Source organism: Rhinatrema bivittatum, chromosome 6 (assembly GCF_901001135.1).
Source record: "Rhinatrema bivittatum chromosome 6, aRhiBiv1.1, whole genome shotgun sequence".
Classification (NCBI taxonomy): domain Eukaryota; kingdom Metazoa; phylum Chordata; class Amphibia; order Gymnophiona; family Rhinatrematidae; genus Rhinatrema; species Rhinatrema bivittatum.
The window spans coordinates 185,348,327-186,490,228 of NC_042620.1; the positions used below are offsets into that span (position 1 = coordinate 185,348,327).

At 43.9% G+C, this 1,141,902-nt stretch overlaps 4 protein-coding genes and 1 long non-coding RNA gene across 14 annotated transcripts; 3 read left to right on the top strand and 2 right to left on the bottom strand.

Moving 5' to 3' along the window:
• Positions 1-29,208: 29,208 nt before the first annotated feature.
• Positions 29,209-243,040, bottom strand: ICA1L (islet cell autoantigen 1 like). 4 transcript variants are annotated; one of them, XM_029606295.1, is made up of 14 exons: positions 242,891-243,001; positions 226,931-226,972; positions 209,772-209,940; positions 200,696-200,768; positions 199,596-199,719; positions 196,928-197,126; positions 182,369-182,494; positions 142,054-142,152; positions 139,461-139,546; positions 119,860-119,909; positions 89,668-89,742; positions 52,686-52,922; positions 47,584-47,691; positions 29,209-33,523 (listed from the first exon to the last, which is right to left on the bottom strand). In XM_029606295.1, exons 3-14 carry the CDS (start codon positions 209,931-209,933, stop codon positions 33,408-33,410), a joined length of 1,455 nt encoding a protein of 484 aa, XP_029462155.1. In that variant the 5' UTR covers positions 209,934-209,940; positions 226,931-226,972; positions 242,891-243,001; the 3' UTR covers positions 29,209-33,407. The 4 variants fall into 4 exon arrangements, with proteins under 4 accessions (XP_029462155.1, XP_029462154.1, XP_029462153.1 ...); XM_029606294.1 differs by lacking the exon at positions 226,931-226,972 and having other exon boundaries at positions 200,696-200,750; positions 242,891-243,040; XM_029606293.1 differs by lacking the exon at positions 226,931-226,972 and having other exon boundaries at positions 242,891-243,040.
• Positions 243,041-243,203: 163 nt separating this feature from the next.
• Positions 243,204-259,863, top strand: LOC115093898. Its single transcript, XR_003857432.1, has 2 exons — positions 243,204-244,138; positions 259,319-259,863. It is a non-coding gene; the product is annotated as an uncharacterized LOC115093898 (long non-coding RNA).
• On the bottom strand, positions 254,866-339,097 carry WDR12 (WD repeat domain 12). Of its 2 annotated transcripts, XM_029606297.1 has the most exons (13): positions 338,394-339,093; positions 337,487-337,581; positions 336,623-336,717; positions 327,962-328,068; positions 310,487-310,602; positions 308,637-308,791; positions 298,810-298,855; positions 286,899-286,984; positions 282,890-283,030; positions 271,298-271,403; positions 259,610-259,742; positions 258,814-258,886; positions 254,866-257,062 (listed from the first exon to the last, which is right to left on the bottom strand). In XM_029606297.1, the coding sequence occupies exons 1-13, from the start codon at positions 338,561-338,563 to the stop codon at positions 256,985-256,987; spliced, it is 1,401 nt and encodes a 466-aa protein (XP_029462157.1). In that variant the 5' UTR covers positions 338,564-339,093; the 3' UTR covers positions 254,866-256,984. The 2 variants fall into 2 exon arrangements, with proteins under 2 accessions (XP_029462157.1, XP_029462158.1); XM_029606298.1 differs by lacking the exon at positions 282,890-283,030 and having other exon boundaries at positions 338,394-339,097.
• Positions 339,098-339,495: 398 nt separating this feature from the next.
• Positions 339,496-774,620, top strand: CARF (calcium responsive transcription factor). Of its 5 annotated transcripts, XM_029606288.1 has the most exons (26): positions 339,496-339,645; positions 368,512-368,818; positions 370,128-370,319; positions 397,373-397,488; positions 398,473-398,697; positions 409,086-409,206; positions 420,553-420,682; positions 432,495-432,579; positions 437,070-437,259; positions 451,069-451,189; positions 464,149-464,292; positions 471,093-471,323; positions 474,523-474,685; positions 476,583-476,658; positions 493,010-493,131; positions 632,606-632,749; positions 668,314-668,367; positions 676,121-676,284; positions 703,716-703,872; positions 711,299-711,450; positions 725,040-725,178; positions 742,403-742,511; positions 745,058-745,169; positions 754,028-754,163; positions 772,995-773,158; positions 773,536-774,620. In XM_029606288.1, the coding sequence occupies exons 3-26, from the start codon at positions 370,280-370,282 to the stop codon at positions 773,879-773,881; spliced, it is 3,441 nt and encodes a 1,146-aa protein (XP_029462148.1). In that variant the 5' UTR covers positions 339,496-339,645; positions 368,512-368,818; positions 370,128-370,279; the 3' UTR covers positions 773,882-774,620. The 5 variants fall into 5 exon arrangements, with proteins under 5 accessions (XP_029462148.1, XP_029462149.1, XP_029462150.1 ...); XM_029606289.1 differs by lacking the exons at positions 368,512-368,818; positions 668,314-668,367 and having other exon boundaries at positions 773,536-774,619; XM_029606290.1 differs by lacking the exons at positions 368,512-368,818; positions 632,606-632,749; positions 668,314-668,367; ... (7 more) ...; positions 772,995-773,158; positions 773,536-774,620 and adding exons at positions 518,602-518,968; positions 537,540-538,684 and having other exon boundaries at positions 339,499-339,645.
• A 38,967-nt stretch (positions 774,621-813,587) lies between these two features.
• On the top strand, positions 813,588-1,138,071 carry NBEAL1 (neurobeachin like 1). 2 transcript variants are annotated; one of them, XM_029606300.1, is made up of 56 exons: positions 813,588-813,868; positions 813,992-814,448; positions 892,557-892,648; positions 894,726-894,887; positions 903,278-903,359; positions 903,869-903,996; positions 906,513-906,595; positions 921,138-921,223; positions 922,448-922,754; positions 925,256-925,362; positions 927,170-927,256; positions 935,152-935,235; positions 935,563-935,661; positions 936,184-936,764; positions 942,220-942,352; positions 948,187-948,306; positions 948,729-949,032; positions 960,066-960,151; positions 964,852-964,941; positions 974,981-975,149; positions 981,459-981,592; positions 991,076-991,235; positions 991,573-991,675; positions 992,668-992,821; positions 998,295-998,453; positions 1,000,230-1,000,389; positions 1,002,607-1,002,695; positions 1,004,017-1,004,613; positions 1,010,382-1,010,557; positions 1,011,058-1,011,211; positions 1,019,436-1,019,564; positions 1,021,318-1,021,623; positions 1,021,950-1,022,099; positions 1,022,545-1,022,702; positions 1,026,510-1,026,634; positions 1,032,466-1,032,592; positions 1,042,506-1,042,654; positions 1,051,251-1,051,384; positions 1,058,497-1,058,598; positions 1,064,966-1,065,061; positions 1,066,190-1,066,314; positions 1,071,198-1,071,332; positions 1,072,916-1,073,046; positions 1,075,599-1,075,708; positions 1,082,428-1,082,545; positions 1,083,173-1,083,270; positions 1,095,142-1,095,252; positions 1,098,925-1,099,014; positions 1,106,157-1,106,266; positions 1,117,581-1,117,753; positions 1,123,948-1,124,042; positions 1,125,875-1,125,991; positions 1,130,334-1,130,495; positions 1,132,181-1,132,329; positions 1,133,063-1,133,198; positions 1,135,499-1,138,071. In XM_029606300.1, exons 2-56 carry the CDS (start codon positions 814,398-814,400, stop codon positions 1,135,598-1,135,600), a joined length of 8,175 nt encoding a protein of 2,724 aa, XP_029462160.1. In that variant the 5' UTR covers positions 813,588-813,868; positions 813,992-814,397; the 3' UTR covers positions 1,135,601-1,138,071. The 2 variants fall into 2 exon arrangements, with proteins under 2 accessions (XP_029462160.1, XP_029462161.1); XM_029606301.1 differs by lacking the exon at positions 927,170-927,256 and having other exon boundaries at positions 813,589-813,868.
• Positions 1,138,072-1,141,902: the final 3,831 nt, after the last annotated feature.

A 1,141,902-nucleotide genomic window follows, 5' to 3' on the forward strand; every position in this document is an offset into this window, starting at 1 on the left:
TCCTGCGACCAGGACATCGAGGCCACCCTCACCCGATCGGGGTTTGGGAGTCGCGATTCCGCCTGTAAAGGTGGTCCCTCCGACTGTGCCTCAGCCTCCCTCTTCCGACACGGAACCGGAGCTAATTGCCCCAGGTCTCCGGGAAGAACTGGACGGGCTGGTCCAGGAGGCCATCGACAAAGCAATGCAAGGACTCCAGGTCCCTCCGGTACCGACACCGAGAGTGGAACCGGTCACCGACCCGATTCCAGCAGCGCTGGCACCGCTGCTATCCCGGATGGAGGCGCTCATGATTGCCCTTCCACAGGTGATTCCCGGGTCTCCGATGGCTCCAGTGCGCTCCCCGATGGCTGCTTCATCGGGAGGAGAAACACCGTTCCGCATTCCTCCTTCGGGGGTAGTGCCTCAGCCATCGATGCCATGCCGTCCCTCGCCACCGATTCACTCAATGGGGGCGATACGCACATCGGCACCATCGATGCCGGCACCGATGTCCCCCAAGGTGTCCGCGGTGTCCTCGGCGATTCCTTCGATTTTCTCGGAGCCTCAGCCGGGCCCTTCGGGTATCCAACCACCCTCTCATCCTACAGGTCAGCCTTCTGATCCTTATGACACTTGGGGTGATGATACCTCCACAGACACCGATGATTTACCTTCACCTTCTTCTCCTGCTGAAAGTAGAAAGCGTTCTCCTCCAGAGGACCTCTCTTTCATTAATTTTGTGAAGGAAATGTCTGAGATGGAGCAAGATGATAGGCACCAGATGATGGAGCTTCTCCAATTCCTGGATGCCCCCAAAGTGATCATCTCTATTCCCATTCATCAAGTTCTTCTTGACCTCCTCAAAAAGAACTGGAAAAATCCTGGATCTATAGCCCCAGTACACAGGAAAGCTGACACTACTTATCTAGTACAGTCAGCCCTGGGCTTTCAAAAGTCTCAGCTTGACCACCACTCAGTTGTGGTAGAGTCAGCTCAGAAGAAAGCAAAAAGAACGAAGCCACACTCCTCTACCCCTCCTGTCAAGGAACACAAGTTCTTAGACAATATTGGTCGACGAGTGTTCCAAGGGGCCATGCTCATCTCTAGAATTGCTTCTTACCAGCTGTACATGACCCAATACAATAGGGTCATCTTTAAGCAAATACAGGACTTCTCTGAAACCCTGCCTGACCAATTCCAAGAACATCTTCAAACCCTTGTCAATAAGGGCTTTGAAGCAGGAAAGCATGAAATAAGAACAGCTTACGATATCTTCGACACCTCCACTAGAGTGTCTACAACTGCCATTTCGGCACGGCGTTGGGCCTGGCTCAAGTCCTCGGACCTTCGCCCAGAAGTACAAGATAGGCTCTCCGACCTGCCCTGTATTGGTGACAATCTATTCGGTGAACAGATTCAGCAAATAGTGGCTGAGTTGAAGGATCACCATGAGACCCTCAAACAGCTCTCATTGATTCCTTCTGACTTCCCGTCTAGACAACCCTCCAAGAAGGACCCTAAGAAGTCATTCTGCCGGCCAGGACCCGAGTGACGAGGACTTATCATAAATCCCAGCCTCGCCAGCCTCTCAAGCAAAAGTCATAAGCAGCTCCCCAGCCGGGGCCTGCTTCAGGCTTTTGACTTTCACTTGGAGAGCAGCAGCCTAATTCCTTTGCCAAGCATACCGGTGGGAGGTCGACTATACCACTTTCATGGAATGTGGCAAACAATCACAACCGACCAATGGGTGCTGGCAATCATTGCTCAGGGTTACCATCTGAATTTTCTTGCTGTCCCACAGGACTCCCCACCACTACAAGCTTGGAAACTAGATGACCACTCTGCCCTTTTGGAGTAGGAGGTTTCCCTTCTTCTCCAGTTAAGAGCAATAGAACCCGTTCCTCTTTCGCAACAAGGCCTAGGGTTCTATTCCTGGTACTTTTTGATTCCCAAAAAATCTGGGGGCCTTCGTCCAATTCTGGACCTACGTGCCCTGAACAAGTACCTCCAGCGGGAAAAGTTCAAAATGGTAACCTTGGGCTCCCTTCTACCTCTTCTACAAAGAGGAGACTGGCTCTGCTCTCTAGACCTCCAGGACGCATACACCCACATTGCGATAGCTCCAGCTCATCGCAAGTACCTCTGGTTCTTAGTAGGCCCAAAGTACTATCAATACCGGGTGCTTCCATTCGGCCTAGCATCGGCACCACGAGTCTTTACCAAATGTCTCGTAGTTGTCGCAGCCTTTCTCAGGAAAGAAGGTGTTCACGTCTACCCCTATCTAGACGACTGGTTAATCAGGGCCCCAACCCAGCAAGCAGCTCGCTCGTCCCTGGATTTGACCCTACACACTCTAATCTCTAGGATTTCTCGTCAATTATGAGAAATCTTATTTAGTCCCATCTCAAACCTTGTCTTTCATTGGGGCAGACTTGGACACCTTACAGGCAAAAGCCTTCCTACCTCAACAACGAGTACAAACCCTTGTGTCTCTCGCTTACCAGTTGCAGTCTCAGTACACAGCAACTGCTCGGCAATTCCTTGTCCTTCTCGGACACATGGTGTCCTCAGTCCATCTCACTCCAATGGCCCGCCTGGCCATGAGAGTCATGCATTGGACTCTACGGTCACAATGGACTCAAGCGACGCAGCCTCTCTCAACCATTGTCCACATCACCGACGCACTCCGTCTCTCACCTGGTGGAAAGATCAGAACAATCTCCTCCATGGACTGCCTTTTCACCTACCAGATCCTCAACTCATTCTCACCACCGATGCTTCCAACCTTGGCTGGGAAGCTCATGTGAACGATCTACAGACACAAGGATCTTGGTCTCCAGAGGAAGCCAAACACCAGATAAATTTCCTGGAGCTTCGAGCAATGCAATATGCTCTCAGAGCTTTTCAGGATTACCTATCAAATCACGTCATCCTGATTCAGACGGACAACCAGGTGGCCATGTGGTACATCAACAAGCAGGGAGGCACAGGCTCCTTCCTTCTCTGTCAGGAGGCCGCTCAGATTTGGGCGGAAGCCCTCTCCCACTCGATGTACCTCAGGGCCACCTACTTGCCGGGAGTGGACAATCTCTTGGCGGACAAACTGAGTCGTGTCTTCCAACCACACCAGTGGTTGCTCAATCCCTCGGTAGCAACCTCTCTCTTCCAGCAATGGGGATATCCCCAAATAGACCTCTTTGCATCCCCTCAGAACCACAAAGTAGACAATTACTGCTCCCTAATTCGGAGTGAGTGCTCTCAGCCCAGGGATGCATTCTCCCTCTCGTGGGCAGCCGGGCTGCTTTATGCATTCCCTCCACTTCCTCTTCTCTCGAAGACTCTCATGAAGCTCCGACAGGACAAGGGAACCATGATCCTGATAGCACCTCACTGGCCACGCCAAGTGTGGTTTCCAGTACTCCAGGATCTCTCCATCCTCAGGCACATTCCCTTGGGAAAAGACCCGCTCCTGATCACTCAGAACGACGGATGTCTACGCCATCCCAGTCTTCAGGCCTTGTTCCTGACGGCATGGATGTTGAAAGGTTAATTCTTCAGCCGCTTAACCTTTCAGATTCGGTTTCTCGTGTCCTCATCGCTTCACGGAAGCCTTCCACAAGAAAGTCTTATTCCTATAAATGGAAAAGGTCTACATCATGGTGTTCTTCACAGTCCCTTGATCCCTTTTCCTGTCCAATCCCGAGATTTTTGGACCATCTCTGGCATTTATCGGAATCCGGTCTAAAGACTTCCTCAATCAGAATGCATGTCAGTGCGGTAGCCGCCTTGTACCGATATAGGGGATGTCCCTATATCGGTACAACCCCTCGTAACACGTTTTCTTAAAGGCTTGCTTCATATCAAGCCACCCTTGTGGCCTCCAACCCCTTCTTGGGACCTTAATCTGGTTCTTGGTCGGCTCATGAAACCTCCATTTGAGCCTCTTCACTCCTGTGACCTAAAATATCTCATATGGAAGGTGATTTTCCTTCTAGCTATCACTTCAGCTCGCAGGGTTAGTGAATTACAGGCCCTAGTTACCTATCCGCCTTACACTAAACTCCTGCAGGACCGGGCGGTACTCCACACTCACCTTAAATTCTTACCTAAGGTAGTTTCAGAGTTTCACATTAATCAATCCATCATACTACCTACCTTCTTTCCCAGGCCCCATTCCAATCCAGGAGAACAGGCTCTGCATACCCTCGACTGTAAACGGGCTCTAGCGGTCTACCTAGACCGTACAGTTGCCCACAGGAAGAGCACTCAGCTATTCATCTCCTTCCATCCCAACAAATTAGGGCAACCTGTGGGTAAGCAGACTCTCTCCTCCTGGTTGGCGGACTGCATATCTTTTTGCTATCAGCAAGCAGGCATTCCTTTTCAAGACCGTGTTAAAGCACACTCTGTGAGAGCCACGGCGACTTCAGTAGCACACCTACGATCGGTGCCGCTTCCTGACATTTGCAGGGCTGCCACCTGGAGCTCACTCCACACCTTCGCAGCCCACTATTGCTTGGACAAAGCCGGAAGACAAGATTCCATCTTCGGCCAATCTGTCCTGCGTAACCTGTTTCCAACGTGACGTACCAACACCCTTCCGTCTACCCGGTGGGGTTCAGGATGCCCTCTACCAAATTCCACCCCAGTTGTTGTGCCTGTTGCACGCCATTGGATACATTTGGTGCATGTTCGGACATCCTCAGCTCAGTGCTCACCCATATGTGAGGACTACCATCCTGCTTGTCCTGTGAGAAAGCAAATGTTGCTTATCTGTAACAAGTGTTCTCACAGGACAGCAGGATGTTAGTCCTCACGAAACCCGCCTGCCGCCCCGCGGTGTTGGGTTCGTAACGCTTTGTTTTATTTTTTCGGCACTGCCTGTAGCTATAAAATAAGACTGAAGGAGGACCCCTGCTGGCTGCAGGGTTAGTGCCATGCTGGGCATGCCCAGTAGGGGCCAGTCAAAGTTCTGGAAACTTTGACAGATGTTTTCCGTGATTGGGCTCCATCCTGATGATGTCACCCATATGTGAGGACTAACATCCTGCTGTCCTGTGAGAACACCTGTTACAGGTAAGCAACATTTGCTTTATTACATCTTCCAGCTTCACTGTGATTTGTTTCTATTCTTCTGAATCATCACCATTAAATACAGCTTCTGGCATGGGTATCTCCCCAAGCTAAGAATAGCATGGGTATCTCGCTGAAACTAAGAATTCATTCAGTCTTTCCTCTGTGGCCTTATCTACTCTAAGTGCCCCTTTAGCCCCTCTATCATCTAACAATGCAACTGATTCCCTCCCAGGCTTTCTCTTTCAGATATATTTTTTAAAGTTTTTATTATGAGTTTTTGCCTCTACGGCCAGCTTCTTTCCAAATTCTCTCTTAGCCTGACTGTTTTACATCTAACTTGGCTATGTTTATGCTTTTTCCTATTTTCTTTAAAGAAGTTATTTAGGATAAAATAGCCTCTTTCACAACCATGGCAGAAATCATTTGGCCTTCCTTCCACTTTTTTTAAAATTGGAATATATCTGGACTGGGCTTCTAAGATGGTATTTTTAAACAATGACCACACCTTTGTAGCTGCACCTTTCAGTTTTTGTGCTATTTTCCTCATTTTTTCAGTCTCTCTCTTGAAAGTTTAATGCTAGAGCTGTAGCTTTACTTAATGTCCTCCCTCCAGTCATTAAATCCAATTTAATAGCATGATGATCACCGTTGCCCACACTATTACTTCTTGCATCAAATCCTGCATTTTAGTAAAAATTAGGTTTAAAATGACTCTGCCTCTTGGCAGTTCCTGGATCAACTGTTCCATGAAACAATCATTTATTTAATTTAGAATCTTTACTTCCCTAGCATGTCCTAATGTTACATTTACCCAGTCAAGAGTGGGGTAATTGTGCTGCCGTGTTAGCTTCTCTAATCTCCATTAGCATTTCATCATCCATCTGTTCATTTTGGCCAGGTGGACAGTAGTATACTGCTATACTCTTTCCCCATTACACATGGAATTTCCACTCATATTCTACTAAGCATTTAGTCTCCTGCAGGATCTTTAGCCTGTTGGTCTCTATGCCACTCCTAACACAAAGCACCACCCACAATGTCCCTCCTCCCAAATTGTTCCACTCTATCATTGCAATATAATTTGTACTCTAGTGTAATGCTGTCCTATTGGTTATCTACCTTTCACCTGGTCTCTGACATGCCAATTATTTCTACCTCTTCATTCAGTGCTATACATTCTAATTCTACTTTTTAAACTGCTGTCATTAACATACAGACATTTCAAAGTCTGTTTTCTGTTGGTATTAACAATCTGCTTACCACTTGACAGGGGTAATTTGAAATCTTTTAATTCAGGTAGTTATTTACTTAATGGCATATGGGCTACTTTTGCTTTTATTGTAACCTTACTATTGGGGTGCCCCCACCTCCTGTTATTTTAGTATCTTTCAAAGATACCTTCCTCTGAACCATGCAGTGCGGGAGTTGGGAATTGACCGCAAATAACAAAGGCAAAAGCCAATGCGACCTACCCCATGGCGGAACCGATGCGAAGGGGAACCTGATGCAAAAAAAAATCCAGAAAAAAACAGCAAAATGCTTTTGAGGATTTGGAGCTGCACAACTGTGAGGCTACTTGCACTGTGGAAAAGAAGAGACTGGAGGGGGACCTCGTGTGGACATGCGAATTGCAGCAGGCTGGGCAGACTCAGTCTGCCAAAGTTTCTAGAAACTTTGACAAAGGTTTTCCGGCCTGGGCTCCATTGGATGATGTCACCCACATGTGAGGACTACCACCCTGCTTGTTCTAGGAGAATGGTGGTTTCCAACTTCTTGATTAGAGGACTGAAAAGTCCAATATTTCTTTAGATTGAAAGTTCAGTCCCTCTTAATTTCCCCTAGTCTTAGCTCTGCCCAGTGGAGGTGGTTAGAAATAGATTGTCCCAATATTTAATCAGAACTTAGTCCCGGATTACCTCCTTTTAAATTACTCCTTAGTCAGTGCCTGATGACCATCTCCCTTCCCACATTAGGTAACACTTTACGGCGCTGCACCAAAGTGCTTGTTACCTTTCCTTTGAATTTCTTTGTTTCCTTCTGGTACTGCATGTTACTGGGATCCCATTCTTTAGATGAAACTCTCCAAACTTCTGTTTCTTTCTGGATGAAAGACCTCACTCGATTTACTGAGTCCCGTTACCAAGGGCCATCAGCTCCGAGGGGAACAAAAATATTAGCTAAATCCAAATTAGAAAAAAATCAGCTAAGAAGCAGGAAAGATGAAATAAAACAGCCTTGCCTTCTAGCAGAGGGGGATAGTTCAGAAAGACAGTTAATGCAAAAATATTCTTCCTCTGCTGCTAGTCACCAGCCAGCTTTACCCTCTGGAGGCGAGAGAGAAAACTACCATAATTTTCCTTACCCATGATCTACACTGGACTCCCCAATCCACTGCGAAGGGGGACCAAGGCTCTCACAGGGAATTCTCAAAAATTGGCTTAAGAGTCCGGAGCACTCTAAAAGGCAGGCAGCCGCATCAACTGGAGAGCTGACTAGAAAGGGACTCCTCCTTACTCCTTTTCCTTAACTTAGGAGAAAAATGATAGAACCAGAGCAGAGAGTTCCTGCTCCCATAAAAGCTGAACTAAAAATCCATGACGGGTCAGCACTAGGTCCAACTAAATATCCACAAGGATAGATGGTGCAGTGGGATGACAAACGGCCAGTGATACCATCTGCAGTTCCCACATGGGGGAGCGAAACCCAACCTCTCACTTCTTTCTGCACAAAACCTCTCCAGTAAATTGGTACGCTCCTTTTAGTTAGGGAAACAGTTCATAAATTGCTTGGGACAAGAACACCTATGCCATGGAGAGATTTATATTTTGTATATCACCTTTTAGGCTGTTAGCTAAATCAAATTTGACTACATGGAAATGCTTCCTGAGTAAGCATGATACTTATTACATTATGCTAGGCTTTCTGAAAGTAAAATAACTTCTGATAAAGATTTTTTGGAGGACCTTTAAGCCTTGCTATGTCTAACAAGGAGCTGTGTGACCCCCCTGCTAGGCTTGGTGTGTGTAGGGATGGATATAGTTGAAATTGAGGAGCATCTGGTATATGGAAGAAAGCCCCAAAGCACAGTAAAAATAACTTTAAAGTTATTTCTGTCCCTTAAGCATGTTTGGCTTAATATCAGGGGGAGCTCAACAATGTACCTGACTTTTTGCATTAGCTAAGCTGAATTTCTCCTTTTAATTAAACTGACACTAAATATCATAGAAAATTGAAAAACAGCTAAAGATGAACAAAAATGGAGTGGAGAAGTAGCCTAATGGTTCAAGCAGCAGGCAGAGACTTGGGGAAGCAAGGGTTCAAATTCTACTCCTTTTAATCTTGAGCAAGGCACTTCATCTTCCATAGCCTCAAGGATTATCTTAAAGTGTATGCCCTCTGGGGTAAGGGCAGAAGCTTCTGTAACTGAATGTAATTTGCCTCGAACAACCACTGACAGGGTGTCAGCTAAATGTAAATAAACTAATTAGTAATCTATATGATCATAAGGCAAGGTAATAAAATTGTACAATAATTTATAGATGCAGATGGCACAGCATACTCCTGCCATCTTATCTTTCCTTTTGAAATTTGTTAGACTGTTCTCTACAGTTCTCAAGATCTGTTTGGAGTAGGCCCGAGGGACTTGTGGCATCAGGGATAACATGTTTGATCCGATCATCCCCTACTAGCTGTGATGTTACAAATAAAAGTATACGCTGCACAGATCACGCAGTTCCCTATTGAAATTAGTGTTTGGCCATAGTCTCTCTCTTATGTTGCAGAAAAAGTACACATGTAAGCAAACAAAAAAAAAAAGAGCTGCCTTGGTTCACTTTCAGCTCGATACAGAATGGTGTGCTTGGCTGCACGCACCGTTTACCTTGCAATTAGCTGCACTATTTTGACACATGTCTATTACCCCTTACACACAAACACTCAGCCAACCCCCCCACCCCGAAAACATGCAACGGCATGTTGATGAGCCTATTAGTTAGTCACCTGGGATACTGAAAGTAAAATATTAAGTCAGAGGAACCAAAAATTAAAAAAAAAAAAGGTTTTAAATCTGCCCACCAGTCGGCGGGTTAGAAAAACAGACTCTCAAATTTACCAGCATCTGTTTTCCTAACCTGTTGCTGTCAGCAGGTTCAGAAATAAACGCCGGTAAAATAGAGCGTCGGTTGTCCAGACAGGCTGACAGTCACCTCTGTGCTAATAAGGAGGTGCTAGGGACACACTATTGTCCCTAGTGCCTCCTTATTAGCACATCACCTAATTTAAATAGAGAAACCCGAACCCAGGAGAGGTGCCTGGGCCTGGCGTTGGGAGAGCGGGCGCTCAACATGGAGTGCTGGCTCTCCCGTATTTTTTTACTGTATAGGCCCATTTAAAACTTGTGAATAGTAACACCATCCTGAAGGCTTCAAACCCTGAATAGTCCCATTCATTCTCCTGTCATCTCACTTAAAATGCTCTACATTTCTACATCTAGAGCTCATGCAGAGAATGGAAGGTAAAACTTGTTAAAGTGAAGGAAGGCTCTTTGGGGTAGATTTTATAAATTTACGCAAGCACGAACAAAAGTACGCTGGATTTTATAAGATACGCATGTAGCCGCGCGTATCTTATAAAATCCGGCGTCGGCGCGCACAAGGGGGTGCACATTTGTGCAACTTGCGCGCGCTGCCTGTTCCCTCCGAGGCCGCTCCGAAATCGAAGCCGCCTCGGAGGGAACTTCCCCCCCCCTTCCCCTCCCACCCACCCCGGCCCTATCTAAACCCCCCCTACCTTTGTTTGCAGATTTACGCCTGCCGAAAGCAGGTGTAAATCTGCGCGCGCGCCTTCACCCAACCCAGGGGCTGGTCCTGAGGCCTCGACCATACCCCCGGGCCGGCACCATGCCCCCGGTCCCGCCCCCTGACCCCAGACACCCCCTCCCAGCCCCTTTTACGAAACCCCAGGACTTACGTGCATCCCAGGGCTGTGTGCGCGCCAGCGGCCTATGCAAAATAGGCACGACGGCGCGCGTAAATCCCGCCGGATTTACGAGCACAGGGCTTTTAAAATCCGGCCCTTTGTGTTTTATTTAGGGGAATTTCAATGGGGGAATGTATGGTACATCTGCTGTGGTCTTGCTGCATACAAGTTTCATACTTGTGCTACTTTAGCTGAACTTAGTTAAATGGGGGGTCGAGAATAAAAAAGGAAAGTGTTGATTATTATTGTGAATTACAAGAGACAAGCAGAGAAGGTTTTGCAATGCTATAGCTACTGCTCAAAGTAAGAAGCAGCTCAGATCTAGTATTCATCTGTAAAAAAAAAAAAAAAAAAAGTTGTGAACAGAAAATAAAAAAATATAGATCATGAAAAATGTATTTAACATTTTAAAGGTAGAGAACATGGGGAAGGAGGAATAAGTGGAATCCTGCAGCACATATAATTCTCTACGTCATCTTTCTCACAGGACAAGCAGGATGGTAGTCCTCACATATGGGTGACATCATAGGATGGAGCCCAATCACGGAACACTTTTGTCACAGTTTCTAGAACTTTGACTGGCACCTACTGAGCATGCCCAGCATGGCACAAAACCTGCAGCCAGTAGGGGTCCCGCTTCAGTCTTCTTTTTTCCACGCAGCAGTAGCCACGCGCGTTGAGCTCCACAGAGATTCCTGACACGAATTTTCCTCACGCAATTACTAAAAAAACTTTCATTCCCCACAGGGGTCCCTCCTTCGAATTTTTTGACTCAGCGGTACTCCGGTAAGTTTTTACCTGTTTTTGGTAGAGTCCCGTCGAGTTTGGCCCTTGCGGCCTACTGGCCGTCGATTGTACCATGGCTACATTTTTCAAAGGCCATGGCGTTGGGGTTCCATCAGTGCCTGGACTGTACTCGCACCATGTCCATAACAGACCTGCATAAAGTCTGTGTAATGTGTCTCGGGTGCGAGCATGATGTCCTGACTTGCACCAAATGTGCCTTAATGCCACCAAAAGGTCGCAAGACCAGAATGGAGAAAATGGAACTTCTCTTCCGTTCTCAAACTCCAACGCCGTCTATTGCATCGACGACGGCTGAACCGGCACAATCCACTTCATGCCAGTACTGACCATTGGCCGGTGACCATCCAGTATCAACGACTTCTCAGCCTTCGACTACCTCTACTCCCCCTCAGGACCGAAGGGATCGTAGAGAAAAACATCGGAATCGACACCGCAAGTCTCGGACCATCGAAGAAGGAAAATCTTTGACCTCACCATCATCCGAGCCATCCAGAAAAGGCACCAACCCTTTCTGCGACCGGGTCACAGAGGCAACCCTCAACCGGACGGGTATCGGGAGCCGCGACTCTGCGTTTAATGGTGGTCCCTCCGGCTATGCTTCTGCCTCCTTCTTCCCTTCTGGAGCTGCTTGCTCCAGGTCTCTGTGAAGAACTGGACCGGATGGTTCAGGAAGCCATCGATAAGGCGATGCACAGACTCCAATGTTCCCTGGCGCCGAAATCGGTGCCAGTCGCAGAACCATCGATCCCATTCCGGCAGCATTGGCACCACTGCTCTCAAAGATGGAAGCGCTCATAGCCGCTTTTTCACCGATGGATCCTGGGTCACAGAAGGCTCCAGTGCCTTCCCCGCTTACCCTGACATCGGGAGGGGAAACACTGTTCCGCATTCCTCCATCGGGAGTCTTTCCGATGCCTCAACCATCGATGCCGTTGCGCCCATCGGCGCCACTAATCCATGCGTCGATGCCCTCAATGCCTGCATCGGTGCCTCCAGTACTTCCCTCGATGCCATCAGATCCTAGACCAGGACCTTCAGGAATACCATTGTCCTGTCCTTCTCAGGTTCCTACAGGGACAGGTGCTGATCCCTATAATATCTGGAATGACGATTCATCTCAAGACACCGATGATTTACCATCACCACCTTCTCCTACTAAAAGTAGGAAGTGTTCTCCTCCAGAGGACTTGTCCTTTATAAATTTTGTGAAAGAAATGTCTGAATTGGTTCCCTTCCAATTACAGACTGCGCAAGATGATAGGCATTAAATGATGGAGCTGTTACAATTCCTGGATGCTCCCAAGGAAATAACCTCCATCCCTATTCACCAGGTTCTTTTGGATCTCCTCAAAAAGAACTGGGAACACCCTGGTTCTGTTGCTCCAGTCAACAGAAAAGCTGATACCTCTTATTTGGTCCAGTCAGCCCCAGGATTCCAGAAACCTCAGCTGGATCACCAATCTGTGTTGTAGAATCTGCCCAAAAGAGGGCAAAAATATCAAAACCCCACTCTTCCTTTCCCCCAGGTAAGGAACAGAAATTCCTGGATGCCATTGGCCAGCGTGTCTTCCAGGGATCAATGCTTATCTCTCGGATCACCTCCTACCAGCTGTATCTGACCCCAGTACAACAGGGTCTTATTCAAGCAGATACAGGACATTGCAGAGTCCCTGCCTCAGCAATTCCAGGAACAGCTTCAAACCCTGGTACACAAGGGTTTCGAGGCAGGGAAGCATGAAATAAGATCCTCTTATGATATCTTCGACACCGCTTCCAGGGTATCTGCAACTGCTATTTTGGCAAGAAGATGGGCCTGGCTCAACTCTTCGGACTTGCGCCCTGAAGTACAAGACATATTATCTGATCTGCCCTGCATAGAAGACAGTCTGTTTGGCGGACGGTGGCAGAACTCAAGGACCATCATGAGACCCTTCGCCAGCTCTCCAAACAGCCTTTCAGGAAGGATACTAAAAAGTCATTCTTCTGTCCAAAGAAGTCCTATCCACCACCGTCTAGAACTCGTTCCACGAGACCTTTCCAAAAGGCCCAAGTCTCGTCAACCTCGTAAACAAAAGCGACAAGCAGCTCCTCAGCTGGGCCCTGCTTCAGGTTTTTGACTCCTGCATAGAGAGCAGCAGCCAGTTTCCACTGGCTCAGATACCAGTGGGAGTCTATTGTGCCATTTCAACAACAGGTGGCATACAATCACCTCAGACCACTGGGTCCTTGCCATAATTTCTCATGGTTATCACCTGAACTCTCTCCCCATGCCACCGGACTCCTCACCTCTGCTGTCGTGGAGAACATCCGACCACTCACTACTCCTGGAGCAGGAGGTCTCCCTCCTCCTCCAGTCCAGAGCAATAGAGCCAGTGCCCTATTCCCAACAAGGCCTAGGATTCTATTCCTGGTACTTTTTAATCCCCAAAAATACAGGCGGCATTCGTCCAATTCTGGACCTACGTGCCCTCAACAAGTACCTCCACCGAGAAAAGTTCAAGATGGTAACCTTGGGTTCCCTCCTTCCTCTTCTGCAAAAAGGAGACTGGCTCTGCTCTCTCTATCTCCAAGACGCGTACACACACACACATTGTGATAACTCCATCTCATTGCAGGTTCCTGAGATTTCTGGTAGGCCCCAAGCACTATCAGTACCGAGTGCTACCATTCAGCCTGGCATCTGCACCACGAGTCTTCACCAAGTGCCTCTTAGTAGTAGCAGCCTTCCTCAGGACTCAAGGTGTTCACGTCTACCCATATCTAGACGATTGGTTGAGCAGGGCTCCCACACAGCAAGCTGCTCTGTCGTCCCTATGTCCTACTTTACACACTCTGATTTCGCTAGGATTTCTCATCAACTATGCGAAATCCTGCTTAGTCCCATCTCAAACTTTATCATTCATAGGGGCAGACCTGGACACCTTGCAGGCAAAGGCATTTCTGCCTCGACAGCGAGCTCTCACGCTCATCTCTCTTGCACACCAGCTACAGTCTCAGTACCACACGACTGCACGCCACTTCCTCATCCTGCTAGGACACATGGCGTCCTCAGTACAGGTTACCCCAATGGCCCGCTTGGCCTTGAGAGTTATGCAGTGGACTCTGAGGTCACAGTGGACTCAGTCCATCCAACCTCTATCGACCACTGTCCACATCACCGACTCACTTAGGCTCTAGCCTGGTGGCAAAATCAGATCAACCTCCTCCAAGGCCTACCCTTCCAGGCTCCAGACCGTCAAATAATTCTCACCACCAATGCTTCCAACCTCGGCTGGGGAGCCCATGTCGCCGATTTACAGGCACAAGGAACTTGGTCTCCAGAGGAAGCCAAACACCAAATCAATTTCCTGGAGCTGCGAGCAAACAGATATGCTCTCAGGGTCTTTCAGGATCACCTGTCCAATCAGGTCATCCTGATTCAGACGGACAGCCAGGTGGCCATGTGGTACATCAACAAACAGGGAAGGACAGGCTCCTACCTACTGTGTCAGGAAGCTGTGCAGATATGTCCCTCTCCCATTCGATGTACCTCAAGGCCACCTACTTGCCGGGAGTAGACAATGTGTTGGCGGACAAGCTAATTTGCGCTTTCCATCTGCACGAGTGGTCCCTCAACCCCACAGTAGCGAACTCAATACTCCAACGTTGGGGTTATCCTCGCATAGACCTCAAAACCTCAAAGTAGAGAACTTTTTCTCGCTCACTCGTAGCCAACACTCTCAGCCAAGAGATGCGTTCTCCCTCTCATGGGCAACCGGTCTCCTATATGCATTCCCTCCACTTCCACTTCTCTCAAAGACTCTCGTGAAGTTACGTCAGGACAAAGGATGCATGATCCTGATAGCACCTCACTGGCCTCGCATGGTTTCCAGTACTTCAAGATCTCTCCATTCGCAGGCACATTCCCTTGGGAACGGACCCACTTCTGATCACTCAGAACGACTGGTGCCTACGCCACCCCAATCTTCAAGCTTTGTCCCTGACAGCCTGGATGTTGAAAGGTTAATTCTTCAACCACTTTACCTTTCGGAGCCAGTTTCCCGTGTCCTGATTGCTTCATGGAAGCCTTCCACGAGAAAGTCTTACCTCTACAAATGGAACAGTTTTAAGTCATGGTGTTCTTCTCAGTCCCTTGATCCCTTTACCTGTTCCACCACGAAGTTTCTAGACTATCTCTGGCACTTGTCAGAATCAGGTCTAAAAACGTCCTCCATCAGAATGCATGTCAGTGCGGTGGCCGCCTTCCATAAAGGTGTTGGGGACGTTCCTATTTCGGTACAACCCCTTGTAACACGTTTTCTGAAAGGCTTGCTTCACCTCAAGCCTCCACTGTGTCCTCCGGCCCCTTCTTGGGACCTCAATCTGGTTTTGGGTCTGCTCATGAAACCACCATTCGAGCCTCTCCAACCCTGTGATCTTCGCTATCTCACATGGAAAGTGATTTTTCTTTTTGCAATCACATCTTCTCACAGAGTTAGTGACTTACAGGCCCTAGTTACCTATCCACCTTACACTAAACTTCTGCAGGACCAGGCAGTACTCTGCACTCATCCTATGTTCTTACCTAAGGAAGTATCGGAGTTCCACATTAATCAATCCATTATACTACCTACCTTCTTTCCCAGGCCCCACTCCAATCCAGGAGAACAGGCTCTGCATACCCTTGATTGTAAACGGGCTCTAGCATTCTATCTAGACCGAACAGCTGCCCACAGGAAAAGCACTTGTTTGTCTCTTTCCATTCCATCAAATTGGGGCAGCCTGTGGGTAAGCAGACTCTGTCCTCCTGGTTAGCAGACTGCATATCCTTTTGTTATCAACAAGCAGGCATTCCACTTCAAGACCATGTTAAAGCACACTCTGTGAGGGCCATGGCAACTTCAGTAGCATACCTACGCTCGGTGCCGCTTCCTGACATTTGCAGGGCTGCTACCTGGAGTTCCCTCCATACCTTTACAGCCCATTATTGCTCAGGCAAGGCTGGAAGACAAGATTCCATCTTCAGCCAGTCTGTCTTGCGCAACCTTTTTACAACTTGATGTACCAACACCCTTCCGCCTGCCCATTAGGGTTCAGGATACCCTCTACCAAATTCCACCCCAGTACTTGTGCCTATTGCACATCTTGGGTACATTTGGTGCATTTCTCGGACATCCTCAACTCGGTACTCACCCATATGTGAGGACTACCATCCTGCTTGTCCTGTGAGAAAGCAAATGTTGCTCACCTGTAACAGGTGTTCTCACAGGACAGCAGGATTTTAGTCCTCACGAAACCCGCCCGCCACCCCGCGGTGTTGGGTTAGTTTTCTTATTTTATTTTTCGGCACTTCCTGTAGCTTTAAACAAGACTGAAGGGGGACCCCTGCTGGCTGCAGGTTTAGTGCCATGCTGGGCATGCCCAGTAGATGCCAGTCAAAGTTCTAGAAACTTTGACAAAAGTGTTCCGTGATTGGGCTCCATCCTATAATGTCACCCATATGTGAGGACTAACATCCTGCTGTGAGAACACTTGTTACAGGTAAGTAACATTTGCTTTCACTTTACTCTCCTAGGTGTTGCTCTGCAACCCAAGTTAAAATTCAAGACGTCTTCCCCTTTCTACAATCCTAGTGTTACTCTGGCGTTAACATACTGCAGGGGCTTTGCCTTAGATGCTGACAAGAGTCACAGGAGCCAGGCCCATGAAAGAAATGACAACTCTTTAGCAAGAATTTTTTTTTAATGTAAAGAAAGTTGTATATATTCTAATAGCTACAAAACAGTTATCAGAATTCAGTATTTTAACCAAAGACTCCTACCATGTCATGTAAGTCCAGAAATCTAGACATCTGTCATATTTTTAACAAGTTTTTCAATTCAACACACACAAGAATGTATAAAAATAATACAGAAACTGAATGAGACACTCCTTTGAGGTACAGTTGTGTTTTCCTCACATCCTTCGTACAACCATTTTTTTCTCCAAAGTTTGCCTTTCAACAGTTCTCCACGCCGCTAGTCCAGTGGCAGTATTGCGAGACTCAATTTCAAGCCCAGCTTCTACTCCTCAGAGGGCATAACAAGGTGATGACATCTGGTTGCCATATAGAGTGCATGTATACTGGCTTCCAGAAGGTGTTATAATCTATGGCCATTGGCTGAGGACTGTTCCTGTGATATTAGAGCTAGATGAAAGAGGGTTAAAATGTGGACAAGCCCCAGTGAGTAGCAAATAAAGTCTCATGGCCCTAGAGAGCCTCACTAGGGCACTGGTTCCAGTTCCTATTGAACTGGAAGTCCAAGGAAGCATAAAGAAACTACTGGCTGCCCTGCCTCCTCCTTTACCCCAAAATAATCACCAATTAGTGAATTTTCTGCAGGAAAAGAACATTGTTATTGTCTTGGGGGTACTGGACTATTCTTCTTTCAGGCTAGCTAATGCCACTAGGTCCAACTGATAAAAGAATATCTGTGTGCCAATTATAGTCCAAAAGACAACCCCCCACTTTTGGCATATCTTGCTAATGACTGCCAGACTTACTAGGTGATTTTTCCTTCCACTGTTCCTTATGAAGCCACTAAACACAGCCTCACCTTACTGCTCTATAGCATGCTCCAATACCTTAGTTTACAACTTGCTTTGACAAGAAGCTAGCCCTATGGCTTAGTTTTGTTGTACTACATAGAATAGGCAGCAGAATGGTGCGGACCTCCAGGGCCCCACACTGCATCAGCAACTAGGAAACTTGAGAGGAGGCAGGGGTGGAGGTGGGTTAATTTGGTCCTCCCAACTAAAAGGTTGGTCCACAGCTACATAACAATGTTTAGTGATAGGAACCTCTCCACAATACTGTAATCTGTGCCAAATTAGAAAAACACTATTCTTAAGAATCTACTAAGGAAAGATGGTAAGAAAAATGAATTTTAACAACTGTTCCAGCTAGTAAAGCAGGCTATGATTAAAAACATTTTCTACTACAATGAGCATGTCTAATTGCATCAAATTATAGAAGGGATCATTAGGAACGTTTATTTTCAGTTTTTATTTTTTCAGGAAATTTCAATGTTACAATAAAAAAAAAATCTGTGGAAAAATGACTTGTCCACTACTTTTTCTCCAAAGTCATTTTTCTACCATTTTTTTGTCATGACATTGAAATTCCAAGAAAAAATAAAACAACTGAAAACAAAGGTCTCTAGGGCTCACCTGTTAAAAGAGAATGGTCACCCTTTTGTCGTCACATGCTGTTGTGAAATTTTATATCTATATATAAAAATTGAAATTTCACCACCAGTCACAAAAAGATGAGCAAAATATTATGTAGCCAATTCAAATGTATGAAAACCACTACAGAAAATAGAAAAATGCATGTTTTTTATTTATATAAATAATCAGAGTTGCTTACCTGTAACAGGTGTTCTCCCAGGATAGCAGGATGTTAATCCTCACGTATGGGTGACATCATCGGATGGAGCCCTGTCACAGAACACTTTTGTCAAAGTTTCTAGAACTTTGACTGGCACACTGAGCATACCCAGCATGCTACTAACCCTGTAGCCACCAGGGGTCCCCCTTCAGTCTTGTTTGTAGCAAAAAGTACGAGCGAAAAATAAAATAATAAAATGTAAGCAAACCCAACTCCGTGGGGTGGTGGGTGAGTTTCGTGAAGACTAACATCCTGCTGTCCTGGGAAAACACCTGTTACAGGTAAGCAACTCTGCTTTCTCCCAGGACAAGCAGGATGGTAGTCCTCACATATGGGTGAATTGCGAGCTACAGGATGCCCGAAGAGAGTCAACCAAGCAGCACCCAACAATGTGCAACAGGCACAACAACAGGGGTGCTTTGGTTATGTAGGGCAGCCTGAATTCCACAGTGGGCTGTAGGTAGGAAGAGTTGGGTTATTAAACTGGAAATAAATTATTTATTATTAAATAATAAATAATAGTAATTCTGCTCGTTGACTCTCCTCCTTTGTATTTCGCATATTACCCAGTTAGCCCTTCCCTTGTTCATTGTAATTTCCTTTCTCAGTTACTTGTAAACCGACATGATGTGTCCTACGAATGCCGGTATAAAAAAGTGTTAAATAAATAAAATAAATAAAATAAATTTAAAAGCTTTTTTATACCGGCATTCATGATACAATCACATCTTGCTGGTTTACAGGAAACAGGGGGAGTGATAACTTTGAACAATAAACAGGTGTTGAGAGGCAAAGAAGAAAGTTACAATAAAACAGGGGAAGTTGGAACTAGAAGAAGAAGAGTGGAAGGGATAGTTTGGGCAGTAACAATGAGAGGAATAAATTATTTACTAACAGGTCGATACAGTAACATTGAGTTAAAGATTCCCCGTCTGTAACGTGCTGGGAGCGCACAATACAGACGAGTAAGGCCATTCAGCGAACTCCTCCTCATTTCACCGGAAAACAGTAACATGACACAAAATTCACCACCAAACATCTTTGTCTCCCAAGCTAGAGACCTAGGAGTCTTAATAGACAACCACTTAAGTTTAAAAACATTCATCAACCGTACCACCAAGGACGGCTTCTACAAACTACAGGTACTGAAAAGAATAAAACTACTTCTTCACTTTCAAGATTTCAGAACTGTCCTACAAGCTATAATTTTCTCCAAGATAGACTACTGCAACTCTATCTTGCTAGGTCTCCCTTCTTCTTCCATAAAACCACTCCAGATGCTACAAAACGCTGCTGCCAGGATTCTAACAAACACCAGAAGAAGAGATCACATCTCCCCCATTCTCAAAAAATTACACTGGCTCCCAATTCACTTCAGAATCCTCCACAAGTCCATCACCATCATCCATAAAACCATCTATTCTCAAGCCCCTCTTAGCCTTCAAATCCCGCTCAGACTACACTCCTCATCCAGACCAATCAGAGAAGCATACAGATGATCCCTACATGTTCCCCAAACAAAAGTTACACACCATTAAACATTCAGAGAACAGGCTTTTTCCACTGCGGGACCATCTATATGGAATGCCATTCCCCCTGACCTCAGACAGGAACCTTGCTTACCAACATTCAGAAAAAGGCTAAAGACATGGTTTTTTAGACAAGCCTTTCCTGATCACAACTGACTCTCCTAACTTTCTCACCAGAAAGACTACAACCACTTGTAAGTTTCCTGTCAACACTATCGGCTCGATACAGTAAGGCCGCGGTAAAAACAGTGCGGCAGTGTCAGGCGCACCCTTCCTCCCCGCACCCACAGTTCTCTTCACTAACTCCCCGATACTCTCCTCTAATCGCATGCAAATGCATGCCGCGGCTGTGAAGCGTTAGGGAAGGGTTATGCCCGCGCAACCCATTTTACTGTATAGGCGCTGTAACAGCGCCTATACAGTAACCTGGGTGCGCTGGTACCTGTCATTTCAAATGACATTTGAAATGACAGGCACCAGGAAGTGTAAAAAAGTGTAAAAAACAAAAAACCTGTGTGTTATATAAAAAAAATGTTAAATACCTGTCGGAGGGCCGTGGGTCCAGGCGGCCGGTGGGCGGCGGGCAGCCATCAGCGGCATCCGGTAGTCCCTTCTCCCGATTTCGCACGGGCGGGTCGGGCAGCCATCAGCGGCATCCGGTAGTCCCTTCTCCCGATTTCGCACGGGCGGGTCGGGCAGCCATCAGCGGCATCCGGTAGTCCCTTCTCCCGATTTCGCATGGGCGGGTTGGCAGCGGGGGGCGGCAGCAGGATCCGGGAGCGGCGGGTAGGCAGCAGCGGGGTCCGGGGGGCAGCGGCAGCAGGATCCAGCGTGTTCGATCGGGCAGGCAATTGCACGCTTTTCCCGTGCAGGCGGCCATCTTTATTTTGCCACCTACCTGCCTGCCCGATCGAACACGCTGGATCCTGCTGCCGCTGCCCCCCGGACCCCGCTGCTGCCTACCCGCCGCTCCCGGATCCTGCTGCCGCCCCCCGCTGCCAACCCGCCCATGCGAAATCGGGAGAAGGGACTACCGGATGCCGCTGATGGCTGCCCGACCCGCCCGTGCGAAATCGGGAGAAGGGACTACCGGATGCCGCTGATGGCTGCCCGCCGCCCACCGGCCGCCTGGACCCACGGCCCTCCGACAGGTATTTAACATTTTTTTTATATAACACACAGGTTTTTTGTTTTTTACACTTTTTTACACTTCCTGGTGCCTGTCATTTCAAATGTCATTTGAAATGACAGGTACCAGCGCACCCAGGTTACTGTATAGGCGCTGTTACAGCGCCTATACAGTAAAATGGGTTGCGCGGGCATAACCCTTCCCTAACGCTTCACAGCCGCGGCATGCATTTGCATGCGATTAGAGGAGAGTATCGGGGAGTTAGTGAAGAGAACTGTGGGTGCGGGGAGGAAGGGTGCGCCTGACACTGCCGCACTGTTTTTACCGCGGCCTTACTGTATCGAGCCGATAGTGTTGACAGGAAACTTACAAGTGGTTGTAGTCTTTCTGGTGAGAAAGTTAGGAGAGTCAGTTGTGATCAGGAAAGGCTTGTCTAAAAAACCATGTCTTTAGCCTTTTTCTGAATGTTGGTAAGCAAGGTTCCTGTCTGAGGTCAGGGGGAATGGCATTCCATATAGATGGTCCCGCAGTGGAAAAAGCCTGTTCTCTGAATGTTTAATGGTGTGTAACTTTTGTTTGGGGAACATGTAGGGATCATCTGTATGCTTCTCTGATTGGTCTGGATGAGGAGTGTAGTCTGAGCGGGATTTGAAGGCTAAGAGGGGCTTGAGAATAGATGGTTTTATGGATGATGGTGATGGACTTGTGGAGGATTCTGAAGTGAATTGGGAGCCAGTGTAATTTTTTGAGAATGGGGGAGATGTGATCTCTTCTTCTGGTGTTTGTTAGAATCCTGGCAGCAGCGTTTTGTAGCATCTGGAGTGGTTTTATGGAAGAAGAAGGGAGACCTAGCAAGATAGAGTTGCAGTAGTCTATCTTGGAGAAAATTATAGCTTGTAGGACAGTTCTGAAATCTTGAAAGTGAAGAAGTAGTTTTATTCTTTTCAGTACCTGTAGTTTGTAGAAGCCGTCCTTGGTGGTACGGTTGATGAATGTTTTTAAACTTAAGTGGTTGTCTATTAAGACTCCTAGGTCTCTAGCTTGGGAGACAAAGATGTTTGGTGGTGAATTTTGTGTCATGTTACTGTTTTCCGGTGAAATGAGGAGGAGTTCAGTTTTCGCCGAATTTAAAATCAGGTTTAAACTGGAGAGGAGGAGGTTGATTTCTTGTCGACAGGATTCCCAGTATTCGAGAGTTTTTGTAATTGATTCTTTGATGGGGATCAATATTTGCACGTCATCTGCATAGAGAAAGTGTTTTAGATGAAGGTTAGTTAACAGCTGGCATAGAGGAAGTTAAGTAGATGTTGAAGAGGGTAGGGGAAAGAGAGGAGCCTTGTGGAACTCCTAGTGAGGAACTGCAGCGAGGGGATTCTTTATTGTTTATTTATACTTTGTACCCTCTGTTACTAAGGAAGGTTTTGAACCAGGAGAGAGCCGTTCCTGTTATTCTGATGTCCAACAGTCGGTTAAGGAGGATGGAGTGGTTTACGGTGTCAAAAGCCGCAGACAGGTCTAGGAGAATTAGTAAAAAGGATTGTCCTTTGTCCAGGCCCATGATGATATGGTCTGTCAGCAAAATGAGGAAGGATTTGGTACTTAATGCCTTGCGGAATCCGTATTGTGTGGGGTGCAGTATTTTATGATCTTCCAGGTAATCGGAAAGTTGCGAGTTGACTAATTTTTCCATTATCTTGGCTATAAAAGGAAGATTGGAAATAGGGCGGAAGTTGTTGCTGTCGTTTGGGTCCAAATTTGGTTTCTTTAGAAGGGGTTTAAGAGATGCTAGTTTTAGGGCATCTGGGTAGATTCCCTGAGCTAAAGAACAGTTTATAATATCGGCCAGGGTATTGGAGATGGTGTCCGGTATTAGCAGGAGAAGTTTTGTGGGGATTTGATCGAATGGATGGGAGGAAGGTTTCAATTTCTTTAAGAGAGAATGGATCTCTGAAGCGGTAGTGGGTTCGAATGCTTCAAGAGATATTTTTTTGTTTGTTAGAAGATAGTGGCTGGTAGTAGGAGATGGGCCAGGGGGCAACAGAGTTAAAAGGTTGGATATTTTGTTTTGGAAGAAAAGCGCCAAATCGTCTGCTTTGGATTGTGCCTGATCGATGGGGATCGTTGGGGCGTTAGTTTGTGTTAGTTCGGATACATATGCGAATAAAGCTTTAGGGTGGAAGATAATGTTGTGGATCTTGTGGGCATAGAAATCCCTTTTTGCTCTTAAGGTAGAGTACAGACTGCATATTACATAGTACAGACTGGCCAAAGACGCAATCTTGCCTGCCAGCCTTGTCGAGACAGAATAAGCTACGAAGGTATGGAGAGAGCTCCAAGTAGCAGCTCTACAGATATCAGCAATAGGTACCGAACGGAGTTGCGCCACTGAAGTTACCATGGCTCTAACCGAATGTGCTTTCACGCGCCCCTGTAGCGGAAGGCCTGCTTGTTGATAGCAGAAGGACATACAGTCCGCCAGCCAGGTGAACAGGGTCTGTTTGCCCACCGTAACTCCCAATTTGGGCTGCAGTGCGGTCTAAATAAAAGACGAGCGCACGCTTACAGTCCAAGGAATGCAGGGTCTTCTCACCTGGGTGTGAGTGAGGTTTTGGAAAAAAAAAGGTGGGTGGTATTATGGATTGATTTAAGTGGAAATCAGACACTAACTTTGGCAAGAAATTAGGGTGAGTGAGGAGCACCACACGGTCATGGAGAAATCTTGAATAAGGTGGGTATGCTACCAGTGCCTGTGGCTCACTAATTCTGCGAGCTGATGTTATAGTCACTAGAAAGATCACTTTCCAAGTGAGATGTCTGAGCTCGCAGGAGTGTAGTAGCTCGAACAGAGGTTGCATGAGCCATGCTAGCACAACATTGAGGTCCCATGCCGCAATGGGGGTCGCAGTGGAGGCTTCAGTTGTAGCAAGCTTCTCAGAAAGCACCCTACAAGGGGTTGCACCGAAATTGGGGCATCTTCTATACCTTTATGGTAAGCAGCTATGGCACTTTCATGCACCCAGATGGAGGAAGTTTGTAGGCCAGACTCCGAGAGGTGCCAGAGGTAGTCCAGGAACCTTGTTGTGCGGCAGGAAAAAGGATCTACTCCCTTTGTCGTGCACCACAAGGAGAATCTGTTCTACTTTGAACGGTAAGATTTCCTAGTAGAAGGCTTCGATGAAGCTACGAGGACCTGGGACACATCGTTAGAAAGGTTAAGGAATTGAAGAATCAACCTTTCAACATCCATGCCGTAGAGACAGAGACTGGAGGTTTGGATGACGCAACAGTCCGTCGTTCTGCGTTATTAGAGTTGGTGCTGTGCCCAGGCAAATTGGTTGCTGGACTGAGAGGTCGCGTAGAATGGGAAACCAAACTTGTCGCGGCCAGTAAGGGGCTATGAGGATCATTGTGACCCGGTCTTGTCGTAACTTCACGAGCGTCTTGCTGATGAGTGGAATAGGAGGGTATGCGTATAGAAGACCCGTGCTCCACAAGTGGGCGAAGGCATCCATCCGAGGTGTCTTGCGGCTGCGGTGTAGAGAGTAGAAGCGGTCTACTTTGCGGTTGTGAAATGATGCAAAGAGGTCGATGTGCGGATGACCCCACTGGTGGAAAATTCTGTTCGCTACAGTGGGATCCAGGGCCCATTTGTGGTGATGAAAGGTCCGGATGAGACGGTCTGCCATCACATTGTTTATGCCTGCCAGGTAGGTTACTCTCAGCAGCATGGAATGTGAGAGCCCAGGCCCAGATCTGCACTGCTTCCTGACATAACAGGTAAGAGTTTGTGCCCCCTTGCTTGTTGAGATACCACATTGCTACCTGGTTGTCTGTTTGGATTAGGATTACCTTGTTGGATAGGCAATCCTGAAATGTGAATAGGGCATACCGTATCACCCAGAGCTCCAGAAAGTTTATCTGGTGGTGCGCTTCTGCCAAGGTCCAGGTTCCCTGGGTTTGTAGTTCGTTGACATGGGCTCCCCAACCCAGGTTGGAGACATCTGTAGTCAATGTAATCTGAGGATCTGGAGGTTGAAAGGATAGTCCTATCTGGAGATTGGACTCCTGTATCCACCAAGCCCGAGAGTGGCGAAGCTGGCTGGTTATGTGGACAATCTGTGACAGATCTTGGTTTGATTGGGACCACTGGGACTTTAAAGTCCATTCTGTTACTCTCATGGCTAGTCAAGCCATTGGGGTAACGTGAACTGTAGATGCCATGTGCCCCAGCAAGGTTAGCAGTTGACTAGCTGAAGTTGTCTGATGAGTCTGTACTGCTTTTGCCGAGGTTTACAGTGTGCATGCTCGGTCCCTTGGGAGGAACGCTTTGGCTTGAATGGCGTATAGATCTGCTCCGATGAACGAGAGGGTGCGTGACGGAGTCAGATGAGATTTGGGGTAGTTTACAAGAAATCCCAACGACTGTAGCAGTTGTATGGTAAGACGGAGGGATTGAAGAACTCCTTCTCTGGATGGACTCCTGAGTAGCTAGTCATCTAAATATGGGTAGACATGGATACTGTGCTGTCTCAAGTAAGCTGCCACGACTGCCAAACATTTCGTGAATACTCAGGGTGCTGATGCCAGGCCGAATGGCAGCACTCTGATTGGAAATGTCTGTGACCTACTATGAATCAGATATTTTCGATGAGGAGGGAATATTGCTTTATGGGCATAAGCCCCCTGAAGATCTAGAGAGCAGAGCCAATCTCCCTCTTGCAGGAGAGGGAGCATGGAGCCCAAGGTAACCATCATGAATTTCTCCTTGCGAAGATGTCTGTTTAGGGCATGGAGGTCCAACATGGGACATATGCCACCGGATTTTTTTTGGAATCAGAAAATATCGAGAGTAGAACCCTCCTCCTCGCTGCATTCGAGGAACCGGTTCCACGGCTTTGGACTGCAGGAGGATAGAGAGCTCTGCCTCGAGGAATGGAGTGTGGTCGGTTAGACTCCACGCCGGACATGGTGGAGAGTCTGAGGGTAGTGTAAGGAAATTCAGACAGTAACCTTGGGCTACTATAGAAAGGACCCATTGGTCGGTGGTGATTGTGTGCCATTTGGTGGCAAAGTGGCATAGGCGGCCTCCCATGGGAAAAGTGGTTGGGGGGGAGGGTTGACTGCTGCTCTCGAGATGGGAGTCAAAAACCCATTGCAGGACCAGTCTTGGGGGCTGGTTGAGCCTTGGGGGAGGGGGGGGATCTGTGCTGACGAGGTTGGCCTCTGTGAGAGGGTCTAGTTGGTCTAGCAAGGGATGGAGGAGGGTAGTACCTACCTGGCCTATAGGTCAATTTTCTGGTGTCTTGTCTGAATCCTCTTTTGGCTGTGGACAAGAAATCTGAGAGGACAGTGGACAATTGGTACAAGGTTTCATGGTGGTCTTTGAGTTGCGCCACTGCCTCTTGAATTTTGTCACCAAACAAATTTTCCCCTGTGCAGGGAAGGTCTGCTAACCTATCCTGAACTTCCTGGCGTAAGTCAGAAGCTTTTAGCCAAGCCCAGCGCCTGGCGCTAATTCCAGCCGCTGAAACTCTAGAAGCAGTGTCGAAGACATCATATGCTGCCCTGACTTCATGTTTTCCAGCTTCAAATCCCTTTTGGAGGATAGAGGACACTCCTTCCTGGAATTCTTCAGGTAGGGTTTATGAGAAGTCTTGGACTTGTTTCCAGAGATTTCTGGTGTATTGTGTCATGTAAAGCTGGTAGGCTGCTATACGGGCCATCAGCATGGATCCCAGGAAACTCTGTGGCCTAGAGCATCCAGTGACTTCTGTTTCTTGCCAGGCAGGGCAGAAGAGTGAGGCCGAGATCTCTTTGCCTTCTTTTAGGTAAATTCCACCACTTCGGATTGGTGGGGTAATTGGCTCTTTTGAAAACCTGGGGCTTCCTGAACCAGATATGTGGCATCAGTTTTCCTGTTGACTGGAGGCACAGTTCCAGGGTGCTCCCAGATGCGATGTAAGAGGTCAAGCAGAACTTCGTGGACCGGAATTGCCATTACCTATTTAGGGGCATCCACGAATTGAAGCACCTCCAGCATTTTATGTCTGGCATCCTCCCCTGTCTGAAATTTAAAAGGAATGGTTTCAGACATCTTCTTGATTAAACTAGTGAAGGAGAGGTCCTCCGGAGGGGAGCGGCAAGTTTCTTCCGAGGGTGAAGGTTCTGACAAAAGGTCTTCAGAAGCTTGTGAGTCAGAGGAATCGTCCCCCCAAGGGTCATATGGTGGGTCTCCTTCACCCCGTGGCCCTTCAGATGGAGGCAGAAGTCCAGTTGGATGTGAAGGTGGCATCGATGGAAAATGATGAGGCACCGAGATCAGTGGTGGCGGCACAGAGGACGGCAGCGGTGTCTTCGATAGACATCTAGGGACAGCTAAGCCCAATGGTCCAGGAATCGGCTCCAGCATTGGTGGCTCCCAGAGAGAAGAACCACGGTCCACATCTTCATCGTCTGAAGACACAGGAATTGGGATCAATGCCGGAAGAGGAATCAATGACTGAGATGGTGCCAATGAGCCCGAAGGTATGGGCACTGATGGAAGGGTACCGATCAGGGTGTCGAAATGCTCTAGGAGCGGAGCCAAAATAACAGGTACCAGATTGGGCATCGGTATGGGGGCTGGCGATGGTGGTGACTGGAAGTCCAGAAGGGCCTGAAGTAATGCCTCTTGGACCATCCGATTCAATTCTTCCTGGAAGGCTGGCGTAGGTAATGCGGTGCCCGGGGTTGGAGGCTGGCTAGGCATTGCCGGAGGGTGCACAGAAATTTGTGGAGTCTCGGCACCTGGCACCAGTGTAGGTGGGGAATGCCTTGGAGTCCTAGGTCCAGAGGAGGATGGGGGCTCCTCTCCCCGGGACTTCTTAGAAGGCGGCTCGGCTGAGGTCGTTGCTGCTGCCTTGACATTGCCAGCACTGGATGAAGATTCGCTTCAGTGCCGGAGGACGATGCTTCTCACGATGCTCGGCCCGGTCCTTCTCCGGCGCTGAGGACGCTGAAGTCTTCGAATGGGACAACGCCGGTGACGGACGGTCACCGGTTTCTTGATGCTGTTGAGACGTCGATGGAGAAGGGGTTGAAGATGAGGAAATCTTCCGACTCGGTGCGCTTTTACCTGGAGTCTATGGAGACGAGCGCTTTGAGGCAAACAAGTGCTCCATTTTCTCCAGGCGGGCGCAGCGGCCTTTAGGGTTCATTTGAGCACAACTAGTGCAACATTAGCAGCGTGGGAAGACCTGAGGCATAAAACGCAGACGTCATGAGGATCTGTTATTGACATAGTCCTTGGACACTCGGGGCACTGCTGAAACCTGGTCGCCATAGTGAAAAAGGGGGCGGCATGCAGTCGGTGGCCATCTGGCACCAATAAGAACACCGTCGGGAACAGACCGTAACAAATGTGGTAAATTTACCGGAACATTAATGTAGGTTGGTACATGATGGGGGACCCCGGGACAGGGAAAAATTTAAAGAAAATATTCAAAAAAGTTCCGTGAGGAAAAATTGTGAGAAATTCTCATAGAGCTCCTAAGAACCGCGAGGCAACTGCTGCACGGAAAAAAAGATTGAAGGGTGATATGTGTGCCTGAAACCAACATGGAGAAGGCGACTGACCCGGAATCCTTTGCTATCTTAGCCTATGTGAACTCAAAGCCTGACCTGCAGGAATTCCAAAAACACCTGGACAGCAGTTGAAGCTGGCACCACATCATGATGCCTAATTATAGGGTCACAAAAGGAAGAGGCAACGGTTGGAAACTTCAGGCTATACTGTCACAATAGAAGCACCATGTCCAGGGACATCTGTAAATACAGCCTAAGATATGATAATTGCCCTGACCAACAAGATTGTAACAGAACAAAAGACTATCTAAAGTGTGATGGTAAATGGGCCTCACCTTGGAGAAATACTCAGGGTAGCTTAGGGATAATCTTAACATGCTGTTGACATGACAACCTATGTAAATTATTCTCTGGGTAGTCATGCACTTCTAGAATTTCTAACCTAGTACTATATTATTTTACCTATAAAAGAAGGGTCAATTCATGTATACAATGAGATGCTGGTCAGTTTGTCAGAAAAAGGGCATCCAGCATCTCCCAAGAATACTTATATTGTTCAATAAAAAAATTATACTTTCTACGAAATCTAAGTGTTCTTGTATCCCTGGACATAAGCGTCATAAATAATGACTTGGTGCTTAACAAGGGGGACCCCTGGTGGCTACAGGGTTAGTGGCATGCTCAGTGTGCCAGTCAAAGTTCTAGAAACTTTGACAAAAGTGTTCCGTGACAGGGCTCCATCCAATGATGTCACCCATTTGTGAGGACTACCATCCTGCTTGTCCTTTTTACAGGTACTCAGTAGTTCCTCCTTTCTCTTTTCTTCCAGCTCAGTCAGAACTAGCCATCTCGTGCTTTTATTCACAATTAGCTGGGGATTTCCCCTCCTAGAGATTCTTCCTCCCCACTGTTCCTAGACTGGGCATCACAGCAGCGGTACCAAGGCTGGGAGCCATGCACCAGGGCACATTCCAGAATCTGCACAATGGGCTCTAAATTTGACCAAGGGGGCTGACTGTGACTCCCTCCCAAATCAGGGGTTGTGAATGCAGTTTCTGCAATATCCCCGGGCAACCAACCAGGAACCTTTTACATGACGGTGCACAGCACTGCCAATAAGTTACAAGGGCAGCCCTCAAAATTTTAGTTTAAGGGGAAAAGGAGAAATGAATGTTTCTTCTGCCATGTTTTGAACACAGACTGGTAAGAGATCTAGTTAATGAAGTAACACCGGTTTTGCTGAAATACCAGTCAGTCAACCACAGGTTGTACAGGTCCTCATTAATTAATTTTTTTAAGCAAGTTAATATGACTATCCTTTCTTTTCTGATCTGCGTTCCTTTCCTTCTAACAGTCTTATCCACCCCTGCCCTCCTTCCTCTCCCAGCCTGCTCCCCCTTCTCGTTTTTTGTAATTTTTCTCTTTCATTTGGTTATTTGTAAACCGGTGTGATGTGTTTCACGAACATCGGTATAATAAAGGTCATAAATTAATTAATACAGTGCTACTTTAGTCTTCTTTTGGGTGGCTCAGCCTAAACTTACTCATTGAGGAGTAGCAGAGACAGAGCTGGAAAATCCATAACAGAGTGCCCAGCATTTCCTTAGAAATGATTCATCAATAGCTCGAGCTCTATTTAAAAACTATTGGTCTCTAATCTCTAGGGAGAAAGGGAATAATTTCCCCAGACTCCTACCTGTGAAAACATTTAATTCTAAATGCACACACACTTAAACATGAAAACATTATTTTATAATCATATAATGGGCATGTTAACGTTTTTAAGCAAAAAAATATCTGAAAGTTAAACTTTACATCCACACTTTCTTGCATATGATTTTGGAATTTGCTTTATTGTGTACTTTTTTTTTTTAGTTAAAATTCATTTTTCAGAAGCCTTGCAGTTCAAATACTGGATCAAGCTTCATCCCACCTGTCCTCCCTGAAACTTTATCATTCATTTAAGAAAAAGCACCCACCTCACCCCAACTCTGAAGAAAGTGACTCAACCTGACTTACTAAGGTTTTTCCCCATAGACACAGAATGGAAGTAAATCAGGTCCGCAACATGTCTCTGGCAAAGCAGTCACATTCCAGTAAGCTCTTCAGAAGCTGGTCTAAAATTATTCACAATTTTCAATTGGCCTGGCCATCAAATGCTACAATTCTGTTTATTTGTTTTTTTTAATTATTTTTGAGAGATTGGAATGGTACGGTGGTGGTAGTTTAATTTAAAACATAATAGGATTTCTAGAGCGAGGTTGGGAGAAAAAAAGGCAATGGACTTCTTAAAAGAATAAACTGGATTTAGGATAACAAGGGAGACCCCACTCTTGACCATAGTAAAGCCCTGAGCCACACACAGCTAAGAATCCCCTTCACTTTCCTGTTCTGTACAGGAGGTCTCTCCTTTCTGCTTAAGTGCAAATCCAACTCTGAGAATAAATCACTTTAAAAAAAATGTTATACCACTTGTGTTTACTTCATTATAAAAAAAAGAAAACAAAAATCAATCTTGTAATCTAAGAAAAGAAACAGCAAAATAGCACGGTCAGAAAACACTTGAAATCCGCTTGTAACACTTGGGGCATTCTGGTTATAAGCGTACACCAGAGGCTCAGTACAGAAAGAAAAACCAGTGGAACTGTGCAAGTTAATAAATAGTCAATAAATATTTCAACAATCTTTTTCAAGATAGTACAAAATGTTCCCACATTTACTAAACATCTTTACACTAAACAAACATTTACAGAGTAGAAGATAACCAGAATAAAACAACTTCTGTTTCTTTCCCCCATCAAGGCTAGCTGGTGGGAGATTGTGCACCAGGGTGCAAACCCAAGCAATGCCATTGCTTCAAAATGTAAAAGTACTCTAGCACCTCTACCTGCTAATGGGGATGCCAAATTTGGAATCAAGGAGTGTGATGTTTTATGTTTTAGAGGTAAGCTTATGACTACTAGTAAGCTGATTATCAGAAGAGCAGAGCAGCATAGATGATCACAGAGGTTACATTGTTTTGGGAAACAGAACTGTACCTAGTGATCCCAGAAGCTGTTATACTTTACCACTATTTGAATCTGGTTTCAAGACGGCAGAAGTAAAGAGGGTCCTGTAGGCTTGAAGCAAGTTTTTGAACTTTTGTGGGAAGTAAACGTTAATGAGCACTTTACACTGAAACATTATAACCTCCAAAAAATGGCCCCAAACCAAAGGGGGCTACTAAAATCTAAACAGTGTGAGTTGCTTTAATGCAGGGCTTTGTTCCTATTGCACTTGGTGATTTTAATTCATTGTGTTCTTAGGTTGTGTCAGAATGCCATCACTCTGCTATTCACTACACAGTATTTCAGGAGCACTTTAATATGATCATGAGAACCTTGAAGGATTACAGCAGCTGATGTCATCCTTATAGACAAAGGTATGTATGGGATAGATTTTAGCCTCTCATGATGACCAAAGAGAGGAAGCCTAGGCCCACTTATATTTGAGTGGAGTAGCCGCCTAGTGCTTAGAGCAGCAAGCTACGAATGAGGGAAAGCAGGATTCAAATTCCTCTGCCACTCCTTGTGATCTTGGTCAAGTCACTTTACCCTCCATTGCCTCAGACTGTAAGGGGAAATACCTATCCGACCTGAACGTAATCCGCTTTGAAGTGCTGAAAAGTGGAATAAAAATAACATGTGATATTTGACTAAAATGCTCAGTTTTATTTTTAATGGATTTTCTGCTGGGTATGACTGAGCACCAAGACTTTATCATCTCTCTCAGCTTTAGATTTTGCCTCTGCTCTCACTAGATATAAAGGTGAATGGGACATTAGCCAAGGGATACACAATGCCAGTATTCACTGTTTCTGGATGAGGGCATGCTCATTTGTCATTGGTGACTGGAACAAGACCTACCCAAACTGTGCACTGAAACAGGATTCCATTCGAATGGGTTGTAGCAGTCATTCACTTTGTTCAAGAGAGAGATGGAAAGGCACAATTTTATTTATTTATAGTCCACCTTTTGGCACTTCAACCCCCTACACATGCTTCCAGGCCTCATGCTGCTCAAAACCGCAGCTCAATTGGTTTTCAAACTAAAGGAAAAGCTAATTGATGGCTGCATAAAGATCTGTGAAAATCGAACAACAAAGAAAATCCTTCAGACTTTGCAATGAACGTAGGGGGCCTTCATTTTCAGTTTTTATTTTATTGTGTCTGGGAATTTCAATTTTCGAATAAAAAAGAAATCTGTGGAAAAATAACTGACTGATTTTTCTCTTGTGTATTATATCAAGGTCAATTTCCACTGACTTTTTTTTGTTATAGCATTGCAATCCCCTGCAAAATAAAATAAAAACTGAAAACATTGGTCCCTAACTGAATGCTTGCATCTAATTCTTCAATTTTAAAATGTTTTCCTGGCATTTCTACTTTTACACTAACACAAGCAATTATATTTTCACAACTCAAAAAATAAAATTAGATTAGGATTATGTCATCATCAGAGCTAGGTTTGAGCTAGGAAATTGTTCTTGCTATACAGCACTATAAACAGTTAAAAAAAAAAAAAGTATGAAAGATTATCTACATTCCTTTAGATAAGTGGGTCCCACGTGTGCTTTTGAGAATAATCAAATGTATGCAAATGTGTCTTGAATATTCATTCTGGAAACTAGGCCCATTAGAGATGATAAAGGACATGTTTGTTTACCCCATTGTAAAATAATGGGATTTTTTGTTGATAGACCTGATGTAAACCTTTAATAAAAGCATCTCGCTGTGTGAACAGGTGAGCTAAATTATCGCTGGGATGCTATGCACTCAGAGTGGCTAGGGAAGGATCAGAATTCATTTCTATCAGATTTAAAAAAAAAAAGAAAAAGTGTACTTCAAGGCCATTGTAGTGCCTCATTAGTAACAAGTTATCCACCTAAACTCTTCAGTCAAGCACTCAGCAGTTCATCATCTGAACGTCCAATAGCATCTGGGTTTGAAAGAGGATCCAGGTCTGCAAACAGGTTGAACCAGGCCGACATGTCTGGGTTATCACTCTTCCGGGCTAGAATGAGGGGAAATATGAGAGAATATTATAGAACAAGGAGTGTCCACTAAAGCACCACAGACTATGCATGTTCTTGGGTAACCTATGTCATCTACCTGTACCTGAGTTTGCTTGCACCATAGCTGGCTAACAATAAACAGACTGTAAAATTGTTCTTCCATTCTGAAGAGTACTGTGCTGACAGGCTACAGAGGCTTGAGCTGGTGATGTGTCTGTTTCTCAAGAATTATAAACTGTAAAGTTTGCTAAGAATTTTTGTAGGTAACTCTATATAAACCCAAGATATTTCCACCTTCAAGCCATAAGTGTTTAGAATAAGTACCATGCCGGCAGAGCAGCTGCAAAGCTCAGTTATGTTGAAATGCTTCCAGTTATTTCCCTTTCTACAAGTCCCAAGGCCCGATAAGGGACTTGTCTGTCAAGAGCTGCTTCCTCCTGGGGCCCAGCAGCAGTCATGAGTGCAAGCCCTGAAATAGGCCCAGAAATTATGGAGGAAAATAACGCCTATGTGAAAGGTCCTGTGCCCGGGAGGTAGCATGTGTGTTCTCCTATCCAATAGGGTTCGAGCGCCCCCTAAGAGCAGGTCACAGCAGATATGGATTCCATCTCAGGAAGTTACAAAGGGAATAACATTTTTGTGAAGTTTTACCTGTCTGTGGGCATCTCTCTCACAAAATACAGCATATATATGCATACCAGTTTAAAATATTAATCAGATTTCCTTAAGCTTGTCTATTCAATGTAAGTCCTTTTTCCTTCAGTGATATTTACTTTCTCAAATAATAAACCTCTCACTCTCCTTCTTAACTAATGATTTTATTCCTTGTTTGATTACTGAACTCATAGTATCCTACCAGCAGCATACCTAAAGAATTCCCTTAATGAATCTGCCTACTGTGTAATCAAGGAGTTAAATATCTTCCTATAACTCTTTTCTCCATCTCAGAGATATATCCTGAGGCATCAAAAACTGGCACCTGTCGCTCAGGCTATAACAATATATCAGTCTGTCTTCAAGCATCAAAATACTAAATAGCAATACAGAACATGTTTTAAAGCAAAACAGATAGAAGAATGCCCATTTGATACAGCAGATATTCAATTGTATTTTGAAATATAAGAAAAAGATTTTTTTTTTAAACAAAATCAGGATATGTTGCTTCTTTTGGCTATGAGGGTTCATATCATCTTTGCTCTGTCAAAATAAATCCTCAACATACATTTCTAGTCCAAGAATCTGCTCAAATATACAGACTTCTCTAAAAATCAAGAATACAACCACCAGGATAGTCTTATCCTGTCCCAGGTAGTGCCAACAAAACTGGTATTTCCCTTGTCCTCAGAGAACTTCTCTCAGCTGCCTTATTTATCTGGCCTCACGGTATTTGATTCAAATATTCTAAAGGCAGATCAATACCACTTCTGTTCTCAGCAATTTTGAAAAGCTTCAGTATGAAAATAATTTTAGTACTGACATCTGCTATCCTTTTTCATACAAAAAATGACATCAAAACTATTCATTTCAATCTAACTACTTCCTGCAAGGAGCTGCAGATTAAATTTCTCACCTTGCCTGGAAGCCTATTAGAGTATTGTATGTGTCAGATACGCAAGTTATGGATGTCCCTTCTAGGTACAACTGACACAATCTAAAACACCAGGCTTATTTTGAAAGCATTAACACTGTTTTGGTTATTTGAAATGACCAAACAGTTTGCAATACCTTATAGTTTGAACTATGTCCTTTCTACTATGATTTTCAAGCTTTATTTTATGATTCTTCACAAGTTTCTAGGGAAGTCATGGATACTACGAGAAAATATTAAAAAGCCATGATATCCATGCCAAAGATGGACACTCATCCAGAACTGCCTTTTTTAAACCTCCTTTTCCTTACTTGATGCCATGTCTGTGTCCACTACATTTTTCTTCTTATTTAACATTCTCCTCATTCTTCCGTTTTTCTGCTTCACGATCATTCCATACGTTTCAGTTCGCCGATTAAGTCATGCCTTACTCACAGAAACTGCACTGTGTATCCTTTTTCAATACCTGTGCCTGTATTTGCATGTTTTGGAAAGAATACTCTTATAGTATTCTATAACTTTTGTTCTATTCTGTCCATCCAAATTTGCTCCTACTCCCTGCTCCTGGTTCAGGAGTTCACAGAATAAGTGATGTTGCATGTTTCTGCTACCTATCTTTCTTCTGCCCCCACCCCCCAATCAGTTTAAATCAGACTCTATAGAGGAGTAGACTAGTGGTTAGAGCAGCAGGCTACAAGCCAGGGTTCAAATCCCTCTGGTGCGCCTTGTGACCTTGGGCAAGTCACTTTACACCTTCCATTCCCTCAGGTATAAATTTGTCTGATTCACTAAGGCTTTTTTCCCCATTCTGTAGGCTCTTAGATTGTAAGCCCTCTAGGGACAGGGAAATATCTACAGTACCTGAATGTAATTTGCTTTGAAGTGCTGAAAAGTGTAAATAAACAATAAAGCAAGTTTGCTTAACGGTAAACAGTATAGCAAGATGAATTAGCCATGTGTTCCCATCCTCCTCCCTGGACAGCATTCTCTATGCAGCTGGATGTCCTTTTCTGCTTGGATAAGAACTGAGGAGCCTTCTGGAACAGGAGCTGCCACACATGCCCAGTAGGGCAAAAGCTCTAAAGCTTTGAGAGACAGCTCTATTTAGTGCCACTCAATGATGTCACCCATGAAACATGGCTAATTCATCCTGCTATCTATGGAAAACACCATTTATGGTAAGCAAACTTGCTTTTTTCATTTGATAAGCAGGCTGAATTAGCCATGCCTCATGGGGAATCCCAAGCTGAGGGCTGTTAAAACAAATTACAGACTATATGCAGAGCCTGATTTTTCTTCTTCTTTTTTACAACCCAGACTCCTCTATGGATCTCGTTTATCTGTATAAGAGTTGGTTTAGTATTGCTTTTCCCACCGAGCCATCTGTGAAGGTGTGAACAGAAGACCAGGTAGCTGTTTTAAGGATTTCTTCTACTGGCACAATGTGTTAGTGCGGTATTGAAGTTGTTGTTACATGTACTTGGTGTGCTTTTACGGGATGTTGCAACAGAATGGACTATTGTATGTAGGAGGTAATCCAATTAGAGAGAGTTTGTTTTGCAACTGGAGTTCCCAATTTATTGTGGTCGTATGATACGAAAAGCTGAGAAGATTGCCTATGATCGTGCACCCTGCGTTTGTAATAGGCTAATACCTGCTTGCAGCGTAAAATGTGACGTTGTCAGTCCTAGTCATGTGTGTGTGGCTTAGAAAAGAACGTGGGGAGCATGACTGACAGGTTCAAGTAGAATGCCGATACTACTTTTGGCAAAAACTTTGGATGGGTCCGTAGGACTACTTTGTCATGAAAGAACTGCAGGTATGGAGGGTAGAGTACAAACACTTGCAATTTGCTCACTCTTTTGGCAGAGGTGATTGCCACTAGGAAGTCTATTTGACAAGTTAAATATTTGAGTTTGGTTGACTCTAGAGGTCTGAAAGGCGATTTCATTAAAGTGGTAAGAACTGTTCAGATCCTATGGGATAGGAGGATGAATTCAAATCAGTCTCTTCATGAATCAGGAAGTGGTGCATTGATATCGGGTTCCTGTTTTCATGGTGATACAAACAGCTATTGAGCTTAGATGAACCCAGATGGATGAGGTGGCCTGACCTCTTCTGGTGAGAAGTTGTAGGTATTCAGCAAAGTTGCTTACCTGTAACAGGTGTTCTCCCAGGACAGCAGGATGTTAGTCCTCACAAGTGGGCGATATCATCAGATGGAGCCTGGCACGAGGAACTTTGACTGGCACACTGAGCATGCCCAGCAAGCCACTATCCACGCGGGGGTCTCTCTTCAGTTTCGTAAGTAATTATGAAAAAATAACACAACAAACCAGGCAGTAGTCATTACAAGTGGGTGAATCCCTAGCTACAGACTGGACCTGAAAAACAATGGGACCAACAGACACCAAATCAGGTGCCAACTGGCACAACAACAGAGGTGCTGGTGGTAACAGTGGGGAAAATCTGAACTCAAACTAGGGGCCTTAGGCAGGAAGAGTTGGGTTCACAGCTGAAAGAGATTCCTGAGGACAGACTGGCCAAATGTGCTATCCCAGCGGCCGTCCCTGTTCAGACAACAATGAGCTATGAAGGTGTGGAAAGAATTCCATGTCGCAATCTTGCAGATCTCCCCTATTGGATCTGCATGCAGGTGAGCCACAGAAGTCACCATGGCTCTGACAGAATGACCATAAGGTGGCCCCCCCAGTTGCAGTCTCGCCTGGACATAGCAGAAAGAAATGCAGTCTGTTAGCCAGGTGGAGAGAGGTTGCCACTCCCAGCCTATTACAGTCAAAAGAGACAAAGAGCTGGGTGGACCATCTGTGGCCTGCCGTCAGGTCCAGGTAGAAGGCTAAGGCCCTCTTACAATCAAGTGTGTGCAGCGCCTTTTCTCCTTGGTTGGAATAAGTGAGGTCTAGAGAAGAAAGTACGCAGGACAATGGATTAGTTAAGATGGAAATCTGCCACCACCTTCGGCAGGAACTTAGGGTGTATGTGTAGAACCACCCTGTCATGGAAAACCCTTGGGTAGGGTGGATAAGTCACCAAGGCATGCAGTTCACTGACTCTGCATGCCAACGTGATCGCTACCAAGCATATGACCTTCCAGGTCAAATACTTGAGAGTGGAGGAGCATAGCGGTTCAAACGGTGGCTTCATCAGCTGGGCCAACACCATATTAAGATCCCAGGAAACCGTGGGTGCCTTAGGGGAGACCTCAACTGAAGCAACCCATGCATGAATCTCCCTACTGTGGGCTGCACCAAGACTGGTGAAACATTACCTCCTAGTGGTCAGCGCCTATGGCACTCAGATGTTCCTGAACAAAGTTGATTTTAAGCCCAGCTTCCGAGAGGTGCAGCAGGTAATCCAGGAGCTGCCGGGTAGGGCAGGAGAAGGGGTAGAGATCCTACCTGGCAACACCAGACCATAAACCTCCTCTATTTCAAAGCATAACATTTCCTTGAAGCCACCAGGACTCAAGACACCTCCTCCAAGAGGTCAAGAGGCCGCAAGATCAACCACTCAACATCCAGGTTGTGAGAGATGGGGCCCAGAGGTTGGGGTGGTGCAGCCTGCCCTCATCTTAAGTGAGGAAGTCTGGGGCAGTCCCCAGATGGATCAGGTCCCACTGGGAGAGATCCCGCAGGAGCAGGAACCAAACCTGTCTCAGCCAATGGGGGGCTACGAGGATCACAGTCCCCCTGTCCTGGCGAAGCTTCAAAAGCATCTTCAATACCAACGGGAGTGGAGATACGCGTGAAGGAAAAAGGGGTATTGTCTGGCTTGCCATCTGACCTGGACATGGAGCAGTACCGAGGAACTTTCCTGTTGCAGGGGAAGGCAAATAAATCCATGTCTGGGGTTCAGAGATGGAAGATTCAATCCGCCACATTCTGCTTCAGGGACCACTCATGGGGCATGAAAGTTCGGCTCAGCCTGTCTACCAGGGCATTCTCCACACCGGCCAAGTACACGGCCGGGAGCAACATCCCCTGAGCCAGCGTCCAAGCCCAGATCTGCATTGCCTCCTGACAGAGGAGGAAGGATCTGGTGCCCCCTGCTTGTTGATATATCACATGGCTACCTGATTGTCAGGCCGGATGAGGACCACCTTGTTAGATAGCCAATCCCGGAAGGCCCACAGAGAGTACCGGATCGCCCATAGCTCTAAGAAGTTTATCTGACTCAGAGCTTCTTGTGTAGTCCAGAGATCTGGGTGTGAAGGCCATCACCATGGGCACCGCATCCCAGGTGGGATGCATCTGTGGCAAGCACAATCTGGGTGGGATGAGCCTGAAAAGGTATACCCATTTCCATATTGGAAGGGGTCCTCCATCAAGACAGGGAAGCCCTGAGAGAGGGGGAAACCTGAATGCGAACTTGAAAGCCTTAGGTGGCCTGGTGCCACTGGGATTGCAGGGATCACTAAGTCTGATGCATATACAAATGGGAAAAAGGGGTGACATGGACAGTGGCGGCCATGTGTCCCAGAAGCTGCAGCATACGCTCTGTGAACACCAGCCGGCATTGCTGGACTTCCTTCACCAGGGACATCAGCGTGCGTACTCTGTTGTGGGGCAAAAAGGCCTTCGTCTGGGTCGCATCCACCATGGCTCCTATGAAATCCAGCCTTGAAGATGGATGGAGATGGGACTTCAGGTAATTGATCAGGAACCTGAGGGACTCCAAAACACAAATGGTCCAGTGTAGCAACCGCAAGGCTCCCACCTGCGTGCTGCTCTTGACCAGCCAGTTGTCCAGGTATGGAAAAACCTGGATCCTCCGCTGGCATAAATAGGCTCCCACCATGGCCAAATACTTTGTGAAGACCTGTGGCGCACAGGCCAGGCCAAACGAGAGTACGCGGTACTGAAAATGCTGATGACCCACTACAAAACGGAAATACTTCCTGTGATTTGGGAGGATCTTGATGTGGGTGTAGGCATCTTTCAGGTCAAGGGAGCAAAGCCAGTCCCCTCTCTGCAAGAGGGTAATCAAGATGCCCAAGAATACCATCTTGAAATTTTCTCTTTTTAGAAATCTGTTCAAGGCTCGCAGATCGATGATGGGATAGAGGCCTCCTGTTCTCTTTGGAATCAAGAAGTAACGGGAGTAAAAACCTCATCCCTGCTGCCCCCAAGGAATGGGCTCCACTGCCCTGGCCAGAAGGGCAGAGCGCTCCACTAGGAGCAGTTCCGGTTGTGAGATGGTACCCCAACGTGAACACGGGGGCGAATCCAGTGGAACAGCCATGAACATAAGAACATAAGAAATTGCCATGCTGGGTCAGACCGAGGGGGTCCATCAAGCCCAGCATCCTGTTTCCAACAGAGGCCAAAACCAGGCCACAAGAACCTGGCAATTACCCAAACACTAAGAAGAATCCATGCTACTGATGCTTTTACCCATGACGGAGTATGGACAGGACCCACTGATCCGAAGTCATGGATGGCCATCGGTCCGCAAAGAGCTGGAGATGGCTCCCGTCCGGTGGGTCCTCCAGCACTGGCAGTGACCACTGGTTTATGCTCCCTCGCAACCCACCAAATCACATAGCCGAGCTAGCCTGGGGCGCTGGCTGAGGCCCCGCTGCTGTTTTGACCTCCCCCTGGAGCTTGCCTGCTGTGGGCGGGAGTGGTTGGGAGGAATTCTTAGAGGAGGACGGAGAAGCAGAGATGCTGGCTGACAGATACTGGAGGGTCTCATGGTGATCCTTCAGCTGCATGACTGCATCCTTCACCTTGTCACCAAAAAGATTATCCCTGGTGCAGGGTAAATCAGCTAGCCACTCCTGAAATTCAGGACAAAAGTCTGAGGCACAGAGCCAAGCGAGATGCCTCGCAGAAATACCGGCAGCCGCAACCCGGCCCACGGTCTCAAAAGATGTCGTAGGTAGAACACATTCAAGGCCCTGCTGGACAATAGACATAAGGACTTCCTGGTACTGCTGGGCCAGTTCATCCGCAACATCCTGGACTTGCTTCCAGAGGTTACGGGTGTATTGGGTCGTGTGTAAAAGATAGGAGGCGATACAGGCTACCAACATGGAGCCCTGAAACATTCCCCTACCCATAGTATCCCACGCCCTGTACTCCTTGTCAGGGGGAGCAGAGGCATGAGTCTTCTACCTCTTTGCCTTCTTCAGCACAGACTCCACCACCACCAACTGGTGGGGAAGCTGACACTTCTCAAAGCCCATGGCCTGCTGCACCAGATACAGTCCATCTGGCCTTCCAGTTCACCGGGGCAATGGAGAGGGGGTGTTCCCAGAGCTGGAGAAGCAGCTCTCAGAAGATCTCTTGAACAGTGACCTCCACTACCTCCTTCAGGGCATCCACAAACTGGAGGAGCTCCAGCATCTTATGGTGGGCATCTTCCTCTGTCATAAGCTGAAAAGGTATGGCCTCAGCCATAGCCTGGACAAAGCCCGCGAAGGTTAGGTCCTCTGGCGGAGATCGATGTCGCTCCTTCGAGGGACATGAATCTGAAGGAAGACCATCGGAATACACCGACAATTCATCGGAGGCATCACCTCCCTAAGGGTCAAAATGGGTCTCAGGCTCACCGAGACTGCCCAGGAAGGCTGGGGGGCGCTGGGTGCATCCCAGGGCAGAGGCACCAGAGGATCTGTGGGTAGCGGGGGACCTGAGGGTCCAGGCACCAGCCCAGGCAGCGCAGGCCAGGGCCCCAGTGGAGCAGAAGGCACAGACAGACCCCTTGTTCCAGAAAGAGTCCCCAAAGAGGACTAGCTTGGATGCCCTATGGGTCATTGAGGGATCACAGGGCGCCAGAAACAGCTGCATCAGGAGGACATTGAGTTGGTCCAACAACGGTTCCACAGTCATCGGGGAGTGCCAGCTCCCTGTCGTGCAAAGTGCATTCCACCATCACGCGCACCAGATGCTCAAGCTCCGTTTCGAAAGCCTCCGATGAAGGGACAGGCTGAGAGGAGAGAGACGAGGCGAGGCCAGTCCCTCCTTGGGATGCCGAGGAGGGTCTGTGCCCAACACCGGAATCAGTGTGGACAGCCCTCAGGCCACCGGACTCGAGGGAGGATCGGGCCTCATCTCGCTGGGGCTGCTTCGGGGGCAGGCGGCAAGCGCCGTGGTCAGCCCAAGCCCGGCACCGTGTGAGGACAGAGACAGGCAACTGTGCTTACGAGACTTCCCATGGTGCTCAGTCTGGTCTTTCTCAGATGCCAAGGACGAGGATCCAGAAGTCCGCGACTTGGAGGAGACTGACACAGGCCGATCCTTGGCGCCCTTCTCACTCAAAGGCCCCAGGGGAGGAGTGGCCACTGAGGGATCGAGGACAAACGGCTCCCCCATGATCCTTGGGCGTTGATGGCATTGATGCCGGAGTGGAAGGATCTGACTTGCTCGATCCAAAGACCTTCTCCATCTTGTCCAGCCTGGCGCGATTACCCTTTGGGGTCACCTGAGCACATAAGTCGCAGTCTCAAACATCGTGCAATGCCCCCAAACACAGGATGCACACTTCATGTGGATCCGTTAAGAACATAGTCCAGGGGCATTGACGGAAGCCTAATGCCACCATAAGGTGCACAGAAGACCGCAAAGGCTTGAAAACTGGTGGACACTGAAGGAGAGGAAAAAAACTCACCGACCGATGAAAAAACCGGTGAACCAAAGAAGAGCACGAGTTCCACCAACATGAGATGACAACAATGCGGAAAAAAAAGAGACTAAAGAAAGACCCCGCATGGACACATGGATAGTGGCATGCTGGGCATGTTCAATGTGCCATCCTGCTTGTCCTAGGAAAATAGTAATTGTCTAGGTTCACAGGTGAGTGTTGCTAGAATGATCTTTGCACCAGGTGCAGTAATGACACCATAACTACGCCTTCAAGTGGAATGTGGAAGGTTTTCTTGCCAACACTAAGATGTCTTCAATGTCAGTGGATAAGTACAAATGCGCTATTGTTGAGCATTCAATATCCATGCCATGAGATTGAGTGAAGTTTGAAGAAGATGAAGGAGTGATTCTTTCTCCTGGGTCAGTAATGTTGGGTTGTTTCCCCAGGCTTTGTGAGAGACATTCTGAAAACGGTACAAGATATGCATACCATGATGGTCTCGGCCATGCTGGGGCCACTAATATTATCCTGGCCCGGTCTTGCATGCATTTTTGTATTGTTTTGGATATGAGTGGAATCAAAGGGAAGGCATAAAGGAGTCCAAGAGACCAACAGAATAGGGCGGCATCCAGAGCTCTTCTGTATAGGCTGGGATGAATGGAGTAAAAACTGGTCACTTTCCTGATCCCTTCCAATGCAAACAGGTCTATCCTAGGTCGTCTTCGTTATTAGAAGAGGTGGTTGGCTATACTTTGTGACAGGACCCACTCGTGTGATTGCAAAACTCTGCAGAGTCTGTCTGCTTCTGTATTTGCAATTCCTGGCAGGTAGACTGCTTACAGAGTTGCCAGGTTGGCTTTGGCCCAATCCCAGATCTTTAGTGTCTCTTGGCAGAGGTTCCAAGAACCTGTTCCTCCTTGTTTATGTAAAACACCGCCACCTGATTGTGTGCATCATTATACTTTTTCTCTGAAGCATGTGCTGGAAGACTTTCAGCACACATTAAATTGCTCTTAAATCTAGTAGATTTATTTGGTAAAATGATTCCTGGGGGAACCAGAGCCCTTGCATTTGAAGTGGGCTCCCCAGCCCCATGTGGAGGCATCTATGGTGAGTATGATCTGATGAGATTGTGGTGGAAACAAGGCTCCCACTTCCAAGACTCCTTGACCAAGGCCCCACTTGATGTCTAGGTTCATGAATTTGGTAATTGCTAGTCTGGATGATAGGGGCTGCAGGAATTGATTCCATTGTGTTCGTAAACCCTACTGTAGACGACACATGTGTAGTCGAGTTAAAGACACCACATGTATCACCGCTGCTAAATCCCCTAGTAGCATCAAAATGTTGTGTACTGACATATAAGTCTTTTGTAGGATGTGGTTTGCTAAGATTTGAAGCTTGGTTTCTCTGTCCTCCAGAAGGAACACTTTGAACTGTAGGGAATCTATTCGAGCCCCTATGAATTGGATAGAATGGATTGGATGCAATTTGACTTTTCGTAATTTATAATGAAGCCTATAAACTCTAGGCAACTATGGTGGACTCTGTGTGGGATCGCAGAGTTTCTTTTGAAAGTGCTTTTAAGAGACAGTCAATGAGGTAAAGAAAAATTCTTACTCCAGAACAGCGTAAATGGACTACCGCCACAGCTAGGCACTTTGTGAAGACTGATTGCTGAGGGTGTGGCGACTGGTATGGGGTTTGTAGGTAGTCCTGGTATGGCTGCTATGATCTTTTTGGGAAGAAAGGTTTTTTATATTGTGAATAGAAACTACATGTTCCAGTTGAATGGTCACTGCCTGCAGAGAGGGACTGCAAAGCGACATTTTGCTCTTTCAGCTGAGTTATTGTTTTTTTCAGCTTTTCTCCAACAAGACTGTCACTTAAACAAGGAAGATTTGACAACTTGTCATGAACATCCTTCTCTGATGCTACTTGCCCAAAGCCATACCACATGCCATGCAGCAATGGAGGCCACTGAGGTTCTTGCTGCCAAGTCGAAGCTTTCATACACTGATCTTACAAGGTGTCAGAGCCCTTCCTCCATGTCATGTAGAGGTTGTGGGGAGGTTGGCTGCCCGCCTTCTGATCTTATATATGGCTTCAATCATTGCAAAGTTTCATACAAATATTGAACCATATAAAATTGGTGGTGCTGTATGCGAGTGGACAGCATGGAACTTTGGAATAACTTCTTACCGAAGTCATCCAATAACTTGTGGTCTTTTCCTGGGGGCGAATTTAGAGTGGTGTCGTGAATTTTTTTGCCTCCTTCATGGCTGACTCCACAACCACTGAATTATGGGGGGAGTTGTACAATCCCGTAGCCTGGTGTATTCTGCAATCTGAATTTGAGATCCAGTTTCCCGGCAATGATAGTTCCAGAAGAGGGAGATTCCCATGCTTTTATTGGTGCTTTTTGTAGCACTGGATGGGATGGAAGAGTGGTGGATTCAGACGGGATTTCTAAAATCTTTAGACTCTCCATCACTTCTGCTCGAGGATCTGGCTCCTTCCTTATGTCTGCATTTAAGGTAGTGCCTACTTTTTCAACAAAAAGTGAGTATGTTACATCCTCTGGAGGAGAGGAGTGCTCTGGGGGTTCCTCTAGTGGATCTGAGTGTAGGCCCATGGAGCTCGCTGGGAACTCCCCTGGAGATGGTCTTACTGGGCCTTTCTGACCATGGGGAAGGTGGCTGTGAAGGTTCCCTTGAAGGGATGAAAGAGGGAGTTCGTTCTCTGCTGCCCCCTGACCATCCTGATGCAGTAATTTGGAGGCATTACTGGCATAACCTGCTCAGGAACTATTGGTCAAATGGGGTACACTGATGGAAAATTTGGTGGTTGAATTTGTGATGAGACGAAATTCCACACAATGTTGGTGATTTATTCCACCCTTGTTGGGAATGATGGTGGAGAGTATGAGGGAGGGTTCTTCTCCAACTGTATGACCTTTTCTTGTGGTACCGCCTTAATAGGTAGTGTGCGCTCTGGGGGCTTTCACCTTGTGAGTCATTGAATCTTTCAGCACCCCCTGTTTGCCTTGGCTTTATCCTGGCCCCTCCAGCGGAGGCTGGTCGGCACTTCTGAGAGTGGGAATGCCATAACTGATCTGGGGAAGATTTGGTCAATCTACCTCAGTCTTCTCATTCTCCTGACAAATGGTCCAAAGTCAGGGCATCCTCTACCCTAAGTCTTGCCATTTTTTCAACTCTGTGCCACTAAACCCTTGGTGACATCAGTCCGCCTTCACAGCAGTTTGCCTGATCCCGGTCCGGGCCAAGGCAGATGTAGCAATAGTTGTGACCATCTGTGATGGACATTATATGGGCACAACTACAATATTTGAACCCAAAAGGTTTTTCTAAGCCATGATGAGCACTGAAAAGTGCTGTTTGGGGGTTTGAGTAAGTGAGTATTTCTTTTTCTGAGGAGAGGAATCGATGAGAGACAGATTCCTCTATCTGTGCTCTGCACAGATCAAAAGGAACTGAGAAGCCTTATTGAATGATTGTTTTCACGGAAATTGCCATGCATGCCCAGTGCCGCTTGATGACATCACCTATGAAGCATGGCTAATTCAGCTTGCCTATTGACGGAAAAAATATTATTCTACTCCAGCTGTCGCGCTAAGCATCTCCCATATTCTCAAAATTACAGAGCAACGTTTTCTGAGTGCACATGTTCTACACAAAACAGATTCGGGTTTGTGCCAGGCAAGGGTAAGTTCACAAATGAAGTTACATTGCTGCTGTGCAGTAAGTGGCCACTTAAGTCTAAAATAAAAATTAATATTTAAATAAAACTGTCAGTACCAAAGAAAAACTCTCAATGCTATTCAAGTGTGTAACAAGGAAAACAATTTGAGTCTCAGATTGTAGAAATCATAAGACCATAAAATTGCAGGCTGAATCAGACCAAAGGTCCATTAAGCCCAGCATTCTGTCTCGGACAGTGACCAATCTGGAATATAAGTACCCAGCATATCCCAAACAGATCATCAGGTTTTTGCTGCTCACTCCCAGGAATAAGCAGTAGCTTTCTTAAGTCTACCTGGCTAACAATGGTTTATGGATTTTTTCCTCCAGGAACTTATCCAAACCCTTTTATGAACCTAGTTGTGCTACGTGCCTTAACCACATCCTCTGGCAACAAATTCCTCAGCTTGAACATTGAATGAAAAAATATTTTCTCCGATTTGTGTTATAGATTGTCCTCTAGTTTTAGTAGTATTTAAAAGAAAAGATAACCATTCCCTATTTACCTGTTCCACCCCATTCATGATGTTATAAGTCTCTATCATGTACCTTTCTTTGTCTTCTTTTCTGCAAGCTGAAGAGCCCAAAACGGTATAGCTTTTCTTCATAAGGAATTTATTCCACCCCTTTTATCATTTTTGTTGCCCTTCTTTGTACGTTTTCTAGTTCTGCCACATCTTTTTTGAAATGAGATGACCTTCATCTCTCAACTCACTTTATTGAGTCAGTGCCTAGGAAATTTTAGATCAAAAGGGGTTTACTTGAAGTGGGGATATGTGAAATGTTCACTTTTACACCATAAGCATTAAATACAGTCTAACTAAGACGAATCACTTTTGTGTTTTTTGTAAATATTTTTTTTTAATATATTTTTATACCTTTTTCTATTATTTTAAATGAGATCCTAGTATAAATATTAAAATATTATATATTTTATTTGTATATATTTTATATTGTGATTGCCTCTGTCATCAAACCATAGTGCAACTGTACCTTGAGTATTATGTGCAGTTCTATTACAGGTAAGATGCTTTGAGTATATCAGTATTCTTTGGAAACATTTCAAATAAATACATCTGTTCACTATAAACACCTCACTTACCCTTGGTGGGTACAGTTGGTGAATTTGGAGGCAGCACCGGTTGAGTTACGGCCTGGGATTGATACGTAGGCAGCACCGGTTCTGAACAAGAGTGCACAAAGGTCCAGTCTGGAAAAAGAACATATTATATTACGGAAGCAACAGAAAATTAGGAACTAGTGAAGCTGTTCTGGTTCTTATTTTATTTTATTTATTCATTCATTCTATTTGACTCACTTATCTAGTCATAGCTCCAAGTGACTTAGAAGAAATTAACAAATTCAGCTTCAACAACAGACATGTTGAAATTAAAAAACTATACATTAATAAATAAATATAAAACCACCAGAAAATTATATATAGAATAGATGTATCCTTGAAACAAAACTTTTAATAAAATCTAACCTGCTGTCATAAATGCTTTCATGTCTTAGTCCTATCAAAACTTCAAAAGTCTGCAGAGGACCGAATTAAGTTAGGCAAAGAGTTCCATAAAAGCAGCCCATAACAAGAAAAGGGCCCTTCTCTTTGACCCATATATTTCACCTCATTATGCAACGTTATGGTCAAACAAGGTTCCTTGCTGACACAGTTCCCTGGCTGGAGTGTACCAGGCTATCTTATCTTTTAAAACTTAGGACATTTATACAATAACTTTAAAAACCTCTCTAAATGACACTGGAAGCCAGTGTATAAAGCATCTAAAACAGGGGAAGTGGAGGTTTCAAGAGAGTAAGAATCCTATGAACTATGGGTTGGGTGACTGTACCTGAGTAGGAAAATTGAGGGTTCAGAAAAGGGTGTATATCTGCAGAACAAGAGACAGCTCTAGCAGACAATGTATATGCACTGAACTGCAGCTGTGATACTCATGATTTATATCAGAAAAAAAAAAAAAACACATCGCCAGCAGGAGATCTGACAACCAGACAAAAAGGATTCATGATGCCAAAACCACATGTGCTGTGGTAAGGCTGAAACTCAGATAGAAGAGAGATAAGAGCCTGTGGGAACAGGAAAGATACTGTTGGGGCAATAGTGGGCTAAGATGAAAACAAACAGATCCAGCTGTCATGATGTGCTGAGATAAGAGGAAAGCTGGTAAACAAAGAAAGAAATTCTCTATATAAACAGCTAATCTATAGGTAGAGAACTGAAGGAGTTCTAACAGTGACTATCAGGGACAGTCATTTATCCTTCCTTCCTGATACTCTATCTTTACTTTGCATACCAATACATGCTTCTAACCGGACTTGAGTACAGTGTCTATTTATCTGTAAACGGGGATAAGCACTGTAAGAAGCCTTCAAAGGCTACTAAAATTATACAGGATCTGTGACTTAAACCCTACAAAGAAAGACTTAAGACACATAAAATATACTTATTGGAAAAAAAAAAAGGGAGGGGGCATTATAGAATCTTTCACATATTTGACAGGCTTCAATAAAATATGGGCAGAAAAAGTCTTTCGTGGAAGAAAAAAGTCATTCACAAGGGATCATGAGAAGAAATTGCAGGAAGGAAGGTGAAAAGAAAACATGAGAAAATATTGCCTTACTGACAGGGTAATTAGCATCTGGAACAGACTACCAGCAGAGGTACTGTCAGCCAAAATCAGGAATTTTAAAATGCTTGAGGAGGGCAAAGAGGTAAAGAGCTTATCAGGATCTTGAATAGAAGACACAAAAAAGGAGGATATACTTGGGACTCTTGGTGGGAGGTGGTGGAAACAGGGTTGAGAACTTGGGGGAGGGATATGTGAAGGGAGCTGGGCTTAGTTTAGGCCAGGGATTCCCATACTTTTCAGAGGAAGTGCCAAATAGGACATTGCAAATCACCAAGAGATCTGGGCAAGGGGCTCAGATTTTGCTAAAGGAGGGTGCTCCCTTCAGATTTTGCTGTGGTAGGCAAGGTGAGTACTCCCCTTAGATTTTGCTGGGAGATGTTTTACTTAAGATTTTATTGTGTTAAGGAATTATGACATCATGTTTGGCCCTTTCATTCATTTGAAATGCTGGAAACAAGAAAACAGGAAACAGTGTTATCAAGAGCATCAATAACAATATTTCTATATTTCTTGGAATTTGGCAACTTTGCCACATCCATGGAAACCTAGGCCCTTGAGGTGGGGGGGATATGTATGCGTGTGCCTATGTACAGTATGTATGAATAACATACTCCATCCTCTCCCTTTCCTCTCCTTTCACTCCCCTCTCACTGTCGCCCTCCCCTTTCACTCACCCAACCCTTTGTGCCCCTTATCTTCTCCCCTTCTTCTTTCACTCACCCCAGACTTCCTCACACCCCCCCTTCTTCCACTCTTACTTTTACCCCTTCCTTCTCACTCACCCATCCCCTCTGTCTCACACACACCCTCTTCCCTCCCCTCTCTCTCACATACCCCTTCCCTCCCTTCAAATCTCATCTGTGCCTTCCCTCCCCTTCTCACTCATTCTCTCTCTCCACACTTTGCCTCTTGATCTTCCACTGGCAAGGCCTGGCCTCCCAACCAGTGGATCTTTCACGGGGTGTGGTCAGGGCGCTCTTCAACTGCTGGAAGGGCCTGGGAAATCCCTCCAGGCTTTCTGCTGCAGCTACGCTTTAAGGTGGGGATGGAGAAAAAACAAATTCTTCTGTGGGCTGAATCTGGCCCCCAAAAGCATGGCAAACTGGAAAACCGAGCTCTATGGGCAGGATCCAGCCTGCAAGCCAAAGTTTGGGGACTCCTGATTTAGGCAATGTGAATTTGTATGCTCATCTGCCAAAGTGGTAGAAAAGTAGAGAAAATGTTTCAATTTAGGGAGACTAGTGGGGTCAGCATTTATCATGTTATTATAATGTTTTACTGCAATTAAGTTATTCCAACTGGAGAAGAAAACAGATTGCTTTTCTACACATCTAATGCTCAAGATTCTCATTCTCTCTCTCTCTCTCTCTCACATTCTCTCTCTCTATTTATATATATATATATATATATATATATATAAATATATATATATATATATATATATATATATACACACACACATACACATACATATAATCATAATAAATGTAATAAAATATATATAGTGCACATAGAAAATATACACACATGCAAATTTGTATCTATTCATAATTTTCCATATGGGACATTCCTTGTCAAGTGGACCAAATTAGAAAATCGTCCACGTAAGACTTCCTTCAAATTCAATAATATTTTGTGTGGATGTTTGCTAGGGCCTCAAACAAAACTATGCAAAACTTTTGGCTGGATCTCTATTGGCTCAAGAGCTAGAGGCAGCTGAATGAAGGTCACTCTTTTAAAGTACTGTGTCCGCGCAACACAAAACTACCACTTTGTTTAAGCACTGTAGCCAAACAACCTTTGATAGGGGCCTGAAATTTTGTGGATTATTACATCCTCTGGGTGCTATGTTCCTCAGCAAACTATATAAAAACTTTTACACTACTGGTCCAGTCAGGGCCCGAATCAAAGTATATGTCAGGAGCAATGAGGAGTTAAAGTAGGCCTTATAATTTCTTTTCTAACATTTTTCACATACTTTGCTGGCCCATAAAAAGGGAAGCAAGCTCACGTTATGTTCCAAATTTTGCAGTGAGACTTACCACCAGGGGTTGTACTAATCCACAAAATTTCAGGCTCCAGAGCGGAGTTCTCAGGCTGCAGCACCTGGACAAAATGGTCATTTTAGGTTGCAGGGAGCACAGTATTCAGAGGTGATCTCCATTCAACCTATGGAGGTCCAGGTAAAAATTTAGTACGGTTTTGTTTGAGACCCTAGAGAACATCCATGCAAAATTTTGTTCGATTTGGAGTAGGTTGAGCGTGGACCCGTGGTCCACTTGATATGGAGTGACCCGCATGCTTATTATTTATGCAGGCACTATTTTATGGAATATGCTTCCAGAAGAGCTGCATGGGGAATCAGATATAAAATGTTCTAAAAAAGCTGAAATCTATTTTCTGAAAGCATTTATATGATTTAAATAAGTTTTAAACTTATTGATTGTACATGTATTTCATTTGAATTAATATTGTCTGCATTTTGTAATGTTTTTATGTTCAGGTTATTTGTGTGTTTTTACTGTGCATGTAATAATATAATCCGCTCTGTACGCAGTGTAGGAAGAAGTGGATTGTAAGAATGGTTAAATAAAGAAATAAAACATATGTGCTATATATATGTCCTTTACTACACATTTTGATTTCATATATGGACACTTGATATTTGGTATAACATGACTTTAGAATTGTCATTTTATGCTTAATCCCGACATGTCCCGAGTGTGGGGATTTCATGATAAAAGCTTGAATCTCATTCCTGAGGCATCCATATAACAACTGTTAGAGCACTATTTCACAAACTTTTCAAACCCAAAACACACCTACATTAATAAAAATGTTGGGTGGCACAACAGGCTCCACAGAGCAGGCAGTGCAAACATGAAGAGGACTCCTATGGTCAAAAGAAGAATTAAGAAAGCACTGAAAACCCCATCAGTCTATCTTCCAAATTTTAAAACAAAGGGAGAGGGGATGAGCCATGATGGACCAGCTCTCTCTATATACAAGTGAAGAAGAGAGACATTGGTGTGGTACAGGAAACTGGCTCAGTTGGTCACCTTGATTGCTGCTCCCAGTGCTCAAAGTGAGTCACATCCAGTGTGACTTGTCTCACTTGTCTCACACTTGTCTCACACAGTCTGAGGATAAGACACAAGCTGGAAGGACTCAAGGGAGAAGGAGGGAGGTTCTGTGTGCCATGAATATACCATACAAAGCGGGTCCCACTTATCCATGCCCTGCATGCTGTAATTAGGAAGAGGAGGAGCTCCTACAAGTTTGAGTCACCACTGTGGTCTCTTATTGCTGTGAGGTATTTAGAGAAGAGTTCGGGCCTGGATCTGAGCATCAGGCAGTGATGATTTTTTCATGGTACACCCGATCTTGTCTGAAGGCACACCGGTTGGGAAACATTGATATACAGTAATCAAAACCTGAACGTTTTGTCTCTGAATAAGCATGTTAAGAGGTTTCAGGGTGTTCTTAATTATTGTTTTCCTGTTTATAGATTAAAAAAAAGATTTTAGCTTTAATGCAATATCTGTCAAGCACTCACTGCTGAAACCTCCATTGGTGTGAAGTCCAAGGTCCAGAAGTTGTGATGGTAAAAATCCAGAGGAGGTTGCTGCTGGCTCTGGTGAAATGGGATTGGCGACAGCTCTTCCCAACACATTCTGGTACTCTTGGCCAGACTCTCCCAATCCTACAGGATTGTTACTCAGCAGATTCAAGAAAGAGAACTCACTCTCAAAGTCCCCACCTTCCAGTGAATCGAGAAGCAAATCTTTAGAAACTGGAGAAGGGAAGAGAAATAGTATGAATGTAACAGATAATCTTTCTTTTTTTCTAATGCATATATTGAGCAGGAATTTAGCTGAGTTTGAATTATGGTAAATAGATGCAGCATGCAGTAGTTGTAGCAATTTAGTTTCATGTTCATCCAGGCTTTTGCTTAGGAAAATTATGATGGCAAAGGCCGCATCTACATTGCAAAACTAGTTTTGACAGCATTTTTTAAAACCAGTTTGTTTCATATTACTTCACCTGAAGCTGAGAATGGTTCAGTCAAGTGTGGTATATAAACATGCACACACACACACTTTCATGCAAAGGTTTAGACACCCCTAAGTTTTATGTTTCAATGATTCTCTATAAGAATAGAAGCAGACATGATTTCCATGGCACAAAGTTAAACATTACCACTTTCTGCAATTTTTAATGCAAAATTACAATTTGCTGATTTTAAGAGATTGAAAATAAAAAAGTGAATATGGCACATGCAAAAGTTGATTCATTACTATTATTTTTTTTAGTTGTTAATAAGGCCCAAAAAGTTGATTGACTCAGGCTTTCAATTAGTCATGGGGGGCCTGACTTATCTGGCTATCTAGTGAGCTGCTGAATATCCGGTTATATTCAGTGGCTGCTAAATAGTCGGATAAGTCAATCTGTGAGCTGGCAGAGGTGGATCAGAGCAGTGCTACTCAGACCAGCCATACAGCTGTTCTAACTTAGCTGGATATAACTTATCCGGTTAAGTAGCAAGATATATGCAGATATTCATCAGCAAAGCTGGGCCGCTGAATATCCCTTGTATCTTAAGGTATTTCTAGCTAAGATACTTATCTGGGCAACACTGATGCCCAGGTTATCTAAATTTTCATACAGCTATTATGTATGCATACACATATACACGATAGACCCCTAATGTCGTCCTCTAACTTTTAATTTGAGGAGGGAACCAGTGTACCTATGTGAATGAAACTAAATCCCCACTCCACTGGATGTAAACCATTATTTGCGCATTCCTAATAGACCATCATAATAGGCGTCATTGTGTGGCAATCCATGCCTGTCAATCACTCTGCCTTATATTTAATCATAGGTCAGTCCATATACTTTTTTTAAGGATTTTTTGGTGCTATAATTCTGCGTGTGAAAATTACTTAAAATGTCCTCTGTACCATTGACACCTTTAGCCAAACATATTATCTTCTTAGTATTTGATACTCTAGTACTTAGCTTTGGGTTGTAAGATCACAACTCCTGCCCTCAGTTCTCCAATCGGATCATCCAGTAATGTGAACAATACCACATTACTGCATTAAAGCCCAACGCTGTACAGGTTTCGGACGGTGTCGTCCTTCCTCAAGGGCAAAATTCGTTACTGCATTAACATGGCTCTCGGCGTTTTTTTCATGCATGAAAAAAACACCGAGAGCCATGTTAATGCAGTAACGAATTTTGCCCTTGAGGAAGGACGACACCGTCCGAAACCTGTACAGCGTTGGGCTTTAATGCAGTAATGTGGTATTGTTCACATTACTGGATGATCCGATTGGAGAACTGAGGGCAGGAGTTGTGATCTTACAACCCAAAGCTAAGTACTAGAGTATCAAATACTAAGAAGATAATATGTTTGGCTAAAGGTGTCAATGGTACAGAGGACATTTTAAGTAATTTTCACACGCAGAATTATAGCACCAAAAAATCCTTAAAAAAAGTATATGGACTGACCTATGATTAAATATAAGGCAGAGTGATTGACAGGCATGGATTGCCACACAATGACGCCTATTATGATGGTCTATTAGGAATGCGCAAATAATGGTTTACATCCAGTGGAGTGGGGATTTAGTTTCATTCACATGCATACACATATATACATACACATGCTAAATAGATAGCTTTTCATTAAAGGGAAAAGAGAAACACTGGTTGAAGCTGGGAAACTCTACTCTTTAAACACATCTTTTATTTGAAACTAGTGGTACCCCGCCACGCGGTGCAGTGGCAGAGTCAGGTTCTTTTCCCTCCCTCCCCCTTCCCCTTGCTCATTTACCTCAGTCACTCACCCCCCCTTGCCTCCCCTGTCCCCACTCCAACTCTCTCCCCTCACACTCACCTCTCCCCTCATTCTCCCTCCCCTCACTGTCACCTCCCACCGCCTACTGCCTACCCTGCAGATCAGAAAACTTTTGTCTTTCTATTTCTGTGGGAACCCCCCCACCCCCCAAAAAAACCCCCCAATCCCAACCCTTTAAATCAAATAATAACCCACCCCTCCTGCCCCCCCCCCAAGACCTGGGAAATTAAAATTGTTGGTGCTACATGTGGTCTGTCCTTGGGCGTCTGTGCGCATTATGTAGCCAAATAGGGGAGTGCCTAACCAAATTTGTTTTGTGGTCTGGGGAGGGCTATTTTGGTGCGTTCCCAAGATCGTGCAAGTTTAGTGTATGTATTTGTGTGTGAACCTCCCCCTTCCCCCAAACAACAACCGTATGAGAAAAGTTCTCTTAAACTAACCACCCCACACTCTCCTGCCCCCCCTCCCCCAGCCCTGCGAAAAACAGTAGCCCACCCCCCTGTCCCCCCAGAGTTGCCGAATGAATGAAACCTGCCCCCCCCTTGTGACCCCTCCCCACGATGTTCGCAATAAATTCATTACCACCCTCCAGACCCCCCGAGACCTGATAAAAATGTCAGTCGGTGGAGCGGGCGTTCAGGAGCGGTCCGGGAGCGATGTATTGGCGTTGGTCCGTCGGCTGCGAGCACTGAAATGGGTTCTGACGGCCCTTTGCCCTTACTATGTCAGTGGGGTGGAGCAATGGCAGCGGTAGGTCCTCTGACATAGTAAGGGCAAAGGGCCGCCAGCTGCCAGTCCTGAAAATGGCGCCAAGGGGCCCTCGCCCTTACTATGCCACATGGGCTACTGCCACCATTGGTGTCCCCGAGTGGCCTAGTAAGGGAAAGGTCCGCCAGTGCCATTTTGATTGCTGGCAGCCGACGTCCGTAGTGCATGCGATGTGTCCCGGACCGGTCCTGGCCCCCCGCTGGAGCAGCCTGGACTTTTGTCCGGGTTTGTGCTCGGAGGGTGTGGGAAGTAAGTAAAAATGGCATGTGCGTGGGGGGTGTGAGGAAGGTGTTTTTGTGTGTGGTGGGAGGCTGTGGGAAGTAAATCAATTCGGCATGTGTGTGGGGGTGTGTGAGGAGGGTGGTGGGTGTATTTTATCTGTAAAGGAAATAGTGATCTTCCGGCGAAAAAAGTGCGCGAATGTGTTAAAATGGAAGTAAAACGTGGACCTGGACTGGTGAAATGATTAGTGTAGCGTGTGTTAGTGTAAGGTGTAACAGATGGCGCTGTTTTCTGGAAAAAATCTTTAAACCTATTTTACCTGTCACAGGTGTGACATATCTGTAATGTAAGTACAGAAGAACCTTCCTGTATGCGAAATGAAGGTTGTGTCCAAATTTGAAAGCAATCGATTCAGTGGTTTCTGAGATTAGCGATTTTGTCCAAACTATTTAACATTTTTATTTATATAGATAGAGCTTAGTTTTATCAGGTCAGCTCACGACAGAAAATAAAATTGGCCCTGACAAAACAAATTAAGTAAAAAGTATTTTTCTAATATTGGGCCAACAATTTGGAATAAACTTCCATTTTATCTTGTGGAAATGTTCTACATTTACTACCGTACTTCCAAATTTAGCTTTAGGAATTAAGTACACTAGTTTACTACTACAGTATCTATACTCAGTTTCAACTAGTTTATTTGAAATAGCTCTCCCCACCTACAAAATAGTATCATATTTTTTGAGGCATGGTCTAGTGGTTGGGGGCATTGAACTATGATGGACGAGAAGTTCTGGTACATGAGTTGAAAGACTTCTTTTGCCAGACTTCGACTGTGGGCAAAACACTATCTCCCTATGCTCCTGAAAAGAAGTTGTTCACCGAGTCACGTGATGCTGTGAGGGGAGAAGTCGCACATTTTCCCTTCTCCGCGCCCTTCGCCCACCATCTAGACCCATCCATCCATAGGGGACCTTGAATTTGTGCTGCTTAAGCCCCTCTGTTCTTGCACGGCGGTGTGGTAATTTTTTGGCCTCAATGACTTCCCGACAAGCCAAGAAAGAGAGAAAAGGAAAAAGAACGGGGGAAGACTGCAGAAGGCCCGATTGAAGGGGAGGAGCAACCCCAAGACGCTAGCTTGCCGGCGAGCATGGCGGATATCAGGGCGGCGATGCAAGAAATAATTAAACCTGAATTATTACTAATCTCTTCTAAACTCACGGAATTGACCAGCTCTATTCAGACCTTCGAAACGCGTGTTGAGGAAGCAGAGCGCAGGATTTCCGATTTGCAAGATGGCCACCACTCGATGCAACAGGAACTTACCTCGCTCAAGCAAATGGTGACCAAGCATGCAGAGCGTATGGAGGATTTGGAAAACCGCTCGCGGCGCTCCAACCTCCGTTTCGTCGGTTTACCGGAAACCCTTTTGGATCACGAATTGCCTAAGTTTCTGGAATCCTGGCTTCCCTCTGCGTTGGATCTGGTGCTACAACACGGACCCCTACGTATCGAGCGTGCACATCGCTTGGGCCCTAAGCGGCCTGACGACTCCCGGCCCAGGGTAGTCATAGCCAAAGTGCTGAATTTCATGCATAAAACGGAGATTCTCCGGGCTACACGGAGCGGTAAAGCGCTACAGTATGAGAATCAGCGAGTCCTGGTGTTCCAGGACTTTTCGGCGGCGGTGGCCCAGCAGCGCCGTGCCATGGCGCCGTTTTGCTCTAAATTGCATGCGCTAGGGGATAAAGCCATGTTAGTCTACCCGGCCCGACTGCGTGTGCCCACCAATGCCGGAGTTCGCTGGATTACAGACCCGGGGGAGGCTGCGAAATTTGTGGCAGAGCGAGAGCAATCTTCGCCCCCGGTGGCAGGAACCTCGTGAGTGTGTTGATGCGGAGGCCCCCTGCAAATGGAACGATGTCTAGCCCTTGATTGTGCTCAGTTCACAGGAGGCGAGACGTCCATTTCGGCGGATTACTTCAGTGTTCAATGGCGGCGGGTGTTGGGTCCGGGTTTGGACCGCCTGCTGCCCCCAGTTTTTGAAATGGGTTGGGAAGTGAATCCTGCGCTTGGGGAAGTCCTGTGCAGCTCCTATTTCGGGGTTTTTTTGTCTTTTTATTATACCCTCTCACATCCGGGACTGGTTTATCCTGAGAACACTCGCACCAGCCTGTGCTGCAGGTTAAGGACTTCTTTCTCATAAGGCTTTTTGATTGCTGTGTTTCTATCTAGGTTCTTCTATTCTGTCTTAGATTTATTGTTTCAGGTAGAGATGGATGGGTGGGTCTGGTGGGGGGTGGGGGGTGTTGGTTATTGCATTAGTGATTCCAGCTCCTATTGGAGACTACATGGGGACTGTAATGGTTATTCCATTGGGGGACGGGGGGAGGGGTGGGATGGGGGGGGGGGGAGTGGGAGAGGGGTGTGCATGGGGCCAGTTCCCTGGATCGGTTGTATGGGTTATGGGTTCTGTTATTCTTGTGCAGGTCCGAAGGTTCATTTGCTATGTGGAAAAGTTGGCGTGGGGGCCCCAGCTGGGAGGGCCCTCAGGCTGCTATGTTGACATTCTAGTTTGCTATTATAGCGTTTGGCCCCTGAGGCTTACCTAAACTATGCTTCCCCAAACGTTTAGAATATACTCATGGAATGTTTGTGGTGTTAATTCGCCAATAAAGCGAACAAAAATCTTGTCTGTCCTCCAACAGAAAAAGGCGGATGTGATCATGCTTCAAGAGACACATCTTGATGATGCGGAGCATCGTAAATTGTGTCAGCGGTGGGTGGGGGCTGTGCATTATGCATCAGCTACCTCACGCTCCGCTGGAGTGGCGATCTTAATCCGTAAAAATGTACCCTTTTCTGTCCTTCAGGAGATTAAAGATCCGCAAGGACGGTATTTGATTCTAGCTGCTGAATTGGACCACCAGCCCATAGTCTTATGTAATGTATATGCTCCCAATAATCCACCCATAGACTTCTTTTGCCGGGTCTATGGAGCGTTATTGCCCTATGTCGACCAAAATATAATTCTCGGGGGTGACTTCAATTCTGTAAGAGACCCCTTGCTGGATAAGACATCTGCCAAACACAGAGTTGAGCCGCCTAGTAAAGGTATTCAATTTCTTGAAAAGTCCCTACACTTATTGGATCCCTGGAGATTGTTACATCCTGGGGAAAAGACCTTCACGCATTTATCCAGGGCCCACCCGACACAGGCCCGGTTGGATTATTTCTTCATTAGCTCCAGTCTGTTGCACCAAGTAGTAAAAGCTGACATCGCTGACATCATAGTGTCAGATCATGCACCAATTTTGTTAGAAATGAGTGGTTCCCAGCCGCTATCGGGAGGGCGTTGGTGGCGCTACCCGTATTATTTGGCAGAGGACCCAGTGTTCCATGACTACTTAAGGGGGAAATGGGAGGAATACCTGCAGTTTAATAGTGAGCATCGGTCTGATCCTATTCTGCTCTGGTATACAGCCAAGGCGGTCCTGCGGGGGGATGTGATTGCTTTTACGGCCCGGCGACGGCACTTGTTGGATAAAAGATTGGTGCTGTTGTCTACCCAGCTTGGACGGGCTCGCAGGCAGCTGCAACAGATTCCCAGTCCTGGGGCTAGGGAGGCGTACCTCGCCATCCAGAATGAGGTTAATACCTTACTGCATCAGAGGGCTAAGAAGGGGTTGGCATATTACCAATATCGAATGTTTCAATTTGGGAATAAACCCGGGAGGATGATGGCCAATCTGGTTAAGTCCCAGCGGGCTTCCCGACTCATCCCAGCGATTTATGATTCCTCGGGGAGGTTGGTGAGGGATACCCCCTCTATAATACGCTCCTTTTCTGAATTCTATTCTAGTCTTTATACCCAAGAGCCAATGAATTGGGGAGCGCTTGAACAATTTTGCAGCCGGGTGCACATTCCCCGATTAACTGTGGAACACCAAGGTGCCTTGAATCAGCCCATTACTGAAGAGGAGATTCGGAGGGTTATCAAAACGGCCCCCAAATATAAGGCGCCAGGGCCTGATGGCTATACAGCTGAATTTTATAAAATTATGCCGGAGTCTTTAATTGAATCTCTCACTCACACCTTCAATGCTTTAATACAGTCAGGTTCCTACCCTCCACACACGAACTGTGCCACGATTACCTTGATTCCCAAGCCGGGGAAGGACCCCTTGCGGCCGGAGTCCTACCGGCCGATCTCCCTCCTCAATGTAGATCAAAAATTTCTGGCCAAAATTTTGGCAGACAGACTGGCGGTTCTGCTGCCGGATTTGCTGGGCCCCGGCCAGGTGGGCTTTGTTCGTCGTAGGTACGCCCTTACTAATATTAGGAAAGTCATCGCTGCAATGACACTGGGTCAACTGGAAGATATTCCTCACCTGGTGGTTAGCCTCGACGCTGAAAAGGCGTTTGATCGCGTGGAGTGGCCTTACTTATTTCATCTCCTTCAATTGATGGGGATCACGGGGCTCTTCCTTGACGCAATACGGCTGTTATACAATGCACCCATGGCCACTATTGGGCTTAATAATTCGCACTCTGCAGCTTTTTCTATTCATAGGGGTACCAGGCAGGGTTGTCCGCTATCGCCCTTACTTTTTGTGTTACAGCTTGAACCATTATTGGGAGCCATTCAAAATGCCCGAAATATAAAAGGTATTCGACTTCAGTCTGAAACCTTTAAATATGCGGCATTTGCGGATGACATTCTGGTATTCCTGACAGACCCGGTACCTTCCTTGGCTGCGCTCTTGGAGTTAATTCGACAGTTTGGATCCTTTGCGGGCCTCAAATTGAACCTTGGGAAATCTGAAGCTTTACCATTTCCCCCTTTGTTAAAGCAAGCTTGGGGACCTTTGTTTCCTTTGTCATGGGCGTCCTCCCGAATCCGCTATCTGGGAATTTACATACCGGTTCAATTGCCCTTATTGTATTCTAGTAATGTCACCCCACTTTTAAAACAAGTGACGGAGAGGATGGAGGTTTGGCAGAAACTTCCCTTATCCTTGTTAGGTCGCCTCAATCTGTTTAAGATGATAATTCTCCCTAAATGGCTTTTTTTGTTTCAAAACCTGCCCATTCTTCTTACGGCCCCGGATCGGCGAAGGCTGGAGATGGCCATGCGGCGTTTTTTGTGGCAAGGCAAGAAGGCGCGTATACCTCTTCGCTTTCTACAGCCTCGTTGGGGACAGGGCGGATTGGGGGTCCCGAATATGCAACTTTATAATGTAGCCGGGAATCTCAGGCTTATTCGAGATTGGCTTATGGGAACACCAACTTTTGTTGATCTTTTGGTGGAGAAGGCCCTGGTCGCCCCGCTGGGACTGACTTATGTCTTACAGGCAGACGCCTCTAGATTCTCTTATCCCCCTCTGGTGGCGGCCTTATTGGCACCCTTAAGACGCACTTGGCGGGTGGTAACCCAAAAATTGGGCATCCCCAGACAATGTGCCTATCTATTGCCGATTAGAGGCAATCCCGATTTTTCCCCGGGCTCCCAGGCAGCGGGATTTCGGGATTGGACGTCCCGGGGCATTGAATATCTTGGTCATGTCTTGGATGATGACGGTAAACTCATGTCTCATAAAGAAATAATTGCGCAGTATGGGTTATCCTTCCGTCATGTGTTTCCCTACCTGCAACTGCACCATTATGTACATTCGCTCCCGCTGGAGATTAGGCCAGCGCAGGTTTTTTACAAGTTGGATACCTTTTTTGCTCTCTCAACGCGGAAGATGCCCACGTTAGCCAATTATTATAGGAAACTTCTGGGGAACAATTTGGAGGAAATTACTGCAACCCTGGTTGGACGATGGAATGGGATGGGTGGGATGGTGGTGACGGCGGCTGACCTTCGCAGTTGCTTCCGCCATATCTCTAGTGTCTCCTCCAATACTTACTATCGGGAGATGCAATTCAAATTTTTATGGAGAGCCTACATTCCTCCTACTAGGGCGGTGCATTATATCCCAGGGGCCTCCAAACAATGTGGGAAGTGTAACATGACGGAAGGTTCCTTGCAACACATGTTTTGGGATTGCCGGAAGGTGCGGCACTTCTGGGCACGGATAACTCGTTATTTGGGAGGGTTACTAGATGAGGTGATACCTGTCACTATTAAATTGATATTGTTTGGACAGTTTTCGCCCGGCCGGCTCAAAGGTCGGGGACCGAGACTGCTCATCCGGAAGGCCTGCGCAGTGGGAAAGAAGATGATCTTAGTGAACTGGCGGTCTCCAGACCCACCCTCCTATTGGCAATGGCGCAATCACTTTCATCGCTTGTTATTGATGGACAGACAGTGGGCAGCTACATCTTTTCAGAGGGAACGTCGCTTTCTCAGTATTTGGGACTTTTATCTCCAGTCTCTTACTCCACAAGTTCGTAGTCATGTATTGAATGGCATGGCCACGCAAGGACTACACTCTTTGTGATCCAATTGGACCTGAAAGACTGATGACCGACTGGGGCGCTGGGGGGGGGGATGGTTGCTCTGAAAGGGGGGGGGGAGAGGGCGGGGGTGGGTGTAGCTATTCCTGAGTTGGATGGTTGATTATTTCATACGCCCCACTACTGGCGAACACGTTGTTTTTGTATATCTACTGCATTGTTGGGCTTTGTTGTACGATCCTTACTGTTATCTAACTTGGCCTTTTGGTAAATCAATAAAAACCGTTTGACATTAAGAAGTTGTTCACCTTAGTCTAGCGACCTGGTCAACAAATTAAGAAAAAAATTGAAGTCCATTAACAATCTATTATTTATACTGTACTACCTGTTCTATTGATTTCTAGAACAGATACATATATGCAAAAATAAATAAATAAAAATGCAATGTCCCCATGAAAATATAAAGAGAAGGCCAGTACCTGCCTCCCATGATTGACTCTGAAATCCTCATTAACCACAAACACTTAAATAACATGGGCTTTAAACTATTAGATAAGCAAAAATACTGATCCACTCAATTGCTCAAACATTATATAGATATAAATTTGTAAGGGACCTAATCAAGAATGGTGCATAGCAATCACCTATAACTTAGGGGCAGGCCTTCTCAAACCTGTTCTGGGGACTCCATAGTCAGGGGTGGATTGGCCTATCGGGGGAATCGGGCATCCCCCGGTGGGCCAGTCGCTCTGGTTACATGGTCTGCCCAGCGCGGCTGTGACAGAGCCGCGCTTGGCAGACCATGGGGTATCTCCTGGGCTGGCCTGGGCGGAAATTCCCCGGGCCAATCTTTACCCGGAATCCGCTCCTGTCCATAGTCATATTTTCAGGACATCCACAATGAATATGCATAAGATAAATTTGCACATGATGGGTCTCCAATGTATGCAGATTTCTCTCATACAGGTTTCACTGCAGATATCCTGAAAATGCAACCTCTTATGGAAAGCACTACCCTTGGGTCAACAGCAGCAGAGACTGAGTAGCTGTAATGGTCCTGAAGAAAACTGGAATCTCTATAGGCTGTAATACTTTGTACTGGAGCAAAAAAAAAAAAAGTTGTAATACAAGAACTTTTGAGGTCACATAGATCACTTTTTTTTTGTAATCAAAAATTTTTATTAGAGAAATTTTTCAAAAATAAATTTTAATTTCTTACAATAGTTATCCTATCTATTTTTTAACCCTCTCCCTACCCCCACCACAGTCACCACCACAACCTTCCACCCAACTTTCAGGAAGAAACCTATTATAATATTTATCAACCTATCTTGAGGTATGTACCTTCATTCATACCTCCATTATACCAAAGAAACATTAACCTTTCTGATACTTTAAAAGTTTGCCCCAAGCTTTCTGAAAACGTGTGCATTTCTCTTGAAATTTAGCAATCATAAGATGCCGTTAAGAGAAATTGCATTCATCCATTTCCTAAACACATCATTATGGATAATCTTCCAATTTCTCAAGCTGACTCTTATGGCCAAACAACACAGAATTATGCTCCATTGATAGTGTCCAGACTGAGAGACATTGTACAATCAACAGCCAATACTCAGGAGGACTCTCAGTCTAGGACACTGAGCTTCCACCATCCAATTCACAAAATCCAAAACCTTTGCCAAAACTTTTGTAGAGAAGGGCAGTGACTATTCATAGAAAAAAATATGCCTCTCTGTTTATAATTTCTCCAGCAAAGCCACAAATTATTCTTGTGTATTTTACTAAGTTGATCTGGGTTCCAATAAATTCTGAGTAGAAATTTTTTAGAGAATTATTCTGATATCTGAATCTGTAAATGGAATTTTCCACATAATGCAGAACTTCTTCCAAGCTTCATCTGATAAAGGAACCCCAATATCTTTCTCCCCATTTTACTTTTTAAATATTTAAATTAATGATGCAGCATCCACAAGATACCATAGCCTCTAATGCCACTAGTCTGACGCATATTCTCGTAGAATGTTAATCTATCCCATTCAGTTTTTCTCTAACTCTTAGTTTTAAACAGTACCTAAATTGCAAATACTTCCAAAATGGAGAAATTACTTACCTGATAATTTTGTTTTCCTTAGTGTAGACAGTTGGACTTTGGACCAATGGGTTATGCTCCCCTAGTAGCAGATGGAGATGGAGTCAGGTTTCAAAGCTGACATCACCTTAGATATACCCCTTGCAGTGACCTCAGCCCTTCAGTATTCTTTTCGAAAGGCATTGTGGACAAACAATTGAAAAAAACTTGAATACAATTTGAATACAATTTAATAACTTGATTAAAGACTTTATTAAAAAACTGGTGACTATAACTGTACTCAACCAACATAAGCGCTGAATTCCAGCAAGATTATAGATGCCCTGATCTAGGGATAGGGCAACAGCTTACCTGTAACCTCTTGAAATCGAGATTCACCCCATAGGCGATTCCTTGGTACCGTTCATGGGTAGCCAGGTAAGTAATTTCTCCATTTCCTAGCGTGTAGCCAGATGGACTCACAAACAATGAGATGTACAAAAGCTACTCCCAAACAGGGCGGGAAACTGCCCACAGTCTGGTTACCACTGCCCTCGCAAAGGCTGCATCCTCTCAGGCCTGGACGTCCAGGCGATAGCACCTGGAAAAGGAATGCAAGGAGGAGTACGTCATTGCTTGACAGATGTCGATGGGAGACAGTAGTCTAGCTTCCACCCAGGATACTGCCTGGGCCCTAGCGGAATGAGCCTTAACCTGAAGGGGTAACGGCTTCCCTGCCTCTATATAAGTTCCCGTGATCACTTCCTTGATCCAGTGAGCTATGGTAGCTCGCGAAGTCGCTTCGCTTTGTTTCTTTCCACCGTGAAGAACAAACAAGCATCGGTTCTGAACATTCCAGATACCTTAGTAAAAGCCCACTGATGTTTAAGTGGCGTAGGAGGTGGTAGTCTTCCATGTCCTGGCGTCTATCTAGGGACGGTAAGGAAATGGACTGGTTCAGGTGAAACTCCAAGACTACCTTTGGTAAGAAGGAAGGAATGGTGCGAAGCTGTAATGTTCCTGGGGTAAACTGGAGGAACAGCTCCTGACATGACAGCGCTTGTAGTTCAGAGATGTGGCAAGTCCAGCATATCGCAACCAAGAATTCTGTCTTCAGCGTTAACAGGTGTAAAGACAGACTGTGCAATGGCCAAAAGGAAGGCCCTGCTAAAAAGTCCAACATTAGATTGAGGTTCCATAGAGGAATCAGCCACTTTAAGGGTGGTCGGAGGTGTTTAACCCCTTTCAGGAAACTGGCCAAGTCTGTGAACCTCAACCCTGAAACAGGAGAGATCCGCCACCTGGACCTTCAAGGAGTTGAGAGACAACCCTTTGTTCAGGCCATCCTGTAAAAATTCCAGAACCATGGGGATCTTGGTTATCTGAGGGAGTACCCTGTGCTCCTCGCACCAAGCACATACACCAAGGACGTCAAGAACGTCCGTGCGCATAGCAAGGTGGTGATTACTGCTGCCGACTATTCCCGCTTCGTCAGGCGAGCCCTCTCAAGGGCCAGACCATAAGACAAAACTGAGTTGGGTCCTCTTGAAGGATTAGCCCTTGTTAGAGAAGGTCCCTGTGCGGGGGGAGGTCAGCACACCTTCATGGGGAGGCTCAGGAGATTCCACTACCCAAGCTTGCGCCCCATCTGGGCTGCTGGGGACGAAAGGACTGAGACCTACCGAAAGGTCAAGTCCTCTGAAAGGTCGCTCCTCTGTAGGGTCGAAAATGCTTGGATCCCCTAGCATGACCTCTCATGCCAAAAGAGCACGGCATCTGCTTCTTATCCTCCAGCAACCAAGGAACCAGGCACTTGCCCCACTTATTGACCATCTTCTCCAACTTGCTCCCAAACAAGAGCGAGCCTTTAAAGGGCAATTTCATAAGGTTAGCCTTGGAAGTTGCATCAGTTGATCAATTTCTCAGCCATAACTGATGCTGGGCCACTATTACCGAAGCCCTTCTCTGGCTGAGGTGCGGACCAAGTCATAGCCTGCATCTACCAAAAAGGCGGATGCTGGCTCCATAACTGTCCTGGAATTCACTCAGATTACTTTTCTCTCAGGAGGTCGATGAAACAGGAGTGAGTCACCAGGGAACAAGAAGTAGTTATCTGCAAGGTCATCACCACTGCTTCAAATGCTTGCTTAAGGATAGCCTCAATTCTTCTATTGTCCTTCACGACGACTACTCCCTCCATGGTGATAGTTGTACGCTTGGAGACGGAACACACAAGTGCGTCCACTTTTGGAAAATGCAACTGCTCTCTCGCCGCCGGATCCAGGGGGTACAGGCTTCCTTGTAATAAGCCCAGGTAGGACCGCCCCAACCAGGGTATCTTATTGTTTATTGTAAACCGGATTGATTTGTATTGTATACAGGAATTCCGGTATATAAAAATTAAAAATAAATAAATAAATAAGACTCGACCCCCTTTGAAATTAGCCTCTGGAGCGCCCCACTCAAGATCAATCAATTCTTGAATGGCCTCCATAACAGGAAAAAAACAAGAGGTTTTACGCAAAGAAACCAAAATGAGATTTTTCTTTGGCTCAGATATGGAATCAGTCCCAGGTACTCCCAGCATCTTTAATGTCTGAAAAATCAGAGCCAGTAACTCATCTCTATGAAAAAAACTACAACATAGTCGTAAACGGTTCCAGTCCTGGAGGAATTTCCCATCCTCCAGAGAGTAAGGATTGGCCTCATCATCCGTGCCATCCGGATCCCTATTGGGAAGACCAGCTGCCAATCTAGGTGTGCTTCAGCGCTTAACAGCACTACCAGGCATATGGGAGGTCACCACCTGCAACTCTAACCTGGCAAGATTGGTCGGGGTCAAGGATTGCCTCTGAAGAAAGGATTGCAATCTTTGAAAAAATTCACCCAAGAAAAGGCAGAAGGATCCATGGCAAAACCAGAAGGCACCTGTCCTGTGCCCACCGTGTTATCTTCCACCACTGACAAACTAGTTAAGGGAATTCCAAGGTCAGGCACCCCTTCTGACATGTCTTTACTCGGGCCCTCATTGGCTGGGAAGAACCAGGCTTCGTAAAATCAGATAAAGATAATTCTCCCTAAGCTTCTAAGCGCCACTGGCACAAGTTAGAGGGAACACCAGGCTGAGATGCCCGAAAATGACAGGCAGCATTAGAGGGAAAGGCACTTAGGTTTCTTAGCTATAGGTGCCACGGTCTGTCAGTATGCTTGAGGGGCGACTGAAAGATGTGCGTCCAGCTGAATTCGCACTGTAAAATATTTGCGTTCAAAATTTAGGCACACAACCCTGTGCTTGTTGAGCGCTCAAAAAACTGAGCACCCTCAATGCAGCTCAGATTGTGCACACAGGCAAGTGTGTGCTTAACACAGACACCGCTACCACCTGGACGCCCAAGCAGGTGTCCAACTAAGTATCCAAAAACTGGACGCACTTCTGTGAACCGACAGTCCTGAAGAGGGCAGCTTAATGCACAGAAAGAGGCGTGAAAACGCCACTGCAGCCTACCATGAAGTGCACAGAAAAAAGCCTGAGTGAGGCCTAGCCCAAAAGGGCTGCTCAACCCGCCAAACTGTCCACATTATTTAACCTCCTTTGAGGGGGTGGGAACAAAAGTCAGATTGGCGCGCCAAGCACGGAGACCAGAGGAAGGAGTAAGTCCTATAAAAAAAAACCCTGCAACATAGTCAAATGTCAAAAGAAAACTGCTTCTTCTGGGAGACTGTCATCAGAGGAACCAATTTGGGAACTCAATTTGATGGGGACACAATGATTAAATGCATTCCAGGATGCTCAACTAATAGAAATACAAACCAGGTGGACAGTGCAATTATAGAAGAAATAAGAATACTGATATCAATGTTATCATCCATCTGGGAACCAATGACCTCATTTTATAAACGGTGTCCGCAAGGTACAGAAGATTTCCAAAATCTAGGGGAGAAGATTAGACACTTGCCAAAGATATTGCCTTTTCAGAAGTACTACCCAGTTCATGGAAAGGGAAAGGAAAGGTTATACCATATAGATAATTCCAATGTCTGGCTCAAAACCTGGTGTACGGAAAATGGTTTTGGATACATTGGAGACTGGGGCCATGTATGCATCAATTAAAGATTATATGATAAGGATGGACTAATTTGTCTGTGGCAAGAAAGAGGATGCTAAGTGAAAAATTCAGATCATACATTATCAGGCATTTAAACCAGGAAATGTGGATGGTAGGAAGTAGCCAATGAAATTGGAATGTCACCCCCAAGCAATACACAAAGTGGGAAGAAAGTAACAAAATGAATTAGTTAAAAAAAAAAAAAAACAACAACAAAAACAGAAAAGGTGACTAGGAAGAGCAGCTGGAAAGCTATGACCACAAATGCTTGAAGTTTGAGCAATTAAATCCCAGATCTGCAGGCCATAATGGTAGAGGCGGAACTGGACATTGTGCTGCTATGGAGACATGGTTCACGGAGTCTCATGATTGGGATGTGGCCATCTCAGGCTATAACTTGTTAGGAAGGATAGAGAGGGCAGAAAAGGGGGAGGAGTAGCTCTTTATGTCAAAAACAATATCCAAGCAAGGGAATTACAAGGGATGTGGGGTAAAGAAGAAGCATAAAAAGAGAAGATGGTGCTTCCATTTTTACTGGTGTGATCTACAGGTCTCCAACCCAACCTGATCAAGGACATGCAAAGTTGGGAAAAGAAGGGAGAAGTGTGGCTCATTGGAGATTTTCATCTTTCAGATGTGGATTGGAGCATTCCTTCTGCAGAATCTACAAAAAGTAGAGATAGTGGATGCCCTTCAAGGTGCTCTGCTCAACAAATGGTAATGGAACCCATGAGAGAGGGTGTGACCCTCGATCTAGTGCTCACTAATAGGGATGTCTCTGATGTTCGGGTAGGGACTCACCCGAGCACTAGTAATCATCAGACGGTATGGTTCGATATCGAAAATAGGACACAGAGAAGTCACACCAAGACCCAGGTTTTGAATTTCATAAAGCTAATTCACCACTGCAGGACCTGAGTATAGAATTAGCAGGGATCCCTCTCTATCTGCTGAAGTGCAATCTCCTCCACTTAAACCCCATGTTTCATCAGATACGTCGCTGGTTGACCCCAGCATTTCTTTGAACATTTCCCTTGATTCTCAGTGTGGTTTTGATCCTCAGGATGATCAGGGGGAGGTATGGGTGATTGCTTACCCCAGTATTGTACAAACTACGAGAGCTGGAGATCTGGCTGTAATAGGAATCGAATCTACAATACCTACAGCCAGTGTGGGCCATCCTATTCTAGATCCAGTTCAATTAAATTTGCCTAAAGAGGGGTCCGTATTAAGCACTCTGGATGAGCCAGCAGAGATATCTCTTAGAGACATTTGGAGATTAATATCCAGAAATGACAACTCCTTATCAAATACTGTGAATCAACTTTGTCTTTATACTGAAGGAGCATACTTAAAGTTTACAGAATTGAAGAGAGATCTTCCAGATTGGAATCTAATATTAAATTGCAGGGTCAAGCTATTGCTAACCTGCAATCTACCTCTGTTGCAGGCATTAAGGATAACTTAATTATTCATCAGAAATGGGAGATTATGGAGAACAGATTGCACTCAAAAAGTTTACGCCCATTGAATTTTCCTATAACTCGTCTACTTTCGGGGGCCAAGTTATTTAAGAAATATGCAAATGAGGTTCTTCAATTTTCTGCTAAGAGTTTTTTGTTATCTAATTCTTATTACTTGCCTGTTAAGAAGAGGGGTGTAACTAAGGAAGAAGGGTATTTTGATGTTTTAACACTTATGTCTAGCCCTAATGTATCATCTTTCCTTGAATCAGATGATATAAATACAAGAGCTACTTTTGTAGTAACATTTGCATTAGATTCAGATAAAGACATTTTCTTTCGTCAGTATTTTAAGTAAAAGGAGAGTTTGTTTTGTGGTCAAAAGATCCAGATTTTTCCAGATGTATCTAAGGAAACTCAGTTAAGAAGGAAGCAATTTTTACAACTGAAACCCCGAGTGTAGCCCTAGGAGCATCATTTTACCTAAAGTTCCCCTGTAAGTGTGTTATTTGTTTCCAGGGTAACATTTTATTTTCTTGAATCCAACACATTTGGAAACTTTCTTAACTTGATAAGACTTAAATTCAACTTGAAGATGGGGTATGGGTAATCTGAGATGGGAATTGTTTTGCTTTAACTTCATATGCCTTTATAAATGTGTTCCCCCCCCCCCCCCCCAAATCCACTGTGGACTTGTTCATGAATTTTTCTTTACTATTATATAGGTGATAATTCGTGGATAAGAATGATTTTCCTGTTTTGTATCATCTTTTGTTATGTTATAAAACTCAATAAAGTGTTAATTTAAAAAAAAAAAAGAAGTCATACTGGGTCTGACAGTGGCCAATCCAGATGAGTATCCAGTATGATCCTAAAGAACAAGTACAAGCTTTGCTCCTAACCAGGAATAAGCACTGGCTTTCCCAAAACTACATGACTTATAGTGGTTTACTGTGTAAATTAACATGCGGATAAAGGTGAGTTGGTTAATAAAGTGTATTTGGATTTTCAGAAGGCATTTGACAAATTACCTCATGAGAGATTCCTCAGGAAATTGGGAGGTCATGGGATCGGAGTCAGAGTCCTATTGTGGATTAATAACTAGATAAGATCAGAAATTGAGGGTAGGACTAAATGATCAATATTCCAAATGGAGAAAGGTTGCTAGTGGAGTGCTGCAGGGATCTGTTTTGGGACTTGTGCTATTTAGCATATTCATAAATGATCTGGAGAAAGGAACACGTCAGGTGACCAAATTTATAGATGACAATTATTTTAAGTCATTAAAACAACAGATTGTGAAGAACTGCAGTTGAAACTTGTGAGACTAGGCACTAAACATCTGAATGGGACTTCCGGCGATGACGTAGAGGCACCGGCAGCAGGGCTTTTGGGCTCCGAAGTCCCGCTCCCTGTCTCGGCGAAAAAGCCCCCAAAAATCTCGGCGGAACGCCCCCAAATTCTCTCGCCAGCTTACCCGAGACGAGCTGCAGCGGTCCTGACCTGAGTGGGAGGCGCGGGGGATGCGGCAGAGAAACCTCCGTAAGGCTGCGGTGCGACGACCTTGCTGTTCCAAGATGGCGGCGGCCCCTTCCCCCCCCCTCGGGCACGAAAGTTTTAGAAGCGGTGTCGGACGATGCATTGATGCAGATTTCCCAGAGTGTGACTGCGGCTCTGGATGCCCGGCTGATTCGCATTCAATCCAATATGGAGAACCTCAAGGCGGCTGTGGAGGGCCAGTCTAAGCGCCTTGATGAGGCGGAACAAATTCTCTCCGATCATGGGGATCGGATGGCGGCGGCCCGAGCGCCACGTGGCTGAGCTGCGCACACAACAAAGAGAGCTGCTAGATAAGGTAGAAGATTTGGAAGATCGTGGGCGCCACAATAATCTTAAGATTGTGGGGCTTCCGGAGGCGGTAAAGGATACTGCGCTCCTGGACTGGGTTGAGAACTGGCTCCCTGCCCAAATAGGCCTGGACTTGCCTCCAGGGGAGCTGAAATGTGAGCGGGTCCACCGGGTCGGGCCCTTGCGGGACGGGGCGCCCAGACCCCGGCCGGTGATGGCAAAGATCTTGAATTGGGATCACAAGACCAAAATGCTGCGAGCCTTCAAGCAAAAGGATCTCGTGGAGTATAATAGTCACAGGATTTTACTATTCAATGACTTTTCAGCATCTACTGCTGCGAAAAGGAAACTGATAACGCCAGCTTGCTCAGAGCTCTATAAGAGGGGCATAAAATTTGGCTTGCTGTACCCGGCTAAACTCCGTGTGTATCATAACAACAAAGTCCTCTTTTTTAACACCAAGGAGGAAGCCGATGGATTCATTGCTAGTCTACCTGGGGCAGCAGGGGAATGAGTGGGCTAAGGTTCACACAGGATTCAAGCTACATCCTTTTTTTCAACCGCTGCGGTTGTGTGCTGGCTGACCCCCACTCCGTGGAGGGGGGGGGGGTTGAAGTTAATATGGACTGGTTCTTACAGTTGGTGTGACTCTCATCACTGGCTCTATTCAGCCGTTCGCCAGTCTTTTTGTTTTCCTCCTCCTTTATTTCACTTCACGGTTGGGCTTACAAACCTTTTTGCTGGGGGCCTGAGTGCCCATGGATGATACTTGGCTCATGGACTTGTTTCAATTGACTTGGTGTTTGAGAGTGTGTTCTGTTGCATAGACCTTGTTTCAATTACTAAGCTGGATGGGGGCTTCGTGGGGCTGGGGGCGGGCCGGAGGGGGGTATTCTTGTCCCACTGGAGAGGCTGGCGGGAGAGATACCTCTGTACCTCCTTGAGCGGTTCTGGGTATGCGTGGGGGTGTGTGTGTGGGTGTGCATGTGGGTTCGGGGTGAGACACTGTGTGGGGGGGTGGATAGGAGGGTTGGGGATGTAAGGGGTTGGGGGGATGGGTTCAGGGACCAGAGTGTCACAACTCTCCTGTTGGTTTTCATATCTCCTTGTGGTCTAGGCTGGGGGGCCATGGGGGGAGGTGGTGTATGCTATTAGAGCCCACTTGCTGGGCTCACATAATTTATATGCGGGTCATAGCGCGCCATGGCGAAGGTTAGAGTTACCACCATGAACGTAGATGGTATACACTCCCCGGCTAAGCGGAAAAAGTTATTAACTATGTTTAGTCGCATGCATTCACAAGTCGTTTTTCTTCAGGAAACACACTTGAATGATGCGGAACACCTTAAACTCAAACGGGAGTGGGTGGGTCACTGCATATATTCATCTTACACATCTCGTAAGAGGGGAGTGGCCATCCTTATCCATAAGCACTTGCCCTTTCGCCTCACTAGAACTTGTCATGATAAAGAGGGTCGTTATGTGATTGCAGCTGGGGTTTTAGGTCACCAAAAGATAGCCTTTTGCAATGTTTATGGGCCCAATGTTTTTTCTCAGGAATTTTTTTCGTCCCTGGCGGGCTTGCTTACCGAGTTTCTGGATCATGTGCTGGTGGTTGGGGGAGACCTTAATGTTTGTAGCGGACAATCTCCTAGATTGGTAGCCCAAACCTGCTGAAGCCCGTGGCCGCTCATTGGGAGTTCAATTTTTGTGCGACGAACTTCAGCTGTTAGATGTGTGGTGGGTTCTTCACCCTGGTGAACTTGATTTTACATTCTACTCTAACCCACATCAGGTTTACTCCCGCTTGGACTATTTGCTTGTGTCCGATAAGTGGTTTGCCAGGGTGGAGGAGGCATCCATAGGTGTACGATCGATCTCTGATCATGCCCCGGTGTCTGTCTTGTTGCGGAGTGATATGGGAGAGAGGCCCCCATTCTCATGGCGTATGCGCCCCGACTTGTACTACGATGAGAAGTTTCGGGAGCACTTACAAAGGTGTTGGAAGGAGTATGTCACGCATAATTCTACCCCGGATATTACCGCGGCTACCTTGTGGGAGGCCGGGAAAGCGGTGATGCGCGGGGAAATCATTGCGTACGTAGCCAAGATGAACCGTCAACGGAACGCTGAAATAGTCCGCCTTACTCAGGTCCTTAAAACTGCACAACAGCGTCACGTGGTTGATATGACCCCTGACGCTAAGGGACAAGTTGACCAGGCGCGAGCCACGTTAAATTCTTTGCTCCATCAACAGGCGTCCAAATCACTCAAATACTACCAATACCAACTTTATAAATATGGCAATCGGGCCGGTCGGTTGTTGGCCCACTTGGTTCGTCCTAGGGGCCAGAGGAAGGTCATTGTCAGTATTAAAGACAGCCGGGGCGTCCGTCGGATGTCCTCTGGGGATATTGAGGCTAGGTTTCTCGAATACTACCGACAATTGTATGCGGCGCACTGCAGCGATCCGCTGGTTCGGGAGGCTCTGTTGCAACCGATCGAATGGCCAAGGGTGACTCTAGATCAGTTGAATGCTCTTAATACTCCTATTACTGACCAGGAGGTGCATCGGGTTAGTCACACTCTCAAGTTGGGCAAGGCTGCGGGATCGGATGGGTTCGGCTCCGAGTTTTATAAATTATTAAAATTCCAATTGCTTTCTCCACTTGTGGCTTTCTATAATGAACTGTTGGAGGTGGGGGCCCTCCCCCCTGCGCTCAATCACTCGGTTATAGTTGTCCTTCCTAAACCAGGTAAGGATCCGGAGGAGGTGGGGTCCTATCGACCCATCTCCTTGATAAATGTGGATATCAAGCTCTTAGCGGCTATTCTGGCTGCCAGACTTAGCGTTCTTCTTCCCAAACTCATTCATGACGATCAAACTGGTTTCGTCCGGGGTCGACAAGGGGTTCGGAATGTGCGCCGCCTGATGGCTTCTCTTAGTTATTCTGCTGGGGCGGACGCGGTTGTTCTGAGTCTCGACGCGGAGAAGGCCTTCGACTCATTGTCTTGGGACTTTCTCTTTTGGGTGCTGCGCCAGTATGGCTTTGAGGGGGCTTTTGTACAGTGGGCGGAGGTTCTTTATAGCAACCCCAGTGCTAGTATTTTATTGAATGGGGCAGTGTCCTCCCCGTTTGATTTGCATTGTGGAGTCCGACAGGGTTGCCCCCTCTCTCCCTTGCTTTTTGTTTTAGCTCTGGAACCATTGGCCATTCGGTTGAGGGAGGAGCCTCAGATTTGGGGATTGCGAGTGGGCCAGCAGTCCCTTCGTACCGCTCTCTTTGCTGATGATATCTTGCTTTTCGTCGGCAAGCCACAAGCCAGTGTTCCAGTCATTATTAATCTTTTTGACCAATTTCGGGCGGTGGCGGGTCTACGAATTAATTTTGGGAAGTCGGAGGCGTTGGCCTTGAATCCCCAGCTGCAAACTTCATGGGTGGGCTCTTTTCCATTTCGATGGGCGCCAGATAGGCTGAAATATTTAGGTATTTGGATTCCGAGGGATTTAAGGCACTTGTACGAGTTGAATGTTACTAGCCTCTTGGAGCGGATACGCTCACAGCTGGAGGCTTGGGCCTCGCTTCCCTTGTCCCTTTTTGGTCGCTGCGCTCTTATTAAAATGATCATTGCCCCTAAGATATTATATGTCCTGTCTATGGTTCCCTGTTGGTTGCGGGATAAGGACTTAAAAGGGTTGTACGCGGCCATTCAGCACTTTCTTTGGAGGGGACGGAAAGCCCGTCTTAGTTACCTGACTATGACTTATTCACGGGACCAAGGGGGATGTGGCCTGCCTGATTTTCGTTTGTACAACGCTGCATGCCAGCTGCGCTTCATAGGGGAATGGCTTACGGGGGACTATAAATTCTGTGCACAGGGGCTTATATCTGGCATGGCTGCCCCTTGGTCGCCCCTGAGTCTTATCCAGTCCAGCGCAGTGGAGCGTCGTAGGCTTGCATACCCTAGAGTTTTGCTATCTCCTTGCATTGCGGCCTGGCGGTGGTTACGGGGGCAGAGGGGATTGGATGGGGTGGTTTCACTACTATTGCCCTTGACTGGAAATGTGGGATTTTTGCCGGGAAGGGACTGTGGGGCTTTGTTTCATAAGTGGGCGTCTAATGGAGCGATGTTTGCCTTTCACTTCTATGACACTGATACTCATATACTGTTGGACTTTGCTACTTTAGCTCACACTTATCGCCTACCGACTCATCAGTTCTTTGCATATCTGCAAACCAGGCACTATTTTTTTTTATAATTAATATTTTATTAGATTTCCATGTAAATACAGAAGACACAATAATTGATTATAAACCATCAATATACAGAAACATTTTAAAAAATATAAAGAAAATTTGAAATATCTACTTCATTCATTGAGCAAGAAAATAATAGAGACTCACAAAAATTAAAGGAGCATCATTTCAACAGCAAATAATATTAAGGTATGATACCTGTCTAGGCCTCAAACGTTAAACTGTTAACCTCCCTTCTATGGGCATATTTAGGAGTGCGAATTCAAATATTCTCTTAATTGTTCTGGGTAAGTAAATATATAACGGGAATCTTGGTGAATGATAATACAACGACACGGATATCGTAAAACAAACCTTGTCCCCCTCTGTAATACCTCCTCTCTCATCATTATAAATTTTTTCCTGCGAAGTTGAGTTGATCGGGCAATGTCTGGGAATATTTTTATACATTGTCCATAGAACTTCTTATCCTGATTCTTAAAAAAAGATCTCAAAATAGAATCTCTCTCGGTTAAGAAAACAAGTTGAACAATTAATGTTGCTCTCGTTGAGATATTTAACTCGAAGGATTTTTCCAATATATCTGATAAATTAACTTATTTTATTTTATTTATTTAGTTTTTATATACCGGCAATCATGAAAACATATCTTGCTGGTTTACATAAAACAGGAGTGCATTATATACATAAAAACTAGAACTGTGGTGACCGAAGGTACAGTTACATTTAACAAGGGTAGCCGAACTTGGAGGAGGATGAAGAGAGGAGAGAATAGAAATGGTTAAACAATATACAATTTAAATATAGTATACAAAATAAATGTTATATACAAGAGGCATGGTGTTTTAGGAGTCATTGGATTGTGTCATTGGGTTGTGTCCGGAAAAGCTTGCTTGAATAACCAAGTCTTAAGTTTTTTCCTAAAAGTTAGGAGGCAGGGCTCCTGTCTGAGGTCTGTAGGAATGGAATTCCACAGAAGAGGGCCAGCTGTGGAGGTGGCGCGATCTCTTATGGTAATGTGTCTGGTCATTTTCGCTGGGGGAACTTGGAGGGAGCCTCTGTAAGCATCTCTGGTAGGTCTGGTGGAATTATGTGCTTGGAGAGGGAATTGAAGATCGAGAGTGGTGAGTTGATGTATAGTTTTGTAGGTGATAGTTATGGCTTTATACATGATGCGGAAGTATACGGGTAACCAGTGAAGCTCTTTCAGGACGGGGGATATGTGGTCTCTTTTCCTTGCGCCTGTCAAGATTCGGGCTGCTGAATTTTGAACCATCTGTAGAGGTTTGGAGTAGGATGAAGGTAGACCTAGCAATAGGGAATTGCAATAGTCTAGTTTCGAAAAAATGACTGCTTGGATGATCGTTCTGAAGTCTTGAGCGTGGAAAAGAGGTCTTATCCTTTTCAGGACCTGGAGTTTATAGAAGCAGTCTTTGGTTGTTTTGTTGATGTGTGCCTTGAAGTTTAGCTGGTTGTCTATTACTACTCCTAGGTCTCTAGCTTGTGAGGTAGGCAGATTGGTAGGAAGAGTACTGTTGGAGGTGTTGTTCTCAGGAGAGATGAGTAGGATTTCAGTCTTGGAGGAATTTAAGATGAGGTGTAGGCTGTTGAGTAGTTGTTTGATTTTTTGGTGGCATGATTCCCAGTAGTCAAGAGTATTAGAGTATGTGTCTTTGATAGGGATGATGATTTGAATATCATCTGCGTATAGGAAAAACTTTAGATTGAGGTCGGTGAGAAGTTGGCAGAGAGGAAGAAGGTAAATATTGAATAGAGTCGGAGATAATGACGAACCTTGTGGGACTCCTATGGCAGAGTCAAATCTAGAGGATTCCTTGTTTTGGAGTTTGACTTTGTAACCTCTATTGTTGAGAAAGGTTTTAAACCAGGAAAGGACAGTGCCGCTGATTCCTATGGACGACAACTGGTTTAGGAGGATGGCGTGGTTGACCGTGTCGAACGCTGCGAATAGGTCTAGCAAGATCAATAGGAATGAGTTTCCTTTGTCAAGGCCCAGTAGGATATGGTCTGTCAAAGATATAAGGAGGGATTCTGTGCCTCGATTTTTTCGGAATCCGTGTTGTGGGGCGAAGAGGAGATTGTTGTCTTCGATGTAGTTTGAAAGTTGAGAGTTGACTAGTTTTTCCATGATCTTGGCGATGAATGGAAGGTTAGCTATGGGGCGGAAGTTGTTAGGGTCCTTCGGGTCAAGGTTGGGTTTCTTTAGGAGTGGTGAGATTGAGGCCATTTTGAGATCATCTGGGAAGGATCCTTGGGCTAGAGAGCAGTTGATGATGTTTGTCAATGATGTGGCTATTGTGTCTGGAATAGATAGAAGTAGTTTGGTGGGGATGTGGTCTGCAGGGTGAGACGAAGGTTTCATTCTTCTCAAGATGGCTTGTATCTCAGTGGAAGAGACGGGCTCTGTTACTATTTCACCCTTTGAATCATTCATTACTTCACCACTATGTGTAGGTAGATAAAATATCCTAGATAGATCTGGGATAGCAGAATCAGGATATTTCAGTATATTTTTCAGATAGCTACGAAATAAATCAGATGGTGAAATAAGATTTATCTTTGGAAAGTTTAGGAATCTCAGGTTTAAACTTCTAGTCTGATTTTCAATAATCTCAATTCTATCCAGACAAACTTTCTCGGATCTTATTAAATTAGTTTGGATTTCACTATTATTATCTAGTTTTTCTTTAATCATCTTAACTTCTTCTTCTAACTTTCCCACCTTCTGTTCTATTATTTGATTCGACTGTAGGGCTTGTTGTACTCTATTAGACAGTGTATTAATCGACTTGTTCATTTGGACAATCATTTCACCAATTTCCCTTAAGGAAAATTCTTTAGGAGATATTATTTGAAATACGCTTTCTCCTCCCCCCACAGAGTCCTCCATTCCAGGCAGAATATTGTCCAATCCTTCTAGTACCCTGGGGCCTTTTTTCACAAGGCCCTCCGGAGACTCAGCCAAAATCCCTGAGCTCCTCTGGGATCCAGAATTCACCATGGTTACAGATGTTAAATCAATATTCCTGATTTGCGGAGGTTCAGGTCTCACGGGAGCCCCGGGACTTAAAGATGTCTCATTAGGCTTGGGGCTCAACTCATGCTCCATGTTGATGCTCCCTGCAGCCATTCCCGAGGTTGTTGAAGACCTTTTGAAGCTTTCTTCTATTTGCAATTGATAGCCACCCGATACTGGTGTAGACATCAATTCTTTTACCCTGGCTTTTCTTTTGGTATGTGGCATCATAGCAATCCCAAAGAAAGCATCAAAACCGACAGGATCTACAATAGAGTAGTCTGTGTGTCTCTATGACCGCCAGAAGTAAGTTATAAAAAGAAATTTATTAATTACCTTAGCGAAGTTCTAATTAGTAATAGGATTTCGGGCCTTCACCTGCCTTCTCCGGCCTAAGCCGGCCAAAGCCGCACGCCCCTTCGGCGCGCGCGGCTTAGGCGGCGCGCCGCAGCCAGGTTCTTTTTAAGGCAAGCAAGTCCCTCCTTCCGCTGTCCACGGACCAATCAAGAATTAAGGTATTTCACTAAGGCTTACCAGCCCTCAAGCAGTGTGTTCCGGCGGCAACGTCGCGCCGCAGCCAGGTTCTTTTTAAGGCAAGCAAATCCCTCCTTCCGCTGTCCACGGACCAATCAAGAATTAAGGTATTTCACTAAGGCTTACCAGCCCTCAAGCAGTGTGTTCCGGCGGCCAAACCAGGCACTATTTGACCTCCTTTCACTGGACATCGGACAGGGTGAGCTTGGAGTCCTCCTATGCTAACAAGATATTTGACACGGCTAGCCTTGCCAATACCAAAACGGGTTGGGCTACGCTTGGCAGATCGTTGTGTGTAAACCCGCGCTTGGATGTGCTGGCGGTAAAATGGACTGCTACTTTCGGAGAACCCATTACCGTGCAATATTTGGCGAAATGTTTTGCAGCGGTACACCAACAGCTACCGGACATTGGACTGCGCGAAGTACAGTTTCGCATACTTCAGCGGATATACTGTGACGATGTGCGACGATTCAAGATAGGGAGTACTGATTCTCCACTCTGTATTAAATGTGGCCAAGAGGAGGGCACTTTGGTGCATAGACTGTATTCTTGCCCTACTCTCCACTCTTTTTGGGCCACAGTGGTGGGCGTGATTTCTACGTGCACTGGAGCGCCGCCGCCTACAACAGGGAAGTTTCTTCTCTCTAGCCCACAAGCCTGCACTGCCGAGGTCAGCCGATCAAAAGACCGCTTTGGACGCATTGCGGCCATGCTGGCATGCCGCACCATACTGTCCGGATGGGTGGAACCCGTAACGGCCCCCACTTCAGTAGCGTGGTTCCAGCGTATGGCCTTGGTTTTGCAGATGGAACGCTTGGATTTTTTGAAAGGCCATCGAAAGACTGACAAACTGTATGGGGCTTGTTGGACTCAATGTGTCTTATTGTTGCCGGCCTCAGTCGAGGCCGGTCTGCGGGAGAGTGGGTATACTAATGATTGGATTGACAATATGGTCTCTGGGGGGAAGGGGCTGGGAAAAGGGGGGGGGGGGGTGGCCCGGTGTGACTGAAGTGTGATTGGGATGGTTGTGGGGTGGTGAGGGTGGGAAGGAGGGGGGAGGGGTGGTAAAATCAGAAATAAGTAAAGGGCAGAGAGCACCTACTGGCCTAGGCGGCTACTGCTATCTGGGAATGTCATATGCCTTCTTGTTGCAGTTCCCTCATTGTGTGGGATTGATCTTTGTTATATTATGTTCCTTACTTGGCTGGTTGGTTGTGTTTCTGCCAATAAAAATTATTCTGAAAAAAAACCAAAACTAAACATCTGAATGGTAGATGCAGTCTAATGTGGGACAAGTGCAAAGTAATGCACGTAGAGAAAAACAATCCCAACTACAGGTACACAACGTTGGATTCCGTGTTAGGAATCACCACCCAGGAAAAGGACCTTAGAGTCATTGTGGATAATACCTTGAAATCTTCAGCTCAGTGTGCAGCAATGGATAAAAAGGCAAATAAGAATGTTAGAACATAAGATCATGCCATACTGGGTCAGACCAAGGGCCCATCAAGCCCAGCATCCTGTTTCCAATAGTGGCCAATCCAGGCCAAATGAACCTGGCAAGTACCCAAAAACTAAGTCTATCCCATGTTGCTGTTGCTAGTAATAGCAGTGGCTATTTTCTAAGTCATCTTAATTAATAGCAGGTAATGGACTTCTCCTCCAAGAACTTATCCAATCGTTTTTTAAACACAGCTACACTAACTGCACTAACCATATCCTGCGGCAACAAATTCCAGAGTTTAATTGTGCGTTGAGTGAAAAAGAACTTTCTCCAATTAGTTTTAAATTTGAAACATGCTAACTTCATGGAGTGCCCCCTAGTCCTTCTATTATCCGAAAAAGTAAATAACCGATTCACATTTACCCGTTCTAGATTGCTCATAATTTTAAACACCTCTATCATATTCCCTCTCAGCCGTCTCCTCCCCAGCACTGTCTAAAATTCTATCTAGGTGACGCATTAGGTCCACCACCTTCGCCTGGTAACATGGTGCGAAGGTGGTGGACCTAATGCTTCACCTAGATAGGATTTTAGATCCGCGAAACAAGGGCGATGCGGCCACTCTGGTGCCACCAACACTGCTGAACTTGGATGAGACTCTATGCACCGAAGAATGTGACCAATGAGAGGCCACGGGGGAAACACGTATAGCAGGATCCCCGTCGGCCAAGGGCACACCAAGGCATCCAATCCACCATACCAGGCTCTCTTCTGCGACTGATAAATCTTTGTGTTGGCGTGCGTCGCCATGAGATCCAGCTGAGGCTCTCCCCATCTAGCACAGATGTGTTTCCAAGTTTCAAGGGATAGCTCCCATTCCTCTGGGTCCAACTGCTGTCAGCTGAGGAAATCCGTGTTACGATTCTGCTTGTGGGATAAGCCCACAAGCAGCCTCTCACCTTTTTCCACAGCCAGCTGTCCCGACGGCATTGTCCTGCGGCTAGGGCCACTGTCTTGCCTGGAGGCTACTGCTGCTCGCCGCAGCTGCCATGGCAGGACGCCGCCATCATTGCCCTGCCTTTGCGGCAGGAGGCGCTGATGTCCTTCTCCCATGCGGCCCGGAGGCCTCCGACGTTCTCCCCCCCGATTTGGTGGCAGGGAGCCACAGCTGTCCTTCTCTTCATGGCTAGGCCACTCTGGAACTTTCCTTTGTGGCCTGGAGGCAGTCGCCGTTGTTCTTGCTCCTCTCTCCTTCACGGCTGGGAGCCACAGATACCAGCGCCGTCTCTGCAGCTTGGAGCCACCTCCAGCTTCCTCTTCTTGCAGCCGGGAGACTACCCTGGAGCTCCTCTTCGCAGCCTGGAGGCCACCGCCGGTGTTTCTTCAGCGGCTGGAGCCACCCCCAGCTTCTCTTCACGGCAGGAGCATGGCTGCTGTTCCTGGTCCTGCCTCCTTAGGCGTGGGGCCACACCTCTTCTCAAGATTTAAAGGGCCAGTCCTCCTGGCTCCTCCTTATGATGTCATCCTGGGTGTTCCTCTTCAGCCCTACAAAAGGGCTCAGCCTTCAGTTCCTCTTCGCCTTTGCAAGGAGTCAGTCATGGAGTCGGATTGCTCCTGTATCCTCTGTTCCAGCTCTTCGCTCCAGGAGTTCCTGACGTCTAGCTCCGCTTCTTCAAGGCACTCTGTTCTTCATGGGAATTCCCTTATTTATTTATTTATATGCTTCTATATACCGAAGTTTAGCTAGCTGCCTTCACTCCGGTTTACAGATACAACAACTTAATACATTTGGGAGCAAATGACATCAAACAGGAAAACAACAGACATCAAACAAGTTAAAGATCAACAGAAAAGATACAACTTGTATAACTTATATCAACTATTTTAAGTGACGTGGAGTGAGACATGGAATATAGTCTGGATTATGATATAACGGAAGGCGGTGAGTATTGAAGCTAGATGAACCTATGAAAAAACTAAATTTATAGGAGCTTGAGAGTAGGTGTATAATATTGTCCTGACAGTAAGTTAAGGGTTTAAATGTTCTCTATGGAGATATTCTTGAGATTGTGACTATATAATCGACGGTGGTTAAGTGTTAAGTGGTTCCTGATCCTTCGTCTGCATCTTCGTTCCATGTTTGGTCTCTCACCGGATCCTAAGTCCTTGTCTTCAGATGTCTTCGTCATCCAACCCTCCTGATGTCTTCACCTTCAGATCTTCCTGAAGTCCTCACCTTCTGATGGCCTGTCTTTCCTGAAGTCCGTCTTCCTGTTGTTCTGCCTCTAGGAGCCTCCTCAATGCTCTTGGCTGAGTGACCGATCACGCCTTGTCCCCAAAGCTCAGTCTAGAATGGCTGCTGCTACGAGTCATGGCCGGATACTTTCATACTGAGTTTTAATTCTTCTGTCGTCTATCCACTCGAGTGTCTTCATCAGTGTCCCTGATGTTCTTCTCTTCAGCCTTGCTTCAACCTTATCAAGTATCGTCTGACCATGGTCTTCAAGTATCGTCTGACCATTGTCTTCAGTCTTCAAGTCTCATCTTGTTCCAGTTCCATCATCTGCCCTCGACCTCTGTCCATCCTGGCGCATTTGCTGTTCCCGTATGGCAGGTCCGAAAGGGCTATCGAGTAGCTGGAGGGCTACCCCAGAGATCAGCATTGTGTTGTTGGGTCTCTACTGATGCGTCAGGTTCGGCAGAGATCCGAGTTCCTGGTCTTCTGCCTGTGCCTGTGCTTGGACACGTCTCACCTGCTTCAGCACTTCCACGGAGCTCCCCTCTGCAGTCAAGTTGTGGTCCAAAGGCACACCACTCTTCCCGGAAGTGGGAAAGCTCCCTAGCACTCTCGCAACAATCCGCATGCACACTGTCCACATCCGAGATGTGAGACGCTGCTATCCCTTCCAGTTGGAGCTTTGCCCAGGCAAAACAAATGATGAGCTTCCAGAGCCACTGCATGGCTCCTCGGTCCCCCTTGTTGGTTGATGTATGTGACTGTTGTCGCATTGTCCAAAAAACTCGCACCATTCTGCCTTTGATCCAGGGAATAAACACCTCCAACGCCTGGTGAACCACCCTTGTTTCTAGACAATTGATGGACCAGGTCCTCTCCCCCGCTGACTACAGTCCCTGGGTCGAACATCCCAGGCACATCACACCTCAACCTTGAAGACTGGCATCTGTAGTCACTATTACCCAAATCCAGGGTCTCCAGATCCACACCCTTTTCCGGGTTGGGATGCAATAGCCACCACTGGATCTGGACTCTTGCAGGAGAGGCAAGGGCAGCTGATACTCCTCTAACACGGGATTCTACCTGGATAAAAGTGCACTTTGTAACGGCCTCATGTGCGCAAATACCCACAGAACCAGATCCAACGTGGAGGCCATGAAGCCGAGGTCCTGCAAATAGTCAGAGCCTGCAGCTTGGTTACCCTGTAGGAGGACAAAAACACTCTGCCCCTTTGGGTATCGAAAAACATCCCCATATACTCCAGGGATTGAGAGGGAACCAAGTGACTCTTTGCCACATTTATCATCCAACATAGCAACCACAAGGTGACCATAACTATCTGGATCGATCTCTGACACACTTCCTCTGTTTTTGCCCAAATCAGCCAGTTTCCAAATATGGATGGATCAACACTCCTTCTCTTCAAAGGGCTGCTGCCACCACTACCATCACCTTGTTAAGGTTTGAGGCACCATGGCCAGCCTGAAAGGTAGGGCCCAAAATTGAAAATGCTGGCCCAGCAACTTGAAGCGCAGGAACCTTTGATGATCCTGCCGAATAGGGATATGAAGTTAAGCCTCCATCAGGTCCAATGATGCCAAGAACTGTCCTTTGTGGACTGCCGTTATTACTGTTCTTAGTGTTTCCATCCAAAAATGCAGCACTCGTAGAGCTCTGTTGACCTTCTGCAAGTTGACGATAGGCACATATGTGGCTTTCTTCTTTGGCACTACATAAATGGAATACCGTCCTTGACCCTGTTCCTCTGTTGGAACTGGCACGATAGCATTGAGGCGCAACAGCCTCTGCAGAGTCCTCTGCACAGCATCCCGCTTTTTCTGGGAGATGACATGGGACTCCAGAAAGGCTTCCCTGACGGGATGAGAAAATTCTAGTGCGTAACCATTGTGGACCACTTCTAACACTCAGTGGTCTGAGATAATCCTGGTCCACTCCTCGTAAAAGCTGGATAATCTGCCCCCTACCACTTCTACGTAAGAATGGGTGAGGCTGACCTCATTGCAAAGACTTGCTCCTGCCGGGGTTTTGCCCGGCACCATCCCTGGCAGGTTTGCGGGTTCCTCAAAAGGACTGCTGATGACCAACTGACTGCTTAGCCCCTGTCCCGGGTCTGCCAAAACGGAACCTACGTGAATCCCGAAAACAGGACAGAGGAGAAACAACCTTCCTGCCGGACTTGCGATCCTCTGGAAGCTTATTTTCCTTGGACTCTCCCAAAGTTTTCATGAGCTGATCCAAATCTTCCCCAAACAGGAACTTCCCCTTAAAAGAAAGATTACACAATTGAGCCTCGGACGACATGTTCACAGACAAATTTCAGAGCCACAACAGCCTACGAACCGCTACTGTCGAGTCCATGCTCCTAGCCGAGGTGCGGACTAGGTCATAAAGTGCATCCGCGACATATGCTACCCCAGCCTCCAAGCACCAGCTTGCAGGGAATACCCCTCCCTGGAGGAAGCCGGCTCCCAAAACTTCTGAACCAGCAAAGACATTTTCTGCATCATGCTAGCACAAACCATGGCCCAGAGACTCAGTGCGGACACCTCAAACAGCCACTTCAACTGAATCTCCAACTTGCGATCCTGCACATCCCTCAAGGTGGCTGCCCCTGCCACTGGGATGGTCGTCTTCTTGGTGACCGCTGAAACAGCCACGTCCACCTTCAGGTCTTGCAGAAGCTCCAAGGTCTCCTCCATCAGGGGATAGAGCTTAGCCATGGCCCTTCCGACCTTCAGGCCAATTTCCGAGGAGTCCCACTCCCTGTTCACCAATTTGTGAATCTTCTTTGGCAAAGGAAAGGCACTAGAGAGCTCCCGCAGACCATCCAGGACCGGGTTCATGCCCTCATTATCTGACTCCTTCTGAGTCACCTTCACCCCCAATTCCTGTAAAACTTGAGGAATGAGGGGACATGACTCCTCCTTTTTAAACAAGTTGACTATGCAGGGATCATCACCTTCCAATACTGGTAATCCATGTCTGCATCTGGGTCTGCATCCTGTAACTTAAGAGGATCTTCCGGAATACCATCTGAGTCCTCCCCCTCTCTGGGGTCAGGCTCCAGACCTGCCCGACCCAAACCCAGTCGATGCAACGGGTCACCAGATCCCCCTGTAGGAATTTCCTTAGGGAACTCAGACACCTGCCCAGGAGCCCTCTTTGGACATTTGACAGCCGATCCCTTCCTTGCCAGAAAGACCTTATGGAGGAGGAGAATAAACTCTGGAGGAAAATTTTCTGGGTCCCCAGCCCCCTGATCAGAGAGACTGCCACCCCCAAATCTTGACCCCCCCCCTCGAAGTCCTCCTGAACTACAGGTGACAGAGGGGGAAGCCCATTCTACAGATTCCCACTGTGCGCTGAGTCCTGAATGCAATCTCCACCTGACACAGGCATCCCCCGAGATCCCCCTAGGGTCACAGATGGGCAGCCCGCCAAGCGAAAAGCCCTCTTCTCAAGGGAACCCTCTGAGGTCCCTTCACCACCACCCCCTGGCAGCCGGTGCACAAGAATTTGCTGCTCAGCTGAACAGACCAGGTTCCTCAGGCCCTGCAGGCCACTACTCACAGTTTTGGTGCCATAACCGCAGTAATCCAAGCCCTACACACGACTGTAGCAAATCGCATGCATGCCCAGCAGGCCTCACAAGCCACACACGCGGCAACCACAGCACATCGGCCGCCCTCCAAACGCAGTCGGAACAGCACATGGGAACTCCAAACAAAAATTCAAAGGATCCCGCCAAAGAAAAGTGTGCGGCAGTGTTGGCCCGACATCCCGAAAAATCAGGGATCTGAAAGGAGACCGCACCTGCAGTCCTAAAATACCCAACCCCTCACCAATCCTGGGGCCCCCAGGATTGGTGAGGGGAGAGAAGGGGAGGGGAGAGAAGGGGAGAGAAGCAACCCCCCGCCTTCCCCTCCTGGCATGGCAGCTCCTGCTGCTACAAAGGCACTCAACACTGACTGCTCCTGGAAACCACTGCACAGAAAAACATGTCTCTCACTGTTTTCCTTTTTTTTTCCCCCAAGAACAAGAACAGCAGCTTAATTTAGAAGAGCAGGGTACTTCCCTGACAGGCTGATGCAGGCCTCAGGAGGGGGCATCAGTGGTCCTGAGAAAGCCAGTCCCCTGGCTATCAGGACCTCCGGCCGGATGACAGTGAACACCAGCCAGGGGTTTCCAATCCCCCCCCCCCCCTCCTCCCGGTCGCCCTGCTCCACCTGAGGGATGTCCACGAAGGAGCCTAACACCTCAGGGAGCCTTCCAATCTGTCTCTCAACTTGAACTCAATCAGACTACAGGTTAGCACCTCTACCATCTGCTGGAGACAGAGAAATACAGAGGGGCTGCAGGTGGCACTCTCGGTTATGTATCAGTGCCTCAAGGTTTTGTTCTCTATCGCCATCTGCTGGTAGGGATGATTAACCCATTTGTCTGGACTGATCTGGGTATGTACAGGGAAAGAACTTTAGCTGCTAACACGTTTCTGTTTATCTTCAGGTCTCTTTTGGGTGGATGATTGAGAGGTCTGGGCTACCACCTTTGAGGTGGTCTTACACTTGCTTCCCGACTTGCTGACACCCTTATTTGCATTACTAATATTTTGTAATTGTCCAATATTGGGGTGCCTGTGTTACAATTATTATACCTGCTTACTTGTTTTGGCTTAGGATATTTGGATACATGGAGCAAACACTGTTTTAATGCATTTTATTTCCAGCCTTAAAAGCAACAAAAGCTGAATATTTTGGAAGGGATGTAGACTTTCTATAACTACTGTATACTCCAGTATTCAGACTGGATCCATTAACATTCATTAATACTCAGTGACAGCAGTGATCAGATCTATGGGACAGATATAATAAGCTGCGACAGACCTGCTGCGGGTTTGTGTGCGTGGTATTACGCACGTTTTTCCTTGCTAATCTTGTGTACATAATAAGGTTAGCATGAAAAAAACATGCAAGTAAACCTGTTCAAAAAGCCGCAACTGATTTAGCACAAGTCCTTGCTAATGCTATGCAAAGGAAGCAATTAACTATCCATGGGCAACGCAGAAAGCTTCAGGTTTTTTAGCACCTGGGTCAGGATAGGAGTTAAGCGTAAGTGCCTGTCTGGAGGTCAAAAAATTAAGCAGCAGAAGCCAGAAGAGAGGCATTTTCCCCACTCACTAGCATCAGCCTTTATAACACCCACGCGATCAGTGATGGATCATGAAGGGGTTAGACACTGCTCTACCCACCTTCAGTCCTCCACCCAGATCATTCACTACTGTCTTAAAAGCTTTCAACCAAGAAATAATCATGGGACACCATACTGATTTGGGTTAATGTGTGGTTAATTGCATAGGGCCTTTAGCGCACATATCTGCGCAGATATTTGCTTTGTGTGGATTTTCTGCCTGTATCTCATTTGCATGCCATTCCTTTATTACATCCTGCAGAGATGCCTGCTTTTCCTGCGCATGCTAAAAAACAAATACAAACAGACAACTAGCACCGATTTCACCATGGGTCTTATTATATCGGCCCCCTATGTGAGGAATATTTTAGCCATCTCATAATACTTGGTTTCAGTGTCCAAGGTGAGTTCGGACACTGACTACCTTGGGTCATGCTCTGAACAGCTCAAGAGGAATCCATTTTGACAGTCTATCATTTCAAAACAGCATTAAGGAACGTGGCTAGTTCCCACAGGCATTCCATGCCCTCATGTATTACCTCAAGCTGCTCTAACACCAGTAGCATATGGAACCATCTGCAGCAAGGAGATGTATTCACTTTCAAAAACCAAACTAGTAATAAATAAAAAATTGACATATCACCATGTGACTAATGGAGAACACAGTACAGATGGGAACCAGAACCTCTGACGCCACTAAAATAATACAGCTAACACATACCAACAAATGATCCATTTTGGAAAAAGGGGAACAAGAATAAAGAAAGAAGTAGTCTGGTTGTCCTCATAAATATTGCAAATGTAATGTGGGGAATTAACAGAACTAAAATAACCCTGTACTTCTGGCTTTTATTTTTAATAAGCAATTAAGCATTTTGATTTTTATAACTATAAAAACATACATACATAAACACACACACACACACACATGCACGCACGCGACTAGTGATAGTCGCACAGAAGTTCCCATCATAAGGAACACAATACTTCTAGCATATTTAAAATTATTTCAAGAACACACATGCTCTTATTATATTGATATACTAGTTGGGGTACAGATCAGATCCTTACCATTTTCAAGGTTCAACAAATGAGAATCCCCACTTGCATTCATCTGGCAGCTGTCTCTCCCTTGACGTTCAGTTACTGAAGCAAAACAAGAATAAAAAAAAAAACAAAGCTAAAAAAAGGAATAAAATCTTGGGAGAATAACTGGAACTCTCAATAGAATGGAGTGTGGATACCACAATTTTAAAAAAAATCCTTTGCTATAGAAGTGCTTTAACAACCTGAGATAAACCTTTGCTTATAAGAAGTAATATATACAGTCAAACTAAATGGCTTTATATTTGGCATCTATTCATGGCCTTCTTTTATAATATAAGTCCTAATCAGGATCAGAAGCCAAGTGAGAAAGCAAACCAGCCAGGGACATAGCAGATCATCTATATTTGGGTCTATTGCTTGGGCTGGTGGGATTTAGGCATATTGCACAAATGATACCCAGGAGAAGGAAAGGGGATTGCTGCTGCAGGGCAACCCTTTTTGAATCAAGAGTGGAACTGAAAGTTCACTCTCAGAAGCTTATCCTTCAACTTGACCAGCAAAGAGACCTGTGCCACTTGTCCAGTTCTCCTATGTGTTGTTGGGGACAGGGACAAATTTGGATACTGAAATAAAGTGCCTGTGTATGATGGGGGGGAATTGCAATGGTTCCCATTTTGTAAAAAGACATTCCTTGTCCTCTTTTCATGGCTACTGGGTGCCATGCCACAGCAAACCTTGCATCAAGCGAGGATCTTTCTAGATTGTTTCATCAGTCCATATTTTCTTAACTGTTTTCACAGAAAAGTTAGAGGGAAATATGGACTTCTGCAGAGACATGTCTTATAAAACTTTCTTCAAGGGCACATCTATGCTATTACCGGTGAGAGCTAGTGGATGAGTTCACATTTGCCCTGGCGCAGTGAGCCTAAGCAGGGGGAAAACGTCTGAAAGGTTTAAAATACAGAGCAGTAGAAGATTGTGGTGGCTGATAAGAAGAGAATCTAGGCTAAGGAAGAACATCTGTACTTGGCCTACTAGACCTAGCAAGATAGGGCACAGAGTTAAGCAGGGCTTCCAATCATCATAAGCCAGATTTGTTCAGATTTGTGTCGCATTTTGTTTGTTTTTGTTTCAATTTAAACTGTATTAGTGAGAGATAGTACAGATAACAAGTGCTCATATCTACAATAAGTCAGAGCCATCACTTTCCATTTATCCTTAAACACTATTTCCCCCCACCCTCCCCCATACACATTGCAATGATAGAATAGATTCCTAAGAAACATCAAGTTTAGGATACACTTGAACTTTGAATATTTACATTTTGTTTGTTTTTGTTGTGTTTTTATATAAATATTACAGACTATTTGGCGAGGCTAGTAGTCCTGCTTTTCCAGCTTCAACTCTCAAACTACATGTAACAGGATATAATCACACGGAAATTTAAAACAGTGCTTGACCCAACATTTTTCATCTCAGCTTGGTTCTTTAGCTATGAAACTCATGGGGACAAAATACTGTGTTTAGGTAAAAGAGTGAACATTTGCACTTTTAAATCAGCATCAGAACTGAAGCACCACATGACAAATTCTCCAAAACCTTTACTGTATGCAGTTTTCAGTTCACTCTCTTTTGTGATTTATGCTAAATGGCCATTCTAGCACTTGAATGCTTTTTAAGCAATGCTACAAAGGTATGAAGAAAGGGGAGATGGAGAGTGGTATGTAAGATTAGAGAATCCTGGTGAGTTGATACAGTACATCAGTATTTTTTTTTATACAGATCAATTTAAAATCCATCTAAAGGTCAGAAAATTATTCTTTTAGCAGTAGGGAAGAGAAGCTAGACAGAGAGAGCCAGTTACTGCTACGTGAAAAACATATACACTCACAAGACATAAGCAAGTTTGCTTATCATAAACGATGTTCTCTGTGGACAGCAGGATGAATTAGTCATGACATGTGGGTGACTTCATCTGATGGCACTGGACAGACCCATCTCTCTAGCTCAGTGGAGCTTTTGTGGGGGTTCCTGCGTAGTGTCGTCTCACGAATTCCTCAGTCAATTTCAGAGCTAAATTTAGTTAGGTAGTCAACTCTCCAGGGAAGCAGGTGAGTATTAAGCATAGATAATTCATTCTGCTGTCTATGGAGAACACCATTTATGGTATGTAAACTTACTTTCTCATTGACAAACAGGGCTGAATTATCCACAACACATATAGAGTCCCAAGCTGAGGGTTGCAGCAGAGCACTTACTGCAAAAGAACCCGGACTCCACCATGGAAAGTAGACTACTGGTGAACAGCTAACACCAAACTGCTTGTCCAAAAATACTTTCTCTTCTGGATAGGTTGTCCAGACAGTAGTGGGACCTACAGATGACTGCAATAGAGACAGCTCTCAGGAGAGCAACAAAAATGTATCACTCGGACTTGATGAGCCTTAAAATCTGTAACTGGAAGGCCAGCGAATGCACACCAGTGTGCGATATAGCCTGCTAGCCAGCTGAATAAGGAATGAATAGCCACTGCTATTCCCAGACTGATGAGTTTGCATAACACAGACTGCCTGCTAACAGTGAATGCAGATATCCTATGCTGGTAAATGTATAATTCTATGACTATTAAATGTGCTTTATTGATGCTGTATGTCTGATTCTTATGTATGTTAACTTGTAAATTGCCTAGTGCAGTAGTTCCCAACCTGGGCTCCATGAGACCATCCTAGGGGGTCCTCCACAAAGGATGCAAGAAAATGTAGCTAAGGAGAAAATTAACAGGTTGCTGCTACCTGAAATTAGTTGAGCTGTTGCTGCCATATGCCAGGAGCATGAGAATGAGACCTATTATTTATTTATTTAAAATCTTTTCTATACCGTCGTTAAGTTATATACCATCACAACGGTTTACATACAGGCACATAAATTAAATCTGATAATGTGTACGGTAGTACATTCTAACAAGTGCCAATAAGGTTCGGTTACATCATGTCGTAATAAATCTTACTTGTTGAGTGAGGTAAGTCTTGAACATATATACTTGTAAGTTACTTCTTTACAGGTATGATTCTCCTGCTCTGTTTAATTCAATTAAGTTAGCCGTGAGATAAACTAATAAGCTACTTCAACGCACATGTTGAGAACAGTGCTGTGTGCTGGTGATCTTCTGCATGTTCGTGCATACTTTCTATTCTCCGCTCTCTTTGTAAAAAGCTTGTTTAAAAAGCCAGGTTTTTAACTTTTTTTTTTTTTTTTTTTTTTTAAAGGTTTTGAGGTCTTTTTGTAATCTGATCTCTAGTGGCATTGTTTTCCACAGTGTAGGGCCTGCTAGGGATAAAGCCCTTTCTCTAACTTGGGTTAGTCTCGCTGTCCTGACAGAAGGAATGGTTAGGAGTGCTTTGTTAGCTGATCTCAGGTTTCTGTGTGGGACGTGTATCTCAAAAACTTCACTCCACGTTGATGCAGACCAGGAGGGACAGAGGGGGCCATTCACACTTATCAGAAACCTCAAACCACACTGCCGCATGTTTAGCAGAGGTGGTGAGCAATTGCAGCCCTCAAGAATCATAAACCCTGCTGATTGTGATTCTCGAGGGCTGCAATCAATCAGTCTCTTCTCCACCTCTGCGAAACACGTGGCAGTGTGGTCTAAGAACTTCGTGAGGATGTGAGAAAGCGAGGGGCCTATCGTGGATGCCAAAACCTTTGCATCCTCTGTTGCACATTGAGGAAAGCAGCAGAAAGCTGGATTATCTCAGCAGTGAGAAACATTTTCCACTACAGCCATGTGATGTGCCACTGGTCTGACAGAGAGAGAGGAGAGATGCACCAGAAAAGTGAGTAAAATGGCTCAAAGGAAGAAGAAAATGGGGCTGCACTGACTGTATGAGGGGAAAGACAGAAGGGAGAAGAAATGAGACAGGAATGAAGGAAGAAATGGAGGGTAAAGAGGGAGACAGGAATCCATGATTGACCTGGTTAAGGGGTGTGAAAGTGGATGGCAGCCTCTAAGGGGAGAGAAGGAGAGGACCCCAGGAGTCATTTGGGCAGAGATTGGGGGGGGGGGGGGGGTGATAGAGGACCACCCATGTTCCATGTAGGGAAGAGGGGAAAGATGACACGACGTCAGGTGTGGATATAACATTAAATACGAAAGCTATTTATGGGGACACACAAACAGACATGGAGACCCTCATTAGTGTTCTTCCCATTGAAAAACAGGCTATGGACTTGCTTTTTCTAAAATCTAGTATTTTGTGACTTTTTCTGCATGTGTTTGTAAGGATCATAAAAGAAAATAATAAAGTAGAAAAGAAAAGCAGACTAAAAGAGGGTCAAATTTCAGGGAAGGTAAGTTTCAAAACTTTTTATGTGGGTAAACACCTGTTTACCAATGTAAAAAGGCCCTTTTGAAATTGGCTATTCCCTACCACTAAGTATTAAAGTAGCTAAGCAGTTAACAACATACTTTTACCTGTGAGTAAAAATGGAGCAGGGCTAGGTTGGAAGAGGGAAAGTACATGCAGGGATTTAACTTTGAAATCCTTATGCATACTTTCATGCATGTGCTTTTCACCTGCTTCAAAGTGGATGAAAAGTACACAGGAACAAAAGTACTGGCTTCCCTCCATCAGCTCCAGTCTTCAAGAGGAATTTCCGCAGGCAGTTTCCTTCTGAAAATTAAATTGCAGGTCTGCAGGTACTGGTGCTGATTTTCTGCCAGGTTGTATTTCTTTCCAGATCATTTATAAATATATTGAAAAGTAAGGGTCCCAATACAGATCCCTGAGGCACTCCACTGTCCACTCACTTCCACTGAGAAAATTGTCCATTTAATCCTACTCTCTGTTTCCTGTCTTTTAGCCAGTTTGCAATCCACGAAAGGACATCGCCACCTATCCCATGACTTTTTACTTTTCCTAGAAGCCTCTCATGAGGAACTTTGTCAAATGCCTTCTGAAAATCCAAGTATACTACATCTACCGATTCACCTTTATCCACATGTTTATTAACTCCTTCATAAAAGTGAAGATCCCATCAAATTGGGCAAACCTGTGGGTAAGCAGACTCTCTCCTCCTGGTTAGCGGACTGTATTTCCTTTTGTTATCAACAGGCAGGCATTCCGCTTCAAGACCATGTTAAAGCACACTCTGTCAGGGCCATGGCAACTTCAGTAGCGCACCTACGCTCTGTGCCTCTTGCTGACATCTGTAAGGCTGCTACCTGGAGTTCTCTCCACACCTTCGCAGCCCATTATTGTTTAGACAAGGCTGGCAGACATGATTCCATCTTCGGCCAGTCTGTGCTATGCAACTTATTTGCGAACTGAGGTACCAACATCCTTCCGCCAACCCGGTAAGGTTCAGGATGCCCTCTACCAAATTCCACCCCAGTTCTTGTGCCTGTTGCACGTCTTTGGGTACATTTGGTGCATTGCTCGAGCATCCTCAGCTCGGTACTCAACCATATGTGAGGACTACCATCCTGCTTGTCCTGTGAGAAAGCAGAGTTGCTTACCTGTAACAGGTGTTCTCACAGGACAGCAGGATGTTAGTCCTCACGAAACCTGCCCACCACCCCACGGAATTGGGTTCGCTCACGATTTATTATTTTATTTTTCGCATGTACTTTTACTATAAGACGAGACTGAAGGGGGACCCCTGCTGGCTGCAGGGTTGATGCTATGCTGGGCATGCCCAGTAGGTGCCAGTCAAAGTTCTGGAAACTTTGACAAAAATGTTCCGTGATTGGGCTCCATCCTGATGATGTCACCCATATGTGAGGACTAACATCCTGCTGTCCTGTGAGAACACCTGTTACAGGTAAGCAACTCTGCTTTACATGTGAATAGCCTATGGATAATTTAACAACATATATTGTAGCAATTTTCAAAAGCGCACCTACATGGGTAAAATGCATTTACACTTGTAATACCCAATTTTAAGCATGTAAATGCTTTTTAAAATCAGGCCTTTGCTGTGTTACTTGGGATCATGGTCCTCCTAACTTTAAGCTTTAAAGAAACCCTCTTCTTCCTTGATCAGAAGAACTATTGTCACTGTCATTGGATCTCTTCACCTGGAATTCTGGTTGAAGATAATTGGAGTCATTCAGAGGAGATTTCTTTAGAATTAGCAGCAGTGTTCCTAATCCTACAGTCATTCACTGACCACTTTAGTCCATCATAGTATGCGTGATACAATTTGAAGGGGGCTCCAGGGGCGATCTGGGGAAACTACGGACCAGTTAGCCTGACTTCCGTGCCAGGAAAAATAGTGGAAAGTATTCTAAACATCAAAATTTCTTTGCTTCGGTGTTTACTGAAGAGGATGTTGGGGAGGTACCCGTAATGGAGAAGGTTTTCATGGGTAATGATTCAGATGGACTGAATCAAATCACAGTGAACCTAGAAGATGTGGTAGGCCTGATTGACAAACTGAAGAATAGTAAATCACCCGGACCGGATGGTATACACTCCAGAGTTCTGAAGGAACTAAAAAATGAAATTTCAGACCTATTAGTAAAAATTTGTAACTTATCATTAAAATCATCCATTGTACCTGAAGACTGGAGGATAGCAAATGTAACCCCAATATTTAAAAAGGGCTCCAGGGGCGATCCGGGAAACTACAGACTGGTTAAGCCTGACTTCAGTGCCAGGAAAAAAGGTGGAAAGGGTTCTAAACATCAAAATCAAAGAACATATAGAAAGACATGGTTTAATGGAACAAAGTCAGCATGGCTTTACCCAGGGCAAGTCTTGCCTCACAAATCTGCTTCACGTTTTTGAAGGAGTTAATAAACATGTGGAGAAAGGTGAACCGGTAGATATAGTATACTTGGATTTTCAGAAGGCGTTTAACAAAGTTCCTCATGAGAGGCTTCTAGGAAAAGTAAAAAGTCATGGGATAGGTGGCGATGTCCTTTCTTGGATTGCAAACTGGCTAAAAGACAGGAAACAGAGAGTAGGATTAAATAGACAATTTTCTCAATGGAAGGGAGTGGACAGTGGAGTGCCTCAGGGATCTGTATTGGGACCCTTACTTTTCAATATATTTATAAATGATCTGGAAAGAAATACGACGAGTGAGATAATCAAATTTGCAGATGACACAAAATTGTTCAGCGTAGTTAAATCACAAGCAGATTGTGATAAATTGCAGGAAGACCTTGTGAGACTGGAAAATTGGGCATCCAAATGGCAGATGAAATTTAATGTGGATAAGTGCAAGGTGATGCATATAGGGAAAAATAACCCTATGCTATAATTACACAATGTTGGGTTCCATATTAGGTGCTACAACCCAAGAAAGGGAATGGTGAATAAAACGGAAAATGTCATAATGCCTCTGTATCGCTCCATGGTGAGACCGCATCTTGAATACCGTGTACAATTCTGGTCACCGCATCTCAAAAAAGATATATTATATATATCTTTTTTCAATGTAACGCCACAGCTGCGACTGTTCTGTTTCAATGGAAACCGATTTGATATTTTTATCAAGAATGTTGGTATATAAAAATTATAAATAAATAAATAAATAAATATAATTGCGATGGAGAAGGTACAGAGAAGGGCTACCAAAATGATAAGGAGAATGGAACAACTCCCCTATGAGGAAAGACTAAAGAGGTTAGGACTTTTCAGCTTGGAGAAGAGAGGGGGGATATGATAGAGGTGTTTAAAATCATGAGAGTTCTAGAACGGGTAGATGTGAATCGGTTATTTACTCTTTCGGATAGTAGAAAGACTAGGGGGCACTCCATGAAGTTAGCATGGGGCACATTTAAAACTAATCGGAGGAAGTTCTTTTTTACTCAACACACAATTAAACTCTGGAATTTGTTGCCAGATGATGTGGTTAGTGCAGTTAGTATAGCTGTGTTTAAAAAAGGATTGGATAAGTTCTTGGAGGAGAAGTCCATTACCTGCTATTAAGTTCACTTAGAGAATAGCCACTGCCATTAGCAATGGTAACATGGAATAGACTTAGTTTTTGGGTACTTGCCAGCTTCTTATGGCCTGGATTGGCCACTGTTGGAAACAGGATGCTGGGCTTGATGGACCCTTGGTCTGACCCAGTATGGCATTTTCTTATGTTCTTAAGCCTTTTCTGTACAGGGCTTCTTTCTTGGAGGCTCAGACGACGTCGATGAGGGTTTACCGGTATTGATGGCCTGAGCTTTACGAAGACAGTGTCTATCTTTTTCTCGATGTTCACCCCAGTGTTTTTCCTGAGGGGAACAGAGGGGGGGGTCGACACCCATGGAGTCATCGAGGCCGGTTGGATAGCAGCAGCTTCCCGGTGCTGGCGCGACGTAGACAGCACTGGTTCAGATGACGTCGAAGCTATCAATGGTGTTGAGGTTTTTGGCCGAAAGAGAAGACCCATCTTATTGAGCCGAGCCTTGCGACCCTTTGGTGTCATTTGGGCACATTTGGTGCAAGTAAGGACATAGTGGCTGGACCCCAAGCACATCACACAGACCGTGTGAGGGACAGGGATGGACATTGTTCGAGTGCAGTTGGGGCACGGACGGAAACCCGACGCCATGGCTTCAACAAAATTTAGTCGCGGAGCGGTCGATGGCCGGTAGGCCGCGAGGGAGAAACTTGACAGGAATCGACCACAAACGGGCAAAAAAACTTACCGTTCGACAGCGGAGCAAAGAAATCAATAAGGGGACCCCCCCCGTGGGGTAAACCTTTTTGAATTTTTTTTTTTAACAAAGTTCCATGAGGAAAATTCCTGTCAGGAATCTCTGAAGAGCTCCTTAACCCACGTGGCTACTGCTGCGCGGAAAAAAGAAGATTGAAGGGGGATCCCTGCTGGCTGCAGGGTTGATGCTATGCTGGGCATGCCCAGTAGGTACCAGTCAAAGTTCTGGAAACATAGAAACATAGAAATGATGGCAGAAGAAGACCAAACAGCCCATCCAGTCTGCCCAGCAAGTCTCGCACTTTTTTTTTTTTCCCTCATACTTATCTGTTTTTGTCGAGGTCCATATGAAAAAAATATTGTCAATGTATCTATACCACATTAAAACAGATTCCAAAAACTGAGAAGTGTACAAAAAACATTGTTCAAATTCGCGACATATAAATTTGCAATACCCAGGGCCATTGTGTGCCCATTGAAGTGCCATGTCGTAAATAAAAAGCATCCAACGCAAACAAATGATGAAGTTATTTCAGCCATACTTATAATGAAAGCAGAAGAAACACAATGAGATCTTGGATGGACATCAACAGTGCGGAGAACAATATCCAAGGCTGCAATCTGTGGGATGTTCGTATACAAAGACTTAATATCCAAAGATACAAGAAAAACGGGCTTAGAGTCCAATCTAACCATATCTAAAATATTAAGCAACATAAGATTGACTTTTAGATACCTCATCTTTCAAAAAAAACAAACATACGACCACGAATTGTGACAAAAGCTCTAAAACTGAGTCAATAGACACTACAACAAGGCGACCTGGAGGTTTCTATATAGATTTATGAATCTTCAGCAGAGTGTACATTACCAGAATGACAGGATCACATGGTTTAAGAAACTTCATCTCTTGATCTGTTAAAAAGCCCCGAGTAGCTGCTAGATCTAGCTCTGTATTAATCAAATCAATCAGACATGAGGTGGGATCCAATTCCAAACATTCGTAATACATAATATCACTTAATTGAGATCTAATTTCCTCCCGATATTGTCCACGATTTTGAATCACCACCACTCCTCCTTTATCAGCAGGTTTTATAACCAAATCAGGATGCATACACAGTTGTTTAAGATCCATCATCTCATCATGGTTCAAATTATGATCTATTTTCCGTTTGAAAGATTCAGTCTTAGGAGGTTATTTTCACATGCGAGAGCATGCAAATTAGATTGGGGGTGGAGGCTTCGCTGCTGGCGATAATGTTACTAACATTATTGTCGGCAGTAACGCACCAAATAGCACCACCTTTCAGGGTGGCATTATTCGGTGTGAAAGCCGGTAGCTGGCGCACCGCGGCCGCGAAATCGCACTGCAGTGGTGCGAAGGCTGCGGGCTCTCTCAGGCCCGCCCCCCGTTTTCGCAGGATTCATCATTCTGTGAAGAATGAATCCAGGCCTTAGGCACATCATGCAGAATAAGATCCATAAACGTTTTTGTGTGTGCATTTAAAGGTCCTGGGGGTATCCACTTAGATTTTCTTTGTACCACAGAGATGTCACATATAGAGTATTACTCTAAAAAAATAAAAAAATAAGCACACCTGCAAAAGTCTAAAAAAATGAAATACATCTATTCTACACTGAAAAGAGTTATGAAAATAGGTAGGAATAAAAGACAACCCTTTATCAATAACCGTTCTTGATTGGCAGTAATATTAATCCCCGAGTTGTTAATTACTGAGGTACCTGTCAGAACTGAGATCGGGTTAACGGTTTTGAGTACACAGGAGCTTGTTACACAGACAATCTCTGCTCCATTAGTTCCCCATTGTTTGGAATACAACCATAGTTTTGAGGACTTTAAATGGGGGATATTGGAACATATTCCAGTAGATTTTAGGAAGATCAACCATGATACTCGGCTTAACTTCAGGGAACAATTCTGTATTTATTTTTTTAATACGGTTACCCTTCGAGGGCTTAATGCTGAGGAAGAATGGTACTCATTAATATAGTATCTAGTATAAAAAGAGCTGTTAGGGAACTGAGCTTGGTTACTTCTGGTTGCTCGGTTTTCCATTGAAGACAGACATTTGGTCCTCCATTGCAGGGAGACGCTATGATGGGGTAGGGTAACAACTCCCACTGTTTAAATAAATTTTGATAACGTATTGTTTGTTTTCATGAAGCAGTAATGAATAGTTTTGAGTTGTCTTTGCATTATAAGCACTTTTATATTTTTGCACATTTTTGTATGATGTAATGGAGAAATTACTTACCTGATAATTTCGTTTTCCTTAGTGTAGACAGATGACTCAGGACCAATGGATAGAGTGTAATCCTGATAGCAGATGGAGACGGATCAGATTTCAATCTGACGTCAGCCCTAGTACATATACCCCTGCAGGAAGTGCAGCTCTTCAGTATTCTCCTCGAAAAGCATTGTGGATATATGTATGACTGAATAATTTGAATAACTTGTTTACTTTATAACTTGGTTAACTTGATTAATTTGAACTGGTTGAATTGGCTATAGCTGGAGACCACCAGTGCCCTCAACCGAGAAAGGTCGACACCTGGTAGGATGGGTGTCCTAGATGAAGGAAAGCATGGCTTACCCTTGAATCACTCGCTCCCGGGGATGTCCCCCGAGAATTCCATGAGTAACGGCAACCGTGGGTGGGATGCCGAGTCCATCTGTCTACACTAAGGAAAACGAAATTATCAGGTAAGTAATTTCTCCATTTCCTAGTGTGTAGCAGATGGACTCAGGACCAATGGGATGTATAAAAGCTACTCCCGAACTGGGTGGGAGGCTGCCCGTGACCCACTTAGTACTGCCCTTGCAAATGCTGTGTCCTCCTGAGCCTGAACATCCAGGCGGTAAAACCTGGAGACGGTGGAGGACCATGTCACCGCCCTGCAGATCTCGGCGGGTGACAGCATCTTGGTTTCTGCCCAGGACACTGCCTGGGCTCTAGTAGAATGAGCCTTGACTTGTAAAGGTGGTGGCTTGCCTGCTTCTACATAGGCCGTCTTGATGACTTCTTTGATCCAGCGGGCTATGGGTGCTCGCGAGGCTGCTTCCCCCTGCTTCTTCCCCTGTGAAGGACGAATAGATGGTCCATCTTTCGTACGGATTCCGACCTTTCCAGGGATCGAACTAGGAGTCTGCCGACGTTGAGATGGCGTAGACTTTGAGCCTCTTCCAAATTCTTATGCTCATCTGGCAATGGTAGCGAGATGGTTTGGTTGAGATGGAAGTGAGACACCACTTTGGGGAGGAACAACGGAACTGTGCGAAACTGGATGGTTCCCGGGGTGAGTCTGAGGAACAGCTCTCGGCAGGACAGTGCTTGAAGCTTGGATTTAAGATGGGCTGAACAGACTGCCAGCAGGAAGGCTGTCTTCAATGTTAATAGTCGGAGAGACAGGCCGCGGAGAGGTCTGAAGGAGGTTCCTGCTAGGAAATCTAGGACCAGGTTGAGATTCCAAAGAGGCACCGGCCACTTTAGAGGTGGTCGGATGTGCTTGACTCCTTTCAGGAAGCGGGAGACATCCGGGTGAGAGGCTATGCTGCTGCTCTCGTTCTTGGTTCCATAGCATGACAATGCAGCCACCTGTACCTTGATGGAGTTGAGGGACAATCCCTTCTGTAGGCCATTCTGCAGGAATTCCAAGATTTCAGGAATTTTGACTGAGCGTGGTATGATGTCATGGTCCTCGCACCAGGCTTCGAATACTCTCCAAATCTTTATGTATGTTAGGAATGTGGAGAACTTACGTGGTCGGAGTGTCAATTACTGCCCCCAAGTATCCACTCCTCCTTAGGCGAGTCTTCTCAATGGCCAGACCGTAAGAGAGAATAGAGTTGGATCCTCGTGGAGGATCGGTCCCTGTTGGAACAGGTCTCTGTGTGGAAGTAGCGGCAGGGGGTTCCCTGTCAGCAATCTTCATATGTCTGCATACCACGGTCTTCTTGGCCAGTCCAGAGCAACTAGAAGTACTGGTCCCCTGTGGTATTCTATCTTGTTGATGATAGCGTCCAATAGGGGCCACGGCGGGAAGGTGATTAACAGTGTCTCCTGTGGCCAGGCCTGTACCAGGGTATCAATTCCCTGGGACTGGGGTTCCCACCTGTGGCTGAAGAATCTGGGTACTTGGGCGTTAGACCGGTTTGCCAGAAGGTCCATGGTTGGTGTTCCCCAATGGTTTACTATCAATTGGAATGCTGTGGTCGACAGCTTCCATTCTCCTGGATCTAGACTTTCTCTGCTGAGGTAGTCCGCCGCGACGTTGTCTTTCTCGGCAATGTGGACGGTCGAGATCTCTTGAAGATTCACTTCCGCCCATGACATTAAGAGGTCTATTTCCAGAGACACCTGTTGGCTTCTGGTTCCTCCTGACTGTTGATGTAGGCCATTGTTGTGGCGTTGTCCGACATTACTCTGACCGCTTTGTCTCAGAGTCTGTAACCGAACCTTAGGCAGGCTAGTCTGACTGCCTGGGCTTCTAGTCGATCGATGTTCCATCCCGACTCTTGTTCCTTCCATTGCCCTTGGGCGGTTAGCTCCTGGCAGTGTGCTCCCCATCCTCGTAGGCTGGCATCCGTGGTGAGTAGAGTCAAGGTTGGTGAGGATAGTCTCGTTCCCTGGCTCAGATGGGCTTCTTGTAGCTACCATTGTAGTTGGGCCCGGACTCTGTCCGGGAGCTGAAGACGTACAGTGTAGTTCTGGGACAGTGGATTCCAACGTGATAGTAGTGAGCGTTGTAGGGGTCTCATGTGAGCTCATGCCCATGGGACTAATTCCAGTGTGGATGCCATGAGGCCGAGAACTTGTAGGTAATCCCATGCTGTGGGGCGAAGTTCGCTCAACAGGGTTCGTAACTGGGACATCAGTTTTGATCTCCTTGTCGGTGTTAGGATGACCTTGTCTTGTTTGGTGTCGAACCGGACTCCCAAGTATTCTAGAGATTGGGAGGGCTGCAGGCAGCTCTTGTTTGTGTTGACGACCCACCAGAGGCTCTCCAGTAGAGCTTTGACTCTGCTGGTTAAGAACATAAGAACATGCCATACTGGGTCAGACCAAGGGTCCATCAAGCCCAGCATCCTGTTTCCAACAGTGGCCAATCCAGGCAATAAGAACCTGGCAAGTACCCAAAAACTAAGTCTATTCCATGTTACCATTGCTAGTAATAGCAGTGGCTATTTTCTAAGTCAACTTAATTAATAGCAGGTAATGGACTTCTCCTCCAAGAACTTATCCAACCCTTTTTTAAACACAACTATACTAACTGCACTAACCACATCCTCTGGCAACAAATTCCAGAGTTTAATTGTGCGTTGAGTAAAAAAGAACTTTCTCCGATTAGTTTTAAATGTGCCACATGCTAACTTCATGGAGTGCCCCCTAGTCTTTCTATTACCTGAAAGAGTAAATAACCGATTCACATCTACCCGTTCTAGATCTATCATATCCCCCCCTCAGCCATCTCTTCTCCAAGCTGAAAAGTCCTAACCTCTTTAGTCTTTCCTCATAGGGGAGTTGTTCCATTCTCCTTATCATTTTGGTAGCCCTTCTCTGTACCTTCTCCATCGCAATTATATCTTTTTTGAGATTCGGTGACCAGAATTGTACACAGTATTCAAGGTGCGGTCTCACCATGGAGCGATACAGAGGCATTATGACATTTTCCGTTTTATTCACCATTCCCTTTCTAATAATTCCCAACATTCTGTTTGCTTTTTTGACTGCCGCAGCACACTGAACCGATGATTTCAATGTGTTATCCACTATGATGCCTAGATCTCTTTCTTGGGTTGTAGCACGTAATATGGAACCCAACATTGTGTAACTATAGCATGGGTTATTTTTCCCTATATGCATCACCTTGCACTTATCCACATTAAATTTCATCTGCCATTTTGATGCCCAATTTTCCAGTCTCACAAGGTCTTCCTGCAATTTATCACAATCTGCTTGTGATTTAACCACCTGGTGGCTTTCCTCTGGGGATTTCGCTCTGATCAGCCAATCGTCTAGATAAGGGGCACGCAGATTCCTTCCTTCCTCAGTGTTGCTGCCACCACCACTATGATCTTGGTGAATGTCTGGGGTGCAGTGGCCAACCCGAAAGGTAGTGCCCGGAACTGGTAGCGACGGCCCAGGATTGAGAAGCTTAGAAAACGCTGATGCTCTTGATGAATCGGAATGTGTAGGTAGGCTTCCGACAGATCCAGGGAGGTAAGAAACTCTCCCAGTTGTATCGTCCTGTTTACTGAGCGTAGGGTTTCCATGCGGAAGCGAGGAATCTTCAGGTGACGTTTAACCGCCTTGAGGTCCAGGATAGGTTCTTTCTTGGGGACGATAAAATAGATGGAATAATGTCCAGTATTTATTTGTTGTGGAGGCACCAGTGTTATAGCCTCTAAGGCTAGTAATCTGGTCATTGTAGCTTCCACTGCCATTCTCTTGGAAGGGTCGTGGCAGGGAGATTCCACAAACTTGTCCAGAGGGAGGTGGTGTAAATCCAGGTAATTATCCCTCTCAAATGATGGATAGGACCCACTTGTCCAAAGTTATCGCGACCCATCTGAAGTAGAATAGGGCAAGTCTGCCCCCTATGGCTTCTTCCTTTGGATGGGTCAGCTGATTTTCATTGTGGGGTGCAGCTGGGGCCTGGGCTGGCTCCCTTTTTATTGTGCTTGTTCCGAAAGGACTGGCTCCGGCCTGCGGGGCAGGCTGCTTGATATGAGCTTCTATATGGGTTGAAGCGCTGTGATCCTCTGCCCCTGGAGATCCGGGGGAAGGATTGCTGGTTTCTCTTATTCCTGTCCTCCGGTAGCTGCGGTAGTGGGACTCGCCCCATTTGTTGGATAGCTTCTCTAGTTCGCTTCCGAACAGGAGTGTTCCCTTGAAAGGCATCCTTGTGAGTCTCATTTTGGAGGTTGCGTCAGCTGACCAGTTTTCGAGCCAGATTTGTCTTCTGGCTGCCACGGCAGATGAGACTCCTCTAGCTGCTGTGTGTACCAGATCCGAAGTAGCGTCCGCGAGGAATGATACAGCTGGTTCCAGGGCCTCCCCTGGAGTGTTGTTCCTGGTCTGTGCTAAGCATGCACGTGTCACCACAGCACAGCAGGCCACAATCTGTAAAGACATAGCGGAGACGTCAAAGGACGGTTTGAGGATAGATTCCAGACGTCTGTCTTGAGCATCCTTGAGTGCTGCTCCTCCCTCCACCGGGATAGTAGTGCGCTTTGAGACCGTGCAGACCATGGCATCCACTTTCGGGCATGCCACGAGATCTTTGGCGGCTGGGTCCAGAGGGTAAATGGCTGCCAGTGCCCTGCCCCCTTTAAATGTAGTTTCTGGGGCATCCCATTCCAGGTCAATTAGTTGCTGGACGGCTTGTAATAGTGGGAAATAGTGGGAACCCTCTAATAGTGGGTTCATCTTAGGTTCCCCCGAGGCACTTGTGCCCGGGATGGCAAGTTCTTTTAAGCTGTGTGTGACCAGGTTTGGAAGCTTGTCCTTTGTTTGATGGGGTTCTGTCCCCGGAGGGAGTTCCTCTTCCTCCAGGGGTTCTGACTCCTCATCTGAGATGTCAGTGTCCCCGAAGGTGGGGCTTCTGGGTGGTGGGATCACTTCCCTGGGCACAGAGGGTCCCGGCATGTTGAGGTCCTCTGGTGGAGCCTGTGGCTGCATTATGGGAGGCCCCGGTTGCATGTGGACGAAGGTATGCAGACCTTTGAAGAATTCCACCCAGGAGATAGAAGCTGGGTCTAGACTAAGGGGCGCCGTGTCCCTGGGGAGCCCCGTTTGAGAGGGGGGGTCCTGCTGTGTAATGCTAGGTCCGGAGTACTGCTTGAGAGACTGGGGTCCGGTACCGGCTGGGGAGGGCCATGAGTTGGGTCCCCTAGGGCCTCTTCGCACTGTATACACAGGGCCGTGGCCTCCTTGTGCTGTGCAGCTCTAATGTGGCATGCTGGGCAAAGGCCCTGAGCTTTGAGTTTATTTTCAGGTGGTGCCATGGCTTGTGCGCGTACAATACAGTTGTGTGCTCCGGTGTGCATCGAAGTGAGCACGTGGGTTTGGGGCGCGCGTGTAGGGAGATGTGCACGCTGTTGTGCGCACAGGTCAAAATTATGTGTCCGGCACAGTAAGCGCATGGCTATGCGCTTCGCTTGAACGCCCAGTACTTGTGCGTGCGACGTTGTGCGCACAAGGTATTTGTGCGCACGGCTCGCCTCTGTGCACAAGGATCGAAACGGCAAACAGGGCAGCGAACAGAGCCAAAATGGTGACGGCGACCACGCAGACAATATGGCGACCACCTCGGAGGGTCTCCACATGGGAGGACCCTCGGATCTGACCGGGGTCTAGCCCTGCTAGGGCCAATCAACCCGGTGGCACTGGTCCCATCTGGTGACCTGTGCGTCTCCTCGAGCTTCGGAGACCAGAGACTTTTAAATAGACTTCTACCTTACCTTGTCTCGGCGCTTCCCGGTTTCGTTCCAGGCGGTCTCCGGCCTCGGGGCGAGAGGGAAAATAACTTCATCGTTGCGCTCGAGGTTGCACCCACTGCCTCTCAGCCTCACCCGATGTCGGGGGCTAGGTCCCCGCCGAGGGTTGGCCGCCGGACCGAGGCTTACCTCTGAGGGATCGCGGAAATCACCTCGGGAATCTCAATTGGGGAAGGACCCAACGGGTGTCAACGCAGGAGAGCGGGGCTCGTCTGTAGAGGTAAGATTTCTTCTTAATTTGTTTTCTTTGGTAAAAATTACTCTAACGTTGTGCTAGCGTGTATAGAGTCCCTAACTGCTATGGAGACGGAAAATACTGAAGAGCTGCACTTCCTGCAGGGGTATATGTACTAGGGCTGACGTCAGATTGAAATCTGATCCATTTCCAACTGCTATCAGGAGTACACTATACCCACTGGTCCCGAGTCCATCTGCTACATGCTAGGAAATTTACGGTTTGTTTTTTTATCTTTGCTACAGCAAAAATTTGAGACATGACTGCCTGAAAATTGTTGGCAGCGTCTATGCTATAAGAAGATCCCCCTGACGCAGTATCATGAAACATGGACCCATATCAGTGAACTTTCATTTGGACCGACATAAGTTTTATATGCAAAAATTTTAAAAATCAAAAAGTATATATTTGTGGCTGATGATTAAATAAAAGGCCATGAAGGTGGATTTTTAGCCAAAAGTGCCTATTATGATGGCCATTTGGAGCATTTGATTTTGTACTAAGTTTCATGCAAGCGATCCCATCTAGGCTACTTCTGATAGGAAATGGGTTCTAGCATTTTCTGATGTAGAGAGGAAGGCCTCTCTACATCACAGCTGACTGTGCTGGGAGCTGGAGGCTTTTCGATGAAGCAGGGGCATCAGGTGCATCAATGATGCAGATGCAATGAGTGTGTTGATATCGGAGATATGCCAATGGCACATATGCATCGATAATGCCGACGTCCCAATGATGCAGAAGCATCGAGAGCACCAAATGTGCAGAAGCACCTGAGGCAGACATGTCATATACGAAAAGGTGCAGACACAGAGTCTGTACTAATGGTACAGATGCATCAATGCCTTGCAATGCACCATGCATCGATGCTGCAGATGCACTGATGATGTAGAAATGTTAAGTGCACCAGTGGTGTAGATGCACCAAGTGCCAATGGTGTAGACGCATTGATGGTGCAGATACATTGGTGATGCATATGCACTGATAATGAAGAAGCATCAAGTGCATCAATGGTGCAAATGCACCAATAATGCAGAAGTATCAAGTGCACCGATAAAGGATATACCAAAGCATTGAGTCTGAAGTGTCAAGCACATTGATGATGCTGCTGCATCAAAGCACTAGTACTAAAGCATTGTGCAATTGCTGAGAGACCAATCGTGTTGACTGTGCTTTCTGCACTGACAGCACCAGATGTTCATGGGTTGCTTTTCAAGTCAATGATGCCAGATGCTCCTGTGTTGATGGAACTGAATGCTTCTGTGTCCTCAGTACTTGTGTTAATGGCACCAGAGACACCTATGTGATCAGCACCGAACGATCCTTTGTCCAGGTGTTTACGCGGATTGCACCAGATGCTCCTGCATCAATGGTGGCAAACAATCCTGTTTGAAGGCACCGGTTAGCAGTATTTCTTCTGTGCTTAACCCTGAGATTACTGCAGATTGGAATTTGGTGCAATAGGGAGGGAGAGCCTTATGTGAGCAACTCCTGCTCAACTCAATGTATGGAAGGAGAATGTCTGTCAGATATGGATTCAAGACCTGGGAAAAAGAAAAGCGCAGTTGCTTACCTGTAAAACAGATGTTCTCCTAGGACAGAAGGATGTTAGTCCTCACACATGGGTGACATCAACAGATGGAGCCTTGCATGGAAAACGTCTGTCAAAAGTTTCTAGAAACTTTGGCTGGCACACTGGGCATGCCCAGCATGCCACCATCCCTGCATACATGCGGGGTCTCTCTCCAGTATTGTATGTAGATATGAGAAAATAAAAGAATAAACCAACCAGGAGAACCCAACTCTGCAGGGTGGCGGGTGGGTTTTGTGAGGACTAACATACTGCTGTCCTAGGAGAACACCTGTTACAGGTAAGCAACTGCGCTTTCTCCTAGGACAAGTAAGATGGTAGTCCTTACACGAGTGAATCCCTAGCTACAGGCTGGACCCAAACCAGCGGGACCAACAGACACCAAACCAGGTGCCAACGGGCACAACAACAGAGGTGCTGTTGGTAACAACGGGGACAGCCTGAACTAAAAACAGGAGCCCACGGTTGGAAGAGTTGGGTTCACAGCTGAAAGAGGTTTCTCAGGACAGATTGGCCAAATCTGCTATCTCGCCAGCCATCCCTGTCCAAACAATAGTGCGCAGTGAAAGTGTGGAGACAACTCCATGTCACAGCCCTGCAGATCTCTTCCATCGGACCTGCACACAGGTGGGCCAGAGACACCGCCATGGCCTGTACAGAGTGAGCCATGGCATGGCCCTCCAGCTGCAGTCCTGCCTAGTCATAGAAAGAGATACAGTCTGCTAGCCAGGTGGAAAGAGTCTGCTTAGTATCAGCCCTATCCAGTCAAACCAGACAAACAGCTGGGTGGACAGCCTGTGGCCTGCCGTATGGTCCAGGTTGAACGCCAAGGCGCTCTTACAATCAGCGTGTGCAGCACCTCTCTCTCAGGCTGACATGAAGCCAGGGGAAGAAGATAGGTAGGACTACAGATTGGTTCAGATGGAAATCTGTGACCATCTTTGGAAGGAAATTAGGGTGCAGGCGCAGAACCACCTTGTCGTTGAAGAACCTCGTGTAGGGTGGATAAGTCACCAAGGCATACAATTCAATGACCTTGCGCTATCCAAGGGAAGTCTTGCCTAACAAATCTGCTTCATTTTTTTGAAGGAGTTAATAAACATGTGGATAAAGGTGAACCGGTAGATGTAGTGTATTTGGATTTTCAGAAGGCGTTTGACAAAGTTCCTCTTGAGAGGCTTCTAAGAAAACTAAAAAGTCATGGGATAGGAGGTGATGTCCTTTCAAGGATTACAAACTGGTTAAAAGACAAGAAACAGAGTAGGATTAAATGGTCAATTTTCTCAGAGAAAAGGGTAAATAGTGGAGTGCCTCATGGATCTGTACTTGGAACGTTGCTTTTCAATATATTTATAAATGATCTGGAAAGGAATACGAGTAAGTTTATCAAATTTGCGGATGAGCCAAAATTATTCAGAGTAGTTAAATCACAAGCGGATTGTGATAAATTGCAGGAGGACCTTGTGAGACAAGATTGGGCATCCAAATGGAAGATGAAAATTAATGTGGACAAATGCAAGGTGTGCATATAGGGAAAATAACCCTTGCTGTAGTTACACAATGTAGGTTCCATATTAGGAACAACCACCCAGGAAAAAGATTTAGGCATCATAGTGGATAATACTTTGAAATCGTCGGCTTAGTGTGCTGCAGTAGTCAAACAAGCAAACAGAATGTTAGGAATTATTAGGAAGGGGAATGGTTAATAAAACAGAAAATGTCATGTCTCTGTATCGCTCCATGGTGAGATCGCACCTTGAATACTGTGTACAAATCTGGTTGCCGCATCTCAAAAGATATAGTTGTGATGGAGAAGGTACAGAGAAGGGCGACCAAAATGATAAAGGGGTTGGAACAGCTCCGGTATGAGGAAAGGCTGAAGAGGTTAGGGCTGTTCAGCTTGGAGAAGAGACGGCTAAGGGGGGATATGATAGAGGTCTTTAAAATCATGACAGGTCTTGAACGAGTAGATGTGAATCAGTTATTTACACTTTTGGATAATAGAAGGACTAGGGGGCATTCCATGAAGTTAGCAAGTAGCACATTTAAGACTAATCGGAGAACATTCTTTTTCACTCAATGCACAATTAAGTTCTGGAACGTGTTGCCAGAAGATGTGTTTAGTGCAGTTAGTGTAGCTGGGTTCAAAAAACGTTTGGATACGTTTTTGGAGAAGTCCATTAACTGCTATTAATCAAGCTGACTTAGGGAATAGCCACTGCTATTAATTGCATCAGTAGCATGGGATCTTCTTGGTGTTTGGGTACTTGTCAGGTTCTTGTGGCCTGATTTGGCCTCTGTTGGAAACAGGATGCTGGGCTTAATGGACCCTTGGTCTGACCTAGCATGGCAATTTCTTATGTTCTTATGATGTGACCGCTATCAAGAAGATGACCTTCCACGTCAAATGCTTGAGAGCACACGAACGCAGTGGCTCAAATGGCGGCTTTATCTGTTGGGCCAGCACCACGAACAGGTCCCAAGAAACCACTGGGGCCTGAAGAGGAGGCCGCAGCTGAAGCATCCCATGCACGAACTGCCCCATGATAGGCTGCACCGAGATGGTCGAACCGTCCACCTTCTGGTGGTAAGCTCCTATGGCACTTAGGTGGCACCCGAATGGAGTTGGTTTAAGTCCCGCTTCTGAGAGGTGCAGCAGATAGTCCAGGAGTTGATGGACAGGGCAAGAGAAAGGATCGAGGCGCTTCTGCTCACACCAGATGGCGAACCTCTTCCATTTTAAGGCATAATACTTCCTGGTGGACGGTTTTCTTGAAGCCACCAGGACCTGGGCTACATCCTCTGAATAGTCCAGGGGCTGCAGGATCAACCTTTCAACATCCATGCCATGAAAGACAGAGCATGGAGGTTGGGATGGTGCAGCCTGCCATGATCATCGGAGAGGAGGTCCAGGGCCATCCCCAAACGGATTGGGTTCCATCTGGACAGTTCCCGCAGAAGTGAGAACTAGACCTGCCTTGGCCAATGAGGGGCAACAAGGATCATGGACCCCTGGTTCTGGCGAAGCTTCAGGAGAGGTGTCGTCACTAATGGAAGATGCAGAGAGGCATACAGGAGGCCCGTTCCCAATAGACCATAAAGGCGCCCATTGGTGGCTCACCATCCAACCTGGACAGAGAGCAGTACCGGGGAACCTTTGCTTGGCTGGGGGAGGTGAACAGATCCAGGTCCAGAGTCCCCAAGACGGAAGCTCCAGTCCGCTACCTTCTGTTTCAGGGACCACTCGTGGGGCCGAAAGGTGCGATTCAGCCGGCCCACCAGTGTATTCTCTGCACCCGCCAAGTATACAGCCTGGAGAAACATCCCCTGCGCCAGCACCCAGTTCCAGAATACCGCTTACTGACAAAGGAGGAAGGATCTGGTTCCCCCCTGCTTGTTGATATACCACATGGCCACCTGGTTGTCCGTTCGAATGAGGATGACCTTGTTGGCCAAGTGATCCTAGAAGGCTCATAGGGCGTACCGGCTTGCCCTCAGGTCCAAGAGGTTTATCTGAAACTGCACCTCCTGCGCGGTCCAGAAGCCCTGAGTGGGGAGGCCATCGACGTAGGGTCCCCCACCCCAAGTAGGATGCATCCGTAGTAAGCACAACCCTTGGGGCAAGGGTGCTCAGAAGGGAACACCCCGCTCCAGGTTGAGGGGAGATGACCACCAAATCAGGAAGGCCAGGAGTGAGGGAGACACCTGGATGCAGACCTGAAGTCCCTGGGTGGCCTGTCGCCACTGGGAGTGCAGGGTCCACTGGGCTTGGCGCATACATAGATGGGCAAAGGGAGTGACATGCACGGTCATGGCCATGTGTCCTAGACATTGCAACATACGCCGCACTGAAACTAGCCGGCTCTGCTGAATCTCCCCTGCCAGAGCATGCGCCCTGTCACGCGGCAGGAAGGCCTTTGCCTGTGTCGCATCCAACTCGGCCCTGATGAAAGCCTGCCACAATGATGGGTGGAGGTTTGACTCCAGGTAGTTGATTTAAAAACCCCAGGTGCTCCAGGCCCTGAATGGTACTGTGAAGCGGCTGCAGTGCCCAGGCTTGTGTGCCACTCTGGACCAGTCAGTCGTCCAGATATGGAAACACCTGGACCTCTAGCTGGCACAGGTAAGCCCGCACACGGCTAGGCATTTTGTGAAAACTCAAAGTGTAGAGGTAAGGCCGAACAGAAGCACTACTGAAAATGCTGGTGCCCAACCACTAAGTGAAGGTATCTCCTGTGACTGGGGAGGATCGTGATGTGGGCATTTGCGTCATTTAGGTCGAGGGAGCAGAGCCAGCCCCCTGGTTCAACAGAGGAATTATGGTGCCCAAGGATACCATCTTGAACTTTTCCTTTTTTAGGAATCTGTTCAAGGCCCGCAAATCCAGAATGGGATGGAAGCTTCCTGTTTTCTTTATAATCAGGAAGTAACGGGAGTAAAATCCCTGACCCTGCTGCTCCTGAGGAACAGGTTCCACCGCTCTGGCCATTAGAAGGGCCAAGAGCTCCCCTTGAAATAGTTCTGGTTGTGAGGCTCAGGGGGAAATCTGGTGGAGTCTCCAAGAGATTCAGCTGGTAGTCACGCTGAATGATGGACAGGACCCACTGATTCAACGTCACAGCCGGCCACTGGCCGGCGAAAAAGCGAAGCCGGCCCCTGACCAGCGGGAGAAACGACTGGCATATGTCCCCTCGCTGCCAGTCAAAACCCAGTAGTGGGGTTGATCTGGAGTGGGGGAGCCGGCGGAAAATGTAGAGATTACTTACCTGATAATCTCCTTTTCCTTAGTGTATGCAGATGGACTCAAAACAAGTGGGTATAGTGTGCTCGTGCTAGCAGTTGGCGACGGATCTGACGTCAGCACGGGTACATATACCCCCACAGGAAGTGCAGCAATTCAGTAATCTTCCTTGCAAAAGCTTTATGGATATATGTATGACTGACCGATTAAATGAACAGGATTACCCTGACCAATTGATAGTAGCTGGAGACAGCCAGTGTTCTCAACCGGAAGGCGTCGACACCCGGCAGGGTGGATGCCCTATATAAGAAAAACATGGCTTACCGTGAGTCAGCGAATCCCCATGTATACCGGCAGCCGGGCGGGATGCTGAGTCCATCTGCATACACTAAGGAAAAGGAGATTATCAGATAAGTAATCTCTACATTTCCTAGCGTGTAGCAGATGGACTCAAAACAAGTGGGATGTACAAAAGCTACTCCTGGACTGGGCGGGAGGCTGCCCGAGGTCCATTCAGGATAGCCCTTGCGAATGCTGTGTCCTCCATGGCCTGGACATCCAGACGGTAGAATCTGGAGAAGGTATGGAGGGAGGACCACGTCGCCGCTTTACAGATCTCTGCAGGCGACAGCATCCTGGTTTCTGCCCAAGAGGCCGCTTGCGCTCTGGTAGAGTGAGCCTTGACCCGTAGAGGTGGTGGCTTTCCCGCTTCTACGTAGGCCGCCTTGATAACTTCTTTGATCCAGCGGACGATGGTTGCCCGTGAGGCCGCTTCCCCTTGCTTCTTCCCGCTGTGAAGGACGAACAGGTGGTCCGTCTTTCGTACTGCTTCTGACATGTCCAGGTATCTGGACAGCAGTCTGCCGATGTCTAGATGGCGTAGTATTCGACCTTCTTCCGACTTCTTCAAACCTTCCGTGGTTGGCAAGGATATGGTTTGGTTGAGGTGGAAGTGCGAGACTACTTTGGGTCAGAAGAAAGGAACTGTGCGAAGATGGATGGCTTCTGGCGTGATTCGGCGAAACGGATCACGGCAAGACAGTGCTTGTAGCTCTGAGACGCGGCGTGCAGAGCAAACAGCCAGCAGGAACACCATCTTCAAGGTTAACAAACGGAGGGACAGGCCTCGAAGTGGACGGAAGGCGTGTCCTGCTAGAAAGTCCAAAACTAGGTTGAGGTTCCACAGAGGTATGGGCCACTTCAGTGGCGGACGAATGTGTTTGACTCCTTTCAGGAAACGTGAAATGTCTGGGTATGGGGCGATGCTATTGCCGTCACTCCGTGGACCGTAGCAGGAAAGTGCTGCCACTTGGACCTTGATGGAATTGAGGGACAGACCCTTCTGAAGACCATCTTGCAGGAAGTCCAAAATGATAGGAATCTTAGCGGCATGTGGATTGGTGCTATGAGCTTCGCACCAAGCTTCAAATACTCTCCAGATCCTTATATAAGTTAGTGATGTGGAGAACTTGCGTGCTCGGAGGAGTGTATCTATTACTGGCCCAGAGTATCCTCTTTTCTTCAGTCTAGCCCTCTCAAGGGCCAGACCATAAAAGAGAATTGAGCTGGATCCTCGTGGAGGATGGGACGTGGATTCCCTGCCAGTAGTCTTCTCATGGCTGCGTACCAGGGTCTTCTTGGCCAGTCCGGGGCCACTAGAAGAACTAGGCCTCTGTACCGCTGAATCTTGTGTATAATGGCGCCCAGCAGGTGCCATGGAGGAAAGGCATATAGCAGGATCCCCTGAGGCCATGGCTGTACCAGGGCTTCGATCCCCTGGGATAGAGGATCCCGCCTGCGGCTGAAATATCTGGGAACTTGCACGTTGGACCTGTCCGCTAGTAGGTCCATGCCCGGCGTCCCCCACTGATCCACAATCATCTGGAAAACTGTGGGCGACAGCTGCCATTCCCCTGGATTTAGGCTTTCTCTGCTGAGGAAGTCTGCCGTGGTGTTGTCCTTCCCGGCGATGTGGACGGCGGAGATGTCCTGGAGATTCGCTTCTGCCCAAGTCATCAGGGGGGCTATTTCTAGGGATACCTGTTGGCTTCTGGTTCCGCCCTGTTGGTTGATGTATGCCACCGTGGTGGCGTTGTCTGACATCAATCTGACTGCTCTGTTGCGAAGTCTGTGCGCAAATCGCAGGCACGCTAGCCTGACTGCCCGCGCCTCTAGTCGGTTGATGTTCCACTCCGACTCTTCTCTGTTCCACCGCCCTTGGGCGGTGAGTTCTTTGCAATGCGCTCCCCATCCGTTCAGGCTGGCATCTGTAGTGAGCAGGGTCCAGTTTGGGGAGGACATTCTTGACCCCCGGCTCATGTGGCCGGACTGCAACCACCACCGTATCTGATTCCTCACTCTGGCTGGCAGAGGTAGGTGTGGGTGTAGTTCTGTGATCGTGGGCTCCACCGAGATAGGAGGGCGCGTTGTAATGGTCTCATATGAGCCCGCGCCCATGGTATCACCTCCAGAATGGATGCCATAAGGCCGAGGACCTGTAAGTAATCCCAAGCTGTGGGCCGGGTGGCGCTCAGCAGGGCTTGCAGACGATTCCGGAGCTTCGATCTTCTCTTGGAGGTCAGGCTGAACTTGTCTTCCTGGGTGTCGAATCAGACTCCTAGGTATTCCAGCGACTGAGAAGGCTGTAGGGAACTCTGTTCAAGTTTACAACCCATCCTAGGCTTTCCAGAAGAGCTATAACTCTGTTGGTTGCCTGGCGGCTCTCCTCCGGTGACTTCGCCCGGATCAGCCAATTGTCCAGGTAGGGATGGACGAGGATTCCCTCCTTCCTGAGGGATGCTGCCACTACTACTATGACCTTGGTAAAGGTCCACGGCGCGGTGGCTAACCCGAAGGGTAAAGCTCGGAACTGGAAGTGTTGGCCCAGGACCTTGAAGCGTAAATAGCGCTGATGATCCCGATGGATTGGGATATGCAGGTGGGCTTCCAACAGATCTAGGGATGTAAGAAACTCCCCTGGCTATACTGAATTTTTGACAGACCGCAGAGTTTCCATGCGAAAGCTGGGGACCCGTAGGTATCGGTTGACTGACTTGAGGTCCAGGATGGTCCGGAAAGTGCCCTCCTTCTTGGGCACGATGAAATAAATGGAATAATGCCCAGAATTCATCTCCCTTGCAGGTACTGGGATGATAGCTTTTAGGGACAGGAGCCTCCGCAAAGTAACTTCTAGAGCCGTCCTCTTGATGGGCGAACAAGGAGATTCCACAAACCTGTCCGGCGGGAGTCGAAGAAAATCCAGGTAATACCCCTCTCGGATGATGGCGAGGACCCACTGGTCCGAGGTAATCTCGACCCACCTGCGGTAGAAGAGGGATAGCCTGCCCCCTATGGCCGCGACCCCCGGGTGGGTCGGCTGATTGTCATTGTGGGGTACGGCCGGGACCCGAACCCGAGCCGGTTCCCCTCTTGTTGTGCTTAGGCCGAAAGGACTGGGTCCTGGCCTGCGAACGAGGTGCTTGGTAGTGAGTCCTGTAAGGGTTGAAGCGCTGAGAGGTTCTACCTCTGGATGGTCTGGGAAAAGGGCGCTGGTTCCTCCTCGACTGGTCTTCTGGTAGACGGGGTAATGGAGAGGCGCCCCATTTATTGGCCAGTTTCTCAAGGTCACTGCCGAACAGGAGGGATCCCTCGAAGGGCATTCTCGTGAGGCGTGTCTTGGAGGAGGAGTCGGCCGACCAATTACGTAGCCAGAGCTGTCTCCTGGCCGCCACTGAGGATGACACTCCTTTGGCTGCCGCACGGACTAGGTCGGAGGCTGCATCAGTGAGGAACGAGAGAGCTGATTCCATTTCTTCTCCTGGGGTGTTGTTCCTAGCCTGTGATAAACAGGAACGTGTCACCACGGTGCAGCAAGTCGCAATTCGTAGGGACATGGCTGCCACCTCAAAGGCTTGCTTCAGAATAGTGTCCATGCGCCGGTCATGTGTATCCTTGAGGGCCGTCCCCCCCTCCACCGGAATGGTGGTGCGCTTCACAATTGCGCTAACTATGGCGTCTACCTGGGGGCACGCCAGCTTCTCCTTGGTTGCCGGGTCTAAGGGGTACATGCCAGCCAAGGCCCGACCACCTTTGAATGAGGCCTCCGGCGTATTCCATTCCAGATCGATTAACTGCTGCGCTACTTGTAGGAGGGGAAAATGGTGAGACGTTTGGCGCAGGCCCTCTAACAGGGGGTTCATTCTAGGTTCCTCTGGGGCATCATGGCCCGGAAGAGCCAGCTCCGACAGGCATTGAGAGATCAGGCCTGGGAGATCTCCTTTCAAAAAGAAGTGCCTCATGGTCCGATATGGTTCAACCCCCGAGGGAAGTCCTTCCTCCTCGGGGGACTCGTCGTCTACCTCAGGGCAATCTGAATCCCCATAAGTGGGGGTCCCGGGTGGCGCATGGCCGTGCCTAGACCTTGAGGGTCTAGGGGCCGGGTCATCCGGTACGTACGGACCCGCTCGGGGAGCAGCCTGCATTGAGACAAAGGCATGAATCCCCTTGAATAATTCCACCCAGGAGAGCGAAGCAGGATCTGGTCTGATGGGTACCAGGTCCCTCGGGGTCCCCAGCTGCTCACTGCTGCCTGCTAGGTCCGGGGTGTTCCCTGAGGAACTGGCAAGTACGCTGGGCTGTGACCGGTCCTGGCCTGGAACTCCCAGGGCCTCTTCACATTGGGCACATAGGAAGTCTGCTTCCTCGCTCTGTGTGGCTCTGAGGTTGCATGCCGAGCAGAGGCTCATGCCTGATGCTGGAGGGGCCGGCTCTGCTGACACATGGGCTCTCTTACGCTCCATGTGCGCCTAGGAACGGATGCTTATCAGCGGGCACCTAACAACGTGACAAACCAAGCAGAAAATGGCGACCTCTGTGGCGGATTGCCACATAGGCAGACTCTGCGAATCCTCGCTTCCTCGGAGACCAAGTAAAGATGTACGCCTTACCTTGTCTTCGGCGCTTCCCGGTTGCGACCCGGGTGGTCTCCGGCTGCGGGGGGAGAGGGTGAGTACTGTCACCGCCGCGCTCGAGGAAGTGCACCCGCTGCCTCTAGGCCGCGCCCGAACTCGTCTCGCTCGGGGGCCAAGTCCACGCCGGGACCGAGGCTGCCTCTATGCCTCGCCCGAGCCCTTCTCACTCGAGGGCTAGGTCCCTGCCGCGAGCCGGCCACCAGACCGAGGCACTTACCTCCGAGGGACCACCGAAATCACCTCAGGAAACTCAAATGGGGGAGGGACCGACTGGTATCACCGCAGGAGTGCGGGGCTCGGCGTCAGGTAGGTTTCTTCTATGAATTTAGTCGTGTATAATTTGGAAACACGCTCAGCGAGCGTGAGGTAGCTCCAAACTGCTTTGGAAATGGAAATTACTGAATTGCTGCACTTCCTGTGGGGGTATATGTACCCGTACTGACGTCAGATCCGTCTCCAACTGCTAGCACGAGCACACTATACCCACTTGTTTTGAGTCCATCTGCTACACGCTAGGAAATACTTCCTTGGCCTTGTCCGGGATGACCTTTTGGAAGAGGCCGGTGAGGCCGAGATGCCGGAGGACAAGTGCTGAAGAGTCTCAAGGTGGTTGGTCCTTCAGTTGCACGCAGGAACAAAGAACGCGAAAGTCACAAAGAAAACTCACTTTTTCCGAAAAAAAAGCACGAGCTTCACCTCCGCGAGATGACAGCTCTGCAGAAGAGAAAGGACTGGCGAGAAACCCGTATGGACGCAGGGATGGTGGCACGCTGGGCATGCTCAGTGTGGTAGCCAGTTTCTAGAAACTTTGACAGAAGTTTTCCATGCCGGGCTCCATTTGATGATGTCACCCATGTGTGAGCACTACCATCCTGCTTGTCCTAGGAGAAACAGAGTTATTTATTTACTTTTTGTTTTTAACAGCATTAAACATTAGTGTTGAGGGGCTGCCCAAGCAGCAACAAAAAATGTGAAAAAACTGAGGCCCTACGGCCAATATACATAGTTCACGAGAGACAGGGTACACGTCTGTACTGCAGTGTAGACAAAGAGAGATTGAGAAGTTGGTAAGATAATGAGCATGCGGGAATTCCCAAACATGCTCAGTAGCAAAAGGTCTGCTGAGATGGAGAGATGGATCTGTCCAGTGCTCTCTCATTGATGTCACCCATGTGTCATGGTTAATTCAGCCCTGCTTTTTGACAGAGAACGAAGAACTCACACCTTTTCCCCAACCAGGGATAGCTTTCAGCATACAAGTAACAATATTTACTATGGTACAATATCAGTTGTAGCTTTCAGTACCTGGCACTACACAGTCTGAGGCTTATTCATGTCTGCAACCTGCTGTGTTCTTGTTGCTCAAGATAGTGAAGAGGGAGAATATTCTTTGAGCTAATGTGAAACTCCAATTGGATCTAAAGCATTCAGAAAATGCTCCATGTCATTTTACAAATGAATTTTAATGATGTTTGAATTTTTAGGTTCGTCTCTTACCTGTATCAGTTCCCAAACTTGCAGGTGTTTCCTCATCCAACCAAAGCAGCCTGAATTAAAATAAACACTTCCAGTTAGATGTAGTTCTAATATAAATGTAGGACTTTCATGGTAGAGTCGTACTTTCAGAACTTAAAATATATATTGCCTATTCCATCTTCTGATGAAACTAAACAATGGTAAAAATCTTGTTCCTGGTTGATTTCTCCTGAAGAATGAAAATGTTCCTTACTTTGAGTCTGTTGTACACTGGGGCCAGCAAGATCTGGGTGTTTGATGAATGTGAGGCATTGAAACAGGAGGCAGAAAATGACATGCTTGAAAATAGCTCTAAGATAACATTAAAGGGGTTAGCAGGTAGTTTCTTCTCCCAGAAAATGCCGGGTCATTAATGCTATGCAGGCACCAGGGAGAGGAGAAATGTGCAAGCACAAGGGAGGAGCCAGGTAAAAGAATTAAAAAAATAAATAAAATGAAAAAAGTTACCTATTTGAAAAGAGTACTATACATTCAGATGATGATCATTTTCACCTTCAGATAATGGCCACATTTTGTTTTCTTTAGACACCTACTGTGAAGTGGAAAGAAATATCCTCATATTTCTTGTATATGCATCTTTGTGCAGTTACCTACAAGCTTATTGTCTAACAGGTACAAATTTCAGGAAGTAATTATCTGATCAATACTCAGCATTATGAAAAATGTTCTATAGCCATGAGACAAATTTCCTTTAAAAAAAAACAAACCAAAAAAAAACCCTACAGGCCCACTGGCAAGTCTATGCATTGCCATGCAGAGGACTTGGGTTCAATTCCTAGGCCAGGTTTCTGCTCAGGTCAGTTAGGACCAGGACTGTGAAAACAGCATTCATAGCCCCTGGGGTGGGGAGGGGGTCTCGACTGCAACACTTACTGGCCAAACTCAGAATCCACATTAGCCAAGTTCTGGAGGGAGCTATGGTGTTTGGCTCTGGTCAAGGACTGTCACTGTGATGGCTGAGCTGAGATGGGAGGGGATATAAAAATCCCCAGGTATTTCTGAGTGAAGGTTCATGACACTATAGCCCACAGAGGCCAATTCCAATTCAGCTGGTGCTGAGGCCAATGATAAGGGACCTGATGTCCTCAGCCTGGAGGAGATAGATGGTGGTCAGACTCCAGAATCCGTATCCACCGGCAGCACAGACGGTCCCCACCAATGTCGATGGCACGGTGTCCATCAGTGCGACTGCAAGGTCCATCAATGCCAGTGCCGCCGATGCCTCTGTCTACCTCAGCCCAAAGAGCTGTTCCATCTTATCGACCCAAAGTCGACATTCCTTCTGTGTCATTTGTGCACATAAGCGGCAATCTCAGATGTCATGTGATGCCCCCAGGCAGAGGACACATATTCCATGAGGGTTCATAATGGACATGGTCCTCGGGCACCAGGAGCATCAATGAAAACCAGATGTGGCCATAACAGGATGAAATAAAACAGTCGCAAATAAAAATCAATGGCGGTGGGGGTCATTGGCTGGCGGGCACCGAAGCACTGCCACAGCGGGGAAATCAATCGCGAAAGCAAACTTACCAGAAGCATCAAAAATCCTGACTAGCACTATTACGGGGAATTACCAAGAGGGACCCAGCATCAAACATCGCGAAGAAAATCCACAAAAAACCCCCCCAAAAAACCCACAAGAAAAAAGATCTTTTTTCATAAGGCCAAAAAACAACCAAAATGAGCTCACTCATACCGCAATGTTTACAGCTCTGTGGAAAAAGAGACTGGAGAGGGACCCCACATGGACATGTGGTTTAGGGCATGCTGGGCATGCTCAGTGTGCTAAGTCAAAGGTCTAGAAATTATGACATAAGTTTTCCGTGTTGAAGCTACTTCTGATGATGTCAGCCATGTGTGAGGATTACTATCCTGCTTGTCCTCAGAGAATAAAAGGGACGCAAAATCAAAATCTATGGCGAGCACAGAGGCACCGCCATTGACCGCGAAAGGAAACTTACCGATAAATGACAAAAACACTGACTAGGAACACTATTGGGGATGGACAGAGAGGGATCTGGCATCAAATGTTGAAAAAAAAAACTGCAAAAAAAGCAAAGAGAAAAATTTCCAAAAACAGCCAAAAAGGCCAAGATTAGAGCTCATGAACTGCGATGCTGCAGTTCCGCAGAAAAAAAGAGACTGGAGAGGGACCCCTCATGGATGCATGGTATAGGGTATGCTCAGTGTGCCAAGTCAAAGTTTTAGAAACTTTGACATGTTTCTCTTGTTGGGGCTCCATCTGATGATGTCACCCATTTATGAGGACTATCATCCTGCTTATCCTCAGAGACTTTGAAAATTTACTTTAAGAGCATACTGGTTTACAACAAACATATTGTATGGAAAGCAGAGTTGCTTACCTGTAACAGGTATTCTCCCAGGACAGCAGGATGTTAGTCCTCACATATGGGTGACATTATCGGATGGAGCCCTATCACGGAACACTTTTGTCAAAGTTTCTAGAACTTTGACAGGCACACTGAGCACGCCTAGCATGCCACTAACCCTGCATCCAGGGGTCCCCCTTCAGTCTTGTTTGTAGCAAAAAGTACAAGCGAAAAATAAAACAATAAAACGTTAGCGGACCCAACTCCGTAGGGTGGCGGGTGGGGTTCGTGAGGACTACCATCCTGCTGTCCTGGGAGAACACCTGTTACAGGTAAGCAACTCTGTTTTCTCCCAGGACAAGCAGGATGGTAATCCTCACATATGGGTGAATAGCGAGCTACAGGATGCCCGAATAGAATCAATCAAGCAGCACCCAACAATGTGTAATAGGCAAAACAACAGGTGTGCTGTTGGTTATGAGGGCAACCTGAATTTCACAGTGGGTCATAGGTAGGAAGGGTTGGGTCATTAAACTGGAAACAAATTATGTAGTACAGACTGGCCAAAGATGCAGTCCTTCCTGCTAGTCTTGTTGAGGCAGTAATGAGCTGCGAAAGTGAGGAGAGAGCTCCAAGTAGCAGCTCTACAAGTTATCAGCAATAGGTACCGAACAGAGATACGCTACTGACGTTGCTATGGCGCTAACCGAATGTGCTCTCACACGTCCCTGTAGCGGAAGGCCTGCTTGTTGGTAGCAAAAGGAAATACAGTCCACCAGCCAGGTGGACAGGGTCTGCTTGCCCACCGCAACTCCCAGTTTGGTATTCTCAAAAGAGACAAAAAGTTGGGTGGACTTCCTATGGGCTGTAGTGTGGTCCAAATAAAAGGCGAGCACATGTTTACAGTCCAAGGAATGCAGTGCCCACTCACCTGGGTGTGAGTCAGGTTTTGGAAAACAGGTAGGGCGTATTATGGATTGATTTAAGTGGAAATCAGAAACTACCTTTGGCAAAAAATTAGGGTGAGTGCAGAGCACCACATGATCGTGGAGAAATTTTATATAAGGTGGGTTTGTTACCGGTGCCTGTAGCTCACTGACTCTGCGAGCTGATGTTATAGCCACTAGAAAGATCACTTTCCAAGTGAGATGTAGGAGCTCCAGGAGTGTAGGGGCTCGAACAGAGGTCGCACGAGCCATGCTAACACAACATTGAGGTCCCATGCCACAATTAGGGGACGCAGTGGAAGCTTCAGTTGTAGCAAGCCTTTCAGAAAGCGCCCTAAAAGGGGTTGTGCCGAAATTGGGGCATCTCCTATACCTTTATGGTAAGCGGCTATGGCACTTGTAAGTACTCGGATGGAGGAAGGTGCCAAAGGTAGTCCAGGAAGCTTGTTGTGGGGCATGAAAAAGGAGCTATTTCCTTTGTCGTGCACCACAAAGAGAATCTGTTCCACTTTGAACGGTAAGATTTTCTAGTAGAAGGCATCCGTGAAGCTACGAGGACCTGGGACACATCGTTAGAAAGGTTAAGGGATTGCAGAATCAACCTTTCAACATCTATGTTGAAAGGTTGATTCTGAACCTTTCAACCTATGTTGAAAGGTTGAAAGGTCCGTTACAGACAGAGACTGGAGGTTCGGATGACACAACAGTCCGTTGTTCTGCATTATAAGAGTTGGTGCTGTGCCCAGGTGAATTGGTTGCTGGACTGAGAGGTCGCGTAGAACGGGAAACCAAACTTGTCACGGCAGGTAAGGGTCTATGAGGATCATTGTGCCCCGGTCTTATCATAACCTCATGAGAGTCTTGCTGATGAGTGGAATAGGAGGGTATGCATATAGAAGACCTGTGCTCCACGACTGGGTGAAGGCATCCATCGGTGGTGCCTTGCGACTGCGGTGTAGAGAGTAGAAGCAGTCTACTTTGCTGTTGTGAATTGACGCAAAGAGGTCGATGCGCGGGCGACCTCACGTGTGGAAAATTTTGTTTGCTACAGTGGGATCTAGGGCCCATTCATGGGGATGAAAGGTCCAGCTGAGACGGTCTGCCATCACATTATGTATGCCTGCCAGGTAGGTTGCTCTCAGCAGCATGGAATGTGAGAGAGCCCAGGCCCAGATCTGCACTGCTTCCTGGCATAGCAGGTAAGAGCTTGTGCCCCCTTGCTTGTTGAGATACCACATTGCTACCTGATTGTCTGTTTGGATTAGGATTACCTTGTTGGATAGGCAATCCTGAAATGCGAATAGGGCATACCGTATCGCCCAGAGCTCCAGAAAGTTTATCTGGTGGTGCGCTTCCGCCGTGGTCCAGGTTCCCTGGATTTGTAGTTGGTTGACATGGGCTCCCCAACCCCAGGTTGGAGGCATCTGTAGTCAACGTAATATGAGGATCTGGAGGTTGAAAGGATAGTCCTGTCTGGAGATTGGACTCCTGTATCCACCAAGCCAGTGAGTGGCGAAGCTGGCTGGTTACATGGACAATCTGTGACAGATCTTGGTTTGATTGGGACCACTGGGACTTTAAAGTCCATTCTGTTACTTTCATGGTTAGTCGAGCCATTGGGGTAACATGTACTGTAGACGCCATGTGACTCAGCAAGGTTAGTAATTGACGAGTTGAAGTTGACTGATGAGTCTGGACTGCTTTGGCCAATGTTGAGAGTGTGCATGCTCAGTCCCTTGGGAGGAATGCTCTGGCTTGAATGGTATTTAGATCTGCTCCAATGAACAAAAGGGTGTGTGACGAAGTCAGATGAGATTTTGGGTAATTTATGAGAAATCCCAGTGACTGTAGCAGTTGTATGGTAAGTCGGAGGGATTGAAGAACTCCTTCTCTGGATGGACTCCTGAGTAGCCAGTCGTCTAAATATGGGTAGACATGGATACTGTGCTGTCTCAAGTAAGCTGCCACGACTGCCAGACATTTCGTGAATACTCAGGGTGCTGATGCTGGTCGAACGGCAGCACTTTGTATTGGAAATTTCTGTGACCTACTACGAATCTGAGATATTTTTGATGAGGAGGGAATATGGGCATAAGCCTCCTGGAGATCTAGAGAGCAGAGCAAATCCCCTTTTGCAGGAGAGGGAGCATCGAGCCCAAGATAATCAGTCTGAATTTCTCCTTGCGAAGATGTTTGTTTAGGGCATGGAGGTCTAAGATGGGACATATGCCTCCGGACCTTTTTGGAATCAGAAAATATCGAGAGTAGAATCCTCTTTTTTGCTGCATTCGAGGAACTGGTTCCACGACTTTGGGTTGCAGGAGGATAGAGATCTCTGTCTTGAGGAGCGAAGTGTGGTCGGTTAGACACCACGCCGGATGCGGTGGAGAGTCCAAGGGTATCATAAGGAAATTCAGATGGTAACCGTGGGCAACTATAGAAAGGACCCATTGGTCGGTGGTGATTGAATGCCATTTGGTGGCAAAGTGGCACAGGCAGCCTACCATGGGAAAAGTGGCTGGGGGGGGAGGGTTGACTGCTGCTCTCGAGATGGGAGTCAAAAACCCACAGCAAGACCAGTTTGGGGGGCTGGTTGAGCCTTGGGGGGGGTCTGTGGTGGTGATGTTGGCCTCTGTGAGAGGGTCTAGTCGGTCTAGCATGGGATCAGTGGAAGGTAGTACCTACGTGGCTTGTAGGACAGCCTTCTGGTGTCTCGTCTGAAACCTGTTTTGGCTGTGGATGAGAAATCTGAGGGGACAGTGGACAACTGGTGCAAGGTTTCATGGTGGTCTTTGAGTTGCGCCACTGCCTCTTGAATTTTGTCCCCAAATAAACTGTCCCCTGTGCAGGGAAGATCTGCTAACCTATCCTGAACTTCCTGGCGTAAGTCCGAAGCTTTGAGCCAAGCCCAGCGTCTGGCGCTAATGCCGGCCGCTGAAACCCTGGAAGTAGTGTCGAAGACATATGCTGCCCTGACTTCATGTTTTCCAGCTTAAAATCCCTTTTGAAGGATGGTGGATAATCCTTCCTCTGAGAAATCCTGGACTTGCTTCCAGAGATTTCTGGTATATTGTGTCATATATAGCTGGTAGGCTGCTATACAGGCCATCAGCATAGATCCTTGGAAAACTCTTCGGTCTAAAGCATCCAAAGACTTCTGTTCCTTGCCAGGCGGGAGAGAAGAATGAGGTCGAGATCTCTTTGCCTTCTTCTGGACGGATTCCACCACTATGGATTGGTGGGGTAGTTGAAACTTTTGAAAACCTGAGGCTTCCTGAACTAGGTATGTGGCGTCACTCTTCCTGTTGACTGGAGGCACAGTCCCAGGGTGCTCCCAGATTCGGTGTAAGAGGTCAAGGAGAACTTCGTGGACCGGTATTGCCATTACCTCTTTAGGGCATCCAAGAATTGAAGCACCTCCAGCATTTTATGTCTGGCATCCTCCTCAGTCTGTAATTTGAAAGGAATGGTTTCAGACATCTCCTTGATAAAACTAGCAAAGGCGAGGTCCTGAGGAGGGGAGCGGCGTCTCTCTTCCGGGGGTGAAGGCTCTGACAAAAGGTCCTCAGAATCCTGTGAGTCAGAGGAATCATCCCCCCAAGGGTCATATGGAGGGTCTCCTTCACCCAGTGGCCCTTCAGATAGAGGCAGAAGTCCAAGTCCAGATGGATGAGACACTGATGGAAAATGAGGCATCTAGATCGGTGGTGGTGGCACTGATGGCATCAGTGTTTTTGACGGATGTCAAGGGACAGCTAAGCCCAACGGTCCCGGAATCGGCTCCAGCATTGGTGGTTTCCGGGGAGGTGAGGAACCACAGTCCGCATCTTCATCGTCCGAAGACACCAGAATCGGGATCGATGCCAGAGGAGGAATCGATGGCTGGGGATGCGCCAATGATCCCAAAGAGATGGGCACCGATGGAAGTGCACCAGAATGTCCAAGCGCTCGAGGAGCGGAGCCAAATTAACAGGCACCGGATTGGGCGTCGGTATGGGGATCGGCACCGGTGGTGACTGGAAGCCTCGAAGGGCTTGAAGTACTGCCTCTTGGACCATCCAGTCCAATTCCTCCTGGAAGGCTGGCATAGGTAACAACGCCCAGGGTTCGAGGCTGGCTAGGCGTTGCCGGAGGGTCCACAGGAGTTTGTGGAACCTCGGCTCCCGGCACCGTTGCAGGTGGGAACGCCTCGGGATCCCGGGTCCAGAGGAGGATGGGGGCTCCTCTCCCCGGGACCTTTTAGATGGTTGCTCGGCAGAGGTCAATGCCGCTGCCTTGTTTGTGCCGGCACCGGATGAATATTCGCATCGGTGCCAGTGACTATGCTTTTCGCGATGCTCGACCTGGTCTCTCTCAGGCGCCGAGGACGAGGACGCTGAAGTCTTCGAATAGGACGAAGCCGGTGACAGATGGTCACCAATGTCTCGATGCTTTTGAGACGTCGATGGAGACAGGGTCGAAGACGAGGAAATCTTCCGACTCTGTGCGCCTTTACCCGGAGTCGATGGAGATGCGCGCTTAGGGGCAAACAAGTGCTCCATCTTCTCTAGGTGGGCGCTGCGGACTTTAGGGGTCATTTGAGCACAACTAGTGCAATGTTGCACGTCGTGGGAAGGCCAGAGGCATAAAATGCAGACGTCGTGTGGGGCTGTTACGGACATAGTCCTCGGACATTCAGGGCACTTCTGAAACCCGGTCACCATTGAAAAAAAGGGGGTGGTGCACAATCGGTGGCTGTTGGGCACCGGTAAGAAAACCGTCAGGAACAGACCGCAAGAATGTGGTAAACTTACCAGAACGATAGCGGAGGTCGGTACATGATGGGGGACCCCGGGACGGGGTAAATTTTCTTAAATTCTCACAGAGCTCCAAAGAACCACGAGGCAACTGCTGCGCAGAAAAAAAAGAGACTGAAGGGGAACCCCTAATGGATGCAAGGTTAGTGGCATGCTGGGCATGCTCAGAATGCCAGTCAAAGTTCTAGAAACTTTGACAAAAGTGTTCCGTGATAGGGCTCCATTTATTTATTTATTCAGAGCTTTTTCTATACCGGCATTCATGATACAATCATATCATGCCGGTTTACAGGTAACAGGGGGTGTAAATAACCTTAAGCATTTAACAAGTGGAAAGGAACAAAAGTTACAATAAAACAGGGTTGCTGGAACTGGGGGAGGAAAGAAACAAGAGTAGGAGTAAGTTTACAGTAATTTAACAGTAAAAATTATTTACATTGTGCATCTGATGATGTCACCCATATGTGAGGACTACCATCCTGCTTGTCCTGGGAGAACAAGCTGTATAAATGTCATTTATAATCCACATAAATCTGCTGACTTTTTTAAGGGGGGTTGAATACTTTTGCAAGCCACTGTATATCTATCTGTATATCTCTCTTTATATACATATATATATAGATATACATACATATATAAACACACATACATAAAACAGTCATATTAGGCAATCTGTTTTTCCTCCAATAATTTTGGCAATATTGTTATATCTGAGGCATTGTACCCTGGCTCTAGTTTGTCCCTGGCCTGTCCTTCACATAAGGTAAACAACAGTGAGAAAATTTATGAGGCCACATATCAGTTAACTAATTCTACAAAATAGTGGTGTGCACCAAATTGCCTTTTAACCCTTGAGGAGAGGATGGTTATATATTTGAAAAATAAAAATACATTTTTGGTACAGGCAACAGCTGAAATATTGTTTTACATTTTATTCCTACTGCGGATTAAAAAATTCAGAGGTCCCAGTACAGCCCTGTGGTACTTTTATTCCTTACATGCTCATGATTTTACTAAAGGCAAAGTTTTCAAAGAAAACCAAGGCAAGAAACTGGATGAATGAATATGCATTACCCTTTACAGGAGAAGGCTGAACAACTAAAAAGTACACCTTGCAGCAGGATTCTGTTATTTACAGTAGGGAAAACTATCACGACTGCAGTCAGGCTCCTTTTGGAGCCTCAGGTCATGATTCTGGCTAGCTGAAGAAGTGAAAAATATAAAATCAAATCCTTTTGAGATTATTAGTGGGAACATAAGACTGTGTGAAAACAAAACAAAATGAAAAGAAAAAATGGAAGCCAATAAAGAACAGGCTATTCCCCATTTTTTTCCATTGTGACTATTTCCATGAGTGCAACAGATGGCTCTGTTTTGTCAACATTTAAAAAGAAAAACTGCCACACTGCCTTCTGCAGTCCTACATTACCGAGTAGCAGTTCATAAAAGATGTCAATTTTCAAAAAATTTAACTGGTTAGCTTTGGTAGTTAATCGTTTCAACCTCTGCTTTTCAAAATTTCCATCTGGAGACGACAGGTTATCTGGTAAAACATGAGCTCTGTTGGGGTACTTGAAGATACTGTTTTGGAAACATCTTTTATATATAGTTCTTCTGGCTTATATACTGTATATATACTTTTTAATTCACTGGGGAATAACAGCTTGAATCTATTCTTATTATTTTGAAATAAAAGATTTTTTTGTATTTTTTTTTTAATTTCTTTAAACAATTGGTATTTGCTAGGGCTTGTATGAACTAGTCAAGCAATTGTGGTTTTCTAAAATATTTTTATAAGTTGATATAAACTTTGTGTCACAGTTACTGGGATCTGGGTAAACCATCTCAGAAGCAGTGCAGGATTGCAAGATAGGACACTGAGCTAGACAAGGGCCGGTCTTCCACCTAGCCAGCTCCCTCCCCCACAGGTTAAGACCTTGTGTTTTGGGGCCAGTAGGTCTTTGCGGCAGCAGTACATCATGGTGAGTCCGGACAGGCTGGAACAAGGCTAGACAGGTTGGAGCGAGGCTGGATAAGGCAAGGCCAGACGAGACAAGGCTGGACAAGGCAAGGCTGCCATTGTTGACAGAGACAGATTGGAGCAGGGTTAGACTGGATACTGGAGCTGGATGCAGAACAAGGACTGGGGCTTAGTACAGTCAGAGGCAGGGCAGAGATACTGAGTATGAACTGGGGCTGGGGTAAGGCAAAGCAGAAGCAAGGCAGGTATAGGATACTAGGATGGGCAGGGTAAGACATGACCAAAGACAGAACTGGACATGGCAGACAGGACAAGACCAGACAAGGACATAAGAACATGCCATACTGGGTCAGACCAAGGGTCCATCAAGCCCAGCATCCTGTTTCCAACAGTGGCCAATCCGGGCCATAAGAACCTGGCAAGTACCCAAAAACTATTCCATGTTACCATTGCTAGTAATAGCGGTGGTTATTATCTAAGTCAACTTAATTAATAGCAGGTAATAGACTTCTCCTCCAAGAACTTATCCAATCCTTTTTTAAACACAGCTATACTAACTGCACTAACCACATCTTCTGGCAACAAATTCCAGAGTTTAATTGTGCGTTGAGTGAAAAAGAACTTTCTCCGATTAGTTTTAAATGTGCCACATGCTAACTTCATGGAGTGCCCCCTAGTCTTTCTATTATCCGAAAGAGTAAAAAACAGATTCACATCTACCCGTTCTAGACCTCTCATGATTTTAAACGCCTCTATCATATCCCCCCTCAGCCGTCTCTTCTCCAAGCTAAGCAAGACAACACAGAACAAAGAACATTATAGCCTGAAGACAACAAGGCTGGAGGCCCGAAGGCTCCTAGGTACAGAAAGGCCTGGAAGACCACAAAGCAGGATCAAGAATAGAGTAAGCCCAGAGGCCACAAGGCAAGGCAAGACAAGGCCTTGTGTAGGCCACAAGGCAAGGAGCAAGAAACAAGAAGGTTCAGAGGCCACAAGGCAAGATACAAAGAATGGCCAGGTCAGAGAGCCAAGGATGATTCCATGAAGAGGCAAGGTGATTCTGGCAAAGAAGGATTACATAGGGCTGAGATTTGGGTGTGGCAGAGAGGAGGAGCTTAGCAAGACTGGTGGTGAGGGGCTCACTGAAGGCCTCTACATGGAAGAAGAATCATAGCAGGCAAAACCAGGGCACAGAGAGGCTGCTTGGCAGGCAAACTTGACACTTTGGGTGACCCCTTTTTTGTTTTGGATACAGCCTCCCTAGATCCCCTATTCCAATCTCCTGCAAGGCAGCCACATTTAGCTGTACATAACAGAAGTGGCTACAGGAGCGTTCCAGGGATAGCTTTAAGACTCAGCCAGTTAGTGCCAGTTTTCAGCACTAACCGCTAAGTTTAGCTGGGCAACCCCAGCCACACAAACCAACAGTCCTAAATCTTGCCAGTCAAATTTTTCCTAGCTAGATTTAGGTAAATTTTCAACTTAAAATTGGCTAAAAATAAGCAAATGATTTTAATCATTCAGCAGTTCTTTGAAAATTGACCCCCAAAGTGTCCTATGGATCTCTGCACATCTTCTGGACAGATAAAGCAGAGTTGATTACCTGTAACAAGTGTTCTCCTAGGACAGCAAGATTTTAGCCATCACGAAACCTGCCTGCCACGCCGCCCCCGGAGTTGAGTTTCTCCTATGTTTGTTGTTTTATTTTTTTCATAATTCTATTTTACAAGACTGAAAAGGGACCCCTCATGGACGCGTGGATAGTGGCATGCTAGGGATGCTTAGTGTGTCAGTCAAAGTTTCTAGAAATTTTGACGTACGTTTTCCATGCCAGGCTCCATCCGATGATGTCATCCATGTGTGAGGACTACCATCCTGCTGTCCCAAGAGAACACCTGTTACAGGTAAGCAACTCTGCTTTCTGCTAGGTCAAGCAGGATGGTAGTCCTCACACATAGGTGAATTCCTAGCTACAGGCTACTCCCGAACAATGAAGGGACCAACAAACACCTAACCATGTGCCAACGGGCACAACAACACTGGTGCTGTTGGTAACAGAGGGAGATAGCCTGAACCCGAATAATGGGCCCTAGGCAGGAAGAGTTGGGTTCCGCAGCTGAAAGAGATTTCAAAGGACGGACTGGCCAAAACTGTGGCCATCCTTATCCAGACAGTAGTGAGAGACGAAAGTGTGTCGAGAACTCCACGTCACTGTCTTGCAGATCTCATCCATGGGGACTGCTCGCAAGTGGGCCACTGAAGTTGCCATGGCTCTGACAGAATGAGCCTTGACATGGCCCCCAAGCTACAGACCTGCCTGAACATAGCAGAAGGAAATACAGTCCGCCAACAACTCCCAATTTATTCCTATCAAAAGAGATGAAGAATTGCATGGACTGCCCATGGCCTGCTGTCTGCTCCAGGTGGAAGTCTACAGCTCTCTAGCAATCTAAGCTGTGCAGAGCCTGTTCGCCCAGGTGCGAATGAGGCATGGGAAGAAAGGTGGGTAGGATGATTGACTGGTTAAGATGGAAATCTGTCACCACCTTAAGCAGGAATTTGAGGTATGTACACAGAACCACCCTATCATGAAAGAATTTCGTGTATGGTGGGTATGTCATCAAAGCCTGAAGCTCACTGACCCTACACACTGAAGTGACCACGACCAAAAACACAATCTTCCAGGGTCAGGTACTTCAGATCACAGGAGGGCAGTGGCTCGAAAGGCTCCTTCATGAACTGAGCCAACACCACATTAAGGTTCCAGAACACAGCAGGAGGCTGCATAGGAGGCTTCAACTAAAGCAGACCCCGCATAAATAGACTAACTATGGGTTGCACAGAGATGGGTGCACCAACCATGTCTTGGTGGTAGGCACTGATGGCACTCAGGTGTACCCTGACAGAGTTGGTCTTCAAGCCAACATCTGAAAGGTGTAATAGGTAATCAAGCAATTTCAATGTACAGCAGAACGGGTCCAGGCCGTGACACTCACACCACATGGGAAACCACCTCCACTTCAGGCCATAAGACCTCCTAGTGGAAGGCTTCCTGGAAGCTACCAGGACCTTAGACACATCATCAGACGCATCAAGGGGTTGCAGAATTAGCTTCTCAACATCCAGGCCATTAGAGAAGACGCCCTGAGGTTGGGATGGCACAGCCTGCCCTGATCCTGTGTGACAAGGTCTAGGGAAATTCCCAGACTGATCAGCTCCCTGACTGATAGATTCCACAGGAGCGGGAACCACATCTGCCTAGGCCAATGAGAGGCTATGAGGATCATGGTCCCCCTGTCTTGCCGGAACTTCAGGAGGCATCTTCATCACCAAAGGAAGCAGAGTATACACATACAGAAGGCCCCTGCCCCAGTGGTGGGCAAAGGCATCAAGGCTGGTTTGCCATTCCCCCTGTACAGGGAGCAGAACTTTCCACCTTGCTGTTGCAGGGGGAGGTGAAGAGATCCATGTCCGGATTCCCCAGAGACAGAAGATCTGATCTGCCATTGTCGTGGGGTCAGAATGCTCAACTCAGACAGTTTGCCACCACCTTTTCTGTCCCAGCAAGATACATGGCTCATAGCAGCTTGCCCTGGGACCAAGCCCATGACCAAATGTGAACAGCCTCCTGACACAGTAGGAAGGACCTCATTCCTCCATGCTTGTTGATGTACCACATCGTCACTTGATTGTCGGTCTGTATAAGGTCCGCTTTGTTGGATGGGCGATCTCTGAACGTCCACAGCGCATAACGGATCATTCGAAACTCCAGGAAGTTGATCTGGGACTGAGCTTCCTCAGCAGACCACAGACACTGCGTGTGGAGCCCTTCCACATGGGTGCCCCAACCCAGGGCTGTTGCATCCATGGTAAGCACAACTTGAGTAGGGGGAGACTGAAAAGGAACCCCCTGCTCCAAACTGGGCAGACTTTCCCACTACGACAAGGAAGTCTGGAGGAATGGAGTAAAGCAGATGCATATGTGGAAGTCCTGGATGGCCTGTTGTCATTGAGACCGCAAAGTTCATTGAGCTCTGCACATGTGTAAGCGAACCAAGGGAGTAACATTATGTTTGCAGCCATGTGACCCAGAAGTTGACGCATGCGGCGGGCCGAGACCTGCCAGCTCCGGTGAACCTCTCCCGCAAGGGAAGCGAGAGCGAGCACCCGATCATGAGGAAGATAGGCCTTGGCCTGAGCCGTGACTAGCAGAGCACCAATAAAGCTCAACTGTGGTGATGGGGTAAGATGGGACTTCAGATAGTTGATGACAAGACGCAAGGACTCCAACACCCGAATAGTCAAGTGCAGGGACCAAAGTACTCCCTCTTGGGTGGCACTCTTGACCAACCAATCGTAAATGTTGGGGGAACACCTGCACCCCCAGTCGATGAAGGTGCACCCCCAACTGCTGCCAGACACTTGGTGAAGACCCATGGAGCAGAGGCCAGGCCAAACGGCAACACCCTGTACTGGTAATATCTCTCACCCACGAGGAACCGAAGATACTTCCTGTGAGCGGGGAAGATCATGATGTGGGTGTACGCATTTTTGAGATCAAGGGAATAAAGCCAGTCCCCTCTTTGCAGGAGGTCCTGGTAGCTTCCAGTCCCCTCTTTGCAGGAGGGGAATCAGGATGCCCAGAGAGACCATCTTGAACTTTTCTCTTCTCAGAAACTTGTTCAAGGCTCTCAGGTCCAAAATAGGGCAGAGTCCTCTGTTCTCTTTGGAATCAGGAAATAGCTAGAAGAACCCCCGCCCTTGCTGCTGCAGTGGAATGGGTTCGACCGCCCTGGCCGTTATGAAGGCAGATAGCTCTGTCAAGAGTACGTCCCAATGTGAGGATTGACCCCAAGAGGGACATGGGAGAGAGTCTGAGCAGACACCCAGGAAGTTCAACCAATACTCTTGACTAATGATGGACAAAACCCACCAGTCTGAGGTGATACTGGGCCAGCGATCCACGAAGAACTGCAGCTGGCCTCCAACTGGAGGGCTCAGCATCGGTGGTACAGTTGATTGGCATATGCTCCCTTGCAGCCTGTCAAAACCCCATAGCGAGGATTGGTTGGGGTGTTTGGCTGAGGTCTGGGGACTCACTGCTGTCTGGAGCGGCCCCTAGGATCCCTGCATTGTGAACAGGTGCAAGAGGTAGGCAGATAACATCTCCTTTGGCAATAAAAGGACCTCAAAGGGCCCTGTAGCAAGGACTTTCTGGCAAACGATGGCGGATCTGATGTACTGGCAGAGAGATGCTGAAGGGAATCATCATTCTCATGATGATCTTTCTTTTTTTTTTTTTATTTATCGCTTTTACAGATATAAACAAAGAATCCTTTGCTTTGAAATCAAGAGGAATTACAAAAAAGAAAACTATTATTAATTTACATTGATAATAGCAGTTACAACACCACATTATATGCAGAATTATTTATCCTCAATTATTCTAAGAAATATTTAAGGGGAGGAAAAGGAAAAGGAGGAGTATTAGAAGAAATCAATTTAACAAAACTCCTATGACAATATCCATATCTAATTATTTTAATACGCAGTCCAGATCTTTTAGATTGCTGGGGTTTCCCTTCTGGCATCTAAGAACCCCCTTAATTGCTCGGGATTATAAAATATATAGGTATTCCCAGAGTACTTTATTACACACCTAGCGGGGTAGCGCAATAAGAAACTTGCCCCTAAAGTTACTACTTCAGGGCGCATTAATAAAAAAGATGTCCTGCGTAACTGTGTAACCCTGGACAAATCAGGAAATATACGGATTAATCCACCCAAATAAGTAGCATTAATAGCCTTAAAGTAATATTTCATAATAAGGGCTCTATCAAATTCTGAAAATAAAGAGATAAAGAGGACAGATCTCTCAACAACCTCAAGCCCAGAGCTTTCTAGATATTCAGATAAATTATCAAAATTTCCCATATCCCCAACAGGGGATATCTGCATCTGGCTCTGCTTTGCTTTAAGTACAAAATCTTTTTAACAGCTGGTATTTGTTCGTCCGGGATCTGCAGAATTTCTTTCAGGTATCTTTTGAACGTTAGTAGTGGTATCTCACCCACTACTTTGGGAAAATTCAAAACCCTAAGGTTAAGTTGTCTCAGGTAATTCTCAACAGATTCCAGGCGTCGCATCGAAATAGCCTGATCTCTCACACAAGTGGCGTTAACATCAGACACTTGTTTCAGTTCCTCTTTAACCTGCTGTAGTACTTGTATTTGTTCCTCACCCTTCAGATGAAATTGATTTTCAACAGAGTCCATTTTTTGGGAGATTTCCTCCATTTTTTGGGTTTGTTCATTAAATGCCTTCATCAACCCCACAATCAGGTCCCAAAGGGACTCCATTGTAATTACTGCCGGTCTTTTTATCTCAATGGGGTTTCTTATTAGGTTACCCGTTACCTCTCTTCCTCCTGTCGGCAAGGTTGGTATCTGCGAGGTTTCCTCTCTCTTCTCCTCTCTCCATGCTACAGCCTCCGGTGGAATCGAGGAGTCGGAGAGCCTCTCCCACTTCGAAGCGCTTCCGAGCTGTCCACTCGATAGAGTCGCTCCTGTGACGCTCCTCACCGGCGAATCTACAGGCCCGGCTGTGCTCGAAGAGATTGCACTCGGCGGTTCTTGCGGTTCCGGTGGGGTCAGCGATATCTCCTCCTCCCGATCCGCTAGCGGGGCTCGTTGCCCCAACTTGTGATATGGGGGATGCATATTGCGAAATTATATGCTGTCCTGCGGGAAGTGAGGGCTCGGGTGGATAGACCCTCACTCTCCCCTTTCTTTTATGAGGCATTTTAGAGGAAAAAATTCAAAGATAAGACGAAAATGCAGGAGCGTTTGAATATGCGTCCGGTCAAGAAGCCATCTTGAATCCTCTCCCTTTCTCATGATGATCTTTCAACTGAGCCACAGCATTCCTCACCTTATCACCAAAAAGGTTCTCACCAGTATAAGGTAGGCCTGTGAGCTTCTCCTGGACCTCTGGCCGGAAATCAGAGGCTTGAAGCCAGGCCATCCTGCAGGCACTAATGCCCGCTGCCACCACCCTAGCTGCTGTTTCAAACACGTTGTAAGTGGTGCACACCTCATCTTTGCCACAATCCAGGCCCTGCTGAATGACCACCAAGAAAGTTTCCTGCTCTTGTTGGGGTAGGCACTCAGACAACTCCTGAACCTGCCTCCAGAGATTCTGAGAATATTGCATCATGTACAGTTGGTAGAAAGCAATATGGGCAATCAACATGGAGCCCTGAAACACTTTCCTACCCAGCACCCTATGTTGCCAACCTGGAGGAGCGGAGGCATGGGTACGGGAACGTCTGGCCTTTTTTAGGGCAGACTCTACTACGGCTGACTAATGTGGGAATTGCTGTCTTTCAAACCCCAAGCCCTGCTGTACCATGTAAATGGCATTGGCCTTCCGATTCACTGGAGGTACTGAGATTGGATATTCCCAAATCCGAAGGAGTGTAACTCCTTGAAGATCTCATGGACGGGAACAGCCACCACCTCCTTTGGGGCATTGACAAACTCCAGCACATCCAGCATCTTATGCCCGACATCTTCCTCCGACAGCAATTGAAATGGGATGGTTTCTGCCATGGCCCAGAAAAACCCCGCAAAAATCAGGTCCTCAGGCTAGGACTGGCGCCGCTCCTCCAGAGGAGATGGATCTGAGGGGTCATCCTCCTCACTGGGAGCACCTGGAGACACCAGGAGAGGGCTCCCTGTCCAGGCCCTTTTGGCTTGGGCACCCCCCCCCTCCCCGATGGACCTGGAACCAGACTGGGCAATGCCGTCTGCAGAACCAAGGGCCTCGACAATGCCTTGTGCTGAGACGGGTCCTTCCTCCTCCTCAGAATCTACAATGGAAATCGTACCGGAGGGAGGAGGCAACAGTGTCTACTGGGGCATCGATGGACCCCTCGGCACCAGCACCAGCTGCATGGGGAGGATGCCAAGAAGGACATCAAGGTGCTCCAGCAACAGTGCCAACATCGAGGGTACAGGCTCCGGCACCGGTGGGAGCACTGGTGAGGCAGGCCACTCGATACCATACAGGGCTCGAACAACCACCAGTTACACCCTGCCCTCCAACTCCTCCTGGAAATCCGCTGAAGACAGGATGGATGGAGGAGGGAGAAGCGTTACCGGATCTCCTTCAGCGCCCTGAGGGAGATCGGTGCCTGGCACCGATATCAGTAGGAACACCTGGGATCCCAGGTTCGATAAAGGGCAGTGCCTCCTCTCCTTGGGTTTGCTTTGGGGGCATCACAGCAGGCGCTGGTGCTGGTGCTGACCCAAGCTCGGTGCTGTGCATCGATGGAGACCGGTGTCGATGTTTCCTGGACTTCCCACAGTGCTCGGCCCAGTCTTTCTCCAAAGCAGAGGAGGAAGAGGATGATCCCGACGTCCTGGAGCGGGAAGACAGCAGTGACGGCCAATCCCTGGCTCCACTCTCTATCGAGGGCCCTGGAGAAGGGATGGACAACAAGGGTTCGATGTCCAGTGGTTCTCCTCGGCCTTTCGGAGTCAATGTCCCCGACACCGAAGTCAAGGGATCAGATTTCTTCCACCTGAACAGTTTCTCCATTTTCTCCAGGCAGGCGGATGCACCAGCCCTTGGGGGTCTTTTGGTTGCAAAAACAACACCCCCAGACGTCGTGCAATGCCCCCAGGCAGAGGATACATACCTCATGCAGATCCGTAAGAGACATGGTCCGGAGACACTGAGGGCATCGACAAAAACCTGCCAATGCCATTTTGAAAAAAGATCCAGCGAGCAGTCGATGACCGGCAGGCACCAAGGGAGACACCACCAGGAATTGACTGCACAGAAGGGGAAAAAAAAAAATGATTGCACCACCTGACTAACTAAGCCGGGAGGAATAGAGAGGGACCTGGCGCAGGAAAGTCAATGAATCGACTGGGAAAAAGCTTTCAGAAACAAAAAAAGAGCATGAGTTCCACAACCATGAGACGATAGCTCCGTGGAAAAGAAAGGATTGGCGAGGGACCCCACGTGGATGTAGGAATAGTGGCATGCTGGGCAAGCTCAGTGTGGCAGCCAAAGTTTCTAGAAATTTTGACAGACGTTTTCCGTTCCAGGCTCCATCCGATGATGTCACACGTGTGAGGACTACCAACCTGCTTGGCTAGGAGAATGACATATACAAGGAAGACAACCTCTGTCAACTAGCCTGATTCAGCAAGGTTGCCAGGTAACCACACATGCCCATCCATACATTTATGCTGGATTACTGCAGTACATGGTGTTATCAAGGTCTTAACCATGGAGAACTGAAAGTCATTTTTGCCATTTATGCAATCACTTAACTAGAAATCCTGATGAAGGCATAAGCCAAAAGGAAACAAAAAACAGATAAGAGGACATACAACTTCACATGAAAACAAAATTCATGATTAAAAATAAAGAAATTAAGAAAGAAAACAAAACTTCCAAACAAATATGAAAAAGAAGGCAATTGTTGTCTTACTTCTCATGATCTTCAGTGGCAATTACCTTCTCCACATTTTCCTCTTTCTGCTCTTCAGGGGATTGTTTATGGGGCCCCTGAAAACACTGGTGATGAACACATTCAAAGGACAGAAGAAAAAAAGTTGCATTTTAATATTCACCATAACTCCCCATCCCCGCCAAAAATTTCATAGCTAGGAAGTAATACAACAAAGAAACAAGCAAACTGATATTTTGAAGAATTTTGCTAGTACATCTTCTCTAAAGGAGTCAAAAGAAAAATGTTTGGACGAGAAGAAGCCTTCACTCTTTCCCTGATAGAGAAGACAAAGCAAGAAAGCAGATAGTCTGAAGCTTTATCAGTTGTCCAAGCACTCAGTTGTGCCAAGGTCCCATTGATATGGGCTTGCAACTGAGGTACTGCAAGAGACATTGTTTTCTAAGTTCAAACAAAAGAAAAAAGCAATACAAAAAAAAAAATAAAGCTTATTTCCCTCATGTCACATGTATTTATTACAGCGTAAATAAAACACAAAAACCCGGATTTTAAAAGGCCCGTGCGTGTAAACCCTGGTACACGCACAAGTGCCAGGCCTCTCCGAAGGGGCGGGCCGGGACAGCGCCATTCTACACTGTCCTGGGGAAGTGCACGCACCAGCAGAGGCTAGCGCGTGCAGATTACTTCTGCTCCAGAGGAACAGTAAATAATACAATTTTTAAAAAGTAAGTAGATAGGAAGGATTTAGGGGTTGGGGAGGAGAGGGGAAGAGGGAAGAAGTTTAGGTAGGGGTGTAGGGAAGTTCCCTCCCAGTCTGCTTCATAATTGGAGCGGACTGGGAGGAAACTAGGGGAGACCCGATTGTGTCGCCACACGTATTAATGGAAAAGTCCACCCCATAACCCCCCCCCCCCCCGCACATGCCGCCCACACATGCACGCACATGCATGTTATAAAATTGGAGCATCCATGTGCGCATGCTGGGAACTGCGCGCACACGGACGGCTGTGCACTCCTTTTAAAATCGACCCCAAAGTACATTGGGATTCAATGGTGCTTAGCAAATCTATCATTAGACAGCAGTGTTTTGTAGAAAAGGGTCTGCATATTTAATAAGGCACTGAAGACGTTGATAGTTGGCAATTTTCACTTTATAAATCATCATCTTCCCAGCTCAATTTATACCCTTGTGATCAGCAATATCTTCCATCTGTAGGAGAATATTGCACCAAAAGTCTAAATCAGTCAACCTGCAAGGCCTAGCTGCCCTTTTCCCAGCACAGAAACCTCCTCTAGGCAGAAGATATGCAGTGACTCTAGAAGTTTGAATCAAGCTGTTAATCATTAGATTTTACAGAACCATCATTAGTAGCATTGTTTTTATTGAGAAAAGAAAAAATATGTTTCACTTTAAAACAAAACTGAGTCTGTCTCCATGACGGAGGAGGAGACTTGTGTTTAGCAGGCCTGGAATATGTGATGCCCTGAAAGAGGCCTGTGCCATGCTCAGCAGGCATTAGAGCAGCAGTGAATGGTTTGCTCTCAGAGAAGGAGTCCTTTCCTAGCCTTGGCCATCATGGGGAATTGGTTCACCTAGCATATTTAGCCCAGGGAAGGCGATGGAAACAAACACAAAAATATTCAGTATCCTCTCTCTTTTGAGTACTTAGTGTTGGAACAAAGTGAAACGAAGAATTCTGATAAAAATACTGATTCTACCAGCTTTCTTTTGCAGTTGGAAGCACCAAGCTTCTTTACTAGAAAGCCTGCTGTTTGGAAAGAATAAGTTATTTCTTAAACACTTCAAAGAATTCTATAACTGATCAGAAACATCTTGTAACCATTGTGCAATGCAGAAAAAGAAAAAGTTTGGGACAGCAAGCGTTTAATATATAAGACTATTTACATTAACAATGGCAGAGAAAAACCTCAAATACTGTCAGAACTGGAGCTGGATCGAGCCTGCACAAAAGTAATTAAAAAAATATTCCCATAGATGGTAACTTTCAAGGTGGTGCAAGCTCAGGCACACGGTGATCTTAAAACATACATTATAAAAATGCCTTGACGTGGGTAGGCGTGCACCTAATTTTGCAAGTAAGTGTCCCCCAACTGTGCAAATTGGGTTTTGGCCATGAAAGTCAGGGAATTTTATAACCGGCATGTGTGCACGCCAAGACCAGTTACACCAGTTCGTCCAAGTTCACCCAGTGTACAACTAGGTCATCTAAACCCCCCTGGTTTAATAGCCTGCACTCCCCCAGTTACCTCAAACCCTTTAAACCTCTCAGGAATGGATTTTTTTTTTTTAAACTTACATTTCCTCCATAGCAGAAGTAAAATTATGCAGCACTAGACTTTGGCGCTCACCCAGGCACGTATTTGCATGCACATCTCAGCCCTGCACCCAAACACCCATGCCCCACCCCTTTTTGATTTTGAGTGAGATGTGCGCATAGCAGGAGATACATGCACATGTAGGAAGTTTTTAAAATACGGCAAGCGCGTAGATGCCATACATGCACACACATCTCCCGATTTTGGCACACGCCGGGCTTTTAAAATTAACCTCATATCGTATGTAACGATCTAAAATATAAAGAACGATACACACCTTCAGTGAAACAAAGCCATACGGTTGGAAACCTTTAAACTCCTCATGGATTTCAGACATTAATCGCGCTGTCTTCTCCCAAAAATGCAAGAGAGTGGTCTGCAGAATATAAAAGCAACGATTACATAAACTCACTCTCCAAAAGCTGTCTGCATAGGTTTATGTTTTTCTAAATATTTAATCACAAAAATAATTGTGTGTATCTAGCTCAGAACAAATAAGCCCATAAGCCCTTTAAGAACAACTGTTAGTGTTGGGTGGGAGGAGGGAATATACTAGTGAAGATGGCTGGGTGGGAGGAGGTGGGAATATACTAGTGAAGATGCTGTCTGTAATGGACTGCCCAAGCAAGGGCTTGACTGCATTATCAGGACAAAAATATTTCCCATCAGATGGGGAAGAGTACCTCACTAGTCCTGTCCATGCCAAGGCAGCCAGTAGTCTTAACTACTCCTAGGAGCAGAAATCTGTCAACCTTCCTCCAAGGGAGTCAGGAAAATGGAGAAAGATAGAACAATGGAAGACAGCATAAGGCATATAGACAAAACAAAACACAGAACATAAGGCAAGAGAGAAAAATTAAACATATAAAGGAGTCAATAGACTCAAGATACAGAAACAAAGCCAGAATTAAGGAAAGGGTGGAAACATTTAGTTTGTAGATTACCATAGTCAGAATAATGCATATTTATTTAGTACCTTCTGTTCTTTACAAGATGCTTATTGAATACATTTTTTTCTCAACAGAGTTTCTAATTTATGACAGATGGTATTCTGTTTAAAAAAAACTGTCTCCTGTTATTTACCTTCTGGAGCACAAAAATATTTTGGGTGAATTAAGTGTGTAGCCCACCCCATATTACAAATAAAAGACCAATAAATCCTCCTTACCCTAAAGGAATTACATAAAGAGTGTCGTCTTTGCACGGTCTAGATTTGGACTGATTACAAAACCTTTGGAATTATCTTGACTGTTATTTTTATCTGTGTTACCTAACAAATGTATATTACTGCACCTAATGTTAATTATATTTATTGTCAATCAACTCCATAACTACTGTGTTGCTCTTTAGCATGCTTTAAACTTTCTGGCTGGAAAAGTATGTCATAAATAAATAAATGATGATTATGATAAAAGGGGGTTGAAATAAAAAAAATAAATAAATAAATCAAAGGCAAACTACTAACAGGGTTGAAATAAATGAGTATTCTGATTTTGGTCCAACTGATAAATAAAAATAAATTAGGTAAATCCCTTAAACACAGAGAAGTTAATTCCCTTTAACCATTTTAGTAATTCATGAAGCTACTTATTTCCCCTCATGTTAACAATAAAACATTATGACTGATATTTATTCAGTTGTGCATGGCCACTGAAATCCAATGCGAAGTCTAAAAGTTGCACATGCAACCAAAAGCTGGGCACACAGAATGGAGATCTGAATATATGGCAATCTTACTGTATTTTAAACTACACCTAGGAATGTACGCATATTGAACTATTATCTATATGCATTTATCTAAGCACAGGGATTCTTGAAACACTTATTCAAACTATTCTGAGACAAGAAGAAATAAGCAAAAGAAAATGTACAACTTAGTAAAAACAATATTTCTCAAGCCAGTACTCCCTTAGCCAGTCTGATTATCCGGCTATCCACAATGAATATGCATGAGATAGATTTGCATACAATGATGCATATTCATTGTGGATAGCCTAAAAATCTGACTGGCTAGAGGGTACTCCAGAACTGGCTGGAGAAAAGGCAAGCTAACATATACAGCACAGCTAAGGGAAGCACTGCCTTTAGCTCACTGGTGGATTCCTTGGTTTGGAGCCAAAGGGCTGTAAAGGTCAAATGAAAAGACAGTTAGAAAACATACTGCAGAGAGACTGCAACCCTCATCCCCAATAAAACAGAATTATTATGGAAAGAGATTGCCACCAGATTGCTAGGATGAAAATTTGGCTTTAGTTTTTAGTGTCCTTTAAAATAAATAGTGGCATCAAGTTTGTAGATGTGCTAGCAAAATTCATGTATCTGGGCAAGAAGCTTGCACAATCAGAATTTTGTTGTACAATCAATTACCATTTCATGAACTCTACACCAGGGGGTTATGTACAGGTCATAGTAACATGAGACTAAGACTCCTTCTCATCAAGGCTCAAGACTTTTCTACATGTTGATGCAAGTACAGCTGGCCAATGATGTCAAGCTAATCAGGACTCCCTGCCCAGTTGAGAGTACTTCACTTAATGTGATCTGAAAGAGACTCAAAGAAAATAAAATTTATCATCACAATAAAAATATCCATTTGTATAGCCCAGGAGTAGGCAATTCTGGTCCTCAAGTGCACAAAGAGGTCTGGTTTTCAGGATATCCACAATGAATATGCATGAGATATTTACATACAATAAAAGAAGGGCATGCAGATCTCTCATATGTATATTTCTTGTGGTTATTCTGAAAACCCGACCTATCTGCAGCACTCAAGGACCGGAGTTGCCTACCCCTGCTGTAGCCAAATACATCACAGTATGTAGCAGCTGATACGATCACATTTGGAGTCTGGAAGGGATGATGCCGACTGTGTGAGAGTTAATGGAATGGTAAATGATGGTAATACAAAATTCCTGTTCAATTTCACTCATACAACCTACATTAAGGGACTTATGAAAGCAATACTTAAGAGCTTGAGTTGATCACAGCTGGAAGAATTCTCCTCCCAAACTTGGCATCCCAAATGACCACTTCTCTATTCTGTAATGTACAGCAAAGGTGTATATATATAAAACTTCAAACTACAGTTTTGCATATCTGGTCAGCAGATACTTGTGACTTTACTGCAAAAGAGATAGCTATGATCTTGTAGAATGAGATGTAATAAACAAAGGAATGTCTTATTTAATTTTTTATATGCTTCTGAAATACAACAGCTGATCCAATGAAAAATTAATGGCTTTAGGGCTGGTAGACTTTCTTGCTTGCTCTATAAAGAAACAACTGGTCAGATTTCCAAAACGTTTGTGTACTTTGTAAATAAAATGTTAAAGCTCTCATAACATCTAAAGAATGAAGTTCTTTTCCTTTAGCTTTTGGCCAAATCAAACAGTTTGAAAATTGCTCCATTAATGTGTTTGTACATAATCCCATATCTAATTCTTGAAAAAGAAACTATCCTGGACAAAAACATTTTGACCCAGCTTGATGAGTAAGTGGAAGTGGAGGATTTACTAGATGCTCATCAGTTCAGATTGAGAAGGGGACATAATACTAGAATACTATTGTTTAGGCCGATGCAATACAGTGCGCTTGGCTGAGCACACGACTTTACCGGCGCTTGCATGCGTGTCCAAAATCCCTCATGCAATAAGGGGATTAGTGCATCCAAACAAGCGCGAAGCTAATAGTGCTCATCACATGTAAATTCATGTTGATGAGACTATTAGCTATTACCTGCAATGCAAAGAAAAACGTGCACACATTTTTACTCTCAAAAATTAATGCCTGCCCCGGAGCAGGCGTTAATTCTTGAGGAGCCTCAAAAGTTTACATAAAAGCAAAAATTACTGTTTTTCTGTAGTTCCTCTGACTTAATATCGTGGCAATATTAAGTCAGAGGAACCTAAAAAAGGAGAACAGAAAAAAAAAAAAAAGTATCACTGGCGGTCAGGTTAGGGAAATGGATGCTCGTAAAATTGGGCATCCATTTTCCTAACCCCGCTGACAGCCACTTCTCTTGGCTGCCCAATGCCGAGAAGACACCAGGGGCGCAAAATGTTCCCTAGCGCCCCCTACCGCAGCAGTCCATTTAAATATTAAATTGGGTGCCCGGGAGAGGTGGATCAGCGTGTGTTAAGAGAGCAGGCGCCATGATTGAGCGCCTGTTTAACGCACGCCGATATTGCATCGCCCTGATTGTTTCTTGGACAAAGGAGGCACTAACTTGATAGTGCAGTTAGATGTGTCAGCTGCCTTTGACACGATCAGTCATGAGCTGCTACTTCACCAGCTGAGTCAATTTGGTACGGGAGGGCATGTGTTGCAATGGTCTGAATCTTTTTTACAGGAGAGGAAGCAAAGAGTTCAACTGGATAGGGATTTTTTCATCATGGCAGAAATTGCAGATTGGGGTCCCTCAGGGATCAGTCTGATCAGCTTTGTTTAATGTGTATCTATCCCCAACTGGAATGTTCCTAAAGGAAACCGGGCTGCCTTATTACATATACGCAGACAATATACAGCTATTTTTTTCCCAAGTAGTCAAGATGGTCTTCCATTGGCATTTCTTAAACAATGCTTAGGTAAAATCAGAATTTGGTTGGCAGGAAAAGTTTATCTTTAAACACATCCAAAATCTAATTATAGGTGAACATTTCAACCTTTCAGGACATTCTCTATCTGACCTTAAAGTTGCCATACTCCTAAAAATGGAATTTCAAAGGACCACCCCAGGTGAAACTGCTGAATTGGAACTCATCAAAAAAACTTAACACCATCATCCTAAGACTGAACAGACACAATGACTTCATGGCACACTACAACTATCAATGAACTTAACCATTCTCAGATCTTTCTGTCTTTTCACACTTCCTTCAGTTGTCAGTAGTCTGGACTCTAATGCTATTATCACTTTGTTTCCACACCCTGTCTGCCTATTCAATGCCTTCTCTTTGTTCTGTATTCCCACCCCCCATCCCCATTTATTTTACCCACCTCTGTACTTCATGCATCTGACATCCAACACTCATGCCTCAATAAACTGGTTAGTCTATAAGGTGCCACCCACCTCATGCAATTTTTGGTACACCAGATGAACCCGTTATCCCTCTGAATTTCTGTTTGATTAAGTTTTTAAGTGATTTTATCATTATCATCAGTTTATATTATGATGTCTTATTTGTTGTATGTGTTCCTGCCCCAAACAATCTTATTAGAGGTGGCGGGATCTAAATTTTATAAATAAAGTAATATAGTCTTCACAGATGGGGCACTCCATGAAGTTAGCATGTGGCACATTTAAAACTAATCGGAGAAAGTTCTTTTTCACTCAACGCACAATTAAACTCTGGAATTTGTTGCCAGAGGACGTGGTTAGTGCAGTTAGTATAGCTGTGTTTAAAAAAGGAATGGATAAGTTCTTGGAGGAGTGATAATAGCATTAGAGTCCAGACTACTGACAACTGAGGGAAGTGTGAAAAGACAGAAAGTTCTGAGAACGGTTAAGTTCATTGATAGTTGTAGTGTGCCATGAAGTCATTGTGTCTGTTCAGTCTTAGGATGATAGTATTAAGTTTTTTGATGAGTTAATTAATTGACTTAGAAAATAGCCACTGATATTACTAGCAACAATAACATGGGATAGACTTAGTTTTTGGGTACTTGGCAGGTTCTTATGGCCTGGATTGGCCACTGTTGGAAACAGGATGCTGGGCTTGATGGACCCTTGGTCTGACCCAGTATGGCATGTTCTTATGTTCTAATGGTATAATTTTCTCTATTAACACACATTTGTAAATCTTTTCCATATAGCATAATAAGTATTATTAATGGACTATTTTCTAACATCTACTAAATCTTACAATTCTAACAGAATAATCTTTTGCTTTTTAACATTTTCCTTTCAATTTTCAGGCCATTAAATTCAGAAATGTAGGCCTTGGCAGATTACGCCTGGAACGAGAGGAAAAGATTTGGTCTGGTACTAGAAATGTCGAACAGATATGAAAACCAGGTTTTGTATGGCCAGTAGTGGAGGAGTAGCCTAGTGGTTAGAGCAGCGGGCTGAGAACCAGGGAAGCCATGATTCAAATCCAGATAGTCACTTCACCCTTCATTGCCTCAAGCACAAACTTAGTTTAGTTTATTGGGCTTAGTATACTGCCTTTCTTCATATAATCAAAGCAGTTAACATGATAAACAAATTTCACATTTAATACTAACAAAATATAACAGTCAAATAACTAACATAATATCGGTTTTCTCCCACTGTGTGCCTACAGGAAAAATGCTTAGTAAATTGTATCTTTAGATTCTAAGCACTCTGGGGACAGGGAAATGCCTATAGTACCTGAATGTAACTCGCCTTGAGCTACCAATGAAAAGGTATGAACTAAATAAACAAATAAATAAATATAAAGCAATAAGAACTATTATAGTTGATTAAGATCAGATCTTTTGACTTACCTTTGCTACAATGCACTAAAGCATCTGCTGCTAAAGCTTGTGTTTCATTGTGTTTGCCATAATGATTCTGCACCTTTTTGTGGAAATGATTGGCCACAATATCCATTCTTGTATAATTCCATTGTTGACATCTCATATTGAAAAAATCTGTCTTGAATTTCCAGCCCATTTTGTCTTTCCTTATGGTGTTTTACTCCTGGTACAGAAACTAGGGGAGACATCTTTTTATATGGAGAGTACATCTAAAACATCTAAAGCTGTACTCCTTGGCTTAAGGTCTAGCCTTTATTGGAAGAGCCCCTGGGAGGAATCATGGGACATAAGCAAAGAGAATAATCTACTTATTTATCTTGATTTGGAGTTAAGTGATGTATTTGTTAATTATGGACTATGCTGCATTTCTACACAGAATTCCCTGTGTTGAGAGACTTATTGACCTAGTAAGGAATTTGGTATTGCTACAGGCTAATTTTACCGTGGAAGCCTGTGGAAAATTGATCTTGCAAAGACAACCCATTTTTGTGTTTAATAAAGTTGGCATTATTGGATCCACCAATCCATCTATGGACCCAACTGGTTTTTTTTCCAGGGCTTGGCCTCGCCTAACATGGAGATTGCCAGTGAACTATTACTAGTCAGAAGTCACGGTTGTCTGTTCAATCACAGAGGGAAGAAATTTCCCTGTCCAGTAAAGGACAATTCTGAGCCCAGCCCACTACATCATCTGGTTGACTACTTATCAGAATCCACTGACCGGTACAAATTCCCTAGCACATAGTTTTATGTGCCTTAGTTGGGGGTTACAATAAAATACTTAAATGTTCTGCCCATGAGAAAAAAGTGTTGCTGTTGCTTTTATCCCTTATTTGCTGAGATACAACAAATACTATTGAGATACTACATTGCCTGACTGAAACATGACATTGCGAATCAGGGTCTTAAAATAGTATAAAGCTATCATTTGTTAAATATTCATGGAAAATAGTTTGATCAATGTCTTTGAGCAAGTCTGCCTTGTAAAGAGACAACCTATCCCTTTCAGCTTGCATCTGTAGTTATGTATACTCACAGAAAAGTAATTAAAATATCTTATAACAGATGGAATTCTGTTTTGCCACCATACAAGTGAGTTCTGGACATCTGAATTTAGCATTAGTTGAAAACAGAGATGTACTCTGGAGATTGACCATGCTCTTATGAGACAATTTTGAGTGCTCTGAAGTGGAAGTCTGCCCATGATATTGTCTGAAGACCTTTAGTACCAGAAGGTTCATGCCTTGTTTGGTGGTTGCATAATTAATGGGCTTCAGCTCCATTAAGATTCTAAAACTTGTCATCTGGTAATCTATTTCCACCTAAGTACAAAACTGGGATATGAGGTGAAGTAGATCTTGGAATGATAGACTTCCAGCAATGCTGAACATGAGTGGACGCAGGAGGTGGTAGCTCTAACGGGATCTCCAAAAATCTGTCTAAGCTGCTACAGTAAGTTGAAACATAGATGCATGAACAATCTTATGTTAGGATAATAAAAGATATGACTACAAAACTTCAGCGATGTGAGACAGAAAAATGGCTACTGAAGGAGAAAAAAAAACCTGTAGCAGTGGTGTCAGGAGACATGATACAGGAAATCTCCAAAAAACCTGTCAGCAGGACAAGAGGATCATTTATTGCAAAATCTGTTTATTACATTTTTGAAACTACAGAACATGGGCTAAAACATTCTCAAAATCACTCTCCAAAATCAGCATGTATTGTTCGCAATCTGCAATAGATGAGACAAGAAAAGGCTTTCACACAAATACCAGAAAAATAGCAGAGACTGAGCAAAGAATTATGGCCCAGGAGGAAAGGTCTGGAAGAGCAGACCAGCAAATTTTGGAGCTGCAGAAAGAGAATTGAAGAACAAGAGAATTGAAGAGCAAGAGAATCAGTGCCACAGGAAAAATGACAAAGGGAGGGTGGCACCTTATAGACTAACCAATGTATTGAGGCATGAGCTTTTGAGAACAGGGTCCACCTCTTGCCATTTTTGCTACACCAGACTATCATGGCCATCCCTCTGAAGATCAGTGCTATAGGAATAATGCTTGGGTCATCAAATTACCTGAAATGGTAAAAGATCATGAACAATGCTCTTTGACGGAAAAATGGCCTCCAGTGATCTTGAAATGGGTCTAGAGAAATGTTTTCTCAAGTTATAATCCAACTGTGTTATTCCAGAGTTGAAGTTACAGTTTGGTGCACAATTACTTGTTGATATGATTTGCTCTTGTTAGAATGTCATCTAAATAAGGACAGAAAACATTTTTGTTCTTTTAATGTAGCTAATGGAGGCATAAGAAACTTGGTACATGGAAATAGAGAAAAGACCAAGTGGCATGGCTTGCTAGTGACAATGTTGATCTAGTATGGAAAATATGAGGAACTTTTGATAGCAGTTGCTTAATATAATATGAAGACAGATTTCTTGTCGATCTAGGGCACAAAGATAGTTGCCTGGTTCTACGGTTTGAATTATTATTTCGAAAGATTCCATTTTGATTCTCTTTGTAAGGACAAATCTGTTTATTCTTTTGAAATACAATACTAGGTATCAGTCTATTGACTTCTTTGGGACAAAAGGAAAAAAAAATAATTTGTGTCCAGATTGCTTCTAATTCTAATAAATATTAAACTGAATTTTCAAGGTAACTGGCTTTCTGAATGTCTTCAGGAATGCATGACTAGAAGAAATAATGGTTTGGAATGGTCCAAAACAATTTAAGGTAATCAGATTGTATTATGTCCCAACATCCATATGTCTGAAACTGACTTTTCCCAGGTGTGGTGGCATTTTCGTAACTTCCTCTTAAATATAAATCTGGGTTTTGGCCTCTGCATCGGTTTTTTGTTGTTGATATTTATTTATTTATTTATTTAAATAATTTATATACCGGAGGTTCCTGTATAATATACATATCACCCCGGTTTACATAGAACAGTAACAATCGCTACATTTAGCGGTTTACATAGAACAGGATTAAAAACAACGAAGTTTTACATTGAGCAAAAGACGTAAACAAGTTTTAACATTGAAACAAATGAAGTAAACAAGTTTTTACTTTGAAACAAATTAATAGAAGTAAGCAAATAGTAAATACTATTAAACCGTTAATAACATGCGGTTAATAAATCAATAAATAACATGGAGATATGTAAGTCCACATGAGTATATGTATGTAGACTGTATGTAGACAGCATGAATATGTGAATCTCTAATTGAATAAGGAAGAATAAAATAGATCTGAAAAATATCATTGTGGGAGTGAAAAGACTTTTTTCCTGTTCTTGGTTCTAGGGGAAAGCTAGTTTGAACAACCAAGTCTTAAGTTTCTTTTTAAATGTAGTGTGGCATGGTTCCAGACGCAGGTCTGGAGGGAGCGAGTTCCAAAGTGAAGGGCCCGCTGTCGACAGTGCACGTTTCCTTAGAGCGGATTTCGCTGGTTGTGTGATTAGTCTGTTCTGATAAGCGCTTCTGGTAGGTTTTACGGATGTGTGTAGTTGAATTTGAAATGTTAAGTTGAGAGGCGCGATGTTGTATAAGGCCTTATATATCATCGTTAGAGACTTGAATTGGATCCTGTATTTAATTGGAAGCCAGTGGAGGTAGTGGAGGATTGGGGTGATATGATCTCTTTTTTTGGCATTTGAGAGAATTCTTGCTGAGGCGTTCCTTCATCTATGGTTGAAGGAACTGTTATGAGAATTTGACACAAGGAAGAATTCATTTACTGATGATCTCCATAGGGTTGGAATTTTTGTTTTTAATTTTTGTATTTGTAGAATTTTCAAAATTACAACCAAGAAAAATCCTTATACAGATTAATATATAGAAAACAAAAGAAAAATTAAGCAATCCAGTTATAAAATACATCTATTTCGAATGCATCAATTATAGTTTACTAGATTTCTAAAGGGAACACACTCAAGAAAAGAGGAAAAAAATGTTCGAAATATTAATGGTCAAAGTAGCCAAGGACAACTATAATACAATTTTGAGCCTATATCAGACACAAAGGATGTGGCTCTTGGATCTAAAGACAACAATGGATTAAGCTGGGTTTGTCTCGGACATATAAAGTTTACAAGTTGTGGCAGGTCAAAGAAAATATACTTCACCCCCTCTAAACTTCACTATACACTTGCATGGAAAATTCATCCAGAAAAAGGCACCCAACTGGAGAACTCCAGGTCTCAATAACAAAAACTTCTTCCTCTTAAGCTGAGTTGTTTTAGCAAGATCAGGAAAAATATTAATCTTTTAATCCAAAAAAGGAACTAAGCTATTCTAGAAGAAAAGCTTCATAACAAAGTCTCAGTCTGAATCCACCAAGAAAGTATCATAGAAACACAGAGATGATGGTAGAAAAGGACCAAATGGTCCATCCAGTCTGCCTAGTAAACTTAGCAAATATTGCTTACCTGTAACAGATGTTCTCACAGGACAGCAGGATGTTAATCCTCACATATGGGTGACATCACAGGATGGAGCCCTGTACGGAAAACTTTTCTGTCAAAGTTTCTATAAAGCTTTGACTGACACTGGCACACTGAGTGCACTGAGCATGCTCAGCCTGCAATTATCCCTGTGACCACAGGAGACTCCCTCAGTCTCGTCTTATAGCAAAAAGCACAAGCGAAACTAAATAAAAGTAAAAACGTATACAGACCCAACTCCGCGGGGTGGCGGGTGGGTTTCGTGACGACTAACATCCTGCTGTCCTGTGAGAATACCTGTTACAGGTAAGCAACATTTGCTTTCTCACAGGACAAGCAGGATGGTAGTCCTCACATATGGGTGAGTACTGAGCTGAGGATGCCCGAGAGTGCACCAAATGCACCCAAGACTTGCAAAAGGCGCAATGATGGGGGTGGAATTTGGAATGGCGGGCATCCTGAAACCCTTAACAGGTTGGTGGAAGGATGTTGGGTAGTTAAACCGAAAAGAATAGGAGTAAACGGACTGGCCAAACATGGAGCATGCCGGCTAGTCGTATCTACACAATAATGGCTGCGAAGGTATGGAGAGAGCTCCAGGTCACAGCCTGATAAATATGTACAAGCAGCACCGGCCGAAGGTAAGCTATGGAAGCTGGGACGGACGGAACAGAGTGTGGTTACACACAGTGTTGTAGTGAAATGCCTGCTTATTGGTAGGAAAAAAAGAGATACAGACCGTCAATTACGAGGAATAGGTCTGTTTGCCCACTGGAACTCGCAGCTTGACTCTTGCCACAGAAGGAAAGAGTCAGGTGAAATTCCTATGGAGTGCAGTGCAGTCTAGATAGAATGCAAGTGCACTATTACAGTCCAAGGAGGGGAAAAAACCCTCTCGCTTCGGTGAAAGAGAAGTGTTGGGAAAGTGGGCAGAATATATTCTGAGTAAGGTGAGATGCAATGTCAACCTTAAGAAGGATATGAAGTTGAAAACATAAAACTATTCGGTCACAGAGGAACACAGGGTCGGGTGAATATGTAACAAGGTGTGTAACTCACTGACCCTGTTGGTAGAAGTGATGTCTATGAGGAAAAGAATTCCCCATGGCAGACTGTTAAGTGAGAGGAATGGAAAGGCTTGAATGGAGAACGTATGCGTCTGGTAAGCACGAATTACATGTCCCATTCCGTGACTAGTGAAAACAGAGGCGGCTTGATCAGTGGATAATCCATGGTAAGCTGACTCAGAAGGGGTTGACCGTTAAATGGGTATCCCCACTCCCAAGTGGTACGCCAATTGGAACCAAGGTGTACCCATGTGAAGGATGTCTGGGGAGCAGAATCCGAGGGAGTAAGAAAATAGAGTGGTGTAGAAAAAAGAAAAAGGGTAAAACCCTTTTGTAAGCATCATGTGGTAAATCATGCCATTTTGAATGGTAGGATTTGGGTGTAGAAAGGTTTTTGTGACGCTACCAGTACCTGAGAACATCAGTGAGTCTATGATATGAGACTGACTTGTGAGAAGGCGAATTGGTTACTGGTGTGATAGACCGAGAAGTACGGGAAGCATACTGGTCTCAACGAAGACGTGGGTCTGAGGAACAGTGAACCCTGTCCCATTTCAGTATTAGAAGAGTGCTGGCTATGAGAGGCAGCGGAAGAGACACACATAATAGGGCCTTGATGGAACAAAGGCGCCTATGGGAACGCATTGGAAACGTGTAGGGAGGAGAATCCGTGCACCGTATGGTTCGATGCGGACGCAGAGGGCAAGTTAGGTTGAGGGATGAAAGCGGTTGAACAGCTTAGACCCACTGATAATAAAATTTCACTGAACCTAACCCATAGCAATTTTGGATCTATGAGGAAAGTGCATAGTGAAAAAACCCCATGGCCCGACAATGAACGAATTGAGGGGCTGAAATTATGGAATATGCACGCAGGGACATATAGAAATTTGTTAGAATGTCTGCACGGTTGCTGGACAGGAAGGTCGTTGTGACTGTGGTGTCCAGAAGTGTTCTATAAGGGATTTATGTCAGTGACAGCAATCCCAGGTAGTAGTTTTATAGTGAGTTATGAAGAAGTTAGAGCTCCTTGCTTGGATTGATTGTGGTTATGCAGCTGTCCATGCAAGGAAAAGCGTGAATGATGTTGTACTCCGCAGAGAAACGCAGTCACCGATAGTGATTTAATGAAATACCCCAGTTGCCGGAGCTGGTACAACCGGCAAAGCTTGGGATTGTAATACTGTTGACTCACCATGAAGCACATAGAAAGATTAGAGGCAATCTACTTACTGCGATATGGAAGCATGGTGACGAGAGATAGAATTTTACCTGTGCCTTCTGAAGAAAGTTGGTATTTCTGAGGTCCAGGATGGGTGGAGAGTAACTACTTCTGCTGAAAGAAAGAATAGTGAAATTAAAACTCCCCAACCCCCCCTCCCTCCTGCGCTTTGTAGCGTCCGGGGGAGTGTACCGTGAATCTTGGTACAGAGTGGGGTGGCCGCTCTGACATCTGGCAAGTTGAGAGACCCGGAGGTGTCCAACTGGCGGGGCTGATGTAACCTGGATATCATGTAACCTCCCAAGGGAGCGTGAGCGGTAAAGTCTTACCCACATTTCTGTGTGCTGTATAAGAAAACGTCGAGACCTGTCGCCAGGTTTCAAGGTGGACTTGCACTTGAGGCAGTATTTGCTGGATCTTGTGTTTAGCAGATCAGCGAATCCTTCTGGAACTTCGGTTCTGAATTAGGAACCAGAAGCCAGAATATTAATCAGTACAGGGTCCCGTTGCTGACAACGGGAGGATGTCCTGATGCAATCCCAAATGAATGGTAGAGAGGTTCTCTTGGTATGGTGTCTGGCATAGCTGGCAAGAGCGATATGTGACACTAATACGGTTCTTGGAAGATAGGCGACCTAGAAACTTTTGAACCATGTGGCCCAAATTAGAGAACAGATCTCAATGGGAATGCCGCTGAAGCGGGATTAGACTACTTACCATCCGATGTGGATCGCCGAAGGACGAGCCGGTGAAGATTGATGGCTCCGTGGATTTCAGGGGTCATCGAAGGGTAACCTGTCGGATGTAACGTCCGTCTCAACTCTGAAACCTGGTATGTTAGCGCAGGTATAGAGGAGCCAGGCTGAGCGTGGCTGGCGCTACCACAGTAATTTGTGGAGGGCCACAATCCCACACCGATGTCAGTGGGGCACGCCTTGGGTACAAGGGAGCCATTTAATGACTCGTGAACCCGGCCCTTGTTGCAGCGGCTTGATGTGTCGTGATGCCAGTCCAGAATTCTTTGGAACTCGTTCTGGTATTTCTGGAGCACCAAGGACTGCCAGCACTGTGCGGAACAGTGGCGATGGCAGTGGTGATGTTGCTCGGCCCGGGCATTCTCCAGCACCGAGAAGGATAGCACCGATGTGCTGGATGGCGTCGGTGGCAGACAGTCACCGTGCCGGTGACAATGAGTGCCATGGTGCTCGGCCCGGTCTTTATTCAGTGCCGAGGTGGATGCCCTCGCTGTCTTGGATGGCGAATATTGACGGACTGTCAGAATGCCTGCACTGCTCCTGGCACTATGTAGTGTCGTAGGCTAATATGGGGCTTTAATAAGAACCTAAAGCATGGCGCTCTGTGTTTAAGTGAGGGCATTACGTGGAGGTGCTATGTCGGTATTGATAAACACGATATCACCTCAACATGGTGTTTTCAAACAATTATTATAAACTTTATGCTGAGATGAAATCTCTAGACCAATTCTAATGGATTCAATATAAATGTGTAATATCCACCATAATAGTGGAAAAATTTATGGGAAGGCCGAGGAAGGTTTCATTCAACTTTATAACATCGCATCCAGCAATGTGTAATGGTTTTAATCATAAACCGACCTCCACCAACCCGTGAACATTTTTATGTGTTTTTTAGCGTGATCAATTTCATAAACTGGAGTAACTTAAAAGAATTTCTTTTTGATTTAATTACAAATATTTAACCCAACGGGGTAAATATTCCACAAGTCCCAGAACAAATTAGCATGAACGCCGAAAGAAAGTTTATCAGCAGACTTGACCGATTGTTCTTATTTTTATCCTATACTGTTATTCACCAAAAAAAAATGGTTTTTGATTCTTAAATGAACAACCAACAAATGTTCATATGCTTTCATAGAACTTCCCACATTCACCACATTCTTGTCTGGAACTTCTCATAAGTGTTTTATCAACAAATTCCTTCATGTATGCGATACTTCACATTCTTTTCAATAATGCACAATTCTCCATAAAACGCCGGTACTGAATCTTTAAGATCTTGTAAGGGGCACAACCCCACTACTTATCTCTACACGGTCAGACTTTTGGCTCCGTGTTTGTTTGAAAACACCATGTTGAGGTGATATCGTGTTTATCAATACCGACATAGCACCTCCACGTAATGCCCTCACTTAAACACAGAGCTCCATGCTTTAGGTTCTTATTAAAGCTCCATATTAGCCTACGACACTACATAGTCCCTAGGGACACGAAGCCAAAAGTCTGACCATGTAGAGATAAGTAGTGGGGTTGTGCTGCGTTTTCGGGGCGTGTCGGGAGCGTTCCGGGGGCGGGCCTGGGGGTGTGGCTACGGCCCGGGGCGGTCCGGGGGCGTGGCCGCGCCCTCCGGACCCGTCCCCAGGTCGCGTCCCGGCGCGCTAGCGGCCCGCTGGCGCGCAGGGATTTACGTCTCCCTCCGGGAGGCGTAAATCCCCCGACAAAGGTAAGGGGGGGTTTAGACAGGGCCGGGCGGGTGGGTTAGGTAGGGGAAGGGAGGGGAAGGTGAGGGGAGGGCAAAAGAAAGTTCCCTCTGAGGCCGCTCCAATTTCGGAGCGGCCTCGGAGGGAATGGGGGTAGGCTGCGTGGCTCGGCGCGCGCCGGCTATACGGAATTGATAGCCTTGCGCGCGCCGATCCAGGATTTTAGCGGATACGCGCGTATCTACTAAAATCCTGCGTACTTTTGCTTGCGCCTGATGCGCCAGCAAAAGAACGCCAAATCGCGTGGTTTGAAAATCTACCCCTATGTTTTGTGAATTCCTCCCATTTGCCTTTTATAATTAGTCTAAAAATCCTTGTCCTCCCGTTAGAAATTAGGGAAACTCCATATCTAGTCACCCAGTTGTTTAACCCCTCGTCGTAAAGATATTGATATTGGAGAGTGGTCGGAAATTACAGGCTGTTTGATATCCGCCCTATCAATGAAAGGAAATGCGGCCCGGGCTACTAATATATAATCGATCCTGGAGAAGGATCCATGAGGGTTTGAGAAAACCATGTAATCTCTCTCGGTTGGGTGAAGTGTTCTCCAAATGTCTAGGAGCCCTAGGTGTTTACACATATACCCCACTCCCCTCATGCAGCAAGTCTTGGGTGGTGTGCTGACGAGGGACCTGTCTAGCGAAGGGTCAAGGACACAAAGTCTCCGACTACAAAAAGCAGGCCCGTGGAATTGGACAGCAGCGTATTCGTAAGGTTCACAAAGAACATGTGAGGGGGATCGTTGGGGGGCATACATACTACAAATATTGTGACCTTCCGGTCATTCCATGTCCCCACCAGGATCACATACCTTCCCCTCCGGGTCTGTGATTGATTTATCTAGCGTAAAATCTGCATTTTTGTGCCTTTTGGCCTCGTGCCACAGAGAATACGGTGGTACCCACCCATTCCCTCCTTAGTTTGCTGTTTTCTTTCTCGGAGAGATGGGTCTCTTGTAAACACCCTATTTCCACCTTTAATTTTTTAAAATTATTTAACACCTTTTTATAGGGGAACCCAATCCGTGAACATTCCAGGATGCTATTTTGGTCATGTTATCCCCTTTGGCTCCCACACTCACTTTGACCTTTGGTATTCTTTCCCTATGGGGAGGAAACCCAGCCTATCCCTCCCCATCTTTAACTGTCTTATTGGTGTGAACTGAAAATGGCTCCCCGCTGCTTGTTCTCCCTCCTGAGAGCCCTGTTCCTGCCTCCCACTTACACCCCTTATGTTCCACCCTGAGGGTAACCCACCCAGCCCATTATTTGACTCCCTTTTCCGTCCTTCTCCCCCTCTACCCTCCCAGCCCGCATCCTCCCAAAACAATTGTATAAGCGCGGTGTAACAATGCCAACCGAAACATCTAAACTCCCCCTCCGACCCTCCACCCTCCTGTAACACCCCCCCCCCCCCACACCTCCCTTCCCCCCAACTTAGCAATCCGCTCACTTTTTATGAGTGGTACCAGAGTCACGTTAAAATGTGTTAGGGTGCCACACTCCCATAACTAGCCAGTCTGGTAAAGGCACCATCTTCTTTTCCCAGGAGACGGATGATCCCGCCAGAGCTGATCACTTCCAAACAGCTGTTTTCCGACAAGTCTGCCTGTTCAGGGTCAGGGGGCAGCTATGCAGACGTCTCAGGCCTTCGCTCACATTTCTCTATGCAGGAGGCTGCCACCATCACGCGCCGCCACCCACTAGACTGAATCCTGTTGAGTAATCTATGGTCAAACCCCTTCGGCTGGCCTGGTGCACTCCGATTCCATCAGGCCTGCTATTGATCCGCTGTTTCCCACTCCAACTGGGTCAGCTAGTCCACATGATGTCCCCTAACCCCGAATCATGGCTCCTTCAGATTCCGACTCCAACAGTTGCTGTCTTACAATAAAGCTCGTTGTGAAAAAAAAAAATTCAACCAGTAGCAAATAAGAAGCACCCCCGCTGCCTAAGTTGTTTGCGCAAGGCTATCGGTTTCAGCCAAGCCTTATCCCATCTGCCCGAGATACTTTTGAGCGTCTTCTGGGGTGGAAAAAGTATGAGGCCCCCCCCCCCTTCATGCCAGATCTTCAAGGTGGCAGGAAATTGAAGGGAGAACTTGATTTGCTTATTGATCAGTTGGGAGCAGATTGGGGAGAACTTCCTCCGCTGCTGGGATACTTTCATAGAGTAATCCTGTGTGTTCCTGACTTTTTGTCCGTTATACATTTCCTGTTTTTTCCTGCATACCATCCATATTTTATTTTTGTGTGCATAATTGAGAAATTTCGCTATTACGATCCGTGGGCACGAGTCCCCAGCCTGTTTAAGCCCGACTCTTGCGCTCGCTCAATGCAGAGGGTCCCCGTGAGCTCCGCTAAACTCAAGGCTTCGGGCAGCCATTTTTCTAGGAGGTCTCCAAGATCACTATCCCCTATAGACTCTTGCAGCCCTAGAAACTGCAGGTTCGCCCTCCTGGACCTATTTTCCAGGTCATCCAGTTTTTCTAAGCACTCTTTAAGTGCTTTTTCTTGCGCTCCTGTTTTTACCGCCCGGCTTCTATGGTGGGGACACGGCTCTCCACGTGTTCCATTTGCGGGCCTATTTCAGTGAGCACGGCACTGACATCTTGTAACTGTTCCTAGATGCATGCGAGTTTCTCATCGAGTGTAGCCGCAATTGTTTCTTTCAGCACTGCCAGCATTATCTGTACCGGTAGTGCAGGATCCTCTCCAGTGATCGCCGCTATTTTAGGGTCGGGCGCCTGGCCCTTATCTTTTTCTCTGTCCTTTTTTACCACAACAGGCAGCCATCGTTGTCGGCGATTTATTCTTGTAATGGACTATAGACATGTGATGTCGTCTTCTAGTCTCCTTCTATAGCTATCAAAGGTGTCTAGCCGTGAAGAAGCCGGTGAGTATGGAAGCATAGCACCCAGAGCCTCTGAGAATACGTCCTCCTCGGCTCACCACATCACGTGACTCCCGGAGATGGTTTTCAAGGGTGATGAGCCAAATGAACTGAACCAAATCACTGTGAACCTGGAAGATGTAGTAGGCCAGATTGACAAACTAAAGAGTAGTAAATCACCTGGACCGGATGATAAGCATCCGAAGGAACTCAAAAATGAAATTTCAGATCTATCATTAAAATCATCCATTGTACTTGAAGACTGGAGGGTAGCCAATGTAACACCAATATTTAAAAAGGGCTCTAGGGGCGATCGGGGAAACTATAGATTAGTGAGTATGACTTCAGTGCCAGGAAAAATAGTGGAAACTATTTTAAAGATCAAAATCACAGAGCATACAGAAACACATTGTTTAATGGAACACAGTCAACATGGATTTACGCATGGGAAGTCTTGCCTCACAAATCTGCTTCATTTTTTTGAAGGGGTCAATAAACATGTGGAGAAAGGTGAACTGGTAGACGTAGTGTATTTGGATTTTCAGGAGGCATTTGACAAAGTCCCACATGAGAGGCTTCTAAGAAATCTAAAAAGTCATAAGAACATAAGAAAATGCCATACTGGGTCAGACCAAGGGTCCATCAAGCCCAGCATCCTGTTTCCAACAGTGGCCAATCCAGGCCATAAGAACCTGGCAAGTACCCAAAAACTAAGTCTATTCCATGTTACCATTGCTAATGGCAGTGGCTATTCTCTAAGGGGCAGATTTTATAAATCTGTGCACGCGCGAACAAGAGTACGCGGGATTTCAATAGATACGCGTGTAGCCGCGCGTATCCATTAAAATCCGGGGTCGGCGCGCGCAAGGCTGCCCAAAATCGGCAGCCTTTGCGTGCCGAGCCGCGCAGCCTGCCTCCGTTCCCTCCCCCCACCTTCTCCTCCCTTCCCCTACCTAACCCCCCCCCCCCCCGGCCCTATCTAAACCTCCCCCCTACCTCTATCACGAAAGCTATGCCTGCTCGAAGCAGCCGTAACTTTGCGCGCGCCAGGCCGGCTACCACGCTCCATGTTCCAGTCCGGGGGCTGGTCCAGGGGCCGCTGTCACGCCCCCCCAGACTGGAACCATGCCCCCAAAACGCCGCATCACTCACGACACGCCCCCCCCGACACGCCCCTCCATGCAAGCCCCGGGGCTTACACGCGCCGCCGAGCCTATGCAAAATAGGCTCAGCGCACGCAGGGGGGTTTGGGGTAGGTTTTCGGGGGGTACACGCGTATCTTACGCGCGTACCCCTTTGAAAATCTACCCCTAAGTGAACTTAATAGCAGGTAATGGATTTCTCCTCCAAGAACTTATCCAATCCTTTTTTAAACACAGCTATACTAACTGCACTATCAATGAACTTAACCGTTCTCAGAACTTTCTGTCTTTTCACACTTCCCTCAGTTGTCAGTAGTCTGGACTCTAATGCTATTATCACTCCTCCAAGAACTTATCCATTCCTTTTTTAAACACAGCTATACTAACTGCACTAACCACGTCTTCTGGCAACAAATTCCAGAGTTTAATTGTGCGTTGAGTGAAAAAGAACTTTCTCCGATTAGTTTTAAATGTGCCCCATGCTAACTTCATGGAGTGCCCCCTAGTCTTTCTACTATCCAAAAGAGTAAATAACCGATTCACATCTACCCATTCTAGACCTCTCATGATTTTAAACACCTCTATCATATCCCCCCTCAGCCATCTCTTCTCTAAGCTGAACAGCCCTAACCTTTTTAGTCTTTCCTCATAGGGGAGCTGTTCCATTCCCTTTATCATTTTGGTAGCCCTTCTCTGTACCTTCTCCATCACAATTATATCTTTTTTGAGATGCGGCGACCAGAATTGTACACAGTATTCAAGGTGCGGTCTCACCATGGAGCGATACAGAGGCATTATGACATTTTCCGTTTTATTCACCATTCCCTTTCTAATAATTCCCAACATTCTGGTTCGCTTTTTTGACTGCCGCAGCACACTGAACCGATGATTTCAATGTGTTATCCACTATGACGCCTAGATCTCTTTCTTGGGTTGTAGCACCTAATATGGAACCCAACATTGTGTAATTATAGCATGGGTTATTTTTCCCTATATGCATCACCTTGCTCTTATCCACATTAAATTTCATCTGCCATTTGGATGCCCAATTTTCCAGTCTTACAAGGTCTTCCTGCAATTTATCACAATCTGCTTGTGATTTAACTACTCTGAACAATTTTGTGTCATCTGCAAATTTGATTATCTCACTCGTCATATTTCTTTCCAGATCATTTATAAATATATTGAAAAGTAAGGGTCCCAATACAGATCCCTGAGGCACTCCACTGTCCACTCCCTTCCACTGAGAAAACTGTCCATTTAATCCTACTCTCTGTTTCCTGTCTTTTAGTCAGTTTGCAATCCACGAAAGGACATCGCCACCTATCCCATGACTTTTTACTTTTCCTAGAAGCCTCTCAAGAGGAACTTTGTCAAACGCCTTCTGAAAATCCAAGTATACTACATCTACCGGTTCACCTTTATCCACATGTTTATTAACTCCTTCAAAAAAGTGAAGCAGATTTGTGAGGCAAGACTTGTCCTGGGTAAAGCCATGCTGACTTTGTTCCATTAAACCATGTCTTTCTATATGTTCTGTGATTTTGATGTTTAGAACACTTTCCACTATTTTTCCTGGCACTGAAGTCAGGCTAACCGGTCTGTAGTTTCCCGGATCGCCCCTGGAGCCCTTTTTAAATATTGGAGTTACATTTGCTATCCTCCAGTCTTCAGGTACAATGGATGATTTTAATGATAAGTTACAAATTATTACTAATAGGTCTGAAATTTCATTTTTTAGTTCCTTCAGAACTCTGGGGTGTATACCATCTGGTCCAGGTGATTTATTACTCTTCAGTTTGTCAATCAGGCTTACCACATCTTCTAGGTTCACCGTGATTTGATTCAGTCCATCTGAACCATTACCCATGAAAACCTTTTCCATTATGGGTACCTCCCCAACATCCTCTTCAGTAAACACCGAAGCAAAGAAATCATTTAATCTTTCCACAATGGCCTTATCTTCTCTAAGTGCCCCTTTAACCCCTCGATCATCTAACGGTCCAACTGACTCCCTCACAGGCTTTCTGCTTCGGATATATTTAAAAAGGTTTTTACTGTGAGTTTTTGCCTCTACAGCCAACTTCTTTTCAAATTCTCTCTTAGCCTGTCTTATCAATGTCGTACATTTAACTTGCCAACGTTTATGCTTTATCCTATTTTCTTCTGTTGGATCCTTCTTCCAATTTTTGAATGAAGATCTTTTGGCTAAAATAGCTTCTTTCATCTCCCCTTTTAACCATGCCAGAAATCGTTTTGCCTTCTTTCCACCTTTCTTAATGTGTGGAATACATCTAGACTGTGCTTCTAGAATGGTATTTTTTAACAATGACCACGCCTCTTGGACAATTTTTACTTTTGCAGTTGCTCCTTTCAGTTTTTTTCTAACAATTTTTCTCATTTTATCAAAGTTTCCCTTTTGAAAGTTTAGCACGAGAGCCTTGGATTTGCACAGTTTCTCTTCCAGTCATTAAATCAAATTTGATCGTATTATGATCACTATTGCCAAGCAGCCCCACCACCGTTACCTCTCTCACCAAGTCCTGTGCTCCACTGAGAATTAGATCTAAAATTGCTCCCTCTCTCGTCGGTTCCTGAACCAATTGCTCCATAAAGCTATCATTTATTCCATCCAGGAACGTTATCTCTCTAGCGTGTCCCGATGATACATTTACCCAGTCAATATTGGGGTAATTGAAGTCTCCCATTATTACTGCACTACCAATTTGGTTAGCTTCCCTAATTTCTCTTAGCATTTCACTGTCCGTCTCACCATCCTGACCAGGTGGACGGTAGTATACCCCTATCACTATAGTCTTCCCCGACACACAAGGGATTTCTACCCATAAAGATTCAATTTTGTATTTAGTCTCATGCAGGATGTTTATCCTGTTGGACTCTATGCCATCCCGGACATAAAGCGCCACACCTCCTCCCGGGTGCTCCTTTCTGTCATTGCGATATAATTTGTACCCCGGTATAGCACTGTCCCATTGGTTATCCTCTTTCCACCATGTCTCTGAGATGCCAATTAAGTCTAGGTCATCATTCACTGCTATACATTCTAATTCTCCCATCTTACTTCTTAGACTTCTGGCATTAGCATACAAACATTTCAAAGTTTGTTTTTTGTTTGTATTTTCATTCTGCTTTTTAATTGATAGGGATAAGTTAGAATTTTTTAGCTCAGGCGAGTTTTTAGTTACAGGCACTTGGACTATTTTTCTAATTATTGGAACCTCACTGTTGGGATGCCCTAATTCTAATGCATCATTAGTATCCTTTGAAGATACCTCTCTCCGAACCATGCGCTGCTGAGTGACTGTCGGCTTTCCCCTTTGTTCTAGTTTAAAAGCTGCTCTATCTCCTTTTTAAAGGTTAGTGCCAGCAGTCTGGTTCCACCCTGGTTAAGGTGGAGCCCATCCCTTCGGAAGAGACTCCCCCTTCCCCAAAAGGTTCCCCAGTTCCTAACAAAACTGAATCCCTCTTCCTTGCACCATCGTCTCATCCACCCATTGAGACTCCGAAGCTCTGCCTGCCTCTGATGACCAGCACGTGGAACAGGGAGCATTTCAGAGAATGCTACCCTGGAGGTTCTGGATTTAAGCTTTCTACCTAAATTTGGCTTCCAGAACCTCCCTCCCACATTTTCCTATGTCGTTGGTGCCCACATGTACCACGACAGCCAGCTCCTCCCAGCACTGTCTAAAATCCTATCTAGGTGACACGTGAGGTCCGCCACCTTCGCACCAGGTAGGCATGTTACCAGGCAATCCTCACGCCCACCAGCCACCCAGCTATCTACATTCCTAATAATCGAATCACCAACTATGACGGCCAACCTAACCCTTCCCTCCTGGGCAGTAGGCCTTGGGGAGATATCCTCAGTGCGAAAGGACAATGCATCACCTGGAGAGCAGGTCCTTGCTACAGGATCCTTTCCTGCTGCACCTGGTTGGTGCTCTCCCATCATGAGACCTTCTTCCTCCAAGGCAGCACCAGGGCTGCCAGTCATGGGATAGGAGGCAATATCCTTTCATGGATTACAAACTGGTTAAAAGACAGGAAACAGAGAGTAGGATTAAATGGACAATTTTCTCAGTGGAAAAGGGTTAACAGTGGAGTGCCTCAGGGATCTGTATTTGGACCGGTGCTTTTCATTATATTTATAAATGATCTGGAAAGGAATACGACGAGTGAGGTTATCAAATGTGCAGATGAAACAAAATTATTCAGAGTAGTTAAATCACAAGCAGATTGTGATACATTGCAGGAGGACCTTATGAAACTGGAAGATTGGGCATCCAAATGGCAGATGAAATTTAATGTGGATAAGTGCAAGGTGTTGCATATAGGGAAAAATAACCCTTGCTGTAGTTACACGATGTTAGGTTCCATATTAGGAGCTACCACCCAGGAAAAAGGTCTAGGCATCATAGTGAATAATACTTTGAAATAGTCGGCTCAGTGTGCTGCAAAAGTCAAAAAAGCAAACAGAATATTAGGAATTATTAAGAAGGGAATGGTTACAAAATGGAAAATGTCATAATGCCTCTGTATCGCTCCATGGTGAGACCGCACCTTGAATACTGTGTACAATTCTGGTCGCCGCATCTCAAAAAAGATATAGTTGCGATGGAGAAGGTACAGAGAAGGGCGACCAAAATGAGAAAGGGGATGGAACAGCTCCCCTATGAGGAAAGGCTGAAGAGGTTAGGGCTGTTCAGCTTGGAGAAGAGTCACCTAAGGGGGGTTACTTTTCTCTTGTTAGAATTATGTTATGTTAAACTAATATCTTTCGCTCTTAATTCTCCTGTACTGTAAATCCCTGTTCATTGTAACTTTATCTTCTATTTAATTGGTTACCCCTGGTTACGCTCTAAACCGGTACGATAAGATAAGATAGAGGTCTTTAAAATGATGAGAGGTCTTGAATGAGTAGATTTGAATCAGTTATTTACACTTTCTGATAATAGAAGGACTAGGGAGCACTCCATGAAGTTAACAAGTAGTACACTTAAGACTAATCAGAGAAAGTTCTTTTTCACTCAACACACAATTAAGCTATGGAATTTGTTGCCAGAGGATGTGGTTAGTGTAGTTAGTGTAGCTGGGTTTAAAAAAGGTTTGGATAAGTTCTTGGAGAAGTCCATTAAATGCTACTGATCAAGATGACTTAGGGAATGGCCTCTGCTATTACTGGCATCCGTAGCATGGGATCTTCTTAGTGTTTGGGTACCTGCCAGGTTCTTGTGGCCTAGTTTGGCCTCTTTTGGAAACAGGATGCTGGGCTTGATGGATTCCTGGTCTGACCCAGCATGGCAAGTTCTTATGTTCTAACAAGCCTTATCTCCCACTCTTATCTCCCACTCTGTCACCTCCTTACTAACCTCAAGCTTACCCACTTCCTTTACGCGGATGACATACAAATCCTCATCCCCATAACAGATACCTTACACAAGACCATGGCCTACTGGAATAAATGCCTCTCATCCATCAACGATCTACTAACCAGCCTCAACCTGGTTCTAAATACTAACAAAACGGAAATCCTTATAATAGCACCAGAACAATCTACCCCACTTACCTCCAGCAACTCCCCAGACAAATCAGGACACATCACCTCACCTCAAGTCAGAGATCTAGGTGTACTCCTAGACAACAGACTCAACCTCACTAAATTCATAAACAACACTACAAAAGAATGCTTCTTTAAATTACAAGTTTTAAAGAAACTAAAACCACTTCTACGCTACAGAGATTTCCGCACAGTACTCCAAGCCATCATTCTCCCGAAATTGGACTACTGCAATTCTCTCCTGCTGGGACTTCCCGCCTGCTCCACCAAACCCCTCCAGATGGTCTTGAATGCCACAGCAAGAATTCTCACCAACTCCAAAAAGAAAGACCACATCACCCCGATACTACAACACCTCCATTGGCTTCCCATTAAATACAGGATACAATTCAAAAGCAGCATGATGATTCATAAGGCCCTACATAACATCTCCCCACTTAACTTAACCTTCCAGCTTCAACTACACACGTCTAAAAAGCCGACGAGAAGGGCATACCAAAACAGATTGATCACCCAACCCGCAAAATCCTCCCTGAGAAAACGCGCCCTATCCACAGCGGGCCCGTCACTCTGGAACTCGCTACCACCAGACCTCCGCCTTGAGCCATGCCATACCACTTTTAAAGTGAAACTCAAGACTTGGCTCTTCCTACAAGCATTTCCAGAGAGCTAAGATCAAGAAATAAACATTATATTAATGCTAAAGGACAGGAGGGTAGTTTATCTGACCTATTTATTATTTGCCTAACCTATATACTCAAAGTTGAACTTAGTTTGTTCTCCACTTATTATAGATCAATCGTATGATATTTCCATGTAACTCCATATAAATCGTTTGATATGTTCCATGTAATTCCATATAAATCGTTTGATATGTTCCTTGTAAACCGCCACACGGCGGTAGTTATTTCTGTTACCTGTAAACCGGAGTGATATGTATTTTATACAGGAACTTCCGGTATATAAAAATAAATAAATAAATAAATCTATAGAGGGTAACAAGGTCTCAAGAATCTTCAATACCTCCAAAAAGTATTTCCTTAATATTTGCAAAGGAGGAACCGATTTTTACTTTGGAAAGTTGATTAATCCTATGTTCTTACATCTTACCACATTCTCCAAAGATCAATTTTATTCTGAAGGGCCAAATGATCCTTAGACAGAGTCCCAGCATTATCCTGTAAAGCTGAAAACTTAAGATGGCAACATTAAAATGGGCGCCAATAAACAGGCATGCAACTAGTTGCACTACAATTTTATATGCTCTGTGCAGATATGTACATATGTTATAAAATAGGCCAGGCATGTGTATGTATGTGCCTAATTTTAACAGTGTACACACATAGCAGGGAAATGTTCCTCCCACGTTACTCTATCCTTTTTTCTTCCCTTCTCCTCCTTTATTTAATCAGTTATTCGTTATACTGTAACTTCCTTCTTCCGATTTCTCTTCCTCCTCTCCTCTTTAGTTATATGTAAACCGATGTGATGTCTATACGAACATTGGTATATAAAAATGTTTAAATAAATAAATGTTATAACAAGTGCGCGTTCAGGCCTTGACTGATTTCACCAGTTAGTACACCAGTTTTCCCAGTCTATAACTGGTCCTCAAGACCCCCCTGGTTCTTTAGCCTGCACTCCCCCAGTAACCCCAGATCACTAAGGCACTTCATAGATGCCTGGAAACAGTTTTATTCAGACTTAAACCTCATCCATAGCAGAAGTAACTCTGCGCTGCAATATACCTAGATGCAGGCCCAGGCGCTTAACTACATGCGCACATATCTCTATGCCATGCCCTGGAGCGCCCATACCCACCCACATTCTGCCCCCTTTTTTTCCCCAATGCAAGATATTTGCACATCGGTACTTGTGCACGTATGTGGCTGGCTTATAAAATCAGGTGGACAAGTGCATGTGCTAGATGTACACCATCTCCCAATTTTGGCATGTCTGATTTTTAAAATTCACCTTTTAGTTTCCAATTCCTAATATTTACCAGTAAGACCAGTAAGCTCTGTTGACAACTCTGTAGTCATTCAGATAGACTTTTTTGCTGCCTGACATACTGTCCAAGCTGACAAAGCTGTTACAGCTTCCTGTGTCCAAAGTGATAATGGAAGGCTTTGTTAGAGAAAACCTGGACAGAATTCTCTGCTGCTGAGATATACCTGTATTCCAGCTGTCTGATTCAAAGATCATCAGAGTCTGATCTTCCTTTGCTCCTCTGTTCCAAGCTTCCCTCCTCACTTCCTACTGCCAACAGCCAGGATTCTTCCGACACCAATGTTACACTGGGGGAGTGAAAGGCAATAAGAGAAGCCAGCCATTTCGTCATCAAGCTGCGCCACCAAATAAGCTGGAACTACCTCACCCCTCCTAGTTCAAGGCTCCAGCTGGGCAGATGGAACATGGCTCTCCGGGGACAGAGAGATTTACTGGTCAGGGGGGGGGGGGGGGGGAGCAGAGCAACAAACATTTGCCTGAGTTACCAGCGACTCCTTCACTCTGTTGTCCAGCCTCCTCCAAGGAGAGGACAAATTTGCCCATGGGACTGGATGCAAGCACGGAAGAAGCAGCACCTTCTCTTTAAGTTTCCCCATGAAAAAGCAGCAAAGTAAACTTTTTTGAGGAAATCAAGTTAGAGAAATCAGCCCTCAACATGGGACACAGCTACCAAAGGCCATCTTGGATTCCCTCCCATGGCTTTTTTGGAATTTTTGTTTTTTGAAATCATTTTATTGGAATCTAAAGGACTGAATATACTATTTTGGTTTATTGTGAGCTAAAAAGACTCTCTTACCTTCTGCAATATCTTTTGCAATCTTTTTTGAGTCCAAATAACTGTTCATCCTCAAATGGAATATCAAGCAGATGCATTTTAGAAGCAGCAATTAATCACTGCTTGTTCCAGAAGTGTGTTACAGTACCTCCTGCTGCATAGCATCCTCTCTACCAGGGGTCCCCAGTGAGCCTCACTCACAACTGCACAAGCTACCTCCTCACTGACCACGATACCTCAGTTCCAGCTTGACTTAACCCAGCCTCTTCACTGAGTCACCTCGGCTCCTTGACCTGGCCACCTCTTCCTTGCTATTGTGCCTTGCCTTGTGGCCTACCCACGCCTTCTGCATTGCCTTTGGCCTATCCAGGCCTTTTGTCCTGCCTTGCTGCCTACCCTGGCCCTCTACCTTGCCTGGAGCATTCCAGACCTTCCTGATTGCTCTGGGCCCTTCCAAGCTTTCTGCCTTAGTCTGCAGCCTTCCAGGCCTACCTGCCTCACTTTGGGCCCTTCCAGGATTCCTGGCCTTGCTCTGCAGCCTTTCAGGCCACCTACCATGCTCGGTGCCCTCTTGGGCTTCCCTGCTGAACTTTGCGGCCTACAGGCCTTCTAGGTTCACCTAGCTGCCTATTTGGGCTTTCTTCTTTCCAGTTGCATGTCCTTGGCTTGCCCTGCCCAGTTCAGTCCCTTCTTTGCTTTCCCAGGCCTTGCCCTTGCTTCTGGTCCAGGCCTTGCTCTTGCCCTCAACTCCAGCTTGACCGGTACCTAGTCCCAGGGGGATCGGCAACTGGCATCAGGACAGGTGGAGACAGTCGCAGACCCCGGGTATTGATGGAGGTTGAGTGCTCCTCGCCATGAGGTTGATTCAGGGGCATCACACCATCAACAGGGATGCACGTCCCCATGCCCAGCATCGTGCATCAACAGGGACTGGTGCAGATGCTTTTTGGTCTTCCCATGATGCTTGGCCCGGACTTTCTCCAATGCCAAGGTCAAGGATGATGAATCCAGCATCCTTGGCCCAGAGGAGATAGACAACGGGTCCTTCTCCAGCATCCCTATCTACCGGCGACATTGACTGAACCAACGGTCCCGCCAATGTCGATGGCGTGATGTCCATCGGTGCGGCTCAGACGTCCTCCGATGCCTCGGACTTCTTTGACTCGCAGAGGTGGTCCATTTTGTCGAGCCAAAGCAAACATCCTTTTGAGGTCATCTGGGCACACAAGTGGCAACCCCAGATACCATGCAATGCCCCTCAGGCAAACATCATGAGGATTGGTGATCGACATGGTTCTCGGGCACTAGGGGCATCAGCAGAAACCAGACTGGCCAAAATGGGACAAAAGAAAATCAGGGAAAGGACAGAATGATGGCGGCAGGTGTCGATGGAAGACTGACACTGAGGCCCCGCCACCACGGGGGGGAACCAACCGCAAAAAGAAACTTTTCCGAATGCCAAAAACCCTGACTGGGGGCACTATGAGAAGGCACCGAGAGGAACCCAGTGACAAACTAAAGGAAAACAATCGTGAAAAAACACAAAATCAAAGTTTTCCACAAGGCAAAAGCCCAAAATGTTTTTGAGCTCAATAAAACCGTGAGGCTCACTACTCCACGGAAAAAAAAAAGAGAGAGACTGAAGAGGGACCCTGCATGGACACATGGTATAGGTCATGCTTAGTGTGCCTAGTCAAAGTTTCTAGAAACTGACATAAGTTTTCCACAACAGTCTCTATCTGATGATGTTACGCATGAATGAAGACTACCATCCTGCTTGTCTTCGGAGAAAATACTTAAGGTGACCAAGATTACAGAGAAAATAGGAAAAGAAGACTGGTGTGGTTTGGACACATGGAAAGGAGAGATTAAAGTTACTTAGAATGCAGATAAATTGGGAAAAAGTCCTGGAGGAAAACCAAACAAGACATCAATACTGTTCATCAGGAAATCGAGGCCCGCAGCTCAAGCAAGAGAGCATATGCTAGAGCATATGAGTGAGAAACATAGATAAGAGAAGAAAGCTTGATCCAAATTCTTCTGCAACATATCCTGCCATGCTTTAGCATTTGCAACATACATAGCTGAAATGCTAACAGGTTAGTCAGGACAGAATAATAAAACTGTCCACAGCATGTCTTTCCAATTCAAGTTCCAATTTCTAAACCCAGCAAATCATAGCTTGAGAAAGGTATTCAGAATAGATTACTGACAGCAAAATTGCCCATTTGACTCATATTCTCTCAAGAGATGTATTTATATGGCAATCTATATGGTAATCTATTTAGCCCTTTATTCTAGTCTCCATCTATGGAAAAAAATTGTACCACAAATAGCAAAGTCTACAAAAGGAGTCTATTTATTTATTCACCATTTCTTCTCTAGACAATTGTGACAATTTGGTCAGAAAATTAGCATCAGAATCTTAATAAAAAACCTTAATGACAACTGTGAATTTTCTTTATCAGAGTCTGAAAAATCTACATCTCAGGAGAAAACAGAAATGTATGCTTGATCTGGATGAATTGTCACAGATTCTAGAGATGAGGAACTCTCTCTGTGTTGCCTTTTATTAGAAATACAATAGGCTCCTCGCTGAGAAAAACACTATTGTTCTCTGACTTTCAGCAAATTGTTTAATTTGCCATTCAATGACAGCAAAATCTAAATCAGAAGAAGAGAAAGACAATCTGCTGAGATGGTCTCCCATTCTTACCTGGCCAGAAAATTCCTCAGGATTTGTTACTGAGAAGCTTCTTCCTCAAACAAAAGACAATAGAAACTTGCAGGGCAGAAGCACATTTAGAACAATATGATTTTTCTCTTATCTGCCATAATGGATTTGGCATGTAATAAGGAAGGGAATGTTGAAAAATGTCCATCTGTGACAGAGTTAACAAGTGAAAAATTCTCAAACTGTGATCTCATGTTACCATGACCTGTATAACTTTTTTGGTGCAAACTATGTGAAGATGAAATGAATTTGCTATTAAACCACCAAAGGTAACACTACAGACACAAGGGTCTCAGATTAGAGCTTACACTCAACATGTTCATAACATGGACACCATATGTGATATGTGTCAAGAAACATTTACTACAGAAATGGGACTAAATCACCTATGTAATTTGCTCTTTATTAAAAACAACAACTAAAGTCATGAAAAAATAGGGGGGATACAGCTGTAATATAGATGAATTCTGGGAGCAGAGCCCAAACTATTAAAGAGGAATTGTTAGGGTACAAAATTGCCAGCAAAAAAAGAATTTATATTAAACTGATTTTCTTCTTCTAAGTGTGTATACTGCTATTTTTTTTTTTTTTATAATTCTCTCTTTATTAATTATTTCAATATTCCAAACATAAAACATGCTCCATATCATAACAAAGGCAATCTTATGCAGAAATCCATAATATGTATGTATTTTTATATATATATATATATATATATATATATAGTATCCTTATACAAAACCATTTCACTCATAAGAACTAATAATGTGGGGGGTCCTTAACAGGAAAACTCACATTTTCATAATACAACACTATGAGAAGGGGTAATATCTAATTCATTCTCACAGGCCTTTTCTTCTGGTGTACCTTGATTCATATTTAAACTGGCTTTATCCCTTAAGAAATTCTCAAGGTGGGGTGGCTCATTAAAAATAAAACTTTTTACCCTGGAAGTTGACAAAACACCTAGACAGAAATTTCAAATAAAAAGTAGCCCCAATTTCCAAGGTTTTACTTTTTAAAGCCAGGAATTGTCTTCTACGGACCTGGGTTGGTCTGGAGACATCTGGAAAAACAAACACATTCTGGCCACAGAATTGTAGATCCTTATTCTTTTTTTTTTATTAAAACGAAAGAACAGGTGTAATATACCATACAAAATATCAGCAGAACAACATGGCACAGCCCAACACATTAAGTACATTCAAGTATAAATTGCCTTGAATTATAATCTGCTACAGAAAACAAATCAACATTCTGCATATTAAAGGTAGATAACCTGATGTTATACCAGTGCTATAGTTTAATATACTTAATCCCCCCTCCCCCCCCTAGCCTCACTAATGCGTAATTTAGGAGAAGGTGGTGCTATCACAACATTGAGAAGAACTGATGAATACATCTGAACAAAAGTGTAATAAAAAAGAAGGGGTCACTACTAACCCTGACATTCAAGGGTAGTGGACGAGTGCCACCGTTGATAGGACGCCATATCATGTCAAAGCGAGAGATCTTTTTATGCTTAAATGCTGTGATTTTTGATAATAAAAAAATGTTGTGCACTCTGTGTTGCACGTCTGTTTTTGTGGGAATATTGGGGGATTTCCACAGACGGGCTATTTCACAACGACTAGCAGTGAAAATAAAATGAACCAATCTATTGTGATCCTCGGAAAGCCCTGGTACTTTAGCGCCCAATAACGCCTGCGCTGCAGTGGGTGCGGGCAACCCCGGAAACAAATCCACTACCTACCAAACATCCTACCAAAACCACTAACCACAGTACCTTAAGACACCGAGCCTTCTCCACAGCAGGCCCACAATTATGGAACACCATCCCACCAGATCTCAGAAATGAGCCATGCCTCCTAACTTTTAGGAAAAGACTTAAGACATGGCTGTTTAGGCAAGCCTTCCCGAACTCCACTTAACACGCCAACCATTAAAGACTCCACTCAGCAACTGTATATTTCGGATTGTGTATATATACTGTACTATTGTATATAATTAACCTCCTCTTTCTCTCTCTATTTTCCTCCTCCCAGTTATCAGCCCCTGTTAATTGTAACCGCATCTCTTCATCACGTTTATTTATGTTCTTGGTTGTTTCTTCACACCCCTGTTTCATGTAAACCAGCATGATGTGAACGCTTTCATGAATGCCGGTATAGAAAAACCTTAAATAAATAAATAAATAAATAAATAAATAAATAAATCACTCATCCAGTGGAATAAGTCACACCAGAGCGTCTGCAATTTAGGACAGTCCCACCACATATGGTAATAACTACCCACAAGCGAACATGACCGCCAACACAAACCTGGGTATAGAGGTGTAAACTTATGCAATTGTGCAGGAGTCATATACCACCGATAGAGTACCTTATAGGAATTCTCAATAAGCGAGGCTGCTATATAGCCTTTACCCATAGTTTGAAAGATAGATTTCCAAATTTGTGGGGTCCATGTCACCTGTATATCCTGTTCCCATAATAGTTGGAACTTGTAGTTGGGTGGTGACTGGGGTAATAGCATTTGATATATCTGAGACAGAGCCTTTGAGCAACTATTCACCTTTTCACATAACTTTTCAAAGGCAGATTGCCCTGAGTTAAAATGCGTCGCCAGCATATTAGTCTTTGCAAAATGGGTCAATTGAAGATATGGATATATGGCAGAGTCAGGTAGGGAGTAAGCCCGCTGCAAATCAGGGAAAGGACGTATGGTAGTTGAACCCCAAACGTGCTCCCAGTGATGAATACCTCGTCTCTTCCAAATGCAAAAGGCGGAACTCTCAAAACCAGGGCGAAAGGCCTTGTTAACGTATAAATTGGTACTGGAGTGGTATTCCCTGCTACCCACTAGGGTGGAGCTATATCTGCGCCATAATTGCAGTAACATTTGTGTAGTGGGGGGAAGCACCATAGCGGGTTCGATTAGCCAAGTAGACTTGGGTTGCCAGAGAAGGCTATGGATAGGAATAGATCCCAGCAATTCCTGGGCGAAGAGTACCCACGACTTAGGTCGTCTAGTCATATGCAAGTCCACTAATTTTTTTAACTGAGCAGCTCGAAAATAGCGGGAGAGGTCCGGCACTCCAAGCCCCCCACTGGATTTTGATCGTGTAAGCACCTCCCTGGCAACCCTAGGTCTTCTGCCTGCCCAAATAAAGGTCATACAGCTCTTTTGCCACTGCCGAAGGAGAGAGGGAGGAACCAGAACCGGGAGGGTCTGGAATAAATATAGGAGTTTAGACAAAATATTCATTTTAAAAACCGCCATTCTGCCCAGCCATGATATGTGGTATCGGCTCCATTCCTCCATATCCTTATCTATTTTTTTCCATAAATTTGCATAATTTATAACAAGTAGATCCTGAGTAGTACTAAGCTGGATCCCCAAGTATTTAATTTGGGATGCGGCCCATTTAAAGGGATACAATTCCTGCAAACGACTGACTAACCTGGGAGAGATGTTGAGGTTAAGAATCTCAGATTTGTCCCAGATAACCCTAAATCCTGAGACACCACTGAAAATGTCCATTTCGCTCATAAGCCCCTCCAAGCAACTCTCCGGATCAGTTAGGGTAAGTAAAATGTCATCAGCATAAAGGGATATTTTTATAGAAGTGACACCGAACTCTACACCAGTAATATTAGGATTGCGGCGTATGTTAATGGCAAAGGGTTCAAGAAAAAGTGCAAAGAGCAGTGGGGATAAGGGACAAACTTGCCTAGTTCCTCTTTGTACATCGAAAGACGAGGAATATCCGCCATTAACCTTTAAACAGGCTCTAGAAGTATAAAGTTGTTGTAGCCAGGTCAAAAAGAAGGCCCCAAATCCCATACCCTCCATAGTTTGAAAAAGAAAGGGCCAATGCACCATATCGAACGTCTTTTCAGCGTCAATGGATAAGGCTAGAGCTGGGGTGTTCTGTTTCTGTGCTGCCCATATAGCATCAAGGATTCTGTGTACATTATCTGCAGTGGTTCTGCCAGGGATAAATCCCGCCTGATCAATATGCACTAGCTGAGCAATAAAACAATTCAGGTGATTGGCCAAGATTTTAGCTAGCAGCTTAACATCTATATTCAGGAGGGAAATCGGTCTGTACGAACCACAAACAGTTGGATCTCGCCCAGGCTTTGCCAGTAGCGTAATCCCTGCCGTATTGGCTAGAGCAGATAAAGGAGCCCCTACCCGTAGAGAGTTAAAAAACCTTAACAGAAGGGGTGACAATGCTGTGGCAAATTTCTTATAAAACCTCGGGGTATATCCGTCGAGCCCTAGTGATTTTCCCAGCTTAAGAGAGTTAATGGCCTCCTGTAACTCTAGGGCTGTAATGTCCTTGTCTAAAAACTGCCGTTGCACAGCCGTTAAGGTAGGAAGAGAGGTTTGGGCAAGATATGCTGCTATTGTACCCTCTAGTATAGCGTTATCACAACTATACAATTGAGAATAAAACTGGTAGAAACGCTGTCTAATGGATGTATCATCCGTGAGTAGCATCCCCTTGTGATCTTTAATTTTAGAGATAAGGGCTTGGGATTGTTTCCTCTTGAGGGTTTGAGCTAAGTATCGACCGGCTTTATTGCCTCCCTCAAAAAATTTCTGCTTAGCTAGCTCTAATTGATGAGCAATTTTTGCTGAATCCAGTGCCATTATTTTATCTTTGATCTCCTTAATAGAGCCCTTCAGGGAGAAAGGAGCCTTACCTCGCATATGGGTGTGTTCTAGAGTCTGTAATGTGGTTAACAAATTTTGGCGTTCCCCCTCCTTCTGTTTTTTAACACAAGTTGCACGAGCTATTAGGGAACCCCTTATGACACATTTCATACATTCCCATAGCGTCCCCGGGTTAACGTCTCCTATGTCATTAAGTCGAATATACTCCTGTATTTCTGTTACCAATTGTTTCTGAAAAGTGCTATCTTCTAAAAGAGAATCATTAAGGCGCCAATATTTCTGGCCAGGATCATGGTGACTCAAGCGCAACTTAAACCAGACAGGAGCATGGTCAGACCATACAATAGGTTCAATATCCACCTCCCGCACTGCTGTGATTCTCGTTTTATCAATCAAAAACATATCTATACGAGAATAGGTATCATGTGGTGCTGAATAATAAGAATAACAGTGGGAGGAGGGGAAGCGTGTACGCCAGACATCCACCCCCGCAATCAGGTTAATGATGTGTTTAAGGGCCTTCCGAGAACGAATGGAATCTGAACTATTCCCAGTTGAATTGTCTAAGTGCGGATTAAGCGTTAAATTTAAATCACCACCCAAAATGACACTACCCTCCGCTTTATCCTCCAGAACTGAGTATAGCATGCTATAAAACTCTGCTTTGTGAGAATTAGGGCCATAAATCATGCAAAGTGCAAAAGCTTCCCCCCCTAAAAGCACATTGAGCAGGAGATATCAACCCTGTGGATCAGGATAGGAGCCTCGGAGTTCAAAAGGTACATTCTTACGTATGAGTATTCCCACCCCGGCATATTTCGAATCAGTCATTGCCGCTGCCCAATATTGGTTAGGGAAAACAGTAGAGCTTAAGAGACCCTCATAACGCTTTCTAAGATGAGTTTCTTGCAGGAAAATCACATCAGCGGATAACCTCCCCAGCTCCTGGAACAGTAGCCGTCGCTTGTGCCCAGAGTTTAAACCTTTCACATTAAGTGAAGTAAACGTCACTGTTGACATGGATAACGGGACCAGTCCCCAACCCAAGCTCAGTATCCACTCTGAACCCCTTCTAGGCTAAACAGTCTGTTAAGCTACAACGCGATAAGGAGATCTCAGGCCAACAAAAGTCAAGAGTAAGCTCTGCCACTCCAGAACGGTGTGTGAGCCCCTGTACATATCCACCTCCCCTACCTTTCCTGACATCAAGAAACATACATTTGAGGCAAATCTCCCCTCCCCCCTCCCCCACCATCTCAAAATGTACCCAGGAAGGAAATTCTCGTTCCTGGAAAGAATGAGAGGAAAACTCCATACCGGGAAACGGATCCTCCCTTCCCCAGAGCCTAAAAAGAAATTATAAACAGTAGCTAACATAGCTTGAACTGAGATTACCCACGAACAGTAGAACCAGTTAAACCAAGGAGCAATATAACTCCTACATTTCCCTGCTATAAGCAAGAAGATAGGTCACCACTGAGACAGCACAACAAAGTAGTTCAGGTAGGTGTATCCGTTTGCAGATCTCCACTGATATTTCTGCGCAGCCTACGGCCTCCTTTAGTAACTCGTTGCCAACGAGGAGCAGCAGGCTTGGAGGTTGTAGCAACAGCTGTTTTCAAACCTGGTAAGTCCACCGAAAGTCCCGCCTCCTTCAAGGCCTGTGCTGCTGCATCCAAAGTGCGTACTTTGAATGATCGTCCTTCAACTTGGAACCATAAGCTGAAAGGGAACAGCCACCTGTAGCGAATAGATGCTGCAGACAAGGCAGAGGTGATGGGTCGAAATGTGAACCTCTTTCTTAAGGTGCTAGATGCCAGGTCTGCATAGACAGAGATCTCATGGTCGTTCCAGGTCCAGGTGCGGTGCTTTCTGGCAGCAGTAGCAATCTGTTCTTTATAGGAGAAGGAGTGAAAGCATACAATGATATCCCTTGGCCGATTACCACTCCGGGGGCCCAAGGTCTGGTGTGCTCGTTCAATCTGGGGATCAGTGGTAGCGGGCCCTCCAGCGTCACCTGCATCTCCAAGGATCAATGTGCAGATCTGCTGAATGACAAGGGAGCAGTCTGAATATTCAGCAGTTTCAGGGACTCCCTTAAAGCGCAAATTACACTGCCGGGACCTGTTCTCCAGGTCCTCCAGCTTATCTTCCAGCTCCCCCTGGGAATTTTGGAGCGCTCCTCGTGGTCATCCAACCTGGAATCGGTCTTGTCCAGCCTGCGGCAGAGGTCAGCATGGTCCTCCCTCATTTCTTGTAAGGTAACAGCAATTTCTTTTTTAAAGGACTTAATATCTTGCCTGATTTCCATGAACCAGGAGCGCATTTCGAAACGAGACGGTAGCGTCGAGTCCTGGGTTCCCGGGTGGTCCTCATCACACCCGGAGCCCTCCGAGTCATGTGCGGCCGCCATTTTAGAGTCCTGCAGGGCTGGAGCTTCTCCCCCTTTGATCTAGGAAAATTTTTGAAAATCAATCAGCTTTTTTCTGGCCGTCATGTGCCCGCTATCGTCCGCTGCCAGAATCGGGGTGAAGCGCGGCGAAAATCGCAAGATAGCTCCGGGGAACGGGAGCTCCGCTAAAAGGCAGCCGGCATGGGAAGTGACGTCACTTCCTCCCCCCTGCAGATCCTTATTCTTAAAGAATTTTTCCAATACATACTCCTTCTCCCTCTCCAAAGAAAAAGATACAAAGAGGGTTGCTCTTCTATTTATGATGTCAGTTGATTCTTCCAAAAAAGTTGAAATACTGGGACTATTCTCCTCAATCGGCCTATTAATATTATTAGAAAGCGAGGAGAAGTAATACATTTTTGAAATAGTTGGTATATCTTTTTCTTTCAAATACTTCACGAACATTTCTTTTGGAGATAATAACCTTGTGATTGGGAAGTTAAAATCTTAGATTTTTAATTCTTAAAAGATTTTCAACATTCTCTAGTTCTGCATGTAAAGTAGAACTCTCTCTAATATGCATGCTCTCTAAATTTTGCAAATTCTGTATCTTCCCAATCACTTCTTTCACTGAAGACTCTACCTCATTCAATCTTTTACCCTGATCTAATATTGATAATCTATTGACATTCACCAATGATGAAAGAGAAGTATTAACCTGAGTTAAATTAGAATCTAGTTTCACGAGAACTCTCCACAGATCTCCAAGAGTAACATTGGCAGGATCCACAGAGCCAATCTGAGAACAGCCAATTGTAACTACAGCATTGACATATTCTGCCTCTAAAGGTTGCAAACTGAGGCAGGGAGTTGGAACTGTTTCAAAGAAGGGTGTAGTTCTTGTACACTCACATTTGCCGAAGCATTGTCAATATGAAGCTCTTTTCTCGTTGCTCCTGGAGGTTGAGGAGGAATTGGCCCATTGCCTGGACTCAATGAGGCATCAGCCGTGTCTCGGGAGCAGTCCATTTGTGGCGTTCCCTGCCAATTTACATGTGTGTCCATGGGGCCGATTCTAATTGTAGCAGGAGAAGAGGTGACAAACCTCGCTTTCCTTTTCCGACCCATAAATCACCAATGCTGTTATTCAGACTTCTCCCGGTCAAGTATGGTCAAAGCCGGTCTAAGCCGTGCACCCCTTCGGTGGCGACTGCGTGCTGCCACGCCTCGGGATTTAAAGTTCCCGGGCCCTGGTTAATGACGTCACTGGCTCTGAAGTCAGCTGTTTATCAGTCTCTCTTACCACTCGCTCCGCTTTCACAGATGGGGCTCAGCTGGTCTTTCAATTAATCAGAGCGCTCCAATTCCAGGACGGCTTCAGTTGCCCCTTCTCCTCCACCACAGGGCCCCCGTATAATGCTATTTTTAGAGCTTTTGTGGTGGTGAGGGTCATTAGAATCTAGCCAAAATCGTATCAATACATTTAAATGCCACTTTAAAAAAACAGAGGTACAGGAGCCAATGCCTTCATTAGTAGGAACTGTGCTCTTGCGAGCTGCGGTTAGCTTTGAGCAGTGGTAAAAATATAACAATTGCAGATATATAAGTTAGAAATAGGAGACTTATGCAAAACAACTTTCAACTAATTGACTTTCTAAGCTTAATGCAGCACATCCTGTTGTAGAAAATAATAATAAAAGCATTTTTCAAGCAATACTATTAGCCAAACACTTCTACAACACAAGCTATAGATAGCGAAGACTATATTTTCAAAAGGATATAAACCAGTTGGAGTCAGACAAAAACAGGGTGGGCGTACATATTTATATGGACAGTGTCATATTGAACACTATCCAGCAAACTAGGTGCAGATCAGTTGGTCTGCACAAATAGCAGGCCTAAAGCTATTCAGATAAGTTTTCTTCTGAATATCTAGGTAAACTTATCTGGGTAAGTTCTGCTGAATATCTGGATAACCTACCCGCTTGCTGATTTAATGAATATGGACCTCTATGTTATTAGATAATTATATTACTCCTTATCCCCACCCTCATTCTGTTTTATTTCAGTTCAGAAGCTTCTTCCAAGCCTTGTATGTCCTTGATCCATATGGTTGAATGCCATTCAATTCAGTTTATTAAAACTTTATTAACTTGTTGAATGCCACTAGACCACATTCAGACAGGAAACTGCATTCATCCCACAGATCAAAATAGAAAGACCTTCTTTTACAAAGCAATATTGCATCAATACTTTTGTTTATGTGTAAGCTCTTTAGCAAAGGGACCAGTTTGCTTTTTATGTATCTTATCTAGCTACATTTATGCTGTTCTCTTGTATAGAAATAAAACATTACAAAAAGGTAATAAACTTGCAAATGAATTCAGTAGAGTGACGAAAATACGGCTATCAAATTAAATGTTTTGAGACTAACTATGCAAACAGACTGAATCCGAACTGCATGAATGGGATAATGGTGCATAACCAATGAAATGTTTATACAAACCAAATATTACTCTAGAGGAGAATACTTAAATATGTCTCTGCTGTGAAAACCTCCCATATTATTACATAAACAGACTTGTATCACTTATCCCCATCAAGGGAATGAAAGCTGATGGAGTTAGTACCTGGTAAGTAGTGAGTGAGTGTGACAGCATATTGCAGCGGCTAGCTCCAAGAAGGTCCACTTTCTGACATACATCCATCTTCAACTTATCAAAGTGGGTTTTGGTATTTCTCACTTGGATCTGCACCTAGAAGTAGAAATAAACAACCGTACTTAAAATTTAAAGGGATTGTGAATAGATTTGTGCTTCCATAGTAATTGTTCATGATTTGTGATAATTAAGGTAAGAAGCAAAGATGACTTGGTATGAATGCTATGCTAAATCCAGCCCCTCTAGTACAAAATGAACTTTCTTTAATGCAGAGCTTGCTTGAAACATTATAGCAAGTCGAGAGAATTGAGACAACCTGACATTTTGGTTCACTTTACACAAGATAAGTTTTATTGAGATATTGTGTTATGGAAGATTTTCCAGAAATGTAGGTGATAATAAATAACATTTCCTTTATAGACAAGTGGATAGGAAATTTGTTTTCTCCCTTCTGCTGAACACCTAATAAAGGCTTTGCTGAGGAACGTACTCATCTGTAAACATTGTGACAATTTGTTTGGTCAGAAAATTTGTATCAGAATCCTCAAAAGGCTTTAATGTCAACTGTGAATTTTCTTCGATAAAGTACATATAGCATCAATAAAACAATAAATATAGTCATACAATAATTTATTTTGACAGCTTTTCTATACAGTCGTTTAGCAATACCATCACAAAGGTTTACACATTGAACAATATGAAATGCAAAATATACAAATTCATAAAAATAAAATATTAAAATTTGTCAGATAAGTGCTAAAAAACTAATACAGTATCAGTATAAAAGGAACTAAAAAACAGAAAACAGGAAATACAAAAAGGTTAAGAATACAAAATAAAACCATAAAATAATAGTTAATAAAAAGTACAAGATATATGCTCCAAGAGTCTCCTATCTTATGTGTGAAGGCCTGTGTGTACAGCCAAGTTTTCAAATCCTTTTTAAATTGTCTGAAATCATGCTGCAATCTAAGGTCCAGTGTCATTGCATTCCAGATTTTGGGTCCTCCGAGAGATATTGCCCTGTCCCTAACCTGTATGAAATGTGCTGATTTTACCGATGGAATCGGTACTAGACCTTTGTTCGCTGATCTTAAATTTCTTTGGGGTGTATGGAGGCGAACTGTCATGTTAAGCCAGTCTGCATGTTCGTCGTATATTAATTTGTGTAGTGAGTAAGAATTTTATAATGTATACAAAATTCAACCGGTAGCCAGTGTAATTCAGCTAATATCGGTGTAATGTGGTCCTTTTTCTGCAACTGGTTAATACTCTTGTCATTGCGTTCTGTAAAATTTGTAGTGGTCTAATGTTTGAAGATGGGAGGCCAAGTAGAAGAGTGTTGCAATAGTCGGTACTGGCAAAAATTAGGGATTGTAGTATAGTTCTGAAATCATTTTGATTTAATAATGGTTTAAGGCATTTTAGCATCATCAGTTTCTCATAACCTTCCCTTACTTTGTGTGATATGTGTTGTTTTAAACTTAGTTCAGTATCAATAATGACTCCAAGGTCACGTACATTATTAGATAGTTTACCTGTTAAGCTATCATTAATCACAATATGCGTTTGAATTACATTTGAAGTCTTCCTTTCTAAGAGAATAAATTCTGCTTTATCGATATTTATTACTAATTCCATTTGCGTTAGTAGTTTAATTATATCCAAATACATGGCTGCCAGTTTAAAAGTATTCTCAATAGTGTCAGTGATAGGTAAAATAAGCTGGATATTGTCTGCGTATAAGTAGTGAGTAATGCCTAATCCTGCTAAAAGATGACATAAAGGCAGCATGTATATGGTAAAAAGTATAGCTGACAGGGCGGAGCCCTGAGGAACTCCTGTCTTTAACACAATTTTTTTCTGACAGCATATTATTAATTTGTACTTGGTAAAATCGGTTATTTAGATATGATGTAAACCATTGTAGAGTGATTTCGCTAAGTCCTATTTCGTCAAGTCTTTGTATTAATATATCATGGTTCACTGTATCAAACGCAGCTGAGAGGTCCAGTAATATTAATAAGTATTGTTGGCCATTATAGAAGCCTCTAAGTAATGTGTCTGTTAGTGATATTAGCAGTGTTTCAGTACTAAAGTGTTTTCTAAAGCCATGTTGGGACGGATATATGATATTGGGTCATACGACCCAAGGCAATACGATCTCAATTGTAATGAACTTGGAATACGTACCTTGTTACTAACCTGTTTATTATCTTTCAGGTCCCTGCGTTTGGTGTTGTATACCGTTTTTCACTGTTTGTATTAGCCTCCTGCTCCCACCCTCCTCCTTCTACCCTGCACTGCACCATCCAGCTACCTCCATGGCTACCAGTTCAATTTTTCCGATCCCACGTATACACTACTCAACCTGTAGACCTCCCCACCCCACTCATGCCTACCTGGCACTCAGACCTCCCAGCGCATGTCCCTACTACCCATCCTCATCTCCCCCCTCACCCAACTCCTAGGCCTCACCACCCTATCCATTCTACTATTCAACGCCCAATCACTTTCTAAAAAAACCTTAATTCTCAATGACCTATTAGTCGATCATGAGCCTGAAATCTGCGCTATTACTGAGACTTGGCTCAAAGACTCAGATATTGTCTTACTCAACCAGCTCCCTACCCTCACCTACGACGTTATTTCCATTCCAAGACCCAAAAAACGAGGCGGAGGCCTTCTACTAGCTGTCAAGAAGCACCTGAAACTCAAACCCGTAAACATCGGCACCCAACACAAAATTGAGATTGGTCTGTTTAAATCACAGGATCTCCAGATATGCATTGTCTACGCCCCTCCTGGCCTTCTAGAACTCAACCCCTCCCCCCTCATCGAAATCATTTCCAAAAACCTGAATGCTGAGGCCCCTGCCATCATACTGGGAGATTTCAACCTCCATGTTGATGTCTCCCCCCCTTCCCCATCCTGCGAAGCCTTCCTCAATTCTCTCGACGCCATGGGTTTCACACAGATCGTTACCTCCCCTACTCACAAAGCAGGGCACACCCTTGATCTAATCTTTATCAATTCCAGCATCCTTTCCCCCAACAAGCCTATATGCACTCCTGTTCTGTGGTTAGACCACTCCATGATCAAAACCTCCCTCTCTATTAAAGGCACCCTTTTCACACAACCCCCTCACAAGCACCTCCATTATCTACAGAAAACTCTGCCCCAGTGAGGACCTCGCCTCTGCCCTTACTGGACCACTGTCTAACCTCGACTGCTCTTCCCCCGTGGCAGCCCTTGAATCATGGAGTAATGTCAGCTTAGATACTGCCAACAAACTATGCCCTATCGCCAGACGTGAAGTGAACCCATCTGCTAAAAAACAAAAACCATGGTACTCAACCGAGCTGAGACAAATGCAAAATGATCTCAGACAAAAGGAAAGAGCCTGGCGCAAAGACCCCACTACCCAAAAAGCCTCTATTTTCAAATCCTTCCTACATCACTACAGAACCTCCACCCTTATAGCTAAACACAACTTCTATGCTGCAAGAATACATGACTACAAATACAACCCCAAAGCCCTATTCTCTTAGGTCTCCAATCTCACCAAGCCCGCACCCCCCCCCCCCCCCGGCTATTCCAGACAACGAAGCCAGTAGCAAATGTGAAGAACTGGCTCTATACTTTCACAATAAAATTCCTAAGATCCTTCTTCGATTCCCCCCCCCCCCCGTCCCCTACCGGCTGGCTCTGGTGCCTCCACTACTACCCTCAACTCTCTGGACCTTGTCTCATCCACGGAAATCGTATCTATCCTCAAAAAGATCAAACCCGCAACTCACCCCTCCGACACTATTCCCACTAAAGCCCTCCTCATGATACCTGGCACCAACGCCAAACCCATTGCCGACATTATCAATTGCTCCCTCAACTCGGGCCTCGTCCCCAATGTCCTCAAACACACAGTGATTAAACCGCTGCTCAAGAAACCTTCACTAGATCCTAAGGACCCGGCCAACTTTCGCCCCATCTCCAATCTCCTGTTCATTTCAAAAATTATGGAAAAGGTCGTCAATACCCAGTTAACAGACTACCTTGAAACCAACAACCTACTGCACCCCTCCCAATTCGGCTTCCACAAATACCTCAACACAGAGACCCTCCTGCTCTCCTTAACTGACTACATTATCAGAGGTTTTGACCAAGGACACTGCTACATCCTTGTCCTGCTGGACATTTCGGCTGCCTTTGACACCATTAATCACAATCATCTCCTCGCCCGACTATCTGACATTGGCCTCTCTGGCACTGCACTTCAGTGGTTCACCTCCTATCTTGTCAACAGGCAATTCTCAGTTAAGACAGGCAATGCCGAATCCACCTATCACGCCCTCTCCCAGGGCGTCCCCCAAGGCTCCTCCCTCTCCTCCACCTTAATCAACATTTATCTCATTCCCCTCTGCCTGCTTTTAACTGATCTTGGCCTCAAATTCTATCTTTATGCAGATGACGTACAAATCGTAATACCCATCCAAGGCTCTCTAACACCCTTGAATTCTGGGGAAATTGCCTGTCAGCCATAAACACCCTACTCACAAAACTCCACTTAGCGTTAAACACCTCCAAAACCGAACTGCTTCTCATCTCTCAGCACTTACCCATCAATTCCTCCCTTGCTAACGACCCTGCCTACAAAAAACACTCCAACCCCAACAGTGTGCCAGAAACCTTGGGGTTCAGATTGACCAGCAACTGAACCTAAAAAGACATCAATACAATCCTCAAGGAGGGTTTCTATAAATTCAACGTCATGAAGAAACTTAAGCCTTTACTTCATGCGAATGACTTCCGTACGGTTATTCAGGCCACCCTCTCTTCAAAAATGGATTATTGAAACTCCCTCTTCCTTGGCCTACCCTTGTCCTCCCTTAAAACCCCTCCAAAATGCTGCAGAATGCTATAGCTAGAACTACCTCTAACACACGCAAATATGACCACATCTCTCCGGTACTGAAAGACCTTCACTGGCTCCCTGTCCCCTCCCACATCCTCTTTAAAACCCTCACCATTACCCACAAAGCTATCTACACACACAACTCGAACTGGCTCGATGACTCCCTCTGCCTCCTTTGCCCCAATAGACCCACTAGAACCTCCAACAAAGCAACCCTCCAAGTTCCGTCCCTAAAGAAGGCACACCTCACCTCCACAAGAGAACGGGCCCTTTCTATTGCTGGTCCAATGCATTGGAACTCTCTACCAACCCACCTTAGGCTAGAAACTTGCTCTGTGAAATTTAGATCCTTATTAAAGACATGGCTTTTTAAACAAGCCTTCCCCCACATCACTTAACAGCCCCTGCACTTTTTCTCCTGCTGGAATATTGCTCTGTATGATAATCTGTTTCAAATATTGTCCATAGCTGTATTAATTTGTACATAGCCATTCTTGTTATGACAATCTTATAACTGCTCTTGTTGCCCGTTGCGATTTGCTCGTGCTCCTCTCTTGCTTTTTAGTTTTGTATCCCTTTCCCCTTTCCCTGTTCATTGTAATTTCCATCTTATAAGTTCGCTGTAAACAGATATGATGTCCCCACTAATATCGGTATAAAAGACTTTCTAAATAAATAAATAGTTAGCTTCCAAATGTTCAGTTAATTGTATTTGAACTGTTTTTTCGATTAGTTTGGCAAGGAAGGCTAAATTAAAGACAGGCCTATAGTTGTTTATTATAGTCTTATCCAGATTTTTTTTCTTTTTGATTGGCTTGATGACAGCGCCTTTTAGAATATCAGGAATTATACATTTATCATCACATGATATCTGCACATACAATTAGCAGGGTGCACTGATTAAGGCCTGGAAAGTATCTAAGGCAAGAGTCCAAGCTCTTGGTGCAAATTAAGTATATATGCCTGTCTGAACAAAAAGGTTTTAAATGATGATTTAAATGTCTTAAAGCAGGTCATAAGTTGAAGATCTTAAGCTAAAGAATTCCAGAAATCTGGAGCAGCTACAAAGGAAGCCACAAGACGAGCCATTTTTGGAGATGAAGCATTTTTGTAGAACAAAGGGCACAAGTTGGAAGAATTATTTACAGAAGGGTGTTAGCCCATGGAAGAGAGTCCAATCTTGACAAGTTATAGACCATAAAAGATATTTTATACCGGACCCACCAGTAAACTGGAAGCCAGTGGAGTTCATACATAATGGGCGTGAGGTGCTCCCTCATAGACTTTCCCATAATTAACCATGCAGCTGAATTTTGAAAGAGTTGTAATGGCCTAGGCAAACTGTCTGGAAGGTCTAGATAGACAGAGTTGCAGCAATCCAAGAGTAGAAGGATGAGTGCCTGTACCAAAGAGCAAAAATCCATGTAGTTAAGTAAAGGTTTCAAACCATATAAAATTCTCATCTTGAAGAAACCAGACTTTATAATTGTCTTGATATGACGAAATGAGAGTTTGCTAACAATCCATATTCCAAGATTCCTCACATAAAATGCTATTGGCAAGGTACTATTTTCAATGAGTGAGATTGGTACCGACATTGGCCATGAATGTTGTAAAACCATTATCTCTGGGTTTTTGTTTTTTTTTTTAAAGATTAAGCAAGAGCTTATTATGAAACATCCAGTGTTCTATTGTAGATAGGCCGACTGACAACATGGAGGAAGTTTCTGGCCAGGACGACTATAAATGAATAAAAAACTGTAAATCATTTGCATAGATTTTATAGCCCATGCAGAGTCCTGCAAGGAGATTGCCAATAATAGCTAGATAGATATTATAGAAAAACAAAAATAAAGCAGATCTGTGGGGACTCCAGTGAGCACCAAATGCCATTGGGATTGTTTTATGCCAATACTAACTTAATGATAACGGTTAGATAAGTAGGACTCAAACCACTTCAGTACGGTCCCTGAGATGCCACATTCCTTAAGGTGATATAGCAGAATTTTATGATCAAGCATATCAAATGGCGACGAGATGTCAAGCATTTCCAACAAATACTTCTTGCCACTATCAAGGCCTCTCCTCACTGTATCTAGAATGCCTATCAAAGTTCGATTCACTTCTTGAATCCAAACTGACAGAGATCAAGAATGTGATGTTCATCAAGAAAATCAGTCAGTTGTTGTAATTCTGAAAACTCCAAAATGTTTGCTGTAAAAAAGACAGAGAGCAAATTGGCCTATAGTTTGATAGATCAGATTGTTCAAACCCAGCATTCTTTAAAAGTGGCCTCACAATGGTTCTCTTCAATGATGAAGGGACAACACCTTCCGCAAGAGAAAAATGTATAATCTTTGCTAGGGGAGGCGCCAACAGGTCTTTAAGATATAATATTTGTATGTAAAAAGTATGGGTCACCAGAAGGAGAAATTACTACTTACCTAATAATTTCCTTTCCTCTAATGAAGGCAGGCCAATCCCCACCAGTGGGTTATGCACCTCTGCCAGCAAATGGAGAAGGAGTAAGAAGATAACATCAAGGATTATATAGTCCTGCCCCAACATCAACCCGAAAGTATCCTCTGGAAAAGCCAAACTGTGGAGTAACTGATTAAACTAAAAAAATGATTATCATCAACCAACCACTCATACTTCCAACCAATAGGGAACACTGAGCTGAGCCAAAAGAATAAACTGAGGAGCTGGTTAAGCCACTTACCAGTCTTCAAAAGAATAGCAGGAACACCACTCTGCAATGACGGAGGGGAGTCAGAATCTCCCATTGGTGGTGATTCTCTCTGTACAGGTTGCTTTGTTGTTTGGTGAGAAAGAACCTGCGGAGAGGGGCTCCTTGGCCGTTCCGGCGATGAATGCGGCTGAGGTGAAGTCGGCGCACTACCCGTTGGAGATGGAGGGAGTATGAATGTGGATTGTAGTGTGTCAAAGAACTCCAAAAGGGCTGACAAGAGTTGTGAAAAGGCTTGAGTGGGTGGTGGCATTCTTGGCTTTGCTGGGTTTATCGACTGTGGTGGTGAACCTGCCCCCAATAATAAATCGGTATTCGGCTCTTTGGTTGGAATTTGTTGGGGTTGTATGTGCTCTGAATCCTTCCTTTTCTTCCGCAATGGCTCCTGTAGCCCTATATTGATAGCCCTGTGTATCCATCGTGGGGAAGACGATGTTACCCTAACGTATTCCTCCTCCGAATGTGCTGTAGATACATGGGAGCTTCCCCCTCTGGGTGATATAGAATGTTCAAATGAATGAGAGCTAGGGAGATGTGTGCCCCAATGTTTGTAGGGGTGAGTTTGCCTTCTCCTGGAGACTGGGGATATTGCAGAATGTTTTGACTCGACTTTGTCTTGTGCTTTTCTTTTAGACGCTGTAGATGATGCGTCGTGACGTGTGTCGGTTTGGATGTTGTATGCATCGATATCGACATTCCCTGCGCTGATGTCGAAGCCTTGTGCGACGCTATCAGCGCTTCTTGCGTGGAGACTGCCTTTTGCGATGCCTGCGCCGATAGGAAAATTAGTTCTTACCTGTTAATTTTCGTTCCTGTAGTACCACGGATCAGTCCAGACCGTGGGTTGAGCCTCCTTTTCAGCAGGCTAAAACTGAAAGGGTGTCCTACATGAGGACAGAGCCTATCCTGTAACCCTTCAGTATAACCATTGTCAAAGCAGAAAACAACAAAACCAGAATAGGATCAAGCAAGTAACCATAACGCTCAATTGAGCAACTGTAGAACAATGTAAGAAACATGGTATGATTATACGCTCTTGCATATACTTGGTACTTGAACAACTATGGCTTCTGGTGTAATTGCTCAGTATTCTTGCAAAGAATGAAGTATCAAAATCTGTGAATCTGCAAGAACAAGCTTCGAGAGGACAGAAAGAAAAGACAAACAGGGAAGGGCGTCTGGACTGATCCATGGTACTACAGGAACGAAAATTAACAGGTAAGAACTAATTTTCCTTTCCCTGTACGTACCCGGATCAGTCCAGACTGTGGGATGTACCAAAGCTTCCCTATCCCGGGTGGGACCGAGACAGTCCCGCTCGAAGCACTTGCCGTCCAAAAGAACCAAAAGCCGGTGCTTGCACATCCAGACGGTAGTGTCTAGCAAAAGTATGCAAGGACGTCTAGGTAGCGGCCCTGCAAATCTCTTGCAGAGAGACCGATTGGCTCTCTGCCCAGGAAGTAGCCTGAGAACGTAGCGAATGAGCCTTTAAGCCCTCCGGAATTGTCCGTCCTTGGCAGAGATAAGCAGAGGAAATGGCTTCCTTCAACCATCAAGCAATAGTGGTCTTAGAAGCCGGCTTGCCCCGATAGGGACCACTCCAGAGGACAAAAAGATGTTCCGAGACCCGAAAGTCATTGGTAACCTGCAGATACCGGAGAACACGTTTGACATCCAGCTTACGAATGCTTACGCCTCCAGCGGTACCCGCAATTTCGTCCAGAGAAAACGCTGGAAGCTCTACCGACTGGTTGACATGAAAGGTGGACACCACCTTAGAAAGAAAAGAGGGCACCATTTTGAGAGAGAAACCGGAGTCAGAAAAAAATCGCAGAAAAGGTTCCCTACAGAACAACGTTTGAATCTCAGAGACCCTCCGAGCGGAGGCGATCAAAACAAGGAAAACTGTCTTGAGCATAAGGTCCTTTACCGTAGCCCAACGGAGAGGTTCGAACGGAGCAGAGCAGAGGGCCCGGAGGAAAAGATTGAGACTCCACGAAGGACAAAAGCTTTCTGTAACGGTCGCATATGAGCAAAGGCCCAGGGAACCAGATCAATGGTGGAAGCCATAGACCCGAGGACCTGCAAATAGTCCCAGGCCGTTGGCAACAGCAACAAGAGCAGATTCCGAATCTGGCCGATCAACTTGAGGGCCCGCGCACGAAGCAAAAAGACCTTGCTCATTCGAGTGTCGAAGCGGGCTCCCAGGAACTCTAACTCCTGGGAGGGCTGAAGTTTGCTCTTGGAAATATTCACTATCCACCCGAGAGATGCGAGGAGGGCTAACACCTGATTCACCGCCTGATTGCAGAGAACCTCCGACTTGGCCCGCACAAGCCAGTCGTCCAGATAGGGGTGAACTAGAATGCCTTCCCAACGAAGGGCTGCCACCACCACCACCATGATCTTGGTGAAGGTGCGAGGCGTGGTCGCAAGGCCGAAAGATAGGGCCTGAAACTGGAAATCCCGGTTGAGGATGTGGAAACGAAGAAACTTCTGGTAATCACGGTGAATCAGGATATGAAAGTACCCCATGTCAAATCGAGCGAGGCGAGGAACTCTCCGGGGCGAACCACCGCAATGACCGCACGCAAGGTTTCCATGCGAAAACTTGGGATCTTGAGAACTCGGTTGACCCGTTTGAGGTCTAGGATCGGCCGCAAAGCCCCGTCCTTCTTGGGCACCATGAAGTAAATGGAATACTGGCGTGCGCCGAGCTCCTTCTCCGGGACCGGGACAACTGCACCCAAAGTGAGGAGTCTGGTGAGAGTTTGCTCTACCGCTTCCCGTTTGGAATGCCCGCAAGGGGAGAATAGAAAGAGATCCGGGAGGTCGGACAAGTTCAAAGGCGTACCCGTCTCGTACAATGTCGAGGACCCACTGGTCTGACGTGATTTTGACCCATTCCTTGAAAAAAAGTGAGAGGCGGCCGCCCAGAAAGGGGACCGAGGAATGAGCCGACTGACCTTCATTGAGTGGCAGGCTTGGGGGTGGAGCGCACAGGCTGGCCCTCGCGAAAGGGCCGACGCCCACTAAAGGGCTGCGACCAAGACTGAGACCGGGAAGAATAACCCCTCGTGGAGCCACCCCGTCCGCGTGGGGTATACCGTCTCTGTCCCCAGAAACGAGGACGTGAGGGTGTAAAGGAGAGTGACTGCTTCGGACGACCCTCCGGGAGCTTATGGACCTTATTTTCCCCCAAGGTATCCATAAGCTTCTCAAGGTCCTCTCTAAACAGCAACTTACCTTTGAAGGGCAGCGAGCCCAGACGTGCTTTGGAGGACGGGTCAGCTGACCAATCATGCAGCCAGAGGAGTCGCCTAGCGGACACTGCCGAGGCCATTGCCTTCGCCTGGACGCGGAGGAGGTCATAGATCGCATCGGCCCCATAGGCGATGATGGCTTCCAAACGTTCGGCCTGCTCTGCCGACGGGAGGTCCTGGGCGCCAAATAACTGTTGGGTCCACCTAAGACCTGCACGCAGCATGAGACTGCTGCAGGCAGTCGCACGGACCCCCAGAGCCAGGACTTCAAAAATGCGTTTCATATGCGCCTCGAGCTTGCGGTCCTGTCCGTCCTTCAGGGCTGTCGATCCCTCCACAGGGATAGTGGTGTGCTTGGTGACTGCGGAGACGTAGGAATCCACGGAGGGATTTTTCAGCATTTCTAAACATTCCTCCGGGAGGGGGTAGAGCTTGTCCATGGCGCGCCCCACCTGGAGCCCCGCTTCGGGAGCCTCCCATTCCCACAGGAGCAATAGCTTGTGCATGGGATGAAATGGAAAAGCGCTTGACTGAGCCCTGAGTCCCGCCAAGACTGGGTCCATATTTTTTGGCAAGGAGGCCGTAAGGGGGGCCCCTCCAACCCCAATTCCTGGAGTACAAATGGGATGAGGGGCTCCAACTCCTCCCTCTGGAACATACGGAGGACCCTGGGATCGCCCCCCTCCAGAGGGGGAAGGGTAGCTGAATCAGAAAAAGGGTCAGGATCCAGAAGTACCGGATTCACCGGGGGGGGGGGGGGGGGGGGGGGCGCACACCCGGGACCACCTGCACCCAAAGGGACCCCGGAGGCTCCGCAGCCGGGCGAACAGTCAATGGCGCAGAGCGAAGGATTACCACCGGGGGGGGGAGCTGTCAAGGGGGGCTTCCCCCTCCTCCTGCAGGCTAGCTAAATAAGATTTGTGCAGGAGGAGGACACAATTCGGCGAAAAACGAGCCCTGGAAATCCCGGGGGGGGGGGGGGGGGGGGGGGCAGGGACCACGTCCTGGGAGGCCTCAGGGCTTAAATCGGGGGGTAGATAAAAAAAATTCGGCTCCCCTGCCCAAGGCAGCTCCGAAACGGGAGCTGCTAAAAAATCCAAGATGGCCGCCGTTCCCGGGCTTTGCCGACCCTGGAAAGGCCTGGCCCTGCGTTGGGGATGCGATCCCCAGGCTAAATTTGCCTGCCCTGCCGAGGAGGGCCCTTCCCCACCCGGCAGGCAGGCTGAGCAGAGTCCCTCGCGCAAAAAACGCGACGAGGACTGCCCACAGGTAAGGCAGGCTGCCAGTCGCGGCATCAGGGAAGCCGCTCTGTGAAGAAAAAAATCTACAAATAAAGATGATTGGCAGCCCGCCGGCAGGAGTGAAGCAGGGGAGAACCTGCTGACTCCTGCCTGTCTGGTTGCCGGTTCAAGCCCCCCGGAGAACCAAAAGAATAAAAAAGTAAAAAATATTCTGAGTGCGCTGTAAAAAAAAAAAAAAAAAGTTAAATAAAGAACTTTGAAAACTTTAATACTTTTTTTTTTTTCCTTGTAAAAACTGAGCACAGCACTGGGGCTCTAAGCCCCCTCGGCAGTCAGAGGAGGGGGAGATGAGAACTGGACCACTAGACTCGGTCCCCATACCTGGAAGCACTCACAGACTCAGGCTATGCTCCGCACAAGGGGCGAAGCCCCCCCTGAGTCCGGCAAGAGCCAGGAGACTGGGCCGTCTCCTGCACAGAAAAAAAGACTATCTTAAATTTAATTTTTTTTTAAGAAGAAAGAGCCAATTTAACTCCTAAAAAGAAGTACTTGCTTGATCCAAGGAAAAGAAGAAAGATAGCCGGCTAACTAGCCGAGATCAGGAGACCGAAAGGTAAGCTGATGCACCTGCTGGAGACACACAAATACTGAAGGGTTACAGGATAGGCTCTGTCCTCATGTAGGACACCCTTTCAGTTTTAGCCTGCTGGAAAGGAGGCTCAACCCACAGTCTGGACTGATCCGGGTATAAAACAACAAAGGGACTACCTTACACCGTGGAAGATTTTATTAGAGATGCTGCTTGTGACTTCTGCTTCGATGGCGTCGATGTCACCCCTGCGGAGCTACTCGATGCAAGCCTTTGTGAGTCACCTGCACCATGCATCATGGACTCTGGCGGTCGGCAGTTCAACGACTGCCCGGCCAAGTTACACGGTCTACGGGTCTGAGAGTCTCGGAGACTCTGAGCCTGACCTTCTCCGGCGAATCCTCCAGTCCTGGAGGTGGAGGGTTCCACTGATGCCACTCTTCTTACCTTCGGGGTTTTTGTTTAGACGGCCCCAGAGACAAGAGAGCCTCTGATGGTGGGGCATACGATCCTGCTGGTGCCCCTTGAAGCGATTGGAGTTTTTGGACCTGTTGTAGTTGGGCTCGCAGCAACATCCTGCCACAGTGCTTACATGTGGCCTGTAGGTGATCCGGTCCGAGGCAGCAAGAGCAACGATCATGTCCATCTGTAATGGACATGATCTTGCTACAATTGCAGGGTTTAAAGCCCGAGGGCCTCGGCTTTTTTAGACATTTTGAAGATTTTTTTTTTTAGAAGTTTTGTCTGAGGAGACGAAGCCCCGCGTGCGATCCCGCACGCAGGAAAAACAGACTGAGGAGAGACTGTTTTTCTGCGCGGGAAGGCACGCACAGCTGTACAGAGCAAAGCTCTGAATTCTACTTAGAAGCTCCGCCTCCTGGGCCCTGATGGACAATTCCCATGACAATGTTACATTTAAACACAGTACTGATTGCCTCTAAGCTACCAAGCTAGCTCCGGGTCCCGAAAATTTAAGAAACTGACATCAATTGTTGGCTCAAAAAGGAGGGCAACAGCCATATTTAACTTTAGGTACCTTTAAGGAGCTAGACAGAACATGCATAAGGTCAGACTACTACTGTAATTTTTACTAGTTCCTTTAATTAACACATGCAGAAAATGTGATGCTATTCTTTTTGATGTATGTTATTGTATTTTGATAATTTTATGTTGTAAGCCACCCTAGGTCCTTTTTTGGAGGAAGTACAACATATAAATAAAAAATGTAATGTAAGATGACATGCTTTCATCTGAGGACTGAGTAGTTAGCACCCAATACAATACTCTGTGTCTCAATTTGCAAATGTAAAATGGAAGATTTTCACATCTCTCTGCTCTCCCCTCCTCCACAACTGTTAGCAATACCATTAAAACTCCACCTCCATTCTATTGTCTGGCTGAGATAATGTTGTTCCAAAGTGAAAACTACCTTCATTAGGGCTACATGTTCCCCATCAAATGTTTGGACAATTGTGGCATTTTCATGGAGGTATATAATTTTTGTGTCAGCCATACATTATTGTTGTCTTATGTACTTGTCTCTGAAAGGTACATTTCTTCTCTACTCTGAATGTAACTGATCAATGAGAGACAATCCATCCACCTCTAATTATTCATACTTTTATCCTAGAACACTGAATTCACTCAAACCAGTTCCTTCAGTTTCTCACCTTAGCTCGCAACTCAATAGAGTTCTTTAGTGTAAGAACACAGCAATTACATTTCAAATCTTTCAAGGATAGTCAGGTGAATTGACAAAAGAAGAACCTATTTACTTTTCGGAACTTCTCCATTTGCTTGTAGGTATCTGGGTCTAGTTCTTGAGATACATCCTTCATCCACAGTAACGCTCCTCTGTATTCTGTGCGAGCCTGCTCCATTCGGTTGATAGTCATCAACGTATCAGAAACAGCTCTCTGACTAAAGGTTTCCACTTCCTGTTCAAGACGTGTTAGAGGGGTACAGAGAGCTAACCTAATAGTGAGAAAAACAAACAAACGTAAAAGGTGTTATGACCCAAGTAAGCATAACCTAGTAGTGTCAAACACCATCCATGGATAAACTAAGTAGGCTGCAGCACTCATCATCAAAGGGGTGCAATTTTGAAAACTGCATGGATATTTTCAAAGTATATGGGTACTTTTATCCACAGACTTTGCACCAGTTCTCAAAGTACAGGAGTCCTTTTCCTTTAAAATTGCCTAGGGAGAAAATATGCAGAGATTTGCAATAATTTTTCTCATCAAAGCAATATACATAGTGTGGAAAATGCAAAACTATGCATGCTGTTGTCTCCCTGACCTAATCCTGTCTCTGAGCTAGACTACATTTTACGTGATTGTTTCATGCAGAGGAAAAAGCGTGTGTGATATCGTTTCTGACATTATAGCTACCATGAAGCAATCACATTCTATGATTGCTGAGGTAATATGTGACTCTTGCTGGCATTCATTCCCTAGGATGCAAGTTAGGGACAAATAAACATTCTACCAAATTTAAAAAATAACTTTGTAAAATTGTTAATTGAGGTAGTGGGGCTGGCCTGGTGGCTCAGTGGTACATGCTATGCACTGCCAAGCGGAGGACGACTTAGGTTTGATTCTTGGACCATGCTTCTGCTTCATGGGGTAGCCAGGATGCTGCAGAGGTACCTTGGATAAGGGAATCTCAGTTATCACTCAAAGGGCCAGACTCAGGGTCCACATTAGCTCGTTTTGAAGGAAGCTAGTTTGTGGCCCCTTGCCAAGGTCTTTCACTGTGGTGCGAAGTTGGGTTGGGGGATATAAAATAGGAGAAAAATCCTCTGGTAGCTGTGAACAAAAGCTCATTCTATAGTAGCCGAAAAGATGGCTAGTTCCCAACAAGCTGGAAGCCAAAATAAGGAGGAAAAAACTGCCCAGAATCCTCAAAAATTGAGACAGGGTGAATATTACTATTTGAAGTACTGCATCATAAATTAAGAGTACAGCTTTCTTTTAGACTATATGGTGATTTTAAAATCTATTTATTTATTTATTTATAATTTTTCTATACCGACATTCTTACATTAAAATGCAAATCATACCGGTTTACATAAAACAGAAAAAGCAGGAAAAAATATTTCCATAGTCAAATACAGAGAACATTTATAATAAAATTCTTAACAAAGGCATAAGGTAGGAACTTGAAAAAAAACGTTACTTAACAGAAAACGTAAAAGAAAAAATATTAAATGAAGCACAAAGAGTTGCACGAAGGGGTGCACAAAGGGGAGAGCCCCTTTGTCGCGCAGCGCCTGATGGTGAGGTGCTTTTCAACCGCCGCCGGAACTCACAGTGACGTCGAGGGAGGGGCGTGGTCACACATCGCAGTCACCCATTTCCCTTCACCTCCTGATGATAGTTCCGTTTCTTTTTTATTATTTAAGATGGTGTTCACTTCTTGCGGATTTTTACAGATTCAAACAAAATTCTACAGAGTTTTGTTTGAAGCAAAATATTTTACATACTAAAAGGTTAAAAAAAAAGGTAAAGAAATAAGCTTCAAACATGGAAGAATAGCAAGAATAGCATTTGCTACTCTGACTGCAATCTTTCCTGCTCAATAACACAAACGAGAAATCCCCTTCGTAATCATTATTTATGGTAGAAAGTCTACAGCATAAACCTGGTGTTCCAAATATTATTCTCTGTTTTGTACAGTGCTTCGCTTTGTGAAAATGTGCATATTGCCTTATATATAACAGACAGGAAGAGTCATGAGTCTCCTTTCTTACATCTGAAATGTGCCTTGCATTTCAGTTCATTATGCTAATAGGAAGTTGGGGGTTTTTTTGTTTTGTTCTGTTTTTACAACAGCCTTTATTTACTCTTTATACTAAGAGACCTTTCTTGTTCCCCAGCTCAACCAGCAACCAGAAAACCATTGTGCACAATCTTCCATCTTTCCATCACCTTCCTTCCATTCATATATCAACACACAAACCTCTTCCACGACAGAACACAATGCAAGTTCCTCTGAAAATCTTTCCAAGACCTTAGATCAGCTGGCACTTGTATTTACAAGAATAGTATTTGGTTTTACCATATTTGAGGGACTGAAGGCACTACATTGGTAGAACTCACACCCACAGCCAGCCCAAGAAGCAGAAGTGTCAAGTTTCCCACTGAGCAAAGCACTAATTGCTAGGCCATTGGTCTTACCCTGAGCTATATATTCCTAACAACTTCTGTACACATGATTTCACAGTACAGAGATTCATATACTATGTCCAACAATCCACCACTGTACTAGTTTCAGAGAAACAATTCTGGCTGAACTGGCTAACTACACATGCAATAGTGTCAAGCTTTGTTTTTGCTGCGGACCCTAATTGTCCTCATCACTACACTGTTGTCACAAGGATCGAGGGCTCTGCAGCAGTAACTGTGCTAAATATAAGATGAAGAAAGAACCCCAGTAAACCTTTGCCTAGCAGAAGAGCAGAGGGCATTGCCAGTAGCCTTCATCATTTTTCCAGCTCGAGTTCCATCTTGCTCTGCCTGGAACTTTAAGAGGACCCCTAGGTCATTCTCCTCCTCAGATAGAGCTATGAAAAAGAAAAAAAAAACAACAAACATGTCAATCAAAATGTTCAAAACCCTTAGTATGCTTTTTCTGATCAGGTAACAAAGGCTGTATTCAAGGCACAAAGGAATGCTCAGAGATTTACGAGGCTTTGGAAGAGATTTTCCACATCCTTTCATCTCATAAGTGCTTTACTATGATACTTCCCCAATTTGCTGTGATGCTGTATTCTATTCCTTCTTGATCAAAAAAGCCCTACCCATTAATACTATATTGCAGTTCTTCTGCTGGCTATGTCCTGTCAGAAAGGTCATAGTCATCTATGATCCTCTGTTACACAAGCTACTTTTCTCAGCATATTGCTCATTTGCAATTGGAATGACCAAAGGCCATTAGTTAGTAAAAACTTCTTAGATCTATAATGTAAAGAAAGAGTCACAGCAAGAAATTTTAATTCACATGAAACTATTTGGCACTGGTTTTCAGTAAGACCTAATAGAAACATTAAAACAAATAAGCCATTTAAAGCAACAGCACTACCTACGATTTCCAAAATATCTAGTTGTCTTGTTTCTTATTCTAGGTCTTTCTGACGTTGGTCTCTAAAGATAAAACTTTGTTTTGCACAAAGGTTTTTCATTTATTCTATTTAGACATTTACTTAGAATGAAAACTGGCAACCCTACCTCCCTAAGGTCACTTTATTATTAGTCATGCTGTAAAAATATGACGGGTGCCACTAGGGTAGCCTTCTGATCACAGTCAGCCTAGCCACATCTCAGTGTGTTCAGATCCATAAGGGTGAGCAGCAGCTAAGGATCTTTCCAAATTTTTAAATGCTTCTTTTGTCATAGAATTGAAAAACAAGGGAAGCGGATTTCACAAATTTCACTCATTGTGATGGCTGAATGATTCTGCTTTAAACCAAGGCATTAATAATGAATTGTTGATATTAACGAAGGGGGTGGTTATTATATATATTCATGTGTGGTGCTTACCATTGAGCCTCTGATGGTATTTCTCAATAATCTTTAGTAGTTCTGAACCAGTTACCTGAATGGAATGAAAAACCTTGAAAAAGAAATGTTTATGAACATAATCAGTTTAGAAAATAACAACTTATAAAATATAATTATGAAATGGTTGCTTATAAGACACTCTACTAGACACAGCTTATCAAATTTAACATGGCCACAACTTCAGCATTTATGATATGGCCATGTTATGTTTACTTAATGTATAAACCCACCCCAGGACTCACAGAAATATTTAATTCTTCTTAAACAAAGGCTTCAATCTAGGCAACTCAAAAGGTAGCTCAAAATGTTCCCTGTGGGTATACAGGGATAGAAGTTAGCACTATACTCCAATAGGAAAAGAAAATTACAATAAAAATAATTTTTTTTTCCATAACATGGAGCTTTAGTTCCAGAAAATTATTCCCTTTCTCCAGTGCTGCTCCAAACCCCTATCGCTTTCCAGAAGCCTAGCAGCAAGCCCTGCATTTCTGAAAAGGTACCCTGATGGGCCCCTCAAAATAAGCCCCCAAATTATCAGAAAAGTAATATTTAATTATATTAACTGCTCCTTTTGAGAGTATTGAGTGTTATGATAGATTTCATTCTTTTGTGTTTAATTCCAGAGAGAAGCAACTGTCTGAAGGATCAGTAAGCTGCTCTTTCCAGACCCACCAGCAAAAACATAACTTAACCAGAGAGCTGCAAAGCTACTGTTCTTAGATGTTGCTCAAGTTGTACCATGGTGCAGGCATCACCATGGTACAACTTGAGCAGGAACACAGCATAAGCAGCTGAAAAGCAATCTCAGGTAACAAGAATAGATATTCTGCATGGACAAGCACACAATACAGCCACACAAGTGTTTGACATCAGCCCCCAGAAACAAATACGGGCATGCTCTCCATATATGACTCAGAAAGTTGAACATTTAACTGAGCATGCGCCGGCATTCCCACCAACAAGCCTCTCCTCACATCATCATCCATTTTACTTTGTCAGCTTTCGCAAACACAGGGTACTGCTCCAACTCTCTCACAGGATGTCTATGAAGAAAGGTGAAAAGCCTTTTAAAAAATGCAATCGCTGCAAGCGAAAAATGTCCAGCAGGGACACCCACCAACTATTCCTCCACTGTTTGGGACTGGACCATGATTTCCAAAACTGTAAGTCCTGCGGCAGAATTTCACCTAGGGCCCATATTTACAAAGAATTAAAAATGCGACAGGAGATCGCTTATGCCAGCAATGGTCAGCAATGAAAAAAAAAAAACGACATCTAAAAAATCTACAAAACATGACAGATTGAAGAAAAAGTCGCCCGCTTACTCCTCATACCACACTTCTACTTTAGGGGAGGAAAATAGGGGCCGTTTGCCAGTAAAATGTAAAAGATAAGTAGAATCCCTAATTAGGAATTCCACTAAAAAAAACCTTGTTGCGAAAACCCGCACCACGTGAAAATGTTGACAATAGCGCTAAGCGGACTTCAATGCCAACTTCGGTGCAGGTCTCTCCAAGACAAACATCGGCACAAAGTTCAGCGGAATTGACACAAACGTCAAGATCGATACCAGCGTGGAATGTGACATAGCCTGCCCCAAAGACATAAGTGCAGAGAACATCTGCAAGGAGCGCATAAGAACCAAAGATATCTGTGCCAAAACATCAGCACCAATGTCACCAGCGCAGAAGACTAGGTCACCATCAGGATATAACTCAGAGGACCTTTCGGCGCCTCAGTTTACCCCAATTAGTGACAATTCTAAGCATTCCGCTAATGCTGGCTCAGGAGACTCTGAATTCCATACCAAGGTGAAGAGAAAGTCTCGTCACAATCTCACTCACAGATTCTGAATCTGATTATCCAGAGGAAGAAACGCATTCCAAAACAAACAAATCAGTAGATATCCAATATGACTCGGATGGGAACTCTTCCCTTCCCAAAAAAGACGACAATTCCTTCATAAGAAAGATGTAGTCAAATTTTGTTAAAGGATATATGAAAGAACCAATCCAGGTACCACAGAAAAAAAAACATTAAAACAAACATCCGAAACACCCCATCAACAAGATCTACACTATGACACAGATGATACCTGTCATACTTTTTCTTCAGATACATCCACCTCAACTGCAGACTTGCTTGAATGCCCAATACCGGATGTTTCCCCAGATTTGCTGTTGGCACCATCGCCAGATATCACCAGAAGTGTTATACCTATAGGTGATAACACTTATTCATCATTTATAAAGAAAATGGCAAAAGCAAATCATTTTGTAGTTGAAGAGGAAAAGGTAAAATCAACAGAATCTGGTGCTCTTCAGTTTATACAACCTCAAAAAAATCCACAAGACAATTCCAACGTTGGATGTCTAAGACAATAGATGGAGAGTTCCTCAAACAATCACACCAGCTCCAAAAAATTTATCAATAAAATATGCCTTTAAACCATGTTGTGGGAGTACAAAAGCCCAACTACCACAAGAATCCTTGATCGCAGAATCCACCTTAAAACGGTCCAAAAAATCTAAGTTTCTTTCTGCTACACCAACTGGGAAGGACCCACGCCATCCTGGATAACACAGAAAAAAAGTATTTGCTGCTGCTACCCTACAGGCAAGGATTCAAGCACACCAAGTACAAATAGTATAATATATGTACAGTTCCATTAACACATACGAGATTTTCTGAGGATAAAAAGGAGGAATACGCTCTTTTTCTGAAAGAATCAGATCAGTCCATCAAGCATCTCGCCAGATCCATATATGATGCTTTTGGTGTCGCAAGTAAAATATCTGCCGAAGTCATAGCAGCCTAGCTCTGGGCATCTAGCATACTCAGCGATATCCACGAAAAATTGACAGACATGCCTTGTAAAGGTGATAGTCTTTGAGGAAAAATTTGAGGAAACCGTGGAGCTTCTGAAGAAGCAGAACACAATATTGCAGTCATTGTCTTCAACATCAAAAGAATCCAACCAAGGAAGAAGAAGAAACGGCTACTCCTATAAACGACTGATCTATACCAATAGTTATAGAGGAAGGTACCAGCATTATAATTACCCACGGAAACAGCCACATCCGATACTAACTACACGCAGCAAGGAGGTCAGATACAGGGGAATCAAAGACCCCATCAATCCAACTGGAATAACAAAATATTTGGATCACAGCAACAATCCCAGTCAAGTTTTTGACACAGCCCCCAAAAAAGACGTGCAACATTCCAACAGGAGGATGATTAGAAAGCTTTTTTCCATATTGAAGCATCATAACATCAGGCAACTGGGTATTGAGGATAATCCAAAATGGTCATCTCATAATTTCAAGAGAATTCCAAACAACTATTACTACAAAACATTTTCATCGTGCCAATTAAAATTGGAAAGGTTGCAAACCGAAATCTAAGCTCTGCTAAAATCAAAAGCAATAGGATACATGCCTATTTCCCAGCAGAGAAGAGGATATTACTCCAAATACTTCCTAATTCTAAAGAAAACAGGAGATTTACACCTAATTCTCGATCTACGAGGCCTAAACAAGCTCCTACAAAAAGAAAAATTCCATATGCACTCACTATAAACTATCGTACCTCTTCTCCAAAGAAGCGACTGGATGGCCACCAGAGATTTAAAAGACGTGTAAACTCACATTCCAATAAGGCAGGAACATTGGAAATATCTCTGTTTTTCAGTGGGAAATTCACCCTACCATTAGAAAAGTTTTACCTTTCCGCCTATCCTCAGCACCTAGAGTATTCACAAAAGTTTTAGCTGTAGTAGCAGCTTCACTACACAGACAAAACATCCTCCTGTTCCCATACTGGACGTTTGGCTGATTTCCGCATCAACAAAATCAGAATGCATACACAACACCAAAATAATAGAGTCTACTACAGAGTTTAGGGTTTGACATAAACTATGAAAAATCCCAACTCAAGCCAACCCAGGTATTGGAATTTGTTGGCGCTCTTTTAAATACCAGAAGCATGATGATTTTCCTTCAGGAAAGAAGAGTAAATGCTATAGTGGACATAATACGTCCACTCCATGGCAAAGAAATTACTAAAGATAACTGGCCACATGGCTTCCATGATATATACATTGCTAAATGCACGCCTCAAAAAGAGAAGAACGCAATGGCATCTCCACAGTCATTGGCAGCAAAGTGCTCAAATCATGTCCACTGCAATTCCAATTACCAATCATCTAATAGAATCTTTACAATGGTGGACAAATCACGAAAACCTAACTTTTGGATACCTGATGCACCCTCCATAAGTGCAGAATATAATCACCACAGATACATCTCTTCGTGACTGGTGTGCCCATTACAGAGGCAAGTACACCCAGGGACGATGGTCAGTATGACAAACAACTCAGTACATAAATCAACTAGAACTGTTAGCAGCATTCAGTGCTTTGAATATTCAAACCTTACATCGCAAACTCCATGGTTCAGATTCGAACAGACGATTAAGCTACCACGTTTTATGTCAGCAAACAAGGAGGAACAGGATCTTATACACTCTGCAAAACCGATGCCAAGATATGGGATCTCGCAATTTCAATAAATGTCACATCAACAGCAATCTATCTTCCAGGAAAAGAAAACATGCTAGCAAACCAAATAAGCAGACAACTACTCCCTCACGACTGGGAGATGAACAACACTGTTCTACAATCAATCTTCAGAACATGGGGGACCCCACAAATAGACCGCTTCACATTGCCCTACAACAGGAAAACTACCCAAGTTCTGTTCGAGACTGTACTCAACAGAGTCACTTGCACCAGATGCTTTCGCAAGCCAATGGACAGGGTGTTTCATGTATGCTTCTCCCCCAATTCTTCTGATTATGAAAACTATATTGAAACAAAAACGCAAGGGGTGAACAATGATTCTAATAGCACCATTCTAGTCAAGGCAGCTATGGTTCTTGTGGCTCAACCATCTAACGTTACCAACCCACGTTGTCTACCACTCAGAGAAGACCTTATAACACAACACTAAGAAACAACATTATTCCCAAACATCAGAAGCCTAGCTCTAACAGCATGGAAATTAATAGCACCCCTACGATTCCTTAAACCTATCTTCAGATATAACGAACATAATAAAGGCATCAAGGAAAAACAACAACTCAGAGAGCTTATGCCTACAAATAGAAAATGCTCTGCAAATGGCACACCTATTTATTGTAGAGATTACTTACCTGATAATCTCCTTTTCCTTAGTGTATGCAGATGGACTCAAAACAAGTGGGTATAGTGTGCTCGTGCTAGCAGTTGGAGACGGATCTGACGTCAGCACGGGTACATATACCCCAGCAGGAAGTGCAGCAATTCAGTAATCTTCCTTGCAAAAGCTTTATGGATATATGTGTAACTGACCGATCGATTAAATGAACAGGATTATCTTGACCGATTGATAGTAGCTGGAGACCGCCAGTGTTCTCAACCGGAAGGAGTCGACACCCGGCAGGGTGGATGCCCTATTATAAGAAAAACATGGCTTACCGTGAGTCGGTGAATCCCCATGTATACCGGCAGCCAGGTGGGATGCTGAGTCCATCTGCATACACTAAGGAAAAGGAGATTATCAGGTAAGTAATCTCTATATTTCCTAGCGTGTAGCAGATGGACTCAAAACAAGTGGGATGTACAAAAGCTACTCCCGGACTGGGCGGGAGGCTGCCCGAGGTCCGTTTAGGATTGCCCTCGCAAATGCCGTGTCCTCCCTGGCCTGGACGTCCAGACGGTAGAATCTGGAGAAGGTATGGAGGGAGGACCACGTTGCCGCTTTACATATCTCTGCAGGCGACAGCATCCTAATTTCTGCCCAAGATGCCGCTTGCGCTCTGGTAGAGTGAGCCTTGACCCGTAGAGGTGGTGGTTTTCCCGCTTCTACGTAGGCTGCCTTGATAACTTCTTTGATCCAGCGGGCAATGGTTGCCTGTGAGGCCGCTTCTCCTTGCTTCTTCCCGCTGTGAAGGACGAACAGGTGGTCTGTCTTTCGTACTGCTTCTGACATTTCCAGGTATCTGGACAGCAGCCTGCCGATGTCTAGATGGCGTAGTATTCGACCTTCTTCCGACTTCTTCAAACCTTCCGTGGTAGGCAAGGATATGGTTTGGTTGAGGTGGAAGTGTGAGACTACTTTGGGTAAGAAGGAAGGAACCGTGCGAAGATGGATAGCCTCTGGAGTGATTCTGAGAAACGGATCACGGCAGGACAGTGCTTGTAGCTCTGAGATGCGGCGTGCTGAGCATACAGCCAGCAGGAACACCATCTTCAAGGTTAACAAACGGAGGGGCAGGCCTCGAAGTGGTCTGAAGGCGTGTCCCGCTAGAAATTCCAACACTAGGTTGAGGTTCCACAGGGGTACAGGCCACTTCAGTGGCGGGCGAATGTGTTTGACTCCTTTCAGGAAACGTGAAACGTCTGGGTGTGTGGCGATGCTGTTGCCGTCACTCCGGGGACCGTAGCAGGATAGCGCTGCCACTTGAACCTTGATGGAATTGAGGGACAGACCCTTCTGAAGTCCATCTTGCAGGAAATCCAAAATGATAGGGATCTTAGCGGCATGTGGATTGGTGCTGTGAGTTTCGCACCAGGCTTCAAATACTCTCCAGATCCTTATATATGTTAGTGATGTGGAGAACTTGCGTGCTCGGAGGAGTGTATCTATTACCGGCCCCGAGTATCCCCTTTTCTTCAGTCTAGCCCTCTCAATGGCCAGACCGTAAGAGAGAATTGAGCTGGATCCTCGTGGAGGATGGGACCTTGCCGCAGCAGGTCCCTGTGTGGAGGCAGGGGAAATGGAGTCCCTGCCAGTAATCTTCTCATGTCTGCGTACCAGGGTCTTCTTGGCCAGTCCGGGGTCACTAGAAGAACTAGGCCTCTGTGCTGCTGAATCTTGTGTACAATGGCGCCCAGCAGGGGCCATGGAGGAAAGGCATATAGCAGGATCCCCTGAGGCCATGGTTGTACCAGGGCATCGATCCCCTGGGATAGCGGATCCCACCTGCGGCTGAAGTATTTGGGTACTTGAGCGTTGGACCTGTCTGCTAGTAGGTCCATGCCCGGCGTCCCCCACTGATCCACAATCATCTGGAAAGCTGTGGGCGACAGCTGCCATTCCCCTGGATTTAGGCTTTCTCTGCTGAGGAAGTCTGCCGTGGTGTTGTCCTTCCCGACGATGTGAACGGCGGAGATGTCCTGGAGATTCGCTTCCGCCCAAGTCATCAGGGGGGCTATTTCTAGGGATACCTGTTGGCTTCTGGTTCCACCCTGTTGGTTGATGTATGCCACCGTGGTGGCGTTGTCTAACATCACTCTGACTGCTCTGTTGCGAAGTCTGTGGGCAAATCGCAGGCACGCTAGCCTGACTGCCCGTGCCTCTAGTCGGTTGATGTTCCACCCCGACTCTTCTCTGTTCCACCGCCCTTGGGCGGTGAGTTCTTCGCAATGTGCTCCCCACCCGTTCAGGCTGGCATCTGTAGTGAGCAGGGTCTAGGTTGGGGAGGACATTCTTGACCCCCGGCTCATGTGGCCGGGCTGCAACCACCACCGTATCTGATTCCACACTCTGGCTGGTAGAGGTAGGTGTGTGGTGTAGTTCTGTGATCGTGGGCTCCACCGAGATAGGAGGGCGCGTTGCAATGGTCTCATATGAGCCCGCGCCCATGGTATCACCTCCAGAGTGGATGCCATAAGGCCGAGGACCTGTAAGTAATCCCAAGCTGTGGGCCGGGTGGCGCTCAGCAGGGCCTGCAGACGATTCCGGAGCTTTGATCTTCTCTTGGAGGTCAGGCTGACCTTGTCTTCCTGGGTGTCGAATCGGACTCCTAGGTATTCCAGCGACTGAGAAGGCTGTAGGGAACTCTTGTTCAAGTTTACTACCCATCCTAGGCTTTCCAGAAGAGCTATAACTCTGTTGGTTGCCTGGTGGCTCTCCTCCGGTGACTTTGCCCTGATCAGCCAATCGTCCAGGTAGGGATGGACGAGAATTCCTTCCTTCCTGAGTGATGCCGCCACTACTACTATGACCTTGGTAAAGGTTCGCGGCGCGGTGGCTAACCCCAAGGGTAAAGCTCGGAACTAGAAGTGTTGATTCAGGACTTTGAAGTTTAATAGTGCTGATGATCCCGATGAATAGGGATATGCAAGTAGGCTTCCGACAGATCTAGGGATGTGAGAAACTCCCCTGGCTGTACTGAATTTTTGACAGACCGCAGAAATCACCTGAAATGCATTACCACCCATTCCATAAGATGGTCTATCTCCTGCGATACCTGCTGGCTCTTGGTTCCTTCCTGCCAATTGATGTAAACCACTGTCGTTGCATTGTCCGATATTATTCAGACCGCTCGACCATGCAATCTGCTGCTGAACTGCAAGCATACCAACCAGACCGCCTGGGCTTCCAGTTGATTGATGTTCCAGAGAGACTCCTCTGTATTCCAGCACCCTTGCACCATTGGTTCCTGACAGTGAGCTCCTCAACCTTGGAGGCTCGCATCTGTCGTGAGTACCAACTAGTCCATCATTGTCAGGGAAATTCCCTCTCTCAGATGATCCACTTGCAACCAACATTGGAAGTGAGAGAAGACTTATTTTAGAGGGGGAATTTCTTTTAAATTCAACCAAGAATCTTTGGTTTCCTCTGTTTTGTATTTGGAAAGTAAATAATTGTCATGTTTTATTTCTTAAATACACTTAGGCTTGGATTCATCTATTCTAGATGCAAAAAAGCCTTAATGAATCAGGACCTTAGTATACCTGCAGCGATGCCAAAAAGAAAACTTTTATATGCATCAAGTTCATTTGCCTTAGAGGGTACTGAGAAAGAAATCATTGCCAGAAAACTTAACTTTTAAAGTGTTCAATTGGTGTTTACCGCCAACTCCCCTACATCTCAAGACATATAAAATAATTAAATTGTAAAAAACATTCATTTACTCATGTATTCTTCATGGTGCTATGAATCATATCCCCACTGCCAACAAGATGACTATACCATGATCTAAGATTTTTAAGAATCTGCATGCTTACTTCAAGTTTGGCATCCAAGTCTGAATCAGATGCTACCACATGCTCATCCTCTTTCTTTCCGGTGACTTTGATTAAAACTTGTTTGGTTTTCCAGTATTTCTTCTGCATTTTGCTTACTACTGACTGGTCCTCTTCTAATCTATGCAGCCCTGAGGAGTCCATGGAGCCACTGCAAGAAACAGAACAAAGGGCAAAACTGGATCAACTCTGTCCTACTTGATTTGTAACCCAAATGTATATGGTAGACTACTCATTCAGGAAGGCACTATGATTGTACCATGAGTAGAGATGCACATACAATTTGGCTTTGGAAACATAATGCCATCATTTTTCTACTGGACCGGAACACGTCACAGCATCAACCCACCTGCAATTTGTTTACTGACTTTTTCTTTTTGCCTACATTTCATAGAAACTCTGAATTTTTCCCTAGTATGCGATTCAAGTCTTGTTAATTGTTGAAATGAATGAGCTGGAAACCCTAAAGCAGAAGCACAGATATAAAAGACTATCTAGACACTTTTAGGAAATTAGGGCAAACCCAAAAATGTGTTTTCAATCACAGTTTGTAAAGTGGGCTGGACAAGAATCTAGTTAGAGGCAGAATTTCTAAGCCATATAGACCTGGCTGAGAGACTGACCATTTATTTATTTATTTATTTATTTATTCATTCATTTAAGGGTTTTTATATACCGCAGTACGTAAGGAAATACATCACCGCGGTTTACATTAAACAATAACTTAGCAACAGGCTTTACATTGACATTCTTAATAGGTATTAAATAAACTAACATCCATATAACAGTTTTGACGGAAAACAGGCTGAACAGACTGTGGACCATCCAATAAAGTATAACATACCATTAAACTATTGATGTAACTATTAAACCTTTACCTGAGTTCTGCTTCAGCTAAGATTAAAAGTCTAAATTAATGGAGAAATTACTTACCTGATAATTTTGTTTTTCTTAGTGTAAACAGATGGGCTCAGGACCAAGGGGTTATATGCTTCCCTGCTAGCAGATGGAGACTGAGTCAGGTTTCAAAGCTGATGTCACCTTAGATTTACCCCTGCAGTGACCTCAGCCATTCAGTATTCTCTTCAAAAGCCATTGTGGACATACTATTGAAAAACTGGATTAAAAATTTGACTACAATTTGATAAAAAAACTTGATTAAAAATAGATAACCGTAACCGTACTCAACCAAACATTAGCGCTGAATCCCAGCAAGATTATAGATGCCCTAAATCTAGGGAATGGGCGACGGCTTACCCGTAACCTCCTGGAATAGAGATTCACCTCATGGGAGATTACTTGGCACCGTTCTTGGGCAGCCATGGGTGGGATGCAGAGTCCATCTGTCTACACTATAGAAAATAAAATTATCAGGTAAGTAATTTCCCCATTTCCTAGCGTGTAGCCGGATGGACTCAGGACCAATGGGATGTACAAAAGCTACTCTCGAATGAGGCGGGAGGCTACCTATGGTCCAGTTAGCACTGCTTTTGCAAAGGCTGCATCCTCTCAGGCCCGAACTTCCAGGCGATAGAACCTAGAGAAGGTGTGCAAGGAAGACCACCTTGCCGCTCGGCAGATGTCGATGGGAGACAGTAGCTTAGCTTCTGCCCAGGATACGGCCTGGGCCCTAGTGGAATGAGCTTTAACCTGAAAGGGTAATGGCTTCCGTGCCTCAACATAAGCTCCCATTATCACCCCCTTGATCCAGCTAGCTATGGTAGCTCGTGAAGCTGCTTCGCCTTGTTTCCTTCCACCATAAAGAACAAACAAGCAGTCCGTTTTGTGCACCGGTTCCGAGATTTCCAGATACCGTACTAAAAGTCTACTGACGTTCAAATGGTGGAGGAGGTGGTAGTCTTCCGTGTCCTTGTGTCTATCCAGGGATGGTAAGGAAATGGATTGATTCAAGTGAAACTCCGAGACTACCTTGAACATAACATAAGAACATAAGAAATGCCATACTGGGTCAGACCAAGGGTCCATCAAGCCCAGTATCCTGTTTCCAACAGTGGCCAATCCAAGTCACATGTACCTAGCAAGTACACAAACATTAGATAGATCACAAGTTACTATTGCTTATTAATTACTGTAATAGCAGTTTATGGGCAAGAAGGAAGGAACGGTGCGAAGCTATAACGCTCCTGGAGTCATCTGAAGGAATGGCTCCCGACACAACACTTGTAGTTCCGAGATGCGAAGAGCCAAGCATATCGCCACCAAGAACACAGTGTTCAGTGTTAACAGGTGCAGGGATAGACTGCACAGCAGCCGAAAGGAGGGCCCTGCTAAAAAATCCAATACTAGATTAAGATTCCACAGGGAAACCGGCCACCGCAAGAATGGTCAAAGATGTTTAACCCCTTTTAGGAAATGGGCCAAGCCCAGATGTGCTGACAAGTCTGGCTCCATTCACCTCACCTCTGAAACAGGAGAGAGCCGCTACCTGGACCTTCAAGGAGTTAAGGAACAACACTTTATTTAGGCCGTCCTGTAAAAATTCCAGAACCAAGGGGCCACTCCACCTTCCTCGCACCAGGCCTCAATTATTCTCCAGATCCAGACGTATGCTAAGGACATCGAGAACTTTCATGTGCAGAGCAAGGTAGAAATTACTGTCGCCGAATATCCAAGTTTCCTTAGGCGAGCCCTCTCAAGAGCCAGACTGTAAGACAAAATAGAGTTGGGTCCTTGTGAAGGATCAGACCTTGTTGGAGCAGGTCCCTGTGTGGAAGGAGGCAAAGGGGGGTCTCCACCAGAAGCCTCCACATGTCTACATACCATGGGCATCTGCAGCCTCTAGAAGGACTAATCCCCCATGGCATTCGATCTTGCGAATGACCTTTTCCAGCAGAGGCCACGGAGGGAAGGCTTACAGTAAGTCTTCCTCTGGCCAAGTCTGAATAAGGGTGTCGATCCCTTGGGAACGCTGATCTCTTCTGTGACTGAAGAATCGGGAGATTGTGAGATGTAGCCAGCAGGTCGATGGCGGGAGGCCCCAGCGATCTACCAGGATCTGAAAGGCCTTGGCCGACAACGCCCATTCTCCTGGATCCAGACTCTCCCTGCTGAGAAAGTCTGCTCTGAAGTCTTTTCCCGCTATGTGGGAGGCAGAGATCCCCTGTAAATTCAACTTCACCCATTCCATAAGAGATCTATCTCCAGAGATACTTGCTGACTTTTGGTTCCTCCCTGGCAGTTGATGTAGGCTACTATTGTTGCGTTGTTCGACATCATGTGGACCGCCTGAACTTGGAGTATGTGGCTGAACTGTAGACACGCTAATCTGACTACCCGAGATTCCAGGCGGTTTATGTTCCAGTGCGCCTCTTCTTTGGTCCAAACGCCCCTAGGTTGTCAGTTCCTGACAGTGAGCTCCCTACCCTCTGAGGCTCACGTCCATTGTGAGGACTAGCCATTTCAGAGGAGACAGGCTTACACCCTTGCTCAGGTGAGCTTCCTGTAGCCACCACTGGAGACGAGAACATATTTCCATCGGTAGGTGGAGGCGAATCAAGTAGTCTTCAGACAACCAGTTCCAACAAGACAGAAGGGAGCATAGGAGTGGATGCATGTGAGCTTTCATTTACAGTACAACCTCCAGGGTTGATGTTATCAGACCTAGGATCTGAAGGTAGCTCCACATCCTGGGGCCAAGGGAGGAAGATCTTGTCCAGCTTGGTGTCAAATCAGACTCCCAGATACTCCAAGGACTGGGAGAGCTTGAGACTGCTTTTGTTCATATTAACAACCCAACCAAGCTCCTGAAGCAGGGACGTCACCATGCTGGTCACCAAAGCCCTTCCATGTCTCTGAATCAGAGGAGTCCTTCTTTTACTTAGCTGTGCTCAGCACTTATTGGCCAAGTACAGAGACTGTCTCTGGCTGCGGGGAGAGAGGGTTTTGGCTGTTACCACCGTGCTCGACTTCCTGCACCTGCTGCCTTTCAGCTGCTTCAGCAGCAACGTCCATGCTGGAAACTGGCTACCAGACCAAGGCATACCTCTGAGGGATCGCAGAAATCACTTCAGGAATTCTCAGCTGGGGAGGGACCTTAAGGCATCACCGCAGGAGAGCGGGGCTAAATCTTTCTCCAATTTAAAGGTAAATTTTCCTTCTTCTAACAAGTACTGCAATCCCGCTAAACCACCAATGCTGGTGTAGGGAAAGCACGTCCACATCTGCTAGGAGACGGAGAGATACTGAATGGCTGAGGTCACTGCAGGGGTATATCTAAGGTGACGTCAGCTTTGAAACCTGACTCCGTCTCCATCTGCAAGCAGGGGAGCATATAACCCATTGGTCCTGAGTCCATCTGGCTACATGCTAGGAATCTAACTTTCTTCTTTATTTTTCCAAGATATATTGTTTTTCTCATTGTTGGTTTGAAACTGTTCTTGTGTGTGGTTAGATTGGTGATTTTTCAACAGAAATTGTAGTTTTCTGCTGTCTTGCAATCTGTAGGTGTGGCTGATTGATTTAAGTTAAAAACCAAAAAAAACTCCAATAGACTTTTTTCTGCTGCCTTTTCTCTTGGGTGTTGCTAGAGTTTTAAACTTGCTTTCTGAGTAGAAATGTATTTGCTAATTATTATTTTAAAGTCCAAGTCTGTTAGTTCAGTGAGGTACCCAGAGAACTAGTATCAACTAGATATTTGGGGGGAGCTTTGAAACTATTGCACAGCTGGAGATATCTAGAATCTAGATAGAGGCAGAATGTCTAAGCACATGTAGACCTGGCTGAGAGACTGACCATTTACCTGAGTTCTGCTTCAGCTAAGATTAAAAGTCTAATTTAATGTAATTGTTTAGTAATCTCAACTGTTTATACTTCAAATACCTATTAAAAATCTTTGCTAGATTCTTAATTTTACCTTACCTATATTATTTTAAGCAATTAGTGATAATTTAACAAAATGTCTCTCATTACATCAAACAATTGTGGTGCTTATGTCCCAAGACCACTCACCTGGAGAAACAAAGGTTGTCTCTTTTGCCTTCAACTGTCTGCAGTTAAAATGGAGCTGATTCATCTAAAGGAAGAATTCTCCAGGTTTCAAATAACCTTCCCTTCCTTGAACCATCCAGTATCTCTCACCCATCTCCCACAGAGGTCTCAGAAACCCAGGAAAAATGGATTATAGTGGGTTCTGGTAGAACAAGACATGTGACCAACAGACACCCAACTTCCCAGCATCCTGTGCATCAACCCCCACTCCAACAGAGATATCAGACATCCAGGATTCAAAAACCCAGGAACAACTGGATAAAAGTGAGATCTGGCAGTATAAGGCCTGTGGTGAAGATACACCCACTTTCCACACAGTTACCCCTACATAATGCTTTTTCTGCATTTGAGAATGAAGAAACGTCAGCAATAGATTTAACGGATTTCTAAAAGTGAAGTCACACAATGCACTCAGAAGCCCTGCAACAGAATCAAATGTCATAAAAGAAAGCTGCTTCTGCCGAGAGACTCAGAGGAACCAATTTGGGAGCACATTTTGATGGTGACACAACAGTTCAATGTCTTCCAGGTTCCTAGCAAACAGAAATTCAAACCAGATAGTCCAAGTCATTGAAAAGGAAAGTAGAAACATTGATACCAGTGTTATCATCAATCTGGGGACCAATGACCTCAATAGAAATGATATCCATGAAGTACAAAAAGATTTCCAAAAACTATGAAACATAATAATACACTGCAAAGATTATTGCCTTTTCGGAAGTATTACCTGCTCATGGAAAGGGAACTGAGAAGCTATGCCATATAGATAATTTCATTTCCTGGCTCAAAACCTGGTTTACAGAAAGTGGTTTTGGATACATTGGAGGCGTGTATGGAGCAGTAAAAGGCTATATGGTAAGGATGGCCTACATTTGTCTGTGTGACAAACCAAGTAATATAAGATCACTAGTGTGGGTTCAACCAAGAATGTTCAATAATATAAAACCCACTACCTCCTTATTTCATATAAAACTTTACTGCCATGGTCACCTAAAATATTTTAGAAAAATGTTTTGATATATTGGAAAACTTTTTTTTAAAGTGAAACGTGATGGTTTCATATAGTGTTTGAGCAGGGACCTTCCAGGTTACCCCATCATTTACATAATCATAAACACACCACCCCCATCTTTTATATAATTGCTATAGTGCCACAAACAATAACATTTGCTGTTTTTATATCAAATGTCTCTCAATTATTTATTATTGTATTTATATTGTGTCATAAACAACGTCCCAATATTCAAATCACCGCTATTGTGTAAATACTTAGCTGAAAATTTTGCCTTGTATATCGCTGTTTCCTCTCCAATGCTCGTTTGGGATGTATTAATCAACCCGACTTGTACAAGTTTCAGATGGCATCCTTCTTCAGGGGTTACCTTGTCAGTGACACCCGAAGTTCGTGCAATTTTAACCTTGAGATATTTTCACTATAACTCAGGTGCAATCAGCCTCCTCGCCAGCGTCCTAAAGGCAGTCAAACTGCACTCAACTCCATATGGTCACATGAACATTCAGAAAGAACCAAGCACTACTCCTTATTCATGTTAAGAGACATCCAATCCAGCTCCTTATTCAGACCAGTGGGTAGTTCGGATCGTAATTTGAAAATCCAGAATTGTTCGCGGTAATTTAAGGTTGCTAAGACATCCCCTCCCGCTATGGCAATATTATCTATAACAGTCCAATGTAGCTGTCCAAATGTGTATTTATAATGAATGCAATGCATCACTATTGGTGCTGTCAAATTTGCCGTAAGCAACCGCTAACTACGTTCAATGATACACTGTTTGAATGCCCTATTTGTACGTCCCACATATACTTTTGGGCAGGGACATATTATAACATAAATCACTGACTCAGTCAGACAGACAATGTGTGTTATTCTTCCTCCTGACTTTATAATCCCATTACTAGTTCCACCCAGGTTGTGCCTTCAATGGTATTTTCACAGACTGAGCATCGTCCACACTCTTCTGTTGGAATCACATCTCTCAACTGGGAATGGACCAAACAGTCTCTGATATTACGGCCCCTCTTGGTGACTATTAAGGGAACCTCCTGAAATAGCCCATGTAGTGCCAATACATGCCAATGTTTTTTAATAGAAGTAATAATGGCCCCTGTGGACGTACTCTGTGGTAACATACAAACCATCCGATCCTGTTCTTTACATTGTTTATATTGTTAGAGTATTAAAATCGCCATATTTTGCCCATTTGTATGCATGTCTAATAGCCTTTTTGGGATATCCTCTAGCCAGGAATCTTTGACTTAATAAGATCACCTGACTTTCAAATTCCATCATCATTGAACAAATTCGACATATGCGAAAAAATTGTGACACTGGTAACCCCCATTTAAATGCCGTGGGGTGATGGCTCTCATATCTCAAATTATTTCTGTCTGTGGCTTTTCTATTGACCGTGGTAAGTACAGTATTATCCTTAATCCTCACTGGCACATCCAAATATGCTACCTGTTCGCGGCTATATTGATAAGAAAATTTTAAGTGAGCATCCAGACTGTTAACCCATTCAGTGAAACTCTGTAACTCATCCTCTGATCCTCTCCAGACGCAGAATACATCATCAATATATCTATACCATTGGTCGATGTATGTCATCCACACCGAAGTGTAGATCAATTTCTGCTCAAAATCAGTCACATATAAATTGGTGACAGATGGCGCCAACGAAGATCCCATCCAGATACCATGATCTTGATGATACACAGTCTCTTAGGGAGCAATAATTATATGGGTGTTTTTTTACTGATGCAGTTGGGGCAACTATTTTAATTGGGGGGGGGGGGGGGGGTTTAGTGTGTATATGTATATTTTATGTTCATATTGTCTTATTCTGTACCTGCCCTTGTAACAAATTTTGAGTATCTTCACAGAAGGAACAACAAATGCAATAAAGGAAATAAAATATTTTTTATGACTACTTTGCAATCTTAACTTATGGCTATGTATCTGGTTTTTATAGATCAGTGGTTCTCAACCTGTGGTCCACAGACCCCTAGGGGTCTGCTAGACTATCACAGGGGAGCTGCAGGAAGTGCAGAAAAAAAGAGTAAGCTCTGCATGAAGATGGCCACTTGTGCAAGGAGAGGAGTACAGGCATAGGCATCACTGTGGGGTGGCAAGTGTCACCCCCCCAAAAAATGGCTTGCTACTCTAGTGAATCAGATTGGGCCTGCAAGGACGGTGGAAGTGTGGTGGCAGAATCACGGTGATTGGGTCTTCTTCTTCCCGCCCCCAGAAGGCTGGAAAAGGAAGTGGGTTGGGGGCCGTGAAGCCAGGAAGCAGGCAGCCTAGTCTTGCCGGAAGGAGCAGGAGTCCTGGGCCCCGCAGCCCAGAACAAATTGGTAGGCCTTGAAGCCTCAAGAAAGCAGAGTCTGTGCTTACTGGCCCGCCCATTCCAAAAGAGAAGCCGGAGCAATGGCTGGGCCCCCACAGCCATGGAAAAGAGAAACACAGGAGCAGTGTCCAGGCTCTGCCACACAACCAAAAGAGGAAAGAAGCAGCTGCATCTGGCTGTTTCCAGCTGGCAAGGCAAGTGATCCAAAGAACAGGTAAGGTCCATCAGAGCCATCCACAGAGCTCATTCTGCTGCCGGCCTGTAGGACAGGACAGGAGGAGAAACAGCCTCAGTGAGTGAGTGAAAGAGAGCATGCATATATGTGTGTGAGAATATGTGAGTGAGAGAGAGAGAGACCGACAGGATTGGATTCCTGTGGTGTGTATACAAAGGCAATCTAGAAAGGGAACGGGATGATACTCCCCTTCCTACATCTTCCCCATTCTTCCCTTCTCAGGGCATACCCTCCTCTCCTCCCCCTCCCTTCCAAATCGTAAGGCTGGCTCCAGAGCAGCTGCAGCAACTGGAAATTTAAAAAATTCAGAATAAGTCCTCTTACAGTCCTCACATGCTGACAGGCCCATGGCACCCTGCCCCTCTTACTGATTTCCAAGCAGGATGAGGGGATGAGATGCAGCAGGGCCTATCAGCACGAGAGCTGCAGGAATTTTTGCTGCTGAATTTTTTAAATTTCCAGTTGCTGCTGAAGCTATTGCTGTAGACCCAGCTCTGCTAGAGAAGACGAGCAATATCACGGTAATGGGCCAAGATGAAAGCATGGCATTAGCACTGATGCTCTGGTGCCTATAAAAATATGGCTCGAGAGACAGTTGTCTTCACCTAAATCCAGGCCTGGACAACTTATCTGCATGTCAGTGACAGAAAGCGTGCATGCACGTGAGCAACAGAGCACATGCGTGCGAGTTAGAGAGAGAGAGAAAAGAAAGGTTTGTATGCCCTCCCCTCAAAAATCCACAATAATCTCAGGGCATCTGGAAATAAAAAGTTCCCAAGTGTGGAAAAAGCAAGTTTGCTTACCGTAAACAGTGTTTTCCGTAGATAGCAGGATGATTCGCCATGCTGTCTGGGATGTCCTCTGGGTGGCCAGGTGGCAGAGATTCTCTCAGATGATAGAGTTTTTTAGCAAGTGCATCTGCATGTGACTTCCCGCGTGGCCCCGGTCTTCCTCAGTCTGTTTCAAAGTGATATGGAAGCCGAAGGAACTGTCCGAGGCGACGGGTGAATCAGCCATGCTGTCTGGGAGTCCCCAGCTTATCGTGTTGAGCGCGGAGAGTCTCTGGGCAGATCCTGCCCGTGAGAACAGATGCAAGGTGGACAGTTTCCTTAATGCAGCGGCACGAATTCTGACAAATACCAGGAGAAGGGACCACATAACCCCTATTCTAAAGAGCCTCCATTGGCTACCTATACACTTTAGAATAATATACAAGGCCATTCTTACCACATACAAAAACATACACCAACTGGCTCCCATTGACCTACAGATCCCTCTCCGACTACACAATTCGTCAAGACCGACAAGAGATGCATACAAGGGATCGCTAGAGGTACCACCGTCCAAATCCACCAGACTCTGCACACTAAGAGACCGGGCTTTCTCTACAGCCATTCCACCGTTATGGAATTCCATCCCCTCAAACATCAGAACAGAACCATGCATCTCAACCTTCAAAAAAAGACTAAAGACCTGGATATTCACACAAGCTTTCCCGGAGGCCAATTGATCGAACACCTCCAAGCCACCCCTAATATCCAACTACACCATGGTTAACTAATCGCCAACATGGTTAACTATTCTCCTACTACTCCATGGTTAACCTTATCTTCTATCGTTTACCTGTGTGAATTATAACCTGTCCTTTCTCTTCCTTCTCAGCCAAGTTCTTATCACCCTGTTATATGTAACTGTCTTTTCCGCACCATTGTTATAGTTATGTTTACTATGCACCCCTGTTTTATGTGAACCAGCACGATGTGACTGCTGTCTCGAATGCCGGTATATAAAAATCTGAAATAAATAAATAAATAAATAAGAAGTGCGTGATCTGAGGATGGTTCTACCCATGTCTACGTCAGCCGCCGTTTGCCTGTCCAGGCAGTAATGGGATGTGAAGGTATGCAGCGATGACCAGGTGGCAGCCCTGTAAATATCCAGCATGGGCACCTTATGCAGGTGGGCAATGGAAGCTGCAATGGCACTAGGGGATATAGCTAAGGCCGCCAATCTCTTCTGATAGCAGAACTGTATGCTGTTTGAGATCCAGAATGAAAGGGTTCTCTTGGAAACCAGATGACCTGGGGCATTTGGGTTGAAGGAGACAAAAAGCTGGGAGACTCTATGTTCAGAGTGAGTCCGACGCTTATAATAGGCTAGCGCACGCTTACAATCCAACGTATGAAGCCTCCATTTACCATCATTCCTGTGCAGCTTGGGATAGAAGGTCGGCAGAGCTATGGTCTGGTTTAGGTGGAAAGCCGAGACCACTTTGGGAAGGAATGCCAGATGCGGACGTAGCATCACTTTGTCATGGTAGAATTTCAAGTACGGCGAGCAGTGCACCAATGCCTGTAATTCACTGACCAGTTGTGCTGAGGTGAGGGCAACGAGGAAAAGCACCTTCCAGGAGAGGAACCTCGGATGACAACTGTCCAGTGGCTTGAAGGGCAGTAAAATTAATTGTTCCAGAACCACATTTAGGTCCCATGGGACAGGAGGCTTTCAGACAGGTGGTCGCAGTCGAAGAACACCTTTCATGAATCAGGAGATTAGTGGGAGGCAGGAAATCGAGGCCTCATTATGAAGGTGACGGTAGGCCACGATGGCACTGATATGAACTCTGACAGACGCCATTGACAGTCCCTTACAGCAGAAAAGGTGAAGGTATTCCAACAGTCGTTCCGGAGAACAGGTAAAGGGGTCTATACCATTCTCAGTATCAGGCCCATTTCCTCTGATAGTTTTGTCTGGTGGAGGGCTTCCTGAAGGAGACCAGGATGTCCTGAAGTTGTGGGGATAGGTTCAGTTGGTGGAATACCACCCTCTCAATCTCCATGCAGTGAGATGTAGGGAGGAACAGAGGGGGTGAAGCAGGGAACACCCTGCCTGAGTGAGCAGGTCCGAGCTGTGGCCCAGTGGTATTGGTTTGTCCACAGATAGTCAAACTAGATACGAGTACCACAGCTGCCTTGGCCACGCTGGAGCTATGAAGATGAGATCAGCTTTGTCCACTATGCATTTCTGGACCGTGCAAGCTATGAGAGGTATGGGAGGGAAAGCATAAAGACCATTTCCTATCCAGGAGATGAGAAACACTCCTTGCACCACGCACTGGAGTACACTGAGCAGGTGGTCTGCAGCTTTCGGTTTCATTCCATGGCAAAACGACAGACATGAGGAAAACCCCAGGCTCAAAAGAGTCTTTCCGCCATGACCTGACGAAGATCCTACTCGTGAGGATGGAAAATCCTGCTCAGTCTGTCCACTCTGGAGTTGTGTGTGCCCGGTAGATAAGTGGCTTGCAACGTTATGGAGCAGCTTTCTGCCCATTGCAGGATCCGAACCGCCTCCTTGCACAGACTCCAGGAACTGGACCCTCCTTCTTTGTTGATGTAGAACATTGCGACCTGGTTGTCTGTGTAGACCATCACTGTCTTTCCCCGGAGTGAGGGTTCAAAGAGCGTTTCGGATGGCCCGAAGCTTCAGGAGGTTGATCTACTGCAACTGTTCCCAGGAGGACCACAGCCCTTGTGTCTAAAATTGGGCTAGGTGGGCACCCCATCCCTTGGGTCGATGCATCGGTGGTTAGAACGATGTGATGAGTCGGGGGGCGGAGAGGTGCACCTGCTGAGAGCACAGACAGTTCCAGCCACCACTCTAAATCCCGCTTCATACAGGACCTGAGGAGGATTTGTCTACAGAGAGGGTGGCAGAATTGCATCCATTGGGATTTCAAGTCCCACTGGAGGCGGCACAATTTGTAGGTGAGTGCAAGGAACTACATAGATGGATGCAGCCATGTGACCAAGTATGGTCAGAATCTGTTGAGTAGAGGCACTGGTGGCCCTGTGGAGGTGATTGGCCAGCAACCAGAAGGCAAGGGACCTGGATTCCAAAGGAAAGCTCTGTCCAGTTTCTTTTTGATATATGCACCGATGAATTGCAGGGTCTGAGAGGGCTGCAGATTGGATTTCTCGTAGTTGATGAGTAATCCCAGGCTGCCAGACAGCGGATAGTCACCAGTAGGTGGCTGTGCAGGACAGGGGGGTTGGGGGCTACTAACAGCCAGTCATCCAGGTAAGGAAGCATAGGTATTGCCAGGATGTAGGATGCAGAAAGATATGGGAGTAAGCAACTTTTAGGTCAAGCAAACACATCCAGTCGTTGGGAAGGGAAAAATGGGTAGCATGGACTTGAGTGACATCTTTATCTTCTCCCTGGTCAGGTACTTTTTGAGACACCACAGGTAGAGATGGCCCCGGTTTCCCTAAAAACTCTGAGGGGGCTTCAGGGCATTGCTGTCCTGGGGAGGGCGGAGCTGCCATGGAGGGCGTTGGCGAGTCATCGGCTGATGAGGTGGTTGCGAATGAGCTGGCGGGTAGGAGCATCTTTGGAAGTAAGGCTTCCTGTACCCCGGGTATTAACACCTGGTGAACGCAGAGTCTGAAGGTGTTGTCAACGACATCACCGCAACCATCTGTTCCTTGAGTTGCACCACTGGGCTTGATGGACCCTTGGTCTGACCCAGTATGGCATGTTCTTATGTTCTTATCATTTTGGTTGCCCTTCTCTGTACCTTCTTCATCACAACTATATCTTTTTTTGAGATGCAGTGACCAGAATTGTACACAGTATTCAAGGTGCGATCTCACCATGGAGCGATACAGAGGCATTATGACATTTTCCTTTTTATTAACCATTCCCTTCCTAATAATTCCTAACATTCTGTTTGCTTTTTTGACTGCTGCAGCACATTGAGCTGACGATTTCAAAGTATTATCCACTATGATGCCTAGATCTTTTTCCTGGGTGGTAGCTCCTAATATGGAACCTAACATCGTGTAACTACAGCAAAGGTTATTTTTCCCTATATGCAACACCTTGCACTTGTCCACATTAAATCTCATCTGCCATTTGGATGCCCAATCTTCCAGTCTTGCAAGATCCTCCTGTAATGTATCACAATCCAATTGTGATTTAACTACTCTGAATAATTTTGTATCATCCGCAAATTTGATAACCTCACTCATTGTATTCCTTTCCAGATCATTTATAAATATATTGAAAAAGCACCGGTACAAGTACAGATCCCTGAGGCACTCCACTGTTTACCCTTTTCCACTGAGAAAATTGACCATTTAATCCTACTCTCTGTTTCCTGTCTTTTAACCAGTTTGTAATCCACAAAAGGACATCGCCTCCTATCCCATGACTTTTTAGTTTTCTTAGAAGCCTCTCATCATCAAAGGCTGGGTAAGTTACAGCATCGGTTTCGGAGGTAATGACAGTTTCCTTAATAAAACCTCCCAATATAAAACTTTAAATATAATTTGGGAAGCAATTGCAAACCTTTCAAACCAAGTCTCGCAATTTGTTTCTCAGCAACGTGACCTGGTTAACACAGTTAATTCTTCTCAGGCTCAAGTTTCTGATATTAAATCACAAGTGGAAGTTTTGGAGTCCAAGGGGACAATTATGCAGAAATCTGTAGATATTATTTCGGCTGGCCATTTGTTCTTGCAGAATAAAATGGAAAATATGGAGAATAATATACGTCTGTGTAATCTTAGGATATGAAACTTTCCTAAGAAAAGGTTTAAAACACCTGTTGAGATGCTTCGTCGATACTTTTTAAGAAGTATTATCTATTAAGAAAATCTGCTTCCACCTATTCCCAAAGCATATTACCTGCCGAATAAAATTTCACCACAATTAGACAACAGGTCTGCAAATATTGCTCCAGTTGATACATCTCATCTATCCTCCTTCCTAGAGTTCAAAGGAAGAAGGAATAACATCTTCAACTTTAATTGTCACTTCTGCCTTGGATTCAGACCAGGACTTTGTGTTAAAAATGTTTTTTTCGAAGGAGAGATATAATGTTTCTAGGATATAAAATCCGAATGTTCCCAGATGTTGCTAAAGTAACAGCTAAAAAGGAAGCATTTCCTGATAATGTGCCCTGCTGTACTTAGTTTGGGCGCTGTTTTTGGTTTTATTTTCCATGTAAATGTGTTTATGCACTCTGGGATAAATATGTCTTTTGATCCGTCCCAGCTAAATTCTTTCTTGAATGATAGAATAAGACAGGATTCATCTCCCATCATGGCTAGCTCTTAATATTCTGTTCTGACAATAGGATTTAGAGAGCTCAACAGATTAGCAGGGGTGGCTTTTTACTTATTATTTTGTTTAAATTCCTTTACTAATTTTCAATTGGAATACCCTCTCTTAGGGCCTCATTTTCCAAGCACTTTACCGCGTGCGATAAATTCGCAAATCGCGTTAACAGCTGTTAACGCGATTTGCGAATGCAAATTAGTCATTTGGTATGCAGGGGGCGGAGTTGGGGCGGAGCATATGTAAAGCGGGAACCTGTGTATCGTGTGCGGCGAAACAGCAGCCGCGCTAACACTGCGGCTATCGCGGCTAATAACTACAACTCCAACCTCGCGTTATGGACTGCGCTACGGGCCAGAAAAGGATTATCGCCATCCACGATAGTTCCGGACAGCCTGTTTCAGGCTGAGAGAGAGAGAGAGAGAGAGAGAGAGACTTACTATAGTGCCTATGCCCTACATAGGTATTTGAATCCCTATGGGAGGGCTACCTACTAACTCGGGGTGGGGATTAGGTATGAGCGTCGGGGGTTGGGGGCCACTTTCGCATTCCACATGAGACCTACGGACAGAACAGTGGTCTCTAGTGCAGATTTGCTGGCCGTCTGAGTGAGGACGCTCACTCCAAGCGGAGATTTGGCCAACATTCTCTCCACCTAGCATGTTGTTGCCCAGGTAGAGTGTCCATCAAGCTAGGTAGAGAGAACGTTGCCCAAACCACTTCTTGGAGTGAACGTCCTCACTCCGACGGCCAGCAAATCTGCACTAGAGACCACTGTTCTGTCCCTAGGTCTCATGTGGAATGCGAAAGTGGCCCCCAACCCCCGACGCTCATACCTAATCCCCACCCCGAGTTAGTAGGTAGCCCTCCCATAGGGATTCAAATACCTATGTAGGGCATAGGCACTATAGTAAGTCAGTCTCTCTCTCTCTCTCCACGTCCAAAGGCAAATATCGTGCACAACCGGCTCCAAAGGCAAATATCGTGCACCGCGATAAAAGACTGAAAGAATCATCGTGCACTGGGAAAACAGCGTGTGCGGCGCTAATGTTTTCGCGAATGGCGAAAACATCGCCGCACGCAATGTTTCCCCACTGCACGATGTTTCCCCACTGCACGAAAGAAGCCTAATGCGTTACCAATGCGATATTGGAAAATAAGGCCCTTAGTGGTCTAAAATGGTATTATTGAGATTATGTAATACTTTGTATGCTTTTTTCCTGCTTCTATTGTATGAGTCTCTTTATACCATTTCTTGTCAAGTGATTCAACTTGTTAACTGTTTAAAAAAATGATAAAGAATTTTAAAAAATAAATAAATAAAATAAAAAACCCACATCTTTCTATATGCTCTACCATTTTGATCTTTAGAATAGGAATAGGAAGTGGATTGGTATTTTAAGGCCTGATATAATATTTGTAGTATTGCCTTTACTTAGGTAGGGCTGTTACTGTTTGAGTCTGGCAGTTAGGGTATTATGATATGGCAGGTTTCCTATAGGTTCTGAGCACATGCATGCACAATACCTTGCAACAAAGGTGCAATAGTTTGTAATGATGCTTCTTGCTTTATGAGCAGGGTTATCCTGCCTCTGCATGTATGGAATTTGGAAAGAGGCAGGTGTGGAGAGAGAATTGGATCTCCGCTAAGATTGAACAGGGTGGTTTCCCTGTCACAGGTGATTTTCTTTAAAAATAATAAATAAAAATACTGTGTGTGGAGGGCTGGGGCGGGGAGGTGGGTTGCGACAATAGTTTGGCTTTATTTTGACATGACACAAGTTTGTCTATAGACAGATGAGGTGGGTTGGGAGGGAAATCTGTCAGTATCAAATTACATCTCCCTTTTAGTGATGTGGGCTGTTTCAAATATCCCTCTTTCCCCCTTCCCTGCCAGTTTCTCACTCTCTCGCCCTCCCTCCTCCCAACCCCACCAGTCTCTCTCGCCCTCCCTCCGTTCAACCCCACCAGTCCATTTCTACTTGTCTCTCCCCCTACCAGTCCATTTACACTCTCTCTCTCGCTCCACCCGTCCAATTATTTCAGTCTCTCTTTCCAGTCTCTCTCCCTCCCTCTACCAGCCATTCCTGGTCTCTCTCTCCCTCCACCAGTCTGTCCCTCTCTTCCACTCCGCCAGTCTCTCTCCTTCACCAGTCCATTCCCAGACAGATCCATCTATGTGACTGCTTGTAGTTACACTTCGTAAATTACTGAATGAGTACATTCTTGCACTTTTCCTTCTGTGCTTTGCATATGTATTCAGTTTATATCAGCAAGCATTATTTAGTAAGTTTTATATATTATGAGTCTGGTATTAATAACAAAGAAACAATTATAAGTGTTGAGGACCAAATGTGATACATTTATCTTTGATTACTTTTGAAATCTAAGTATTTGTGTATACTTACTTTTTTTTTCTGAATCAAGTGGAATTCCTGATAAATTGGAAACTAATAAAGATATATAAAAAAAAATTATATGTATAACTTTTCTATACATGGCATAAAACTGCAGCTACAAATTAAAGAGAAGCATGATATTTTGGAGGTTGAAAAAGGGTTCATCCTCCTTTACTTCCAAGCTGTAAAGCCTCCAAGTTTATAGTCCTTGTTCAATGTAACTTTCTTGCTCTCTTTCTGATTATAACTTATTGTTCCGTTTTTTGTTACAAGTTTCTATCCCTCGTTCGATGTAAACCGATCTGATATGGTATTCAACCATGAAGCTCGGTATAGAAAAAATGTGAAATAAAAAGGTTGGGAACCCATTATAGATGTATAGTGTTAATGTCCCTTTGTTTATAAATATGCTTTTTATTACTTGTTCAATGGTTTTCATTTGTATTTCTAAGTAGGTCACCTTGGGCTACCATGGGTAAAAAGTGTGTAAAATATACAAAAGAATGAATGAATAAATAAAAGCTTTCCATGATGAATGCATAAAACTGCAAGCTATAGTCTGACTGACCATTCATTGTCTTTTTTTTAATGAATCATTAATTGAGAATTCAATATAAGTTCATACAAAAAAATAAGAATACCAAACAGCTGTATGGGATTGACAATTCAATATTCACCCAAATTAAAAAAAGACTGAAGTATCAGCACAGCTCACTTCATTTAAGCCTGTGACAATATGTTCAACTGCTCAACACAAAGCATAAAGCACTAGGACTAGGTTATATTGAAAACTACTGGGAAAGACACATGATCAGGCACAGTTTTATTAGCAGAGTTTTCTTGACAATAAACAGAATATAAAGTTGCATTTTTAACCATTTTCCTTTTTAATTTTTCCAATAGAAACAAATAAACCTAGGAATGTCACTGAACATAGTAGAAACTCTTTCACTAAACAAAAGCCACATAGTATAAATATTATTCTGCAGTTTAATAAATTGTATATTCTTCCTCTTACTTTATAGGTATAAAAATTATCTCCTTCCTTACTTGTTTGTTGGAAGGCGCTTTTTTTTTCTTTTTTTTTAGATCCAGTCATTTCCCATTAATTTTCCTTTCTTTCCAAGAAAGATTTGAGAACATGCCATTCCTAAGCTTAAAAGGGCTAAACACAGGGAACACAAATCTGAAGCCCCATCTCAAAATCTTGGATTCCTATTGCCCCAAATTAATCTCCAGGCTAATTAGCTATAATTGCAATGTACCAATAAGCCAATCCTTAATCTCCCAGGCTCCCAATTGGAACACAATTTAACCCTTAATGGACCTGTCCACCTCAAGAGTTCTGTAACCATGTACAAACCAATTACAGACTATGTAAGCCCTCCCCTTTCCAATAACGCCATTGGCTCTGGGTTATCACTTAAAATAGGAATTCACATAAAATGTATTACCAAAGCTAACTACTTAAGTTGTTACTACCCTGTGAGGCTCATTAACCATCTAATCCCCATTTAGCTGCTTCAGAAATCTGGTCAATTTGAAGTCTTTAGCAGCATTCTCTAAAATGTCTTGTGATGCCAACACGTCCTATTGTCCCTTGTATACTTCTTTGTTTAGACTTTTGTGCTGATGGTTTTGCATGTTGTCATCATAGGCAGAGTTTAGCTTATCATCGGTAACTGGCTCATAAATGGCTGACATAATGTGCTAGGCTTCTTTCATTGGTTAGCCAGTTCATAGACATCTAAATTGGCCTTCCAGATATCTTATGGCCCTGCTATAATATATTTATTGTGTGATGTCTATAGCAGTTAAACTCAGATCTATCTTACTGACCCATTTCATCCCTTTCCTTCAGTGTCATGCTTTCACTTCTAACCTCTAAGGAAACTCCATTGCCATCTGTAAGACAAGAAGTTTTTTTTGCATGGAGATCTTTTTAGTACCATGTAACATTTGACAAGAATGGTAACAGTACCAACAGGCATAATATTTACAAAACACAATTCCATGTGTCAAATACTTCAAATACTTATATATTGAAATTCCCATTTCCTAATGCCCACTTCTGCCCCCCAAGTAATCCCCTCCCTACCCCTCAACACGAAACTGATATTCAGTGACAAAGATTTATTATCAAACTATTGTCAAATCACAGCACCATCAATTCCATACCACAGGGGCTTAATCCCACAATGAAGTAACTGAAATAGTAAGTAGAAAAGGATCTTATTGAGGATTCATAGGTGGAACTTGGACTGGATTTCTTTGGACAAGCTTCCAATAAATGCACCCCAAATTTCAAAACCTATTTGGATGATTTCTGGGATCTTGCAGACCATGACTCATAATCTAAATTAAGTAACTCCAATAGCTCCATGTACCAGAATTCTCTAGTTGGTACTTCCTTAGTCAACCATTTTGTAAGAATACATTTCTTTGCCATCGCCAAAGCCTTAACAGCAAACCACATATTCCTCTTTCCACCACAATAATCTGCCAAAGATACTCCTAATAGGCACAACAAAGCCTTGTGAGGTAATTTTATATTCAGTAAAGCTGACATATCCTGCAAAATTAGGTCCCAAAAATCTTGTATCTGAGAACATTATGATATAGTGTAGCAGCAGGATAAGAACATTTTAAACATTCAGAGGATGTGGCAACCCTCATCAGAAAGGTTTTATTGGGTGACCCCACTATTCTATGCATTATTTGGAGTTGCTGATCTCGCAATGGGACAGATGATATAGCTTTATAATTAAGGGAATTTAAACATAAATCTGCCACCTCAAGAGTTTAAAATCCTTCCCCCATTTTTCCGCTAGATCAGTTAGTATGGTATACCTAGATTGAACCTGTAGATATTTATACATTGTGGATAGCTATACTTCCCTATTTGATATCTTTGTAATAGCCTCTGAAATGCAGTTGATGTAAGAGGTTGAACTGATTTTGGTAAAACAGAGGTAATGTAGCTTAAAATTTGTTTATAAGCTAAAAAATCTGAATTTTAGAATGCTAATTTTTCTTGAGACTAAGCGAATAAATACATCATACTGTTGGGTCATTGACAAAAAATTGCACTGTGTCTATTCCTCTTTTCTTTAGCTCTCTAAAACATTTTGTCTGCTGACCCAGTTCAAAATATGAATTACCATATATTGGCAACTATAGCGAAGTTTGCCATGGGAGATCTAAATGTTGTCTCAAAAACCTCCATACTGTTCTCATATCCCATATTAAAGAAATTTGAATACAGTTGATATATCCCAAATAGATCATCTTTTTTCACCACTATGGGTAGCATCTGTAGAATATATAGCAATTTTGGAGTAACATTTTTATCATGGCTATCCTCCCTATCATGTTTAAGGGAAGATGCATCCAGCTCTGTAATTTAGATTTAAAGGAATTTATTACAGGGAAGAGAGAGAGAGAGAGAGAGAGCTCTCCACATGGTATTCCAGTAATTTAGTCCCTGTAAAATATGTATATATGTCCACATATTTAATTTTCTGCTGCAACCAATTTCATGGAAAACTCCTCCACTTCTGTCCAAAGTCCCCGCTAAATATAATGCTTCTGACTGCTCTGCATTTACTTTAAAGCCTGAGAAACTCCCATAGACATTGACAATTTCAAGTACCTTCAACATATGACTTTTTGCTTCTGGTAAAAAATAGGATAACATCTGCAAAAAGAAACAGATGTCAATTGTTTTTCTCTGATAAGGGCTAAGGACTGCATGTATCCCTCTACAGTTCTCACCAAGGGTTCTAATATTAAAATGAGAAAAGGAGGCAACTCTGTCAAGTACCTCACATCAAATGAAAGGATAGAGATAAAATTCCATTAACCCAGATACATGCAACCGGGTTGGTGTACAATATTTATTTATTTATTTATTAACTTTTATTTACCGACATTCGAATACTCGGATTGCTTCTCCAGTAAACCCCTGAAATCCCATATGTTCATAAAACCCTATTTAGGAAGGATCAGTCAACCCTATTGAAGACCTTTTCACATCAAACCCTATCAATATCGGATCTTGCACCTTTAGCTCTTTACATAATGTCAGAAGCACTGCTAATCTTCTGATAATAATAGGTTTCCTCCCTTTGATGAAGCCTGTTTACCCTAGCAATATTAAATTAGGAAGGATATCATTTAACCTGTTAGTATTTTCACAAATATCTTTATTAAATTTAGATATTAAGTTATCGGCCAATATGATGACATTACTTGCGAATCTCTACCTGGTTTAGGGAGCATCTTCATGCTACTTGTCTCTATCATTTTTGTATATACCCTCTGGAGAGGCTTCAGTATCATAGGACTTAGAGTTTTATAAAAAGAGAACAATTAGCCCACTGGGTCCTAGAGTTTTGAAGTTTTGCAGATCTGAAATTGCTGAACTTCTCAGCTGTTTTTGTATCAATTTGTTCAGAAATTCCAGTTGCTGCTCACTCAAGGAAGGCAAGGTTAAAGCATCTAAAAATGTTTTTCTTTCCCCCACATTAGTCGGTTCTTCTGAATAAAGTGACTCATAATACTTTCAAAAACTTCACTTATATCCTGAGAATTCGTTATTTTTCACATATTTTTCAGACCTGAGATGAAGGATGCCCCTGCCTTACGCCTCACCAAGTTTGCTATTAGTTTGCCCACTTTATTGTTGTGCACATACAATTTATGTTTGAGTGCGAAGACAAAAGATAATGCCCTCTGATGGAGTTTGTCATTTAATAGCTTTTAAAAAAGTTTGTGTTTCCCCTTATTGGAGGAAATGTATATGTGTTTTGCTTCTTTCAATTTTTGTTAAGTCTAAAATATCTGAATCCAATTCTTTTTTCCTCCTTATCAAATAGTCAATTATCTCTCCTTGTAATACCGCTTTCATGGTCTCCCAAAACAAGATTGGCTGATTTTCAGATTGGGCTTTATTTTGGGCATACTCTAACCATTTACTTTGGAGAAATAGCCTAAACTCTATCTTGCAGCAACCACACAGGTTAGAAGTGAAAGCACAACACTGAAGGAAAGGGATGAAATGGGTCAGTAAGATAGATCTGAGTTTAACTGCTATAGACATCACATAACTGGACAGTGAAGGCCATACGCTCATTATGCAAGACACTGGGCAGTGATCTAAAGTCAATATTTCAATCTCGGACTAAGAACAGTGAGAAAAGAGGGTCTTGGACACAAACAAATCTATACGAGACTTGGATGGGTGTGATTTAGCCATATGAGTGTAAGCTCTGGTGACTGAATTTAATATCCTCCAGATATCTATTAATTGCAAGGGCTCACAAAAAAAGACGTTGAGGCCTCTAGAAGATTTGACATATGAGTTCGGGTTCCCTTGTTGACAATCTAGTTGCAGATCCTTAACAGTTCATATCCCCTCCTAGGAGGAGTGGTACATTCCCTAAACTGATAATCATCATCAACTCTGTAAAAAGTTTGTGATCATAAACATTTGGCCCATAAATAGAAGCTAAGATAATAGGCTTCCCAAATAAAGACCCCCAACACAATCACAGATCTCCCATTTGGATCTATTGTTTTTTTCTTCAGTAAAAGTCATTGATTTGTGCAGTAAGATGGCTGCACCCCTGCTAGAGGTACCCTGGGCCGCAAAGAACTATCCTACCCACCTTTTCTTCAGCTTGGTCTATTCTTTAATAGTCATATGTGTCTCTTGTGTAAAAGTTATGTTTTTTAATTTTGAAGTTGTATCAAGACTTTTACTCTTTTTATAGGATTAACCAACCCTGCAACTTTCCATGTTACATATTTGATATGTGTACCCATTTCAACCCCAGCAATTAGATAAACCCTTCAAAATTTGTCCTCAAATTCTACAAACTTTCCATTTGATCCATGAAGTCTTCAGGCTCTGAACCACAAAGTTTGCAAAGAATTCCCTCTTGCCACTTGCCAAGTACACACCAATCATTTCTGGCATTCCCCCTACCCACCCCCTCCCTCCCAAATCTGACCAAAACCCCTCCAAAAAAGGAGTTTGGGCCATCACTCCAGATGCGCTCAGGTGCCATTCCCTTACACTTTCATTTCCCATGTAAAGAACTTTGCATTATGAAAAGCTAGCATACTAAACCTATGCTAGTACATATAACAACTTGGACAAAAATTCTTTAATTGTTAGACTGAACTCGATCCTGTAAATGTTCAAGTACTATTACTTACTTATGCAAATCATTCAATGATCCTGAGAACACAAAGTGTTCAAGGATATTTCCCCCCAGAGACAAGTTTTTACACTTTCAAAGGTAATGTTCGTTCTTCAAATCCTCTGACTCGCTGTCAGTTCCTGCTGCTGGGGCAGAAATAGGATCCTCAGACAACTGAAACAATAACTATTGACCCTCTCAAAGCCTCTCGCATTCTGTAGTTGGATCCTGGATCCATTTCAAAAAGTTCTATGCCGCCTCCACTGTAGTTAAATTCTGCATCTGACCTTTATACCACACTCAACTTCACCGGATATGCAAGTGCAACTTTATATTGCTCTTGGCCAATTCGCTGCACTTGGTCGAATTACTCTCTATGTTTTGCTGAGTCTGCCATGGAATAGTCCTAGAACATGAGGATTTTATTCTCCTGGTATTGCAAATTCTGCACAAGTTAGATTTCCTTAGGATCTCTGCTTTATGGGCAAACTTTCTGCGATAATTCTGAGTCGAGCTCGGTTTTCTAGCCACGGTCCCAAGTGGCGGGCTTTTTCTATTATAAGTATGCCTTGCATCTCTGTGAGCCCTAGAGCAAACGGCAAACATTTCTCAATAACGGATGGGAAATCTCTGTTGGGCAGGTTTTCTGGGAACCCCACGAAGCATAAATTGTTTCACCTCGACCAGTTTTCCAAGTCCTCCAACTTTGCCTCTCTGTCACTTGCTGCTTTCTCCATTGCTATGATCCTAAGCTGTAGCGCATTTACCAGTAATTCATCCTCATTATTGCAAATGCGAGCCTCTACCATATCAATGTGGCTGTTAAACAAGTCAATTGAATCACATACTCTTGAATTTGACCAGAGATCTTATCGAATTTGCTTCCCAGAGCCTGCACAACTGCGTTTGTTAATGCTTCCATAGTTTGCTGACTCAGTCCGCCTGTTTCTAAGTCTCCATGCAGCTCCGCCATCTTAGGCTCCTGCCCTTTGATTTTTTCTTTATCCTTTTTGATTGGCCTGGATGCCATTTCAGCCAAGGGTTTCAGCCTTGGTTCTCCTAAGTTCTAACAACCGCTTATTTCAAAACAGTTTCTAGGGAATCCCGAAAACGCGGAATATTTTTATATTTGTCAAGGATGGTACCCAGAGTTCAGTGAGCCTGCAACCGCTCAGCTACACCGCATCATGTAACCTTCCAAGACAAGAAGTTTAATTGCCTGTCTCTATGAAATGAATTCAGTCTTTAACTTTAGAAAGGCAAAACTATAATATAATAGAAACAAAAAATATATATCTTGCAAAGAGTCCCTTATATATATTCCTTTACATTTTTGTTATTCATCCTTTGAAATACAGCGCAAAAATTAAATTAAGCTTTTCTTTAAAGAGTTTTTCTAAATGTATAATATTCTCACAGTTCTAGGGTCTTTAATCCTAGCTAACCTTTAAAAGCATAGAAAACATTAACAGAGAAATGTCTTGGGTAAGGACCAGAAAGGATCAAGGCCACTGGGGAAAAGATTTGGGTGTGCTACAAAGAAAATTGCAAAAGGTAAGATCCACTTTAACTCTTTTGTGAAGACATAGAGAGGGCAATAAAAAAAGTCAAGTATGCCCTAGCCAAGGCACTGGAAGAATAAGGAACCAGGAATCAGAGCGTGTGCACCATCCAAAGAACGGTACTGTAAAATGAGATGCTTTAATGCAGAGCACTGAGGAAAGGAATAAATCAGACCAACCTTGCCTTAGTAAAGGTCAATTATATCAATGAACATACAATGCATTTTATCAAACAAATTTTATGAATAGTTTTGACTCTGCACTATTTGTGGCCATTCCTCTTAATAGCAACAGGACGCACACCCCATGTTCAGTAGAACTTGCTGCCATAAGCACAAAATAAAAAAGATAATATTTTTTTACTAAAGTTCTACTTAGCATAGATTGCTTTCTTCATTATTTCTTTCTGGCCACCAGAACCTTCACAAAAATAGTGATTCAAACAGATTCTTTACATATTTTGTTATTTTGCAGTTTTTCATATTAGACTGCTCAAAGAAAAGTGATTCTTGTTGGTAGCAATATAACTCCCCCCCCTCCCCCCATACTATCACAAACTCTTTTTCTTAATATATTTGGAGCCATAGAGAAAAAAATATATTGTTTTTATGCAGCAGTTACCAAGAGCACTTCTGAATAAGCACTGTTTACGTGATAAGGGACTGGTCTTTCAATTCTTTCCAACAAAGGCATCACCTTGTAGGAAATGCGCACTCTGCTTGGCATCATTGATTAAGGGTCTATTTGCATATGTGGTAGGGAAGGAAGATATAAATGAAGTCAGAAGTAGTACGTAAATTTATTAGAGAATATACATTTCTGAACTTTTTTTTTTTTTTTTAAGTAAATGTGCTTCTCTGTTAAATAGCTGTTAGCTGAAGACGCTTTTACCAGTTCTATTTGAGAGAATGACTAAACTACATTTTATAAAATTATTATTCTAGCCCTCTTCTTGTTCCTCTCCAGTATTTAAGTGCTGAGGAAGCAATTTAGAAACTAAGCTACTAAGATCACTTAGGGCACCTGCTAACAGCTACCAAGTTACTTTCCTCTTGCAAGTGCAGACATATAGGGAGTTTCTCTCTGCAAAAAGAAGTGACTGATTTTTGTCACAGTGCATTCTTCCCGTCAGCATCCCTTGTTAACATTTGAAATAAACTGATTTAGCCTGGGAGGAGACTTCGCTCCCACTTTTTAACAGATTGAGGCATCTGAAAATTCTTTGAAAATCTGAAGTGCATTGTGAAACTTTTTTGTGAAATACACAGTAAAATGTCCACAAAACCAAAAGTTACAGGCTAGCCCTGTGGCTCAAGCTGCAGGATGGGGTATTCAAGCTTGGAACCTTTGTCCATCAGGCCTCAGTAAGCCACATTGCTAGCTGACACTACTGCAGCATTCTCTGTTGGTGAATAAGTGGTACTAAGGGCTGTGCCTCGCAAAGGTGCCTGTCCAGAAAGGGAAGATTGAAGACCCCCAAAAATCTACACATTGTACAGGGAATATTTACTGTTTTATGCATGATAGAAAATATCATTACATCTTATTTTAATACAAATATAAAAGTTACATACAATGTTACATAAGAGGCAGCATGATACATAGACAAAACCATTTGAGCACACTAAACTTGTGAGTTCTGTTGTAGTTGGACACAAAAACTGAAGTTGCCATCATAAAACTAGAAATAAGGATCTATAAACAAGTTGTGAATAGCTTTAAGTATTGAGTCCAATTAACAACTTGCTTGTTGACCCTTGTTTTTATGTATTAAGTGGACTAATATGGTAGCTGAGATACTTTGCTGGTAATAAAATAAAAAAAGAGAAAAATGACAGAGGATAAGGAACCCAAGACATATATCAGGTGTGGCCAACTCTAATTCTTGAGAGCCACAACCAGGACAGGTTTTCAGGATATACACAAGATGAATATTCAAGAGAGATTTGCATACAGTGGCTTGTAAAAATATTCAATCCTCTAAAAAGTCAGCAGATTTGTGTGGATTACAAATGACATTTACATAGATTGTTCCAGACAACACATTTACTGCAAACCAGCATGCTCTTAAAGTAAAATTTCAAAGTAATTATTTTTCTGCATTTTTTGTAAAATAAAATTAAAACTGAAAAATTCTCTTTGCATAAGTAGGCAACCCCTTCAGACTAGTACTTAGAAGAACCAAATTTTGCTGCAATAACAGCTTTAAGTCTGTGGGGTAAGTTTCTACCAGCTTTGCACACTGTTTTAGCATGATTTTTGACAATTCTTCCTGGCAGATTTGCTCCAGGTTGCTCGGTTGACACTTATGGAATGCGATTTTCAAATAGTGCCACAGATTCTCAATTGGATTGAGATCTAGACTTTGGCTTGGCCATTGTAGAACATTTACCTTTTTGTTATTCAGACTCTCCTGAGTTGCTTTGGCCTTGTGCTTGGAATCATTGTCCTGCTGAAAGGTGAACTTTCTCCCAAGTTTTATTTTTTTGGGCAGACTGAAGCAGGTTGTCTTACAGTGTATGTAGCACCGTCCATCCGTCCTTCAATTTTAACAAGATGCTCAGTCCCCGCTAAGGAAAAGCACCTCCACAACATGATGCTACCACCCCCAAACTTTACTGTTGGGATGGTTTTTGTTGAGAAATGGGCAGTGTTAGGCTTGCGCCACACATAGCATTTTGAATTTTGGCCAAAAAACTCCATTTTTTTCTCATCTGTCCACAAAACCTTATCCCACATTTTAGCTGCGTCACTGATGCTTTCTGGCAAACTTCAGATGCTCTGATTTATTTTTCTTCAGTAATGGCTTCTTTCTAGCCCCCCTCAGAGCTCTTGATATTTTTGACTGGTGCACCTCCAACTCAACTCTCAGACTCTTTGAACTCTGCAGCTCCTTCAAAGTGATTTTTGCCTCTCTGTGGCTTTCCTCACAAGTTTCCTTCTTGCTCGGATGCCGAGTTTTGAGGGATGGTCTTGTCTAGGCAGTGTCTGGGTGGTATGATGCAGCTTCCATTTCCCCATAATTGATCCAACAGTGCTTACTGGGATATCCAAGCACTTGGATATTATTTTGCAGCCTTTTCCTATCTTGTGCATGTCTATAACTTTATCTTTAATTTCCTTAGAATGCTCTTTGATCGTCATTTTCACAGCTTTCCTTCAGATTCACAGCTGACCAATGGTACTGGAATTAGGGGGAGGTCTTTTATTTAGAAAAGCTGACCTTTTGTAATGATTCACAGGTAGAGGCCAATTGTAAGCCAGTTGCTAGGGCAATATCTTTCATCTGTGTAAACTTGGAGCTTCCACAGCACAGGGGTTGAATACTTATGCAAGCAGCATGTTTCAGTTTTTAATTGTATTTTTACAAAAAATACAGAGATATAAAGAATTGTGATTTTGAAAATTTACTTTAAAAGCACACTGGTTTGCAATAAACATATTGTCTGGAACAATATGTGTAAGTGGCATTTGTAATCCACACAAACCTGACTTTTTAATGGGGGGGCGGAGGGGTTCGAATATTTTTTCAAGCCACTTTATGATGTTGACAGTACATGCAAATCTATCTCATGCATATTCATTGTGAATATTCCTGAAAACCTGGACTGTTTGTGGCTTGAGGACTAGAGTTGGATATCCCTGACCTATACAGTCTACTTATTCCTGATGCAATATTAAAGAAATATTGAAAATGGATTACTATGTATTGTTAAACTAATAGCGAGCAAAAAGAAAGTCCATGCTGAATTATTTAAGTGTAGCAGCATCTACTTCAAAAATATCTTCAGTACTAGGGCAGTGGTCTTCACTATTTTTTAAGTGGTGGCCATTTTGGATCCAATGGGGATGGTTCCCCTCCAATGCTGTGGCCAACGAGGGGGGTTCACACACTAGATGGTCTAACACTCTTCATGAGCGATGGAACTTTGTACTTCTTCTAAGTACTTAAATAAGCACTAGCCCTTATTCCTCAATTGTATTATGTTCTTAGTTAACTGCCCTCTTAGGCCTCTCTTTCCAGCTGCTTAAGCTTCCAAGTTTACTCTCCTTGTTGAATGTAACTTTGCTTCTTCTGTTTATATGATTGTTTTTGTTACAATTTACCCAGTTCGATGTAAACCGATCTGATATGGTTATTTAACCATGAAGGTCGGTATAAAAAAGTGTTAAATAAATAAAATAAATAACTTTCCATTGACCATTGTTACTACCTCTGTCCCTCCCAGCCTGCTGCTCTTCAGCCAGCATGGGTGTGTATGTATAGCATTTACTGCTTCTACCATGCTTTACCTGTTCCATTACCCCTCCACCTCTATCCCCATTTCTTAGTTCTACCTCCCTCCCCTTGCCCCCCTTTCAAATTACATTGGGCCTGGCTCCCCTTCTCAACCGCTAAGACACTGAAAAAGCATTCTCACAGTGTTGCGTCCGTCGGTCTCAGATGGCTTCGACCCTTGTGCCTCACCTTTTTCTCTGCTCTCCTTGCTAGCCTTGGGAAGATGGCTACTGCTGCGTCTGCAAGCCACGTTCTCCGGAGTCCCCAGAACGGCTATGGCAAAGCCTCACACCATGTTTTTCTTAAGGGCCTCCTAGGGTGCGTGCACACACGCCACCCACGTCTTTATCCACGTCATGGTGGGAACCTCGGGGGCATCCCCCTTGAGTGACGTCACGCCATCCGGGTATTTATCCTACATTTGTTTGCTACCTCATTGAGTTAGCAAGGATTGGATTTGTCCAGTCTAAGCTACTCTGCCGCTTCCGTGCTGCCGCTGGAAGCCCCCTCTGCCCTTCAGGGTATTCTCTAACCTGGGTACCCGCTTCTCGGGGACCGTTTGCTTTCTTTCAGGTGCCTTACTGGGTTCAGGTACTCGCTCCGAGGGCCTGCTCTCCCTGCCTCGGTGCCTGTATCCATCTACTTCTGCCTGCTGGAATCGTCAACCTTACAGCTACCATCTAGTGCAGGGGTCGGGAACCCATTGCTCTTTTGAGGGCTGCATCTGGCTCGCAGACAAGTGTCGCCACACTTTCCAGTCCCCCGCTGACCCAGCTGCTCCCTGGTCCTCCTCCGCCCGGGCTTCAAATGCTGTCAGCCCGGGCGGAACGCGGCAGGACAGCTGGAGTCAGCGGCACCGGCATGGTCTCTTCTTCCCGCCCCCCCCCCCCCCCCGCGGCCCGGAAGAGGAAGTGGAGAGCATCGGGTGCGTGCGCGGCAAGAAGAGGCCACGCTAGTGTCCGACGAAAAGAAGACTGCAGGGCGGCTCGGAGGAAAATGAAGAGCTTCAACCGCGGCCGATGGGACTCCACCTCCGCGAGGGCTGAAAATGAAGGAGGTTAGCGTTGGGAGGAGGCTGCTGCTGCCGCGAGTTCCCGGGGTGGGGGAGAGAGAGAGTGAATGAGCGAGCAAACATATGTATTTGAAATCCTGTGTGTGTGAGTGAGAGATTGCATGTATGTCTGTGATTGAGAGCCTGTATATGTGAAAGAGAGTATGTCTGTGATTGAGAGCCTGCCTGTGAGAGAGAGAGCATGAATGTAAGTTTACCATTGGGAACCTGTATGTGTAAGTTTGTGATTGAAAACCTGTTTGTGTGAAAGAGTATGTGTGTATGATTGAGATCCTTTGTGTGTGAGAGAAATCATGTGTATGTATGATTAAGAGCCTGTGTGTATAAGTAAGAGAGAGATCATGTGTGTCTGTGTGTGATTGAGAGCTGGTTTAGGTGATGGAGAATGTGAGTATGTGATTGAGAGCCTGTGTGTAAATGAGAGAAAGAGAGGACATGTTTGTAAGCATGTGAATGAGAGTCTGTGTGTGAGAGAAAAAGACAGCATGTATTTATGTGATTGAAAGCCTGTGTGTGTGTAAGCGTGAAAAGATAGACAGCTTGTGTGTAAATGTGACTGAGAGAGGAGAAAGTTCCAAGCAAACCACCCTTGCCTCCTGCTAATTCAGAACAATCTCAGGACACCTGGATATCAAACGTTCCCAGGTATGCAGAGCAAAAAAATTTTTGTATCCTTATTATTTTTCATTACTGGGTCTTTGTGTCTGCTATTTTGAAATATTTTGTTGGTATCTGGAAATGTTTTATATGAGTTTTTAATTATTGGATATTCCACTCATCAGCTGTTTCGAAATATGTTCTTTTTGTTAGTAAAGTTTTACTGCTGATGATTTTATATTTCTTGATTTGTTTTATAAGGATGGGTGGTTTCTTTTTTCCTTTGTTACACTGCATACAGAGACTCTGGCTTGTTGCAGTTTCCAATTCAGTTTTTTCTGCATGCTTCTTGTTATGCGTTTTGGTCTCTTTATTTTATGTTAGGTGAGGGACAGCACGTGATTCAGGTGAGGTTTTCTGCTGGTGTGTAGTTTCTGTGTAGGACTCTATAGCAGCCTGACTTGGTCCGTTTTCCTAATAGGAGATGTATTGGTGTCTTAAGGCCTGGTGTAATATTTTCAGAGACTTATTGTACTTTAAAAGTGTGATCTTACATAAAATGCACACATTTACTTGTATTTAGTTTTAAACATATTGTATGGCTCTCATGGAATTACATTTTAAAATATGTGGCGTTTATGGCTCTCTCAGCCAAAAAGGTTCCTGACCCCTGATCTAATGAGTAATCTAATTCTCAGTCTGTCTCATCTACAGCTCTGCCGTGCTGGGAAACCTACACCTGGATCTCCCTATACCATCTTGGTGAGACGGGTTCCCTCTGCCGAGGGTCCCAGGACTGCTACCTCTGGATCACCTCACTACTGCCACCTCTGGTGGTATACATCAGCTGTACAATAAAAGACAAAAAACTCTGTGTTTGTGCGTCCTGAGTCTAGCCCAGTACTATGGCTCCCCACGGGGCTCCTCTCCATGGGCGTGGTCATCTTCCACAGTACCCAAAAATCCACTCAAACACCTCGAAACCATAACACACAGTCTACAGATCTGTGCGTCTACTCCTCTCTCTGCGGTGCTCTTCCTGATGAGGGCTATGCTGGGACTGAACTCCTCCCTCTGGGATGCTCTTCTTGCTGCTGGCTATAAAGGTGTTGATCTTCTCCCCCACTGCTGTATTCATGTTCCACTGGCATCAGGAGGAAGGGAGCCTTCCTCTTACCATTGCTGTCTAGACCTGGGTGCCCCTGCTCCTCTGGCTCTCAGTGTGCTACAAAGCCAGATAAGAAGGGAGGCAGGGGTGGGGCTCAATCATCACAGCACAGCTGTCTACCTCTCCAGCTTACAATGGAGCCAGACTGAGTCAAGGTGGTGCTCTTTGCTTCCATGGTTTACCTCTCCTTCTCCAGTACAGCTAATTGCTTGGGCTGGAACAGGGCTCTTCTTGCCATGGTGATCCCCTGCCTTCTTCTCCTCTCCAGCTGTGCAGGGAGTGCAGAGGCTTTCAATCGTGAACGGAGAATGTGCAGGGTGTATATTTTTTCCCCCAACAGTAGTGAACCAATTAGGGGCCAGAACTCAGGAGTGGCCAACTCTGCATTGTATGCAGATGTGCATGACACATCTGCATACAATGAAGGCAATGCATGGACATCTATCTCCTGCATATTCATTGTGGATATCCTGAAAACTGAGCCGGTTTGTGGCTTTTGACGACTGGAGTTGACTACCTCTTGCAGACACACATTATGTACTGGAATGTATGCATATGACAAGGCCAAGCAAGGCAAGTGGCTTGGGTACCAAGCTGGGGGGAGGGGGTAGAGAGCTGTCCCATCACCCTTTTAAGTCAGTCTGCGAATCTGCTAACACACAAGACCAAAAGGGAAGTGGGCACTGAAAGAACCCTTGCCTAGAGTGTTTTGGCCAGCGACTACCATGAGGCCAAGCACTGCCTATCTTTTATGCATAATAAGAAAAGCATGCTGTAGAATAAACACTTCTAGATAATTATCTATGTGACAGGAATTTTGAATAAATGAGGCCTGTATTATGAGAAGCCACTTGAATATCAACACCTTTCCCCAAACTGCCTAAGAAGGCTGGAGGCTCCCGCCATGTTGGTCGCTAAAACACACTAAAGCTCTGCCGGCAGCATCCAGGACTGGAATACCAACGGACATACAGCGACCCAGGGAGCAAGTGCCAAGCACCCCAACTACTGCCATTGCTCCTCAGTAGGCGAATTAGCAAAAAAAATCAAACAAGGAAAGAAAATTCAAAGAGAGTCTACTCAACCTCGTCTTGGCTCCTGCAGGTACCAGCAACGCCACCATGGAGACCGCGCAGGCGCAGCATGACCGCCGACGTAAGCTGGTCCACGTGGGCCACCGTAGCACCCGGAAGTAGAAACTGTATGCTGTCAGATTGGGCTATTTCACACCCAATTGGGCTACTTTTCTTCCGGTTGTTCGGGGAAAATATTTTTTGTGCGGGCTGGGCTACTAGATAGCTGCGTACTAGCAGCCCTTCATATTTCTAGCGCCTTTTTCTATTACTCCGGCAGCCCAGCTAGCATCATAGAGTGCTGACACAATGGCAGAAGTGAAAGGAAATGTCAATTAGCTGAAGAAAACGATTGTTTGCTGCAGAGTACGGAAGGAAGAAGGTGGTATATGCAGCTGTGCAAAGGGAGAGTTCTTCCATCATACCTCCGTCGTGCTACTTTCAGCTATTCATTAAATGGCTTTATGTTTTCCTTTCTGAACCTGCTGAATTCTACCCTCATCTGCATCTTGTACCTGAAGCAGCTGATTCCCCACCCCAACACCCACACACTCACTCAACCTACTGAAGCCTCCTAACCCAGATCCTTCCTTGGAAGGGGGAACAGAGATAAGGAGTGTGATTAAGGGGCGAAGCCTTTTTTGATGCCTGAGGATTAGTTACCTGGGAAAGAAAGCATAGGAGGAAAACAGAAAGTTAGAAAAAACGTGGGGGGGGGGGGGGGGGATATCGATTACCATGAAAAGAGGCAAAGACAGAGAAAGTTGAATGTGGGGATACTAGTGCAGTGTCAAGGGTAGAAAAACCAAAGGAAATGGGAAGAAAAGTGAGGGAGGAGGTGAGGGGCAAAGAAGAGAGTGGGGTGCAAAGGGAGGGGAGAGGACCAAAGAGTTTGTGGGCAGAGAGGAGGGGGGGCATATGAAGGGCAGAGAGTGGAGCAGTACCATTGCTAGCTTTTTTGCTGCTCTGTGTTAACAATTACTGTGCTTTCCTTACCCTCCACCTGATTCATTCTTTGCCCTGGGCCTGCATTAAAAAAAAAAAAAGTCCAGCTTCATCCAGTGGTCAGACTTTAAAAATTGACTTGATTTAATTGGATAAAATATAACTATATTGCAATGTTTTCCTTGTGTTGAAATGCCAACTATATCCCCCTTTAGGGGCCTTAAGAACATAAGTTGCCATACTGGATCAGTCAGAGGGGCCATCAAGCCCAGCATCCTGTTTCCAACAGTGCCCAATCCAGAATACAAGTACCTGGTAAGTAATTAACATTAAATAGATCCCAATCTACTAATGTCAGTAATAAGCAGTGGCTATTCCCAAAGTCAACTTGACTAATAAAAATGTATGGACTTTACCTACAGGTAGTTGTCCAAACCTTTTTTTAAACTCAGCTAAGCTAACTGCCTTAACCACATCCTCTGGCAACAAATTCCAGAACTTAATTGTGTGTTGAGTGAGAGAGAATTTTCTCCGATTTGTTTTAAATGTACTACTTGCCAACTTCATGGAATGCCCCCTAGTCCTATTATCTGAAAGATTCACATTTACCTATTCTAGTCCTCTCATGATTTTGAGGACCTCCATCATATTCCCGCCTCGGCCTTCTCTTCTTCATGCTGATAAGCCCTAACCTCTTTAGCCTTTCCTCTTAGGAGAGCTGTTCCATCCCCGCTATCATTTTGGTCACCCTTCTCTGTATCTTCTCCAGTGCATCTATATCTCTTTTGAGATGTGGTGACCAGAACTGAACATAGTGCAGTCTCACCATGGAGTGATACAGAGGCATTATGATGTTCTCCATTTTATTCACCATTCCCTTCCTAATAATTCCTAACATTGTTTGCTTTTTTGACCGCTGCAGCACACTAAGCTGATTATTTCAATGTATTGTTCATTATGTCGCCTAGATCTTTGTTTCTGGGTGGTAACTCTGAACATAAAACTTAACATTGTGTAACCACAGCATGGGTTATTTTTCCCTGTATGCATCACCTTGCATTTGTCCAAGTTAAATTTCATCTGCCATTTGGACACCTAGTCGTGCAGTCTCAAAAGGTTCTCCTGCAATTTATCACTGTCTGCCTGTGATTTAACTACTCTAAATAATTTTTTCATCTGCAAGTTTGAACCTTGTCCTTCCCCTTTCCATATCTTTATAATTAATATTGAAAAGCACCAGTCCCTGAGGCACTCTACTGTTCACCTCTCTCCACTGAGAAAACTGACCATTTAATAGTACTTTCTGTTTCCTATCTTTTAATCAGGTTGTAATCCACAAATGTACATGGCCTCTCATACTATTTTAATTTTCTTAGGAGTCTCTCATAGGGTCTGATGAAGTGCCCCTATTTTTTCCCCTTCAAACTTGTGCAGGATGAGGTTAGATGCCTGGTCTTTGGGTGGGAGCCTGATGGGCAGGTTAAGATTGTAAAACCAGCTGGGTTCGGGAGGCCCCTGCATCTCCAGGAGCAAGGGGCTCCTGACCGAAGTAGACTCCCGCGGTAAGGCAGTCTACCATTGTGTGAAAGTACTGTGTATGAGAATAAAACTTGAAATTGCATTTGGAAAGGCTGGAGTCAATGTGATTTTCTGCTCCTGCTTAGGTTATTTGCTCAGTCACCTCAAGTTGGGGATTTTGTTTTCTAAGCTTGGGGCAGAAAAACTCAAGCCTCCATGGGAGGACTGTGAATTTAAAATTTGTGGTGTCTGGCCTGTCAAAGAAGTTGGAAGCAAAACACTGCTGGAGAAGTAAGCAGCTGAAGTTTGTATGACTCAGGGAGCACACAGAGCTAAAGTAGAAAAGAGAAGAGGAAAGGTTTGTGGAAATCCTGCCTAAGAAAAGTGGCTAGGACAGAAGAGCAGTGCTGCTAGGATTGCAGAGTACTGAAAAGGTTAAAGCTTGCTGGCTCAAGGAGGAGGAGCACATAAGAAAAAAAAAATCTGAAACTGCCTTTAAAATAGTGAATGGTCTGTGGGGCCCAGAAGGAGGCAGGTTTAGGTTTTTCTTTGCAGACTAAGAAGACAAGCTCCCTCTGAAGTTAGGACTGCTACAGAGTGAAATTAGTGCCAGAGAGGAAGATTTTACTTTTTTTACCTTTAAAGAGAAAAGCAGTTCTGCACTGTGGCTGGAACAGGGTGTGGCCCAGGCAGAAAGTGAAATTGCTGGCAAATGCATAGCCATGTACTTCTGCCTGGTGGGAGTGCCTTAGTCTCAAGAGCAGGATGGGAAGGAGAACCTGAGGCTTGGCAGCTGGAGAGGCCAGCCAGGCTAATGGAGCTAGAGAGTCCACTCTCAAGAGTCCAGGTCAAGCAGAGAACTGAATGACTTAGAGTGGCTGGAAAAGGAGTGCCAACACTTCCTGGAGGAGCTAGATGAGTTGCTAGCAGAGTGGAATAAACACACAGAATCTCTGAGGGAGTGGTAAGTTTGAATAGTTGGTATGGATGGTCTGTTTCTGCTGTCATAAATATAAATACTATGAATAAATAAAGGCTGCAGGTAAAACCAACAAGATATGGGAGAAAGTGACATCATCCTGCTTAACGATTGCTTAGGGCTTGAGCTCCCATCCTAATCTTCCTTCATTCTTGAAATTCCTAACCTGTCTTACCTCCTTTTTAGCTAAACACACTAAATAAGAGCCAGTGCATCTCTAAATATGTCTCAGAAAAAAATATCTGTGGATTTTAAAGTATTTTTCCTACGCTGGAGGTGCAACGCTGATAGAAAAGGGCCTCAACAATGGCAAGGAGGACAGAATGCGGCACTTTAGAGGAAGGCCACAGCAGCATGGGTGATGTGACTGGCATGAAAAGCAGGGATGCACTTAGCCATGCTGAATTTCAGCTACGGTTCAAAGAACTCTGCCATGATATGCTGTCAATTAAAAAATGTTGTGGCAACAGTGTCAGAGCTCTTCAGTGATCTGGTGGACATGGGTAAAAGGGTGGAGAAAGTCAAAATGAGGCTTGACTATCAGGCCTCAGAGATCATTCAATGGCAGAAATCAGTTGAACAGCTAGTCCACTCTAAGAAGGTTCTAAATGAGCAGCTGGAGGACCTTGAGAACAGGTCTCACCACAGCAAACTGCGATTCAGGGGAGTCCCGGAGGGCTCCGAATTTGGGGATTGTTTTCAAGTTGTGACCAGCATTTTGTTGCTGTTTTGGGCTCTGATGAAAGTTCCTCAGAAGTGCCCCCTATCAAGCCGGAACGGGCACATCATTCATTGCGTTCTCCGTGGGGTAGTTTACTGTGATATAGTAGCCTGTTTTCATTGTTATTGCCCTTAAGGAACAGATTTCCTCTCAGATGAGAAAGATGGGCCAGATTGGAAAGGCCACAAGCTGGACATTTTTATAAGCCTTTAACCTATTACCATTTGCAAGTTGAAGAACTTTAAAAAGATAGTGTCGGTACTGCACAAAGGAGATATAAAGTACCATTGGCTATTTCCCTCCGGACAAAGCTTTACCATCAGTGGTATGTCATTGCCAGTTAAGAGTACCTGAGGCAACTAAGACCTTAAGTGCTGTGAGATTACATCTATCTTCAGATCAGAACATGATCTGCTCAAATTCAGCTTCCCTACCTAAGGAAGGGACACATAAGTGGCAGAGAATTACCAGTGGTGGCAAGAAGTTGCGAAGGAGTCATTTATATCTTGCTGGATAATTGAGATGTTTTCACATGTGTCCTGGTTTTTGCTGCATAGCTGATAACTTTGATTTTGTTCAAAAGAGGCTTGTGGTTTTTGTTTTTTTTATACTAAATCTAAAGGGCATGGTTGTTCAGGATGTGGACATTTGGCTTGATGACTTCATTGCTTGAAAAGGAGAAGCTCCACCGGTTGGGGGTGTGGATGGAATTTGGGAGTGGGGGTGAGAATTACCGAAGTCTATTGGGGAGCAGTTTAGTAGATTTATACTTTTCCAAAAAATGGGAAATGAGATTATGGGGATATAGGGGGTTTTTTTTACCTTCACTGAGGGATGGGCTAACACTGATCATTTGCATAGAAGATATGACTTTATTTCCTTTATGATGCGGGGATGGTGATAATAAAAATTATATCCCTAAATATTAACAGTTTCAATTTGCCAATTAAATGGCAGCTAATGTATAAGGAAGCGGAAATGTTAAAGGCAAATGTGATATTTTGTCAGGAAACACATCTAAAAAAACGTAACAAAAGTAGCATGGGAACTTCTTGGTGTTTGGGTAATTGACAGGTTCTTGTGGCCTGGTTTGGCCTCTGTTGGAAACAGGATGCTGGGCTTGATGGACCCTTGGTCTAACCAGCATGGCAATTTCTTATGTTCTTATTGCTATTTTCAAGGTCCTTTGCTCAATAGTTTTTCGCTTCTTCAGCTATTACGAATAAGCATTCTGGGGTGGGGATTTTGTTCTCTAAGAATTTAGTGGTAGATGTGACGGTATATAGAGGGGAGATATATCATTATAAAATTGAACTCTATGAGCTTTTCACTCTGGTCAATCTTTATGCTCCAAATGTTGCTCAAAGCTCTTTCCTCTTCATTTTCTAGAGGGAGGGCCATCTTATTTTGGGTGGGGACTTTAACTTTTTTATTTTTACTTTTATAATTAAAGTATTTTATTAGAGCTCAATGAATAAGAACAACAATGTGCAACAAGCTAATACACACAGATGTCTATACCTGAGCTAAACTGCAATAGTACATATTTTTCATCAATGATTCAATTCAAAATTAAATTTCTAACCCATATATGTGTAAACAAAGGTAATAAAGTCTACCATTGCTATGGTAATGAACAACAACAAATTATCTGTATATGTCTCTTATTGATCTCCTAGTTTTTATATAATCCCTCCTTTCAACCCACCCTCCTCCCCTCCCACAGCTTATTGAAATTCACAGGGATTTTATATTAAGTCATCACTTTTAATCTCTTGACATGCAAGGTCATTCAGATCTCATAAAGATCTTATCTAAAAAGAAGGAAAATTTTTATAACTGTTATACGGTGGATTTCCATTTAACACAGTGGGACCATACCTTAGAAAAATGTCATGGTTTTATTCTTAAAAGCTGTAATCTTCCCTAGATTGTACATGTTATGAACTCAAGGCTGTATCGAATGTAGCTCAGGAGCTGATGATTCTCCCCATTCACGAGCTATTGCACATCAGGTGGCCAATACCACATGTTTGTTTAATTTTTGTAGTGATCTATCTCCCAAAGGTACCTCTGTGTTCAAGAGAACTTGTGCAGGAGTAAGGACCACCTGGTCATGAATTAGAACACTTAGCCATTCCGATACCTGCATCCATAGTGAATGTACCCTTGGACACTCCCACCATAAATGAAAAAAAGTACCAATCCTACCACATTCTTTCCAGCATTTATCCGAAACTGCAGGGAACATTCGGTGCAACTTCTCCGGAGTAAAATACCAACGATATAACACTTTGTACCTATTTTCAATGAGACCTGCTGAAATTAACCCCTTTCCCAAGGTACTAAAGATGTTTCCCTGTACGTACCAGGATCAGTCCAGACGGTGGGTTATGTTCCCCGTCCAGCAGATGGAGTCAGAGCAAACTTCGGAGGGTGCTGGCATATAAGCTGGTGCACCCCTCCTAGAACCTCATTATCTCTCTGACTCCAGCAGATGTGAGGAGGGGAACCCGTTACTTCCCCTGATTAGTGGCTCCTGGGCCACATGTTTTATTCTTCTCTCTATTCTTCCTTTAGGTTGGATCAAGCAGTTTAAAAAAAAAAAAAGTAGAGAGGCGGTCTCGGGCTTGCCGCCCTAATTCATCTCTTGCCATCAGGACTGCCTCTTCCCTCCTCCTCCCTTGCTCAGCCTTCCTTGCTGTCTCTCCGGGGGTAAGTTTGGGGAGGTTCTGTGTTTGTTTTTGCTTTACAGCAGTGGAATCTAGCACTAGGAGGTGGATGCTGGTGGAGCCAGCCTCTCCCCTTCTCTGCCACGGTTCCTCTCCTCCCCCCCGCGGCCTTGCGACGCGCCATTCCCCGGGGCCGCAGCAGCACGGAAGTCCCATTCCCCTGCCGCCCCCGGGGGGAGGGATTCAGGAGTAGAGCGAAGGCGAGGCAGGCCCGCTCCTCCCGACTTCTCTTTGCTCGGCGCCATTGTTCCCGGCCCGGGACAGGGAGGTTCGAGGGAAGGCCCTTGCGGCAGGTGTCTCCCCTGGGGGGAGACAAGCACCGCTCCCCCGACGACTTCTCCGCCGCGGTCGGAGCGCCGCGGGCTTCGGGGAGTAGCCCCGCCCCCTCCTTTGGCGGGAGCGGTGGCCATTTTGGAATTGGAAAGCAGCATGGGATCTGATGCTGAGGAGACGCAGGATGATTTTTTGCAGCTGGCATGCTGCCGTTCTCTGGTATTTGATGCGATCCTTTTTCTTAGGTGTGCAAATTACACGCTCAAACAAGTCTTCTCCTTTCTGCCTCATCCCTTTCTCAGTTTTAAGTTTTTCCTGTATACTTCCTGCTAACACTTTGACTTGGCCCCTTAGACCATTCTGCTTTCTCACCCAGTTCCTTATGATTCCTTGTTAATTGTAACTTTTTATTCTTCCTTTCTCTCTTTTAGTTTTTGACATCCCAGTTGTATGTGAACCGATGTGATATTCATTTGAATGTCGGTATATAAAAGTTATAAATAAATAAATAAATAAATAAATTTTTGCAGCCTTGTCTATTGCGTTATCACTTCTCTTGGGCTCAGATGTTCACACCAGTGGCAATCCGTATGGTTCTCAAGCTCTTGGTATCATCGTGGTCTCCTTCTACTTGTTGCTGTCCCTGTCTCTCTAGTCCCTTCACACATCACACTGTATTCCCATTCACTGAGTCTCTAGGCCCTGACGGTTTCTTATAGCCACACAGAGCACCGTGACCGGCCTCTGCCCTGCTGCTGCAACGGACTTAGGCATTTTTATCTCAGGACCTGTCTGGACACTCCAGTTTTCTCAAGCTTTGGGATCACACAAGTTTATTTTATTTTTTAATTTTTGGTATCCCTTTTACACATCTGACTCAATTGTAAAGATCTTTCCAAAGAGGACTTTTGGACCTACTGTCATCAAAACAAGCGCGATTGGTGGTAATGAGCATGTGCTTTCTTAGTTACAGCTTCCATATTGTGGAACTCATTCCCAGAGGAATTATGTCAAATGGAATGTATGAAAACATTTAAAGCTATGCTGAAAAAATTGTATTTATTGAAACAAGCCTCTAGTTGGTACTGTCATTATAATGTCTGCCTTTTAGGCTACTGTTGCCATGAGAAGAAAATAAGGATGGGAATGATTTAATCTAGTTCAGGCTGATAATGATTGTAGGGGTGTTGCCTTGTAAGTTTCCTGAATGTTGGCCCTTGAAGAAGGCGTTTAGCCGAAACGCGGTCCGTGTTGGGCTTGACTCCGTGCATGTCCTCACGCCCATGTCTCTGCTAATTTCTTGAGCATAAAATCTGCGAATCTTCAGAAAAGATGGAAATGAAATCTGTAAAGCTTCAGAAAAGATAAGCTACTTTATTATTCACTTGCGATATATTTTGTGATATGCCAATGGGCTATTTTATTGTTCACCTACGCATGAGGAAAAGTTTTTGAAAAAAATACACATCGGGCAATAGACCAATGATTATATCGCTGCTGTACTACTGCGCATTGGCACTAGATACGTATGCCCCGTATGAGGTCTGCCATGGAATGAGATGAGTTTGTGTATCTACATCATTATTCAGTTTTCATTTTGTGGGTTGGTAGCCTATATACTTATTACTTGTTAGTTGGCTTCTCCACCTCTTCTTCAAAACCAGGTGCTTGAGTGTTGCCGTGGTCATATTTGTTAATTATGTACATCATCTAGTGCTTCACATAAGCAAATAATACATTTTAATAAAAGAATATTGGGGTAATTGAGAAAACATGAAATGTGTTACTGCTTCAGCATTGACGCCCAGTAGTTTTTGTGTATTAAGACATGTGGATGTATGGCACATGTCTAGGAACAGCAGAAGTTGCCAAGTACCTGCCTGATCGTAGGATTTATCATTCTGCTAAAAATATAGCAGAATGATGAGCCGTAGCCACAAAAGGGGAAGGGTTGTGATAGTGTGCACCCGGCCACTGTTGCGGCAGTGCGTTTTCGCCAGCTGCGGTTTCTGCTGCGGCGCACACTATCGCCCCCATAGTACCCGGCCACTGTTGCGGCAGTGCGTTTTCGCCAGCTGCGGTTTCTGCTGCGGCGCACACTATCGCCCCCATAGTACCCCTGCAAAAGGTGTAGTTATTTCCGGAGCTACTGCTGGTGATAATGTGTTAAATATTATTGCCTGCAGTGCAATGGGGCCCAAAAGTTTTTAAACCCCATCCAAATCCCTCTCCTTTCCCTCATTTAAATGTTATCGTCGTGATGCGGTCACATGCAAGTGTGTTAGGGCCTTAGAAATCTAATCTGTCGAACGATTTAAGGAGCCATGGCATAACGCCTTGCCACTACAATAAAACTATGCTTCTTGTTGAAGTACAGGCCAAATTAATGAAACACCTGCCGCAACAGTTGCTCCCAATTCCATCTGAGCACCTCGTCAAGGGCAAAGCCAGTACCCACCAATGTGCTTTCCTGGACTCACTGTGACAAATGCAACCCCACCCTTGCCACCTGAAGAGCCATATTCAAAGCCTTGAAGGCCTGCTTAAATATAGATTCTATCTTCCTGTTTTGTGCATCATTCAGAGCTGCACCTCCCTTCATAGGGATAGTTGTCTGCTTGGACTATGGCAATAGTGGAGTATGAAAGTTTTAAATATTAATTAATTAAAGAGGGAACCTCAACTTTTCCTTTCTTGGTAATCTAGAGCATACATCTTTGCCAAGGCCCATTTGCCTTTAAAATTGGCTTTTGCCATCTCCCACTCCAAATCAATCAGCTCCTTGACTGACTGATATGTATAAAGGAAAGGATTTTGAGGGTTTCCTTAGTCAAAATGGAGTACTCTGAAACATCAGGACCTCCTCCATCTTTTCCTCAGCAATATTAAGTAACTGCAAGGAGTAAGATCAAGCCAGACAGTTCATCTCTATGAAACCAACCAACCATAGAAGAACCATCTTAGTCACAGGTTCAAGAGAGAATATCTGACTTAAGAGGACTTCTCATTCCCCCCTCATCCTCTTCTTCTCATTCTTTTTCTGTCCTTTACCAACTCTGCCCCATACAAAATGTCTGCTGTAAACAGGAAGGGAATGAAGTAGAGTGGCTCTGTCAGACTCCACTGGCCAAGGTTCTAAAATGGCTACTGTTCCCACTGCGCTAGCAAGCACTCTACTAGGAATAGTCTGGCATGTTTATCCCATTGATGCACTAACCCCCCCACCCCCAGGCTAGCAGACTTCATATGCTACAAATAGAAATTCTTCCCACCCAATGCCAAGGAGATCTGTACAACATGCACAGTGTGGGGTTTTTCTTATCTCCTCATTTTCACTGCCAGAAATGGCCCCACACTGAGGAAAAATAAAATTCCTGTCCCTCGGTCCTAAAACCACCCAAAAAATTGTTTTGCTCAAAGCCTCTGGTCACTGCTCCGCTTGCCTTGCCATTTCTCTTAAAAAAAAAAAAATGCATTTGCAGTGGTAATTTGTATCGTTACATGCAAACTTAATATTTCAATCTTTCAAAACAAACAAAAAATAATTACCATTTTGGGAATGGTACTATATGATTTCTCATCCCTGGTTTCAGCCTCAGAATCCATGCTATGTTTACATGCCAGCTGGTGAATTTTTCTTATTTGGAGAGCTGTATCCTCTCCCCTGTCCCTGTTTTTTGTAATTTCCACTCTCTTAGTTCGCTGTAAACCGATATGATGTCCCCACAAATATCGGTATAAAAAAATCCAATCAAATAAATAAAATAGTTCAGTTCACACAGAGGTCACTCCAGTGAACTATGACTTGTTTTGTGGATTCTATTTTGCTTTACAGTGCTTGTCACTGATCATTAAATTAAATAAACAAATTATACATTTTAAGTATTATTTCATCAACTTAGAAAACGTTACTCCAACTTTAATGTGAACAGAAGTGTATTGGGATACTATATCTTATAGCCCAACTATACACAGGCTGATTTTTAACAGTTTCCCCCTAATTGCTTCATTTTTCCTGTGAAAAAAGGAAAAAAAATGAGCAGAGAGAGCATGTTGGAAAACAGCATGTGTGATTTTGGGGAGGGCAGAGGGTTATCATCATTTTGACCTCTCCAGCAACACCTCTTCTCCATTCTTAGTTTATTTATATGCAGCCTGGAGGAATGACAACATTGAAGAGATGGACTTTTTATTGAAAAGGAAAGATGGTAGCCACCAGGAGCGGGAGAAGAGTCAGAGATGCTCTAAGATGGGCCATGGTTTTTAATATCCTTTTATCCCTATCACTACAATACTGGATTTCAGATAAAAGTTTAGGAAAAGTTGATCCTGCATTCAGTTGTGCTCAAAAGTGAACATACCCCTGGCAGAATTTGTAAGAGGTGTAGCATTTTAGGAAAACATGAGTAATCAGACAAAACACAAGTCTGTTATTTGTAATGTGTTTCAAATTAAACTATTATGCATCACAGAATTGCACAATCATTAAACAAACCATAGCAATAAGGGAAATAATAAAACAGTCCTATTCAAAAGTTTGCACACCCTTACTTCGTAATATCGTGTATCGCTCCCTTTTGCATCAATGATGGCTTGCAATCTTTTGCGAGAGTTGTGAATGAAACCCTTTATTTTCTCATGTGATAAAGCTGCCCATTTTGCTTGGCAAAAGCCTCCAGGATCCTGTAAATCACCTCTGTCTTTTTCCTTATTTATGTAATAAGGTGTTAGCTCAGCTCCTATTTAGTTTGATACTCCCCGATTCTGTAGCCTGTTTTTTAGTAACAAGATGTTAAATTGCCTTTTTTCCTTATGTACATGTTTCTCATGCAAGATTTATCTTGTGGTTTTTTTTTTTTGGTTAAATGAAAAATCAATTAAAAATAAGTTTAGGGGAGGGAGGAGAGTCAAGTTGGCAGCATGATCATTCATCAGCATCCAGCTACTCTCTTAAGTTTTTGTTTCTTCTGTTTTTTCCTAAAATTTGCTTTATTCTAAAAGATTATTCCATCTAATCGTAAAGGGAAAGGGAGAACATATCCTGCTGAGACATCTACTCTTCTTGTCGAGCAGAGACTGAATTGCTATCCCCCTTGAGCCCTGAGGAGGGGGATAATTCTGTTGCTGGGCCTGTCTGGAGAAGAAGCTTAGCTTTCCCCTCCAGACTCAGTTCTGCCATTTTGCCAACAGCAGCTGCTTAGCCCCTAGGCAACCCTGCACCAAGTGATGACATTGGAGATAGGGCCTTGAATGAAGGAGCATTCTGCCAGCACAGCTGAGGCAGCGATGAAAGAGGGGAGCTTTGGAGAACTGACTCATGTGACTGGTATTATGCAGGAAAGGGAGAGTTTTGGAGTAGACCCTCCATTAAGAATATCAGTTATTACATTGCTACCAGAACCTGAGTCTTTGCCTCCTCTCCAGAAACCTCTGATAATAATACTTTGGCCACTATTCGGGCTGTTCTAGTAAGATTAGAGAATATGGTCAATTCTGCTTTAAAGGATATTGCTGTTTCGGTTAACAACCACATTATTGCTTCTAAGCAGGATGCCGAGTCTAAAGAACTTAGGAGAAGTTTGCAGGCATGAATAAAGATTTGGATGAAATAAAGCTGGTAAATGCCTCCCTGATACAAGATAAAAATGTAGTTTATCAGCATTTGGAACAGCTTGAAAAATCAAGTGAGGCAACTGAATCTGTGATTTTTAAATTTTCCTTCATTGAGATATATATCACCAGTAGAAGCTTTTAAAAGATATGATAGATATTTTCTTTGTGTCCATCGAGTGAATAAGGTTTACTATCTCCTTATGGCAAGGAAGATTTCACAGTATGGGGATTTAATGACAGCAGCAGCTAGAGACCCTCTGATCCTTACAGAAATTTTGGAAAGATGGGATTAGGAGAAATTTAACAGAACTACTTTACTTGGGTCCTTTGTGTTTAAACAGGATCTTGATAGGATTATGTGTTTATATTTTTTGTAGAGCGATCGAGAAATTTATGGGACAACATATTTGGGTTCTTCCTGCCATAACAAAGGCAACTCAAGAAAGAAGGAAATTGTTTTTGTCAGTGCGCCAAGAGGGCTCGCTCTCTAGGAGTTTCTTTTTTTTTCTATATTATAGTAACATAGAAATGACAGCAGAAAAGAGCCAGATGGCCCATGTAATCTGCCCAGCAAGCTTTTGATGGTAGTATCTGCCGCTCCGTGCAGGATACCCCAAGTAAACAATACACTGTATATTTTTTGATCTGGAACAGTTGAAATCTTTTTTTTGAATTTGAAGAAAATGACTAGAGCCATTGTAATGGATGGTGGAGGGAATCCTTTCCTCCTCCCTACATGTTGTAATTCTTTCTTTTTAGTACTTGGTTAGGGATGTTTCTTAGAATTTCAATGTTTCTGTTCACATGGTTTTCCTGTGATACGTTTAAAATTCTTAGAAAAAAAAGAGTAAAAAGAAAAAAATAAACATTTTAGAAAAGGATAACACATGGAGAATCCATGAACAATAACTTAAAAGAAATTAATCAGCAATGGGAGAGCAGAAATAACCAAAATTATTACTAATTTTTAATAGTCTTAAGTTTCAAAGTGCTTTTCAGCAATATCATTGGTTATATAGGGTATTTCAGATGCAGGTGTGGCCTGAATCAGTCCACTAAAGGATTCTTGTGTCCACATGGCTGGATATTTACTTTCAATATCACAGTGGCCATGAAATTATCTGCACACACCCCCATATTGCTGTACAATACACAGACAGGCTATATTATAATAAAATGAAAAAAAATAAAACAGCCAACACAGGTAATGAAAAGGAGGTAAAGACTATCTTCTGGGATTTATAATCTGCAGGCAATTACTCCCTAGTAGAGAAAATCTTCAGTGAGTCTTTGAGGAAAGATTCTGGAAGGCCTCTTGTCTACTTTCATGCACCAACATCTGAGGCTGATGCTGAGTATCTGTAGGAGTACAGCTTATTGTCTGCCCCACCACTCAACAACAACTGTGGAGGGAAAAAAAAAAAAAAATCAAACAAGACAATCAGATCCATTTCATGTCATCTATTTAAAATTCCTACATGTTTGATAACCTCCAGAACACAAACATAATATTAACCATGTATGTAATTATTCAGAGCAAACTTGCCATTTTCTTTCTCCCGTGCTTATTATAGAGTGGCCATTAGAACTGCAAGGGCCCTCTACAGACCTGCCAAGTCTTCCCAGCACAAACCCCACCTGCACAATTAAAGGCTGCAGCTCTTCCTTATGGAAAATCATTGCCACTGTTGAATTCTCATCTGGGAGAAGTAAAATTTCGCCCTCCTCCATTGTCTTAGAACCAGCCTCATTGGGTTCCTTGTCCCCCCTCTATATGAGGGTCCCAAACAAAATACAAGGATCCTGGAGAATGTTGGAGAACCCTCCCTCACCAACCGGAGCAGGTCCCAGATCCAAGGGACTGACCCCTGCCACAGATCCTGCTCCGGCAGCTAAATCATCCAACTACTGCATAAAGCCGTAAGCCCTTTCCAAAAGCAACACAAAATACTCTTGAGAACAGTCCCCCAGCTCATCCAACGCTCCCTGGCTGCTGTTTTTAAGAGGCCATGACTACATTAAAATGAGTTGTATCTGCATGCTGATATGGCAAAAATATTTTCTCGTGACCCTCTTGCCCCAAAACCAGTGCCCGATGTTGGAAAATAGGCAAACCTTGCCACCGGTACGAAAACTGCCTCTGTGGTCCTGAGTTTCCTCTTTGCGATCAACCTGGGACTGCTGCTGCCTCGACTTGCATTGAAAGCAACACGGCTTCCCATTCACTGTGCACCTCACACAACACACATAAAAAGGACTTCCGGGCACTGACACCCTCCAGGTCCAGCACCCAGGGCACCTCTTCCTCTTCTCAGCTGACTACTCAAAAGGGAGGGATCCCAAATACCTGTGTGCTCGGGATCTCAAACCTGGCTCCTCAGCTAGTTCAGTGCTTTCTCCCCACACAGAGTAGTAATTCCAAGCTCTTTACATTTTTTTAATTAGTTAGCTGTGCAACAACACAAGCCTCTGTACCAGTTTAGCCAAAGCATTTAGCCCCCTCAGGACCACTGGGATCAGCCCAGAGGACCTAACCCCTCTCTGAGAGGAGAAACAACCAAGTGGCTGTCATCTGGAAGTCCCCACAATCTCAGCAAAGGGTATTCTTCAGAGAAAGTGGTTCCCAGACGGTTCTCTGGCCCCTGGGTCTATCTTTTTTCCTGATGCTCCTAGGATCTGCCCCATTTCCTGGAGACAAAGAACTACTGGCAAGGCATCTTGCTGCTTCAGCCTACATGGGGAGGTAGAGTCTGCTTAGAGAGTTTTTTTTCCCTGTTTCCATCTGGTGGGAGGGGGAATAACCACTGATCTGTATTGGTCTGGCAAGAACATTAAGGAATCATTATTACATTATTGTGGAAAGCTTGGAAACACAATTGGCTGTGGGTTCCCCAGGACTCGTTTAGGAAGCCCTGGCCTGACAGCTACTCTGCATGATTATTCAGAGGAAAGTAACAAAAATCAAATTGAGAGGAAAAAAAAAAAAAACCAAACAAAAAAAAAAAAAAAAGCCTCTGCAGTCAATATAGCTGTATGGTGAAAAAAAAATTCCTCTCTTTACTCAGGGCCCATTTAGCCTGATCTTTTTATTCTCCACACACATGCTTTTAACTTATGAACATATTTCATGCAGTACTGCTCCTGTAATTCTTACCCCTGCTTCTGTCCAGTCCACACACAAGACTTTGTCCTCATGAGCGGCCAAGTCATAGAGAGGAGCCTTGCAGCTGACAGTGGAAGCAAGAAAAACAATGAGAACCAGCTCAACATATAAACTTGAATCAAGCAGATAAAAACTAATTTTCTCCCAGAAAGTGCAAAATTAATTCCCCAACTGGCAAGCTTGTCCATTTTTTTGCGGCCCCTGTAGTGATATGAGCATAAATAGGAAATTCTCCCTGCTAAGCAGTAAGGTGCCTGCATTTCTGTAACATAGTCCCTCTTCAATGAGTCCTAAACACCTGCCCCACTCCAGAAACCTCAGACAGAATCTAACTTATACTACTAAAAACATCCATCCCCAGACTTAATCTGTTTGATCCAAACTATTCCAGCCAATGGTAAATTACATCAATGAACATATAATATTAAAGGCTGAAATTGCTAAAATTTAATTTTCCTAACCTTTTCCCTCATTCCTCTTTTCATTCAATGCATAGGTTATCAAAAGTGCAAGAAAGCTGGCAGTCTTGGCGGATGGCTTCAGCAGTGCAGCGGGTGTGCTGTTCATGAGCTGCAGGATTACCATTGTGTCTCCGACTTGCCTTACTTCTCCTGGGGTGAAGAAACTCGTATCCAGCCCTAAATACAAGCCTCTGCTCCCCACTCCACAGGCAATGCAATATAGGGCTGGATTTGTCAAGGGTTTTCCCCACTGGCATACAGCCAGAGGAAGGCCTTATCAGTGTCCTACTGTTGTGCTCTCCTGCTGTGAACTAGGGAGGACTTACCTCCTAGTATCCCACAGTTTGACAATATTATCCAGAGAGCCGGAGATGAGTTGCTGCTCCTGTGTGGGAGACCATTTGACACACGTAACCCAGCCTGTGTGAGAGGTCAGAGAAAGCAGTACCAAGGAGCCATCTGTATGGTATAGAAGACGACATAAAATATATAAATTAAAACAAATGAAAGTATTACATTTTAAATATTTTTTCTGTGCTTATGATGTTGTTTGCGAAACTTCATTAAAACAGATTGAGGACTCCGTCTCTTAACATAAATACATTAATAAAAGTACATTTTGAAAATACATTGTAATTATTCCACCTTTCAGGCATTTCAAAGCAAATTATATTCAGATGCTATAGGTTTTTCCCTGTCCCCAAAGGGCTCACAGTCTTGAGGAAAAGACATCAGTGTTATTTTAAAACATTAATGAGTTACAGGCTACAGAATACTATGGTTTATGCCAGGCTTGTCCAACCAATACCCCAAAATGTAGCTACCAGTTGGCTCTAAGCAGCCCGCTGATTGCCGAAGAGTAACGGCCACGCTGTCTTACTTTGCTGTCAGTACATACAAGCAGTTTTAAAATTCATAGGTTGACGATGCCTGAGATTAGCAGAGCTGTAAGTTTCCACATGCAAGACAGGAGCTTCTCCTGATCTGCAGAAATATGCAGGAAGAGTGGCTGATCATGACAAGGATCCCTCCACCCAGAACAGGAGTAAGAGGGCAAATGCAAAAGCATGGCTGACTGTGGCAAGGACCCCTCCCCATGGACACAGAATGAAGAGAGCTGATCACACAAAGAACCCCCCTCTATCCTACAGGCAGGAGGAAGCGGGGCTGATGACAAAAAACCCTACCTCCTCCCACCTGAGACGGGAGGATCATGGCAGACAACTTCCCGGAACCAGGAGGAAGCGAGACAACCACGGCAGACATGCACCCCCTGGAAACAGAAGGAAGGGCCAGCCCATAGTGGCTCTGGAGACCTTTTTGTTTGGCCTCAAGTCAGGGAAGCAGAAAGCTGATTGTGGCTCCATGGAGGCAGCACTGTTTGATCAAAGAAGAGGGGATTCACTGGTAGGCAGCTGGCCTGACTGAGAAGGATGCCGGGGACAGTAGGGAAGTAGGGTGTATATTTTCTCTCTCTCTCTCTCCCATTACTTGGGGAAAGAAGGGCATATTGGTTAACACTGGAATTTGGGGGCCCATGAAGGTTCCTAACACTTCAGAATGTATGGAAGGGCTGCTCCCTTTCTCTTTACTTTTTTTTTCTTTTAATTTCTCTCAGACTGCAGGTTTGCACCACTACCATCTGCTGGAGATAGAGAAATACTGAGGGACTGTAGGTGGCACTCTCTGTTATGTAGCAGTTCCTGAAAAGTTATTATTCTCTGCCTCAATCTTCTGGTAGGGATGCAAAACCACTTGTCTGGACTGATCTGGGGTATGAATAGGAACTTTTATAAATTTCTTAAGGGACAAGTAATTTGAGACGGTACCTGCTTTAGACAAAGCTTGGCTCCCCCTTCCTGACTGATCCGTTTTTGACTTGTGCATTATAATTTGAACAGATTGCTTGGAAATCTCGACATTCTTTAAGAGGATGCCGATATAACCCGTGTCCTTCTTGGATGCGGCCACCAGCTCACTAACCCTTAATGCTTCAAAAAATGCAAGAGAAAATGCTGTATGAAACAGATTCATTTCAAATTCGGATTCGCAGATTAATTTAAATACATGCCACAGCCGAAGTACAACTTGTGAGTTATGGGATGCCTCGAATCTCTTGGAGGCCCCGCTTTCCTTGCCTAACCCTTCAACATCTTTTGTATCATAAACATCTTGGTGGGCTCCCTCCAATCCCATGCTTTTGTGAAGAAAGCCAACCCTGCCAACTGAACAACAGATCCCCATGACAAACCCTTCTCCTTGAACAAGGCAATATATTCAACTATTAGATCTTCAGGAATGGGCCCTGATACCCATCCGTATTCAGTCAGAAATCCAGACAATGTCTCGTATGCTCTGCAGTACATAGCCCAAGTTGCAGGGGCTATAGAGCTTTGCAGAAGGTCCCAGGCAGTCTCATTCCAATTGGCCATAAGTGGACTGGAATTCATTCCTCGTCTGCCCCGAGAACCTGTTTTCAAAACACATCCCCATTTAGCATGAGAGAGCGAATCAGCAATGCCAATGTTTATTCCTGGGATATGACTGGCAAGTATTACCTCCCACAAAAGCTCTGCCACGCTGGGCCAGCGAGCAGAATGTCTGTTAATGACTTGTACCACCGCTTAATTGTTGCACCAAAATATAACCTGTTTGTTACAAAATTTATCACTCCAAATTGTCAAGGCCACTAAAATGGGAAATGGCTCAAGGAAGGTGATGTTCCAAGATAATCCTGCTTCGCCCCACTCTGTGAGCCAAGGTGCAGTACACCAGGAGCCCTGACAGTATACAACGCTACCCCACCCACCAGAGGCATCAGAATATATGTTCAAATCTCAGCTGGACACCCCTGCGCTTCCTGCCATAGGGAAATGCCATTAAATTGGTCCAGAAAAGAGACCCACAAAGCCAGGTCCTCTTTGAGAGCTCTCGTCACCCTGATGAAATGATGCGGCCTATGAACGCCCATGGCTGTCACTACCAGTCACCTTAAAAACATCCTCCTAATGGGAATAACCCTGCAGGCAAAGTTGAGGCTACCAATGAGGGATTGCAAGGAAGTGAAAGTTACACTAATTGCTGAAACCACATCCTCTGGCAATGAATCCCAGAGCTTAACTATGCGCTAAGTGAAAAAGAATTTTCTTCGATTTGTTTTAAATGAGCTACTTGCTAACTTCATGGAATGACCCCTGGTCCTTCTATTATCTGAGAGAGTAAATAACTGATTTACATTAACTTGTTCAAGACCTTTCATGATTTTGTAGACCTCTATCATATCCCCCCCTCAGTCATCTCTTCTCCAAACTGAACTTCCCTAACTTCTTTAGCCTTTCCTCATAGGGCAGCCTTCCATGCCCCTTATTATGGTCGCCCTTCTCTGCACTTTCAGTGCAACTATATCTTTTTTGAGATGCGGTGACCAGAATTGCACACAGTATTCAAGATGTGGTCTCACCATGGAGCAATACAGAGGCATTATTACATCCATCCTTTTATTTGCCATTCCCTTCCTAATAATTCCTAACATTCTGTTTGCTTTTTTAATTGCCACCGCATACTGAGCTGACGACTTCAATGTATTATCCACTTTGATGCCTAGATCTTTTTCCTGGGTGGTACCTCCTAAGATAGAACCTAACATTGTGTAACTACTGCAAGGGTTATTTTTCCCTATATGCATCACTTTGCACTTGTCCATATTAAATTTCATCTGCCATTTGGAAGCCCAATCTTCCAGTCTCGCAAGGTCATCCTGCAATTCATCTCAATCTGCTTGAGATTTAACTAATCTGCATAATTTTGTGTCATCCGCAAATTTGATCACTTCACTCGTTGTACCCCTTTCCAAATCATTTATAAATATATTAAAAAGCACCAGTCTAAGTACAGATCCCTGAGGCACTCCACAATTTACCTTTTTTTCACTGTGAAAACAGCCCATTTAGTCCTAACTCTCCGTTTCCTGTCTTTTAAATAGCTTGCAATCCACAAAATGACGTCAGCTCCTATCCCATGACTTTTTAGTTTTCTTAGAAGCTTCTCATGCGGGACTTTGTTGAACACCTTCTGAAAATCCAAATACACCACATCTACCGGATCACCTTGGTCCCCATGTTTATTCACTCCTTCAAAAAAATGTAGGAGATTTGTGAGGCAAGACTTCCCTTGGGTAAATCCATACTGGCTGTGTCCCATCAAACCATGTCTATCTAAATGTTTTGTGATTTTATTCTTTATAAGTTTCCATGATTTTTCTCAGCACTGAAGTCAGGCTCACCAGTCTATAGTTTCCCAGTCATCCCTGGATTCCTTTTTAAATATCGGGATTACATTGGCCATCTTCCAATCTTCAGGTACAATGGATGATTTTAATGATAGGTTACAAATTAATTTGAAATAGGTATGAAATTTCATTTTTCAGTTCTTTCAAACCCTGGGGTATATACCATCTGGTCCAGGTAATTTACTACTCTTCAGTTTATCGATCAAGCCCACCACATCTTCCAGGTTCACGATGATTTGGTTCAGTTCATCTGAATCATCACCCATGAAAACATTTTCTGGAATGGGTATCTTCCCAACAATCTCTTCAGTAAACACCGAAGCAAAGAAATCATTTAATCTTTCTGTGATGGCCTTATCTTCCCTAAGTGCCCCTTTAATCTCTCAATCATCTAACAGTCCAAATGACTCCCTCGCAGGCTTTCTGCTTTGGATATATTTTTTAAAGTTTTTATTGTGAGTTTTTGCCTCTATGGCCAACTTCTTTTCAAATTCTCTCTTAGCCTGCCTTATCAATCTCTTACATTTAACTTGCCAATGCTTATGCTTTATCCTATTTTCTTCTGATGGATCCTTCTTCCAATTTTTGAATGAAGATCTTTTGGCTAGAATACCCTCTTTCACCTCACTTTTTAACCAAGCCAGTAATCGTTTTCCCTTCCTTCTATCTTTCTTAATGCATGGAATACATCTAGACTGTGCTTCTAGGATTTATTTATTTATTTATTTTAACAATGTCCACGCCTGTTCACCTTTCAGGGTTTTGTTTTGTTTTTTTTTCCATTTTTTTAAACTATTTTTCTCATTTTATCAAAATTTCCCTTTTGACAGTTTAGTGCTGGAGCCGTGGATTTACTTACTGTCTCCCTCTTCTAGTCATTAATTCAAATTTGATCACATTATGATCACTATTGCCAAGTGGCCCCACCACCGTTACCTCTCTCACAAAATCCTGTGCTCCACTGAGAATTAGATCTAAAATTGCTCCCTCTTTCGTCAGTTCCTGAACCAATTGCTCCATAAAACTAATTTATTCCATCCAGGAACTTTATCTCTCTAGCATGTCCTGATGTTTCACTTATCCAGTCAATATTGGGGTAATGTACCTAGACATTGTAAAACAACTGCTAAACCGAATGGAACTTGTGATTAATATTGAAAAAACTGAATTTCTACACTTAGAACGAAAAAATATCGAAATCATTCAAACTCCAATAATACTCAAAAACAACCAGAAGATCAAACAAGCTGAAAAAGTACGGAACCTTGGAATAGTAATGGATCCAGAAATCAATCTAAAACAGCACATATTGCTAAAAGTAAAAGAAGGCTATGCAAAACTCATGATCCTCAGAAAACTAAAACTTCTACTAACACTAGCTGATTTCAGAATGGTACTTCAGGCACTGGTTTTCTCCAGCACTGATTACTGTAATGCTCTTTTACTAGGACTCCCAAGTACAATACTAAGATCACTTCAAATACTGCAAAACACAGCAGCTAGGATACTAACTGGAAAGAGAAGGAGGGACCATATAACTGAAACTATAGCGGAATTACATTGGCTACCCATTGAACACAGAATAAAATACAAAGCCTTATATACTATATATAAACTAATACATGATGAAAAAGCGGACTGGCTAAACACAGCACTACGAGTGCATGTCCCACACAGAAACCTTTGTTCAGCAAACAAAGCACTCTTAACCATTCCTTCAGTAACGGCAGCGAGACTAACCCAAGTCAGAGAAAGGGCCCTATCTTTAGCAGGCCCTGATTTATGGAACACAATACCTCTAGAGATCAGACTACAAAGAGATCTCAAAACCTTTAAGAAAAGTTTAAAAACATGGCTTTTCAAACAAGCATTTTCTAAAGAGACTGGAGAATAGAAAATATACAGAAAGGCAGAAGAGCACCAACACACAGCACTATTCTCAAAACGTGCATTATAATAATCTAACAACCCTATCTCACAACCTACGTAATTATATAACACAGAGAATATGAATTTTTACCTGTAAATAGTACCTGACAGGTACACTTGGTCATGAACTACATTACTAAACAATCAATTGTTTTTTTTCTTATGATATATTGTAACCGAACCTTTTGGCACATGTTAAAATGTACTATACCTTAATTTATGTGCTTACATGTAAACGGTTGCGATGGTATATAACTTAGCGACGGTATAGAAAAGATTTTACATAAATAAATATGTTAAATGTTAAATATAAATATAAAATAAATATTAAATATAAAAATGTTAAAATAAAGTGTTAAATGGTTTTTCCTCCTAGTTTATTGTAAACCGGTACGATAAGACCTGGTCTTGAGCATCGGTATATTAAAAGAATTTAAATAAATAAACCAACCAAATAAATAAATAAATAAATACATACATACATACATACATTGAAATCTCCCATTATTACTGCACTACTAATTTGGTTAGCTTCCCTAATTTCTCTTAGCATTTTACTGTCCTCACTATCTTAGCCAGGTGGACGGTAGAATACATCTATTGCTATACTCTTCCAACACACAAGAGATTTCTACCCATAAAGATTTGATTGCGCATTAGTCTCATGCAGGATCTTTATCCTGTTGAACTCTATGCCACCCCAATCATAGGGCGCCACCCCTCCACCAAAATGCTCCTCTCTGTCATTGCGATATAATTTGTACCCTGGTATAGCACTGTCCCATTGATTAACCTGTTTCCACCATGTCTCTGAGATGCCAATTAAGTCTATGTCATCATTCACTGCTATACATTCTACTTTTCCCATCTTGTTTCTTAGACTTCTGGCAATAGCATACAAACATTTCAAAGTGTGTTTTTTGTTTATATTTACATTATGCTTTTCACTTGTCAAGGATAATTTGGAATCTTTTAGCTCAGGGAAGTTTTTAATTATAGGCACTTGGACTACTTTTCTAATTATTGGAACCTTGTTGGGATGCCCTAATTCTAATGCATCATTAGTATCCTTTGAAGATAACTTCCCTCTGAAATATGCACTGCTGAGCGACTGTCGGCTTTCCCCTTTGTTCTAGTTTAAAAACTGCTCTATCTCCTTTTTAAAGGTTAGCGCCAGCAGTCTGGTTCCACCCTGGTTAAGGTGGAGCCCATCTTTTTTGAAAAGACTCCCCCCCGCTTCCCCAAAAGGTTCCCCAGTTCCTTACAAAACTGAATCCCTCTTCCTTGTACCATCGTCTCATCCACACATTGAGACTCCGGAGCTCTGCCTGCCTCTGGGGATCTATGCGCAGAACAGGGAGCATTTCAGAGAATGCTACCCTGGAGGTTCTGAATTTCAGCTTTATACATAAGAGGCTAAATTTGGCTTCCAGAACCTCCCTCCCACATTTTCCTATGTTGTTGGTGCCCACATGTTCCACGACAGCCGGCACCTCCCTAGCACTGTCTAAAATCCTATCTAGATGATGTGTAAGGTCCGCCACCTTCGCACCAGGTAGGCATGTTACCAGGCGATACTCATGCCCTCCAGCCACCCAGCTGTCTACATTCCTAATAATCGAATCACCAACTATGACGGCCGACCTAAACCTTCCCTCCTGGGCAGTAGCCCTGGGAGAGACATCCTCGGTGCAAGAGGACAATGCACCACCTGGAGAGCAGGTCCTTGCTACAGGATCATTTCCTACTGCACCAGATTGATGCTCTCCGATCATTTAACTCTTTTCTATACCGACCTTCATGACAAATGTCATATCACATCAGTTTACACAGAACAAGGGGTAAAACAACTTTAAAACAAAACCATTTTACGATCATGAGATCTTCCTCCTCCAAGGCAGCACCAGGGCTGCCAGTTTGGAGTTGGGACTTGGCTACTATGTCTCTGAAGGTCTCATCTATATACCTTTGTCTGCCTCAGCTCCTTTAGGTCTACCTCTCTAGCCTCTAGAGATCAGACTCATTCTCTGAGACAGAAGCTCCTTAATTCAGATGCACATGTAGAACTTCTCACCAGCAGGTAAAAAATCATACATGCGACACTCAATGCAAAAGACTGGAAGGCTCCCTCTTGCTGCTGGACTGCTGCCTTCATCTTAAATTTGTTTGGTTCCTAGTTAAGTTTTAGGTTGCTATGGGATAGGAATACATACAATTAGGTCCTTAAAATATATTAGTGTATTCACTATATATCTGGTAGTGACCTACAAGGGAATGATTAAACTCTTGATAAGGTGTGGGGAATTTCTGAATTTAAGTTAAAAGGCTGATTTTTTTTTAATTTGGGGTTTTTTTTGTGTGTGAAAGTGACACCTACCTATAAATTAAAGGATGAGCTAGGAGTAGGTGGGAGAGGGGTGGAAGGGTTGGGAAATACAAACACACAAACTTCTGTTTATTGCCTGCCTTTCTGACTACCTATTCAATACAGACACACAAACACACTAAACAATATATCGCAATAGTTTACTTCTCGCCAGGCCGTTTATGGCATTTGCTGCATGTGTTGTATATGAGGCCAGCCTGCACCAATTATCCATTGGGCCCCATGGAAATAAGATTTTTGGGTTAGGCATGGCCCTTGTACCTGATTGGGCCACGCCACCAACCTAACAATGAGGCGTTGGCCCTCCATCCGTGACGCTGACTGGCTATTGTGCTCTAAGATGTCCTGGGATGACGACTAATGTGCCCACTATATGTACTTGATGCTCTGCGCTGCCTGCTCACGTTCCGGATCATAAGGAAGTGCTGCTGCTGGAGCCACTCCAATCGTGCGCACCTCTCTCTTGCGCTTCTTTCCCTTCGATAGACTCTCGCTGCCGGCACCCTCTTCCTGCCCGTGAGCAGTCTTATAATGCACGCTGGAGTGCAAACTGTGATCTTGTGCCACCTCAGCCATGGTTGTCTCCCCACAGACGGCACTCTTCGCAGCTATTATGCACTCTCCTGGCCGCACGCCAACGCTTCTGGACCAGCCCACGTGTGCGTGCCGCTCAGCTCCCCCTCTCCCAGCTTTAATCATGTACCCGAGCTAGTGACTTGATCACCTTAGCCCCACCAACCATCTTAATCGTGTCCTGTGCTCACTTCCTTCAAGTCGGCAGCTCCACTAACAGGCCTCAGCCAGGCCGATCCGTTGAATGTGGAAGGCACGTACCACACTGCCAGTCACCTTTATTGGAAATCACTCGCAATGTCTGCACGAGTTGAAGGAAACACACTGCAATCCCACGTGCTGCTGCCAGGGATTGCACTATGATCTAGGAGAGATCTCGCACCGCCAAGGCCCGCAAAACAAAGAGGGCTAGCACTGAAGGGAAGTGGGCTTAAGAGGCCCTCAATGATACACTCTGCACCTGCTCCCTTGCTCATACCTCTAAGGTTGCATGCCTTAGAGGTATGAGCATGCCCAGTAGGCCTTTCCCCATGGCCTACTGGGCATGGGGAAAGGATAGGACAACAAGAGGTAAGCCACCATGGGGGAAAAGGGGAAGGCCCCAGCCCACATCCCCGTGTTAATGGAGGGCTATCGGGCATGTTGTGCGTACCCTCTTTATCAGTGTTACAGTAAATGCAGAGTCTGGTTTCTTAGGCTTCCAGTTCAGTTTTTGTCCGCATTTTTGATTTCTAGTCTGTGGTCACTTATGCATTTGATGCGGGTGTGTCGTTAATTTATGTGACCAAGAAGAGGCATTCTGTTATATGTAGGCTCTGTGTAGGGACTGATCAACAGTCTAGGTATTCTTGGGAACATTGTACTATTTACAATGTTAGTTTTTCATACAGGATTATTGCCATTTGAGTCCTAGGATTTGGTGCTGTTTTTGGTATGGCAAGTTTGCTACATATTTGCTGAGTGTATTTTTTGCAAGGTTATGTGTACTTCACAGAGTGCCTAGTAATGGAAGGAGTTTGTTATTCCCTTGATGCTTGTTTTTCATTCAGAACAGCTGCAGTTAATTTTGAGTTGTCGTCAACAAGCACGAATTGGAGCGATGATTGCTTCATTGGAGGACCGATTTGGATTTTATTTTGAATTTTTATGTCCAGCTTTTCACTTACAATTAATGTTTTTTTTCCTCTCATGAAATCTTGCTACATTTTTAAATTTTAGTTTTCCCTCTATACATAGTGGACTTACTTTTTACAACTGGATTTGTTTGACTCATATAATTATGATTGTTAGTGTTAATTGCTCTTTTATGATTATCTTTATTTGTAAGATTTAATTCCTTAAAAATTTAAGACAGAGGTGTACAAACAGGGGGCACACTGAAAAGTGGGGTGGAGTTGAACTGAAGCTTAATTTTTAACATTAGCTAGCCAAAGTACCTGTTCTATGCCCAGCTCTGTATGTGCATGGTGTAATGTGATCTCTGTCTGGTTTGGTGTGATGAGGTCTCTCTCTGTGGGCCTTTCTGGGTGGAGGATGTACTTTTCTCTGTTGGTAGGTATAGGGTATCTGTCTCAGTCTCCCGCTGTGTGGATGGGTATATAGTGTAGTGTTTCTCCTGTAGGTGGGTGTAGTGTGGTACCTCTGTGGTGGGTGTAGTTTATCTGTCTTTGTGTGTCTCTCTCTCAGATTAGGGGTGTATGTCTACCTGCGTGTGTATGAACATGTGTGTTTTCTCCTTTTAACAATTTGAAGAGAAGTAAAACTTGGCCTTTCAGCTGCTAGCTGGCAATATTTATTTATCTATTTATTCAATACCTTTTCTATACCGGTGTTAGTGTGTACATCACATCGGTTTACATCATAACAAAATGCTTAGAAAATACATTTAACAGGGGTACAACATGGTAAGGGCAGGTGTACGCAAGGAAAGCATAGAAATACAGCGTAACTGGAGAGGTTCTTAATATAAGTCACTATTGGTATATATCATGTTAGATAATATCAAAATTGTATGTTATTATATACATTATGTTCAAGAGTGCATATAATCAAAGAGTAGAATGGTGTTAGCAGAGGTGGGATGTGGATTTGGGGGAGGCAGATTGTGGCAGGTAGATGGTTAGTCAGGAAATGCCCGTTTGAACATGGTTGTCTGGTGCATGTCAACCAGTTCAAGAACGGATTGGGTGGTGGGAAACTGACACCAGACTAGAAACCCAGGATACCCTTCATATGTATATGCAGGTATGTATGTAACTCAACTTGGGAGAGGAAGCCCCCAAGAAACTGAATAGATGGAAAGGATCCACGGTCTGAAAAGTTTTGCTTGCTCCTAAGTTATGTTAGATATCTCATAAAAACAGTTTTCAATATAGTAATGAAAAAAGTAAGTTAAATTATTCTTTTTGGAGCTTGTTCATACAAATGCACATTTCTTGTGGTGTTAATTGTGCAAAAATTGCTCACTGCCTCCTCCCAAGAGAAAAACTTAAACTGCATTATGACCCCTCATGTGAAAAGGTTGGACAACCCTGATTTATCTTGTGTGTGAAAACGACAATTAATAGGTCAATTAATAGGCAACAGAATATGGCATGTTCGCTGGCTGACAGGCTTTGTGGGCTGGTAAATTGTTGATGCCATGCACATGACACGAGTTTTATGGCCTGCAAAAGCTTTAAAATCCTTAACGGTCCAATAATGGCCTGGTGATGCCAAGAACTTAATTTCATCTTGGACCTTTTTTTGTTCTTTCCATCAAGTCATATCTTCTGTGGGAACAATTGTTAATTACCACAAACACATGCCTGCAGCATGTTCCGAAGGTCCCTTGCTCACCTTTGGTGCGCGGATCCCAGAGCCTGATGTGCCTATCAGTGCTCCCCGATACAAGTCGCCTGCACAACGGAGAGTAGGAGATGCAGTTAAATACTTTGTTTCCCGTCTGAAGACATAAAATGGGAAGAAACACATAAGAGAGAATTTCAGCATGGACCTTATTTCACTTTCACCGTGTAATAAACATTTGCCAGGAAATGACATCTGCAAATATTTTCTTCTGCTTAATAGCAGTGACTGTTAGAATCTCTCCTAAAAGTATTCTGCCAATTTGTACAATGCAAAGCACAGGGAGGCTAATTTTCAAAGTCATTTCTGCGGGTAAAAAACAAAACAAAATGATGCTTTATCCATGAAGAAAGGCTATTACCAAACTGCTCACCGGATAGGTGAATAGAAGTAGGGCCCGCATGTGTGTCATTTTACCCTGCAGTGAGAAGACGTGTTCCCAGAGGCAGGGCTGGGGAGGGGACTGCACAGACACCCAATTTTTTTATTTTATTTTTTTTTTAAATTTCATAACACGTGTGTATTTTCACCAAGGAAAACTACGCTCACACCTCAACAGACGTAAATGTGCACAGATAAGTGTTAATGGGATAATTTTCAAAAGGGAAGCACGCGTACACTTTCCCCTTTAAAAACTGGTGTCAAGTCCCTCAGGTAGATGACTTTAGGTCTATGCATGCTGTCACAAAATGAACCCCTCCCCTCCCCCAAGACAGTTTTAAAAAGCCATCTAACCAGGTGAATGCCCATTTTTCTCAGGCAAATCAACCATTTGAAAACTGCCCAAGCACACACTTGGACCCACAAGCCGCAATGTCAGAGACATTTCTAGGGAAGGGAATACAACAACATTTTCACATTTATGCAGGCCCTTTACCTGAGGAAAATGGACCCACAGAAAAAACAGATACAAATGCCTCAGGCATTCTTTTCCAGCAGTTTTTCAAAAAGAAAGCAGTTTCTTACCAGTAACAGGTGTTCTCCGAGGACAGTAGGATGTTAGTCCTCACACATGGGCGACATCATCAGATGGAACCCCAACATAGAAAACTTATGTCAAAGTTTCTAGAACTTGCCACACTGGGCATGCCCTATACCACGCATCCACGCAGGGTTCCTCTTCAGTCTTATAACGCAGAATAAGATGTAAATAAAAAAACAGGGGAAACCCAACTCTACGGGGTGGTGGGCGGGTTTTGTGAGGACAAACATCCTGCTGTCCTCAGAGAACACCTATTACAGATAAGCAACAATGCTTTCTCTGAGGACAAGCAGCATGGTAGTCCTCAGATGGATGAATCCCTAGCTATAGGCTGTCCCCCAACATAAAAGGGGTCCAGCAGACACCCAAACCAGGTACCAACGGGCACAACAATGGCGCTGTTGGTAACAGAGGGAGAAACTGCCCGAACCCAAACAACAGGCTCTAGGCAGGAGAGTTGGGTTCTACACCTCAAACAGGTTCCGAAGGACAGACACGCCGAACCAACTGTCTAGTTGGCCATCCCTAACCAGACAGTAATGAGTTGTGAATATGTGGAGAGAACTCCACGCCACAGTTTTGCAGATTTCCATGGGAACTGTTCGCAAATGGGCCACCAACACTGCCATGGCTCTGACAGAATGAGCCTTGACATGACCCCCAAGATGTAATGCCTGGGCATAACAGAAGGAGATGTAGTCTGCTAGTCAATTGGAAGTGTTTGTTTGGCAATGGCAATGCTCAACCTATTCCTATCGAAAGAAATAAACAGTTGGTTTGACTGTGTATGGGCTTCTGTGTGCTCCAGATAGAAGGTAAGGCTCGCTTGCAGTCCACACTGTGCAGTACTCATTCGCCTTGGCAGGATGATTGACTGGTTAAGATGGAAGTCCGTCATCACCTTAGGCAGGAACCTAGGGTGCGTACGCAAGACCACCCTGGCATGATAAAACTTAATGTAAGGTGGATAATTTACTAAGGCCTGGAGCTCGTGAATTGCCACCAAAAATACGACCTTCCAGGTCAGGTACTTCAGGTCACAGGTGCACAGTGGCTCATAAGGAGCTTTCATCAGCTGAGCTAACACCATGTTCCCAAGACACAGTGGGAGGCCTTAGGGGAGGCTTCAGTTTAAGTAAGCCCCGCATGAAACATACAACTGTAGGCTGTACAGAAATGGGCATATCATCTACACCTTGGTGGTATGTGCCAACTGCACTGAGATGAACTCTAACGGAGTTGGACTTTAAGCCAGCTTCCGACAGGTATAGAAGGTAGTCAAGAGGTTTTTGTGTAGGGCAGGAGAAAGGATCTAGGGCCTTCTGCTCACACCACATGGAAAACCTTCTTCACTTCAGTTCATAGGAATTTCTAGTGGAAGGCTTTCTAGAAGCCATCACAACTCGATACACATCCTCTGAAAGATCAAGTGGCTGCAAGACTAACCGCTCAACGTACTGGCTATGAGCAACAGGGCCTGGAGGTTGGGATGCCGCAGCCTGCGTTGATCTTGCTTGATGAGATCTGGGGAAGTCCCCAGAATGATCAGTCTCCGGATGGACAGCTCCTGTAGGAGTGGAAACCAGACCTGTTTTGGCCAATGAGGGGCTATGAAGATCATACTCCCCTCGTCCTTGCGAAGCTTCAAAAGAGTCTTTGCCACTAAGGGAATTGGAGGATATGTATAGAGAAGACCCTTGCCCCAATGATGGGCAAGGGCATCAGAGGCTGGTTTGCCATCTTACTTAGAAAAGGGAACAGATCAGAGGCACCTGCCTGTTGCAGGAGGATGCGAACAGATCTACATCTGGGCTCTCCCACAGGCAGAATATCCGATTCATTACCCCCTTTTCCAGGGACCACTCGTGGGGTCTGAAGGCTCAGTTCAGCCTGTCTGCTTCCACATTCTCCATCCTGGCCAGGCACATGGCCCTGAGCACCATTCCATGGGACATGGCCACTGACCAGATGGGGATTGTTTTCTAACACAGGAGGTCCGTGGCTGCCTACTTGTTGACATAGCACATGGCTACCTGGCTATCGCTTTGGATCAAGACAACTTTGTTGGACAGCCGATCTCTGAAAGCCCATACCGTGTACCTGATTGCCCAAAGCTCCAAGAAATTGATTTGACAAGAGCATTCCTGAGCAGACAAAAGGCCCTGGGTGCTGAGCCCATCTACATGAGCTCCCCACCCTAGGGTGAATGCATCCATGGTTAGGACAATTTGGGTAGGAAAACTTCAAAAAGAGATTCCCCGTTCCAGATTTGAAAGTACCTGCCACCAGGACAATGAGTCCTGGAGGGACGGGATTATTTGTATGCAATCCTGGAGGCTCCGAGTGGCCAGGTGCCACTGCAACCGGCCAGGTGCCACTGCAACCTCAGGGCCCATTGGACTCTACACACGTGAAAACTTGCCAAGGAAATGACATGGACGGTTGCAGCCATATGGCCCAACAGCTTTAACATGTGCCAGGCTGACACCTGCTGGCTTGTTGGATCTTTGCTGCGATGATTGCCTGAGCCATGTCTAGTAGAGCTCCTATGAAGTCCAACTGAAGTGAAAGGCTGAGATGGGACTTTGGGTAGTTGAGAATGAACCCTAGTGACTCCAACACCTGGATGGTCAAATGCATGGACTTGGTGGCCCCTGCATGAGATATGCTCTTGATCAGCCAATCGTCCAGATACAGGAAAACATGCATACCCAGCCTGCGGAGATGCACCATCACTTTGGCCAGGCATTTTGTGAAGACCCGTAAGGCTGACATGAGACTGAATGTCAACACCCGGAACTGGAAGTGCTGTTTTCCCACCACAAATTGGAGATACTTCCTGTGACTGGGGAAGATCGCGATATGAGTGTATGCATCCTTTAGGTCGACGGAGCATAGCTAGTCCATGTTTTGCAAAAGGGGGATCAAGGTGCTCAGGGAAATCTTGAACTTTTCTTAAAAACTTGTTCAAGGCCCCTAGGTCTAGGATGGGATGGAGTCCTCCTGTTCTCTGTAATCAGGAAGTACCTGGAGTAGAATCCCTACCCTCTTTGCTTTGGCAGTATAGGCTCGACCACTCTGGCTGTTAAGGAGGAGGAGAGTTCCACTAATAGTACCTCCTGATACGCTACTGGCCCCTAAGATGGGCATGGAAGGCAATTTGGCGGTACACCCAATAGATTCAATTGGTACCCTTGACAGACGATGGAAAAAGCACACTAGTCCGAGGTCAAACTGAGCCGCTGGTTCACAAAGAACTGCAGTCTGCCCCCTGATGGTGTGGATGGGAGAAAATGGGCAGTGTTCCTTTGGTGAAAGAAAAGACTTCCATGGCCCCTGTCTCGCCGGCCTTCTGGAAGAGGAGGATGGGTCTGGAGTGCTGGAGGGTTTCATAGTGGTCCCAAAGTTGGGCCACAGCATCCCTCACCCTATCCCCAAAGAGATTCTCCCCAGTACATGGCATGTCAGCAAGTTGTTCCTGTACCTTTGGTTGGAGATCCGAGGCCCGCAGCCATGCTACTCTGCGGGCACCGATTCCCATTACAGAGACCCACGATGCTGTTTCAAAAAGATCGTAGGTCGCATGGACCTCGTGTTTTCGGCGCTCCACACCCTTGTGCACCAGTGACATGAGGGTGTCTTGCTGCTGTTGAAGTAGCTGCTCAGCCACTTCCTGCACCTGCTTCCAGATGCCCCGCAAGTATTGGCTGATGTGAACTGGTAGGCAGCAATGCGGGCAATAAGCATGGCGCCTTGAAATACATTATTCCCAAGAGCATCCATTGCTCTATGGTCCTTTCCCAGGGGCGCTGAGGAATGAGTCTCAGAGTGCTTGGCCACCTTGAGGGTGGATTCGACCAATCACCGACTGGTGGGGCAGCTGACGCTTATTGAATCTGACAACTTTCTGGATGAGGTAGACCCCATCTGCCTTCTTATTAATGGGAGGCACTGTGAGGGGGTATCCCCATATCCTCAGAAGCAATTCCTTAAGGATCTCGTGTACCAGGACCTCCACCATCTCCTTAGGAGCTCCATGAACTGAAGGATCTCAAGCATTTTGTGCCTGGCATCCTTCTCCATCACCCTCACAAAACTTGCTAAGGTTATGTCCTCAAGTGGAGACTTCCTTCGCTACTCTGGAGAAGAAGAGTCTGAAGAGAGACCCTCTGAGCAGGACTCCAAAACACCATCCCCCCCAGGGGTCATAGGGTTCCTCATCCTCACTATAAGTCACAAGGGAAGGGTCCCTAGGTACTCTGCCTTCATCCAGAGGTGAGGCACTGGTAAAACTGGACGGGGGGGGTGGGGGCAGGCATCTCTGCCAGCCTTGGTAGAGCTTCCTCCTTGGAGGAACTGGCAACAACCACCGTTTCTGTAGGGGGAGGCCTCTGTGCCCCGCTGTGCACTGATGCTGTCCCAGGAACCAATGCCAGCTGGGTCGATAATGCACCGATGAGACAATTGTGCTTCTCCAGAAGCAATGCGAGGACAGGTGGCACCGGGTCTGGTGCCATCGGTGTCACAGGACTGAAACCTTGCAGTGCCTGGTCCACTGCTGGCTGAACTCGGCACTCCAGCTCCTCCTCGAATGTTGCAGATGCCAACACCAATTGGGAGGAAGGATGGGTGGCCAGATCCTCTTCGGACCCTTGAGGTGGATCGTGACTGGCATCAGGACCGGTAGAGACCTTCACAGACCCCTGGCACTGATGGAGGATTTGTACTTCTTGCTACAGGGTCACTTCGGGGGCATCGCAGCAAAGGTCGGTGCATCTCCATGCCTGGCACCATGCATTGATGGCGATCAGTGCCAATTCTTCTTTGGATTCCTTTGATGCTCAGCCCGGTCCTTCCCCGGTGCCGAGGCTGATGATAAGAAACCCAACATCATTGGCCTGGAGGAGATAGACGACTATCCGTCTCCGGTGCCACTATCCGCCAACGGCATAGATAGAACCAACGGTCCTGCCGATGTCAATGGTTTGGTGTCCATTGGTGCGGCTCCTTGGTCCTTCGATGCCAATGCCGCTGATGCCTCGGAGTTCTTCAACCCGAAGAGCTACTCCATTCTTGTCAACTTGAAGCAGATGTCCCTTCGGGGTCATCTGGGCGCATAAACAGCAAACCCAGAATTCATGCAATGTCCCCAGGCAAAAGACATCTCATGCGGATCCGTGATGGAATGGTCCTCGGGCATCACTGTAAACCAGTAGTGGCCATGTCGGTCGAAACAAAAGGGCATGAACTGAAAACATTGTCAGTGGGGCATCAATGGCTGGTAGGCATCGATGCACTGCCGCCACGGGGATTGACAGCGAAAGGAAACTTACTTGAATCACCGAAAACCCTAACTAGGAGTCACTACAGGAGGCTACAGAGAAGGATGAGGTGATGGAACAATGAGAAAAAAACCACGAAATATTTGAGAAATCTAAATTTTCACACAAGGCCAAAAAACAGCCAAAGTCAGCTCATTCACACCACGAGGCTTACAGCTCTGCGGAAGAAGAGAGACTGGAGAGGGACCCCATGTGGAAGCTTGGTGTAGGGCATGTTCAGTGTGCCTAGTCAAAGTTCTAGAAACTTTGACATAATTTTTACGAAATGGAGTGCTATCTGATGATTTTACACGTGTGAGGACTACCATCCTGCTTGTCATCAGAGAAATCAAGTACCAGACTTTATATATCCAATGATGGAGATTCCATTACCTCCTTCCATAAATAGTGTGCATTTTCAAATTGAGACTGGAGAATAAAGGTTAAGAGTACGATTGCAAATTCCCAGTAATATTTTTTGCATATATGGTTAATCTTAAACACACAAATGGCTAATTTTTGACTGCAATAGGAAAATTGGTTCTTGCCTGCTAATTTTCATTCCTGGAATACCACAGATCAGTCCAGACAAGTGAGGTTTTCATTCCTACCAGCAGATGGAGGCAGAGAATAAAATCTTTTCAGACACTGCTACTTAACAGAGAGTGCTACCTGCAGTTCCTCAGTATTGGCCTGTACCCAAGCCAAGATGCCTACTCCCAAAAACCCAAATGATTTCCATCTGGGGCAAGCAGAGACTCAAAGTTGGATCACCCTATAAAATCTGGGCCCCAACCTCCAGGGTAACGAACAAACTTTCAACCCTAATAGCTTAACTTATATACAATATTTGCAAAAATCTTCATTTTATAAACATCCAGAAGCGGGAAAGGTCTTTCGCAAAAATAAGACGGGAGTCTGGACTGATCCGCAGTATTCCAGAAACAAAAATTAGCAGTTAAGTTCCAAAATTTTCCTTTCCTGTTCATACCCCAGATCAGTCCAGACAAGTGGGATGTACCCAAGCCCCCTTTCACTCTGGGTGGGATCCTGAAACACCCATGCATAACACATTTTCCCCAAATGTGACTTCATCTGGCGCCCGAGGTAATGCTTGGTAGAAGTGTGCAAGGAAGACCACATCGTCGCCTGACAAATCTCCTGTGGAAATACCAGCTGACACTCTGCCCAGGAGACTGCCTGTGCCCTAGCAGAATGAACCTGCAGCCTCCTAGGAACCGATCAACCCTTACAAACAGGCCAATTTAATAAAAGATGTGGAAGAACCAGTGCTGCGAGTTAAGTGCCCGCTTTCCCGATGGGCGCCCAGGCACCTCTCCTGGGCACGCGATTCTGTATTTAAATTAGGCCGGGAGCCAATAAGGAGGTGGGCAGTTTTTTGGTTTTTTTTGGTATTTTTTGTGCCTCTGACTTAATTCGCTATGATATTAAGTTGGAGGGTGTACAGAAAAGCAGTTTTTTCCGCTTTTCTCTACACTTTTCCCAGTGCTTTCAAAGTTAACGCCTGCGGTTCATTTTACTTTCAGTATTCCGGGCGAATAACAGGCTCATCAAAATGCATTTGCATGTGATAAGCGCTATTAGTTTCGGAGTGGGGTTGGCCATGTGTTTTCCATGCGCTATTACCCCTTACAGTATAAGGGGTAATAGCAGCGCACTGAAAACGCGCGTCCAAGCGGTTGTTAAATGGTGCACTCAGCTGAGCGCACCGTACTGTATCGGCTTGAAAGATAGGCTGAAAAAAATTGCTTCCTTCAACCATCGCGCAATTGTACTCTTAGCTGCCTTACATCCCTTCTTTGCTCCACTGAATACAATAAAGAGATGATCCGAACTCTGAAATTCATTTGTGACCTTAATATATCGCAAGAGTTCAATGAACATCTGATAAATAAAGTTCCCTCGCAAACGGCGTATCTGCCGTCATTTGAGAAAAGGCCAGTAATTCCACCATCTGCCTGAGATAAAACGAGGGCATGACCTTGGGCAAAAAGGAAGGAACTGTATGCAGTGACAACCTGTCATTCGAAATCCGAAGACATGGATCTCTGCACGATAAAGCTTGAAGCTCCGAATTCTGTCTGGTCAAATAAATCTCCACCAAGAAAACAGCCTTCAAGGTGAGATCCTTCAAGGACGCCCTTCTCAACGGTTCAACAGGAGAGCCACAAAGCACTCGAAGAACCAGATTAAGGTCCCATGAGGGACACATCCCATGAACCAGCAGCTGCAAGTGCTTCGCCCCTTTAAGAAAATGCACAATGTCCAGATGAGATGCCAATGGCCTCCCCTGAAACTTTCCTTGAAAACATCCTAAGGCTGCCACTTGAACTCAGAACGAATTATGGGCTAGCCTCTTCTCTAAGCCATCCTACAAGAACATCAACACTCCGAGGACTCGGAGAGTCTGGATCTTCAGGTGGACCTGCGAGATGATCCAGAGGTTGTTGCGGGTAGTGATCCAGATGTGGGGGAAGTTCCGGTTGCAGAAGGAGATGACCCGAGGGTTGTGAGATTATTCCGCAAGGAGGAAGAATCTAAAAAATTTTTAATGTTAAGAAGTTATTGTAAATCAAGTTTGTTTTTGTTCCTACAGTTTTTTTTATAGTTACTTTGTTAAACTGTTACACTGTATCTTGTCTTTAAAAGGCTTGCCTTCAAACATCCTGTTTTATGTAAACCGGTGTGAAATTCTGAATCGAATATCGGCATAGAAAAATAAACACACAAACAAACAAATAAATAAATAAATAGTCTCTGCTCCCCTGGGGAAACTGTAATGATGACCTCCAGTTGCTGCAGCCGCATGTCCCGTACCGCTGCCTGCTTGGTGCGAGACGCACCTTGGGACACCACAAAGGCCTCCCTGATTGGGCACGAAAAATCTAAGGCGTAACTGTCTCTTATCACCTCCAAGACCCATTGATTGGTCGTGATCTTGGTCCACTCCTCGTAAAAAAGGGTTAACCTCCCTCCGACAGCTTCCAGGGAAGGTTGGACAAGCCCCCCTTCATTGGGAAGTTTTACCTCCTCAAGCCTCTTAGTCGGTATCTCTGAAAGGCTTTCGAGAGCCCCGAAAGGATTGCTGCCTTCCAACACTTAGTTTCTGCATGGAGGCGAAAGAATTCCTATTGGAACAAAACTTCCTCATCTCTCGAAATTGCGACTGCATCAGAAAACTTTTCTTGACTGGCTTGTCTTCAGATGATTTGTTCCCTTTCGACTTCCCCAAATGCTTCATCAACTGCTCCAGATCTTCTACAAACAACAGCTTCCCTTTAAAGGGGAGATTACACAGTTGTGCTTTCAACCACACATCCACCGCCGAATTGCACAGCCATAGAAGCCTCCGAGCCGCTACTGCAGACATCACATTCCTGGACAACTTTTGGATCATACTGTACAAGGCATCCGCCACATAGGCCACTCCCACCTCCTGCATTTTCTGGACCCAGCACAAACAAGCCCTCTGCATCGGACTAGCACAGACAGTGGCCTGAAGGCTCAACGCCGAGACCTCAAACAATATCTTCAGCAGGATTTCCAGCCTGGCCATCCTGGCCATCCTTCAGTGCAACTGATTCAACCATGGGAATGGTCATCTTCTTCGTCATGGCAGAGACTGCAGCATCCATCTTTGGCAGTTTCCAAAACTCTCTTCCAGCAAGGGATACAATTTAGCCATAGCCCTGGCTCAGGAGACTCCCCCATTCCCGGTCCACCAACTTCTTCACCTTTTTTGGCAAAGGAAAGGCCTTTGGAGGTCCACGCAGGCTGTCTTAACACCGGGTGCCCCCCTTCATTATTGGAATCCTCCTGCGTGACCTTGATCCCCAGTTCCTCCTTGCGGAATAATCTCACAACCCTCGGGTCATCTCCTTCTGCAACCGGAACCTCCCCCACATCTGGATCACTACTCGCATCAACCCCTGGATCATCTCGCAGGTCTACCTGAAGATCCAGACCCTCCGAGTCCTCAGAGGTCTCTCCATCTTCCTCCAACGTACATCTCAGACCCAGGAGGTGAAGAATCCGCCCAGACTTGGGCTGCACATCTATCCTAGGTTTCTAAGATGAACGCTGGGACTTCTGGGAGGCTGGATGCTTACTCGCTGCCTCCCTTTTTGCCAGATAGGCCTTATGGAGCAGCAACACAAAATCCGTGGAAAATTCTTCAGACCCACTGGAACACTTTTCCATCGCATTCTCCTCTAGCTCTCCTGTTCCTTCTCTATCTCCTACAGTGCCTGTATCCACTGGAGAGAATGGGGAAGGGGAGTCCCTAAACTCCCTAGCAGCAGCATGCTTCCTGCCACGTGAAGGCAAGATAGCCATCGCCTCCTCTGACCCCCCCCCCCCCAGGGATCTCCAGAACAGGACCTGCAGACTGTGTGAGATGATCTCTGTGCGAAGCCTGCTTTTTCAGAGGCACAGGCATCGTACAAAACAATTTCCTCACCCTGCTGGCCCGACAAAGTTTCCCATGCTCCATGGGAGGAGCCATGCTTCTGCCACAGCCTACGGCAAATATAACCCCTGGAGTGCAGCAAACTCTGTGATGCTGCTGCCGAAGCTGTCCTGAGGCCCTGGTGCTGAAAGCAAACCATGTGTGTCCCCCTCTCACCCTCAGCAACAGCCTCCCTGTCAAGAAACAGCCGAATGCACAGCCCTGCCAAACTTTTGTTTTTCTTAAAGAAACAGCAACTAAGCAGTCCCCAGAAAAGAGGAAGATATACTTTCCTGCTTCTGGTTGCTCCAGGCTGATGGAAGCGGGTGAGAAGGCCTCAGAGGAAGCAAGGGAACCAGGACCCCTGGCTTTTGCTCACTCTGAAAGATGAGGACCGAACCAGAACAAGGATTACCAACCCCCTCTACTCACCCTGCTCAATTTGAGGGATGGCCCACAAAGGAACCTAATAATTTGGGGAGCACAAGACTTCACCAACTTCTTGAAATTCCTCTCTTTTTCTTTTTTTAATAATCTCCAGACTGCAGGTTTGCATCTCTACCATCTGCTGGAGACAGAGAAATACTGAGGTCTGCAGGTGGCACTCTCGGTTAAGTAGCAGTGCCTAAAAAATGTTTAATCCCTGCCTCAGTCTACTGGTAGGGATACAAAACCCACTTGTCTGGACTGAATTGGGGTATGAACAGGAAACTATTTAATTAAGCAATTCCCATATACAATGTAATGTAATATTTATTTCCTTCTGAATAGTTTTAAATGTAGATTGTATAAAGAAAAAATAAAAATCTCACCAAAGTTGCCTTGAGACCTCCAGTCTCAACATCCCATACTCTAATAGTATGATCCCATGACGCACTGCAGATTTCTTCAGTATCAGACCACAGCACGGAGGAAATGGCCTCATTATGGCCAGAAAGAGTGATAATGGGAGTCTAGATATAAAATGGAGACAATGTGATGAGCTCATATTTATTTTTGGCCCAATTATAAAATATTACTTATGGGTAAAAAAGATGAAATCCAGCAGCTAAGAGCAGTGGTGGCCAAATTCATCCCGCGAGACTTCCTCAAATGGGCATGAATTTTGGAGTAATCAAAATATGCAAATTAAGCTTTTGTCCAATATAGGCAAGTATATCTAATGAATATTTACAGTGTATAGCCTTAAAACCAGACCTATCTGGGGAAGCAGGGAGTCTCACAGCATGAAATTGCAAGTCAGAAGACAACTAGGGATGCAGATTCAAGTTGAAAGGAAGTAAACAGGAGCAAGAATGAAAAGCGATTCACATCTCTTTCAGTGGGCTTATGCCGACATGAGGCAAAATAGTGATGTAATCGGTGACATCACTACTAATTCAAACGATTCTTTCCATGGAGCAGAAGGCTGTCCATTAAGGGGCAATTTTTGTTGGACCATCCAGCGATAGAGAATGCAGCTACTTTTGTACCTTTGTGTTACAATTTTTCAAAGAGAAGCAAACAAGCAAGGATACCAAGAGATCATCTAATCTCATGTTTTACAACCTGTAAGGCATGGCAAGGATCAGAATTGTGTGACACTGTCCTCAGGCATGGGGGTCCTTTCTTTCTCTCTTTCCCTAATTGTAGAACCTGGAGCCTAAGCAAGCCAGCAGCAGAGGGACAAAGTGACAGTACATGCTCCCAGTTTCCGTGACTGATCCTCCAGGACCATTGCTGAGCACAATGGCAGGCCAGACAAGAGTTGCTGTCAGCACCCACCCCTCTCCCCCAGAGTGTCCACCCTACCCAGCTGGCTTTGCAGTTCCTGTTTGAGTAGGTAGGGTTGGTATTGGCTAGCCCAGGGAGCATGCAATATCTGGGGTAGAAGCGGCAGAAGCATTATACCTCTGTTATACATGTGAAGGGGAATAGAGATGATGGGCAGGTGGGGGAGCATAAGGAGAGTGGCTGGGCAGAGCGTGGTTCACACCTCCTGCCACTGTATTCCCACACCCCCAGACTGGCACTCTAGTGATCACTCTTCTTTACTGCTCTTTATGATGTCCCTGCGATTCTGGTCCCCACAGCTGTTCTTCCTCTATGTGTATTCCCAATCTCTTCCTTTCTCTACTTCCCTGGTTGCTCCTGATCCCACATGCTTCCTGTTTAGAAGCTGGAGGAAGGAGACGTAAACATGGTGGCCAAGACAATACACTCTCATTCTGTCATTACTTTCTCTTTGAAAATTGCTAACACTTGCACGAATACAAAAGTACCCACATATTTTGCCACTGCAATATCTACAGCTGAGGTTAAGCAGTAGAAACTAAGCCTGGATATTTGAAAATTCTATATATGCATTTGTTTATTCCCCTGATCCAAGCAGGCAGCTACATTTAACCACACTGTGTGGAGCAATTTTCAAACCCTTTGAACTATCTGGTTAAATCCTTAGCTAGCTAGTTAGCTCCCTTTGAAAAATCACCCTGTAAAGCATGCCATCATATCTTAAAAATGGAAACTAATTTTAGATGGCATGCTTTACAGGGTGATTTATTGCTGACATAATTTGTTTATTTTGGCATCATTTTCATATACTCCTAATAAATAATGATGTCATCAATATAAGAATGTATTCATTCTAAAATTATAATAGGTTTTTAAAAACATCTGAGGGGATACACAGCCAGTAATAATGCTTGACAAAAAAAAATCTAACACTTCTCTCTTAAACCATTAAAAAATTTAACTCATTTACTAAACAGCACAACCATTACCAATGATGCTACATGCATTCAACCATAAAACTCAACCTGATTACATATGAAGTTGTTGAGGATGGTTCTTCATTCAACACCCAAGAGGATGCTGACATAACACGAGAGACAGCACATAGCTGATCAAGAGATGCAATCAAAGACCAAGAAAATATGCACAGTATCTGAATGTATTCAGATATTCCGGAAAGTGGAATATAAATCACATAAATAAATAAAATATGTGCAGAGAGATAGATAAATAGTCCCAATTATACAGGGCATCATCAGCCTGATTACAGAGAACTTCCCAGTGCACCTTCATATGTTGCATGTCCATATTACACCATACTGAACTCCAGAAGGAAGCACTCTTTGGCACAATGCAATGAGATCATATCCAGCATGCCTTGGCTTACAAGCAAGGTCCATTCCTGTCACAATGTGTGCAAAACTAACCCATCTGAAGACAAACTTACAAATCAGATTTACTTACAATCATAAGGCATGTCTTATAAAGTGAATCCCTGCTATTTCAACCAACATGTGCATTTGCATACAACACTTTGCGGAAAAGTCAGCACCCGCTTTCTTAGCGCACGCATGGCACTCGCAAGGGGGGCGCCATGCAATAAACAAACTAGGGGGTTGCACTAGCAAGGAGGCGCTAGGGTCGCTAGTGCGACCCTAGCGCCTCCTTGCTAAAGTGATCCTGCGGTTACCGGCGGTCTGCCAGTTATGAACACCGATGCAGATAAACTCTGTGTCGGTTTTCATAACTGCAGCCGGGTCGGTTATGAAAACCGACGCTGAGCATATCGGTGTCGGTCTTCAAAGCGGCCGGCAAAGTTTTTTCTTTTTTTTTTTTTTAACTTTAAAAAAAGTACAGAAAAGCAGTTTTTTCTGCTTTTCTGTACTTTTTTCAATGCGCTCAGCTATTAACGCCTGAGTGACAAATGTGCGTCTGAGACCCACATTTATTTTTTTGCATATGGAGTGAATGAGTAATAGCCTCATTCACATGCATTTGTGCATTAAATAGACGCTAATCCCCCTATTGCATTAGGGAGTGGATTAGCGTCTATTTAACCCGCGTCCAACAGCGGATTAAACAATACGCTCGGCTGAGCGCACTTCATTGCATCGGCCCCTTTAAGACTAAAACAAAGTCTAGCTCTTCTTTTAAGAGCTTAGCTTTAGAAAATTTACAGTACTGACCATTTCACAGGACTCTGCAGCATTTAAATGAAAACCACTGTATGGAAAATACAAACCATTCTTTCTTCTATTCATTCTTTAGGCACATCTTTCAGCAGCAAATGTGCATTGTTTGCAACTACAAGAATTATGAATTAGCATTCTAGGCCAGTGGTATCCAAACCTGTCTTCAAAAGACTCCTAGCCAGTTGGGTTTTCAAGGTATCCTCAATGAATATGAATGAAATATATTTGCATGTACAACCTTAACTGTATGCAAATACATGTCTGATGCATAATCCTTGTAGATATTCAGAAAGCAAGATCAGTTGGGAATCCCTTGGGACAGGTTGGGGAACCACTGTCCTAGATTACGCTGAGGTTATTTCAGTTTTGCTCATTTACATTTTGGTGTTTTCAAGCGCATTCCCTTCTGTAAGAAACAACATCTATTAGCATCTCCCTGTCTGTAAGCAGATGATCAGAGCCACTCTCCGTGGACAAATTTCTCAACAAATGTCATGAAAATCCATCCACAGAGAATTAGCCCCGTTACTTAGGTTCAATACTGCTATAGGTTCAAATAGGGAGTTTCCCCATTATAGGGAAGAAAACCAACAGGCTTCAGCACTAGCCAGGGGGAGTCTGCCACTATAGATGACTTTCATAACTGAACATTTATTGATAGTTTTTCATTTTGATAAATCACTCATATATGGATCTCCATTTTCTCATATATTGTAGGAATAGCCTGTGATTTAAAAATGGACTATTTAAAAAAAGTACTATCTCTGGCTCCAAAATTTCCAAAGGAAAATAAACGAACACTGCCTGAATGTGTGCTGGAGAGAGAGCGCATAGCATAAGCTCTGCCATGGTTTACCCGTGTTAGTCCCAGCTGTTCTGTTTTCTGCTTCTTCCTGGGTCGGTCTGTGGTTTCTTCTACATCATCCTCTTCATTTGTGGGAACTGCAATGAAAAATCAAGTTGAGTCACCACTCTGGTGACTAATTTCTTAAATAGTAATAAAACTTGTGTTACAAAAATAAAACCTCTGCGCAGTCACTTGAAATTCTTCAGGTCACATCTGCTCAATTTAGTAGCAAAAGGTCATTCTGAAAGGACTTCATTCATTTTTACTATGCATCAGCAGATAGATATATATATATATATATATATCATTCCTGAGGGAACAAGTGATACATAAATGAATATCTATAATAGAAAATGTTTTTTTATTATTATAATAAATCTCACAACATTAATAAAAAGACAAAATTACCTAAATAAGATTAATGTCCATATAAATCTCAGAGAGTCATAAATTCAGCAACAAAATATCTTTTCATATATTGCAATGAAGGAGTATGTGGTTAGTGACAAGCAGTGCTTCCAAGCACATCAAACTTATTATTGACTGAAGAGTCATGGTAACTTTTCATAAGATAAATACATGACAGAAAAGCACTTTCCAAATGTTCATCTGACTCCAATTGCTGTTGTAATAGCAAAGAACCTTCAAATTAATCTTCTATCCCCTATACAAAGGCCTCAATGTTTCACCTTATAGCAGCTTCATCAGGGGGAGAGTGACAGTGGTTCAAATACTAATATAGAAATATCAACAATATAGTATCAGACGTATAATATAATAATATTAGAGCAGATGTTAAGGTCAAGTTAAGGTATTTTGTATGAATATTTTAGTGGGTAAATGCTGTTTTTATTAATGTCGTGAGATTTGTTACAATAATTTTTTTTTTTCTATTATAGATATGGGTATAATTTGCTATTGGCCTTCAGGTGCCTGAATGGGATTCTCTCACTCTGAAAACACCATTGTCTCGATTTCCTGATGCAATGGGAAAGAAACTGGAGCTTTAAGATGACCCTTCAGAATAGGATCTCAATCCGGGATTTCAAGAACTTTATCCTCAGAGAGCCTCAATGCCTTAATAACCTGCACTATTAAAACACTCATTTTCTCTCTATGAGTAGCCTAATTTGCATCTCCTCTTTATTTCCTGAATTTACTTCACCTTCTTCCAAAGAATCGTTTACACTCTCTACATATTCTATCTCAGTTTCCAAGCCTGTAGGCACTGGAAACTCAGCTGAAGCCCATTCCAGTACTTCGAATAAAACTTTCCTTTTCTTCTGAGGTCTATAAACTTCCCCTCTTTAAGGTCCCGGCTGGGGTATAAACTCCTTCCTCAGAGCCTTTAGCCTGCAATGCCTAAAAGGCATGATGTAAGAATTAAAAAAATTCTGGAGAATACTTGGTTAAGAAGTGCTTGCCCCTTCTGAATCAGCAGCAACAAGAATCTCAGCTTCAGGAAACAAATGGAGAGGATCTAAATTAACAGCAGCCTCTACCTGACAGGACCCTAATGCTGAAAGGGAGGATTTCAAAATGACTGCTGCCTAAGTCATAACAGCCAGGTTTCCTTCTCTAACGGCCTCAGCAGCACCAGAAAAATGTTTTGCCTGCACTCTTCTGACTAAAACAGGCTCATCCAACTGTTTTTTCTTCTTTGCTGATTTACAAGACTCACCCAAATTAGCAGAATCGTGGAATAACGAGCAGAGGGGAGAAGCAGCTGTCAGCCGTTTTCAATCACAAGCAGTGCAGCGTTTCACTTTCTCACTCATATGGGCCGATACAGAAAACCCTGCGGGAGGGCCCATGATAAAAGGAGGCGCTAGGGACACTAGCGCGTCCCTAGCGCCTCCTTTTTGACAGAAGCGGCAGCTGTCAGCGGGTTTGACAGCCAACGCTCAATTTTACCAGCGTCAGTTCTCGAACCCGCTGACAGCCACGGGTTCAGAAAACGGAAGCTGGCAAAACTGAGTGTCCATCTTCCAACGGGAAGATTTTTAATTTTTTTTTTTTATTAAAAAATTTTTTTTATTTTTTGGGGCCTCAGACTTAATATCGCTATGATATTAAGTCGGAGGGTGTACAGAAAAGCAGTTTTTTCTGCTTTTCTGTACACTTTCCCGGTGCTGGCCTTTGGCAGGCTTAATTTCTGAAAGTAAAATGTGCGGCTTGGCTGCACATTTTACTTTCTGTATCGCGCGGGAATAACTAATAGGGCCATCAACATGCATTTGCATGTTTCGGGTGCTATTAGTTTCTGGGTGGGTTGTACACATGTTTTCCATGTGCTATTACCCCTTACTGTCCAACCGGGGGCTAACAGTGCGCTTGGCCTGAGCGCATTTTACTGCATCGGCCCGATAGTAAGCTGTCTTAGCCTTATCTTCTTCCTCCTCACTCTTAACAGTTTAGAAAACCCAACTCCCCCGCTTCAGAACCTCCAAAGGTTTCCCCAACCTATAGCAGGCGTAAAGTGTTAATTTCTCTCACTCCCTTAATACATAAGTGCAGAACCATGACAGCTCCCAGCACATATGTATTCATTTATTCACTTCACCTCTTTAGTGACTGGCCCTTCAGCTGTCCTTGAAGGGTCAATCCCTGTTCACATAAAATGCACTCCACAAATTAAAAAAGGGTCAGAAGAAGGACAAGCATCTTGCCAGCATGACTACATACTGCTGTGACGGAGGCCATCAAAGGCAAAAAGGCATCCTTTAAAAAAAATGGAAAGCAGGACCTAATGATAAAAACGAAAGCACGTAAGCGCTGGCAAATTAGATGTAAAACATTAATAAAGCAAGCCAAAAGAAAAGTTAAGGAAAGACTTGCCAAAAAGTCAAGTAGATTAAAAACAAGAAACCTGCGAGGAAGACAGTAGGGCACTTAAATAGGATAAGGCCACAGCAGAAAAACTAAATAAATTCTTTGCTTTGGTTTTTAACTTGGATACCCACACCAAAACCATTTTTTGTAATTGATGATTCACAAGAATGGAAATGTTCAATGTGAAAATGAAATTGACAAACTAAATAGTAGCAAATCACTAGAACCCAATGGTATTCACTTTAGAGTTCTAAAGAAATTCAAATATAAAACTGCAGACATGCTACTGTAATATGTAACTTATTTAAATCTTCCTCTATATCGGAGAACTAGAGGTTGCAATGTAATTCCAATTTTCACAAACAGCTCCAGGGGTGACTCAAATAACTAAAGATCGGAGAGCGTGATATCAGTGTCAGGTAAAATAGTGGAAACTATTGTTAAGAAAGGAAAATTAGGTTTTACCTCCGATAATTTTCGTTCCTATAGTACCAAGGGATCAGTCCAGACTCCTCACCAGCAGATGGAGACAGAGCCAAACTTGTCAGGCTCCGTATATATACCAGGGTGCCACCCACAGCCTGTCAGTATAACGTAATGTCAAAGCAGAAAACCCTGAAACTGAAAACCAACTAAATACTAACTAAATACTCTTTCGGATAGTAGAAAGACTAGGGGGCACTCCATGAAGTTAGCATGGGGCACATTTATAACTAATCTGAGAAAGTTCTTTTTTACTCAACGCACAATTAAACTCTGGAATTTGTTGCCAGAGGATTTGGTTAGTGCAGTTAGTATAGCTGTGTTTAAAAAAGGATTGGATACGTTCTTGGAGGAGAAGTCCATTACCTGCTATTAAGTTCACTTAGAGAATAGCCACTGCCATTAGCAATGGTAACATGGAATAGACTTAGTTTTTGGGTACTTGCCAGGTTCTTAAGGCCTGGATTGGCCACTGTTGGAAACAGGAAGCTGGGCTTGATGGACCCTTGGTCTGACCCAGTATGGCATTTTCTTATGTTCTTATGATTAACCGGAGAACCCTGGACTCACTGTCCCCAACGAGAGACCTGCTCCAGAAAAACGGAAATCCAAATATATAGCAATTAAACTATATGAAAAGTCCCCCAAAAACCTCACATAAGGAAACACAGCAGACTCTCCGAGACTGAAAAAGAATTGAGGGCGGGACTCTGGACTGATTCTTGGTACTACAGGAACGAAAATTATCGGAGGTAAGACCTAATTTTCCTTTCCCTGTACGTACCGGATCAGTCCAGACTCCTGGGATGTACCAGAGCTGAGACTACTTGGGATGGGATCCGGAGAGGCCCGCTCTTAAAACACCTGCTCCGAAGTTGCCGTCCCTTGAGCCCTGGACATCCAGACGATAATGACGTGCAAAAGTATGCAAGGATTTCCAAGTTGCAGCCCTGCAGATCTCCTGCAGAGAAATCTGCATACACTCTGCCCAGGAAGCCGCCTGGGAACTTGTCAAATGGGCCTTGAGACCCTGTGGTAGAGGTTTTCCACTGAGTAGATATGAAGAACCTATGGCCTCCTTCAACCAACGAGAAATGGTGGCCTTGGAGGCCATATTGCCCTTCTCGGACCCTGACAAAGTACAAAGAGGTGATCTGATAAACGAAAATCATTAGTCACTTCCAGGTATCGCAGCAGTGTTCTACGCACGTCCAACTTCTTCAGATCCCTCGAAACTGGGTCCCCACCCCCCAGTGATATCTGTGAAGGAAGGGAGATCCACTGACTGATTCAAATGAAACGAAGATACCACTTTCGGGAGAAACGAGGGAACCGTGCACAGAGTAACTCCTGCTTCAGAAATCCGCAAGAAAGGCTCCCTACAGGACAAGACCTGAAGTTTTGACACTCTTCTAGCGGACGTGATCGCCACCAAAAATACTGTCTTCAAAGTAAGGTCTTTGAGGGTCGTCCTTTTTAAAGGCTCAAAAGGAGGAGCACACAGGGCCTTGAGAACCACATTCAAGTTCCAGGAGGGACACAGAACGTTCAAGGGTGGACGCAACCGATTCACCCCCTTCAAAAACTGGATCACATCAGGATGCGCCGCCAGGGGTCTCCCTTCGAGAAACCCCCAAAAACAACCAAGAGCCGCTACCTGTACTCTCAAAAAACCAAAGGATAGGCCTTTAGCTAAGCCATCCTGTAGAAAAGCCAAAATGGCTGAAACGGATGCCCGGGTAGAGGGGATCAAACGCTCAACGCACCAAGATTCAAAGACCTTCCACACTCGTACATATGCTAAGGAAGTTGACTTCTTACGCGATCTCAACAAAGGAGAAACCACTGCGTCCGAATAACCTTTGTTCTTTAGACGACGCCTCTCAAAAGCCATGCCGCTAGACAAAAGCGAACTACCTGATCGAAACACACGGGTCCCTGATGGAGGAGATCCAGGAGGTACGGAAACCTCAGCGGCCCCTCCACTGCTAGATTGACGAGATCTGCAAACCAGGGCCACCGTGGCCATTCGGGGGCCACCAGAATGACCTCGAATGGATTGGCCTCTATGCACCGAAGAATTCTGCCGATCAGAGGCCAAGGGAGGAAGGCATACAGAAGCATTTTTGTTGGCCAGGGCAATGCCAAGGCGTCCATTCCTTCTGCCCCTGTCTCTCTTCGACGAGCGAAGAACCTTGGGGCCTTGGCATTCTGGAAGGTCGCCATCAGATCCATGGCCGGCGTGCCCCATCTGGCGCAGATGAATTGAAAGGCCCTGTCCGCCAGTTCCCACTCTCCTGGGTCGAGTTGATGGCGGCTCAAGAAGTCCGCGTGCACGTTGTCGACCCCTGCTATATGGGACGCCACTATGCTGAGCAGATGCCGCTCCGCCCACTGAAACAGTGGGCGAGCTTCGAAGGCCACCGGCTGACTCCTGGTTCCCCCTTGAATGATGTAGGCCACTGTTGTCGCATTGTTCGCGAGGACCCTGACAGACTTCCCCTGAAACAGGGGAAGAAAGGCCTGCAACGCCAGTCGCACCGCCCTGGTCTCCAGCCGATTGATCGACCAGCGTCCCTGAACCGACTTCCGTAAGCAAACCGCTCCCCAACCGAGGAGGCTCGCATCCGTGGTGACCACCGTCCATTCCAGCATCCTGAGGGGCACTCCCCGGAGTAGGTTGGTCGAGCACAGCCACCATCCTAGGCTGAGATGAGCCGGCTGCGTCAATGGTAACGGAATGTAAAATTGTTTGGACACTGAGCTCCAATAGGAAAGCAACATGGACTGTAAGGGCCACATGTGCGCGAATGACCAGGGAACCAGATCCAGCGTTGACGCCATGGAACCTATCATCTGTAGAAAATCCCAAACCGTCAGCGGTTGTTTCAGAAGTAAGGACCGGACCTGACCCTGCAATTTGCGGCAAAGCTCCGACAAGAGGAAGACCGCCCCTCGGCGAGTATCGAACAATGCTCCCAAAAACTCCAGAGACTGAGAGGGAATGAGATGACTCTTGGTGACTAGGGAATGCAACAGCTGAAGTACTCGAGTGATCGCCGACTGACAGAGGGACTCCGATTTCGCACGAATCAACCAATCGTCCAAGTACGGGTGTACCAACAATCCTGCCTGCCGAAGCTGCGCCGCCACGACCACCATGATCTTGATGAAGGTTCTGGGAGTTGTGGCCAGACCAAATGGCAAGGCTTGAAACTGGTAGTGCATCCCCAAGACGTAGACCGAAGGTGCCTCTGGTGATCCTCCCGGATCCCAATGTGAAGATATGCTTCCGTGAGATCCAGGGATGCCAGGAATTCCCCGGACGCACTGAAGCGATGACAGAACGCAGCGTCTCCATGCAAAAGCGTGGGATCTACAGGCACCTGTTGACACACTTGAGATCGAGGATGGGCCAGAAGGCCCCTTCCTTCTTTGGAACGATGAAATAAATGGAGTAATGTCCTCTTCGTTGTTCCCGTTGTGGGACCGGCACAATTGCTCCCAGATCCAGGAGCCGCCCCAAGGTCTGCTGGACCGCCTGGCGCTTGTCTGCGTTTCCGCAAGGCGACGGGAAAAACCGTGGGAGGGCTGGCATGCAAAATCTAAGGCGTAGCCGTATTTTATTACCGAGAGTACCAATTGATCCGACTTGATCCTGGTCCATTCCTCGTAGAAGAGAGACAACTGCCCCCTACCCTGGGTACCGAGGAATGGTCCGGCCATACATCATTGTGCGGACTTAACACTGGCAGGGGATTGGGAAGAACCAGGCCTGCCAAAATGCCTGTCCTGAAAGGACTGAGTCTGCTGCCGCCCCCCCCCCCCCCCCCCCGAGCGAAAGGAGGAGGAAGAGGAAGGAGCACCTGGGCGAGAGGTATGGGCTGTACGATTTTCCCAGAAACGAGACCTAGAGGAGTAGGAGGACCTGGGACATGTTCTGTCCTCCAGAAGTCGATACCCTTTATTCTCCTCCAGTAGCTGAATCATGTCGTCCAACTCCTTCCCGAATAACAGCTTACCCTTATACGGTAATGAGCCCAGCCTGGACTTAGATGCACCGTCCGCAGACCAGTTCCTCAACCACAGAAGCCGCCTCACTGAGACGGCCGACACCATGGAGCATGCCCAAGTTCGCAGAAGGTCATACAGGGCGTCCGCACTATAGGCTACTACCGCCTCCAGGTGCCCAGCCTGCCGGGCTTCCTCTTCCGACAGGCCTTCATTGGCAAGGAGCTGTTGCACCTAGCGTAGCCCGGCTCTGAGAACAAAATTATCTACAAATTGCCGCCCGGGCCCCTAGGGCCGAGACCTCGAAGATCTTCTTTAATTGAATCTCCAACTTCCGATCCTGGAGATCCTTCAGAGCCATGGTGCCTGTGACCGGGATGGTAGTCCGCTTCGTGACCGCGGACACAGCTGCGTCCACCTTAGGGACCCGCAGAACTTCCAATGCGTCCTCTGGTAAAGGGTAAAGCTTATCCATAGCCTTCGTGACCTTCAACCCCAACTCCAGGGTGTCCCATTCTCGAAACAACAAATCCGTAGCTGAAAAATGGAAGGGAAAAGTTGTGGGAGGTCCGCTCAGGCCCAACAACACCGGATCCATGGAACCGAGCCGAGACTCTTCCGGAGGAGTGGCGATTCCTAACTCCTCCAGGATTGCGGGAATGAGGGGCCCCAGTTCGTCCCTACGGAAGAGACGGATAACCCTGGGATCATTACCCTCCGAAGTCTGACTCTGCCTCTTCGTTCCTGACGACAGGGTGCCGTCTCCCTCTACCCCTCTCGGGGGTGGGGACGGACCCTCCAAATCCTACTGGTCCGATGTGTCCTCCGAGGAATCCGAATCGCCCTATGGTGGAAGGGCCCTCAGAGATCTCTTCGCAGGCGGAGGTCCTGTCGTGGCCCCCCGTTGGGGGTGTACCTTCTCCGCAGCGTGAGGCCCCTTGGGCCTTCCTGCCGCCGCTGTAGGTCGTTTGAGGGCCTTACGGGCCTTAAAAGTCCTATGCATGGCTAAAATAAACTCCAATGAGAAGGAGGAGCAGGAGACATCCGAGTCGGTCCCTGTGACGTCCCCTGCTCCGTCCTCCAAGGGTCCTGCGGGAGAGGCCGGCCATGGGACTGGCCATTGTGGAGATAGTGAGGGAGGTGAGTTTCTGCCCCCCCACCCCCCCGACGGCAGCGACGTGATCGGGGCCGCTGGTGGAACCGGCGCCAAAATGGCGGCCTTTGCCGTGCCGGCCTGAAGCCGCTTAGGGAGAGGCACGGGAAGAGCTCCAACTGCGATTGTCATGGCGCTGCGCCTGTCCCCCCGCGCGGCTCCCAATGTCCCTTCGTTGCCAGGGATGCAGGCTGAACACAGCCCATCCCCTGGACAGCCTCGCGCGCACCGACCTGCAGGCCGCGCTGCCGGGCTTCTAACTAAAGAAGAAAGATAAAAAATAAAACAACCCGCGGAGGGAGGAAGAAAGGACCGGAGGGGGGGGGGGGGGGGGGGGGGAGAAGAGAAACGCCGTTGGAACACCGCCGCGGAAAACTGAACACAGAAGTCTTTGAAGATGTGAATAGGCACGTGAATAAAGGTAAGTCAGTCAATACAGCATATTTAGATTTTCAAAAGGGATTTGAAAAAGCTCTTCATTACAGACTCCTCAGGAAATTAAAATGTCATGGAATAAGAGTCAATGTCTTACTACCAATTTGTAACTGGTTAAAAGACAGAAAACAAAAAGAAGAACTTAATGGTCAGGTTTCCCATTAGAAAGAAGTAAATAGTAGCATGTCCCGGGGTTCTATACTGGGATCAGTGTTTAATATATTCATTAAAAATCTGGAAAACATTATGATTGAATGTCATGATTGTTTATCTGCTTTTGAGATGATATTGCATTTCTTGTTCTTTGAATACTTTGTATTGCCAAGATCTTCACAATATTTTACTGGCTATTGCGTTTGTGTCTTTAAATAAAGAAATATAAAAAAAATCTGGAAAAGGGAGCAATGAGTAAAGTGATTAAATCTGCAGCTGATACGAAAATAGCAAAGTAGTTAAAACAAGTATGGACTGTAAGGAACTGCAGAAGGACCTTGCTCGACTAGAGAAACTGGGCATCTAAATGACAAATTTAATGTGGACAAGTGCAAAGTGATGCGCATAGGGAAAAAATAATCCTAATTATAGGTACAAAATGCTGGGTTCCATAATTAATGAAGAAAAAGCAGATTGGTTAAAAACAGCACTGCGCTTACATGTCCCCCAGAGAAATCTTAGATCAGCCAATAGGGCCCTTCTATCCATCCCTTCAGTCAGAACAGCCAGACTGACCCAGGTTAGAGAGTGAGCCCTATCCCTAGCTGGTCCAATCTTGTGGAACTCAATGCCCCTGGAAACTAGATTACAGAGAGATTTAAACTATTCAAAAAAAGTTTAAAAGCCTGGCTTTTTAAAAAAGCTTTTTATAATGAAAACAGAGAATAGAAACATGAACTAACAGGCAACGGAACATCAACACACAGAACAAAGTCACATAGATGCATCCGTGCATATTTTATTATTTTCTCACACATTAATTCTAAATGCTAGATAGAGACAGTTTAAAGTATTATACTTATATGGGTACCATACTAATCATACATATGGAAAGTCCCATGTCACCATTCATATAAACTGCATAATTGATAAATGTAACCGAATCTATATTGGCACTTTGTAAAATAGCATTTCACAAGCCTAACTTTAAATATATGTGCCACTCTGTAAACCATTGTGATGGTGCCAGACCGAACGACAGTGTAGAAAAGATTTTAAATAAATAAATAAATAAATAAATAAATAAATATTAGAAGTCGGTACCACCCAGGAAAAGGAGTCGCTGCGGACAATACATTGAAATCCTGTGTGATAGCAGTCAAAAAACAAACAAACCAGAATGTTTGAAATTATATGAAAAGGAAAGGAGCCTATGGAGAAGATCATATTGTCTTTGTATAGAGCCATGGTGTACCATCCCTTTACAACTGTGTGCAGTTCTGGTCACCCCATCTCAAACCAGATATAATGGAAATAGAAAAAGTACAGAGAAGGGCAACAAAAATCATAAAGGGAATGAATGATTTCCTTTATGAAGAAAGGCTGAGCAGGTGAGGGCTCTTTGGCGTGAAGAAGAAACAGCAGAAGGGATTTGAGTGGGTGGAACAGGTGAATAGGGGATGATTATTTACCATCTCAAATAGTATGAAGACTAGGGGACACGCCATGAAACTAAACAAGTAGCAGATTTAAAAGAAATTGGAGGAAGCATTTTTTCATTCCACACACAATCAAGCTGCAACATTTCTTGCTGGAAGATATGGTCAAACTTCTTTTAAACTGGGTTTAAAAGAGGTTTGGACAAGCTCCTGGAAGAAAAGCCCATTAAAAATTATTAGCCAATGGGAAGGAGATTGTATATCTCCATTATGGCAGCAGATTGCGGCCACTCTCTCCGAGATCCTAGCCAATGTACATCTACAGATGGACATTGCACTTCTGAACAACTCTGTGCATTGTAAGACTCAAAATTCACAGCTCTTCATTTCACAAGTTTGTATTGCAACCAGGGTTGAGATTGCTAAAGTTTGGAAGCAGAAGACTGTTCCATCTTTGGCGAGAGTACTCTCTAGAATCAATAATGTATGTACTTTGAGTAAATTAACTGTGGAAAGACATCACAGCCTCCAACAATTCTTTTTCAGTTTGGGACCCATACTTAAGCTGGCAAAAGTCTCATGGTCAACTCGTGTTCTAGTTTCTGAACATATAATCCTTTGTTTATTTATTTATTTATTTAGACTCTTTTTTTTATACCGAAGTATAGCTCTTTTTTATACCGAAGTATAGCACTATGTTATCCTACCATATGTATTTGGTTATTGGGATATTTGAGGGTTTTTGCTGCTGGATATGTACCTTACCCTCTGGGCTGAGTCAAATGTTATGTTATACTGTCTGTATCTTTATCCTGTAGCCATCATAGTGTGAGGATACGATGTGCACGAGGGGGGGGGGGAGGGGACAATGTTAAACTGTTGGCTGTTCTTTATAATACAATTATATTCTTCTTGAATGTATGTTCTTTGACATGAACACCAATAAAATGTTTATTGAACAACATTACATTGTGACTCTTAACAACATTGAATGTAATGTTGTTAAGAGTCACAAAGGATTTGTGATCCTTGAGATTTTTTTTTTGTTTACTTCTGTATCTCTGAATTTTTCCGATACAAATTTCATTTGTATATTATTAAAAGATGATAAATAAAAAATTTAAAAAAAATGTTTATTGAAAAAAAAAAAAGAAGATTAGCCAAATAGACTTTGGAAATCCACCGCTTATCCCTGTGAATGAGCAATAAGGAGTGACTCTATTCCTTGAGATCTGCTGGACCATTCCTAGAACCCCAGATCATCCACAATCAAAGAAAGGATGTTCAGTTCCATGGAACTTTGATCAGGCCCAGCATGACATGTCTTATGTTCTTAAAAGATTTCCCAGGCAGAAATGTTTTAAAAGGCAAGAATTAACTGAAACACAATAATGAAAATATATAAATAGCTCACCTGCAGACCAAATCTTCAACATCTTGTCCCAAGAACCACTGCAGAACTAAAGAAAAGAAATAGTCTCCTGAGTAAAGCAGAGTTGCTAACCTGTAACAGATGTCAAGGACAGCAGGATGTCAGTCCTCACACATGGGTAACATCATCCGATGGACCCTGGCAAAAACTTTGATCTCAAAGATTCTAGAGCTTTCTGCATGCTCTACTGAGCATGTGCAGCTGTAGCCCCCTCCCTGTCTCTCAGGCAGAGTCCCTCAGTTCATGATATAGCAAATACATGGAAACACCAACTCCTGGGTGGACAGCCCGGCATGCTGTAGGCTGTGTGTGCTGCTCTAGGTTTCCTCTTTGATTTGCTTCTATAATGCCTTTTAAGCGTAAAGGAAAGGTTTGGGTGGTTTCCCCTCCCCCCCGCCGATACCCTTCTTCCTGGGCAGCAGATGATGCCATCTTCTCAGCAGGACAACCCCTGATGGGACTGAAGGTTCCATTAAAGGTTTTGGCGAGGGAACGCCAGACTTGCCTGGAGAGGTATTACTTAGCCCCAAAGATCAGTGACTCCCTCCAATGGAGAAACTCTCCGCTCCACTACAATTGGAGGCATGCTCTGATGACGTTTTAATGGAGACTCCTCTAGTGGGGGCTATTGGTGGAACGGTACCCGAGCAACTACTTTAGAGTTCTTTGCTTGGTGAAGAGAGCTTAGTGGCCCGACTGCCTTCTTCCTCGGATTTGGCTCGGGGAGAGTCTGTGCCCTCGTTCAAGCCAGAAGTGTCGAGAAGTGTTGGACCGCCCTTGCAAGATACCAGTGGTGAGTTCTCTCCTTTGGTCATCAAACCAGCAGTTGTGACTTTGGATGCTATTTGGAATTTAATAGAGGGCTTAGGAATTTGAAGTTTCCAAGAAGGACACTGATCTCCAAATCGGTTCTCTTCAAGAAAAGCTCTGTTTAGTTTCAACAATTTTTTATTAGCAAAATAAGAAGCATGTCCTGTGGAGCTTAGGTTCTGAGTCACCCGCAGGTAATAACTATACAATATAATATTTTTTGTTGTATCAATACAAAAAATCTCTGAACATCCTTACCCCATCTCCCCCATCCCTCATCTCTACCCAATTCAATAGAAAACAAGTGTCATTCCAATATATTGAAAAGCCATTTCAGAGTACAACTTCAGTCAATCATTCAGAATTAAGCTCCTGTTTTGATGAGGTAATGTTTGTAGGTAACAGTTCCAGACTGACAGAAATTTCCATCGGTGCTGAGGGGAAGTCCGAGATGCCATGTTGTCCATTTGCATCATGCGGTACAAATAGTTCCGCCACATCCAGAAAGAGAGGGAATTTGCTTCTTTTCATAAAAGAAGAATTAGCTGTTTCCCAACCATACTCACCTTCCTTATAAGGAGGCGAGGTTCCTGACCCCTAACTTGCAGGGGGGGAAATGCAGTCAAATAAAAGTATCTTTGGGGATAGGGGAAGTGAATGTCTAGTATTTTAGTAAGGTAATTAACGATATGACCCCAAAAATGTTTAATTGGAGGGCATGCCCAAAAGAAGTGAGATAGAGACCTCAAAGCCCTATGATATTTAATACATATCGCCGAGTCTGACGGTTTGGAGAGATACATAGTATGAGGGGACACATAAGCGCGACAGAAAAACTTTAACTGCATTTCTTGATAATACATGGTGGATGTTACTGAAATTTGCTTGAAACCTATTTGGAGAATCGATGGGGCAAGTGTAAACAGTCCATCCTTATTCCATCATTCCGCCAAAACGGAACAAGTGTCAATTTTTACAATTTTCTTTAGGCCTCTACAGTAGGCCGACAGAGAGAGAGGTTTCTGAGTATTAAATAAAAACAAGTTATTTAAGGCATGAAAAACACTGGGTTTGCGAGCCTCCTGCGATAGGGAGTTAACATAATGTTGCACCTGTAGATAAGAAAACAAATGAGAAGTACGTAACTCATAGAGATCTCTCAGGCCCTGAAACATGAGGATTGCTCCTTCCCCATCAAGGACATGCCCCAATTGAATGATACCCTGCTCAGCCCAAAAACGAAAGGCATCAGATTGTAATCCCAGAGTAATTTCAAAATTTCCCGGTTGGTGGGAGCACAACTGTGGGATACCTAGCTTCTTGGTTGAATAGATCTACGCCAAACAAAGGAGTTCTAGTAAAATATTGTGCTGTAGGGAGACTGGGAGACCGCCGGGTGGCGCCTGTAAAACACATCATAGGTCAAACGGGGCCACCAAAGCCTGGTCTGCCGCGAGGTTCATGAAAGTAGATTTCCTAGAATCCATTCCCGTATAATATGCAGATTACTGGCCAAATTATAAAGGGCAAGATTGGGAAACCCTAGGCCACCCCTACCCCATCTTTCCCTCAGCCATTTCAAAAGGTATATGCGGCTTTTTACCACGCCAAAAAAATGAGCGCTGAGCCTTATCCAGAGCCAAGAGATCTCTAGATTTAAGCTGCAGAGGCATATTCTGGAGCACATAAAGTCATTTAGGGAGGAGAATCATTCTGAATAAGTTTATAACGCCTCCCAGGGAAAGCAGCAAATCCTTCCAGGCCTGCATCTTTTCCTGCGTGAGGTGCAACACCGGAGCAATATTTAACCCATATAAACTTGATAGGTTTGTGGACAGATGGACACCGAGATAACGAATGGTTTCCCCAGCCCAATATAAGGGGAAGGAGTCACCCCATCTCTCTCTTTAAGAGTATCTGGAAATGCTAGGGCCTCATATTTGTCCCAGTTTAAACGGAGGCCGGAAAAGGCCCCAAAGTCTTGGAATACCTGTAGTAGAAAGTGTAAGGAGCGTTTGGGATCTGTCAAAAATACCAATATATTGTCAGCAAATGCCGCTTATTTAAACATCATCTCACAAAATTTAATCCCCTTTATCATTTTGGTGGATTGAATGAAAAGAAAAAGGGGTTCTAAAGTTAAAAGAAAAAGCAAAGGAGAGATGGCACAGCCCTGTCTAGTCCCTCTGTTAATTGGGAAGGGATCAGATAAGGCTCTGTTTACTACAATGGCTGTCATCGGGTCTTTGTAAAGCAAGTGTACCGCATCATAGAAGAAGCCCCCTGTGCCCATGTCCCGCAGACACTGGAAGAGGTATTCCGATTCAACTCTATCGAACGCTTTTTCAGCGTCAAAAATAACCACTAGGTAAGGCTTCTCCACTCTACTATACAGGGTCATCGCATTGAGCACCATACGGATGTTAGTGAGTGCGTAACGCTTTCGAACATATCCCACCTGGCTTGGTGCGATTAACTAAGGTAAAATATCAGCCAAGCGATTTGCTAAAATTTTTGCCATCAATTTTTGATCAAAATTCAGCAATGAGATGGGTCGCTATGAAGCCAGGGATAAAGGGTCCTTGCCCAGTTTAGGAATAACAGTTATGTGAGCGGCATTGGTATGGGCAGGGTATTCGCCAGTGTTGATCAGCGTGTTAAACGCTAGTGCCAGCAGAGCACCCAATAGGTCCACTGTACTTTGTAAAATTCAGCAGTGAACCCATCAGGGCCCGGGGGCTTTGAAACTTTTTGCTTGCCTAATTGTAGCTGAGACCTCCTCTGTGGTGATAGGACCATTCAACCAAGAACACTGGGCGTCAGTAAGATGAGGTAAAGTAATCTGAGAATGAAATTTTGCATGGCCATCAGCATCCCCTCCTTCAGAGGTATACAAATCAGAAAAATATTTCCGAAAGCTACTTAGGATTGTGAAGGTATCATTAACCACTCTGCCCAAGTGAGACCTCAAGGCAGCAATATGTATGAGGCCCTTTGTAGTTTTAATCAAGTTCGCTATCAAATTTCCTGATTTATTACCATACTGGAACAGCTTAAATTGATAATATACTAGACTCTTTTTTGTCCGCTGGTGAATAAGTGAATTAAATGCCATTTGAATTGATAGATATCGCTCTCTGTTGAACCGGGTGTGGGCTACAATTAAAGCCTTTTTTGCGCACTGTAACTGAACTCCAAGGGTCAAAAGGCGTTCATCCAGCATCTTCCGTCGATGAGCTAAATAAGAAATATCCCCACGCAACACTGTCTTGGGAGCATACCAAAATAGCACAGGGTGACTCGCATGTGCACTATTTAAAGTAGCATAATCATTCCATTTAGAGCGTAAAAATCTTGAAAATGAGAATCATCAGCCAGAAAGTAGGGGAAATGCCAGGGAGAAAAGGATTAGCACCAGGCCCTGAAAGTTCAATCCAGACAGGCACATGGTCTGAAATAATATCATCATCAATACCCGTGTCATTGATTTTTGAGAAGGCACGTGAGCTTATCGAGAGGTAGTCTAGTCAAGAGTGAGTGGAGCGGTCCCTTGATAAGTGCATGAATTCCCTCTCCGCCAGGCATCTACCAGGTGTAGGGAATGTTCTAAAAAAAGGATCCCTTTGCTAGATCCACGATCAGTGGGATTGGCCTGAGACTTATCCAGTAGGGGGTCTCTCACTACACTGACGTTACCCCCAACCACCAGAGTATGGGTTGCATAAGGTAACAAAAATGTTATAAAGATCTTGAAAAAATATTGGACTGTATTTGGGGCATAGAGATTGCAAAGAACCACAGGTATATGATTCAGGTCCGCAATTAAGATAATAAAACGGCCCATTGGGTCCTTGATTTCCTTCTGGACATTCAGGGATACATTTTTATGAATCAAAATAGCTACGCCAGCAGATTTAGTAGAGGCGGACGCGTAATGGACTCCTCCTACCCAACTTTGACATAATTTTTTGTGTTCTTGATAAGAAAAGCTGTTAAGACTGAGAACACTATTAAACATCTGCAGACTTTCAACGTGACTGCTGTTAAGGATATCAATAGTCTGTCTTTATGAGTGGAGCTCCTGGAAAATCAAACCAGACATTTAAACCTGAGATTTCTAAATTTCCTCAAAGTATTGGGAGAGACATCAATTACCACTCAAAAAATATTTTGAAGAGATATTGCTTTATGACGCCACAAAAATTCACTCAATAAATAAAGCTGTTTTTCCTCCTGTTAACTGTGGGGTGAATGTTCAAAATCTTCCACCTGTTTCTCTTATTCCAGAAAACTTATATGAATTTCTAGAGAGCTCTGGAGTCGAGGTAATCAAGCGCTCTATTTTGTTAGTTTCTGCCATTTTCGAACAGAATGTTAGCGAGGTTATGCAGAGATTTTTCAGTCATATATATTCCCTTTTCTTAGGTCAAACAATATGTGTTTGTTCCGATTTTGCCTGATGTACACAGGAAAGGAGGAAAAATTTCATTGTTTAAGGTCTAAAGCTACCTTAGTAGGCTTTTCCTTTGTTTTACGTTATCCCTGCAAGTGCATTGTTAGAGATCATGAGAATTGTTATTTTTTTTCTTTCCAGCACATCTTAAGTCCTTTTTGGAGTCCAGAAGCATTCCATTAACATCTGCTGATATTTAGTGGGAGAAATGTTTTGATGTAGTATAATAAGGTTTTGTGTTCACAATATGCTTATTTCTTTTCATTTTTTTTCCTTCAGTCTCCCTAAATTATGGCTCTTCTTCCTTATTTCTTGGAGATGAGAATATTTATTTATTTATTTATTTATTTGGAGCTTTTATATACCAAGGTTTAGCGAAAGCCTTGGTATTGTTTGTTTTTTAAAATATGTTCTTTTTTATTTAATGTATTAAATCCATATTCTCTGTTCTTTTTCCGTATGCACTGCTTATACTATGTATATTTGAAATTTAATAAACATATAGTTACAAAAAGAAAAACCAACTCCCAGGGGAGACGGACTGACATCCTGTTGTCCCTGGAGAACACCTGTTATAGGTAAGCAACTTTGCCTTCTCAGAGGACAAGCATGATGGCAGTCCTCACGCATGGGTGCTTCCCAAGCTAGATGATGCTGAAAAACAAGAAAAATGGGGGAAACCCTTTAGTGTAGAAACGCCACTATTTCCCCCCCCCCACTTCCCCTATTTTCGGTGAGGCAGCCAATCCATAATGGCTTTAGGAAGGAAAAGAGTTGGGTTTTTCACCTCAAAGAGACTGGACAGGCAGAGAGACAGAAACCCCGATACACAGCAAGGCGCCCAAAGGCAGCGGCATAATACAAGCTTGGGGTGAGAATCCCACTGAGTTACACCAAAATGAACACAGTCAAGAAGAGCTTTCTAACAGTGAACTCTAACACCAGTAGGCCTAGGACCCAGAGGATACAGGCAAAGTTCCTCATGAGAGGCTTCTAGGAAAAGTAAAAAGTCATGGAATAGATGGCGATGTCCTTTCGTGGATTGCAAACTGGCTAAAAGACAAGAAACAGAGAGTAGGATTAAATGGACAATTTTCAGTGGAAGGGAGTAGCCAGTGGAGTGCCTCAGGGATCTGTGTTGGGACCCTTACTTTTCAATATATTTATAAATGATCTGGAAAGAAATACGACGAGTGAGATTTTCAAATTTGCAGATGACACAAAATTGTTCAGAATAGTTAAATCACAAGCAGATTGTGATAAATTGCAGGAAGACCTTGTGAGACTGGAAAATTGGGCATCCAAATGGCAGATGAAATTTAATGTGGATAAGTGCAAGGTGATGCATATAGGGAAAAATAACCCATGCTATAATTACACAATGTTGGGTTCCATATTAGGTGCTACAACCCAAGAAAGAGATCTAGGCATCATAGTGGATAACACATTGAAATCGTTGGTTCAGTGTGCTGCGGCAGTCAAAAAAGCAAACAGAATGTTGGGAATTATTAGAAAGGGCATGGTGAATAAAACAGAAAATATCATAATGCCTCTGTATCGCTCCATGGTGAGACAGCATCTTGAATACTGTGTACAATTCTGGTCGCCGCATCTCAAAAAAGATATAATTGCGATGGAGAAGGAACAGAGAAGGACTACCAAAATGATAAGGGGAATGGAACAGCTCCCCTATGAGGAAAGACTAAAGAGGTTAGGACTTTTCAGCTTGGAGAAGAGACGACTGAGGGGGGATATGATAGAGATGTTTAAAATCATGAGAGGTCTAGAACGGGTAGATGTGAATCGGTTATTTACGCTTTCGGATAATAGAAAGACTAGGGGGCACTCCATGAAGTTAGCATGTGGCACATTTAAAACTAATCGGAGAAAGTTCTTTTTTACTCAACGCACAATTAAACTCTGGAATTTGTTGCCAGAGGATGTGGTTAGTGTAGTTAGTATAGCTGTGTTTAAAAAAGGATTGGATAAGTTCTTGGAGGGAAAGTCCATTACCTGCTATTAAGTTCACTTAGAGAATAGCCACAGCCATTAGCAATGTAACATGGAATAGACTTAGTTTTTGGGTACTTGCCAGGTTCTTATGGCCTGGATTGGCCACTGTTGGAAACAGGATGCTGGGCTTGATGGATCCTTGGTCTGACCCAGTATGGCATGTTCTTATGAACAAATTTCCAAGTATAAGAGAAAAAAAGTACTTGGATCAAGACCACAGAGATGTTTGTTTGCTTTTTTTGGTCACAAGACAACTGAAAATCAGCTAGGGCTGGAGAGCCCAGCAGAAAGAAAACTATGGTTTATTATCAACAAAGTAAATCCAGCGCCCGTCTCGTCCGGAGGAGTAGTACCCTCCGCAAGAGAGGAAGCCCGCAGCTTCGCAACGTGAAGGGAGGCCTAGGGGTCCTGGCACTTAGGCAGCTTCTAGGGGAGCCCCTCAGGGCGACCCAAAAGGAAAGGTTCAGGTTGTTGTGCCTGGGTGGCCAGAAATGCTTTGTGCATCAAAAGCACAAAGTCCAGAGAAAAGAAATTTATTCTGCCCCTTCCCCCACCAGGGGATCGAGCTGTTCATCCAAAAAGTCCTGGTCCTGCTCCAAAGGAGCATCTGGGCTGCTCGGGCCAGGAGATAAATCGGGTGGGAGATCCCCTTCCCCCCGCAGCGCGGGCCCGTGCTGCCAAAGTATCTAAAATGGCTGCCGTTCCCGAGCTGAGCTGGAACGGAGCAGCCGGAGGCTCATGAGAAGCAGATCTTTTAGGCGCCATGCGAGTCTTAAGAGGAAACTCTGGTCCCCGATCCGAGCTGCCTTCACCTCCGGAGAGGCAGCGGGAACAAAGACTTGCGTGAGAGAGGTGCGAAGCCGACTCTCCGCAGGCAACACAGCAAGTGGGACGCGGCATGGGGGAATCCCGAAGAGGCGCCGAAGAAAGCCGTGGTAAAAACCTGCAGTGAGAGAAAACCGGCCGGCTGAGACAAAACAAAGCCGGTAAGCTGCCCAGAGCCCAGAAAGAAATTAAGAACAGCAGCTGTATGGCTATAGCTAAAAAAGAAAGCTGACAGGATGCTTCTGCACCTTTTTTTTTTTTTTTTTTAAACAGGCCGGGGGCACATGGGAGGGAGGCAGGGACCTGACCACCGGTATGTCCACCCCAGGCGCCTTACCTCTAGGAGCCCCATGGGGTCACCAATCCCAGCTCCTGAATCCTGCTACCAGAGGGGATAGTCCAACTAGGACCTGCCTACCCTCTGGGAGAATATGTGTAACCTGCTTGATCCAGTTTGCTGAATTTTGTTTTTGTTTTTTTTTTAAGAGATTGTCTTAACCCCAATAGAATGTCAAGCCTGCAGGGTTTGCCACCTCCATCTTCTGGAGACAGAGAAATACTGAAGAGATGCAGGTGACATTCCAGGTTAAGAGGGTTGCTCTTCAAGTTTTTCTCTGTCTCCATCTGCTGGAAGGGAGGCATAACCCACAGTCTGGACTGATCCGGGTACGTACTGGGAACAGCTGCTTGCAGCTCCAGAACGGTCACAGTCTTAGTTCTGAGAGGAAAGCAAAGCTGAATCTGTGACCATATGGTTCTGCGGAAAAAGGAATGAGGGACTCTACCTGGGAGGGAGGCTATAGCTGCACATGCTCAGTGGAGCAAACTGAAAGCTCTAGAATCTCCAAGACAAAGCCCCATGCCGGGCTCCATCAGATGATGTCATCCATATGCGAGTACTGCCATCCTGCTTGTCCTCGGAGAAAGAAGGGCTACAGTAAATCTTCCTGCAGAAATGTCATTTCAAGATAAGAAAGTGAAGTTGTTTGCCTACAATATGAGTGAACACGGGATAATAAAAAAGCAACTGTGTCTGGATTATTGCTCATCTCTTAAATGGAGCCATATGTTGAGTAAGGAATGCTGCACATAAGATTGATGCTCGCAAACTATTTAAACATTTTTTGTATTCCAAGTTGTTGTGTCTTATTCCATTTACAAAAAAATGTTTTAATATTTTGTGAAAATGAGAAAAAAAAGCTATATAAATATTTTGATTGTGTAAAAATAAATCTAATATATGTATTAAGTTTGGGCAATTTGTGAAGAACACTAATGCTGCTCAGCACCTTTACAACAAGAGATGGTTTAACATCTTTCACACTGTTTCTCAATATTCCTTTAACAATATGGAATCTTTGTAGATTGCAATATCTTTTCTGCTGATCCGATTATACATGAGCTTTGGAAGGCACACAGGTCCCCTCTTCTTCTTGTGGAAAGGCATATTTAAGGACCTTCGTTTTCAGTTCTTAATTTTATTTTTCCCAGGAATTTCTCAGTTTCTTATAATGAACAAAAACAGGAGAACCTGAGTTTAAAAAAAAAAAAAGTAATTTTATTCCACTGATTTTTTTTTTGTTATAACACACTGAAATTCCTGGGGAAAATAAAATAAATGAAGACTCCCCTATGTATATGTGACAATGGAAGTTAATGGAGGAAAAGCTGAAAGAGCTGCTCAGCCCAGAGAGCCTCAGTGACTCACTTTGGTCCTTGAGCTGTTGACGGCGATGGAGTCCACACTCCCAGCATGGCCCCGACAGCAGTGGAGGGCTTTCACTTTGTTCCTCTCGGCATTCCACTCCCACAGCAGGACGGTCTGGTCCATGGAGGCACTAAGCAGCAGGCAGGACAGGCTGTCTGATGCAGGAGGGCGACCCCCCCAAGGGAATGAAAAAACAAGGGGACAATAAAACTGTAGCATACTTTGAAGAGGGTCTCAGCAAGCCAGCTGTAAAGCCAGACATGATGCACCAGCAGGTAAGCTATGAAATGTGTTGCTTTGAGTTTTGTCCCCTGAAGCAGTCCCAGGACAAACCATTAGCTGCTGTCGGGTGATTTTGGACAGTACGCTATATTATGGACTGTTCTACCATATTTGGCGTTATTTCTAAACTGTGACATTTACTTTTGAAATTAAAAATAATTTAAAATGAAAACTTTTTTTCTGGTATTTCATAAGGGGTGAATGACAGAGAAGACTGGCAATATTCACATTGTGACGGGCTTGCTGATACCCTTTAAAATTAGGATTTAGATACGAGTAGAGGATTTGAATGATGTGCTTATATACACACAGAACCTTTTCCTGTCTCTTTGTGAATGGGGTATTTCTGTGAGAGAAGGTTTTGCTCTTTTTAAAAACAATGAGCTTAACACAAGACAAGTTAACCCTATGGAATCAGTTTCATTCAGTGTGGTTTTAAAACTTCTGTGATGAAGAAAAGCCATATAGAGGCCTCAGGAGTAAAATGAAACCCATGGCAGAATCAAAGTGAGGTAAAAATGAAGACTGAAAATAAGTTCCTAGTCTCTATTATGAAAAAACTACAGATAACATTTCACTGAATCTTTAAATCTATTCCTATTAAAAAAAAAATTCTCCAAACCAAATGGCTTAATATGAGGGATTCCATACGAGATTCATTCATCTTAGTCCCACATAGTAATAAACTATAGCTAAGTTACCTCTGAAGTGGCTATATAACATTTTAAGGGTTATCTCCACATATCAGGGAGGGTAATTTTCAAAAGGTACTTCTGTGGGTTAAGTAATGCTTTACTTGCAGAAATGTCCCTTTAGAAAACCGCATGCTGGATACATGCATAAAATTACGTGCATGCACACCATATATAGATGAAGCAGCTTCTGGAAGGCAGGCCCATAAATAATTATTAGCTAAATAGACTTTGGTTTCTCCACCTCCTTAATTCTTGCAGAGAGTAACATGAAGCAGACTTTGTTACTGGGATTTGCCAGGTACTTCTAGGTGACCCGGACAGGATGCAGGGCTCGATGGACCATTAGTCTAACCCTGCATGGCTTTCTAGGGTTGGGACTTAAGACCATACTTTTGATTTTAAAATGTATGCGTGCAAATTCTCAGCAAAACTACATGCACCAAATAGCAGGGGTAATTGTGTGTGCAGTTTTATGGGATAAACTGCAGAGCAGACTTGTACGTGATGTTATAAAAATTACCCTCTAAATGGAACATAGAGATTGCTCACATGCTAAAGGCCATCACTGGTCCAGGAGCAAGAACTCATTCATGAAACTTTTGAAAACCTGATCAGTAAAAGATTCATTTAATATTAGCTTTAGTAGTTAAAAAGAGCAAGTATTCTTCACAAGAAAGTCAATAAGCCACTAAAATAAACATTACTTTGCACCCATTTATGTGAATGAGAAGAGAACATAAAGGAATTCTACAAAAGCATTAGCTAAACACTGCAAGCATTGTATTGTGAGCTGGCTACATAGCTTGGGAAGTTTTGATGAGAAAAATTCTACCCTGTATGCTTGCATCAAATGCGCACATTATCTCCACTGACCTTTCTTTACCCAGGCCACATCTTTGACCACTTCCATGGGGCCAGCGATGGTCATGATGGGCTTTCCCTCCAGAGACCAAATCCGCAAGGTCTTATCATAAGAGCCAGTTAGAATCCTGCACACAGGAAAATGAAAGTAAGGTTTCTAACATAAAACTGTGGTGCCTTTCATAGACATTCCTTGGAACCTGGGATCTTCATATGGGGCTTATCATCAGATGTTGGTGAAGGGATACAAAAACTGATTGGGCACTTCTTAATGGAGACTCATTGTCCTGCTACCTTCTGGGAAGAAGATAATCCACTAAATATCCTGGATTGGAAAGTCAGATTATGGAAAGCAGAGTTGCTTACCTATAACAGGTGTTCTCCCAGGACAGCAGGATGTAGTCCTCACATATGGGTGACGTCACTGGATGGAGCCCTATCACTGAAAACTTTGACTGGCACACTGAGCATGCCCAGCATGCCATGATCCCTGTGTCCACAGGGGTCTCCCTTCAGTCTCGTTTGTGGCAAAAAAGTGCGAGCGAAAAATAAAATAACAAAACATAAGCAGACCCAACTCCACGGGGTGGGTTTTGTGAGGACTACATCCTGCTGTCCTGGGAGAACACTTGTTACAGGTAAGCAACTCTGCTTTCTCCCAGGACAAGCAGGATGGTAGTCCTCACATATGGGTGATTAGCAAGCTACAGGCTGACTCATATTACAACAGGCCAATAGCAGACAACTCGTGCAGCAGGCACAATAATTGGGGTGCTATTGGCAATGATGAGGCAGCCTGAAATCACAGCAGGTGGTTGTGGAAGGAGTTGGGAAGTATACTGGAACAAAGCTCTGCAAAACAGATTAGCCAAAGGCAGTCTTGACAGACTTCCTTATCTAAGCGGTAGAGGGCTGCGAATGTGTGAAGAGAGCTCCATGTCGCAGCCTAGCAGATGTCGGCAATTGGTACTGAACGATAGTGTGGTACAATGTTGCTATGGCCCTTACAAAATTTGTTTTCACTCACCCCTGAAGAGGAAGGCCTGCTTTCTCATAGCAGAACTGGATTCAGTCTGCTAGCTAGTTGGAGAGAGTTTGTTTGTCCACTGGAACTCGTAGCTTGTCTATGTCAAAGAAGCAAAGAGTTAGGTGGATTTTGTATGGAGTGCAGTGCGGTCTAGGTAGAATGCAAGTACACGCTTACAGTCCAAGGTGTGCAACACCTTCTCGCCCTGGTGAGAGTGAGGCCTTGGGAAAGAGTGGACAGACTATAGACTGAGTAAGATGAGAGGCGGTGTCCACCGTAAGAAGAAATTTAGGGTGAGTACGGAGGACCAGTCGGTTACGGAGGAACCTAGTGTCGGGTGAGTATGCAACAAGGGCTTGTAACTCACTGACCCTTTTAGCAGAGATGATGGCTATGAGAAAAAGAATTTTCCAAGTTAGAAATTTAATGTTATAGGATTATAAAGGCTTGAACGGGGAACGCCTGAGCCTTGTAAGCACTACATTTAGGACTCATTCTGTAACCAGTGATCGTAGAGGAAGCTTAAGTAATAGAAAACCCATGATAAGCCGACTCATAGGGGGTTGAGCCGTTAATAGTGCATCCCCTACTCCCTGGTGGTACGCCGAGATGGAAGTGAGGTGTACCCGTGCGGAAGATGTCTGGGGACCAGAATCCGAAAGGTATCCTAGTTAGCCCAATAGAGATGGAGTGGGGCAGGAAAAAAGGGGCCAATACCTTTTTGTACACATCATTTGGTAAATCTTGCCTATTTTGAATTTATGTGTGGAAGATTTTCATGAAGCTACAAGTACCTGAGAATATCAGTGAGTCTGTGTTATGAGGCTGACCTGTGGGCAGGCGAATTGGTTCCTGGAGTGATAGGTTGAGAAGTATGGGGAAGAATACTTGTCAAGGCCAGTATGGGGTTATGAGAATCATTGAAAACCTGTCCTGCTGTAGCTTCACGAGAGTTTTGGCTATAGGCGTATCGGAAGAGATGCCTATAGGAGGCCTTTATTGCAGGCGCAAGCAAAGGCGCCAATACTAACGCATTTGTATGCCTGTGTAGGGTGCAGAATCTGTCCACTCTGCAGTTCGATTTGGATGCAAGAGGTCAAAGGTCGGTTGACCTCAGCGCTAGAAGATTTTGCTCGCTACACATGGACTCAGAGACCACTTGGGGGGATAGAGACATCGATTGAGACGGTCTGTTAGTATGCTCGGTATGCCTGTTAGATAAGTGGCCCGGAGATGCATGGAGTGTGCAAGGGCCCAAGCCTAGAACTGCGCGGCTTCCTGGCAGAGCATATAAGAGCCTGTGCGTCCCTGTATGTTTGAGTACCACATTGCTACTATGTTGTCTATCTGTATCCACAAAGTTTTGTGTGAGAGGAAGTGTTTGAAGGCATAAAGGACATATCGCATGGCTCGAAGCTCCAGGAAGTAGATCTGAGACTTTTTATGGAGCAGAGTCGAAGCATTTTGGGTTTGGAGGGTTGATATGAGTTCTCCAACCCAAGTTGGATGCAACCGTGGCCAAGATCATCTGAGGATTTGGTACTGGATTGGTGAAATGGAGCAGGGATGAAAGCGGTGGAACGGCTTAGAGCCACTGAAATTTTAAAATCCACTGAGTTCTTCTTATGGCTAGTCTGGCCATAGGAGTGATGTGGATCGTGGAATCATGTGGCCCAGCAATGAAAGATTTGATGGGCAGAGGCTATGTTGCATGCGTGCAGAGATGTGGACAATTTGATAGGATGTCTGCCCAGGAGTTTGCCCGACTGGCGGAGCTGGTGTGATCACACCAGCTCCGCCAGTCGGGCAAACTCCTGGATTTTCTAATATGGTTCTTGGAAAATATTATGACCTAGAACCTCCCAAAACGTCTGGTCCTTTTTAGTGACCAGGTCTAAAAGGATGGTTTCAGACACGTCCTTAACTTAGATCTCGATGGGATCGATGCCGAAGAGGGATTAGAGTGCCCATTGCCCCTCGAGGATCCTGGGAGAGGTATAAGGATCCATGGAGGCTCAGAAGGACAAGTAGGCGTCGATGACTTAGGCTGTCGTTGGTAGGTGCCACAGCGAGGCAGTGCCACAACGGTGCGAACATTGATGGCTCCAGTGTTAGTAGATTCCGGAAGGCATTGATGACAGCCTGATGGACAAGGACATCCAGCTCCTCCCTGGAAGCTGGTATAGGTAGCGCAGCTACAGGGGGAGACAGGCTAGACGTTACTGGCACTTCCACATGAATCTGTGGTAGCTCAGTACCCGGCACCGGTGTTGGTGGGGAACGCCTCGGCGCCTCGGGTGCAGAGGAGCATGGAGACTCTTGTACCCAGGCCCGCTTCGCAACTGGCTCAATGGACATTGATGCCAGTGCGGTATCAGTGCCGGCACCGAACGCGGAACCACGTTGGTGCCGGCAACGACGTTTCCCTCGGTGCTCAGCCCGGTCATTCTCCAGCACCGAGAAAACTGCCACCGATGCCAGAATGGCGAAAATAACGGACGGTTACTGTGGCAGTGACGATGTTTCCCTCGGTGCTCGGCTGGGTCATTCTCCAGCACCGAGGAAGATGCCACCGATGTCATGGATGGCATTGGTGATAGACAGTCACCGTGCCTCTACTACTCTTGGCATTTTTGTCGCCCAATGATTACAATGGGCTCTGGTTTAGAACCCGAAGTATGAAGTGTTTTCTTTAGTTGAGGGAATCCCTGGAGGTATCGATGGCGGCGTAGATGGAATCGATAGGAAAATTAGGTTCTTACCTGATAATTTTCGTTCCTGTAGTACCAAGGATCAGTCCAGACTGCTGGGTTATGCCTCCCCTCCAGCAGATGGAGTCAGAGAGAAAACTGAAAGCACCCCCTAGATATACTGGTGTGCCACCTGCCATCCTTCAGTATAATTGATATCAAAGCAGAAGAAATGGATCATCCTTCCGCCAAAAATAGCCAAAAATTAACTATGGCCACTGGCTAGATCAAGTAGTAAAACTCTGCAAAAGTAAGCATTAACATCGCTCAAACACTACTGAGCCAACCAAGCAAACAAAGCCAAAAGGCAACGAAATGAATAATCACTTACCGTATCAAGTTATCGATACCTAAAAGAGTGGAAAAGATACTGTTACGAGCGGACTCTCCTGAAACACCATTACTGGGCGGGCGTCTGGACTGATCCTTGGTACTACAGGAACGAAAATTATCAGGTAAGAAAGGAAAATTAGTTTCTTACCTGATAATTTTCGTTCCTGTAGTACCAAGGATCAGTCCAGGACACCTGGGTTGTGACTCCGCACCAGTAGATGGAGACAGACTAAAACTTGTGGGCGGAGCCATATATGCCCCTGTGCCAGTCACAGCCCCTCAGTCATACGTAATGTCAAAGTAGAAACACAACCAGAGAACTAAAACCAAAAACAACTATAAACCGCTAATAGAACGGGGAAAGAAACATCCCTTCTGGAAACGGACCCTCCAACCGAGAGAGCGAAACAAGCGGACAAGATTAACCCAGAACAGTGAGCGGACTCTCCGTTACTTCAGCGCAGCACTGCGGGCGGGATCCTGGACTGATCCTTGGTACTACAGGAACGAAAATTATCAGGTAAGAAACTAATTTTCCTTTCCCTGTACGTACCAGGATCAGTCCAGGACACCTGGGATGTACCAGAGCCAACTTACCGAGGGTGGGAAGCAGAGAGTCCCGCTCGGAGTACCATCTCTCCAAATCCCCGGAATCGGTAGCCCGGACATCCAACCGGTAATGCCGGATAAAGGTATGCCACGACTTCCAGGTAGCCGCCCTGCAAATCTCTTGATGCGACACCTGAGAAGCCTCCGCCCAAGACGCAGCTTGAGAGCGAGTCGGGCGAGCCCGAAGACCCACGGGAAGTGGTTTTCCCCGCACCAAGTACGCCGAACCAACGGCCTCCTTGAGCCAACGGACAATCGTCGTGCGGGACGCTGCAGCTCCTGTCTTTGGACCAGAGAACCAAACAAACAGATGATCTGTGACCCGAAATGGATAAGTGACCTCCAGACCGCGAAGGAGGGATCTCCGCACGTCAAGCGTCCGCAATTCCCTCGCTTCTGGATCAGAGGGCTCCCCGACCGCGAAAGCGGGCAGCTCAACAGATTGATTTACATGGAAGGCCGACACCACTTTCGACAGGAAGGAAGGAACCGTCCGCAAAGAAACACCGGAATCGGAAATGCGCAAGAAGGGTTCCCTACAGGACAAGGCCTGTAACTCCGAAACACGCCGTGCCGAAGCGACCGCCACCAAGAACACCGTCTTCAACGTGAGGTCCTTAATAGTTACGTGTTTCAAAGGTTCACCCCAATTGAGGTTCCGAGCCGGACAGGGGAGACGCAATGGAGGACGAAGGTGCTTAGCTCCCCGAAGTAAACGGGAGATAACCGGGTGAAGAGCCAGGGACGTACCACGGATCTCACCTTGCAAACAACCGATCGCCGCCACTTGGACCCATAGAGAACTGCAAGCCAGACCTTTGGCTAGACCTGTCTGGAGGAATGCCAGAATGTCGGAGACAGAAGCCGTAGTGGGGCCCACCCCACGTTGCACGCACCATTCCTCAAAAACTACCCAGACACGGACATAAGCCAGGGACGTCGACTGTTTCCTGGAACGTAGCAACGTGGCTACCACCGCATCTGAGTAACCTTTTCTCTTCAGCCGATTCCTCTCAAAAGCCATGCTGCGAGACAGAAGTGATCCGCATCCTCCAAACAGACGGGGCCCTGATGGAGTAGACCCGCCATTCCCTGGCGCTGAAGGGGTGCCGCTACTGTGAGCTGGAGGAGGTCTGCGAACCACGGCCGGCGTGGCCACTCCGGTGCCACCAGGATCACGTTGGCTGGGTGCAACTCAATGCGCCGCCGAATCTTGCCGATCATCGGCCACGGGGGAAACACGTACAGCAGAACATCCGTCGGCCAGGGAAGCACCAGCGCATCGATGCCTTCTGCCCCCCTTTCTCGAAGCCGACTGAAAAATCACGGAGCCTTCGCGTTGTGCCACGTGGCTATCAGATCCATGTGGGGCACTCCCTACGTTTCGCAAATGAGAAGAAAGCTTCGTCCGCCCGCTCCCATTCTCCAGAATCCAGGCGATGCCGGCTGAGAAAATCCGCCTGAACGTTGTCGACTCCTGCAATGTGAGAGGCTGCTGTGTCGCCGAGATGTAGCTCTGACCAGACCATTAAGCGCCGAGCTTCCTCCGCCATCTGTGGGCTCCTTGTCCCGCCTCGGCAGTTGATGTAGGCCATGGTGGTCGCGTTGTCCGACAACACTCGGACTGCTTCTCCCCGCACTACCGGTAGGGAGGCTTGCAGAGCCAGACGGACCGCTCTGGTCTCTAGTCTGTTGATAGACCACTGGGCTTGCGACACTGACCATAGGCCTTGGACCGAGCTCCCTAGGCAGACCGCTCCCCAACCGGAGAGGCTGGCATCCATGGTCACCACCGTCCAATTGGGCACCAGAAGAGACACTCCAGAGGACAGATGACTGGAATCCAGCCACCAGAGCAGGCTGGACCTCGCGTGTCCCCCTAGTGGAAGCGGTAAGCGGAACTCCTCGGAAACCGGCGCCCAGCGAGATAGTAAGGACGACTGTAATGGTCGCAGATGAGCGAACGCCCAGGGAACCAGCGCGAGTGTGGAAGCCATAGAGCCCAGGACCGTAAGGCAGTCGCAGACCCGCGGCCGGCTGAGAGACAAGAAGCGCCTTACTTGAGCTGGCAGCTCGTATCTCCGTTCGTGTGACAGGAACACCTAGCCTTGCGACGTGTCGGCAACGGCTCCCAGATATTCCAAGGTCTGCGAGGGTGTCCGATGACTCTTGTTGAAGTTGACCACCCATCCTAGGGACTGCCAAGGTGTAGGCCCCTGGCCAACTGACAACTGACATTGATCCTCGGGCTTCGCCCGAATCCACCAATCGTCCAGGTAAGGATGTACCAGGAGACCTTACTGGCGCAGCCGCGCCGCCACCGCGACCATCACCTTCGTGAACGTACGGGGGCCGTCGCGAGACCAACCGGGAGCGCTTGAAACTGGCAATGCCGTCCTAGAACGCAGAACCTGACGAAGTGCAGGAACGACAGCTGAATGCCTATGCGAAGATACGCCTCCGCGAGAGCTAGGGAGGTCAGAAAACTCGCCGGGCTGCCCCGCAGCAATTACCGACCGAATCGACTCCATGTTGAAGTGAGAAACGCAAAGGCATCTGTGCACTCCACCGAGATCCAGAATAGATCTGGCCGTGCCGCCTTTCTTGGGGCGAGGAAGTAAATGGAGTAACGGCCCCTGCCGTGTGGTTGACCGGAACGGAGGAGGCAGCCGAGTCTGATCACGTGGAGGACCCACTGGTCTGACGTTACACCGGCCCATCTCTCGACAACTGAAATCCACCGCGCCCCGACGTTGGGAACGGCGTGCTGTGGCTGCGGTGAGAGAGCGAGAGGCCGACCCCCTTTCATTGTGAAGCTTAGGACCCCTGCGCACTCCGGGGCTCCCTCGTTTCCCCCGAAAGGACTGCTGCCGCCATGGCGGGGTCCTGGAGGAAGAAGTCCTATACGCCTGACCAGGAGACTTTGAGGACGTGACGTCCTGGGATCACGAAAGCGGGACCTGGCCGAAAACGAATCCCGCGCCCTGAATTTATCCTCGGGCCGTTGGAAAAACCCCGATTTCCCCTAGGGAAATCCTTCGATCTCCGGCAAGGGAGAGAGCTTACCCAAAGCGTTCGTGACCTAAAGGTGCAACGCCGGAGTATCCTATTCTCGAGAGGGCAGGGCTGACCCAGAGAGGTGAAAAGGAAGGAAGCCCAGCCGAGCCTACCCGCAGCGGGGTGGCGATGCCCAACCCCTCCAGGATGGCGGGAATCAGGGGCCATCTACTTCCTGATGAAGAGGCGGATCAAGCTCAAGTGATCCCCTTCCGAAGCCTGTGTCTGCCTCGCCGCCCCCCTGCGGCGGCGCGCCATCCCCCTCAGCCCCCCTCGGAGGCGGGGAGGACGCCTTGGAAATCTCCGGACCCGACGAATCAGATGTAGACCTCTCCCCCAGCCCCCCTCGGAGGAGGGGAGGGCACCTAGGAAATACCGGATCCGACGAGTCAGAGGCAGGGTCCGTGCCCAAGCTAGGCGGTAGGGCCCCCAACGGGCGATCTGGCTATGAATTGCGCTGCCGCGATCCGCGGCCGAATACGCGTCCAGTCCAAACTGATTGGCCTCTCAGGCCCCCCAACCTGGCCAGAAGGTCGCTTGAGGGCTCTGCGGGCCGTAAAGGCCCTAAGCCAGGCCAAAAGAAAACCAGGGACAGAAAAGGCCCCATGCCAGGCCAAAAGCAAACCAGGGGCAAAGAGCGTTTCTCCCCCAGCCCTCCCCCCCCACCGCCTCCGATGGTAAATAGACCGCGGAGTCGGCCGCTGGGGGGGGAGGGGGGAGGGGGGGGAACGGAACAAGGGAAATCCTGGGACCTGCCGCTTGGTGTCGCGCTCGACGCTGGCACCAAGATGGCCGACGTTCCCGCCAATTTCGCGCGAGAGGTCGGCGTTTTTTTTTTTTTTTTTTTTTTTAAATCTTTTCCCGCGGCAGACAGGAACAGCTTGGGGAAGGCCGCCGGATGGTCCCCGACCGCAAACGCGAGAGGCTGCCGCCGAACAAGCACCCCCTGAAGACAGGCCGACGATCCTGTGCCCCCCCTTTTTGCCGCCTGATGAAACCGCGCTCGCTAGAGGCGCACGGCGCTGGAGTCGCAAGTCGAGCAGGCCGACCCAAGCGGCCTGCTCGGAAGCGTGCCGAAAAAGCAAAATTAAAAAGAGAGAAGGGAGAAAGAAGGAAACGCCGAAACGACCGCTGCAGCAGAGAACCCGGCGCGCTGAAAAGAAAACTGCACCTTTTTTTTTTTTTTTTTTTTTTTTTTAAACTGAGCTGTCCCTCGCAGCGGTACGGCGGTCTGGCCGGGGCGAGAGAACCGGGCCCCCGGTATCCCCCGGCTGGGCTGTAAGCGAACCCCGGATCCGCGACCCGTAGCCCAGCCAGTGCCCTACCAGGAGGAATGGTCCCTTCAGGACCTAGGAACCTCCTGGGAGCAAACGACCCAGCCCCGAGGCATGCCGGCGAAACGCGACGAAAAGAAGAGCCACGCGAATAAACCGGTAGGATTAAGGCGACCGACCTCCCCCCGCCATCAGCGCCCCCCCGGAGCGGCAACGCGAAGGAACAGAGCCGGAAACAAAATCAACAACTTTCTTTTTTTTTTTTTTTTTCTTTTTTTTTTTACAAAAAAACCTGTCACTATCCACCGTCCTGGAGCCCTAATCCAGCAGGGGTGAGTGAACCGGGCTCCCCGGTGTCACCCCAGACGCTGCTACTCGCGTAGCTGGGTCCTCGACCCTAGCAGCGGCCTCAACCGGGGGAGGGTAGTCCCCTCAGGACCTCTCAACCCCCCTGGGAGGCAGGGCGGACGGGACGTCAGTGACAATTTACAATGCAAAATGCAAAATTCCCAAAAGAAAACAACTATAGCCTAAACTGGCCTAAAACCAAGTAAAAGAACCAACCCTGACGGAGTACCAGAACCAGGGCAGGCAGGAGCTGTGACCGCACCTGCACCATCTACTGGAGACAGAGTAAGACTGAGGGGCTGTGACTGGCACAGGGGCATATATGGCTCCGCCCACAAGTTTTAGTCTGTCTCCATCTACTGGTGCGGAGTCACAACCCAGGTGTCCTGGACTGATCCTGGTACGTACAGGGAACCTAATTTTCCTTTCCCTGTACGTACCAGGATCAGTCCAGACTGCTGGGATGTACCCGAGCTGACTTAAATGGGGTGGGACCCCGAGAGTCCCGCTCGAAGTACGCTGCTTCCAAAGGAAGTAGGTAACGGCCCTCGAACATCAACCCGATAATGTCGAGCGAAAGTATGCAACGACTTCCAAGTGGCCGCCCTGCAAATCTCTTGGCTCGAAACCAGGTGACTTTCTGCCCACGAAGTCGCTTGAGAACGGAGAGAATGGGCCTTGAGCCCCTCAGGAACAGCCTTACCGCCACCAATGTACGTGGCAGCGATCGAGCCCTTCAACCAACGGGCAATAGTTACTTTGGACGCCTGAAGCCCCTTCCTGGGGCCATGCCACAAGACAAACAGATGATCAGACCGTCGAAAATCATTGGTAACTTCTAAATATCGCATGAGCACTCGACGAACATCCAAACGTCTCAAATCTGACCCTTGAGAAGACTGTAGTTCTGTCGCCGAGAAGGAAGGCAATTCCACCGTCTGATTTACATGAAAGGCCGATACCAACTTAGGTAAGAAAGAGAGAGGACTCTTCAACCTTTCCTCTCAAACACCCCAGAGCTGCTACCTGAACCCTCAGAGAACTGTAAGCCAAACCCTTCTTCAAGCCGTCCTGCAAAAACGTAAGGATTTGAGCTACAGAAGCCCGGCGTGGCGCAATCTTTGAGACACCGCACCAGGAGTCAAACACCTTCCACACTCTAGCGTAAGTAAGCGTAGTAGAGGGCCTCCGTGCCCGAAGCAGTGTGGAAATGACAGGCTCAGAATAAACCTTTTTCCTTAATTGTCTCCTTTCATAAGCCAAGCCGCCAGACAAAAGCGATCCGCCAGATCTAAAAATACCAGCCCTTGCCGGGGCCACTAAAATCACCTGACCATGATGAGACCATGATGAGATTCTATGCGTCTTAACACCTTGCCGATCAGAGGCCATGGAGGAAATACATAGAGGAGGACGTGACTAGGCCATGGAAGCACGAGTGCATCCACTCCTTCCGACCCGTGCTCTCGCCTTCGGCTGAAGAAACGCACCGCCTTTGCATTGTGCCGAGTCGCCATCAGGTCTAGGTGCGGAATCCCCCATTGTAGGGTGATGAGACTCATTGCCTCGGCCGAGAGCTCCCACTCTCCGGGGTCCAAGTGTTGTCGACTGAGATAATCCGCCTGAACGTTGTCTACGCCTGCAATGTGGGTGGCCGCGATGCGGGACAGATAACGCTCCGCCCAGGCCATCAACAACGCTGCTTCGGTCGCCACCGGTCGACTTTTTGTACCGCCCTGGCGATTTATATATGCTACCGTGGTTGCGTTGTCCGAGAGGACTCGAACCACCCGACCGCATACCAGGGGCAGAAGGTGGCGCAAGGCTAGACGTACCGCTCTGGTCTCCAGACATTTGATGGACCAAGAGGCCTGGCGAGGGGACCACGTTCCCTGTACCGCTCTTGATTGACAGACCGCTCCCCAGCCCGTTAGACTGGCATCCGTCGTCACTACCACCCACTGAGGAGGATCGAGATCCACCCCCTGCAAGAGGTGGTCCGGGATCAACCACCAAGCTAGACTGGACCGAGCCGGTTCCATCAGCGGCAACTGGGCACCGTAATCCCCAGTTTTCTGGTCCCAGCGAGAAAGAAGAGCAGTTTGCAAAGGACGCATATGCGCAAAAGCCCACGGCACCATTTCCAGAGTAGAAACCATATGTCCAATGACCTGCAAATAATCCCATGCCGTAGGTAAGGGGAGATCCAGTAGGTTCTGTACCTGAAGCATCAGGTTCTCCAGTCTCTGCTGAGTCAGGTATACCTTGCCCACCAAGGTATCGAAACGTGCTCCCAAAAATTCCAAACACTGACTCGGAACCAGCTGGCTCTTTGCAAAGTTGACTACCCAACCTAGCGGCTGCAGTTGCTGAACCACCACCTGGACTGCTCACTTGCACGAGTCCTCCGACTTCGCCCGGATAAGCCAATCGTCGAGGTAGGGATGCACCAATACTCCCTGATGGCGCAGGAAGGCTGCGACTACGACGAGAACCTTGGTAAACACTCTCGGAGCTGTGGCTAACCCGAACGGGAGGGCGCAAAACTGAAAGTGTTCCCCGAGCACAATGAACCTCAGGTACCTCTGGTGGTGCTCCCTGATCCCAATGTGAAGATACGCCTCGGCCAGATCCAAAGAAGCCAAAAATTCTCCCCTGTGGACGGCCGCAATAACAGATGGAAGAGTTTCCATGCGAAAACGGGGAACACGCAAGGCCCTGTTTACTCTCTTCAAATCCAAAATTGGCCGGAACGTACCTTCCTTCTTTGGAACCAGGAAGTAAATGGAATACCGACCTGTTCTGGTCTCGTCCGGCGGAACGGGCACCACTGCCCCCAGGGATCGTAACCGGGCCACGGTTTGGGCTATTACCAGTTGCTTTTCCGGAGGACCGCAAGGAGATATCATAAAAAGATCCCGGAGGGGCCGAGCAAAATCCAACTCGTAACTGTGACGCACCACGTCGAGGACCCACTGGTCTGAAGTGATCTTGACCCATTCCTCCCAAAACTGGAATAACCGGCCTCCGATGCATGGGAAGGAGGAATGGGCCCGCGCGCCTTCATTGCGCAGGTTTGCCTGTGGCCAAACCCTGCGAGGAACCCATTCGTTGTGGTCGTCTGCCTCGAAAGGAAGGAGTCCAAGACTGAGACCTGGGGCCCTGCTGCCTTTGGGGAAAAGATCCACCCCTTCCCGTGCGAAACTGGCGTTGCCCTCTAAATCGGAACCGCGTGTTTCCGAAAGACCGCAATTGTCGGGGCTTGTCCTCCGGCAACTTATACACCTTATTGTCTCCCAAGTCTTTGATGAGTTGATCCAACTCCTCACCAAACAACAAATTCCCCTTAAAGGGAAAAGAAGCTAGTCGCGACTTAGAAGAGGCATCTGCCGACCAACGACGGAGCCACAATAGTTGTCTGGCCGCAACAGCCGAGGACATAGTGCGGGCCGAGGTCCTTAGCAAATCATACAGGGCATCCGCTGTATAAGCAACCGCCGCTTCCACACAATTGGCCTGCTCCGCCTCTTCCAGCGGGAGTTCTTGGGTGGTTAGTAATTGTTGCACCCAGCGCAGTGTGGCCCTCTGGACCATACTGCTACAAGCCGCAGCCCGGACTCCTAAAGCCGCTATCTCAAAAATGCGCTTTAATAGGACCTCTAACTTCCAGTCCTGGAGATCTTTCAAGGCTACCCCTCCCATGACGGGAATGGTAGTATGCCTAACCACTGCAGTGACTGCCGAGTCCACCGAAGGGACCTTTAAAATCTCTAACGAATCCGAGGGCAGAGGATATAATTTATTCATTGCCCTGCTAACGCGCAGGGATGCCTCTGGAACCTCCCATTCCTTAGATACGATCTGTAATACCTTAGAGTGCAAGGGAAAGGTTTGCGGGGGGGCTCTCAGACCCGCCATAGCTACGTCCCCAGTGGAAGTATCCGTGTCCTGCTGCGGCGCTGGGATCTCCAGCTCCTTCAAAACATAAAGAATCAAATAGTTCAGCTCGTCCCTGCCAAACAGGCGTAAAACCAGGGGGTCGTCCCCTTCGAGAGACCCCTGAGCGTCGGAGATGTCGGCCCCTGCCCCATCCGGTGAGCCCTGGGTGAGATCCGGGAACCCCGGATCGTCGGCACCCCCAAGGGAACAAGCTCCTGATTTGCCCGAAGCTTCAGTCTTTTCCTGGTCTCCCGATTTGTCCTGCACCGAGGACACCTTAGGCACTTTTAGAGGGGGGGGGGGGTTCGTCTGGCTCCCAGCCTGCTTCTGCCTCCACAAAAGCCTGGTGCATCAACAGCACAAACTTGGAGGAGAAAGGCACCTTCCTTTTAATTGATCCCCCCACGGGACGCACCGGAGGGGGGGGGGGGCTCTTAGGGCATCAAATTCGGAGCCACTATGAGGACTCAAAGCCGGCGGTGAAAGCGGAGGAAAATCCTCCTCCTCAGAGGCAGAATCAACATGCTGCCTCGTGGACAAGATGGCCGCCGGCTCCCCCTCACTGGGAGGCAGGGCCGACGATCGCTGCGCCGACAGCCTCCTCAGCCGCGCCGAGGAGGACGGATCCGCGCCTCTGCGGGCTGCGCTCGGCCCCCGGGAGGGTCCCTCGCCCCCGGGAATGCAGCGGGAGCAGAGACCCTCCCGGGAGAGTCGCACCCCCGCCCTACCGCAGGCCGTGCAGGCCGAAGAACGTGGCATCGAGGAGGCAGAAGAAAAGCGCGCCAAAAATAGGAGCCCTGTGCAAGCGCCTCTAACGCCGGGTGAAAACCTCCACCCCCTCCGGAGTCCCTGGTCAGGCTAATTACCAGCGCGGCAGGCTAGGGCTGGAAAAGGATCACTGCCTGCTACCAACAGGGCTTATGTGTCCTGCATCCACTTTTTATTCACTCTCTTTCTTTTTTTTTTTTTTTTCTCAAGTAAAGCCCTCTTCAGATCAAAGTCTGGAATCACTGTACTTCTGGGGGGGGGAGGGTGACCGGCCCACCGGTAAACTTTCCCCCAAGACCAAAAGGGACACTAATCCGGGTAAAACAATGAGAGCCAAGCTCTCAGTGCCTGCCTGTACGCTGCGCTAGCAAAACCAACAAACTGCTACAAAAATATCAACTTTTTTTTTTTTTTTTTTTACACTAAGCAAGGAAGAGAATAAAACCAGTTGATCTAGCCAGCACAGTTATAAAAATCATAAAAAACACCTGAAAGATTGTTTTAGTCAGAACAGACAGGACCGCAGGTTATGCCTCTCAATCTGCTGGAGTCAGAGGAAATACTGAAGGATGGCAGGTGGCACACCAGTATATCTAGGGGGTGCTTTCAGTTTTCTCTCTGACTCCATCTGCTGGAGGGGAGGCATAACCCAGCAGTCTGGACTGATCCTGGTACGTACAGGGAAAGGGGCATCGATGGCATTGGAAACCGTGGACGTCCCAATCCCTCTAGCCCGATGGACCCGGTGGAGGTTCGCAGCAAGGACACTCGCGAGTATTGTGGGGCGGACAGAGGGTGAAGTGAAGGCCGCAATTTGGTTGGTAACCCGGGGGAACAGTTAGTGAGGTGACAGGGACCAACCGAAAAAAGGGCATAGTACTCACCGAGCGTCGATGAAATGTACACGAAGGGAGTCCCGTGTAGGGAAATTATTTGTGAAGTAAAACATCAAGTGTTTCCGTGGGGAAAAGTCATAAGTAAAATCTCACAGAGCTCCTAAATGCAAGGCTAACTGTATCGCAGGAAAAAAGAGACTGAAGGGAGACCCCTGTGGACACAGGGATCATGGCATGCTGGGCATGCTCAGTGTGCCAGTCAAAGCTTTCTAGAAACTTTGACAGAAAAGTTTTCCGTGATAGGGCTCTGTCCAGTGACATCACCCATATGTGAGGACTACCATCCTGCTTGTCCTGGGTCGCCTCATCGACATCCAATGGAACCCCAGGGTCCGGATCCAAGGGAAGAGTCGTGGAGTCCCCCCCGTGGGATTGGAGTCCCCAAAGGCAGCTGCGCATCTGCCAGCCCCTGGGACGCTCGCTTCAGCAGAGGTTCTGAAGAGAAATCGGGTCGCGCTGCTCTCTTTAGTGCCGCCTGCTTCCTAGCTAGGAAAGCTTGGTGCATCAGCAGCACAAACTCCACACTAAAATCCTCTGGGTCCACTCCACCCTCAGCAGAGGGATCCTGGAGCCCAGTGTCCAACCCCACCGAACAATCCTGCTCCACAGGGGAAAGAACAGGAGGGGCTTCCTCGGCCCCTGACACAGTTCGCTCCCCCCCCGGGGGGAGCATCGATCCGGAGGATCTGAGGCCATGCCTGCCAGCCTTGTCCCCAGAAGAAGGTCCCTCCTGCCCAGAGAAACAAGCAGGGCAGAGAAAATCATCCCGCAGCACTTGGCCCGTTGCGCCTCACGCGTGGCAGGCCGCCATCTTGTTTTGGGGAGGCATGCACCAATCCACGGCGCCACGCGGCCACCGACCAAAAAGTAAAAATCCGGTGAAAAAAACGTCCTCTCAGTCACGGGAGCTAAAAATAACCACCCCCCCTGCAAAAACAAAAGCCCAACGCCCGACAGAGCAGGAGAGAAACGAGGCGATTCAAGGAAGAAAAAAAACGTGTGAAATCCTCCCCTCCCGCCGACTTACCCAGAGCCCCGGGATGCCGGCAAGGAATGCTGGGGCTCAAGCTCTCTTTACAGCCTGGCTGCCAGCAACCGCATGGCCCGTCCCTTTACAGACTCCACCTACCCTAGTCTTTTTTTTTTAACCAAACTTTACTAAACAGCCTAGAAGCCTCAGAGAGCTGAGGAAGAAGAGCCGCTGCAGTGGCCGAGGGAACCAGGAGCCCCTGGTTGTCGAGCCACTGGACCGCTGCAGGCAGGACGCTGACAGGGGTGTCCAACCCCCCGGAAGCCCGGCTTCTCAGAGGAATGGCCCACGAAGGTGCCTATCACCTTGGAAGCAGAAGAACTAGATAACCAACAACTTTCCCTAACTTATACTTTCTTTCTTTCTGTAACTAGCTAACGAACAGACTGTAGGAATGCATCTCGACCATCTGCTGGAGTCAGAGAAATACTGAGGGACTGCAGGTGGCACTCTCGGTTATGTAGCAGTGCCCAAAGTTTTTCTCTGACTCCATCTGCTGGTAGGGATGCATAACCCACTGGTCTGGACTCATCTGGGTATGTTCAGGAAATACCTATTGTTATGACTGGTCTAGCAGAGGGATAAGGAAATATATATTATTTTATTTATAGATCTATCTATATATAAATAAATATAAAACACACATATACATATATGTATGCATATTGTAATGGGAGGTTATATCCCATTTCCAAGGCAGGAGACAGAAAGAGCTTGTCTGAGTCGAATCACAGACTCCCCAGAGCAAGAATAGAAATGGCAGACAGAGTGGGTCTCTGGAAGGGGTTGGTTCCTGAGAATATGGTGTGCAGGAACCTCACAAGCCGTAATGCCAGATGGGTAATCAAGGAAGGGGCAGGACTGCAAGGATTAGAGCAGCTGGAAGCAGAGAAAGTTGATTCCTGGGAAGCAGAACCAAGGATCAAGCAGCAGCCAGGCAACCAGCAGGTAAAAGTGCTTTACATTTAAATCTGTAATGTGGAAAAAAAGACTGCCAGTGGGTGGTTATAGGATAAGGCTGAGAGCATTATAAAAGTGTTTAAATCCAGTCTTTTCCTACAGGTGGGAGGTGGCAGTTTTCTCCAAACAACTGTTTGTTTGGATTAGAAGCAGTGCAGGTTACAGCTGAAAAGTGTTTAAAACCTTGCCATTTAAAGTGACTGAGCTGGGAAATCCAAGGCATTGCTGAACTGTGTTTAAAATCTGTCTGCCTGGACTGGAATAAAGTCCAAGATTACTACAATTTAGGTTGAAGTAGAGCCATTTAAACCCTGATGGGACTGGAGTTTTGGCAGGTGTTCCACACCACACTCAGGATCCAGCAGTGAGGAACAGACTGAGGAAACCTGAACAGTGGAGTCAGTTGTCAAAGACCACAGCGGAGCACTACAATATATAAAATGTGGCAGTATAATAAATGAGAAAGGAAAGCATAAATGAACACATCTGGAAATACCATTCTTCTGTAGCCTCGACAGAACTAATCCAGTCATCGTGTAGCATACACTCTTCAGGCTGAGGGGCTGTATACTTCTCCACATACTCAATCTCCACCACCTCTTCCTATGGACACAGAAGCATGAAGCTAGTCAGTGAGCTATTTGGAATAATGCTTCTCCAATAAATTTGCATTACTGACTGCAAATGAAGAATGCATAACGCTGGACCACTCATGACTATGATGGGGGTTTTATCCTAGGGGGGCAACTTTAATTCATATTTTTCATTTACTGGGAATTTTAGGATGCTTTCTGCACTGGATATAAAATCTAGATAACCCAATGCAATTCCAACAGCTGGTAATCTTCACTGATCTTAAAACATTCAGTAGACACAGTGATTAGCACAGATGCCTGAGCTGATCTATTAAATTTGTAATCATATTGAGAGAGAATAATCACTAATTCAATTACACATACACAGTAGAGTTTAAGCAGCTTTGTTGGCCAATAAAAACACTGGAATCATTGTAGCCTGCAATGTATTTTAAGGGTCCAACATAAGATTGATCTAAGATGATGATGTCCATGAACTTTTCAGACCAAAGTGTTCTCTTTTTTAGGGATGCAACAGCAAGGTTTAAGTAGGCTTCCTTCCTTGAGCGTTGCAGTCACACCTTACAAAAGAACAACACGGTCTCAAAAGCTCATTCTTATCACCAAGTTTGGATAATTATATTTTTTTTATAATTTAATCTTTATTGAAAAACAGAGCAAATAAATTTACATAATTTAGTAAACCTTCACAGAACATAGAATACTGCTCAAGAATAACCCTCTTACCCCCCTTCTGGTAGCAAAAGTTCAACACGGTACACAGTCTCCAAAGGACACTTACTGCGACATTCCACCTCAATCCTTATGCCTTGCCATCCAAAATTGAAAAGGTTCCCAGATTACATTCAATTCTGGAAGAGTATTGTATTTCAATTCAGTCAACTTCCCAATATAATGCACAGTCCTAAGTTGGCTTATCAATGATCATGGTGAAAGAGTAGCCTGCTTCCACCAGCTACTACATTACATCTACCTGCTATAATGTGTAAGATTAAACACTGCATTGATATAGGAAAATTGGTTCTTACCTGCTAATTTTTGTTCCTGGAATACCACAGATCAGTCCAGACAAGTGGGTTTTGTATCCCTACCAGCAGATGAAGGCAGAGAATAAAAACCTTTCAGGCACTGCTACTTAACCGAGAGTGACACCTGCAGTCCCTCAGTATTGAACTGTACCCAAGCAAGATGACTACTTCCCCAGACTCCAAGGAAACTCCCCCAAATTTAGGAATAAATTGGAACTCCCAACAAAACTGAATTCTCAAGTTGGGGCAATGAACAAACTTCCAAACTCAAAACAGCTTAAAAAACGATGTACAATCTTATTTAATTTTTGCATCACTCATTCAAATTCTGCATCACCAGCAGTATCCAGAAGCACAAAAAGTATTTCGTAATAATAAGGGATGGGAGTCTGGACTGATCTGTGGTATTCCAGGGATGAAAATTAGCAGGTAAGAACCAATTTTTCTTTCCTGTTCATACCCCAGATCAGTCCAGACAAGTGGGATGTACCCAAGCCCTTCTACTCTGGGTGGAAACTCGAAAGACCCACACGCAGCACACTTTCACGAAACGTGGCCTATTCCGGGTGCCTAACCTCCAAATGGTAATTTATTTGTAAAAGTGTGCAAAGAAGACCAAGTTGCTGCTCAACATATCTCCTTCGGAGAAATCAATTGACACGCCGCCCCAAAAGAATGCACCCGCAATCCTTCTGAGACCAACCGCCCCTTACAGATATAGACCGAAACAATCACCTCTTTCAACCATCTTGCAATTGTGCCCTTAGCTGCTTTGCAACCCTTCTTTGGTCCACTAAATAAAACAAGGAGATAGCCTGACTTCTGAAAGTCATTTGTCACCTTCAGAGGACCCAACGCACGTCCAAAAGGTGAAGCTCCCTTGCATGGGGTGAATCAGACGTCAGGTGCAGAAAGCCCAGCAATTCCTCCATCTAGCTAAAATGAAAGGTCGACACGACTTTGGGCAAGAAGGAAGGCACCGCACGCAATGAGACTCCGTCATCCAAAATCCACAAAAAAGGATCCCTGCACAATAAGGCCTATAGGTCCAAAATTTGTCTAGCCGAACAAATTGCCACCAGGAACACAGTTTTCAGGGTAATGTCCTTCAAAGATGCGCTTCTTAATGGTTCAAAAGGAGGCCCACACAATACTCAAAGAACCGGATTAAGATTCCAAGACACAAGAATTCTACAAACCGGAGGACGCAAATGCTTTGCTCCTTTAATAAAACATACTATGTCCAGATAAGACGCTAGCGGCCATCCTTGAAGTCTCCCTTGGAAACAGCCCAAGGCTGCTACCTGGACTCTGAGAGAATTATAAGCTAAACCTTTTGACAAGCCATCTTGCAAAAAGGCCAAGACCTGAGCAAGGCTTGCCTGTAAAGGATCAACATCATGAACCCCGCACCAGGACTCAAACACTCTCCAAACTCGGAAATATGCCAAAGTAGAAGACCTGAAGTAGCATAGTAATCACAGACTCTGAATATCCCTTCAAGCGAAAGTGCTGCCTCACAAAAGCCAGGCCGCTAGACAGAAGTGATCTGCCAACTCCAAAAAGACGGGCCCTTGGTGCAGCAACTCCCTCAGGTGGCTTAATTGGACAGGATCGTCTACTACCAAGCTGGACCACATCCGCAAACTATGGATGGCGCAGGCATTCCAGCCACACCAGGACCACTCCTCCTGGATGTTGATCGATGCACCTTAACACTCGACCTACGAGCAGCCACAGGGCAAATACATACATCAGAAGTCTCTCTAGCCACGGTTGAACCAGAGTGTTGATACCTTCAGAGTCAAATTCCCTACGGCAGCTGAAAAACCTGACTGCCTTGGCATTCTTTTGCGTTGCCATGAGTCGAACTTTGCCCCACCTGCGCCAAATGAAGCAAAGGCCTCTGCCGACAACTCCCATTCCCCCGGGTCTAGCTGTTGTCTGCTGAGATAATCCGTCTGCATTGTCCACACCTGCCATGTGCGAAGCTACTAGTACTGCTAGATGGTGCTCTGCCCAGGCAAAGAGTTCCTGAACCTCCTGAGCCACAAAATGACTCTTTGTTCGCCCTGACGATTGATTATAGGCCACTGTTGTCACATTATTGAGAACACGCACACCACATTGCCCCTAAATCTGAGGAAGAAAGACAAGCAACGCCCTGTGAACTGCTCTCGTTTCCAAAGGGTTGATAGACCAGGACACCTCCACCAGTAACCTCTGCCCTTGGGCTGTCAATCCCTGATATACCGCTCCCCACCCACTGAGGCTAGGCATCTGTGGTCATAACCACCCAGTCCGGAACCTCTACATTCACTCCATTCTCCAAATTGGGACACGACAGCCACTACAAGAGACTGGATCTGGACTTCTCCTGGAGCAGCAACTTTCCAATATAATGCACAGACAACAGATTCCAACGAGACAGGAGCGCCTTCTGAAGAGATCACATGTGAACAAGGCCCATGGCACGAATTTCAGGGTAGATGCCATGGAACTTATCACTTGTAAATAATCCCAGACTTTGGGAACCGACAGATCCAGCAGCCGAACCACTTGCAACTGCTGGATCTTACCCTAGAGAGGGTGGCAACTTGGCCACCCTCTCTAGGGTAAGAAACACCTTGCCTAACCGGGTATCAAATCATGCTCCCAGATACTCTAGCGACTCCAGTTGGTTCTTTGCCAGGTTTATCACCCAGCCCAGGGACCTTATACGTTCTGTAACTCGAATGGAACAGGGACACTCCATTTCTAACTCTGCCCAAATGAGCCAATCATCCAGGTACGGATGCACTAGTATCCATTCCTTTCTGAGGGCCACCATCACCTTAGTGAACATTCTTGGTGCAGTCGGCAGCTGAAGGGAAGCGCTCGAAACTGAAAATGTTCTCCTAGCACCATGAAGCGTGTAAACTTTTTTTTTTGTTTTGTTTTATAAATTTTATTCATATTGATAAAGCAGTTACAGACTCACAAACCAGAAAAGGCATAGTATGGTATACATATACAACATTAATGTGATCTGTGAGATAAGAGTTGATACCCACTGCATGGTAACAATATATGTAAACTCAAATAAGCATACGTTGATTAAACAGATACAACCAAACTATCAGTGTCCTGATTGATTCATTAACTTGTGTAAGTCAGACAAGCAGTAGATAAGCTAAACCATCCCCCTGCATTCCATACCATTCCCTTCCCTACCCCCCCCCCCCCCCCCCCCCCCCCAGGTTAGCTTACACATAGCAAGGTGTAGTGTGGAATAGCATTATCAAACAAAGGTTGTCTTGACTTGTTTACCAGTGTCATTCATTAGTCCCATTCTGTCCAGCAAAACTAGAAAGCTGATTTTAAGAGCCATTGTTCATATGGTGCCCAAATCTTAGTAAAGCCCCGCATACATTTTCGTTTGTGTGCCGTGATTTTCCCCAAGTTATAAATGGTATGAACCCGTGCCTGTATGTTTTGTAGGGACGGAACACTATTGTCCTTCCATAAATTAGCAAGAGCACATCTAGTAGCCATCACGACAAACTGAGACAGTTTCCTAAACTCCTGCCTCATATCATCGTTGCCCAGGTTCAATAGAGCTTGCGACGCTGTGAAAACGAGTGGCACTTGGAGTAAGTCCCCCACCCAAGCAGCGACCTGTGTCCAAACTGATTGAACTTTAGGGCAGGACCACCACATATGTAAGAACGTGCCCTCTTCTCCGCATAATTTCCAGCATTGTGGGGGAAGACCTAGGGAACATTCGGTGCAGTTTAACCGGTGAAATATGCCAGCGGTACAATAACTTATACCCATTTTCAATATGACCTGCTGATATAAAGCCTTTGCCAATGTTTTGAAACATTTCTCTCCATACCGCTTCTGAGAGAACCTCAGGTAAATCCCGTTCCCATGCCTTTAGGTGTGTAAAATCATAATTAGGCCGCCCCAGGAGCAGCCGATATAGGCAAGATATAAGCTTATCCGACTTATCCGCACTCCTGCATAGTAATTCAAAGTCCGGAAGACCTATGACCACTCACCTTATCCCCCGCATTTACCTCCCTCATAACAGACGCCCCCGCCCCCCACCCCACATCTCCTCCCCACAAGTCTCTCCTTCCCATCCTCACAACCCCCTTTACCCAAATTCTAGGACTCACAACTCTCTCGATCATCCTGTTTAATGCCCAATCCCTTTCCAAAAAAAACCCTATCCTCTATGACCTCCTCACTGACTGCAAACCAGATATCTGTGCCATCACAGAAACTTGGCTCAGAGAAACTGATACTGTCCTCCTTAACCAACTACCTTCTCACTCATACGAAATCTTATCCATCCCCAGACCTAAAAAAAGAGGAGGTGGCATCCTCCTAGCCTTCAAAAAACACCTCAACCTCAAACTTGCACCCATAAACTCACCGCCCAAACTGGAAATTGGCCTTTTCAAATCCCCTACCCTACAGATCTGCCTTATATACGCCCCACCCGGCTCCATTGAACGTGATCCATCTCCCGTAATTGAATTCATTTCCGCCAATATCAACATTGAAATACCCTCCATCATTCTAGGAGACTTTAATCTCCATGTCGACGCCTCCCCTCTCACCTCTTCCTGCGAATCTTTCCTCACCGCCCTCCAAGCAATAGGTCTCAGACAAATTGTCACTTCCCCGACTCATCAAGCTGGTCACTCCCTTGACCTCATCTTCATTAACCACTGTTTTCTACCTCCCCACCCCCCTACCTGCTCCCCGGTACCCTGGTCAGACCACTTCCTCATCGAAGCCTCCCTACCCTTCACCGCTCCAATCACCCCTAACCTAGCATGCAACACCACTATCACATTCAGAAAACCCTGCTCTTGTGATGAACTCTCCCTTGCCCTCTCTAACGCCTTACCAAACCTTTACTGCTCCGACCCTGAAGCAGCCCTCACATCCTGGAGAAATATCACACTTAATATTGCCAATAAATTATGCCCCATCTCTAAACGAGAACTGCATCATTCTTCTAAAAACCACCAACCTTGGTACACAGCAGAACTGAGAGCCTTAAAAAATAAACTTAGGCAACAGGAAAGGACCTGGCGCAAAGCTCCCTTGCCCCAGCACGCCTCCAGTTATAAATCTGCTCTTCACCATTACAGAATAACCACACTCAAGACCAAACGAGACTTCTATGCTACTAAAATCCACGAATATATGTATAACCCTAAGGCTCTCTTCACATATGTAGCCAATCTCACCAAGTCTTCTCATCCTCCCATCCCAGACAACGAAGCCACCGCCAGAAGTGAAGAAATCGCCCACTTCTTCCACACAAAAATCACCAACATCCTCCTCAGATTCCAACACCCATCTCCCACCATCCACCCTCCCTACCCCCAGCAAGTTACCCCCATTTCTACATCTCTCGTAACTCTTGAACTGACCTCAGCTAAGGAAGTTGAATCAGTTCTTAAAAAACTCAAACCCGCCTCTCACCCTTCAGACACTATACCCAAAAAAACCCTACTTTCCATCCCAAACTCTATCGCCAAACCTATTGCAGACATTATTAACTCCTCCTTATCCTCAGGCTCTGTCCCAGATGCCCTCAAACAAGCGATTGTTAAACCCCTCCTTAAAAAACCCTCGCTAGACCCCAAAGACCCTTCCAACTTCCGCCCCATCTCTAACCTGCCCTTTATCTCTAAGATCATGGAAAAGATAGTGAATATCCAACTCACAGAATATCTTGAAAACAATAAAATACTGCACCCTGCCCAATTTGGTTTCTGCAAATCCCTCAATACCGAAACACTCCTACTCTCCCTCTCAGATCACATACTCAGAGGCATGGATCAAGGCAATTGCTACCTTCTCGCCCTACTCGACATTTCAGCTGCCTTTGACACCATCAATCACAATCAACTCCTCTCCTGGCTGGCTGAAATAGGCATCTCAGGCCTAGCTCTGCTATGGTTTAAATCTTACCTCTCCAATAGGAAGTTCGCCGTCAAAATAGGAAATGCCGAATCCACACTCTACTCTCTGTCTCAAGGCGTCCCACAAGTTTCCTCTCTCTCCTCTACCTTATTCAACATTTACCTTACCCCCCTCTGTCAGCTGCTAACAGACCTCGGCCTCAAATTCTATCTCTATGCTGATGATGTTCAAATACTCATCCCCATTCATAACTCTCTAACTGATGCCCTGGCACATTGGAAAACATGTCTCGCTTCCATAAATGACTTCCTCACAAACATCCACCTTGCATTAAACACTTCCAAAACGGAACTGCTCCTTCTATCCCAACACCTACCCCCCAAACCCCTGATCTCCAATGACCCAGCCTTCCACACCATATCTTCCCAACCCTGTGTAAGAGACCTAGGGGTAGTTCTTGACCAACAACTGAACCTAAAAAAATATATCAGCTCCATCCTAAAAGAGGGCTTCTTCAAGCTCAATGTCCTAAAGAAACTCAGACCCCTCCTTCACTATCACGACTTCCGAACTGTTATCCAAGCTACTCTTTCCTCAAGGCTCGACTACTGTAATGCCCTTCTCCTTGGACTACCCTCCTCCACTACTAAACCTTTACAAATGTTTCAAAATGCTATCGCTAGGGTCATCACTAACACACGGAAATCCGATCACATCACTCCCATACTCAAAGACCTCCACTGGCTCCCTATAACATTCCGTATACTATTTAAAACTCTTTCCATAATTCACAAATCCATTTACTCCTACAACTCCAACTGGCTTGATGAGCCCTTTTGCCTTACACATTCTGATCGACCCTCCAGGTCTGTCAACAAAGGAACTCTAACAGTACCCCTCCTGAAAAAAGCCCACCTCTCCACCACAAGGGACCATGCAATTTCCATTGCTGGCCCCAAACAATGGAACTCTCTTCCGACTGTTCTTAGACTCGAGCCATGCTACTCTAAATTCAGAAAGAAACTAAAAACCTGGCTCTTCCGACAAGCATACCCAGAGTAGTTCGCATTCATAGCCCTCCCCCCCATCTAACACTTGTTCCCATACACCTCTGAATTTATTAGTCTTTAAGCATCCACATCTTCCTATATTCCTTCAGGACCCCTGTATATAATCTCCCTCTTGGTCCCTCTGTATATAGTTGCACCATTGTAGATAATTTATTGTTTTTAAAGTTTTACTGTTACTGTTTTGAACCTTCGGTACCACTGTACCTCTGTGATTCCTTTTACTCCTCCCCCCTTCCCCTATTCATTGTAATTTCAAATCTTTCAGTTGTATTGTAAACCGGTATGATGTTTGCAAACTAATGCCGGTATATAAAAATCATAAATCATATTTTCAGCCTCATCCACAAGTGCACAAGTGACTGGAGTTTATCAAGTCTTCCTCCCCCCCCCCCCCCCCCCCCCAATAAGAGTGACTTGCTTGCATTTTGACGAGGACAGAATATAGAAACAATGTGGTCATTTATCAGGCTAAGATAGTTGCAGTGGACTCCATTAACACAACTGTGGAGCTAGGTTGGACAGCAGTGCTTACCGTTGGAATACTCTCCATCTCCATGTGTTTGGCCAGAGACATTCGCAGGAACTGACTCTTGATAAGGAAATCAAACTCCACATATCTATGGTCCTCTGAGTCAAACCAAAATAATATATATATTAATTATATGTATTTCACAAATTCACATACTCCTTTACTCTTTGTCGTAGTGCAGACGCTGAACAAGACAAAAACTTTAAAAATCATATGCACATAATATGCTAAGCATTTCTCTGTTACCCCATCAGTCACACTGAATATCTCATCTTTCTCATACATGTTTTCACCTTCTGCTGGTTTCAGTCTTCTCCACTTCACAAAAATTCTGACATTGTTTGGACCCAAAAATTTGTACTTTTAATTAAAAAAAAAACCCCAAAAACACTGTTGCAGGCTTTCCCTGCAAGCCAAGACCACTCCTATTACCCTTGCCGTGATCTCTTCCTCATGCCTTCAACATGTATGTCCCTCCCCTCAAGACCACAGGCAGCTAAAACATGCATGTTGCACAGTGTCACACCCCTCCCCCCCCCCCCCTACACCATCAGCTGGCACAACATGCCACAGCAACAGGAAGCACGCTTACAAATAGGCTTTAAAAGCCCAATGGGATCAGCAATGGTGCTGTGGTCAGGCTGTGAAGACTGCTGGAGTGGAGATGATCAGGCTGGAGAAAAAGGGGAAACAGTGCTGGGGTCAGGCGGGGGGAGGAGAGAGTAGAGGGGTAAGAATGGGCTCAGACAGGACTGGGGAGGGGAGAATTTTACCCATCATTTTTGATAAGCAGTTCCATTAGTATATAATTAATTTACTACAGTGGCAGATCTAATATGTTATTAAACTACTAAGGCTCCTGCTCACCATTTTTGACTTCTAAAAGTTTGTTGATAATGTTGCTGAGATCTGTGATTTCTGAAACTGCTGGGATGGAGAAGGGTATATTGTCTATTGCATACCTGTAGAGAAAAAAAATTATACCACCAGTAGTTTGTACAGCTACAATTCAGCAGCACTTTTTACTAGATAAACAAATGTATGGTCCAACTATGGTTTTACATAGAGCCATAGGACCATTTATTAATTCTCTAGACCTAACAGACAAACTCATAGCACGTGCTAACACCTAGATCAACTGGCTTACTGTACATTTCACAAGTTAAATTGGTTTCCCCCATGTAGCCACTGCTATATAAACGTGACTCATTCCATAATGTCCATCCATGACAATATAAACTACTAATAAAAAGCCTTCCTTCATTTTGAGAAAACGATCATATACATTATGTCCATAAGCAGGCTGTAGATCCCAGAACATTGATTCTGGGATCTACAGCCCAAATATATTTTGCACATATATTATATGTGCAGAATATATATTGACAACATATTTAAAATCCCCTCAGTGCTCAAAAACAGGCTCTTATTTCTGGGATGCCTTTATCCATCTATAAACGCAATTCGCAACTTAAGATCACCCCCAAATTTGTAAATTTTCACAGAGATCCTAAGTCGTCGTCCCCCCAAAAAAAAAACACGTTGTAACACAGTGGCAGCGCCATTCGAATATGTTTTTGATAATCTTTTTCTTCTCATGTCCATCCACCAACATTTCTGATAATGGGAACCTGACAACACAGCGCATTAATGCTTAGTAGAGACCGGGGAGGGAGAAGGCAACTCCCAGAGAGTTAAATTTACAGCATGGGCAGTTACTGTTGCTATACAGGCCATTTTTTGCATACCCCATGCTGCTTTCGTTCGTACTCACTTTTCATTCGCGGTGTAGAAGCGGACCTGGAATTGAGCCATGGCTGCAGCAGGCGCTCGGCGATCCCCGTGCGTCAGTCCGCGGTGTAGAGGATCCTGGAACAGGGGAAGGAAGGAAGAAGCGAGAGCAGGAGCGATCACACCACGTGCAGAATCCAATTCCGAACACATCGATCACGGCCGACCCAAATAGCAGCGATTAATACTGTCTGAGTTTAAAAAAACTCTCTCTTCTCCAGAGATGGGATGTTGTATGAACAGAAAAGGCGAAACTATTCATGCTTTGTACATTGCATAAACAGATACAATTCTGAAAGAAGCATTATTTAAGAATTTACATTCTGCCATATGCAAAAGTTATTGAAGACGGATTACAATTTAAACATAAACATCACTTAAATGCATACTACATAATACAGAAACCAGACTGATGCAAATGAGCGGATAAAGTATTCAAACACGGTGACTGGGCTGTTAACCCTTTTCTTAATCAAACGGAATTAAAATTAATTGATCAAATATAATTTCTACCAAGTCGGCAGATAAAGCTAAAGAAAATACTTTATATTTTTCCTTAAGAAATATCAAAATTTCCCATTAAAGCAAAAGGGAAGGTGCTCAAAGAGTAGAAGCAGTGACTAAAAAGACCCTCTTGCAGGTGGTCCATAATCGACTAGATTTAGAAGATGGTATAACCAATAAAGATTTTTCCGCTGTCCAGAGTGACTATACTGGAACATACTCTTACAGATTCTTACATCCCTATCTAAGCATAACAGCAGCATCTAAAACTGTCGCTGTGCCCGCATTGCCCCTGTCAGCCAATGGAGTTCAATCAACCGTTGAATTATGTGATCAGTGTGGTTTCCGTGTTATGCCTGAATACACAGAAATAAAGATTTAACAAAAATATATTGTTTTTGTTTAGCCTTTATTTTTTATATCTTTCTAAAGAAAAAAAACCATTTTAATTAAAAAAATAAATAATAAGCGATTATGACATTTTGGAAAGTACTGCTACTACAATGGCACTTTCCGTTTTCCCAATTATATTTTTTCACAGCACGTTGTTTTATCTGCGTTTCTTCGCATTTTGCCAGGAGTTGGTTTTCTGCTTCACTCAACGACAGTTTCTACTTCCGGGTGTTATGGTAGCCTGCGGGGACCAGTTTGCGTTGGTGGTCGATGCTGCGCCTGCGTGGTGGCGCGGTCTCCATGGTGGTGTCGCTGGTGCCTGCTAGAGCCAAGACGAGGTTGAGTAGACTCGTTTTGATTTTTTTTCTCCTTCCGCGCTTTGCTTTGCTGACTCGCCCGCGCTCGGCTTGCAAAGGAGCAGTGGCTGTGCTGGGGATCCTGGTTCCCGGCTCCCAGGGTCGCCCTGCGCCCGTTGACGCTTCCTGCTCCTTCTCGGCGTTGTCTCCAGAGCTTTAGTGTGTTTCAGTGGCCAACATGGCGGGAGTCTCCAGCCTTCTCTTTCCTGGTGCTGTGTCTGTTAGTGTCCCGGGGTCCACACCTGCCCTTGCTTCGCAGAGCCGAATATAGGGAAGGATAAGGAGCAGGAAGCCATACTTCACCAATTTACCCTGTGTTTGTCTAAGAGAAACGTTTAATGGCTTGTATTTGACGTTATGGGAATGTGAGGATTGGGGGTGGAATTTCTGGGTTTACATCTTGCTCATTCCAATTAGCTATTAAATAATCGAGTAGACGTAGTATTGTTCCTCGAATATTGTAATGGGAAAACTTTGGACATGATGCTAGTGGGAGTTAAGATTGGAATTAATGAATGGGCGGGTTTGCAGCTTTCGCCTTGGACTTGCCTTTGCTAACTTAACTTAAATGCTGACCTTTCTGACCTCTTTAGTTTGAGTAATGTCTAGGGACCTTCGTTTTCATTTTTTATTTTTCCTGAGAATTTGAATAATATTACAAAAAACAATCAGTAGAAAAATTGTTATAATTCACGGGAGAAAAATCAGTGGAAAAGTTTTTGGTTTTTTTTTTTGTAATACCGAAATTCCCAGGAAAAATAAAATTTAAAAAATGAAAATGAAGGCCCCCTATGTGCGTCATGACTGCATGCAGAGAAGTTGGTGACTGTCCCAGAAATAGCATTGATTTAAAAAAAAAAAAAAAAAAAAAAAAAGTTTTATATAAAAAAAAAAATGGGGCCAGCAGCTGCTCTTGCAAAATATAATTAATGCAGACAAATCATTATGGAGTTTATACCTAATAAAAAAAAATTTCAGGTCACAAAGCATCTTTATTTTTGAAATAGGTTAAAATACTTAGTACATTCTTATGCTGCAAAGAGAGAAAAAGTAATCCAGCTAGCATTATGCTAATGCTTTTCCCCCAAAGATTTGTGACCCAGTGTATAAGGAGTTTTCTCTTGTGAGTACAGTCTGCAGTTTTGTCCATATTTTTATTATGCAATGAAGTCAGCTAAGGACATTTTACAGCCTTTTTTTTTTATCAGTGCATCTCTGTGCAGTCTAATCAGCCATTTGTTAGAGATACATAAAATGCAGTTTAGAGGTACATCATAAAACAAGGTTTAGTATCAATGTATGTACTAACTTAATACAGTGTGTACATTTTTTTTTGCCTAATACATATAGCAAATTTGTAGTGAACTGTTTCCTATAATCTGTAGTTGTATTATTACTGTTTAGTTATTTTCAGATGACTAATTAGAAAATCCAGTAATAATCCTCCATTGTTACTCTTCTTGGACCTTCTTAGGCTATGAATACAAAAGCAAGAATACAGTAGTAAATTGTGCCATTCTCTAATTCTTTGTTTATTGTATATGAAGTGTTCAGTTGCTATCTTTCTCAGAGCACAATCTTTTAAATTAGTAGTAATAACCATTTGTGTTTGCAGATTGAGATGGCGGATTTTAATGTTGTTAAACCACTTAAACTTTTTAAGTGCAAGCCTTATAGATATATGCACACAAACTACCATCCCCATTTCATATTATAAACCCAAAGAAGTACATGGATTATTCATCTGAAAATCCAGCAATGGACGCAAATCCAACAGTCATAAATGCCTCAAGAAGTATGCAGGAGAAAACAAATGGATCTTCCATTCCAGGATGAGCCACTCAATCCAACTGGACAGCACTTCACTGAACCAGGACACTTAGTCTGAAACTTATCTGTAATTCTTAAAAATACTCAGAGGCATTGGAACTGAAATATGAACTAAATCCAGATAGTGAATTAATGGCTCTGTATGGTAGCTTTTACCACCTCTATTTTAACGTACTTTTCACAACATTTCTATCTCATGACTAAGTTGCTAAGTGACTCTAAATTAGTCTCCACTTGATACCACCTGAAAGTCACTATATAATTCTGGCCTCAAAACCATCTCTAGATATGAATGATTTCTTTATTCTGGTTTCCCAGTTACATCTGAAGGAGGTAACTTTGTGATCTTGAAAGCTTATAGTAACAGAAAAAGATCCCAGGCCCCTTGCAGTCTGCCAAGTCAGTCCTGGATCTGTTGCCATGTTGGTTAAATAAAGTGTCAGAACCAGCAAAGCTTTTTGCACAAATATTCCTAGGATGAGAAATTGAGATCATTAGGATAGTTGCACCTATCTGCATCATTTCATTTGTTTTGAGACTGTATGTTATTACCCAAGGAGAAATGTCTCAAGAACCTTCCGTGTTACAGCAGGTATAATATGAAGAAACAGGAGAGGCCTTCATTTTAAAATTAGACTTAAGTTTTATATAACTCTAATCCAGTTCTCTGACCTTGTGATGGTAAGGGGTGGATTAATAGTACTTCAGGGGTGGAGATAAGAACCATGTCCATACTGTTTATTAATTTATGAAGGTGCCAGAATGCATACTTGCTTAAGCCCTTAGTACCAACAAATCTTGAAGTGTGTGCACATCTGTTGCCACTTGCAGTTGGCCCTGGGATGATTAGAGCGAGCCTCATGCTCAGTAGTAGTACATAATCGGGTTGAATTATCTGTACTTGAGTATCTGTAATAAACTTGTGAATAAAATATTACTTTTTAAATGTTGCTTGATATAAGAAATGGACAAATGAAATTTTTTTTTCTTTTCATTAAACTGCTGTTGCTTAACATTGGTGGCTAACAGTATATCTAAGCCAAATCTATTCTTTTTCTTTTAACTTGTATGCAAGGCTGACTTTCTTTTCTGTTGTCTATAAATACCGAATATCTTGTATTCTCTATGTAGGTCATATGATTCTCCTGTAATGTTTGTTTGATATTCAGCCAGCTTCACCAAGAAATTCTCTTGATAGCAGCTGTTTTCTTCAGATAGCTTTTATAATACAATTCCAATTTACATAACATTCATAAGTAACAGAATATGGTGGCACTTAAGGCCCATCTATTCTATCCAGTTTAATTCTATTTGCATTGCCATAGGCCCCAGTTGATCTGTCTTCTTCCCCCTTCACTCTTCTTTGTAGCTAAGGTTCCTGTTCTTATCCAAGGTTGTGTCAAATTCTTTTACTGTTTTTGTCTCTTATCACCTCCAATGGGAGGCTGTTCCCTGCATAACGCCACTCTCTCCATGTAGACATTTTCTAATGTTGCACCTACAGTGCATTCAGGATTATTCAGCCCCTCCCCTTTTTCTAAATTTTGTAACATTACAACTTTATTCTAAAATGGATAATATGTATTTCCCCCCCCCCCTCCTCAATCTCCACACAGCCTATAATGACAATGCATAATCAGGTTTGTAGAAATTTGTGCAAATTAATAATAAAACAAAAGAACAAAAAAAACACCTCTCTGAAATATATTTAGGTAAATATTCAGACCTTTTGCAATGATAGTCTAAGTTGAGCTCAGGTGCACCCTGTTTCCACTGATCGTTCTTGAGATGTTTCTCCAACTTGATTGTAAATTCAATTGATTGGACATGATTTAGAAAGGCATACACTTGACTGTGCATGTCAGAGCAAAATCAAAGCCATGAAGTCGAAGGAATTGTCTGTAGACCTCTGGGACAGGATTGTGTCACTTCAAGATCTGGGGAAGGGTACAAAAAAACTGCAGCATTGAAGGTCCCAAAGAACACAGTAGCCTCCATCATTCTTAAATGGAAGAACTTCAGAACCATCAGAACACTTCCTAGAGCTGGTGCCTGTCCAAACTGAGCAATCAGGGTGTGGATGACCTGGATCAGTTGTCTGGGCCTTCTTACTGACAGAAAAAGAGACGGTTGCAAGGGGAGAAGGGCCTTGGTCAGGGAGGTGTCCAAGAACCGATGGTCATTCTGACAGAGCTCCAGAGTTCCGCTGTAGAGATGGGAGAACCTTTCAGCACTCCACCAATCAGGCCTTTATGGTAGCGTGGCCAAAGGGAAGCCGCCACTCAGTAAAAGGCACATAACCAGCATGGAGTTTGCATAAAGTTACTTAAAGGACTCTGAGCATGAGAAACAAGATTTTCTCGTCTGATGAAACCAAGATTGAACTCTGGCCTGAATGCCAAGCATCATGTCTGGAGGAAACCAGGCACCGCTCATCACCTAGCAAATACCATCCCTATGGTGAAGCATGGTAGTGGAAGCATCATGGTGTGGGGACATTTTTCAGCTGCAGGAACTGGGAGACTAGTCAGAAGCGAGGGGAAAGATGAACAAAGCAAAGTACAGAGAGATGGTTGATGAAAACCTGCACCAGAGTGCAATCCTAAGCACACAGCCAAGACTATGCAGGATTGGCCTCGGTATAATGTCCTTGAATGGCCCAGTCAGAGTCTGGACTTGAACCCAATAGAACAGTGGTGGCGAACCTATGGCACGCGTGCCAGAGGAGGCACTCGGAGCCCTCTCTGTGTGCATGCGTGCCGTCGCTAGGGTTGTCAACCGTCCGGGTTTTCTCCGGACAGTACAGCTGCCTAGCTCCATGGCTGCCTGCTGTCTGCACCAGCAGCAGTAACTGCACCACCGTTGCTGGATTTCTGACCATCTGCGCCTGCACAGCCATATCTGTCTCCTCCTCCTGCACCTCTGCCAGCAGCGGACGTTGCCGGGCTGCTGTCTGGCTCTTCTTCCCTGGTGTTGGTGGCCAGAATCTGGGCACTCCCCAGTGTCTGCCCCTTGCTTTTCGGGTAGGCAGTGCAGATTCCTGCGCTCTCCATTTTCTGATATTTAAAGCCCCCAGCGTTGGGGCAGAAATTGTTGAATTGAATTTGTTGTAAATTGCTCATCTTCTTAGCTTCCTGCCAGCCAGTACCCACCTTCGGATAGTCTTGGCGAATTAGTGCGGATATTTCAGGAGCTGCAAGTCTCTTCGATTTTCCAGTAATTTAAGGTTACACTAAAGTTGTGCTGCCTTTTTATGTATATAATCTCCCTTTTGGGGGGGGGGAGATAATCTAAAGTTGAAAACTGGCCTGAAAGGTGGTCACCCCTTTTATAAAACGTGATCAGTCAGTTATATTAGCGTGCGAGGTGTTCCAAACGTGTATTTTAAAAAAAAAAAAAAGTGATCTCTGTTTTTTAGGTTTCTAAATGCTCATGCAATGTTTTTCTGTCATTAGCACAAATTTGATAATGGCAGGATGGTAGCAAAAGCGTTGGAGCAGTAGCTATCCAGTTTACCGCTCAGCAGGAACTCCTCCCCTCGATAGTCTCAAATCACAACTGAGGAGACCTTGCTCCCTGAGCGTATTTAAATACCGGTTGGCCCCCGCGCTTATGCACCTGCCGTTGCTATAGCGACGGCCAATCGGTGAGCTGCCTCGCTTGTCAGCGCTCGCAGAACGTGCTGTTGGTATCTTACATAGAGGCGTGTGGCCGGGTGGGACTATTTTTGAGGCCTGGTAGGTTGGCGCTGTCGCAGTTTGAATGCTGGCCTCGATTAGGAAGAGTTTATGGTAGTTTGTGGTGGAACTAAACTAAAACCTCAGTATTCAGGTTAAATTGCTGTGTTGGCACTTTGCGATAAATAAGTGGGTTTTGGGTTGCAATTTGGGCACTCTGTCTTTAAAAGTTTCACCATCACTGCGATAGAACATCTCTGGAGAGACCTGAAAATAGCTGTGCATTGATGCCCCCCCATCCAGCCTGAGAGAGAGCTTGAGAAGATCTGTAGAGAAAATGAGAGAAAATCCCCAAATTCAGGTGTGTGGAAATTGTGGCATCATACCCAAGAAGATTTGAGGCTGTAATCATTTTGAAAGGTGCCGCAACAAAGTACCAAGTAAAGGATCTGAATACTTATGTAAATGTGATATTTTTTAAAAATTAATTTGCACAAATTTCTACAAACCTGTTTTTGCTTTGTCATTATGGGGTATTGTGTAGGGATGTGAATCGTTTTTTGACGATTTAAAATATCGTCCGATATATTTTAAATCGTCAAAAATCGTTAGGGCCACGATACAATACCAATTTCCCCGATTTATCGTCAAAAAATCGTAAATCGGGGGAAGGGGGAGGGCAGGAAAACCGGCACACTAAAACCCCCTAAAACCCACCCCCGACCCTTTAAATTAAATCCCCCACCCTCCCGAACCCCCCCCCCCCAAATGCTTTAAATTACCTGGGGATCCAGCGGCGGTCCGGAACGGCCCCCTCAATTGAATCATGTTGTCTTCAGCCGGCGCCATTTTCCAAAATGGCGGCGGCCATAGACCAACATGATTCGACTGCAGGAGGTCGTTCCGGACCCCCGCTGGATCCCCAGGTAATTTAAAGCACAGATGCAGCTTTGATTTCCTTAAGAGAAGCGGGACACGGGAGTTGGATAAACCTGTCTTACACAAACAGTGCAGTTAGCCACCTTTGGGCAAACTCAGCTGGAGCTAAGCTAATGAAATATATTAGGGAAAAAATTAAGTAGAGCAAGAAATAAGACTGCCGCCGTTCCGGACCGCCGCTGGATCCCCAGGTAATTTAAAGCATTTGGGGGGGGGTTCAGGAGGGTGGGGGATTTAATTTAAAGGGTCGGGGGTGGGTTTTAGGGGGTTTTAGTGTGCCGGCTCACGATTTTAACGATTTTCACGATACTTTACACACCCAAACGGCAACAATACGATTCCCTCCCCCTCCCATCCGAAATCGATCGTTAAGACGATCGAGGACACGATTCACATCTCTAGTATTGTGTAGATTGAGGGAAAATATGCGTATTATCCATTTTAGAATAAAGCTGTAACATAAAATAAGTGGAAGGGGGGGGTAAATACTTTCTAAATGCACTGTAAGTCTACTCCGTTTGTGTTTCATATTATGACCTCTTAGAATTTCCTTTCCACTGAAAAAGTTTGCTATTTGGATTTTAGATTTTATTACTCATCTTTCTAATTCCAAGCTGAAGGTGAACTATATTTTAAGTATAGTACTTTTTCCCCTTCCTTAGAGGGCCACAATGTAAGGGGGTAATTTATTAAAGGTTTTCTCCCATGTTGTGTCTGATAAAAATGGTTACAGAGGATCCCAAGTTGGGACCTGAGGCAATGGAGGGTGAAGCGACTTGCCAAAGGCCACAAGGAGTGTCAGATTGAAGAGCAGGATTTGAACCCTGACTTTCCTGACTCCCAGCCTTCTGGTTTAACCACTAGGCCACCCCACTTTTTAACCACTAGGCCACTCCACTTGTTTTTTGCAAGGTTTGAAAAACAATTCTCCAGGATTTACACTTGCTGTGTTCTCCTGCTTCTTCCTTACCCTCCCCACCCCCAAATTTGTTTTGAGTATGTGATAGAAGTAACCTGGTGAGCACAGTTCTTACCTGGAGCATGCACACCCCATCCTCATGCGTCCTTCTCTCTCACCCACTCCTCCTTCAGTCTTTCCCCATCCTTTCTACCTGCTGTAGTCCTTTTTCTGTCCTACCAAGGTCTAAAACACATCCTGCTGCTCCTCTGTTGTAGGTGGGGTAGCCCTGATGATGTGCTGTCTATGGTTTGTTTTGTTTTGTTTTGTTTTTTTTGGCAGTGAGGGTGCTAGCAGCTAGTATGGCCCAGTTCCCTGGCACTTCTCTTCCAAGATGGAGCTATTCTTTATGGCCCTGCTCCACTACATTGCTTCTTCCTGTTGGAGGATGCAGTGGCAGAAGGCGTGTTCCCCATGACCTGCTCCACTGTTGCTTCCTATCCGCAGGGGCTATTTCTTGCTAATAAAATGCCACTCTGCTGATAACCTCTTGCTCTTCAATGGTAGTGGGAGTGTTTACTGGCATGTCAATTGCTTGAGCAGACTGCAGGCCTCGTGTGAAACTTCTTTGCTTCATTTAAAGAGTTTAATTCAACCACTCTTCAGCACTGCTGCAGCGATTCCTGAAACCCGAGTCCCAATATCACTCATCGTGGTGAACACTTCCTCAGAACCCCTGATACAGGATTCTTGATATTCAGCAGAGCCAAGCTGTTCAGAAGTGGTTGACCAGGAAGAGCCCCCAGTTCATTTTAATCATCAGTGGAGTCCTAGGTTAGTTAACTTTTACTTTCAGGAGAGGGTTCTACAAATAGACCTAACCCATTCCAGGTACGCCTGACATCACATGAAACCCTTTGTCAAATTCAAAGTTCGTGTAACAGGTGGGCATAAGGCTTAGGGCCTGATTTTCAAAGTAGTTACTTGCTTAGAACTGGATTAATTGTAGAAGTTCACATTAATTGTAGAAGTTCAGAAGCTTCAAATGGGGCAAAACATAGCTGCCAGAATTATGGGTCAATCTAGAAGGGAATCCGCTACACCTCTTTTGCTGAAATTACATTGGCTACCAGTGAGCTTGCAATGTAAATTTAAGCCTTTGGTTTTAGCTGTTTAAAATATTACTTGGCGCTTGCCCCCTTGCATGTCTGGTAAGCATTAGTTGGAGATCTACCTCCAAACATACACAATCACAGTATTGTCATCAATTTCTATTCCTGCTAGCTAAAGCTTATCGACAAGTTAAGCTGCAGAATTGCTCATTTATAATGTCAAGATCCAAAATATGAAATGATCTTCCATCATTTATCAGGGAGGAGTTGGATCTGATAGGTTTAGGTATAAAGTGAAAACCTGGCTGATGGAATCTTGGGCAATTTAGTTTAAGGAAGGAAAGATGATGGCTCTGACACATTTTAGAAGTTTTGATTTTATTTTGTTTTGTTTTATGAATATGCTGTTTTGTGTAAATTTGTACATCACTTTGCAAATTTTTATTGTAAAGTCTGAAAAGCGATTCATAAATTTTTATAAATAAATGGCTAAGACTTGCCACCAGATATGTTATTGAATTGTTCATACAGTTTACCCGCATTAAGTACACTGCTACCATAATATCGTATGTTACATTTATATGTGTAAATCTTTTAAAATTTCACCTGTCACCATTAAAGACTCCCTGCAGAAAAAACTTAAGGTTCCTCCAGATATTGGATGCCCCATCAGAGCCAGTGGCTTTCCCACTCTATAACATTCTGAACTGTTTCCACATTCTCATCTGCAAACACCTGTCTCTGGAGTTTCTATGGCTACAAAGCTGAATCTCGAATGCAGAGTTCAAACTCTCCGGGGTTCAGAGTCATCAAATTCTGCTTCAGTCAGTCATTGGGTCTGCCCTGAATATGATTGCTGGGTATTCTTGGAAAGGAACACTCCTAAGGCTCTGTTTCCTACCAGTATCTACCCACTGGTTCCATGTGTTGCAGTATCCTCGCGACTGTATTCAAATTTGAAAGTTTGTTCCTGCAGTTTGTGAAAGGAGGGTCTTGTTACCCATAACTGCTTTTGAAGGCAGAAGAGTGCATTCTTCTTTGTTCTGTCTACGAGCTTTTCAACTCTTTTTTTTCACCTATCAACTTCGATAGGATAAGTCTCATGGACACTTTTCCACCACTACTGGTGATTGCCAGGGCTATGCGAAAGCTGCTGCAAGGCTGTGCTCCCTTACTTATAGCTCCATTGTGGCCTGGACAAATATAGTTTGCATAGGTCATACAACTTTTCAGTGCTGCCTCCATATACTTGGGGACAAGACCCTACATTGACGTGACTGAGGGCAAATAGTATCCAAGATGATGTCCCCTGTAAAGTTGCCAGACATATCTGGTCTCTGTGACAATTTAGAAAACAAAATGTAGCAGTCCAGCCCTGTCATGGTTGCCCAACCACCTTCTACACTTACCAATGGTCAGACTTTCATAGGAGTCAATTCCAGCCTTTTCAGAAGCACCATCTACCATCTCATCTTGTCCAGTGTTAGCCACCTCCAGCTGTACTCCAGCAGCATGAGCTCCATCAGCCTAAGTCTACTCAACAGCCCTGGCACATGCCCAGGCCTAGTTTTTAATCTCTTCAAACTGTTCTGGAGGGGAACAGGATCCAAATCTTTTTCAAGGAATGGCGCCAGATAACGTATAACCTCTAAGTCCTCCGAATCATGGAGTTTGGATACTGTTTGTATTTTTTTTTCCCAGCTACTATCCCCTCCACACTGCCTGAATCTTGATCCATATCTGTCTCACTTATTTATTTATTTATTTATTTATTTAATTCTTTTTATATACCGACCTTCATGACGGGTGTCATATCAAATCGGTTTACGTGGAACGAAGGGGAAAACATTCTTATCAACCGATTAACAATAAAATAATCAGAGGAGGTAAAAAGTTACATATAACAAGGAGATCAAACTTGGGAATTGAAGAAAGAAGGACAGAGAGATAGCAAAACCCTTTAATCACAATGGTTATGTAAGTTGTAAGGAAGGCTTGAGATGTAGAGTATCTAAAGTGAAAAGATTAAGGGAAAGCTTGGCTAAATAGCCAGGTTTTAAGTTTTTTTCAAAATGTTTGCAGACAGGGTTCCTGCCTGAGGTCCGGTGGTAAATTGTTCCAGATAGTGGGTCCTGCTATCGAGAATGCTCGTTCTTTGGTTGCGGTGAGGCGTGAAGTTTTGTTAGGAGGCACTTGAAGAGATCCTTTGTATGATTCTCTGATGGGTCTGGGAGAGGAGTGGAGTTTGAGGGGGAACTGGAGATCCAACGGGTATTGTTTGTGGATCGTTTTGTGAATTATGGTGAGGGATTTGTGTAAGATTCTATAGTTAATTGGTAGCCAATGTAAGTTCTTTAAGATGGGGGAGATGTGATCTCTGCGGTTTGTATTAGACAAGACTCTAGCTGCTGCATTCTGGAGCATCTGTAAGGGTTTTATAGAGGAGAGTGGAAGCCCCAGAAGGAGTGAGTTGCAGTAGTCAATCTTGGCAAAGAGCGTGGCTTGGAGTACTGTCCTGAAGTCATGGAAAAACAGGAGGGGTTTGAGTCTTTTTAGGACTTGCAGTTTGTAGAAGCCGTCCTTTATCGTGTTGTTAATGTATTTCTTTAAATTTAAGCGATTGTCAAGGATTACTCCGAGGTCTCTAGCGTGAGAGAGTTGGGTTGTATGAGGGAGCTGAAGCGAGGAGTCTGAATGGTCGGTTGAAATGATGAGTAGTTCGGTCTTGGACGTATTTAGAACTAGATTCAGATTGTTGAGGAGTTGGTTAATGGATTGAAGGCAATTTTCCCAGTAAATGAGTGTCTTTGAGAGTGATTCTTTTATGGGGATTAATATCTGAACATCATCTGCGTAGAGATAATGTGTTAATCTTAGGTTGGTAAGCAGTTGACAAAGGGGGAGGAGGTAGATGTTAAATAGGGTGGGGGACAAGGAGGAACCTTGAGGAACTCCTACTGATGATTTGGCACAATTTCGCTGAGAAGCGATTGCTTCCTCACCAACAAATGATAGAACCAATCTCTGCAAAGTGCCCATGCCCCATATTTCCTAATCCCCAAGAAATCAGGAGGATTGATGCTCTTTCTGGAACTGAGACCCTTGAACCAAACACCTGATTCGACAGGATTTCAAAATTAATTCCCTCAGTATGCTTCTTCCTTAGATCCAAAGACAGGAATGATTAGGTGCGCGCGACCTAAAAGATACATATGCTCATACACACACTGATGCTACCTTCGCTTCAAGGTGGATTCATCCCACTATTAGGATAGAGTTCCCTCGTTGCCATTTGGTGATTCTGAGAGTCTTTACCTTAATATCTTACAGTGATAGCTGCACACCTCCATCGCTAGGGAATTCAAGTTCTTTCCTGTACCTGGACAACTGGCTAATTACAGCAAGCTCTCAAGAATAAGCTTTGTTTTTTCCTGCACAAGACAGCCCATCTTCTCCAAAATGTAGACTTTTGGGTATTTTTTTTTTTTTAAAGTCAAGATTATAGTACCTGCCCACAGAATAAAAATCCATTGAACCATAGTTCCCTGTACGTACCCAGATCAGTCCAGACTCCTGGGTTTTGCTTCCCCACCAGCAGATGGAGACAGAGACATTTTGACCGACTCTGTCTCTTACCCTAAGGTGCCACCTACAGTCCATCAGTATTTCTCTGTCTCTAGTAGACGGTGGAGGTGCAAAGCCGTCTGTGAGGAAAATTTAGAAATTAGTAAAAAAAAAAAAAGGAATTTGGCCTTAAATTTGATTAGGGTTACTGTTTATTTAAAAAATAAATAATGTTCGTTGGAAGCCGGCAGAAACAGTGGCCTTCAGCCTCCCAGGGGGTTGCCAGGACCTGAGGGGACCATCCCCCCTGGTATTGAGGCTTGGCTAAAATTGGGGTTGAGAACCCTGTTGGTCAGTGCAGTCCCGACTTGGGGGTGATACCGAGAAGCCCGGATCACTTACCCCCAGACACTCAGGACCGTTCCTCCTCCAGGATTTGGAGGAGTAACTGCCGCCGTTTAAAAAAAAAAAAAAAAATTAATTTCCTCTCCGTTTCGGGATGCCTTGCACCTCGGCCTGACAAACTTGTGCGCGTGTCTTTCATGCGACTGTCTTTGTTCTTCCTGCCTTCCCAGAGGGGAGGGCACGCCGGCGATCAGCAGTGGCGTTTCTCGGCCGTGGCGGGGATCAGCGCAGTTTGGGTGATCGCGGCTTCAGCCTGTAGACCCGTTCCCGCTAAGTGCGGGAACGGAGGCCATTTTGGCCACGTTTCGCGCTGCAACTTGAGCCGTGGGGGGGGGAGGGATTTCCCCTCCTCTTTCCTCGTAGCCTACGGCCCTGAGGGGGGGACTCAGCTACGGATTTCCCAATTTCCCAGAGCCGACTAAGGAGAGCCCCGAGGGGGCATCAGACTCCTCCTCTTCTTCTTTTTCCTCCGAATTTGTTCTTTTGCTGCATAAGGCCTTTAAGGCCCGGAGGGAAGCTTGGAGACATTCAGTGCAGGGCCTTAAACTGCGCGCAGCCCAGGGGGCCAAGAGTTCAGGGGGTCCAGCATGTAAAAGGTCACCGGCCTGCGGTAGCAGCAGGGAGTTCAAAGGCTAAGAGGCCGTTCCAGACCTTATCCCCCTGCCGTCCGGACGATTCATCCTCTGAGGTATCGGAGCACGAGGATCAGGACCCTAGCGGACCTCCTCCTCGGGAGGCATTTGGGGGACGACTAGAACCTATCTCCCACTCAGGGAGGTCAGCAGGTGGTCGAAGGAGATGACCCGCCTTTTTTGAAGGGATAGTTGGGTCCACTAATTCCTGCAATCTTGGAAGAATTGGGAATTGAGACCCCCCAGGAGGATTCCCAAATGGATTCTGTGGATCCTGTTATGGTGGGCCTGTGGGGCCCAACCAAGTCCTTCCCTTTTTAACTTTCTGTTATGGACTTGCTCTTCCAAGAATGGGATACTCCTGATCTGAGCTTGAAGGTCAGCAAAGCGATGGACAGGCTATATCCTTTGCCAGAAGAGGCCTTAGACCTTCTCCGCGTTCCTAATATAGATGTGGCGGTGTCGGCGGTCACAAAAAAAGACCACTATCCCTGTCACGGGTGCAACGGCGCTCAAAGATTTCCAAGATCGGAAGCTGGAGGTGCAGATTTTTGAGGTGTCGGTGTTTGGTGTCCGAGCGGCCATGTGTAGTAGTTTCTCCTTGAGGGCAGATCTACGTTGGGTCCAGCAATTGCAAAGTAGCACTGCCCTGACTGCAGAAGAAGCACTGCAAGTGGGGCGTTTGGAAGCGGCGTTTGCTTATAGTGCAGATACCCTTTATGACCTTCGTACTTCAACTAGATCAATGGTCTCAGCGGTTTCTGCCCACCGACCTCTATGGTTGAGAAATTGGTCAGCGGACATATCCTCCAAAGCTCAGTTGGGTTCCTTGCCCTTCAAGGGAAAACTGCTTTTTGGGAAGGACCTGGAGGACTTGATTCAGTGCTTGGGGGAGAACAAGGTACACCGCCTACCAGAGGATAAGCCTAAAGCGAGGGGCTCCTTCCCGTCTCGCTCATGCCTACGAGATAATCGAAGATTCCGTTCCTCCCGGTCTTTGGGATCTTCCTTTCATCAGCCCTCGGGAAGGCAACAGTCCTGGTCTCAGTCCTTTCGAGGCCAGCGCTTTGGCAGGCCAGGTGTTCAGCAGTCCTCCAGTGGAAGCAAGTCTTCCCAATGATGTGAGGCTGGTCCATTCCTCAGCTCCAGAGGTGGGAGGCAGACTCTCTCGATTTTACAAGGAATGGGCCACTCTCACTTCCGACCAGTGGGTCCTCAATGTGGTAAGGCAAGGTTACACATTAGATTTTGCACGGCGCCTCCCAGATCGGTTTCTTTCTCCCATGCTCATACGTCGAGAAGCACCGGACAGTAAAGGACACATTACAGCGTCTCCTCAACCTCTGGGCACTTGTAACGGTTCCGCTCATGGAACAGTGGAGGGGCTGTTACTCCATTTACTTCGTGGTGCCAAAGAAGGAGGGAACCTTCTGGCCCATTCTCGACTTAAAAAGACTAAACAGATGACTCCGTGTGCCACTGTTTCGCATGGAAACTTTGAGATCCATCATCGCATTGGTGCAAAAGGGAGAGTTCTTGGCATCTCTGGATCTCACGGAAGTATACCTGCACATCGGCATCCAGTTCGACCACCAGAAATTCCTGAGGTTCACCAACCTAGGGCAACGTTTTCAGTTTTGTGCCCTGCCGTTCGGCCTCACCATGGCACCCAGGACTTTTTCCAAAGTGAGGGTTGTTGTGGCAGCACAGCTTCGGAAGGAAGGTTTCTTCATCCATATCTAGATGATTGGCTGATTCGGGCAAAGTCAGAATTGCTTTGCCGCACGGCGGTTCATCGGGTGGTTCAACTATTGGAATCACTCGGATGGGTGATAAATTTTGCCAAGAGTCACCTGATTCCATCTCAGCCCTTAGAATTTCTAGGTGCCTGGTTGGAATCACAGCTGGGCCGGGTTTTTCTAACGGTGGAATGCATTTCCAAACTGCAGGAGCAGGTTCGGTATTTGTTGGACAGGCATCCTTCCAAAGTCCGGGATTATTTGCGGGTCCTTGGATCGATGGCGTCCAACCTCGAATTGGTACCCTGGGCCTTTGCTCATATGAGGCCTCTGCAGTCAGCGTTGCATTCCCGTTGGAGTCCGGTGTCGGAGCAATTTCATTTTCCGCTGCCTCTTACAGACTCTGCTTGTTCCAGTCTAGATTGGTGGCTTAACTCAGACAATTTGAGCCATGGGGTATCCTTGGAAGTTCCCGATTGGACTGTGGTAACTACGGACGCCAGTCTCTCTGGCTGGGGAGCGGTGTGTCAGGCCAAGTCTGTACAGGGCCAATGTCGAAGGAGGAATCTCAGGGGTTGATCAATCGTTTGGACCAGAGCAGTCAGATTGGCTTTGCAGGCCCTGCAGTCGAGACTGCAAGGTAGGTCGGTCAGAATTTTGTCCAACAATGTGACCACAGTAGCTTACATCAATTGGCAAGGAGGAACCAGGAGTTGACCAGTGGTGAGCGAAGCACAGCAGTTGATACTCTGGGCGGAACAACACTTGGTCAGCCTGGCGGCCTCTCACATTGCAGGAGTCGACAATATTCAGGCCGACTTTCTCAATCGCAACCGGCTCGATCCCGGGGAGTGGACACTCTCTCCAGAGGCGTTCAATCTCATCTGCGAAAAGTGGTCCACACCCCACATGGACCTCATGGCGACGTTTCACAAAGCCAAGGCTCATCGTTTCTTCAGTCGTCGATGCGAGACAGGAGCAGAGAAAGTGGACGCCTTAGTTCTCGCCTGGCCAAAGAATGTTCTTCTGTAGTGTTTCCTCCATGGCCTCTAATAGGCAAAGTACAATGGCGCATAGAATCTCATCCGTCAGAGGTGATTTTGGTGGCCCCAGCATTCATGGTTTGCGGATCTAGTCAACCTCGTGGTGGACAGACCTCTCCGGCTGCAAGACCTCTCGAACCTTCTTTGGCAGGGGCCCGTTTGTTTAGAAGAGGCAGATCGCTTTTGTCTAGCGGCATGGCTTTTGAAAGGCAGCATTTTAAAGAACAAGGGCTACTCGGACGCAGTTGTGGCTACATTCTTGCGGTCTAGGAAGCCCTCTACTTCCCTAGCCTACGTCAGGGTTTAGGGGATTTTTGAATCATGGTGCATGGGTCAGGTGGTGGCTCCTACTTACGGCCTCGGTTTCACAAATTTTGTCCTTCTTGCAGGGGGGGTCTCACGAAGGGCCTTTCATGCAGTTCATTATGGGTGCAGGTGGCGGCTCTCAGTTGTTTCCGCAGTTAGATTGGTGGAGCACCGTTGGCTGTGCATCCGGATGTCGCATGTTTTCTTCGCGGCGCTAAACATTTACGTCCAGCGGTCAGGCACCCTTGTCCAATGTGGAGTTTGAACCTGGTACTCAAGGCTCTGTGTGGGGCTCCCTTTGAACCAATGAAAAGAGCCACGCTAAAGGATCTTAAGTTAAAGACTGTTTGTTTTTCTTGTGGCTATTTCCTCAGCTCGTCGAGTGTCAGAGCTTCAAGCGTTATCCTGCAGAGAACCCTTCTTGAGGCTTTCGGAAACGGGAGTTTCATTGCGAACGGTTCCATCTTTCTCCCAAAAGTATCCTCTTTTCATTTGAATCAGTTGGTGGAGCTCCCGTCTTTTCCGGATTTACATCGTGCTGACTACCAGTCGAGAGATCTGAGGAAGCTGGACATGCGTCGCATTCTCTTGCGTTATTTGGAGGTTATTAATAGATGATCCGACATCCGGAAGCTATTTGTGTTGTGGAGTGGACGCAACCGGGGGCACAAGGCGTCCAGGGCTACGGTTGCTCGCTGGTTGAAAGAGGCTATTGCTTCGGCGTACCTGCTCCAAGGCCGATCGCTCCCAGTTGGGCTTTGTGCACATTCTACCCGTTCACAGGCAACTTTGTGGACAGAATGTCAGCAAGTGTCGCCGCAAGAGATTCGTAGGGCGGCTACATGGAAGTCGTTGCGAGACATTATCGATTGGATGTCCAAGCCCCAGACTCTGGGGGCTTTGGAGAAGCTGTGATCCGAGCAGGACTCTCAGGGTCCCACCCTAACTAGGAGAGCTCTGGTACAACCCAGGAGTCTGGACTGATCCGGGTATGTACAGGGAAAAGAAAATTGGTTCTTACCTGCTAATTTTTGTTCCTGTAGTACCAAGGATCAGTCCACAGTCCCGCCCTTTTTCAGTATGTGGATGATGAGGAGGAGGACCTTGCAAGACTGGAAGATTGGGCATCCAAATGGCAGATGACATTTAATGTGGACAAGTGCAAGGTGTTGCATATAGGGAAAAATAACCCTTGCTGTAGTTACACGATGTTAGGTTCCATATTAGGAGCTACCACCCAGGAAAAAGATCTAGGCATCATATTTTATTTATTTTATTTATTTAATAACTTTTATATACCGACGAACGTTGGGAACATCTCGTCGGTTTACATAGAACAGAACTTAGCAACAGGCTTTACAATTATTGCATAATTAAATAAGGAACATTCAGAACATACAAATAACAGATTAGATTATATAAGTAAAATTATCTAAGTGGGAAACGTGAAAGAGGTTATATAAAAGGGGGTGGGGGGAGATTCTGATATATAGGAGGGTATCCACAATTAAAGGAGGTATATACACGTGATTGGGAACAAATTTTTATATACAAATTTTTTATATACATTATGTAGTCCTGATAAAATTCACTTTATGGGAGGTATGGGGGAAGAGGAAGTTTGAGGTAGAGAGAGGGGGAGGGGGTAAAAAGGAGGTGGAAAATAGGTGAGGGGAGGGGGAGGGGGAGAGGTTAGGAGTTGGAGGAGGTGGGGTGGATAATCATAGTGGATAATACTTTAAAATCGTCGGCTCAGTGTGCTGCAGCAGTCAAAAAAGCAAATAGAATGTTAAGAATTATTAGGAAGGGAATGGTTAATAGAACAGAAAATGTCATAATGCTTCTGTATCGCTCCATGGTGAGACCGCACCTTGAATACTGTGTACAGTTCTGGTCGCCGCATCTCAAAAAAGATATAGTTGCGATGGAGAAGGTACAGAGAAGGGCAACCAAAATGATAAAGGGGATGGAACAGCTCCCCTATGAGGAAAGGCTGAAGAGGTTAGGGCTGTTCAGCTTGGAGAAGAGACGGCTGAGGGGGGATATGATAGAGGTCTTTAAAATCATGAAAGGTCTAGAACGAATAGATGTGACTCGGTTATTTACACTTTCGAATAATAGAAGGACTAGGGGGCATTCCATGAAGTTAGCAAGTAGCACATTTAAGACTAATCGGAGAAAATTCTTTTTCACTCAACGCACAATAAAGCTCTGGAATTTGTTGCCAGAGGATGTGGTTAGTGCAGTTAGTGTAGCTGGGTTCAAAAAAGGTTTGGATAAGTTCTTGGAGGAGAAGTCCATTAATGGCTATTAATCAATTATACTTAGGGAATAGTCACTGCTATTAATTGCATCAGTAGCATGGGATCTTCTTAGTGTTTGGGTAATTGCCAGGTTCTTGTGGCCTGGTTTTGGCCTCTGTTGGAAACAGGATGCTGGGCTTGATGGACCCTTGGTCTGACCCAGCATGGCAATTTCTTATGTTCTTATGAGAGTCCGCTTGCTCAGTATATGTATTTTTCTGCAGATTCCTTTTTCACATACGTTTTTTGCACGCTCACAGGTTCTGTTTGTCTTAGGGTTAGTGAGCAGGTTGCATGCGGTTGCGGGTTCTCTCCCCCAGTTCAGGCGGGGCTGTTATCTGGTTATGATGATTTTATCTTGTTCTGCTTTGATACGGTTAAATACTGACGGACTGAAGGTGGCACCTCAGGGTAAAAGGCAGAGTCAGTCAAAACTTTCTGTCTCCATCTGCTGGTGGGGAGGCAAAACCTAGGAGTCTGGACTGATCCGTGGTACTACAAGAACGAAAATTAGAAGGTAAGAAGCAATTTTCTTATAGACTCCCTCTTTTGGTCTTATGGTAGGGAGATAAACCGCTGAAGTAGGAAGGTTTGCTTCTTTCAGAATACATACCTACAGGTCTCTTTCTTTAAAAAAAATAAAAAAAAGTTCTAAAGTGGGCACATTTTTATTTTATTTATATTACACTTTTTTTTATCCAGCATTTCAACACAGATTGCATTCAGGTAATATATGTGTTTCTCTATCCCCAGCGGGCTTATAATCTATTTCTCAGTTTGGGGCTATTTAATATTCCCTGTATTTACCCATATCAGTCCAGACTCCTGGGTTTTCCCAAACTCCCAGCAGATGGATTCAGAGAAAGTTTCACTGACACTGAACATAACCCAGTGTGCCACCTGCAATCCCTCAGTATTTCTTTGTCTCCAGCAGATGGTAGATGGTGTAAAACCTACAGTCTGGAAAGAGAGAAGAAAAAAAAGATAACATTTCTAGTTCCTAAAGTGTTGTGAGGTCCTGGTGGGGCTATCCTCCCTGGTTTGAGGCAGACGAGCAGAGGGTTGGTGATCCTTCTGATAGCTCAGTCTGGAGGTCCATGAGGTGGACATCTGGTGGTCCAGATCCCTCATTCCCCACCAGACAGCAGTAGAACCTGCTGACAGTTCTGCACTGCAAGCCCAGTGGAGCAGGGAGATGTCCCTTTTTACAGTTTGCCCTGGGTTGGGTCGCTAAAGTTTGGCGAAAGGAGACTGATATAGCTAGTGGTCTGGCTCTTTTCTTATCTGCCATATGGTCTGCGCTCCTGGAACCGGAACATCTGCACCAAAGGAAAGTATTGGTTTCTATGTGTCTTTATTTGTTCTCAGAGTTAAAAAGAAAAGAAAAAGAACAAGGAACTAGTTTGAGTAATCTGTGCAGTATTGGGGTTTGGGGGGGGGGGGGGGGGTAGTTACCTTAGCAGCTCGGGGAGCTCAGCTATGGGGTTTTTCAGCAGCTTCTCTGCCTGTGGAGGAGACTGGGTGTTGGCTTTGTGGCACTGAGGGACTGTTCCCCTGCTTGCCATTGAGGTGCTGGTGGTGCCACGGGTATGGGGAGGAACAGCATGCACATGTGGCAAAAGTGGCATGGCATGCGGGGGGTCCGTGTCAAGCATAGCTGCACCGGTAGAACAAACCTCGTGGATGATGGAGTCTAGCACTGAGGCTTTCCCCGTCAGTGTGGAAACTGCAATCATTTTTGATTACCTAGCAGTGTCATTGGGAGAGGCAGGGGAATCCTCTCCTCAACTATTGCCAAAGGTTCCCTGTCCCACAGAGGTACAGAGAGGCATTTGCACCAAGGAAGAGTCTCTGGTTCTTGTAGAGGTCTTCTGCCGGTTTTAATTTGCTTATGCGCAAAGCTTGTTTAGTGGAACAAGCAGTGGTAGATCCTGGCTCTCAGCCCCAGTCTCCATGGATTCTTTGCCAGTCAAGAAGCCTGAGCTGTTGAAAAGCTCTTCAGGCCTTTGATGATTTTCGGGTGCTGGATGTAATGGATCTGGGCCTAAACTCACTAAAGGTCGATGCAGGCTTTGCTTAGCTGTGTGGTAGGGTGCGGCAGCGTTCTTTTCCTGCATGCGTAGAGGTGTATGTGCATGCTCGCTGCATGGTGGTTGCATGCACAGGGACCTGTACGCATATGTCTGCGACCTAGAATTGAGCGTGTATTTGCGTAAGTACTTGTACATGTAAGGCCGTGACCTAGATTGACTACTACAGCTTTTGCCCATGTTGGGACATCCCCTTGACCTATGGTGTCTCTGGAGGGGAGTAGAGTGGGAGGTGAGGCAACGGTCAATTCTCCTCCTCCCTTGTTCCTGAGGGAAGCTTCCCCCGATAGAGGTTAGAGAGAGCAAGTTTGGGCCTAGGGGCTCCGGTATAGATCCATCCTCCTCCTCCTGGGTGGAATGTTTCCAGTGCCTGCAGACCTTTCGGCAAGAGCACCCAGCAAAGGCAAAGCAACCTACTATGTAGGGATCGTGTGCTCGGGCCTCCTGCTTGTCAGTCATGGTGGGCAAATGCTGCAGGGAGGCTGTCCCTGGTAATGTTCAAGGGGATGTGATCATGAGACAGAGGATTCCAATGGCGAATTGGCTTTTTCACCTCTAGAAGAGGGAGAAATTGCATATGATTGAGAGCCGCTTCGAACTTTGCTCAGATTTTTTTTTTCTTACAGAGATATCTTGCTGAGTTTGTTGGCTCATACCCTGAATGCACTTAGTGTGGCCAGAGGCCAATTAATTTTAAGTTAAGTGTCCTGTTTCTTCCCCCCCCTGTATCCGATTCAAGAGGTATTGTATTTAAAGAATGTAAATGCAGCTCTCAAGGCTCCCTGTTTCCGCATGGAGACTCTGAGGTCCAACTCTGAGGTCTGTCATAGTGGTGGTATACAAGAGAGAGTTCTTGACATCTCTCACCTTGACAGAGGCGTATCTGCACACAGCCATCAGGCTGGAACACCAGAGATTCCTGATGTTCATGGTCCTAAAGGAACATTTTTTGTTTCAAGCCCTTCCCTTTGGCTGGTGATGGCTATACATATCTTCACCAAGGTGATGGTGGTGGGGGCAGTCTCATTGCAAAAGGAGGGTGTGTTGGTGCATCTGTGTCTGAATGACTGACTTATTTGTGTGAAATCCTCTGACAATCAGACAAAAGGTACCAATGCACTTGAAGTCTCTAGAATGGGTGGTGAACCTAGCAACAAGCCATTTAGTCCTCTTTCAATCTCTGGTGTATCTGGGAGCTCAGTTCGACACGGTGGAGAGAGATTGCTGAAATTACAGAGTCAGATTAGACTTCTGCTAGAGCTTTCAGTGCCCAGGATCTGGGATTGTTTATTGGTCATGGGTTCTATGGTATCAACACTGGAATTAATGCATTGGGCATTAGCGCATATCTAGCCTCTGCAGTGGAATCTTCTCCCCTGCTGGATTCCGTTATTGGAAGAGTTTCATCTTCCTTTCCCGTTAGAGGGGGAAGCCAGGGATAGACTTTTGTAGTGGCTTATTCGCACCAGTTTCAACATGGTGCGGAATTGAAGGTTCTGAATTGGTTAATAGTCACCACTGATACAAACCTCTCTGGATGGAGTGTGATGTGGCAAGATCAGTCAGCACTAGGCCAGTGGTTGAAACAGGAGGCCTCATGGTCTATCAGTCTGTTAGAGACTAGAGTGGTGCATTTCGTGTTGCTTGTCTGTCTGCCAAGGATACGCAGCCATCCAGTACGGATCCTATCGGACAGTGCTATAACAGTGGCCTACATCAACTGCAAAGGCAGAATCAAGAATCCGGCAGTGGCTTGAGAGGCCCAGGAGTTGATTCTTTGGGCAGAGCAGCACTTGGAACAACGTTCATGCAGATTTTCTCAGTCTGTGAAAGTTAGACCCCAGGGAATGGGAGTTGTCAGAAACAGCGATATGTCATTCATGGAAGATGTGGGGGTATCCTGCCCAAAGAGAACGCCAAGGCATCATGGTTTTACAGCTGCTGGTCAGAACATGGTACAGAAGGAATTGGAGTTCTGGCGCTGCCATGGATTCAAGGGATTCTTCTGTCTTCCCTCCGTGGCCTCTGGTGGACAGGAGATAGAGAATATCCGGGCAATGTGATCCTGGTAGCTCCATGGTGGCCTCATTGACCCTGTTTTCCAGATCTGATCAACATGGCCTTTAAACAGGCCCCTGAGGTTTGGACATCAGCCTACTGTTTGTTTGGTTTTTCTTTTTTCTTTTTACCAAGGAGCAATATTTTCGGGTCAGGCAGCTCTCTTATGTCTTGCAGCTTCGCTTCTGAGAGGAGAAGTCTGAGATGGAGGGGATATTCCAAAGCGGTTATTTCCACCTTATTGCAGGCTAGACGACCTTCTGCATTTATTTGTTTGTTTATTTATTTATTTGAAAACTTTTTTATACCGATATTAGTGGGGACATCATATCGGTTTACATCATAACTAAAGAGAGGAAAATACAATGAACAGGTGGGGGGAGTGGGCTCACATAGTAACAAGTAAAAGCAATGAATTGAGAGGAACAGCAAGGGGCTGCTCCAGAGAGCTGTTAAACAATAACATGATAAGGTGGCAACTGTATCCAAGAAACTTTGTGCAAGGTTCAGTAAGTACTAATAGGAGGCCGGGGGGGGGGGGGGGGGGGGGGGGGGTAAGCTTGCTTAAACAGCCAGGTTTTAACATTGACCCTGAATTTAGACTCGCAGATCTCGACATCCTTGACATAGGTGTAAATTTGGAGAATCTTTGAGTCCTGGTCTGCTGATGATGGAGTGCAGCCTCAGCCTGTTCAGGCTATGGTATCTCATATCTTGGCTTTTCTACAGAAAGGTTCTGGTCAAGGGACTGGCTTTGAAACTCGCTGAGAGTCCAGGTAGTGACATTGGGTTTTCTCTGAGGTAAGATGCAAGGGTATCCTCTGTCCGCACATCCGGATGTTCTACGGTTCTTTTGGGGGAGCTAAGAACTTGCGTCCTTAGGTACAGAACATTTGTCCATCTTGGAATCTGAATCTTTCTTAGAGGATTGTGTGAGGTTTGGTTTGAACCACTACAGAGAGCTATGGCTAAGGACTTGACTCTTAAATTGGTTTTCTTGGTGGCTATTTGTTCAGCCAGGAGAATTTTGGAGCTCCAGTTGCTGTCATGTCATAAGAACATAAGAAATTGTCATGCTGGGTTAGACCAAGGTTCCAATCAAGCCCAGCATCCTGTTTCCAACAGAGGCCAAACCAGGCCACAAGAACCTGGCAATTACCCAAACACTGAGAAGATCCCATGCCACTGATGCAATTAATAGCAGTGGCTATTCCCTAACGGGCCAATACAGTACAGTGCGCTCCGATGGAGCGCAGTGTTAACCTGCCATTGGACGTGTGTTTTCCCTTACCCCTTATTCAGTAAGGGGCGGAAAACGCGCGTCCAACCCGCCGAACCTAATAGCGCCCTCAACATGCAAATGCATGTTGATGGCCCTATTAGGTATTCGCACGCGATTCAGTAAGTAAAATGTGCAGCCAAGCCGCACGTTTTACTTTCAGAAATTAGCGCCTACCCAAAGGTAGGCGCTAATTTCTTCGGGCACCGGGAAAGTGCACAGAAAAGCAGTAAAAACTGCTTTTCTGTGCACCCTCCAACTTAATATCATGGCGATATTAAGTCGGAGGTCCCGAAGGGTAAAAAAAGTAAAAAAAAAAAATTTTGAAGTCGGCCGGCGGCTGTCAGGTCGAAAACCGGACACTCAATTTTGCCGGCGTCTGGTTTCCGAGCCCGTGGCTGTCAGCGGGCTCGAGAACCAGTGTCGGCTGTCAAACCCACTGACAGCTGCCGCTCTGGGGCAAAAGGAGGCGCTAGGGACGCGCTAGTGTCCCTAGCACCTCCTTTTGCCCGTTTCTACCGCTGGACCTAATTTAAATACTGAATCGCGCGCACAGGCGAGAGTGGCCTGTGTGCGCGCAGAGAGAGCGGACGTTCACCCGCTCTCCCGCTGACTTTATAGAATCGGCCCGTATGTAAATTTCATTAATAGCCGTTAATGGACTTCTCCTCCAAGAACTTATCCAAACCTTCCTACAGATGTTTGATTTGGGGCATCTTTATGCATGGTGCCTTCTTTTCTGCTTAAGATAGTCTCAGCGTTCCATCTTAGACAGTGGAGCTTCCAGCTTTTCCAAATTTGTATTCCTTTGTGCCTCACATGGGGGAGCTTAGCCTCTTAGATGTGAGACGTGCATTACACATCCAAGGGGCTAAGACACCATGCACCGTTACAGGAACACGATCCTCCAAACAAAGAGAGATTTCTTCGCCCAAAAAATTCATCACTTCATCTTTAACTCTAAAGCCCTATTCTCGTACGTCTCATCTCTCACAAAATCAGCCCCACCAACTATTCCTGACGACCAAGCCTCATCTAAAGCTACAGAATTAGTGATTTACTTTGAAAAAAAAATCTCCAACCTGGTAGCACCACTTAAGTCCAATAATGTCCAACCACATCTCCTGATTCAGCAAAATTCCAGCCTCAAAACATTCGAGCCCACCTTCGCACTGGAGATTGAAAGCCTGCTCAAGAAGGTCAAGCCTTCATCTCATCCTTCGGACCCAATACCATCAAATCTCCTCATCTCCATCCCTAAAATCATTGCGAATTCTATTTCAAATATCATCAATTGCTCTCTTGAACAAGGGCTAGTTCCGGACACTCTTAAGATCGCGATTCTCAAACCGCTGCTAAAAAAAACCAAACTTGTCACCAGTGGATCCTGCTAACTTCCGTCCGATAGCCAATCTACCGTTCATTGCAAAACTACTGGAAAAAATAGTCAACAAGCAACTATCAGAATACCTGGAATTCCACAAGATTCTAGCCCCAGCTCAATTCGGATTCCGAAAATCATTAAACACAGAATCGCTTCTAATCTCACTCTCCGACTCTATCATCCTCAGCCTTGAAAAAAAACAATTGTACCTTCTCGCCCTCCTTGATTTATCCACAGCTTTCGACACAGTGAACCACGCTATACTATTAGATTGCCTCACAGACATTGGTATTACTGGTACGGCACACAGATGGTTCAAGTCTTTCCTTAATAATAGATGCTATAAGGTTAAAATCAACAACAAAGAATCGCATCCCGTTAGCTCCTCCTTGGGAGTACCACAAGGCTCCTCTCTCTCCCCAATGCTTTTCAACATTTACCTCCTTCCGCTATGCCAACTACTTTCTAATCTCAAATTAACCCACTACATCTACGCGGACGACGTGCAGGTACTAATCCCCATCAAGGACTCCATCTCCAAAACTCTCTGCTTCTGGAATGACTGCCTTCAATCAATCAATCACCTGCTTACCAGCCTTAACCTTGTCCTAAACACTAACAAGACTGAGATCCTTATCATCTCCCATGACGGCATCCATGGTCTAAACAAACATCCAAGCACTTCTCAAATAAATATTTCCCCCCATGTCAGAGACCTCGGCGTTATTCTTGATAACCAGTTCAACCTAAAAAATTCATCAATAATACTACAAAAGACTGTTTCTTCAAACTACAAGTTCTAAAAAGAATGAAAGCCCTTCTGTACTTCCATGACTACCGCACAGTTCTACAATCAATCATTTTTTCAAAAATCGACTACTGCAATTCGCTTCTTCTAGGTCTCCATGCTAACACTATCAGACCCTTGCAGATGGTTTAGAACTCCGCCGCGAGGATCCTCTCTAATGCCAACAGAAGAGAGCACATCACTCCCATACTTCGCAACCTACATTGGCTTCCCATCAAATTTAGAATCCTTTACAAAGTCCTTATGATAATATTCAAAGCCACACGAAATCTATCACCTCTGGAGTTGAACTTACCTCTTCGTCTCCAGACCGATTAGATCCGCTTACAAAGGCACCCTCTATGCCCCTCCAGTTAAGACAGCCCTAAGGAAACGTGCCTTATCCACCGCGGGGCCATCACAATGGAACGCCCTTCCCCCCAGATCTCCGGCAAGAACCTTGTCCTCTCACATTAAAAAAAAAACTTAAAACCTGGCTATTCAAACAGGCTTTTCCATAACATTACGATCCCTCCACCAACTCAAGAACGCCCCAGCTCGTCCCTCCACAAGATCCTGTACCCACCCGACAGGGTCACACTCCTACATAGCTCTGGATTTCCCCGACAGGTCCACACTCCTTTATAGCTCTGGATTTCCCGACAGGTTCACACCCCTATATAGCTCTGGATCTCCCCCATCTGGACTGGACTTATATTTATTTCATTAATTTTGCTCCCAGACTTTATAATTGTACTTATAGTTATTTCATTAATTTGCATACACGGTTGCAGGTCCTCTTCCATTGTGATTAATAGACATCCCTGTCCCCTGTTGTTCATTTCACTTTATCACTTTATCATTTGTTAACCCTCACGTTATCTGTTGCTAATTCTTTAATTCTTCGCCAGTTCTCCCCTGTTCTCCTAGTTCTATGTTACCCCTTGTTTCTATGTAATGCCTTGTGCAATTTTGTTTTATGTAATACCTTGTGCAATATTGTTGTTACACTGTAAACCGATTTGATATGTTACTTTCAACATGAAGGTCGGTATAGAAAATTTCAAAAATAAATAAATAAAAATAAATTATTAAGGTATCTAAAGTTCACGTTTGATTTCCATAGATCAGATCACCTCTTTGTCAGTGGAGAGGTTCAAAAAAGGGAAATAAGGCGTCTAAGGCTACAATTGTACAGTGGCTGAAGGAAGCAATTGAGTTGACTTACATTTCTAAAATTACGGCAGATGACAAGCATTTAGACAGATCGTTTTCTATGTCAAAGGAAGTTTAAAAGGATGGCAACAACTAACTAATCAGCTTTTTAGATTTATAAGAGCTGACAATAAATATAAAAAGACAGTTTCTCACTGGTTTGGAATTCCAGGATAACATTAGCAGTAACTAAGGTACCGAATGCCTAATATGAACATCGATAATTAATATTTTTTGCTTGGACAGTCCCTGAAGCAGCCCCCTATCTATCGGCGAAACTCGGGCCAGAATCGGGCAACCACTGGGCAATTCATTTCTTCAATAAATATTTATCAAGGACTTTTGGATCTATCTCTTTCTTAACCCTCATGGCTTCGATAGACTGTCTTCCTTTCTGTTTCTTGGGTCCATTACATTTCTAAAGGGCACCCAATGGCAGGGGTTTCAGGGGTGCATTTGGCGCATTCTCAGGTGACTTCCTGGGCTGAGTTACAACAGGTGTCTCAGCTTGAAATTTGCTGGGCGGCTACTGGGAAGTTGCACACTTTTTAGCTAGGCATTATCACTTTGATGTCAGGGTTCCAAGTTCCATGTGTTTTGTTGAGTGTTCCTCTAGCGGAACTTTTCAGGTCCCACCCGAGCTAAGGGGACCTTAGGTACATCCCAGGAGTCTGAACTGATCTGGGTATGTATAAGGAAAGGAAAATTTTGGTTCTTAGCTGCTAATTTTCTTTCTGTAGTACCGCAGATCAGTCCAGAGACCCTCCCATTTATTTGGGGGGGGGAGAGGAAAGAGTCCGTTGCTCATACTGTTGTTTTGTAGTACGGAGTTGTTAGAGGTTTTCAATGCTGATCGCTTATGTTAAATTTGGGGAAACAAGTTTTTCATTGACTTTTTGGGCTACTTCACCTTCTTCCGGCTCATTGGAGGGGAGGGAGTTTGCTTAGAAATTTATGGTTGCTGCTGTCTTCTTGGCTTGGGTACAGGTCAATACTGAGGGACTGCAGGTGGCCCACTGGGTTATATACAATGTCAGTGAACCTTTCTCTGTCTCCACCTGCTGGCAGGGAGGCAAAATCCAGGAGTCTGGACTGATCTGTGGTGCTACAGGAATGAAAATTAGCAGGTAAGAACAAATTTTTTCCTTTCTCAGATTCCTTAATTTTGAGGAATTTTTCAAATTCTTTGTTGTACACTTCTGAGCAGTTTTTTCTTTTAATTAAAGCTTATTCCATTTTTGTTAACTGATGACAGCTTGTCTTATAATTCCCATATTGACACCCTGGACAGAGAAGCCAAACTTTAGAGTTTCAACTTTTAGCATTAAGATCTTTAACCTTAGTAGGTTCTAATTTTAAAATCACATTCATAATTACATCTAAGGTACTTGCAAGAGTTCCCAAAATGTTTACCGGTTCCTTGGCTTATGGAGACCCCTTAAGAGCCACCACTTCAAACTTTGCTGATGGAACTGTAGAGTCTATAAAAGTCTTTAGATAAACCTTACTGCCAAAGCATCTCCAGGAATTTAATCAGCTTATCAGCTGATGTCTGTACCTGACATTTGATGTCTGTACCTTTCACAGGGAGAATTTTTGCCAGTTCCAGCAAGACCTGATACCTCCTTACATCCCAAGAGACTGTGACAGGAGGCAAAATCTGGACTGAATGAGGCTTTGACCATGAAAGAAGTTGCTGCTCCCAGCACTTGAGCCCCAACATCACCCCTTGAAATAACAAATTGGACCAATCAAAGAAAGCAGTGTCTGAAGTGGGGACATGTTTGGGTCTGGCATTTTTCTCACAAAGAAATAGGCTCGAAAGCTTATAAAGAAACAGGTGTATGCAACAAAGAGTCATTAAAATAAACATTGAACCTGCAAAGCCATTCAGGTGAATACCATACTAATTACCCCTTTTTAATTATTATTCCATTCTTGAGAAGATTGTATTTAGTTTGTCAGAACTCCAACTTTTGTGAATCTAAATAAGTCAGGGTGCTGCAAAAGCGTACCTATGGCATGAGCAACTAAAGAGTAATATTAAGGAAGGATATTTAAAAAAAAAATTGGATGTGGCTTTATAAAGGTGCCCTCCTTATTTTATTTACTTATAACCTGCTTATGCCAGAAGCCCTAAGTGGTGTACAAAAATACACAAAATTCAGAAGAGAGAAAAATAAAAATACCACATAATAGCCAAATCCACACATTCATATCAAGCCTGAATGAAAAAGAACAGCTTACCAAAAAAGTAAACAAAAATGTAAGAAGTAAGTTGAGGAAAATCTGAGAATAAGACAAACAGGAAGCAATCTAGATGGGAAGCTGATATGAACAATGTAGCTGCTTTTTAAGAAGGGAGATGGGGTAAAGAACTGCAATTAACAAAAAAAAACAAACCCCAACTTATTTCCTAAGCAGGAATTCAGTCTTTAGTTGCAGGAAACAGTGAGTTGATTTGTTTTAAGTCAACACGTCTGAAGTGCACAGTAAGTTTAAAGGCTTGACTATGCAAAATTCCTGAGCCACAGAAACAAAGAAGATATTTGGCCTGTGACATTTTCTTTCCAATGTTACACTAAAGATACTTAAGCCGATCCAGGAGAGGATAATTTGCTTTATCCCATAGAGAGTTACTCTTGTGTTGGGAGGGTAGTCGTGTATATACGCACCAGGGTTATTCTGTAAAAAGTCCAAGTGCCTCCAGCCAGCAGGAGTCTGCAGCCAAGCAGCTGTAGTGATGTCAATGGCAGCTCCTCTCATACCCCCCAAAACTTTTCACATACTGAACTCATTGTACACCCATTATCTTTTCTTTCTCCTGTCCGGATTACACTCACTTTACTTTCTCCTGATCCCTCCATTCCCACTTTCCTTTCTATAATGCTGTTTCCCAGGCAGTGCCTCCTACCTTTTTTCCTTCATGTCTCTGGCCTCGCAACACTTTTGGCTCCTCCTCACTAAACTGGTTTACTCACACTTGTCTCATACTCTCTCTTCTCATACCGACACTCTACAACTTTCTCTTTTCTTCTTCATAATCAAGTAATCCATACACACATACTTAAATATTTTCTTCCTCATAACCCTCCAATATTTGTTCTAATCAAACAATCCCATCACCTATTTTTTTTTCTCCTGACACTTTTTGAACTCTAAATCTTTGTATCTAAATTTATGCTCATTTCTTAATTTTGCAGAATTGAGGCCAGAGTGAATCAACTGTACAACAGTGTCAGCAGCATAAAAATGGCAGCTGAGATTGAAGATGAAATTAGTTGTCCGATATGAAGAAACTAGATACAGAAGAGTAATGGTTCAAGGATAGAACCTTGAGCCACACAATATAGAGATGGAAGAGCAACCGAAGGAAACAAGCAAGTACCCAATAGGTAAGAGTAGAACCAGAACAATAACAGCACAGAACATATTCCATCAAGGACTAATACAAGATTTGCTTTTTTATTCAAGGTGCATAAACACGCCACTAATTGTGTCCAGTATTACAAAGATGCAAAAGCACTGGTCCCTTGCAACCATGATAAAATATGACGACTACTGTGGAAAATCAAAATGCTAAATGGCCAACTCATATGTGCTTTTAGTGAGTGGCAGGTTGTAAATGTAAATTTTGGAGGTCCAGAATTTGATTGAACTATGAATCTGTGAACAATGCTCTCGAATTAGATTTTAATAAATACTTTAGGAGAAATCTGACTATAAACTCTTATCTAGACTTTTATGTAAAGTTATGAGAAGCATATCTCCTTTTTCATTGCTTTAATTTGCCAATGTATCTTCACTCACCTGCCTTTTTGTCTAGGTTGTAAATGTTGATCAAGATTTCTACAGAAATTTTATAAAGTGCATAAATTATAGAAAGTGTGTGCAAAATCATTGAGGGAAAAACTTTTAAGTCCATTTACTCTGAATTTTCAGCAGCAGTGGCTCATTAAGCTTAAGGGTGATTGTAAAGGAGGTCAGAAGAAATTTATCAGAGTTGTGGGAGGGTGGGAAAAGAGCAACCCTGCAGTCTTATGATCAGTTCCTGTTACTGAGAACCTGGCTGCTGGTACCAGCAAAGGTCAGCTTAGGCTGCAAGTGACACCTGAAAGCTTAAGGATCATTTTAGGGAAGCTATAGTTTCCTCCAACAATTCTAAGCTAATTAAAAGTATAATGGGAATTGCTGCTATATGGGAAGATACACCAGTGTATGTAGTCACATCCATAAGGAGGCCTCTCTCAACTTGCTTTTCTTTTCCAGTAAAAGAACAACCCTGCTCCAATATAGAGCAGAGAATGCTGAAAGGCTTCCAAGCTCCACAGACCTTTGGCTCGCAGCATGCTAAATTGTTCTACAATCATATGCACTAAATATCATAAGAAAGCTTAGTAAGAGTTTTCCTAAAAATACAGAAGAGCCATCCAGCAAACCAAAATAGACTGCTTTTCCAAATAGCTAGAACTATCCATGAACCACCACGGAAACTTGGTATGGCAACTCTCCAAACTGGAAACCCCAATTTTTTCTATTAACACAGAGGGTCACACAGCTGAAAACTTCACCAAATTCTTCACTGAAAAAATACAAACTATTTGTTCCTCCTTTTCATCTCTCTCTTTACCTCACTCACCTCTGGCACCAACCACCCCATGAATACAACAATCACACAGGCAAATTCAATTCAACTCCCCCCAGACTTGATCCTATTGTCCAACTTTAGGACAATCACTCCACTAGAAGTGGAAAAGATCTTTGAGTGAATCAACCAGTCCATGAGACCATTAGATCCAATTCCCCCAATATTCATTTGTAATCTGAAACATGACCTAACCCCATGCTAATCAAGATAATACCATTCTTATCCTTGACTTGCTGCACAGCTTGCTCAAAAAGACTTATCAAACCTATTTTAAACAAAACTGGCGCTGATCTTAAAATAATTGACAAATACCGCCCATTCTTTAAACCTCCCCTTCTAATCCAAGGTGGTAGAAAAAGTAGCTTACCTCCAACTCTTAGGTTTCCTACAACGGTACCAATCTGGATTCAGGAAAAGCCATGGAGCATAATTGGTCCTGTTGACCATCGCAAACAGTATCCATCTCCATGCAGATTAAAGTGGTGACTCCTTCATTGTCCTACTTGATCTCTTAGCCACCTTCAGTACATTTGATCACTTTCTCCTGATCCAGCACCTAAAGGGCATCAGCATTGGTGACACTGCTCTAAATTAGTTTGAATCATTCCTTTCCAACAGAACGCAATCGGTTATATGGTCCAACAAACTGTCCTGTCCTATAGAGCTCAACTGTGGACAGCCTCTAGGATAAGCCCTCTCCCCAATACTTTTCAGCACCTATATACATCCTATAGTATTGAGGGAATTCTGCGCAGAAAATGGCAGAGGAGACTCCGGCATGCCGTGAATGGCGCACACAAAGATGAAGGCCCTGGTGCGCCGTTCACTGCAAAGATGAAGGCCCCAATGAGAGTGAATGTGGGTGTTAGAGTGGGGTGGGGGGGGGGGGATGCTTGAGTGCTTGAGAGGGAGCCTAGATGAGATTGTGAAGGAGTGTGTATGTGTATGAGAGATTGGGAGCTCTTGTGTATGTGAGGGTGCTAGCCTGTGTGAAGGGATTGTGAATGTGTGAGACAGAGACTGTCTGAAGGGTTGCATGAGAGAGAGAGACATAGGTAGCCTGTGTGAAGATGTATGTGTGAGAGAGAAAGGGAGCTTGTGTGGGTGTGTATGCAAGAGAGAAGGACCCTGTATGAGGGGATGTGTGTGTGCAAGAGAGTAAGGGAGTCTGTATGAGGGGGTGTGTATTTGTACTAGAGAGAGGGGGCATGTGTGTGTGAGAGAGGGAGGTACGGAGAGAGCCTGGGTGAGGGGCAGTACTGAGAATTAGGTCAAACTCTGGGACTGGCGATAGAGTGGAAGGGGTTGAGCCTAGAAGTGGAGGGAAAGATACTGGCAGGTAGAGGAGTTGGGGCCTGAGAGGGCAAAGTGACCAGGGGAGTAGGGAGAGCGAGTGGAAGGGACGCTCTTACAGTAAATTTCTAGGGAAATTCTGCTCAAAATATGTAAAATTCTGCATCTCTAATAACTTTTTTCTGTATTAATTTAAAATGTAATTACTTAATTTACTGTCATGTAAATTGTTATTTTGACCAATATACATTTTGCAGAATCTTAAGATTTTTTTGCGCAGAATTCCCCCAGGAGTAATCCTATCTGCAACCCATCCAGTCCTTGAATAGCAAGTGCCACCTATTTGTTGATTTCATCCAACTCTGTGTCAAAATGGGATCTGACCAAACTTCATCCATTACTAATCTCAATAACTATCTTATAATAGTAGCTCAATGGCTTAGCAAACATAACTCAAACTAAACCCATCTAAACTGGAGCTCCTCTGGCTCCGCTGCCAAGGTCATCTCTTACAATCACTTCCTTCACTAGCGGGCACTATCTTGCATCCTAAGGAATCAGTACAAAGTCTAGGGGTTCAACGCGACCAAAATCTCACATTTCCTAGCATGTAGCCAGATGGACTCGGGACCAATGGGTTATGTTCCCCTGCCAGCAGATGGAAACTGAGTCAGATTTCAAAGCTGACGTCATCCTAGATACACCCCTGCAGTGACTTTAACCCTTCAGTATTTCTCCATCTCCAGCAAATGGTGGACATACCTCTCCCTATGAGGACTGCTGTACTTTTTGGAAGGAGAAATTCTACATTTAAACTGGAGAAAAGATTGAGCTACGTTTTCCTGCGGTGATACCTAAAAGGTCCCTCCCCCAGTTGAGAATCCCTGAGGCGATTTCCGAGATCCTTCAGAGGTGTACCTTGGTCCAATAGCTGGTTCCTGGCATAGACTTTGCTGCTTAAGCAGCTGAAAGGCAGCAGGTGCAGGAAGCTAAGCGTGGCGGTGATGGCCAAAGTCCTCTCCCCCCGCAGCCAGAGACAGTCTCTGTCCTCAGCTGGTAAGCGCTGAGCCCAGATAAGTAAAAAAAAAAAAAAAAGAAATTTACCTGCCAATTCAGAGACATTTTGGAGGGGTTTCAGTAAGACGTCCTCCGGTTTGGTCAGCATACAGCGTGGTAGGCTGTAGTGGCGCCATCTTGGGCACGTCTTTGTGTCTGCTGTATTGCCTTCTATAGAACGTCGGCATGATGTTGTGCGCGTACGTACGTGTACAACCTACTAAGTGCAGAATGCAGGTAAAGCTGGGTGCATGGGCACAGTGTCCCACCTAGGCTCCCAAAATCTGTGCGCATAAAATTTTAAGCGCGGGCCAACAGAACACACAGTTACCGCCGCTAATGGCGCTGGCAGCCAAGAACCATAAGCGCCTATCTCTCTGAGCCGCTTGTCATAGTAGGGCTTCTCAGTCTGACCTGGATTCCAACTTATGTCAACACTTGAGGAAGCCCAGAGAGAACTGGCCTCCCTGGACTTTGCTAAGCCTGCTCCTCCCATTCAGAGGATGGGTTAGCCACAGCCTTAAATGTAAGTACCCCCAGGACTGGGTCATCCAAGCGAGAGGGAAATTCAGCAGCACCTATCCCAGTAGCTCCTAGGTTAGGCATGCACCCGGCTGCTTTACTTGGGTGGAATTTTTCCAGTGCCTTCAAGCTTCGTACAGGCGCAGTCTGCTATCTCACTTGCCCTGTCCGGACAGAACTTCAACCGGTAAGCCCTCCTTTTCCCGGTCCTATTGGCAGACCTCTAGGCATTCCTCGCCTCACCAAGGGTATTCCTGCCAGAGACCCAGATGGCACAGACTAAGAGGAGGATACAGATTCCTTGGAAGATGGGGAAATTCCTCCTGGTTTAGAACCGTATTGGACCATGTTACGGTTTTTCCATAGAGATGAATTGCTGGCCCTGGTTTCCCAGACCCTGAAGATGCTTGGAGTTCCTGGGGCGGACTCTATGATGGAACCAAAGAAAAATCCCATTCTGATTTCCCTACAGAAAGCCTCTTGCTACTTTCTAGTACTGGAAGCCATCCAGGAGTTGATTGACCTGGAATGGGATGACCCAGAAGCAAGTTTTAAAGGGGAACGAGCATTATAAGCTCTATACCCGCTGGATCTGGCAGTGAGAGAGCATTTGCGTTTCCCTAAAATGGATACTCTGGTCTGTGCCGTCTCTAAGCAAACAACTATTCCAGTGGAGGAAGAAGTGGCCTTAAAGGATGCGCATGATAGATGGATGGAGTCCATTCTTAAATAAGCCTTTGACGCAGTAGCAATGACCTTACAGATTGCTTCTTCTTGTGCCCTGGTAGCTCATTCATGCCTACTCCTCTCTCAAGAGGTGGATGACTCGGGGGTGAATTCCAGAGCGATTGTGGAACCCGCCGCCACCTTTTTAGCTGTCGCGGGCTCAGATCTAGTCCGTACTTCGGCCAGAAGACAGCTATGGCTGTGGAATTGGTCAGCAGATACAACCTCCAAGGCAAATTTTACAAAGATGCCCTTTAAAGAATCACTCCTTTTTGGAAGAGAATTGGAAAAGCTGGCCAGTAAATGGGGCGAATCTCCAGTTCCCCGGCTACCAGAAGATAGGAGAAAGCAGTTACAGTGCCCCTCTCCTATGAGGGGTTGATCCAGGGGTTCCCAACGTTTTCAGCCCTACAGAAACTCAACATTTCAGAGGTCTCAGTTCTTTCGTAGTCAACAGCCCAAGAGCAGGGCAGGTTCAGGTTCATCCCAGACCCCTCAATGAAAATGTGCTGACCCACCCTCAGAACAAGGAGATAGGGGATCGACTGTCCCTCTTCTACCAGAGGTGGGTCGAGATCACTTCGGACAAATGGGTACTGGAGGTCATATGAGAAGAATACGTGCTGGAATTTCACAGCACTTCTCGGGACATATACATGATGGCTCCTTGCCACTCCCAGCACAAGAAGCAGCCAGTGGAGACTACTCTTTTAAGGCTGCTCAGGATGAGGGCTATAGTCCCAGTACCTGCACCCCAGGAAAGTATGGGTATTATAAGGTTCCTTTTGCCCTATCTTGGACCTCAAGAGCATCAACTGACATCTACAAGTGAATCATTTTCACATGGAAACCCTCCGTGATAATGACCATACAATCGGGAGAGTTCTTAACCTCCCTGGACCTATCCGAAGCCTACCTACATATTCCAATCCGTCAAGAATACAGTTTCCTACGCTTTATGGTACTGGGTCACCTTTCTTAATTCCGGGCTCTGCCCTTTGGCCTAACCACCGACCCCAGAGCATTTTCCAAGATTACGGTGGTTGTAGTGGCAGCATTGAGAAAAGAGAAATCCTGGTGTACCCGTAATTGAATGACTGGTTGATCCGGACCAAGTCCATAGAAGAGAGTCTCCGGGTGGCCAACAGGGTGACCTCCTTGCTTCAGGATCTCGGCTCGTAAACCTGGGCGAAAGCAGTCTCAAGCCCTCCCAGTCCTTGGAATATCTGGGAGTCCGGTTGGACACCAAGCAGGACAAGGTCTTCCTTCCAACCACGCGGATAAGGAAGTTGATGTCCCAAGTACATCAGTTGATGAGCACAATACGCCCGACAGTGTGGAGCTATCTCCAAGTTCTTGGTTTAATGGTGGCAACCCTGGGGATTGATGCTCTCGTTCAGACCTGGCCAGAAGAAGAGTTGCTATACGCCTTCCCTCCGTGGCCCCTGCAGAATCAAACACCATAGGAAATTAGTCCTCCTAATAGCTCCACATTTGCCCAGGTGTCCGTGGTATGCAAACATGCGGAGACTCCTGTTGGAGAACCTCCTGTGACTCCCACCGCACAGGGACCTGCTACAGCAAGGACTAATCCTTCATGAGGATCTGACTTGATTCTGTCTAATGGTCTGGCCCTTGAGAGGGCTCGTTTGATTAAGCGAGGATATTTTGCGGCAGTAATTGCCATCTTAGTCTGCGCTCAGAAGTTCTCCATGTCCCTAGGATATGTGCGAGTCTGAAGAGTATTTGAGGCCTGGTGTGAAGAACGTGGTGTCCTCCCTCAGGCGGTCAAAATCCCACTGATTCTGGAATTTTTGCAGGATGTCTTGAATAAAGGTTTGACCCTTAACTCCTTGAAGGTCCAGGTAGTGGCTTTCTCCTGTTTCAGGGGCAAGGTGAACAGAACCTGCCTATTGGCTCATCCGGACATGGCCCGTTTTCTGGAATCTTAATCTAATATTAGAATTTTTGGCAGGGCCCTCCTTTTGGCCACTGTGCAGTCTTTCCTTGCATTTATTAACCTTGAAAACTTTGTTCCTGGTGGTAATTATGCTTGGCTCGTTGCATCTCTGAACTACAGGCTTTGTCGTGTCAGGAATCGTTCCTCCGGATGACTCCAGGAGCGTTACAGCTTCGTACTGTTCCATCCTTCTTGTCCAAGGTAGTTTCATTTGAATCAGTCCATTTCATTGCCATCTCTAGATAAGCACAAGGACGTGGAAGAATACCGCCTCCTCCGTCATTTGAATGTCAGTAGACTTTTTGTGCATTATCTGGAAGTTTTAGAACTGGCCCGAAAGTCGGACCCCCTGTTTGTCTTCACAGTGGAAGTAAGTGGGGCAATCCAGCTTCGCAGGCTATCATAGCTCGCTGGATTAAGGAGGTGGTAACAGGAGTCTATGTGGAGGCAGGAAAGCAATTACCTTCTCAGGTTAAAGCTCATTCCATTAGGGCTCAGGTGGTCTCATGAGCGGAAGCTAGACTGCTGTCTCCCATCACTATCTGCCGAGCAGTGATTATGGTCCTCCTTGCACACCTTCTCCAGGTTCTATCGCCTGGATGTACAGGTCCAAGAGGATTCAGCCTTTGCAAGAACAGTGTTAACTGGACGGCGGGCAGCCTCCCGCCCCAATTGGGAGTAGCTTTTGTATGTCCCATCAGTCCTGAGTCTAGGAAATGGAGAAATTACTTAACTGATAATTTTGTTTTCCTTATTGTTGACATATGAACTCAGCTTCATGCCCACGGCTACCCAAGAACAGTGCCAAGGGTTCTCCCGTGGAGTGGATATTGATTCCACGAGATTACGGGCATCTATATTCTTACTGGGGTTCAGTGTTTTGTTTGGTTGAGTACAGTTACGGTTATCCATTTGTAATCGTTTTAATCCTATTTTAAATCAAGTTTTTTCAATAGTATGTCCACAGTGGCTTTTGAAGAGAATACTGAAGGGCTGAGGTCACTGCAGGGGTGTATCTAGTGCAGAGCTTTCCAAAGTGTGTGTCGCGACACTTTAGTGTGTCGCCTGCAGTGTGCCAGTGTGTCGCTCAAGCCCGGTGCACGTGATGGGGCGGAGCAAGTGGTATACCGAGGAGAGGTCAGAGGGAGCCAATGCGGCTGCCGGTGGACCTCATCCCACTGGTGGCTGAGTAGTTAAGCATCACTGTGCTGTGCTGGAGACACACCGCAGGAAGATTGGCAGGACCGTCGTGGAGCTTACGTCACCACGGCCTGAGGAAAAAGGTCACGTCTAAACGTGCAGGTGCTCCTCCTCCTTCCTGCCCACGCAGCCCCGGAAGAAAAATTTTGCCGGAGCCACACAGGCAGGAAGGAGGAGGAGCATCAGCCGCATGCAGAAGAGGGAGCAGCGTTGTTGCAGTGGGCTGAGAAGAGGAGGAGGCCCGGTAGCAAGGCCACCGCTGCGGATCGGCCCGAGAAGATCAGGGCCGCTGCAGAGCCCGTCCTGCAGCGACCCGTGAAGAGGAAACCCAGAGGTAAGAGAGAGGCTGAGGGCCCGTAGAGTGTGTGTATGAGATGAGTTGAGAGATTGTGTGTGTGTGTTTTTATGAGATGAGTTGAGAGAGTGTGTGTGGGAGTGAGGACCTGAATGTTTGCAGAGACAGCATGTGAGAGCCTGTGTGTGTGAGAGAGACAGCATGTGACAGTGAGAGCCTGTGCTTGAGCAAGACAGCATGTGGGAGTGAGAGAGGAGCCTGGGTGTGTGAGTCAGACAGCATGTGCAAGAGAGAGACTGTGTATGAATGATTGTATGAGAGAGAGCATGTGAGAATGAGAACTTGATTGTGTGTTAGAGGGAAGAAGATAGATGGAGAGAAAAGAAATAGAAAAAAAGACAATATGAAAGGAATTGGCAAAAAAATAAGAAAGGGAATGTGGAACAAAAAAGCCTGTGACCAACCGATTAGAAAACTAAGATCAGACAGCAAAGGTAAAAAAAAACCAACTTGCTTTTTACTGATTGGCACATGTAATCTTTGGTAATGTGCAAGAGTAGCATTTTCTCTGTGCGGATCTCACAATGTACGAGATCAACATGGAGGAAGTGGAAACCCACGGGGCCTGCACAGAGGAGGCAGAAGAATGGGCTTCAGTGCCAGTAGCAGCCATCGGCGCCTCCCCAATAGCCATGCGGCATCAGTGACAGTGGCAGCAGAGGAATGAGAGAGGCTCCGAGGTTGCTGGCAAAAGAAAGAGAGGGGTCTGCCTTTAGTGTATGCATGTGTATGAATGGGTGTCTGCCTGGGAGTGTATGTGTGTGAATGCATGGGTGCCTGCCTGAGGGTGTGTCTGTGTATGAGAATGAATGGGTGTCTTCCTGGGGTTTGTATGTGTGAGAATAGGTGCCTGCCTGTGTGTGGTGTAGTGAGAATAGGTGCCTGCCTGTGTGTGGTGTATGTGTATGTGTGAGAATGAATTGGTGCCTGCCTGGGGGTCTGTGTGTGTGAGAATGAATGTGTGCATACCTGGGGGATGGTGAAGGAGTGGTGTGAAAATGAATGGGAGCCTGCCTGGGGGTCAGTTTCAGTGTGTGAGAATGACTGGGAGCTTGCCTGGGTGTGTGTGTTTGTGTGAGAATGATTGGGAACTTGCCTGGGTGTGTGTGTGTTTGTGTGTATGTGAGGGAGCCAGAGAGAGTGAGAGCATGAGTGTGTATGAGAAAATCCAGGGGAATAAGAGTTTGTGTGTGTGTGTGTGGAGGGGGAGAGACTGTCTTAGAGCCTGAGAGTGTGTCAGTGTCTGTGAGAGTGAGAGGTTATGGTGGGTATAAGAGCATGAATGTGTATGTATGTGACAGTGTATGTGTGAGAGAGAATGGACATGTGAGTGTGTGAGAGAGAGAGAGGATAACCTCCTAATCCTTGACAATATCAGGGTGACTGGAAATCAAGAGCTCCCACGTATGGACAGCAGGGGCCTTTTAAAATCCTTATTCCCTGTACGTACCAGGATCAGTCCAGACTGCTGGGTTATGCCTCCCGTCCAGCAGATGGAGTCAGAGAGAAACTGAAAAGGCACCACTGATATACCCTGGTGCGCCCCCTGCGATCCTCCAGTATATCTCTGACTCCAGCAGATGAGAGAGCATAACCTTGCGGTCCTGATCTCCTGTAAATTGAATTGTGAAGGGATTTCCCTATCAGGTTTGACTTAATATAGAGGAGAAATCCTGTGACTAGATCAATTAGTGATTTGTACCTAATTTGGTAATAATAAGTGGAGCCATAGCAGGCCAGGCAGGGCACTGCCCTACAGCCTTTTCCCGGGGTTTTTTTCAGTCTTACCCAGTGAGAGGAGGGGAGGATTAATCGGTGGGCCGGTCACTCTCCCTATCCGCCTCCTGAGAAGTTTCATTCCTCGGAGAAGAAAGTTCAGTTGGGTGTGCTACACCCCCTGCAGGCTCCACCAGCCACTTGTCTGTGAGGTACTTTAGCTGCCGGTGGCAGCGCTATTAAAAAAAAAAAAAAATTAAAAACGAGGTAATTGTGTCCACTGCCTGCGTTCCTCACTGTGGTCTCCGGAAGGGGTGGCTTGTCACCCAGCCCTTACTCGCGCCGTTTTTCGCGCCGTTTTTTGGTGTTAAAAAAAAAAACAAACCATGCCCCGAGGCACTGTTTGTACGGCATGTGGGGAGCCGGGCCGTCTGCTCTCCCGCGAGGGCCTTTGCTCCCGGTGCCTTCCCGGGGGTGAGGGTTCCTCGCGGGGGTCAGCCGCGGCCGGGAGCTCCCCTTCCCCGCGACGTGGGGCACGGCCAGCGTCGGCCAAATCTCGGCAGTCCGCGCTGCCGATACCGGGGGCGGCGGCCATTTTAGAAAATTCGGCGGCCATTTTAAATGACTCGGATCGCGGCGCGGTTTCGTCGGAAGAAGGGGATGACTCCCCCCCCCCCCCTGTCCCCACCGGATCTTAGCCCCCGCGGGTTACCAGGGCCTGTTAATTTGCCACCTGTGGAAGCAAAAGGAGGTTTTTTGAAGAGGCCTCATCCCTTTTCCTCACAATTTGTACTTTTGCTCCACAAGGCTTATATGGAGGCCGAAGCGGAATGGGAGCAGGGTACTCCTGCCCCAGATAAACGGGGGAGACTTTCTACTGGTCTCTTTGGCTTGGGGGATGCAGCCCCGGCTCCTCCTCAACCTCCGCAGCAGGCTGCTCCAGCTCCTTCGGCTCCCCCTCCAAAACCTCCTCAGCATGTAGCTCCGGCCCCCCTTTCACAGGATCCGTCCACGCCGGATCCTGATATGGATGTAGGGGGTACGGACCCGGTTGAGGGGGATGATCCTCAGATACTCCGCTTATTTCATAAGGAAGAACTGGATCCCTTGATTGCCCATTTTTTCGGGAACTAAAGATTCCAGTACCCCAGGTTGACTCCAATTCCCAGCCAGGGGATTTTGAATTAGACGGGCTCCGCACGCCTGCGCATGCCTTTCCTTTTCATAATAAACTGTTTCAGCTTGTATCCCGGGAATGGGATAATCCAGAGGCAACTCTTAGGGTCAGCCGCGCTATGGATAAGCTTTACCCTCTCCCTGCGGATTCCTTGGAGCTCCTTAGGGTGCCAAGGGTGGATTCGGCGGTCACTGCCATGGCTAAACATACCACCATTCCCGTAACAGGGGGTACGGCCCTTAAGGATCTTCAAGATCGGAAGCTGGAGACGTTGCTTAAGCGCATCTTTGAGGTTTCGGCCTTGGGAGTAAGGGTGGCCGTTTGCAGCTGCATGGTACAAAGGGCTACCCTTCGTTGGGTACAACAGATGTTGACATCTCAAGATCTGCCTCCGGATGAAGCAGAGCAAGCAAACCGTATAGAATCCGCGGTGGCTTACGCCGCGGATGCCTTTTATGACCTCCTCCGCACTTCGGCCCGGTCTATGTCTTCGGCTGTGTCGGCACGGAGGTTACTCTGGCTGCGGCGGACTCTTCCTCCAAGGCCCAACTCGGTTCCTTTCCCTTTCGGAGCAAGTTGTTATTTGGCACCGAGTTAGAAGACCTTATCCGATCTTTGGGGGAGAATAAAGTGTTTAAATTGCCAGAGGACAAGCCTAGATTTTTTCGCCCTTCGGGTACCTTCCGCAGACGGTTTCGCGGGCAACGCCGTTTTCGCTCGGGAAGGGGGTCCTCTTTTGCTACCCGACAGCCGTCTCCGCGTTCCCAGTCATGGACTCCTTCCTTTCGTGGTAGAAGGCCGGCACGTGCAGGGGCGTCTCATACCTTCGCCACCTCTAAGGCGGCTCAATGAAGGGACGCCGGTCCATTCCTCCGTCCCGGAGGTAGGAGGACGACTCTCTTACTTTCGGGAGGAATGGGCCACAATTACCTCAGACCAATGGGTCCTCGACATTATATCTCACGGCTACGCCCTAGATTTTGCAAGGCCCCTGCGCGATTTGTTTCTTATCTCTCCCAGCGGTTCTCAGGTAAAGCAACAGCGAATTGCTCAGACCCTGGAGCGATTGCAGGCGCTGGGTGCAATAGTGCCTGTGCCGCCCGCCGAGCAACGCACGGGCCGTTATTCCATCTATTTCATCGTTCCCAAGAAGGAGGGCACATTTCGGCCGATTCTGGATCTCAAGTGAGTCAACAGGGCGTTGCGCATACCGCGGTTTCGGATGGAGACCCTGCGCTCGGTCATAGCGGCGGTACACAAAGGCGAGTATTTGGCTTCCTTAGATCTCACGGAGGCTTACTTGCACATAGGGATACAAGAGTTCCATCAAAGATTTCTGCGCTTTATGGTCCTGGGATCTCACTTCCAGTTTTGTGCTCTTCCGTTCGGTCTGGCGACAGCTCCGAGGGTGTTCACCAAGGTAATGGTGGTGGTGGCGGCGAGTCTTCGGAGAGACGGAGTGTTGGTACACCCGTATTTGGACGACTGGCTCATCCGAGCAAAATCGCGACGTCTCTGCGAAGATGCGATTCAGGCAGTCCTTCACCGGCTCCACTCCTTGGGGTGGGTGGTCAATTACACCAAGAGCCATCTGATCCCTTCCCAGAATTTGGAATTTCTGGGCGCCTCGTTCGATACAAAAGTGGGAAAGGTTTCTCTCCCACAGGCACGGATGGAGCGTCTGATGGCGCACGTTCGCCGTCTCCTCGCCCTTCCCCTGCCTGTGGTATGGGATTACTTACAGGTTCTTGGATATATGGCATCCACACTGGATTTGGTTCCGTGGTCATTTGTGCATATGCGGCCGCTACAGAGGGCGCTTCTGTCTCGTTGGGACCCCAAATCGGAAGAGTTTCAGATACCTTTGCCACTCTTACCCCCAGCAAGGACCAGTCTACAATGGTGGTTGGATCCGGTCCACTTGCTCCAAGGCACCGATTTGGATCCGCCTCAATGGATCATTGTCACGACCGATGCCAGTCTGACGGGCTGGGGAGCAGTCTGTCAGTCTCAGTCCGCTCAGGGACGTTGGACGCCTCCTCAGACCAAGTGGTCGATCAATCGTTTGGAAACAAGGGCGGTTCGCCTAGCATTACAGCACTTTCTGCCGTTGATTCGGGACAGAGCAGTTCGGGTTCTGTCCGACAACGCAACCACGGTAGCGTATATAAATCGGCAAGGCGGTACACGGAGTCTACCGGTAGCAACCGAAGCCAGCCAGTTGATGGTGTGGGCAGAGCAGCACCTGTCTCGGATTGCGGCGTCCCACATCGCAGGAGTCGACAACGTTCAAGCAGACTATCTCAGCCGGCAACGACTAGACCCGGGAGAGTGGGAACTATCTCCCGAGGCACTCAGACTCATCTGTCGCCGGTGGGGAACTCCCCGGTTGGATCTCATGGCAACTCGTTTGAATGCCAAGGCAGCTCGCTTCTTCAGTCGCAGAAGGGAACACGGGTCGGAGGGCGTAGACGCGCTAGCTCTTCCCTGGCCCGCGCACGTTCTTCTGTATGTGTTTCCACCGTGGCCGTTGGTGGGGAAAATATTGCGTCGCATAGAATCCCACACGGGACCCGTCATTCTCGTAGCTCCGGAGTGGCCGAGGAGGCCGTGGTTCGCCGACCTCATCAATCTAGTGGTGGACGGCCCCTTGCGGCTCGGTCATCTGCCTCGACTCCTTCGGCAGGGTCCAGTATTTTTCGACCAGGCCGATCGCTTTTGTCTAGCGGCTTGGCTTATGAGAGGCGGCAATTGAGAAGGAAAGGATATTCCGAGTCGGTCATTACTACTCTTCTGCAGGCTCGTAAGCCCTCTACCTCGGTTGCTTATGTCAGGGTATGGAAGGTTTTTGACTCCTGGTGTCAGGGTCTGGAAGTGCCGTCGCGGAAGGCTACGGTGTCTCATATTCTGACTTTTGCAAGAGGGTCTAAAGAAGGGTTTATCCTATAATTCTCTGCATGTGCAGGTAGCGGCCTTAGGCTGTTACCGCGGTAAACTTGACGGAGTTTCCATTGCCATGCATCCGGACATTGCACGATTTTTAAAGGGGGTTAAACATTTGCGACCCCCGGTGCGACCTATCTGTCCTTCTTGGAGTTTAAATTTGGTTCTCCGGGGTCTTTGTACTTCTCCGTTTGAGCCTCTACGAAGGTCTACTCTCAAGGATCTCACTCTCAAAACTGTTTTTCTCGTCGCTATTTGTTCAGCTCGCCGAATCTCGGAACTTCAGGCGTTGTCTTGTAGGGAACCTTTTCTCCGTATTTCTAATTCAGGGGTTTCTCTACGTACCGTTCCTTCGTTTTTGCCTAAGGTAGTTTCCGCCTTTCACGTCAACCAGACGGTGGACCTACCGGCATTTGCGGTGGACGGGGATGAGGCGTCGCGGCAACCGGAACTTCGCAAGTTGGATGTTCGAAGGACGCTCTTGCGGTACCTGGACGTTACCAACCCCTTTCGGTTGTCTGATCATCTGTTTGTCTTGTGGGGTGGTCCAAAGAAGGGAAATAAAGCTTCAAAAACTACGATCGCACGCTGGTTGAAAGAGGCGATTGTGTCTACTTACATTTCCCAAGGTCGCGCCGTTCCGGAGGGTCTTAAGGCTCATTCTCTGCGCTCCCAGGCGGCGTCGTGGGCAGAGAGTGGGTTTATTTCCTCGCAGGAAATTTGCCGAGCGGCTACTTGGAAGACATTGCACACCTTTGCGAGACATTACCGTTTGGACGTGCGCGCTCCGACGGTGGACTCATTCGGCAGTGGTGTGCTTCGTGCGGGACTGTCAGGGTCCCACCCCGTTTAGGGCAGCTTGGGTACTTCCCAGCAGTCTGGACTGATCCTGGTACGTACAGGGAAAGGAAAATTAGGACTTACCTGATAATTTTCATTCCTGTAGTACCAAGGATCAGTCCAGACGCCCGCCCATTTCAGTGAAGAGTGTAGAGTCCCGCAACTGTTGTTTTTTCGGGTTTTTTCGGGTTCCGTTTTTTACGGGCACTTGCTTGTTTTCATGGTTTCCTCGTTTTTTCCACATGTTCATATATGTTTCATCTTTATATTGAGCTAGTCACAGAATTTGCCATTGTTTTCTAATTTCATAATGCTTTGTTATGGATTATACTGGAGGATCGCAGGGGGCGCACCAGGGTATATCAGTGGTGCCTTTTCAGTTTCTCTCTGACTCCATCTGCTGGACGGGAGGCATAACCCAGCAGTCTGGACTGATCCTTGGTACTACAGGAATGAAAATTATCAGGTAAGTCCTAATTTTCCTTTAGTTTTAATTATTGGGTGTTATTTGATATATGTGCTGTTTTGAAATATTTTATTGGTGTTTGGGAAATTGTAAAAAAAATGTATATGATTTTAATTAATAGAAATTCTATTTATCAGTAGTTTTAAAATATTCTTTTATTAGTATGGTTTTACTATTATAACTGATGCTTTATGTTTCTTGATTTTATTTGTTTTATGAGGAATGGTGGTTCTGTTTTTGCATTGTTAATACACAGAGTCTGGCTTCTTGGGGTTTCCATTTCAGTTTTTGTCTAATTTGTGCTCCTTTGTTTTGTATTCTGTATTTGGTGAGGGCCTGTCTCTGCTCTGTGTGTGTGACTATGATGAGAGATTCTGCTAGCATAGTGATCTGTAGCAATCTGGTTTGTTTTGTTTCCTCAGGTGGTGGTGTATTGGTATTCTAGGACCCAGTGTAATATTTACCCTTGCTTTTTCATAGATAGGGTTATTGTTGTTTGAGTCCTTGGTGTTATTAGTGTTATGTTACAATGGGATTGCAGTATAGATTTTGAGTGTCTTTTTTGCAGGGTTTTGTGTTATTTCACAATGTGCCTGGCAGTGGAAGGTGTTTGTGCTGCTGTTACTGTGAGGTGACACCAGAATTTGAAAATATCTTTTAGTATGATGAGCTGTAAGGGAAACATCCAAGCTCGATTGTTTGGGGGAATTTCAGTGGATGCACAGAGTTACAGAACTGGAGGTGCAGGATTTATATTGACATTCTGTCCCTTCCTATAAATTCCAGACTTCACTCTCACAGCCATATAGAATTAGTTGAATGAGGCTATCAAATAATTTTATAGTGTGAAACTGGCCAGCTTTTTAAAATTACACAGAAGACCCTTTGGACTTTTTTATTAACACCAAATATTCAAAAGCTGTGTTCATCCCATCAAGCTCATATATTTATTTATTTATTTATTTATTTATTTTAAGTTTTTCTATACCGGCATTCGCAATAGATATCGCATCATGTCGGTTTACAATTAACAAGTAGATAGGTAACAAAAAAAGGTAAGAAACATTTATCTTAATAATAATAATAATCGTTGTAGTAATAATAATAATAAAACATTAAACAAGAGAAGGTTAAGGTATGCAGTTACAATAAAACAAGGGAGTGATACAACTTAGAGCATAGAAAAGAAGCTGGGGATTAAATAGAGAGAACGTAAATGCCAGTCAATGTGCTTAAAGCATTAATGAATTGTCCTTGTGAGGTAGGGATATTAATTAATATATCTCATTAAAGAGGTAAATTGAATAACACAATAACTTTGTTTTATTATTATTCCTCATAAATTATAACAATAACATTAATCTTGGAATATTATATATTTTTAATATAAATGAAAGGTTTTCACAAGATAGGTTGTGTCGTGAAACATTTTATTATGTATATATTTAAGGAAACATACATAAATTGTCGAAATACATTTCATTCGTTTAACCTTTAACCTCTGGTTTGCTAGTAGACTGAATTACTGTGTCACGAAATTGTTTGTCTAAAAAGTGTGTCACCAACATGAAAAGTTTTTGGAAAGCTCTGATCTGGTGTGACGCCAGCTTTGAAATCTGACTTCATCTCCTGGCAGGGGTGCATAACCCATTGGTCCTGAGTCCATCTGTCTACACTAAGGAAAACAAAATTAATAGGTAAGTCATTTCTCCAATGGAGCTCCACATCTCAAAAGTAGCAAGGTCCTCCTCCATGTATCTGCATCAGATCTGCCAAATACATAATTTCCTTGATCAAGACAATCTTGCTACTGTAATTTGTGTTAATCTCTAGCCAAATAGATTACTGTAATTCCCTATACAATGGCATTTCACAATACAGTTCAAAGCACCTCCAGCTCCTACACAAGGTACTGCCACAAGAATTTTGGTATGTACAAAAACAACTGATCATATCAAGCCTTCTCTGCATCAATTTCACTGGATCCCAGTAGAAAGCAGGATAACATTTAAAACTCTGCTTTGTTTTAAGATGTTTGACTAAACAGACCCCTGAATACCCCTCTCAACTTTACACACCCTCAAGTGTACTCCAGTCTACTGAAATTACTCTCCTTTCTTCTCTTCCTCTGACCACTGCCAGATTGTCCTGCACAAGGCTCGACACTTTAAGCTGTTATGCAACAAACATTTGGAACAAAGTACCACCAGCCCTGCACCTCAAGCCATACTATCTTAAGTTCAGGAAAAAAGCTAAAACATTGGCAAACTGAAGAGTAGTAAATCACCTGGACTGGATGGTATACACCCCAGGGTTCTGAAGGAACTAAAAAATGAAATTTCAGAACTATTAGTAAAAATTTGTAACCTATCATTAAAATCATCCATTGCACCTGAAGACTGGAGGGTGGCTAATGTAACTCCAATGTTAAAAAGGGCTCCAGGGGCGATCTGGGAAACTACAGACCAGTTAGCCTGACTTCAATGCCAGGAAAAATAGTGGAAAATGTTCTAAAGATCAAAATCACAGAACATATAGAAAGGCATGGTTTAATGGAACAAAGTCAGCATGGTTTTACCCAAGGCAAGTCTTGCCTCACAAATCTGCTTCACTTTTTTGAAGGGTTTAATAAACATGTAGATAGAGGTTAACTGGTAGATGTAGTGTATTTGGATTTTCAGAAGGCATTTGACAAAGTTCCTCATGAGAGGCTTCTAGGAAAAGTAAAAAGTCAAGGGATAGGTGGCTATGTCCTTTCGTGCAATACAAACTGGTTAAAAGACAGGAAACAGAGAGTAGGATTAAATGGACAATTTTCTCAGTGGAGGGGGTGGGCAGTGGAGTACCTCAGGGATCTGTACTGAGACCCGTGCTTTTCACTAGATTTATAAATTATCTGGAAAGGAATACGAGGACTGAGGTAATCAAATTTGCAGATGATACAAAATTGTTCAGAGTAGTTAAATCACAAGCGGATTGTGAGAAATTGCAGGAGGACCTTGTGAGACTGGAAAATTGGGCATCCAAATGGCAGATGAAATTTAATGTGGATAAGTGCAAGGTGATGCATGTAGGGAAAAATAACCCATGCTATAGTTACACGATATAGGCGCTACCACCCAGGAAAGAGATCTAAGCGTCATGGTGGATAATACATTGAAATCGTTGGCCCAGTGGACTGCGGCAGTCAAAAAAGCAAACAAAATGTTAGGAATTCTTAGGAAGGGAATAGTAAATAAAACAGAAAATGTCATAATGCCTTTGTATCACTCCATGGTGAGACCGCACCTTGAATACTGTGTACTATTCTGGTCACCGCATCTCAATAAAGATATAGTTGTGATGAGAAGGTACAGAGAAGGGCGACCAAAATGATAAAGGGGATAGAACAGCTCCCCTATGAGGAAAGACTAAAGAGGTTAGGGCTATTTACCGTATTTTTCGCTCCATAAGACGCACCTGACCATAAGATGCACCTAGGATTCAGAGGGGGAAAATTAAAAAAAAAAAAATTTGTGCTAAACCGGCTCTGCGTCTGGGCGTCTTATGGAGCAAATTAGGGGAGTGCATAGCTTTTTTTTTTCTCCCCATTTTGTTCTCCCCCCCCAAAAAAAAAACCCCATCCCAACCCTTTAAATTAACAACCTCCACCCTCCTGACCCCCCCAAGACCTGCCGACTTAATTTACCACAACCCCCCACCCTCCTGACCCCCCCAAGACCTGCCGACTTAATTTACTGCAACCCCCCACCCTCCTGACCCCCCCAAGACCTGCCAAACGTCCCTGGTGGTCCAGCGGGGGTCCAGGAGCGGTCCGGGAACGATCTCCTGGGCGTGGGCCGTCGGCTGCCGGTAATCAAAATGGCGCCGACGGCCCTTTGCCCTCACTTTGTCACTGGGACCGACCGCTGCTATTGAGGTGTACTGTGCTGTTCGTACGTCTCAGTCTACATGTAAAACTGGCACCTAAACCGCCACAAAAATCTGGCTTCGAGTTATTAGTGGCCCTCCTATAGTGATATCAATAGTTGAGTGCTATGAAGGCATTATAAAGAGACTCTCTCTCTTGTGAAGTGCTAACATAACACATGGTGATGTAATTGTAAAATTATCAGACACACCCCTTTTTCTTATCACAGGCGTTATCCATGCGAAATTTCCTAGTGTATAGCCAAATGGACTCAGGACCAATGGGTTATGTGCGCCCCTGCTAGCAGATAGAGACGGAGTCAGGTTTCAAAGCTGACATCACCCTAGATATACCCCTGCAGTGACTTCAGCCATTCAGTATCTCTCCATATCCTATCAGATGTGGACACTATCCCCACACCAGCAGCGGTGTTTAGTGGGATTGCAGGACTAATCCAAAGGAGAACATTTTTACTTTCAAATTGAAAGGAAGATCGAGCCCCGCTCATCTGTGGTGATACCTAAGGGTCCCTCCCCCAGTAGAGCATTCCTGAGCTGATTTCCGAGATCCCTCAGAGGTGTGCCTTGGTCCGATAGCGGCTCTCGGCGTGGACTTTGCTGCTGAAGCAGCTGAAATGCGAGTGCAGAAGTCGAGCGTGGCGGTGAAGGCCTAAACCCTCTCCCCTCACAGCCAGAGACTGTCTCTATACTTAGCTGGTAAGCACTGAGACCAGGTAAGTAAAGAAGAACTCCTCCGATCCAGAAACGAGGAAGGGCTTCAACAAGTCTTTCCTCTGGTCTCCTTGCTCGGCACTCCGTACCAACATTGTTCCCGATCCCGTTTGGGCAAGAGAAGGGGGTTTCCGAGTGGTGTGAGCAGCCTCCCGATGGGCTAGGCCCTGCTTCAGGTTCATGGACTCTCCACGTGGCGATCTATGGTGGCGCCATCTTGTGTGCGATTTGGTGCGGCGCCATTTTCCCCCTTAGTCGGTATGCACGGTGCAGGCCAGCCTTCTGTGTGCCTAACATGCACGTAAATACGCGCATAAGCGCGCACACACCGTAGTGCACAACTGTCCACTTAGGTCTACGCGTGCCGAGGTGAGTCTGTGCACGCCTGAGAGGCATTAACCAGCTAAATGCCCAAGCTTACAGAGGTTATGGCCCCGGCAGCAAATAAGCTCAGACGACACTCCCTTTGCGTGGATTGCCATATTAGGGCTGCACAATCTGACATGGAATCCTGCCTGTGTCAGCACTGTGAGGAGGTCCAAGGAGGGCTGGATTCTTAAAACTTTTCTAAGTTCGGCCCATCCCAGTCAGAGGACGGGGTCATCCATGACCTTATCTGGCAGCACCCCGGACTAGAGCAATTCCGGGGCTACATCCTTCCCAGGAGAGGGCAGTTCAGCGGCCCCTACCCCAGTTCCTGTTGCGCCAAATATGAACTTGGCGGCCTTCTCTTGGTTGGAATTTTTTCAGGGCCTCCAACCCTTTGTTCAGGTACAGTCAGCCCCTGCCCCACCTGGGAAAGCCTCACCCTCCCAGCCCTGTCAGCATGCCTCACCTCACCAAGGGTATCCCTGTCAGGGTCCCAGACACCACAGACGACGACAGGGATTTATTGGAGGATGGGGACATGCCTCCAGACCTGGAGCCATACCAAACCTTGCTTACATTTTTCCGCAGAGATGAATTACAGGCCCTAGTCTCCCAGACCCTGAAGACTCTGGGAGTTCCAGGCACAGACCCTATGTCGGAGCCAAAGAAGAATCCCATCAAGGCATCTCTACGGAAACCTCTTGCTATTTCCCGATGCTGGAAGCCATCCAGGAGTTGATTGACTTGGAGTGGGATGCCCCAGAGGCAAGTTTTAACGGAGGTCGGGCCTTAGAGGCCTTGTATCCTCTGGACCCAGCGGTCAAGGAACGCCTGCGTTTCACGAAAGTGGCTGCCCTGGTCTGTGCAGTCTCGAAGCGAACAACTATCCCTGTATAGGGAGGAGCGGCCTTGAAGGATGCTCCCGATAGGCGGTTGGAATCCATCCTTAAGCAAGCCTTTGATACGACAGCAATGACACTGCAGATCTCTTCCTGTTGTGGCTCGCTCGTGGGCGATCAAACCTGCTGTAGCCTACCTGGTGAATGTAAGCTTGGACCCAGTACGCACCTCGGTTAGAGGAGTAGCCTCAGTTGTGGCGGCCAGAAGACAGCTATGGTTGCGAAACTAATCAGTTCATGCAACCTCTAAGGCGAACCTCACAAAGATGTCCTTTAAGGGATTCCTCCTATTTGGAAGCAAATTGGAGAAGCTAGCCAGTAAGTGTGGTGAATTTCCAGTTCCCTGGCTACCGGAAGATAAGAAAAAGAGGTCACAGCGCCCTTCACCCTTGAGGGGTCGGGCCAGGGGCTCCCAGCGCTTCTGGCTATAGAAACTCGTCATTTCAGTCATCTTGACCCTCAGGAAGGTCTCGGTCCTTTCGGAACCGACAACCAAAAAGAGGAACAGGCTCAGGTTCGACCTGAACGTCCCAATGAAGTTGGGCCAACCCATCCACAGGAAGAGGAGATAGGGGGCCAACTTTCCCTCTTCTATCAGCGGTGGGTCGAGATCACGTCGGACAGATGGGTACTGGACATCATACAAGAAGATTATGCTCTGGAATTTCGCAGCATCCCTCGGGACAGGTTCATGATGTCATCTTGCCACTCCCAGCACAAGAAACTGGCAGTGGAATCCACACTGATAAGGCTCCTCAGTCTGAGGGCTATATCTCTGGTACCTACACCCCAAGTAAATATGGGGTGTGATTCCATCTATTTCATCATGCCCAAGAAAAGAGGGTTAATTCCAACCCATCCGGGATCTCAAGAGCATCAACCTTAATCTGCGGATAATTTATTTCCGCATGGAAACTCTCCGCTCCATCATAATGGCAGTGCAACTGGGAGAGTTCTTAACCTCCCTGGACCTCTCGGAGGCCTAACTTCATATTCCAATCCGTCAAGATCACCAACGTTTTCTACACTGCGCCAACATTACCAGTTCCGGGTGTTGCCCTTCAGCCTGGCAACTGCCCCCAGAACATTCTCCAAAATTATGGTGGTCGTGGCAGCGGCACTGAGGAAAGAAGGGATCCTGGTGCACCCTTACTTGGATGACTGGCTGATTCGGGCAAAAACGTTGGAAGAGAGCCTCCAGGTGACCAGCAGGGTCAGGTCCCTCTTACAGGAACTAGGTTGGGTAATGAACATGGACAAGAGCCAGCCTCAAGCCCTCCCAGTCATTAGAGTACCTGCAGTCCGATTCGACCCCAAGCAGGGCAAGGTCTTACTCCCTCCCTCAAGGAGGAGGAAATTGATGGACCAAGAACATTGGTTGATGAACAGAAGCGCCCCAGGGTGTAGAGCTATCTCCAGGTCCTCAGTGTCATGGCATCAACCCTGGAAGTAGTACTGAGGGCGAGGGCACACATGTGGGCCCTGCAACACTCCCTACTGTCTCAAGACTACTTGATTCGCCTCCACTTACCGATTGGAAGTATGCTTTGGCTCCAGTGGTGGCCTCAGGAAGTTCACCTAAACAAGGGCATAAGCCTGTCCCCACCAAGCTTGCATCATCCTCACAACGGACATGAGCCTCCGAGGGTGGGGTGCTCACTCTCAGAAACTGACAGCCCAGGGACAGTGGACCGAGGAAGAGGTGAACTGGAACATAAACCGCCTGGAAATGTGAGCAGTCAGATTAGCATGCCTGCAGTTCAGCGACAGGTTCCAGGGGCAAGCAATCCGCGTAATGTCGGACAACGCAAGAACAGTTGCCTACATCAACCACCAGGGAGGAACCAAGAGCCACCAAGTGTCTCTGGAAATAGACCTCCTTATGGAATGAGCGGAGTTAAACCTACAAGGGATCTCTGCCTCCCACATCACGGGAAAAGACAACGTCACAGCAGACTTTCTCATCAGGGAAAGCCTGGATCCAGGGGAATGGATACTGTCAACCAGAGGCTTCTAGTAGATCACTGGGGCCTCCCATCCATCGACCTACTGGCTACATCTCACAATGCGAAGGTTCCCTGGTTCTTCAGTTGCAGACAAGATCAGCGCTCCCGAGGGATCGACACCCTTGTCCTGATCTGGCCAGAAGAGGACTTACTGTACACCTTCCCTCCATGGCCTCTACTGGGCAAGATCATCCGCAAGATTGAACACCACTGAGGATTAGTCCTGGTGGCCCTGGATTGGCCCAGATGCCTGTGGTATGCAGACATGCGGAGGCTTCTTGTGGAGAGTCCTCTTTACCTCCCCCTACACAGGGACCTTCTCCCACAAGGCCCGATTCTTCACAAAGATCCAACTCTACTCTCTTATGGTCTGGCCCTGGAGAGGGCTCGCCTGATGAAGCGTGGTTATTCAGCGGCTGTGATTGCCACATTGCTCCGTTCACAAAAGTTCTCAACATCCCTCAACTCTTTATGGACTGCTTTGGTCTCTTTAGAGTCAGCTATTTCGACATTAACAAACATTACGTTGGACATTAAACAACGAATTCCAACTATGCATGAGATTGTTAATTCTTTGAATAAGAAAGTAGAACAAATAGACACTCAGCTAACAACTGTGGAGTAAAGTCAGAATCAATTCATACAAAGAAGTTTGAGAACATTGAAAATGTTTTGAAAGGTTTAAATCTTTGTATTCTCAATTTCTCATGTGTTAAATTGGTACCTCCTATAGGTTTGTTCAAATCTTATTTAACTAAGGTTTTGGGTTTTCCATCTGATAATATACCAGTAATTTCAAAAATTTATTATCTGCCTAAAGACCAACAATATCGAGATTCTTCACCTGATCAACAATTAACTGAGCAATCTGTGAATTTGTCTGATATTCTAGAGATGTCTTTAGATGCTATGGTAATAGATTGAGCTACATTATTGGTGTCATTTACCTTATTTCTGGGAAGAAAAAAAAGCATGATTCTGAAATTTATACAGGATGGCCTGAACAACTCCCTCAACTCCCTGAAGGTCTAGATGGTAGCCCCCTCCTGCTTCAGAGCAGAGGTAAACGGAAACCATTTGCTGGTGCATCTGGACTTAGCCCGTTTCCTAAAAGGGGTTAAAAAACTCCAACAACCCTTAAAGTGGCCGAACCCCCTATGGAAACTCAATCTAATATTGGACTTCCTAGAAGGGCCATCCTTCAGACCACTGCACAGTCTGTCTCTATGCCTATTAACACTAAAGATGGCATTCTTGGTGGCGATATGCTCGGCTCGTCGCATCTCTTAACTACAGGTCATCCCCTCCTTCTTACCAAAGGTAGTCTCGGAGCTTCACCTGAACCAATCCATCTCCTTACCGTCCCCGGATAGATGCAAAGACATGGAAGACTACCGCCTTCTTTGCCATCTAAATGTCGGTAGACTTTTAGTACAATATCTGGAATGTTCAGAACCGGTGTGCAAGACAGACCACTTGTTTATTTTTCCCGGGGGAAAGAAACAGGGCGAAGCGGCTTCGCAAGCTACCATAGCTCGCTGGATCAAGGAAGTAATTAAGGGAGCTTACATAGAGGCAGGGAAGCCTTTACCCCTTTAGGTCAAAGCTCATTCTACCAGAGCCCAGGCAGTATCCAGGGCGGAAGCTAAGCTACTGTTCCTGCCGACATCTGTCAAGCAGTGACGTGATCCTCCTTACACACCTGTTCCAGGTTCTACCATCTGGATGTCCAGGACTGAGAGGATGCAGCCTTTTGTGATGGCAATGCTAACCAGACCATGGGCAGCCTCCCACTCCATTCGGGAGTAGCTTTTGTACATCCCATTGGTCCTGAATCTATTTGGCTACACACTAGGAAATGGAGAAATTACTTACTTGATTATTTCATTTTCCTTAATGTAGACATATGGACTCTGCATCCCGCCCACGGCTGCCCAGGAGAGGCACCAAGGAATTGCCCATGAGGCGAATCTTGATTCCATATGAATATGAGTAAGCCATTGCCCTTTCCCTAGTTCAGGGCATCTATAGTATTGCTGGGTTTCAGCACTTATGTTGGTTGAGTACAGTTGCTGTCTCCAGTTTTTAATCAAGTTTAATCAAAATTCTAATTAAGTTCTTCAATATGTCCACAATGGCTTTTTGAAGAGAATACTGAATGGCTGAGGTCACTGCAGGGGTATATCTAGCGTGACGTCCGCTTTGAAACCTAACTCTGTCTCCGTCTGCTAGCAGGGGAGCACATAACCCATTGATCCTGAGTCCATCTATCTACACTAAGGAAAACAAAATTATCAGGTAAGTAATTTCTGTATTATAGCATTTTGATAAATCTAGAGGTTAGATTGTAAGCCTTCTGGAGATACGGAAATTCATACAGTACCTGAATGTAATCTGCTTTGAAGTGCCGAAAAGTGGAATATAAATATCAGGTAAAATAAATAAGAGACTGCCTGCTGGAACAGAAATGTCTTAAGCAACTTCCTGAAGTTTTTGGTACAGGTAACAAGACACAGGGGTTCTGGTTAAGAGTTTCACAGAGTTGGTCTAGTCACCAAAATGTCTGGCTGAGATACACCAAAAGGCTGCACATAACGGATAGAAGGAACATCCAACAAGCCCTTCTGCCACAGTCCTAATGCATGTGTAGAACTATGTATTCGCAGTATCGAGTTCATCCAAGGAAATGAGCTCTCGCTGAAAATTTTATGAACTAGCATAGCAATCTTATATTAGATTTGCCCTCAGTTGGTAACTGGTACAATTCATGTAAAACAGAAGTAATATGTTTTCTTATACCCTGCCCTAATATAAATTGCACCACAGAATTCTGTAGAATCTGAAGAGCCCATAAATCTAGGTGTGCAAAATTGGTGGAGGCCTATCCCAATAGACTCATAGCTGGAATGGCTGCTAAAGGCGCTCTTACCAAGTACTGACTCGAGGGAAGTGGATATGGAGACTTAGTCTGTTGTTGGATTCAATAAATTGTTGGATACATATATGCTTTGTTTCCTAATAAAACATTTTTTGACTTGAAAGTGGTAGAGTATGGTGTGTTAATGAGTGTGTAAAAAACCACTCTTCATTTAAATGCATGCAACCCTGACATACTGATACAACCAAATGTGAAAAATGTTCAAGTTGGTATAGACTTTTGATAGGCACTGATCATTCTAATACATCATAGGTATGAATGCAGAAGAAGGAAGCATTCAAGCATTTTTCAGTGGAAAGAAAGATCTTGAACAAGAAATAATGGTATCAGACTCAGAGGACAGACTTGGGACTAACATAAGGAAATATTTTTTCACAGAAAGGGATGCTTGGAACAGCCCCCATAGTAGAGGTGGTGGAGGTAAAAACAATAACAAAATTTAAAAAAAGATGGGATGAGCACAGAGAGAAAAGTTGGAGATCAAGTAGGGACTATAAGTATAGCAACATGGAGGAAACTGGGCAGATACTGTCCTTCTATCTATTTACACAGTGGTGTTTGTCATTAGTGTGCACTTTAATGCTTGGCCAGTTAGGAAAACAGCAATGTCTCAGAAGGAAAGCTTCTGACTTCTCTGTAGTTTGCCCACAGTAGAGGTGATACTTTAACTGTAATGTGATATAACTCTTCCAGGCTGTTGTGAAATAGAAGAAAATGGAGCAGACCATGAGATCAGTATGGAGAGATCTAGTGACTTGCTGACAACCAACTGCAGTGACACAGAAGAGCCAGATGCTCAGGTGTTCCAGGTGGGAATTAGGACAGGAAATTAACCATTGTATTCTTTTAGTCCTAAGCAAAGACACTGTGATCTCTAGTAAAAGTATACTAATTAACTATGGACACCCTTTAATTAATTTTATCCCCCTGTGGTTTATCCTACAGTAAAAGAGAAATGGTTTACCAGTGAAATAGCCAAATTACTTTTAGATTATGGCAAATATGGTAACTAAGCATTCCCTCCTTAACAACCTGGAAAAAAAAAGTATCATGACTTCCAAATCATTAATTATAACACCACTGTATTAGAGAAATTAGCCCAAGCACAGCTTTGCTTATCCAGTGATTATATGATGTTAGATACTCAAAGAACCCAAGTGTCAGTTTTCCAGTTTTTGCTCTGTATCACAGAGGGGGAAAAAAGGATTTGTCAGATTTTAATTCAAGTGAAGGATCCATTTTAACATAATTATATGATGAATTAATTATATCTGTCTTGGTGTATTTCTCTAATGCATTATCGCCCAATCATGATGAATATCCTTATTACATTAATAAATTACTTCTAATGTTATACTAACTCTAAATGCTTTCCATTTCCTTTGAATTCGCATTGACGTATAACTCGGTGCATCGTAAAAATCTCAGGTCCTATAACCTAGTGCTAGTTATTTATCCTATCAGGCAAATGAAATTAGTTTAAAAAAAAAATTGCCCACTGGAACAATCAAACTGCTCCATTGGTAAACCAGTGCACATCAAACAAAGTAAGATGAAGTAGAAAAGGGGGAGGTTGGTTAGTGCTAGGTGTTTATAAGCAGATTCAGAGCAATGATTAGAAGATAGTTATCATTAATGTTTGTCATATCCTGCTGTGCTGTTCTGTATTAGTTAACGCAGGAGAGTTTAGAACCATTATTTTCTTTGGTTGCTTGTCCAGTGATCAAGCAGATTGCTAGGTTTTTCTTGACACACCACAAATTATAGATTTTGTTTGTGTTCCTTGTTAAAAGCATCTGGCCTGCGTGAGTTCCAGTGATCCATCCTTTGGGCAAAATGAATGTTCTACAGTTTTGCCTATTACAGTGCATGTAGCAGATGGTTCCTCTCCAGTCCAGAATGCCTCAGTGCACCTATCCCAGACCCAGCCTCTTTCTGAGCAGTTTCACGTGATAGACCAGAATGGCCAAGCCATCCAATATGAGCTACAGTCCTTAGCAGGATCCAATACACAGATGGTGAGTGGAACTGTCAGTATATTGCCAGTGGATGCTTGACATGCGTTGAAATTGTGAATGATAGATTTACATTTCAGATGCCAGATATCTCTGATCTTTCTGATTGTTAAGAGTGATCATTGCCTTCTTTCAAAAAACAATGTGAAAGGACTTAGAAATATAGTTTGATCATTTGTTTTATATAGAAATTTTTAGAAATTTAATGAAATGTTACTTCATTATTAATACATACTCATGTTAATCATAAATACTGACATTCATGAACACTCCTATACACATTAATAGGTAATCCACTTTGAAGTGCCTGAAAAAGTGAAGTATAAACACTTAAATCACAATAAAGAATATAGGTAACGAGTTATAGGGTATAAATTTCATAAGACATTTTGCATTCTCTGAAGTACTTTAATCTATTGTATCTTGGCTTACTAGGGCCCAGGTACCGATGGCATAAAAGATGGAAGAACTGCAGCAACAGTGGTTGTTAGCATCTTTAGAGGTTAGCCCACACTCTGTTAGCTAATCAGGGCCACACTACCATATGTGCCTTATTGAAATCTGTTCTATTTCAATTATAATGGATTGCTTTATTTAAAAAATATCTGAGATTTTTGAGACCATTTATATAATAAAGTAACATTTTCATTCCATTACAGAAAGATGGTCTAATGATTAAAGCATTATCCTAGGATGCTAGTCCTCACATATGGGTGACATCATTGATGGAGCCCTATTGCGGAAAACTTTCTGTTAAAGTTTCTAGAAACTTTTGACTGGCCCTGTGAGGCCACTGAGCATGCCCAGCATGCCATGATGTTTTCTGCCACAGGGGTCTGTCTTCAGTCTTCGTTTTTCCGCGCTGCTGTAGGCATCGCGGAGCAGGAGCCTTTGTGAGTTTCCTCACAGTTTTTTTGTCTGACTAAAAATCAGATTTCACACCATTCATTTTCTCCCACATCGGGGTCTCTCAGGTTTCCACTGGCTGGTGAGAAAATCTTGGTCTCTTTTTTACTTTTTGAGTACATTTTTTTCCTCTCATGTTTCTTCTCATTTCATCGACGGCTATCGACATTAAAATGGCCACGGGATTTAAAAAATGTCCCATCTGTAATCAGACAATGTCCATTACAGCCCCACACCTTGAGTGTGTGCTTTGTTTAGGGGAAAAACATGACGTAACAACCTGTCCCAAATGTGCAGAAATGACCGCAAAGGGAAGAGAAGCCCGTCAAGAAAAGATGGAGCATTTATTCCATTTACAACTTCTGCCATCTCCTTCCACATCGACTCAATCGTCTCCAGCCGGAGTCTACAAACGCATAATTTTGAAAAAACGTCATCCGGAAGGGTCGGGGGACCATCCATCGCCAACATCATCGATAGCATCGACGAAGTCAGCGACCGAACACCGTTTGAAGCACCGCCATCGGCACAGACACCCATCGATACCAGAGGCGCTTCTCTCCCCGGAGGAATCAACCGCGAAATGGCCTAGGATCTAGGAAACACCTGTACCTCTGATGCCGAGGCCTTTATCCCATGGTGACGCACCAGTTGTCGAACCTCCACAGGGCTCTGTGGAAGGACCATCGTCACCGCCACCGCGTACAGCTGCTCTGCCTGCACCAGCTGTTACGCAGGAATTGTCTGATTTCATCCGTCAAGCGGTGCTCCAGGCCTTAAAGGATCAATAGATGTCGATGCCGGATCCCGCACCGGTGCCGGTGCCTGCACCAATGCCAACAATCCCGCCGGTGCCAGCACCAATGTCGGCACCACAGCCTAAGTCGATACTGAGGCGACCATCGATACTGACGCCGATTCCATCGTCCATGCCTGACCCGATGCCATCGATGCCGATGTCACCTGGGGCTTCAGAACATCCTGAATTTACGCTGTACCAGCTTCTCATGAAGAAATTTGACGATATAGTCGGTGCTATTCCATCCAAGCCACGAGAAGAAATTCCTGGACGGATACCTATAGATGATCCGCAGCCAGGTCCTTCAGGACTTCCTCGTCCACCAAGATCTTCTCCAATGTCTCCACATCAGGACGATCCATATGATACATAGGATGACAGGCATACAAACACTTCCTTTGAAGGATTTATGTCTGATCCTTCCCCTCCAGAAGAAAGGAAGAAATCTCCACCGGAGGATTTATCCTTTACAAACTTTGTTCAGGATATGGTGGACACCATACCCTTTACTCTGGTAGCTGAGGAGGATGCTAGACAGCAAACACTGGAGGTCCTCCAATTCGTGGATCCTCCAAAACAAGTCTTAGCTAAACCTGTCCATGAAGTCCTCCTAGACTTACAGCATAGACTCTAGGAGCACCCATGCTCAGTACTTGCTATCAATAAAAGAGTGGACACTACTTATTTGGTACAGTCTGTTCCCGGCTACCAAAACGCACAACTTCCACACCAATCAGTGGTTGTGGAATCCGCACAAAAGAAATCAAAACGGATAAGGCCGAATTCCTCCACTCTCCAGGCAAGGATCATAGATTCTTGGATTCCCTGGATAGGAAAATTTATCAAGGAGCCATGTTAAACACAAAAATTGCATCATATCAGTTGTACATGACTCAATATCAGAGGAATCTGTGGAAACAGATGCAAGAATTTTCAACTTCGTTACCACAGCAATATCAAGAAGCAGCCCAAGCAATCATTCACAAAGGACTTGAAGCTGGCAAGCACGAAGTCTGAGCCGCTTATGATAGTTTTGAAACAGCCTCCAGAGTAGCGGCCTCTGGTATAAGTGCAAGACGTTGGGCATGGCTTAAAGCCTCGGACCTCAGGTCTGAAGTCCAGGAAAAGTTAGTTGATTTACCATGTGTTGGTGACAACCTTTTTGGTTCTAAAGTGCAAGATGCTGTAACACAATTAAAGGAACACACAGAAACCCTGTGCCAACTATTGTTAGTTCCACAGGACTCTGCTACCCAGTCATCTCGCTGACCTCCAAGAAAGGACTCTAGACAACCCTTCTATCGACAGAGGCGTTATTACCTTCCAGAATAAAGGGGCAGATCTTCTAGGCCGCAGCAAAGAGCTCAGCCTAGACAACCTAGGACGGCTAGGCCTCAACCTCTGCCACAGATGGGACCGGCTGCAGGCTTTTGAGGCCATTCCCAGAGACCAAAGCCATCTCTTCAACTCTCAACCAGATCTACCAGTAGGAGGCAGAGTATCCTCCTTCTACAACCATTGGATACAAATAACAACAGACCAATGGGTACTTGCAATAATATCTCAAGGTTACCAACTCAATTTTCTCTCAACTCCAAGAGATTCTCCTCCGAGACCTCTTCCTCTAAGCGAAAATCCCATAATCCAATTACAAGTAGAATTATCCACTCTTCTGAGAGCCAGAGCTGTAGAGCCGGTGCCCCGGACTCTGCAGGGCAGAGGATTCTATTCCCACTATTTCCTCATTCCAAAGAAAACCGGAGGCCTACGTCCCATCCTAGACCTCAGAAATCTCAACAAATTTCTGAAGAAAGAAAAGTTCAGGATGGTCTCTCTAGGCACCATGCTTCCATTTCTTCAAACAGGAGATTGGCTTTGTTCTCTGGATCTTCAAGACGCTTATGCTCACATACCAATATTCCCTCCTCATCGCAAGTATCTGCGCTTCATGGTGGGTCTTCAACATTTCCAGTACAGAGTACTACCATTCTGACTTGCCTCTGCTCCCAGAGTATTCACCAAATGCCTGGCAGTAATAGCAGCACACTTGCACAAGGAAAGTGTCCATGTCTTTCCCTATTTAGATGACTGGCTCATCAGAAGTCAATCTCAACAAGGAGCTCTGGCTTCTCTCAGTCGAACAATTACTCTACTTCACTCCATGGGCTTTCTCATCAATTATCAAAAGTCCCATCTCATTCCATCTCAACTGCTTCAATTCATAGGAGCAGAATTGAACACCATACTTTCAAAAGCTTTTCTACCCGGGGATCGGGCAGACACACTTTCCCTACTGGCAAACTTGCTTCACTCAAAGAAACAAGCAATAGCTCATCAGTTTCTAACCTTACTAGGCCACTTGGCTTCCACAGTTCATGTCACTCCTATGGCAAGGCTAGCCATGAGGGTAACTCAATGGACTTTAAGATCACAATGGATCCAAGCCATTCAACCACTGTCCTCTCCAATTCAAGTAACCCACCAGCTACGTTCATCTCTACTTTGGTGGGAGAACAAGGACAACTTGCGCAAGGGCTTACCCTTCCAGCAACCAGTCCCACAGATAACTTTAACTACAGATGCATCCACCTTAGGTTGGGGAGCTCACATAAACAATCTCCAAACCCAGGGTACTTGGACAAAACTCGAAGCAACATTTCAAATCAATTTCCTGGAACTTCAAGCTATACGGTATGCGCCTCATGTGTTCAAAGACTGCCTTTCACACAAGACTGTTCTGATCCAAACGGACAACACAGTAGCCATGTGGTACATCAAACAGGGAGGTACGGGCTCGTATCTCCTTTGTCAAGAAGCCGCACAGATTGGAACTGGGCCCTAACACATTCCATGTTTCTCCGGGCCACTTATCTGGCAGGCATTCACAATGTAATGGCAGATCGCCTCAGTCGTCAGTTCCAACCACACGAGTGGTCCCTGGATCCCTCAGTAGCGACCAGGATATTCCAACGTTGGGGGCAACCAATAATAGACCTCTTTGCATCACACCTGAATAACAAAATGGACAGATTCTGTTCTTTACACAAACAGAAAAACCAGCCAGCCAGGGACGCCTTTGCTCACCCTTGGAACTCATGCCTTCTATATTCTGTCACGCCTCACCGCCTGCACGGCCCGGCTCTGCCACTCTTCTGGATGCCTGATCACATCTTCAGCGAGTCACTCTTCACCCCTGCGCCAGCCAGCCTCTCGTAGCTCCCCAGGTCCTGGCCTAAGCAGGCCCTGTCTCTGCTTGGCTTCAGGGTTCCCTTTAGAAGGAGCGGGTGGTGAAACCACCCCCAATCAAAAGACAGTGCACAGACACAGTTTTCTTCAAAACCGTTTATAAGGCAATTAAAATGTTCTTTGTCTTAACTTCTTCACCCCCACCTCCACCTGTTCTTGGGAACTCAGTGCCTGAACCTCCAGTTCAGTATCCAGTATTCTTGCCCTCCCGCTGCCTAACAGCTGGTGCTTTACCAGTGTTACTATTAAGTAAAAAAAACCCCCTCTTTTAAGCATTTAAACCCAAGATGCTCTTTAAAGCCCTTCATCTCAACCTTCCTTTAAGATACCATTTGAAAGCCTCTCCCTTCCTGGTTAGTCGGTATCCATGGCTGAGCTGGAGGATTCCTCTCCCCCATCCCTTCCTCCTCCTGTCCCAAGGAACTAGCCTTTTCTGGCCATTGCCTCCATGCTGGCACACCCCCTTCCTCAAACTCCATCGATTCAGCTGTGTCTGACTCTTTATCCTTTAACTCTGACACCTGTTTCCCCTCTTGCTCTACCCACGGGTCAGGTGGTGGTTCTAAGAGCCTGGGAGTTGTAGTTTTCACTGTCTTCCGCAACGCCCTCTGCTGTCTGTCTCTGGTATTATCTGACTTCATCCTATGGTGCCGGAGCTGTTCCTGACCCTGGCAGTGCTGCACTGCATCACAACACGTATCCTCCAGTACCGCTAATAACCAAAACTATAGTGAAACTGCAACAGGACAAGGGGTCCATGATACTCATAGCTCCGTATTGGCCTTGACAGGTATGGTTCCCCACGCTTCTAGACCTCTCTATCAGAGAACCAATTCGCCTGGGTGTAGCTCCCAATCTCATAACTCAGGATCAGGGTCGGTTGCGCCATCCCAACCTTCAATCCCTTTCCCTGACAGTATGGATGTTGAAAGCTTGATTTTGCAACCACTCAATCTTTCAACCAATGTATCTCAAGTGCTGATAGCTTCACGAAAACCTTCAACATGAAAAAATTATTCTTCGAAATGGAAAAGGTTTACTTTGTGGTGCAGACAAGAGTATTGATCCTTTCTCCTGCCCCACAACTTCTCTACTAGACTATTTATGCCATCTTTCAGACTCTGGTCTCCAGACATCATCTGTACGAGTACATTTAAGTGCAATCTCAGCTTACCATAACAAGATTGGAGATGCACCAATATCCATACATCCTCTTGTCAGTAGATTCATGAGAGGTTTAATTCACCTTAAACCACCAATTTGACCACCAGTCACAGAATGGGACCTGAATCTGGTCTTGACAAGGCTCATGCGTTCTCCTTTTGAACCCATGACTTCCTGTGAACCTAAATTTCTCACATGGAAGACTATCTTCCTTATAGCCATTACATCAGCTAGAAGGGTTAGTGAATTACAAGCACTTGTCACGTACTCACCCTATACAATATTCCTACATGACAGGGTGGTTCTCCGTACACATCCAAAATTCCTCCCCAAGGTAGTTACGGAATTCCACTTGAACCAATCCATAGTTTACCCACATTCTTTCCAAGGCCTCATTCTCATGAAGGAGAACGGGCCTTACATACCTTGGACTGTAAACGTGCGCTAGCATATTACTTAGATCGCACTGCAGTCCATAGAAAATCCACTCAACTCTTTGTATCTTTTGATCCAAACAAACCAGGTACAGCAGTGGGTAAACATACTCTATCCAATTGGCTAGCAGATTGCATACAGTTTTGCTATGAAAAAGCAGGCCTTCCTCTCCAAGGGTGAGTAAGGGCGCATTCAGTAAGAGCAATGTCAACCTCGGTAGCACACTATCGTTCAGTGCCAATTCTTGACATATGTAAAGCAGCAACATGGAATTCTCTTCACACCTTTGCAGCTCATTACTGTTTAGACAAAGAAGGATGACAAGATTCAGCGTATGGACAATCTGTCTTAAAGAACTTGTTTCCAGTTTAATCCCAACTCCTTCTACATCCAATCTGCTGGGATCTTCGGCTGCCTCATTTTCAACAACAATACTTCACTGTTGCTTCACTACAAAATGACTCAGCCTCTAGCTTGCTAATCACCCATATGTGAGGACTAGCATCGTGCTTGTCCTGGGATAAAGCAAAATTGCTTACCTTGTAATAGGCATTATCCCAGGACAGCAGGATGTAGTCCTCACGAAACCCACCCACCACCCCGCAGAGTTGGGTTCGATACGTTTTATTATTTTATTTTTGCTAAAGCTTATTGCTACATATGAGACTGAAGAGAGACCCCTGTGGCAGAGAATATCATGGCATGCTGGGCATGCTCAGTGGCCTCACAGGGCCAGTCAAAAGTTTCTAGAAACTTTGACAGAAAGTTTTCCGTAATAGGGCTCCATCAATGATGTCACCCATATGTGAGTACTACATCCTGCTGTCCTGGGATAACACCTATTACAAGGTAAGCAATTTTGCTTTGCACCATGTGTCAGGAGAAATCCTGGGATATATTTTTCTGTGTCCTTTCTGCAACCAGTTCTCAGTGTGACTATGGGCAAGTCACTTTATCTCCGTGTGCTTCAGTTTACCCAGTCATAATAGAGAATAACAAAATATGTCTCCTTCCCCTTTGGAAGCTTTTCTACAATATGTAATGTAGTTGCAAAATTGTTCTTTCAGTCCATTTTCCATGCAAGTGGCCACATGTATGAGTCTGAAGTATTTAAACTCACTGACTCATTTGGATTAAAGATAAATTTACTAATAATTTGTACACGCTTTTTTTTTTAATAAGAATGCAATAGAATCTACTCGTATAATATTAAAAGTACTTATGATCAGAGCCCCACTTTCCTGCAGCAGACTTTGTTTTAGTCTCTGTGACAAGAATTAGCAAATTCTGTGGTAAATTCTGTGGCAATTGTTACAAATTTGCATAATTATGTATAAAGTTCATATCTCTGACTATGCAAAAAATCAATATTTTATTGAAAACCATTCACGTGTTCAAACAATATTTAAACTATAACAAACAAACAAAAATCTAAGTGCAATCTGCTTTTTGCACTTTTTTTTTTCCAGCACTTCAAAGTGGATTACATTCAGGTACTGTAGGTATTTCCCTATTCCCAGAGGGCTCACAATCTGACAGGCCGATACAGTAAAGCGCGGCCGCGGTTACCCTGTTTCTAACCCGCTTTCTACCCACAATTTGGCCACGTAAGTCTAACCCGCGATTCACTATCCGTTTTTACCAATCTTTACCGCTTCTTTAAATTGACGCGTATCCCTTTCCGCCCGCGGCATGTATATGATATGTAAACGATCGGATTAGCTATTCCCTCCCATACAGTAACGTGCGGCCCGATTATCGCCTTTTTAACCAACTGTTTTGCCGCGTCTTTAACACGCTAATTTACCGCCTACCCTGACCCTGGCGTTAGAGGGATGTGACAGCAATTGGCAGGCTCCGGTCAAATAAGTGGGTGGGTTGCAGCAAGCGAGTAACATGGTGTGGCCTGGTTCTCCTACGCTCGGGCATCGGGGATTTCCAGTCCTCTCTCCCCCCCCTCCCGAAGCAAGGCGCAGGGCGAAAATCGACTCAACATGTTATTAAAGCAAATAGAAATTGTAACAAAAGTAAACTTACTGCATGCTTCCAGCAGCCCCAGTCCTCTCTCCCCTCCTCCCGAGGCGCCCACCGCGGCTCCCCTGCCTCCCGGGGGCAGCCGGCGGCGAAAGCAGCTTCCAGCAGCCCCGCTGGTGAAGGTGCATGAACACCCGTCCAATTTGGGCGCTCAAGCAGCAAAGGCCATTTAAATACTGTATCGAGCGGTATGTGATCCAAATTGTGCGCGCGGCAAACGAGCGGGCGCCCGGCAAACGAGCGGGCGCCTGGCACTGCCGCACTTTTTCTTACGAGCTCTTACTGTATCGGCCTGTAAGTTTGTACCTGAGGCAATGGAGGGTAAAGTGACTTGCCCAAGGTCACAAGGAGCGACAGCAGGATTCGAACCCTGGTCTCCTGGTTCATAGCCCACTGCTCTAACCACTAGGTTACTCCTCCTCTCCTCAGATGTCATAAAGTAGTGCAATCATCCTTTATATTTTCTTAAGAAAGTCTTGTTGTCTTTCCAAGCTGAATTATAGCACAAATTTGAAACTTGTCAGCAGTAATGTCAGTCATCTGCCAGCTGTGAGACACCAGCAGTTGTAGACTTTCCAAAAAATACATTCAGATTTTTGTGAATGGTGTATGATTGACCACAAATGCCAAATACAAGACCCTTTTCATAAAGATGAAATTATTCTAAAGGGACATCACTCCATCCAGGAATTATATTAAAATAATCTTTGGTTTGATTTAAGAGATCTTTGAGGAACCAAACATTCTGACTGCTCTCTCCATCTACTCCAGCTTCACATCTCCCCTCTTGTTTCCTTCAGGACAGGAGAAGAAGGGTGGAAACAACACAAGGAAAGGGGTTGGATTAGAGAGTAAAGCGCCTTGTCGTTCATCTGCTAAAGCCTCACTGTACCCTGCAGGCTGCTTATGAGGGGAGGGGCTGGAGCAGGAGCAGAGAGACCTGAGACTGAAGGAAGGCACTTTCTAGCTTGCTTCAAAAGATTGAAATAGGTCATAAAGTAATTGGAAGATCCAATACTTTATTTAGGACATAAATACAAGATTATTCTTTAAAGAATACTTTATGACCTATTTGCAAATATTAGAATGTATATATTTCCTTCAAAAGTTATTTTTCTTCTTTTTGATACATGATGTGATTAAATAATTTCTTTAAAATATACTATGGATATAAGTAGATGTGATGTAACATTTAGTTAAATTTCACATTTTATGCTTGTAATATTTGAAAAATTGGATAAATAAAGAATTAAAAAAAGATTGAAATAGGCGTTGGGAAAGCTTCAGGTATGTTAATTCTGTGGTAGGTTGTCAGTTATGCAGCAACAAGCTAATTATGCACATACAACTGTGGCAGACTGGGGTTACTGCTTATGGCGAATCCATCAGCATATCTGATAAAAATAAGGGAAGAAAATTGTTACCAGTTTGAACATTTAAATGCAGAACAGAACCATGATTAGTGTAATTTCCATGTTTGCACCAGAGGTTGTCTTGTACATCAGTATATCAGAACTACCCAGTTAGCTGATGACTCCATTACAATTTGCACAACAAATAAGAACAAACATTGTGACTGAGACAGACAGTTAACACGTTGACTGCATTAATAGATATGACAGAAATGAAAGCAACAGTTTGTTTCCCATCAGTAGTTTTGTTTGGGGGTTTGTGTTGTTTTTTTTTTTTATCAGTGATGATAATTTGATTTGGCACTAATGCAAATCAGATTCACCTGCTTATATGGCTCTCTTACATGGTTGCAGTATACAAATTCTAAACTTTGATTTTATTTTAATTGTTAAAGATGATTGTTGCCAGCCAATCAGAAAATGGACAGGTGCTCCATGTGATCCCCTCCAGCCAGCCAGGAATGGCACAAGTTTTGATCCCTCAAGGACAACTTCTGGACGTAGCGAGTGCATCAGGTCAGTATTACATGTTAGAATAAAGTACAGAGAAAAAATACCAACAAAAATGAAATACTTGCAGTAATAAAAACAAAATATCTTGTATTGTCATAATTCATTCCTCTGCACTCAGGCAGGCCAATCCACACCAGTGGGTATGCACTCCTACCAGCAGATGGAGACTGAGTAAAGCTGACATGCTGACATCACTGACATACAGCCCTGGTGCAACAACAACCTGCCAATATTCTCCTTCTCCAGCAGATGGTGGACATGCATCTCCTTTGTGAGGATTGCTTGTGGTTAAAAAAATAAATAAATAACTGAAGATAAAAGATTAGGAGAAGATTCAGACTTACCGCTTGAGCTCCTGATGTGACACCAGTTTGGTCCCTGCCCCCAGTTGAGTGCTTTAAGTCTGGAAGCCTGACTAAAAGTTGTGGACTTTAAAAAAAAAAAAAAAAAAAAAAAAGCAGAAGAGAGGACAAAGGAGTGCTTGGTGGTGAAGGCTTTGTGCCCTCTCCCCCTGTATAGCCAGTGATCTGATCATGAGCTCACGTAAAGACAAAAAAAAAAGAGTAGGGAAGTTTCAGGCCCCCTCTTCCCCACCCCTTACTGGGTCCTCTCTTCCTCGGAATTTTCCTCTGCACCTCTTACCCATTTTTTTCCCCCTCACTTTTCTGGGGAGTTTATGATGAGTGGCGGCGGCTCGGGCTCGGCAGCTTTTGGCTAGGCACTGCTTCTCAAGCTTGGCTTAGTCAGCTGTGTGATAGGCTGTGGCAGTGGTTTTTTATTCCTGCATGCTTGAATGGGCGCATTCTCACCACACAGCTGTGTCCTGGCATGGGCATGCACATGCATGGGTGCTTGTGCGCATAAGACCATGGCCTAGTTTTGAACGTGCACATGCGCAGGTACTTGTCTGTGAGGCTTGCCATATAAAGATAATCCCACCATCACTCTTTCTATGCCTCTGTCAGCACTGTTTAAATGCTCAGACGATTTGGTTACTACAGCTCTTGCCGACGTTGGGAGGGGAGTGGCATAGAAGGTGACATGGTGGACAGTTACCCTTCCTCCCTTGTTCTCGTAGCATGAGTGGGTGGAATTCTTCAAGGGCCTGCAGATCTTTCTGCAGGAGGCACCCAAAGGAGGCTTAACCTGCTAAGAAGTGTCGTGTGCTTGGGCCTCTCACTTGTTAGCCATCGCGGGCAAACACTGCCATGAGCAAACGTCGCAGGGAGGCTATCCCTGGAGATGTTCAGGGGTATTTAATGCATCATGATATGTCGGATGTTTCTGATGGGGTCTTGGGTTTTTCTCCTCTGGAAGAGGGAGAAATTCCATCTGATTTGGAAACACATCTGACTCTTCTCCTGTTATTTTTCACAAAAATGAGTTGCCGAGTCGGTTGACTCAGATCCTGAAGATTCTGTGTGTGGATGGCGGTGACGATATGGTCATGCAAAAGTGACTCCCATATTGGTCATTTTTCACAAAGCATCTTATTCCTATCCCCTTCTGGATCCAATTCAAGGGTTAATTGACCTTCAGTGGAATGTTCCGGAGACAAGTTTTGAAAGGGGTGCACTTTAGCAGGTTTGAACTCCTTGGACCCGGAGGCAAGGGAGCAGTTGTCTCCTGAAGGTGGATGCCTTGGTATGCACTGTTACTAAGTAAACCACTGTTCTGGTGGAAGGGAAGGGGCAGTGCTAAAAGATGCTCAGGATAGGAGGCTATCCTTAAACAAGCCTTTGAGATCATGGCAATGAAATTTTAAATTGCTTCTTGCTGCTGCCTGGTGGCTTGGACTGGCTTGCATCTCTCTCAGGAGACACAAGGAGCTGGGTCTGGTGGCGGATTGGTGATGGACTGGGAGCCGCAGTTCTGGCTGTGAAATTTGGTCAGCAGACACTATTTTCCAAATCCAGTCTCACAAGGTTACCCTTTAAGAGTTCTCTTTTATTTGGGAGTGAGTTGGAGTAGATGGTGAATAGCTGGGAAAACTTCCTCGATTGCTGGAGGATGACAAGGTAGCATTGCATCCTTTTAGTATGAAAGGCTGCTACAGGGATTCCTGTCCGTTTCGTCCTTACAAAGGACAACTACTCAAAAGTTTCATTCCTTTGGAAGATCTCACTCCTTTCGGCCTAAGAAGCCTCATAAGGATGCGGGCCGATCTTCATAATGAAGGTATGTGGATCAGGAGATAGGTGGGCATCTATCTTGTTTTTTTTCAAAAGTGGGCCCAGATTACAATGGACCAGTGGGTCCTGGAGGTATTACTAGAAGTTTTCAGAGTTCCCCCAGATGCATTTATGGGAAGTTTTACCTAATAATGAATCAGTACAAATGTTCCAGTCTCCACCAATACAAAGCTTATCAAAACCAAAAAGTGCAACTGTATTAGTAAGTATCTGGTAGAATTCCATCTGATCAAAGTTGGGACCATAAACATTAATAAGTGTATAATTCTGAGAGTATAACAAACATTCAAGGATTGCATATCTACCTTTTGCTGTAGTAGGTAACCAACTGAAACACAGCAATAAAGGTGCAGTACTAGTCTGCTCACCTAGCATGCCTCTTATCCCAATTTCCTAAAAACTTAGTTACAACCCTCAATTTAATACAAGCTCCCCCTACACACCCCTACTATTCTAGGTATTAACCTCAACCTCCCTACCACACTCGCCACCCAATCAAACCAAGAGCAGTCTGGCAATAGCCCTAGCGATCTTACCTCCTCCTGACCTCAACAATCACCAGGAATAAACACTAACCAGTGTGGCCTGGAAACCCCAGTGGGAAACTCTTCAAGACCTAGAGATATAGCCACCTAAGATATTCATGCTGTGAGGACCAGAGAGGACAGATTTGAATGGCACCACCCCTCAGCCAACAATCCTTCCCCAAGGTCCCCAACCCAACCATCCCTGAAAATAATCAACTCTGTTTAGAGTAAAGAAAATGTAAATGAGAAAAAGAGTAAACCACAAACATGAAGAAATAAGATCACTATAGTGGACAGCCATTGTATAATGTGCAGAAAGACTGTCAGCATATGATAAACTGAGCATACAGAAAGAAAGAAATACAAAATTGGATAGTCTCAAAAACTTAGAGCAAACTAGCAAATATAAAGTCTGTTGTTGACATCCTTCTGCAGCACAAAGTAAGATGACAGCAAGTTGTTGGGCACAAAAAGAACAGAAAGTCACTGTCTGAAGTCCAAAATGAAAAAAGAAAACCCAAACACACCTGAATAAGCTATAGAAATGCATAAAACCAAAGTCACAGAAATCACTGCCACAAAAATAGACCAGATGTCAATAAAAACACTGCAGCTAAGGTCAAGATGGCAACAGTCATATAAACCTAGTGAAAATGAGGCACAGCAAGCTTGACATTCTGACAGCATCTGCTTGACCAACTGTAACAACTGTCCGCAGAGCTAATAGAGAAAAACAAAAAAAAAAATCTATACATTCCAAATAGCTTTTTTAATAGTTGTGTTTCAGCTACAAACTTCCAGTGATTGCAAAGGCAAAATTCAACAGTTTTCACCATTACATATGAGCCAGAGTGACACCTCACATACGTTTACCAATTCATCCATTTTAATGTCCTCCAGTAGTTTATGCATTGCTTTAACATAAGGCTAAGTAAACTTTGTTAATTTACCTGACAAGTTGCAAGTCATTGTTAATGTATACTGTATCCCCAGGCCTTGCAACTCCTTCTTGACCTTGCAGTATACCTGTCTTCTCCTTTGAAAGTCAATCAAAAAGTCCTGAAATATCATGATTTTATTACTTCAGTAAGTTAAATCATCTGCTTTAAGAGCAGCACTGATAATCTGAGAATTTGTGAAGTCTCACAGTTGTCACACGTGGCCTGCTCCAACAGCTGGAGCACAAACCAGCACATGGTGTTCCCAATTGATTTTAATGGTGCAATTCTTACACTGCACATCAAGTAGGTCCAGCAGCCATTTTGTAAAAAAATACAACATGGTTCTTTCATTCAGTTGTTTCAGGAACCCTGAGAATTTGAATATTTCACCTCAAACAGTTTATGAGCACATTGATCTTGTCAGCTATACTTTTTATGAACTCTCTAGTTTGTTTATTTTAGCTCTCTCAACAGTTAATGAATCCTCTAACTTGTAGACCCTAGACTCCATCACATCCAGATCGGTAGAATTATTGCAGACTGCATCCACTAACTGAGCCACCTTCAATGATGACACCTAATCTTAGTGGCAAAAGTGTTCATAGATTTCCAAATATAAGCAGTATTTTTGGCCAGTTCAAACTTGGCGGTGTCCAGATCTTCAGAGGCCTGGTCTTTAGCCACTGATGTTTTCTCCATGATACATTTGCGAGACGTTTTTTAGCTTTAAATTCATGTCCACGTGGCTGGAATAGATCGCTTAAATGTGTCCTTAGACAGACAGTGACATTATGCTTTACTGTGGCAAAATAACTTGCCCAAAGGGCAAAAATCAAGATAGGCTCAGCGGAACCACCAAGTAACTTGTTTGCTTCGGAGAGCAATTGGAAAGTCAAAAGATTATGCTCCATGCTTCCACGCAGTTTCCATGCAGCTTCTAGAATCTGCTACATTGTGATGTCTATCTTTATACATATCTGACAATCCAGACTTGGGTACCATGCAAGAATGATTCTTGTTGCACAGCATGACCAAGGAAGGTGTGATTTCCCCTACCTCATCCAGTTGTCTCAGTGGCCTCTGATCCCACTGGGGACGTCTCCATCCCTCCTCATGCAGGAGGAGGGCAACCTCTGCCATCCAAATCTGTCCTCTCTGGTCCTCACAGCATGAATATTGAACACACAGTAGATTCTTATCTGCTTCTTCCAAGAGAAGTGGAAGATGACATGGCCAGGAAACCTTCAACTAGAAAGTCCTATAGCTTTAAATGGAAGAAATATTTGTCCTGGTGTCAGGCCAGCTCTCAGGACCTGTTTACTTGTAACCCAAAGGACTTGCTTCAGTATTTATTTTCACTCACTTCATTGGAACTTAGTACATACTTGGTGAAAGTATACCTCTGTGTCATTGTGGGATTCCATCAGCAGGTAGAAGAAGCATCAACTTCCATTCATCTCTTGGTATCCAAATTTATGACAGGATTGTGGTATTTTAAATCTCCTGTCACTAACATTGGGTACCTTGGGACCTTAATGATGATTAGGCTCAGCTTATGTAGTCTCCATGTGAACTTCTGAAGTTTTCACATGGGAAGTGCTATTTTTGGTAGCCGGATCAGTGAATTACAAGCACTGGTCTATTAACCATATTTCCCATTCTTCCACCACTGGATATTTCTGCACACTCGACTCAAGTTCCATTCAAAGGCAATGTCAGCTTTTCCCATCATGTTGTTGTTCTTCCGACCTTTTTTGCAAGGTTTCATGCGCATGAAGAACCTTCTTGTTTTTATTCTTTGGACTTTATGAGAGCCTTGGCCTATTATTTTAGAAAGACTTTGCCTCAACGTCATGCTTCTCAGCTGTTTGTATCTTTTGATCCCAAGTATATTGGGCGTAAGTGAATTCTATCAAGTTGGCTAGTGGCTGTATTGCATGCTGTTATGTAGTAGCTGGCTTACAAATTATAGACTTTGTCAAGGCTCATCAAGTGAAAACCATGGTGGCTTCAGTGAATCACTTCAGGGCCACTTTAATTGAAAACATCTGCAAAGCTGCAACTTGATCATCTGTGCACACCTTCACATCCCACTACCGTCTGGACAGCAAGTCAAGAGATGACAGTAGTTTCAGCAATCAGTTTTGCACAGCCTGTTCACCTAGTAGTTCATTCTACTGATGTGGCCTGGTTGCTTATTTAATAAGTGCTCCCCTATGCACCCCTCAGGTTGGGACTCCCACATGTCATGGCTAATTCAGCCTGCATGTCGATGGAGAAAGCAGATTTGCTTACCTGTAAATAGGATTCTTGGTAAACACAGGATACATTGGCTATGCTTATTGCATAGCTGACTCTAAAGTTTAGTAAGCTTTGAAAAGACTAAGGAGCTCACAAGGTAGCACATAAGTGGGAACTATTTCGTATGCTTAGTAAGATTTTCACTAAGCTTTGAGAGAAGAGTCCGTTCCGCAGCTTCGGATGACGTCACCCACATGTCATAGTTAGTTCGTCCTGCTCTCTATGAAAAACCCTGTTTATAGAAGCAAAATAGTTTTTTCCCCACTATTTAATTTTATGAATTTCCAAACAGGAATACAGAATTCAAAACTCATTGTAGTACATCATGAACAGTTATGCTTGCCAAACAAAATACACATATGTGGAACAAAATTATACAAGCTGTGGTTCATGCAGTAGGATTCTCAGACCAGTAAACATGGTTTTAAAAACTTCCTATATAACAAACCTGAACAAATACCATTCAACTACCCCACAAACCCACTCATGCTAAACTCAATCAAGAGTAACAAGTCTAAAGGACTGGGTCTACATTTGTGGCATGGTGTTTATTTTATTTATTTATAAAGGGGTAGATTTTAAATACTTGCGCGATCGAGTACTTTTGTTCGCGCACCAGGCGCGAACAAAAGCACGCTGGATTTTATAAGATAAGCGCGTAGCCGCGCGTATCTTATAAAATCAGGGGTCGGCACGCGCAAGGGGGTGCACATTTGTGCAACCTGCGTGCGCCGAGCCCAGCGCGTGCTGCCTGTTCCCTCCCCCCACCTTCCCATCCCTTCCCCTACCTAACCCACCCCCCCCTGTTCCCTCCGCCCACCCCCCCCCCCCCCCGGCCCTATCTAAACCCCCTCCCCCCTACCTTTGTCGGCAAAGTTACGCCTGCTTTCAGCAGGCGTAACTTTGCGCGCGTCACCGGCAGCCCCGCTCCGTCCTCCGGTCCCGGGGGCTGGTCCGGAGGCCTCGACCTCGCCCCCGGGCCCGTCCCCGAAACTCCGCGTCGTTTCGGGAACGTCCCCAGACACGCCCCCTCCCGCCCCTTTTCGAAAGCCCAGGGACTTACGCGCGTCCCGGGGCTTTACGCGCGCCGGCGGCCTATGCAAAATAGGCGCGCCGGCGTGCGGGCCTTTTAAAATCCGCCCCAAAATGTATATACTGCAAATTGAAAATTTCTAAGCGGTTTACCAAAAACATACATAACATTTTAGTTTAACGCAAACATAAATCAGAGTGAATATAGACATTTACAAAATAAAAGTAATAATAAAAATTATAAAAAATCTACTTATAAAGTCCTACCCTGAAGAATTCAAGTGCTTGCTCAATATCAGACACCGTCAAATGCCTGAGTAAAAAGTAGGTTTTCAACAATTTCCTGAATTTTAACACAGAAATCTCTTCCTTTAATGTAAGTGGAAGGGCATTCCAGAGGAGAGGGCCCTGGACGTAAAATAATCTTTCATTTGATTCATCTAAACAAATTATTTTTGGGCTACGGACATTTCCTGTTTGTTGGCGGTGACTCTCTGAATTCTTTTCGAATTTTCCCACTAAGCTGACGTCAGGGGGAGGAGCTGAACACGACGCCTATAACAGCGGCGTCCTTGCAGTCCTTACCCACTACGGACATTTCCTGTTTGTTGGAGGTGAATCTCTGAATTCTTTTTGAATTTTCCCGCTAAGCTGATGTCAGGGGGAGGAGCTGAACGCAACGCCTATAACAGCGGCGTCCTTGCGGTGCGCCGCCAAAGCCGTGCATACCTAAGGGGCGCGTGGCTTTGCTTGGCGTGATTGGCTTGGCAGAGAATTTTGATGATGTTCGGTAGCCATGAGACTATGGAGAGGAAATAACAGTTTTTATTGATGTCAAGGCAAGGAGCCCTTGGTTTGATCTTTTGTTCATTTATTGCTTAACCGGGATTCTTTAAAACTTCCTTTTTGTAATGCCACATACAAAAAGGAAGGCAAAGCTGAGAGAGCTATCTTCTATGCCAAATATATCTGAAAATCAACCTAAAATCGAGGACTGTTTTGCGAAGACTCCCAAAAAAAACCCAGGATGTGGAGTTGCAGTAGGATCGGAGCGGGAGCAGGGGACGACTATCCAGACTCACAAAACATCTTTAACCCCTGGTGCACCAGCGACACCAGAGCCGCCGTCCGGTAAGAGAGATGGGATCTTTCTCTTCGAAGATCCTAAATTAAAAATGGATTTTACACCATTGCGGGACCAGGGGGCCTCACAGCAAGGCCCCAGGGAACAAAATGGTGATTCCCCAATATGTTATAATGAATCCGGGAAGGCCCCAATGGAGGGAGGAAGTGGTGGTATCCAAAGTGGATCTTTGGCTGAGATATTTTTAATAACACCAAGGAATTTCACCCTTGAAGAAATTGGGACTATGTTAGTCACAGTGCAAAGATCTGTAAATCCAAAAAACTACTGGAGCACCACTTGCACTCAAAGTATATCCAACATCCACGACAAGCGCAAGAATAAGTTCAATTCCTGGTCAGGCTTTTGCTGTAACAGTCGTAAGTTTACTCAGGCAACTCCTCAATTTAAACACAGAATCTTGCATGAAAGCCCCCTGCAAAGATCTGTAAATAAAATTGACAACACTCTTCAGGAAGTTTTTAATAAAAATGCGTTACTTCAGACTAAGGTTGATAAAGTTGAAGGTTCTATCCTTTCACTAGAGACTAAAGTGCATGACCTGGAAAAAGTACAAGTAAATTTAATTAGATCAGAGAAAATCCATTTTGATAAACTAGAAGTTTTGGAAAATCAAATTAGAAGAAATAATTTAAGGATATTGAATTTTCCTAGGACTCACTTGATGTCCCCTATAGACCTGTTTAAAAGCTATTTGGTAAATGTTTTAAAGTATACAAATGAAGCAATACCTGCGATTGATAGAATATATTATATACCTCAGTATCAGGATTCTGGAGATTCTGGAGTTCCTCAAAATCAAAAACAGGATAACCAATTGGATTTGAATTTATCAGACTTTTTAGAAAAATCATTTGAAACAAATATTGATACTAGAGCCACTCTCATTGTGCAATTTTCTTTTCTTTCTGAGAGAGATTCATATTAAGATTACACTTTAGACACCAGAAAGTGAAGTTTTATGTCCAGGCCATAAGAATATTTCCTGATATCTCTCGGGAGACACAAACTAGAAGAAAGGAATTTATATCAATGAGAGGAGAAGCTCTGCAGAGAGGGGCTAAATTTTTATTAAGATATCCCTGCAGCTGTATAATTACCTTTCAGTGGAAGAAAAATGTCTTTAATCAATCTAGTCAATTACGATCATACTTGGATACTCTATCCTAAGAATCTTCATTGTGCTGGTAATGTAAAGATAGATGATGAGGATTGACATAATTACCTATATTGATTTAATACTTATTTAAATCTGCTTCTTTATGTTATTTTTTAATCTCCATTCTCTCAGTTTACCTATGATTGTATTGCAAGATAAATAATCACAGATATGGTATTAAGATGTTTAATTTAATCTTATGTAAATTTTCTTAATTATCTGTGAAAATGTATCTTAGATATTTGAAAATTCAATAAATAAATTTAAAAAAAAAACCTAAAAAAACCCCAAATTATTTTTGGAGAAGGTACAGGTAGTAAAGCCTGACTCAAAGATCTTAAACATCGTGAAGGACAATAAAGCTTCAAGGCTGCATTCACACTAGGCGGAGTAATTCCTTTTAAATCTTTGAAAAGTAACATAATTATTTTGAAATAAATTCTCCATTTAATTGGTAGAAGATGCAAATTAACCAAAGTGGGAGAAATATGTTTACGTGGAGATAATCCTGATATGACCCTAGAGGCCGAGTTCTGATCTAGTTGTAATGTTTTTTTGGGGAAGTCCTAAATAAAGGGCATTACAGTAATCCAATAGTGATAACACCAAAGAATGAATAGTAGTTCTCAAATCAGAATCAGATAGGAATGGTCGAAGTCTGCGCATTAGATGAAGTTTATAGAATGCGCTTTTGGTGACTTTTGATTTTTGTGGTTTTAATGATAAAGTAGAATCCATTTGTCATGGAATTTTGCACCTGACACAGAGACCATCTCTTCCATTTAGCATAGACATTCACTTTTATGTGCAGTAACAGGTTTTAACATGCACAGCAATGGTGCAATGCATGTAAAACCTTTTAGTACAGGCAGCTATGGATTAATATGTGTTAACGCCTTTTAACATGCTGTCAAACTGGTTAGTGCATGATGATATGGACTAGAATGGAAAACAGGAAATGGAGGTAAACAGAATCACATAATGACTACTTCTACCGCCCACCCCCAAAAAAGAAAAAAATTTAAACTATCAAATTCAACTATGCTAATTCTCAAACAAAATCCATTTGCTGGTGTGTGTACTAATACAAGGTCACAGACAGACGGATGGACAAGATCTCCACATTATGTGTTTTTTACTTTGTAAACAAACACCTAAAGAAGGAGAGCCACAATCCATTTTTAAGCATTTCTCACCACTGAAATCTGTGCTCTTGTAACTTTATTCAAATTAGAAAGTCACTGGGTCCACTTGAAAGTGTGTATACTTCTATGGCTGCAATTATTGTATATTAAATTCCATTCATCGTATGTGTGCATTTCCTTTAAATAAAATAGAGCCTATGGAGTTACCAGTTTTCATGTTATGTTTACACGCACTCCTTCTCTGTGTCTTGGTTCTGCATTTTGATTGCTGATGTGTTGTGAATAATTGGAGCAGGCTGAAACTTTGACTTAGCCTTATGATTCACTAGTTTCAAAGTAAGGCTACGTTAGCCATGTATTTCTGCTTATTGTTGGATAACGTTCTCTGGTACAGTTTGTGATCATTTTCTATAGTAATCATTCTTTGCTGAAGTTTGACATTAACTTTTTTCTATACAGGTCTTAATTACTTTGGCATATCCCTCACTCTGCTGAGGTCCATATTCAGACAATATCTGACTAAGTAAGCTGGCTGGATAAACATATCCAACTAATTTAGCTAGTTTATTCCTCAGCACATCCGCACTGCTGAATATACCCAAGTAACAGAGTTAGCCAGATAAGTTTATCTGATTAACTTTTCTCACTCATTTGGCTGACTTAGCCGGATAGGTCTGAATATCACTTCATATCCAGCTAAATTAGCTGGCTAAGTATCTCTGCCCCATCCTGCCCACCACTTAGCAGATACATATTTAGCTGGATAAATAATTATTCAGCTAAGTAGTGGCCATTGAATGCAGCTGAATATTCAAACACCGCCATTTAACCAGCTATATGGCACCGAATATTGAGCCCTCTATTATCACAGTTGATTTTATGAACTGTTTTTTTGTTTTTTTTTAAAGATCCTTCAGAAGAAAAACAGAATGATGTAAACTTGGAGACAGTAGCAGTAGCTACTGTCACAGACAACACGAGCAGCTATGTTCTCCACTCCCAGGCCTCTGTCACATTGCCTATAAAGACAACAACTAGGTGAGTCAGTAAGAGATAGGAACTCAGCCACCACCTGACAGAAGAGGCATTTTGATGGCACATCACCTCATCTGTTTCCTGATTGATCAGGTCATAAGAACATAAGAAATGTCATTCTGGGTTAGACCAAGGTCCACTGAGCTCCGCATCCTGACTCTGACAGTAGCCAGTCAGGTCACAAATACTCGGCAGATCCCAAAAAGTGCTTAAGAATAGCAATGGCTTTCCCTAGTCTACTTAGCTAATGTTTTATGGACATTTCTCCAGGAACTTGTCCATTTCTATTTTAAATCTGCTAAGCTAGGTGCCTTGACCACATCCTCTGGAAACAGATTCCATAGCTTGATTGTGCATTAAGTAGAAAAATACCTTTTCTGTCGATAAGCAGGACTGAATTAGCCATGATGTGGGTGTCATCTGGTGACCCTGCACAGATCTTTCTCTACTAGCTAGTAGAACATTTGCAGGAATTCCCAAGCAGGCATTGACTCATGAACCCCCTCAGTCTTTTTCTATCTGAACACCAGCACGGAGGTGTATCTCTATATCTCTCTCTTTTTTTTTTTTGTGAAAGTCTTCATATCTTTTTTTCTTAAAGTTGCTGCCTCAGCAGCCTCCAAAAAGCACTTTTCAGTGCTACTTTAAAAAAAAATTTTTTTTTCTTCATAATGTCCTGTAAGAAGAAAGCCATAGTGATTTGTTTTTAAGGGTTGTTTTGTGTTGGAAAATGTCCATTACCAATGGACACGAGCTGTGCTACCACTGCCTGGAACCAGACCACAACCAGGTCAGCTTTACAACTGTGGATGGATATCTCCACGTATTCAAAGATCAAGGGCCTGGAGAGTGGAGGAACTGCGTAAGTTTTTCAGAAGCTGCAATCTGTCCTCTTCCCAAAGTGCAACCTCGTCTGCCTCCCTGGACATAGAACTGAGCAGGAGCTCCTCAAAAATATCTCCCGCTTCTGTAGAAGGGGGTAGAGTAAACAGAAGCGGCACTCGTCCAAGAAAGAGGCGTCACTCTGCAGAACTGCTGGAACATCCAGCCTGAAGAAGCACTATGTCTCAGGGGCATCGGCACCATTGAGGCACGATGCATCACGCACAGCCCTGCTATCACACAAGGCTCCATTGCCGTCAGTGTGTAAGTTCTCGCTGCATCAAGCCCCAGAATATCAATCCTCAACACCTTTGGTTATTAAATCATCAGAATAGGCTGTTCTATTATCAATGCATCATGCTGCAGAGCCTCCTACGGGCTGTTTACTGACCTATCAAGAATGTTAACAGAGGCAGAAGGGTTATGATTTCCTTGCTCCCACCAATTATCAGGGCATTTACACCAATAAAATTAATGGAAAAGAGCTACATCTGGATTCCATTTGCTCTCTGGTTCCTCTCATATCTAATTAGTGTCTAATCCAAATCTTGCAACGCCCAGAAAATGTGCATTCTAATATCAGAAGAGGATGGTCCACAAGGCAAGTCAGCTCCTCAGCTGAGTAGCGGAGTTGGTAAAGAAGTTTTACCTCTTTAGTGGCTAAGGATAAGGAAAGTACCTTCCAACCTCTCTTTTCCAGGATAGCAGACTTACTCCTACCAGAAGGAGACTGTGTTCTTAGGTAGTACAGATGCTCCATCAGAACTGTTTCTAGCCGATGGCATTCACTTGTAGCAAAATCCAGCCAGGCAGAGGATGTGCACCACGGGTATATCTTTCTGAGGAGACCTTCCTCAATCATTACCTTCTTCACTGCCTGACTACCAATCTCTTGCTTTAACCACTCAAATTTATTTCAAGGTAGTAAAAGCTATGTATAGATATTTTGTTTATTGTGGCAAAGAAGAAAAGAGGGTCTTATCTTGATGAGACTTGTAGCTGGTTATATCATGGGGAGATGAAAGAAGGAAAGAAAACTAGCAGAGCTTAGGTTCCATCACTGAACCTTGTCATTAACAGAATGCAAGGCTTATAGATACTGACATTGTGTGTGTGTGTGTGTGTGTGTGTGTGTGTGTGTGTATGTGTATATATATATATATATATATATATATATATATATATATATATATTTTTTTTTTTTTTTTTTTTTAATTTTTTTTATTTTATTTTATTTTTTTTTTTAAGCCAAGACCTGTTCTGTGCAGAGTTAAGGTGGAACAAGATCAGGGACAATTGTTTGCTTCTAAGAATTATGTTTTTAGCTAAGCTGTGGTTTTTGTACTGAGACCCTTACTCTAAGGAGCTGTTTTTCTTGTTTTCTGCACGTGATTGAAATAATGAAAAGAACAAGGATGTTTTACTCAAGAAGGGGGATCTAAAACCAGATAGTGTGTTGATTTGTGTAACCTGACCAGGATTGGATGGACTGTGAATGCTGCCTTCAAATAATAAAAGTTTTTTGTTTGTTTTTCTTTTTTTTAATAACAAACATGGTTCTACTTCAATGGTACAGAGAAGGGCAACCAAAATGATAAAGGGGATGGAACAGCTTCCCTATAAGGAAAGGCTGAAGAGATTAGGGCTGTTCAGCTTGGAGAAGAGACGGCTGAGGGGGGGATATGATAGAGGTCTTTAAGATCATGAGAGGTCTTGAATGAGTAGATGTGACTCGGTTATTTTCACTTTCGAATAATAGAAGGACTAGGGGGCATTCCATGAAGTTAGCAAGTAGCACATTTAAGACTAATCGGAGAAAATTCTTTTTCACTCAACGCACAATAAAGCTCTGGAATTTGTTGCCAGAGGATGTGGTTAGTGTAGTTAGTGTAGCTGGGTTCAAAAAAGGTTTGGATAAGTTCTTGGAGGAGAAGTCCATTAATGGCTATTAATCAATTTTACTTAGGGAATAGCCACTGCTATTAATTGCATCAGTAGCATGGGATCTTCTTAGTGTTTGGGTAATTGCCAGGTTCTTGTGGCCTGGTTTTTGGCCTCTGTTGGAAATAGGATGCTGGGCTTGATGGACCCTTGGTCTGACCCAGCATGGCAATTTCTTATGTTCTTATGTATATTAAGTCTAGTTGTGGGTTTTAGGCCCAGCTGCAGGAATATGGAACTTCCTTTGTTTACACTGGTGTAAAGGAAAGGGTTCCCCATAGCCTCAAGACTCTACTCAAGACCCCAAAGCATATGCAGGAAACCAAGCTACTGCATCCTTACTTAACGCCATACTAGTGGCAGTAGGATACATTGCCATGCCAGATAGCCTTTTGATTTCTTGTTTATACCTCTACAAGGTGAGCTCTATTGCAGATTGGTGAAAACAATGCTCCAGCCAAAGAGACAAGTGGGTGAAGCCCTTTACAGTCTTCAATACACAACTTTGTGACCATTAATGTCTGGATAATCTCTGAGTGACAGTAAATGCGGACAAGCAGTTTTGCATAGCCTGTTCACCCATTACTCTGCTCTCCATGGTGGGGTCCGGATTGCTTATTGAGTAGATGCTCCACTGCAACCATCAGCTTAGGGCTCCCCACATGTCATGTTTAATTCAGCCATGCTTATTGACAGGAAAAACAAGTTTGCTTACCGTAAGTGGTGTTCTCTGTAGTCATCAGGATGAATTAACCATGCTAAATACCCCTTGCCTACCTGGCAGACTGACTGCCTAGCTAGAATTAACTCTTAAAGTCGACTGAGGTTGCTCATGAGGAAATGCCCACCTGGAATTCCCACACATGTTCATAGCTTTGAAGTGTGTGAAAAAGTGGAATATAAATCAGATAAATAAAAATAGAGCAAAAGCTCTACAAGCTAGGAGAAAGAGCTCCATTTGTTGCCACTGAATGATGTCACCCACATGTCATGGCTAGTTCATCCTGCTTTCATTACTGAGGTCACTTTTAATGGACCAGGAAGATGACCTTCAGTCAGACTTCAGAATAAATAAAAATATTTATTCTGAAGTCCTTCATTAAAACGTTTGAGCTCAGAGGGCAAAAGGTATCATTCATATTTGTGATTATCTGCAAACGTTTAGAAGATGTGACCTTATTATAAATTCCCATTTTTGTTCATCGTCTATTAAACTACTGTTGGGAACTATCAGGGGGTTATTAGAAAACTGCATAGAAAGTTGATCTACTTTATCATAGAAAAATTGTGCAAAATGTTCACATTTTATCCAATTTATCAGAAGAATTAATTATCAGGAAAGTTGTCGGTGATCTCACATTATGTAATACTTCACTAGGCTGGTTGGAATAAAACCTGAATGCAGGATTAAAAGATTATTAATCAACATTATATACTCACCTAAAATATTCAAATACAAATTTGTTAGCAATTGATTTTGTTTTATGCTAGTGACATTCAACCTGTCTGTTGACATTTAGCCTTTCTTGATTTCCTAGTAAACCATAGGGCTCTTATAAGTTCTAGCAATCATAGTTGATTTAACAGTTTGTAATGTCTCTTGCCAACCCGCAACTATGGAGTCAACACCAGACATGGCAATATCATTAAGTGTAAGAAGGCAAGTAGCACGTACCTGATCCACCTCAATATGACCACGCTTACACAGGCATATATAAATCAGTTCAAGTGTTCTTACCTAAAATTACAACCTTCATGAATGAGATAATGGTCCGACCAGAGTACTTTAATACAAGAAAATATGAAATTGTCTACAGGCCAGTCATTATGCAAAAATACTAAATCCAATATATGTTCAAATTTATGGGTGGGTTAACGAATTAATTGTATCCACCCAAAAGCTATCATAGCTGCCTGATAACAAGCAAACAGCTACATGCAAATGAAAATCTCCTAAAATCAGACGTTCATATTCTGTCACTGTCCGAATAGCAAAGTTAGCTATATTGCTATATAGCTATAGCAAAATCGGAGGCCCCAAAAGTAAAAAAAAAAAAAATTAAAAAGCAGCCGCGGGTTGGACGACAGACGCTCAATTATGCCGGCGTCCGTTTTCCGAACCTGTGGCTGTCAGTGGGTTTGAGAACCGACGCCGGCAAAATTGAGCGTCGGCTGTCAAACCCGCTGACAGCCACCGCTCCTGTCAAAAAGGAGGTGCTAGGGACGCACTAATGTCTCTAGCGCCTCCTTTTACCGCGGGCCCTAATTTGCATAGGCCACCCTCCTGAATCGCGTGCCCATGAGAGTGGCCTGTGTGCGCGCCGGGAGAACTGGTGCTCACCAGCTCTCCCGTGCATTTTTCTGAATCAGCCTGTAACTGCCAGCTCTCAAACAGTAGCAAAACTACCTATGAAAAGGCAACACTGCAAATATTACACCAGGCCCTAAAATACCATTCTCTGTACGTACCCGGATCAGTCCAGACCGTGGTTGAGCCTCCTTTCCAGCAGGTGGAGACAGACTAAAACTGAAAGGGTGTCCTATATGAGGACAGAGCCCATCCTGTAACCCTTCAGTATTTGTCTGTCTCCAGCAGGTGCATCAGCTCACCCTTTGGTCTCCTGATTTCAGCTAGTTAGCCGGCTATCCTTCTTATTTCTTTGGATCAAGCAAGTACTTCTTCTTAGTTTGATTGGCTCTTAAAAAAAAAAAAAAAAGTAAATCAGTTTTTTTTCTTGTGCAGGAGATGGTGCCGTCTCCTGGCTCTTGCCGGACTCAGGGGGGCTTCGCCTCTTGTGCGGAGCATAGCCTGAGTCCGTGAGTGCTTCTAGGTTTGGGGACCGAGGCTGGTGGTCCAGTTCTCGTCTCTCCCTTCTCTGGCTGTCGAGGGGGCTTAGAGCCCCAGTGCTGTGCTCGGTTTAAAAAAAAAAAAAAAAACAACAAAAAAAACAAAATAGAGTTTTAAAGTTATTTATTTAACTTTCACAGCACTTACAAAATATTTTTTATATTTTTAATCTTTTGGTTTTCAGGGGGCTTGAACCGGCAGCCAGACAGGCAGGAGTCAGCAGGTTTCCTCCCCTGCTTCACTCCTGCTGGCGAGCTGCCAATCGTTCCTATTTTTAGCTTTTTTTCTGCTCAGAGTGGCTTCTCTCATGCTGCGACCGGCAGCCTGCCTTGCCTGTGGGCTGCCCTTGTCGCGATTTTCGCGAGAGGGACTTTGCTCTGCCTGCCTGCTGGGTGGGGAAGGCCCCTCCTCGGCAGGGCAGGCAAATTTAGCCCGGGAATCGCATCCCCAGCGCACAGCCAAGGCCGTTCCCGGGTCGGCAAAGCCCGGAAACGGTGGCCATCTTGGATTTTTCGGCAACTCCCGTTTCAGAGCTGCCTGGGGCTGGGGAGCCGGATTTGTTTTTGGTCTACCACCCCGATTTAAGCCCAGAGGCCTCCCAGGATGTGGTCCCTGTTCCCCCCCCCGGCCGGGAATTCCAGGACCCATTTTTCTCTGGATTTTGTCCTCCTCATGCACAAATCATATTTAACTAGCCTGCAGGAGGAAGGGGAAGCCCCTCTTGACACCCCCCCCCCCCCCGGTAAAAATTCCTCGCTCTGCGCCGTTGACTGGTGGCCCGGCTGCGGAGCCCCAGGGGGTCTCTTCGGGTGTGGGTGGTCCCGAGTGTGCCTCCTCCGACCCCCCCCGACCCCCCAGTGGACCCTATACTCCCAGAACCTGACCCTCTTTCTGATTCTGCTGCTATCCTCCCTCCCCTGGAGGGGGACGATCCCAGGGTCCTCTGTATGTTCCAAAGGGAAGAGTTGGAGCCCCTCATCCCCTTTATCCTCCAGAAATTGGGGTTGGAGGGGCCCTCCTCAGATACCGTTACGGCCTCCTTACCCAAGAATATGGACCTGGTCCTGGTGGGACTCAGGGCTCCGGCAAGCGCTTTTCCATTTCATCCCATGCACAAGCTATTGCTCCTGCGGGAATGGGAGGCTCCTGAAGCGGGGCTCCGGGTGGGGCATGCTATGGACAAGCTCTACCCCCTCCCGGAGGAAGGTTTGGAAATGTTGAGAAATCCCTCAGTGGACTCCTACGTCTCCGCGGTCACCAAGCACACTACTATTCCTGTGGAGGGATCGACGGCCCTGAAAGACGGACAGGACTGCAAGCTTGAAGCGCATATGAAACGCATTTTTGAAGTCCTGGCCCTGGGGGTCCACGCGACTGCCTGCAGCAGTCTCATATTGCGGGCAGGTCTTAGGTGGACCCAACAGTTACTCGGTGCCCAGGACCTTCCGTCGGCAGAGGCGGAGCAGGCCGAATGTTTGGAAGCTGTCATCGCCTATGGGGCTGATGCACTCTATGACCTCCTCTGCGACCAGGCGAAAGCGATGGCCTCGGCGGTGTCCGCTAGGCGACTCCTCTGACTGTGCAATTGGTCGGCTGACCCATCCTCCAAAGCACGGCTGGGCTCTCTGCCCTTCAAAGGTAAGTTGCTGTTTGGAGAGGACCTTGAGAAGCTTATGGATTCCTTGGGGGACAATAAGGTCCACAAGCTCCCGGAGGATCGTCCGAGACAATCACGCTCCTTTACACCCTCCCATCCTTGTTTCCGGGGCCAGAGACTGTATACCCCACATGGTCGGGGTGGCCCCTCGAGGGGTTACTCTTCCCGGTCTCAGTCTTGGTTGCAGCCTTTTCATGGGCGTCAGCCCTTTCGCGAGGGCCAGCCCGTGCGCTCCACCCCTAAGCCTGCCACTCAGTGAAGTTCAGTTGACCCATTCCTCGGTCCCTTTTCTGGGCGGCCGCCTCTCCCTTTTTTTCGAGGAATGGGTCAAAATCACGTCGGACCAGTGGGTCTTCGACATTGTACGAGACGGGTACGCCTTCGAGCTTGTTCACGACCTACTGGATCTCTTTGTATTCTCCCCTTACGGGCGCTCCAAACGAGAAGCGGTAGAGCAAACCCTCGCCAGACTACTGAATCTGGGCGCGGTTTTCCCGGTCCCGGAAAGAGAGCTTGGTGCAGGCCAGTATTCCATCTACTTCGTGGTTCCCAAGAAGGACAGGATTTTCCCGGCCGATCCTGGATCTCAAATGGGTCAACCGAGCTCTCAAGATCCCACGTTTTTGCATGGAAACCTTGCGAGTGGTCTTCATGGTGGTTCTCCCCGGAGAGTTCCTTGCCTCGCTCGATTTGACAGAGGTGTAGTTCCATATCCCGATCCACCGTGATTAACAGAAGTATCTTCGTTTCCACATCCTCAACCAGGATTTCCAGTTTCGGGCCCTACTGTTCGGCCTTGCGACCGCGCCTCGCACCTTCACCAAAAATCATGGTGGTGGTGGCGGCAGCCCTTCGTCGGGAAGGCGTTCTAGTTCACCCTTATCTGGACGACTGGCTTGTGTGGGCCAAGTCGAAGGCTTTCTGCAAACAGGCGGTAGATTGGGTATTAGCCCTCCTTGCGTCTCTTGGGTGGATAGTGAATTTTCCCAAGTGCAACCTTCAGCCCACCCAGGAATTAGAGTTCCTGTGAGCCCGTTTCGACACCCGACTGGGCAAAGTCTTCTTGCCTAGTGCGCGGGCCCTCAAGTTGATCGGCCAGATTCGGAATTTGATCTCACTGCCTCTTCCAACGGCCTGGGACTACTTGCAGGTACTAGGGTCCATGGCTTCCACCATCGACCTAGTCCCCTGGGCTTTTGCACATATGCGACCATTACAGAAAGCTTTGCTATCATGTTGGCAGCCGATGTCGGAACAGTTTCACATAGTCCCTCTTTCGACCTCTACCGTCGCCGACCTGCAGTGGTGGCTTTCGCTCCCCCATCTTCTCCGGGGAATGCCCCTTCAGTCTCCACAGTGGACGATAGTGACCACGGACACCAGTCTCTCGGGCTGGGGTGCGGACTGCCTGTCCAGGTCCACTCTAGGGATCTGGTCGCCCCTTCAGACTCACTGGCACATCAATCGGTTGGAGGCCAGGGCGATGCATCTGGCTCTGCAGGAGCGGTGAGAGTGCTGTCCGACAACTCCACCATCGTGTCGTACATCAATCGTCAGGGGAGCACCCGCAGTCGCCTGGTAGCCCTGGAAGCCAGCCGTCTCTTCGCCTGGGCAGAACGACACCTGGATTGCCAGGCGGCCTCCCACATTGCGAGCAAGGAGAATGTTCAGGCCGCCAATTGCTCGATCCGGTAGAGTGGGAACTCTCGGAAACAGCCATGGACCTGATCGTCGGAAGGTGAGGGCCCCCCCACCTGGACTTAATGGCGACCATGCGCAATGCCAAGGCCAATCGGTTCTTCAGCCGCTGGAGGGGACCACGGCTCGGAGGCAGTGGATGCTCTGGCTCTTCCTTGGCCCATGGATGTTCTTCTGTACATGTTTCCTCCGTGGTCCCTAGTCGGAAAAGTTCTCAGGAGAATAGACTCCACAGGGGGCCAGTGGTCCTGGTAGCACCCGAATGGCCACGCAGGCCATGATTCGCGGATCTAGTCAACCTGGCGATGGACGGACCTCTGCGGCTCGGCCATCTTCCTCGTCTACTTCAGCAGGGGCCCATATTTTTCGACCAGGCCAATCGCTTTTGTCTAGCGGCCTGGCTTTTGAACGGCGGCGACTGAGATGTAAGGGCTACAAGGAAGAGGTTATCTCTACTTTGCTTCGAGCCCGGAAGCAGTCGACTTCTCTAACCTACGTGCGCGTTTGGAAGGTCTTTGAGACTGTGAGGAGTCAGGTGTCTCAGCACGCTTCGCCCCGGTCTCGGTAGTTCTTTCTTTTCTGCAGAAGGGACTCTCAAAGGGCCTCTCCTTCAGTTCCCTCCGTGTGCAAGTCTCCGCTCTTGGCTCTCTTCTCGGACGGGTTGAGGGTCATCCTTTAGCGGCTCACCCGGATGTAGTTCGGTTTTTGAGGGGAGTCAAACACCTGCGGCCACCCGCTCGCAATACTTGTCCTTCATGGAGTCTCATTCTGATCCTTTGGGCCCTCTGCTCTGCTCTGTTCGAACCTTTCCGTCGGGCTACAGTAAAGGACCCTATGCTTAAGACAATTTTTATTGTTTCGATCGCCTCTGCTCGGCGGGTCTCTGAGATTCAAGCGTTGTCCTGTCGGGAACCCTTTTTGCGAATTTCCGACTCCGGTATCTCTCTCAAGATGGTGCCCTCTTTTCTTCCGAAGGTGGTGTCCTCCTTCCATGTCAACCAGTCTGTAGAGCTTCCAGCATTTTCTCCAGAGGAAATTGCGGGTACCGCTGGCGGCGACCTTTGTAAACTGGATTGCAAACGTGTTTTACTCCAGTATCTCCAGGTCACCAATGACTTTCGGGTCTCGGACTATCTTTTTGTCCTCTGGAGTGGTCCTAATCAGGGCAAACTGGCTTCTAAGACCTCTATTGAGCAGTGGTTGAAGGAGGCCATTTCCTCGGCCTCTCTTTGTCGAGGTCGGGTGGTTCCGGAGGGCCTAAAGGCTCATTCGCTACGTTCTCAAGCTACTTCCTGGGCGGAGAGCCAATCGGTCTCTCCGCAAGAGATTTGCAGGGCCACCACGTGGACGTCCCTGCATACTTTTGCTCAATACTACTGTCTGGATGTGCAAGCGCCAGTTTTTGGTTCCTTTGGGCGGCAAGTGCTTCGAGCGGGACTGTCTCGGTCCCACGCAGGATAGGGAAGCTTTGGTACATCCCACGGTCTGGACTGATCCGGGTACGTACAGGGAAAAGAAAATTAGTTCTTACCTGTTAATTTTCGTTCCTGTAGTACCACGGATCAGTCCAGACACCCTTCCCTGTTTGTCTTTCTTTTCTGTCCTCTCGAAGCTTGTTCTTGCAGATTCGCAGATTTTGATACTTCATTCTTTGCAAGAATACTGAGCAATGACACCGGAAGCCTTGGTTGTTCAAGTACCAAGTATATGCAAGAGCGGATAGTCATACCATGTTTCTTACATTGTTCTACAGTTGCTCAATTGAGCTTTATGGTTACTTGCTTGATCCTATTCTGGTTTTATTGTTTTCTGCTTTGACAATGGTTATACTGAAGGGTTACAGGATAGGCTCTGTCCTCATGTAGGACACCCTTTCAGTTTTAGTCTGTCTCCACCTGCTGGAAAGGAGGCTCAACCACAGTCTGGACTGATCCGTGGTACTACAGGAACGGAAATTAACAGGAAAGAACTAATTTTCCTATACACTTCCAGTTAGGAAAATAAAACAAACCAGACTACACAGAAACTATATTCTAGCAGAATATCTCAAACCCTCACCAATTACAAAATAAAGTGACAATAAACTATAAACAGAATCCTGTAGACAAAAACGGAAGTGAAAACCACAAGCCAGACTGGCAGTGCAACAATGGAAAGAGCAAACAGTGCCATTCCTCAAAGCATCAAACAAAGTCAAGAAATATAAAACAATCATAATAGTAAAACTCTACTAATCAAAATAATAAATATTTCAAAATAGATGATGAATGGAATAATATCTAATAGTTAAAAACGCAACAATTTAAAAAAAATTAACAAAACACTAACAATACTTCATACCAGCAGCTACATCAAATAACAGGCCATAATTAAAACTCTCCATACCTGTGAACTTTTGATTTTTAGTCACCCTGTGATTGTTGTGGATTGAAACGGTCTATAAACAAAAATATTCCAGTACAACTTTGTTTGCAAAGTCAACATGAAGGAGAGAGCTTCATGCGTGCATCCAACGCATGTGGTATCTCTGGTGTTGGCCTGGTTATTTAAAAAATGGCGTGCCTGTGATGTCAAGGGGTGGGGCAATCGCAGTCTATAGAAGGAGAATCATAGATGCTGATTCAGGCTGGAGTCGGGTCACATAGTCAGTGGAGGCAGTATTTACCCAAGGTAAGTAAAATTGAAAAAAAGGTTTGTGAGATCTTTCATTTCAATGAATTCCTGACATAGAGCTGCTAGATAAAGATGTATTCTGGATCATCTTTTTATAGTATTGTAATATTTTTCAGGGTAGTGGATGACCTTTTTCCTATCCCTATCCAGCCACTATCCCCAAATACTCCTGTATGGGCTCGTCGTCTCAGGAACTGTGAGGTAGGCTGACAATAATATACATTTTTTAAATCATCTTTATCATAATTATAGACTTGTAATATGAACAGAAGAGACAGTTTCAGGAAAAAGGCAGCATCTTATTGCAAAAATGCAAAGTAAACCTTGTTTCCTTATCGTTCTGATAGACCAGTCCAATCGCGGGTTTATACCACCTACTAGCAAATGGAGACAGAGGACATACATTTTCCAGTGACATCATCACCATATAGAATGGTACAGCATGGACAAAGGCCAGTATTTTCTGTCCCCAGCAGATGGTGGTGTTCTGTTACAACACCTGTGCGCTTTTCCTGTCACCCAATCAGGTTTAACCTGTGGCCACTCAGAAGGTTCTGCCGAACACTGCCCAGGCCCGCCTGCTCCTATGCATGTGCTCCTACACTGGCAGCTTCCCACCTGTCATTAGGAGCCCTGCTTGTCTTTGGGCAAGTTCCCACCCCCAACCTATTTCCATGTGGTTCCTAGGGATCCCACACAACACAGGGATCATACAGTTCCTAGAAATACATGTTCAGACCTAATGCACAAAATACTGGGATCATCAGATCAGGCAGAGCTAACAAACTAATAAATTCTATCAACAAATAAAGAAACTATGAACGGAAAAAGATTTAATCTGCAAACAGGAACAGGTAAAACAACAAGGCTTGAAGAGCAAAAGCTAGTTAAACACTTTTCACTATACTTACTAGTGCATTGGGAGGTTAGCAAAAAAGCTGTCCACATGAGCTGAACAGGGCCTGAGCACAGAGCTCTGCTCCCTTTGTACTCTCAGCTGAGATTAGGGAATTGTGGCACCTTTAGGGCTAGATCTCAGAACGGTCAGTCAGGGCAAAAAATACTAGCATCAGCTCTGACCATTGACCTCCTTTCTATTAATTGTTTTCTGGCCAATGGCACAGCAAGAAGTTTTACAGTTTCCCTATATATAGTTCAAGATTCCTGAGCCAAGCCAGCATTCCAAGCCTCTCCTTAGACTACAGTGCAGAGGACACACACCACTAGGCGGCCAGTCAGAGGAAATGAGCGGACTCTGGGGAGCAAATACAAGGCTTAAGGCAAAACAAATTATAATGCACACAAAACCTCCTGTTTTGCCACACACCCGCTGGAGCGTTCCTTGCACTCTGTTCCTGAGGCTTGTTTTTTATCTTTCTTCCTCAGCTGTGCTTTTTGTAGCTCTAAGGTCTTTGAGCTTTGTGTTTCTTTCCTTGGTTGAGCATTTTCGTTCCAGGCTCCCAGGACACCTGGCTGAAGTAAGCTCAATTCTTCTGTTCCCAGGTCCTCTGGGCTTGGTTGACCTTGGGCAGCTGCATGGTATTCCAGAAGGATCCTATGAGTCAGGTCTCTCCCCTCCTTCCCCCATTTTCCATTCCATGGCTTTTTTCATTTTCTGCCTCTTCCTGCGCATTAAGTTTTGCAAAAATAAGAGAGAGGTAGGAGCAGCATGTTTGGGTCATTGTTGTATGGGGGAGGTTAAGAGACCTCAGATTCTGTATCATTTTGACCAGTTTTGTTCTTGCCTAAGGTCATGTCAACTTTTCATCTAATAATACTATTTATGTCCCAGGGTTCTCTGACGTGGAGTGTTTAGGAAAGGAGAAATATCTGCATTTCTTGGATTTCTATCCTATTCTTCTGAGATATTTGAAGGTCACAAATTCCTTTCATAAGACTGACAGGCTTTTCGTGGTTTTTTTGGGGGGCCTTGTAAGGTGAGATGGCATCTAAGTCTGCTTTGTTCTGTTAAATCAAAGAAACAACTGTGTCAGCTTATTTTCTCAGAGGTTGGCAAGCTCCTGAGGATTTCTAGGCACAGGTGTCTTCCTGGGCAGAATTGTCAGCTCTCACTGGAGGAGAGCCACTTGGTCTTCCTTGCATTATTTTTCAAAGCGTTACTGGACAGATGCTGCATCTCCATTGGCTTGAGTTTTTGGTGCATCTGTTTGTAGGATAGCCCTGTCCTCCTCTTCCTGCCCATGTTGGGCTTGGGTACAACTCACACATCTGAACTGGTCTAACAGGATGATAAGAGAAGAGAAATTTGTTTTTACCTGTTAATTTCCTTTCCTTCCAGTAACTGCCCGGGAGGTCGGTTGCTGTTCAGTTATTCTTGGTGGTAGATTTCAGGTCTTGCTGAAGTTTTTATTTGATCCCTATAGAGAGCACCCAAACATCATCCAGTTTGCTTCTATCCACTATTTTAGTTATCCTTCCTTTTTTTTTCCTAATTGGTTTTGGGACGAAGATTTACTTTAGAGTTTGTGTTCTCCTGGTTTTTAGCTTCTAAAGATTTTGGTTGTCCTTCTGGGCACATTGTTGGGCTTATATTGCTTTCACAAGAGTTATTGGCCTATACCCATGCTGCAGTATCCTATATACTGGATGCTGTTATCACTGGAAAAAGTGTATCGTCTGTCTCCACCTGCTAGTAGCCTGTGTAAACCCACGCATCTGGGCTGGCCTAGCAGGACTGAAAGAAAAGAAATTAATTGGTAAAATCAAATTTCTCCTTTTTTATGTTGTGATATGATAACTAGATAATGTGATGCCACATTCTCTCACCACTGCCCTCTTCTGGCAGGAAGCAAGTGCTTTCTTAAAAATTAGACATTTCAGGGCTACACACTGTACTATCAACAGATAACCCAAGTGTAAACATCCCTTCTTGCCTGTCTCCATGTTTGGGACCTGCTGATGTCTTAGCTGGAGAGGTCATCCAGAACCTGGAGGATGATGCTACTTTTGGGACTTCTTTGCCCCAAATCCAGTGAAGTGTTGCCAATTTCTTATCTAAGGGCTCTCACCTTTTCCAATTTCTTATCCAGTGGCTCTTAACTGCTCTGCTGCACAAAATAATTTAACGCAGAGCATCTGAGTGTCCCATCCAGCACATCATTATCTAGTAGTCCCTAAGCTTGATATCTCCTCCAGTTGGTTTTTATGTCCCTGGAAGGGGAGGGAAAAAAGCAAAACATGTGGCAGAGGTGAGGGGAAGAGTGAAGAAGGATGAGAGGAAAATAAGACACAGTTGGGGAAGAGAGAGTCAAAAAGGCATAGGATGATGATAGAATCATGATAAGGGAAGCAGAGAAATGTGAGCAGGGGAAAGATAAGGGAGGTTAGGGAAAGAAAAAGATAGATGCTAGTGGAGATTAAAACCATATCTAAATTCGAGAAAGCATGGGACAATCACAGGGGATTGCAGAGATGAGCAGTTGTGTGGATGGACAAACTAGATCGTGTAGTCTTTTTCTGCCATCATCTTTCTGTATCTATGTTTGGAAAGAAAAAAAAGAATAAATAGAAAAATCATTAACTACTACAAGGGGTAAAAGAAAAAGAGGAGACAATATTAAGCAAAGAAGAACAGAAACAAATTAAACCTCTACATGGATACAGGTTAGAAAATGCTTATTCACATTCAGGACGATGCAGAAAGTGCGCTCCAGTGGAGCACACTGTTAACCCGCAACTGGACACTAGTTTTCGACGTGCTAGCTTTACCCCTTATTCAGTACATTTTGCCTTCTGAATCATGCGGGAATTCCTAATAGGGCCATCAACAAGAATTTGCATGTTGCGGGCGCTATTAGGTTCGGGGGGATTGGACGTGCGTTTTTGACGCACTAGCTTTACCCCTTATTCAGTAAGGGGTAATAGTGCGTCGAAAACGCACGTCCAACTCCCCCCCGAACCTAATAGCGCCCGCAACATGCAAATTCTTGTTGATGGCCCTATTAGGTATTCCCGCACGATTCAAAAAGCAAAATGTGCAGCCAAGCCGCACATTTTACTTTCAGAAATTAGTGCCTACCCAAAGGTAGGCGTTAATTTCTCCGGGCACCTCCGACTTAATATCATGGCGATAATAAGTCGGAGGTCCTGAAAGTTAAAAAAAAATTAAAATTTAAAAATTTAAAAAATTTGAAATCGCCCGCAGCTCGCGGGTTGAAAACCAGACGCTCAATTTTGCTGGCGTCCGGTTTCCAAACCCGTGGCTGTCAGCGGGTTTGAGAATCGACGCTGGCAAAATTGAGCGTCGGCTGTCAAACCCGCTGACAGCTGCCGCTCCTGTCCAAAAAGAGGCACTAGGGACGCGCTAGTGTCCCTAGCGCCTCTTTTTGCCGCGGGCCCTCATTTGAATACAGAATCGCACGCACAGGAGAGTGGCCTGTGCCCGCGCCGGGAGAGTGTTTGCCCGCTCTCCCGCGACTTTTACTGTATCGGCCCGTTTGTCATTTAAAATTCTTACTTTTACCTCCATTACTATGTACAATAGCAGTTCCAGTTGTGTTACAATTCCTTTTATGATAGACTTTCCCTATAGTTTGCACTTTGTTTTTTGTACTTTCTCAGTACCTAAAGCCAGTTTAGAAGAATTGCCTTGTATGAATTCCTATTATACTCAACATCAGTACAGGTGATGTTTTGCAGTAATCTTCTGTTGTCTCCTGCTTTGCACACAGAGAATTGGAGACTCGTACCGTGGGTACTGCGTGAGTGAGGCAGAGCTAGAGAGTGTTCTTACAGTGCACAAGCAGCAAACACAAAGTGTGTGGGGGACGCGGCAATCTCCCAGCCCTGCCAAGCCAGCCACACGGCTAATGTGGAAGTCACAATATGTCCCATATGATGGAATCCCCTTTGTTAATGCAGGTATGTTTTACTATAAGCTAATTATACGATATGACCTGATTCAGATCTTGGCTGCAAGAGCTAACCTCTCACAGGGGAAGGTTGCACCCAAACAAATTGAATCATACAGTTTGATTGGTTGATTCTGCCAGTTCTGGTGTATATCTCCACTTCTAACCCTCTGAGTCCAAGGTTCATGCCTGTGTGGTAACTTGGGCAGTCCTGGCTTAGGAAACAGCCAGTGCGACAAAGGAGGTAGACTGGCGTTTTCCTTATGTGCAGTTTTATTTACAATGAAACATAAAACAGAAAATAATGCAGCTCAATCTGCGGTTCTGATAGCACTCAAACATTAAACATAGCAAGCCTTTGCATACATTCAGTCCCTGCCTGCTCCCTGGGGCCTTACTAACCCTTGTGGGCCATGACTCCTTATAGTAGGGTGAGGGGAGCCTCCCTTCACCCAGAATCCCTTGTGGGGCTGATCCTTAAGGAGGACAGGGCCAGATAGCTGTGGCTAGTCCCTTAAGATGGTTTGAGGGAATTTCCTGCACAATCCCTCACAGCCTGCAACAAACTTTTGAATCTGGCCCTATGGGTTTTAAGATTAATAATCACTAGCCAACAAGCAAAGTCCCTGCATGTCATGTATTAAGAAGTTAAATAGATTCTGCCACTGAGCACACAATGGAATAATTAGAAAAAGGGGTTTAGAGACTGAAACATCTGTTTTGATAGGTTAACAACCTGAGATGTTCTTCAGGTAAACTATCCAAGACAAATTACATTCTCTGTATACTCCCCAACATTCAGTTAGCTCTAGACCTGCCCACAAACACTGGTGCCAAAACTTGATTGACAGGTATTCCCAATTAAAGTCTCAGAATGGAGACTAACACATCAGTTAATAAACTCCCTTGTTTAATTATTACATTTTATGCTTGGTCTAAGAATCTGTTTACTTTACTAAACTTTTGTTTTACATACTGGAACACTTATTAAATTTGGGGAAAAAAAAACCCTCCTTCCTCTTTTCCTTGCCTCACTTGGTATATATTCACATCATTTGGATATGTCTAATGATGTTAGGAAATACTAGTTCTGTAGAACAACTAATTTCCCAATATCAACACAAATATCTCAATGCTTAAATAATGACCATCATAATAGGCATCATTGTCATCATCATTTTAATTTTCACAGGTGAAGGATTATAAGAAGCACATATCAAAAAATTAAAAAATTGCTTGGACAGTGGACTGACTTATGATTAAATATAAGGCAGAGTGATAAAAGCTGTATAGCACTACACAATGATGCCTATTATGATGGTCATTAAGCATCGAGATATTTGTGTTGATATTGGGAAATTAGTTGTTTACAGTACTATATCATTGACTTACAATTTCCACTAAAAAAAAGCCATCGTTCTGAGCATTTGAGTTGTAGATTACAAGGAAATACTAGTTAACATGGTGGTTAGTAGACAGAGCTGCAAACCTGGAGGCCCCAGTTTTATTCCACTCACTTATCTTCCCTGCATTCACTTAGATTCTAAGCTCTTCAGAACGTTGGTATAGTAGAGTGTGGATGATCTCACATGGTATTTGTGAGCATCAATGACCCTGTCACTAATATAAAATTTGTCATTTTCCATATGAAACAAATAAATAAGTGAAGATTTATGATGATACATTTCAGTTTAGGCAGAAGCTAACACATCAACCTTCAATCCCCAAAAGTGATAAATGGAAAGTGGAGCAGTGATATGGAAACAAAACTGATATCAGTAATACAGAATCAATTTAAACATTCTCTAGAACAAATATTTTATGCCGGAAAAAAAAAGGATTCCTTCATATTTAACAATCACGTCTGGGAGCTTATTAAAGGAAAACTAAGAATGTATGTAAGTGTTGATTCAATTGTGTCTGAAGATGTGGAAAAAAACTGGTTTCCAGATTGATTAGTAAACAAGCAAACACCATTGAGAATGCTGCCACACAGAATGAATTTGAAAGATGAAACATTCATAATGCTATTTACAAATCTAATTCCAAATAAAGGATTGATGAGTGGAATACTTCAACACTTTGTTGATGCTAAGGTTTTGACTAGAAGTAACAGAGGAAAATGGGACCTTATATACTAAGAATTCAGTTAGCACCAAGTAAAACAAACGTAACATTTATTTTAAGAGGAGACAGTTTCCCATGATTCCTGCTTTTGTGATTACAATAAATTAAATCACAAGGGCAAATGTTTGATCGAGTTGGAGTACTTTTAGAGGAACCACTGTTTGCACATGGACATTTGTATGTGCCATTGACAAGAAAGAGATAAGGATTTAAGTTCAAGTGGATACCCTGAAAATATATTTTGCTGACGAAGAAAACCAAGTAAGATTACTACAAAAGAGTATTTATTTATTTATTTTATTTAATTTCTTTTCCTATACCGATGCTCAAGACTAGGTCTTATCGTACCGGTTTACAATGTAACTGAGGGGAAACCAATTAACATCAAGGTAGAAAGTAAAGTTACATTAAACAGGGAGCATAAAACCTGGGCAATGGAAGACAGTGCAGAGTTTAAACTAAGAAACAATTAGAGAGAGATAAATATATAAATCAACAAAAACTGTAAGATACAAAAACATAGGTTTGTCCTAGGCAGTTATTAGCCTGGTATGTCCAGAGGGAGAAGGAAAGGGTGAGGTTGGGTGGGGGGAAGGGATTGGGGAGGGGTGGGGGAGTGAGAGTCAGTGATGGTTGAGGAGATCCTTCAGCGGTAGGCTTCTGCGAAAAGCCAGGTTTTCAATTTCTTTCTGAAAGTTGAATGGCATTGTTCTTGGCGTAAGTCTTGTGGAAGTGAATTCCAATGTAGTGGACCTGCTGTTGAAAGAGCTCGCTTGTGAATAGTGTTGTGGACCGATGATTTGTTGGGGGGGGGCCTTGAGCGAACCTTTGTAGGCAGTTCTGATCGGTCTTGCGGAAGTATGTAATTCAAGTGGGAAGGTGAGTTGGAGAGTGGATTGCTGGTAGACTGATTTGTGGATGATGGTGAGAGCCTTGAAAAGTATTCTATATTGGATGGGCAGCCAGTGTAGAATTTTTAGTATTGGTGTGATATGGTCCTTGCGACGAGTGTTTGTAAGGATCCTAGCCGCTGCGTTTTGCAGCATCTGAAGAGGTTTGGTGGACGAAGCAGGCAGACCAAGTAATAGAGCATTACAATAGTCGATCTTTGAAAACAGTATGGCTTGAAGCACCGAACGGAAATCCTTGAAGTGTAAGAGCGGTCTAAGTTGCTTCAGGACCTGTAGCTTGAAGAAGCATTCTTTGGTTGTGGCGTTAATGAATTTTTTGAAATTCATTCTAGAGTCAAGGGTGGCCCCAAGATCTCTGACCTGGTTTGCTAATGGGATGCTAGCATTATTTGCGAGGGGGTTGTTGTCACAAGGGGAGATAACCAGTAGTTCCGTTTTGGAAGTATTTAGGACCAAATTGAGACTCGAGAGCAGAAGGTTGATGGCGTGTAAGCAGTTGTTCCAGAAATTTAGAGTAGAGATGGGGTCTGAAATGGGGATTATGATTTGTACATCGTCCGCGTATATAAAGTGGGTGAGATTGAGACTATTGAGTAGCTGGCATAAAGGGAGTAGATATATATTGAACAGGGTAGGGGAAAGAGACGAACCCTGAGGTACACCTTGGTTTGATGGAATGGAGTGAGATTCTTTGTCATTTATTTTGACTTTGTAGTGTCTGTTGTTCAGAAAGGATGTGAACCAGAGCAGTGCAGAGCCGGATATGCCTATTTCCATTAAGCGGTTAATGAGGGTATTGTGGTTTACCGTGTCGAACGCGGCAGAGATGTCGAGAAGGGCTAGCAGGTAAGATTGTCCCTTGTCAAGGCCCATCAGGATGTTGTCCGTTAGAGAAAGAAGGAGGGATTCTGTGTTTAGGCGTTTCCTGAATCCGAATTGAGAGGGGTAGAGAATATTGTGGTAGTCAAGGTAGTCTGTGAGTCGGATGTTGACAAGCTTTTCCATTAGCTTGGCTATAAAAGGTAGGTTTGCAATGGGGCGGAAGTTTGCAGGGTCGGCTGGGTCCAGGTTGGGTTTTTTAAGTAAGGGTTTAAGTGAAGCAATTTTTAAGGAGTCCGGGACCGATCCTTGATTGAGGGAGCAATGTATGATGTCTGCCAGCGGTTTAGCAATGGTGTTAGGGATGGTGAGAAGTAGTTTGGTCGGTATTTGGTCCAGAGGATGAGTGGAAGGTTTCATTTTCTTGATTATTGATTCAATTTCCAGGGAGGATGTCTGTTCAAGAATTTCTAGTGACGGTCTATGGATATTTGGTGGAGGGTTATTAGTTGCGAGGCTTAATGGTTGCGAAGGGTTTGGAGCCATGTTAGTTGAAGCCAGGGGGGCAAGAAGGTTTTTGATTTTGTTATCAAAAAAGATAGCCAACTCTGTAGATTTGTTCTGGGCTTCTTCTTCTGGGATGGTGAGGGGCATAGGTGTGGTAAGGGCAGCTACGTATGAGAACAGAGTTTTAGGGTCATATAAGAAGCCGTGTATTTTTTTGGCGTAGAAATCTCATTTGGTGCGGGTAATGGATGTCCTATAGTAGCTCATTGCAGTTTTGTACGAAGCAAGTGAGGAAGGGGAGGAATCTTTCCGCCAGCGTTGTTCTTTGTGTTGTAGATCCTGTTTGAGTTTCCTTAGTTCGGTTGAGAACCAGGGTTTCTTGTTCGTGCGGGCTGGGTTGATAACTTTTGTTGTTACAGGGCAAATTCTGTTAGCTACTGAGTGTGTAATAGTTTGCCAGGAGTTCATAGCGGTATCCGCATCTGAGAAGTCCAGTTTAATTAGTTCTTCGGCCAGGCTGTTGTTGAGAGTGTCCATGGAACAGGGTTTCCTGAACTGGATCGAGGATTTAGTAACAATAGGGGTCAATTTTTGTTTTATATATAATTTTGTAGTTATCATCGAGTGATCTGACCAGGGGATGGGAGAGCAGGAAGGAGGGGTGATGGGCGAGATGGTTTCGTTAGTGAATATCAGGTCAAGCGTGTGGCCTGCCTTGTGTGTGGGGTTGTTTATAATTTGTTTGAATCCCATAGCCTGGAGAGAAAGGAGAAGAGCTTCGCAATTAGATGATAGGGTAGGGGAGTCAACATGGATGTTGAAATCTCCTAAGATAATAGCCGGTGAGTTAGTGTTGATGTGTTTGGCTATGGTTTCGATGAGTGGAGAAGGGTCGGATTCTAGGAGCCCCGGGGGGGCGTAAATAAGGCAGACTTGAAGCTGGGAGGATTTGAATAGTCCGATTTCTAATTTGGTCGTCGATTTGAAGGCTTGTTGGGACAGTCTCAGTTCTTTTTTTGCTATTAACATTATTCCACCCCCTCTTTTTTTAGGTCTGGGGATAGAGAAGATGTCATATTGTTGTGTTGGCAACTGGTTAATAATGGCGGTGTCTGTGTTTTTTAGCCATGTTTCTGTGATGGCACAGATGTCCGGTTGGGTGTCCAGGAGGAGGTCGTTGAGCAAATGAGATTTTTTTGAGAGCGACTGGGAGTTGAAAAGGGTTAAGGTGATTAGAGATAATCCTAGGAATTGTGTTAGAGGGGAGATCATGATTGGAATCAGGGATCTCTTTGATCGTGGATTGAGCACGGGTGTATTCGCTCTGTGGGTGAGTAGGTGAGGGATGATCTGAATGGGGAAAGTTTGTAGCATGCTGTCTTTTTACGAAGAAATTGCAGGTGGATAAGATTGTTGGATGACTACTGGGTGTTGGAGTGGCTTGATGAGTGCTAGATGCTGGATTGACTGGAAGAATGCTGGATGCTGGGGTGACTAGAAGATTGCTAGAGGGATGGTGGAGTGACTGGACGAATGCTGATTGCTGGAGTGACTGGATGAGTGCTGCTGGAGACTGGATGTGCTGCTGGAGGCTGAATGAGTGCTGCTGGAGGCTGAATTAGTGCTGCTGGAGACTGGATGTGCTGCTGGAGTGCTGCTGGAGTGCTGCTGGAGTGCTGCTGGAGACTGGAGTGCTGCTGGAGACTGGAGTGCTGCTGGAGGCTGAATGAGTGCTGCTGGAGACTGGATGTGCTGCTGGAGGCTGGATGTGCTGCTGGAGGCTGAATGAGTGCTGCTGGAGACTGGATGTGCTGCTGGAGGCTGAATGAGTGCTGCAGGAGGCTGAATGAGTGCTGCTGGAGGCTGAATGAGTGCTGCTGGAGACTGGATGTGCTGCTGGAGGCTGAATGAGTGCTGCTGGAGACTGGATGTGCTGCTGGAGGCTGAATGAGTGCTGCTGGAGACTGGATGTGTTGCTGGAGGCTGAATGAGTGCTGCTGGAGACTGGATGTGCTGCTGGAGGCTGAATGAGTGCTGCTGGAGGCTGAATGAGTGCTGCTGGGGTGGCTAATTAGTTTTAGTTTCGTTTTAGGTATCTTTGTTCTTTGCCCCCCGTCTCTCCTGCACGTCTCACCTCGAGTGTCTGGTGAGAAGGCTTTTGCCCCGGATAGGCCGCGCCGATCGCGCAAGCCTCGGCAGGGAGGAGGAGGAAGCGGTTGGGTGCAGGTGGGAGCCGGGATGTAGGCCGCCGAAATGATATATCTGGCAATAGATTCTTCCGCGGGTATGGCTCGGGACTTCCTCGGGGCTGTACGAAGGGGCGAAACAAAGGGGCTTGCCCCTTTGTTTCGCCCCTTTGGCGCGCGACGCCGGACGTAATGCTGATTTAAAGCCCCTCAGGGCTGGCTCCTATTGGTGGAGCTGGATCGGGGGCGGGGCTCCCTTTCGGCGCGGTTTTTGAATAGTTAAGATGCGTCTTTAGGTTTTAAAGATGCAATCCTTACTTATCTGTCTTTTGCCGCGTTATCGTCGCCGGGGGAGGAATTTCCATCAGTTTTGACATACATATCAGATAGTATCTAAATAAGAATTACTAATCCGAATAAAGTGCTATATTGATGAATGAAAGTCAACAACTGAAGCAGAGAGATGTGTGAACATTTCATAATGCCTAGTTTCTTTCTATAAATACAGAAACTTCCATATAGTTGTGACTGTATCCCCTGGCAGGACAGCTTTTAAAATGCTCAATATCAACCAATGGCAAGAAAGCTTTAAAAATCCTCAGTGATGTCACTATGTGTTCTCACCTTCCTGAGATTCCAGCTTCTTCACAAAGAGCTGTTTTGTGTTGCATGTTATGAAAGTTCTAATTAAGAGCAAGGCAGTTTGATGACATTACAGTGTACTTTGACTTATTTAAGAATACAACAGAAATGTCTGAACTGGCCTATTTTCCTATGAGAAACTAAAGTAAAAACCAAACAGCAATTCTAAGTATAGGGTAATTGTGACAAATGAAGGGTTTGAACCAGAGCTCACTTGAGTGCTCTGCTAACTATAGCAGACATTTGAGATAAATTGGATGAATGGTTCAAATGTTCTTAGTTAGGGTGCAAAACACACAGGAGAGGCAGACAAACACATACATAGAATGATTATTTTTTATAAGATTAGTTTCAGTATACGAAATTAGGCTAACTAATTAGTTAATAAATGGATAGATTTCTCTGCCCCATGCTCTCTAGATCAATCTGATAGCTGAACAGCCATTTCAGTTGAAAATTGGTAAAATATGGTTCAGTACTGTTTAGAAAGGTGGCATAATACTATTTGAGTGAGTATACAGTTCTCATTTCTTTTGTCTGAAGATTGTATTATGACCACGCTTTGTACTCTTGTAGTTATTCCTGACTATACAGTGTTTTTTATATTCTATATTTTAAAAAGTCATTCCCTGTATGTATCCGGATCAGTCCAGACGGCTTGATTTTGCCTCCCCTCCAGCAGATGGAGACAGAGATGTTTTTGACTGATACTGCCACTTTAGCTGAGTTGCCACCTGCAGTCTGTCAGTACTTCTCTGTCTCCAGCAGATGGTGGAGGTGCAAATTCCTGCAGTCTGAGATTAAAAAAAAAAAAGAGAGATTGAAAAGAAAAAAAGGTTACACTTTCGGGCCGATACAGTAAAAATCGCGGGAGAGCCTCTTTTCGGACAGGAGCGCGGCGGCTGTCAGCGGGTTTGACAGCCGACGCTCAATTTTGCCGGCGTTGGTTCTCGAGCCCCCTGACAGCCACGGATTCGGAAATCGGACGCCGTCAAAATTGAGCGTCCGGTTTTCAAGCCGCGGGCCTATTTCAAAATTTTTTTTTTTTTTTTTACTTTTTTTTAACTTTCGGGACCTCCAACTTAATATCGCCATGATATTAAGTCGGAGGGTGCACAGAAAAGCAGTTTTTACTGCTTTTCTGTGCACTTTCCCGGTGCCCGGAGAAATTAACACCTACCTTTGGGTAGACGCTAATTTCTGAAAGTAAAATGTGCGGCTTGGCTGCACATTTTGCTTTCTGAATCGCGCGGGAATACCTAATAGGGCCATCAACATGCATTTGCATGTTGCGGGCCCTTTTAGGTTCGGGGGGGGGGGGGGGGGTTGATAAGGGGTAATAGCGCGTCCAATCGCGGGTTAACAGTGCGCACTGTACTGTATCGGCCTGTTTGTTAGAAGAGTCTACAGCCTCCCAGGGGGTTGCTAGGTCCCAGTGGGACCATCCCCGCTAGTATTAGAGGCACTTGAGCAGAGGATCAGAGACAGTGTAGCTCGTCCCCCACCTCAGGCAGCCACCAGGGTTGACACCGGGAAGCCAAGCTCATTCACCCTGCTAGGGGACGGTAGGAACCTATAGTTGAACATAGAGTTTAAAAAAAAAACAAAACAGCTCTTGAAGAAAATTCTTCACGCAGATAGGCTCTGCACGTCCCGGCTTCGGATAGTCCCCCTTCCTTTTTCTTTATGCATTGGTGCCCCCTTCTGCCCATCTCCTCTACCACGGAACTTGGCAGCCATGCCGCACATGCCTTTTCCGCGACAGCCTGTGTTCTGAGTGCCTCCCTGGTGGGGAGGGACCCTCCAGTTCAGCCGCAAGGGGGAAGCAGTTATCGAGCATGGAGTCTGGGAGGCTTCCTTTGGCGCAGAAGCCCTTGGGAGACCCGTTCCCGCTTAGTTGCTTAGCGTGGGAGCGGAGGCCATTTTGGCCGCGTTCACGCAGCCCACAGGGAAGGAGGGGGATTACCCTCCCTCTTTGTCGCTGCAAACGGATGCCTCTGGGGGTAGGCCGCGTTGTGGCAGCTGAGGACTTTTCATCTGAGGAGGAGCCTGGAAAGGGCTCAGATTCCTCGACCTCAATTTCCTCTGATTTCGTGCATTTCTTGCACAAGGTTTTTAAGTCTAGGTGCTCTTCCAAGCGCTGAGGCCATAAGCAGCCTCCTGTCGGAGCTGCCAAGAGGCAGCAACAGGAGGATCCTGTGCCTGCAGTTCCCTCGAGGCCTGGAGCCCCTGATGTTGCAGAGGCTTTCAAAGTGGGCAGGCCTGTCAGGTCAATGGCATCCCTGCCCGTGAGTGATTCAACTCCCGTTAGCACACTAGCATCGGTTCCACCAGAGGGGCTTGGCGATGGGGGGCACCAGGACCCTGATTGGGCCCAGTCAGATGCTCAGGGGCTTGCCGGAGATGACCTCAGGGTGGTGCGTTTGTTCCATGCAGAGGAGCTGGCCCCCCTGATTCTTGCAGTTCTTGAAGAGCTGGGCATCGAGGTCCCCCAGGAAGGTATGGCATTAGGAGCTGTGGATTGAGTTATGTTGGGCCTCCGAGGTCTGACCACGTCCTTTCCTTTTCACATGTCTGTCACTTCCCTGCTCTTCAGGGAGTGGGATACTCCAGACGCAGGCTTGAAGGTGAGTAGAACCATGGACAAGCTATATCCACTTCTGGAAGAGGCGCTGGATCTTCTCAGGATTCCGAAGGTGGATGCTGCTGAGTCCACAGTCACTAAGAAGACGACCATCCCTGTCACGGGCTCCTAGAGGAACATTTCCAGTTTTGTGCCCTGCCTTTCAGCCTCGCAACAGCACCCAGGACCTTTACCAAGGTGATGGTCATGGTGGCAGCTGCCCTCCAGAAGGAGGGAGTTCAGGTGCACCCTTATTTGGATGACTGGTTGATTCGAGTGAAGTCAGAGTCCCTTTGTCGGGTGTTGATGGATTGTGTCCTGTCCCTCTTGAGTTCCCTGGGGTGGATAGTCAATTCAGCCAAGAATCATCTGGTTCCTTCCCAGACCCTAGAGTTCTCGGGAGCCCTCTTCAACACAAAGTTGGGCAAGGTGTTTCTCACAGAGGAGTGGATCCTCGAATTGGAAGCTCAGGTTTGCTTGCTGTTGGACATGCGCATGCCCAGGGTCTGGGATTACCTGCAAGTTCACGGATCAATAGCATCCACCATGGAGTTAGTCCCATGGGCCTTTGCTCATATGAGGCCTCTTCAATCGGTCTTACTATCCGATTGGGATCCGATCACCGAGCAGTTTCAGCTACAGCTTCCGCTTATAGAATATGCGAGGTCCAGTTTTTCCTGGTAGCTCACCCCGGACAAGCTTTGCCGAGGGGTAGACCTGGAAGCTCCCGCTTGAACGGTGGTGACCACCGATGCCAGCCTCTCCGGGTGGGGTGCAGTTTGCCAGAACAGATCAGTCAAGGGCCATTGGTTAATGACGGAGTCCTCATGGTCCATCAACCGGTTGGAAATCAGAGCCATATGACTTGCTCTACCGGCCCTCCTCTCCCTGGTGAAGGGAAGATCAGTCTGTATCCTGTTGGACAATGCGACAACCGTGGCCTTCATAAATCGCCAGGGAGGCACCAAGAGCCGAGCAGTTGCCTGGAAATCCGGGAGTTGATCAGCTGGGTGGAACTGCATCTGGAGAGGATAGCAGCTTCTCGTATTGCAGGATCTGACAGCGTTCAGGCGGACTTCTTGAGCCGTCACCAGCTGGATCCCAGGGAGTGGGAGCTTTCAGAGGAAGCTTTTTGCTTTGTATGCAACAGGTGAGGCCAGCTCTACTTGGACTTGATGACAACTTTTTGCAACACCAAGGCCCTGTGGTTCTTCAGTCAGTGTTGGGAGACAGGAGCAGAAGGGGTGGACCTCTAGTCCTCCCTTTGCTGTTGAATGTTTTGCTGTATGTGTTTCCGCCATGGCCCCTAATCGGCAAGATGGTGTTCCGGGTAGAGGCCCACCGAGGAGACATAATCCTCGTGGCATCGGAATGGGTGAGGCATCCGTGGTTTGCAGACCTGGTGAACCTAGTGTCAGACGGCCCCTTGCATTTTCCGCCCCTGCCGAATCTCCTGTGTCAAGGCCCCATTTGTTTGGAAGGGGCAGGTCGCTTTTGTCTAGCGGCCTGGCTTTTGAGAGGGAGCGCCTAAGGAATAAGGGTTATTCTGATGCAGTCTTTACTACTGTCTTGCAGGCCCGTAAAACCTCTACTTCCCTGGTGTATGTCAAGGTGTGGGGTGTTTTTGAGTCTTGGTTCATGGATCATAGGGTGGACCCCACCTATGCTTCTGTGAAGATCTGGCCTTTTTGCAGGATGGCCTGGTTAAAGGTTTGTTCTTTAATTCCCTTAGAGTTCAAGTAGCAACTCTAGGTTGCCTTCAGGGTACAGTGCGCAGAGGTTGCTTGGTGGCCCATCCAGATGTAGTCCGCTTCCTTCATGGGGTGAAATATTTACATCCTCCCGTCCGGAGTCCTTGTCCTTCCTGGAGCCTCAATCTGGTTTTGAAGGCCATGTGTGCATCTCCGTTTGAGCCTTTAAAGTGCGCGACATTAAAGGATCTTACTTTGAAGATGATCTTTCTAGTGGCTATCTCCTCAGCTCGGCGGGTGTCGGAGCTTCAGACCTTATCCTGTAGAGAACTCTACTTGAGGATTATGGATTCAGGGGTGTCCTTGAGAACGGTTCCCTCATTTCTGCCTAAGATGGTGACATCTTTTCATTTGATACACAATACTCGTGCAATACCTCTGTCTAATATCTAAACTAGATCACAACTCCAGAGGAACCTCGGCAATATAAAATGCCAAAAAATTTTTATTACATGTGCAACATTTTAATACATAAATTGTATACATCCAGACTTTGTGTGAGACTCTTATACATCTATAATTAATTAAAATTAAACCAATACATACATTTCTTAACCATTATACATACACATATACTACATTCACACTATGTGTGAATGGTGTGAATGTAGTATATGTGTATGTATAATGGTTAAGAAATGGTAATGTATAATGGTTAAGAAATGGATGTATTGGTTTAATTTTAATTAATTATAGATGTATAAGAGTCTCACACAAAGTCTGGATGTATACAATTTATGTATTAAAATGTTGCACATGTAATAAAAATTTTTGGCATTTTATATTGCCGAGGTTTCTCTGGAGTTGTTATCTTTTCATTTGAATCAGTCTGTGGAGCTCCCTTTCTTCCCAGATTTGAATCCTCCTACTCCCCAGTCCAGGGATTTGCGGAGGTTGGACGTGAGGCGGGCGCTGTTGCATTACTTGGAGGCTACTAACAGTTTCCGTCTGACAGATCATCTTTGTCCTGTGGAGCAGCCCCAGACAAAGGCATATAAGGTATCTAGGGCCACTATTGCTCGGTGGTTGAAGGAGGCTATCAGTTCTGTGTACATTCTTAAGGGATGGCCGGTGCCGGTCACAAGCGGCCTCTTGGACTGTGTCAACAGGTTTCATCACAGGAGATCTGTAGGGTGGCTACTTGGAAGTCGTTGCACGCGTTTGCCAGACACTACCGTCTTGATGATCAGGCCCCTGAAACGGGAGGGTTTTGGCAACAGTGTGCTTTGAGCGGGACTCTTAGGGTCCCAAGCAGTGTAGGGAAGTTTTGGTACATCCCAGCTGTCTGGACTGATCAAGGTATGTACAGGGAAAAGAAAATTAGTCCTTCCCTGCTAATTTTCGTTCCTTTAGTACCACGGATCAGTGCAGACTCCCGCACATGTTGGCATAGGGGAATTTGAGAGTCCGCTCAATCATTGTTTGGCTTCAGGTTCTGGTCCCACGCAGGTGTGTTGTCCTGGCAAAAGTTCTTACAAGAGTTCTTACTGAATCTACAAGGTTTTCTTCTTCCCTCTGCTCAGTTGGGGGGAAATTGTATATTTTTAGTTTTTATTATTATTCTTTTGTATATTGTATATTTTTAGTGTTTATTATTCATCTGGCTTAGGTATAGTTCAGTACTGATGGACTGCAGGTGGCATCTCAGCTTAAGTGGCAGTATCAGTCAAAAACTTCTCTATCTCCATCTGCTGGAGGGGAAGCAAAACCCAGCTGTCTGGACTGATCTGTGGGACTACAGGAATGAAAATTAGCAGGTAAGGATCAATTTTCCTTCAGGCTATTTTATTGAAACTTTGATAATGCATATATACAAATTACTTGTTTTTTTCAATAAGAAAATTGTAAATAGTTGGTATAACATTTTATAAAGTGTCCCTAAGATGCTCCAAAAAAACCCCACTTTTATTTTCTTGTGCCAAAGTGAATATGATTTCTTAACCATACAGACACAAAACTAGTAAAGGTGTTTAACACATTTCTTACAAAATCTTTTATAGAATATTCCAAAACTCACGCTGTATTTTTATGTCACGCTATTTGTATTATGTTTGCAATTTATTTTAATTATATTGTTTCCTATTGTACACTTTGTAGCCTGAGAGGAGAAGTGGTTAGTAAATAGGGAAATAAATAAAACCATGGAAATCATTCAAACCTCTCTTGTTTGTCTGCATTTCATTTATGACCTGACTGTAACAGCTAAAATTTTAGCATGACATCAGTAATGGACTGGTTATATTTTACCCTCAGGAAGCAGAGCTATAGTGATGGAGTGCCAGTACGGTCCCAGGAGAAAGGGCACACAGCCAAAGAAATCCAACGAGCAGGAGAGCACATCTTCCCAAATGTACAAAGCCACCTGTCCAGCACGGTAAGCATGAACAATCATAAAAAGGGCTGCCTCAGTGGAAGTGTTGCACAATGCCATGCAGAAGATCTGGCTTCAATTCCTGAGTCAGATGTTCCACTCCCTAAGTTGATTGGAATTGAGGATGATACAGAAGCAGCACCCACAGCCTTTAGGATGAGAGTGTCTCAATCATTACAGAACAGTGACACCTAATGTTGGATTTTGGGGGCCCACTTATGCAGGGTGTTCTAGAAGGCAGCCTGGTGCTTGGCTCCTGGGCAAGTACTGTCACAGACAGCAGTGATTGGGTTCAGTTAATCAGGAAGGGACGAAAAACTAGGGAAAATATCCCCAGGTAATTGCGAGTGAAGGCTCATAGCATCATAACCCAGTAAGACTGGTTCCGATTAAGATGGAAGCTCAAATTTCAGGATGAAAAGTGCCAAGCTAAAATGTAGATCCAGCAGCAGTCAGTGACTGAGATATTAAACTGGGTAGCAAATGAAATTTTTATATGAAGATCATTTCTATTCTTTTATCAGGATGCTATTTTTTAAATTTTGCTGGGTTTTTAAAAATTATTTGGCTTGTTGGATGGGCGTGTGAGTTTACTTAATTTGTTTTGTTTTTATGGGAGTTTTCGGTTGGAATACATCTTTGGATATTTTACCATTATATTTTGTAATGCGCCTTCTCTTTAGTAGTGAGATTATATGTATTTATATGGGGAGGGAGTGTTTTCTAAAGAGTGGAGAAGGACAGCTAAAGATGCAGCTGCCAGAAACTGCTTAGCTGGGAGGAGCTGAACTCATTCTGCAGCTGGCTTGTGGCTCAGAAAAGAGGGGAAAGGACAGAGTCGTACTGTCAGTGAGCCAGAGGTACAATTAGTTGCCACTAAAGAAGAAATAAAGAGGGAGGGAAAATGACAGGGTTTTGGGTAAATGAAGAGAGGAGGGAGACACTTCCCTGTCGCATCACTTATTTTATGGCCCACCAGTGGCTGTTGATAAAACACCATCAGTGTACACAGTTATGTCCACATACAGGGATTCAGAATTCAATAGGCAAAAGAGAAGTACAGACTAAGAAATGATGAAAAGACCAGCACCAAGGAGTGCAGAACTCTAACCCACTGCTTCTAGTCTGAGCGATGGACAAGACATGAAACGAAGGTAAAGTCAGGGGGACTTCGCAAAGGCTGCAGTGAAGCAGAGGGCTATTTATTTATTTATTTATTTATTGGTTGGTTGCCATTCCAAAGGTCATGGTGATATACAATATAACACTGATAATTTCAATACTGAGGTGTGTGAGGTGATTTGAAGTGAGAGGGGCTTGTAGACAGACGAGCAGGGTGAGAACCCAAAGGCAGAGAAACAGGAATGTGCTGCAAGGACAAAGAGGGCAGAGAGGGGCACAGTAAGAGCTAAAGACTAACATAAGGTAGGGCAACCAGATACAAGATTTGGAAGTATAGAGTAAGGCATTTGAATTTCTTTCAAAGTAGTAGAGAAGCGGTATTGACAAGTTGAGAGTGAAAAATGATTCTGGAAAAGCATTCTGGATTTATTCTCATAGCTTACATTCATTATCCAAGTATGTGTGTATATGGAGAGGTGAGTGTCAGTTTTGTAAAAGAACAAATGCTGAGATTACATATTAGATTCCTGAGAAACATTTACGGTACATAGTAGTGACTTTCTTAATGGAGAACCAAGGTTAGTTTCTTAGTGTCCAGTCAGATGAATTCAGAACAAGTGGGTTTTGCACCTCTACCATCAGATGGAGACAGAGCAAACTGACATCACAGTATATATACCTCTGTAGTGACATCAGCCTGCCAGTATTCTCTGTCTCCAGCAGATTGTGGATGTGTGCATCTCCTTACTTGGGGATTGCTTTGATTTAAAAAAGGAGAAATAAGGAAAATAAATTTGCCCCGCTCTGCTGCGGTGATACCAAAAGGTCCCTCCCCCAGTTGAGAATTCCCGAGGTGATTTCTGTGATCCCTCAGATGAGTGCCTTGGTCCGGTAACTGCTTTTTCAGTTGGCATGAACTTAGCTGTTAAGCAGCTGAAAGGCAATGAGTTCAGGAAGCCGAGCGCAGTGGTGATGGCAAATGGCCCCCCCCCCCCCCCCCCCACTGCAGCCGGAGACCATCTCAGTACTCAGACAGGTAAGGCTGAGCTCATGTAAGTTTAAAAAAAAAACCCAAAACCAGACAAAGGAGGAGGGTATTTGTTGTAGGGCTTCCTCCTTCCCCCGGTCTCCGTGCTCAGCGCGCCATTCCAACATTCATCCCGCTTCATGGGAGGTCGAGGGACGTGAGCAGCCTCTGTAGGCTTGACCCCCGCTCTGAGGCTTTTTCGCTGCATGCCACATGGTAGACCTCAACAGAGTTTTGTGCGCTTTCTTTAGGCTGCCCTCTATAGGATTGTCTGTTTGATGTGTGGGTCTAGCTGTTTGTCCAAGTTGTGCATCCAGTTTTTGGACGCTTAGGCAGTCCTAGTAGTCTGTGCATTCAAGTTAAGCAGTGTCTTAAGTGGCCATCCGCTTTCCTGTGTGCACAAATTGAATGTTGCGCGCTTAACTTTTTTTTTTTTTTTTAATATATGATTTTAAAGAACATTGTACAATTATAAATAATAGGGTCACAAATTTGGAAACAGTGATACCTCATTGAACAAAAAATATACAACATTGTAAACAGCCGTACAAGTAAATGAATCACCACAATGTACAATAAAACTTGCTCAGCGATAAAGACCAGAACACGTTTGTCTTTATTTACTTAAACCCCACCCGCATCCCCCCTCCCTTAACCCAGTGCTGATGTGGTAGCGAAATGTTGAGTTTGCCAAGTTTCCCAGGGTTGCCAATGATCAGTAAATTTCACCACCTGGTGATGTCGAGTAGCGGTGAGTTTGTTCAAGTAGCAGATCTTAGATAATCTCCGGTGTACCTGACGTATATGTGGTGGCTCAGCCTGTTTCCAAAGGTACGTGATTTCCATTCTAGCTGCCAGTATTATTTGGCGAATAATATAATTGTGTGGATACTTTACCGGTGCCAATGAAATATTAAGAAGAAAAAAGGCTGGTTCCCTACTAACTCGTGCATCTGCCACCTCTGAGATCAACTGTATAACTGCCTCCCAATAAGGAGCCAATTTAGGACACTCCCACCACATATGAATGTAAGTTCCTAAGCTACCACATACTCTCCAGCATTGGGCAGACACACTGCTATACATCCGATGCAGCTTAATCGGAGTGATATACCACCGGTAAAGCATCTTGTACCCGTGTTCTATCAGGGATGCTGAGACTGAGCTGCACCTAATGGAAAGGAAACATTTTGAAAGTTGTGTATGAGTCAGATTCGTCCCCAGGTCGGCCTCCCAAGCCCTGATATGTAATGGTGTGGTCTGTGTTGGTCCATTTGAGAGGGTATAAATCCGAGAAATAAGCTTTTTCATCTTAGAGTGATCGCAAAACCCCTCAAATAAAGTTCTACCCTTACCCAAATCTTCCTTAATCTGTCTCTGTGACATATAAGACCGTATCTGACAGTAAAAGAAGTAATCAGAAGGAAGCAGATTATATTTCTGCATCAAGTCTGGGAATTCACACACCTTACTTCTGTCACCTCCCCAGTGTCATTTTCCAACAAATATTGGGACATCTCTTGTTCTATGAGCGTGCAATAATCCCGATCATTTAATATACTCTCATTTAATCTCCAAAATTTTTCCCTCGTCTGCAAACCCAAGCTTTTAACCAAAATCCATATGGCTGCATGATCAGACCACATGATTGGGGCTATCTCGGCTTCCCAGACCTTATTAAACAGAGATTTTTCTACTAAAAAGAAATCAATTCGTGAATAGGATTGATGGGGTTTGGAAAAGAAGGTGTAATTTCGCTCCGTGACATCTAGGAGGTTCCACTCCTCATAAACAAATTAAAGCTCTTCCTGTGGGAGCTGTAACAACCCCCGCTGCCTCCACTGGATTCTAAGAAAGGATATCTGGTCATATTAAAATCCCCCCCCCCAATGATAAGAAGTCCCCTCAACCCAGTTTTTCATAGTGGCCGATAATTTCCTTATAAACTGTCCTTGCCCAGAATTTTCACATATATATTCACCAATGTATATAAAGATTTATCTAACAAAGTTCAAGATGAGATATCGCCCTGCTGTATCATGGAGAACTGAGATTACGTTCACAGTAATAGCCTTGGAGAAGAGAATCTCTCCCCCCCCCCCCCCCCCCCCCCCCCCCCCCCCCCCCCCCCCCCCCATATTTATTATCTTTGGTGGCAGCAGAAAAGTATTGCTTAGGGAAATGATGAGACATCATCAATTTTTCATATCTCCCCTTCATGTGGGTTTCCTGACATAAAAGGATGCCTACTTTATCCCTGAGAGCATCCCAAAGTAAACATTTTCTCTTAAAACCTGAATTCAGCCCCTTAACATTCCAGGAGCATATTTTAAGGTCACCCATTGGGTTGTGGAAACACAGATGCTATTCTTCTTCCTCCCCAAACAGAGACGACCCACTGAGATTCAGTCCAGTTTGACAGACATTTATCCGGTATAGCTGCTGTAAGATTTTTCCCATCACGACTCAGCCAGTCACCCCAATGCACATTAGTATCCCTAAGAATTCAACTCTAATTACCAGCCCAGCATCTTCCCATTGAGCCCCCCTCCCCCTCCCCCCCCCCTACCCCAAGAGCCCCATTGCTGGAGCAGTGGACTGACATTACACAAAATGCTCAGATATTCATATCATCCCCATCCCCCCATAGCCAGGGGCCTCAGGACAGACAGTAAAGACATTGAATTCCCTTATAACATGCTATATGAAGAATAAACTTAGTAAACTACCAACTTTGACTGCTACTGCAACTGCTTGATTAGCTCAGCAGTATTAAAGCCAACAGTGAGAGAAAAAAAATAAAAAATGCACAAAAGATATGGCAACAAAAAAGTCTCGTAACTCTTCAAGTGTTGGAGTCCCCCGCTGGAGATGAACCTCCTGATTGTCTGCGAAGGCGCTTGCCACCATGCTGGACACGTTGCCAACACTGGGATTTTTCTCCGGCCAAATGTGAGGGTATAATACCAACCGCAGCATTCCCAGGCTTCAGTAGACCCGCCACATGTAAAGGTTCCTCTGCTTCCTGCACCAATTTCACCTTATTAGTCACACCTTGAATCGTAAATTGCAATCCGAACAGGAAGAGCCATTTATATCGGTGGTTATTCTCCCTCAAAAGTTGTAGAACTTCCCGTCTTTTCCTAATCGTGATAGCAGAAAGGTCTTGGAAAATCTCAATTTTTTCTCCATGCCATTCTTCATTTGTCTTGCTTTGCACATAATCTGTTCTTTTAAAGCATATTCATGAAAGCATACCACTATATCCCTCGGAGCATTTCCTCTGGGCCTGGCTAATGCCCTGTGAGCTTTCTCGAGTTTAATACTGGGAGGCTGTTCTGAATCAGTGGTATTGGGATCAGCAAGTATGAGAAGGCATATTTCTTTAACAATCTTATCACAGTCCAAGTATGTTTCCCCTTCAGGGACTCCTCTGATTCTCATATTTACTCACCTGGAATGATTTTCCAGGTCTTCTAACCAGGCTTGCTGATCTGCAATGTCCTGTTTGACTTGAAGGAGGCCTCGCTGATTCACCGCAGTTGCTGTCTCCTGGTCACTTAATTGCATTTCCAGAGTATCCACTCGGTCCCCTAGAATTGCACATTCGCGCCTCATTTCCCCCGCAATTGCTCTCAGTTCTTCCTTCAGGGACCCCATGCCATCCTTTATCTCCCAGAACCAGCTACAAAAATCATCCCGGGTGATAACGGGGTCAATTTCTGGGGGGGGGGGGGGAGAGGAGCAGGTCGTGAGCCTCCAGGCTCCCCCTCGCATAGGCCTGGATCGTGTTTCTCCAGTGCTGCCTCAAACGAAAATTGCTGCAGCTCTGCGATTTTCTTTCGCACCAACATATTTCACTCACAGCAGCCAAATCACAGCGTTTTCAATATATATATATATATATATATATATATATATATTAGTGGCGGATTACCATTGATAGATGGGATATTAAATTCTTTGGCCCGGAGCTCGAGGATCAAGCGGCCATTCGAGCTGGTGACGTCACTTCCTCCGCGCGCTTAATTTTTTACAGCACCTAAATCTTGGATGCCTAGGCATTAGGCTGCCTACGTGTTGGACACCTAATTTTTGGATGCCTAGAATAAAAACAAACAGCTAGACTCATGCTTCCAGCTGCCAATTAGAGCACTGCTGGTCTAATGGCACCTATATCTAAGAAACCTAAGTGCCTTTCTCTTTGCATTGCCTGTCATATTTGGGCATCTCAACCAGGAATGCCCGCTGACTTGTGCCAGCACTGTTTGGAAGCTCAGGGAGAATTATCTACCTCTGATTTCACTAAGTCTGGTTCTTCCCAGTCGGATATAGGTCTGGGTAAAGAATTTTCAGGTGAGCCGCCTGATTTTGGACCTTCCCTAACTGGTTCTTCAGCAGGGGAAAGCAGTCTAGAGAGTACGCCTCGGGTACCTCCTGGTCTGAATACTTCTACATTTTCATAGGTAGGATTGCAATCCCTGGAAAAATTCTTTCTTAAGGTGCAGTCCTTGTGGGAAATATAAGCTTTGCCAGCAGGCCAATTTGGGGGTTAAACACTAACTTCCCTTCTCCCTGGCCTTGCCTGAAGCATCACTTGTGCTTAAGCCTCTCTGCCTAGGAAAGGATACCTGACTGCCCTGAATTCCTGGGGGAGGGGCTGGGTGTTCCCTAGTCAGAGGCAGGACAAAGTCAGGAGGTATAGATTTCAGCAGCCAATGAGATGATCCGTGCACACCCCCTGAGCCAAAGCCAATAGTGTAGGGACTCGTCTGTTGCTATGGGGAAAGTAGCCAATCATGTAATGACACATCATCTGCCTTTGTATGAATGTACAATAAAAGAGAGCGCTGGATTGTGCTCAAGTCCTTTTGACCTGCCTGCCATGAAAGCTGCCTGAAGTGTCTTCTTTGCCTCCATATTCAACAGTCCTCAACCCCATCCAATGCTCCCAGGGCAGAGTTGCAAGTGCAAAACTTGCCTGGACCTACTGGTAAGTGCCAGAGTACTCCTAGAGCAGTAGTGGGACTGCCCAATAGAGAACCGGATGGCACGTATAATGATGCTGATCCTGGCTCTCTTGAGGATGATGAAATTCCTCCAGGATTAGAACTGTATAGGACTATGCTACGGTTCTTCCATAGACATGAACTGGCAGCCCTGATTTCCCAGACCTTGAAAATGCTGGGAATACCTGGGGCAGATTCCATGTCTGAGCCAAAGAAGAATTTCATTTTGGTTTCTTTGCGTAAAGCCTCTTGTTTTTTTCTTGTGATGGAGACCATTCAAGAATTGATTGATCTTGAGTGGGGTGCCTCAGAGGCTAATTTCAAAGGAGGTTGGATTTTGAAAGGCCTGTACCCTCTGGATCTGGTGGTAAGAGAGCATTTACGTTTTCTGATGGTTGATGTACTTGTATGAGCAATCTCCAAGCAGATGACTATCCCTATGGAGAGAGGAGCGGCCTTGAAAGATGTATATGATAGGAGTATTGAAACTATCCTTAAGCAGGCATTTGAAGCAGTGGCATTGACTTTGCAAATAGCTTCTTGTTGTTCCCTGGTGGCTCACTCTTGTTTACTTCTCTCTCAAGAGATTGATGACTCTGGGGTGAATTCCAGAGCAGTTAAAGGAGCCAGCGGCCGCTTTCTTGGCAGATGTAGGCTACAGTTTGGTCTACACCTCAGCCAGAGGGGTGGCTTTGATAATAACAGCCAGGCTTCAGTTATGGCTGAGAAATTGGTAAGCCCATGCGACTTCCAAGGCTAACCTCACGAAATTGCCCTTTCAAGACTTGTTCTTGTTTGGGAGTGAGTTGGAGAAACTTTCCAGTAAGTGGGGTGAATCACCGGTTCCTCGATTACTGGAGGATAAGAAGCAGTCACCACGCTTCTTTACCTTGAGAGGTCGTGCTATGGGATCCAAGCGTTTTCGACCCTATAGAGAAGCGACCTTTCAGAAGACTCAACCTTTTGGTAGGTCTTAGTCCTTTCATCTCAGACAGCCCAGAAGGTGCTTAGGCTCAGGGAGTGGATCCTTCCAAGCCTCCCAATGAAGGTTTGCTGACCCACCCCCAGGAGCAGGAGATAGGAGGAAGCCTCTCTCTCTTCTATCAGAGGTGGGTTGAGATCACATCGGATCAATGGATCCTGGAGGTGATACGAGAAGGATATGCACTGGAGTTTCACAGTATTCCTCGGGACGTGTTCATTGTCTCTCCCTGTCACTCCCTGCAGAAGCAGTCAATGGAGCATACATTGGAAAAGCTCCTCAGACTTAGGACTATGATTCTGGTGCCCATGTCTCAAGAAAATACGGAGTGATAATTTATTTTGTTGTGCCAAAGAAAGAGGGATCCTTTTGTCTCATCCTGGATCTCAAGAGTGTCGACCATCATCTGTGGATGACGCATTTTAGCATGGAGGCCTTGCGCTCTGTGATTAATGGCCATACAGTCGGGAATTTCTGACCTCTTTGTCCTGTCCAAAGCGTATCTTCACATTCCCATTCAACTAGAGCATCAACACTTTCTGCGGTTCGCAGTTCATGATCAGTTTCGGGCATTGTCTTTTGGTCTGGCCACCACTCCGAGGACCTTTTCCAAGGTAATGGTGGAAATTGTGGCAGAATTGAGAGAGGATGGGATCCAATACACTCGTATTTGGACGACTGGCTGATTCGAGCCAAGTCGCTGGAGGAGAGCCTCCTGGTGATCTCCCTATTGCAGAAGCTTACCTGGGTTGTAAACCCGGTCAAAAGCAGTCTTCAGCCTGCTCAGTTGTTGGAATACCTTGGGATTCAGTTCAACACGAAGCAGGGCAAGTTTTTCTTGCCGGAAGCTCCTATCAGAAGTTGATGGCACAGCTACATCTATTGATAAACACGTCTATTGATAAACACTCTACACCCAACCATATGGTCCTACCTGCAGGTACTTAGTTTATTGGCGGCACCCCTGGAAGTGGTACCATGGGCGAGAACACATATGCATGCTCTTCAGTGCTCCCTGTTGTCTTGGTGGAACCTGCAGTCTCTAGACTATTCGATTCGGCTCCATCTGCCGATGGAGGTCTCCTCCCAATTGCAGTGGTGGCTACAGCTGGATCATCTAAGGAAGGGAATTTCCCTGGCACCACCGGACTGGCTAGTACTGATGACGGATGCAAGCCTCCATGGTTGGGGAGCTCACTGTCAGGAGCTGACAGCACAAAGGTGCTGGGATGCAGAAGAGTCATAGTAACATAGTAATGACAGCAGAAAAAATCCAAAATGGTCCAGCTAGTCTGCCCAGCAAGCTTCCCAAGGTAGGAACTGCCACTCCATGCTAGTTTAGCTTTTTTATTTATTCCCATCCTCTAGCCTTTTAGGGATCCACAGTGTTTATCTCATGCCCCTTTGAAATCCTTCATAGTTTTAGTCTTCACCACTTTCTCCAGAAGAGCATTCCAGGCATCCACCACCCTCTCAGTGAAGACATATTTCCTGACATTGGTTCTAAGTCTTCCTCCCTGGAGTTTCAAATTGTGACCCCTAGTTCTATTAAGTTGTTTCCAATGGAAAAGGTTTGTTGACGACCATGGATCATTAAAACCTTTCAAGTATCTGAAGGTCTGTATCATATCACCCCTGCTCCTCCTCTCCTCCAGGGTATACATATTCAGGTTCTTCAGCCTCTCCTCATAAGTCATTCAATGGAGACCACCCACCATTTTGGTCACCCTTCTCTGAACCACCTCCATGCTGTCTCTGTCTCCTTTGAGATACGGTCTCCAGAACTGAACACAGTACTCCAGGTGAGGCCTCACCAAGGACCTGTACAAGGGGATTATCACTTTCCTTTTCTTACTAGAAATTCCTCTCTCTATTCAGCCCAGCATTCTTCTGGCTTTGGCTATCGCCGTGTCATGCTGCTTCGTTGACTTCAGATTGTTAGACACTATCACCCCAAGGTCTTTCTTCCTGCTCCGTGCACCTCAGCCTTTCATTCCCCAACGCATATAGTTCTTTTGGATTACCATGCTCCAGATGCATGACGCTGCATTTCTTGGCATTGAATCCGAGCTGCCATATGTTCGACCATTCTTCCATCTTCCTTAAATCCCATCTTATTCTCTGTGCTCCTTCCGGCATGTCCACTCTGTTGTAGATCTTAGTATCATCCGCAAATAGGCAAACTTTACCTTCTAATCCTTCCGCAATGTCGCTCACGAACATGTTGAACAGAACCGGTCCCAACACCGATCCCTGTGGCACTCCACTTTACACCATTTTCTCTTCAGAGTAGGTTCCATTTACAATCACCCATTGTCTTCTATCCATCAACCAGTTTGTAATCCATGCCAGCACCTTGGAGCTGACTCCCAAGCTTCTCATTTTGTTGATGAGTCTTCTGTGTGGGACCGTATCAAAAGCTTTACTAAAATCCAAGTAAATTATATCGAGCGCTCTTCCCTGATCCAGTTCTCTAGTCACCCCATCAAAGAAATCAATTAGATTAATCTGAAATTCGTCTCTCTGGACATCAATCATTTGGAAGCCAGGGTAGTCCGGCTGACATGTTTGCAGTTCAGTGACAGGCTGCAGGGTCGAGTGGTCCAGATAATGTTGACAATGCAACAACTGTGTCTTACATAAATCAGCAGAGAGGAACCAAGAGGCAACAAGTATTGCAGGAGATAGATCAGCTTATGGAATGGGCCGAACTACATCTCCTGATTATCTCAGCCTTGCATATAGCAGGAAAAGACAATGTAAGAGCAAATTTTCTCAGGAGGGAAAGTCTGGACTCAGAAGAATGGGTGCTATCAAACGAAGCTTTCAGCTGATTCTGGATCACTGGGGTCTCCCGATTCTAGACCTGCTGGCTACTTCATGCAGTGTGAAAGTTCTGCACGTCTTCAGTCACAGAAGAGATTCAAAGTCGTTGGGGATAGATGCCTTGTTGCAGGAGAAGTCGAAAGACAAGTTGTTGTATGCCTTTCCTTCATACCCATGATGGGCAGATTAGCCCGAAGGATCAAACACCACAGAGGGATGGTTCTCTTGGTTGCTCCAGATTGGCCCAAGAGACCATGGTATGCGGTTCTGCTGCAGCTTCTGGCGGAATCACCCCTTCCGCTTCCGGCGCACAGGGATCTGTTGCAGCAGGGTCCTATTCTTCATGAAGATCTGACCTGATTTTGTCTTATGTTATGGCCCTTGAAAGGGCTCGTTTGCTGAAACGTATATACTCTGCAGCAGTTATTTCCACCTTGCTAAGAGCTAGCAAGTTCTCCACTTCCTTGGCCTATATGCGGGTTTGGCGAGTGTTTGAGACATGGTGTGAGGATAGAGGTCCTCTTCCTCTTTCGGTCAAGATGGCTTGAATAAAGGCTTGGCCCTCAGTTCCTTAAAGATACAGGTAGTGGCTCTCGCCTGTTTGAGGTCAAGTGAATGGTGAATCCTTGTTGGCTCATTCGGATGTGGCCCGTTTCCTGAAAGGAGTGAAACATCTTCGTTCTCATTTGCAGTTTCCAGTGCCCTTATGGAGTCTTAATTTAGTATTGGATTTCTTAGTGGGCCCTATATTTAGACCGATGTGTAACCTGAACTTGCAGTTACTGACCTTGAAAACAGTGTTTCTTGTCTGTGTGTAGGGTTTCTGAACTGCAGGCCTTGTCTTGCCGGTATCTATTCCTCCAGGTGACTCCAAGGGCAGTACAGCTGCGTACTGTTCCTTCTTTTCTACTGAAGGTGGTTACTGTCTTTGACTTGAATGAGTCCATCTCCCTGCCCTCTCTGGACAAAGAGAAAGATGTAGAGGAGTATCGTCTGTTGCGGCCCTTGGATGTCAAGAGACCTATTATCTGGTATCTGGAGGTTACTAAGCCTTTACGGAAGACTGATAACATGTTGGTGCTTCACGGTGGTACTAGGCAGGGAGAGTTGGCTTGCGGGCTACTATAGCTTGCTGAATTAAGGAGGTAGTCACAGCTGCATACATTGATGCTGGGAAGCCCGTTACCTACTCAAGTCAGGGCTCATTCCACTAGAGCTCAAGCAGTGTCAATGGTGGAATTGAAGTTGTTGCCTCCCGTTGACATTTGCTGAGCTGCGACGTGGTCCTTGTTACACACTTTTTCCAGGTATTATCATCTGGATGTGCAAGCCTGGGAGGATGCAGCCTTTGCACATGCGGTTTTGAATGGACCGCAGGCAGCCTCCAGTCTTATTCGGGAGTAGCATGGGTACATCCCACTTGTAATGGATTCAGTCAGATAATTCCAGCTTCCTTCCCTTGGCTGCCGAATGGTTGAATTATGGTCCTCCTCCATGGCTACGTGTAATAGGGATTACTGGTAAGTGTTCGTCCAGTCCCTAGACTAGTGTTAATACATTCTTGTCTGAGCTCAGTGTTGCCTGTTGGCTGAGTATTGAAATGGTTATCTGTTTAATCAAGTTTTGCTAGTTTGTCCACAGATCCTTTTGAAGAGAATACTGGCAGGCTGATGTCACTGCAGGGGTATATATATTGTGACGCCAGTTTGTTCCGTCTCCATCAGCTGGTAGAGGTGCATAACCCACTTGTTCTGGATTCATCTGACTGTCCTAAAGAAAAGGAAATTATCAGGTAAGTAGTAATTTCTCAGTATAAAGTTACTTGTGGAATAGACTACAGAGACATTATCTGGGCGTTTTAAGGTAAGTGTAATGTATAGAAGACTGTGGCAGGTGAGACTGTTCTATGGACTAGAGGAAAATCATGCTGAGTCTCAATGCTACATCCTTTTCTGAGTGATTCTAATGATGCGAGATGGCTTTGTTTTTCTGAAAGGATCTACATTAAAAAAGTGCAGAAGTTTCCTGAATACAGAGTTCCCACAGACCCCAAAATTGACAAGAAAATCATCAGAATGGAGCAGGAGAAAGCATTCAACATGTTAAAGAAGAATTTGATTGAGGCTGGAGGCGTCATCAGGTAAGAAAGAGGAAGAAACAATGCTAGATTTTCTTTTCCCTCTTTAGTTCAGAACCTGTTTCTGCTTTGGAGAAAAACTTGAACTACTGAGCAATTTTCTATGGCCTAGTAAATTTAGCGTAATAAGTAATATACTGCATGAAGAGTTCTAGACAACTGGATATATCAAGGCTAATGCATAGAATCCACGAAACTTGATGGATCAAGGTTTGTAGCAGCATAATTAGGCACAGTGCTAGTTATGCCAAGTCATATCCCTGCGGACATAAATACTGTTATCGTCAGAACCAGCATAAGAATATAAGTTGCCATACTGGGTCCGACGAAGGATCCATCAAGCCCGGCATTTTGTTTCCAACAGTGGCTTATCCAGAATATTTATTTATTTATTTAGATTTTTATATTCCACTTTTTCACACTTTTTTCAGCGCTTCAAAGTGGATTATATTCAGGCACTGTAGGTCTTTCCCTATCCCCAGAGGGCTTACAATCTAAGTTTGTACCTGAGGCAATGGAGGATACAAGTACTTGTCAAGTACCCAGACATTAAATAGATCCCATGCTACTAATGTTGGCTATTCCCTAAGTCAATTTGACTAATAGCAGCCGTGGGCAGCCCGAGCGCTGACACCGGGGGCAGTGGGAAGTCGCACTGCAGGTGCTTTACCCCTCTCCCCCACATAACAAGGAGGAAGAAGAGCAGTTGCTGGCGCCAGGTAGGGCTTCCCGCTCACCGGGATGGTGGGCGGGCCTTCTGCCCGCCCACCATCCCGGTGAGGTAATCCTGGTGGCAACGCTGAAGGTACTTGCTCCGGGAGGCGCGCACACGAAGGAGCACAACAAAGGAGCTTTCCCTTTTGTGCATGCCTGAAGTGCAAGCCCAAAGTGGTTATTTTATTAATTACTAGCTGGCTTTACTACATGGCTGGCCTTACTATCTAGCTGGCTACACTGCCTGGCTGGCTATTGTACCTGGTTAGCCTTACTACCTGGCTGGCTTCACTACTTAGCCAGCCTTCCTATCTTGCTGGCTTGCACCTGAAATCGCTGTAAAAAAGAAATCCCACTAATAATTGATCTAGAGGAACTAAATCCCTCTATCCTTTGCATTACTGAGACATGGCTAAAAGATAGTGATAATGTCCTTCTAAACCAAATTGATCACCACAACTATGATATCTTTCACTTTCCTAGACAAAAACGAAAAGGTGGGGGTCTATTAATAGTCTGTAAAAAAAAAAAAAAAACCTCAAACCTTACAAAGCTGAGATAAACCCTCCCTATGAGGTTGCAATACTAGAGTCATCACTTCTAAATATTGGTTTGATCTATTGCCCACCTGGAACACTCCAAAAAGACTGCTCACCTCTAATCGAAATCTTCACTAAAGCATTTCCAGCTCCTGAATCAACTCTAATTGTAGGGGACTCCAACTTACATGTAGACAGCATATCTAAACCTACAGCATGTGAAATCTTTCTAGATACTATGGAAGCCATGGGCTGGTCTCAATTTATAACCAAACCCACTCATAAAGCAGGACACATTCTTGACCTAATTTTCTCCAATTACAATAACTGCTTAATCTGTTCTTTTCACAAGATATTGCCTTGGTATGATCCTCAGCTAATAAAAGCAGAAGTAACTCTCCTCACCACATAACTTGTTGCAGATTTGTAAACCGTTATGATGGCTCTACCGAATAACGGTATATAAAACCTACAAATAAATAAATAAATAACAAACGCAGTTAATAATCAAAATCTTCACATACAAAGAACTGCAAATACTTTAAGAAACAATTAAAAATAAAGTAAATGAGTTTGACCACGATAATGCCTCCTCATCCTTTGACTCCTGGGATAAAATCATCAATAAAATAGCAGATATCCTATGTCCAATCCAGAAAAAAAGTTCCAAAATGAAGGCAACACAACTAAATAAAAGAAACCTTGGTATAGCGAAGAGCTAAGACACACTAAACAGACCCGAGATAATCGTAAAAGCAATGGTAGAAATGCCAATCTACAGATTCACTAGGAAAATACAAATCCTTATTAACAAAATACCGTAAACAAATCAATAAAGCAAATAAAGAATACTATGCAAAACAGATTAATGGTGTAATATTTAATTCCAAATTACTCTTTGAAACAGTTAAAAACCTAATCAAGGACCCATCCTCCTCCGTCTCTAATAACTATGAGTTTTCAAAGAACTCATGCAGTGAATATCCTACATCACTGCTAAACAAAATTAATAATCTAAAAACACAATTCTCCACCAGCTTATCAACAATAGAACCTGAAGAAATAGAACTCATTCATTATTGAAATTTGAAATAAACCAAATCATCCCTAAAACAAAGCCTCTCACTCACCCACTGGACCCTATCCTTGCAAGTGCCCTGAAAACAGTGAACAGCATAATAACTCCAATATTCACATCCATAATAAGCCACTCACTAGTAGAAGGATTGGTCCCTGATAGGGCAAAACAAGCAGCAATTAAAGCAATACTAAAAAATAAAACCGGTAGAATAAACAATTGGGACGGCTACCGACCAATATCCAACCTGCCTTTCACCGCTAAAGTTCTAGAAAAAGCAGTGTTAACACAATTAGAGAACCACCTAGAAGACAATAATATACTATACCCGAACCAATTCGGATTCAGAAAAAAACGCTCAATAGAAACCCTCTCATTTCCTTAGCCGACCCTGTTCTTCAGGGGCTTGACAACAATGAATCATATTTCTGGTACTAATTGATCTTACAGCAGCATTCGACACAGTTGAACACACCCTGCTATGCTACCAACTGAAATTAGAATAGATGGAAATGTTAACAAATGATTCTCTTTCTTCCTAAAAGATAGTTCATTCCAAGTCAAACAGGACAATCAAATATCTGACACCTTCCCAATTGATACAGGTGTCCTCCAAGGTTCAGCTCTCTCGGCCATACTTGTCAACATTTATTTCTTACCTATATGCACATTACTAACACATCTAGGAATCAACTTCTTCCTATATACAGACAACATTCAAGTCTACATCCCTTTCAACAAAACATTTCAACATACATGAAGAAACAACATGTTTTCTCCTCAGAAATAGACTTTTATTTATCAGATTTGGCAGGACATAGCATTTATAAAATAATAATTCCTATCTCTAACATCTTGGCCACTAAACACCAGTTTTCCCTAAAGAAAGTTCTGCATCATTGGTGGTAACAAAAGATGCCATAAACTTTAGCCTGCTATTAATACTTATGCTTTCTGGATTTGGTGCTGGCAGAGCAGGCCGGCTGTGTAGGAAGGATGCTAGCTTCTGGCTCTGGTGCTTGCCGGCTGTCTGGGCTGGTTGTCACCCTTCCTTATCTATGACTCCATGAACTCTCTGCATCTGAGCCTGGGGCCTCCTTTCTCAGATCACCTGGCCACACCCAGTCTTCTCCCTTCTCAATAGAGAAGGCTGGTTTGCCTCTCGCCCCCTTTTTGCTTCCAGGGACACCTCAGCACAGGTTCTCACTCTCTGGGTTTCCTCCCTGTGTTTGCATTCAGGGTTTGTGCCTTCTTTTCTTTGGGTGGTCCATTGCTTGCCTTTTTCCTCCTCCTTTCAGGTCTGCTCTCCCCCAGCAGGTCCATTCTTCCCTTCTCCTTTCTCTTCCTTTCCCCCCTGTCTTATACTTCCCAGCTGATGAATATGCATAACCTCATGCATAGCCTTGTGGTGGGTGGAGGGTCTTTTGCTGCATTGCAGGTCTCCCCCCTTCCCCCCCCCCCCATTATTTCAGGAGGAGTCCTGCCATATTGCAAGTCCTTTTCCTCCCTCCCATTCCTTTGGGGGAGAACTGCCACGTCTATATGCAAAGCTGTGTGTCAGTGTTTTTCTCCATCTCGGATTGTCCCCCTCACCTCCTTCTCGAAGGATAAGGGTCTCTGCTTTCTTGCTGTCCCTGATGCTTGCTTAGGATCTCAAGTTATTGCCTCTATGTCTGCTTTATATTTGCACAGGACTAACAAACAGGCACATCTGATAAGGTATCTTTCAGTGTCTCAGACAAAGCCTCTTCATTTTCTACAGCGACAAGGTTTAAAGTTTACCTGGCCAAAATTCCTACACTTGCAGTAACAGTGTCTGGGGCCTGTCAGAATTTGGCCTGTACATGGCTATTATAATTCATAATTGGTGCATGTTGCGACCGTCGGTCTGCGACGGCTTCGCCCCGCCTGCCTTACTCTTCTTGCGGCTCCTTCCGCTCACCTCGGACTACTGGCTGCTGTGGCGTCTGTCTTCCAACCTCTCCGGCGTCCCCGGACCGGCTTTGGTGCTGCTTCCCGCCATGCTCCTCCAAGGTACCATAGGGCGCGCGCGCGCACACCGGCCTCATCTTTATTTCCTCATTGACGCGAACCTCAGGGGCGTCCCCCTGAGATGACATCACGCTGCCCGGATATTTAAGCCTACCTCTTTTGCTAGCTAATCGAGTTAGCAACAACTCAGATTCTACGGATGGGATTCGCTGTCCGTACCAAAGCTACTCTGCCAATCCAGTGTTCTCTGGAACTCTTACTGCTAACGGGGTACCCGCTCCTCGGGGGCCTCTGCTGCTTCTTTCAGGTGCTATCAGGAAACTGGTACTCGCTCCTCGAGGGCCCATGTTCCTGAGTCACTGCCTGCATCTACAATCTTCTCTACTTGGAAGACTTCACTAACAGTATCCATCTGTGAGTACAACTACCATCTATTCCACAGTACTGCTTCCCTGGAACCAGGTACTTGCTCCTCGAAGGCCTGCCCTCTGATCCAGTGCCAGACCTCTCATCTAGTGGAACCGCTATGTGATTACAATACCACTGAGTCTCCCTGCACTAAGGGATCAGGTACTCGCTCCTCGAGGGCCTGCTCTCCCTGTCTCAGAGCTTCTCCTATTCTACCTGGGACTCTGTACATTTCTCACTGTGTACTCATAACTCTCAGTCTCTTTCCACTACAGCACAGCCAAGCAGAGGATCCGCTGTTCCAGTGTCCTGTGGGATACTCGCCCAGCCAGGCTCAACAGCTACTACTCACTACTGCCACCTTTGGTGGTTTCCAAAACTGTTTAAATAAATATTCAATCTGTGTTTGTGTGTCCAGAGTCTAGCCTGATACCGTGGCCCCTCACGGACTGCCCCCATTGGGCGTGATCAGCTGCCATAGTGTCCAAGGATCCACCCAAACACCAATAACCATAATAGTGCATCATTGTGAACAGGAAATATCTCCCTACAGAAATACAACAAACGTTCTTAACTGAAACTAACTCTAAGCCACAAAAAAACTGAAATTTCCTGGCTTGTAGCCAGATGGACTCAGAACAAATGGGAGGCGCGGCCGGAACCCGAGCTTCCCATTTGTTCTGAGTCCATCTGGCTACACTAAGGAAAAGGAGATTATCAGGTAGTAATCTCAACATTGTGTGGTTAAGGAGAGATACAACAATAATCAAACTGCCAACACTAGACCTAGGAATTAATATTACACAATCAGATCAAGTATGAGACCTAGGAATACAGATCATCGAGAACTTCACTATGAAAAAGCATATACGCAAATTAATAAAAACAGGATACTCCAAGTTGAGAATATTAAACCAGCTAAAACCTCTACTAACAATACAGGATTTCTGCATTTTCTTACAAACACTAATATTTTCAAACTTAAACTACTGCAACTCCCTATTACTAGGCCTATCTTCAGGCTTACTAAACCCACTTCAGTTACTCCAAAATGCCTCTGCTAGACTATTACTAAGGATAAGGAAATTTGACCACATTGCCCCCTCGCTGATGGTGCTGCACTGGCTTCCTGTACAATCATTATAAAGTATTAACCCTAATTTTCAATATCATCAATAATACTAACCCATGATTATTAGGAGTGACACTTCAACATCACTCACCACAGAGAACCCTAAGATCACAAAACAAAGGACTTCTAACGGTGCCTTCTACTTGGAACATACACCTAACCCAAATACGAGACCGAATGTTTTCCAGAGCTGGCCCCAAGTTGTGGAATCCCCTTCCAGACACATTACACCAGATAAAAGAAAGATAATTTCAAACGTAACCTGAAAACATGGCTCTTTAGAAAAGTTTACGATTTAACATAAAATACAAATATACTGAAAACTGCAATGTCAGTACCAGATATAATGGTAGTGAAGTGAGCAATAAGTAATGAATGATGTAAAGTGTATAGATAGTAGAACTAGAATCTGCCTTTGCTGTTATATCGACTTTGAAAATTACGAATATGAAGTAGTCTATATATCTGCTGTCATGTTGACCAAGAATATGTACGAATGTGAACTAGAACATATGTCTGCTGTGTTGTTGACCTAGATTATGAATGCTGGCACAGAATGTGATTGTTGACCAAGAATATGAATGCTGATTTTGTAAACAGTTGTGATCTTATTCTGGAAGGACGGTATATAAAACTTCTAAATAAATAAATAGTTTATGAACATCTTCTCCAGGAACTTGTCTAAAACACTATAATCTTTACATTTTTAACAATTGAATATATAAATATTTGGAGAGGATTTCAGGATGGTTAAGAACCAAAGCAACATATCTTTGTTAGAGCCAAATACAGACAGTTGGCAGAATATCATTGAAAACCACTCTGGCTGGTAGAAGTTCCTATTCTCTACAATGTTTTCTATGAGAGAACCAAATAAAATGTGAACTTACTGTTTTGTATTTGTTTGGGCTTTGTAACTAAGAATTGTTCTTCTTTGTAGATGGTATGTGCAGTTACCCAACCAGCAGGCTCACCAGTACCATGATTTGGAGCCGCCTTGCCTCCCTCCTTCACCTTCCCATTTTTCCCTACCTCCTTTGGAGGAGGAGGAAGATGCAGCAAGGGACGAGAGTGCTTTACCCTCCCGGCTTCACCCGCAAGTGGCTGATAAAATCCGAGAACTGGTATCTCAAGGAATAGAGCAAGTTTATGCTGTGAGGAAGCAGCTGAGGTACAGTACAAAATTGTCTGTTGGCGAGTTACACTTAATAGTTGCTGATCACCATAATCAACACATTGATTTTTACCCTGTAATTTCCAAAACGATATGACAAAAATTGAATGTTTTCTCCCATTTTTTCTTCTGTTTTCAAATGTTTGCAAACTATTTCCCAAAGTACAGAGACAAATGCTGTCCAGTCCATGTGTCTGTGTTCGTTGATTATATAAAGTTGTTGCAGAACTCCCATGCTCCAGGGTGAACACAATGTGTGATTAAAGAAATTCTGCAATAAGCTATGGAAACATCTTCTGTGGTGCCTGTTCTCTATAAAATGAGAAGATATTTGACCCATCCACTCATTTTTGGTTTCTTAAGTAAAAATAAACTTATAAATTCTTGAAAAAATTGGATAGTAATAGCTTGATTTTGTTGATATTTAGCTATATTGAGCTTATTCTGTACTGAATTCATTGCTCTGTATTCAGCATCATTTATCAGCAGATATGATAATATTGGCAGGACATTGGGCATGACCATAGAATACACCAGCATGCATGTAAACGTCATTTCCAGGTATTGTTTATTTCTGTATTTGAGAACACTATATGAAATATTATATGCAGCATGCAATTTGTAAATTAAAAAAATGAATATTTTTTTTTTTAAATGAATATTCTGCTTTTCAACATTTCAAAGCTGATTGAATTGAGGTATTGAAGGTATTTCCCTGTGCTCAGAGGTTTCACAATCTATTTGTACGTGAAGCAATGGAGGGTAAAGTGACTTGCCCAAGATCACAAGGAACAGCAATGGAATATGAGCCCTAGTTTCCCTGGTTCGTAGCCCACTGCTTTAACCACTAGGCTACTCCTCAGGTCCTAGGGAGAGGATAGCAGAATTGCAGACATCTAGTAGTGCTATAGAAATGATAGTGGTGGTAGCAGATTGGGGGAGGGAAGTTTCCATTCATAAGAATGTTATCAGGTTGTGTAGATTAAATACACTAAAATAGATTTCTCTTATAAGGACTCTTGGCATCAGATGAAAATAGAAGTGTAAGTGGCACCAATGGTAATGATATTTACAGTGCTGAATATATAGGGGCATATTTTAAAACCTGCGCGCGGGCGCAGATTTGTTCGCGCAATCCGGCGCGCAATTGTGCAACTTGCGCGCATCAAGCCACACAGCCTGCCTCCGTTCCCTCCGCTCCCCCCCCCTTCCCCTACCTAATCCACCCCCCAGCCCTACCTAGAACCCCCCCCCCCCCTTACCTTTGTTGAAGAAGTTACGCCTGCCTCCCGGCAGGAGTAACTTATGCACGCCGGCCAATGGCTGTGCCCGTGACACCGGGCACAGCAGCAAATGGCCACTGTGCCTGGAGGCTCAAGCCACGCCCCACCCCTTTTTGCAAGCCCCGGGACATACGCGCTTCCCGGGGCTTGCGCGTGCTGCTGAGCCTATGCAAAGTAGGCTCGGCGAACGCAGGAGGGTTTTTTAAGGGTTTCGCGCCTAACCCTTTTAAAATCCGCCCCATAGTGTTCTCTTTTCATAACAAATGTACTGAGACATAATGTAGTAAAAGAGGATTTGTTGTAGCATAGTTTGATTGGAATAACAAATAGTCTACCAGAGCTATGGGGGAAGTAAGTAGAGAGATTCATATGGTAGATTTTGATTTGGCTACTGTATTAGAATTATATCACAAGATGAGTTATTTATTTGATATTTAATATTCCGCCTTTTCCAAATTAGTCTGATTACTATTACATTTAAAGTTAAAATTCTTAATACAACAGTGCAAGATTGGCAATCTAAGAACAAAAAAAGGGAAGAAAAGATAAGATTTAAAAGTGCAGGGAAGATTAATTTGATCAGTTTAGGGTAGAAGAAAGGAATGAATGGGGGAGTCAGGGTAAGAAACCTAGTTTCATGGGAGAGAGTCACTGAGTAAAAGATCTTCTGTGGTGATGTAGCAGTCGTGAGATCAAGTTCTAGTAGTCAAGAGATATAGTGGGAGTCTCTTTCATAACATTGTCACAGCTTGTCACAGTCTAATAAGGAATTAGGGGAAGGTGTCTGTCCTGAAAGTGAGATAGGAAATCTGTTGGTATAAGGATAGCAGTATTTTGTTCCAGAGCTTAGGAGAGAAGCAACTGAATGCACAAAGCTGAGTGAAGTTTAGTTTGGTAGAAGCCAGAGATGGGGAGGATAGAAGGGCCATTTTGGAGGAATGAAGTTCTCGTGTGGGGGTGTAAAAGAAAAGAAGATGGGAGAGGAAAGAATACTTTGGAAATTTGAGAATGTGAAAGAGTATTCTAGTAACTGGAGTTCTTATATAGGTTATCCACTGTAGAAAATAGTAAGATCAGGAAAAAATCATAGATTAACAAAGTTAAAAAATATGACAAGAATTCTGAAAGACTGTGGGCAAGATTATATTAGCAGTTTTTATTTGTTTCAAAAAGGATACCAATAAATAATAGCAAATGTACTTACTTACATGGAAACTGCTTTGATATCAAATTGAAATAGTCATTAAGACTAAAAAGAAACTAAACTTTAACTTAGTGTCATTGAGCATTGCCCTGTAATAAATTTAGTTACAGCAAAATACAGAAATCACAGAAAGAGTAAAAATCTTGGAAATTGTATGACTATCTAAAATATATTTAGAAAATCATTAAAAGGATGAAGACAAGACAAGCAAACATAAGAATTGCCATACTGGGTCAGACCAAGGTCCATCGAGCCTAGCATCCTGTCTCTGCCAATCCAGGTTGCAAGTACTTGGCGGATATTATAAATTATATCTAATTCCTTTTGTTCACTCCCAGGAATTGGCATTAGCTTGCTTTCGATGTCTTGACATGTGAAATGCCTACAACCCTACTATGTTCTAACATAAGTTGTAGCAGGTGCTGGCAGATAAAGGCTTCTTGTCCCTCCCATTCTGTCCAGTTACACACCCACCCCCCCCCCCGCCCCCACACACACACACACTATTGTATCATCACTGCAAACCCTTTTCAGTCTGGTCATCTCCCTCCCTTGCCCATACAATCTTACTTTGCCTCTGTCCCACAAACACTTGAATTCTGCTCCTGCTGTCCTCTCAAATTATTTTCTCACATTTTCTCTGAGCTTACATTACATTGTAAATAGGATCTTACTTTATTACAAGATTCTGCCTTCTCCCACCTCACAGAAAGTTTGTAGAACAGGAACTGTTCAAACCGGATGAAGTCCCAGAAAGACACAACCTGTCCTACTTCCCAACCGTAAATGATATCAAGAACCACATCCATGAGGTACAGAAGGCCTTGAGAACTGGGGATCTGGTGTATGACTCCGAAACCATCCCTGCAACGGTAAGATGGGAGTCATTGTCCTTGTACTGTATGTCCATTGACCAACAGGACCCAAACAGATTTCTGTTTTGGACCCACTTGAAGTATTTTAATTTAACCCACTAAACTGTAGACTATGTGGAAATGTCCTGCTATGGTAAATTATATGTTAAATGTCTCTAAAAATAGAAATAACTGAAACACAAAAGTGAATTTCTTTGTATCCTGTGGCTTCATACGGGGTGCATGCCACATAAACTATCTGCTAACACATCAACTCTCTGAGCCTCTCAGAAATCTGCAGGAGGTGCATATCACTCTGTCACCCTCCCCCTCCCTCCCCTACCAGCTGAGTTTGTCAGCATCATTGGAAACCCACCTCTGACAGGCTCAGCAGAGTACTGGTGTACTTTCAGGGAGGGAAGTAGAGTAGTCTTGGCATTCACAAAGTCCATATCATGAAAAAGAAATTCAGTTTTTCAAAAGATCTCCAATTGGAGATATGTGCTAGTACCGTACACCCCAGGGTGAAGGAGGTATTTCAACTTAACAACATTTTTAGTCTGCTCAGTATAGGGTACATTTTCAAAACTAGCACACGCACATGGACGCCCGATTTTATAACATGCACAACTTCCCAACCTCCTAACCTAACCTCCCTTCCCCTTCCCCTAACCCTCCCACCCCCTAGCCCTAATCTAGACCCCCCCCCCGGACCTTTGTTTTACCTGTTGCACACACCAACAGCCTGCCGGCATGCGATCCCCCAGCACAGCAGCAAATGGCCGTTGTGCCGGGAGCCTCTGACCCTGGACCGCCCCCCCCCCCCCCCACCCTGGACTGCCCTGCCCTGCCCCCTCCTCACCCCTTTTTCAAAGCTCCGGGACATATATGCACGTCCCGGGGCTTTACGCACCTCGCCGAGCCTTTCTAAAATAGGCCCGGCGTGCGTAACCCCACCTACGCGCCTAAATCCAATGGATTTAGGAGTGTAGACTTTTGAAAATCTGCCCCTTACTGTCTCTAAAAAAGAGCTATGAAAACATTGTTATGAAATATAGTTGCTTTCCTGTCACACATTTTATCAACGTCTTTCCCTCACAGTTTCATGTTGGAGTATTAAGAATTCCCTATAAATTCATTTTTAGGTCCTGGTTGCAAACCATTGTTATAGAAGTACAGATAAAATATACAATTTACATGCTTAGAACATTAAATTATGAGTCATGATAACTCCTAGAACACAAGTTCAAATCCTCTTTATGACTGGGTAACTTTATTTCCCTCTGCTTCTATTAGCTCATTTGTAATTGGCTAGTAATATTTGGAAGTTCCCTTCAAATTTAGATAAATCCCAGCATGATTTCTGTCTGTGGTATTAGCAGAGCATGGTGGGATCCTATGTGGCTGAAAGGTACAATGCAATTCATTGATAGTAGTATGATATGCTGGTGACTAATTTTTTTTTTTTTACTTATTACAAGAAGCTTCCTACAGCAACTTAACAAATAGCTCGTTTGTAGCTATTAGTTATATACACCACACACCAGAGTGACATACAATGAAACTAGATATTTGAAGAAAGGAATGAATGGGGGAGTCAGGGTAAGAAACCTGGTTTCATGAGAGAGAGTCACTGAGTAAAAGATCTGTGGTGATCTCTCTCTCTTTCTCTTTCTCTCTCTCTCTCTCTCTCTCTCTCTCTTTTTATATTTATATATATATAGATAGATAGATAAATATATAGATATATAGATAGATAGATATATAGATATATATATATATAGAGAGAGAGAGAGAGACATTCCTTTAAAACTATTCCATTGTTAATAGTTCACCTGTGTTTCATCACACTGACCTGATAAGGAGTTTGTTCATCGCCTACTTCTTTCACATTTGTGGCTGTTCTGTCTTTCAGTTGCAATGGACTATGGACAGTGGAAATGTTCTCACGGAGACTGTGACAGTTACATTTGCATCACCACCCACTGAAGGTAAGCGCATGGCCTGTTTTAATACAATTTCCATGTCTCTTATTTGTGCAAATTTCCTACAAAAGTAAGTTTTGTATGCTTCCCTGCCTTGGGATGATTAACCCTGCCATTTTTAGCCTCCCTTAAGTGAATATTGGCAGATATTCACGTTTTCCCAAACAGCAACTGTCATAAAAGGGACTACATAGGAGGTATTCAGGGCTGACAAACACTTATTTGGCACAATTCAAAAGGGCAGTCAGGCGGACAAGCTACCAGAGATGTCTTTAAACAGCCTCCTGTCTGTCGCCAAACAGGCCCACAAGAGATTACTCGCCCACACACTTGCACGGTTGGTATTCACCTCCTCAGGGCCTCCATCCCAAGTACTGTATATTTACTCTTGCAAAGGGCTGGACTAAGTCCAGGCTGCCTCCATTTTTAATGCTCGGCTCCCATTAAGCTCTGTGAGAAAATTATGGGAGCTGGGCTACTCTATCAAATTCCATTCATGTGAACATAACATAGATCTCAAATGGTAACTTTTCAGCAAACTCTCTCACTGCTTTTAAAGGGATAATACTACATCTATACAGAATACAACTAAAGGAATCCCTGATCTGCTAGAAACTATTTGAAGACGTGGGAATCTTTGGTCACATGTTTTTGACATATCCCAAGATTAAGTCACATATGGCAGTCCAGATTGTGTTAGGTTTGGATTTTAGATTTGAATATTCACCTTTCCAAATCTGAGCTCAAGTCAAGTTACAGACACTAGGTGTGTTCTTGCCCCAGAAGGCTTACAAGCTAAGGGGGTTAGTTACTACAAGTTTTATCCCATTTTGAATCTGTAGGAAAAATGCTTGGTATATAGGGCCCTAAGTTTGCCACTGAGACAATGGAGAGAGAGTGAAGTGTCATGCCCAAGGTCTCAAGGTGTGTCAGTGGGAAAGGCAGGATTTGAACCCTAGCTTTCCTGGTTCTCAGCTCACTACTGTAACCACTAGGCTCCTCCACTTCCCTGCTGGGGCATTGTTCAGCAATGGTATTCAGGACATGGCTGTGTCTACTGCATTGTTTGTTATTCTTGGCACGCATAGCTATTTTGATGCATTGGAAATGAACTCTTCCATCTCCTATGAAATAACTTTTTAAAATAATTTTTTACTGAAATTTGTTAGCATATGCACAATAGCAACATTGATTAAAGGATAAAAATATATTATGTACCCTGAGATTGTCACCTTATTTTTAATTTTCCTAGCGTGTAGCCAGATGGACTCAGGACCAATGGGTTATGTGCTCCCCTGCTAGCAGATGGAGACGGAGTCAGATTTCAATTCTGACGTCACCCTAGGTATATCCCTGCAGTGACCTCAGCCATTCAGTATCTTCCAGTCTCCTAGCAGATGTGGACTGTCTCTCCCTATCGGGACACAATACTCCTTAGAATTGAAACATTTTTACCTCTAAATTGGAGAATATCAAGCCCTGCTCTCCTGTGGTGATACCTAATGGTCCCCCCCCCAGCTGAGAATTCCTGAGGCGATTTCCGAGATCCCTCAGAGATGAGCCTTGGTCCGGTAGCCGGTTCCCAGCTTGGACTTGCTGTGGAGGCAGCGGGTGCAGGAATCCAAGCGTGGCGGTGATGGCCTATACCCTCTTCCCCCACAGCCGGAGACCGTCTCTGGACTCAGCCGGTAAGCACTGAACTCAGGTAAGAAAGGAAGAACTCCTCCGATCCAGAGACGAGGAAGGGCTTAGGTAAGTCTTCCTCCAGTCTCTTTGCTTGGCGAGCTGTACCAATGATGTTCCCGATTCCGGCGCGGCAAGGGAAGGGGGTTTCTGAGCAGGTTGAGCGGCCCTCCGATGGGCTAGGCCCTGCTTCAAGTTCGGTGGGCACTCCACGTGGTAGGCCCCATCTTGCGTGCGGTTTTGTGCGGCGCCCTCTTCTCCGTCCATCCATCGATACGCATGGTGCAGGCCAGCCCTGTTGTGCGCCTATTATGCGCATAGGTGCACGCTGAGTGGCCATCACATGCGGAGGTACATGCGTCCCGGGGCACCTAAAGAGCCCGTGTGCCTTTCGCGCCCGGAGGAGCGCGCGGTTCTGTGCACGCGTTCCTACACGCCTGGCACACCCTGAGTTGCGCGTGCTCCAACGCACATAACTGCATGCCCAACTGGATGCTTAACTGAGTGCATAACCGAGCGCTCCATGGGGCGCTCAGCTGAGCGCATAATTGCGGGCAGGCACCCGTGCACAACCTGTTGCCCTACTTGCACGGGTCAGGACAGAAGTGTGCGCGCTTGAGCTCAGGTGCTATCCGACTAAATACACATGTTGCAGGAACTATGGCTCCGGCAGCTAAGAAGCACAAGCGCCACGCCCTTTGTTCCACTTGCCATATTAGGGCCACACAGCCTGACCTTGAATCAGTCCTATGTCAGCACTGTGAGGAGACCTGGGGGGGGGTGGGGACTGGACTCTCAGAGCTTCTCCAGGTCCGGCCTCTCCCCATCTGAGGATGAGTCTGCCATGGCCTCCAGTAATGACTCGGACCTAAGCAACCCTAGGTCAGCGTCATCCCCAGGAGAGGGCAGTTCAGCAGCCCCTACCCCAGTTCTTCCTGGGCTAGGTATGGACCCGGCGACCCTTTCTTGGTTGGAATTCTTTCAGGGCCTTCAAGCCTTTGTTCAGGCGCAGACAGCTGCTGCCCCTACCCGGTCTGAGCCCGGGGGGGACAAGGCCCAGGGGGGACAAGGCCCAGATGGGAGGGCCTTGTCCCCCCAGCCCTACCAGCATACCTTGGGACATGCCTTGTTTCAAGGGCATCCCTGACTAGGAACCAGACACCATGGACGATGATGGGGATACAGACTCATTGGAGGACGGGGAAATCCCACCAGGCCTGGAACCTTACTGGACCATGCTAAGGTTCTTCCAAAGTGATCAATTGCCGGCCTTAGTCTCCCAGACCCTCAAGACTCTGGGAGTGTCCGGCGCGGACACTGTTGGAACCAAAAAGGAACCCCATCTTGGTGTGTCTACGGACTTTTTAAATTTCCCAGTGCTGGAAGGCAACCAGGAGTTGATTGACCTGGAGTGGGACGCCCCGGAGGCCAGTTTTAAAGGAGATTGAGCCTTAGAGGCCCTGTATCCACTGGACCAGGGGGCCAAGGAACACCTGTGCTTCCCGAAAGTGGGTGCCCTGGTTTGTGCCATCTCGAAGCGGACAACTATCCTAGTAGAGGGAGGAGTGGCCTTGAAGGATGCACACGACAGGAGGTTGGAGTCCATCCTTATGCAAACCTTTGACGCGATAGCAATGACACTGCAGATCGCCTCCTGTTGTGCCCTGGTGGCACGTTCATGTCTGCTTTTCTCAAGAGAGGCTGATAGCCCTGGGGTTCCTACCAAAAGGCGATGGAACTCCGCAGTCTCCCTAGTGGATGCAAGCTCTGCCCTAGTGCACACCTTGGCCAGAGGAGTTGCCTCAGTGGTGGCAGCCAGAAGACAGCTATGGCTGCAAAATTGGTCAGCGGATGCGACCTCTAAAGCAAACCTCACAAAGATGTCCTTTAAGGGATCCCTTCTATTTGAAAGTGAGTTGGAAAAGCTTACCAGTAAGTGGGGAGAATCTCCTGTGCCTCGGCTAACGAAAGATTGGAAGAAGAGGTCACAAGGCCCCCCCACCCAGGAGAAGTCTGGCTAGGGGCTCCCCAGCACTTCCGGCCCTACAGAAACCCACTGTTCCACACTTCTTGAACTTCGGAAAGATCCCAGCCCTTTCGGAACAAACAACAAAAAGGAGGAATAGGCTCAGGCTCCAGTTCAGTACAAACTGGACAATGAAGCTGGGCCGAGGAGCACAGGATGAGGAGATAGAGGGCCGGCTATCCCTCTTCTATCAGAGGTGGGTCGAGATCACGTCGGACAATTGGATTCTGGATATCATACAAAAAGGATACGCCCTAGAATTTCGCAGCATCCCTTGGGACACATTCATCATGTTGCCTTGCCACTCCCAGCACAAAAGACTGGCAGTGGAATTCACGCTAGTAAGGCTCCTCAGTTTGAGGGTTATAACCCCGGTGCCCACACCCCAGGATTTCATCATTCCCAAGAAGGAAGGGTCCTTTCGCCCCATCCTGGTCCTCAAGAGCGTCAATAGTCATCTACGGATAACCCATTTCCGCATGGAAACTCTTCACTCTGTCATAATGACCATTCAGCCAGGAGAGTTCTTAACATCCCTGGATCTCTCAGAGGTCTACCTTCATATCCCAATCCATCAAGACCACCAGCATTTTCTGTGCTTTGCGGTACTCTGCCACCATTATCAGTTCTGGGCATTGCCTTTCAGTTTGACCGTTCAGTTGACCGTTCTCCAAAGTTATGGTGGTCGTAGTGGCGGCACTAAGGAAAGAAGGGATCCTGGTACACCCTTACTTTAGACGACTGGCTGATCCGGGCGAAGTTGTCGGAAGAGAGTCTCCAGGCGACCAGCAGGGTCATGTCCCTACTCCAGGAACTCTATTGGGTCGTGAACATGGACAAGAGCAGTCTCAGGCCTTCCCAGTCCTTGGAGTCCCTGGGAGTCTGTTCGACACCAAACAAGGCAAAGTCTTCCTCCCTCCCTCGAGGATAAGGAAGCTGATGCACCAAGTGAGCCGACTCACGAACGCAATACGTCCCAGGGTGTGGAGCTATCTCCAGGTCTTCAGTCTGGTGGTGTCATCAGTGGAGGTAGTGCCATGGGTGAGGGCGCACATGAGTCCACTCCAACACTCCCTGCTGTCATGTTGGAACCCTCTATCTCAAGGACTACTCGATTCACCTCCACCTACCAATGGAAGTATGTTCTCGGCTCCAGTGGTGGCTACAGGAAGTGAACCTAAGCAAAGGGGTAAGCCTGTCCTCACAATGGATGCAAGCCTTCGAGGATGGGGACTGACAACACGGGGCCGATGGACCAAGGAAGAGGCGTGCTGGAACATAAACTGCCTAGAGGCCAGAGCGTTCAGATTAGCATGTCTACACTTCAGCCACAGGCTCCGGGTTCAAGCAGTCCGCGTGATGTCGGACAACCCAACAACAGTAGCTTATATCAACTGCCAGGGAGGAACCAAAAGCCACCAAGTGTCTCTGGAGATAGACCCCCTTATGGAATGAGCAGAACTAAACCTGCAAGGGATTTCGGCTTCACACATAGTGGGTCAAGACGTCAGGGCAGATTTCCTCAGCAGTGGGAGAGTCTGGATCCAGGAGAATGGATGCTGTTGGACAGAGCTTTCCAACTCCTAATTCCAATACTTTAGCAATTGATTGTTCTTTACTCACCAAATATAGAACTCAAATTTCAAATGCCAAATGACTTCAATGCAAAAAGGATACATGATTTTACCTATAATCCTAGAGTACTGTTTTCCTATGTACAAGAACTGATAAAATCGAATCCTGTTTTTATTTTGAATCTACAGATGTAAAAATACCATGATTTTACTTCCTTTTTCAAAGATAACATTTTTTAATTAATTGAAAACATTCAACCAGCAACTCAGCAGAAGATTACTCTTCTGAAAGTATTAGACCATGAATGGATATATTTTGAATCTGTATCTTCTACTGAAATTGAGCACTACCTTAGAAAGTTAAATCCTGCTATTCATCCACTTGATACAATCCCTATGAAATATCTCAAAATGGTCTCCAATATTATTGCAAAGCCTGTAGTAAATATAGTTAATTTATCATTAGAAGAAGGGATGTTACCGATAACCTTAAAAATGTATTATTAAACCCATCCTAAAGAACAAGAGCTTGGATGTGAATCAACTCAAGAATTTCAGGCCCATCTCGAATCTCCCTTTTCTATCCAAACTAATTGAAAAAGTGGTTCAAAAGCAATTGACTGATTTCATTGACGAACACAATGTCCTGTATCTTTCACAACTCAGTTTCCGTCAATCCTGTAATACTGAGACTTTTATTATCATTGTCTGAAACTATCCTTAGAGGAATGGACTCTGGGCAAATGTATCTTTTAGTAATGCTAGATATTTCTGTAGCCTTCGATACAATCAATCATGAAATTTTAATGCAAAGATTAATTGAAATTGGTATCACAGGGAAACCACTCTGTTGGCTTAAATCTTACCTTAAAAACTGAACTTAGAGTTAAAATAGAGAGCTCACTTTCTGAGCAAGTGTTGTTAGATACAGGTGTTCTGCATGGGTCCGCTTTATCGGCTACTCTCTTTAATTTATACATGCTGCCAATATGTAAAGTCTTATCTGGATTAGGTTTAACATATTTTATGTATGCGGATGATGTACAATTTCTAGTTCCAATAACGAATTCAATAGAAGACTCTCTGAAATTGATAGTTGTCTATTTTTCAACTATTCAACAACTGTTGTCCCACTTGAAACTAGTATTGAATCAAAATAAAACTTAGATTATTCTGTTAAGTAACAAATTAAATAACGAGTACATCAAGACATATTCAGTTGACCAACAAAATTTTGTAGTTGTAGATCATGGCAAGAACCAAAGCTCAAGTGCACTCTTCACAAGTAATTGTTAGCACCAAAAGCACACGCAAACTTTACTTGGTCACAGTTTCAATATTCAGTATTTTTTTATTCAGTACGGTGACTCCTTGCATTAACACCACAGAATTCAGCCACAAATTTTAGCAGCAATCCCCGACATGGACCCATGTTTCGCCAGTCCGGCTGCTTCGGGGGGAATTTTTAACAATATCTGTAAACAAAGGACAGTCAAAACGTGACCCAAGTATAACATCTAGGCTACTCAAAGACAGACAATAACGTAATGCAGTTCACCACATACCTGTGTTATAGCCAGTCATACATGTAGTCAGGAGCACAAAGTGCGGTACCAGGTAGCAGGATTTAAACCCCTAACAGGGCTGTTTTGGCGCGAAACTTGCGCCGATCACAGACACTAACCATTAACCAATCACCCACCATTCCCCTTGACGTCATACTTGGAATCAAATAAAGTAATGCCATTCGAGCTCAGCATTAAGCCCTTTGGGAGCCACTGTGTCCAAAATATAAATCCATTTTTGCTCCCTTCTGATGAGAATCGTAGAGAAATCACCTCCTCTGATTGGAGGCATTACCACATCTATGCAGCTCCACACCGTCCCTTTCTTTTTACCAAAGGTAGTCTCGGAGTTCCACCTGAACCAGTCCATTTCCTTTACCATCCCTAGATGGATGCAAGGACTCAGAAGACTACCGCCTCCTACACCACTTAAAAGTCTGCAAACTATTGGTACAGTACCTAGAACGTACAGAACCAGTGCACAAGATGGACCACCTATTTGTCCTTCACGGCGGAAAGAAAAAGGCGAGGCAGCTTTGTGAGCTACCATAGCCCACTGGATCAAGGAAGTTATGGGAGCCTATGAAGAGGCAGGGAAGCCTCTACCCCTTCAGATGAAAGCTCACTCCACTAGGGCCCAGACGGTATCCTGGGCGGAAGCTAAGCTACTATCTCCCAGTGACATTGGCCAAGCAGCAACGTCTTCCTTGCACACCTCCAGGTTCTACTGCTTGGATGTCGAAGCCCAAGGGCAGTGCTAACTGGACCAAGGGCAGCCTCCTGCCCTGTCCGGGAGTAGCTTTTGTACAACCCATTGGTCCTGAGTCCTTCTGGCTACACGCTAGAAAATAGAGAAATTACTTACCTGATAATTTTGCTTTCCTTAATGTAGACAAATTTATCTACATTATAAAATTACAAATTTATCATGAGGTATTCTACCTGCACCTTCGCATACCCCAATGTATATCTTAATCTCTCGTCCCCCTCTTATTTTTCCTCCTCCAAGTTATACATCCTTGTTATAATGTAACTTTACTCTCCTTCAAATTGTATTTACTGTTTGGTTGGTTATAGTTCCTAATTGTTTGATGTAAACCGAGCTGATTTGATTTGTATCAAGAAATTCGGTATAGAAAAGCCTTTAATAAATATAAAAAAATAAAATAAAATAGACAGATGGACTCAGCATCCCGCCCACGGTTGCCCACGAATATTACCAAGGGAGCGCACATGAACCTCGTCCTCAAGGAATTAGGGGTAAACCATTTCCCTATCCCTATATTGGGATTTCTACAAGTTGGCTGGGATTCAGCGCATGTTTGAGTGCAGCTACGGTCTCCAGCCTTCAAGTTTTTTAATCAATTCTTAATTGTTTCTCAATGCTTAGTCCACAATGGCTTTTGAAGAGAATACTGAATGGCTGAGGTCACTGCAGGGGTATACCTAGGGTGACATCAGCTTTGAAATCTGACTCCATCTCCACCTGCTAGCAGGGGAGCACATAACCCATTGGTCCTGAGTCCATCTGTCTACACTAAGGAAAACAAAATTATCAGGTAAGTAATTTCTTCATTTTCCTGGTCTGTACACCAAAAAAGTATATTACTCTTAAAGAATGCTGAAAGAGCTGCATATATCGCTCATTTGAATCAATATTCTTTAGTAATTTCTGAGATATGTCTGAGAATGATACTACCGATTGATTTGGCGAGACATACATAGTTCAAGTATGGGGTCACATGCAGTACCAATGAGGGCACATGTGATCCCTAAGCGAACCTGTAATGATGCAAATTTGTCTATGATTATATGTTGCTACTATAGTACTCCTATTGTTGGGTGATGTTTGGCTAAATCTTTGAGTTGGCAATCCTATTTTATGTAGCTGTTTGTATTATAAAATATTCATAAAAGAAACATGAACACTTTCTTTACAAGAGAACATGGCTTTAATCTTTTAAAAAGCCTTTTGGCACACCCTGCCTACTACATATCCATCCTAACATTCACTACCTACACATGCCTCAAAGAATCATTCATACCGGACCCTCTCACCCTCTGTTGTACACACATACTAACTGTACCCACAATGTACACTTGCACCCATTCTCCTTCACGCATACCCATCAATCATGCTCACATACTACTACACTTAAAAATAAGATACAGGAGACCAAATTAAAAAATATATATCATTTCCTCTTCATCCCCTAGACCAGTCTAGACAAGTAGGTTTTTCCTCCCCTGCCAACAGAGAAGAAAAGCTTTTCTGTTCACCTGGTACTTAACCCAGTCTCTCAGTAATTCTCTGTTTCCAGCAGATAGCACATGTGTCCAATCTGCTGTTGGCTGATCTACATGAATTGCCTCTAGGGTGGCAAGTCCTTTTGCGGCCATCCTCCTGATCGAGGAGGGCCGAGCAAGGGTTCGATGGCCCTTGGTCACTTTGAATCCCAGCACTAAAGTGGTCTGATAGACAGGGAATATGGTTCCCTCATTCCTTGTCTCTCTAACCTCCTTATTTAGCAGCTCCTTTCTGTCTTCAACTGGTCAGGAAAGTATTTATTTTATCTTATCTATGTTACTAGGACTATTGTGGGAACCGCTTTAATGTTTGTTTAAAAAAAATAAAATAGGAACCAAAAGGAGGGAACTGCGATTCCAAGTCAGAAGCAAAGTGCGAGAGCAAGCTTGTCAGAAACAGTTGTTCCATGGAGAGTTTTTTCTGGGCATTTCAGACTGGAATCACTTAGGAGAGTTTGTGAAAGCCAAGCTTTATTTTCTCTACTTCCCGGCTTCAGCGTGGCATCAGCAGCATGGCCGCTGTGCAGGATTGCACCAAAAAATGTCCAATGTATGCTTGGCTCTATTCAGACCTCCAGTTTGTGCAAGGCTTGAATCGAAGGGCATTCAGGAGAGCTTCTCTTGAGTGCTGAGAGGAAAAAGTTGGCTTCCAAGAAATCAGGTCTAACTGTGAAGCCAGACACATTGGGAGATCAGTGCAAAGAAACAGCAGTATCCATTTTAGCTTCTCCTGCACTTTATGGGGAGAGTGAGAGGAGAGCTTGGTAGGCACGCCAGTGTTGTCTCTGGTGGACAGTGGTTTGATCGCTCCGCAGGAGCACAGGCCTTGTGGTTCTTCTTTGCAGGAAGGGCTCAGTCAGGCCCAAGGGAACAGCCTTTTTGTCTAGAATTTTTGTTGCTTGTACATAGAAGCTTTTTGGCAAAAAAGAGTTCTTATCCTGCTGCAATGGCTGGACTCTACCAGGGGAACTCACTCACCTACCCCTTGCACTAAGCACTGCCATTTGGAGAGGGAGATAGATTTTGAAGACAATTGACTGCTTTAAGCTGGTGAATCTCTGATTGAGACTCCTGGGGTAGTTCCAGAAGATATTGAGCTGGAAAAGGATCCTTTGGAGGAAGAGGAGATCTCTTGTCTTGGAGGTATATGACTTGAGTATTTAGACTATTTAGGAGAGGAGGAGTCCTCTATAATTATATAGGCTTTGTCTGAGTTGGGGTTCAAGGATAAGCCAGCGGAGCCAATAGACAATGAGGGATCCCATTATGGAGAGTTTTAGGGATCTCACCAAGGCTTTTCTGCTTCACAGGATGGCCAAGACTTTGGTCTCAGTCGAATGAGATACACCAGAGGTGGGACTGAAAGTCAGTAGAGCCATGGTGAAGTTATATCCCATCCCAGAGGAGACTTTGGCTTTGTTACAGTTGCCTAAGGTAGATGCCCTCATGTCAGCAGTTACAAAAAAGACGACTGTTCCTGTTGAAGGAAGTGCAGCATTCAAGAGAGAAAGATTGATATACACCTTAATATGCGGCCCCGACTCAGGCTTGTTTGAGATGGGTACAACAGCTCCCAGTGAGTGGCACTAAGGAAAGTATCTCTGATCCAGAAGCTGAGTGGCTGTAAGCTTGGACTAGTCTTTATAGTGAATGCTTTGTATGATTTAATCTGTACTTCAGCTAGAGGTATGCCACATAAATGGTGGGTAGGTGACTCTTGTTGCTCCATAATTGGTCAGCTGATATTTGGTCTAAGTCTCAGCTGGGGTCTTTTGAATTTAAAGAAAAGATGCTTTTTGGCGAGAGTTTGGAGAAGCTGGTCAAGCATTACAGACACTCCACAACTCTTAAATTACCAGAGGATAAGCTTAGGTTCCTTAAGTCACGTCCCATGAGACAAAAATTCCATGTGTCTAGGCTTTACTGCCCAGGAAAGAGTTCAATGATGCAGAAATTCTATTCTAGCAAGTTTCTGTCCTTTTGTGGAAGCCATAGGAGACTCTGCTTCTGCCAGTTTGGCAGCACTGAAAAGTTCACAATGAGGACTTCAAAAGTGAAGATCGGGGGTTGCCTGACCCATTTTTATGAAGAGTGGGCCCAAATCACCATAATCAATAGATTTTTTTCTGTAGTAAGAGACGGTTACACCTTAGAGTTTGCTCACCCAATGCCTTCATGATATCTTTGTTCCTCCTATCTAAAACAAGAGACAATGGATAGATGAATCTGGATCGCCTTCTTCAATTGGAGGTGGTGGTTCTGGTGCCAGAAGGCGAGTGGAATCAGTGTCTCTATTCCATTTATTTTGTAGTTCTCCAAAAGGAAGGCACATTCAGAGCTATTTTGGATTTAAATAAGATGAAATCTTGTTTAAAAGTGCCTCATTTTTGTATGGAGTTTCTCCTTTTGATAATTGCTGCAGTATAGAAAGGGGAGTTTCTGATGTCCTTGGACCTTTCAGAGACATATCTACACATTCTGATCTGGAGGGATCACCAAAGATTCCTAGGCTTTGTGGTTCTGGGAGGTCACTTCCAATTTTGGGCACTGCTGTTTGGGTTGGCAATGGCCCCTTGCACTTTATCAAAGAAAACGGTAGAGGTGATATGGTGCATCCATATCTGGATGAATTGTTGATACAAGCAAAGTTGAGAGAGGACTGCTAGTGAGTAGTCGACAGTAGTTGGTTTGCTGCAGGAGCTCAGTTGGGTGAATAATTTTCCCAAGAGCAAGCTTGTCCTTCTCAAGTTTTATAGTGTCTTTGGGCTCATTTTGAGACAAGTCTCAGAAGAGCGTTTCTTACTATAGAAAGAAAGCTGAAGCTTTAGGCTCAAGTTTGCAATTTGTTGCAAATCTGGTATTCCAGGGTTTGGGATTAACTCAAAGTACTGGCGTCCATGGCTTTGATATTGGATCTTGTCCCTTGGGCAGTGGCTCATATGCACCCATTGCAAAAGACCTTTCTTTTGAGATGGAACCCTTAGTCACAGGATTATGGAATAAAACTGCCTCGGGGAGGGGGGAGGAGAGGAGGCCAAGTTGACTCTGACCTAGTGGCTTTTGGATCAGAATTTGTCCAAAGGAATGTATTTAGAGATTCCAGATTGGATTGTTGTGACCATAGATGCAAGTCTGAAGGGCTGGGGATCTTTTTGTCAAGAGCAGAACTCGCAGGGCCTTTAGAGTGTAACGGAAGTGTCCTGGTCCAGATTGGAGACGCAGGTGATCAGAAGGGCCCTGATAGCCTTCCTGGGTATTAACAGGAATTAAGTAGTGAGAGTTCCATTAGACAATGCAAGGAGGCACCAGAAATTCAGTAGTGGCATTGGAAGTGAGTCAGTGGTTCAATGGGTGGGCAACCACCTTACATAGCCGGGGTGGAAAATGTTCAGGCAATTTGTAAAATAACATAAGGTTTGCCATACTGGGTCAGACCAAAGGTCCATCAAGCCCAACAGTGGCCAATCCAGGGTACAAGTACCTGGCAGGATCCCAAAAGGTTGATAATTTCCAGAGGATTTCCCCAAGTCCACCTTAATTATAGTTTATGGACTTTTCTTCCAGGAGCTTGTCTAAACCAATCCAGCGACACTAACATCTTTCACCACATCCTCTGGCAACAAATTCCAGAGTTTAAGTATGCAATAAGTACAAAAAAATATTTTTCCTATTTGTCTTAAATGTATCACCTAGTATCTTTTTGAAAGAGTAAACAGCTGATTCGCATTTACCCATTCCACTCCACTCATTTTATAGACCTCTATCATATCTCCCTTCTGCAGTCTCTTCTTCAAACTAAAGAGCCCTATACTCTTTAGCCTTTCCTCATAGAGGAATTTTCATCACTTTTATTATTTTAGTCGTCCTCTATAACTTTCTAACTCTGCTATATCTTCTTTGAGATGAGGTACACACAGTATTAAAGGTGCAGTCATACTATGGAGTGATATATAAGCATTATGACACTCTCTGTTTTATTCTCCATTCCTTTCCTAATAATTCCTAGCATTCTTTTTGCTTTTGTGGCTGCTGCCGCACAATGAGCAAAGATGTCAACATATCCATGATGATGCCTAGATCCTTTTCCTGGGTAGTGACTCCCAATGTAGAACCTTGCATTGTGTAGCTATAATTTGAGTTTATCTTCCCTACATGCATCACTTTGCACTTGTCACATTAAATGCCATCTGCTATTTGGTTGCCCATTCTTGCAACGTCCTCTTGCAATTTTTTACAATCTGCTTGTGACTTAACAACTTTGAATAAACAAATTTGTTCACCTCACTTATCATTCCCATCTCTAAGGGCCACTCTACCTTTTTCCATTGAGAAAACTGACATTTAACCCTACTCTCTGTTTATCATTTAACCAGTTCTCAATCCACAATAGAACATTGCCTCCTATTCCATGACTTTTTAATTTCCTCAAGTGTCTCAGATGAGCTACTTTTTCAAATGCTTTCTGAAAATCTAAGTACATTATATCAATTGGCTCACCTTTTGAGCAGGCACATGCTGGATCCTGGCAAATGGAAGCCGGCAGAAAAGGCCTTTGCGATTCTCTGCTCCAGATGGGAGATTCCATAAGTGGATCTGATGGCAACAAGAGTGAATGCTAAGGTTTTGTAGTATTCCAACCATAGAAGGGAGGTAGGAACAGAGTGCCTGGATGCCCTTGCACAGCTGTAGCTTCAGAATTGCCTGTTGTATGTATTCCCCCATGGCTTTTGATAGGAAAAGTTCTTCGGAGAACAGAGCGACATTGGGGAATGATGATTCTGGTAGTTCCGGAGTGGCCCAGACATCCAGGCTTCATAGATTTGATCAGACTCCAGGCAGGCAATTCCTTCAGCTTTATGCAGAATCCATGTCATCTACATCAAGGTCCAATATGCTTGGAGCAGGTGGATCACTTTTGTCTCATGGCCTGGCTCTTGAGAGGAGGCAATTTAAGAAGGAAAGGTTATTCAGAAGAAGTAATTTCAACCTTGTTGCAGACTAGGAAGCCGCCTTCTTCCTTGGCTTATGTTTGGGTGTGTAAGTTCAAAACCCGCTGTCAAAGAGAGGGCTTTTCATCTTTTCAAGTGTCGGTTTCTTGCATCCTTTCTTTTCTATAGGCAGGATTGCAGAAACTTTCAGATCTAAATTCTCCTAGGGTGCAAGCGGATTCCATCTCTTATCAGTGGAAAGGTTCAAGGTTGTTCTTTAGCGTCTAACCCAGATGTGGTCAGGTTTTTGATGGCAGTGAAACATCTGTATCCTCTGTTTTGGAGTTTGGTGCCTCCGTGGAACCTTAATTTGATGTTACGGACTTTGTGTATTTGACATTTCAAACCTATCCATGAGGCTTCCCTACAGGACCTTACTCTGAAGGCTGTATTTCTGGTAGCTTTTTGTTCAGCAAGGCATATTTTGGAACTGCAGGCATTGTCGTGCAGAGATCAGTTTCTGAAGTTTTCAGATCAGGGGTATCAATCATACGGGATCCCTTCCTTAGTGGTTTCTGCATTCCGCCTAGAGCAGTCTATAGAGTTGACTGCCTTTAAGAAGTCAGATTTGGAGGGAGGAACTCAATTCAAAAGCCTGCATCTGCTAGATGTCCATAGATTGCTACTTCATTATCTGAAGGTGCAAATAGCTTCAGAAGATCCAATCACCTTTTTGTTGTGTTCATTGAACATAAGAAAAGGAAGCAGGAACCAAAGCGACTATTGCCAGATGGATTAAGCAGGCAATTGCATCTGCATAGATTTCTAAAGGCTTAGCAATTATCTGGAAGATCATAAGGTGCACTCCACTAGGGGTCAGGCGACATCATGGACGGAGTGCCAGTTATCACCACAGAATATTTGTAGGGTGGCTACATGATCCTTTTTCCATTCCTTCTGTCAGCACTACAGTTTGAATGTGCCTTTGGGGCGGGTGTTTTACTTAGCAGGTCTTTCAGCTTCCCTCCCAGTTTAGGGTGACTTGGGTACATCTCATTTGTCGACTTGTCTTGGGGATGAAGAGGAAGGAAAAATTAGTTCTAACTTGCTAACTTTCTTTCCTCGAGTCCTATTACAACAGTCCAGAATCCCACTTGTTCATTCTTCAGACCATTCTACTGCATGTATACAGGACAGACTGTTATTATTGTTTTCTGCTTTTTTGAAAGTTCACACCCTCTTATTCATAGGGTTCAAGCCTAGTGTTAGAGTTTCATTGGCAAGTTTGTAGTCTTCCCCCTGCTCGTGGGGATAGTTTTTGTTAGCTTTTATATAGAATTGTAAGTAATGTAGTGCCACTAATTATAGAGTAATTATTGATATTGGAACCTCCAACTGTATAATGCACAGTATTTATACATTTATTAATTCCTCTGGCAAGGGTCGATTAGAGTTCATTTTAATCAGGACAAGGACTCATTCGTTTGTCTGTTAGTGATTTTATTGAGTGTTTTTATCAATTAGAATGTAATTGATTGATTGATATAATGATCATTTAGGTGATTTAGAAAACTAAACGCATTGTCACAATTTCTATAGTAGCACTACAACTTCTTGACTGTTATTTTGCACATATTTAATTCAGAGCAATCTGCCCCAACTAAAGGTAACTTCAGGCCTCTTAATTAAAATTTGGTTTGTTCTCTCGCTATGTTGACAAACAGCAGTTGAAGGAGATGGGTAGCTTCTTGCTCTGTGAAGACATCTGCATCTTTCTGCAGGTCAGAAAAGCTCTTCTGGCTGCAGGCATCTCTGATGAGCAACTGTTTGCACAAAATACAGGCAGAGCTGTAGGCAGATTCAGGTATCTGGCTTCGAGGGTGTTCCTTGTTCTCAGCGGGAGCCCTTTGATGGTCAACTCCTTGATGGGTTGGCGGGCCTTTTTGTTCCTTTTTTCACTCACCTTTATAGCAGTGCATTTGCATAATATATACACAGTTAATGCTCTCTGGGAGATTTTTTTTTTTTTTTTTTTTTTTAATAAAAGTGAAGCTTTCATGTTAGCATAGAGACCTACATTGTCTCAAAATGCCATTAGAGATAAGCGTTCTCCAATCAGTATCAAAGCTCTTTGTTTCAGGCAGAGCTAAAGTAGACAGGTAAGCAAATTTGCTGACCATGAGTTGGAATGAGTGAAATTGGCTTTTTTCAAGGCTTTAGCTTTCTAGTTCTATAATTTATTTGGGTTCTATTTTTTCTATTGTGGTAATTCAGGGACCTCACCTGGATCAGTCATTGCTAAAGTGGAATCAAGCCAGGCGGGGGAACCCTTGTCTCCTGCTCAGCTGCTCTCTTCGCTCTCATCGCTTCAGCCCAAAATCTTTGCACAGCTCCAGGTAAGTAGCCAGAAGAGTACTCAGTTGTTTTAACCATACCCTATACACTAGAGCCACATGGTCATTCTCTATACAGGGTGTTGGGAGCTTCATCATAGCTAAGAATCATACACCTTGACTGATGTAACACATTTCCTTTCGGAAGTAGTTACTGGGCTGAAATAACCCTACTTCTTGCACAACTGTGTTCTGTAATTTCATTGTTTCATCTCCAAAATGGGAACAGAGGTAAACTAATCCTAGTTCCAGCACACATATGTAACCCCATTTCCTGTGTTACTTTAAAGAAATATGGTGATCTCTCCAATGCCCTCCAGGAAAGACAATTGGATAAGGATTATCTCCAGATGCTCTCAAAAAATAAGACAATGCACACTGGATTTGTGGTTCCCAAAGTAAAATTTATTTATTTTTTATAATTTTTTCTTTATTAAATTTTCAGTTAATCTAACACAAAATACAGGAAATGATGTGAATATCATATTACATTTTCATAATTACAATCAGGAATAATAATACTATTCTGCATCATCAACCATAATTCTGGAGGGAACACGCAAATATACAGTCTTACTTATAATATTCTACTATAAATGCATATACAAAAAAATAAAAATTAAGTGAGGAGAGTTTTATTATTTATTTTGGTCATCATTACTATCCCCTCCAGGGCTCCTATCTGACAAAAAAAAGTCTCTAGATGGAGAGGGTCAGAGAAAGTAAACTTTTTCCCTTGAAAGGTAACATATCAAAAACATGGATATTTCAAAAAGAAATTAGCTCCTAATGTTACAAATTTACCTTTTAGGGACAGGAAATGCCTCTGTCTATCTTGTGTAGATCTGGAGACATCAGGGAAAATTTGTATTTTCTGACCACAAAATGCCAAATCCTTATTCTTAAAGAAAGCTTTGAAAAATCTTATCTTTATCTGTTTCAAGGACAAAAGACACAAAAAGCGTTGATCTATTGTAAATGATATTAGTTGACTCCTCCAGGAATATTGACACTCCCAGACTAATGCAGTCAGCCATACCCCCATCTTGAATCTTAACGTTACTCCCGGTTTTATTGGGGAAATAGAAAATTTTTGAGAACTCGGGTATATTCTCATCTTTATATAATAATATTTCCCTTAGATATTTTCTAAACATTTCTAGTGGTGATAATAACCTAGTCTTGGGGAAATTGATCAATCGTAAATTTTTTGATCTTATCAAATTTTCTATGTTTTCCATTTCGTTATGTATAACCAAATTATCCTTAATATGAACACTTTCCGTATTCTGTAATAATTGGACTTTGGCCGTAACATACCCAAACTATTTTCTAAACAGGACATTTTTTTTGCCTGATCATCAATCATCAATCTGTTAGAATTAACAATGGAAGACAATGTAGGTCTCTATGCTAACATGAAAGCTTGAGAGACATTTGAGTGTAATTTAGAGATCATCTTCCACAAGTCAATAAGGGTCACACTATTAAGGATCTCTACAGGCTGTTGATCTAGCTTGTGTGTTTCCCCATGTGCGCCATCATTATCTAAAATAGGTATCTGGTTAGATGTTAGTTGACCAGCCTGAGGATAGCTGTTAAACTTCTCCATTTCAGCAGCCTCGCCAGATTTTAAAACTGTACCTTGTTGACATCAAGTGGAGGAGCTATTGATGATTGAGGGGATAGAGATGGTCCTGCGCCAGGACTCAGGGCGACTGATAATAATACTCCCTCACTGTCCTCACTTGGCGATTCAATCAGCCTTAAGACATGATTGTCTATTGGGCCTTTAGCTGTAATTGGAGAAGATGAAACAAAAAAGATGATAAGAAAACTTCAATTACACAAGATCCAGCAAACTCCATCAAATGTATCCGAAAAAGAAGAAAATCAGACAGAAATCAAACAAAGCTGCTCCTTCGGCACGTGGCTTAGGCAGCATGCCGGCGGTGACTGCACACCACACTGCCGCTGGTTTTAAAGCAATCACACACAAAAGAAGAGCTTATTTTTTATGATAACTTTTTCAACATTTTATTTATGCCACCGCATATTAAATACCTATCTAGACAATTAAAATCTATCTAGCTCACACACACCCTCTCATACATTCAACACACATTTCTCATAAAAACATGTAAATACACATTTCAGACATCGTAATTTTTATAGCATTTAAAGTAATATAAGTCAGTATAAATCAATAATTCATGATCAATTCAAATAAGTCATCCATGAAAAAAATCCTATGTAGCTTTATCAAAAAAGCACATGATATTCAAAACCTTATCCCAAAAAGCACGAAATATTCAAAAGGTAAGTCCGACAAAGATCTTTGTTTCACCCTCTTGTCCTAAGGGCTTCCTCAGGGACTGACTCAAGATGGAATAATCTTCAATAATCGGAATCTTCAACAGTAAATTCACTTCAACAGTATCAAATTGATCACACTCCGTATTTCACCATTTTAACTTATTCAACCACTGAAGCGTAGAAGTTCTTAATTATCAATTTCAGCAAACGACCAAATACTGCTTCCTGATTCTAAATAAAAGATATTAAAAATATCTTATTGGATCAAAAAGGATATGTACTGTTTTGCACTATGATATATCAATATCTGAATGACTGCGGCTATACAAATACTTAAATTCACCAGGTAATCATAAAAGTATACCTCATATGAATTCCTTCACAAATTGGAATACACAAATACCACATAAGATAGCAAGCGATTCTCATAGGATCTCCTATACCGCTAACACTCCGTTATCTGCATAAAAAGAAGCAGACGTATAATAGATGGTTAGAGACTAAGAATCACACTTAAACACAACAGAAAAACCCGTAACTGGCGGGTTTATAGATGTCAAAACTCACAGAGAGTCCATAAATATCAACACATTATACGAGCATCAAAAAAGATGTCAAGGATATTTTACAGAAATTACGGCTAATTCACCGACTTCACACGTGTCCCATATATTCCAGTGTCCCAATATAAATTCACCACCTGTAATGCACAAATATACCAAAAGTGAATGAGCAAATTACCCGGCACAAAAAATATCTTACCAACGCTGTCTTCCAACTGATCAAACGTACACCTACCCGGAACTGACGTACTCCCAAGGATTTGTAAAGCGTAATGACGTGTCCCCAAATGTTATATCTCTTATACCGCGTTCACTAAAGAGATAATCACAAAATTGAAGTATATCGGATTAATTAGAATCTACTCAATGAGTGACCATATGAGAGCCATTAGTAGATGTCAACAGGAAATAAGATGAACCTAACCAACATTCCAATTCACAAACAATAAACAACGAGAGCTCCCCATTCACATAAATGTGCTCCATTCAATGGGACCATTAAGTCCCTTCGGAGCAGATGTAGACCAATTGAAAATGAATCGTTGATCCACTTTCGCAGAGCAGCGGATAAATCACCGCCGTTCTTAAGATACAACTTCTTTATTACGAAGAACTTAATGTTCTCTCACGAATGTTTAAATTCCATCCAATGGTTCACAAGAGGCGCGTGTTCTTTTAAAGCTTTAACATGACTGCAATGTTCAATAATCCGAGCTCTAATAGACCTGCTTGTCTGGCCCACATACATTAATTCACATGGACATTTTATGATGTATATGACACCACTGCTGTTACAAGTGAACAGCTCAGGCAAGAAATATACACGATTGGTGTTAGGAGGCTGGAATTCTGTACATTGCAAAACATGCCTACAAACCGAACAAGACCCGCAGGATATCTGTCCCCGAGCCCGATTAACTTCTAGATCGGTATCTCTACATCCTTTTAGCTTGTCCCATGAGGACTGGTGTTTTTTAATAGCAAAGATAGGTTGTTGGCTGAAAGCATCCAAAGGAGATAATATGTACCAATATTATCTCCTTTGGAAACCTGAGCGGAGACTATGTGCATCAGTACTTCTATCTAAATTATTAGATAATTGAAGTTTTATCCGTAAGCACATTATTGTGACATAAGAAAAAGAGAACTCTCTCCATACAGCCCCTGAGGGCAAGCCCCAAGAGGGGTGAAACTCGGCCAGTCGGGCACCTGTATGAATATATGTCTCCACTCAAATAAAAGGTTATACTTGGACTATTTTGATGTCTAATCTATATTATTGCCCAAACGGCGTTCTTAGACAACCTGCCCTCCTGCTTCATTAGTCCATCTCCTCAGCTGGACTTCATAGGCGCCAAACTAGACACGATGTAGGCAAAAGCATTTTTGCCCCGCGATCGGGCTATTGCCCTTGCCTCGCTGGCTGCTTCTGCCTTCTGCTCAGTTTGCTGGGCTACATGGCAGCTTCCATCCATGTTATCCCTCTCGCCCATAGGTGCATGCGGAGGGCTCAATGGACCTTGCGGTCACAGTGGTGACAGGCCTCTCAGGACCTTGAGACTTGTGATGCAGACACGAAACCTCTGCGGGCGTCTCTGTCTGGTAGGAGCATCTCTCCAATTTGGAGAAGGGGGATTCCCTTCCAACTGCTCCACCTCAAGTGATCCTCACTACTGATGCATCTCCTCAGGGCTGGGAGGGGAGAGAGCAGTTACAGATTGATGACATCTTGGCCCACTTAAAGGGCCGTGACTAAGGTGCATCTGGCCTCTTTGTTCCCGGCCAGCTTTGGGATCGTGTCCACATTCTGAACTCCAGCCCATAGCCAGGATCATCGTGTGGTGCCTTGGATTGCTTCAAAAACAGTGCAGTAGGATGGAGCCAGTGGCAGGCGGCTCTATTTGTTGGGCATTCCGGGATGGCATGGAGGTTAAATGAAATAGCAGCAACATGCAGTCCTAGCCCATACAAAACAGTCTCTTGCTTGACACCAGAACACAGCATTGGCAGTATTGTAGGCTGTGGTTTTGAATCCCCACTAGTTAATTCCAAAAAAAAAAAGGAGAGGTGGAGGAATCGGTATGGTACTGAGGCTAAGACTATGCCACGTGGCTGAACCAGTTCTCGAGCATCAGTCCCAAGAAGTTAGTCGGCTTGGGGTTTTTCCACCCCCTACTGGAACAGACATGCCGGAGCCCGCACAGGAGCACAATATGCATTTAGGGGCCATCTACGAAATGGCTCCGGCACTTACCCCTGCATCAAAGGGCCAGGTGAAATCATGGTGCGGAAAAAAGGGGAGATAAACAACCACAGCAGTGGGGCGCACATTGACCAGAGACAAGGGAGGGATATAGTGACAAGACAAGAGGGTGTGGCAAGTCATCTGACCAAGAAGGACATTATAGCGGGAGTCCACCTAATATGACCCAGCAGGAGTGGGAGAGCTTGCCAACTCAACATGCAGCAAGGGAGACTACAACTGCGGCGAGTGCAGTACATGACCAGCAGCAGGACACCCCCATTGGGGCACTGGTTTCTTCCATTGCACACCGGAACCCCTATGAAAGCACACAGCTATAAAACGAATGGAATGCAAATCAACAGGGACCTACACATACTGGGGGGGGGGGGCGCGGGGGGTATGGAAATAGCACGAAGACAGATGGCACATGGTTGGCCTTCTGGGGCCCATGCTTGCAATCAGAATATGGAGGGGCAGGGTCATGCCGTAGGCCTTGCAGCATACATGAACTACGATAATGCAGCATGGCAGCAGAGAGCGCTTTGGGTTCTCAGTGCACCTGGCTTAGTTGCTGGATGGGGCCCTGCCATTTGTCCCCACAGTGGAGAAGCACACTGTGGTTTCCCATTATATGGTGGCTTTTATCTGTATCCATACCCTCCCTCCCCCACAAACACACCATGGAGGCATTGACCAGCTTCCATCCCTGGAACCTGGGGCAGACAGCACATGAAGTTCCACATGCCAGTTCGAGCAGCACTAGGGCGGCAGAAGGCACCGCGCCAGGTGTCCACAAGGTCCTTGCCCATCTACCGATGACAGGCATATCACAAGTCGGACCGGCCACCCAAAGGACCTAAGAACACAGCTTAATCCACAGATTGAGGCTGTAGTCGCAGCACCTAGCAGCACAGGACCAGCAGCCCAGAACAGTGAAATCAAGGGTGAGTCAAGGAAGGATGCCAGGGGTAGCGTGAGTGCTGAGGGTAGCGTGCATGCTGATGGAGAGAAGATGTGAGAAAAAACGCAAGGCCAGGTGCAAGCTTAGGGCCAGCTCTAGCACAAGTGGTAGTTCCTTGGAGACATTCGACTTGGACTCAGTGGCTGATAATAGCCCTCAGTCCCCGACAGCCGGAGCCGGCAAGGCATCCAGAGGCCCTGCAGCGTTTACCACTTTATCTGAATTGTGGGAGAGAGTTCCCAGATCCCTTTACAGAAAGATTAGAAACTATCTTACATTGACATTTTTCGTAACATGGAGGGAAGTCATCAGAGGATAGCAAAGGATGAGGGTGCGACACTTAATGCTGACAGAAGAGACCCTAGGAACATCATCAAGTGGACCCTCACCTTCCTGCATATGTTAAGTTTGTAAAGCATGATGACCCCTCCCAATATGGCCCCATGCTAAGCTGCGCAGATAACATCCTCGAAATTTATAAGGAAGATGATGGTTGGGCATGGCTGAGTTATGACGAGAAATTCTGGGACAAGATGGAAGAAAATTGTTTCATGTCTTGGGGAACACAGGATGTTATCTTGTGGTTGAAACAGATGACGCGCAAGGCAAGCAATGCAGGAGCACACATGTGGGTGCTGAGGAAGTCATCAACCATGCAGGCCACAGGGGCAGCACAGGTTCACGACAACATCTGCTGGCGGTACAACAGATCGACATGCAGTTTCCAGGACTACAAGTTCATGCATGTTTGTTCATCCTGTGCTGTTCCTCACCCGGTCATGAAATGCTCCAAGAAACCATTGGGAGGGAATAATGGAAAAGGGAGATGAAAACCAGCAATTTGGCAAAGCACAGTCACCCACTGACCTGTTGGCTATGATCCCTTGCCTGGAACAGTACCCCAAGTGCAGAGAGATACAACGGATTTCCCATTCCATTCCGGGGTCACCTGGAAGGGACAACTACCTCCAATGCTACATCCATGGTGTGAAACACAAACATCGTACAAGCAAAATTGGGCACTGAGTTGGTAATGGGACATATGGCAGGTTCATTTTCATGTCAGCCTTTTCAAAAAATGTACCTATTACCTTTGGTCCCTAAGAAAGAGCCCGGCAAGTTTTGTCTTATCCAGAACCTCTCCTACGCTCCAGACTCATCTGTGAATGATTAGCTTCCCCCTGAAGAGTGCTCAGTGCTGTATGCATCATTTGACCATGCCATAGCATTACTCAGAAGTGCGGTGCGGGCGCCTTAATGTCCAAGACTAATATAGAGTCAGCATTCAGGTTGTTGCCTGTTCATCCGAGCAGTTTCCTGTTGGGCTTTTGGTTCCGAATCCAATACTACTTTGATAAATGCATGCCAATGGGGTGTTAAGTTTCATGTGCCTACTTCGAGCTCTTCAGTTCTTTCCTTCACTAGGTGACATCACTGCAGGCAGGATCTAGAAACATTATACATTACCTTGATGATTTTTTATTTGTCGGGTCAAAGGAATCGGGCACATGCGCACGCCTTTTGCAGAAATTCCAATCCATTACCGATGACTTTGGTGTTACCCTGGCCCATAAGAAAACTTAAGGCCCTTCTGCAGTCATTTGTTTTCTTGGCATAGAGTTGGAATCGATCAACATGGTTTCTTGGCTCCCAGATGACAAAGTGGGGAAACTGCGTGTAATGTTGTGACAGGCATTGACAGCAAAGAAACTTATGCTGTGATTGGTCCAAGCCATCTTAGGGACACTGAACTTCGCCTGTCGAGTAATTCCCATGGGGCGAGTTTTCTTGAGGAGGTTGGCTACCGCAACACTCAACATCAGTAAGCTGCATCACTTTGTGAGGATGTGCCTGCAGACATCTCCATATGGACATCATTTCTGGATGAATTTAATGCTGTGTCCATGTGACAGGGATCTCCGCTCTCGAGCAGAGATTTGGATATACACTTGGATGCCTCAGGGGGCTGGGGCTTTGGGGTATTCTGTCAAGGGGCATGGTACACTGAGCTTTAGCCAGCTGCTTGGGATGAAGTCGGCTTGACAAGGAATATCACATTCCTGGAATTATTCCCCATATGGGTAGCTCTTGTGTTATGGAGCAAATGATTTAGGGACAAACACACAATTTTTTGGTGTGACAATCAAGTGTTAGTCCAGGTTTTGAACAGACAGTCAGCTAAATGCCCCAAGGTGGTAGATTTGCTAAGGGAAGTTGTCCTCGCGAGTTTGCGCCTCAATACCACAGTGAGGACAAGGCACGTTCCATGGGTTTGTAATTGTATTGCTGATTCCTTCTCATGCTAAGTAGGATTTGTTTTACAAGCTGATGAACAGAGAACTCCAATGCCGGAGCACCTGTGGATGATTGGTCTCCAACCACCAAGGACTTTGCACGATGGTCCTTGGCTCCAGCTACATGGTCTGCATATTGCCGAAGTTATGACCACATGACAAGATTCCTAACTCGCCACGGAACTTTTGCCTTCAGATTTACTCCGAAGCTTTACTTGCCCTTCTGCTTTTCGAACATCTGAATTGGCTCAACATAAGTTTTTAAAAAAATTGTCGTTCTGGCTGTGGCCTTCACACCTGCAAACTCAACCCCATTTCGGATTATCCTCCTCAGGGTGCTTCACACAACATTAAGACAACTTCTCTAACTGCACATGGACTTTATTCCTGTCTTTAAATTTTGAACATTTACCAAAAGTTGATTTCTTGGGCTTCTGTCCCTCCTGACACAGCCCATGTGGCGAAACACGGTCCGTGTTGGGGGACCAAAACATTTCTTCAACCATTCATGAATAAAGATGGAAACGCTGAATCTAATTTCTTTCTATGCTTCATCTTTTGAGTAATCCAGTACAAGGTTCCTCAAACTTCTTTAGTGCTATACCATTTACTATTGTGGTTTATACCAATTGTATATACCGCTCATCATCTCCACTTCCCATTGGCTAAGATTCCTAACACAACACGGCTGGAGGCCTGGACCAGTGCTGGAAATCCTGAAGGTAAAGTATATCTTTTTGCCAAGGAAATGGGGGCATCCAGAGGCTCTGGTTAGACATCTAGCAGGTCTGGACTTTTTCTGAAACGTGCACAGATGGGGGGATCCCACCAAATCCTTCCTGTTGAAGAAGATGTTGGCAAGTTGGTCGAGAAAATTGAGGCTGACCATGGACACATGACTTTCAATTACACTTGATCTGCTAGGGACCCTATGGGTGCTCTTGGCATCCATCTCACTTCCGACTTCAAAACAAACCTGTTTCATCTTGCCTTCTCGCTGGCCTTTTTGGGGGCTTTATGTTTGAGCGAGTTGGTTGCATCCAGCAAGAACAATCCGGGTACCTGTGGCATACTGTTGCGGAACATGACACGTACACCTCTAGTGCTCCGTATAAAGAAACACAGGTCGAAAACCAATCAGGCGGGAAAGGGTGCAATCCTTTCTTTGAAGCAGATTGAGGCATGCATCACTTGTCCTGTCCAGAACATGAAGTATTTAGCTGTTCGAACCTCTGGAGATGTACATTTGCTGGTGCGCGCTGACCAGTTCCCAATGGCCAGATATCAGTTCTTCACTGTGCTCAGAATGGCTGAACAAAAATGAGCCTGGATGCCAAAAAATTTACCACACACTCCTTTATGATTGGAGCGGCCAAGAACATGGCACAAGCAGGTCTATGGATAACACCATAAAGCAGATAGGAAGATGGAGATCCACAGCAGTCAATACTTATGTCGGGATGGACTGGGTGAGCACACCTACTCATAATTCTTAATTGTATTTTGCAGATCTGCGCTGGGCTCAATTAACTACTTGGATTATCGGTCACTCTTTTGTGCATTGGTTTGCTAAGAGAGCACACAATCGCCCCTATGGCCCGTATTTGGGATTGGCACATCACGGGCTGGTCATGGCATGGATGGACAAGCCAGGTATGCATTGGGACCATTTATTACCCCTTCTTTGGCATTTGAGGGTTTCAACGACGGCCCCAGACACCATCATAGTACATTTGGGGTGCAGTGACCTCATCGAATTATCAAGCAAGTAATTAATTATGAGGATCAAGAATTACTTGGTTGAGCTATCATCCTGGTTCCTGCATACTCATTTCTTGTGTTCTGACGTTATTTCACATCCAAAATTGAATGACTTGAAACTGTGGAGGAGAGGGCACAAGAAGATCAACCGTCAGATCAGCGTATGGACCTGAAAGATTGGTGGTTGCCAAATCGGGCACGAATGGGCAGATGTCTATTGTCGGATAGAGTTCATCTTTCGGACATTGGATAAGATATATTCACCAATCCCCTACAGGAGGCTTTGGAGGGATTGTTATTGGGGGATTGATGTCTTCTGCAGCTAAATGTTGGTGGGGGACATGAGGCAAGGGCATGCCCTATCTCATGCCTATGGCATTTATCCGGGCCAATGGGGGCATTTCGGACATGGTACAGGCATGCAATCATGGTCCAGGTCAGCAGTGGAATGGTGCCTTGGGCAGCACATGGTGAAGCATTTCATTATGCCTCAGGGGGGCCCCCTTGCTTGGGGACAAGGTGGGGTCCCGGGTTCGATGCTGCCTTGCTTGGTTATTATGGCGGGCAACGGAGATGGTGGTGTAGCCTGGTCTTTGGCAATTACCATATTGGCTTGGGTACCGTTTTCTAGGGGTATGTATTTATATATATATATATATTCAATAAAGCTGTGACCTTTTTATCCAATTTCTATGTGTCTGTTATTGCATTGTATTAAAGAATGTACACATTTATTTGCAGTAGGTTATTAGAGATAATGTGGGCGGTAGGGGATTTGGTTGTGAAAGGGACATAGACGGGACGATACTATATTTGCAGCTGCTAAATTTATATCAAAGTACAGTATTCTGAGGTAAATATAACACTTAAATTATATTTACATGCACTGCTGTGATGCCAACCAGAAATCTCTGCAAACAAACACTTGGAACCCATGTGGTATTAGACCTACTGTAACGTGTGTTGTGTGTGAGCTTATGTGGAACATAAACAGACCCTCACCAAATACAGAATAGAGCAACCATAAAGTAGAAATATAAACATGACAAAACCTGAACTGGAAACCACAAGAAACCAGACTCTCTATGCCAGTGTTTCCCAACCCTCTCCTGGAGGCACACCTAACCAGTCGGGTTTTCAGGTTTGCCACAATGAATATGCATGAAATAGATTTGCATACCCTGGGTCTCCAACATATGCAAATCTATATCATGCATATTCATTGTGGCAAACCTGAAAACCCGACTGGTTAGGTGTGCCTCCAGGAGAGGGTTGGGAAACACTGCTCTATGCAATACAACAGTGAAAAAACAGAACCATCATCATTCCTCAAACATCAAACAATAAACATCAAACAATAAATTAAATAAATACATCATAATACTAAAAACATATTAATATTCCAAAATCAGATGACAAAAAATCAAATAATTAAAAACTCACAGTTTTTTTTTTAAATGTCCCAAACACCAATAAAATTTTCAAAACGGCAGACACATTAAATAACACCTGAAAAATAAAACTGATTTTAAAAATTCACACTCTCCATACCTGGGAATTTAGGATTTCCAGTTCACCTTAAGATTGTCGTGGATTAGTGGGCGTGGGATGCACAAGCTTTCTCCTCTCTTTCTTATACGCATACACATACACGCTCATGCTTACACACGCTCATGCGCGCACACACACACGCTCCCCTCTCAAACAAACACCAGGTGACTCTAGCTCTTCTTTGGTTGGGATCTGCCAGCAGCCCTGGCTCCTCCTCTTCGTTTCAGCTGCTGGCAGGTTGGGATCCACCTGCAGCCACATTCATTCATTCTCTCTCTCTTTCAACAAGGCAGCTCTCATTCTCTCTCTGTGTGTCTCTTGCTCTCACACACACTCATAACCCAGGCAGCTCTCATTCTCTCTCTCACACACAACTCAGGCAAGCTCCCATTCACATCCATCCAAATCCCAGGCAGGCTCCATTTCTCACGCATGCACTTCCTACCCATCCCTGGAAGGGTCCCGTGCATGCTTGTGCACGCACACACATATCCCAGACAGGCACCCATTCACACACATGCATGCATCCCAGGCAGGCTCCCATTCACACATACCGATCCCAAGCAGGCTCCCATTCACACATACCCATCCCAAGCAGGCTCCCATTCACACACAGCCACCTGTCCCAGGTAGCCACCCATTCACTCACACACACATGCAAACTAGGCAGTCAGGGTCCACGGGTCATTCTTCCTCTGCTGCTGCTGCCGCTGGCCTGTACCTCCTTCATTGGGGAGAGCAGCCGTTCTGTGGCTCCCCCTGCATACTGATCCCGCAGTAATTCAAAACTCATGGTGCTAGCACTTCCTGAATTCTCATCTCGTGCACCATAAGATGAGAATTCAGGAAGAGCTAGCGTGTATTGAATTACCATGGGGCTAGCACATGAGGAGGAGCTGCAGGATGTGCTTCGTCTTCTGCTCTGGCCACCTGCTTCTTCTGCTGCTAGTGGGATGGAGCCTGCCAGCAGCCGTACAGACCTCCTGCTGCTTCCACCACCAGTGGGATCGGTGAAAACTTATCTGGGTGAGTCGCTATTTACCCTGGTAAATGCCTTTGAAAATGACTTCTTCCCGTCATGTCTTACATGGATCTTACAATGCTTCTCAGGTGCTTGAGCTACTTAGATTTTGTCTTTGTGCTTGACACTGTACTTGATATACACTCAAAGGGAGAACAAATTCTATGACTTTATTAAGAAAAAAAAATTGAAAAAAGCTTAAATGCTGCTTATCATACTTTCAATGGGTGTTGCTTGTTTAAGCTTCTTCCTTGTTCTTTTTTTATGGCGGGTACATTATCTATGAAGGGACAGCTAGTATGCATTCATTCACTGTTCTTTATGCTGTCTTCATGTTTGTTCACCTTTTCAGACTGTATGAGGATGGAGGGAGGGATTATATATGGGGGAAGAAAATGTAAGCAAGTAATATTCTTTTCTAGTTGTCTTGGTGCACACCAGAACCATGTGTGTGCAGTGTTTGTTTGTAATTTTCTTGCTTAATAAAATGATTTAAATTAAAAAGCTTTGCTCTGACAGTCATCAAAGACAAGCACCTTATCAGCTACTGTGCTGTATGAATCAGGAAGGTGCAAAAATGTTAATTCTCTGAAAACAAGTAGATCACCTATTCATATGTTAGTGATTTCATCACCTCCCTGGCACTGACTGGACGCTTTCTAGAGCTTTCCTAAAAAGTATTTGCAACTCTTCTGGACATGCACAGCAGTCCCAAAATTGTGCCTCAGTTCAGTATTTTCCACATGCCTGAAAAATGTTTTTTGTTTTTTTTTAGAGCAATTCCTTGCTATCTCTAGTCTTTTTCAGCAGTTTCTGCTAATTTCAGTTTTTCCTCAACTTCAGTATGCCTTATATTTTCTTTTTGAACCTCCTAATTCCCTAATCAAATTTCTTTTTTAAAATTTTACATGTATGAAACGTTATTACTTTTAGCAAATACGTTTTAGGGCGCTACTCCTGACTGACATACTGGTTAGGGTTTTCTTTGGCTTGTCTTTCTGAATGAAAATTTGCTCTCTTGAATTTGGCTCAACTATTTTTCACAGCTCGTCTCAATACAGTCATCAGCTTGAAGTTTTGCCCCAAGAACAGAGAGAAGATGTTCATTACAGATCATCATCAAGTCTGCTTCAAGTGCTTGGGAAAGGAGTATTATTTGACCTTTTATAGCATCTGGTCTAGGATGCCACCAAGGACAATAGAGTTCTGCAAATTGAAGATTCCAGGCCTATCTTGAAGATTTAAAGAAGACCAAATCCACTGAACTGATATTGAAGTCAAAGTCAAAACCAAATGACCATGGAGCTGTGCTATTCACTGGTGGCACAGAGTACTGAAGGAAGTACCCACTTCAATGACAAAGGATTGGCTTCAGAGCCAAGAGAAATCTCGCTCTCCTAACTTGTGCTGAATATCAAGTTCTGATTGCGCAAGCACAGTGCTGAGAGGACACAGCACTGTTTCTCTTTGGCAAACATCTCAAAAAGCTAAGTAATTTTTGAGGCAGCTGTCCCACTTTCAAAGTAGCTGTGCCTAGAGGTCTCTGTCTTTTGTCTGTGATAGTTTCCAGGGATCCTGCTTCAGGCTTTCATTGCCCCTGAGAAACTGCAGAGAAAGTAATCCCCCTGCAGAGTCCCACTATATCTTTGGCCTCACAATCTTCAAGGAAGAACTGCATTGAAAGATTGCAGAGACAGTTGCTCAGTACTTGGAGTATTGAGTGACCCACCTGCTGCTTCTCCTTCAATACTAAATGTTTTGGCATCAACTTAAAGCTTGCCTCATTAAGAGTTTGGGGAGATACCATGCTCATCAAGTTACATAGTAACATAGTGTATGACAGCAAATAAAAGACCCAAATGATCCATCCAGTTTGCCCAGCAGTATGTTTAGGATTGTAACTGTGGCTCTGTAGAGGTTACCGCTATGCATAAATGTTACAGGTAAAATTGCCACAAGTTACCCTGTTTCTTCATTTCCATCCTCTAGCTACTAGGGATCCTCTCGTTCAAAAAAACTGCTCCATGGTTAAATGCACTAAGAATTTTAAAGCACCAACTACAGCACTGCAAGCACAGATGGCATTAAGTCTCCTTCTTTGATTACAAAATCAGTCTACTTTCAGAAACTCTGTTTACCATGCACAGATTAATAAAGCTAAAAAAAAAAAAATACTATTCCCAGAAAATTCATTTTGTAGGGAACAACTGTTCTGAACTCTTTCACATTATAAAGTCTATAACTTCTAGGCCAGTGAATCCCAGCACAGTTTAAAATAGTAGTTCTACTTGCTGTAATGAATTTGCAGCCTACTTTTCAACTAAAATTACAAATATTTGTGACAATTTTACGTCTTAACTCATTTAAATCTTCTACTACTACTAATGATGATTTCCCTCTTTGGGATACATTTGAACTGGTTTCTGCTGACGATATTGCTCGTATCTTAGCCAGAATGAAGTCGTCTTCCTGTCCCCTCAATTCCTGGCCTACAGCTTTATTAAAATTGAGGGATGATCTTTGTAGATTTATTACTGATGTTGTGAATATCTCTGTATGTACTGGTACTCTTGCAATTTCTCTTAAACAACCTTTGGTATGTCCCATATTGAAAACCCTCTGCTGACCCTCTCACTCTGGGTAGTCACAGACCAATATCCTCATTCCCAGTGCCTGCTAGGATTATTGAAAGTTCTGTACTGGCTCAGCTTAATGTTATCGTCGAAACTCATGCAGTTATCAATTAATACCAGTTTGGTTTTAGAAAGTCCTATGGCACAGAAACGTACCTTTTATCCAGCTTCAATATCATCATCAGGGGTTTCACTCGTAACATTGAATATGTACTGATTCTTTTAGACATCTGCCGCTTGATCATGGGATTTTGCTGGTATGTTTAAAATCAGTTGGTATTTTTGGTACTGTTATTATCTGGTTTACCTCTTTGCTAACCAACTGAACTCGGCAAATTACCATTGGAAATGCAGTCTCTGATGGGAACGCTCTGACCACCAGGGTGCTGCAGGGCTCTGCCTTATTGGCAACCCTTTTCATCATTTTTTTCCCCTCTGTAAAATCTTGGCTTGCCTCTGCATAAGCTATAAAGTTTATGCGGATGACATTCAATTTTTCAGATCATATACTTTATCTTGGTCTGAAATTTTCAAACTTGTTTCTTTCTGTCTGAGCTCTGTTAATCGCTGGCTGTCCCCATAACATCGGACCACCTGGTAACTTGCCTGCATGGTGCGAAGGTGGCGGACCTCGCGTGTCACCTAGATAGGATTATAGAAAATGCTGGGGAGGGAGCCGGCTGTCGTGGTTCATGTGGACACCAAGAACATAGGAAACTGTGTCTCTTGCTGCAGCTAACCTCGCCTCCTGACGGTGAGGACCTGTGGGGCTCCTCCCCGCAGATGGTATCAACCCTCACCTCGGGCCAAGGGTCCACGAAACCCACAAATCCTAACACTTCCACATCAAATAATTCTAGTTGAATTTCCCTTTGCTTACTATGTAATGTCTCAAGGTCCAGAGACCGGAGGTAATGTTGCAATTGGAGGTAAGCAAAGCCCTGATTTGGTGAAATGTCAACGTTGGTATAAATTTCAGTATAGGGTAAAATCAATCCTTTTTCAGGAAGAACATGCTTTATAATCCATTACCCTTTATTTGCCCATTCACGAAAAGTCCGAGATTGCGATCCTGGGCTAAATTCAGCATTCCCCAAAATGGGCCAAAAATGGGAGATACGGTGATCCACCTTCATAAACCTACAGTACCATTGCCAGGTTTTTATTATTGAAACTATAAGAGCACTTCGCTGGAGTTGTTTTGGTAAGGCTAGATGTAATCTGTTTAAAATATATTGCAACTCATGGGGTGCCACCAGGTTCTTCAATGTCTAAGGAGGTGAAAGAATTTGTCCCCATTATCCAGTTTCCCATGTACCTCATATTACTCTCCCTATTATAATAAAAAATTCCCCAGCGTACCCATCAGGTCCTGGTGTCTTGAGAAGCTGTCTGCCGGATTACCTGATGAATTTACTCCAGCTGAATCAGGGCATTTAACTTTTCCCTATGGGAGTCCTGTGACTTCGGCAGGTGAGCTTTCATTAAATACTTATCAATTTTTTGTTCATCAGCCTTGGAATTACTATACAAATTCTTATGAAATAAACAAAATATTTCACTTACATCTTTAGTAGAGTTTTTAATCTCTCCTTAATTCCCCCTCCCCCCTTTCAAGGCCCTGATATTTATTTTATTTATTTATTTTATGGTTTTTATATACCGACGTTCATCCAAGATATCACGTCGGTGTACAATGAACAGAAACATTACGCCAGAGGTGTTTGACAAGGAACGAGAAGGAATATATACATTAAACTTGAGTGAGTAGCATAGTATAGGAGAATTGCAAAATATATACGATATTTAACAGAAAAACAATGCTATAGATATATACATGATAAACAATGCTAGATAGTATATAGGAGAAGGAATAATGAGAAGTGTTGGGAGTGAATTGAGGTGGGGGCCAAAAGCTGGGACTATGGGGGGGGGGTGGGGAAGGGATGGGGTGTAGGAGGAAGGAGTGTGGGGATAGGTAGTGGGCTAGGGGGTATGAGGGGTGAGACGGGCAATGACAAGGTAAGAAGAGGGGAAATTACGAGGTCGAAATGATGATATTAGGAGTAAGCCTGTGAGAAAAGCCACGTTTTGAGTTTTTTCTTAAAGTTTTTCGGGCATAGTTTCTTGGCGCAGATCTGCAGGCACTGAGTTCCATAAGACAGGACCCGCTAAGGAAAGCGCTCGGGCTTTGGAGGAAGCGAGATTGGTGAGTTTAGGAGAAGGAGTGCGTATAGTGGCAAGGTATTGGTTTCTGGAGGATGAGTGGAATTGGAGAGAGTCTTTGAACCAGTTCATGTCAGGGTTGTGTAGTGCTTTGTGAATGATTGAGAGGGTCTTGTATTGGATGCGGGAGGATATAGGTAGCCAGTGAAGCTCTTTTAATACAGGAGTAATGTGTTCGTTGCTGCGAGTATTGGTGAGGATTCGGGCAGCAGTGTTTTGCAGAATTTGTAGGGGGTGGATGGCGTTCTTGGGTAACCCTATGAGGAGAGAGTTACAGTAGTCAATTTTGGAAAAGAGCATAGTTTGTAGGACTGTGCGAAAGTCAGAGAAGTGAAGGAGGGGTTTCAGTTTCTTTAAGGTGTGTATCTTGTAGAAGCATTCTTTAAGTGTTGAGTTGATGAATTTCCTGAAGCTAATTTGATCATCTAGTGTGACTCCTAGGTCCTGAACCTGTTGGGAAAAGGAGATGTGGGATGGAAGCGTGTGATGTAGGGAGAGGGCGTGGGAGTGGGTTGTGGAGGTGATAAGGGATAAGTTCAGTTTTTGTGATGTGAAGGGCAAGATGGATGCTGTTTAAAAGTTTGTTGATTGATTGTAGAGTGGCTCCCAAGTGTTGAGGGCTTTAGGTAATGAGAGTTTGTACATCATCTTCATATAGAAAATGTGGGAGCTTGAGATTGGATAGAAGTTGGCAGAGCGGTAGGAGGTATATATTGAAAAAGTGTAGATGACAGGGAAGAGCCTTGAGGGACACCTTGGTTTAGTGGGATTTCTTTAGACTCATAGTTTCCAATTTTAACTTTGAAGTTTCTGTTACAGAGAGAGGAACTGAACCAGGTGTGTGCAAGTCCAGTTATACCAATTTCATTAAGACGCTGGAGGAGTATACTATGGCTGATGGTGTCAAAAGCTGCCGAGATGTCTAAGATGGCCAAGATATAGGACTGTCCTTTATCTAGACCTTTGATAAGGTGATCAGTTAAGGATAAGAGGAGGGTTTTCAGTACTATGGAATTTACGAAAACCGTATTGGGAGGGAGAGAGGATTTGATGGTCATCTAGGTAATCGGTGAGTTGGCGATTGATGGTTTTCTCTAATATTTTTGAGATGAACGGTAAATTAGAGATGGGGCGGTAGTTGGATAGATCAGTGGGGTTGAGCTTAGGTTTTTTTAGAATGGGCTTTACTATTGCTTGTTTAAGTGGGCTGGGTACTACTCCTCCTTTGGATGCGTTAATTATGTTGGCAATGGGTTGGGCTATTACGTTAGGTATGGGAATGAGAAGTTTTGTAGGGATAGTGTCTGAGGGGTGGGATGATGGCTTGGCTTTCTTAAGTAAGGATTCGATTTCGAGAGCCGTGGTGAGCTCCAGTGATGTGGGGGGGTTATTTGAAGAGGGGGAGTGGGCTTTCTGTGGGGTGTGTAGAGTAGATGGGAAGCGTGTTTGCAGTTTATTGGTTTTGTCATGGAAAAATGTTGCCAGATCCTCACATTTAACTTTGGCTTCTTTTTCTGGAATGGCAGCTGGGGTTGTTTTAGTGAGGGAGGTGACGTATTTGAAGAGGGCTCGTGGATTGAACTGGTATTGGTGAATTTTTATGGCATAGAAGTTTTTTTTGACATTATCTAGCATGTCTCTATAGATGTGTAGGGAAGACTTGTATCGCGCAAGGAGAGTGGGGGTAGGTTCTCTGTGCCAATTCCTTTCAGATTTTCTAAGATTGTGTTTCAACTCTTTATGTTCTGGTGAGAACCAGGGTTTTCTAGAGTTGATTTGGGATTTAAGTTGTTTTGATTGCAGGGGGCAAACCCTATTGGCAACTATGCATGTGTGGTTGTTCCATGATGCAAGGGCGGTGTCAGCACTTGAGAGATCTAGGTTGTCAAGAGTGGTTAGCGAGGGCCTGGATTGAGGTCGTCCCTTTTGCATGTTTTTCTGAAGTGTATGGTACTGTGAGAGTCAGGAAGGGTATGGGATTTCTTTAGGGAGCAGGAAGTTTTTATGAGGTAATGGTCTGACCAAGGAATGGACGTGCAGGATGGGGTGTCAGTTGTTATGTGGTGATTGATAAAGATTAGGTCAAGGGAATGGCCGGCTTTGTGTGTTGGTGCGTTAATGATCTGTTTGAATCCTATGGCTTTGAGGGCTACCAGGATGGTGGCACATGATGGTGTTAGGGGTATTTTGTCGACGTGAAGGTTGAGGTCACCTAGGATGATAGCTGGGGTGTCGATGGATACGTTTTTGGCTATGTATTCTATCGGGGGGAGGGATTGTTGTCGAGTGTTCCTGGAGGGGCGTAAATTAGGCAGATTTGCAATGAAGAAGATTTAAAGAGACCGATTTCAATTTTGGGTGGGGAGGGGATAAGTTGATGTGTTAAGTTGGTTTTTAATAGCCAGTAGGATACCACCCCTTTTTTTTTTTTTAGGTCTAGGGATGGAAATGATCTTATACATGTCATTGGGAAGTTGGTTAAGGAGGACAATGTCAGTATCTTTTAGCCACGTTTCTGTTATTGCGCAAATGTCTGGAGTTTCATCAAGGAGCATGTCGTTAAGGATGGGCATTTTTTTACTTAAAGATTGAGCGTTAAAAAGGATAAGAGAGAGGGCAGTGATACCAAGGAATTGTGTGTGGAGGGGGGGGGGGGTGAGATCATGGTTGGAAGGATGGTTTTAAGGAATGAGTGCTACCGAGTAATATATGAGGTAGCGGGTCGGTGTCTGTTGTAGCTGAGGGTGGGAATGCGGTGGTGCTGCATATTAGTGGAGGGGCTGGTAGGGGGGTACCTGAAGAATTATGATAGGTGTATGAGGCAGAGGGGGTTAGGAAGGAGGAGGTTTAGAGAAGTGTAGAGGTGTTGGTTTGTGGTGTAACGAAAGAGTGTAATGGAGAGGACGTCGGATATTGTGAGATAGAGGCATTAGGTCATGAAGGGTAGAGATAAGATTCATTGGGGGCAGCACAAATGAGCACACTAAGGGGCTAGCCCCTTAGTTGCGCTCCTTTGGTGTGCGAGACGCCTGGCATGGGACGCCAGGGGAACAGTCTTTAAATAGTCACTGAGGAGGAGGGGGGTCTGCGGGACCGGAAGTAGTGTCACGGTTGCGTCTGTCGGTCGGGCCGGAAGAGGTAGGCCTCACCTCATGTTGGGGGCTCGGATCCCGGTGGGTCACCCGCACCGGCTGTGACGAGCCTCGGTCGGTGGAGAGGAGCGCTGTGGAGCCGGATGCTGGAACACCGAGGGAGCCCGGTCGCCGGATCGCGGAGTTAGGAGGTGGAACGCTGTAGGCCCGGCCGCTGGATCGCCGAGGGGGCCCGGTCGCTGAATTGAGGTACTTCTGATCTCCCCAATTCTTTATTAAATTTGCCAACATCCTATCCGATTTGTTACTATATTGATAGAATCTTGATTTATAACATAACATTGACTTCTGAGCCTGCTTATGTAAGAGGGAATTGTGTGGCCTGAACTTCCAAAAATCTAGTTCTGTTTCCTGCCGTTACCTGAGATTCATAAGTGCTGTTTGCCATTTTTAATTGTTTTTCCAGCTGAAACACTTCCTTAGATAAAGCCGCCTTCTGAGCAGCAATATATATTTCTCACCTTAATACTAACTTCACCGTTTCCCAAAAAAGGATTGATGTTTCTCTATGGGCCTCATTATCCATTTATATACTCCTACCACTTCTTATATATATGTTCCTTAAATCTAGAATCTTTGTATAGATATTTATGAAACTGCCATAAAATACTCGCTTCTGCTGGTCGAAATCCCTCCATATCTAGCCACACCATGGTGTGATCTGAAACCTCTAGGGGCCCAATTTCGACACATGTAACTTTCACGAAAGTGTGGCCTTCTATCAGCAAGTAATCTATGCACGAGTGAGATCTATGTGCCTTAGAAATGTGTGCATATTCTCTACCCCCAGGGTGTAACATATGCCACACAACTACCAGTCTAAGCTACCGCAAACATAAGAAACTCTTTTTACTGGATAGTCCTCCAGCATGTTATTCCCTGAGGATCTATCCAACTTAGGGTCATGGACACAGTTAAAGTCTCTCTCATCAGTAGAGGACCCTGTGTTTTATCTGCTAATAATTTTACCAGATTTGTGAAAAATGAATGCTGATATATTTATTTATTTAACAGTTTTTTTTAATACTGATATTAAAATACACATCATATCGGTTTACATTATAACAGCAGGAGGAAAATACATTGAATGGGGAAGGGGTGTGGACAACCACAGACATTACACAAAGTTACAGTCTGACAGAATAATGGTCCCATAGCTATTAAAAATCTGCCTTCCGGGACAGTTATCAACTGGCTAAGTTGAAAAGTAACTTGCTTCCCAATTAAAACTGCTATTCCTGCCGCCTTAGATGGAGATTGGGAAGAATATACCTCACCAACCCATCCCTGTTAGAGTTTATTCTTTCTCATCTAAATGAGTTTCCTACAACAATTTGCACTTCTGCCAACGTAAGGTTTGCAATACCATATAAGGTTTATATACCGAACCTAACCCAGAAACATTCCAGGTAGCCATCTTAATTAGAGACCTCTGCATTCTATTGATCACCCAAAATCTATTTTTGACAATATTTTAAAAGCTCTTTTCATTTCCCACACCAAGCCTCCCAGCCTAAGCCTTGGACCATTGACGTCTGCCCTTCGGTCAAAATTTGTTTCGACTGGACTCTTCCATTCTACAACAGTATTCATAACTGTGCATCCCTCCTCTGTACTATTCCTCATTGCCTGTCCCCACTCTCCCTCCCTTTCCACCCATTCCCTTTCCCAATCCCTCGTTCCCTCTACTTCTATTCCCTTCACGCATTATCCCCTGCACAAAGGGGGTTCGAGGCCCAATACTTATCGCGTTGATCCCCACCTCCCATCTCAATCTCCAACAACCAAATTAAACAAGTCAGATACATTGAGAGACATTTAAAAAAAAACAAAACCCTTCTTGGTTTAGACCAGTGATTCATATAGTTATCTTATTACTAGGAGAGGGCCCACTGCAAACACTTAACTTTCCCAAACAATGAATTCAGTCCATCGCATCTGTGGGCATGTGTTTGCCCAACCCCGCCTTTTGCCAAAGAACAATATGGTAAATTGATCCAACGTATGAAAATAGTAACACTTCTACGAATTACCAGACCAGGCCAACAAGTGAAATGAAAGTTGAACTAGCATTCAATCTTTAACAGGCACATGCTGGTGTTAACGAATTCTTATTTATCTGCAGTATCTACAAGCTAATTTTCCATATCAGGTTCGGCTGGGGGGGGGGGGGGGATCTGATCATTAAGATCTTTAAAGATGGCTGGCACCATCTTTAAAGATGGTCGGCGCCATCTTTAAAGATGGCGCCGGCCATCCAGTGCTCCTACCATGTGACAGGGGCCGGCCAATGGCACGGATACCCTGTCACATGGTAAGGGCAAAGGGGCATCGGCGCCATTTTTTTTTAGCGCAGCTGATGCCTGGGAACGGGAAATTGTCCCCCGAGGCCCCCCTGTACTACCAGGTAATGTTAAAAGGTTTTGGGGGGGTCGGGAGGGTGGGGGAGGCTAAGGGGGGTCAATTTAAAGGGTCGGGTGGGTTTGTTTTTTTTAGCGGCGTGGGCCTCCCTAAAAAAAAAAAATTAGTGATGTGAATTGGAATCGGAAACGATTCCAAATCACATATCTTAACGATCAGACTCCCCCCCCCCCCCCCCCAGCCGAACCTGATCGTTAAGACGATCTGGCACACGATTCACATCTCTAGGAAATACCTGTATTTTCTGACCACAAAACAAAGAATATTTATTAAGAAAATCTTCTCAAATACTATCATCATACTCTGAACAAAAGGATACCAAGAGAGTGACTCTGAGGAAAATCATCTAGGGAAGATTCTAAGAAAACAGACAAATTAGTACTATTAGGAGATAAATGATCCAGCCCCCACCCTCTTCAGCATTAATATTCCTCTTATTCTTGGGAATATAAGAATAATTTTCCAGTCACCGATGACAATCTCATTATTGAAAAATTTAAAAAACGTTAATTCTTCCTTTACTGAAAACTGTAAATGTTTTCTAGCCAATTGTGAATAATTAGACTATCTTTGACGTGAGCAATTCTTGAAGTTTGTTCAATTGCCACCTGAGATTTCAATACAGAGGCTGCATTCTCAATGATACTCAAACAAGATTCATGAGTTTGAAATTTCAGCTTGGTATCCTTAGTAAACTTACTCAATTTATTTATTTTATTTATTTATTTATTTATTTATTTATTTAAACATTTTTATATACCGGCATTCGTTGTGGACATCATGTCGGTTTACAGTAAACAGGTTAAGTTTGGAAAATTACATTTTAACAGGGAAGTCAAAACTGGGAGAGGGGGTAACATAATAGACTGGGACATTGTTCTTTCCATTGGTGAGACCACCATACACACATCCACTAATGATATATTTCTAGGTTCCACAGTCTGTTCAAGGGATTCAGTGTGAGGGTAAATTGAAGATGGTAAAGGAGCTAGTGCTTCAGTTGAAACATTGGCATTATGAGGCCTACTATCCAAGCACTGTCCATTGATCTACCTACAGGAGAAACCTCCTATGGTTTCATTGCCCCCTAATGACTTCACCAAAATTTTATCTTCTGTCGTAGGCCTCAGGCTGAATCCCTTCAAGTTCCCACCTTTGTTTCTTTCACAATCTTCTCTTATCAACGACAGAGCATCTCTAGCACTTCCCCTTTCACTGGGGACTAAAGGCACTCCCTCAAATGTAACCATCGATGGCTGCAAAGGTGGTAGACCAGTGCCCAGGCTGAGAGAGGATCCAGAATAAAAGAAGTCTTCTCCTTGTCCATAGGGGCTAATTCTAATGGCTGCAACACATGTGAGTCCATTGGGCCTCAAGATATCATAGGGGATTAAGCCTGGATCTTACCTTTCCTTTTCTTCCCCATAGGAATAGCCAACCATAATGTTCTCCAAATTTCTTCCTAGGGACGTGCCCCTTTGGTGTGTGGCTTTGGCGCACCAGCAGCTGTGCACTACAGGCACACAGTTGATAAAGGCCTCGGTCATCTCTCACAGATGGCATTGGAGAGACTCTCACGAAGGGGAGGAGGAGGGCAAGCAGCCAACAAGTCACCACCTTACACTTGGATCACTCAGCAGCTTCTTTCTCCTCCCACTGTAGGTACGCATGTGATAAAGGCCCCAGCCATCTCCTACAGATGACGTCGGAGAGACTGTCATGAAGGGAGGGGGGGGAGAACAAGCGGCCACCAAATCACTGCCTTGCACACTGATCTCTAAGTAGCTTCTTTTCTCCTTTTCCTCCCAATATGTCACCCCCTTCTATGAACTTTTTAATTTTTTTCAAATTTTTTCAAAATTCAGATTTCTTTTCCTTGAGGCTTCTTTGTTTGGACTTAAATAAAGAGACAGGAAGTAGAGCATTAAAAAAAAAAAAAAGCTAGTATTGCTTCTGTGTGTGGTAGCCGGTTTCTGTATGATTTCTCCACCCCCCTTTACAGATAATTTTTCTGATTAATGTTTGTCATGCCTTTTTTTTTTTTTCCTTCTTTTAAGAACTAGTTTTGGAAAATATTTTTTTTTCTTTTGTTCCATGATTTTGTTATCCGCGTTGAATAATATTAGACATTGAGGATTATAAGAAGAAATAATAAAACAAATCTTTTATGAATGACAGAACACGTGAGATATTTTAATTATCTTGAGTGCTCTATTGCACTAATATGCTTTCACATAATGGCACACACTAAGTCCAATAATAAAAAATAATGAAACTTTCACAAATATTGTGCTGCTGACTAGCCAACTACTTTCTTTCTTTCTCAAAGGGATTACAGTTCCAGCCAGCATTTACCTCCACAGATGGGACAACAGCCCTGATCACAATAAATCACCACTCTTCTCCCTGTCCTGCCAATCTGCTGGAGCCTACTGGAAGTACTATAACCAGCCATCCGCTGGTTCTCAATCAGTCACACAACCTTTCTCCAATTGCCAGCCTTAGTCAGAACGGCACTACTGCTTCAACTCTAAGCAACTTACCAGTACCAAGTCAAAACCTTGTCAGTATGGGTCAGCTAGTAACAGTTAGCAGTGTAGAGGGCACTGGAGACCTGGAGGGAGGGGTCCATCAAATTCTGCTGGAAGATGGACAGACCATTCCAATAAGGATTGTAGACCACCATCCAACTCTTGGTAAGTTTAACCCTCTCACACAATGCTGTTATGGTTTAGGATGAAGAATAAATTGCTAATCTACTCCGCTATGAGATGAATTGACAAATTAACTCTCACATTTTATTGTCATATTATGAGAGAGTTTTAAGCATCAATATGTACTGTGTACCTACTATGTTAAAATAATTTCTGAAAAGTGAGAAAGCAGACCACACAAGTGCTTTCTATTTTTGCTCACAACATACTATAAAAAGAATAAAAAATAAAGCCAACATCTGCATTACTAAAATTTAATTAGAAAAGATGAAATGATCCTTCTTCCAAAAAAAAAAAAAAAAATTAATACAAAGTACAAATGTAACATTTCCTTGCATGTAGCCAGATGGACTCAGGACCAGTGGTTTATGCTCCCCTGCCAGCAGATGGAGATGGAGTCAGGTTTGAAAGCTTACATCGCCTTAAATACGCCTTAAGTATGTCTCCATCTCCAGGAGATGCAGACATACTTTCCCTATGGGGATTGCTGTACCTTTTGGAAGAAGAAATTCTGCTTTTAAATAGGAGAAAAGATTGAGCCCCCCTCTCCTGCGGTGATACCAAAAGGTCCCTCCCCAGTTGAGAATTCCTGAGGTGATTGCCAAGATCCCTTAGAGGTGTGCCTTGGTTCGGTAGCCGGTTCCCGGTGTGGGCTTTGCTGCTGAAGCAGCTGAAAGGCAGTGGGTGCAGGAAGCCGAGCACGGCAGTGATGGCCAAAGTCCTCTTGCCCACAGCCGGAGACTGTCTCTGTACCCAGCCAGTAAGTGCTGAGCCCAGGTAAGTAAAAAAAAAAAAAAAAAAAGAGAAGAGGATTTCCTCCCGATTCAGAGACATCGGAGGGGTTTTAGTAAGACTTCCTCTGGTCTTCTTGCTCAACGTGCCGTACTGATGTCATTCCTGATCCCGTTGGGGTAAGGGGAAGTTGGCTTCTGAGCAGGTTAAACGGGCCCCCTGGTGGGCTAGGCCCCGCTTTAGGCTTGGTCAGCACACCGCATGGTAGGCTGCAGCGGTGGTGCCATTTTGCATGAGTTTTTGTGCCTGTATTGCCCACCATAGAGCTTCGGTACAGGCAGTGCATGTCTGCTCTGCGCATTCGCTGCGCACATAATGCTGCTCGCATACATACGTGTACAACTTACTAGGCGCAGAATACAAGTAAAGACGGGCGCACAGGCTGTGCATGCACCTCGTGTGGCCCATGTTGATACCCGAAATCTGTGCGCATAAAATTTTAAGCACGAGTCATCTGAACAGGCAATTACTGTCGACAATGGCTCCGGCAGCAAAGAAACATAAGCGCCTTTCTCTCTGTGCTGCTTGTCATATTAGGACAGCACAGTCTGACCTGGATTCTTGTTTATGTCAGCACTGTGAGGAAGCCCAGGGAGAGTTGGCCTCCCCAGACTTTGCTAAGCCCGACTCCTCCCATTCAGAGGATGGGTCAGCCACAGCCTTAAACGGAAGTACCCCGGATCTGAGTAACCCCAGGATTGGGTCATCCATAGGAGAGGGAAATTTAGCGGCACCTACCCTAGTACCTCCTGGGCTAGGCATGGACTCGGCTGCCTTCTCTTGGGTGGAATTCTTTCAAGGCCTTCATGTCTTTGTACAGGTGCAGTCTGCTACCTCACTTACTCCTGTCCAGACTGAACCTCAGCTGGTAAGCCCTCCCTCTTCCAGTCCTATTTGCAGACCTCGAGGCATGCCTCGACTCACCAAGGCTATCTCTGGCAGGGAGCCAGACAGCATGGACGAAGAAGAGGAACCAGATTCCTTGGAAGATGGGGAAATCCCTCCTGGTTTAGAACCGTATTGGACCATGTTACAGTTTTTCCATAGAGACGAATTGCCAGCCCTGGTTTCCCAGACCCTGAAGATGCTGGGAGTTCCTGAGGCGGACTCTATGATGGAACCAAAAAAGAATCCCATACTTATTTCCCTACGGAAAGCCTCTTGCCACTTTCCAGTACTGGAAGCCATACAGGAGTTGATTGAACTGGAATTGGATGCCCCAGAAGCAAGTTTTAAAGGTGGACGAGTGTTAGAAGCTCTATACCCAATGGAGCGAGAGAAATGTTTGCATTTTCCTAAAGTGGATGTGCTGGTCTATGCTGTCTCTAAGCAAACAACTATCCCAGTGGAGGGAGGAGTGGCCTTAAAGGATGCGCACAGTAGGCAGATGGAGTCCATCCTTAAACTGTCCTTTGACGCAATAGTAATGACCTTACAGATTGCTTCTTGTTGTGCCCTGGTAGCTCGTTTGTGCCTGCTCCTCTCTCGGAAGGTGGATGACGCAGGTGAATTCCATAGCGGTTATGGAACCTGACGCTGCCTTTTTAGCTGACGCGAGCTCAGACCTAGTCCGTACCTTAGCCAGAGGCGTGGCCTCAGTGGTGGTGGCCAGAAGACAGCTGTGGCTGCGGAATTGGTCAGGAGAAGCAACCTCCAAGGCAAATCTCACAAAGATGGCCTTTAAAGGATCACTCCTCTTCGGAAGTGAATTGGAAAAGCTGGCCAGTAAATGGGGTGAATCTTCAGTACCCCAGCTATCAGAAGATAAGAGAAAGCAGTTACAGCGCCCCTCGCCCCTGAGGGGTCGATCTAGGAGCTCCCAACACTTTCACCCCTACAGAAACTTGACATTTCAGAGGTCTTGGTCCTTTGGAAGATCTCATTCCTTTCAGAGTCGGAAGCCCAAGAGAGCGTCAGGTTCGTCCTGAACCCCTCAATGAAGTTTTGCCGACCCATCCTCAGAATGAGGAGATAGGGGGTCGACTGTCCCTCTTATACCAACGGTGGGTCAAGATCATTTTGGACAAATGGGTCCTGGAGGTCATACGAGAAGGATATGTGCTGAAATTTCGCAGCACTCCTTGGGACATATTCATGATATCTCCTTGACACTCCCAGCACAAGAAGCAGGCAATGGAGACTACCCTGATAAGGCTCTTCAGGATGAGGGCTATAATCCCAGTACCTGTGCCCCAGGAAAATATGGGACATTACTCCATCTATTTCATTGTACCCAAGAAGGAAGGTTCCTTTTGCCCCATCCTGGACCTCAAGAGCGTAGACAGACATCTACGAGTGATTCATTTCCGCATGGAAACCCTACGCTCTGTGGTAATGGCCATACAATCAGGAGAGTTCTTAACTTCCCTGGACCTATCCAAGGGCTACCTACATATTCCAATCTGGCAAGAACATCGTTTCCTATTCTTTGTGGTACTGGGTCACCATTATCAGTTCCTGGCACTGCCCTTTGTCCTGGCCACAGCCCCCAGAACATTTTCCAAGATTATGGTGGTCGTAGCAGCAGCATTGAGAAAAGAGAGAATCCTGGAGTACCCATACTTGGATATCTGGTTGATCCGGGCAAAGTCCATGGAAGAGAGTCTCTGGGTAACCAACAGGGTGTCCTCCTTGCTTCAGGAATTTGATTGGGTTGTAAATCTGGACAAAAGCAGTCTCAAACCCTCCCAGTCCTTGGAATATCTGGGAGTCCAGTTCGACACCAAGTAGAAGAAGGTCTTCTTCCCGACCCCGCTGATAAGGAAGTTAATGTCCCAAGTGCGTCTGTTAATGAACACGATATGCCCAAAGGTGTGGAGCTGTTTTCAAGTCCTCTGTTTGATGGCGGCAATCCTGGAAGTAGTACTGTGGGCGAGGGCGAGGGCACACATGCAAACGCTTCAGCGCTCCCTGATGTCATGTGGGAACCCACTGTCTCAAGACTATTCGATTTGCCTCCACTTACCGATGGAAGTATGCTCTCGGCTCCAGTGGTGGCTGCAGGAAGCTCATCTGGGCAGGGATGTACCCTTGTCCCCCCTGAACTGGCTGGTCTTCACAACAGATGCAAGCCTCTGGGACTGGGGAGCTCACTGTCAAGAACTGACGGCCCAGGGGCATTGGAGCAAGGAAAGGCCCTCTGGAACATAAACCACCTGGAAGCCTGGGCAGTCAGATTGGTGTGTCTACAATTCAGTCTCATACTCCAGGGTCAAGCCTACATCAACCGTCAGGGTGGAACCAAAAGCCAGCAAGTGTACCAGGAGATAGATCTCCTTATGGAATTGGTGGAAATACATCTACAGATGATCTCAGCCTTCCACATCGCAGGAAAATACGATGTCAGAGCGGACTTTCTAAGCAGGGAGAGTCTGGATCCAGGAGAGTGAGTGTTGTCTGCCAAAGCCTTTCAGCTGGTAGTAGTTCGCTGAGGTCTCCCATCCATCAACCTGCTGGCCATATCTCACAATGCAAAGGGTTCCCGATTCTTCAGTTGCAGAAGAGATCAGTTTACCCTGGGGATTGACACTGTCGTTCAGACCTGGCCGGAAAAGCAGCTGCTATACGCCTTCCCTCCATGGTACCTCCTCAGCAGGATCATTCACAGAATCGAGAGCCACAGGGGATTAGTCCTACTAATAGCTTCAGATTGGTATGAGGACATGAGGAGACTCCTGGTGGAGACCCCCTGTGCCTCCCACCTCACAGGGACCTGCTACAGCAGAGACCAGTCCTACACGAGGATCCGACTCGATTCTGTCTTACGGTCTGGCCCTTGAGAGGGCTTGCCTGATGAAGCGAGGATATTCGGAGGCATAATTGTCACTTTACTCCGCGTGCGGAAGTTGTCTACGACCCTAGTGTGTATGTGCGGGTCTGGAGAGTATTTGAGGCCTGGTGAGAGGAATGCAGTGTTGATGGTCAAAATGCCACTAATTCTGGAATTTTTGCAGGATGGTTTGAATAAAGGTTTGACTCTTAACTTTCAGAAGTTCCAGGTAGCAGCTCTCTCCTCTTTCAGGGACAAGGTGAACGGAACCTGCCTGTCGCCTCATCCAGACACGGCTCATTTTCTGAAAGGGGTGAAGCATCTCCGGCTAGTCCTTCAGTGGCCAGTTCCCTTATGGAATCTTAATCTAGTATTGAAGTTTTTGGCAGGGCCCTCCTTTCGACCGCTGCGCAGTCTTTCCTTGCATTTATTACCCCTGAAAACTGTGTCCCTATTGGCTATATGCTCAGCACATCGCATCTTTGAACTATAGGCATTGTTGTGTCAGGAACCATTCCTCCCGATGACTCCAGAAGCATTACAGCTTCGTAACATTCCATCCTTCTGCCCAAGGTAGTCTCTGAGTTTCATTTGAATCAGTCCATTTCGTTGCCATCCCTAGGTAAGTACAAGGATGCAGAAGAATTCCGCCACCTCCACCATTTGAATGGCAATAGGCTTTTTGTGTGGTATCTGTAAGTTTCAGAACAGATTTGTAGATCAGACCTCTTGTTTGTCCTTCACTGTGGAAGGAAGCAGGGCGAACTACCTTCGTGGGCTACCATAGCTCGCTGGATTAAGGAGGTGGTCACAGGAGCCTATGTGGAGTCAGGAAAGCCATTACCCTTTCAGGTTTAAGCTCATTCCACTAGGACTCAGGCAATCTCATGGGCGTAAGCTAGACTGCTGTCTCCCGTCGATATCTGCCTTGCAGTGACATGGTCCTCCTTGCACACCTTCTCCAGGTTCTATCGCCTGGACGTTCAGGCCTGGGAGGACACAGCCTTTGCAAGGGCAGTGTTAACCGGACTGCGGCAGACCCCCGCCCTGATTGCGAGTAGCTTTTGTACATTTCATTGGTCCTGAGTCCATCTGGCTACACGCTAGTAAATGGAGAAATTACCTACCTGATAATTTTGTGTTCCTTAGTGTAGACAGATGGACTCAGCGTCCCGCCCATGGCTGCCCAAGAATGGTGCCAAGTGTTCGCCTGTGGAGTGGATATCGTTTCTAAGAGATTACGGGTAAGCTGTCATCCAGTCGCTAGATCAGGGCATCTATAATCTTAGTGGGGTTCAGTGTTTGGTTGAGTACAGTTACGGTTATCCTTTTTTAATTGTTTATAATCTAGTTTATTGGATAGTATGTCCACAGTGGCTTTTGAAGAGAATACTGAAGGGCTGAGGTCAGTGCAGGGGTGTATCTAGGGTGACATCAGCTTTGAAACCTGACTCTATCTCCATCTGTTAGCAGGGGAGCATAAATCCATTGGTTCTGAGTCTATCTGTCAACACTAAGGAAAACAAAATTATCAGGTAAGTAATTTCTCCAATTAAAATACATTTTAAATAACTGTACTGCAACAGTATGTTTAATACAGTCTAATGCCAATATAATAGACCCCTAGATTTATCAAAATGCTATAAATATCACATGGACAATGCCTGCAATAAGGAAAATGGGCGTTGCTACGATTTTAGAATTACTGCACCGTGTGCTATCTTAGTGCTTCGCATAGGTAGCTTATTGCAATGTTTTGGAGAGCGAGGGGGAGAGAGACAATGCCTCTTTATACCACTATAGGAGGGCCAGCTAGTAACTCGAGATGAGGTTTTGGTGGTGGTCTAGGGCTTTGGGGCCAGCTTTACATGCAGTGAGATGTACAAACAGCACAGAAGACCTCAGCGAAGATTTGACGTTATTTGGATGAGTGTTCTCTCGACCAAGCTTGATGGACTCTCTATCACGATACTTTCAAGCTAGGGCGAGAGAGCATTGAAGTAATCTCATCTCGGTCTGACTTTCCTCACTCCAAATCATGTCAAATCTTCACCGAGGTCTACTGTGCTGTTCGTATGTCTCACTCTGCATGTAAAACTGGCCCCAAAACCCTAGACCACCACCAAAACCTCATCTTGAGTTACTAGCTGGCCCTCCTATAGTGGTATAAAGAGCTGACTAGTATGTGTGCCACCCCAAAGTCTCTCTCTCTCTCCTCTCCCTGCCCCCACCTCCCTCTCCCTCTCTCCCCATGCCCAAAACAGAATTTGCAGTATTTATCGTTTTCAAAGTTATCTGCACAGCAGAGCTGTTCATAAATGTAAATGCATATAAGGGCATATTTAAGGATCCTGTGAAAGAAATATAAAGAGACGGTAAATCTGCTTGCACAATTCTGAATGCAAGTAAAATCTTTTGTAAAAATATTATGCCCCAAGGGTCACATATATGGTTCAAACAAAAATTCCACAGTTTCTTTTTGCTTGCATAATAATGTCTGTGGAACTTTTTCCCTCATAGAAGTTGTAGGAAATCGGGGTTGGGCAAAAGATGTCATTTCAAAAGTGTATAAGCAAACTGATTTGTAGGTGTTTTGCACTTTTTCACCTGATCCTTAAATTCAGCCCTCTAATGGTCAGAGTGAGCAAAAAAAACCAAAGTATTACTCTCTATTATTTAAAAAAAAAAAAAGCCAAGATCCAATATGTCCACAAAGAAAAGCATTAAAAAGAAAGTGAAATGGGGCCAAACTGGTGGCTCCTGAGGTAAGTGCTATGCACTACCGTGTGTAAGGCCCCCAGGTCAGGTCTTCCACTCCCCCTGGTTAGTCAGGGCTAGAGACACTATGGAAGCAGTATTCACAGCTCCAGGTTGGGTAGGAGTAACAATGAAACCTTCTAGTTAGATTTAGGGACCATGATTGCATGGTTCTGGAATTTGCCCTGTACATGGCCCTTGAGCCAGGACCATCGCTACACTAAACATAAACTGGGAGGGGATTAAAACAGGAAAAAAAAAAATTCCTAGGTGGTTGCAAATGAAAGCTGATGGTGCTAGATCCCAGCCCTCGTTCCAACTGAGCTGGAAGTACAGAGGAGCAAGAGGAAACTGCTGATTCCAAAAAAAGAAAGAGAAACAAGGAACGACAGTCCTTTATGAAAATAAATATGCAGTGAAGGAAAAATAGAAACACTTTTCAATGTTCTGCCATAAAAAGAAGAAAATGCCATAACAAATTGGTACCAGCAAAGATTTTGCTCACGTTTGGAAATCTTCATGCTCCACATATGTTGCATTATATGTATTTTCCTAATAGAAAATATAGAAAATTTGAATTTTTAAAATAGAAGCCTATTATATTTTATACATCTTTGTAATATGTACATATGTAATATGTAATATTATACATCCATGTACATATGTAATATACATCCATGTAATATGGCGTAGCTAGCTTTAATGCTCTAATACATTTTTGTTCATTTTTTAGATACATAATCTTAATAATACATCACAGAGTAAGAAAACCTTTACAGAAGTATTCCGAAAACTCCATTCTGCCCTCCTACCTAATATAAAACATAATAGGAGTCTTCTCTAAATGTACATTTTGCTGCAGAAACCATTAATATTAACCAAAATTTAGTCACCGTTTGCAGAAAGCCAAGCTTGCTATTTCTCCCTTGAGAGTAAGGGTGATAGAATGCATTCCCCAATATTAAATGGGGACCATATTTTTTTCTGTACCCTAGCCTTTTGAATCACCCAGCAGGCTAGGGACTTTTAAGTTCCAGCTTTTTAAGGGGTATGGCAGCCTGGTGCCATGAAGCCAAAATAGGTGGGGCTCGAAGTTTTCTAAATTGCAAAAAGTGAATGGATTTAGATCTTTTTTTATTATAGGGATTTTCAAGGAGTCTTTACCTTTTCAATACAGAAGTGTGAATATATACAAAGGATGAGAGACATTTACAGTGCCTTGTAAAAGTCTTCACATCCTTGTACATTTTTCACATTCTATTCTCTAAAAAAAAAAAAAATTTAAAATGTAGTAAAGTAGTTTTTCACTGATCTACATAACATACTGTTGGGCGGATTTTAAATGCCCTGCTCGCGTAAATCCGCCCCGGGACGCGCGTAAGTCCCAGGGTTTTTTTTAAGGGGGCGTGTTGGGGGCGGGGCCGAATGACGCAGCATTTCGGGAGCGGGACGCGGTGTTCCGGGGGCGTGGCGCCAGCCTGGGGGCGTGGTCGAGGCCTCCAGACCAGCCCCCGGGTCGGATGATGGCGCGCGTAGATTTACGTCTGCTTCTAGCAGGCGTAAATCTAGGGACAAAGGTAAGGGGGGGGGTTTAGATAGGGCCGGGGGGGTGGGTTAGGTAGGGGAAGGTGAGGGGAGGGCGAAAGAAAGTTCCCTCCGAGGCCGCTCCGATTTCGGAGCGGCCTCGGAGGGAACGGAGGCAGGCTGCGCAGCTTGGCGCGCGCAGGCTGCCCAAAATCGGCAGCCTTGCGCGCGCCGATCCAGGATTTTATAAGATACGCGCGGCTATGCGCATATCTTATAAAATCCAGCGTACTTTTGTTTGCGCCTGCTGCGCGAACAAAAGTACACGATCGCGCTCTTTTTTAAAATCTACCCCTGTATGCGTTCATCATGAAAGAACAATTATAGAAATATTCCAAAAGTAATTGTGAATAAAAAAACAAAAAGTCTTGCTTGCACAAGTCTTCACACCCCTTGACTGAATACTTGCTGAAAGCCCCCTTTACAATAATTTAACAGCCATGATTAGTTTAAGGTAAGTGTCTATCAATTTCGCTCAACGAAATGGGTCAAATTTTTCTCATTAATGGCAGAAGAGCTCAAGCTCTTTTGAGTTGGCTGAGGATCAACTGCAGTCTTCAAGTCTTACCACGGATTTTCTGTTTTCCCTTTTCCCTGGCTGGCCCCACCCTATGGAACTCCATGCCCCCAGACTTAAGCACTGAAACCTCTACACCCAAATTAAAAAAAAAAAGCTAAAAACCTGGCTGTTCCTACAGGCTTACCCTTCCTATGATAACCACCCCCCTGACGACCCACATAGCTGCGGCTAGCACCTTTACATTGTATTACTTTCTACAATATGATTCTAACTCCCCTTGTGCTAACACAAGCCTACCCTGATTAAGTACACCGACTTCTGCAAGTATCTTGCCTACGCCTTGTATATTCCTGTAAATAGTCCGTTGCAGTTTTTATTTATTGCTTTAATTCCTCCACCTCCTGCTCTTTGTATACTCCTCATTGTTCGCCCTCCCTGTTCATTGTAATTTCTACCTTTAAAGTTACATTGTAAACCGGTATGATGTATGCATACTAATACCGGTATATAAAAGTTTTTAAATAAATAAATAAATAAATAAATAAATAAATAAACACTTAGTTAAACTACTCATCCCGCTCCTCTCTCCCCCTCCCCTGCCATATCCTTCTTTGAAACATCCTTCTGTCACCATATTGTTCGATTGCAAACCCTGTAACTTTCTTATGCCTACCCAGAATCCTCTATCAGTTTATGGACTCCTTTGCTAACCAGTTTATGGACGATATACCATCGAATCCTGTAAATAGTTACTCAATTGCCAGGTTCTTTTGTTAGTTTTGTACGCATAGTTCCTGTTCTATGTAAAGGCAATGCCTAATAGTTGCAAGTTATATGTAAACCGATACGATGTGCAAACGGTTGTCGGTATAGAAAAAACGTTTAAATAAATAAAATAAAATAAAATTGTATTAAGGTCTGTGCTTTGATTGGGCCCTTTGAGGACATTCACTTTCTTCTTGCTCAGTCACTCCATTGCCGCTTTTACTTTGTTCATAGGATGATTGTCCTGCTGAATGGCGAAACTTTTCTCCAGTCCCAGGTCGATGGCAGATTGGAACAGGTTTTACTTTAGGTTTTGCCTGTACCAGCCATCTTCCCCCTGATCTTCACAAGTTTCCCTGTCCCACTGTGCAAAGCATCCCCAGAACATAATTGTTGCTCCCACACTTTACTGTAGGGGCAGTAACGTTTTGTGTTTGTTTTAGGACAACAAAGTGGATTAGAAGCCAAGAATGTCCAATTAGAAACTTTTATTTTATGGAGACGTATTTCTTTTAAGCAAGCCCGACTCAGGCCGAGTTTCGCCCCCACATTGGGGCTGCCTCAGGGGCTGTATGTAGTCAATCATATAATGTCTGTAGAATCAGTCTCATATAACAGATTGTATCTGATGGTTTTTCTGCTGCACTGTCACAGTGCAGACCGTCTCCGCTCTAATCTAAAAAAAAAAATTCCATTTCAGTCTCATCAGACCACAAAACCTTCTCCCATTTGCATACAGTGTCCCCTAAGTGTTCCTTTGCAAATGCTATGCGGCATATGATATGGCTTTTCTTCAGCAGAGGATTTCTTCTTGCCACCCTCTCATGGAGGTTATGTTTGTGGAATAATTTTTGAAAATGTTGAACAGTCAATATTTTCTTCAGTCCCAGCCAGAGACATTAGTATTTCTTTTAAAGAAGTCTTAGGCCTCACAGTGACCTTCCACAGCAGATTCCTTGACCCACAGGTTTTGACTTTGTATGGATGGCAGTGTCTTGATGGTACAAAAAAAGGAACTGAAAAAACATCATAGCGCCACATAATCAATAGAAAAAGAGCCCAGGTACAAATAATAAATAGTCCAAAGACATTTTTATTTTATTTATTTATTTAAATTTATTTTTATACTGCCTATACAAAAGTGAGATCTAAGCAGTTTACAAAAGTTAAAATAAAAGTATAAATAAAAATAGTCCAAATAGTCCAAAGAAATACTATATTGCTGACCTAGCAGCAATGAAAACTACACACAATATTAAAAACAAGTGAAAAATGCAAGTTCATACATAGGCCAACATTCCACCTCTTTTTAAGGGAGTGTTGGGCTATATGCTTTAATCATAACTTGCATTGAAAAACACTTGTGTGAATTCTTTAAAAAAAATAAATAAATAAATTAGATGTATATATGTATTATTTTAGTTCAAGGTCAAAAAGCATAACTCATAACATAAACTTAGAACCAGCGAAGTGTCCCAGCTAATGTGAAATAATTACGCCAATCCCAGACCGTTAAGTATTAAAGTCCAGATTGCTTAACAGTTAATTCGGAGGTAATTTTAAAAAGAAGTTACATGTGTAAATGTAACATACTATCATAGCAATTTAAAAAAGCCATTTGTGTGTGTAAAGTATACTTAAATATGAATATCCTATGGACAATTCAATGGCATATTTAGCAATTTTCAAAAGCCCGCTTACATGGGTAAAGTACATTTACATGTGTAAAACCCAATTTTAAGCATGTAAATGCTTTTTAAAATCAGGTCCTTAGCTTAAGTCCAGATTGCTTAAAAGCAGACTAGATGAAAAATGCAAATTTTTATATATTCAATTTCCTCGGTAAGGGCACAAGCCTTCAACTCTCTTACACAGTACCATGTTTTGCAGCACAAGCTTCTTCAGAGAAGATTATATGTTCATTCAATGCAAAATAATTATGTCCAGAAAAAAGATTAATACATTTTTTGCTAGTGGAACACACTGTAAGTAAAAATGGTAATGTCATTACCAATGCTTCCTCTAAGGATTGGGTTGCTGTATGCAAAAGTTTTTGCTCATGAGCAAAAATGTTGGTTTCATTACCCTATGAGCACTACTTTCTTTGATACAAAAAGCCTATCAATTTTATGCTTACAGCAACCCATTCCTTAGAGAGAACATTGGTAACAGTAGGCACACAAACTTTCTCACATACACACCCACACTAACATAATTGCATATTCACTCTCATACTCTTTCTCACATATACATGCTCATTCTCACAAACACATGCACACTCTCATTCCTTTCATTCACTCCCCAGACTTTCACGTACGTGCGCATACACTCAGTTCTCCTCCTCTTCCCCACCCCAACTCATCTCAGCAACTGCAAAAACCCTTCAATACCAAACACGTTGAGAAGTAACACAAATCCCTGCAAAAAAAAAAAAAAAAGAAACCTACAACCTTGCCATACCAGCACTATCTCAGGACTTTCTATTAACACGGTAGCAATGCAATTATACCATGCTCTACAACACTAATACAACACTTACTGGGGTTAACAGAACAAGCTGTACTGCTTCAAAGCCCTACAGAAAAACATGCCAGCAGAAATACTGCACCTCAGTTATATATGCGGAACACAGACAGACCCTCACCTAATACAGAATAAGAGACTACAAATTAGAAACAGAAACATGCAGTCAAAAATAAAATGGAAAGCTTGAGAAATCAGACTCTGAACAGTGGAATATTGAAGAAAAAACAACATACAAATATGTAATGCACATTCCCAAAGATAACATATGACAGTCACTAAAATTCCAATTTTTTTTTTCCTTTGTTGTCTGATCTTATTTTGTCTAATCAGTTGGTCCCAGACTCTTTTTTTCCACATTCTCTTTCTCAGTCTTTTACCAATTCCTTTTGCAGGATCTTTTTTTTTCCCCCATTTCTTCTCTTTCCACCTGTCGTCTTCCCTTCCTCTCTCAAACACACACTCAGACACTTATTCTCACATGCTGTCTCTTTCTCACAAACACACAACACTCACGTGCTCTCACACACAGGCTCCAGTGCTCACATGCTGTTTTACACTCTGGCTTTCCCTCACACACGCACAAGGTCTTGCATGTCTGGCTCCCTCCCACACAGGCTGTCTCTCTCTCTCTCTCTCTCTCTCTCAAACATACACACTGGCTCTCTCTCACATGCTATCTCACTCACACACACAAAGCTCTCTCACATGCTCTCTCTCACAAACACACATGCTGTCTCACACACACTGCTCTCACTTTCACATGCTATCTCTCATACATACACACTGGCTCTCTCTCACATGCTGTCTCACTTATATACACACATATACAGGCTCTCACTCTCTCATGGTGTCTCTCACACACACAGTCTCTCAACTCTGTCTCTACAGGGCCTCAGCCTCCCTCTCCCTTCTGGGCCTCCTCTTCTTCGGCTGCTGCAAAATGGGATCTACGGCAGCCCTGCCACAGACACTGCTCCTTTTCTACAGGTGGGTTGATGCTCTTCCTCCTTCCTGCCTGCACAGCTCCAGCAACTTTTTTCCTCTGGCATGCATGGACAGAAAGAAGGGGGAGCATCCAGAGTTTCAGGGCCTCTTCTTTTCTTCATGCCATGATGGGATGGGCTCCACCACGGTCCTGCTGGTCTTCTCACTTGGGACTATGGTGGGATACGTTCCACTATGGCCCCGACAGTCTCCTTCTCACTTTGGGCCATGGTGGGATGGGCTCTAGCACAGTCCTGCCAGTATTACTGTGCAGGGGGGGAGTAAAAGTTGTGTGCGGCTGTGAGAAAAGTTGTGTACGGCTGTGTATGCGCACAGCTTAGAGGGAACAGTGGTCATTACAGGTGCATGTCAAACATGTCAAAAAACTTAAATTATGGAGAGAGACAACAAGATGGCGCCCTGAGAGGACGTACCTTCGTTTGCTCTGGTTCCAGATTTCCTTTGAAGCTTTTCATTGCGGCTGTGAGAGCCGCGGATTCCTTTTTTCATGCCCCACAAGAGGAAAGGTAAAGTTCGGGTCTTTCCACCCGACCCGAACTCTGCCGCCAGACAGCAATTAATAACCGACTTCGCCCTCCAACCACCACAATTGAGGGAGTCAGTCCCCGCAGGAGAACAGGCGAGAGGAGAGCCATATTCTCCAGGGGAACTTTCACTGACCCCTCCTGACCTCAGAACGCCGGTAAGAACTTTGCCCCTAACAGCCGACCGAGGAGATGAGTCGCAGTCCGATGACATCATCGGACGAAACTTGCCGGGTGGACCAGACGCCGACCGAGCGGGTGGAGAGGAGGGAGTTACTCCGGAACACCGAGAGACAGAGACGCCGGGAGAAGGAGGAGAAACGGCTGTGCTTATCCCCAGAACAACAGGAGAACAAGGCGAAATCGCCAGATTTGGGGTAAGAAACCTCTCCCAGCAATTAAACAAACCGGCGGTAATAACCCTAGATAACATCTGGGAACTTATAGCGGGAATGTCTTCTAAGCTAGACAATCAAACTCTTAAGCTGGATGAAATAGCAGCTAAGGTTGGAGTACTGGAAAAGGACACAAGTCTTAGATTTAAAGAGCAAAATAATTCAATAAAGAAGATTAATGAAGATATAAAAAGCCTCCAAAACGCTAATAATACAATGGTCTTGGAAAGAATTTCATCTTTGAGAAGGCTGGAGTCTATTGAAAACTATATGAGACATCTCAATCTAAGACTCTTGAATTTCCCTATTGAATCAGGGGAAATACCCTTGTTGTCTTTTAAAAAGTATGTTATGGAGGTATTAAAGATCCCATGTGAAGAGATACCAGCTATTAAAAAACTTTTTTTTCTCCCTAAAAAGAAGCAGCACGCCGTTAGCCATTTCCTTCTCGACCAGATCTACAGAATCTGACTGATTATTTAGAAAACTCAAGTGATGAAATAATGGATCGTGCAGTGCTTTTTGTTTCATTTTTTGATGAAATGGCTGTGTCTTTGATCATGAAGAATTATTTCAAAAATATAAATGTTTTGTTTCATGGGGGTCATATCCGTGTATATCCAGGCTTAGCTAAGTCTACGCAGCAGCGTAGAAAAGATTTTCTATCCATGAGAGCTGAGACCATAGCATTAGGGGGAAGCTTTAAACTATGCTACCCCTGTAAATGTATCATTCAACTGGCCAGAAATACTTATGTTTTCTTTTTACCAGACCAGTTGAGGGGTTTCTTAGCTAGCAGGAGACCCCCCGAGGAATAAAGAGGAAATTAAAATAAAGGTGGTGGTTAGGGCACCTACTGTGAAATACTTTTTGTTATATACTCCTTGTTAGGTTACTTTTCTCTCTCCATTTTCCTATATAACAAGAGATCTGATATAGAGATGATTGAATTTTGAGATTTAAAAGGGCTAGTTTAACCCTTAGATTATGTGAGTATAATATCTCTGTATTTCCAATACAAATGTTTTTTGTTTGTATATTTGTTAAAAAGTTGAAAAATTAAAAATTAAAAAAAAAAAACCAAAACTTAAATTATAGAAGAACTCAACTCGAAATTGATGCTAATAAAGAATTAATGGCTAACAGGAGAATTTACCCATAAGAACTTCAAAGAAAGTTTTAACAACTGTCATTCTGCTTTCCTTTATCTTTGTTTATTACTATTCATACACTGCCCTCTGCCACAACTCAGTGGTACACATCCTAAAACATTCATAATTATAAATACATTAATATACAATAGTGAAACTGAAAACACATCCATAAACTAAACAAGTTATCAAGATACATACTAAAAACTTGTAAAAGGGTTAAAATACAGCACTGCATAAACTAAGCTAATTAACAAAATGACATAATCCAAATGCAGAATTAAACAAATGAGTCCTTTAACATTTTATTAAAGGTTTTTAGAGCGGAACCAAGGTGCAGTTCACAAGGAAAAGAATTCCAAAAACATGGAGATGACCACCACACAGAGTGCAATCTTCACTCTTACAAGTATGCACAACAAACTAGGTAGCATTATATAAACCTAGTACCACAATGTTGCAGCAAAGCACCAAAAAACAAATGAGTAGCATATCAGATCAAAGTAGCACATGCAGTCCCTTCACGATTCAAACGTTCTGATGTCATAATCTTCCATTGATATATCCAATGTTGTTCCCTCCATAATAAAGTTTGAGTGATATCACCACTTCTTGTTAGATGTACTTTATCTAGAACGATAACCAAAGCTCTGATAAAGCATGTTCGTATTGAAGCCAGTGACCTCCTTATGGTTGGTTTCAGAATCAGCTCAAATATTCTATTAGCTGTAGCGTCACTATCCTCTTTGGATATCCAATCTATAATAGTCTCCACCTGCATCGATCACCTGTGAAGTACAGCAGGATGTATGAAACTTAAGGCGGTGATCTAAAGGTAAACATGGGCGTGTAAAAGATGTTGCTTCCAATGAATATTCGCACACTACATTCTCCACCTTTCTTGTGTTCCAGTGGTACCAAAGTTAAGAGTAAGTCATGCAGGTTCCTGTCACTTTTATAAGCAAATTCTGGAACTTCCTGAATATAAATATGAAGATTATGGTAGGACACACATCAAATTCTAAATCAGAGGTATTCACCTTCAGAGTTAACTGCTGTTACTGGACATGCACAGCCCTCTTAAATGCACCTTATGGTAACCTGCTATCAAAAACATAATAACATCTCAATGTGCTGAGGTATTAAAATCCTCCATAGAAGCACACAGTCTTCTCAATCGAAAAATTGCCCCACAGGTTGTTATCCTGTAGGGGTCTTTGGATAGTGGTTCTGGTAATATATAAATTGTTACAATCCTTGGCCGTTCTAAATATGGAGGTCAGAAAACCACAAGGTGGAAAAGGAATGGAAATAGCCAAAAATTTAATCTCTGTACTACTAAAATGTGTCTGTAAACTGTAGATTTGAAATTTAGTTGTTAATCCCTTCCACAACTCAAGAATTGATCCTTGGTGCTACTATAGGCAATAAATATATAATCTATAGAATGGTTTCCACAGTCAGACAAATTCCATTTGGAGCAGTATAGAAGTGTTTGGTCTCAAAATTCTGCCACATACAAAACAACCAGGAATGGAGCCTTTGTTGTCCCTGGCCATCCCTTTCACTTGTGCATAAACCGATCCTCAAGGTGAAAATAGACGACAAAGTAAAAATTCTATTAGAGGCCAGATATCTCAAACAGGCTTCTGAGTACTTGTCTTATTAGTGGCATGCTGTTTCTACTTTGCAATAATGGACTTGACAGTGCCACAAAAGATATTCAAACACATTTAAATTTCTTATTGCCTTCCTCTAATCTGTATCTCTGATTAACATTATCACCAAGTTCTTTTGGCAGCTCCTTGTTCAGCATGTTTTGACCTTTCCTTCAAATTTGCTTCATTCAACAGAAATAGCTTGATTCTTCATTCAGGAGTATTCCAGATCAGCTCAACTTCTGGTGACTGGACACAAGTGGGCTCTATTTAATTATTATAGGCCTTGTTAAGGCAATTTTTTGAACCAGAGCTAATTAAATTTTGCTTTGACAAATGTGTGAAGACTTAATGCAATGAAGACTTATTTGATCTTTTCTTAATTATTTTTGGAGTAATTTTATACTTGTTCTTTCATGATGAAAGTATAAAGTATGTTGTGTAGATCAGTGAAACAAACTCCTACTTAAATGTGTTTTGATTTGTATTTTTTAGGCAGCAGAATGTGAAAAATGTACAAGGGTGTGAAGACTTTTTTTTTACAAGGTGCTATACCTGGGATTTAATAAACTCTGAATACCTTCTACTGGAAGGCCTGCATTTTAGTGATGATCCAAATAATGTGATCAGTACTCACTATCATGTGATTATCCTTCCAGCAGTAAAACAACTTGGATAGTGTCATTTGGAAGAGGCTCAGTAAGGGATTTGGAATTGGCAGACTATAAAATGGAATAAATAAATTAGAAAAAGATAGAGCTTCTGCTTGATCTTATATTGCATGTTCTGGAGGGTAAGTGCAATAAATTGATGTTGAGCTCCTCATGCCAGCCTTGTGTAAGTGCTTCATTAGGGGTGGTAGTCATAGAAGAAACACTTTTTTCTGTATCAAATATATTTATTGATTTTCCATCATAGAGAACCAAACTACATGAACAGATCAAATTTCTTGAACCAACTAAACATTTGGATACTGTGAGCCTAACACTGAAATTGAATAGGTTTCTTTGATGTTTAAACATCAAGAAGGAAACACTTTAAAAATATGGGGGAGCCTAGGGTTTGGAATGTCTAATTTTAATAATCTTTTTGTTGTTCCTTATCAAGTCGAAGAAAATCAAGACAATACTGTGTGTGTGGACCAAATTAAACTGGTAAGGAGAGAACAGCCAATAGCAAAAGTTCTGTCTATGAAAGGAGATGAAATCTCAGATTGTCAAGACTCCTCCATCCTTTAAAACCAGGAAGCCATTAAGGATTCACAAATCAGAAGACCTGCACTGTCTTGGAGAAAAGGGTAGAAAGTCCTATCTGCCAGATTTCAGTGGCCTGCAATGTGGACATGGCACAGAACTACAGATCCAAATCCTGGGCACTCACTTCTGATATGGAACTCCATTTCCCCTTCTCAGACAGTTTTAAACAAAAAAAAAGATAGATTCAAATATCATGCTGAGAGTCTGTTTTTGTGGATTCCACAGAAGGTCTTCCTAAACTTAAAACACTTTAGTCATGATGACTAAGTACTCACCTCTGTAATATGCTTGAAAGCCTCATTCACTACTGGTAAATGAAACAGGTTTTACCTGGTAATGCAAAACAAAATTCACATTTAAAGAACAAAAATGCACCCAGTAGGATGTAAGTTTCAAGCTGCATAAGAATGCCGATGAATATAAGAGCAAGCTGAAAGGGACTGAGGCGAAGTTTCCCATGAAAGACTGGTGCCTGTTCAAGAAAATGACTGGTTAACTGAAAATAAATGGTTGAAATACCATCGATCCATGAAAGAACGGTGTTACAGGATATATTCACAAAAGGGATGGCTACTACCATAGCATCATGACTGATTATAGATCCTCTTCTGTTGTCCATTCTTTCCTTTTCCAACTGCGTTATTAGCTTTTATACGTCTCCTTTCAGCAGCAAATTGAGCATCAGGCCACAATTTCCATATTGATGATGTTTCAGCAGAAAAGGGTGCTAGACTGAAGCAAGACAAAATGCAAGCCATTAATGTCACTGTCTGCAGTAACTGGATTGTATATTAATGTGCTCTATAAAAATGGAAAATAACTAACTTGATCATATGGTTGTGTAACACTTGCCTTCATACTTCATATGATTACAACCTAAGCAGATGATAGGGCTCCTCTAAAGGTGTATTTTTGCTTTGCTTACCTTTCTGCCATAATTTACTTATTTATAGTTTCATGAACCCAACCTAAACAGGAATAAAAAAATAAAACATTCTTGTGTCTGTAGGTTTATTCTGAAGTGTTACATCATGCATATTATCTGTGGAACAACTGGTAAACAATATTTCTCTCCATGCTAGGTTGGTGGTCTTTTAAACTGTTATATTTATTTATTTATTTATTTATTTATCTATCTATCTATCTATCTCTTTTCTTACCTGGAAAGTCTGCTCAGAGGGAGTACATTATGAATAACATTAACCTGTAAAAGAATGTTAGAAAAACATTAAAAATATCAGAATAAATTCTAAACATAAATTAAACACCCATTCCTACACATTATAGTTGACCTAAAAGTACCATATGGTAAGCATAATACAAAGAGAATCATTATTCAAAGCAAAAATAAATAATTCCAGAACTAGAATTAAACCATAACAAATAGCTAAATGTAAAAATGCATATTAATAATCACAAAAACCATCATAAAATTGCAGCACCGAAAGCTATAAATTATAAAAACGAAAAGGTCCACAGAAGGAAAAATTCAATCTGATACCAAAGGCCATGCCAAAAAACAGGTTCTAATTTTCTGCCTAAAAGCTAAGAGGTTGATATTCAAAGAGTTTGTCAGGCTAACTTTTAAAGTTAACTAGAAAATCCCCAAGATTTGATTTGCCACTCTTCTCAGCAGATGAGCTATGTGTGCAAAAATCATTGTGGGGTTGCAGGTGTTCTTGGGTATTACACTTTATTCAGGCAGCACTGATATTTAGACCTGGCTGCATAAGAAGCTGACCTGATGCTCCCCTTCTTCCTCTTCCCAAGTTTAAAAACAAATTTAGCAACTGAGTGTCCCAAATCTCCTTTTATCTTCTCCCAAGTTTAAAAAAAAATGCAGCAACCAAGTGGCAAAATCCCCTTTCCGTTTGTAAACAAATTTGGGGCACCCAGTGGGAGGAGAAGCTCTTCCTCCTGTGGAGTGCTGGTACAGCTGACAGCTGCTGGCACTCAGATATTCATTTATTCCAGGGGTAGGCAACTCTGGTGCCACAAACAGGTTTTATTTTCAGGATAGCCACAACGAATATGCATGAGATGTATTTGCATGCACTGTTATCATTGTACTCAAGGACTAGAGTTGTCTTATGTCTGATTTATTCTCTTCACTTGAGCCAAGATTGGTTCCTTCACTGACCAATCCGTGTTCAAAACCCATTTATAGGTACCTTTTTTACCCTCTGTGAGATTGACTATTTCATGGAGATGGTCATTTATAGGTGGAGCCCTAAATTGTAGAATTCTATCCCATTTGAGGCCAGACTACAACCAAATCTTTCAGTAAAGCCGCTGAACAGCAAAGTTATACAGATAAAGTTGCCTGAGAGATTTAGGTGAATATTCAGTAGCACTTATATAGGTAAAAGTGTTTCTCAATATACTTGTCTAAAGTTGCCTGGATCACTCTGCCCCTCATTGGCTTACTAAATATTAACATAACAAAACAAAAAAATGTGCTGAGCAGCCCAGACCCCCTTTCAGTTCCCCCAAGATTAAAAATAAATATAGTGGCCAAGCAATGGGATCCCCTTTCCATTCCTAAAAAATGTGTGACATCACTCTCAATCCCCCAAGCTCTCTCTGTACCCAGGGCCAGTGCGACCATTAGGCAGACACCTAGGGTGGTGTCAGTGGGCGGGGCACTGCCAGAGTATGCAAGGGCACCATTTTCAAAATGTAAAAGAAGGAAGGGGCAACAGCAGTCATGGAGCACTCACTAGGTTTGTGCGGAGAGAGAGATAGCACTGTAAGAGTGTGACCATAACTCTATATATCTACCTGTGTCAGAGTGTACATTCAACTCAGGGGAGGGGTTTGTGGGGGGGCGCTATTACATTGGTCTGCCTAGGGTGTTACAGACCATCGCGCTGGCCCTGTCTGTATCCCAGTGACAGAATGAGAAGCTCATCTTTCCATGGAGTGAATATCTTGGTGCCGGTATAGCTGACAGCTACTGGCACTTAAATATTGATTATTCATTTCACTTGAGCCAGGATTGGTTCCCTCAGTGACAGCTGGTACCAATTCCCAGGGAATGGAAAGGGAGGTTCTGTTGCATGGCCACCGCATTTTTTTTAAACTTGGAAGAACAGAAAAGGGGGTTTGCCCACCACTTTTTTTTTTCATATTTAGTATGCTGATGAGCAACAGAGTTACTCAGATAACTTTAACCAGGTAAGTGCTGTTGAATATTTGGCTGAAGTTATCTGGATAGCTTCATCTGGATCAATGCTACTCAGCAGCTTACTGAATATTGACCTGTAAAGTGTTCGGTTGTCTGATTTCATATGACTGTAGAATTCCATATTTAGGGCTCTGCCTGCAAATGATTATGTCAATGACCTAGCCCAGAGCTAGGCAACTCCAGCCCTCGAGTGCCACAAACAAACTGTGTTTTCACGATATCCACAATGAATATGCGTAAGAGGTTTTGGCATGCTCTACCTCCATTGTAGGCACATTCATTGTGGATATCCAGAAAACCGGACCTGTATGTGGCAGTTGACTAAAGTTACCTACCCCTTACCTAGTCAATCTCATAGTAGATAACAAAGGTACCTAGTCCTATAACAGGCTTCAGTTGCAGAAAGAAAAGCCCTAGAAGGGATATAATGTGTCTAATAATCTTTAAGGTAAGAAGGATCCCAATTCCTGAAAAGTTTTATAGATCAAAGACCAGAGTCTAAAATGAGTAGACAATGTCTAACCAGTAACCAATGTAAAGTTTTGTTTTTATTTTTAAATTGGCATTCTACTATCATAGCTATCATTTTCTGAATTATTTGTACCCTATGTATGATTATTTACAGTAGACTTAGGGTATTAGAATAATCAATACCCAATATAACTGTTACATGCATGACTGTTTTTAGGTGACATTTTTCTAAGAGAGTGAATTTCATCAAATATAGCTTTCTGCATACCTTGATTGACACCATGTACCTTCCTTTTAAATGAGGATACTAAAACAAAACCTAACCTAGTAATTAATTTTTGTAATGTATTAGAAACATTAACAGAATAACAATATTATCAATCCTTTTTTTCCCTTTCTAGAAAACAAGAGAATGTTTTGGTTGCATAGTTATATTATTCTTGTCTTCTTTTGTTCCTGAAGTTAATTGCTGATGCTAGTCACATCTTTAAAAATATTTGTGGTTTCCATGTACAGTAAAATAGAGTGATTTATGCCATTAATCTTCCTATTCCCAGACTAACCCAGTCAGTCTTTGCCTCATACATGTTATTAGAATTTATGGACTATGGGCTTTCATTTTTGACCCCCACCCACAAATGCTGAAGGAATAGGCTGCAGCTACCTCCAAAACCCTTTGTTAGTCAGTAGGTTTCAATATTAAGTGATGCTGGGTCATCTTCCTTGCTAAAGTCATGGAAAACTTGCAGAATTTTATAAAATTCTGTGACCACCATGACACCCAACGCTGAGTTTGATCCCTGACAATAGCCTGTGGAAGTCCTGGAGATCCGTGGCTGACTGGCACTGGAGAAATAGCCCAAGGTGACTAAACTCATCTCACTACCTGCCACCTCATATTAAATATCTTGTTATTTTTGTACCAAAAATGTGACATCTGGTAGGATGTAAGTTCTTGGTGTTCATAGATAGCTTTGCATCTGAATTAAATTACCACATTTTGATCCAAATATTCCAAGCACTTTTCCCATAGTTCTTTGTAGATCTGGTCCCTCAACATTTTGTAGCTCACCAATGCAGCACCTCTGAGCTATCTTGCTTATGCTAACTTCCTTATATATATTACTTTGCAGGGGAGTTGGCCAGTTTTCAGAAAGTACTGTCAATTTCTCTGACTTTGAAAAACGTAAAGTAAAATCTTGAAATATTATTTGGAAGATACAGGTCTAAGGTTTTAAATCCTTATCTGACATTACATTTGCAGACCCAAAGTATGTTCTCTTCTTTTATTTGTGATGTATAGAGAAAGTGTCTTGGATCATGTATATACAAAGTATGATTCAGTTTTTCAAGATTAATGACAGACAAAAAAGTTTATATACTGTAAATTAATGTATATCATTCAAATGTAAACTTTAAAGAGGCAGTCTTTTGGTTTTTTAACTTGTTAGATATTATGTAATGATTTTCAAATAGAAGTCATTTATGTTAATTACACGTAATAAACATCATCTTAAACTGAAAAAAATGAAGGAATTGATACTTTATGAAATAGGACGCATACCTTTTCTTCTTTTAATTCCCATTCAGCGTCTATTTACAATATGACTCAGTATGTCATTATTCTTGTAAAGTGAGAATATCAGCTTCTCCCTACTGCTGAAAACTTATTTTATACATGCTGGGATCTGTTGTGTTTTCAGCTGTTTACTGTCTGCAAAAAGACCTTTTGCAATTTTTACCCAAAAGGATTTTAGCATTATAATGTTGAGATTTATATATATATATATATATATATATATGGAAGTTAAACCACAGTAACTGAAAGCACATTAACCTCTTTAAAGGATAAAATTTTAAATTCTGTACTTGAAATACTTAAATGAAACCATATACATCATGATAAGAATATTTATTTCAACAGGGGTGGCTCAAGGCAATCTGCCTGAGGCGAGAGATGAGATGTGTTCTCCTTCCCTTTCCCCTCCCCTCCCCTCCTTCAAGGCACAGCACAGGTTAAATCATTGAGAGGGCCAGAAAAGAGGTCCCCTTGGAGTCTGATCATTTTGGTGATTTGAAATGCTCCAGAAGAAGAAAGCAGGGTCAGAGTTCCCAGAGGAGTGGCAGATAGTGTCAGTGATGATATTTCTAGGAAGATGGCAACCCTGCCACATTCCCAGAAATCTGTTTCCCATGTTTCCCAAGCATTTGCCCCCTGGAGAAATGGGAGATGCGTGAATTGTGGGGGTATGTGTGTGGTAACCTCTCTTCAGATCTGTGCACGGGTATTAGGCACCCTAGGCAAACCTTAGAACCTTGTGCCTCAGCCCTTGCCACACACAATTAAAAATTATATATTTAAAATAACAGATTTTACGAGGTAAAAATATCACAACATGTATGTTATTTTTATATGCAATACTGTGTGCCAACCGGCAAACCCTGCAAAAAAGACACTTGGAACTCATATGGGATTAAGCCTATTGTAAAATGCATTCAGTGTGAGCTTGGCCTGCAGAACGCATGAGTAAACTGAATTACAATTACAATATAGTAAATCTCCCATACCAAAACAGCACTAACTGCCAGCATTTAAACAGTAACAATATTACCTATGAAAAGGTAACATTGCAAATATTGCACCAGGCTCTAAAACACCAATACTCCTCCTATTAAAAGAACAAGTCAGGCTGCTATAGATCCTTATACAAAAACTCATGCCAGCAGAATATCTCATCTCAGTCACACATGAAGAACACAGGGTCCCCTCACCAAATACAGAATAAAGACACCATAAAAGTATAAATAGAAACATGCAAAAAAAAAAAAAAACTGAACTGGAAAATGCAAGAGACCATATTCTGTATGCAGACACACAAACACACATATGCCTAGAGGCGCTCTCATGCATCTCTCTGACATGCACACAGGTGCTCATTCATACCTTCTCTCTCACAGATTCACACAGGCTCTTACACCCTCTCCTTTACACACACTCACACATGCATACAGAATCTCTCACACACCGCTCTCACATGCATACAGGTTCTCTCATGCACACTCACACACTCCCTCATGCACATAAGCTCTCATTCACACCCTCACACACACATGCACAGAGGCTCTTTCACAAACACATACGCACACAGGCAGTCTCTTACTCTCACATATATACACATATAGGCACATAGATGTTTACTCACTTGTACGCATGCGCACACACACATACACACAGTTAAAGCCTCCCCTTTTCTTTTTTGGGCTGTGGTCATACCACTCTTCAGGCCCCGCTGCACCTCTTTTCAAGCTGCAGAAGATGGGCTCCATCATGGCCATGCCATTCTTCAAGCCTTACTGGGCTTTTTCTTCTGGCCGCGGTGGAATGGGCTCCACTGCAGCCATGCCACTCTTAAGGCCCTGCAGGCCTCTCTTCCATCTCCAGTGGGATCAGTCCCGCCAGGCTCCTCTTATAGTCATGGAGGAAGGGGTTAAACCATGGCCATTCTGCTCCTAGGGCTCCACTGGGCACGCCCAGCTACAGTGGGTTGCACACCACTTCGGCACACCACTTCGGCCATGCTGCTCAGGGCCACAGGCATTTATGTATTATGCCTGCGGCAAAGTGAGTTGGCTGCTACAGGAATGTTTTGGTGGGGCACTTGTTGCTGCTGCTCAAGGTTTGCCACTTGAAGTGGCCACCTCATCCTGCCTCATAATAAAACTGCCCCTGCATTTCCAAGTATATACATTCTTGAAAGTAGCTGTTAATATGGAAAGAAATGTAAAACTATGTAATCTGAAGTGATGAATTACTCTAGCAATGTAGCAGTTTGAGTTTGGAAGGTCACATTGAGCCCTGCTACAGAGCACAAAACATTTATCTAGTTTCAACAACTGCTGTCATGAGACTTTATAAATTAGATTGGAATAATTCATTTTTGTTTTTGATCTAAACTGATCAGTTCATAGCAAAGCAACTTCTCCAAAATGATGGCCATCTTCTATTAGGGCACATCTTAACTATATGAGCAGAGTTGGTGCCATAGCTCACAGTTCCAGAAGGACTCTCCTCCAGTTTCCCCCCCCCCCCCCCCCCCCCCCCCCCTTTAATTCCGTGAAATGCAGAATTATAAAAACATAAGTCATGCCATACTGGGTCAGACCAAGGCTCCATCAAGCCCAGTACCCTGTTTCCAACAATGGCCAATCCAAGTCACAAGTACCTGGCAAGTACCCAAACATTAAATAGATCATACTACTAATGCTGGCAACAAGCAGTGGCTATTTCTTATTGATTAATAGCAGTTTATGGACTTCTCCTCCAGGAACTTATCCAAACCTTTTTTAAACCCAGCTGCACTAATGGCCTTAGCCACATCCTCTGGTAATGAATTCCAGAGCATCAATTTGTGCGCTGAGTAAAAATGAATTTTCTCTGATTTGTTTTAAATGTGCTACTTGCTAAATTCATGGAGTGCCCCCTAGACCTTGTATTATCTGAAATAGTAAATAACTGATTCACATTTACCTGTTCAAATCCTTTCATGATTTATAGACCTCTGTCATATCCCCCCTCAGCCATCTCTTTTCCAAGCTGAACAGCCCTAACCTCTTCTCTTCAAAGGGGAACCATCCATGCCCTTTATCATTTTGCTTGCCCTTCTCTATACTTTCTCCAGTGTAACTATATCTTTTTTTAGATGTGGTGACCAGAATTGCACACAGTATTCAAGGTGCAGTCTCACCATGAAGCAATACAGAAGCATTGACATCTTCCATTTTATTTACCATTTCTTTCCTAAAAATTTCTAACATTGTTTGCTTTTTTGACTGCCACAGCATAATGAGCCAATGATTTCAATGTAATATCAACTATGGTGCCCAGATCTTTTCCTGGGTGGTAACTCCTAATATGGAATTTAACATCGTTTTCCCTATATGCATCATCTTGCACTTGTCCACATTATATTTTATCTTCCAGTCTCGCAAGGTCCTCTTGCATTTTATCACAATCCACTTATGATTTAACTATGAATACTTTTGTGTCATCTGCAAATTTGATCACCTTATACTTCATACCCTTTCCAGATTATTTATAAATATATTAAAAAGCACCGGTCCAAGTACAGATCCTTGAGGCACTCCACTGTTTACCTTTATCCACTGTGAAAACAGACCATTTAATCCTATTGTCTTTTAATCAGTTTAAAATCCTAAAAAAGTCATTGCCTTCTATCCCTTGACTTTTCAATTTTCTTAGAAACCTCTCATGAGGATCTTTGTCAAATGCCTTCTGAAAATCCAAATACACCACATGTACCGGTTCACCTTTATCCAGATGTTTTTTCACTCCTTCAAAAAGATTTGTGAGACAAGACTTTTGAGTAAATCCATGCTGGATGTATCGCATTAAACCATGTCTATTTGTATGTTCTGTGATTTTATTGTTTGTAATCGTTTCCACAATTTTTCCCAGCACTGAAGTTAGGCTTAATGCTCTATAGCAGTGGTTCTCAACCTTTTTCCCATCGTGACACACCTGACAGGCCACTCTCACATGTGTGACACACTGCTCATTACAATTCAAGGCAGAAATAAAAAATAAAGGTCCAGTATTATTTTTATTGTTAAGAATAAAAGATACATATTCTGTCTGAACAGAAATTGCATAAATAGTAAACAGCCCACACCAAAACAGCACCAATTTCCAGCACTTAAACAGTAACCACCTTACCTAAGAAAAGGCAACACTGAAATATTACACCAGGCCTTAAGACACCAATACATCTCCTATTAGGAAAACGGACCAAGTCAGGCTGCTATAGAGCCCTACACAGAAACTACACGCCAGCAGAAAACCTCACCTAAATCACATGTGCTAACCCTCACCTAACAAAGAATAAAGAGACCAAAACGCATAACTAGAAGCATGCAGAAAAAACTGAATTGTAAACTGCAACAAGCCAGAGTCTCTGTATGCAGTGTAATAAAGAAAAAAGAAACATCACCCATCCTTATAAAACAAATCAAGAAATATAAAATCAGTAGCAGTAAAACCATACTAACAAAAAGAACAGATTATTTCGAAACAGCTGATGAGTGGAATATCCAATAATTAAAAACTCATATAAAAAATTTCTAGACACCAATAAAATATTTCAAAATAAAAGACACAAAGACCCAGTAATGAAAAATAAGGATACAACATTTTTTTTCTCTGCATACCTGGAAACGCTTGATATCCAGGTATCTTGAGATTGTTTTGAATTAGCAGGAGGAGGGGTGATTTGCTTGGAACTTTCTCCTCTCTCTGTCACATACCAGCGCTCTCTCTCACACTGGCTCTCAATTACACACCTATACACACATGCTCTCAGTCACTCACATATACACATGCTTTTTCTCACACTTATATAGGCTCTTAATTACACATTTACACACATGCTGTCTATCTTTTCACGCTTACACACACAGACTTTCAATCACACACATACATGCTGTCTTTTTCTCTCACACACAGACTCTCATTCACATGCTTACAAACATGCTCTCTCTCTCTCTTACTTTCACACAGGCTCTCAATCACATACTCACATGCTCCCTCACCTAAACCAGCTCTCAATCACACACAAACACACATGCTGTCTTTCTCTTACTTTCACACGGGCTCTCAATCACATACTCACATGCTCCCTCACCTAAACCAGCTCTCAATCACACACAAACACATGCTGTCTTTCTCTTATTTTCACACAGGCTCTCAATCACATACTCACATGCTCCCTCACCTAAACCAGCTCTCAATCACACACAGACAAACATGCTCTCTCTCTTATACACACAAGCTCTTAATCATACATACACATGATCTCTCTCACACACAAAGGATCTCAATCATACACACATACTCTTTCACACAAACAGGTTTTCAATCACAAACTTACACATACAGGTTCCCAATCGTAAACTTACATTCATGCTCTCTCTCTCACAGGCAGGCTCTCACTCACAGACATACTTTTTCACATATACAGGCTCTCAATCACACACATACATGCTATCTCACTCACACACACAGGATCTCAAACACACATGCTTGTTCATTCACTCTCTCTCCCTCCCTCCCCCCCCCCCCCCCCCGGAACTAGCGGCAGCAGCAGCCTCCTCCCAACCCTAACCTCCTTCATTTTCAGCCCTCATGGAGGAGGAGTTCCCATTCGGCCGCAGGGGTTGACGCTCTTCTTCATTTTCCTCCGAGCCGTGCTGTACATTCTCAGACCGCGCCTCTCTTCTGTTCTTCGGGCTGATTCTGACCACACTAGCATGGTCTCTTCTTCCCGAACATGCACCTGATGCTCACCACTTCCCGGGTCGCGGGAAGAAGCAAGAGACCAATGCCGATGACTCCAGCTGTCCTGCCGCGTTCTGCCCGGGCGGACAGCATTTTAAACCCGGGCAGAGGAGGACCGGGGAGCAGCTGGGTCAGCAAGGGACCGGGAAGTGTGGCGACACACCTACGTGTTCTTGGCGACAGACCAGTTGAGAACCACTGCTCTATAGCAGTGGTTCTCAACCCTGTCCTGAGGACCCCCCCAGCCAGTTGGGTTTTCATGATATCCACAATGAATATGCATGAGAGAAAATTTGCTTGCTATGGAGGCAGTGTATTCAAATTTTCTCTCAAGCATATTCATTGTGGATATCATGAAAACCCGACTGGCTGGGGGGGTCCCCATGACAGGGTTGAGAACCACTGCTCTATAGTATCTTGGATCATTTCTGGAGCCCTTTTTTAAATATTGGGGTTACATTGGGCCACCTTCCAGTCTTCAGGTGCAATGGATGATTTTAATGATTGTTTACAAATTACTTGTAATAGGTCTGAAATTTCATTTTTAATTCTTTCAGAATCCTGGAGTGCATACCATCTGGTCCAGGTGATTTGCTATTCTTCAGTTTATCAATCTTGCCTACTACATATCTTCTAGGTTCATCGTGATTTGGTTTAGTTTATCTGAATCATCAGCCTTGAAAACTGTCTCCAGAATGGGTATCTCCCAACATTTTCATCTGTAAACACTGAAGTAAAGAATGAATTTAGTCATTCCATGATGGCCTTATCTTCCCAAAGTGACCTTTTAACACCCTTGATCATCTAAAACGGTCCAACCGACTCCCTTGCAGGCTTCCTGCTTCAGATATATTTGGAAAAAGTGTTATTATGAATTTTTGCCTCTATTGCCAACTCTTTTCAAATTCTCTCTTAGCCTGTCTTAGCAATGTTTTACATTTAACTTGCCAATGCTTATGATTTTCCTATTTTCTTCAGATGGATCCTTCTTCCATTTTTGAAGGAAGATCTTTTGGCTAAAATAGCCTCTTTTACTTTCTTAATGCATGGAATACATTTGGATTGTGCTTCTAAGATGGTATTTTTTAAGAATGTCCACACTGTTGTACACTCTTAACCATTGTAGCTGTACCTTTTCAGGGTTTTTTCTACTTTTCTCATTTTATCAAGCTTCCCTTTTGAAAGTTTAGTGCTAGAGCCATGGAATTACTTATTGTCCCCCTTCTAGTCATTAATTCAAATTTGATCATGTTATGATCACTATTGTCAAGTGGCCCCAACACTGTTAGTTCTCTCATCAAATCCTGTGGTGCACTAAGAATTAGATCTAAAATACTTTCCTCTCTTGTCTGTTCCTGAACTAATTGCATCATAAAGCTATCATTTATTCCATCCAGGAACTTTATCTCTCTAGCATGTCTTGATGTTACATTTCCCCAGCCAACACTGAGATAATTGAAATCTCCCATTCTTACTGCACTACCAATTTGGTTAGCTTCCTTAATTTCTCTTAGTATTACATTATCTGTCTTATTGTTTTGGCCACATGGATGGTAGTATACTCCTATCGCTATACTCTTTCCCATCACACATGAGATTTTTACCTATAAAGATTCTATTGTGAATTTAGGGCCTGATTCACTAAGGCATTTCTCCCATTTTGTCTGTGGGAAAATGCCTTGATGAATCAGGCCCTTAGTCTCATGCAGGATCTTTATCTTGTTGGACTCTATGCCATACTGGACATAAAGCGCCACTCCCCCCCCCCCCCCCTCCCCTATCACCACCAAGTTGCTACTCCTATCCATGTGATATAATTTGTACCCTGGTATAGCACTATCCCATTTGTTATCCTGCTTCCTCTGAGATGCCTATTAAATCTAGCTTATCATTTACTGCTATACATTCTAACTCTCCCATCTTACTTCTTAGACTCCTGGCATTGGCATACAGAAATTTCAAACTGATTTTTTGTTTGTATTAACAACCTGCTGTACAGTTGTCAGGGATAATTTGGAATCTTTTAGCTCAGGTAATTCTTTACTTATAGGCACATGGACTACTTTTGCTTTTATTGGAGTTTCTTTGAATGCCCTAACTCTCCTGCTTCATTAGTATCTTTTGAAGATACCTCCCTCCGAACCATGCTCTGCTGAGCAACTATCGACTTTCCCTATTGTTCTAGTTTAAAAACTGCTCTATCTCCTTTTTATAGGTTACTGCCCGCAGCCTGGTTCCACCCTGGTTAAGGTGGAGCCTGTCCCATTGGAAAAGACTCCCCTTCCCCAAAAGGTTCCCCCATTCCTTACAAATCTGAATCCCATTTCCTTGCACCATGTTAAATCCACGCATTGAGATTCCGGAGCTCTGCCTGTCTCTGGGGACCTGTGTTTGGAACAGGGAGCATTTCAGAAAATGCTACCCTGTTAGTTGTGGATTTCAGCTTTCTACTTAAAAGCCTAAATTTGGCTTCCAGAATCTCCCTCCTATGTTTTCCTATGTCAGTGCTCTCATGTACCATGACAGTCAACTCCTCCCCAGCATTGTCTAAAATCCTATGTAGGTGATGCTTGAGGTCTGCCACCTTTGCACCTGGCAGGCATGTTACCAGGCGATCCTCACCTCCACCAGCCATCCATCTCTCTACATTCCTAATAATTGATCACCAACTATGATAGCTGACCTAACCCTTCTCTCCTGGGCAGTAATCCTGGGAGACACATCCTTGATACAAGAAGACAATGCATCACTTGGAGAGCAGGCCTTGCTACAGGATCATTTCCTGCTGTGCCATATTGATGCTCTCTGACCAGGAGAACTTCCTCCAATGCAGTGCCAGGGCTGCCAGACTGGAGTCAGAACTTTGGTACTGTGTCTGCCACTCTAGCCTCTGGTGATCAGACTTGTGTGAGAGCCAGGAACTCTTTGTACCAAGTGCACACATACAATCTCTCACTGGCAAGTTAAAAATCATACATGTGACACTCAATGCAGAAAAACGGAAAAGCCCCCTCTTGCTGCTGGATTGCTGCCATCATCTATTTTTGTTGAGTACTTAAGTTTAGGTTGCTAAGGAAATAGGAATTTATAAATATGAGTCCTTTAAATTTATTGGTATATTCACTATTAATCTGGAAGTGACCTGCAATGAGATAAAAAATCCTTGATAATGACTGGAGCAATCCTTTGTTTTAGAGAAAAGGCTGATCTATAAAGGATGAACTAGGAGTGAGTGGGATGGGGTGGGAGGGAGAGCAAGACAACACACAAACTCTAAGCTTTGTCCTACATTTTGCCTTGCTTTTTTTTAACAAACACTGTTGCGGCTCCGGGTCGGCCCCGGCCGCTCTGCCTACCTCCGCGGGCTTCCGGGTCTCCTCGGCCCTCCCCGGGCCTCCGGGGGCTCTTGCCGCCGCGCTCCCGGCCTTCCCGCGCGGCGCCCGGGCCTGCCCCTGCTTCTGCCACGCTGCCTCTGCACCGCCGGAGCAGCCGGCGTCTCGCCGCGGCTGGCTCCGCCCCCTAGGGGCACGCGCGCGTCTCGGCCCGAGATTTAAAGGGCCAGGCGCGGGAAACTTGCCTCTCCCTCCGGTGACGTCAGACGCTGCAGGGCTACTTAAGCCCTGCAGCTGCGCTCCTCCAGTGCCTTGCAACGAGGTTCCCAGGGTTGTTCCTGTCTCCAGTTGCTGCGTTCTGCTTGGTGTTCTTTCTTGGCTCCTGACTCGGATCGGCTGACGTCTCTCCTTGGTTTCGGACCTCGTACTGGCATTGGTATCTTCTGGCTTCTGACCTCGGACCGGTTTACGTTGACCCTCTGGCTTCTGACCTCGGACCGGCTTACGTTGACCTTCTGGCTTCTGACCTCGGACTGGCTGACGGCGATCCATTGGTTCCTGACTCTGGTTCGGCGAGCAACGACCCTTCGGCTCTCGACCTTGGATTACAGCTGACCAGGCCCCTGCGGGTCCTCCTAAGTCCCAGCGGCCGGGTTCCTACGGGCTCCTCCTGGGGGGGACTCCGGCTTCCAGGGTGAATCTCCTAAGTCCCAGCGGCTGAACTCCTACGAGCTCCTCTCGGGGGAGGATCGGCTTCCAGGGCGAAGGTTTCCTCCTCACCGAGCCAGCGCCACCATCACCTCCATCCTCGCCGGGCCCTTGGTCGCATAGGGCCTCCAGAGTCCCGTCTACGACCGGCCATCAGTCTGTCCCTGCCCGCCTCCCGGTCGGGGTCGCTGCTTCTACCACCTACAGCACCTCTTCCTAAGGCTCCGATCGGCCCAAGGGTCCACGAATCCAACAAACACACCACTCTAAATGATTTCCTATCTTTTGGCTTTGCTTTTATAACAAACACACACATCATCTCTTTACTTATTTTTTTCTGAATTATTTGAGAGTCAATGTAAATAAAATGATCATGAAAGAACCATAGCTTTATAGCATAGATTAAGAATTTTCTATCTAACTGAAATGCAATATTAAATGCTATTTAGATTTAATGATATTAATTGTGGAAAAATCCAAAATGAGTGCATAGGATCTGAAATCATTATTAGATCTCAAAATTCATAATGGAGTGAATATACAAAGAAAAAGTTTCAAGGTACAACTAGGAGATTTTAAAAAGGACATGGAGTCCTTCAAAAAGGAAACGGAACCAAATGTGATAAATTTAGAAGGGATGAAAAGGATTATGCAAAGGAATTAGTTTATCCATTGTTCGATAATAGAAGTTGGAGTATAAGCCCTGGTCAGATTACATACACTGCTATATTCAGGAAATCATTGTGCAATGAAAGTTCACACTAAATCCATACAGCATATAGAGCTTGTATAACATCTTTTTATCAACATGTGCACAAAATGAAGGATGGTACCTGAAAGGTGTACAGAGACTTCAACAGGCATCTTTTAAACCATATAGGCACCAACTAAACACCCAAATAGTGATCAACATTTCAAGAAAACAACTATCCACTGCCAAACAGACATTTTATTTCTTCATTATTTGGATTTATTATTTGTCATCTTGAATAAGAAATTCACCCAAAGTGGGGAAACACAGAATGGCAACATTTGTAGAGATCAGGAGCTGCTTACAGTTCTAATCTTGTAGGAGTATCTGAGTGTGAATACCTTACAGAAGATTACTAGATTTAACCAATAGCCTTATATAAATTAATTAGCATTAGGGAGCAGTTAGAGACACTTCTGTGAGGTAGTCAATTAGTTTATTTAGCAGTATAATTAAAAAAGTATAACATGGTACAATTTCTTTTTTTGGTTGTTAAAGTTTCACAGCGCAAATCACTGTCATGAAAGCTAAACAGAACTTATAAGCATTATCTCTAAGTCCAATATTTATGCAATGCCAAACTAAATAACCCAGCTGAAGGGTAATTAAGCCAGTATTATCATCCTTAAAACCAGTCCAGGGCATACTCCTACAGAAGTCATGAAAGTGTCTTGATACCATGCCTTGAGAAGAGCCTTTATGTTGGATGATAGATAAAACCCAAAGGTCTCTTAAACATCTCCATGAGATATGATGGCAGGGCAAATAAGTTCTTAGCTTTAATTCTTTCAAGGGATAGTTAGCATAACAGTTGCTTCTATGTTACGCAGCAGACTCTACTGAGTAAGAACTCAGTCTTAGCTTGCAGGTTCACTGAGCAGTCAAAATTCCGTAAGCAAAGCTCTCTTGACAGAGCTCTGGAGAATGCATGGGGAAAAGCTCTTAGCAAAGGTTCTTTTGGTAATATCCCCTCAGATAATGTCCGCTGTCTAGGTAACTCAGAGGCCTTTTTCTCCGAATCAAACCTCATTGAATATTCAGTTCCGTAGTCTCCAACGCTGATCTGGATTGGATGTTGCCACCTCTTATTGACACAGGATTGGTGGGATGCAAATGATGTCATTTGAGTCCTGATGTATAGGAATATTTTCTTGTGGGTTAATGAAGTTCAGAGAGTCCACTAGCAAAATAGTGCTAGAACAATATATATTTCATTCCTGAATACAAAGTTTTAAGCAAGGACATGTTTCACAGTTCTTGTGTCCATGGTTTTGTCATACTATGACATCTGATATGGAGAAACAATCACAGTCTCTTCTCCTCTTTATAAATCACTAGCCGTTAAGCCCATAACAACGGGCTACATTTAAAAAAAAGTTTTCGGTCCATTTCCTTCCCACTCCCTTCCCCCTCTCCCCCCACCCTCCCCCTCCCCTCCCTCTCTCCCCTCAGCTCACTCCCTCCTCACTCTCCCCTCAGCTCACTCCCTCCTCAGCTCACTCTCCTCCCTCCCCTCCCCTCACTCCCCCCTCCCCTCACCTCACTCTCTCCTCCCTCCCCTCAGCTCATCCACAACCGGCAGACGGAAGATCTCCGGGGGGGTCCCTCCCTCCCTCCCTCCCTCCCTCGCACGCGGCGCCGCTCTTGCTCGTCGTCGTCATCGTCACCGCCACTGCTTCCCCCGCTCCTGCGCCTCGCCACCGCACCTGCTCCTCACCGCTGCCGCTCCTAAGGACCCAGCACCATTTTTTTTTCGGGCACGCTCCGCTCTGACTGACGTGCTCGCCCGCGCATGTGCGGTAGAGCTGCTCTCTACTGCGCATTTGCGGGCCGTCGGTCAGAGCCCATTTATAAGGTAGATAGTTTCATATGAAATTGCCAAAATCATCACGTGGCTGCAGACTCCATGTTTGTGATGCTTAAACCTGCACTTTTTGGTTCAGTCTATGGGCATAGCAGTAGGCCTCAAGTTCAATGATGCACATCCTTATTTAGGGTCACTGGTGCTTCTCCTACAGTCTGAATAAAGTTCAAGTGAGGACTAAACTTGAAATAATATTGACAAAACTTAAAATAATGTAGCAATAGTGACTATACTTAGAATAAATAAACTTAACTTAGCAAAATAATAGGTTGTAGCACCATGTTCAAGGCACTCACTGTGGTCAATTTAGTAATTTTCTAGAGTGAAGGAAGCTACAGTTTTGTCATTAAAGGCCTGGTGGAAGAGCCAGGTTTTTACTTGCTTCTTAAAATGAAGGTAATCATGTATTTGGCAAAGCTCTTTTGGGAGAGAGTTCGATAGGTCAGGTGCTGCTCCTAAGGATCACTGGAAAGTATCTGTACTTTTGATTTCTTTTGTTGACAGACTTGTGTCAGGATCTTGGTCTGGAGGGCATGTATATGGATAGCCTCTCTCTCAAGTAGATATAGGTCAATCTCCTCTTAAAGCCTTCAAAATCAATATCAGGGTTTTGAATTTGTTTCTGAAGGGGATTCGTATCCAGTATAGTTTGTGTAGGATAGGTGAGATATAGTTGTGTGGTTTGCATCTTTCTGTCAGTCACACAGCCAAGTTTTTATTATCTTGAGATTGTAGAGGTCCTTGTTTGCTTGACCCCTGAATTGTGTATACATAATACAGCTGTGTGGTTAATATGGCATGGACAACTAATATGGCATGCACAACTAAATGTAACATCTTCTCAATAAGAGGACAAAGTCTTCATAAGTTATGTAATTGAAAGTGGCAACCCTTTTGTGTTGCCTGTATTTGTGGGAGCATGGTGAGTTCCAAGCTCAGCAAGATTCTGAGGCTTTATACCTGTGATTTTAGCAAAGTGGTCTACAACCTTTCCAAAGAGACATTTCATTGTTTTTTAATGCAAATATTTGGAGAGTCACAACCCTATCATGAATCTTTGGGACTCTCCTCCAATTAACTTCTCAATCCTTCCAATCTCTAACAGTTAATCTCTCACAATATTCCCCTATCTCCAGCAGTCATACTCTCTCCATCCCCCCTTGTCCCCAGCAGTCTTTCAATCCCATCTCTAGCAGTCCCTTTCTTCTCCCATCCTTAGAAGTCATTCTCTCTCCCCTTCACCTGTCCTCAACCATCTCTCTCCCCTCCATCTGTCCTCATGTATCACGGCTTTCTCCCCCAACCTTTCCCCAGCAGTCGACTCCCTTCTCCCTCCATCCCCAGCAGTCTGTTCTCACCAGTCCCCAGCCGTCTCTTATCTCACATCTGTACCTGGCAAATTTATTTTATTTTATTTATTTATTTAAGGTTTTTATATACCGGCAATCATGAGCACATATCTTGCTGGTTACATGAAACGGGAGTGCATTAAATACATCAACTAGAACTGTGGTGATCGAAGGAGCAGTTACAAATAACAAGGGTAGCAGAACTTGGATAAGAAGGAAGAGATAGGAAAGAATAAACGGTTGAACGGTATACAAATAAATTAAATGCTATGTAAAAATGGCATGATTAATGGCTGAATATTTGAAGTCCTTGGTTTGTATCTATGACGTGATATTAGATTGTGTCTGGGAAAGCTTGCTTGAATAACCAAGTCTTAAGTCCTTTCCTGAAAGTTAAGAGGCAAGGTTCCAGTCTGAGATCTGTGGGAATGGAATTCCACAGAGAAGGGCCAGCAGTGGAGGTGGCACGATCTCTTAGAGTGATGTGTTTGGTCATTTTCGCAGGAGGAACTTGAGGGCGCCTCGGTAGACATTTCTGGTAGGTCTTGTCGAGTTGTATACTTGGAGGGGGATTTGTAGATCGAGGGAGATGCGTTGATGAATAGTTTGAAGATGACACAAATGGCTTTGTACATGATACGGAAGTGGACGGGTAGCCAATGTAACTCTTTCAGAATGGGGGATATGTGGTCTCACTTTCTTGCGCCTGTTAGTATCGAGCTGCTGAATTTTGAACCATCTGTAGTGGTTTGGAGTAGGAAGAGGGCAGACCTAGCAATAGGGAATTGCAGTAGTAGTCTAATTTTGCAAAAATGACTGCTTGGATGATCGTTCTGAAGTCTTGGGCATGGAAAAGAGGTCTTATCCTCTTCAGAACCTGGAGTTTATAGAAGCAGTCTTTGGTTGTTTTGTTGATATGGGCCTTGAAGTTTAGCCGGTTGTCTATTATCACTCCTAAGTCTCGAACTTGTGTGGTAGGTAGGTTGGTGGGAAGAGTAGTGGAGATGTTGGTTTCCGGAGAAATGAGAAGGATTTCTGTCTTAGAAGAGTTTAAGATGAGGTGTAGGTTGTTTAGTAGTTGTTTGATTTTCAGGTGGCATGATTCCCAGTAGTCAAGAGTTTCGGAATATGTATCTTTGATGGGGATGATGATTTGGATATCGTCTGCATAAAGGAAGTACTTTAGATTGAGGTTGGTGAGAAGTTGGCAGAGAGGAAGAAGATAGATGTTAAATAGGGTCGGAGATAATGAAGAACCTTGAGGGACTCCTATGACAGAGTCAAATCTAGAGGATTCCTTGTTTTGGATTTTAACTTTGTAACCTCTGTTATTGAGAGAGGTTTTGAACCAGGATAGGACGGTGCCGCTGATTCCTATAGACGAGAGTTGGTTTAGGAGGATGGCGTGGTTGACCGTGTCGAACGCTGCTGAGAGGTCTAACAAGATCAATAGGAATGAGTTTCCTTTGTCAAGGCCCATTAAGATATAATCTGTCAACGAGGAGAGGAGGGATTCTGTGCCTCGATTTTTTCTGAAGCCGTGTTGTGGGGTGAAGAGAAGATTGGTTGTCTTCGATGAAATCTGAGAGTTGAGAGTTCACTAGTTTTTCCATGATCTTGGCGATGAATGGGAGGTTAGCTATGGGGCGGAAGTTGTTGGGTTCCTTCGGGTCAAGGTTAGGTTTCTTTAAGAGCGGTGAGATTGAGGCCATTTTGAGGTCATCAGGGCAGATTCCTTGGGCTAGAGAGCAGTTGATGATATTTGTCAAAGATGTAGCTATTGTGTCTGGAATAGATAGAAGTAATTTGGAGGGGATGTGGTCTGCAGGATGAGATGAAGGTTTCATTTTTCTCAGGATGGCTTGTATCTCAGTGGAGGCTACAGGTTCAAAGGTGTTTAAGCTGGCATTTTTGTGTGCAGGTTGTTGATATGTCTGGAGGGCTGCTGTGTCGGGAGGCAGTTGTGTTAGGAGATTGGAAATTTTATTTTGGAAAAACTGAGCGAGTTCTTCGGCTTTGGACTGAGCCATATTGCCGGGGATTTCTCGCGGTATGGTTTGAGTGAGGCTGGAGACATAGGCGAAGAGGGCTTTAGCGTCAAAGACCAGGTTGTGAATCTTGGATGCGTAAAAATCTTTTTTTGATTTTGAGGTGAGGGATTTGTACTGGTAAAGTGTGGATTTGTATGATGAGATGGTGGTGTCGCAAGGGGTTTTACGCCAGGTCGCTTCTTTTTTTCTTAAAGTTTGTTTAAGTTTTCTGAGTTCGTTGGTGAACCAAGGTTGTCTGTTGGCTGCATTGGTGTGAGATTTTTTGTAATTGAAGGACAGAGCTTGTTGGCTATATTTTCTGTTATGTTGTTCCATGAACGAATGGCAGCGTTAGGGTCGGATAAGTCTAATAGGGGGAGCTGGGAGACTAATTGGGTGTTGAGGTCTTCTGGAGAACATCGCTTTTTGTAATGGAATGAAGGTGAGGGGATGTTAGGAGTGTTGGTTTCTTCCAGTGCGAAAGAGGTGGAAATAAGAGAGTGGTCTGACCAAGGGACCTTTTTGTTCTTTAAGTTGTACGTGTTTGTAATCCCTTTGTTGAAGAAAATCAAGTCCAGGGTGTGACCCGCTTTGTGTGTGGGTTCATTGACTATTTGTTGGAATCCCATGGCAGATAGGGCTGTGAGGAGGGTTATACAGCTGTTGGATGGTGAGGGGGTTGTCAATATGTAGATTGAAGTCTCCTAAGATGATTGCTGGAGAATCCAGGTTGATGAGCAAGGTGGAGATTTCAAGGATAGGGGAGACATTGGATTCTAGGAACCCTGGGGGGGGCGTAGACAAGAAGATTTGAAGATGTTGTGAGGTGAAGAAGCCGACTTCCAGTTTTGAGTTAGAGCTGAATGGATGTTGGGAGAAGTTCAGACTTTTTTGGTAGCCAAAAGGATTCCACCTCCTCTTTTTTTCAGTCTCGGGAGTGAGAAGACGTCATAGGTATGTGTAGGTAGTTGGTTTATTAACGCTGTATCTGAGGGCTTGAGCCATGTTTCAGTTACTCCACAAATATCTGGCTTGGCGTCGTTGAGATAATCATTAAAGATTAGGGATTTTTTTGTTAGGGATTGTGCATTGAAGAGTGAGAGTGAGAAGAGGGAGAGGCCTAAAAGCTGTGTGATTGGAGTAATCGAGATGGAGGTGAGGGTTTTTAAGTTCTTGAGGAGGGCTCGTCTGGCAGATAATCTTTTAGGTGGGAGGCGGTGTTGTAATGTTGGTATTGGGAGTACTAGAGACATTGTGAATGGTTAGCTGGCTGGTGCCGTGGATAGGCGGATGACTGATGGCTGGTGCCGAGGATAGGCGGATGACTGATGGCTGGAGCCGTGGATAGGCGGATGACTGATGGGAGGAAAGGCTGGGATTAGGAAGAAATAATTAATTGGTTAGGGCTCTGGATGAGCGTAGAATGGTTGTTTGCAGTGAGGGTGTTTGCTGAATGCTTGCAGGATGGTTGATAGCTGAATGCTTGCAGGATGGTAGTTTGCTCAAGATGGTTGTTTGCTCAGGATGGTTGTTTGCTCAGGATGGTTGTTTGCTCAGGATGGTTGTTTGCTGAATGCTTGCAGGATGGTTGTTTGCTGAGCATTTGTTGGACGCTTGCAGGATGGTTGTTTGCTCAAGATGGTTGTTTGCTGAATGCTAGCAGGATGGTTGTTTGCTCAAGAAGGTTGTTTGCTCAAGATGGTTGAGGGGTTGTTTGCTCAAGATGGAGAGGCTGGATTGAATGCAGGGTGGCTGTTGGAGAGGCTGGAGTGGATGCTGGGAGGGTGCTAGGGAGGTAAGTTGAGAGGTGGCTTTGTTCCAGCCTACGGAATCCCCTAGCCTAGGACCTTTGCTGGCTGCTACCTTTATGGCTTTAGATTTATCCAAGGGTATGGCTCAGGGCTTCTCAGGGCTGTACGAAGGGGCGAAACAAAGGGGCCTGCCCCTTTGTTGCGCTCCTTCGGCGCGCGACGCTAGGCGCGCGGCGCCGGGCTGACTGCGGATTTAAAGCCCCTCAGGGCCTGCTCCTATTGGAGGAGCTGGATCGGTGGGCGGATCGTTTTCGGCGCGGTTTCCCTTTCAGGTAGGCAAAGTTTCTTACGTGGCTGCTGCCGCGTTGTCGTCGCCGAGTCCCCTCGGGTGGGGAGCGTGTAGCCCTGGCCTTCCCCCGGCGGGGCTCGGCGCCGATCGCGCAGGCCTTCCCCGATCACCGCCGGGCAGAAGAAGCAAGAAGAAATGGCGCCGGGCTGACTAGCTCCATATCATTCTTTCTTTCCCTTTTTCTCTCTCGACCCCCCCCCCCCCCAACTTATCTTCAGCAGTTTCTCTCCCTAGCCCTTACTGTTCCCAGGAGTTTTCTCTCTGAATTAGAAGGAATGCCTCCTCCTCCTCATACAGGACCCACCTCCAGTCACTTTATCTGTGTTGACTAGCCGAAGAGGCAGCCTTTTTCTCAGGACCAAGCAGTTCTCTAGCAGGCCAAGAGCCTCCTTCATTCCTCCAGGCACTTCCCCATAATAGCAGGCATGCCAGTGCTAAAAAGGAAGAAAATGCAGTGCGGGCCAAAGATATTGCCTCTATGCCTTCGTCCCATTCAGACAATGCTGAAAAGAAAAATAAAGCAATGTCAGTGTCATTCGGCCATGCAGAAGTAGGGGACATCATTAGCCGTATCGGATCAAGGCCCGTAATTTACTGCCCACTACTGGAGAGCCTTATGTAAACACTTCCGCGTTCAGGTTAGCCAGTCCACCGCATTTCACCCTCAAAGCAACGAGCAGACGGAACGCACGAATCGCACGCTCAAGACCTTCTTACGTTCTTTCGTGAACGAGAAATAGGATAACTGGGCTGAGCTGCTCCCATGGGCAGAATTCTCCTATAACAACCACGTCCCCTCTGCCATGGGAAGCTCCCCCTTCCTGCTAGTTTATGGGAGGCAACCCCGGCCTCCTCTGCCCTCGCCGGATCCTAGCTCTGTGCCCGTCGTACAACTCTCTGCTCGCCAGCTGCGCTCCTTATGGACTTCAACCCAGAAGAATTTGAAGAAAGCCACCCTTGCTACTCGACGGTGGGCCAATAAACATTGCCAGCCAGCTCCTGTCTTCTTACCCGGGGATCGGGTATGGTTGAGTACCAAGAACCTGCAGTTCCGGGCCCCGTCTCGCAGACTTGCCCCGTGGTTCTGTGGACCCTTCCGAGTGGCCAAGCGCATCAGAGCTGTCTCCTACCGGCTACGCCTGCCCCTCTCTATGCGTATCCATAACTTTTTTCACGTTTCCCTCTTGAAGCCTCTTGTCCTCTCCAGGTACCACTCGAAGGCGCCCGACTCATCAGATCCCTCAGTGCCAGGAGAAATAACTTACCAAGTCCGAGAGATCCTCGATGTCCGGTTTAATCAGCGTCGATGGGAATATCTGACCTCTTGGGAGAACTGCGGCCCCGAGGAGAATACCTGGGAGCCAGCCCGCAACATCCTGGATAAGGATCTGCTCAAAACCTTTCATCAGGAGCATCCAGGTAAACCCGGGCCTGCCAAGAGGGGGCATAAAGGAGGGGGTACTGTTGCGGTCCGGTCCATGAAGCTCAAGTCCCGGTCCTTACCTCGAGGGTTCCTGCTGGCTGGGAACGAAGCAGAGTCGGGATCTGGGAGTCCCCGTGGGGGAGACGCCATTGCTGGCCTGCCTCTAGGCGCGCGCGTGCGGACGCCCCGCGCTTTTCTAGACAGTTTCCCGCCGGAGGGTGGCTCTCCTCCCCGAGTCTGACGTCAGATGCCGCGGCCTACTTAGGGCCACCACGGACACCCGATCAGGGCCTTGCAACAGGGTTCCTTTGGTCCCCGTTGCCTCGAGCTATGGAGTCTGCCAGCGTCTTGGCTACTCCGTTCCTGCCTGCCTGCCGGTTCCTGCCTGCCTACAGTCCGAGCCGGTTCCTGCCTGCCAGCCAGACCAAGCCGGGTTCTTGCCAGCCAGACCAAGCCGGGATCTAGCCTGCCAGCCCAAGCCGGGATCCTGCCAGCCAGCCCAAGCCGGGTTCCTGCCTGCCTACAGCCCAAACCGAGTTCCTGCCTGCCTACAGCCCAAGCCGGGTTCCAGCCTGACTACAGCCCTACCCGGGTTCCTGCCTGCCTCAGCCAAGCCTGATATTCGCCTGCTTCCTCTCCATCGACCGCCTCGCCTAAGTCCCAGCGGTCGGGCTCCTCCCGGGGGGGCTCTGACTTCCAGGGTGAATCTCCTAAGTCCCAGCAGCTGGACTCCCAAGGGCTTCTCCCGGGGGAGTACCAGCTTCCGGGGTGAAACCTGCCCGCCAGAAGTCTGCCTCCCGGCCTGTTCAGTCGAGACCAGTGAAGTCCTTCCCAAGTCTCCTGTAGGCCGGCCCAAGGGTCCACTAGCCCCATGTTCACAACAGTAGTTACACGATGTTAGGGTCCATATTAAGAGCTACCACCCAGGAAAAAGATATAGGTGTCATAGTGAATAATACATTGAAATAATTGGCTCAATATGCTGCGGCAGTCAAAAAAGCAAAAAGAATGTTAGGAATTATTAGGAAGGGAATGGTGAATAAAACGGAAAATGTCATATCGCTCCATGGTGAAACTGCACCTTGAGTATTGTGTACAATTCTGGTCACCACATCTCAAAATGATATAGTTGCGATGGAGAAGGTACAGAGAAGGGCGACCAAAATGATAAATGGAATGGAACAGCTCCCCTATGAGAAAAGTTTAAACAGGTTAGGGCTGTTCAGCTTGGAGAAGAGACAGCTGAGGGGAAATATGATTGAGTTCTTTAAAATCATGAGAGGTCTAGAATGGGTATATGTGAATTGGTTATTTACTCTTTCAGATAATAGAAGGACTAGGGGGCACTCAATGAAGTTAGCAATTAGCATATTTAAAACTAATCAGAGAAAATTCTTTTTCACTCACCTCAATTGAGGGTCTGAATTTGTTGCAGTTAGTGTAGCTAGGTTTAAAAAAGGTTTGGATTATAGACAGTGCTGGGGAGGAGCTGGCTCTCATGGTACATGTGGACCAACAACATAGGAAAATGTGGGAGATTGGTTCTGGAAGCCAAATTTAGGACTTTAGGTAGAAAGCTGAAATCCAGAACCTCCAGGATGGCATTCTCTGAAATGCTTCCTGTTCCACATGCAGGTCCTCAGAAGCAGGCAGAACTCCGGAGTTTCAATGCATGGATGAGACGATGGTGCAGGGAAGAGGGATTTAGTAAAATAGGGCGGACCAACCCCCCCCTATTTCTCAGTTCCCTGTAAACCGATGTGATATTTCGATCGAATGTTGGTATATAAAAGAAAATAAATAAATAAATAAAAACAGGGGAAACTTTTGGGGAAGAGGGAGACTTTTCCAAAAGGATGGGCTCCAAGCTGCTGGCACAAACTTTTCAAAAGGAAATAGAGCAGCTTTTAAACTAGATCAAGGGGGAAAGCCGACAGTCACTCAGTAGTGCATGGTTTGGAGGAATGTATCCTTGAAGGATTACTAATGAAACAGGAGAGTTAGGGAATCCCAACAGAGAGGTTCCAATAAAAGCAAACATTGTCCATGTGCCTATATGTAAAAAATCACTTAAGCTAAAGATTTCCAGATTAGCCCTATCAACTGAAAAGCAGATTGTTAATACAAACAAAAGACACACTTTGAAAAGTCTGTATGCCTCAAATGTCTGTATGCCAATGCCAAAAGTCTGAGAAGTAAGATGGGAGAGTTAGGGTGTATAGCAGTAAATTTGTTTATCGGCTGCTCCCCAGCCGATAAACAAAAAACCCACCCCGACCCTTTAAAGCTAACCCCTTAGCTTCCCCCACCCTCCCGACCCCCCCAAAAAACTTTTTACAGGTACCTGGTGGTCCAGTGGGGGTCCCGGGAGCGATCTCCCGCTCCGGGCCGTCCTCCCGCTCTCCGGCCGTTGGCTGCCACTAATCAAAATGGCGCTGATGGCCCTTTGCCCTTACCATGTGACAGGCTGGTTGCAGACCACGCGGAGAGCAGAACATGCGCAGGACTGAGGCTCAGGACAAGGAAGGAATCCAGGCAGTGCTCGAAGACAGAGCCAACCAGAAGAGGGCTCCAGCCACCAGACTCAGACACCAGATAGATACGGATTTACTCCCAGGAAGTTCAGCTGGAAAAGAGAGCTGGGGCGAGGCAGAGCTGAACCCGGAGCTAGAGACTGACGGTACTTTCAGGATCAGGACTCGGAACATCAGAGCTGGAACGTAGGACATCAAATACGAAAGGACACCGGTACCTCAGGACATCTAGGCGTCTGGACATCAGGGACCTCTAGAGAGGAGGACATCAAGGACATCTGGAACATGACGGACAAAGACATCTGAAGACAAGGGGACATCTGGACACCTGAAGACAAGGATACTTCTGGACATCTGGAGACAAGGGGACGTCTGGACACCTGAAGACAAGGATACTTATGGACATCTGGAGACAAGAGAATGGGATCCGACGAGAGACCAGAACATGGAACGAAGATCAAGATGAAGGTTCAGGAACCATAGATGAAGACAAGGAGTACCAACGAGGAACAGAGTGCCTTGAAGAAGTGAAAAAGGATCACGGAGGACTCCTGGAATGAAGAGCTGGAACTGAAGATCCAGGAGTAGTCCAATTCCATGACCAACTCCTTGCGAAGGCAACGATGGAGGGAAGGAAGGCCCTCTTTATAGGTGGAAGAGGATACGCCTTGGAACGTCAGCAGGAGGAGCCCAGGAGGACAGCCCACTGCTGGCCCTTTAAATGGAGAGAGGAGGCGCAGCCGCGCATCTAAGATGTGGCAGGACCTTGAAGAGCGACGTGCTGCTGAATGAAGAGGAAGCAGGCCCTGATGTGAGCGGCTCCCTGCTGCGAAGGAAGAAGATTTATGACTGCTCCCTACTGCAAGAAGAGGAACTTCAGGGTGGCCTCCTAGCCATGGAAGAAGATGTCGGAAGCGGCCTCTAGGCAGCGAAGAAACAGCAGAATTGGTGGTGGCCTCTAGGCTGCGAAGAGAAGGACGACCATGGCTCCCAGGCCACGTGGAAGGCCTGGTCGGCGGTGGCTCCCAGGCCGAGTGGAAGGCCTGGTCGGCGGCGGCTCCCAGGCTGTGTGGAAGGCCTGGTCGGTGGTGGCTCCCAGGCTGCATGGAGAGGAGCGGCGGTGGCCTCCAGGCCGCGAAGAGGAGAGTCAACAGCAGCAGCTCTCTGCTGCAAGACGATCCAATTCTGGCGGCTCAGCTCGCCGTGAGAAGATACAGTGAGGAAGCTGGGGGTGGCTGGTCTGTGTGAACCATGGTGGCAGTGGCAGTGGTGGCGGCCTCCAGGCCATGAAAAAGGTGAGAGGCTGCTTGTGGCCTGGCCACAAGCAGCATCGTAACAGCACCTCCTCCTCAAAAGACCCCCTCCCCAGATTTGTTTCTACAACAGAGAGGGGTCAAAGAACTGAAGCTGGAAATTATTGATGGAGGACTGAGGCGATGAAGAATTTGAGGCTGGAAAACTTGAAGCTGAAGACGTAGACAAACACTGAAGGCGCAGATCTGGCAGGATACAAGAATTGCAGGACGGCAGGACGGCAAGACAGCATCTCAGATTCTAGCAGTTCAAAGACGAAGAAACTGAAAACAAGGAGTCCAGGTTGAACAAGAAGCACAGATGAGTGGTCACGTTTTGGAGTATAGTCCGCAACCAAAATGATAAAGAGGATAGAACAGCTCCCCTATGAGAAAAGGCTGAAGAGGTTAGGGCTGTTCAGCTTGGAGAAGAGGTGGCTGAGGGGGGATATGATAGAGATCTTTAAGATCATAAGAGGTCTTGAACGAGTAGATGTGAATCAGTTATTTACACTTTCGAATAACAGAAGGACTAGGGGGCATTCCATGAAGTTAGCATTTAAGACTAATCGGAGAAAATTCTTTTTCACTCAACGCACAATAAAGCTCTGGAATTTGTTGCCAGAGGATGTGGTTAGTGCAGTTAGTGTAGCTGGGTTCAAAAACGGTTTGGATAAGTTCTTGGAGGAGAAGTCCATTAATGGTTATTAATCAAGTTTACTTAGGGAATAGCCACTGCTATTAATTACATCAGTAGCATGGGATGATCTTAGTGTTTGGGTAATTGCCAGGTTCTTGTGGCCTGGTTTGGTCTCTGTTGAAAACAGGATGCTGGTCTTGATGGACCCTTGGTCTGACACAGCATGGCAATTTCTTATGTTCTTATGTTCTTACTTGGTTCTTAGTTGATCAAGATGGAAGTAGAAAGCACACACGCATCATTCTTTTGGTGGTAACAATGATGAAGCCCAATCGATCGTCAAACTGGAATTTTGAATGCAAAATTGACACCACTGGAGAATGGATAGATAAACTTGCAAATTTCCACATGCCCTTGGGTAGGCATGGGTATTCCTTTCGAAGATAGGTGGTATATGGCAGAGATAAAAAAAAGTGGAAGGAACTTCAAGGTTACTGATTCCAGGTGTTGGCAAGGCTGGATGGTAGGAGAAGTCCTCTTAACTCGGTCAAGATTATCTCTCAGGAGAGTCTGTATTTTCGCATAGACTTCCAATTTTAGCAAAGCTGCTCCCAAGAGGAACTTGGTAATCAAAAGATGTCACGGCGATACTTTATTCAAAGTGTTAATTAATTGTAAGGGATCTCCCAGATGACAGCAAGGATGAGAATTCCTCAGGTTAGAATCAGATGAGCTGTTTAAAATAGCAGTTAAGCTCTGGAGACAAGGCTCAAGGATAGCAGAGGGTTCTGGTGGATAATCAAGAACCAGGAATACTTATATTTTCTTTTTTCCTGACCAACTTAGGACCTTTTTGGATGGGAGGAGTCAACCTAGTGCAACATGAAAGGAGTAATTAGTTAGATAAAGGGTATGATCAGGACGATATTGAATTGTTAAATGGAATTTGACTCCTTTATATTATAAATCCCCCCTCATTGTTTCCTATGTAACAGGAGAATATCTTTCCTTTTGATATTTCTTTGTTTTGAAGAGTAAGTTACTCATTTTTTCTTTCTAAGCTCTGTATTTCAATGCAAAAGTTTATTCTTTTTGTATGTTATAAAAATTTGAATAAATATATAAATGAAGAATCAGATGAGCTGTTTAAAATAGCAGTTAAGCTCTGGAGACAAGGCTCAAGGATAGCAGAGGGTTCTGGTGGATAATCAAGAACCCTTCTCCACGGAAATGATGGTTAAGAATGCAGCCAAAGCATACTTCCTAGCAGGGGCTACTCATTGATGGAAGACACAGAGAAGCTGGCGATTGCTTTCAGTTATCTTATAGAGCCATCCAGAGGGATCTCTGGGATGATGGACTGAAGATAATTCCCAGCAGTTCGAAGGACAGAAAAACTCTGGAGAAAATGATTGTAAGTGATCTCATGAATTCAAGGACAGAGAAGTGGAATCTCTCTCATGGCCTTCAAGGAAGACAAGGTCCTTCCAGGTGGATAAACTGCGAGGCTATACAGACTCACCAAATTAGATGGAGAGTGATAACTGCAGTCCTTAGCTTGGCAGCTCGGAATATTGAGTGAAGGACATTGAGGACTGATGGTGGCGAGTTCAGGATGTAGGACAACTCATTATGATGAAAGATCAACAAGGTGACATCTTAGGAACTTGGAATGATGGTAAGATTGAAATTCTGTATGCAGCAAGATCTGGAGCATAGCTGTAGATTATGAGGTGACTCACCGTGTTGAAGTCATGGAACAGGAAGGACAGCTAGATGACGTCTCAGAAGGATTGGGGTGGAATCCAGGGCTGGAATCACCACTTGCATAGGCAACAACAAGGTCTTGACTGAAGATGGTCCCAGGTAGGAGCTGGAACAGGGCAAGCAGGAACTAAGTTGGAAATGCCAAGACGGAGCCAGGTCTAGGTTGCAGGCGCCTCCTGCAGGTCGTAAGAACCCAAATACCTGGAGTTGCTGTGGAGTACACTCAGATTGATGATATACTCCCAGAAGCTTGAAGATACTTGACGATGAAGTCAGAAGTGGTACTAGATGTGGAAACCTGGGCGCAGGCGCCTCCTGCAGGTCATTTGGAACCCAGGAAGTAGAGCCAACATCACGGTGGGAAGAACAGAGATGGTCCCTGGAACAGTAGCAGGCTCCTCCTGCAGGTCGAGGAGGTTCCAGAACTGGACTAGACTTGAAGGTCTGAATGCAGGAACTTCCTTTAGGTCATGTGATCCAGACGGACTGGACACAAGCATCTCCTGCAGGTCGTGGAATCAAGACAGCTAAGAAAAACAAACAGACAAATGAGAACAAAATTTGGCTAGAAGTAAGATATCAAATGTCCAGGAAACTGGGAACAAACAAGCTGGTAACCAAAGCAAAAAATTCTTTAGGGAAATTGGAACCAAAAAATTCTTAGGAAAATGTTCTTGGTGATGAACAGATGCTAGTGCTTCTTGTAGCAGGACAAAGGATTCCTGCAGCAGGACAAAAGATTCATAAAGTTCAGGATACGAAAGTTCAGAAAAAATACTTGATTCAGGAACTCTGGAACAAGACGTGGGCCCATCACAGGAACACGCTTACCGGACACATGGCCTTCGCAACCTGTTGGGGGAGCGCTAGGAAGCGATCCTGATTCCGGGGTGATGTGTGCCCTTGGACCACGACGCAACTGCGGCAGGCAAGACGTGTCCAAGCATGGGAGGAACAGGCTGACCACTGAGCCCTAACTTCTACCGAACCTGCACGCACCATTAGAGACCCAGCAATGCAATGCTGGTCTCTGGGGAGCCATCCGGCTCTCGATAGCCCTTTCGGACCTGCCACTGGGGAGCAGCAGATGTGACAGGATGGACAGAGGTTGAGGACAGGTGATGGTACTGGAACTTGGAACAAGAAGGGACCTCGGACTTGGACTAGGCTAGAAGACTTGAACAAGATGAGGATGCGTGGAGACTCAGATGAGACGAGGACACTTGGTACTTGGAGACTCAAATAAGACGAGGACATGTGGAGCTTGGGACTCAGATGAGATGAGGACACTTGAAGTCTCAGACGAGACAAGGACATGAGGTAGCTTGGAACTCAGATGCAATAAGCTCAGATGCGGACGAAGATCAGAGGTGGATTCTAGCGAGTCAGGCGAAGATTCTGCATACTCCGATGAGTACTTGGAACTTGGGAAGACACAGACGAGGATAAGGACCCAGGATACTTGGAGACTTAGACTGGCACTGCCTCTCAGGGTGCCATATACAACAGACATGGGCTGGTCACGGACCACCCTGTCCCACTGTGCACCCTACACAACCTGAAGAGGCTGGTCACAGACCACGCGGAGAGCGGAACATACGCAGGACTGAGGCTCAGGACAAGGAAGGAATTCGGGCAGTGCTCGAAGACAGATCCAACCGGAAGAGGGCTCCAGCCACCAGACTCAGACACCGGGTAGATATGGATTTACTCCCAGGAAGTTCAGCTGGAGACGAAGACCAGGGTGAGGAAGAGCTGAACCCGGAACTAGGGACTGACGGTACTTCAGGATCAGGACTCGGAACATCAGGGCTGGAACGTAGGACACCGGTACCTTGGGACATCAGGACATCTATGGCATCTAGATATCAGGGACCTCTAGAGAGGAGGGCCTCAAGGACACCTGGAACATGATGGACGAAAACATCTGAAGACAAGAGGATGTATGGACATCTGAAGATAAGGGGATGTATGGACACCTGAAGACAAGGAGACGTCTGGACATCTGAAGACAAGGAGATGCCTGGACATCTGGAGACGAGAGGACAGGATCCGACGAGAGACCAGAACATGGAACGAAGATCAAGATGAAGGTTCAGGAACAATGGATGAAGACAAGGAGTACCAACGAGGAACAGAGTGCCTTGAAGAAGTGAAGGTTCACGGAGGACTCCTGGAACGAAGAGCTGGAAATGAAGATCCAGTAGTAGTCCGATTCCATGACCAACTCCTTGCGAAGGCAACAATGGCATGAAGGAAGGCCCTCTTTATAGGGCTGAAGAGGAAACTCCTTGGAACGTCAGCAGGAGGAGCCCAGGAAGAGCCCAGGAGGACAGCCCACTGCTGGACCTTTAAATAGAGTGAGGAAGCACGGCCACGTGTCTAAAAAGTGGCAGGACCTTGGAGAACGACATCCTGCTGAATGAAGAGGAAGCAGGCCCCGACGTGAGCGGCTCCCTGCTGCGAAGGAAGAAGATTGATGGCAGCTCCCTGCCTCAAGAAGAGGAATTCAGGGTGGCCTGGCTGTGGAAGAGGACATTGAAAGCAGCCTCCAGGCTGCGAAGAAACAGTGGAGTTGGTGGCGGCCTCCAGGCCACGAAGAGAAGGACGACGGCTCCCAGGCTGCGAGGAAGGCCTGGTCAGCAACAGCTCCCAGGCCGCGAGGAAGGCCTGGTCGGCGGCGGCTCCCAGGCTGCGTGGAGAGGAACAGCGGCAGCCTCCAGACCGCGAAGAGGAGAGTCGACAGTGGCAGCTCTCCTCTGCGAAAAGATCCAGCGGTGGTGGCTTAGCCCGCTGCAAAAAGAAGCAGTGAGGAAGCTGGGGAAGGCTGGCCAGTGTGGACCGCAATGGCGGCAGCCTTCAGGCTGCAAACAAGGTGAGAGGCTGCTTGTGGCCTAGCCGCAAGCAGCATCGTAACACCACCCAGGAAAAAGATGTAGGCGTCATAGGGAATAATACATTGAAATTGTCAGCTCAGTGTGCTGCAGCAGTCAAAAAGCAAACAGAATATTAGGAATTATTAAGAAGGGAATTGTTAACAAAACGGAAAATGTCATAATGCCTTTGTATCGCTCCATGGTGAGAATGCACCTTGAATATGGTGTACAATTCTGGTCGCCACATCTCAAAAAAGATATAGTTGCGATGGAGAAGATACAGAGAAGGGCGACCAAAATGATAAAGGGGATGGAACAGATTCTCTATGAGGAAATCTAAAGAGGTTAGGACTGTTCAGCTTAGAGAAGCTGAGGGGGATATGATAGAGGTCTTTAAAATAATGAGAGGTGTTGAATGAGTAGATGTGAATCAGTTATTTACACTTTCGGATAATAGAAGAACTAGGGGGCACTCCATGAAGTTAGCAAGTAGAACATTTAAGACTAATCAGAGAAAATTCTTTCTACCTCAACACACAATTAAACTCTAGAATTTGTTGCCAGAGGATGTGGTTAGTGCAGTTAGTGTAGCTGTGTTTAAAAAGGTTTGGTTAAGTTCTTGGAGGAGAAGTCCATTAACTGCTATTAATCAAGCTGACTTAGGGAATGGCCTCTGCTATTACTGGCGTCCATAGAGTGGGATCATCTTAGTGTTTGTGTACTTGCCAGTTCTTGTCGCCTGGTTTGGCCTCTGTTGGAAACAGGATGCTGGGCTTGATGGATTCTTGGTCTGACCCAGTATGGCAATTTCATATATTCTTATGAGGGAGCACTGTTGCAAATTGTACAGTTCCACAAGGGAGAATACATAAGCTTCTTTTTATTTATTTTATTTTTATTTATTTAATATTTATTTCTATACCGGACTTCACGAATAGAATTCACATCAGGCCGGTTTACATGGAACTTAGGGGATAAACAAGTGTAACCAAACAAGAAGGCTGAAACAAGCAAAGTTACATAAAACAAGGGCATTGAACTTGGGGGCTAAAGTAGCCAGGAAGAAAGGTAGAGCGGAATTAGCAACACATAAATAATATAAAACGGGTTATGAGATTAGTAATTATCTCATTCCTTGGGCTGAGTCCGAAGTGTCATTTTGACTAGGGGAAGGCTTGGAGGAAAAGCCACGTCTCTTTTTAACCTTGCCAGTAAAAGATTTTTCTTTCTGCACTTGTACATCAGCTGCTACTGGTGATATTTCATTTTTATTCTCTTTGCGTCTTTTTCAGACCACACTATTCACTAAGTGTTGCGGTTCTGGCCGCGAGCACCATGGCCAGACCCTTACCTCTGGGCTCCTGGACCTGCTTCCGTTCCCTGAGGCCTAGTTTGCAGCCTGGATGGCGGTGTCCCCACTGGGGCTGCGCTGCTGCGAGCTCCTCCGTAGACGCCCTGCGCTTAGGCACGCATGTGCGCCACTTGGGCGCTTTTCTAGGCCGTTTCCTGCCAGTGGTGACTCCGCCCAAATCCTGACGTCAGACGCCGTGGCCATCCAGTCTTCACCTTGCAATGGGTTAGTCTCCCGGTTTCCTGTTGCGCTGTGCCCGGAGTGACTCGCTTGGCTTCGTCGCTCCATTCCTGCTGCAGTGCCTGCTTGGTTCCTGCCTGCCTGCTTGCTACAGTACCTGCTTGGTTCCTGCCTGCTTGCTACAGCACCTGCCTGGTTCCTGCCTGCTTGCTACAGTACCTGCCTGGTTCCAGTACCCGCATCCTGCTACAGTTCCTACCTGGTTCCAGAACCCGAACCCACTTACAGTATTGCTACTGTCTTAGTCTGGTTCCAGTTACCTGTCCTGATCCACAACTCACCTAAGTCCCAGCGGTCGGGCCCCTACGAGCTCCTCCCGGGGGGGGGGGGGGGCCTTCGGCTTCCAAGGGTGAAGCCACCTAAGTCCCAGTGGTTGGGCTCCTACAGGCTTCTCCCAGGGGAGTGCCAACTTCCAGGGTGAAGAGCATCTACGTCCTGCCCGAACATCTGCCTCCCGGCCTGCTTTGCAACAGAGACATTGTCCACCTTTCCAAGTCTCCAGCAGGTCGGCCCAAGGGTCCACTAAACAGAGACTCCCATAACAGATTGCAAGGCCATGGACTCGGCGGATGCGCCTGTCCCCTTGGACCTGCCTGGGTTGGCCCAGCAGCTGCAGTACCAAAAACAGTACCTCAAGGTCCTTACCGGTTCGGTAGGGGAGTTGTCGGCCCGTTTGGATGCCAGGGCCGCTTTGGCTCCAGACCGGGTACTCGAGGCCCCGGACTCTTCTCTGACGCAGCTGCCGGCCCCCTCCCGCTACGCTGGTGATGTAAGGACCTGCCGCGGTTTTCTGAACCAGTTTTGTTTGGTTCTTTTTGCTCCCTGGCAGTTCCCCTCAGATGTGGTGAAAGTGGCATATATCCTGTCCCTGCTTGATGGGAAAGCCTTAATCTGGGCTTCTCCCCGCTGGGAGAACAATGATTCTTCATTAACGGACCTACAACAGTTCATCACGAACTTTCGCCAGGCCTTTGATGAGCCCGCCTGAGTAGCCACAGCTACGTCTGAGCTGCTGCAACTTCGTCAGGGGGTCCGCTCCCTGGCAGATTACGCAATGGACTTTAGGACGCTGGCCCAAGAAGTAGGTTGGCAAGATGGTAGTCTTAAGGCCATCTTCCTGGAAGGCCTCTCCGGACGCATAAAGGATGAAATTGCGACCCGAGATCTGCCAGAGGACCTCAATGCCTTGATCAAGATGGCTGCCCACATTGATCGCCGCCTACAGCAACGGGCCAAGGAGCAAAGCTCCTCTCATGGGTCGAGACCTGTATCCTCACCCAAGATTCCTCATCCAGACGCTTCCACTTGCTAACCCATGCAGCTGGGTCGAGCCTCGCTTTCTGCTGAAGAAAGGCAATGTCGCCATCATTGAAGTTGTGCTTGTATTGTGGCCAGAAGGGCCACTTCTTGGCACGCTGCCAGGAGCGTGTGGAAAACGCCAAAGCCTATGAGATTGGGAGGAGCTCCTCCTAGGCTGTGCTACAGCTCCTCAATGTACTGTCCCATTTACCTTGGAATATCCCGGGGGCTCCTTTGAGACTATGTCGTTTCTGGACTCCGGAGCTGGAGCTAATTTTATCCTGCAGGACTTAGTCTCCCAGCTGCGAATCCTGATGCAGAGACGGGAGGTCCTGTTACGAATTACCTCTATCCAGGGGACGCTTCTTCCCGGACCTGTCCAGATGTCCACCGCACCAATTACGGTCTGCACCGGGGCTATCCATTCGGAGGAGATAGCCTTCCTAGTCTTGGAGAAGATTGTCCACCCTGTGGTGCTAGGGTTGCCGTGGTTACAGAAACACTCCCCTACGATCCAGTGGGATACGCTACAGATTGTCAAATGGAGTCCTTTTTGCCTAGCTAATTGTATGAAAGTGCCTAAGACTTCCGCACTTCCCTTGATGCACTCTGCCGAGGGTCCTCCTACACCTTATGAGGACTTCACGGACGTATTCTCTAAGACCAAGGCGGAGATCCTTCCACAACATCATCCGTATGACTGTGCTAAAGACTTGCTACTTGGTACTATGCCCCCTCGAGGAAGGGTCTATCCCTTATCTATACCTGAGACCCGGGCCATGTCCGAATATATTGCGGAGAATCTGGCCAAGGGCTTTATCCGCCCGTCAAAGTCGCCTGCAGGGGCAGGGTTCTTTTTTGTCGGCAAGAAAGACGGCTCATTGAGGCCATGCATAGACTATCGAGGCCTAAATTCTATTACCAAGCGAGACCGTTACCCGCTCCCGTTAATCCCGGAGCTCCTTGATCGGCTTCAAGGAGCAAAGATCTTCACAAAGTTAGACTTGTGAGGAGCGTACAATTTAGTCAGGATCCGTCCTGAAGACGAGTGGAAGACCGCGTTTAATACCCGTGACGGGCATTACGGGTACCTCGTAATGCCTTTTGGCTTATGTAATGGCCCGGCGGTGATCCAGCTCCTGATGAATGAGGTGTTGCAGGACCTTCTGAACACCTGTGTAATTGTTTACCTCGACGATGTGTTAAATCTACTCCCAGGATCTGTCGTCACACTGTCAGCATTAGAGATGTGCAATCGTTTATCACAAATTAGGCAATTGCAATGAAATTGCCTAATTCGTCGTGGTTCGGGGGCCCCCAAACCCGAAAAGGATTTTCCCCGAACTGCGGGGAAATTTCGTTTTTCGGGTTTGTGTGGGGAGAGGGGCACATTTTTTTAAAATTAAAAACCACCCCAAACATTAAGATTAAGTATAATACAACCACCCTCCCCCCATCCCGATCCCTACCCAAGACTTACTAACATCCCTGGGTGTCCAGCAGGGTTCCGGGTTCCATTTGTCCCTCCGTGCCCGGTGTACTACTGCAAGCCATGCTCAAAATGGTGCCGAATAGCCTCTGAACTACTATGTCACAGGGGCTACCGGCGCCATTGGTCAGCCCCTGTCACATGGCCATCGGCGCCATCTTGTGCTCATACCATGTGACAGGGGCTGACCAATGGCGCCGGTAGCCCCTGTGACATAGTATGGGCAAAGGCTATCGGCGCCATTTTGATTCCTGGCATCCGACGGCACGAGTGCAGGAGATCGCTCCTGGACCCCCGCTGGACCCCCAGAGACTTTTGGCCAGCTTGGGGGGGGCCTCCTGACCCCCCCCCAAGGCTTGCCAATAATCCCTGGGGGTCCAGCGGGGGTCTGGGAGTGATTTCGTTGTCGGCTGCCAGGAATCAAAATGGCACCGATAGCCTTTGCCCATACTATGTCACAGGGGCTACCGGCGCCATTGGTCAGCCCCTGTCAAATGGTATGAGCACAAGATGGCGCCGATGGCCATGTGACAGGGGCTGACCAATGGCGCCGGTAGCCCCTGTGACATAGTAGTTCAGAGCCTATTTGGCACCATTTTGAGGAGCACGGCTTGCAGTAGCACACCGGGCACGGAGGGACAAATGGAACCCGGGACCCCGCTGGACCCCCAGGGATGTTAGTAAGTCTTGGGGAGGGATCGGGATGGTGGGGGGGGGGGGGGGTTGTATGTAATGTATAAAAATGAATTTAAATGCTTGGGGTGGGGTTTTTTTTAGCTTCATTTCCCGCTTCGTTTTTTGGGCCGGTTTCGGGTTTCCTCGTTTCGTTTTTCAAAAAAACTAAACGAGAAAACCCGAATTTTACCACGAAGTATCCGAGTCAAAAAACGACCCGGTAGAAAAAAACGAAGCACATCTCTAGTCAGCATGTCTGTCAAGTGCTCCAGATACTTAGAGAACATGGTCTCTACGCAAAGCTGGAAAAGTGTAGCTTTGAAAAAACATCCCTGCCATTCCTAGGCTACATAGTCTCTGCAGCTGGCTTTCGAATGGATCCACAGAAAGTGGCGGCTATTAAGGACTGGCCCCGGCCGAGGGGTCTTAAAGCATTGCAACGCTTCCTCGGCTTTTCCAATTTCTACCGTCACTTTATCCCCAATTATTCTCATATTGTGGCCCCGTTAACTGCATTCACCCGAAAGGGGGCTAACACGGTGGATTGGCCTGCCTCTGCCTGTCAAGCTTTTGAAGCCCTCAAAGAGGCCTTCTTGTTAGACACCTGCCTTCGCCATCCAGATCCCAGCTGGCCCTTCGTGGTGGAAGTTGATGCCTCCAATGTGGCCGTGGGGGCAATACTGAGTCAGTACTCTGATTCCGGAAGCTGTTGCCCTGTTCATTTTTCTCAAGGAAATTCTCCCCGGTGTAGAGCAACTACTGTGTTGGTGACAAGGAGTTGCTAGCCGTGAAACTTGCTCTAGAGGAATGGAGACAGTGGTTGGAAGGAGCCAACCACCCAGTTACAATTTACACCGATCACAAAAACCTAGCATTCTTGAAGCAAGCCCAATGCCTGAATCCAAGACAAGCCCAGTGGTCGCTGTTTTTTGACCGGTTTGACTTTATGTTACGCTATAGACCCGGGTCGAAGAACGTTCGAGCTGATGCGCTCTCGCGCTCTTCTGAGGTGGAAGAGACTCCTGATAAACCTCAATATATCCTGGATCCTGACAAAGTAAGCCTTGCTTTAACCTCAGTGTCCTCTCAAGAGAAGACCGTGGTTCCATGTCGCTCCCGAAGAGCAGTTCTCACCTGGGCCCATGACTCCCACACTGGGGGCCATGCTGGTTGGAAAGGGACTTTGGACCTGTTAAACCGTTTCTACTGGTGGCCAACGGTGAGGCAAGACGTCCAAGCCTTTGTGGGCTCATGCCCTACCTGTGCGGTTCAAAAACTGCTCATCGGGAAGTCCAGGGGTTTGTTGCAACCATTACTCATCCCGGTGGAACCTTGGACCCACATCTCAACCGACTTCGTCGTGGACCTTCCTGCCTCAGGAGGTAATTCGGTCATTTGGGTAACCGTTGACCGATTATCTAAGATGGCGCACTTTGTCCCTCTGCCTAAGCTACCTTCTGCTCCTGACCTGGCTGGCCTGTTCACCCAGCATATTTTCAGACTTCATGGTCTCCTGCAGGATATAGTCTCCGATCGAGGACCACAGTTTACAGCTCGTTATTGGAAAGCCCTATGTAAACGCTTCAAGGTGCAACTTAGTCTTTCGTCAGCGTTCCATCCTCAAAGTAATGGGCAAACCGAACAAACCAATCAAACCCTGAAGATCTTTCTTCGTGCCTTTGTGAATGAACGACAAGATAATTGGGCTGAACTACTCCCGTGGGCGGAGTTCTTGTATAATAATCACACGCATTCCGCCACTGGAAGTTCACCATTCCTCGTTGTTTATGGGAAGCAACTTCGTCCGCCCTTACCTTCGCCTGAACCTAGTGCACTCCCGGCAGTGCAACTCTCAGCTCATCGGCTTCGGTTCTTGTGGATCTCTACCCAGAAAAAGATCTGTAAAGCCGCTCTGGCCGCCCAGAAGTGGGCAGATAAGCATCATCAGCCAGCACCCATCTTCCTCCCAGGAGACTGTGTCTGGCTTAGCACCAGAAATCTACAGCTACGTATTCCATCTAGAAGACTAGCTCCGAAATTCTGTGGGCCTTTTCGAGTCGCCGAATGAGTGGGAGCAGTCTTGTACCGTCTGCGCCTACCCTCCTCCATGCACATACATGACGTATTTCATGTGTCATTGCTGGAAGCCTCTTGTGTTATCCAGGTACCACTCCAGGGCTCCTGAACCATCGGATCCATCAGTACTGGACGAGGTCACATATCAAGTGCGTGAGGTATTGGATGTCCGGTTTCATCAATGCCGATGGGAATACTTGCTTGCCTGGGAGGGCTGCGGATCCGAGGACAATTCTTGGGAACCGGCCCGTAACATCCGTGACAAGGACTTGCTACGGCAGTTCCATGTGGACCATCCAAGTAAACCCGGACCGGCTAAGAGGGGACGTAAGAGGGGAGGTACTGTTGCGGTTCTGACTGCGAGCACTGCGGCCAGACCCTTACCTCTGGGCTCCCGGACCTGCTCCTGTTCCCTGAGGCCTAGTTTGCGGCCTGGATGGCGGCGTCCCTGCTGGGGCTGAGCTGCTGCGAGCTACTCCGTAGATGCCCTGCGCTTAGGCGCACGCACGCCACTTGGGCGCTTTTCTAGGCCATTTCCCGCCAGTGGTGACTCCGCCCAAATCCTGAGGTCAGACGCCGCGGCCTTGATAAGCCGGCCGCGGCCATCCAGTCTTCGCCTTGCAACGGGTTAGCCTCCCAGTTTCCTGTTGTGCTGTGCCCCGGAGTGACTCACTTGGCTTCGTCACTCCGTTCCTGCTACAGTACCTGCTTGGTTCCTGCCTGCTTGCTATAGCACCTGCCTGGTTCCTGCCTGCTTGCTACAGTTCCTGCCTGGTTCCAGTACCCGCATCCTGCTACAGTTCCTGCCTGGTTCCAGTACCCGAATCCTGCTACAGTTCCTACCTGGTTCCAGAACCCGAACCCACTTACAGTATTGCTACTGTCTTAGTCTGGTTCCAGTTACCTGTCCTGATCCACAACTCACCTAAGTCCCAGCGGTTGGGCCCCTACGAGCTCCTCCCGGGGGGGGGGCTTCAGCTTCCAAGGGTGAAGCCACCTAAGTCCCAGCGGTTGGGCTCCTACGGGCTCCTCCCAGGGGAGTGCCAGCTTCCAGGGTGAAGAGCATCTACGTCCTGCCCGAACATCTGCCTCCCGGCCTGCTTTGCAACAGAGACATTGTCCACCTTTTCAAGTCTCCAGCAGGTTGGCCCAAGGGTCCACTAAACAGAGACTCCCATAACACTAAGCACTCTCAATTGGGTAACCTGATTAACTCGACATCACTTGCCATCTGAGCTTGAGTTAACAAGAGGAAAAGTCTTAAGCCCATATGAGGCGTAGCCTTGGTCCCTATTTTACTGCTTACAGTTTCCTTAACCCACAGCTACCAATTTGGAGGAACAACCTGTTCGTGGCAGTGTCTTACTGGTGCCAAACTGTTCCCACTTCACAGTGATGGACCAGAGAGTGCCCCAAGAAATATTTAACCATATTGACGTTTTCTTATAGCCTTCGCCCAATCTGTGCCTTTAAATAATATTATCCTCGAGTTCTTTTGGCAGCTCCAGTTTTGCTTCAGTTTGACTTCATCCAGGAGTATGCAAATCAGTTCAACTGCAGTGACTGGACACACATGAGCTCCATTTAATTTATTATGGGCCTTGTTAAGGCAATTGTTTTTGAACCACAGCTAATTTGGGTTTGCTATGACAATGGGTGTGAAGACTTATGCAATCAAGACTTTTTGGTTTTTTTATTCTTAATTACTTTTGGAATATTTCCATAATTACTTTTTCATGATAAAAATGAAGAATATGTTGTGTAGATTAGTGAAGTAAACTCTAACTTTAATGCATTTTGATTTTTTAGACAGTAGACTGAAAATTGGAAAAGGGTATGAAGCTTTTTACAAGGCCCTGTGCATGGCTTAGGGTTTTAGAATTATTGAGCCCTACATTTTTATTTAATTTACACAGTAAAATATAATCTGATTTTTCCATGAAAGTCCTATATCTAGCTATAATCTCATAGGTGAATGTGCGTCATGTCTAAAGTGGATGGAAGTTAAATATCCTAAGCTCTACACTTGCTCTGATGTCATAATATGATACAGAACATAGAGTTTTATCAAGCAGTCACTGGCAGAGCAACTTTCCTGTTGGCAGCTGAGATTTTCTTGCTGTGTTTCATGCCATTGATTCTCATGGATTTAAGCCATTCTGAAGAGACCAAAAAAAAAGGCAGGAGATTTAGCAGGGACAGACAAATATCCAGGCTAAGCTTGGAACTTTCCCGGCTGGAAAATCGAAACCGCGAAGGTAACTACCTAGCTATTGTCAGTTCTACCTACCCAACAGTATATCAATGACTTTGCTGTAAGTTCTTTTATTTTAAATGTAAATATTAGGAGAATTGTAATAGTTTGATATGGCACTTGGAAACATTTAAATATCAAGATGCTAACTCTACAAAGGCTTGCCACACCTTTTTTTTTAACTCAATAGTCAGAGCAGTTTACTTTGGGCAAGGGATTGTACGTCACTGGTCTGTGTTCACTTTTTTAAAATATTTATAAAACCCAATGACAGCATTATCATATTTCTGCCAGCATACCCAGGGGCCCACATCAGAATTCTGTGGACTTAATATCCCCTGAAGCTATGAAAGTGGATTTGCTGGGGCAGAGGTTGCAGAGGAAATCACACCAGGCAGTTAGGAGATGCTGCTTGAATTTATTTATTTATTTTATTTATTTAACATTTTTCTATACCGAACTTCATGACAAGCTTCATATCAGGCCGGTTTACATCAAACTTAGGGGTTAACTTAACAAAAACCATATAACAAGAAGGCCGAAGCGCAGATACAAATAACAGGGAGAATGAACTTGGAGGCTAGAGTAGCCAGGAAATAAAGAGCAGAAAAAAAAGAATTTAGAAACAGCACTAAACAAGGCTACTACCCTAGACAATTTTTCAATACATTTTGAGTACAAACTGTAGAGAAATATTTTTTTCCTTTATATTCCTAAGCATTTCTTCTCTTATGATTGTTCTTTATTTTTCTTTCCTCTAAATTCCAATTGAAGAGCTTGTCCAAGCTGAAACAGCCTAAGAGAATTTTGCAGGGGATGAGTGTCAAGGAACAGCAAACAAGAAGGAATTTAAAAATACAAATGAACATATTCATCAGAATATTCCTTCCAAATCTGTGTATCAGTTTAAAACACTACTCCAGTAGCATTATACATGTATGTAGGTAGAAATTGCTTTGGCTATAACCACTGTGGGATCGATTCATCCTCAAAGGTTTGGGCCTCCAATTGACGAACTGTGGTCAAAATTGGAATTTGCCAAATATCTGTATCGGGAGTGCTAGGGAGCGCTCCCAATTCCGGAGAAATGTATGCCCTTGGACCACGGCATGACTACAAAGTGGAGCTCTGTGGAAGCACCGCGGCAGGCAAGACGTGTCCAAGCTCGGTAGTCAGCAATTGGCTGACTACCGAGCCCTAACCTCTGCCGAACCTGCACGCATCGGGACAGACCCAGCAAAACAATGCTGGTCTCTGGGGTAGCCCTCTGGCCACTCGATAGCCCTTTCAGACCTGCCACTGGGTAGTGGCAGATGTGGCATGACAGACAGAGGTCGAGGACAGGTTATGGTACTGGAACTTGGAACTAGAAACTCAGATGAGACAAAGACACTTGGAACTTGAAACTCAGACGAAACAAAAACACTTGGAACTAAAGTCTAGAAACTCAGACGAGACAAGGACTCTTGAAGACTCAGGCAAACAAGGACATGTGGAGCTAGGGACTCAAATGAAAGGACACTTGGTACTTGGAACTTGGAAATACTTGGACGAAAACTTGGAATTTGGAAGAACTCTAACAAGGACTTGGAACTTGGAAAGGCTCAGACGAGGACTTGGAACTTAAGAATTGACGAGGACATGGGGTAGCTTGGAACTAGAGTCAGGCAAGGATCCGGATACTCCAATGAGGACTTGGAACTTGGGAACACTCAGACGAGGACAAGGACTCAAGATACTCAGAGACTTAGACAGGCGCTGCTCCTCAGAGCACCCTACACAGACGACATGGGCTGGTCACGGACCACACTGTCCCATGGCGTGCCCTACACAATCTGAAGATGCCGGTTGCCTGCCATGCGGAGAGCAGAGCAAGCACAGGACTGGGGCTCAGGACAAGGAAGGAATCCAGACAGTGCTTGAAGACAAATCCTACCAGAAGAGGACTCCAGCCACCAGGAAATGGACACCGGATAGGAACGGATTTACTCCCAGTAAAGGTCTGGATGAACAAGGCTGAACCCATAACTCAAGGACTGATGGAACTTCAGGATCGGAACCTGACAGAGGGCATCAGAAGCGAGACTTGGAACATCAGGGTTGGATTGTAGGATATCGGATATGAATGGACACTGGAACCTCAGGACATCTAAGCATCTGGACTTCAGGGACCTTAAGAGAGGGGGACCTCAGGGACATCAGAACATGAAGAACGAAGACATCAGAGGTTAGAGACATCTGAACATCCAAAGACAAGGGGACGTCAGAACGTCTGGACAAGGAGAGACGTGGACATCTGGAGACGTGGACTTCAGGACATCTGGAGGCGCGGACATCGGGACATCTGGAGATGCAGACATCAGGACATCTGGAGACATGGACATCAGGACACGTAGAGACGTGGACATCAGGACATTTGGAAATGAGAAGATGGGATCCATTGAGAGACCAGGACAAGGAACGAAGATCCAGATGAAGGTTCAGGAACCATGGTCAAAGACAACGAGGATCAGAATGCCTTGAAGAAGCGAGGATGGACATCGGAGCCTCCTGGAAGAAGAGCTGGAACAGCAGAGACTCCAGGAGCAGGCAACTCCTTGCGAACGAGAAGACTGACTGAAGGCTGAGCCCTTTTGTAGGGCTGAAGAGGAAACACCTCGATGACATCACAAGGAGGAGCCAGAAGGACTGGCCCTTTAAATCCTGAGCGGAAGCGCAGCCCTGCGCCTAAGTAAGCAGGACCAGGGACATCAGCCATGCTGAGAAGGAGCGAAGCAGGCCCGAGGCATTGGAGGGCTCTGGGCCATGAAGAGGAGCTTCAGGGCGGCCTCCCAGCTGCAGGAAGAGGAAACTGGAGATGGCTCCTGCCACGAAGAAACACCGGTGGTGGCCTAGCCACGAAGAGGACGATGGAGGTGGCACTCCCTGCCGCGGGAGGGCCCCAACGAGAGTGGCTCTGTGCAGCAGAAGAACTACAGCGTCGGCGCCCTCTGGGCCGCGAGGAGGAAAAGGATGTCAGCGGCTTCAGGCTGCGGGGAGCAGCACTAACACCGGCGGCTCCCAGTCGCGAAGGAGAGGGGAGCAGGAATGGCACCCCGCCATTTGGGGCTCAGCGTCGGCATCCTTCTGCCGCATTGAAGCACACGGCAAGGCTCGCCTTGCAGGAGCAAGCTGTGGGCGGACTACGAACCGCAAGGCATGGTGGACGGCATCGGGGCTCTGGCTGACAGAAGAAAAAGGTGAGAGGTTGCTTATGGGCTTATCCCACAAGCAGAATCGTAACAGTACCCCCTCCTGAATAGACCCCCTCCCCAGATCTGTTTCTACAACAGAGAGGGGTCGAAGAACTGAAGCTGGATCTTCTTGATGGAGAGCTGAAGCGATGGAGAATTCAAGGCTAGAAGACATGGGGCTGAAGACATTTAGGGTTTAATAGGATGTAGATGAAGGCTGAAGGTGACATGAAGCAGACAAGACATGCATAGACTACTGAAGGCGCAGGCGGACTTGTAGAAGGTTGCAGGACAGCAAGACTGCATCTCAGGCACTTTATGAAGTAGGGTAGTATAAGCTTGAGGCTTCCGTAGTGTCTTGGAAGGTAGGGTAACAGTCAAAGCTTCACTTTCTGAGTCTTCCAAGACTGATGCTGTAGTTGGAGGCTAAAGTATCAGAGTACAGAGGAGAAATCCAAACGACAGATTTAAAAATGGTTGGTACCCCAGTAGTTCAGCGATGGAACGGGCCAAGTCATGGGTCCAAATAGTAGACTTGAATGCGTTAAGGAATAGCCTTGGTAATGCTGGAAGGTTGGAAGTGCTTCAACAGTGACCAAATTCAGGTTTAAGCCTAGATGAGCATTCACTATTAGACACTAGCTGGAGATTCAAGAGCCGGGTCTAAGGAACTCCAATGCCTAGATAATAAGGCAGTTTTTCAGGAAATAGATTGTTAGGCAAACATGAGCTCTTTCACCTGTGGTATTCCAGGGGTAGCAGGTAATGTAAAGTGGCCACTTCCTGGTGGTGATGAAGTGGAAATTTTATACTGTAGTAAATACTAGATGGAGTTCTGGTAACAGATGTTTGTTTTTGTATCATAGTAGCAGGTATAGGTTTGGCTCTCTCAGACTAGAGGTGGAGATGAAGATAATTTGAAGCAGGACAGGAACTCTTGCTGGCCTAGATCTCTTTGAGTTTCCTTAAAGGGGCGAGAGTGGAAGTCAAAGTCTCTCAAATAAGTTAGCACTTAAGATTTTCTTAACTGAAGGCAATGTTGTCAAGCATCATTAGTAAGCCAGGGTCTCATCAGAATGGCCCGGTGGATTAGGGCTAACGGACTGGCAGATGGAATGAGATTCTTTGATGTGCTGAGAACCATGCCAGAGATAGGTGCACTTGGAGAGACATGCTTAAGCAGACACCTTGGAAGGCTGAAGAGACTTGCGATGAGTCCCCAGAACTTTTAACCAGAAGGCAACTGGCAAGGAGATCACAACTGCACCAGTGTGTGAGTTCAACATTGCGTAGAGGCGCGCTGGAAGCATAAGGATGTAAGAAGATATTGTTGGACTTGGAATACAAAATGGTAAGCCAGGCCGAAACGTGGGAAACTGGTTGGATCTTGAAGTGCTGAGTGTAACTTGAGGGACTGCCTTGCTGGTTCCACTCGAGTAAGGAAGAAGTAATCCAGACCCTAGTCATCGATGGCAATAGTTGGGGTGCAGGAGCCTCCTGCAGGTCGTCTGGAAAGAGAGGCCTAAACTGGCTGTGAAGCTGGGAGCCAAGCAGAGCAATTACTTCTTCAAGAAAAGACACTAATTGATCGTAGGCACATAGTTTCCCGCTATGTGATGGTAGCTCATAGGTGCAGGTCATCAGAAACAAGGCACCGAAGGCTGACTTGGAAGCCGTGAAGAGTTGATACTTAAAGAAGACAGCGAAGCTGATGGAAAAACATAAGATTTTGAGGTAAAAAATCACTCTTGGGTGCAGGCACCTCCTGTCGGTCGAGAAAAAATGTACCCAAGGAAAATATAAAATCTTGATGAGATGGACACAAGATGAGAAACCAGGAACTTGGCAGCTTGGAAGAGGCTATGAACCCGGGTGCAGGCGCCCCCTGCAGGTCATGAGAAAAAATATACCCGGGGAAAAAAGGTACCTCTTGACGAAGTGGAAGAAGAAAAAGGATCCGGAAGCTTTAGCGGACATTGGAAGCTAGTGGTTCTGGGTACAGGTGCCTCCTACCAGGCGTAAAAATATATCCAGGCCATACGGAAGCTTCCAAGGGAAAGTTCTTAGTAACGAGCAGATGCTAGTGCCTCCTGCTGATGGAACAAAAAAAAATTTTTCAGCAAAGCTGGCGCCCCAGCAGGTCGAGGGATACTCAGAAGGTTCAGGGCACAAAAATTCAGAAACGAAAGTTCTTGGATCATGAACTCTGGAACAAAGCAAGCGCCCAACACTGGAACACGCTCGCTGGACACATGGCCTTCGCAATCTGTTGCGGGAGCGCTTCCGATTCCGGAGAGATGTGTGCCCTTGGACCATGGCACGACTGTAGAGAGGAGCTCCGTGGAAGTGCGGAGGCAGGCAAGACGTGTCCAAGCATGGGAGGAACTGGCTGATCACCGAGCTCTAACCTCTGCTGAACCTGCACACAACGGGAGAGACCCAGCAACACAATGCTGATCTCTGGGGTAGCCCTCCGGCCACTCGATAGCCCTTTCGGACCTGGGTAGCGGAAGATGCAGCAGGACGGACAGAGGTCAAGGACAAGAAATGGTACTGGAGCTTGGAACTTGGAACTAGAAACTCAGATGAGACAAAAACACTTGGAATTGAAGACTGGAAACTCAGACGAGACAAGGACTCTTGAAGATTCAGGCAAACAAGGACATGTGGAACTTGGGACTCAGACGAAAGAAGGACACTTGGCACTTGGAACTTGGAAAGACTCAGACGAAAGCTTGGAACTTTGAAGAGCTTGAGCAAGGACTTGGAACTTGGAAAGGCTCAGACGGACTTGGAACTTGGAAAGGTTCAGATGAGGACTTGGAACTTAAGACATGATGAGGACATGAGGTAGCTTGGAACTTCGGACGTATGATGCTCAGACACAAATGAAGATCAGAGGTGGATTCTAGAGAGTCAGGCGAGGATCCGAATACTCCGATGAGGACTTGGAACTTGGGAACACTCAGACAAGGACAAGGACTCAGGATACTCAGAGACTTAGACAGGCGCTGCCCTCAGGGTACTCTACACAGCCTACGTGGGCTGGTCACAGACCACCCTGTCCCATGGCGCCCCCTACACAACCTGAAGAGGCTGTTCGCAGACCATGCGGAAAGTGGATCGAGCATAGGACTGAGGCCCAGGAAAAGGAAGGAATCCGGGCAGTGCTCGAAGACAAATCCTGCCAGAAGAGGACTCCAGCCACCAGGAAATGGACACCGGATAGGAACAGATTTACTCCCAGGAAGAAATGGTCAGCTAGAGACGAGGTCCGGGGCGAGCAAGGCTGAACCCATAACTCAAGGACTGACAGAACTTCAGGATTGGAAGCTGACAGAGGGCATCAGAAGCGAGACTTGGAATATCAGGGTTGGCATGTAGGACATCAGATATGAATGGACACTGGAACCTCAGAGCATCAGGACATCTAAGCATCAGGACATCTAAGCATCTGGACATCAGGAACCTCAAGAGAGGGGGACCTCAGGGACATTTGAACATGAAGAATGAAGACATCAGAGGATAGAGACGTCTGGACATCCAAAGACAAGGGGAAGTCGGGGCGTCTGGACAAGGAGATATGGGGACATCGAGACATCTGAGGATGTGGACATCAGGACAACTGGAAACATGGACATCAGGACATCTAGAAACAAGAGGACGGGATCTGTCGAGAGACCAGGACAAGGAAAGAAGATCCAGACGAAGGTTCAGGAACCATGGACAAAGACAACAAGGAACAGAATGCCTTGAAGAAGCAAGGATGGACATTGCAGCCTCCTGGAAGAAGAGCTGGAACAGCAGAGACTCCAGGAGCAGGCAGCTCCTTGTGAAGGCAAAGCCTGACTGAAGGCTGAGCCCTTTTGTAGGGCTGAAGAGGAAACGCCTCGATGACATCACAAGGAGGAGCCAGAAGGACTGGCCCTTTAAATCCTGAGAGGAGGTGCAGCCCTGCGCCTAAGGAGGCAGGACCAGGGACAGCAGGTCATGCTGAGAAGCAGGGAAGCAGGCCCGAGGCATTGGAGGGTTCCGGGCCGCAAAGAGGAGCTTCAGGGCGGCCTCCTGGCCACAGGAAGAGGAAGCTGGAGGCAGCTCCTGCCACAAATTAACACTGGTGGCAGCCTAGCCATGAAGAGGACGCCAGAGGTGGCACTCCCTGCCATGGGAGGGCCCAAACGAGACTGGCTTCATGCAGCAGAAGAACCACGGCATCGGCAGCCTCCGGGCCGTGAGGAGGAAAAGGATGTCAGCGGCTTCAGGCTGCAGGGAGCAGTGCTAACATTGGCGGCTCCCAGCCGCGAAAGAGAGGGGAGCAGGAATGGCACCTCGCCGCATGGGGCTCAGCCTCGGTGGCCTGCTGCCGCGTTAAGGCATGGCGGCAAGGCCCACCATGCAGGAGCAAGCTTTGGGCGGTATCTGGCCCGCGACGCATGGCGGATTGCATTGAGGCAGTGGCTGACAAAAGAAAAAGGTGAGAGGCTGCTTGTGGGCTTATCCCACAAGCAGAATGGTAACAATATCAACTGTCATAAAAGAGGTTTATTTGGGAGATAGCTGTGGTTATTCTGGGCAAATGAATAATTATTTTGCTAGGCAACAAAAAACAAGAAATTTGGGGTGCACAAGAGGCAGATCTCCCATAAATGCCTTCCTATCTTGCCCCAACCCAGTCCTTTGGGGATGAATCAGCCACACTCTTAAAAGGCATTTTATTACCTCGCAGTGACCTCCACCTGAACATACTGTATTTACTCCTGCCCAGAGTAGGAGTAATTCTTGGGCCTCCTTTTTTCTGCATAGATCCCATTATTTTCATTTTTTGTTCCTTCTCTTCCCAATTTGTTTTCTTTCGGTGTATCATATTCAACTGGAATGGAATATGAATAACTTGTCAGGAATTAACATTTTAAATGTTTCTGTTTTGGAACCATTTCTCCACTGGTGGTTTCAGCATTTGTCTTTTCAAAAGCCAGTTGAACATCCCTTCCTGAGACATAGATATGCGTGCTAACCAGTGGTATAACTATGGGCGGGCATTGGTGGCCTCTACCTCTCTCATTTTTGGCTTAGGGCCCCAATCCTAGTAGCAGGGTCATGTCCATTCTGAGCAAGCATTTTAAAAGTGCAAGAATTCAAAGGGCATGAAGGCACTGGAATCTCTGCCAATCCATGATCCCCAGCACCTTTAAGGGGGATAACTTGAACCATAACCACCATTGCCCATTAACTAGACTTGTAAAGTTTGAGGCTATCAAACTTTTTGAGGTCAATATTTAAGGGTGTTTGTCCAGCTAAGTTCGGGACTTGGATGAAATCTGCACTGAATGACCAAGTTTTATCTGTAGAAGTTATTACTTAGCTGGATAAAAAAAGAGGCATAGTCCTCTCCACAATCCCCATCCCCATAAAGAAAAAATTAAAGTGGGTCAAGGGCCTCCTACCCAGATCCCCAAAAGCAATATGGGATCTATTTATTGTTTGGGATCTTGCCAGGTACTGGGTGTTGCATAACCTTTGCCTCTCCCATTACAGCAGCAACCAGAAATCTGATAGAAACATTAATCAGCATTGAAAACAGAATTAAACAACATATAATTAATAGTTGGTATGCCCACAATTAGCTTGTAAAACGACTCAAAAAACGAGCAGGGTATGGATACAAATTTTGGGCCAGATTCACTAAGGCTTTTCTCCCATTTTGTGTCTATGGGAATACTCCTTAGTGAATCAGGTACTTTGAAATAAATCGGTATTATTTTCAAAATTAATAAGATCAATTCCAAATTTTGTTGCAAATTTTCGGTGAATAACATCCCTGACCACTTCCATTAAACTCTCCAGCTCATCCTTAATAATGGCATCTGCGTTTTCGGCAGCATTCAAGTCTGGAGAGTTCCCTGGCCAAAGGTTGCTACCCAAAAATCAATGTCATTTCTTTAAGCAGCTGTTGCATGGCATTGGCATGACTGTATGGCACCTTATTATGGACAAAAGTAGCTTCACCTACTACCAAAACATTTTCCGGATCACTCAAAAATGGGCTAACATTTTTGGCTACAATCGTACTCCGAAAATAGGCGCCATCCCAAGATTCCCCACGTTCTTTGATTACCCAAACAATTTTATTTATTAAAGTTTTTTCTATACCGGCAATCGCGATAAATATCGCATCATGTCGGTTTACAAATAACAAGTATAGAAGGAACAAAACAGGTAATAAATAACATTGATCCTCATAATAGTAATAGTAAACATTAAACAAATGAAAGCTAAGAGTTGCAGTTACAATAAAACAAGGGATACATTTAACTTGGAACAGAGAAAAGAAGTTGGGGATTTTCTTCACTGTGACCATGACAAAAAGACCATTTCAAGCAGGGTTTCTGACAATTTGGCAATTATGTTCCTTGTCGCTAATTTAATTCAAAGGGTTTTTTTTACCAAACTTGATCATTTTATGTAAGAACATAAGATATGTCACACTGGGTCAGACCAAGGGTACATCAATCCCAGTATCCTGTGTCCAACAGTGGTCAAACAAAACAAGTCACAAGTACCTGGCAAGTACCCAAACATTAAATGAATAGATCCCAAGCTACTAATCCTTATTGATTAATAGCAGTTTATGGACTTCTGCTCTAGGAACTTATCCAAACCTTTTTTAAACCCAGCTACACTAACAGCCATAACCACATCCTCTGGCAATGAATTCCAGAGCTTAATTATACATTGAGTGAAAGAATTTTCTTCAATTAGTTTTAAATGAGCTACTTGCTAACTTCATGGAGTGCCCCCTAGTCCTTGTATTATCCGAAAAAGTAAATAACCAATTCACATTTAACCATTCGTCTTTTCATGATTTTGTCGACCTCTATCATATCCCCCCTCCAAGCTGAACAGCCCTAATCTCTTTAGACTTTCCTGATAGGCGAGCTGTTCCATCCCCTTTATCAATTTGGTCACCCTTCTCTGTGCTTTCACCAGTGCAACTATATCTTTTTTGAGATGTGGCGACCAGATCTGAACACAGTATTCAAGGTGTGGTCTTACCATGTAGCGATACAGAGGCATTATGACATTTTCCGTTTTATTCACCATTCCCTTTCTAATAATTCCCAACATTTTGTTTGCTTTTTTGACTGCCACAGCACATTGAGCCAACGATTTCAATGATTTACCTACTATGACGCTTACATCTCTTTCCTGGGTGGTAACTCCTAATGTGGAACCTAACATCATGTAACCACAGCAAGAGTTATTTTTCCCTATATGCATCACCTTGCACTTGTACAAATTAAATTTCATCTGCCATTTGGACACCCAATCTTCCAGTCTTACAAGGTCCTCCTGCAATTTATCACAATCTGCTTGACATTTAACTACTCTGCATAATTTTGTGTCAACCACAAATTTAAGCACCTCACTTATCATGCCCCTTTCCAGATCATTATAAATTTATTAAAAAGCACCGGTCCTAGTACAGATCCCTGCTGCACTCCACTGTTTACCTTTTTCCATTTGAAAACATGGTTTTCGAATTGACCAAATGAAAAATTCGTTGAAAGGCACTAAACGAAGGAAATCTTCTTCATTCTAATTTCGTAACTAGTTTACCAGCCAGAGCCTGTCTTGGATATGGGCTTTGGTTTTCAATGCTTACAAAATAACATGAACTGTCTATTTACCAGCTCTGACTCGATAATGATAAATTCCTCCCATCCAAAATCATTCATGCCACCTGGTAACAGTGTTTTCTCTGCTTGTTGCTGGAATTTTCAATAATTTTTTGGCTTTTTAAAAATAATTTTAGCGGTTGACCATCACCATATTCTGTAAAACATTCATTGGCAGTCTTGCCTCTTGTCTTCTGAACCCAGCTTTCACTACATCCTAATATTTCGGCAATCCACTTTTTCATAATAAAGTTTGCTCCAGCATTATGCGCTTCATGAAATGCAGTACACTAAATACAGTCAATCTGATACTGTTTTTTGCTACCATAAGTTCTGGCTATAAATAATACATTTAAGTAATGTGTTATTTACTGTTAAATTACAAATTGAATGGCCTACAAAATGGTACAAAAATTATATTAGCAGGATAATCCACTGGAGCGCTAGGCGAAGAAGGCAAAGGTTATACAACACCTGGTACTTGTGACCTGGATTAGCCACTGTTGAAGATAGGATACTGGGCTTGATGAACCATTGGTCTGACCCAGTATGGCAATTCCTATGTTCTTATGGTAGCAGTCAAGGACAATCCCATCCCCAGAATGATGACCCAGATGACCGTGTGGCCTTTGGATGGAGGTAGATCTGTGATGAAGTCGGTGAAGATGCTCGACCATGGTTCTGTTGGTGCCGGGAGAGGTTGGAGTAGTCCCAATGGATGGCCAGTTGGGGGTTTCTGTTGTGCACATATGGGACAGGAGTCCACATAGTTGCGGGAGTCCTTCACTATGTTAGGCCACCAATAGCATCTCCTTAGCATTTCAAGGGTCCGAGCTCGACCGGGATGGCCAGCCAACTTCGACTCATGAGCCCAGCGAAGGACACGTTCGCAGAGACGGCGTGGAACCACCGTCTTCCCTGCTGGCACAGTGTTAGTGACTGCGAGGGTGATGCAGACTGGGTCAATGATATGCCTGGGGGTATCAGGCATATCCTCTGGTTCAAGAGAGTGGGATAGAGCATCAGCTCGAGTTTTCTTGGCTACAGGGCGTAATGAAGTTCGAAATGAAAGCGTTCAAAGAACAATGCCCAGCGGGCCTGTCTGCTATTCAACAATTGTGCTTCCTTTAAATGCTCGAGATTTTTGTGATCTGTGAAGATTGTGAATTTATGCTGTGCTCCTTCCAATCAGGGGCACCATTCTTGGAGCGCTAACTTCACGCTAGGAGCTCACGATCCCCCATCGTATAATTTTGCTCTGCAAGGGAAAATTTGTGCGAATAGAAAGAGCAGGGCACTAAGGCCCCCTTGGAGGAGTACTGGCTCAAGACTGCCCCTGCCCCAATGGCGGAGGTGTTGACTTCAACGACGAAGGGGCGATTAGGATCTGGGTGACGTAGACAAGGTCCAGTGCAGAAGGCCTCTTTTAAGGCATGGAAAGTAGCTTGAGCCTTGAGACTCCAGTCTTTGCGGTTACTACCTTTCCTAGACATGGCGGTGAGTGGATCAGCTAAGGTGGAGTAATTGGCGATGAAATTCCTGTAATAGTTTGTAAATCCGAGGAACCTCTGTAGGGCTCGGAGGCCTATAGGTTGAGGCCAATCTTGGATTCCTTGAAGCTTTTCAGGTCCATGGTAAAACTATGATTGGAAATAATATAGCCCAGAAACGGTAGACTAGTTTGCTCGAAGATACGCTTCTCTAGTTTCACATAGAGACGGTTGTCCCTGAGATGTTGAAGGACTTTCTTGACGTGTGAATGGTGAAATTTTAGATCCTTGGAAAAGATCAGTATATCGTCTAGATATACGACAACAAACGAGTATAGTAGATCCTGGAAGATCTCATTCATCAAGCGTTGAAAGACCGCAGGGGCATTACATAGTCCAAAGGGCATCACTACGTATTCGTAGTGGCTGTCCCTGGTATTGAAGGCGGTCTTCCAAATGTTCTCTGACTGAATCCTTATGAGATTGTACGCCCCTCGGAGATCTAGCTTTGTAAAGATCTGGGCTCCTTGGAGATGATCAAAGAGTTCGCTGATGAATGGTAGAGGATAACGATCCTTGCGGGTTACAGCGTTGAGCCCACGGTAGTCAATACAAGGGCGGAGACTGCCATCCTTTTTCTTCACGAAGAAGAAGCTGGCTCCTGCTGGGGAGTCGGAGGGTTGTATGAATCCCTTGTCCAGATTCTCTTTAATGTACTCAGACATTGCTTTAGTTTCTGGTAGCGAGAGAGGGTATGTCCTGCCTTTGGGAGGCGTGGAACCTGGTAGGAGCTCAATGGGACAATTAAACTCCCGTAGTGGAGGTAGTATGTCTGCATTCTGTTTAGAGAATACATCTTGGAAGTCTGTATACGGAGCAGGCAAAACCCGGTCAGGGTTGTGGAGTTCAGGACGGTGACTGCTGGAGACACCTGACAAATGCAGCAGTGTTGGCACTGGGGTCCCCACTGGATTAACTGAAGGGATTGCCAATCAAATTAAGGTCCATGCACCTGGATCCATGGAAGTCTGAGGATTACTGGGTGCGTGGAACGCTTCAGGCCATGTGTTTGTAACATGAATGCCGGTATATAAAAATTTTAAATAAATAAATAAATATAGTGAGATTTCTTCTTCATGAAGGGTTCCCACAGAGAGACGGAAGGTGATGGTGCGATGAGTGATGCGTCCTGGGAGGTGCTCTCCCTGGATAGACGCAATCCGAAATGGTATGTCCGGAAGCTGGAGTGGGATTTGGAGGAGTGTGACGATATCGTCCAGAATGCCACTCGCCCAGGTGTCCACAAGGGCAGTGGTGGCAAAGGATCGTGACTCTCGGGAGAGAGACACGGGAAGGAGTAATTGAGGGCCAGTAACAGTAGCGCCCAAGCTCAGGACCCCCGCCAGGCTCAGGTTCTGCAGTTTCCCGGGTGCACTGGGCAGGCTGGTAAGAGATGACCGGAGCTGCAGCAGTACAGGCAAAGGCCCTCCTTTTTCCGGCGTTCTGTAGGGGATAAGCGTCCGCGGTTGATTTGCATTGGCTCCTCTATAGAGGGAGGAGGTGCTGGTAAGGCTAGCTGAGGACTAGGAGCACGAACTGGGCCGAGAAGCTTTTACCTCCTGGTGCCGTTGACGTAGGCGATGATCGATTTTGCCAACCAAGGAGATGATGTCATCTAGAGATGTGGGAATCTCGCGAGCGGCTAGCTCATCCTTGAGGATAGGAGATAAGCCATCCAGATAGATTACCTGTAGGCAGTCCTCTTGCCATCCCAGTTCTGTGGCGAGGGTCCTGAATTTGACCATGAATTCAGTGAGCGAATGCAAACCTTGCCGGAGATGGAGAAGCTGATGCCCCGCAACTGCCTGTCGGCCGGGGTCCTGGAAAGTTCGCTTGAAGACTGCAATGAAGTAGGAGAGGTGATGGAGGATGTCATCCAAACGTTCCCAAAGTGGAGAAGCCCATGCCAGGGTCTTCCCCTCAAGGCGTGAGAGGATGAATGTGATCTTTGTATTCTCACTTGGAAATAGCTCAGGCTGCAGGGTGAACTGCATAAAGCATTGGTTGAGGAAACCTAGACAGAGGCGTGGATCCCCACTGAAGCGTGAGGGAGCAGGTTGGACCCAGCCCCTCGAGTTGGCCTTAAGAGAATTCTCGAGTTGAGACCGTAGTCTCTCCACAGAAGAAGTCAACGCTTCCAGAATTCGCTGTTGTTCTCGGACATGAGCTGTTAGGCCAGGGATGGCCTGCAAGGCAGGACACTCCGCCGAGCCACAGCTAAGATAGCCACAATGAGGACAGTAACAAAAAATGACCAATGATTAAGCTGGATATTGTGCTTTAAGGCTTTATCAAAAGAGCCATCTGCACCATAAATACCAGGTCCCTGTGCTTTAAAAGGCTTTACCAAATAGCCATTTGCATTGGAGACATTATATGATGGTCATTTATAACTTCATTAAGTGATGTAACAAGAGCCATTATAGCAGAATATGTTCTCTATTGTTGAGGCTGTTCATTGAGCATGCTTCATTCGCTTCCTTCATTATTTTCCATTCAGGACTAACGTCACGAGAGTGATTTTGCATCTCCAAAAAAGCAAAATAAGGTTTATGTATATTGTAAGGAGGCCAATAAAGCTTTCTTTATCTTGTAGCCCAGCTTAGCCCCAAATGCTGTATTACACACCTGGTCCATTAAGCCTCCTAAGGCCAGCGTTTTCAAAATCCCATTTCCTAGTGTGTAGCAGATGGACTCAGAACCAATGGGTATAGTGTACTCGTGCTAGCAGTTGGAGACGGATCAGATTTCAATCTGACGTCAGCCCCTAGTACATATACCCCTGAGGAAGTGCAGATCCTCAGTATTTTCCATCTCCAAAGCAGTTAGGAGGGCCATTTCCAAGGGCTTCCTACATGGAGACCCTCTGAGGTAGTTGCCATCTTGCCCGCATGGTCGCCGTCGCCATCTTGGCTTAATCTCGCCGTTCTCATCGCCGCTGGTCGAGCGCACAAAATTCCCTGTGCGCACAAACCTACTTCTGCGCCTAAGTTACACGCACAAGAACCCTCAGACGCATAAGCGGCACGCGCAAGTCCCAGTTGCACGGACTACGCACACTCGACTACTGGCGCACACATCCGGGGTTAAGCGCACAGATACGCGCACAAACCCCGGTTAAGCGCACAGATACGCGCACAACCTCCACGCACGCGGCCAGGCGCTCCGGAGCGAAACATGTGCGCGCAGGCAACCTCAACGCCGCCAAGATCTGAAGTAAAATCCCTATGCCTCTGCTTAGCATGCCACCTCAGGCCCGCCCAGAGCCAGGAAGCCGACGCTCTATGCACCCAATGCGAGGAGGCCCTGGGAGATCCACCACAAACCCAGACTCGCCCAGGGCCGGGGACTAGCTTTTCAGGGGACTCCCTGGAGCTAGCAAACCCCAGTGGGACCCCCTCCCAGCTGGAGGCTCCCGGGGAAACAGCGCCACTCAATGTGGACCCCTCGTCTATTTCTTGGGTGGAACTCTTCAAGGGGATTCACGCCTTTGTCCGGATGCAAACGGATTCCCGGGCGGACCAACCACATACGTCGCAGGAGGACCCCTATGCCCCAGGCCCCTCAAGACCCAGGCATAGGCCCTTACCGCCAAGTAGTCCTACCTTCGAGGGCACGGACTTCTCAGAAGACGAAGCCGAACCTCTAGAAGAAGGAGAACTCCCCCCGGGGACAGAACCCCACCGAACCATGAGGCGGTTCTTCACAAGGGAGGAGCTCCCGGACCTGGTCTCCCAATGCCTGGCAGAACTAGCGATCCTGGTTTCAGAAACCCAGGGGGATCCCGAGGAGAACCCATTTCTGGAAGGCCTTCGACAGACCTCCCGTCATTTCCCACTCTTGCGAGCCGCGCAACAGCTTATTGACCTGGAATGGAACACCTCTGCCTTTAAAGGGGGAAGGGCCTTGGCCAGTTTGTACCCCCTGGACCCAGCAACCAAAGACATGCTCGCTTGCCCAAGAGTGGACGCAATGGTCTGCGCAGTCTCCAAGCGCACCACCATCCCGGTGGAGGGAGGAGCAGCCCTCAAGGACATGCATGACCGACGGCTGGAAGCTATGCTTAAGCAGTCATTTGACGTGGCCGCTATGTCTCTTCAGATTGCGGCCTGCTGCACCGTGGTGACACGTGCCTGCTTATCCCAGGCCAGGAACGGCACACCGGGAGATATCCTGGACCCAGCGCTATCCTTTCTAACGGACGCAGCCTCAGACCTCGTACGCACAGCGGCCAGAGGAGTATCATCGGCGGTGGCGGCTAGGAGACAGCTCTGGCTCAGAAGCTGGTCGGCCGACCCATCTTCCAAAACACGCCTCACAAGAATGCCCTTCAAAGGAACCCTCCTGTTCGGCAGCGATTTAGAAAAGATGGCGGGCAAATGGGGCGAATCCCCAGTACCACGCCTTCCAGAAGACAAGTCAAGGAGAGCCCAGTGGCAGCCTTCCAGGGCCTCCAGGGGCAGAAGCTCGCAGTGCTTCAACCCATACAGGAGCAGCTACCAGGCGCCCCGCCCTGCGGTCAGGAACCAGTCCTTTCGGAACAAGCACAACAAGAGGGGAAACAGCTCGGGCTCAGGACCCGGCCGCGCTCCACAATGAGAATCAGCCGACCCATCCAAGGGAAGCCATAGGGGGCAGACTGGCCCTATTCTACCAAAGATGGGTCGAGATAACTTCGGACAAGTGGGTCCTAGCCATCATCCGGGAAGGGTACTACCTGGACTTCATACGCACCCCCCCGGACAAGTTTGTGGAGTCCCCCTGCCACGACCCCACCAAAAAGGCGGCAGTGGAAGTTACACTGGCCAGGCTACTGAACCTCGAGGCCATAACTCCGGTACCTCCTCAGGAGATAAACTCCAGTCATTATTCCATATATTTTCTCGTTTCCAAGAAAGAAGGAACGTTCTGACCAATCCTGGACCTCAAATCCGTAAACCGATACCTGAAGGTCCCCCGCTTCCGCATGGAAACCCTGAGATCCGTAATAAAGGCAATACAGCCGGGAGAGTTCCTCACCTCCCTGGACCTGTCAGAGGCGTACCTGCACATCCCAATTCATCAGGAACACCAGCGTTACCTACGTTTCAAGATCCTGGGCCATCACTACCAGTTCCGGGCCCTACCCTTCGGGCTAGCCACAGCACCACGGACGTTCACCAAGGTGATAGTGGTAGTGGCGGCAATACTGCGGAAGGAAGGAGTCCTCGGATGGGTGATCAACACGAACAAGAGTTCCTTGCAGCCCTCACAATCGTTAGAGTACCTGGGGGTCCACTTCGACACCAAGGAAGACAGTCAGCCTGACTCCCACAAGGATATCAAAACCATGGAACCGGTTGCAATCCTTGATGAGCGACCCTCGCCCCACGGCATGGGATTACCTGCAGGCCCTAGGGCTGATGGCATCCACACTGGAAGTGGTCCCCTGGGCAAGAGCCCACATGAGGCCTCTACAACACTCACTGCTGTCCCGTTGGAACCCACGGTCGCACAACTACACCGTATGCTTAGCCCTCCCGGGCACAGTCCAGACCAAACTACGCTGGTGGCTGCAGCCCAGCCACATGAACAGAGGCTCAAGACTGTCATCCCCAACTTGGACTCTGCTAACGACAGACGCCAGACTACAGGGATGGGGAGCACACTGCGAGGAACTAACCGCCCAAGGGCAGTGGAACGCAGAAGAGGCAGGATGGAACATCAATCGCCTAGAAGTGCGGGCAGTCAGACTCGCCTGCCTGCGGTTCACTCAAAGACTCCGAGGCAAAGCGGTCAGAGTGATGTCCGACAAGGCCACAACGGTTGCCTACCTCAATAGGCAAGGGGGAACCAGAAGCCAACAGGTGTCACTGGAGATAAACCCACTGATGGCATGGGCGGAAGCAAATCTACAGGAGATCTCCGCCGCCCACATCGCCGGGAAGGACAACATCACGGCGGACTTCCGCAGCAGAGAAAGTCTAGACCCAGGAGAATGGAAGCTATCTCCCGCAGCCTTCCGGATGATAGTAAACCGGTGGGGAACACCGGAAATGGACCTCCTGGCGACCAGAACCAACGCCCAAGTACCCAGATACTTCAGCCGCAAGCGGGATCTACAATCCCAAGGGATCGATGCCCTGGTGCAAACCTGGCCACAGGGCACCCTACTGTACGCCTTCCCGCCGTGGCCCCTTTTGGGCGCAATGATTCACAAGATACAGCTACACAAGGGACTAGTTCTTCTGGTGGCCCCGGATTGGCCAAGAAGACCGTGGTACGCAGACATGAGAAGACTGCTGGCAGGGAACCCTCTACCCCTGCCCCCTCTCAGAGACCTGCTACAACAAGGTCCGATCGTCCACGAGGACCCGACTCAATTCTCTCTTACGGTCTGGCCATTGAGAGGGCTCGCCTGAAGAAGAGCGGATACTCGGGGGCGGTAATAGACACCCTCCTCCGAGCACGCAAGTTCTCCACATCGCTAACATACATAAGGATCTGGAGAATATTTGAGGCCTAGTGCGAAGATCACGACATCAAGGCACGCTCACTTAAAGTTCCCGTGATGCTGGAGTTCCTACAGAGCGGACTTCAGGAAGGGACTGTCCCTCAATTCCATCAAGGTACAGGTGGCAGCACTGGCATGCTTCGGCACCAGGGACGACAGTGATAGCCTAGCCTCTCACCCGGATGTGTCACGTTTCCTGAGAGGAGTCAAACACATTCGCCCACCGCTGAAGTGGCCGGGTACCTCTGTGGAACCTCAACCTCGTCCTGAACTTCCTATCTGGATCCACTTTCAGACCTCTTCGAGGCCTATCACTCCGTCAGCTGACCCTGAAGATTGTCTTCCTCCTGGCAGTTTGCTCAGCGCGACGCATCTCTGAACTACAAGCACTGTCTTGCCGTGAGCCCTTCCTTAGGTTCACCCCAGGATCCATCCAGCTGTGCACGGTACCGTCATTCCTTCCCAAAGTGGTCTCCCACTTCCATCTGAACCAGACCATCTCGCTCCCCTCGGCGGGAGCCCTGGAGAATTCGGAAGAAATCCGTAACCTGCGCCACCTCAACGTTGGCAGATCCTCTCCAGATACCTGGAAATGTCAGAACCCGTACGGAAGACGGACCACCATTTTCGTCCTTCACAGCGGGAAAAGACTAGGGGAAGCAGCCCTCTCGGGCAACCATAGCCCACTGGATCAAGGAAGTTATCAAGGTGGCCTACGTAGAAGCAGGGAAACCTTCACCTCTACAGGTCAAGGCCCATTCAACCAGAGCCCAGGCAGCGTCCTGGGCAGAAACAAGAATGATGTCGCCTGCCGAGATATGCAGGGCGGCAACATGGTCCTCCATCCATACCTTCTCCAGATTCTACCGTCTGGATGTTCAGGCTCGGGAGGACACGGCATTTGCAAGGGCAATACTAAGTGGGTCACAGGCAGCCTCCCACCTGGTTCGGATGTAGCTTTTATACATCCCATTGGTTCTGAGTCCATCTGCTACACGCTAGGAAATGGAGAAATTACTTACCTGATAATTTCGTTTTCCTTAGTGTAGACAGATGGACTCAGCAACCCGCCCTTGGCTGCCGTCACGCATGGTATTGCAAATGATTCAAGGGTAAGCCTCCTTTCGTTTACCTAGGTCTCCACCCGGCTGGGTGTCGACGCCTTCCGGTTGAGCTCCCTGGCGGTCTCCAGCTATACTCAATCGACCAGTTCAAATTATTCCAGTTAATCAAGTTATAACGTTTATATAGTTACGAAGTTACACAAGTTAATCAAATTAACCAATCGGTCAGTCAAACATATATCCACAATGCTTTGCAAGGAAGAATACTGAGGATCTGCACTTCCTGCAGGGGTATATGTACTAGGGGCTGACGTCAGATTGAAATCTGATCCGTCTCCAACTGCTAGCAAGAGTACACTATACCCATTGGTTCTGAGTCCATCTGTCTACACTAAGGAAAATGAAATTATCAGGTAAGTAATTTCTCCATTTTCACAGATTTGTCAATTTTCCCAAATATCTCTTTTCTGGCCTCAAAATGAGTGAACTGAGCCCTGTATTTTTCTTTTTGCTTCCAGCTGGGGGTAAGAAGTTTAAGCTTTGGCATACATCTCCTTAGGAATACAGTAAGTGACAAAGTAAGATCACAATAATGTAAATTAGAACAAAAATGCCCAGTCACAGGATCCTAACAGCAGAATTATGACCTTGCTACTGTCAAGATTTTTCTGCAAAGGTTTCCTCTGAAGACCTCCCGTATCTGCACATTGTGGGGACATTAAAGAAAGAAACCCTGTCACAGTCCCATAACTGATGGCAGTATATCTACCACTAATCAGAAGAAACAATGGTACCAATCCACACACACTACTAGCATGTCTTTCCTATTTACTCACATAGTACTTTGAGAAAGGGAGATTTGGCGGATAAAATTTAAAATATTTCATATTCTTGTTCATTTATAGGATCTGTAGATAAGTTACATGATATTACTTCAAGGAGCCGTATAAGAAAGGTATGTTTACTGTCTAACATATTTAATTTCTTATTCCTGTTTATATAAAAGCCCCAAATTTAAATAAGCATTACATCAGCTTTCATAGCGAGGTATGGACAATATGCACAGCAAATCCCTTCTATCATCATGTACAAAGAGTGGAACTATTAATATGTTGGGTTTTTTTTTGTGCATCAATACCTTTTCAAACAAATACCTGCTAAAATACTAAAGTTCATCAACAAACAACTTGCAGTTAATTGAGGTGAAATTACAACAATTTGTTAAATGAATAAATCCAATGAATATTTACCATAGCATCACTCCCATAAACTAATATGTATTAACGGGGCAATTTTTCAATTGCCTGCATTGTACATGGGCAATTTTAACACCAGTTCTCAAAGGAAAAACAATGCCCCGGGTTTTTCCCTTTGCAAATGAACAGGTGCAGAGTACACATGTTAAAAGCATCCACATACTTTGCACCTGCTGTTTGTGCAGGCAGCTGAGCAGGGGCAAAATTTTGTGCATACTTTTGGAGAGAGAAGGTGAAGATAGGGAAAAATAGGTTGAAACAAAAAGACCACTGGTCAGTCATTCCAGACATTCTAGCTGGGTACGTCATTAGCTGGCTACAACGGATCTGGATAAAAAAGAGGCAGTGAGAGAGTGTGTGGGGGTGGGGGTGCGGGTGGGGGGAGGGATTTGAGGGGGCGGGGCTTAAACTGAGCCAGGTAATGCTGATATTCATTATAGCTGGGTAAATCTGGTCTTGGTGCAGAGCAGATCTAAAGTTATCCGTATCAGGTTCCCTAGATACATTTAAACCTAACCAGTAATATTCAGCATATAGCCAGATAAAAGAAAAGGCTTGCAGTCCAGCAGTGACCTTATTTATTTATTTATTTTAGTTATTAATTTTAAATAATTTATATTCTGCTGATACAGGGTAATGTTCTCAGTGGATTACAGTTAATCTCCCTCATCCACTCCCAAAATAATTTTCAGAAAAAGTGGAGCCTGTAGCACTAAAGCCCCCCCCTCATCCAAGTTTTATAATTACAGAGGGCTGCCGCATCCCCAGCCTCCTCCCCCACCCGAATTTTAAAAATAAAGATGGCTGCCATAGCCTGATCCCCCCCCCCCCTCCTTCTGAGAAAGTGTGACTCCCTCCTCCAAACCTCTAAAATGTTTCCTGTACCCCAGCAGCTCTTACCTCCTCCCGCAACGTGAATATCTAAGTGCTGTACAGCTGACAGGTACTGCACTTAGATATTCATTTGCTGCAATATTCATCAGGAGTAGTCAATTCACTGACAGCTGACCAATCCCCAGCTGACTGAATTTTGGATGTTCGGCATGAAGGGGTGGTGTCACACTTTTTTTAAGAAACAGAAGGTGGGGTTTGGGCCATTGCAGTCTCCTTTATTTTTGAAATTTGGATGGGAGGAAGGGGAATCCATTTGTAAATATAAAACTTGGGAGGGTTTCAAGCTCTATAGCCTCCACATTTTTTTACACTTTAGGTGGGAGGGATAGGGCTGCTAGGGTCTGCAACTTTTCTTTTACAAATGTTCAGTAAACCGGCAAGTGGCGTTATCCAGATAACTTTATCTGGGTAACTTTAGCTGAATATATTTATTTATTTATTTATTTATAACTTTTATATACCGGCATTCGTTAAAAAAAAAACCAAAACATCATGTCGGTTTACAGATAACTGAGAAAGGAAATTACAATGATAGATGGAGGAAGGATAGGAAGTTAAAAGGTGACAACTTTACTGTAGAGCCTACGGGCGCCACAGTTATTAAATGAGATTACATGTGGTTAACCAGGTTGGACATAAATTAATTATATACAAGAGACGACAAAGTGGGGGGTAGCGCGGGGTGGGGTAGGAACTGTACAAGGGGGCAGGGGGTGGTGATGGGAAGGAGAGGTGGTGACTGAATATCAGGAAGCCATAATATGGATGGGGTGGTGAGGGAGGGAGGGTGTGTAGGGGGGCGGGGGGACACTGTACTAGGGAGAGGGAAATAATGAGTGTTGAGGAGAATATATACAGTGGAAGAAAGATTCTTCACTCTAAGCTTGCTTGACTAACCATGCTTTTAAAATCTTTTGAAATTTCAGATACATTTTCTCAATTTGAATTGAATGGGGAAGAGTATTCCATAAAAAAGGGGGGTGCATATAAGAAAGCTGATTTTCAAGTTGCTTTAGATGTATATGACTTGGTGACGGGATGGTTAATAATTCCTACTGAGAGGATCTTAAAAGATGAGAGGCCTTATAAGGAAGCAAAAGATTAAAATGATATTGTGGATGACCAATGCGAAGAACTCTATATACTAAAGACAGGATTTTGAACTTGATTCTAAAAATTAAAGGTAAAAAGTTAAAAATACAGAAATAATTGAATCTAGCCTTTTTTGCACCTAAAAAGCAGCCTGGCAACAGTATTTTGTACCAACTGAAAACACTTAAAAAAATTTCCCAGTGCATCCCAAGTATAAAATGTTACAATAATCTAAATGACTTAATATTAATGAGTAAACTAATGTCTCTTAATCATTTTGGGTTTATGGGTTTACTTTCTACATTTATTTATTTATTTATTTATTGGTTTTTTATACCGATCTTCCTACATTAGATGCAAATCAAACCGGTTTACAAATAACAAAAACTTGCCAGACGGCCTTACATGGAACAATGAACATAGTAGTGATAAGCATCAATTGCTCTGAGGTGAACCTTCAGAGAGTCAGTTTTCAAACCAGACTCTTAAAGATGGAGAAGGTATTTGGAATAAGCAGTTTTTATGTGGAGTAAGAGAGAGAATCTGAATGTAACTTGCCTTGAGCTTTCAATGAAAAAGCGTGAGCTAAATAAATACATAATAATAATAATCTAGGGCCTTTCCCTAACACCAGAAGGCTAATTTTCTTATGGAATCCTTTCTAGAAACCAGAAGAATTTGAGATACATCCTCAGATATGATAAGGGAATTCAATTCTACCCTCTGAATATCCAGGCTGGGAGAGCTAGGGACCTGATGCTGGGATGATATAATGTTCCCTGAGTTTTGAGTGATAAGAACTGGGGAATTCTTCAACCTGATTGATTCCCTGTTGGACAATTCCTACAGAAGCAGAACCAAATCTGACTCAGCCAATAGGGGGCATGAGCCCTGGTCTCATCTGAGTTATAGCAAAGGTTTTGCTGTAACTGGAGGATAAACATAGAAAAGACCCTCTCCCTAATCTAAGGAGAAAACATCTGATGCTAGTTTGCATTGTATTCCTCTCCCTGAAGCAGAAGTTTGAAATATTTCTATTGAGAAGAGATGTATAAAGATTGAACTCTATTTCCCATTCATGGAATAATTGGTATAGGACTGGAAAATGCTACAAAACGCTTGGACTGTAGGGACTAATAAAAACTGCATTAATTCAGAGTGTATTATTAACTTGAAAATCTAAATAGTGGCATCTGCAAATAGGTACATAACTAGATATTGACTAGGTATTTCATAAAAATATTTTTATTATGACAGTCAATTATCACATGTCAAATAAAGGTACATTGCTTCATAGAACAAAAGAAACAGTATCTAGGTAAGGCCACCCCCCATAGAACAAGAAAAACATAAAGAAAAGATCAGGTATAAAGTGTGAGCACTTCAGTCCATATAATGAAGGGTGCAAGATGACTTCTGTGCAAAGGATGGGATGATTTCTGAAATAAATGACAAATGGCGTATACAGTTCTCCCAGTATGGTGTATTTCTGACATCAGAGCATAGCCTCTTAACTCATTACAACATGGGGAAGAAAGACACTGCGCTTGATTGCTGTCCCATTAACCCCCCCCCCCCCCCAAATAAATATGCAACAACAACTTGTTGGCTTTAAAATAGGCCGCAGTTTAATAATGAACTAACCTGAGCCTTTACATCAACTTTCACAATAATAAAACACCCTGTCCCCAAAACGCCCTCCTCCCCCACCCTTTCCTTGGCCTCCACCACCTGACTTTGCTTCTACAGACCCACCCCTCCCGCTACCCATTCCTAACCCTATCCCGTACCCCGTGTCCCTGCTGGCATGCTAAGGCTTTGTACCCTTCATGATCGCTTTGGCATTGACTTGGGTGCACTTCATACTAGGGTGAACGCCATTGCACACCACGCAAGCATGTCTAAACTTACACTCAGGAAATAGGCAAGTGGCCCTGTTGAATCTCCAGCAAACATCATTGCTTGCTGTGCCTGCTTTAAATTCTCTACCCCCTTGGCTACTGCCTCCCGTCCCTTTATCTGCCCTGGAGGTACCTCCTGAACCCCCTATTTCTCCCATAGATCCTCCCATTGTTCCCACTCCTGCCTTTCCTGTCCTTGCACCTTTTTTGGTCATCTGTGTAAGCCATAAGTTAATGTCTTGCGTGCCCCAGGATATGAATTTGTTGGCCGCCATTTTTTCTCTGAATTTCTCATTGTAGTTGAGCCAAGCCCAACCTTCAAAATCTTTAAAAGCCCCGAGGATACTGTCACAATACACTAATAACATCCCATGTTGTTCTGGCATGTAATGCCCTACAACGCTGGCTAATCGGAGGAAACCCCGCATCCAATTCAGAATATTCTTGGGCACATTTGTGCCTGTCTCCCTCTCACCCTTCCTCTTACTGCCCTTTCTCCGCCTTCTCTTGCCACCCCTCCTACCATCCAGTAGCTGAAAAATGTTAACATACCGTCTCCATCTGATTCTGCTGCGCAATTTGCTTGGTACCTCTTCCCACAATTCTGTTAAAGATGCCAAGGCAGGGTGACCCATGACCTGATCAGGCCATAACCCACTAGCCCGTTCTGCTCTGGCTTTGGAACTGGAGTCCATAGAAGACTCCGTTGAAGAACTGCTATCTGTAGAACTTGATGAAGTATCCCTCCATCGTTTTGCCCTGCCTTTGTTCCCTTTCTTCTTATCTCCATCCCTCTCTTTACCTTCATCTATGCCCAGTATCCTGCACCTGGCTGCCTCCCTGCCAGCTCTGTCCTGCTGACTTGTCTGCTGCATCTCAGTTCTGGTGTGCGCCAGCTGCCTCCCCTGCATCTCATCACTCCTTGAAGTGCCTGGATACTCCTGCTCCGTCGTACCTGGAATAACAAAAAGACTGGCCGAAGTGCCTGTCCCCAACAGCCTTTGCTGATCCGCTTCATACTGTCCCAAGTTCTGCCTCCTTTCCCCTTCTGGCACACCGTAAAATTCCCTGCCTACTCTTCTGTGGGTCAAATCTGACCTCTGTCCCACTGTCATAGAACTCCCGCCCCCACCCATGGACCAGGCTGGCCATCTGCCAAAACCCTGCTCTCCAGCTTCCGCCGAGGGGGGGGGAACACCATAAATCATGACTGAACATCCTGGATTCCCTGCCAGCCTCCTTCTCTCTTTGCATCCTGCTGCACTCACCACACGCATGTGCCATCTCCTCTTCTGGTTGGGCTCCTCCTCTGCTTGGCCTCCGATCCGCTCCTTTCGGGCCTCTGCTCCTTCCCCGTCCTTCCTCCCTGGACTCTGGGCTGGCATCTTCTCCCTTCCGGTGCTCTCGCGCTGCCCGCTGCTGACATTGGGTCCTCGCCGCGCTGTTGGCCTTGTCCCTTGCCGCTCCACCCTCTTCCGCACTGCATCTCCTCTCTCGACCTCTGTCAGGCTGCCAATCAGCTGCACCCCTGCTGGGTGCACGGCTTGCGTCGGGTCGCTGGCCCCTGCTGAACCCCGGCTTCTCCCTATCATGCTGGGCCTGCTCCTCTCATTATCAGGCCCTATCGGCGAATCGAAGTCGGACCCTGGGGCAAGCAGGGACAGATCTAGTGGGAGGTTGGCCCTCCCGCCCAGTGACTGCTCGATATCCGGACCCGTCCCCGGACCTGCTTCGGGGCCACTTTCGCCCGAACTGGCTGCATGCATACTGGCCATCTCCACTCTGGGTGCTGGGGTGGGGGGCTGCCTCGGTCTCACGCCAGCCTGACAAATTGCACTGCCACTGCACCCTGCCGTCCTCATTTTTTAATTACTCGCCCATTCGGCCCCGGCCTGCCACCTCGCTCTCCACTCCTACTCATGCCCGCAGTCAGGAATTAAAGCAAATAATCTACTTATTTTTTAACTCCTGTGAGGACAAAATTCTGGGAGCTCCTCTCTCCGTTCGTGCCTTCTGATTCTGCCGTCTGTCTGCCCTGACGTCACTGAGTTGATGGCCCAATCTGTTTCGCGTATTCAAACCTTTCCCTTAACTGCTTCCTCCTAATCCCCCCTCCCTTTCTTTTCCCTACTCGCTCTTCCCACCTTGCCTTCTCTTGCCTGCCCTTCCCCCATTCCTCCTTCCTTTCCCCTATCGCACGCTTTTCCCATGTTATGGCCGCTGTGTTGTATTCCACAGCACTGCTTGTCTTTAGATGTATATGTTATGGATTAAAGCCTAATATAAGAGCAAAACAAATTCAAATTAATCAATGAGAAAATTCCATCATGGCCATAACTCCCTGCATCTAGTAATCCCTACATATACTATTACTAATCTGCATAATGTTCCCACTTTATTATTAGGTAACATGCAATAGTCAGAACCACAAACAACTTAAGTGCTCAGACATTACATAGAAACATATTTCACTGAACTGACACATAAATTCATTCACTGCATTCTTCAGGTGTCATGATACACAAATAACACATAAAGACAAACAACAATTAACACATATTTGAGCTAAAAAATTAGACTAAAAAGTGTTTGGATCGAGCCAAAATAAAACAAAAGTCAAAATTAAAATAGATCTGTTTAAAAGTGAAAAAAATCAAACTGGGAAAGAATGTAATCTTCAAGTGTTACAGCTCACGTGGCAGAGGGCTTTATGTCGTCAATCTGGAAAAATATAAAATCTGGCATACAACAAAATGAAGGTAATTGTTAAAGTGAAATTACAGCTTCATTGTAACTAAATTTTGCGACTATCTGTCGCAGATGGCTGCGACCTTTGTTGCTCACCTACTTTTTTCCCTGAACCAGTGATTCTAGGATGAAAGGCGGCCTCCGCTTGCAAACAACCGCCTTCCTCGGCGTTCCCGGGATGGCATGGGCGATCCCGTCCGCCATCTTGATTTGGGGATTACCTAAGGCACGCATGCACGTGCCAGGACCTCTCATATACACGTCATGGCAGGAACCTTGGGGGCATCCCCTCCACATGACATCACCCACCAGTGTATTTAATCCCTCCAGCCTATTCTTCCTACGAGTTAGCAAGGACTTCCTTCCGGCTGAATTCCATTCCTCTTGGAGATGCTTCACTACTTGCTACTCTGAACCTTGTTCCTGAACTCCGGTATTTGGACGCTTTAGGTACCCGCTCCTCGGGGGCCTTGTCGCGTTTGGGCTATCCGCTCCTCGGAGGGCCTTCCTGCCTGGAGTATTTTACTACTTTAGATTGGGACCCAGCCTTGTTCAGCTTTGTGAGTACGCTGTTCCATTGCTTCCAGTTTGCTGACGGAACCTCCGGCGTACCCTGTGCCTCGGGCCAGTACCGTGATCATCTCAGCAGACCACTTTCTTCGCCTCGGAGTGAGTACCCTCATCTACCCAGCTCTGCTGACCTCCTACACTTCTCTTTCAACAACTGTGCTGATTCTTGGCATACCCCGAGCTGCAGGTCTCTACCGGATCAACCCTGAGAAGTATTCTATTGAGGAATTCCCCGGCGTACCCCGCTCTGCGGGCCACTACCAGGGATACCATCATTGAACCTCATCACCACTCTGGACTGTGTTTTCCTTCCCACTCGGTGGGTACTTCATCTACGTTCCAGTCTAATAAAATCTCATTCTATCTGTGTCCATCTCAGCTGAGGCCACGCCTATCATAGTGAGTCCCCACAGGGCTCCTCCCTGTGGGTGGAGTCAGCTCTCACTACGATCCAGGGTCCACAACCACATCAGAACATAACAGATTGTTAACTCCATGGACCCGGCTCAGGTTGCAGCCCTGCAGGCCATCCCTGGCTTGGCCCAACGTATTGCTGAACAGCAGAGGACTTTAGAGACATTGACTGATGCGTTTAATCAGTTGAATTCCCGACTAAACATTTCTACTACGTTTGATAAAGATGCTTCGCTGCAAGGAGTTTCTGTATGAACTGCAGTACCTTTACCAGCCCCTACTCGCTTCTCAGGAGATTCCCTGCTGTGTAGGTGTTTTCTCAACCAGTGCTGTATGCACTTCTCACCACAACCAACTTACTTTCCAAATGTAGTATCCAAGACTACATTTATCCTGTTTCTTTTAGACTGGAAAGCCCTGGCCTAGGCTTCACCTCTATGGGAACACAATGGCCTAATCCTCAGTGACTTGCCTGGTTTTCTTGCTCTCTTCAAGTCAGTATTTGATGACCTAGCTCGCAAGACAGTCACTGGATCTGCTCTGATACACCTCCAACAAGGAGCTAAGAGCCACTTCCGGACTATGTTTACTGAATTTAAGACCTTATCTTCAGAGCTTCACTGGGACCTGGGGTGCCTAAGTGCGTTTTTCCTAGAGGGCCTTCAATCCCGCATCAAAGATGAATTGGCAACACGTGAATTACCTGACATCCTGGACTCACTCATTGACCTTGCAGGGAGAATTGATCGCCGCCTGCGTGAACATTCACAGGAGGTAAAGAGTCCTAAGAAACATCCTTCCAGGAGTATGCGCCCATGAGCAACACCTGCAACCCAGATCCTGCCTGCAACCAGTACTGAAGAAGATGAACCCATGCAATTAGGCTGCAGCCACCTAACCGCCAAGGAGAGTGTTATGCTTTCGGGGTGTGAACCCTTGGTCCAGCGAAGGATGGATGTCCGATCGCTGGTTGGCGAGGCCTGGACCAGGACTCTCATGGAAGGGATGGCAGGGAGATCTGGATGCAGGCGCCTCCTGCAGGTCGTATGGTCCAGATGGCTGGTGCCTCCAGCAGGTCGTAGAATCAAGGTGGATGTCCTCTGCAGGCCGTGGAGAGTAAAGCTGAGCTGGCGCCTCCAGCAGGTCGTGGAATCAAAAGTCGATGTCCTCAGCAGGCCGTGGAGAGTAAAGCTGAGCTGGCGCCTCCAGCAGGTCGTGGAATCAAAAGTCGATGTCCTCAGCAGGCCGTGGAGAGTAAAGCTGAGCTGGCGCCTCCAGCAGGTCGTGGAATCAAAGATGGACAGTTCAGAATAACGGAAGTGGAGGAAAATCTGAACCAGTCCAAGGGTCAAGATCCAAAGAGTACCTCACAGCCGATCCAGGGGTCAGAAACCAGAGAAAACTCCACAGCCGGTCCCGAGGTCAGAAGCCAACGAATACGCCACAGCCGGTCCAGGGGTCAGAAGCCAGAGAATACGCCAAAACCAGTCCAGGGATCGGGAGCCACAGGTCAGAATCAGGAACCACGAGCAGGAACAGACCAGGAGCCAAGAGGAAGTCAAGGCAAGGTCTGAGGTGCAGAACTTGCCTTTAAATAGCTCCCACCAGCTGGCACTCTGGAAGCGGGACAATCCCGTCACAGGAGGCTTCCTACAGCGAATCCCCGGCCTTGATGTAAGCCCCAGAAGGGGGCGGAGCCAGCAAGCCGGAAGAGGAGCCGAAACGCCGCAGCCATGTTGTGCCGTGGACCGCGGCCCCGGACCCAAGACTCAGCACAACATTAAGGCAAACGCGGCGGTCTGCCGCGCTGGTAAGCGGCGGTTCCCGGTCGCGGCTCGCCACGACTGCGGCTCCTAACAGAGAGGCGCTACCGTAAGAGATTAGGTCTCTGTATGTACTGCGGTCAACCTGGCCATGCAGTTCAATCTTGTCCCATCTATCTGGAAAACATGCAGACCTAGGATCCGCTGGAGGACTCTTCCTAGGTCTTTTTTTTTTTTTTTAATTCTTTATTTATAACTTTATATTCAAAATAAAGTACATACATGTATATATATCTCAAAATGCTTTGAGACATTTTTTTTGGATAACAGGTTTAAAAAGAACATTGTACTACTACAAAAGTTTTAAACATAATAACAACTTATCAAATTTCACCTGGAGTCCAATTACTAAACAATTGGGGAGCTAGACCAAGCAAGACTTTTACAAAACAAAAAATTGAATTTCAACTTATTTTACATAATACAGAAGATTTCAGAACTAATTATAATTATCCCAAACTATTCTTGGCTCTGGACTTCACCTTCCTCCTTGTGATGTTTATGCTCTTCTAGATACCTTTCTAAGTGCTCAGGTTCATAATATATGTATTTAATTCCTTTCACACGCATAACACATTTACATGGGAATTTGATCATAACCTGGATGCCGAATGTTCTAGCCATATTTGCCAGGGTAATAAACCTTTTCCTCCTCAACTGCGTCTCCTTCGAGACATCAGGATAACACCAAACCTTTTGCCCTAAATATAAAGAGGACCTATTAATCATAAATAATCTCAAAATTCTGTCTCTATCAACTGATGAGATAAACTTCACCATAAGGGTACCTCTGTTTTCAATTTGTTCACTATATGAAGTTTCCAAAGGTTCTGTGACATTTAAGGTTACCTTTGGAATTTCCTGATTCTGATTAATTCTTTGATTGCCTATCCCTAAAAAAAAGGCATTGGCAATCAAAGGATGATTTTCAGGCAATAATTTCAAGATTTCAGTGAAATAGTTTCTCAGTTGTTCCTTGGGTGAAACTAATTTGCATCTTGGGAAATTTACCACTCTAAGATTTAAATAGCGGACAGAATTTTCTAAATTTTCTACGTTTCTCGTTAACACTGCTTCACCTTTTATATTATCACTCTGTATATTTTTAATCCCTATTATGTCTTGTTCCACTTTCTTCAATGTAACTTCATTGCTAACCACTAATGGATTAATACTTAATAAAGATGATTGCATTTCTTTAATACTAATATTTAAATTTACAATGTTATTTTGCAATGAGGTCATTGTTTGCCACAGCATCTCCATGGTTATTGATCGAGGACTCTCAGGCATAGTATTAGGTGTGGAAGAGAGAGTTATTGTTCCAAATAGGTCTGGATTAGCATTTTCCATCACAGTGGCTGACAAGTCCTTCATTCCAATATTCTTAGATCTTTCTAGAGGTTCGAATACCTTCGAAACCCCTCCCACTCTCTGCTCCTCTAGATGACAAATGGGAGATTTGTTTCCCATTTCTTCCTGTGTAGCTCTCATTGCTCCAGTTACCTCCTCAAACGGGCTCAGATTAGGTAACGCATTCCGTAAACCACCTGTGCCTGGTTCACTGGTGCTAGCTGTACACCTGGGAGGAGTTGGGGTCATTGGGGCTCTGGGACTAAGAGTGACTTCCCCTGGCAATAGAGGTGCCTGCTTCTCACCCTCTACTGCAATTAGGTTCTCCGGAGTTAAGGGTTCTGAAAGTGGGTAGTATCCTGTAAGTCTTGTTTGTATAGGGGATGGTTTTGCTGGGGTTAAGGCTTCCTGCCTAACCTTCCCCTTTCGCTTAGTATGCGGCATAATATTCAAGTCAGAATGAATTTAACAAGTAACTGGTACTACTCACACTTCTGTAGCTTAGAACATCTGGTTTGGAGGGGTACTCGCAGCTGTTCCCAAGGAAAGATGTTTTAACCCTCAGAGTGCGGGAAGGTCCACGGGTTCTCCACTCTCCTCCGTGAGTTCCCCGGACTCTTCCTAGGTCTTACTACCCCATCTTCTCTACTGACTCTCCCAGTCTCAATCATTTCCGGGACTCTTGAATTCCAGACTCTTGCACTTGTAGATTCCGGAGCCGGTGGCAATTTTATACTTAAAAGTCTGGTGGAGCATTTAAGGATTCCTGTTGTTCCAACACCCACTCTGCTGCTTCTCTCCTTCATACACAGTGATCCATTACCAGGAGAAGTTTCTTTCACCATGCAACTGATATGCCTGCGCACTGGTTCTCTTTATACCAAGACCATCTCATTTTTGGTCCTTGACAAAGCCATTCATCCAGTAGTACTTGGTCTCCCTTGGTTGCAAGACCACACACCCCAGTTTGACTGGGGTACCCTGGAACTATCCCAATGGGGAGCAACTTGTCACGACAGATGCTTGAAGAAAGTAACACCCATGCCCTGCATGTCTACTACTACTTCTCTCCCAGGTTTGCCGCCACAATACTCGTCCTTCCAAGACATCTTTTCGAAAAAAGCAGCTGACATATTACCACCACACCAGACATTTGACTGTGCTATTAATTTGAAACCAGATTTGGAGCCTCCTAGAGGAAGGGTGTACCCACTTTCTCTATCAGAGACTGAGGCCATGTCGGCCTATATTCAAGAAAACCTATAGAAAGGATTTATCTGGACTTCCAAGTCACCTGCTAGAGCCGGATTCTTTTTTGTTGGCAATAGAAGGATGGATTCCTTCCCCCATGTACAGACTACAGAGGACTTGACGAAATCACCATAAAGGATCGATACCCTTTACCTCTGATTTCAGAGTTATTCGACAGACTCCACGGAGCCAAGATTTTCATGAAGCTGGATCTAAAAGGGACATACAAACTGGTCCGCATTCGCCCAGTGGAAGACGGCCTTTAATACTCGTGATGGCCATTTCGAGTACTTGGTCATGCCTTTTGGCTTGTGTAATGCTCCGGTTGTATTCCAAAATATGATGAATGAGATCCTGCGAGATATGCTATACCAGTGTGTGGTTGTGTATTTAGACGACATACTAATTTTCTCCCAAAATCTATAAAGTCATCAAGTAGATGTTGCCAGAGTCCTGCAGAGACTACGGGATAACCATCTCTACGCTAAGCTTGAAAAATGTGCTTTCCATCAAGAGTCTGTTCCTTTCTTGGGCTACGTGGTGTCCAGCAGGGGCTTCCAAATGGATCCACAAAAGACTAAAAGCATACAGGACTGGCCTCAACCCACTGGTCTCAAAGCACTCCGCCAATTCCTCAACTTCATCAATTATTATCGCACATTCAACCACTACTACTCTACCTTGACTGCACCACTTACTGCCATGACAAAGAAGGGAGCCAACTCCTCACAGTGGTCTCCAGAAGCTGTTGCTGCCTTTCAAACCCTCAAGGAAGCTTTTCTTAAAAAACCTTGCTTTCGCTTCTCGGACCCTCGACGACCATTTATAGTCGAGGTTGATGCCTCCGATGTCAGAGTAGGAGCCGTTCTTAGCCAGAACAGTGATACCAATACACTGCACCCTTGCCCTTTTTTTTCCTGGTGTTTTTCTCCTGCCGAGAGAAATTATGGTATAGGAGATAAAGGGCTGTTGGCTATCAAGCTAGCCTTTAAAGAGTGGCGCATGTGGCTCGAGAGAACACAACATCAGATAACTGTGTACACAGACCACAAAAATGTGGAATATCTGCGTCATGCGCAGTGACTGAATCATAGAAAAGCCCAGTGGTCTTTGTTTTTTAATTGGTTTGACTTTCTGATCAAATATCGCCCTGCTGACAAAAATACCCATGTAGATGCCCTCTCACACTCCTTCACTTCAGAGGATGTCCTGGATGAACCTCGTCATATCATCAATCCCGAGAAGGTCATTCTGGCCACTACTCATTCTGTTCCAGCTGGTAAGACGGTGGTACCTCAGACCCTGAAAAAGAAACTTCTAAAATGGGCTCATGATTCCCAATTAGCCAGTCATCTTGGGCAATTCCGTATGTTATCCACCTTAAAGAGATACTATTGGTGGCCTTCAATGAAGGAGGATGTATGGGCATACATTGAATCTTGCACCACCTGTGCAAGACAGAAGCCTCTGGCCGGTTGCCCTTGAGGCCTTCTCCAGCCCTTACCAGCCCCAGAGGAACCTTGGACGCACATCGCGATGGATTTTGTCATTGACCTGCCAGTGTCCAGCAGAAACAACACCATATGGGTCACAGTAGACTGCTTCTCAAAAATGGCGCACTTTGTGGCATTACCCAGGTTACCATCTGCCCCAGAATTGGCAAAGCTGTTTATACGACATATATTTCGCCTGCATGGCATGCCAAAGCATATCCTCTCAGATAGAGGTGTACAGTTCACGGCTAAATTCTGGAGAGCCCTTTGTAAGAAATTTGATATTTCTTTAGACCTGACGTCAGCATACCATCTACAATCAAATGGTCAAACCAAAAGAACGAACCGGACACTTAAACAGTTTCTCCACTCCTACGTCAACTCCAGAGAAAGCGACTGGGCAGAGTTGCTCTCCTGGGCTGAGTTCACCCTGAATTCACACCCATCAGCCGCTACTGGATCAGCACCTTTCCAAATAGTGCATGGCCATCAGCCTTTACCTCCATTACCAATACTCTTGTTGGTTTTATCTCCTGCAGCCCAGGCTTCAGCTGAAGAACTTCATCAGCTATGGAAACAAACCAAAGGTCTCCTACAAAAGGCAGGACAACAGGCCAAGAAATGTTATGATGCTCATCACAGAGCAGCACCCCAATTCCAACCAGGAGATAAGGTATGGCTCAATACCAAGTTCATCCATCTCAAGCTGCCATCTGTTCGATTTGCTCCACGATACTTTGGGCCTTTCTCTATTCTCTGCCACCTGGGACCTGTAACTTACAGCATGCACCTACCTACTTCCATGAAAATACACAATGCATTCCACGTATCTTTTTTGAAGCCACTCATCCTCTCCGAGTTTTCAAAAAAGACTCTGGATCCGCAACCTCTTACTGCCGAAGAGGATATCATGTACCAAGTTGATGACATCCTTGATGTATGTAACCGTGGCAAGCAATGGGAGTACTTCATATCCTGGGAAGGATATGGGCCAGAAAAAAATAGTTGGGTGCCAGCTAATAACATCCTTGACAAGGATCTAATTCGACAATTTCACTTAACTCATCAAAGGAAGCCAAAACCCCCTGGGAGAGGCCCTAAGAAGGGGGGTACAGTTGCGCCCATCAGTCACAGATGGCTGCGACCTTTGTTGCTCACCTCCTTTTTCCCTGCACCAGTGATTCTAGAATGAATGGCGCCCTCCACTTGCAAACACTGCCTTCTTCGGCGTTCCCGGGATGGCGTGGGTGATCCTGTCTGCCATCTTAAATTGGGGATTACCTAAGGCACGCATGCGCCCGCCCGGGCCTCTCATATACACATCATCGCAGGAACCTCGGGGGCGTCCCCTCCGCATGACATCACCCGCCAGTGTATTTAATCCTTCCAGCCTATTCTTCCTATGAGTTAGCAAGGACTTCCTTCTTGCTGAATTCCACTCCTCTTGGAGACGCTTCACTACTTGCTACTCTGAACCTTGTTCCTAAACTCCGGTACTTGGACGCTTTAGGTACCCGCTCCTCGGGGGCCTTGTCGCGTTTGGGCTATCCGCTCCTCGGAGGGCCTTCCTGCCTGGAGTATTTTACTACTCTAGATTGGGACCCAGCCTCATTCAGCTTTGTGAATACGTTCTTCCATTGCTTCCAGTTTGCTGATGGAACCTCCGGTGTACTCCGTGCCTCGGGCCAGTACAGTGATCATTTCAGCAGACCACCTTCTTCGCTTCGGAGTGAGTACCCTCATCTACCCAGCTCTGCTGACCTCCTGCACTTCTCTTTCAACATCTGTGCTGATTCTCGGTGTACCCCGCTCTGCGGGCCACTACCAGGGATACCATCACTGAGCTACATCACCACTCTGGACTGTGTTTTCCTTCCCACTCAGTGGGTACTTCATCTACGTTCCAGTCTAATAAAGTCTCATTCTATCTGTGTCCGTCTCCGCTGAGGCCACACCTATCGTAGTGAGTCCCCACAGGGCTCCTCCCTGTGGGTGGAGTCAGCTCTCACTACAATCCAGTATCCACAACCACATCAGAACATAACACTAAACATTCTGATATGCCGTAATACAGCAAATAGCGGTCATGAAGCTACTTTCTTGTCTCTATGGTTTATACCTCTAGGAGGCACTACCACAAGCTATAGTGTGAGAGTTGCTCTCCATCTGCAGATCTAAAACTCCTTTTGTTCCATTTCCTAAGGTGATAATGTATAAGAGAGAAAACATAATCTAAATCAGCATATATGGTTGAATTATGCTGCAATTTACTGCTATACCCATCAGTAAACCATGGCATAGAGTCCTGTACTTCTAAATTTGAGATATATCTGTTATTATTAGAATGACATTTTTCAATTAACAAACACTGTAGCATTGATTATATGTATATAATTTCGTTTCTCTTTTTTCTCGGTATCTGTTTAATTAAATAACTCATATTCTTAGTCTATTTTCTTCTCTTACACATTACTATACCATAACTCACTCCATCCACTCTTCCAAAAGGAGAGCTCCTTCAGTTCATTTTAAAAATCCTTAAACCTTGTATGAGTCTATTAAGATGTCTGAGGACTGGTTTATATTAGTGCTTTGTAAGATGAAATTAATCAAAACAAATTGGTGCTGGATAGGGTAACAAATAAAGGCTCTACTCCCTTCTTCAGAATGCTTTTTGTGTAGCTCATCATACTTAAAAGGACCAAATAGAAGCATTTTAACTCTCACCAAAATTAAGCAACTTTTTTACTCTGGTTTTGTTTTCTGCTGCAAAGAGGAGTGAATTCCTGAGGGTGGGGCTACTGCTACTGCTTATGGTAAACCAACCAGTCTTACTACAGAAGCAATATTAAAGCTGATCAAATATTTTACTTTCCGCTTCAATTAATAGTTTATTTATTGACAAAACACTCTACACACCCACATCTGGCAGAATAGATATCTTGTTAACCTGTAGAAATAAAATCACACATACAAAGAAAAATTTGATTCATCTTATAAATCTAATCACATGGGAAGACAAAGACAGCTACCGGATACCTTTTCATTTCTAACTAAAGTAGGAAACTACTGTGAATATTTTACCTAACTTAAAAAGAAAGAAATCCTATTCTGTTCTAACCACATGATTTTTTAATCCATTAAACAAAGAAAGCCAAAAGCAGAAGAGTAAAAAAGGAAGTTTCTCTCTTCTCTATCAGATCTCTGTTTAAACAATTACAAATATCTGCTTTGTTCAAAGAGCAAGGCACTCAGAAACTAACTGCATATTTCAACTCATTCTGCTATAAAGGTTATTTCCCTAAATAAACAGTATCTATAGTATTTCATTACACACAGATATCTAACAGGCATTCCAGTCTGATTCAGGACCCAAACATATATTATATGCAGAGAAAAGGGACAAGAGAGCCTCAAAGCTGTTTACCTTTCTTATCTATCTCACATACAAGTATTTATTTACCCATCATTTAAATAAACCGTACCTTATTAGTTTCTGCCCAAATTCAATGCTAGCCATCCAGAGAAAGCCGACGGAACCAAATTTTCTTAAAGAATCTACTAAATTAAATTCACTTTCTGTAACATTTCTCCACAACTTTAATTCCTCATCAGTCTGTTTATAACTTTCAAGCAAAAAAGCAATTCATTTAAACCAGTTCTCCCCACTGTTTCCACCTGCGCATAAGAATCACCTTGAACTTTATATACCTCCCACTTTCTCTTACCTTCCAACATAGTTAACTCTCCAGCTCCCAGCTCCCTTTCAAGTTCTGAAACTTCCATGACAATTGTAATTTAGACCCCACTCACTGCAATGCGTTACACCATGGCAGCAATCAGACATAAACAGAAAACCAGATTCCAATCTTTACGTTTCCAAAAACTTTCCTTTTTTATGTTCCTCTAATAATCCCACAGCCCTGCAAGCACAGCAAGGACTTAAAACAAAGGACTAACTGTTGCTGTTTTAAACCTCTTTGTATTGTTTTCCAGTACAAATTTATTAACAAACATAAGGACAAATGAACCAAAATCACTCTTAATAAGTTTTCATTAAGTATACTAAAAATAATCTACAAGTGGGCATCCCCACAGCAGATCAAAATAAATAGTACACTTTTATTTACAATTGGCCAAAGAAAATATTTTACTTGCTAACTACAAAATTATACTTACAAGTTGATTATGTAGGCCTGATTAAATACTTACAAACAGATCTGTCATTCCCTACTGTAGTGGGGGGCATTCTCTCTTCTGTCTTCAGACATCCAGAAATCTTCTGTTCCTGGGAATCACTATGCAATAAGCAAAACATCCAGAAATCTTTATCTGGGTAACTTCCTTCGGACGAGAGCCAATTAATGTCCGAGTACCAGTATTAGGTCTGAGCCTGTCCAACAGATTCAGACGCAAGACTGCACAATGCATGGTGGCCGCCACTGCTGCTGTGTCCCTGTTCGGGCGCCAAAAATGTTAAGCGCCAAACTATGCTTTATGACGCTTACCCAGGGATACAGGAACACCCAGTTTTTGTAGAAAGTATAATTTTTTATTGATCAATATAAGTATTCTTGGGAGATGCTGATGCCACTTCTCTGACAAACTGACCACCAGCATCTCATTGTATACATGAACTGATCCTTCTTTTATAGGTAAAATACAATATAGTACTAGGTTAGAAATTCTAACAGTGCGTGACTACCCATAGAATCATTTACATAGATTGTCATGTCAACAGCATGATAGATTATCCCTAAACTACCCTGATTATTTCTCCAAGGTGGGGCCCATTACCATCACTCTTTAGATAGTCCTTTGTTCTGTTAGAATCTTGTTGCTCAGGGCAATTATCACATCTTAGGCTGTGTTTACAGATGCCCCTGTAGTGACAGTCTAGCCTGAAGTTCCAACCGTTTCCTTCTGCTTTTGTGACTCTATAATTAGGCATCACAAAGTGTCGCCAGCTTCAACTACTGTCCAGGTGTCCTTGGAATTCCTCCAGGTCAGGCTCAGTAAGACATTTGAAGTTCACATAGCCAGGAAGGCTAAGATAGCAGAGGGTTCTGGGTCAGTTGCCATCTCCATGCTGGTCTCAAGCTCAGGCAAACATATCAGTATGGAGTCCTTGTGCATGAGCTCCCCTTTCCAGGTTGGACGCATCACTGGTTAGGACAATCTCAATTTGAAAGGAGATTCCTCTGACCAGATTTGATTTATTAAGCCACCAGGACAGAGGGTTCTTGAGTTGCTGGGTGATCTGAATGCTGTTTCAAAGATCTTGAGTGACTTGTCCATTGGCTTGTCTCATATTGAGACCTGCCAAGGGAATGACCTATACTGTTGTTACCATGAGGTCCAACAACCTCAATATGTCCCATGCTAATGTCTGATGATTCAGTTTTATTTTTCTCACTGTGATATCAATGTGATGATCTTTTCTTGTGGAAGAAAAGCTTTCACCTAAGTCATATCTAGCTGAGCTATAAATTCCAATTGAGATGACAAATTCAAATTGGATTTGATATAATTTATGATAAACTCTAACAACTCCAAAATCCAGATGGCTTTGCTCACTGATTCTGTGACATCTCATTCAGATGTGCCTTGTTGAACAGCTAATCATCAAGGTAGAGAAATACAAATATTTCCAATTTGCATTTGCAATGCAACCACTGCAAAACATTTTGTGAGCACATGTGTTGCTGATGCTAGATCGAATGGCAGTATGTGATATTGGAAGTGATGTTTCTTCAAATGTTCCTTCACCAAGAATTTGTTCAAAGCCCTCAGGATGGAGTTTTCCTGTTTTCATTGGAATCGGTAATAAAATCCCTGCTCTCTTCTCCCTAGTAGAATGGGTTTGACTATGTTGGCCTCTAAGAGAGAGGAGAGTTCCTTTGGAGCAGTTTTTGATATTGAGAGGCAAACCAAGAGCTTCTTGGAGGGTAATTTGGTGGGGTTTTCAATATATGTAATTTGTATCCTTTTTTAATTATGCTGAGAACCCAAGTGTCTGAGTATATTGTGGGCCACTGGTTTACATAAAACTTCAATCTTCCCCCAACAGGAAGGTTCTCTGGCACAAATACTAGAATATGGCTTTGGGTCATCTGCTGCCTGGAATAAGAGTGAGGTCTCTGCTGCTTACAGGGGTGAGGGGGTGGAACATAGTACCTTCTTAGAGGATAGAAGTGTCTTCTCAGTGCCCCATTCAAATATCTTCTAGAGGAGGAGGGTGGGACTGAAGCATAGCACAGTGGTCTTTAATTTGAACCACTACTTATTCAACCTTATTTCCAAAGTGATTCTCTCCATTGCATGGCATGTTAGCGAGCCTTTCCAGGATGTCTTGCCTGAGGTCCACAACCATTTGAGTCCGTGGCCACCAATCCCTACTGAGACACTCTTGTTGGCATTTCTCCTCAAGGAGACCCTCTGACAATTCCTTTACCATTTTCAGTATGTTTCACATATACTAACCAATGAAAAGCTGATAGAATGCTATGTAGGTACTGAGCATAGTACTCAGATAAAATCTTCTCTCAATAAGGTCAGCAGTATGTGAATCCATTCTTGGAGGCACTGAAGAGTGGATTTGAGATTGGATTTGACTACAACTAAATGATAAGACAGTTGTTGCTTCTCAAATCCAGGAACCCACTGGACACAATATATTGCTTTTGCTTTCTTATATACTGGTGATGTGGGCGGGAGGAGTCTTCAATATTCTTATCTGTGTTTACTGCAGGACTTCATGGATGGGCTCTATTACAATTTCCTTGGGGGTGATCCACAAACTGGAGGATGTCAAACATTTTTGCCCCCAACTCTTCCTCCTCTTGTAAATTAAATGGAAAGGTCTACATCATTTTCTTTACAAAACTGGTGGAGAGGTTTTCCTATCCTGTGGAGGAGAAGGATCCGATGTAAGACCAGTTGATTCCTCCTGATCAAAAGTAGTCCTCAGATCCATAGGTATATCCCCAGGAATAGACTCTGAATGAGAATCATAGGTTGGCAGTTTGGTCTGAATATGCATCTTGCTAGAAGACAAGGCCTCCATGAGAATACCTTTTGTCTGTTGGGTTCGAGACCCCAATGAACTTCTGTGCTTTGGAGAAGCTTCCTCCCTGATGCACTGGAAAATGACATCAGTGCAATGGTTCTCAATGCTGATGCCTCTCCAGGAACCAGCATTAGGGCTCTTCTTCCAGATGACATAAAAATTTCCAGCAGAGTTGGACCTCAGTATGCAAGACTGATATCCATGCTAATGCACCAATGCTTGCAGCTCTGTGATCCAATGCTGGTTGGATCATTTTATCCAATTCTTCCTCAAAAACTGCTGATTCCAATGCCACATGAGAAGCAAGAGGAGTGGTCACATCTTTCTGGGACATAAGAGGACAATCAGTGGCGGGTATATTGGTTATTAGCAAACAGAATGTTAGGAATTATTAGGAAGGGAATGGTTAATAAAACGGAAAATGTCATAATGCCTCTATATCGCTCCATGGTGAGACCGCACCTTGAATACTGTGTACAATTCTGGTCACCGCATCTCAAAAAAGATATAGTTGTGATGGAGAAGGTACAGAGAAGGGCAACCAAAATGATAAAGGAGATGGAACAGCTCCTCTATGAGGAAAGGCTGAAGAGGTTAGGGCTGTTCAGCTTGGAGAAGAGACGGCTGAAGGGGGATATGATAGAGGCCTTTAAGATTATGAGAGGTCTTGAATGAGTAGATGTGAATCGGTTATTTACACTTTCAAATAATAGAAGGACTAGGGGGCATTCCATGAAGTTAGCAAGTAGCACATTTAAGACTAATCAGAGAAAATTATTTTTCACTCAACGCACAATAAAGCTCTGGAATTTGTTGCCAGAGGATGTGGTTAGTGCAGTTAGTGTAGCTGGGTTCAAAAAAGGTTTGGATAAGTTCTTGGAGGAGAAGTCCATTAACGGCAACTAATCAAGTTTACTTAGGGAATAGCCACTGCTATTAATTGCATCAGTAGCATGGGATCTTCTTAGTGTTTGGGTAATTGCCAGGTTCTTGTGGCCTGGTTTGGCCTCTGTTGGAAACAGGATGCTGGGCTTGATGGACCCTTGGTCTGACCCAGCATGGCAATTTCTTATGTTCTTAGAGGCTGTTGTAATTCCATAGATTGATGCGAGGATGAGTTTATACTCTCTACAAGAATGCTTTGGAGTATTTATGGCTTCAGCCATTATCTTCCTGATCCCATTATTTTGCACCATTGAGGACCAATGCTGATGCTTTTTAGTTTTCGCCTGATGCCGGCTGCATTCCGATGCCCAAACCGATAAAGTGGAATCCTTCAATTTCATTAGATGAGAGAAGATAGACGATAGTCTGTCTCCTTGGCTTCTATGGGAGACTGATGCTTCATCGATGTTGATGCAACACCAGTGTCTGATGCAGCTCCTGGGCCCTTCAATGCTGATGTTGATGTCTCTGATGCCAGTGGGCCCCATTTTTCTTTTCATGAAGATTTCCATGAACTCCACATAGGAGCAAAATCAAGTCTAGGAGTCGTCATCCTACACATGAAATACTCTGAGACATTGTGGTCATCAGGCAGAGCACACATGGGGACCTGTGAGAGACATGATGCAATTGTTGAAGCCACTAGCCCTCTTCTCTTTTTGGAATATTGACTGAAAAAAAACCAAGGCAAAATCAGATAACTTAATTTTAATAAAACCCAACAATGCACCAATACTGATGTAATGGTTGATTAAAAATGTAAGAAAACTTGAACATGATCGAAAAGCCCACCTAGTGAATCTAAGAGGAATGAGATAAGGTGAACTGAGAGGCCCTAGGCCTTGTGTGACCGGGTGTGCATACCATACATTTGCACGGGGCGGCACACTCGGGGCGGCAGCAGCAATAGGAGAGGCTGCAGGGCCGCCAGCAGAGCCAAACTCACTGATGGCCAAAGAGGAAGAGAGGTGGTGGGGCCACTGGTGGAGCCCAACCCACTAGCAGCTGAAGAGGAAGAGAGGCCATGGGCCACTGGCAGAGTTCAATCCTCCAGTGGCCAAAAACAAGGAAATACTGTGCTGCTGCAATGTTCTCTGTAATCTGTGGTGTGTGCACCAATGCACAACTTTTCCCACAGGCATGCACAGCTTCAGCTCCAAAACCCCCACTCCCAAGAGCAGGAAAGCCAGTGGGCCTTGGTAGGACTCATCCTACTATGGACCAAAGAGAAGAGGAGCCATAGTGGAGATCATCCTAAGAGGCCTGAAGTGTGTGCCTGTGTGAAAGCTTATGTATGAATGTATGACTGTGTGGGAGTATTTGTGTGTCTATGTGAGAGCCTGTGTGTATGTATATCTATGTGACAGTCTGTATACATGTATGTATCTGTGAATGGCTGTGCGCCAGCCTGTATGAATGTGTGGGTCTGTGTGAGAGCTTGTGTTTGTCTGTGTGAGAGCCCATGTGCTTGTGTGCATGTCTGAGAATGTCTGTATGCATGTGTGTATGTGAGGCCTGTGTGTGTGTGCATGTGTGTGTCTGTGTGAGAGTCTGTATATATGTGTATATATGTGTATGTGTGTGCACCTGTGAGAGCCTATGTATCACATATAGGCTCTCACAGGCATGCACACACACACATGTGTCTGTGAGGAAGAAAGAACCTGTGTATGTGAGAGATAGGGAGTATGTGTGAGAACATAGGCATATATATGAGACAAGGAGTGTGCAAGATAATGTATTAAAGTGTGTGTGTGTGTGAGAGAGAGTAAGTGAGAAAGAAGATAAAGTTTGTGTGGTCCTACCTCCCAGAATCTCAGGGTGACTGGAAAACAAAAGATCCCAGGTATGGAGAGCAGGAGATTTTTTAATCCTTCTTAGTTTTAATTATTAGGTGTAATTTGATGTTTTTGCTGTTTGAAATATTTAATTTTTTGGGAAATATTAGACATTTTTTAATCATTGAATTTTTTGAAATATTGTATTGGTGTTTATGAAATTTTGGACATTCTATTCATTAACTGGTTTGAAAAATATGATTTTACTATTATGATGTTTTATATTTCTTTATTTTATTATTTGTTTTATTAAGCATGGTAATTTTCTGTTTTTCCTTTGTGGCTTGTTGTGGATTCCAGTTCAGTTCTTCACAGCATGTTTTTATTTGTACTTTCTGGTCTCTTTAATCTGTATTTGGTCAGGGTCTATCTGTATTCTGCATATGGGTCTATCTGCATATGGGTATTCTGCATATGTGACCGAGGTGAGCTATTTTGCAGGTATGTGACTTCTGTGGAGGAATCTATAGCAGCCTAGCTTTTTCTGTTTTCCTCAAAGGAGGTGTAATAGTGTTTTCGGGCCTGGTGAAATATTTGCAGTGTTGCCTTTTCATAGATAAGGTTGTTACTGTTTGAGTGCTAGCAATTAGGATTGGTTTAGTATGGGAGGTTTACTATATTGTGATATTAATTCCATTTATCCATGGCTTTCTTCGGTGCCATTACAAATTTCAAAGGAGATCCACTGTTTCTTTTTTGCAGAGTGTTCTGGTTGGCACCACAGCAGTGCATGTAAATATATTATACATGTTGTAAGTGATATTTTGCCTCAGAAGACTGTACTTTTAAATGTTCTTTTTGATGTAAAATTTGTTATATGTGCATAATTAAATTTTGTGTGACTGTAGAGGATGGGGGAGGGGGGGTGGCATATGTGCAAGGCTGTAAGGTTTCCCTAGAGTATGTAATACCCTTCCCTTGACTATGGATTCCTTGGGGGGGGGTAATCAGTTTTAAAAAAATATAGATTGCTATAGGAAGCTGGGCTTTAATTGACGTGCCTGGGACAGAGACTGAATGAATCGGGGGAGGGGCAGCACAGTAATAATTCACACAGCAGCAAAAAAGTCTAGCACTGCCCTGAGAGGTCCTGCAATGAAAACACACAAAATTTTAGAAAATTCTCTTCAGAGAGAAAGACATACAACTGTTGTGCTGTGGGGAAAATCTAGAACTGAAGGGGCCCTGCATGATGTCCATGATATAGGAGAGCACACACATACTCCGAGTGTGCCAAAAACTTCTAGAAGCTTTAAAGTAATCTTCAGTGGCCGAATTCCATTGGTTGATGCCACCCACCTGTGAGAACTTCATACCCTGCTTGTCCTCAGAGAAACATTTTTGATGCTCCTATTGCTCTTCAGCCTCAAGCATTTGAATGTCTGCAATGGATTCTGGCTCCAAGAACAATGTCAATGACAGTGAAGACCTTTGTCCTCTGGCATTGTATTGTTTAGAAATACATTTGTCTCGTGTGTAAAAAAACATGGTCAGATTTATTTTTTAAGTGCTTATGTGAGTCTCCTCTGTCACCTTCTCTCCATTATTGTCTCCTCCCTGTCTCCCCTGCCTTTTTGGTATCCTTTGAAAATTTTCTTTTCACATTGAATGTGGGTGGGGGAAGAAATGGCTGGTCTTTGCCTTGTGAGAGAGCCCTTTTGGATGGGAGGCTTCCTGCTTTTGTGACTAGCAGGGGGTGGGGTTGGACCTCCACAAAAAGGCTGCCATGGACAGATATTCAAATGCCAGTAGAGGAAGAGGAGGGAAAGTTAATCTTTTCAGGCAGATCCAGCTGCTAGTTCTTCTGCTATCTCTTCACTTTTTTGCAACTAAGGATTCTCTGTGTTTATTCCAAATGTTGAAGAGGGCATGGGATAAGTAGAGAGTATCCTTAGTTGCAGAAAAGTGAAGCAATAACAGAAGAATTAGCAGCTGGATCTGTCTGGCAGACTGCAAGCAAACATGTTGCTACTTTTGAGAAATGCAAAAGTAAATTTCTGTAAATAAATAAACAAACAAACAAATAAATAAATATATGAGACACAGTGCAGAGTGACATTGTTCACTCTTAGAGTGTCAAAATAAGCTCCAAATTTATGAAGGTCTCCAGTATATATGTTATGCCTTAAAATTAGTGGGTTTTGATATTGTGCACTTTCTTTCTTTACATTCTTTGCCTCCTTGGCAGGCATCTGTGTTTTTGGTATGGTTTTTTCCTCTTCAGGAACTTTGCTCTTCTTTGATCACCTCTGCTGGAGTGTAGTAGGTTTCCCACTTCTTCTGTCTTAGCTGACAAACAAACTCCATGAGCCAGGCGTAGAAAAAGAAAATGGAGCATGCTCAGTTTGGTATAATCATGCTATTAAGCATCTTGCTTAATAGCAGGCTCACATTAAATTAACATTGGTCGAAAGTAGGTATTAAATAGAGTCCATTTATCAAGCACTTGCAAAATAGTGTGGAGATGAACATATTTAGTGTGAGAGTGGTAATTCTTCAATTGTATGATGTTCCTTCATTTACATGCAAATTTGTGTGTGTCTTCTGGATCCTCTTTAATATTCACATTAAGGTCTTTCAAATATCTGCTATTTTTACTGTGTCCATGAGTACCTTAAAATGCTCACTGACAGGCTGATACAGTACAGTGCGCTCCGGTGGAGCACACTGTTATCCCACATTTGGACGCGCGTTTTCAACACGCTAGCTTTACCCCTTATTCAGTAAGGGGTAATAGCTTGTTGAAAACGAGCATCCAACCCCCCCCGAAACTAATAGCGCCCGCAACATGGAAATGCATGTTGATGGCTCTATCAGTTATTCCCATGCGATTCACTAAGTAAAATGTGCAGCTAAGCTGCACATTTTACTTTCAGAAATTAGCGCCTACCCAAAGGTAGGCGCTAATTTCTGCCAGAACTGGGAAAGTGCACAGAAAAGCATTAAAACTGCTTTTCTGTGCACCCTCCATCTTAATATCATGGCGATATTAAGTCGGAGGTCCCAAAAGTTAAAAATAATTTAAAAAAAAAATAAATTAAAATTGGCTCGTGGCTTGAAAACCGGACGCTCAATTTTGCCGGCGTCCGGTTTCCGAATCCGTGGCTGTCGGCAGGCTCGAGAACCGGCGTCGGCAAAATTGAGCGTTGGCTGTCAAACTCGCTGACAGCCACCGCTCCTGTCAAAAAAGAGGCGCTAGGGATGCGCTAGTGTCTCCCTAGCACCTCTTTTTACCGCGGGCCCTAATTTGAATAATTTTTTTTTCTGAATCGCGCGCACAGGAGAGTGGCCTGTGCGCGTGCCGGGAGAGCAGGCGCTCGCCTGCTCTCCCGCAATTTTTACTGTATCGGCCTATGAAGCAGGGTTTTTCAAACTTTTAGCCAATGTGACTCCACTTTAGCATGTCCCCTGAAGATGAGAAAACAAATTATAAGGTGTGAAATCTCCCTCCAACAATCACTCACTCCCACCCCCACTGATCTCTAGCTTATACTCTTTCTCAGCCTCCACCCTCTCTAGTTGATCCTCTCTCTTAATCTTCATCCCCTCCGGAGGAGCTCCTCTCTTTACCTCTTCCTTCTTACATCCTCTAGCTCCTCTCACCTCCCCAGCTCACCCCCCTCTTTCTCACCCCTTCAGCCATTTTTGCATCCTCCCACTGATCCTGTTTCTCCCCAACCTTATAACTCCCAATGGATCCTCTGTCATCCTATTGTTTCTACCCCACCCCTCCTTATTCTCCTTTCCCATCCCCTCTCTAGCTCCTCCTAGCCTCACCTCTTTTCTCTAACATCCCCTAACTGATCCCACTTAACCCCCAGCTCCTCTCTTTCAACCTTCAATCTTATTTCTTTCTGCCTCTCTCACTCTCCACAGCCTATCCTTCTCCAGTTGACCCAACCCTCAAACCCCTGCTGCATCTGATTCCCCCCTTCAAACAGCCCCTTCTTTAAACATCCAACTGAGCCAGGGCCAGTGTCAATATTTGCTTTTGGATCCTATACCAAAGGTAGATGACAACTGGTAAGAAAAGAGGGCAGGCTGACGACAGGCACCATTTTTCTCTTGGGTAAGTTCAGTAATGGGTGAGGATAGAGGAGCCGTGGCAATCTTCACCGGGCCATGCACACTCAGCCCTCCATTTCCCTCATGGCTAGTTCCAAGCCTGACCATGATTTGCAAGCAGCGGCAGCATTAGTAGGAAAAGTTAGCATGGGGTCTGTGAGCCCACGGCTAATGCTCCACTACTAATGCTGTTGCTTCTGGAGCTTGTAGAGCACTGCCTTTTGAGGCATTTGTGACCTCCAGCTAAAGGTTTTGTCAGGCTCAGCACTACCAGGTGTGCATAGAGTGTAAGTGCACAGGGTGACACAGTCAGAGGGCAGTGGTGGTGGAAGTGAGGAAAGGTTCCACTAAATGGAGTAGAGAGATGCCCATGCAGCTACCTGTGGACCTGATCTCACTGACAGAAGAAGAAGCGAGAGGCCTCTATGGCCATCGGCGGATCCCCATTCCACTGGAGCCAGAAGAAGGGAGAAGAAGAAGAAGGAGATGAGGCCCATACTCTGTGCCTCAGCGCGTGCAAGACATAGGCTGACCTAGGAGCAGAAAAGGGAGCCTGTTCTGCAGTTCCTCTTCATGTGTCAGCCCTGCAGTATTCAAAACACTCAGGACTAGCACATCCTTTATGCTCATCTCACGATGCACAAGATGAGCATAGAGGAAATGCTAGCCCTACGAGTATGGAATACTTCAGGGCCTACACATGGGGAGGAGCTGCAGAACGGGCTCCTACAACTCCTAAACAACTCTTGCCCTCCATCCCCAATGAATAAGGCATGGGGTGACAGCAGCAGCGGTGGAGTAAGAGAGGCCCCGGGGATCCTGCCTGTGTAAGAGAAAGAAGGGAGCTTGCCTGGGTTGTGCATGTGTGTATATGCAAATGAGAGCCTGGCTAGGAAGGGAGGGTGAATGGGAGTCTGCCTGGGGCTGGGTGAGTGGGTGTGTGTGAATGGGAGCCTGCCTGGTGGAGGTGGGTGTATGTGTGTGTGAATGAGAACTTGCCTGTGTGTATGTGTGTCTGTGATTGTAGCCTGCCCGGGGTGGGTGGGAATGTGTGTAAATGGGAATCTGCCTAGGGTGTGTATGATGAATGAGAGCCTCCCTGTGGTATGTGTGTGTGTGTGAATGGGAGCCTGCCTGGTGTATATGTATGTGAATGGGGAGCCTGTCGGATGTGTGTGTGTTTGAATAGGAGCCTGCCTGTATATTTATTTTATTTATTTAACACTTTTCTATACCGACCTTCATGGTAATAACCATATCAGATCGGTTTACATCGAACAGGGTAAAACTGAGAAAGAAATAAACATATGAACATAGGTGGTAAAGTTACATTCAACAAGGAGGGTGAACTTGGATGTATATGAGTGTCTGTGTGTGAGAATGGGAGCCTGCCTGGTGGGGGGATGTTTGTATGTGCGTGTGTGTGTTTGAATGGGAGCCTGCCTGGCGTATATGTGTGTGTGAATGGGGAGTCTGTCGGATGTGTGTGTGTTTGAATAGGAGCCTGCCTGTAGATGAGTGTCTGTGTGTGAGAATGGGAGCCTGCCTGGTGAGGGGATGTTTGTATGTGCATGTGTGTGTGAATGGGAGCCTGCCTGGGGTGGGTGAATGAAAGTTTGTGCTACCCCCAATAATTCATGACAAGCGTAGGGTGACTGGAAATCAAACGTTTTCAGGTATGGGGGTAATAGAGAAATTTTCCATCCTTAGTTTTAATTGTAAGGTATTTGACTTGTTTGCTGTTTTTAAATATTTTATTGATGTTTGGAAAAGCTTTAAAACTTTATATTAGTGCTTAATTATTGGATGTTATGCTATTCATAAGCTTTTGGCAATATTTTTATTAGTATGATTTATTATAAATGGTTTTTATTTTTTTATTTTATTGTTTGATGATTTATGAGGATTGGTGATGTTTTTGATTTTGCACTGCATACAGAGTCTGGCTTGTTGCAGTTTACAATTCGGTTTCTGTCTACACATTTCTATTTATACTTTACAGTCTCTTTATTCTGTATTTGGTGATGGTCTGCATGTGTAACTGAGGTGGAATATTCTGCTAGATGTAGTTTCTATGTAAGGATTTATGGATTGTTCTGCTTTCCTAAATGGAGATGATGTAGGGCCTAATGTAATATTTGCAATGTTGCCTTTTCATAGATAGTGTTGTTTCTGTTTGAGTGCTGGCAGTTACTTCTATCTTAGTATGGGAAGTTTACTATATTGTTATTGTTATTCAGTTTACTCAAGGCTGTACGTGGGCCGAACCCATACCTAAAATGGGTTACAATAGGCCTAATACCACAGAGGTTCCAAATGTCCTGTTTTTGCAGGGTTTTCTGGGTGGTATCACAGCAGTGCATGTTTTTCTGTGTAACAAAATGTGCCTGGCTACAGGGCCTAAACAGCGCCATTTTTATGTACCGGTATGTGGGGTAGCAGCACCTGGGCATCACTCTTGAACAATTTAGGAGTTTTGGACCTGCAGATGGGGTAAGTTTGGTGGTGTGTCAGTTTTTAAAGTTGGGATCGCCAGAGGGAGCAGGGCTTTTCTCAGCAAGGAAAGGGGGCCTGAGACAGATAGTTTTTATTTTGTTTTTGATTATTGGGAAAACAAAAATTCTATGTTAATAAAGCAAAATGAGGGGTGGGGGTGGAGAGTAGCACAGTAAATTGTTTGCATAGGGCAGTAAAAACAGTAGCACCAGCACTGGGTTTTGTGATCTCAGTCAGGATCCCGACCCACAGTTTGAGAAGCCCTGCACTAAAGTTTATTGCATAGGATCCTAAATGTTAAAGCAGTAGCAGAAACTAACAAATGAAATGAGCTATCAAAGGGAAGCAGTAGATGAGGAAGTAGGTTAAGGATACAGCCATTGGGCATACCATGCAGAAATGTTCAATGGGTTAAAAAAAGAATTCCCTACAATAAACAAATCTCACACATGGAAAAGATGCCATGGTAACATAATTGCATGATTATAGGAGACAGAGATCTGGAGAATCTACACTCCAGAGCAATAAAAAGTCAAGGTAAGACCTGGGCAGGAGCATAGTAATCTGTCCGGAAACATTTTTTCAGCTCTTTGCATTCAGCTATAACTATAATCTCCGTTTCTATCCTTCCAAGATTCTGAAAAGAGTGTTCTGGGAGATCCGGGTCATGTGCAAAGTGTGCAAAATGTTCCGGCATGGGCTGAAAGGCTTCAGGGAGTATGCCATCGTGGAGCCTCGTTCCTCTAGGAGTGAGAAGGAAGTGTTCTATGTGGAAAATGTAAGTAATGTTTTATCTGCTTAAGGGTTTGGCTAAGTTCAGCACATAGGAACGAGGGAATTGCAAAATCAGTTTTTAATGAGGAAAGAGATGTTTTGATGTGAAACTTACAAACCAAATGGAAGCACAAATAATTAATTATTGCTTTTACTTATCTGCTCTGGGATGGGAAACATAGTTTTAAACAATAATAGTTCCTCTTGCTCCTTTGCACTTCTAGCCCAGTCAAAACCAGGGCTGGGATTTGGCACCACGAGACCTCATTCACAACTAGCAGGGGTTTTTTCCCCTATTCTATATCTCTTCCCTGCCCATGTAACTTGGCCTGGTCATTGCATTTGGTCCTAGGCATAGGACCATGCTCCAGTCCTGAATTTGTACACTAGGCGTCATCCTTGAGTAACTATCACAACCCCCTCCCCAATGACCTGAAAACAGAAGACCCAACTTGGGGATCGAAATGGGGACCTTCCATTGGGCTGGCCCATAAAAATGATTTCAAACACAAAAAGAAGGAAATATCAAAAAGAATAATAAAACATTAAACAAAAAAAAAAGTCTTGTATATAAGACATATCTCGTCATCATCACCAGAACCAAAGGACCTCTAGCATGAAATTCTGGCTACTGTGTTGTGAGCTGCTGACTGCTTCTCCATGACTCTGTCACAGCAGGGTATGGTAAGTGAAGGTGATGCTTGAAATGCTGCAGCTCACAACAGGATTAAAGCAGCATCCCTGCCCCCAAAATGAATGATTGAAAAGGTGGTTAGAATAAACAAATCTATTGTGATTCTCTTTTAATTTTCAGAATTTTATACTGTTTATAAAGTAAAACAGATATTTGATATTTTTTTAAACTTCCTCCTGTTTAATGTTGCTTTTTGAAAGGACCAAAATCCCATCCTTTACCTAAATTCAGTGGCATAGGTTAGTATTACAAATTGAAACTGCAACATAGATTCCCTTAAAGAGCAACAGAAAATGTAAAAAGCCCTTTATTGTTCTTTAAGTAAAGAAGTAATGTGAATGGAAGCTAAAACACAGAACTAATATAACAAATTTATACTTATCTGATTGAGTCCTTAAAATCTCTGTAGAGTTTTGTCCTGGTCCCATTTTTTTATCCAGTCTTAATCCTTATCTAAATCCTGGAAAAAAAACCCAAGAAAATTAACAAAGAAAGGGAAAAGATGGGAACGATTGTGACAATCATTTCTAGTAAAATAATAAAATAAAAATATAGGCATGACAATAAGAGAGTCCAAGCCTGCAACTAGCCAAACCCCCTATGACTAGATCCTTCCTTTCTCAAGAAGGGTACAGCATCAAAGGCAGGGAGGATGGGAAATGTCTCCTTTTAAGGTTCATTTTATATCCATAGAGAGGCTGCTAGAGAGAGGCAGAAGTAGAGCTTCATTAAACTCGAGGAGGTAGGATCTGACTTAGAAGCAGGAGAAGCCTTTAGCAGCACTTTGCCTCAGATGAGTTCTGTGCAAGGAGAAGGGGTGTGTGTGTGGTGGGGATAGGTCGATGATGCACTTGTCCCTGGGGACTCTCTGAGTGCAAGGCTGCTTTAGGAGTAGGAAAGACGCAGGGAGAAAAAAAATGAAAACACAAGGGGAACCAGTAAATAGGGGTTGTTGGTGTCTGAAGATGGAAAGCTCTCACTACCCTCTTTCTTGGCTAAGGGGTTATGGTGAAAAGCCTAGAGACTATAGAGATGTGTGACATCTTCATATCATTCTGCTCCTTTTCCCTTCCCTCTGTGTCCCCTCTCCCTCAGAATTACTATTTATTTTATTTATTAAAATATTTATATGCTGTTGTTTCTAATGTTCAATGCAATTTACAATAGAACATTCATAAATAAAGCAAAACAATAACATAATTTGAGTAAAACAAAATTATCAATATACATAAAATAAGGGTACTAAACCAAAAAATGTATAATATTTCTAATGCTCTGTTATACAAATGTCCTAATAATGAACTTTACAAAAATTATTATTAATCTCTTTATACAAAACAATTAAAAGAATTATTCTATTGCACACTATATTACCCTCCCCCTTTTTTAAATCACAACCATGCATACACACTTCATGCACGTCAAACATACTCCAAAAACCACACATCAATGATCGCACATTCCTAAAAAATGCACCACTATTTTAACAAACCAAATTTCCAGAAATATATCAATTCTCATAGATTATCCCTTTTCTCATACATTATCCCATTCCTCATAGTTTATCCCAACAAAGAACTAAGGTTTGCCTCACTTTAGGCTTTACCAGGGGAATATCATATATTCTTCCTTCAGACTTTTTAAAAATAGCATACTGGCGGTAAATGTCTGTTCATAAATCTTTAACCATGAAGCTTTTTCCTGCTACTACCAAAATTTATCTGCACTCCAATAATCATGCCAAATCCATCTTGCTTTGGATGTACTGCTTCTTCTCTGTAGATTAAATTCCAGTGGTTCGGCATGTGACAACACTTGCTAAACTGTATTTTCAAATGTCAGGGGTGGTCAGTAGTTGTCATGAATGTTACAGCTGTTGACAAAGATCAGTGAATCTAAATTAACTACACATTTCTGGGACGCACGCATAGGGCTCGGCGCGCGCAAGGTGCACAAATGTTCACCCCCTTGCACGCGCCGACCCCGGATTTTAAAAGATACGTGCGGCTACGCGTGTATCTATTAAAATCTGGCGTACTCTTGTTTGCGTTGGGTGCGCGAACAAAAGTACGCGCTCGCGTATTTTTTTGAAATCTGCCCCACGGTGAGAGAGCAGAAGGCACCTGACCAATTCTCTTCAGAGACTGCTCTGATATCCCAGAAATACACAACCATGGAGTACAGAGAGGAAGGCACACATCTCCAGTATGGATGTTTAAAGTATGTGTGACTGTGCTAGTGTGATATTTGTTTTAAAAACAAGGTAAATTCTAAGTAAGGTGTTGTACTTTGGACATTGAAGCGTGGGCCCTTGGTTGCTGTAAGAGATGGCACCTCCCACAGGGCGGAGCCCTGCGGGGACTTGCAGCGATAGGCTAGCTCCTGAGCAGAGATGGACACAGAGAAGTTAGGTTTTATTATACTGCAATGTAGATGGTAACCCGAGGAATGGGTAATGATCCCAGCCAGCAGAGGAGATGTCTGATGGCAATGTTCTGTCTGAGAGCTATAGCGTGGAGAAGGCAGCTTCACAATCTCAGCAGGGTCCCGAGAGGGAGATGGGTTCGGTAGTGGTCCGCGAAGCGGGGTAGGCCGAGAACCCAGGCCACGATGGAAAGGCCAATGAGAGTAGATCTGGTAGTGGTCCGCGATGCGGGGTAGATCAAGGATCTATGGAGAGAGAGGTGAGACAATACAGAGACAGAACTGGTTTGATGCTGGCAGTTGTAGTAGATGAGAACCTCCGAGAAGAGGAGGTCTGGAACGTAATAAGGCCCCCGAGGAGCCTTAGGTGTCCTTGTAGGTGGTAGGCAACCCCAGAGAATAGATGTGTGCGAAGCAAGGCCCCCCAAGGAGTGGGTACCTAAGTCATCCTGGAGCAAGAGAACACAGAGCGGGAGCGTCCGTACCATAGAGAGATCAGCATGGAGGATTCCTTTCTAACTCATATTCGGAATCGTGAATGGAGATTAAATACCAGAGCTTGTGATGTCATGCGGTGGGGACGCCCCCGAGGTTCCCGCCATGACGCATGTAAAGGACGGGGTTGTGCACGCGTGCCCTAGGTAACTTCGGGAGAAAGATGGCAATCGCCCATGCCGGACCGGGAACACCGGAGGGGTTGGCGTGGAGAAGCAAAGGCAGCCATCTTCCCAAAAGGAACTGAATCAGGCAGAAAAAAGGTGAGCAATAGAGGGCACAGCCGTCTGCGACCGGGCGCAACATAAAGTTCAGAGTAGGTAGTTTAATAGTTTAATATTAAATTAACCTGACTGTATCGTGGTGAATTTTCATTAGCCATTGATAACATTATAAGAGTTGACTGGAAATTTGGCAAAGGTAATGGGGATAGAATGAGTGATTTCCCAATCCACTATACATATGAATCCATATAACCGTATATACCAGGGCTACAGCTCTTATAATATAGGAGAATACACATATCTTCTAAAGAAGTACGATTTCTTCAATTGAACTGATTTATGAGAACCAGCGTCTGACCCAAGAGAAGATCTAGTTTACTGTAGTGGTGTGCTGTGGTGAGAGACAAGTTGGATATATGAAAATGTCAGCTTGTTTATAGCAAAGCTGATAACAGAACCCACTGAGAAAACTAAAAAAAGAAAAGAAAAGGGTGTCAAACAGTAGAGCTGCTTCTAAAGTGAGAAGAATCATTTTGTTATTTATCTTGGGTGGAAATTGTCTGACATTTGGGCCGATACAGTACAGTGCGCTCTGATGGAGCGCACTGTTAACCCGCCATTGGATGCGCGTTTTCGACGCGCTAGCGTTACCCCTTATTCAGTAAGGGGCCGAAAACGCGCGTCCAATCCCCTGAACCTATTAGCGCCCGCAACATGCAAATGCATGTTGATGGCCCTATTAGTTATTCCCGCGTGATTCAGAAAACAAAATGTGCAGCCAAGCCGCACATTTTGCTTTCAGAAATTAGCGCCTACCCAAAGGTAGGCGCTAATTTCTTCGAGGCACCGGGAAAGTGCACAGAAAAGCAGTAAAAACTGCTTTTCTGTGCACCCTCAGACTTAATATCAGCGGATTTGACAGCTGACGCTCAATTTTGCCGGCGTCGGTTCTCGAGCCCGCTGACAGCCAAGGGCTCGGAAACCGGACGCCTGCAAAATTGAGCATCCAGTTTTCGACCCGACAGCCGCAGGCCGACTTCAATTTTTTTTTTTTTTTAACTTTTTTTACCCTTCGGGACCTCCTTTTGCCTGTTTTTACCGCTGGGCCTCATTTAAATACAGAATCGCGCACAGGAGAGCAGGCGTTCACCCGCTCTCCCGCGGACTTTACTGTATCGGCCCGATTGTGAGTCGTCACTCTGCACCAGGTTGAGAAGTACAGATAATAGTACTTTAGTACTTGTATCATCCCCAGTGATTGCTTATATAACTATACAGCCACTGGTCTTGACTACATATCAATGGATACCTGAACCTGTACTCAGTGCACTGTAGTAATAGTGAGAGAGCTGAGTGAAAGAAAGTGTGAAAATAATTCTCACCATACTCGAGCGAGCATCTGAATTTAATTCCTCTGTGCTAGCAAGAATAAGGATATTTAATTATCTTTTGTTTTTCACAATCAGCTAGCCTAGTTCCTATTAGTTGCCACGAATAAACACTGAAAGAACACTCCTAGTACACTCCGGAAGGTAAATGCGGTTAGGGGTAGATTTTTTTTTTTTTTTTTTTTTTTAATGTTAAAACGGTTTTTATTGAATTTTCAAAAGGGGTAGATTTTAAAAGGGTGCGCGCGCTACCCGGCGTGCACACATGTACGCCCGATTTTATAACTTGGGCACGCAGGCGTGCGCAAGTTTTAAAATCGGGTCGGCACGCGCAAGGGGGTGCACAATTGTGAACCGTGCGTGCGCTGAGCCCACACTGAGCCGCACTGCCTTCCCCCGTTCCCTACCCCCCACCCCACATTCCCTTCCCCTACCTCCCCCACCCTTTCCCCCCTATCTTTTTTTTTTTCTTTTTATTCCAAAACTTACTTCAGCCCTGGGTTTGAAGTAAGTTGCGCTTGCTGGCCCACTGCCGACATGCGATCCCTGGCACAGCAGCAAATGGCCGCTGTGCCTCGAACCTCTGACCCTGCCCCGCCTGTCCCACCTTGCCCCGCCTCTTTAATAACGTCCCGGGACTTACATGCGTCCCAAGGCTTTATGCGCGTCGCCGAGTCTTTTGAAAATAGGCCCGGTGCGCGTAAGCCCTCTGGATTTACGCCCGTAACCCTTTGAAAATCCGGCCCTTAGTGTATTGGAGGAACAAGCTATTTTGTTATTTAAAGAGTACAGATAGGTTTTTGACTGCTCTGGACGGTATGTCTGGACGGTGCAGCAGCACGAGGATCAAAATCGAGGAGCGACATCTAGGACCCTCTGGTACTCAAGCCATGCTCATGAACAGTGTTGCAGCAAGCCACGCCCCCTACCAGTGGCAGAGGGTACGAAGATTCCTCCTAAAAAAAAAGTCAGCTAAGTGTATTCTCGCCACAAAGTCTAACTAGACTGACATATTTCAACACCACAAAGAAAGAGAGTACAGAATCACTGCAGAAGCTGTCATAAGTAATTCTGCCAGAGACATAAGTGAAGGACACACAGTACAAAAGCCTCAGAATTCAAGGGACTGAAGAGTTCAATGGAAAGAAACAGAAAGAAAAAAAAAGGTTAAATAGACATGAAGAGTCAAACAACATAGAAGAAAACAACACAAAACACTAATCTACTTACCTGCAATTAGAGAGTGTTGATTTTGTCCTGCTACACCTGCAAAACAGAATTGGGACACAAAGGCTCACTTTCTTTATAGTAGCATTAATTACTAAATCCTGGATATAGAAAGTAAAGCAGTTAATACTCAAACCATTCTTATCTTATAGTTTCATGGTAAAATTTGGAGAACCGGTTCCTTTCTAAAGTAATATTAGCTGTAACAAAAGAAAAAACAAATTGTGCCACTTGTGAAAAATTCACAGTGCATTTTTAAAGTTTTCCTTGCTTGCTTTTCACTAGTTAAACTTGTTCTAATATATTTGAGTCACAGGTCAGAATTTGTAAGAATTTCATCTGCTTGCTTTTCAAGTTGTTTTTTTTTTTTTTTTGGGGGGGGGGGGGGGTTCTGCCTTCCCTCTCTTCCCCTGGGAGACTTGCTGGGTGGGTCCTGGACCCCTATTTTTAACATCGGGAGACCGGCAGGAAGGAGGATTCCTTTTCTATCCTACCCCTATTTACAACTTGTGACTCCTCTGTTACCACCTGAAGCCCCATTCAATACTACCTTACCACTGCAGCGGGAGGGTCACTACGATTACACCCCAAAGGAGCTGGGGCTTAGACTTACACCAAGAAGGCTCATCATGCTCCCATCAGACTATATTCTTTGTGTTAATACTTGATCAGGTGCTGAATCCAATAAAACAACAACAAAAAATACCAACTGAAATACAAAGACCATGACTATCAATAGAAGGAGTTAATAAACATGTAGATAAAGGTGAACCGGTAGATGTAGTATATTTGGATTTTCAGAAGGCGTTTGACAAAGTTCCTCATGAGAGGCTTCTAGGAAAAGTAAAAAGTCATGGGATAGGTGGCGATGTCCTTTCTTGGATTGCAAACTGGCTAAAAGACAGGAAACAGAGAGTAGGATTAAATGGACAATTTTCTCAGTGGAAGGGAGTGGACAGTGGAGTGCCTCAGGGATTTGTATTGGGACCCTTACTTTTCAATATATTTATAAATGATCTGGAAAGAAATAAGACGAGTGAGGTAATCAAATTTGCAGATGATACAAAATTGTTCAGAGTAGTTAAATCACAAGCAGATTGTGATAAATTGCAGGAAGACCTTCTGAGACTGGAAGATTGGGCATCCAAATGGCAGATGAAATTTAATGTGGATAAGTGCAAGGTGATGCATATAGGGAAAAATAACCCCTGCTATAGTTACACAATGTTAGGTTCCATATTAGGAGCTACCACACAAGAAAGAGATCTAGGCATCATAGTGGATAACACATTGAAATCGTCGGATCAGTGCGCTGCGGCAGTCGAAAAAGCAAACAGAATATTGGGAATTATTAGAAATGGAATGGTGAATAAAACGGAAAATGTCATAATGCCTCTGTATCGCTCCATGGTGAGACCGCACCTTGAATACTGTGTACAATTCTGGTTGCCGCATCTCAAAAAAGATATAGTTGCGATGGAGAAGGTACAGAGAAGGGCTACCAGAATGATAAGGGGAATGGAACAGCTCCCATATGAGGAAAGACTAAAGGGGTAAGGACTTTTCAGCTTGAAGAAGAGACGGCTGAGGGGGGATATGAGAGAGATGTTTAAAATCAATAGAGGTCTAAAATGGGTAGATGTGAATCAGTTATTTAGTCTTTCACATAATAGAAAGACTAGGGGGCACTCCTTGAAGTTATCATGTGGCACATTTAAAACTAATCAGAGAAATGTTTTTTCACTCAATGCACAATTAAACTCTGGAATTTGTTGCTAGAGGATGTGGTTAGCGCAGTTAGTGTAGCTGTGTTTAAAAAAAGGATTGGATAAGTTCTTGGAGGAGAAGTCCATTACCTGCTATTAATTAAGTTGACTTAGAGAATAGCCATTGCTATTATTAGCAACAGTAACATGGGATAGACTTAATTTTTGGGAACTTGCCAGGATCTTATGGCCTGGATTGGCCACTGTTGAAAACAGGATGCTGGGCTTGATGGTCCCTTGGTCTAACCCAGTATGGCTTGTTCTTATGTTCTAAGTTGATATTATCTCTTGTAAATACTCCCAAAAACAAAATGAGATGCAGTATAATGAGTTTTGCTGTAAACCACTTTGAGTTGTATTTTTTTTTTATACTAAGGCAGTCTATAAATGTAAAATGCAAGTTAGTTGTGCTTTATTAAAACTACCAATACCTGATAAACTGTAAGTGTTTCAGGAATTTATTAGACTAAATCAAAATTGTTGTACTGATTTGATTGAATTACTGCTTGAACTATTTTCATTGAGGTCAATATTCAAAGCAGGTTTTATGTGGCTAAATGGCAACCGCTGAATATGCGTGCACATTCAGTGGCTGCCGCTTAGCCATATAAGCCCCTTATATGGTAGTTAAAAAGGTAGCCACATATAAAGTAGGCGTGTAGTGGGCAGACAGAGGTGGAGCGAATTAGCCTTATAACTTATATGGCTATCTGCCGATATTTGGATTTAGCCACATGAGCTGTATGGCTAAGCTATACGCTCTGTAGAGCAGGCCTAAACTTAGCTGATTAGACTTATATGGCTATGTGCTCAGTTATATCCATATATTCAGTGGCTTAGTCGTGTGGCTGAATATCCATCGTAACTTAGGCAGATAGGTTCTAACTGGCTACGGCCAGGATTCTTCATTCTTCGCAGAATGATGAATCCTGCGAAAACGAGGGAGCGAAGGGGGGGGGGTGGGGGCGGGCCATCGAAAGCCCGCAGCCTTCACACCATGGCAGGCTGCTGGCGTTCACACCAAATAGTGCCACCGTGAAAGGTGGTGCTATTCGGTGTGCTACTGCCGACGATAATGTTAGTAACATTATCGCCGGCAACGAAGACACTGCCGACTCCACCCCTACCCTCCCCAACTCCTCCCCTCCCCCTAATTTGCATGATATCGCATGCAAAAAGGCCTTTCCACATTGATAGAGGCTTATCGCATGCGTCACAATCCCACTCTGTTTTTCCATGTTATAAAAACAAGAGGTTCTATGCAGATATAATGGAGTCCTACTTTCCAGAACATGCATGCATATACGTGGATCATTAAAAAGTTCTTTTTTCTCCCTTTGTACACTAATTGTCAGATGATATATAACCTTTTATGTATTTTACCTCCTGACACTCTTTTGTGTTGTGATCTTTGTTGATATTGCACTGACAATCTGAAGGCAGTGAAACAATGTGATAAGATGATTGCTAAAGCTAGATGAATCATGGCTTCCATAGAGGGAGGAATAATAGGTAGAAAAAAAGGAGGTGATAATGAAATGTACAAGTCCCTAGTGAGGCCTCACCAGGTGTATTGTGTCCAGTTCTGGAGACTGTATTTCAAAAGCGAGAGAGACAGGATGGAGGCAGTCCAGAGAAAGGTGACCAAAATGGTGTGGGCTCTGATTTGAAAGATTTATGAAGAATGACTGAAGGATCTAAATATCTATACTCTGGAAGAGAGGAGGTCCAGGGGAGATATGATACAGATTTTCAAATACCTGAAAGGTTTTAATGATGCACGGAATTTGAACCTTTTCCACTGAAAAGCAAACAGTAGAACTAGGGGATTACAAAATGAAACTCCGAGGGAGAACTCAAAACCAACATCAGAAAATATTTCATCACAGAGAGAGTGGTGGATGCCTGTAATGCTCTTCCGGAAGAAGTAGTGAGGATGAAAACAGTAAACAAATTAAAAAAGGCAAGGAATAAACACTGTGGATCCCTAAAGGCTAGAGGTTGTTAATGAAGAAAAGGGTGCGTGGGAGTAACTTGCATGGAGTGGCAGTTACTACCCTTAAAGGAAGGCATGGGGGATTACTCCCTTAACCAATTAGCTTTCAAGCTTTTGACACAATTGCAACATTGCTCTCTGCTTCAGTGGGGGAAGAAAGGGGAATTGGATTCAGATGTCAGTCAAAGCTAATCCCGACTTTTACAGGCTGGGGTGATATGCAGACATCAGCTAAAAAGTGCAGGATTGCTTCTACGGCCAAGTTCAAAAGCAAAGCACATTCAAGCAGCATTGTTTGAATTATCAAAAAGGTTTCTCATCCCATAAAAATGTTGCCAGCTGTAATTTTGTTATGGGTTTGACAGTTGCTTAGTTTTGATTATAAATATTACTACCCTTAACATGATTTGGGTGTAACCTTCACAGAGCAGCAGTTACTACACTGAACAAAAACATGGGGGTAACTGCATGAAGCAGCAATTACTACCGTAAAAACCTTGCTGGACAGACTGGATGGACCGTTTGGTCTTTTTTGGCCATCATTACTATGTTACTATGATGTTTGTTGAATTGAATGTTTAGAAAGTGTTAAACTCAACTTGTTATTTCAAATGTTTGTATTTATTTATTTGATTTAATTTATATTCTGCCTTTCAGCCACTTCAAAGTGGATTGCATTCAGATATTTACACATCTTTTTGTCATGGAGTGGTTTACATTTGTTGGTATATCACAAATTGTTACTGCTCCATGTCCATCTTCCAAGATCAGCCCATGCAGTGTTGGTTGAGGATGCAGCCACTCCTTTTAATCCAGGAAGACTATACAGAGAATGCATTGATTAAATTTAAAGCCTGAAGGTGGTTGATAGCTAGTATTTTAGGTATTGTGCAACCATTTTGTCACCTTGTAATCGTATGTGCATTAATGGCAATGCTTTTTTAGCAGCAGAATACAAGATACAAATATTTATCCTTGGTGTGTGGAGCCTTTTGAAGGCAATGTGTACTACTGAAGAAGAAGAAGCAGCAGCAGAAGTAGCAGTAAAGCAGGAGTCAACAAAGAAAGCTTCATAACAACAGTGAAACCACTAGAAAAAGTACTTAAATATAGACAGAAGATTGAGAACACTTTAAATATCCTGGATATTATGAGACTTCAAAATACATTAATTACCTATTGTGCAAAAGTAAAGGGAATATTAGAGCAAAAGAAATATAATGGGCAAGATCGCATAAAGAAAAGAAAAATGTTAAAAACTTTCTCATAGAAGTGAGAAAGTGGATATTTTCATGCCTGGAGCAGGAGTAAATATATCCATGTAGGAGGCCTTTAAGAGACATAGAGTCAAGAGATAACCTACATGGAGAAGCCATGATTACAGTCCAACCAGTGGTACAGCTGCATTGGTCTTTCATGAAGACTGGGGTAACCTGCACAGAAAGGCCCTGGTTACAACCATAACAAAGATCACAGGGTGGCCAGATGTTCAGGCTACAGTTGTATTAGTTTTGAAAACTGTTTTAAATTGTTGCAAAGCTTTGTGCTAAGACATGGGAGGAGGCCTGGTTGTTGAATTAAGCATGGGATTTGTTAGAACCAAAGAAGATGACAATATTTGGAATGTGGAGATGATAGAGGCTAGTACTGTAACTGAATATAAACATGCTTAGAATATAAAGTACATTAAGGGATAACCTTTGAGACTTTACTGGCATAAGCATGGGTATTAGAGCAATTGAGCAGCTTTCTACAGGGGTAGAGGAGAAATAGAGCACGTCGAAGATCCTAAATCGCCTCCATGTTTAAGTCAGCAGGTCAAGAGTTGACAAGATAAAATGAGGACACTTTTCCAGACCTGAATCCTGCGATCTTGGCAAGAGGCAAACCATGCAATACTTTTTGGTCTATCCATTGCTTTAGAGCAGTCCCTTCTTAATGCAGGATCTTGCTGAGGCCAACTCACAAGCACTGAATTGTGCTCTCTAGCCCTTATAACTGGCCTTCTGTTTGGTGTTTTGCCCCAGTTTAGTGGCTTTCTTGTTCTGTCTGTGTTTGTCCTGATATTTTTATTCCTCCCATTGTTTTCACTTTTTTGGGGGTAGGTTTTTTGGGATATAAAGACCTATGGAGCATGCTTAGTGCTTCAGTGGGTTGGAGAGTGGAAAAGAGATAGAGGAAGAGTGAGGAGCTGAAACCTTCCCTGGGTTTCAAAAGAGAGTGGATTGGAGAGCTGGACATTTTCCCAAGATCTCGGAGCATGGTGGTTGGAGAGCTGGAGATTCCCCAGGATCTCACAGAAGGCAATTCAAGCTTTTGGCAAGGAGGTTTGAGGAAGATATGTTTTGCAGAGCCGTAGTGTATCTTTTGAGCTAAGGGTTCTATAAATAAGGCAAAATGTATCGGTGATAGTGGGCAGCCCTGACAAGCCCCACGGCCCACAGGGAAGGATTCTGAGTAAACCCCATACACCTTGATACAAGCCTTGGGAGAGTCATAGAGTTTTAGGAGAGACACAAGGAAGAAGGGGCCGAATCGCATTTTCCAGAGAACTTTAAATAGGTTGAGCCAATGTACTAAATCAAATGCCTTTTCAGCATCCATGGCCATTAATAAGAATGGAATTTGTTTTTGTTTTGCCCGCCATATGTTGGATTCGTGGACCCTTGAGCCAGCTGGGACAGATGTAGCGTACTGTGGGAAGGCCCACAGTGGAAGTCTGAGTCGGGAGGTGGCACAACGCAGGAGATCAGATGAATCTTCACCACTGGAAGCCCGAGGACCCACCAGGAGGAGCCTGTGAGGACCCGAGCTGCTTGGACTTACGTGCGGTCTCCTGCGGGCAAGTATCAGCAGCAGAGTCCTGGAGTCTCGAAGAGAGAAGAAGCCGAAACCAGGAGGCCAACAGGAACTTCACCACTGGAAGCCTGCAGTCCCCCCAGGGAGAAGCCCATGAGGACGCGGGCCGCTTGGACTTAGGCGAGGCCTCCTGGACGGTGTGGAGCAGGATATCTGAGGTCAAGACAGGGTCAGAGCCAGTGGACGAACCGAGATCAGAAGCCGTAGTCAGAAGCCGAAGTCAGAAGCAGGAACAGCAACTAGACAACTCTGAAACAGAGAGAACCTTGTTGCAAGGCAAGGAGACGCTTGTCAAGCCAGTTTAAGTACTGGCAGCGTCTGACGTCACGTCCAGAAGCGGAGCAGGGTTTCCCCGCACTGGTCCCTTTAAATGGCAGAGCCCCTGCGTGCGCGCGCCTAAGGGGCAGGACCAGACCGGACGTCGGCGGCGTCTCCCTCGCCGAGAGAACGCCGCGAAGAAGCCAGCCAGCCTGATCAGGCCTCAACGATGCCGCTGCTGCTGCGAGACGTCCTGGGGTAGGTGGGGGACCGGCCCGCGGACCTCCACGGGTCGGGCGCATAACAGTATCCCCCTTCTACGCCCCCTTCCTGGGAGCTTCGGCTTAGCAGGGTGGTGAAGATAAAACTGTTGAAGAGATTTATCCAAAATGTTGGAGGCAGGCTCCCAAGAATTCTCCTCAGGGCCATAGCCCTCCCAGGAGAGGAGATATTCCCATCATCTGAGGTGGAATCGCACATCTAATACCTCTTTTACTTGGAAGACGGTGTCTTCCTGAGCCGCGGGAGTGGCAGGTTCAGGGATCTTATCGTGGAAGATGAACAAGACCAACAGTTTGAGCAATGACACATGGAAAACGTTATGAACCCTGAACGTGGCCGGAAGGCGGAGACGGTAGGAGACAGCACCCACCTGTTCCATGACTGGGAACGAGTCAGTGTTCCTTGGAGCCAAGCACATAGAAGGAACCCGCAGGCGAAGGTATTTGGTACTTAGCCATACCTTATCCCTGGGAAGGAATGTTGGAGCTGGACGTCGCAGACAGTCCGGGTACCTCTTTGCATTGACTGCCTTGTGTTGAAGTTTCTCCCGAGTAGAGCCCCAGAGATTGTGTAACTGTTGGGCTGTGAGTTGCACGGCTGGTGATGGTACTGCCAATGGAAAAGGAGGTCGGAGATGTCTCCCATAGACTATCTGTAAGGGAGACCTGCTGGTGGCCGAATGCCTATGGTGGTTGTAGGAGAATTCTGCCCAAGGGAGTAAAGCCACCCAATCATCTTGTAGGTCTCCCACGAAGGCTCGGAGGAAGGTTTTCAAGGTCCGGTTTGTGCACTCCACTTGGCCATTTCCTTGGGGGTGAAAGGCGGTCGTGAAGTCCAATTGGACCCCAAATTTCTTGCAGAGTGCTCTCCAATATTTAGCCGTGAACTGTGAGCCCCGGGCGGATGCAATATGGAGAGGAAGTCCGTGTAGGCGAAAGATGTGCTGAGTGAAAAGATTAGCGAGCTCAGGTGCTGTTGGTAATTTAGTGAGGGGGGAAGTGGGCCGTCTTCGAAAACCTATCGATCGTGACCCATATCACTGTTTTCTCTTCCGAGGGTGGTAACTCCACAATGAAGTCTGTAGACAAATGGGTCCCTGGTTCGGTGGGAATAGGTAATGGTTGAAGAAGCCCCCAAGGGCGACCAGTCAGAGTCTTTTGTCGAGCGCAGGTCGGGCAGGAACTGACTTAGAGACAAACATTTCTCCTGACCTGAGGCCACCAGTAATATTCGGTCAGCATATCCAGGGTCTGAGCGACCCCCGAATGACCTGCAGCCAGCGAGTCATGAGCCCATGACAACACCTTCTTGCACAGGTGAGCCGGTACGACAGTCTTATCCATAGGGACCACCTCTGATGCTGCAAGAAGGACCTTGGCTGGATTGAGGATATATCGAGGCAGATTAGGGTTATCCTCTGTCTCTGCCGTGTGAGAGAGGGCATCAGCTCTAACATTCTTGGAGGCTGGCCTCTACTGGAGGAGGAAATTGAACCGGCTAAAGAAAAGCGACCATTGGGCTTGTCGAGAATTGAGACGTTGGGCTCGGCATAAGTATTCCAGGTTCTTGTGGTCCGTATAGACGATCACGGGGTGTTGAGCCCCCTCCAGCCACTGGCGCCACTCCTCCAGCGCGAGCTTGATGGCCAGGAGCTCCTTATCACCAATACTGTAATTTCCGCTGGAGAGAATTTTCGAGAAAAATAGGAACATGGTAGGGGTTTGCCCTTAGTGGATAACTGGCTCAGGACAGCCCCTATCGCAAGATCAGATGTGTCTACTTCTAGGTTGAACTGATGCTGCGGATCTGGATGGTGGAGACAGACATCAAGAAGAAAGGCTTCCTTCACCCTCTGGAAGGCTCTTATCGCAGTCGGGGACCAGTTCTTAGCATCGGCACCCTTCCTGGTAAGGGCCGTAAGCAGTGCCACCATTTGGGAGTAATGGGGTATGAACTGGCGATAGAAATTAGTGAAGCCAAGGAAGCGTTTTAGTGCCTTGACCCCTACCGGCTGAGGCCAATGCCGAATGGCCGCCACCTTATCAGGGTCCATGTGGAAGCCCTTGGATGAGACTATGTATCCAAGGAAGGACAAGGATTCCTGCTCGAACTAGCACTTCTCTAACTTGGCAAAGAGACGATTGTCCCGAAGTTTCTGTAGCACTTGCCGCACTTGTACGCGGTGCGTGGACAAGTCTCTAGAATAAACCGATACATCATCGAGGTACACTATGACAGAGGTATGCAACATATCCCTCAAGACCTCATTCAGAAGGTTTTGAAAGACCGCAGGGGCGTTGAATAAGCCAAAGGGCATGACCAAATATTCGTAGTGCCCATCTCTAGTATTGAACGCAGTCTTCCATTCATCACCGGGTCATAATCGTACCAAATTATACGCACCTCGGAGGTCCAGCTTGGTAAAGACCTTAGCTCCTTGGAGCCAAACTAGTAATTCAGGAATCAGAGGCAAAGGATACCTGTCCCGCCGTGTGATAGCATTAAGGCCGCAGTAGTCGATGCAGGGTTGGAGTGACCTGTCCTTTTTGGCAACAAAGAAGAAGCCGGCCCTGGTGGGGGAATTAGAGGGCTGAATGAAGCCTCTCTCCAAATTCTCCTGGATGTATGAAGACATGGCTCGGGTTTCCGGGAGCGATAAGGGGTAAACCCGCCCCCTGAGAGGCGTAGTGCCACGGATCAGGTTTATAGCACAGTCAAAGGGCCGGTGTTCAGGAAGGAGTTCAGCTCTCTCCTTCGAGAAGACATCTACAAAATCTTGATACTGTGGCGGGAGTGCCATGGGCATGGTCAGAAGAGGCACACTGGGATGAGGAATAGTTGCCAGGCAGGAGTCAAAACAAGACGAGCTCCAGGATGCGATCTGGAGAGTATAACAGTGTATAACTGGAGAATGCTTCTGAAGCCAGGGCAAGCCGAAGATGATTGGGTGAATGGACCTCTCCAGAATGAGGAGTGAGATTTCTTCCACATGTAGGAGGCCAGTGTGTAGAATCAAGGGCTTGGTGTAGGTAGAAATGCTCCCCGGGAGGAGAGTACTGTGAATAGAAGATACCTGGATGGGAGGAACTCGGGGTTGGACCCCAATCTGCAACTGCCGGACAAAGTCTGCGAGGATGAAATTCCCTCCTGCTCCGGTGTCGACCAAAGCCAGATTATCAAAAGTTCCCCCAGGGTAGACGAGGGTAACCAGTACGGTGCATGAGGAGGCGGAACTTGTATTACCTAGGGTCAGCTCCCCAATGATCCCTAGGTTCTGGCGTTTCCCGGTCGCTCACCACATTGAGCTAGGAAGTGCCCCTTGCTGCCGCAATATAAGCACAGGCCTTGAGTGTGGTGATGTCTTCTCTCCTCCTGCGAGATCGGACCTTGTCCCAATTGCATGGGCTCAACCCCTTGGGCTCCAGCAGAGGAGGAGGGCACCGGTTGGGGAAATGTAGACCCCGAGTTACTGGGTCTACGGCCGGACTTCCCCTCATGAAAGCAGCATTGGATTCGGCGGTCGACCCGCCCTACCAGATCAATCAGGCTATTCAGGTCATCTGGAAGGTCCCTCGCAGCTAACTCGTCTTGGAGACATGAAGACATACCTTCTAAGAATATGCCGGGAAGGCTGTCATCCCTCCAGTCTAGCTCGGTGGCCAAGGTATGGAATTCTACTGCATACTCGGCAAGGGACCGAGTGCCTTGGCGTAGCTGGAGTAACTCGGCGGCGGAAGTAGGCTCATCAAAGATATGTCGGAAGGCCGAGACAAACTGTTCCAGGTTCCTAAGAAAGGGATCTTTACACTCCCATAGCGGAGAGGCCCAGGCCAGGGGCTTCCTGTCTAGCAAAGAGATGATATAACTGGTTTTTACCAGATCCGTCGGAAACTGGGAAGGCAGCAGAGTGAAACGGATGTTGCACTGATTGAGAAATCCGCGGCACTGCTTCACTTCCCCCGAGTACCGTGAAGGTGCCAGCAATTGTGTGGGTGTTGCTGGTCCAGGATCGACTGAGGCAACTAGCGCAGGAGGTAGGGAGTGCAGGTGCTCCATTCATACGATTGGCCAGTCTCTCTACTGTCGCCATCAGAGTATCAAGGCAGATTTGCTGTTGCTGTAGACGCTGGGCAATTCTGGGGATGGCCTTTAAGCCCGCCATGTCCGCCAGGTCCATGGCCTTGCAAACTGTTGGATTCGTGGACCCTTGAACCATCTGGGACAGATATAGTGCACCAAGGGAAGGCCCACGGTAGAGGTCGGAGCCAGGAGGCGGCACAACGCAGGAGACCAGATGAATCTTCACCACTGGAAGCCTGAGGTCTCCCCAGGAGGAGCCTGTCAGGACCCGAGCCACTTGGACTTACATGCGGTCTCTTGCGGGCGAGTATCAGCAGCAGAATCATGGAGTCTTGAAGAGAGAAGAAGCCGGAACCAGGAGGCTGACAGGAACTTCACCACTGGAAGCCCGCGGTCCCCCGGGAGGAGCCCGTGAGGACCCGAGCTGCTTGGACTTAGGCAAGGCCTCCTGGATGGTGTGGAGCAGGATACCTGAGATCAAGACAGGGTCAGAGCCAGTGGACGAGCCGAGGTCAGAAGCTGAAGTCAGAAGCCGAAGTCAGTAGCCGAAGTCAGAAGCAGGAACAGCAACTAGACAACTCTGAAACAAAGAGAACCTCTTTGCAAGACAAGGAGACGCTTGTCAAGCCAGTTTAAGAACTGGCAGCATCTGACGTAACGTCCAGAGGCGGAGCAGAGTTTTCCCATGCTGGTCCCTTTAAATGGCAGAGCCCCTGCGTGCACGCGCTAGGGGGCAGGACCAGCCCAGATGTCGGCGGCGTCTCCCTCCCCGAGAGGACACCGCGAAGAAGCCAGGCCGCCTGACCAGGCCTCAACAATGCCGCTGCTGCTCCGAGACATCCCGGGGTAGGTGGGGGACCAGCCCGCGGACCTCTGCAGGGCGCATAACACCATATGGAGTCTAATATTTTGTAGACATTGTCCAAAGCCATTCATCCTGGGATGAACCCAGCTTGATCCAGGTGTATAATATTAGCTATGAAACTGTTAAGTCTATTAGCTAAAATTTTAGCAAGCAATTTTAAATCTATATTTAGAAGAGAAATAGGGTGGTACGAGCTACACATCGTAGGCTATCTTCCAGGTTTTTTGTTTTTTTTTATTTTAGCAATAATCGAGACTCCCGCCAGGTTTGAGTTCTGCCTCAGGGAACCCTCGCATCATAGCATATTATACATTTTAGTCAGAGGGGCATTTAGTTCATGCTTAAAGCACCGATAAAAACGAGCCGTAAAGCCATCTAAGCCTGGCGTTTTGTTTGGTTTTAGTTGTTTAATTGCCATGTCTACTTCCTGGGGGAGATGTCTTTATCCAAAAATAGACACTGAGCCTCGATCAAGACTGGGAGGTTACTGTCTTCTAAAAACTGATCTATAGCATCCAGTTTAATGTTCGGGTTAGCTTTGTATAATTCTGAGTAGAAGCAGAGGAAGCGTTTCCATATGTCATTATTAACTGTCAGGATTGCTCCTGTTTCATCTTTAATTTTAGTTATTGTATTATGTGAGTACTTTGCTTTTATTTTATTGGCTAATATTCTGCCTGCCTTGTTTCCTCCTTCAAAGTACATCTATTTGCCTTGTTTCATATTAAACGCTATTTCTGCAGACTCAAGTTCTATTAATTGGGATCTACATGCTTCTACCCTACTTCGATTAATTTGTGAAGGGTCTTTCTTATGAAGATGTTCACATTGAGCTAATTGTTTCAATAAAACTGTTCTATCTTGGTATGACCACTTTTTAACATGAGAAGCCCTAGCTATTAGCTTGCGCCGCATTACTGCCTTCAGGCATTCCCAGATTATTATTGGGGATATTTCTGAGCCATTAAGTTCCAGATATTCCAATATATCAGCTCTACATTTTTCTACATAGGATTTGACATCTAGAAGGCTGTCATTCAGTCTCCAGAAGTGTTGGTCCATATCATATTTCGGAAAGGACATTTCTAACCACACTGGGGCATGGTCTGACCAGGTTATTGGCTCTATGGTCGCCTTTGTTAACTGGCTTGCTAATTCTCTATCCACAAGTAAGAAGTCTATCCTAGAGTAGGTATTATGTGGTTTAGAATAGAAAGTGTAATTTTTTGATAGGGAATAAAGGAACTGCCAGGCATCTATCACATTGCTTTGGGACAAGAATCTCTTAAATTGGGCCCACTCTTTCCTAAAAACTGAACCATAGCCTATCAAATTATCCAGGGTTTAATATAATATTACAGACCCCTGTAACAATAATGTGGCCTTCTGAATGGGACATGAGAAGATCCCCTCGGGCAGAGAAAAAAGTCCCTTGTACATTGTGCGCATACAGATTGAGCAATGTAAATTTTTCCCCTGCATTGGTAATAACCACTAATAGGAACTTCCCTTCAGGGTCTGGGCAACAGGATACCAAATCAAATGTGAAATCTTTTTTAAAGAGGATCCCAACCCCAATGTATTTAGCTCCCTTTGAACTTGCAGACCAAATTTGTATAGGGTACTGGTCTCAGTGCATTAAGTGTTTGTATCTTCTTTTCAGGTGGGTCTCCTGTATCATCGCTATTGCAATGTTAAATCTGTGAAGATCTGAAAATTAAAGCTTCCACTTACTGGGGGAGTTTAGCCCTTTTACATTTAATGATAATATTTTAAAAGAAGTCATGATCATCTAAGAAAAAGTTTACTAAGTACATAGTAGTAGCTTTTGCTATTGCGCAATATTTATTTATTGGGGGTTTTTTTTATACCGACGTTTAGACGAGCCTTCACAACGGTTTACAAACTTTATATAAAACTGTAACATTGTTATCATATAAAATAGCAGTATTAAAATATTTAAAACACATATTAAATCTAAAATAACAAGTGTTATACATATCACTAAAATATCAATCTAAAATTGCTATTTAAATAAAATATACAAAATAAATATTTATCACTCTAAAATTAGTATAAAATAAACAAAGTAAAATAAACATGAGTAGGTGTAGTGGTTAATAAAATTAATATGTCCCATTATTAAACCTTCCCCTTGAGCATTACTCCATGCCTTTCGGTCTTCCCTCTCATCCTTGAGCGTCCTTTGGTTAATCCTTTCATACCACAGAATAGAATATCCATAGCCCTTAGATATCCACCCCTTTCCCCCTTGTGGAACCTTTAATAGAGTAAGTTCCCAGTGTGGTCATCTGGGAGGAGACGGTCATCAGTTGATTCCAGGTTGCCTCCCCGCCAAGCAGTCTATCAGCTTGTGCGTGAGTCATGACATTTCCAACAATGACTCTTGATCTCCAAGAACAAGATGGATGAAAGTATTAAGGTGTTTGCGGGGCTCACAGGATGTAAATTTGTGAGTAATTGAGCCGCAAAGATTCGGTCCTTATGGTTACGTTTTGCCTGTGTCCGAAGCTTGATTATCCGAATTTCTGCGAAGCCTTCTGCTTCTCTTCCACACTCTTTGCCATCAGGGTGCATCTTCTTTCTGCAGGGATGAGATAGATGAGCTGCGCAAAATCTCTTGGACAATAAAACTAGCCTCTTTTAGAATCTCGGAGGCATCTCTCAGGGACTGCGCTCGATGAGATACTCCTTTACTTGAAAACCAGATCCCAATAGGATATAGCCAGTGAGAGCGAATGTTCTCAGTACGTAGAACTGTTGTTATAGGTCTCATTTCCAATCATTTCTTGAGAGTGATAGGTGATATATCCGCAAAAATTTGTACGTCATGATTCTCCAGTTGTAACACAGTTCCTTTCCTCGCCATATTGAAGATGCATTCTTTAATTGCGAATTCATGAAAACATGCGATATCATCACGGGGCCTGTTGACTGGTTTAGGCCCCAAAGCCTGATGAGCCCTTTCAATTTTAATGCGTATGTCAGGGCTGGGAACAGTCGGTTCAGCTCCGTTTTCCTGACTTAGGATGTTCCTGCAAATCCGGGTGCAGTCAGAGTACTCCGGGGTTTCTGGAATACCTTGGAAACATAGATTGACTCTACGATTTCTATTTTCCATGTCCTCCATTCTCATAGTAAGCTGCTAACATGGTTTTGTTCTCATTTTGTAGGATGCTCAGCTTTTCAGTCCATGCTTCTGTCATTGTTTCGTATTCAAAGAGGCGTCGGCCTATTTTACTCACCTCCTTCTTGATTTCTCCCACCAGGTCCATGACCTCATTCTTATATTTTTTTATATCTTGTCGCAAGTCTCTGAACCAGGTTCTGAATTCACCCCGTGTTGGAACTTCGGAATCGGAGACAGGCCATGCTTCGTCCATGGTCTTGTCAGAGTCGGCCCCTGGATCCTCTGCCATCTTGTCCTGAATGACTGTTGAGCCTCTTTCAGATTTTTTATATGAAAACTTGCGAAAATCAACAGATTTTCGCCAAACCGATATATGTAAGGAGTCCGATTTCAGATGGTTTGAGTTGGGTTGGAGGATGTCAATGGATGCTTAAGATATCTGCTCGTTTATTTTGGCAGGGCATGGAGCCCGGAGATTAAGCGTCCTTGAGCTCCAATGATATCATTTCCTCCTCAATGTTTTGTTTCTCTTTGATGATGTGCATCGTCCAGTGAGTGTTTGTATTGTTCTGTGAATTCATTAAAAAAAATTTAAACTAAAAACCAAAACCTGCAATTTAAAACATACACGCTGCTGTGGTGGCAACCTATGTAATTCACATAAAAAGGGAGTTACATGATCCCAGGGCCAACCATGCATTACCAATCTGTAACCCTTGTAAAGCATGAATGCTTGATGCAGGTAAACCCATGTATAAGCTGTTGCAATAATCTATTGATGAGAGTACAAAAGATTGTACCAATTTACAAAAATCATTATGATCTAACACATATCTCATATGACATAATGTTGTAATTTAAGGAAACACTACTTTAATATTGACTTCGATTGTGGCAAAAAATTTAAATTTGCATCAAATAACACCCTTAAATTTCTAATTACTATTTTTACTGGAATTGGTGTTCCATTTACTAAAATTGGGTGATGCTCCAAATCTGGAGGGGGCTGAGATTTACGATGAAGACACACTACCTCAGTCAAATTTAAAAACAGGTTATTTTCCTGCAACAATATTATCTGCCGAAATACAATAAGAAATTCAGTCTAGTGTTGTAGACAAAGAAGATCAATTGGAAAATAAAATTGTAAATCATCGGCATAGAGTCTAAACTCTATACCAAGCTACTCAATTAAAAACCCAAAAAGGTCCAAATAAACATTGAAAAGGGCTGCCTACAAAATTGATCCTTGTGGTACCTCATACTTCTAAATTTACCAGTCTGAACAATTACCTTGAAACCAAACCTGTTTTCTTCCACTTAAATATGATCGGAACCATTCATAGACAAGACTCGTAATTCCTAATTGTTTTAAACACAAAAGAAGCACCTTATGATTTATGGTATCATATGCAGCAGAGATGTCTAAAAAATGGCAATTACTTGTAGGGATGTGAATCGTTTTTCAACGATTAAAATTATCGTCCGATAATGTTTATATCGTCTTAAATCGTTATAGAACACGATACAATAGAAATTCTAACGATTTATCGTTAAAAATCGTTAAATCGTGTTAGTGCGCACTAACTCGAGTTAGTGCGCACTAACTCCCCGTTAGTGCGCACTAACTCGATTTAGTGCGCACTAACTGAAAATGATACAAATAAACACTTTCCAGGTCACTGAAGGTCAGTTAGGAATGAATATGTGTTCCTATTGGCTGGCTGCCCTCTTATCTATTGATGTTACCAAGGTTACCACTGAGGTGATGGTTGGGGGGATGGGAAATGGAACTGGAAACTAACGAACACCAACAGAAAATGAAACAAAGTGTTCACACTTCCCAGGTCAGTAAAGGTCACTTAGGAATGAATATGTATGTATGTATTCCTATTGGCTGGCTGTGCTCTTATCTATTGATGTTACCAATATGGTTGGGGGGATGTGAAATGGAAACAGTTGGAAGCTTGACAAAAAAAGTAATGTAATGATCAGCACTCACCTGACTAGAACTTGTTTGTTTATTATTTTTGTTAGCAGGCACCTGAAATGCTAGTGCATGTTGAATTTGCCAATCACTGTGCATTTTAGAAAGGTGGTCCTGGCTGGAACTGTACACAGTTCAAATATATGTAATTGATTGTTGGTAAGTGTATTTTTTTAAGTAGCCACACTGGCACCAGTATGTTTACTTTTCCTCCTACTTAACTCACTAGCTCAGCTTTGTAAGAAGGGCTTCTCTGCTTGTGTGTTGTTTTTGTTTGGTGTGAGGAGAGCAGAAACATCAGATCTTTATTCAATCTACTACAGTCATCTCTTACAGTGCCCTATCCCTATTAATACCAGGAGTGTTGTGATCTTCCTGCACACAGTGCCCTAACCCTGATACCAGTCTGAGACAGCTCCCTCCCTGCATTACTAGTGAGAGGCTGGCTTCACAGACAGGGGGGAGCTGCCTGACCCTCACTCCTGACTTCCCCCATGTCCCAGCTAGTGAATGGTGTGTGGGTGAGGGGGGGGGGGGAGGATGGTGAAGTCTGAGACAGCTCCCTCCCTGCATTACTAGTGAGAGGCTGGCTTCACAGACAGGGGGGGAGCTGCCTGACCCCTCACTCCTGACTTCCCCCATGTCCCAGCTAGTGAATGGTGTGTGGGTGAGGGGGGGGGGGGAGGATGGTGAAGTCTGAGACAGCTCCCTCCCTGCATTACTAGTGAGAGGCTGGCTTCACAGACAGGGGGGAGCTGCCTGACCCTCACTCCTGACTTCCCCCATGTCCCAGCTAGTGAATGGTGTGTGGGTGAGGGGGGGGGGGGAGGATGGTGAAGTCTGAGACAGCTCCCTCCCTGCATTACTAGTGACAGGCTGGCTTCACAGACAGGGGGGGAGCTGCCTGACTCTCACTCCTGACTTCCTCCATGTCCCAGCTAGTGAATGGTGTGTGGGTGAGGGGGGGGGGGGGGGGATGGTGAAGTCTGAGACAGCTCCCTCCCTGCATTACTAGTGAGAGGCTGGCTTCACAGACAGGGGGGAGCTGCCTGACCCTCACTCCTGACTTCCCCCATGTCCCAGCTAGTGAATGGTGTGTGGGTGGGGGGGGGGGGGGGGGGGAGGATGGTGAAGTCTGAGACAGCTCCCTCCCTGCATTACTAGTGAGAGGCTGGCTTCACAGACAGGGGGGAGCTGCCTGACCCTCACTCCTGACTTCCCCCATGTCCCAGCTAGTGAATGGTGTGTGGGTGAGGGGGGGGGTGGATGGTGAAGTCTGAGACAGCTCCCTCCCTGCATTACTAGTGAGAGGCTGGCTTCACAGACAGGGGGGAGCTGCCTGACCCTCACTCCTGACTTCCCCCATGTCCCAGCTAGTGAATGGTGTGTGGGTGAGGGGGGGGAGGATGGTGAAGTCTGAGACAGCTCCCTCCCTGCATTACTAGTGAGAGGCTGGCTTCACAGACAGGGGGGAGCTGCCTGACCCTCACTCCTGACTTCCCCCATGTCCCAGCTAGTGAATGGTGTGTGGGTGAGGGGGGGGGGGGGAGGATGGTGAAGTCTGAGACAGCTCCCTCCCTGCATTACTAGTGAGAGGCTGGCTTCACAGACAGGGGGGAGCTGCCTGACCCTCACTCCTGACTTCCCCCATGTCCCAGCTAGTGAATGGTGTGTGGGGTGAGGGGGGGGGGGAGGATGGTGAAGTCTGAGACAGCTCCCTCCCTGCATTACTAGTGAGAGGCTGGCTTCACAGACAGGGGGGAGCTGCCTGACCCTCACTCCTGACTTCCCCCATGTCCCAGCTAGTGAATGGTGTGTGGGTGAGGGGGGGGGGGAGGATGGTGAAGTCTGAGACAGCTCCCTCCCTGCATTACTAGTGAGAGGCTGGCTTCACAGACAGGGGGGAACTGCCTGACCCTCACTCCTGACTTCCCCCATGTCCCAGCTAGTGAATGGTGTGTGGGTGAAGGGGGGGGGGGGGAGGATGGTGAAGTCTGAGACAGCTCCCTCCCTGCATTACTAGTGAGAGTCTGGCTTCACAGACAGGGGGGAGCTGCCTGACCCTCACTCCTCCGGGGTATTGTGATCTTCCTGCACACAGTGCCCTATCCCTGATACCAGGGGTGTTGTGATCTTCCTGCATGCAGTGCCCTCTCCCTATTAATACCAGGAGTGTTGTGATCTTCCTGCATGCAGTGCCCTATCCCTATTAATACCAGGAGTGTTGTGATCTTCCTGCATGCAGTGCCCTATCCCTGATACCGGGATGTGTGCAAGAAGATCACAACACCCCCGGTATCAGGAATAGGGCACTGTGTGCAGGAAGATCACAACACCCCCAGTATCAGGAATAGGGCACTGTGTGCAGGAAGATCACAACACCCCTGGTATTAGGGATAGGGCACTGTGTGCAGGAAGATCACAACACTCCTGGTATTAATAGGGATAGGGCACTGTGTGCAGGAAGATCACAATACCCTGGTATCAGGGTTAGGGCACAAGTTCTAGTCACATTGACTGATCACATTACTTGTTTTGTCAAGCTACCAACTGTTTCCATTTCCCATCCCCCATATACTGTCAGTAGGAAACTTGGTAACATGAATAAATAAGAGGGCAGCCAATAGGAATACATATTCATTCCTAAACTGACCTTAACTGACCTGAAAAGTGTCAAATTGTATCATTTTCAGTTAGTGCGCACTAACTCCCAGTTAGTGCGCACTAACTCCCGTTAGTGCGCACTAATCGGAAAAAACGATTTTTAACGATTTTTTAACTAAAAAATCGTGCCTAAGACGATTTTCTTGCCCTGCCACACGATTACTATCGTTAAGACGATATGGAAAACGATTCACATCCCTAATTACTTGTCCTTTATTATCCGATTGACGAAGAAGGAAATCAGTACCATACCCAATAATGTTTCGGTACTGTGATTTTTCTGAAAATCACATTGAAGCCAATGTAGTACTGCATTATCACTCAAAAAATCATCAAATCGCTTATATACTAATTTTTCTAACAGTTTATCCAATGAGACCAAATTTGAAATTGGTCTATAACTAACTCATAGGATCATTTATTGATAAATTACCTTAAGAACATAAGAAATTGCCAAGCTGGGTCAGACCAAGGGTCCATCAAGCCCAGCATCCTGTTTCCAACAGATGCCAAACCAGGCCACAAACACTAAGAAGATCCCATGCTACTGAGGCAATTAATAGCAGTGGCTATTCCCTAAGTAAACTTGATTAATAGCAGTTAATGGACTTCTCCTCTAAGAACTTATCCAAACCTTTTTTGAACCCAGCTACACTAACTGCACTAACCACATCCTCTGGCAACAAATTCCAGAGCTTTTTTGTGCTTTGAGTGAAAAATAATTTTCTCCGATTAGTCTTAAATGTGCTACTTGCTAACTTCATGGAATGCCCCCTAGTCCTTCTATTATTCGAAAGTGAAAATAACCGATTCACATCTACTCGTTCAAGACCTCTCATGATCTTAAAGACTTCTATCATATCCCCCCCTCAGCTGTCTCTTCTCCAAGCTGAACAGCCCTAACCTCGTCAGTCTTTCCTCATAGGGGCGCTGTTCCTTCCCCTTTATCATTTTGGTTGCCCTTCTCTGTACCTTCTCCATCACAACTATATCTTTTTTGAGAAGCGGCAACCAGAATTGTACACAGAATTCAAGGTGCAGTCTCACCATGGAGCGATTATAAAGGCATTATGACATTTTCCGTTTTATTCACCATTCCCTTCCTAATAATTCCTAACATTGGGGGTCATTTTTCAAAATGCGGTAAGGCGTTTTCGCATGCGTTAAGGGCTTATCGCATGCGAAAAGCCCCGTTTTCGCATGCGATAGGCCTTTAACGCATGCGAAAACATGTTTACCGCATGCGATCGCACCATATCGTATGGTGCGATGCAAATTCCAAAAATGGGAGGAGTAGGGGCAGGCTCTCTGCGAAGAGTATCGCACAGCCATAATGCAGATTTTTAGCTACACCTTTTTCAAATGTGTTAGCGGCTGTGACCATGCGGAAAGGGTTTATTGCCATTTGCGATGTGTCCCGTAAAGTGTATTTGAAGGAGAGAGAGAGAGAGAGAGAGAGAGACTGGCCATAATAGCATGTCCCGTAGATAGGTATTTGTATCCCTAGGATAGGCCCACCTAGTAACTCGAGGTGGGGATTAGGTAAGAGTGTAGGGGGTTAGGGGCCGCTTTCACATTCTACATGAGACGTACGAACAGAACAGTGGTCTCTTGTGAAGATTTGCTGGCCTTCGGAGTGAGGAAACTCACTCAAAGATGAGATCTGGGCAAGGGTCTCTCAACCTAGCTTGATGGACTCTCTACCTGGGTAACATCAAGCTAGGTTGAGAGACCCTTGCCCAGATCTCATCTTTGAGTGAGTTTAGTTTCCTCACTCCGAAGGCCACTCTACCTGGGTAACATCAAGCTAGGTTGAGAGACCCTTGCCCAGATCTCATCTTTGAGTGAGTTTAGTTTCCTCACTCCGAAGGCCACTCTACCTGGGTAACATCAAGCTAGGTTGAGAGACCCTTGCCCAGATCTCATCTTTGAGTGAGTTTCCTCACTCCGAAGGCCAGCAAATCTTCACAAGAGACCACTGTTCTGTTCGTACGTCTCATGTAGAATGTGAAAGCGGCCCCTAACCCCCTACACTCTTACCTAATCCCCACCTCGAGTTACTAGGTGGGCCTATCCTAGGGATACAAATACCTATCTACGGGACATGCTATTATGGCCTCTCTCTCTCTCTCTCTGAAAAACAGGTCCCCCAGTGGTTGAATGCAGGAAATACATCAGGTTTGGCACTTATTGCAGAATATGAAGTGGTATCGCAATGTGCACTAACTTATCTCTTCGCACAGGTAATTATTGCGAAAAATACTATATTAGCATAAAACACGCCCCTTTTGCTATCGCATGCGGTACTTACCGCATTTTTATAAATCCAGGCCATTGTTTGCTTTTTTGACTGCTGCAGCACACTGAACCGACTGTTTTAAAGTATTATCCACTATGATGCCTAGATCTTTTTCTTGGGTAGTAGCTCCTAATATGGAACCTAACATCGTGTAACTACTGCAAGGGTTATTTTTCCCTATATACAACACCCTGTACTTGTCTACATTAAATTTCATCTGCCATTTGGATGCCCAATCTTCCAGTCTTGCAAGGTCCTCCTGTAATGTATCACAGTCTGCTTGTGATTTAACTACTCTGAATAATTTTGTATCATCCGATAATTTAATAACCTCACTCATCGTATTCCTTTCCAGATCATTTATATATATATTGAAAAGCACCGGTCCAAGTACAGATCCCTGAGGCACTCCACTGTTTACCCTTTTCCACTGAGAAAATTGACCATTTAAACCTACTCTGTTTCCTGTCTTTTAACCAGTTTGTAATCCACGAAAGGACATCGCCTCCTATCCCATGACTTTTTAGTTTTCTTAGAAGCCTCTCATGAGGGATTTTGTCAAATGCCTTCTGAAAATCCAAGTACATTACATCTACCGTTTCACCTTTATCCACATGTTTATTAACCCCTTCAAAAAAATGAAGCAGATTTCTTATATACTGGGTATACCGAAGACAGGTTTAAAGCAGCTGGTACACAACCCGCAGAAAGAGATTGATTACATAATGTAGTTAAAGTGTCCAAAAAAGTATCTTTCAACACATAAATAGTAGAGAAAGCACATGGATCTAGAGGACAAACAGAATTTTTTAAAATATTCAAGAATCCTTCAACTTCTGAATTCCCAACTGATTCAAAGTGATTCCAAATTTTGACCAATGGTCTCATTAAAGGGGACTCAGTCTCTAATTCTAATCTAGTTGCTAAATCTGAACCTTGCTGACTAACAACAGTTTGGCTTCCCTACTCTTATTTTTCACTATCTGGCATTTCCTGGACATGTTTGATCTAGAGTGTGAAGTGGTCACGGAGATTGTGATTGACCACATCAGGGGCCCCGGAAGAGAAATCTTCCTCCCCTTTCGGACCTGACCATGGACCTATAGTACTCCTAGTCGAGGATAAAGCACTGAAATGGGGGATTGGCTACACCTGTTTTTTTATGTTTGGCCCCCATTTGTGTGGCCTTCTTGGCTTGATTTTGCTTTGTCTTGTCCATTTGTCGGTCTGCCCTATGTCTTGTAATTGGCGCTAGTATTGTGGCCTTCTGCTATTTTTGTTCTTGCCTTGTCTTGTGGTGCACTCCTTTGTCCTTTCTGGTGTTTTTGAACAAGAACAGAAGGCTCTCTTCTGTTCTTTGTTCTCCGCAGCTCAGTCTTGCTCTAGTGCAGGGGTGGGCACTTCCGGTCCTCGAGGGCCACAAACCAGTCTGGTTTTCAGGATATCTCTAATGAATATGCATGAGAGAGATTTATTTGCATGCACTCTGCCTCAGTTGTATGCAAATCTATGTCATGCATATTCATTAGGATATCCTAAAACCTCGACAGGTTTGTGGCCCTCGAGGACTGGAATTGCCCACCCCTGCTCTAGTGGGTGCCCTTCTGTCTCTGTCTAAGTGCACCAGAACCTGCTGGCCACCTGAACCTGAGAGCTCAACTCGAGAGGGAGGATGACTGATCAGGCAGAAGATCTTCTTCAAGCCAGCAGTTTCTGAGTCCAGCCCCACTCCTGCTCTCAAAGTTACCCTTAATGGCACTTTAAGCTGTAACATCCGGAGTGGAATTCTCCCTCAGCCAGCAGGTTTCAAACAGAAACTTTTAGTCCTGCCTGCTATTCTCCACAGTATAAGCCTGTGGTTTGAAGGCCAAGTCACTGACCCTCCCCTTCTTACCAACCAGGCCCCAGGTTCAAGGCTTGTCACAACCTTTTTGGCCCTTATGAGGTGAAAGGGAAGGTCATGGGTGCCTGCCCTTCAAATAAGCAGACTTAAAATTGCTGCACTCTAGACTGCCTAGAGTGCAGCAATTTTAGGGGTGGGCAGGGGCTTTGCAGTGCTTGAGCAACCAAGACTCTGTCTTGATGACACTATTGGACAATTCCCCAGTCTCAGGCTGCAGAGAACAGCCCTCTAGCATCTTGCTCAAGCACCTCACCTCCCGGATACCGTGCAGGAAACAGGAAGAGAGGAATGAGCCTGGATCAGACACAGCATAGAGCAAAGCAAATGAGTCACTCTGCTCCATAATCTAGCCCCTCTCCTCCTTTTATTTTCCCCTTCCTCCTTATCCTGAAAGTCAGAGGAGGGAAGGGGGGATGAAGCTGGAGTGATCAAACATGTTCTTGTATTGTTTATTCTAGTTTTAGTTTCATTTCTGAATTAGAAATTTTATGATAGCGCATTCCCCATTTAAGTTGGAAGTTACCAGGACCCAGTTATGAAAAATGTTTTCATGAGACAAAGTCTGGGTTTACAGAACTGTGCCAGAGAACAGCATGTGTCTCAAGAAATGAACTATTGCTGAGGATTAAATAGGAATGACAGGGGGCAAGTACAACTGTTTACTTTCAACAAGGTGTTGAGTAGGTCTACTATAGTTAGAAAGGCCATTACAGCAGTGTGGGATGCAGCAGCTCCATCAGGACATCGGCAGAAGAGGCCAGCTTGAACAAAACGCAACCACACTGAAGCAGATGGAGCCTGAGGCAGTGGGACCTGGACCAGCCAAGCAGAGCCTGAATGAAAATAGTCTAGTGTTGGGTTCAAAAGTACTGTGGATGCAGGTGTAGCGGTAAGCAGTGGCGTGGATGGAAAATGGCATTTCAACTGTGAATAATGTTAGATCCTCCGGAAGTAAAGAAGAGTGCCACAGAGAAAGCAACCAATAGAATTTGCTGGTCATTTGTGAAATTTGTACTCCAAAAAGCTGGCTTGGGCCTTAATATTTGTAAATGGTTAAACTAGCTGTAAAATAATCCTCATGTTAGAGATAAAGTGAATGGTGGATATTGGGATGTGCATTCGTTTGCGACGAAATAGGAAATAGAGACGATATTTCCTATTTCATCGCGTTTCGGGAGGGTGACAAAATGATAAGAAAACCAAACGAAATTTCGTGTGGTTTTCTTATTGTATTTTGGGGGGGGGGGAGAAAGGGCACATTAAAAAAAACAAACCCTGATGGCGCTAGCTGTCCATTGCTCCTACCATGTGACAGAGGCCAGCCAATGGCACCGATAACCTCTGTCACACAGTATGGGCAAAGAGCCATCAGCGCCATTTTGATTAATGGCAGCTGACAGCCTGAGAGGGAGAGATTGATCCCGGGACCCTGCTGGATCACCAGGGACTTTTGTTAAGTCTTGGGGGGGGGGGGGGGGGTCGGGAGTGTGGGGGGTTGCAATTAATTAAATTTGAAGAGTTGGAGTGGGTTTGGGGTTTTTTTTGTTTTGTTTTTTTCTACAACCCCCCGTCTGCCCCCCCAGGGTTTCGAGCTTCGTTTCGGGGGACTGGCGAAATAAAATCAGCCCGAACCATGGGAAAATGAAATTTCCCACGTCGGGCCGATAACGAAGGCCGAACCAAAAGGTTCGGCCAAATCACATCTCAGAGTTTGATACCTTGAGGGAAATTAGATAGGGATACCTGTTTTCTGCCTTAATATTTGCTTTAATCATGGAGCCTTTGGCAATTCAGATACCTAAAAACACAGATTTGTTTTTGTGGCTTGTTGGAGGGAGGGGGTAGAGAAGGTGAGTTTGAAATGAAGATATCAATGTTTGCAGATGATATTCTGATGGCAATTATAAAACTCCACCTCTCTTTACACAATTTACTAAAACAACTGAAGAATTTTTGCAAGGCATCAGGATTAAAGTTAATTGTAACAAATCTGAGGCTCTTAAATTATCATCAAATGAGGTAAAAGTAAAGTTATCCAATCCAATTTTTCTTTTAATTGTGCTTCTCAATATGTGAACTATTTGGGGATTAAATTAGCAAAGGATTTAGATAATTTATGCAAGATTAATTTTTCAAATTTGTTAAAAATATTTTTTAAAAACCTGAAATGGTCAAAATACAGAGAATTCCAAGTTTGAAAATGTGTTACCTCTTTCAGGCATTACTACTATTAACTCTAAGTGGGATCTTAAAGAAACGGCAATCAAAATGTTCAAACTTTAGATGGAATTTTAAAGCTCATAGAATTTCTAAAACCAGTATTACATAAGGAAAAGATGAGAAGAGACTTCACAGTACCAAATGTATATTATTATTATTTTATATGCCAGTTAGAAACAATTTGGAAATAGTTCCTAATCCAAGATTTAAAAACATAAGGAGAAATTGAATAATTAGGTAACCTCCACTGGGAATTGGGAGAATCCTGGCTACTTAGGGAACATGAAGAAATTGAGCTGGATTATTATCCCCTAAAAATCTGGAATTTACATACAAATAGGGGTGTATCTATTGAAGAATTGTCACTCTGGATGCCAATAGTAAATAAAACTCTATTTCCCTCCAGACTATTGGCAGCAATTTTCAGTAGCTGGAAGTGTAAGAGTCTGATTAGAATTGGTCAGTTCGTTTGTGGAAGAGGACTCATTCAATGTATAGAGTTAAAGAAAAGTATAATTGAAAAAAAGAGAAGGACTTCTACACTAATTTGCAAATAGTGCATTTTGTAAATAGGAAATATGTAATTAATAAGGTCCAAAAGAATAACATATCATTTGAAGAATTTATTAAATGTAAGATCCACCAGGGTGTTTGTTTCCTCAATATACCAATTATTGGAAGTGACAGATGCACATTCTCCTGATTACTGTTTAAATGAGAAAAAGACTTAAATATTGCACTTTATATGGTCTGATGGTCCCAAATATAGAATCGAGTGAGACAGTTTGCAGTGTCTACCATCATGATAGAGAATGCATATACTGTATATTGTATATAATATGTAATAATTATGAGCTAGTATGTGATGCCAATAAAACAGTTATGCTCACTAAGAGCCTGATTCATCAATTAATTATCTTTGATGGGAATTTAGTTGAATTTGATTGTTTGGTACAGTATTTCCCAACCAATGTGCCATGGCACACTGAGTGCTTCAGACCTGATCAGGAGTGCCATTTGAAAGATACCATTGCCTGATGCTCAAAGCTAGGCCAGCCTCTGGTCTCTGCTCTCAGCAACAAGAGGGACCAGCAGTAACTCTTACACATCTAGGAGCTCATTTCTGAGAACATGGGTAATCATGCATGCCTCTTTGTTTCTAACTAAACTAGGCCTGGAGTGTGGTAATTAATGGACAGTTTACAGAGTTCTGGCAGCCACATGCGGCAGCCACGGTAACTGAGCAGGCTGCCTGCACCACACCGGCTTCTCCCTTCTCCTGCACTTGTATCTAGAAGGAGCTGGTCCATCGTGACAGGTTCATGTGTGTCTTTGCCTCCTCCTTCCCTTTCTTTGTATCAAAATTTAGAAGAGGGAGGAGTTTTCAGAACTTCATAGCTGCTCTTTTGGCTCTATGAATTTTCTCCATGTCTGCACTGCCTGTTCATGGAGGTTGGTGTAAACACACAACATTTTGTTAATGTAGGTGTGCCTTGGGCTTAAAAAGGTTGGGAAGCACTGATTTAATATTGTCAATATGTTGTAAAAGCTATATTGATTGCTTTTATTATTTCATTGTAAGTATTAATATCTTGATTGTATTTTTACATTATTTATGAATCTACTTTTGTACTGCCTTTGGGCAGAAATGATACAGAATGTGAATTTTAACTTAAATTAAATTAAGGTCTGCTCTGATAGACACAGAAAGGGAAAAAAAGCCTTAGTGAATCAGCCACCAAGGAATGTGTGGTTTTTGCTGGAGAAACTGTAAACGAGAAGACAATTGTATAGGCATGTGGTGGTCCTCTCCAGTGCTGTAAGAATTCTGGAAGAAAAATTAAACATAAGGTTAATAACCTTTTAGGTACCAAGAACTTAAAACCTGCTTAAACCTGTTCCACTTGTGGAACATTGGTACCTAGAAGGCTAAGGAGCTTCCAGTAATTCCAGAAATAGTTTTACTATAACTGACAGTTGAAGGGAGTTTACTCATTGAAAAATAAATGAATCACATATTTGCTGGTGGCATTACAATCTGGTTGCAGTGACAACGAGAAATACCTGTTGGTCCAAGTTTGAATGACTGGCTCAGCAGAGTATGGACTTTTGTTGTCAGTGGAGAAAATGTACTTTTGACAAACAAGATATTATTCGCAAATTTCATGAGATTTGGTCTGGAGAACAGACTAGATGAATTCCAGTCAACATTTTCTGATTGGAGTAATATCAAGATAAAAAGAGTAAGATAGGACTTATCCAGCTATCTAGCGGCCGCTGAACATCCGGTTATATACAGCGGCTGGCTGCTAGATGGATGGATAAGTGACTTAACCAGCTATCTTTTAGTCATGGTGCTGAATATCCCATCTAAGTTAGCCAGATATGTCTATCTGGCTAATCTAGATGAACGGACAACTTTTGAATACTGACCACATAAATATTTTGTCAAATGTAATTTCTCATGTATTCAACAGAACACAATATTGTAGAGCAATATATACATGTAAAGTAATGTAATGTAGTGTTACACTGACTCATCCTGTTATATTTCTGAAAAATTCAATAAACTGTATATACATGTACAAAGAACTATTTGCCATTGTTAGCTTTGTATTAAAAATTTAATATTTACATAAAAAATGTGTGCAGTCCAGTAATTTCTAGTTTATTTCAGGTCACTTAGCAGAATGCTAAGGAGGCAGTGATGCAGGGCACAGGATGTATTAAAAGATTTCATTGTTATGTCCCATGATTTAGCACTTCCATTTCTTCTTCTTTTGCAGGAGCAAACGCAAATCAAACTGACCTTTGACCACAGTCTCTTCAAGATCAGAAAGGTTTATCTGTTCATCCTGTTTAGTTCATAACTTTTCATTCGTCAATGTAACACTAAGTTTCACCACTTAATCAAATTCATATTGTACCAGATAGTAAGAACCAGGAGGCGAGCAGAGGGAAATAAAAATAATTACGGTAGTATGTAAACATCAGGCATCTAGGTGAAAAGCCACCATATTCAAAGAGATCACTATATACAGTGCAACTATTGCAAAGTAATGCAGCAGACCTATTTTATAACATATAGGGTAGGAGTCAACAAATTCAATTATTATAAAGTGAATTTATAAGAATTTGTCTACTCTCACAAACACTTGTAACAGTTATTTGAGGGACAAGACAATTGTTCATTATGACCAAGGGGTATTTTTTTTTTTTTTTTTAAATATAAGGCAGGACCATTCTAATAATGATATTTACTTATATGCTTATATAGGGTTTCGCTCCCAAGTACCCTACAGAGAGGTTACACATTTATTACTCAGTGATACTTCATTCTCATTTTCTGTCTGGGCAGACATTTACACCTGCAGAGTCTCACATTTGCACAAATGTCACATGCCAGTCATGTTCCTCCTTTATCACTTAGTGAGCCTTTATAGCAGAGAACCAAGTCTCAAGAAATGTTGTTTGCTTTTACCTTAAAATGTAAGTATTATCTGCATATCTCTCTCAGCCTTCAGGTACAGAGCTGACTGCTCAAAATGTCTGGCCATCTGTGGCCTCCTCTGATTTTATTGTGTGTTGCTGAAGCTCCCAGTAATCACCCCCATTAAAGTCAGTGGTGCCATACATGGTTGTTTCGGCAACCTGCGGCAAGAACACTGAAGATTGCTGGAAGCTTAAAGCAGATCAGAGTGAGATTTTGAGACTTTAATTATAATGGAGGAATTCTGGTATATAAAATGATGCTGCCACTGAGGTTTGTGGATATGAATAATGTATTTAAGAGCCCCACTGTCTTTGTATAAGGGCAATGCAATATCTGTAAGATTATTTAGTGTAGAAAAGCCATATGCAGGGCCTTGAAGAACCAGCTGTAGCTTTCACAAACAACATGATATCTCAAGTATGTTTGTTTGAGATTGTCGTGTTCAGCAAATTCTTCTGAGGATGTGCAAACTCATTTGAATTGAGCACATTCAGAAAATTTGCCAAAGTCACTAAGATTTGCTGTAAATTATCAAAATGCTTTGAAATTCATACATGCGCATGAGTTAGGGTCCAGAGATTATTTGGGAAATAATTTTCAATCAGCACAAAATTACTACAACAAATAAAGAGTAATTTTATAACAGCCTGCACAAGGCTAACATCTGCACGTAGAAAGCATATGCAAACTATAACCCAGATTTTCAGAGTGGACATACATGCCTAAATCCGCTTTGTAAATTAGTGGTTACCCGCGCATCCCTTCATGGTATACATGCACACTTTACTCCGGCTAGGGAGCTTGTGCAAACACTTATGTATACATTTACACTCATTCTTTTAAAAATAAAAAGTATGATGGTAACTTTCAAAGCAGCGTAGAGTCACACGTGTGCGCGTTTGTCATCCGCAGTCAGGGGCGCAGCTATTTTATAACATATGTGTGCATTTTACAAAATAGCCTGGCCACATGCACAAATGCACTGAATTTTAAGTGACCGTGCACTTGCACATGCAAAAGCCACTTCTACCACATAAGTGGGGACATTTTAAAAGGGACGCACACCGATGCTATTGCCTGTTTTATCAGTTCCTCCCCAGTTTGCCCAGTTACTAGCTAGGTTCTCCAAACCCCCTGATTTGATGCCCTGTACACCCCCCAGTTACCCCAGACCTTTACATCCCTGCAAAATGGCTCATTATTATTATATTTTTAAATTTATAAGCCATCTGTAGCAGAAGCAAAGTTTCGCGGCAGGAGACCTCGCGTGCCTCAGATCGTGTAAGTGTTTACGTGCAAATTTCTGGTTCATGTCTCGATCCGCCCATGTACCACCTGTGCCCTGCCCAAAGCATGCTCATACCCTGTCCCTTTATGAGAAGTTCCGAGATGAACGCATATCTGGGCTGCTTTTAAACTCTGCTCTGCGCATAAGCCTGACATATTTGCACATCCCCTAATTTCGTAAATGGATTTCTCATTGTAACTCCAACCCCCCTCCCAGAATGCCTCATTGCTGTGCATTTAAAAGTATGCACAGAATTCCTTCTGCGCGTATTTTCAAAAGCCGATTTGTGTATGCAAAACCAAGTTTTATGCACACAGCCTAATGTAGATAAAGATAATAAACTGAAGCATACAGATAGGACTTGCTGAAAAATATAACTAGTAGAAACAAGCAGATCACACAGAGAGAGACTGAAGGAGGTAAAGATGCACTTTCTCAAAGAAAGTCAGGACAGGGAAGATATACAAACATTCAATTATATAACAGGTTTCAATAAGATATCAGAATGAAAAGCTCAAGGACAAGCTGAAGGAAGAGAGACTCAAAAGGAATGAGAAAATAGTTTTTCACTGAAAGGGTGGTGGACAAGTACAAAAGACTTCCAGTGGAGATGGTAGGAGTCAAAACACTGGCAGAATTCAAGCATACATGGGGATGTACACAAAGGTATCTTAGTGGTAGGGGGAGGGAGGCAGAAGAGCACAAACTGAGTAAAACAGGTGACAGCATAATAGGCAGGCACAAATGGGCAGACCAGGTGGATCAAATTGTTATCTGCCAACATATTCTATGTTTCTAACTTTGGAATTGTTTACTAGAAACCAAAAGAACAGACTCTTCTCAATATGGTTCAACATTTTGCCCCACCTGTTTCAATGAACTATATCCTCTTTATAAGAAGGTATATTAAAATTATTTCTGCTAATATAAAAGAAGGTGAACATTTTTTTTGTGCCCTATTTAGGGGCAGATTTTCAAAGGCTACGCGCGTAACCCAAGAAAATCTGCCCCTGCGCGCGCCGAGCCTATTTTGCATAGGCTCGGTGGCATGCGCAAGGCCCAGGATGTGCGTATGTCCCAGGGCTTCGAAAAAGGGGCAGGAAGGGGGTGTCCGGGGGTGGGGGCGGTCCAGCGGTCCGGTGGCTTGTCCAGAGCACTCCTCCGTTCCGGCCATGCTGGAGGTTCGCGAGCCAGCAGCCAGCTGGCACGCACAAAGTTCGCCTGCCTCTGGTAGGCGTAAGACATAAAATAAGGTAAGGGGGGGGAATTTAGGTAGGGCTGGGGGGTGGATTAGATAGGGGAAGGGAGGAGAAGGTGGGGGGGGGGCAGAAAAAAGTTCCCTCCAAGGCCACTTTGATTTCGGAGCGGCCTTGGAGGGAATGGGGAAAGCCATTGGGGCTCCCCTCGGGCTCGGCGCGTGCAAGGTGCGAACAAATCTACGCCCGTGCATATGTTTTAAAATCTGCCCCTTAATGTTCCTACTTTATTTTCATATATTTTTTGCTTTGCCCTTTCCCTCTTTGGAACTCATTTTACATTAGTATTTACAGGTTAATAATTATTCTATGATTACAAACAATACAATTGTGCCATATTCGAGGGGGATCATGTGATTCTGTCTTCTATCTGCATGGAATGCTTCTGGAATTTTCTAGGAAAGTTCAGGCATGTGTGGTTTCCAGTACACTGTTGCACTAACAGCTGCTCAATTTTTTGCTTTTCTGTCGTTCGAAGAGGACAGTCCTTAGACTGTTCCACAGCTAGTTGTTGCCTCGGAGTTCATGCTTTTTCAAAACTTTCTATTTCTTTCTTCAACTAAGCCGTCCTTATCCTTAGTAGAGACTTTAATCAGGTTTTTTGGCATGTCCTAAGTTTATATGTTTCTTCTTAGATGGAATGATTACCTAGGCATTTGGTTGATTCTTCAGATGAATTGAGTAGCATGAATTAAACGATTCAACACCAATCAGTGTGTCAAGTGACCTATGTTTGGTCACATCTCCATTGATGCTTAGTTAATTCTTCACATGAAGAGTTGCTCTGGTGATCATCTTGACCTCAACAGGCAAGGAGAAATGAATCAGTGCAGAAGATCACTATCCAGATGTTGCAGTCATTATTTATTTATTTTAAATTTTGTATATACTAGAATGGAGAAACCATGCTAGTTTGTCATCAACTTTCTCAAGTATCATCTGAGTCCAGTACCTCAATTGGAGTTTATAGGAGCTCTGCTAACCATGACTCAGGCCAAGGCCCATCTCCTGGATGACAGAGCCTAAAACATTGTGGTTGCAGTGATGGTAGATAATTCAGAGTTAGCAGATATCACCTTGGTCCATGTTGAGAATGCTGGGCCCCATGGCTATAATGATTCATATTATTCCTGTGGCATGTTTCAATATGAGAAAAGCTCAATGGATTTGAAGTTCTCAGTGAACTCAAACCACACAGAAACTAAAGAACAGCATCCTGATTATGGAAGAGATAACAGGCTGTCCTTGTGGTTCTCCCACTTCAGTTTGACCAAAGGTCTTCCCTTCTACATTCCTTCTCACCAGATTATACTCATGGATACGTCTAATCTTGGCTAAGGGAGTTCACCTACAAGAACTGCATATCTAGAGCTCTGGTTCATGCAAGAAACATCTTTTTATATCAATTTCTTAAAGACAAGAGTAGTACTGAATGCTCTAAAGCAGGGGTGGCCAACTCCAGTGCTTTAGAGCCAAAAACAGGCCAGGTTTTCAGGATATCCACAATGAATATGCATGAGATAGATTTGCATGCACTGCCTCCATTGTATGCAAGGCTATGTCATGATTATTTATTGTGGATATCCTGAAAACCTCAAGGAATGGAGTTGGCCCCTTTGCTCTAAAGGCTTTCAGAAATTGAATGGCAAACATAGTTATCTTGAAATAGACACAAAACCTAGTACTCATGTTTTATTTGACAAAATGGGTAGGAAAGAGATCTAGCCTCCTTTGCCAGGAAGACAGCATGATCTGCAATTGAGCATTCTTTAATGGGAAAAGACGATGTCCTCAAAGACAGACTCAGTTGTCACCCAGTGTACCCCCTACAAGTGGTCCCTGGATAAAGATGTAGGGAATACTCTTTCTCAAATAGAGTCTGCCCAGGATGGATTTGCTTGTGACAATTCTGAACAGGAAGATACCAGTCTTTTTTTCTATGAGGAGATCCAAAGACAGACAAACAGCAGATACTTTCTTCCTTCAATGAGGGACAGGTCTCCTGTATGTATATCCTCTGGTACTCCTGTAAGCTAAAACCTTGGTAAAAGAAATAAATAAAAAGAACTGAGATTTGCATAATTCTTTTTTAACAAAGGTTTCCAATTAGCCAGAATGTTCACTAATCCTGATCACCCAGAATTATAGGACATTTCTTTATCCTGACATTCTCTTTCTGGCCCTTACAGAATAGATATTGACGGGGATTATGATATTGTATGAGCATAGGGGGACCATAGAACATAGTCGTCTGGACTCTGGACCTTTTCTTCACAGGATAATTTTATTATTTACAGCACAACAGCTTTAAATAAAAAATTATAGCAATCACTAATAGACAGTCTTAGCATAGGAGCTGCCTTTTCCTCTTTCCCAGGGCCTCTCTGTTCATCCCTGGACCTGAGCTTTTATTCTTCTCCCCAGGGAAATACTCTGTGTCTTGGATTTCCCTCCTGGGTGTCCCTTAAGGTGAACTGGGCTAGATAACTTAAGTTGGTCCTTTAAAGTGTTCTGAGGGTTTATCTTATGTACCCCGTTAGAGGAATGTAACTAATAAGGACCCTTGGACTCTATGAGAAAGTGCCTCGAGTCCTTCTGGACCAGTGTTTTTAAATGGAGAAAATTTGCCATTTGGTATGAGGGAAAATTTCAAAATCTCTTCTCTTTCCTACACAGACTGCTTCAATGCTTTCAACATCTCTTAGACTATGGCTCAAAACCAGTTCCATTAGGATTAATCTTAGTGCAACTCTCATTTATCACCACCTTTTAGAAGGAATCCTGATTTCTGTTCAGCCTTTTGTTGTTAGGTTTATGTGGGATTTGCTTTACTCAATACCTCCCACAATACCTTCTGAAGTATCATGGTCAATATGGTTCTCACTCAGCTAATGAAAACCCGACTTTGTCTTGTGAACTCAAATAACTAAGCTGAAAGGTTGCAGCTTTGGGGACAGACACTTCAACTTACAAAGTCAATGAGCTCCATGCTCATCCACTTTACACTAGATTTATCAAGTAGGGTGGTACTTCATACCTATTCCAATTTCTTGCCTAAGGTAGTGATAGATTTCTACTTCAATCAATTAATCATCCTTCCAACATATTTTATAAGCCTCATACAGGTATAGGAGAGCTTTTATGTAATATTCTACCTCTGGCATATCCAGTTGTATCAGCTGGATTGTATGGGTTCTTCTATAGGCTTTGAAAGATGTGTACTGATGACTCTGAGTGGATCAAAAAATTGCAAAACAGCTTTCTTCACTGAAATCACTGGACAAACCATTGTTGCTGGTCCAAAAGCAAAATTCACTTTATTATACAATCCAAGCTAAAAAAAAAAAAAAATCTTATTTCTTCTTCACACAAAGTAAATCAATCACAGATTTTCTCTAGCAACCAAAGTCACATAAAACTATCTTGCAAGTGGTTTTATTTAATATGAGGAAGTTATAATAGTAGCATCAGAAGTGGTTTAGCAGTGCTTATTTACTGAACATAAGATAAATTGTCATCAAAATTATCTATTGCCCCCTTCTCTCAGGTAAATTATTCTGCAGCTTTGGTTCAGAATTAGTTGAATAACAAATGACTCTTCATAATTTGGTTAGTAAAGGTAACCAGAGAATCTAGCTCAATACATTTTCATACTCCTATGACGGCTATGAACTGAGGCTGTGCTACAGGATCTTACTTTTTCTATGATTGCTCTGACCAGATGAAGTATGATAACTTATTTTTACAAAAATGTGGAGTCTGGATTGGCTGTGGTTGAATCTAGTTGCTGAGAGCTACATCCCATTCCTCAAGGTCACTCATCCTGACATTCTCAATGAGTTACAGGTGCTTCACTCATTGGGCTGCATGAGCACTAATGTCTTCTACCTGAAGCAAACTAAAGTCCTTGGAAAGTCCACCCTGCTTTTTGTTTCTTATGAGGCCAGGTCACGCAATGACAAAATCTACTATCTATAATTAGGTAGCAAATTGCATCTCTCATTGTTATGTTCTGGCAGATATGGCCAAAGAAGGGCATGTCAAAGCCTATGCTGTCAGGGGCACAATTATGTTGCTCAATCTGAGGTCTGACTCCATTGCTCTACTTGTCTTCAGAGAAAGCAAAATTGCTTACCCGTAAAAAAGGTTCTCTGAAAAGAACAGTGCAACAAGCCCCACAACCCAGCCACCTCCCCTTTAGGAGTTCTCCTGTTCTATCCAAGCTTAGTTAACTAGCAGCTGAATGGCTTATGGGTCTGGCTGTGCGCAGAAAACATCTACACATGCCTGAACAGCTTTCCTAAAATATTCTGGAATTGTTGTATACTGACACAAGATGGAGTCATGTGACTACACATGTGGCTCTTTGCATTGCTGTCATCAAATAAAACCTTTTACAGGTAGGCAATTTCTTGTATTTTCTTTCTACGTGTGATTAGTATTTTTATTACACATAGGTACCTGGTAGAATATTCTCCTCATTTTGTTGGAGTAGAGATACTAGCTTTCTTAGCTATGCCTCCTCTGATGTAGTTTCTGGTTTGGCATTCCCTCAGGATCGCTTTCCTGGGAAAGCACTACGAGTTACCATGAAAAGACCAGAATGGAGGACTGAAGAAGACATGAAGCTACTTCGCAGCTTCTTGCAGGTTCTTCCCAGCTACCACCATTACAGTAGCCATCTGCAGTTCCTGCTGGCCAAGGTGATTCGTTACGAGAGGTAAAAAGTTCCGTGAGGATCTGTGACTTTCCCAAAAATTTAAATCCTTTGTTTATTTGTCATACCAGCTTAAATTTCAAATGATTAATGTGAGCCTATAACTAATATTATTTCAGTAGCTTTTCACATACATGTTTTTCTTATACTTGGTTATGAGAGAGAATAATGACGTCCGGATTCTTTATGTTCTTGTAGAGCTGCCAAATGACCCAGTTTTTTGAGTGTGCTTTTTGGCCACTTATGGTGCTTGAACTTCCATCCCAATGAATTGTGGTATCTGTAGATCTGCTTCTTCTGTTTGAAATCAGCAATGTACAAGAAAAAGATGGGGAATTTATCAGAAACCTATTGTTTAAATATGCAATTTTTCAACAACATTAAACTACAAATATGAATCAATTTCTTTTGGTACTCCCAAAAACTGTTGAGATTCCCCCAACAAGAGTATTTTTGAGAACTCAATACTTGTGAAAACTTAATACAAGTCTAACACTTTACCTCAGAAACACTGTAATTTAGAACATCAAAGGAAAGTATGGGTAAGTGTTTTTTTAGTCTTGTCTTTTACTGAGACTGAGTTGCTCAGTGGTATGGAACAAGGACACAGAACCTTTCATTGTTAGGTCACTGGTTCAAGGCAGAGTCAGATTAGTGAAGTCCCCCATAAACCATGTGACATGAATTGGCAGTCCCTGTCCAGCTCCCAGTGGAGAAATGTCCACATCTCCATCACAATTGGCACTATTTAGCACCCTTGTTGGCAGTCTCAGTAAAAGTTAATACTGAAAATACGCTTACCCATTTCTTCCTTTGGTGTTCTAAAATACAGTGTTTCTAGGATAAAGTGTTAGACTTGTATTAAAAACATCACAAATATTGAGGTCCCAAAAATACTCTTGTTGGCAGAACCTCAACAGTTATTGGGAGTACCAAAAGAAATTGATTCATATTTATAGCTCTAAGGAAGTTGAAGAAATGCATATTGAAACAATGGGCTTCTGTGAAAAACTCCCTAACTTTTTCTATGTAGGAACATTGCATGTTACGCAGAGCTCTGGTCTGGTGTCGTGAACACCACCCAGAAGGATGGCTCCAGGTGGAGAGATCCAATAAAGCAAATCGGAAGGCGGTCCCACGTAGCCAAGGCAAAAAAACAACAAAAGGACTACCTTACACCGTGGAAGATTTTATTAGAGGTGCCCAACTCGAACTGAGTTTCGCCAACAAGCCTGCATCAGGGGCTTTATGCTGTAAACATACTCTCACCACAGTAAGAGTCAATATATCAATCTGTGTATTGATTGTTGCAATAAAACTTACAACGCAGCGATCTGTCAAAGAACAAATAATACTGCAACTAAGGCTTCGGCATACTGTTACGCTGAGCTCTGGTCCGGTGTCGTGAACACCACCCAGAAGGGTGGCTCCAGGTGGAGAGAGACAGGGATGGTTGGAAACAGTGTCAGAGTCCAGGCTGGGTCAGGGCAGGCGGCAGGCAACAGTGTCAGAGTTCAGGCTGGGTCAGGGTACCTAGTAGTAAGAAAAAGAGCCTGAAGGCCACACACACACACACGGCAGAGCAGAGAGCCCGAAGGCCACACACGCACACAGGGCAGAGGGCCCGAAGGCCATGCACACACACATGGCAGAGCAGAGAGCCCGAAGGCCACACACGCACACAGGGCAGAAGGCCCGAAAGCCACACACACACGGCAGAGCAGAGGGCCCGTAGGCCACACATGCATACAGTAGGACAGCGGACCAAAGGCTTCACTCACACGGCAGGGCTGAGGGCCCGAAGGCCTCACTCATACAGCAGGGCAGAGGGCCCGAAGGCCACACACATACAGCAGGGCAGAGGGCCCGAAGGCCACACACAGCGCAAGGCAAGGCAAAGCAGGATAGAAGCCCCGAAGACCACACACAGCGCAAGGCAAAGCAGGGTAGAAGGCCCGAAGACCACACACAGCGCAAGGCAAGGCAAAGCAGGGTAGAAGGCCCGAAGGCCATACACAGCGTAAGGCAAGGCAAAGCAGGGTAGAAGGCCCGAAGACCACACACAGCGCAAGGCAAAGCAGGGTCCAAAGACCACACGCACAGCAAAGCAAGGGAGGCTAGAGCAGGGAGCCCAGGCGAGCTCGATGCCGAAGCACTGAGGGAACTGCCAGGCAGGGTTATAAGGGGAAGTCCAGAACATAGAGAGAACAAGGAAGATGGACCAGCCCAGTCAGGAATGCCTGCTCTTGAAGGACCCCTGGTGGTGAGGCGGTTGCACAGCAGCCATAGCCATAACAGTACCCCCCCCCCTCAAGACCTCCCCCTCCTCCTGGGTCCCATCTTTGCAGGGGGCATTCAATAATGAAGTCAGACCCCTCCTGGGGCGAAGCGGCAGGTTGAACTCCTTCCTGAGGCAGCAAGGCTGTCCATAACCCCTCCTGGGGTGATAAGGCAGTGGATAACCCCTCCTGGGGCGATAAGGCAGTCCATAACCCCTCCTGGGGCGATAAGGCAGGCTCGGACCCCCTCCGGGAACGACAGCAAGACTGGTACGGACCCCTCTGGGGGCGGCAGCTGGGCCGGTTCTGACCCCTCTGGGGGCGGCAGCTGGGCCAGTTCAGACCTCTCCGGGGGCGGCAGCTGGGCCGGTTCGGACCCCTCCAAGGGCAACAGCAGGACCGGTGCAGACCCCTCCGGGGATGGCAGCAGGACCGGTTTGGACCCCTCCGGGAACATCAGCAAGACCGGTACGGACCCCTCCGGGGGCGGCAGCTGGGCCGGTTCGGACCCCTCCGGGGGCGGCAGCTGGGCCGGTTCGGATCCCTCCAGGGACGCCAGTTGGGCCGGTTCGGACCCCTCCGGGGGCAACAGTACCGGTTCAGATCCCTCCGGGGACATCAAGGCAGTAAGTCCAAGCCCCTCCTGGTGCACAGAGGTAAATCCAAGCCCCTCCGGGGGCGGCAGGGCAGGCTCAAGCCCCTCCGGGGGCGGCTGGTCAGGCTCAAGCCCCTCCGGGGGCGGTATGGCAGACTCAAGCCCCTCTGGGGGTGGTACGGCAGGCTCAAGCCCCTCCGGGGGTGGCAGGTCAGGCACATGCCCCTCCGGGGGCAGTACGGCAGACTCAAGCCCCTTTGGGGGCGGCAGGTCAGGCTCAAGCCCTTTCTGAGGCACAGCGGTAGGTCCAAGCCCCACCTGGGGTGGCAGGGCAGGCTCAGGCCCCTCCGGGGGTGGTAAGGCAGGCTCAGGCCCCTCCGGGGGTGGCAGGGCAGGCTCAGGCCCCTCCGGGGGCGGCAAGGCAGGCTCAAGCCCCTTCTGGGATACTTTGACAGACTGAGATGGCAGAGTAAGGTAGTCAGTTGTGGATTGTTGACCAGTTATGGGAGTCATTGTGCTGGAGTGAGAGGAGGATACAGACTGGGCTGTAGAGGACTTGGTAAACGAGGACAGATTCTTAAACCCCAGATCATGGTTCCTTGATTCTGAGAAGGTGCTCGTTAGTGTTCGATTGGCAGCTGTGGGAAGCAGAGCCCTGCTAGAGTTAATTACTTCCCACTGCTTCTGTTTCTGGTGCTCTAGCGTGGAAGTTATAGAAACCTTCTTAACCCGGTGAGTCTTGAATTTTCCTGAAGTATCACTTACTTCTTGGTGAGATGTTTTATGAAAGGATGTACTGGCATTCCTTGTTTGCAAACTGTCAATAGAGAAAACCTTAGCAGGACTAGAAGCAGGATTTAATGTAGTAGAACTGGCTGAGTTCGTTGGAGAAACAGCTGGCCCGTTAGCTGTGCAGCAGGGGCAGGGTTTGCCTGGAGGCAAAAGGCACGGGAGACAAGAGCTGGTCCACCATCCTGGTCTAGAAGTACTACAATTTAAACACTCCTGGTAGACCGAAACGTTCCTTTTGTGACAACTGCTACATACCCAGTGTTCTTGATTAGAGAGTTGACAGGCAAGACAGTTCTGGTAACTGGGATAGTTTAAGATCTGGCAACGAGCACAGATATAAAATCTTGGAGGCTGAGGCATATTGTGAATAGTGAAAAAAAAAGTTGACTCACCGGTCTAGCACAAAGACCTATCTCTTCCCCTGGAAATTGATGGCTTCGGCATACTGTTACGCTGAGCTCTGGTCCGGTGTCGTGAACACCACCCAGAAGGGTGGCTCCAGGTGGAGAGAGACAGGGATGGTTGGAAACAGTGTCAGAGTCCAGGCTGGGTCAAGGCAGGCGGCAAGCAACAGTGTCAGAGTCCAGGCTGGGTCAGGGCAGGCGGCAGGCAACAGTGTCAGTGTCCAGGCTGGGTCAGGGCAGGCGGCAGGCAACAGTGTCAGAGTTCAGGCTGGGTCAGGGCAGGCGGCAGGCAACAGTGTCAGAGTTCAGGCTGGGTCAGGGTACCTAGTAGTAAGGAAAAGAGCCTGAAGGCCACACACGCACACAGGGCAGAGGGCCCGAAGGCCACACACACGGCAGAGCAGAGAGCCCGAAGCCCACACACGCACACAGGGCAGAGGGCCCGAAGGCCACACACACGGCAGAGCAGAGGGCCCGTAGGCCACACACGCACACAGTAGGACCAAAGGCCTCACTCACACGGCAGGGCTGAGGGCCCGAAGGCCTCACTCATACAGCAGGGCAGAGGGCCCGAAGGCCACACACATACGGCAGGGCTGGGAGCCCGAAGACCACACACAGCGCAAGACAAGGCAAAGCAGGGTAGAAGGCCCGAAGACCACACACAGCGCAAGGCAAAGCAGGGTAGAAGGCCCGAAGGCCATACACAGTGTAAGGCAAGGCAAAGCAGGGTAGAAGGCCCGAAGACCACACACAGCGCAAGGCAAGGAAAAGCAGGGTAGAAGGCCCGAAGGCCACACACAGCGCAAGGCAAAGCAGGGTCCAAAGACCACACGCACAGCAAAGCAAGGGAGGCTAAAGCAGGGAGCCCAGGCGAGCTCGATGCTGAAGCACTGAGGGAACTGCCAGGCAGGGTTATAAGGGGAAGTCCAGAACATAGAGAGAACAAGGAAGATGGACCAGCCCAGTCAGGAGAACCTGCTCTTGAAGGACCCCTGGTGGTGAGGCGGTTGCACAGCAGCCATAGCCATAACATTGCGGGCCTGATTTTCTAAAGCATTTAGGCACATGAAATCTGGTTATGAGAATAGCCCAGGTGCCATTATTTGTAAAACTATGTGAGTCACCCAATTACATGCATAATTTTGTGCAAACTGGGAGTAGGCATTCCAGAAGAAGGAGTTGGGGCGGGGATCTATGACTTAGGCGCATACTTTTATATTTAAAAAAAATATAAGTGCCCAGTCAATTAAGGAAGGATTTCCAAAGCGAACTTATGTACACAAGCTTCCTTAGAAAATACTCACTAAAATCTGCATGTGCAACTCTCTGAATTCCTAGATAACAATAACATCCTCTTCCCGGCGCAACTTGGTTTCTGTAAATCCCGAAACACAGAATCTCTTCTTCTATTACTGTTGGACAATATCCTCATGAACCTTGGAAAAAAACAGCCCTGCCTGCTCATCCTTCTGGACTTAACTGCCTCATTCGACACAGTTAACCACGAATGTCTCATCGACAGACTCTCTGAGATTGGCATCAAAAACACAGCCTTAAACTGGTTCAAATCCTTCCTCCAGAACAGGTACTACAGAGTCAAGATCAACAGTAAAGAATCTTCTCCTTTCAGTTCCACCCTCGGAGTCCCTCAAGGCTCTTCGTTATCACCAACATTATTTAACATCTATTTACTCCCACTTTGTAAACTCCTCTCTGACCTTAAGTTAACACATTACGTATATGCGGACGATGTCCAAATTCTCATACCGGTAAACGACACCCTGGACAACACTGTAGGCCATTGGAATATCTGCCTACGCTCCATCAATAACCTCCTTTCAAATCTCAACCTGATACTCAACACAGACAAGACAGAGTTCCTACTAATCACTCAAGATGGTAATTTTCCTCTAAGCAGCTCGCCCCTTACAGCGCTCCCAACCATCTCTCCTAAAGTCAGAAACCTCGGGGTAGTCATGGACAATCAACTGAACTACTCAGGTTTCATCAATAACACGGTGAAGGAGTGCTACTTCAAACTCCATGTTTTAAAAAGACTAAGACCCCTCCTTCATTTTCAGGATTTCAGGTCAGTCTTGCAAGCGATTATCTTTTCAAAATCGATTATTGCAATGCTCTTCTTCACGGCCTGCCAGACAACTCCATTAAGCCCCTCCAGCTGCTTCAAAATGCAACTGCAAGGATTCTTACTCAGACAAACAAAAGGGACCATATAACACCAATCCTAAAGAAGCTCCATTGGCTCCCAGTCAAACACAGAATCTTCTACAAGCTTTTATCAATCACTCACAAAGCTATTCTTAACATCTCACCGCTAGACCTTTCTACCCCCTGCAACTTCATACCTCAGCCCGTCCTCTTAGATTAGCGCAGAGAGGCACTCTTCAAGTACCTACAATCAAAACCTCCCTAAGTAAAAGAGCTATCTCCTCCACAGGTCCCAAACAGTGGAATTTGCTCCCACCCGACCTCAGGCTGGAACAATGCCCACTCACTTTCTAGAAGAGACTTAAGACTCTACTAGAGATGTGAATCGTGTCCTCGATCGTCTTAACGATCGATTTCGGCTGGGAGGGGGAGGGAATCGTATTGTTGCCGTTTGGAGGGGTAAAATATCGTGAAAAATTGTGAAAAATCGTAAAAAATCGAAAAAACGTAAAATCGCAAAACCGGCACATTAAAACCCCCTAAAACCCACCCCCGACCCTTTAAATTAAATCCCCCACCCTCCCGAACCCCCCCCCCCAAATGACTTAAATAACCTGCGGGTCCAGCGGCGGTCCGGAACGGCAGCGGTCCGGAACGGGCTCCTGCTACTGAATCTTGTTGTCTTCAGCCGGCGCCATTTTCCAAAATGGCGCCGAAAAATGGCGGCGGCCATAGACGAACACGATTGGACGGCAGGAGGTCCTTCCGGACCCCCGCTGGACTTTTGGCAAGTCTTGTGGGGGTCAGGAGGCCCCCCCCAAGCTGGCCAAAAGTTCCTGGAGGTCCAGCGGGGGTCAGGGAGCGATTTCCCGCCGCGAATCGTTTTCGTACGGAAAATGGCGCCGGCAGGAGATCGACTGCAGGAGGTCGTTCAGCGAGGGTTCCGGCGCCTCACTGAACGGTCGATCTCCTGCCGGCGCCATTTTCCGTACGAAAACGATTCACGGCGGGAAATCGCTCCCTGACCCCCGCTGGACCTCCAGGAACTTTTGGCCAGCTTGGGGGGGGCCTCCTGACCCCCACAAGACTTGCCAAAAGTCCAGCGGGGGTCCGGAAGGACCTCCTGCCGTCCAATCGTGTTCGTCTATGGCCGCCGCCATTTTTCGGCGCCATTTTGGAAAATGGCGCCGGCTGAAGACAACAAGATTCAGTAGCAGGAGCCCGTTCCGGACCGCTGCCGTTCCGGACCGCCGCTGGACCCGCAGGTTAAGTCATTTGGGGGGGGGGGGTTCGGGAGGGTGGGGGATTTAATTTAAAGGGTCGGGGGTGGGTTTTAGGGGGTTTTAGTGTGCCGGCTCACGATTCTAACTATTTATAACGATAAATCGTTAGAATCTCTATTGTATTGTGTTCCATAACGGTTTAAGACGATATTAAAATTATCGGACGATAATTTTAATCGTCCTAAAACGATTCACATCCCTAGACTCTACTGTTCAGACAAGCTTTCCCTTAACCACTCGCCATTCACTACTACCCCTCGGAACTTTCTCATCCCAAGCTTAGGTTCCTAAGTTCATCTTCTTCACCGCCTTAGCTTGCTATTCTTTGCATCTGATCCCCATTAAATCTGTTATAACCCTTCTTCCCCAGTTCTTTCAGTTGACACTTTACATCTCCCCTTGCTTAAGTTGCTCCCAAGTTATCTCCTCCCTTGTTCTATGTAAGACAACTTTTGTTACTGTCTGTTTTTTGGTTGTAATGTAAACCAGATTGATAATTAACTCTGTTATTTGAACTTCGGTATAAAAAAGTTGTAAATAAATAAATACACACAGACTTTTACACTATGCAGGGGAATCATAAAATGACCCTCTAAAGGGGGAATTTTCAGAAATCACAAGTAGCCATAAACTCCACCTATGGGTACAAAGCACTTACGGACTTTGCATCTGCTTGTTCTGAGGGCAAAAATTCACTAGAAAACAACATGTGTAAATTTGATATCAAAATTAAGCATATTCTTACCCTACCCTACCATCTCCCTGCCTCCAGGAACATCTTCCCTTAATCCTGCTGTAAGTATGCATGTTATGGCTGGACTGAGGAGGGACACTCGGACATTTAATCTGCTGACTTTGCACCAATTTTCAAAGCAAAAGGACATGTTTACTTTCACTTTGAAGCGTAAGTGGGTAACTTTATACACTCCTGCTTTTTCTGAAGGTACATTTTTCTGTAGATTTAGAAATTGATTGAAAGTGTGTGTGTTATTTTCTTCCTCTGACCTAAACATGCCCCCGGGAATACTTCCTCTCAATGCCACTAACAGTATGCATGTTGTATGCTTTAAGCCATATTAAGGAACAATAATTTTTTCAGAGCTGATTAATGCAGGTAAAACACTTTGAAAATAATCCGCTATATGGGTCAGTATGGGCCTTTTGTGCATTCAAAGAATAGCATGTTATGCAGCCACTTTCAGCCATACTATGGCAGAGAAAACGATGCTGGTAAATCATGTGCCAACCTGGTGGTCAGCATTTTACTACGGTAGTGAGAGCAGACTGACTGCTAGCAGAGGTTTCTTCTCTCTTCCCTACATGGAGGAATACAGTTGGGAAAGGAGAAGCCAGATCTGTCACTGTATCTGCATCAGACGTGAGAGATGGCATCTACCTGAGCCTCCTGTGTAACTCACTGTTACTAAATGCCTTTGAAATAATCCAAAACTCACACCTTACATCTAAATACTACTCTCCGACTATATTATTTGTGTTTTTATAAAAAACGATGTAACGCTTAATCATTTAAAAAAAAAAATCATTTTATATAGCTACCTTTTACAAAAAACTTAATCCAAAATAATTGTTGTTTCACAAAGAACAATTTTTTTTTGCTCAATAAATCTTAATTTCCTAAATGAACATAATTTGTAAAAATGTTTAAAAATGTTTATATGGAAAGGGTTGTATTTCATATTAGATTTCTTACCATCCAGGTAATTCATTTAATGACATGTTATAATCATTAACTTCCAACCTCCTTCAAAAAAACTACTTGAAAAACGATTTCATGAAAAAAAATTTAAACTGGTTGTTATGAAAAAATAATGAATTTGTGAAACAACACTTAAAATTTTATCTATTTTTCGTATATATAAAAAACAATCTGTTGTCTTATTGTTCTGTTTAGATTGTATCTTGAATTATATTCTGGTCACCCAAAATTTATTTTTAATGATATTCTGGTCACCAAATTTTTTACCCCATAATTTTTCTTTTTATCGACAGAATTTGAAACCCAAACCAGCATGGTTTCAAAAGAAAGAAACCATGGAACTGAAACTTTGGTATTGTCCATCACTGACACAATTTTTCGGGGTTTTGATTCTGGGCAGAGTTATGTCATTACTCTCCTTGACTTAATGGCAGCTTTTGATAAAGTGGATCACAAATTATTAACAAAACGGTGGAATAGCAGGGACCGTATTGAGGAGGTTTAGATCCTTCTTACAGCATCACAGCTATCAATTTCAGATTGATGGCTACTGCTCTGATTGGCTAAGAAGTGATGTGGGGGTTCCCCAAGGGTCTGCACTCTCGGCCACACTTTTTAATACCTATTTGATACCATTGTACAAACTATTGGGGTGGTTGGGTCTAAATTTCAGAATATATACAGATGTTCAATGTTTTTTCTCAGTCCTTGATTCCATCACCACAGCTTGCAAGGAATTAGAAATCTATATGCAAACTATTCAAACCTGGTTAGCTCATAACAAACTTAAATTGAACATAAAAAATAACAGAGGTGATGTATGTTTCTAGAAAAGTACAATCACCTCATATGATTCATTTTAATTTTGGAGGACAAAACATGGCATTTTCAACAGTGGTTTGAGATCTCGGTGTTTTAGGTGATTCCAGGCTATCTATGAAATCTCATGTTAGGCAATTCTCATGAGGGTGCATGCTAGACGCCAGGTGCACCCTCGCCAAGAGTAGGGCAGGAGCGTAGGGAAGTTTTGGGTTTATCTTCTACCTAGACAGCCCCCTCCCCCACAGGTTGAGTCCTAGGATTCTGGGGATGGTGGACTTGGCTTTTCTAACAGAACATAATGGTAAGTCATGCTGGATGAGGCTGGAGAGGCTGGACAAGGTGGGGCAGGCACAGGCAGGAACTGAGGTCAGGTACAGGCTGGAAGCTGGGGTCTGGATACTGGAGCAGACTGGTTGGACAGACATAGACTGGAACTGAGGACTGGATACTGGGTGTTGCATCCGTCGGTCTCAGACAGCTTCGACCCTTGTGCCTCACGTTTTTCTCAGCTCTCCCCGCTAGTCTTGGGAAGATGGCTACCGCCGCGTCTGCAAGCCGCTCCCTCTGGCGTCCCCGGAACAGCTATGGTGTTGCCTCTCGCCATGTTTCTCCCAAGGGCCTCCTAGGGTACGCACGTGCATGCTACCCATGTCTTTATTCCAGCTATGGCGCGAACCTCGGGGGTGTCCCCCTCAAGTGACGTCACGTCATCAGGGTATATAGCCTGAACTGGTTTGCTAGCTCATTGAGTTAGCAACGGATTGGTCTCGGCCGGTCTAAGCTACTCTGCCGCTTCCGTGCTGCTGCTGGAAGCTCTCTCTCTACCCTTCGGGGTATTGTCTAACCTGGGTGCCTTACTGGGCTCAGGTACTCGCTCCTGGAGGGCCTGCTCTCCCTGCCTTGGTGCCTATACCATCTACTTCAGCCTGGTGGAATCGGTAACCTACAGCTACCATCTAGTGAGTAATCTAACTCTCAGTCTGTCTCATCTACAGCATTGCCTTGCCTGGGAAACTACACCGGAATCCCCTATACCAACGTGGTGAGACGGGTTCCCTTTGCCAAGGGTCCCGGGACTGCTACCTCTGGCTCACCTCACTACTGCCACCTCTGGTGGTACACATCAAGCTGTACAATAAAAGAACTAATTCTGTGTTTGTGCATCCTGAGTCTAGCCCAGTACTGTGGCTCCCCACGGGACTCCTTCCCATAGGCGTGGTCATCTGCCACAGTACCCAAACAATCCACCCAAACACCGCTAAACCATAATAGATTGCTAACTCCATGGATTCGGCTCAGCTCACCGCATTACAGGCCATTCCAGCCTGGCCCAGCGAATCTCCGAACAGCAGAATGCGCTGGAGAATTTGACTGCTGCATTCAACCAGCTGCATACACAGATGAACTTACCCACCACCACAGGTAAAGAAGTCACACCGCCAGAAGTGACAGCCAAGACAATTGTACCTCTATCTGCTCCAACACGCTTCTCGGGGGAAGTTTGGAAATGTAGAGATTTTATTAATCAGTGTTGCATGCACTTTTCCCTGCAACCTAGCCATTTTCCTACAGCTTATGCCAAGACCACCTACATCTTGTCTTACCTGGATGGAAGAGCATTGGCTTGGGCCTCTTCACTGTGGGAGCGCGATGATCCTATCCTACATGGTCTTGACCCTGCCCGGCATACCACTGCAGGATCTTCGTTGGTTCACCTGAAGCACGGTACTAAACCTTTAGCTGACTTCGCTATAGAATTCAAGACACTGGCGTCTGAATTACATTGGGACCCAAAATGCCTGAGGACCCTCTTCTTTGAAGGACTGAACTCTCATTTGAAAGACTAGCTGGCAGCTCGTGAGATGCCTGAGACCTTGGCTGAACTGGTGAAGTTGGCAACAAGGATTGATCGCCGACATCGTGACAAGATTCAAGAGACCAAGACTCCCAGAAGACTCTTTCAGGGTGAAGTTCGAGTTAAGTCCACACCCAGGCCTGTTCCCTCAGGTCTAGTTGCTGGCGAGGAAGAACCAATGCAACTAGGCCGCAGTCACCTGACATCAAAAGAGAGAAGAACGCGGAAGAAGTTGGGGCTTTGCATGTATTGTGGACAAGCTGGCCATGCTGTTCAAACATGCCCTATATGTCTGGGAAACTGGTAGACCTAAGTCCTGTGGGAGGACTCTTCTTAGGTCTTACTGTACCCTCTCCTCCATTCTCTCTTCCGGTATCCTTGATCTGTGGACCCTTAGAGTATCAGACTCTTGACCTAGTGGACTCAGGGGCAGGAGGTAATTTTATTTTACAACGATTAGTGGAGCATTTGCGGATTTCCACTACCACCATGATGTCTCCACTACTCCTATCTTCAATTCATGGAGAGCCCTTACCAGGCAAAGTAACCCAGCTCACCGAACCAGTATGTTTACGGACTGGTGCTCTCCATTCTGAAACTATCTCCTTCTTTGTTCTAGAGAAGGCCATGCGCCCTATAGTACTGGGGCTACCGTGGCTGCAGCAGCATATGCCTCAATTCAATTGGGCCACTCTGGAACTTTCACGTTGGGGTCCAGATTGCCATGGTAAATGTCTGATGGAGGTCGCTCCTATACCCTGCATGCCAACTACCCCATTGATGCCTGGGTTGCTGCCTCAATATGCATCTTTTCAAGATGTATTTTCCAAAGAAGCTGCAGACGTACTACCGCCACTCAGATCCTACGACTGCGCCATCAATTTGAAGCCTAACACTGAACCACCTAAAGGACGGGTCTACCCTCTCTCCGTGGTAGAAAATAAAGCCATGACCGAATATATATAGGAGAACCTTCAAAAAGGCTTCATAAGACCCTCCAAGTTTCTTGCCGGTGCAGGCTTCTTCTTTGTGGGGAAGAAGGACGGTATATTGCGTCCATGTATAGACTACAGAGGTCTAAACAAGATCACTGTGAAAGACCGCTATCCCTTACCACTCATCTCAGAGCTATTTGATAGACTACAAGGAGCCAAGATATTCTCCAAGCTTTATCGCAAGGGAACCTACAACTTAGTTAACATCCGTACTGGTGATGAATGGAAGACAGCCTTCAATACACAGGATGGTCACTTTGAATATCTAGTGATGCCCTTTGGCCTGTGCAATGCCCCGGCTGTCTTCCAAAACATGATGAATGACATTCTGCGGGACCTTCTCTACAAATGTGACGTTGTATACTTAGATGACATCTTGATATTTTCCCAAGACATGACCACTCATTTGGAGGATGTCAAAAGAGTGCTGCAAAGACTCCACGAGAATCGTCTATACGCTAAGTTGTCTAAGTGCGAGTTTCACAAGGAATCAGTGCCTTTCTTAGGGTACGTAGTTTCCAACCAAGGTTTCCAGATGGACCCACAGAAGCTGGAGAGCATTAAGAAATGGACACAACCCACAGGTCTAAAGGCTCTCAGATGATTTCTGGGTTTCACCAACTATTACAGAACATTCATCAAGAACTACTCCTCACTAACTGTTCCGCTTACAGCTATGATGAAGAAAGGTGCCAATGTTGCCAATTGGTCTACGGAGGCAGTAACAGCATTCCAGAAATTGAAGGACACCTTCTCGAACAAGCCATGCCTAGACCCTTCATCGTTGAGGTCGATGCCTCAGACATCGGCATAGGGGCCGTGCTAAGGCCTTACACCTGTGCTCATTTTTCTCCCGTCGCTTCTTACCATTGGAGAACTACAGAATAGGAGATAAAGAGCTCCTGGCAATAAAGATGGCATTCGAGGAGTGGCACCCTTCGCTCGAAGGAGCACAACATCAGATCACAGTCTTTACAGACCATAAAAACCTGGAGTATCTCTGCCACGCACAGCGCCTAAACCATAGGCAAGCGAGAAGGTCCCTGTTCTTCAACAGATTTGACTTTGTGCTGAAATACCGCCCTGGAGATAAGAACATCAGAGCAGATGCTCTATCTCCGTCATTCCTCTCCGAGGACGTTCCAGATGAACCTCAGCATATCTTCGACCTGAAAGAGTTATCTTGTCAGCTACTCACCCAATACCTGCGGGTAAAACCATCATATCCAAGAACCTAAGAAAAGAGCTGTTTGCATGGATTCACGACTCCAAACTGGCTGGACACCCTGGTCAACGCAGAACTCTGGCTAAACTGCAGAAGTATTATTGGTGGCCCACCATGAAGGAAGATATGTTCTCCTACGTTGCTTCATGCTCAAATTGTGCCAGACAGAAACCGCCACCCGGTCGTCCTTAGGGCATACTTCAACCCTTGCCAGTACCAGACAAGCCATGGACACACATTGCCACAGACTTTGTGGTAGACTTACCACTCTCAGGAGGAAACAACACGATCTGAGTAACAGTAGATCGTTTCTCAAAGATGGCTCATTTCGTGGCTCTCCCTGACTTACCCACAGCCATGGAACTTGCAAAGCTTTTCATCACGCACATCTTTCGCCTACACGGCATGCCAAGCACATCGTCTCTGATCGAGGAGCCCAATTCACAGCTAAGTTCTGGAAGGCATTGTGCAAAACGTTTGATATCTCTCTCGACTTCACCTCAGCATACCATCCACAGTCTAACGGGCAAATGGAGAGAATGAATAGGACACTCAAGCAGTTCATTCGTGCCTATGTGGGCATAAGAACATAAGGAATCGCCATGCTGGGTCAGACCAAGGGTCCATCAAGCCCAGCATCCTGTTTCCAACAGAGGCCAAACCAAGCCACAAGAACCTGGCAATTACCCATGCCTATGATGCAATTAATAGCATGGCTATTCCCTAAGTAAATTTGATTAATAGCCGTTAATGGACTTCTCCAAGAACTTATCCAAACCTTTTTTGAACCCAGCTACACTAACTGCACTAACCACATCCTCTGGCAACAAATTTGAGAGCTTTATTGTGCGTTGAGTGAAAAAGAACTTTCTCCGATTAGTCTTAAATGTGCTACTTGCTAACTTCATGGAGTGCCCCCTAGTCAAATGATTGGGCTGAACTGTTGCCCTGTGCTGAATTCGCCATCAACTCTCATCCAGCATCGTCAACTGGATCAACACCATTCAAAGTGGTCTACGGACGACTACCATTACCACACTACCACTTCCACTGTCAGTGTTGTCCCCGGCAGCTCAATCTACTGCCAAAGATATTCAACAACTATGGACTCAGACCAAAGAGATGCTTCATAAAGCAGGACAAAGAGCAAAGAAAGGCTATGATGCTGATCACTACAAGGCTCCAGATTTCCAGCCTAGTGACAAAGTCTGGCTATCCACAAAGCATTTAAGACTCAAGCTACCTTCAGCTCGTTTTACTCCACGCTACGTTGGACCCTTTCCCATTCTCCAACGACTAGGCAATCTCACATACAGTCTGAAGCATCCACCAGCATTGAAGATTCATAATGCATTCCATGTCTCACTATTGAATCCACTAGTCCTTAGTGAGTTCTCAACCAAGACACCTGAACCTACACCAGTTGATGCAGAAGAAGACATTGAATACAAGGTAGACGCAATCCTTGACGTAAGAAAGAGAGGCAGAGTATGGGAATACCTCCTGTCATGGGAGGGTTATGGACCTGAAGAAAACTCTTGGGAACCTTTGGCAAATATCATGGATAAAGAGATGCTTCAACAATTCCACAGAATGCATCCTCAGAAACCAAGACCAGGTAGGAGGTCTGAGGGGGCCCTTTGAAGGGGGGGTACTGTTGCGTCCGTCGGTCTCAGACAGCTTTGACCCTTGTGCCTCACCTTTTTCTCAGCTCTCTCCGCTAGCCTTGGGAAGATGGCTACCGCTGCATCTGCAAGCCGCTCTCTCCGGCGTCCCCGGAACAGCTATGGCGTTGCTTCCTGCCATGTTTCTCCGAAGGGCCTCCTAGGGTGCGCACGTGCGCGCTACCCACGTCTTTATTCCAGCTATGACGCGAACCTCAAGGGCATCCTCCTCAAGTGACGTCACGCCATCCGGGTATATAGCCTGTACTTCTTTGCTAGCTCATTGAGTTAGCAATGGATTGGTCTCGGCCGGTCTAAACTACTCTGCCGCTGGAAACTCTCTCTCTGCCCTTCGGGGTATTGTCTAATCTGGGTACCCGCTCCTCAGGGGCCCTCTGCTTTATTTCAGGTGCCTTACTGGGATCAGGTACTCGCTCCTGGAGGGCCTGCTCTCCCTGCCTCGGTGCCTGTACCATCTACTTCAGCCTGGTGGAATCTCTAACCTACAGCTACCATTTAGTGAGTATTCTAACTCTCAGTCTGTCTCATCTACAGCATTGCCTTGCATGGGAAACCTACACCGGAATTCCCTATACCAACGTGGTGAGAAGGGTTCCCTTTGCCAAGGGTCCCGGGACTGCTACCTCTGGCTCACCTCACTACTGCCACCTCTGGTGGTACACATCAAGCAGTACAATAAAAAAGCTAATTCTGTATTTGTGCATCCTGTGTCTAGCCCAGTACTGTGGCTCCCCACGGGGCTCCTCCCCGTGGGCGTGGTCATCTGCCACAGTACCCAAGAATCCACCCAAACACCGCTAAACCATAACACTGGGCATGGGCTAGGACAGGATACAGACTCAGGCTGGGGACTGGATGCAGGCTTAGACTGGGGACTGGATACAGACTCCAGCAAGGAATTGGATACAGGCTCAAGCTGGGGACTGCATATAGTATACCAGTTGAATCGGGGACAAGGGCAAGGACTGGGAAACAGACAAAGAACTGGACAGGGAGGCACAAGACAGAACAAGGACTAGACAAGACTAGACTAGGCAGGGACAGGATTGGACTAGTCAGAACAGGCAACAATGAACAGTGAAGCCTAGCAGGACACAAGGCTGGGTATGACAACCTAGCAGGCCTGGAGGCTGTAAAGTAAGGCAGAGAGGCCCAGGGGGCCAGAGAGTAAAGGAGGCCTGGGAGGTGAAAGAGCAAGGCACGGAGGCCTGAGAGGCCACAGGTTGAAGCAGGAGATCAAGAGAAGCCCCTGGGCAAGGCAGAACGCCTGGTTAGGCCTCAAGGCAAGACAGGAAGCTTGAGTAGGCCACAAGGCAAAACAGGAATGTGAGAACAAGGTGGCCAGGTCAGGGAGCCAAGGTGACTCAATGAAGAGGTAACTAGGTACTGACAAGGCAGGGTTAAATGAGGCTGAGGCTTGGGTATAGTGTAACCAGTGAGGAGGTCCTTGACAAAGCTATAGGCAAGGTTCACTGAGGACTCCTAGTGGAGGGAAGACTGTGCAGCAGGCTGAACCTTGGCACAAAGAACTAGTGTAACAGGCAAAACTGTGATAGCAATTAGTGAAAAAAGGATTTTATAAGTTACTTTTTAAGAAGGTTAAAACTTGTTATAGAATATGACAATTTCCCATTGATTTTACAATAAATTCTTTTCTCTGTATGTGACTATTGTAACGCCCTCCTGTTGGAAGTCCCTGTGAATACCCTTAGACCATTGTAATTGCTGTAAAATTCTGCAGCTCAAGTCTTAAGTGGGCAATCTAGATATGACCACATTATTTCTCTGCTAGCTAGGCTAAATTAGTTTCCAGTGCAACACAGGATCCAGTATAAAGTACTAATCCTTACAGAATCTAACACAGGAACATCCTGGGTGAGCTCTGCTTTACATTCTATACCCCTCAATCTAACCTCAGGTCAGCTAATAAAGGTCTGCTAGCCATTCCCTCACTAACAGGTCGATACAGTAACGTGCGGTTAAAGATTCCCCGTCTGTAACGTGCTGGGAGCGCACAATACAGACGAGTAAGGCGATCCAGCGATACAGTCTCCAGTTTCACGCGTCCTTAGCGCTTCGTAAAATAGACACATAACCCTTTCCGCACGCAGCATGTAAATGAACGAATTAGCTGTATAATGAAGGAATTAGCTATTCCCCTCCGATACTGTAACGGGCGCTGATATTATCTCCTTAGTAACCCGCTGTTTTGCTGCGGCCTTAACGTGTTAGTTTACCGCCTCCCCCTAGTAGGTGTTAGGACTGTGAGTCTAGTAACAAATCCATCGACACCGCTTAAGATACTCAAAAACAATAAAACACAATTTAAAAAAAAGCGATACAGAGATGATCGAGAAAATGTAATGCTGTGGGACACATAAAACCTGTCAGAAAAAAAAAAAAAATTTTTTAAATACCTGTCGGAGGGCCGCGTGGGTCCAGGCGGCCGGCGGCGGGAGCCGGGGGGCGGGTGGTCGCGTGTTAAATCTAGGCCGGGTCGCACAGACGCGCATTCATCCAGGCGGAGGAGCCTGGATGAATGCGATTCGGTGCTCAAGGCAGTCACATGCCGTGACGTCGGGCGTCGTGACGTCACGCCTTGAGCGCCGAATCGCAGGGGTCGCACAGGCGCGCATTCATTCATCCAGGCGGAGGAGCCCCCACCGGCAGTGAATGAATGCGTGCCTGTGCGACCCCTGCGATTCGGTGCTCAAGGCAGTCACATGCCGTGACGTCGGGCATCGGGACGTCACGCCTTGATCGCCGAATCGCAGGGGTCGCACAGGCGCGCATTCATTCATCCAGGTGGATGAATGTGCTTCTGTGCGACCCGGCCTAGATTTAACATGCGACCACCCGCCCCCCGGCTCCCGCCGCCGGCCGTCTGAAACTAACGCGCGTCCACCCGCCCCCGCCGCCGCCTGGAACAGGCGCCCACCCGCCCGCGGCCTAGATTTAACACGCGACCACCCGCCCCCCGGATCCTGCCGCCCGCCGGCCGCCTGGACCCACGCGGCCCTCCGACAGGTATTTAAAAATTTTGTTTTTTACACTTCCTGGTGCCTGTCATTTCAAATGTCATTTGAAATGACATTTGAAATGACAGGTACCAGCGCACCCAGGTTACTGTATAGGCGCTGTATTAAGCGCCTATACAGTAAAATGGGTTGCGCGGGCATAACCCTTCCCTAACGCTTCACAGCCGCGGCATGCATTTGCATGCAATTAGAAGAAAGTATCAGGCGCTAGGTCAAGAGAACTGTGCGTGCAGGGAGGAAGGGTGCGCCTGACACTGCCGCACTGTTTCTACCATGGCCTTACAGTATCGAGCCGTAAATCAGGCACATTTAAGAGCAGTCAGCCATCTCTATTGCAGGTCCAAAAATCTGGAACAGAATACCAGAACAATTGAGGCATCTGTCAAATCAGAAACTATTCAAAATAAAGCTTTAAAGATCTGGCTTTATAAGTGGAGATAAGATAAAGACATGTAAATACTTCCAAGATTTCCATACATAGGAGGCGGGCCTCTTTGAAAGGAAAGGAAGCTCTAGAATGAGGGATCATAGAATGAGGTTGAAAGGGAGTAGACTCAGGAGTAAGGAAATATTTCTTTACAGAGAGGGTGGTGGATGCATGGAACACCCTCCCGGTAGAGATAATGGAGGCAAAAACAGTATCTGAATTCAAGAAAGCATGGGATAAACACAGGGGATCTCTAAAGAAGTTTATGGGAATTGTAAAGCTAAATTAGTTAGGTGGATGAGTAGACTAGATGGACCATGTGGTCTTTTGCTGCTGTCACATTTCTGTTTCTATGTTTTAATTATTTAAAGATCAACATCTCAAACCTATCCAAAATGTATTGGTTCAATATCGGATACCTAAACACATACAATATTTATATTTGCTTTTAAAGAAAGGGATTTTGAAATTGACTATGGTAAAGAATGAAGTTGAGGAGTGTGAGAGGTTTGAGGAGATCCTGAGTTATGAGGATGGGAGGATGAGCAATCTGGTATGTAAACTTATGCCTATCCTCTTTACCAAGTATAGTAACATAAACCATTATACTGTGGGTGCTGTGGACAATTATATAGATCAAAATAACCCTTGCTGTAGTTACACAATGTTAGGTTCTATCTTAGGAATTACTACTCAGGAAAGAGATCTAGGTGTCATAGTGGATAATACATTGAAAATGTCGGCTCCGTGTGCTGTGGCGATCAAAAATGCAAACAGAATGTTAGGAATTATTAGGAAGGGAATGGCAAATAAAACAGAAGATGTTATAATGCCTCTGTATCGCTCCATGGTGAGAACTTGAATACTCTGTGTTGCGCAGGACGTAGACCCTTGGGCCGAGGTGGGGTTGACGCTACCCGTAGGAAGGATCCTATGGGTCCCCACCGTCGATAGGCAGAGTGGGCTGACTGACAGAGGGCAACTGGAGCTTCACCAATACCAGCCTGTTGTGACCATCGCTGCCCGATGTCTCCACTCCGCCCTTCTTACCTCTTTGGCGACGACTCCTGCGGCTGACGGACGTTTGGCTGCCGCGGCGTCTTCCTGCCGTCCTCTCCGGCATCCCCGGACCGGCTTGGGTGCTGCCTCCTGCCATGCTGTTCAGCTGCCTAAGTGTGCGCGCGCCACGCAGCCCTGCTTCAAGTACCTTCAGTGGCGCGAACTTCAGGGGCGTCCCCCTGTGATGACGTCATGCATTCAGAATACAAATAGCCTACGCGATTGCTAGCTTACGAGTTAGCAGGGAAACTCCTTCGGATGGGATTCGCTCTCCAAACCTAGCTACCCTGCCTCCACTTGGACCACTCTATTGGGGTACCCGCTCCTCGGGGGCCTCTCTCTCTCTTCTCTTTCAGGTTGCTGTCTGGAACTGGTACTCGCTCCTCGAGGGCCCAAGTTCCTGGACTCGCTACCTGGACTTCACTTCTGCCTGGAAAACACTGCTGCCTATACCATCTATGAGTTACCATCTATATCTCTCAGAGCTGTTCCCTGGAACCAGGTACTCGCTCCTTGAGGGCCTGCCTTTACTTCAGCTCCTGTGCTCCATACTGAGAGACCGCTGCGTGAATACATTACCAACGAGGTTCTAATCCTGAACTCTGTATTCACTGCTGCTACTCACGATATCAGTTTCTCTGCACTACAGCACAGCCATTGTGGGATCGCTGTTCCAGAGCCTGAGGAACTACAAGCCTAGCCGGGCCATATTCCAGCTCACTACCGCCACCTCTGGTGGCTCACCATTACTCTTCTAATAAAAGATCTAACTGTGTGTGTCCTAAGCTGAACCTGACCTGTGGCCCCTCACGGGACCTTCCCCCATGGGCATGGTCATCTGCCACAGAGTCCAGGGGTCCATCCAAAATCCTTACAAACAATAACAGATTGCTAACTCCATGGATCCGGCACAGCTCAATGCCCTGCAGGCCATACCAGCCTGGCCCTGCGCATTTCAGAACAGCAAGATGCATTGGAGAAGCTCACTTCAGCGTTTCACCAGCTGCACACACAGAAGACCCAAGGCGCTACTTCCAGAAATGAAGGTCAGTTACAGGAAGTAACTTTAAAGACTGCTGTACCGCTGGCTGCTCCAGTTCGTTTCTCGGGAGAGATTCGAAAGACCAGGGGCTTTTAAAACCAGTTCTGCATGCATTTTGCTCTACAGCCTTCTCAGTTCCCTACAGCTTTCTCCAAGACTACGTACATCCTTTCCTATCTGGATAGAAGGGCCCTGTCTTGGGTGTCTATGCTGTGGGAACGAAAGGATCCTATTTTGCAGGACATAGATGGATTTTTGGACTTATTTAAATCCATTTTCGATGATCCTGCTCAAGTTACTGTTGCCGGTTCTGCTTTGGTGGACCTGAAGCAAGGCAACCGACCACTGACTTATTTTGCAATAGAGTTTAAGACTCTTGCTACAGAACTCTGCTGGGACCCCAAATGCCTGAAGACCCTCTTCTTCAGAGGCCTGGATACTTGTTTAAAAGACGAGCTGGTCGCTCGCGAAACACCTGACTCGCTGGACGAACTAGTGGCTTTGGCCACTCGGATTGATCACCGCCTTCATGATAAGGTGAAAGAACTCCGGCCTATTAAGAAACCTGGTCTGAAAGAGGCGAGTGCTAAACCTGCACCTCGGATGGTTCCAGTAATTCCTGCTGCCAGTGAAAATGAACCGATGCAACTTGGTCATGGACATTTGACTTCCAAAGAGAGAAGACATCGGAAGAAGCATGGGTTATGCATGTATTGTGGTCAATCGGGCCACGATGTCCCTACATGCCCAATTCGTCCAGGAAACGGCCCTGGTCACACATTGCTTCTGATTTTGTAGTCAATTTACCCCCTTCCGGAGGAATGAATACCATCTGGGTAACAGTTGATCGCTTCAGTAAGATGGCACACTTCATGGCGCTTCCTGGCTTACTCTCAGCCTTGGAGCTTGCGAAGCTCTTCATATTGCACATATTTTGCCTTCACGGCCTACCTAGTAGTCACATTGTCTCTGACCGAGGATCTCAATTCACGGCAAGATTCTGGAGGACTTTGTGCAAGTTATTTGACATCCTTCTAGACTACATATCAGCCTATCATCTGCAATCAAATGGCCAAACAGAATGGATGAATAGAACTTTGAAGCAGTTCATTCATGCCTACGTCAGTTCCCTTCAGAATAACTGGGCCGAACTGCTACCATGGGCTGAATTCGCCATCAACTCTCATCCAGCAACATCAACTGGATCAACACCTTTTGAAGTGTTATATGGACACTCTCCAACACCGCCACTTACACTGAAGCTCTCAGTGATGTCCCCAGCAGCTCAAGCTACTGCTGATGAAATCCATAACCTGTGGGTTCAGACAAAGGACATGTTGAACAAAGCGAGTGATCGTGCTAAGAAGGGGAATGCAGGTACAAACAATTGAACAATCATAAACATAACCAAAATCAATATGTGTGTAATTTTATTTTATTTGTTATTTTAGTTTGTTTCATTTTTTTAGTTCATCAATAAAGGATAAAAGTACAATGGTAAAGCTAATCTCGTATCCTAAACTGTTACAATGACAAATGGACATGATTTATTACACTTACCAATTAATATTGTTTACAAACTATGTTACTGAACATTAATGGCACCTGTGTAACTTGATATACTTTAGCATCATTTTTATGCCTTACTTTAAACCGTTGTGACGGTACCCACTGAACGACGGCATAGAAAAATGTTAAAATAAATAAATAAATACAAATACTATGACGCTCACCATTCTCAAGCACCAGTCTTCAAACCTGGAGATAAAGTCTGGTTATCTACCAAACACCTAAGACTGAAGCTACCCTCCACTCGGTTCGCTCCTTGCTACGTTGGACCATTTCTAATCCTCCGACGTCTTGGCAACATCACCTATAGTCTGAAGCTACCACCTGGACTCAACATCCATAATGCTTTTCACGTTTCACTCTTAAAACCGCTCATTCTCAGCAAATTTTCTTCCAAGACTCAGGAACCACCAGTTATCAACGCAGAGGTTGAAGAGATTCTTGATGTTTGAAGAAGAGGCAACACACTTGAATACCTTCTTTCATGGGAAGGTTTTGGCCCCGAAGAAAACTCTTGGGAGCCTCAAGCTAACATCCTTGATAAAGAGATGTTCCGTCAATTTCACCTTGCGCATCCTTCAGAACCGAAACTTGGTACCCGAAGAGGAGACCGCCCTTTGAAGGGGGGTAATGTTGCGACCGTCACTGCCCGACATCTCCACTCCGCCCTCCTTACCTCTTTGGCGACTCCTCCTGCGGTTGTCGGATGTTTGGCTGCCCCGGCGTCTTCCTGCCATCCTCTCCGGCGTCCCCGGACCGGCTTGGGCGCTGCCTCCCGCCATGCTGTTCAGCTGCCTAAGTATGCGCACGCCATGCGGCCCTGCTTCAAGTACATTCAGTGGCGCGAACCTCAGGGGCTTCCCCCTGTGATGACTTCATGCATACAGGATACAAATAGCCTACGCGATTGCTAGCTTAAGAGTTAGCAAGGGAACTCCTTCGGATGGGATTCGTTCTCCGAACCTAGCTACTCTGCCTCCACTTGGACTACTCTATTGGGGTACCCACTCTTCAGGGGCCTCTCTCTTTCAGGTTGCTGCTGGAACCGGTACTCGCTCCTCGAGGGCTCATGTTCCTGGACTCACTACCTGGACTTCACTTCTGCCTGGAAGACACCGCTGCCTATACCATCTGTGAGTTACCATCTATCTCTCTCAGAGCTGTTCCCTGGAACCAGGTACTTGCTCCTCGAGGGCCTGCCTTTACTTCAGCTCCTGTGCTCCATACTGAGAGACCGCTGCGTGATATCAGTTTCTCTCCACTACAGCACAGCCATTGTGGGATCGCTGTTCCAGAGCCTGAGGGACTACAAGCCCAGCCGGGCTATATTCCAGCTCACTACCACCACCTCTGGTGGTTCACCATTACTGTCTAATAAAAGATCTAACTGTGTGTGTGTCCTAAGCTGAGCCTGACCTGTGACCCCTCACGGGACCTTCCCCCATGGGCATGGTCATCTGCCACAGAATCCAGGGGTCCACCCAAAATCCTTACAAACAATAACACAGCTCTTGTTCCCCACGGGTTGAGCCTTTGGGTACCAGGGCCGGCTGGAGTTAGGTGGGACTCCATGTTAGTCGTCAATGGGTGGATGGAGAGGTTAGCTTAGAGGCAGCAATGGTGAAACTGAAGAGTCTGCACTGGACGAGGCGGAGTCCCGGAGACCCAGGCGCCAAGAGGAACCAAAGTCTGACAGGGTGCACCCGAGCAAGAACAGGCCGAAGCCTGAAAGGCCAAGTCCAGGGCGAAGACAGTGGAGCATCACGGAACAAGCTGAAGTCAGGGCACGTGGCTATCATGGAGAAAGTGACAAGGCAGGCTGAGGTTGAGTCCAGGAAAGAAGCAATGGCATGGTCAAGCTAAGCAGAGGTCTGGACTAGGAGATGATCAGTAGCGTGGTCAGGCGAAGTGGAGGTCTGGACTAGGAGATGATCAGTAGCATGGTCAGGCGAAGTGGAGGTCTGGACTAGGAGACGATCAGTAGTGTGGTCAGGCAAGGCGATGGTTGGGTCCAGGAGAAGATCAATAGCGTAGTCAGGCAAAGCAGTGGTCAGGTCCAGGAGAGGATCAGTAGCGTAGTCAGGCAAAGCAGTGGTCGGGTCCAGGAGACGATCAATAGCGTAGTCAGGCAAAGCAGTGGTCGGGCCCAGGAAATCAGTCCATAAGGAAAGCTGGGTAGCACGAACACAGGAACGAAGAAGACAAACCAGGAACACGAAGGAATCACCAGGAGGCAACGAAGTACACAACTAGTGTGGAGACCTGTTGCAAAGGTGACTAACAGGAGCTGAGCCCGGCCTTATATACCGGAGCTTCAGCGACGTCATCATCCAGGGCTGCAGCCAAGTTCCCGCGGTGGGCCCTTTAAAGGAAGCAGAGATGCACGCACGCCTACAGGGGGCGCAACGCTGGATGGCTGCGTCTCTCCACGGACCATGTGGAGAGGCCCGCTGTGGAGCACAGGAGTCCATTGTAGAACCAGGAGCACTGGGGACAGCCCGGGGACAGAGCCGGCGGCCTACAGCAACGAAGGAATTGGAGCTAGATGCTGGATTAGGCTGCAGAGGGTAAGAGGGCCTGGCTGCGACCGGCACACGGAACACTCTGTGCAATTCTGGTCACAGCATCTCAAAAAGGATATAGCTGGACTGGAGAAAGTGCAGAGAAGGGCGACCAAAATGATGAAGGGCATGGAACGGCTGCCCTATGAGGAAAGGCTAAAGAAGTTAGGGCTGTTCAATTTGGAGAAGAGATGATTGAGGGGGTATCTGATAGAAGTCTACAAATTGAACAAGTTAATGTAAATCAGTTATTTACTCAGATAATAGAAGGACCAGGGAGCACTCCATGAAGTTAGCAAGAAGCTAATTTAAAACAAATAGAAGAAAATTCTTTTTCACTCAGTGCATAATTAAGCTCTGGAATTCATTGCTAGAGGATGGGGTTACAGCAGTTAGTATAACTGGGTTTAAAAAGGTATGGATAAGTTCCTAGAGGAAAAATCCATAAACTGCTAGTACGGTAATTAATAAACAATAGTAGTTTGTGATTTATCTAATGTTTGGGTACTTGCAAGTACTTATGACTTGGACTGGCCACTGTTGGAAACAGGATACTGGGCTTGATAGAGCCTTGGTCTGACCCAATATGGCATATATTATATTCTTATGTTCTTATCAGCAATTACATTCATTTGTGATAGGAATACGGCAATGTGCATAATTTTTGGTCATAGGTGTTAGACTCATGGGCCTCTGGAGGGATAGGACATCTTTGGCTGGATTGAGGAGATTAGTTAACTAACCTCTGTCTGCATCTTGATTGACAGTAGCACAGATGTGAAAAGAATCTCCTCATACTTGCAGGGAGAGCAAAATACCTGAGATTGTGGTGCTGGAACATCTTACTTTTGCACTTAAGGAGAAATTAGACATATATAAGAAAATTTGGTCTCTGTATTGGGTTTGGAAGGGGGAAATATTGGACGGCTCACACTAATTACATGTCTCACCAAGTATTTATGGTGTCATTTTTAAGCCCATGTGCTTTTGTAAACAGAGATTACTGTTGTAATTTGAATTTGTTGGTATGTGGTATATTTTGTATCAGATTAAATAGTTATAAAAAAAATAAAAAATCAAGACTGGTCTAAAATTTCATAGCAGAAACTAAATCACTTGGCAGCTCTACATTTGTCCACACAATAATCACTGCAAGCAATAATAATTTTTAGAGAAGGTAATTGCTACCATCTCTAGCTCCTAATGAAAAGGACTCTTTACTGGTGATCATTACTTGTGAACTGTGATGTAGAGTGGGCAAAACTCTTCCTCTCTAGCAATGAGTTGCCCTCTTAAAATTGCCTTATTCTTATGAATATCAGTGGGAAATTAAGACACCCTACTTTTTCTCCCCTAAAATGTCCCTTTTAAGAACTTTCATATGTGAATAAATATGCAGAATCGGGAGGACTAGAGAAGTTGGCAATATTTAATGGAGAATTGAGTGTGTTGTGCTTCATGCATACTAACTTTTAAAAACTCAGAAGAATAAGGAAATATAGGGGAGAAAAAACGAGAATGTACTAATTTTCCACTCAAATGCATTGAAGTAGATGAACTTTCCAGGAGAGAATAGAAAAATATAAAATATGTGATACACCATCTTCAGCATTCCGTAGATGCTTATGATTTCCTTCCCCCTATCCTAAGATATATGCATCTACCTCTCCGCCCCCCCGCCATCTTTATCTGTATACACTTTACATTGTACCCCGCTCTGAATGTAGGAAGGGCGGGAAATCTGTTTTAAATAAAATAAATAAATAAATCTCAAATAGAAATAGTTGGAAACACCACCTCTTTAGTTCAAGGATTTGCTTCTCTGGTCATCGTAGGCATAATAACTTGGGCAGGTTCCTTTAGTCACAGCTTTCTGGCACAGAAAAGAATTTTGAGACAGCTCCTCTTTCACAGTTTTGGACGCAGCAGAGTGATTGTAAAGAAGGGTCAACCTGGCAACAGCTTCTACTTCCTTTACTCGGGCTGCGTTGCGGTCACCATGGATGAAGATGGTAGCAGTGCCTTTGTGGATGAAGAACCAGTCTTACTTCATAGAGGTTCTGGTTTTGGAGTGAGTAAAATTCTTCTTTTTTTTTTTTATAACAATCTCTGCTCAGATCTTAACTATTTTTACTTCCTCCTTGTTGCAGCACCGTGTAGATGTAGCATAATGACCAGAATGATACAGGCAGTACTTTGTTGTTCCTTTCCTTTTGTTTACCTGTTGTTATGCTAATTTCTTATTAAGAGACTCTGTTCCATATGGTAAGAAATTCTTTGTTTTCATAAAATGAGTCAATAAGGAATTCCCAGGAGCCCCTGAACACCCACTCCATTGTGTTTATCTGCAGTCCAGAGTGACCTTGGCAAAAATGATTACTCAGTGTCTCAGGAAAATAGAGCTGGCTCTAATCCACAAGGACCATTCAAGATCTGCAATTCAAACTTACAATTTAATGTATTGTAGTATATTAATATGAGTACATAAGATTGTCAGCCACAAATGCCGCTTTGCTAAACCCACTACTGGATTTAAGTATCTGCTTTCATTGTAGCAAAATACATTTATTTGTATCAGAGCTGTAGCCAGGCCATTAGGCACCTATGGCCAAGTGAAAAAGTGCCCCCTCACCCTGAACACAACATAAAACACCATGAGTTGGGAGACTTTGTTACATATAGGGGCTTTGATTTTTATTTTGACCCAGCAGTTTGCTCTTGCTCCTTTGGGCTTCCAGCTCAGTTGGATTCAATAAGAGAATCCTGGTGCCATCATGAGCCTTTATTCAAAAACTGAACTGGAAACCCAAGAAACCAGACTCTGCATGCCATGCAACACCAGAGAAAGAGAAACAGAAATATATTTCCTTCTGTAGTGAGCAAAATAAAAAATATGATGAGCCACACATTCCCAAAGCTGATATATTCCAGTCACTAAAATGAAGATAAAATGCTTTTTTTCTACCCTGGCTGTGTTGAGTTTGAGGCAGAGTGTGGACTCTTAGTCGCAGTGTTCATAACTCCTCCCATGGGGGAGGGGCCCCGTGGGGAACCACAGCGATAGGCTAGACTCAGAGAGCAGACACTGGAGATGGAAAGCTTTATTATACTGCTGTAGAGAGATGTTAATAGTGGAGGAAGAAATGGCACTGAAGTCCAGCAAGGTGCCAATACACTCAGACAGCCTCAGATGAAGTAGTCTCACCCAGATGTACAAGGTTGGTAGTGTTCTGCAGAGCGGGATAAGCCGAACCTGGTGGGTGGAAATGGAGAGCTGAATCATAAAGGAACTCACTGAAGAGTAGTTCAGGAATCCTCCTGGTAGATGATGAAGGTGGGACCCGAGATCCGTGGTACGGATACTCTGTGCTGGATAGGCCCTCGAGGAGCGAGCACCTGGAAACACAGATTACTGAAAAGAGAAGAGAGACCCCCCGAGGAGCGGTTGTCGAATTAGGAGTAACCCCGAAGGGTAGTTGGAAGCGAGAGGCCCCCGAGGAGCGGGTGCCCAGAGCTTCTTCAGGAGTGAGATACCCTGGAGGGTAGCGAGGAGTCTAAGTGTGCAGCTTAGAAGCGGTCAGAGTAGCTTAAACCAAAGTCCTTGCTAACTTGTTCATTAGGAGCAGAGTAGAGGCTTAAATACCCGGAGCTACTGACGTCATGCGGTGGGGACGCCCCCGAGGTTCCCGCCATGATGTGTAGGTAAGCGTAGGCAGCATGCACACACGTGCCCTAGGAGGTTATGGGAAGGAGCATGGCAGACGGGGACACCCATGCTGAGTTAGAGATGCACTCTGCACTGGAGGCAGCCTTCTTACCCATGGAGGAGGAGAAAGGCAAAAAAGAGGTGAGGCAGAGCGGTCGCAGCCATCTGCGACCAAGAGACGCAACAGTACCCCCATTCAAAGGGCCCCCCTCCAGGACCTCTTCCTGGTTGTCTGGGTTTACGTGGGTGTACCAGATGGAATTGGCGTACCGTGTCCTTATCCATGATGTTGGCCAGCGGCTCCTATGAGTTTTCTTCTGGTCCATAGCCTTCCCATGAGATGAGGTACTCCCATGTCTTGCCTCTCTTACGGACATCCAGGATGTCATCCACGGCATATTTATTTATTTTATTTTATTTAACATTTTTCTATACCGAACTTCATGACAAGCTTCATATCAGGCCGGTTTACATCAAACTTAGGGGTTAACTTAACAAAACCATATAACAAGAAGGCCGAGGTGCAGTTACAAATAACAGGGAGAATGAACTTGGGGGCTAGGGTAGCCAGGAAATAAAGGACAGAAAAAACTGGAGAATGAACACGAATGAATATACAATGGCTGGGTCGGGCATTTAGACTGTTGAGCTAAATGAAAGAATTGTTGCAATGTTAGGCTTAAGGGAAGGCTTGGACGAAAAGCCAAGTCTTGAGTTTTTTTCGGAAGGTAGTCAGGCAGGGTTCTAGTCTTAGATCAGTCGGCAGGTTGTTCCAGATGATGGGGCCAGCTGTGGAGAAAGCCCGTTCTTTCGTGGAGGTTAGTCGAGCGGATTTAGTTGGGGGAACTTGAAGGGTTTCTTTGTGTGCCGCTCTGATGGGTCTTGCAGATGTGTATACTCAATATCGTCCTCTGTGTCCAGATTAGTAGGTTCTGGGGTCTTTTTAGAAAATTTGGAGAGCATCAAGGGTTTTAACAGAGAGACATGAAAGGCGTTGTGTATCTTCATTGATGAAGGTAGTTTCAAACTGTACGTCAGATTTCCCAATCGCTGAAGGATAGCAAAGGGTCCTACATAGCGAGGTGCAAAACATGCTGAAAGTAGTTTAAGACGGAGAAACTTGGTACTCAGCCAGACTTTGTCTCCGGGCTGAATCTGTGGTGCCTCTCGATGGTGAGCATCGTAGATCTTCTTTGCTTTCTGTCCTGCTTTAAGGAGCAACTCCTTCATTTGCTTCCAAAGTTGAGATAACTCTGTTACTGTAGCCTGGGCGGCTGGAGAAGCCATTGATAGTGGAATTGGCAGAGGAGGAAGCAGTTGTCGTCCATAGTCGAGTTGGAAGGGGGATGACCCTGTGGAAGTAGCAGGATGCGAGTTGATAGCAAATTCTGCCCACGGCAGTAGTTCAGCCCAGTCGCTCTGCCTTGAATTAACATAAGATCGCAGAAATTGTTTCAGCGTTCTGTTCATTCTCTCAGTCTATCCATTAGACTGAGGGTGGTAAGCATAGGTTAAGTCCAATGCGATGTCAAAGTTTTGACATAGAGCCCTCCAAAACATATGGTGAATTGTACTCCTCTGTCAGATAGAATATGCTTAGGCATCCCATGAAGGTGAAAGATGTGTTTAATAAAGTGTTTCGCTAACTCCACAGTGGAGGGTAATCCTGGTAAGGCTACAAAATGTGCCATTTTGAAGAAGTGGTCAACTGTGACCCAAATGATGTTGTTTCCGTTGGATGGTGGCAAGTCTACCACAAAGTCGGTTGCTATATGTGTCGAGGGTTCATCCAGCGCTGGTAGAGGTTGTAACAAACCCCAAGGACGTCCGGTTGGTGACCTTTGCTTGGTGTAAACAGTACAAGAACCCACATAGGCCCTTACGTTTTTTTTCATAGTTGGCCATCAATAGTACCACTGTAGCATTGCCAAAGTATGACTCTGTCCCGGATGGCCGGCCAGATGGGAATCGTGCGCTCACTTCAACGGCTTCTTCCTCTGATTTCTGGCCACAACCATCTTCCCAGCGGGAACCACATGAGTGGCTGCAAGGACCACTCTCCCGGGGTCAATGATATGACGGGGTTCGTCTGGCACATTCTGAGGGGAGAAGGATTGTGACAAGGCATCAGCCCGAGTGTTCTTCTCTCCCGGATGATACTTCAATAGGAAGTCAAATCTGTTAAAGAACAGGGACCATCTTGCTTGACTGTGATTGAGTCGTTGAGCATGTCTGAGGTACTCCAAATTCTTGTGATCGGTGTATGCTACTATTCGATGTTGTGCACCTCTAGCCAAGGACACCACTCCTCTAAGGCCAGCTTGATTGCGAGTAACTCTTTGTCTCCGATTCCATAATTTCTTTCGGCAGGCGAGAACCGCCTTGAGAAGAAGGAGTAAGAATGGAGCACATTAGATTCACTATACTGGCTTAAAACCGCTCCCACGCCAACTTCTGATGCGTCGACCTTGATGATGAATGGGCAATGTGGGTCAGGATGACGGAGGCAAGGCTTCTTTTGAAAAGCCTCTTTGAGCATCAAAAAGGCTGATATGGCTTCTGGAGACCAGTTGACGGGATTGGCTCCCTTTTTAGTCATGGCAGTTAGAGGGACTGTCAATGATGAATAGTTTTTGATAGTAATTGGTGAAGCCCAAGAAGCAGCGCAGAGCCTTCAGGCCTGTAGGCTGGGGCCAATCCCAGATACTTTCTAATTTCTTGGGGTCCATCTGAAACCCATTCTTAGAAACTGTATTCCAGGAAGGGTACAGACTCCTTGTGGAATTCGCACTTTTCAAGCTTTGCGTATAGATGGTACTCACGCAGACATCTTAAAACTTTCTTGACATCTTCCTGATGAGTTTGCAGATCTTGAGAAAAGATTAGTATATCTTCGAGATATACTACTATGCATTGATATAGTAAGTCCCGTAAAATGTCGTTCATCATATTTTGAAAGACTGCAGGTGTGTTACTCAAACCGAAGGGCATGACGAGATATTCGAAGTGTCCATCGTGGGTGTTAAAAGCAGTCTTCCATTCATCTCCTTTGCGAATACACACCAAGTTGTAAGCTCCTTTAAGGTCCAGTTTGGAGAATATCTTGGCTCCTTGGAGCCTGTCAAACAGTTCAGAAATTAAGGGCAGAGGATACCGGTCCTTGATGGTAATCTCATTTAGACCCCTGTAGTCGATGCAGGGATGTAAAGTGCCATCTTTCTTCCCTACAAAAAAGAAGCCTGCACCAGCAGGGGATTTGGAAGGTCTAATGAATCCCTTCTGAAGGTTTTCTTGTATGAAGGCGGACATAGCCTTAGTCTCAGCTACAGAAAGAGGGTAAACTCTTCCTTTGGGAGGTTCTGAATTGGGTTTCAGGTTTATAGCGCAGTCAAAAACCCTGTATGGTGGAAGTAGATCTGCTGCTTGTTTTGAGAAAACATCCTGGAAAGAGCCGTATTGTGGAGGTAAGCCAGGTAACGATGGTGTAGTGGGCATGCAAATGAGTGGTGAAACATTGATTAGCCCCCTCAGTGGTCTTTTATGGACTCTTAGCCTCCTGAGTTTGGTCTCGAATATGGCGGTCAATTTTCCCAGCCAGTTCCATCAGAGACTCAAGGGTATCAGGCAAATCACGAGCCACCAATTCGTCTTTTAAGCGAGAGTTGAGGCCCTCCATGAAGATATCATGTAGACATCCAGTGTCCCAATGGAGTTCAGTTGCTAAAGTCTTGAATTCAATCGCATAATCTGTGAGCGGCTTATTACCTTGCTGGAGATTAAGCAAAGCAGATCCAGAGATGGTCTGGCAAGCCGGGTCATCAAAGACAGACTTGAAAAGTTTTAGAAATCCTGGTGGGTCATTCAGGATAGGATCTTCACGTTTCCACAATGGTAAAGCCCAAGCCAAGGCTCGTCCCTCTAGGAAAAATAGGATGTAAGTGGGCTTGGATGCTTCTGTGGGAAAGAGGGTATGCTGTAAAGAGAAATGCATGCTGCATTGATTAACAAACCCTCTACACATCTTAGCTTCACCCATGAAGCGGGTAGGTGTGGATAAAGGTACAGTGATCTTAATGGTCACCACTGGAGACAGCGATTCTTTCACTGAAGTTGCTGAAGTATTCAGTTGTATTTTATTTATTTATCTTATTAATAATAAACCACATTTATTGAAGATGCCAACAAAGATATGTTTCTTGCAACAACGACCTTCATACGGGAGCCCAATCTTAATACATAAGACGTGTGTATTTTCTTTTTCACTTTAAATGCATGGGATTTCTAACCCAAACCAAAGTGAATAGCTCACCATATATGTTAAATAATCATTGGGTTTGTTGCAGTTGTGAACCTAACCGGTTTTTCTTTTTCTTATTCTTTTTCTCTTTTTTTCTTATTTGTAAAGTTCACAATTTTTCAGTGAAAAAAATAAGAAATTAATTGAAGTGTGAACTCTACAAATAAGAGAGAAAATTGTGAACTTTACAAATAAGAAAAAAAGAATAAGAAAAAGAATAAGAAAAAGAAAAAACGGTTAGGGTTCACAACTGCAACAAACATTATTTCCATTAAAAACTCCATTGATGAAACATACAAAGATACCTCCATGATACTTGACTCAATAAAACAACTCCTATCAAATTTAAAATTAATAATCAATATTGATAAAACAGAAATAATTATCATGAACAAAAAATCCAACTTAATTCCACCACCTCAATTCATTGCTAACAATCAAATCAATTTTATATCCCCTGTCAATCACACCAGAAACCTTGGAGTTATCATGGATAAAAACCTTTCCTACAATATGCACATAACTACTAAAATCAAAGAAGGATATCACAAGCTCCTAGTTATCAGACGTTTAAAACCTTTCCTAAATTCATTGGATTTCAGAACTGTCTTACAACTCTATATGAGGCCCACCTAGTTACTTGAGGTGAGGTTTAGGTAGGAGTGTAGGGGTTAGGGAGCCACTTTGACATTCAGAGTGAGACATACGAACAGACAGTACACTCTTGTGAAGATTTAATGTCCTTCGGAGTGAGGAAACTCACCCAAAGATGAGATTTGTACAATGTTCTCTCCACCTAGCTTGATGGACTCTCTACCTGGGTAACATCAATCTCATATAGAGGTATTAATACCTAACTACTATAAGGGCCTTATAGCTAATCTCTCTCTCTCTCTCTCAATAGTGAAAATGCTATTTGTGAAAACATCACAAAATGCAAAAAAGCCATATCGCACAGCTTAACACAAATGAAAAAGGTGTAGTTAAAACTGTGCGATATTGCAAAGCCAGCCCTCTTGGACAGAAATCCCAAATTTGCATCGCACCATGCGTTATAGTGCTTTTCACATGCAAAAACGCCATATAGCACTTTGATAAATGACCCCCTTAATTGGTAAACATTTCATAATTTAGAAAGTGGGGCACAGCTACAAACTGGAAAATCCAAGGAATATTCTGATTACCATATTTAAATCAGCTCCTCCAAAATAATTGTCAAAGATGTTTTATTTTAAATAATTTTCAAAACCAGGGGAGGGAGAGATCTGGTTTGATTATTGAAATTGAGGGGACTGGGTAGAGGAATAGGTGGCTGTAATCAGGCACATTCCATCTATTCTGAGTTTAAGTGGGTGAGCACTTGGACCAATCAGACGTGTTTGCCAGTGTTCTAATGAATCCTGACTCATCCTCTCACATTTGTAGAGTGCATCTGGAAAATGAGGATTCAAAACAGTATCACACATTATTTGTGTCTTCTTTCTGTGCCGACAGGAAATAGCCCTACTAAAGGGCCTGAACAGAAATGCTACCATTGTCTGTATGGAGGAAACAGAACTGCTTGTGGTAGATAAACAAGACTTTTTTGACAATAAGTTAGATGTGGAGCTTCAAAAAGAATGCTTGTATCGTTACCATGTCTTAAGGTAAAGTTCATCCCATTACATTGTGTTAATTTTTATTAATAGTACTTTTTCCTTATTATTTAGTGATCTTTTCAAGTACTAGGGGCTGTGCCTCTGCTTGCTTTACTCACCAACCCCATTGGTAAGCTCTCCACTCTCTACTTTATGTTCTTGCCTAGGCATAAAATGCAAGGAATGGCTGAGAGGGGCAACTGACTGATAACATACTGATAGATTGCATGGTTACCTAAGGAAAGGAAGGGCAGGGACAGAGTTATAGAATTCCTGACCCTGACCTGAGCATGCTTGTATTTTAAGGGAAACCCTAAACAAGAATAGTTTAGAAATGTATGCCAACTTCAAAGAGTACATTTTATGACACCATTACCAGTATGCATGTTATAGAAGCTCCAGGAATGTGCGTGTCTTGTAATTGCTGTATGGAGGTGAAGATATGGGGTTAGGTGTCTATATGTGTATTGGGCTCGGTGGAAAACGTATGGTGGGGTGTGGTTTGATAGACTTGCAGGGATGTGTGTGGAGGAATGAGGGGTGCGTGTGTGTGTGTGTGAGGGGATTCTTTCTCCCTTTACACCTTCACTATGTCCCCCTCTCCCTCTCCCCTCTCATGTATGTGGGGGGTTGATGGTGGTGTAGGTGAGGTGTATGTGGGAAGCAATGGTAGTGTGTCTGTATGTGTGACAGAGTGTAGGTGTATATGCCGGGAGATAAGGAATGTGTGTGTGGTGGGGGGAGGTGGTGGTATGGTGTGTATGTGTGTGTGTTGTGGTGGGAGCTGGTGGTATAGAGTTGTATATGGTTGGGTATGCGTATATAAGGGTGTGGAGTGTAATGGGAAGGTGGTAGTGAGGGTGTGTATGTAGGAAAGTAGTAGGGGGTGAGTATATGTATAGAGGTAGTATGTGGGTTGGTTAGTGTGAGATGGACGTAATTGTGTGTGTTTGTGGTGGATGGTGAAGGGTGGGGTGTACATGATGATATAGGTGGGTTGTCTAAAGGTGTGTGTTTGGGGTGAGTTGTGGTGTAGTGGAGTGGTGTGTGGGTAGTGGTAGGTGCAGGAATGCAGGAGTTAGGGTGTGAGTGTGTGCATGCGGGCACACACACTCTGTCCCCCTCACACGCTTCTCTTCTCCTCTCCTACCCCTTCCCTCACTTTCTCCATTCCACTCCCTTTTTCTTCTTTCACATTTTTCTTCCCTCTCTTAAACTCTCCACTTCCTACTGTTTCTTCCCCTTCTCTTGTGTATGGTTGGGAGGGATGTGGTAGAGTATGAATGTGTTACGAATTCAGGAGGTGGACCCCTGTTCCGAAGTAGAGTTGGTGTTACCCAAATAGATAGCGAACCCATTAGGTCCCTACCGTCGGAGGGCAAGGCTCAATGTGATGAGTGGCCGGATCCCTACAGGAGGGATCCGGCCACTCAATGTGATGAGTGGCTGGAACTTAGGGCCGGAGTTCCCTAAGTTCCAGTGGCCGGATCCCTACAGGAGGAGCCTGTAGGGATCCGGCCACTGGAACTTAGGGAACGCCCTGAAGACTAGTGAAGGTCTGGATGCAGGCGCCTCCTGCAGGTCGGGGGTTCCAGACAACTGGCACCTCCAGCTGGTCGGAGATAGTCCGGGAGTAGAAGTTGAAAGATAGTCCAAAACCAGTCCAAGAGTCGAAGTCCAGAGAGCGGTCCAAAGCCAGTCCGGGAACAGACGGGAGAGAGGTCCGAAGCCAGTCCAGGGGCAACACAGGAGAAAGGTCCAAAGCCAACCCGAAGTCAACGCCAGGAACTCACCACAGCCAGTCCAAGGTCAGGAGCCAAAGAGACAATCCAACAAAGAGAAGGAGCAGAAGCGGGACGAAGAACCAAACAAGTCCAGGAACACGGGCACCGGAAACCAAGCACGAAGCCTCAATACCAAGGCAAGGTCTGAGGAGCAGACCTTGCCTTAAATACCTAAAATGAGGGAGGAGTCTCAGGAGGGAGCCACGACAACTTCCTGTCATGGCCCCTTTAAATCTTATCTTCAGCTGCACGCGCGGTTCTAAGGCAGCTAGGAAGGGGAAGGAGTCATCTCAGCTTTGTTGGGCCCTGCGGCCGGCCTAGCAGCGGCCATGGCCGCGGGGAGAATGCCAGAGGAGGCCCCCCTGCTCCTACAGGAGCCTCCGGACCAACCCAACTCCGTGGGTGAGTCTTTGGCTGCGGCTGCCGCGGCCGGCGACCATAACAGTACCCCCTCTTTTAGGCCTCCCTCTAGAAGGCTTGGGTTTACCTGGATGTTCAATGTGAAAGTTCTGGAGAAGCGTTTTATCCAGGATGTTCTTAGCAGGCTCCCAAGAATTCTCCTCCGGTCTGAATCCTTCCCACGCTAGGAGGTATTCCCATATGTTGCCTCGTTTCCGGACATCTAGTACTTCATGTACTTGATATATAGTTTCCTCTTCTGTCCTGGGTTGAGGAACGTCAGGAACCTTCCGATGAGGCCAAGAGAGAACCAGAGGTTTTAAAAGGGACGTGTGGAAGGAGTTATGGATACGCAATGTGGCCGGCAACTGCAGTTGGTAAGTCACAGGACCAAGCTGTCGCAGCACCGGAAACGGTCCAATATAACATGGTGCAAGGCGCATGGAAGGAACTCTCAACTGGATATGTCAGGTACTAAGCCACACTCTCTCTCCTGGACGGAACCATGGAGCAGGTCGCTGATGCTTGTCAGCAAATGACTTGGCAGCATGGGCCGCTTTTTGGAGCATGTGTTGGGTCTGAATCCAAAGCTGCCGCAACTGTACCACCGTGAGTTGAGCTGCAGGTGAAGGCACTGCCAAAGGCAAAGGCAATGGCAATGGAGGCCTGGGTTGCCGTCCAAACACAATCTGGAACGGGGATGCCACCGTGGAGGTACAAGCATGAGAATTATGAGAGAACTCAGCCCATGAGAGGAGTGTTGCTCAATCATCTTGACGGGAATTGACGTACAGCCGAAGAAATTGTTTCAAGGTACAGTTAGTACGTTCTGCCTGACCATTTGCTTGTGGATGAAACAGAGTCGTGTAGTCCAGAGAAATGCTAAACCTTTTACAAAGATTAAGCCAGTAACGAGCTGTAAACTGAGGTCCATGATCTGATGCAATGTGTTGGGGAAGACCATGGAGACGAAAGATATGGAGCATGAATAGTTGAGCTAGGCAAGGAGCAGACGGGAGGGAGGGTAGCGGGACAAAGTGGGCCATTTTCGAAAAACGATCCACTACTACCCATATCACGGTATTACCCTCTGAAGGCGGAAGATCCACAATAAAATCAGTGGAAATGTGTGTCCATGGTTTCTTGGGTATGGGTAATGGCTGTAAAAGTCCCCAGGTTTTTCCAACAGGGATCTTGTGTTGTGCACAAGTTGGGCAAGAGTCCACATAAGCTCGAATATCCTTGCGCATCTCAGGCCACCAATAGTATTGTTGAAGGAGAGTTTGCGTCCAAGCTCTTCCCGGGTGTCCAGCAAATTGTGAGTCATGCCCCCAAGCCAGTACCTTATTACGCAGTCTTTTAGGTACAACAGTTTTACCAGATGGAACGGTAAATGTCGCAGAAAGGGTGATACATGCTGGGTCTATAATGTATTGAATAGGTTCCTCAATATCCTCTGTAGAAAAGGACCTGGATAAAGCATCTGCCTTAATACTCTTTTTGGCTGGTCGATATCGCAATTCAAAATTGAAGCGCGTAAAAAACATCACCCACCGAGCTTGCCATGGGTTCAAGCATTGGGCTTGCTGGAGATACACCAGATTTTTATGGTCCGTGTGGACTGTAATATGATGTTGAGCACCCTCCAGCCATTGACGCCATTCTTCAAATGCTAATTTTATAGCAAGTAGCTCTTTGTCGCCGATAGCGTAATTACATTCTGCCGATGAAAACTTCCTGGAAAAATAAGAACAAGGATGGGCAGTTCCTGTGGTGTCATTCTGGCTTAAGACAACTCCGTCTCCTTCGGCTGATGCGTCCACCTCGACTACAAACGGGCATCTGGGATCCGGATGCCGAAGGCAAGGCTTTTTAAGGAACGAGTCCTTAAGTGCTCGGAATGCTTCTTCAGCTTCCACAGGCCAAGACTCAATGTTTGCCCCTTTCTGAGTAATAGCCGTGAGAGGTGCAGCTAACTTTGAGAAATTCTGGATAAAACTATGATAGTAGTTGGCAAAACCCAGGAATCGCTAAAGAGCACGTAATCCATTAGGTTGAGGCCATTCTTGAATGAATTTTAATTTGGAGGGGTCCATTTGAAAACCATGTTTGGAGATGATATATCCCAGAAACTGAAGAGGATCTTGTTCAAAGATACATTTTTCAATTTTAGCATAAAGATGATTCTCTCTTAGACGTTGTAAAACTAGAATAACATGTTGTGATGTGCTTGTAGGTTAGCAGAAAAAATCAGAATGTCAATGTCCCTGTTTTATTGTAACTGCAACATTTCATGTTCTGCAACTGTTAAAGTTTATTGTATTATCTCTTTGTTCACCCCTTGTTAAAATGTAAACCGACATGATGTGATGCCTATCGTGAATGCCGGTATAAAAAAACAAATAAATAAATACATCCAGGTAGACTATCACGCAAACATAAAGCAAGTCTCGGCATATCTCATTAATGAAGTGCTGAAACACTGCCGGAGCATTAGTCAAGCCAAAAGGCTTAACAAGATACTCGTAATGTCCATCTCTGGTGTTGAAAGCCGGCTTCCACTCGTCCCCCTCCCGAATTCTGATGAGATTATATGCTCCCTGCAGATCCAACTTCGAGAACACCTTGGCTCCCTGTAAACGGTCAAAAAGTTCAGCTATTAATGGTAATGGATATCGGTCCTTGATAGTAAGGGCATTCAGTCCTTGGAAGTCAATGCACGGGTGCAGGGTCCCGTCTTTCTTTCTGACAAAGAAGAAGCCAGCCCCAGCTGGAGATGTCGAGTGCCTAATGAATCCCTTCTGTAAATTGTCTTGGACATATTCAGACATAGCATGGGTCTCCAAAGCAGATAGAGGATAGACCCTACCCCGAGGCGGAATAGCTCCAGGGGTTAGATTGATGCTACAGTCAAATTCTCGGTGTGGAGATAAAGTGTCAGCAGATTTTTTTGAAAACACATCCGCAAACTGTGACAGCAGTCCCTCAAGGCGAGAGGTGCAAATGAAACTACCGGAAGAGTTGGATCCTTTACTGCAGGTCTCAGGGCATGCTGGACCTCAGTGGAGAAGTTTTAAAGATGTCCAGTCAAACTGAGGATTATGCTGCTGCAACCACGGAATACCAAGAACTATAGGGTGAATGGCTCTTTGGATAACATAGAAAGAGATATTTTCGGTGTGGTTTGGTGCTATATGGCATTCCATAGGAACTGTATGATGGGTTATTCTCCCCGGCAGGGGATCTCCGTGAATGGAAGAGATGACTAATGGCTTAGGACACAGATGAATGGCAATGTGCAGTCGTTCCACTACATCTTGAAGGATGAAGTTTCCTCCGGCTCCAGAATCAACTAAAGCCAGCGTAGAGAATTGGTGATCTCCAAAACACAGGGTGACATGCAGAGTTAGTGGGGGAGCCGGGGAAGCGATGCCTAGAGTTACTCCCCCAGTGGAGCCTAGGCTTGGGAATTTCCCGGACGAGTAGGGCAGCGAGCGATGAGATGGCCCGCTCCTCCACAATATAGACAGAGGCCTGCCTTGCGACGTCTTTGCCTCTCCTCTGGAGAGAGAGGTCTGCGGCCCAGTTGCATGGGTTCCTCCATAGTCCCTTCTGTGGTAGATGCGGTTTGAGAGACCAGAGTAGATGAGCGAGAAGAAGTAGTTACCGCCAAGTGCCTTCTCGTGCTCGATCCTTCTCGTGCTCTTTCCTGTAGCTGGCGGTCAATACGAATCACTAAGTCCACGATAGAGTCCAATGAGGGTGGTAACTCCCAGGCTGCCATCTCATCCTTAATTCGGGATGACAGACCCTCCAAATATATGGACCGGAGACAATTCTCCTCCCAGTGGAGTTCGGATGGAAGAGTTCTGAATTCAATAGTGTAGTCAGCCAGCGGCTGATTTCCTTGTTGAAGTTGTAGAAGCTTGGAGCCAGCGACCACTTGTCTCCCTGGATCGTCAAATACTGCTTGAAATAATTCCAAAAACTTAGGAAGGTCTTGTAAACTGGGTCGGACCATCGCCAGAAAGGAGAAGCCCAGGCCAGGGCATTACCTTCTAAAAGAGACAGTATATAGGTGGTTTTTGTAAGGTCGTTCGGAAACGAGGAAACTTGAAGGTGGAAATGCATACTGCATTGATCAAGGAATCCTTGGCATAACCTAGGCTTGCCCGCATAACGTGGGAGGAATAGGTGATGGAAACATGGCCCGAGTGTTGCTCTGAATCCCTGGTAATACGGGTACAGGTGAAGAAACAGCCTGAGCCGCGGTCATAGAATCCAACTGGGCATTGAGTCATTCCAGGGAAGACACCATAGATTCAAGAATACGTTGCTGCTCTATGACCTTTTGAGCGAGTCCAGGAATGGCTTGGCGAGCAGAAGCCTCTGCCGGTTCCAGGGCCTTGGTATTCTGTTACAAATTCAGGAGGTGGACCCCTGTTCCGAGGTAGAGTTGGTGCTACCCAAACGGACAGCAAACCCATTAGGTCCCTACCGTCGGAGGGCAAGGCTCAATGAGATGAGCGTTGAAAGAAGACTTCACCCTGGAAGCTCATGATCTCGCCAGGAGCCTGTAGGGATCCGGCCACTGGGACTTAAGGAACTCCCTGAAGACTAGTGAAGGTCTGGATGCAGGCGCCTCCTGCAGGTCGGGGGTTCCAGACAACTGGCGCCTCCAGCTGGTCATAGAAGTCGAAGGATAGTCCAAAGCCGGTCCAAGAGTCGAAGTCCAGAGAGCGGTCCAAAGCCAGTCTAGGAACAGATGGGAGAGAGGTCCAAAGCCAGTCCAGGGGCAACACAGGAGAATGGTCCAAAGCCAATCCAAAGTCAACGCCAGGAACTCACCACAGCCAGTCCAAGGTCAGGAGCCAAAGAGACAATACAACGAAGAGAAGGAGCAGAAGCGGGACGAAGAACCAAACAAGTCCAGGAACACGGGCACCGGAAACCAAGCACGAAGCCTCAGGCAGGAGCCTCCGGACCAACCTGATGCTGCGGGTGAGTCTTTGGTCCCGGCCACGGACCGTTGCAGCCAGCGGCCATGACAGCCGGCCCCGGTTGCGGCTTGCTGCGGCCGGCGGCCATAACAGGATGTGTGTGTGTGTTGGAGGGTGGATGGGTGATATTGGGTCTGCAGGGGTTGGGGTTTGTGTATATGCGCGTGAACTCTTTTTCTCTTGCAATCTCCTCTTTTGTCCCCTTCCTTCCCTTGCACTATTCACTTCCCCCTTCCTCTCCCTCAGTGGGTGTGGCAGTGTAGATGTAGGGTGAGTGTTGGGGGTTAGAGAGTTTGTGTATGTGCATGTGTGTTTGTGGGGGGGGTTTAGAAAGTGGGTATATCGCGATGGGTATGTGCACTCTTTCCCCTCTTCCTCCACTTCTCCCCATACTCCACTTCCTTTCCCTCTCTTTCTCCTGTATATGTGTGTGTGGGGGGTGGTATTGGTGACAATGGTCTAGATCGTAGTGTGGGGGTGAGGGGCTGTTTGCGTCTGGGTCAGGAGGTATGGGGGTATGGGTTTGTGTGTTTTTGGGGGGTATGGCTGTGGAGGGATGAGTTTGTGTATGTGGGCAGTGGGGGTGAGTTGTGAGGGAGTAGGAATGAGGGAGGGGTGGAGTTAAGGGTAGGGATTGTGCACAATTTTCCCCTAGCACTCTCCACTTTTCCTCCTCTCTTCCCTGCTGTGTTTCCTCCCTTCTCCAATCTCATTCCCTCTCTTCTAACTTACTCCCACCCCCTCCTACCCTCCCATTCCCACCTTGTGTCCTGTCACCGATTGGGCCTGGGAAATCCCAATAGCCTTTGTACGGACCCTATGCTTTTGATCTCTTCAGTTAGTGGGGCCTGGAAAATCCCACAGCTCTGCCACCGCGGTGCTGATCCCACACACTCCAAGATCTACAGCATTGCACAAGCATGCCAGCTTGTGCCTAGGCTCCAGGTATTCATCGCTATGCATGTGCACATCATATGCTGCAATGCTCACCTGGAATCTTATTCTTCTAATACATAGAGATAAAGCATGCTATACAGCAAGCTCAAGTTGCACTGGGCATATGATACTATTGTATAACTTTATACAACAGTAGGAGATAAAATAAGATTTGATGATAGAATTATAAATCTAAGGGTCATCTAATCACCTCCTTTCCTCAGATAGTCAACACATGTTTATCTAATACATTCTTAAAACCTTCTGTTCTGTCTCCACAGTGTGTTTATATGTTTCTTTATTACACTGGCACCCTGTGTCACCTTTTGATATTGCTTTGTTTAGATTTGTGAAGGGTATAATATCTTTATCCTGACTGGTTATTGTTAGCTGATGTTTGAATGTTTTAAACTTCCTAATTGGACTGGATCTTGCCTTTCCCTCCTTCTCTGTGTTCTTTCTTCTTTCCTATTGGACCATTGACTCAAAACAGCATGGAACAGTTTAGTGTCTGGAGGGATTTTCAGTTGGGAAATAGGCTCCTGCAAGCTAACAGCTAATTCTGAATCTTGCCTTAAGCTCCTCAAAAGCATCGCTTTTCACCCTCCATTAATCCACAGCTTCTACTACAGCTGCAGTTGTTTCCCTCAGACTATTGGGCTTCCCGACAGAACTTCTTACAGCTGTATCAATCTCTTCAATCTGTGCTGCTAGTCTTGTTGCCTTCTCATTCACAGTGAGTGAACTGTTCATCATTCTAATAAATGTTGGTAATCAAGAACTGAGTTTATCTGCTATCTGAAACCGAGGAAAAGGTTAACTGGCTGTATAGGGACACAAGCTAGAGATCGTGTTCCGAGGACTGCACACCTTCAGTGATAGAGATACCACCATTTCTTAGATTGCTTGTTCCAGTTTTTAACTGCACTTAGAATGTTTTTCCTATTTTCTAATTGTAATGGGACCCTAAAATCTGCCCCTTACTAGCAGTATTTTGCCCTTGGTTGATATGGCAATTGTGGTCTCAATAGGTCATCAAGCTAGCAGTGTGCGTCAGAGGTCTGAACAGACCCTACCCCTAAGTGTGAGGTAAGTGTATTGTAGATGTGTTAGTGTAGTATACCACTCCCCATTGGTAGGAATCTGTGTGCTAACAAAACTCCTGTGCCCATGTGACCTAAGTTGAGAATCAGCATAGGGCTGAGGGAGCAGGTGTTTTTCTGTGCATGGGACACTTGGATGGGTTTTGTCCCCCAACAGGGCAGGGCCTGCAGAAGAGGTTCAGGGTTCCAGGAAGGGGGATTCCTGGGAGTCCAGAGAGAGTTTGGATGAGTTGTCCCTGAGAAAGATTCTGAGGAAACCCAAGAAGAAGAGAATGCTGCAGAATATTGGATGAGGGTATTAGGGAACCCTTAGGAAAAACAGTGTGCCTGGGAAAATCTAGAGTATTGGCTGATCAAGCAAATCATCCAGAAGCTCACCAAAGAAAGGAACTGAGAAGATCTGTAATACCCAAAAAGTACTGGGAGAGCCCAAGGTAGAAGGGTATCTTTCCAGAAGAGTTTACCTTTGTGGGGAAGAGAGTGTGAAAGAGACTGAGATCTGTGTTTTTGTATTTTTGGACTTATGTTCAGTGTGGTGCATTTCCCTTTAGAGTACTGTTGGACTTTGATTTGTTTTGCATTCACCAGATTCAGTAAAGACTTGATTCTGAACAACAGTTTTTGGAGTGAAGAGTGATTTTGGGGGTGAATGACTGGAGTGCTGAAGAGCCTCATAGAGAGACAAAACCCTAAGGGCCCCCATGCAGGAACTCCAGGAGGTCACAAGGTCTTGTTTGTCATTCCTATGTGCCCTTGTACCCAAGAAGTGATTGGGACAGGGGCTATGTAACCTAAATCTCTCTGATGCAGTTTAAGCTGATTTCTTCTTGTCCTGTTCCCATTTGCTCAACATCCTCTTTGTAACCCCCTTTATGTATTTGAATGTTTCTATCAAGTCACATTTCAGTCTTCTCTTTTGTTATTCTTTCTACAAGTTCCACACTATCAAACCCTAAGAATTTTTGGGCCACTGCTGTCTAGGATTGCCAGCTGGTTCCAGATTTTCGGGAAAGGTAGATCTAGTCTGGTGCCAAGACTGAAACTGCTTGCAAATTCCACTGGGACCAGAACAAATAAAAACCTGAAATGTAGGCTCCATTGGCTATCAAAGTCAGCTGGGCTCAGACAAAAACATGCATTACATCACTAGCCTTTCAGAAAGTTAACCCTAAATATGCTGGTTTTCTTCAGTCTATGAGTAAATACTTGTTTCAATCAAGCAATCCAAACAAATGACTCCCTGCATTCAGATAGGCATGTTGGAATACGAGTTGTAATGCCTGGCTCCCTAAATCTGGTAGGCACAGGCTCCTTTCTCTCCAGCCCATGAAGGAGCACAACAATGGGTCTTGTAAACACAAGTGGGGTTATAGCCCTGGATAAAGGTTAAATGTAGAGAAGCAATTTACAACTCCCCTTCTCCCCCACATATACACATAAGTGCAGAAGAGGCCTAAAGCTCTGCAACAGGTCCCTCAATTATATTTTACTATTACTATAAAAACTGGTGTTCCTCAAGGATCAGCCCTGTCAATTCGCTTTTTAACAGCAATCTAGCTCCTCATTGTAAATTGCTGGCAGGGCTAGGTCTGATTTTTTTTTTTTGTGTGTGTTTTCAAATGATATACAGATTTTGTTCCATGGTGATCATTCTTTAGCTAACACTTTCAAATACTTGGAAATTTACTCGACTGTGGTTCATCAATGGAAACGTCACAATTAATTATCGTTGAATATTTCAAAACAGATATTACGTTGCTAAAGTAAGCAGACTCCCAGGGAAGATCTTCTTCCATTTACATTTGGAGGGCATACAATTAATTTTGCCTCATACGTACGTGATCTAGTTGTGCTCTTGGATCCAAAACTTTCCATAAAGACGCATGTAAGACATCTAATTAAAATGGGTTTCTTTAAACTGCATATATTATGACATTTAACGCCTTTATTTGAATTTATAGATTCTCGAACTGTACTTCAGTCCCTGAATTTTGTTTTAGGGGTTGATCATTACAACTCCCTTTTGTTTGGTCTTTCCAATAGCACACTGAGATCACTGCAAATGCTCCAGAATTCAGCCACACATCAGCTGATTGGTCAAAGTGTGCACGAACATAAAGGAAGTAATTTTCAAAGGAGTTTTGCGCATAAGTGTAACATATTATTGTAGAAATTTTCAAAAGCCATTTACTTGTGTAAAGTGCATTTACATATGTAAAACCCAATTTTAAGCATGTAAATGCTTTTTAATATCAGGCCCATAAATTTTATGTTATCATCTCTCCATCGGTTACCAGTCTAATAGAGAATTAGGTTTAAATTATTGTTACTTTCTGGTTGTACAACATGATAGTCAATTTGCCTTTGGAGTTTTCACCGGACGCAGAGACCCCAGAATTGTTCTTGGACTGAGTTATGTGGCGACTAAGACAGTTTCTTTTATCTGCTCCCTTTGCAGTCCTATTTTTTTCTTTTTCCTTTTCTATGTGACTGGGGAGCATGTTGAAAATGTAACTATTTTGCCTCAGTTTCGAAATAGCACTAGGGAAGCTTGGTGCTATTACCACATAATCCTTTACTGGGATGCCTAAAAAGATTTCTCTGACTGTGACATGGCGCATTTAAGTTGTTTTTAAGTTTTTGGATCTTGGCTGTTTGAACAGTTCCTTGCTTTATTTCTGCAGCCTGCGGAACGACCTTTCTTCTTTTTTGGCTGAAAATTGCAGTTGCAGAAACTGGACTTAAAGGATCCTTCTCCTGTCTGCAACTATTTTGCATCTGTTTGTAGCGGGCTAGATGCCACTCATTTGGGAATAGGCTCCCCCCCTTTTTTTTTTTTTCATGTTGCGATGATGGCCTGCTTTAGACTTCATCTAATGGCTATCTGTAATTATACTATCCCCCTTTTTTTTTATATATATTCTTTTTTTCCTCTTATTTGGCTCTCTTGGGGAGGGGATATTACATGTGTGAAGCAGACTCTATTCTCCTTGTGTAGGGGATACAATATTGCTATTAGTGGATGGGAATAGAAGGAGGGGGTTGGAGTATATGCTTCGTTATTGATGAAACTATCAGGGGTTTTGGGGTGATTGATCCTGAACCATCGGGGCTGATGGGGCAGTATGTAAGGCTACTTTCACACTTTTATAGTTTGGGTCGTAGCTGGGAGATCCGGGCTCTTATGTGATGTTTCATTCTACTGTATTTATTATTTTACAATCTTGGCCAACATGACCCCTGTGCCCCTGCAATTTTGGTCCTGGAATGTCTCCAGGCTTGGCTCTGTACTCAAAAGATATAAACTCCTACAATCCTTGCAAAGACATAAAGTACATATTGCTCTCTTGCAAGAAACGAAATTGAATCGAGTGGAACACCAGAAATTTCATCGTATGTGGGTGGGGCAAGTGTTTTCTGCACAATCTTCAATTAGAGCAGCTGGGGTGGCAATACCTATTGGTACCCAGGTTTCTTTTAAACTTGAACAAGAGATTATTGATGATGATGGAAGGTATCTCAACAGATAGGGAAGGTGAATGGGCAGTTGTCTACAGTTGGTAACATCTATGTTCCAAATGTCTATCAGCATACCTTTTTTACTAAGTTAGCAAAACGTTTAGCTGAACATACCAGAAGCCTCTTATTATTTGGGGGCGACTTTAATTGTATGCTAGATCCAGCCCTGGACAGGATCTCTGGGTACCCAGGAGAGGGGGTTTAGGGATGAGTGGTGTTTCTTATCTATGTAACACATTAGGCTTGGTAGATGTTTGGAGATTACTCTACCCGCTGAATGTAGAATGCACCCATATTTCGAGAGTGCATGGAACAGGCTCTAGGCTCGATTATTTGTGAATTAGAGATCAAGATCTTGCAAAGATGCTACAGGCAAGTATTGGGCCCTTAGAAATCACTGACCAAGTGCCATCGACCCTGGATTTCCAAGAATTTAGTCAGATATCTGATCATAATCTATTCGTATGGCGATTTGGGCCAGTAAATTGATCTATTATCTTTCTATACTCAGCAAAGGGGGATTGAGCCAATACTGACTAAGAATAGTGGAGCTACAAAATTCAAACCCTCTCCTTCAGACTCCAAAGCAACATGCCATACTGACTCTGGGAGTAGAGTGGTCACCTGCTAATATGCAGACAGGAAACAAGCACCTCCACATCCAGTGGCAAGACGGTGCATTCCTCTGCCTTACACTGCTTAGTTCTAACCACTATCCTGAAATCCCTTACAGGTAACCCAGTGGGGCTCTACAAAAAAAAAAAAAAAAGAGAGAGAGGAGGAATCTGTATCATTCTATTAACTCCCTAATGAATAGGAATATTTAAAAATTGCTTCTCCAATTGTCTCCTCCCTAGGAAACTAGACCTTTTTGCAAGCTGGCCTGAACCATTAATTGAGAGAATTTCTGAGAGGTGTAAAGCAGAGAAGTTCCACCATGGCCAGGTAATCATCTGGGATACTAGTGAAACAAACAGCGTTACATTTGTCAGCAAGGTAAGCTACATTGCATGTCAGCCTCAGCACTGGTATAACCTTTGAATATTGCTCATGCTATGGATAGCTTGATTTAACAGAGCTTTAATATGTTCAAGACTTCCCTGATTCTTGTATAGGGTTATAAACCCTCTATGATTTGTTAAATAATCAGACAGGAACCAGAACAGGCCTCAAATCTGTATGGATGAATCTGGGTCATTCACGGCCAGATTCAAATCTCTGTAATTTACCAAGTTTGGATCTTTTGTATCCACTTCAGATGAAAATGGTCATAGAATTACATTTACATTTGATGCATATGAGCAGTTTTCTTTTGTTGAATACTTCAAATCCACAAGTCTTCACATTCATCTAAAACAATCTGGGTTATTTAATTTTCCAAAATAAAATCAGAGTGAAATTTTAACTGGGTCAAAGTGAATTTTGATTACATAAGTAAAAATGAATTAAGTATTCACATTCCCAGACCTAAAACCGAACTGGGTTAGGGAAGTTTGTATTACAAACATTTGAGACGAAAATACTTCCTCAATAGTCATCAGCTCCCACAAGGTACCAAACTTCCAGTTAGTCTCTGAGTAACTTTCCCACAAGTGCCAATTAGGGAACTACCATAGCAAAATAAACCATTTTGGACAAATATTTAATGTGTTGCAGACTGCAGGTTTTGCACACTTGTCTTTGACTTGAAATATATTTTCTCAATTTTAAACTCTTGAATCTGAGTTAAAAAAATTAAAGTGCAGACAACATAATCTACCATTTTAACAAAAAGATATGTCTCTTTTTTCATTTATTTTGCTGTGTGTGTCAATGACATTTTGCTGTTTCTTCTTTCTCAGCAAATTTATTTAAAAATATCAGATATTTAGTAATAGTACTTGATCAGATAGCATCATCTTTATTTTAACACTTTTTATTTATTTAAAAAAACAGACAAATAGAAAACACTAGCTAACACCCGCAAAACATTTGAGGGACAATGATGCCAGCAACCTCCATCCCTGACTAATCTCAGCACTTACTCTCCTAGCCCTTCTCCAGCCCCACTGAACCACTTTCTTGTTTCCCACTCTTACTGTTGCCGCCACTATGTCCGTCCTCTGGCTTATATGGGTCAATCCAATCTGTATCACAAAAAACTAGCCCAATATACACAATGTATTCCAGAAACCCTTTAAAGTGCAAACACACAAAACAAAATAGGTTTCACTGGTCAAATTTTCTCATTTATGGTATAGCCACATGTGAGATCACCCTCACATATTGTTTGTAGGACCCATACTCAATGAGTTTGTCTATCAATCAAACTCATGATTTGGTCATAGGTCCCTTTGCTTTATTTTTATTATTAACTTTAAATTTTTTATGTTTTTTTATATTTTCTGATTTCTATCTTAGGGCCTCATTTTCTAAAGTATCGGGGGTGGGCCTGCGCTAGCCGGCAGTGATCGCACCGTTGCGGTGCGATCGCTGCCGGTTTCGCACCCAATAGCGCCACCATAGGAGGTGTAGCTATTGGGAGCGAAATAGGCAGCGAAAAGGCACTTACCTTTTCGCTGTCCACAGCATCAGCGCAGAGTCAGCCCCGGTGATGCCCCGACTCCTCCTCTTCCGGGGCCGACTCCGCCCCCATCCTGGTATCGCGTGCGAGCGGCTTGGAAAATGAGGCCCTTAAAATCTTCATAAAAAGCTGACAAACTCTGATATTAATCACAAAACGAGCATACCATTGCAGATCATATTGAAAATTATCACAAAAGAGTCAGTAACCCAATGGCAATACTCATCTGAACTTCTTCAAAAACAGTCCCAACATCCAGTCCTGCTTCAGGGGAAACACTCTTCAAAAGCTATACTCCATTTCCTAAAGTTACTCAAATTTTTCGCCATTCTATCATCATAAACTCCATTCCATGGCTAAATCGGCATCTTCTTCTCGCGGTCTGAATTCAGTTCCGCAACCTCACAAAAACATGGCGAACCTTCAGGGCCTTTTATCCTAGAACCGGAAGTGCGTAAGTCACATCCAGTCACCAACCAGGTGGTGATCACAACACCAAAAAAACCCATTCATTGCTACTCAAATAACAAGACTATATTGTGCAATGCATACCTTATATATGCAATATAAAAGGAAGAGCAAGATCTTCAAATCATTCATAATCTCAAGAAACTTTATGAATACAAAAGGCAGGTTACAACTAGGTCCGTTTCACTACACCATGGCGTGAGATGCTACTTCCTTATTTCGTAAAGTAACTACATCCTCTTTTCACCAAAAAGGGGGGAATTGCAGCTTAATTCAAAGAACGTATGAATTCTAAATCAACGAATACCAGTTTATTTTTTCGTTCAAACCTTGAGGACACACAGAACAGAGTTTGAAAATCCAAAAGTGTTCACTTCTGTTAAGACGAGCTTGGATATCCCCTCCTCTGGTGCCCTTCTGTAATTTCTCTAAGATGGACCATCGCAAATCAGAAAAATTGTGTTTAGCCTGCAAACAATGCTGAACAAGGGGAGCTGTAAGTTTGGAGATCTTCATGCAACTTCTGTGCTCAATCAATCTGGTGTGAATTTTTCTCTTAATACGCCCCACATAGATCATATCACAGGGGTATTGTATCACATATACCACACATTCAGACTCACAGGTAGTTAATGTCACCGGATCGACCACAGTGTCTGAATTGAGGGATTGCCATTGATTTTCCACATATTTGGTGGCCTCCTGTCTTCAAATTATCTCGTGTGGAGTTGAATGCAGATCTAACCACCAGATCTCTGATATTTTGTGCCCGCGAGAATGCAAATCTGGGAACAAACTGAACTACTCTATGCAGAGTTAACACCTGCCAGTGAGATTTCACAATATTGACCACCTCATTACTGTGAGCAGAATATCTTAACCCACTTGTCAAATTTTGAGTGTAAGGTTTCTGCTTGTATTGCAGTACTAAATCCCTGTTCGGAAATAAGGCACGTTTAAATGATTTTTTAATCACAGATTTAGGGTACCCTTTTTGAGAAAAACGTTCACATAGCTCCACTGCTTGTTTCTGAAATTCCTCTTTCCTCGAACATATCCTTCTCAACCGCAAAAATTGGGAGATAGGAAGTCCGTCTTTCAACTTTTTAGGATGATAACTTGAATACCGAAGAAAATGATTACGATCTGTTTCTTTTCTAAACTGTTGCGATCCTGGTCGCCAGGCTAGCGACCGGGTTCTTACCTCCTTGCCGGCTTCCCCGTCCCTGCCGCGCTCCTCCAAACTCCGGGCCTGCCCGGCCGCATGGCAGCGGCGTCTCCCTCGTGGAGACGCCGTCGAGGCCCGATTCTGGCTCCTCCCCCTGCCGGGTAACGCGCGCGCGTGCGCACGGCACTTGTAGGTCCAGCACCCGGAAGTGCTGAACCGCCCCTTTTCTGACGTCAGACGCCGGCTGGCTATATAAACTAGCCTCAACTTTTCCTACCTCGCCTTGCAACGATGTCACTCCTGTGAGTACTTAGTTGCTTCCCTGGATCCTGTTGCTGTTCCTTGGTTCCTGCTTGTTCCTGTGGCTCCTAATATGGAACCTAACATCATGTAATTACAGTGTGGATTACTTTTCTCTATGTGCATCACTTTGCACTTGTCCACATTAATTTCATCTGCCATTTGGATGTCCAGTCTTCCAGTCTTCAGGGGCAGCTTGGCCTATCGGGGGATCGGGCACCTTCCGGTGGTCACATGGTCTTCATTTCAGCTCCTGCTGAGATGGAGCTGCGGAACAAGTTCTTTTGCAGGGCCACGACACCGGAGCCATGTGTCCTGAGGGAGGACTCGGCGGGGCTGCAATGGAGCCCAACCCAACACAGCCCGAAGAACGTGCACATTCCAGGGCAAACACTTCCTCCTTCGCGCCAGATCTGTTCCGCCTCCCGGCTCCTTTTCCACCGACCGGAGTCCTCTCTCCAGTCAGCCGGGCCAAGGGTTCACTAACAGACTTTTTCCGCAACACTAAACAACGTAGTCGTAATCTTACAACCTTCTCGTTCTCAATCCAATCTGTGCCACATGCAAGCCAGGGACCAATGCCTGAGCCTTTCAAGCATGCAAGTCAGCAAACGCAAGCATGTGCACACTGCTGGCCCCAACAGGTTTATGCTTGATTTCATTTTTAAAATTGTTCGTTTTTATTTGTTTTCCCTTATTTTATGGTTAGTGTGCACTAAATTCTGTTAGTGGGGCATTAAATATAAGTCCAGTTAGTGCACACTAACACAAAACTAAAAAAAAAATAAAATTCAGCTTTTTAAATTTTTTTTCACGGTTCTAACAAAATGAAATGAAGTAAACAATGTCATCATTTTAAATGAATGCACATTCCTACTAATTAACAATAAGGTCAGTATTCCGAAAGCTTTGTCCAGCTAATTTTGGGACTTAGATTTACAAACCTGGGGATTTAATATTTCTCTTCACTGACTCTATTAGCAACTTTAGTAGTATACACTACCAGCATTTAGTCCTGGGGGAATTCTGCGCTACTGTGGAATGAAGAATTTGCGCAAATTCTCCCTTCCCACAGATTTCCTCCCTCACCTTGTAGAATCGCAAATTTCCTCTCTCAGCTAGCATAGCAGTCTCGACTACACTGCCACCAAGACTGCTATGCTAGCATGCTCACCTGCCAGAAGAGGAAGCATCACTGGAAGCGCACTGAGGTGTCACAGCATGGGTGAGGTTCATGCGGAGGTGTTGTGGCAGGGGCTAGGTTCACACAGGAAGCAGAGGCAGTGCGGCATGGGCGAGGATAGCAAGCTCCACTGCGCAAAGGCCAGGACTATTCAATTGGAGAGGGAGGGAGACAGAGAGAAGGGGGAGGAGGGGAGAGAAGGGGGAGGAAGGGAGAGAGAGGGGGAGGAGGAGAGTGTTTGTAGTAGAGGCTCGAGGTATGAGGAGAAATCAGGTGAATGGGGATGGGGCAGAGGTCAAGAGCAGGTGAATAAGGACAAGGGCAGAGGTCAAGAACAGATGAATGGGGACAGGGGCAGAGGTGAAGTGGGGATTCATATTTCCATTTGTTCTGGGCCAGAGGTCTGCAGTCTTTTACATGTGTGCTCTGGTACTGGACAGCTGAGCGGACTCTGACTTCACCCGCAGAGGATGCGTTTAACCAAACATCTCCTGCTGCGCGAGACCGGCCCTGATTTCTCCTCATACCTCAAGCCTCTACTACAAACACTCTCCTCAAATAAGAGATCAGATGTTTTCTATAGCGGGTTCAATGTTCTGGAATTCTCTGCCTGAGACATCATGCATTTTACTTGATAAAATGAGATTTAAATGTGAGTTAAAAACATAGCTATTCAAAAATGCATATAAATTAACTTAAAAACATGAGAATATACAGAGCCATAAGGACAAAAGATAATAATCAAATCATGAAGAATAAATCAAATGAGAGAATGTAAAATTCTCAAAACAACCCATTGAATAAGATGTGAAAACTATAATTTTGTTTTAATTTTCTATTCTACCTGCCTTATTTATTTATTTATTTAAACAGTTTTATATATCGTTGTACGGAGAATATCCATCTTGACAGTTTACAATATATTCATTATCAAAAAATAAAAATATAATAATACAAATACACCTAAAAACAATTTAAAATGTAATAAACATTAATTAATTACAATTACTAAAACAATTTGTAAGAAAATAAAACCACTATAAAAATCATACAAAGCTAAAAAGGATTTAGCTTTGTATGCCTCATGTATGCCTCTTGGTACTAGATCAAGTATAAATATGTACTAGAAAATTTCACTTGATAGATATTTATGCCTGTCTATGAATAACACCCCTGTAACCAAACTTTGTTTGTTGAGTTATAACTATGGATGTCACTTTGTAAACCATGGAATAATGGTATATAAAATGTTTAAATAAATAAATAGAAATAAATAAATAAATATTTTCACACATAGGGTAGTCTTTTTTTCGTGAACATAATCAGGTCCTTGTCCTACAGGAAGGGTTCGGAAACACCATTCAGCTGAAGTTAGCCTATGTGCAAAATTGATCAATGTTATAGATGCAGGTGGAGTTACTGCATTTGGTCCTTGTGTTCCTTGTTTACACCCACCTGTGACATTTGCTGGCACTGCCTGAAACATAGAAGTGGCCATAAAAAGAGAAGCAGAAGCTGACATATAAGAGCAGATCCAACAATCTGTTAGATTATAAACTTCTTGATAGGCCTTAGTAAGATGCACCTAGCCATTGTCTTCTGGAATCATCAGTGGGCCAGTTTCTATCCTGGGTAGGAGAGCCAGCACAAACAGGGAGAACATCCACATTTTCACTTCCCTTATTTGAAACAGCCATGGACACAGACCTTACTTAACTTCAGGTAAATTCAAATCTCTAAGACGCTTCACTCTTCTGACTTCAGGGGACACTTGGTTGTATTAGGGTACAAGTGAGGACTAGATGAAACTTCAGCCTATTTAAATCTAAGCAGAGCCAGGCATGCCTTACTGTTGTTGATAATGTTCTTTAATGACTCTGTTGGACTGCAAACATTACACAGGTCTTACTTGCTTTACACAAGAGTGTCTATGACAAACACTGTACACAAAGGCTCAGTCTCGTTTGGAGGGCTCCGCACCCATGTGGCTGTGTGAGTTAGGCTGTTCACTGGTTTTGTCAAGTCTTGGTGAACTGCCACTAGGTCTCACCTTGATCAAAATAAATCACTGTGGGGAAGGTTCATAAACTTTCTTATAGCGGCTAACCTGTAGCCTGTGGTCAAGGCCTTGTAATTTTAATGCAGAGTGACTCACCAACAATACTTGATAAGGTTCTTTCCACCTTGGCCATAAGCAAGTAGGGATGTGAATCGTTTTTGAACAATTAAAATTATCGTCAGATAATTTTAAAATCGTCCTAAATCGTTAGAGTGCACGATACAATACAAATGCCCCCGATTTATCGTCAGGGGCATTTGTATTGTATCATTAAATAGGGCACGGGAATTATTTGGGGGAGGGCAGGAAAACTGGCACACCAAAACAACCCCTAAACCCACCCCGACCCTTTAAAACCAATTCCTTACCCTCCCCCACCCTCCCGAACCCCCCAAAATGTTAAGTTACCTGGTGGTCCAGTGGGGGGGTCCCGGCGCAATCTCCCGCTCTCGGGCCATCGGCGCCATTTTGGCTGCCACTAATTAAAATGGCGCCGATGGCCCGATAGAAAAAAAAACCCACCCGACCTTTTAAATCGACCCCCCTTAGCCTCCCCCAACCTCCCGACCCTTTTTTTTTAGGGAGGCCCGCGCCGCTAAAAAAAAACAAACCCACCTGACCCTTTAAACGACCCCCCCTCCTGACCCCCCCAAAGCCTTTTAAAATTACCTGGTAGTCCAGGGGGGCCTCGGGGGGCCTCAGGGAGAGATCCAGGGGAGCCTCGGAGAGAGGAGAGATCCAGGGGGGCCTCGGGAAGAGATTTCCCGTTCCCAGGCATCAGCTGTTCTAAAAAAAAAAATGGCGCCGATGCCCCTTTGCCCTTACCATGTGACAGGGTATCCGTGCCATTGGCCGGCCCCTGTCACATGGTAGGAGCACTGGATGGCCGGCGCCATCTTTAAAGATGGCGCCGGCCATCTTTACTCATCAGCCCCTATTATAGAGTATAGTATACTAGGGGCTGATGAGCACTGGATGGCCGGCGCCATCTTTAAAGATGGCGCCGGCCATCCAGTGCTCCTACCATGTGACAGGGGCCGGCCAATGGCACAGATACCCTGTCACATGGTAAGGGCAAAGGGGCATCGGCGCCATTTTTTTTTAGAACAGCTGATGCCTGGGAATAGGAAATCTCTTCCCGAGGCTCCCCTGGATCTCTCCCCGAGGCCCCCCACCAGGTAATTTTAAAAGGTTTTAGGGGGGTCGGGAGGGGGGGGGTCGATTTAAAGGGTCGGGTGGGGTTGTTTTTTTTTAGCGGCGCGGGCCTCCCTAAAAAAAAAAATTAGCGATGTGAATTGGAATCGGAAACGATTCCAATTCACATATCTTAATGATCAGATTTTTTCCCCCCCAGCCGAATCTGATCGTTAAGACGATCTGGCACACGTTTCACATCTCTAATAAGCAGTGCTTTCTTTTAAAAGCTTTGTAGTACACAAAGTGACCTGGTTGGATATCTGGAAAGTCTGTATTTGGTGGGCCTTGGAACATGGAGAAATCTGTTGAGCAATCGTTTTGTTATATAGATGCAATTTTAACACATAATATATAATTAATTATCTTGCGCAAAGTTCATATCTATTGGCAACTTTGGCATAGTGGGCACAGCCATAGGCCTACCAAACAATATCTCATGTGGAGTAAGTCCATGTTTATGCGTAGGCATATTTCTTAAACTCATTAAACCCAAGGATAAAGTATCAGACCACTTCAAAGATGTTTCATGAGTAATTTTTCCCACTTTAGTCTTTAAAATATGATTGCATCTCTCCACCAATCCGCTGGCCTGTGGTCTATGTGGTGTATAAAAATGTAACTTTATACCCAGAACAATCCTCAGATCTTGAAATATCTGTCCAATAAAATGGGGGCCTGTGTCTCTTCAATTATCTCTGGAATTCTTAATCTTAATCTTGGAATTAATTTTTTCAACAGTTTTTTTTGCTATAGTCTATGAGTTCGCCTTAGCAGTAGTAAACGCTTCTAATCATCCACTAAAAAGACAGACTACTGTTAAAATGTACCTTAAATTCATTACCGCACAAATGGGCCCCAAGGAGGCAGTCAAATGTGAGGGTGCAACCCACAATACCTTCCCTACATTATAGAGCAAGTGGAACATCTCTGTATTATCGCCTGAACTATTGCCTATTTTTTTGAGACCACCAATGAGCTAAAATTTCTTTCATCACCCCCAGTTTTCCAGAGTGTGAAATGGAATGAACCACTCTGGCAAGGTTAGGGATAATGGAGGCAGGGGCAACGGGGAGTTGATTAGGCCCCAGCCACAGTCCAGTGGAGGTGCATGTGCATCCCTGGCATTGCCAGGAAAAATGTTCCTCAATAGCTTCTTTTTGTAATCTGAGGACATCCTATTCAGTGATCTGCTCTGTTATCTGTAAGGAATGCAGAAGTGTTATTTCATAATGAGCAAAAGGATCCTCATGTCAGCACCACTTGGAAAATGCATTCCTTTTGCTTCGAACGAGTCTTCTCTGGAATGTTCTGCACATTTTACAACAGCTAAGTGTTTGGGAAGAAATAAAGCCATTAATAATGATTTAATGTAAGAGCCATTTCTAATAAGACTTCATGAAGAAGTTAAAAACCTATTTTTTCCAAATAGCTCCAACATGATGATAACCCCAAAAGCATATTGTGAATCTGTGTAAATAGTGGCCACAAGATCTTTCGCCAAAATACATGCTCGCATCAATGCTACCAATTCAGCCATTTGAGCTGAGCTATTTTCTGTAGGAATCAGCTCACTGTCAATAACTTCAAGAATCAGCAATGTCCTTTTCTTAATAACTGATTATTTCATTATTGTTAAAATTTCTTTGGAAAAACAGGTTAAGAACAATTTCTAATTTAAAAGATCACAAAAGACACTTTTTTTGAAGAAATTCAGTTCAAATTGGCAAGTGGGGAGCAGCTGCCATTTGCAGTGTAGATCGGGCAGCTCCAGTGTCTACCAAATTCTGAATTGGGTTTCCGGAGACCATAAGGGACACCAGCAGCTCAGGCATAGATGAGGCATGAATACAAGCTAGGTGAAGGGCCCTGACAGCCTCCGCAAATTCCTAGGTGTTATAGGACATGGCCACATTGGCCACTACATTGGGAATATACTTAGGAGCAGTAGTTAAAAGATACTTCTGGGGTAGAAGTGGAGGAGGTAGGGCATGCATAAGATCTTCAGGACAGTCTTTGTGCATGTGTCCTGGTTTCTGAAAGGAAAAAAAATAATTTTCTTTTTACCCCGTGTTAGGGGAACTCCCATTCCTCTATTTTCTCTCCTTCTACCTCTCAATTTACCCATACCTTGTCCATGATTTCCCTGTGAGTGATCTAATAGATTTATTTGGAGGGCCATCAGTTTATCAAGTTGTGCAGCTTTGACCACTTCATCTGCTCATAACATGCCTGAGCTATAGCACAAACCTTGGCTGGCTTTTCAGTAGCCCAGGTAATGCGTGCATTTTGCACCTTCTCTTTAATTTTGGGGGCCAACCCCATATAAAAATAACTTGTCAAGACTGCCTGATTTGCTTCACTAGTAGGATGTGCTAGTCCAGAATAGGACATAAATACATCAGTCAGCCTACTTAAATATTCAGCTGGGTCTTCTTTATCTGGCATTTTACATAAATGTAATTTTGTCCAATCTGTTTTTGGGGGAAAATGTTGTAAGGCTGCTTCAAATAAAGCATCAATAATTGTCCTCTCTTCCTCTGCCCATTTCCTTGATTCTTTTTGGAAATTAGGCAAGAACATAAGAACATGCCATACTGGGTCAGACCAAGGGTCCATCAAGCCCAGCATCCTGTTTCCAACAGTGGCCAATCCAGGCCATAAGAACCTGGCAAGTACCCAAAAACTAAGTCTATTCCATGTTACCATTGCTAATGGCATTGGCTATTCTCTAAGTGAACTTAATAGCAGGTAATGGATTCTCCTCCAAGAACTTATCCAATCCTTTTTTAAACACAGTTATACTAACTGCACTAACCACATCCTCTGGCAACAAATTCCAGAGTTTAATTGTGTGCTGCGTAAAAAGAACTCTCTCCGATTAGTTTTAAATGTGCCCCATGCTAACTTCATGGAGTGCCCCCTAGTCTTTCTACTATCCGAAAGAGTAAATAACCGATTCACATCTACCTATTCTAGACCTCTCATGATTTTAAACATCTCTATCATATCCCCCCTCAGTCATCTCTTCTCCAAGCTGAAAAGTCATAACCTCTTTAGACTTTCCTCATAGGGGAGCTGTTCCATTCCCCTTATCATTTTGGTAGCCCTTCTCTGTACCTTCTCCATCGCAATTATATCTTTTTTGAGATGCGGTGACCAGAATTGTACACAGTATTCAAGGTGCGGTCTCACCATGGAGCGATACAGAGGCATTATGACATTTTCCGTTTTATTCATCATTCCCTTTCTAATAATTCCCAACACTCTGTTTGCTTTTTTGACTGCCGCAGCACACTGAACCGACGATTTCAATGTCTTATCCACTAAGACACCTAGATCTCTTTCTTGGGTTGTAGCACCTAATATGGAACCCAACATTGGGTAATTATAGCATGTGTTATTTTTCCCTATATGTATCACCTTGCACTTATCCACATTAAATTTCATCTGCCATTTGGATGCCCAATTTTCCAGTCTCACAAGGTCTTCCTGCAATTTATAACAATCTGCTTGTGATTTAACTACTCTGAACAATTTTGTATCATCTGCAAATTTGATTACCTCACTCGTCGATTTTCTTTCCAGATCATTTATAAATATATTGAAAAGTAAGGGTCCCAGTACAGATCCCTGAGGCACTCCACTGCCCACTCCTTTACACTGAGAAAATTGTCCATTTAATCCTACTCTCTGTTTCCTGTCTTTTAGCCAGTTTGCAATCCACGAAAGGACATCGCCACCTATCCCATGACTTTTTACTTTTCCTAGAAGCCTCTCATGAGGAACTTTGTCAAACGCCTTCTAAAAATCCAAGTATACTACATCTACCGGTTCACCTTTATCCACATGTTTATTAACTCCTTCAAAAAAGTGAAGCAGATTTGTGAGGCAAGACTTGCCAATAAATCATTTTGTGACCATGGCACATACACTTGCTGTGAATAATAGCATTTGGATTAGCACTGGGTACTGTCCACAAAGGGTAGTTTCCAGTGTATGGCTGTTTCTCTTTCACTGGACCTTTACACTTCAGATTATAAAAATGTTTATGATAGCAGTCTGGACAGGCAATACAACATCTAATCTGAGGGTTAGAGTGAACTTCTAGACTTTCTCTTTAAACAATTCTCTCATGTCTACATTTTTTATTCTGTGGTTGAGGCCTTGAATGTCAGCTAAAGTTTGCCCCAATACTTTTACTGAGTCATCAGTATGAGGTCCTGAAGACCCTAAGGATTTAGGGATCTTAGGATCAATCACTGGGGATGACAGCAATTCCTCAGTCAGAGATGGGTCTGAAGAGCTAATTTTCACTTGTTGCCTATAAGCCTATATTCCAGAGCCAGGCCCCTGTTTATCATGCAATCCTTCTGATAAATGAGAATCACCAAAAAGGTAGGCTGACAATGAGGGCCCCCCTCCAGTACCCATTCCACACTGGTTTAAGGAGAGGGGCAGTAGATGTTTTTAAACACCTCCCTTGATATGCAGAATCATCCAGAAAATCTGAATTATCCTCTGCCAATCCTTCCAAGGTTTCACTGGGTACAGTGAAGTTATGGGATAATCTGATGGTTTATACATTTTAGTACGTAAAACATGTAATTCCTTCTTTGTAACCCCTAACTCTTTTTGCTTTTCTCAGAGTGTCCTAAAGTCCAGCATTAATAGATTTTTAATTATGGTCTGGATTTGCTAAGGTCGCAGACCTTAGAAAATCTGGCAATAACGGGGGGCAGGGTGGCAAAGCGGGGGGCGGGCCTGCGAAAGCCAGCAGCGATCGCACCTCCGCAGTGCTATCGCTATCGGCTTTCACACTCAATAGCACCATCGTAAAAGGTGGTGCTATTGGGCGTGAAACGGGCCCTTACCTTTTCGCCATCAGCGATGTCTTTGCGGCGTCCACCCCAGTGCCGCCCTGACTCATCCCCTTCCAGTGCGGATGCCGCCCAGAACCCGCCTCGATTTAGGTACCGCATGTGAAAAAGTCTCAAATTAAATGTTCCTTCCAATGGAAATTGCAAGTTAACATTATCTTTTGTAAAGCCATGCCATTTTTAGAAATATCTTTCGTCTATTTGATGGTGATTAAACATATGGGGTAGATTTTAAAAGCCCTACATGCACCAAATGAGGGAAATACGTGCGTCTCTCAGGCCGATGCGCAGAGTGCATACTTTAAGAAGCATCCATGGTGTGCATATTTCTCAGTATGCGCACAAAAGAAAAAGTTCAAAAAAGGAGTGGGGCATGGGCATTCCAGGAATTTAAATGGAAACCAGTGCATAAGTATTTACATGCATAAGTGCACGCCGGGGTCCCCTACCACGTAACTGTATTTCTGCTATAGATAGCATGTAAGTTATAAACAAAAAAAACTAGGCTAGTCAGTGGGGTTTTAAGAGTTGGGGCAGGTAGGGTAAAAGATAGGTTAGATAGCTAGGGGAGTTAGGAAATCTTATCCTGTATCTAGGAAAAGAGGGAACTGGTTTAACTGGTATTTGCGTCACATGCATGTATATTAAAATCCCCCCCACTATGCAGTAGAAGTGGCACATGCATGCATCCATATAAAATGATGTGCACATTTACGGATGTCCTTACGATTTTATAAGATGTGCGCATATTATAAAATGGCCGCATCCATGGGTGTGTGCCGGCATACGCATGTTTATGTACTCCTGCATGGCTGCTTTAAAGTTACCAATATAAGCTGCCGGAGAGGTCTTTGAAGAAACCCCCATCCCAAAAAGTTAAACTAACCACTCGTGTCTGTAACATTTCATAAGCAATCTAAAAAAACCCAAGTATATCCCGCACCACCTAGCTCAATTTAAGAGCTATGCCTGTACAAAATCTCCTTATCTTTTATCTCCTCCGCTACCATATTCACCACTGTACTTAATCTAAAATCATTACTCTAAATTCCACAGCAGCTGCCAATCACAAAAAAATTCTTTAGCATCAGTGTACCTTCTGGTTGCAAATAAATCAGAGGGACTTCATATTCTTGTGAATCACAGAAATTTATTGGCAGGACTTTATACCCAGAATGAAAAATCACTTCCTCTTTCCCACAGATTTCATACCTGGCAAGAGACATCAAAAAGCTGGCTATTTATCTGGTGTACCATAGCAAACAACACATAAATTATGAGGACGTCATACCTCTCACAAAGAACACTGAAGCAATATAAACTCTGGCATCTGCATCCAAATAACTAACACACCAACCCATAGACAGTTCCAAAACCCTGGAAGAGCAACATGACTGACATAAAGAAGGAGGAGTAGTAGTAGGTAAAGGAAAGGAGTAATTCAGAGGCAGAAAAAAAATACTTACATGGAGATAAGACCAAAGAAGAGCTCCAAGAATGTAGAGTCCAGACTGGATTACAAGACAGCTGTAGGAGTAACCTGGATTTATTTCTTATCTCCATCAAGCAGCCAATTATGGCTAACTTATTTAGCAATAGAAGTAATTTTACTTAAAAGAAAACACTTCATCTTAATGGATTTTATTTTATTCAAAGAAAAATTAAAACAATATCTCATTGCAATGGCAAGTTGCTTTCTCTTTCTGTCCTTTTTCATACATCTTACACAGGGACTAATATATTTCTAATTTCTCATTAAAAGATTATATAACCAATCAAATCCATTATTATTTGATGACAAGCTTCCTTTCATCACATCCTTATTTTTTTCTATCATGCTATTTATCCAATCACAGACCTAATTAAAGATCTGCACTCAGTCACTTATTGCCCCATTTCCTAAATCCAAATACTGAAGCAACACCCCTTTTCTTCCATTCTAGATTTCATCAGCCATTTCATGCTGGGTGTCTGTTACAATACTGATGCAATATTTTGTAATAAGTTATCATGTTTTTCACAATAAAAAACTACTTGCACTGTGTTACGACTATGTGTCTAGGAGCAGATCTAAAAATAAGCCTACTTCTAAGGTAACTAACTTAGTAAACAGCAGGCTTGTTAAGTTTTGCAAAAAATATAAAATGTAATATGTTCTACTTTTTTGCTCTATATAGCTGACCTATTAAATGGATACCTCAAACCCAGAAAAAAAAGGCTTTTCTACTCTAAATTCCACAGTTCCACATTAGGAGTCATCACTCAGGAAAAGGATCTAGGTGTCATCTTGAAAATACATTGAAATCTTCTGCTCAGTGAGCAGCAGCAGCTAAGAAAGTAAATAGAATGCTAGGGGTTATTAGGAAAGGAATGGAGAATAAATCAGAGAATATGCCTCTGTAGCGCTCCATGATACAACTACATTTTGGGGCAGATTTTCAAAGGCTATGCGCATAACCTGAAAAAATCTGCCCCTGCGCGCGATGAGCCTATTTTGCATCGACTCGGAGGCACACGCAAGCCCCAGGATGCGCGTATGTCCCAGGGCTTTGAAAAAGGGGCGGGAAGGAGACGGGTCTGGGGGCATGGCGGCGGTCTGGGGTGGGTCAGGGGTCATGGGGGCGGTCTGGGGGCGGGACCGAATCCTCTGGCACAGCGGCCTGTTCTGGAGGATGGCGAGCCAGTGCGTGCAAGTTACGCCTGCCTCGGGCAGGCGTATCTTTTGAAATAAAGGTAGGGTAGACGATTTAGTTAGGGCTGGGGGGTGGGTTAGATAGGGGAAGGTGGGGGTGCCAAAATAAAGTTCCCTCTGAGGCCGCTCCGATTTTGGAGCGGCCTCGGAGGGAACAGGGAAAGCCATCGGGGCTCCCCTTGGACTCAGCACGTGCACATGTGTGCAGCCCCTTGCGCGCGCTGAGCCTGGATTTTATAACATGCGTGTGGCAGCGCGCGCATGTTATAAAAATCGGGCATAGATTTGTTCACACTGGTTTGCGCGAAGAAATCTATGCCCGGGCGTAGATTTTAAGATCTGGCCCTTTGAGTATTGTGTTCAGTTCTGTTCACCACATCTCAAGAAAGATATAGTAAAATTAGAAAAGGTACAAAGAAGAGCGACCAAGATGATAAAGGGGATGAAACAATTCCCCTATGAAGAAAGGCTAAAGAGATTAGGACTCTTCAGCTTGGAGAGGAGATGGCTGAGAGGAGATATGATACAGGTCTATAAAATAATGAGTGGATTTGAACGAGTAATCATTAATCTGTTGTTTACTCTTTCAAAAAGTACAAAGACCAGGGGACACACGATGTTACTAGGTAATACATTTAAAAATAATAAGAGAAAATATTTTTTTACTCCATGTATGGTTGGGCTCTGGAGTTTGCTGCCAGATGATTTGGTGAAAGCTATTAATATAGCTGCATTTAAAAAAGGTTTGGACAAGTGCCTGGAGGAAAAGTCCATTAACAATTATTAAAGAAGAGCTGCAGAAATCCACTGCTTATTCTTGGGATAAGCAGCTTGGAATCTGTCTACCCCTTGAGATCCTGCCAGGTACTTGTGATCTGGCTTGGCCATTGTTGGAAACAGGATACTGGGCTTGATGGACCCTTGGTCTGACCCAGTATGGCAAGCCTTATGTTCTTATGCTCTTAGGTAAAATTTCAAAAGGAAATGGCTGCCTGAGATAATTTCCGATATTTGCACACTTTTTATCCTCTTTTTATTTATTGTGCTCTAATATAATGCCAGTAGCACAACCATCATTTTATGGTTAAAGTATACTGGATTCTTTATCATGACCATCCTGCTTAAACCTTAAGGACTACATTCGCTATTGTATGGAGAACAGATAAAATGCTACAGGTATTTTTTATAGCTAATTTTATTATTTTTCATACTAAGGGGATCATTTTCCAAAGGACACGCACACGAAAAGTCCCTTTTCGCGTGTGATACCTAGATTGGGGCGGGTTCTGGGTGGCGTCTGCACCGGAAGGGGAGGAGTAGGGGCGGCACCGGGGCGGACGCCACGAAGACATTGCTGACGACGAAAAGGTAAGGAGCCTTATCGCCGTCAGTAACGCGGCCAATAACACCACCTTTCATGGTGCAATAACTACCGGCTTTCGAGACCCTGTTACCGCCGGATTTTCTAAGTTCTGCGAACTTAGAAAATCCAGGCCTAATTTATTTTACTGCTAATATTACATTTTATTACAGATTCTGTGACAAAATACATTTTGCTCTGGCATTGCTGCTGCGCAGGCAAACGTGTTTCCTTTGATGCACAAACACTTTGTATTTTACAGATCTTATTAAAATAGAAGAGTTGCTGCCCTAAGGAAATGAGTGTGTTGTTAATTTATAACTAATTGAGCGGTTAATTGATTTTACCCATAGGGATGCTGTGAACTTTTACGACTGGTCGATCTCACTGCCTGTCCATCCTACCACAAGTGGCTTAGTCAGCAACCAGACATTCCCATCCCTATTCAAACCTACAAACCTAGTAAGTACCATCAGATCTTAAGGCAAAACATTTTCTCTAAGTATACTTATGGAAGTGATTATTTAAAACAATTGCATAGAAGTGAGCATGGTGATCAAGGACAGTTCAAATAAAAAGAAAGAAGGACAAATTAGGGATTGCTAACAGCAGAAGAAAATTTAAAAAACCCAACTTGACTGGTTCAATGACTCAGTAGTTAGTTAATGGTTCCTACATTTTAGCAAAAGGATCAAACTTTGTACGCAGAGTATTTCTTGTTGCAAGTATATTATAGCAATTTTCAGTGAGTGTAACTTCCTTAACATTCTGCAAACAGGGATGTTAATTGTCAAGCAGGCGTGCAGACATACATATATGTGTGTGTGTGTGTGTGGCCAGATATGCAGCTATTTTATATTCTACTTGCACATATGTATGCATGTTATAAAATAGCCTTGGCACACTTACAATGTTGGCTTTGAGCCACGCAAGTGAGGGAATTTTATAACAGGCGTGTGTCCACATCATGACCAGTTTCAACAGTTGAAACAAGAGTTTGTCTAATCTACAGCTAGGTCTTCCAAACCCCCCTGGTTCTTTAGCCTACACTACTCCCAGTTAACCCAGATCCCTCCAACACTTCATAGATACCTGGAAATAGTTTTAGTAATACTTACACCTCTTTCATAACAGAAGTAAACTTGTGCACAAATATACCTTGGTGTGCACCCAGGCACGTAGGTACACATGTGCACATCTCTTGCCCACGCCTTGGAATGTCCATACTCTGCCAATGCCCCACCCACATCCCACTCACATTCTGCACCTTTATTTTCCCCAATGCTAGACATTCGCGCATGCGGGGGCTATTAAAATTGGGTGGATATGCACATGCCCTACATGCGTGCCTATTTCCCGATTTTGGCACACACCCAGCTGTTACAATTCACCTTTAATTAGGAACATTCTAATTTTTGTGCCTTTTATCTTCTTGCCCCTTTCCTGAACAAATTGCCTGCATACATCTACAATGCACCTTTGCACCTCCCTTTCTGGCCCAGGCAAACATGTAATCTCTTCAATTTAGAATTACCTTAACCACCTCTGACTTATAACTATCTGCCCATCATCACCTTAACTGTGTACCATCCAGACCAATTCATTTGCTGTAGCTTGCTAAGCTCTTGTAAGACACTCTGAGAAAGATGCAATATAAAGAACAAAACTCCTCTGGTAAAGTATGCCTTTATCAAACAACTTAATTGTAAATGTAGTAGAAATGTAGTAGAATTTGTGTTTTATGTAACATGGACCACTTGAAGCTGACGGCTGCTCCTTGGGAAAATTGAGGAAGGTATGCACAACTTTGCGGCAGTAGAGTCCTTAGTCAATTGCACATCCAACCTGAGTTCCTATCTAGAACACATAACACCTGGTCCCCTTTTTAGGAAATACAGCAGTGGTGATTTCCTACCAGGTCACCTTTTGAATTTGCTTCTTTTCCCTATTGGGAAAAAGTGGAAGGTGGAAGCTGCCAGTGGACCCGATCTAGTACCTTTTTTTTTTATTTAGAAAACTACTATTTGAATACAGTGGTCAGAAAGGACCTCAAACTGTTGGCTTTCTCTCTAGGTTAATCTTATCTTCAAGGTGTTTTGCTGCTCAACTTTGTGTAAAAACAAAACAAAACACAAAAAACACCAGCGTGACGAAATAAAGTTCATGACCCTCAAAACTGGACACCATTTTTTGAACACAGTTCCTTTATGCTCTGTAGAGTATAATCTCATGACTGAGGCTATTGAACTGGGAGAGAAGGTATAAAACTGTACCTTTATTTCATGTAATTTGAGCTCTCCTTGGTTGTTGTGAACCATTACAAGCCCTTAGAGGAAGGGAAAGAGGAAGAATATTAACAGTCATCTCAATTTCAGTTTCTTTTCAGACGGACCAATAATTCTATCTAAAAAGGTATCATTTCTTTTTATTGAAGTCTACCAATGAATGATTTAAAATGCCTTTTATGTTATTTTATTTATGTTTATGTATTAAATTGATTTGTCATTTGTTTGTTAAATGTTTTTATGGATGTCATGTTGTAATCCGCGCTGAACTGTACTTTAGGAAGCTGTGGAATATAAGACTGAATAAATAAATAAATAAATAAAATAAAATACACTTATGGTTCTTTATCCTTGCTGTAGTAAAAGCTGCCCTCCTATTTACTGCTAATTTGAATTTCATCCAAGTAAAATGTAACATAAGGGGATCCCAAGCCAATGCTAATTCCTCACTTGAAACATGTCGGGAATGCATTGGAGTATCAGAGGGACAAAAACGTAGAACTTCTGCCATCCATTGTCCAAATGAAGTTGTGCTGTGGACATGTTTATCTTTTTTGGATGTTTTTTTTTACCTGAAATTACTAAATTCCTCTGGTCCTTTGATCATGGCGATCTCCATCCTATGGCCTCCCTTTGCCTGCACTCACTTTTTATTTTTTTTTGTCCCTGCAGCATAATTTAAAAAAGAGCAGCAAGAACTCTGAGTTATTTTATCTTTTACAGATCCCATCAGCAGAAAGAGATTTGAGGGTATTATGCTGAACTTCCGCTCCTTGGAGGCATCTGTTCACAAGGGCGCCTGCATCACTCCGTTTTACAGCAAGCAGGATCCTCAGTATGTTGACATAACTAACATTGGTTTCATTAAGGATAGGAAGGATTCATATCACGATAATGAGCTTGTAGAGTGGGAATTGTGCAGTTGGATTGTTTGACGTGTACTGTTAGAGGCATGCTCTTCCATTCTTTTTGGGAGTGTGTGAAGCTGCACTCTTTTTGATGTGGGTTGATTCATGAATTGGGAATCATTACTGGGCGACCTATCCATTTTTCGATAGTTTTTTTTGTCTTGTCATGCTTTGATTGAGAGATACCACAAATTATTAGCAGGCCATGTCTTTTTAATTGCAAAAAAAAAAGTGTATTTTTAATTCACTGGCAAAAAGACTCTTCCCCGGATTTGTTGTCTTGGAAAAATATTATGATTGATCTTTTGTATATGGAGCATCATAACATAGTAAATGATGGCAACGGAAGAACTGAGTGGCCCATCCAGTCTGCCCAGCAAGATGTTGTTTCATTGGTTACCCCCATGCCTTCTGTTAAGTGTAGAAACCACTGTTCCCTCTAAGCTGTGGTACATGTGCTCATGCACACGGGTTATGAACCCTGCGCCCAAGGCAAAAAATAGCATGCACAGGAAATCCTAATATTATTTGCATTATACTGACTCATAGCGCACAAATTTGAACTTAGCACATAAAAAATTGCACAAAAGAACATTTTTGTGCACGTAGCCTTTCAAAAATTAGAAGGAACATTGGTAATAACTGCCACTCCATGCAGGTTACCCCAATACAGATTACCTCTTTTCTTCATTTACATCCTTTAGCTACTAGGACTGCAACTGTCATTAAATCCTCTATAACTAATGCAATTGCTTATCAGATCTGGTAATCATTTATTGTAGCACTGTCAGAAGAGTTTCATGTCTTACTGTCTAAAAGTTAATGTATAATTTGGTTCTGTATTTTTGGATAGGGGCCTGATCGCCTGCTTCTACGAGCTACTGAGTTTGTTTTATTACTATCATGATCAACTCCAATGTGGGCGGTAGGGTGTATAAATACGTTTATGGGACTAAGGGATTATAAAGTCATTGACATATTGATAACAAACTTGCCAGAGCAAACCTACTTTCTCTCTTCTTCCCCTCTTAAAGCCCACTCTGCACAGTACCCCTTTCTTTTTCTCTACCCATATCCCTAGTTATTACATCAGTTGCAATGTAAAGCCCAGTTGGCTGATTTATTCTGTTGTCTGGAAACCGATGTGATGTCTCGTGCGAATGTCGGTATAGAAAAACATTAAATAAATAAAAATAAATAAATTAAAGATTCTGCCCAACATCTCTGCTTTTTCTCTCTCTCTTTCCCCTGCCCAGCATCAATTTTGCCCTTCTCTCCCCACCTTTGTAAAGCCTCCTACCCATCATCCCTGCTTTCTTTCTCCCCTCATTAAAGTCCTTCTCCCTAGCATCTATTTTCTCTCTCTCTCTCCTCTACCCACCGGTTAAAGCCTCCAGCACTGTATCCCTTTCTCTTCATCCCATTAAAGCTCCCTGCTAAGCATCCAATTCTCTCTTCCTTCTCCTCTCCCTCCAACCTGATCTTCCTAAACTCTCTCTCTCTCACCCCCCCCCCCCACACACACAACCTTCTCAATCTCCCCCTCCTACTTAACCTTCACATTGTTCCCACCCCCTTACCAGTGGCTCGGAGTCCACAGCTGCACAGGGTGTTAGGGCTGGTACTCTTCTAGTCTTTGGGCAGGTACCATGGACTAGCAGCAGGCAATTGGGAACTGCGTTCCCCAAGTCCTGCACTGTCTTTGCACCATGTGTTCATGGTACATCTGTACTCCCATGCTCTCTGACCTCAGCCATGGGCAAGAAGAAGCTGCATTGGGCCAATGGGCCACCAGCTACTGAGCACAGAGTAAATTATTCAGCAGAATCGTAGAAACATAGAAACATGATGGCAGAAAGAGACCATACAGCCTATCTAGTCTGCCCATCCACACCAACTTTTCAGCTTTACAGTTCCTACCACTCCCTCAGAGATCTTCCGAGGTTGATATTCAAAAGTCATTTAGATGGATAACTGAAAATGTATCCATCTAAATGGTTACCCGACTACATTTAAAGCCATATATGGCTAAATTCTAAATTCAGGGCTAACTCTGGTTGCGTTGTAGGGCCATCCTAAAGATGACACCTCTCGGAACTTCTCAAAAAGGGGTGGGGGTGGGGCCTGGGTGGAGCAGGGGGGTGGTACTTGGGCTTTTCACATAAATACTTATGCGATCCGGCACGCACTGAGGCCTACTGCCACATAACGTTACTTCTGCTATGGATGGTATGTAAGTTGAAAAGCAAAATGAGCCATATCAGAGGGTTTTAAAGGGTCTGGGGTAACTGGGGGGTGTACAGGCTATTATACCGGGGGGGGGGGGAGGGGAGGGTTGGAAAACCTATCTATTAATGGAGTGAACTGGGAACAAACTGGTAAAACTCGCAAATGCGTCATCACGCTTCCCTTTTAGAATTCCCCCACTTATATGGTAGAAGCAGGATTTGCATGCACCCACTTAAAATTCAGCGCACATGTGAGTGTGGCCAAGCTATTTTATAACATGGGCCCATAGATGCACATATGTTATTAAATAGCTGCATCCCTGGGTGCGGGCCGTTAAATGCTCATATGCGTGCGCCCATACGCTGGTTTAAAAGTTACCATCCCTGTATCCCTTTTACCTTTCAATCATCTAATGGTCCAACTGACTCTCTCGCAGGCTTTATGCTTCAAATGTATCTGCAAAAGATTTTATTATGAGTTTTTGCATCTTTTCAAATTCTGTTTTTGCCTTCCTTATGAATGCTTTGCAACTAACTTGCCAGTGCTTATGCTGTTTCCTGTTTTCATCATTAAGATCCCTTTTCCATTTTTTGAAAGATGTTCTTTTGGCTAGAATAGCCTCTCTCATCTCATCTTTTTTTTTTAAACATTGTTTATTGATACAGGAAACAATATCACATACAAAGCAAAACAGTTGAGATATCACCTTCAATACATATAGATCTAGATAAGTAACATAGTTAATGCAATCCATAAGGAATTATTGAAAATATACAACAAATGCAACACAACCAGTAGCTGTAAATTGTTTCCTGCTATTTTCAACTCAAATCCCCAGTCAATCCACACTCAGTCCACACACATGCACTCATCTATTCCATCCATCCCATTCGTTCATAACCATTTACATATTGTTTGGGCTAATTGTGCTTCCATCTGTGTTTTTCATATAACCAATCCATAGATTTTAATACAGTACCTGGTAATACTTTCAAAAATCCTTTCCATTTTTTTATAATTTTTTCTTTATTGCATTTTAAATTTTCCACAATCAACATTGTGATATTGAAATATCGAATGATACAATAAACTTTAACATATATACATATTGCAAAATATTCTATTGAAAATAAGAGTGTTAATAGTATCATCCTACTAATAAGAAATTTTAGGGGCAGATACTAAACATATATTCTATGAGTGAAAGAATCTTAGGCAATAGAAAAAAAGAATATAGCGAACAGTGAAATCGCCTACTTATGCCGTCTGTATTTTCATGCAGCTATCTTATGTGAGTCAATAAAGAATCTCAATTGTGAGGGTTCAAAGAAAACATAATTTGAATTCTGAAATTTCACTAGGCATTTACAAGGATACCGAATAAGAAACTTTGAACAGATATTTAAAGCCTCATCTCTTAATTCAATAAACTTCTTTCTCCTTTCTTGTGTTGGATGGGTAATATCTGGAAATAGCCAGATTTTTTGGCCATAAAATTTCTCAGATCTTTTTCGGAAGAATATCTTCATTACATTATTTTTTTCCGTGATAAATGCAAAAGTCACAAAAAGGACAGCTCTAGTGGTAACTGTATCTTCCATGGATAGTTTCAATAATTCTGAAACATTTATTTGTTCTGAGGGCTCTTCCTTCTCCTGGTTTTGCTGGCTTCTTTGAGGTAAATAATATGCCTTTAAAATTAATGGAAGTGCTTCCATAGGTATTTTTAACACATCCATTAAATATTTCTTGAACAAATCAAGTGGTATTATTTGTGATATAACTGGGAAGTTAAGGACCCTTATATTCAATATTCGGATAGAGTTCTCAAGATTTTCCAGTTTTTTATTGAACACAGTCTCATATTGAATCATACTCGATTGTTGTTTCTCGATATTCTTAATCTTATTATCCATGTCATTAATCTTTGCCTCTTGTATCTCAATTCTTTTCTCATTTTCAATACTTCTTTTATTGGAGTTTGTACAAACTTTTGACAATTTTACTATGGCTGACTCAATGGCCGCCATTGCTTCCCAAAGTGATTCCAATGTTATTACCCCCGGTTTCACAAGAAAAGGGCTTAGTTCCGAAATTGATTCACCCTCTCTTGCTGCCATAAATACAGTGTCCCTTGAATTGTTCTGTGGCGATGTCTCGGGGGTATCATTCAGACTGAGAGGCACATATCCTCCAATCTGCGTCATTCCTCCCACCTCTGCCAGCCTCTGACCTTCTCCTTCCTGGCGAAGTGGTGGACTTCTCGGTTTTGAGTCCCGGTATTCACTCATACACAAAGGAGGGGACGGGGTCTCCGGTGCACCGGGGCTTAGCGAAATCTCCTCTGCCAAGGAGGGGGGTGCTCGCTCCTCTCCCCTCTCCACCACGGCACTCGCTCCCGGCAAATTCAGCGTGGCTGCGAAGAAGGCAGACATCGTAGGTGGTTGTTCCGATATTTCCTTGACTGCCTGGCTCTCACGGAGCCGGGCCTTTCGCTTCGTGTGCGGCATCAAATCTTTTGCAATTTAGTACAAGGAAAAAAGAAGCTATTTCAGGAGACCTGCTTCCTCAGCGTCTCATTCTGTCGCCATCTTGGACTCCGCCCCTCAAATCCTTTCCATTTAGTCATACATTTTTTGAAGGTACATAATGATGCATATCCCAAATGGCATTTTTCAACTTGAAAAATCTCTACTATTAAGCACAGCCACATGCTCTTAGTAGGACCGTCTTTCTTTATGCATTGTAGTAGAATACATTTCCTGCTACTAATAACAATAATGCTGCCATAGACATGTTACCCTTCAGGTTAACTGCCTCTCTATCCGAGGGGCCAAACAGTAACATCTGGTGGTTAGTGATGTCCAATTTAATTTGACATAAATTTTGTTAGCTTTCTAATTTCTGTTACCATTTTATCATCTGTTCATTCTGGCCAGGTGGACATTAGTACACCCCCACTGTTATTCTATTCCCCTTCTCACATAAAATTTATCTCTCTCTATCAATCTATATATTTCTATCAATATTTTCTATTCCCCTTCTCACATGGAATATCTATCCATATATATATTTCGCCTGGAGGAGATACTGTTCACAAGTTCTTGGCTGCTCCTCCTGCCTAGCCATTACAGCTCCATGACTCTATATAAAAAGGTATTCGCTCTATTAATAGAGCCAAAACATTTGAAAAATGTTTTTGGGGAAGGTGATTAAAAAAAAAAAAGGTGTGAACATAATAAAGGTAAATGCCTTTTATTCCAAAAAAAAGTGTAAATATATAAGAAATAAAATAGAAAGAACAACAAGAATAAGATTAAAAAAGCAAGTAATAAAGCCAAGAAATACATAGATTGATATTTAACAGAATATAACTAGTACTTCTGCTTTAAAGTACAATTGTTTAGTCAAATGAAGAATAGATTTATTGTTCAGCTAAGTTAAAGTTTTGACTGACTGGATAATAAGTTTTACATCGATGATTCTCCAGTATGCTTATCTTGAATGTGAGGAGACCCCCAAATTTGAGCCTCCTTTTGGTTCCTAGTAGCAGAAGACATTTTGGGTAGAAGAGACATGGATTTATCATGGTTGACTGGCTGGGAAATGTGTTGAATGTTTGAATTTGTAGTAATAGTAAATGACCACTGGATGGTATTTTGAGAGAGGTGAGCATTTTAATATAATATATTAATGTGGCTTGGATTAAGTAGTGGTGTGTTGGTCTTCTTAAGAATCCAGAGTATGTGACTGTGGGAAATTATTAAGCGGGATGTATAAAATTGGAAGGTTTTTGTTGGGATTTGCTCTTTTTAGGATGGATTTGGCAGAGGAAGAAACTTCCAGGATGTAGTGGCCTGGAATTGCTAGTCTGAAGGCTGGTGGGCCTGGGGACCACCCCAGTATGGAATGGGGCCCTGCAAGGGCTTTTCTCCTCCAGGGAAGAGGCCTGAGGCCATGGAGTGAAGAAAAATTTCCTCCCCCTGAGGAATAGTCCAGGAGCTAAGGGTGGAGAAGAAACATTTCTTCCCCATGAGAAAAAAGTCCAGGAGAAAAGAGCAAAGGGTTGTTCTGTTAGGAGGAGGGCTCCATGAAGGATACTGGGGAGACCTACACATCGCTTTATTTTGAAAAACTAGAAATGGAGAAGGCTGAGGCAGAAGGAGTCATGAGCAAAGTCTATGGAGGCGAACTTCATTCCTTTATAGTTGTGTAGAGAAATGGGTTAAACTTGAAGAGGAATCTGATGACTATCCCTTGTTTTTTGGGGTGGGTTAAGTATGGCAAGGAAAAAATACCTATCAAAGTGATAATAGGAGAACTATACTATGGGTAATGTATTTTTTATGTTTCCTTCTAATATGTTTGGAATGGAGTTTGGGAGATCTAATTGCCATTCATGTGAAGGCTGAGTGACTGATACACTAAGGGGTAGACTTTACAAATTTGCGCACATGCGTACTTTTGTTCGCGCACCAGGCGCAAACAAGAGTACGCGGGATTTTAATAGATACGCGTGTAGCCGCACGTATCTGTTAAAATCTGGGATCGGCGCACGCAAGACTGTGCAAAATCGGCAGCCTGCACGTGCCAAGCTGCGCAGCCTGCCTCCGTTCCCTCCACCCCCCCAGCCCTACCTAAACCCCCCCTACCTTTGTTGCACAAGTTACTTGCGGCGCGCGATTCTCAGGCCCGGGAGCCGTTTCGGAGGCCTCGGCCATTCCCCCGAAACGCCCCCGGGCCAGAACCATGCCCGCGGCCCCGCCCCAAATGACATGCAGCCATGACACGCCCCCGACACGCCCCCCCAGGAAAGCCCCGGGGTTTGCTCATGCCGCCGAGCCTACTCAACATAGGCTCGGCACGTGCAGGGGGAATTTTGGGCAGATTTTCGGGGGGTACGTGTGTATCTTACGCGCGTACCCCTTTGAAAATCTGGCCCTAAGTCATAGGACATACCATATAATAGTATGTTTTTGGGGAAAAGATTTTACTTCTTACTGTTGTGCCTCATGAATTCTAATTATTCAGTATGAGTATTCTTACTCCATGCTATGCCTTTTATTAGTGCTTGGCATCAGAACCAGAAAAAGTAAAGTTAAGAATTTGAGTATTTGTAAGCAGTGTTTCTTTTCGTATGCTTTATTTGTGCCAACACTAAGGGATAGTATAGGGGCCAGAGTACATGGAGGGGAGAAGGATGGTGTCCTCTATGACTGATCAATAGAAGAGTTGTGAACTACCCACTCTACTTTCTCTATTCAGGTCCATTTCACCATCTGTATGCCTAACTCCTGAATCCACTAAATAAATTTGGGAGAAGAACCCTTTTACAAATAGAGAACCTATCCCATTAATTTATGTTCCCCAGGATGGGGTGACAAATGTGTGGCTCTTTCTGCTGCTGCGAGCAGCCATTTTGTGCCAATAACAGCAGAACAGTTGATGATGTCAGCTAACTCCCTACTATTCACTTGCAGGCCGATTCTGTAAAGTGCGCTTGGCCGCGCACTGATCAACAAGGGTTTTGCCGTGTGTTTTTGATAGGTGTCTATTAGGCACAAGGGCAAGCGTTAATTTATGAGCAACCTGGAAAAATGTACAGAAAAGCAGTATTTTCTACTTTTCTGTACACCCTCCGACTTAATATCCTAGTAATATTAAGTCACAGGAACAAAAAATATAAATAAATAAATAGAAAATGATGGGCCGGCCAGTTCGGTTAGGAGAATGGACGCTCAATTTTACCGGCATCCGTTTTCCTAACCGATCACTGTCAGCGGGTTCGGAAAACTGTTGCTAGTAAAATTGAGCATCGGTTTCCTGAACCCGCAGACAGAGCCACCTCTCCTGGCCCAAAGAGGCGTTAGGGGTACGTAATCGCCCCTAGCGCCTCCTTTTAGGGTGATCCCTCATTTAAATGTAGGATCGCACACCCAGGAGAGTTGGCTGGGCATGTGTCAGGCAAGTGGGCGCTCAACAAGGAGTGCCCGTTCTTCCGCGATCTTTACAGAATCGGCCTGTTGGTAAAGGGAGTAGGATAAGCTGTTATTGCTATAGCAAATGGTGCAGTTGGTATAAAATCAATAAAGACTGCCATAGCTATATAACTAAATCATTTCAAAGCAAAACGACATGATTTTGGAGAAAAAGGGGATAAGTGTCTATAATGATGATGTTAAACAAGATAAAAATACTGACTAGAGGATTTAGACTGATCTTAATATGTGGGATAGGGTAAGATGACTAGAAAGTTCAGGTATCCAGTGTTTAAAAAAAGCAGAGTTTCAAGTCCATAGACTGAATATACTAAAACCAGGGCTGGTTCTATTAGTTATTGTTATTTGTTTGTTAACAACATGGCCACCATCAGAATATGGAAGGCAGTCACTTCCATCTGGTCAGACTAAAAACCTTTTCTTTATTTTGTCATGATGTCTTTTTTTTTTTTAGTTTTATGAAGCAATTACATAAATTTAGATGCTGAGTCTACAAATGCCTACAGAAGGAATTTAGAAAATGAGTTACACTATATATATTTCACTCTTTTTTTCAGACGTAGAAATACAACAACCTCTTTTAGAAGGGACAGTAAGAAACCAACTATTTCCACACGATATGGGGAGATTCCTAGCCAATTAGCTGCATCCGTTTACTTCAGAATTAATATACTGCATGCAGGCGACTGCTTGGTGAGCATAACTAAAGTTAAAGAGGTAGAGAGAATTGGTAGATATATTACAAATGGCCTTGATCATTAGGAATTTTGAAGTAAGCAAAAAAAGGTATACATAGAGAATTTTAGGGGAAGAAGAGAAGAGTCCTGTATATGAAATGTTGACATCCTTAGTTGAAATACAGAGCTATGGGATGCCACATAGTCAACACTTTCATGTAATTGGGGGTGCATGCAATTTCTAACACCTGCATCTGTTCTATGCCAAGAAATGTATAATCTTCTATTTAACTTGATTATTCCCTTGATTATCCCTTTCAGGCTACACCAATCTTAGTTTTATCCCTTTTCATGCATAGAGTTGGAAATCTTTTTTTTTTTTAGACCAATTAGAACTGCATGTCCATATTTGGAGCGAAACTAGGAATGGACACAATCCTGTCTCAGACGATCAGTAGTAATCTGGTAAATCAAATGTGTAGACAGGGTATGGAGGAATGCTACTGAACATTCCCTCAATTGTTGACTTCAAGACAGAATGTGGGCACTATATAATAAAAATGTAGTAACCCAATAGAAGAAAAATACCAATTGGACCAGTTATTCCCATCCACATTGCCATGGATATATCCCTACAGTGATATATCCCTACAGTGCATGACTGCTTGTAGGATATCACTCTTTATCTAGACAGTATTTGTTGTCTTCCTATGTTGTACTCTTGGGTAGTTGAGCATGAAAGTTCCCCTATTTAGTACACACTCAGCACATCTCTTCCTACTTCTCTTACTCTAACCACAAAACTTGTAATTTAAATAGGTACCAATACTATTTGTTTAAATTTAGCTCACACCTTTGTGTGCCCCTTCATGCAAGCCTGAGGAAACACCTGAAGTAAATAAATTCGGGCGGATTTTAAAAGCCCTGCTCGCGTAAATCCGGGCGGATTTATGCGAGCAGGGCGCCGGCGCGCCTATTTTGCATAGGCCGGCAGCGCGCGCAGAGCTCCGGGACGCGCGTAAGTCCCGGGGTTTTTTTAAGGGGGCGTGTCGGGGGCGGGGCCGAATGACGCAGCATTTCAGGGGTGGGACACGGCGTTTCGGGGGCGGGACCGGGGGCGTGGTGCCGGCCCGGGGGCGTGGTCCAGGCCTCCGGACTAGCCCCCGGGTCGGATGACGGCGCGCCAGCAGTCCGCTGGCGCGTGTAGATTTACGCCTGCTTCTAGCAGGCGTAAATCAAAGGACAAAGGTAAGGGGGTGTTTAGATAGGGCCGGGGGGGGGGGGGGTTAGGTAGGGGAAGTGAGGGGAGGGCGAAAGAAAGTTCCCACCGAGGCTGCCGGAGCGGCCTCGGAGGGAACGGAGGCAGGCTGCGCGGCTCGACACGCACAGGCTGCCCAAAATTGGCAGCCTTGTGCACGCCGATCCAGGATTTTATAAGATACGCGCGGCTATGCGTGTATCTTATAAAATCCAGCGTTCTTTTGTTTGCGCCTGCTGCGCGAACAAAAGTACGCGATCACGCTTTTTTAAAAAATCTACCCCATTGTGATTATAGCCCTTACCAAACAGACCCTATAATGGAGCCAACCCACATCATTGAAACCATCACAGGGCGAGAAAGTTATGGAAATCTTTGGAGAACTTCAAAACATAAGCAAAGAAAGAATGCAAACCTTATCTATCCCAAGATAAGTAACAACTCCCCTGTAATTTCCTCCTGTTTAATGCTTTCTCTCCTTTTGTTAAATGTTCAGTGGCTGACAAAGAAAATCCCACTGATAGATGATCTGTTAGAGGAACTAAATCCCACTATCTTCTGCATTACTGAAACATGGCTGAAAGACAATGATAATGTCCTCTTAAATCAAATTGATCACCCCAACTATGATATCTTTCACTTTCCCAGACCAAATGTAAAGGTGCGGGACTATTAATTATATGTAAAAAAAGAACTAAAACTAAAACCCTAAAAAGTTGAAATTAACCCTCCCTACGAGGTGGCAATTCTAAAATCACCACAACTAAACATTGGTTTGGTCTATTGCCCACCTGGAACACTACAAAAAGAGTGTCTAGAAAGATTAAGTAACCAACTCCACTCATAAAGCAGGACATATTCTTGATCTGATTTTCGCCATTCACAATAACTGCTTAATCAATTCCACTCAGAACATATAGAAACATATAGAAACATAGAAACATAGAAATGACGGCAGAAGAAGACCAAATGGCCCATCCAGTCTGCCCAGCAAGCTTCCCTCATTTCTTCTCTCATACTTATCTGTTTCTCTTAGCTCTTGGTTCTAATTCCCTTCCACCCCCGCCATTAATGTAGAGAGCGGTGATGGAGCTGCATCCAAGTGAAATATCTAGCTTGATTAGTTAGAGGTAGTAGGGGTAGTAACCGCCGCAATAAGCAAGCTACACCCATGCTTATTTGTTTTTACCCAGATTATGTTATACAGCCCTTATTGGTTGTTTATCTTCTCCCCTGCCGTTGAAGCAGGGAGCTATGCTGGATATGCGTGAGGTATCAGTTTTTTCTTCTCCCCTGCCGTTGAAGCAGAGAGCTATGCTGGATATGCATCGAAAGCAAAGTATCAGGCACATTTGGTTTGGGGTAGTAACCGCCGTAACAAGCCAGCTACTCCCCGCTTTGTGAGTGTGAATCCTTTTTTCTTCTCCCCTGCCGTTGAAGTTATGCTGGATATGCGTGAAGTATCAGTTTTTCTTTTCCCCTGCCGTTGAAGCAGAGAGCTATGCTGGAAATTCGTGATGTATCAGTCTTTCTCCCATGCCGTTGAAGCAGAGAGCCATGCTGGATATGCTTCGAGAGTGAAGTATCAGGTACATTTGGTTTGGGGTAGTAACCGCCGTAACAAGCCAGCTACTCCCCGCTTTGTGAGTGCGAACCCTTTTTTCTTCTCCCCTGCCGTTTAAGCAGAGAGCTCTGCTGGATGTGTGAAGTAACAGTTTTTCTTTTCCCCTGCTGTTGAAGCAGAGAACTATGCTGGATATGCATTGAAAGTGAAGTATAAGAATGGAGTGATCAAGCTAGTTGAAAGGCATCAGGAATAGAGGAAGGTGGAGGTAGTAATTTGGATATTTGGTTTGGGGTAGTAACCGCCGTAACAAGCCAGCTACTCCCGTCTTTGTGAGTGCAAATCCTTTTTTCCACATTTCCTCTTGCTGTTGAAGCTTAGAGTGATGTTGGAGTCACAGTAACCATGTGTATGTTTATTGAATAAGGGTATTGTCTCCAGGCAGTAGACATCATTCTGGCGAGTCATCCACTCTTCATTGGCGGCCTCTTGACTTTATGGATCCACAGTGTTTATCCCACGCCCCTTTGAAGTCCTTCACAGTTCCCTGGTCAAATCAACAACAAATTAAAGCAGAAATAACCCTCCTCACAACACAGCAATCTCACATAATAATCAATCTTTCACATACAGAAAAAAGATAGAACCAAAAATACCTGAAGAAACAATAAAAAATAAAATAACTGATTTTGATTACGATTTTGCCTCCTTATCTTAACTCCTGGGATAAAATCATCAATGAAATAGCTGATACCCTATGCCCAATCCAGGAAAAAACATTCCAGAGTGAAGACAATACAGCTAAACAAAAAAAACCTTGGTATAATGAAGAGCTAAGAAACACGAAAGAGACCCTGAGATAATCTGAAAAGCAGTGGCGGAAATGCCAATCTATGGAATGCTTAGATAAATACAAATCCCTATTAACAAAATACCATGAACAAATAAATAAGGCAATAAATGACTACTATGCAAAACAGATTCATGGTGTAATATTTAATTCCAAATTACTCTGAAACAGTTAAAAACTTAATCAAAGACCCATCTTCCGCCATCTTAAATAACTATGAATTTTCAAAGAACTCCTGCAATGAATATGCAATGTCTCTGTTAAATAAAATCAATACGTTAAAAACATAATTCTCAAACTTCTTACCAACAAAAGAACCAGAAAAAAAACTTGGACAAGCAAAATGGAACACATTTGACCCAGTATCTAAACTTGAATTAAACCAAATCATTTAAAAATCAAGTCTGCTATCCACCCACTGGACCCTATCCCTGCAAGGGCTGGTCATCAAGGGCAATCATTTCCCCAATGCTCCTGGTTATAACTTTTGAAACTGCCTGCCTCCTTCCCCAGGATAGTGTTACCGAACACCACCCCATTTCCTCCATGGTGTGTTGTCGCTTCTGACACATGGGAGAGGGGGCTGCTAGCCTGCCACCTGACTACTAGAAGGGGCTGAGGGTGTGGGGTGACTCTGCTCCTTTTCACAGTCCAACACACTCGGGGACTCCCAAAGTATTACCATAAATATACAATATCAATTTAAATTGATCTTCAATATCACCTTTCAAAACTGTTTATATCCTTTATTATTACATGTCACATCAAAATATATTATATCACATTTAATAAAACAATCATTAAATACATCATTTCAATTACATTGAACACATCATTTCTAATAACATGATATTCAACAGTACATATGTATCAATACAGTTACCCCTCAACATACATATATCTGATCACAATATCTATTCTGATGAATTCAATATTAAATCACAATTTTGAATGCACCCAGTCCAGACAAGTCCTAACTCATAATCATCATTTATCCCAACCGTAACCCCCTAATATCACACAATCACACCCATTCATTCATCCACTTAAAACCATATACCCCATAAAAGTGACCTCTTATCCTTTATATTATCATCTATTAGTAAATTATAATGATTTTATAGTAGCTATTGAACAACTGATACTCAATCTTTGCAAACACTGTTTGTTGTACCGATCACCCCAATCTTTCTCAACCAATGTTTTAACATCAGACGCCCCAATCTTTCTCAACCGATGTTTTGATATCAGATGCCCCAACAAGGCACCTCATTTCACCCCTAATCGGGCTTCCTCAGGGGACTCTTACTGTATTTCACAGTTTCAATCGTGCATCACTCTCGATGAAACGTATATCATAATTTACTTCCTCTGATACTGAACACCGCTTATCTGGACCTCACTACATAGTCTTACAGAGTGCATCCGCACATTTCCGAATTACTTTTAATAGCCGTTCAACACATGATCCAAGCAGCCGACCAAATACCCAAGAAAAGGTCTCAATTTTTAAGTCTAGATACTGGTCTCTCACTCTTTTACCGGGCAGGTTCAACGCCGCTCCTCAATGCCGATCCACTCACTTCCTCTTCATTCCAACAATGTTAAGGGACATTCATTCATTGTTGGAATGAAGAGGAAGTGAGTGGATCGGCGTTGAGGAGCGGCGTTGAACCTGCCCAGTAAAAGAGTTACCCTGTCACATGGTAAGGGCAAAGGGCCATCGGCGCCATTTTTATTAGTGGCAGCCGATGGCCCGAGAGCGGGAGATCGCTCCTGGGGCCCACTGGATCACCAGGTAATTTTAAAACATTTTTGGGAGGGTCGGGAGGGTGGTGGAGGCTAAGGGAGTGGTTTTAAAGGGTCGGGGTGGGTTTTTTGTTTATCGGATCGGGTGCAGCTGATTTAAAAAAAAAAAAAACGATCGGGCCGGATGAAAAAAAATGCACGATTTGAATCGTAACCGGAAACGAACCGATTCCGGTTCCGATTCACATCTCTAGAAATGCATGCTACTCCCCACTGCTTTAGCCAGCTGTGCCTCTTCTTTTAAATGCTGGCTATCTTTCAATAAGTTGTCGCTAAATCTATCCAAAGCTCAATGTTTACTAATTCACTAATTTACTAATTCTCTGTCTAAATCACCTCATGACTCCATCTTAATTATCCAAATCCCTTTTCTTTGAATGCTTATATTTGTAATTTGGGTGTTCTATTTGACTCTGCTTTATCCTTCTGACCTTTTGTTAAAAATAGACTTCAGGAAGGCTTTTATAAACTTTGCATACTTTGTGGCCTTAAACATTTGTTGGAAAAGGCAGATTTTCAAACCATGGTATAGGTTTCTATACTACCTTTGGTAGACTACTGCAACTCCACACTCTTAGGCCTTCCTGCAGTCACACTTCGGCCTCTCCAATTACTGATAAATGCCGCAGCGCAACTTATTACTGGTACCAACAAGCGCGATCACATTTCCCCAGTATTTGCTGACTTACATTGGCTTCCAATAGGAGAATGTGACAATTGCAAGATTGCGATGATCACCTTTAATCACGAACCATTCCATTTCTTACAATCCAGCCGTCCCACCCGAACTAACCATAATGGCATGCTCTATATCCCCTCCCTCAAAAAGGCACACATATCTTCTACAAGAGATTGAGCGCTGTCCATTGCTGGCCCCACCCGCTGGAACAAACTTCCTGTAAACCTCTGCCTTGAGCCTTGTTCCAACAAATAAAAAAAATAAAATTAAAGACTTGGCTCTTTAAACAGGCTTACCCAGAATAGGGCCTCCCTCTCCTCCTCCCCCTGCCTTTCCCCCCCCCTTCCCCCTTCCCCCTTCCCCCCCTGCCTTCCCTCACCTTCAATTATTCCACTATTGATATCGACCTGAATCCTGAAACCATGTAATTATGACATGTCTTTACCATTTAACGATATAATTTTGTAACGATGTAATCATGTTATCTTCTACGCAACTTTCTATGTAATCAAAATCATGTTATCCTCTATGCAACCTGTTTCCTTTTCTGTTTCCGCCTATCTATATATACATATATTTATATATTTAGTTTCCTCTTAGCCCAGTTACCCCTCCCTTGTTTTTTATAATTTCTACCTGCAGTTTGATGTAAACCGATATGATCACACTAATATCTGTATAGAAAAGCGACTAAATAAAATAAATAAATAAATAAATTAATATTTCCTCTGATGCCTCACCCTGGAGCAATGCTCTTTTATGGCTTTACTGTCCATCCCGTCAGAGATCTGCTCCATACAACAAGGCTTGCTAGATGTACCCTCTCCCATGCATACCAGGCTGAGCATAACAGAGACTGTGCATTCTCTGTCTCTGCTCCGATCTCCCAGAAGCCCTATGCACAGCAGGCAGTGTCAAGACATTTAAGACCCAGCTAAAAACTTGGCTGTTTAAACAAGCTTTTTACTAAGATCACAGATGGTCTCTGTTGGTTTTTTTGTGATTTTTTTGTCTTTACTGATTTTGACTTGGTGTTTACTGTTGTGTCTGTTTTTATGTACATCACCTAGGATATACAAGATTAATAAATTCAATAAAAGATAAAGATGTTACTATGGCACTGGTTGTACAAGGTGCGGACAACCTCCCTACTAAAAGTAGTCTTGGGCACACTTTTAATTGTAAGCTAACACATATAGCAGATGCTTAAAGTCCATGTTCTCCACTATCTGCAGGTGCTGGCTATCCAGGGCAATTATTTTCCCTATGCACCTTGTTTCTACTTTCAATACTGCTGCCTCATGCCCCTGGATAATGATACAACACCACCCCATTTACTCTAAGGTGGTGAAGACGCATAGCAGGGAGCTACTGGTCTGCCACCTGACTGGTGGAAGGGGCTGTGCAATCAGCTTAGGGAAAAGTCTTCTCCTTTTCAACCCTTTTTTCCAGCTTTGAGTGGCAGAAGGGGTCCCCAGTCTAGTACTGCCATCCTCCCCTGAAACTGTTATAACTTGTAGGAGTGTGAACCCTGGGCCGAGTTGAGACGTGTCTCTGCCCATAGGGAAGAGCCCTGTGAACCTCACCATCGGTAGGCGTGGTCTCAGTGGTGTCAGACATAGCTGTGGAATAGAGTCTTTATTATGAGAGAGAAAGGCAGAGCCCGCGGAGCAGGAGGTGTAGTTAAAGTAAGTTCTGAGCAGAGGGGTATACCCAAGGGTGATATCTCCGATGTGAAGATCTGGTAGTGGCCCGCAGAGTGGGGTATGCCAGGAATTCTTTTCAAAAGTGTAGTAAATACCTCAGACGTGTAGATCTGGTAGTGGCCCGCAGTGCGGGGTATGCCGAAGGTGTCTCTTCTGTAGTGATGATTAGATGATAGTCTGAGGTGCAGGAACCCTGAAGAGGGTCCTGTAGCGATGGTGCGGTAATAACCTACAGCACATGGTATACCGGAATGGCTACAACTGGGGATGATGCAGTAGTGGCACAGGGTACACCGAAGAGGATCCCACAATGAAACTTGGTATCGTTGAAGTCCATAGTAGTAGTGTACTCACAGGAGGTAGTTCCAGGAAAGATCCTGGGAAGCGGGATAGATAGTAGTCCAAGGCAGAAGGCCCTCCTAGGAGCAGGTACCCAGAGCATCTCACGCCAAGTGTAGAATCTGGAACCGGAAGTCCAAGGATGGAGCGGATTCAGCAACGAGGGAACTCCTTGCTAACTCGTTAAAGCATAGGGCCAGTCGGCTTAAGTACAGCAGAGAGATGACATCATCCGGAAGGGACGCCCCTGATGTTCCCTGTGCGCGCGCGGCTAGGTGATCTCTGGAACAAGATGGCAGTCGGCAGTACCCACACTGTTCCGGGAATGCCAGGGAGGTCGGCGGTGGTTGGTGGAGGCCGCCACTCTTCCAAGAATTGACAGTGCAGCAAAGAAAGAGGTGAGCATAAGTGGTTGCAGCCGTCTGCGACCAATGGGCGTAACAGTACCCTCCTTCTTAGGGCCCCTCCCCAGGGGTTTTGGTTTTCTCGGGTGAGAAATATGGAATTGTCTGATCAACTCCTTGTCAAGGATGTTGCTTACAGGCTCCCAACTATTCTCCTCGGGACAAAATCCTTCCCATGAGATGAGATACTCCCAGCGCCTTCTGCGTTTTCTTACATCCAGTATATCCTCAACCTGATAAGTGATATCTTCTTCTGCGGTAAGAGGTTGAGGTTCAGGTGTCTTCTTCGAGAATTCCGACAGGATGAGTGGTTTCAAAAGGGAGATGTGGAAGGCGTTGTGGATTCTAAGTGAAGAGGGTAACTGAAGGCTGTAAGTGACTGGACCCAGGCAGTGAAGTACTGCAAAAGGCCCTATGTATCTGGGTGCAAATCGAGCAGAAGGCAGTTTTAGGTGGATGAAGCAGGTACTGAGCCACACCTTATCTCCAGGATGCAACTGCGGAGCGGCTCGGTGATGGGCATCGTAGAACTTCTTAGCTTTTTGCCCAGCCTTTTGGAGGAGTTGTTTGGTGTGTTCCCAGAGTTGGTGCAGTTCCTGCATCAAGACCTGTGCTGCGGGAGACAATACCAACAAAGGCACTGAGAGAGGAGGTAGAGGTTGACGTCCGTAGACAATTTGGAAAGGCGACGATCCAGTTGAAGCAGACTAGTGGGAATTTAGCACAAATTCGGCCCAGGGAAGCAACTCGGACCAGTCACTCTGACTGGAGTTAACATATGCCTGGAGAAACTGTTTTAGCATACGGTTCATCCTCTCAATCTGCCCATTGGCCCGCGGATGGTAGGCTGATGTGAGATCCAGGGAGATGTCAAATTTCTTGCATATGGATCTCCAGAATTTTGCTGTAAATTGGACCCCTCGATCAGAGAGGATGTGTCTTGGCAGGCCATGGAGGTGAAAGATGTGACGGATGAATAGCTTCGCTAATTCTGGAGCTGAAGGTAACCTGGGTAGTGCCACGAAATGAGCCATCTTTGAAAAGTGGTCTACAGTGACCCAGATGGTTTTGTTGCCATTGGATACGGGTAAGTCAACAATAAAATCCATGGCTATATGTGTCCACGGTTTGCTAGGTGCGGGGAGTGGCTGAAGAAGTCCCCATGGATGACCGACCGGTGGTTTTTGTCGAGTGCATGTAGGACATGACTTTATATAGGCCTGGGCAACTTTTTTCATGATGGGCCACCAGTAGAACCTTTGCAGCGTGGCAAGTGTTCTGGCTTGACGAGGATGACCTGTGAGCAGAGAGTCATGTGCCCATCTGAGGATCTTTTTTCTGAGTGCTTGGGGCACCACCGTCTTCCTGGCTGGAACCGTGTGGGTAGCAGAGAGCAGTACCCTTGTAGGGTCAATGAGTGTCACAGAGTATCAGGAACATCCTCCGTAGAGAAAGAACGGGAGAGTGCGTCAGCACGGATGTTCTTGTCCGCTGGGTGGTATTTGAAGAGGAAGTCAAAGCGGTTAAAAAATAGAGACCAGCGGGCTTGCCTGTGATTCAGGTGTTGTGCATGACCTAAGTATTCGAGGTTCTTGTGGTCGGTGTAAACTGTGTTTTGATGTTGTGCACCCACGAGCCATGGACATCATTCTTCGAACGCCAATTTAATCACTTGTAACGCCAATTTAATCACTAGGCATTTGACAAAGTTCCTCATGAGAGGCTTCTAGGAAAAGTAAAAAGTCATGGGATAGGTGGCGATGTCCTTTCATGGATTGCAAACTGGCAGGAAACAGAGAGTAGGATTAAATGGACAATTTTCTCAGTGGAAGTGAGTGGACAGTGGAGTGCCTCAGGGATCTGTATTAGGACCCTTACTTTTCGATATATTTATAAATGATCTGGAAAGAAATATGACGAGTGAGATAATCAAATTTGCAGATGACACAAAATTGTTCAGAGTAGTTAAATCACAAGCAGATTGTGATAAATTGCAGGAAGACCTTGTGAGACTGGAAAATTGGGCATCCAAATGGCAGATGAAATTTAATGTGGATAAGTGCAAGGTGATGCATATAGGAAAAATAACCCATGCTATAATTACACAATGTTGGGTTCCATATTAGGTGCTACAACCCAAGAAAGAGATCTAGGTGTCATAGTGGATAACACATTGAAATCGTCGGTTCAGTGTGCTGCGGCAGTCAAAAAAGCAAACAGAATGTTGGGAATTATTAGAAAGGGAATGGTGAATAAAACGGAAAATGTCATAATGCCTCTGTATCGCTCCATGGTGAGACTGCACCTTGAATACTGTGTACATGTCTGGTCGCCGCATCTCAAAAAAGATATAATTGCGATGGAGAAGGTACAGAGAAGGGCTACCAAAATGATAAGGGGAATGGAACAACTCCCCTATGAGGAAAGACTAAAGAGGTTAGGACTTTTCAGCTTGGAGAAGAGACGACTGAGGGGGGGGGGATATGATAGATGTGTTTAAAATCATGAGAGGTCTAGAACGGGTAGATGTGAATCAGTTATTTACTCTTTCGGATAGTAGAAAGACTAGGGGGCACTCCATGAAGTTAGCATGGGGCACATTTAAAACGAATCGGAGAAAGTTCTTTTTTACTCAACACACAATTAAACTCTGGAATTTGTTGCCAGAGGATGTGGTTAGTGCAGTTAGTGTAGCTGTGTTTAAAAAAGGATTGGATAAGTTCTTGGGGGAGAAGTCCATTACTTGCTATTAAGTTCACCTAGAGAATAGCCACTGCCATTAGCAATGGTAACATGGAATAGACTTAGTTTTTGGGTACTTGCCAGGTTCTTGTGGCCTGGATTGGCCACTGTTGGAAGCAGGATGCTGGGCTTCATGGACCCTTGGTCTTACCCAGTATGGCATTTTCTTATGTTCTTATGTTTTTGTCTCCAATCCCGTAGTTTCACTCGGCAGGGGAGAAGTGTCGAGAGAAAAATGAGCAGGGATGAAAGATGTGGTTGGCAATATGTTGACTAAGGACAACACCAACCCCGATGTCAGAAGCATCCACCTCAATGATGAAGGGTCTTCGGGGATCTAGGTGGCGTAAGCACGGCTCACGAAGAAACGCCTCCTTGAGTTCCTGGAAGATGGTCATGGCTTCTGGGGACCAGTGAGAGGGATTGGCTCCCTTTTGAGTCATGGCTGTAAGAGGCGTGGTCAAGGTAGAATAATGATGAATGAATAATCTGTAGTAGTTAGTGAATCCGAGAAATCTTCACAGAGCTTTAAGACCAGTAGGTTGGGGCCAGTCCCAAATACTCTTGGTTTTTTGCGGATCCATCTAGAACCCCTGGCTGGATACCATATAACCTAAGAAGGGGACAGACTCCTGGTAAGGAGCATTTTTCCAATTTGGCATATAAGTGGTTATCTCTTAATCTCTGCAGAACGTTAATGACGTCCAATTGATGGCTCTGGAGGTCTTGAGAGACCAGTATGTCATCTAGGTATACTACTAAGCAGCTGTAAAGCATGTCCCTGAAGATTTCATTCATCATGTTTTGAAATAAGTCCGGGGCATTGCAAAGGCCAAAGGACATGACTAAATATTCAAAATGGCCGTCGCAGGTATTAAATGCAGTCTTCCATTCATCGCCCTGGCATATCCAGACCAAGTTGTATGCCCCTCTGAGGTCAGGTTTAGTGAATATTTTGGCCCCTTGGAGCCTATCAAAGAGTTCAGAGATCAATGGCAATGGGTGGCGGTCCTTCATAGTGATCTCATTTAAGCTGCGGTAGTCTATGCACAGGCGAAGGGAACCGTCCTTCTTTCCCACAAAAAAGAACCCGGCTCCAGCCGGAGATTTAGAAGACCGAATGAAGCTCTTCGCCAAGTTCTCTTGAATGTAATTGGACATTGCCTTGGTTTCCAACAGAAAGTGGGTACACCCTTCCTCTGGGAGGTTCGGTATTGGGTAATACATTTATGGCGCAGTCAAAAGATCGATGAGGTGGTAGAGTGTCTGCCGCTTTCTTAGAGAATACGTCTCGATAAGAGGAGTACTGCAGAGGTAGATCCGGAAGGGATGTGGTAGTGGTCAGGCGAAGCATGGGAGTCACCACCTCTAGGCACTTTCCATGGCAGGAATTACCCCATTGGGACAGTTGCAGGATGTTCCAATCGAATTGGGGTGTGTGCATTTGTAACCATGGCAGTCCGAGTACCACCGGGTTTATCGCCTTATCTAAGACCAGGAAAGAGATGGCCTCCATGTGCAGAGATCCTGTGCGGAGTTGGATAGGTTGAGTGGAATAGGTGACTTCAGGTAATGGCTCGCCATGGATTGATGACAATAGCAGTGGTGTGGGTGTCCGAACAGTGGGGATTCACAGGTGCTCCATGAGTTGTCTGAGTATAAAGTTCCCACCAGCACCTGAGTCCACCAAGGCTAAGGTGTGGAATTCAACGGTATCCGAGTTAATGGAGGCTGGAAATGTCAGTGGAGGAGATGGAGAGGTTAGACCTAGGAGGAGTCCTCCAGCGGATCCTAAGTCTTAGTTTCCCGGACAGATAGGACAAGAGGGCACAGTGTGACCAGGGAGTCCACAGTACATGCAAAGACCTAATCTTCTCCGGAGACGCCTCTCTTTAGATGCTAGATGACTGTGGCCCATTTGCATGGGTTCTTCCTCCTCTATACGGGATGCAGGAGTAGTCTGGGTTACAGGCATAGGACGAGAGCGCGGGGCCCCCGATGGCATCTTCTTAGGACCTTTAATCTCCTGGGACCGCTCATGTAGGCGACGACCAACGTGACCAGCTAGGTCGATGAGAGAGTCCAGAGTTTCAGGGAGCTCATGTGCTGCTAATTAATCTTTGATGCATGAATTTAGGCCTTCCAGGAAAATAGCACGTAGGCAACCCAGATCCCAATGTAATTCTGAGGACAAGGTTTTAAACTCAATAACATACTCAGTCAAAATTCTGATATCTTGTTGTAGATGCAGGAGTGCAGATCCAGCGACAGTCTTGAGAGCGGGGTTGTCAAATACAGAATGAAATAGAGCAAGGAAGCCTGTCAAATCATTGAGAATTGGATCATTTCGCTCCCAAAGAGATGATGCTCAGGCCAGTGCTTTCCTGGCCAAGAAGGACAAGATGTACATAGTTTTGGACACTACGTCCAGAAAATAGATAGGTTGTAATGAAAAGTCATATAGCACTGATTCAGAAAGCCCCTACATAACAGGGGGTCACCTGTAAAACAAATAGGTGCTGGCAAGGGCATGGAGAGTCATATAGGCAAAGCATGTGAAGCGGAAGTGGGCTTGACAGGCGTTGAGGCAGAGTCCAGCCGAGAGCTTAGCTGATTGATGGCGTTAGCCAAAGTCTCTAATACCTTTTGTTGCTCTGAGATACATTGGGCCAAGCCAAGGATGACCTGGATGGCTGAGACCGGAGCCAGGTCCATGGAGTTAGCAGTCTGTTATAACTTGTAAGAGTGTGAACCCTGGGCCGAGGTGAGAGGTGTCTCCGCCCACAGGGAGGAGCCCTCTGAGCATCACCGTCGGTAGGTGCGGTCTCAGTGGTGTCAGACACAGCTGTGGAATAGAGTCTTTATTATGAGAGAGGAAAGGCAGAGCCCGTGGAGCAGGAGGTGTAGTTAAAGTACAGTTTTAAGCAGAGGGGTATACCCAAGGGTGATACCTCCGATGTGAAGATCCAGTAGTGGCCCACAGAGTGGGGTACGCCAGGAAGTCTTTTCAGAAGTGTAGTAAATACCTCAGACGTGTAGATCCGGTAGTGGCCCGCAGAGCGGGGTACGCTGAAGGTGTCTTTTCTGTAGTGATGATGAGATGATAGTCTGAGGTGCAGGAACCCAGAAGAGGGTCCTGTAGCAATGGTGCGGTAATAACCTGCAGCACAGGGTATACTGGAATGGCTCCAACTGGGGATGATGCGGTAGTGGCCCGAGGCACAGGGTATACCGAAGAGGATCCCACAATGAAGCTTGGTATCGTTGAAGTCCATAGTAGTAGTATACTCACAGGAGGTAGTTCCAGGAAAGGTCCCGGGAAGCGGGACAGATAGTAGTCCAAGGCAGAAGGCCCTCCGAGGAGTGGATAGCCAGGAACGCAGAAGGATCCCCGAGGAGCAGGTACCCAGAGCATCTCATGCCAAGTGTAGAATCTGGAACTGGAAGTCCAAGAATGGAGCGGATTCAGCATCAAGGGAACTCCTTACTAACTCGTCAAAGCATAGGGCCAGTCAGCTTAAGTACAGCAGAGAGATGACGTCATCCGGAGGGGACGCCCCTGAGGTTCCCGCCATGACGTGTACAAAGGTGGCCCGTGCGCACGCAGCTAGATGATCCCTGGAACAAGATGGTGTTTGGCAGCGCCCACGCCATCCCAGAAATGCCACGGAGGTTGGCGGTAGTTGGCGGAGGCCTTCACTCTTCCAAGAATTGACAGTGCAGCAAAGAAAGAGGTGAGCATAAGTGGTCACAGATGTCTGCAACCAATGGGCGTAACAGATACCAATACTAGTGGGTGCTGCTTCTGCAGGCGATGTTACATACTAGCATTTGTCAGATGCTCCAGTAGCTTCCCTCGACCGATATCCTTACTGTAGTGAATACACTGAGCAAAGTGAGGTCTTCCCTCACTTTAAAAGCTTCCAAATCAGGGATGTCTTGCACGATCTCTTCTCTGCATCTTTGAGGTCTGATGCTGGCACTGGAGTTGGGTTGAGGGTGGACCATGAGGAAAAATGCCATGGGCATCACTCATGCTTGCTATCTGCACTACTTGTTCTTCCTAGAAATTGCTTTCAATGCCAACACTATCATCTATGTCCCCTATCACTCACTGGAGCCTCTATTGAATATACTTCCAAACTTTTCTTCAGCTACTAACTCTTTAATTTCTAATTCAGAGTATCCTAGTCAAGATTTTTCTCAGAATCAGTTGTTGAAAGTACTGCATTATGTGTCTCAGAAGCAGTAACCAATGTAGAGGAATGTACTGCTGGTATTTACTATTGTACTTCTGCTATGCAAAACCAAGCCTACTGCCAGCCTTGGATGGCTCTCCCATCTTTGGCTCTGCTACAAAACAAGAGGCAGAGGAACAGGCAGTGGTGGCATATGCTCTCCATATTTTAATTGTTTCTGCCTTGAGTTACCTTCCACTTCTGCCATTCTGTGGCTAAACAATCTCGTTTCAGTTTAGGTGCAGAACTGCCTTTTTTATCGCTGCTTCTAGGCTCAACTGGCTCTGCAGCAAAACCTCTATCCCTGCCAAGGCTGCCATTCTGTCCTTTACTTTTTCCTCTCAGTGGCATGATGGAATTTAAAGTACCTACTGGGATATGGATATCAAAACAAGACTATCAGCCTGGCAAGACTCTTCTTAATCTTCACTTCTCAGGGTGCTAACCTAACTGCACTACACTAGACACTTTTTCAACAGATACAAAAGCACTGCTTCAATCTCCACACTTCTACCCTCCCCCAGTGAACAGAGAAAGTGCAGTGCTAATGCCTTCATCTTTCTGTCACAATGAATGAAACTACTGCAGCAGAGAAGATCAGAAACAGCCTTATACTAGTATCAAATCCAACTTCTTAAATCCATTTTTTCAAATTCTGCGAGAGCTTCTCAAACAGATCCTTCTCTATCAACTGCTAGAGAGGAAATAGAGAGTTTCTTACACATGCTAAGATCTTTAGTTGGGAAGATGTCATTTGATCCAGATGGTAGCTATAGACTAGCTAATAGGATGCTTCACCTTGATATGTCTTCCATCTGAACTTCTTGCCAACATGTCCTGCCTTAGCTCCCAGGAGGCTGAGATAGAAATCACACAAGCAAGAGTTGGTTGCTAAATTACCTACACCTATCTGTTTTCTCATAGCATAGCCATAGACTTAAATGGGCCATAGACTTCAATGGGAAACATAAACAAATGAGATTAAAATTTTTGATCAAATTCATGGAACCTCGCCATCCATTTTGGAAATATATGAATGAAACAAAAACAGACATATTCATTGTATTTTACTCATTTGTTTAAAACAAATTTGACTTTATATGTACATGCCTTCAGTCAAATTTGACTTTATATGTACATGCCTTCAGCTATCAGCACATCACTGCTTTGGGAGTGTGTAATTTTTGGAAATATAACTCTGGCTTCTCCTCTTTCATACCTAGCTTGCCCCATTAATCCCCTCCCCCCCTACAAATACTTCTGACTAGAAATACCACTGTTACCTGGACCAACATGGCTTATCCAAAGATGCTGTTGTGCATATTTTTGAAAAAGGATACCAAGTGGTTTCAAACATTCATACACAACATGATCTTTGGATAATTCTTAAAGATGCATTGTAATTCTCCAATAGAAGGTATCATTATCTACAAAGAATCTAGGATTTAAATAAAAAATCAGAATGAAATTGTGTTCACGGAGGAAAATGTGGACCCCCTTGCCTGAGGAGGAGTTGGCACTACCTGTGAGGGTAAACCCCCAGGTCCCTACCATTGGGAGGCGAAGCTGAACTGATGCAGAGGCTGGCTTGAGCTTCGCCAATACCAACCCCTTTCTCCGCAGGTTGAGCCCTTGGGTGCGTGGGGCCGGCTGGTCTTAGGTGAACCCCTGTGAAGATGGTGGAATCGCAGCTGGAAGAAATGACGATAATCAGCCCAAGTTCGGAAGCCAGAGAGTCGCAGATAGCCAGTCCGGGGTCAGAAGCCAGAGGGCTGCCGATAGCCAGTCCGAGGTCAGAAGCCAGAAGTGTCACCGAAGCCAGTCTGAGGTCAGAAGCCAGAAGATCCGACCGAAGGAACTAGAGGATGGGAACAGGAGCAGGAACAGGACTCGGAAGGCAGGAGCAGGAACCACGGTATCAACAAAGCACAGAAGACCTCACCGAAGCAAAGCAGACTCATTGCCAAGTTGAGGAATAGGAAGAGGAGGGTCCTATAAGTAGTTCCTGACCCCTGACATCATCCAGGAAGCTGAGTGGCAATAATCGGTGCTGGCCCTTTAAGAATGTGCAAGAGACGCGGCCGCGCTCCTAGGGATGGCCCTGTCCGATGTGGGCTGCAGGAAGCATTGGCCTACGGCCTGATGCCACGAAGAGGAGGCCGAAGGTCGTCTCTCGCGCCGCAGAGCGTGGCACTGGTTCGGCAGCAGGAGCTGCGAAGAAGGAGAAGGCCAAAGGCTTGCACCGGGGACATCTCCCTGCCGCCGCATGGATGCCGACAGTGGTCCCGGCGCTTGGGGAGGCTGTAAAAGGAGCCGGCCGCAGCCCCCTGTAGCCGTGGAATCTAGCAGAACCCCCCTTTTGGTTTGGAAGGGTGGTCCTCGAGGAACTGAGTGAGCAGGTGAAGGGACGGTCACAGGAATGGGCAGAGGTGGGAGAGGTTGCTTGCCATACACCACTTGGAAGGGCGAAGAGCCAGTGGCGGCTGATCAGTGGGAGTTGAGGGCGAATTCGGCCCATGGAAGTGGCACTGGTTCAGCAGCAGGAGCTGCGAAGAAGGAAGAGGACAGAAGCTTGCGCCGGGGATGTCTCCCTGCCACCGTGTGGATGCCGACAGCGGTCACTGCACTCGGGGAGGCGGTAAGAGGAGCCGGCCGCAGTCCCCCCGTGGCCAAGGAATCTAACAGAAATAAGATCATGATAATTGTATTTATTGTGAATGCCCATGGAATTAGCTAGTTACATCAGCTTAATGCTGTGATATGAGCAGACGAAGTTGTATACATCCAAGGAAAGAAATTGCAATGTGATGTGATATGTATTTAAAATTTAGAGTATATGATATTGCAACAGTCACTTTATATTGTTATCTGTATTGAAGACACATTTTTGGTGATGGAGTTTTATATTATAATATGATGTTTTTATATGTGTGGTATGACTGAGGTATGGAAGGATGATTGTGCTAGAGAGTAATTATTGTCTAGATAGGATCTTTTATATATATACAATTTATGAATAAAATGGGAATTTGATGTTGATATATTTGTGAGTTCTCTTATTGTTGATGTAACTACTTAGGGAAAGAGAACCAGTAGTTTAATAGCACCCTCAGTATAGTGTACCTCATGGAATTAGCTAAACATTTCTTATTGCATTGCTGCTTTTAACGGATTTTCTAAATTATCTCAATTATTAATTGATTTTTAGATCAAAAAACAAATACTTATAAAGAAAATCTAATTTGTGTTTTCTCTCAGAGTTTTAGTCAAATCGTTGTGTCTGAAAAGGCAAAGGATACTCGCAGTATGGTTTTAGTTAGTAATGGAGCCGAAGTCATTCGAGTGGATAAGGACAAATTTATTGAATCAGCAGATACTATAACAATAAAGAAACTAAGCAAATTAGAGAGAACATACCCAAGGTGAGTGAAAACAATGATGTATTAATGCTCTTGATTTATCTTGATTAATGTGCTGCACTTTAAAACGATTAATTTGGACTGGTGAACAATCTTGCATCTATGTTATCTTGGTACAGTTATATTAGGAGTATTATTAAAGTCATTCTTTAGTCTGTTGTCAGAGCTCTCTAACTGAGCTATTTCTTTTGATCTGAGGGGAAGAAGGAAGACAGGAAAGGGCTAATTAGGAGGTATGGGTGGTTGTGTGGGACTGAGGGGAAGAAACATAACAAATTAAAAAAAAACAATAAAATCCATGTAGAATTAAAAGTTGACCTGACATTCATTTGTTTTTTTTCTGATCACATTGGATTATACTTTTATTTATTGTTTTTCAGTGATGACCAGCTTTGTCAGATCTTCCTAGAAGAAAACCGCTGGAAATTATTCAAAACAGATCTGGTAAAGTTGATAGTGGATCCTTATGCTGAAAAGTTGGCTAGACCTGATAAAGAAAAGCATAAGCCATTCATTCAAACAACATTGACCCTGAATAATGCAGGCATCCTGGACTTGTCCTCTGCTTCCAAACACTATTTCCCGGATACTTCAAAAAAGGAGTTCAAGATTGTCCCCGTCAGCAAAAAGAGCAGATACAGTTATGCAACCCTACCCTATCTTCAGCCCAGGCTAATTCACAGCATTGCCGTACGAAGACCGAGTCTGAAAATATTACTGCAGTGAGCAGGCAACTAACGACATATCGCACCAATAATTTGAATTATAGTGAATTAGAATTGTTCACTCAAAATATTGTTCATTCTATAATACTGTAATTTGTAGTGCAAGTAACTTGACTTATTTGTTTTCTATTAGCTTTAATTATTTATATTTGTAGAAAAATATTGCCTTGAAAAAATAATTTCTGCTAAAATGTAAAATAATCATTATTAGGACCAGCCCTAAGAGCTGGTCCTAATAATGATTATAGTAGAGATGAGCAATACATTGCAATCTATGACAATAATTTTAAAAAAGTCCATTGAGTATTACCGTTTGGGCATATTTTTAAGATTACAGCTGTGAATTGCAAACAATCCCATCAATTTCAGGAAATTCAACAAAATCCCTAATGTAATCCACATGATCATGATCAATAAAACCTTGACTGACTAGTAATACCAGATTGTGCTCAAATACTTGCAATGTTTTAGCTTATTTCTACTGAAATAATTCCTATTTCAAATTTGAACAAATATTTCCAACCTAAACAGATTCGATTTTATTTGAATATGAGATGCTTTTGATTAGGGGGAAAACAGTTAGTTTTAGGCAACAAGCCTCACTTGATGATTCAGTTAACCTCAATTTGAAGGCCTTTATTTATTTATTTATTTATAGGTTTTTATATACCGCAGCACGTAATGCACATCACCTCGGTTTACAGCAAACAGTAATTCAGCCAAAGGCTTTACAATGAACATAGGTGGAAAAAGCAACGTGCTAAAATTAACAGAAAACTAGGAGTATACATATCAAATACATATGTGTAACAATATTAACAAATGGGAATTATTTGTAAGGAAAAGAGGGTAAGGGAGAGGGGTAATCATAGTGGGGGGGGAAGGGAGTCAGTAAGGGAGGAAGGGGAACCAGTGGGAAAGGGAAATGCAAGGTAGAATAGAGGAATCAGGAGTAGGTTGAGAAGCGAAGTATGTAATTGCATGATTCCCATCCTTCAAAGAAAGGCTTTTCTAAACAGCCATGTTTTTAGGTTCAAAATTCAAATTTACTTTCAAAATTGCATAAGAAAGCTGGAACCAACTTCCAAAAATGGGAGCATTATAATTTTCTTAAATTTACAAAGCTTGGGAATAATTCCAAATGTGACTTAAGTAAATGTAACACAACCCATCTAAATAAGTGAGACTTGATGTATCTAGTATCAGTACTTAGTGCCTTGATCTTCTTTTATCTACTGTTGCATAAAACTCACATTCTCTTATGAAGTCTTTCCCAAACCTGTCCTGGGGAACCCCAAGCCAGTCAGGTTTTCAGGTTCTTCACAACAAATATGCATGAGGTACTGCATACAAATCTATCTCATGCACATTAATTGTGGATATGACTGAGTGTCCGCCAGGATAGGTTTGGGAACCACTGCTCTAATGAAATGTAAAATACAAAACAGAGTTACCAGTGCCTGAAACAGGGTATCAAAGGCTGAAACATATGATAGTAGTCTCCTATGATTCTATAAAATAAAATGGTCCATTTGCTACGACAATGGACTGTAAATTGGAACTGTTATTTAAACCTGATAATTACTATTTTTTGAGTTTTACAATAAATTTTTATTTTTTTGAGCACAAGAATGGAGTGGTCATTAGTAATAAGAACTTAAGAACATGCCATACTGGGTCAGACCAAGGGTCCATCAAGCCCAGCATCCTGTTTCCAACAGTGGCCAATCCAGGCCATAAGAACCTGGCAAGTACCCAAAAACTAAGTCTATTCCATGTTACCATTGCTAGTAATAGCGGTGGTTATTATCTAAGTCAACTCAATTAATAGCAGGTAATGGATTTCTCGTCCAAGAACTTATCCAATCCTTTTTTAAACACAGCTATACTAACTGCACTAACCACATCCTCTGGCAACAAATTCCAGAGTTTAATTGTGCGTTGAGTGAAAAAGAACTTTCTCCAATTAGTTTTAAATGTGCCACATGCTAACTTCATGGAGTGCCCCCTAGTCTTTCTATTATCCGAAAGAGTAAAAAAAGGATTCACATCTACCCGTTCTAGACCTCTCATGATTTTAAACACCTCTATCATATTCCGCCTCAGCCGTCTCTTCTCCAAGCTAAACAGCCCTAACCTCTTCAGCCTTACCTCATAGGGGAGCTGTTCCATCCCCTTTATCATTTTGGTAGCCCTTCTCTGTACCTTCTCCATCGCAATTATATCTTTTTTGAGATGCAGCGACCAGAATTGTACACAATATTCAAGGTGCGGTCTCACCATGGAGTGATACAGACGCATTATGACATTTTCCGTTTTATTCACCATTCCCTTTCTAATAATTCCCAACATTCTGTTTGCTTTTTTGACTGCCGCAGCACACTGAACCGATGATTTCAATGTGTTATCCACTATGACGCCTAGATCTCTTTCTTGGGTAGTAGCACCTAATATGGAACCTAACATTGTGTAACTATAGCATGGGTTATTTTTCCCTATATGCATCACCTTGCACTTGTCCACATTAAATTTCATCTGCCATTTAGATGCCCAATTTTCCAGCCTCACAAGGTCTTCCTGCAATTTATCACAATCTGCTTGTGATTTAACTAATCTGAACAATTTTGTATCATCTGCAAATTTGATTACCTCACTCGTCGATTTTCTTTCCAGATCATTTATAAATATATTGAAAAGTAAGGGTCCCAGTACAGATCCCTGAGGCACTCCACTGCCCACTCCTTTACACTGAGAAAATTGTCCATTTAATCCTACTCTCTGTTTCCTGTCTTTTAGCCAGTTTGTAATCCACGAAAGGACATCGCCACCTAGCCCATGACTTTTTACTTTTCCTAGAAGCCTCTCATGAGGAACTTTGTCAAATGCCTTCTGAAAATCCAAGTACATTACATCTACTGGTTCACCTTTATCCACATGTTTATTAACTCCTTCAAAAAAGTGAAGCAGATTTGTGAGGCAAGACTTGCCTTGGGTAAAGCCATGCTGACTTTGTTCCATTAAACCATGTCTTTCTATATGTTCTGTGATTTTGATGGTTAGAATATTTTCCACTATTGTTCCTGGCACTGAAGTCAGGCTAACCGGTCTGTAATTTCACGGATCTCCCCTGGAGCCCTTTTTAAATATGGGGGTTATATTAGCTATCCTTCAGTCTTCAGGTACAATGGATGATTATAATGATAGGTTACAAATTTTTACTAATAGTCTGAAATTTGATTCTTTAGTTCCTTCAGAACTCTGGGGTGTATACCATCTGGTCCAGGTGATTTACTACTCTTCAGTTTATCAATTAGGTGTACCACATCTTCTAGGTTCACCGTGATTCGGTTCAGTCCATCTGAATCATTACCCATGAAAACCTTCTCCAGTACGGGTACCTCCCCAACATCCTCTTCAGTAAACACCGAAGAAAAGAAATCATTTAATCTTTCCGCGATGGCTTTATCTTCTCTAAGTGCCCCTTTAACCCCTCATCATCTAATGGTCCAACTGACTCCCTCACAGGCTTTCTGCTTCGGATATATTTTAAAAAGTTTTTACTGTGAGTTTTTGCCTCTACAGCCAACTTCTTTTCAAATTCTCTCTTAGCCTGTCTTATCAATGTCTTACATTTAACTTGCCAACGTTTATGCATTTTCCTATTTTCCTCTGTTGGATCCTTCTTCCAATTTTTGAATGAAGATCTTTTGCCTAAAATAGCTTCTTTCTCCTCTCCTTTTAACCATGCCGGTAATCGTTTTGCCTTCTTTCCACCTTTCTTAATGTGTAGAATACATCTGGATTATATAAAAATTTTAAATAAATAAATAAATAAATTATGCTTCTAGGATGGTATTTTTTAACAATGACCACGCCTCTTGCACACATTTTACTTTTGTAGCTGCTCCTTTCAGTTGTTTTCTATTTTTCTCATTTTATCAAAGTTTCCCTTTTGAAAGTTTAGCACAAGAGCTGTGGATTTGCTTACTGTCCCCCTTCCAGTCGTTAATTTAAATTTGATCATATTATGATCACTATTGCCAAGTGGCCCCACCATCGTTACCTCTCTCACCAAATCTTGTGCTCCACTGAGAATTAGATCTAAAATTGCTCCCTCTCTCATCGGTTCCTGAACCAATTGCTCCATAAAGCTATCATTTATTCCATCCAGGAACTTTATCTCTGTAGCGTGTCCCGATGATACATTTACCCAGTCAATATTGGGGTACTTGAAGTCTCCCATTATTACCGCACTACCAATTTGGTTAGCTTCCCTAATTTCTCTTAGCATTTCACTGTCAGTCTCACCATCTTGACCAGGTGGACGGTAGTATACTCCTATCACTATGGTCTTCCCCGACACACAAAGGATTTCTACCCATAAAGATTCAATTGTGCATTTAGTCTCATGCAGGATGTTTATCCTGTTGGACTCTAGGCCATCCCGGACATAAAGCGCCACATCGCCTCCCGGGTGCTCCTCTCTGTCATTGCGATATAATTTGTACCCCGTTATAGCACTGTCCTCCTTCCACCATGTCTCTGAGATGCCAATTAAGTCTATGTCATCATTCACTGCTATACATTCTAATTCTCCCATCTTACTTCTTAGACTTCTGGCATTAGCATACAAACATTTCAAAGTTTGTTTTTTGTTTGTATTTTCATTCTGCTTTTTAATTGATAGGGATATGTTAGACTTTTTTAGCTCAGATGAGTTTTTAGTTACAGGCACTTGGACTACTTTTCTTATTATTGGAACCTCACTGTCGGGATGCCCTAATTCTAATGCATCATTAGTATCCTTTGAAGATACCTCTCGCTGAACCATGCGCTGCTGAGTGACTGTCGGCTTTCCCCTTTGTTCTAGTTTAAAAGCTGCTCTATCTCCTTTTTAAAGGTTAGCACCAGCAGTCTGGTTCCACCCTGGTTAAGGTGGAGCCCATCCGTTCAGAAGAGACTCCCCTTCCCCAAAAGGTTCCCCAGTTCCTAACAAAACTGAATCCCTCTTCCTTGCACCATCGTCTCATCCACACATTGAGACTCCGGAGCTCTGCCTGCCTCTGGTGACCTGCGTGTGGAACAGGGAGCATTTCAGAGAATGCTACCCTGGAGGTTCTGGATTTAATTGTTCTATCTAAGAGTCTAAATTTGGCTTCCAGAACCTCCCTCCCACATTTTCCTATGTCGTTGGTGCCCACATGTACCACGACAGCCGGCTCCTCCCCAGCACTGTCTAAAATCCTATCTAGGTGTTGCGTGAGGTCCGCCACCTTCGCATCAGGTAGGCATGTTACCAGGCGATCCTCACGCCCACCAGCCACCCAGCTATCTACATTCCTAATAATCGAATCACCTACTATGACGGCCGACCTAACCCTTCCCTCCTGGGCAGTAGGTCTTGGGGAGATATCCTCGGTACGAAAGGATAGTGCATCACCTGGAGAGCAGGTCCTTGCTACAGGATCCTTTCCTGCTACACCAGGTTGATGCTCTCCAATCATGAGACTGTCTTCCTCCAAGGCAGCACCAGGGCTGCCAGCCTGAAGTTGGGACTTGGCTACTATGTCCCTGAAGGTCTCATCTATATACCTCTCTGTCTGCTTCAGCTCCTCCAGGTCTGCCACTCTAGCCTCCAGAGATCGGACTCGTTCTCTGAGAGCCAGGAGCTCTTTGCATCGCATGCACATGTACAACTTCTCACCGGTGGGTAAAAATTCATACATGTGACACTCAATGCAAAAGACTGGGAAGCCCCCCCTCTTGCTGCTGGACTGCTGCCTTCATCTTAATTTTAATCAGTACCTAGTTAAGTTTTAGGTTGCTACGGGAGTAGGAATGTGTCTAATTAACGTCCTTTAAATGTATTAGTGAATTCACTATATGTCTGGTACTGGCCTACAGGGGTCTGATCAAATTCTCAATAAAGTTTTTGTTGTTGTTGTTGTTGGTTTTTTTTTTTTATGAAAGTGGCACCTGCCTATAAATTAAAGGATGAGCTAGGGGTGGGTGGGTTGGGAAATACAAACAGTCTAACTTCAGTTAGTCAGCTAGAGTGACTTACTGCTCTCTTGATTAACAAATGTTGGTACCTATTCAAACCAAGTCACACTACCTCAACACCTTCCAAGGTGAATAACTGGACTGAACTTTTCAACCTTTTTACTTAGGTATACACTGCTCCTAGCTTATTTCTAGCTTCTGGCTCCTTTTTTTGTTTTTGTTTTTTCTTTTAAATACAAACACTCAGTTCTGCTTACTAGCTGCCTTACAGACTTTTAAAAATAAACACACTACCTACTGCTTACTAGCTGCCTTATTGACTGACTATTTAAAAATACAAACAGTCTAACTTGTTTATTCACTGTCTTACTGACTCTTAAAAGCACAAACACACTAAATAATATTCCCAAATAGTTAACTTTGCCCCAACATTTTTAAGAAAGACAATGTCCCAAGCAAAAACTTACTGATTCCTTTCAGCCACCAGCAAGGTGATCCTCTCCTCTCAGTGGTTGGCCCAGAAGGGACACCTGCTCCCAGCTTAAGGCCTCAGACTATGTACTCTCTCCTCAGCAGAGCAGACCCCATGCTCCCCAGGGCTGGGAAAGTGAGCCCTAGGGAAAGGGATGTCATTGCTCCAGGAAACACTACAAATGGAACTAACAAACATTGACCTATCTAATGCTGAAAAGGCCACAACCTCTTGGATCAACATTACTAAAGCAATTGTGGATAAAATAAACCTCCTAGACCTATCCACTGCATTTGACACGGTCAATCACTCAATCCTTATTGACCGTCTGACCGAAATAGGAGGAACCGGAAAAACACTACAATGGTTTTCGTCATATCTATCACACAGAAGCTACCAGGTTTCATTCAACAATACCCTCTCAAAGAAAGTAAACCTAAACACTGGTGTTCCCCAAGGCTCAGCACTATCCGCGACACTCTTTAACATCTATTATCTTCGGATATGTCACCTTCTTGATGACCTTGGGCTCACCCACTTCTTATATGCGGATGATATCGAAATTCTAATCCCAATAAATAACACAATAGAGGAAACCTACAAAAAAACAGCCACGTATATCATCGAAATAAAGAAAATACTAACCAACATGAAACTCATAATAAATATGGAAAAGACAGAAATAATCATCCTGGATAGAAAAAAGAAGCCATCACCCCCTCCTCCACTAAAAATGGAGAACCAAAAACAGCAATTGCACCTGTCACTCACGTTCACAACTTAGGGATCATCATCGACAGTGAACTATCATTCAAGAACCACATCACTACTAAAATTAAGGAGGGATACCACAAACAACTAACACTAAGACGACTAAAACCTTTCCTAACCCTAGACGACTTCAGAACAGTCCTACAACTACTCATTTTCTCCAACCTGGACTACTGCAATTCATTACTTTTCGGCCTACCACTCTCCACTATCCGCCCACTACAAATCTTACAAAATGCAGCTGCCAGAATTCTTCCTGGAACAAAAAAACATGAACATATCACCCCAATTCTGATATCACTACATTGGCTCCCAATAAAATTCCGAATAGAGTATAAAATACTGACCCTAATACACAAACTAATACAAGAAGGGCAAACTGACTGGTTAAACACAACGATAAGACTCCACACACCGCAACGAAACCTCCGCTCAACCAACAAAGGCCTCTTGAAAATTCCACCTGTACGACCCAACTAACCTCAACTCACAATAGAGCCATAACACTTGGAAGACCCAAACTCTGGAACACACTCCCAACAGAATTAAGAACACAACCGAAATTAAAAACCTTCAAGAACTAAAAACCTGGTTATTCACCAAAGCCTACCAAAACAACAAATGAAATTCCCCTCAACCTCTTCCAGCATTCAACCACCCAGAGCTCTTCCAGCATTCAACCCATCCAGAGCTCATCCAACATTCAACCATCCAGCGCTCATCCAGCAAGCAACCATCCAGAGCTCATACAGCAATCAACCACTCAGCGCTCATCCAGCAATCAATCATCCAGAGCTCACTCAGAACTCTAACCAACCAATTAATCATCTCCTAATCCCAACCTACCCTCCTATCTGCCTTCTGCCTACCCTCTGCGCCAACCAGTTAACCATCCACAATGGCTTCAGCTTTTCCAATCCCAACCTTGCAACACTGCCTCCTACCTAAAAGATCATCTTCTAGACAAGCCCTTCACAGCAACTTAAAAACTCTCACCCCTATTTTGATTGCACCAATCACACAGCTATTAGGCCTTACCCTCTTTTCACTCTCACTATTCAATGCACAATCCCTAACAAAAAAATCCCTAATTTTCAATGATTATCTCACCGACGCCCAGCCAGATATTTGCGCAGTAACCGAAACATGGCTTAAACCCTCAGATACAGCTATAATAAACCAACTACCTACGCTAACCTATGACTTCTTCTCAATCCCTAGACTGAAAAAAAGAGGAGGTGGAATCCTTCTGGCTACCAAAAAAAACCTCAACTTCACCCAACAACCATTCAGCTCTAACTCAAAACTGGAAGTCGGCTTCTTTACTTCACAACATCTTCAAATCCTTCTTATCTACGCCCCCCCGGGACTCCTAGAATCTGATGTCTCCCCCATCCTTGAAATCACCACTATGCTCCTCAACCTGGATTCTCCAGCAATCATCCTAGGAGACTTCAATCTGCACATAGACAATCCCTCACCATCCAACAGCTGTGAAACCCTCCTCACAGCCCTTTCAGCAATGGGATTCCAACACCTAGTCAACAAACCCACACACAAAGCGGGTCACACTCTGGACTTGATCTTCGTCAACAAAGGCATCACGACTACACCCAATTTGAAGAGCAAAAAGGTTCCATGGTCAGATCACACCATCATCTCTACCTCTTTCGCACTGAAAGAATCCCACACTCCTAACATCCCCTCACCCTCCTTCCAATACAGGAGACGATGCACCCCGGAAGACCTTAACAACCAGCTGGATTCACAGCTCCCTCTGTTGGACCTCACTGACCCAAACTCTGCCATTCGCTCCTGGAATAACATAACAGAAGATATAGCTAACAAGCTCTGCCCGTCAACTATAAAAAAATCTCACACCAATGCCTCCAATAGACAACCATGGTTCACCAATGAGCTCAGAAAACTAAAACAAAGTTTAAGAAAGAAAGAAGCGATATGGCGGAAAACCCCTTGTGCCAGCACCATCTCTTCATACAAATCCACACTACACCAGTACAAGTCCCTCACCTCAAAATCAAAAAAAGATTATTATGCATCTAAGATTCACAACCTGGTCTTAGACGCCAAAGCCCTCTTTGCTTATGTCTCCAGCCTCACTCAAACCATACCCCAAGAAATCCCCAGTAACCTAGCACAATCCAAAGCTGAAGAACTCGCACTGTTTTTTCAAAACAAAATTACCAATCTCCTAACCCAACTGCCTTCCAATACCGCCGACATTCCGACATATCAGCACCCTACCTACAAAAACATCAGCCTAAACACCTTTGATCCCGTCTCCTCCTCTGAGATACAAACCATCCTGAGAAGAATGAAACCTACTTCCCATCCTGCAGACCACATCCCCACCAAATTGCTTCTATCTATCCCAGACACCTTAGCCACACCACTGACAGACATCATCAACTGCTCTCTATCCCAAGGGACATTCCCAGAAGATCTCAAAGTGGCCTCAATCACACCTCTCCTAAAGAAACCTAACCTTGACCCGAAGGATCCCAACAACTTCCGTCCCATAGCTAACCTCCCTTTCATCGCCAAGATCATGGAAAAACTAGTGAACTCTCAACTTTCAGACTTCATTGAAGACAACAAACTTCTCTGCGCTCCACAACACGGTTTCCGAAAAAATCGAGGTACAGAATCCCTCCTTACCTCTTTGACAGACTATATCATATTGGGTCTCGACAAAGGTAATTCATTTCTACTGATCTTGTTAGACCTATCCGCAGCGTTCGACACGGTCAACCACACCATCCTCCTTAACCAGCTGTCGTCCATAGGAATCAGCGGTGCCGTCCTATCATGGTTCAAATCCTTTCTCACCAATAGAGGTTACAAGGTTAAACTCCAAAACAAGGAATCTTCAAGATTTGACTCTACCATAGGAGTCCCACAAGGTTCATCATTATCCCCGACGCTATTCAATATTTACCTTCTTCCACTTTGCCAACTTCTCTCCAACCTCAAGCTAAAGTATTTTCTATACGCAGATGATATTCAAATCATCATCCCCATCAAAGACTCATACTCTAAAACTCTTAACTACTGGGAATCATGCCAGCAAAAAATCAAACACCTACTCAACAGCCTAAACCTCGTTTTAAATTCCTCCAAGACAGAAATCCTACTCATCTCTCCTGAGAACAGCACCTCTAACAATACCCTTCCAACCAACCTACCTACCACACAAGTTAGAGACTTAGGAGTGATAATAGACAATAGGCTGAACTTCAAGGCGCTCATCAACAAAACAACCAAAGACTGCTTCTACAAACTTCAGGTACTAAAAAGGATAAGACCCCTTTTCCATGCTCAAGATTTCAGAACGATCATCCAAGCAGTCATTTTTTCGAAACTAGACTATTGCAATTCTCTATTGCTAGGTCTTCCTTCATCCTTCTCCAAACTGCTTCAAATGGTACAAAATTCAGCAGCCCGACTACTGACAGACGCTAGGAAAAGAGACCACATATCTCCCATCCTGAAAGAGCTTCATTGGCTACCAGTACACTTCCAAATCATGTACAAAGCCTTATCTGTCATTTACAAATCCATACATCAACTCACCACCCTTGATCTGCAAATCCCTCTCCAAATTTACAACTCGTCAAGACCCACCAGAGATGCTTATAGAGGCTCCCTCCAAGTACCCCCCCGTGAAAACTACCAAACACGTCACCCTAAGAGATCGTGCCACCTCCACAGCTGGTCCTCTACTATGGAACTCCATTCCTACAGATCTCAGACAGGAGCCCTGCCTCCTAACTTTTAGAAAAAGACTTAAGACTTGGTTGTTCAAGCAAGCTTTCCCGGACACAATCTAATGACTTCACTGTCTCCTACTCAAAACAATCAGCACTCAACCATGCCTTTTGTATATAGCATTTAATTTGTATATTGTTTAACCGTTACTATTCTATCCTCTCTCTTCCTCCTTCTCCCAGTTCTGCTATCCCTGTTAAATGTAACTGCACCTTCTGTCACCACAGTTCCAGTTTGATGTATATACTGCACTCCTGTTTTATGTAAACCAGCAAGATATGTTTTCATGATTGCCGGTATATAAAAACCTTAAATAAATAAATAAATAAATAAATACATATTCCTTGCAAGACAAATGTTGAAATAAATACCCCCAAACGGAAAATGCCCCCCAGCTCTGTGCCTTACCCGCACCACATCTCATATTGTCTGTCATTTCAAAACTGCCACCCTTACTGCCGCCCCATTCACTTCTGACACCCTAGGTCACTGCCTGCCCTGCCTAATGCTTCCGCTGGCCCTGCACATGGATACGTTTGATATTTAAAATTAATCCATATTCACAGTGACAACCTGCCTACGAAACAGGTTTGCCATGTTGGATCTGTCTACCTTGAGATTTCCAACTGATACCGTTTCCGTGCTAGTTAAGTTTTTGTTTTGAAAGTGTTTAAAGATTCACTGCACTATCACAAATTATTACATTGTACAATCACATATGGAAGTTTTTGGCAGGTAACTGTGACAGCTTTTACATACACCATCATTTGAATTTTTTTTTCTCCTTTTTTAACCACACCAGGGTATTTAAATTATTGGTCTGGATTTCTGTGGATAATCTTGTCTTGGATTTTTAATCCTGTCACCTCTCTCTTTCTTTTTTGTTTTTTTTTTTTTATTTTGGCATCAGGTTTTTCTGAATCTTTAGTCTTGGGTTTTTTTTCTGCTGCTACTCCTAGTAGTTTCTGGTTATCATTTTTAGAGAGCTACTAGGGAGGGATATTTAAAAAAAAGTTGTCCAGTTAAATATGAAAGTTAACCAGACAAATTTTCAGGATTGAAAGGCTGACACCCACCCCACAGTCCCCGCCCCCAGCTCAGCAGGTAAACCTTGGGTGCGTAACCCGTGAGTACAAAATTTACCTGCATAAAAAGCCTAATTTTCGGGCCGATAGAGTAAAAGTTGCGGGAGAGCCGGTGAGCGCCCGCTCTCCCGACGCGCACAGGCCAGTGTCCTGGGCGAGCGATTCAGTATCGGCCCATATGCAAATGAGGGCCCGCGGTAAAAGGAGGCGCTAGGGACACTAGCGCGTCCCTAGCGCCTCCTTTTTGACAGAAGCGGTGGCTGTCAGCAGGTTTGACAGCCGATGCTCAATTTTACCGGCGTCAGTTCTCAAACCCGCTGACAGCCACGGGTTCGGAAAATGGACGCCGGCTAAATTGAGCATTCCGTCTTCCAACCCGCGGGCAGATTTTTAAATTTTTTTTATTTTGGGGGCCTCCGACTTAATATCGCTCTGATATTTATTTATTTATTTATTTATTTGTTTATTTATTTTAATTCTTTTAATATACCGATGCTCAAGACCAGGTCTTATCGTACCGGTTTACAATAAACTAGGGGGTAAACCAGTTAAACCAGTAAACACTGAAAGCGAAAGTTACATTACAACAGGGAATGTATAACAAGGCTTTTGAAGAAAAGTAAAGGGAAAGATTAACAATTTCTAATTGGAGAGCAGCGAATGTAAGTAGAAAGCAGTTGCGAACATGGTAAAATTATATACAATAAATACTATATTTACAGTGAAGTTAATAAGGCGAGTTACTGTTTAAATAAGTCGATAAGGCGAGTTACAAGAGAGCGTAAATTAACCGGAAAACAGTTTCTTTGTGAGGCGAAAAAAAAAACAAAAAACAGACGCTACTGATGGGTGTTGGACCGTGTGGGTTACCAGATAGTTTCTTCAAGGAAATGCTTGGGCGAATAGCCAGGTTTTTAATTTTTTTCTAAATGTGAAATGACAACATTCCTGGCAGAGATCTGGCGGGAGATTGTTCCAGTGATGCGGGCCAGCAGTTGATAGCGCTCGTTTTTCGATTGTGTTGTGTATAACTGATTTGTTAGGAGGAGTCTGTAGGGAGTCTCTGTATGCTGATCTGGTTGGTCTTGCTGAGGAGTGAAGTTTGAGGGGTATGGTGAGTTGGAGAGAGGATTGCTGAAATATGGTTTTGTGTATGATGGTCAGTGTCTTGAAGAGGATTCTGTAGTGGATGGGTAGCCAGTAAAGTATTTTGAGAATCAGTGTGATGTGGTCCATACGGCGAGAGTTTGTGAGGATCCTGGCTGCAAATATGAAGTTGGAGGTTGTACAGAAAAGCAGTTTTTTCTGCTTTTTTGTACACTTTCCCGGTGCTGGCCAAAGTTAGCTCCTGCCTTTGGCAGGTGTTAATTTCTGAAAGTAAAATGTGTGGCTTGGCTGCACATTTTACTTTCTGTATCACATGGGAATGACTAATAGCGCCTGCAACATGCATCTGCATGTTGCAGGCGCTATTAGTTTTGGGAGGGGGGGGGGGGTTGGCCGCGCATTTTCCATGTGATATTATAAAAATAGCGCATTGAAAACGCACGGCCAAACGGGGACTAACAGTGCGCTCAGCCTGAGCGCACTTTACTGCATCGGCCCGTTTATAACATAGCACTTAGGGATGAACACATGAACTTCGGCCATAATTTTCAAAGAGCACTGATGTACGTAAGTCCGCTTTGAAAATTACCAGGTGCACCCGAACCCTCGCACAGCATACATGGGAGCAGGCGTAAATGTTTGAGCAAAAATTTACACACATACTTTTGATTTTAGATAGCACCTGTGTAAATGGTTTCCTCATCCTAACTCTGTCCCTGGAATGCTACTTTCTATTACACATAAAAGCACATATGAGATTGCTTCTACGCATACTTTTACACATACAAAGCCCAGGGTAGTTTTTAAAAGGCCTATATTTGTATGCCAAATGGTGTTTTACACATGTATATGCTTTTAAAAATTCACTCAAAAAAGAGTTGGGGCTGGAGAAGTTCCCAGGCATGATTAAACTTTATGTGCTGGCTGGATAAAGCTATGAGGGTAAATATGGTCAGAAAATTAGATGTCCTTAGGTTAGCCAGATAAAGTTATTCACATAGCTTGATCTGCAAATATTCTGTTGCCAGCCGAGCTCAATGGCTAGGGTGCAGAACTCTATGGCGTAGTCAGTCAGCGAGCGATTCTCCTGACAAAGATGAAGGAGATCCACACTGAAAGCTGCTAGACAGCCGGGGACATGGAAGACCGTTTTGAAGGAAGAGATGAATCGATGTAGATCATGCAGGAGCAGCTCAGAACACTCCCAGAGCGGAGAAGCCCATGCCAGAGCCTTGCCATCTAGATGAGAGAGAATAAAAGTGACCTTGGTGGCAGGGCTGGCGGAAGCACTAGGCAACCTAGGCAGGGATCTAGGGCACCAGGGTCTCGGGGGCGGGCAGCAGCCATGGCCCGCAGCAAGAAAAGAGCAACTGACATCCATGCCGTGCTGCTGGAGGAGAGAGCGCCGCTGCTGCGGTGCCAGCAGCATTAGTAGCAGCTCAGCAGCTGCAGAGCTACTGGCAGCCACAGGATATTTCAGGAGTGGACCCGACAAGCTCAGCCCGTCTGTCCTCCTCACCCGATTGCCGACCCGATGGTACCTATGGCTACCCTACCGGCTCAAAAGAAGGCTTTGCCACTTCATCATCCAGCTGGAACTTCAGTACCAGCCCATGTTTTCCTTAAGTCCAGGGCTAGCTGGACTTAGGTGCAGGCCTCCCGGTGGATGAATCCTAGGGATGTGAATCGTTTTTTGACGATTTAAAATATCGTCTGATATATTTTAAATCGTCAAAAATCGTTAGGGCCGCGATACAATACCAATTCCCCCGATTTATCGTCAAAAAATCGTAAATCGGGGGAAGGGGGAGGGCAGGAAAACCGGCTCACTAAAACACCCTAAAACCCACCCCCGACCCTTTAAATTAAATCCCCCACCCTCCCGAACCCCCCCCAAATGCCTTAAATTACCTGGGGGTCCAGCGGCGGTCCGGAACGGTCTCCTGCAATTGAATCGTGTTGTCTTCAGCAGGCGCCATTCTGCGCCGCCATTCTGCAAAATGGTGGCGCAAAATGGCGGCGGCCATAGACCAACACGATTCGACTGCAGGAGGTCGTTCCGGACCCCCGCTGGACTTTTGGCAAGTCTTGTGGGGGTCAGGAGGCCCCCCCAAGCTGGCCAAAAGTCCCTGGGGGTCCAGCGGGGGTCCGGGAGCGATTTCCTGCCGCGAATCGTTTTCCGTACGGAAAATGGCGCCGGCAGGAGATCGACTGCAGGAGGTCGTTCAGCGGGGGTCCGGAACCCCGCTGAACGACCTCCTGCAGTCGATCTCCTGCCGGCGCCATTTTCCGTACGGAAAACGATTCGCGGCAGGAAATCGCTCCCGGACCCCCGCTGGACCCCCAGGGACTTTTGGCCAGCTTGGGGGGGCCTCCTGACCCCCACAAGACTTGCCAAAAGTCCAGCGGGGGTCCGGAACGACCTCCTGCAGTCGAATCGTGTTGGTCTATGGCCGCCGCCATTTTGCGCCGCCATTTTGCAGAATGGCGGCGCAGAATGGCGCCTGCTGAAGACAACACGATTCAATTGCAGGAGACCGTCCCGGACCGCCGCTGGACCCCCAGGTAATTTAAGGCATTTGGGGGGGGTTCGGGAGGGTGGGGGATTTAATTTAAAGGGTCGGGGGTGGGTTTTAGGGTGTTTTAGTGAGCCGGTTTTCCTGCCCTCCCCCTTCCCCCGATTTAGCTACGGACCGCCGCTGGACCCCCAGGTAATTTAAGGCATTTGGGGGGGGGGTTCGGGAGGGTGGGGGATTTAATTTAAAGGGTCGGGGTGGGTTTTAGGGGGTTTTAGTGTGCCGGTTCACGATTTTAACGATACTCTAAACACCCAAACGGCGACGATACGATTCCCTCCCCCTCCCAGCCGAAATCGATCGTTAAGAAGATCGAGGACACGATTCACATCTCTACTCTGCAGTGCAAGGTGGCAGGCCAGGATAGGGAAGCACAGTGTCAGGTGCAAGCTGAGGTCACAACAGGTGTCGATCCAGGCAGAATGTCAAGGCAGGCGGCGATCAGATGGCATTGAAAGAACCAGGCTGTAGGTCAGAGCAGACGGTGATCAGACGGAGTCGAAAGAACCAGGCAGAAGGTAAGCTGGAGGATCAAGCCAAGGAAACACTGGAAGCAGGAAGCTGGAACAGCAGAACAGGAACCAAGAGCAGAGCGTCAGTTCCAGAGGACCACCAGAGCAGGAAGCCAGCAACCACAGGTAAGGAACCTGGTTGCCAAGGCTACGGGAAGGAGGAGAACAGGCCTTAAAGAGGTCGGCTCTGCTGACGTCAGTGAAGGGGTGCTGCCGACCATTCCCGCCACTGGCCCTTTAAATATGGGAGAAACAACCACACGTGCGCCTAGGTGTCAGGAGGAGAGGAGACCAACGCAGAAACCCCAACGGCGTCCTGCAGCAATGGAGAAGCGTACCACAGCCTCCCACAGTGCTTCATAGGGCAGCCACGCCAGGCTTGCCACGGGCAGGAGGAGTACCGGTGGTGCAAGACCACGCAGCCAGACCCGACGGAAGGGTAAGGGCAGCATGGACTGCCACATGTAACAGCAGGACTCTGACACACTTAAAAAATGCTTTGTCTACCCAACACTTCATATCGCTCAGGTACAGAGTTGCATATAAAGGAATGCTTACTTTGAGGACTTATTTTAGCTCATGTGAGTCTCTCTGGATGCGGTGTGGGATAAATTGGCTCCTATGTTTTCTTTTAGCAGTTGTCCAATAGGTGCATACTTAGAGAAAGAGGACACTCTATTTAATAACCCTTTGGCCTTATTACAGAGTATATTGCCTTGGTAAAGTGTAAATTCATTGGTGTAGAGAAGCAAACGTTCCTCTGAAGTAATGGAGAATAGAAGTCAGATTTTGAGCTCTCAAGGAGAAATGATCCTCAGCCTCATTGTTTGCCTATTTTAAAAGAGAAATTAAACCTTAAGTAAATCCCTAGATTAGAGGAATTGCTATTCCAGAAATAAGAGTAGTCATACACATGAAATGCCAAAAGTTGAACTAGGACAGGAACATTCAGTCCTTCCAGTTCGCAGTAAGAGAGAAGAAGAGGAGATCCTTCACCAGTTCTGGGATAGATCCAGTCTAACTTTCACCTAAAGCCTAAAGGAAAGAGGAAGTGAGATGGGCTGTGCAGTTTATCAATAATGTCTGCAGAAGTTACCTGTTGCAAAAACGGTCTTTGTCTCCAATGTAGAAAGGGGCAAGAATGATCCTCAATCACTCCTCTCACGCTGACTCTGGTTTGAAAATGGTGCCATCCAGTTCGAAGGCCAGTACCATTTTGTTGTATGCTGTATGCTATATGGCTATATAATAAAATGGTGGCCGGTCTCAAGGCTGGCTGGCTCCATTTTCAAACCAGAGTCAGCAGGACAGGAGTGACTGGGGATCATTCCTTCTCCTTTCTACATCAGATGACTTTGTGGAAGAGGCAATTGTAGTCCAGGAAGGTGGGAGGGAAGCTTGGGGGGGGGGATTTTGCTCTATGTTTTTTTTTTTCCATTGACTTTCTCAAATGATGGTCAATGAAAAAAATAAATATCAGGGGATTCTATTTTCATTTTTAAATGAAATCTGTGTTTCATTACATTTTCATTTTATTTTAAAACAAATGTACACCTCTTATTATCCCACTCAGGATCAATCAATGTCATACAACTGAGGAGCAGATGGCCTGATGTTACAAGTTCACTCTGTGGGTGTGGTAAGGTATATATCCACTGGCCCGAAACACATATAAGGCCGGTGTCCTGTGGAACCCTCTCCACAGGATCCGCTGCCCTGAAACACAAAAAAAGACCAGTATCCTGCAGGTTCCCTTCCTGACAGGTTCTGCTACGCAACACACGTCAATCTATACTCACACACTCATACCCTGAGTCAGCAAAACTGTATATTCCAGGATAAGAACCTTTTATTATTAATGCTAGGTTATGCTCCAGAAAGAAAGGCTAATAAAGATAAAGGATGGAACTGAGAAATTCAAACGCATACAAAAAAGATCTCGTCTTATTGACTGCAGTAACAGTGTCAAAAAATAACAATTTAACAAAAACAAAAACTTCATAAGTTTGTATTCGATGACCTCATAGCAGGATGTAAGGCTGCTAAGGAATCACCTTATGTCTCAAGTCCTATTGTGTATCTATAAATTATAATCATGGGTCATGAAGATTGGGTACCTGGCCTAATGTTCAAATAATTATTTTTCAGACATATTTTCTTTGTAATTAAAGTGTTATATTCATCATGTCATACGTTCAAATAGCGTAAATCTCTATGCTTAGGATCTTATCTCAGTGTTAGTCATCCGGGATTTCCAATGGGTATTATTTATGTATGATGTTATTATAAAACCTGATGCTGCAGCATTTCAAAATGAGTATTCTTCTTCAGGGGTAATATATACAGATGAAACCCTCATATGAATATGTTTCCCGATAAGTGACACTTGAACCTGGCACTTGCTCATGTTACACAGACAGCTCTCTACAAACGCAGAGAGGCCGTAATTTTATTGATTGTTAAACAGAATTGTAAACTATTCCTAAACCTATACCCAAGTCAATAAACCAAAATGGAACCCATTGACTGTCCACTTTAAATGAAGCAGGATGGCTTTCCTTAGTTCCAGCCCCACGTGTGTTTTCCGAGCAAGGGGGCCTCCCCAATGGACTTGGCTGTGCTCTCCAAATTTCTTAGCACTTGGGACCCCTGAACCTTTTGCCAATGTGAAGGAGCCTCCTTGAAGCCCATTGTTGCTCACCAACTAACAGGATTTCTTAGTAACCCCTGTCTACCTCAAGTAACTCTTATCCCAGGCTCGGGTATCCCATCACAGGTTTGAGGTAGTGTTACACTTGCCTCGTATCCCCCAATCAAAGCTGAGGCCTTGTGCTCAGTCTTACAGAAATACTGCCTCCAAAGCTTCCTGCAATGTGGTGTTGAAGATATAAATGAACCTTGTCATGTCTATACAATCCCTCGCTCCCATTGGCCACCCAATTGTGCATAATGTGTTGCCCATCTAATCTTTCTACCCATAAACCTAATTGTTGGTTAATCTTCTTGTGCCCTCTGGTCCATAGCTTGAGTCACTCCATTTTTAGGCATGGTATGATGTCTGACTAGAGAATGAGCGTGTGGCTGAATAAGGCCAATATCTCCACAATGTCAAGCTTTATCACTTGAATTAGCTGCCTGCATGATAGGTTACCCAAGTCATTGCCTCTTAAATGAATGATTATTGCTTTGGGCTTAGCCCACACTGCAGCTTTATGCTGTAGTATGGCCCAAAGGTGCTCTCAGTGCATGCTTTGCTTTCCCATTCAAGAAATATGGACCCCTCAGGGGGTTGTTGAGGTATTGAAACAGATTGGGTCTTCCCCATGTGAAATTAATAATGATGCATTGACAACGCATGCCCTGCGAATTTGTGATTACAAGTGCATTTAGAAAGCAGTGGGATATAGTCCTGGTGGTTTGAATAGATCTGTTGGAGAACTGACGGCTTTGTGCAATCGATATCCCCATAATGAATTGGAATTCAATGATGTGCTCAATATATGAGGAAGATGTGGATCAATGGTGCATGTGAACAATACAGAAATTCATCCCTGAAGAAGCCCTAAGGAAGGGGTGAAACGGGTGTCCCGTCGGATATCATAGCGCATTATTCAAATTACATTTTGTGTCAGCATCCAGGCACAAGTGGTAGATACTTAGTATCTGGTATGACATTTAAGAGTTTTGGGTGTTTTAGTAATAAATTAGTATGATATGTGTTAATAAATAGCAGATACTTGGTATCGGTAACAACAGTGAATGATTTTTGAACATACAATGTACTGTAACAGTCGGGGTATATAGTGGGGGTAATTAGTATTGTTCATATATATGATGGTTTTTTAGAGTATGTGGTGTGTTGTGATGGTATGTGTGGTATGAATGTGAATATGGTGTGTAGGATTTTAAATGTGGATATTATGTATTGCACTTAGCACTTTTTGTCTAAATGTATGGTTGATACGGTTTTGAAATAAAAATATATATAAAATATGTGTTTGGCTTCAAATTGAGCTGAGTTCCTCTGGGTGAGTTATAATTGATTAGATTAACAGAGGATGCACTTTAGCATACGACCTGATTAACGCATGTGAAAACATCATAACGTGATTTGATAAATGACCCTGTTAATTTGCTGACTTTATGGACCAGCTGCACTTTTGCATCTCTATACTCATCTTTTGAGTTTATCTACTTCCCTAGGGGCCACTTCAATGTTATTAACAGCAGAAAGAATTTCACTCCAAATCTGATATTCTGAAGCATTGTCAGTGGCCCTAGAATGCCCACCATAGAACTTCTACCTCCACTTTGTCGGGTTGAAAGCTGAATTTGTGAGATTTTCTTTCCATTCTCTCTTTGATCAATTGCCAGCCAGTAGTCGTTGTAGTCTCTGAATCCTTCAGGTCCCTAGAGACTGAGGATTAACTTAGGCCCTGACCACTGCAAGCAACAGTCCATTCTTGAGCAGGGCCGATGCAAGGGGATTAGGCGCCCTAGGCGAGCCTTCTCCCTTGCGCCCCCCCCCTCCCGGTCTCAGCCCCGACTACATCGTTCTCGATCACGCCCACCGACTGTGTGGTTTTCTCTCACTGACACACTCTCAGGCTCTAAGACACTCTCATCCCCCCACACAAACTCTTACTCCCCTGGATTTTCTCATACACACTCATGCTCTCACACTCACTGGCTCCCTCACATACACACAAATACACACACCCAGGCAAGCCCCTAGTCACTCTCACACACACTAACCCCCAGGCAGGCTCCCATTCATTTTCACACACACAGACCCCAGGCAGATTCCCATTCATACACATGCACATACGCAGACCCCCCTCTCTTTCTTTTGCCAGCAACCTCGGAACCTCTCTCATTCCTCTGCTGCCACTGTCACTGCTGCCGCATGGCTACTGGGGAGGTGCCGATTGCTGCTACTGACACTGAAGCCCATTCTGCTGCCTCCTCTGTGCAGGCCCCGTGGGTTTCCACTTCCTCCATACTGATCTTGTACATTGTGAGATCCGCATAGAGAAAGTGCTACTCTTCACATTACCAAAGATTACACGTGCCAATCAGTAAAAAGTAATTTATTTTTTTTTACCTTTGCTGTCTGATCTTAGTTTTCTAATCGGTTGGTCAAAGGCTTTTTTGTTCCACCTTTCCTTTCCTATTTTTTTGCCAATTCCTTTTATATTGTCTTTTTTTCTATTTCTTTTCTCTCCATCTATCATCTTCCCACAAATACACAGTCAGGTTCTCATTCTCACATGCTTTCTCTCTCTCTCACACACACACACAGGCTCTCACTCTCAAATGCTCTCTCTCATACAATCATTCATACATACAGTCTCTCTCTTGTACATGCTGTTTGATTCTCACACTCACAGGCTCTCTCTCACTCCCACATGTTGTCTTGCTCAAGCACAGGCTCTCACTGTCACATGCTCTCTCTCATACAATCATTCATACACATAGTCTCTCACTGGCACATGCTGTCTGACTCTCTCATACACAGGCTGTCTTGCTCAAGCACAGGCTCTCACTGTCACATGCTGTCTCTCTCACACACACAGAGGCTCTCACATGCTGTCTCTGCAAACATTCAGGTCCTCACTCCCACACACAGTCTCTGCAAACATTCAGGTTCTCACACCCACAAACAGTCTCTCAACTCACTCTCACACACACACAATCTCTCAACTCATCTTATACACACACACACACTCTACAGGCCCTCAGCCTCTCTCGTGCCTCTGGGCCTCCTCTTCACAGGTCACCGCATGATGGGCTCTGCAGCAGCCCTGATTTTCTCGGGCCGCCTGCAATGTGGGATCCGCGGTGGCGGTCCTGCTACCAGGCCTCCTCCTCTTCTCAGCCCACTGCAACTTGAGATTCGCGGATGACTATAAACGCTGTTCCTCTTCTGCATGTGACTTATGCTCCTTCTCCTTCCTGCCCGCGTAGCTCCAGCAACGTTTTCTTCCGGGGCCATGCGGGCAGGAAGGAGGAGGAGCACCTGCAGGTTTGGACGCGACCTTTTTCTTCGGGCCATGGTGACATGAGCTCCATCACGGCCCTGTGTCTGTGTTATGGATCTGATGCCGGATGGGCGGAGACATCAGATAGGAGTAGCAATCTGTTATGTACTAGCTCCAGAAGGAGGTGGAGTTAGCAAGCTGTTATGAATCTGTTGCTGAAGACTCCTGGTAGGAAAGGAGTAGCCATTTGTTACCAGTGGAGTGCTTGGAGAGGACACTCAGCTGTAGAGAAATGTAGATAGGTGGATCCTTGGGCCGATGGCAGATGACTGCACCCCTAGGAGGATATCCTGAGAGGGACCACCAGCTAGGCTTGGGTATGGAGACAGTCACAGATAATTCTTTTATTAGACAGGTTGGTAGAACCACCAGAGGTGGCAGTAGTGAGGTGATATGCCCGGCAGGGCTGAAGTTCCTCAGGTACTGGAACCACAATCCCAGGGTAGCTGAGCTGTAGAGAAACCATAGATAGTAAGTAGACAGGTATACTGTGTTCATAGCCAGAACTGGATGACAGATCTCACATAAGGTCTTTAGAAGGCTCAGTAGCTGGAAAGGGTTAGGCCCTTGAGGAGCGAGTACCTGGTTCCAGGGAATGCTCTGAGAGAGTGATGGTAACTCACAATTGTCTGTATCTGTGATAGCTTCCAGGCAGTAGAGAATCTTCAGAGTGTTCAGAGTGTTCAGGAACATGGGCCCTCGAGGAGCGAGTACCGGTTCCTATCGGCAATCTGAAATAGAGAAAAGAGAGCGAGGCCCCTGAGGAGCGGGTGCCCCTGGTAAGTCCGAGGAGGCAGAGTAGCTTAGGTAGCGAAACCCTTTGCTAACTCAATCCGTTAGCAATTTCTGAGACCTTTTCTATTGAAAGCGGATGACGTCAGTTCAGGGGGACGCCCCCGAGGTTCGCGCCCTTGCTGGTACATCATTCGGAGCGCACGCTTGCCCTACATCATCAGGAACATGGCGGTTCCACAGCGTCGTGCCGCTCCGGGAACGCCGGAGGAAGACGGCAAGAAGACGCCGCGGCAGCAAACCGTCCATCAGGCCTGGAGGGAGTTGCCACAGTGGTAAGGAAGGCGGAGTGAGGGCGTCGAGCAGCAACGGACGCAACAGTCCGGCACACAGCACAGCACAGCGGTAGTTCACTGCTCAGCCGCCAGTGGCATGAGGTCCACTGGCGGTCGCATTGCCCCCCCCCCCCCCGGAAATAGGTCTTTTTAAGTCAAGAAACCTCCAAATACTGCTACTATACTCCCCCCCAAAATGCCTAGATCTCAACCTATCTCACCTCATTGAAACCATATCCACCCAAATCAACATGGACCTGCCAGCAATCATCCTAGGAGATTTCAACCTCCATATTGACGCCACTCCCCTCCCTCCCCGTGCAACCTCCTCGTGAACACCATGACCGCAATAGGTTTCAATCAAATTATCAAGTCACCAACTCAGAAATCAGGTCACACCCTTGACCTCATTTTCATCAATGACAAAGCTACATCTATCAACAACTCGCCCACCACAACCAGTGTTCCCTGGTCGGACCACAAACTAATCCAGACCACTCTCCAAATAAAAACCAACCACACGGAAGCCATCCTCCCAAAAAAATATATCTAATTCCACAAACCATGTTCCAGCGACGTACTTATAGAAACCCTCCCTAATGCCTTGAACAACCTCGACCTCAACGATGCAAACACCGCCATTAACTCTTGGATTGACATTAACGCCCAAATCGCCAAATCCACATGCCCAATCATCTCCAAAGAAATCAACACAGACAACCCCCACAAAACACCATGGTACAACCCAGACCTGAAAACACCAAACGACTTCTCAGGCAAGCAGAAAAAAAGATGGAGAAAACATCTAGACAGATACAGAACACTACTCTACAAAGCACTGACAAAGCAAAATGGGAATTCTATGCAAAGAAAATCCACCAACACCAATACAACCCAAGAGCACTATTCAACTTTGTCTCCAGCCTGACTCAACCCTACCTCAACCCACTGTCAAAGGAAGGATCCTCAAAGACATGTGAAGATCTCGCCCAATTCTTTACTGAAAAAATCACCAAGCTATTACCTACTCACCCCCAAGCATGCATGGACAAGCCATTTCCCCACAACTTAACATCCCCCACTTGGACCAACTTTGACCTCATCGCCGGCCATCCAGTGCTCCTACCATGTGACAGGGGCCGGCCAATGGCACGGATTCCCTGTCACATGGTAAGGGCAAAGGGCCATCGGCGCCATTTTTATTAACGCAGCCAATGGCCCGAGAGCGGGAGATTGCTCCCCGCGCCCCGACTGGACCACCAGGTAATTTTAAAACGGTTTTTGGGGGTTCGGGAGGGTGGGGGAGGGTTTTTTTGTTATCGGATCGGGCACAGCCGATAACAAAAAAAAAAAATTGAGCCGGACGATAAAAATTTTAAGATTTTGAATCGGAACCGGAACCGATCAGATTCTGGTTCCGATTCACATCTCTAGTCAACATTATCAGAATTGTAAAGAGGTCAAACTCAAAATCAAACCTAATTAGAAGCACAATGCTTTGAACTTTAAACAGGATAGAAATCTCTGCTGGACTCAACCTCTTGCTGATGAATACAATATTTGTTAAAGAATGAAAGTTGGTGATGTTACCATTTGTTGTTCATTTGCTGATCCCCCTCTCCCACTGAGAACAAGCTTCATACCAAGGGAACGGAGAAATTTGAAAATAGATATACAGAGGAGCAAAGTTTTCCAAGTTATGTTAGTTATGAAGCCCAAACTTAAAAATGTGTTTTGTACACAGACTTGCCTGGGCTACAAAATCCTGCCTGACTCATGCTTTTGAAAGTTGCAACTATTAAGACTCTACTCCCTGGCTGGGAGGCATAGACATTGCTGGCTACTATCACTGAAAGAGCAGCATAGCAGTGCTGCCATTGTGAAAATCATGCAAGATGTCGTCAATCAATCTTTGTATACTTAATACAGCTGGCATACATTCGCCAAAAAAAACCCCAAGAACCCAACAAATCACATTTTTCATCTTAAAGAAACAAGATATACACATTGGGGGTAGATTTTAAAACGTGTGCGAGCACATCCATGTACGTGCGCTACCCAGCACGCACACATGAACACACAATTTTATAACATGCATGCGCAGCCCCCCACCCCACCTTCCCTTCCCCCCTACCTTTTTTCATTTCAAAACTTACTTCAGCCCTGAGGCTGAAGTAAGTTGCGCGTGCCGGCTGACTGCCAACGCGCGATCCCCACCACAGCAGCAAATGGCCGCTGTGTTGGGAGCCTCTGACCCTGCCCCACCCTGCCCTTTTTTGTAAGTCCCGGGGCTTTACGCACGTCACCGGGCCTTTTGAAAATAGGCCCGGCGCACGTAACCTTTTGAAAATCTGCCCCATTGCTTTTCTACAGGAAATGCTTCTGAAGGATGAAGAACATTCTAAATTGAACATATAGTGAGCAGTTCAATGTTTTTATGCCTTCATTCTAGGTATAAAAGAAGGTGACTATTGGTTTATAAAGCTATATACCTTTCCAAGTGCAAGCCTGATGGGGTAATTGTTCTATAATGAAAAAATGTAGTGTAACCTGTAAGCATCTAATATTTAAACTCATGCATTTTTTTCAGTGCTTCTGTTCAAAATCTAAAGCTTAGAGTTGACATAGTCCCTAATGGAAGAAATTTCAACTTTATTCTATATCCTGAAATTTACAGAATACTTGTTATTGCCAGTTTTGATTCACCTTGTAAGACATTCCCACATATGAATATGCATGAGATAAATTTGTATAACATGAAGACTCAGTATATGTAAATTTATCTCATGCAAATTTATGGTGGATATTCTGAAAACCCAATTGGCTGTGAGATACCCAGGACAGGTTTGGGAAGTCCTGCCATAGAGGGATACTGCATGTGAAATGTATAGTCAACCAGGACATGTACAAAGGAATGGACACAGGCGAGTCTGAACAGTGAATGCTGTCACTCACTCTTCCTAATCCTTTTTATAAAGGTTGCTGTTCACTGTGAGAAATAAGCAGAGAATGTCTTTCAGCTGTGCCAATTGAACACAAACAGATGTGGCCCTTTAAATAGATCTTCTGTACCTTCCTAGTAGTGGTACTGCATAATATAAAACTGCAAGGGTCATATGATGCCTGAGACCAGACATGACAACAGTACTGTCCAGTAGAGATTTGAATCGGAACCGGAATCGGTTTGGATTCCGGTTCCGATTCACATGTGGGGTTTTTTCCATCGGGCCCGATCGCGCTTTATCGGCTGCGCCCCAGCTGATAAACAAAAAACCCACCCCGACCCTTTAAAAGTAACCCCTTAGCTTCCCCCACCCTCCCGACCCCCCCCCCCAAAACCTTTTTACAGGTACCTGGTGGTCCAGTGGGGGTCCCGGGAGCGATCTCCCGCTCCGGGCCGTCCTCCGGCTCCTGGGCCGGCGGCTGCCACCAATCAAAATGGTGCCGATGGCCCTTTGCCCTTACCATGTGACAGGGTATCCGTGCCATTGGCCGGATCCTGTCACATGGTAGGAGCACAATGGGTCCAATGTGTGCCATGACATTGATAGTGAACATTAATAGTGGCTTTGTAGTTTGGTGTAAGAACATAAGAACATGCCCTACTGGGTCAGACCAAGGGTCCATCAAGCCCAGCATCCTGTTTCCAACAGTGGCCAATCCAGGCCATAAGAACCTGGCAAGTACCCAAAAACTAAGTCTATTCCATGCTACTGTTGCTAGTAATAGCAGTGGCTATTTTCTAAGTCAACTTAATTAATAGCAGGTAATGGACTTCTCCTCCAAGAACTTCTCCAATCCTTATTTAAACACAGCTATACTAACTAGACTAGATTCATGCACCCCACTTCGCCACCTCCTCTCACCTTGCCGTTAACACTATCCCACACTAAGTATTATGTTAATATGTTTATATGTTAATATGTTACCTCTCTAGTTATTCTTCAGGTTCACCAATAGAGCCTCCTCCAGCACCTTTGTTGCAACATGTTACTCTTGTTGTCCCTCTCCCCCCTCCCTGTTCATTGTATTTTCCACCTATTGTTTCGATGTAAACTGATATGATGTGCTTTCTAATATCGGTATAGAAAAGCTGTTAAATAAATAAATAAATAAACAAACAAACAAACAAACAAACAAACAAACAAACTGCACTAACCACATCCTCTGGCAACAAATTCCAGAGTTTAATTGTGCGTTGAGTGAAAAAGAACTTTCTCCGATTAGTTTTAAATGTGCCCCATGCTAACTTCATGGAGTGCCCCCTAGTCTTTCTATTATCTGAAAGAGTAAATAACCGATTCACATCTACCCATTCTAGACCTCTCATGATTTTAAACACCTCTGTCATATCCCCCCTCAGCCATCTCTTCTCCAAGCTGAAAAGTCCTAACCTCTTTAGTCTTTCCTCATAGGGGAGCTGTTCCATTCCCTTTATCATTTTGGTTGCCCTTCTCTGTACCTTTTCCATCACAATTATATCTTTTTTGAGATGCAGCGACCAGAATTGTACACAGTATTCAAGGTGCGGTCTCACCATGGAGCGATACAGAGGCATTATGACATTTTCCGTTTTATTCACCATTCCTTTTCTAATAATTCCCAACATTCTGTTTGCTTTTTTGACTGCCGCAGCACACTAAACCGACGATTTCAATGTATTATCCACTATGACGCCTAGATCTCTTTCTTGGGTGGTAGCTCCTAATATGGAACCTAACATTGTGTAACTATAACATGGGTTGTTTTTCCCTATATGCATCACCTTGCACTTATCCACATTAAATTTCATCTGCCATTTGGATGCCCAATTTTCCAGTCTCAAAAGGTCTTCCTGCAATTTATCTAGGAAAAGATGATGAAGGGAACCCCTACCCCCACAATATAGGGAGTGGAGAGGAACCCAGAAATTCTTGCATTGGATTCACACCTGTGGGAGGGGGTAATAAAAAGAGAATTTAATGTTTTCATAATTATTTTCAGTAAATGTATTTTACTATAATTGTGTGTGATGTCCATTTTTAGAGAGTTGTGTGTAAGCATGACGGTTTTCTATAAGCACAGGAAATTGTATGCACTTTGACAGGAACGACTCTCACTTGTAGCCCAGGGTATATTGAGTATGATCTCACTCTCAAATTTATTGCTAATGCCCTTCTTAATATTTGCATTGTGCCAAAGTGAGCTTCATCTGGAGTTCATAAGATGTTGTACAGGCAACCTGTCTAGATGCACCTAGAAATTCTTTGTAAGTATGTACATGTACAGTTAGTGTTCATACATGAAAAAAGGATTAGGGGATGAAACAGATTTGAAAGGGAGGAAACTGTGCTTGAAGTGAGAGTCATAAGCAGGGCCTCTAGACTCTTGCGCATCCGCAGCTGCAGGAAAGGCCACAAAATCCAGACCTTCCTGCAGAACTGGCCAATTTTTGTGGAACTGCCATGGGAGATAGGGAGTCTATCCCCACCCCAGCCTCACATCCCTCTAAAGATGGGACGGCATGGAAGAAGATAGTAATGGCAACAGTGTGGCCCCGTTTTATTCCTTTGCCACCTGAACCTGACAGTTGCTTTTAACCGTGAGGAAACATAACCTTATGGTTAAAAACAGCAGTCAGGCCTGGGCAACAGAGGAAGAGAATGTGGCCAAACTGCTGCTGTTGCTTTCCTCATCCATGATGCTCGATCTGCAGTGAGACGTGGGGGATTATTGTAGACTCTCTTCTATCCCTCCACCCCGGGGTTAGCCAGATGAGACTATATGCCTTACCAGCAGGATCTTCCACTGACGTCCAGCTTCTTTTTCTTTTTTAAAATAACTTTTTTGATTATCTGCAGAGAGCAATGAAAAAGCTCAGCCTGCAGAGAAAACAAAACTAGGTGCCTTTCTCTGCTGGGGGGAGGAAGGAGGTAAAGGGAATAAGGGAATCTGAGAGGTGGTGGAGAGAGGGATCATGAGTGAGAGGTGCAGGGTGAGTAGAGGGAAGGCAGTATGGGGATCTGAAGGGTGGTGGGGAGATTGTAAGAGGTTTGAGATGATTGGAGACGTAGGATATGGGGGATCTGAGGGTTGGTGGGAAGAGGAAGTATGAATGAGAGGTAGAGTAATGGAGGGAAGGGAGTGAGGGAATCTGAGGGGTAGTGAGAGCAGAGAGAGTGAGAGGTGGATTCAACAGGAGCTGGATAAATATGGGGACAAATTCCTATGTAGCTGCAAATGAAAGTTCATGGTGCCATAGCACCAATAGGGGCCCAAAAGAACAGGAGAAAGCTTCTAGGCCAACAATAGAGGACTTTCTTTAAAAATGTGCAAACAGAAGAAAAATATTCTCTCAGTAGACAATTTGTAGGAATCGGGGTGCCTCTCCCTGTGGGCTACTGCTGCTGCTGGTGGCCTTTTCCTTTTTCCACCATAGTCAGACAATGAGGATTTTTATCTGCAACAGGTTGAGGTCCTGTCTAGGTTCAAATGGTGGAAGAGGTGATGCCATTTAAGAGTCTTTGTCCAAAGAATACATTTCTATAAACTTGCCTGATTACTGAGCAATAGATCACAATTAGGAACAGTCTGTATGAACCGCATGAGTGCGAGACATTGTATTCTTTCTTAGCCTTGTTAAGATGCACAGACAGTGGAGACATGGAGCATGTTAAGAAGTGTTTCAATCCAAACCGGATTTGGAAGGCTTCACAGGCTTGGCTAGGTTTTGCTTGATCACACCTTCCATCTTCAGCTGTGTGAGTAAATAAAACTTCACTTGTGGTTCTGTTTAGATTAGATTTTATATTAGATTTATTTGATCTACCATTATTCCAATAATGGTACAATGTACAATCAATCAAAACAGTGTACAATAAAACATCAGTATTAAAAGAAACAGAAAACATAAAATAATGAGCATAACAAAATAGCAATACACTCAACCCACATAACAAAACAACCTAAAAGCAGGCATATCCTTTAAAACATCATCGATAAAATTAGCTAAAAGGCTTCAAACCAATTCCTTCTTTAAAACCTATAAAATCCTGCTTAAACATCACACCGTTCCAGATTTGTAAGTAATTCTTTTCTAGCCTTACTTTTTAAGGTAGTGAATTACATGATTGCCTTGTACCTTTTAGACTATTTTCAGATGCATAGGCAATCTCAGTAATTCTTAAGATTACTCACACAGTGACCCTAAGGAGCTGAAAGTATTGGCAGTCTTTGCTTCTAGTTTACTGGTTCCTCCTAGGGTGACTGCAGACACAAAGAGCACTAGTCATTATTCTCTCTCAATATTTGTCACTTTCTTCTTAGAGGCCATGTAACCTACTGTATGTTCCTCATTACCTCACATCCAATGTCTCTGTACTAGACTGGGAAGACATTTCTCATAGCCTGACAATTTAGTCTCTATTCCACATCTTTCTTTTGATACAGTGGTTTGGGACTGTATGAATAAGGATCCCAAATTTAGTTTCTTCTAGAAGCAGGGAGATCCTGGATTCTCTGCAAAGAGAACTGTTCTGTCAGTTGGTAACAGAACCCACATGGGAGGGGGCCATACTGGACCTGGTGCTTGACAACAGGAACAGTATTTCTGATGTTGTAGTGAATGATCATCTGGGAACCAGTGACTACCAGATGGTGTGGTTCAATATTAGGATGCAAGAGATGAAGGTTCATTCTAAGGTGCGGGTCCTAGACTTTAGGAAAACTAACTTTCTCAAAATGAGGGAGTAGTTCAAGGAGTCGTTAGCTGGATGAGAAAATCTAGTGGAAGTAGAACGGCAGTGACCAAAACTAAAAAGAGGTATCATAAGGGCAATTAATATTTTTGTTAGGAATGTAAATAAAGAGAAGAGGAAAAAAAGACTGTTATGGTTTTCTAAAGAAGTAGCTGAAAAGGTAAGGGAGACATTGCAGAAAGAGAAAGATGTGACAATATCTGGAAAAATTAAGAGAAGCTGGGAAAGTAGAAAGAAATGCAAAAATTCAAATAGAAGAAAAAATAGCAAATACAATAATATGGGGGAGACAAGATTTGTTTTTAGATATGTTAGTGATAGAAGGAAGTGCAAAAGTGGTATTGCGAAATTCAAAGGTGAAGGGGAGGAATATGTAGAGGCTGATGAGGAAAAAGCAACATTGCTTAACAAATATTTCTGTTCAATGTTCCCTGTGGAAGAGCCTTGAGCAGGCCCATATAAAACAAATACAAATAAGATTGGAAGTGAGGTAAACCTCAATTGATTTCTCAGAACAGTGTGTTCATGAGGAGCTAACTAAACTTAAAAGTAGAGAAGGTGATGGGCTGGATGGGATATATCCAAGGGTACTAAGGGAACTTAGAGATGTCCTGGCAGCTCTGCTGACTGACCTTTTCAATGCTTCTTTAAAGTCTGGAGTAGTTCTGGAGGACTGAAGACAGGCAGATGTGGTACCTATTCATAAAAGTAGAAGTAAGGAGGAAGCTGGGAACTACAGGTGGGTTAGTCTGATCTCTGTGGTGAGCAAGCTAATGGATTCGCTGCTTAAACAGGATGGATTCCAAAAATTGCACTAATGGATTGCAAGATCCGAGGCAGCAAGGTTTTACAAGAGGCAAATTTTGTCAGACAAATCTGATCAATTTCTTTGATTGGGTGACAGAGTTGGATCAAAGGAGAGTGCTAGACGTAATGTACTTTCAGCAAGGCTTTTGACATGGTTCCACACAGTAGACTTGCTATGGATCCTAGAGTGACTGACTGGGTTAGAAACTGGCTGAGTGGGAGGCAACAAAGGGTAGTGGTAAATGGTGTTTTCTCTGAGTAGGGGGTTGTTACTAGTGGTGTGCTTCAATGATTGGTCCTTGGACTGGTTCTTTTAAACATTTTTGTGAGCGATGTAACCAAAAGGTGGTTGGGAAAGGTTTGGTTTTTTTGCTGATGATACCAAAATCTGTAATAGTGTGGACAGCCAGGAAGAGGTGGAAAACATGAGGAGGGATCTAGTGAAGTTCAAGGAATGATTTAAGATCTGGCAACTAAGATTTAATTCTAAAAAATGCAGAATAGTGCATTTAGGAAGCAAAAGCCCTAGGGAAAAGTAAGGTATTGGAGGTAAAATTCTTCTTAAGCCCAAAGGAAGTTCAGGATCTGGGGGTAATTGTATTTGATGATCTTAAGGTAGATAAACAGGTGGATAAAGTGACAATAAAAGCCAGAAAGATGCTTCTCTGCTTAGGGAGAGGAAGGATCAGCAGAAAAAGGGAGGTGATATTGCCCCTGTATAGGTCCCTGTTGAGACTTCACTTGGAATAATGTGTGGAATAATTCTGAAGTCTGCACCTTCAAAAGGATGTAAACAGGATAGAGTCGGTCCAAAGGGTGGCTACTAAAATGGTCAGCGGTCTTCATTCTAAAGCATATGAGAATAGATTTAAAGATCTAAACATGTATACCCTAGAGCAGTGATGACGAACTTCACTCCTCGAGTGCCACAAACAGGCCAGGTTTTCAGGATATCCACAATGACTGCATATTCACTGTAGTTATACTGAAAACCTGGCCTGTTTGTGGCACTCGAGGACTGGAGTTCGCCATCACTGCCCTAGAGGAAAGGCGAGATAGGAGAGATATGCGGCTTGCAGGAGCTCCCCACGAACTGCGCATCTCACCTCCTCGTGGCATCTTTGCAGCAGGATGCCGCTATCAGCTTTAGTGTGGCAGGATTCTGCTGATCCCTCTAGCATGTATGTGTGCCGGCATTACATTTAAAGAGCCCATGGCGGGAAATCCTTCGTGGTGCCCTTTGATCACATCTCTGACATCTCTGCCTCAGATACCCTCCTTTGCCTGCTTCTGTCCTTGTCTGCCCAGCTTGACCCAATTCCTGCTCTGCCTTCTGCGCTCCTAGCCCCTCAGACTGATCTCTGGTATTGATCCTTGGCTTGTCTTTTGTCTCACCTGATTGCCGCCCGTCTTTGACCTCTGCTTGGATTATTGTCTCATCTGCTAGCTGCCTACCTCCGACCTTTGCCTGGACCCTTGTCTTAACTGTTAGTTGCCCGCCTTGACCCTAGATTGCCCTGGATTCTACTATTTCACCTATCTCCAGAGACCCTTGCCTAAGTCCTGCCAGCCCTGGCACTGAAAGGTTCAACCCGAGGAGAACGTGGTCTAGTATAGCTGAAGCCTCACTTCAGTCTCTGCCACACCTGGTCTGCCTGCGGGACCCCTCCTCACAGACAGAGCCAATCTCACTCCAGTCCAAGGGTCCATAGATGCAACAGATAGAGATATTCAAAGGTTTCCACGTACAGAAGGCGAGCCTTTTTCAGAGGAAAGAAGGCCCTAGAATGAGGGGTCATAAGATGAGGTTGAAAGGGGGTAGACTTGGGAATAATCTTAGGAAATATTTCTTTACAGAGAGGGTGGTGAATGCATGGAACAGGCTCCCAGTTGAAGTGGTGGAGACAAAAACAGTATCTGAATTCAAGAATGCATGGGATAAAAACAGGGGATCTCTAAGGAAGTGATGAGAATAATGCTAAATTAATTGGATGGATGGGCTGATTGTGTGGGCCATATAGTCTTTTTCTGCCGTCATTCATCTAGGTTTCTAGTCTGTCAATGTCATCAGATAAGAGGAGTGGATATTTCACCTAAAAGTCCATGTTAAAAAAAGTTTTATGCATCATGCTTCGCCATCAGTGACTCAGGATTACTCCCAATCCTCAATGTAATCAATGTGCCAAATATTTTTCTGAGATTTCTTTGATTAGGAATGTTTCAGCTTCCAATAGTATTCTATTATCATCTCATTGTGCATATGTAGCTTTGGATATCACAATGCTAGTCAGTTAGTTGACACAGGAGGATCCTGATGGTTTTACCTTTTTCTGTGAAGTATATTAAACTAAGATATATAGCATGAAGATGAGACCCACCGTCTGTCCATTAGACATTTGGCCCTTCTGGTTAGTAAAATCATCCAGAAGTGGTTTACTTGACTGGCTGAAATTAATAGTGAATGTTTCCTTCACTGAAAGCATGCCTAATCCTTTGAAGGAAGGCATGGTATGCCATTGCTAAAAAAAAGCTTTCTGGATCTAAATATTTTACTTTCAGGCCAGTATCTAATTAATACCCCACTTCTAGGGCAGGTGATTGAGCATGCAGCGGCTCTACAATTATAGACACTACTGGATAAAAGTAGCTTTTAGGTCTTTTTCATTCTGGCTAAAGACTGAACCAGCCCCAGTTGCAATGATGGACAATTTACATCTAAGGATAAAGGGAATGATTCTTTGCAGCTCTGGTTAGATCTCACTGCAGCCTTAGACCTCAATATTCCCCTAATTAGAGGGGTTGGGCTTAGAGGGTACTATTCTACAATGGTTTTCATCATTTTTGGAAGATCACAGGTTTATTTAAAAGAGTACTTCTCATCTTTCTGATGCTTCAACCCCATCTTCTCTCCTATGTTAATATTTACATGCAGACATAGGAGAAAATTATTCAGAAATATGATTCAGAAACCTTTTTATTCAGATGACATGCAACTCTACATTGTCTTAAGGACAAGGATGTTCAGAGGCATCATCAGTTTATGAGGCTCTCTGGCCATTACCTAACACAAAGTCCTCCTTCTCCCATTCCCTACATTTTTTTCTCACCTACCAGTCTGTCATCTGCACTGTCCACTACTCTTGAACTTCAAAATTTTCTTCCTGTCATCCAGCCATCTCCATCTTCCTGACAGCATCTCATCCTTGTAGCTGTCGTCACACTTTCGGATAGTAGAAAGACTAGGGGCACTCCATGAAGTTAGCATGGGGCACATTTAAAACTAATCGGAGAAAGTTCTTTTTTACTCAACGCACAATTAAACTCTGGAATTTGTTGCCAGAGGATGTGGTTAGTGCAGTTAGTATAGCTGTGTTTAAAAAAGGATTGGATAAGTTCTTGGAGGAGAAGTCCATTACCTGCTATTAAGTTCACCTAGAGAATAGCCACTGCCATTAGCAATGGTAACATGGAATAGACTTAGTTTTTGGGTACTTGCCAGGTTCTTGTGGCCTGGATTGGCCACTGTTGGAAGCAGGATGCTGGGCTTGATGGACCCTTGGTCTGACCCAGTATGGCATTTTCTTATGTTTCTTATGTTCTTAAACCTCTGTTCTACATATTTCCCTGCTGCTCCTCCTCCTACTTTCAGCCTGGGATATCCATCCCAATCCTGGCCCTCCAAGACAACTTTCACCCCATCAGTACAAATCAAACCATTACCCCTCCAATCTGATCATTATTCCCCTTCTCCCTCTCTCTGCCCTTCCTTTCTCGTTCTCCCTGTGGAATGTCCTCTCTATTTCCAAGAACATAAGAACATGCCATACTGGGTCAGACCAAGGGTCCATCAGGCCCAGCATCCTGTTTCCAACAGTGGCCAATCCAGGCTACAAGTACCTAGCAAGTACTCAAAAACTAAGTATATCCCATGCTACTGATGCTCATAATAGCAGTGGCTATTTTCTAAGCCAACTTACTTAATAGCAGTTCATGGACTTCTCCTCCAAGAACTTATCCAAACCTTTTTTAAACCCAGCTACACTAACTGCACTAACCACATGCCTGGCAACAAATTCCAGAGTTTAATTGTGCGCTGAGTGAAAAAGAATTTTTTCAGATTAGTTTTAAATGTGCTACATGCTAACTTCATGGCGTGTCCCCCTAGTCCTTCTATTATCCGAAAGAGTAAATAACCGATTCATATTCATGACATCTTTATCCCTCATACTCTTCATCTCCTTTCTTAACAAAGACCTGGCTTTCCCTAGAGGATGCTGCTTCAGTTGCTGCTGTCATGAAGGTTTTCTTTTCTCCCATACACCTCACACAGTAGGCTGTGGTGGTGGTGTTGGACTGCTGCTCTCTTCCTCCCATAGGTTTCAACCCCTTCTTCCACTTCAATCTCACTCTTTTTCTTCCTTTGAGGCCCACCACATCTGCTTATTCACCCCACTACTTCTAAGGGTAGTTGTCATTTATCAACCCTCTGATAATTCCCCCTCTCTTATGATTCCTGGCTTTCCTTCTCCCTTGACCCATCTTTCTCTTCCTTTATTTTTGGTGACTAACTTCCATGGTGATGACCCCTCTGATTCTTATGCTTCTAAACTTATTTTCTTAACCTCCTCATTTGATCTCCAACTCTGTTCTATCAGCCCTACTCACAAGCATGGCCACTGCCTTAATATAGTCCTTTATTCCAATTGCTGTCCCTCAGATTTTACCTCAGTTTTTCCTCTCAGAACACCATCTATCACACTAAACCACCCTCCCCTAAAACCTCATTCAGTCACCACCAACACTTTCAAGAATCTCCAAGAGGTTGACCCTTGCATTCTCTACCACTGTTTTATCTCTCCTTTCCTCTACTATATTGTCTGAGTCAACTGACAAAGCAGTTTCTTCTTACACTATACTATCATCTTCTTTAGACTCTCTTAACCCTCTCCTTACCTGTCCTGAAAAGCATACCAACTCCAGTCTTGGTTCACTGCTAGAATTTGCTTCCTACATTCCTAAGTCCACTCTGTAAAATATCTTAGGCTAAAATCCTGTGCCCATGCAGAATTCATACATTTTAAATTCATGCTGACCTTCCAGTCTTCTATTATGCTTGCCAAGCAAGACTACCATATCCATCTGACAAACTCTTGCATCCAATCGCCACAGTCTCTTTGCCACTCTCAATTCCTTCCTCAAACTTATTTTGCCTTCCTCCCCCATTTTACTCTCTGCCCAAATTATGGCTGACGACTTCCATGACAAGATTCACAAAATTAGTCTTGAATTCTCAACCAGTTCACCTCTACCTTCCCTTACCCTACCCTTCGCCACTCTCTCCTTTTCTGAAGTCACAATAGAGGAAACTGTCCATCTTCTTTCCTCCTCCCAACTCACTTTTCCTCTGATCCCCATTCCCAGCCAGTTCTTCAGCTCTCTCTCTACTGCAGTCATTCCTTCCATCTTTCACATCCTCAATCTATCACTTTCTACTGCTACTGTTCCTGCTGCCTTCAAACATGTTGTGATCACATCACATCACTGCTCAAAAAACCCTCACTGAACCCCCATCTGTCCTGCCAACTATCATCCTATCCCCCTCCTCCCTTTTGCTCCCAAATAACTTGAATGCATTGATCACTGCTGCTGCTTTGACTTTTTCATCTCAAACCATTCTTGATCCACTTGTCTGGTTTTCACCCTTTATATTCCACAGGAACAGCCCTTGCCAAAATCTCCAGTGACCTGCTTATGGCTGAAACCAAAGGCCTTTACTCAAGTCTTTTTCCTCCTTGACCCATCTGGTGCTTATCACACAGGTCATCCCCAGGGACAACACTAGGGGAAAGCAGGCACCACCCCAAAATATTTCCTGCTAACCCTTCCTAAACATATTCCCCATTTCATAAAGTATATGTAATAAAATCCTTACTTCTCCTTTTGGTCCTTTAATCCTTCTAGCATCACCTCTGGTCCAGTCACTCTCTGTTTACAAGGCTCAGTAAACTGAAATGTGTGTTAACTTATTTAACATTATTTCTATATGAAAAGAATAAGATCTATGTATTTTTCCAAGCAAAATTTCCTTATTCGCCATTGTTTCTTATACAGCTATACAGATGCAAATGTTTTTAAGCAGTGGAAAAAGGGTGTGTTTTTGGCTTCAGTGTGGGCATCTATTTCTGGCTACGTTCCCTTCTTCTGTGGTGATATCATGCTTCGAGTATGTTGAGTGTATTTCCTCGGCCTTTAATTCATATATGCATGATGAAATCTGAAAAGTGGGGGCGGTGGAAGGAAACATATCTAAAAAGGAAAAAGGGGAGAAGACTGACCAGTTATTAAAGTTTACCAGTCTTTTAGGATGGGTCCTAGTAAGAGACATCTTAACAGGCAATTAAAGTGCATTTATGATAACAAAACAAAACAAAAAACCAGGCAGCTCATCATGTCCTCCCCCTCCCCAGTTTTTTTGGGTACAATACAAATATTATTATGTACCCAACTCAACACTTTTTTTTGGGGGGGGGGGGGGTGTAGTGTGTCCAAATGGGTTTGCTTGGCACATACCCTGACAAGAATGAAGGTCACACTTTGGGTAGTGCTCTTCTTTATGTGATACCATGTGTCCAATATAACTGTGTGTACTTTTCTAGAAATTTTAAACCTAAATTTCTCCCAACATTAAACATTACAGCATAAAGCCTTATTGCATTTTCATTTGTGTATATTTTGTGCTTTTCAAGAAAGCTGGGTTGAAAAGGTTGTTTCTATGCAATATGAAAAATGTAGATCAGGACATAGTGTGTTGTGGCTAGAAAGCGCAACATATTGATTGGCATAGTCAACCATGCTTTAATTATGAATATTGATATCTAGGAGTCACAGACAGTGACACAGTATTGTTATGGGCACAGACGGACGACCCTGTTATTGACTAAGACACCGTGATTCAATTAATTGTGGAATAAAGTCACAGACAGCCATTTGCAAGGTAGTGACCGTGCTTACGGGCACTGTGTTATAATTGCTGAAGCATCCAAGTCTGAACGTCTTGACTGTTTTTGGACTGCATGCGAACCTTAACTTTCCTCGAACAACTTCTCTTGCCCCGAATTCAGAAAGTTTTTTTTTTAAGGTCCTCCAAATCCGTTATTCCCTCCATTATGAACGTTGAAAGATGTAAAGAAAAAAAGCCATATAAAATAAAACAGGAGAAAACACCATGTCGGTCATTATAAGTGATTCCAGCCATCCCTTTTTTTTCTCCTCATAAATGTGTGAAAATCATTAACTAATAAAATGCAAATTTTAGGGCAGAATACCACCCAAAGAAGTGGAAACTGAGCCAAGCAGCAGACGAACTGCGCTGCTTTTGTGAAGGCTCTGACTAAGCGCCGGTGCCTGAAAGACGAAGGGGACGGGAAAGCGCCTCCTTAGTAGCCGCCTGCTTCATTTTATCAATAGATCCGCTGCCGTCGCCTCTGCCGCGTTTCTTCCTCCAGCTCACCACCTTACGTGCCAAATAAACGAAGCTGAGACCATTTTAAAGGAGCTCCGAAAAGCCAAATAACCAACCTCGCCACCACACCACGCCCAACCCGTGACGGAAGAAGCCACCGCGCGTGGCCGCCTGGAAACCGCGTCCCCGCCAAAGCAGTCCAAACGCCACGTCCCGTTTCCCCCCGGCCCGGCCCGGGCGGGGCGGCGCGCTGACGTCACGCGCCGCGGTCCGGGCTCCCAGGCCGGCAGCCGTCTCAGTGGCAGCGGCTGAGGTCACTTGAGAGAAAGGCAGTGCTGGAATGTGGGCGGAGATCTGGGCCCTTCCTTGCTCTTCACGCTCGGGCGGCGCGTCCCCCTTGTGTACAGTCTCGTTCCGGAAAGCGCGGGGGCCGGGAGGAGACAGACCGTGGTGGCTCCGGCACAGCGGTGCTGCCGAGTCTTTCCGCTGCGGTTGCCAGCCCCCGGGACTGGACTTGTGGGTGACCGAGCCGGGACATCCATATCTTTTGCACGCAGCGGGTAAAGAAGGGGGATGGACAGCAGCGCACTGCTCCGCCTGTCTTCGGCAGTAGGAAGCGCTGGAGATTTGTATTCCATTACTGATTTCCTGGTGGAGTCACTTCTCTCTCCTTTTCTCCTTAGGTGAATCAGGAGGGCGTATCTTACGTGTGCTCCCCACCCCCATTGCCAGACTGGTTCTCTGAAAGCAGGGTCAGACCTGACGTTCTATTTAAAATAAGAATTGCAGCGATTTCTGTTGGACAGAGCGAGCTGGGGGTGTTGAAGATTTCGGGGACCTGATGAGATTTACAACTGTTCTTCCTCCGGATTATTATAATGACATCTTTCACCGGCGTGCCTTGGATGGAAGAAATCTCTGCCCTTCTCTAAATGCTGGGTTATATACCCCTGCTCTCTTCATTGGCAGGTGGCACTGGTAGTGTGCGTTTGTAGTTCATCCTTCCTCTGGAGGTGGCACGAAAGAGACCATCATGAGGATTTTAAAGTCTTGAAAATACGTTTGGAAAAGGGCAGTGGCGCTGAAGGAATGGCATCGAAGGAGAGACTGTACGAACTCTGGATGCTTTACTGCAATAAGGTATGTTACAGGAGTCCTATTCATGGAATTTGGTTTTGTGCATATTTATAATAAACTGCTATTGGTACTACTAATTTTTAAAATGCTACTAGACATACGCAGTACAGACATATGGAAGAGAGTCCCTGCTCCATGGAGCTTACAGTCTAGTCAGGATAAACATACATGACAAATACCAATTATGTGTATACTGTACCCTGCTATAGCTCATGACCAGTGTGAGAATATTAATACATTTTAGAATGAGCACAGAATCAGATTAAATTAACTAGCCAGTGCCAACTCCAGAATAAAGTAAGTATAAACCTTTCAACCCCCCCCCCCCAAAAAAAAACCCCCCAGGATATTCTATTCAAAGCTTCTGTAGCATTATGGGCCTATAGTAAATAACTTGTGTTTTTATGACAGAAACATGCTGATTTTTTTTTTTTTTTAAGAATAATACAAGTATTGTTATAAATATCCTTATCTTATGGCAGCATTCTTCTACTGTCTATCTTTTCTCTCTCTTGCTTCCTCCAGAGCCCATATAATAAGGTATGAGTAATATCTATGTACTATAAAAAGAGTTAACTCCTGATGCAGTAAGCTAATGATATACTAATGCATAAGAGGGTTAAAAAACATGCTAACCTGAAAATGTGCACACACAAAACATGATTTATGTGTGTAAACTCTTTGTTTTCTGCAGACAAATCTTGTTTGTAGTGTATAAAGTATAATTTATTTTCATAAATCATGTTTTATGTTTAGAGAACATGCTTTTTGCACAAATCTGTGTTTTCAGCGCATTAATGCTGTATATTGGACCTCTGCATTATGAATTCCAGGTTCAACCCCATAGACTAATTGAAGTACCAAAAACTTTGCTTCACCTTTGATCAGCAATTAAATTTCCAGTGTTAAGAAAACATGAGATAAGCCTGCAATGGAGAGAAATAGATAATGCCTTGATTAACATGGGATTTGCATGGAGTACCACTAATTTGTGCAGTTTTGGTGTGCTAAACTCCTTCTTAAATCAAGAGTATAGTATAGTGCTCACAATCATGTGATAACATATACACAGCCAAGTGCACCTTGTTACATTGGCTTGCCAGTTTGGAAGTAAGTTACGAGGGAATTATGGTGGAGTCACATTGCTGGTTAGATAATGTGCTTTGAGGTTAGTCATAGCAGGACAAGGGGTGCAGAAAATGCAAAGTGACCCTTTTCATCAGGCATCTCCACCAAACTGAATGATGTGCAATCTCATGTCTGAATGATTTACAGAATCTAGCATTTGGTTTACAGAAACCCAGGAGAGCAATGCACAGTTTATAGGTGGGATACAGAGAGATTTGGTGGTGATCATAGCTGACGACCTCATAGAAAAATAATAATGTTGACAGATAACGACTATTGCTACTATTTATAATTCCTAAAGCACTACTAGACACATGCAGCATTGTGCAAATATAAGTTCCTGTTCTATGGCGCTTACAAACTAATCAGGACAAACATGTATGACAAATATGACTAGTTAGTCCACCTAATGTGCCTATTTGTGTCGGTGTATTGTTACCACTGAGCCTACTTGATCAGTAGTCTTCTTGTCAATCTGTTCTTCAGATAGTGTTACAAAGAAGTAAGGCGAGGTAGTGAAACTGTAAGGTGAACTGGGAGAACTGTAAATCTGGCCCCCATTTATCTATGGCTACTCGGGCTAAATTCTGTGGCAAGGGCAAGGCATTTTATCTTTTTTATTTAAATGTATTAATTGCCTAAAAAAACCTAGGTGATGTACAGCATAGAACATACATAAAATAATGATTATACATTACGTATATCAGCAAATATACTTGAACATGGACAGACAATGGCCAGATCAGGAGATGTTAGCAATAAGGCCATAGCTTAATGAAAAGCCTGCTTATACAGCCATGTTTTTAATAAGGATTTGAAAGTTTTTTTAAACTGCCTGCTAGGGTGCAGTTCCACTGGGAAGGTGTTCCATAAAATAGGTGCCGCAACAGAACTGGCACTGTCCCTGGTAGTACACAGCCTGGCATGGAATGGTGAAGGTACATCAGGAAGGCCTGTAGTAGTTTTCAAGATTCTGGGACAGATTTGCATATAGCTTACAGTGGAATGCCTTTTTAGTTTGGGGGGGGGGGGGCAACCAAGCTCTGCCTTTATCTCCACCTTCAGCTCTGCACTTAGTTCCGTTCCCGGCCCCACCTCCACTCCCACTGCCAATTTCTTTTACAAACATTCTTTGCATAAATCTTATAATTATTCATTCCCAGGCCAACCAATACAGTGCTTGATGCTAGAAAACCACTGGGGCCTTCTTTCTGCCTGTGGGAAGGGATGGCCTGCCCAAGAGAAAAACAGAATTACTAATAGATGTGTCAGCTCTTCTGTATTATGTATGGAAAGAGAGTTGATCACAAGTACCAAGAGATGTGATACGAGACCAAGAAAATGTTGTCTAAAGTTACAGAAACAGTGCTTATTGTTTGGGCAATATGTTGCTCCAGCATTTGCCCCCCCCCCCCCCGGGAAGTGGGAGATGGGTGTACCCTCTCAGTGTCGGTGCAAGGGGTATTAGGAGTCCTAGGTGCATCTTATATCCTTCCGCCCAACCCTCAACACATACAATTAATTATGCTTATAATAGATTTTACATAAAAAGGACATTCAGTCTTCTGAGGTTAAATTATCACTTACAACAAGAAATATTTTATATTTACATACACTGCTGTGGTACCAATGAAGAAACCCTGCAAAAAAGACCCTTGAAACCCATATGGTATTAGGTGGTCCCCAGAAAGGAAACTGAACTACAAATACCATATAATAAATCTCCCATACCAAAACAACACTAATTGCCATCATTTAATCAGTAAGAACCCTACCCATGAAAATGTAACACTGCAGATATTACTCCTGGCTCTAAAACATCAATCCACATCTTGTTAGGAAAACAGAAGAAGCCAAGCTGCTGTAGATCCCTACCAGAAACTACATGCTCACAGAATAACTTACCTCGGTCATGCATGGTGAATACAGGCATACTCTCACCAAATAAAGAATAAAAAGATCACGAGTATAAACAGAAACATGAAGACAAAAACTGAACTAGAAACCACAATAAACCAGACTGGGCAAAAATCGAAACGTCACCATTTCTCAAAAAGCATCAAACAAATAAAAAAAAAATCAATCATAAAACTATACTAATAACAAATATTTCAAGCAGCTGATGAATAGAACATTCAGCGGTGCTGTTTGAATATTTGGTTGCATTCAGCAGGCATCATTTAGCCAGCTAGTGGTGGATGAGATGGGGGGGCATTCTGGGGCATGGCTACTTATCCGGCTAACTTACCTGGATAAGTGACAATATTCATCCTTATATCGCTAAGTTAGTGGCTAAGTTAGACCTGCTATTGATCAGGAATCAAGTTACTATGATCAGAACAAAGGTATCACAATGGCACCATTAATGTGGATCATATTCATATAAATAAATGGTACCTTTAAATTTAAAAAACATTATTTATTACCCAATATAGTTTAATACATATTTCTAACTATTTATTGCAAAATGTATCTAAACAAACCCATATATAATAAAAACACACCTAATACTCCCAAATATATCTCTACTAGGACCTAGTTTCAATGATTGATATTCGTCTTCTTCAGGGGATAGCCACCCATTAATACCATACTCCCCAACTTCTTAATCTCGCAATTGCTTCAATCTACAATCTACAATCTTTAATATTTCAATTTGATTGCCGGTATCATTATTACATGAACGTGAACCATACATTCTATTACTTATTTCAGTGATTGAAGTTATCCAATTGTTTCATACACCCTTTTATAGTAAATCTGAAAAACAAAAAATATCACATTTCTTACTGCCAAGTTAATTAAATTAATCACCTATGAAATGCTATTATTAAATTTAAAAATATTCACTGTTTTTATGTGCGCTGCTCCTATCAGCAATCCCAACAGTTCAAAACAATTTGTTTGTGTTGAGCTGAAGATTTCAATCAATCTCCTACAAGTAGTAACAATATAATTATTTAATATTTACAATTTATCCCCTCACTGTTTTATTTTCTCTATTATTATCGAATCTTATCACCTCTTTCATTTTTATACCCAACCTGCATACGACATGTAAATGAATAAGCCATTTATATCATATAGACTTTACTCAGTATTTCATAAATTCAAGTATACTCACAAGGTTTGTAGCACTTTATTCTAAACAAGTCCATTTCAATATGGCAATCTTGCTCAAAAACGCCGCACTTGCGCTCTCCTTACTAACTCCATTTTTAAACCCTAGAATTGGACACACACCCTTCTGTGTATGTCTCCAAGCAACAACTTTGCCAACATGACCTCGACCTATTATTTCCAATGCTGACCTGTTGGTCTATGTTCCAAAAATAATTTGCCCTCTCCTTGCAATAACCGGGGGTTTAAACAAGTTATAGGAAAATACTCCATTCAGTATCTCCATTCAGCCCAACCAGTTGCACTGTATTCCATTCATAAATGAATCTTTGCTCTTTACATGTTAATATCTCACCACCCCTCTTGAGAACAACCTGCGTGATCACAAAAAATCTTAAATCTTCAATTTTGTGTCCCATCAAATGCCAATGGTTAACCAAAGGGGGGCCCCTTCCTTCTCAGTGTGGATACAAGTTAGATGTTCCAAAATTTGAGTTTTGATCTTTCTCTTTGTCTGGCCAATGTATAAACGATCACAGGGACATTTGATCGCATATATAACCTGAGATGTCTGGCGGGAAGTCTATATATATGTCGCTGTACTTTTAACATAAAAATGAGTTGACACGTGACCTAATGGACAGACTGCTCATATACCACATTGCCCTTTTCCTGCTACCTCTGACATAGCCCCACCCAATGTGGGTAAATATGAGGTAGTAAGCTGATCCCGAAGGGAGTAGCTTTTTTTGTAGTGCGGAATATAGGTTCATGCTGTAAGTTAGCCAGATAAACTTAACTGGCTAACTTTTAGACAGATGGGTGTATTTTAGCAGTGTGGCTGCACCGCTGAGTATCCCGGCTAAGTTAGCCAGATATGTTTATCTGACTGACTTTCTCAGCTGGAAAGCAGCTGAATATCTACTTCCCAATAATTAAAAACTCATATTTAAAAAAAAAATTCTCAAAACAGCAATAAAATTTTTCAAAACTGCAGATACTTCAAGTAACATCCATTAATTAAAACTAAATAAGGATTATAAAAAAAAATCCTCTGTGGGCAATACCTAGGAATTTTTTACTTCCATTCACCCTGAGATTTTCATGATTTAGGAGGGGGGAGCCGCACAAACATTCATTCTTGCAGGCACGGACACACGAACACACACGCTCTCGCTTAGTGACTACACACATGCTCATGGACTCGCTCATATACTCGCTTTTCTCCCCCTCCAGAATGCACAAGTGGCAGCAACAGTTGCCTGTGATTTAATAAAAAAAAATAAAGTCTTTACTTCCATTAGTTGTCTAAGCAGGACCCTCATGAGAACAGGGTCTGGGTGGGCCTCTGAGGCTCTAGGATGAAATGTCCCTGCTGACTGCCTCCCACCCAGAGAGGCAGAGCTGCGTGAGGAGAGGCCATGGCAGAATCGTGGCTCGCTGCATTGCCTCGTGGCGGGCGGGCGGGGGTTATCTGAGGTAGCAGTTCAGGGACAGGTCCGGGTCTGTGGGGAGTGCTTCGGGTGGGGAAAGCAGCATGAAGGCAGGCAGCTCATGAACACAGCGCTGCTCCCCCACATCTCAGCAGCCGGGTCGGGAGGATCACTGCTTGCAGGTTGCTGACGGATCTGCATGTGCACCAGCAGCAGGAGTTGGAAAGTGCTGCAGATTGGCCACCCCTACACACTTGCTTAGGGGGTAATGGGAGAGGTAGGAGTTGTTACCGCTGGTGGCCCAAATTTTGTGGGGGTGGGGATGGCCCCTCTAGGCCCCCTCTGTCCCGAAGCCTATGGCTTATATTGCTTAATATGTATTAAATGTTTTAATACAAATACTTTTTTTTTTTTTTTGTAACTATTTCAATTCTTTCTCTCATTGACTTTCTTGTTTCTCTTTTTCCTTTCCCTCACTTTCCTTTCTCTTCTCCATTTATGCTGTTACTTCATCTTCCATCTCTCTGCTGCCTTTGCTTTTCCCTTCTTGACGTTTTGCTTCTTTGATTCTGCAGTCTCTCCTTCTCTCTCCTTTTGTTTGCTTGCACTGTTTTCCTCTCTCCACTCCGCCTTCTTCCATTTCTCTTTTGTTCCATCTCTCCTCTTGTTTTTTTTCTTTTCTCCCTCTAGTTTTACCCTCCATACTCCCCCCCCCCCCTACTCGTACTGCTCGTGCTGCACCACACGGTTCTGCTTACATTTAGCTGGGGGAGCAGGGAGAAGTCGTACTGAGCCTGAGCAGCGCTTGGTGCAAGAGTGAAAAGAGGTAATGGCTGAATAGCCCTGGCTGCAGAAAGGAAGAGGCCTCCAACCCAGGTAGTCCTGGCCATGGCCGGGAAGTGAGATTGGGCTTAAACTGCACTATTTGTGAGAGCGAGGCCTGAGGAGCACTGGTCATGGAAGGGAGCGGTGTGCCCAAGCGATTGTGAGGATAGAAGGAAGCGAGGACCCAAGTTGTACACTGGAGCGTCAACAGTGCGGTCTTCCCATGATTCTGCAATAGCAGGAGACAATGTTTGGGGATAATTATAACAGTGTGGAGTAGTGGCAGATTGGAGGAACTTGAAGTCCTTAAATACAGTAAAGTATCCTTGTTGGAATGATGAATATATTCAACTATCTTAAGGCTATGAATGTACTAGAAGCAAATGTTTTTTGGCGATATGAAAATTGAAGAACAAGGGGGTGGGGGGGGTTGATCAGTAGTAACGTAAGAAAGTTATTTGCAAAAACAGTGAAATGGAGGTTGTGAGACTCACACATAATTTCAAAATTCCAGGGATAAGCACACAGGATCCTTGAAGGTGGGGAAGGGAGGATAAAACTGTAGATAAAGTGGATAGGAAACTTGGTCCTTTTTGAGGTTCTCAGATCTAGTTTGCAAGGTAAATGGGATGTGCAAACAAATCTATTTTTTAAAGCAGATGTATGCCCATGTCTTGTGAATGCTCATTTTAGATATCCAAAAAATCAGACCTGCCTGGCACTCAAAAACTAGAGATACCTGCACTTCAGACTTTATGATAATGCGATAGATAAGAAAGAGTGGCAAAGTCTCTCTCGGTTATGAGTTTGTGTGTTCACCAGTGTGTGCATATACATTAGAATTTATTCACACTCCTTGGCGGGGTTTGAAATTTCAAGCTGGGGACCGGAAATTGAGTTGGTGGTGATTGTGCCAGCATTCCCGAGTGAGTGAGCTGCAGTGGTTGAGCAGCAGAAAGTGCTTTCCTTAACTGCTGCTGCGCCTGCCTCCTCCTATGACCTCTTGGTTATCCATGCGAGTGCTGATCCACAATAGGTCACAGGAGATGGTGGAAAGAGCTGTGGCTCCCTGATGTAGATGCACACTCCTGAATGTGAGAGAAGTCTTGAGAGGGGGGGAGTTAGAGAGCTAAGGATTGAGGAGCCTGGGACACTGCACCACTGTGGGGAGGAAAAGCTGGAGCTTGGTGTAAAAGAGAGAGGACGACAAGTGCAAGCATATTTGAGGGAGGTATGAGCAGTTACAGAGGGGGAGGAAGGAGAGATGGCAGGGGGAAGTAGTGTAGAGTAGGTAATGGGGAGGAAAAATCTAGGAGAGAAAGAAAGAAGGGCATTATGTGCCATTTTCAGGAACACAAATGTCAAAAATGGCCTCATATACAGGTAGGTGCCACCAGCACTGTGGGTTTCAGCTTGTTTCCATCCCCTTACCTTGTTGGCATCATCTTCCTGCACAGAAGGTACATTAGTGCTTCCTTTCTGATTTGAGGAATTTTCTATTCTTCTCCCATCGGTGAGTATCCTTGTTTTGTGGCGGGGCACTAGTACAGTTGGATCAGAAGTGTCATGTCCCGTCTTACTGTTTCAGTGGTAGTGGTGGGACGTGATAGGAAATCTGAATATCTTTCTGGAGGTGGCCACATTGATTTTAGTTGGGGAAAATGGTAGTACAGCATTGGTTCTGATTGCAAATGAGAAGACTGTGCTAAAGGAGAAGACGGGTGCATATTGGAATAAATGGAGTTTTGAGCTATTGAGAAAATCCTGGGTTCTGCTTGCACCTTTTCTTTGTTGTGTTTTGACTGCCTTTTAAAAGAAGGAATCTCACAATCTGTTTTGGCATGTAAAGTCACTCTGTGTGGGTAATATGCAGCTGAAGAAGTGGTGGCGTGTTCTGTAAGGAATTTTGTTTTATCGTTTAAACTTCCCCCCCTTCTCTCTTGGGTGCTTGAGTTCTCTCTGGCAGATTCGATTAAATTCCACTAGCAAGACTGACGCCTGGGACACAGACTGCCCAGTGGTTTTACGGTGTAATGATTGGATTTTGGGTCAAGAATAAGCACTTACGCTGCATTCTGCCAAGTGCTGCAATGGTTGCTGCTAACAGTGATTATCGCTACTGCTATGTAAGCAAGTTATAACTGCACTGGTCTGAATCACTCAGGGGGGGAGAATATCCAATCCTGTATTGTTAACTGGTTCTGCCACTTTTAAATTAGCCCCTTATACTGTGTACCTGCAGTGAAAGCGCAGTTTGGGATGAATATCTTTTTCACTTCAGCAGCTTGCCAAGAAAAAAAAGAAACTCACATTTTCCTCCACCATGAAAGATCTTTTTATGAAGTACTCACTGAACAGTGCAAAGTTTGTTCTTGGCAGTGAATATGGTGTGAAAGTCCTAGTTCTTCTAAAACCAGTTCTCTCCTTCCTCCTCGGAGAACATATTTTTTTTTTTTTTAGCAGGACTAAATAGTGAGTGAAGTAGATTTTATTTTAGGCTTCCACACTGTTTCTACAGCAACAGTTCCAAGCAGGTGGGCACTGCCAATAAAAGCCCTGCAGTTACTGGTATGCGAAGGCTAAAGATGTTAGTCATGGCAAAGAGATTTTCAGAACCATATTTTGACAAGCTGCTGCCCCTGCAGGTTGGTACTGGAGGTATGACAGTGTAATATGCAGTTTGTCATTTTGAATATAAACAGTATGGATTAGATTTGCTTTGTTTTTTTTTTTTCTATTTTCATGTGTAGAGCAGATTTGATGTTCTTGATTCACAAACAACGCTTTGATTGGCATAAGATGAAATGCCAACCTTGCCAGCACAGATATAGTATTGCTGAGTCTTGGCATTTAGCACTGTCCTTGTTAATGTTAATTGTTTGGAATTTTAGCCAATTTTGAAACTGGGTGTCTTGGGCATCTTGATCAAGTAATAGAGGGTGAAATATATATTCTGCAAAATGTATGCGTTTGACTTGCAACCTAATGTTGGTGATAGAATGCAATGTAGATTTTTCTAGTCAGATTTGTCATATGAAAAAAGTGTCTTATGTTCATGCAGAGGTTAAAATCTGAAGTGTTGTTTTAAACTAATTTATTGTTCAAATACTGACTTGATGTTCTGGGTGACCTTGGTTGAACAAGCCATTTGACCTTCCTGGCCCTGCTACTGCTTAATTGGATGGTAATAATATTCTGATAAGTTTGGTAAACTGCTCTGAGATCCTGCATAGATACTATAGAATTGTTGAGTTCCAAATTGTAATTTTATTTTCATATTATCATGGCTTATTTTTGTTATTGCTCATTATAGTTTGCTTTCTCCTAATGTAGCAAACATTAAACTTGAATGATCAGAATAGAGCCTGTTCAAACTGATTAGTCATATAGGATTCAGAAAAGAAAAGCGATCACTTCATATCTTCCCTAGGAAAATTATTTTATGTATTGTATCTTCTTTATTTCCATACTTGTCAGCCTTTCATAACTGTTTAGTCTACAAAGAAACACATCAGAAATGCTAAAAATGTTTTGGTGACCATTAAATTTATTGCATTTAAGGCATCTGTTCCTGGGGAACTTCTTTTTTCTACACTGCCTTTGTTGTAAGTGGAGTGCACCATATATAGGTTTATTTATTTAAGGTGGTTAATCATTTAACAAGTGCCAGTCTTAGTTTCAACACTAGGAGATTAATTGCTCAGCAGGTTCATCACTAAGGGGCTGGAGCAAAAAACTGAGCATTAAAACTGTGCACAGAAATTTCTTAATGCGCAAGCTAATTTAAAAAAAAAAAAAATTCCCGATGCAGTAAGGTAATGGCATGTGAATGCATCGGGAGTTAAATACATGCAAACCAGAAAATGTACACAAAGAAAAGGCTTAGGGGTTGATTTTAAGGCCCATGTGTGTGCGGTTCCCGGCGCGCGCACATGGACGATTTTATAACACGCACACGCCGGCACATGTATATTATAAAATCCGATGGCTGTGCACACGTGCGCACCAGATTTTAAAATCTGTGCGTGCATGTGCGGGTGGCCTGCGACTCATGCACGCAGGGGTGGAATTTTCCAGTTATGCGCGGCAACGCGATCGGCCTTTTTCCCAGTTCCCTCCCAGTCCGCTCCAATTAAGGAGCGGGCTGGGAGGGAACTTCCTACCCCCCCACTTAACCTTTCTCCCTTTCTCCCTTTTTCCCCTCTTCTCCCTGCCCCCTAAACCTAACCTAACTGTCCCCAAATTTTTATTTTGGTACTTACTGCTCCTCTGGAGCAGAAGCAATCTCCGCGCAGCTGCTGGCCCCCCCCTTTGGAGAGGCCCAGCACTTCGTGTACCGGGGTTTACATGCGTGGCCGGGCCCCTTGTGAAATGCACGTAGCACGTGCAAGGCTCGGCCACGCGCGTCAACCCCGAAATTTACGCATGTAGCCCATTTAAAATGTACTTGTTAGTGCACAGCAAAATATGATTTATTTGCAGAAAAGTAAAGATGTCTCTCTTAGCAAGTTTATTCTTGTACCCTGTTTTCAATTAGCAAGGTTTTTCATATGCTAACTTGACACTTGAGTGAGAGACTGCTCAACAGCCTGCTGGCAGGACTGGTACTAAGAATTTTGCTGCCCTGTGCGAGAACATTTACTGTGCTGCCTCCCCAACCCCCATAATTTTTGTTTTTCCAATAACCGACACCCATTAGAATTAAAAAAAAAAAAAAAAAAAAGAGATCACAGTTTTTAAAAATCTATTGAAACTTATATCCTGCCGATTTCAAACTCTTGAAGACAGACTCAATTGAAATAATAAAGTAATAAACAATCAATGTAACTATTAATTTTGTATAGTTTTTCTAATAGAACTGTTGAAGTTGCAGATAGTTCTGCTCTTTTCTAGACCACCATCTTCTCTCATGGAGACTCCCAGCTTCATCCTGTTCTTGTACAAAACGTGGCCTGCTAGAAAAATGACACCTTCCTTGCCTTTAAGGGCAGCAAAATCAAGTACAAGTTCCGCAAAATCCACCTGCTGAGCTAGTTCATGGTCGATAGCAGTCATTGCTAGTCCAGCTAAACATGATCTTGTCTTTGTAGATCTTAAATAATTTGTATTTAGTTTTTTGTTTTTTTTTGAAAATCTACACTTGTTACTTGCTACTGTAATAGGAAGACTCAACAAAATTCTCAGTGCAGTCTCAATGTTCGATTATAAAGTCATTTTCAATGATGTACATTTTGAGGGAGAACTATTAGTCTTGATTATGTGCAGGTCTCTTGGGGATGGCAGGATAGGGGGGGGTTGTCTGTGGGGGGAACAAGAGTTATTTCCCTGGGACCCACACTGCCATGGTTGCCTCATCCCAAATTTCCTGTCAACCAGCATTCCATGACCCCACTGGGCCCCACACCCTCCTAAGGTCAACCCTAATTGTGTGTAACCACTTGAAACTCATCATTCAATCCTGGTGCATTAGTATCTTCAGATTTTGGTCTTTATCGGTGAAAATATGTTGAAGGTTTTTGCAGTATTCCAAGAAAACATTAGGTGGTATACCTTGTAGTTCACAGATATACAAAATGCGGAAGTATGAACTGTGTTGTTGAACTGAGCGGATTTTTCCAATACCGAAAGAGTGGCCATATCAAGTGTGAAGTTATAAAAAAAAAAAAAAAAAATGTTAGCTTTGTATTGTATTTCTGGGTCCTCAATGAGTTCCTCCGCAGACTCATACTCAAATTCTCTCTTTTACTGGTGTGGCCAAACATTAGAAAATTGAGTAATTATTTTTGACTTAATTTCTGTAATTTTTCTGTCCAATAAGCAGGCTGAATTAGTCACTACATGTGGGTGACATCCAAGTTAGTAGAGCTCTGAGTTGTACTGAGAATGTGCGGGAGTTCCTGTGCAAGTATTGTCTTATGAGTCTCCTCAGTCATTTTTTTTGTCCGAGTACAGCACAGACATGAAATCTCTGCCCTATACATTTTGCTGAAAAAAGTCCTTATCTTTCACAATTTGATATTTTTACTTCAGTTTCTTCTTATTTAGGGGCCTCATTGCCTCTGCAGCCCTACAACAGAACTTGTCAGTGCTGTGATTTAAAAAAAACAAACTAGCATAACGAGGACACACACTTTTCTCCCACCATGTCCGTTCAGAAGAAGAAAGCAACAACGGTGAGTGGCTTCAAAAGTTGTATTTGTGGGAAGATTATGGCCCTCCCTGATGGCCACGAGTCGTGTTATCTGTGCCTCAGCCCAGAACACGACCAAAAGAACTGCTCTGTCTGTACACAGATGCCGCTTCACTCACAGAGATCCAGGGTGCTTTTCATTGAGGAGCTGCGTACATTTCTCTGGAGTCATAGTAGGTCCTCGTCTATTTCACCGGGAAAGGAGATGAGAAGGAGCTCCTTCATCCGCTCAGGCTGAAGCCATGGAGTCGTTTCATCAGGCACTTTACATTGAATACAAAGCAGCATCAATCACTGCTGCCATCACAATCTGCGTCGAAGAAGCATAAACCTTCTTAGTACAGTGCATTAGTACTGGCACCATCGAAGCGGTTGTCATCAGCGCTGTCAGCACCAACAGCACCGTGTGTATCGACTTGCCCTGTGTAGCTTTTACCTATACCGTCAATGCATGGCGCATTGAAATGCTTGATGCATAAAATACTGATGCTCTGATGTACATGACACACTGATGCATTTGACGAATGACACACCGATGCTTGATGCTCCAATGCAAAAAAAGCCTGTGGCCTTCACCGCAAAATACCATGCAAGGACCTATGGAGCAGCTCCGATACAGCTGCCATAATATTGTCAACCTGGACCGGATTCCTTGACATGCATTTCTAAAAATGTGATAAAGCATATCAAGGAATCCAAACTAGATACATAAACTAGATAAATTAAAACATTTTTTTGTCAAATCTATGCTTACCAAAGTGTCCAAACATTATACCCCATTGAAATCATTGATGCATCCACTGCAGACTTCAATTTATCAAGCCACGTTACCAGCACAGCTGTATGTAGCCTATCCTAGATCTATGTGGGGAGGTCAGATTATCCCTGCTGCTGCCAGTAACCAGGGCACTCACCCGACCTAGACTAATAGCAGAAGGACTTTGCCTGCAGATTGCAGAACCAGTGTCCTCTATACTACTGCTTACTCCTAACACGCTGCCCATTCTCATGCAGGAGCCTATCCTGGTCTCGGAAGAGGATGTCCACTGCCTATGCCGGGCCAGAGGACATATTAACTGTATGACCAAATTGCAGTCTTGGTGAGGAATTTCTTTACTTCTCTGACCAAGGAGATGTAAGGAACATTCCAGCTTCTCCTTTTTACTAAAGCCACGGCAATACCACATGAACTCAGGAAGATGAGACATTGTACCATCCCAACCTCTCTGCTTTCAATCTCGCTGGTACTGACCTTGCAGCAGCCATCTTGGAGAGATGAGTGTTCAGTGCAGCTGGATGACGTCACCCACGTTTAATGGTTAATTCAACCTGCTATCCACGGAAAACATCTTTTATAGTAAGCAAATTTGCTTTCTGCTAATTGTTTAGCAACAGGCAATGCACTGTGAATCCCTTAATCAGATCTATAGCTTTGCAGGTACTTCATGATGCTGTTTAAAGTATCTGTGGCAGATGTTAAATTAAGTTTTGGACTTTGCAGTATTTTAATGGTGAGATTGATATGCTGTAGTATCTTATGCTACAAAACAAGATGACACAAATGGAGATTTTTCTTCTCATCCTCAAATCACCATTGGGATGTGTTAAAGACATTCCACGGAAAAGGTAAATTGTGAAGATTAAAGGGTCTGCAAATATTATAAAATAGGAACTGTACAATTATTTATTAAAAAAGAAAGAAACCAATTATTAGCATAACAGTGAAACCTATCAGCATGACCAGATAGGAAAGCCCCATTGATGCTATTGATCAGTACAAAATCAAATAGGTGAGGTTTATAATGCTTTGCTAGAACTAATGCAAGATGAAAGAAGGGACCAGACAGCAGGACATGAGGTTGAAACACTGGCAGCAGAACTTCACAATTTCAAGTTTTTGAACAACTCTGAAGAATGACACTGCTCCTCTGGATGCCATTCCTGCATCATTCATTACAAGCATGAGGGAGTGACAGCTGTACAGAACTTAGAAAGCTCTTGGATTTATGTTACAAATGCGTTTTGGATACCAGAACGTTTTCCTTTCATTTGAACCATTTTAATATCACTGACCACTCTTTTTTTTTTTTTTCCCAATTGGTACTTCCATTTTATAAGTTTTTTTTGTTTAAGAAAACCTCAGTGAGTCCAGCCCTATCAGTGTCTGTCAGTGTAACAAATACAAGAAAATGCTGACAAACTTCAGCATTAATTTTGCTTTGCTATTGGATATAGTCATAACGAAGTGAGTTATAATTGTCATTTCTTCAGTGTGGCTAATATCTGGTGTATAATCTAGAATTACATTATAGTATTTTGCCTTCTTTAATCCAGTATTTGATTTTTAATGGTTTTAGATAATTAGATGGATGAGCTGATTTTAATTGTCTTTTCCAAGGTATTGTCTTAATATTGTGAATGTATTAGTGCGATCTACATTGGACATAGCTATAAATTTCATCTTTATAATGATGAAATGGTTTGTAGAGTATTCTGCTAGTAGAAGTGTTGTTTTCTGTTTGTGAAGGTTGTTGACTGTGAGTTGCCCCAGGGATGAGTGGCCTAGTGTCTGGAGAGGTGAATCTAGGCCAGTGACTGGGTAAGCAGGAAACCTTGGTGTCTTCTGCTTATGCCAGCCACCTTCCCCCTTAGGTGGAGCCCTCGGGTGCTGGTGGCCGGCGCAGCTTGAGAAACGGATTTAGCTTCCGATACCAGCAAGGAGTATGACGCTTGGAATCAGAATGAGAAACTGGAGCACACCAGGAATCCAGCAAGGAGAACAGGCAGGAATGCTGAAGGAATGATCTGGACAGAAGAACAGAGCCAGAGTACGAGAACCAGAAGGTAGGACCAAGCTCTGGTAATTGACTGACGAGACTGCCTCAGTATAAATACAAGTCTGAACAGGAAACAAGTTGGCCGCTGGGGGAAGTGAGGGACACAGGACTGGACAGAAGTCCAAGCAGCTTGCAGCGCCCCTCACAGGATGGAAGTGAATTAGGCAATGTATTCTTACACTTACTGTTGCAAACATTTTACTTTTAATAAAATGCCAGTATAATGGTAGGGTTCAATAACTGCAATCACATCATTTGAGCCAGCATGAGCTCTCTTGTACTCACCTAGCTGCACATAAGCAATGGACAGATCTGTTACAAAGACTACAATCCAAGTAGACAGATGAAACTAGGCAATGGCAATGCATTCTGGAGCATCTTATCGCTATTCTTCAATTCTTAGGATATTTGCCATTTTAAGGAACTTCTGACAAGCTCTATTCATAAGAGTAGAAATCATTTGAATCTTGTTGAGCTAATAGCTAGGTTTGACACTGTGATGTCATAGCATCTCACAAATATTGCATAAGGTAGCATATCGCAACAATATTTATCTATCAATCAATTACATTTACATTCTTCAAAATTCATAATTACTGACTATAAACCAGCAACCAAAACTAACTTGGGAGAAGATGAAATTTTCTCTTATAGGTTTACATTGTCCTAGCAATATAGGTTATTATGGCATATAAGGATCATAAGGCCCATCTAGGGTGCTCAGTTTACTTCCTGGTGCATATTCTCCCTAGGATTCTAAAGGAACTCAAATTTGATATTACAGACCTGTTACTAGCAATCTGTAACCTTTCATTAAAAGCCACTGTGCCTGAAGGCTGGAAAGTGAGCCTAATGTCTGTGCTGCACAAAATAGTTGAAGCTATTCTTAAGAACAAAATCACTAGGCATATAGATAGATATGGCTTAATGGACAGCCAATACAGATTCATCAAAGGGAAATCTTGCCTAACCAATCTACTAGACCTTTTTGATGGTATAAGAAAACATGTAACAAACAGAATGTTAGGAATTATTCAGAAAGGGAATGGAGAATATTCTAATGTCTCTGTATATAAATCTAAGGTATTGTATACAGTTCTGGTTAAAAATGATATAGTGGAACTAGAAAAGGTACAGAGAGAGGCAACAAAAATGATAAAGGGGATGGAACAGCTCCCTTCTAAAGAAATGCTAAACAGATTAGGGCTCTTCAGTTTGGAGAGAGATGCCTAAGGGGATATGATAGAAGTTTCTAAAATTATGAGTGAGGTAGAACAGGTAAACAGAGGATGGTTATTCATCCTTTTAAATAGCACTGAGACTAGGAGAAACTCTATGAAATTAATTCAATACACAAGATGTGAAACTAATTGCCAGAGGTTAAGGCTTTATAACATAGCTGGGCTTTATAAGGGGTTTGGACAAGTTATTAGAGGAAAAGTCCATAAATAATTGTTATCCAGGTAGTCTTTAGAAAGCCACCATTTAACCCTGGGAGTGACAACCAGAAATGGATCTACTCTTTGGGATTTGCTACCTGCTTCCTAGTGCAGTGGTTCTCAATCTTTTTCCCATTGTGACACACCTGACAGACCACGCTCACACGTGCGACACACTGCTCATTACAATTCATGGTGGAAATAAATAAAGGCCCAGCATTATTTATTTATTTATTTGTCTATCTGTCTATTTATTTATTTATCGAGTTTTATAGACCGTCATTCGGTTTCGCCATCATAACGGTTTACAAAAAATACGATGTTTACAAGGTTAAGGAGGTTAACAAGGTTTTCAAAAAGGTTCAAATGATTAACATAGAGACATCATATTCTTAAGAATGACACAAGGGAAAGATAAGTGTTCTGTCTGAACAGAAATTGCATAAATAGTAAACATCCCATACTAAAACTGCACCAATTTTCAGCACTCAAACAGTAACCACCTTACCTAAGAAAAGGCAACACTGAAAATGTTACACCAGGCCTTAAGATACCAATACACCTCCTATTAGGAAAATGGACCAAGCCAAGCTGCTATAGAGCCCTACACAGAAACTACACGCCAGCAGAAAACCTCACCTGAATCACATGTGCTGACCCTCACCTAACAAAGCATAAAGAGACCATAAAGTATAACTAGAAGCATGCAGACAAAAAATGAACTGGAAACTGCAACAAGCCAGAGAGACTGTATGCAGTGCAACAAAGGAAAAAGAAATTTCACCAGTGCTCAAAACAAATCAATAAATATAAAATCAATCAATCAATCAAACAAATCAATAAATATAAAATCCTCCCCCTTTCTGGTCCTAGTTATTATTCCCTGTTTTTTGTAACTTTCTCACGTCCTAATTATTGTTTTAATATTTTTAAGTTTCACACTATATTTAATGTTGAATTGGGAAATGTTTATCACTATGTTACTCCCTGCCTCCACACACATGTTAATTGTAAACCGGGTTGATGTGATTCTTATCATGAAACTCGGTATAATAAAAATAATAAATAAAAATAAATAAATAAAATAGCAGTAAAGCCATACTAACAAAAAGAGCAGATTTCAAAATAGTTGATGAATGGAATATCCAATAATTAAAAACTCATTTAAAAAAAGTTCTAGATCCCAATAAAATATTTCAAAATAAGGATAAAAAAATTCTGTGCTCTGCATTCCTAGGAACGTTTGATATCCAGGTGCCCTGAGATTGTTTCGAATTTGCAGAAAGAGGGATGGTTTGCTTGCAACCTTCTCCTCTCTCTGCAATACACATGTGCGCTCTCTCATATGGGCTCTCAATCACACACACATACACATGCTCTCTCTCTCACTTATATAGGCTCTTAATCACTCATTTACACACATGCTGTCTGTCTTTTCACACAAACACAGGCTTTCAATCACACTCACATACATGCTGTCTCTTTCTCTCTCACAACATAGACTCTCATTCACACTCTTACACACGTGCTCTCTCTTTCTTTCACTTACACACAGTCTCACAGGCACATGCTCTCTCTTACTTATACACAGTCTCTTTATCATACATAGACATGATCTCTGTCACTTACAGATACAGGTTCTCAGTCATACACTTACATTCATGCTATCACTCTCACACACACATACTCTCACACAGGTTTTCAGTCACACACTTACATGCTGAAGCCCGGCACCCCTGCGCCCTCCTGATCCTCCCAATCTTCCTGGGCCCACCACTGCTACCGGACCAAATGCCCATAGGCCCCGCACCTGCCAATCCCAACACCGGCTTGGCAGTCTGCTGTAGCCATCTCCCCACCAGCCTGTGCTTCCCCATGCAATTGCACACCTGCTATCTCTGGGCCTGCCTGCTGATCTGCTTTTCATCTGGGTCTGTTATTTGTCCATATGCGAACTATGTACCACTTCTATGGAGTGAGGCTTTCTTCCAATGAAATACCTGAATCAAAATTACTTGTTTTGGAGGCACAATCCTAATTTGCTGAATGTTGATATGTAAATGTTGGGACCCTAGCTCTTTTTGTGTACAGTTACAACAATTAGACAAAGATTACTGTTCCTACTGCTTCTATTGACAGTCCTGATACAGCTTTTTTTTTCTCCTTGTCTGAGTAATGGGGTTAGTTCTATTACTTACCATTTATTGAGCAAATAATTATGGTTGCAGTGATAGTCCACTTGGATGCGTGGAATTTAGGTTCTACAAACAAGCTGTAGGTGGTACTTTTTTTTATTGGCCAAACTCAATACATCTGTGACAAGCTTTCAAAAGTTATCCTCTCTTCATCAGCTGAATGAAGGAACAGTTGCATTGAGTTTAGATAGTACCTGAGTCATCAAGGTCTTAGGCTTGTTTGCATGTGTTTTTACAGTTCAATAAAGGAAAAGGGGGAGAGGGAGGAGAGTGCCAGAGGTGAGGAGATAGTTAAATTTTGCAATTGAAAAGGCCTGTATTTGATAGTGGGAGTGAAAGCCAATGCCCTCATGTAAGTCCTTTTGTGCTTGCTTCAAAGTGTTTGATCATCTTAGTTTCTAATGTTTTCCATTCTTATTCTCCTAAAGTTCCCTTTAAGTACCCTGATTGTGAGGTTGCTCAGAGAATGATCTTCTTTTGAGGTGTTAACCTACTGAACTGCCATTCTGTTTTTCTCGGTAATATTTTATGTTATGTCTATGCAGATTGATTCTTGTCCTTAATTTTTGGCTTGTTTCACCAACGTAGCATCCCTCTTCACATTTTTTGCATTGGATCATGTACACAGTATTCATAGGGGACCATGAATGTTTTTCCCATGTGAATAGTTGTTGGGTCCTGTGATGTGTGCTGGCATGACTTGCATCAAGGTGCTTTGCAGGGTTTTGTTTCAGGTTTAGATGATTGTGGAAAACTAGAAGTGGCAGAACAAGGAATATATGAATATATGAAACAAAAGCCTGCAAAGTACCATGATGCAAGTCATGCCAGCACATATCACAGGACCCATCTGTCCGCTATATATATATATATATATATATATATATATATATATATATAAATATAAATATATATATATATATATATAAAACAGCAGATGCAGCTAACTTAACAGCTCCAGTACTAGTGGTTGTAGATCTTTTATGATTTTCCTTAGGTTTTCTAATTCCATATTGTATATTACTCCACGTGGTACCCACTTCATGGTTTTCCTTTCCTTGTATTTTAGTAGGCTTTTCCTAGGTGTTTTGAGTGAAGATGCAGTTTTCTTGGAGATGATTTTGGGGTGATAGCCCATTTATTTGAAGGATTCAATTAGAACTTTGAGCTGTTTGTTCCTGTTCTTTGGGTCAGAATAAACGCAGTGATGTCGCGTTGCTCGACTATGTATAATGGACTTTTTTGTGTGTGATGGAAGGATGGAAACTGGAGCTGTTACGTTAGCTGCATTGGTCGATTTTCTGTATACAGTGGAACCCTGATTGCTGTACTCCATATTCTTCCTTCCCTTACTTCAATCCTCATGCTTGCATTGAAAACTTTTTTTTTTTTTTTTATTTCTCCCTTATTTATCAAGTCAGACATAAGGACAGATAAATTTGCAATTCCATCTGAAGCAATGTGTGGCTGAAATGAGTTGTGCAGCGGATAAAAATATTTTAGGTTCCATTGTAGCCTGGGGTTGTATTGTGTAACTGAAATTATGATAAGTTAGAATAGTGAAGTACGTCTATAGCAATTCTGTCTGCTACAAAATAGATTTAGTTTCAGTTTGGAAATTAAGGATAACAAGCAAAAACATACAATTATTTGGTGATAACTTTTTATTGGACTAATAGAATACATTTCTTGATTAGCTTTGAGGAGTTGACACTCCCTTTCTCAGGTCAGAATAGAATGAGCAACAGATGGCCTGTTTCACTAGTATAGCATCCCTCATCACATTTTCTGCATTGAATAATATATACTACATTAGAAGAGGAGCACGAGTAGGATCCCCTTTTGTTGACTATCTTGTCCACTGATATGTTTATTGCCTATTTATTTCAATTTTCAGTCCTTACTGTCCACTTTCCTCTGACTAAAAATTAAGCTGCTACACCTAATGTGATGTACACTGCCTTTGGTGAATTTCTTATTCAAAAAGGTGGATAATAAATCCAAATTAATAAATATGTTCTGGCATCATTTGCAGCTAGGTATATTGCAGGGATCTATGTCATTCGCTTCTTTCTGTTAGATTTGTGTTTTTTACTAATTTTTGCTTCACATTAAGTGGCTGCTACAAGGTTAGTACCAGCAGAGCAGGGGATATTTTTCAGTGACTCATAGTGGCTCTAGGTTTTTTATGATTTTTCTTGGTTTGTCCAAGTCTGGGTTGTATGTTACTACAAGGGTAGGGACATTCATTTTCTGTGTTTTATTTTATTTTGCCTGGGAATTTCACTGTTATAACAAAAAAGAAATCAGTGGGGAAAACAAAGGTCCCTATACAAGGGGTACTCACTCTGTGTAGTGCAGTAAGTTTATCCTAGTTTTCAGTAGAAATTGGGATTGTAAACTTTTATATGAGCTTCAAAAAGATTAAAATATTGCTAAGCAATTTTGTTCTGGACAGCATTGGAGAAAATATTTTTGCATAAGGTCTTTGGTTTGGTACTGCATTTATTTTTTCTTGAATTTTATTATAGGTGTCTCTTTTGTAAAGTCTGTTAAACCTGCAGCATATCCACTGAAGTCATTGACACTTTTTCCTCTGGGGTTCAGCATTACATAAATGTATGAATTTGGTTTGATTTACACATATACACATAGAACATGATGGCAGATGAAGACCACACGGCCTATCCAGTCTGCTTAGCTTTATAATTCCTTCCTCTCCCTCAGTGATCCTTTATGCTTGTCCCATGTTTTCTTGAATTCTGATACTGTCCTCATCTCCATCACCTCCATAGGATGCTTTCGTCATCCTTTCTGTAAAGAAAAAGTTCCTTAGATTACGCCTGGGTCTATCCCTTTTCAACTTCATCCTGAGCCTTTGTTCCAGAGCCGCCTCTGTTGAAAGAAACCTGCCTTCTGCGTATTTATTCCTTGGAGATATTTAAATATTTCTATCATATCTCTCCTTTCCCGCCTTTCCTTCAGGATATGCATGTCTAGATCTTTAAGTCTGTCCCTATATGCTTTATTATGGAGACCGTTGACCATGTTTGTTTGGTTTATATGCTTTTGAAAGTGCAGTCTCCAGAATTGTACATTGTACTCCAAACAATTTATTTATTTATTTATTTATTTGTTTGTTTATTTATTTATTTAGGTTTTTTTCTATACCGGCATTCGTGAGCAGATCACATCATGCCGGTTTACATTAGAACAGGGGGTGCATAGAACGATAAAACTTTAACTGGTGCATCAGGGTTGCAGTTACAATGAAACAAGGTAATAGAACTGGGAGAAGGAGAAAATAGCAGTATAGGTTAACATAAGTTAATAATTATTTACAGTGCCAGGTGGCTACATTATTTTGGAGGAAATGGAGGTGGTTAGGTGTTGTCAGGGAAGGCTTGTTTAAATAACTAAGTCTTCAATCTTTTTCGAAACGGTAGACAAGGTTCTTGGCGCAGATTCGCAGGGATGGAGTTCCAGAGTGAGGGTCCGGCAGTCGAGAAAGCCCGGTCTCTTGATGTTGTATTCCTGGTGGATTTTGTGTTTGGTACCTGGAGGGATCCTCTGTAGGCTTCTCTGGTTGGTCTTTGAGAGACATGTAGGCTAAACGGATATTGAAGGTCCAGAGCTGTTAGGTGATGGATGGATTTGTATATGATGGTGATGGACTTGTAGATGATTCTGAAGTGGATGGGTAGCCAGTGAAGATTTTTTAAGATGTGTGAAATGTGGTCTTTTCTTTTGGAGTTTGTGAGAATTCTTGCAGCCGTGTTTTGTACCATCTGTAGGGGTTTGTTGTATGAAGATGGAAGGCCCAGGAGGATGGCGTTGCAATAATCTAATTTTGCAAAGATTATTGCTTGTAGTATAGTTCTAAAGTCCTGAAAATGGAAGAGCGATTTTATTCTTTTCAACACTTGGAGTTTGTGAAAGCAGTCCTTAGTGGTGCGGTTTACAAAAGCTTTTAGATTCATTTTATTGTCAATTATGGCTCCTAGGTCTCTGACTTGGGATGATAGAGGGATATTTGATGTGTGGCTGGAGTAGTTGTTTTCTGGAGTAATAAGTATTAGTTCGGTTTTGGAGGCGTTTAGAATGAGATTCAGGCTGGAGAGTAGGTCATTAATTTTTGATCTGCAAGATTCTCAATATTCGAGGGTTTTGACGAGGGATTCTTTAAGAGGAATTACTATCTGGACATCATCTGCATAGATAAGGTGTTTGAGTTTAAGTTCCGTTAGAAGTTGGCACAACTGGAGTAGATATATATTGAACAAGGTGGGTGATAAGGAGGATCCCTGTGGGACTCCTATAGATGCGTCATGACGGGAGGATTCTTTATTGTGGATTTTCACCTTGTAGCCTCTGTTGTTGAGGAAAGTTCAGAGGCAGTATCACCATTTTCCTTCTGGCTATTCCTCTCCCTATACACTCAAGCAGCTTTCAGAATTATGCCATCACTTTATTTGATCACCCCCAGATCCCGTCCCAGTTTTGTGCACAGAACGTCACCCTCTTACTATACTGCTTCCTTGAGTTTTTGCAACCCAAATGCATGACCCTGCAGTTTTTAGCATTAAATCTTAGCTGCCATACTCTAGACCCTTCCTCAAACTTCATTAGATCCCAACTCATGTTTTTCACACGTTTCCAGGATGTTGATTCTGTTGTAAATTTTGGTATTAACTGCAAAAATGGCAAACCTCTTCCGATAGCCCTTCACCAACATTGCTTATGAAAATGTTAAACCGAACCAGACCCAAAAACTGATACCCAAGCCACACCATTTGGAAACCCCCTTTTTTTCAGAGTGAACTGCACTTACCACTGCCCGCTATCACCTCCCACACAACCGGTTTCTAACGCTCTCAGTCATGTTTTCACAAAATTGTTGTGTTGGATAGACACTTTTCTTATTACTTGTTCTTTGGTTATTTCAGTATCTGATGTATAAGCACATAAACAGGCCAATACAGTACAGTGCGCTCCGGGGTTTGGCCGTGCGTTTTCGACACGCTATTTTTACCCCTTACAGTAAGGGGTAATAGCGCATCGAAAACGTGCGCCCAACCCCCCAAAACTAATAGCGCTCGCAACATGCAAATGCATGTTGATGGGCCTATTAGTTATTCCCGCGCGATTCAGAAAGTAAAATGTGCAGCCAAAGCCGCACATTTTACTTTCAGAAATTAACGCCTGCCAAAGGTTGGCGTTAATTTCAGCTGGCACCGGGGAAGTGTACAGAAAAGCAGAAAAATCTGCTTTTCTGTACACCCTCCGACTTAATATCATAGGGATATTAAGTCAGAGGCTCCAAAAGTAAAAAAAAGAAAAATTAAAAATTAAAAAAAAAATTAAAAATCAGCCCACGGGTCGGAAGACGGACACTCAATTATGCCGGCGTCCGTTTTCCGAACCTGTGGCTGTCAGCGAGTTCGAGAACTGACGCCGGTAGAATTGAGCGTCAGCTGTCAAACCCGGTGACAGCTGCCGCTCCTGTCAAAAAGGAGGCACTAGGGATGCGCTAGTGTCCCTAATGACTCTTTTTACTGTGGGCCCTCATTTGCATCTTCTTCCCCCCTGAATCGTGCGCCTGTGCGCGGGCCGGGAGAGCGGCGAGCGCCCGCTCTCCCGCGACTTGTACTGAATCGGCCTGAAAGTAATTTCTAGTAAAAGAGAAATTTTGGAGGGGGATCTTGGTAGGTTTCTAGCTAAATTTTCTGAGTTACCTCTTGAACAGAATTCCTCCTGGAATATGTTAACGAGGACTGCCATGGACAAAGGTTGGAACAATTTTTACATGCAACACGACTTTAAAAGTTTACCCGCCGTGGCATCATCCTGGTTTATTAATTCTTAAAAGACAAAATCAGCAACTGGAGAGGAAATAGCATAAGAACAAATCCTTTATAAATTTTCTGGCTTATAAGATAGTATCCAAAATTATAAACTTTGTGTTAAGAAGGCTAAATAAGATATTAATCCAGCAAAATCAGAAGCCCTTTGGGTGGGAAGAGCCAGTCATTCACTAGATGTGATGCTATTTCATAAGTTGCTATTTGTCCTAAGCCTGTTATGACCTTGGGAATTAAGCCGGACTCTAGCCAAATTTTAGCAGTGGTTCACTCAAATTTCTTTTATTTGTGTTTTACATCAAATAAGAGCACTTTTAGACAGAAAAGATCTGGAGTCTTTAGAATATTCCTTAATTATTTCCCAGCTTAATTATTGCAGTGCCCTATATCAGGGCTACACCTTAAAACTCCAAAGACGTTTGCAGGTATTTCAGAGCACGGCTGCCAAATTAATTTTGGGGGTAAATAAATATGATTCAACTATTCCATTCTTAGTTTACTTGCATTGAGAGTGAGAGATGCTTTTAAGATCTTGATGGTGGTTTATAAGTCCATGACTAGAGGTTCACCTCAATATTTGGTTGAACATTTAACTAGAGATGTGAATCGGAACTGAAATCCGAACCGATTCTGGTTCCGATTCACATCTCTACATTTAACCCAGTAGTTCCCAACCCTGTCCTGGGACCCCCCCAGCCAGTCAGGTTTTCAGGATATCCACAATGAATATGCATGAGAGAAAATGTGCATGATATGGAGGCAGTACATGCATATTCATTGTGGATATCCTGAAAGCTGGACTGGCTGGGGGGTCCCCAGGACAGGGTCGGGAACCACTGATTTAACCATATCTGTTAGAGATCTGTGGCACAGAGTTTGTTTAGATAAGAGATTGCCTTCTAATGAAAAACAAAAAGCTAGGTATATTACATCTTGTGCTCTTTCTGATCTCTCTCTTTGGCCACCCAGTCAAAGAAATTGATTAGGTTTGCCTGCAAGGTAAAACTATATTGCCTTAAACCTGTAAATAAAGTTGCATTCCAGAAACTGCACTATCTTCTGTTTTTAGTAGCGATTCCATTAATTTCCTGAGCTCAGACAAATTGGCTTGTGTGTTTGAGACGACAACTCCTACACCTTTTTGATGATTTAAGCATTTTAATTACAGTGGAAATAGATGTCAGAGCTCAAACAATTACATTATATGGTATCTCTTATAAAAAAAAAAAAAAAAGTACAAACCATTCAAGGAAGTTTGGCACACCAAAGTGCTAATGTGTAGGAAGTAATTTCCAGATGAGCACTGGGTAGAAATGTATGATGTTAAAATGATGAGTGCAAGATCTATCCAATTTGTTCATTTTCTCCTCCTGCTGTTGTACTGCACGTCCCTGCCCAATCTCTGACCTTACGATGACTTCCCCATTAATTCCTCTTACTTACCTAAGCTTTCTTACATTCTACTACTGTTTTGCTTCGTTTACCATCCATTGGGATGTTGTTCCATACATCCATAACCCTTTCTTATTGTTTCTGGATATGCACCCTTTCAGGCTTTCACCTTGATCCTTTGTTCTAGAATTTCCTTTCCACTGGAAAATGCTTGCCTTTTAAGGATTATTTATACAATTTGTGGTATTTAGCTGTCTTTCATATCTGCCCTATCCTCTTAAATATATGTTTTAAGGTCTCTTAAGTCACTCCTCCATAGGACGTATGGTTCAGGCTGCACCATTTTGGTAAATTACACCTGGACGGTCTCTGCTATACGATAAATGAGTGTAACACAGTAACATAGTGGATAATGGCTGATGAGGAGCAATTGGCCCATCCAGTCTGCCCAGTTGTCTTTGTTTCTTTGGGTAGATGAGCATATAAATGCAACTCATTGTACCTTGGCCTCCCCTTCTCCACCATCAGATCTCTCCAGATACTTTAAAATGCGACAGCAAGGATAATCAGTAATGCACGTAAATCAGATCATATAACCCCCATCCTCAAAAACTTACATTGGCTCCCTATCTCCTCCCGTATCCTGTTCAAAACCCTCACCATTATACGTAAAGCTATCTACATTCAAAACTCCCTATGGCTCAATGAACCACTCCAACCTGCTCAATCTGCCCGCCCCACCAGAACGAACCTCAAATGCACCCTACAAGTCCCTACACTTAAGAAAGCCCGTCTCTCAGCAACAAGGACGTGTGCCCTCTCCATTGTGGGCCCCACTCTTTGGAATTCTCTTCCTCCCAACCTCCTTCTGGAGCAATGCCCTTTTAAATTCCGAAAATTGATAAAAACCTGGCTTTTCCAGCAGGCCTTTCTGGATTAACATTTTTGTCACCTCCATTTCCTGCCCTCCTCCAGCCTACATAATCTAATAATTCTGTAACCCTGTTAAACCCCATGTAATCAATATAAAACAACCCTGTAGACCATGTAATCTTATCAGTCCCAATTGTAAATTTGTAAATCAAGTAATCTTGTATTATTTTACATATTCCCATACTTGTTAACCTTGTTACCTCTATCCTGCTTCTCTTCTTCATTTAGTTTGTTCAGGTTCGCCGTTTGGACCTTCCTATCTTTTGCCTTCCCCCCCCCCATCCCTGTTAATTGTACTTTCCACCTTTTTGTTATTATGTGAACCGATATGATGTATACTTTAATGTCAGTATAGAAAAGCTGTTAAATAAATAAATCATACTTAACACCAGTTCCCCATGTCTTCCCCATTTTCTCAGCCTAGTTCTGCCATGGCCCTTTATATCTTCTCAAGTATGTTTACATTTTGTTTTTATTACTGGCCTCCACCATTCCAGGCATTGTTTTTATTTTTAATTCTTACAAGTCTCATACTAAATGTGGCATCAAGATCCCCTACCATGTCTTATTAGACTTTGTAATAATTCTATTCAGGGGTGGACAATTCTTGTTGAGGACATATCACAAATGAATCAGCAAGAGAGAGATTTGCATGCATATTGCCTCATTCATATGGAAATGTATCGTATGCATATTCATTAGAGGTACCTGAAAACTCAACCAGTTAGGAGCCCTTGAGGAGAGGAGTTACCTATCCCTGAACTAAACAACCACTAAAACTAGTGAGGTTATTGTGAAAACCTTTTGGCTGCCTCATGCTCGTTGATGTTAGTGTGGCAACCATTACTGCTCTGCACAGGTTACCCTAGCCTTTTGGGAAGCCTGCTGCAGTTATACTGCTGTTAGGGTTGTAATGATGTCTGCTCTGTTCCAGTTACTCCAGTCATCTTGGAAACCTAATGGAGAGATTTTGCCACTCGACCCATTGGCTTGTATCTCCCCTCTTTGGCCCTATTATGTTGCCTCTCTCATTTCTTCTAAGTGTTACCCACACCTTCCCTTATCACTGTGCTCTGTATCTGTCCAAAAGGTTACATTCTATCCTGGTTTTGTTTGCCATTATCTCTATTGGTAAGCTATTCTAGGCATCTACTGTTTTCTCAATAAAAATCAATTTTCTCAGATTTCCCCTGAACTTTCCTCCCTGCAACTTCATGAGTCTTTATCCTTGAATTTCCTTTCCCATAGAAAATGCCTCCTTCCTGTAATTTATTTTTGGCCCAGTTTTTCCTTTCTTGGTCCTGTTTAACTTTCCTGTAATTTATTGAAGCTTGCAAAAATTTGATTGTTTCGATGATATCCCCATTCTTTCATTCCTCCAGTGGGTATATTTTGAATGTCTTAGATTTCTCTTTGTAGTGTTTGTGTCGCAGGTAATTTTGTATCAGTTTAGGAGCCTTTTTCTGAACAGCTTTCATCCTCTTGTTCTGAGAAAGGTGAGGCCTCCAGAATTAGACAGAGTACCTGAAGTGGAGTCCCACTTGGAACTGATACAGTGGCAGTATTACATCTTCTTACCTGTTGATACCACTACTTATGCAATTGAGCACACTGTTGGAACATAAGATATGCCAAACTGGGTCAGACCAAAGGGTCCATCAAGCCCAGCATCCTGTTTCCAACAATGGCCAATCCCAAGTCACAAGTACCTGGCTGTACCCAAACATTAAATATATCTCAAGCTACTATTCCTTAGTGATTAATAGTAGTTTATGGATTTTTCCTCTAGGAACTTATCCAAACCTTTTTTAAACACAATTATACTAACTGCCGTAACCACATCCTCTGGCAATGAATTCCAGATCTTAACTATGTGCTGAGTGAAAAAGAATTTACTTCGATTTGTTTTAAATGAGCTACTTGCTAACTTTGTGGAGTGCCAACTGTTCCTTCTATTATCTGAGAGAGAAAATAACTGATTTACATTAACCTGCTCAAGTCCTTTCATGATTTTGTAGACCTCTATCATATCCCCCCCTCAATCATCTCTTCTCCCAACTGAACAGCCCTAACTTCTTTTGCCTTTTCTCATAGGGGAGTCGTTCCATGCCCCTTATCATTTGGTTGCCCTTCTCTGCACTTTCTCCAGTGCAACTATATCTATAGCTTTCCCCAATTGCTTTCTTACATTGACTGGCTACCTTTTGTCATGTGAGATGATTACATTTAAGTTTTGTTTGACATTTTCTAGCTCTTGTCCTTATCTTTGATGTTTGGCTAATAGTTTTGTGTCCCCAAATGCATTGTCCAAACCCTGGTCCATATTTCATTTTTTTGAGTGTCTCTTAATTTTTTCGCCACTTCCAACATGCCTGCTGGAAGATTTTTCTATCCTCTGTGAGCAAGCATTTTTTTTCCCCTCAAAGTTGTTGTGCAGCTCACAAATGGAGACTATAAAGCCTTCTTTAGATATGTCAGGCAAAAATACAAAGAGAGAATAGATAAGGATAAAGGGTGAATGTAGGATTTGCAAAGAAGAAAACTAGCACAACGCAGAAATCTGAGCTGTTTTGTTCAGTATTTATAGAAGGAGCAGAAGGTGATGTACCAAAGACAGGAAATGACTTGGATAAATGTGAAACAATTATATACCAAATTACAGAGGCGAAGGTACTTGTTTTTATACAAATGGGAGTAGATAAGGCCATGGAAGTCTAAGATACTTTAAGAGCTCAACAATGTTGTGACCATGTCCTTCGCAATTCTATGCAACATTCCCTTGAAGATGGAGAGAACGAGAACGTTGTCCTGATACACAAAAGTGGGAACAAAGAAGCAATAGGCAACTGTACAACAATTAGTCTAACTTTAGTAGTAGACAAAACAACGGAAATAATACTAAAGTACTAAAGAAAAACAAGTAACTATGAGACCCCAGATAAATTTCCTTGCAGACAAACCCTGCTGGCACATCAGTGTTAGCTATACCACAGGTTTTTTTGCAGTTCCTAAAAAAAAAACCCCCAAAAAACTAGTAAAGCAAGTAAAGGCAAGACTTCCCTTTGTAAAAACAACTAATCGGAGAAAATTCTTTTTCCCTCAGTACACAATTTAAGCTAGAGAATTTGTTGCCAGAAGATGTGGTTAGGGCAGTTAGTGTAGCTGGGTTGGGTAAGGTTTTGGAGGAGAAGTCCTTTAACGGCTGCTGTTACTGGCGCATTAGTAGCACGGGATCTACTTAATGTTTTAGGTACTTGCCAGGTACTTGTAACTTGGATTGGCCACTGTTGGAAACAGGATGCTGGGCTTGATGGACCCTCGGTCTGACCCAGTATGGCAACTTCTTATGTTTTTTAATTTGCTGGTGTGGCAGTTGCTACCCTTAACAAATAGCAGTATCCAGGCTTAATGCAACTCTATCATCGCTCTCTGCTTCAACGACAGCGGGAAAAGCTAGCTAGCTCCCATGGAAGGTTTGCTGCTGATTGAGAGACACAGCGGAACCTAATTAGAGAGACTGCAAGGAAGTCAGTGAGGACCTTAAACACTGCCTTTCAGACAGGCAGGGAGAAGAATAGCTGGGAAGAAAGAGTCACCCAGATGCGGAAATGCTCAAAGTCTGCCTTTAGGGATTTAAATCTGCAAAAAGGTATGGTTGGGTGTAGGTACTACATGGTTTTGGGAAGGAGGGCTGGCCTACGGCTGACCAACAATGAACGCAGCTTGCTGAGGTGATACTGGTTTCTCAGAGAAGGAGCTGAAAACTTTTCAAGTGAAGTGAACACTGATGTCTGGAATAAACTTGTTTTTACTGCAAGTGGCTGGCTCTGTGCAGTGTGTTCCAGAAACTGTCAGCCGGTTGTGTAGCACTTAGGCAGCGACCTGGGGCAGTCTGCAGTTCAAATTTGTCCTAAGCATGCAATAAGAATGAGTCTTCTCTTTGGGGGTCTTCTATGCTGGTGGTATTGGATAGAGCAGTCCTGGAGTTCTTGTAACAAACTATAATTCAGTCCCAAGTCTGGTAATTTGATGCTAGAAGCTAAGCACAGATGGGGCTTTGACAAGCCTTGTCATAATATTGCAGACCTACAGACATTGCACTGTTCTGCTCCCATTATCCTTCACATACTTTCTCGGTCATACCAAAAATACCAGGACTGTTGGGCTTTATTGAGGAGGCGTACCTGAAGCTCCCGCTTCAGTCAGGGATCAGTCACTATTGAAGAAGAGTAAGTAAGGTAGTTAGGGTGGGAGGGAGGGACTCCATACTTACAAAGTTTCAGCTGCAGGCTCCCTGTAGAGCTAGATAAACCAGTTTAGTAAAAAAAGAAAAAAGACTAAACTTACAAAGCAAAAAAAAAATTACAATAGCCATAATCAATTTTTCTTCGAAACTCTGCAGAAACAGGAGTACAAAGCTCTTCCCTGAATGCAAGTGAGAATTAAGCACACATAGCACTTAAGTAAATGAGAAACACTGCAGAAGAGAGCCTACTCTCTTCAATTAGGAGAGCATATATAAAAGACTCTCTTTAATAGCAAGCACATGGTAAAATACAAAATCCTATAGAAAAAAAAGCAGGACACATATAGCAAACCTGCCATACCATAGCAATGCTAACTCGCAGGACTCTAGGGCAACAACCAATACTACACTAGGCCCTATAACATCAATACACCTCCTGTTGGGAAAGTATAATGAACAAGACTGTTATAGGTCCCTACATGGAGAATACCTCAGCTCAGTCACACATGCAGAGCACAGAAAGGCCTTTACCAAATACAGACCGATTGACCTCAAGTTACAAATGTGCAGACAAAAACGAACATGGAAATCCCAAGAGATCAGACTCTGATTTCAGTACATGTTTTATTACTTAACACTCGCTCGCATCACCCACAACAACAGGGATGTCGTGGCCCCCAAATAACTCTTCCCTTTCTGGTACTTTGCTTCCTCCAGACCAGTAACAGTATATTTGCCCAGAATCAGTGTCCCCCAGCCTTCAGCCTTGACTTCATCTCAAAACCAGGCAATCTCAACTACCATTAGCCAGCTTCAGACACCCACCATGCTTCTCCACAGCCCCCCCACCCCCCCGCCCAGCCTCCAGCCTTGGAAGACCATCCTTCACCAGCCAGCCTCCAATCTTGGATGACCACCACTCCAAGCTAGTCCCCAGCTTCAGACCCCACCCCAGCCAGGCCCTTGCCTGCGTGCAGTGCAGGTACTCTGGGTCGATTGGGGAAATGCTATCACTGGAGGCACCATGTGACTTTGCTGGTTTCCTGCTGGTCATGCCTATATTCTCATGCTGATCTGCATATCTCATGAGACAGTCAGAAAGCTGCATGGTGTCTCTGGCAACAGCTGCACTTCCTAGATGGTGGCCCAAAATCTGGGAGGGCCAGGGTCTGGATGCACTATACTTGACTCTGCTTATGAAGGCTAGGCACTTCCCTGGGTTTGTACAGCGTTCTGGCTGATGCTTTGTCTCCGTTCAAGTGGTCAATTTTCAGGTCACTGGCGCCAATAGCAGACAAGTAAGGTTTGAAGAAGCCAATCAGCCTTTGGGCCCTTGGGGACATGATGGTGAGGGGCTAATATCAAAAGCTCTGGTTCCCAGCACTTGGAAGGCTTATCAAAGAGGATGACAACTGTTTTTGTTGTTCTGTGCAAAAGGTAGTACGGATTGTAGCAGATATGTCAGCGAAAAGTGCCTAGTCAAATTCTTAAAGTGGGTGAGCAGTTTGGGGATTACGATTGGCACTGAGAACAGCACTGGCTGGCATCGCTTTCTTTTCCAAATTGTGAGTGCAGCGAGCCCCCACGGGATCTTTCCTGGTGCAGAAGATCTTGCAAGCCTGGGACAGGGAAGGACTTCACTTGAAACACCCAGATTATCGTAGGGCATTAGTCCACAGGAGGTTGGCAGGAGTGGTATGTTTTTCTCCCATGAAATGGTTTTATTTCGAATAGCATTTTATCTAGCATTTTTTGCGGCCTTACAGGTGAGTGAGTTAGTGCCTTCCTCCAGCTGACCAGGGGCAGGTAATAGGCAGCCTAAGGGAGGGTGATGTTTTCTTACATGGAAAGAGCCTAAAAGTTAGGTTTAGATGAGCCGATTCAATCAGGCATATGGCCAGGTCGGTCTGGCAGGCTGTGAGAACAGTAAATGCAGAAAAGCAGTTGGGTCGGTCTGACAGGCTGTGCACAAAAGCGTTGGGAACAATTGGGGGCGGGCATAGCTCGTTCAGTTGGGCAGGCGGTGCTTTCCCTGGGTCAGTCGGGGAGGCTGAGAGCAGCTGGGCCGGCGGGGAGCCGGCTGTGAGTGACGATTTGGGTTGACTGATTAATTGACTGAATATATATTGTAAGCCGAGCCTTAGATAGTCAAGTAGGATGTATAAGATGTACCTTTGGTTTATAAGTAAAGGTGTGGCCAGAATTCTTCCACATAGAGACTGCCTGCTGACTCTTCTTTGTACTGGGTGGGAGGAAGTCAAGTGGGGGTAGTAGGCAAGGGTACTGCGCTGGGCCGGGACCTATATCCAGCTCTTCCGTGGATGCTGCAGGATGGTAGATTGCTCCAGTGTAGTTGATGTTCCACCTCCACTTTCCAAGATGACCCTCAGTGCACCTCCTTTCTTCACATATCTTTCATTGTCAGTTGCGTTAACAGTTTTACATGAAGTGCTACTCTTTCTTTTTTCCTGCCTTCCCTATCCTTCCTGGTTATAGCTTAGTACAGCCATGTCCCAGTTGTAAAACTCATGGACCCATGTCTCCATGACAGCAGTTTTATCTAGATCTGTGATCCTGTAGCTAAAATGCCTTATATTGCCTTATTGGAGATTAGAGTTGGATGGAAGCTGGTATGTAATGGCAACAACAGTTCAGTCTTGCAGGATGGTGGGAGGCAGGCTGCAGATGGTATCATGGCAATCTTTTATATACATAACTCTTTCCTGGGCTGAGCAGAGGCTCACGTGAGGTGGCAATTTTATGTTGACTCACTGATTAGCACTAGACTGAGAATATCAACCGCATTGCAAACTTGGGAGGTAAATCTTGGTCCCTAAAGCAAAGCGCTAGTACTTCATCCACAATAGGGAGCCCCTGAACTTCGTTATCTGCCACTCTCCTGAGCACTACTGCTCTCCCTTTTCTGCTCTAATTAATTAGAGCTCTGCTGTGCAACCAAACAGAAGTTCAGCAGCAGCAGCGCTGGGAGTGAATGATGTCCCAGCAGTGTAAACAGAGAAAGGACTCTTTGTGTGCTTTGATACCTTTTTTTTTTTTTTTTCTCCAGGAATAGAAGTCCTCATAACAGGGAAAGGAGGAACTGTTGAGGAGAGATTCAGATAACATTATTGGCACTGCAATTTTACATGTGTTGCCAAAGTAATATACAGAATAAAATAAGAGTAGAGAAAGAAGGGGGAAATGCCTAGGGTAAAAGCAGAGGCAAGCAAGCTAGAAAGTTGATTTTAGTGAAAACGCTAAAGCAGCTTTCAAGTCTGTGTACTCATGAAACGTGAAAAACTGCCAGACTGTCAGTAAAATGTTTGTCCTTTTCCTTTATCCTGAATTTCCATTTTTGCTGAAAAGAGAGGAGGGCGCTGGCATTTGTTAAAGCAGAAGCACCACTGAATTGCAACTGAAGTTAAATTTGTAGTGCGTAGGAGGCTGGGAGTCGGAAGAAGAGGAGAGCTGAAGACTATTTTCAATATTCCTTTCCTTTCACTGAATAGGGGGCTGAATAAATAGAATTCCAGTGGGTGAATTAACTGGGAAGACGCTGGGTGACCGGACGTGCCACCTCCCATTTGTCCCCTCTGAGTTAGTCGGTGGCATACGCCTGCGACAAGCCATCCAGCGAGAGTTCAGAGGGAGGGGGAGACCGTGCTGCTGCCTACCCTGTATTTTCTCATAACTTTGTTCATTCAGTGGAGCTCAGTTTTTAACCTTTCTGGTGGGGAGGAGGTAGCAGTCGTCATCTCCTCAGTCTGGGCCTGTTGCTTGCTACAGTATGTTTAGAGGTCCTCGTACCCGGCAGAATATTTGTGTTCAGATGATTGCTAGGACTGTGATGGCTGAGGCAGAGTTTGCCCCGAAGGGTCATGGAGTCATTTTCTTGTAAGACTCTTGACTTTTCACCAGCCATCGCAGTCCCTGCCAGCAGATTGCAAATAAATGCAAGATACCTTAAAACATACACAAAAAAGGTTTCTCTTAAATCTCTAGATGCACGGCACTGCCCCTTTTTCTCATTTCTACACAAAAAAAGATGTAACAAAGTTAGGAGAGAGGGTCACTTTAATTCCATTAAATGCTGTAAAAATTAGTCTTCATGTTGGAATGCCACCCGGGACTCTCTCTGTGTTCTTCACATTTCATCCTAGGCAAGAAAAGATTAATAGGGGTTGTGTGGGTGACTGTGGGTTGAAAAGAAAACAGAAAGATCTAAAAATATAATGGTCTAACAGTTAGTGACATTCTTCTTACTATATCTTTCACACTATGTCTGTTAAGTACATTTGTTTCAGTGTCTGTCAGACATCTAATTTGTTCTGAACCCAGGGAAAGGCTAGTACTTAAGATTAATGAGCTTTACATTTGTCAAATAAATATGAGAAAACGTCCATATTTTGGGTATTTTAAAAGTAATTTATGCAAAAATGTTAATTTTGCTCAGCTCATCTTTAACATTTCTATAAATTTGAAGATTTCTGAGTCTGTAGTTTGTGCTTTTATTTTTCTCCATTGTTTAAGAAACAAAATTGCCTACACTGCATAAAAATGTTATGAATACTATAGCTTTGTTAATCAGGACTTGGTAATTGATTTACAGTGTAATGAATTGATTGTTTTAAATTTATAGTTTGCAGGCTTTTGGTTATATTATATGTAAGAGTTTGGCTTGAACATTTTGTACAGAAAAAACACGAAACCCGGAATTGTGCCAGAGCAAGGAGGCAGAAAGAACGGTAGAATACCCATCATTCACTGTTTCAGTACATAAACAATACCTTGATCCCAGCACCATGCAGTCTGAAATAAGAAAGTGGAAGGTTCCTAGAGAAATCTTCTCTCTTAATTACAAACTATTGGGGTCAGATTAAAGCTATGTCTTTCCATTTTGTGCCTGTTACTGCGGTATTCAGATTTTCCCTGCCTCTCTGTTTTGCCTATTTTTACTGCTGCACCTGTTAGTTTTCTTTACATGAGCAACTTTTTTGAGCTGTTAGCATTTGTAAAGAATTTTATCCAAAGCAATTTACTGTTTAAAAGGTCCGCATCAGTAGGCATATAAGCAAAGATTTTATTCTGTGATTAATTAGCTTCTTTCAACAGCTGAGTTTCAGCAGTCCCAGATTGTTTCGCCTGGAATGTACTCATGACTTGGCTTAACATCCCCAGTCTTGTGACATGTGTTCTGGAACCTCTGTTGTCTCCTAAACAGACATGGCCTCACCAGACTTTCAGCAATGCAGTATCTTCTAACACTACCCTGGGGTACTGGTTTAGTGCTGACTTGGAGGGAAGAGCACATCCTTCTGATTCACAGACAATACTTCTTCCAGTTGCCAGTGTTCCTTGGCAGTCTCGGAAATCGTACAGAATTAGAGCTTAAGAGGGCAGTACTAAAGTTCTTCATTTTACTTGAGGCTTCATAAGCATATTGAATGGAGGCCATAAAAAAAAATAGGATGCGCTATGCTGGTTCAGACCAAAGGGCCATCAAGCCCAGCATCCTGTCTCTGACAAAGGCCAGTTGGGGTTTCTAGGAAATACTTCAGATCCCAAAGTGTAGCATAGTAAGAGACCACAGGAAAAGACCAAAATGGTCTATCTAGCCTGCCCAGTTGAGAATCCTACTCTCTTTGGTAGATTTCCATACAAAATTCCCAAATACAATTCAACACCAACTTCCTCCTAGAGTCTTCATCCAACCTCTCAACCTTCCTCTCATAGTTGTCCTAAGCATGGCCAAGTCCATCATAGTGTTGGCCTCCCCTGTGCTTTCCTTGAGCCTTGATGAAGTCATATCAGGGACATAAGAAAACAAACCGGTAACCGATCCAAGATGGCAAACAAACAACAAGATGGAATCGGTAAAAATGGACTTTATTGATCTTGCCCGACTCTGGCCGAGTTTCGCTCACCGAGCTGCCTCAGGGGCTTGGGAGCCACTTGAATTGGCTCAGATTAACACGGACTTCCCGTATATTGTTATCCCAGAATCATTACTCAGCAAACTGACATCAGTGTAAACAGCGCTCACGTATTCGCCTTTCAAACAGATACTGTGCAGACCAGTTAGGGGGTCTGGAGACATCTCAGTCACTGCCAGTTGGGGGATCATATGCCCTTTAACTTGAATGGGAAACACCATTGCTGTTGGGCTGGATGTAAGCGTTTGAGGCTTTTAAAGTCTTTGTTCACACTTGGCAGGTAATAAGTTATCCCCCTCCTTTCAGCTCCTTCGGAGTTCAGGAATGCATGGGTTGGGTGGAAACCTATATACAGCAGCCTAAGAGATTAACACTTGTATAAAGTAGTTGCCTCAACCACACAGGGGAGAGTGAGAAACAACTGAGACAGTGAAGAGATAGGTGATAGAGTGCTGCCAGAAATGAAAAGGGTTTTGTAGCCATTCTTGTGAACGCTCACATAGGATAGGCTAAAGGATGGGGTTGTGGTGGAGTGTCTGGCCACTGTGCCCATCCATGTTAACCTTGGGTTCCCCCCAAAATTTAGTTCTGTCTACACTCTGAGTCATACCACTGCTGTTTTGTGTTGTGATTGCTGTTCCATGGAGGTTATTCCAATGTACTTCTTTTCCATCCTCTTGCCACTATGGATCCTCTGTGCTTATCCCATGCATTTTTTTAACTCTGCTACCATTTTTGTCACCACCAACACCTCTGGAACAGTATTCCATGCATCTGCCATCCTTTCTGTGAAAATATATTTCCTGATGTTCTTCAGTCTTCTTCCTCAGTGCTTACTTCATGACCCCTGGTTCCACAACTTCCCTTTGGCTGAAAAAGCTTTGCCTCTTGTACACCACTACCTTTCAGATATTTAAATGTCTCTATCATATTCCTCTTCTCTCATCTCCCCTCTAGGATATATTTATTTAGGTACTTCAGTCTCATCTCATATGGCTTTTGATGCAATTCCCACACCATTTTGGTTGTCTTTCTCTGAAACCCCTTTAGCCTTCACTTTTTTGTTGCTCACTCCCAAGCATAAGCAGTGGCTTTCCTAAGGCTATCTGGCTAATTGCTTATGGACTTTCCTTCCTGAACTTGTCCAAACCACTTTTAAACTCATTTTATGCTAGATGACTTGACCACATTTTCCTGTAAAACAATTCTACACCTTGATTGTACATTGAATGAAAAAAAATACTTTCTCCAGTTTGTCTTAGAAAAATTCTTTATTATTGTAAATTCCAAATTAAAAGAACAAGAACAATTTCCCTCGTTCTCACACACACATACAGATATTTCTGTTATGCAAAGGATCAAAGGTAAAACCGAACATGTCATAGTTTATACTCCACCTCTATCAAGGCATGAATGAGAGCTTTGACTCAAACTAACATTAAATTTAAACTTTAAATTGGCAGGTTGTGCAGTCCATAAGATCTGTTGAACCTCCACAGGCTATGTTCTTACAAAAGGATCACAAATTCCTCAAAATAGTTTGTTCGCTTTGGCTCTTCTCAACAGAACCATGATCATTTCCAACATATGACTTCTACAGCTTCAGGTGGTTGAGCATGTAACCACTGAAGCAATATGCATCTTTTAGCATTAAAACAACCTTTCAGCAGTAATAGATTATGTAATTTCCCCATAAAGATGTCATCCTCCACATGCCCCAGTAAGCAAAATGCTGTCATCATAGGTACAGTTTTTCTTATCATAATAGTTGTTGCGTCTGTTGCTGCTCGGCACTCTCACTCCACCCTCTTTACCTCTGTGGCGACTCCCTCCGGGTCTGATGGACTGTTGGCTGCCACGGTGTCTTCTTGCCGTCTCCCTCCGGCGTCCCCGGGCCGGCTCGACGCTGCCGATCCGCCATGTTGCCTGATGACGTAGGGCGCGCGCGCTCCGATTGATGTACCAGCAAGGGTGCGAACCTCGGGGGCGTCCCCCTGAGATGACTTCATCTGCTTCCAATATAAAAGGTCTCAGTATTCGCTAACGAATCGAGTTAGCAAGGGGATTGCTTCTGCTTTACTCCCAAGCTACTCTGCCTCCTCGGACTTACCAGGGGTACCTGCTCCTCGGGGGGGCTCGCTCTCTTTTCTTTATTTCAGATTGCAGATAGGAACTGGTACTTGCTCCTTGAGGGCCCATGTTCCTGAACACTCTGAAGATTCTCTACTGCCTGGAAGCTATCGCAGATACAGACATTTGTGAGTTACCATCGCTCTCTCAGAGCTTTCCCTGGATCCAGGTACTCGCTCCTCGAGGGCCTAACCCTTTCCAGCTACTGAGCTTCCTACAGGAGCTGATCATAACAGAGTGCTAACTCCTCCCTTCCGCAGGAGTAAAACCTAACAGATTGCTAACTCCTCCCTTCTTGAGGAATAGAGCACAACAGATTGCTAACTCCTCCCTTCTTGAGGAATAGAACATAACAATAGTCAGCTCATGGGTTATGACTTTCCAAGATTTCATAATTAAGGCGCACTCTCAGAGGCAGTATAATAAAGTTGTGTCTTCAACATAACACTTCAGATATTTAATAGAAGTAAGTGACCCCATTTTTGTAGGCACGTAAAGGAGAAAACACTGTTTTATGGAAGATCCTCAGTAGTGACTCTCAGAGAACAACCCTTTCTGTAATCTACTAGATAAATGAAGCTTGACCGACGTGCCGCAAATGCGCAGTAGAGAGCAACTCTACCGCGCATGCGCGGGCTGCATATCTGTCAGAGCTTGCCTGTAACAAAAATGGCGTGGCGAGGAGCAGTAGCAGTAGCGGTGGCGGCGCACGGGAGGGAAGGACGGACCTCCCCACGGAGATCTTCTGTCTGTGCCATCTGAAGGGGTTGTGCATGAGCTGAGAGAGGGGGAGTGACTGAGGGGAGGGGGGAGAGAGTGACTGGGGGGAGGAGAGGGGGGAGTGGGAGGAGAGAGGGGCGAGGGAGACTAGAGGGTAAGGGAGAATGAGGGGAGGGAGGGAAGAATGAGGGGTAAGGAAATGGACTGAAAAAAAATGTTAATGTAGCCCGTTACGGGCTTAACGGCTAGTTTGATATATTAGATCATGACAAACCCTCATAACTTCCTCTGCCAATGAAACATTTGTATTCTTCTGCCATATTTTAGCTAAAACCTTGAAAACTGTGTAATATTTGTTGTTGTGTAAAAATTTGTAAATTTATGAGAGAGCATTTACCGGAAGAATATATTTAACCAAAGGATTAAATGCAGGTGATGTAATTGGAGTGTTTGCACTTTTTAATTGTTTTTTGCAGCATAATCTTGAATTTTAATATATGCTTAACAAAAAAAACCCAAAACACCCCAACATTGTCTTAGTCCACAAAGAGCTTTAAAAAAATGAGAAGGTACATATTTGTAGAGTTCTCTTGTCAATAAAGTCTGTGATTATTCTTTGTTTGTGTAGGCGATTCATGTACCCGGGAGGGAACTCTGGGTTTCCCTCAAGAGGTAAATAAGGAGAAACATACTTATCGAAGTGCCTAATGTAACCCAACACCTATCTCCTTGATTGCACTATGAAAGATATAGCCAGCCCACTAGGGAGATCAAGCCTATTGGCATGCAGTATATATTTTAAATTCAAAGGCATGTAACCAGCTTTTTCAAACAGGAGCTCCCCAAAATTACTACCTCCCAAGAGCCAATTCCCTAAGAAATGTAAGTGATATGGTACATTATAAAAATTGAAATTAGGGAACCCCATACTACCTTTTTTCTTTGGTAACAATTTCTGAATAGGGATTCTAGCCTTCTTCCCCCTCCAAATAAATTTACTTTGCCAACTTGTTTAAGAATTTAATATCTTTCATGAACATAATTATTGGCAGCATCCAATAATTTAGGAGCTAAAATCTTTTTTACTAATGTACATTGCAATGAAAATGGGAGCATCATTCAATTTTCCATTTTTACTTTGGATTCCCACAGTACTGGAAAAATATTAAGAGAATACCAAAGTTGTGATTTTTATGACTACGGAGACCTAAATATTTAATTTTATCAGTTGTCCATTTCAAAGGGAAATTCTCCCAATGTAACTGTAGGGAACCCAATACATCCAAACAGTTTTTTTTTAATCTAGATTTAGTTTAAACCCTGAAAATTTCCCATAGTTGGCAAAGATTTGTAAAGACTTAAACAGAGTATCCTTAGCATAGGAGAACAATAACAGAATATCATTGTGAAAAATGTTTTTTTTGGCATATTTTATCATCTTTTTACAAAAAACATATAGCCAAAACTCGCCATACACCAGGCGCGAACAAAAGTGCCGCGCGTATCTTATAAAATCCGGGGTTGGCGCGCGCAAGGGGGTGCACATTTGTGCAACCTGCGCGCACCGAGCCCAGCGTGAGCTGCATGTTCCCTCCGAGGCCGCTCCGATTTTGGAGCGGCCTCGGAGGGAACTTTTCTTCGCCCCCCCCCCCCCCCCCAGCCCTATCTAAACCCCCCCCTAACTTTGCGCGCGCCGGCCGGCAGCCCCGCTCCATCCTCCGGTCCCGGAGGCTGGTCCAGAGGCCTCGACCACGCCCCCGGGCCGGTGCCACGCCCCCGGGCCCGCCCCCAAAACGCTGCGGCACGCCCCCTCCCGCCCCTTTTCGAAAGCCCCGGGACTTACGCGCGTCCCGGGGCTTTATGTGCGCCGTGCCGGCGGCCTATGCAAAATAGGCGCGCGAGGGCCCTGCGCGCGTAAATCCGGAAGGATTTACGCGCGCAGGCCTTTTAAAATCCGCCCCATTATGTACAAGAATAGTCAGCACATAATAACAAGGACAACTTCAAAATCCCTCAGTAAGCATCTGCTGCATGTGTTAGCCCCCATTTACAAAATCTACTCAGGTCTGCATTTAGTAGGCAGGTCATTCCCATCCTGTACAGCGAGTGCCATAGTTGCATGCAGAGGAGAGTAGCATTCATTTCATCAGTGATATCTGGTGACCTGCACAAATTCTATCCATGGTTATCTCTCCCTGATTGTACACTGGTGGGACCTGGCTGAGGCAGGGGCAGGCAGCAGGTCTAGCAGAGACTGAGAGTCAGGGTACAGGTGGGTTGTGCTGCACTCCCAGGTGATGGATATGCCCTATACCTTGTGCAGTATCCTATCAGTTATAAGAAATATACTGGAGGGTTGGAATCTTCAGGCAAGTTTCTTTGTGACAGTTTTGCAAATATGACAAAGGCAGTGGAAAATAGGGGCTTTCAAGGTGTCTGTTACTTTGCATACTTGCTGCACATGGCAGTGAGGAATGCCCTGGGGCTGGGCCTCTAGGACTACAGAAATCTATTTCTGAAGTACCTGATAGAGAGGTGCATGAAAGAGTGGGGTATTTTCAACAAAGCGTGAAGGGTGGACCTCATACCTGTCTATTCAAGATGTTGGCACCCGCTGGAACTCCAACTATATTATGCTGCATAGGTTAGTGGAGCAGCAGACACCCCTTCATGATCTGTCTCTGGAAATAGAGATAGATGTGGATCCCCCCTTGGGACATCATGGGGTATCATGATTGGGTAGGGATGAGGCAGTTGAGTGTGGGTTTCAGAGAGAGAGAGGGAGCCTATATGAGGGGAGGGGGATGCCGGTGAGAGAGAATGTGTGTGTGAGAGAGGAGAGGCGGCAAGGGGGAGGGTGAGAGACAGCTTGGTTGGTAAGAGGGGGAGTAGGGGGGATGCTTGAGTGTGGATTTCAGAGAGGGAGCCCATATGAGGGGAGGGTGACAGAGCAGGAGGGTGTGAGAGAGAGCATGGGAGGTAAGAGAGGGGGGCTGGGGGGATGCTTGAGTGTGGGTTGCAGAGAGAGGGAGCCTATATGAGGAGATTGTGAAGGAGTGTGTATGTGTATGAGAGATTGGGAGCTCATGTGTATGAAAAGGGATTGTGTGTATGTGAGGGTGCTAGCCTGTGTGAAGGGGTTGTGTATGTGTGAGACAGAGCCTGTGTGAACGGCTGCGTGAGAGAGAGACATATAGGTAGCCTGTGTGAGGATGTATGTATGAAAGAGAAAGAGAGCTTGTGTGGGTGTATATGCAAGAGAAAGGACCCTGGGTGAGAGAGGGGAGGGTGATAGAGTGGGTGTGTACGAGAGAGTGAGGGAGCCTGTATGAGGGTGTGTGTATGTGGAAGGGACACTCTTACAGTGAATTTCTAGGGAAATTCTGCTCAAAATATTTAAAATTCTGCAACTTTAAGTAATAACTTTTTTCTGTAATAATTTAAAATGTAATTACTTAAAAGACTGTCATGTAAATTGTGTTATTTTGACCATATAAAGTTTGCAGAATTTTCTGTTTTTCTGCGCAGAATTCCCCCAGGAGTAACATAATATGGGCATGGCTTGATTTTTACAGTTTGACAGAAGCGTATGCTATTAGTAAGATCAACCAATGAGATAAGGCATTCCCCACTTTGGTTGCCTTTGAGATTCTTTTCAAATCCCCCTTCTACTATGGTACTTGCTGACTTTTATCTTGCCCTGGCCATCCATTGCTTTTCATGCTTGCTGCACCACTCCTCGGGCCCTTAATGCCGCGCCAGGTACCACTTTGCCCTCCTAATGTCTCTCGCTTTTGATGCCATTCTTCCTTCTCCTGACTCGGCCCTTGGGGGGGGGGGGGGGGGGTGTTCATCTACTGATCTTGCTGCATTGCTCTGCTCCTACCGTTTCAGTTTTTAATAAATACTCATGCTTTTCTGCATATCCAAGTTCATCCCCATCAGAATTGGGGATGATGGAATCTCACTGTCAGCAGCAGGCACCTGCTGTTGCTGGTCAGATAACCTTGTGCTGTTTCTACCTGTTGTATTTCCAATTCAACAGACTTTGTATTGATTACAATGAGTCTTTCTGTTTTAGCAATTTTTCTGAGGAATAGCTTACTTGTCCAAGCAATTTAGGTTGTGAAGGTGGTGGAATGCATAGAAAGAGTTGAGAATGGTGAATTAGCTTCATTTTCCTCAATCAGGGAGAGAATAGCCCCTGTTTCTTGGCAATGGAGCTCAGCTGCCTAGAAAGCTCTGCTGTCGAGTTGCCTCTGAGTTCTTTGGAGCTGTCCTGAGAGAGGAAAGCTCCTATGAGCTCAGGACCTGCCTGAGCTGCTCAGTGCAGGTAGTGGCTGTCCCCCAGCATCTGCTCAATTGCAAAAAGAATCAACACTGCAGTTGCAAATTTTTTTTATTTTTCTAGGATTATTTAAAAAAAATAAAATAAAATCAATCCCCAAATCCCAGGATTGAAAATACTGGTGTTGGATATGCTGCATGACATCTTTAATGCCAAAGCATCATAAAGCTTCAACACTGGTTATTAGTATGAAATAGTTGATCTGTGTTTAAAATTACATTTTGTACAGTTATTTTTACTAATCTACCAAAGATAAGTATAAATTGGAGTCCCTTTATCATTATGTTCCAAACAAATCCATTTGTAATCTGCTAAAACACATTATAGTTTGGAACATTGAAATTTTATTTCAACCCCATTTTAGTTCACTGGGAGTAAAAATTTCAAGTTTATTCCTTTACTGGGTTATTTTGTTTTCTTTCATTTACTTAAGGTTCACTGTATTTCCGGTTTGGTATATTAAGAGTATTCTTAATGAAGGCGTTCTCCTTTATCAGGTGTTTTTCTAGGGGGCTCTTCAGATTGTAAGGTTTTGATTTTACCTGTTGTATTTAGGACTATTGCTCTTCATAAATAGTTGGTTATTTATTTCTATTTCGGATTTTTATATACCGACATTCTCAATACAAGTATCGAATCAGGTCGGTTTACATATAACAAAACTTTCGCACAAAAGGCGTTACATGGAACAGCGTTTCTTAACATATAACGTATAACATATAGCATATAACCTATAACATAGATATTAATAATAAATTATATATTACATAGATAATTATAATAGTAACTCGTAAACGGGACGTAGGTTAGTCACTATGACCTTTTGGCACAGTTCTTTCATGTTGCTTTACTGCTAAATCATGTCACAAGATCTACTAGAAAACAAACTGATTATTGTGTCTTTCATTAATGTTGGAAGAGATTATCTACTAACTACAGGGACCATCATAAAATGCATAAAATGTCAGCAAAAAATACTGTACACAGAATGGTTCTTGTGCAAATATATATTTCTTATTTTTTAGGGTTTTTTTTGTTGCAAATAAAAATAATAATAATAAATTAATCAGTGACTTATCTTGAAAGAGTCCTGCAACTTAAAAAAAAACAAATCCTGACACTGGCAGTTTTTCAAAACCATCACAGGTCTACATCAGGGGTAACAAAACATAACTTGAGATCAGTGTTTCATGCCTGCACAAATGGAAGACAAACAAGCCTTTTTTTTTTTTAAATTTATAGCTACGATTCCCTTCAAAGAAGGAAAAAAGCTACCAGACAACTTCCTAAAAGAAATACATTGCAATTAATTCATTATTATGTATATTTTACCAGAAGATAAGGAATTTCAGTTCCTATTGTGCACTCCTCCATGACGGATGGTTCATGAAGCAGCCATTTTGAAATGTTATTGGCAGGAAAAATTGGCCAATCAGAAATCAGCCAATATACAAAATGTTTGATACAGAATCACAATGTATAGCAGTTGTTCTTTTCGTTTAATCCATTTGGAAATACACTGTTTAATCAATATATCATTGCTGTTAACTTTTATTCAAGATTGTTCTGATATTGCCACCCTGGGAAGATAGTAACACTTGATCTATAGCAGTCCATTGTAGCTAATCAAAAGTATGGTTTGCCGATTATACAGTGGTTGACAATAGGCAACTGCATTTTCCTCTTATGTAAACAGCTGCAATTTTCTATCAGCCATGTTTTGATCTTGTGTTTTGTGTGCCTCATATAGTTGAATTGACAGGTGTACTGAATAATGTAAATAATGCATGTAGAGGTACAAGTGGTATGATTTCTGTTAATCACAAAGCCAGTGATAAGATTTCTCCTAGGACAAGCAGAATGGTAGTCCTCATACATGGGTGACATCATCAGATGGAACCCGGCATGGAAAACTTGTCAAAGTTTCTAGAACTTTCACTGGCACACTGAGCATGCTCAGCATGCCTTAATCCACGCATCCATGCGGGGTCCCTCTTCAGTCGCTTTTTTTTTCTGTGGAGCTGTCATCTCACAGTCATGGAGCTTGTGCTCTTTTTCTCCTAGGTCAAGCAGGATAGTAGTCCTTACATGTGGGTGACATCAGATGGAGCCTGGCATGGAAAACTTCTGTCAAAGTTTCTAGATCTTTGACCAAGTGCACTGAGCATGCCCAGCATGCCAGTATCCACGCGTTCACGCAGGGTCTCTCTTCTGTCTCTTTTTCCGCGGAGCGTTCATCTCAGAGGTGGAGCGCATATTTTTTTCTACTTTGGAAATCAAGTCTCACTCTGTTTTCTTCTCTTGCCGGGTCCCAGATCATTCTCTGGCCCTTAGAAGGCATTGCGGTAGGTTCCTGTTCTCTGCATTTGATTACCAACAGTGCCATCTCCTGGTGGCTGCCAGCCATCAACCGCTTGACGGTCTCTTTTTTTTTTTTTTTTTAGATGGGGTCATCTGGATTCCACCGCTGCCCCCAGTGCCCCTGGACTATGTCCGTCACAGACCCCCATGAGGTCTGTATGTTGTGTTTGGGGACATCAAATGATGTATGCAGCTGTTTGTTTTGTGCCCAGATGGCACCCAAGGATCACCATGCATGCCTTGATAAGAAGTAGAAGTTGTTTAGTCCCAAGAAGTCTGAACCTTCGACCTCAGAATTGGGGGCATCGACTCCTAAGGGTAAGGAGGACCCGCTAGGTATCTGTCCTGTTCTGCCATCTCCTCTTCCGATGCCCCAGATCGAGTTAGGAGCTAGGGATTGGCCCATGTCTATTTCTTCCCATTCAGGTTCCATTTCATCGCCATCATCTTTGGCGCCGGGGAAAGACAGGACCAAGCATCGTGGAAAAGTGAGGAAGCACAGTCATCGGTCATCTTCCCTCTTATCTCCAAGCTTGGGAAGGCATTGTCAGAGACACTCCGGAAGCGGCCCCACACCGATGAGGCATCAACTCCGTTGAAGCTAAGGGCCCAAGGTGCTGGACACCGATCTCCCGGGACTCTGAGGGAGACCAGGTTCCTCCTCCTCCTCAAGCTGTCCTGTCATCGACAGCATTTGAGGAGAAGTTAGAGCACAGGGTGCGGTTGGTGGTCAGACGAGCCCTACAAAGTATTGAGTCACCAGCCCCTGCGGGGCCACCACCGCCACAGGAGCGTGCATCATTGGTGTTGGCACCATTGCTGGAGCATCTGGATTTGCTCCTCGGTGCACTACTGACGCAACCCGCACCGATGCTCCGAGAGCCTTAGATGTCTTGGGGGACAACGGTGCTTCCATAATCTGAAAACATTCCCGTTGCTGATTCCTCAGATGAGGGAGGGCCAGTGGTTATTCCTCCGCAGGCCCCTCCATGCCCACCATGCACTGATCGGCCAGGTCCATCGTTACCATCAATGCCCATAGTTCCGGCGAAGCCTCCACTGCTCTTGGTGCCGTCTGCACCCTCCGGTCCTTCCATGCCCTTGGGGCTGTCGGTGCCTTCAGGGCTCTCGTTGCCCTGAGCCAAGGCCACACTTTGGGCTCCTCCACCGGTTTTACCGGGTGATATGAGTGAGGAGGATGCCCCCTATGACCTGTGGGAAGATTAGCCTTCCGAGGTTTCCTCAGTGGAATCAGAGGATGTTTCTTCTTAAATTGAAAAAAAAAAAGATTTATTGAATGTTGCAACAAAACACATGTACAATAAAAGCTTATCATGCATTCAATTCCGGTTTTTAAAGATAAAAGAATTCCCTCCCTTTCTACCTCCCATTATCCTTTATGTTTAACCCAAACATATAAAAGAGTAAGGCAAATAAAGCATCTCCAACTGCGGTCCCTCCCGATAACAATGGCACAGAGTCAAGTAGTGGAATACATCAAATAGATTAAGAAAAAGGAATAGAGTGGCCCAAAATATCCAACCTAGGTTTACATCACCCATTCTAATAGTATACAAACAGGTGAAATAAGATTTACATAAGAAAAAGTAACTAGAGCCAAGACAAGACAGATCACAAAGTGGGAGCCTAAGTTGGAGACTGGGATGCCCGCCAATCTACATAAGGCTTCCATATCTTCCAGAAAGAAGACATCTGGTTATGAAAAGAAGCCATAATGAATGCCATTCGATAGTGAGTACGTAATCTAAGAAGAACATCCGAGACAGAAGGGACTCTTACTTGTTTCCATAAAGCTGCCAATTCGCAGTGAGCTGTTATAAAAACTTGGAGGCAAAATCTTTGCTGAAATTTATCCAAAGCCTCAATTGGAATATTGAGCAAAATATGGTGGGCGTCCAGCTCAACTTTCTCCCCCAAGATCTGAGAAATACAGTCAGTGACCTGTTTCCAAAAATCAAAGACAGATGCGCATGTCCACCAGATGTGAAAGAAATTACTGACATGGCCACACTTTCTCCAGCAGCTGTCCGCCACACTGGGGTACATAGCATGCAGCTTAGCGAAACAATTTATAGCAGTTTTCTTGTAATGTAGCTGAAATAGAGCACTTTTTTGCATGCAAAAAGGCTGAATCCCATTCATCCATACTCAAGGCTACCCACAGGTCCTTCTCCCAGGCAAGAATATGATTAAGTGGCACAGCAGGTTCCTTGTAAGCAAAGTATAGATTTTTGAAACCATACCCTGCAATTGATCCACATATGCACAATAATGTTCAAATATAGATTTTCCCCTTCGTAATGTAGAGGTCGAAAACTGGGATAAGAACATAAGAAAATGCCATACTGGGTCAGACCAAGGGTCCATCAAGCCCAGCATCCTGTTTCCAACAGTGGCCAATCCAGGCCATAAGAACCTGGCAAGTACCCAAAAACTAAGTCTATTCCATGTTACATTGCTAATGGCAGTGGCTATTCTCTAAGCGAACTGAATAGCAGGTAATGGACTTCTCCTCCAAGAACTTATCCAATCCTTTTTTAAACACAGCTATACTAACTGCACTAACCACATCCTCTGGCAACAAATTCCAGAGTTTAATTGTGCGTTGAGTAAAAAAGAACTTTATTTATTTATTTATTTATTTATTTATTTATTTAATTTCTTTTACTATACCGATGCTCAAGACTAGGTCTTATCGTACCGGTTTACAATGTAACTGAGGGGAAACCAATTAACATCAAGGTAGAAACATCAAGGTAGAAACCAATTAACATCAAGGTAGAAACATCAAGGTAGAAACCAATTAACATCAAGGTAGAAACTTTATCCAATTAGTTTTAAATGTGCCCCATGCTAACTTCATGGAGTGCCCCCTAGTCTTTCTACTATCCGAAAGAGTAAATAACTGATTCACATCTACCCGTTCTAGACCTCTCATGATTTTAAACATCTCTATCATATCCCCCCTCAGTCGTCTCTTCTCCAAGCTGAAAAGTCCTAACCTCTTTAGTCTTTCCTCATAGGGGAGTTGTTCCATTCCCCTTATCATTTTGGTAGCCCTTCTCTGTACCTTCTCCATCACAATTATATCTTTTTTGAGATGCGGCGACCAGAATTGTACACAGTATTCAAGGTGCGGTCTCACCATGGAGTGATACAGAGGCATTATGACATTTTCCGTTATATTCACCATTCCCTTTCTAATAATTCCCAACATTCTGTTTGCTTTTTTGACTGCCGCAGCACACTGAACCGACGATTTCAATGTGTTATCCACTATGACGCCCAGATCTCTTTCTTGGGTTGTAGCACCTAATATGGAACCCAACATTGTGTAATTATAGCATGGGTTATTTTTCCCTATATGCATCACCTTGCACTTATCCACATTAAATTTCATCTGCCATTTGGATGCCCAATTTTCCAGTCTCACAAGGTCTTCCTGCAATTTATCACAATCTGCTTGTGTTTTAACTACTCTGAACAATTTTGTGTCATCTGCAAATTTGATTATCTCACTCGTCGTATTTCTTTCCAGATCATTTATAAATATATTGAAAAGTAAGGGTCCCAATACAGATCCCTGTGTCACTCCACTGTCCACTCCCTTCCACTGAGAAAATTGTCCATTTAATTCTACTCTCTGTTTCCTGTCTTTTAGCGAGTTTGCAATCCACGAAAGGACATCACCACCTATCCCATGACTTTTTACTTTTCCTAGAAGCCTCTCATGAGGAACTTTGTCAAACGCCTTCTGAAAATCCAAGTATACTATATCTACCGGTTCACCTTTATCCACATGTTTATTAACTCCTTCAAAAAAGTGAAGCAGATTTGTGAGGCAAGACTTGCCCTGGGTAAAGCCATGCTGACTTTGTTCCATTAAACCATGTCTTTCTATATGTTCTGTGATTTTGATGTTTAGAACACTTTCCACTATTTTTCCTGGCACTGAAGTCAGGCTAACCGGTCTGTAGTTTCCCGGATCGCCCCTGGAGCCCATTTAAATATCGGGGTTACATTTGCTATCCTCCAGTCTTCAGGTACAATGGATGATTTTAATGATAAGTTACAAATTTTTACTAATAGGTCTGAAATTTCATTTTTTAGTTCCTTCAGAACTCTGGGGTGTATACCATCCGGTCCAGGTGATTTACTACTCTTCAGTTTGTCAATCAGGCCTACCACATCTTCTAGGTTCACTGTGATTTGATTCACTTGCCCAAGTGAGACACAAAATGTCTCACTTGGGCAAATGCTAAGAAGTTTGTAATATTTAACTTATATTTTTCAGCAACAGTGTCCTGTGAAATAATGCTGCCAATGAAAAGAAAATGTTCAGAACGAAAAACACCCTACGGCATCCATATCTCAAAAGGGCCTCCCGCAATTAGATATGGGAAACTAATATTATGAAAAAGATGAGACATGAAAAAATAACTCCCCTCCACCACCAATTTGGATTTCCACTGTGCCCACACCCTCATGGTATCAGATAAAGTAACAGGGAAGCATTGCAACGGTCTCCCGATAGCTCTTGGTTGCCATGGTAAAGGTGAGATAGGCATTAACCCAATCATTGATTGCTCAATTGTCACCCATTGTTTTGTAGAAATCCTCCTAAAAATATCCAGCAGAGCTCTTATTTGGGAAGCAGCAAAATACTAATGAAGATTAGGTACCCCCAGGCCCCCATATATCTTAGGTTGATAGAGCACCAATCTCGACACTCTTGGAGGTCAACGTTTCCAAAAGAAATCATGCACCTTTTTCTGCCAAGTGCGTAAAATGGCCACCGAAATCGGCAGTGTGATGAAAAAATATTGTAAACGTGGCAGTATATTCATTTTTATGATTGCAATGCACTCCAACCAGGAGAATATCTCTCTATGCTATTTATCTAAATGTTTAGCTGTCTCCTTTAATAAGGGAATATAATTTAAACAAAATAAATCTGAAATGCAGGATCCAATATGTACTCCTAAATATTTAAGGGGTCTCTTGGCCCATTTAAAGGGAAATTGTGACTTCAACAAACAGGCTTGAGGGGCTGGCACCTTAACGTTTAAAATTTCTGCCTTCTTAACCTTGAAGCCAGACACCTGCACTAAATTGGTTTAGTTTGGCTACCAAACTTGCTAATTAGTGTCCTGGATTGGTTAGGGTGACCATAACGTCATCTGTAAATAAAGAGAGCTTATACTGTGAGTCCCTTATTCTCACTCTGTCAGTCTGGGAATATAGTCGCACTTTGGCTGCAAAAGGTTCGAGAAACAAAGTGAAGAGTAATGGGGATAGTGGGCAACCTTGCCTTGTACCTCTCCCCACCTCAAAACATTCCCCATATCCCCCGTTTACTTTCACACATGCCTGAGGCGCATGGTAAAGGCTCATAACTCAATGGAGAAAGAAAGGCCCAAACCAAACTTCACCACTAGTTTAAAAAGGAATGACCAATGCATCATATCGAACACTTTCAGTGTTGAGAGAAAGCAATAGGGATGGAACATGCTCTCTATGGACCCACCATAGAAGGTCTATAATCTTGCGGACATTATCGGTCGTCATTCGGCCTGGATTGAATTCAACCTGATTGGTATGAACCAAGTCGGGAATAACTTGATTCAGTAGTTCGGCTAGAAGCCTCACCAAAATCTTGAGGTCAAGGTTAATTAGTGAAATTGGCCGATAAGAGCCACACATACAGGCCGATACAGTACATTGCGCTCCGATGAAGCACACTGTTAACTGGCATTTGGACTCGCATTTTCGATGCGCTAGCTTTACCCCTTATTCAGTAAGGGGTAATAGCGCGTCGAAAACGCGGGTCCAACCCCCCTGAGACTAATAGCGCTCGCAACATGCAATGCATGTTGATGGCTCTATTAGTCATTCCTGCGCGATACAGTGGGTAAAATGTGCAGCTAAGCCACACATTTTACTTTAAGAAATTAGCGCCTACCCAAAGGTAGGAGTTAATTTTTGCCGGCGCTGGGGAAGTGCACAGAAAAACAGTAAAAACTGCTTTTCTGTGCACCCTCCAACTTAATATCATGGCGATATTAAGTCGGAGGCCCCAAAAGTAAAAAAAAAAAATAAAAAATTTTTAAATGGGCCCGCGGCTCACGGGTTGAAAACCGGACACTCAATTTTGCCGGCGTCCAGTTTCCGAACCCGTGGCTGTCAGCAGGCTCGAGAACAGACGCCGGCAAAATTGAGCGTATAGATTATCCAACCTAGATTTACATCACCCATTCTAATAGTATACAAACAGGTGAAATAAGATTTACATAAGAAAAAGTAACTAGAGCCAAGACAAGACAGATCACAAAATGGGAGCCTAAATTGGAGACTGGGATGCCCGCCAATCTACATAAGGCTTCCATATCTTCCAGAAAGAAGACATCTGGTTAAGAAGCCGTAATGAATGCCATTCGATAGTGAGTACGTAATCTAAGAATAACATCCAAGACAGAAGGGACTCTTACTTGTTTCCATAAAACTGCCAATTCGCAGTGAGCTGTTATAAAAACTTGGAGGCAAAATCTTTGCTGAAATTTATCCAAAACCTCAATTGGAATATTGAGCAAAATATGGTGGAGAGTGTCCTGTGCGCACGCCGGGAGAGCGGGCGCTCTCCCGCGATTTTTACTGTATCGGCCCGAAAGTTGGATCCTGGCCAGGCTTTACATTGACCAATATGCCTACAACATTAGAGGCCCTCGAAATAGATCCCCCACCCTTTATGTAGTTAAACAGCTCTGTCAATGGAGCTACTAAAATATGGGCCTACTTCTTATAATAGGTGCTAGAAAAACCATCAAGACCTGGTGATTTGCCCAATTTCAGAGACTTTATAACCTGTAACACCTCTAGTGCACTAGCTAGACTATCTAGAAATTGCATTTGCTTGCAGGAAAGGAATGGCAGGGAAACTGCAGATAGGTAATCAAAAGCCATTTCCTCTATTCTTATATCCTTTTCATATAAGGAGGCATAAAACTGAGAAAAACACTGCCTAATTTTCTTAGATGAGGTACAAATTTCATGTTGTGCTTTTTAAATTTTGGCTATGGAGCATTGCCTACACAAGGCCTTCAGTCTTTTAGCTAGATATCGCCCAGCCTTATTGCCCACTTCAAAATAAGCCTGTTTGTTAAGCTCCAATTGATGAGCAATGAGATCATCCTCTAGGGAGTGAAGCTCAGATCTCACTGATGTTAATTGCCTAAAAACAGAAGAGACCTGGGTTTGCATATGCCGGTGAGAGAGCTCAGTAATTTTACCCAACAGACAGTGTCGCTATTTCTCTTTCTCCTATTTGCAAAAGGCTGCAAATGAAATAAATAAACCCTGTATCACTGCCTGTCGGAGTGGACTCTGTTGTATTCAGGTGAAAATATTATTGCATCTGCTCTTGTAGGGAATTACAAAATGATTCATCTTTCAGCAAGAAACCATTCAAATGCCAACATTTGTGGCCAGAGTCTATGTCCTGAAGGAAAACATCAACCCAAACAGGGGCATGATCTGACTGTGATGTTGCCTGTGTCAGTGTATTTCACCCTATTCTGCAACAGCTTGTCAGCTAGGAGATAATTTATGTGAGAATAAGAATTGTGCGGCGAGGAATAAAAAGTATAGGTGCATGATTTAGGATGTCTCTGCCCCCAGATATCTACCAAACTTCACTGAGTCGTCACAATAGAGAGCATGTTCCTTAACTTATGTAGGGGTTTAGATGTCTGAGACAAGGTATCAAGATATGGGCACCTAATGAAGTTAAAGTCCCTTCCAAACAACAAAAATCCTTCAACATGAGTCACTGTCGCTGGCTGGACCTGTTCTATGGAACTCCATGCCCCTCGAAATAAGGCTGCAGAGAAATTTGAAACCAGTCTGAAAATCTGGCTTTTTAAACAAGCTTTTTATAAAGACAAAGAGAAGGAGGAAAACAGTTGAAAGATAAGGACGCACCAAGTAATCATTTTTTTTTCCTTTATCTCCAATTGCATATTAACGCTAGATTTGAACCGCTTGACAGTTTCTCAACCGGCATATAAGCCTTAATTAAAACATAGTTTCTCTTATTAAAATATGTTACCGTTTTATGTTGGCACATGTATAATTTGTAATCTATACCAATTATAGTTTTTCCTTATTGTGCCTTTCTGTAAACCATTGTGATGGTGAATTAAGTTAATGACGGTATAGAAGAGTTTTTAAATAAATAAATAAATAAATAAATAAATAAAAGAGTATCCTGCAGGGAGCATAAAAAGGACAGTTGGTCACGATTAGGTGCAAAAAGAGTAACAATTATAAATATATCTTTGTCAAGTCTCAGTTTAATCAGTAGAAATCTGCCATGCTGGTCTGCCAGTTGAAATAAAAAAAAAATCAAATACAAGGTGGCATGATAACAAAATGCCTATCCCCGTGTACTTCTCCCCACAAGAGCTCGCTGCAAAATAATGATAGAGAAAGTCCTTAGAGTGTAACAACCGCTCATATCGTCTTCTGAAATGTCTCCTATAGCAATACAACAGAGACTTTCTGAGAAGACAGTTCCTAGTAGAGCAGACTGCGCTTGCGCTGGGTATTAAGGCCGTTGACATTAAGGGATAAGATACAGACAGCCATTCAAAAGTAAGAGAAAAGAAAAAAGTTGTATCTACTACAAATAACCCACCAGCAAGACTGGAGTACCCAGAAGGAGATCCACAATGCCCACAGTGTATATTCCCAAAATAAGTAAACTAAAAACTCCACATGTCCATTTCTATGACCCTACTCCACCTCATTCCCCACCTACTAAAGTAAGATCTACCATGTCCCTCATGTATATTTCCCCAGCCACAGTAGGCTGGGACAGTCAGACAGAAATGAAAGCCCATCCACGCTTCCCTTCATAATTAGCAGAAAAAAAAAACCCATCAGAAAAGACCATCATAATTAATACAGAGATAAATACAGCATAAGCACTCTTATAAGTGGGCAGGTAATGCCTCTATTCAAAAGAATCATGGAATATGAACCCCTGTTACACCTGAAAGAGAAGAAAATGCAATTAGAGACAGAGAAAACTTCTGCTATGATGCAGACCCACACAGTCTCAGCCCTGATCCGAGAGAGCGGATTGAGAGTCCTCTGAATGCTGCCGCAAACAGCCTCCCTTTCCAGCCCTCCGCCATCTTGGAAAAGCGTTGATCTTGAGCGTGGGATTTGCTGGCTTAGGAGTTGCGAAATTCACTGGTAAATTAGCCTTTTTGAAAATTTCAACCGCCTTGGAAAGAGTCTTGAACCGGTAAGTAATACTATTCAGTATAAATTGCAAGCCGAAGGGTTAAGTCCATCGGTAGCAATCATTCTCAGCACTCAAGTCCTCGCTCACCTCCTTTAATTCTTAGCGCTTGTGAAGGGTTGTTGGTGCTAAATCATTAAAAATTGAGATAGCATGACCTTCCCAGCACCAATCAGCTTTCCTCCTTGTCACCTAATAGATGCAAGCTTTTAAGATGTAGCTTTGGAGGCAAATAATTTTGTCTCGTGCCCAGTTGGCAAACTTGGGGCCCAGAGCACGATGGGCATGTTCTATAGCAATTCTTTGTGATTCTCTCTCTGTTGCCTCTGCATCATCTGTGGTGTTAGCCAAAAGTGACTCACAGATCTTCACTGCTACCGCTTTGGCATCCGAAAATTCTGGCAGCTCAGGGACACCTCTTATACTTAAATTACACCTCCTGGAGTGATTCTCTAGATCTTCCAGTTTATCTGGCAAGGAATCATGCTCCATTTGCAGGGCTCTCTGTTCCGTTAGGTTTTTCAGGGAATCACTCTGGCCATCCATACGGGTCTCTAGTTCATCCAAGTGGGCTCCGAGAGCAGCCATGTCTGCACGCACTTCAGAAACAGATGCCAGTACATCATTCTTGTGCTGCTTCATATCAGCACGCAATTCCATAAGCCAACTATTTTCCTACAGAACTTTTAACCTGTTTGACTCAATGCCCTCTTTAATATATAGTGCCATCCTTCCACCAATTTGATCCATCCTATCGTTTTGATACAGTTTATACCCTGGTATCGCAGGGTCCCATTGATTATCCTCCTTCCACCAGGTTTCTGACATGCAAATTGTATCTGCTTCTTCATTCAGTGCTATACACTCTCTCCCATCTTATTTTTTAGACTTTTAGCATATGTATACAGACATTCCAAAGACAAGGAATCATGCTCCATTTGCAGGGCTCTCTGTTCTGTTAGCTTTCCAAAGAACGTCTGTACACATTACATGCCTCAAAGATGCCAATCTCTCTGATTCCCATGTTTCATTGATGGACATTAAGTTCTTGTTTCCATATAGCGGAATGATATTCAGTTTGGTGGAATAAATATGGGAGATGAAGTTTTTGGATTTTGTGAAATAATACATCAGAGAGATTGGCATCTTTGAGGCATGTAAGCTCATGTTTTCAAGAATTTCACATTGGCAGTTGCTGCAAATGGCCATTATTTTTGGCGCAGCATCATAAATCAGCAGAGACAGCCAGATTCTTTGGCTTCCCGTCTCCTGAAAGTCAAGTTGTTTATGAATACAGAAACACCTAACCTAAAAAGTTAATAATCAGCAGCTTTATTGACATGGTGCCAATACGACTCGCCGTACATCCGAAAGATAAATACAGCCATCTCCAGTGAAAACAACCTGTAAGAAAAGCAGGAAGTCGGTTATGTGGGTGGCTTTCTGAAGACTGACTTTTCAAAAGGTTTTGCACGTGTAAATGGGCTTTTGAAAATTGCCTGTGTATGGGGGTGGGGGGGGAGTGTTGTGCGCATTTTTATGCGCACAAGCAAGAGATGTTCCAGGGCGCAGTGGAATAATTTGTATATATCTGTATAATATTTGTTGTACTATTGTCATAACAGTAGTACACTATGCTCTTAACCCTATTTCCACTGGTAGAATCTGTTGATTAAACTGTGATGACAGCACAATTATATTTGACGGGAATCTCAAACTGTTGGATGTTTTACAGCAGCACTTAGGGCATAATTAATGGTTTCAAAAACAACTGTCTTGTCAAATAATTTAACCCGCTGTCAGAAATGTGGTGGTTGGAGAGTTTTGCCTCTCTAGCAGGCTAAGAGTTTGGAATGTGAAACTTAAAATAACCCCAGGCTGCTTCAGTTCTTATTCTAGCTGGCAACTTGTGAAATGTGGAACATATATCGACTTTGATCCTTACTGTGGAGATGCATTGATATTTGGTGAAACAACTCTTTTTTTTTTTTTTCTTTTCCTAATATCAGAAGTAGACCACAAAATTGAGTTGTTTTGCTGAAAAAAATGTTTGTGGCTGTTTTATTATTTGATTCTCTCTTTAAATATAATGCTGAGCAAAACCATAAAATGCTGAAAACCGGAGAGTGGTAGATAATTAAAGCTCCTCCTATTAACATTCAGTTCTATCACTTTGTGAAAATCTACTAAAATAACTATAGAATTATTCCAGAGTGTAGTGACTGTTGTGTTGTGTTTATTGTTTAAAGGGCTGCAGTTGGTATATTGTCTTGTCAGAAGCCTCATTTCTTACATTGTTTGTTTATCCCCATGCTGTCTAGCTGTATAAAATTTTCTGCAAATCGCCTGATCCTTCAGCAGATCAGACTCCAGTAACTTCAGGCACCTCTTTCTTTTGTCTGGAATTCTGTTTATAATCAGAGTTAAACTGTTTTCTGTTTCCCAGTTAGGCTTACTAAGTAGCTGATTGTGTGAACTGTTATTGCTCAGCCTTATGTATAGGGCTGGGGGGGGGGGTGGGGGCTGTGTGTGTGCGTGGGAGCACAGCAGAATAGTGTAGCCTGGTGGTCATAACATAGTCCTGTGATATGTAATAATAACCCACGTTCAGTTCCCACAGTCGCTGTGTGAGCCTAGTAGTATTATTTGATTCGATTTTTTTTAAAGCAGTGAGGCCACCCACTTATATATAGGAGTACTCGTAAATAGTAGGTGCATGTTCATTTAAACAACTGAACACCAATCATTTTAACCATTGAACCCCACAAGTTCATTTTTTTCCTTTTTTTTTTTTTTTCTTCAGATACCAATAAAGTAACCATAAAAAAGAGTCAATTGAAAATGTAAAGTAATATAATATGAAAACCTTAAAAAAAAATCAGAAATTAATAACGTTAATGTTAAACACAATTATCCTAAGGTTCTTGATTGTACTCCACTGAGGCAAAAGCTTTGACTATATTTAAAAAAAACGGATTTCTTAGCTTTTAAAGGCAATGTAGTGTTCATCCATGAACAGCAATCTGACATGGGCCCCATTTTGCACATCCAATATTTCCCCTTGCCTCAGCCCCTCTTCCTCCTCATTTCCCACCTACTGTTCTCCCTCCCAGCCCCATTGTCATACAACTCCATTATCAATCTCCCCACCCATTCTGATTAGGCCGATAATAGAAGGAGATGAGCAGCTGCACCTTGGTCCATGTCCTCCTCCGCTGGCGGCTGGAGCTCAGCTTGAGCTTTGAGCCCCATGGCACTACAGTTGTCCCACAAGGTTCAGAGCAGTAGCCTGGCCCTTTGCAGCAAAGAAGAATGTACCTGGCTTGCTCACTTCCGCTTGACCGGTGGTGCAGAGAGGGGGAATTGCAAGCATGCATGTTGGCCAGCCTCCATCTTCTCAACCCAGCTCGACCCCAGTTCTCCCGCTGCAAGTCCAAAGAGACTGGCTGATGTCACAAAAATGGACTGAGATTTTCATCCCTTTCCACAACCGTGGAATCTTGGGAGATCAGGGACCCTCCACCTAGCAAAATTCAGATGGGCTACTTTTTCTTCAACTGTCTTGATAAAGGAAAAATATAATTACGTTTCTCCAGAATGATGTGCGAGTTGAGAAAATACCCATCAAGCCCTGTGTTTCTTCATCCACCATTCCTCTTGGTCATGTCCTTGATCAGCAGCTGAGTGGTTCGATTATTTTTACAATTTATATTCTTCCTTTTGTGACTGGTCAGCTATTTGAAGCGGATTACATTCAGATACTGTAGATATTTCCCGATCCCCAGAGGGCCCAAAATGTAAGGCCTAGGTTTACTAAGCTGTATTAAGGCTATAATGCGTGTAAAACAGTGTTTATCGCACAATATAATCATATCGCAGGAATACTGCATGATAATCATGGTATCATATCTTTTTTTTTTATTCCACTTTTTTATTGAAATTAACTGCTTTGCATGCATTAGCAGGCATAAAATGTCCTAATGTATGCAAAGCAGCTAATGTATAGACAGTACAATGAAAATAAAATAATGCAGATGACACCCCCCCCCTTAAAACCTTGCCACTTTTTCTTAGCACATTTCAAGGAGGTGTATTTATTTTATCCCAGGGTCATCTGGATGCTAATGGGCATCCTTTTGTCCCTAGGATGCCTCTTAAAGGGCAAGGCGGCCCAAAAGTAACTCCCCCGCAAAGTATCCAAAATTCCCCTGGGGGTCTTGCAAGACCCCTTCTGCCTGTGGAGTTGGTACAGCCTAACAAAAGTAAAAGAAAAAAAAAATCATGTGATGACATCCTACCTTCTTCCTAAACCCTTCCCCTTTATAAGTAAATGCCTCCAGATACTGCAATCCTGCTATTCAACCCCCACCCCAAGGCATCCAACTCCCCTTCCTTACAATCCATCCATGGTTTCTAGTGGGCTCCCCTTACCCAAAAAATATACCCTGGCGGTCTGAGGGAGGCCCTGGATCACCGCCCCCCCCCCTCCACTCCCTATCTAAAGCAGAATCTGTGGTGGTCTAGTTGTGGCCCGGAACACCACCTAGCTTCAGGCCTGGTCAATGCTATTTTCCAAAATGACTGACTGGCCATTGCCCCTCGTCCTACTACTAGATCACTAAGGATTCTGCTTTTAGGTGTAGTGGGTCTGAATGGGGGGGGGGGGGGCAGTCTGGTATGATTTTTGAGTAAGGGGGAAGGGGGACTCATTAGAAATCAGTGTTTGATTGAAAGGAGGGAAGGTTTTAATTGAAGTGGGTGGGTTCTGTATCTGGGGGTATTTACTTGCAGAGGGGTGGGGTATTGTGTGTGTTTCATTTTCTTTTTTTCTTTTGTTAGGCTGCGCAACCTCCACAGACAGTAGAGGGGTGGATGGGTTACTTTTAAAAGATGTCAGCCCTGTACGAAGAGGGCCATCATTATGTGTTTGTTTCCATGGCAATATTTTCTCTGGAAGGAGCAAAATATCATGGGAATGTTCCCTTTCCATGATATTTCATCCCTTCTGTGGTAAAATATCAAGGCTTGATGAATCTCCTTTTAAATGTTTACCTGAGGCAATGACAGTGAAGTAGCAACTAAATTAAAAGGAGAACAAGAATTCACACAGATTTTTTAGAAGAAAAGATTTTAAATCACCAAACAGGAATGAGCAATGAACCAAACAATAATAGGTGTTAGGACCTGCTGGTCTGGACTCTGGGAACACCATCCGGGGACTGCCATGAGATGACAGGACTAGGGCTGGTCTTCTGCTTAGCTAGCCCCCTCCCCATGGGTTGAGCCTTTGGGATCTGGGGGCCAGTTGGGCTCGGCTGTGGCACTAGTACATGTTGGTAAGTGCTAGGTAAGGGCAGGAGCCGGTACTGAGTGCTGGTCAGGACTGGATGAGGCAGGCTAACTACAGAGCAGGACAAGGCTGAACTGGAGTGCAGGACTGGAACAAGTAAGGCCAGACTGGGCTGCAGGCCTGGACAGACAAGGCTGGACTGGAATACAGGTGAGGACTGGAACTTGAACCTTGAGTGCAGGCAAGCACTGGAACTGAAGCTTGTGTGCAAGCAAGAACTGAATGAAGACAAGACAGGACAGAGCAAGACAAAAGACAACATGGAACAAGGAACATAAAGGTCCAAAGGCAGTGATACAGGAAACCCGTAGGGCTAGGCAAGGTAAGACCCTTGAGTGGCAAGGCAAGGAGAGGCCTAGATAGGCCACAGAGCAAGGTAAGGTCTAGCTAGGCCAGAGGTCACAGGAAGGCCTAGTTAGGCCACAAGGCAGAGAAAGGAGCAAGAAGGCCCAGAGGCCACAATTCAGGGTAAAGCAAAGGTTGCAAGGCCTGGAAGCCACAAGGCTATGGGAACAGGGCAAGAAGCCAAAATGGGCTTGATGCAAAGACATCAAACCTGGGAACAGACAGGTTTATGTAGGGCTGAGGCTTGGGTATGGTGCAGGCAAGGAGGAGGTGCTTGACAAGGCTGAAGGGCAGGCATATTGAGGACTCCTGGTGGTGAGAAGGCTGCATCTGAAGGGCAGACATATTGAAGACTCCTGGTGGTGAGAAGGCTGCATCACAGGGCTGAGTAGTGAGGAGATACCGTGTATTTGATCCTACACTAGGCAGGTTAATGAAACAAAGACTGTAGCAAGAGCTACTACTGTTTGCTTTAGGAATAGAAATGTATATAATATGATCATAAACCCTAAAATTTCATATCCAATTTTTGTAGCAAAAACCTTAACACTGTGTTCCAGAATGAAGGTGATAAAAGTGGACATTTCCAATTTCAAGTTTAAGGAATCTCCTTATATGTCCAAGACTGGGCCTTCATCCACACCTAGGGCCCTTGCTTGATAATGGTGGAAATGCATCCATAGGAATTTTTAAGCATTCCATCATGTATTTTGTAAACCATTCTAACTCCAGTAGGGATGCCATTTCAGGAAAGTTCACATCTCTGAGATGAGATGAGACTGAAGGGCCTAAGTATGTATACCCTTGAGGAGAGGAAGGACAGACAGGATATGACAGAGACATTTAACTAACTTAAAGATATTAATAGTACATCAGAGGCAAACCTTTTTCAGTAGAAAGAAACCTGTAAAACTAGGGGTCATGATATGATGCTAAAGAGGATGGACTCAGGAACAACATCAGGAAATATGTTTACACATTGAGGGTGGTGGATACATGGAATGTCCTCCCAGAAGAACTGATGATGATGAAAACGGTAACAGAATTAAAAAGGAATGGGATAATACAAAGGATCCCCATTAACGAGGATTCTTAATGAAGCACTAGAGTAACCTGAACTGCAGCTCTGTGCAGCTTGGAACAGCAGTGAAAGGACTGCATTGTGCTTCCAAGAAGGCATAGGAGTAACCTGCATGGAGTTGCAGTTACACCCCTAAAAGGAAGAGATGGGAGGAATCTGCACAAGAGCAGGAGGTACAACCCTAAACACCTTGCTGGGTAGACTGGATAGGCCTAGCTATTCTTTATCTGCCTTCATTTACTTAAAATGACTTTTTTTTAAATTTAAAATCTCTTATTGTCCGCTCCCTCCAAGGCTAATGTGTTACTAGTACTATATTCTTAAACCTAATCAAATGTTTCATATTCTCCAATTTCTTCCTCTTTGCTAACTAATACTTTACAAGTGCCTGAATCATCAAAAAAAATCTTGTAAACGTTTTGTATATATTCTTCAATGAGAATTTTAAAACATTGGCCTCTGTTTCAGCTTTAAATTATCAGTTCAGAATTAGGTTGTTTTGAATTAAATATTGAAACAGGGCCACCTTAAGTCTTACTGCCTGTCATGAAAAGATAACTATTAATGTTTGGAGGATATTTGGACCCTGTAAGTTGGTGGAATTCTGAGGTCTTTTTAGATCACAACCCAAATATCCAATAAATAGTAACTGAAAAAATATGATGTGTTTTGTTACCATTAAACTTTGTATTTAGTTTAAAAAAAAACTTATTTCCCATAAAAACACATTTTTATTATTTTTTTTTTTATAAACTTAGGAAAAATCATCTCGGGAATAAATATTGCTTTCAATATAAAAGGTATTAAGTAATAAAAAAAACCCCCACATATCAACATGAATTTTTCACGCTAAACACAATTAGAGCACAGCTTTATGATAGTTATGTGTTTCCACACACAAACCTTTTGCAGTCTTTACAGTGTCTTCATAATTTGTGGTTTTCTGCTCTAGGATAGATAACACAATATGGCCTTTTACTCTCAGCGAGTCCATTGCTCAGATTATTGGGATATTGTAATCTTCGCTTCATCAGTCCATCAGTCAGCTGCTCTCTCCTTTGAGTAAGGAACAGGTGCTATCTTTTTCAAGGTAATCTGTTCCAAGTCTGACAATTGAAAAACATTGTCATTGGCCACCTGTCGGTTTTGCATTTGCAAATAGTCACATACTAAATGATCCAGGGTATCCACCCCATCTTTGGTTTTTATTACAGTCCATAATAAGGGGTTTCTTTGCTCTCCCAACTATTGTAATATCATAGTGCATTGGTAACAGCAGTGTTACTGCTTTAGATTTCCTGGGCAGTCATGAATCTAAGATGAAATCCCCATCAAAAGCAAAGATTTATTTACCAGCATTTATAAACCACTTTCCAGATCAAAAGATGGATGGAATTTCTCAGTTTTGGGACCAGGCTGCATTTTGTTTGGAATGTTAACCCTGTTTCTCCTATTGGTGCCCAGGAGGTCAGGATTTCATGTAGCAGTTTTTCTGCTAGATCTGTGCTAGTGAAAACATTATTACTCACAACATTTCTTTCTAATTTGTACCAGGGTTGAACAAGATTTTCTACAACATGGCTACCTGTTTTTCCAGCTTGTTTTCCCAAGTACTTGGGTATTGCATAAACTTTACCTTCCTCATTGCAGCAGCAACCAGAATACTGATAGAAATATGCAATATATCAATATAATCAGCATTCAAAACTGAATTGAAGTATAATTAATGTGGCCACTATTAGCTTACAAAACGGCTTTAAAACAGTGGTGCAACAACTTTTTTCTGCTTGTTGCTGGAATTTTCAGTAATTTTTTGTTTGTTTTTTTTATTTAGATAATTTTAGCGCTCAACCATCACCAAATTTCTTAAAATACTGGTCAGGAGACTTGCCTCATGACCTCTGAACTCACCTTTTGCTTCAGCCTAATTTTTTGGCAATCTACATTTTCATAATAAAAGTTGCTCCAGCATCGCATGCCTCACAAAATGCAGTACACATAACACAGTCAGTCTGATGCTGCTTTTCGTTATCGTATGTTCCGGCTATAAATAATAAATTGAAGTAATGTGTAAGGTACAGTTAAATTCCAAATTGAATGGCCTAGAAAATGGTAAAAAGAAATATATTAGTGCTATAATTCAGTGGGGTGCTAGGAGGAGGGAAAGCAAGGGTTATGCACACCCGGTAGATATTACCATTCAGGGGTTATGGTTTTCAGCATCACAGCACCACCAAATTTTGATGCCATATTTTGAGGGTTTACTAAGCATATACCTGTAAAAAAAATTGTTCTTCCTTAGACCTGGAAACCAGTGGTAGCTGTCATTGACCCTAAGTATGATTCCCTGACTCTCTTCTCCCAGTGCGTGCTCACTCCCCCCTTCTCTGTAGCCTTGTTTGCTGGTCCTGCCTATATAAAATCTGTTCTGTTTTCTACCTGCACTGTGTGGCTTCTGTTAGTTTGAGCCATGTGGTGCCCAAAATCCTGCACTGTTCCTATGAGATTATGAGAACAGTGCAGGAGTTTAGGCGGGTAAAACTTACTGAGAGCTGCATAGAGCCGAAAAGAAAGTGGAAGTGATGTCACCAGCCAAAAATAGTGAAGATCATCGATATACAGGAGAGCGAGGAGATTCTCTCTCTCTCCTTTGTGGGGAAAACAAGGAGAACAGCTCAACAAATTGGGGGCAGAGCCAGCTTAGAAATCGTATGGGTGGGGACAGGATGGTGAAGGCTGGCTGGGATAGGATTTGGGAAAGAGAGTGTGTGGGAGATAGAGCATGTTGGGAGGAAGAAGAGGGTATGGAGGAAATGAGCAGGGGAGCGAGTGTTTGGGTGGGAGACAAGCTTAGAAAGAGAAAGAAAAGTGGCTGGCAGACTTTGTTTTAGATACCTGAGTCACTTTGAGTGCTTCTGAGCAGTGGCACTGCTCACATCATTGGAGTAGGACCCACCAAGCTGGCTGTGAAATTGGAAGGGCACCTCTTCCCCTACCTTGCTCCATGACGCAGATTGTTTTGTCCTGGCTCTTACATTGAAGTTTTCTGCCAAAGTGGCCCTGATTTGGAAAAAAAAGTGAAAATCACTAGTCTAAAGGGTCATTGATTCCTGAAAAGTACCAGCTGTTTGCCCACAGTCAGGTGTATCCCTGATACATACCATTTTTTTAAGCTCATTCACGGTGTCCACACATCATGGTCGTCAATCTACAGCTCTCTTCTCTCCTGTAACTTTATTATCAAAATGTGCACTGCTTTTTATTGGAATTGGAATCTTTCCAGACTCACTGTGGCAATGAAACCAAGGACGCACTGAGCATGGAGACAACTCCTTTTTAAAGGGTTTCGTTGCCTCTATGGAACAAGTAATGCAAAATGAGGAGGCCAACGTATGCCTTCAGTTCAGCTTCATCTAGCTACTTCCATGTTTTTATGTCATCACGTATGGGATTTCCCTCCTTCACAGCTGATGGAGAGAGAGGACTCACTCTGGGCTGTAGATGAGATGTGGCCCCACCCTAATGTCAATAGTCTTTTTCGCCAGCAACTGTGGACACATGAGGACATAGCTCCCAGAGCCTAGATGTGGCCTCGACCTGGTTGAGCCCTTGTTGCTCCTGGGACAGCAGCTTCTTGGGAAGCTTCTGGGATTTTCCCAGTAGGAGCACTCTCCCAGGGTTGGACCTGGATGAGCCCCTGAGAGGAACCCTAATACTTAGAGGGCTACAAGACCACTCTTTCTTTTCTCTCCCTCCTCCTTCTCCCCCTCCTTTGCTGTGTGTTCAGCATGCTGCAAAAAAAAAAGAGAATATAGCTGCCTGAGAGAAGCAGTGACATGAAGGCCCCGGCTGTAGTGAGTTCAAGGCTCTGGGTAGGGAAAAGTGACACCGCAGTAGTTAGGTTAATTCCAGGGGTGTTTCAAAGAGCGTCATCTTGCAGAGGGAGGGAGAGCCTTGTTTACTGCGGCAGCTGTATTTCATTGTCCACAGGGAAGATAGTGGCACCATAGCTGAGAGGGACAGTTCTACCGTGGCTGGTGGAGCTAGACCCCTATGATGTATATGGGACAGGAGGTACACGCGTGTGAGATCAAACAGGTCCCAAATATTGCAGGCTCTTTTTGTCCTGCATGTGAGGGCAAGCCAAGCCAAGTCGAAGAGCCCAGGGGCAAGGAAGCATTTTGCTGTCTGCTCAGATAGGAACAGGCTAAGGCAGAATCTGTAACAGAGCCAGGGCAACACTTATCTGATATATATATATTTGTTTTTTGGCGAGCAAAGCCTTCCACCCTGGGAGAGCAGGATTCCCACTCCCCCCTCCAGGGATGGTGTCTAGGGATAGCCCAGAATAAGAGTCGCTGTTCAGAAGAGACTTCCCCCTCAAGGGAAACAATAAGGGCAGTGGATACCCAGAATTCATTATGATTATGCACAAGGCATATACTGCCAGGTGAAGCCTGGAGAGCCCACACTGCCTGATTCCCCAAGTAGTAGTTACCATCAAAGAGGGACATCACCTAAGAGACCAAGTGAAGGTTCTGAACCCTTCCCCTTGGTCTGCATAGACACACATGACTCAAAAGAAGAGTCCTGGCCAGGGGAGGAGTGAGGGTAGGGCTCGCTTGGGAGCTCACAGGAGGAAGGCAGACTTCTTTCTGAAGTGGATGACTCCATTATAATAAAACTTTTCAGTTGGAGGAGCTGTCAACTTCTATTTCCAGCATAGTGTCAGCCTGAGGGCTGAAGGGCAGCATGGGACCTATCCTACAAGGAGTGAGAAGGCCGTCAAAAGCATTCCCATTACATAGCGCCTTAAGATGCATAATTCTGACTGAATGAGATAATCCCCAATCAGGACTCAAAGGGGATAGAATACTGAGTAAAACTTACTCCTTGCCCTTAGAAAAAAGTATTGTTCTCAGAGTCCCTTGTGTCGATGCCATAGTTTTGGTGGTTACACACAAAGCGCAATTCTGGTGTATGTGGGACCAATCTAAAGGACCCCCAGGATTGGAAGATAGTTGCTCGTCAAGCAGTCCTTCTCGACAGATGTTATGTCTCTGCAAGCTCCATTTTTGGAGGCTGCTCGGGGAGTGTTGCACTGGGCCCAACAACTTCCTGACAGCACAGAAACAAGCTACTTGGAGTCAGTTGTAGCCTTTTTAGCTGATGAATTATATGACCAGGCAAGGCTGGCCTCACGGGCTATTGGGGACGCAGCCAGAAAACTTCTATGGTTACATAATTCAATAGCAAATTTGGCTTCAAAATTATTTCTATAAGCCGCACTTTAAGGGGAGCCTGCTTTCTGGTGAGGAGCTGGAAAAGCTAATTAAGGATCAGGGGGAATCAAAGCCCCAGAGGCTTCCCAAGGACAAGTAGCGTGGGAGGTCATGGAAAGTTAGATCCAGTGCTTCTGGGACTGTTTGGTACAAGGCGATGAAGTGTTCACCTTCAGGTACATATAAGGGCATTATTTGGGTTGGATAAATTCCTGGAAGAAAAGTCCTTAAAACAATTATTAACCAGGTAGACTTGTGGAAAGCCATCACTTATCCCTGGGAGCTGGCAACAGGAAATAGATCTTCTCATTGGGATCTGCCAGATACTTGCTAGCGATCTAGACTGACCACTCTCAGTGATAGGATGTTAGCCTCAGTGGGACCTAGGTCTGATATTCTTACGGTAATTATTTACCGTCCAGTGTTTTACCCTGAAGGGGTTATCCATTCACAGACCTTGTGAAAGGATCTTATCTGTCTGCATTCCTTAGCACATTATTCTTTTCTAAGTTCATGACATTGCTGCCACATCCTCCATTTTGCATAGTACAAGTATAGTTACCTGCAATGTTTAATAACCCCATGGACATTTCCTGGCTCTTAAACATTATTGGGCACCACCAGAAGGAGTTAATATTTTTCCAGCCCTGTTATTAACCCATTATGTCCCTGTGTTGACAGAAGAAAAAGACCAATCAGCCCATGCAGACTGAGTAGTTATTCTGTTCACACTGCTAAAGATATATCCAAGCTGCCTGGAAGATCTGTTCTCATCCAGGATAGTCTTTTTTTTTTCTTCCTTTTTGGTACTCTTCCATCTTAGGTAGATGAGTATTCAAGATCCTCTCTCCTTCATGCAGCCCACCTTTCTCATGTTTAACCAGAATGTTGTGCAAAAATCCAAGTCACCAGCAATACTTGTGTGGCTGTTGCCCAAACATCTGGCCACCTAGGGGTCCCTGCGTAGCCTGCCAGACAGATCCGAGTATAAATGCCTGTGCTTCTGCTAGGTCTTCTAGTTATATACAGTGTTGCAGCGTGCTGGGCAGACACAGCTGATAGCTAGGTCTGCCTGAAAATAGAATCAAACTATGGGAGTACCTGCATTTTTGCTAGGACTTCTAGTTAATACAGTGATCCAATCAGATTGTGGGAAAGGGGAATACAAAATGTGCTTTCAAGCTAGCAAATACCTGGAATGTTTTTGGGCATGAAACGGGAATGCAAGTGCTTCAGGTTCACTCTGTGGCTGTGGTATAACCAAGGATGCACAGAGCCAGTGTCCTACAGGCTCTTTTCCTGACAGGACCTGCTACTCAAAACACAAAAAAGCCGTACTAGCACCTTGAAGCAGCACAACTGTACATTCCACGACAAGCATGGTTTTTATTACTAATGTTAAGTTACACTCCAGAAAGCAGTGCAGTAAAGGTGAGATACAAATAATAGCAAAGACAGTAGCTGCAGTAAGGTAGTACAAATACTTTTCTTATGATTATTAGGAGGACGCTGAAGGTTTGGGATTCTCTCTCTCTGTCTGTCCCTCTACCGTTTCCCTCTCTTGCCTCTGTTAGTTATATTCTTTTCATTTGTACACCTGAAACCATGTTTTGAGAGAGACACACACATTTCCAGAACTTTACTGGCTTTCTCTTGCAATTCTAACTCCCTCGCCATGGAGCCTGCACATCTGATGTTTACACCTCTTGTTCTCACAGTTGTCTTGCAGTCGCGTGATATGAGGTTGGTGTGAGAATGCTGAGTCCAATGAGGCCTACCTTCTGAGTATATATAACCAAACTTGTCAGACTTAGGCCAAGCAATCCCATTACATCAAATTATAGAGTAGGAGAAGACATATAAAATAACTTGTGAAGGTATACAAGATTTAAGTATCATTTCTGATTAAAAATGTTAGCATAATGGTAGGTGATAGCTTGTAGGTTTGGATAGAGTTGCATATCCTAGCTAGATGAAGGATATTTCTGTTGTATCATAGAGTTTTTTCATTCTGTAACCAAGTCTGAATATAAATGGAAGCTATTCCAAATTCAATATCACAAGTGAAATTATATAGGCAGCAAAACCAATAGACTAATCCAGAACTGTTATTATTTGTGATAGTTGTGGGTGGATCCTTGGGCCGGTGGCAGATGACCACGCCCACGGGGGAAGATCCCGAGAGGGACCCCCGGTCAGGCTTGCTAACTCCTCACGGAGAACACATCACTGGTGTTGTAGGCAGCGGTGACTTCCTGGCAGAAGTTATATTCAGTAGCAGGTCCGGGAATGTGGGCCCTCAAGGAATGAGTACCGGTTCCAGACTGCTACCTGAAAAGCAAAAGAGAGAGCGAGGCCCCCGAGGAGCGGGTACCCCTGGTAAAGTCCGAGGAGGCAGAGTAGCAAGGTAAGCGGAGAGCGAATCCCGTCCGCAGTGATACCTGGAGGCAGCTAGATAGTAAACCCTTTGCTAACTCGATTAGCAAAACAAGAGACCTTAAATATCTGGCGATGATGACGTCAACTCAGGGGGACGCCTCTGAGGTTCGCGCCACAGCTGGTACTTGAGTCGGGGCCGCGCTGTGCACGCGCGCCCTTAGCCCTCAGGAGAACATGGCAGAAAAGCAGCGTCGAGCCAGTCCGGGGATGCCGGAGAAAGTCGGCAAGATGACGCCGCGGCAGCCAAACTTCCATCAAGCAAAGAGAGAGTCGCCAAAGAGGTAAAGTGGGCGGAGTGGAGACGTCGGGTAGCGACGGTCGCAACAGGAACTGAAAACTGTAGTAGTTAATCCTGGTGGAGAATAGTTTTTGTGGAAAAAAAACAGTATAATATGGAAAGGTCAGAGAAAATCTAACATAAATGTCATTAAAATATTATGATTGGAATCCTGTGAATTTATTAATTTGTTAAAAGAATGTATATTCCGCTATACTATTAGTTATTTTAAGAGGATTACATATAAAACATAGGACATCAATCATAAAAACACAAAACAATCATGGCATAAATCAAAACAAATATAAAAATACAGTTAACATTATCTGTCTCCTAACACTGTGTCAAACAGTTTAAGGCTGTTTTAAAAACACTTATGACCTGAACTTTCTAAAATTCAAGGTGAGGAATAATATACAGTCAAAAAATCACATCAAAACACTGACTAGCTCAACACAGGGAGCAGCTGTCTTGCCAACTGATGACCGTTCATTTAATGAAGTATCTTATGAACTTGTATAGTCATACATTGTAGGTCCTGCAACAGTTATATCTTATGCAAGTAACCTTATGCAAGTAGGAAAACCTATTTGAATGGATAAGTGTTACCTTTTTCCCTAAAGGCCTTCTTATTGCATTCCTCTTTAATGGTTAGTGGGAGCATGTTCCATACCTTTGGGCTGATCACAGAAAAGGCTTGATTGCACATATTCTGGAGGCAGCTGAACTTAAAAAGAAGGGATGCTAATTTACCTGTACACTACAAAAAGCAGGCAGGAACATACTGCTGCATTCATTTCTTCAAATTAGTAGGGCTAGTGTCCCTTAGTGATGGAGATATGTGGTCATTGCGACCACAACCTGTAATTAGCCTGGCTGCTGAGCTTTGAAGCAATTACAGCACCTGCAGTTGGCTCTTCAGTAGCTTTACATAAAATATGTCGCAATAATCTAATGTCCCTAGGACTAAAGCTTGTACAATAGTGTGAAAGTCTGTTGCAGAAAGAATTTATTTAAGCTGTCGCACGAGGTGTAATTTGTATAATCCAGACTTCAGGACTGCTTTAATTTGTGGTTTAGAAATTACAGCAGAATCAACTATGAACCTCAGATTATGCACTTTGAAAGAAAATGGGAAATCATAATTATCTTGCCTTTAGAAAAAAATGTAAGACTTGACTTTTCTAATGCATTTAAAAATTGATGAATTGTAACCTTTCTGCTTTATTATGTCCCTATATCTTTGTACAGCTCTGTTAGAGTTTGCTTTGTATGATATGTTTTTATCTAGTTTACTCTGGTTTTTAGGTTAATCTTGGAGAGTTTATTTATTGATGTATTTATATTATGTTTTATTAGATATTTTTGGTATTTTATTATATGCTGCCTAAAGTGGGTAGTAAATAGGCAATTTATAAATTTAGCAAGTAATAAAATAAAGAGCAAACAAATGGGGAGGGACGGTGCCATGCCCCTGGATGTCAGGCTGTGGGAGGGTGCTGACCAGCCTGGGTGTACCACAATAATAACCAATGCTTGCTGCTCAAGGTATGTGCAGGTACCTCGGAAATCTTAACCTCTTCCCTCCAATCCCCTCCAGACTGGCCGGGAGGGGCGAGGCTGGATTAGGGAGCAAAATAGTACTTCCTTTGTTTGTTCTACCAAGTCCACTAGAAACTTGCCCCTTCTCCCTGCAGGTAGCAAGAGAGGAGGGGGAGAAACAGGAAGAGAGGGGCTGGATTAGGAATGGATTAGGAAGCTTCAGCCCTCCTGTTCCCTGCATGTTGCCTGGGAGGGGGAGGAACTGTAGAAGAAGGCAGAGGGCTGTTCTCTGTTGAGTTACTTGCACTAGCCCGGTTGTACCTGTGCTTAGCCCAGGGGGAGAGGGCTAGGATCAGGGAAGGGAGAGCATGCTGGGATCAGGCTTGGGGATAGAGGGAAGAGTGCTAGGGTTGTCCATGGAAGGGGAAATAGAGAGAATGCATATGTTCATTTCAAAGAGGGAGACAGCTTGCGTCTGTGAGTGTGCGTGCGTACGTGCATGTGCGTGTGAGAGAGAAAAACTGTGGATCTATGGATGCCTAGGTGACATTGCTTCCCCTCCCCCATGCAGCTCGCAATACTTCCTGTGTGAGCTGCTGCTTCGCTGCTTCGCCCTCCTTTGCCATTGTACGACCCAGCACCCCACACCTTCCCTAGGTCTCTCTCATGCTGCAGCCCACCAACCATATCCCTGAAGTAGCTGGCCAAAAGGAGGACCTCATTCCCCTGAATGGCCCTACCATCAATGTGGGTCTTGCCACGGCTGCCCAGTAAATACGCTGGGTGGTTGCATGGCCTCCATTCATCAATACGTGCCTTCTGCATGAGGGGTTGAGCAGTGTGATATAATGAGGCCACCGTATCATGAAAAGGCTCCGGGAAAAAAATGTCTCCCCCTCTCCCCCAGAGGTCAGACCTGAAACACTTCTAATGTTCCCTTTTGTGTTTGTATTATTGTGATTTTCTGTGACTAAGTATTGATATGAGATGGATAGGAGGGGACGCACATGGAAGTATTGGCCCCGGTCGCTGGAGAGCCACAGTGCACCACTAAAATGAGGATGGGAACAGCTACAGACTTAAAGGCAGAAGTCTATGAGCTCCCTTCAAAGGAGCCAGGTAGGGAAAGTAAAGCAGAAATGTCCATCCCAACAGTATTGACCTTTAGGTTAGGAACACGAGGAGCAGGAAGGAATGTATTTAATTTCACAGTGGTCTATCTCAGTTCTGAAACAGGAGTATATCGATTTCCACAGTCAGCGTAACTGGATGCTAGCACAGATTCATACTTTAAAAGAGAGGAGAGTAGCTGCACCAGCAAGGTACTAATCAGCGTGAATAAGAGGAGTCTTGCCAGCAGAGCTTCAGCATGAGTGTTAGGTAAGCGTTGGGAACCCTTGTGGCAGTGTTGTGGTTGGTGCAACCTGTGGGGCAAGTCCCGTAGGCCCTCACTGACAGCTGGCAGAGGGTGACTGATCTAGAGCTTCACCTGTACCAACCCCCTTTCCCTGCAGGTTGAGCCTTTAGGTTCTGGAGCCGGCAGGACTTAGGTGATGGTTTCTTGCGGGTATGGCATAGGCGAAGGTCCAGGGCCAGGTGAGGGTCAGAGGCAGGCAGCAGTCAGATTAGTCAGAGGCCAGGCAAGGAGTCACAACCAATCATCAGTCCGAAGGAAGACGAGGAGGAGACAGGGAGAGGATTAACACGGAAAGACTGGCAGGCAGACTAGAAGTGTAGATACAGTGAGGCGAGGCAGGCTGGAGAGATGAGGCAAAGCTGGATGAGGCTAGAGAGACTGGGCAAGGCTGGAGACAGGAATTGGGAATGCTGGCAACTCGCACTACGGAAGTAGCCGGACCTGTTGCTGAGGCGAGTTACTGGAGTTGGGGCTGGGGCTGGGGGCTTCCTGCGAGCTGCCAACGTAACATGTTAATGGAACCAAAGGATTTCCAGGTACTGGAGTGTTAAGAGATACAAGTGATAGAATTGTGACTCGGGTAAAAAATGTATATATAAATTTTACCTCCCCTGGATGCTGTGTCCGGATGTCCTGGGGCTGCTGGACTGCTGCAGGCTATCCCTGGGCCATATTGGGGCATGGAAGCACAAAGAATTGACCCAATTTTTTTTTTTTTAAACTAAGGGGTTTCTGGGGCCTGGGAGCCCTGGGGAACATGGCCAAGTTTTTTTTTAGTTTAGCCCGAGAGGAGGAGAGATGCTGGGGTCTGAAGGCGGTTTCCTGCCATATATAGAGAATGTGGGCAGTGTTTGCCACATTTAAAAATGAAAGTGGCAGAGAGCCACATTGAAGGGAGACAGGCTGTGCGTTGGGGACTCTGAGCGAGTGGTTATTGGGCTACTGTTGCTGCTCCGGGATTCCTTCAACGATGCCGCTGGTGCTGGGAGGCTGCAAGAGTGCCAAGGGAGCCTGGGGGAGCTACTGGCGGCCGTGATGAACAGAGCCACTTACAAGGGAGCTGGAGTGGGTGACTGTTGGTCTCTCTGCTTGAATGGGGAAGTCTGGAGCTCTGTATTCACCCACATGTGAGGACCACCATCCTGCTTGTCCTAGGAGAAGCGCAGTTGCTTACCTGTAACAGGTGTTCTCCTAGGACAGCAGGATGTTAAACCTCAGGAATCCCGCCTGCCTCTCCACGATGTTGGGTTCACCACTGGTTTCTTTTTCTTGTTTTTCGCTCGTATTTTTGCTATGTTACGAGACTGAAGGGGGACCTCGTGTGGACGTGCAGATAGTAGCAGGCTGGGCATGCTCAGTCTGCTGGCCAAAGTTTCTAGAAACTTTGACAAAAGTTTTCCGTGCCAGGCTCCATCGGATGATGTCACCCACATGTGAGGACTAACATCCTGCTGACCTAGGAGAACACATGTTACAGATAAGCAACTGCATTTTATTCCAGATGTAAATCAATTTAAACTATAATTTTTCTTCTGCATAATTTTTTGGGGAAATGTTCAAGAAACAAAATTATGTAATATCTATTTATATAGGTGCCTGTAGCAGTTTTGATCAGTATAATTACAAGTGCAACTGATTATGGTTGAAGCATAACAGGGAGTAGGGTTAGTATTTTTTATTCAAATTTCCTCTTCCACAAACATCTCAAAATGTACTTGAGCAATTCTAATTAAAGGGTGGATTTAGACAGTAATGTCAGCCTCCCTCCTGTAAAGCAATTGGTGCTATTTTGAGAAGTTTCTGTTGAATTTGTTTTACTTGACTGTTAGTGATTAAATAGCAAAGTTAATAGCCTCATGCTAGCATACAAGATAACCATAGTGTTTCACATACCAGTTTTGAAAGTTTTGTGCCAATGTAAACCTAATACAGCCTAGAAGGATTTTTGCAAGCATACAAACCTAACATTTAGTGCAATAAAGTAAAGGGAAAACCAAAAATCAACTGGGGTGTATGGCATTGCATCATGAAGTAAATTTAGGAAGATTCAGGGACATTGCTAAGTATTGTGCCCATACCCTGTCAATTTTACAGTGACCTGAATTCTAAAAGAGCGCCATTACCAAAAATTAAATAAATAAAAAAATAAATATATAGATTTGCAGCCCTCAATTCTCTGCACCTTTTAGTGGATGGGTCTAGCACATCCTGATTATAGGCTAGTTAGTGCCAGCACTGTCCCAGTTTTTACTGTTACCATTGCTGCGGTCATTTGATCATGCTCAGTGACCACATCACTCAAATGCATTCTCACTACAACATCTTTGGTGTTATGTATTTATTTAACAGTATTTGAATTTCCACCATTCTGATTCCTATTATAGCTGAATACAATTCATAAATTAAGCTACAGTAAATATAAAACAAACCCAAAAAACCTAAAGATATAAAATCTTCTTATATTTAAGTTGTCTACCTTACATCCCACTAATGAAAAAGCAACCCATTCTTAGCCCTCTGAAAAACAATAAAAATTCTTTCTTATTCTTAACAAAGCATATCCTGATCTTCATCTGGACTCCACCTAGCAGTGTAAATACCAGCTCATCCAATAATCAGACCAAGGTGAATAACCACCACTTCCCTTGTTTATGAAACTTTAAATAGTTTTGGTCTTGTGTAACCCACTCCTCTTCTTCCTGCTCTTCCATGTCCTAAATCCTTCAAGTTTCTAGTGCCGCTTCTGAGTACATTAGATAGGTCTTATGTTCCTTATCATATTCTGTGTTTTTGTGTAAACTTGTCCGGAAGCAAGAGCTCCTGGATAGTTTTATATTTTACTGAATGTAAAGAAATGAAAACTAGCGCTTGGGTGGCCAACTCCAGTCCTCAAGAGCCACAAACAGGTCTGAATTTCAGGATATGCAGAATGAACTGGCATTATATGTAAATACATCTCATGCATATTCATTATGAATATCTTGAATACCAGACCAGGTTTGGCTCTTGAAGACCGAAGTTGGCTACCCCTGCACCAGAGTTGATCTGGAAAATGTAAGAGCAACATTTTGTTATAAAAAAAAACAAACCACAACTTTATAATTACCCTTCCACACAATCTTCAGTTTTGCTGCACATAGAATGAGAGATGATACTGCAACTGTTTCCTTTTGATGTTACTGCCTGATTTTATCCCATTCAGCGTTACTGTCTGCAAAGATCATCATGTTTTTAACAAATGCAAGCCTCACTGAAAAGAGGATCAATCCTTCGCTTAAAGCTGAGGATTTTGGTTAGCACCGTGTAGGTATAATTTCAGGAATACGTTGGTCCTGCGGTGGACTGTTGAGCCTATTGGACTACAGGTTCTTGCCAAATATAGTATGCAGGTGCATCTCAATATGTTTAGTCATTATGCCCAATGCAGAGCCATCGGGAAGACCTCTGATAGGCAGTCTGAAGCTGCACTAACAATTTTCAGCATTGGCCAAGTTTATTGCAAGCCCTTAATCAGCCTCAGCTAATTTTTCTCTTTCCTAAACATCCTGAAGGAATTGGATATTTTTGTTGGTCATTATTTCTCAAATTGCCACATCTTTTACATCTTAGCAAACACAAGACTTGAAATTTATTGTGTTTCACAACAGTATACATTTCCGGTTAAATCTCCTTTAGAGTGTCATTAATTACAAGCTGATTGTGCATCCCCTATTGGGCCTATACCATAAGCAACTCATTTGAGCAGTTATGAGAATTATGATTTTATTTTGTAATGGGAACAGCTGTCCCTGACCCGGAGGAAATCATCTTTACCTTAGGATCTGTAATCTCGTTGTCACTGGAACCTTGTAGGTAGCATTGGTTCGGTGTTTTCTAGTTGTACCACGCCATCTAGTAGCATGTTGTTGTTTGGGATATAATATATAAATTGATTCTTTTTGTGTTCTTTCTTTCTCTTGTAGAAAGACCCAGACTACTTGAAATTGTGGTTGGATGGCTTTGTTTCTAGCTATGAACAATTTTTGGATGTGGACTTTGAGAAGATGCCCACCAGGTAGGTATATACTGTGTGTTGCTAGATTGTAATGGGAGGGAGTAAAAGATTAGGGCAGAGAGAATAAAACAAATTTGATTATTAGACATTAGCCTTGTTAGAGATTATAAACAGAGCCTATCAACATTAGACTGCAACCTATACTAGTTAGTACTTACGTTACTAAAATTAGAATAATTATGAACTCCTATACATTCTGATGATACATTTTAGCTTCACTACGAGCCTGATTCTTTAAGCTTTTTTCCCCATAGAAACAAAACGGGAGAAAAGCCATAGTAAATTGGTCCTTACATTTGTTGAATTCTAATTATAATGTTGTTGATGTACCCATGATTTGTCATGTTTGCCATCAGACTTTCTAAAGCAAACTTTCTTGGACATAATTTGTTATAAAACTGCATGCATTCGGAGTGTTCTTGCAAATTTTATTTTACACAACGTTTGTTCTGCTGACATATGTTGGAAGGAGGGACAATTAATAAAATAATGCTCCTTGAATCTGGAACCCAGTCTGCATATCAGTATCTAATAAGTAAACATTTATTAATCAAAATTAAATACCTTCAATATATTTTTATTTATTTTAAGTAGTTATGACTCTCACCATCCATATTTTTGATATTTTAGCCAGTGTCTACCTGTTTTTACCTGTAGACAATTTTTACTGTGCTAGTCAAATCACGTGTCAGGGATCTTATTTTATTATGATCTTGAAAAGCACTGGATTGTGGTTCCTCTCTCACCCTCCGCCCCCCAATTCCTAGAGCCTTGCACCATCATACACTCCCCACCCTGACTCCCGCCAGCAGGAGGAGAGCAGGTCTTCATATCTGCATTGAAATCTTCAACTGGCCAACTTCACTCTAGCAGTTGCAACTGTATGATGGTGGTGTGGGTTCATTCAGGGTCTGCTAGATTTTTGTATCTGTCCTATGGTCTGTATTCCTGAACTGGCTAAGAAAAATGACAAGACTCACTATGTCTTTTTGTGAAATAATGAAAAGGTATATTTTTTGTATAATATATGGTACGAAAGAAAAATAACACTTATGAGAACACTCATGAAAATACAGCAAATTATAATATATATACAAAAGGTGTTTATGAGAACACCTGAGACAAAATGACAAAACACAATGTATACAATTTATCAGCATAATATGCAAAATAATTTCCCCAACTAATAGGGTATAATTTATACAAAACCTAGCAGAAACTGTCACCTTTACCTGAAGAGTGTTTCCTTACCCCCAGGCGGGTGAATCAGTAAAGTGAGTTCTCTTTTGGAGACAGAGTCAGCATGGAGACTCCCCCAACCTCGGTTCTCAGCAGGGAATCTGCCTGGGGTATGATGGGCTGGGGTTTTATCCCTCTTGGGACTACACATGCTCAGGAGGAATTTCTTTGTTCACTTCTTCTGAAAAATTGCCAAGCTATGAAATTTTACTGCGTACGTACCTTTCTGATTGCCATCTTGTCTGCTCTGGGTAGTTGCCAGAAGTGACCTGGACTAGGCCAGAGAAAGGGAAGAGAGTTTGTGGGTGAAAGGAGGGGGAGCTGTGTGTCCAGGCCACTTCTAGCAAAGAGAGAGGGGGGCTACCCACAGCCCTGAGGTTTGTGTGTTATCTTTTGCTATGCAGTGCTCCCCACTAGCTATGTGATGGCCTGGTGCACAGCAGTGGAGTCTAAACTGCACTTTCTGTAACAACAAGATGGACAAAGGTGGGGGCCGGAGGAAACTCACAGCACAAAGCAAGATCTGCCTCACAGTGACACAAAACTATATGCAATCCAAGATTATACACTAATACAGGTGTCCAGAAGCCCTGTGAGACCTGATGCTACTGTTTAATCCTCTAGGCTGAAACTGGCTGTCAGCATAGGGAAGCAGAGAAGAGTCCACTTTTGGTGTGTTGGGGAAGGGGGAGAAGCATGATGGTGCCCTTTCCCAGCAAAATCAGCAGCAGAGACCTGTGACAAAATCAGGACCCCCGTATATACTGCAAAATAAATTCTACTCATTCTGTCATTCATTTGTAGTCTTACTCTTTTTGTTGTTTTATTATTTGTTTAGGGTGGATAATATGCCTCCGGAGCTATCACTTCTTCCTGATAACATTCTGCAGGTCCTGAGGCTCCAGCTGCTACAGTGTGTGCAAAAAACAGCAGATGGGCTGGAGGAGGAACAGCAGGCTCTGTCACTTCTGCTTGTCAAATTCTTCATTATCCTCTGCAGGTGCCGTCCATGTTTGCAGCCCTCAACAGTTTATTTTGTGTTTTGTACTCTCCTTCCCTTTCTTTTTCTTAGTTGTTCATTGACAGTTTAGAAAAGGAAATAAATAATTTTATTTCTATTACTTCCCCAAAACGAATGAATGTGAATGATTTATTCAGTTATTTATATTAAACTACATTAATATAGTTGTCAACTTGTTTTTCAAATGAACGCCTCATTTTGTTTATTGCTCTTTTTTTTTACTAAACTTTGTTAAATACATATTTATCTATATACCAGCAGTAAATTCAGGTTTATTTATTTGTTTACATTTAATATACCGCCTGTAAAAACAGATATCCAAGCGGTTCACAGTATACATAATTAAAATGGAAAAACAAAGTACATCAGTGCCCTACATGCATGCCCCATGTACTTTTCTTATAGATTAACCATAATATTCACCCAGATTCTAAGCCAAAACCCTCAGTCCAGCTCATGAAAATCTCAGGTCCCTTAATACCAAATATCAGCTCTTACTCAGCCCCATTCCAAATCTGGCCAATTATTCAGCCCTATTATGGGGTTGAAGAAAATGGGTAGAAACATGAAGAATGAAGCCTCAACACACAAAATTTTCAAGTTTTAAACTGCTATTTATTTTTAAACGTAAGGCTCTACACTATGTATGGATGCCATTGTAAAACACTATTGTAACAAAATGACTAAGATGCTGAATTTAAGCATGGAATAAATAGATTTGTCAAAATATAGTAGTTTTGTCAAAAATATTGTACAAACTTGAAAACAGACAAAAAAAACCCCCAAAGTGGCTTTCAGAATCTTGGCTATCAGGGCTAAAATAGTGCATGAACACGTGGTAAGCTAAAAGCATTCTAGAGGCACTCAAGACCTAGTGCACTGTTGGACTATTGCACCAGGAAATATCCTGGTGGGTTAGTGCCGTAGTACAAACTGCAGCTGAGGCCATGGAAATCAGAGCATCAAGCAGTGAGTTGTAGTAAACGGCTGGTCCCCCAATTGCTCTCTCTCCCCCCTTTGTGCTTCATTTTGAAAAGATAGCGTGTTGCTAGAGAAAGAAGGAACAATTGTATTTATTTATTTAAAATATTTCTTATCCACACCCTTAACTATTTGGGGTAGAATGATATGGTCTTCAGTGTCCCTACACTGTCTGCCTGCTGGCACATTTCTGCTTGTAGCCAGCTGTATTTTTTTTTTTTATATGCTATACTGGATCAAACCAAGGATCCATCAAGCCCAGTATCCTCTGTCCAACAGTGGCCAACCAAATCACAAGTACCTGGCAAGCATCCAAACATTAAATGAATAGATCCCAAGCTACTAATCCTTATTGATTAATAGCAGTTTATGGACTTCTGCTCTAGGAACTTAGCCAAATCTTTTTAAAACCCAGTTACGCTAACTGCCATAACCACATCCTCTGGCAACAAATTCCAGAGCTTAATTATGCATTGAGTGAAATAATTTTCTCTGACTTGTTTTGTATGAGCTACTTGCTAACTTCATGGGGTGTCCCCTAGTCTTTGTTTATCCGAAAGAGAAATTAACCGATTCACATTTACCTGTTCAAGTCCTTTCATGATCTCGATCATAAACCCCCTCAGCCGTCTTTTCTCCAAGCTGAACAGCTCTAACCTCTTCAGCCTTTCCTCATAGGGCAGCCATTCCATCCCCTTTATCATTTTGGTCACCCTTCTCTGTACACAATATTCAAGGTGCGATCTCACCATGGAGCGATACAAAGGCATTATGACATCTATCATTTTATTCACCATTCCCTTCTTAATAATTCCTAACATTCTGTTTGCTTTTTTGACTGCCACAGCATACTGAGCTGACGATTTCAATGTATTCTCCACTATGACGCCTAGACCTCTTTCCTGGGTGGTAACTCATAATGTGGTACCTAACATCGAGTAACCACAGCAAGGGTTATTTTTCCCTATATGCATCACCTTGCACTTGTACACATTAAATTTCATCTGCCATTTGGATGCCCAATCTTCCAGTCTCACAAGTTCCTCCTGCAGTTTATCCCAAGTAGCTATTTCTGGGAATGAGCAACAAAAAATGGACTCCCCCATTAGCATCAGTCTGGTACTTGCTATGGATTCGGATTGGCCACTGTCAGAGATAGAATTAACTACACTGTGATTTAACTACTCTGCATAATTTTGTGTCATCCACAAATTTTTATTTTTTTAATTTTTTGTTTATACATTTTAAACACATCAAGAATGCTTCCAGGGGGAGCGGTTCCAAGATGGCCGCTGTCATCCACAAATTTAAGCACTTCACTCACCATGCCCCTTTCCGGATCTTTTATAAATATATTAAAAAGCACTGGTCCTTGTACAGATCCCTGAGGCACTCCACTGTTTACCTTTTTCCACTGTGAAAACAGACCATTTAATCCTACTCTCTGTTTCCTGTCTTTTAATCAGTTTGCAAACCTCACTGAGATCTGTGGTTTAGGGGTCTGAGGGCTAAGACCTGTCACTCCTTGGGGCAGTGCCAAAGAAAAAGCCAGATGGAGTAAGGCTGACTCTGCATCTGTAGCCAGTTTAGGAGATAGATACTGTCAAAGCTGTGGGGTGAGAGGAGGAGGTGGAAAGGGCCTGGGAAAAGATGGTGAGTCGGAAAACAATTGAGTGGAGGGAAAGGGGAAGGTTCAACAACAGAAAGACTGGCAAGGGAGATCTAGAGCTGAGGGAAGTGGAGGACTGGACCCAGGGCACGACTGCAGGAGGTAATTGAGGAGAAGAGAACAAAAGGCGTAGTCTTGACGAGATTAAGTTTTCCGGGCTGGGTTGCCTCAGCATCTATTAACTCACTGACCCGAATGCAACACCTCACTACAATGTCATCCTTTCTGCAAAGTTATGTTTTTTTCCACTTGTATTTATTATTTTTAGATGATAAAAATCACATGTAAAGGTAACCTCTCTTAACTTAAAAGGGAACAGGTTAGATCTATGGATAAAAGCATTTGGGATTAAGATAGCTGTCTCAGTCTACAGTCCTTGAGCTCTGCCAAAAGGTATGGCTTTTAATACATCTACAGTAAATAATCATGGAATTTACTTGCACATATTGGCTTTAGTTTGACACATTTTTTAAATCTGAAATAAGAACCAGTTAGCAATTCTCAAGGACACCCTTGGATAAAGGTCTGTATCCAATTTGTCTTTCAAGTACAGTGATTTTGCAGTTGCACCTGAGTTCCAAGTTTAGTTGAGTTTATTTATGTATTTGTTTATGTTTCTAGCGCACTGATCCATAAATCTCAGCAGGTTACAGCAAAACATATATAATTAGATGGCAAGACACCACAAAACAATATAAAATAACAAAATAATACATTAATATGGAACTGTGCTTCCATATTAATAATACATTAATATGGAACCGTGCTACTCCTCAATTTACTTCATATTTTAGTACCTTCGCTAATAATCTAACCTGCCCTAGCCCGGATTCCATTATGACTTCTTGTGTTTAAGTTATTGCCCTACTCGGGCCTTTATTTTCAGCTGTAAAGCTTCCAAGTTATAGTCCTTGTTTAATGTAACTTTGTTCTCCTTCTGATTATACATTGCTGTTCCGTTTGTTACAGTTCTCTATCCCCGTTCGATGTATTTAACTATGAAGGTCGGTATAGAAAAATGCTAAATAAATAAATTAATTAAATAATAAAAGTAAGAGAACAGTCATGATCTTCAATCCTGTCTCTCTCTATCATGATGTCCCATGTAAGACCCATGTATAAAACCACCACAGTTAATTTGGCACTGCTACTGTGTTGTTCCCAGGGTAGAAATGAGACAGAGACAGATTTTTATCTACCACAGATAGGTCGGTCCATTGAGAGCTGGATTCCAGCCTTTGGGTAATCCACATGGGAGAACTTGTATTACAGCTATTTATTCATACCCAACTTTTAAGATAAAAATGACACACTTCTCTTAACTGTCCCTCAAATGAATTAAGTCTCTCTTAACAAGAACATAAGAAGTGCCATGTTGTATCAAACCAATGGTCCATCAAGCCCAGTATTCTATCTCTGACAGTGGCCAAACCGGATCAATAGCATGTACCAGACCGATGCTAATGGGGAAGTCCGTTTTTTTTGTTGCTCATTCCCAGAAATAAGGAATACAGCTTCCTAAATCTGCCTAACTAATCATTGTTAAGGATTCTGTTCTCCAGAAACTTGTCCAAACCTTTTTTTTTTTTTTTTACAAACTAATCTATACTATTAACCTTGACACATCTTCCAGCAACAAACTGTACAGCTTAAATATGCACTGACTGAAAAATACTTTCTTAAAATTGTTCTAAATCCTGCTACCAGTTAGTTCCTTGTAATGTCTCCTAGTCCTAGTACTACTTTAAATGGTAAATAACCATTCCCTGTTAACCTGTTCTGTACCACCCCTGATTTTATAATCTTCTGTCATATCCCTTCTCAGTCATCTCCAAGTTGAAGAACCTAACCTGTTAAGATTTTCTTCATAAGGGAGCCAATTCCCCCCGCCCTGTCCCTTTATCATTTTTGTTGCCCTTCTCTTTTGCTGGACGAATATAATTTCAGAACAGTTCTCCAATCATTATTTTCTAATATCGATTATTGCAATACCTTACTCTTAGTGCTTCCTCAAACCACTATTCGCTCCCTGCAAGTTTTTCAGAATGCGGCAGTAAGGGTCCTTCCAAACACAAGAAAATATGATCACTTTACGTCCATATTAATCAACTTATACTGGTTACCTATAAAACTCTATACATCATTCACAAAATTTTATATGGAGAAGCAACAGAATGGCTTAATGCCACAATTAGACTACATACACCACAAAGAAATCTGTGATCGAGTAAGAAGGGCCTACTTACTATTCCCACGGTGCAAACAGCACTCTTAACGCAAGTGAGAAACAGAGAATTTCTGTAGCTGGACCTAAAATCTGGAATGACTTACCAGAACAGCTAAGACTTCAACAAAATATGAAAGAATTTAAAAAGGAACTCAAAACTCATAAGGCATACAGTGAGCATGAACAAATCCAATAAGACCTGAACAGTTGAGTTGATATTAATTCTATTTTATTTTGTTTTTTTATTTCATTTAGTTTTTAACTCTTACTAATTTGATTATTTTTTTGGTTTTTATTCTTGTACACTTCAAATTTCTAATATTTCTGAATTTTATGAAGTACTGTTATTGATAATATGTATTTATTTATTCTTTTATTATTATTATTCTTTTTGATTTTTTAAGTATTTTGTAAACCGTTGTGATGGAATATTTTCTTAATGACGGTATATAAAACCTGATAAATAAAAATTGTGTGCATGTAAATTGCTATGAAACTCAGTCCCTTAGTTAAGATTATTTTTCCCTATGTGCACCACTTTGTACTTGTTCACCCTGAATTTCATCTGCCATTTAGGTGCCCAGTTCTCCAGTCTCACAGGATCCTCCTGCAACTCCTCACAGTCTGCCTGTGTGTTAATTTTATGGATTGGAGGAGTAGTGTGGTGGTTAGAGCAGTGGGCTGGGTACCAGGGAAATTGGGGTTCAAATCCGGTTGACGTTCCTGGTAACAATTTTCTATTGACGCACGCATGTGAACCCGAATGCCGTCTCGAGCGCGTAAGTGGGGGGAATTTTAGTAGGTATACGTGGCGATGCAGTAGGATTTTTTTTTTACCAGTTCGCCCCAGTAAAGGAGAGGACTTCCTAAACCACCTAGTTAACTTGCCTCCCTTTTACCCTATTAGCCTCCAAGCCTTAAAACCCTGCTGACTAGCCTCCTTTTTTCTGTTACATGACTTACATAGCAGAAGTAAAGTTGCGCGGTAGGGGACCCCAGCGCGCACTTGTGTGCATAAATACTTACGCACTCACTTCATGCTGCAGTCCCAGCCCGCCCATGTCCCACCCCTTTTTTCATGTGCATACTGGAAGATACATGCAAAGCCTCGGGCCTTTTAAAATCCGTGCAGTGCGCATGGGTCCGAGTCACGTGCGCATCTCCCGGTTTTGGTGCGCGCATGCCTTTGAAAATTGACCAATTGTAAGCCCTCTGGGGACAGGGAAAATAGAAATGCAACTCATCTTGAGTTACCAAAGAAAAGCCAAGTAAAAAAATAATTTGAATAATTTAGTGTCCTCTCCATATTTCATCCCTTCACTCATTGCTCCCTTTTCCAGATCTTTAATAGGTTATTGGTCCCTGTATGTATATATATATATATATATATATATATATATGCCTACACAGAATAACTCCTTCCACTCCCCCTCGTAGTCCCCTTCAGGTGACCACCCTCTCCTTATATTAAGGAGACTTTCATTGTAAATTGTTTTGGTTATTACCTTCTTGTTCCCCTATCCTTCCTACTGCCTCTCTGTTCTACCCCCCGCCCAGTTACATTCACCTGTTGCAATGTATTTTCCAATCTTTCAGTTACTATGTGAACCGGTATGATGTCCCCACAAATACCGGTATATAAAAGTTTCTAAATAAATAAATAAATATATATTCTTGAGGCATTTCATTATTAACCTTTCTCCATTGGGAAACTGATCTTTTAGTCCTACTTTGCTTTCCTCCTTTCATTCAGTTACAAGTCCACAATAGAACATTGCCTCCTAAACCATGGCTCTCTAATTTCCTGAGGAGGCATTCATGAAGCATTGTATAAAATGCCTTCTGAAAATCCGGATACACTATTTCAACAGGCTCACACTTATCCCACATGCTTATTTACACCTTCCAAGAATTCTAATAGATTAGTAAGGCTTGACTTCCTTTTGCATATATTCTGCTAGCTCTTTCCATTTAAGCCATGTTTATCCCAATGCCCAGTAATTCTGTCCACCATATACCCAATACCACCATATACCCTGTCCATCATATACTCAATACCATATCAGGCTCATTGGGCTGTAGTTTCCAGGATAACCCTGAATTCTTTTTCAAAACGTGGCATTACATTGACTACCCTCAGGTACAGTGGATGAGTTTAATGATGGGTTACAGATTAACAGTAGCATGTTTTGAGTTTTATATTTGAGATTCTTTGGAATTCTGGGGTGAATATTATCAGGTCCTGGTGATTTGCACCTATATAATTTATGAATATGTTCTAGTGCCCCTTCCTGATTCAAAGAATGGTTCTAGTTCTGATACAGATATCTCCCTAACATCTGTAGTGAAGACTAAAGCAAAGAATTCATTTAATTTTTCGAATATGGCCTTATATTTGAATATTCCTTTTAATCCTTGTTTATCTAATAGTCCAACTACTCCCTCACAGGCGTCTTGTTTTTCATGTACTTGAAAAAGATTTTATCAGTTTTTGTCTCTTTGGCAAGCTTCTCCTCATATTCTCTCTCAGCCCTATGTATTGATGTTTTATATCTTTCTTCCTATTTTCCTTATGTCCTGCTTTCCATTTTTTAAAAGATGCCTTTTTGGCTTTAATAGCCTCTCTTCCAGCATCTATTTGGATGTTTCTTCAACCTTTTTTAAGTTGTGGAATTAAACTCTGGAATTCATTGCCAGAGGATGTGGTTAAGGCAGTTAGTGTAGCTGAATTTAAAAAAAGGTTTGGATAAGTTCCTGGAGGAGAAGTCCATAAACTGCTATTAATCAATAGGGAATAGCCACTTCTTGTTGCCAGCATTAGTAGCATGGGATCTATTTAATGTTTGGGTACTTGTGACTTGGACTGGCCACTGTTGGAGACATTTTTTGCTGGACTTGATGGACCTTTGGTTTGGCCCAATATGGCATGTTCTTATGTTATTGCCGGAATTTGTTGCCGGAAGATGTGGTAAAAACTAATAGTGTAGCTGGATTTAAAAAAGGTTTGACAAGTTCCTGGGAAAAAAGTCCATTAACCATTATTAAGGTGGACTTGGGGAAATCCACTGCTTATCCCTGGGATAAACAGAATCTGTCTACCCCTTGGGATCCTGCCAGGTACTTGTGACCTGGATTGGCCACTGCTGGGAACAGGATACCGGGCTTGTTGGAACTTTGGTCTGACCCAATATTTCAAATCGTATATTCTTATGTTTATATGGACTTCCAAGATGATAATTTTGAAAAATCCCCGTGCATACACTTAACCCTCACAACTGTTTCTTTTAGTTTTCTTCTAATTGTATTATAATTTCCTTATAATAGCTCCTCCTTTGATATTACTTTCTTGGACAACCAGAGGCATTCTTTCTCAGAGCACAGATATGTCATCTCCACTATATGCTCTGGACTTGCCTGTTGCGTGCAGCAAAAAATGTTAACAATAAATTGTTTTGCTTTTTGTATGCAAATAATGGATTCATCATCTTACAGAAATCTATCCAATGTTGAGGAGATTGGGAGCTGCTCCTACATTATCCATATCATTACTATGACTACACTCTATATTCAACAGGTAAATGATGTGCATACTCACCTTTCTGCTACAGCTTTCTGGTTATGTTAAAATATTGTTTTCAGGGTTCCAGTTACTTTGAGAAGATGCATAATTCACTTAAAGATAATGTTTAATTGGAGAATTTATTGTATATACTATATATCAAGAGCCTGCTTTCATTACTAAACTTGCTTCCCCAGGTCTGAATTTGGAAGCTAGGTTAGATAATGTGGCCAGCTATTACATTTGCATTGTCTTGTTTCATTTTGCATGTTGGTCCTTTAGATTCTAAGGTCCTTTAGTTTGAAGACATTGCTATGTCAGTGCAAATCTTGTATACTTTTTACCTGCAGACTTTGTACTTGTATGACCAGTCTGAAAATTGCCTTCTAAATGATTTGGGTTTATCTTTGTATGAATGGAAAGTCTTGAGGGCTATCCTTCAATGACGTAAATACTAAGAAATTTGGCCTTAACCTTTGTAGAGATGTCTTACCCTGTATAATACTCTTATTTTTCCCACTCAGTTAAAAAGCAAAACAAAAGAGAAAGAAGTTACAGATCAGGCACCTGTTGAAGAGTTTGTAAGACATGCATTGGCCTTTTGTGAGAGTCTCTATGATCCATATCGAAACTGGAGGCAGAGAGCTGCAGGGTATGTGACATCAAAATGTTGTGATTGTATCTTTGAGCATTATGATTGAAAAATGACAATAGGGAGATATTCTAAGTAACTTTCTCCTGTCAGCCCATCTAAAACAGAGCCACATTGATACTTCTCTGATTATAGTGATGGTGACCATGTTTCTTCAGCATTCACACCTTGCCTGACAACTTATTAGGGCACTGCTTCCCAACCTTTTCAAGCCCAAGGTACACCTATATTAACCTTTTAGATCCTGCTCATTGAAGGAATTATTTCCTGATGCCCCTTTTTACATATCTTCGTTAACTAGACCCAAATATGGTATAAATATGGTATAAAAAAATTTGCAAGAAATTAAAAGTATATGAAAAAAATGTTCCACTTGTGGAATGTTGGTACCTAAAAGGTTAATAAACAAACATGTTGTGTGGCGCACCAACCTCCATGGAGAAAGCAGTGTGCACATGGAGAGGATTCATATGACCAAAAGGACAGCTAGGGAAGCCTGAAATCCTCAGTCTCTCTTCCAAATTTTAAAATAAAGGGAGAAGGGGGCAGAAGCATACAGAGACCTCTCACAGTGGGGCTGTTTTACAGTGGCTTTGACATGAACTGATGCAGACAAGCATGTGGTTAGAGCAGGGGGCTGAGAACCCGGGAAACCAAGGTTTAAACCCCATTTCTTGCAATGATGCTGCTTGTGATCTTGGGCAAGTCACTTCATTCTCCGTTGTGTCAGGTACTCACTAGGGGCCTGTTTACAAAAGGTTTTCTCCCATTTTATATCTCTTGGAACAATGTTTAATAAATAAATGTTAAGCCTTCTGGTGCAGGGAAATTCCAGTTCTGAATGTAACTCACCTTGAGCTTCGGTTTCAAAAGATGAATAATTAACTCTGAAATCCAAATTCATGCCTTTGTATGGCAGGAAGCTCTAGTGGATATCCCACACTATCAGCTTTAAGTGGGTATACTTACATATATAGTACATGTATATAAAAAGACAAACAGGCATGCACACAGCATACAGATAAAAATTGCTGGTTTTGTTCATCCAGTCTGTGATAGTGTAGAGTGGTCTTGGCTTCAGGGAGGGGTGCTGGAGGACAGAAATATCACCTGGACTCCAGCTTTCAACAGAAAACACTTTTATTCGTTAGATAAACAGAAAAACAGCAAAAGCCAGCTTGACTCAGCAGTGCTATATCAAAAGTCGGACATTTGAACATACAAGGTTTTGCCATAGTCCCTTGAGCTTCTTCTTCCTACTCTGGGCCTCCTTACTCTTTCTGAAAGTGGATTTTTATTCCTCTCCCCTGGAAAGCATCCTGTGGGGCCTGAGAATTTAAGGTGGACTGAGCTAGATAGCTGGTCCCAGTCTTTTAAGGAGTTCCAGGATTCTAGTTTATAGTCCTTATCGTGCAGTCATTAGCCATGAATTTCTCCTGCCTTCTCCATAACTGCTCTGGCACTGGAGGATGAGGTGTATTTGTAGGTTACCCACAGTTTCAGTGCATTTTTCAGTAATATATTCTTTGGCTTCAGCCAAAGTTTGGCCCTGCTGTGCATAAAGGAATCTCCTTTATGCACATAAAGGAATCACCTTGGGAACTCGTTCTGTTGTGCTCTACTTCATTCTCTCTGCTCTCAGCTATTCTTTAACATGGGCACATTACTCACCCAGTTGCTCACACTGCAGATACTCTTGCAACATAAGAACATAAGAAATGCCATACTGGGTTAGACCAAGGATGCATCAAGCCCAGTATCCCGTCTCCAATGGTGGCCAATCCAAGTCACAAGTACCCAGCAAGTACCCAGACATTAAATAGATCCCATGCTACTAATGCTGGCAACAAGCAGTGGCTATTCCTTATTGATTAATATCAGTTTATGGACTTCTCCTCCAGGAACTTATCCAAACCTTTTTTAAACCCAGCTACATTAATTGCCTTAACCACATCCTCTGGCAACAAATTCCAGAGCTTAATTGTGCGTTGTGTGAAAAAGAATTTTCTCCAGTCTGTTGCTAATTTGTTAGGCTGCATTGTAATTAATAATCTAGAAAACAACCAAATCAGTGGAACACAGAGGCCACAGCGGTTCCCTGCCTTTCTGGTGCTACTGCTGTTTGCTTGCCCTTGCTGTCCCCTATTTTGTCTCCCCTATCCCTTACCTGCCTTGACCAACTTTACTTAGTATATTAATTTGCCCTCCAACTTTCTGCACTGCCCCTTGAGACTTTGACCCATCTTGTATTATCCCTCACCACAGGGGTCCCCTTTTAATTAAAACTTAAGGCAGGGAGGCCAAGAACAACAGCTATGTTACGAGCCATTGGGTTGTGAGGATGTGGCTTAGATTCAAAAATGAAACCTCACACTCTGATGTTTATCTTTCCCTGTTGTCTAGTGAAAGTGGTACATAAGGTAAGCACCAGGAAAGTTAATTAGACAGGTGTTTGTTGCACAGATAGATAAATGTCAGTACCACTTATGACTTTTTCTTCCTTTGGTTTCCTATAGAAGAATCTTGAGTGCTGTGGAAAAAAGCAGGCAGAAATTCAAACCAGCCACCCTCACTGTGGAGTTTATCCCTTTCTTTTACCGTAAGTACCATCTACATATTCTGTTTCTGGAGTTTCTTTTCAAGGAGCAGAGTTTATGTTCACCTGTATTTCCCCTTTCTTGCTAGTGTCTCTGTGATGTATGCATATATCTATATTATAAAAATATTATAGCTCCAGGTAAGTAGCATGGCACGTCAGCGCCTGTGCAAATGTAGTGACACTCACCCAGAACTGGGAGACCGGCCACCGCTGCTTCAGGGATTGAAGCGAGTTACTGAGGGATTGGAGCTGCAATGGGGCTACCAGCAGAAGAGAGAGGCTGGTGGGATTTCTCAGGCTCCATCAATGGAAGATAATAAAGGAGGCATAGCAACAAGGGTAGTGAGGTTTCCCAGGCCCCAAGTGGGAGGGGAGGACTGACTGAGTGGGAAAAGGAGTGGAGACTGTAGAGTGTGTACTGGGGATGTGGGTCCAGCAGCAGAAAGGCTGGTGGGTTTTCCCAGGCCACACCAGAGACAGGAAGTGATGGGAGGGAAGGAAGGCGTGAAAGAAGAAGTTAGATGGGAGGGGAGGGGATAGGTTAATAACAAGAGTAACAGAGTAAGCACCCCTCCAAATGCACATCCCAAATACACAACAACCCCCCCCCCACCCATGCCATACACATCACCACCACCCCTCCAACCACACACATACTACATATATCTCCCCCTCACCCCACCACCACTACACGCACACACACACACACACACACAAACACTCTCTCTCACACACACACACACACACACACACACACACACACGGGTGAGAAATTAGAGAATGCGAGATGGAAAGATTGCCCCAGCCACACCCTGACACTTGCCTCTCCCATACCGCAAAAGTCCCCGCCCCCCCCCCCACACACATATGGAGTGGAAGGAGAGGCCTACAGAATGATGCGTGCAAGGGTAAATAATTCATACACACTCCACACATCACCCCCTGCCACAGTCCCACTTATCCTTTTCTATACCACCACCTACCCATACTCCCATACATTCCCTCCCCAGAACACATAGGGTTGAGGAGAAGGAGAAAGAATTCCCTACCCATACACACCCCACTTACATCACAACTGCGCATCCCCCCATCACACACATGGGAGAGAGGGAGGACGAAGGAAGAGAGAGGGGAGGGGGACAGGGAGCAGTAGGTGTAGAGTACATTCACTCTCTACACTCAGACTCACACCCCTCCACACCACACGTACTCCTTACAACATTCCACATGCACCCAGTTGCCCCCCCCAACTTGTACACCACCTCATCTACATGACTAGCTTCTCCCACATACGTACTCTACCTCTCCTTCCCCTCCATATATACCCCATCACTCCTTCCTCTCACCATACACACACAGGAGTGAGGAGAGGAAGATACAGTGCTCAAACCCATATATACAACCCCAAAACTCATACCCCGCCCCCCCACACACTCCTTCTATACTATTACCCCCAGCCCCTCATGTAAGGAGAAGGGGACAAAATGGAGAATGTGAAGGAAAAAGAGTGCTCCCACCCATATACGCACACCCACTCACGGTGGGACAGGAGGACATCAGTACAAAGGGGTAAAGGGATAAAATGTATACACAATACCCCTCCCTACACACACATCTCACCTACTCATCTACACCACCACTTCCCCCTGACCCACCCACACACCAAGGGTAAGGAGAGGGGAACAAAGTGGAGATTGCTGTGGGGGAAAAGTGACCCCCCCACCTACATTCCCTGACACTCAGCCCTTTCCCTCCATATACCTTCTACACCACTTTCCCTACCATCCACACCCATACAAGAGAAGAGGAGAAAGATGGCCCCAACCATATTTTATTTATTTAACATATTTATGACCTGCCTTCCCAATTTAATAAAAAATTGCCCAAGACAGCATACAAAATAACATGCATTATTCATATTATTCATGCCAGCATGTTTTCGTGCCGGTACAAATTTTAAAGGCTTGTATAGTCAGTGTCCATGATTATAGCAGGTTGCAATTCTGTGACTTCTCATCATTTATGATGACCTTTGATTTCTGAAAATTTTATCCCATCCCTTTCACTTTTTGCTCAAAATATTGTACACCCTAGAACAGCCCCAGGCATGTTTTCATGCCAGTGAAAGTTTCTCTCTTTCCGATCATCCTGATTTGTTTTGTGAGGTTTTGTGACAGGTGCATTAGTGATTCTCCAAATCAGCACAACAACCTCCACCCCTCAACCCACTCCACCCTATCATCCTCAGCGTCTTAGCTTGCCAGTCATTTTGTTGTTAATTCCCAGCGAGTTTCACAACAGCTGCAAAGCTGGCCACACATTACAGTAGATGAGCAGCTCTTCCCAACGAAAGACAGGTGCCAATTTTTGCAATTCATAGCTTTTAAGCCAGGTAAGTAGGGCCAGAAATAGAAACAGAAAGAGTGCATATAGCAGTCAAAGCATGAATCAGGACAAGCATAAGGAGAGAAACATTCACTGGCAAAAACTGAAGGGGCAGGGTGGAGGTGGGGTAAAATTTTCAGAAATCAAAGGTCTTCTTCTAATCTTATTATAATTAATGACATGCAAGGACCCGAGTTCATTTTCCAAGGGCACTGGGTACAGTAGAGAGTAGTGTGTACAATAGACAGAATAAAAGGCAGGTATGGGATGCTGTATATCTTATTGAATATTTAGGCCCAACTTGAATTACATTGTGGATATGTACAATTCTGACAGTCATAAGTCATAAATTATGAAAGTTCACAGCATTTCAACTTAATTGAGATCATGAACCCAGATTGTGTGAGTTTTTACACTCCTCAATTGCAAAATAATGTGCCTGCAGCGGTCCTAGTAGAACTGTATTTTGATGTGAAAAATGTCATCAGATACCTGTAAAAACACTATTAAAATGTGAAAGAAAGATAATTATATTTGTATTGTAAGTCATTCTTAAGTTTACTTTCAATTATAGGGTCTAACACCTAGTTGCATATTTTTGTGCTAGTGGCAGTTCTAGGGTGTTAGCCACATCTGGGTGGCTGTCAAAGAATGTTTCTCCAAAACTTTGAAATAAATAGAGAAAATGCAGAATTTCTGTCTGTACTTATCACATAGCATCAATTTGTACATCAAAAACATTTGTTTTCTTTCAATTATGTAGCCTAAAACAGCAACATAAACTCATGCCGGCAGCCCAACTAGGTAGTAAAATAAAGTTGGCCTTTGTAGTGTTAAAAACATAAAAATAACATAAGCCATTAAAATATATACATAAACCAAATAATTTGCTCTGATCCGACTTTCCTCTTACCATCAACCACTGGAGCACATTATACTTGCAAACCATGGCCTGGATTTATCAAAATGCGGTAAATATCGCATGCGATGGGAAAAGGGGTGTGTTTTATGGTAATAGGGAGTTTATCGCAATTTGCGCTAATACCTATGCGAAGAGCTAAGTTACTGCAAATTGTGATCACACTTTCAGATAAGTTCCAGAATGTGGTAATTCCTACATACAACCACTGGGGGACCATGTTTACTGAGAGAGAGAGAGAGACTAGCCGTAATGCCCTGACCCTAGATAGGTATTTATATCCCTATGGGAGGCCCACCTAGTAACTCGAGGTGAGGTTTAGGTATTAGTGTAGGGGGTTAGGGGCCACTTTGACTTTCAATGTGAGACGTACGAACAGAACAGTACTCTCTTTTGAACATTTGATGACCCTCGGAGTGAGGAAACTCACCCAAAGATGAGATTTGTGCAGTGTTCTCTCAACCTATCTTGATGGACTCTCTACCTGGGTAACATCAAGCTAGGTTGAGGGAACATTGCACATCCGAGGGTCATCAGATGTTCACAAGAGAGCACTGTTCTGTTTGTACATCTCACATTGAAAGTCAAATTGGCCCCTAACCCCCTACACTAATACCTAAACCTTACCTCGAGTGACTAGGTGGGCCTCCCATACAGATATAAATACGTATCTGGGTGATGGCAATATGGCTAGTCTGTCTCTTTTTCTCTCTTTCTCTCTTTCTCTCTTTCTTTCTTTCTTTCTTTCTTTCTCCAAGGTCTCAGATAGCTAGGTGGACGGTCTGGGAGCATCAAACTACCAAAACCTGCATCCACGAACAACATCGCAATGGGTGATATAGCCGTAACACTCCTGAAAAACTTGTAGCTAAAATCGGCATTAAAGCCGTGCGATAGGGCTTTCTCAAAACGGTAAATCCCGCCCCTTTCTCCTCTTTTTCGGATTTGCATCGCACCATACGATATGGTGCTATTGCATGCGTTAACGGCACTTTTCGCATGCGATAAGCCCTTAACACATACGAAAACGCCTTAGTGCATTTTGATAAATGAGGGGGTATGTTTTTACTTTGCAAAAGGTTATGTAATTTCTTTCCAATCTGACATCAACCAGAAGAGAGTTCACTTATATAGGAGAAATAGTGGAAAATGCCCTCATCAGCAAACAAGTATGCCGTAGATTTTTAAAGGTTGGGATAACCAATAAGGCAACTGTCATGCATTTTCTTCAATAGATAATCAGGCCCCATTCCTCTCAAAACCTGAAAAGTTAGTGCACAAACCTTAAGCAGAGATTGTAATTTTTTAGGTATCCAATGTAATTTATACAAAATTGGCCAAATTGCAGTTCTACGAGACCCCCCCCCCCCCCAATACTAATCGGGTCACAATTTCTGAATAATTTGTAGTCTTCTAGTGAGTCTATCTGGGAGGTCCACATAGAGACAATTACAATAGACCAACTGAGAAATGATCAGGGCTTGAATCATTGTTTTGAACACAAAAAATCTCCAAGAATGAGTGCTCTCTTTACAATTTTCAATTTCTAATATAATCTTTGAATCAACTGTGATTATATGAGAGTCCATTAAAAAATTTGAATCTAATTTAACACACAAATCCCTTACCTCCTCCATCAATCCCTTTCAGAGTCAATCATCATGGTCACCGGCTGAAAATCTCCCCAACCACTCCAGTTCCCAACAATTCTTTCTTCTTCATATCCAATTTCAATTTACTCCGCAAAAACCAATTTGATATTATTCCCAACTTGGATGTCTTCTCCAAAATACCCCTGATCTAGTCCTACTACAATTTGAATATCATCTACAAACACACATGCTTGCAACTGTAAAGAATGAAACAGTAACTTTAGTGGTTGTAAAAAAAAAAAGTATTAGAACTAGGGATAATGGAGATCTCTTTGGAACCGCCCACTTCATTGATACCAAGCAGAAAAAAACTCCTTCCATACAAACCCTAAAAGTCCTACCTTGTAAAAAAAAAAAAAAGGAAGCCAACCAACGCCAGAGCTAAACACTTATCCAATAAAATAGTATGATCTACTAAATCAAAAGCTGATAATAAACCCAGTAAGATCAAAAGCTCTTCTTGCCATTTATCCAGATGATAAAATATATCATCACATACAGAGACTGAAACCATCTCTATACTGTGTCCCCTTTGAAATCCTGCCTGATTCAAATCCATTTCCCCTATTTCTACCAAAAATGAAGACAATTGCATTGTAACAGCTTTTTCCAAAAGTTTTGCCAAGAATGGAATATTAAACACAGGCCTATAATTGGCACACACAGCATCTAAAGAATTGTTTTCAACACTGAGACAGTAATAAGCCTTCTGAAAAGATGACAGTACTGAACCCTGCAAAAGAGATTCATTGATTATCTTTAGAAAATACAACAAAATGTCATCTGGCAGATTCTTCACCAGCAAAATGTTGGCCATATTGATTTCGAGAGATATTTAAACTCAAATAATTAGAGATTTAAACTTTTCCAACTTTTTTGGATCAGTAACGCTCAAGTGCTCACGAACGCTATCTATTCTGAGCAGGCTTCCTTTCCCTAATTCTTTTCTTGGGTCTATAAATCAGCATTCAACAACTCATTTTTAGAAGAAAAAATAATCTGCAAATTCTTTACTAAGAAGGCCACTCAGTAGTCTTTTTCACTCTACTTCATTTTCTAATAAGTTCTTTATTATCAAAAACATTTCCTTTGGCCTATTCTCTGTTTTAATAATCATAAGAACATAAGAAGTTGCCATACTGGGTCAGACCAAGGGTCCATCAATCCCAGCATCCTGTTTCTAACAATGGCCAATCCAGGCCATAAGAACCTGGCAAGTACCCAAAAACTAAGTCTATTTCATGTTACTGTTGCTAGTAATAGCAGTGGCTATTTTCTAAGTCAACTTAATTAATGGCAGATAATGGACTTCTCCTCCAAGAACTTATCCAATCCTTTTTTAAACACCGCTATACTAACTGCACTAACTACATCCTCTGGCAACAAATTCCAGAGTTTAATTGTGCGTTAAATGAAAAAGAACTTTCTCCGATTAGTTTTAAATGTGCCACATGCTAACTTCATGGAGTGCCCCCTAGTCTTTCTATTATCTGAAAGACTAAATAACCGATTCACATAAGAACATAAGAAATTGCCATGCTGGGTCAGACCAAGGGTCCATCAAGCCCAGTATCCTGTTTCCAACAGAGGCCAAAACCAGGCCACAAGAACCTGGCAATTACCCAAACACTAAGAAGATCTCATGCTACTGATGCAATTAATAGCAGTGGCTATTCCCTAAGTAAAATTGATTAATAGCCATTAATGGACTTCTCCTCCAAGAACTTATCCAAACCTTTTTTGAACCCAGCTACACTAACTGCACTAACCATATCCTCTGGCAACAAATTCCAGAGCATTATTGTGCGTTGAGTAAAAAAGAATTTTCTCCGATTAGTCTTAAATGTGCTACTTGCTAACTTCATGGAATGCCCCCTAGTCCTTATATTATTCGAAAGTGAAAATAACCGAGTCACATCTACTCGTTCAAGACCTCTCATGATCTTAAAGACCTCTATCATATCCCCCCTCAGCCGTCTCTTCTCCAAGCTGAACAGCCCTAACCTCTTTAGTCTTTCCATTCCCCTTTATCATTTTGGTCACCCTTCTCTGTACCTTCTCCATCGCAATTATATCTTTTTTGAGATGTGGCAACCAGAATTGTACACAGTATTCAAGGTGTCGTCTCACCATGGAGCGATACAGAGGCATTATGACATTTTCCGTTTTATTCACCATTCACTTTCTAATAATACCCAACATTCTGTTTGCTTTTTTGACTGCCGCAGCACACTGAACCGACGATTTCAATGTGTTATCCACTATGACGCCTAGATCTCTTTCTTGGGTTGTAGCACCTAATATGGAACCCAACATTGTGTAATTATAGCATGGGTTATTTTTCCCTATATGCATCACCTTGCACTTATCCACATTAAATTTCATCTGCCATTTCGATGCCCAATTTTCCAGTCTCACAAGGTCTTCCTGCAATTTATCATAATCTGCTTGTGATTCAATTACTCTGAACAATTTTGTACCATCTGCAAATTTGATTACCGTATTTTTCGCTCCATAAGACGCACTTTTTTTCCCCCAAAAATGGGGGGAAAATGTATGTGCGTCTTATGGAGCGAATATAAAAAAAAACAAAACAAAAATCTAACAAACCGCCCCCCCCTGACTCCCCCAAGACCTGCCGACTTAATTTACTGCAACCCCCCACCCTCCTGACCCCCCAAAACCTGCCAAACGTCCCTGGTGGTCCAGCGGGGGTCCAGGAGCAGTCCGGGAACGATCTCCTGGGCTTCGGCCGTCGGCTGCCAGTAAACAAAATGGCGCCGACGGCCCTTTGCCCTCACCATGTCACTGAGATCGACCAATAGCAGCGGTCGGTCCCAGTGACATAGTGAGGGCAAAGGGCCGTCGGCGCCATTTTGTTTACTGGCAGCCGACGGCCCACGCCCAGGAGATCGTTCCCGGACCGCTCCTGGACCACCAGGGACGTTTGGCAGGTCTTGGGGGGGGGGGGGGGTCAGGAGGGTGGGGGGTTGCAGTAAATTAAGTCGGCAGGTCTTGGGGGGGTTGCAGTTAATTAAGTCAGCAGGTCTTGGGGGAGTCAGGAGGGGTGGGGGGTTGCAGTAAATTAAGTCGGCAGGTCTTTGGGGGGGTAGGAGGGTGGGGGTTGTTAATTTAAAGGGTTGGGATGGGGGGGTTTTTTTGGGGGGGAGGGGTTCCCAGAGAAGGAAACGTTTTCTGATCTGGGGAGTGGACCGAAATGGCCCTCCCCAGACCCGAAAACAAAATGGGGAGAAAAAAAAAAAGCTATGCACTCCCCTAATTTGCTCCATAAGACGCCCAGATGCAGAGCCGGTTTAGCACAATTTTTTTTTTTTAAATTTTCCCCCTCTGAATCCTAGGTGCATCTTATGGTCAGGTGCGTCTTATGGAGCAAAAAATACGGTACCTCACTCGTCGTATTTCTTTCCAGATCATTTATAAATATATTGAAAAGTAAGGGTCCCAATACAGATCCCTGAGGCACTCCACTGCCCACTCCCTTCCACTGAGAAAATTGTCCATTTAATCCTACTCTCTGTTTCCTGTCTTTTAGCCAGTTTGCAATCCACGAAAGGACATCGCCACCTATCCCATGACTTTTTACTTTTCCTAGAAGCCTCTCATGAGGAACTTTATCAAACGCCTTCTGAAAATCCAAGTACACTTCATCTACCGGTTCACCTTTATCCACATGTTTATTAACTCCTTCAAAAAAGTGAAGCAGATTTGTGAGGCAAGACTTGCCCTGGGTAAAGCCATGCTGACTTTGTTCCATTAAACCATGTCTTTCTATATGTTCTGTGATTTTGATGCTTAGAACACTTTCCACTATTTTTCCTGGCACTGTAGTCAGGCAAACCGGTCTGTAGTTTCCCGGAACGCCTCTGGAGCCCTTTTTAAATATTGGGGTTACATTAGCTATCCTCCATTCAAATTTCTACTAACTACATACATTTGTGTCCCCAATTTCATTTTTTTTTTCAGATACATAAAATTCTTTGGCAAGTGTTGGAATGGAAGCTGCAGACAATTTTAAGGATTCAGTTAGATACCATCTAAAGAAATTATAAGTAGAAACAGTCTAGCTTGGGATAGTTTACCAATCTTTGGAGTTCATTCACTAAATGCTGTTAATCGTAGAATATACCGAATATCAGGTGGTTTGTTTTTTTTTGTTTGTTTTTTGGAAAAAAAATGCCCCTATTGAAATTAGCTGCTTTGTGTGTATAAAATTTTCTAATGCAGGCAAAGCAGCTAATTCATAGGAAATCGTATGCAAATATGTAACACGGCTTGCCAAAAATCTCGTGATGGGGCAAAAGGTGAGAGGTGTCCATCTTAGAAAATGATAGTCATGGGCCCAGAGGCTAGGGGGCACTCCAGGACCTCAGTGCACCAGTGATGCCTGTGTTTAAGGTTGGAGTGGGTCCAGGGTTGGGCATCTAGGGTCCACTAAGACCACCAGGGAGATTTTTAGGGGTAAGGAGGAGGTCCAGAGATGGGGGAAGAGGTAATCCAGTGGACCACCAGGGCTATTTTTTTTTATATAGTCTGGGGGGATGGGCTTGGGTAAGGAAAGTCTTGACCTGTGGGGTCTGTGTTTTTTTTTACTAAAGGGGAAGGGGTGGGAGATGGGGAGGGGGGTGGGGCGTTTTCTCTTTAAAAGGTTTTTTTTTTTTTCTGTATTGGGTACTACAGACACCTCCAAGGGTGGCCAAAAGGATGGGATGGGGCGGGGGGGGGGGGCCTATCCAGAGCCCCAGAGGGTTTTACTTCTTCATGAGGGAGGCTGTTCTTGGGGTTGAGCTGCCCCTTTAAACAAATGGTGGCCCCACGGTTCTGGGACTGCCGTCGCACGTTGTGGATGGGGAAGCTTCCACTGCTGCGGTATTTTTCCCCGATTTGTGATATTTCCCCATGAGGAAAAATATCACAGGATTCACAAGGCCGCAGGGTAATTTACCGTGGCTTTGTGACCTCCCTCAGGGAGAAATGCTGTGGCTTAATGCATGATCCCCTTAGGTTCTTATTCTTTATCCTGTTTTCTAAATTTTCTACACTCCACCTCAAAGAAATATTATTCTTCTATAGAGTATCAAAAAGTAACCATGTGTTAGCCAAGCATTTCTCAATAGATACCATTTTGTCTTCAGCAATTTTAGTTTTTGCCTCTTGTATCTACAAACAAGATTTTAAAGTATTTATTTATTTATAAAAATTAATGAAACGCCTTCCAGGATTTACGATAAGTTCTTCCAAGGCTATGTACAACAAAAATAAAACAAATTATAACAATATTACAATAAAATACTTAAAATAATGTCAAATAAAATACTATAATCACTGAAAAGTCATAATTAAAACTTTGAACAAACAATCTGAACTCAAAACTATTGGTTTTCCTTTCTGGATGCATTAAAATACTCCACCAAAAGATTTTCTACCCAGGTTATGGCAAACAAATGAACCTCAGGAATAGAGGACAGTTGTATTTGTGCATGGGTTTTTTTTAAACTAAATTTAGTACTAACCCATAATAACTACATTGATAAAGGCTACCAAAAAGTAAAATGTTTACTCAGTTCTAGAAGTGAGCACAATTATAGTTCTGATATTTCTGTCCTTTCCTGTCATCAGTGAGAAGTTATTTTGTTCCCAAGGAAGTAAAAGTACATGTCTTTTGCATTCTTCTGAATCATGAGTGTAGATCTGGAGCTCTGCATTCAGGATTCTCCACTTCCCATCTGTTCTTCTTGTTTCTCCAAGCAATAGTCACCATTGAAAAATCCTGTTCTGCGTGAGCATTGCATGCTATTGAGAATATGTAGGAACTTCTCTTTACTGTTTCCATGAAGTTAGTAAGTAGCACATTCAAAACAAAATGTAGAACATTGTTTTTCACTCAATGCACAGTTTATTGCTGGAGGATGTGATTAAGGCAGTTATAGCGCAGCTAGATTTAAAAAAGGTTTGGACAAGTTCCAGGAGGAAAAGTCCATAAACTGTTATTAACTAAGTAAACTAACAACTGAATTTTCGATGGCCCGTGTATGTTTAAACCGGGGGTTATGTGCGTGGCTGGGCCATGCGCGTTTTAGAAAGGGCCCGGGCACGTGCGTAACTCTCGATATACACAGAAGTGGCGGGTCAGGCATAGTCTGGGTGGGGGAGATGCAGGGCGGGGGCCAGCTGGGATAGTGGCCATTAGGCCCTGCCCCGGGGAAGCATGTATCAGCAGCTGGCTGGTATGCGTAACTTACCTGCTCCTTTGGAGCAGAAGTAAGTTAGAAAACAAAAAAAAATAGGGTAGGTAGGTAGGAGTTAGGGGAAGGAGAGGAGAGGGGAAAAAGTAGGAAGGTTTGGTAGGGGTATAGAGAAGTTCCATCTCAGTCCACTTCTTAATCGGAGCGGACTGGGAGGGAACTGGGGAAGGCCTACTTGCGTCACCACGTGTTGGTTTACAAAATCCCCCCCGTTGCGTGTGCGAGTGTGAACCTGCCCGCACGTATGGATTTGTGCATGTGGATATTGTATTTTATAATAGGCGAGCGGTGTCGCGTGCCTGTTTTAAAATTGGTGCATCCATGTACATGCGCCGGGAAATGCATGCAGGTTTTAAAATCAACCCTTAGGGAATAGCCACTACTTATCACTGCACGATAGAAGCATAGGATTTATTGACTTTTTGGGATCTTGCCAGATACATGCAGCCTGGATTGGCCACAGGTCTTATGTACTTATAAGAACATGATATACTGGGTCAGACCAAGGGTCCATCAAGCCCAGCATCCTGTTTCCAACAGTGGCCAATCCAAGCTGCAGGTACCTGGTAAGTAAGTACACAGAAACTAAGTATAACCCATTCTACTGATGCTAGTAATAGCAGTGGCTATTTTCTAAGTCATTTTGATGAATAGCAGGTAATGGACTTCTCCTTCAAGAACTTATCCAAATCTTTTTTAAAACCAGCTATACTAACTGCACTAACCACATCCCTTGGCAACAAATTCCAGAGTTTAATTGTGCGTTGTGTGAAAAAGAACTTTCTCCAATTAGTTTTAAATGTGCTGCATGCTAACTTCATGGAGTGCCCCCTACTCCTACTATTATATGAAAGAGTAAATAAGTGATTCACATTTACTCGTTCTAGACCTTATTATTTATTTATTTATAGATTTTTCTATACCGGGGTACGTAAATAACATCACCTCGGTTTACATTCAAACAGTAATTCAGCATTGCGCTTTACAATATAACAAGGTAACTAAATGAAAACAATACAGTATATAACTTTGTATTAATAGAATATAAGCAATATATGAGAGATTGTGGCAGTTAGGAAGAGTAGTTGAGAATTCAGATCATTGATAGTAGGCTTTTTTAAATAACCAGGTTTTAAGGTTTTGTTTAAATTTTTTGTGACAGAGTTCCTGTCGTAATTGAGAGGGCATGGTGTTCCATATTGTTGATCCAGCAATGATGAAAGATCGTTCTTTTGTACTAGAGAGTTTAGTCAGATTGGGTGCTGGGATATTTAGTTTGGCTAAATTCTGGAATCTCGTTGGGCGGGAAGACGTTTTGAATTGTAGTTGATCTGTGAACCAGAGCATTTCTCTGTTTTGAATGGCTTTGTGTATCAGCGACATAGATTTATAAATTATCCTGTAAGCCACGGGTAGCCAGTGCAAAGACTGAAGAGCTGGAGTGATGTGATCATGGCGGCTTGTGTCTGTGATAATGCGGGCAGCTGCATTTTGCATTAGACCTCTCATGATTTTAAACATCTCTTATCATATCCCCCCTCAGCTGTCTCTTCTCCAAGCTGAACAGTCCTAACCTCTTTAGTCTTTCTTCATAGGGGAGCTGTTCCATCCCCTCTATCATTTTGGTCGCCCTTCTCTGTACCTTCTCCATCGCAACTATATCTTTTTTGAGATGCGGCGACCAGAATTGTACACTGTATTCAAGGTGCGGTCTCACCATGGAGCGATATATACAATGGAGCGATATTTACAATGAAAAAATTGAATGACTAACTTAGGGGGTCATTTTCCAAGGAGTTACCGCGGGAGATAATTCCGCAAATCGCGCTAACAGCCGTTAACGCGATTTGCGAATGCAAATTTTTTATTTTGTATTCAGGGGGCGGAGTTGGGGCGGAGCATATGTAAAGTAGGAAAGAGTTATCGTGTGCCGCGAAACAGCCGCAGTGTTAGCGCAGCTCCTATCGCGGCTAATAGCTACACCTCTTTCATTTGCGGTACGTTGTGCGCTAGAGGGCGGTAAAGGTTTATCGCGGTTCACGATGTTTCCGGACAGCCTGTTTCAGTATGGAGAGAGAGAGAGAGAGAGACTTGCTATAGTGCCTCCTCCCTAGACAGGTATTTGTATCCCTGTGGGAGGCTCACCTAGTAACTCAAGGTGAGGATTAGGTATGAGTGTAGGGGGTTGGGGGCCACTTTTACATTCAACATGAGACGTACGAACAGAACAGTGGTCTCTTGTGAAGATTTGATGGCCTTCGGAGTGAGGAAACTCACTCCAAGATGAGATTTGGACAATGTTCTCTCCACCTAGCTTGATCCTTGATGTTTCCGGACAGCCTGTTTCAGTATGCTGCAGGAGAGAGAGACAGAGACCGAGAGAGAGAGAGACTTGCTATAGTGCCTCCTCCCTAGACAGGTATTTGTATCCCTGTGGGAGGCCCACTGCCTCCGTTCCTTCCAAGGCCGCTCCGAAATAGGAGCGGCCTCGGAGGGAACTCGCTTTCGCCCTCCCCTCACCTTCCCCTCCCTTCCTCTATCTAACCCACCCCCCCCGGCCCTATCTAAAACCCCCCCTACCTTTGTCGGGGGATTTACGCCTCCCGGAGGGAGAAGTAAATCCCCGCGCACCAGCGGGCCGCTAGCACGCCAAGACGCGACCTGGGGGCGGTTCCGGAGGGCATGGCCACGCCCCCGGACCGCCCCGGGCCGAAACCACGCCCCCGGGCCCGCCCCCGAAATGCCACGTCCCGCCCCCAAAATGCAGCGCCGATCGGCCCCGCCCCCGACACGCCCCCCTCGAAAAACCCCGGGACTTACGCGAGTCCCGGGGCTCTGCGCGCGCCGGCAGGCCTATGGAAAATAGGCGCGCCGGCGCGCAAGGCCCTGCTCGTGTAAATCCGGGCGGATTTACGCGAGCAGGGCTTTTAAAATCCGCCCCTCAGTGTAGACTGGTTCTGGAGTTAACAGACAATAACTGAATATTTCAATTAAACTTTATAAATTAGTTTTAGAAATTAGGTTACAATCCAAAATAAAGGACATTTTCAATTATCATACCTCATTACTATCCCATTTTGGAGGGATTTACTGATTCTTTTTACCTGAAACTTAGCATGTTATTACTCTTACAATCAACCATTCCCGTCCATGTTTCCTGCTCCTGTCTGTGCTGCTGTACTTTGTAGGAGGGTGAAGTGTTTGAAAGTTATTTTATTGTACTATGATTTCCAAATTTGGTAACAATTTAATTTCTAAATTAGTATTTTAAATTGGCATCTAAAACACACATGCTCAATTTTAGTATCTTTTTTTTTCCCTAGAGTGTTTTCAGGAGAGTGAGCATCTCAAAGAAAGTCTAAAATGTTGCCTGTTACATCTGTTTGGAGCCATTGTGGCCGGTGGGCAGGTAAGAAGCAAATGTAGAATAAACCAAATTAAAGACATCTTCAATAACATAAGACCAATTTGAGAATCAAAAGTTGCAGTGACCTCAATGCCCTGTTCTAGCACTATAATTGTGATATAATAGTCATAACAAGTTTGTGCTACACTAAAATATAGAATGATTCTTCACCTTTAAGCAGTGGTAATTGTAATACAACAGTTTGGTGAATGCTTTTTCCCAGGTGCTCCCTTTTTAAGAGCCATCTTTTTAGAGCATTAATTCCTTTTATTGGTGAAGACTGCTAAGTCCATGTCATGGCTTGGTAAGGGAGCAAGAACTGTTTCCTCATTGTGTCAGCAGTTTGTCCCTTTTCCAAGCTTCCTGAGGCATTTCACTTTATTTTCTATGACTAAGTTAAAAAAAAAAAAAAAAGAAAGTGCTGTGGGTAAGAAAATTTGTAAAAGTAGCTTTGAAAGATGAAAGGTTATTTACAAATTATTTTTTGTATGATTATTTATGCAGGGGTAGCAGTTCCTGTTTATCTTAGTTGACGGGCCTTCAACTTTAAAATCAATCTGAAGTACCGTAATTTGTGGTTTAAAAAAAGATTGATTGTCCTCTTAAATAATGTTATACTTTTGAATTTTGTGTTTCCATAATAGATGTAAGGTCCCTCTTGACGCAGTTTCTACGAAACACGGTCCATGTCGGGGGACCATTGACTTGCATTAAAGTTTGATGGCTCTGCTGACACATCATAAGAATTACTTAATAAATATCTTACAGTCCTCTAAAAATGTGGTGCCCATTTAAAATTGTTCTGATTGTTGATTTAAAAATAAGACTGACACATCTTGATATGTAGTGGCTAGATTTAGTGACTCTCTGGCCACTACATATTAAGACATTAGTATGGTGCTAGTCTGTTATACACTTTATAAATGTTGATGTTGAAGAACCTTTTTCTTTGACTTGCAAATAAAGATGAATATTTGTGTGGCCCTTCATAGTTATAATTTGTAATGCTCAATACAGTTGGTTACATAACTTTTGAAAAAGATTGCCCATATTCTTTCACGTTGATATAACTGCAGAGTCTCTTTATCAATAGAGTGACTGGTATATTTTATGTCTGCTTTGTGGAGTATTAAAGCCCAATTAAAATTGCTTTAAAATAAATTGGTAATCAAAGGGCCTCTTTTCCCTTATATTCTAAAAGTTACAGTTGTTTTGGTGATGTTTCAGAAAAATGCTCTTCAAGCAATATCTCCAGCCACTGTGGAAGTCTTGATGCATGTTCTGGCAGACCCCGACGCCTGGGATGACTGGAGCCCCAAGGAAGTAAGCAGGAAGGCAGAGCTAACCCTCAAGTGCCTGACAGAAGTGGTACATATACTCCTGACCAGCAGCTCAGACCAGCGGCAGGTGGAGACCAGCAGCATCCTGGAGAACTATTTCAAGCTGCTCAACTCGGATCACTCGGCTTTACCCAAGTCTAGACGAACCAGGCACTGGGAGAGAAGATTCATAGCATTGCAGATCCAAATGTTAAGTAAGTGCCACTTCTAGGCAATCTCTCCTGCAGAATAGCACCCTTTTCAACCGGTTTTTTTTATAAGATTCATTTTTTTTTAATGGATAGTAATTTCAGTTATTCAAACCAACGATAAACATATTGAGGACAATTTTCGAAAGCCATTTTACCAGGATAAGTGAACTTTTTGAAAACCGCCTACCTTGCATGCAGGTAAACGTATGTGTTGTGCCTCGATGCATCTGCTTTTACTCACATTGCAGTAGAGGTGTTCCCAGAGTGGTGGTAGCTTGGGGGCAAAAACAGTGCCCATATATTGGTCAGAAAAAAAACAGTTTCAGATCTTTGGAGGGGAAGGTTTTACCTGGGGCAGTTTTCAGAGGGAAAGTATGCCAGTGGTTTCTCTCTGAAAACTGGTGCAGAATCTACAGATAAAAAAGCCCAGAGATTCTGCATCCACTCGCACAGTTTTGAAAATTGCCCTCATTTTATATATATACACACAGAGCTTTCTTTAAAATAAATAAATACATAAATAGATGGCAGCGAGTAGCCCAGGAAATGACCAAAAGGGTACTTTTTCTTTCTTTTACTATAAGTTAGTGACACTTTCTCAGTTTGTCACTGCCAAGTCTCATGGCGCAGTGCTAAAAGTAGGCTTCTCAACCCTTTTTCTTGAGAAAGACCTCATTCAAGGATTCCATTATCCCTCTACTTTTAGTTGGCATTGTCCAATGTACATCTAATAGATTTAAGTCCCCTCTTAACAGCACCTCTCCTTTGCATGCTATCCTTTGAATAACTTGTATCATGTCCATATCTACCTCTTTCCCTTCTGGTGGTAGCCTGTAGATTATACCTACGTATTGTAAATATTAGACCCCATAGGTTTCTTCAGAGTCGGCATATAGCAGCTCAGCTCCTTGATCAGTTGGTACCTTAATGCCTGGATCAAACGCACCTAATTGGTGGCAGGGGACCTGATGAGAATAAGAGGTGAAGGCTAGTGCAGAATTGATAAAAAAAAAAATAAGCAGAATTTAAACTATTAGAAAAAAAATTTCATCTGTTCCCCCTTTTTTTTTTCTTTGCACATGTCTTTTCCAACTTGCTGAAAAGTTTAATTTTACCTTGTTTAGGAGTTACCACTGTTTTAAAGAAGAAATGAAATTTTTTTTGTCTAAGGATATTTTTGACTACTTAATGTCGCCATAGGGTTATGTTATAGCTGAGAAAGTGGATATACAACAGTACATATGTCCTGGTTCTTAATATGCTTCCTCGGAGTACCTGCTGTTTGCCACTGTTGGAGTCAGCTTAATGGGCTAGGTGTATCTTAGGTCTGATTCAGTTTGACAACTCTTAAATTCTTAATTCTAAAAGTAATACAAATATTCCAGTGAATTCTGGTCCCCCAGAAGTAGTCCTGGGGGAATTCTGCGCTACTGTGAGAGAGGGAGGGACAGAGGGAGCCTGTGTGAGGGGCAGTACTGAGAACAGGGTCAAACTCTGGGACTGGCAACAGAGTGGAAGGGGTTGAGCCTAGAGGTGGAGGGGAGAGATACTGGCAGGTGGAGGAGTTGGGGCCTGAGAGGGCAAAGTGGCCAGGGGAGTAGGGAGAGCGAGTGGAAGGGACACTCTTACAGTGAATTTCTAGAGAAATTCTGCTCAAAATATTTAAAATTCTGCATCTCTAAGTAATAACTTTTTTCTGTATTAATTTTAAAATATAATTACTTAAAGACTGTCATATAGATTGTGTTATTTTGACCAATATAAAGTTTGCAGAATTTTAAATGTTTTTGCGTAGAATTCCCCCAGGAGTACCCAGAAGGAATGAAGTGTTGACCTTTCATTTGAATATACAAAAGTACTACAACAAAAAACAAAAAAATACCCATTAAAGAACTGGAACTATGTGAACATTGGTTCCAGCATAGTGGCACAATAATTCAGTTTTAAGCTGTTTGGGCAGCATCCTTAGTCGCCTCATGAAGTTATAGGGAAAGGCAAACAATCAGTATGTTTAATTGCTCTGCCTTAAATTGAAATGTTTTTTGTAATTTTCTCAAATATTTTATCATTGCAAAAATTGCTCAGACATACTACTTTACTGTTGATTTAGAAAGCTGAAGTAGAATATGATTATCATTTCTTTAGATGGATTTGTGAGCGATAGGAAACTGTTTTAGAATAGGACAACTGATATCAGACCCCATGATCTCTCATTGTGCTATACAGTTGCAGTTCCTTGAGTGCTTTTCAGTAGGCTTATCTTTATTCATAAATTCACTGCCAGTTTTAGTAACTTTTTTTTATAGTCATTAGGGGAGCAAGCATTTGAATTGAGTGCAAAAAGGGCAACTTTAGAGATTTATTTATTTAAAAAATGTATTACTAGTAGCTATATGTCATTCTAGGCAGACAACAAGCAAAAACATTCATGAAATCATTAAATTACATAATACAAACTCGCAGATTCGTGATTTGTCCATATGTTACCTATTTAACTTTGGCAGAGACTATCACAGCCATGTTAGACTGCGCAGATAGACCTGTTCTCCAGGCTATTTTCCTCAACAGTAATTGTTTTGAGCATCTCATTCGACTGCTCCAAAATTGCAAGGTAAGTGCTTCATTTGAAATACTTTAATTACTTCCGGTAAAGTGCACCAATGTTTACTTTGGCCTTTACTACTTAATGAAACATAATGGCTGTGATTTAGGAAGAAGAGGACAAGGGATGCTATGATGTAACCAAAGTGGGGATATCAGATAGCTGAAAAAAGAACATTGGAGCACAGAGTTTTGCATTAAGTGATTTGATTGACTGTTGATTACTCTATTCTTATACAATGAAAATTAATGTGACATGAATATGTCATTATCTTCCCATTATTTTTATTAAGGAACTCAGGGCTTGATTTATTAAGGCTTTTCTCCCATTCTATGTCTATGGGACAAATGCTTAGTAAATGAGGCCCTCAGATTGCTAAAATCTAAATAAAAGAAAACAAAAATGTGTATGAAACATTATAAAAAGGAAAAAAACCATAAAGGACTGTAAGGCACATATCTTACAATTACATTATTTAGTGCCATTTAAGTCGCACTCTCTTCAGCCTCATGTTTTACAGGATGCTTTGGGTATGCAATTATAAAACTGTTTCCTGGAGTAGTCATTATATTTTACTGTTAATGCTCCATGGAAATAAATATGAGACACTAGAAAAATCTAATTTAGAGAGTCTACTTTGCAATAATATAAAATGAAGAAGTAATGCACTCTATTTCCTTATGGTAAGTAGATTAATTTTGTAGAAATATAATCTGGATTTGCTATACATTAAAAGTCAGTCATAAGCATACTTGACTTTGTATATGGGCTGAATGTAACGTAAAGGACTGAAGAAAGAATAAGATGAGGAAGCACTTTGCCTCAGGAATTAGAAATTTTAGAAAATGTGTATTCTTAATGTTAGTTCTAATTATAATCTAAATTGTTTGAGGAAACACTTGCTAATACTACTGCTTTAAGATAAATTTACAGCAGTCAACTTTCAAATTGAAGTGATGTGGAAGTCCAAGATGTGGTTGTCATCACTCTTTAGTACTCAAAAATGCCACCATTTACAGGGAGTTGTTCATTGCACTTCAGAAGTGTGCACCCCGACCTGATGCTCCCCTTTGTGAAATCTTTTTCAGCATTCTACTTTAGACAGAATAGAGTGCTAAGCTTTTTGTGTGCTTAGCTTTTTAACTCTATGCATGGAATTTGCATCCAATTAATATCAGTTAACAGCTATTAGGTAGCACAAGTGCTTGCAGTTATTGTCTGCATCAGCTGAAATATTAATTGCTTCCTATTAACTGCATTTATGTTGCTCTCCTTGTAATAATTCATACTGCTTATTCTGTACCCAAGAAACTGGGGCAATTGGAAATAAGATTTAAAAAAATACTTTTTTTTTTTTAATTTTCTGTCTGAGATGGGGAAGGTAAAGGTGGAGGTTTGAGAAGGAAAGACTCTGGTGACCTTTGAAGCCATGTCTATTTTGTAATATTTTGGTGCAGAAGTCAAAATAATGGGATTTGTCCCTGTTTTGCACACCAGTTTTGAAGACTGAATAAATTTTTTTTTCTGTTAAATGTTTCCCCACTTGTATTAGTGAGTAAAAAAAAAAATACTTTGAGGTATTTTGCAGTAATTATTGCTTTTAGCTTTTCTCCTGTGGAGGCATTGGTTGTAAACAGGGGAGAGTCTGTAAGATGTAGAAAAGATCTTAAGGATTGAATTGCTCACAAATGCAAACTGCTGTGTGCATCTGTGCTACCATTTTGTAGCTCAGAAACATAAGCCTAACCTTCACACCCTTGGCTGCCGTTGACTCGTTAATATACTTCTCTCCATTGTTCTTGTCTTCATTTAACAGCTCTTTATAAGCGCTAGCAGTAAGGTGGCAGACAAGAGTGAAAAAGACCTTGCCAACAAATTACTGACAGAAATGAATGAGGACCAGGTACAGAGAGTGTGCAGCCTGTATTTTACTTCATCTGAAGTCCAGACACCACAGAGGATCTATTCCTGTACTTTACCAAGCCTTGGCAGTACTCTTTGGGGTAATTTGCAAAAGGATTTATGCTTGTAATAGTAGCATGTATCATAGCAATTTTAAAAACTCATTTGTGCGTGCAAAATCTGTGAACAATTCAATGGCCTATGTCATAGCAATTTTCAAAAGCCCACTTGTGGGCGTAAAACTCAGTTGTAAGCATGTAAATCCTTTTGAAAATGACCCTCTTAATGTTTACTAACTGGAGTCATTTTCCTAGTGCTATTCCACAACAAAATATTTTTTAGTATGGCATGCTTTATAATCAGCTCAAGCGATATCTGTGGCTTTAGCTTGGAGAGAGAAGAGAGTGAATCCAGTCTTCGATCTTATCCTGAAGAAAATGTTTCAGTTCAATAATTTTGCCATCTCTGACAATTCTCAGTTTAGTTTGGGTGAAGTACAGGAATAGGATTCTTCAGTATCAACATGTATCGATTTGGGGATGTCTTTATTTTCATTTTTGCTCTTCTGCTTCATCACTGCAGTGTAATGGGGATCTGGGGCTTTGTGTGCAGCTCTGGGTGTGGTTGTGTTTAAAGTCACGGTGCTTTGCTTGGGGTCCAGGGTTTATGTTTCACCATTGAATGGACAGACTTAATCTGGTAAGAAGGAAGATCCTTGACTATTGGTGCATATATCAATTTGGCAAAACCTATTTCTTTATGTATGCAGTTTGCCCCATTTAGTCAGATTAGAAAATATCTAAATATCCCTCCAGTTAGTTATTAATTAAAAATAAGTTAAAGTTTGTTGGTATCATATGGGTAGTTTGTACATCCTGTTTGTTTTACAGTAATATTGTTTGGTACTAGTAATCTGTCTTGATGTGGGTAATCCATTATGTCACTGGTGTCTCCTCTTGAAATACCAGGAAAGAAAAGTCAGCAATATATGTGTGAGATTTGGATTTATGACTAACCTAAATCTCTGTCCAGGCTAATAGAGGATCTGCATTGGATAAATGGGAAGGCGTATGTGTGAGGAGGCTCAGTTTATTTTTATTTATTTAGTACAATTTATATACTGCTACATTCATGTGAAATGCTGAAAGTGGTTTACAGCAGACTATAAAATAAACCAACAAAAAAAGCTAACCATGACAGCTGTACTATCCTCCAAGCCATCTTCCTCCCTGCCAATCCCCAGTTGACACAGCTCACACATAGTGATAAAAACTCCTGGTTTTCTACAGCAACATAACCCCTTCCTGTCTACAGATCCCTCAATTAAGTCAATCCACATCACAATATTAACTTAGCCCATAATAGCATGATAACACTCTTTAATTTTGTCATCAGCAACATGCTCCCCTCCTACCACCCTCTCTGCATGGCTCTTCCATGAGTTTGTCCCAGCACATTCTTAAAACCCCTTGCCTTTTTCACCTTTTCCCTCAACTTCCTACATTCTAAATGCCACCTTGAACAGAATTTATTTTACAGCTTTCTGAAATGCCAATAAATGTCATCACTCTTACCTCTTTAGGTAAGTTATTCCAAAGTTCAAGGCCAACGGAGAAACAAGCTCGATTTCTTGTACAAATGGGAATTCAAACTGAGCTAACTGTGAGAGCGGAATAGTTTTCAGACTCCTAGGCAAAGATTTTTTTCTTTCAGATAGCCTGGAACAAGGCCATGCAGTGCCTTAAAAACTAAGGGGCGGATTTTCAGAGCCCTGCTCGCGTAAATCCGCCCAAAACCGGGCGGATTTACGCGAGCAGGGCCCTGCGCGCCGGGAAGCCTATTTTACATAGGCCTACCGGCGCGCGCAGAACCCCGGGACTCGCGTAAGTCCCGGGGTTTTCGGAGTGGGCGTGTCGGGAGGCGTGTCGGGGGCGGGGCCGGAGCGCGTGGCGTTGCGGGGCGTGTCGGCAGCGTTTTGGGGGCGGGTACGGGGGCGTGGCTACGGCCCGGGGGCGTGGCCGCGCCCTCCGTACCCGCCCCCAGGTCGCGGCCCGGCGCGCAGGAGGCCCGCTGGCGCGCGGGGATTTACGCCTCCCCCGCCTCCTCCGGGAGGCGTAAATCCCCCGACAAAGGTAGGATGGGGGTTTAGACAGGGCCGGGCGGGTGGGTTAGGTAGGGGAAGGGAGGGGAAGGTGAGGGGAGGGCAAAGGAAAGTTCCCTTCTAGGCCGCTCCGATTTCGGAGCGGCCTAGGAGGGAACGGGGGTAGGCTGCGCGGCTCGGCGCGCGCAGGCTATACGAAATCGATAGCCTTGCGCGCGCCGATCCAGGATTTTAGCCGATACGCGCGACTACGCGCGTATCTACTAAAATCCAGCGTACTTTTGTTTGCGCCTGGAGCGCAAACAAAAGTAGGCTGTTCGCGCTCGTCTGAAAATCTACCCCTAAGACTAATAGATTTTTAAAACGTTGCTCGTGCAAAAATGCCCACATATGCGTTTTTGTGGGCCATACACAAGCAATGCAGATTTTAAAAAGCTGCAAAATACATGCGTTATGTACCTGTGCGTGCATGAGGAATAGGGGGGGGGGGAGGGGAGGGGGTCAAGACTTTCATGCATAACTCTGAATTTTAAAAATAAAAGCCACCGCACGCATATGCTGGATATCCACATTATTTTACTGCTCCTCCTGATGAGCAAGTCTGTGGATCTCAAGTTTTAGGGTTTTTAGGATTCGGTGAGGAGTCCAGATCAACTGGGCAGTGTATAGGATAAAGAACCAGATGGGTCCAAAAGACCTTGCTATTAACTGGACAAACCGGTGGATTAATCGGGAAAACTGGGAATGTGCCTCTTGTGAGCATGTTTAAAAATTCGCTGACATACACGCGTAAAAGCTGACATGGTCCTATGGAAGACACACGTGCACTAGCTGTGCTCGAGTAACCTCTTAAAATTAGGAGCATACTTATGTGCAGTTGGTGCATTTTAAACATAAGTGCGTAAGTGCTCACACGATTAAACATTCTAGTGATTCCTTGCCCATGCACCAATGCGCATGTATGGGTGCACATGCACTCATTTTAAAATCGACCTGTAAACATTTAAAATGAGCTCAGGCTGAAATAGCCATGCAAGGCCATTAGAGTTCGAATATATACTCACTCCATCTTATTCCCATGTTTAAACATGCAGCACAATTCTGAGCTAATTGAAGGCGCACTGAGTCTGCTTTTGGGAAGCCCTTCATAGAGGGCATTACTTTAGTCTATTTCGGACAGCGCTAATGCTTGTGCATTTGTTCTAACAGTTGTGAATATGCTTCAGCTTATGCAGAGCAAAATGGCTACTTCAAATTAGAGAAGCCACCCGGGTTTCCAAAGTCAGAAATGAATCAATATTTGTGCCTAATAATTGAACATATTCTTATATTGGCATATCAACCCACATAACTTGACCATTGGCATTGGAAACACAGAAAGGCCTTCTCACCCACAATACTTCTCACTTTGTAGGATTTATTTTAAGTTTATTTATCCGCAGCCAGTCCCTGATTTAACCTATCCACTGCTTTCTTTCTTTGGCAGCCCAACAGTAGAAAAACCTGTTTGTCATTGGCATAAATAAAAGCCTCCAAATAATAATCTTTGCCAAGAGCAGAAGGTAAATAATTCAAAAGACTACAGACAAAAGTCACCCCAAACGAGATTTTACAAAGGGCAGATAGAAAACCCAACCATCACTTGTTGATTCCTGTTTTCAAGGAAAGATTGGAACCAATCCAGACATGTTCCTGGGATTCCAATAGACCTTGCAGATACTATCAAGATTGAATGATCTACTGTATCAAGAGCTGGAATGAGATCTGTTTAGAGTTACAGCAGTATTTCAGCCTTTGATAAATAGAAATGCAAATGGGCCAGAATAGCAATCAAAATATCTTCTGTCAAGATTGCATCTAAAACTTGATTGCATTATTGTCAAAATATTATAATCTTTTGAGAAACAATTTAATTGGTGAAGGCTATCGTTTCACAAATTTTTGCCAAAAAAGGATGTTGGAAACTGGTCTAAAGTTTGCTCACTCCAGCGATAATTTTTTAATGAAGTGGCTTCACTACTGCTTCCTTAAAGGTGTACTTAGACTACTTCTTGCCAATTTAATGAGCCCTTGAAGGACATGGATCCAATTTACAATAGGTGGAATGAAGTTGCAGTATCAACTATTCTAATTCCTTCTGTGAAAGATAGGCAAAAGTAGACAAATGTTGATTTTCTTCATCTGTTTTGAAAAACTGTCACCTACATATGATGAATTTTCCATCAAGTATGATGCCATATTCACTTCCCTAAAAGACTGCTCAACACCAGATGATGTCACAGACCTTCCACCTAGGAAGTACCCTTATCCCAAGACCCCCTCTAACAAAGTAGAGGTAGGAATAATGTCCTACTCCAGCTGTGCTCTGATCTTCCCAATCTTTTCCACAAAATATTGTGGAACACTATCACTCTCTAAAGTAGAGATTCGTTGGTCTTAGTTATCCCCTTTCTGACCAGTTCAAACAATTCCCAGATTGCTTTATTGAATGTGAGAGCAGGTTGGAGAAAAATAGGTTTTTGGTTTTGACTGTCTCAGCATTATAAAACTTAAGATGTTGTCTACCTGCACTTACATCTCTGCTCCATGTGTTTCAGTGCATGAAAATGCTCTGTATGTTAGGGAGCTCAGTGGCCTAACTATGGTTCTAACAATCGACTATAGCATCCACAAAGAGACCTCTAAATTCAACATTGAAATTCTCTAAAATAGTTACAAAAGGTTTGGCATAAGCTGGGTTCTGATTCTAAATTGCCTGATCTGAGGGAGGGGGTATTGAATTTTTCTCTTAATTGACATTTCACTATAAAAGCAATAAAATAGATATCCGGACCACTAAAATGTCTTCAGACAAACTAAGTGTGGCACGGATTGCATTTGGTATATATGTCCTCCTACAGGCATCAATGCATTGATTAATTGAACAAAACCTAGGTTAGACAAACATTTCATAAAATCTGCTGGAAACTCTCCTCCATCAACATTAATATGCAAATTAGTCACCTACCACAATTAGGTGAGGAAATCAAATGGAGAAATCTGCCATGTGTTTATTCAGGGATAGAGCTGGATATGTCCATGGGAGGGTGATACATTAAAAGGAAAATTAGAAAAATGTACTACCAGCCATTCTTTGATTTACCTTCATCTGTACCCCCAGTCAATTTGAGCGAACAACCTTTGCCACTTCTCTATCCTGTTTCCTAGAATGTTCAAAACAGAGTAAAGCCAGGGGGACACATTTGAAGACCCACTGAAAGGTCAGTTTCTCCAGCCACCTTCCAGTGACACATAAGGAGCCCAACTTTTAAAACTGTCCGTGATGCACAATTTGTGCATGTAAAGTGGACGTATGGAGATTTGTACAAGTATTTTATAAACTGTGTGGTAGGTACTGCACATTTTTTAAAAATACAACATACTTCTTCCCTGAAAGTATGCGCATATGTTGTAGTAAATGCACATATTTCCAATGCCAAAAAATGCTTGTGTTCTATGCCTATTTTATAAATATATGCATGTATATTTTAAGTGCATAAAAGTATATAACATGTCTGCTTAATAACCCTGAATTAACATGGAGGCAGATATTTTAGAAAGAATGGAAGTTAACTATTCTGCAAATACTTGAGCATGTACTTGGACGCACCAGTTTGTCTATACCAAAACCAGTTTACCCAGTCCTCCTCCAGTTGTCTTAGACTCTGTAGCACTTCCCCTGAACCCCCACCACTTCACCTAGACCTCCCACCAAAACACTACAGACAAGACATGTCCGATTTCAATTGCACAGGTTCATTAGGTGTAGAAATGTTTTGTCACGTTCAGGAATCTTTGCCCATATAGTCTTAGAAAACAGCAACTTGGGCATGTACTTCTGAATCCCGCTCCCAAACACTCTTAGGTTGCCCCTGTTTTCCCCAGTAAAATGGTATGTACCATACCGCAAGTAGGCACTTTGAGGTAGATTTTAAAAGCCCAGCACATCAATTGGGAGATGTGCACACAAGTCGGGCTTGTGTGCACTGACCAGATTTTAAAAGCCATCCAGATGCGCGTGTATCTCCCACTGTGCGCACATCTCACAAGAGTCCAAAGAGGTGTGATCTGGGTGGGGTGTGGTCAAGAGATATGCCCGTAAATACTTAACATGCCCCAGCGTGCGTCCAGGTCCTCTGCCGCATGACTTTTGCTATGGAAGGAGGGGGTAATTGTAAAAAAAAAAAAAAAAACCCAGCCATTTCAGAGGGGTTTAAAGGGTCTGGTGTAACTGGGAGGAGTGCAAGCTATTAAACCGGGGGGGATTTGGAAAATCTAGCTCAACATTGGGTGAACTGGTGGACAAACTGGTGAAACTGGTCATGGCATGGGCATGCGCTGGTTTTAAAATATTCTGACTTTTGCAGTAGAAACCCGATTTACGTACTTGGGTGCATGCACACTTAAAATTGTGAGCACATGGTGCGCACCCAGGCTATTTTTGTAATGTGCGCGCAAGTTATAAAATGGCCGTGTATCTGGGCGCACTCCAGCATACACACGCCAAAGTGTTCCCATACCCGATTTGAAAGTAACCGTCCTTCTCTCCAGGTTTGTAAAATATCATACATGTGCATGTTTACTACTTATACGCAGATTGCTATTTTTACACATGAAATCCCTTTGAAAAATCACACTGTGATGTATATATGTTCCTCTATTAAAAAAAAAATTAAACAATCACATTGATTCTCCTTTTTACCAAAAGGGAATCAGACTTAATCTAATCTCCAGAGGTAATAAAACCTCTCAAAACAGGAGAAGTGGCACAGGTTTCATCCATCAAACTACCTTCCTAACCCCCTCTTATGCAGCTTAACGCTCTTAGATCTTTCCCTCCCTACCACAGTTGAAATATTGGCAAGACGCTCATCCTCCCCACACATAATTTCCATTACTATTTGCACAGTTACTCAGTAATTGTCAGCTGATAAGAACTTTGTGGTTGCCCTTGACTTTTGCAGACCCTGCTCCATCTTCGCTAGTTTCCCTCTCTTGTCCTTAACCACTGTCATACATGATTTCTGTCAGTTTTGCTTTCTCTTGCTAATTAAAAATCAAATTTCTTTTACTGCTGTTGCTGGAAGAGTAGTACTTTTTGTATTCCTTGTATTGAGGACAGTTTATTCACCCTTTCATCCAAGCAATATTCCAACATACATTATACCTGGACCTTTGAATGTGACTGCCGCTGTACTTAAAGTTCCCTTGCATGGATGAATGCTGTCTTGGGGTAGTTAATCCTAGGAAAATATTTGATGGAATGAAGCATCGATGCATAGGATTCTGTCTTATAGAAAACAAAGGAGGTGTCAAAAGAACAGTTATATTTACATAGCTCTGGTTTTTTTGTGTTTGGACTAGAATTTTCAAACCTAATCCCAATTTCCGCTGTAAATTGAAAATGAATTGCCCAGCCAAAGGCATTTCATTCCTTCCTACCTCTTGAGACTGTCCATTAAAAAGCATGTGAAAAGTATGTGCATTTTTCTATCAGGATATTTTCATGTTCTAGGGATTATATGTGTGGGAATGCCGCTCTTCTTTTCTTGAAAAGCATCACTGGCAATCATTTGTTAGGTAAACTCTTTTACATATTGTGGTGACTTGAAAACCATTCTGCTGGAGAAAGAATGTCAGGAGCTGGTTAGGCAACTAACATTTGTCTTCATTCCCAAAGAAGAAAAAACAGATGTGGCAGGATATAGGCCTCATGCTTTTGTTTTTGTATGATCTCGCCACTCTTCCTGTTCTAGGTGTTTCAGGAGCAGTTAGACAGCTTGGCAGTGTCTACCATTCAAACTCTTACTGCAGTGAAGCACAAATCACCAGCTGCTAAGGTAAATGTCTGCCTAGTTATTGTACGTACGCACAGCTGTATATCCGTGTGTGGTGCTGGTACTCGTCATTCTTGTTTATGGGTGGAGCTCATAAAGCTCTCTTAAAGCAGAACTGGCTATACAAGCAGCTTTGGAGTTTCAGTGTAGGTGTTTCCACTACTCATCCTCCTCCAACCCTGCATTCTGGTCATCTCTTGATGTTATTGTGTTCAGTGAGGTACGCAGCATTGATGTTTTTAAACTGACTTTACCGCAGCATTGTAGACTGCCAAAGTTTGTTATTACTGATTAGGTTTCTTTTTATTGATTTCTGTTTCTACTCCTTAGGAAGTGTTTAAGGAGAGAATTGGTTATGCACATATGTTTGAGGTACTAAAATCTCTGGGTCAGCCCTCCCGAAAATTATTAGAAGAACTTATGAATATGGTAAGAATGAATTTATATGTGCATCTACCCAAACTGGATGAATCTTAACTGGGCCGACTGAATGGACTATATTGTTGTTAATGTACTGTCATTTACTATATTAGTATATAAATTTTTTTTTTGGGGGGGGGGTTGCCGCTTTTAACAATAAGTGCAGCTGTTAGAAAATATTTATTTATTTATTATTTAAGAGTTTTTATATACCGTCATTAAGTTATTCACCATCATAACAGTTTACAATAGGGCACCTGTATCAAAAAATATGTACATTACATAGGGGTGCCATTAGTTTTCGGTAACAAAAAAGGCATTTAATTGGGGGATTGAGTGTTTCATGGCAATATGTCCTGATGGTTGACTACAGTTAATTTACAGTTTATTTTATTTCTTTGTTTTTCTATACTGAGGTTCAATTAGACATATCACACTGGTTTACAGAGTAACAGAGGAGTTCTATAAGAATTATGGTCTTCTGTGTGTGAAAATCTGCATTTCAAATGTGTGTCTAACTTTGCATTTCAGGCTGTTGAAGGTGATCACATTGCTGTTGGGATTTTGGGTATTAGCAATGTCCAGCCCCTGTTGCTACTTATCCAGTGGTTTCCAGAGCTAGAGTCATATGACTTACAAATCTTCATCTCTGATTGGCTGAAACGAATTTGCTGCATCAACAGACAATCTCGCACAATGTGTGTCAATGCTAATATGGTCATCCACATTATAGAAACATTGAACTTTCACTTGTCACTCCATCGTTCTTGTGCAGAGAACCTTATTAGTCTTTTGGGTTCATTGGGCAGTCAGTCCATGAGCTCAGAAGAGCTACATCAATTGATGAGGTTACTGAGAACTGATGAACCCAAGAAGAGTCACCCTTACATCATTCCTGTAACACGAGCAGTACTTGCTATGGCTCGTAAACAGGGTCTGGTCAGTGCCCTGCAGTATTTCAACTTATCTCATAGCATGGCAGGTATAGCTGTGCCCACCATTCAGAAATGGCCTGGTTCAGCATTTACATTCTATACTTGGCTTTGCCTGGATCAGGACCAGTTCACATCCTCTGTCTCCAGCAAGGGAGGAAAAAGAAAACAGCTGTACAGGTACGAATGAGCTATGAAAAGTACAAGTTACATTTCTACTTAATTTGTTTGGAGATAATATTTATAGTTAAGGGACCCTTTTCAGTTTTTATTTTATTTTTCCTGGGGATTACAATGTTATGACAAAAAAAAAATGAGTGGAAAAATAATTTTTCCATTGATTTTTCTCCTGTCTTATGGTCATTTTTTCCATAGATTTTTTTTTTTTTTGTTAATACATGGAAATTCCCAGGAAAATTTAAAAAAAAAAAAATAAATTATAAAAATAAAGATCCGTACTTATACTTTATGCACAGATGGATCCAGTAGAAAGGTAATGATTTTTATCTTTCTTCCAAGAATTAAAAGATTTTTAACTTTTCTGTTGAATGACATGAAGTAAAAACTAAGCTTGAAAAAGTCTATAAAAATGTTTTTTCATTCTCCACGATGGTCATTGAAGTTATTAGAAAGCACTGTTTTATTTATTTATTTAAAATATTTATTACTTGCCTATCATCCATTTTAGAGGGTAATAAGCCAACCGAATTGTTTAATTAACTGACATGCCTCTTATTCAGATGACAACCAACATGGGCCCTGACTTTTACAGTCTGGGGTACTGATACACGGACATAAGGAAAAAAGCACAGGACGGCTTCAATGGCCAAATTCATAAGCAATGCACATCAAGCAGCACTGTCTGAATTTTCAAGACGGCTCATCAGCCAGTAAAAGTAAAAGTAAAACAGCAGATGCTACCATAAGAAGCTTGCTGGGTAGACTGGATGGACCATTTGGTCTTTTTTCTGCCATCATTACTATGTTACTATCTCTAATTTTGATATAGTACCAGCAGAGAGCCCCTGATCAGCTGTGATTCTGCAGCAACGGCCATGGGCAAAGGTGGAAAAAATTCCATCCCCTGCTGCAAAGATTTGCAGTTTGCCTGTGGAATTGCAGGAGATCAGAAACAGGTCTATTCTTAGCAGGCTGGCTAGCCAATCGGGCAAACCACTTTTGGGGGTTTGCATCTCTTACTTCCCCCACCCCTCTCCCCATTCCCCGTACGCAGTTATTAGCCGACAGTAGCAGGCGGAGAACAGAAGTTGCTTTGGACCAGGTCCTTCTCTTTTGCTGCCTAGGATTCAACTTGGGGATTGAATCGGATGGCACTTCTGTGTCCCACGTAATTCAGACTTCGAGGTGGGCCCCAGGCAGAGGAGGACACTGCCCGAAGCAACCTCTCTCTCTCTCTCTCTCTCTCTCTCTCTCTCCTCCTCCTACTGCAGCCAGTCCGTCCTTCCTCTTTGATTTGATCCTTTCCCCTCTACTCCTCCCTTTGCTGATCCTCTTCTCCCCTCTCTTCATCCAATCCATTACATCCCATGTTGATCCTCTCCCTTCCTTTCCTGCACCAATGACTTAAGATCGCTTCCCCCACCCAAAAATACCTTAAAGAATAAGATTATTAGCCAGATGTGCAAAAGTTGGCAAATGTTATTTTTAAAAAATAAAATAAAATTTGCATCATTTAATATGCAGTCCTATACATAGTTATACAAATTCATATAATTCGCAGACCTATATAAATGTATGCAAATTTACTGCAGAATGTTTTTAAATTCTTGCTGCTGAATCTACCCTCAGCTGCTGCTGGAAACCGGAGGCTCTGAGTACCAGTATGTGCAGAGAATGGCAGTTTGACCCTTTTATTCCAGGGGAATCTTTCCCCGCTGTCTGCTTTTTAAATTATGATAAAATAAGTTTTAATAAATTTGAAGGTGATTAATAATTATATAATAGGTCATGCTACTGATGTTTCTTACTGTTTAATACTTTCATGGCCCTCAAGTTTAGCTTGTTAGTACTGCAGCATATCCTGTAATTTTTTTAGTGTTATCAGCTACTGGATCTCCTGTGTAAATCATAGCATAATAATAATAATAATAAACAGTAAGAGGCGCCATGCACAACACACAAACTTATAACGCAAAACTTAACGTCACATTTTTTAAAACATTTTAAACAAGCAGAGAAATAAGTTTTCCCCAGTATGTGCGATGAAACAGTACATTAGAGCAGTGGTTCTCAACCTTTTTTCTGTCGGGACACACCTGACAGATGGTTCTCACATGCGTGACACACTGACCCATGATCGTCACAGGGCTAGATGTAAATGTACAGTTTGCATCCACGGGAACCCCCCTGATCCACAATAATGGATGTAAAGCAGAATTATGACATTCCCCGTTCAACTCACTCTACAAAAAAGATATTCTGGTTCTGGTGTCATCTCAGTAACAGCAACTCAAACTCCTTCTACTTTTAGGCTCAATAGCCCTACTTATGAAAAGACAGCAGTTTACCACCAATGCATGTCCTCTTGAGAAAACGCAACAAATAAGACTGATAAAACACTTACATGCTAGTAAAATATCTCTGTAACAGACACAGAACCGACCTAACATACTCCCAGGATCTGTAGTAATGCACATAAACTAATCCACACACAGTTACACCTGTATTATGGAATACACTCAAACAGGAGCAACCCTATCTATGAAAAGGCAACACTACAAATATTAAATCAGGCCCAAAACCAATACACCTCTTATTAGGAAAACAGAACTAGCAAGCAGCTATAGATCCCCACACAGAAATAATTGTAAAACTATACTAATAAGCAGAATAAATGTTTCACAACAACTATGAACAGAATAACATCCAACAATTAAAAACTCATAAAAACTATTAAAAATTCTCCAAACACCAATAAAATATTTCAAAAAAAGCAGACACATCACATAATATTAAATAATTAAAATAGCAGTCAATCAAGAAAAATAAACTTAAAAAGCCACCTTTACTTACCCCCTCCAGCAGCTTTCCTACTCCTCTTCCATGCAGGCTGTAGCACACACCAGAAGCAGCAGTAGTGGCTAAGCTCTATACTCATGGTCCTCTTCCTTAGGGCCCATGTCTCTCACACACACACACACACCATGCCAGTCATGCCCCCATGACCAGTTTCTGTCTCTCACACACCAATCATCTCCCAGTCTTTGACAAACACACCAGTCACCTTCCTGAACAGTTTCTCTCATGCCATACACACACACACAGGCTTCCCACTCCCATGTTCCACTTACATATATGGGCTTCTCACTCTCATAATCACTTTCTCTTTCTCACATACACTCACCAGTCTCTCACTCCCATGCTTGTTCTCTCCACATGCACAGGCTTCTCATTCCCATAATCACTTTCTTTCTCTCCCACATACACACACACCAGTCACCTGATCTCTCTCATGCATACACACACAGGCTTCCCACTCCCATGTTCTCTTTCAGATATACAGGCTTCTCACTCCCATGCTGTATCTCACACACTCCCAGCTTTCTCACTCCCATGCTCACTCTTCACATGTACAGGCTTCTTATTCCCATAATCACTTTCTTTCTCTCTCTCACATACACGCAAACACACACCAGTCACCTGATCTCTCTCATGCATATACACACACACATAGGCTTCCCACTCTCATGTTCTCTTTCAGATATACAGGCTTCTCACTCCCATGCTGTGTCTCACACACACACAGGTTTCTCACTCCCATGCCCACTCTTCACCTGCACAGGCTTCTCATTCCCATAATCACTTTCTCTCTCTCTCTCTCACACACACCCGTCACCTGATCTCTCTCATGCATACACACACACACAGGCTTCCCACTTCCATGTTCTGTCTTACATACACAGGCTTCTCCCTCCCATGCTGTGTCTCACACACACCCAGGTTCTCACTCCCATGCTCACTCTCTTCACATGCACAGGCTTCTCATTCCCATAATCACTTTCTCTGTTACACACACACACACACACCCAGTCTCTCTCTCATTTCCATGCTCGCTCTCCACGTGCACAGGCTTCTCATTCCCTGAATCACATTCTCTCTCTCACATTCACATACACACCAGTCACACCGTCACCTTACCAACCAGTCTCTCTCATATACATGCACACACACAGGCTTCCCACTCCCATGCTCTCTCTCACATAATCAGGCTTCTCACGCCCATGCTTTCTTTCACATACACCCCCACAACACCAGGCTTCTTACTCCCATGCTTTCTCACATACCCAGATTTCTCACTTCCATGCTTTTTCTCTCTCTCACACACATCCCTGACTGTCTCACACTCTCACATACACATCAGTCATCTCCTTGAGCAGTCACTTTCATTGTCTCTCACATATACACATACATCAGCTCTCTGACCAGTTTCTCTCAATCACACACATACTCTCGATCAAATACATTCTCTCACTTACACACAGGCTCTCAATCACACACATTCTCTCACTTACACACAGGCTGGCTGGCTGCTTCTCTCTCTTTCTGTCACTCACTTCCTCTCCCCCCCCCCCCCCCGCACAAACGGTAGCTGCTCCTCCAGCCCCCGCAGGCCAAGAAGGAAGAATTCCATCGATCGCGGGAGGCTCATGCTGCTCTCTCCTTTCCCTTCCGCTTTCTCCCCCAGAGCAGGAAGATGAGCTGCCTCTCCTGCTGCCACCGGCCTCCTGCTATCTTCGGGCGTCCGAACTTCCTGTCGGGGGGGGGGGGGGGGGTAGCGGAAGCGCAGCGCACAACGTCCGCTTCCTCCCTCCCCCCCCAAGCAGGAAGATCGGCGGACCATACGGCCCGACGCCCGAAGATAGCAGGAGGCCGGTGGCAGCAGGAGAGGCAGCTGATCTTCCTGCTTTGGGGGAGAAAGCGGAAGCTGTGCGCGACGCTTCCGCTCCCCCACCCCAAGCAGGAAGATCGGCGGACCATACGGCCCGACGCCCGAAGATAGCAGGAGAACGGGTGGCAGCAGGAGAGGCAGCTGATCTTCCTGCATTGGGGGGAGGAAGCGGAAGCTGCGCGCGGCACTTCCGCTCCCACCCCGAACAGGAAGACCGGTTGGCCATACGGCCGCAGCAGCGCTTCCCCATGTGTGCCGTGATGGCGCGCGAGGCGTGGGTTCTCTTGCGGCACGGCCTTTCTTCTTCCCACGCACCACTTCCTGGTCCGGGGGGGGGGGGGGGGGGAAATGCAGGCGCGGGAAGAAGAAAAGGGCAGCCGCGGATGCCACAGCTTTTTTTTTTTTTTGCACCGCTGCCGTTCCCGCTGGGCTTGAACGTGCTGATAGCCCGGCGGCAACGGCAGCAGGGAAGAACGAGCAGCGGGAGGGACCAGGAGCCACGCGACACACCTGCTGGTGCGTCGCGACACACTGGTGTGTCGCGACGCACCGGTTGAGAACCGCTGCATTAGAGGATCTCCTGAGCACACACACCGCTCTGCCCAAAAAAAAAAGAGGAATGATATGTGATATGTCAACCAGTTGAGCATTGACTGAATTCTCCCTTGTGCATTATTATCTAAAATCCATGGCTAATTTTTTATAATTTTTGTTTCCTTTTTATAGCTTTTTTACAGGGAGTGGCATAGGGTTTGAAGCCTTCATCACATCCTCGGGAATGCTAGTGGTGGCAGTGTGCACAAAGAAAGAATATGCAACTGTTATGCTGCCAGAAATTTGTTTCTGTGACTCCCTTTGGGTAAGTCCTTTGTGCCGCTTTTGTGCTATCACAGAGGGCGGTAGATACAAGATCACAGAGCTGCAATTATTCATGTCATCTATCCTTAAAGAAAACAAAGTGGATGAAATGATTTCACTTTGTATGACTACAAGGAAAAAAAGATGAATAAAGATGGTCATTTGGTTTCTGTTACCTAAAAAATGTACACACGCACACACACTCACACACCCCCTCATGAGCAGTAATGCCAGTCATCAAAGCTTCAAGCTAGCTATTACCTGAACTTCTTGTTTAAGATGTGGTCCATAGCTGCTTTGTCTGCAGAATATATAACCGGGCCATTTCAAGAACTTTCCATTCTCTAGAGCGGTGTTGCTCAGTCATTAGTCTGTGGACTGGCAACCCTCTGCAGCCGTGCTGGTACTGGTTTCCACCCAGTCACCCAAAGCCACAAGTGGGACATTCTCTTCTGCCGTAAACCTTTGGGCCAAAATGTCCAGGATTCAGCTTCGCTGCAGGCCCCCAGCGCTGCACACTGCTGCTGCTTCTGGGTGTGGGGAGAGACTGCCAGCACTCTCTGGCTCTTCACTACCATTGGCACTGAACAGCTGATCATGACAGCAGACTAAACAAGCACATCTGGTTCAGCTGAGCCCCCAACTGCCCCTATTCCAGCTCTGTAAAGAAACCAAAAAAAAAAAAAAATCCAGCAGGTTGCTGGCTGTGCAACCATGAAGGCTGCTGCATCTACCACTACTTCCACCAATGTATGTATTATTAGCCCTTGGCCACACTGTCCTCCAGAATGAGGAGACCTGAGCTCCTTGTTAGCATAGATCAGCGATTCTCAACTGGTGCTTGGCGACACACCAGTGTGTCGCCAAGCACCGGCAGGTATGTTGCGGCACCCGGCATCCCCTTGCCCCAGGTGTGCTTCCCTTCTCCTCAGGGGCGGAATGGCCTAACAGGAGATCGATCATCCCCTGGTGGGCTGATGCAGTTAATTGCAGAGTAATGTTGCATGCCGCCACCAGAGGCCAGGCCGGTGGCAGCTGAACAGCGGAGAGACCCTGCTTGCCACCGCCGGAGGCCAGACCGGCGGGGCCTGAAAAGTGGAGTGACGCTGCGTGTCTCCTCCGGAGGCCAGGCCGGTGGCAGCTGAAGAGCAGAGAGATGCTGCGTGCTGCCAGCGGAGGCCAGGCTGGCAGTGGCTGAAGAGTGGAGAGACTATGCGTATCGCTGCCGGAGGCCAGGCTGGCAGGGTCTGAAAAGTGGAGTGACGCTACGTGCCGCCCCCGCCGGAGGCCAGGCTTATTGAGCCAAACAATGAGAAGAAGCTCCACGTGAGAGAGGAAACTTGCTTGTGTGGGTATGTGAGTAGTAGCTTTGTGTGTGTATGTGTGTGAGTGGCAACTTTGTGTGTGTGTGTGTTGTAGAATGGGTGCCTGGGTTGGGTGAGTGGCAGCTTTGTGTGTGTGTGGTAGAATGGGTGCCTGGGTGGGTGAGTGGCAGCTTTGTGTGTGGTAGAATGGGTGCCTGGGTGGGTGAGTGGCAGCTGTGTGAGTGGTAGAATGGGCGCAAGAGCATTTGTGTGTGATTGAGAACTTGTATTTGAGTGAGAGAGCATGTGTGTGATTGAGAGGGAGACTGGTCAGAGGTGATATGTTTTTGTGAGAGACTGCTCAAGGAGGTGATATATTTCTGTGTGAGAGACAGTGACTGGTCAGGTGACTGGGGTGTGTGTGTGGGTGAGAGACAGAGACTGGTCAGGGAGGTGACTGGGGTGTGTGTGTGTGGGTGAGTGGGTGAGAGACAGAGACTGGTCGGGGAGGTGACTGGGGTGTGTGTGTGTGGGTGAGAGACAGAAACTGGTTAGGGAGGTGACTGGGGTGTGTGTGTGTGGGTGAGAGACAGAAACTGGTTAGGGAGATGACTGGTGTGTGTGTGAGAGACAGAGACTGTTCAGGGAGGTGGCTGGTGTGTGTGTGTGAGAGAGACAGAGACTGGTTAGGGAGGTTATTGGTGTGTGTGAGACAGAGACTGTGTGTGAGTGACTGGTTGTGGGCTCTAAGGAAGAGGACTGTGAGGACAGAGCTTCAGCAGGCACTGCTGCTTCTGGTGAGTGCTATTGACCTGCAAGGGAAAGGAGTAGGAGAGTTGCTGGAGAGGGTAAATAAGGTGACTTTTTAAGTTTATTTTTCTTGATTGACTGCCATTTTAATTATTGGGTATTATGTGATGTGTCTGCTGTTTTGAAATAGTTTATTGATATTTTAACAATTTTTAATAATTTTTATGAGTTTTTAATTGTTCAATCAGCTGTTTTGTAATATTTATTAGTATAGCTTTACAATTATTTCTGTGTGGGGATCTATAGCAGCTTGGCTTGTTCTGTTTTCCTAATAGGAGGTCTATTAGTGTTTAGGGCCTGGTCTAATATATGTAATTCTTAGATAAGGTGGTTACTGTTTGAGTGTGTTCCATAATGCAGGTGTAACTTTGTGCGGGTTAGTTTGTGTGCATTATTGCAGATCCTGGGACTATGTTAGGTGCTATTTCTCTTCCCATTTCTCCAGGTTTGCATTGCATGTAGAGTGGCTTTTTGGTTTTCCATTCCGGTTTGTCTCCATATTTATAATTTGTGGTCTTTCTGTACTTGGTGAAGGTCAGTCCTGGGTGTGTGACCGAGGTGAGGTATTTTACTAGCGTGTAGGCATTTGTATCAATCTTATTTGTTGTGTTTTCTCAATAGAACATGCATTAGTGGTAAATTACTATCTTTTCATAAGGAGGGGTATTGTGCCTGCCAGTAAAGGGAGTTTGTTTTGCTTTTACGGAGATGCGTTCAGAACCAGAGTATCTTTTGTGTGTGGTGAGTTGTATAGGTAATGCCCTAGTTATGCTCTGCACCCATTGTTGGGGGTTGAGGGGGTTCATGAGGATGCAAAATTTATGTTTACATTTAGCCCTGTGTTGGCACATGTTCAGTGTGTCACGCATGTGAGAACCATCTGTCAGGTGTATCCCGGCCGAAAAAAGGTTGAGAACCACTGGCATAGTTAATCTACGATGATAGCCAGGCATTTGGTAAAAACCCATGGAGGTGATACTCAGCCATAGTACTGGAAGCACAGTCCCTTGCTATAATTCTGAGATACCTCCTGTTACTTGAATGCATCCCATGATTTGGAGGACTTGGAGTGCAATTATGTATAGACAATAGGCCTAAAGAGAATTGGATGGTAGTGTATTTGGATTTTCAGAAGGCATTTGACAAAGTCCCTCTTAATTTCCCTTTGGGCCCTCTTCCCAACAGGAGGTGTGTGTTCATCATTTGAAGATCTTTTATTTCCCATGTTTTGTTCAAAGGATGGCCAAGGCCATCCACTTGATTTGGAGCTGGTAGGAAATCCCAAGGCACCTGTACTTGGTGTTCTCAAGTGCCTTATTGCCTCTCAAGAGTTTGTGGAAGTACCTGTCCATTGTCTGTTTCAGGATGTACATAAGATAATGTGACAAGCCCCACATTCTATATTTCCATTGTGGTTGGTGAGTCTGTCATCAGAAGGGCCAACAATAATAAGACCCATGCTTCTGTGTTCCCATGCTGTGAACCTGGTGAACCTGGAAGATGTGGTAGGCCTGATTGACAAACTGAAGAGTAGTAAATCACCTGGACCGGATGGTATATATTCCGTGTTCTGAAGGAGCTCAAAAATGAAATTTCAGATCTATTAGTTAATATTTGTAACCTATCATTAAAATCATCCATTGTACCTGAAGACCGGAGGATGGCTAATGTAACCCCAATATTTAAAAAGGGCTCCAGGGGCGATCTGGAAAACTACAGACCAGTTAGCCTGACTTCAGTGCCAGGAAAAATAGTGGAAAGTGTTCTAAAGACCAAAATCACAGAACATATAGAAAGACATGGTTTAATGGAACAAAGTCAGCATGGCTTTACCCAAGGCAAGTCTTGCCTCACAAATCTGCTTCAGTTTTTTGAAGGGGTTAATAAGCATGTAAATATAGATGAACCAGTGGATGGTAGTGTATTTGGATTTTCAGAAGGCATTTGACAAAGTCCCTCATGAGAGGCATCTAAGAAAATTAAAAAATCATGGGATAGGTGGCGATGTCTTTTCGTGGATTACAAACTGGCTAAAAGACAGGAAACAGAGTAGGATTAAATGGATAACATTCTCAGTGGAAAAGGGTTTACAGTGGATCAGGGATCTGTATTGGGACCCATACTTTTCATTATATTTATAAATGATCTGGAAAGAAATATGACGAGTGAGGTAATCAGTCGACAATGAGACTAAATTCTTTTTTTTGTAGTAAACTTAAGCTCTTTTGCAGTCTAGGATATTAAGAGCTCCGGGGATTAAAGTAAGTAACACAATCAGGCCTGGTTTTGCCGATAGGCACACTAGACTTGTGCCCAGGGTGACAAAAATCTGGGGGACAGCAGGCTAGCTGAAGATTTGCTGCTGTTCAGCTGTGCTGAATCTCACTTAGAGAACAGCCCTCTGTTTTCTGCTCCATTCCCATCCCCTTCTCAGTGCAGAGGATTGAAATGGACAGGTAGTGCTGGAAGGAACACAGCAAAGAAACTGCTCCACTCTCTAATTCCAGCCTCTCCCTTTCTGTTCAGGGCAAGGAACAGGAGGAGAGAGATAAGGCCAGAGCGCACAGCAGGGAGCAAAGAAAAGCTACTCTGCTCCCTAATCCAGCTCTCCTCCTCTTGCTATTCAGGGGCATGAAAGAGGGGGTTGAGCTTAGAGCAGAGAAGGCTGTGCCTTAGACCTTCTGCTTTGTTGTCCCTTGTCTGGAAGAAGGAGGAGAGGGCAATAGTAACAACAGTGCCTTGAGGCAGCAAAATCTTAAATCCATCACTGCACACAATATCTTGATTAATACAGAAATCATTTCTCAGGATACTGAAACCAATTCACCTAGGTAAGGACCAAAGTACTTCATTTCACACCTCTGGGCTGCATGAACTTGGTCCCATGATTTCCAGATTGTAACAATCCAGTTTTCTAGTTTAAAAAATTAGCATCATTTTTTTATGGAACAGTAGTAACAAAATAGTAAAGCAATTTTAAATGGGATACAAAAATAAGCATTGTATGTATTTTAATTTTTCCCCAAAATTTCAGTGTTTTTCCAGAAAAAAAAAAACCAGGAAAGAAAGTTTGCTTTTGTTCGCCCTTCAGAATTCATGGAAATTTTACATCTCTAGGCCAGCGCAATAATTCAGCAGCAGTGCTGTCCACTGGCACGGGGGATTTCTGAAGCCTTCCTCTGCTGGCAGGGGCTGGGATTCTGCAGAGGCTGCGTTCATAGCCTTATGGAGGGACTCCCAGCCATAGCACAATAGTGTTCAGCTGCTGGTTCTGCAATGAATTGGGGTCTGTGGTCCCTGGCAAAAGCCAACCTAAATATCAGATGCAGAGAGTTAAAAGTGAGGGAAAGCCCTGTGTAACTGCATAGTTGGAGCATTCTGATTGAACTGAAAGCCCAAAGAAGCAGGAAGAAATTTCCAGATTAAAAAAAAAAATCATTGTGCTGGAAAAGGAAAAATGTTCTTTTAGTAAATGTAGTGGCATGAACTAAAAAGGAAATAAGCATTGTCTCCAAATGAATGAAGTTTTAGAAAGCTGCCTCAGCTCAGCCATTGTAAGCATATGTTGGTTGATTTTGTTGAATGCCAGTATTTTTATTTACAGAGCTGCTTGTGGGTACCATGCAGTATATTAATTGTTTGTTTGGCAGTTGCTAAAATAGATTTTTTTACACAGTAATTTATTGTCACATCTTTATATTTTTTATTAACATATAACCAGCACAATATAGCCATCGTTCATGTGCCTGGGAAGAGGCCTTTTGGACAAAGCCTTGTTTATATCTATGTCAATGGACAGCAGATGCTTTCTGCTCCCCTCAAGTTTCCCTCCATGAATGAAGTAAGCATCTTCTTATCTATCATACCTCTTCTCGGCTTTTCATTTTACATAACAAAGTCTTCTTAATACAATGAGGGCATCATGGTAAAGAAAATGTGAAATTTTGCTTAAATCTACACTTTGTGATATTTTCCTTAATATTTTCCACTCTTATATAACATCACGTGAACTTACTGGTAGGAATGTAATTTATAACCTTATTGTTCATTCATTGGTATCTTCCTCTTCCAAACAATGCTGTTGAGGGTATAATCTCTACAGATGCTTGCCTTCTGTCTTTTCTTGGGTTGTTTGCTGACCTCAAATTGTCTGCTACTAGTTTTAGGTTAAAGCATGATGGACTGTGGACAAAAATCTGTGCAAGTCTTTCTACTTCACTTTTTTGACAGTAATAGTTTTTTTTCCCCTCCTTGGACATCTAGCCTTTTATTTCTTGCTGCATTGGATCAGCTGGTCAGAGGACAACCACCCCTCCTCCATCTCAGATCCCAGATCCACCCTTCTCCTTCCCTGCTGTGCCCAGCCGAACATCACTGAGTGGCATTCTCTCTTCTCCCACCTGGGGTGGTCTGCTTGGAAATTCTGAGTTTGCCACCAAACTGATCTCAGCAGGAACACAGGACAGTGAGTGGGGATCTCCAACATCACTGGAAGGTCAACTTGGATCTGTTATTGTCTTCCATGAGGCCCTGCAGCTCTCTCAAGTGAAAGCATTATACCTGGCAGGTAAGTGTGTTGGCATAGTAGAGATTTGATATCCTGATGCTGACCAAACTTATTTGTCCAGATATATGTTCAGTACATCTGAAATATGTGGTGGTTTATCATGAAAGATCTTTTGGTACATGTTTCTGTAAACATAAATAAAATGTGATCTAATTGAATTTTAGCACTTAACATATTTATAAAAGGTTAAAATATGTTTTCAACATTTCAATGAGGTAATCAATCCAGCCTAGGAATAATTTGGATAAAGTTTGAGGAAAACAGTTTTCAAAAGCCATTGATCCATGTAAGTGGGCTGTGTCTGAAAATTGCCCGCCGTTTTCCTGGGTAAAATTACTTGCTGGGATCGACTGTGCATGTACATCTATCTTGGGAAAAGTAGATGAGCTCAGAGGTGGGGTTAAGTCGAGATAGCATGGGATAACAATGTGCATAGTTTTGCACTTTCAAAACTTAAGAACAGTGTTTTTTCAGAGAAGTATCTGCAGTAAAAGTAGCTGCAAATCTCTGCAGGTACTTTTTCCCTAAACCATTTTCAAACGGGTTGTATTTACTTTCCCTTTGAGAATTGGTGTAAAATCTGTAGGTAAAAGTACCCATGGTCTTGGCTAATACCTGTATAGTTTTAATAATTGCCCCATACCGTATATTTTAGAAATCTGTAACTGGCAATCTTTCAAATTGTCTGCCTTCCAAAAATGATTTTGTTTCTTTTTTTGGGCAACAAAAATAATTTTTTCATGAGACCAAAAAAGTGACATTTTCAAAAGGAAAGATGACTGGCAGCTGGAACAAATAGCTTAGTTTGAACTTAAAGAAGGATTTAATTAATGTAACAATATGCAAAAGTTATTATTGGACCAGTTGAGAAGCTGAGGGAAAGGCATTGCTGTATGGAGAACCTTTCATAGTAACATGGTAGATGGCTGCCTAGTTATTACTACTGAGGATATATCCCAGTTGTCGGCTAATAGAGTGTGATTGCTACCATTTGGGTAGATAAGTATACAGGATCTCTGCCTTCCTATGTCTAACCACAAGGCTTTGTAATAATCTAAATAACTACCACTACTAGCATGGATATCGACTGAGAATCTGGTCTCCTGCATAGCCTGCCAGACAGACCCAGCTACATGAGTGACTGAGTTCCTACTAGAAATTCTAGATGTCCAGGCTTCTGCTCTCCAGGATGACTGGGAATGTTACAGAAGCAACATTCACAGCCACTGTGAGTGAGGGAATCCCAGTCACTGGGCACCAGTGACACTTTGTGGACAGACTCAGGACCCACAATTGCAGTTTTCAGGAAGGGAGACCTATAGTGCAAGGATAGTCACTTCTCTGACATCCGTCAGAGAAGTGACTATCCTTGCACTATAGGTCTCAATGAATTGAGAAGGAGCATAAAATATAGTGAAAAGCCCCAGGGTATGTCAAATGAAGACTTGTGGTGCTATAGCCAATTGGAGAACAGTTCTAATGGATCTGAAACCCAGAGGAGCAGGAGGAAACTGCCAGGACCAAAAGAACAAGGATAGAATTGAAAATCATGCTTATGTTTCGATTTTCTAGCTTTTTTCAAATTTAACCCTTTTGAAAATTACCTTAGCCTTATCAGATCAAGGTCACCTTCAAAAGTGTAGGTGGCAGGTCCATGCTCAGTTTGGACCCAGTCTTCTACAAAGATTATGCACCCAGACAGACAGGACTGAATCACTGAATATATATTATTTGTGGCTTGGCAGTTTTCTTGTACTCCTTTAGACTTCCAGATCAATTAGAACTGGTCTGTATTGGACTATGGCACAAGGTTTTCCCCTCATTTTTAATCATCTTTCCCCTTCCTACCTAGCCCATCCATTACAACAACTGTTCTCAGCCAGGGGTCACAGACTCTGGCTTCCTCTGAAATCCTGAGAGCTTGCATTCTGATTAATTTAAATGAAAATTCTGGGTCATCTTAAAAAAAAAAATGAATGTGATTTTCTGATAATTTTTCAGGAAGGTTTACAGTTTTGTCATCAATTCTACTCCTCTAGTGTGCAAGGCATTTTGCTAGGTGGAGGCACACATAGACACGTCTATTTTATAACATGTGCGCTGGAGTTTGCAATCCGCGTGTGTGCTGCATGCAAGGGGGGGTGTAGATTTTTGCATCGTGGCCTTCCCCAATTTCTTCCCAGTCTGCTCCAATTAAGGAGCAAATTGGGAGGAAACTTCCCTACCCTAACCTCCCTTCCCTCCCCCTATCCCTATCCTTTCTACTCCTATTTTTTTTATTTTACCTGTTGCTGTTCCAAAGGAGCAGTAGCAAATGGCCGCTGTACCAGTGCCTCAAGTCCCGCCCCCTCCCCGCCCATTTTCTTCGGCCTGGCTCTTATGCACGTAATGAGGGATATGTGCGCGGCTGGGCCCCTTCTAAAATGCATGCAGCACGCATAACCCCCGTATTTTACGTGCACGAGCGATTTAAGAACATAAGAACATAAGAAAATGCCATACTGGGTCAGACCAAGGGTCCATCAAGCCCAGCATCCTGTTTCCAACAGTGGCCAATCCAGGCCATAAGAACCTGGCAAGTACCCAAAAACTAAGTCTATTCCATGTAACCATTGCTAATGGCAGTGGCTATTCTCTAAGTGAACTTAATAGCAGGTAATGGACTTCTCCTCCAAGAACTTATCCAATCCTTTTTTAAACACAGCTATACTAACTGCACGAACCACATTCTCTGGCAACAAATTCCAGAGTTTAATTGTGCGTTGAGTAAAAAAGAACTTTCTCCGATTAGTTTTAAATGTGCCCCATGCTAACTTCATGGAGTGTCCCCTAGTCTTTCTACTATCCGAAAGAGTAAATAACCGATTCACATCTACCCGTTCTAGACCTCTCATGATTTTAAACACCTCTATCATATCCCCCCTCAGTCGTCTCTTCTCCAAGCTGAAAAGTCCTAACCTCTTTAGTCTTTCCTCATAGGGGAGTTGTTCCATTCCCCTTATCATTTTGGTAGCCCTTCCCTGTACCTTCTCCATCGGCTGAATATTACTAAATATCAGCAGAAAGACCCCAACAGAGACCCCTGTTTCACTCTGAAATAGCTTCTTCAGGGGGATTTCTCAACACCATAAATGAACTAATAAAAGACCCAATTGCTATTGTTACACGCCAAACAATTAATGCAGCCTTATTAAAGTTCATTTGTATAATTAATGGTCACTGTAATGTGAATCTTATATGTTTTGAGCATTGCATTTGAATTGTTTGGTGTGTAACAATAGCAATTGGGTCTTTTATTAGTAAATTTATGGTGTTGAGAAATCCCCCTGAAGGGTCTCTGTTGGGGTCTTTCTGCTGATGCTTAGTAATATTGTGTACTTGGTTTATATATGAATGTAGGTTGAGTGCGATGTGTGTATGGTTGTTGGTTGGTTGTGTTATGAAGTGTGTATAATAGTTTAAAAAAAAGTGAGTGTGGTGACCCTGGGCTGTTGTGAGTTTTGCTAAAATATTTCTGATATGAAGATATGTATAAAAAAGAAATGTTCAAAACTGTATTATAAATACAATTGTGAAGTACATTTTCTCCTTCTTTCTATATCTTATTTATGTTTATTCATTTTGGAGGGAGTCTACCAAACAAACATCTTTTTTCTTTACCTAACGATCAAGTGAAATAAACCATAAACCAGATAGAACGAGGTGTGTGCAGCTGTTAGTGCATAGTTGTGTGAACAACTTTACTCCTGATTTAACAAGGAGGTTAGCACACAAATGTGAGAAAAACTGTGGGTGCAATTTAGCAGTGCTCCATGCAAATCCAATGTTAATCAAGGCATTAGCTATTACTCTCCAGTCCAGAGAGGCATGTAGACTTAATTCTTGTTTCTTAATGCTGAAAATTTAACTCAGAAGTGGAGTAAAGTGTCTGGGGCTGAACTTGAGTTTGTGGTGTGGGGGTTAGGGGGGGTTCTGTACTTGGATTTATGCGCATAAAACATGATTTCTGCATACATAATGAGGTCCATATTCATCTGCTGCCCAGCTAGGAAAATAATTGGGGTAAACTTATCCGGCTAATTAAGTCAGAATATTCAGTGGTGTGGATGTGCCACTGAATATAGGCAGGTATCTTAAAATTATCCAAATAATTATCTGGCTAACTTTAGGACTGCTCTTCTGCTCTCCTAAAGGTAATGTTAATCGGATAATGCTGAAAATTAGGGGTATCTGACTAACTTAGCTGGATAATGGCGAGCTGACCTGCATCACCCCAACATAGCTGAATACGTTTTTAGTTAACAAGTTATCTGGCTATGTCTGGAGCAGTAAGACTGGTGAGTTTTCAATACCAGCATTTATCTGCTAAGTACCAAACTTAGCAGCTTGATGAATCTAGGCCTATGTTTTTTCGCAGGAGGGGTCCCACTATTGTGAAGTGGGTGTTGCCGTGATAGTGGGGTCCCTCCCCGAAAACACATTGCGGCTTGATAGTGCATTCTTTTGTGTCATGGCCAAACCCTGCGAGACAAAAGAAGGTGACGAGCGGCCATTTAACATAATGGCAGCCCTAACTGCTGCTTCCCTCCCCCCCCCCCCCCCCCCCAAAAAAAAAAACCACAGCCAAATGGAGAGGTTGAGCGGGATCAATGCTGGCCGTCATTTAATTTCGGAGCCATTGGTTGAGGTGGCCCCAACACCCCCAAAATAAAAAAAAACATTAATTATGCACATAATGGTGGCCCCCTGATATCCAGGCCCCCCTGATGACCAGGCACCCCAAAGTCTCAAGAACCCCTTCCCTTCACTCTCCTCGAAAGCAAGATCCCCAGCCCCAATACATCCCCTGACCCCCCCCCCCCCCGACAGCTCAGTAATAACTCCCCCCACCTCTTGATCTCACCAGTGTCTCAAGACCTCCAGCCCTGGCCCCCTCCAGAGCCCCCTTATTCTGGATCCTGTGTTGGGGACAGGTACACTCTTGACCCATCCTAGTCGGCGCCAGTTTCCAAAATGGCACTGACTTGACCTTGCCCCAGCCATGTGAGGGCCTCCCCAGAGGCACTCCACTCCACTCTACTCTACTCCACTCTCCCCTCCCAAACCCAGAAGTGTCCGAAAAGCAATTAAAAAAATGTATTGCAAATTGCGTTGCAGCCGTTTCGAGCATATCGCACAGCTTAATGCCAGGAAAAAAGGTGTAGTTATTTCTGGCATTAAAACTGTGCGATAGAATGCGTTATGCTATCACACGATGCAATATCACCCCTCATTTTCATAAATCCCGCTTAAGTCTCTCCCTAATCCCGTCCCTTCCCAAAATTTACATTCGCGTCCTGAGCTAGCATTATTATCGCATGCGTTATGGCGTTAATGCATGCGTTTAAAACATTATTGCATGCATTAACACCATAAAGCATTTTGATGAATGACCCTGACAGTTGGATAAGTCCAAATAGTGCTACTTAAATGGACAAGTAGCACTTTTCAGACTTATCCAGCCAAGTAATACCTGATGAATAAGTCGAATTTAGCTGGATAAGTGGCACTGCTTAACCAGACAAGTTCAAATTTGGCCATCTAAGGAGTAGCAAAGGCTCTACTTAGCCAGATAAGTCAGAATTTAGCCGGATAGGTTTGTGCAAATGTAATGCCCATGTATTTTAACTTAAAATTTTAAAGGCATTTGTGAGTAGACTTTACAAGCGTTATTTAGATGCATTTACCACCCCCACCCCCAGTAGGTCAACTTTTACAAGCTCAAGTTGGGAGATTTTCTAACATGTACGTGACAGTGAAATAACCAGTTTCACCAATTAGTCTACCAGTTCATCCAGTCCATCTGTAGCTCATGAAAACCCTCTTGGCTTTTCAGCCGGAAGTCTTTACCCCCCCCCCCCCCCCCCCCCCCCCATTTCATCCAGACCCCTCATTCAATCATTTTCTCACTTTAAAGATGTTAACAATCACTTACTCCAGATGTTGACTAGGAGTAAATATAAACAAGTAAGGTGCCAAACTTGCATACATAAATTGCTTATAAAATAGCAGGTAAATGTTGGCTCTTCCTTGGAATGCCGGTGGCCCGTTCCTTTTTTACACACACACAAATTTAGTCACGGACCCTGATTTACGTGGGTATGTTGAGGTTTCTAATATTTGCATCATGGGCATAGCATCCATAGTGCACAAGCACCACCAGCTTTGAAATGGGGAGTGCCATGCACCACCAACTGCCTGCACACCAAGAGAGTGGCAGTTGCAAAGAGGAAGAGGCCTAGAAGGCCACTGGTGAACACTATGTTGCCGGTGGCCGAGAAGAGGAAGAGGCTTGGGAGGCTGCCAGCGGACCCCATATCACTGACGGCCATGAAGAGGAAGAGGCCTGGGAGGCCGCCGGCGGACCCTATATCACAGACGGCCATGAAGAGGAAGAGGCCTGGGAGGCTTCTGGTGGAACCCATATCGCCGGCAGCTGAGAAGAGATAGAGGCTCGGGAGGCCACAGGCAAACCTCATCTCGCTGGCAGCTGAGAAGAGATAGAGGCCCAGGAAGCCACCAGTGGACTCCATCTCGCCAGTGGCCAAGAAGAGATAGAGGCCCAGGAGGCAATTGGCAGACTCCATTTTGCCAGCGGCTGAAGAAAGAAGAGATCCAGAAGGCTGCTGATGGACACAAAGAGTAACAGGCCCAGGAAGCTTCCAGCAGCCGAAAAGAGGAAGAAGACCATTCTCCCACTTCTTCGTGTGCCAGCCTTTAAACCACATGCAGCCAGTACGTACTCTATGCTAATCAGGGTGTGTGTGTGTATGTGTGTGTGTGTGTGTATGTGAATGGAAGCCTGCCTGGGAGTGACTGAGTATGAATGGAGTCTGCTTGGGGAGGGATGTGAATGGGAGCCTGCCTGTGTGTGCATGTGTGTGTGAGAGAGAGCATGTAGGTGTGAGAGTCTGTGGGTGGGAGTAGGAGCCTGTATGTGAGAAAGATCATGTGAGACCTTGTGTATTTGTGTAGCAATATGAATCTGTATGAGAGAGAATGTGTGTGTCTATGGGGGCAATGGGAACCTGCATGTGAGAGTGTGTGTGTATGTGTGTGTGAGAGAGAGAGAAAGTGGCAGCCTGCATGTGAGAGTGAGAGCCTGTGTATGTATGTATGTATGGGAGTGGAAACCTGCATGTGAGAGCCTGTGTCTGTGTGTGAGCGAGCATGTAAGAGTGAGAACCTGTGTGTGTTTGAGGGGGAATGGGAGCCTGTGTGAGAGACAGCATGTGAATTCACACACAGGTTCTCACAGGCAGGCGCGTGGGAGAGAGAGAGGGAGTGTGTGTGAGAGCATTGGCATGTACATGAGAGAGGGAATGTGTGAAAGAATGAGTGTTAGTATGTGTGTGTGTGTGAATGAGAGAGAGAGAAGAGAGAGTTTGTGTGGCCCTACTTCCCCAATCTGTGATAATCTCGGGGTGAGTGGAAATCAAAAGGGCCCAGGTATGGAGAGCAGGAAATTTTTTAATCATTATTTTAAATTATTGAGTATAATTTGATGTGCTATTATTTTGAAACATTTTATTTTTGGGGGCAAATATTAGAACATTTTTTTAATTATTGGATATTTTATTCATCAGATGTTTTGAAATATTGTATTGTTGCTTCAGAAATATTAAAACAAATTTATGCACGCTTTTTTAAAATTATGGTTGTTTGTCACTGTGTTGACATTTATTCTTTTTATGAGCATGGTTTTAATATTATGAATGTTTTATGTCTCTTGATTTGATTGCTTGATGTTTTGCAAGGAATAATAATAATACAGTCTGGCTTTTGGTTTCCAGTACAGTTTTTGATGGCACATTTCTATTTTGTATTTGGTGAGGGTTTGCCTGTATTTTAAAGGTTCAGATCATGTGTAACTTGGATTTTTGCTGTGAAAATTATGGTACTTACCACTGGCTTTTATGGCATTATGGTCCTCTCTTTCTCATTTCTATTTTAAACAGAAGTTTGCTCTTTATTAATTTAATTTGCATGTGGAAAAATGCTTTTGAATGTTCTTGCAGAAAATATTTTTTTCATTCACATATCTTATTGAAACTGATCTTAGTAGATTAGGTGATTATTTTAAGGGATGGCTTTAGCTAATTTTCCCTCTAAGAATTGGGTTGCTGTGAGCATAAAAGTAATAGGATTTTTGCAAAGCAGTGCTCATAAAGGGCTAGCTTTTAAAAGCCCTGCGCCGGCGGCCTATTTTGCATAGGCCGCCGGCGCGCGCAAATCCCCGGGACGCGCGTAAGTCCCGAGCTTCATAAAAGGGGCGGGAGGGGGCGGGTCCGGGAGTCAGGAGGCGGGTCCGGGGGCATGGCGACGGTTCGGGGGCGGGCTGGGAGGGCGGTCCCGAGTCCCCCTGCACTGTGCCGGGGGATGCGAGGCGGCGCACGCAAGTTACGCCTGCTTCAAGCAGGCGTAACTTGCCCAACAAAGGTAGGGGGGGGATTTAGGTAGGGCCGGGAGGTGGGTTAGGTAGGGGAAGGGAATGGAGGCAGGTTGCGCGGCTCGGCGTGCACAGGCTGCCGATTTTGCGCAGCCTTGCGCGCGCCGACCCCGGATTTTATAAGATACGCGTGGCTACACGCGTATCTTATAAAATCCGGCGCACTTTTTAAAGATCTACCTCAAAGTAATGTAGGAGGGTGGACTGTTTTCTAGGGCACCTGACAGCAGCAAATTTTATGGTGCATCACCAACTTCAGCAGTCACCCTACGCTACTGATTCACATTTATGCTATTTTAAATGTGTGAGTGCTATTTTTTATGTGTTCAACTTTTGAAAATTAACCTTTGAGGTGGCATATAAATTTTTAAATAAATAATTTTCATTCACTTTTATCCTTTTGTTCTTTATTTTAGTTCATATTTTCTTTTACATTATCTGTTTACACCACAATAATGGAGAGATCCAATTCACAACCTAAAGGAAATGTATTATCAAAGTAAGGAAAACAGGAAGGCAAGATATCAGTACATGGGTCTCAGCCAGATTCCCAACTCGGAACTCTGCAGCTAAGGAGGTGAACTTAAACAGCTTTTCTGGACAGGAATGCAGTCGGCTGTGAGGATGGGAGAAAATTAAGCAAATCCCTTGGAATTTTATCAGTTACAAAAGACCTGACAACTGGAAAATATTACATCAAATAAGGAGAAACTTCTTTCTCTTCTTTTGGTTACACTGGGAAATATTCTAATTCAACAATTCAGAAAGGAATTATCTCTGACTTAAAATTTCTTTGAGAAATTAACCCTGATGGTGATGCTAATTAATGTATATGGTGCAGTCAGTCCTGATAATTCCAGCATGTCTGTGAGATCTAAGCTATCAAAAGAAAGTTGCTAACTCTGCACATATTCCCCTGCTTCTTTCTTTTAAAATATAGCAGATAAAAAGCTCTGGAAACAGGTGTGGGGGCAGAGGCAACGTGGAGATCAGACTCTGATACTACTTTCAATACCTACCTTTTAAACATATCAACTACAAGTACAGAAATGAGTCTAGGAAAATCAGCTGAAGATTCCGCCTTCTTACGCAGGATAAAGTTTCACTGTCTTCTATAGATTCCACCTTGTCTTTCATAAATTCATTTCTTTTTTTCTGATTTTGAGAATTATAGTAGCCTGGTATTGATGGCTTCCAATGAGTCTTCTTGCCTATTGGATATGAAATCCATCTGGCTTGAATGTGGCTTTTCCCATAGATGCAGGACCTTCCCAAAGTGATTCAAAAACGTTTTTGACCTGACCAAACCTGAAGAAATAGTACACACTGAAAGTCTGCCCTCTTTCATGCTTTCTGTTAAAAATGGAGCCAGCTTTTTTTTTCTCCACTGGGCTTCCCTGCCAGATGATCATTTCTAGACATCTCCAGTCTATTTCCTGCCATGCTGAGTGCCTTGATCTTCCAAGCTGCAGCAGGCTGTCACGCTTCTGCCATCTTAGATCCTTAGACCTCTGTTTTTGAAGGCCTGGATAAAAGGAAAATGCTCTGCTTATACCTTTTCACATGACAAGATTAAAGCGTTTCCAAATGATTTCTTGATAGATGCTCTACACTCTAATACTAAACTATATACAGTTGCATAAAATTGGAGTTGAAAAGCTCATTGTCTTTTCAAAAAGCTGTGCTGCTTTGTTCTGTGCTAGTCTGGTGGGAGCTTCTGCTTGTGGGCTATGTTCTCACAGTACTGTTCTGAAAATCTCAGTCATTTAATTTAGGATCGGACCCAAAAGGATTATAAATTACATTGTATACAGTTTGAGGCTCCAACCCCTGAATTCATCGTTCCACTATAAATATAGCGGAATGATAAGCTGTTGAAGAAAAAAAGGGGCAGGGGGAGCGATATTGAGCAGGTGGCTGCATCGCAGTGGTGCATTTTCGCCTCCCGCAGTTGCAGGCCCGCTGCACGCTTTCGCTCTCGTACCGCCAGTGGGAAAGGTATAGTTATTTCCGGCGATAATGCCAGCGATTTAACGTGTAAAACATTATTGCCTACAGCGCTACCGGGCCCTACATTTTTTTAAACCCCGCCAATCCCCTCCCCTTTCCCTCATTAAAGTCTTGATGCGGTAGTTATCGCGTGCATTAGGCTGTTATCTCCTATGATAACGCCCTAACGCACATGATAACGGCCCATCCAGATTTGAAGTATGACCCAAGATTTTTCAGTTTATGCAAAGTCTTTAAAATCTGTCCTGTTTTGGGGATTGAGTAAAGCTATTCTGACAAGTACCAGAAGTCACACCTTTGTTATTAACTATTGAGCTGAGAGAAGCAAGTATTTGATCCAGAAAACATCATTTTGAAGGGAATTTGTTCTAATTTTTCTTCTTTCATTATAAAGCATGGGAACTGCTGTTTTTTTGAAAAGCTTTTCAGAACACTGAGTAGCCACTAACCCTAATCACTTACATCTGCTGGTTTTACTGTTTCTACTATATTGGTATGAGGTGCACACAGACTTATAAAATCTTTTTCTTTTCAGGCCCAAACTGTTTGTGTCCTTGGAAAACACTAGAATCAGAGATGGCAGATCTTCCTGGTAAAATCCTACTTCACTACACACCAAAGGTACTGTAAGAATTCATCCAGCTGAGGGCCATTACTACCCCCCCATCACTTGTACATACATCATCTGGTTTTATTTTTAAACCAAATTAAATCTAAAAATATTTTCATGAGAAATTAAGTTGTAGCAATTTAAAGTAAAGTGGATTGTACTCTGTCACATGTTCTAATGTACTGAGCAAAAGCATGATTCATCTGCTCAGCAGCACTGTAATTTTGTTGGAATATTTCTAGTTACAAATACATTTTTTTTTAAAGTTAGACCTATAAAAGTTCAGTCATAACTTGCAGTATTTTTCACTTTTTTTGCCTGAATTTCTCATTGGTAAGTATTATATTAAACAAAATAAAGATACAGTATATATGTCATAAGGACCCATAAAGGAATATAGTTTTCAAAATATACTTTTGTAATGTTTTAAAAAAATAAATGGTATTTGGAATTCCTTCCCTGAGTATTTTTGGAGTAATGTCTCTAGATGGATTTGTTTTGCGCACATAACAAGAATGATCCTCACTCATAAGCCAGGGATACGTTGGATGCGATCTCATTCTCTCACATCCGCTGCTAATGATTGCCTCAGTATATGCATTGTGTCATAGAGAGCTTCCTTCTGAATTTATAAGATGTAATGTATATAGGCAGCATATCAGTGTGCCTAGAAGTTCCTTTTAATCAAGCTGGTGACGCCCAGTCAGTTGGGACTATTTTTGTATTTTTCTGCCGCATTTTCTTGGTCTCTGATTGCAACTTTTGGTACTTGATACACCCTGGGGAATTGTGTACCAAAACATTATGCACTGAAAAAAATCAAAATACAAAAATAATAATAATTTTTTACAGAATAGATTAAATAAAGCAGCATATAATACATGAGAAGATTCTGACAAATAAGAAATAGGTATTTTAGCACACTTATGGTAACATGTAAATAGACACCTCGGGCCACTTACTTGGCTCTTTACGTCTTACATGCACATGCAAAAAGTCTTCTCATACATTCAGCTGCTGTGGGAATTCCACATCCAACTCCTTTCTCTTTTATGTGCTGCCTCTTCCCCTCTGACTCCTGTATGCCTCTTTCCCTCCTCTTGCTAGCCTGCCTCCATAAGATCCTGATCTGCTGCTGCCTCTCAGGCCCCTTCACCTCCATGTTCCATCAGACACACCACGGTCCTCAATACGGACACCTTCTCCCCAACAGGAACTTCTGCTTCTTCCCCTTTCTCCATCGTGCACAATCCTTCACCATCCTTCTTCCTCATAAGGCGGCACTCCTCTCCCCGTCAGATACCTTTCCTCTCGACCCAGCCCCCCCCTTCTCTATCAGGCACCACCCCTCTTCATTTTTCCCCTCCATTTACAGTTCTCTTCCCCATCAGATTCCCTCCCTCCAACCACCCTCCTCTCCTCCGTAAGATCCCCCCTTCCTCCCCACAGGCACTCTACTCTCTCCCTAGACACCCTCCTCTCCCTCATCAGATTCCACCAAGTTCCTTCGCCCTTAGGCATCCTTCTCTCTCATTGGTTCCCCTCCCTCCAGATTCAGCTTTCCCTCCTTTGAGCAATCTCCTCCATTTTTCAGAACATTTCTCTCTGCCCCCTTTTAGACATCCTCCTCATTTATGGCTTTCCATTATTCCCTCCTTCAGCAGGTTCCCCCTCCCTCACCCCAGGCAGTGGAGGTCGCCCCAGATGAGATGCTGGAATCGAACACTCACCATCTGAAGGCAGCTAGAATTGCTTTGCATCTGCAGGGCTTAGTTCCCTCAGTGCCACAGTTAAATTTTGCAGTAGCACAAATCTGCAGGCAGCAGTGGCATGAAGGACACCATGGTATTTTTTTCGTTTTTTGTCCGCAGCAGTGTAATCCAATATGGCAGGATAGACAGACTCTGATGTCACAGTGCAAGCAGGGTCCCCTAGAAGGTACTGGCATGCAGAAAGCTCACTCGGGAGCAGCAAAACAAATCCAGACGTGATTTGGAGATTTCTCTGAGGACAAGCAGGATGGGAAATCAGGGGGAATCTAGACCTCCACAGTCCCTAGGGAATTGTAGGATGGACAGCTTAATTCGAAGCACCTTCTTTCGCCAAAGAAAAGAAGAAATCGCTCCCTGCAAATCTGTAGAAGAGAGCTGTGCAACATTACAAGGCAAATGCTGAAAAAGATATAATATCCATGGGAGGACCACCATTTTAGCCAAATAAGCAAAGATAAAAGGAAAATCAGTCTGGGCCAGATTTTTAAATCTACGCCTGATTTTATAACATGTGCGCGGCTACACGCGCATGTTATAAAATCCGGGGTCTGCGCGCGCAAGGGGGTGCACACTTGTGAAATTGGAGCGGCCTCGGAGGGAACTTTCCGCCCTATCTAAACCCCCCCCCGACCTTTGTTGGCGAAGTTGCGCCTGCCTCTGGGCAGGCGTAGGTTGCGCGCACTGGCATGAGCGCTGTGCCGGAGGCCTCTGTCCCGGCCCGCCCACTCCCCGCCCATTTTTTCAAGCCCCTGGACATATGCGCGTCGCCGGGCCTATGCAAAATAGGCCCGGCGACACGCAGGAGCGGGTTTTCGGGGTTATGCGCATAATATACACTCATAACCCTTTGAAAATCCGCCCCTCTGTCTGCCAAATCTGATTTAATTTTCCTCAGGACCCCCGGATAATTAAAATTGTAAAGGCCTGAAACAAAAACTCCTTAGATATTTTATTCCTGCCAATGTAAAATTCCCTTCATTACTTAATGGTTTTCTAAAAGGTCCAATATGGAGTAAAATTGATTTAGCATAGTTGATCTTATAGCCAGAAAGCCCATCTGCTTACGACTAATCAGCAGAGGTAATATGTTTTCCAAACACAGTTTTAAGAGCTTTGCCATAACCTTCATGTCTATGTTAGTAAGAGAAATGGGTCTGAATGAACTACAATCTAAAAGGACTTTCCAAAGCTTTGGAATTAGTGTAATTAGTATAACTAATAGAGTTCCAGTCGGAGAAGTAGGATTCTCAAGAGAGAATACAATTCACATAAGAGATGAAAATTTAGCCCTAAAATGATTATAATAGAATAATGGAAAACCATCCGGTACAGGACTCTTATGTACAGCCAAAAATCTAATTGTTTCGGTGACCTCAAGTTCTGTTATTAGGCAATTAGTAAAGCTATGGCCTCTTCAGAAACCTTGGATAAATGAACTGTATCTAAAAATCGAGTAATGTCCTCATTTGTAGACAAGCCAGATTTGCTGTACAATGATACAAAGTGATTTCTAAATACATGTATCATGTATTTTGGATAGTGAATTAAATAATCAGAAGGCCCCCTTTATAGTACTGATAAAAGTTGTGAATTCCTTTGGCCGAATCAGCTGAGCCAATAAAGAGCCAGGCTTATTCCCTTTTTCATAATATTTTTGTTTTGTAAAGTGCAAGGATTTTTCAGTTTGTAGAGTTTGTAATTTACAAGTTCATCTCTGGTTAACTGAAGTGCTTTGTTGGTGTTAGGTGAACAGTTAATTTTATGCTTCCCTTACAGTTTTTCTGCCATCTGCAACATTTTCTGCTGTTTAACCATGGCTAGCAAAAAAATTATTTTACCCCTTAAGACTGCTTTCAAAGTTTTACAATGCAAATGAGGATTGTATTTCTCTACTGGATAGCCTGTTAGCTTTTTCAATTTTTGTCTAGTGAAGCTTATGGCTTCATTTCAAAGTAGTAAACTAGTTATAAATAAAACAAAAACAGAGATTCTTTGTATCTGTGCAGCCTGTGAAAGATTGTCAACTTTGGTTGTTCAACCAGTGTGGGATTACCACATTATTGCCATCTCATCTAAGTTTAAAAGTCTAAGAGTCACTTTGGACTCCAGTTTTTTAATGGAAGTTTGTCTGAGGCAATTTGGTCATATACTTATAGCTATGTATCAGCTTTGCCCTTTTTTTTAAATTCATGCTTTAAGATCAGTGGTGTCTGCTTTGCTTATAGAAGTATTTGACTGTAATGTATTGCTGATGGGTTTACTCATAAACTTCAGCTATTGCAAACTATTACTGCTAGATTGATTTTTGGAAAATCCAGATATGAAAGGGCTTTTCCTTTGCTTTTCTCTCTCTATTGGTTACTAGTTGTTGAAAGGGCTAAATTTAAGTCATGGCCATCCCCTTCCCTTTCATAAGAAGTAATGGTCCAAAGTATGGTTTTAGATAAATTGGACTGGTATAGAACTGGTTAAGATTTGAGATCTTCTCAGGGCTGCTTATTAACAATGGCTTCAGCTCAGAAGATTTGATTGAAAAGGCATGTGAACCATGTCTTCTCATTTGTGGCCCTACGGATATAAAATAGTTTATCTGTTTCAGTTAGGCCAAGTTGAATTATCTGAAATTTGGCAGACAGGTAAAGGCACATTTTTTTCCTCTAAATTGGCAAGTATTAGGAAGCAGTTGGGTTACTGCAGTTTTGTTGTTTTTATTTTTCTATGATTTGTTTGTTTTAGTTCTGTTTTTTAATTTTTGTTTTATGTTTTATTTTTGATAAGTGTATATTTGTAAACCAGTGCTTATACTGATAATATGATAAATAAATGTGTCAAATAAATTCTATACTGTGCCATAAGGAACCCATAATTTTTGTTTTTCTAAGAAATGCTTTTTTTTTTAAATGTAATGTTCAGATATACATCTTTTCATATTTCCATAGGCTTGCAGAAATCCGATGTGCCTTGATTTATCTCCCAATCTTTTGCATGGAAGATTAACTGGACACAAAGTTGTTAACTGGGATATTAAGGTAAATTTTGTTGCTTAATATCAGTCTGTAACCATAATAAAGTTGTCATTTATTCTGTAGCATAGGGTGATTAATGGCAATTCATTACATATACAACAATGAATGTTGTTTTGTTTTTATAAATATGCTGTTAAAATCATTACAACTTAAATCCAAAAGTGCAAAAATACTTATCCTGATTATGGATCTGTGTTTCAAGGCTTTTTTGCATTGGAGAAAAACAACACAGCCCTCCCCCCGGCCGGCAGCCACTAAAAAGCAGCGCAGCACCGCCAATGAGAGCAGGGCCAGGAGGACTTTAAATTACCCGCGACATCTTGGCGTCGCACGCCGGGCGTCGCACGCCTAAGGAGCACGACAAAGGGGCCTGCCCCTTTGTCTCGCCCCTTCGTCTCGGCCCCGAGAAAGCCACGAACCTTATCCACAGACGAAACTACAGCACAAACAAATGCCAATCAGCCATGGACAAACGGATGTTTCTGACCGGATAAAGCCATAACGCACCGAACACTTTCAAACACCTAAACCAATCCTTTCCAGCTACAATACAACACACCCTTCACAATCTCGCCAGCGTCCATCAACTAAAATCAAATGTCTAACTAGCCCTCACAGAATCCACTCCAGCAGTACCAGCATCCATCCTAGCAGATTCCGCACGTATCCGGTCACCTCTAGCAAACCAGCATATAATGACACACAGCCATTCCATCCCCATACTCAAGAGAAAACCCAGAAATAACTCTCCACCAGACCCCATTCAGACACCCAGACAACAAAGACTCATCAACATCATGACATCTCCCATTACACAACTCCTCGGCCTTTCATTATTCACTTTAACCTTATTCAATGCACAGTCACTGTCCAAAAAAATGCACCTTCTAAATGATTACCTAATTGACAACAACCCTGACATATGTGCAATAACTGAAACATGGCTAAAACCCATGGACATATCATTAACAAACCAACTACCTACACAATCCTTCGACCTCTTCTCAATACCTAGACCGAAAAAGAAAGGAGGAGGAATTCTACTTGCTGCAAAAAAAACAATTGGGTATAACACTACAACAATCATACTCCACCTCAAAACTTGAATGCTCCATATTCAAATCGCAACATCTACAAATATTCCTCATCTACGCCACACCAGGAACGCTAGAGACTAACCCCTCCCCTCTAATAGAGATGATAGCCAAACATCTAAATTCAGACAAACCAACCATCATACTGGGAGACTTCAACATTCACGTAGACTCCACCCCTCAATCCACTAACTGCGAAACCTTCCTTACCTCCCTCAGTCACCTTGGATTCACACAAATAATCAGCGGGCCCACTCACAAAGCAGGTCATACATTAGACCTCATATTTATCAACGAGAGCTGGTCCATCCATACAAATCCCACCTGCACGCCTATCCCATGGTCAGACCACCAGCTTATAGACACAACCCTCAAAATGAAAAACACACCTCCTCCAAACATCTCCAAAACCACCATTCATTTCAGGAAACCATGCGCACTGGAGTTACTCAACAAACAATGCTCCAAAGACCTCAAACAAATTGACTTCTCAGACGCCAACACAGCCACCACTTCATGGATCAAACTCACGAACAAAATAGCGGATCAACTCTGCCCAACCTCCTCAAAAGAAATCCAACCGACACGAGACAACAGAAAACCATGGTTCACCCCAGAACTCAAAACCCTGAAACAGAAATTACGAAACAAAGAACAAAGCTGGAGAAACAACCCTTCTCCCACATCCAGACTTGACTACAAAGCCACCCTCAACACCTACAGAAACGCCATACACAAAACAAAAAAGGACTTCTATGCAAAAAGAATTCATAACTTCATCTTCGACTCGAAGGCTTTATTCTCCTACGTCTCATCACTCACCAAACCAACACCACCATCCATTCCAGACCACCTAGCGCTCAGTAAGGCCAACGAACTAGCCACCTACTTCAAAACAAAAATCTCAAACCTCACCCTCTCCCTTACAACCCACCAAACGCTTCCAACACCTCATAGCACATACCAACTCACTCTGAATTCTAGACTAGAGTCATTCGAGCCCACATCAGCCATGGAGATTGAAAACTTACTTAAAAAAATTAAACCATCGGCACATCCCTCGGACCCACTCCCTACTAATTTGCTCACTGCCATCTCTAGCACCGTCGCAAAACCTATTGCAGAAATCATCAATACCTCCTTAGCCATGGGCACAGTTCCTAATCAGCTAAAACTTGCAATCCTCAAACCCCTACTGAAAAAACCAACTGCATCACCCATGGACCCAGCCAACTACAGACCCATTGCAAACCTGCCCCTGATCTCCAAACTGATGGAAAAAGCGGTAAATAAACAACTTTCCGAATACCTCGAGGAGCACAACATTCTTTCCCCGGCACAATATGGTTTTCGCAAATCTCGAAGCACAGAGTCCCTTCTGCTTTCCCTCACTGATAATTTACTTTTGAACCTGGAGAAAAAACAGTCATTCTTACTGGTCCTACTAGACCTATCTTCAGCGTTCGACACGGTAAATCACTCACAACTCCTAGAACAACTATCAAACATAGGAATCAAAGGCACAGCCCTCTGTTGGTTCAAATCGTTCCTATCCAACAGGTTTTACAAGGTCAGAATCAACAACAAGGAATCTGACCCCATCCTATCAGACCAAGGCGTACCACAAGGTTCATCCCTCTCCCCTACCCTGTTCAACATTTACCTCCTCCCCCTCTGCCATTTGCTATCTCAACTCAAGCTTACTCATTACCTCTATGCAGACGACATCCAGATCCTAATCCCCATCACAGAATCAATTCAAAAAACCTTCGTCTACTGGGAGAATTGTCTTAAACCAATTAAACAACTACTCTCCAGCCTAAACCTGATTCTAAACTCCAGCAAAACAGAGCTGCTACTAATCTCACACAACCTGAACAACCACCCACCTAGTCTGGCACAAACCACATCTTTAAACATGGAGCTCTCTGCAGACGTCAGGAATTTAGGTACTTGGCTTGACAATCAACTTAACCTTAAAAAATTCATAAACACAACCACCAAGGACTGCTTCTTTAAACTACAGGTCCTAAAGAAACTAAAGCCACTCCTTCACTTCAATGACTTTCGCCTCGTTCTTCAATCCATTATTTTTTCGAAACTTGATTACTGCAACTCAATCTTACTGGGCCTCCCCTCCAACAGCATCAAACCCCTACAGATGGTACAAAACGCCGCAGCCAGAATCCTAACTAACACTAATAGAAGAGACCATATTACCCCCATCTTGAGCTACCTCCACTGGCTACCCATCAAACAGAGAATCATATATAAAACCTTAACCATTATCCATAAAACAATTCATAACGTCGCACCTATATCTCTACAAACCCAACTTCGCCTACAATCATCGGCCAGACCCATCAGAAGTGCCTACAAAGGCACATTAGTCGCAGTTCCCGCCAAATCAACGTTAAGAAAAAGAGCACTATCCACTGCGGGACCACATCAATGGAATGCGCTCCCACCAGACATAAGACTCGAACCCAATCTACCAGAGTTCAAAAAAAGGTTAAAAACCTGGCTCTTCAGGCAAGCATTCCAATTCCCAGAGTGAAACTAGGCACCTCCTCCTGTCTTTCAGATCCAACCATTGCAAGGTGTCACAAACACATTGACACTCAATTTCATACACGGACTTGATTATTCACAATATCTATTTATTTAAGTCATCCTTTTCATATTATATTATTTAACCGATTACTTGCAGACTATTTACGCTACCAAAGTGCCTTGTAAAACGTGAACACGAATAATGTTATAATAATATTATAGGTTTGTTAAATACTATTGTTACTTTCACTGTTCCTTGTAATAATGTTCAATAGTTGATTGTTGTCATTCTATGTTCTATGTAAAAAACCCCAGTCTAATCTACCAGACCAGGGCAACCTTTTCGTTACTTGTAAACCGGACTGATTTGTATTGCATACAGGAATTCCGGTATATAAAAATTAAAAATAAAATAAAAAATAAATAAATAGTCTCCAGAATCTCCCTTAAACTATTGTGAGGTCAATGGCATCTTTCTTTACCTGTCTTTGTTACAAAAATTTCATAGCTCTTTCAAGAATGATAAACATGGCACTTGCCAAGAATGCCTTCCACCATCTTTGACAACTGAAACAAATAGAACAACACCTGGAACTATGCAAGCTGTTCAACTTGACCTACATGTTCATCCTATCTAGGGTGGACTATTGCAATATTCTATAATTGGATCTACCATAGAAACTGTATACCCCCTACAAAGCTAGTACAGAATGCTGCATTATAGATGTTATCCAGCTGCAGCTACAAAGACTACATCACCCCATTTCTCATGAATCTACACCAGTTCCATATAGAGCCCAATTCAAAGCCTTCTGCATTGCCTTAAGGTCACTGAATAGGCAAATGTCGATCTGTCTGAGAGACTGTCTCTCTTTACAAACTCTCATGCTGGCTGAGATCCATAACTGATGCCCTTCTATGCCCCTTCCCCTGTCCTTGCTACCAGACAGGGTCATTTATCAAATTGCGTTAGGGCCCTAACGTCTGCGATAACGCCGTAATGCACGCGATAAATACTGCATTGCAAAATGTGAATGCAAATTTAAAATTAGTATTTGAGTGGGAGTAGTTTGGGTGGAGTAAATAGAAATGAGGTCTGTTAATGTGGCATGCGATGGAGTAACGCACAGCAACTCAGGTTTTAACGCCGGAAATAACTACACCTTTTTTCTGTGTGTTATGCCTGCGTTAGCTGGGCGTAACCGGCCGAAACGATTTTTATCACAAATGCCGGTTCAGGAGGGGACAAGGCAAGAGGGGAGAGAGAAAGAGTCTCTGTGGAGGCTCACATATAAGTTAACTTTTTATACAGCTGTAAGAGGGAGCATTATGAACTCTGGGTGAGGTTTGGGGGGTGGGGTAGGTTTTGGGGGGCAGTTTTACAAGCACAGTTTAAGGTATGAACATCACAGTTGCCATCAGTGAAGATTTATTGTCATTTGGAGTGATGAAAGGTTGAAGAAGAGTAGATTTGTACAATGTTTTCTCTACCTAGCTTGATGCACTCTCTACCTAGCTGCAATTAAGCTAGGTAGAGAGTAACTTGTACAAATCTACTCTTCTTTTACCTTTTATTACTCTAAATTACATAAAATCTTTACTAATGGCAACTGTGCTGTTCATATCTATGACTATGCATGTAAAACTGCCCACAAAACCTACCTCACTCCAAGGTACTAGTGCCCCCACTTACAGTGGTATAAATACTTAACATATATGTGAGCCTCTACAGAGTCTCTCGCGCGTACTCGCTCTCTCTCACTCACACTCCCTCTCTCCAAAAGAATTACCATACTGGGTTAGACCAAAGGTCCATCAAGCCCAGTATCCTGTTTCCAACAGTGGCCAATCCAAGTCACAAATACCTGGCAAGTACCCAAACATTAAATAAATCTCAAGCTATTATTGCTTATTAATTAATAGCAGTTTATGGATTTTTCCTCTAGGAACTTACCCAAACCTTTTTTAAACCCAGTTACACTAACAGCTATAACCACATCCTCTGGCAATGATTTCCAGAGCTTAACTATGCGCTGAGTGAAAACTAATTTTCTTCAATTTGTTTTAAATGAGCTACTTGCTATATTCATGGTGTGCCCCCTTGTCATTCTATTAACTTACAGAGTAAATAACTGATTTACAGTAACTTTTTCAAGTCCTTCCATGATTTTGTAGACCTCTATTAAATCTCCCCTCACTCCTCTCTCCTCCAAACTGAACAGCCAGCTTCCTTAGCCTTACTTCATAGGCCAGCCGTTCCATGCCACTTATCATTTTGGTCGCCCTTCTCTGCACTTTCTCCAGTGGAACTCTATCTATTTTGAGATACGGTGACCAGAATTGTACATAGTACTCAAGATGTGGTCTCACCATGGAGTAATACAGAGGCATTATGACATCCATCATTTTATTTGCCATTCTCTTCTTAATAATGCCTAACATTTTGTTTGCTTTTTTGATTTCCACAGCACACTGAGCCGACGATTTCAATGTATTATCCACTATGACACCTAGATCTCTTTCCTGGGTGGTAACTCCTAAAATAGAACCTAACATTGTGTAACTACAGCAAGGGTTATTTTTTCCTATATGCATCACTTTATGCTTGTCCGTGTTAAATTTAATCTGCCCTTTGGAAGCCCAGTTTTCCAGTCTCACAAGGTCCTCCTGCAATTGATCACAATCCACTTGAGATTTAACTATTCTGCATAATTTTGTGCCATCCATAAATTTGATCACCTCACTCTTTGTACCCCTTTCCAGATCATTTATAAATATATTAAAAAGCACCGGTCCAAGAACAGATCCCTAAGGCATTCTACTGTTTACCCTTTCCACTAAGAAAACAGACCATTTAATCCTACTCTCTGTTTTCTGTTTTTTAACCAGCTTGCAATCCACAAAAGGACATACTTCCTATCCCATGACTTTTTAGTTTTCTTAGAAGCCTCTCATGAGGGACTTTGTCGAACACCTTCTGAAAATACAAATACACCATATCTATCGGTTCACCTTTGTCCACATATTTATTCACCCCTTCAAAAAAATGTAGGAGATTTGTGAAGCAAGACTTCCCTTAGGTAAATCCATGCTGGCTGTGTCGCATTAAACCATGTCTGTTTAAATGTTTTGTGATTTTATTCTTTATAACAGTTTCCACTATTTTTCCCAGCACTGAAATCAGACTTACTGGGCTATAGTTTCCCAGATCACCTCTGGAGCCCTTTTTAAATATTGGGGTTACATTGGCCATCTTCCAATCTTCAGGTACAACAGAAGATTTTAATGATAGGTTACAAATTAATTGAAATAGGTCTGAAATTTCATTTTTTAGTTCTTTCAGAACCCTGGGGTGTATGCCATCCGGTCCAGGTGATTTACTACTCTTCAGTTTGTCAATCTAGCCTAACACATCTTCCAGGTTCTCTCTCTCTCCAGCAGCACGAACCGCCATTTGAGGAAAATTACCTAAACACACTCCTTTTTTTATCGCAGGCTCTATTTCTCTGATATTTATTGCAATTTGATAAATATATGTCAGAGATTGCTACCAGAGATTCCAGACTAACCCACACTTGAAAATGTTCCTTCTCCCAGTTTATCCCCATACTCTGGAATTCTTCCAACAGAGGCCAGACTAGCCACCAATATTATATTCTATTGTATGGTCAAAACCCGGCTTTTTCACCAAGCCTTTCCTTTCCAGCTAGCCTTACTCTCAAGTGAACTGCAGCCCTTCCATTAGCACCCCCCTCTCTCACCAGCACTGCACATTTCACTATCTAATATCCTTCTGGCATGTAGAATATTATCTTGTGTGACAGGTTGAACCGCACTGTCACCCTGTATGTTATGTACTGCATTGTATGATTTATATTGCACTGCATGATATGTATATATCACATATTTCCACTACATCTTGTCTACCTCACAGATGAAATTCACTCTGTAGTCCTATCTACCATACGATTGTAATTCACACTATAATACTATACTTTGGTAGGAGAGCGAGTAATTTGGCCTTTAATAGATAAATATTTTCAGTTGTGTAAGCAAATTAAAGACACACTATTATTTCAAAAAAATCATGCTTGTGGCTTAAATTAATGGGAATATTAAATCCACAACTTACGCAAGAACAAAAGACCTATGAATGAGTATGCTGCCAGAATCAAAAACCCTTAATAAGATCTTGTAAAATTCTCACTAGTTTGTATTGCTTGGGTAACTTCTAAAATGGCACTTTATTTTATCTTGATATTCCCCAGGTTTATATTTCTGTATTGGTTATCTCATAAATCACATTTGTCTCCTATTTAAGATATGCTTCTTTTGGGGTATTGATGTTAGTTAGTTGCCTGAGGAAACCATAGTGTGCAAGGAGTATTTCGCGGCACATAGAAGCAGTCATTTCTGTCACTTGGAGCAACAAAGAGGAATCTTTTTATAGTATCTAAGTATGTGTTAGCTTTATAGACTTTTCTTTCTCAGGCATGCATTTCCAGGAATTCGCAGATTCACAGGAGTCATGATGTGAATGCTTCTGGTGTGGCATCTCGATCTGAACTGTGACCACCATCTTATTTCGCATAGGCCACTTTTTTAAGTCCGTACCGATCTGAAGTGGATTTGAACTTGTGATCTAGAGCTGAAAGTTTCTGTAATGCTGTAGCCAGTCATGTATATATATTAGTGACAGCACCAGTACAAATGCTATCTCATGTGATCTTTCTTTATTGCTTGAAATTTGTATATATTGCCTTCTGCTCTGTACAGAACAATAAGAACATAAGAAAATGCCATGCTGGGTCAGACCAAGGGTCCATCAAGCCCAGCATCCTGTTTCCAACAGAGACCAAACCAGGCCACAAGAACCTGGCAATTACCCAAACACCAAGAAGATCCAATGCTACTGAGGCAAATATTAGCAGTGGCTATTCCCTAAGTAAACTTGATTAATAGCAGTTAATAGACTTCTCCTCCAAGAACTTATCCAAACCTTTTTTGAACCCAGCTACACTAACTGCACTAACCACATCCTCTGGCAAAAAATTCCAGAGCTTAATTGTGCACTGAGTGGAAAAGAATTTTTTCCGATTAGTCTTAAATGTGCTACTTGCTAACTTCATGGAGTGCCCCCTAGACCTTCTATTATCCGAAAGTGTAAATAACCGATTCACATCTACTTGTTCAAGACCTCTCATGATCCTAAAGACCTCTATCATATCCCCCCTCAGCCGTCTCTTCTCCAAGCTGAACAGCCCTGACTTCTTCAGCCTTTCCTCATAGGGGAGCTGTTCCATCCCCTTTATCATTTTGGTTGCCCTTCTCTGTACCTTCATCGCAACTATATCTTTTTTGAGATGCAGCGACCAGCATTGTACACAGAATTCAAGGTGTGGTCTCACCATGGAGTGACTAGAGAGGCATTATGACATTTTCTGTTTTATTAACCATTCCCTTCCTAATAATTCCTAACATTCTGTTTGCTTTTTTGACTGCTGCAGCACACTGAGCTGACAATTTTAAAGTATTATCCACTATGATGCCTAGATCTTTTTCCAGGGTAGTAGCTCCTAATATGGAACCTAACATCGTTTAGCTACAGCAAGAGTTATCTTTCCCTGTATGTAACACCTTGCACTTGTCCACATTAAATTTCATCTGCCATTTGGATGCCCAATCTTCCAGTCTTGCAAAGTCCTCCTGTAATGTATCACAATCCGCTTGTGATTTAACTACTTTGAATAATTTTGTATCATCCACAAATTTGATAACCTCACTCGTCGTTTTCCTTTCCAGATCATTTTTATATTTATTGAAAAGCACCAGTCCAAGTACAGATCCCTGAGGCACTCCACTGTTTACTCTTTTCCACTGAGAAAATTGACCATTTAATCCTACTCTCTGTTTCTTGTCTTTTAACCAGTTTGTAATCCACGAAAGGACATCGCCTCCTATCCCATGACTTTTTAGTTGTCTTAGAAGCCTCTCATGAGGGACTTTGTTAAACGCCTTCTGAAAATCCAAATATACTACATCTATCGGTTCACCTTTATCCACATGTTTACTCACCCCTTCAAAAAAATGAAGCAGATTTGTTAGGCAAGACTTCCCTTGGGTAAATCCATGTTGACTGTGTTCCATTAAACATGGATTTACCCAAGGGAAGTCTTGCCTAACAAATCTGCTTCATTTCTTTGAAGGGATTAATAAACATGTGGATAATGGTGAATCGATAGATGCACCTGAAGTGCATCATGAGAGTCTGAGGCCCTTGAAAAATAAGATTTCAATGTTTTTGATCTTAAAGTTTATTTTGTTACATGAAACTTCATAAAATTTAAAACTTAAATAATGAAGATGCTTATTTATGTTTCTTTGTTTTTTAATAGGATATGATTAATTGCATAGGTGGGTTAAACGTGCTGTTCCCACTGCTGGAGCAGATCAGCTGTCTGAGCGAACAGATGCCTGATGGGTTCGAAGAGGATCTTGGGGCCGCTGAAGTGATGACCCCAGCAGAGGGAGACTGGGTGGTGGTGTCCTCCACAAAGGCATCAGGTAGGAAAGTGGAAAAGTGAAAAAATCAAACTTGTATGGCAAAGTGCATAAAAGAGCTATGGGGAGTTGGTCAGAAGAGTGCAGTGTGTTGGATCATCATACTATGGAAAAGTTAACATTGTGCGGAAGAGATGTATTAAAGTAGCAATTCATAGATGAAGATTTTTTTTTTTGTAACCTTTGGCTTTTACAGGTACAGTTCCTTGATGGAAGTTGTGGGGAACACTCTAAGTGAGAAAATGTTTTTCTGCTAACTGAATAAGGTTGAGAGTTACGTGTTTGTCCTTTCTTACACACAAAAAAACTCTTCACAGAATTGGGTGGAGAGTAGAGCTTGGTTTATGGTCTCAGTGCTTGTGGCTTCTGGAGGCAAAAATCTTTTTGGAGGAGAGATTTAGCATGTTGGCCAATGTGTGGGTGACATCTTTTGAAAGCCCTGACACAGACCCAGCTCTCAGAGCTCAGTAAAGACTTTATTGAGTATGTGCAGCAATTCCCATGCACACCCACTGCCTTGTAAGCCTCTCACTCTTTCATTGTCTGAGCTACCACATGGATATGTCCCAGTATCTCTTGTCTCAAAATGTTTTGGGTTTCTTGGCCTTAAGGCTCTTATACTGCCTTGTTGCTTCTTCTATTTTTCTGCCACTGCCTTGGCAGACCCTCAGACAGAACTTTAAAAAAGAATTTAATGAGTATGGAAAAGCCCAAGGCCAAGAAACCTGTGGTGAGCAGCTTCAAGCCCTGCGTCTGTGGGCACCAGATGTCCATCAAGGATATGCATTCTATTTGCTATTGCAGCTTGGGCCCAGACCATGACTCTTATAACTACTACAGTTCTGACTGGATGTTCCCTGGAGTTTGGCAGAACTGTGCTTGGACGATGAAGGCCTTAGGTAAGGTGTGGGTAGGTAAGAGTCAGAAGCCTCTGCATAAGGCTGAGTAGCAGTGCTGCTTCTCATTCAGGAGGAAGGCATTGGACCCTTGGTGCAGGAAACTGAGATGGGAATCTTCCCCTCTTGTTCCTGCAAGCATGGGAAAGCTATCCCCTGCTTCCCACAGCAGAAGTTCCTGGATTCGACTCAGGTCAGGAGTTGAGCATGGCAGAGAAGTCTGTGGCACTGGCTGAAGTGCTGAGAAAGATACCTAAACAAATCAATGGACCCCCCCCTTTGGGGCCTTCCCTCTTGAAACCAAAGAAAAGATCATTGCTGAGTGTGCAGGGCTCTGCCAGAGTGAGCCTCTCCTTGACATCGAGACAAGAAATTGGTTCATTGGTGCAGGTTTCAGTGTCCATCGTGAAACTGAGTCATTTATTTCACTTGGTCTTGGGGTTGACCAAGGAGCTGTCTGTGTCACTGGGGCAAAGCCCTGTCAAGGCTCATCAAGTGAGAGCCATAAAGACTTTCGTGGCTCATCTCAGGCCACTTCTGTTGAAGACATTTGCAGAGCTGCTGCTTGGTTGTCTGTTCACATCTTCATGTCTCCCTACTGTCTCGACAGCATATCCCGAGGAGACAGTAACTTTGAACAAGCAGTGCTGCACAGCCGGTTCGCCCAGTATTCCAGCCTCCACTTGGTGGGATCTGGATTGTATTTGCTTTGCTATGCCACCTTCAGCTCGGGATTCCCCATGTGTTATGGTTGATTCATGCATGTTTATTGACAGAGAAAGCAAGACTACTTACCTGTAACAAGCTTCTCTATAGACAGGATGAATTAGCCATAGATAATGCCTACCCACCAGCCTCCCTGAAGAATCAGCTATCTTGTTGAAGATTAAGGTCTGGTAGAACTAAGGGGCTCAAGAGGCACTGTCCACTCGTAGGAATTAGCCGTACTCCCACGCTTGTTCAGTAAAGTCTTTACTGAGCTCTGAGAGCTGGGTCCATGTTGGCACCATTGGATGCTGTCACTCACATGCTATGGCTAATTCATTCTGTCTCTGGAGAACCCTTTTTACAGGTATATATATATGTATTTATTTGCTTAAAAATATTGTATCCTGCTCTATCCCCAATTCTAGGTGGGTAACAAAATAATGTATGCAACCAAGCATTTACATAAATGCTTGGTTAACTTTTACCTCTTCTTCTATGTTACGGTTAATGTTTTGTTTTGTTTTTTTCAAACCCTATGTTCCATGTAACCCGGTTTGATATGATTTGTATCATGAATGTCGGTATATAAAAGTACTAAATAAATAAAATAAATAAAATAAAATAAAAAAAACCCAGATATAAAACAAAACCCTTTTAAAACAAACATGAGACAAACAGTATCAGCCATAGCCTCAGAGGATGTTAACAGAGCCCGTTATTGAAGCAACTGCAACCCAGATGATAATTCATCATGATGAAACTATCCTGATATACCAAAATATATCACTTAGCACGGATGTTATAGTACCTACAATATGCCTGAAAGTAGTTCCACATTCATCAGATTGTTTAAGATTAATTATTAAATGTGAGTGTGAACAAAAAGTCTTAAGCTGTTTTCTGGAACAAGGCAAGCATGATTCGGATTTAAGACCCTTAGGAAGTGAGTTCCAGAGTAAAAGGCTAAATACGCTAAATAACCATTCATACAACTTGGCCAGTCAGACAAGTTTAACAGAAAGCCCAACAAGAAAATTATAGAATAAAAATCACAATAAGCAGAGGGAACTATATTTTTAAAGCACAGTTAAAGCAACAAAGTATGAAGCCATTGATGGCTTTATCTATTAACATGAGAATTTTAAACTTAACTTTCCATGATACTGGAAGCCAGTGAAGTCTGTTTAGTGTAGTGTAATGTGTTCATGTATAGAAATGCTGGCTACAGTATGAGCATGGATTAATTGAAGTGCCCTAATGGTGGCTTGGGGATGGCCAAGATAAATGGCGTTGCAATAATCAATAGTAGAGATCACAAGCAACTGGACAAAGGTCTGAAGATCTTAGCGTTAAGAAATGATTTTAAGTTCCAAAGAAAAATGCATTTTTCACCACAGATTTGATATGTGGCCAAAAAGATAGGAATTGAAAAGCATACCTATGTTTCATGCCTGATGCTCACTAGGGATGGCAATTCCATTGAACAGCAGTGATGCATGTGCATCATACACAGGGAAGCGAATAAGTCGCACAGTTTTGGTTCTGTTTAGATTTAAAACGAGTTTGTTTGATAGCCAGTACTTAACCAACAAACAGCTCGTGATCGTGTGCAAGGCATCGTTTACAGATAATATAATAGGAAAATAAAACTGAATGTCATCTGCAAAATGTTTGTATCCCACATCAAGGCTGGCCAGAACCTGATATAAGGAGAAAATGTAAACAAAGGGATGGATAGCTCACCTATGAGAAAAGGCTGAAGAGGTCAGGGCTGTTCAGCTTGGAGAAGAGAAGGCTGAGGGGAGATATGATAGAGGTCTTTAAGATCATGAGAGGTCTTGAACGAGTAGATGTGAATCAGTTATTTACACTTTCGAATAATAGAAGGACTAGGGAGCATTCCATGAAGTTAGCAAGTAGCACATTTAAGACTAATCGGAGAAAATTCTTTTTCACTCATCACACAATAAAGCTCTGGAATTTGTTGCCAGAGAATGTGGTTAGTGTAGCTGGGTTCAAAAAAGGTTTGGATAAGTTCTTGAAGGAGAAGTCCATTAACGGCTATTAATCAAGTATACTTGGGGAATAGCCACTGCTATTAATTGCATCAGTAGCATGGGATCTTCTTAGTGTTTGGGTAATTGCCAGGTTCTTGTGGCCTGGTTTGGCCTCTGTTGGAAACAGGATGCTGGGCTTGATGGACCCTTGGTCTGACCCAGCAAGGCAATTTCTTATGTTCTTATGTAGCCAAGAGGGCTGAACCCTCAAGGACACCTATGTATAGAAAAATTGTGCTGAGTTTAAAACATTTAGGAAAATTCTCTGGGAATGATTCTGTAGGAAAGATGAGAACCAGTCGAGCACAAAGGACGAAATTCCTGTAGCGCAAAGGTGCTTATGTAAGATGTCATGAATTAAGTATCAGATGCCATAGCGATGTCAAATAGGACCAGAAAAACTGCCATGCCTGAGTCAAAGCTGTGGTGAAAAACATCAAGATAGTACAATAGAAGGGTTTTGGGGTTGTGGGCAGCTTGAAATCCAGATTGGAAAATGTCAAGGAGATTATTTTATTAATGAACTGCTGTAATAGTTTTAGCACTACTTTCTTAAATTTTTGCTACAAAAAGCAAGTATAATATTGGATGATAATTTCCTAAATCAGCTGGATCCAAATTGTTTTTTGTTTTTTTAAATAGAGCAGACTGAGGCTTCCTTGAGTAATGTAAGCAGTAACCTTTAGTCAAGGATGCGTTAACTAACTTTTAGATGAAGTCACAAAGATCAAATCACATCCCTTTCATCGCTATGGGCCTAATTCACTAAGGCTTTTTTTCCCATTCTGTGTCTATGGGAAAAATGCTTAGTGAATCAGGTCCTATGCTTGAACAAGTATTTAGAGGACAGAAATTGTCATTTAGATTACTAATTATTTGAGAGAGCTCCAAATATGTCATAGGATCAAAGGGTTCCCCAAGAGAAATGTGATCCAGATCTGTGATATCAGCCACTTAAAGGACTCTATGAAAACTAGGCAATGGTCATACTATTCTTTGATTGAAAGGGAAAAATAAAATCTTCACAACTAAAGTGAGAAGAGGGGGCCAAGCATATAGATGACGAGGAGGACAGAGAGTGAACTATCCGAAAACGTTTGTGAGGGAAGATGCGGCCACATCCATGTGGGAAAAATAGTAAACTTTTTTGGCATGGTCTATAGTCAATTTATAAGTCTACAAACTTGACCCTGTAGGTCTCCTAGTCATTAGTTGACGTAGTCTTGTTCCAGCAGCACTCTACTTGTCTGACCTTACATTTGGCATGATCACTTCTCTATGAGATGAAAGGCTTGAAGGGAGCCACATTATTCAACCCAGCCTATAAGGAACTCTGCCACCCTATAACTGCTGTCTCAACATCCATACAAGGGATGGATGCCCTTAAGTGTGGGGATAACATACCCAAATACCAAATTTCCCACTCGGTAGGTTAACCACCGACAAGACTAACAAACAAAACCTTTACACCTTTTATTTATTGCTGTGGATCAAATCTGCTCAATATACTCAAATAGTTTCATATGTATACTATTTCTAGGTACCATCCCGGTTACCAAATAGTATTAACTTTATAATCATAAACACACCACCAACCACCCTACATGTTTATATTTGCAGTGCCACCAACAATAAAATCATTTTTTTATGTTTTAATATTAAAACAAAAATTTTTTTAAAAATGTTATCCAAAAAACCTTTTCTCCACCCAAACAATGTCCGTATTTCACTGTACTTGAAACTGCATATTCCGAAGATATTTAAACCTAATTTTACTTAGCTGCTCGATTAATCCCAACGTGGCCAAGTTTCGGACAAAGTCCTTCAGAGGCTGCTGCATGGATCAGTGATTAACTACTCAAATAACAGTATTATAGCAGTTCTCAACAACATTCTTCTATCAATGGCAGACGGATCCTTCGTCAAACTTTCATGTTTAAATGCACTACCATGTGACTGTGAAACAACCAATCAACATCCTTCTTAAACTAAAGACAACCAATCAAGTTCTTCATTGAGTCTTTTAGGATATTACGTGTGCTTGTATAAATCCAATATTGTTCCTGGTAATTCAACTGTACCAAAATGTTTTCCCCTTTCTGTATATTCGCAATTTGATCAATCACAGTCCACTTAAACTGGCTAAATGTATGGTGATTCTCCACACAGTGGGCTACAATAGGTGCTGTTAAACTGGTTGTTTTCAACCTGGAATGAGGTTCTATTAATCGAAGCTTGACTGCACGACTCGTGCATCCCACATATACTTTGGGACAAGGGCATATAACCACATACACCACTCGCTCTGACATGTAATCAGTGTCGAACTTGCTCTTAACCCTATATCCCGTTACTATTTATGAATGTCTGCCACTATTTTTAATCCAAAATTAAATAATGTTTCTAGCTTTGGTGTGTTCCTGTCACCTTTATATATTTTTTTAATCCAAGGTGTGATTATGTATTCAGTAGGCCAGCATGAACACTGGTGCAGAGTCCAAAAGGGGTATAGAGAACGTTGAAGGATTAACTAAAGAGGCCTTTGTTCATTTCTATAACTTGCCATTGGACACCAGATGAAGTTGATCCTTTGCTTAATTTTTTTAAGAGAGTAAAAAATTTCAGACAAAGGATATATTCTTTTATTACAGAGGCTCGACTGGAAAAGAATGTTGTAGCTACTTTCATCTTGATGATTAAACACTTCATTCAGAGACATCCCATTAACCAGGAAAATTTAATTCACTCCCATGGAGTTGCCACCCTAGGTGCCTTGTTACAGAAGGTGAGTGAGAACCTAACGGCCTGATTTAAAATGGCCTGCGCGCGCAAAAAACGGGGGTTACACGTGTGGCTGGGCCTTGCGCACGCTGCGAGCATTTTAAAAGGGGCCCAGCCGCACATATAACCCCTTTTACACACGCAAGACCAGGGCTTCGGTAAAGGGGCGGTCCGGGGGGCGGGGCAGGCCTGGAGGCGCCAGTACAGGGGCCATTTGCTGCTGTGCCAGGGGATTGCGAGCCGGCAGGGTGCCAGTGCGCACAACCTGCTACTGCTCCTTTGGAGGTGCAGTAGGTAATTTTAAAAAATTGGGGATACCTAGGATAGGGATAGGGGGCGGGTAGGAGAGGGGAAGGGGAAAGGAGGTTAGGGTAGGGAAGTTCCCTCCCAGTCCGCTCCTTAATTGGAGCGGGCTGGGAGGGAACTGGGGAAGCCTGACGAAGTGTCGCCGCGCAACTTTTGCTTAACTCTGCCCCCCCTTGCATGCGCTGCCCGTGATTTTATAATGTGCACACCAGCGCGCACATGTTATAAAATTGTGCATCCATGTGTGCGTGCACATGGACGCGCATGCGTATTTTTTAAAAATCTACTCCTAAGTGAATTCATCATACATTTCTTATGTTTATTTCTCAGCATCAAACCTTCAGCTTGCATGTGTGTACATGGAAGTACCAGTTTCTGGTTCCTTCTGTTATGTAGTTGACTAATATTCTGCTCAGTACCAGTGCAGTAAAACAATTCTGCATTACATTTCTCTGACAGTATTACATGACTGCATTGTTTAGACCAGCGCTTCTCAACCAGTGTGTCGCCAAACACCGGCAGGTGTGTCACATCTCTCGGTGTCCCACTGCCCCGTTGTACTTTCCTTCTCCCTTTTTCCAGCCCCCATGGGCCAATTGGAAGCCTCGTTTCTTCCTACCCCCACTGCCCAATGGGAAGCCTCCTTCATTCTGCCTGCCGCCGTGCAGGACAATCGGAAGCCTCCTCCCTTCTACCTGCCAGTGGGAGTATGAAGAAGGGAGGAAGCCTTTTATTGACCGGTGAAGCAGGCATCGCATAGCCCGGGGGTGGGGTGGCAGGAATGGCAGTGTCAAACACCGACGAAGCAAGGCCGCCACGGGAGCCCATCCCTGTGGTGGCGAAGAGGAAACCCGACCATGACCAAGCAAGGCTGAGATGGGAGCCCATCCCTGTAGTGGCGAAGAGGAAATCCGACCCCCGACCGAGGCCACCACAGGAGCCCATCCCCATGGCAACGATAAAAGAGAAGGTCTGCCACCGCGGTGGAAGTGGAGCCCATCCCTGCAGTGAAGGAAAAAGGTTTTGGTGACAGTTTGTGTCTGAGGGTGTGAATGGGTGCCTGGGTGAGAGCTTGTGTCTGAGGGTGTGAATGGGTGCCTGGTTGAGAGCTTGTGTCTGAGGGTGTGAATGGGTGCCTGGTTGAGAGCTTGTGTCTGAGGGTGGGAATGGGTGCCTGGGTGAGAGCTTGTGTGTGTGGGTGTGAATGAGTGCCTGGGTGAGAGCTTGTGTCTGTGGGTGTGAATGGGTGCCTGGGTGAGAGCTTGTGTCTGTGGGTGTGAATGGGTGCCTGGGTGAGAGCTTGTGTCTGCGGGTGTGAATGAATGCATGGATGAGAGCTTGTGTCTGTGGGTATGAATGGGTGCCTAAGTGAGAGCTTGTGGGTGTGTATGAGTGCCTAAGTGAGAGCTTGTATCTGTGGGTGTGAATGGATGCAGGGTGAGACCTTGTGTCTGTGGGTGTGAATGGATGAGAGCTTGTGGGTGTGAATGGGTGCCAGGGTGAGAGCTGGTGTGAATGGGTGCTTGGGTAAGAGCTTGTGTGTTTGGGTGTGAATGGAAGCCTGGGTGAGAGCTGGTGTGTGTGTGGGTGTGAATGTGAATGGAAGCCTGAGTGAGAGCTAATGGGTGTGAATCGGTGCTTGGGTGAGAGCTGGTGTGAATGGGTGTGAGATTGAGAGCTTGTATATAAGAGACCATGAGTGTGATTGAGAGAGAGACTGGTCAGGGAGGTGATGTGTTTCTGTGTAAGAGAGAGAGAGACTGGTCAGGAAGATGACTGGTATGAGAGAGACTGAGACTGGTCGTGGGGTCTAATTGGGGGTCGGTGTGTGAGTGACTGGTTGTGGGCGCTAAGGAAGAGGACTGTGAGGACAGAGCTTCAGCAGCCCTTGCTGCTTCTGGTGAGTGCTATTGGCTTGGAAGGGAAAGGAGTAGGAGAGTTGCTGGAGAGGGTAAGTAAAGGTGGCTTTTTAAATTTATTTTCTTGATTGACTGCCATTTTAATTATTGGGTATTATGCGATGTCTGCTGTTTTGAAATATGTTATTGATATTTGGACATAATATGTTATTGATATTTGGACATGTTTTAATAATTTTATGAGTTAATAATTTTTATGAGTTTTTAATTGTTGGATATTATTCTGTTCAGCAACTGTTTTGTAACATGCAGGCCGATACAGTAAGGAGCGGTAGGAAGAGCTGCGTTAGTGCCGGGCACACCCGCGGTTGCCGCACGCACAATCCGGCTCACCTATCGCTCGATACCGTATTAAAATGTCATGCAAATGCAAGCTGCGTCCAAGAAGCGTCCGTGAAGCGTTAGGCCCGCGCAACCCATTTTACTGTATAGAGCGCTGTACAGTATCCTGGGTGCGCTGGCCTAACGCTTCACGGACACGCTGGTATCTGTCATTTCAAATGACATTTGAAATGACAGGTACCAGGAAGTGGACGGTTCTCCTACGCTCGGGATTGCCAGTCCTCTCTCCCCTCCCTGCGCCTTGCTTCGGGAGGGGGGGAGAGAGGACTGGTGAAACGACATGTAAAGTGTAAAGCAATGAAGCGCCTTACTTTTCTTGCAGCCCTTCTCCGGAGATGGACCGCGGCTCCCCTGCCTCCCGGGGGGCAGCCGGCGGCGAAAGCGGCCCCGCCGGCGAAGATGGATGCCTGCACGGGCGAAAGCAGCCCCTGTGGGTGCAATTTGGCCGCTCAAGACGTGACGTCACATGCCGTGACGCCAAACGTTGTGACGTCACGCCTTGAGCGGCCAAATTGCACGCACAGGGGCTGCTTTCGCCCATGCAGGCATCCATCTTCGCTGGCAGCTGCCTCCGGGAGGCAGGGGAGCCGCGGTCCATCTCCGCTGCGGTCCGTCTCCGGAGGATCCGTGATCGCTGGAGACTCGTTGATTTGCTTGCAATCAGAGTCCTTTTACAGAGGGCTGGACCTGCATGGGGCCTTGTGTGAGCTAACAAGGGGTGCTTTACGCTGGCAGCAGTGAATGTATTTGTTGTCCTCCTCCTCCCTACCGCCATGTCTTCCTGAAATTTAGAGCGTACGATGGGAGACACTGCCAGGAAATACCTAGGGATGAGCCTTAAAGCCTAAGTAGCTTAATGGTGTAGAGAATCATTCACCCCAGCAAGGTGAGTTGAATGTTGAGCAAAAGGCACTGGATCCAGCCTTGGCTTTCGGACCCAGACCCCAGTGTGTCCCCTCATTTATTACTGGGACCACCAAGAACAGCTGGTATGGCGATGGCAGGCCCAGACCTATAGGGAACATGGTTAGTGACACTGGGGTAGTACCAACCCTGGCAGAAATAAGTTTACCACATGTAGCGTCTGTGAAGAGGCACAGTTTAAGCCATCCCCGGTGGCCCTGGCAAACACTTTTTTCCAAAAACCACAAATGCTTCCCTTCCGGGAGGCAGGGGAGCCATGGTCCGTCTCCGGAGGAGGGTTGCAAGAAAAGTAAGTCGCTTCGTTGCTACTGTTTTTTGTTTTTTTTTGCTTTTTCGATTTTTCCGCTTTCGTTGCTTCGGGAGGAGGGGAGAGAGGACTGGGGCTGCCCCGGAGACCAGCACCCATTGTCGCAGCCAGGGCAGGTGAGCGGGGGCTGGGGGAAAGTTTGCCGCCTACCCTTACCCCTGCCTCTAATGCAGGGGTAAGGGTAGACGGTAAGTTAGGTTAAACGCGCGGCAAAACTGCAGGTTAAAAAAGCGATAGTCGGGGCGTGCGTTACTGTATGGGAGGGAATAGCTAATTCGATCGTTTACATCTAATATATATGCCGCAGGCGGAAGGGGTTACCCGGTGATTTAAAGAGGTGGTAAGAATGGGTTAAAGGGGATAGTGTATCGCGGGTTGGACTAACGCGGCCGAAAAGTGAGTAGAAAGCGGGTTAGAAGCAGGGTAACCGCGGCCGCACTTTACTGTATTGACCTGATGGTTAGTATAGCTTTACAATTATTTCTGTGTGGGGCTCTATAGTAGCTTGGCTTATTCTGTTTTCCCAATAGGAAATGTATTAGTGTTTAGGGCCTGGTTTAATAATTGTATTTCTTAGATAAGGTTGTTATTGTTTGAGTGTGGAAGAGCTTGACAGAGATCTGGTTGAAGACATCCAAAAGATGGGAAAGAAGGGAGAAGTGGTGATTGTTGGAGACTTTAATTTGCCAGATGTAGACTGGAGAATCCCATCTGCAGAATCTAACAATAGTAGAGAAATAGTGGATGCTCTGCAAGGAGCTTTGTTCAAAGAAATGGTAATGGAACCCACAAGAGAGGGAGCTATACTCGATTTAGTGCTCACTAATGGAGGTAATGTCTCTGATGTCCAGGTGGGTGCCCACCTCAGCACCAGTGATCATCAAACGGTATGGTTTAATATCACAAAAAGGATACAGAAAAGAAGCACACGGACCCAAGTTTTGCAGTTCAAAAACACAGACTTTGATGAAATGGGGAAGTACCTGGAGGAAGAACTAGTAGGCTGGGAGAACGAGAGAGATGTGGAACAACAATGGACCAAACTAAAAGGAGCAATTACCAAAGCAACTAATCTTTATGTTAGAAAAGTAAAGAAAAGCAAAAGAAAAATGAAACCTATCTGGTTCTCCAAGGAGGTGGCTGACAAAATAAAGGCTAAAAGAACAGCGTTCAAGAAATATAAAGGATCCCAAAGGGAGGATCACAAAGAGGAATATCTGGTAGAACTGAGGGAGACAAAGAAAGTAATCAAGACGGTAAAAAGTCAAGCGGAAGAAAGGATTGCCAAAGAGGTAAAGAGAGGTGACAAAATATTTTTCAGATACATCAGTGAAAGGAGAAAAGTTCAAAGTGGTATAGTGAAATTGAAAGGTGAAAAGGATCAATGTGTGAAGAGAGACGAAGAAATGGCAGAAATATTAAACGAATACTTCAGTTCTGTGTTCACTAAAGAAGACCCTGGAGAAGAACCATCACTAGTTAACAAGAAAATAGAGGGGAATGGAGTAGATGTAACTCCATTTACAGTAGAGAATGTATGGGAAGAGCTGGAGAAACTGAAAGTGGACAAAGCCATAGGGCCTGATGAGGTTCATCCCAGGATACTGAGTGAGCTCAGAGATGTGCTGGCGGGTCCACTGTGTGCCCTGTTCAATAGATCCCTAGAAACGGGAGTGGTGCCGAGTGATTGGAGAAGAGTGGTGGTAATCTCGCTTCACAAGAGTGGAAACAGAGAAGAGGCTGGTAACTACAGACCGGTTAGCCTCACCTCGGTGGTGGAAAAAGTAATGGAGTCGCTGTTAAAAGAAGGAATAGTGAACTATCTACAGTCAGAAGAAATGCTGGACCAGAGGCAGCATGGATTCACCAGGGGAAGATCCTGTCAGACAAATCTGATAGACCTTTTTGACTGGGTAACCAAGGAATTGGATCAAGGAAGAGCACTCAATGTCATTTACTTGGACTTCAGCAAAGCTTTTGATACGGTCCCGCACAGGAGACTGGTGAATAAAATAAGAAGCTTAGGAGTGAGTGCCAAGGTGTGGCCTGGATTGCAAACTGGTTGACGGACAGAAGGCACTGTGTGATGGTAAATGGAACTTACTCTGAAGAGAGAGCGGTGTTGAGTGGAGTGCCGCAAGGGTCGGTGTTGGGACCGGTCCTGTTCAATATCTTTGTGAGCGACATTGCGGACGGGATAGAAGGTAAGGTTTGTCTTTTTGCGGATGACACTAAGATCTGCAACAGAGTGGACACACCAGAAGGAGTGGAGAGAATGAGACAGGATTTAAGGAAACTGGAAGAGTGGTCGAAGATATGGCAGCTGAGATTCAATGCCAAGAAGTGCAGAATCATGCATATGTGGTGTGTAAATCCGAATGAACTGTATTCGATGGGGGGAGAAGGGCTGATGTACACGGGGCAGGAGAGAGACCTTGGGGAGATAGTGTCTAATGATCTGAAGTCGGGGAAACAATGTGACAAGGCGATAGCTAAAGCCAGAAGAATGCTGGGCTGCATAGAGAGAGGAATATCGAGTAAGAAAAGGGAAGTGATTCTCCCCTTGTTACAGGTACTTGGTGAGGCCTCACTTGGAGTGCTGTGTTCAGTTCTGGAGACCATATCTCCGAAGGGACAGAGACAGGATGGAGGCGGTCCAGAGAAGGACGACCAAAAAGGTGGAGGGTCTTCATCAAATGACTTATGAGGAGAGCTTGAAGAATTTAAATATGTACACCCTGGAGGAAAGGAGGAGCAGGGGTGATGTGATACAGACTTTCAGATACTTGAAAGGTTTTAATGATCCAAAGGCAACAAAAAACCTTTTCTGTTGCAAAAAAAATCACACAGAACCAGGGGTCACGATTTAAAACTCCAGGGAGGAAGACTCAGAACCAATGTCAGGAAGTATTTCTTCACGGAGAGGGTGATGGATGCCTGGAACGCCCTTTCAGAGGAAGTTGTGAAGACCAAAACTGTAAAGGATTTCAAAGGGGCGTGGGATAAATACTGTGGATCAATAAAGTCTAGAGGATGTGAATGAAGAGAAGAGGTATGGGGATGGCTTGCAGGAATGATGGATACTACCTGGAGATGAACATCATTATTCAATAAATATACACACTGTTAATGCGACTCCAACATTGCTCTATGCTTCAACGGCAAGAGGAAATGTGGAAAAAAGGATTTGCATCCACATAAAAGCAGGGGAGTAGCTTGCTTGTTACGGCGGTTACTACCCCAAACCAAAAATGCCTGATACTTCACTTTCAATGCATATCCAGCATTGCTCTCTGTTTCAACGGCAGGGGGAATGAAGAAAAAATGTTTTATATTCAGACATATACCAACAAGGACTGAATTACATAGTCTGGGTAAAACAAATAAGCATGGGTGTAGCTTGCTTGTTATGGCGGTTACTACCCCAAATCAAGCCTGATACTTCACTTAGAATACATATCCAGTGCAGCCCACTGCTTCAGCTGCAGGTGGAATGAAAGGAGGATTTATATTCAAACAACCAACAAAGACTGAATTCACAGGCTGGATAAACAAGCGTGGGAGAAGCTGGCTTATTACAGCGGTTGCTACCCCAAACCAATTAGCTGGTTACTTCACTCAGATGCAGCTCCAGCACTGCTATCTACGATGGTGGGGTGGAAGGGAAATAGAACCCAAAAAGTTATTTAAAGGGACAAGAGTAACAGAAATGTATGAAAAAAAAAAGTGTGAAAGCTTGCTGGGCAAACTGGATGGACCATTTGGTCTTCTTCTGCCGTCATTTCTATGTTTCTATATAATCCAGGTGTAACTTTGTGCGGGTTAGTTTTGTGCATCATTGCAAATCCTGAGAGTCTGTTAAGTGCTATATTTCTCTTTCCATTTCTCCAGGTTTGCACTGCATGCAGAGTGGCTTTTTTGGTTTTCCATTCCAGTTTCTGTCTCCATATTTATAATTTGTGGTTTTTCTGTACTCGGTGAAGGTCAGTTCTGGGTGTGTGACCGAGGTGAGGTATTTTACTAGCATGTAGGCATTTGTATCAATCTTATTTGTTGTGTTTTCTCAATAGGATATGCATTAGTGGTAAATTACTGTCTTTTCATAAGGAAGGCTATTGTGCCTGGTAGTAAAGGGAGTTTGTTTTGCTTTTACTGAGATGTCACCAGAACCAGAATATCTTTTTTGTAAGGCGAGTTGTACAGGGTAATGCCCTAAATCTGCTCTGCACTCATTGCTGAGGGTTGAGGGGATTCCTGTGGATGCAGAGTGCATGTTTACATTTAGCCCCGTGATGGTCACATGTTCAGTGTGTCACGCATGTGAGAACCATCTGTCAGGTGTGTCCCGGACAAAAAAAGGTTGAGAACCACTGGTTTAGACTGCAATAGTTATTGTGTTTTCCCTGTGGCTGCCATGTAATATGTACATTTTAGAGGGTAATAACTGGTTACGATCATAAGAATATAAGAAATAAAATGCTGGGTCAGACAAAGGGCCATCAAGCCCAACATCCTGTCTCTGACAGTGGTCAATCCCGGTTGCAAGTACTTGGCAGATCTCATAAAGTAGATCTATTTCTTGTTATTCCCAGGGATAGCAATCACTTTCCTTAGTCTACCTGGCTAATAATGTGTGGTGAAATTTTCCTCTAGGAACTGGTTCAAATCTTTTTTTAAACTTCACTATAATAGTCGCCTTGATCACGTCCTCTGGCAACAGAGTCCACAGCTTGATTGTGTGCCGTGTGAAAAATACTATTTGTTTTAAATCTGCTGGTTGTTAGTTTTATGGAGTATCCCCTTGGTTTAGTATTTTTGAAAGAGTAAATAACTGTCTTGTGTTTACTAATTCCACCTATCTCATGATTTTATAAACTTCTATCATGTCCCCTCCTAGCTGTCTCCTAGCACTAACCTTCTTAGACTGTCATCATAGTTGAGCTATTTCATCCTCTGTTGCTCTCCTCTGCATCTTTTCTAGTTTGGCTATATCTTTTTTTTGATGTGGGGTGATTAGAACTGCATTCAAGGTGTGGTTGCACCATGATTTGATGTATTTTGAGTTCCCTGTAATTGTTGGCAGTGGTTAGTGATACTATTTTATTAAAGGTAAGAGGGGAACTCAGAAGGCAGCCTTTGACAAAGGATAACATGTTTCCCTAACTCCTCTGTCTGGAGTCTTACTGCTGTACAAAGATTTCTCACACAACTCAGGCACTAGAAAGAGGCTTTATATTGTCACAAGATAGTTAAAGGGCACATGCAAGCATGCCTGAGATGTCTATAGAAGATGTCCGAAGAATTCTCATTCCATTAAGGGCATTTACCTAAGTTTAGTCTGTATGCAGACTCTTTAAAATGACACCTGTAAAATGGAATGTCAGCTGAATTGCAAAAATGATTATCCGTCTGAATGACCATATTGAAAAAGATGCTGCTCCCGGTGCTGCTGACTTCTGGCCACACACAGGGTTACAGATGTTTGTAATGATTCATTAAAATAACTGAAATTTTAGCTAATTGTGGTTTATTTTAGCTCATTGTAACTTGGCCCATTTTAGAAACATTGTGCCTTTTATTTATTTTCTAGTTTAGCTTGTTTTGAACATACAACAATGTTTATTACCCTTTGATCAAGAGATTACCACATCACATTTTAATATTATCCTCAATCTGATTTTGTTTATAGGTGCCAAGTTGCTTAATGGATGTAAATGTGCTCATGGCTGTGCAGTTACTGATAGAGCAGGTGTCTGTAGAGTCAAATATGCAACTTTTGCAACAGATGTACCAATATTTACTCTTTGACTTCCACATCTGGAACCGTGGAGATTTCCCCTTCCGGATAGGTAAGACAACAATCTCTCTCTCTCTCTCTTTTTTTTTTTTTTTTTTTAAAGAATAATCTAAACCTCATGTATGAAGGATTATAATAGTGGTTAAGGTCAGGTAGAAAACTAACAAATATGTAAAAACTATTGCATCTCATTGTGTATCTATAATTTGAACGAATGGATAAATAGGCAATAGCTTGCATTACCACTGCTATGCATATTTTCAGTCTTTTCTGATCACAGATGAAATGCTAATGTGTTCTCTTCCCCCACTAAGACCAGAATTGCTATTACCTTATAGTCCTTCATATTCTCTGCTCACCATGATTTGAGAAAAAAATTTGTATTTCAGGTCACATACAATACCTTTCCACTATTATTAAAGACAGCAGGAAGCTTTTCAGAAAGAAGTACGGCGTGCAGTTCCTATTAGACACACTCAGAATTCATTATAGGTAGGTTGAATTGCTTTGTCCATCACTTTGCTTGGGGGAAATCCATCTTAAAGCAAAAGATAAGGTGGCAGTAATTGTGTTGTTCTTGTTGCCTTCTCTAGCACCTTCTTATTAAGAGCATTAGAAGCATAAGCGCTCCAGCAATCTACAGTTCAGTGGGCAGAGCAGATCACTGAAACTAGTACTGTTGTTGAGAAAATAATGGCAGATGCAATATACTTTTTTCTCCAGGACTGAATCAATTTAATATGATCAGTACTCCAGAAACCTCTTTGCACTTTTCAGAATTAAAAATTAAAAGCTTGTTTTATGCTTTGAATTGTATGTCAGGGCTTTTGGTTTGGCAAAGGTGTCCTCAGTGTGGTTTTATTCTAATGAAGCACTGTTAAATTATTTCTTTTTACACCTTCCTTTTCTGAATTGATATATTGCTGAGTTCTGTGGAAAACAGGGTCCCAATAAAATGCATGTAGAATGCAGAGGCAGGAGTTGTTGGACCACAAGCCACCCGTATTGCATTATTCATTAGGTATTTGAAGTATGGCATTGGCCTCAGCTATTTCCTTTTTTGGTGGGTATTGGACCTTGTAAACAGTTTGATTGAATGGGCAAGATTTCTTCAGTGTGAGCAGGCTTATATGGGTTATGTTTCTGTTAAGGTATTATACATTTTTGTGTACTGCTCTCGAAATTAAGTGGTTGAAGACATTATAGAGGTCCACATTCAAAGGGGTTTTTTCAGCTGTTCATACTTAACCAGTCAAACTTCAAGTTTTGAAATTCCTGCCCCACAATACGCGTACATTTTAACTATATAATGACTTACCCAGATATAAAAGAGAGACAATTTTTTTTGCCTTGGGCTTACTTAGGCAATAATTCAATGAAATATTCTTTTAAAATATAAAAATACAGTATGTATTGCAAGAGTGCAAAAATTATTTTGATATACTTCTATACAATTTTTGTCTTTTTTTCCTTTATGTTTGAAGTGGCATTGAAGAGAATGACTTGTCTCTCGAAGATATGATAACAATAAGAACATCCTTGTATGGACTAATCAAGTATTTCCTTAGCAAAGGAGCAACCCATGAAGAAATACAGAGCATTATGGGATACATAGCAGCCATCAATGAAGAGGAGCAGGTACTAATTCTGTTTAAATTAACAGGTTTTCTTATTCAGTATTGAACATTTAAGTAGTTGAAGTATTCTAATTCACTTAAATTTAATAAACAAAAACAAAAGAGAAATCATTAAGGTAATTTGTCAACTATGACTTTGAACGTTAAGACAGAAATCATGCTTTTTGACTATTCTTAATTAGAGATATTCAGATATCTTAAAGGTTTCCATGCACAGGAGGTCAGCCTCTTTCAACAGAAAGGAGGCTTTAGATCAAGGTGCAATGCGATAGGGTCGAAAGGGGGTAGACTCAGGAGTAATCTTAGGAAATATTTCTTTACAGCGAGGGTGGTGGATGCATGGAATGGCCTCGCAGTGGAGCCAAAAAGAGTATCTGAATTCAAGAAAGCATAGGATAAATACAGGGGATCTCTAAGGAAGTGATAGGAATTATAATGCTAAATTAATCAGGTGGATGGGCCATATGGACTTTTTCTGCCATCATGTTTCTGTTTTTTAGCCAGATAAAGTTTGGTGCTATAAAACCAAAAAAATAGCATAACTATTTGCCTGATTCTAGTGTATTTATTATAAAAAGCTTATATTCCACTACTTCCATGGATGTTCAGTGTGGATAACAATAAACAGCACTCATAAATTAGGCATATAACATTTCCATTCAAAAAATTAAATATAAATAATTTAAAAGAAAATAACAAATAAAACAATTTAATTTAAAGCTGTATCCATCATTTATATGCCTCAGCAAAGAAGAAAGCTTTGTCCTTTTTTCTAAAAATGTTTGTCCTTTTCTCTTCTCAACTCACTTGGAAGTGCTTTCCAAAGCTCTGGCCTGGCATAGAGAATCCAAGAGAATGAATGGTGTTTAGTATTTACAATCACACATTATTGGGACAGCTATACAAACGGGCACCTTGCGATCTTAATGATCTAATAGGTTTATATAGATTTATCCTATTATGTAGGCTGCAAGTCAGATCTGCATATAATAATTTATAGATCACTGTTTACATCTTGAATTGGACGTGACTCCTCATGGGCAGCCAATGAAGCTGCAACAGTGTAGGGGTAATATCCTCAAAATGTTTCACTCTCATGATAAGGAGTAAGTTCCCCTTACTCCTTATCATGTATTCCTTGTTTTGATTCTCATGTTTACCTATTCGCTATTCCCCATAATCCCCTCTCGTTATACTTGTTCAATTCTAATTCTATTCTTGTTCAATTTTTGTTAAATTATGTTCATATTGTTCGCTGTAATTTCCAACTGTTGGTTCGCTGTAAACCGAGGTGATATGTACTTGTACATGATCTTCGGTATAAAAAAGTCTTTAAATAAATAAATAAATAAATGTATAACTGTGCAACTGAATTTTGTATCAACTGAAGTGCTTGCCCATATGTATTCGGAAGACCAACGTACAAACTATTGCAATAATCAAGATGGCCAAATAATATGGCTCTGCATAATTGATTGAAATAATTCATGGGATAACTAGGCCTTCAAATGTCTCAACAATTTTAATTTATTCAAAGTTGTTCTGTCTTTTTAAAATGCACCTTAAAGGTTAATTGTAAATCCATAACAACCCCAGATTTCAGGCTTTAAAGACAATAAATATGCAATTGCTCATTGTCAAACACTTTTATTTATTTGTTTTATATACCATCATTCCATGTGAGAATCACTAGTTCATAATGGTGTACAGAGTTGACACTCATAAAGAAATGATGAGATAAATGATAAAAAGGTTTAATACTCATAGGTAAGTGATGGGATACTGAGCTAGGTTTTCATACAGGTGGTAAACATTCAGAAACAAGGGTGTACTTCAACAACAGACACATTAAAGGAGAAAATAACCGGATTTAAGAGAAGTAAAAAGTGTTGGGGTATTGTTCAGGACATATTTAAGTTATTTGAGTCGAGGAAAACTGGAGGTTTCAGTCTGACAGTAGGCATTTCTGAATAGCCAAGTTTTCAACTCTTTCTTAAATGTCTTATTGTCTGATATTGTTCAAAGGTCCTCTGGCATGGAGTTCCATTGCTTTGGGCCAGCAATTGATATCGTTCTGTCTCTTGTTTGTGTTAGATAAGTGTTTCTTATGGTTGGATTTCTAGAAGACCGTTTAATGCATTCCAATCCACAAAAATAGTGATCCTTTCATTTTACTCTAATTATAAATCCCTCAGAACTGAAGTGTGGATATAATATTCCCTTGTAGATATTATCCTAATAGCAATAACACTTGAAAGGACAAGTGCAATTTTGGGAGTTGTTTGTTGAATGAGAAACTCAGTCATTTGTATTACCACTATCCAGGGCAAAAACTCTGGTTGGCCATTACCAAGGAAATAAGTTTTTGTGAAAATCCTTATGGTTGTGGCAGATGAGGACATTTTGGTGTACCAAATGCTTTACATTGTACTTAGGCCAGTAAAAAAAGAGATGATTTTTTTTAGAACATTATTTATAGATCAGACAAATAAGTTACGCATAATACAGCGTACAGACAGAGAAGCGTACATAATGTGCAAAATATCACAACAGAAAAAGCCAAAAGCCTAACATAGTTACAGAATAATAGTTCTAAAACCTTTCCAAAATTTAAATCATATTTTGAACTTTTCCCTTTAAGAGAATAAAAAATGTGTTTCTTGTTGTGAGCAATAGAAGTCACCCCTTTACAGAACTCAGCTATAGTAAATCTGGCTAATAGCAACATTTAATAAATTACACTCTTAGTTTCAGATGATACTCATAAATCATCCCAATAACCTAGAAACACCTGAAATAAAAAAAAAGCTTAACCTAAATGTTTTCAATCGAATGTCAGTCCACTATACATGAAAATGAGAGAGATGACGCCAACAGCCCTCTCCAGCAGTTAGGACTTGATGAAGGATTACAGTTGTGAAACAGTTTAGGAAACCTATAGGAATGATGTAGAAGTCTAATTATGAAATGCAAATGTTTGGCACTTATCAATATGTGGCGTGCCTCTTCTCAAATTGCTTACCAGTCATCTGATGTTCATTGTGTAAGACGTTCCTAATTCCATTTGCTTATGAGAGACTGACTTGGGAACACTGTCCAGCAAATCCAGAAGCCCTTTATAGAGAGCAGAAATGCATAGTAACATAGCATTGTCATCAGAAAAAGACCAAATGGTCCATCCAGTCTGCCCAGCAAGTTTCTTATGGTAGTAACTGTCTTTCCATGAAGGTTACCCCCATGCCTTATGTTAAAGATAGTAATACTTACAATCATAACCAAGCAACTGTAAAACCCATAACAAAATTACTGCTAGCGATATTTTTACGTGGTGAGCAACCTTCCTGATAATTCAGACAGTGCTGCTTGAACGTGCTTTGCTTTTGGACTTGGCTGTAGAATCAGTCCTGTGCTTTATCCCTAATGTTGGCGTATCAATTTCCCAGACCGTAAATTTCGGGGCCCAGAGTTTGCTGTCTTCAGAATCCAATACCCCTTTTTACCCCTTTGAATGTTGAATTTCACATTGCAATCATACAATATAAATGAAATCTGAATTTACTGTTTCGGTGCCCCACCCTTACTCCTCAGTTTAGTTAGAGATTGCCTAATCTGAGAATGTAGACAAAGTATTGACAGTGAACCATACGTGTCACATAAATAATCAAATGAATGCATTTGAGTAGCTAGGCAAAGCTGTTAGAGGGACCATAACCCCTGCTCCTCCAACCTGGCAATGTCCACAAAATAGTGTGTATGAAAATGGTTGAATTAAGGAGACAGCACTTCTGCAGTGATGCCCAATTTTGCCTTTACTATATACCATATTGACAATGTGTACAATACCACAGGATTTTTTCTACATATGAATCTAACTTAAGCTAATGTATACAAGTGCGCAAGGTCAGTGCCTAAAAGATAAGACAACTTATCTTGAGTCAAGTAGGACAGAAGCAATCCTTCAGACAGGCCAACTGAGAGGCCCAGTAATGCATTTGAAGATTGGCAAAGCTGAGCCACAAAGAACTCTTTAAAACCATAAAGTACTGAGTTTGATACGTGAAGATTTTTTATTCCAGATAAATTGCCCCTTCCTGTTCCTACCCCAGATCAGTCCAGACAAGTGGGTTTTTGTATCCCTACTAGCAGATGGAGGCAGAGAACAAAACTTTGAGGCACTGCTACATAACCGAGAGTGCCAAAAGCAGTCCCTCAGTATTTCTCTGTCTCCAGCAGATGGTAGAGGTGCAAACCTGCAGTCTGATAGTTTAGGGGAAAAATTTAAAAAAGGAGAGTTTTAGCTTGGTGTTAGAAAGAAGACAGAAGAAGTGAAGACGGAGCTCCCAGAGGTGTTAGGTTTCTTCGTGGACCATCCGTCTGGTTGAGCAGGGCAAGCGGGGGAATGAAAATCCCTGGCCAGGGGTCCTGGTACCCTCGCTCTCCCCCTGAAGCCCTCTCACCCAGGCTGGCCGGTTGCAGATTCCAGTAGCATCCAGAATCAAGAAAGTATACCTTTCTTTTGGTTTTGTTCTGGGTTGCGTCCTGCATCACCTTACAGTGACTGGAAGAGATTTATGAAAAAGTATACAGACACCTCTGTTTTAGAATTAAAAGAAGCATAATATACTTGCCCCACCCAGTCAGCCTTACGTTTTTGGCATTCATTATCAGTAAGGTAAGTCTTCTGTAGGAGAACAATCTGAGCTCTCTCTCCCTTGAATAGAACTGAAGTATTGTCTTTCTGTTTATGGGAGAGGAAATCCCTGGGACGTGTAGCAAAACAAGGTTCAGTTTCAAATCACCCATTCAAAAAGTAAATAAAGTACCTCAAGCGAAAATACCCAGACACAGCAAAAATAAATTGAAAACGTATGTTGAATCTGTACATAAGAAAATAAAAGCAAAAATACTGCGTCTGACCATTTTGCCTTTTTTTTTTTTTTTTAAACAAAACCATGTAATAGAAATCAAACAGGGAACAAAACAAAGCACGACAGCATGTGGGAAGTAAAGCAACATATCAATTCAGAAAGACTAGATTACACCACTGTGTGCAGTGGCAGTGACATGCACCCCAATAACCCAGTAAAAAATGAGGTCCCTACTGAATAATGCAATCCGGCTCAGCTGAAGTGAGCCAGGTAACTTTAGGACAGGGGTGGTTTTTGACCAGACTTACTGGGCTAACCGCGCCCACGGAATGTCCCCAGTGCCTCTTTGTACCTGGGTAGATATTATGTGGGTGACGACGTCCAGGCAAAATTTAGCTGGGGAGCAAAGAATATACTTAAATTTCAGGTTTTGTCCAAGAATATTGACGACCTTGTGAACAGTTGATAAGCAGTTTTAGTTAGGTAGTTAGATATTTTAAAAAATTTATTTTCTTTTTTGATTGAAGGGATAAGATTGCTTTCTTAAAAAAAAGGCTTGTATGTGCTATGTTCCTCATAGGATAATAGCTTTATTTGTCTTTTTAGCTTTGTGGGATTCTAGAGATACTGTTTAACTTGCTGCATACTGGCACAACCCAGGACCAACTTTTCCTGCTGCTTTTTGAACCAGGAAATGCTGATATCCTCTATGCACTTCTACTCAACCAGAGATACTCTGACCGACTGAAAGAACTTGTATTTAAGGTACTGACTCTAGTCATCTCTTTTTTTCTTTGTAGTGATTACTAACAGCTTTATCTACTCTTTATTCCATCCGCTTTTCTTTGGTGGCTTAATGCATTTGTAAACAATTAACAGGAATTTATAAAGTCAGACTACAATCAGCAAATCTAGTAATTTAATTCCAGCATTTTGTTCATGTGAGTAATGATGCAGAAGTTGTCATCATAGGCATTTGTCCTCTAATAAAAATATTAGCTCCATTTAAGGATGATTTAAACAACCATTTCAGATTTAATTTTTCCATCCTTTTTCCCTCTTTTCTTCTCCCTCCCCCATTTCACCTCAGACGGCATGTCTGGGTGGTATCAGGAACCCACAGCATCCCCAAGGGATTGGGGAGAGATCTTCAAGGCAGTCCTTCCATGCTGCACTTTGTGGCTGACAGTAACAGCCACTTCTCCTTCCCGGAGACAAGTGTGTGTCACCTCTACAGTGCTCTCAACACTTTAGCCAGCTCTGACAGAAGTCCCAGACTCACAACATGTAGCAATACAGGCTGAGCCAAAGTAGAAGTTCCATTTTGTGTGCTTTCACTCCAGGCAGAAGTTAACTTCACTTGCAATTTTTAGATGCCTGATTTTGCTTTGCCAGCTCAAGCAGGATTTCAACTTAGTGGACTCGCAAGTCTGTTAGATTGAAGTATTCTTCTGTGGGTACCATAATGAGGTATAACACTGTTTACTTTTCAGCAGTGGTTTGTGTGATTAACTGTTTTTTCAAAGGCAGAATCCCCAAAAAAGATGAAATTAACAGAGATAATAGCTTTTACTCATTGAAATTATCATGTCACAGTTTAAGCACTGTACAGTCTTTTAACTCTGCATCTTTGAGGAAACTTTTCAACCCAGCTAGCTTTCACACTGCTAGATCCCTAGCTGTGAGATAAATTAAAGGAAGTTTTCCTTTTATTAGAGCACAAATAGCGATTGTGATTTTTTTTCTTTTAAACCCATTTGAATTCAGTAAAGGGTAGATTTTTAAAAAATATGTGCATGCCTCCATGTACGCGGGCTACCCGGCGCGCACACATGGATGCGCGATTTTATAACATCCGTGCGATTTTATAACATCTGCGCACAGATGTTATAAAATCAGCGGGCCGCACACACATGTGCACCAGATTTTGTAATCCACGTGCGGATGTGCGGGTAGATTTTAGCTACTTTCGCGGCGACGTATCGCTGCTTTCCCCAGTCCCTACCCCCTACCCTACCCTCCCTTCCCCTTCCCCTCTCCTCCCCAACCCCTAAATTGAAAATTTTTTTTTAACCTTTTTGGAACAACTTACGAGCTGAGGTAAGTTGCGCGCGCCGTCAGAGCAAACAATGGCACCGTCCCGGCCCGCCCCTTCCAAGAGGCCCGGCACTTGAGCGCGTACCGGCCTTTAGGCACGGGGCCAGGCCTCTTGGAAGATTCGCCCGGCGCGCATAAAGGCCAGAATTTATGCGCGCCAGGCATTTAAAATCTACCCTTAAGTGATTCATTGTTACATTCCAGGTTGCAAGGTAAATGCGAGCCAATAATTAACAAGTTGTTTGACAAAATCAAAATGTTAAGGCATTCCGAAACTCTGAAAAGCACTAGAACAAAAGCCAGGAGGGCACATAAAAGAATAACAATAGTGAAAAATGTCAGTACAGTTTAATGAACATTTAGCCCAGCTGTCATTTATTTTTTGTGTTTTGCTATGGATTGTTTTTTAGATGTGTGTAACTTTGTACCTATTTGTTTTGACAGATTGTAGAGCAGATGCTAAAGTGCAATAAAGTCTATGAGAAGAGTAAGCAGCGGATCAGGCTGAGAGAAGTTGGTTATTCAGGGCTGGGACTCCTCCTGAATGAAACATCGGTTACCATTTCACTTGTTAAAAACCTTCTTAACCAAGTTCTGCAAGCAGGTAGTATAAAAAATATGAAAATATTTAGCTTCTTTTTTTCTCTGGCCATTGTAAATCTCAGACTTCTATCCTAAAGAACAAATATGATGAAAGAACAGACATCACAAACCTCGTTCCCTAATTTCACGGTGTGTGTCTATGAGGGAGAATGCCTGCACGCATGTGTACGCGTGTGTGAAAGTACCTGTATATATGTGTGTGTAAGAGGTTAAAGTTTGTGCACCCTCCTCCAATCTGCGACAATCTCAGGAAGACTGGAAATCTAAAGTTCCCAGGTATGGAGAGTGGGAGATTTTTTTTTATCCTTGTTAGTTTTAATTATTGGATGTGATGTATCTTCTAATTTGAAATATTTTAATACTGTTTAGTAATATTTTAAACATTTTTAATTGTGTTTTTAATTGGCTGAATTTATCAGCAGATTTGACATTCTTTTTATTGGTATGTTTAATGTTTTATATTTCTTGATTGTGTTTGCATTGCTGATAGTTTGGCTTCTTGTGATTTCTAGTTGAGTTTTTGTCTGCATGTTTCAATTTATAATTTATGATCTCTTTATTCTGTATTTGGTGAGAGTCTATCTGTGTTCTGCTTGTGTGATTGAGGCTTTAGGTATTCTGCTAGCATGTAGTTTCTGTGTAAGGATTTACAACAACCTGGCTTTAATCTGTTTTCCTAATAGAAGGTGTATTGGTGTTTAGGGATTGATGTAATATTTGCAGTATGGCTTTTTCATAGGTTGAGTGCTGGCAATTGTGATATGGAAGGCTTACTATATTTGAATTGTAGTTCAGTTTATTCCTGGCTTTCTGTGGGCCAAATCCACACCCAATGCACTTTACCATAGGCCTATTACCATATATGGGATCCAGTAAACTGCTTTGATTATCATGAGAAACGTAGTTTATTAAGTCTATTAAACTATTATTATTGAAAGTGTGTGTTTTTTGCAGTGTATGCCTATATAATATATATGTTGTGATATTTTTACTTCAGAAGATTGTATTTTGAATGTCTATTTTCCATATGCAATCTGCCTTTTTAGGTTGGGGAAGTTAATAAATTTTAAAATGGAAAAGAATGCATAAGTTTTATTTGTGTGGGGAGGGAAGGGAATGGGGAATGACAGGCTGTAAGGTTTGTCTAGGGCATCTAATACCCTTGTATCAGCCCTAAGAGAGAGAGAGTCACACACACAGACTCCCACCATTCACTAACCTCTCACACCCCCTCCTGGAGAACGGTGGGCAGCAGGCAATAGAGAATGGAGGAATTCTATTTATAGACCCAGGAGGAGGGGGTGGCCAAAGGCAGCCCCGCCCCATTAAACATTTCTCTGGTGCCCCCTAGTGCAGACGCCAAAGACTGAGAACAAACAAATAACAGGCCCAAAACCTGAGTGGGTAGAGCAGTGGGCTGCACACAAGGGAAGCCAAGGTTCAAATCCTATTGCCATTCCTTGTGACCTTGGGCAAGTCACTTCATCCTCCATTGCCTTCCCCCCTGCCCTGGCTCTCGGGTGATTTCACGGGGGGCCCCCATTTCATCCTTCGCCTCAGGCAGCAGATTGCCTTGAGCTGCCCCTGGGTTGACCTATGGGTTTATTTTGGGGGGTTTTCAGATACTTGGGGCCTCTCTGCAGCCTTTATCAAGCATAAGATATGAATATTTTATTTGCTGCTCTTGGTGAATACGTTTTGCTGGAAATGTTTCTAAGTTGTGAGTAGGAGATGAATTGTTCTGCAAGAGAATAATTTTCAAAGGGACATCAGTGAGAAAAATAGTGCTTTACGCACAGATACGGCCCTTTTAAAAAATTGAGCAACCAGTTTGTGCATAAAATTATACACACAGGGGTTGAATATTTCACGGATTAGAGTCTGGGCAGGGTTGGGATTTGTGCACATACTTCTTGATTTTGAAAATGTATGCACATAACTTCTGTCTGCAAATTCATGTGCATCAAATAGGTATAATTGTGTTTGTGTAGTTTTGCTGGAATAATTTTCAAAGCAGACTTGTGCGCATAAGTCTGCTTTCAAAATTGGTGTAACTTATGCACATGTTTGCCAGCTAATTTAGGTGCAATGTTACAAAATTATCCCCTCTACATTTTAAATTTGTTAATACAGAAAATGTGACTGAAAAGATTGGTCTGTCTTTGAATTAGAGCTGCTGATGTAATTAATATATGTTAATCTGTATTCCTATCCACAGAGCCTGTTGTGAATTACAGAGACCTTTTGGCAGTGGTGCACTTGGCTCACAAAGCAGATCTAACGGTGCGAGTGGCTATCTGTAGGAAGGTTAGTGCCCCTAAAATAACAACAACAAAGAACTTATGAAGGGGTTGGAGTGATACATGGATTGATGTGGGTGAAAGAAAAAACAAATAGCTGAGTTAAGTGATTCAGATTTTTTGGTAACTTTGGGATCACAGGTTTTACTAATAAATTAGTAGTGTGGTTGCCATGCTACTTCCCTCTAATGCATGTAAATAAAGGTTATCAATAAAATATCCTAGGTGATACTTTTTTTTCTTTTAAGGGTAATAACAGCATATTTTATGACTAGCTTTTGGAAGCTGTATACTCCCTTTGTCAAGTCAAAATAAAATTGAGCAGGTCAAAAAAGATAAGTTTGCCCAAACAGAGAAATGAATGACAGATTACATTACAGTGATGGGGTGAAAGAGCAAGGAGTGATGTTAGCAAAGTGGTTAGAAGGTTGCCAGACAGCAGAATTCTACAGTTATGCTGTATTTTTATTTAGTATTATCTTGTACCAGAAGTATATATATACGGTAACAGGCACATGAAGTTAAAATTTGATGACGGCATACTGAGATTTTAAAGTGAAAGAACGATCTTTCTTGTAATGTTTTAGAAATTTGCAAATGTTCAAGTAGTTTACAGTTTTGTGCTGCAGAACAAGTCTAGGTTTTCATTTTTGAAATGGCAGTTCTTAGAAGATTAGCTAATCTCATGGTCCGTGCACTATCTTCAGATTTCCCATAATGCCTATTGGTACTGCATCCCAGGGGCAACTTATACCACAATTATGCTCACAGCAGACCAACAAACCATGAAAAAGTGAGCAGTTTAGCAAACGGCAATCTTTGAAACTGAAAGAATCAGGTTTTTTATCCACTGTTGTTTGCCCTATCAGAGTAGATTTCTTTGTCAGCTGGGATGATTGTCAGCACATTGCTCTGTTGCCCCAGGTAGTCTTCTGTATTCTCGCATGTGACACAAAGGCCACAGTCTTTATGGGAAGTTTAGGATATGGCTGAAGTGTAGAGGTTAACGAGATTTCCAGGTACTGCTGTGACTGAAACAGTAGGGAGCAGCTGTACATTAGTCCTCAAAACACTAGCAAGTCAGAGTATTTTGTTTTTATTTTTTTAAACTATCAGCAGTCTTTCCCTTTTGATTCTTTTATTTAACAGAACCTGCTACTTACCCAAATAGAGAAGGCGAGATTAGAACACTCATTACATTAGAATATTTATAATAAAATACTGTATATTACTGAACATAGAGTATGTCATATACTATAGCTTAGATTTCTCTGGGTGTAGGATATATACTTTTTTGTACTTAGCTTATCTTATTGCACTCTGTACAGGTTCTGCATCTTTTACAAACTCAGCTGGAAGCAGCCCAGCAGATTTGTCAGCAACTCTGCTGGCAGGAGACTCTGGTTAGATTGTTTTTGAAGGAGAACTCTGAGACCAGGAATGGCCGTAAGGACAGCAGGGCTGGCTCCGTAAGAGAAGATGAAAAGAGACTCTCTGCAGAAGAAATGCAGAAACGCCATGCTAAAAAGGCAGATGAAGACAGAGTTGATGACATCACATTGTCCAGTCTGTCTTGTGATAAATGGTATCTTGAGGATAACAAATCTTTGAATACCAGCACTCGGTCTTTTAATTCATTGGCAATGGATGATGAAACCTCTGTGAACGAGATCCCTCTCAGGTTAGAAAACCAAGAGGAGGTCTGGCCTAGTGACCCTGCTTTTCTGAGGTTGAATTTGTGCAGCACTACCTCTGAAGTGGGTGATAATGGGAACCAAACATCCACCAGCTTGCCTAGTACACCATCACCTGATGATTCCTCAAAGACATTTTGCGTCAGTCAGCCTGACAGAGAGCCCAGTGTCATCAGTGACATGAATTTCAGTGACGAACTCTCACTCTGTGGAAATTATGAGAGCCAAAAGGTAACTGAGCTTCCACAGGTACTCTTCACTTGTGCGCCTAACTCTATAAAACCACTCTTGCATGGGGGCAGTGTAATAATGGGGAATAATAATGACAATTCTTACCCCCAAAACATGCAATATGTGAAGCATTTAAATGTTTTCAGTCTTGTTTGTTCATTTGTCTTTCCTGCATGTCCTGCTTGAGAGCCTTCGTACCCATCTTCCTGTAATTTCCCAGTTTTTCTTCCCCATTTATTCTCATGTGTAGGCTAAATGCTGCAACAATCAGCTCTCTCAGCTGACAAGATAATAGACAAATAAAGAAATCTGCAGCATCCGCTTATGTAGATTAAAGCTGATGAACACTTCATGTTGGTTGGCTATCTGAAGTTTAACACTGTAATCTTTGCAATCCCAAATTCTGCCCTTATTGTCTCATTGGTAGTAAGGATATATATTAGGATGTTTGCTAACATAAGCAAGATTTGGAAGTTCTTTAAAGGATTCTGTAGCACTGTTCAGCATATACAGCATTGCACAGAAGAAGGCATTTTACACAACCTCTTCTCAAAGAACATGCTCTTTTTATTTTAGCATGGGGATGTTAAATATCAAACCGAGTAGTGCAGGCAGAGTTTGAGCTGTTTCTTATTGTATTCAGTAGGTTAAAACACTGCTAATTAATTCAGTGACATCTGGATTAAGAGTTGGGATTTTTGCTAGTGGAATGAATGGGAAGGAATTGACACTTATTCTAGTAAGACAACAGAACTGGAATGTTTTGCTTATTTTTATTTAAAGTGAAAAATGTAGCTGCAGAAATGTAGAGATCAGGATGCTACTAGCAGGGGCTGACATTGGACAGCTGGGAAGTATAAGAAGGCATTGACTATTGATGCCACCTGACATTATCTCAAAACCAATAAGAATTTTACTGTGCAGTAACTGAATGTATAGCAAATGGCATTTTAAAACTGGTAATCTGAACTGATTTTGTGATGAGAGGCCTGCTTTCATAGAAAAGTGAGAATTGATGGTTTTAGTTTGAGAGTAGGAGGTATTTTCCTCAGCTAAGTAGCCAATTAAATATTGTTTACTTAAATTTTAGGTCTATAAGACACAAGGAGGAATATGTGCAGGAGGTTATAGATCAGAGACAGTTAGATTTATTTTTTTATAGCTGAAGTTTGGCATCATGATTTCAGTACATGTCTCTTGTGTTCTGTTTGTCCAGAGGATTATACATATGTGGCCCAATCTCATGTATATAAATGTGGGTGGGAATTAATGGTTTTATATATATTTGAAAAGCATGAAAGCACATCATATTGTTCTTGATATACACTGCCCATTGAAGCAGCACTGATAAGAATTTTTGATTGTGTCTATTGTGTTTTATATAATTCCCCTAGTTTTAATTTCACACAGTTGCAATACCTACTAGAGATTCAACTACTTTGTCTCTTAAATTTACTAAATGTATTATTCTTGGAGATTTTAATATTCATTCTGATGACCAAACCTTTAGTAGTATACGAGCGCTGATGTCTACCTTGACTACCGTGGATCTTACTTATACAGCTGATTGAAACACCATCTCATAGAGCATATCATATTATAGATTTTGTATTATGCCACATGAAATATACATATATGATCAAGCATTTCCATATTAAAGAGGTGGTTTAGTTGGATCATTCTGTAGTTTTGTTTAAGTTATTGACTTCTCAGATAAGAAACAATAACCCTAATATATTACAAGAAAACGCCTGGAGGTGGATAGGGAGAAATTTCCGGTATTGAGTAAAGATGAGTTTGCAAGGGTGGAATGCGAATCCTTATCTGTAGATGAAGCTTGTAATATGTGGGATACCACCCTATCTACTATTTTAGAAAGGGTAGCAGCAGAAAAAGAAGTTAAGATACAACATATAGCGTACATTGTGCCCCTTGGTTTTCAAACAGTGCTAAGGGAAAAAGATCAGATGTTCGGAAGGCTGTATGCCAGTGGCGAAGAAGTAAAGCTGGTGAGTCAGAATCATCTTAAGCTCTGTTAGCTGAATATAGAAAATTGGGTAGGACTATGCTTAGAGAATATTATTGTGATATCTTAAAAATTTCTATCAAATGCCCATCTTATCTTTATTCACCGAGTAGAAAATTAACATCTAGATCATCTATAAGCTTCCTAGCTGTGATGTATTAGCTGATTATTTTGAGAATAAGGTGGCTAGTATTCACAAACAGCTTGGATTAGTTATACCCATGGATAGTACAGTTACCTTATTGTCAGATGAAGGTGGATGGTTAGACCAGTTCAAAAGGAAATGAATTTGCTGCTAAATGAGGTAACTAATTACCTTATGAGGTAATTAGTAACTTAATGAGGTAACTTAACCTTATCCCATGTTAGTCTACTCCCGGACCATGATCCAGGGTTAGAAAAATCTTTGGGGCTATCGCCCTTTTGTTCGTCTGTTTTCAGGTATATACTTATGTTCTCACTTTTTCATACAATTGTGTTTAATACGTTAGATGTAATACTAAATTTTGGGTTTATAATTTTATAATTCTTACTACCTACGCCTTGTTATATGTATCACACATGCTTACTACATTTGAAGTAATACTAAGTTTTGTTTATCTATAATTCTTATTACATGTAATAGATGTAATACTAAGTTTTTGGATTATCTATAATTCTTATTACATTCGCCTTGTTATATGTACACCACATGTTTCGATGTAATTTCTAACTTTAGTTCTCTGTAAACCGACGCAATATATACTATTACATGAATATCGGTATATAAAAGCCTTCAAATAAATAAATAAATAATTGTAGACCAGTTTCAAATTCATCCACCTTTGCAAAAATATTGGAGAAGGCTGTTTAGCAGAAGTTTGATTATTATCTAATGGATAATCCCTGTATAGATGATGATCAGTCTGGATTTAGGAAGGTCCATAATATGGAGTTGCTATTGCTTTCTTTGTTGGATATGCTATTTTGTAGCCTAGACCAGGAAAGATCAGGGATCTCAGTACAACTAGACATGTGTACTGCATTCATGTGATGCACAATTAAGCTCTGGAATTCATTGCCAGAGGATGTAGTTAAGGCAGTTAGTGTATCTGGGTTTAAAAAGATTTGGATACATTCCTGGAGAAGTCCACAAACTACTATTAATCAATAGGGAATAGCCACTGCTTGGTCCTGGTATTAGCAGCATGGGATCTATTTAATGTTTGGGTACTTGCCAGGTACTTGTGTCTTAGATTGGCCACTGTTGGAGACAGGATACTGGGCTTGATGGACATTTGGTCTGAGCCAGTATGGCATGTCTTATGTTTATTTATTTATTTATTTATTTGAAGAGTTTTATATACCGTTATTCGGAAAGCCATCATAAAGGTTTACAAAGTGAATAAATTTTAACAAATAGGTTTTGAGATATCATAACATGTTGTAATTACAATAATAAACATAACCAAGTAAGTCTCTGCAGATATAAGGTTGAATGTGGAGGGAGGTTAGTTAGGTTGAGAATTAAGGTTATAAGTTCATTTGAGAGTTGGTCTGTGTAGATGATTGTGGATCCATGAAGAATTTACGAAACAGTAACGTTTTTAGGTCTTTTTTGAAGGTTTTTATATTGTGTTGAGATCTTAGGTCTTCAGGTAGAGTGTTCCAAAGATTAGGGGAGGCGATGGAGAAGGCTCTCTCTTTTGTTGTTCTTATGGTCTTATTCGAAACAGTCTGCCATGCTATAATGGTTGCCCAGTTGCAAGCTATAGGAGTAACAGGAAATGTATTACATTAGTTTATAGCTTTTATTTAACAAGACATGAAACAGTGAGTAAAGAGAAATAACTTATAGTCATGGTGGAGGAAATTAGCATCAGGTTCAGTGCTCTCTACTGTTCTTTTTAATTTATACTTGACCCCTTTAGCTGAGTTATTGAAGTTAGGCTTTATTTACTTTATTTATGTAGATGATGATCAGCTGTTTCTTCCCTGTCACAGTGATGGATCATTTCTTATTGTTAAATTTTGAAAATACGACAGCCATTAAGACCTGATTATCCCAACGTAGTCTGGTTCTGAATACACAGAAGACCAGATTGCTGTGGCTTGGAAATAACAAAATTGATGGAAATAGGTCTCCTGAGAATTTCACAGGTTTATTCATAAAAAATTTTTTATATCTGATTTGTAGTTTTGGAGCACTATTCTGAGTTATCCCTGCAACCACATGTTCAGCAACAGGCAAAGATAGCATTTTATAAATTAAAGATTTTATCTTCCTGATGTCTTTTTAGAACAGTATTTCAAGCACACTTGTATTGTTGCAGTTAGATTGCTGTAGTAGCCTCTGCATTGGCCTTCCCGAGAATTTAATGAGAGTATTACAATTAGTCCAGCAGACTGCTGTTCATCTGTTAGTTAGTTTGAGTAAAGGAGATCGTATTATTCCAACTCTATGGGGCTGACATAATAAACTGCGCTAAAGCTGCTGCGGGTTTTTGTGCGTACTTGTGTGTGTAGTCTGCGCGCATTTTTCCCACACTAGTCTTGCGCGTGTATGTAGTAACATGTTCAGTGCAGGAAAAATGTGCGCATAAGCCAGCTTAAAAACCTGCGGTTGGTTTGCGGGAGTGCATGCAAATGACATGCAAAGGAGGCAAATAACTATTCATCAGCTGTGCAGGAAGCCGTGCATCAGTTAGTGCGGGTTATTGTATTTGGGGGTTTTTGTGCCTGGGTCAGGGCAGGAGAGAAGTTAAAGCGCGTGTCTGGAGGCAGGTTGATGCCATTGCTGGCATTAGTGTGATTGTGTGTCTGTGCAGCTCTGGGGTAATACATACCGGTATCCACTGGTACAGCTGCTACAGCGGTCAGAGTTGGAACATGAAGGGGGTTGGACATTGCTTTGGTCACCTTCAATCCTTTTTTCGGACCACTAACTTCTTCACTGTTTTATGAAAAGGAAAGGCCTTCACCCCATGAATCAATCACAGGTCACCACATTAATGTGGGTTTCTGCGCGATTTATTACATTAGTGCCTTGAGCGCGCGTATTTGTGCACGGTTTTGCATGTTTTGCTTTAGAATGGCTTTTTTTCAGCGTGTATCTCATTTGCATGCCCATCCTTTATTACTTCCCGCGGAGGCACCTGCTTTTGCCACACACATTAAAAAAAAAATATATGCGCAGACAACTAGCGCCAATTTCACCCTGAGTCTTATTACATCAGCCCCAGAGTAGATTATGTTGGCTTCCAGTAAGGTGGAGGGCAAAATTTAAATTGTTGTTAATAGCCAATTTTACATCTGTACAAAACAAAATTGAATGGTATTTGCCAGTGTGCGCTTAGGTTATCTTCAGGTAATTTGTTGAAAGTGCCAGAATTGAAGCTGTATAAATACCAAGAGACCAGGAATAGGGGATTTTCCTATATGGTTCCAATCTTGTGGAATGCATTGCCAGTTGAGGCCCGAAAAGAACATGATCTAAAGATTTTTAGAAAACTTCAGACATTTTTTAAATAAGCATTTGAGTAATATATTATGTAATACTTTAGTGTTTGTTATTGAATTGATTGTATGTTTTCATGTGTATTTGTGAATATTTTTATGTGCTCCTCATTGAACACACTTTTTTTGGAGAATTTATGAAATATAAGAATTTTAGACCATTCACTTTGTTCATGATGTTTCTATTTGGCCATGGCATTTTGGAGTATAACAAGCAGCTAGCCTTTTTTTTTGTTCCTTCTTGTAGGACTATGAGGAGGAACTGGTGCAGTTGCTGACAGACATTCTGCTCTGTGTGATGTGGAAGGGGCTGGACAGATCTGATGATGCCACTTGGATTGAGAGGGGCCAAGTGTTTTCTGCTCTGACCAAACTGGGGATGTCCAATGAGTTGCTGCGACCCTTGAACAGAATCAGACTCAAGTGAGAAAATGTATTTGGATCTCCCAAAATCCAATAGACAATTTCTAGTATTTTAGAGATATTTAGAAGAATATATATTGGATGTATTAGAATGTAATAGAAATAGGAAATCATTGTCCCCTACATTATTATTAAATAATACCTTTTACCTCAGTTTGTTCTTTGTTGATCTCTAGTTTCCTGCAGTGCTGTTCTTGTTTGAGAGATGGGGAAAGGTTTGAGTACCGTAAATGAAAAATGACACTGCAGACTGAAATAAATCTTATAAGCATCACTACTGCCTGTATTCCGTACCTATAGGTACAAGAACAGTTTTTAATCAGTATAGTCACCTTGTGGATTGTCTTCCTGTTGAGAATGTAAGCAAATAGCACTTGGTAAAACTGGGTTAAGAATCTGGTACAGTCTGAAGGTAATGGGATGCAGAAAGGTATGGGAAGGAAGATAGGCACATATAAATACTATAAGTAGTAAGTTGCAATGTAATTCTTTTTCTTTAGCTTACTGGAGAAGATGCCAGAATGGGCAGTGACTGATAACAGAGAGGCTAAAGGTCTCCTGGGGCATGCTGAAAATGCCATCCAGCTTTTGAACATTGTGCAGGACTTCCTGCAGACTGAGGGGCTTGTTAACTGCAATCTGTGGACTGAGAAGGTACTGGGCACTAGCAGCCTCCAACGATTAGGGTTTGTGTATCTATGCTCTATAACTGTGAAATTAACTAAAAATGTCTGTGTGACGTTTATCAACCACAGGAAAAAAAATGTCACCTTTTGGTTTTAGCAAATTAATGTACCTGATAACTCAGTGAGTTTTGGTAGTTAACCTGTCAGCAGAAAAAAATAGTGTGTGTGTGAGCCAAAGCTTATTTGTCTCTATATAACTAAAAGTAGCTGTTCACCTTTGCATCCATGGAATGAATGTGTCTATCTGATGGACAAACTTTTCAAAGATCAATAATTCTTATGTTAAAATGACATAAAATATAGCAAATTGTAATAGATCCCTTGTAAATGTTTTCAGAGTCAAAAATATTTTTAAATTTCCATACAATACCACTCAGTGAGGAAGGGTTATGTTTCTACATGACACATAAGAACAGCTCAGAAAAGAAGGTAATAGACTGCAAATAGATAAGCTTCATTCAGCTCTGTAACAGGACAGAATCATAACTTGTGTAATGTCGAGCCATATAAGTTTGATCCCTGTGTGTGTCAAGTTGGAAGGATAGCGTTGTGACACAAGTACCCAAATATAGCACAAGATAAGATATGCCATGCTGGGTTAGACCAAGGTCCATCAAGTCCAGTATCCTGCATGTTAGAGGCACAAATACCCGACCGATCCCAAAAGGAACTTCTATTTCTTGTTCTCCTTACTCCCAAGGATAAGCAGTGGCTTCCCCACGTCTACCTGGCTAATAATTGTATTATAAACTGTTCTTCCAGGAACTTGTCCAAACCCTTTTTAAGCCTCGCTGTGCTAGTCACTTTGACCACATCCTCTGGCAGTACATTCCATAGCTTGGCTCTGCACAGAGTGGAAAAATATTTGCTATGATATGTTTTTAATCTGCTGGTGGTTAGTTTCATGGAGTGACCCCTTCTTTTAGTATTATTTGAAAGGGTAAATAATCGTCCTCTGTTTACCTGTTCCATCCCACTCATGATTCTATTAACCTCTATCATATCTCTTTTTGGTCTCTCTTCCATTCTGAAGAGCCCTAACCTCTTTAGCCTTTCTTCATAAAGAGCCATTCCATCCCTTTTGTCTCCCTTCTCTGTTCTTTTTCTAGTTCCGCAATTTTATTTTTTTTTTTTTGAGATGGGCAACCAGAACTACTCACAGTATTCAAGGTGTGTTCACAGAGTGGATCAATATAGAGGCATTATGATATCCTCCATTTTATTCTCCATTCCTTTCTAAATAACTCCTAACATTGTCTGCTTTTTTTTTTGGCAGCTACTACATGCTAAGCTGTGGATTTCAAAATATTATCCACAAAAACTCCAAGGTCTTTTGCCTAGGTGATGATTTTTAATATGAAATCCAGCATTGTAGCTGGAATTATTTTTTTCCTATGTGAAACATTTTGCACTTGTCCGCATTAAATTTAATCTGCTATTTAGATACTTCGACTGTTAGTCTTGGGAAGGTACTCTGGCAATTCCTCACAATCCGCTGCTGTCTTAACAACTTTTAATAATTTCATGTCATCTGCAGATTTGATCATCTTACTCATTGCTCCCTTTTCCAGCTCATTAATGAATATGTTGAAAACCTCAAATCCCAGAACAGATACCTGAAGCACTTCACTATTGACCTTTCTCTGTATGGGAAAACTGACCATTTGGCCTTACCCTCTGTTTCCTGTCTTTTAACTTTTTACCAGTCCACAATAGGACACTGCCTCCTATCCATAGAAAGATGATGGCAGAAAACGATCATGTGGCCTGTCTAGTCTGCCCATCCTCAGAACTGCTCAATTGTACAATCCCTACCACTCCCTCAGAGATCCCCTGTGCTTGTCCCTTGCTTTCTTGAATTCAGATATTGTCCTTGTCTCTACCACCTCCACTGAAAGGCTGTTCCTTGCATCTACCACTGTCTATAAAGAAATACTTCTTTAGATTGCTTTGTCTTTGTGTTGGGAAACTAGCCATTTTGGGGTCCAGATTCAATAGCATTTAGCCAGATAACATATGTGGCTAAGCCTGATTCCGGATCAGTCCAGACTGTGGGTTATGCCTCCCTTCCAGCAGATGGAGACAGAGAAAAACTTGAAGGGCACCCTCTCTTAACATGGTGTGCCGCCTGCATCCCTTCAGTATTTCTCTGTCTCCAGCAGATGGAGGTGGTGCAATCCTTGCAGTCTTGCCCTGTTCCTGGGTTTAAGACACTTTCCCTTTAAAAAAAAAAAAAATTCTCTTCAAGGAATCAAGCAAAGTAAAAAAAAAAAAAAAAAAAGAAAAGTGAGCTGAGACATCGATTCCTCCCAGGGGGTAGGTAGGTCTTGCGGGGCCGTCCCCCCTGGTTGTAGGTGAAGGAACTGGGGTTGGTTACCCCGCAGGGCTCCAGGCAGGTAAGGCGCTGGAGTAAGACACCGGTGGTCCAGTCCCTCTTCTCTCTATGCTGTTTAGCCCGATGGAAAAAAAATAATAAATTCAAACTTCAAAATAACTTCTTTTGAAAATAATCGGGTGATTTCCTTTGTTTAGCGGCTGCTTTCCATCCAGGTTCAGGCGCATTTTACTGAGCTCTGACTCGCTGCCACGCCGTTTTTTTCCCGATGCCGTGGCCATCTTCGTGCACTGCCTGTGGAGAGTCTTCAGTCAGGCTCTCCCGGGCAGGCCTCTGCTCACGGTGCCTGTCAGGAGGAGAAGGCAGTTCTCTCTTGCCTGCAGGAGCCCCGAGGTGCAGTTAAAAGATCAGCACCTCGGGAGCCTCAGCGCAGGAACAGCAGCCAGTTTGAGCACTTTTCAAGAAGCTCAAGCCAGAGCACGAATCAGGAGAGCTCCCACCTGATCTGTCTCCTGTCTTTGCCAGTCCTGGGGATCATTCTGATCCAGACCAGGACGATTTTGATGAGGTGCCAGATCCCCCGGGAAGGGGGGGGGGATGAGGCTGGCTTTGGATTTTGTGCTCCTCATGCACAAAACCTTTTGGGTTTCCAGTCTTCCCCATGTTCGACTGCTTTTTTGAGCCGTCCTTCTGGACCTCCTCCTGGACCACCCCACAAGGTGGCCAAGCGTCTGGATACTTAGATTCTCTACATATCGCTAAGTTGTGGGGTTCTTCTCCTGCATCTGGATCCGCTATTCGAGAGGCTTCGGATGCAGGAGCTACTGTCAACTTCCCCACCCCTAGCACGGGCAGAGCAGGGACAGAGGGAAAGCAGGCTCCCCTAGACGGTGAAGATCCGAAGGTAGTCTGTCTTTTTTTCATAGGGAAGAGTTGGACCCTCTGATTCCCTCAGTTTTGTCGGAGCTTGGAGTGGACATTCCTCAGCATCCTCTCCCACAGGATTCTGTGTACCCGGTCCTAGCGGGGCTAAGGGCTCCCAACAAAGCTTTTCCTCTTCATCCCATGCTCCAGCAGTTGATGACATGGGAGTGGGATGTTCCAGATGCCAGCTTGAGAGTAGGAGGGATGTTCCAGATGCCAACTTGAGAGTAGGTCGGCTATGAATAAGTTATATCCCTGGATTGAAGAGTCTCTGGAGCTCTTAAGGTCCCCTAAAGTGGACGCTTCAGTTTCGGCTGTCACCAAAAGGACTACAATCCCAGTTGCAGGAGCAGCAGCACTCAAGGATCTTCAAGACAGGAAGCTGGAAGTTCTCCTCAAGTGTATCTTCGATGTGTCTGCTCTGGGCATACAAGCAGCGGTGTGTAGTAGCTACATGTTCCAGGCGAGTCTCCACTGCGTCCAACAATTGTTAACGTCCAGAGATCTCCCTCATGGCGAATCTGAGCAGGCAGAACGGTTGGAAGCGGCGGTAGCAAATGGGGCTGATGCTCTGTATGACCTTCTCCATACTTAGTCTTGCACCATGTCTTCCGCTGTTTCAGCTAGGCGGCTCCTTTGGCTGCATAACTGGTCAGCGGATGTATCATCCAAAACTCAGCTGGGTGCGTTGCCTTTCAAAGGAAAATTTCTCTTTGGTGATGACTTGGAGCAATTGATTAAATCATTTGGTGAGAACAAAGTCCATAAGCTCCCAGAGGACAGGCCAAGACCTTCCAGGGGTTTTCCTTCCACCCGCTCATGTTTCCGTGGCCAACGAAGATTTCGTCAGAACAGACCACAGCCTCTTGGACAAAGACAGCCATCGACTAGGCCGCAGTCTTAGCCTTCCTCCTTTCGAGGGAGAAGACCCATTTGTGACTGTGGCGTCGCTCCGGCAGTTGCCTCTAAGACTTCTCAATGAGATACGGCCAGCCCATCCCTCAATTCCTCGCGTGGGGGGACGTTTATCCCAGTTCCATGAGGAATGGGCTAGAATAACCTCCGACCAGTGGGTTCTAAGCATCATAGAACACGGCTATGCTTTGGAACTTGCTCACCCGCTTCAAGATTTTTATCTCTTATCCCCTTGTGGATCCGGTGCCAAGGCTCAAATTGTCTAGCAGACCCTCAAGCACCTTCTGTCCCTAGGAGCGATAACTCCTGTCCCCCAGGATGAATGGAAAATGGGACGATACTCCATCTATTTTGTGATCCCAAAAAAGGAGGGTTCCTTCCGCCCTATTCTAGACCTGAAAAAAGTAAACAAGGCTCTTAAGATATCGTTCTTCCGTATGGAAACTCTTCGCTCAGTTATCGCAGCAGTACGCAAAGGCGAGTTCTTGGCATCCCTGGATTTGATGGAAGCATAACATACCCATCCGTGAAGACCATCAGAAATTTCTTCGAGTCATGATCCTGGGGCAAGCATTTTCAGTTTTGCGCTCTGCCGTTTGGTCTGCCACAGCTCCCCGCATGTTCACCAAAGTTATGGTAGTGGTGGCAGCAGCTCTGTGGAGACAAGGTCAGCTCATTCATCCCTACCTGGACGACTGGCTCATCAGGGCGAAATCATGGGACTTTTGCGTAGAAGTAATCAGGATGGTAGTCAACTCTAGTGGGTAGTCAACCAACCCAAAAGCAACCTTGGCCCGTCTGTCGATGGATTTCCTGGGAGACCGGTTCGATACCGAATTAGGAAAGGTATTTCTTCCACCAGACCGCATAACCAAATTGATGAAACAAGTTTGTTGCTTGTTGTCACTCCCACTTCCCAAAGCCTGGGACTATCTGCAGGTCCTCGGATCCATGGTATCCACCTTGGAGTTGGTCTCCTGGGCATTTGCTCATAAGAGGCCATTACAACGAGTATTGCTTTCCCATTGGGATCCCAAGTCGGAGGAGTTCCAGTTCCCTCTACCACTCACCGATCACGCAAGATCCAGTCTTGCATAGTGGCTTTGCCCGCAAAATCTGTCGCGTGGCATAGACCTCGAAGTCCCGTCTCAGATAGTGGTGACCACGGATGCCAGTCTCTCTGGCTGGGGGCGGTCTGCAAGTCCCACTCAGTCCAAGGCCACTGGTCGGAGGAGGAATCGAGCTGGTCGATCAACCGCCTGGAGACCAAGGCAGTTCGATTAGATCTGCGTCACTTCCTCCCTTTGATCCACAATCAGGCAGTCCGAATTCTGTCCGACCAACGCAACGACGGTAGCTTACATCAACTGTTAAGGCGGCACCAAGAGTCAAGCTGTAGCCGAAGAAGCAGAACAGATCATGGTTTGGGCGGAAAAGCATCTTGCTCTTCTGGCGGCATCTCACGTCGCCGGGACAGACAACGTACAGGCAGATTTCCTGAGTCGGAAGCTCATAGATCCAGAGGAGTGGGAACTGTCTGACAGAGCGATGGATCTTATTTCTTGCAGGTGGGAGTCTCCCCACATGGATTTGATGGCGATGCGGGACAATGCCAAGGCTCCTTGTTTCTTCAGTCGCAGAAGGGATCATGGAGCAGAGGGAGTCGATGCACTGGTCCTTCCTTGGCCAACCACAATACTCCTATATGTGTTTCCTCCATGGCCCCTGGTGGGGAAAAGTTCTCCGCAGAATAGAGGTTCATCTAGGAACTATGATCCTAGTCGCTTCGGAATGGCCCTGACGGCCGTGGTTTGCGGAACTAATCAATTTGGCTGTAGACGGGCCCCTGAGGCTCGGCCATCTTCCAAATCTGCTTCGTCAAGGTCCTATATTTTTCGACCAGGCAGATCACTTTTGTCTTGCAGCTTGGCTTTTGAAAGGAGAAGCTTAAGGAAGAAAGGTTATTCGGAGGAAGTCATTACTACACTACTCCAAGACATGAAAACATCTACCTCTCTGTCATATGTGAGAGTCTGGAGAATCTTCGAGACTTGGTGTCGAGATCACAGTATCCTTCCCAGACAGGCTGCCGTGGTTCATATTTTGGCGTTCTTGCCAAGCGGCTTATCAAAAGGCTTGTCCTTTAATTCCCTCCGTATGCAGGTGGCGGTGTTGGGTTCTCTTGTCGGCAGTTCGGTAGCATCCCATCCTGATGTGGTGCATTTCCTCAAAGGAGTGAGACATTTGAATCCGCCCATCCATCCAATATGTCCATCATGGAGCCTTAATTTGGTGCTTCGAGTTTTGTGTGATCCGCCTTTTGAGCCCCTTAAAGCCCACATTGAAGGACCTCACATTGAAAACGATATTTTTGGTAGCTATCTGTTCAGCACGCAAGATCTCGGAGCTGCAGGCTGTTTCTTGTAGGGAACCTTTTTTGAGGATTTCTGATTCCGGAGTCACTCTTTGTACTGTGCCTTCCTTTTAACCAAAGGTGGTCTCTGCCTTTCAGTTGAGCTCCCGGCTTTTCCTTCTTTATCGGCCAATGCCCCACATGCTAGAGAGCTCCGTCGGTTAGGTGTCAGACTATCTCTGTTACGTTACTTGGAGGTCACAAATCCTTTCTGACTTTCCGATCATTTGTTTGTCTTATGGAGCGGTCCCAAGAAGGGTCAAAAACTTCTAAACCAACAATTGTGTGATGGTTGAAAGAGGCTATTTCGTTTGTTTACATTTGTAAAGGTCGACCAGTTCTTGAGGGTCTGAAAGCTAATTCAATTCGCTCGCAAGCTGCTTCTTGGGCTGAATGTCGCTAGTTTCGCCACAGGAAATTTGTCAGACAGCTACATGGAAAACACTTCATACTTTTGCGAGTCACTACCACTTGGACTTCCAAGTTCCAGATGTCAGTAATTTTGGCAGTGGTGTTTTTCCGTGGGACTCTTAAGACACCTTAAGATTATCAAATACATTCACCTCCAGATCCTGCTATTCTTTCATGCTTAGAAAATGTTCATCCCCCTATACTATACATCTCCCTTTAGTTTTTGCATCCTACGTACATAATTCTGCATTTTATAGCATTAAATCTTAGGTGTCGGATCCTAGACTTCACTAGATTCCTCCTCATGTTTTCCACACCTTCTTAGCTGTCTAACCCTGTTGCAGATTTTGGTATCATCGGTAAAAAAAAACAAAACCAAAAAAAAACCTTTTCCAATCATCCTTCTGCAGTGTCTCTCACAAAACTTTTGAAAAGAACTGATCCCTGTGGCACACCACTGATGATGTCCCTCACTTCGGAGTAAACTTCATTTGTCACTTCCCTTTGTGGGCTCCCACTCATCTAGTTTCTAACCCATATTAAGGCCGTTCACTGTTTAAGTTGCCTGTGCAAAACTGTCTGAAAGGCTTTACTTAAATCCAAGTACTCCTCATCTAATGTTCGTCCCGATCCATATCTCTGGTCACCCAATCAAAGAAATTGATCAGATTCATCTGACAATATCTATCTCAGGTAAAAAACCATGTGGCTTAAAACCAACAAGACATGTCTCTGGTAGAACCAATGGTTTGCTATATTAAATAAAAATAATAAACCTATAGCTGAGAGTTTCTACCCAATCTTGAATTAGAATTCAGTCAGATGGCTCACTAATTTAGTGTAAATCAGAAGATACATGAAGTTAGGGAATTGTGTCTTTTGACACCTCATTCTGTACCAGGGATTCTGAACCCAGTCTTCAGAATACACCTAAATAGTCGGGTTTTTAGGATATCCACAATGAAAATGCATGAGATAGATTTGCATGCACTGCCTTTATTAGATATAAAGCTGTCTCATGCATAATCATGGATATCCTGAAAACCTAAGTGCCACGAGGACTGGGTTGAGAACCACTTGTCTATACAGCTCTTTGAAATGAACAAGCAAACGATGGTTCTTTGATTTTGATGATCTGATTAAAAAAAAAAAATTCTCTCATTTATTTTACTTTCTCCTTCCCCTTTGCAATAGCTCTTAGAAGAGATAGTAACTCTCATGGACAGCCTGTTGGTGTGCTACTCTTCTAGCCCAGAGTGGGAGAAACTCTCCCAGGTTGAAGTCAGACTTCTCCTTGGATTCATCGGACAGAGCAACTTACAGGTTTGTTGTATGCTTGTAGTAGTTATAAGTGTATAACATGAGATGGCAGAATGGTTCGGCCTAATTGGTCACATCAGTCCTCTTGAGTATACAATGAAATTTGTCTTACTTCACAGTTCAAATCTTGTTTTGTTTTGTTTGCCACCCTCATCTATGCATCTAGTAATGAATAATTGTAATAATGCAACCATTAATCAAAATAACTAGAAGACACAGAAGTTTTAGCAACCATCCTGAAAAAGCTAACTGCTTCAATAAATAATAAATTTTAAAAAACCCTCACTTATTTACGGTATTTTTCACTCCATAAGATGCACTTTTTTTCCCCAAAAGGGGGGGGGAAATGTCTGTGCGTTTTAATGGAGCGAATATTAAAAAAAAACAAACAACTAACTACAACCCCCCACCCTCCTGACCACCCCCAAGACCTGCCAAAAGTCCCTGGTGGTCCAGCGGGGGTCCGGGAGTGATATCCTGCATGTGGGCCGTCGGCTGCCAGTAATCAAAATGGCGCCGACAGTCCTTTGCCCTTGCTATGTCACAGGGGCTACCGGTGCCATTGGTCGGCCCCTGTGACATAGTAAGGGCAAAGGGCTGTCGGCGCCATTTTGATTACTTGTAGAAAGATAGTTAAGTACCTCATTTTTTAAAATTGTAGTTTATTTTAGAAGTGCAATATGCCACCCCTGGGAGTTCTTTAATAAAGATACTACTGATTTTCCTGGCTGATATATGGCTTGAAGCAAACACAAGGGGTATGGAGTAGTATCTGTCTTGGCACTCAGAACCCCTCTGATTCTTTGTTTAACTACAAACTTTTATTATATTCTAAATAACTACCAATAGCAGCCTGGCTATTGGCCAAACATGTAACCTGCCAGACAGATACCTGTACTTCTGCATTGAGTTCTAAATCATTTTCTTGCAGCCAGAAATACTGATCCAGCTGCTAGTTAATTCTATCATCGCAGCCTGTTAGATCGACTTGGCTGCATAGTTACCTACATTTCTGTGTGGACAAAACTTATGGGCAGACATTTAAAGATCTTTTGCTTTTTGGTTTTGTAAATTTCTACTTGTTCTGAATTGCAAATTTGAGATCTTTTTGCTTATACAAAGTTTGCTTGTTAAAATATATCATTTTAAATTGGAATTCTTATTCTTATTAATATGTATACAACCAGTATCCAAATGTGTTGGTTTTTAGGTGTTAAGTTTAGATGACTGATATATCTTGGAAAAAGAGAATTTTGTATGCTTCTCTTGTTTCTGTTAGGAGTAAAATTTTAAAAATTTGGTGCTGGTGGACAATTAGCAATTAGTATGAGTTTCACGTTCTTTTAATCCTGTCTGGTGGCAGTAATCTAATGGAATGTGCAGATTGTTAACAATTATAACAATCCACCATCTGTGGAGCCTTAGTAAGAATTTTCTCTTGGATTGTACATCATGCAAAATTGTTAATGATTAATACAAAACAATGTCCTTGGTTGTATATAATATTTCATCCATAGCTAAATATTAGACTGGTTAATCTGATTGTCCAAATCAGAGACTAAGCACATATAACATGCCTTTCATGACCAAAAACTTTTCTTGATCTTGGGATCATTGGGAACAGCCATTTCAACAACCACTACAGTGCTTTCTACATAAGAAATATAAGTTACTCTGCAGCATCAGAATACAATTAGCAAATGCTTATATGCCTCAATACTGTAAGAGTTTTTGTGATGTGATATTATCTCCCTAGGTTTGTGCCATGGCCGCAGCTAAGTTGAACACCCTGCTTCAGACCAAGGTGATAGAGAACCAGGAAGAGGCATGTTACCTCTTGGGAAAGTTGGAAGGGATCCTTAGCAGGTCCATCAGGGAGCAGACAGAAACGTACTCCTTCCTAATTCCAATTGTGCGAACCTTGTTATCAAAGATTTACCAGCTTCTGTTCATGAACCTGCACCTGCCTTCTCTGCCTTCCACAAATGGCAGCCCCTCTTTCTTTGAGGATTTCCAGGAGTATTGCAGCTCTGATGAGTGGCGAATTTATATTGATAAATATGTAAGTCGTGATGTTTATTCTGTTAATGTCTGCTGCATGAAAGTTGGAACTTACACCTACGGATAAATGCAGCTAGTTCAGTTGAAAGATGAAACTATTCTAGTCAAAGTTTATATAATTTTATTATTTGTTTGTTATGACCCAGAGAGAGAGACCAAAAACTCCAGCAAGCCTGAGTTCTATAAACTCAGCCAATATAGCTTTAAATCCGTATGCTGAAGTGGGTAAAATTGTGTCCATAAGTAGCATATTTCATTGGCTACCTGCCCTCTTCAGAATGAATTGGTTGCTTGAAATGAAGTTTTTGTGTCTGTGTTCCTATGCAGATTGTTCAGTATATGAAACAATACGAAGTTGATACATTCAGCAGTAGCCGTGAGCATATGGCAATTTATTGGAAGGATTGCCACGAGGCACTAATGGTGAACATGCATAAGCGAGACCGAGAGAGAGGAGAAAGCAAGCTCAGATTCCAGGTAAAAGCTTAAAGGCATTGATTCAACATTTCTTACTGCCTTAGGTACAGCCAGAGACAGCTTCATGAGCAATAAAGAAAAAACATTAATTCTGACAGAATGTCAATTGTGCATGTTTCTTAAATGCTATCTCCCATATCATTTTCCATATGTTTCATACTGAAGCATCAACTTTCAAACAAACAAGACCGTAGTGTGCTTCACAAAGTTAATATTTCAGATGCATGCATATCAATTTCCCAACTCACTGCTCAATCTCAATGTAGTATCTTAACTCAGTTTGTGAGAGGATTAAGATCAAATACAAATAAATGTTTGTCTAGAATTCTGTAAATTGGTAAATAAATGTTTTCCATCAAAATGACTAGAATTAAGCTCTGGACAGATTTTTAATTTATGCAGCTGTCAAAAATAAACTCCAGTAGTTCTTGCAATTTTATTTCAGGAGTTCTTTGTGGAGCCTTTTAACCGAAGGGCACGCCAAGAGAACCTTCGTTACAACAGCATGCTAAAGCAGCTGAACAGCCAGAACACAGCTACTCTCAGACAGTGGAAAGCAGCCCAGCGTTACCTGACTTGTGAACAAGGTCCCTGGGCTAACAGGTGAAAAGCTGTCATTAACTTTTGAAAAGCTTATCTTTCAGTTCTATAGTTGTAGCTGTACTTGGTTAAAATACATGGGTCTTTTAATTAATTTATTTTTTTGATTGGCTAAATGATAGTTTCTACATATATGGTGAAACTGGTTTACAATAAATGTAGGTGTTATCAATATCAGATCCAGGCATCTGGGCAAACTAAAAAATGAATTAACCGGGTCTCACTGTAAACAGTTGGACAAAATACCGTTTAAGTATATCATTAAACCACCAAAATCTGGTCAATCACACACTAAAATTGATATCAGACATTCCATTTGTAATCTGCAATTGCTGTGAAGGGTCAATGTTAAAACTCAAGTCTAGTATCTAATTCAAAATTCTCATAATTTCAACTCAAGAATATGTTTTGAGATGTGGGAAATATTTTTCTTATCATTTATTCTATATGTTTCAGCAAAATAAAATATACTAAACTTTAATGCTGCTCTGATCATGAACTTCTGTTTTATTATGTTGCAATCAGTAGAGGAAAAATAAATAAAACTACTTCAATAACAACTTTAAAAAGGGAAACTGATAAAATGAGGAAACTAGTTAAAAAAAAAAAACCGAAAAGAGGAACTTACAAGAGTAAACAGTCTACATTAATATGGAGACTGTTTAAAAATTTTAAGGAATATAGCATTCAATACTACTTATTTTCCTTCAAATTGATTATTTCTTAGCATCAAGATACGTATAATGATAAGGACCATCATAACATCCATGTATTTTCTGGTCATATTCAGACCTTTGATATTATGAGTCATAACTAATCATAGGTCTACAGTCCACATATATTTTTTAATTGTTTATACTGCATCAAACAACCAAAAATGTTACTTCCCTTATCTGTTATATAGTAGGCTATATTCCTTAAGTTTGATTAAATAAGACTTGTTCATTGGTGACTGTTTAAAAATGCCATCTTAGAAATCCATATAAAATGTATTCCACAAATGAAAAAAGGTCAAAAGAAGCACAAGCATCTGCAACTTTGCTAAATGGTATTGTGAAAGAAGTCATCAAAACCAAAAAGGCATCTTTTAAAAAATGAAAAGCAAGAAAATAGAAGGCAGATATAAGCACTACTATATTAGATTTTAAACAGTAATTAAGCAGGCCAAACGAGAATTTGAGGGACTTGTCAAAAAGGCAAGAGCTGTTAAAAACTTTTTACAAGATCATTAAAAACAAGAAACCTGTGAGGGAGTCAGCTGGCCATTAGGAGGTCCATATTCAAAAGCATTTAACTGGCTAACTCAATATTTGGGCACTTATCTGGCTAAATTCTAGCCAGCAATTAAGATAACTGGCTAGAATTTAGCAGACTAACAGGGTCATAAATTATAGTGTGATGTACCGGTATTGCAGCTGTATTATTCAAATTAGGAGAAGGAGAGGAATGTGGGCAGGGTTTGGGCGGAGTTATCTCCCGGCAGCGCTGTGGGTGATAATGTTTTTCACATTATCGCTGGCAGTACTGCGGGCTATTACTACATCTTTTCCCGTGGTGAAATGGGGGTGATAGTGTGCGATGTGGCCACAGCATGGCTGGCGAAATTGCACCGCTGCAATGCAGCAATCTCCCCGCACCCTTTTTTTTTTGCGAAACATTCTGCTCTAAATATAACAGAATGATTAATCTAGCGGTTATTTAGGGGCACTCCAGGGGCATAACTGGGAGGAGGAGTTAGCCAGCTAACTACAACATTCAGAGTTAGCTGGATGACTTAGCTGGCTAAATCTGGTCGGGCAAAGAACTGTTCCATAGTTACGCGGCAATAATTTGCTGGCTAACTTTAAGAAAGCAGGCTGTATTCCATAGTGCAATTTCACTATTGATAATACCTCCAAGATTAGCTGGATAAGTTTATCTGGCTAACTTTGCTAGCCAGACTGTGTCTGAATATGGACTTCTAGATGACCAGGGAGTAAAAGAGGTGCTCAAGAAGGATAAAATCAAAGCAAAAAACTAAATAAATTCTTTGCTTTGATCTTTACTGAGGACGATACTGGAGAGATACTCATGCCTGAATCATTCTTTGTAGCTGATGTTTCACAGGAACTGAACCAAATCAATGTGAATTTGAAAGAGGTGCTAACATGTATTGATAAACTAAATAGTAGCAAATCACCTTGCCTGATGGTGTCCACCCCAGAGTTCTAAAGGAACTCAAATATGAAATTTTAGACCTATAACATATCTTTCCTGTCTGCTTCTGTACCTGAGGACAGGAAGGTAGCCAGTGTAACATCAGTTTTCAAAAAGGGCTTCAGAGGTGACCCAAGAAGCCACAGACTGGTGAACCTGACAGCGGTGCTGGATAAAATGGTGGAGGCTATTGTTAAGAACAGAATTACTGGTCAGATGGATAAACATGGCTTAATGGGGAAGAGGCAGCATTGATTTAGCAAAGGGAGGTCATGCCTTGCTAACCAGTTAGAATTATTTGAAGGTGTGAATAAGCATGCACATAAAGGTGAGCCAGCAAAAATGGTGTAATTGGATTTTCAGAAGGCATTTAATAAAGTCCCTCGTGGGAAATCCTCAAAACTAAAAAGTCATAGGATAGGACGCAATGTCTCACTGTGTATTGGTGACTGGTTAAAATATGGGAAGCAATGGTCAGTTTTTCCAGTGGAGAAAGTTAAATAGTGGTGTGCCTCCAGAGATCTATACTAGGACCAATATTTAAGTTATTCACTAATGATCTGAAAAAGGGAGCAACTAGTCACATGATGAAATTTGCAGAAGATACAAACATATTTAAAGTATTTCAAGCAAAAGCAGATTGTGAGGGACTGCAGAAGGACTTTGCAAAACTGGTGAACTAGGCAACTAAATGGCAAATGAAATTTAGTGTGAACAAGTGCAAGGTGATGCACATAAGGAAAACGAATCCTAATTTTAGGTATACATTGCTGAGTTCCATATTAGGAGTAATCACCCAGGAAAGAAAAGGATATTAGAATCAGTTTGGACAATACATTGAAATCCTCAGCTCAGTGTCAAAAAAGCAAATTGAATGTGAGGAATTATCCAGAAAGGAATGGAGAATAAAACTACGAATATCATAATACTCTGTATAGATCCATGAGTATTGTGTGCATTTCTAGTTGCCTGATCTCAAGAAAGATATAGCAGAACTTAAAAAGGTACAGAGAAGGGTAACAAACATGATCAAGAGGATGGAACGGCTCTCTTACAAAGAAAAGATAAACAGTTTAGAGCTTTTAAGAGACGACTAAGAGGGGATGTGATAGAAGTTTATAAAATTGTGAATGGGGTGGAACAGATAAATAGGAAACAGTTATTTACCCTGACAAATAGTATTAGAACCAGGGGACACTTCATGAAACTAGCAGTAGCAGATTTAAAACAAACTGGAGAAAGTATTTTTCATTCAGTGCTCAAATTAAGCTATTGAGTTTGTTGCCGAAGGATATGGTCAAGGCATCTAGCATAGCTGGATTTAAAAGGAGTTTGGACAGGTTCCTGGAGGAAAAGTCCATAAACAATTTTTAGCCCAGTGGATGTGAGGAAAGCCACCGCTTTTCCCTGAGAGTGAGCATTAAGGAATTGGACCTGCTCTTTGGGATCTTCTGAGTACTTCCTGATAGCCTGGAATGGCATCTAATGTTCTAAAGTGGTGTTAAAACAAACTCATTCTATAAAGTACTGAATTTAGGTTAGTTATTTATTATTTGTTTTGAATTAGTTCCTTTGTTCTATTTTGATATTAATTTTGTAATTGACCTTTTTTAGGAAAGAAAATTCCAATCACTGGAAACTTTCCAGTGTTGAGAACTATTCTCGGATGAGGCTCAAACTAGTGCAGAATTACAACTTTGACTCCCATTTGGATGCTAGTGCATTAAGGGATAATATAGGTAAGTTTTAAAGCTATTGCAGCATTAGGAGGTAATTTTCAAAGGATTTAACATGTATAAATGCAACATACTATTGTAGCAATTTTCAAAACTCATTTACCTATGATAGTGCACTCAGTATGGGTAAAAATCTATTGACAATTCAATGGCATATATTATAGCAATTTTCAAAAGTCCAGTTACATGGGTAAAGTGCACTTACTCATGTAAAACCCAGTTCTAAGACAGTCATTTTTAAACAGGCTCGCAAACGCACATATGTGTGTGTTTGCTGGCTCACGTCCAGAGACGTATCCATTTTGTTATGTGCGTGCATAGTATGAAATAGTCTGGACATGCATACATGTATGTGCAATTTTAAATAGACACTCGCATGTGCGCGCAAAAGCCATGTCTACTGTGTGAGTGGGGGTATTTTATAATGGATGTGCGCTGACGCCATGGGTAATTTTCCCAGCTCGTTCCCACTTAACCCAGTTAAGGGATAGGACTTCCCAGCCCACCTAGTTTAATAATCTCCCTTCTTCTGTTAGCCCTGACCTTTAAAACCCTGCTGACTAGCCTCGATTTTTTTTAAATTTTATTACTTACCATCCATAGCAGCAGTAAAGTTGCGTGGCAGGGGACCCTGGTGTGCGCCTGTGCACGTATTTACGAGCATATCTATTGGTCTTCCCTGACACGTCCATGCCCCACGTCGGCCGCGCCTTTGCCGCGCTCCTTTTTAAAACTTTTGACTTGTACGCTAGTGGGAGATACACATGTACATGAGCGGCTTATAAAATCCGCTTGGCGAACACCAACCCACCTTCTGCGCATATGTCCTGGTTTTGGCACAAGAAAACAAACCGGGAGCCGATCCAAGATGGCTGATAGCAACAAACACAAGGAGTTGAATCGGTAAAAAAAAAAGGACTTTCTTGAATCTTGCCCTAGATTGCCCTAGATTCAAGAAAGTCCTTTTTTTTACCGATTCAACTCCTTGTGTTTGCTGGTTTTGACACACACAGGGCTTTTAAAACTCACCTCTAAGTATGTAAATCTTTTTGAAAATTACCTCCTTTGTGTTCCTAAATGTAAAGATCTTGTATATCTGCTGTTTTTTCCTAAGGAGATGATAATATCATTCGAGTCTTATGCTAATTCCTTGCTAAAAGTATTTAAGAGTTGAAATGTATCAAATCAGCTATGCACTGTATTCATCTTGAAAACTCCATGTGCAGTTCCTACATTTTTAAACGAAAGATAATGTTTCCTAATTGATGGGCTATTTTGGATAAAAAATCATGTAATCATGTCTTCAATATAAATATTAATGCAGTACTGTAAGATATTTATTGGGAGTAGAATAAAAACTAGAACCATGTGAGCATAGCTAACTAAAAGGGTCATATTTCAAAACACGATGGGCTGTTATCGTGGTGATAAAATTTAAATGAGAGAAAGGAGAGGGGTTTGGGTGGGATTTAAAAAATGTTTGGACCCAGTAGCGCTGCGAGCGATAATGTTTTACACATTGTCAGCAGTTTTGCCGGAAATAACTACACTTTTTGCAGAGGCACTATGGGGGCGATAATGTGCACCACGGCTACAACTGCGGCGGGCGAAAATGCACCATCACGATGTGACCGGGTGCACACTATCACCCCCGCCCCTTTTCTGGCCACAGCTCTTCATTCCGTAACCAGGGAGTAGAGACCCACGCTTGGCCTGACCCAAACCCCCCCTCATTCCAAGTAATACAACCACATGTTGGCATTAAAAAAGGCCGCAGTTTATTTCAACAACCCGAGCCCTCACAACAAACATGTGGCTGACAACATGTCAGCCCAACTGCCCCTTCCCCACCCCCATTTGCTTCTATTCGTGTTGCTCACCACCACGTCCCAGTGGTAAGCCAATTATCCCGCCTCGTCCCAGCGATGGTAAGCCGTGGTCAATGAGCTTTAGCCCCTAGCTCTTTTGACCTTCTCGTGCAGCAGCACCCCCAACTGCACGAGACTCGCCCCCCCCAAAACAATCATCGAACAATTTTGAACAATTTATATACACATTAAACTTGGGCTCGGGTTTTCCGCCACTAAACAAGGAAACTTAGCTTCCTTGTTCCCCCACTGCAGCCCCAACATTATCCTAAATTACTGCTTCTAATCCTTCCTGCAGGGTGTTATTAAATAAATCCAGACCCACATCGAACAAATGCACCCCGTCTCCCCAAAAGAACCCTGGCAACATTTCCCACGTCCACTGGTGGCGCACTCAAAACCCCCCTTGCTGCACTACCCATCTCCCCATCTGTCGATTTTACTTTTTTAGCACCTTTTTTCCAGATAGGTTCATCCTTTAATTTAAAACGAATAATGATATCGGACCAACCTAATTTGATACTAGGCCACCTGGTCAATATAATGGCCATGTCCTTCCACATGTTCGAAATTAAAGTTCTACATGATTCCATTCCAATATCATTACCACCCAAATGTATTAATAAGATTTTTGGAACCCTTTGGGTCTGGATACTAATTCGGACCATTTCATGCCCCTCCTACCCATCCAGCAAATTTTCCAGTGAAGTCTCTTCAATTGCAGATCTTCCCCATATGGTCCCCTTTGCGCCCGATGCTGCGCCCAATGCACAAACAAGGGACCCACGACCCAGGCACACTCTGGTTCTCTATTACCCCATACGGATTCTGCAAAACAAGAAACATGTGTTACTATCACAAGCATCGCAGTCATCATTTACGGATGTAACCCCGGAACGCATTGGATTTCCATCTACCAATGACTTTTATTGTACCCTCAGCCATTCCCAATTCAGCTGCTGTCGTCACTGCACCTATACGAAAAGAATGCGAGCTATAAAGGCTCACATCCCATCCCATTACCTCCATTGCCTTTTTTAAGACCTTGGAAAATTGAAAACTTGAGAGCGATGTTCCATTCTTATGCACTAAGAAAGACCCTTCAGTTCTCGGGCGGACTTGAATGAACTCCTGCAAGATTCGCACTGGGCAAACCACAGCATGAGCAGCCCTACCCATTCTAATCCACGGCCCTTTTCCGAATTGATCCGTTTTGGATTTTGTCAGAAATAAAGAGACGCTATCCTTTTCCACCCTAACCTGTCCCACCATCAGGCCTGCACCCCGAGGATTAAATCTAGAACTGGCTACCAATTCGCTGACGCGCAATGCTCCAAAGAATGCTAATGAGAATGCTGCTCGGGGATAAAAGAATTTCATACTCAGACCAGCAAACCCGCTCCAGGCCCTTTGAAATGCCTACTAGGTCAGCATATCTGATCGGTCTTCTTCTGTCCCCCTTCCAACCGCGTTCCGTACGCCAACCAAGCAGAACTTGCCTCACTCTGAAACTCAGAGGGATTACGCCAACCTCTCAACTTTTGAAAGAAGGCAAAACCTGCCAGGTTCGCTTTAACCTTGAACAACGAATATTGATGGGCCTTGGCCCATGTGATGTAATGGATGATCCTATGATCTTCCGCAGGGCCTCCTGACCCCACCCCCTGTCCATCAGAAATTGTGTAATCGCATGATTTCCGGCTGTATACGCTGCCCAAGTTGAAGGGGCAACTGACTTTTGAATTAGCGCTCACCCCCCTTCTTCAGCCCCACTGCCCAGAGATACTCTGGACATCTCTCCGCCACAGCATCTGCACCTGGAACCAGTGTTCGGAAGACCTTCCACTTAAAACGAGAAAGGGCATCCGCTATAGTGTTTTCAACTCCTGGGACATGTTTGGCCGTTATCCGAATATTCCATCTTAAACAAAGACCCACCAACTCCCTTAATAAAGATGACACTTGCAAACATTTGGCTGACAAATGATTAATGACTTGCACTACACCCAGGTTATCACATCAGAAAACCACATGCTTATTCGCCAATTCAATGCCCCATAAAGCCAAGGCCACCACGATAGGAAACAGCTCCAGAAAAGTTATGTTCTTCATTGTGCCTTCCGCTATCCAATCATCTGGCCATGGCTCGGCACTCCACTTGCCCTGAAAAAACACCCCGAAACCTGACGCCTCAGCGGCATCCGAAAACAACTCCATTTGTCCTCATTTGTTACTTCCATATCCTGCATTATACAAACCCCGTTAAATCCCTCCAAAAATTCTTCCCAAACTTTTAATTCTTCTCTGATTGCCTGTGTAATTCGAATGAAATGGTGCGCCGCTCTAATTCCTGCTATGGCTGATGACAGCCTTCTAATAAATGCCCTTCCCACCAGGATTACCCTTCCTGCAAAATTTAAAGCCCCTATCAATGATTGCATTATTCTCAAAGTAATCTTTTTTGCTCGACCTACTTCCCGTACCAAGTCTCTTAACCTAATCACTTTATCCATCGGCAGCCTAGTTTCCAGTGCTAATGTGTCCAGTTCAATCCCCAGAAAAGTCAATTGTGTGACCAGCCCTTCTGTCTTATCCTGGGCTATTGGTACCCCTAGCCTACTTGCCACGTTCAGAAAACCGTTTAGCTGATTAATACACTGCTCAGTGTTCCCTTTCCCAACAAATAGGAAATCATCCAGATAGGGGAGCATACTGATTTCCCCTGTCTCTTATTCTGTTTGCCACTGCAAAAAGGAACTAAATGCCTCGAAATAGGCGCAGGATACCGCACAACCCATTGGCAGGCACTTGTCCACGTAGTACTCACCTTCAAAAGTGAAACCCAGTAAGTGAAAACTACTAGTATGAATTGGAAGTAACCTGAAAGCCGATTCAATGTCTGCTTTTGCTAGCAACGCTCCTTTACCTGCCGCCCTAACTTACAGGTCAATACAGTAGAGTGCGGCCGCGGTTACCCTGCTTCTAACCCGCCTTCTACTCACAATTTGGCCACATTAGTCCAACCCGCGATTCACTATCCCCTTTAACACATTCTTACCGCCTCTTTAAATCAACGAGTAACCCTTTCCGCCCACGGCATGTATATGAGATGTAAACGATCGGATTAGCTATTCCCCCCCATTCAGTAACGCGCGCCCCGACTATCGCCTTTTTAACCTGCAGTTTAGCCGTGCGTTTAACCTGCTAATTTACTGCCTACCCCTACCCCTGCGTTAGAGGCCAGGGGTAAGTGTAGATGGCAAACATTCCCCCAAAAGAAAACCTAAAAACCTAAAATCCCCTCCTCCCGAAGTGACTGGGCATGTAAAATATGTAAAACCTAAAATCCCCTCCTCCTGAAGCGACTCGACATATAAAATATGTGAATAAGTGTAACCAACTTACTTTTTGTTTCTTTTTCAGCCCTTTCAGCTTTCTCTGCTGGCAGGGGGGGACGGCGGCGAAAGCGGCTTCCAGCGGCCCCCGCCGGTGAAGATGGACGAACGCACGCCCGTAGTGCATGGGCGCTCAAGCCGTGCACTACGCCGTGACGTCACGCACGCGCGTTCATGTGCTTTCATTGGCTTGAGCACCCGTCAATTTGGGCGCTCTAGCCAGCGAAGCGCATGACGTCACGGCGTACGCTTCGCTCGCTCAGCGAAGCATACCCGTGACGTCATCCGACAATTCTCAGAACTATTTTATATTTATTGTTACACCTGAGCCGAATTCTCTCCATCGAACTATTTTTTTTTTTAAAAAGGCACTCCAATTTAAAGGTGCATGTTTCTGTGTCTCCTTCAGGTACATTAGGCTGGAAAACTGACTAAATCCAGAAGCTTGAGGTGCCCAGGTTTATAATTTTCTCTTTGGAAAGAAAACCCCTGTCTGCCAACAGCAACAATAATGTAGCCACCACATAACTGTGCAGTAACGCTGTAGGAATTTATGGAATCATTTTTGCAGGAGTACAGCAGTCAGAGCCATCGAGTGAATCGCTGCTTCTAGAGGTGGTAAAGCAGGTGAAGGTTAGCGACGTGGAAGATGATGGATTTGAAGTGCCAGAAGACGATCCAGCAGCAAGTGCAAACATGTACGTAAGATGCACGTAAAGCTTAAGATTATGTGCCTTGCTGTGAATGGCAAATGGCAAAAAAAATTCTCACTTTGGGCAAACTTTTTTTTTATAAGTATGAAATAAATTGAATCAATTTTTCCTTCCAAATTCTTAATATTTGTGGACATGCCTGCCATCATATCCCACAGTGTTTCCATTGTCACCAATGCAGGGTGAATCATAACTCCTGCTGACTGGATATTAGGCGTAGAGTCTTCCCCTCCATTAGCTGGAGTTACCAGAGGCAACCTCTCATTTTCCCCTGTTAAACTCGCAGGGGTAGCCTGAGTGTCTCTCCTCTCATTTGGACTGAGTGTGGGGTTGAAAATTCCCCATACTGAGTCCTAGATCTTCGTCAGCATTAACAGTTGGTCCTGAAGTTATTTCCAACACCCTGTGTATTGGCGGTAGCCCGGTGTTCGGGCTAAGGGAGGCCTCCTCTGCAGACACAAGGGGTCCTCCCTGACCCCTTTGTACACCTCTCCTGTGGTATAGGTGAGATCATGTAGTTGGTAATTTCTTGTTGTACTTGCAGGTAAGGCTGAAAGAGTGGAAAACACTCTAACCCTACCTTTACGTTTAGGAGGCATTTTATAAATCAGAAAAAGAAAATCCCAACTACTTCCCCTTAAGCTAGTATAATTGAAACAGGAACTGATGACCCAGAGAGAGAGAGGAGTAAAACAAAAAGGTCTTACATATTCCGACGAATCCGGCGAAGCCCGGCAAAGCCCGCTGACTGCGCGCGCCCCTTGAGCGCATGCGGCTTCAGCGCGCACCGGCTCAGCTGTGCGCCGCAGCGCGGCTGTTCTTAAGCCGCTTCCGGGACCGCCCCCTCTCTCGGCGTCCGACGTCACGGGCCGGTCCAGCTGGTCGGGAGGGCAAACTTGCTTCACGGCCAGCAGCAGGTGGAGACAAGTGCTGCGTTCCCCGATTCTCCTCTCTCTCTCTCTCTCTCTCTCTCTCTCTCTCTCTCTCTCTCTCTCTCTCTCTCTCTCTCAATATATGGAAAAAATGAGCAAGAATTTCAAAAAATTCAAACTCAGTTTAAAGAAATCAATGATAGAGTTAAATACTTGGAAAATCAGGAAAGGAAATCTTTGGATTTCAATGCTGCAGTAGTGAAAGACAGGGAAGCTATGAGTAGGCGTATAGAAATGCTTGAAAATAGTACCAAGAAGCTTAACTTAAGATTTTTAAATTTTCCTAGAGTTGTTGGGGAAGAGCCCCTAATTACCTTAAAAAAGATTTTGGTTGAGCTACTTGGATTTTCCCTGGAACAATCCCCTGCTATTAATAATTGCTACTTTCTTCCTGTTAGAAGGGAATTACCAGGAATGGACATGTTTCAGGGAGACCTCTCAAGCTGACCCAGCTGCTTTCTTTTCTTTGATCGACAGGATCTGAAGTCGCTGCTGATATTTCAAGATTGTGATCTTATTTTTACATTTTAAAATAGATTACTGATTGGTAAAAAAATCTCTTATAAAAATGGAAAACTGATAGTTTTCGTATTCTTCCATTTTCCACACCCCCACCTGCTAACCAAACCATTGTCACTTTCACATCTTGTTTCAAAATTCTCTTTTCTTGAAACCTTAAGTATAGTGATGGCGAACTCAGTCCTCAAGTGCCACAAACAGGTCAGGTTTTCAGGATATCCAGAATGAATATACATGAGAGAGATTTGCATACCATGGAGGCAGTGCATGCAAATCTTTCTCATGCATATTCCTTGTAGTTATACTGAAAACCTGGCCTGTTTGTGGTACTCGAGGACTGCAGTTCGCCATCACTGCCTTAGTTCATTGCTCCTTTTCTATTCTCAGTAGTGCAAGAATAACCATTCCTTGCTTTTCATTCCCATTTGTCTTGCTTTTTGCTTATCACTCATTAGAATAAGAATTTGTCTATCCTGTGTACCTTATTTGTTCATCTATTGTCATCTTTCTCTTGTACACTGTTATATATGTTGATGGTGTTTTATAATTAAGCAATGATAATCATTTCTTTTTCGTCTTATAATTTTAGGAAGATTTGTTTATAACTTGTAATTAAATTGTAGCTAAATGTAGGCCTATTTATGCCAGCAATCTGATATCTACAGCATTTATACTATTGTACTGTGTTGTCATGTGATTGCATGACAATATTGCATTATTATTGAAGTTTTGTAAGTTTTACATGTATGAGCGCATGTTATAAAATAGCAACGTCCATTGGCGTGAACCGGCAAATACGTGCATATGTGTGCCCGCACGCCTGTTTAAAAGTTACTGACCCTGACAACATGATTAATAGCAGTTTGACTTCTTCCTCAGGAGCTTTTCTAAACCTTTTATAACCCAGCTATACAGACTGCTTTAATCACGTCCTCTGGCAATGAATTCCAGAGCTTAATTGTGTGTTGAGTGTAAAACAATTTTCTCCGATTTGTTTTAAATAAGCTACTTGCTAACTTCATGGAGTGCCCCCTCTAGTTCTTGTATTATCTGAAAGAATAAATAATTGATTCACATTTCCCTGTTCAAGTTCTGTCATGATTTTATAGATCTCTATCATATCCCCCCCTCCCCCTCCCCCTAGCCAGCTCTTCTCCAAGCTGAACAGCCCTAACCTCTTTAGTCTTTTTTTCATAGGGAAGCTATTCCATGCCCTTTATCATGCCTTTCTCTGTAAGAAAGATGATAAATCCTATATATAGATGGTAAGGATTATAAAAAAAATTGACAAACATTTATATAATGACAAAAGATCAGTTTTGGAAACAAGGAAATCACTTTTGGAAAATTAATAAATCTCAAAGTCCTCTTTCAAACCACATTTTCCAAGTTCTCCAGTTTCCTATATAAAACAACAATCATAATAGTGCTTCCACATTCTTTCATTTTCTTGCAATTTTATCAGTGTGAATTCTATGATCTTTAAGGTCTTTTTCAAAACCTTCTCCTTTAGCTTTAATGAACTATAACTGACCTGCTAGGTGAGAAATTTGACCAAAGAATGTCTTCACTCAGTTGGAAATAGCCTTCCATAGTTCATCCATGATTATTTTGCAGGCTTTTCTAACTCAAAAATGTCATCATCGAGATGAGAAGAAATTTGAAGAATATTTGGGGGAGTGTATTATCCACACTCCCCCTAGAATCAGTTCTATCAGTATTCTGTTCATTGGGTCCAACAAGGGCCTCAAGTCTTGCATCACAGCAACTTGTTCTGTTGTAAGTAATGCACATACTTTGGTCTACTGTCCTCCACACTGCATCTCTGTGCCTGCGTCGTCAGTCCGGGCTCTGTTGCTGAGGGCTCCTATGCCTCTCAATGCTGGTTGTAAGGTAGAGGTGCAAACCCAGATGCCAGGGCCAGTGCATCCCAATAGGCGAACTTGTCAGTCGCCTAGGGCACCAGCCACTAAGGAGCGGCAAAGGGCAGCCATGTGGGGTTGCCAGCAGAGCCCATCCCACTCACAGCCAAAAGAAGCAGAATCTCAGCAGACCACGGGCCATACCTGTGGGTGTTGTGTGTGTGTGTGAATGAGAGGAATTGTGTGTGTACGAGAGCAGTGGTGTTAGTGAGAGAGAGGGAGGGAGCCTGTGTAAGGGTGCATGTGTGAATGAGACAAGGAACTAAGTGTGTGAAAGAGAAGGAACCTGTCTGAGTGAATGAGGTTGGGGTCTTATACCCTTGCCCAAAGAGAAGCTGACCATTCCTCAAACTTCAACGATGAATCACTGCCCAGGCTTGCCAAGTTTTGTATAGCTAGATTCTACTGGCAAAGCCACGGAGTACCTGGTGGTGGATACCTGCTTGCTGCAGAAAAATGTTGATTGGACCCAATAAGACAGGTCTAGAAGACAAATTCCCCACTCCCCGGGTCCGTCAAAGTCCAAACATATCATCCACCCAACATCAAAACATTCCATTCCCCCCCCCTGATGTCCCAAAATACTATACCCTCTCCACCCCAGCCCCCCTAATGTTCAAACATTCCATCCCCTACCTCCCGCCCCCCTGAAGTCCCAACACACCATCCCCCCACTCTTCCCTCTCCCTGACGTCAAAACATTCCATCCCCCTCCCCGGCCACCACGACATCACAACAATCCATGCCCCACCCCTACAAAAATAAAAGTTCAGCACCCCCACCACCCTCTGCACCCTCCCCCCTCCAGTACCCCCACCTTAAAATGGATCCTGCATTGGGGCATGGTGCACCCTCGCACCCGGCCCAGTCGGCTCCATTTTCCAAAATGGCACTGACCTGACCTTGCTCCAGGGGGGTGAGAGGATGGTATTTTAGGATTTCAGGGGATGCAGGTATTGGTATGGGGGGCAGGAGCCACATTTTAGTGTGTGCTTTGGGAAGGTGGGGATGGAGCCATAGTCACTGGCTATTTATTTATTTATTTATTTTTAAGTTTACAACATTTTGTGGGTGTCGGGGCTCACGAATGAGCAACCCTTGGTTGAGATGGGGTTCAGCCCTTAGCACCACTCAATCTCCCCATTTGTAGCCATGTATTTATTTATTTATTTGTCGCTTTAAATGTGCAGCAGGTTCCTTGGGTCCCGGGCCTTCCGTCGCACATCTAACGTTTTTAAATGAGGTGCTGGTATTTTATCATGACTGACCACCTTCTTGATCAGCTGCAATAAAATATTTACATAGAATTGACTAGTAATGCCCTTCTTTGCATGCATTTGCATTATTCATGCATAAGAACATGCCATACTGGGTCAGACCAAGGGTCCATCAAGCCCAGCATCCTGTTTCCAACAGTGACCAATCCAGGCCATAAGAACCTGGCAAGTACCCAAAAACTAAGTCTATTCCATGTTACCATTGCTAGAATAGCAGTGGCTATTTTCTAAGTCAACTTAATTAATAGCAGGTAATGGACTTCTCCTCCAAGAACTTATCCAATCCTTTTTTAAACACAGCTATACTAACTGCACTAACCACATCCTCTGGCAACAAATTCCAGAGTTTAATTGTGCGTTGAGTAAAAAATAACTTTCTCTGATTAGTTTTAAATGTGCCACATGCTAACTTCATGGAGTGCCCCCTAGTCTTTCTATTATCCGAAAGAGTAAATAACCGATTCACATCTACCTATTCTAGACCTCTCATGATTTTAAACACCTCTATCATATCCCCCCTCAGCCGTCTCTTCTCCAAGCTGAAAAGTCCTAACCTCTTTAGTCTTTCCTCATAGGGGAGCTGTTCCATGCTCCTTATCATTTTGGTAGCCCTTCTCTGTACCTTCTCTATCGCAATTATATCTTTTTTGAGATGCGGCGACCAGAATTGTACACCGTATTCAAGGTGGGGTCTCACCATGGAGCGATACAGAGGCATTATGACATTTTCCGTTTTATTCACCATTCCCTTTCTAATAATTCCCAACATTCTGTTTGCTTTTTTGACTGCCGCATCTCACCGAACCGACAATTTCAATGTGTTATCCACTATGACGCTTAGATCTCTTTCTTGGGTGGTAGCACCTAATATGGAACCTAACATTGTGTAACTATAGCATGGGTTATTTTTCCCTATATGCATCACCTTGCACTTATCCACAATAAATTTCATCTGCCATTTTGATGCCCAATTTTCCAGTCTCACAAGGACTTCCTGCAATTTATCACAATCTGATTGTGATTTAACTACTCTGAACAATTTTGTATCATCTGCAAATTTGATTATCTCACTCGTTGTATGTGCAAAACAAACCCATGTGATGACACTAACATTGAAAGAAAACATTTTTGTGGTAATTCCAATGCATTTCCCCAGTGTATCCTGTGGGAACAGCTATGATAGTAGCTATTAATTATGTCACACACACTGGATCGGATTGGGCCTATAGAAGCATAGAACAAGATGACAAAGACTGTGAGATCCAGCTAGTCTGCCCAATTTATTTCCTAAAAGAAAAGCAGATCTCAGTTAATTACTCTCTGTCCCTTCAGTTCTTTGCAACTAGAGCTCCTCTGTGCTTATCCCAGGCTTTCTTGAATTTGGTTACTGATTTTGCCTTCACAACCTCCAACAGAAAGCACTTCCAGGCAGCCACCACCTTTTCCATGAAGGAATAGTTTGATATTACTCCCAGGCCTTCCTTCTTGGAGCCTCATACTATGACTTCTTGTTCTAGAGTTTCCTTTCCACTGAGAAAGCTTAGCTTTTTCTACATTATTTATATCCGTTATCTATTTAAATACCTCTGTTATGAGGCGTGTCCACATAGAACAACGCATGCACGGCCTCCTCTGTGTCTTCAACTGGAACGGGCCTGCAGAAGTGTGGCTGCCGCCTCCTTTTGACCCAGGCAGGCCGACTCGATTGTATCCATCTCCTCTCTCCAGACTTATGTAGGCTGATTTAGCTCGCATCTGGAGATTTCTGGTTGTGCCTTATGTTTGGGGGGCGGGAGGGTGGTATCACTGCCCTTTCACACAACCCGAAAATCCACTCTGGTGTTATTTTAAATTGCAAGTTTAATGATTACAAAAAATTGTAAAATATAATCCTAAGCCAATATTTGTAATTATTAAAATCCAGTTGTGAATTATGATTGAAAATTAGATATTACCCAAACTAGATCAAAGTTTAAAAAAAAAAATCACCTCATCTTGTTTTCATTTCCCACTGTTGTATGTTGTTAGGCATTGAACTGTGGCATCAAAAATAGAATTAACCCGGAAAACTGTAGGATAAGAAATACCTGTTGAAGTGGTAAAAGTAAATGGCAGGGGAATTATTTATTATGAACTTCATAATGCCTCTTTGAGAGATTTCACCTTAAAATGAATGAATAAAACAAACATGATGCAGAGCCAGGACTGGGGGAGGGAGGGAGAGGGCGAGGGTGCTGCTTCTCTGGGTGTCAAGCTCAAGGGGGACATCATCAGCGAGGCTGCTTTGACCTATGGGCATAAGCGCACAAGGCTCTGCCCCGATGACTCTGTTGGCCAGTACCCAAAATCTCAGGCAGCAGAGATCAGCCCTCTGCTTCCAACTCCAGCCCTCCCCTCACAGGCGGCATGCAAGGAACTTGGATGGGAGTGGATGTGAGCCTGGCATAGACAGCACAGTGTAAAACAAAGAAGAGCCCTCCCTGATTCAGCCCCTTCTCTCTTGTTCCCCCCTCTCCTCCTATCTGCAGGGAACAGAAAGTTAGAGGGCACTGGAGAGGATAGCAAAACAAAGAAGAATTTGGATTTTATCTGCATCTTTCTTTTTCTAATGTGTGATCCCTTATTCTTTAGTTAGTGATGGTCTGTGTTCTATATGTGTGATGAAGGTGAAGTATTCTGCTAGCTGTAGGTTCTGTGTAGGGATCTGTAGTAGTACAGCTTGTTCTGTTTTCACACTAGAAGCTGTATTGGTGTTTTAGGCCCAGGTGGAATATTTGCAGTGATGCCTTTTCATGCAGGGTTGTTGCTGTTTAAGTTCTGGGAGGTAATGCTGAACTTACAGTATATAGCAAATTTGCTGTATAGTTTGAGTGCCTTTTTGCAGGGTTGGTTTTTTTTTATTTCACAAAATGCCTGCTAATGGAGGGTCTTTGTGTCACTGTTACTGAAGTGACAACATAATTTGACTGTTTTCCTGTGATGAGCAGTAAAAACATGTCAGCGAGCCATTTCAGAGATTTCCTTAAGCCAATGTAGTATAAATATTTTTAATTGATAATTTTGGATATTTCTTGGGAATTTTTTTTTTTTTTTTGCAGTCTATTTCCAAAAATCACAAAACACATATTCATCAGACTGTGGCATGATTTCTGAAACATATATTTTGCAAAACAAAGTTTTATATTTAAAAGTTTGATGTCCAGCTATGTGATTTTACAGGATAGTTCTGGGAAGGCTTGTGGTGGGGAGTTTAATTGTAGAAAATCAGAAGGAGCCTTTGAGCCTTAAAATTAATTAAGATGGGGGGGGGCACAAGGACCTAAGGTGGTTCCCAGATCTATTCTGGGGATTCCCAGCCGCTCTTGTTTTCAGGATACTGCAGTGAATAAGCCTGTGTAGGGGCTGCCTCATGGCTCACTGACCCCGTGCTCTTTTCACGTTTCTCTGGCTATTGCTGCTACAAATGCAGAAAGATCTACAGCAGTGCAGGCTGAGGAGCATAGGAAGAGGGGAGAGGACTGCCACTTGGCAAGGGTAAAGAGATCCAAAGAAGGGACTGATGCTCTGCTGTAGATTGGGGGGTGCAAAATGAGAGAGGGGGGTACTGCTGCTGGGTGGAGTAGTGAAGGAGAGGGGATTCCTGCTTCTGGGCAGGGGTGGGTGGGGGAGAGGGAGCGCCTGATGTTGGATTTGGGGGTGGGTGAGCGTGAAAGGGGGATGCAAGGCAAGTAGTGTTGGGGGAGGGGATGGAGAAAGAGGAAGACTTAGGGCAAGAGGTAGGGGGTATTCAGGGCATGGAGTGCGGGAAGAAAGAGAGGGACCCAGGACATCGTGTGCATTGGGGAATGCAGAACAAGGCATAGGGAAGAAAGAGGAGGATTCAAGACACAGTTGTGGGATGGGGGGGGGATACAAGGGAAAGAGGGGAGGCAAAGAGAAAGTGGTGATCCCAAAATACCCCCCCAGTTGTGGACCTCCTGGTCTGATTTCCACCTCCACCATAAAAGTCAACCCCCCCACACACACTGCCCCGCCCCCCAAAACTCCCCCACTAAATCCACCAAACAGTTCCTCGTCACCCCCCAAGCTACATGGTTATTAATCCGAACCGGTGAAGAAACTAGATATTATGTTTGCTGTACTGACAAAAATGTGTTAAGCGTTGGGCGATATTGTGACTTTCTCTCCCACCAGTGCGTTTCTTATGATGGTGTCCCTTAAGATTTGTTTTGTTCCCTAATTTTCTGTTGGGTACTCCCTGTTACTGTTACTGTTATGGGGGCTTTGAGAGAGCATCATGGTGTGTGTATTTACATAATATATTTTTTTCTTCTTGTTATAATTGTTGTATATGTTTTTGCCCTATTTTCTGTTAGGCAATTGTTTCTTGTTATTCTTGTGTTAAAATCGATAAATGAAAAGTTTAAAAAAAAAGAAGACGTAATAAGCTTCGATGCCAAATAATGATGAAAAATGGTGATCAGATCAAATTTTAAGGAGGCCACTGGTTATCTGGTCACAGGAAGGCGTCCACTCTTGACACTGCCTATTTGTGTCCAAAGGAAGAAAGTAAGGTGTACAAAATGTAGTTAGTCCCAAAAAAAAAAAACCTACAGAAAATTGGATAGATACAATGATTTAATCATGAAAAATAGTAAATGCTGCTTGATAATTTTGATTCAAGAATCGGTATTGACAAAAACATTTTGTATACTTTTCCTCCTTCCTTTGGACATTTAATTGTGGGCTGTATTTTTTTATGTTTTCTTCACCCAGTATTTCTGTGCTGTTTATCCCCTGCATTTTGACATTTACGTAACAAGAGTAATTTTCAGAGGAGTTCTGCAAGGAAACCAAATGTTTTATGTGTAGAAAGGGCCTTTTACTAAATTGCCCGCCTGATATGCGAGGAAACCTCTGCGTGTAGGTCATGTGTGCACCTAAGTTTACCCAGAGCAAGCAAAGACATTCATGGAGGCCATTTACGTATAAATCTAAACCCTTCCCCGACCCTGCGCCCGGAAACTCTTCTTCACAGTCTGGCAAACTTGGGCACGTACATGACATACATGGATAAATTTACTTGCATGGCAGGGGGGCAATTAAGTAAAAGTTCATTTCTGAAGTCCCTGTAAAAATGATCCTCATAACTTCTTATTATGGAAATGTCAAAAAGTAGGTAGTGTCATCACCCGATTACTTCTGTCAGTGTCCGGACCTATGTGATTATTTGGTAATTTGGTTACAGGAATGAGAAGGAGGAGCCAAGTCAGAAGGAAAAATTGGTACTGTCTGAAGACTGTGAACTCATCACTATAATGGATGTAATCTCTGGCAGGCTGGAAATCACCACTCAACATATCTACTTCTATGATGGTAGTATTGAAAAAGAAGAGGGTGAGCCATCTTTCATACTCTTCTTTTATCCATTTCAGCAATGAGCGTCGTCTTATTGCGGTTGTAGCTTCCTGACGGAGAGTATCGGTGGAGCTCTGGTAAAAAGAATATTGTTGCATGCCTTGAATACACATTAAAAGATATATCGGGAAGGGGAAATAAAGGAATGTGAGAGAGAACCTGTAAAATGAGGCAATCTGTGCTGATCTTAACATGGAAAAGCAAAAGTTGGACTGAGCTGCAGTGAAATCTTGCTTTCCAAACTGGTACTAAATTTATCAGAAAATGGGATTAGCTATTTTTATGACCTTAGTGTGTGCTGCAGGTAACAGAGTGGACCATACACCCTGGCTCCCCAGGGTTGCGGGGAGGAGTAGGTGACTGCTGATGGCCCTTGGCATCCAATGGTTCTGATCCCTGGAGAATGGGGTACCCGTTCCCTGTCCCCTCCGTGGCTGCAGGATGTGGGCCACGGGTGATCCGAACCACATGGTCACGCAGTCGCTTCCAGGTCTGTTGGCTGTGTGGCTTCTATAGGCGAGGTCACCTGCTGTCTGCCTGAATGTCCCCTGAGATTGGCCAGCTGCAGGTGATGATGATGAAGGACTGATGGGGGAGGGGGGGGGATTCAAAAGAAGAGGACAGCATCCAGCCCTCCCATTTTGCTTCCACCTACACTTTATGGAGACTGTTTCCCCTCCCGTCCTCCCTTCACATACAATAACAGTTGCATGCATAGTAACATAGTAAATAACAGCAGAACAAGACATAAATGGCCCAATCTACACAGCAAGAATTTTCAGGATTGTAACTGCTGCTCTATGCAGGTTACTCACACGCTTTCTGTTTAAGTTTGTAACTGCCTCTCCATGCTAGGGATCCTTTGTGTTTATCCCGTGGCTTCTTAAATTCTGTTACTGGGTTTTTTTTTATTTACCACCTCCACCACAGTTTCCTTTGCATTAATTAAGTAGGGCATTTTATAGTTAGCATGATTTTGTGTAATCTGTCGCAAGTAATATTTTCAATATGTCAATCATGTCACAGTATTCAGGAACAAATGTTCCTGTGTTATATGAACATTGTGGCGGGAGCTTGAGATTAGGGAATGGAGCGAGTCCCAGGGGATCATGTTGTTGGGCTATGCCTGGTGCCATGGCCTGTGTTAAGATGATCAGGTGGCCTCGCTCTTGTCCCCGTCGCTTGGGGCCAGAGCTCGTTATTATTGGGACTTGGTAGCCTCACAGTTGTGCATGGTAGCCGATGGGTCCTGTAGATGTGACTGCTGGGGTTTTGCTAATTGCGGCATGTTCCTCGGGGTCAGCAGAATGCCAGTCCCCATCCTCATACCCCATTAAAGGAGGTGGAGGGGAAGTGAGGCGGTGGGGTGAAAGGGAGTAGCAAGCCTGAAGCATCCGGTTGGATTCTCATGCTTGGTTATCTAATAAAGCACAACCATATTGTCCTAATTATTGTGTTGAGTGCCTTTATGATCCTCTAGGGGAGGGGCCAGGGTCAGCCCTCTTTCATGCTACGTAAATTATCCTTTTATTTTTCATGTTTTTCTTCCCCTATTAGGAATGAGGCTTCTCATTTCATTAGCAGAACAAGACAAACGTTTACCTTTTATATGAAACTGAAAGATTAATATTAATGTTATATCTAATTTACTATTTAATTATAGTACAAGATATTAAAGCTTTTCATTGTATTGCTGAATAGTTGGTGACAAGGCCACTAATTAATCATATCCCTTGAGGCAGAAAAGAACTATAGATAAGGCTGCAAGTATATGGAAGGAAACACAGGATCCAGTGAGCACTGCTGTTTTACTTCCAGCAATATCCAAAATTAGATAAGATATGCCACACTCCGTGTAAACACAGTCCTTTTAAAAACCCTTTTTGATAAAACAGTGCTAGAAAAATAAAACTGAAATTGTATTTGGCCGTATTTAAAGCAAAATACCAGATGTCAAAGATAGAATACATAGCCACGGAAAGCTCCTCTATTACAGATTTTTTCACCATCACTTTTTCTCTGAGATTATTCAGTAGAGTTCATTTGATGCACCTTTCTTTCTGTTTCATCATTAGGAAGGGGAACACTTGTGTCAGTTCAAGGACATTGACGTGGGAGACATACTATAGCGGTATAATTTCCCAGAGATCACTAATGCATGATCTCTTTGCCTTCACACACTGCCTCCTTTACAGAACATTTTTTCAATTTTGCATGAGTGATCTCTCCCATATCAGGACTTCCTGTGTCATCCAGGGTTAGGGGGGAGGAAGTAAAAACCTCATCAGACCTTGAATGTATTTAAACCAGCTATATGTTAAGGTCAGTTAGAGGCAGCTTTTCCAATAACTAAGTACCTCCTCAGGAATGACTTGACCTTTGCTGTCCTACATATTCCAGAATACCGTAAGACACCTCTCTAAGAATGGGGTAGGTAATCTCTGCTGGTATGATGCCATATTAATTTTATTTTTCTGTTTGCGTTCTTCTAACATTCACGCTGAATTTATTAAATGGAGGGAAGTAAGCAAAGAAGTAGCCCTGAGAGTAAACAAAGCAGCAGCCTGGCTGGGAGCAGGCGAGGGGAAGTAAAGATAACACTGACCCGGGTTTGGGGGGGGTAGGAAGTAAAAATAAAATGATTTAATGTGTTAGTGTCGGCAGGCAGCACTTCAGCATTGCCCACATGGCTACAAATTTATCGTCTATATGCAATAACAATTTTTTTTTTTTTAAGAAGGTAAACTCTGAAAATCGACCCCTGACAAAAAAAGTTCAGGGAATGCCATCCCTGCAGGGCAAAGGGGAAAGGCAGAGGAGCTTTACTGTATAAACCCAGAGACACCTGGGGATTTATATAATAACAATACAAATCTTTAAAATACACAATTTTTTAAAATACAAACCAGACTTGAGGAGTAGTACCACCATAGCCATATTGTCCCCACTCATATTGTCTCCTACCAAAACTGCAGAACATATTTTTTAACGGGGTAAGAATTTGGCCTCCCAATAGCTTATAGAATTCTGGGCCACAGCCATCTGGTCCCTGTGTTTTAGCCAACTGTAGATCTGCTATTAGTCTACGTATTTCCAATTGAATAATTGGAGCATTTAGGCATGTCTAAGTATGGAAGTGCTTTGTCTGTTAAAAAAAAAAAAAAAAAGATATACATTCCTATTCAAACCCCTCCTCCCCAGTTCGGTATAATTTTTTTATAGTACTTCTGATAAGCCAGTAGTAATATAGAATGGGTGGTCTCATGTGTTTGAGAATCAAAAATCAATTTCATAACTAAAGTTTTAGGACGCGTGCTCGATTTTATCGGCCTTGCTAATAGTTTGCCCGATTTACCTCCCTACTTATAAAGCTTAAATTTGTAATAAGTTAGTGAGTTTTGTGCACTACAGGATAGGACTTCGTCTGATTAATGCAACAGAAATGGCCTTCGTTAATTCCCGCCCTAGCGCTTCTGATATGATTTTGGTAGGCATGAGTACTTCCAGCGCCATCTATTCTTTGGGCACGACTACTTTATTCGTTGCCATTTTTTTACATAAGAACATGCCATACTGGGTCAGACCAAGGGTCCATCAAGCCCAGCATCCTGTTTCCAACAGTGGCCAATCCAGGCCATAAGAACCTGGCAAGTACCCAAACACTAAGTCCATTCCATGTTACCGTTGCTAGTTATAGCCTGCCTGCTCATTGTTTCTCTTGGCTCCTTAAGCTCAGGATTATTCATGTAAGATGTGCAACTTTCTCCAATATAAAAAGAAAGCCTCAGTTCCTGCAAAAATCGTCAGATGGGGCTGGCTTCACAGCGATTCCCGATGCGCTCAGAGCCGTGACATCCACTCAGCTACGTGTCATTGCCAGAAGTCAGCTCACCCATGATTTTATAAACTTGTACATATCTCCCGTTCATCATTTCTTCTCCGAGCTCAAAGCCCCAACTTGTTTAGCCTTTCTTTATAAGGGAGCTGTTCCATCTCCTTTCTTTTGTTTTTCTTTTTTTTACTCTTCTTTGTACCTTTTCTAGTTCCACTATCATTTTTTGGAAATGGGCCAACCAGATCTGCATGCAGTACTTAAAGTGCAGTTGCACCATATAGAGACATTATGATATTCTTAGTTTTATTCTCCACTCCTTTCTGAATTATCCCTAACTTTCTGTTTGCTTTTTTAACTGCTACCTCACACTGAGCTGAGGATTTCGACATATTAGTTCACAGTGATATCAAGATCATATTTCTGGATTACTGACTGCTAATATGAAACCCAGCATCGTGTATCTGTAATGAGGCTTATTTTTCACTATGTGCATCATTTTGCACTTGTCCACATTAAATTTCAGCTGTCATTTAGGTGCCATTTGAAAAGTTGCATTAGCAAACATTTTATTTAATTCATTTGGAAATTTTTTAAAAAATACAGATCTACTTTATTTTGACTTTTCTCTCTTAAGTGAAGAGGTAGTATTTTGATGCAGATTTCATTTATTTTCCATATGAATTTTGTATTAAATTTGAAAATGTGTTATGTCTATTTTTGGAGCCTAGTCGGTTACAATTCTTTTTTTAATTCTAAGAGCTTCTTGGTGTATCTACTACAGAGACTGAATGAGGTGTTTTGTATCCTTATTGTGCATGATGTATGATATTTTGCCATAATAGTTAGTTTTAAGCTTTTTCAGCTGTTGCCCTTCCTCCTCGATATGTGGTCTGCTGGGGAATCTGCATATTTGGGGGGGTGTTTTTAATTTTGAGTAAGTGCCACTCTACCACCACTTATCTATCACTTTGATATATTTTGTACTCTGGTATTACCATGAACCATTGGTTGGCCTTTTTCCACTAGGGCTGAGATGACCTTTATATCAATATCTTTATCTAGTGCTATTCACTCTAATTCTTCCATCTTGTTTTTTTAGACTTCCTGAATTTGCAAATGGACATGTACATTTATTGTTTTTATTCTTTTTTTTATGTATCAGTTTTTCTACATTCTTACTATGCACATTCTGATTTCCCCTTTCTAATGGTATTCTTTATGGATACCATGCTCTGAGCCATGCGCCTCTGAGCATCTATTGACTTTCCTCCATGATCTGGTTTAAAAGTTGCTCTATCTCCTATTTAAACATTAGCAGTTTAGGTGGAGCCTATCCTTCTGGAATAGGCTTCCCCCCCTCTCAAAAAGTTCCTCTGTTCCTAATGAATTTGAAGCCCTGTTCCATGCATCAATGTCTCAGCAGGCATTCCGTAGTGTTCAGCTTGCCTTTGGGTTTCTGTGCATGGAACAGCGATTATTTCTGAGAATGCAGCCCTGGAGGTTCTAGATTTTAGTTTCCTACATAGCAGCCTAAATTTAGCCTTCAGCACTTTCTCCTGCACCTTCCTATATTATTGGCACCCAAATAAGAAATGCCATGCTGGGCTAGATCTGACCAAGGATCACAGTGGTCATTCCAGATCACAGTAGTCTGTTCAGGTCATTAGTACCCATCAGATCCCCAATAGTTGATCTATTGCTTGTATCTCACTCCCAGGGATAAGTGCTGGCTTTCCCAAGTCAACTTGGCTAACTGTTTTGGACTTTTCCTTCAGAAACGTGTTCCATCCTCTTTTGAAACCTACTGTGTTAGTTGCCTTAACCACATCCTCTGGCAAGAGATTCAATAGCCTGATTGCTGAATGAAAAAGTACTTCCTACGATTTGTTTTAAATCTGCCAGTTGCTAGTTTCGTGGAGTGTCCCCTAGTTCTATTGTTGTTTGAAAGGGTAAATAACCATTCTCTATGTATCCGTTCCATTCCATTTTTTATTTTATAAATTTGTCATATCCCCTCTTTGCTTGTCTCTCTTCCAAACTAAAGAGCCCTAATCTGTTTAGCCTTTCTCCATAAGGAAACTTTTCCATTCCCTTCATAATTTTTATCACCCCTCTCTGTGCCTTTTCTATGACTGCTATGTCTTTGTTGAGATGGGGTGTCCATCTCAACAAAGACATGGGGTGTCCAGAACTGTAGACTATACTCAAGGTGCAGTCGCACCATGGTTCTATACAGAGTCATTCCTTTCAAAATAATTCCTAACATTCTATTTGCCTTTTTGAGCACCACCGCATACTTTGCTGAAGATTTCAAAGTATTGTCCACAAGGATTCTGAGATCCTTTTCCTGGGTGGTGACTCCTAACATGGAATCCAGCATCATGTACCTATAGATGGGATTATATTTCTCTATGTGCATTACTTTGCACTTGTCCACATTAAATTGCCTCAGCCATTTAGAAGCTCAGTCTCCTAGTCTCACAAGGCCTTCTGCAGTTCTTCACAAACCACTGCCGTTTTAACAAAACAAAACGATATTGTTTCATCTGCAAATTTGGTCACCTCGCTCATTTTTCCTTTCTCCAGATAATTTATGAATATGTTAAATAGCACAGACCCCTAGGGTATTCCACTCCATTTGGACTCCATGGACTATAACAGCTGGCTCCTCCCCAGCACACTCTACAGTCCTATACAGGCAGTGTATAATTGATTAATTTTGCTTTATTATGTGTGCTGGATTTATTCCTCTGCTTTTTTTTTTTATTAGTGATGTCTTCAGTCTTTTTGATACAAACTTTACTCCTGGGGGAATTCTGCCCACAAAATTTAAAAATTCCACATATTTTATATTGGTCAAAATAACACAATATACATCACACTTTCTGAATAATTTAATTTAAAATATAATACAGAAAAGTTAGTACTCAAAAATGCAGAATTTTAAATATTTTGAGCAGAATTCACCTTGACATATACTGTAAGAGTGTCCCTTCTACCCTCTTTCCCTACACCTCTGGCCAGACTCCTTTCACTCTGCCCTCTTAGGCCCCAACTCCACTCTCCACTATCTCTCACCCTGTGCACGGTGGTCGTGAGAGGTATATTATGTCATAGAACACGTAGAAACAAATATTGCAAAAACAACACTTAGTTTACCAAATGTTGTAAATATATGGATAATAAATTAGCAAAGTTAATATCATTGAAAACAGTATCATAGTAAGCTAAACATAAATCAATACAGGTAAATAAGAAACAGACAGAAATAAAGATAGAACATTAATCAAGAACAAAAGAACACCTCCCTTATATGCCCTCCTCTATATAAGCCAGTGTTCATAGAAATCTGGAGGACTTTATTAGCTTGGGGATTCTGAAAAGTTAGATATTTCAAAGGCATTTCAGTATCAGTCCTTTGATCTCCCATTTGGTAAAAGACATCAGTTGTTATAACTCATTATCAGCTCATTGGTATCTGTAGTAGTCTTTAGCATTTGATCTTCCCAAGTGATACCTGGGACACCAAATGTTCCTTGGGGTCATCCCAGCTCTTTATCAGCACATTGGTGCAGGACGTCTCAAGAATGAGGGAACAAATGGTGATAGTGTCATGTCTTTGTACCATTTTTGTTACTTATATGCAATATATTGATTCATATTGTCAATCACTGGAGTCAGTTCTGATCCATATCTGTCTATTCACAGTACAAAGTCTTCTGGAGATCTAACTAGCTTGCCTAAAATTATCCTTACGCACCCCCTCCCCCTCCAACCCCTTCCACTTCATCTCCACCTCCCAGCTCTTCACTCCTAGAGTTTGATCAGTCTTTCATTTGACCCGTCTTTCATACAGACCTTCATATAGCCTTCCCTCTGTCCCTTTCACACACAACCCCTCACACAGGCTCCCTCTTTCTTTCTCACACACACATCCCATCACACAGGCTTCCTTTCTCTCTCACATACATGTACACAGCACACACCCTCACACAGGCTCCCTCTCTCTCAGACCTCTTTATTCTGTGTCTATGGCCGTGAGATCCCATTGAGCATCTCTAATCTTCAGCCCCCTATCTCTTGTACACACCCACACCACCTCTCACACAGGCTCCCGCTCTCTCTCTCGCATACACACCTACACATACGCTCCCTCTTTCGACATGCACACCCCTTCACATACCCCTACACATAGATTTGCTCCCTCTCACCCACACATTCATATGTTCACATATACACAATTCCTCTCTCTCACATATACAGGCTCTCAACCTCTTGTGCACATACATACTCCCTCACATAGGCTCCCTCTCTCACACACACACTCATACTCACCCTCACCCTATCTTTCACATAGGCTTACCTGCTGTCATTCTGGGCATCTCAGTCTTCAGCTGCAAGAGGAATGACCTCTTTCTACAGTGTCTTTGGCCACAAGCAGGATGAACTCCACTCGTGGACCTGCCGGCCTCACATGATCCTTGGCCACGAGTGGGATGGGCTTCACTCATAGCCAGCTGGGCCTGTCCAAATTCTGCGCAGGAGGGAAATTCTACACAAATTCTGCACTGTGCAGTTGAATAGAATTTGATATTTCTTTTGTTGTAAGAACAAGCCATTCATACTGGCAGAATAAAAATTCTGAATTAAATAAATCTTGCCATTATGTTAATTATATGAGCAGACTTCCTTTCCTGTGCATTGTACTCCAGTTATAGCATTTTTGCTTCTATTCCCTAGGAGTGGGGTTTGATTTCAAATGGTCTCTTTCTCAAATCCGAGAGGTCCACTTGCGCCGGTACAACTTGCGGAGATCAGCTCTGGAGATCTTCCTTATTGACCAGACAAACTACTTCCTGAATTTTAAAAAGGAGGTAAGATGTGCACTTTCACGTCTCTACTGGGTTCACAGCATAAGCAGCAAAATGATTTACTGCTGCAAATATTGACTGCAAGCAATAAAAACAGAGCTGGTTGTTAATTATTTTATGGGAGAGATTCTGTAGCAAGGGTTAGACATTTCTCTGATGGAATTTTTAAAATTCTACTACATGCTTGCATAAATGAACCCTATTTTGAAGAGCCTGCACTGGCTTCTGATCCCTTACAGTTCATTTTAAAGATCTGTGGTTGTTTTCTAAATCTTTATATACGCAGGGAGCAAGCTATCTGAGGAATTAGATTGTGCCCCGAGGTTTCCCAAGGCTTTTATTTGTCGCTCAGTTATTGAAGGAAGCATGCCCTGTGATCACGAGAGAGTGCTTTTAAGCTCCATTGGCCTTTGACTATATAATAATTTTCTGATAGAAATATACAACATGCAGGATTATTTCAGGTTTCATAAGAAAGTGAAAACTTGTTTTCTTCTAGGACAAGCAGGATGGTAGTCCTCACATGTGGGTGATATCTGATGGAGCCCGGCACGGAAAACTTTTGTCAAAGTTTCTAGAAACTTTGGCTGGCAGACTGAGTATGCCCAGCCTGCTGCTATCCACGCGAGGTTCCCTTTCAGTCTCTTTTCCGTGGTGCAGTAGCCTTGCGATGGTGGAGCTCCAAATCCTCAATCACTTTCGATTTGTTTTTCGGGGGGTTTTCTGAGTCTGGTCTCCCTTTGCGCCGGCCTCTTTTTTTTCAATGGCGTCATCAGGTCTTCGACTGTGCCCGCGGACCATGTCCATCACGGATGTGCATGAGGTGTGTATCCTCTGCCTAGGGACCTCGCACGACTTCCAGGGGTATCGTTTGTGTGACCAAATGACTCCCAAAGGGCGTCCAGCATGCCTGGACAAAATGGAGAAGCTCTTCGTCTCTCCAAAGCTGCCTATTTCGACTTCGGTATCCTCGACGCCCAAGGACCTTGGGGAACTGGCGGTCCCGCTTTCCATCACCCCTAAGGATTGGGGAGAGGGGGATCAGTCCTCTGTGGTCTCTCCCCTCCCCCTAACCTCGGGGTCGTAGTCTTCCTTGGCGCCGGGGAAAGACCAGGCAAGAAATCCAGAAAGCATCAACCCCAGTCACCGTCTCACCACGGTTCAGGAGCGGCATCTGCGGCTGCTGAGCCGCCATCAAAGTGGCAACGGCCACCAGAGGCCCCATCCTCCGGTACCCCCGGCAGCCCGAGACGTTCCAGACTGGCAACGGTGCTGGGCGCTATGCTTCCTCGTGATCCTTCCGAGGATGTGCCTGCGACACCTCGTCCCCCTCCATCAGTCCTAACCAACCAGGGCTTTCAGGAGGAGTTGGACCGCAGGGTGCAATCGGCGGTGCTCAAAGCGCTACAGAGCATCGAGCTGCCGGCACCACCGGCCCCACACACCGGTGCCCGAGCCCCCACCATCTGTGCTCGCACCTCTGCTGGAGCGTCTGGAAGTCCTTCTTGGTGCCGTACTGATGCAACCGGTGCCTGAGAAGCCTCCAATGCCTCCTCGGCCACCAACACCCTCCACCGGAGCAATCCCAATTCCCAGGTCTTCCGAGGAGAATGAGGCCTCAGGGACCTGGCACCCTTGGCCGTGGTTCCCCAGGCCACCGCCAGTTCCTCCCGCCGTACTGCGGCCAATGCCCCCCCTCAGTGCCAGGGGTTCCATTGATGCCACCGGTGCCCCCACGGCCTTCGGCATCCAGGCCCTAGCAAGGAGGAAGGTTCCCTATGACCCGTGGGGTGATGACTCCTCGGACTCGTCCTCCGATTTCTCCGACAACCCCCTCTTGGAGCCTTCCCCTTCAGAAGAACAGCGTTGATCTCCACCCAAAGACCTGCGCTTTGCCAGCTTTGTAAGGGCCATGGCAGAGGCCATCCCCTTCCAGCTCCTGTTGGAGGAGGATGCCCATCAGAAGATGCTGGAGGTCCTCCAGTTCATCGATGTTCCAAAAGAGATCATGGCAGCGCCGGTCCATGACATCTTTAAGGAGCTCCTCCTCCATATGTGGGAACATCCAGTGTTGGTGTCCCCGGTTAACAGGAAGGCTGATGCAATTTATCTGATACAACAGGCCATGGACTTTGAACAGTGGCACCTACCCCACAAGTCAGCGATGGTGGAGTCCACGCTTAAAAAGGCCAGATGCTCTTGGACACACGTTTCTGCCCCTCTGGGGCGCGAACACAGGGAGCTCAATGGCATAGGGCAGAAGATGTTCCGGGGGCTATGCTGATTGCCCGTATTGCGGCATACCAGCTATACATGAACCAATACAACTGCAACCTATGGAAGCAGGTCCAGGAGTTTGCGGAGGGCCTTCCCCAACAACAGCAGGAGTCTTTTGCAGCCATTGCCATGCTGGGGCTTGAGGCAGGTAGGCATGAAGTCAGGTCTACCTATGACATGTTTGAGCCCACAGGCGCCTAGCTGCTGGAGGCATTGGCGCCAGACGGCTGGCTTAGCTCTGGGCCTCAGGTCTCCGACCAGAGGTTCAGGACAGGCTTACAGACCTCCCCTGTACAGGCGAAAACCTGTTTGGGGATAAGGTGAAGAGGTCATGGCGCAGCTGAAAGATCAGCATGATACTCTTCAGCAACCCTCTGCCAGTCCCTCTGAAGACCCTTCCTCTGCCAGGAAGTTCTCCAGGCCGGGCTCTCGCAAGCCCTTCTACTGCCGAGGAAGTACTTTCATCCAGCTACCCATGCCCGCCCGCCTCTGTCCAGCCCTAGAGGGGTGGCCGACCGCAGCAGGTTACGAGGGCCCAACCAGCCCCCCAGTAGGCCCCGTCCATCGGCTTTTGACTGGCAGAGAGGGGACACAAGCCAAACGCCTGTTCCCCTGGCGGTCGATCCCCCAGTCGCCTGCCGCTGGGAGGAGATCACTTCGGACTGTTGGGTCCTCTCCATTGTCCGCCAGGGCTACCACCTGAACTTCAGCATGCCCCCAGAGACTGCTCCCCCATGTCCATTATTGGGTTTGCCCGCCCCTCAGGTCATCCTTCATTCGGAACTTTCTGCCCTTCTAGTGGAGGATGGGGTAGAACCGGTCCCCCGAGAGCAGTGGGGACATAGCTTCTACTCGAGGTACTTCCTCATTCCGAAAAAGAATGGCGGCTTGCGCCCCATCCTTGGCCTCAGGGCGTTAAACTGATTTCTCGTAAGAGAGAAATTCAAAATGGTCTCTCTGAGCACGCTGAACCCACTCCAATGAAGAGGAGACTAGCTCTGCTCCCTCGACTTAAAGGGGGCTTACACCCATATTGCAATTGTCCCCAACCAGAGGAAGTACCTCCGCTTTCTGGTGGGGACAGCACATTTTCAGTACAAAGTGCTGCCCTTTGGGCTGGCATCAGCCCCACGCTTCTTCACGAAATGCTTGGCGATGGTGGCTTCCTACCTCAGGCGTTGCTCAGTCCATGTCTTTCCATACCTGGACGATTGGCTGATCCGGAGCAACTCCCACTCCGGGGACCAGAATGCACCAGCCTTGACAGTTCAGGCCTTGAAGACATTGGGTTTTGTTATCATCTTCCCCAAGTCACATCTCAGTCCGTCTCCACAGCTAGACTTCATCAGTGCCAGGTTGGGTATGGCACAAGCGAAGGTTTTTCTGCCCAAGGATCGAGTGGTTGCCCTCCCCTTTCTGGCCACCCTTATTCGCAACAGAAAGAGGGTGCCAGCCCGTCTGCTGCTCCGCCTGCTGGGCCACATGGCGGCCTCGGTCCACGTGACCCCCTTGGCCTACCTTCACATGAGGGACCCTCAGTGGGCCTTGCGGCCCTAGTGGCATCCTGAAATCTAGAGGCGCCAGTGACAGTCAACGGGACCCTCTCCGCCTCTCCCTGATCTGGTGGGAGGCCCTGCCAATCTGGAAATCGGGTTCCCGTTTCAGCCTGCACCGCTCCAGATAATCCTCACCACCGATGCCTCGCCTCAGGCGTGGGGGGCCCACACAGATGGCCTGCATACCCAGGGCCTTTGGACTGTGGCCAAAGCCCACTGCCAGATAAACTTCCTGGAGCTGCAGGCGATCCAGTACACCTTGTGGGCCTTCCAGGACAGGCTGCCCTCCAAGGTTGTCCTCACCAGAATGGTCAACCAGATGGCAGTGTGGTACATCAACAAGCAGGGCGGCACAGGCTCCTTTCTCCTCTGCCAGGAGGCGATCCAGGTCTGGGATTCGGCCCTTTGCAGAGGGATGTATCTACGGGCCACATACCTACCGAGTCACCTGAACACATTGGCGGAACACCTCAGCCGGTCCTTCCAGCCACACGAGTGGTCCCTGCACCCCGTGGTTGCAGCCGACTTATTCAGTCGCTGGGGCATGCCGGACATGGACCTGTTTGCCTCTCCCACAATCACAAGGTGAGCATGTTTTGCTCCCTGATTCCGGGGAAGGGCCATCCGCCCTGCGACGCATTTTCCCTTCACTGGGGACAAGGTCTCATGTACGCGTATCCTCCTATCCCGCTCCTCTCGAGGACTCTGACGAAACTGCAAGAGGACGGGGGGGACCATGATCCTGGTGCACCCTCCTGGCTAAGGCAAGTGTGGTTTCCTCTGCTCCTGGACCTGTCCGTGAGCACTCTGATCCCACTGGGGATGGCTCCCGACCTCATATAGCAGAACCAGGGTGCCCTGGCCCTCACTGCATGGATGTTGAGCGCATGATCCTTAAGCCCTAGCAGCTCCCGGATGGTGTCTCCAGGGTCTTGATTGAATCCCAGAAACCTTCCATCCTGAAATCTTACAGCTCAAAGTGGAAGCGTTTCTCCACCTGGTGCGGCGGCCACAGACTGAACCCTTTCTCCTGTCTGCTCCCCTGCCTGCTGGATTATCTTTGGCACCTGTCCGAGTCTGGCCTCCAAACCAGCTCGGTCCGGGTACACCTCAGTGCCTACCACCAGTGTGTCACCGGGGCGCCCATCTCAGTCCAGCCACTGGTTGGGCAATTCATGCAGGGCCTTGTTCAGCTCAAGCCCCTGCTTCACCCACCAGCGACCCCATGAGATCTCAATGTTGTCCTAGTGAGGCACATGTGGCATCCGTTCGAGCCTCTCAAATTCTGTGACCTGAAGTTCCTCACCTGGAAAGTTATGTTCTTGGTGGCAATCACTTCCACTCGCAGGGTCAGTGAGATCCAGGCTCTGGTCACGCACGCTCCCTAAATGAAATTGTTCCATGATCATGTAGTGCTGCGCACGCATCCGAAATTTCTACCGAAGGTGGTGACTGCTTTCCACATCAACCAGTCAATCATCCTTCCCATGGCCTCATTCCCACCCGGGGGAACGTGCTCCACATGCCCTGGACTGCAAGCAGGCGCTTGCTTTCTACTTGGATCGTACAGCGAACCATAGACAGTCCACCCAGCTCTTTATGTCTTTTGACACTAATAGGTTGGGAGCAGCAGTGGGGAAGCAGACCCTATCCAACTGGCTAGTGGATTGCATTGCCTTCTGCTACGAGCAGGCAGGCCTCCAGCTGGCTGGCAGGGTGAAGGCTCACTCTGTGCGGGCAATGGTGGCGTCAGTTGCCCATCTGCATACAGTCCCTGTCGCCAAAATCTGCAGGGCTGCAACCTGGAGTTCTTTCCACACATTCATGGCTCACTACTGCCTCAAAAGGGAGCGTCGCCAGGACAGCGCTTTTGGCCAGTCTGCCCTCTGCAATCTATTCCAGTCCTGAACCCAACTGTTTTCATCGTGCTCTCCGTGTGACCAGACTGCCCCTGTTTTTCCCACAGTGCCGCAGTTGTGTTGTGCCCGTTAGCATCTTGTTCAGCTACTGTGGGTCCCTATGATGAAATAGGGCAGTCTGGAGCTCTGTAATCACCCACATGTGAGGACTACCATCCTGCTTGTCCAAGGAGAAAGCGCAATTGCGTACCTGTAACAGGTGTTCTCCTAGGACAGCAGGATGTTAGTCCTCAGGAATCCCGCCCGTCTCCCCACGATGTTGGGTTCACCTTAGGTTGTTATATTATTTTTCTCGCTCGTATTTTTTCCTGTTACAAGACTGAAGGGGGGGACCTCGTGTGGACGCACGGATAGCAGTAGGCTGGGCATGCTCAGTCTTCCAGTCAACGTTTCTAGAAACTTTGACAAAGGTTTTCTGTGCCGGGCTCCATCAGATGTCACCTACATGCGAGGACTAACATCCTGCTGTCCTAGAAGAACACCTATTACAGGTAAGCAACTGTGCTTTTTCACAGCTGCTTTTAATTAAAGGTAATTGTTTTTTGTTTTATCCTCACCTGAAGACTGATTATTAATGATGCAATTCTTTCTTTTGTTTTCTTTTTTAAAGTTGCACATTTGTTTCATGATGCATATGTAATTTATTTTATAATATATATATGTTTATTTTATTCTATTTCTCACTCAGAGGTCTGTAGGGTAATTGAGCATATATTAAGTCTAACAAAATAAATCGGAAATGCATGCCCTTTTTGATCATTATTTACACAATATCAAATTTTATATTCCAGGTTTTGATTAAATTAATTCCATTTCCTTAAGTTTATGTGCAAATGTGATCAATATGTTATCTTCTATTAAATAACAAAAAGGTCATTTTCTGGTGCTATGCAATGCTAGAGCATTTAATGTAGCTCAGCAGATCTTTAACAGACAAGAAAATGCTCTTGTGCTTCTTACAACTGTAAATCATAATATTAAAGTAAAAACATGTTCCCTGTATGTACCCGGATCAGTCCAGACAGTGGGTTGAGCCTCCTGTCCAGCAGATGGAGATAGAGAAAAAACTAAAGGATATCCTATATCAGGACAGTGCTCACCCTGCATCCCTTCAGTATTTCTCTATCTCCAGCAGATGCATAATATTAAAGTAAAAGCATGTTATTTTATGCTGAGAATTCAGAAGTTGCTAGGGGCAAAAGCTTCGGTGATCATTAATGCCTTTTTTGCAGAACATTCATCCAGTAGTTTGACTGTAACTTCTTAGGCTTATATTAAGATTAGAATTGAGAGAGGTCCTCCCTTCATTTTCCTTCTGAGATTTTCTAAAAGTGAAGTGCTCAATATTTTTTTTTCTTTACAGGTGAGAAATCGCATGTACAGTCGAATATTATCTCTGTGCCCTACAAATCTTTATGGAGCCAGATCCCCACAGGAGCTATTGAAACTATCAGGCCTGACACAGGTAAGAAATAGCTGATTTTAGAAAATGGTGTGAAAAACATTGGGCTGAAACTGGGGAAAATGTTGACTGTTCCAAAATATCAAATCTGGCCTATATTGGGATGGTGGCAAGAAAGAAGCCATTGCTGAAGAAAAGTCATAGTGTTTGCACAAAAACACTTAGGGGACACTGTAGGCATGTGGGAGAAGTGTTTGTAGTAGGATGAGACCAGATTGGAACTTTTTGATCTCAATGCTAAGCAATATGGGTGATGTGAAACAGACACAGCACATCACCTTGCTAACATCATCCCTACAGTAAAGCATAGTGTTGGCAACATTATGTTATGGGAATGCTTTGTAGCAACGGGACAAGGGAGACTTGTAAAGATCAAGGAAAGATGGATGGTGTGAAGTTTAGGCAGATGCTAGAGGAAAACTAGTTCCAGTCTGCCATAGACCTAGGATTGGGAAGAAAACATCTTTCAACTAGATAATGATCCTAAGCACAAAGCAAAGGCAACAATGGAGCGGCTCAGCAAGAAGAAAGTGGATTTTCTTGAGTAGCCCAGCAAAAGCCTATGCTTGAATCCAATAGAAAATCTATGGCAAGACTTGAACCCGCAGCCAACTTGAAAAAGCTTGAGCTCTTCTGCCAAGAAGAATGGGTGCAAAATGCACCATCTCACTGTGCAAAGTTGGTAGACACTTATCCTAAATGACCCATGGCTGTTTTTGCTGCGGAAAGAGGTTTTCACCAAATATTGAATCAAGGAGTGTGAAGACTTATGCAATCAAGGATTTTGTTTTTTTATATTCTTAACTACATTGGAATTTTTCTATGATTGTTCTTTCATAATGAAAGTGTAGAGTAGGTTGTGTGGATCAGTGAAACAAACTCCTACTTTACTGCATTTTGATTTGTATTTTTTAAACTAGACATCTGAATGTGAAAATTGTACAAGGGTACAAGGTACAGGAGGGTTGGTGTCTCAGTCTTTTCTATGGTTTTTCTTTATAGAACCCAACTCTTCTCCAGCCTGGACCCCTAGTGCAAATATCTTTTTGTTTAATCCATATGGGTAACATCTGTATATAATACAACAGTTTCAGTAAATATGGCCATTTTAACTACTTCTCAGCAGCCTATAAATGAGAGAGGAAAATGTCTCCATCTTTTCAAAATCAATTCAACATTTTCTAACCCTTTCTCAATGTTTAATTTGTATAAGGCATTCACAGAGCTTGCCAAAAATAATACCAAGATACTTTGATTCTCTGTCTGCCCATGTAAATGGAAAAGTTCCCCTCCACTCATTTCTCAATGCCTCATCCAACAGAAATTCTTGGGATTTAGAGTAATTTATCTTTAACCCAGAAAACATTTCAAACGAATTAATAATTTCCATAATAGAGGTGAGACTGCATTCCAGTGTCCCTACAAACAGCAGCATATCATCTGTGAACATGTTTAGTTTAACTTTGCTTTCCCACAGTAATACCTTCAAAGGTATCCATCTGCCTCAGTTTAATTAGCAAGGGCCCCAAAGATAAAAGTAATAGTAGATATGATAAGGAGCAACCCTGTCTCATGGCCCTGTTTAGTTCAAATGTACGACAGAGGACACAGTTTGCCAGAATTTGTGCTAAAGGCTTTTTGTACAGTGGATTTATCCATGCCATGAATTCTGGCCCATTGAACTTTCCCACAATCCAAAGCAAGTATGACCATTCCACTCGGTTGCATGCTTTTTCTGCATTCAGACAAAGTAACAAGCCCTTTCTGGGACCCCTTTTAGTAAGAAAAATAGCTAATAATGCTTTGACCAGATTTGTGGAGGAAAACCTCCCCTTAACGAACCCAGATTGATGATGTCACCTTCCTGGGGGTGAAGAGCCAGCGTAGGACACCGAAGGACATGGAACACCTGGGGCAGCAGTGCTGTGCTCTGTCCTATTTGAGCCCTTTTAACACCTTAGGCTCAGCTGTCGAAGGGAGAATGACTGTGGAACAACTTTTCCCCCCGCTGGCTCCCGTAACAACAGTGGCTTCCAGCCCTGCCCCCCCGATGATGTCACCTTCCCGGGGGAGTGAAGAGCCAGCGTGGGACGTTGGAGGTGCTGTGCGCGCAACAAAGGAGCTCCTTTGTGCACACCTTCATGCGCATGGCGTGCCCAGAGTGCAGCTATAGCTGATGACTTTTTCTCTTTTTCTAACTGCTGCACTTTTTCATATATCTCCACTATCACTAGTCAGGGTCGCTATGGAAATCTTGCCTCTCATAAGCGTTTTCATTCATCCCGCTTACCACCTACTCTTTTGATGATTTGTCTTGATGAAACTTCTTGTGCTCTTCCCTCTTCATGTATATCGTTTAGTCTCATTAATGCTCAATCAGTGAGGACCAAGTTTCAACTAATTCACGATACAACAAAAGTCAATTTGTTCGCGAACAATAGTATCACTGAATCTTGGTTATTAGACTCTGATGCCATCACTCTTAATTTAATATCCCCTCCTGGTTATTCATTTGTTTCACACCCTCATCAGAAAAAAAGAGGTGGTAGTTTGCTAGTGATTTTTAAAAACACCTGGAATGTTAAAACTGAAACTTTTTTACATGATTTATCTTTGGAAATGTTAATTATTGATAACAATTTTTCATTATGCCTGGTGTATGCTCCTCCTAAACTACTCGCAAATAATCTTTCACCATTTTTTAAATTATTAATGCTCTCCAAAACCAATCTTAACAATATGATCATCCTTGGTGACTTTAATCTTCATATTGATATCTCTCCTTCATTACCATACTGCTCTGGGTTTCTTGACATTATGGACTCACTTGGATGGCGTCAATTAATTTCAACCAATGCATATTTTAGGACACATCCTGGACCTGGTTTTTGTTAATAAGTCCATTTCCCAATCTGCATTTTCATCTATGACTGTCCATCAAGTTCCCTGGTCTGACTACAGTTGGATTCAATTTTGTCTTCATTACACAGATACTAACACTTCTCCTAACTCTGTTAATCTTTCCAAACACAGTAAGATTGATTCAGATGTTTTCTCTTATAACATCACTTCAGCCACATCAATTATCTCCTTTCAAACATAACATATCAAATGCTGTCACTCAATGGGAAGAGATTCTTCTCATAACTCTCAATAAACTTGCCCTTCTTAAATGCATATCGTCTAAACGATTCAAATCCCAGCCATGGTTAACTGTTGAGGTTAAAACTACTTGTCAAATCTTGAGAAAATCCGAACGTGCATGGCGCAAACATCCATCTTCCATTCTTTGAGCATCCCTCAAAACTTACCAAATTTCTATTTTAGAAGCAAAAAAAAAAAATACTACTCAAACCCAATCAATGAGGTCGGCTATGACCCTAAAACCCTATTTAATATTGTCGAACGTCTCACCAATCTCACTCCCTTGAATTCGCAAATTCCTATTAATCTGTCTGCAGATTTGTTTCTCAAATTTTTCAATTTGAAAATCGAAAAACTAACTCTGTTTTGCAAACACTCCAAAATTTTACCTAAATAAAGCTATCTCTACCGCTCCGTCTTGGTCAGAATTTGATTATGTTTCATCACTAGAGATCACAAATCACATTGCCAAATCTAACACTACCATGTGTCCACAAGCCAATTGCTCCACTGCTTTATTTAAAGCTGCGAAATAATCTTTAGTTCCCATTTTCACACATTTAATAAATCTCTCATTGAAAGAAGGTAATGTCCCTGATAAGTTAAAATTTGCAGTTGTTCTTCCTCTTTTAAAAAAAATCTAATCTTGACTCCTCTGACCTATCGAATTATAGGCCAATTTCCTCCTTGTCTTTTCTTTCAAAAATTCTTGAGTCCTTGGCTTTGACTCATTTATCAGATCATATATAGAAATATGAAATCCTTGATACTCATCAATTTGGCTTTCACAAGGTGCTCAATACTGAATATTTACTTCTTTCTCTTGTTGACACCATTAGAAGAGGCTTTGACAATGGCCATCAAAACATAATTATTTCATTAGACATCTCTTTGGCATTTGACACTGTGGACTACAGTGTTCTGTTGTACCACCTGCAAGAAATTGGTTTATCTGGCACAGTATTCAATTGGTTTCATTCTTACCTCACTAATCGCTCTCAAGTTAAAATTGCTACCTCCCTCTCCGATATCTCTCAAATCAAAACCAGTGTTCCTCAAGGTTCTGCTCTTTCATCTCTGCTTTGCAATATCTATCTAGCACCGATTTGCAAGATTCTCTCAAACTTGACTGATGCTTATAAACTCTATGCAGACGATACTCAATTTCTCATCCGCATTTGTCCATCCTGGAACAACACTATTGATCATCTTAATATTTGCTTCTCCTCAATAAAATCTTGGTTGGATCACAACAAATTATCGCTAAATGTCAAAAACAGAATTCCTAGTACTCTCCAGTCATTACTCCGAGATATCACAGACCACCATTTCCAATAATACTGCAACATTTACCATTAGTAAACAAATTAAAAGTTTAGCTGTTTTTCTAGATAGCACTCTGTCCTTCAAACTGCAAATTAAGGACATCATCAAACAGGGTTTTTTCAGACTTCGGTTACTTGCTGGCTTAAAAAAACTTCTCTTCACTGCTGAATTTCGTATTGTTCTTCAATCTTCTTTATTCCCAATTATTGACTACTGTAATGCTTTATACATTGGTCTTCCTGCTGCAATTCTACGACCTATCCAACTCTTAATCAACTCGGCTGCACGACTCCTGTCCGACACAAAACGCTCAGATCAAATTACACCAACTCTAATTCATCTCCATTGGCTATCCAAATCCGAACGCATCAAATATAAACTGGGAAAGATAATATATAAACTTCTGAATGATGTCTCTTGTCCATGGGCCAATTCCTTACTCAAATTTAGCAACCCACTTGTTCTCTACGCTCATCACAACACCTCCTTCTCGAAGTCCCCTCACCAAAAGCAGCACACCTCTATATTACACGCGAATGCTCCTTCTCCATTGCTGGCCCTATGTTCTGGAATCGATACGAAAATGGTACTCTCTTAAAAAGTCCAAAGGTCTTTTCAAGACCCATTTGTTTAAATCTGCCTAATTTTTAGTTTTATGATTTGAAACGGTATTTTAATTTGCTATTTTTATGCTTTTTAATGTAACTTTGTTTTCTTTTTATTGTCAATTATTTTATGCGTGTTTCGTTGTTGACCGCCTAGACCATTCTGTGTTAGGCGGTCTATAAAGCTAATAAATGTAAATGTAACCCCTGAATCACAATATTCTTTCACTGTGCCAACACGGCTACTAATATTTTAATGTCCTGATTTAGGATATCATACATCTTTCCCAGGATTTGGGAAGTAAAAACAACTGTGGCCAATATTATGTCCCATCTCAAACTCCCCACAAACTCTAATCACATGAAACATATTTTAAGCTGGCCTAAAATATGACTTAAGTTCAGAGAACACTTTTTGTATTTCAGGCTCTGTAATTGGAGTTTCTAAAGCATTCTTATGTTCTTCATTTAACAGAGGGATTGGCAAATGCTGAAAAAAATCATTTCTATGTTCCTATGAAGTAGATCCTTTTGCATATAACGCTTTATAAAAAAAAAATTTGAACACTTCCAAAATGATCTTACAGTTGTCACGTAACACTTGTTTTCATGAGAAAGCTGAGTGATCACATGTTTAGCCTTTTCATTGCGAACCAAGCTAGCCAATAGTTTCCACAATTTGTTTCCCCACAGATAAAGTTTATATGTATTAAACCATATATTTGCTTTTGCTTTGCTGTTTAGAAGGAATTCAGCTCCTAATCTTATTTATCTGTTCACTAACAGTAGGCTCCATCTTTTGGAATGTATTTGCTTTAAATCTGTTAACTGTGTTGTCAGCAATAGGGACTCTAGGACATTATTTTTGGAGTTGCCCAAAGATTACCTTTTACTGGTGATACATAGATGGGGTATGTTTCTACATCTACAGGAGCTGAATTACTATTTATTGCAGTTCTCCAAATCATCCAACTTTTCCTCCAGGGTCTGTTTATTTTTATTTTTTTGGAGCTGCATCACTTTCGCGTCTAAAACATCCAAACAGTCTATAGCAGCAATGACGGTACGCTGATTCCCCATCTTCTCATTTAAATCATCCAAGGATGATTGCAGTTTTTGCAATTGATCTTTGACTGCTGTGGATACTGCATTCATCAGTTCCCTGAGTGTTGTTTCAGTCAGACCCTCTAGAGAGCTCCCACATACTTCATGTTTCATTAGTAAATCATGCTTCCCAAAAGAACATTCTCTTCCATTTTATTGGTTTTAGTTTTCATTTTTCTTTATCTCGCCAGAAATGGGTGGACAGAGAGATTTCCAATTTTGACTACCTCATCCAGCTGAACACTATAGCCGGGAGAACATACAATGACCTTGCCCAGTATCCTGTGGTAAGTGAAGTGTTTTGTAAGTATCTCGCCTTATGTGAAGCACATTTTTAATGGGTAGCTTTCTACAAAAGTGATTAAAGTGCCCGAAGTGATTCACATCTCTACGCATAAATGATTTTTGTATCTCCTGCATGTGACTGTTCTGGCACTTTCAGCTTCTTTTCAGTTTCATAGTTCAGATTCTAAATACCAGGTTACATCCACAAATTCTGCACAGTGAAAATATAAAATGAAACTTGGGCTATATTGTCTATGTAGCTGATGTTATTAAAAATAGCTTGTACATTATTGGACACGGACTTATCTACCATCATAGTCTGTTTCTGCGTTAAAGGAAGAACATTTTTTGAGCATGATCTTTTTTTTTTTTTGTTTTTGTTTGTGCAACAACAGAGTTTCTAAAATAGTTAGAGTAATTAGTGAATCTAGCAAATATGAGCTGAAAGTGACATGGGCAGCTTGAAGGCCTCGTGTTTACGTAGTGACTTTTATCACTAGAAGGACACTTTAAATTGCTGTTATATAAAAAACAAACAAACCCTATATATGGTATTTCTAAAAATTCTAACCTTTGGAGAGCAGTGTTCAGTCTGAGAAATTGCAATGGGAATCCCCCACACACACAAATGCGCACACACACACACACATACACACATACACTTTCCTTATAATGCTGTAATTTGAATTGACATAAATGAGACCTTGATCAAAAAAAAAGCCAAACTGACCACTATCACACTGTGGCATTCTTTTGGAATTACCATTCAGTATTATGCATTTCTCCTCGATGCTTTCCATCCATCTTTCCACTTAAAAGACCATGTATCCATGCTACCTTATTACAGGCATGTTCCTTGAATTCTGCTCTTGACATAGCCAATTTTGTGCAATTTCCTCACAGAGATTGTGATTCCATTCTAATGTGCTTGCGACCTTTCTGTATCCCTAAGACACATTCAAGAGATTTTAGTTTTTAACTTCATCAGCCCTGTTATGTGCTGCGTATTGGCAACACATTTTTATGGCAGATATTTGCTAGAGATAGCCCTGTAACCCCCACCTCTTCTCCATTTTATGCTTGCAAAAAAGACAAATTCTAGTTCTGAACTTTGACCTTTGATTTTCCAGTTTCCCTGGGTGCTGCAGGATTACACCTCAGAAGAGCTGGACTTGAATAATCCAGCTGTGTTCCGGGATCTTTCCAAACCCATCGGTGTGGTGAATGAGAAGAATGCTAGTGCTGTAAAAGAAAAGTATGACTTTCTGTTAAGTTATATCAGCTGTCTGGTGAGAGTTTTAGACAAGTGTTATTGTCTCTGCACGCACTCCTTTTTCAAAAGGAGCATTTGTTTTTCAAAGGAAGCGCCAGAAATGCTAAACCATATTTTCTTTATAGGCAAAGCTTCTGTCCATTAAGATTAGAGAAAAATTATTCAAAGTAGTTAAAACACAAACTGTGAGGAATTTCAGGAGGATTTTGCGAGGCTGGGGATCTGGGCACCTGAATAGCAGATTAAATTTAATGTGTAAAGTGATGCACATGGGGGAAAATATCCTAACTGTGTATGCACAATGCTGGGTTCTGTTTTAGGAATCACCACCCAGCTTGGCATCATTGTGGACAACAAGTTGAAGTCTTTAGATCAGTAAACAAGCAAATAGAATGTTAGATATTCTTCAGAAAGGAAAAGAAAACAGACTTGGAATATAATAATGCTTCTTTATCAATTACATGGTACAGCCATATCTTGAGTGTTCTTATGCAGTTCTGGTCACTGCACCTAAAAAAGAAATAACAGAACTAGAAAAAGTACAGAGAAGGGAAGCAAAAATGATTACAGGGATGAATCAGCTCCCTTATAAAGAAAGACTAAACAGGTTAGGGCTATTGAGCTTGGGGGAAAAAATCAACTTAAAGGGGATATGATAGAAGTTTATAAAATGGTGTGTGGTATGGAATAGCTTAATAGACAATGGTTATGTACATGATCCAGTAGTATTAGAATTAGGGGGCACATCCAGAAACTAAAGGTAACAGATTTAAAACAAAATTAAGAATGTATTTCTTCAGTCAACTCACAGTTAAACTATAAAACTTCTTGCCAGAAAATGTGGTTAAGCTAGTAGCATAACTGATCTTAAAAATAGTATAGACAGGTTTCGGGAGGACAGGTCCATAAATGATTAACCAGATACACTTAGGTTTTTCCAGCTCTAAATTCTTGGGGACAGCAACTTGAAACAGACTTTCGTATTCGGATTTGTCACTGTCTGAGAGAGGATGCTGGGCTCGATGGAGGATTGGTCTGACATTTCTTATGTTCTAAAATATATTGCTTTTAATATACTGGGATTTAGAAAATCACAGTATATTATTGGCATAGAGTCCAACAGGATAAACATCCTACATGAGACTAAATGCACAATTGAATCTTTATGGGTAGAAATCCCTTGTGTGTCGGGGAAGGCTATAATGATAGGCGTATACTACCATCCACCTCGTCAAGATGATGAGACGGAGAGTGAAATGCTAAGAGAAATTAGGGAAGCTAACCAAATTGGTAGTGTGGTAATAATGGGAGACTTCAATTACCAAGTCCAAACAATGTGGAACCCAAAATATTGTAAATAATAGCCTAAGAAGGTGTCAGCAAGCCTGACGTTGTGTGACTTATAAAAAAAAGACACCAACCGATCTTCTCAATCATTCACCTTCATCATTTTTTAATACTTCAAAAATCATTTTTATATAACTTTTTTTCTTTTTTACTTAAAATAGTCCTCCATCCATAGAGATTATGATGACCCAGACTCTTGAAAGTAATTTGTATACATAGCCCAACACGGCCAGTGTTTCGCTTGTCAGCTTCCTCAGGGGTATGCAAAAAACATTTAAACAAGAGTCATTAACCTGGAGAAAATAATAATATCACTGTTTTAGAATAATAACATTGTGATAAAGATGAAAATGTACTTATCTTAAAGCGATAGGGCAACCCATTTAAATGGGACGTAGCGTCTCAACCATCTCATCGGGAACACAGAGGAGGAACTGAAGCCGAGGCTCGCGTCTCTTTAAATCCTCAACTGCTATATGACATCACCAAATATGTAAAACATCCATGACGTATCTTTGCTGTATTGATCTGGCAAACATAATGAAAAATTATAATCATCCAAGAAAGGCATATAGATCCAACTCAGTATTTAGACCCGACGGTGCAACTGTATTTAATCTATAAATCCAGCGCTGTTCTGACTGCAACAATAAACGTTCACGATCCCCACCACGCCAATGTGGCAGGACATGATCGATCGCACAAAAACGTAAATCATCAAAAGGTGAATGATTGAGAAGACCGGTTGGTGTCTTTTTTTATAAGTCACACAACGTCAGGCTTGCTGATACCTTCTTAGGCTATTATTTACAATATTTTGGGTTCCACATTGTTTGGACTTCACTTTGTTGTGGTTAACCGCTGACTCCTTTTGTTTAAGTTGTGTAGACTTCAATTACCCCAATATTGACTGGGTAAATGTATCATCGGTACATGCTAGAGATATAAAGTTCCTGGATGGAATAAATTACATTTTTATGGAGCAATTGGTTCAGGAACTGACACGATCTAATTCTCAGTGGAGCACAGGATTTGGTGAGAGAGGTAACAGTGGTGGGGCCGCTTGACAATAGTGATCAAATTTGAATTAATGACTGGAAGGGGGTTAGTAAGCAAATCCACTACTCTCGTGCTAAACTTTCAAAGGGAAACTTTGATAAAATGAGAAAAATTGTTAGTAAAAAACTGAAAGGAGCAGCTACAAAGGTAAAAAGTGTGCAAGAGGCATGGTCATTGTTAAAAAATACCATCCTAGAAGCACAGTTCAGATGTATTCCACACATTAAAAAAGATGGAAAGAAGGCAAAACGATTACCGGCATGGTTAAAAGGGGAGGTGAAAGATGCTATTTTAGCCAACAGATGTTCATTCAAAAATTGGAAGAAGGATCCATCAGAAGAAAATAGGATAATGCATAAGCATTGGCAAGTTAAATGTAAGACATTGATAAGACAGGCTAAGAGAGAATCTGAAAAGAAGTTGGCCATAGAGGCAAAAATCACAGTAAAAACTTTTTAAAATGTATCTGAAGCAGAAAGCATGTGAGGGAGTCGGACCGTTAGATGATTGAGGGGTTAAAGGGGCACTTAGAAAAGATAAGGCCATCACGGAAAGATTGAATGATTTCTTTGCTTCGGTGTTTACTAAAGAGTATGTTAGGGAGATAACCTTCTCTGGAATGGGTTTCATGGATAATGATTCAGATGGACTGAACCAAATCACGGTGAACCTAGAAGATGTGGTAGGCCTAAACTGAAGAGTAGTAAATCACCTGGACCAGATGGTATACACCCCAGGGTTCTGAAGGAACTAAAAAATGAAATTTCAGACCTATTAGTAAAAATTTGTAATCTATCATTAAAATCATCCATTGTACCTGAAGACTGGAGGATAGCTAATGTAACCCCAATATTTAAAAAGGGCTCCAGGGGCGATCCGGGAAACTACAGACCGGTTAGCCTGACTTCAGTACCAGGAAAAATAGTGGAAAGTGTTCTAAACATCAAAATCACAGAACATATAGAAAGACATGGTTTAATGGAACAAAGTCAGCATGGCTTTACCCAAGGCAAGTCTTGCCTCACAAATCTGCTTCACTTTTTTGAAGGAGTTAATAAACATGTGGATAAAGGTGAACCGGTAGATGTAGTGTACTTGGATTTTCAGAAGGCGTTTGACAAAGTTCCTCATGAGAGGCTTCTAGGAAAAGTAAAAAGTCATGGTATAGGTGGCGATGTCCTTTCGTGATTTCAAACTGGCTAAAAGACAGGAAACAGAGAGTAGGATTAAATGGACAATTTTCTCAGTGGAAGGGAGTGGGCAGTGGAGTGCCTCAGGGATCTGTATTGGGACCCTTACTTTTCAATATATTTATAAATGATCTGGAAAGAAATACAACGAATGAGGTAATCAAATTTGCAGATGATACAAAATTGTTCAGAGTAGTTAAATCACAAGCAGATTGTGATAAATTGCAGGAAGTCCTTGTGAGACTGGAAAATTGGGCATCAAAATGGCAGATGAAATTTATTGTGGATAAGTGCAAGGTGATGCATATAGGGAAAAATAACCCATGATATAGTTACACAATGTTAGGTTCCATATTAGGTGCTACCACCCATAAAGAGATCTAGACGTCATAGTGGATAACACATTGAAATTGTCGGTTTGGTGTGATGCAGCAGTCAAAAAAGCAAACAGAATGTTGGGAATTATTAGGAAGGGAATGGTGAATAAAACGGAAAATGTCATAATGCTTCTGTATCGCTCCATGGTGAGACCCCACCTTGAATACGGTGTACAATTCTGGTCGCCGCATCTCAAAAAAGATATAATTGCGATGGAGAAGGTACAGAGAAGGGCAACCAAAATGGTAAGGGGAATGGAACAGCTCCCCATGAGGAAAGACTAAAGAGGTTAGGACTTTTCAGCTTGGAGAACAGACGGCTAAGGGGGGGATATGATAGAGGTGTTTAAAATCATGAGAGGTCTAGAACGGGTAGATGTGAATCAATTATTTAGTCTTTCAGATATTAGAAAGACTAGGGGGCACTCCATGAAGTTAGCATGTGGCACATTTAAAACTAATCGGAGAAAGATCTTTTTCACTCAGTGCACAATTAAACTCTGGAATTTGTTGCCAGAGGATGTGGTTAGTGCAGTTAGTATAGCTGTGTTTAAAAAAGGATTGGAAATGTTCTTGGAGGAAAAATCCCATTACCTGCTATTAATTAAGTTGACTTAGAAAATAGCCACTGCTATTACTAGCAACGGTAACATGAAATAGACTTAGTTTTTGGGTACTTGCCAGGTTCTTATGGCCTGGATTGGCCACTGTTGGAAACAGGATGCTGTGCTTGATGGACCCTTGGTCTGACCCAGTATGGCTTGTTCTTATGTTCTTAAAATCCATTCTTGCCCATTATAGGAGGCTGGTTGCTACAACAGACACAACTGTACTCGCTTATCATGTTCAGATGTTTTATAGGGTGGATTTTATTCCTTTTTTTTTCCCTTAGGTTTGAGAATTTTGAAGACCCAGTCATTGACAAGTTTCACTATGGTACACACTACTCGAATGCTGCTGGTGTGATGCATTATCTTATGCGTGTCGAGCCTTTTACTTCACTGCATATCCAACTTCAGAGCGGCAGGTATAGTATGACTTAGTGAGAAATACGAACATTGTTTACAAGTGATTGATGAGTTCATGATTGTAGCCTAAAAAAAAAATAAAAGGCTTCCATTTTCCTGAACCTGTTTGAGTTGTTTTGAGGTTTCTCTCACAGCTTCATAAAGTCTTTGAACACACTTAAACAACATGCCCACAACTGAAGCACTGAGCATTATTTCTCCTAGGACAAGCAGGGTGATAGTCCTCACAGATAGGTGACATCATCAGATGGCAGCCAGCACTGAAAACTTTTGTCAAAGTTTCTAGAAATTTGGCACACTGATCATGCCCAGCATGCTACCATCTGCGTGTACATGCGGAGGCTCCCTTCAATCTTTTTTTTTTTCCACGGTGTTAGTTGCCTTGTGGTTTTGGAGCTCTGCTCTATAAGTCTTTTCTTCTTGAAATAAAAGATTTTTTTTCCTGTCTTAACGTCTGGTCCCCATTCTCCGGACGGTGCCCCTTCTATGGGTTTATTTTTCTACTTTCTCAGTGGTTGATTCCCAGCATGTCACTCCTTGGTGGCCGCCGGCCATCGACCGCTTACCAGCTGTTTTCATAGCATCGTCTAGTTTCGTCTGTGCCCCCAGTGTCCACAGACCGTGTCCATCACTGATCCACATGAGGTTTGTATCCTCTGCCTGGAGGCATCACACGACATCTGAGGGTGTCAGCTGTGTGATCAGATGACCCCCTAGAGCACTGCTAGGGAAGAAACGTGATCTCTCTTTGTACATGCTAAGCCCCAACTCATGAATTTTACCTTTTGGGGTCTATTTTTAGCATAGGACATGTCTACCAGGGTCAGGGGTGGGAAGGAGAAGCATTTCAACATAATCAGCCTTTTGAATTGGCCAAGTTGAAATGCCTCTTCAACTTCCCGATTAGAATTCTGAATCCATTTGTTAAATGTTCCAGCCTACAAGCATAGCATAAACTGGGATATTATGATGCACTGAACTACCCATGTATTAAAGTAAATGATTACCTAAACGACCAGACTAGTATACAAGTTATAGAATGTCAGAAAAACTAGTTATAAGCATAGCTCCTCATCCATAGTTAAAACTCAGTTGTTTAGATTGCCATCAGAACAGGGTCAGTGCTTCCAGTTGCCTAGAGCACCAAGATTTTGGGGGCGGCAAAATCCTTCCAGTGTGATATCTAGAGAGGTGCTGTATCACAGCTAATAATGTCAAAAAATGGAGTGCTACTTCCAATGGTAGTTAAGTTGGGGCAGGGGGTGTGTGAATGACCAAAGGTTCGCCTAGGGCACCAAATACGCTTGCGCTTCTCCTACATCAGAAAACTGCTTTAGCCTGTCGGTACAATGATGGCTGTACATTTCATGAAACTAAAGATCAATCACACCTCAACAAATGGGAAAAGATAGTTCATTTAATTATACAGAAATGTGAGACAGACCCAGCATGATATAATGGATACAGCCCTATATGCATGCTATTGGCTGAACTGCCATCCTTATGCTTTCTGAAGCTTTATTTTCTTATTAGTTAAAAGAATCTGGATTTATTTGTGATTTTTTTTCTTCCCATCGTGTAGGTTTGATTGTGCAGATCGACAGTTCCATTCCATTGCTGCCACCTGGCAAGCCCTTATTGATAACCCTAATGATGTGAAGGAGCTGATTCCAGAGTTCTTCTATTTCCCTGAATTCCTGGAAAACAAAAACAGTAAGTACGCCCTTCCTGAACCATGAAGAATATATACTGCCCTTCTTGGTAAGGAAGAAAGTTTATAATCCAGGTCTTGTGACATTTTGATATGGAAATCCATGCAGTAAAGCCCCCTGTACCAGATTCTCAACATAAATTATATTACATGTCCAATGAAGAAAGTATGTGAAAGTTCTGAACATGACTTTTTACCTTCAGTTGCCAGATGGCTAAGCATACTAAAGTTTTGCTAATAAAGATTTCGGCCCTCTATGTTTTCAGATATTTAACCCCTGCCTAGCAATGAATGTCTGTATAAAGAAGGGCTTCTGAAACCTGTCCTGGTGACCCACAGCTAATTGGGTTTTCAGGATAAAATTTTCATACATTGGAAACCTCGTATATATAAATGTATCTCATGCATGTTCATTGTGAATATCCTGAAAACTTGACTGGCTGTTGTGTTGAGAGGACAATTTTAGGAGGCCCTGATATACAGCCCTCTATACTTCTAGCACAGTAGCTATCAGTTCTATCTTTTGTAGGATTGAAGTCTGTATTATTTATGGTTTTAAGAAATATTTTGGATTTTAGAACTATATTAATTCTCTTTTACTGACTGATGATTCCCCCTAGATTCCTCCAGAAGTGTCTGGTTAGTTGTTTTTTTTTTGGGGGGATAGTTTGAATAGCAGAAGTTTTTCTCAAGCTTGGTATCTTACTTGACCACGCACTAATGAAAGCTGGTGACTAAATCAGTGATTACGGTTGCCATAAGAATTCTGCTACAATCCTGAATCTTAGTGGTTACCTACTTTGGAAAATCTGAAGCCAAATCAGTTTTTATGGATACCACTGAATTTCTGTCACATTTATTAATCTTCCATAGCAAGCATCTTAAATATTGTTATGAGTTTAATTCAGTATTTCCTATAATTTAAGAATCTGCAAGCATTTTTGCATGATTTATCAACATTTAAGCAATGATTTTAAAAACATTGAGAGGAGTGCTAATTGGATTATACTTCAGTTTCTTTTTTGCTCTATTTTCTTCTCTATGATCCACCCTTGGTTGCTTTCCTTAAAGGTACTAATCAACAATAATGCTTTCAAACTCCTTGTATATTTAGTAAGACAATGCAAGTTAAACATTAACTAATTTTTAATGAGAAGTTCCACCCAGAACTAATAGAACCCACACGTTTGTTGTCTGCATTTCCCTGTACGTACCCGGATCAATGCAGACTGCTGGTTTTGCCTCCCTTCCAGCAGATGGAGACAGAGAAAAACTTGTAGAGCACCCCCTCTTAACCTGGTGTGCTACCTGCATTTCCTCATTATTTCTCTGTCTCCAGCAGATGGAGGTGGTGCAAAACCTGCGGTCTGCACTTTTTTATTGAGGTGTAGGCTAATCTCCAAAAATCCACCCTTGGTTGCTTTCCTTAAAGGTACTAATCAACAGTAATGTTTTTGAAACTCTGTATATCTAGTAAGACAATGTAAGTTAAACATTAACTAATTTTTAATGAGAAGTTCCGCCCAGAACTAATAGAACCCACACGTTTGTAGTCTGCGTATAAGCGTGCATCCGGGGGAAAAAAGGCACCCTTGTCAGAGTCTTCACATACCCCAAATCCCCTCCTGATGAGAGTCCTTCCCCAATAAAATACAGCCACCACAGTCCTACTCGGCATGCCGCCCATTCTCACAAGCATTTTCAAAACTCATCAGCCTGCTAATCTCATGCATTGCAAGATGAGCACACCGAGCCTGCAAGTTTTGAAAATGATTGTGATGCTAGCATTTGAGAATGAACTTGGTGCATGCTAGAGGAAGGTTTGAGTGGCATGCATGCCAGGGAATATTGATCCCTGGTCTAGATGGGTGTTTTTTTTGTTGCTTCCAGAACATTTTATCTAAACATTTATCATCATTTCAGAGGGTATATTGAAAAGTCTTTGTGGGCTTGACTGTATCACAGTCCTTTAATACCCTCTGTCATGTTATTACTATACTTTCCAGTTCCTAAAGATACAAAGCAAAAGAGTTGTATGATGGTAGAGTACATATTGATGCATGTTTAAGTTATAACCTTGTTAATGCCAGACTCATTAATAAGTTCATTGATCTGCTATTATTATTGTAAAGAAAAGTTTCACATTTTCTTTGTAGTTGTAACCAGAACAGTTTTCAATCGTGGGGAAACTGTAATGATAGACAAAGACAGTTTTCTAGTAAGGCATTCATTGATCCAAATTGCACCCAGTCATAGAAACCTTTGTCAAGGCAGAAACTCTGAATTAGAAATCTGCCATAAGGTTACACATGAAAGCCTCACATTGTCTTTGTCAGAAATTATAGAGCATTAACTGAAGCTATTTCCTGATTAGTTGGAGTGTTTGTTATAATATTGTTTACATAATCTCTACTGCAAACTTAACCCCAATGCAACTTTTTCCAAACTCTTTTTAGCTATTGTTTTTCTCTTCTAAAAATGTAAAATGAAGGATTTCCTCTTTTTGTTGCTTCTCATGGCCAAGCATTTAGAACTCTATTGCTTAATTTCACAGAATTCGACTTGGGACGTTTACAGATTTCCAAAGAAGTAGTTAATGATGTTGTTCTCCCTAAGTGGGCTCAGTCACCAGAAGATTTCATCTGTAAGCACAGGAAAGCATTGGTAAGACCCAAGAACTTTGATCCTTGCTTTCACCAGCAGGAAATGAACACCTGATGTGCATACTTCTGCTTATTTACATCAGACCACCATCACTGGCAACCAAACTCTACCAAAATCCAAATGCAGAAGGCAAGAACTTCAGTTTTTTCAGTCACTCACTCATTTTACATCTACCCTATTAAAATAAGAAATGTGGTTAGTCTTCACTTACTAGAATGCTAAAATCAGATGGAAACTGGAGTTGTGAAGATTGTTTTTCTTTTTTTTTTTTCCACACTAAGGGGGCCGATGCAAAAAAGTTGCGCTGAAAGCGGGTGCTGTGTGTTTAGTGCCTGCTTTCATAACGCGCCCCCAGGCACTTCTCCTAGGGGCACAATGCAATATTTAAATTTGGGCTCGCGTTGTAGAGGAGGCGCTAGGGGCAATTGCACACCCCTAGCACCTCCTTAACAGAGCAAGCCGGAGATAGGTCCACTGTCGGTGGCTGTCTGCTGGTTAAGAAAACGGATGCTGAATTTATCAGCGTCCTGTTTTCCTAACCAGCGCATATGCATATAAACTCCTTCTGATGCTGGTAGTCAGGTTCGGAGAATGGATGCTGACTTTATCAGCGTCATTTTCCTAACCCCTCCCAGCGCTTTTTTTTTAACTTTTTTTTAATTATTATTATTATTATTATTATTTTATTAAAGAGTTGTTCCTCCTACTTAATATCCCAATGATATTAAGTAGGAGGCAGTACAGAAAAGCAGTTTTATCTGCTTTTCTGTACTAGTTTTAGTAGCACTCAGCAATTAATGCCTGCTTCGGGAAGGTGATAATTGCTGGTCGCTAAAATGTGCATCCTAGACACACACTTTTTTTTTTTTTTGCATAGGGAGTGAATAGCTAATAGCCTCATTCAAATGCATTTGCATGTGATGATCGCTATTAGTTTCACTCCGCGTTGGACATGCGTTGTAGAGGCGCTAATCCCCTTATTGCATAAGGGGATTAATTAGCGCCTATACAACCCGCGTCCAACTGCAGGTTATACAGTGCGCTGGGCTAAGCGCACTGTATTGCACTGACCCCTAAGCAAGTACGTTTAGCCTTTTGATTTTATGTCAGTGGAGAACTGCTTAGGGGAAGCCATCTTTTACTGTTGCTGCAGTGAACGCTATATCAACTGCTAGAAATTATTAGTCTCCAAGTTCGGTAAAGCTAGTGGCTTTCCGAAAATTATTCTTTGGTAAGCACGGTCTGCATCTCTCTCTATCCAATATTTTTTCCTCTTAGTCCCACAGTACTAAACCTTGGTGTTAACTCATTTTATGCAACTTCCCCAACTCTATGCAAAGTGTGTTGCCAATGTTACAGAAATGAAAGTGACTGTAATTGTGAGATTGGTTTCTAGAATGTTCTTTTGTAGCCCAAGATTTTTTAATCAACATTACATAAAAATAGTTGATGGCAATAGGGAAGGTTCATTTTCAAAGCCATTTTGTTACATTCAGTGGCTCACAGAACAGCCCTGTGAGCCGCCTCACTCAGCCCAGACACTACCAGACCTGTCTCGCGGATGACATGCAGCCTTCCTCCTTGAACATCATTCAGTGTAGCCTGAGATGCTGCCAGCTGCCGCTCCCTCTGAGCTCTTTTAGGTGCGCGCACACACCCGATGTCTCATCTCTTAAAGGCCCCGTGGCAGAAACTAAGCCGTGGCATCCTCAGATGATGTCATTGGCTTCCCTCTATTAAAGGCCCCTTCTGAGGAGCGGAGGTTGTCTCAAAAACGGGTCTCCTCCATTCAGTAGTGCATATTGCTCCTGCATTCCTGGTTCCTGATTGCTCCTGGATCCTGTTTTCTCCTACTTTGCTTCCTTGTCCAACATCCTTCATCCAGTCTTGTCCAGCCTCATCTCGTCCAGTCTCATCTCCTCATTGCAGTGTCTTCTGTATGTTTTTGTCCTTCTCTGGCCTGATCTTCTAGTATTGACCTCTCGCCTTGAACCTGACCATGTTTGCCTGCCACCTGGACCTGACCTCTTGATCAGGATCTGACCACATTTGTCTACCACCTGCCCGAACCTTGGCCTGTCCCCTGCTTCTCCAGGCTGCTATCCTGACTCCGGCATGCCCTCGGACTCTTGCTCTCCTGACCGCCTTAGGGACCCATCTAAGCCCTGCTGCCCGCCAGAACCCAAGGGCTTAACCTGCGGAGGAGGTGGCTGGTATAGGTGAAACCCCAGCCTACCCTGCTACAGAGCGCATTTGCCAGCTGTTGGCGTAGGCCTTGTAGATTCAACTATGGGGCAGCATCAACTATGCTGCAGCACCATGCCACTCATCACACATGTCCACAGTAAATCAGTGCTTTACCCACAAAAATAGGCTTTAACAAAATTGCCCTATGCAGGTAAAAATATGTGCGTAGGACCTGCATGCGCATAGCTGTACCTGCAGTGAGCAGAGGTGTTCCTAAGGGTGGGGCTAGGGCGGGGCTTGTATTTAAATGTGTACTTTCACATTTTCAAAAGTGTGCATATATTTTTCCTAAAAATAAGAAAAAAAATCTTAAAAACTAGGCTTACAAATTAACAGGTGTAAATGTGTGCAGATAGATTTTATGGCATAGTTTTAAAAGAGAAAGTATGCATGAACTTTCCCATTTTGAAAATTCTTATAAAGTCTGCGGGTAATCAACTTTGAATATGTGCCAGCAGTTACACAATTACCTCCAAAACAGATATGGATTAAAAACAGAAGTAGACGACATCACAGGTTGAACAGAGATAGATGCATGGGAAGTGGTGTAAATACAAAACCACTGAAAATCAATTACATTGATTATTCGATAAACAAATTAACAGTATCAAAATACTGGATATAATATATTGCAAACCATAAGAAGAAATAACAAAAAGACCATGTTTCAATAGATTGTCTTCTTTGAGGAAAACATTATTTGTATTTTCTTTAAAATATAATAATGCATATATGATAACACGTAGAACAATAAACACAATCAAATTCAACAAGAAATGCTCAAACTTAAAAAAGTGCTGTCTGAATTCCCTTTCTGTGAAAGGAATTGCAACACTAATACTGCCTTATACATAATGCGTCCTTTGTTCTGGTTAGTTCTGTGTGCTCAGCAGGGTTACTGACTTGGCTGTCATAACCGAAATCTATCAGCGTTATTGAAACAATAAGAACAGTGTGTGAAAGCTTGCTAGCAGTTTGGCTAATGTGCAGTTTCTGCAGTTTCTCTCTATTCTATCCATAAGCTTTAGTGCAGGCAGCAGACCCTTTGTGAAGCAGGTGGTTCTGGTACATGGAGTCCTGGTGTTAGGAGTTTGCTGTTCTTCTCTCAGGTGGGGGTTCTGATCCCCTTCAGTATGATGTCAAGTATTCAAAGCGCGTTCAGCACTATTTAGCTGCATAAGCGGGACTTATATGTCTAAGTAGCAGCCGCTGAATATGCGCCCATGTTCAGCGGCCTCCACTTAGCCATGTAAGTCTCTTATGTGGCTAAAAAATTAGCCACATAAGTTTTGGGAAGGCAGTGGGCAGATTGGAGTGGAGCAAGTTAGCCATTCAACTTATGCAGCTAACTGCTAATATTCAGACTTAGCCACATAAGTTGTATGACTAAGCTAGATGTGCCACAGAACAGGTCTAAACTTACTTAGACTTATATGGCCAAGCACTCAGTTACATGCGTATATTCAGCAGCTTAGCCGTTCTTCTGAATAAACATCTTAACATAGCTGGATAAGTTCTAACCAGCCAGTTTTGAATATTGACCCTATATGTCATTTATAGTTTTATAACTCTCCTAAAAGAAATTGGGTTTTCTTTTCATCAGTCTGCTGTACAGTTTGTTTCATCCTACATCTTGCTTTCTGCTCTGTTTTTGGTCCTCTTTGACCTTTATTAGTTTATCATAATTTAGTTCAACATGCATTATGATATGAGAGCTCAGTACACAGATATCATGACTGTCCCAATAACACCATTACATTTTGGGTTTTAATTTTTAGCAGTCATATGTGATATTGGAGTCCATTTTTTATGGAAAGGGTACCTGTGGGACCTTTCTGTAGTGTGTGTTGCCTTCAACATATGGCGGTCCTTATTAAGATAGGTTTTCTAGCTAAGGGTCTCATTTACTAACATTTTTGTCACCATTCTGTGTCTATGGGAAAAATGCTTAGTAAATGATGCCCTAAATTAGAGACTTAACTGAACAAACCAGGGTTTTGAAAGTCAAGTCTTTCTGACTGACCATGCTCCATTCTCTATCTTCATTGCAACCTTGTTATACTGCACAGATTAAGTGGTGTTTTGGCAGCTCGGTACTGAAAAAGGAAGAGAATGTAGAGCTTATAGAAAAGGTGTTGCAGGAATACTTTGCACAGAATGAATCTCCTGATGTGTTCCAAGGGGTAATCCGAGATGCAGGTAAAGTGATGATCAGGGCTGTAGTATTGCTCTGACTTGCAGGGCTAATAGCAAAAAAGAGAAAGAGACTTGAAAATGTCCTTAGAAGGGAGGTTAAGATCCTGGAAAGTCAATATGCTCAGAAGCAAGCTCCTGAAATAAATAGAATTTTGCACAAGAAGACTGTTGTATACCTTGATTGACTCAGAGTACAGAAAATGATAAAAAGGACAAAATATTAATAAATACATAAAATAAATATTATAAGTAGAGGAATAATGCAGAGAAGCTGTTGATGTGTAGGCTAAAAACAATGCTTGTGAATAGATATGTAGATGAAACATCCTCTGGGGAAGGTAGGTCCTTAAATGACCCCCAAGGAAATTAGTGAAGCTTTTGCAAACTACTACCAAAAATTATATACCTCTGATTTTAAATCTGGGTTAAAAGACATAGAGTTTTTGGACCATTTGAGTTTTTCTACAGAAAATGCAGTAGAAACTCTTGAAAGGAAAATTATAGGGTTAGAGATGGATATAGCAATAAAATCTCTGAGCTGAGGGAAGTGCCCAGCAGAGGATGGCCTGACAAATTACTATAAACCATATATTGTACATACACACACACACAAAAACAATCCTCCCCACCATTGCACTCTTTCCTAGTGGACTGACTATCAGTTCTATTAAGGCATTAATAGATCTCTCTAACAGTACATGGGAATGAAATGTGAATTTCTCCTAAATTGACACAGCAGTTTGGACAGAGTCATATGCACCTTTTGGACAGCACCTTTTACATTTTTGAGCCTTTCTTAAAATGTGATTGCTTACATTGTTATATTCATTATCATATTAGCAGGATCATTCATCAAAATGTATTATGGAATTAACGTATGTGATAATGCGTTAACGCATGTGTTAAGGCCATAATGCATGTGATAATAGTAATGCATGGCGCAAACGGAAATTTTTGGAAGAGGTGGGATCAGGGAGGAGTTTGGGCGGGATTTAGGAAAATGAGGGGCAACATCGCACTGTGCGATAGCATAACGCATGCTATCGCATGGTTTTAATGCTGGAAATAACTACACCTTTTTTCCTGGCATTAAGCTGTGCGATATGCCCGAAATGGCCGTAACATAATTCGCAATAAATTTTTAGAATTCCATTTTGGCCATTTCTGGGCTTGGGAAGGGAGAGGGGGGAGGAGTGAGGGAGTGGAGTAGAGAGAGAGAGAGAGCCTCTGGGGAGGCCCTCATAATGTGCAACTTTTTAATATCTCTATAGGAGGGTCATCTAATAGCTCGAGGTGAGGTGTTGGTAGTGGTTTAGGGTTTAGGGGCCAGTTTCTCATGTAGGTGAAATGTACGAACAGCACAGTACACCTTGATAAAGATTTGACATCATTTGGAGTGAGGAAAGTCTCTCAAAAATAAAATTTTGTACTATGTTATCTCACCCCGCTTGATGGTACCCTGTTATAGAATCCATCAAGCTAGGGTGAGAGAACTTAGAAATGGCATGTTTGTGAGGCTTTCCTCACTCCAAATGATGTCAAATCCTCACCGATGTGTATTGTGCTGTTTGTATGTCTCACCCTACATGAGAAACTGGCCCCTGAACCATCACCAACACCTCATCTCGAGCTATTAGATGGCCCTCCTATTGAGAGATAAATATTTGACTAATATGAAGGCCTTGTAAATAGTCAATCAATCTCTCTCTCTCTCTCTCTCTCTCTCTCAGCGCAAAATGCAAAAATAGGAATTATCACGGGGTATGATAAATTTACCACACCACGTGATATTACCGATGAGAAGCGGTATGTAATCGCATGGTATGGTAATTCTAAAATTTCCCTAATCACGCCCCTTTTTCTTATTAAGAGGCATTATCAATGCGTTAACACATTTTGATGAATCCAGGGGTTAGATTGCTATGTTTTTAAGGAAAAATATAAATGGCCATGTCAGATTTTCATAAATCAATTTTAAGTTTATCACTTTTTGATATTTCATATTTTGGTTTACAGTATTTTAAGTCCAATACTTTGAGAATTTTTGGTTTATTGTAAAATCAAACTAAAAATCAGTAAAATTTAATTTTATTGGTTTTGCATTCCCATCTCACATTGATAAAATGAATAATATCAAATATGAATTTATTTCTAAAATGCGAGGCTGTTAAGGGAAAAATGAGGAATGTGTAATTCATTTATTTTGAAAGTTGCTTGCTTCCCATCATCAGTAATAGTCTTTCACTTGCTGATAGTAGCTTTTCATGTTTGTCCAGGAGTCTGACTACGTGTCTGCTCATCTGCATGAATGGATTGATCTGATTTTTGGCTACAAACAGAGTGGACCTGCTGCAGAGGAGGCACTGAACGTATTCTATTACTGCAGCTACGAAGGTACAAAGCATCGTATTCTGTTTTGGTGCCATAGCCCAGTAGAGGCCGGCTACAACTAAGCTGGAAGTCCAAACAAAGCTTTGGATCTGCAGAGCGCAAAGCAAACAAAAAAGTACAGCATGAGAGTAAAGAAACAAAGGCTATGGGCATTTTTTAAAGTAAAGGATCTTCTTGTTGTTAATTTCACCTGACTGGCTCGAGTCTCCAAGGGCCAAGACATTACAGGTGGCATTTTAAGGTATGATAGTACAAGAATATAGGACAAATGTGCTGCATTATGAGTGACATAAAGTTATACTCTGTGAGGCCACTCATATAGGCAAGAGTAAGACTACCCTAAAATGTACATTATTTGAAATGAGATATTTGATTAGGTGAGTATTGGGCACAGAGGCAATTTTGAAGCTCAGGGCCTCGAGAGATTTAACTCATTGTCCTTCCTTTCAGGTAAGCCCAGCAACTGCTCCTGAAAACAATGAGATGATTATTTTGCCGGCATGTAGTAGTTTTCAAGTACTTAAACATGCCCCTGATAGTTTTTATATATTTCCTCCCAATGTTTCAGTTATGCCAGGATGCATGCTTTGTGTTCTCACGTCCTTGTCCTTCTTCCCATCCTAATTTTAGGACGAGTGGATCTGGACTCCATTGCTGATGAAAAAGAAAGGAAAGCCCTGGAGGGGATAATTAACAATTTTGGACAAACCCCTTGCCAGCTGCTGACGGTATGCCTATTTATTTATTTTTTGCAATAAGCAGCTTGTCTGAGCAGTCTAAAATATCTTACTATATGTTGTCTTGCTATATATTGTCTTACCTTTATCAGCGTGGAGGGCAATTTATAAAACAATTTCCTTAAGGCTGCTGTAGTTTCTTTGAGATATATTGAAAAATAAAATCATGTTTTTCATAGAAACAAAAGAAAAATGGAGACATTTTCTTACCTGCTATTTTCCGTTCTATTAGTCCTGCTACACCTGATTTCCCCCTACCAGCAGATGGAGGTAGACAACACTGTTTTCCTGTGTGACATCACAGACACTTCTTAGGAGGTGGTGGTCGCAGCAGGAATACAGTATCTTTCTGCCAAAGCTTCGGGTCAGCTCCCCTTACACACACGAAACATCAACCACTGATAAAATCAACCATAAAACAAAAGTTTCCGGCCCCTAGAAGGAGAAGGAAAAGAACACAAAGTAAACCACACTGGGAGTAAACACGCAAACTCGACCTTCAGCAGAATCCTTTTTATTTAAATTTGTATTGATTTTCATAAATCAAAGGAAAATACAAGCAATATCATGAAATAAAATAAGCATACTTATGCGGATCATTTTTCACACATATTACACATATGATATACTATAATTCCCTATAAGTACCCGGATCAGTCCAGACTGTGGGTTATGCCTCCCTTCCAGCAGATGGAGACAAACTCAAAGGGCACCCTCTCATAACCTGGTGTGCCACCTGCATCCCTTCAGTATTTCTCTGTCTCCAGCAGATGGAGGTGGTGCAAACCCTGCAGTCTTGCCCTGATCTTAGGGTTAAGGCAATATCCCTTTAAAAAAAAAAAAAGACCAATACAGGGAATCAAGCAAAAAAAGAAATTAAGATAATCCTCTCAGGGAGTAGGCAAGTCCTGCGAGACATCCCCCCTGGTAGCAGGTTGAGGAGCTGGGGTTGGTTACCCTGCGGGGCTCCTGGCAGGTAAGACACCGGAGAAAGATTACCGGTGGCCCTGTCCCTCTTCTCCCTTCACTGCCCACACCCAATTAAAAAAACAAAACAAAAAAACAGCCTGTCATTTTTATTTTCTGCTGTTTTCTTTCAATTACTTAGGCGGCCGCATTGCTGTGCAGGTCAGGTTGAGTCCAGGCGTGTTCTTAAGAGTTTCCTCAGGCTCCCTGCCGCTTCCGTCCTGCCACGACTTTTCGGCTCCCCCCTGTTTTTCACGATGCCGCGGCCATCTTATTGTATTTCCTGCAGAGAGTCATCATCGAGACTCTCCCGTTCAGGCCTCTGCTCACAATGCCTTTCCGGTGGGGAAGGCAGCTCGATTCCGGCAGCGGAAAGCTCATCAAAGCCCCAAGGTGCAGTGAAGAGATTAGCACCTCGGGAGGCTCGGGCCGATCCTTTCCCTCTCAGCACAGGAATGGCAGCCATTTTGAATACTTTTGCAGAAGCACAAGCAGGGCAATGGGGGCAGGGGAACTTCCTCCCAACTTATCCCCAGTCTCTGCCAGTCCTGGGGATCCCTCTGATCCAGACCAGGACGATTCTGATGGTGAGCCCGATGCCATTAGATTTTGTGCTTCTCATGCATAAAGCCTTTTTGGCTTCTCAGACTCACCAAAGTGGTGCTTTGCATTTGAGTCGTCCAGCTGGGCCTCCCCACAAAGTTGGTAAGCGACTAGATGCTCAGGCAACCCTGCAGGTCGCTAAATTGTGTGGCCCGTCGATTTCGAGTGGGTCTGCCCTTCCAGACGGAGCAGATAGCGGGGCTCCAGACACGCTGGCTTCTACCTTGCCCCCTCCTGGTACGGGGTCTGAGGAAGACCTGGGAAAGCAAGCTCCTCTGGACGGAATGGCTGTTTCACAGGGAAGAGTTGGAGCCTCTTATTCCCTCGATCTTGTCGGAACTCGGAGTTGAGCTCCTCCAAGGAACCCTACCACAGGATTCCGTGGACCCGATCCTGGCGGGACTGAGGGCCCCAGCCAAAACCTTTCCTTTTCATCCGATGCTCCAGCAGCTGATGGCCCGGGAGTGGGATGTTCTAGATGCCGGCTTGAGAGTCGGTCGAGCTATGGATAAACTTTATCCCTTGCCCGAAGAGTCTGAAGCTATTGAAGTCCCCTAAGGTAGACGCTTCTGTGTCGGCTGTGACAAAACGAACCACAGTCTCAGTCACCGCAGGAGCAGCTGCACTCAAGGATCTTCAAGATAGGAAACTTAAAGTCCTCCTCAAACACATTTTCAAGGTTTCGGCCCTGGGTATTTAAGGAGCAGTGAATAGTAGATACCTGCTCTGGGCGAGCCTCTGCTGGGTGCAACAATTAACATCCAGAGACCTCCCTCCAGGTGAGTCAAAGAAAGCGGAACACATGGAAGAGGCGGTGGCATATGGAGCGGATGCTCTGTTGGATCTTCTTCGTACTTCCTCTCGCACCGTGTCGTCCACAGTATCTGCAAGACTGCTTCTCTGGCTGCGTAACTGGTCAGCAGACGTCTCGTCGAAAGCTCAGGTGTGTTACCGTTCAAAGGAAAGTTTTTCTTCGGTGACGACCCGGAGCAGTTGATAAAGTCCCTGAATGAAAACAGAGTCCACAAGCTCCCGGAGGATAGGCCGAAACCTTCCAGGGGTTTTCCATTGGCCCACCCGTGTTTTCGTGGACAAAGGAGGTTTCATCAGAGCAGATCACAGCCTGCGGGGCAGAGGCAGCCAACAGTCAGGCCGCAATCCTGGAACGCTTCCTTTTGAGGGCGCAGAACCTTTCGGGAAGGAGGTCCTGTCATGTCCCTTGGCTCCAAGTCTTCTCAATGAAATAAGGCCGGCCCATTCCTCGGGTTGGGGGACGATTATCCCAGTTCCACGAGGAATGGGCCAGAATAACCTCCGATCAGTGGGTCCTAAGCATCATAGAACACGGCTATGCTTTGGAATTTGCTCGGCCTCTCCAAGATTTTTTTATGGTCTCCCCCTGCAGCTTGTGGACCAAGGTTCATATCGTCCAGCAGACCCTCGATAGTCTGCTGTCTCTTGGGGCGATAAGGTTTGTCCCCCTAGAGGACTGGAAGACAGGGTGTTACTCCATTTATTTCGTGGTCTCAAAAAAGGAGGTTTGTTATAAGATTTGATTTTATATTGTTTTAGGTATGAGATGGCTTGATTTTAAATGATTGTTATTTTATTTGATATTGATATTTTATATTGTTGTATATATGATATGGATTTATATGAAATGATTGTAAACCGATGTGAAGGTTAAGTCTATACATCGGTATGGAAAAAATTGGTAAATAAAATAAATAAAATCTCCTCCTTTCAAAAGCCAGGCTGCTAGACAAAAGCGATCTGCCTGGTCGAAAAATATAGGGCCTTGACGAAGCAGATTTGGAAGATGTCCAAACCTCAGGGGCCCGTTCACCACCAGATTGACCAGATCCGCGAACCACGGACGTCGGGGCCACTCTGGAGCAACTAGGATTACGCTCCCTGGATGAACTTCTATCCTGTGTAGAACTTTGCCCACCAGAGGCCAGGGAGGGAACACATACAGGAGAACTGAGGTTGGCCAGGGAAGCACCAGCGCATCGACTCCCTCTGCGCCGAGATCCCTTCTGTGACTGAAAAAGCGAGGGGCCTTGGCATTTCCTCGCATCACCATCAAGTCCATGTGGGGTAACCCCCACTGGCGTGAAATGAGATCCATTGCTTGGTCCGAAAGTTCCCACTCTCCTGGATCTATTCGCTTCCAACTCAGGAAATCCGCCTGTATGTTGTCTGTTCCGGCGATGTGAGATGCTGCAAGCCTTTGGATAAGCCGTTTTGCAAAAACGCCAAAATATGAACAATCGAAGCCTGCCTGGGAATAACTCCTTGTTTGTGATACCACGTCTCGAAGACTCTCCACACTCTGACATATGACAGAGAGGTAGAGGGTTTTCTGGCTTGCAGCAGAGTAGTAATTACTTCCTCCGAATACCCTTTCTTCCTTAATCTCCTCATCAGGCATAACCTTCAGCATAACTCTAACCAAAACAGTCTGACAGTTGCGCAGCCATGCTTCCCAATTGGGTTCTGGCTGGTGTAGCAGGTTTAATGGAAAGTAAATTAGCAGATAAAAAAAATTCTCCTTCCATCTCATCCTGCTACATTAGTCCAGCCATGACAAGTGGGAAGTACCAAAGCATCAATTACCTGGGTGGCAGGAAGCAAGGGCTGTCCGTAAAACCTCTGCCCCATAAGTGGACTCCACCCACGCAAGCACTTCCAGTCGATAAATGCGTCACAAAGGAATTCAGGGATGACCATGTAGTCACACTGCAAATGTCAGTGGGCGTAAGAGCATGCACCTCCCCCCAGGATGCTGACTGTGTCCTGGTGGAATGCGTACGCACCAATTCAGGAGGCTTCTTGCCTTTAAGCAAATAAGTCAAATCAATAGTGTCCTATATCCAGCAAGCCAAGATAGTCTTTGAGGCCGCCTCTTCTTTATGTAGACCTCCAAACAGGACAAGCAACTTGTCTGACTTGCAGAAGTCATTGGTAACCTCTAAATAGCTCCGAATCATCCTGCACATGTCTAGATACCAGAGGAACTGGAACTCCGGCTCACACTCCTCCCGAGAAAATACTGGGAGGGAAATCACTTAGTTTATGTGAAACGCAGTAGCACCGGTCAAAAGGTGATCACACTCGAGATCACCAAAAACAGGTCCCGGCAAGACAAAGCTTTCAATTCCAAGACCTGCTGCACAGAACAAATCGCCACCAGGAATACAGACTTCAGGGATAAGTCCTTTAGCGAGAACTGTTTCAGAGGCTCAAAAGGAGCTCCCATAAAAGCTTTCAACACCAAATTTAGATCCCAAGGAGGAACAATAGGACAAAAAGGGGGAACCGCAACCTCTTCACGCCTCTCAAGAAGCGGAACACATCCAGATGAGCCACTAGGGAGACATCCCCAATAGCAGGAAGTGGCGGTCTCCTGCACCCTTAAGGAATTCAAGGTGAGTCCCTTATCAAGATCACCTTGAAGAAAGACAACAATACAGGGCACCTCTGCCTGCCAAGGATTTTCTGATGTGGAAAAACAAAAATGCTCAAACACTCGCCAAAGATGTGGACCATTTGCAGGACTTCAAAAGTGTAGAAATCACCAGAGAGGAATACCCTTTCTTGCAGAGTTGTTTCCATTCAAGAGCCAGGCTGCAAGACAAAAGAGCTAAATCATCCATTACCCACGGGCCCTAGAACTAAAAGACCCCGTGCCCTTGATTGACAAATGGGCTGGTCTGCTTGCAACGTCATGACGTCCACATAGCATGGTAGGTGAGGTCAATCTGATACCACCAGAATGAACCAGTTGCTTTCCTATTCCAATCTTCAGAGCAGCCTGCCTATGAGCACCCATGGAAGGAAGACATACAGAAGTGTACCCCCTGGCCAGGGCTGGGCTAGGGTGTCAATGCCCAACAATCCCTTTTCCTGGTGCTGGTTGAAAAAGCATCAGGTTTCCATCAGATCCACCTGTGGCCAACCCTATCTGTGACAAATCTGGTGAAACACATCCAGACTTAAATGTCATTCTCTGAGATCCAAATGGTTCCAACTGATAAAGCTGGCCTGAACGTTTTCCTGACCAACAATATTTACTGCTGAGAGCAACTGCAAGGTCCTCTTCGCCCACAGGAAAGGAGTGATGTTTTCAACCAAACTCCCAACTCCGGATTTCCTCCTGCTGATTCACATATGCTACTGCTGTGGCATTGTCCGAGAGGACCTGAACAGCCCTACCCTAAATCAGAGGGAGAAAATGCCGCACCAACTATTTGGCCCTGGTCTCCAGTCTGTTGATGGACCAAGAAGCCTCCATCAGATACCACCTGCCCTGAGTCACCTGCTCTTGACAATTAACCCCCCAACCTGAGAGGCTCGCATCCATTGACACTAAGATCTAGAATGGTATAGTCAAGTTGACCTCCTTTAGGAGATGTGCAGGGTACATCCACTAGGATAATGACTCTCATACCTGTAAACAAAGAGGAAGCCTTACCCCACAGTCCTGAGATTCTGAGAACATCTTGGTAAGAGCGACATCTGGAGCGGATGCATATGCGCCCTGGCCCACAGAACCAAATCCAGAATCACTGCCATTATGCTGCAAATAGTCCCACACCGAGAGAGCCGGCCGTTACAGAAAGCTCTGAGCCTGCTGGCGCATCTTGTGGACCCGGTTTTCCATGAGAAACACCTAGCCTACTTGAGTGTCAAATCTTGCCCCCAAGTACTCTAGGGTCTGCATGGGCTGAAGGGAACTTTTGGTGAAATTGATCACCCAGCCCAAACTTTCTAAGACCTGCGCCACCTGATGGGATACCCTACCCCCTCCTCATGCGACGGTGCACAGATTAGCCAGTCGTTGAGATAGGGGTGCACCGTAATTCCCTCGCGCCACCACTACCATGATCATTACCTTGGTAAATACCCATGGTTGGTCGCTAGACCAAAGGGTAACATTTGGAACTGAAAGTGTTCCTGCAGCACACAAACGCAGATACCTCTGATCCTTTTCCTGGATCGGATTGTGAAAGTAGACTTCCATCAGGTCCAGGGAGCACATGAACTCCCCCTGATGAACCTGAGGACAGACTTCAGGGTTTCCATGTGAAAACGCAGAACCCATAGGCAGTTATTTACACCTTTGAGATGTAAGATAGGCCGAAAAGACCCATTCTTCTTGGGCACCACAAAATAGAATAATGGCCCTGATCGCATTAGGACGGGGGTACCGGAGTCACTGACTGCAGGAGTTGAAGCTTCAATAAAGCCTCGTGGATGGCTTGTTGCTTGGCCAGAACAGAACAAGGCCACACAAGAAAGACATCTCAAATGGGACAACAAAAGTCCAATGCATACCCTGAGCAAACAATCGCCAACACCCACTGGTTGGATGTTATTTAGGTTCATTCCCCATAAAACTCCCATAGGTGACCTCGTATGGGAACCAGCAGATAGTGGACCTGCAGGCACTCAGGAGGCAGCTCTGCTGGCCCCTGTGGCCAAGCTAGTATCAGATCTTTGTCTTCTGGCTCCATGAAAAAAAAAAGGACCTCAGCCTCTCAGCCCAGAATACATCGTGGAGCCAGTTCCAAAGAACTGCCTACCTAGATGGTATCTTTGAGAGTCTCGAAATTGCCCTCGTCCTCTGCTCCACCTATAAAGGAGCGGCCCTTATCCTCAGGCAATTGCTGGGGCTTTGAGTCTCCTAAGTTCTTCACAAATTAGTTCGGGTTCTCTATAAACAGTAGCTTGCCCTTAAAAGGCAACTCCCACAGCTGGGTCTTAGATCATGATTCAGCTGCCCAATTCTGAAGACACAGTAACTGATGCACTGCTACCGAAAGGACCACTAACCATGGCGAGCTACTTAGCAAGTCATACAATGCATCTGCCAAAAGGGCAGCCGCCGACTCTATCCTGGCTAATTCCTCATTCTCCAGCACTGTTGAATCCAGCAAAGAAGCACCTGCACCAGCTTAACTGAACAAAAAGAAATCTGGACTGCCATCGCCAACAAAATTAATTCCACAAAGGTGTCTCCATCTTACTGTCCTGTGGATCCTTCAGGGATATGCCCCCTTCCACTGAAATGGTGGTACGCCTGGTGACAGCTGTCACCAGGGCATCTACACCTGGGACCTGAAAAACTTCCACACCACAGAGGGAAGAAGAGGATACAGTCGCTTCAGGAGGTTAACGCTCTGAAGACTCAACTCCAGGGATTCTCTCTCAACCACCATCATTTTCTCCATCTCTGGTGGAGGAGGAAAGCTGTAGTGGTCTTTCGCTTACTCTTAATAATAGAATTCCATTCGGAGTCTCCTTCAGCTGCGACTCTCACCTGATCAATCAAAGCCTTTAGATCATCTCTGTGAAAAAGATGGCTATCAGAATCGTCCTTTGGGATGGGAGCAACCTCCCTCTTCTCCAAGGGATCCATACTGTCAAAATCCCCTGGATCGTCCAAAGTTCCATGTCCTCCCAAGAGGGCCCCGGAGCCTCAGTGGCTGGAATTGAAGGAGAGGGGCCCAACAAGCCATCACCTGACTCCATGGTCATGGGCCCACTGGACCACAATCTGGACTTAAAGTATGACCTGCCTCAAAAAATGAAAAAATTCTAGTGAAAAGTCTTCCCCAGAATCTGAGGCCAAGGCAGACCCCATATCCTGGTATGGTTTCCTGCCTCCACTGCCTCCACTGCCAGCAGTAATGCCAGCTGAGAATCTAGCTCCCCTGCAGTCCCAGCTAACTCAGTGGCCTCCAGACCCAAGCATGTGGCTGTCTCCAAAATAGCTGCCGCCTCTGGATCCCGCACAACTCACCATGTGTCAGGGCCTACCAGATTCGGCGTACCAAAAACAATGAATGGAAGTTGAGGAGGTGCGAGGCCAGTAATAGAACATGTGCCCAGCTCCTCCCCCATGTGATGGCATGCCAAACAAAGAGCTCCCTTCTCTCTGGCCACTCGCAGCCGCAGCGTTGCACCTGGTGCAGTTCACCGAGAGAGAAAGCAGTCGTGCCGCACCAGACTCTGCCAGATGCAGCCGTAAGCATAGCAACTGCAACTCTTCCCCCCCCCCCCCCCCCCCAGGCCAGTAACTCTCACTTATCTCCTCCTAATTTCTCTTTCTTTTTTTTTTTTCCAACACAGCCCAAAGATATGAGGGAAGGGAGGGGGGAGAGGGAAGACGAAGGAGCCAGCGAGGAAGACAAAAACACTCACTACAGGGTGGCCATATATTAAAAAATTGGCATTTAGCCCGATAACTTGTGAGTTATCCACCTAAATGCCACTAGATATAGACCTCTCATAGCCTAAGTCTGAGGATTCTTGGGTTGCTTCTTACAGGTCTAAAAATTCTGCTTCCGAAGTGAAATATTCTCCAGATCTACTATCAGACTCCATCTGCCACAAACAAGCAATAGATCCCCCTTCTCCCCCACCAAGGATTTGTCCTTTTCATTTTTTTATACAGAGATGGTTGAGACCATTAAGTTAGATGTAGATGATGAGCTCAAGGCACTCCTTTTTCGCTTCCTTATGTACATTGATGCGCAGTGCCCATCTACCAACCTCTTCAGGATGTATAGAAGAGAATATCGGAGATCCCACACTCCACATATCCTGTTGGAAAGAAAATGGACAATTAATGTGCCAGGATGCAGCAAAGTCCAATTGCCTCACCAGTTTGTGATTGTTGAATCCACCTTGAAAATGACTATGAAGTCCAAGGTTATTCTTTGATCCCCCTCCTCCTAGAGTTTCAGTCAATGACTTTGGCCATTTCTGGGAAAAAATTCTTTGCCATAGCCATTGGAACCTGCAGACTCTCAAGGCTGTGGGAATCAGAAGCCACATGCAGGATAGGTTCATAGATGTCCTGTGCAGTGGAGAGAATGTCTTCAGAGATAAAGTCAAGACCCCTGTTCAATGCTTCAGACGTTCTCTGCTGTCACCTTCAATCCACTCTCCACCTCCAGGAGGTACCCAAATGGTCCAATGTGGAGAAAGTTTTTGGGGGTTTTTTCTGCAAAGACCTTGTGCTTTTTATGTTTGATTCTGTCAGCAGCAGAGTCTGAGGCCTCACCTACATGACCCCACAAAGAAACTCAGTCAAAACCGGAGACATGTTTTTAACTAGCTCCATAATGCTTAGCGAGACCTCCTGCCTCCATGCCTGTTGGAGGAAGGCTGAGGTTTTATGTAAATCATTGGCTCCTAGTAACATCAGACAATTGGATTATCAAGTAAGGCTACACGTTACATTTACTGAGAATTCCACCAAATTGCCCTCTGAAAGGGTTGTCTCATTCCCTTTCATACCAGGAAATATGAGAAAAAAGACCTTTTCTCCCTCTTATAGATAAAAGCAATCGAACTGTAATCCACATTGAACAAGCTTGTTTAGAAAGTGCAGAATTTAAGATTTTTTTTAAATAAATAAACATGTCCCACCACAAGAGAGAGCAGAGATTCTATTCCAAGTGCATTGGTACCCAAGAAACCTAGAGGATACCACCCTATTCTAGAGCTAAGAACAAATGTCCCTTGGAAAGCAAACCGTAACGTAAGGTGTGGCTGATTAATCCTGCTTGTCTTTGGAGAAAATAAAATTACTTACCTGTATTTGGTGTTCTCTATGGATGGCAGGATAATCACGCACATAATAAACAGCTGGCTTCACAAATTGTTATATGTTTATGTCATGTTTATGATTGAAGGATAATCAGGCACTCATACCTGCCCTCCTTCCATTTATGGAGTTGGCTTACTAAAGCTATTGGATAGGACTGAGGGAGCCCCATACAACAGCAGCTAGGAAAAGCTTTCCAGGCTTCTCTACCCTCTGCGTCTCCACAATTGGATATTACCTACAATCTACTGAGAATTCCTGTTACAAGTAAGCAACCTTTTTTCATTTTATTTATAACCCACTCTTGCAAATGAAATATTTGCCTACAGTATATCACCTCAAAAACTAAACAGAGATATTTGAGAGAGAGATCAGAAAAAAAACCCCAGATGACCTCTCTAATGCAAAAGGACATACAAATACTAACAAAGGAACCTTCTTATGAGGCAGAACAGGATCATGTGGCAGGTGCACAGGCCTTGTCCTGTTTTCTGAAATGTAGATAGTCTGGATCCAGGGGGGTGGGGTGAGAGAAGAGGTCTCTGAAGGCATATATGGGACAAACATCTCTTGCTTGAGAATATACTGTCATGTGACTTGTTAGCATGCTGAAGGGAGTGTCTTTTTGAAGTGGTTTTTAGATCTCCATGTTCCATGCCAAATGTCCTTGAAACTTCTGGGCATGATTTCTTTGTTTCTTCTGTGGGAAAGTAACTATGTTCATGATGTGATCCAGAATACTGGCACAAAAGTGGAAAGAAGCTGACAACCCTTAAATGCCTGACTAGGCCTCTATTAATGCTACGCTAATCCTCATATCCACTCCAGTGCCTTGATAACTCCTTAACAGGATCTATTGGGAGATTTTATGCCTCACTGCTTGCAGTCTATTGAACCTTTTACAGTAATAGCAGTAGAGCAGAGGTGAGCAAACCATGGGCTGCAAGAGGTCTCCATTCAGCCTGTGTTGCTGAAATGGGTTTTGACCTATAGTAGCAAGAGCAGGTCACTTCGGAGCATATTGAGACCAACATTGGTAGGCCGGAGGTGATATCAGGCCCTCATGAATACCCTCTCCACACTCACCCCTCGTACCTCCAATGGTGTAAACCCCCATGCCTTGGTTAGACGCTTTCTGGGACCTCACTATAAACCAAACCCCCCTCTCCAGCATGGCCCTCAAACTCAAAATTTGCCCTTGCCTTCTATAGAGCTATGCAGAACAAAGTTAGGTGGTAGTTAAATTCCTACGCAGACTCATATAACGTCAAAGGTATATTAATAAAGTGGCAGTGAAGTTAAACCTCAGTTACAGGTTCGTGAAGAGTGAAGCAATATGCAAAATGTCTTATTTCCACACTAGAAATAAGTTCTTCCTCTTGTAATGAAAACATTTTCCAGAGATGTTGCCCTCCTCCATGCAGACTGAAAATCTTCTGAGCTTTCCACAGCAGCTTTGCCTTTTAGTCTAAAACTGTGGACATCTATACATTAGACCTAGATTTAATGTCTTTAGAGCTTATGGATTAAAAATGTATACTAAGCATATACGGGTTTAGATATTGGATGAAAATATGAAGATAGTGAATTGTATTCTGTTTTGCAATTTTTATGTAAAATTTGTAACATTTGTTTGTTGGGGGTGGGGGTTCTTTTTAAAACTTGTGTTCTAGGAACCTCATCCTGCCAGGCTCTCTATAGATGAAATCACGCAGAGACAAGCCAAAGTAGACCCGTCAAATCTTTTCCTTCATCTCCCTGAGCTCAACTGCTTTTTCATAGAGGTAATACCTGACATATGTTGAATCCTGTCTGATCTTTAAGCTTGGTACAAAAGACGTTTTGTATAAAGATGAGCTATGCTTATAAGATTACCAGATTGCTCTGGTTAGCAGCTATTGCTAAACCTGTTGGGTTTTTTTAAACTCTCAGTTGAATTTTGGAATTTGGAGACCAGATTGTATTAATTTAATTTCTGGGTGGGAGAGTTAGGGGCACAGGGAGTGGATGAGCTAGGCGTTTTTTCTCTCTGTACAGATTTATTTATTTATTTTATTGATTTCTTTTAAGTTTTTCTATACCGGCATTCGCGAAGAATATCGCATCATGCCGGTTTACAATTAACAAGTGTTGAGGAAACACAAAATAATAATAAATAGTAATAATAAACTTTAACAGGTGTTTGAAAAAAGGTTGCAGTTACAATAAAACAAGGGTATTTCACAACTTGGAAACGAGAAAAGGGGCTAGGAGTTTAACATAGAGAACAAATTTGCCAATTAATGGTGAGAACTAAGTTATAGCATTTGCAACGTCAATGAATTACCCTTTGTGGTAGAGTTATTATTTACTATGTTAAGAAAAGGTCTAAGCGTAAGTTAATGGTAAATGAAGGTTCAGTTGGGGTCTGGAAAGGCTTTCAGACCCCAATTGAACCTTCATTTACCATTGATATTCAATGGGATTGATATTCAAAAAGATTTGTCCAGATTACTTGAGTTTAAATTTCCTGGCCTGCCAAATGGCTAAATTTTACCTGGGTAAGTCAACACTTGGGTTAAATATACTTGGAAAAAAGAGGCAGGGCATTCTGGAGGCGTGCTCAACGTTTATGTGGATAACATTGATATTCAAGAAAACAAACCGGTAACCGATCCAATGTAGCGGACAGCAGAAGAATGAAAGGATGGATCGGTTAAAATGGACTTTATTGAAACTTGCCCGACTCTGGCCGAGTTTCGCTCTGCCGAGCTGCCTCAGGGGCTGTGGCACATAAATATAAACAATTAAAAATACACACAAACATAAATATTTGTATCAACATATAAATATGATATAAAACATATTTAAAAAAAAAAAAATATATATATTAAAAAAATATATTAAATAATACAAATACACAAACGCTTAAACAAGGGGACAATACATGTTTTGTGTGCATAAAATGACGATGTTGCATAAAAAATTACGTGTTTGAAAGTACAGATACCAATATCTGAAAAATCAATTGAAAACTGCGGAGAAGAGTGAAAACAAATCTTGCAAAAGACATGGTCTATGACAATCATCACAATGCATAATGCACTTCATCAAACAGCATATGGCTAATACATGCAAAATTTGTAGTAAAAGGAAGGTGAGAAAACGAAAAAAATATGAAATGGAATGTATTGTTGAGGAGATCAATGTATATAATTATTAATAAAATAATTGCGTTAAAAATTCATATAGATTGTAGTGTATAAGGATAGTAAAACTTAGTCTTGTACCTTGTTGAACCAGAAACTTGGCTCTATATACTTTTGCTGATTTTCAAGGATGAAGGAACATGAGTAAACACACCGAATCCCGACTTGTCACTTGTGATTCATAAGTCACTTGTGTGAGCAATGTTGATGCGATTCTTATGGAACAAAAATTCTTAGTTAACTTAATGAACTCGACACGTTCAACATCATTATCGGGAGTTGGTATAAATGAAAGATGAACTCATACATTAATTAGCCTCAACTTTGAATGCCTTCATTCTAAAATTCTTTTACATACAGAGCGCAATGCTAACATCTTATATCATTATTATCAGGCTATTATATATCTCCCTATAGAACATGCTCATCTAACTGTTCACAAATCGATAGAGAGTTAACAATAAAATAATAAAATCTCATCACATCGTGAATTAAATGAATGGTAAACCTTACTACGTATAAATACAAGCAGTAATTTTTAACACAGTGTGTTAAACCTTGATCTGGTAATTTACAGGGGCTGTTTCCACAAACGCCCGTGAGATCATTCCAAACGTCATATGGTGACGGAAGCGAATCAAATATAAAGTAAAAGCTGGATGAAGGATCACTATATTGTTCTAAGAGAAATGACATGCAGTGACTATTCACAAGGTACATAAAAGTAAAGCCAGCAATAAAACAATACAATTCTGACACTCGCCAAAAAATAAAAAATAAATAAATAAGTAAAATCCGCTCCAATTCAATGCAAACAATGATTCTTATAAACAGTATATAAAAAATTAATCGGGTAGTATACGGGGGGACATATATCAAACCGATTCAATTGTCGTGTGATAATGAAATTAATACACCAAACTATAGTTAAAATTCGCTGCATTTCTAATATATAATGGTGCTTAAGTCGAGCGGCATGCTGTGGCTGTCCACAGGTATGCATCCAATGGAAATTGTATCACGTTGAATACAAAGTGTACACTTAGCAAAAAAAATAATAATGAAATCACTAACTATTGAAACTAGTATATGATGGTGCTAAAGTCGAGCGGCATGCAGTGACTGTCCAAGCACATGTATTCAATAACAACTGTGTCATGTTAAATACAAAGTATACACTTTAGCAAACAATTAAAAATGAAATCGCTAACTATTGAAACTAAAATGAACATAAGCCAATAATATTTTACCTTTGTTGAACTAGCACCCGGTCACATACCGCTCTGACAAACGCTGCAAGAACCAGTCTATACCTGTATTGAACCTTTATCTATCCCGCTTCTCTATTAAAATCTCGCGAGAGTAGACGCATGTGTGGACAGATTGGCTCACAGACATAATGAATAGTGAGAAACATAACTTCAACCCCTCGTAACAACTCTTGTGTGTCTAAAACGAATTGATCAATTGGTACTGATCGAATCTATGAAGTGATGCAAAAGTACAGCATGTAAAAATATATTGGCAAGAGGAAAAAAAATATAATAAACAGATATCTGCGGTTGACTCATATTCCTTCAATTATACAACTGCTAGATAGCAGATATACGGTCAAATAATAATGTAAACATGTATAATCACAAACACTCTTAAAGACTGCATCATTAAGAAGGAAACAAGCATGAAGTGTAGATTAATTAGATAAAATCATAAAAAGTGGGAAGGGGGGGAGGAAGGGGATAAGGAACAGACGGGGGGGAAAACGTTTATGTGGATAACATTGATATTCAGCACTACCTGGGCAAAGACAGCTGCATAAGTCTAGTTGGAGCTGGATCTATTTTTTGCTTATATATATTATATAATCACTTTCATTTGTCTCATTCAATTACCCCTACAGTATAAGGGGTAATAATAGCGCGTCTAAAACGCGCAGCCAAACGGGCTAGATGGTGCGCTTGGCCGAGCTCACCGTTCTGTATCAGCCTGTAAGTGGAGATGTGCCTGGAGGCAGTTAGGGCAAAAAATGAAACACACTTAGTTTTGGGTTGTAAAAATTAGCTGTGTTTATTTTTATTTTTATTTTTTGAGGGAAAAAATTATTCATATTAAAACCAGGTATCAGTCTCTGGGGGTACGTTTTTTGTTGGTGGCACAAAACTCATAGGTTAAATTATCCATGGACTTTTCACCAAAACGCACTTTTGAAAATTGCCTCCCTTCTGTTACAGCTACTGTAGTCCTGCTCCTCTCCCTCTTTTCTTATAGGGAATCAGTGACAAAATTCCCATCGTCAAGGCAGTTGTCCCCAAGAACCAATCCCGCTCTTTCATGTCACAGGGGAGTCCAGAGATGCTGGTGAGTTTCACTTACCTTTCTTGTGAGGATTTGAAGTTCCATCCTGTTTACAGTGCTTTGCAAAAGTCTTCACACCCTTGTATATTGTTAACATTTTGCTTAAAGAATACATATCAAAATGCATTAAAGTAGGCATTTGTTTCATTGATCTACCCAATATACTCTACACGTTCATCATGAAAGAACAATTATAGAAATATTCCAAAAGTAATTAAGAATTTTAAAAAAGTCTTGATTGTATAAGTCTTCACACCTTTATCATAGCAAACCAAAACTAGCTCCCGTTCAAAAAGTTGTCTTGACAAGGCCCATAATAAGTTAAATAGAGCCCACCTGTGTCAGGGTAATTGAGCTGATTCAAATACAGCTGGATGAAGAATCCAGCTGTTTCTGTTGCATGAAGTCAATTTGAAGCAAAAGTCAAAACTTGCCAATCACGGAGTTGCAGAAGGATAATGTTATTCAAAGGTACAGATTGGGGGAAGGCTATAAGAAAATTTCAATGTGTTTGACCCTTGGAGCACTGTCAAGTCAGTGGATGTAAAATGGAAAGAGTTTGGCATCACTAAGATACTGCCGTGATCAGGCCATCCCTCCAAACTCAGTTGCCATGGATTAAGGAATCTGCTGCGAAACATCACTGTGAAGTTTAAGATTACTTTAAGGAAACTGTAGCAGCCTCTGACTAAGACTGGGAAAATGTTGACTGTTCCATATTTTGAAGATTGCTTCACAAATGTGGCCTGTATGGGAGGCTAGCCACATAGCATTTGCAAAGAAACATTTAAGGGACAGTGCACGCATGTGGGAGAAAGTTTTGTGGTCTGATGAGACCAAACTGGAATATTTTGGTCTCAGTGCTAAGTAATATGTAAAACAGAAACAGCACATTACCCTGATCCACCACCCCACAGAAAAGCGTGATGCTGGCAGCATTATGTTGTGGGGATACTTTGCAGCAGCGGGGACAGGGAAGCTTGTGAAAATCGAAGGAAAGATGGATGCTGCAAAGTACAGACAGATCCTGGAAGAAAACCTGTTCTATTCTGCCAGAGACCTTGGACTGGGGTGAAGATTCACCTTTGAGCAGGACAATGATCCTAAGCACAAAGCAAAAGCAACCATGGAGTAATTCAGCAAGAAGAAAATGAATGTCCTTGAATGGCCCAGTCAAAGCCCAAGCCTGAAGCCAATAGAAAATCTGTGGCAAGACTCGAAGTCTGCTGTTTCTCAATCAACTTGAAAGATTTTGAGCTCTTCTGCCAAGAAGAAAGTACAAATACTGTACCATCTTACTGTGCAAAGTTGGTATATACTTATCTTAAATGACTCATGGCTCTTATTGCTGCAAAAGGGACTTCCACCAAGTTTTGAGTTAGGGAGTGTGAAGACTTATGCAATCAAGACTCAGGATCTTTATTCTTAATTCCTTATCATCCATGCCAGACCAGTCCAGATAAGAGGGTTATGTCTTCCTACCAGCAGATGGAGACAGGAAAAAAACTCAAAGTTCTCTTCACTCCCCCTTTAAAGGACTGGTGCTGCTTTCAACTCTTTAGTATTTCTCTGTCCCCAGTAGGTGGTGCAGACATGTGGACTGGTGCTGAAGCTACAAATAGACCAATCATAGGAAGACTTTAAGCCCAGGATCCTGGTGAAGCATAGACCGAGTCCTGTTGATTGAATCTCCCTTCCCAGCTGGGAACTTAGTTGGGATCTGAATTCCTGCACCAATGGATCAAGTACCGGATGGTCCCCAGTGACTTTGTTCCCTTGGTCGGTCGAGCAGCAGAAGTGTCTGATCGCTTCTAGGGCAATAGTCCTTCAGGCTGGATTCCCTGGTAGAGCAGGAGCCTAAAAGAAGAGTTGGGGGGAAGGCTTGCAGCACAGCCTCTTCTCTGAACTGCTTCCTGGTCTCCTATGTGCCAGATTTGAACTCGGTCGGGGGTTGGAGATGATCACCCTCTCATTTCCCTCCCTCTGCTGGTTTCCTTTTGCTCTGTGGAAAGCAAAAGGCGGGGGGGGGGTGGGAAGTGAAGCACCACAGGTAAGTCATAGCGACTCAGCATATTAGCCGGTGCATTCTGGCAGATGCCAGGCAGGAGGGTGTGATCCATGGAAGGTCAGTACCCTGCCACAAGCAAAACTGGGTGGGTTCCCCAGTTCAAACCCTGGCCTCTGTGGAGGAAGACCGCTGTGGTACACATGGAAAGGGCCTGGTCAGCATGCCTGTTAAGATTAGCAGCCTTTTTATTGACGCTTTGAGCCAAAAAATAAATAGTTATATAAATAAGCCAAGCATGCCAGGCTTTTTACCTCTCTCTTCCCTCCAGTAGTCAAATGGAGAGGTTCCATGGGGGAGCTACAGAATTACCTTCAGGCACAGCAGAGTTTGCACGGCTCCAATTCAATATGGAGTTATTGCAGTAGATGATCTGCAAACATGTTGCATTCCTCTCTCCAGCCCTCTCTATTAGTGGAGCAATTGAGGGAACAGCCTTTAGAACCAGCTCTCTTCCCCTCTACACGAGGCTTCCTCGAGGGGCTTTTAAGACCAAATTAAGCTTGTGCTACTGAAATGACAGCAGCCTGTTTAAAAAAAAAAATCCCAGGGTAGTCCTCTTCGACAGCATCTTTGAATTTCTCCTTGAGCACTTCCCAGTCATTATTCACATTCCCACAAGGAAGAACCTTAGGTTGGCCTTGGCAATGTTAGGGGTACTAGAACACTTCTCTGGGTGAGAAGGTCCTAGCTAATTGATGAGGCAAGAGAAAGACATAGCTGTGCCTTCTCAGAAGGGGGGGACAATGCCTCAGTGGGGAGATTGTTCAGGAGATGGTGACCCTTAATTCCAGGATGTGACTCTATCTCTTGGAGGTGCAATGGAAGATAATCTGTAGGGGTATCTCATATTCCTGGGTGCTTGTAGGCTGTCCTTTTCCCTCCCCCACCCTCTCCCCACACACACTGAGTGCTTCCTGTTACATCTGATTGTTAGAAATGGGACCTCCTCAGTGTGGGACACCTACTGGGAGCTCCTTTTGGTCAGACTCCCCCCCCCCCCCACCACCACCATTTGGCCTTATCAAGGCTAATTCAACATGGGGCCATGGAGTTTATGGCCATGACTATTGAGAACTCCCCAACAGATTGATGGCCATTGCAATCTCAGTTTTATCCTCTCTAAGAGAATTGTCTTGTGGAGTGGTCCTGAAAGTTTAAGGACCAAAGTTCAGAGGCCAGCTAGGGGTGCTTATTAGAAGCTTCTCCCTGCCCCCCCCCCCCCCCCCCAACCAAGACCAGTGCTACAAGACGTCTGCTTAGGCAGAGCTCTCTGTTCCTTGGAGAAATATTCCAAGAGAATGGATTTGGCTGTGGCACTTGCCTTCTTGTTGCAGGCTGCTGGGTTCTGGGCTTGTTCCTTCAGGAAAACATTTGGAGTTTTCTGCACTGGTTGGCAGAACATCACTAGGGGGACTTTCCTATCCCCTCAGTGTAAGCCTCAGTGTTAATGGTATTAAGCTGGTTTGGTCAGTCACAGGTTTTGGGGCTCTGTCTCTTCCTTGAAAAGAGGTCAGGGGTGTGATACTGTTTATTTCAGATCTAATAGAGGCAGTGAATTCTTCTACTCTTGTGGTCGCCAAGGAGAATGGCAGACGTTTTCTTAGGAGATTCCTCACATAGAGACACAAGGATATTCCCTCTTATCCTGTCCAGAGGTTACTACCAGATATTTCTCAGATGCATTATCCTGGATCCCTCACTGGCAGCAATGAGGCTCTCCCCTTGTGCTAACCTCCAGATACCTATAGGTCAAGGAGTGATAAAGGCCTCCCTATACAAGGAAGGAGTCTTGTGCTGCCTTTAGTCAGATCTCTCACAAATCAGGGCTGAGATGGAGCAGGAAATCCCAGGATTAGGCAGTGTGAAAACCCTATGCTGATTTACGAATATCCCGAATACCAAATATACCTTCCCTGTCTCATGAGTATAGGGAAGCCCTCATGTCTTTGAAGAAAGGAGAGTTTTATGGCCTTGGATGTCAAGGCCTCACTCTTTTCTCCTGTTTCCACATCCGCCCCGGGCATGGTCTGTTCGGCAGGTCCTAGGTCAGTGGACCAGAATGTAGTAGCTTAGATACAAACCCATGTGTATCTCACTCAATTTTCTCTCCTCTCCAGGGTGATATTCAATTTCAAGGCTACTTTTCCCCTCTCTCTAGGGAAGTAATAAGAAGCCTGAGCAGATGGTTTTTCACAGTTGCTTCCTGCAGGGAATGGATTTTGATTCACCCTTCATGGTACTTTTGTGCCGTAGATGTGAACCTTATAGGTTGAGAGAGGAGTTATGATCCAAGGCAGCTAAAGCAGGACAGGAATCCTAATGGAGAACCAAAGGGCCCAGGTCTAGGCAGAGAGCCAGAGCCATACATTTGGCATTTCAGAAATTCTGGCTTCTAGCTCAGAAGAAGGCAGCCCAGGCAGTAGCGGTCGATGTAACACCATTAGCTGATGTGAGCAAACACCCTGGTAAGTGAGACAGATTTGGGACAGAGTTCTTCTGCAGGACCTAGCAGTAGCTCACATGGCCAACACTGTCATCATACAACAAAAGTTTTAAGCTGACATTTTTGAGACCCTGAAGTGTAAGGACCAGCAGAAGTAGACTTTGCCCTAGTAGGAGTCATGTGATGTGCTTGCATGAGTGAATTTCAAATCGGCCACATAAAGTTACAAGACTAGCAAGTTCTGCATAAAAAGGAAAGCAGGAGTCAGGGGGTTTGGATATCCTGATGGAATCATAACCGGCATCCAGTCTTTGGCATATGTTCTGCCGGAAGCCTGAACATTCCCTGGGCTGAGTTCTGAAGGTGCAAGGTGCTCCTTCCCCTTTTCCCCTAGTTAAGAGGATTCTTCTTTAGAAGATCTGTTCCATTCTTTTACAGTCTTGGCTTATAAGAGAACAAAGCAACATAGCGAGGATACTGAATGTCAAGGGGGTTACAGCCTTTAGTGACATAAAAGAAGACCATATAGCAGACCTTAGAGTTTGGAGCCTCTGTGAGTTTACCAGGAAAGAATATTTCCCTTTCAGGGATCCATTCCTTCAATCTTGTCCTTCCACCAGAGCAGATTAAGGTGAAGGCAAAACTCACAAATCTCACAGAAAGCAGAGTCCGGCTGTCTTGCTAATCTCTCAGATTAGGTGCTTTCTTCAGAGGATTCAAGAACACAAGTCCTCCATTGCGGGATGTCTCCTCGCCTTGGAAGTGAGTATAGTTTTGAAGGGATATGGCATTCCTTCCTCTTCAGCTTCATAGGGTAGCATCTCTTTGAGTATTGTTGTTGAGGTCAGTCTCTTTGGTGGCCTTTGGTAATTTTAAAAGGAAAGGATATCTCTGAAGCAAATACACTTCTTTTTTGGAGGGTAGTGTTTCACTTCTTTTGGAATTGGACTTTTATCACTTTTAGGATGAGAGAGTCAGGCAGTGTAGGCCAGGACAGGGATGGCTATTTCAGGTCCATTATAGGATGTTTGTAGATGACCAATTTCTTCTCGGATAGGTCTTTGATCTAGTAATGTGTCCTGTTAAAGTACAATGCTTTCTAATCGAGAACAGGAGCATCTTGGCCTGCTCCACTAAGAGTTTGCAGATCTCAGCAGGCCAGTGACCTAACTCAATGAGAGCATAGAAGTCCTTTTAGGCAGAATCAGAATCTGTCTTTCCAGAAGATAATGGCAGGGCATCATTCTTGCCTCCATTGCCTCAGTGCAGGTGTCAGGTTGGGAGAGTTTATACCTTGGACACAGGAATCCTGAGAGCTATTGTGGCTTCTTCCCATCTGGTCTAGGTGGAGCTTAGATCCCACATGTCTGGACTGGACTGACATGGGCGATAAGGAATGTGAAATTTAAACTTACCTGTTAATTTCCTTTCCTATAGTTCTGCCAAATCATTCCAGAACCTACTCAGGAAAGCCATGGCGATCAAGGGGGTGTCAATCTGATAGATTCAGAAATCTAACAATGAGTAGAATGTTTCCCAATCTGAAGGCAGCTGATCTATTTGTGAGTTTGATGTAGGGATTTGTATTCCTGGGTTAATAACCATAGAGTGAAGTTTTTTTTTTACATGTGTCAGGTTTTAGTTGTGATGATTTGGAAACCAAAACAAACAATTGCCTTTGGTTGTCTTAGCTTTGATACAGGTTACTGAATTGCTGAAGGCGACATCAGACCTCTGTAGGGGGAGTGAAGTCAGCTTAGAGCTTTTTTTCCTCTATCTCCATCTGCTGGCAGGAAGACATAACATACTTGTCTGGAAATGTCTGGCAGGACTAAAGGAAAGGAAACTGAAAGTTAAGTTTAAATTTCACCTTACGTTTGGAATATTTCTGTAATTATTGTTTCACAATGAAAGCGTAGAGTATGTTCTATAGATCAATGAAACAGACTTCTACTTTAATGCATTTTGTTTTGTATTTTTTAGACAGTAGCATGTGAAAAATGTAAAAAGATGTGAAGACTTTTACAAGGAATGGTATATAACCAAGAAATGGATTTTGAGAAACCATTAGTCACATTATAAGATACCCGTCAAAAGCTATGTAATTTCCCAGAGACAGGTGTATAGGGATGTCTAGAATTACTTTTAATACTACTTGATCTAAAGAATCAGTTTTCACATGTGGTTGCATTAATGTATTTTTTTCATTTTAAATATGGCATTCACATAACACATGCATATTGCACTTGTTAAAAGATCGTATTAGAAACTTTCACACTGTAGAAGTCTTTTCCTTTATGGAGTCTCAAGTTCAAATCTAACATGGATGATAAGTATTCAGCAGTGTACTACGTATATACATGGCCACATCTGTATCCCACCACTACCCACTGTTAGACGTGATTATCCATATCTATTTACTCTGTTAGCAGGAACTGTTGCAGGTAAGATTTGGTATGCAATTGCAGACCTGTGAAACTGCTACCTTACTCTAGAAACATACCACTAGCTATCAAAAGCACCAAGTGTACTTAATTTTTATTTACTAATAAAAAATGAAATCTAATGTGATACATGTTCAATGCCATTCGCCAACTTGCTGTTCAGTGTTGTTGCTTTCTGTGTTCTTGCTAGGTAACAATAAATCAGAGCTGCATTATTGGAATCCATGGCTGGCTACCTTATGACAAAAATATTTCCAACTATTTTACATTCCTCAAAGACCAAACTCTGACAAATCCAAAGTAAGTAGATATGGAAAGATGCAGCAGTTTTTTTGTTGGGCATTTGGCTTGATGATGCTCTTGTGTTGGGAAATTGAGAAAAGGTATAGGCAGGTTTGTATCCAGCTCTCGGCATTAGAAGTTGTCCATCCAGATATCGTTTGATAAGTAAATACAATACATAAAGAAGAAAGGTAGGGTTCACTAACTCAGATCGTACAAAAATAGGGAAAAAAAAAACAAATGACTGAAAAGGCTAATAATTTATGTTTAATTCACTGATCCAATTCTAGAGATTATGTTTTCATTTGCCGTATTGAAGGGGCATAATAGCAGAGCCATAACTTTTGGTTTTAATGGCTTAATCTCCAATATTTGGAACAAGAACTGAATCCAAGCAGCCATAGCTTTCCCCAAATGTGCTCGTTTATTGTCTGCACAGCAGAACTTTTTCAGGGAATATATGAGGTTGCATTGCATAACAGGCAGAATTAAGGGTGTTTGGATAGCTCAGTCTCATTTCCTTGACTTTTTTTTGGTTGCCCAAATATTTGATATTTGATCGTAAGAAGCATAAGAGATTTTTTGAATTCAGTTTCTCTTTGGCAGTAATCCTTGTTGAACAGGTTATTACTGAGAGTAAATTTCCTTTCCTGATAAGATCAGTGCTGTTTTAAAGTAACACTTATTTGGTTTAGGCATAATGTGACAGGTCAGGTTTACCTTTTGAACACCCTAGGCATAGGAGCATGGTGGGGGTCCCTATTTTAAAATGCTGGGGAAGGGAAAGAGAGTAGGAGGTGGCACCTCTTTCATCATCATCTGATGATGATGATGAAAGAGGTGCCACCTCCTACTCTGGGTAGCCCTCAATATTCAGCTTGCTTGATAGTGACCCATTGCATCTCCCCCTCCTTCCATCAAGCACAGGGGTGATCCAGCAGCTATTCTGTTGTACAGTGCTCTGAATGCTGCCATCTTACAAGTCCCTGCACCTTGAAGGAAGCAGATCTAATGCCGCTCAAAATGGTACTTGGGGAAAAAGTGCCACCAGAAGAGAGGAGGCAGCATGGCTTTCACCACAGGACCACTAGGCTGCTCTTTACCCAATGAGAAATTCAAGCTTGCTTCTGTGATATTTTTTAAAAGTCAGAGAATTAAGAAAATATTAGAAAATTAATGCCATGTGTTCCTACTAATCAGATTATTTGGAACTATACTGAACGTTGTTTTATAAATTTTGGAATTGCATGAGCTTATTGAATTAGAATTTTTATGAGCTATGTTAAGGGTGAAATTTTCAAAACTAGGCAGTTAATTGCAAAATGCATGGGCATTTTTGCCCATGGACTTTTAGTTTTCCCCAGCAAAAAAAGACATGTAGTTTTGAAAATGCAAACCTATGCACATTGTTGACTTCCCGAATCTAACCCCACCTCTGAGCTTGCAGGCAAAAGTATATTCGTTATTGCTCCCTGTATTTATTTTTACCCATGTACAGGGCAGGGAATTTTCAGTCTGCCTGTTTACCTGGGTACATGGCTTTTGAAAATTACCATCTGTGAGGATAGTTTTCAAAGGCATTTCTGTGGCTAACATAGTGCTTTTCCTGCTGAAATGGCTTGCTATAACATTGCCCGTCTGATATGAAAGTAAACTTAAAATGCCCTGTGTGCTGAGCAGAGGCATGCCTGAGGGTGGAGTTGGGGAAGGGTTTTGACCTGTATGCATACTTTTGGATATTCAAAAGTATGCACGTAAATTTTCCCCCAAAACATCCTGTGCCAATATTCAAAGCCATTAAGCTGGATAACTCAGACGTTATGCGGCTAAATGACAAGTTTTGAATATTGGGCCACTTATCCAGTTAAAATCTAGCCGGATATTAAAGAGACATTCTGGGGCAGTTCCGAGTTCGCCAGATAACTAAAGACTTAACTGGCTGTATTCAAACATTTATAGCTGGTTAAGTGGTACTGTATTAAAAATAAAGTGCACTGTGTGACTGCGGCCTGATAACTACCCCATTCCGAATATTTCATAACTGACCCTGCTAGGCCGAGCATCCCCCCACCGTAATAAATCCCTCCAAAGTGTTAAGAAAAAAAACGGAGTCTATAGGTCGCCCCACAGCACCCTCCTTCTCTGTTTTTTAAATTTCATTAGGAGGTGCTTTCCTGCCCACCTGCAACCTCTTAGGCACTGGAACCAGTCCCACCCCTCCCCACCAGATCTGCCCCCACCCCAAATCTTTAAATCTGCAGCTGGGAGCAAGGTATTCTCTTTCCTGCTCCCTGTGCTTCCAGCATTGCTCTGACAATGCTGGTTAGGTTTTCAGTTACCTGGCCTCATGTAACCGGCTAACTTTAGGCAAGAATATGTGGGACAATTTATCTGGGTCACTTGCTTACTCACCTCCACCCACATGCAAATTATCAGGTGTAATTGTGGGTGAGTGGTTTTGGTGGTATCATTTTCAAAGTGAATATACATAGTGTAATGTATGTGCATATTTTCAGACTTTATGTGAGCTGGTACAAAATTACCTCCATAGAGGGCAATTTTCTAAGGCATTTCCATGGGTAAAATAGCATTTCTTAGCGTTCTGATAGGTGAATCCAAAACCAGTGGATTATGCACCTATGCCAGCAGAGCTGATATCACGGTATATATACCCCTGCAGTGGCATCAGCCTGCCAGTATTCTCCGTCTCCCAGCAAATGGACGTGCATCTCCCTACTCGGGATTGCTTTAAGTTTTAAAAGGAGAAAAGAAGAAGGAAATTTAATTTGCCCCGCTGTCCTGTGGTAACACCTTATGGTCCCTCCCTCAGTCGAGAATACTTGAAGTGATATCTTTGGATCCCTCCCTCAGATGAGTGCCTTGGTCTGGTAGCTGGTTTCAGCCGGCATGGATTTAGGTGTAAAAAAAAAAAAAAAAAAGCTGAAAGGTAAGCGGGTGCAGGAAGCCGAGTGCAGCGGTGAAGGTATATGCCCTCTCCCCTGTTAGCCAGAGACCGACTCTGTACTCAGCCAGGACAGGCTGATGGTCGTTCCCGCCTCCGTGGCAGCTATGGGGACATAGGCACTCTGGCGGGGTGAGCAGCATTTTTTGGCTAGGCCCCGCTCTTAGGCTTGTCTTGTTTGTCGCATGGTAGGCCACGCCAGTGTTTTTGTGCGTTTTTGTGCCCCAAAGACTGCCCTCTTCAGTTTCCATCGGTTCGTGATTATGCACCCAGCTATGCAGCCTGTTGGGCGCCTAGTTAGGTGCATAGGAGCACCTACCAGGGCGCCCAGTTGTGCGCACATGCATTATTGCACGCACTATCTGAGCTCAGTTTGTGCAGTTATCTAGGCACAGTGTTGAGCACCTAATTTTAGAACACCTAAATTTTGGGTTCACTGTTATATGCCTGTTAGGGCGTATTGACAGATTGATGGCACCCATAGCAAAGAAGCCTAAGCGCTTTTCCCTATGTGTTGCTTGTCAAATTCGGGCATCTCAGCCTGGCATTCCCTCTACCTCGTGTCACCACCGTTTGGAGGCTCAGGGAGAATTACCTCTGTCTGATTTTACTAAGCCCGGTTCTTCCCAGCCTGGTGCGGGAATGGAAAAAGAGCTACCAGAAGGTTCGCCTGACTTTGGAGCTCCCCTAACTGGTTCATCAGCGAGGGAAGGTAGTTCAGTGGGTACAGGACATGTGCCCCCTGGATTTTTCATGGATTCCTCTGCCTTTTCTTGGGTAGAATTCTTTCAAGGACTACAGTCTTTTCTTTAGGCACAGTCCTCCGCCCCAGCCAATCTTAACAGGTCAGGGTCACAGGTGGTGAAATCCCACACACCTGGTGCTGTGGGTAAGAGTACCCCAGGAGCTGATCTACCTGATAGGGATCCAGATGGCGCAGATGATTAAGCCGATCCTTACTTCCTGGAGGATGAGGATATTCCTCTGGGATTAGAGCCGTATAGATCTAGGTTGTGGTTCTTTCATAGAGATGAGTTGCCGGTTCTGATTTCCCAGACATTGAAGATGCTGGGAGTACCTGGGGTTGAATCCATGTCTGAGCCAAAGAAAAAAAATCCCATTTTGATTTCTTTGCGTAAATTCTCATGTTTCTTCCCTATTTATGGAGGCCATTCGAGAATTAATTGATCTTCAGCGGGGTGCACCAGAAGCTAATTTCAAAGAGGAACAAGTCTTGGAAGGGCCCCCTAGATTTAGCTGCATGAGAGCAATTGCACTTTCCAAAAGTGGATGCGCTTGTGTGTGCTGCTGTCAAGTGAACAACTATTCCCGTAGAAGGTGAAGCGGTCTTGAAGGATGCTCAGGATGGGAGAATTGAGGCCATCCTTAAGCAGGCCTTTGAAGAAGTGGCAATGACTTTGCAGATAGCTTCTTGTTGTTCCCTGGAGACTCGCTCCTGTTTGCTTCTCTCTCAGGAGGTCGATGAATCTAATATGAATGTCAGGGCAGTGATTGAACCAGCAGCCGCCGTTTTGGCAGATGGGGCTGCAATTTGATCTGCCCTTCAGCCAGAGAGGTGGCTTCAGTAATAGCTGCCAGAGTCAGTTAAGGCTGAGAAATTGGTTGGCTGATGTAACATCCAAGTCTAACCTTTCAAAGCTGTCTTTTAAAGGCTCAATCTTGTTTGGGAGTGAGCTGGAGAAATCGGCCTAGGACTCATCCCCCAATAAGTGGGATGAGTCCTAGGTTCCTCAGTTGCCAGAAGATAAGAAAAAGACACCGTGCTCCTTCATCTCAAGAGGTCATACTGGGGGATCCAAGCATTTTTGACCCTACAGAGGAGCTGAAATTCAGAGGGCTCGACCTTTGGGTAGGTCTCAGTCCTCCATCCCAGGCAGCCCAGAAGGGGTGCAGGCTTGGGTAGTAGAGTCTCCTGAGTCTCACAATGAAAGTGTGCTGACCCACTCCCGGGTTCAGGAGATAAGGGTTCGCCTCTCTCTCTTTTATCAGAAGTGGGTCGAAATCACATCAGACCAGTTGGTTAATGAGGTGATACAAGATGGTTATGCGCTGGAGTTTCACAGTTTTCCTCGGGTCATATTCATGGTCTCTCCCTGCAACTCTCTGAATCAATTTTGTCTTACAGTATGGCCCTTGAGAGGGCTCGGTTGCTGAACTGTGGATATTCTACTGTGGTGATTGCCATATTGTTATGGGCAAGAAAGTTCTCCACTTCCTTAGACTATCTGTGGGTTTGGCAAGTGTACTTTAAGGTTCCTCAGTCTGCAGGCTGTGGTTCCAGTACCCATGTCTCAAGAAAATACGGGCTGATATTCCATTTATTTCATTATGACCAAAGAGAGCTCTTTTTGCCCCATCCTGGATCTCACAGGGGGCAATCGTCATTTGCATATGACTCGTTTTCGAATGGAAACTTTGCATTCAGTGTTAATGGCTGTACAGTCGGGGGAGTCTCAGGATTTGCCTGAGGCATACCTGCATATAATCCAGCTAGAGCATCAACGGTTTCTGCTTTTCGCAGTTTTAGGATGCCATTATCAGTTTTGAGCACTACCTTTTGAATTGGCCGCAGCGCCAAGAACTTTTCCAAAGTTATGGTGGTGGTGGCAGTGGCGGACTTGAGAAAGGATGTGATCCTAGTACACCCGTACTTGGATGACTGACTGATTTCAGGCCAAGAGTCTGGAAGAGAGCCTTCGGATGTCATGCAAGGTGATCTCCTTGTTACAGGAGCTAGGTTGAGTGGTGAACCTGCCCAAGAGCAATCTTCAACCATCTCATTCACTAGAGTATCTCGTTTTCTGGTTCGATATGAAACAGGGCAAGGTATTCCTGCCGGAGAGCCACATTCAGAAGCTGATTGTGCAGGTGCATCTTTTGACAAACACAATACACCCAACAGTGTGGTCCTATCTACAGGTGCTCAGATTAATGGCAGCGATCCTGGAGGTGATGCTGTGGGTGAGAGTGCATATGCGTCCTCTTCAGTGCTGTCTGTTGTCTCATTGGAGCCCACAAGTTAGGACTATTCAATTCAGCTTCACCTACCGATGGAGGTTTGCACTCCCCTGCAGTGGTGGTTACAAGCAGATCATCTAAGAAAGAGGGTTTCCCTAAGATCACTGGACTGACTAGTACTGCCATCAGATGCGTTCCTTCTGTGTTGGGGAGCTTACTGTCTGGAGCTGTCAGTACAATTGTGTTGGAGTTCAGAAGAGTCTCTCTGGAGCATCAATCAGCTGAAAACCTGTGCCATCTGGTTGGCATGCTTGTGGTTTGGTGACCAATTGCAAGTAGAATGGTCCAGATAATGTTGGACAATGCAACGACAGTGGCTCACATCAATCAGCAGGGGGGAACCAAGAGCCAGCAAGTGTTGCAGGAAATAGCCCAACTTATGGAATGGGCAAAAGTGCATCTTCAGGAGATCTCAGCCTCCCATTTTGTGGGAAAAGACAATGTAAGACTTTCTCACAGACAGAGTCTGGATCCGGGAGAATGGGAATTGTCAAACGAGGTGTTTCAGCTAATAGTAGATCACTGGGGCCTTCCATTTATGGACTTACTGGCGACCTCTCGCAATGCAAAAGTCCCTCGCTTCTTCAGTCGCTGGAGAGATGCAAAATCTTTGGGCATTGATACCCTCATGCTGGAGAGGCCGGAAGGCAAGCTGCTGTGTATGCCTTTCACCTGTGGCCCATGTTGGGCAGAATAATTCAGAAGATTGAGAGTCACAGGGGTATGGTGCTTCTGGTGGCACCAGATTGACCCAGAAGACCGTGGTATGCAGATTTGTGAAGGCTCCTGGTGGACTCTTCCCTCCTGTTTCTGCCGCACAGGGATCTGCTGTGGCAAGGACCTGATCTTCATGAAGATCCAAATCAGTTTTGTCATATGGTGTGGTCCTTGAGAGGACTTGGTTGCTGAAGCATGGATATTCTACTGCGTTGATTTCCACCTTTCTACGGGCAAGAAATTTCTCTTCCTTAGCCTATCTGCGGGTTTGGCGCATGTTTGAGGCTTGGTATGAAGATCGAGGGGTTCTTCCTCATTTAGTTAAGATCCACTCATTTTGGAATTTTTATAAGTTGTATTGAGAAAAGGGGTAGCCCTTAATTCATTAAAGGTACAGGTAGTGGTTCTTGCCTGTTTCCGAGGTTAGGTGAAGAGTGGGCCATTGCCGGCTCATCCAGATGTGGCCTGTTTCTTGAAAGAAGTGAAGCATCTTCATCCTTCCTTGCGGTTACCAGTGCCCTTTTGGAGTCTTATTCTAGTTTTTGATTTTTTTTTAGCAGGCCCTACTTTTTGACCGATGCATAACCTTTCTTTGAGGTTACTGACCTTAAAAACGGTGTTTCTTGTGGTAATTTGTTCTGCACGTTGAGTATCCGAACTATAGGCCTTGTCTTGCCAGGAGTCATTTCTACAAGTGATTCCAGGTGCGATACAGCTGCATACTGTTCCTTCCTTTTTGCCAAAAATGGTGTTGGGTTTGTGGCATATTGTGGACTCTTTGTCGAAGTGGCGATGACTCTTCCCACGGGGAGGGGCCCCGTGGAGAACCACAATGATTGGCTAGACTCTAGTAAGCAGACACTGAGGAAAGAAAGCTTTATTATACTGCTGTTGGAGTTGAATCTTGCCCAAGGAACGGACAGTACTGTAGTTCAGCGATAACACAGTAAGCTCAGACAGTCTCTGTTGTTGATGGTCTCACACAGATGTAGCAAAGGTGCGGCAGTGTTCCGCAGTGCGGGATAAGCTGAGCACCTGAAGGGTGGAATGAAGAGAGCTGGAGCGTAGTGATACTCACAGAGTAGCAGTGCTGATATCTTCCCTCGGTAGTTGAATGAAGAGAGGGACCCGAGGTCCGAGATGCAGGATACCCTGAGTAGAGTAGGCCCTCGAGGAGCGAGTACCTAGGAGCGTTGAGGGTTCCTGAAAGAAAGAAGACAACCCAGGAGGGCGAGTAGAAGCAAGAGGCCCCTGAGGAGCGGGTACCCAGAGCTTCCGTAGGAGAGAGATACCCCGGAGGGTAGTATGGAATCCAAGAGAGCAGCTTAGAAGCGGTCAGAGTATCAAAACCGAAGTCCTTGCTAACTCGTTGAATTGGAGCGGAGCGGAGGTTTAAGTATCCGGAGGTACTGATGTCATGTGGTGGGGCCGCCCCTGAGGTTCCCGCCATGATGTATTCAAAAACGTAGGCAACACGCGCGCGCATGCCCTAGGAGGCCTCAGGAAGAAGCATGGCGGACGGGGACGCTCATGCTGACTCGGAGACGCAGAGCGTTTCGGCAAACAGCAGCAGAGGCAGCCATCCTTCCAAGGGAGGAGGAAAAGGGTAAAAGATAGGTGAGGCAGAGCGGTCGCAGCCGTCTGCAACCGACGGATGCAACAAATGGTCTCAGATTTTCACTTGAATTAGTCTATTTCCCTGCTGTCTCTGAACAGGGAAAGAAATGTGGAGGAATATTGACTGTTAGGGCCTATAAGAACATGACATACTGGGTCAGACCACGGGTCCATCAAGCCCAGTATCCTGTTTCCAACAGTGGCCAATCCAGGCCATAAGAACCTGGAAGTACCCCAAAACTAAGTCTATCCCATGCTAGTAATAGCAGTGGCTATTTTCTAAGTCAAATTAATAGCAGGTAATTGACTTCTCCAAGAACTTATCCAATCCTTTTTTAAACCCAGCTACACTAAGGGGCGGATCTTCAAAACTCCGCGAATAGCTTACTTTTGTTTGCGCTCCAGGCGCAAACAAAAGTAAGCTGGATTTTAGTAGATACGCGCGGAGCCGCGCGTATCTACTAAAAAACCTGGGTCGGCGCGCGCAAGGCTATCAATTTTGTATAGCCGGCGCACGCCGAGCCGCGCGGCCTACCCCCGTTCCCTCCGAGGCCACTCCGAAATCGGAGCAGCCTCGGAGGGAATCCTCTAACACCCTCCCCTAACCTTCCCCTCCCTTCCTCTACCTAACCCACCCGCCCGGCCCTGTCTAACCCCCCCCTTACCTTTGTTGGGGGATTTACGCCTCCCAGAGGGAGGCGTAAATCCCCGCGCGCCAGCGGGCCTCCTCCGCGCCGGGCCGCGACCTGGGGGCGGGTACGGAGGGCGCGGCCACGCCCCCGGACCGCCCAGGGCCGTAGCCACGCCCCCCGTACCCGCCCCCAAAACGCTGCCGACACGCCCCCAAAACGGCGCGCCGACAGGGACCGCCCCCCGACACGCCCCCGACACGCCCCCCTCGGAGAACCCCGGGACTTACGCGAGTCCCGGGGCTCTGCGCGCGCCGGTGGGCCTATGTAAAATAGGCCCACCGGCGCGCAGGGCCCTGCTCGCGTAAATCCGGGCGGATTTACGCGAGCAGGGCTCTGAAAATCCGCCCCTAAGTGCACTAACCACATCCCCTGGCAACAAATTCCAGAGTTTAATTGTGTGTTGAGTGAACAAGAACTTTCTCCGATTAGTTTAAAATGTGCCACTTGCTAACTTCATGGAGTGCCCCTAGTCCTTCTATTATCCAAAAGAGTAAATAACCGATTCACTTTTATCTGTTCTAGACCTCTCATGATTTTAAACACCTCTATCATATCCCCCCTCAGCCGTCTCTTCTCCAAGCTGAACAGTCCTAACCTCTTTAGTCTTTCCTCATAGGGGAGCTGTTCCATCCCCTTTATCATTTTGGTCACCTTTCTCTGTACCTTCTTGGATGTCAAAAGGCATATCTTGAGGTATTTAGAGGTTTCTGAACCTCTCAGGAAGATGGACCGGCTGTTTATACTCCAAGTTGGGAGTAAACAGGGTGAGCCGGTGTCATGGGCTACAATAGCCCACTGGATTAAGGAGGTAGTCATGGCCACGCATGTGGATGCTGAGCAGCTGTTGCATAGTCAGGTTAGGGCTCATTCCACTAGGGCTCAGGCAGTGTCATGGGCAGAGGTTAGATTGTTGTCTCACGTTGACATTTGCCAAGCTGCGACATGGATCTCTTTATACACCTTTTCCAGGCATTATCGCCTGGATGTGCTGGCCCGAGAGAACGCAACCTTCGCACTTTGTGGTTTTGTCAGGACCGCAAACAGCCTCCCACTCTGTTTGGGAGTAGCTTTCGTACATCCCACTGGTTTTGGATTCACCTGTCTGAACACTAAGAAAGGAGAAATTACTATTTACCTGATGATTTCTTTTTCTTTAGTACCAAGAGGTGAATCCACCTTCTTGCCCTTGGCTGCTGAATGGTTGTGCTATTGTCCTCCTGCGTAGCTGCTTGTTCTGAGAGTACTGGTAATTGTCAATCCTCTCCCTGGACTAGTGGACTCCTTTTTCTGAGCTCTGTGGTATCCTGTTAGCTGAGTGCTGGACTGATTGCCTATTAATAATCAAGATTTTTATTAGTGGGTCCACAGTTGGCTTTTGCAGAGAGTACTGGTGGGCTAATGTCACTGCAGGGGGTATATATACTGTGAAGTCAGCTTTGCTCTATCTCCATCTGCTGGTAGAGGTGCATAACCCACTGGTTTTGGATTCACCTGTCTATACTAAAGAAATGGAAATTATCAGGTAAGTAGTAATTTCTCCTTTCATGCATAGGAATGGGCTCTTGAAAATTGCTTACCCTCTCTGAGCATAAAAGTGCACAGGTAGTGCCAGGATACATGCAAAAGGAGGAGGCATTCCTGGGGGAGGGGTCAGCACATACACATTTTATTTCCTGGAAAAGGTACCCAGCCAGATGGCAGATAGTCTGTGTGTGGCTTTTTAATACTAAGTTTTCAAAGGGAGTGTTTTCCCATTCAAAATTCCTGTAAAGTCTGCGGGTAAAAGGTATTTGTAGATTTTACACTTCTGCACAATTTGAAAGTTGCCCTCATAATGTCTTGGAAAACAATCCTTTACAATAAAAAACTATTGTGTATAGGTGCCTCTGTGTACTGCCTGGAAAATGTAATCAAATAGTTGTCTGGATGTATTGTATTGGGGTTTTTCAGCACGTCTGTGATGGTGGCTCTGTCTGTCCAACCAGAGGAATGATACTTTCATTAAAGTGGACCAATGGGTTTCAAACTTTGTGTAAAAGCCAACCATGAATTTCACCAGAACCTGATCAGGGAAAAGTTGAAAAGTACTACAGAATCCACACAGGTGCATGGTTGTGACCTCTTTAGGTTTCCTTTGTTTATTTGTTTGTTTTTTTTTACATGGGTTCATCTCATCTATCAAGAGCCCAAAACTAGGACACAATCTAGAAAATTACATTCTGTTTGTTTAAAAAGTAACTGGGCCTTGGTATAAGTTTACAGATTTTGTAACCAAGCCCAACTTCACTGTAAACCTTGCTTGCAGAACCCAGCGTACCATAAGTGGCCCTTTCACACCTGGCCTGGAGATCACTGCCAAGTTGTTCGTCGTATCCCATGATGGAAAACTGCTGTTCAGTGCTGGATATTGGGACAACAGCATCAGAGTGACATCCCTCACAAAAGGCAAATTGCTTGCACAACATATCAGGCATATGGGTAAGGAATTTTAACAGGAAGGCAGGCGATGGCTAGCGCATGTATGTGTTTGTGTTGAAGGTTTTTTTTTTAAACAATTTTTGCAGGTTGAGACTTTTTTTTTGTAGCAATGTAAAAATTATCTAAAGATGATATGCACGTGCTTTTAGTATGAAGATGTCTCAAGCAGAAACGTTTGTGGTATGGAAAACATGCATAGCATTGTTTTTAGATATTTTGTATGATGGTCCAATAAAACTAAGAATCCAGCTTTCTCCATGACCAGTATGTTCATCTAGACCTCTCACATTTAAGAAATGGAAAGGTTTTTGTAAGTTGTTTATACAGCATGAGCTATCGGTCCCCTGCTAGAAGCAGTACTTCCTGCTGTTATCAAGGTGGAGATTGAAGGAGGTTTGGTTTTCATAAAACTTCTGAGGAACTTATCAGTCTATATTTAAAATCCTAGTAACTATCTGTTTCAGTGATATTTGCAACATTTTTTTACAGCAATAATGATACCAAGCAAATTACATTACACATTTTTTAAGTATTGCTTCGTTGGTGAAAGTTAAATGAAGGAAAGCTATAGGACATTAAAGTGGGCACTGCTGTAGGAATCTGTCAGGAATCTGGAGTGTGCAACAAAGACAAAAATATAAGAATACAGAAAGGGAGCACTTTGGTTGCCCACTGAAAATAAATTTGTAAAAAAAAAAAAATTTTAACAAAGTAGTTGGAAAGAGAGGATACCTGTATAAGGTATAAGAATGTTTATCTCAATGGCAGCATTCTCTCTAGATATCTACCATATTTTTCGCTCCATAAGACGCACCTGACCATAAGACGCACCTAGGATTCAGAGGGGGAAAATTAAAAAAATAATAATAATTTTGTGCTAAATTGGGTCTGTCCCCTGGCGTCTGTGCGTCTTATGGAGCAAATTTAGGGGAGTGCGTAACATTTTTCTCCCCATTTTGTTTTTGGCTCTGGGGAGGGCCATTTCGGTCCATTCCCCAGATCAGAAAACTTTTGTCTTTTCATTTCTGTGGGAAACCCCCCCCCCAAAAAAAAAACCCCATCCCAACCCTTTAAATTTAGAAAATTTACCGCTGCCATTGGTCGGCCCCAGTGACATAGTAAGGGCAAAAGGCCGTCGGCACCATTTTGATTACTGGCAGCCGACGGCCCAAGTCCAGGAGATCGCTCCCGGACCGCTCCTGGACCCCCGCTGGACCACCAGGGACTTTTGGCAGGTCTTGGGGGGGGGGGGTCAGGAGGGTGGGGGGTTGTAGTAAATTAATTTGGCAGGTCTGGTGGGGGGGGGGTGTTAGATTTTTGGATTTTTTTATATTCGCTCCATAAGATGCACAGACATTTTACCCCCACTTTTGGGGGGGAAAAAGTGCGTCTTATGGAGCGAAAAATACGGTACTTCCTTGGATTTCTTTTAACTAATTTTGCATAACTGGCCTGATACTGGTGTACTGGCAGTAAGGCTTGGTTTTCAATTTGCTCAAAGTTGCTGACCAATCATGGATGACTAAACCTTTTTCATGGCTGTATTTCTAAGACCTGTAATTAGAATCTGGAAAGGAATAAGTAAAACCAAGCAGTACAAAATCTGAAAATGAAGAGCATAAATTATAGAATTGTTTGCAAAATTTTGGAAACAAAAATGAACTGTGATGAGGACCAATAGCAGTTTCCAATGTAGTTAACTGGTTTGTTGTGTCTAAAAATCTAAATTTTCTTCTGGCTATAATTATAATTAGGGCATCTGAACCTAGCTGTTTATAAATTGCAGGTTTAGTTGCTTAGTTTTCAGACAATTAGGTGTTTTTGAAGGATACTAAAAATAGGTGTTTATCTGTATTTTCACAGTACATTTTTAGATTAAGTTTAATAAGGCATAAATCACTTTATCTTCAAATTTTTATATGCCTATAAGATAAAATTGCAAAATGCAACTTCATAATGTTGCAGGATGAGTCTTTGTGGCTGGGGGACACTGGCAGACGGGTGGGTGGTTAGTGTGTGGGCCTGAGAGGATCCTTCTCCCTTCCCATTTCACTCTCCTGTGTACTTCTCTTACCTCCCTTCTTCATTCACTTCAGCTGCTCCTGTGGCATCTCTTTGTGGGCTTCTGTCTAGTCCACTCCTCCTGGGGTGGCTTTTTTTTTAGCCAGTGGGACTTGAGCTTGGGCTCCCTGTTAATCCCTCGCCAATGATGTCATTCAATGAATGCTCTCATACTACTTCTTGACTCGTGTGAGGGCAGTGGCTGAATGATGACATCAGAGCTTCCCAAGGAAAGGCCCTTTTTTCTGGGTCTTTTGGTTAGAGCTGAAAAACCCAGTTTCCCATTGGGAGTGTTTTATATATGTTTTTTTTCTGTTCTAGCCAAAATTCAGAAGCCTTAATTAGAATTCAGTCCTTTAAATCTTTCATCCTCTGCTTTAAGTATAATGGTCAATGTGTGTTAGGGACTTTGAATTTTTGTCATCATTTCTGAGTATTTCCTGTGTCATTAGATGATGCAATGTATTATTTCCTCTTCTTAACATTGTGGTTATTGTCCAGATGTTGAGACATTCCAATAAAGGTCACAATCCCAGTTTCCTGTGGCAGCTCAGGTAGATAAGAACATGCCATACTGGTCAGACTAAGGGTCCATCAAGCCCAGCATCCTGTTTCCAACAGTGGCCAATTTCAGGCCATAAGAACCTGGCAAATACCCAAAATCTAAGCCTATCCTATGCTACTGATGCTAGTAAAAGCAGTGGCTATTTTCTAAGTCAACTTAATAGCAGGTAATGGACTTCTCCGCCAAGAACTTAACCAAACCTTTTTTAAGCCCAGCTACACTAACTGCACTAACCACATCCCCTGGCAACAAATTCCAGAGTTTAATTGTGCGTTAAGTGAAAAAGAACTTTCTTCAATTAGTTTTAAATGTGCTACATGCTAACTTCATGGCTGTTCAGCCGTCTCTTCTCCAAGCTGAACAGTCCTAACCTCTTTAGTCTTTCCTCGTAGGGGAGCTGTTCCATCCCCTTTATCATTTTGATCACCCTTCTCTGTACCTTCTCAGCAAGTGTTAATTCTGTGGCAACTTTGCATAAATTTGAATTATTTTGCATATTAAATAATGTGAGGTCCATATTCAGTAAGCAGGTGAGTGGACAAGTTATCCAGTTAAAGTTAACCAAATAATTTGTCACATATATTCACTGGGTCAAATCTTCTGTTGTAATTACTCATCTAATGTTGTTATGGTTAACATTACTCTGTTAACTTTTAAATCTAACCGACTATATTTGAATATAAGTGGTTAGGTTTACAGTTATGCAGGTACATTACTGAGATAACTTTAACCTGAATAGGCTATATTCAAAATATAACCAGTTTAGTAGCCAAAAAACCCCACTCCTTCCAGGCCAGCAGATCAGATTCCCCAAGCCCCAAAATCACTAAAAATGTTGTTGAGGATAGCACGCAACGCCCTTCAGAAACCCTCTCACAAAAGATTTTCAAGACGTTCCTGGCCATAGAGACCTCAGAAGCCTGCCCACCGCCCCCCCCCCCCCCCCCCCTGCCGATTCTGTTAATACTACGTGGGCTCTGGGCTGACGGCAGGGCCAGCAGTGTGCGCTACCAACGCCCCGGGGAGTAGTGGAAATGTACCGCGCTCTCGAGGGCCACAGAGGTTTAGGGGGAAGACTGGTAGGGCAGGATGCAAGGGGGAGGTGCTGTGGGTGGGGGGATAAGAGGGCACCCAGAACCCATGTAGCATTTGTGAGATTGGGGGATGGGTGGTGGGGGGAGGCTCCTTGGGCTGCTGAAGTCTGCAATTTCTTGTAAATCATTTGGGGTGCTGGGGGGGGGGGCCTTCGGGAATTATGACAGATAACATTTTTACTGCTTTCACGAGGAGGGGAATCAGGCCTGCTGGTTCAGAAAGGAGGGGGGGGTGTTGTGGGGGGGGGGGTGTTGCTACTTAACTGGCTATATTTTTTAATATGGTGGGTGAAAGTTTAAGTTATTCTGGTACACTTTCCTGGATAACATTTTAGGCTTTTTCTCAGGCACATCCAGACTTAGTCGGCTAACTCTGAGTACTGGAGTCACCTGGCTAATTCTCCAGCTAACTTCTCTCCACCCCAGAATGCCTCTAACTTATGGGAATTAATTTTATCAGGGGAATGATGTATCCAGTTAGAGCGGCTGGAGCTTTGAACGTGTTTGCTTAACTCAAGAGTTACCTGGACAAACCCCTTTGAATCTGGACCTCTACCTAATGAAAGCTTTCTTCTAATAAAAGTAATAGCTGCTTTCCAACTTTGTTTCTGTCTCTGTATCATTTCTTCTTTGGGGAATTTTATGGGTGGGAGATCAAAGGTATTAATGTGGGGGAAGAGAGGAAAATTGAAATCTCAGGGATAAGAAGGAAGATCAGGGAACGAGAGAGAATAGGAGATGGGAAGAGACAAAAGAGAATTGTGGAGGGGGAGAGGGGTGAGAAGAGGGTTTGGGTATTTTTGGGGGGGGGGAATCCAGAGTGGGGGGGAGAATAAGTAGGTGACCTATCTCTAAATTCAGCCCTGCTCCCACATTCTCTCTCACTTCCCCTCCCCAGCCCTGGTCCTCCTCTCTCACTTCCCCTCCCTAGCCCTGGTCCTCCTCTCTCTCTTCCTCCCCTGCCCTGGTCCTCCTCTCTCACTTCCCCTGCCCTGGTCCTCCTCTCTCTCTCTTCCTCCCCTGCCCTGGTCCTCCTCTCTCTCTCTTCCTCCCCTGCCCTGGTCCTCCTCTCTCTCTCTTCCTCCCCTGCCCTGGTCCTCCTCTCTCTCTCTTCCTCCCCTGCCCTGGTCCTCCTCTCTCTCTCTTCCTCCCCTGCCCTGGTCCTCCTCTCTCTCTCTTCCTCCCCTGCCCTGGTCCTCCTCTCTCTCACTTCCCCTCCCCTGCCCTGGTCCTCCTCTCTCTCACTTCCCCTCCCCTGCCCTGGTCCTCCTCTCTCTCACTTCCCCTCCCCTGCCCTGGTCCTCCTCTCTCTCACTTCCCCTCCCCTGCCCTGGTCCTCCTCTCTCTCACTTCCCCTCCCCTGCCCTGGTCCTCCTCTCTCTCACTTCCCCTCCCCTGCCCTGGTCCTCCTCTCTCTCACTTCCCCTCCCCTGCCCTGGTCCTCCTCTCTCTCTTCCTCCCTTCCCTGGTCCTCTCCCCATTCCAGATGCTCTCTTTCTTTCCCTCCACCCAACATACACATCATTCTCACCTCCGTCTCCTCACACACTTCTGATCTCTCACTCCTTTTGCCACACAGCTGCTCCACGGATCCCACTTCTCACTCTGATCATGCAGGCAGCAGGAGGAGTTGAGCAACAGCTCTTCAGGCCATATTGTCATTCCCTGCTGCCCTGAGCTCTACTGGCACTTTCAACCGCACAAGGCAAATCTGCAGTCATGCCCTCCGTGCCAGAGGACCAGGAACACAGCCTGAGGTGCTGCCATTTCCTCTTAGTGTATAGCCTGATCAGTGTGGGGAGAGCGAGAATTGGCCAGCGAAGGGTGGAAGCAAGTTGCAAACATGCACTAATAGCCACTGCCTTACCAAGCCAGCTTCGTCCCTAGTCTCACGCAGCTCTGTGGGGGACAGAACGTTTCCATAGCAAGGGCCAAAATTTGCAACCCTTACTACGTGCAACTGCAGCATTGCAGGAAACCAGGAGCCCTTATAAAAGTGCTGCTGAAAAACTGTCATGAAACAATGTGATATGACATTAACTAACCACTTTAAAATGTCTTTTTACATAGCACATAAGACTGATTGTCGGTTCAGCCCAGCAGTGATCTTATTTATATAAAGAATTGTATGGCAGTCAAGGTTTTATGTAAGACGTGGAAAATCCAACTCATGCTAAGGGAAAATAGATATTTTCTGCTGCAGTTTTCTCTAGAATATTCCATTTGTTTTCCAGTCATAAAAATACTGGGTAAAACTAAATGGTTAGCATTTATAGAAATCGTGGTCCAGACATTTCTCAGTTTATTGCTTCAGAAACATAAATGCAGTCACTTCTTGAATGGGTGCCTGAGCTGACCGGAAACTGCCCAAGGGAAGATGAAAGAAGGACAGTTACATGAACTAAGGATAACTTTAATTGATGGTATATTTTTGCGATCCTAACCAGAAAAACTCTCTTTTTCTTTTCGTGTAGATATTGTGACCTGCTTAGCCACAGATTACTGTGGAATCCATTTAATTTCTGGCTCCAGGGATACCACGTGCATGATTTGGCAGATATTACAGCAGGTAAGCGTGCCCAGGGCGAGCAGGATTTTTATGTTCTTGCGGCTGTTACAGTTCACTATAGCCAGGGCCCCATTCTCCTGTGATGCACAAAATTGGCTGCTCCCAGCCAAATCACCGCAGGAGACCTAGGGGCCGAGTCCAAGCAGGCAGTGGCAGCAACTACAATGGCTGTGCATCTCTTCTCTCCTATTCCCACCCCTACCATGTCAGCTTGGAGCTAGGGGGAGGACAGCGACATTGCAGTGCCTCAGGCTGCGTCGTCATCCTCCACTGTTGGGGCCAGAGATGGTTCAAAGCACGACGCTCTGGCAGTGGAAAAAGTGGACACAGCAGCCAAGGAGCTGCAGCACTGGTATCCTTCTCCTAGCCCCGAGCTAATACGAAAGAGTGGATGAGGGTGTGCAGGGGGCTGGGCGAGCATGCCAGGAGAAAGTGAATCAGGGAAGGAGAGTGGGGGTGGAGGGGAGAGTGATTGCAGGAAGAAGGTGGCTGAGGTAATATGGGGAGTGGGGGAATGAGAGCGTGTCATTGAGAGAGGCATGAATGGGCTGGGGATGTGGAGAAGGAATGAGGAGACTGTGGTGGGTACAAGTTGTGAGTGAGAGAGGATTGGGGTTGTGGGAGTATGAGGGGGTATAACAAGATCAGAGGGGCTTTCGGGGAACGGGAAGTGTTCACTGTCAGAAGGAGGTGGACTTCCCTCTCCTGATCTAGGTTCTCCTCCTCCTCTTCCCTATATCCCTTTGCCTCTCTCCTCATTCCTGTTCCCTCTCCTTAACGATTCTTTCTCCCTGACCTCCATGATCCCCTTTCCCATCCCATCCCCCAGATCCCTTCTCCTACCCTGCCCCCCATTCTCTATCCCCCTTTTCTCTTCCTATCACTGGTCTCTAATTCCCTTCCCACCCCCAACCCAAAAGAACCAAATAAATTAACTGGACACAAGAAATATTAGAAAAATGTATTTTTATAAAGTAAAATACAGATTAACGTTTAGTTTGCAAATCCTTTCAAATTTATGCACGTGTGTTACATAATTGCCACAGAATTTTCAAACCCTTGCTGCAGAATCTAACCTCGAACTGCTACAGGAAACTGGGAACTCCGACTATAGCAGGCCGATACTCTTGCACATCAGTTATTCTAACTTTAGAAATGTTACGGCAACTTTCTCTTTTATGTTGTATTTCTCCAGAAGGAACAAGATAAAAAATTAGCTACATTTTTTTTTCTGCCCGTAGTAACTATCAGCTTTTGTTCCTATACACTTGGAGATCTCCTCAAGCATCCCTGGGTTATCACTCACTGATAATTTTCTTGTCCCATTTCCCTAATGATTGTGCATCCACAAGATGGATGGGATACAGAGTTTTCTCTGAGAGAAACCATAGAAATTCCAGTTATGGGTAATGATCACCTGCTCTCACTTCTCAGGATCCAAAATCAATCCAGGCTGTTCCTACGTCTGTGTGCCCTACTGGCACCAATCTCCAAGAAATCTCCTGACACTGGTCATAGATCTGAGCATAATTTTGAATTTCTCTAGATTTACTGGCAATGTGAAGCTTTTCTACCAAGCCACCAGGTCTTGGGCAATATTTCCTGCCAGTCTGTTTTAACCTTGAGTATGAGAAACAGGATTAACCAAAAGCTAAGCAGAAATATACTTATTATGATGCTGTAAGTAGCATGAAATGACCAGCAGCAGGAGGAAGATGTGTTTCAGTCTCATTTCTTGGATGAATCATGCTAACTTAGCATGACGCTGCATATTGATTTTAATTTTTAATGTTACTTTTTAATATTTTTTTTGCTTTTCATGTTAACACCAGGGAGGAGCACCAGTGGGTATGGCACCTAAACCTATGCAAATTTTATATGGCCATACTGATGAGATATCCAGTGTTAGTGTCAGCACGGAGCTAGACATGGCAGTGTCAGGAGCCAGGGTAAGCATCTGCATGTTCTTAAAGAAGGGACTGGAATAAATCAATAAAAATGTATCCTATGTCTTTCCTCGTATTGAACTGGTGGAACTGTAAGTATATGGTACTTTTCACTTCTGTATGTAACTTTTGTATAAATAAATCTATATTTAATTAGTGTTACATGCATATTTATTTTATAACTTTTCTATACCATCGTTTGGAACCATCACAACGATTTACAGAGTTTTACAATAAATAGTAAAGATACAGAGGGGCGGATTTTAAAAGGGTTACGCGTGTAACCCTTTTAAACCCCTCCTGCACGTGCTGAGCCTATTTTGCATGGGCTCAGCGCCACACGAAAGCCCCGGGACGAGCGTATGTCCCGGGCCATGCAAAAAGGGGCGGGGCGAGGACGGTCCGGGGCGGGGACATGGCCAGAGGCCTCCGAAGGCCTGCTAGGTCAGGGGATCGCGCGCCAACACTCGGCCTGCGCGTGCAACCTACGCCCGCCTGGAGGCAGGCGCAACTTAAATAATAAAGGTAGGGGGGGATTTAGGTAGGGCTGGGGGGCGGGTTAGATAGGGGAAGGGAGGGGGTTCGAAAATCTGGCCCAGAGTGTAATAATAAATAAAATGGAGAATAAAAAATACATGATTAATAGATTGAAATTAAAGGAATAAGAGACACAAACACATTTTTTAAAAATTTTAAATACTACATTTTATAAACATAAGTTAATAGAATTTAAAAATAGATCTAAAGATTAGCTGATCTATGGAGATAAAGGTAGCATGAATTCTTCTTAGGAATGTAATTTTTGCACACTGCAATGAGAGACAATTCATTTTACCATTAAATATTCACAGATTATATGGTCATTATGTTGTGTTTTTTGATAGTATTTGAAATGTGTATTATTTCATGCATTTAAAAGTGTTTTCATGTATTAAAAATTTGCATAATGAGCATGGAGTAATTTTGTAGCAGCCAGCAGATATTTTAAGCAGTTATCCACATATTTTTCACCAGTTTGCAAAGGGAGACTATGCACATGTTTTCCCTTTGGATATTATCCCACCACTGCCTGCAGACCTTTACACCCACTTATGTGTGTAGGAGACAATTTTCAAAGGAGTTATGCACATAAATGTAACGTACTACCATAGCAATTTTCAAAGCCATTTACTCAAGTAAAGTGCACTTACGCGAGTAAATCCCATGGACAATTCAGTACCATATATTGTAGCAATTTTCAAAAGCTCATTTACCATGGTAAAGTGCATTTAGTCAAGTGAAACCCAGTTTTATGTGTGTAAATGTTTTTTAAAATCAGACCCATTGCTTTTTGAGGAAAACTGAATGTATTCTTTTAAAAACACAAAAGTATGCATATAATTGCAAATCCTGCCCCCACTCATTGTGAGTAAACTTGCATGCATACATACAGACTATACATGCATAAATTTACCCACATGTTGGGTAGGCAATTATATAATTTCTGTTTCTGAAAATAAAGCACTATTTTATCCATGGAAATGCCTTGAAAATTAGCCTCTAAGGGTACTGTATATAAATACTGGTTTATGCAAACGTTTAGGCACTCCAGATCAAACTGTTTGTTTCAATGAATCTCTAAATGAACAGAAGCAGACACAATCTATATGGAACAAAGGTGCATTAAGGAATTACAAAGATAAAAATGGTGGTTTGAAATAGTAGTGATAAAAATGCAGTCAATGAGATAAGTACAAGTTTCATATTGGATGACAGCACCAGTGACTATTAATTTTACTTGCAAAAAAATCTTTTCAAAAAATAACCAACATATGAAGACCAATGATTATATATAAGGTAAAGACCTGAATAAGTTACAAACATTTCTCAATGACGCTTACATTATACATCTGTAAATCCATTTAAAAAATAGAGTTGGGGTGGAGCAAGCATAGTGATTTAATACAAGAGTCCTCCTGTCTCGTTCTAAATAAGAGGAAGTAGTATGGGTTGTAAAACGTTAACATGACAACTTTCTGCAATTGTTAATGAAAAATTACTTTTTGCTTATTTAACAGATTTAAAATACTAAAACAGTGAATATGGCTTGTGCAGAGGTTTGGTGAGTGAGTTGATGGTGGTGGGGTTGCTTAGCAATAGTGATCATAATAGGATCAAATTTGAATTAATGACTGTTAGGGGGATTATAAGTATATCCACGGCTGTAGCACTAAACTTTCAAAAAGGAAACTTTGATAAAATAAGAAAAATAGTTAAAAAAAAAAACCCCAAAAAACTGAAAGGTATAACTACAAAGGTTAAGTGTGTGCAAGAGGCATGGACATTGTTAAAAAAAATACCATCTTAGAAGCACAGTCCAGATGTATTCCACACGTTAAGAAAGGTGGAAAGAAGGTCAAATGATTACTGGCATGGCTAAAAAGTGAGGTAAAAGAGGCTATTTTAGTCAAAAGATCTTCTTTAAAATACTGGAAGAAGGATCCATCAGAACAAAATAGGATAAAGCATAAGCATTGGTCAAGATAAATGTAAGATATTGATAAGACAGGCTAAGAGAGAATTTGAAAAGAAGTTGGCTACAGAGGCAAAAACTAATAATAAAAAATGTTAAAAAGTCTGCGAGGGAGTCAGTTGGACTGTTAGATGATCGAGGGGTTAAAGGGGCACGTAAGGAAGATAAGACCATCGCAGAAAGACTAAACAAATTCTTTGCTTCAGTGTTTACTGAAGAGGAAGCTGGGGAGATACCTTTTCCGGAGACGGTTTTTAAGGGTGATGAGTCAGATGAACTGAACCAAATCATGGTGAACCTGGAAGATGTGGCAGGCCATATTGACAAAGAGTAGTAAATCACTTGGACCAGATGGTTTTGAAGGGGTGAATAAACATGTGGACAAAGGTGAACCGGTAGATGTGGTGTATTTGGATTTTCAGAAGGCATTCGACAAAGTCCCTCATGAAAGGCTTCTAAGAAAACTAAAAATCATGGGATAGGAATGGATGTCCTTTTGTGTATTGCAAACTGGTTAAAAGACAGGAAACAGAGTAGGATTAAATAGTCTGTTTTCACAGTGGAAAAAGTAAACAGTGGAGTGCCTCAAGGATCTGTACATGGACCAGTATTTTTTAATATATGTATAAATGATCTGGAAAGGGGTACGACAAATGAGGTGATCAAATTTGCAGATGTCACAAAATTATGCAGAGTAGTTAAATCTCAAATGGATTATAATAAATTGCAGGGAACCTTATGAAACTGGAAAATTGGGCTGCCAAATGGCAGAAGAAATTTAATGTGATGCATATAGGGAAAAATAACCCATGCTATAGTTACACAATGTTAGGTTCTATCTTAGGAGTTACCACCCAGGAAAGAAATCTAGGCGTCATAGTGGAAATCGTTGGCTCAGTGTGCCTTGAAGGTCAAAGCAAACAATGTTAAGAATTATAAGGAAGGGAATGGCAAATAAAACAGTGGATGTCATAATGCCTCTGTATTGCCCCATGGTGAGACCACACCTTAAATACCATGTGCAATTCTGGTCACAAAATCTCTCAAAAAAGATGTAGTTGCACTGGAGAAGGTACAGAGAAGGGCGACCAAAATGATAAGGGGCATGGAACAGCTCCCCTATGAGGAAAGACTAAAGAAGTTATGGCTGTTCAGTTTGGAGAAGAAACGACTGAGATGGAATATGACAGAGGTCTACAAAATCATGAAAGGACTTGAACAGGTTAATGTAAATCTGTTATTTGCTCTTTCAGTTAATAGAAGGACCAGGGGACACTCCATGAAGTTAGCGGGAGGCTCATTTAAAACAAATCGAAGAAAATTCTTTTTCAGTCAGCGCATAGTTAAGCTCTAGAATTCATTGCCAGAGGATGTGGTTACGGCAGTTAGTGTAACTGAGTTTGAAAATGGTTTGGAAAGTTCTTAAAGGGAAAATCCATAAACTACTATTAATTAATAAGCAATAGTAGCTTAAGATCTATTTAATGTTTGGGTATTTGCCAGGTACTTGTGACTTGGATTGGCCATCGTTGGAAACAGGATCCTGGGCTTGATGGACCTTTGGTCAGACGCAGTATGGCATATCTTATGTAGGGATGGTGATAAGCCATGCTGAAAAAAATGAATGGAGACCTTCCTGGTAATAACTGTTCTAAACCTGTTCTTGTAAAAACAATCAAAAATCCAAAATATCTTAAATGCTATATTAAATTGATATTGACAATTCTGCTGAATTCTTGTCACTTGCATTGCCTATCTAACATGCAATGCATCTAAGAATATAAATTATGCTCTTGCCACATTTCTTACTTCCTGTTTTCATGTTGTTTTCAGGATGGCACTGTGATCATTCATACAATTCGTAAGGGACAATACATGAGGACTTTGCGACCCCCTTGTGAGAGCTCCCTTGTGCTGACCATCCCCAACCTAGCTGTGTCCTGGGATGGACACATAGTCGTTCACACTTGCATTGAAGGAAAGAATACCCTCAAGGTATTATTAAAAAATCTTAGTAGTACAAGAATGTGTGCACTACAGAGGGGCTATGCATGTATTGTATCTCTGTGGATCTTTTTGTGTGCGTGCATGTGTGTGTGAGTAGGTACACAATGCAAACTACAATTTGTTCTCAAAACTAAACATTTTTTATTAGACCATGCAAATAATTCAGAAATGTAATTATTTTAATACACATATAAAATTGGGTAGAACATAAATGATGATGAAATTCAGCAAGGTGGCTGGTATGATCTCATCATCTTGTTGATTTGCTTCCCATTCATGTTCTATAGCATAAAGCTTTTCAAAATGGATCTCTTACTATTTATTGTCAAATAAATATATCCAAAACTATATTTAGTTATGTAGTTACTTGTAGCTGTTGCACAGTTAATGAATGGCTTGAACAGTACTAATTCTGAAGTGTGTACAGTTACTATTTAATATGATTGCTCTCTGGTCATCTTCCCGTGTCTTTTTTTTTTTTTTTGCTTGGTGTCCTTCCATTCCTTTTGTTCTGATCCAGATTTTGCCCAAAGGAAACTGTCCTCCCTGATCTCTCCTGTTCCTTCCATTCACTTCAGTTGAGTAAGGCTACATTTCTCTAGCAATCATCCAAATTTAGTTGGACTGTCAAGTCTTACATTAAAAATATAATCATAAACTAAATTCCACAGTCCGCTTTTCCTTGGTTTGGCAGGCTGTTCAGTGTGAGATTTGTTTCATGTCACATTGATGCACGAACCACCATTTAGATCAATATAAACATAGGTAGGGTTATAACAATTTTATATACCGACATTCGATTTGAGGTAGGGCTATAACTATTTATTTATTTATTTATTTATTTATTATTTGTTATATACCAACATTCACAGATGGTTTACATTCAGGTACTGTAGGCATTTCCCTATCCCCAGAGGGCTTACAATCTAAATTTGTACCTGAGGCAATGGAGGGTAAAGTGGCTTCCCCCAAGGTCACAAGGAGCGACAGCGGGACTCAAACCCTGGTCTCCACTAGGCTATTCCTCCTCCCTCCTACTTTTTGTCAAGGATTGCTTTTTTATAGTAGTAAAAGACCTGCAGAAATATGATTTTCATATTAGGCAATGATGCTGCACTGGAAATAGTCATGCGACCTCAGCTGACATTCCTTCAGTGTGCTATGCTATTAGACGGGACCTTCCATAGCAGCGCACATGTTCGTTGGCCCAGGCCCAGGGACACAGCTGTTTTATAACATGCGCCCATAGTTTAATAGCTTCCCTTCCCCCTCGTTAGCCTCGACCTTTAAAACCCGCTGCTATGCCTGTATTTTTTGTTTTAATACTTACACATCATCCATAGCAGAAGTAAAGTTACAGGGCAGGGGACCCTGGTGTGCGCCAGTGTGCGTAAGTATTTACGCACAAATTTCATGCCCATTCCCGGCCCCTTTTGGAAACTTTTTGTTTGTGCCTACAGCAGCAAGCCTGCGCGATTCTGGCCGGCTTTAAAACTCCGTTTGGCGCTTGCCGGCCCAACATGTTCCCACATCCCCTAATTTTGGCACGCGTCGGGCTTTTAAAATTCACCTTCAAGTGTGCACATTTACTGCTTATTGCATATGGTTTGGAAATGCTGGTCTTTGTAATTGTACCGTTCTGGAGGATTCCTATGTCTGAAATCTTTCTGCAGAATAAGAATGCATTACATTTGTTCTCTGTGAATGGAAAGTATTTGGTATCAGAAGGCCTACAGGAACAAATATCGGACATGTGCGTGTGTGGCGAGCATATTGTGATGGGTAGCATGCAAGGACTTCTATCTATCCGGGATCTTTACAGGTAATGTGCTGTTGGTATGTAATTATAGAAAAATGAATACATCGCCAATGTACAGTTTGTTTTTAATGCAGTGAGAGAAACTGTTCTTCAACTGGAATATGAGTGGCAGGGCATATATAAAATGTAATAGATGTAACATAAAATGGTCTTTAATTATTTTAAAGAAAAAAGCCAATGTGGCATTTAAATCAATTTGTTGGACATATTTTGAGAGGAGACCCATTCATCTTGGATTAATTGGGTGTGTCGCAAAGCAGCTTTTAAAAGAAGCATGTGCACCCGTGACCTGGAGTCACATCCGGGCGTGTGATGTCCGCAGGTCTCCATTTCAACGTAAATAAAATGTTGCAGCATTAGCCCCAGGGCTCGTTGTTAATGCTGCAAAACAGGAGACTGAAGTCCGAGGCCAGCAGAGTTTGGATATGCCACAGAAGTGACACACTTAAGCTCTGGGCTGAAGTCAGTCTAATGGAACTTGTATGCCTATTTATTTATTTATGTGTAAATTGAAAGTATTTGATTTTTTTTTTTTAAGGTAAGGATGCTTGGTGAGAACTACTGGATTAAAATGAGGGCATTTGATGGGTGAGGGGATACTGAGTGGGACAAGGACAATGTAATCTTACATAGGATCGAGTACTGCAATGAAGTTATAAAAGGAGTATCACACGATGCACAATACCAGAATGGGAGTGTATTTAATTGTGTCTTCTTTCAAACCTTTCTCTTCTAGCCTGAGTCTTAGCGTCTCTTCCTTAACCTTGCGAGTGCCAATCCGTTGTGTTTCTGTTACCAAAGAAAACAGCCATGTTCTGGTTGGACTGCAGGATGGCAAATTAATAGTTGTTGGTGTTGGCAAGCCAGCTGAGGTAAAAATCTATTCTCCAGAGCTCTATCTTAGAAATGCGAGCAAGGTTTACATATTTCTCATATGGTCATCCAAATTCAAGGGCAAGGTTGAACTTATGAATAGAGAAGCTATAGTTTGAGAAGAACTCAGAATAACCTGAATAGGAACAGAGAGAGGATTCCTAGGTAACTGGCATAAAAGCAGTGAATGTGACTACCTTTGTGGCTTAAACTGCAGTGCAGGGCACTCAAGTTAGCCTCCTGGTTTCTGTGGTCAACAGCAAAGGCTGGGCACATCCTGGAGATGTGTTCCATCCCGGGGAGAGAGAGAATATGACTGCCACTTCTGTGATAATTCCTGGCATTTAAAGGAATGTCCCCGAGAGTAAGTATGGCCTGTGAGAGCACATCTCTGTCAACAAGGCAAGCTGTTGGGAAGAGAGAAGGGGAAATTCCACGAAAGAGGAAAAAATGAGGGCTAAAAAGAAATCATAAAAAGTAGGAAATGAGTTAACACGAGCGGAGAGTACAAAAAGCAGCAGTTACTGGAATATGGCTGTAACCCCCTTAACATTTTCTGAAATAAGATTCAGCATCATGCGTATAGTGGTGCAAGTCTCTTGTCCGGTAGGAGGTGATGTGCTGAGGTCAGTTATTGCTGCATGGCGAACCCTACTGACACAGAGGCCAATGAAGGGTTCATTAACAAGACAATTTCTCCAACCCTCAGCTAACAAGGGGAACAGTTTTAGTTTTAAGAAAAGAGCTGCTTTCCTAGATAGATGTGTTTTTTGTTTGTTTTTTTTAATCAAAATGGAATAGGCTCTTAACAGTTCTTTATAATGAAAACAAAGATTATTCTATAAGGAAGTTGATCTGCCCAAAATGAAGATTGCATCTTAATGAGTTTTGAGTTATTGAAAGTTGTAGGGTTTTGTAGTTTATTTTTCATTGTTCTGTTGTGTTATCACGTGTCAGTAAGGTTTCAGAAAGGGTTTATACCAGAGCTTCCCAAACCTGTCCTGGGGCCTCCACAGCCAGCCAATCGGGTTTTCAAGATATCCATTTTGAGTCTCCATGATAGGCAAATTTATTTCATGCATATTCATTGTGGATATCCTGGGGTCCCCTGGACAGGTTAGGGAAGGCTTGATTTTTATACTAAGGTGTCTAGAGTACTATTACTTATAATGCTGTGAAATGTGAAGAGAAAGAAGCTCAAAGAAGAGTTCATTTAGGCTTGGGGCTAACTTTACAGCTTATGGTTACTTCCGATACACAAAATCTAGCCTTAAAGGTTTCCTGAGAAAGATAATGTAATGGTGGGTTATTGCAGCAGTGGTTTCTACTTAGAATTGCTATAAATAGCAAACATAATCACAATCTCTGCTACAGTTGTGTGCATGGATTGTGCTTCATGGACATGCGTTGGACGCGTGTTGGACGCGGCTTGAATTTGCATTCGATTTTAATACAGTATCGAGCGGTAGGTGAGCTGGACTGTGCGTGCGGCAAACGCGGGTGCGCCCGGCACTAACGCAGCTCTTCCTACTGCTCCTTTCTGTATCGGCCCGTATGTGTTTTAATGAATCTCTAAGTGAACAGATGATGATAAAACCACTACATTTCAACCAGAACAATGTGAGCCAGGTCCTAATAAATGAAAAGCTGAGCTGGGGCCAGACCAGTTGTAGTACTGTACCTTAATTTGATTCCCGGGTAAGGTTTACTGTTGCCTTGGCCAGCCAAGGACTGGGGATGCTGCAGAGGCAATGTTTACCACCACAAACTGGGGAATGAGGAGGTGGCAATCAACGCGATACCTAATGACAATTGTAGGGTACAGAAGGGGAACCAAGAACGGTCAAAAATTGTTGCTGCAATAGTTGGACTAAATGAAGTGGAGGGGGAATGTAAAAATGAGCAAAAATCCCAGATAGTTGTGATTGAAGGCTCATGGCACTGTAGCCAGTTCAAAGCTAGAAACCCACAGGAGCAGGAAAAAAACTGCCAGGCAAAAAAAAATAAGAAACTGAGCTGAAACTGCCCATGCCCATGAAATTTCTAGACAAGATACATTACATAGTGCATGTCTGGAAAAGCTCGGTTTGTAATCCAGTGAGGCCTAACGCTTGTTCAGCAATATTCTGCAGATGCTTTTGAGTATCTTGGTATTTTCTACATTTATTTATTTATTTAAAACATTTCTATACCATCTTAACAATTGTGTAATTGACCAAAATGGTCATTGCTTCAGACATCTTTAGTGACTCATACTCTTCCTCTCTCTCTTTCTCCCGCTCTGGATGGCTCTGAGCAGATGCGCTCAAGTCAGCTTTCTCGGAAGCTCTGGGGATCTAGCAAGCGCCTCAGCCAGATATCGGCAGGAGAGACTGAATACAACACTCAGGAGCCTCAGTGACTGGGCTGCTCTTCTTCCCCTCGGCCATTAATTCCAGCAGTTTGATTTAAAAGGTTGTGACTTAAGCCACCGAACGTCTGATGTACATTTCAAGAAACGATTTGGTTTCCAAAAATCAAGTACCCCAGTAGGACATTGTAGTTTGTGTAATACTAACACATAAGCCCACAAGTTTTGGTTTTTTCAGGTACGCCTGATGACTTTCGGCTGGCAGCAAAGCTCCTGCCAGACAGCCTGAAGGTGAATCTTTATGAAATGAAATTGGATTGAGTTTGGGGACATCCGACATCCTGTATTTTTATAAAGATGAGCTAGCTCATTTCTCCTTGGAAATGATAAACCTACTCGGCTTAATGCTTTTGGAAGGCTGGAGGATGAAAGGAAGATGCAGCTTGGAACATATAAAAATCACTGTAAACGCGCTTTTTTTCTGGCAATCAGCTGGTTACTAATTGCTCAGTCAATAACTATTTTAATGCCTTTCATGATGAAGTGCTTGAGCTATTCTGCAGGGAACATTTTAGTTGCACTACTTGACTTTCAGAGGAAAACACTGCTTTCATATCTTTCGTTGAGGATTTACTATGTGACATATCTTCACCATCCCCGTGAAACCGTGTATTTTTTAAGGTATACCTGGGAAATAAGGGGGAGGGGGGGGAGGTAAGCCCATTTTAAGGTCCATTCAAGATTCACATGTAACATTCCTGGTCTAAGACTACATCTAATTTCACCAATATGAATTGTTGACTATAGACCTAACTTCGTCATATCTGGGCTCTGTTTGCCACACCCGTACAGTTGCTTTAGTGTAAACTATATTCCAGTTACAGGATCAGTCAGCAGTTAATTCCATTTTTTGCTAATCTTCTTGAAGCATTCTGCCTACCTTATTGGAGAGGAAAACTTTGCAGTCTTATTACAAACATAGGCTGCACGTAGTACTCATAATACCAGTCCTTTCAATGTGAACTGGATACTATATTTTTCCATGTTGCTTCTCAACTACTTCAAGATGGTATTGATTAGATTAATCGAAGAACCCTGGGATTTCCAGACACCGAAGCATTAATATACAAATGAGAACTGTTCCTTACTGTGTCACTGGGTTTTACCTGAAAAAGACATTTAGATGATATTGTTAGTACGCACCGAAAAAGGCAAACTGAACTAAGTTCTTCAGGTGAGGGCCCGTGTGCGGTACAATGGATTTGTTGTGTTGCCGCACATGGTTTCCTTGTAATCCGTGCACAGGGAGAAAGAGAACTTAAGCTGAGAATATTTGAAAGTCTTAATATTGGGTTTAAAAGAAAAAAAACCAAAGTGCTCTATAGTGATTACAACACCATCATGGGATATTGATACAGGCAGCTCCAATTGTGTTTCATCTGTTCAAACGTTTGAGTGTACATAACATTTAATTAGTAACAAATCTGCTAAAATGTATGGGACATACTCTGGTTTATCTGACTATCTTGTAATTCCGATAAAAATATAGGTAAACATGTAAAAATTAAGCAGATCTGACTGCGCTCTAATCATAGGATGCTTCGTTTTCAGTTAAACAATCAGAAAGCATTTGCCGTTTTCTAATTTATACTTAAAGATATAATTTGCTTATGTAATTTAATTATGTGTACTTTTGGTGAGTCCTGTGATGATGTAAAATTCTGCGTCTCTCTCAGTTTTAACAGTTCTTGACTCCTAGTACTTTTCCATTTTCTCTAGCAAGGTTACATTTCTAAAGGTGGCTGGCATGATTTTCATGGGGCAAGGATGATTTGTCTCCTTTTCATTTGGTGCAGGAGTCACTGTTTTACTTCTAGCTAAAGGTACGTCTTCCACACTAGCAAAAAATAACCAAAAAAGGCTCACTTAGCTTCAGAACACAAAAATCAGTATCTGGCACTAATCTGGTTACTTCACCAAGCAAAATAAAATGAGTGTCTGGGATATTTTCCCTATTGAATAAGATTAGATAGTGTTAAGTACGGAATGGTATTATTGATCGACTGTACTGGGAGTCGAAGTTGGCAGGAAAATTGTGAGAAAAAGAGAGAATTGACTGTAGCGCTCAGAATTCAGTGTTTCTGGAAAGGTCTTACACTGGAAGAGCAGTAAGAAATGAGCAGCAGGTTGAGGCCGAAGTGAAAAGATCTGGTGGTAGTAAGGGGAGGAGTTGTGGGTTAGCCTACTTTCACTCATCATAAACTCCAGAGACCCTTCCATGGAGGCTGTGAAGGCTGTGCATGTGAAGCAGGTAGGAAAATTGATGTTTCATAGTGAATGAGAATGGGTAGCTTAGATGGTCTGAGTTTTGGTAGTGGGGATCTATCTGACCTGGTGTTTTTATATAAAGGTTGGTTGTTGTGGCAGGTTATTAATGCAACAAGATCAAGTAAAAAAAAAAAAAAAGTATTTGCCTTTAATCTGCAAGAAAGTTTCACTGAGGAATGTAACAAAAGGAAACCGCTTGGGGTTTTTTTTTTCTTGTTTTTACCTGGTGAGACATCAGAGCATTTAATTTGCTCATTACCGCCACATTATACAACCAAAAGCACCAGCACTGCTGAGGGAAAGTGCAATGCTAGGCATGCCGCAAGGAAAGAAGAAAGCTCTTTACAATATTGCCAGAGAAGCATGCACTCTGGGTAAACTTGTCGGGAGTACAGAAATTGTTTTAGTAAGTCTGACTTACGTTCTCTGGCACTGTAACTTATTTTGCTGTTCCCTATTTAAAACAAATGCATGTTAAAAGTAATGGAACAAAGCATTTACAGATCCAGAATAGGAAAAGCTATTGCAGCTGTATGAAATGTGTAGCTGTTTTTGGTACTCTGTGTACATAGCTGTGATGTTTATATTTTTGGGACAAGAGGAATTCAGATTTTATTTTTTAATGCATTTGAGAGGATTATTGAGGAAGCAAGTGGTTGGAGGTGGCTAGGTTCGTGGTCTCTTTCTAGTGATTGAAAGTACAGGTAATGATGTTAGGCCGGTAGGAATTTTCTTTACAATGTGTTTTCAAGGAATTTGCTTCTAGGCGGTATGGAACACTATTTTTGTGCTATGGTTGTGGAAACAGGGTTCATTTTAATTCGTATGTTGCACTTGTTAGTGAATACAATTTTGCAGTTTTATTATGTTTAAAAAGCCAGGAAACCATTTTCTTGTCACAAAATCTGACCTGTTTATTAATGACAGTAAAAATCCATTTGTACCTTTTTGCAATGTCAGCAGAAGGAACTAAAAGCAGGTGTGGTCAGTGGGTTTCAGAGTAGTCAGCTGTGTCTAGAAAAGAAGGCACACAATATAAATGAAGCCTATTTTATGATCTGAAATGTCCAGAATGATGCTCTTTATTGGCCGTCACTTCTGTTTATTGGACAGTCACGAAAGGGAGGACAATGTATAGCTCCTTGCTGTTCATTCTTTGTGACACTAAACTGCTCTGTTCCTCTCGAAACCAGGACAGTGCTCCAATCCTATTAGAAACACTACAGGAGGGCCATCTGACATTCACTTTTCTCCAGGATGGGATGAGTAGAGCTCCCATTTCAGTACAGTGGACAGCATTTATGAAACCACCCTTCAGATTAAGTGATCGTTTTCTTAACATGTGGGGTCTGTGAAACAAATGTTGCTGGCTGTATCCACTATATGTGTAACGAGAAACGTGGGAAGATCCTGCTGGAACTGGAAATGAATGGAGCATATAGAATGAGACCAACATATTTTTTTTCTTTTTTTACAATAAACTTCCTGAAGAAAAATTTCAGTCACTTGCGTGGTTAGAGAGGTGCCCCCAGCTGCTAATTAGGGCTTCAGGTCACTTAATTCTTTAGTTAATCTCTGAACTAAAAAGATGTGTAAACAAAAATGTGAGCTAAAGTGGATGGAAAGTTCAAATTTATTTTTTTTGGGAGGGGGGGTGATTTTATATTTTGTTTACAAATACTGGACTTTATTTACGCTAACTTCCTGAAATAAGCAAAATTTACTTAGCGTTAAATCCTCACTGAAACAATAGTGCCCCAGTAGTCGGTATTATCATGCCAAGTGAGTTGACTGAGCAAGAACAATTATCTGGTGACAGGGGTGTGCATAGATATTTTTTCATTTTTTATTTTTCTTTTTTAATTAAAAAAAAATTTTTAAATGAAAAACAAAATATTGGATCTGCAGCGAAAAATCCCCTACTGTCAGACCCCTTCCCCAGTGTCCTTTCCCCTCCTCTCCCCTGGACTCTTATTGAAAATTTCTTCACGAGGCGGGAGCAGTCCCTGGCTGCAGCTGCTGCTGTTGTAAATGGTGCTGGCTGCCATACAAAATGATACCAGTCTGGGCCTAGAGGGTGCCATTTTGCATGGCAGGAATTTACATTGGCGCCAGCCTCGGTCTGCAGGTGCCATTTGCAATAGCATCAGCTGCGGAGCAGGAACAACCAGGGATTCCTCCTGCTCTGTGAAGAAATGTAGAGACGAGGAGGGTCTTGGATTTAGGGGGGGGGGGGTTGAGGGCATTTTTTTGGTATTGATGGCCTTTTTTTTTTTGTAAAACAGATGAAATTGTTTTCATTTCTTTTGTTTTTGACTGGTCATCCCTATCTGGGATAGATACTATTGCTATTAAAAATGGAATATAAAACCTTTGCGTGGCAGGGATCAGATTGGTTGATGATTTTTGTTTGGGATTGTTTAACCTCCCAAAACGTTCACCAGTTCTAACATTCCACGTTTGTAAAGCACAAGCAGTGCTGCCATTTTCTCCTGTTTTCTGGAGGAGCTCCCACGTTGCAGTGGTGACTGATTTTAAAATGTGCTTGGGGTTTGTTTTTGTTTGGTGGGGGGGGGTTGTTGAAACTGAACTTTCTACAGAAAGCATGCTAAAGGTGGTAGTTTTTAAATCTCTGCTCATTCTCTGGGATATGGACCTTTTTTTTTTATTACAGTTCCTACCTATCTTACAGTTATGGAGGGAACAAGTAGCATATTTTCTCTTATAATTTTGTAGTTTAGTGCTTCCAAGAAAACTCAGATTTGTGCTTAGGATGTATAACAGTGTCTTTGTTTAGTCTTTATAGGTTGCATATCTTAAAAATGTGTTTATTGACTATGTGCTGCTATATGGTGAATCTTCTTCCATGGGCTATTTATCAGTTTTCTGATCAGAGGTGAGAGAGACATTTAAAGTGTTCCGGATAGAGAATGGTACTGAATTTGTATATTTAAAGCTATAAGGACCAGCATGGCAGTCACACTAGCCATACAGGGACTAGTTAGGATACCTATGGCATGTAGTGGGCAGTAGGTCCTTCTATACTGATAAGACTAATATGGAAGTCGTTAATGCTATTTTAAACTACCTTGTGGGGGTTTTTTTTAATTAATCTGTTTGAATTTACAAGATATTTTGAGTTGTATGCCTGCCACATTTGCCATCACATGAAATATCTTGTTTATAGTAGCTGTCTGTTAACATTAAGGATATCTCTTGTGATGTACTCATTACTTGATTCTTGCTGTTTGTTTGTTTTTTCATGCAGTTTAATGCCAGTTCCACTGAGGATGCCTGGTTTACTGTACTGATAATGGATGAAAAAAATACAATTGGTGATTTATTTTTATCGATGACTAGCACAAGTATCAGTTCCTTTAAATGTTACTCATACATCATTAAAAAGGAAGTGAGAAAAACAAGTCTTTTCATGCTAATAGATCCAAAATCACCAAGAGGCAGAAGGATCCCTTTTAGTTTAAAAAATTATCTAGAACTATAAAAGTTGATTAAAAAAATAAAGTATCAATAGAATGATCCTTTTGAGGCTGTGGTTAGTGAATTTTGCAGTTATTGGAATCAAGTATTGACCATGTTTGTTATGCTCTTGTCACAACCCTTCTTCCTTAGAAACTGTTATTTCTACTTACAAAATCAGCTTTTTTTTTTTTTTTATAAAGATAGCAAAATACACTCGTGCCTGTATGTGCAAAATTTAGTAAACTGAAACTTAAGCATTATTTATATTGATAGCTAACCTTTTCTTAGAGACCTAATTTATATAATTTGTGCAATTATGTGATTTTAAAAATGATTTTTATACCAAAAATGCCTTTTGAATTTGAGGAAATCTAGGTGTGACATGTGACTGTGTCTCAATTTTAAACTATTTATCTTTCAGATCTGCTAGTATAATGAATTTGCAGTTAGCCTTTTGTGCAATAAATCTTTTCCTTAATGGTGCTTACAAAGTTAAGTGTATGTATGTTTTTATAATTGTTAAATTCTTAGTATGTATATATCTG

What these genes read in the sequence shown, in the direction of transcription:
- ICA1L (XM_029606293.1), bottom strand. Translation starts at nt 242,928, where the DNA reads ATGGTGGCGTTGCTGGTACCTGCAGGAGCCAAGACGAG. An exon ending in ATACCATCAGAGGCTCAATG is followed by an intron (nt 199,720 to 200,695) that starts GTAAGCACCACA and finishes TCTTTTTCATAG; the next exon opens with CTCTATCTGAGGAGGAGAAT. An exon ending in TGCTCTTCTGCTAGGCAAAG is followed by an intron (nt 197,127 to 199,595) that starts GTTTACTGGGGT and finishes TCTCACTATTAG; the next exon opens with GTTAGCTCTCTGTACCCCTC.
- WDR12 (XM_029606297.1), bottom strand. Translation starts at nt 338,563, where the DNA reads ATGTGTTCGGAATTGGATTCTGCACGTGGTGTGATCGCTCCTGCTCTC. An exon ending in GTCGAGGCTACAGAAGAATG is followed by an intron (nt 310,603 to 327,961) that starts GTATTTCCAGAT and finishes TCCTGTGTGCAG; the next exon opens with GATTCTAACTGGCTCTTATG. An exon ending in GAGGTCTCAAGGCAACTTTG is followed by an intron (nt 271,404 to 282,889) that starts GTGAGATTTTTA and finishes TTATGTCTTCAG; the next exon opens with ACGGGAAACAAAGTATTTAA.
- CARF (XM_029606288.1), top strand. Translation starts at nt 370,280, where the DNA reads ATGGAAGAGCAACCGAAGGAAACAAGCAAGTACCCAATAG. An exon ending in AACAAGCAAGTACCCAATAG is followed by an intron (nt 370,320 to 397,372) that starts GTAAGAGTAGAA and finishes TAACTCTTCCAG; the next exon opens with GCTGTTGTGAAATAGAAGAA. An exon ending in AAGGTGATTCGTTACGAGAG is followed by an intron (nt 676,285 to 703,715) that starts GTAAAAAGTTCC and finishes CCTCTTTCACAG; the next exon opens with TTTTGGACGCAGCAGAGTGA.
- NBEAL1 (XM_029606300.1), top strand. Translation starts at nt 814,398, where the DNA reads ATGGCATCGAAGGAGAGACTGTACGAACTCTGGATGCTTTACTGCAAT. An exon ending in TGCATTAAGGGATAATATAG is followed by an intron (nt 1,026,635 to 1,032,465) that starts GTAAGTTTTAAA and finishes TCATTTTTGCAG; the next exon opens with GAGTACAGCAGTCAGAGCCA. An exon ending in CCCCTTGCCAGCTGCTGACG is followed by an intron (nt 1,083,271 to 1,095,141) that starts GTATGCCTATTT and finishes CTTGTGTTCTAG; the next exon opens with GAACCTCATCCTGCCAGGCT.